A 1,153,433-nucleotide genomic window follows, 5' to 3' on the forward strand; every position below is an offset into this window, starting at 1 on the left:
AGAAAAGAAGCAGCCGAATTTGAAGTACAAAGAACAACTAAGAAGCAAACTGCTCATTTTAGAAAAAAGTAAGTAAAATGTTACCATAATATTTGAATTATTACTCAAACACACTGTAATGTTAATTCATGTTATTTCTGTGCCTAAAAATAGAGATTCTGCACCATTCTGACCAAAAATCCCCCCGTCTTAAACAGTGATTTACTGGCAGAATTGCCCACAACTTCCTATTTTTCGACACACAAAATACCCAACTCAGCCGCTAGAATTTAGATGTTGTAGAACAAACAACTGTTTTAATTGTATAGCTTTAGATATACTATTTATACTTCTCCAAACCACTTGCTTACTTTTTTCTGTTATCTGAACCCCAGTTTAGTAACACATTAATTCAAGAATACCCCTCCCTAGTAGTTGTACTTCCCAAAGCACAATCACACACCATTACATACATCTTTATCATCTTACTCAAACACTCATGCACACAACACACATGCATTCCAGATTACCCCAACCCATACCTTCTGTATTTTTTTCAACAGACCCTAAAGAATGCCTACCAAAAAGCAACTCCGTAGAAAGGAACGCAGAAGTAGAGCAAATGAAAAGAAAACTCTCCAACATAAACATCCATCTATAGCAAAATTTGTAAAAAAAAGTTGAAACACAACAGCTAATACAGTCATGTAGTGAAACAGAAGAAGTTTCTAGTACAAAAACTTTGCCTCCTCTATCAAAAAGTAAAACAAACCAAAAAACAATTAACAGAAAATCAACTATCACTACAAATAAAACTTCTTCTATAAATCTTGATGTAGTACAAAGTAAGCATACCAAGAAAAGTATTTTAGCCAAAATGTTCCGTCACAAAGTCCTTCAAAATCTTATGAAAACAGGAGAGAAACCAGGTTCAACACTTCAAACCTATCGTAGAAAAGTAATCTTAGAAGCGTTGATAGACAGTGCAATTCTTCTCAAAAGAAAGTTATTTATTTTAGTGTTAAACAGAATAAAACCACTAACAAAACTAATAACTAAATTACAAAAAAGACTTCTCAATAAACGAAATGTCAACAGAAATAACTTCTTAAATATCTGTGGAGGTGAATGGAGTCACACTACAAGCACAGAACCATACTTTAATGAAGAAGCGTACAAACAAAAGCAAACAAATACAATTGCCATACATAGCAGTGGTCGAGGTTATGAAAAAGTTAATAATACCATAATGGAACAGGAAGTACTTCTTCCAAAAATATGCCCTGAAAACGTAGATTTACCCCTCCATTCAACTGAATCAGAACATCTAGTGTACAAATGGCCATGCACGTCAATGTGTAACATTCCCAAAATAATGTTCAAGTCTTTACGCCAATTCCTCAATCAATATGTGAAAAGCAAAGACAAAATCAAAATTAAACTACTGCAAAATATGGATGCTTGTCCAGTACCAAGTACACAGGACTACAAGGACATTCATTGGCCTGCATTACAGGACCTACTTGCAAAACAAGCTTCCATGATATCAAAAAGATATCAACATATCATGCAAGTATAAGAAATCTAGTTTATAAACTGTACTATGCTAAAAGTCCTGCTTTAGCACTAACCAATTTAAATAACATTCTTCTACATGGTACAGCAAAAGACCTACTAAAAGAAATCGACTATATCCAGACAAAATATTTTGGAAGTGAAACCCACTTACAAGATGAATTAGCTGTAAACCAACTTTGTAACAATTCTGCACATGGCAACCTTTCACTACACACATACAAAAAAGAAATACTAAAATTTGAAAGTACTTCAGCTGAAGTACCAAACCACGTGTGTGTATGTTGCCGCAGAACTTTTTATAAAAGTAACACAAAAACTGTAGACCTATCATACAAAATAGAAGACAATGAAGAATCTAAATTGTTTGAATTAGCTCTCTACCTTATAGCAGAAAACAAATACGAAATAACTGACCCCATAATACTTTGCAGTTACTGCACTACAAAGCTTGACAACAACCAAACTCCTTCACGTGCTATCACAAATAACTTTAACCCCTTGAACAACTTAATTTATATGAGAGCATCATAATTCAAACAGTGCACCCATTTCAAGCAATAATACGCCTTCAACCAAAAACTGCAAAATTACCTCCCTCTGAATTAGTGAAAGGTATTCGTGGAAAAGTAGTGTATTTACCATTAGATCTAAAAGAAACTGTGCACACTCTAGGAGTGCAACGTCCAATGCAACAATCTTTAATTATCTTGGTAAATGGAGTACCTACAAAAGACAACCAAAACTGGCAACAACTGATAGATTTACATAAAGTTAGAGAAGCCCTGCAATATCTTAAAGAGAATAATGAATATTACAAAGAAATTAATATTGAAGAAAACTTGAAAGATACAACTGAAATAATTCAAGAGACACAAAAAGCTGGTCAATTTCAGCTCCTAAATCCTGCTACAATATCAAACACTTTAGACCATTATACAATTCATCCATTGCACTCTAATGACACCATAGAAGATGCACTGGAAACGTACCAAATGGGTCAAACAAAAGGATCACCAATCAGCATATGGGAAAAAAGTATAGAAGCATGTGCTTTTCCTCTACCCTTTCCGACTGGCAAAGGAGGAAGATACGATGATAGACCTATTCAAATATCAGCATCAGAATATCGCTCATTAAGAATGCATTCTGAAGATCCCAGATTTCAACAAAATGTGGAATACATATTCCACCTACTCTTTGAAAGTGAACTAGCAACTTTATGTTACGGAGTTGCACACATATTAAAATCAGGATCACACTTTCAAAATATGACAGCTACACAATTATTACAAAAAGTTCAACAAAAAGATGATGTTTTACAAGCAAATCTTACAAATCTATTAGCAAATATGCTTGGTACTAAAGAGTACTAGTTTCGACGTCATGGAGATGTACGTTGTATGATCAGAAACCTTGGCCCACCCACTTGGTTTGTTACATTAAGTTGTGCAGAATATGCATGGGAAGATTTACATGCTTTCCTACGCATATCAAACGAAAACAAAACAAACATAGATATACTAACACCTAGAGAACTTTGTTCTCAGGATCCTGTTAATATTTCAAGATATTTTCACCATCGCTTCATTGCTATGCTACATTTTATTTGTAATAAAACTGTTCCTCCCCTCAGAGAAGTGCAACACTTCTTTTGGAGAAAAGAATACCAAGCCAGAGGAGCACCACATGTCCTCATGCTTTTATGGATTAAAGATGCTACTAAATTTGGTCAAGACAGTGATGCCACTGTTTTACAGTTTATTGAAAAATATGTCACTTGTGAAATTCCATCAGAATCCACAAATAGTGATCTTCATGCAAAAATTGTACAATTCCAAAGACACAAATGTGACAAATATTGTCGTCGCAAATACAAAAACAAAGGGAAATACTACACCAAATGCCGATTTGGTTTCCCTAGACCAGTTACAAATACAGGTCAAGTGAACAACCTCATGTCTTCAGTAAGACATAGTGTTAAAGGTAAGTCACCTAAAAATACATATATCAATGATTAAAATGCAATCATTGCCCACTTATGGAATGCAAACATAGATGTGCAGTACATTGCAGACAATTCTACTGAAGTTGCACGATATGTCACAGCATACTTAACCAAATCAGAAAAGACAGAGCTCCAAGAACTCTGGAATGACCTGTCATCAGATAAAACAGTGTCTCAGAAATGATACAGCTTGGGCATAAAAATGCTGTCCCATAGAGAATGTGGATCCTATGAAGCAGCTGATCGATTAACTGGTACTGCATTGTATGGTAAATCTGCAAATATAGTATGGCTAAATCTTGGTCCAGCTAAATCTAGAAAAAGAGTTCTAAAATCATACAAAGATATAGAAACAATAGCCAAACATGATCCCAACAGCCAAGACATTTTAAAAAACAATTTATTGGACACATACTACCCAAACAGGAGTACCACTTTGGAAACCATGTGTCTATACCACATAGCCCAAAACTATACATACAAAAATAATATAAAACCTGATGAACAAAATCGTAAATACAAAGTAACAAACTGTGAAGGCAGTTTAGTAAAACTCACCAAACCAAATTTAATTAATCATATCAAATTGTCATTAAAGACTCCTCAACATAAAGAAGTATAATACATGTCCCTGCTACAACTCTTTAAACCATGGAGAAAAGAAGAAGAAATACTAGATAACTATGACTCATATGAAGACGCTTTCAAAGCAAATGAAAGCAGTATAACTGATGTAAACTTTGCACAGTACAAAACAATGTTGCACAATAAACAGCAACACGAAGAAGAACTCCAGGCCCAACTAGATAGGGACACTCCTGATAGTAGTCAACCTTCTGTCACAGGAAGCCAAGAACCACTGGGAGACCCACTAATAACAAATGAGGCAGAATTAGCTATGATAGAAGTAGAAAACACCATGTGTCAGTATGAAGATAAATCCTACAATCAAAGCTAAACAATGAGCAACGTAGCATTTTTCAAGAAGTAACAAAAGAAATTGCACATGGTGTACAACATGAAAACAAAGAATGCACCTGTCAAAATTACAAACCTATACTATTGCATGTCAGTGGTGAAGCTGGTTCTGGCAAAACATTCCTAATCAAAATCATCAGTAAGTTCCTTCAACAATTGACAAACAACAAACTGTCAGCTGTTGTCACTGCTCCCACAGGTTTAGCGGCCTACAACATAGGTGGTGTCACTTTACACTGATTACTACTCCTGCCAGTAGAACACCAAAACAAATTAGATTATTACAAACTTTCTGCAGAAGCTGCAATGGAACTACATAGAGTATTGAAACAAGTGAACATTCTACTAATAGATGAAGTAAGCATGGTGTCCAACCTAATGTTGGCTTTGATTCACCTCAGATTACAAGAAGTACTCAAAACAAACTATGAAGAGCTCTTTGCAGGAAAACACATTATTGTTTTCGGAGATCTTCTTTAATTGACACCAGTAAAAGGTGAGCCTATTTTTAAAACATTAGGACACAAACTCTGCCGTAAAACTGTTGGCAGCATAGGAAATGTCAACCTTTGGCAACATTTCCAATACAGAGAATTAACAGAAAACATGCGCCAATCTGCAGATCTCACTTATGCCAAAATCTTTAAAAGTATCAGAGTTGGTATACTTTCTAAAGAAGCAGAATCAATATTGAAAACCCGGCACATTCATGCACTTTATGGTGATAATGCATGTGCTACAGATGTTATGGAACAATTAGCCCACAAAAATGTCAATTTTATGGCCTTAATGCCAACTCTTGCAAGCTGTTTCAAATTCAATAAAATAATGTTAAGTAAAGAAATGCAACCAATAATGGAAATTAGCGCCACAGACAAACTAGATGTACATGGAATGACACTACCCATGTGTGACCAAGCCACAACAAGACTAAATAGTTTAGAAAAATCAATCTCAAACACAGCAGGCTTGGAAAAGATATTAAAATTATCCTTACATTGCAGAGTAATGCTGAAACATAACCTTGACGCGGACCAAGGATTAGTTAATGGAGCACTGGGTACAGTTGTTGGCTTTCAAACATACCCACGTGACAACAAAATTCAGTTTGTCAATATTCTCTTTGACAAACTTTCAGAAGTAAAAAGAATCGGACGCTCAACAGCTTGATTCCTTCTCTTCAAAGACATGTATGTACGCAGAGAACAATTTTCTCTAACTCTTGCATACGCAGTCACCATTCATAAATCACAAGGTCTTACCCTAGACAAAGCAATGATAGACATTGGTAAAACAGTCTTTAAAGAAGGCATGAGCTACGTAGCACTATCACGCTTACGTACACTTGACAGTCTATTTCTAATCAACTTTGATGCAAGTAAAATAAACGCTGATATTCCTTGCATTTTAGAATACAATAGACTTCGTTCACTATGCACTCCCTATCTAAACACATATTCTGTTCCACAAAAAGTAAAACATTATAAAAGAAAAATAAATCAAACAGAAAAGCAACAGGATGTCACTGCAAATCCTCCAAAGAGAATAAAAGAAAGTAATACTTCATCAAGTGCCACAAGCAAAAAAGAATCAATTATGGAAAGTAAACCAGGTACTTCTCCAAAGAAGGAAGACAAACTCCAAAAAAAGCAGTCAGATACAGAACTACCTGGTCCATTTAAACTCTCAAATATAGTTGGTGTAAGTTGCTACGCAAATGTAGCAATGAATATTCTATTTCAATTACCACCAATTGTTGAGAACATTTACTTACACAGTACAGACCCATTGTGTTTTTCAAATGTTAGTACTTAACAGAAACGCCGCAAACAATCCTGACAACACGCATAGTGTTTATTAAATAAGACAACAATTGGACTACTGTGCTGGAATGGTGAAATTCACTATAAACTCACAGGAAGATCCACAAGAATGTCTAATGTACTTACTATTAGTACTGGAAAACAAAAACATACCTATAAATGAAATCTTCCAGATTTCATACATGTGGAAACATACATGCACTCTCTGCACCAATGTGACACAAGAACAAATCCCCAATGAACGCTTTGTGTATATAGCAATACCTAATTGTGAATCCGTTCCATTTCAGCAACTTGTACAAAATGCAAACCATGGTAGATTATGTTCGACCTGCAATTCAGATAATCGCTCCACGTTAGTAATACAAACACATAGTAAATACGTAATACTAATGCTTCTACGTTACAATGCAGATGGTACCAAAAACAACTGTAAGCTGACTGGATTCACACATGGTCAAATATCACTTGGTAGGAAAACCTTCACAACAATAGGTATAATCTACCACGCAGGAGCCACAACCAATTCAGGGCACTAAACAGCATATATAAAAAAGAAATGTGGATGGTTTGAATGTAATGATAGTACCATCGCTCTAAAGCAGAGATTACCAGCATATTTTACAAATGCTTATTTAATGTTCTTAAAACCAACATTTGATAACTAAACTGTACTTAAACCTTAAGTACACTTGTAGTAAAAAAATATAAACTGTCAAAATATTCCAAAAGCTATCTAACTGGCCAAAGATGCTACAACAACTAATCAGATAAATTAATACCACTCAAATAGAGAAAAAAACAGACAGATAGAATACGCCAATTGGTATCTAACTGTCCCAAAATTTAGAAATATCCAAACAGATAAATCAATACCACGAAATTATATAAAAAAATAAACAGTTAGAATACGCCTACAGGTATCTAACTGCTCCAAAACTTTACAATATCCAAACAAATACCTAATATCTTACTGCTCCCAAAAACTGGAACAATCCAATATATAAAGCATTAGCCAGAAACAACAAGTAAACACTGAAAAAAAAACAAATAAACTGTAGCATAACACAAAAAGCTTTTTTTTTATCCAACATGGATTTTTTTTCTCCCACAGACCCAATGATTTTAGCAACAAACACAGAAACTGAGCAAATTGCACAGTACTCTGGTTTGTCATCTACTAAATATGAGGGTAAAAAAAAGAAGAAAATGTTGATTGTACAATGTAATAAGTCTTTATAAAATACTAATAGTAACATGCTATTTTCTTTTATCACAGAAATGAACAAGAAAAACATGGACTCCCGTTACTATACCAAATAGTAAGTATAACATGATAAATACAACCATCGCAGCATATCACACCCATACTGGTTTATAACAATGTTCCTTATAAATTTGTTTTTGACCCAAAGTTATAAGCCACTATGAGTGTGATATGCTGCGGTGCTTGTGGCCAGAGCATAGACTCTTGGGTGCATGGCATATGAGTGTGATATGCTGCGGTGGTTGTGGCCAGGGCATAGAGTCTTGGGTGTATGGCCAAATGGCCATGCACCCAACATTCTATACCCTGGCCACAACCACTGCAGCATATCACACCCATAGATTCAAGCACTGCAACCATTTTAATGTCCGCAGAGACAAGGAAGTTCCTAGAACACATTCAACTTGCCAGAGGATGATACGGACAGCGTCCTCAGGACACCCCCATTTTCTTTATGTACAAACATTTCAGGACACCGCGAGTGTTCTTAGAACACTTTCAGCTTGACAACGAACAATACAGACAACGTCTTCAGGACACCCCCTGCGAACATTCCAGGACCCCACGAGTCTTCTTAGAACACTTTCAACTTGACACTGAATCCATTCTGCTTATTTACGAACATTTCAGAACAGCCGTGTTGTCCGCAGACAAATCGAACACAACAAAAGCATCTAGCACATAAAAAAATACAACATTGCACCTATCTCATACTCCCCCACCCTCCCCAAACACTCCTCCACACCAACACACTCCACTAAATACAATTTTTAAACCAAGTTTCACCTCGCTGTCCGCGGTTGTTCGCGAATGCAAGATGTCGGGCGCCACCAAAAATCTGACGCGCTCCATGCCCCACGCTGTCCAATCAGCGAACACGTTGGATGTCCGCGGACATCACGCAAGCCGCTCGGCCAATCAGGGCACTGTCCGCAGAGCAAACCGGGAAGTCCGTCCCCGAAGCGAACAGAGATATCACTAATTTTTTTGCCTTACATTTTGGTCATTTTAAAAAAAATCTACTGGACGGATTTACACCAAATTTGCAAAAGCACGCTTTCAGGGCCAAGCCCCTGGTCCTGCTGCAAATTTGGTGTAAATCCGTCCAGCGGTTTGGGCTGTAGGCATGCGCAAAGTTTTCTCCCATTATGTCTATGGGAAAAAACAAAAGTTTTGGGACCCCCACTATAACTTTGCCCCCCCTGGACCAAACCTCTCCAAACTATGCAAGACAATTCAGAGTGGGCCATATACGTTTTTTGCAAGGTTTGGTGAGGATTCGTCCAGAGGGAGCAAAGTTATAAGCCGCCCAAAAAATGCTCTTCCTATGGAAACACCAACTTAACCATAACTACATGGACGCTACCGCGTCCATGTAATATATATACATATATATATATATATATATTACACAGCCACAGTAGTGGCTGTGTAGTTATGGTTAAGTGCCCATATGGCATAGTTAAAATGCTTGACTCTATGGGTGTGATATGCTGCGGTGGTTGTGGCCAGGGCATAGAGTCTTGGGTGCATGGCCATATGGCCATGCACAGGGCATAGAGTCTTGGGTGCATGGCCATATGGCCATGCACCCAAGACTCTATGCTCTGGCCACAACCACCGCAGCATATCACACCCATAGTGGTTTATAACTTTGGGATCCAAGAACAAATTTATAAGCAGCAAAGTTATAAGCCACTTTGGGTGTGATATGCTGTGGTGGTTGTGGGCAGGGCCTATAGTCTTGGGGGCATGGACAAGACCAAATGTATAAGTCGCTATGGCTGTGATTTGCTGTGATGGTTGTACTTATTATAATATACTTACTGTTTGGTTTAGTAACTGGAGTACATGTATTTCTTGTTCATTTCTGTGATAAAAGAAAAGATCATGTTAGTATTGGTATTTTGTAACGACTTAAACATTGAATAATCAGCATTTCTTTTACCCTCATATTTAGTAGATTACAAACCAGTGTACTGTGCAATTTGCTCAGTTTCTGTGTTTGTTGCTAAAATCATTGGGTCTGTGGGAGAAAAAAAATCCATGTTGGATTAAAAATAAAACTTTTTTGTTATGCTACAGTCTATTTGTTTGTTTGTTATCAGTGTTCACTTGTTGTTTCTGGCTAATGCTCTACATATTGGCTTGTTGCAGATTTTTGGAGCAGTTATATACCTGTTGACATATTCTAACAGGCTATTGTTTGTTATAATGAAGTGGTATTGATTTATCTGTTTGAATATTGTAAATTTTGGGGCAGTTAGATACCAGGTGGCGTATTCTAACTGTCTATTTTTGTTATAATGTAGTGGTATTGATTTATCTGTTTGGTTATTGAAAATCTTGGGGTAGTTAGAACCAGTTGGCGTATTCTAACTGTTTATTGTTTGATATAATTTAGTGGTATTCATTTATCTGTTTAGTTGTTGTAGAATCTTGGGGCAGTTAGATACCTGTTGGCATGTTCTAACAGTGTATTTTTTGTTATAATGAAGTGGTATTGATTTATCTGTTTGGATATTGTAAAACTTTGGGGCAGTTAGATACTAGTTGGCGTATTCTAACTGTCTATTTTTTTATATGATTTAGTGGTATTCATTTATCTGTTTAGTTGTTGTAGAATCTTGGGGCAGTTAGATACCTGTTGGTATATTCTAACTGTTTATAGTTTTTTATAATTAAGTGGTATTGATTTATCTCTTTGGTTATTGTAAAATCTTGGGGCAGTTAGATACCAGTTGGCGTATTCTAACTATCTATTTTTAGATATAATTTAGTAGTATTCATTTATCTGTTTAGTGGATGTAGAATCTTGGGGCAGTTATATAGCTGTTGGCATATTGTAACAGTTTATAGTTTTTTAATAGAAGTTTAGTTAATGTCTTAGTACATTTTAGTTAATAAATTTTGGTTTTAAGAAGATTAAATAAGCGTTTGTAAGATTTGCAGGTAATCTCTGCTTTAGAGTAATGGTACTATCATTACATTCGAACCATCCACATTTTTTTTAGATATATGCAGTATAGTGACCTGCATTGGTTGTGGCTCCTGTGTGGTAGATTATACCTTTTGTTGTGAAGGTTTTCTTACCAAGTGATACTTGACCATGTGTGAATCCAGACAGCTTGCATTTGTTTTTGGTACCATCTGCACTGTAATGTAGAAGCATTAGTATTACATATTTACTATGTGTTTGTATTAGTAAGGTGGAGCGATTATCCAAATTGCAGGTAGTACATAATCTACCATGGTTTGCATTTTGTACAAGTTGCTGAAATGGAACGGATTCACAATTAGATATTGATAAATACACAAAGAGCTCATTGGGGATTTGTTCTTGTGTCACATTGTTGCAGAGAGTGCATGTATGTTTCCACATGTATGAAATCTGGAAGATTTCAGTTATAGGTATGTTTTTGTTTTCCAGTACTTGTAGTAAGTACATTAGAAATTCTTGTAGATCTTCCTGTGAGTTTATAATGAATTTCACCATTTCAGCACAGTAGTCCAATTGTTGTCTTATTCCATAAACACAATACGTGTTGTCTGGATTGTTTGTTGCGTTTCTATGAAGTACTAACATTTGCAAACACAATTGGTCTGTACTGTGTAAGTAAATGTTGTCAACAATTGGTGGTAATTGAAATAGAATATTCATTGCTACATTTGCGTAGCAACTTACACCAATTACATTTGAAAGTTTAAATGGACCAGGTAGTTCTGTATCTGAGTGCTTTTTTTTTAGTTTGTCTTCCTTTTTTGAAGAAGTACCTGGTTTACTTTCCCTAATAGTTTCTTTTTTGTTTGTGGTACTTGATGAAGTATTAGTTTTTTTATTCTCTTTGGAGGATTTGCAGTTACATCCTGTTGCATTTCTGTTTGATTTAGTTTTCTTTTAGAACATTTTACTTTTTGTGGAACAGGAGATGTTTTTAGATGGGGGGTGTATAGTGAACAAAGTCTATTGTATTCTAAAATGCAAGGAATATCAGCGTTTACTTTACTTGCACCAAAGTTGATTAGAAATAGACCGTCAAGTGTACGTAAACGTGATAGTGCTACGTAGCTCACGCCTTCTTTAAAGACTGTGTTACCAATGTCTATCAATGCTTTGTCTAGGGTAAGACCTTGTGATTTATGAATGGTGACTGTACATGCAAGAGTTAGAGAAAATTGTTCTCTGCGTACATACATGTATTTGAAGAGAAGGAATCGAGCTGTTGAGCGTCCTATCCTTTTCACTTCTGAAAGTTTGTCAAAGAGAATATTGACAAACTGAATGTTGTTGTCACGTGGGTATGTTTGGAAGCCAACAACTGTACCCAGTGCTCCATTAACTAGTCCTTGATCCACGTCAAGGTTACGTTTAAGCATTACTCTGCAATGTAAGGATAATTTTAATATTTTTTCCAATCCATCTGTGTTGGAGATTGAATTTTCTAAACTATTTAATCTCGTTGTGGCTTGTTCACACATGGGTAGTGTCATACCATGTGTGTCTACTTTGTCTGTGGCGCTAATTTCAATTATTGGTTGCATTTCTTTTTTTAACATTGTTTCATTGAATTTGAAACAGCTTGCAAGAGTTGGCATTAAGGCCATACAATTGACATGTATGTGCGCTAATTGTTCCATAACATCCGTAGCATTATCGCCATAAAGTGCATGAATGTGCTGGGTTTTCAATACTGCTTGTGCTTCTCGAGATAATATGCCAACTCTAATACTTTTTAAGATGTTGGCATAAGTGAGATCTGCAGATTGCTGCATGTTTTCTGTTAATTCTCTGTAGTGGAAATGTTGCCAAAGGTTGACATTTCCAATGCTGCCAACAGTTTTACGGCAGAGTTTGTGTCCTAAGGTTTTAAAAATAGGCTCACCCTTCACTGGTGTCAATTGAAGAAAATCTAAGAAAACAATAATTTGTTTTCCTCCAAAGAGCTCTTCGTAGTTTGTTTTGAGTACTTCTTGTAATCTGAGGTGAATCAAAGCCAACATTAGGTTGGATACCATGCTCACGTCATCTATTAGTAGAATTCGCATTTGTTTTAATACTCTGCGTAGTTCCATTGCAGCTTCTGTAGAAAGTTTGTAATAGTCTAATTTGTTTTGGTATTCTACTGGCAGGAGTATTATCGGTGTAAAGTGACACCGCCTATGTTGAAGGCAGCTAAACCTGTGAGGCAGTGACAACAGCTGACAGTTTGTTGTTTGTCAATTGTTGAAGTAATTTACTGATGATTTTGATTAAGAATGTTTGCCAGAACAGCTTTACCACTGACGTACAGTGGTATAGGTTTGTAAATTTGGCAGGTGCATTCTTTGTTTTCATGTTGTACCCCATGTGCAAATTCTTTTGTTACTTCTTCAAAAATGCTACGTTGCTCATTGTTTAGTTTTGATTGCAGTATAGTTAAGTCTTCTTTATCTTCATACTGACACATGGTGTTTTCTACTTCCGTCATAGCTAATTCTGCCTCATTTGTTATTAGTGGCTCTCCCAATGATTCTTGGCTTCCTGTTACAGAAAGTTGACTACTGTCAGGAGTGTCCTTATCTAGTTGTGCCTGGAGTTCTTCTTCGTGTTGCTGTTCATTGTGCAACATTGTTTTGTACTGTGTAAAGTTTACATCGATTATAGTGCTTTCATTTGCTTTGAAAGCGTCTTCACATGTGTCATAGTTATCTAGTATTTCTTCTTCTTTTCTCCATGGTTTAAAGAGTTGTAGCAGGGACATGTAATATAGTTCTTTATGTTGAGGAGTCTTTAATGACAATTTGATATGATTAATTACATTTAGTTTGGTGAGTTTTACTAAGCTGCCTTCACAATTTGACACTCTGTATTTACTTTTTTTTTTCATCGGGTTTTATATTATTTTTGTATGTGAAGTTTTGGGCTATGTGGTATAGACACATGGTTTCCAAAGTGGTACTTCTGTTTGGGTAGTATGTGTCCAGTAAATTGTTTTTTAAAATGTCTTGGCTGTTGGGATCATGTTTGGCTATTGTTTCTATATCTTCATATGATTTTAGAACTCTTTTTCTAGATTTAGCAGGACCAAGACTTAGCCATACCATATTTTCAGATTTTCCATACAAATCAGTACCAGTTAAATGATCTGCTGCTTCATATGAGTCACATTCTCTATGGGAGAGCATTTTTATGCCCAAGCTGTATAATTTCTGAGACAGTGTTTTGTCTGATGACAGGTCATTCCAGAGGTCTTGGAGCTCTGTTTTTTCTGCTTTGGTTAAGTATGCTTTAACATATCGTGCAACTGCAGTGGAATTGTCTGCAATGTACTGCACATCTATGTTTGCATTCCATAAGTGGGCAATGATTGCATTGTAATCATTGATATATTTTTCTTCTTCTGTTCTTTTTATGTAATATGTATTTTTAGGTGATTTACCTTTAACACTATGTCTAACTGAAGACATGAAGTTGTTCACTTGACCTGTTTACGTAACCGGTCTAGGGAAACCAAAGCGCCATTTGGTGTAGTATTTCCCATTGTTTTTGTATTTGCGACAACAATATTTGCCACATTTGTGTCTTTGAAATTGTAAAATGTGTGCATGAAGATCACTATTTGTTGCTTCTGATGGAATTTCGCAAGTGACATATTTTTCAATAAACTGTAACACAGTGGCGTCATTGTCTTGACCAAATTTAGGAGCATCTTTAATCCATAAAAGCATGTGGATATATGGTGCTCCTCTGGCTTGGTATTCTTTTCTCCAAAAGAAGTGTTGCACTTCTCTGAGGGGAGGAACAGTTTTATTACAAATAATGTGTAGCATAACAATGAAGCGATGGTGAAAATATCTTGAAACATTAGCAGGATCTAGAGAACAAAGTTCACCAGGTGTTAGTATATCTATGTTTGTTTTGTTTTTGTTTGATATGCATGGGAAATCATGTAAATCTTCCCATGCATATTCTGCACAATTTACAGGGTAATTCATAGAATTTCGCACAAAAGTGGTGCACGCGGCTGGCGCAGAGTGTGCATGTGCGAATGTCTGCACCAGCCGCTTGCGCTAAAATCGATTTCCGTGCACAGCGTATTCATGGATTTTAGCCTCCAAAACCAGCCGTGGCGCAGAGTGGCGCAGCGACTCTGCAGCAGCGCCAGTTACGCCCCAAGAACGCCCCTAGCGCAAGGAAAAGCCATCAAAATCCCCAATCCAGCGCAAAGGGCTGCGCTAACCCTGGACCAGTTTACAGGGCTGCCAAACAGCAAACGCCAAGCGGGGAACGCGTATTACTGGGGTTCTCGTGAAGTATCACACGTGAAAGGGCCTGTGCGAGTGGAGTACATGTATAACTGGGGTTCGCGTGAAGTTTCACACGCGATTGGAGCAGGGTACATGTATTACAGGGTTCATGGGAAGTTTCACATGCGAAAGGGCCTGTGCGAGTGGGGTACGTGTATAACGGGTTCGCGGGAAGTTTCACCCGCAATTTCAGCAGGGTACGTGTATTATGGGGTTCGCGGGAAGTCTCACACGCGATTGGATCTGGGTACGTGTATTTCGGGGGTGCGCGGGAAGTCTCACACGTGAAAGGGCCTGTGTGAGTGGGGTACGTGTATAACTGGGGTTCGCAGGAAGTTTCACACGCGATTTCAGCAGGGTACGTGTATTACAGGGGTTCGCGGGAAGTCTCACACGCGATTGGATCCGGGTACGTGTATTTCGGTGGTGCGCTGGAAGTTTCACACGCGAAAATGCCTGTGCGAGTGGGGTAAGTGTATTCCTGGGGTTTGTGTGAAGTTTTACACGTGAAAGGGCCCTGTGGAAGTGGGGTACGTGTATTCCTGGGGTTCGCGTGAAGTTTTACATGCGAAAGGGCTTGTGCGAGTGGTGTACGTGTATAACTGGGGTTTGCGGGAAGTTTCACCCGCAATTTCAGCAGGGTACATGTATTACGGGGGTTTGCGGGAAGTCTCACACGCGATTGGATCCGGGTACATGTATTTCGGGGGTGCGTGGGAAGTTTCACATGCGAAAGGGCCTGTGCAAGTGGGGTAAGTGTATAACTGGGGTTCGCGGGAAGTTTCACCCGCAATTTCAGCAGGGTACGTGTATTACAGGGGTTCGCGGGAAGTCTCACAAACGATTGGATCCGGGTACGTGTATTTCGGGCGTGCGCGGGAAGTCTCACACGCGAAAGGGCCTGTGCGAGTGGGGTACGTGCATAACTGGGGTTCGCAGGAAGTTTCACACGCGATTTCAGCAGGGTACGTGTATTACGGGGGTTCGCGGGAAGTCTCACACGTGATTGGATCCGGGTACGTGTATTTCGGGGGTGCGCGGGAAGTTTCACATGCGAAAGGGCCTGTGCGAGTGGGGTACGTGTATTCCTGGGGTTCGCGTGAAGTTTTACACGCGAAAGGGCCCTGTGCGAGTGGGGTACGTGTATTCCTGGGGTTCGCGTGAAGTTTTACATGCGAAAGGGCAACGCCCGTGCGCGATATGTCACAGACGCGCTTACGTGCTAAGGGCCTTTGGTCCAATGAAATCGCGTACGTGTGGTGATCCGCTTACGCGCTAAGGGCCTTTCCTTGAATTACACGCTGACGTGCACATTTTTCACGTGCCAAATCACTCCGTATCAAGCTGGCCACGCATGCACACACGGAAGACCACGCTCCTGCCCTGAGGGCCATTTTCCTGCCCCCCAGAGCCCCGAGCACGCTCCCACCTGCCATCTGCTGCTGCCTGACTGTCTGCTGCCCACGTGCCCTGCTATTTGGTGCCTGCACATCAGCCATCTGCAGGGGTCCAGTTGATCTGTCCACCCCTGCTGGAACAGAAGACTCCCGACTGGGATACCATCGCTCCACAGCCCAGCCCCAGGACCCAGTTGCCCACCCACTCCTGCCTCTGGGGTTGCCATGTCGGGCACATCTCCATCTGGCACCACTGGCAACCCCCAGCCAGAGTGGCAGAGGGCCACCAGCTTCACGGCCACTGAAGTTGGTGTCCTGGTGGAGCATGTGCTGGGGCATTATGATGCCCTCTTCGGAACATCACACGCCAACAAGGAAGGATGGGAGAGGATTTGGGATGACGTAGTGGTTGCCATCAACACGGAGGGGGTGGCAACCTGCGACATCAAGCACGTCAAGAAGCGCTGGGAGGACTTCAGGTCCAGGACCCTCCACAAAGCCCGGCGCCTCGCGGAGGGGGGCCGGGCACGCATGAGTAACATCCAGATGAGGGTCCTGGAACGCGGAGGCCCAGCGCTCCACGGCCAGATCCTTCAGAGGCAGACCCGTCTGGAGTTGATCGGTAAGTGGCTAAGCATTGCTGTGTGAGACTGGGCATGTTGCAGTGTGCTGGCAGTCTGATGCTTTCCTGTATGTGTGACATAGGCCATGTATGGATGTGTGTGTGCAGGGACATCATGGTCATGCATGTGAGACCAGTTATGTGTGAACCACATGGTTGGTGCATGTGTTTTAATGCAACATGGGAAGCTCTATGTGGAATGCACACATGAAAGCATGTCTGTCTCTGTTCCTGGACATGAAGGGGGGGGGTGAGGAATGGGTGCTGATGTCATGTACATGTATGGTGCACATGTGTGTGTGTGTGCCTGAGAAGTGTGTGTGTGACTTTGAAACGCCATGGATGCATGTGACTTTGAAGGCAACATCTTGGTTTACAGGGGCCCTTCTACATGGATGTTGATGCTGATTGCAGGCGCCAGGACTGTTTCTGCATGTGTGTTGTGTGCATTCATCCATGTGTTGTGGAATGACAGGATGGAAGTGACATTTGACAGTGCCACTCATGTGTTATTGCTTCCTGTCTAGGGTATTTTGTACTGTACCCTGATGCTTGTGTTCTATGTCTCCCTCTACGCCGCATCAAGTGAAGAAGAGGGCGGAGACGGCGCTGTGGAGCCAAGCGGCGGGGATGCCTCCACTGCGTGGTGACGCAAGGCCCAGCCACCCTCCCAGGAATTACCATCATCCGGGTGGGAGGGGGCAGGTGCTGCGTCTGCCACAACGGCTGTGGCGGACGGGCCGGGTGAGCCCCCACAGGGGCTTCCAATGGCGGAAGACGCTGTGGAGACATCCAGGTTGGTGGTCTCCACAGAGGAGGAGGAGCCCGCTACTGAGCCGCACATGGGGCCTGGTGTGGGTAGTACCACTGGTGCAAGTGGAACAGTCCAGGGCCAGGGTCAGGAGGCAGCACAGGTCACCGCGGAGGGGCCTGTGCATGTCACTGTCCCTGACCCTGTGACTGCACCGCCATGCACCAGCAGGGAGGCCCCGTCCCAGGCCCGTCCGCAGGTAGGGGAGAGTGCCATGTCATCTGCCTCTCCACTACCTGCGGACGAGGGGTCCAACGAACGTATGGGCTCCGTCCTGGTTGGTGGGTTCCTACATGTGTCGCTCACTCTGGCGGACCTCTCCTCCTCTGTGGAGACTATGCGCCAGTCATTCTCCACACCGTCGTCCGGCCCAGATTCCACCAGGGCCCCCTGTGGACCTGGCCCGACCAACACAGCCAGCTTGGTGGAGCTCACATCCCTGCCACAGTCGGGAGTCGGCGGCCCAGCAGGGGTGGACACCACAACTGGAGACCAGCTGATGGAGGATGTGCAGGCACCATCAGACACGGCACATGGACAGCAGCAGCAGGAGCAGGCTCTAGGTGGGAGCAATGATGGCTCGGGGCCATCAACATCGGAGGGACAGGCATCGTCCAGAGGGCAGGAGGACCCAGGACTGGAAGTGTCTTCTGTGTGGCAGCGGTTAGGCCATGCTATAGATGCGCAACGGCAGCGGGCAGAAGAGGCACGGCTCACAATGGTCAGGGCGGAGAACTCCATGCGGAGGGCCCTGAAGGGGTTGAGTGCCTCGAGGCAATTCACAGGTAGTTGGAGGAGAACATGTCGTCGTCCCTGCGAACCCTCAGGGCCATGGAAGAGGACCGCCTCCAGGACATTGAGCAGGAGTTCGATGATGCCCTGGCCCGGGAGATCCAAAAGTGAGCCGTTGGACTAGCCCCGCCGCCCTTGTAAATAGTTTTTTGAGTTAGGTTTCCTTTTCATTTTCCTTTTATTTGTGGTCAATGGACAATGCCACACAAATTTGTATATAGTTATATTTTTAGGTAGTTTGTTAGGTAGGTTTCATTTGTTTGGTTGGGATCATGGACCCTTTACATCCTTGGACAATGGATTGTATATAGTTTCATCATGTATTCATTTTTGTTTTTTTTTTGCATTATGGACATGGAGCAATGGACTTATTTTTTCCGGACCATGGATTGTAAATAGTTGGACTATGGATTGATTTCTCTTATTTTTTTTATTATGAACATGAAGCAATGGAGATTTTTTTTTTACATTTCCTTTGGATTTGCGTTGTTGGAGGGTGACTTTGGACTGTTTTTCTTTCACATTTTTTGAGATTTGTTGTCATTTTCATTCAATCATCTTTTTCACATGCTTTTCACTTCATGTTTCATATTTTGGTATGCTTTCATTTCATTTTTGATTTCATGTACATAATACATTTTCATTTTTTAGTTCCATGTGTGGGATTCGCTCATTGGGTTAATACATGAGAAAATGTGAAAATGTGGGTTTACACAAGCAATGCCAACCAGTGTATGTGTGTGACGGACATGTGTTGATGTACATAGTTGACTTATGGTTAAGTTACATTACGCGCGCGATGACAGAGCACACGTGGAAAAACTGCACGTCCGAGTGTCATCGCGTGTAATTCGAGGAAAGTGCCAGCGTACACACGTATCTGACGTATACGTGTGGGCCGGTTTAAAAGCTACGTGTAGGACACCATTTAATTGTACGTGCTTTTCATGGAGAGCGTGTGGGTGAAATGTGTACTTCTTGTCGGTTCACACGAGATTACTTCACAGCGTTTCTAGTTCGTACTCCCTGTTACCTCTGACAGCTCTTTTCTGAATTTTTGTTGGGCCTGTTTCCTCAAACAGTGTTCACTTCTCCTTTTGTCCTGTCTCCTCAGACAGCGTACAATTCTTCTTTTGGCGGGGGTGTTGCCAACGCACACACGCGCGTATTTTTCACGTTCTTTTTCCAGGCAGACGGTGAGTTCCGCACGTACTTAGCAACTGTGCTTGCCCCGTGTGTCGCGTTCCCCTTTAGAGGTCATTGTAGGCTGTGTGTATTACGCGTACGGTTAGTTTTGTGTTTCTGGGTGCCACAGCGTAGTGCGGGTTCATTTTTTCACGCACGTGGTCTACGAGGGGTTGCGTGCACGTAAAATTTTTGATTTTGGGCTGCCTGTGCGTTGCGTGACCCGTCATCTTCCCCCAGGGGTCACAGACAGCCTTGTTAGAGCACTAGGGTACAAATTCCATCTGGTATCCTACCCCTTTGATGCCCAATTGCCCAGGACAATAGTTTACTGCAACTCCCATACGCACAACAACATCAGTGCCATGGTTGGGAGGCGACCAAGCGGTAAGGGAGGCAAAGGTGGCCGACCTTCAAAAGGTGGGCGTGGTGGGCACGGTAGGGGACATGACCGGAATTTGCAGGGTGCCCCTATACCCCGATGTGTGGAGGAACAATCAGGGACACCCATGCCCCCCCCCAATGGTTGAGGGAAACGTGGCTGACACCATCCCAGCTCTGCCCCTGTTGGATCAGCCCATTGTGGCACCTGACCTGGCACAGGATGACTCCGTGGCTGACTTCCAGGTCAGCAAGTCTAGGCCACGTGTGGCGGTGCAAGTTGTTGTCACCAAGCCACGTGGATCTGGGGCAGCTATGTCATCTGCTGCCCCAAGTATGCAGGGTGGGGAGGCTGCAGGGGCAGCTGCAGCTCCATCCGCCCCAGCTCTGACTCTCCCAGCCAGGACAGTGTCAGTACAGGTCCATCAAACTGACGTTCCCCTTGCCAACATTACCCTGCAACCAATGCCTGCATCAAGACTTATGGTCATTGTGCATTCCCACACTCCTACTACCCAGTCCAGCTGTGATTCTGCACCTACTGACCAGAGCGGCGTAAGCCACTCTGGCTCTGCTCCACCTTTAAAGCAGAGGAAGAAGGGTGCTCTGGCACGACAGACTGAGACCCCAGACACGGCTATACACTCTGGTACCTCAAGGAAGCCTTGCTTTAATGATCCGGAACTTGATGCACTTGTGGCCTATGTTTCGGCACATAGCCATGAAATGCTGGTGACTGCAGGGTCCAAGACCACAACTGGTCAATTTAAGGCACACTGGCAGATCATCGCCGACCGCATAAGTGCCCTTAGATTTGTGAGGCGCACAGCTGATGATTGTTACAAGCGGTGGTATGAGAGCAGAGCAAAGGACAAGCTGGCCTCAAATCATGCCGCTACTCTGGTGACTGGCGGTGGGTCTCCACAAGAGGACAACAAACTCACTGAACAGGAGTCTGTTGCTGGGGCCTTCGTCACAGAGGAATAGATCCAAGGTGTGTGAGGACTACCTGATTATGATGCATTGTCCTGTGAGTGCCCATACATGTGTGTGTAATGCATGTGTATGTTGTTTGGGTTACAGGTTCTGATTTAGTGCCAGGTGAGGGTGTGTGTGCCTGAGTAGTATGGGTCACCCATGTGCTTCATCCAAAACATTCAGCGGCCTTGGATTTGGGTGTGACAGTATCCCTTCTGCCCACAGTAGTAATTTAGCGCAACATTACAGCAGTTGCCCTTGAAGTGGCATCTTGCAACAACACTGTTTGTATTTTTCAGTGCTCGTTCAGGCTGATTGTTTCAATTCTCCCACTTTTGCTACACATTCCTCAGCCCTATTGTCACATATGTGACATGCTTCTGTCATTGATGAACCCCACATTGGCCCACATATGTTACCTTGTTAGGTGAATAATTTGACCATTCAGGCTGATTGAGTATTGGCCTGATCACATAAATGTTTGGGGCCTGTTTGAATGTGGAACATGATAGTTGTTTCCTGTCATGTTGAAGTGCACAACCATTGATGTGTACATCGGCCTGCAATCACTGTATTTTTGTACACTGGATGTGTTGCAGTGTGTGGCACATGCCTATTTTGTCACACTATGTAACATTTTTCATCTCATCATGTCCATCTCACATGGATGGCTGACAGTATTCATTCACTGACATATGGATGTACTTGTGGAATGTACCATGGCTATGGTACATGCCATCTGTGTGATGGCATGTGTCATGTATGTGTATTGGACATGCCACTCACAGGCCAATGTGTGATGGCAGTGCTACCCAGCATGCAGCAAATGTGTTGCTCTTCCATCTTGGTGTCATCAGTGTCTGCCTTTTGCCTCCCCTTCCAACTCAGTGACAGTGCATGCATGGGAGGGTTATAGTCATGTGGGACATGTGTAAATCATGTACTGGTTCTGTAGCTAATGCCTGTTTCCATTTTTTGTCTTTCATGTTTTTGCAGGGGATGACGCACTTGATGCTGTTGAGGTTGAGGAGATGGTGCAGACCCAGGAGGGATCTCAGGCAGGAGCGGGCACCAGTGGGGGACGTGGTGTGGTGGTGGGTGAGAACCCAATCTTGCTGCAGACCATTCTGTCCAGGGGTTCCTCTGGGTGCACCTCCCCAGACCTCTATTCAGGTGCTAATTCGCATGATGAGACCTATGTGGCGTCGCAGGTAAGGGTTTCTGGCAGGGATTATGTTCTGTCCAACCCACCTGCACCAGGGGTAGGACCCTCTATGGGGATGTCAGTGTTGGTAAGTCCGCCTTTGGCGGTTACGGATGCAGGGTCACACTCCACAACATCTGTTCCTGGGCCAGAGGATCAGAGGGGGAATGCAGTCCTGCAGCCTCAGGCAGTACCGGCACAGCAAGGCGCAGATCGCCTTGCCCCAAACAGGTGTGGTGCCCACCCATGCGGTGGCCGTACGCCACCAGGCAATACCGCATGGGAACAATCCATATATAGTATGGCAACCCAACAGGCAGCATCAGTTGAGATGATGGCTCAAGCAATGAAGAGGGTGACCACTTCCATTGTCCCCCCTGAAAGGCAGATGGAGCAACTACAGCAGGCAACAGACTCCATTTGCCAATCACACAGGGAGGACATGTTGGCGTCCAACAGGGACAAACGGGCGTGACTGGAGACTCTATGCCAATCGATATCAATAGAGTCCCAGGGCCAGAGGGAAGCCCTGAGGGAAGAACTCCATCACATCAGGGAGACTCTTGTTGACCTTGAGGCTTCCACTAACTTGAGGACAGAACAGCAGCTGGAGCGGCTCACACGTTGTTGACCTTGAGGCTTCCACTAACTTGAGGACAGAACAGCAGCTGGAGCGGCTCACACGTTCGCTCTCAGCTGAGATGCAGGCAACTCGGGAGGAGATCCAGGCATCACGTCAGGTGGTGCATGGGGATCTCTGCACTATAATCCTCCAGAACGAGACCTTCCACATGGGCATGCTTGCTGCCATGGAGGACTATACCAGGGCTTTGCGTGGGCTGCCTCCCATAGCACCACCACCTCCTGTGACAGCAGCAGAGGGTGATGAGAGCGACAGCAGCAGTTCTCCCACATTGGCACAGCCGTGCAGGCCATGTGCCCATGGAGGTGTTTTTTTTTCCCAACATCCGCACAGGTCACTGTTGGTGCGCACCCTGTCCTCGGACCTCCTGGGTGGCCTCCCCCCCCACCGGCCACCGCATGACCGTTTTTTTTTTTTACAGTGTGTTGCCTTGTGTGGCTCCCGTGGGCATCCACTGTATTCCGTCTGGGCACATGCAGGCTTGTCCTGAGTTTGGGTTAGATGCTTGGGTTTGTGAGACACACACCCCTCCTGCTTCCCGTTTCCATGGGCTTGCAAAGGGTGTGCCCAAGTGACAGTGACTTACACAGTGACGGTGGACTCCCATGAGCTCTGTGGGCAGTCTGTAGTCAATACTGTGTATACATTCCTAGTGGATATTGTTGTTGTATTATACACTGCATGGTGTATTGATATGTGCTTGTGCATCCATGTCTTCCTCCTAATTTGCAGGTTCATTCCTCATATCTTCACAAGGCCGTCTACTTTGGAGATGGAGTTCATGTTGTAAGCAGTGCACTTACACATTTGCGTGGCAGCAACACTGTACAGTTGGAAGTAGTCGATGTGCTGGCATAATCAGATTGTAAGACTACCACTACTTTAACTTAGTACTGTCATGTTTATGCTATGTTTAAGGTTGTGTAGCTGGGAGCATTTTGTGTGTGGCCAGTTTCCATTAGGGACAATGTACTTTGTGACACTTGTGTCATGTTTTGGGGATTGCTTTGTTTGCTCTCACATAGCATGACATGCCATGGTGTGTTGAATGGCGGTGCTGGGGAGGGGTTGGGTGACATGGCACTGTTGTCATGTTGTATTTTGCAAGGGTGTAATGAATTTAGCAGCATAGAAGTGTGTCTTTTGATGACACAGCATTGGTGGTGTTTGTGTAGGTAGGGATGCACACAATGTAACATTTCCAGGTGACCAGTCTCAGGCTGGTATGGTTGTGACAGTTGACTGTCCCTTATGTCATCATCATTGATTGTCAGATGGTATGTGCCAGGGCTGTGTGCACTCCACAGGGGTGTGATTTTAGGTGAAGTAATTAGCCACCAGCTGCGTACGGGCTGCCTCACCCCGTGCCCTTTCCCCTCCCATGCGCAGTGGCCGTACATGTGGTTGGGGATGTGGGGGCACCACCATGTCCACGGGCAGGCCCCGGTGTGTTGCAACATTGTGCAGGACACATGCTGCCACTATGATCCTGCACACTACTGGGGGAGCGTATAACAGCTGCCCGCCAGAACGGTCAAAGGAGCGAAAGCATGACTTCAGCACTCCGAATGTGCGCTCCACTATGCCCCGGATTGCAATGTGGGCTGTATTGTATCTAACCTCGGGTGGCATGGTGGGGTTCCAAATTGGCGTCATCATGTGGGTGCTCAGAGGGTAGGCACTGTCCCCTGGGGAGGTGATGATGGGTATCATTAGTGGGGTTGTGACATTACTCAGTATCTGACATGCATGCATGTGCTGTGGCATTTATACTCACCGAGCAGCCATGTATCGCCATGCCGCCCAGCTTCTAGGTCCCGGTTTAGGGTTGACATTCTGTAAATAAAACTGTCGTGGGTGGACCCTGGATAGTTGGCATATACTGAGGTGATGATTCCCTTGGCATCACATACTACCTGGACATTGATGGAATGCCAGTGCTTGCGGTTCCTATAGATGTGCTCTGATGCCCTGGGGGGACGTAGAGCCACATGGGTGCAATCAATGGCACCTAGGACTTTGGGGAATTGTGCCACCCCGTGGAAATCCTGGACAGCAGCCTGCCTTTCTGCAGGTGTTCTGGGCAGGTATATGTGCCTGCGGACTGATGGGCGTGCAGTCATGATGGCCAAGACCTGGTGCAGGCAGCGTGACTGCGTGGCCTGTGACACCCCCCCACTATAGCAGTTGTCTGCTGAAATGATCCAGTGGCCAAGAAGTACAGTACATTGAGGACCTTATGCAGGGGGCTGAGTGCTTGGGAGCACAGGGTGGGTGATGTGAGGTCATCCTCCCACTCACTGACCAGGTCGAGTATTATGTGAGGTGGAAACCTGTACCTCCCATACACCTGGTCATCAGGCATCCCAAAAATGCTGTTTCTGGGTGTAAAAATTCTGGGCCTGACTATCCTCCTCCTCCTGCGGTATCCCACGACCACTGCTGCTAGGAATGGTATATTCATCCTGGCGTCTGAGCTTGTTTGTTGTTTGTGCGCACTTTTATGCTGCGCGGCTCCACGTATGCCTGCTTTCTGCTGGCGTACGTGTTTCCGGATTAGCGTGTCTTTTTTGACACACGCGTTAGCCCCGTTCGATTCTATGAATACGTGTTTTGAACGTGCGTGTGGGCATTCCACGCATTTGCCTCCTGTACTTCCCCTGTGACGCCCACATTTTTACGAGTTGTTCCCCATTCCGCGTGTCACGCCCCCTGTTCCTCCTACTTTTGTTGTGTGCGCCGCGCTATGTGCGATTTCGCTGTGCGCGTAGCGCTCACTGTTTGGAGACGTGTGCGCCAGCGTGCACCACGCAGAATTTTGGCACACATCCTGGGATTTCCACGCACACGGACTTCCATGAATCGCTGTGCCCGGGTTTCGCTGCGATTTTTGCACTAGCACTGCGATTCGCACGCTTTTGCACGCTTGCGCTGAAAATTTCAGCACACATTAATTCCATGAATCGGCCTCTTAATGTAACAAACCAAGTGGGTGGGGCAAGGTTTCTTATCATACAACGCACATCTGCATGACGTCGAAATCAGTACTCTTTAGTACCACGCATGTTTGCTAATAGATTTGTAATATTTGATTGTAAAACCTCATCTTTTTGCTGCACTTTTTGTAATAATTGTGTAGCTGACATATTTTGAAAGTGGGATCCTGATTTTAATGTGTGTGCAACTCTGTAACATAAAGTTGCTAGTTCACTTTCAAAGAGTAGGTGGAATGTGTATTCCACATTTTGTCTAAATCTGGGATCTTCAGAATACATCCGTAACGAACGGTATTCTGATGCTGTTATTTGAATAGGTCTATCATCGTACCTTCCTCCTTTGCCAGGAGGAAAGAGTAGAGGAAAAGCATGTGCTTCTATACTTTTTTCCCATATGCTGATTGGTGATCCTTTTGTTTGTCGCATTTGGTACGTTTCTAGTGCATCTTCTACAGTTTCATTAGAGTGCAATGGATGAATTGTATAATGGTCTAAAGTATTGGATACTGTAGCAGGATCTGGGAGCTCAAATTGACAAGCTTCTTGTGACTCTTGAATTATTTCAGTGGTATGCTTCAAGTTTTCTTCAAAATTAATTTCTTTGTAGTATTCATTATTGTCTTTTAGATATTGCAAGGCTTGTCTAACTTTATGTAAACATACCAGTTGTTGCCAAATTTGTTTGTCTTTTGTAGGTACACCATTTACTAAGATAATTAAAGATTGCTCCATTGGACGTTGCACTCCTAGAGTGTGCACATTTTGTTTTAGATCTAATGGTAAATACACTACTTTTCCACGAATACCTTTCACTAATTCAGAGGGAGTTAATTTTGCTGTTTTTGGTTGAAGGCGTATTATTGTTTGAAAGGGGTGCACTGTTTGAATTATGATGCTCTCGTATAAATTGAGTTGTTGTAGGGGTTTTGGTAGTGGAAATAATTCCAAATTATTTGTTATAGCACGTGAAGGAGTTTGGTTGTTGTCAAGTTTTGTAGTGCAGTAACTGCAAAGTATTAAGGGGTCGTTTATTTCGTATTTGTTTTCTGCTATAAGGTAGAGAGCTAATTCAAACCATTTACAATCTTCATTTTCTTCTACTTTGTATGTTAGGTCTATAGTTGTTGTGTTACTTTTATAAAAAGTTCTGCGGCAACATACACACACATGGTTTGGTACTTCAGCAGATGTACTTTTAAATTTCAGTATTTCTTTTTTGTATGTGTGTAGTAGAAGGTTGCCATGCATAGAATTGTTGCTAATTTGTTTTAAAGCTATTTCATTCTGTAAGTGGCTTTCACTTCAAAAAGATTTTTTCTGGATATAGTCGATTTCTTCAAGTAGGTCTTTTGCTATACCATGTAGAAGAATGCTATTTAAATTGGCTAGTGCTAAAGCAGGACTTTTAGCATAGTACAGTTTATAGACTAGATTTCTGATCGTTGAATGATGTGTTGATATAATTTTGATATAATGGAAGGTGGTTTTGCAAGTAGGTCCTGAAATGCAGGCCAATGAATGTCCTTGTAGACCTGTGTACTTGCACACTGGACAGGTATCCATATTTTGCAGTAGTTTAATTTTGATTTTGTCTTTGCCTTTCACATATTGATTGAGGAATTGGGGTAAAGACTTGAAAGATTTTTTGGGAATGTTACACATTGACGTGCATGGCCATTTGTATACTAGATGTTGTGATTCAGTTGAATGAAGAGGTAATTCTAAGTTTTCTGGGGATATTTTTGTAAGCAGTATTTCTAGTTCCATTATGGTATTATTAACTTTTTCATAACCGCATCCACTGCTATGTATGGCAATTGTATTTGTTTGCTTTTGTTTGTATGCTTCCTCATTAAAATATGGTTCTGTGCTTGTAGTGTGACTCCACTCACCCCCACAGATATTTAAGAAGTTATTTCTGTTGACATTTAGTTTATTGAAAAGTCTTTTTTGTAATTTAGTCATTGGTTTTGTTAGTGATTTCATTTTGTTTAACACTAAAATAAATAACTTTTTTTTTAGAAGGATTGCACTGTCTATCAAAGCTTCTAAGATTAATTTCCAACGATAGGTTTTAAGGGTTGTGCCTGATTTCCCTCCTGTTTTTATAAGATTTTGAAGGACTCTGTGACGGAACATTTTTGCTAAAATACTTTTTTTGGTATGCTTACTTGGCACTATATCAACATTTATAGGAGCAGTTTTATCTGTAGTGGTAGCTGAATTTTTAATTGTTTTCTGGTTCGTTTTACATTTTGATAAAGGAGGCAAAGTTTCTGTACTTGAAGCTTGTTTTGTTTCGCTAAATGACTGTATTAGCTGTTTTGTTTGAACTTTTTTTTACAAATTCTGCTAGAGATGGATGCTAATTTTGGACACTTCTATTTTTATTTGCTCTGCTTCTGAGTTGCTTTCTACAGACTTGATTTTTGGTAGGCATTCTTTAGGGTCTGTTGAAAAAAATGAAGAAGGTATGGGTTGGGGTGTTCTGCAATGTATGTGTGCTGTGTGCATGAGTGTCTGGGTATGATGACAAAGATGTATGTGATGGTGTGTGATTGTGCATTGGGCAACTACAACTAGTTGGGATGGGTATTCTTGAATTTATGTGCTACTAAACTGGGGTTCAGATGACAGTAGAAAGTAGGCTAGTGGTGTGGAGAAGTACAAATAGTAAATCTAATGGTATACAATTAAAACACTTGTTTGTTCTATAATATCAAAATTCTAGGGGCTGAGTTGGATCATTTGTGCGCCGAAAAATAGTAATTTGTGCACCATTCTGCCTGTAAATCTCTGTTTAAGAAATGGGGATTTGTGGACAGAATGGTGCACAATCTCTATTTGTAGGCGCAGAAATAGCATGAATTAACCTTACAGTGTGTTTGAGTAATAGTACAAATATTATAGTGGTATTTAACTTACTTTTTTTCTGGAATGAGCAGGTTTCTTCTTAGTTGTTGTTCTTTGTACTTCAAATTTGACTGCTTCTTTTCAGGAGAGTGGTCTTCACTGCAATTGTAAAGGAAACAAATTAGTAATTTTGTTTGTACATAGCACTGATTTTTATTTAGACATTGATTTTTATGTTTTTGTACAAGTATTGTTGTTTGATATTTGAACATACTGTGTGCATGCAATTTTGTTTGAGTATGTTAACTCTTTATATTGTACTTTATATATGTTAGTTCAACATGCTTTGCAAATGTGTGTGTTAAAAGAAATTAAATAGCAGATAGGTTTGGAAGTAACAGTTGATTATAGGAGATGGAAAAAAATGACAGTAAGTTCATTTTATAGGTTATACAAGCCAAAAGACAGTTAATCTGTTTATATGAATCTATAAGAATTGTACATATACTATACAGAAAATATGCATACCTGTAGTTTGTGTTCATGCATATGGATATGCATGCAGCTGCAAGTAGAAATCTTGGAGACGTGTACAGTATTTCCTGTAGAAGGTCCAATGATATGACACTTGTACTCAGAGAGATTAACAGTACATTTGAAGTGCTGATCTATGATGATGCAGTTAGATGTAGAGGTCTTGGATGTGATTGGTGGATGGTCGTGTGATTGCTTAGCTATATCCAATGAGAGAATGGCACCGAAAGTGAAATGGAAATGGTAGAAGGACTGTCCATGTTTCGATATGTCCGCGGACATGGCGGTAGTCCGCGGACATTGCATGTTACATCCGGGGATTTTGGGGTGGGGAGGCATGCAAATGAGAATGAGCAGAGCAAGGGATTGGTCAGTAATGTTTAGTGGGTGTGTTATGCCAGGAGAAAGTTTCTCAGATACTCTTTTTGCTGAGAGAAGAACAGATATCTATGGCTGTGTGTTTCAGAAAACAGATTGTTTGGATTTTGGGAGACTCGTGGATACATTGGTTGAAGATGCATGCAGAAAGCTGTGGAGTAGCTGTAGATCTTGGATTCCCACATATGGAAGTGCACTGGTAAGGGGTACGTGGAATGAAGTGGTTGGACTTGCTACCTGTCTGTGCTACTTTGGAGACAGAGCAACATCCAGACATAATTGTAATTCATTGTGGAGGGAACAGTTTAGGACATGTGTCTGGAATTTCTTTGCAATTTGCAATGAACGAAGGACTTGGGAAGGTCATGGACATGTTTCCAAATTCTCAAGTAATTTTTTCACGGATTCCGCAGAGACAATTGTGGCTTTGTTCTTCTTCATTTGGTCCACAAATGGAGAAAACAAGGCGCAATGTCAATAAGGCTGTTTGTGCCTTTCTAAGAGATTTTGGCATGTCCTCTTTTCACAATGAAAATATTATGTTTCGTAGCACATACATTTTTCGCAGAGATGGAGTCCATCTTACTTATGCTGGCAGTCAGATTTTTCTCAGACATGTACAAAATGCATTGCAACCTTTTTTGGAATTACAGCATCCATTTTGTAGTAGGTGTTGAGCATTTCAAATTTTTCAAACACAAACACCACCAAAAGGCTCTTTTCACAGCCACCACTTCCTCCCAGACAAAACTGCAATGGTTATGATAGGGCAGCACCCTAAAATTTAGATGTTCGCGGACTGTCCGCGGACTTCAAAAAAATACACAGGGCCCTGCTTCATTTATTTTTACTTCTATTTTTAAACTGTGAAAGGCAGCTCTCAAAAGAGCCTTTTTTATTTTTGTTGCTTTCTTTTTTTTTGTTTTTTTATACAGGACACACTAGGAGAGGGGGGAAAAGGAGGGTAAGCGGGGGACACCAACCACAGGGATAAGAAAGGGTGGGTGGAGAGAGGAAGATGTAGAGTGGTTCTTACTTGGGTAGTGAGCAGATCTTCTCGTGCATTGAGACCAGAGCCTCAAAAGCACTTCGAAGTCTCTCCCCCCTGCAGAGTACTGCGTCGCAGTACATACACACAACTGTGACCCTCGAAAGGTAAGGGTCATCAGTATTGCGTATGGCCTGTGAGGCAGTTTGAGGAATACGCTGTCCCACAGGAGTGTTCCTTGGGGTGACAGGATCGGAGCCAGAGTATGTAGTAGAGGAAGTCAACCTACTACACTCCGTGCAAGGTACAACCTTGGGAATGGCCCCAGTGTGGAATGACTTTAGGTGTTGCTTCATGGTAGTTGTCCCAAAGCTGTATGAACCAGGCCTCCCGCGACTGAGTACCATTTTGCACTTGTTGCAGGTGACTCGGTTCACACGCGCCCTAGGTACATTACCATGAATGGTAAATAACCGCCACACCCAAGACTCATGCCGAGTGCTGTTAGTAGGGACTTCCTCTACCTCATTCTCGTCATCCTCTTCATCCTCCTCTGCATCCTCACTCCTGTTCCCCTCTTCAGGCCCTTGGGAGGTGGTGGTGGTGGAGGGGGTGAGGGTGGTGCTGAGGCAGATGTAGCACCAGGTGGCAGTACAGCAGCCATGGATGCCATCAAGTTTCAGATGAAAATCTGGAAAGTTGGCAGCAAAATGCACTGTGTTCTGTAAGATAGTCAGAAACACAATGAGAATGAGCTGTAGGGTGTGGCCTTTTATAGGTGTGCTTGTGCACTGTCCGCAGACATGCGCGCTGTCCGCGGACAGATCGAACACCAGAAAAAGGTTCAAAAAGTCCCAAAAAGTATGTAGAAACTCAGGATTACTATGTGGGACTTGTGCTATGGTGAGTTATTATTGAAAAATATTGTGGATTGCTTGAAAAGTTAATTTTAAATTGTTCGGGGACACGAACAGTGTTCGCAGTCAGAACACACGCTCAGCGTGAGTGCGGTCATATGATAGCTTCGCGAACATGTCCGTGAAGGGAGCGGGTGTCCGCAGGACATCAAATGCACTGGAACTGTTTTGCGCATCCGCGTTGGTTTTCTACAGACACTGTTCGAGTCCTGAAACTAATTAAAAGTGTGTCACAAGTGAAATGAACAGTTACAAACAGGCGTTTGTTCTTAGAACAGTTTCAACTCACTTGCGAACAATACGACAGGCATAGAATCCTCAGGACACCCCCATTTTGTTTATTTGCAAACATCCCGGGACACTTGATGTGGTCTTAGAACAGTTTGAACATGCTTACGAAAAGTACGAACAGGTCTAGCGTCCTCAGGACACCCCCATTTTGTTTATTTACGAATATTTTAGGACACCATGTGTGTTCTTAGGACAGTTTCAGCTTGCCTCCGAACAATACAGACAGGTATAAAGTCCTCAGGACACCCCCATTTTGTTTATCTATGAACATTTCAGGATACTGCCTGTGTTCTTAGAACAGTTTCAACTCGCCTGTGAAGAATACGGACAGGTCTAGCGTCCTCAGGACACCCCCATTTTGTTTATTTACAAACATTTCAGGACACAGAGTTTGTTCTTAGGACAGTTTCAGTTTGCCACGAACAATACGGACAGGTATAGCGTCCTCAGGACACACCCATTTCGGTTATTTATGAACATTTCAGGACACCGCGTGTGTTCCTAGAACAGTTTCAACTCGCCTGCGAACAATACGGACAGGTATAGCGTCATCAGGACACCCCCATTTTGTTTATTTACGAATATTTCAGGACACTGTGTGTGTTCTTAGGACAGTTTCAGCTTGCCTCCGAACAATATGGACAAGTATACCGTCCTCAGGACACCCCCATTTTGTTTATTTCAGAACATTTCAGGACAGCGCATGTGCTAGTTTGATTGCGGACATCCCGAACACCAGGCGTGTTCTTAGAACAGTTTCAACTTGCATGCGAATAGTATGGACAGATATAGTGTCCTTAGGATGCCCCATTTTCGTTTCTTTACGGACATTCCGGACACCTGCGCTGTCCGCGGAGACCTAAACTGCATTTTAAAAAAAGACAAGAAATGAATTAGGACACAATATAATAATTTTACTTTATTTTATATGGATGTTAAATTTATGACAGAGAAGGTGAGGCAGAAACTGAAACAAAAACAGGAGAATTGGGGGTTTCAATAGGATTTGTATGAGGTGAAGAAGGGATGGAAGTCACATCAAAACGTTTTGGTTCATGGAGAAGGTTTGGGGATAATTGGCTGGGATATGGTGAGGGGGGACAGGTACATGTGGGACAGTGGTATCTAGCTTTTTGTTTCAAGTGATCCTCCACAAGGTTTTTTAAATTGTTGGAATATGCCATGAGTAGGTCCATTTTTTCTTCTATGTGCTTGAGAGTCTTATCCAATACTTCTTTTTCTTTACTATTTTCAATTTTTGTATGGTCTGTACAAAAAGAAATGAATATGTTAAATGTATATAAAATAATATTTATTAATTGGTTTATATAGTAAAGTGTCTACCATTAGGTTCACTATCTTCAGACATTTCCTCACGTGGGAAATGCTCCTCTAGCCACTCCATAGTACTAGACATTTCTGTGAGAAAAAAAACATAATATCACTTTTTTGTATCTAATACAGAAACTTTACAAATATATGAGTAAAATGCAGTGCGCTTACTAGCTTCTGGTAAGGTGTGTTCTTACTGGTCTGTAGATCTGCTGTTGCTCTTAGTTGTGGAGTTTCTGTGAGGAAATCATGTTGGAAGACTATCTTTTTTCTTTTGGTATATTCCATTTGAGAACATATTTTATTTAAATGAATGGTTACTGTGTTATATATATGGGTTACACTTCTTATTTATTATTACATATAATGTGTATGTGTGCAGGTTTGTGAATTTGTAAAATGTTCATATGTTATGATATAACAATTAAACATACCCCCCATACTTTTTGGGTAGTGGTGCTGTTGTCTGCATATGTCCGCGGACATTAGAAGAGTTTGCGGATATCAAATTCAGCAGAGTGGGTTCAGATGTTCCATGTTACATGTACATAAATTCAGAGATATTGTTAAGTCGCGCTACTAAAAACCTATGAAATTCAGTAAAAAAACGTTGTTAAAGGGACGTTATGGTTAAGTTGCGCTACTAAAAACCTATGAAATTCAGTAAAAAAAACTTTGTTAAAGGGACGTTATGGTTCCAATTAAAACAGAAAAACCCCTGAAATTCGCCAGTTATGCTAAGTTAAACAACCATAACTCGTGCCACCACTGTGAACTGCTAAGACTAACACCCAGCACATCAAAGATGACATCACAAATGTCATTGATGACATCACTGATGACATCACATATCTGGATGTAACCTGGGCCAAGATATGGGAAAGAGTAGCATTATCATCAATAACATTTCCAATAAGTTTAAAGACAAGCTGGGTATCATCAGCATAACAATGAAAACTGATGTCCAGATCGGCAAGAAGCTCATGCAGTGGCTTAACATACATAATAAAAAAGGTTAAAGAGCTGAATATTATGGAACGTCAAATTTGTTGTCCACAAAAGAAGTGGCAAGGTCATACAAAGTAAGACAATATGGCTGGCCAATTATAACAGAGGTAAACCAACAGAAGTCATATACCGATACCCGCAATCCATAGTAAAAACATTGAAAAAAACAAATGGGATATTTGTTCGAATATCAGCTGAATGAAATTTTCAAACTGCTGAAAATTTCAAATAAATATCCCATTCAGTGCGATTATAGTGAACAAGGGCAGCGAGGGTTACAGGGATGTCCCCCACCCTTATTTTATTTTATTGTGCGTTTGTTAGGTGCTTATACAGTTGTTCACTATAATCACATCTGGGTTTGTGGGAGTGTCGCCCACTCCGTAATAAATAAAGTTAAGAAAATGAATAAAAAAATGAACAAAAGGACCCTGTGGCGCCGGTTCCCATGCACATATGTGAAGGGAACCAGCGTTGCAGAGGGATGGAGCAGTCGGTGGCACACAGCAAAGTCTGCCGCCAAGAGGTAAGTAAGGGCCTGGGAGGGTGCGGGTTACCAGAAATTTCTGTGGGAGAAATAAACGAAAGTCATTTTTGTTCAAATGACTTTCATTTCTCCGTCAGACATTTCTGATTTGATTAAATCATGGACAACCCCCGACACCCTGGCCACAGATAGCAGCAGTCTTTGAATAAGAACATGGTGGTCCAAGGTGCTGTGAGTCAATCTAACCGGATTAACAGAGAGGTTTCCTGTCTGTCCATGTTCCAAAGAAGGCCCTCCATAACATCACAGAGAGCAGCTTTAGTACTGTATAGGGGTCAGATATCAGACTGACAAATACCCAAACAGTTATTAATGTCAACAAACTCTTGGAGTTGTGTGACCACCACCTTCTCCAAAATCTTCATAAGGACAGGGAAATTGCGGTTGAAAGGAAAATACGGGCCCAGAGTTCACTTCTTGAGAAGGTGGGTTATCCAAGAATATTTCAGAGCCGGAGGGATGTAGCCGGAATCCAGGGAGAAGTCAATTAAGTTTACCAAAAATGCCCTGGACATTTACTGTGAAGCATTGATGGCAATATCGAGCGAATGGAATTGGGAGAGACTAGAGAAAAATCAAACCGATGGGAGGCTACAGTAGAGACAGGGCTCAAATGGGCTAAGGTAGGACTACATGAGTTGACAATTTGCTGATGAATCCAATACAGTTTAGAGTCCACAGAGTGTAAAATGACCTGCAGTCAATCAACCAAGGCAGATGTTAAAAGTGTAGAGAAAGGCTTTTTTTCTAGTGACCACAAGATCTGCAAAGTTGCTTTTTTAGAGCTAACTGCCTAACTAATTTATGTAGAGAAAAAAACGTTCCTAGCAGCAGCATTTTTAGTTTAGATTCCCTTCTAGTGGCAGTTAAAACCACATGACCAGAAGAGGATTTGTTTCCAGTTATCCGAATGTTACGGCATCATAACCTAGGCAAATCTGGAGTATACCAGGGTTATCCAAGTTGTCTAGAAATACTCTTGACAGTCCTGAAAGAGGCAAAGGTGTCAACTGTCTCAGAAAAAGTGGTGTTAAATTCAAGTTGATGCGACCCGTCCTGATCTAATGGAGCTGAAGGATAACATGAGTAAGAATGTCTCAGGGCTTATAAGGGAAAGATGGTGCAGTTTCTTAGTGGTGTTAGAACATTCAGTAAGACTAAAAGAATCTGGTATTGGTAGCAAAAGGTGTATACTTTTATGGTCAGTCCAGCCAAGTGTTGATTGTAGGATTTTTGTTTGAATCCAATCAAGCTGGTGGACCCTTAATATGAGTTGGACCTGTATTTAAGAAAAATAAATCGAGGGAATCAATAAGGTTCAACCGAGAGGAGCTATATGAGGCTAGTCCTCTGCCCAAATATTAATATCACCTAAGATCAGACACTTGTTACAAGAAGTGGTAATAAAAAGTAAAAGGTACAATAATTGTTCAGCAAAGAAAGACTTGGTGACATTGGGAGGACGATAAAGTAGTAAAATACTCACTGTCTCTGCTGGGGAAACTTTAATTTACATTGTAGAAGTTCACACGAAAGGAGGGGAAATGGAATATATTGTTGTAACTTCAGGGGTTGAAGATAATGGCCAGCCCACCCCCTGTTTTAGTAGTTGTGTCCATAGAGATAAGAGAATATCCTAGAGGGGTGGTCGTTTTTGAAGCAGAGATAGAAGAATGTGTGCTTTGCATCCCAAATTATACCTCACTGATTAATCCCAATCAGGCTGGTACGTGAATGGGGTTGCTTGTGGTCTAATGCAGAAGGAATGTGATGCAGAAGGTCAGACTGGACAGCCACTTTGTGGTGGGCCAAGCATCATTTACATTTGAATATGGTTTTAAGGCTGACAGGCTAAAAATCTTTTATTTTGGCAATTCATCCATCACCCAAACATTTTGGTCATTATAGAAACAGAATGTTAGGGCAAGAGCAAGACTGCGAAATAAAAGACAGAAAAGGTTAAAGGTAAAGAGAGAAGCAGAATTTAAGGGAGGGCAATACAAGCTACGGACTGGGTTGAAGATAAAGAAGAGTCAATGGGAAATGAATGGATAGAACAGAAAGAGTGTAAGACAATAGAAAGAAGTGTGGTCTATGGGAAGTGAAATGACAGAACAGAAGAGAAATATAGAGAAATCAGACATCATAAATCTACACACCACTCAATATCACCCTCTATGAGACATTCAAATGGTGTGCTTTCGCTGAACAATCTTCAGCATGTAAAATATATTGTCTCCTTGGTGCATGCCTACAATATCACAGGGGATTTTTGCCTCCATCGATTTGTCAGTTCCATCCATATTTTCAGAGAAGGAATACGTTACTCACCTGTGACTCCGGTTCTCCAGCATCGGTATCTTTTGTAAATTCACATGCTGTGAATATTCCCTGTCGTCAGTCTGGGAATCCTGGGTTACATAGAGCAGTCTAACCTTTCAGTCACTTTTTTACTCTAGTACAGTCATTCTGGGTCATACTGCCCACAGCGAATAGGAACACCTCCCTTAGCTGCTCCCCTGTCAGCCATCTTCAGATTTTGGCATGCAAACGCAAGGGGGAGTAAGTGCCAAAAGACGAGCCATGCGGGGTAGGAGGGAGGGTCGCATGTGAATCTATGAAAGATACCAATGCTGGAAAACCTGAGTTACAGGTAAGTAACTTATTTCTTCTCCAGCATTGGATCTTTCATAGATTCACATGCTGTAATAAGATTAAAAAGCAGTATTAATAAAACAATACATATGGGCAGAGGAAAGCTCCTAGCACAACTTACCACTGGAGATTTACTAACCTCACGCAAACGGGTTCCTCAGAACCGAGTGGCCGACCCTTGATTCTTCCACTGAATCTCTGTCGACACAGTAAAACCTGGTGAATGTATGCACCGATCTCAATGTGGCTGCACAACAGATGTCAGACAGCAGGATCCCAGAGAGGAACTTAGTGGTAGCCACCACTGCTCTGGTGGAGTGAGGCCAGGGCCTTACGAGATGTGGCCTGCACACCTGTTGATGGCAGAAGGAAATGCAGGCAGCAATCCATCATGAAATTGATGACTTAGAAAGAGCCTACCCTAGCCCAGTAGGTCCAAAGGTCACAAACAACTGAATGTCTTGGTACGTGCCACGTAGTACTTGAGGGCTCACACCACATGCGGTGTGTGCAGTGCCCCTTCCACTGTGGATGTTGGAGTGCCAAAGAACACTGGTAGCACCACTGGCTGATTCAAGTGGAAGGAGGACGGCACCTTAGGGATAAATGTTGGGTTAGTACGAAAGATAGCCTTCTACTTGTGAAACTTCAAATAAGGCGGTTTGCAGGAAAACGCCTGTACATCACCCACGGGCTGATGTTATGGCCACCAAGAAAGCGGTCTTCCTGGAAAGATGCTTGATAGATGCCTTGTGCATAGACTCAAAAGGCGATTTCATGAGCTTTGAGAGTAGCACATTTAGTGCACATGCTGGAGCTGTGTGACGGATGGGTGAAAAAGACCTGAACAACCCATAGAGAATTCCTTCTCTAGCCGGTGAGACCACAAGGATGGTGCGCCTGCAGAACGGTTGTATCTGGAAATCGCTGCTAGGTGCACTTTGATAGAGGAGTGTGTCAAGCCCGACCAGACCAAGGATAACAAATAAGGCAAAATGTCTTGTGGCTGTACAGCATGTGGCTGCAACTGCTTGCTCCACCACCACACCTGGAAGTGCTTCCACTTGCTTTTGTAACATCTAAAAATTGACAGAGCTCTCACCCAGGCTAGGACCCCCTGGCAGTCTTGCGGGAGGGACAAAGATCTGGATTCTAAGAACACAGGAGCTAGCCCATCAGATTGAATGAGGCCAGGTCGTGGTGCAGCACTGCCCCTTCGGTCATGGACAGGAGAACCTGGTGCTGATTGAACTTGAGAGGAGCAGCTGAGACAAGGGCAAGGAGGTTGAAGAACCAAAACTGTCTCGGCCATGCAGGGGCCACTAATATCAGTTTGCACTGATAAAGTCTGACGGTGTGTAGGACTCGAGGCAGCAGTAGGATCGGAGGTAATGCATACAGGAACTTCCCTTCCCATGGAAATGCAAAGGCGACCCCAAACTCTCCAGATGAGGGAATCGGCTGGAAAAACTCTTGCACCGATTGTTGTTGTAGGTGGCAAACTGGTCGATCTCTGGTGTACCCAAAGTCTGGAACAACAGCTGAGGTTGTGGCTTGTGCAGATCCCATTCATGGCAAGAGCGCAACTCTCTGCTGAGGGAGTCCGCTGAGGTATTCTGAATTCCCGGCAGATGGAGTGGAATGAGAAACATATGGTGATGCAGAGCCCAGTGGCAGAGAGCCTGAGCTTCCTTGGATATCTGAGGGGACCTGGGGCCTCCTTGTTTGTGGGCATAAAACATTGATGTTGTATTGTCGGTGTAGACACGTACCATTTTGCAACTCCAGCAGGATGATGTGTAGGCTCTTTACCTCTTCGGACCAGAGACCTCTTGTGTGGTGGTCCTAACGGTGGGTGCCCCAGCCCTTCAGGGATGCTTCCGGCATGACAGTGACCTGATAGTCTGGCGGCCTTAATGGGGCACCCTTTACCAGTATTCATTCACCGACCACCATTGAAGGCTACGTCTGAACGCTTGCGTCACAATGGTGCGTTCTTCCCAGGACCCTGACTCCTGTATCCATCAGGCATCTAGGAATTCTTGCAATGGCTGCCTGTGCAGCCTGCAGTGAGTCATCATGGGATGCACATTGACATCATCCCCAGCAATGACTTGTAATTGTAGATTAGGGTCGTCTGAGCACTACTGAGGCAGTGTACCTTTTCCAGAAGCGCTGCCACCCTTTCGTCCGACGGTCTGGCGGTGCAGGTTTGGGTGTTGAGTTTTGCTCCGAGCTACAGCACCTGTCTTGTGTCTTGATGGTATTAGGCAGGACTTTGGGTACTTTATGGAGAATCCGAGCTGTTGTAAACATTGGATGGTGGACGCTGTGCTCACTTACTCCAGTGGATAGGAAGGGGCTCTCACCAACCAGTCATCTAAGTATGGGTATACATGGATGCCCCTTTACATTAGATGAGCCACCACTGGAGCGAGGCACTTGGTAAACACCTGCAGACCTGATCGCAGGTGGAAGGGTAGGGCCTTGAATTGATAGTGCACTCCTGCCACCACAAAGCAAAGGTTAAGCCGGTGTGAGCGGCTATGAGGGATGGGAAAATAAGTGTCCTTGAGGCCAAGAGATGCCAAGAAATATCCCTGTTGTAGCTGAGACAGTACCTGATGCAGCATCACCCTGCAAAATGTTTGCACCTTTAGGAATTTTTTGAGTACCTTTAGATCTAATATGGGCCTCCAACCCCCAGATTTGCTTTGCAGTGCCTTTTTTTCTTACCAGGAAGTAGTGGGAGTAGACTACTGTCAGCAGTTCGTCCTTTGGCACCTTCTCCAGCGCCCCTTTTGCCAGTAATGCGCATACTTCTTGCAGCAAGAGATGCTGTAACTTCTCTGGCTTGTGCGCGGGTGGAATGTCCAGTGGAAAGTGTAGAAACTCCAGCAAGTGACCATGCTGAAGAAGGGATAGCACCCATTCATCAGATGTGAGGTTTTTCCATTCCTTGACAAATCTTGACAGTCCTCCTCCCACTGGGGTGCTGAAGCAGGAGGACTGGGCCCTGGGCTGGTCGTGGTTGCTTGCAGACTGGCCCCTTGATTGGGAAGAGCCACAGTGGCGTTGTGAAGAGAGAATAATTGAGAACTTCCAACACGAAGGTTCAGTAACAAATCTGAAGATAGCTGACAGGGGAGAAGCTAAAGGAGGTGTTCCTCTTGGCCGTTGGCAGTATGACCCAAAATGAGTGTACTAGAGCACAGAAGTGAATGAAAGATCCAGTTTAAGTTTAAACTGCTCTATGTTACAGAGGATTCCCAGCCTGACGACAGGGAATATTCAAAGCATGGTGAATCTATGAAAGTTCCAATGCTGGAGAAATTCCACAGGCCTTTAGACTAACTATGTTTTAAAATCACTCATGGTGACACTGGTTCAGAAATATAAGAAAATATTCAAAGGCAAAAGCTGAACAATGCTTAACACTTCACTCTGCTCACAAAACCGCTGAAAGTAAGAAATACAAGAATGATGTGATAATCACAAATGTCACAGATGGCACACAAATTGCTTCAACATTTTTCATTGTGCCCTATGGGTGCCCCTCATCTTCAAAAGCTCTCCACCCTAACCTAGGCATCCTGCGTCTCGGGTCAGTACATAGCGAATTTGAAACCCTTCTGTCTAATCTCTACCTAATACTGGCATTGTGTACTTAAGGGCAAGATGCCTTTTCTAACTAGACTGCCTCAGGGACTTCCTAACACTGTCACTACATTATCCAGTGATTAGTGTTCTACAAGGGTAGTGTGAGGTATCAGGAGCAAGACTCAGACACAGAGGCATAGGGCCTCCTTAAAACTTTGCTTGTGTGAAAATAACATGCCAGCATTACCGCATACCAGCACGTTTCCTCACCGGCAAAGTACAAGTTTGCTGGTGGGGTGGAGGAATTTCCTCCAGCTAAGAAAGAGCCAACTGGCAAAAAATTGCCGGTAGTAACTGTATTAGCATAATTGTTCATTTTTATTCGATCGAATGTTGCATTTGACTAAATTTGGCCAGTAACATTCGATCGAATAAAAACAAACAATTAGACTAATACATACCAAGCATGTGGAGCGGGGGTTGCAGGGGTGTCCCATGCTCCCTATGATCAGTATGTATTAGCCTTGGGGGTTTGCAGGGGTGTCCCCCGCTTACTCAATATTGGAGGTGGGGGACTGAAAAAAAAAGAAGTAAAATTAACCCTGCGGCGTCGGATCCGACCCACGTTAGAGGGACGGATCTGAAGCTGCGGGGCTGAAGTGGATCTGGCGGCGAGCAAAGAGGTAAGTAGGGAAGGGGCATGGTAATGGTGTGATGGCGTTTGATCATCTGATAATTTGTCACATGCGGGCTGTTTTTTTTTTTCCGAACAGTTTGCCGCGATCAATTCTCAGACGATCAAACACCACCAACGCATATTAACAGCACCGGTATTACCTGCAAATCCCCCATGGAGTCCAATTGGAATGGGGATTTACCGCCCTTACCGCCACTTGCAATCTGCCGGTAATTCTGCCAGACCGAATGGCAGTAACAGTAATTCCATTCGCCGGTATCCTGGCGGTGTTACTGTCAGGTTACCAGCAATCTCATAATGAGGCCCATAGTGTTTATTGCTATAAATCTTTATTAAAAGAAATGGGTTGGGGGGGGTGTTGATGCGCTTGATGGAACTGGCAGTCTGAGTGCCAAGCTCCGGACTGGGGCGATCCTTTTACAAAAAATGACCGGCTTTACACCAGTAATCCTTCTGCATCTCCCTGCATCCGGCAGACAAACCTCCCCAGCCTGTTCCTGTAGATCCACGGAGCCTGGGACCCTACAACTGCGGAGATGCGGCGGCTTCCAACACCAGCAGGGGAGCTTGCCGGCTCTCCCCGCACTACGGTTCCAGGGGGCACAACCCGCCCGGCTGCTGTGTGCCACGGTGGCCTGTGAGGGGGAGGGGTGACTCAGCCCTCTCTGCACGCCTGCCTGCTCACGGACGACTGGGAGCAGTGCAAAACGCACGATCGGGGCTTGAGTTGTCCTCGCTGAGCCCCGAACACCTGAGACTCAATCCTGTTCCTTGCGGGCGGCCCGGCGGTCGGGCACTGCGCTGGGATGGTGCGCCGCTAGAGAATAGCGGCATTGCAGTGGTGCCCGCACTGATCTCCCGCACCTCGCCACCCCACCCAGCTGGTAGAGGAGCCCCACGTACTGAAGACACGATAGGGAGCAGGGGAGATTGCTGGGCATAACGGAGCCCAGCAGGGTGGGCCCTCGCAGTGGTGGCTTTCATACCTGCTGCCTCTTATGCCAGAGTGAGCGACTATTGCCACTGCATGAAATATTATTGGCAACCATTATTCTCTCCCATGCACATTGCTGTGAGTGGCCCCACCTCTGATATGGCAGCCCTACCACTGGGTTTGGAGGGCCCCCCCACCATCTAACATCCGCGGGTACCGGGATCAGACTGCCCGGAGAACTGGAACACGAGCACTTCCTTTAATTAAATCAAGCCCCTGACCCATCACCCTACAGGAGACCGCCACGAGCCGGGCCCAACCCGATGGCCCTGCCTTACATTTGATCAGCCGCCTACTCTATACACAGATAAGTGGGACTTTTCAACCCAACACCTGGCGCAAACCCCTCAACAGATAGGGTGAGGGCACAATCTCCGCTGTGGCATACTCTCAGTCCCCTTGGAGGGGCCGGGGGCAGAACTTACCTTAAAGGACCCAATACAGCTCTCTTAGCGGTCTGACCGGGGCGGCTTTGGATATTCTTCTACACACGGAGTGGCAGTGGAACTTTGACTCTCTAGCCACCCACATCTCCCCATATTCCCGGAAACCCCCTTTACTGACACCATGACCAAAGGAGCAGGTGCGGGGAAAAAACAGAGCTCTTTGAACATGTTCACAAAGACCCCAGCTAAATCAGCAGCTGAGACACTGGACGAGGCCCTTGCAACATCGGCCACACCGGCCCCTGATGACTCGCAGAGAGATGCTAGAGTATATCCGCGAGGGGTTCACCACTCTACACACCAAACTTGATGACATGAACGGCACCATCTCGTCCATAAAAGCACACATCGAGAAGACTGATGGCCGGGTGACGGAGATTGAACAAGGGTGGGTGCCACAGAAGATGAATTGGCTTCTCTACGGGCTCACTCTCTACTCGGGTTCTGGCGGTAGAAAAAAAGAACGATGACCTAGAATCTCACTCGAGACGGAATAACCTACGCTTAGTCGGAGTACCTGAGGACAATATCAACGAGCCCATGGAAGACTTTGTGGAGAACATGTTGCTGACAGTTCTAGGCTCGCCGAAACTCTCCCCACAGTTCGCAATGGAAAGAGTCCACTGTTCCTTAATTGCGAATCCTAAGCCTGGCGTACCTCCATGCCCCATCATAACCAGAATCTTACATTTCTGAGACCGCGATGCTCTCCTGAGAGCGGCTAGAGTCAAGGGGGAACTGCGCCTGGGGGCGGCAAGGATCCATATTTACCCGGATTTCTCCGTAACGGTGCAGCAGGAACGCAAAACCTTTGTGGCAGTTAAAAAAAGACTCTGAGATATAGGGGTTAAATACTCCATGCTATTTCCCGCCATACTAAGAATTGAACACTCTAATCAGACATTCTTCTTTACGATACCGGAGGAGGCCTCAAAATTAATTGATGAACATTTCCCGGGCTGATCCTCCACCATCGGGATGGTGCCGATGTGGCCCGATCATTGCACACTAAGTCCTTGCTTGGAAACAGTCCCATCGTCGGCCCCATATACAGTTGAGGCCATGTCCCATGGGAATGCTTTAACAGTTTATTCTTGTTTGTCTACTGAATGGTTGATCCTCCACTCATGGGATCTATACTAATTACACTGGTTAATTTTGCGGTATTGTAAATCTCCTCACACTTCCCCAGTCCGGAGCGTCACCACCAGGCCAGCTAACAGGCTCCCAGGCGGTGATGCCGATGAGTTGGTTGTTGTTATGGTTGTGCTGGGTTATCATTCCTACGTTTGGGGGAGGGAGATGGGTGGGGGGAGTGGGAGTTATGTTAAACAGTCTTGACAACCACAGGAGATGCCATACATGACGAAGTATTAGGTCACAAGCATACGGATAGGGCGGCGTGTCCGTCCCAGTTGGGTTGGCATAGGCCACTGCTACTCCGCAGACCAGAGCTCAACCAACACCCCCATACAAATGACGGATAGTAGCACAACGTTCATGAGCTGGAATGTAAGTGGTCTGGGTAACCACAAAAAGATGCGACAGATACAACTTCCTGGTGAACGCCACAGCGTTAAAATCCTATGCTTACAAGAGACCCATGCCCGCTCTGAACAATGCAAAAAAGTTCACCATACAGTGGGGGTCCCAGAGGTACTACACCAATTACTCCACCCAAAGTCGAGATGTCCTCACTCTGATACACAGAAGCCTTAAATTCTCATGCTGCCACTCACAGATAGACCTGCAAGGGAGGTATGTACTAATCCTCGGCAGACTGCAAAATCAAGAGGTAGCCATTTTAAATATCTATGGCCCGAACATTTACGACCAGATTTCTACCTGCACCTGGCCTCTGTGTTGGAAAGTTACCCCATGGTCCCTATTATACGGGGTGGAAATTTTAATACAATACTAGACATCAAACTAGACAGATCAGGCTCCAGACCCAGCCAGTTGTCCAGGGCAGTCCATACTATTCTGACAACCCTCCCCTGTTTGGCGGTTGTGAACGCTTGGCGCCTCATGTACCCCGACTCCCGCACATACTCCTATTATTCCTCAGTGCATGACTCACATTCTAGAATTGATAGGTGGCTCATATCAGACATATTGGTTAGATGCCTATCCCATCTGGCGATCCTCCCTAGAACTCTATCCGACCACTCACCAGTGATTATCTCCTTGAACTGGGGTCAAGACTACAATAGAGCAAGACAGTGGAGATTGAGGCCGCATGCCCTACTTGATCAAATCTTCACCTCTGAACTCGAATCTTCCATCGAGGAATTCTTTGAGGTTAATACTAATTCTGTGTCATCACAAGCCACCCTCTGGGAATCCTTTAAGGCATACATTAGCGGTATCATCATCTCCAAGGGAAGTGGTATCCTGAAAGGAATCCGCTCAGATATCGCCAGGAGCGAGTCGACCCTAGCTACTCTTGAGACCCAATATGCCCTGGATCAGTCCCCGGAAACATTAGCGCAACTAGGGTCAGAACTAGACACATTCCGAAGCCTAGCTATACGAGAAGTTAAATTCCTGGACAGCCCCCACTCAGTAAGGAAATATGGCGAGGGAGAACGGCCAGGCCGATTGCTAGCCAGGTTGATACACCGAGAATTTGGTGCCCCCAACATACTGGCGATAGAGAGATCCGATGGAACACTAGCTAAATCACCACAAGACATTAACTCAGAATTTATATTGTTCTATACTTCTCTATATTCAAAAGTCGATGGTGCCCAGATATCAGAAATTGAATCCTATCTAGAAAACCTCCCTCTCTCGGTCCTCCCCACTGACACCAGCAGTTCCCTGTAGAGACCGTTCACTCCTGAAGAAATTGCTGAAGCCATTGACTCGCTAGCATCGGGCAAGGCCCCGGGTCCGGATGGCCTTCCCATCGACTTTTATAAACGATTCAAATCTCTCCTGGTTCCACATATACTGGCCATATGGGAGGAGGCATGTGAGAGAGGCATACTCACCCCCCTCACTCTGCGAGGTGATGATAACGGTCCTTCTCAAACCTGGTAAACCCCCCACCCAATGCGGATCCTACCGCCCCCTTTCGCTAATCAACTGCGACGTCAAAATATATGCCAAACTATTGGCTATCCGACTAGCCTCATTCATGCCCCACATCATTCACCCTGACCAAGCGGGATTTGTCCCAGGCAGATCCTCCTCCCTGAACCTGAGAAGACTCTTCAATGTGATCAGTAGGATCGGGCCAGAGGTGCAGGCAGTGGCGGCCACCTTAGATATGCAGAAGGCATTTGACTCAGTGTTGTGGGAATATCTGTGGCGAGTCCTAGACAAATGCAAATTTGGCCCCAACTTTTGAACCTGGGTTAAACTGCTCTACACCGGTCCCTCTGCTAGAGTCTGCACTGAGGATAGGTGCTCTACTCCCTTCCAGATAGCTAGAGGAACATGACAGGGCTGCCCTTTCTCGCTGCTAATATTCGCTATAGCCATGGAACCCTTTGCTGACATGATGTGCCAATCACATTCCCATAGAGGCTTGCGTACTGCGGGCCAGTCTGACATCATCTCCCTGTATGCTGACGATGCCCTCCTTTATATCCGCTCCCCAAAACCAATCTGGCCCGATCCTAGAAGATGTGTTCCGATTTGGACACATATCCGGGCTGAGGGTAAATTGCTCTAAATCTGTCCTATTTCCGCTTACAGACTGCACGCAGCCCCCCTCTGACCTAAGGGGATTCACATGGTCCCAATCCAACTTCACGTATCTGGGGGTAGTGGTCTCCCATCACATGGTGGAACTGTGTGAGGATAACTACTGTAATTACCTCACAAACCTGGCCACTAAAAACGCTAGCTGGGCTAGACTTCCTATTTCCTTTGCGGGTCAGATAGGAATACTTAAAATGGTTGTACTGCCCCAACTCCTTTACCGATTCACTAATCTACCCCTGTGGCCAGGCGATGACTTCTTCCGTACGGTATGCCACATAAACAACACCTTCGTTTGGCATTCCGGCGCAGTCCGACTCAAATTATCAACATTGACCACTCCTATGGAACTTGGCAGGTTTAGTGCCCCGACTTCACCAGGTATTGGTTGGTAGCCCAGTCCCAATTTGCCTCCTACTGGTTTAACATCGCTGACCCCCCCCATGTCCGGTTAGAGAAATTAACGGTCAGCGATCGAGTAATTGGCTCCCTTGTTCTCAAACCTTTCCCGGCTGACCCTGACTCATCAGACCCGGTCGCTAGTACATCCCTGGCTCTCACCAAGCTCTGGAAACTGGTGGACACACCTCACCCTTTCCACGGGGACCTCCCACTCTAGAACTTCTTCCCTGATGTTCCACACATCCCACAATCCATTGTATCTCATTGGGCTGACGCAGGCTTCTTGGCACTCTGGGATGTCTATGAACAGGGCAACTTTCTCGAATGGGCAGGCCTCCCACTCCCCCTCAAGCGGAAACCTTCGGCGTGGCTGCAATACTCCTCTCTCCAGAATCTCAAGGCTAGATACCCCAACTTCCCCACAATGCCACCTGATGAGCCCATAATTGCAGAGCTGTGCTCCTTGGATTCTTTTAGAGGGAAAGTATCAAGGCTTTAAACTCTACTGCAGACCAGAGCTGCCCCCTCCTTCACTAAATTGAGGCATAGGTGGGAAGAGGATCTCGGAGTTGAGATTACTGATGAACACTGGTCCCGAATGTGCGCTCGCACCCATAACATTTCCTATAACTCTCAGTTTAAATTAATACAATTTAAGGTGTTGCACAGATATCACCAAACCCCAGGCAGACCTCATCATATGTTCAGTGGACTCCCTTCCAGCTGCCCTAGATGTGGTGCTGACCAAGCCCCCTACATCCATATGATCTGGTTCTGCCCACAACTGACACAATTTTGGACCGAAATATGCTCCACATTGTCTACCATACTGGACCATACTATAGACCCGTCCCCAGTGCAATGCCTTTTCCATGACTTCCGCCAGTTGGGGCACGATTCAAGGAAGCTAGCTGGACTCTGCATGGTACTAGCTGTACGCTGCATCTTGATGAACTGGCTTCGGCCTAGAGCACCCACGTATGCGCAGTGGCTCAGGGCAGTCACATGGGCGCACAATATGGAGGAGGCCTGGAGTGCGCTGCAGCATCCGTACTCGAGACCGAGAGACATTTGGTGGAAATTTCATAGATATATGTCTACCAGGACCTTGAACTCAGACACTGAATCATCTACCCCCGCCCTTCCCCCCTAGCACCATCACATGAACTGTGGCTCTTGAACCCTCTACCAGCGACATCACCTAGACTTCGACCATCTCAATGGATTCAAAATGCCAACACTGTATTGTTAAATATGCTTGTGTAAAAGTATGTTTTATTGTTACGCTGTGAGCGTCTCTAGTTGCCCGTGTGTTGTCAAGTCAAATAAATAAAGGTTTTTAAAAAAAAAGAAATGGGTTAGAGAAAAGCATGTCTTTCCCTGTCTCAACAAACTAACTACGATCTCTGTCAAGATGTCAAAAGTAAAAAATCTTCCATCCTCTGTCCAAAATACTATGCTGCCCCTCACACGCTAAACCTATCATAAAGTCCAAAAGGGCTTAATGTTTTCTAGCTGCCACTTGCAGCTGTAGTTCTCAAGTTGAACTCAAAGTTCCAAAAGGGTGTCAAAGAAATAAACAACCAAAAGTTCCAGAATCATTGGAAGGGGTTTCCATTCCCCTAAGTTTCTCAGTTCTTTCACTGTTCTCAGTCTCATAAGCGCCAAGAGGGTGTTTTCCACCGCTCAGCCTTTCATTCACTTACAATTATATGGTAAGGATTTTGTATCAAGAGATTATCATTTCTTCTCCTTACAATCCCTTCCTTCCAAGGGACTTATTTCCCTACCCTAGGTTTCACACGTTCACAAGGTTTCTTTACTTTCTCCTTTGACTGTATTACACACAGGTCAGGTGTGAATTGACTGACTCATGAACAAAGAAAGGCCTGTTCTACTCTCCTGACAGCACTTGGTTAAAACTTGACTATTTGTATTTTGGGTGCGGGTCCCATACTCTTTATGGCCAGGACTTTATCAGACTTCTTTATTTTTTTTTATTAGGGTCCGGGTCCCAGACTTGCATTCAAAGTTCCTGATATGCTCTCCTGCCAATGTTATAACACTCTCATATGTTCATATTCTTTTCCATTAGAGTATTGGGCCTTTGCCATCTTTCATTCACAACCTCACATGCTTGCCAGGTTACCCCCGTTCCCCTGCTCAGGTTCTCCCAGGCTTTCCAATTACTTTCTATTGGTGTGCAATGTACGCCTACAAGTGCCTCGGTGCCCCAATCTCCCTGTGGGGGCTCAACAGTCTCGCCTACCTGCTTCAGAATTCTCTGTGGTCTGTGCCCAGTGGCAAGCATCGTCTTCTGGTTAGCATCATGTAGGCTCCCCGGTACTCGCACAGCAGCAGCTCGCCCAGTAAAGCATCTCTGACTCCTTACGTCTATGCCACAGATCACCACAATCTCACCTTATCTCAGGTCTGCTGGGCATCTCCCGGTTTCCCAACCGACCTTGGGCATGGTGCATCTCCATTGTCCCGGCTTGTCAGGTTTTTTAAAGTTCCCGGCATTGGTCAGATGTTCGGAACAACGAGCCTGCAGTGTGTGCTTCTTGGTGGGTGTGATCTTCATTACTCTGGCCCTCTTCCTCATGCCAGTAGGCCCATAGGAACAAGTATGTGTTTGTCTCTGGTTTTTAACAGGAATTTCCAGATTACAAAATACGATACATAGATGGGAAGGCCATGCCTGGGGAATTTTATTCCTCACAAGCGGGGTATGGCTGGTCTTCTCCTTGTGAACCACCAAGACCGGTGTGTCTGCTGACTGTGTCTGAACCTCGCAGCTTCTGTTTGGGGCTTTCTCTCCATGTTAGGGCTTGCCTGCAGCACAGGTCCATGTAGGTACCATGGCAACTCTTTCTCTTTGTGAGTCTCTGTGCGGCTGATCACTGCTGAGGCTGGGTGATGATCGAATGTCTGACTTTCCTTCACAGGGATGAAGTTACAGAGTCTGGGGTCATAGACCGAGAAGTTTGCACATGTCCGTGCTTCTGGTGGATCATAGGCCTCCAGAGATGTTTGGGCTTTCAGAGAGATAGACTTGAAACTTGAGGGCAGAGGCCTTATACATGATACGGCATAATTTGAAGGTGATTTGCAGAATCCTTTGATGAGTGATGCTGTACCATGTAGGACACATCTCAGGTGTGCCAGCGTGGTCAGTAGTATAATACCCTACGTATTGGTACTCATACTACAACCTAGGACTTGGGTATACATCTTTTTTTACAAAAAGGGGTTTGTCTTAATTGGACTATTTATATATTTCTTTGTGAACAATTTTATTTTCATCAATAGGCGATCGATGTCTCATCACTACGGCAAAAACATACAATATAGTTCATATTCTTCATATTATTGGTAACTACAAAATACACAACAGTTAATGCATGAAGGTACTTTTATCGTGCCAAAACATCAAAGTCAAAAGGACAAATATTTACATACAGTCTTTAAAAGTACTAATTAAAAAAGAAAGGAAGAAGAGAAAGAGGTGCACAATAATTAGGCAAATATACATGTAATCATATTCTGAGCCAAAACAAATTGTGAGTCAACCTGTTCAAGTTTCCATGCGCCATTAAAGTGGTACATGAAAACAGAAATTATATAAAATTGTATATGCCAACCTATAAGAAGTGTGTTAGATGGACTTGCTGCCCGAAAGATCAATATGTATATGAATTGATTGTCGTTATCTGAAATGTTATGACAATGACTGATGGCCGTGTTGAATATATAAAGACAGGTTGTTACCTATTCTTTTTGTGCCAATTATGAGATATGAGGACATGTAAGCACTTCACTGCTGCATGTTTGATTGTGGCACTGTAATTGGTAATGTGTGAAAACAAAAGTTGTAAAACAATGTTTTTTAAGTTTGCAAGTTATAACAAAAAAATAAAGAAATTGTGCAAATAACTGGTATATGTGCCTTGCTTGGTTAATATCTTATCACGCCAAAATTACATCTCATTTTGTAGCTCTAAAACTCGTTAGTGGGTTGGTTCTGAATCTGGGACAGAAACATTACATATCCCAAATTAAGTTATAACTATTGAAAAGAGGCTCCTATTTCTTTCAAGGAAAAAGGAAGACCACAATGCTCATCCTTTGAACAGCCTCCTGGTGACATTCCTAAAGTCGAGTATGCCATTTTAAAATTGCTGCAACTATAAATGCAGCATATGGGTGACATCATTGCGTACTGGCGATGTGCAACCATGATGACATGAAACGATGCCATTGCGTCAACAAAACTGCATTAACTTGTTTTGCGTGACTCATTCCTAAATAGGTGGGAAAAACATCCAAGGGGTCTATATATGAATTAATTGATCTATTGGAATAGTTCAATATTGTACTGATGATATGATATGATATGATGTGATATTTTATTTCTATCGCGCTCGTACACAAGTGTTTCAAAGCGTGACAAGGCGAGGGAGGGGAACAGGGGAGAACAAAATAGCAATCTTACTAGGCCCAATGACATTGAGAACGCGCAAGTGCATTGGAGAGGGGAAGGGGAAAAGTGCATGGAAGGGGGAGAAGTGGAAAGTGCAAAGCAGAGGAGAAACAGATAAATAACAATGAATAAATAATAAAGGCAACAAACAGTTTTAGTGCAGCCAACAATTTGCAAGTGCTAGGTTTAAGGCAGCAGGCAGGGTAGGTCTGATAAGTGCAGGAAGAAAAAGGGAGGGGCTGTATGGGTACAGATACAGACCCCAGAGCAAGGTGTGGCCCGGAGGCAGTGCGGGAGGGGGGAAGGGTGAGCAGATACCTGGGCCCGGAGGACAGAGGGTGGCCAGGTGCACGGTGCCAAGAGAGAACTGATCAGCAGGGGAGAAGGGTACCGAAGGCAAAAGAAAAGAGGAAGTTCTTGAGGTGCTTCCGGAACCAGAGATTGTTCTCCTCAAGTTTTAGAGTGGCACGGAGGCTGTTCCAGAGAGAGGCCCCAGCCGAAGACAGAGATCTACCCCCAGCTCATTTCTTTGAAAAACGACTGACCCTGAGGGAGTTGGAGGTAGAGGAGCAAAGAGCTCGAGAGGGGAGGTATTTGCGGAGGGATAGCTGAAGGTATTTTGGAGCCAGGCCCCAGAAAGCCTTGTGGACAATGCAGAGGGTTTTGAATTTAATCCTTGCATCCACTGGCAGCCAATGGAGAGATTTCAGGGCTGGAGAGATACGATCCCAGGGCTTGAGGCCAAGGACAAGTCTTGCAGTCCTGTTCTGGATTAGTTGCAGAGGGCGAAGAGTAGAGGCAGGTAGATTTAGAAAGAGGCTGTTACAATAGTCCAAGCTTGAGAGAATCAGAGCTTGGGATACCATGAGCTTCTGGGGGAAGGAGAGGAAAGGCAGAGTACCTCTGAGGAGGTGCAGTCGGAAATTTGACTTTTTAGATACCTCAGAGATGTGGGCGGAGAAGGAAAGGGTGGAGTCAAAGATGACCCTGAGGTTCTTAGCCTCGCAGGTGGGGGTAGGAGGAGAGCCAAGGGAGGCGGGCCAGAGAGTGAGAGGAAAGGATGGTGAAGGTGTGCCGATGAGGAGGATCTCTGTCTTGCTGGCATTCAGATAAAGATCGTTGGCGGCACACCAATCTTGAATGGCAGTTAGGCAATCAGAGATGAGAGAGGGAGAGGAGGTGGCAGAGGGCAGCCTGAAAATGAGTTTAGTGTTGTCAGTGTAGCACTGGAAATTTGAGCAGAAAGTGGCAATGCAGTGGGCGAGAGTTGCCAGGTATTGGTTGAGAAGCCAGGGCGAGAGGTTAGACCCCTGGGGAACACCACAGGTAGAGAGGAAGATAGATGAAAGGAAGGACCCAAGTTGGACCTCGGAGGGACGATCTGAGAGGAAAGAGGTCAGCCAGGCCAGAGCCTGATCAATGATACCCAGGTTTTCACAGAGACAATTGAGCAGGATGGTATGGTTGACTGTGTCGAAGGCAGAGAGAGATCGAGGAGGATGAGGACAGAAGGAATGTTAGAATCAAGGTTGGAGAGCAGATCTTCACAGATGTTCAGGAGAGCAGTTTCCGTGCTTCTGGCAGCTCTGAAGCCAGACTGGTGGTCATGGAGACAGCCAACAGAATTAGAATGAAGGTTAAGCTTAGAGATGGCCAACTTTTCCAGGAGTTTACCATGAAAGGGAGTAATGGAATTTGGGCGATAGTTAGCTGAACAAGGAGAATCAGCTGTGGGTTTCTTGAGAAGAGGATGCACAAAGGAGTGCTTCAGAGGGGAGGGGAAGGATCCTAAGGCAAAGGAGTGGTTGCAAAAATCAGCAAGGGCCGGAGCGAGAGTGTCAATGTGGTCCTTGATGGTTTTAGAGGAACAGGGATGAACCTGTTTTGATGAGGCTTTCATAGATCGGGCTTGTCTAGCGACCTTGTCAGGGGAGAAAAGAGTAAAGGACGAGAAGGATGCTGGGGGGGTGGCTAAAGGAGGGTCAGCAAGCACAGATGGGGAGGGGAGAGGAGGATGTCCTGGTTTTTTTTTAATGAAGTGAGAGGCAAAGGCATTGCAAAGAGCCTGGGAGGCAACAAGAGGGGTAGAGACTGCAGCAGGGTTGGCCATCTCCTTGCAGATTTTAAAGAGTTTGGCCAAGTTGTTAGATGCCTCAGAGACACAAGCTTGAATGTGGACTCTCTTCTTGGTGAGGACAGAGAGTCGGTATTGCCTTTGTAGCAGGTGACAGGCCAGTTTGTCAGTGGATGAACAGGAAGTCCTCCATTTCCTCTCAGCCACCCTACACTTGCAGTTAACGAAATGGATACATGTGAAAAATACATTAAAAGAGTTTTGTACACGTTATCTCTAGATTTGCCACTCAGTTTGCTTATTCAGCCCAAATTGGTGGGATTTTATCCTAAAAATCCAAATGCATCATTTGTGGATTAGATTGCTTCCTATATCTGAACCTGGATGGGCTTTATCAACAATCAAACCATAAAGGTCATTTTCCGTGTGGCCATTGTTTAGAAAAAGTTGGACCATGTTTTTACATTTAATTCTGGACCTGTGCTAATTCAGTCTAGGCACTAAATTAATATACCTATGTGTGCTTGATTGCAGGCATTTTTTAATGGTGCAGACTAAGAATCTGTATTGTATTTGATGAAAAACACACAGCTACTAAATAAATATAAGAAAAGAAAGAAGGGTATACAGTGTTCTTTGTATTGTCCTGATGAAGGCTCTACTATAACAGAAAGGCTCCTAACTATACTGTTAGGGAGACCGTAGATATCTGTGGGGTGAGACACAGCAGTGTCAATGTTTTCTTGTTTCAAACATTGTACATGATAACATTGAATGGTATTAGACGTATGTAGGTGAATGCAAGAGCAGTGCAAGAGTAGAGTATGCTCTGAGGCTAACACAGGAGTATAACTGAAAACACATATTTTGATTTATGCAACACAACAGGTGCTTCAGGTGTACGTCAATGAGCAGAACAAGCTGTGAAGACCAGATACGATTACAATTCTATACAATGAGTAAGATACCCAGTTGTGTCTTTGTAAAACTGGGAGTGATGCAGCAGACTCACGTCCTAACCCCCACATATCAGGTTGCGATATTTGTATGTATTTATATAGTCTTTGTGCTGTCCAACAAGAGGAGATTGAGATCAGATTGTGTATTGGTTGTATTACATTTGGTTCTTATTAAAAGCTTTATTTTCTATTTAAAAATAATAAACCTGGGTCCGAATGTTTGGCTGTGATGTAATCAAGCAAGGTAGTTTGAATCTCTCATTGTGTGTTAGGAATGCCAATTTTTAAAGCTATATGGTACTCCCACAGTAGTGCATCGTTTTTCTCTGTACCCAGGAGTGGTGGGAGTACACCACAGGGTTCCCACAGATATTGTAACCTGTGCTCGGAAATACATTGGTTTGCTTCATGTGAGGTTTGGACAAAGTATTGGAGTCCACAAGGGCATTCTATGCAGTGAATAACCTGCTTGGCCTTGCAATTAGTCTGTTCATACATGTTCCATTGTCTATCCTCAATCATTAAGGATGCCATACTTCTAATAAATTTGCAACATGCACATTCTCTGCAAGGATAGTGTCCCTTCACTGTGCTGCAAGGTCTTGATGTAGTTTACGATGAGTAATATGAGTGCACTAATTCTTCCGTAAAGGTGGTCCCTCTTTTTAGGGCAACTAGTGGAATATTGGGATAAAATGTGCACACGTCTGTTTTCTGAAGTATGCTTTTGCCTGCAAGTTGGTGTAATTTCCGGTGGTGTACATATCTGGCTCTTTTGTTAGCTCTAATTACCAAAGGTTTTGGATACACAGGTGAGAGTGATCTTTTATTTCATTTAGATTCATGTATTTTGTAGTTCCGTATTTAACTATAACTGCATCTGATCCGTAAGTACTGGCCATAAAGAAGGCTGTCCTTGACTGAACGGGGTGAGATTTGTTGTAGGTTAACATTTCTATCCATAGATTTTCTATGCAGGTCAAAGAGTCGAAAACCTTTCTGATGCTTGGTCATGATATCCAAAAGATTTATGTTGGAATTGCTCTGTACCTTTGTGAACTGTATATTGTTATTACATTGATTTAACCATGCACAAAATTCATCAAGCAAATGACGTGTTCCTGTCCAAATTAAAAGGATTTCATTGATGTTTCGCTTCTACATCACGATATGTTGCATGTATGGATGAGAAAATACATTTTTTTCATTGTCAGGCATGTATAAAGCAGCTAAACTGGGAGTGAAAGCTTCTCCCATGGCCATACCTTACATTTGTTTGTAAAATTGGCCTTTGAATTCAAAATAATTGTCTTCAAGGGCGATGGTCATAGCCTGTAACATGAAGGGTATTGGAATCTCGACATTGTAGTCTCTGCTGCACAGTACTGTGCTGATGCACTCAATAGACTCTTGTTGAGGAATATCAGCGCACAATGCTTGTATAGCCATTGTGACAAATAGTTGATCACAGTATTTGAAAGGTAAGTTATCAGTGATATTTATGATTGAAGTCTGTCTTGTAAGTATATCACAGTTTGTTGGCTGATTGGTTTCAGATATAAATCCACAAACCTTCGAAGTGGCTCCAATATTTTGCCACATCACGATACTATTGGTCTGCCCGGAAATCTAAGGGCATTATTATGTATCTTAAGCAAAGCATACGGGATAGCTATGCAGAGTTTATAAAGGTTCAGATACTCATGGTTTATCCACTATACCTCTTAGAGTCAGCTCAGCTATATTATATTGAATGTTTTATGTGGGGTCCTTCTTACATTTTGTGTAATGTACATGTTTTAGGAGATCAATTACCATATCTTCATACTGGGCCTTAGTCATCTCAGTAATGATGCCTCCTTTATTTGCTGGTTTTAGCACGAGGTCTGGGTCATTCTTTAGTAGCCGTAGTGCCTGGTATTCATTACTCAAAAGATAATTGGAAGAGTGACTGGGCTTATCTCTGAACTTGTTGATTTCACTCAATACACATTTCTCAAAGGCAATGATCTGTGCAGACATTGGGCCTCATTACGACCCAGGGGGTTAACAGCGCCGGTAGAGCTGCTGGCGCCTTTAACTCCCTACCACCTCATTACGACATCTGCCTGCGGGTGCCGCTAAGGACGCCTATGGGGGCTCAAATGGGAATGGGGATGTACCGGGTTCAGGTTCCTTGGATGGGAAAATACCGGGCCCTCCAAGGTCGGAATGGCCCGGTATTTCCCCATTCAAGAAACCCGAACCCGCTACCTGGTATGTGTAGTAAGGAGGAATTCATGTAGATCTTCTTTGAGACCTGTATGACTGATCGCTTTTGCCCCCTCCTGATCCTGGAAAAAGTATTTAAGCCTAAAAGTACAAACAAAAAGTTAAAAAAATAGTTTCATTTCAACTGTGAAGTCTGTTAAGTGAGCACAAATGAGAGACCTTTATTCAAAATTGAAATCTCAGAAGCATTAAGGACTCTGTCCTCGTTACATGTTTGGTATTACCATTACCAAAAATACACGTTTTGGACTAATTAGGGTCTCACACCTGAAGATTCCCCTGGTAATCGTGTCACACAATCGGATCTCAGATTATTGTTCACCATTACTTTCCCTTTTATTTTGACCAAGCGTGTAACTCTTGATAAAGCAAATAGGCTTTACGGGAAGTTTTCTGTTGCTAGGACACCCCACCCTTATCTTTTTATTCCCAATTTCAGTCGGTCCATGTAGGCAGGGAGTCCGTTTTTTTCTCTCTCGGACGCGTTTACTTTATGCGCTCCTATTTGCCCCTTTTTCCTCAGGCTATGGATGTTACACTTCCACGTACACCGCAGAAGACCACTCCGGACATGGAGGTCGAGCAATGGAAACTTCCCGTAAAGCCTTTTGGTGACAGCACACAATGCAGTGCTGTCTGCATGGCCCTGAAGAAAGTGATCAAATCTAAATATACCACTGAAACCGGTAGGCCTGATCCGACCGTGCAAAAAGAAATTGACCACTGGATTGGTAAAAGGTCGATGTTTTTTCCTTTCTTTTCTCTTAGAAAGGATTGACATTTGTTTTACTAGCACTACATAAAGACTCTAAAATAACTAAGATCTATTGAACTGTTGGGATGGACTACCGAGTAACCTCGGCACATTGACCCATAAAAGAATATACATCTATTGATAAGTTTTTATGATTTTTTAGTTTCTGCTAAACAAAGAAAATTAATAAAGCTAGACAGATTTCATTTGTGAAGCAGCTGACACATGAGTTTGCTCATATGACATGTGCCTTTTAGAATGTTAGAATATATGGAAATATGTCTGGACAAGATTAGTGATAGGGCAAGTTATCTTAACCTATCCACTCACCCTAGATAAGCAGCTCATCAGCGCAACCTAGGTTTAGCCACCACACAAGGGTTTAGTTTTGAAGTTAGGTAGGAGTTACACGCTTGGTAACAATTAAAGTGAAGGTAATGGTGAACAATAACCTGAGATCTGATTGTGTGACAGTATTACCATTACCACCACTTGGCCCAGTTGAATTACTGCCCGATTACAAGTGACAGTATGGCGTTGTTAGTCCCCATTTATGGGGTCCATAGGACTCCATGTATATTTCTGCAGAATTCTGCCGAAATTGCACTTTTGGGGCAGTAAGGTGGCAGTATTACCTTCAGCATTTTGCTGGAGGTTTTTCCTCCACCTTATCCATAGCTTGGGGGTGTGGTAATCCAGTGGTAATGCAGTGGTAACAGAATTGGATCAATGTGTGGCAGGCCTTTAGGAAAGGTTGAATTTGCACGCACCTGTAATGAGGAATGCCATAGCGTAGTGGGTGGCTGGCTTTGAGGGGGGGGGGGTGTTCTTCAAGGCTGGATGCCCAAAAGGGAGTGAATTTCCCCCATCATTGTGCAAGACCACAGACCACCATGCAGACGTCATGAAGAGGGATGAAGGTCTTGAGGATGGAGACCGGCAGATATGCAGTTGGTGCCTTTTTGAATATGTGCTTTTAGAAGGAAAGGCTACTGTCAACAGTGAAGCCCATGGATTTGGCTGAGTTTGACAGCTGCTAGGTGCATAATTCCAGAAGGGGTCTGATGAGGCTGAATTCAGTCTTGGTGGGGTTCAGTTTGAGGCAAGCTTTTGACAAGCAAGTTTGGAAGGTAGCCATGCATTCACAGAGGTTAGTGATGCAATGTGGGTACTGACTTTAAGGTACAGCCGAGTTCCATCAGCATTCATTTTATTTCATTTCTTTTGAGCGCGCTTAGGTCCACGGCAGGTGACTGGATGCCGCATTGTTGAAAGATTTTGTTTTTATTTTCTGTTGTTTTGCTGACCTCCTTGTAAACGGCCTGCCGGCTGGAAGGTTCCTTTCTTCCTTGTTCAGACACGTTCCTGCGACCTGTTTTCCCTTTCCCTTCACTGGAGTGGGAGGGCTTTGGCATTGTTTGCTCTTTCAGCAGAGTGCTCCTGCCTTCACTCGAATACCATAAGGTACGGCCGTTCTGGCTGCTGCACTTTTTATATTCGAGTTATATTTCATTTTATTTCATTTCCTTTCAGCACGCTTAGGTGCTTGTAAGCCGCCTGCCAGCTGGAAGCTGCCTGGCTTCCTTGTTCAGACACGCTTCTTCTGTCTGTTTTCCATTTCCATTCACTGGAGTGGGAGGGCTTTTGCTACTGCGATAGGATGTGTATTCATAAGGGAGATGTCCACTGGAGGTGCAGCGGACCAGCGCATCAGTCGAGGGCCTTGCGTGCCCGTCTGTGCTTGTCTGCCCCTGCTCCATTGTCACTAATTCCTCAATCTGTAGGAACTCCATCTCCTGTGCTGATTTACTTAGCTTGGCTCCAGCTGCTACTATTTTTCCACCTGATTTTAATGCTCATTCTTTGGTTTTTAGATAATGCCCCCTTTGATAGCAGTGCCCACAGTTCTGTGAACTGTTTTGTAGTGAAAGCCCACTCTTTGGTTGCACACGCCCAAGACACTAACAGCCTTCTTGAGGACTATCATCCTGACCTTGTGTTTGTCTCTGAGACATTCTGATCTGTCAGCAACTCAAAGTTTACCTCGTAACTATGAGATCCTGAGCCATGATCGCATAGCGTCTCATCCTAGTGGGGGCCTTGCTGTACTTTTTAACAATAATTTTAAAGTTACCTCCATTCCAATTACTTATTCTCTGAAAATGGAATGTATCCTTGTGCGCATTCTAGTTTCTGATACTCTTAACGTTATCTGCTCCCTTGGTGGACCGCCCTCCCAGCTATAATCGCAGTTTCTGTCTTGAGTTTCCGGCATTTGTGGCTGGCATACGGCAGACATACCCTAACCTGATTGTTGTTGGGGATTTTAATCTCCCATCGAACAAGTCCAACTACCATGTGGTTGCTAATTTCTTGGAAACGATGTTGGATCTTGGCCTACCCCAATTGGTCACATATCCTACACATTGTATTGGCAATACTCCCAATCTTATCTTTGCCCCTTCAGCTATTGCCTCTGTTTTCTCTGAGCTCCCTGTAATTCGGTCGGACCATATGGTGGTGCCCTTTTCAGTGCAGCTTGAAGGTTTCTTTCTTCATCCAACAGGATCTGAACCTCTTAACTTCCAATGTCTCTGTGAACACTACTGCCTGCACACTGCCAATCCTGTCCCAGGCATTTAATGTACCAGCAGATACTCTTGCCTCTTTTAAGCATGGTTAGTGAAAAATCACCATTCCGGACCTTGGTATAGAGCCAAACTTAAAGATCTTAAACTCTAACTTATACAGGCAGAGAGGAAGTGGAGAACTGGCTATATATTAGCCAACAAAGTTCTCTTTCGTTTGGCTACTGCAAGATACCATAGAGCTATTACAGTGTTCAAACAACTATCTTTTAGTGGAAAAAATGAGCAGACTATCAACCAACCTAAAGCTCTATTTGAGGCAGTTCCATCACTTACCGTTCAGCCTATGTCTCAGCCCAGTTCCCTCCCTCGCAGGAGCTTTGTGACTTCTTGCCAAATTCTTTGACCATAAGATAGTTGCCATTCATAGTGTAATTACTACTACTCTTCTGCATTCCACCTTGCCCTATCCATATGTGGGTAACTGTGGAGCTTCAGCTGACTGGTCTACTCCCCTACTTTTACGGCCCAGGACATTTTAGCCACTATTAAAGGGCTAAAATCAGCATCACCCTCTGACCCTATCCTGCTTTCTATATTGAAAGATGTGTTGAGTGCAATCATCCTGTGGTTGGTCAAGGCAGTTAATGTTTTGCATTCACCAGGGGTCATCCCTGATGATCTAAAGCACACCCTTGTAACCCCCCTTCTTAAAAAAAAGTATTTGGATCAGCTGGTCCTTTCTAACTTACACCCTATTTCCCTGCTCCCATTTCTTATGAAACTATTTGAGTCTCTGGTAACTCCTCTTCTAGGCTCTTTTCTTGAACTATCTTCCTTCTTTGACGCCTTTCAATCGGGTTTTCGCCCCGGCACTAAATCTGTCTTGTTGTCAGTAGTTGATGATTTGATGCGGTTAGTAGACCAGGGCGGCATGGGTGCCCTTATCCTATTAGATCTTTCGGCAGCATTTGACACTGTGGACCACCCCACCTTGGTCTCCCGTTTCTCTTCCGCTGGCCTATCTGGTCAGGTTGTTGCTGGTTTGCTTCTTTTTTGGCAGGATTCTCACAGTCTGTTTCTCTGCCACCTTTTCAGCCCTAACCTGTACCTCTGTTATATGGTGTCCCTCAGGGCTCCTCATTGTCTCCCACTATGTTCAACGTTTACATCCAGCCGCTTCTTGGCATCATCCACGCACATGGCTTCCTGTGCTACTCCTATGCCAACAACACACAGATTATCCTGCAGCTCAATCCTTTTCTGTTCTGGACCCCAGAGTTCTGGCCCACTAGTTTGCACCCTTTTCCCATACCTGTTTCATCGGTCAAAGACCTAGGCATCAAGATTATGTCTTCTTTACCCATGGCGGTTCCGGTGTGAGCCATTTGTCAAGAGGGTAATTCCAAGCTGCGGACACTACGCAATGTTTTGCCTTTTATTCCTGTTAAAGTTCATGCCCCTGCAGTGTCCTCTCTGGTAATCAATGGAATTGATTATTGTAATGTGCTTTATTTGGCTGCAACATACTATTTGCTCCACCGTCTCCAGCTGCTGCAAAACATGGCTGCTAGAATGGTTCTTCGCCCGGCCGCATGGTACCTATATGACTTCCATTCTTCACCGGCTCCACTGGCTCCCAGTTGAGCAACAAGTGAGGTTTAAGTCTCTGTGCTTGGTACGCAGAGCCTTTTACAAAAAAAGGCCAGAATATCTTCAGGTGATGTTTTGCTGTTATATGCCCCCAAGAGCACTGCGCTCCCTGTCTTCTTTGACTATATCAGTTCCTAGGTGTAGACTCTCTCAGGTTGGAGGCCATGCTTTCTCGGTGGCTGCAGCACAGGCTTGGAATTCTCTTCCTCTTCACCTGCATGCTATTGAGGCCTATTTTTCTTTCCGGCGGGCCTTGAAAACATTTATTATTTAGTTCTTGTGGGTACTCAGCCAGTGCGTACATTGCTTAGGGTATAGCGCCATGGTGCTTTTGGGCGACCAATGCGCTTTACAAGTGCCAATAACAAAATGATGGATGGCTATATTGAGGTTCTTTATGAGGGTTCCCAAGGGTTCCATGTATAGACTGAAGATGATTGAGGAGAGGGTGGAACCTTGAGGGACCCCAAATGAGACATGGAGTCAGTTGTATGGCCTGTTGTCTGAAGGATAGGTAGGATGGTTCCAGAGAAGCCCAATCATCTTGGAGAGGAGTATTAGGTGGTTGACTTTATCAAAGGCAGCTGAGAGGTCTAATAGAACTGAGAAGCATGCGTCCCATGAGTCAGTGATTTGCAGCGCATCATCCATCTTTTGAATGGTTATTGTCTTGTGTCTTGGCACTGCATTTGGGGCAAAAGCCAAACTGGTCAATGTTGAGGATGCCAAGCTGGTCGATTTTGGCAAGGATTTGGGCTGTGTAGGTGGTATGTTGGTGGTATTTCTGCTTAGTTTGTTGGGGTATTTTGTTGTTTAGTAGTGAGTCTTAATATAGGGAACTGCCCTGATGATTGTCTTCAATGCATGATTGATTGTGACAAAGCCATGAGTATTCTATCATAAACAGTCAGCATACTGTTCCTTAAAGAGAAGAGTCTTTAATTCCTTCCTAAAGTACATGGAGGCGGGACTCAACCTCATGCTGAGTTTATGCACCTGAGTTTCACAGCCCCTCAATCTGGGTTATCCATTCCTGGGAGGCATTGTGTATTACTGCAAGGGAAATTGTAACTTAATAATAGAATATCTTCAAATGTATACAATAGAGTCTCGGTGTAATAGTATCTTGATTCAAAATGTTTTTCTAGGTTTTATAATCCTAAAACCAGGTATCCCTTTCCAGGTTATATTCTCCCTGTTCAGTCACTCACAGTCTTGGGGGTGAGTGTCCCCCACACTTCTTTAATTGGCAATGTGGGATGTTGACTTAGGTTATGTGCTTCTTGTCTTCAAATTCTGAGAGACCGGTGGGTTTCAGGGCTATGCATGAGTCTTCATGTTAGGCCTGGGAAATAGAGGATGTTTGAGCTGCCTGAGGTGGAAATGAACCCCAAAGATGTTGTTCATCTGAGCTTCTTCGCAGGTTGAGTCACATTGCATTTCTGCCTCCCTGTCCTGAGGTCCTGCCGCTAGTCACAAACTCCCCTTCCTAATCAGAATTGTCTCTACTGATCATCACCCATCTGCTTGTCCTCCTGAACTGTGCAACAAAAATGGTTCATCAAGGCATACTTCTTGACAAGGAACGGATCGGAGCAAATAGAACAAACTCGAATGCAGGAAACGGATTGGAGTGCGTGGAACGGATTGGAGTGCGTGGAACGGATTGGAGTGTGTGGAACGGATGGGAGTGCGTGGAACGGATAGGAGTGTGTGGGGCGGATTGGAGTGCGTGGAACGGATAGGAGTGCGTGGAATGGATTGGAGTGCGTGGGGAAGATTGGAGTGCGTGGGGCGGACTGGAGTGCGTGGGGCGGACTGGAGTGCATAGAATTGCGTGACTTAGATGGAATGGTTTGGAGTGCAGGGAATGTTTGAAAGAGCATATAACCCATCATATCACATCACCACACTAACTCTCCTCTTTACACCACCACTCACCTAGAACACAGAGATACTATGACACCATTCGGTATAACTGTTCTCATACCAACATCTGCCGCATACTCCCCATCACTCAAAGTAAACACTGCTGGTTACACCCCCCCCCAGCCAGGCGTTCTCCTCAGGCCTAACGTAGCCACTTTCGCTCTGGATAAATCCTGCCAGAACGAACACATACTCCTGATCTCTCAACCACCACACCTACCACTAAGAAGCAGCTATTACACGAATGCCGTGCCAGCTGCACACATATCCGGTGCTCACACGCACCTTAGGACTCTTTCTCCTCTCTCTACTGACTTGAACTCCGGTTCCCAAGGGTGTTCAACCTACCAGCGCCTTCAGACCATACCAATGGTTCATAAGGTGCTATATAAATGCAAAGTAACATAACATAACTTAACATAACAATAGTCACTTGGCGATATGACACTTTGCTGAACTTGGCAGCACTTTCAGAGACAAACGTTGCCATTGTAAATGTTTTAACTTCATGCTTTAGTAAGATGGTTTTTAATGGCAATGTTATTTGGCTAATCTCATGTAAAGAATATTTTAAACATGCCACTGGGATATCACAATCAGCAGCGGTAATGGTTAATCCCCATGTCCATGGAGTCGCATAGGACACGGAAGCACTAGCACCATATAGACACAGCTTGAAATGGTCATCCAATCCTGAGAGGCACAGTTAAACCTAGCATTGAAATGCAGACTATGGGCTTATATAGATGTTGAACATCAACAGAGACAGCGGAGCTGTGGAATAATACAGCTGACTGCTGTCAGTAGGAAGTTCACTTCAGCTTTTCTGCCAATTTGCTCTCATCTTTAGAGAAAGGAGGAGAATCGCTTTAAGGCCTGATAAGAGACACTATCCGCAAAATGAAAAAATAACTTAAGCAGGATGTTGTGGTCCATGGTATCGAAGGCTATAGAGAAATCTAGTAGAATATATGCATGGCGATCGAGCCATCATACATACTTTACTTAATTGCAGATGTGCATGAGACGGGCAGGTCAACTTATACAGTGGTATACATCAAGCGAGTCCATAGTAGCCTGGCAGGGGACGCAGGTTCAGCTGTTCTTGGCAGCCAAGGCTGGGCAGGTGAAGTGGTGGGGCCTGGTGGCTTTGGCTGATGACTTCTGCACTCTCAAGGTATACCTTTGCATGGGGATGCCCACACTATGGGGCTTCGTGAAGGCTGTTTGGAGGGTGTTAAGGTGGCCGGTGAGCACCCCTAGTGACCCCTTGTTTATGGAATGCGATATGGTACCAATTCAAGATCATGTTGTGAACAAACCAGTCCAGTATTAGGTAAGATGCTGGACAGCCCCAGAATTGGGAAAATATAGAAAAGCCCTTGTACATGTCCTGAATAGTGCAAGTGGTTGTTCATTGTAAAGGGTCACACATGTTAAGAAAGATTTGGTGGCACTGAATCTGGACCCAGCTTGGAGTGACCCAATGGCATTGTCAATAGCACACAAACATATGGTAAAAAGGGAAATAAAGTCCCTATCTTGGGGGAGATTGAAGGAGGAATGTTCCCAGTTAACCCTTTAAGTGCCAAGGACGAGTATACTCGTCCTTTTTACATAGACTTCAATAATAGCCTGGCACTTCGGGTGCAATATATTTGAGTAATAAACAAGAAGCAGGTTTTGAAGAGTATCTTGACCTGATCCAGCCAAGTTATGCACCTGGATTATTCATAGAATTCCGGATCACCACTTTGAAAGTAGACACTTTTAAAGACAATGGTGATGTAAACTGCATGCACATTATATGGGAATGAGGGTGAGTCATTGATGCACTTTCAGTTACTTTGTGACTGTTTTAGGGAACTACGAGTTTTGTATCTGCTCTCACTGTTTACAATTGCACGCTTACAAAGTGTAGCTGTTGCTATATCCTTGTGTACAGTCCCACTCAGTCCTACTGTTACATATCGTGTTGCAACATATATCCACCGAGCCTGGATTAAAAGGACCCGAAGAATACAATGGCTGGCAATATTCAATGGTAACATTGGGCTGTAATAATATTTTGTTTTGTAGGAGTCAGAAGAAATTGATACAGGAATCCACTCAGGCCAATTATGTAGCACTTTCCCAAAACCCAAAATTGTTTGGACGGAAGGACATTTTATATAAATTATGTTACATTTACAAGGTTTTTAACTTGTGTACAATGGTGTTCTCTTTTAATGTTTTTATCCTGTTTTTTGTCTGAGGAGTTTCATTTTATGTATGCCCTTAGCATATTTTGTATGTAAACATGTATTTAATGCAGAAGACAAATTGTCCCATGAAGCTTGTGAAATGAACAAGTGTGTTTAGGAGTGGGAAGATTGGAGCTGTATGGGCCAATCAAGGGCCATGCTTTGAAACCTATCCCTGGAACTGTCAGAATAGCATTAAGGTCCTACAAAAGCAGGCCAAAGGCAAAGAAGGGTGTCTAGTTAGTTGTTTGAAACAGCAGATAATGGGGGTAATTCATAGAATTCAGCGCACAAGTGGCGCACGCGGCTGGCGCACAGTGTGCGCGTGCGAATCCCTGGCCAGCCGCGTGCGCCAAAACCCATTTCCGCGCACAGCGTATTCATGGATTCCAGCCACCAAAACCAGCCGTGGCGCACAGTGGCGCAGCGACCTTGCAGCAGCGCCAGTTACGCCCCCAAGAACGCCTTCTGCGCAGGAAAAAAGCCATCAAAATCCCCAATCCAGCGCAAATGGCTGCGCTAACCCTGTACCAGCACGGCAAGCGGGCTACGTGTATCACTGGGGTGCGCGGGAAGTACCTCACGCGATTGGCCCCGTGCGAGCATGGTACGTGTATTACAGGGGTGCGCGGGAAGTTCCACACGCGATTGGCCTGTGCGCGTGTATTTCAGGGGTGCGCGGGAAGTTCCACACGCAATTGGCCTGTGCGCGTGTATTTCAGGGGTGCGCGGGAGGTTCCACACGCGATTGGCCTGGGCGCGTGTATTTCAGGGGCTCGCGGGTGGTTTCACACGCGATCGGCCCTGGGGGAGCGTGTGCGTGTATTTCAGGGGTGCATGAGAAGTTCCACACGCGATTGGCCTGGCGCGTGTATTCCAGGGGTGCGCACGAAGTTTTACACGCGATTGGGCTGCGTGCGGGTATTACAGGGGTGCGCACAAAGTTTTACACGCGATTTCAGCAGGGTACGTGTATTTCAGGGGTGCCGGGGAGTCCTACATGTGATTTGCCAGTGTGGGTCCTCCCAGGTGTTCCCTGTACACCCTCCACGGCCCCTGCAGGCAGCCCACACCACAGGGGACTACCCTGCATCCCTGGTCATGTCCCGCAGGCAGCCCACCCAACATGGGCATGCCCCCCAGCAAAGGCACATGTCTCCTTGCACCAATGATCACCAACTCATGTCCCCTTGCACCCCCACCCCCCCAGTCACCAGGGGCAGCCTCCACGAGGCCCCCACCCATGTCTCCCACCACCCCCACCCCCCAGCAGTGCAGGGGCACCCACCACCAGGCCCCCACCCATGTCTCCCACCACCCGCACCCCCACCCCCCCAGTCACCAGGGGCAGCCTCCACCAGGCCCGAACGCGTGGAAAACTTCACGCGAACCCCTGAAATACACGTAGCCCGCTCCCCCAGGCCCGATCGCGTGATTCACGTGAACCCCTGACATACACGTAGCCCGCTCCCCCAGGCCCAATCGCGTGACAGACTTCACGCGAACCCCTGATATACACGTACCACGCTCACTCGCGTGTGTAACTTCCCGCGCACCCCCGCAATACACGTACCCCGCTCAATCGCGTGTGTAACTTCCCGCACACCCCCGAATTACACGTGCTCCGCTCAATCGCGTGTGTAACTTCCCGTGCACCCCCGAATTGCACGTGCCCCGCTCAATCGCGTGTGTAACTTCCCGTGCACCCCCGGATTACACATGCCCTGCTCAATCGTGTGTGTAACTTCCCGCGCGCCACTTTTTTGATGCGCTGGGACTCTACCGCCTGCCTTCGTGTGGCGGACGTGTTTCAGCTTGTGCGTGTCTTTGGCTGTGCGTGGCTTTGCCCTATTCGATTCCATGAATATGTGTGGTTCGGGTGCGTGTGGGCGTTCCGTCTGCTTCCCTGCAGTACATCCCCAGTTACGCCCTTATTTTCGCGCGTTGTTCCCCATTCCGCGCGTTACGCCCCGTGTCCCGCCCACTTTCTGGTGTATGCGCTGAGGTTGTGCGCTTTCACTGTGCGCGTCGTGCACGCCTTTCGGGATGTTGCAGTGACTTGTGCGCCATGCACGGGTTTGGCGCACATCCCGCGGTGAACACGCGCAGGGACTTCCATGAATCGCACACGTGCGCGTGCGCCTGTTTTTTTCCGCTTGCGCCTGCTTGCGCCTGCTTGCGCATGCTTGCGCGAGGATTTTCGGCGCACGTTTGTTCCATGAATCGGCCCCAATGTGTCTGGGGGAGCAGTCATCAAGAAGATCGAGGTTAGCAGCAGAGACAAGCTGGCTGGTGTGGAAAAGACCATATACCGGGATTCAGAACCGAGGAACAAGGTTGATATAAGGCAGTCTGATGTAAAGGAATAAAGAGGAAGGAGTGGGAAATAGTGATGGGAAGAGTGGGGCAACCACTGAGAAAGAGAGAATAAAAATATATTAAGTCGAATCACTGCTTTCGAGATGCAGTCGAACCCTTAAACTGCATGGATTCGAACATTGCTGCTTGTCCCAAGATTACCGCTTGTTGAATTGCGTGGTGTTACTGAATCCCATCGAATAACTCAACCACCTCAAACCCGATTTGACCTCCCGAAAATCCATCTCTATGCTGTCAAGCTCCTGAAAGAAGAGAATAACGTATCTAACAGTGGTTCTGTGTGCCTATCTTTGTTCAATGCGCCAAATGTGATATTTAAGACCACACTTACACCTTTAAAGGCATTCATGAACTTGAACTTGCAGGAGACCCCTATCATTCACTACCTAGAGTAGCTCTTTTTCCTCAAAAGTCTGCATTATCTGTGTATATCTTGACAGTGGTGGGTTGCTAGTGATTGTTATAGTTTGGCCTTTTAGTATAATTAAAGTGTTATTTTTATGTTATGTTGACTGGGCACTTCTATTATATTGGTATTTACAATACCAATATAATAGTATTTACAATACCAATATAATACTTTACTTAATTGCAGATGTGCATGAGACGGGCAGGTCAACTTATACAGTGGTATACATCAAGCGAGTCCATAGTAGCCTGGCAGGGGACGCAGGTTCAGCTGTTCTTGGCAGCCAAGGCTGGGCAGGTGAAGTGGTGGGGCCTGGTGGCTTTGGCTGATGACTTCTGCACTCTCAAGGTATACCTTTGCATGGGGATGCCCACACTATGGGGCTTCGTGAAGGCTGTTTGGAGGGTGTTAAGGTGGCCGGTGAGCACCCCTAGTGACCCCTTGTTTATGGAATGCGATATGGTACCAATTCAAGATCATGTTGTGAACAAACCAGTCCAGTATTAGGTAAGATGCTGGACAGCCCCAGAATTGGGAAAATATAGAAAAGCCCTTGTACATGTCCTGAATAGTGCAAGTGGTTGTTCATTGTAAAGGGTCACACATGTTAAGAAAGATTTGGTGGCACTGAATCTGGACCCAGCTTGGAGTGACCCAATGGCATTGTCAATAGCACACAAACATATGGTAAAAAGGGAAATAAAGTCCCTATCTTGGGGGAGATTGAAGGAGGAATGTTCCCAGTTAACCCTGTAAGTGCCAAGGACGAGTATACTCGTCCTTTTTACATAGACTTCAATAATAGCCTGGCACTTCGGGTGCAATATATTTGAGTAATAAACAAGAAGCAGGTTTTGAAGAGTATCTTGACCTGATCCAGCCAAGTTATGCACCTGGATTATTCATAGAATTCCGGATCACCACTTTGAAAGTAGACACTTTTAAAGACAATGGTGATGTAAGCTGCATGCACATTATATGGGAATGAGGGTGAGTCATTGATGCACTTTCAGTTACTTTGTGACTGTTTTAGGGAACTACGAGTTTTGTATCTGCTCTCACTGTTTACAATTGCACGCTTACAAAGTGTAGCTGTTGCTATATCCTTGTGTACAGTCCCACTCAGTCCTACTGTTACATATCGTGTTGCAACATATATCCACCGAGCCTGGATTAAAAGGACCCGAAGAATACAATGGCTGGCAATATTCAATGGTAACATTGGGCTGTAATAATATTTTGTTTTGTAGGAGTCAGAAGAAATTGATACAGGAATCTACTCAGGCCAATTATGTAGCACTTTCCCAAAACCCAAAATTGTTTGGACGGAAGGACATTTTATATAAATTATGTTACATTTACAAGGTTTTTAACTTGTGTACAATGGTGTTCTCTTTTAATGTTTTTATCCTGTTTTTTGTCTGAGGAGTTTCATTTTATGTATGCCCTTAGCATATTTTGTATGTAAACATGTATTTAATGCAGAAGACAAATTGTCCCATGAAGCTTGTGAAATGAACAAGTGTGTTTAGGAGTGGGAAGATTGGAGCTGTATGGGCCAATCAAGAGCCATGCTTTGAAACCTATCCCTGGAACTGTCAGAATAGCATTAAGGTCCTACAAAAGCAGGCCAAAGGCAAAGAAGGGTGTCTAGTTAGTTGTTTGAAACAGCAGATAATGGGGGTAATTCATAGAATTCAGCGCACAAGTGGCGCACGCGGCTGGCGCACAGTGTGCGCGTGCGAATCCCTGGCCAGCCGCGTGCGCCAAAACCCATTTCCGCGCACAGCGTATTCATGGATTCCAGCCACCAAAACCAGCCGTGGCGCACAGTGGCGCAGCGACCTTGCAGCAGCGCCAGTTACGCCCCCAAGAACGCCTTCTGCGCAGGAAAAAAGCCATCAAAATCCCCAATCCAGCGCAAATGGCTGCGCTAACCCTGTACCAGCACGGCAAGCGGGCTACGTGTATCACTGGGGTGCGCGGGAAGTACCTCACGCGATTGGCCCCGTGCGAGCAGGGTACGTGTATTACAGGGGTGCGCGGGAAGTTCCACACGCGATTGGCCTGTGCGCGTGTATTTCAGGGGTGCGCGGGAAGTTCCACACGCAATTGGCCTGTGCGCGTGTATTTCAGGGGTGCGCGGGAAGTTCCACACGCGATTGGCCTGGGCGCGTGTATTTCAGGGGCTCGCGGGTGGTTTCACACGCGATCGGCCCTGGGGGAGCGTGTGCGTGTATTTCAGGGGTGCATGAGAAGTTCCACACGCGATTGGCCTGGCGCGTGTATTCCAGGGGTGCGCACGAAGTTTTACACGCGATTGGGCTGCGTGCGGGTATTACAGGGGTGCGCACAAAGTTTTACACGCGATTTCAGCAGGGTACGTGTATTTCAGGGGTGCCGGGGAGTCCTACATGTGATTTGCCAGTGTGGGTCCTCCCAGGTGTTCCCTGTACACCCTCCACGGCCCCTGCAGGCAGCCCACACCACAGGGGACTACCCTGCATCCCTGGTCATGTCCCGCAGGCAGCCCACCCAACATGGGCATGCCCCCCAGCAAAGGCACATGTCTCCTTGCACCAATGATCACCAACTCATGTCCCCTTGCACCCCCACCCCCCCAGTCACCAGGGGCAGCCTCCACGAGGCCCCCACCCATGTCTCCCACCACCCCCACCCCCCAGCAGTGCAGGGGCACCCACCACCAGGCCCCCAGCCATGTCTCCCACCACCCGCACCCCCACCCCCCCAGTCACCAGGGGCAGCCTCCACCAGGCCCGAACGCGTGGAAAACTTCACGCGAACCCCTGAAATACACGTAGCCCGCTCCCCCAGGCCCGATCGCGTGATTCACGTGAACCCCTGACATACACGTAGCCCGCTCCCCCAGGCCCGAACGCGTAACAGACTTCACGCGAACCCCTGATATACACGTACCACGCTCACTCGCGTGTGTAACTTCCCGCGCACCCCCGCAATACACGTACCCCGCTCAATCGCGTGTGTAACTTCCCGCACACCCCCGAATTACACGTGCTCCGCTCAATCGCGTGTGTAACTTCCCGTGCACCCCCGAATTGCACGTGCCCCGCTCAATCGCGTGTGTAACTTCCCGTGCACCCCCGGATTACACGTGCCCTGCTCAATCGTGTGTGTAACTTCCCGCGCGCCACTTTTTTGATGCGCTGGGACTCTACCGCCTGCCTTCGTGTGGCGGACGTGTTTCAGCTTGTGCATGTCTTTGGCTGTGCGTGGCTTTGCCCTATTCGATTCCATGAATATGTGTGGTTCGGGTGCGTGTGGGCGTTCCGTCTGCTTCCCTGCAGTACATCCCCAGTTACGCCCTTATTTTCGCGTGTTGTTCCCCATTCCGCGCGTTACGCCCCGTGTCCCGCCCACTTTCTGGTGTATGCGCTGAGGTTTGCGCTTTCACTGTGCGCGTCGTGCACGCCTTTCGGGATGTTGCAGTGACTTGTGCGCCATGCACGGGTTTGGCGCACATCCCGCGGTGAACACGCGCAGGGACTTCCATGAATCGCACACGTGCGCGTGCGCCTGTTTTTTTCCGCTTGCGCATGCTTGCGCCTGCTTGCGCATGCTTGCGCGAGGATTTTCGGCGCACGTTTGTTCCATGAATCGGCCCCAATGTGTCTGGGGGAGCAGTCATCAAGAAGATCGAGGTTAGCAGCAGAGACAAGCTGGCTGGTGTGGAAAAGACCATATACCGGGATTCAGAACCGAGGAACAAGGTTGATATAAGGCAGTCTGATGTAAAGGAATACAGAGGAAGGAGTGGGAAATAGTGATGGGAAGAGTGGGGCAACCACTGAGAAAGAGAGAATAAAAATATATTAAGTCGAATCACTGCTTTCGAGATGCAGTCGAACCCTTAAACTGCATGGATTCGAACATTGCTGCTTGTCCCAAGATTACCGCTTGTTGAATTGCGTGGTGTTACTGAATCCCATCGAATAACTCAACCACCTCAAACCCGATTTGACCTCCCGAAAATCCATCTCTATGCTGTCAAGCTCCTGAAAGAAGAGAATAACGTATCTAACAGTGGTTCTGTGTGCCTATCTTTGTTCAATGCGCCAAATGTGATATTTAAGACCACACTTACACCTTTAAAGGCATTCATGAACTTGAACTTGCAGGAGACCCCTATCATTCACTACCTAGAGTAGCTCTTTTTCCTCAAAAGTCTGCATTATCTGTGTATATCTTGACAGTGGTGGGTTGCTAGAGATTGTTATAGTTTGGCCTTTTAGTATAATTAAAGTGTTATTTTTATGTTATGTTGACTGGGCACTTCTATTATATTGGTATTTACAATACTAATGGTGTGTTGGCTCTCACCATTCTGAAGAGTATTGCTGCACTTGGCGCATGTTATCTTAAAGAGGCAAAGAGGCCAAAACATTCATGTTGTGACTGTTTCACCTTCATGATTGGGATCACTGCCCTTCTGGTAGTAGTGTGACACTGAGCAGGAGTTTAGAACCCACTACTTATGCCTGTACTCTTGCAGAGTAGAAGTGGTTTTGTCTCACTAGCAGCTTTAGATGATATCCTGATGTCTCTAGATGGTGGAGGTGTCATGGGTCTAGTAATGATAGACTTACCAGCAGCCTTCAGCAATGTCAACCACCAGCGTTATTCCCTTCAGGCTCTTGGGGATGACAGCTACATCTCTGACATGGTTTTCCTCTTTTCTGACTGACTGCGCCCAAACTGTGCGGTAGTCTCCCTCCTCCTGGTTCTCCATTTTCTCCTACCTGACTAAAGTTACAACTAGATGTATAACAACTTTTTTCATGTCTTAAAATGGACAAAAGAGAAATCATTATCTTTGGAGGCCTTAAATCTCTTTAGCCCCACCAGGTCCCCACTTTCAGCCTCCTTCGTTATGACCCTGTCCTACTACAGTGTTTCTGGTACAAAATGTAGGATTGACGTTTGATGAAACTCTGCCATTATCTCCACAAATCAATTGTTGTCACCTGGGTATTTTCAGCTTCGTTTAAGCACAAATCCTTACTTTTCTAATGATTTCTCCACGCATATAGTTATATATCCACACTGTGCAGGCTGGATAATGCAAATTCAGTCTATCTGGGCCTGGCTGAATATTATTAGTATTGTTATTATTATTGTATTCATTGAGCGCAGACCTAGCTTCGAGAAGCAACAGATCATTTCAGAGAGGTATACAACATTACAGATGCATAACAGAGTGTTTTTCAGAGGTAACAACATAACAGAAATACAATGAGGTGTATGATATAGAGGGGCACAAAGGAGGGATACAGATGTCCTGGGTCCAGGGTTGAGAGGGGCGGTCGGCCTCAATTGAGTCAGGTGGGGCGAGGGGCGACATGATGGCCTAAGTGTTGAGGGTGAGAGACTCCTTGAAGAGGTGGGTCTTGAGTTCTTTTCTGAATTGTTGGAGTGTGGGGGCGAGTATGATGCTGGCAGGGAGGAGGTTCCATATTCTTGGGGTGTAGGGAATGAAGGATTGTTTCCTAGTCCTTTCCTTTTTGAAAAAGTGGATTTGAAGTCTGCACATGTCCTGGCTTCTGGTAGTGCGCTGTCCACCTGAGATGCTGAGTTTCTTCGCAAGGTAGCTGGGTGACTTGAATATAGAGTGAAACGTCTCCAGATCATTCAAAACTCTGCACTATGCTTAATATTTGATCTGAGTCCATCTGAAATCCCACTATTTTGCCAAATTTCACTAGCTGTGAGTGAAACAGTGAATTGTATTAAAGACTGTAGTGAGTAGAGGACCTGCACTCGGTCTGGAAGATGCTTTATTGGCACAGCATCCTGGAATGAAGGTTACCTGGTAAGCACCCTGACACCAGCTCCTTCAGACATCGTTTTCCACTAATTCAACCGCCAGTCTGGGCATCTCATCACACCCACCACTCTACACTGGCCTCAGGAACCTTCTCTACCTCACATCCTATATACACACTTAAACATACTTTCAATCCTAGTAACGATGCTCATTTTCGCCTTAAACTTTTCCAGACATTTTTCTTCCCTTAACTTTGACATTTCCAAAACAATATCCAAAGAAGTCAATTCGGTCCATGTTGTACCCATCAGTTTTGATATCAGGAGGTATTCAGTTCCTACATCTCCTTTTAGTTGATCTTCAAATACCTTCCTTTCATTTAAAGTCGCCTTGGCTCCTGAGTCTGCCCTCATTCGCAGGTATTTCTCGTTTATCATAAGATCAGTCATTGAACTTTCACAATCGTCGTCTTCCTCGCATTTAACCATGTTTACAGTAACAACTTTTGGTTTCACTTCATCTTCTTCGTCGGATGATGTACCAACAAAGCCTGCCACAAATTGCAGACTCTTTTTGATGTTTCCTGGGTTCCTTTGGAAGTTCTTACAATAATTAGCAAAATTACTACACCGCTTGCACTTGGTGCACACCACTTTCCTTGCTGGACATACAATTTCACCAACTCAGTGGCTTTTACTACCACACCAATAACACAATCGTTGAAATTGGATCCATTGTTTGTACTCTGGTCTTGAATTCCCATGTCTCTCCCTCGCTGTTTTACGCTCTCCAACAGCAGTCACTGGGCCTCATTACGACCCTGGCGGTAAGGGGTTAACGCCAGCGTTAGCTGCGCCGACCCCTTACCGCCAACTACGAGGTCCCTTAGCGCCATGGCGCTTTTAACACCTGCTTTTAGCAGGTGTTAAAATCCATGGCGCTAAGGTACCATGGAGTTAATTACGCCACCGTAATTTACTGTGGCGTAATTAACGCCTTCCCCACTCCCATTATGCCCTATGGGGCAAAAATGGGAATGGGGAAGGGTAAATGGGGATTGGGGACTTACCGCCCCGCCGACCTCGGAATGGGGCGGTAAGTCCGCCAACCACCATGGCGTAAACGTAGTTTACGCCATGGTGGTAAAGTCACGGCCCAGGCGGTAACTTACCGCCTGGGTCGTAATGAGGCCCACTGTCCTTTAATTCTCCATGGTTTCTTTTTCTACGCATCCACTTTTTGAATGTCAGTGGTGGCACCTTAATTTTTGACTTTGTTAAGTTTAGCGATGCATGCCATTGATTGTTCGACTCTTTTTGCTATTTGAAGGACTTCATCTAGTGTTGGGTCGTCTTTAAGCCACAACTCTTCCTTGATGCGATTATTACAACTGCGGACTTAAATTGATCTTGTATGTGCTCATCTAAAGAATTACCAAAGTTACGTGTGATCGCCAGGTGTCTGAGCATTGTAATATATTCTTCCACACTTTTGTTGCTGTCTTGGATACGAGTATTGAAATTATATCATTCTAATATAGTACTTGTCTTAGGATAAAGTGGAGATGAGGTTTTAATAAAGCTACCTCCAATTCATTGAAATCATCTGCGTTATGCATGTCATCTCTAAGATCCAGCAAAGTCTTGTATATTTGATGACCTTCGTAGCCGTGGAAGTGAATTAGAAGTGTTATGCAATGGGCAATGTAATGGGCATTTGTATAGTGCCTTTACCTTTCGACATTGGTATGATCTCAATGCGCTTTAGGTTGAACTCACTTGGGGACCAAAGTCCAGGTATGGAAAATTGTCAGAGGGTTATAGGATTCATGTGTGCATTTTAGCCAGTACGAAGGTAAGTAGGGGTAGCAAAGTCCCTACTAGTCACCCATGTTGAGCAGGCATGTGGATGGGTGCAGAGAGGTAGTCTGGAAAGTATGCGAGAGCAGGAGAAACAATATGTGGGCAGTTAGACCAAATTGTATCAAGGGGGACAGCTGTATTCTAATGGCAGAGGTGCTGTGCGAAGTGTGAAAGGTAGGAGAGACATTATGTGCACAGCTAAACCAGATTCTATTGTGGGGGATAGCCACATTCTAAAGACAAAGGTGTTGTGCAAAGTATGAGAAACAGGAGACACATGTGTGCAGCTAGACCAAATTATATTGTGGGGGATAGCTGTATTCTCGTGTCAGAGGTGCTGTGCGATGTATGTGAAGCAGGAGAGACATTTTGTGTACAGCTAGACCTAATTCTATCGTGGGGGATAGCTGCACTCTAAAGGCAGTGGCGCTGTGCAAAGTATGTGAACCAGAAAGGGCATTATGTGTAGAGCTAGGTCGAATTGTATAGTGGGAGATAGCTGCATTCTAATGGCAGAGGTTTAATGCATGTGTGCATTTTAGCCGGTATGAGGTAGGTAGGGGTGGCCAAGTCCCTGCTAGTCACCCATTTTGAGCAGGCAGGTGGATGAGTGTGGAGAGGTAATCCGAGAGTATGCGAGAGAGATATTATGTGTGCAGCTAGACCGAAGTTTTTCATGGGGGTCGCTGCATTCTAGTGGCAGAGATGATGTGCGAAGTATATCAGTCAGGAGAGATATTATGTGTACAGCTATTGAATTTTATCGTGGGGAATCGCTGTATTCTAATGGCAGAGGTGCTATGCAAGGTATGTGAATTAAAGAGAGACATTATGTGTGAAGCCAGACCAAATGTTATCACGGATGATAGATGCATTCTAATGGCAGAGGTACTGTGCAAAGTATGTGAAGTAGTAGAGACAATGGGCCTCATTATGGGTCCGGCGGTAACCGTGCCGGTAAAACCAGCAAATGTTGTTCCCCATTCCCATAGAGTCCCATTGGACTCTATGGGAATGGGGACCACAGAAACACCAGCACCAGTAATGACATTGCTGGCGCTTCTGTGAAACTCTGTGGGCGGGTGCTGTTCCGCACGGCAGGTCAGACCTGCCGGCGGGAGGGCCCACGCCCGGCAGAGTTATACTTTGCTGGTCCGGAAACAATGTTGCCGGTAAGCTTACCGACACCGTTGTTTCCGGACTGGCAAGGTTGTAATGAGGCCCACTATGTGTGCAGCTAGGCCGAAATGTTATCATGGGGCATAGCTGTGTTCTAATGCTCGAGGTGATTCCGATGGTATAATACAGTATTGCTTACCTAGATGTCTTCATCTCGATTTATCCAGAAGCAGATGCATTGGCCACTGTACACATTTGACATAGTGCCATACATTTGTTCCCCTTAGATGTATCAAAGTTCAATACATTTGTCACCCTTGAAATTCATCTAAATGCAATACATTTTATATTCTCACATTCATCAGAATGTAGTTAAATGCAGTACATTAGCTGCCCTCACAATTCAGCTAGATGTTTCATCTGGGCCACTCCTGAAATTCATCCGAATGCAATTCATCGCCTACACCCAAAGTTCACCCAGATGCACCACATTGACTGCTCTCACAGTGCATCTGGTGCAATACATAGGCCACCCTCACAACACATTGGTTCACTGTTCTTTACCAAATCCATTGCCACAAGCAGCACGTATGTAGTACATTAAGACCTTTTTCCACTGCCTCCATTTCACCTTGGGAGTCCCCAGCGAAAGTATGAAAATAATAGGGCCTGGCACGTTTTAAATGGCCATGTTTACAGTGTTGTTGTCCTGTCACAGGAATTTCCCAGTATAATTGTTCAGCAATAGCTACTATGCAGTATGGAAATTAGTCCCTTTGTCAATCCTTTGTTCGCTTTGTTTTTTTTTTTATACTGAACTCGTTCCTGTAATGCAGTAGAAAGGTTGTTTACTGACACCTAGCAATGGTGCATAGCCCTTAATTTACAGGATGTGCCTTTGCTGACGTTGGACACACATTTATGGATCTTCTTTTCTAATGCTTTCTCCGACTTGCTTGCACGGAGCTCGCGTCTGCGTATTTTGGGATTTGTGTCCCACTACCCCACGAGGGCATATTAAGGCACGAACAAATAATAAATAGGTCAATGTGATGGTTCCCCCACTCTGTACAGAAGCATTGGAAGATGATGCAGTATCAGCGAAGCAAAGCTCCGGCACCGACACACAGTGGACTGTTAGTCAGTATGGAGTAGACTGCGTGGGGGTGCAAAGGTCATCGCCAGTGTAGTGAGGACAGGACCCAAACTCAGCCTGGAAGATCCTTTATTGGAATGCCATGCAGGAATACAGTTTACATGGTAAGCACCCCCACACCAGCTTGGTTTCTGGTCCTTTCCTTTTAGCAGCGGCGGAAGTCGAAAGAAAAAGTGACTTGGGAACGGGGAGTAAAGCGCTCCATGGGCGGACTGATGGTAGTTCCCAAGATGGTGCTGGTGTTTCTATGGAGTGAAGCGCGCTGAGATCCTGGCCCGACATGGCTGGCAGCAGACGTGGGAGAGCTGTGCTGAAGCGAGGTCAGAGAGGAGCTCAGCCATGCTTGACGGGCCCTGAGGAGACTTAGAGCTGCAGTAGGTCACTGCATGGGCAGTGGACGCTGGTTGACAGCTAAGGGTTGGCGACAAGTGGGGAGGTGAGTACTGCGCCTAACCGCGAGAAGCACGTCTGCTATCCCTGGTTTCATATGCTGGCATGTAGGGTGCGAAGGGTAGGTCCTTCTTCCTGATGGCCCTGTAGGATACAAGGGTGATACGAGCTAGCTGAGTACTGGTGAGTAGTGGGACAGTCTAGAGGTTTCTGGTGTCCACTGGACCTTAGCCCCGCTGCTTCCCCCTTGGCCTTCTGAGTAGCCCTGCTCAGACGGGCCCGAGGAGGATAGCCAGGCGACAACCAGGCCCAACACTGGGCCTGGAAACATTAATCAAGACCCTTGAAGAAGGGAGCTTCTGACACTTCCACATAATAGAAGATGTCCCCTTGCACATCGCAAGAGCGTTCCAAACAGGCCAAGATGGAGCACTACACTCAACGCAGGCAGACAGGCACTTCCTAAACCCCGGTGGAAACGGGGGAACATGAAGTAGAGCAACAGGAGATGACGCAGACTGCCGTCACAATACTTGCAGTCATAGCAGACATCAGGTCCTCACTTGAGCATATGATCGGAGAGGTGAAGATGGATGTCTCCCTGTTGCATCAGGACCTACGCACACTGGCCAAGAAGATGAAAGTATGAGAAGGAAAGATCGTGGGAACAGCATCGTTGACAAACACGTGGCAAGGAGAATTTGAGTCCTGTTGCAGAAGAAGGTGATGATGGAAGAGAGAGCTGATGACGTAGAAGGGCAAGCAAGAAGGAGTAACATTAGAATTTTGGGTTTACAAGAATACTAGGAAGGAGGGCATCCAACGGATTTTATTGACACTCTACTGTTGCAAGAGACTGGCCCTGGGAAGCTATTGAAGGGGTTCATAGTGGAGAGAGTGCAAAGGACACTTACAAGGGGACCCCCAGCTGGCATACAGCCTAGGCCTCTGATTGCCAGATACTCGATTACAAAGACAAGGAGAATATTATTGTCATGATGCCTACCCCCGGGGACCCAGACCAAGTCCAGCAACCCCGGAAACAGGCATCAAGTTACCCCAAGCAAGCCCAACAACCCCTGCTAGGGGCTATTTGGGAGCAGTCCTGGCACCTATGGCGCCAGGCTCACATGGAGAGTCAATCCTGGCGCCATAGGCACTAGGCTCATAGATTAAAACTTACCCGATGCAGACCATGCTGCAAACTTACCTGATGCAGACCATGCTGCAAGAGCTCCAAGCCAAAAGAGGATTGGAAGGGACTATTTTAGCTAGGGACTATTTTTGAACTCGGGTGGGGCTGGGGAGGAATACTTACCTGGGACTACTTTGGAGGCTATTTAAACCATGCCCGAAGAGCAGCACACGCTTCGCGTTATTCTGCATCCAACAGCGTAACGCTCACCGTGCCTGCAAGTCTGCATCCAGTCTTCTGCCACGCCCTCCTCGAGTTTGGAGCTCCTAGAAAAAGGGAGAAAGAAGGAGAAAAGGTTAGAACAAGAGCAATACCTTTGATCCTTACCTGAATTCCCGATTCATCGCGCCTTCGAGCTGGAAGAAAGAAGTTATTTTATGCGCGTCGCCTCACCTGCTGCAGCGCTGCGCTGAACTCACCGGCCTTCGCAGCATCTTCACATTTCACCGCATCCTCCTGCATGTTCACGCCGCACTCCATACCTAAGGAGAAGACAAGAACAGCAAGGTGAGCCAAGGGAATACACAGAGGAATATCCCCCATAGACTTACCTGATTTTACCACCGGGGGTACTATTCTTCTTCACGGGTCGGCGCAGCTTCCACTGCATCCTAGCCGAACCCCGGCCCCTAAGGGGAAACAAAAGGACAGCAAGGTGAAACAAGGGACTAACAAGGGGAACCCTCCTCACCTCAAAAGACTTACCTGATTTTATCACCTGAGGCATTATTCCCTGAGACTTCATACTTTCTCTCAGCGCCTGAATAAGGGAGAAAGCAACAGGTTACATATGGACATTACTTTATCGAACTGTGTTGGATAATACAAATCCTTACTAGAACATTACCGGTTGTCACGAGGAACTCTTCAGTAAGGTCAAGCTGCAACCTGCAAGGAATCGGACAAGAGTGAAAGTCAGGCATTTGAACTCTTACGAACAACATACTTACGGCGTCTTGCCGGGAATATCGGAGTCAATATTGTCCTGGAACTCACCAATTCCTTCGAGCCAGTGAAGCAACTGGTTATCTACGTGCCCCTGGGCTCAATGCAGGATGGAGAGCTCATCTTTTCAAATCATCAGGTGATACTATAAGAGGGGACATCCAAGGTGATCAGTGGGGAGAACAACGGGTTGGGGGATTTACGCTCAACTCCACAGGTGGTTAATTCCCTTTCTCCACTTGCAGAAGAATATTCCTACGGGCCAAGCAAACGAAGCTAGGTGGGCCAGTCCAGTCCGTCATCTCGGCCCTACCCGTTACATTGGTGGAGATCGCAGCAGTCCAGTCCAGATCGACGCCTCAGTGGGAGCCAGGTGAGCGTAACAATTATGTAGGTCTTCGAGGCAATGGGGATGATCAAGAGAAGGAACTTGACCATGGCAATATACCCAGACTACACAGTTCACATGCAGAAACAGTGCAGACAATATGACTCGATTATGACCAGGCTTCGACAACAACTACAGTACATGTTGCTATATCCTGATAAGCTTAAAATACTGTACAAAGGGAAATCATTGTTCTTTGATACTCCCGAATTGCGCACAACTGGATGGATCAGCAGAATCTACAAACACCAATGGAGGGCGATACGAGGGCAGAGACAACTTAGAGGAACGCTAATTGCAGCGCCTGAACTGTGTGGATGGAGGAAGATGGGATAAGCTCTTGCACCAGGGAGACGGTGGAATGCTTTTTTGATTTTCAGAAAAGGTGCAGGAATTTGATGGCGGTCCAATGGAGGGCCTACAGTATATTCAGTGCCGCGGGCCGGAGAACTGCCTTCTATAGTAGGGGACAACCTCTGGAATTTAGTTCAATTCTGAGGGACTGAGCCACCCTGTGAGCGTGATTGAAGCGCTCAGAAGATGACCCGATCGGGTACAGTGGGACTTACACGGCCCCACGTTTTTAAGCTACTATGCACAGGGAACACTTTTGTGCTATCTTGAATAGCAAAGGGCTATTGAGAGGGAGTTAGTCGTTATGGTTACGTTGTTTAGTTGGGGGCGGGGAGAGGGGTCTGTCTTGTTGGCTGGGGAAGTGTACATGGTAATTATTGAAGAGTAGGAATGACATTACAACTGGTATCCAGTCACATTTTTGAAAATACATTTTCGAAATGCCATTTTGTAGAAAAAAAAATTCTAAAAAAAAAAATTCCAATTTTTATTTTTTATTTTATATGTTTTATTTTTGTTTCGTTATTTTAAAAAAGTGTCAATAGAAATAACAGGGGTTGGGGGAACCCCCCATTTAAAAAATAAAATTATTTGGAATGTTAGAGGGTTGAATGGGTACATTAAGTGGAACAGAGTGCATAATTACCTAAAACGGAAGGTTAGTGTTGCATTTGAACCGGATAAAGGGCTCTTTAAGACAAGGTGGCACTCTTATGGGAAGGATTGGGATGCAGAAATTACTCAAACACCAATAATAAGGTTGACTCAAGAAGATGGCAAGGTGTATGCTGTTTCAGTAACAATGATCTAAAACAGGGAGTACAACGAACATCAGCAGATGTCACAGAGCATAATCTCCACGCATTTCATAAAAAAACATACTTATATAGTAAATGTTCCTCATCATTGACATCATACTATGTGTCAACTTGTAAAACTTATGTGGGGCTGTGATAGGGTAACACAGAACCTCTACATATACTTTCTATGGGGGTTGAAGTTGTGATTGGGTCTCTACAGTCAGGTGGGCACCTAAGCCCTCCTTTAGTGCAAGTCTTCTACATCGTCACAAAATACACAGCGATCAATTGGTTCTCAAACTACAGGGCTCTTTGCTACATGGCCCTCTATAATTGGTTGGCACACTTGCACCATTCCGGAATGTTCCACTTGCTGGCAGTGCTCAAGCTGGCAACCCAGGTGCTGGTGGGCTGGTCTTGTCCATAGCTTCCCACCCATTAGCCTGACATCCATCATTACTCTTACTCTTTGTCAATTAGCCTTTGAACATGGATTTGTAGGTTTCACAACTCCTGAGAATATTAGGAAGTATATGCTTGCATCTGCTTGCCTCAACGTCATCTGCTTGAGTCTGTTTCCATCTTGGTGATGTGTCTGAAGACCATGCTTCGAGCTTCAATTCTGTATTTCATGGTATTAAAGCAAATAAAACTTGGCACTCGTTGTCTCTCAGCTGCACCTTGGCAGGAGTTGGGCTCATTCTTTGTATTAATTGTATCCTTTGAATAGACAACCAGTTCTCGGCTGCCCTGGCCTTCTTGACACTGGGCCTGACAAGCTTCCTTGATTCTTTCTGGCTCGTTAGCTACTGTTTATCAACTGCGACACACTTTCAGATTTTTCGTCCATAGGATCCCAGTTTTCTTAAAACATGATGTGGAACATCCAGATTTCTTATACTATATCTATACCTTGGCATTTCTTATGCTTCATATATACCTTGGTGGCACCGCCTGCAATCTATATACTGCATATAGCTTGCTTCTACAATTACTTAGTCTGCTTGCGTTACTGGCTCTGTACAATTGTAAAACAGCTTGCATTTTGTAGGTAACAGGTTACTCGATTCCTTTACTTCATCATCAGGTTCCATATGTTCTCTTTACATCCTCCCCTACTACCTTTTCTCAGTGTGCCACGTTTAAGTGTTGTGACGTCACCAGTCTGCTCTTTCATTCTTTTTCTTGTGTTCTTCTGAGATATTCCCTAAGGGACTATCAGCTCTCAGTGGATACATAAAGAATGGCTTCCTCAATGGGTATTTTGCTTCAAAGGTTGCTTGTGTTATTGGCATCATTACAGGTATCGCCCTTATCCCTATCTCTGGCTCCCAAAATATAGGCAGGTTAGCGGTGTGTCTGGTAGAGGCTTTTGGCTCCTCCTCTACACATTGCTGCAGGAGACACGCCTGGACAGACACAGGCAAGAAGCTATGATTGTAGGTGGAGGTACAGGATATGTGGCAACCTACTCAACCTATGCAGGGGGGTGCTTATATGGATAGCAGATGGAGAAGGTGTTAAGAGCTTGGGAAGGCAGGCTAATATTGACATAAGAGGTGTTGGAGGGGAAATCAATTTGTATTTTTAACACGTATTCCCGTAACATAGATGCAGCACAATTCTTTGAATCTATACTGGAGGATGTAGCTGACTACAGAGACATGCTGTAGGTGTGGGGAAGATTTTAATTGTACACTAGACCTACAGAAGGACAGGCCAGATGGTGGAATGTGGAGAACATCGCCGGCAACGCGAGAGCTGGAAAAACTGTTGGAGACACTCAACCTCTGAGAGGTATGGAGGGAAAGTAACCCTTCTACTAGCGGGATTTCTTTCTATTCCCCCTGCACTAAGTGTATGCAAGAATTGGTTTTCTTTATGGGGGTAGAACATTCAAAACAAATTGTTAACCCACGATATTCAGGGACCATACCCCATTGCTTGCTACGCTTCTCTGAGGAGGGAGCATACCACCTGTAGCCACCTGGAAGCTAAGGATGGAGGCCCCAAGTGATCTGGCATATCAGAAAAGTGTGGGTGATGTTGTGAGCAGATACTTTCGAGGAAAACGAGCACAGCGTTCCAGATAACAGGGTGGTATGAGAAACCTTTAATGTAGTGCTTCAGGGGGAGTGCATAGCAATTACAGCAGGGGTCATAGCCACGTTGTCAAAATCCCTCGAGAGCATAAAGAGACAAGTTGAAGTGACTGCAAAAGCACTGATGGTGGGCATAGGCAGTGAATCAGAGCTGGTGTCCTTGGAACAGTAATGTGCTGCGGCTTGGGACAGCAAGGGAAACACAACTATGCAGTATACTCCAGAAAGCTGAATTAGCTGGGAGATAACCCTGGAAGACTACTGGCGTGGCTCCGGAAATGGGAAAACCAGACTATTAATGTGGTGGAGATAACATATTGTTGGGAGATGTGGACGGCAGGCACTGAGATTAATAATGTCTTTCCAGAATATTATGAAGCATTGTATGGGAGGGTACAACATACTCAGTGGGCAGATTTAGGATGCTCCCTTCAAAATATTGACCTCCCTAGTGTATCGGCATCACAGAGAGAGGGACTAGACACACAAATGGAGGAGCAGGAAATATTAGGGGACATCTCGCAGCTGTCTTTGCAAAAGACTCTGGGCAGTGATGGGCCCCCTTCAGAGTTTTATAAAACATATAATGCACTCCTGGCTGGTAAATTGCCACAAACCTTGCGTGCCTCTTATGGGGCGGGAAAACTCCTGAGATGCATGAGAGAATGATATGATATGATATGGCATTTGTAACGTGCCTATACACAAGTGTTTGGAAGTGGTAATTTTGCCCATACCGAAAGTCATAAAAAAACAACAGAGTGTGGGTACTATAGACCAGTCGCAATGCTAAATGTAGATGCTAGGATCCTAAATCTGATACTGGTGCAATGACTTCATACAGTACTCCTGAAGCCGACACACCCGGATCAGACAGGATTTATACAGTATAGAAGAACATCACACAACCTGAGGAGACTACAACACGTGATTACCCATACGGCCAATCAGACAGAAGAGTTTGCAGTGGTGTCACGGGATGCCATTAAGGTGTTTGATTTGGTGAGGTGGGATTGGCTATTTGCAATTTTACAGCGAATTGGACTAGGAAAAGGTGTCCTTAAGTGGATCCGTCTACTGTATATCAACCTAGTGGTTCTGGTTTGGACAGGCAGCAATATTTCCAGGGAATGGGAAATTGGATTGTGAACATGCCCTGGGAGCCTGATTTCACCATTGCTGTTTGTGCTGGCCTTAGAGCCACCAGCAGTTCTGAGAAACCAGAAGGTGTCTCACCCACTAATCCCCAGGGATCTGTCATCTAGGTGGCCAGGGCACGGCCATCGCTTTTGGATCTAGTGCGGGAGGATCACCTGGGAGAGGGGTATTTGGGGAGTGGAAGTGGGACACCGGATGGTGAGATGCGGTATCCCCTCCCATGTAACACCTTTACCCCATTTTACCAGGTAGGATATTTAGGAACTCACCCCCCCCCCACTTTTACAACAAAAAAACGTACTCACAGACAACGCCCTATGAGAGAAAACAGACTAACACCCGAGCCATGTAACTGACGTGTCCCAATACCATTGTCGAGCAAGGTCAAGCAATTACTAACTATCATACACACCTGACTTCCATCACAATTCCCCACACAGATAAACGGCGGAGCACGAGAGCACAATCTGAGCAAGGTAAAGCACATGAGGAAACAGCAGTTCCAAGATGACAGTTTAACATGAGGAGAAAGACGGCAAAATAGAAGGGGATCGCAAGGAGGGAAGTTCTCGTGATCTTTTCGACAGGGGTTACTTTCATGATGCCTAGAGAATAGAAAGCGTAAGACCAGGAAACCAGGCTGGAGAATCCTGCATTATGTGTCAGAGGTACCCGGGGCCCTCCTGCGTCAATATCCTAAGTGGTGAGAATTGCCAGCTGTCATGGTACTGTCCTTGGTTACAACAACAAAGCAGCTTCAGTGAAATCAACACAGCCAGTGATTTGGGGAGACCGATACCAGACAGGTCTGTGTTGCAATCAAGGTTGCAAGCGCCAAAATTGTATGGTGAACGCTGGAGCGAACAGTGTATGAAACGCTTGTGATAACCAACGTGAGAAAACTTGAACTGGATATGAGTGACTGAACTTTGAAACCAAGATACAATACTTTTGACAGAGTGGTCCAGCACCGCGTGGGTGCTAATTCAAAGGTCTCTGTAAGTTATTCAACTGAGAGTTGACAAAAGTGAAAGCGTGGCAAAGCATTGTGAATCTAAGTGGTCCTGCGACGGTTCAAGCAAACTCCTGTGCTCAATCGAAAGTCTTCAGTGTTGATACAGTAAAGAAGGATGATGGATATGTAGATAAAGTTGGTCGAGCCCGGCAGAAGGAGATCAATTGAAAGCCTTTTGTTAAAGCAAGTTTGTGTTAAAGTAGATAAATTGGTCCCAGCCCGTGGAGGGAGACTGATGGAAGGTCTTGTGTCAGAATAGATCTGAGCCCGGTGGAGGGGGATTCAGGGTGATCTGTGAATTACCTGAGAAATTGGATACGTGAAAATCCTGAGAATGTTGTATTGAAGTGGATCTGAGCCTGGCAGAGAGGGATCTGAGGTGAATAGTAAATCATCTAAAAAAATGGTGTATATGTGAAATACTAAAAGGAGACTTTGCCACAGAAGGCCATGATGTGGAAGTTTTGAACTGCAACTTCGTGCTAGAGAAGCCAGAGACTGTACTAAGCTCCATGCCCTCTGCTCAAAACGTGGGGAAGGGAAGCCAATGGCTTGAATAACTTGACATATCATTTCTTGAACACTTTTTCTTTTGCATAACATTGTTTCCTACACTATTTGTATTAAGAGGTCAGGATTGGCAATAGGTTTATTACCATTGGCCCTTTTATTTTGACAGACTCGACTAGGACTCTGTTATTATTATTTGATGGTCGTCGCTTGCTCCCACCTTTAGATTTAGGATCACATAGGCATTTTTCAAAACCCATTTGAAGTTCAATAAACACCCTGAATGGTGGTCACTTGTGTCTGTCTTACTGTTGATACCATGCCTTCCTTAGGCAGTGTATTTAAGAAGTGAATTCAAGGATGCTGCTATAACTATAGGTAGGAGTCATCACTTGATCTCCCTATATGCGGATGCCGTTCTTATGTACGTCAGCAACCCGGAGGTGAACTTGCAATACATTTTAGACCTGGTGGAGAGCTTCTGAGAGCTGTCAGCATCCAAATTAATTGCGCAAATAACGCTTATTTCAGTTAGCGGGACTCTGCTGTAAAAAGAGGCTAACAGGATTGGGGTAGAGACTGTGCTATGTTGGCCAACGGACTCCTTTCAATAACTGGGTATCGAAATACACCATGAAATGTGGGACATCTATCTCCAGAACATGGATAGGGCATTGTGCAGGCTGGTTGGACCTGATACTGGGACTTTGGAAAGAATTGCCTCTCTCCTTGATGGGTAGAATTGCCTTGGTGAAGATGGTACTGTTAAAATGGATGCTTTATTTTTACACTAATGTGTTGTTTTTAGTGCCATATAAGAATTTTGTGGTCCTGCATGACAAGGTCAGAGAGTTACTTTGGGTGAACTCCAGAAGATTGCTTTAACCATGTTAACCATGTTACAGAGGCAGTATAGTGGAGGGGGCTACAGGTCGCAATTATATTACTATGTTGCACAATTGCAGTATGTCTCGAACTGGCTAGGAGAACTCAGAGGCGATTTTGCTTTCATCTCTGTTTCGCCCATATTACATGAAAGAAATACTCTGGATAGAACTGGTCAAACAACGGAAGTGCCCCATGCTGCTGAAACTGGCCCTCATTACGACCCTGGCGGAAAGGGGTTTACGCCAGCGTAAACTTCGCCGACCCTCTCCACCTGAGTACGAGTTCCCTTAGCGCCATGGTGAGTTTAACGCCTGCTTTTTGCAGGCGTTAAAATCCATGGCGCTAAGGGACCTTGATGTTAATTACGCCACTGTAATTTACGGTGGCGTAATTAACGCCTTCCCCACTCCCATTATGCCCTATGGGGCAAGAATGGGAATGGGGAAGGGCAAAATGGGGATTAGGGACTTACCGCCCCGCCAAGGTCGGGATGGGGCGGTGAGTCTGCCAACCACCATGGCGGAATTGCACCCTTACCGCCATGGACCATGGTGCTAATTGCACCATGGTCCTCCGCCAAGGTCGTAATGAGGGCCACTGAGGAGGTCAATATGGGCCAGTGCGTAGCCTAGGTTTGGAAATAAACCCCTTGTATTCGTCAAACACACCGTTGACACGGCTGGCTTGGGAAAGGACATCAGAGATGACCTGCTGAAGTGGGAACAGACAGGGATTGCAACATGGGCGGATGGTTTGAGGATGGGAAATTGGTGCCATTCCAGTAAATGGTCCTGAGATATGGCCTGGAGCCAGAACAGTTTCTCCAATATCCAAAAGTGATTAATAGTGCAAGGGGCTATTGGCCAACTTTCCCATTGGAACCAGAGGTGGACATATTACTGACCAAAATGTACAAAATGCCGGGGAGCGTGGGAAGAGTATCTGCTTTGTATGGAGCACTGCTTGGCATGACCGGTGGAAGTGAAGTTCGCATTAAATTAGAATGGGAGGCTGACCTAAATACTACTTTTGAAGAAGGGTTGTGGAGCAGGATACTTGAATACCCTAGGAAAATGTCAAGAAATGCCAGATTCAAATTGATGCAGTATAAACTATTGCATAGGGCATACTTGACCCCTGCACAATTGGGAGACTGCCCGTTTGAGAACACAGACATCTACACGTATTCTGGGCCTGCCCGGTAGTGCAGGGGTACAGGACAGCGATATACGACAAGCTTGCTGAGTGGAAGATATCAACCTTTGAGTACACACCACTGGTATGCCTTCTAGGAGTATACCCCAGACATGGCCCGAACACACCAAAACATGTACTGAAATGTGTTCATCTGGCATTCGTTTGAGCCAACCACAGAATAGCGATGGCCTAGAAAGACAGAGTGGGCCCTAAGTTTGATGGATGGCAGTCAGATTTAAAGAGGTGGGCAAAGGCGGAAACCGCAGCTTGGTTCCAAAGCAGAGACAGAGGGGATGGTGGAGGGGAGGACTCGGTATTGGCCTGGAATATTTTGACACAGTCAGCCTTCTAGCCCTCAGACGCTAAGCCACCATAAAGACCCAAATGCATACACGGACATGCTCCTCAAGATACACCATAAAACAGACTGACGCAACAGATCAAATAGCTAGAGGTGGTAGAGGCGACTGTACCGTGGGATCAGATTGAGGAGACGGCTGGAAAGACATATGGAAGGGTCTGGGGGTGGGAGGGTCGTTGGTACTGGGACGGTGGGGGGAGTTGGGATTGTTAAACAACTGGCGGCAAAATGCTTGAATTCATTGGATTGATGCACAGATCAGGATGTTTCTTTTATAAAACTGTAATAAAGAAATAAACAAAATAAAAAATGAAATGACATCACATGGCCAGGGATGCAGTAGCAAGTACGCAATTTGTAGCACGTTGATGGGCTAAAAGCGAATGGAATGGCTGCTAATTTTAAGCTGTTGCCGGTGGGAAGGTTAAGACAGGATGCATGGAAAAAAGGATTTTTAAATGAAAGGTACTCTTCAGGCTCTTCCGTCTGACAGTAAGGAATAGTAGGAGAGGAGGTGGTGGCTGTACAAGGTTTTGTTGATACCGAAGATATCCTACTTGATTCATGTATTCATGTAAGTTGGTAATGTATGATTACCAATCTATTATGGATAAGGACACAATTGAGTGCACTGGTGGATGTGAAAGTGGACCTAAGTAAATTGTATTTGGCTACTATTTCCTGTAGGTTATGCCGAAAGGGGACATTAGGGTGCTTCAGCTGTAGTAGAAAGTTGCTTTCAGGATGCTCAGGCCCATGAATGACAAATATAGACAAAAGCAATAATGACCAATTATATTAAAATAGTCAGGAAAATTCAACCTAAGCCAGGGAGCTCAGTGAAGAGTCATTTTGCAAAAGGTTTACATAAGTAACAGTATCCCGATGAGTGGATAAATTGTGGTGCCGTTAGAAGAGTGTAATTTGTTCAATGACAAAACAAACCTTCAAATAATGTCTTACAATAGGCTAGCATGGCAGGTGCAAAGAAGTCATCTGGCAAGACATTTCCGAAGGAAGGGTGCATCTTTACAAATGGCCTTCCTTGCAGGAGTTCGATAGTTCGGCACTGCTGTCCCCACATTCCGAAAAGAAACAAAATTTCTAAACCCAAGTATATAACTAAAGTATCATTTTTCAATCAATTAAACACCATGAAGATCCTCAATTGTATCTATGCCCAGGATAGGAAAGAATAGTGCCTCACAACAAGCGCCCACCATTTCCGATTTGAATCATTCCCAAAACAAGACAATCTTTTTTTCCAAAGCTGACATTATTTCAGAAAAAAACCAAGTGAATTGTTTTGTTTCCATCCTTATTCTGAGAACATTTCAAACCTTTGGTTTCAATGGGAGATTGATTTCAGGTAGAAACAATATTTTCATACTGTAAATTGTGTGAATTAACTCCTTTGAAAATCAACATCAATTTTTGTCTATATATGGATGGATGTAGCGGTGTGAATTGGAATGAAAACATTAGTGAAACAACAGCAGCAGGCAGGTTGTGTTTTCCTTTCTGTAAACACGCTGACAGCTCATAATTTATTCATCTATTATTGTAAATAAAACAAATAATTCAGATGAATAATTCTGTTTCTTGTTTCAGATTTTGGGTGGACTTATCGTGGTGATTGTTATCAGATATGGGATAGTTCTCTGTAAAACACTAGAAAAGTAAATGTATTCCATTGGTAAAGATCATTAAAAAATGTGGGCTTGTCTCAAGATACAGAAGATATAAGGTCACTGATGTCAAAATATTAAATGCATTGAGTAATCTAGATTGTGAATTTGGATGGTATCTGCTGAATAATCTCACAAAGGATACATGTTGTTTTTAGAATGAGACATGTATACGAGAATTGAGAATTGTGTTGCATTTTTGTGGCATTGCAGCGTGATAAAAAATGGAAACTTTGCAAGTGAGAAATATAATTCAGACACATTGTTTATTTGATTATCGATTAGTGATCAGTAGTTATTGTGATATGTGATCAGATATCCAGCCTTAAAATGTCTTGAGAGGCTGTTGTTGATTTAAAAATGGCTCAAGATCACACGTTGTCTATATATTTTCTCCATGGGTATTATGTGACACAGGGGGGTTCATTACGAGTTTGGAGGTAGTCATGGTGCTATTAGCGCTATGGCTTCCTCCAAACTCGTGTGCGGGTCCGGGCTCTTTGAATGGGGACTTACTGGGTCATTCCAGCCTTGGAGGACCCGGTAAATCCCCATTCAAAATACCCTTCCTAATTCCCATTCGAGCCCCCATAGGGCTCAATGGGAATGGGGAGGGAGCTAATAATGGGCCTGTTAATAACGGGCCCATTATTAGCTCCCTGGTACTTTAGCGGCTCCCGCTAAGGACGACTGGTTTTACCAGCCGGCCTTAGTGGGACCCGCTAAGGGACCTCGGAATGCAGCGGTAAGGGGTTAAGGGCACCGGCATCCTTACCGGCGCCGTTAACCCCCTACCACCGCACTCGGAGTGAGGCCAAGGATCTTGAGTCATGGATAGACAAAATAAGAGAAAGAGTAGAGAAAATAGGAGCAGATATTTGTGAAGAACAGAGCCCGTTAGACCATTCATTACAAAAGCTGTACATTACTTAAGAGAGACATATGCGTGTGAACCCCCAAGCTGATCCCTTTTTCCACCTCAAGTATGTGGAGGATTGACTAGCTGAATGGGAAACTTACAGGAACACAATTATAGAGAGACTGCTCAAAAGACTTCAGCAAAATGAACACATAGTCAACAGGTTAGTGATCAGCGAGAACAAGAAATAAAATAATTGAAGTAAGCCCTGAATAACAACCAGATGTCAATACAAAAACAACTCAGTCACTTTGGGGTAATACAAGTGGAATTGAAATTGTGCAAAGGAGACAAAATGTGGCTGGAAAGAGACATTTCAGATATTAATGATGCTCATAATCAGTGTTTACAGACCGATGACAAAGTAAAGAGAAAATTAATGACCACACCTTTTACACCAGTGTATTACTAGTTGATATTATGGCCATAATAACTCAACCCATCAAAAAGTTGGGTAACATCTGCTAAACCCATCATAAAGGATGTGGATTAGCAAGCTGAATTTAACCAATTACAAGAAAACATACAAATAATCAAACATCAGAGAACCCATCTAGCCAAAGAAAATGACACTGCCATTAAAGAAAAACATCAACTCACCTCACATGTAACACTAACACACTGATCGGGAAAGGTTGTCTTCACAGCAGTTAGTTCAAAGGATAGACAAAAAGTGACGCTGAGAGATAAATCAGAACCATGATGAAGACTTTTGCTTGTGCTGTTTTCAAAATAGAACAATTAAAGAAAGAGTTAGCTAGCTGGCAGTCAATAAAACAAGAGGCAGTGAATGAAATACAGATGTGTCAGCAAGAAAAAGATTCCCTACACAATGAGATACAAAAGACACAGAAATCACTGGCCTCAAGAATTAAAACATTTGAATCTAGTCAGGCCAATCTTGTTGCTGAACAATAATTCCAATGTATGTTCCAACAAAGAGGCCATTCAGCCCATCCGACTAACCTTGAGAACAAGCAATGCCACCCAGAGTAGGCATTCTGAAAACTCCTTACTTCACAAGAGAATTTGAGGAAAACCGAGCATCCATAGGTAGATGGGTGGTCACTGATGTTTAGCAACAGCAGGAAGAATATGTAGAGACCATTCATCTCAATGCACATGTCAGTGCTTGCACCATCTTCGACTTATTCCAGGCAGGTTTTAGGCCAGGTCCTGATTCATATTCTAAGATCACAGCTATACTTCACAATCTGCATCATGTTCCTTAATAGATAGGGTGGCATTGGTTCACTAATGCTTTTGAATGTATCTGTGGCATACACTGCCATTGACCACATCATTCTCATAATAGATGTTTCCATTAGTGTGATAACAGGTCTGCTACTTTGCTATATTGAACACATAGCTCCTCTTCTGTGCATCTTACCAGTCGCTTACCCTGATCCCAACTATCTACTTCACTTTGCCTCTCCATACCACTATTGAATGTTCTATCATACACCTCCTTTGCCTCTCTGACCATGCATTACGGCAGGAAGCACTATACAAAGGAAAGAAAACATATTGAGCCTTTTCTGCCAGCCTCTACTTATATTTCAGTGTAATTTCTTCTTGGTCCACTGCTGTCAGGGCTCTTCTATGTCACTTCTACTTTTTAACCTAAATGGCCATCTACTGGCAGAATTATTTTGTAAATTCAATGGGGGTCATTACGGCCCAGGCGGTAATTACGCCAACTTTACCACCATGGTGTAAACTAAGTTTACACCATGGTGGATGGCGGATTTACCGCCCCATTCCAAGGTGAGTGGGGCGGTAAATCCCCATTTCCCATTTTCCCTTCCCCATTCCCATTTTTGCCCCATAGGGCATAATGGGAGTGGGGAAGGCGCTAATTTCGCCACCGTACATTACTGTGGCGTAATTAGCATCATGGCAGGTTAGCACCATGGATTTTAACGGCTGCTAAAAGCAGCCGTTAAAATCGGAATTAGGCGTTAAGGGTTAACGACAGCGTTAACCCTTAACGCCTGAGTTGTAATGAGGCCAAGACCGTACCATGGCCTTGTCAGGAGGGTGGCAACCCCTCTCAGCTGTGTGTGGGAGGACTACCAGAATGAAATCCGGTGCTAGTCCTCAAGGGAACAGTGGCAATTGAGAGGGTCACAATTCTTGCTGCCACCTCCTTTGTGCCAATATGTTCTTTGGAGTCCACATCTAATGCAAACCACGCCCCCACTACAAAATGCTTGCCAGTCTCTCCTTTTCTTTTATGAAAAATGTCATCCGACCTTGCAAACCACCAAAGACGTCATCCATGGAATTCTGAGCCAAAGAAAAACAGTGAAGGCCTGATAAGTATGCAGAACCATTGACACGCCAGAGAGTCAGTCCAAAGACACAGAAGAAGCTATCGCACCAACACGTACAAGCACCACCGGCACTGTCAAACAACGGCTGCAGAAAAGAGCCACCATCTTACTTGGCAGACTGCAAAGCTGTGCAATGTCGCTAGAAAGCACCGGCAAGCCCACACAAGAACTGACAGTCTCCCTAAACTCCTAGGGAATAAGGCGGGAATAGCATCTTTGCTTCACCATAGACTGTACCTTGGGAAATATCTCACCAACCCGAACATTGCTCTTCCTGGGCCGCCATTGTGGTTTCTCCACGGTGAAGTAGCACAGAAGAAATGGCTGGGGCTTAGCACCTTTTTTATGAATATTTCCCATTCAATGCATGGTTGTGGCCAGATTGGCAAGGCAAAAGGAGTCAATCACCAGAAGTGGTGGGTTATGAAGTGGAAACACAAGGCGCAGGAAGTAGGAGTAATTCAGACAAGGTCACAGGAGATGGAGGTAGATGACCTAAAGACCAGCAGGAGGGAGGAAGGCGTGGCAGAATGTGGAGGTGACTTCTGAGAAAGGTGGGGTATTGGTTATTGAGTGGAAGTGGTATGATAAGATATGATAAGTCATTTATAATGCGCCTGTACACAAGGGAGGAAAGACAGAGCGAGGACAAGACAAATGATGTTACTAGGCCTAGTGTCATTCAGATCATGCAAGTGCGAGAACAAGAAGTGCAAGGGGAAAAGGGAGGGGAAAACAGGGCAACAATGCTCTGAGTAAGTGCAGCCAAGGCAATGCTGCTCTGGGTAGTGCAAGGCGAACAAGAGACTGTAGGGTTACAGTTACAGCCTCTAAGTGCGTGGTAGGCCCGGAGGCAGTGCAAGAGTGACTGATCAAGAAAGAGCCTGGTACCCAGTGAGACTCTGATGGCCAAGCAACCAGTCGGTGCAGCAGAAAGGTAGGTCAGGTAGGTCAGCAGGGGAGGGAGTGAGAGAAAGCAGAGGAGAAGAGGAAAGTGTTGAGCTGCTTCCGGAACTTCAGATGGTCCAGCTCAGGTTTGAGAAGGGCAGGGAGGCCATTCCAGAGGGAGGCACCTGCAGAGGAGAGAGATCTACCTCCCACTCTCTGCCTGGAGAAACATCTAACCCTTAGAGAGTTGGAGGTAGCTGAGCAAAGGACTCGAGAAGGAAGGTATTTTGGAAGAGAGCACTGGATGCAGTGTTAGGCCCGGCCCCATAAAGCCTTGTGGACAATGAAAAGGGTCTTGAACTTGATCCTTGCAGCCACCTAGAGCTAGTGGAGAGATTTCAGGGTTGGAGAGATATGGTCCCTGGGCGTGAGGCCAAGGATAAGTCTTGCAGTCCTGTTCTGGATTAGTTGCAGAGGGCAGAGAGTAGAGGAAGGCAGATTGAGAAAGGGGCTGTTTCAGTAGTCCAGCCTAGAGAGAACCAGGGATCTAGAGAAAGTGAGCTTCTGGGAGAAGGTGAGAAATGGAAAAGTCCCTTTGAGGAGGTGCAGCTGGTAGTAGGACTTCTTGGCGACGTCCCAGATGTGAGGCAAGAAAGGGAGAGTGGAGGCGAAGATGGCACCAAGATGTTTGCCTGTAAGTATGGTAGAGGGAGTAGTGTAGAGGAGGAGACAGTAGTGTGGAGGAGGGAGTACTGTTAGTGGGGAGGAGGTAAGATCTAGAAGGGGTGCCATCACAGTGACAGAAGAAAGGGATAGAATGAGGTGGGTGGAGTTTTACGAGGTGTGTAGCAAGAAGACAGGAAAGAAAAATGATCACAGCTCGGTGTCTGAAAGGCGCAGTCCCTACCCCTGCATAACACTAACTATAGGCTACAGTAGGGACAGTTAAGAAGTCCCCGAGGGAGTGTAGACATATGACAGTTAGGGAACCAATGTGAGAACAAGTCTGCACTTAGACAGTAGGGGTCACAATTCGATAACAAGGACACCTGGGCTAGGAAGGAGGTCCATTCCAAGTCAAAAGAGAGTTGGATGGCCCTAGGGTCCATTAATGATTCAAGAAAAACCCCTGAACTGTCTCACAGAGTTGTAGTGATTCTTGTGCTATTTATGACACCTGGTGTAATTGAGGGATTTGTAAGTCCCCTGGTGCAGAGGTCAACCATTGCCATCCAAGATGCTGAGAATGGTAAGACTGACAAGTACAGTCCTGTCCTGAGGCAAACCCATGGTTCAGACGAGGCTGAAGATGGGGATACTGGAAGGAACATATGCAAGGGTGGCTCTGAAATCGGGGTTGGCTTAACACATTTCAGGGAGGTCAGCAAAGACAAATTAACCAGGACTACCATGGAGTGGTCAAAGTGCTCCTGTTGTACCTTGGGAACAATCCGTTTACCCTGAAGCAAGGACAACCCATTGCCCAGCTCATAAGTATTCATTTCAACTAAGGATGAGGTTGAAACCTTAGATGCTACCAACTGGGTAGAAGCAGGACTTAAGAAATGACTGAAGTTTTAGAAGCGGAGGATCTCTCCAAGGGCCACTGAGGATTTGCTTCAGTGTAGTTTACGTGGGCACAGAGAACGGATTCCCTCTTGGGCCAATCCTGGAAGAATTTAGTCACGGAGGTAGAGACCAGAACCCTGAAAGCCCTGCCACAATTTGGGCAGCACATCGCCCACCTCGAGTTTGAAAATTATACTCGATTTACCTGTTTTTAACTTTCTCCTTGTTTGTTATGAAGATTGTGTTGATATTAGTTCAACACAGCCTTTGTAGGATTGTTACGCCTTTTGCTCTTATTTCTGATGGTATTGGATTGCCTATGCTGTTTATTTTTGTTCTCTTTTCTTGTTTTATGTAGTGCTCTGAGTTAAATTAAATTAAATTCAATTCAATTCAATTCAAAGCAACCACGGTAGCTACCATAGAGTTCATTGGTTTTGATTTACAGAACATCACAGAAAGGATAATACCACCTGGTGAAAGATGCTTGATCCCCACTCGGTTAACATTAGTCCCTACTAAAGGAACATGAATAAGGTTAGCTTCGAAAATCAGGACTAGCCTTGAGATATGGATTAGACATGACAGCAGGAATAATTGATCCCGAATATAGGTGCCACGTTAAAGTCACTGGAATAAACCATATACAATGAAGGAGTGGGAAAGGATTGCCCAAGGGATATCAGAAAAAACCCTATTCCCAATACCCCAAGATGTACAGGCCCAGAAATACACAGATAGAGGTTCCCAGAGATTTGGGAAGGCGATGCCGGCCGACACCAAAGCACGAGACAAAAGGCCTGCATTTCTTATGCAGCTCTAAGCTGCTTGCTGCAATTGTAGCTGCAAACCTCCTGAAACGGCACTAACTACATTAAAGGTAAGCTAGATGTATTTTCATATACAACCGGCTTGTGTGTTCCTAAACCAGTACAGTATGTTAAATTGTCCTGCACATCCCTCCTTTCAGCAGAAGTTACGTTTGCATTGCAAACACAGCCATACCCCCCTGGTACTGACAGCACCATTGGCACACCAGCTCACATGCCCCAAACAGCAAGGGAAACAACTTCTGCTTACGCCCGACCTTCCAAAACTAGCCGCAAAACCAATTGGAACCTTGTGACCCACCCTGCCGAAAAAGCCCCCTCCTCAAACCCACCTCAGGGCCTAGCTGCGCACATCCGCATAAGCCCAAAACCCCGCCAAGACAAAATGGTTCAAGATCCATCCAGCCGGGGACCGAAATCCAACCCACAAACCGCCATCACCTCCCACTACTATCTCCATGCAGTAATAACAAGGCACGTTTGCATGCCATGCCCCCAGACTGCCACGGTCCACTCAGACCCACGGGGTTGCTAAGCACCTCAAATGTAAACAATCATACTCTACAGATCATGGCTCTAACCTACTAGCCGACTCCTATCCCAAACCGCAAGCGAGAATGGATGCCAGCCATAAACAGACACACACGCTCAACATGCTAATTGCCCCATGTACTGGCACCAACAGGTGCCTCCGTCTTTATTCATGGTCCTACCGCACTCAGTTGTGGCCCAAACACAACAACTCACCCTCCCCATGCACCGGCCCAGTCACCTTACACAATTCCACCCTGCAAGAGACACAATCTCACACTTGGAGTAGCCTGCCTGTTCCCCTTGCGCTCACACATAACAAGCGCCCGCAAAAGAAACACCCTACGAAGCAACACACTCATTCCACCACGCGGCACCTCAGCCACAACCTATCCGACCTCATCAGCACTTTTGGCACTAACTTACCTCTGCCTAAACCCAGCATTACAGATAACACGACACATCACACCATTCAGCTACCCTCACTGCCGCAAAGCCCATCTGAAGCAATTTACTGTTCCAGGCCCCCCACTGCATCGCATATCTACTACAACATTAATCTGCACCTCACCTCAACACTTTCCTCAGAGCCAACTCCAGCCTACACAACCCACAAGGAACTCGCACTCCACCCGAGTCCCCCATACCTACCACCAGTCCCGCACACCCTGCAAGGCTCTACACACCCACTCACAAACGTAGACCAGCAACACCACAAACTCCTCAACCCGTAAACCAAATCCCTGAATTACACAGCATAAGAGGAGCATTACTCAATGCCAGATATTTGGCTGCCCATGCTCTCAACATTGCAGATCTGCTCACTGCCAATAACCTAGATGTCCTGGCCATATCCGAAACTTGGCTGAACGCACTGCCCCAACACTACTCCATCTTCTACAAAGACAGACTTGATGGAAGAGGGGAGGGGAGTTGCCATCATAGCCAAAGACTCCCTCATTATTAGAGAAGCTAACACCAATACCATCCTCTCAGGAGAAATATTAACTAACAAACTCACATTATTGCACACAGACACAGTGAATACCCACCTGATCTACCGGCCCCCAGGTCCCTCTCATTCCCTCGATGATGACATCACACCTATCCTCTTAGCTAACGCTAAGCCAACTTCTAAAGTCATAATCCTTGGTGATTTAAATCTAGGGTTTAATGATTACATTGATACCAACACCTCCACCCTAGCCAACACACTTGCTAGTGCAGGTTTCATGCAACGTATTAAAACTCCACCCATAATAAAGGCTGTATCCTAGACTGGCTAGCTGACCTGAACTGTGGCATCACAATCCTATCCAACACACTTGGTAACACCACAATATTGTCACCTTCCAGTTACCCAGACCACAAGCACAGCACATCAAGCCTCCCGTGCTGCCTGCTGCACCGACAAGAAGTTCCAGAAAAAATAACCCCAGCAAATATCCTGCCCTTTCTTAAACCCAAACAAATCTTAAAAGAGACCCAACCACCTTGGTCAACAACTAGAGCCACACATTGTCCTTAGCCATGGACAGTGTAGCCCCACTGAGCATTCGTAAAGCCAAATCCATTGCACACATCAACAGTTGGTTTACCCCAGATCTGACCAAACTCTGCATCTCGAAACGCACAGCAGAAACCTCATTGAAAAACAATTCTAATCAGCTGAACAAAATCCAATTCCTCGCCACAACAAAAGCATAGAAACAGCTATTCTCCAAGCTAAAAGCACCACCTACAATGACAGAACCTCCAAAGCCAACTCCAGCACACGGGAGCTCTTCTCCATACTACGAGAACTGGAATCCCCATCCCCACCCAATTCCAACTGAACCAAAGATATCACCTGGTGCATTAAGATACAAAACGCACTTGTGAGCAGAATTTCCTGCAAAAGAAAAATAAACTATCTATCCACAATAACATCACTGAGCCCAAATCCCAAATCAAAGGATACAACGTCCCCCACTTTGAATTCAAACCCGTCTCCAACAGCGATGTCATCACAATCATAAAGGGTTTCAACCCATCAAGATGTCAAGGGGAAATATGCCCTACCCCATTCATCAAAGACTGTGCTGAAGCACTAGCACCACTCATCAGGCATTGTGCCAGCAAACCTAAAAGATGTGTGGGCACTACTATTTATAAAGAAGCCCACGCTAGACCTGAACATTCACCAATTACCGGCCCATAACAACGGTACCTTTCCTGTTAAAAAATACTGGACAGAGCAGCATATCTACAAATCCAACAGCACCTCGAATCCCACAACCTTCTAGGCCTGCATCAATCTGGCTTCAGACCAAGCCACAGAACTGAATCAGCCTGCCTCAATTTAAAAAAACAACTCAACAAATCCAAAGACGCTGGCAAACTAGCCCTCCCTCTACTACTCGATCCCTCATCCATCTTTGATATGGTGGATCACCAAATACACTGACAGGATCTCCAATCATGATCCCATTTCTCCTCTGAGGCTACTGCCTGGATATTCTCCTTCTTTTCCAAAAGAACTATGAAGCGCCTGGTCTTCGGTGGTCGGATGCAGGGTCTTCTGGTGCAGGATTTGTATTACAAACCACTCCCTCCCCACTGTTCTGCTGAATGGTCAACTGGCACAGTGCACGGCACAGTTGGGAGTGGTTTGGTAATCTTTCCCAGCACTTGTTGAGGTGGTTGTGAAGTGATCAGGGTGCGAACCAGGGGCAAACAATTGGGGATGTTAGTATCTATCCCACCTTCTCCCCTCACCTCCCTTCTCCTGTACCTAGGGTCTACTGGCTGGCCAGGAGAATGGCTCACCTTTGTAATGAAGCTGTGCACTCAAATGTGCAATGTGCAGGGAAGGCAAGGCACCAGGTCCAGTTTATGTCACTGGTAAGTTGTGGTCTAGTACAGCTGCGACACACGTGATGCTTATGGCCAGTTCTGTTATGTCTATGGTGGCACTGCGAGGTGCGAGGCAGCGCGTTGTAAGTCTTTAAAAGTAATGTTGCTCGACGTGCAAGTTGCGCGATATTAATGTTCTTGTGTCTCTATTATTTCTGCAGGTACCGTATCACAACTGCTGCGTCTGATAAGGACCAGTGGTAAACTTCTGGAATGCTGGCAGTGAAGCCGTGGCATCAGGTAAGCAGACTTTCCTCTGGACGCTCAAAGCGTGTGTAAGTTAAAGAGTAAACGCTTCCTTACTTGAGGATGCCGGCATCGACGGAATGAAGCAGCACATGGTGTCCCTCGAATTCAGGAGTCCGGTAAGTGTACACAGTATGCAGGAAGTCCGGTAAGTAGCTGGAGAGTTGGAATCATGCAGAGCAGTAAGCGCTGCACTGCTACCAAAGCACAAGGTGCAGCCCATGGCGTGGTTTTATAGCCTTGGGCTGCACCGTGTGACACTAAACCACCAGAGAGAGATACAGATGCCTGGGCTGCCAGAGGGCCATCTTGATTTGCTGCATGACTCCCAACCTGGCTGCCATCTTGGCGGGGCTGCCACTGCTTGCCATTAGGGGTCTGGGCCATACAGCAACCCTAATGGCCCATACCTTGCTTGTGTAGTTACGCTTCCCCCCACTACCATATGATGATGTGAACGATGCACTCCTGGGCGTCATGACAGTTATGGTCGGCGTCCCCAAGGTTCATGCATGTCTCCTACATTATATAGCATTTTTACCAAACCGCTCTTAAATCTACTCGACGTGCAAGGAACCTCCTTCACAAACTATGCTGACAATACTTAGGTTCTTCTTCCCATAACAGGCGACCACCTTATCGGCACTGATGCACTAACTTCAGTATACCAAATTATCCAAGCCTAGATGGCGACTCACATGCTCTGCCTCAACAATGAGAAAACGGAGCTGCTCCTATTTGGCTCTCAAACCCTTCTAATCAAACTAGACTCTGGATACAAATCACCATGCAAGTCGCCAGCAATGTCAAACCTTTGGGGTATATCTTAACTCCACCCTCTTACTCTTCAGGCAGACCAATGCCATTGCCTCATTAGCAGCGTACACTACTAAACTTATCTATGCATACAGACCATTTCTCTCTACAGAAAGCTGTCTCACCATTGCAAAAGCCCTGATAGGCTCCAGGTTGGATTATTCCAACGCCCTCTTTGCAGGCACCTCTACCGGTAATATCAACAAACTTCAAATTATACAAAACAATGCTCCAAGGGCCGCCCTGAACATAGCAAAAAGAGAGCATATCTCACAAGCTAGAAGAGATGAACATTGGCTGCTAATCCAAGAGCATATCCACTTCAAAACACTATCCATAACCCATAAATGCATATCAAACTCCGCTCCAAGATAGCTTGCAGCCAAATTCACTATGGCCCCCCCACCAGACTCACATGATGGTCCAACACAAATTGCCTCATCACCCCCAGGTTTCGACTAAAAAGAGCAGGCGGGGCCAGTTTCCCAGCAAACACTGCCAAGAATTGGAACACTTTACCACCAGCCTTGAGACTGGAACTCTCCTATTGGGCCTTCTGTAAGCATCTCAAAACATTACTTTTTCTGAAGAAACCCAGAGCCTGACACTCCGCACCTGCCTAACACGATGTATGTCATGCCATAATACTATTAAGAAACATGTCAAGCTAATAAATGTCTGTAACCAGCGCCTTGGTGCCTAAGGACTTAGTGCGCTGTACAAATACAAACATAAATAAATATCTACCCAAGAAAGATAAACTTCCACATGAGACTGAAGAAGTCAGTCTCCTACCGGATTTGGCATTTGCCCAAAGAAATAACCAATCCTTCCTCAGGCATTCGCAAAGGTAGTCCTGGAATAAGAAGGATGGAATCAGGTTGGCCCCTTCTTTTTCTTAAGGAAGGGGCTGCTACATAGGGGCGATACTACCTCTGACGGTAGCCCTCATGCCCAGTGAGTAGTGCCCTGAAGCCATGGGAGAGTAGTACTGAAACTAGCCTACTCCCACTTGACCGCAGCACATCAAGGAGTTGGGAAAACTCAAAGCCAATGAACACCAACGTTTTACTGGCCAGCTGTCTTTGCAAACATGAAAAAAGTCGTACTGATGTGTGAAATCTGTCAGCAGACTGTATCCTCCCCATTCCACACTTCTCCCCTGCAACCACTACCCATCATTTATATCCACTTTTCCAGGATAGACATGGATATAGTAGGACCACTAGACACATCCAAACTGGGTAATCATTTCATCCTAGTTATAGTGGACCATGCCGCCCGGTATCCTGAAGCTTTTCTGTTGAGAAACAACACCACACAACAAATACTGAAGCATTTGATACCCTTCCTCTCACAAGTAGGATTCCCTAAAGAAATACTCACAGACTAGGGCATCCCTTAATGTCACGCCTCATTCACGAAGTGAAAGAAATCCTTAACATGAAGACACTAAGAACCTTGTTGTACCTCCCTCAAACTGATGGCTTAGTGGAGCGCCTCAATCAGATGCTAAAAAGGATCTTGCATAAATTAGCAGAGGCAGACAGAAGAAACCTGGATGTGAAGATCCCATGGCCACTGTTTGCCATAAGAAAAACACCTAAAATATGTTTAGGATATTCCCTGTTTTAACTACTTTCATGGGAGGGAAACCCGAAATGTATTGGATATGCCGAGGGAAAATGGGAAGAAAGAGAGGAGGCCATTGTACCAATTTCTCAATGACGATAGTAAGAGAAATTGTACGGAAACATCTGGGACAAGCCCAAGAATTTCAAAGAGCAAATTATGACAAAAAGACCAGTCGCCATAGCTTCTGCATAGGACAATCAGTACTAGTCCTACTACCAACCTCAAAAAATAAAATGGTGTCAAAATGGTTTGGGCCATATAAATTACTTGAGAGGAAAGGCCCCTTAGACTACCTTATTTCACAACCAAACAGGAGACAAAAGACCCAACTCTGCCCACAATGGCAATGGCCGCTCTTTTCAACTCGAGCCAAGAAAATACCCAAGTTTCCCCAGACCTGCACCATATAAACAGGCAGACATCTGGGAATTGTATGCTCAATTTCCTGAGGTATTTGTGGAACAACCTGGTAGGGTGCACATTTCTTTCCATTCTATCAGAACACCTCAAAGAAAAATGATTAATTTGAAGCCCTACAGGATCCCAGACCCTTAGAAGAAGATAATAGAGAATGAGGTTGAAGGAATGCTATGCACTGATATTATTGAACCATTAGAGAGTCCCTGTTTGCCGTAAGAAAAACACCTAAAATATGTTTAGGATATTCCCTGTTTTAACTACTTTCATGGGAGGGAAACCCGAAATGTATTGGATATGCCGAGGGAAACATGGGAAAAAAGAGAGGAGGCCATTGTACTCATTTCTCAATGACGATAGTAAGAGAAATTGTACGGAAACATCTGGGACAAGCCCAAGAATTTCAAAGAGCAAATTATGACAAAAGACCACTCGCCATAGCTTCTGCATAGGACAATCAGTACTAGTCCTACTACCAACCTCAAAAAATAAAATGGTGTCAAAATGGTTTGGGCCATATAAATTACTTGAGAGGAAAGGCCCCCTAGACTACCTTATTTCACAACCAAACAGGAGACAAAAGACCCAACTCTGCCCACAATGACAATGGCCGCTCTTTTCAACTCGAGCCAAGACAATACCCAAGTTTCCCCAGACCTGCACCATATAAACAGGCAGACATCTGGGAATTGTATGCTCAATTCCCTGAGGTATTTGTGGAACAACCTGGTAGGGTGCACATTTTTTTCCATTCTATCAGAAACATCAAAGAAAAATGATTAATTTGAAGCCCTACAGGATCCCAGACCCTGGGAAGAAGATAATAGAGAATGAGGTTGAAGGAATGCTATGCACTGATATTATTGAACCCCGAGAGAGTCCCTGGTCCGCTCCCATTGTGTTAGTGGTAAAACCTGATGAATCCTGGAGATTTTGTATTGATTTTAGAAATCTCCATTCAATCTCTCTATTCAATACCTATCCTATGCCTTGAATAGACGATATAATTGATCCACTGGGTTCAGCAAAATATATATCCACGATTGATCTTACCAAAGGCTACTTGCAGGTCTCCCTTAATGCCGCATACTGAGAGAAAACAGCCTTCTCGACTCCTCAAGGTCTTTTTCAATTTAAAGTCCTACCCTTCGGCTTTCACTGTGCATGTGCTACATTCCAGTTCCTTATGGATCGAGTCTTAAAACCATTCAAACACTTTTGTGGGGCATATTTAGATGGCATTGTGATCCACAGTGATAGTTGGTCCGACCGTATATATATCATCAGTATGAAGTTACCAGGACTCTAAGGACATATGGGTTAATTGCCAACCCCTGAAAGTGTGATCTAGCACAGTGTGCAGTGGCATAACTGGGTTTCTTTGAAGGCAACAGCATAACCCAACTGCAGAGCAAGAAGGTTAAAGCAGTCTAGTGAACTCCAACACCTAAAACCAAGAGGGAACTTGGTTTTTCCTCCCAGCTCACCCTCTCTACCCCTCAGGCCAAGCCAACTCCAGCACTGCCATCTACCTTCTCGGTTATCCGACCTATGAAGCATGTGTCAGTTGAGACTTTCGCTGACACCTTCTCAGCCGCTCCACCACCTTTGGCTGACTCACATCCTGACACAGCCCTTTCCATGCTCCACTCTACTATATCTGATACTCTTGATATTCTTGCCCCTGTCATGAGGATCTGCTTGAAGCCCAAAGTCAAGTGTAACTCCTAGTACGACTCAGACCTCGTCACCCTTAAACGCAAGTGCAGGGTGGCTGAGAGGAAATGGCTTGCTTCCCGTGCATCCTCTGACAAACTGGTCTGCTGCCTGCTTCAAAGGCAATACCGGCTCTCTCTCTGCACCAAGAAGAGAGCCCACATCCAAGCCTGCATCTCTGCAGCATCCAACAACTCTGCCAAACTCTCCTGCCCCCCCCAGGCCCTCTGCATGGCCCCGGCTTCTCATTTCATCTAAAAAACTTGGGACATCCTCTCTCTCTTCCTCTGCGCCTCCACCCTTTATTCCCTACTCGTCCTCTGCTCCCCCTGTTGCCACCTCTCCTCTCTCCTACTCTGTCTTTCCTCTGTTCTCCCCTGATGAGGTTTCTAGACAAGTCCGATCTATGAAAGGGTTGTCAAAACAGGTTCTCCCCTGTTCCTCCAAAACCATCAAGGACCACATTGGCACCCTTGCCTCTGCCCTGGCTGTCTTCTGCAACCACTCCTTCACAACTGGAGCCTTCCCTTCCCCCTTGAAGCACTCTCTTGTGCACCCTCTTCATAAGAAACCCTCAGCCGACCCCTCCTGCCTGGCTAACTATCGCCCGATCTTCATCACTCCTTTCTGAATCTTTTGGGTGTCTCTATGACCATCAATCTGACTTCAGAGCAGCCGGAAGCATGGAAACTGCTCTCCTGAACATCTGTGAAGACCTACTCTCCAGCCTTGATTCTAATACCCCCTGTGTCCTCATCTTACTTGATCTCTCTTTTGCCTTTGACATGGTCAACAATGCCATCCTACTCAACTGTCTCCGTCATAACCTTGATATCACCGATCAGCCACTGGCATGGCTGACCTCTTTTCTCGTCAATCGACCCTCCCAGGTCCAGCTTGGGTCCTTCCTCTCCACTATCACTCTCTTTACCTGTGGTATTCCACAGTGGTCTAACCTCTCTCCCTGGCTCTTCAAACAATATCTGGTACCGCCTTGCCCACCGCATTGCCGTTCTCTGCCCCAACTTTCTGTGCTATGCGGATGACACTCAGCTCGTTTTCAGGCTCCCTTCTGCCCCCTCTTCTCCTTCTCTCATCTCTGACTGTCTGCCTGCTATCAAGGAGTGGTATGCCGCCAATGATCTCTGGCTTAATACCAGTAAGACAGAGATTCTCCTCATCAGCACACCTGCTCCCTCCTTTCCTGTCATTCTCTGGCTGGCCTCCCTTGGCCCTCTTCCTGCTCCCACCCTTGAGGCTAAAAACCTCGGGGTCATCTTCGACTCCACACTTTCCTTCTCTCCCTACATCTCTGACGTCTCTAAGAAGTAACACTACTAACTGCACCTCCTCAGAGGTAATCTTCCTTTGCTCTCCTTCCACCAGAAGCTCACTGTCTCCAGAGCTCTGGTTCTCTCTAGGCTAGACTACTGCAACAGGCTCTTTCTAAATCTGCCTGCTTCTACTCTTCGCCCTCTGCAACTCATCCAGAACAGGACTGCAACACTTGTCCTTGGCCTCACGCCCAGGGATTGTATCTCTCCAGCACGGAAATCTCTGCACTGGCTCCGAGTGGCTGCGAGGATTAAGTTCAAAACCCTCTGCATTGTCCACAAGGCCTTCTGGGGTCTGGGGCCTCTATATCTTAAACTCTCTCTAGGTAAATATCTTCCTTCCAAAGCTCTTTCCTCCTCCTACTCCCTCAGGGTCAGTTGCTTCTCCAAGCAACTAGTTGGTGGTAGATCTCTTTCTTCGGCTGGGGCCTCCCTCTGGAACAGCCTCCCTGCCTCTCTGAAACTTGAGGAGAACCATCTCCCGTTCCGGAAGCACCTCAAGACCTTCCTCTTTGCTTCTGCTTTCTCCCCTTCTCTCCTGACTGAACACCCGGCTGAAACTAAAACTGCACTGGTCACCTGGCTACCCTCTGATCTCGGGCCCAGGTCCCTTCCCCGCCGGTTGCACACCTGCACTGTCCCCCTGGCAACCTTTGCACTTAGGGTCTGTATATGCATCCCTACAGTCCCCCTACCAGCACTTGGACACTCAATGTCTGCACTTACCCTTGCACTTGCCACCAGCTGGACGCACTTTTTTATTGGTTTTATGTATTGTTTTTATTGTTTGATCCCGTGTACTACACTGCCCCCTCCCCTTTCCCCTTGCACTTTTCCCCTCCCCCTCCTTTGCAATTGTGCAATCTCAATGTCACCTGGCCTAGTAAGATTGTAGTCTCTGTCTTCCCTGTTCCTGTTCCGCCTCCCTTGCCTCGTCATGCATTAAAACACTTGTGCATAGGCACATTATAAATGACATATCATATCATAACTGTGCTTTTATGTGGCTAACTGGCTATTACCAGCCATTCATACCCAACGTTTCCAGTATAGCCACTACCCTCAAGGACAAACTCAAAAATGCACAATCTAAGAAGTTATCATGCAATGAGGAAGACAAAGCAAGTTTCAATGACGTGAACAATATCTTGTCCGGCGAACCTGTATTGAAGGTACCAGCCTTCAATCGAGAATTTGTGTTACAAACTGATGCTTCCAAAACAGGATTGGGGCTGTGTTATCCCAAGAACATGACAGCATAAAACTCCCACGGTTCTATACCAGTAGGAAACTCTTTCCAAGGGAACAGAACTATACCACAGTTGAATTGGAAGCTTTGGCGAGGTAGCCAGTCTTTCCATCAAAATAATTAGCATCAAATTACTATCAATTGAAATGTATTCATTGAAATGCTTTTCCATCAAAAAGCATATTCATTGAATGAATTTTGATGGATTTTTAGGGTTAGGGTTGGATTAAGGGGTATGGTGGGAACCCCCCCAATAAAGTTAGGGTTAGAGTTAGGGTTGGGGTTAGGGTTGGGGTAGGGTTAGGGGGAGTGCCTTTGGGGGTTGGGGGTTTTAGAGGGGAGCCCCCATACCCAACAATAAAGTTAGAGGAAGCTGGCCAGTGCTAAAATACTTTAAAGATTTCAGCACTGGATAGCTCCCTCTAACGTTATAAAGTTAGGCATGGTTCATCGAATTTCCACGCAAAAATATGTAAAGTGTTTATATTACGAAACTATATTTGATGGAAGGGTTTCGATGCGTAAACACTTTGCAGTTTATGTATGGGAATTTGATTAATCCTTTTTCGATGGAAATGATTCAATGCATCTATTTCTCGATGAAAAGAATTTGATGCAAAGACTAGTAACCCTTTGGCAATTAAATCGGCTGTCAGACATCTAAAGTACTAACTAGTAGAACATTTAGACTGGTTACCATACACTTTCCCTTGACATGCATGAGTCTAAGAAAACATACCAACGCCCAAATCATGAGATACTTCCGATACCGGCAACCAGTTTGTTTTTACAGTGCAACATGGAAAGGGACAAATACAAGGAAATGTGGACTTTCTTAGTCGCTTTCTGATCAATGAATAAGGGGAGGCTACCAAATTATGTAATGAATCTCAGGAATGTGTCCCTTCTCCCCAAGGGGGAGCCCTCCCAGTGAAACTATGGAGGTAAGCCCACTCTGCAACACCCTTCCTAGGGACTGTGGCAGGTGGGATCTCCCCAGTAGAGACCCCTGTTTTGTGAAAATGGACTCCCATCCCTGTGAGGAACTCCCTAAGAAACCTACCAACACATTGAGTAAAGAAATGTATGAAGAACTTACCAAAATGTGTTATTGTCATCAAGAAACTCTGATTACTACTTTGAAGGAAAAATTAACTTTAACTGAGAAGAGGAGAAAGATCTGCTGAGGAGTACAGAAGGTAGAACAAACAGAGAGAAAGGAACATGAGACTGCTCCGGGGAAGTCCTACGGCTATGTAATAAAAGAAAGGGGAGGAGACTAGAGACACAGAGAGGAAGCCCACAAATTATGAAGCTGCTCGCTGGCTTACACAGGTATGAGGCTGGATGTACAGCATCCTTAGCATATTGTAGAATCTGTCGTGCAGCATCAGGAAACCAGAGAAGAGAGAAAAGCCAATGCAGACGTGAGGCATCCTTATCCCGAGAGAGACTCGAGTGGTGGTGTAACTACAACAGAGCTGTGGTGGACCAGAGGTCCCTTGAACAATGCTCATACTAATCTGCTAGAACGAACAAGGAACGTACCGGCAGATGAGATACAGGGGAAACCATAGAATGAAATGCAGCAGAAGAATCACGAGAGGCCAATTGACAAATCAGAAAGAAGGTCCCGCTGGAATAATAAACCCAGTGATGTTATCTCTGAACATGGCAGGTAACAGGGAAATTGGGAGACCTGGGAAGGGGACAGACAATCTTTAATGAAACGCTGATACTTGTCCCAGTCGAGATAAAGTATTGACATTGAATGAAAAGGAAGAGAATCATTACTGGATTGCTTATACCCGTCCCAGTCGAGATAAAGATTTGCTATTGAATGAAGTGGAAGGGAATCTTTTCTGGAACGCTCATACCTGTCCCCGTCAAGATAAAGCATTAGTATTGAATGAAATGAAATGAAAAAGCATCATTGCTAGAATGCTCATGCTCATCGCAGTCGAGATAAAGCATTGACATTGAATGAAGTGGATGATAATCATTACTGAAAGGTTTATACTTGTTGCAGTAAGGAGAGCATCTTGATGTAGTATAAAATAAGAAAGGGAGGATACCTCAAGTCTATAATGTTCATATTGAGGTTAAAGAGAGTGTAGAGGTGCGCTCAGTAAAGGTAGTCAGGTTCCTGGGGTGTCCACAAGTAGAAGTATATTTAGGGCTATTTAAGGTGCTCCCGATTAGATCTTGGCTACAAGATCACACAAAGTAGTATAGGGAAGGTCTTTCGAAATCGTCAGGAGACAGAACCAGGGCACACTGGGGATAAAATATTTACAAGTTAATTCAAATCAATTACATAGTTTTAATAAGCCTATTCCCTATAGTACATATTGAGGTTAAACCAGACAAAGAAGATCTAATCAGAGATCAGAAATACTATAAAAGGCCTGAATACAAGGTTGAAACAGAGAATAAGGGCCAAAGCCAAAATGAAACCAGAGGCTGTGAACTATATATCAAAGGCCAGAGAGCCCAGGGGGAGAGTTACCTTGGGAAAAGAGAAGGATAACTACAAGTGAAATACATCAAGAAAAGAACAAGAATGAAATAGAGAATATTCAATCAAAGAGAAGAATAAGAGGTTGAACAACCATGTAACAGAACCATATGAATTGATAAATGTAAGTCACTGGGAACTACTTGAGGATAGTTTACTGAACTGAACATTTTGCGAAAAACAAGTCTTCAGGAGAAGGGAATCACTCCAGTGGTTTTGGTTGTTATAATAGTGGTCTGGTCAAAACAGTTTAGTTGGGACGGTTGACAGATTCTGTTTAGACTCTCACCGATGACTGGCGAGCACCACAGCTAGATTTGTTAGGTAAGGAAACCCCTTAGTCTAGGGAACAATAGGCGTTTATTCATTTGGTTTAATAAAACTTTCAGAAGGATCACAAATCAGAGTCTGCGTCCTTATTCTGGCATGCCACAGAGCACAGCCAGCATGAAAATGTATGTATTGTCGGCAAAGGCATAATTAAAATGTTTTATAAAATGCTCCTGCCCACTGCTGGTGACTTGCATCTGTTTGACTTCCTTCATGTGCCACCATACAAAACTGATCGCAAACCGTTTACCCCTCCAGCCAATCCCTCACAGAAACTGTGCCAGAATATGCATTATGTCAACCCACTATTTGTAAAATGTAAAGAAAATAGTTCTTCCTCATTGACCCCATGCAAGTTAGATTCACCTATATCATTTATTATTGTAATTGAATTGATTGAGCTGGATTGAATGGTGGAACTTACCTTCAATTCCTAAGAGAGTTTATCCCCTAAGAGACCCAGTGTACAACCACCCATTACCACCCATCTCCATGTCATAATATTCATGTCTTGGAACATAGCTGGCTTCCAAAATAAACCTGCAATACAGAGCATATGGAATTTACCAACACTCCACAAATTGTGAGTCTATAGGAGTCTGGCTCATCGATCCTGCCGATAAGCCCTTTTACATTTCGTCCCATGTTTCCTCTCTAGCTGGTCGTGGCAGACACAAGTGAGGAGTTCCTCGTCTTGGTCTCCATAGAGTACAATGTGAAAGTTGATCTGATAACAACCCAATCAAAAGACATTGCAGGTCTAAAAGTAGTACTGTGTAGTACTTTAGCTCTAATTTGTATAATGCATGGCTACGCCTGGTCAAAGGCTGCTTAGGGAATTAGAATTGAAGACTTTCCCAGTCCTTTGAGTAGATCTGAGCATTTGATAATAGCTGGATTCTTGAGGGTGCTCTTCGAACTGTTATTTTAAGAGGGATTACCGCTAGAAGAAGACACCTGTGGCATTCCACACTTTATTGCTTCTGAAACCCACGACAATACCAACATGCTCACCACTTAGCATAGTGCATGATGGCATTTGTTAGATGACTTAAAAATAATGAAGACACTACATATCAACCATGACTATCTAGACCTAAATTTCAATGCATGCAGTTATCCAGAATTCACGGTCTGGACACTGCTAAAGTCATTCCTGCTCACTTGGCAGATGTGCTACCATGTTTACTAGAATTCATTCATTCAAGGAATCTGCTTTTTCCATAACTTACTGGAGCTTCTTAAACCATTTATTACAAAATCTTAACATACTCTGAGAGAGGGCACTACTCATATTGATATTTATCTTGACCAGGATTGCAAAAAAGGTAAAAATTAATTACTTTTTGCACTTAAATCATTTTCACAATGTGGTAATTCTTTAATATTCTGCTAGAGGCCACAAAATCGTAATAACAAAAAAAGATGGCATGAGCAAGCATTGAGTGGGGGGACTCATGAAGGAAACAATTTTTGGCAAAATGTCAAGACGGGCAACAGAGATCCCACTACCCTTGCCTTTTAGCAGCACATTACAGAGCAAAGCCTGCAAAGCTCATTGAACCTCAGGATTGATCAGAGTCAGAGCTTGCAATGCTCAGATAATACAGAGTTAAACATCTAGGGTTCTAAGTTAGAGCTAAGTCGGAGCAAGGAATGACTAAGTCCAGGCAAAAGGTTTACTGAAGGGGTCCTCAAATTGTGTTAATAAATATTCTAAAGGGACAAAGAGATTCTGGGAGTGGGAGAGAATAACAAACTCAAAAGAAAACATGGCCCTATTAGCAAGAGTAATATTAAGACACTATATGCTTCAAGTACGTGATTATTTCACAAACTATTAGGATTTTAAAATCGGTTCTTCTCCTGAGCGAAATCTAAGCTCATTTGTAATGGATAACCTTCAAAATTACCCCAAAGCATCACAGAGCCATGTTTCAGCTACATTGCTCATTTGTAATTGATACCTAAGGGCATTCCTTTTTGTTATCACCAGGATGTTGATTGTGTGGGAGGGGGGAAAGGCCTGAGGGTCTGGAATGGTATGGCAGTAGAAGAACATTTAAACTGGTTTACAGTGAGGGTAGGCATCAAACCTGTATGTGCTACCTTTCTGACAACCATACCAGGAAGAAACCATTACTGATTGAAGGGAGATGTGTGACTGTTCCACTTGGTCTAAGCACAACTGAAAATCAAGAATTGTCGGAGTCATGGCAGAGTCGAGAGCAGTCTCTGCAGTCCAGACTCTACTCAGTGTGTTCCAGTGCCAGAGTCTATCCTTGCTTTCTATTTGTGGGAGGACTTAAAAACCCACTAACACCGCAGAGTTTCCGCGGAGTCGTGGCAGAGTCGAGAGCAGTCTCTGCAGTGTATGGCAGCGACGGCAAAGCAGCACTGCTTGGACGGAGAAGGTGAGGGTATAAACACTCAAAGTAAACAAGGGCGTCTCCTAGGTTGTGCAGGACGAAGCACACCAGAGAGGAGACATGTTACAGTACAACCAACAGTTGACCTAAAATTGACTTCCCCTCATAACTTGAATAACGAGCCACAGAGCCCACTCCAAGTACACCAGCGACCCCGACAGGTAATCAAGAAGGGCAGGGAGGGAAAAAAGCAACCCAACTAAAAGCCCCCCCCATTACTGAAGAAAGAACTTTAGGGGGGGCGAGTGAAAATATCACCGATAGTACGGCGACTAATCCCCCAGAACACGTCGAACTATTAGCAGTCACATCGGCACAAACACTACTTCTCACGCAACTGCAAAACAGTGACTTTCATCCCCCCTCCCCGAACGTGGAGACCCCTGCAACATCCGGCAAAATGACCTCAGCCAAAGCAGTTGCAGAAGGCCGTGGGAAACAACAGACGTCCTCTGCCCCCACTACCCCCAGTCACAACTGTGGAGAAAGCGTGCGCCCACCAAACCGCACCTGTGGTGGTGGAGCGGAGGCGGCAATGGCGGCGAAGGTGGAGCCTTCTGTGCAGGCGTCGAGCACGGGAGCAGAATGACCGTCTGCGATCGTCTTGGCAGCGGTGCACGGGCACCTGGAGGTGGAGTACCTCACCTCGCCTCTGTCGGGGGCGCACCTGGCACTGCAGCCTTCGATCACAGACCAGGGGCCTGCGGGGCAGGGAGAGGAGCGGCTGCCAGATGGCGGCTTCCCCCCACGATCGGAGCCCGCGGGGCCGGGAAAGGAGTTCCACCCGAGAGGCGGTACTTCCCCGGGCCTCGTCTGTGAGGAGAGGCAGAGGCAGGGCGGCGAGGTGGGAGGGACCTCCGCCCTGATTGACACCCCGGCCTCCCCAGCGAGTACGAGCAGATTAGCAGCCCACTCTGGTTTACCAGCAGTGCACTTGCTGGGAAAAGAAGATCAGCTGCCTCTTAAACATTACCTCACAAGCAAAATAGTGGCCAGTACTTCAAAAACATCGGCCTGAAAAGCATCACGTACAAAAGCACCTTATACAAGGATGTATAAAAACCAAAACAAACTAAGCATCCTTAATCCATCCAGCTCCATGAACACACTAAAAGAATATTTTGGCAGGAAAGGATGCCAAGATGGTTTTTTGCATCATGACATCTCCGATGCTGAACTTCTGGCCATTGTAGAAGACACTGCAATGCACCTGACAGAGACAATTAACCCCTCAATTCCTGTGGTTAGAAAGGAATCCATTTGTTCACAAAAAATCTAGAGGAGGTGCGCAACAAAAAGACCATCGAAAACGTCCCAGATACGGGCCGACCTGAGCCACTTATTACAGGAGAAGAACAAGCTAAATCCACTCAGTCCAGCGCATCAGACTCAAGTGTACAAATGGATTCTTTCCCAAAGCGATCCTCGCCCCAACTTAGCACAGAAAAAGCTGCGGGCCACCCACAGGAGGAAGTGACACCTGAACTCAGAACACCACCACATGACCAAAGTGACCCTCCCAATGGAAAAGAGACGACATATGAGGAAGCGGCACTACAACCTAGAACCTCAAATGATCTTGGGGAACTTAGCAATGGAAAAGAGATGCCTAAGAGTGACAAAGGAAAAAGTGGTAGCAAAACTCCTACAGAACAGCTTTCTGCAAAACAACCAACCACAAGCCCTCTGCCATTAAAAGCTACAGACAAGAAGAAATATGCTGACAAAACAACAAACATCAAAGACCTAAGGGCAAGGTCGCCAATAGCAAACAGACGGTTGAGCGAGATTTTTAGCAAGACTCTCCCCAAAAGAAAGTGGACGCAATGACTATTCTTTCAACAGTCACTATAGCGTTGGCACCCTTCGGAAAACTATATGAAGCTCTAAATGACTCAATGAAAGATCAAAACGCACTGATCGCCACGATGTGTACAAAAATACTCTTCCTAGAGGGCTTTGTGACCGCCAAGGAGAGAAATCTTAATGGGGATCAACGAACCAATTCACACGAAAGGCCAAGTCAGGGGAACACAAGTAAAGAAGAAAATAGGGGAGAACCAGAGGCAAAAGCTACAAGATCTTTACATACTCAAACTGATACTTCCGTAAATTATGTCTTGCCCTGTATTTCAAAAGCATCTGCAAAACCTTAAAAAGTAGATCAGCACTCACTTATCACCCCTGCACCATTGTCGCCACAGGTGGGCGACGGTGGCGAAGAAAATACATACCCCGGGCAAAAAAGAAGAAAACCAGATACCAGACAGAACGTAAACGGAAGCTCAAAGTCGAAATCTTCTCCAGCAATCTTCATGTTCACGGCAGATCACATCTTCCCAACATTCAACATTTTCTCATAGAAAGCCCCGACTCATAATGAGCCGATGAAAAAGCCTCTTCTAAAGCAAAGTAACACAACAAAAGAGGCGAAGGTTAAACCAGGGCTTGCGAAAGGACTCCCTATCGCTAAATCAAAAGACGCCAAAAAGCCAATGGCCCTAGGTCTCCTCAGTCGTACTCGGAAAAACTCCCCCTCAACGTCAGCTCAGAGCGAGCTAGTAGAAGAGGACCAGCAAGTCGGTGAACAATCACATGACTCAATAGACTTAATGAACTTAAGCTTATACACTGTCGAAGATTCCGAATATGAAATTCGGGAAGCTCCGCAACAAAAAAAGACAAAACGAGATTCCACAGACCTTCGTCAGATACAAAACTCAAACAAGAGTGTTTTTTTGCTGATTCCAGCCTGCTATCACAAACGTCTTGGACACGAATTAAAAACACCAACAAAAAAAACGCTCAAAGAGGCTTGGAGTCATCACAGTCAAAAGGCCTGAAGCGAAGACACTCAGCGACAGGCCATGAAAGCTCCTCACCTCACTTCCATAATAAAGGGAACAACAGGAAAGTCAAGGTCTGAAAGGATAACGCAGGAAAAGTTGAAGTCGTCAAACATCGCCCATTGGGAGAGACGAGTTTGCGTCGCCCACATCTTCAACCAAAAACACATTACAGGTCAAGGGTCCACGACGCAAGGGAGAACCTTGCGTCGCCTAACTGGAAAGACAACGCTCGGGAAAGCAAGCTCACTTCCAGTGTGAAACCAATCCCGACACGAGCATTCAAGCATCAAAGATGTCGCGAAGAAAGAGATAATTGGATCCTGAATTATAAAGCAATATCACACATCTTTGACCAAACAAAGTCCCTCCACGCGGCCCCGCTAAGTATTATTGACATCCTGGAACCCAACCCAAATGGAAGAAAGGACAGTTCCTATCTACATGTCAACTTGAGCAAGGCCCAAAAATTACTTTGGAGTTCAAAGGACGAACTAAAACATCTAGGCTTAGAGCTTACCCTCGCAATGAACGTGTCACTGAACCAAGTGGACAAAACAATGTAGGAGAAAGCATCAAGAAGTCCTAGAGGCCTGCTCAAAGGTAGAAATACAGGAGCACCACTAAACCACAACTCGCCCAGTTGGAGACTCCCCCTCACAAAATCATCACAGGTCATCTCAGAGAAAGTAACCAACTCTCTGGATTTGGCGGTGGAAAAAGCAGCAAGACACTTGCGGATGAGCAATGACCTAACACAGTTGCGAGAACAGATAAAAGATATAAACTACCCAAACCAGCAGAAAGATAACATTGGAAAGAGGATCATCTGGATATTTCGACCCTAAAGAGAGCTCACCAAATGACCAAAATTGGTCCTTTCTCCGATGGCAATCAAGGCTGGAGCCTCGGAGAGAAAGCACCAATCAATCCAGATGAAAACAGCGATTGGTTCAGGAAGCAAGTAAACCGGCTGAGAGCAAAATAGCCACTACATAAGGATATCACGGCCCTACATCTGGATCCTCAAGGATCAAACAATACACCTACACTGTCACTGGCATCTTTGAACACGAGGGGATTTGGCAACTTGACCGCAAGATCAAACGTGCAATTGTCTGACTTTGACGTACTTTGCCTGCAGGAGACATGGCTGATCAACAAACCTTGCCTAGATGGATTTGAGCTGGCGCAAACACCGGCCCAGAAAGGACTTAAAGGAAGACCACGATCAGGAATAATAACAGCGGTCAAATCAGGAAGCACCCTGACTTTGACCAAGGTTATTAAAAGATGGGAATTCATCTTGGCATCAATAATCTCTTGGTCAGCCCCGGTTAAAAGTGCCAAAAAAGAGACGCAAGAAAAGATCTTGGTTCTTAACATCTATTGGAATCCTCTGAGAATATCGTAGGAACAGTTCCTGACGGAAGTTGGACTGATAATCGATTCAGCCCTAATAGAAGAAGATGTCAAACACATAATGATTGCAGGTGATCTGAACATCGATCTACTTACCGACAAGAGAAACTAATGCGGAAGAGCCGCGTTGTGGTCCAGACTCATTAAATCCAGAGATTTGCGCAACCTACACCTGAAAAATGACGCAAAAGAAAACTACATTCCAACATGGGAGAGAAAGGGCGAAGGGGCAGTCATCGACTATATGCATGTGTCCAGAAGCCTCCTAAAATACTTTGCCTCCTTCAAGGTGCAAAGGACCGAAAATAGTGACCACAACTTACTACTTCATGAGTGGCACACAAGTGCAAAAGAAGAACAAAGAACGCTCTTATCTCTGGATTCTGACACGCAGGGTATCCGTATTTGACTCTCAGACGCTGCAATTAGCACTTTGAGGTAAGAATACTCTGAGCACACGAGTCAGGGCAGACACGTCTCCGAGAATATAACAGATTATTCATCAGCCCTGACATTCTATAAAAAGCCAGCAAAAAAAGAAGCCAAACGGCCATCAACCGCAATCCATGTTTTCAACAAACAATTGGTGGAGAAGAGGAAGCTGGTCAGAAAATGAAAAAGAAAAGCACAAATAAATAAGGCTCGGAATTCGACATAGGAGAATCAAACAAAGCTACAAAAAAATACCAACAGTGGCTTAGAGCAAACAGACACCAGAGGAATCAAGACGACGCAGAACTGATGCTGCGCATGATCTGTAGCAAAAAAACAAAGGACTTTTGGTCACTTATCAATGGAAAAACAAAGGGAGAGAACCAGCCACTAACCAATGCAGTGGGCGAATTGAGCTGGGTGAAACACTTTGAACAACTCTATAAAGCCCCCCTGAAACCTCCATCATCCTCTTCCCCTGAGAAAAAAGCAAAATGGAAAGTCCCAACAGATCAAGAAACAATCATCAATAAAATAAAAAAACTCAAAGGTTCACGTGCGGCAGGATCAGACAGCATTACTAACTTTGACCTTAAACAAAAGGCCGAAAGTTGGTCCAATTTTGTGGGAGAAGTCTTCAAGAACTGTAACACAGCGTCAACCATCCCCCCGTCTTGGAAGAAGGCGATAGTTGTGCCTATCTTCAAGAAAGGCGCGAGAGACAACCCAAGCAACTACCGGCCCATATCATTACTAGACTCGATAGGCAAACTTTTCGCTGCATTTATCCTGGAAAGCTTTAAAGGTTGGGTAGCCCTTGGCAACATGACTGACCCGTTACAAACAGGTTTCGTAAAAAACACAGGAACGACTGATAACATCTTAGCCATAAGTACCCTGAAAGCCAAAGTCATTGAAGGCCACCCCAAAATCTACATGGCCTTCATTGACCTAACAAAGGCATTCGACTGTGTCGACAGAACCCTGTTGTGGGAAAAACTTGAAAATCACAACTGTCCACCAGAAATCCTAAACCCCATCAAGGATCTGTACAGTGACACGTTGATGTGCGTACGCCTAAATCAGAAGGGCCTATTGTCATCTTGGATTAATATTGAACGGGGAGTAAAGCAGGGTTGTTCTCTGGCCCCAGCACTTTAAAACGCATACACCTCGGATTACAAAGACCTAGAGGCAAAAGTATGATCATTCCCTCCAAGAGTTGGTGTAGAGAGAATATCAAGAATGATGATATTATCTTGATGGCCCAAACGCTGATAGGCCTTCAAAGACAATTTACGAACCTGGATTCTTACCTTCAAGCAAACCATCTTCAAATGAATCAAGAAAAAATTAAAATCATGATTTTGGGAAAAGGCACGGGCAAACCTGCGAATTTCGCATGGAAGGTACGTGAAGAAACCCTGGAAACCGTTGAGGAGTTCAAGTACCTTGGAATCATATTGAGCAAAAGCATCAAAGAAAACCTAATGTGCAAAAACATTTTGAAAAAGCTACGCCTTTTAACAACACAGTCCAAAATACTGTCAAGGCAGTACGGCCGATTCTCAATAGCCCCCCTGCTGACATTCTACAGGATGAAAGTCATCCCCACATTAACGTACGGGGTGGAATCATTGCCCTACATTCCACCACTCTTTTGGCAGAAAATAGAAGGGCTATACTGGCGCAAAGTCCTCAATCTACCACAATCTATTCCTGTAGGGGTCATCAGGAAAGAACTTACACTCCAGTCATTAAATTCCATCGTAGCACGAAATGAATTGATGCTATACCGCAAAATGCTCTTGCCAAACTCATCATTGATACTCAAGGCAATAGAAGAAGAAACCAGACCAGGTACGTGCAAGATGCTCCAATGATGGGAGGAGAAAATCAACCATCGTCTTGACTGGGCAGGATGCTCCCGTGACGACCTCATTCGTAATCCAGGAAAAGTAAAAAAGCGAGTGATGGAGAGAGACTGGATACAAATTATAGATGAAGTACAGTTAGTAAAATCAATGAAGAACGGGCCGAACAATCCAGCCAAAATCAATGAACCGGCAGCCTATCTATTGAAGTGTCCCTCCAAGAAGCTTCGTGAAAACTTTATGCGGATCCGCCTGAATATCTTATACACAAATGAGATATTAGAGAGGCGAAAACAAGTTAATACCAGTCTCTGCCGATTCTGTTGTCAACCAGATGCAATCGAAACCTTAAAGCACCTGCTCCTCACTTTTAGAGGGGTGGATGAAGCTCGTACTCGCCATCTGGGGCATTTATTTGGCAAATTTGACTTTTTGGAAGAAGAGGGAAAATGGAACAACTTGATGAGTGGAGAGAATACTAAATGGACCATCGCAGTGACAGGCTTTTACGAAAGCCTTGGCCTATTGAAACGCCTGGATCAGGGCAAAGTAGATTGTGCAACTAGAGAAGATGGTATTCTGAAGACCAAAAACTCCCTCTCCTCCTAGTCCTTCCCGACCCCCCCTCTTCAAGCAGCAGAGGCTGGCAGGATTTGGACTTTTCTTTCTCTTTTCATCTTGCAAGGACTGAAAGATTAACACTTAGGAGCAATCTTGTAAAAAAAAAATATTTTTAAACAATTAAATCAAGTATAAAAAAAAAAGAATTGGTGCAGTGGATCGAAGGCTATGTGGATGTGTTTTCCTCAAAACCCAGATGAGTGTAGGGTTTTTTCCACAAAATACATAGCCCTCAGGGAACAGTGATCCGTTTGAAGCCATACAGGTTACCTAAATCCCCAAAACAGACACTAAGAGATGAACTAAAGAAACTTCTCAACTGGTGCACATTGAGAAGTCGCACAGCGAGGGGTCATCTTCATTGGTCTTCATTCCAACCACGCATGGTGTTTTTTTTTATATATTTCCATCGGCTGAACAAAACTTCAAGGTTTGATGTCTATGCCATACAGAGGATATGATATGATATGGCATTCATAACGCGCCTATAAACAAGTGATTGAAGGCGCTACGAGGCAAGGGAGGGTGACAGAGGGAGGACAGAGACAACGATCTTACTAGGCCAAGTGACATTGAGATTATACAAGTGCAGGGGAGAGGGGAGGGGAAAAGTGCAAGGGGAAGCGGAGGGGGGAAGTGCTCTACATGGCCTTAAACAATAACAAGAAGTCTGGGCAATGAATGGCAGCTGCAAGGGGAAGTGCAGACAGCAGGTGTCCAACGTGCAGGTAGAGGGACTGTAGGGTTACAGATACAGACCCAAGTGCAAGGGTTGCCAGGAGGCAGTGCGTGTGTGCAACTGGGTGACCAGGGACCTGGGCCTGAGATCAGAGCCTAGCCAGGTGACCAGTGCAGTTTTAGACAGCAAATCAGCAGGGGAGAGGAAGAGAGAAGGCAGAAGCAAAGAGGAAGATCTTGAGGTGCTTCCGGAACAGAGATGGTTCTCCTCAAGTTTCAGAGAGGCAGGGAGGCTGTTGCAGAGGGATGCCCCAGCCGAAGAAACAGATCTACCACCAACTTGCTTGGAGAGGTGACTAACCATGAGGGAGTTGGAGGTGGAGGATCGAAGAGCTCGAGTAGGAAGGTATTTACAAAGAGAGAGTTGGAGGTATTTAGGCCCCAGCCCACAGAAGGCCTTGTGGACAATGCAGAGGGTCTTGAACTTAACCCTAACAGCCAATGGGAGCCAATGCAGAGATTTCAGTGCTGGAGAGATACGATCCCTAGGCTTGAGGCCAATGACAAGTCTCGCAGTCCTGTTCTGGATGAGATGCAGAGGGCGCAGAGTAGAAGCAGGCAGATTTAGAAAGAGGCTATTGCAGTAGTCCAGCCTAGAGAGAACCAGAGCTCTAGAGACTGAGCTTCTGGGGGAAGGAGAGGATAGGAAGAATACCTCTGAGAAGGTGCAGTTGGTAGTTTGACTTCTTAGAGACATCAGAGATGTGAGGAGAAAAGGAGAGTGTGGAGTCGAAGATGACCCTGAGGTTCCTAGCCTCAAAGGTGGGAAAAGGAAGAGGTCCAAGAGAGGCCGGTCAGAGAGTGACAGGAAAGGAGGGTGCAGGTGTGCCAATGAGGAGAATCTCCGTCTTACTGGCATTAAGGCAAAGACCATTAGCGGCACACCACTCCTGGATAGCAGACAGACAGTCAGAGAGGAGAGAAGGCGAAGAGGTGGCAGAGGGGAGCCTGAAAACGAGCTGAGTGTCATCCGCATATCACTGAAAGTTGGAGCAGAGAGCGGCAATGCGGTTGGTAAGAGGTGCCAGGTATTGGTTGACCCCTGGAGAACACCACAGTTAGAGAGATAGATGAAAGGAAGGACCCAAGTTGGATCTGGGAGGGTCGATCAGAGAAGAAAGAGGTCAGCCAGGCCAGGGCCTGATCGGTGATACCCAGGTTATCACAGAGACGATTGAACAGGATGGCCTGGTTGACCATGTCAAAGGCAGAACAGAGATCGAGTAAGATGAGAACAGAGGGGAGATTAGAATTGAGGTTAGAGAGCAGGTCTTCACGGATGTTCAGGAGAGCAGTTTCCGTGCTTCTGGCTGCTCTGAAGCCAGACTGATGGTCAAGGGGACAACCAACAGATTCAGTATGAAGTTTGCCCAGGAAACAAGTGATGGGATCGGGTGATAGTTAGCCAGGCAGGAGGGGTCGGCAGAGGGTTTCTTAAGAAGAGGGTGCACAAGAGAGTGCTTCAAGGGGAACATAAGACTCTAGTGGCGAGGGTGTCAATGTGGTCCTTGATGGTTTTGGAAGAACAGGGAAGAACCTGTTTTGATGAGACTTTCATAGATCAGACTTGTCTAGAAACCTCCTCAGGGGTAAACAGAGGAAAGCAGAGAAGGATGGAGGAGAGGTGGCCACAGGGGGGCTGGAGGTAGAGGAGAGAGTGGAGGGAGGTGGAGGAGATGAGAGAGTGGACAGGATGTCCTGAGTTTTAGAGATGAAATGAGAAGCCAGGGCCATGCAGAGGACCTGGGAGGGGACAGAAGAGGTAGAGACGGGAGCAGGATTGGCCAGCTCCTTACATATTTTAAAGAGTTCGACCGAGCGAGTTGTTAGATGCCACAGAGATGCAGGCTTGGATGTGGGCTCTCTTCTTGATGCGGACAGAGAGCCGGTATTGCCTTTTGAGCAGGTGGCAGGCCAGTTTGTCAGAGCATGCACAAGAAGCTAGCCATTTCCTCTCAGCCACCCTGCACTTATGTTTAAGGGTGACAAGGTCAGAGTCGTACCAGGAGTTGCACTTGGCTTTGGGATTCAAGCGGATCCTCATGACAGGAGCAAGAACATCAAGGGTATCAGAGATAGAAGAGTGGAGCATGGAAAGGGCTGTGTCAGAATGTGAGTCAGCCAGAAGATGAGGATGGGGAGAGAAATTGGCGGTAAAAGCCTCAACGGACACACGCTTCATGGGTCGGATGAGAGAGGTTAGGTGGCAGTGCTGAAGTTGGCTTGGCCTGAGGGGAAGAGAGGCACAGATGGGAGGAAAGGAGAAAGTGATCACTCCAGGAGAGATGAGTGGTGAGAAGGATAGAAAGGGGGGGTCTGGGGAGATCAGTATGGCTACTGGCAACTCCCCCTTCACTCCAGATTCCCTTTTCACTCCATGTGACCCGTTTTAATTTACTTTATTTCCATTCAGCCTACATTGAGCTCCAGTCACCGTCCAGATGATAATGGATCATATGCTGGCCCCTTGCCGACAATTCTTTGGAGTATATCTGGACGATATTGTGGTGCATACCTCAAGTTCTAAGGAAAACATAAACACCAAAGCAGCGTATGCAACCAACTAAGAAAAGAAAAGCTGACAGTCAACGCTGCTAAGTGCCATCTTTCTCGGTCATCTGTCTATACCTTTGGTTTCAAGCAGGCACTGGTCAAGACTTACCCAAAAAAACCCTCACAACAAGTAAAATGACACATCATGAAGAAGGGCATATGGGCCTGCCTAGGCTTTGTTTGATACTATCATCCCTACATTTTCAGACACAGCAGGTGTTACGCTCACCTGGTATCCACAGGGACGCCACCCAGCCAGTTTACTCGCTGGTATGCTTCTCAGCTTTGCCCGGATGTGGTCTGCGGGGAAGGTTCTGCCTGAAAATACAGGAGGACTGTGTTCAAGACTGACTGACTGGGGTAAGTATCCTCCCTCCGCCCCCCATATGATTTCAGTCCCTCTGGCGCCCTCTCCTCACCTTGTGGTAGAATTAGGCGTGCTCTCCATCCTGCCTTCTTTGCAGGGGCGCGTTGTTTCAATGGCGAGTGCAGTCCAGTTACTTCACTGACGCCGGCCAGTTTTATATTGCTCAAGTAGGTCTTATTGCTGTTCTTTAGTTTTGTTGCTATCCTGCATGCCTTTCTTTGTTTAAAATGTCTCTTTTTTCCTCCTAAGGTATGCAGAGCATCAGCGCGGCGAACTGGCTTGGTTGAGCCCCGCTGGTAAATGATGGCGCATTAAGAGCGCAATGATGCGGTAAGTAAGTGCTATGTGTAGCGCTGCGAAGTCTTGCCTTTGCTAACCTGTGTTTTCCTTCCTTGTAGGTCGCGGTGTTCTTCAGCACGAGTGGAATGTCCGGAGTGGTGCCAGCCGAGAGGCGACCAGCCAGGTAAGCCTTTTGAACAGTTCGTAATTTGTAAATGTCTCTACTGCTTTCTTTAATGTTGCCTCTATCTTCCTCTTTCAGGTCGTTCTGTCCGGGAGGCGTGCAGATTCGAGGAAGCTGTTCTCAGTAGCTGCAAGTGTTTAAAGATGAAGACTGCAGGTAAGATGCTGCTGCTAATGATGTTCCTTTTGTCTCCTTGCAGGTTCTGCTTCTCCGAGGTTCGAGGGAATAGCTGGACACGGTGAGCGTCACGTTGCAAGCTGCAAAGTAACGCGAAGCGTCTTGTCTTGCTCGGGTGTGGTTTAAATAGCCCCAACAAAATAGTCCAGGTAAAGTAGTCCCTAGGCTACCACACCCAAAACACTAGACCGCATAGCTTGGTTCTTAGGAACCAAGCTATGTGGATGCCTCCATGTTGGCTGACAATACAACAAAGTAGTTCCCAAGCACATTGTTTTTCATGGTGTATGAGCCTGGCGCAACAGGCGCCAGGACTGGCCCTATGAGGGCTTTTGAAGAGGATGCCAGGCTCTAGAGGCCAGAGTCCTGACTCCACCTGGCCAATGGGTTTGCCAGAGGGGGTTTTGGGCGAGGGTCGTGACATTATCCTCTAGCAGCAAACCCGGAGACAATTTTGTGCGGCATTCCAGCGGTAGCTGCCTGTTTCATGGTCATTGATTTGAAGAATGCATTCTTTTCAGTGCCATTAAACCCAGACTCAAAAGACTTGACTAGTTTTATTTACCGAAACCAGAAGCGGAAACATACTCATTTACCACAGGGCACTGAGAGTCCCCATCTAACTTTAACAGAGTGATACAAATGGATTTGAGCAACATACAGGCAGAAAGCACAGTTGTACAGTATGTAGACGACATTTTGAAATGCAGTGAGACAGAAGATCACTGCAGGAGGGACTCAGTGCACATGCTGACAGTGTTAGCTGACAAGGGGTACAAAGTGGACAAGGCCAAACTACAGTTTTGCCAGAAGGAGGTGCTGTACATTGGACATATGATATCCAAGGACAGCCGACAGATTGCCCCAAAGAGATCAGGGACGATATGCAAAACACCCCAGCCCACGACAGTAAGGGAAATGAAACAGTTCTTGGGGTTGTGCAATTACTGCAGAGCATGGGTCTTTGATTACAGCACATACACAAGGCCACTACTGGGCGCTCTGAAAGAGGGACAAAGGGGAGCAACGACACTGACATGGTCCACAGAGATGACCGAGTCCTTTGAGGAACTGAAGGAAGCCATAAGTACTGCTCCAGTGTTAGGAACCCCCAGACTATAAAAATGAATTCTTCTTATTCTCACACACTGACGGCGTAGTGATGAAGTTGGTACTGACACAGAAGACAAGCACTGGCCATAAGCCAATTGCTTACTACAGTGGACCACTCAACTCAGTGATGAGAGGACATTATCCGTGCAAACAATCATTGGAAACTGCAGCCTTCATCGTGACCACACAGAGAGCATCAGGGTATGAGGTTATTCTATTGAATGTAGGGCTGAAGATAGTAAAATGCAAGACTGTAAATCCAGCAACATTTTTGGCAGATGTTCTCAAGGGAGGAGATGATGCACATGATTGTACAAAGAACATAGAGATGTTCAGTGAGAAACACAAAGTGGAGGAGGACGCACTTGATTTGGGAGATGTGCTGTACATTGACGGTTCGTCAACAATTGATCAAACTGATGGGATCAGATGTACTTGGACTGCAGTGGTAAAACTGAAGGAGGACGGGACAAGTGAGGTAGTTGTAAGTGCGCGACTGCCATCCCATTACAACAGTGTAGAGAAGGAGGTGACAATTTATTCGGACTCTGCCTACTTAATGTCCACAATACACTCAGGACTGGCGCGATGGCTCAAGACAGGGTTCTGGAGAGCAGATGGGACCCTAGTGCAGCATGCGCTATTAGTGGTAAAACTGATCAAGGTGATTGTATATCCAAAAGAGGTAGCACTAGTGAAGTGCCAGGCTCACACAAAAGGGGAAGACCCTATTTCAAGATGAAATGAAGCAGCAGATTATGAGGCAAAATGAGCAACGTATTTTGGGCAATTGTGGGAACTGAAGGAGAGACAAAAGGCTCAGGGAGGAGTGAGGAACATGGTGATAAGGGAAGGTTACAATGTACTACCAGAGACACAGATTATTGAGCTACAGGGAGCTGCACCCCAGGAGGAGAAGGAGCTATGGATAAAGAGAGGATACTCAATGTCTCCAACAGATGCCTTATGGCAACAGAGCAATACAGGGAAAATGGTTATGCCACTAGCATAGTTGAAGACAGCATGAGCACAATTACACCATCCAACACACACACAGAAAGAGTTCATTCCTATGTGCATTGGAGAAACATGGTTTTGCTCAATTTTGAATGAACATGTGGCTGTTTTTATAAGTAACTGCTTGACCTGCCAGCAGTTTACAGCTGGGCGCACTTTGAGAGTTGTGACAGGAGCCATACCAAAACCCGTAGGCCCATTTATGCAACTCCATGTAGACTACGTGGACATGATCCAAGTTTACCAAGGATACCGCTACATGATAGTGGTTGTCTGCCCATTTTGTAGGTGGATAGAGGATGGGCCCTGTTCACATGGCTGAACCGTTAGAGCGGCCAAGTTTCTGGTCAGGGAAGTTTTCCCAAGATGGGGCGTGTGTGAGGTCCTGCGGTGTGACAACGGCCCTCACTTTGCCAATGAGCTGTTCCAACACATCACACCCCTGCTAGGCATTAAGCATAAATTCACGTGTGCATACCACCTGCAAGTAAATGGAGTGTGTGAATGCCTGAATGGCCTCCTAAAGGAGTGCATAGCCAAACCTCAGCAAAGCACTAGGAAAACTGTCTGCAATGTTTACCTCTAGCCTTGTCTGCGTTGTGGGTCCGACCACCATTTAGTGCCCTATGAGGTGGTGACAGGATGATGCATGCATTTTCCTTTGGCTCCTCCAACATGAACACTGAAGGACTGTGAGAATAGTGCAGACGTATTAGGACAGGAGATGAATGATTACATTACTTCTTTGGTTTCTAGTGCCTCTTTTATCTCTCTCCAGGTACAGCGGACACTGGGAGGCCCAGAAGACGGCGAAGATATCGACTGCGACGACACACCACAGGTTATGAACTAAAGCTTTCTGTGAAACTGGGAGATATTGGGCCTCATTCCGAGTTTGGAGGTAGCCATGGTGCTATTAGCACCATTGGCTGCCTCCAAACCCGGGTCTGGTCTGGCCAAATGGGGATGTACCGGGTCATTCCGACCTTGGAGGACTCGGTGAGTCCCCATTCAGTAAACCATTCCCATTTGAGCCCCCATAGGGCTCAATGGGAATGGGAAAGAAGCTAATTACGGGCCTGAAAATAGCGGTCCCGTAATTAGCGCCCTGGCCCCTTAGCGGGACCCACAAAGGACGTGTGGTCAGATCACAAATCCTTTGCGGGTCCCGCTAAGGGACCTCGGAATAGGGCGGTAATGGTTTACCGGCACCAGAATCCTTATCGGTGCCAGCATACCCTTACCGCCCAACTCGGAATGAGGCCCATTGTTCTCCTGCATAATTTTGTGAGGTGCTGGAATGCGCCTAAATTCACGGGACCTCAAGTTGTAGAGGAGGTAGCAGACTGTGCTGTTAGGCTAGTCGGTAAGAATGTATGGAATCATCTCCACGATGCCAAGCCCTACAAAGCATTGGCCTCACCTGGCAACAGAGTCTCAGTGACCGTCAGGGCCAACGTTCAGGACCTTGATGAACTACATGTGCATGCGGACATTACCCAATTAGGAAGACCAAGACACACTATGGTCACAAGATCCCAAGCAGCAGAAGCAGCAACTGGAATACTTGACAAAATTGACTAAGGATACACTGTTTGTTTGTTATTTTTCTTTTCACACACGCAGGTCTACATGAATGCCACGAGGATCAGATAGGTTGTTGTCCTGATGCTACCTTCTACTTATTCCACTTACTACCCACAAGCTTTCTCTAAGCAATCAATTTGTGCACAATTTAAGGAGAAGATTTAGAGCATGATCCCCTGCAGTATATTCTCATGTTTTTGTAGGGTATCTGCCCCAAACCTACCCACAACATGAGCATGTGAACCCTCAGTATTGGCTATATTAAGAGACCCCTCAGTAAGAAATATCTTGGAGGAGGTGTTGGCCTTTGTAATTAGTGATTACTTGGTTTGCGGGGCTTGAGAGTACTGACAACTACTAACACAGTAACGCCTTCTTTTGTGAATTTCAGTCAGGCAACTTTATCACCAGGCTGCAAGGATCAAGCAGCGTAAGTGGATATGAGAGAAACAATAAAGTACATTATTATTATGTCATGTTTATTAATTACAATTTGCTTGATGGGAGTTGTATTTTGTCAATTATATATTGTTCTTACCACAACCGCTGTACTCTATACTAACATTCCCCCAACCAAGCAGGTGTGATGACCATGTTAGGTGGACGAGAAGACTAAGCTGATAAGGTAAGGAGAGGTAAGCGCAGTGTTGACACAGACATGAAGGGAGTAGACATGTATCTCACTGACACTGCTGGAGTATCTAACAACATGTGGTACAAACACATGACAAAAGTAGGTAAGGAAAACACTGGGGAGAGCTGTTATGTCTGCTCATTAATCTCCTATGCCATGAGTGCCTCTAGAACGTTTATAGCAACTGAAATACCAGCAGCAAGAGCACAGTGCCTGATGTATCTTGCAATGGTGCAAATGAGAGGGAGGTTCCAAGGGAAGACAGCAACATTGAGATGGGTGTCCAAAGGGATATTCCCCAATGAAGATAATTACATAAAGACCTTAGACATGATGGACAATTATTGGCAGCTACATGAAGGTTTGCAGTACATGATGGACAGACCTAAAAAGGGAGAAACAAAGACTATCACATTGAAGCAATTGCCATGTCCCTGGACAAGAGTGAAGGAGATAGGAGGAGAGCCTGGATGCTGGGAAAGGCCACATACATTAGTGTATGGATGAGTGTACACTTATGATGGATGGCAAGATGGAGTGGTGGGGAGCAAGGCACTGACACTAGCCCAGTCGTCAGTGAATAAGGTGCAGGAAGAAAATGATAATTGCTTAAAGGAGTGGGGCACGAGTGCAAAGTTACTGACATGGGTGGAGAATGAAGCTGGACCGATGCCAATAATCCCCCTGAAGACACAAACCCTGTGCTATCAGAACAATGGCGATGTTGAAGTTGGCGAGAACGTAGGACGCAAAACAATCGAACAACTCGCAGCAATGAGAGCAGGGACGGCAGTGTTGATGGATCAGTACTGGGCGTGTGGATCAAAGGTGTATGAGAAGCTGCCGCCTGAATGGGGGGAGTATGCTGGTTGGTACACATCAATTTGCCCTCATTGGTTGTACCCAAGAAGGATGTAAAGCTCGATGACTTCCCAAAAATGAACAATATGAGAAGGAAGAGATCGGTCAAGGTGGCACCAACAGCCCAGTTAGAGAAGGCGGAAAAGCTAGAAGGATTAAGCAGAGTGAAACGAGGGGGTATTTACTTCTCAGAGGCATCAGAAATGGCATTGGATGAGATTCCTGCAGAGCACAGACTATTCAGCAGAATGCAAATGTTCTTTGCATCAATAATATCAGGGATACAGATGTACACAAATGGCAAGTGGTTACAGAACATTGGGAGCTGATAGTAACTATTAACTCTACAGACAATGGGTTCGACGCCATAAAAGAAGAGATCAGAGCAATAAGGTTGGTGGCGCTCCAGAATACGTATGTTCTGGATCTCCTCACAGCTATTGAAGGAAGGAGGAGTTTGCACAAAGACAGGGAGTTCCTGTTGCACATTTATACCAGCTAACGACAAAGATAACAGAACTCTCTTAGATGCAGTAGCACAGTTGGCACAGATGCATGTGAAAATGGAAGATGAAGCACGAGGAACAGGGAAGGACAAGAGCTGGCTAGCGTACATATGGTCCCCGATGTCATCATGGCTGTCAGACAGACTGAAGGTGATAGCAGGAGCTCTCGTGCTGGGAGCAGCATCAGTGTGCGGGATCAAGATCTGCATGGCAAGGTGCAAGAAAACAGCAGAAGATGCTAACGGAATTCAGATCCTAATGGATGTGAACATAGGAGGAACAAAAGATGAGATTGTTGCAGAGCAAGACAAGCTCAGATCGAAGATGTTGCAGTGTGAACTATTTCCAGCAGGATCCATAAAGCTGGACAATCCACATGATCCATGAAGGAGTATGCTGTTACATGCACTGGTCATTTGAAGACCACACAAACTATTATGGACACCTTGGAGGAATAACAAAGATATGGCAGCCCAGAGCAAACGGACTGTCATATATGGATGTGGTCGACAGGTCGACCAGAGGGGGGACTGATAGGGATGGGAAGTTTGCCCCTTCTATCCCCCTATAAGATACATGATGCAGAAGAAGGCCAGGAGATACTGAGATCGCTGATACTATTTCGGACCAATTCCTAGTGCTCCAATGATTGATAAGTATGTCAAGATGTACCCCCTGAGCCAGCCCTGCAGGCCAGGTGCGGTACAGGTCTACCCCAGAGTGGACGAGGAGCCCCAGGCTGCAACTAAAGACACCTCAGTTGACAGGATCCATTAAAGCATCGAGAAGCCATGTTGCTGACTGCGATAGAGAAACCATGACTTAGCAGCATTAGACATGAAGCACACATGCCATCCGCCCTTCGAGACACAAACACAAACTCGAATACATGAAGAACACAAGTGTATAGTTCCATAGTTGGAGGACAGATACATATACATACTGTAATTGCTTTTATTATTTTGCCAGTAGCTAAACGCAGCAACGCAGAACCCGCAAGAAGCAAGAGATTCTGAGTAAATGTAAAAAAGAGGGGTGAGGCGCGCACTCCAATTCCTGGCCAATATACTACCTGAAAAAGGAAAAATAATAAATGGGTTAAATCCCAAAGTGTCCAATTCACTTGGTAAGATCCCAATTGTTGCAAAAATATTCACAGGGTTAGATCCCTTATGCTGCATTTGTACTGCTGTTCTCCTCCTCCTGTCGCATTCGTGTCCCAACACTCTTCACGGAGGCTGTGTTGCCTTTCACTTCAGGTGAGTCCAATTAAATTGCTAATGCAGTCTCTAAGAATTATGGGAGCTATAGTGAAATAATTTGTTCAATTCAGGTGACCAAGAAAAGACTCCCCTCCAGGAGCACACATCTTACCCTTAGCAGGGGGAGGAGGGAAAACCATAACTATGATTCTCCAATGTAGGGAAAAATGTCCCCGGTACTGCAGTCTCTGGAGTCCGGATCTCCACAAATTACATGTAAAAAAAGAGGGGTGAGGCGCAACTCCAATTCCTGGCCAATATACTACCTGAAAAAGGAAAAAGAATAAATGGGTTGAATCCCAAAGTGTCCAATTCACTGGGTTAGATCCCACTTGTTGCAAAAATATTCACAGGGTTGGATCCCAAATGTTGCAAAAATATTCACAGAGTTAGATCCCTTATGCTGTATTTGTACTGCTGTTCTCCTCCTCCAAATATTCACAGGGTTGGATCCCTTATGCTGTATTTGTACTGCAGTTCTCCTCCTAGTGCTTTAGTGTCCCAACACTCTTCAGTGAGGCTGTGTTGCCTTTCACTTCAGGTGAGTCCAATTAAATTGCTAATGCAGTCTCTAAGAATTATGGGAGCTGTAGTGAAATAATTTGTTCAATTCAGGTGACCAAGGAAAGACTCCCCTCTAGCAGCACACATCTCAACCTTAGCAGGGGGAGGGGGGAAACCATAACTATGATTCTCCACTGTAGGGAAAAATGTCCCCGGTGCTGCAGCCTCTGGAGTCCGGATCTCCACATATTACATGTAAAAAAAGAGGGGTGAGGCGCGCACTCCCATTCCTGGCCAGTATACTACCTGAAAAAGGAAAAAGAATAAATGGGTTAAATCCCAAAGTGTCCAATTCACTGGGTTAGATCCCAATTGTTGCAAAAATATTCACAGGGTTGGATCCCAAATGTTGCAAAAATATTCACAGGGTTAGATCCCTTATGCTGCCTTTGTACTGCTGTTCTCTTCCTCCTAGCGCTTTCATGTCCCAGCACTCTTCAGGGAGGCTGTGCTGCCTTTCACTTCAGGTGAGTCCAATTAAATTGCTAATGCAGTCTCTAAGAATTATGGGAGCTGTAGTGAAATAATTTGTTCAATTCAGGTGACCAAGGAAAGACTCCCCTCCAGGAGCACACATCTCAACCTTAGCAGGGGGAGGGGAGAAAACCATAACTATGATTCTCCACTGTAGGGAAAAATGTCCCTGGTGCTGCAGCCTCTGGAGTCCGGATTTCCACAAATTACATGTAAAAAAAGAAGGCTGAGGTGCACACTCCAATTACTGGCCAATATACTACCTGAAAAAGGAAAAAGAATAAATGGGTTGAATCCCAAAGTGTCCGAACTTTGGGATTTAACCCATTATATCTGAACACGTGTCCCGGCCAACTCAGACAGTGGACATCAACCAGCACTGGGAAAGGGAGCAGATCTCACGGCGCCAGACAGAAGCTTGCAACAAAGATGTAACAAAGTGAGACACGTGTTGCATGGAGCAAAAGAGCACTCTCATAGACTAAGGTGGTACACACAAGTTACAATGCAGACACACAGTCATTCTTATTACCTTGAGAAGGTACACTAAGGGCTGAGAACATTTGAGGATCCCAGGCCTGGGAACGTCAGCTCTAGCCAATCACAGTTTAGGCTCCTGGAGGTGGGTAGCAAGAACCAATGGTAAGACCCTCACATTGCAACTTTGTTATAGATAGTGATTTGGGGATGGACCAGACCAGCCACCTGACATGGTTATTAGACTCCTGACGGCCAATCCCAGATGGCGATAGGTTTTCTGGAGTAGGGTCCGGGTTGTGATGTCACAATGCCGCAATCAGGATACAAAACTGGCCTGCGAGCCAGGAGATGTTGAGATATCCATGGATTTCTTTTGTCCTTGTACTGATCCCTGTTGCTTTTGATTGTTATAAACCACAGTTTGAACTTGCTGTTTGACTGAGTCCTATGTTCATTTTGGAAGAAGGTGTTGGGCCTTCCAAGAGTCTGTGACCTCCTAGTGGCCCTCTGGCATACCTGGAGGTTTATCCCAACATTAGGCCTGGGAAGTCACATGACAATGTGTGATCCATCCACTGGCGGAATAGGAAAAGGGTGCTGGAAATGCCTACACGAGAGCACCCATCGTTTCTTTGCTGCTTCAGGTTCATAGTCTTGTTAACGATCTGTTCAGGGTTTCACAAACATCCTATATAAGTGCGCTCAGGGTTCTTTCATCCTTCAGTTTCACAATATGATGATCCCCGTGGTTCAGCATTTCACTTGTCTCATGCTTAAATATACTTGAGACTTCTTCACTTCTCAGAATCTCAGCATTGTTATTTCACTGGTACAATGTTTCACTCCTCTCCTCAATTAGTGCTATCAAGGTATTGGAACCCGTGGATTTGCAATATATTATCCTCTGGTTCAGGGTTTTACATGTTTAAGTATGTGTTCTCAAGCCTTATTCGCCTCTCCGATTCACAACTGTGTCACAATTTCCCATATCTCCTGGATCAGTGCTCTCAGGGGTTTCTCATACAGCAGATTCACAATTACAATATCCAACTGGCTCAGGGTTTCAGAGAGGCTTCCCTAATGTCCGATTTTGTCAGAACCAATAAACTGTTCTACAGAAGCTTCTCCTTAAAGATATCAGCAGACAGTTTTCCAGAGGTTTCACTAACTTTTGTAGCTATCAGTGGCAATCAATGCATTTTGGAGTTGTGGATGCAAACACATTTTCACTTTCCCTGTATCTTGATTTGAGAATGTTACAGGAATATAAAATCAGTCTCCTCCTTCTTTCTCTCTGTGCAGATTCATGGAGATTGTCATACAAACTTTAATAATACTGTGTGACCAGTGGTCTAGTAGTTTTCTTCCCTATCATTTGACTTAGGCATGGAAATAAATACAATGCTTGTCAGACATTTTGGAATTCTTCCCTTGTTGTTTGTGCCTGCACCTAAACATACTAAAATGAAACCCTGCAGTGCAGGAACGCTGCTATATAAACACATCCAAATGAAAAAGGAAATAATGATTTGTGGCACAACAATTTACCCCATCCAATTCACGAATAGTCAACTGCAATGATCAAACTTTTCATGGACACTCAAAACTCCCTTCCGGTAAAAATCGATTTTAAAAAGTTGTGCATCTAACCACAAAATATCTGTCATATATTGCCATACTTCACCTTCCCACACTTCCATAGTAGACAACATGCATTGCACCAGTATTAGCCAAACTCTGCTACACTAACAGCCTCTACCTGAGCCTCAGAGTAGCTGACGATACTGGATATAGAGCCTCATTCTGTGTTGGCCTGTACGGTAAAAAAGTGCCAGTATTCGCGAATACCGGCACTTTACTGGACCGGCCGACTACAGGTTTGCTGGTTGGGCACCTGTGTTACCTCCAGAGCTGGAGGTGCCCTACTGGCAAAATAAAGCCACCATTACCGGCACCGGTATTGCCTGTGCCGGTAATGACGGTAATCCCCTCATGGAGTCCTAAGGGACTCCATGAATGGCGATTAAAACCATCACTCCGGCACCCATAATCCAGAGACAATGCCGGAAACGGTAACAACATTTGCTGGCATCCTGACGGCTCCACCACCAGGATACTGGCAACATTATAATGAGGCCCATAGATTCCTCCTAAAACTACAAAGATGGGAAAAATTATCATAGCTCCCTGAACACTTCTTTGGCTCCCAGTCAAATGTAGAATACAATATAAAACCCATGATTCATCAACCACTGCACATTACATGGAAGGGGGCCCAAACTCCACCAAGAACAATTCATCCACTGCAAGCTGACCACAACATTTCCTCCAGCAATGCAGCCTTAGTAGCATCAGAGGATCTCTCTTCCCACTTCTATTGAACATGCTTTCAAACTCAATTCCAAAATTGTAACCACAGAGATGAAACCACTTTGAATTCAAAGAACGCCTTAAAGCCTGGCTATGTACAAGACCACACGTTACATACTACAATGGAACCCTTAAAAACAGGACCGAGTGAAGTAAACTGCACCAATCTAATCCAAAAGCCATCTCAGACAGTGATACAAACGTCCACTGGAACGAATCAGTGAAACATACACGGATATGCAAACAACAAAGGCAAACTGCTAGGAAATTGTACACGCTTAGAACTTTATTTCGATCCAAAACAGATCATAAAAGTCACATACAAAAATGTACAACATTATAAATCAGAATGAATATTAATTGTCCTTAGTAAAAGTTAATAAAGATACTACATCTACATTGTGCTATAGCACTTCAAATAAACAGGTAAAATATACAAATATATAAAACAGTTGACTTGACGTCCGGGACTAGAAGATTTTTCATCACTGGGGTAACAAGTCTAAACCTCTTCCTGCAAGCCTGGAGTAAGTAGTTCCCCATACAGTGGGTTGTTATTTCACAGTCCCTCAACATACAAAGATGGAGCACCTCATTAACCCTTCTGACATAAAAAGTGGCATCACATTTATTTGTTTCTAATATAAGAATACATACTCTGGATAAAGCAAGATAAAATGTACTATGCTTTTAATGTCTTTTGGGCAGAAAGGGCAAACTTCTGAATTACTCGGGTTCCAGTTATGCTTTCAACTAGCTAGGGGAAGAATGCTGATACACAGCTTTGTTTAAAGAGCTTTAATTGGTTTCAGCTGCGTTCTGTCCAGGTAACATTCAAAACCAGGATATTCTCTGCTGGACAGGTAAGGGACTAGGCTATCTGAACTTCTAAGTTTTACTCGGGTTTCTCTCTCCATCATGCTTTCCTGGGATTGCTTGAGGCTGGAACCAAGAACTCTCCATCTCCAAGGCAATCAACTCATTTCTAATAGCAGATAGCCAGGGCAAGTTAGGTCCTCCCGACTGGGTTAAGACATCCCTAACAGCTCTTCTATAAGGACCCAAATTGCCATTTGTCAAGAGTCCAGCAAAGAGAACCACCAGCCTCATTTGACACATGGAGCCGATGCCCTGCAGGCCCAACTCCCCAATAAACAGAGCATTAGGTGCATTTACAGGCAGGCCCAGGGCTGTTTTAAGGAATTTCTGTTCAACAACAAGGAGCATAACTGGATTGCAGATACCCCATAGTTCAGCTCCATAGAGGGTGGCCTGTCTGGCCTAGCTCTTATAAATCTGCAAGATGTGATTTACCAGGCCCGCCCGATATGCCTGAATGTATCTGAATATAGCCCCACAGTGCTTAGTCAACTTTAATCCTGTCTTATTCACCTGTTCCATCCATGTACAATCGGCCGCCAGTATGATCCCCAAATAGTCATAGCTCATAACCTGCTCAATAACCCCACCTCTTAAGCTGATTGTGAACTGTGGTGTTTTCTTACCCCCGTTTCTGCAGGACACCATTCACTGTGTTTTTTAAACATTTATTGCGAGCCCGCTTTTCTCGCAAAAACTCTAAAAAAAATGCCTGTTTGAGAGGAGGACCGCGTTGTCAGCAAATAGAAAGGTTGGAATTCACTTATCTGCCAACGATGGGGCCTCAGTGTACTCAGCTACCAATAAATCAATTATCCATTAATAAAAAGGGAAAACAGACTAGGTGCAAGGACACAGCCCTGTCTGACTCCAACATCAATTTTTACTCTGGGGTGGTTTGGCCATCCTGCACATGCTAAATTTCTGCCCTGTTGTTGGTGTAGAGCGATTGGATTGCTCTTAGGATACCAGATGGCACACCCAATTTAATCAATGCATACCACAATCCTGCTCTGGGTACGCTATCAAATGCAGTCTTTAAATTAACAAAGACCGCGTAAATGATCATAGTCCGCAGCGCAGCATACTTTTCCAAGATCGGGTAGAGTCTTAAGACTTCATCCACTGTGCTAATATTGTGCTGAAATCCAGCCTGGAGGTGGTGTAAAGCCCCCACCTCCCGACTCCATGCGTCCCAATGTCCCAGCACCGCCTTGGCAAACACCTTGCCCCCAATCAAGGAGGGAGGCTGATAGTTAGCAGGGCAGCCCCCATCTCCCATCATATATATGAGGACAAGTATTGCTTGGGTCCATGAATAAGGAACTTTATTCGCTTTCAACAAGGCAATAAAAAGATTTACCAGATAGGGGAGACAAATAACCACCTCCTGTCGGTACCATTCGAAGGGAACTATGTCCGGCCGCGGCGCTTTCCCCAGTTTCTGCGACATGAGAGCCACCTCAATGTCACGCATGGTCAACACCAGGGATGCACTGCCCCCCTCCTTAGGCATATCAGAAATAGCCAACATTTTCATACTGGAAGTCATGTTTTCTGCCTTATAAAAGTTTCCAAAGTGGGCGATCCAGGCCTCTTCGGAGATGCTGTTCTGAGTAAATTTCGACCACTGTTCCTCCGGACCCCAAAGCATTGCCAAAAACCCCTAGAGTCACCAACCTCAGAGGTCTGGAGGAGATTGTCCCACAGATGATCGGAATATTCCACTTTCTTTGTTTAAGTAATTTACGATGTAAGGCCTTGGATTCAACCAAGGCCAATGTACCTCCTCCCCTAAACCCCTTGGCGTGCTCTATCAATGCCTTTTGGGTATCATGGGGTACAGCATGCTACCCTGCTGCCAGCGATGGACCGACGCCTGCTGTATGGGAGGAAATGTCGTGAGGCCCCCCTCCCCTCCATTCCCTTCGAGGTGAGCACTCTATGCTCGTGCCTCGGGTGACCACGCCCCTTGGGCCCAGGGCGCTGGACAGTCACGGGATGACACATACAGATGCAAACACCCCAACATGGCTGATTATTGACTCCATTTAGTATCTCTACAGACTCCATTTTGCGCTGAAACCCAACTCCATTTTGTATTTGCCCAAGCAGGCCTCACAGCAAAGCCAGCCTGCAGACCTGCAGCTCTCCCATTGGCACCGCACACAGTTAGCCAGCTACTACCCTCACCTCCTCCCCTCTGTGTCCCTGCAGCAGCCCTGTTCTCACGGGAGACTGGGCACAACTAGCTAAATACTGTATCTCTCGCCTCCCTCCGTCCACTGACCTGTGAATGACCGAGCAAGAGCCTGGGATAAGGACGAACAATTAATCTCCACAAACATGTCTCGTCACTTGCAGACCCTGCCCTACCCTTAAGATATATATTGTGGCTAACCCCTCAACCTCATACTCCTTTTTATGTAACAGACTGTGTGCCACCCTGTTTCACCCACAACGCTAATCCCCTCTGTAAAGCTATAAATCCCTTCTCATGTGTGTGTGTATAAGGGGGGCTGTTTCTAAGAGATGTAACAGAATGATCGTTAATTAATGTATCTAAATCAATTGCAATGAACATGATATTATGACCCACATGTCGGTGTCCCATAATGTCGGCTACCTATCGTTCCCTACCAAAGATCCTCGCAAATATATGAGATGCTAAGTGACTTGTTTTTTATGATGCAAAATGTACAATCTGCATACTCATTGGTTCTCCAATACTATGTATATTCGCAAATATATTCAAACAGTATAAGATTCCCATGTGTACAATATGAACGGTGAGGCCATGAAGCTTGTATGAATGGAGCCATCCTGTAGAACGATGACCATGGTGAATGCGAAAGCAGAGCCCTCAATGTAGTCAGAACCTGCTTATTATTTGTTGTAAATGAAGTGGCAGTTACTTGTCTTTACCTTATTCTAATGGTTCACATATAATCCCACTAATTGCACTAGGTTAAACTCAACAAGCCACAGGGCCTTCTCTCCCCTCTCCGGCAGTGCCGCTCACCACAGCGCGCACTCAGCCCCCACCATTCTCCCTCTCATGATGGTATGATGGCCGAAGGCCCATGTCTCGCTGATGTTTTAGTGTTGAGCCCGCACAGAGTGGTCACCCGCTATGCCCCCTGACACAGAATAACCCCCACACCCTCTCTCCCTTTCAGGTGCACAAGATAAATGTATGTATAGATAAGTGTGAAATATATGATTATGATATATGATTTCCCCCTCCCTGGTGTAACGATGTCAGCGATATTGTTTATGAGTGTCTTTTTATTATATATTATATACTTTGAAGTTGTGTCTAGATTAGAGAGTTAGTATCAATCACCCCATCCAGGGCCCCAAGACCTTCACTTCAAACTGACCAGCCCAGCTGAAGCATGTGAGGCCTGCCTTCCTGCCAAGCAACCATCCAATCATCTTGAGGTGGCGCCTACACAACTATAGTGTACTCTGAACTTCACCAATGAGAAGGTCATAATGTATACTATGTAATGACGTCACAGATGACTCTGTAACCCTTTTTATGCAATGACTGAATACTGTTGGGCAGAGCGCTCTCGGAATTTGCAGAGTTCTCTGCTTGCCCTATTTTGATTTTAGATAAACTTTACCTTTACTTTCACCCGCACTTGGTCTTGGACTCATTCCCTCCTGGGGTGTGTCCATTATTGACTCTCATTGGGGAGTTTTGTATTGCATTCGGGGACCGCACACTTTCATTTGGTGACCCTGAGACGTGATTACTTCCTTCTGTTCCTTTTTGCATGAGACGTCCCCGGCCACAGCGGAGACCAGGGCGCGCCCCCTCAAGAGATGCCCGCCTACGGCAACCGGTACACCTATCCGTGCACACGCAGTAGGGTGAGAGGGTTTACGGGTGCCGGCTTTGCAAAAACCCACTGTACCGCTCGCCGGAGCCAAGTGTGGCCATTGAGTGCGGGGCGGCGCCTTGACAGACCGGGACCGCAGGGTCTCGGATCAAGACGGATACGTGAGTATCAAGTGCGAGACATTAAAGGGCAATAGGTGGGGGGAAATGGAAAAGTAATGTAAGGAGTCAGATAAGGGAACATTAGGGACAGAACAAAGGCACAGTAGAAGGGGGAAAGGGCATATAGTACAGGGAGAACTTACAGGTTTGATCTATACTTTTTCTTACTGCATATGGCCATTAGGACAGGTACGGAGATTACTAGGTGAAAAGGGGATACGGGAACCTAGCTTCAAAAGGGGGTGGAAGGCGGCGCTGCATAGTACTCTACTACGACTAGTACAGGATATAACAAGGAAAAATAAGTGGAAACTGTAGGAGTCTTATGTAAGGAAAAGACTCGGAAGTAGTATTTAAAAATGCTTCATCTTTTTTCTTATTTCATTCTTTGACAAGGGGACTCTCACAATTGGGAAAGGGGTAATGCACAACATACTAAAAGTAGGGAATGGGCTGGAATATCAAGGGAAATATTGTAAAAGGACAGGTAGGGAGGATTTATGTTGAATGTTGAACGTGGTATGTCTAAGTGTCATTTGTCGTGTAACTGTCTTGCCTATGTCTGTGCATATAGTATGAACTGATAATCATTGATAAGAAGTAATATTGCATAATTGTTTGCACACACCCTGTCATAGTAAGTGTGTCAGAGTGTGGTTTATAATGTATAGTGTCACAGAGGTGGCACATAAAGAGGTTAATTTTTTAAGTACAGTGAACGGTACTGACTTGCATTGTTATATTGATTCATAAGGACAGAAAGGTATTGTTGTGACAGGATGGGTGCAGAGACATCACTGTCACATATTTGTCAAAGTGTGCCAGGGTACGCAGAAAGTATCACTAAATACCATGACCACGGGGTCACGGAATTGAAAGGGGAAGGTTTGTGCCAGGTATGGTCCCAAGGAGGATCATTCGACAAGAATGTTCTTGATATGGTAGCGACATGTCTTTTTATAAAATACAAAGGAAAGCAGTTCCACAACAGAAGAGGAATATTGGACTTATGGAGGCTCTTCGTGGAAGTGCCCTCTAGCAAAATAAAAGGACAGGGCACATCTCCCCTGGCAGCAGGTAGCGGTGAGGGGGAAGGTGAGAACAAAGAGAGAGGGTTTGAGGTAGCAAGATTGTACCCGCTCCTAACGAAGCCAGCAACTGCAGCTGAGGGATATAGTGACCCGGTGTATGTGTCCAAACCCACCTCTCCCTCTGCACCCCAACCAACAGCCCCAGCACCACCCCCATATGAGGGTCAGGTAACAGGTGGACAGGTGAGTAGCCCTGCACTCGATATTGAGAAGTTTATCCAAGACTTAGACTCACTTTTAACATTGGCCAGGGCAGAATTATCATGGTTGCGAGACGAACAAGGGGGCTCCCAATCTCCCAGAGCAGGACAGACACAGACGTTACAACAACTCGAGAGATCAACAGAAGAGGGATGGAAGAAGGGAGAAATACTGTTCAGAATGAATGATACGCCCACGAGAATAATAGAAATAGAGCAATCGGCCAGGGAGGTGAGTGCAGAAGGAGGAGAGGTAGTATCAGACAGGGAGGAAGAATTTTGGCATGATATAGAGGAGTAGGAAGAAGAGAGAAGGTTAGGGTGTGCAACCGGCAGAGGATCAGTAGGAATAGACCAGATTCCCCTGTGGAGGGGGATGGAAGAAGAGTGGAATGGAAGGTTAAGGAACAGAATGGGGCAAATGTCAGTGTTGGGGAAGAAAGGAGGGAGTACTAGGAAGGTAAAGAACAAACTATAACTGCCATTGATACACAGGGGGGCAGGGAGACCAAATTATATACCCTGGGCCCAGATGGATAAAGTGAATTTATTAAAAACCCTACCTCCACTCTCTGGAGGGGCAAGTAAGTTGATATACGCCTTTGAGAAAAACACTGCCGGGGTTCCATTAGCAATAGGTGATGTCAAGAGCCTATTAGTGTCTGCAGTAGGTGACCAAGCTAACAGGGTGTGGGCGAAGGCAGGATTCCCTGGAATAACACTAGATTGTGACCGCCATGATGGGGCATCTTTTAATACGGTAAGAGCAAGAGTATGGGATGCACTAAGAGAAACTTTCCCAGACACACCACATCTGCAATCAGTAATGCAATGCACAATGGGAGAGGAGGAAGACACAATGGCTTACATTCTTCGGGTGCAGGGGATGTGGAGAGCAGAGACGGGCATGGCTTGGGATCAATCAACCTCTTTGTTTTATATTATAATGAAAAGAGGGCTCCCAAAGGAAGTGCAGAAGGCCCTTGATAACATAGCTGGGATAGAAGCCAAGGGCTGGCCAGAGATACAGAGCATTATAATACATCATTGCAAAAGAATCAAAGAAAGGGAGTTGGAGGTAACCCAAAAGAGACTGCAGACAAGGCTAAATTAATTCAAACACAACTAGTGAAGGTCACAGCAGCAGTAAACGCCCTCCCAGCAGACAGAGAACATGAGGAGGAGGAAGGGCAGATAGCGATACAAGCAAGGATGGCCGCGAAGTGGGCAGGAAATGGGCAGGAACAGTGGAACGGTGCAGAGTAATATGGAGGGTCACAGCGGCGAGTAAGAAGCGCACGTGGAGGAAGAGGTGGGTACAGAGGGTCAAGAGGGGACGGAGGCGGGTATGAAGGATATGGAGGACAAGGCTGGAACTGTGGCAGAAGTCATCCTATTAGCCCCTATCAAAATGAACAACAGTATGGCCAACCCCACCTAGGAAGCCCACATGGGTTGCCTATGGGTGGTGGGAGAAGGGAGGAGCAGCAAGATATAAGATATATAGATGGGCACAGAGCACCCCCACAAAATGCACAACACCCACAGTCCCGAGAACACATAGCCCCGGCTCGAGGAAATCACTTCGTTACCTCGGCAAATGGGGAACCTACACCATTCAGAGGGACTACAGTAGTGGCAGGCAATGTTTTTGACAATGGGGAAAACACAAGATACTCAGCATAGGACAGCACACAGAAAGCACTTGCGTGTCCAGTACTATCTACGACCCTCGACGCAGCAGAGGAACCACTGGTGGGGGCGAAGATAGGGAACAAACAATTAATATTTATGGTAGACACCGAAGCAGAAAAACCATGCCTGAAAGAAGTCAGGTTTCCTCTGTCTAACAAAAAAATGGAGACGCAGGGGTTCCCTCGGGCAGTGGTCGAGGTTCCATACACAGAAGAACTGGATGTAACGGTAGGAGGAAAAACAGTGCGAGCACTCCTACTGTACTACGAAGACTCGCCCATAAACTTACTGGGGAGGGACCTCCTAAGCAAGCTCAACATGATCATCTCATTCACAGAGAGAGGGATAGTGTGTTCAACCCCTCGGATCTGTGCAATGCGAGCTATGCTAGTAATACACACACGAGCCACGGCTCAGCAGGTGCGCTGAGTACCAGTGGACCCAGACATGTTCATTCAAGGGTTAAAGGCCCCAGCACGAGTGGTGCCTGAGTTAAAACGCCAAGAGTGGAGAGTACCATCCGAGTTTGTGTTTCGCCCCATAGCACGCCCAGAAATAGTAACAGGGTCAGTGGTGTCCCTAGACTTACACGGGGTGCAGGTGTAATCACAAAGAATAGCAGTGATTGGATTAGACATACATGGATGTGAATGGAGAACAGTACTGTGCATAAATGCCAATATAGCATTGTCAGATTTGTCAGATTAGGACCTTTTTTCTGATTCAGACAGCGATGGGGAAATAATAATGGAGATAGCAATCCCATGTGACATAATGATCCAGAGCAAACAAGTGCCAGTTCCTCTCACGGCCACAGTGAGCGCGCCCCCAGCATTTTTTAATGAAGACATGCAACACGTACCACCAGAATTGTGGACAACAGGCCCCCATGATGTGGGATTGTTGCGCGAGGTAACACCTGTAAAGATCAAACCAGGGGCATTATTACCACGGGTAAAACAGTACCCCCTATCACGGGAAGCAGAAGAAGAAATAAAAGAAACAATACATGCATTATTGCAGCAGGGGATCATAGTACCTTCAAATTCTCCCTCTAATACATGTATATATCCAATCAAAAAGGCGAAAGGAGGGGTTTGGAGGATGATCCAGGATCTACACCCCCTCAATGACATCATACAAAAAGAATTCCCACTTGTCCCAAACCCTGCATCAAAATTGTGCAGCTTCCCCAAAGATGCAACCCGGTTCACGGTAGTGGACTTGAAAAACACATTTTTCTCAATCCTGACCCTGGACCCTGAATCACAGTATCTGACAGCCTTCACCCTGGGAGGAAAAAGATACGAACATTGTAGATTGCCCCAGGGATACTGTGAAAGCCCAAGTATATTCAAAAGAGTGTTACATGAAGATCTTCGGAATATTTACACAAAGAGTACAATCATACAGTACGTGGGTGACCTCTTGATTTGTGGAAAAAATGAGGAGGAGTGCAGGCAGGATTCAGTGACACTATTAACATTACTGGCACACAAGGGCTACAAGGTGGACAGGGAGAAATTGCAATACTGTTTAACAGAGGTGTTGTATTTGGGTCAGTTGACATCAAAAGATGGCAAACGAATAATACCAGACAAAGCATCAGCAGTCCGAGCAGTAACTGAGCCCAAGACAGTGAAGGAAATGCAAATGTTTCTCGGCATGTGCAATTATTGCCGTGCCTGAATATTAGAATATGCAGCATACACAAAGCCCCTCCTGCAAGCACTAAAGGGAGCACAGAGGGAATATATAGCAGTACAATGGACACAAGACATGCGCACTGCCTTTAACACCCTGAAAGAACTGATATCGATAGCACCCGTTCTAGTAACACCAGATTATGAGCACAAATTGTACTTATTCTCACATTGTGAGGGGACGCTCATGACCGCAGTGCTTACACAAAAAATATCCTTAGGCCACAAGCCTCTAGCATACTACAGTGGTATGTTAGACACAGTGATGCAGGGACAGTTTGCTTGCGAACAGGCTCCCGCAGGTGCAGCGTTCGACATTGAAAAGAGTCCAACAATTGTAATGGGTTTCTCTGAGCTGCTATGTGTGCTCTCTGATACACCATGCCTGTGACCTTATACGTGGAACATTCATTGTTTGCCATACTCGAGCGGTCAAAGAGCATACCGACAACTCAAAGAGCAACCGCGTATGAAATAATACTATCCAGCGCAAACATACACATAGTGCATTGCAAAACAGTGAACTCAGCCACATTCCTTGCAGAAGCATGCACAGTAGAGGACATGCAAAGTCATGATTGTGCCACATACAGGGGGGAAGATGAAGACACACCCGTAGCAAATGAAGATGCACTAAAAGAGGGAGAAGTTTATTTTGTAGACGGATCAGCATCAATAAACTGTGAAACAGGAGAAAAACACGTAGAAGCAGCAGTAGTACAGTTGGAGGAAGGAGAGTATGAAGTGATTGTACACAAGAGGTTGCCCACCCACTACTCTGCACAAGCTGCCAAATTAGTAGCCCTAATTGAAGCACTACACACAGCCAGGGGAAGTGCAGTCACAATATATACTGATTCAGCATACCTGACCACCACAGTACATGGATGATTAGCACGATGGGGAAGGAGAGGATTCAGAAGGGCAGGTGGGTCCCCTGTGCAGCATGCGGGACTACTTGCAGAGTTAATTGAGGCCCTAAAAGATCCTATAATACCAACAGTGTTACAGTACCTAGATTTAAACTCTCTAGAGTCGGAGGATGCAGCTTCCAGGTAAAAGCAGCTCAACTCTGGAACTCCCTACCTCCTCCACTGCGAACAGATCAACCTTACCTTACATTCCGACAGAATCTTATAAGGTGGATCAAAGACTCTGACAAATAAGTACTGGACTTCTATCTGCTCAGAACTGATTTCTCTGTGCACCTTCGACAGGCCAACTTTGTATACTTGTACATATCCATCTGACCCTGAGTGTTTTTTACATTTGCTGGGTATTTTATGTGTTTATTCTGTAATAACATGTATATACTTGATCTTCTCTGCTATGTATATTTATTGCATTATGTACATGCTTAATGTTTCTAATTGATATGTAACTAAGCTGTAAGCTGTCTTATGCAATGCACCCTGATACCCTTGGGTCTGGCGTGCAATACAAGTAATAAAACAAACAAACTGACAAACCTAAGGGAACCAACAGTTGTAGCAGTGGTAAAATGGCACGTCCACGCAACCAATGATGACATCATCTCATTGGGAAATGCGGCAGCGGACGCTGCTGCGAAAGAAGCCTCATACATAACAAAGGAAACTACAGGTGAGCACATATTTAAAAAACATGCGGAAGTAGAGCAAGAGTAAGGGTACAACTACGTGGCGGTATCACAAATAGTAGAGCTACAGCAGGACGCACCAGCAGAGGAAAAGGAATTATGGGAAAAGAGGGGGTGCAGTCAATCGTCCACCGACCTTCTCTGGTGACAAAACACCACAGGTAAAGTATTGATGACAAAGAAACTACTAGAGATAGCACTCCAACAGCTCCACTTCCCAGCCCATAATGCAAAATAGCATATTGCTGCAGACATCCAGGAAAATTAGTTTATACCAAGATTACAAGAGCAGATATCCAAAATCGGTGATAGAATGTACTACTTGCCAAACATACAATTGAGGAATGACATTAAGAACCTTACGAGGAACACTGCCCAGGCCAGTGGGACCTTTTCGAGAATTACACATTGTCTGTGCCGACATGGGGGAAAGGTGTAATAGGGCCCGATACTTAATAGTGGTGGTATGTCCCTTTTCAAGATGGGTGGAAGCAGGCCTCTGCACCCACCCAGATGCGAAATGCGCAGTGAAATTCCTAGTGAGAGAGGTCTTTCCTCGCTGGGGAATATGTGACATCATACGCTCCGACAATGTTACACATTTCATCAACGACTTGTTCAAAGCAGTAAGAACAATGCTAGGGATTACACATAAACTATGCACAATTTATCATCTCCAATCAAATGGCGTTGTTGAAAAAACAAACAGACTTTTTTAAAAGTCGGCTGTCTAAATTATGTCACACATTAAAGAACAATTAGGTGTATTGTTTACCACTGGCCCTATTCGAGTTGAGAAACCAGCCTAGCAAGGACCACCACTTGTCCCCCCATGAATTAGTGACAGGCAGACGCATGCATATAGCACACTCCCCGCTACGAACACAGTCAGATGCACACAGAAGTGCAACGGTATTAGGGGAAGAATTTAAAGAATATTTGAGGCAACTGACAAAAGCAGCACACATGATTGCAAAACAGCTAGCGTCCCCCTTCACACAAGAAACTGCAAGTGACACAGTAACAGCAGCCACAGATAGCCCAAGCTGCCAGCTGATGCCAGGGGAAATGGTATATGTAAGAAGCTTGGTACGTCGGTGGAACACTCTGCTTTTCCATGGCCCATAGGAAGTAATATATTGCACACCCACAGCTGTGAAGGTGAAGGGCCTGAGGTATTGGGTGCATTTGTCCGAAGTACGCAAAGCACATGACAGTGTAGGACAACATGAAGAAGAAAACAGGCTAGAAGAAGAAACTCAAACATGAGGGAACAAGCATGAGTAAGAGAAATGTCACAGATACAGAACGAACAAGAAAAAAAAAACGATAACTTGAAAATAATAAATGATAAAGTAATGTGTATATAATGTATGACAAAAAGATGCAAGTGAAAAGAGAAACGATGCACACTATATGTAATAGTGGTAAAAGGATCTCTCTCTCTCTATCTTTCTCTCTCTAGATTGATGGCTAATTTTATGTATAATAAAGAATATATTATTTGAAGTTAATATGTGAACAAAGTGTCCAAACTACAAGTGAAGTTAAAAAAGAAAGAAAATAAATGTTTGATAGGATTGATGTATGCTTAACGCCCTTTTATATCTGATTTTGTAGGAGTATCCATTGCAACGGAGGGGGCCCCCAATGACAACAGTAGTTGAGATAGAAATAGAAACAGTGGTTTTAATTTAAGAAGTTACTCTTTTGAATGTGGCTTGTTTTTCTGTGCAGTACTATTCTTTTCAATTATTTTTGGCATAGTGGTATACTGGGCCATAGCATTCATATCTATCGATCTTAATGGGGGGCACGGGGGATGGGCAAAATTGGTAAAAGCAGAGTCCCATCTCATATGGGATGGAGTGAAATTGATTTGGGCGCACGGGACCCACAGAAACGGTTCGCACAATGGCAAAAATACAGCCAGTACCATGCCGGTAAAACCCACCAACCACTTTAATGAATCTGAATTCAGTATCTATGATATGAATAACCCATACCCCTCTGATTTATCGTGTTTGCAGAATGGCCCGTACACTACTGTATCTCCTACACCAGACACAGGTGTACATTAGACACAATTGGTGCAACAAATAGCGATGAAAACAGGCTTGAAAAATATGCTGCATTATATAGTGAATGGGAAGGGGGGAGGTGGATGGCATATTCTCAATTCCATACGCAGAAGGAAGAATAGCACTGGGACATCCGGGAGAAAATAAAAGGCGGAAAAGGGGGGCAGGACGGAAGAGATATGATGAGTACCATGGGCTGGGACTAGACACAATAGAAGACCCACACCAGTCTAACAAATGGTACACAGACATGAGCACTACTGCAAAACAGACAACAAATGAGAGCTGCTATGTGTGCTCTCTGATACTCCATGCCCCGGGTACTCCTAAAGTGTTGTTACCACAAGAGTCTCCTATTGCAGAGGCACAGTGTCTCCTTCATCTTGCATTATGTAGAATAAAAAATACTTTTCAAGCACACACTGTTTCATTTAAAATGCTTCAAACGGAGAAGACGTTCTACAGCAAACAACAAGGGGTGATCTGCTTAAAAGAACCTTTTTTAGTAATAAAAGAAACATTATACTCAGACAATAAGTGACATGAAGAGCAAATAACATTCAAAGAAGAAGCACTGCGAGGGTTGTCAGAGGATAAATTGCAATGGATACAGAGAACAAGCACCTGATATGGACCCAACACATCGCAAAGCTCACATGGGTTACAGCCCTCGAAAAGCCATTCAAACTGCAGAAGGACGTATCCTATGAGCTGTGCTTCCATGGAGAAGGAAAAGTAAATCTACGGACATACAAGAACTGCAGCAAAACACTCATCATTCCAGACATGAAAAAAGGAACTGCTGCATTAATGGACACTTACTGGGTTTGTGGCAACAGGCGTACTTGCACCTTCCACAGTCATGGAGGGGCACATGCTCCCTGGCAATGCTGCATTCCGCCCTGATGGTGATATCTGAAAGCCATATCCAAGGGGGGAGGGTGCCAACAACGCTCAAAGATCCAGAGCCCCTGCCAACAACTGAAGATACCCGTGTATACACCCTATCTGAAGAACAGCTGCAAAAAACAGTCTCGAGAAAAAGAAGATCATCAAACTATATCTCCAATACATCCTCTGAACTTTTGGCTCAATTCCAGATAGGTTCCGACTGTTCAACTCTGCTGAGACATTCTTTGCCTCCCTCATTCCAAGCATCCAGGCGAGGGACAACGCAAAATGGCTCAAAAATAACCCGCTCGGAGCAGATCCAATTGGCCGACAAAACATAAGAAGGATTTCACGTAATAAAGGTGGAGCTACGAGTCCTGTGGCTGCTGACGATGCAGAACAGGTACATTCTGACAGCTATGGATAGAGGCGTTTGTCGAAAAATCAGGAGCACATGTTGCACTTTCGGACCTTCTGCAGATGCAGACAATGGGACCCTTTCACATGTCATAGCAGCCATGCGCAACCTTGGTGAGCGTATGAAGGAAGAAGGAGGGGTGCAGCCCACTACTTGGCTCGACAACCTGTTTTCGTGGGTCCTTTCCTGGCTCTGAATAACTGTCAAACTATTGATACCCACCATCGTTTTTCTACTTTTGATTTTTTGTGTGTACCAATTAGGTGCTGCGCAAGTGTTGGGCCTAACAGTGCAGTGATGATGGTGACAATGGGCTGTGAAAAAGGAGTGGTACAGATAAAACATGAGGCACAAGCGCAAACAGGGGATGACTCTGGGCCAAAATATAGAATGACGGCTATATACAACGATGGGTACATTGTAGACAGGTTATATCACACCACAATAAAAGAGCCCCATGAATTTGAATGGTACAACGAGGTGTGGGTAGATTTGGAGAGGGATGGGGCTTCATTTATATGACCTGCATCCCTGATGAGTATGCCCAGGCAGGTGAAAGCCTGAGGGCAGTGTGTAGAACATGGATGCCACGAAAAGGAACACCCGCATGGGATGAAGCGGTGGCAGATGGGGAGAAACGCAGGAGGCTGGGTGAACTACAATATTCGTTACTTAAGTAACGAAAGGGGGGAATGTATGGGAGGAAAGGTTGTGAGGACCCCTGTTACGCTCACCTGGTATCCAGGGGGCACCCCACGATAATGGATGGAGGTCTAAGCGCTATCCGGGACCCCTCTCTGCTTGGTTACGTGCCAGACGTTGGGTAGCACCTATAACAGGAGAATGGAGGGTTAAGATACTGGTTCTGTGATGGGTGGACTCCCACCTCCCTCTGGTCCAAATCCCCTCCGTTGGGATTATTGCTCACCTTAGGTTTTTGTGCATTGAGCTCTCCGTCCTGCGTCTCTGTGCAGGGGCACGTGGTTGTTCAGTGGACCTAGTTGCTTCACTGTTCCGCGTGCCCTTATGTCGGGTCCAGACAGGCTGTGACTCCGACTCTGCTTGCTGTCTTCCAGGTGAGTCATAATATCTTTTCTGTCTTTATTCTGTCTCTTTTGTTCCCTCCGTTTTCTCTGTCTTTTCTGCGTCTTGCTCCACTATGCTGTTTCCTAACAATGTCTATTTTTGGTTTCACAGGGACGGTTGCGATCTCGGAGTTGTTGCGCTGATGGCGAAGACGACGGTGAGTTATTGATGCGCGGAGCGCTGCACTATTTATTGGTGTTAATTGCTAATCTGTGTTCTCTTCTCTTCTTTGTACAGGTTGCAGTGATGTTCCGGAGTGATGAGAGATCGAAGCGCTGCTTGCCCAGGTAAGTGCTTTGCTAATGCTGAACTTGTTCCGTCTCTCTTGCAGGTTGCAGTGAAACCCGGAGATGGACAAGGAAAGAGAAGCGCAGGGTGCTGCCAGGACTCGCTGCTTGCCCAGGCAAGAATTGTTATTAATGCTGTCCTTGTTTCTTCACCTTTGCAGGTTGCGGCGAACTCCGGAGATGGGCGAGGTAATCGAAGCGAAGGATGGATTCAAGGCCGATTACTTCACAGGTAAGTGTTCTTGCTCGCTAATGCTGTTCTTGTTCTTCCAGGTTATTAATGGAATCCGGATCTAGGGCTTCAGGATCGGGCCACCGGAAAAGCGATGAGCAGGAGCTGGACACAGTGAGCATTACGCTGCAGGAGTGCAAAATAACGCGCAGCGTGTTCTGCTGTGGTTTAAATAGCCTAAGTAGTTCCAGGCCAAGTAGTCCCAAGCCTAGCCACACCCAAAACACTAGACAGCATGTCTTGGTTCTAAAGAACTGAGCTGTGTAATAGGCCTCCATGTTGGATTAAGGTCCAAAACTGGTATTGCTTTATTCCTGATAATGAGCCTGGCGCCAAAGGCGCCAGGACTGACTCCATGTATGTTTCTGATGGAGTTTTAAGGCCCTTGGGGTTGGTGTGAAGGGCTTTAGCCCACTTCTGCCAGGTGGCTGTTATACCTGAGGGGGTCAGGGGCATGGACCGTGACACCCCCCTCCATTCCATTCCCTTCGAGGTGAACACTCAATGCTCGTCCCTCGGGTGACTGCGCACCTTGGCCCAGGGCGCTGGACAGCCACGGGATGACACATACAGATGCAAACACCCCAACAGGGCTGATTATCGACTCCATTTAGTATCTCTACAGACTCCATTTTGCACTGAACCCCAACTCCATTTTGTATTTGCCAAAGCAGGCCTCACAGCAAAGCCAGCCTGCAGCCCTCCCCCTGGCACCGCACACAGTTAGCCAGCTACTTCCCCCACCTCCTCCCCTCTGTGTCCCTGCAGCTGCCCTGTTCTCTCGGGAGACTGGGCACAACTAGCTACAAGTTAAACACTGTATCTCTCGCCTTCCTCCGTCCACTGACCTGTGAATGACCAGGCAAGATCCTGGGACAGGGACGAACAATTCATCTCCACAAACATGTCTCGTCACTTGCAGACCCTACCCTACCCTTAAAATATATATTGTGGCTAACCCCTCAACCTCATACCCCTTTTGATGTAACAGATGCATGTCCCACGACTGTGTGCCACCCTGTTTCACCCAGAACGCTAATCCCCTCTGTAAAGCTATAAATCCCCTGTCGTGTGTGTGTATAAGGGGGGCTGTTTCTAAGAGATGTAACAGAAAGATCATTAATTAACGTATCTAAATCAATTGCAATGAACATGATATTATGACCCACATGTCGGTGTCCTATAATGTTGCTTACCTATCGTTCCCTAGCAAAGATCCTTGCAAATAGATGAGATGCTAAGTGACTTGTACAGTATAAGATTCCCATGTGTACAATATGAACGGTGAGGCCATGAGTCTAATATGAATGGAGCCCTCCTGTAGAACGATGACCATGGTGAATATGCAAAAGCAGAGCCCTCAATGTAGTCAGAACCTGCTTATTATTTGTTGTAAATGAAGTGGCAGTAACTTGTTTTTACCTTATTCTAATAGTTTACATATTATCCCACTAATTGCAATGGGTTAAACTCAACAAGCCACGGGGCCTTCTCTCCCCTCTCTGACAGCGCCACACACGACAGCGCACACTCAGCCCCCACCATTCTCCCCCTCATGATGGTATGATGGCTGAAGGCCCATGTCTCGCTGATGTTTTAGTGTAACAAATGTAGCCTTTCACCCTTCTGTTGAGCCCGCACAGAGTGGTCGCCCCCTGACACAGAATAACCCCCACACCCTCTCCCCCTTTCAGATGCACAAGATAAATGTATGTATAGATAAGTGTGAAATATATGATTTCCCCCTCCCTAGTGTAAGAATGTCAGCGATATTGTGTATGAGTGTCTTTTTATTATATACTTTGAAGTCGTGTCTAGATTAGAGAGTAAGTACCAATCAACCCATCCGTGGCCCCAAGACCTTCACCTCACACTGATCAGCCCAGCTGAAGCACGTGATGCCCGCTTTCCTGCCAAGCAACCATCCACTCATCTGGAGGCGGCGCCTACACAACTATAGTGTACTCCAAACTTCACCAATGAGAAGGTCATAATGTATCCTATGCAATGATGTCACTGATGACTCTGTAACCCTTTTTATGCAATGACTGAATACTGTTGGGCAGAGCGCTCTCGGAGTTTGCAGAGTTCTCTGCTTGTCCTATTTTGATTTTAGATAAACTTTACCTTTACTTTCACCCGCACTTGGTCTTGGACTCATTCCCTCCTGGGGTGTGTCCATTATTGACTCTCATTGTGGAGTTTTGTATTGCATTCGGGGACGGCACACTTTCACTGCTCAGCCCAACTCCCACAGTGCTAACATTCATTTCATTCACTTTTAACAATTGATCTACATTGTCAGCTTCACTGATACAAAAAATCTCAAGTGGGGACTGAATGTTTTTATATATGCCTGGTAATTTGGTCTCTAAATCTAATGAGTGCCACTTGAAGACGTGTCTGGCTCCACCCTTTATCTCAATTGGTATAATTTTTAGTCCAGCAGCTCCCCCTTAGGCCAATCAGTGACCCTGCTACAGAGGCTACAATAGGATTGCGATCGCTTTCCGTCCTTTTCAACGCCTTAAAGTCCTGCAGGTGTTCCCAAGATTCAACATGCACCAAAATGTAGTCTATCAGGCTGCATTTGGAGAGGGTACCAAAGGTTTGAGCCGCTGGATGGCACTTGGGAATCTTTCATTGCACGCCCTGAGGCAGAAGGCCAGGAGCAGTCTTGCTACTATCTCAGTGAATCTATAATTCCTTTTAGATCGAACCACCATCAGTTCCCCCAGACTCCATGTCACATCCTCTTCCACAGTGAGCCCCACTATAATTTCAAGCAGTTCAAATTGGAGATTTAAATCTCCAGAAATAATACTTTTTATCTGTCGAATTTGACTTGCCCTCCACTTGGTGACTCTTTCCTCCAACAATGGAAACACAAATTTACTAGCAATATTGTCATAGCGGTTATACAAATTAATAAGCAAAAGGTTTGACCCATCAAGACAGCACAGTTGCATTTCCATATAATCTGATGAGACAATGGGGTGCATCCATATTGGCTTGAATAACTTCACATTAACCCAGAGATTCAATCCACTGCCTGGTCACCCCACCTTCCCCATTACTGCCGGTACATGAAAAGTTGCAAAGCCTTGGATGTCGTGGGCCACAAGGGACCAGGTTTCTTGCAGGGCAATTATATTGTGGGAACACACTAGATTTAGCCAGGATGCATCATCCATATGTTTCTGGAGACCAGCTTGGAGGTACTGTCACAGAATTAAAATCGTCGACAACCTCATGGGATGCTAGTGAGGGTTCATGCACATTAGCAAAGAATAATGGGTCCATGGGGTCGGCTCTGGGGGAATGACTGGTGGACCAAAGTTCCTGAGGTATAAGAACCCCACTTGAGTGTATGTGTGATACCAACAGGTTGTTCTACAGAAGGACAGAGACCGTGGGCCTCATTCCGGGTTTTGAGATAAGTATGGGTTTTTACCGGCATGGCGGAAAGACCGAGTCCGGTCTGGTACGACACCGCAATTTACAGGCCATTCCGACTTCGCGGGTACGAGCTTTCCGCCATGCCGGTAAATCCCCTAGCGACATACCGCTAAAGGGCCCGTAAAACCCCTTAGCGGCATGAAGAGAGACGGTCATTACAATACCGCCACCGAAGCTTCGCTGTCCGTTATTAGCGGTGACCGTAAATTACGGTATCCGTAAATTACGGTCACCGCTAATTAACGGATACGGAAATTACGTCATCGCACAGGAACGGGAAGGAGCGCGGCGGCCATCTTTAGAAACACAATCCACTGCCATCCTCTTAATACAGTACCCGGAGGTATATTTCGACCCTCAAAAAACCCATTAGTGACCAGTATCATGCCGAAAGCACTGAAGAAAGGTGCCGCCCGCATCAGGAAGGAGCGTTTCACGCAGGACGAGCTACAGGTCCTGGTGGACACCCTGCACGCAAATGCTGAGACAGTATTCAGCAGCGACATGCGTAGGCCGACCATTGCCAGGAAGAAGGAGATCTGGGACTTGGTGGCACAGAGGGTGAGCGCCGTAGGGAACACCCCCCGTACGACGAGGGACTGCAGGAAACGGTGGGATGACCTCCGTCTCAGGGTGCGGGCCATCCTATCGGCCAACCGAACACAGGCCCTGGATACAGGAGGAGGCCATCTTCTCCAATCAAGATGATGCCCTGGGAGCAAACGTGTGCGGACATGATGGGCACTGAAGCCATAGAGGGGGTCGGCGTGATGGAGTGCGGTGCCCCGTCATCCGCAGATGGAGGTGAGTGTCATGAGTGAAGATAGTAAATGCATTCCCAATGTAAGGCACCGCCAAGGGCTGGGCTAGCAGTCACATCACGTATGGGAACCCCTCCCACCCCCCATCAAATCATGCCGTTACAAGTAAGACCCAGGCTGATGCCAGGTGCAAGGCTCCAACCCATATTGGCCAGAGCACACAAAGAGGCAGTCAATGTGAGTCAGCACAGTACTCCACCAACATGAGTGACCCAGACACCTGCATGCATTTACCGTCCAAGCCCACATCACTGTCCCACTCCCAACCCAAATGTCAACAAAACGCTGCAATCCCATTGTCATACCATAGGCTTGAAGAAATGCTGACCCCTAAATCATAGCTCATGCCATCTCTCTCTTCCCCCCACAGGCAGCGGCCATGAAAGTGAGGGCCAAGAAGCCACACAGCCCTGTACCTCCAGGGGCACAGCTAGGGGACAGAGTAAACCTGCAGGAAGGAAGAAGGCACAGGCAACACCACCTGCACCAGCAACCCCCATGGAGGCTGCACAACCCACACCCACACCCCTACCCATGCCTGCACTGCCGATGGAGACATGCTGCCATGTGCCTCCCCGAGGAGCCAGATAGCCCGACATCAGTTCCCGTATCCGACGTGGAGGAGCCCCATGACATCGTGCACAGCCCAGACACCCCATCCTACAGTCAAGTTGCACACAGCGACTCCGGGGTGAGTGACACCCCAGGCCTCACAGGCCAAGGAGCACCACCTGCCAGTCCTGGATCCACCTCCCCTGCAGAAAGCCCCGAAAGGGCTGCAGGCTCAACACCACGGCTGCCTAGCACATCTGCCACACCGGCCATGGATGGATTGCACTCCCAGCGCCTCACGGGCCTGATTGAGGACTTCATCCGGGACAACCGTGAATCCAGGTCGGAGTGGCACAATGACCTGCAGGCCCTGGGCGAAGTCATCACTGCCAACACAAACCGGCTCTGTGAGGTGCTGGGCCGGATCGCTGATGCCCTGGAGGCAGCACCCCCCCAGACCACAGCCCCAGTGGGAGTGCCCACCTACACAGTGCTCCTCCACGCAGACCAGCCCTGTCCGTCGGTCAATGCGCACACTCCGCCGCCAGAACATGGATACCCCTGGCTCTGGAAGCACACAATGACCATACTGCCACACACAAGTGGTCTATGTTGCACTGATGGGACTATTGTAGGGTTGTTGTGGGGGGAGGGGGTGAGGGTGTGTGTGGGAGTTGGGGGGGAGGGGGAGGGGGGTAAGGGTGTGTGTGGGAGTTGGGGGGGAGGGGGTGAGGGTGCGTGTGGGAGTTGGGGGGAGGGGGAGGGTGGTGGTTTTGTTGTACACGTTTCTACATAAATGTTGAATACACTGGTTGTTCATTCCCAAAAAACAGAGTGGACATTGCTCATTTTGCTTGTGTCTTTTGATGTCGCACATTGCATGGTGTACATGTATCCCCACACCCAGTGCCCAATGTCCTCTCACCCTCACACCCTCAGCTGACTTGTGAGTCAGAAATATTGTCCAATCAATGATTGACGCACTGAACGTCCCTCCTGTGCATCGGCACCGTGCTGCTGTCCTGCCATTCCTTCCTCCTCCCCCTCATCATCATCTGGTGGTAGCAGTTCCACATCAGGGGGCAGTGGCACGTTCAGACGGATGCACATGTTGTGTAGCATTACACATGCCATGGTGATCTTGGACACCTTCTCGTGGCTGTAGATGAGTGCCCCACCAGACCGGCTGAGGCAACGAAATCGTGCCTTCAACAGGCCGAAGGTCTGCTCTATCACCACCCGTGTACGGGTATGGGATCTGTTGTAGTCCTCCTCGTGCCTGTTCTGTGGGTTGCGGACCGGGGTCATGAGCCACGGCTTTAGAGGGTAGCCAGCATCACCTGCATGGAAGTGGAAAGGAGGTAATTGTGTGTGCATTCATGGTGGAGAATTGTACTAGTCTTACATGGCCCAGATAATTACTGGGATGAGTGTGCACCCCCCCCTTTCCCAACCAGGTGGGGTATGCATCCCCCCCCTTTCCCACCCAGGTGGGGTATGCATCCCCCCCTTTCCCACCCAGGTGGAGTATGCAGGTGACCTACTCACAGCCCCAATGCACTGGCATGGCCCATTCAGGTTACTCACCAAGCAGCCAGGCACGTCGTCCGGCATGTCGCTCCATGTAGCGTGGTAGTGTTGAGTTCCGCAGGACCAAGGAGTCATGAGTTGATCCGGGGTATCGGGCATTGCAATGTGTGATGGCTTTACTGGCATTACACACCATCTGGACGTTGATGGAGTGGTATTGCTTGCGGTTGCGATACGGCACCTCCATGGCATGCGGGACCACTAATTCCACGTGGGTGCAGTCGATGGCACCAATGCAATTTGGCATGCCTGCCAGTGCATGGAAGGCAGCTTTGGTGTCATATATCTCCTGGGGAGTACGGGGTAGGGATATGTATTCCCTTGTGTGGGTGAGGAGGGCATCCAGAACTTGTTTGAGAATCTGTGAAAATATGGGCTGTGTAATGCCATGCATGTGCCCCACTGTATGCTGGTAGCTGCCTGTGGCGAGGAAGTGGAGCACAGACACTACCTTCAGTAGAGGGGGGATGGCAGTGCGGATTTCTATGCGGCTCACTGTATCATCATGTATCATGTCCACTATGCTGGTAATGGTGTCCCAGTCAAGCCGGTACAGGGTGTGGATCTGCTCTGGTGTGAGGTTGAAGGGGGTGGCTCTGATGCGGGGCATTGGGGGCTGCCGGCGTGGTAATGGTGGCTGCACCGGTAGGGCATGCTGGGCATGTCTCACCCTCCTTCTCCTCCTGTGTATCCTCTGTGGTGGGGGTTGTGGTTGTTGTAGTTGCTGTTGTAGTTGCTGCCTTGCAAGCAGGGCCTCCAGCTCCAGGAATGCTAATACAATTGGTATCATCTTGGTGTGGGAGGGGGTGTGGTGTGTGGGTGTGCTCCTTTTGTGCTGTGCCAGACTCCATTGCCTCCACCTGTGCTGATTGAGTGCACCTGTTCCTCTTGGAAACACTTCTCAGGGTCCTTAACACCTTCTCAGCGATGCCGGTATTTACTCCATGGCGGTAAGGTACTTTGCGGTCTTGTGGAGGCCGTTTTTTCCATGTCCGCTTTACTTGGGATCAGCTCCGGTTTACGCCATGCCGCTAATTACAGCATGGCGTGTCGGGCGCGCGCCACTAAACCGCTATTTACGGCATCGTACTTTACGACGCCGTAAATAACGGTCTGGTGGGTCAGAATGGGCCGTAACGGGAAACAATGCCGGTATTCCTTTACCGGCATCATTTTTCCCTTACCACCCAACTCGGAATGAGGCCCATGTATTCCAGCAAACCCACTGTACAGACTCAGTATGTTTGCATGGTCATTGCTTATTCATGTTATGGAATTCTGGGGCCGACCATGCAGTCTCTCTGATCCTATGTGTATTATTCAGAGCACTTGCTACTGTGATCAGCAGGCTAGATCTTTCAGACAAATGATCAGTAATTGAGTTATGGGCCAAAGGAATAATCACAGGGCCCCTAGAATTAACAACATCATTGATCATGCTTATTCGGTTGCGACTCACTATTAGCTGAAAACCCAAATTCTGCAATATGTTAGAACAGATGTATAATAAAGAAGTTACCACTGGTGATACAAACACAATTAAAACCCAATTCGTGGCACTAGACCAAATCTGTGAGTTCGACACGTAGTATGTCAGTACTAGTAATAGCCGTAATTATACAATAAATAAACTTGGGTGCTCCAATTGTGTCTGGCCAGTCTCCCCTGTTCTTGCTCATCAGCCATAAAACTGCAACACTACTACACAATTATGATAAAATGAAAACCAGAAGAGTAAGAACTTTGCATCCTAAATGATGATAACAACACAAAAAAATTACACTCCCAAGTCAACAGTGGATTGGAACTCAAACGGACCAGCCCATAATTGAAGTCCCATAACAGGAGTCTTAACTAATCCCAAATCTCCACTCCTGCTCCAAGTAACCGATTCACCTCCCTGTCTTGCAGCATTTCTACACTGCATACAGAGCACCATGCACACAGCATCATTATCCATGAACTCACTCCTTTGGCACTGTCACACCTCCCCATACCAGCATCTACACCCGTTAACCCAGTGCTCTGATCTTGTAGATCTTGCTTTCTTAGCTCCAAAAAACACATGCCAAAGTGTCGATGTCACAACCCACATAGGACTATGCTGGCATTCCAGATTCCAAGGTCGCCGGGCCTATGTACATTACAACATGCTTGTTCTTCAATACTGCTTAAGTTTTGTTTCATGAGTTATCACTGATTCACCACAGAAAGGAAGAACCTTCCATCTAAGTATAGCAAGAAACCTATTCACTTAAGGATTTCTACCCATCCAATAACGTTTGCAAATTACTTCCAGGTACGATCATAGTAACTCTGTTTAACTTTTTCGAAGTGCTGAGTGGACGAAAGAAAGAAAAGAAAAGCATGCCCTCCCAGTTCTGGCGAGCATATGAGCATGAATCCTCAGGGTCAGGCACGCACCACTTATGATACTTAATAATCCCTAATAACAGCGGTAGAAAATACAATGCAATTCTGCACTGATTTGTGTTTCAATTCACAAAGCCCATAAGCATTCTGCCCAATGCAGAAGGGCAATCATTATTCAATATCCGTTGTTCTGATTAATGCAACAAAGAATATGATTGCATGAAGCAGTTGACATATTTTAGGGAATATGTCAGAAGCTAGTTAAGACTAAACCCAGAAAGTAATTTTTGGATGCAAATTCTGTGCCATACAGACTGTGGGGTAGCAGAATAAAAGTCTCCCGCAGAATGTATAGGGTAGATAAATCAGTTATTTTTAATAAAATAATATTGTTTTAACATATGTTGGAGGGTTTGGGTTTTTACAAATCATGTTTGATGCACAAACATTCTCATTCAATTAATTAGGAATGGTTGAGGGTGGGCTACCCTGTTTAAGACAGACGGTGCACATGATGTAATAGGGATAGCTAGGTGCTGTGGTTTCAATCAGTTTTATATTGAAAGGTGAACCTATATTTCTGTGTGTGACTTACCTAGGTCTGCCCATGATGCTCCTGATTCTACTGAATGGGAGTCCAGAACGTGGCAGGTGAACTGCTGCTTAAAGTCAGTAAATGTGTACAAATAACATTTGTACTTCACTCTCAGTTGGTTTAGTGGAGAGAACAGATACCATTTAAATGTCTATGTTATGGTAAATTAACAGGTTTTATACTCCACCTACCACCTCTGTATGGGTCTTAAAGCACCAAGACTTACCCAGATGGTGGCAGAGTTTGCCTCCATCTGGGTAAACCATAGTGTGAATTGTGGAGCAACATAAAAGGTGAAGAAAATGAGGAGACGGGAGAAGCAAGAGTAGGATAGAAACAAACATACCAAGAACTGGAAATTCACAAGTGGACTGAAGGGAGGCGAGTGATAGTGGTACTAGGGGTGCTTGTGAAATCACTGGTAGTGGATGAAACAAATGTTGATCAGGAACAGAGGAAATAAACCTACCCATTATGCTGAGCAATTTTCTTTCAGGGTTGTTTCTAGTATATTCAGTGTGAGGAACTAGAATTAGTCAGCGCATGGTTGTTTGGTGATAGTCACATGTGCTCAGTCATGCCCGTAAAGTGGGGAGGCTTTTTGCCAGATTAACATTTTAAACATCCCTCTAAGTAAACCGGGAGGATAACATGGAACCTTTATACCCTCCGTTAGGGTAAGGACATTAGATAAATTTGTGCTTGCATGTCTTCTTCACTCATTTTCAAACACTTTGCTGATAGTTTGGTGCTTCAATCCTGGAAAGTTTAGTGGCATGACCATTTCTATTCAGGCCACATATATCTGGAATGAGATTAGCAACACACACTCTGTTAAGCATTTGCAAACTCTACCTACCTATGCATGTGAGCTCCTGTATTTATGCTGTCATTCCATCCTCACCTGAGACACACGGATAATAATCTTCTGTGGGCAGAACTAGATTTTACAGCATGTTTTTCAGTAGATCGCCTGGGTTTCAGAGAACTGTCTCGTAGGAATGTGGAGATCAAACATGCCTGCTATGGTTGGAACTCTTCAAGTAGGGCAACGGTGGGTGATGTTCAAGGTGGAGATACTATTCAAGCTCGAATTTTCAACATTGTAGAAAGTATTGTATTCGTTGCTTTAACAATTAGTTGTACATGCAATGGCATGAGGATAGGGTTATCAGTCTGTATGATGAGGGATTCGCATCAATCATTTACCTAATACTATAAATAGAAGTAATTCATCAAGTTACTTCATTTTCCTATTGCTGAGTCACACATGCATGGTATGCTCCTACAGCCACTGGCCACTTTATTACTCCATAATAACACTAACGTTATAATCCACTCAATTCTTCAATATAATGAGACCTTAATGGGGCTCATTGCCCTTTGCACCGTCTGATGAAGAAGTCTATGGGACTTTATAATGCACTGTTATGCCTCTGCATAATACTTCTAGTTAGACCAATTATAAAGGTTTCAGAACCTGCAGGTTGTGTTTGATACTGGATTAGCATGACGTCATTTTTTGCACTTCGTATTTAGTGACAATACAACAAGGTGAAAGAGGACCTAATTCTGAAATCCCTTTGTGAATAAGTCCCTGTGTGTTTTAACATGTTTAAGATTCTGCAGCAAGAAATGGCCTATTAATTTGTGATGCTGGAGACACGTGTTAGGAGCCAGGGAGTTTGTTCTTCAGCAATTCCATTATTTCAAGCAGCACTTCTTGAATTTATCACATTTCTGTAAATCCCTGTGGCCGTTCACAGCAGAAGGATCAGCAATATATTGCTGTACTGGCTAGCAATTTTTACAGGATATTCTGGTGCCAATCCCTGTATGGAATCCTTTTCTGCTGCTTGTACATGTTCTGGAAAGATTGTCAAGTAAGTGAATACAGTTGTGTCGATGATAAGGGCTGGTGGTTATCGGGATGCCTTGAAGGCCTCATTATGCAAATTGACAATATTGGGACCTCACAGTGGCTTTGAATGCTATGCAAAAACAACAAATACAATAAACTACAAAAGTCCCACTGTGTCAGGAAGAGGCTCTGGGCAGCATAGAAATCCTTCTTTTGGAACCTCTTCCCAGCACTGCTAGAAAGTGCAGGGTATGGGGGGGGCGCAAGTTGCCCTCTGCACTCAGTGAATAGGTTTACACCTAGTGGGACACTGCCTTCACATTATTAGCAATATGCCAGGAATAATGGTATCTCCTTCCTCATGATAGCGGTGTAGAAACATGCCTTTTCTGTTTATTTTGTTCTTACATTAAAACAATCACATGGAAACACCAAACATCTATAACAGGATTTAATACAATACAATCTCGAATGCAACTTACCAAGTGTCATACTGTTAGCAATAGGAGAGTAATAATCCTTTCTCCTTCCTCATGATAGCTGCTTAGGATCATGCTTTGGCTGTTTATTTTTTTGTTACATTAAATTAATTAAATGGAAACAGCAAACATCTACAACAGGATTAAATATAATAAAAACGTGAATAAAGCTTACCAAGTGTCACACAAGGCAACATGTGGTCATACTAATTGTCTATCAATGTCACACAAGATGTTTGGGTGAAGGGTAAATGGCGTGGGTAGAGTGACAAACGATTAAGTTTTCCCTTCATGGCAGAATGTAGTACTTCTTGCTGTAGAAGCTGTTACATTGGAACACGACATAGCCATATTCGTCACCCCTTCTGTCCTACAGAACAGAGCCTTCACATATAAGGGCCAGCCAAATCCTACTGTGGGAAAGGCCTAAAATGTGAATGTCAAATCAATTAACTTTAAGTACACAATGTTTCATAAGAAAAACCCCAAATCCAGTCGCTTTCATGTTCTTTATTTTCAATTGATACTGTATGAATACAAAGTTTCTAAAAAGCTACAAAATTCTACCACTTTTATCAAGAAGGCATCAAAATGTGTCACTTTGCGAAGACATGAAAACACCTGCAGAGACCGACACAAAAATAGCATTTTTAGAGTGATGAAATAATTGCACTTAAATGTCATGGATATTGAAGTTATCACACACATGTACCGCAAAAGCTAGAATACATCTTTTTTTTGTTACATTGTATTTTTAGTTTTTTTTTTTTACAAAGCACCGTTTAAAAAAACCTCTGAACACAAACCCTATATTTTCAAATTTCTAAAGATAAATTCACTTTAAAGCCAACACATAAACTGAGTTTAAACAAAGGTACCAGTACCTACACACAGACAATAACAAATACAGAATAATGTACTGCCAAGATCTTTGAGTGAAACTCCTTTTGATAGTATATGAAATTGTCAAGGAATCCTTAAGGAACATTCTTTTTTCTTTCACAAGTTTAATTTTCTCTAAAATTATAAGCAAAGTATATCAAAAGGTAGGTTCAACTTCAAAATTACCAGCAGCAGTACAACATTAAAGTAACCACTGACCATATATGAATATGCTTAAGTCACAAACCAAGTTTATACACATCAGACAAATAAACATAACGTGAGAAAGAGTTTGTCAATTACAACGTGAACAGATGTACATGGCAAAAAAGTTACAGAAAATGTACCTATTTTGAAATGTTAAAGGCTATTCAGGCGTTATTCAATGTTATAAAATCCCCTTTGTCTTTTTCAGGCACGTGCTGAAGTGAGATTTTTGTCTGCAGACGTGAAATTGAAATACATCGGACAAAACATACATTTCAGGGTTGGCAGGAGGAAGAAATATATGAGTGAATTTACAAACTTTGAAAAAAGACAATGTATTTAAAACAGTGGAACATACCACTGAAATGCTACAAAGGTACATTACTGCTGGTCATGGCTCCCCAGCATTTACACAGGATTTGCCCCACAGAGTTTTTCCCAGCATTGCATTGATGCGAAAGGAAATTCCACTCAAAATAGAAGAAAGACCAAATGGTCAACCTGAGAAGAAGAAAAGCTGGAATTTAAAACCACATTTTTAAATTTGAAACATACTTATGTCACAATTAGAATGCTATATTTGGGGGATAAAATTAATTTAAATATGTAAAAGAAATTAAGGACTCTAATAATATAATAAATATATTTTACCTTATAAAAAACGAGTTCACTTACTTAACTACTTGTCTGAACTGATACATAACATAAACATGACCCGGGTAATGTGAGTGCATTAAAAAGTAAACTATTATCAACATTATTTAAGTATGGTGGTTATAGTAATAACATAAGCTACTTTAAATACCACCTGTATTTAAAATATCAAATAATTATAAGTTTGAATCACGTGATGGATAATTCAGGAATGGAGTACATAGAAAGTACCTCATTGGGTAAATATGCATCGGGTACTTTCTATGTACCCCATGCAGTAGTAACAATATTATGTGATCCCAAACCATAATTAGTGGTATTTTAAATGTAAGTGGTATTTACAATACCACGTGTTTTAACATTACCATCATACTCATAATGAAGCCCTAAATATGTATGGTATGAGAAGGCAGAAATATAACAGAAACAAGCTTCCTCCAAGTAGTGGCAAACAATTTATTTAATTTAAAAAAGAAAAGTACTCTTTTGGAAAGAGGAAATTATATGCCAGACAAAGGCTTCCTAATAATAAAAAAAATCTAGCATCCCACTTCTGTGTGTTTAAGTCTTCTGATGTAAACAACTCATGTTTATTATACGTTTCAAAATGTTTATTTGGCTAACTGTAAATTCCTTACAATGTACATTTTCACCTAGCATGTTAAGAGTTGGAGTTTGTTATCGGAATGGGAGACCTAAAATGAAAAGTTGTAATGGTTATAGTCATGATTTGGTGTTTTATCTGAAACAAATGCATTTTCCCATCTTTTCTGTCATGGTGAAGTAGATCTTAAATATGCCGACATGTGTACTATGTATTGGTACTTTAATTTAAAAAAAAAAAGCGCTTTCAATAATTGCAATATGCTAGGTTCTTCAAAGGTATATATAATTCACAAAGACCATTTTGAAAAGGATTACATGTATTTAAATGTGTTGTGCTTAAGTTAGACACTACCCGCCTACCAACAGTGTGAGAATTAAACACAGATCCTTACATATATCACAGAAATGGTTGTAATGATAGATTATATCTTTCTGTAGATATCAACACTACCTACATATTATTTCCCTTTGTATGAATACAAACATGTTGTGGCTACTGTGGAAAGGGAAGGCAGGATGTATCTTGATGGCATAATGCAATAACAGAAATACTTTTTAATTGAGTTTGTAGTAAATGTTCAAAAGCACACTATGGGTCCATTAAAAACAAATGACCAGTCTTTCACTTTTTAGGGTTGATGGTATTTAATCTATCAGTGCAGGCTATTACATCCCTCCTACATTTGTTACCCCTCTTAAAAGAGAAATGCTATTAAGGAAAATGTTCCCACCCCTACAAACCTCCCCAGGTCTGGTGGAGGAAACAAACATAATTTAAATGATGGACAATACAGCCTCCCAGCAGGTGGCTTCCCTGGATGGTGAAAACCCCTAACAGCCTTCAATACAAACTTGTGCCGGCTGGTAGGAGTCCGGGAGGCTTTCTCTTTATCTTTGAGTTCTTCTTTAATGAAGTGTATGTCACTTTGGAGGTATTTGCCATGGTGACTTGATCATGTGTGGTTAGCTATTAAAACGCAGACGTGAGCTGTTCAACTTGAACAATGTTTACCATAGTTAAGAAAATACTAATGTTCAATGCCTTGCTATTTACAATGTTTTCAATGAATTTAAACATGGGTGGCATCTTACAGTGAACTTTTAACTTGTTGCTTTTGACAAGAGTGTAACTTGGAATGAAGCAGTCTTTACAGGTTGTTGATCATGCACCATAAATTATAACTTCACTTGCCCACAGTCAGTAGTTCCACAGCTTAAATAAAAGTCACATTATGCAGATGCAAGGCTGACACAGTGATAAACTGACATAGTGTAGTGTAACATAATTGCTGGTTTGAAGCTTAGAACAACTACAAGAAATAACAAAATGAATGTATTCCCCACCTTGATACAATCAGTTTACAAGTACACTACAAAAATGAGTGCTTTTCTTTACCAGAGACCTATAGGTTTAATCTGTTATTTTAAACCAAAGGCATTGTGGTGATCTCATATATTTGGTCTCTATACAGATTTGTATTATTATGGCAGCACTTTTCTAAGCTGGAATTTCTAAACCAAAGGCACTTTCATGCTTTAGTGCACATAATTTACAAATACCTTAATATTTGGTCATGAAAGTCAGAAGGCAGCATTGTACATATATATATTTATTTTTTCCTGGAACTCTATCACGTAGTGTGTTTCTATTTTGGTGTTTACATTTAACAGAGTAAAAATGGGATGCAGTCCTGCACTGAAATCTACATGTTAGGCAAAATAGTCCAAAAGTGTTATGTTACAATAACAAAAAAAGTACATCTCACATGTGAAAGTACTTAAAAACAAGAAACACAAGTGATGAATTGGGCTAAAGGTTACACTAAGGCACTGCATTTTGTAATGCTTTGGCAGCTCTGAATTGAAAGGTTCCTAGGAAAAGTAACAGTAACAGGAGAAACTATTCCAGCTTACAAAAGAGCTCACAGTTAACAGGCAGTCTTTTGGATTTACAGAACTCGACTACACATCATAGGGATTTAAGGCTACTAAGAAATAAAATGCACACCCCATTGAGGCCATTGACACAAAGTACAAATAATGCAGACAATGCTTTGCCACACCCGACTATTACAAACTCTGAAATGAAAAGCAAAATATGTAGCCAAATATGTAGTGTATTAAATTGTATTAAAGTATGCACCTGGCTTATACATTTTGTGTTACATTTCATCAGCTTCACACACTTGTTTGACATTCATAAAAACATTGACTATCCAATTTACAAAGACATTATCAATATATTTTCGACCTTTAAGACCAGGTTTTTAATTTTTATAAAGAGCTTTTCTTATGCTGGTACACGTCAGTGCTTTTTAGGCTTTTAGGTTAGTGTTAAAACAGGGTAAATAGAGGAATGATGGCAATTGAATTGTACAGTACTAAGAGGAAACACCGTAGGTGGTTACCATATCAAGTACAGTTTGTCAGTACTGGGCACCTAGAAATCCAAGATGAATGCTACAAACTACTATAGCTCAATATTCTACAGAAATTGGTGCCAATCCTAAAATTGTTATTTCCTGCAAAGATATGAAACTTGTTTAGGTTTTACAGTGTATTTTATGTGCACTGGCTCAAGGTGATCCAATTTATTATTACAAAGTGTTATGAGCATGTAGCACATACTAATATTTGCAGAGGATTCACATCTGCTTGAAGATACAGTCGAATAGGATTTGACATAGTGTTGTTACTTTCTTGTGTCTATATCTTTGGCATTACATAAAACAAAAGGCCACATTTATGAATGGCCTCTTTGAAAACATTTATAAAGAGTGGTATATTTTGGTCGGGCAACAGGACACGAAAACTAATGAATGTGGAAAACAGCATGGGGAAAGTGGTGTAAGGCAAGAACAAAATGTGAATTTAAACAGGTACCCAGCCACACAGGAATGGCACATAAATATTAAAACTTTTGCAGAGCCTACACAGTTTCATGAAGACGTAGGACTTCAACTGATTACTTGCTTAACATGACATGCATACATGCAAGCCAAACGCACAGGGGAAATGATAACATCTGGCATTTTAAATATTGGACCTCATCATAAGTGTGGCAGTGTGGGAAACAATGCTGAATGACAAGTTTGACCTTAAAGTAGCAGTTTTCCTCCAGCATCATGAAGGAGAAACACGTTGCACTTTAAAGTAAAAAATTAACGAAATTACCATGGCAGAGTTATCGCTCTCTGTAATTCTCCTGAAATCCCCATAGTGTTCTATGGATTTAACAAATTGGGATTATCCCCGTCCCTCCCATCACTTGTGATCCTGGGGTAAACCCACAGCATCAGGTGGCAGTAACAGTAAACGTGTTTGGCAGTATTTTAGCAGATTTACCACTGAATTACCACCAAAGTTGTAATCCGGCCCATTGCCTAGAGATTGTCAGGAATGCATTAAGGCATAATTTAAGGATGAATTCTCACTACTTGCTGATGGCATACATTGTACCCCTTTATCACGTCATGATCACAAAGTAACCCAATGTAAGTACAATTGCTTAGCTCCTGGCGGTGAAATATCCTCTAATTTATGAAATTAGGCCTTGAAATGTAGGCATACATCAGTTGTCATTCATTACATATATAACTTCCTATCCAAGCTACTGCAAGCTAGTTCAATTTTAGTTAAAGTGTCATATTAGAGACAAAGCACACGTTTTTCTTTTTCTTGTAGGACACTATATCAGTCCTGATAGGTCTGCAAATATCTTGCAACTGTCCAAGCGTATGGATATTAGTTTTAGATCTTTTTCATGATATTGTTTGTAACCATTTAAAAATAGCATGCATTACATTTGAAAACTAAAAGTATAAAACCTGAGTAGTAGTAGCAAACCATGTAAAAATGATGATCCGACTGTATGCAACATAACTGGTCATCTTGCAATCAGCCTCATATGCTTTCTGATTATTTGCGCTGTGCTGGACTAATGAAAGCTGTGTAATGTACAGGAGCCAAGTGCACTTTAGAAAAGTCAGCGATAATTTGGCACGTCATTTGAATCTACTTATATATACATGCCTATTTAGGCTTGTAAGTCTGAGTCTTGTTCCGAATTTTCAGCTGCCAAACTGTATTAGGCATGGTAACACCGTAAAGGCTTGCAATATGTTCTAGTTTTCATGTCAGACAGGTAGTTCACAGAACGATTGTAACGCTGCACTGGTTTTTCCAGTTCTACCTCCACAGAGCTAATAAAAGTTGCCTTGCTCCAAATCCGATCCCCTCTCAATAGGGAATGCCAGCTGTTTCTATAAAATGTAACTGCACACCCTATAATAATATCACAGTTTTGTATTGCGCTATCACATTTTTATATTGCGCTTCATGACAGATTTCTCCCGCTTCTAATCACTGTTATGTTAATATTATCATGTTTATTGGTGTTGAATTTAGCAACTTCGGAATGGTAAATGTCTGTGTTGGCTCTGCCGGAGTTGAAATGTGTGACTGTAGATTGTACACAGGTATCTGAGGCGAGCACTGACCTCGCTAAACTATCTTACCTGCATACAAACGATGACCTACAGTATGAGTGGACCTTGTTATTGCAAAATCAGCCATCGTTTCACAAGACGCTGTTATTGGTACAGCCACATATAAACAGTAGATATGTTATGCTCATGGGACTTTTTTTAGCAGTACCTGTTTCACCCATTTACTGTATTAGATAGGTAAAATGCTTCAGAAACATACAAGTGTGCCTTGCTCGAGATCTCGTTGTTTCAGTTAAGCACTATATTTAACATTTGGTTTCAAAACAGAAAAAAAAAACATTTAATTTCCAAAAATAATTTAGCTAAATACATTCTTCCATAAGTTTCCCTCTAGTTACAGGTAGATACAAAGATAACATTTCTAAAAAGTTTTAAAAACTGTGTGAACTGCTTTACATTCATATTTAATCCACGTTTCACTTGTACTTCACAAGTGTTAAATTATTTTTTTAAAGTCTCCATGTTGAGTTATTGGTGTCAGTTGTTTTACCATCTTTAGAAACATACTTCCGCAGGCCTCAGTTTTTCAAATGGTGTCTTATCCATTAACTGCTCTGCACATATTTCAAGAACACTTCATTTTAGAAATAAAAGTTTAAAACTGTAACAGAATTTCACAGTCACAATTAATACCATCAACATTAAAATTACTTCACCGACACAGGATTCAGAATCATGTAAGTGAAATCTGGGCCAGAGGCACTGCCACTTTAGTGTTGCAGTGTACAGTCTGTTTCCATAATGAAGTTTCATGTATGCGTACACTCATTTGTCATCATTCATTCCTTGATGAGCCTGTAAATGTGGTGCTGTGCTCCATGTTCGCTGTTTGAAACTTCAAATACGCATGCCATGCAGAGAAGGGTTTCTTGTGTGTCTCTGTTTGTGACAACCTTTATAGAAAAGAATGAATGGTAATATATTAGCATGACAACATCAGAGAGCGCAGATGGCAAACATTGAAAACAGTAATTACAGTCGTCGTTCGAGATTTACTGGTAAATCAGATTGGTAATGTTACTGGTGAATTATCTGGTTCCGTTTAAAAAATGCCAAATTTTGTGAACAAGGGAATCATTATACGTGAAGAAAAGGTGAAGTTGTACCAAAATCCCACCAAACCCAAATAATGTTAATGACACTTGAAAAATTAAAAACACAAGTGCAAGTGAAAATGAGTACATAACATTGAATTTCAAAAATAGCCTGAAAACATTGATGATGAACATGTTCCCAACATATTTTTTACATGTAAATATAGAGAACTATAAGAGAAAGACTGTAGAAATATTGAAAATGTGTGAGCGCATTTTTTTTTAATACCTTGCACTAAACACATTTTTCTAAGGAATGTTTTTGAAAAACGTTAATCAATTCTTTAAGAGATTTTCTGTTTTTGCAATTTGGAATTAATGCAAACATGTATTGTTGTAAGCCAGTGCTATTTTTTCTATGTGTTTACAGTGCTCCTTAAGCTAACATGAATGCAGTTGTGACTGAGTAAATAATCCATCAGGGTTTGAGTCAGACCTACATTAAGAAAATCATTTTTTTCATTTTTTGTTGAACAGTCAAACTCATCCTAAGTTAAAGTGTGCACTGTGAATAGCAGCCTTCTTTACTACTTTACTGGAAGATACACAAAACAGTATACCTATACCATAACCAATCACTCCGATGCAGCACCCAAACACACAAGGTTAACAGGGTAATTCATAGAATTTAGCACACAAGTGGCGCACGCAGCTGCCGCACAGTGTGCGCGTGCGAATCTCTGCGCCAGCCGTGTGCGCTAAAATCCATTTCCACGCACAGCGTAGTCATGGATTTTAGCTACCAAAACCAGCCATGGCGCACAGTGGCACAGCAACCCTGCAGCAGCGCCAGTTCGCCCCCAAGAACGCCCCTCGCGCAAGGAAAAGCCATCAAAATCCCCAATCCAGCGCAAAGGGCTGCGCTAACCCTGTACCAGTATACAGGGCCGCCACACAGCACACGGCAAGCGGGGAACGTGTATTACTGGGGTTTGCGGGAAGTTTCACACGCGATCGGGGCGTGGTATGTGTATTTCGGGTGTGGGTGGGAAGTTTCACACGCGATCGGAGCGGGGCACGTGTAATTCGGGGGTGCGCGGGAAGTTTCACACGCGATTGGCCCTGTGTGAGTGGGGTACGTGTATAACTGGGGTGCGTGGGAAGTTTCAGACGCGATAGGCCCTGTGCGAGTGGGGTGCGTATATTCCTGGGGTTCGCGGGAGGTTACACACGCGATCGGAGCGGGGTACGAGTAATTCGGGGGTGCGCGGGATGTTTCACACGCGATTGGCCCTGTTCGAGTAGGGTACGTGGAATTCGGGGGTGCGAGTGGGGTACGTGTATAACTGGGGTGCGCCGGAAGTTTCACACGCGATTTTGCTGTCAGAGCGGGGTACGTGAATTCCGGGGGTGTGCGGGGAGTCCTACCCGTGAATTGGCAGTGTGGGTCCTCCCAGGTGTTCCCTCTACACCCTCCACGGCCCCTGCAAGCAGCCCACACCACAGGGGACTACCCTGCACCCCTTGTCATGTCCCGCAGGCAGCCCATCCACCATGGGCATGCCCCCAGCCAAGCCACATGTCACCTTGCACTACTGATCACCAACTCATGTCCCCAGCACCCCTGCCCCCCAGGAGTGAGGGTCGCCTGCCAGCAGGCCCCCACTCATGTCCGACTGCACCCCCACCCCCAGCAGTCAGGGGCACCTGCCAACAGGCCCCCACTCATGTCCCCCAACTCCCCCAGCAGTCAGGGGCACCTGCCAGCAGGCCCCCACTCATGTACCCCTGCACCACCACCCCCCAGAAGACAGGGGCACCTGCCAGCAGGCCCCCACTCATGTCCCCCAGCACCCCCACCCACCAGCAGTCAGGGTCACCTTCCAGCAGGCCCCCACTCATGTCCCACACATGTCCCCCAGCACCCCCACCCCCAGCAGTTAGGGGCACCTGCCAGCAGGCCCCCACTCATGTCCCCCAGCACCCCCACCCCTCAGCAGTCAGGGGCACCTGCCAGCAGGCCCCCACTCATCTCCCACACATGTCGCCCAGCACCCCCACGCCCCACCAGTCAGGGGCACCTGCCAGCAGGCCCCCACTCATGTCCCACACATGTCCCCCAGCACCCCCACCCCCCAGCAGTGAGGGTCACCTGCCAGCAGGCCCCCACTCATGTCCCCCAGCACCCCCACCCCCCAGCAGTCAGGGGCACCTTCCAGCAGGCCCCAACTCATGTCCCACACATGTCCCCCAGCACCCCCATCCCCCAGCAGTCAGGGGCACCTGCCAGCAGGCCCCCACTCATGTCCCACACATGTCCCCCAGCAACCCCACCCCCCAGCAGTGAGGGTCACCTGCCAGCAGGCCCCCACTCATGTCCCACTGCACCCCACCCCCCAGCAGTGAGGGTCACCTGCCAGCAGGCCCCCACTCATGCCCCCCAGTACCCCCATGCCCCAGGAGTCAGGGGCACCTGCCGGCAGGCCTCCACTCATGTCCCACACATGTCCCCCAGCACCCCCACCCCCCAGCAGTGAGAGTCACCTGCCAGCAGGCCCCCACTCATGTCCCCCAGCACCCCCACGCCCCAGGAGTGAGGGGCACCTGCCAGCAGGCCCCCACTCATGTCCCACACATGTCCCACTCATGTCCCCCAGCACCCCCACCCCCCAGCAGTGAGGGTCACCTGCCAGCAGGCCCCCACTCATATCCCACTCATGTCCCACTGCACCCCGACCCCCCAGCAGTGAGGGTCACCTGCCAGCAGGCCCCCACTCATGTCCCTCAGCACCCCGACCCCCCAGCAGTGAGGGTCACCTGCCAGCAGGCCCCCACTCATGTCCCTCAGCACCCCCACCCACCAGTAGTCAGGGTCACCTGCCAGCAGGCCCCCACTCATGTCCCACTACACCCCCAAACCCCAGCAGTCAGGGGCACCTGCCAGCAGGCCCCCACACATGTCCCCCAGCACCCCCACCCCCATCAATCAGAGGCACCTGCCAGCAGGCCCCCACTCATGTCCCCCTGCCCCCACGTCATGACGATCCTCAATCATGGGCCTAATGCCAGTCACATCACACCCCATGCCACCCCAGCCCAAAGACCCAACCAAGTATTGCATCCACCCACATAGAAATGCCCATTACATGATACAACCCGAATGGCAAGTATGTAAGTGAACACATGTCCGTCACAGACACACGTTGGGTGCAAGTGAATGTGAAAACCCACATCATGACATGCATGAAATCAATGAGAGAATACCACACACCGAAGTATGAAACAAAAATGTATTGAATCCAAAATGAATGTAATGAAAAGAAAAGACACAATAATGTGAAGAAGAAATAAAACGCAGCATGTCCAGAAAATAATCAAAAATATGAAATCAGAATCCAAAGAAATCCAAATGAAAATGTGTCCAAAGTCTCAGTCCAACAAAGCAAATCCAAGGGAAAAAGATAAGTGAAATCCATTGCTCCATGGTGAAATGAAAAAAATAAAATCCACTGTTCAACTATACACAAATCACCAATCCAGGGTAAATGAAATGAAACCTACAAAAAAGACTACCTAATAAAGAACTATATACAAAAACGTGGTGCATTGTCCAATCGCCCCAAAATAAACAAAAACAGAAAGGAAACCTAACACTATCTAACTATTTATAATGGCAGCGGGCTAGTCCGACGGCTCACTTATTGATGTCCCGGGCCAGGGCATCATCGAACTCCCGCTCAATGTCCTGGAGGGCGTCCTCTTCCATGGCCCCGAGGGTTTGCAGGGACGACGACATGTTCACCTCCAACTCCATGCGAATTGCCTCGAGGCACTCGGCCCGCCTCAGGGCCCTCTGCATGGAGTTCTCCGCCCTGACCATTGTGAGCCGTGCCTCTTCCGCCCGCTGCCGCTCTGCTTCTATGGCGTGGCCCAACCACTGCCACACGGAAGACACTTGAACTCCGGGGTCCTCCTGCCCTATGGCCGATGCCTGCCCCTCTGATGTTGAAGGCCCCGAGCCATCATTGCTCCCACCATGTTGCTGCTGCTGCTGTGCCTGTGCCTGCGCCCTGGCTCTTGCTGCTTGCACGTCCTCCTCCGGCTGGGGTGCAGTTGTCATGGTGGCCACCCCTGCTGGACGTCTGACTCCCGACTGTGGCAGGGATGTGTCCTTCACCAGCCTGGCCGCTGGGTCAGGGGCAGCTCCACAGGGTACCCAGGTGACACATGGGTGGGAAGATGGCATGGAGGACGACTGGAGCGTAGGGGGTTCAGGTGAGGAGGGGGTCGCAAGAAGGTCCAGCACACGGAGGAATCCAGCACCGGTGACCCGTCCCAGTAGGTCAACGTGGTCAAAGAAGCATGCAAGACGACGTGCAGTCTCTCTACGAAAAGACTGCAGGTCACCTTGCATGCCCCGTTGACGCAACGCTATCCCACTCAGGACAGGGTCAACATGGTCCCGGATAGACACGTCTGCAGGGAGAGGAAGGCTAGTTGTCGTGCGCTCACCCCCCCCCCTGAAAACGGGTCTGGACGTAGGCATCCCTGCTGGTGCCAGTTGATGCAGTGACAGGATCAGGGACAGGATTACACACAGGCACCTCCGCGGCGGCCTGTGCTGCCTCCTGTCCCTGCACTGCACTACTAGCACCACTAGAATCCCCACCTCCAGACCCCGTGTGTGTCCCTTCCGCGGCCTCCGCCTCCACCAAACCCCCCACCAACCTGGATGACTCCGTGCATCTTCCTCAGTTGGACCCTGTGGGGTCTCAGCTGCCCCGTCTGCTGCCGAGGAGTCCACCTTCGAACTCTGCCTCTTGGACCTACCCTCAGCAGCTGCGGCCTAGGACACGGCACCAGACTCCTCACTCCCCTACGAGATGACAATCTGGGAGGGGAGCCGGGCCTTGCGTCTCCGGCTGCTGGTGCGATCCCTGCCGCTGTGCTCCACAGCAACCTCTCCGCCCTCTTCATCAGTTGACGCTGCAGACAGGGAGAGATAAAACACAGACATCAGGGCACTGTACAATGGACTGATACACACATGACAGTTGCACATGAGTGGCAGTGTCAAACTTTAGACATGGCATCGCACTCCACGACACACATGTCATTTCAACTCACACACATGAGCATTTCCACAGCAATATTGCACCAGGCAGCAACATCCATACATATACAACAGCATGAACAGCCGAAGGTGAGCCTGACATCACATGAAACACAGGGAGTGCACTAGACACACACACACGCCACCACACTTACATGCATGTCTACATCTCCTCCAACTGTTGCAGTGATGCGATCGCCATACATGTCACACCTGGCATTCAGCCTTCTACATATCAGTGTCGCGTGCATCCATGTTGCATCAAAGTTGCACACTTGTCAAATACACACACATGCACATGTACACAGTGTCAATACATGCAGCAGGCCCTTCGCGTGTAAGCGCGTGAGCACACGTACGCGGTTTCATTGGACCAAAGTCCCTTAGCGCGTAAGTGCTTCTGTGACGTGACTTGCGTGGGCGTTTCCCTCGTGACTAGGCAGTGCGCGTGGAAAAACTGCACGTCTGCGTGTGGATGCGTGTAATCCGAGGAAAGGGCCTATGCATGTAAGTGACTTGACGCGCGCCAGCATTTCCATCAACACGGGTGCATGTTCATCGTACACGTCCAAAAACTGCACGTCCGAGTGTCAGCTCGTGTAATTGGAGGAAAAGGCCTTAGCGCGTACACGCGTAAGTGATGCTGTACGTGTGGGCCGCTTTAAAAGGTACGTGTAGGACCCCATTCCTTTGTACGTGCTTTTCGTGGAGAGCGAGTGGGTGAATTCTGTACTTCTTGTCGGTTCACACGCGATTACTTTACAGTGTTTCAAGTTCGTACTCCCTGTTACCTCTGACAGTGTTCTTTATTGTTTTTGGGCCTGTTTCCTCAAACAGCGTTCACTTCTTCTTTTGGCGTGGGTGTTGCCAACGCGCACACGTGCATCTTTTTCACATTCTTTTTCCAGGCAGATGGTGAGTAGCGCACGTATTTACCAACTGTGCTTGCCCCGTGTGTCGCGTACCCCTTCAGAGGTCATTGTAGGCTGCGTGTATTACGCGTACGCTTATTTTTGTGTTTCTGGGTGCCACAGCGTAGTGCGGGTTCATTTTTTCACGCATGTGGTCTACGAGGGGTTGCGTGCACGTTATTTTTTGATTTTGGGCTGCCTGTGCATTGCGTGACCCGTCAACTTCCCCCAGGGGTCACAGACAGCCTTGTTAGAGCACAAGGGTACGAATTCCATCTAGTACCCTAGCCCTTTCACCCCCAATTACCCAGGACAATAGTTTACTGCTACTACCATACGCACAACATCCGTACCATGGTTGGGAGGCGACCAAGCGGCAAGGGAGGCAAAGGTGGCCAACCTTTAAAAGGTGGGCGTGGGGGCGCGGTAGGGGACGTGGCTGGGATTTGCAGGGTGCCCCTAGACCCCCATGTGTGGAGGACCAATCAGGGACACCCATGCTCCCACCCCCCATGGTTGAGGGAAATGTGGCTGACACCATCCCAGCTCAGCCCTTGTTGGACCAGCCCATTGTGGCACCTGACCTGGCACAGGATGACTCCCAGGCTGACTTCCAGGTCAGCAAGTCTAGGCCACGTGTGGTGGTGCAAGTTGGTGTCACCAAGCCACGTGGATCTGGAGCAGCTATGTCATCTGCTGCCCCAAGTAGGCTGGGTGGGGAGGCTGCAGGGGCAGCTGCAGCTCCATCCACCCCAGCTCTGAGTCTCCCAGCCAGGACAGTGTCGGTCCAGGTCCATCAAACTGACGTTCCCCCTGCCAACATCACACTTCTGCCAATGCCTGCACCAAGGCCTATGGTCATTGTGCATTTGCACACTCCTACTACCCAGTCCACCGGTGCTTCTGCCCCTACTGACCAGAGCGGTGTAAGCCACTCAGGCTCCGCTCCACCTTTGAAAAAGAGGAAGAAGGGTGCTCTGGCACAACAGGCTGAGACCCCAGACATGGCTACACACTCCGGCACGTTAAGGAAGCCTAGCTTTAATGACCCAGAACTTGATACACTTGTGAGCTATGTGTCGGCACATAGCCACGAAATGTTGGTGACTGCAGGCTGCAAGACCACACCTGGTCAATGTAGGGCACACTGGCAGACCATAGCGGACCGCATAAGTGCCCTTGGATTTGTGAGGCGCACAGCTGATGATTGCTACAAGCAGTGGAATGACCTGAAACGCATAGCAAAGAACAAGCTGGCCTCAAATCATGCCGCTACTCTGGTGACTGGCCGTGGGTCTCCAAAAGAGGATAACGAACTCACTGAACATGAGTCTGTTGCTGGGACCTTCGTCACAGAGGAACAGATCCAAGGGGTGGGAGAACTACCTGATTACGATGCATTGTCCGGTGAGTGCCCATGCGTGTGTAATCCATGTGTATGTTTGGGTGACAGGTTCTGATTGAGTGCCAGGTGAGGGTGTGTACTCCTGAGTGTTATGGGTCACCCATTTGCTTCCTGCCATACATTCACGTGCCTTGGATTTGGGTATGACTGTATCCCTTCTCCCCATAGTTCCAATTACGCCCAGATTAGTGCACCTTACCTTGAACTGTCATCTTGCAACTACATTGGTCAGATTTTGTAAGTGTTCATTCAGGCTGATTGTTTCCACTCTCCCATTTTTAGTATGCATTATTCTGCCCTATTGCAACATATGTGATATGCTTCGGTCATTGTTTACAGCCCACACTGGGCCACTACTTTTACCTGGCTATGTTAATGATTACACCATTCAGGCCGATGGAGTATTGGGCTCCAGACATTTTTTATTAGGGCCTGTTTGCATGTGGAAGATGACAGATGTTTCCTGTAATGTTAAAGTGGCCAACCATTGATCAGCCCACAATGACTGTGTTATTGGACACTGGATGTGTTTCAGTGTGTAGCACATGCATATTTTGCAACACTATTCAGCATCAATCTTCGCATCATGTCGATGTGACATGGATGTGTGACAGTACTCATTCACTGACATATTGCTGTAGTTTTGTAATTTACCGTGGCTATGCTACATGACATCTGTGTGGTGGCATGTGTCATGTATGTGTATTGGACATGCAACTCACAGACTGATGTGTGATGCCAGTGCTACCCAACATGCTGCAAATGTGTTGCATTTCCATCTTGCTCTCCCCAGTGTCTGCCTTTTTGACTCCAACTCTTTGACAGTGCATGCATGGGAGGGTTATAGTCATTTGGGACATGTGTAAATCATGTACTGGATCTCTGGCTTGTCACAGCCTATGTGCGTGCTATGGTGCTCATGCATGTTTCCATTTGTTGTCTTTCATGTTTTTGCAGGTGATGACACATTTGGTGCTGTTGAGGAGATGGTGCAGACCCAGGAGGAATCTCAGGCACGACCGGGCACCAGTGGGGGACGTGGTGTGGTGGTGGGTGAAAACCCAATGTTACTGCAGACCATACTGTCCAGGGGTGCCTCTGGGTGCACCTCCCCAGACCTCTATTCAGCTGCTGAGTCGGATGATGAGACTAATGTGCCGTCGCAGGTAAGTGTTTCTGGCAGGGATTCTGTTCTGTCCAACCCACCTGCACCAGGGGTAGAACCCTCTATGGGGATGTCAGTGTTGGTAAGTCTGCCTTTGGTGGTTACGGATGCAGGGTCACACTCTACAGCATCTGATCAAGTTCTTGGGCCAGCAGATCAGAGGGGGAATGCAGTCCTGCAGCCTCAGGCAGTGCCAGCACAGCAAGGTGCAGATTGCCTTGCCCCAAACAGGTGTGGTGCCCGTCGATGCGGTGGCCGTGCGCCACCAGGCAATACTGTATGAGAAAACTCCATGTACGGTATGGCAACCCAACAGGCAGCATCAGTAGAAATGATGGCTCAGGCAATGGAGAGGGTGGCCAGTTCCATTATCCCCCCTGAAAGGCAGATGGAGCAACAACAGCAGGCAACAGACTCCATTTGCCAATCACACAGGGAAGACATGTTGGCGTCCAACGGGGACACAAGGGGCGGCACTGGAGACTCTGCGCGAATCCATATCAATAGAGTCCCAGGGCCACAGGGAAGCCCTGAGGGTAGAACTCCATAACCTCAGGCAGAGTCTGCTTGAACTTGAGGCTTCCCGAAATGTTAGGGCAGAACAGCAGCTGGAGCAGCTCACACGTTCGCTCTCAGCTGAGCTGCATGCAACACGTGAGGAGATCCGGGCATCACGCGAGGCCATGCATGCAGAAATGCAGGCAACCCGTGATGTGCTGCATGGGGATCGCCGCACTTTAATCCTCCAGAATCAGACCGCATGCTTGCTGCCATGGAGGACCATACCAGGGCTTTGCATGGGCTGCCTCCCATAGTGCCATCGCCTCCTGATGCAGCAGCAGAGGATGAGCAGAGCGACAGCAGTTCTCCCACAATGGCATCTCCGTGCAGGCCATGAGCCCAAGGAGGTTTTTTTTCCTCGCAACATCCACGCAGGTGGGTGTTGGTGTGCATCCTGTCCTCGAACCCCCTGGGTGGCCTCCCCCACCCCTCCTGACCCCCCACATGGCCATTTTTGATTTTTGATTTTTTTTTTTTACAGTATGTTGCCTTGTGTGGCTCCCGTGGGCATCCACTGTATTCCGGCTGGGCACATGCAGGCTTGTCCTGAGTTTGGGTTAGATGCTTGGGTTCATGAGACACACACCCCTCCTGCTTCCCGTTTTCATGGGCTTGCAAAGGGTGTGACCAAGTGACAGTGAATTACACAGTGACGTTGGGATCCCATGAGCTGTGTTGGCAGTCTGTAGTCAATACTGTGTAGACATCCCTAGTGGATATTGTTATATTGTACACTGCATGGTGTATTGATATGTGCTTGTGCATCCATGCCTTCCTCCTAATCTGCAGGTTCCTTCCTCATGTCTTCACAAGGCCGTCTACTTTGCAGATGCAGTTCATGTTGTATGCAGTACACTGAGACATTTGGGTGGCAGCAACACTCTACAGTTGTAAGGGGTCGATGTGCTGGCGTATTCAGGTTGTAAGACTACCACTACTTGAACTTAGTACTGTCATGTTTTTGCATTTTTCCATGGTGTGTTGCAGCATTGTGTTGGTGGTAAGTATTTGGTAATGTGTGCTGTTAGTTATACATTACTGGGAGCATATTGTGTGTGGGCAGTTTCCATTAGGGACAGTGTACTTTGTGACACTTGTGTCAGGTCTTGTGCATTGCTTTGTTTGCTTTCACATTGCATGACATGCAATGGTGTGTTTGGTCGTGGAGCTGGGGAGGGGTTGGGTGACATGGCGCTGTTCTCATGTTGTATTTAGCAAGGGGGTAATGAATTTCGCAGCATAGATGTATGTCTTTTGATGACACAGCATTGGTGGTGTTTGGGTAGGTAGGGATGCACACAATGTAACACTTCCAGGTGACCAATCTCAGGATGGTATGGTTGTGACAGTTGAGTGTCCCTTATGTCATCATCATTGATTGTCAGCTGATATGTGCCAGGGCTGTGTGCACTCCACAGGGGTGTGATTTTAGGTGAAGTAATTAGCCACCAGCTGCGTACAGGCTGCATCACCACGTGCCCTTTCTCCTCCAATGCGCAGCGGGCGTGCATGTGGTTGGGGATGTGGGGCACCACCATGTCCACCGGCAGGCCCCGGCGTGTGGCAACATTGTGCAGGGCACATGCTGCCACTATGATCCTGCACACTACTGGGGGAGCATATAACAGCTACCCACCAGAGCGGTCAAGGGAGCGAAAGCGTGACTTGAGCACTCCGAATGTGCGCTCCACTATGCCCCAGGTTGCAATATGGGCTGTGTTGTATCTTACCTCGGGTGGCGTGTTGGGGTTCCAAATTGGCATCATCATGTGGGTGCTCAGAGGGTAGGCACTGTCCCCTGGGGAGGTGGTGATGGGTATCATTAGTGGGGTTGTGACATTACTCAGTATCTGACATGTGCAGTGGCATTTATAGTCACCAAGCAGCCATGTATCGCCATGCCACCCAGCTTCTAGGTCCCGGTTTAGGGTTGACATTCTGTAAATGAAACTGTCGTGGGTGGACCCTGGATAGTTGGCATATACTGAGGTGATGATTCCCTTGGCATCACATACTACCTGCACGTTGATGGAATGCTAGTGCTTGCGGTTTCTATAGATGTGCTCAGATGCCCTGGGGGGACGTAGAGCCACATGGGTGCAGTCAATGGCACCTAGCACTTTGGGGAATTGTGCAACCCCATAGAAATCCTGGACGGCAGCCTGCCTTTCTGCAGGTGTTCTGGGCAGGTATATGTGCCTGCGGACTGATGGGCGTGCTGTCATGATGGCCAACACCTGGTGTAGGCAGCGTGACTGCGTGGCCTTTGACACCCCCCGCCCCCACTATAGCACTTGTCCGCTGAAATGATCCAGTGGCCAAGAAGTGCAGTACATTGAGGACCTTCTCCAGGGGGCTGAGTGCTTGGGAGCACAGGGTGGGTGATGTGAGGTCATCCTACCACTCACTCACCAGGTCGAGTATTATGTGAGGTGGAAACCTGTACCTCCCATACACTTGGTCATCAGGCATCCCAAAAAAGGCTGGTTCTGGGTGTAAAAATTCTGGGCCTGACTATCCTCCTCCACCTCCTACGGTATCCCACGACCACTGCTGCTAGGAATGGTATATTCATCTTGGCGTCTGAGCTTGTTTGTTGTTGTGCGGGTCCACGTACGCCTGCTTCCTGCTGGCGTACTTGTTTCCGGATTAGCGCGTCTTTTTTGGTGGACGCATTAGCCCTGTTCCATTCCATGAATATGTGTTGTAGACACGCGTGTGGGCGTTCTGCGCATTTGCCTCCGGAACTTCCCCCGTGACGCCCACATTTTCATGCGTTGTTCCCCATTCCGCGTGTTCTGCCCCCTGTTCCGCCTACTTTTGTTGTGTGTGCTGCGCTATGTGTGCACTCGCTATGCGCTTAGCGCACGCTGTTTGGAGACGTGTGCGCCAGCGTGCGCCATGCAGAATTTTAGCACACATCCAGGGATTGACATGCACACGGACTTCCATGAATCGCTGTGCGCGGGTTTCGCTGCTATTTTCGCACTTGCACTGCGGTTCGCATGCTTTCGCACGCTTGCGCCGAAAATTTCAGCGCACATTAATTCCATGAATCGGCTACTAAGTCTTCTTTCAGACCAACTCATCGAAAAGGTGCCAGCAAAATCAAGCCGAGCCATGCTATGCCCATTTGACACAAGCTCTCATGACCACCTTGGCAACATCCGTCAGTGTCTTATTTAACACATCACTGGCCCTTATCTAATTGTCCATCACCCCATTGCTTCTAAAGAAATTAGATGTAGGCTTGACGAATCCTGCAAATTACAAACCCACCTCCACCCTTCTTTTTGAAAAGAAATTGATTGAAAGGACTGCACCAAAACAGCTACAAGAATACTGCAAGGAAAATACTTTACTCCATGATTAACGAACACATTTCTGACCAGAGGTACAGTGACAGCTCTTCTATCCTAATTAACCTTGAGGGAAACAGACCTACGGAAATCTTTCTCCTGAACCTTACTGCAGCATATGACATAGTCGAACATTTAACCCAACTATCAAGCCAGAAGATGCACATGGGTATTGAGGGCACTAAATTACAACAGAATACATCACTTCTTAATGAGAGATCAGTGAGAACAAAATTGGGCAATTAATTTACAAAATATTTTTTTAATGTGGCATTCCACAAGACTCCTACTTCTCACCATGGCCGTTTAAAAAATGTTGCCTCTCTCTAACAGACGTTCTCAGTCATTCTGTTCTGGCCTTCAACATTTTTGCCTATGATACTTAGCTGAGCTTTTATCTAGACAACGAAGAGGCTGCCATTCTGACAAAAATTGTCAGTTGCCAGATTGCCACACAAGAATGGATGTCAAATAACCTACTCCTTCTAAACCTAGGAAAGGCAGAAATCCTACTTTGTAAGGTGACCGTCGACGCACCTATTCCCAGCTTCTGACCTAGCAAACTCAGTTCAGACCCCACACAGTTGTGAAAAGTAAAAACCTAGGAGCCGATAAGGAGCTATCTTTAATCCAACACATCATATACATCATAAGCAGATGTCATTTTACTGTGAATCTACTTCACAAGACTACTAGCATTGGAGATTAACTAAAAGGTCCTTCCCTAAAAAGGGAATACATGACTGTAGGCTTTTCAAAACACAATAGCTTGCCGTATCTTTGGGTTGTGCAAACTATGACCAGGTAAGTGTCTTAAAAACTCTGCGTTGACTGTATATCTAATCCTGCATTGAGAAAGACATTCTAGGCATCACAGGAAGAAAACCATAGAACACGAACACCGCTTAGAACTCCCTGAAGTTCACCAGATACCATCCAGCCAATGCACTATAGTCTGGTACTGCATCAAACAAGTTGACCACTGCAGGAATAAAATACAGGAGATGCGGAGCTAATGCACCATGGGAATACTCATGTGGGACACTATTGACTAGAAGCAAAGCACTGCTCTTCTACATTTTTTTTTTTAAATTACGCTTTTTATGAAGGCATTTTAGGATATGGCCAGTTAACCTGTGTTCTTATGAAGGATACAATTTATTAAAGCAGGGGTCAGCAACCTTCAGCTTTTCAAATGCTTTGCTCTACAACTCCCATCAGCACTAGGCAGCCCAGTCAATGGTGAGGGTTAATTGTAGTAATAATTCAAAACATCTGGCGAGATGATGTCATCTTTGCACAGTGGTAACACGATTTCTGGTTGCTTAGCTTACCATAACTGGTGAACTTCTGTTTTTTTTCTTGGTTTTACTTGTAGCTATAACGTTCCTTTAACATTGTTTTTCCAGTGAATTTCATAGGTTTTTATTAGTGCAACTTAAGTATAACGTACCTTTAACAATGTTTTTTCAGTGAATTTGATGGGTTTTTACCAGTGCATGCTAATTTCCTACAACTTACTAATATCATACTTACCCCAATATTGCAACATTTGTGTCCAATTTACAATGTTTCACCATAAAACTCTGCCTTTTCCACTATAGAACTTTAACAGTTCTATACACTTTTTGCAACTTTTCCAACTGTTTTAGTGTCTGTCGACGTTCGCGAACGTCTGACGTCATCACAGACTTTCCAGACAGTGTCACGCGACCGCAGGTGCACAGCATGTTAACGTGTTAAAGAACGCATCTGCAGTTCGCGATTGGGTCCGAGCTTTGTGGACAGTTTGGAACTGCACTTTCTTCTGATCCAGGAACTTTCAAGCTCAAAATTTACCCCTTGCACAGCTCCTACACTTATACTTACTCATTATCCATTAACAATCCTGTACATAGCACATACTTGGAAGAATATTACCAAAACTTTTATCTTAAAAATGGCATCAGCTATTGACATCCCTCCTCCCAAGAGCCACCACAACCAGCATCCGGAGAACCTACACAGCAAAAAAAAAGTGCTGTACTTCCAAAGACAATGAAGAGAACCAAGAAGATGAGGTAGAGGAAGGATCAACTTCTAGCACCAAGAGAGAATCATGTGTGTGGCATACCACTGTTGGGAATGTACCAAAGGCTAAAGCTACAAAAGTGAAATGCACTGAGTGAACTCAGTCGTGGACTATCTGGACAGTACTCCTACGGGACCCCCTCCATGCAGCTGAACATCTAATCCAACCACTGCAATGCTCTCAGAAAGGCTGCTCCTTTCTTAGCAAATAGTAGGCTGTCTTCCTCCACTTCATCTTCCACAACCAATACTGTAACCACTCAGCCTACTTCTGTGATATGATATGACATGATGTGGCATTTATAATGCGCCTGTACACAAGTGTTTCTAGTCGCGAAAAAACAAGGAGGGGGAAAAAGGGAGGACAAAATAACAATCTTACTAGGCCTTGTGTCATTCAGATCGTGCAAGTGCGGGGAAGACGGAAGGGGAGAAGTGCGGGGGGGAGGGGAAGTGCATTTAACTCACAAGTCCAGCCATAAGTGCAGAGAGAAGGGACTGTAGGGTTGCAGATAAAGACCTGTAAGTGCTGGGGAGCCCGCAGGCAGTGCAAGGGCAACTGGACATGCAGGAGCCTGGGCCTGAGTTCAGAGGGTGACCAGGTGACCAGTGCGCGGAGCAGTCAGGTGCATCAGCAGGGGAGAGGAAGAGAGAAAGAGGAAGCAAAAAGGAAGGTCTTGAGTTGCTTCTGGAACCGGAGGTGGTTCTGCTCATGTTTGAGAAAGGCAGGGAGGCTGTTCCAGAGGGAAGCCCCAGCCGAGGAGATAGATCTGCCCCAACTCTCTGCTTGGAGAAGTGTCTGACCCTCAGAGAGTTAGAGGTGGATGAGCGCAGAGCTCGAGAAGGAAGATGTTTTGGAAGAGATAGTTGGAAGTAGAGTGGTCCCAGACCACAGACAGCTTGTGGACAATGTTGAGGGTCTTATAGTTGATCCTTGCAGACACAGGAAGCCAGTGAAGAGATTTCAGAGCTGGAGAGATACGATCCCTGGGCTTGAGGCCAAGGACAAGTTTTGCAGTCCTATTCTGGATAAGTTGTAAAGGTCGAAGATTAGAGGCAGGAAGATTTAGAAATAGGCTGTTGCAATACTCAAGCCTAGAGAGGACCAGAGCTCTGCAGACAGTGAGCTTCTGGGGTAAAGTGAGAAAAGGAAGAATACAGCTGAGGAGGTGCAGCTGATAGTTTGACTTCTTAGAGACGTCAGAGATGTGAGGAGAGAAGGAGAGGGTGGAGTCGATGATGACACTGAGGTTCTTAGCCTCACAGGAAGGAGCAGGAAGAGGGCCCAGAGTGTACAGCCTGAGAGAGAGAGGAAAGTAGGGAGCGGGTGTCCCAATGAGGAGGATCTCAGTCTTACTAGCAGTAAGGCAGAGATCATTGGCGGCACACCATTCCTGAATTGAGGCCAGACAGCCTGGTATGAGAGAGGAAGTAGAGGTGGCTAAGGGGAGCCTGAAAGAGAGCTGAGTGTCATCCGCATACCATTGAAAATTGGAGCAGAAAGTAGTGATGCAGTGGACAAGAGGGCATTTTTCTGGATGAGCAGGGAAGAACCTGCTTTGATGAGACTTTCATAGATCAGACTTGTCTAGAATCATAACCAGGGGTGAACAGGGGAAAGGAGCAGAAAGGAGGAGGAGAGATTGCCTCGGACGTGGCAGGAGTGGTAGAGGAGGAGGAAGAGGAGGTAGAGGAAGAGAGGGTGGTACAGGATGTGTCCTGTGGGACACAAAACCCCACCAGCTACCTTGCGAGAAATAAAAGAGGCTGTTGATCCATATCCTTCGAAGACAACAGTCCTCTGTATATACTGCAACACACCACTCTGCAGGGGGGAGCAGTTTGGAAGTGCTTTTCAAGCTGAAATCAAGGAGCATGAGAAACATTGCCACCTACCTTAGATGTAACGCACGCTCAACATCTTCCCCTGCCCACCTGCCCCTCCATATTAGTGCTTGGTGCCCCTTCCCTCATTTCCCTCCCCACCATATGTCCTGCATAAAAAACAGCATAAAAAAGTATCCTTTAGGAACCACCTCTCACAGTTAAAAAATAGAACTAATATAACATTTTATAGACTCCATCTACTTTACATTTCTAAGTAAACTACATAGACTCTATAAGATTTTCCAACATTTCCATTAGCATTTTGTGTTATGCTGATGGGAATAATGTGGTGTTCATCAGCCTTTCTAGGGAATGGAACTGGAATAACGGCCCACCAGCCCAAGTTATTGGCCCAAGCAAAGCGAGCCAGGATAACAAGGGCTCTGGACCGTTATCCCCCTTTCCAGCCCGTGCAATGGGGGATGAATGCCCTTAGCACCCCGGTTTGCCAAAATGGTAACCAGGGGTGCATAAAAAAAAATGTCTTCCTACACCTGGACGCGCGCGGCGTCCCACTTTACGAAGGAAAATCCTTTTCCAAGATGGCCACCATGGGAAGGGAAGGCGGGCTCCATATAGAGCCCCTCTTCCTTTTCCATTGCAGCCTGCAGAAGGTGAAGAGAGAACCCTATGACCATATTAGCATGAGGACCATTTTACTTCCCTTTCATACCTATCCCCTTATGCCATGACCCGAACAATCTGGCCACTGCCCATGACCACAGGCTGTACCTCAGTAACCAAAGGGCTATCACTATTTTTTGTACCTACATTATGACATTAAAACACAGACACATTTGCAAAACCATGCTTTCAGGTCCTTACCAATGCTCCTTTCATGAGTTTGCTGGAACCCGGCCATGTTCTTTTTTTTCAAAAATGTGAAAATGTATATACATACTATAGTCATATTGCATAGCCCCCACTTGACAAAATCCATTCAGACTTTGCACAAACATTCAAGGTTGGGTCTCTAATCTTTCTGAAAACATGTGTCAACAGTCGTCAAACGGCAACAAAGATATAAGACATCTAAAAATATTGAGACCCCCCTCTAATTTAGCCCCCTCTTGACAGAATCCTAGCAAAATGTGCAAAAAAATTTATATCTAGATCTAAAATCTTTTTGCAAACTTTTGTGCAGATTCGTCAAATGGCACCACATTTATAAGCCTTTACCATATTTTGGCACCCCAATCTAATTTTGATCCCACTTGGCAAAACAGCACCACACTTTTTAAAACCATTTAGAATCAGGTCCAGAATGAAATTCCAAGATTTCATGCAGTTTCATTGAGTGGTGCAAAAGTTATAAGCCATCCACAAACTTCTTTTCACCAAACCTATAATGCAGAAATAGGCATCGATGCCACCGAACATCCCAGGTGTTCGCAAACATCACAGGACTGCCCCCGACTGTTTGCGGACATCGGAGTAGAAAATAAACACCTGTTTTTTGGCTTTTTAAGGCCATATTCAATCCCATCCTCTTCACTCCTCACCTCCCCAGAGATTGTTTCATTAGTTTGACAAGTGCAATGTTGTGTTTTTTAATATGTTTTTACAGTGATGTTCACGGACTCCGGAACCTGTCCGTGAAACCAACATGGCGGGCGTATCAAAAAATCTGACGTACCTCACCTTTTGTATTGACCAATTAGCAGGCAAGTCCGATGTCTGCGGACAACACGTCGACCTCTAAACCAATCAGAGGCCCGTTCACAGACCGAACAGACAAGTGAGTCTGCGGATCGAACCCAGATGTCAATATTTTTTTTTACTTACTTTTGGGTCATTTTAAAATAAAACTACTGGACGGATTTTCACCAAATTTACAAAAACATGCTTTTCCTGAAAATCCATCTAGCGGTTTGGGCTATAGACGTGAGCAACATTGTTTTCCATTTCATCTATGGGAAAATCCACACATTTTGGGACCCCCCCTATAACTTTGCCCCCATTGCCCTCACCAAACTCTGCAGGATCAATCTGAAGGGGCCATATACTGTTTTTCCAAACTTTTGTGAGGATTCGTTCAGGGGGGATAGAGGGAGGTGAAGTTATAAGCTGCCCAGAAAGTGCTCTTCCTATAGGTTGAGCAACTTAACCACTTAACCATAACTATAGGGCCGCTGCCACAGGCCCTGTAATATACATATATATGAAAAAACTTTGTTAAAGGGACATTATGGTTAAGTTGCACTGATAAAAACCTATGAAATTCATTGAGAAACTTTGTTAAAGGGTTGTTATGGTTACAAGTAAAACCGGGAAAAAAACCTGAAATTCCCCAGTTATGGTAAGCTAAGCAACCATAACTTGCGCCACCACCGTGCACTGCTAAGACGAACACCAGGACATCAAAGATGAAATCACAAATGTCGTTGATGACGTCACATATCTAGGCCACTTGTTTTTGTTCACTGACATATCTAGGCCAGGTGTTTTGTTCACTAACGGTCAGAATATGAAAATTCAAAAGGTGCTATATATCGAGGCGTTAACCTTGTCTTATGTTCTTAAAGTACTTTCCTTAGGGTTTGGTCTCAGCTCAGGGTGCACATATACAGGGCAATAAGCAAGCCTCAAACACATAATTCATTTGTATACATGAAGATGAACTTTAATGTTATTGACATTTTCTGATGCTGTTGTTTCTTTCTTCCTTACTTTAGTTTCCATGTATGTGCCTCTGATTTGTATGCATTGTGGGTCTTCATATGTACTCAAAATATATTCATTGGCACCCCCCTGCGAGCACGAACACGGCCCATTAACCTGCTCTTTGGGAAGGTACCCACTCGAGAATCTGCAGTCACACTTTAGCTCACTGTACCTTCACAGATGGGAAATATCCATTTGCATATCAGTCTTTGCCCCGCCCACATGGGCAGTCCAGCATTGAAATGCTATGGCAATCCCGTTCTGAACAAGAGTACCAACAGCAACCCCATACACGTGTTTCCGCCTTGTTGGGCATCATCAGTGAGGTGGAGCTGTGCCTCTCTGAGCACAGTGAGCAAAGGGTCCATGTCTGGATGACCCTGGGAAACTTAGGGTGACTAGACCCAAGGCCCTTGAAATAATCAAAATGTTAGTGTGTCTGGAGTCCTCAGGTCAGGTATACACTTCACGTCAAAGCTAGTTTTGTAATGAGATGCTGCGCAAAGACCAAAATTATAACATACGTGATTAGCCCCATGAGGCAAACTGACTTTATCCAGCAGATATTGCACTAAAGCCTGTCACAATGATCTAGCTCTGAAAGCAAAAGGGGGTTGATGCCGTACCATCCAATCCCATAAAATCACAGAGCTACTCAATCAGTATTGCAGTTTTTTGTTTAAGACCATAGTACTGTCTAATTATGAGGGTTGAGGATGCAAAGAGACGGCACAAATAGTACACACTGCTAAGGAGTCTGAGCCCTAGGCGATGTCCTGACCACCCTCAACCACTATGCATTTAACACTCACCAAATTGAACACTTATTCATTGATGAAAGAGAATTTAATTTCCACAGTGCCTCACAGCAAAAGTGTCTGAGAATGAGTTCTACCAGTTGTTCACCACACTCTCCAGACTCACACAACTGGTACGCATTTTTCATGAATGGTTAACTTTCAGAGCTATTTAAGCTCCTGATAGAACAATGAAACCAACATGTGATTACACTCCATTAATGCGCATATTAACAGGCACTTTACCAATCTTTACTGGTTTTTAAATCTAACTACCAATCGGAGAGATATGTAACTCACTAGATTTTCAGCACGCTAATACAGGAATAGACATTTCATTTCCCGTGCCCATAGGACCAATCTGCACAGTAATAGTTATTGACGTCTAACATTTTATTTAGGACCATCAGATCACAGTCATGATATGCAATACGGTGAGACCCATGATACCACATGCGCCATCAAATTTCCTTTGCACGCACCTCCAAACGAACACATCCACACACACCAGCTCACTTTTTACAAAATTGCGGCTTCAAACATATGTAATGATTTTGGTATTTGTGCCGCGTCTCATTCCAAAACTAGCTTTGACGTGAAGTGTAAACCTGACCCGAGGATTCCAGATGGATTAGTGTTCACAATACTTGGGGAGCAGGTACGACATGTGTTTGTTTACCTTTTGCGACATTCTTCGCATAAAAACCGCTCCCAAAATGGAGGGCGAGCTCGGCTCCACACAGACGCCAGATGCAGGCAGAGGCCCCTAATCCAGGTGGCACTCCAGAAGGATTTTTATTCTGAAACCTTATCAGGAAAACTGAGCCCATTTTTACGCTCAGTTTCAAACTTATTCACATCCCAACACACTCAAAGGCAGACACGGGTACCATCCCTACTCTCCTCTTGCTCCAGCAGGAAACACTTGTTAAGAAATAAGGACCACATCGGAACAATAACAGCTAACACCTGCTCCAACTGAGACCACCTCACCATTTATTCTTGAGGTGAGTTATCCGGGCGACACTTACAACTATAGATTTGCTTATACATGGATCTCTTCCTATATTTCTTATCTTCATCACGGATCTCTCACCAGCACCTGTGCTTAATCAAACATCCTGTATCCTTATAACCAGTGAGCACGGATTTGCATTTACTTCATCGCCCGATGAGCAAGCAACTTGGTAGCTCCATTATTAAGCGAAGGGTAAGTGATCTCACTTATGGGGCAGACACCGCTATTTCAATCTTCACTAGAAACTCTTATACTCTCGCTGCGAGGCACTTGTACAAGTAATGTCCTGAGAATATGATAGGTTCCAAAATCGACAGGCTACTTTGGACAGCTAAATCAGAGTGAATAGACCAACAGTGGACTAATTATCAACACTCCATGATAGTATTATGTCTGGGGATCATGACACGTGGTGTTAAATGTGAATGAAGATGTTAACAGGAAGATATATAGAAAATGAATATTGTAGGTCGATTTAACAGAATTTATCATACAGAGAATGTTTTCATACCTAGTCCTTACTCCTTACTCCATAATGGGTAACCACTAAAAGGGATCACGCAAATATTTATTTGTAATTTCTGAATTGACGATTAGCTTCTTAATGCTCTTCTTTCTTTTCTTTTTCCAAATCTCCCCTTGGCCTGCCCCATGTTTCCCTTCTCTTGACTATTTGGTATCTCTTCCACCTGTATGGAATACATGGAATACATTACTCACAGTAATCGTATTTATGGTGCTTGTAATTGCTTAGATTCACATGCTATGTATAAGCCCACATCTAGTGGATTACAGTTATTTTTTTAAACTCGAAAATGGGCGGAGAAATTATTTACATTGTGCTTTTTCAAAATAATGGATGCTTATTTAATTTTGTATGATATATTTCTCCTGCAGTGGATTACGCCTATTGTTTACTGTTGTAACATACTAATGTACATAGATCAATTGTACACTGTATCTACTGTTCTCTCGCTAAGACTATTTGTTGCCTTGAGAAAGACCGGATAGGTTAAAACACATATCGGCAACACACAAGCTCACACATGAGGGCCAACTATCATTACCATTGTTTTATTTCATGAGACAAGAAACTCGAGGCTTACCTAAATAGGGCAAGCGCATCGATACGGCACAAATCATGAATTAAACTTCATAGCTTTAGATAGTGGTTAGCGTGACTAGTGTCGGAATCTGCAGCTGTCTGAATTAGTCTTTGATGGGGATTTTATGTGAGGATGTGATACAACTTTGGGCTGGCTTCTAGCGGGCCCACTGGAGCTAAGGGCTGACTGAAAGGGTGGCCCAATGGTACCTTCATCTAAGGGTAGCTAAGAGTCAGAAATGTGCTCTTCCCTGCGCTGCTAAAACTCAGCTCAGCAACCCCATAGGAGGCTTAAGACTTCTCAGTCCTCTGCCTCCATAGCGTATGCTGCCCAACAATTATCTATTCGGTCCTTTATTGTTATAGGATTAAATATTTTACACACTGAGAATGTGTTTTTGACATGGTACTTTGGAAAGCAGTGGTTACACATCTTATGGCTAGACTTTCAAGAATCCTTCGAGTTACAGAAAGGGAAACATTTAAATTGTGCTTTCTCCATAAAAGGAGAGCAAGCTAGGGGAGCTAAGAAGTGCACTAACGAGAAGAAAGAAATGCAGATATCTTGACATTGTGAGAGAAAACCCCTACTCCCAAGCTGTCCCTTTTGTTCACAGGGCAGCAGCCGATGTCAGTCAGAGTTGTATGTTAAAGTCCGATCGCGGTAATCAGTACCTTTTCAGCAATGGAGAATATTATTCGAAGTTTGCAGTCTCCACCTTCAGTTAATGACCATCTGATGGCGGGAAAAATAAACATCTGAGGATGGCGAAGGGTGCGCATCATGGACGCCTGCACATGTAAGGTAGGGGTTGGTGTGACAGTAACACCTCTGTCGATTCACTTTTACTTTGGTAGTAAATAAATTGCAATATTCCAGACATACCACTGGATGACAGCCTATGTAAAACATGCGAGTCTAATATGGATTTACAAATTCAGACATCCAGTTGTTCACTTACCGATAGCTGTCTATTTTTGCTTTACAACGTCTTTAGAATTTGAATACTCCAGGTTGGGATTTGGTAAATTCCCTAAAATGATACACATTTACAGAATTCTATAGGAATTATCCTCCTGGTTCAGTGTCTTTCTTTGTAGAAGAAGACATTTGGTGCATTTAAATTGTCTGTTTTCATCTGGAAGACATATTTATGAATACCCATGTCTAGCCGGCCATTCATAACATCTATGACTAGCATATTTCAAGGGATATAACTAAGAAACTGAGCTGTCTTTTAATTGAAATGGTAGTTAGTGAGTTTTGTGCATTTTAACTTGTGTTATTTCACTAGGTTTTCAAATTACTGTGCTTGGATGTTAGGGGTTTGAATGTTTTTTACGGCATGATTTTGGGCTTGGTATGAGGATATGCAGATAACATATGTGTCTGTCACTTCCTCAGTCAAATTCTATTGCTATATCCCACACATTTAAATATCAGAGATTAGGGATTCAAGGGCCAAAAACAAATACCTTAAAGCAAACTGATACCAAAATTATGCACTGCCTCTTTCTAATGTGGCACATATGTTATGTTAGGTTACTTTGCATTTATATATCGCCTTATGTATCATTGGTATGATCTCAAGGTGCTGGTAGGTTGAACGCCCTCGGGAACCGTAATTCAAGTCAGTAGAGAGAGAGAGTCATAAAGTACTTGGGTGCACCGGATGTGTGTGCAGCTGGTGAGGCACTTGCATGATAGCTGCTTCTTAGCGGTACGTGTGGTGGTTGGGAGATCAGGAATATGTGTTCATTTTGGTTGGTTGATACCCAGATTGATTTGTGGCTGAGCTAGGCCTGAGGAGATGCATAGGCTAGCAGGTGTGTTGAGCCAGCTGTGTTTAATTAGGTTGATGATGTGGAGTATGTGGCGGGTGTTCGTATGAGAAGAGCTATACCGAATGTGTCATAGTATCGCTGTGTTCTAGATGTGTGGTGGTGTATAGGAGAGAGTATGCGTGGTGATGAGATTTGGTGGTTTTCAGTAAGGAGCAGGAGATCGGGCACACATCTGAACCATTTATTCTATCCGTTCTATCCATCCACTCCGTCCATTCCAATCACTCCGTCCATTCAATCCACTCCGTCCGTCCCATCTACTCTATGCGTTCCATCCGCTCCATGCTTTCCATTTGGTCCATCCACTCAGTCCGATCCAACCATTCCTTTTGATCCATCCATTTCTTTCGATCCGTCCAATCCATTCGATCCGTCCATTCCAATCGATCCACCCATTCCTTTTGATTGATCCACTTCATCCGTCCCACCCATTCCAATCGTCCCCCCACTCCAATAGTCCCCCGCAATCCATCCGTCCCACGCACTCCATCCGTCCCAGGCACTCCATCCGTCCCACGTACTCCATCCGTCCCACGTACTCCATCTGTCCCATGCACTCCATTCGCTACATGCACTCTATCCGTTCCGTCCCACGCACCCTATCCGCTACATGCACTCTATCCGCTACATGCACTCTATCCGTTCCATCCATTCCATGCATTCAATCATTCCATGCACTGTATCCATTCCATGCACTCCATCCGTTCCATGCACTCCTCCCATTCCATGCACTCCACCCATTCCATGCACTCCATCCGTTCCATGCATTCCATCCATTCCAAGCACTCCATGTACTCTATCCGTTCCATGCACTCCATGCACTCTATCCGTTCCATGCACTCTGTCCGTTCCAACCACTCTGTCCATTCCGTCCACTCTGTCCGATTCCGTCCACTCTGTCCGATTCCGTCCACTCTGTCCGATTCCGTCCACACAGTCTGTTCTGTCCACTCAGTCTGTTCTGTCCCCTCTGTCCGTGCCATCCACTCTGTCCGCTCGATGCATTCTAGCCGCTCGATGCGTTCTATCCGCTCCCTGCATTCTTTCCCCTCCGTCCGATCCAACCGCTCCATCTGATCCAGACGCTCAATCTGATCCAACTGCTCCATCTGATTCAATGGCTCCATCCGATCCAACGGCTCCATCCGATCCAACGGCTTCATCCGATCCAACGGCTTCATCCGTTCCACCCGCTTCATCCGTTCCACCCACTTCATCCGTTCCGCCCACTTCATCCGTTCCGCCCACTTCATCCGTTCCACCTACTTCATCCGTTCCACGCACCTCATCCATCACACGCAGCTCATCCATCCCACGCATTTCATCCGTTCCACCCGCTTCGTCTGTTCCACCCACTTCATCCGTTCCACCCGCTTCATCCTTTCCAACCACTTCAATCGTTCATCCGTTCCACCCACTTCATCCGTTCCACCCACATCATCCATTCCGCCCACTTCATCCGTTGCACCTACTTCATCTGTTCCACGCGCCTCATCCGTCCCACTCGCTTCATCCGTTCCACCCGCTCCATCCGTTCCACCCGCTCCATCCGTTCCACCCGCTCTATCCGTTCCATGCACTCTATCCGTTCCATGCACTCTGTCCGTTCCATGCACTCTGTCCGTTCCATGCACTCCGCCCGTTCTATGCACTCTGTTCATTCCATGCACTTCGTCTGTTCCATGCACTCCACCCGTTCCATGCACTCCGTCCATTCCATGCATTCTGTCCATTCTATGTACTCCCTCCGTTGTATGCACTCCATCCGTTCTTTCTGTTCTAAGCACTCCATCAGATCCATGCACTTCCTCCGTTCCATCCACTCCAACCGTTCATCGACACCCTCCCTTCCATCTTCTCTGTTCGTTCCATCCACTCTATCCATTCCATCCACTCTATCCGTTCATCTAGTCTATCTGTTCCATCCACTCTATTCGTTCCATCCACTCTATTCGTTCCATCCACTTTATCCGTTCCATCTACTCTATTCATTCCATCCACTCTATCCGTTCCATCTACACTATCCGTTACATCCACTCCATGTGTTCTATCCGCTCTTTGCGTTTCATTTGATCCATCCGCTCCGTCCAATCTAGCCATTCCAGCTGATCTGTCTGCTCCATTCGATCCATCCGCTGCATTTGATCCATCCACTTCATCCGTTCCATCCACTTCATCCGTTCCATCCACTTCATCCGTTCCGTCCACTTCATCCGTTCCGTCCATGATTGAACTATGATGGAAAAATCTGCTTGAACACAAAAGAGAATGGTGTCAGTTTATGTAATTGATAGCACCTAACAAGAGATGTGGTGATATCCCACAAACTGTTTGAGGTAACTCATAAATGTAAACCTAAAGGATATATTCCGGGTCTCGTCGTTAAGTGTAATAATGGGCCTACTTTACAGAATTTAAAAGGAAACAGCACTATAAGAGATCATTTTTTCCTCTCAGTGGAAAACACTGAAGAAGACTATGAAGTGGCTATCCCCTTAAGAACTGAGGTAAATAAAAGAGCTAATGAGGAAAGGTTAGAGATAAATACAGTTGACGATTTGCCCCTGTTGAGGGAAAATAAAATGTTAGACTTGGAGCTATTCTGCACTGAAGCCAAGAAGAGGGCTTCATACAAAATAAAAATAACTGATTATTATGCCACCTCAGAAAGCCCCTATTTGAACAGATATCAAAACAACACATAACAAATTATTACAACCAAAGACTTGAAATTAGTAGAGATTCCTCGGACACAATGGGGTCCTAATTGGTCAGTTATTCATTTGGTGTCCCCCATTATTACAGAACTGATTATGACACAAGAAAGGTGCTTCCTGAAAATGGGATATGGTCTGGAAAAATATGTACAGATAATACAGAAAGAGAGAAAAAGTTCCTCTAACCATAAAATAAAAATAAATATCTCAGACGAAATTCTATCAGCGAAGGTCATGAGTGACACTGTTGAGACGATCTGTGCCTCCTTACAGGCTCAAAAAGATCTGATAGGTAGCCAAAATCATCGATCTCAAAAGCTTCTAGGATATGATGGGGTTACAGGAGACGTGGGTAACTCAAGATCTTATGTTGAATGGTTTCTCTACCTTTCAAAGGAAAGTACAAAAAAATGGAAAGGATAGTGCTTTTGGAGGATTAATAACAGCATTAGCACAACATGTAAAAGCCACTGAATTCCCCCACATTAGCTATATAGATCAGGTACTTCCTATTGACGGGGAAATTGTGAAAAATAAAGAGACATTTGAAGTGTTATTGGTAAATATATATATAACCGATCAGGTAATTATATTGCGAATACCTAAACACTTTGATTAATTCAAAGGTATTCGGAGGTGATTGCGAATACCTAGACACTTTGATTAATTCATAGCAAAAATATTATCCCAATCGACCTAGGTTTCCAAAACAGATGGTTGCAATGTCCCAAGAGTATAGTTATTTTGAAAATCAGCAACATATTTGGGCGAAAGGTGCAGCGGAGGAAGAGGCAATGGTGGATTGTAGTCCTTGGCTACTTCTTTTTCAGTCATACCAGTTGCTCCTGTTGGTAAATGTGAACGGTCAGGATTGCTTTTTAATTGGACAAATGAAATACATTATTAATGTATTGATTTTGTAGTAACCACAGAAATTGGCGTCACGGACATAAATACTTTTTCTTTGACACCCAATAAGTTCAGTGACCATGTGGTGGTAGAATTTTTAACTGGCCAGGATCCCATAGAATTAAGAGAGCGAAGGATAGGAAACTATGATGTTAGTAATGGAAGGAACCATGTTAAATGTACCAATAGAAATCTGGAAAAAGCTAGTGCTGAAATAATAAATAAGCTGATTGGGAGTAAACACCCTGAACTTTCTATTTTGGAGAATTTTAGTAAGATTTTAGTAATTTTAGTAAGATTGCTAGCTCTGTAATTAATGATCTATCCATGAAACAGAGGAAAAGAATTGTCATTGCAGATAAATTGCACAAAAATGTTTATGATTGTGAAAATGCATGGAAAAAACAACAATTAAAGAAAGAAATCACATAAAGTAAAAGTGAAAATGTGCTTGTTATATATACACAAGTAACACGATTAAGAATGACATTTAAGAATGACATTTAAGAATTGGCATAAAATGCATAAGGGCATTATAGCCTCAGCACAATGGAACATTATGTAAAAGGTGCTGAAAGGTAAAGATGCAAAAGAAGTTTGCATTTATTCCATAAACACAATTCTTGTCAAATGTCCATGAGGGAAATTAACCCAATTACTAGTGAGATTTTTGAAAATTATATTTAACTCTGTACCATTGAAATACATTAGCATAGAGTGTGGAGAAGTATATATTAATTATTGATAGGAAGCACTTTACATTTCAGGTGGAAGACATTGAAAAGTTAATTCTAGACTTAAAGCCATCAAGAGCCCCCAGGCTAGATGGGATCCCAAACACACTTTACAAGACAAATGTCAAGTTATGGGCTAATATTATGTAAGTTATATTTCAGAAAATTGTGACCACAGGCCAGATTCCGATGTCATGGAGGAGGTCAGTGAAGATATCTATATACAAAAAAGGAATGAGAGAGTCCCTGGTTAATTATCGAATACTATCAATGATTGATTCAAGTGCTAAGGTTTTCAGTAAGTTATTATTGAGGTATATTAACGAGTGGATTGAGGAAGACAACATTTTATGGGGACAACAATCGGGTTTTAGAAAGGGTTTTAACACAGTGGCGAATCTTTGGCTTTTATTATATTTTACTAGGGATACTCTATTGAATAAACACAAGACATTATACATCAATTTAATTGATTTTACTAAGGATTTCGATATGATGGACAGACTTATCTTATGGGAAAAGATGAAAGAGGGGGATTTACACACGCGCATTCTATATTTCACAGGAGCACTGTATTAGAACTAATTTAGAAGGAGAACTCAGTAAAGAGATAGAACGTAATTATGGCCTAAAACAAGGGTGTACATTAGTACAGGACTTGTTTAGTGCTTATTTGGCTAATTTAGGCAGGGCCCTACAAAACATTGGTAATCCTCCTCCCTGTATATCACAATATCCAATTGCATGGTGGTCGTATGCTGATGATATTGTAATCTTCGATCAGACAGTGAATGGGTTACAGCGTAGCCTTATGGCACTTCAGAAATATGCTTTAGAACATGGTCTAATTATAAATATAGAAGAACACAAAATTATGACCATAAAAGCTAATAGAAGAGGTTCAAAGAGATATAATTGGACATTTCAGAGGACTACGCTGGAGGAGGTTGCTAGTTATCTTTATCTTGGGGTGCTTATCACTAACAACATGGATAAAGTTAAGTTTGCTAAACACATCGAGAATAAAGTTTTAGCAAAATGTATGGCCATAAGATCATTTATCTCAAGGACAGGAGGGTACTCCGTAGAAGGATTGGTACATTTGTATAAAGCTTGTATTGTGCCTAGTATCTTATATGGCTTAGAGGTCTGCTCCACAAAAAAACAGCATGGCTAAGTACCCTTGAAGGGAAACTCTTGTTTATCGCAGGCTGTGCCGGTGGAAACCATCTGTAGTGAATTAGGGCTCATTTGACTTAGTACAAGAAGGATGATAGCCATGTGTAAACTATACGTGAACATGTTGATGAATCATGATCACCAGAATTACCTTGATTCCCTTTTCCTGGAGAAAGATGGAAACTTTATCAATGCAGCTTACCTCCAGATACAGCTTTACCTAGAAACCAACAACTTACTGGGACTAAGACAGTTGGGCTTCAGACCTAGGCACGGGACTGAAACAGTGCTTATCAATCTTAAGACACAAATTCAGATACTAAAAGATAAAGGAAATCTACCTTGCTCTTACTCCTCGATTTGTCTGCGGCATTTGATTTAGTGAATCATGAAATACTCTGTCATCTGCCGCACACTTCTCAGACCAAGCTAGCTCCTGGATCAAATCCTTTGTTAGTAATAGATCAATGAGGGTCTTTGCACCTTCTGCGCCAGCATCACCTACACCAGTCACCTGTGGAGTCCCAAAAGGTTCCTGTGTGTCCCCAACTCTCTGAACCTCTAATTTTATTTAGATAAATGAGTTTTGAGAACACTGCAAGTGTCCTGCACAGACTTGTGGAGAGGGATCGTATTGTTTAAGTCTGCGTTATATTGATGATGATGTTATATTGAGGATTAAAATATTAATCACAAGATACCTTACAAGAGCCACACACGTGTGTTTAGTTAAAGTATTTTTCAGATGTTTTATAATAAATTCTACTCTTAATGATGTCTTAAAGTTTAAAGCATCACCTTATGCTGGTTGATTCTGACAGAGCTGTTCTACTTTCCACCTAGAATAACAAAATACAACTGTATGTCTTTATATACGAGACAAAGAGATTCTACATAACAAATCAATTATCCAAATGTAATGTTGAAGGGCTTTAAACCGTTTGCTACACTGATTTGTCTTATAAAGTTGCAAACACATATCCACGCCATTTTTGCAAGACCATACTGTGTTAATATTGCAATAAGAGCCACATTGATGTAAACCATATTTTCTATCCTAAAAGTCATTAATCAACTGAGGATACGAGTGAATGTGGCTCTTATATCATCATGTTCAAGCCACTCTGATGTTACGGGTTTATAATTTATTTTGTACCCTTTTGATGGTCCATGACATGCCCCTTGGACTTCAAATTGCAAAGTCCCTTAAAACTTAAGTATAATAAATACCCTCCACTTCCACTGCCAAGAAACATAATTATAATAGTTTGTCTTGCCCATAACAGGAGGTGCCTTTAGAACAATTGTGAAAATCAATTGTATTTTCCTAGTGTAAATATATTAAACCCAGTTTATTTTTCGAGAAACTACGTGAGGATACACACCACCTCAGAGTAAAACAATTGAATACTTTTAGTATATAATAAAGAATAGTTTACAAGTTAACCGTGATAGCACCAATAAATCATGATTGTTTATATCACTAGACCATCAATGAGCTTCCCACATTCAAGCACATTGGCCCTCATTACGACCCTGGCGTTGGACCATGGTGCTAATAGCACCATGGTCCATGCCGGTAACTTACCGACTCCGCCATGGCGGAATAGGGAATTACCGCCCCATTCCGAGGTTGGCGGGGCGGTAATTCCCCATGCCGCCATGGCCCTTCCCCATTCCCATTTTTACCCCATAGGCCTCAATGGAAATGGGGAAGGCGCTAAGTACGGTGCCGCAAATTGCGTCACCGTACTTAGCACCAAGGTCCCTTTGCGGGTTGGTTTTTAACGCCTGCAAAAAGCAGGCGTTAAAGTCTCCAACCCGCAAAGGGACCTCGTAATCAGGCGTTAAGGGTTTAATGCCGCCGCCACCTTTTACGGCGCCGTTGACCCCTTAACGCCAGGGTTGTAATGAGGGCCATTATCTGCATTATGTCCTACAGTAAATGTTTTAAAAGAGACATAGCTAGATCTCTCTAGCAAAAAAGAAGTATCCTTACCAGCAGAATTGTAAAGTTTTCCAAAACACTGTTCATCATGTATTTTTCCGGTAAATGTTTGAGTTTGTGAATAAAGTTGATCATATATTCACACATTGGAGAGCGATTTATTCTATATACAAATCGACCATTTTCAAACCTTGCATATTCCGTCTGGAAACAGAGAAACACGAGACAGATTTTAGTCAAATCATTTTTACACAGCCTTCATTGTACTTTACAATTTAATATTTTAATAAGTGACATTTGATTGCATGCATTACTATTACATTTTTTGGGACATATACCGCTCAATCACACACATTTTGCTAAAAATCGAAATAACTTCAATATCTTACATCAGATGGGCTATAAAAATCCACAATTCTGTTAAATCAAAGTAATACATCATAATATTTTTTTTAACAATTCTTTCATGTTATGTCGTTATTTAGAATAGCTTAAAAAAGGAATATAATCTTTAGGTCCTAATTATAGCCCAGGAGAACTGGTTGGCTTGACGCCAACAGTTACCAGGTGCTACATTTTACTTCCGACCCAACCAGTTCCTTAATTATATACCGATGTGACATTAACTCTGTGTGTTTGGTAATGTCTATTAAACAGCATTAGAACACACCTAGAACACCACCTCTAAGACATGGACTCTGCAATGCAGAAACCTCACCCACATCAGCCTCAAGCTCATCAGCACCAGCTCGCCAATGCCCACTCAGCTATCACCCGTGCAGCAGACACTGCTGACATCATCACTATACACAAGGTTGATGCCACCTTCATCACGAGACCTGGCTGACACCCACCTCCACCCACATCCTAGATGTCCTTGTCCCCGATGGCAACAGCATCCAACACAGAGACCGGCCGAACAAGACAGGCAGAGGCCTCACAGTCATCCACAAGACCTCATGGCCCTGCACCAGACTTGACACCAACAACATAGGCTCCTTCAGAGTGCTCTCCTGCCACTTCCTGCTCTTCCAGACAGACGCAGCCACCTTCCATCTCATCTACAGACCACCCAAACCCCACACCACCTTCATCTGCGATTTCACCGACCTGGTCACCACCATGTCCTTCACGCACACCAACAACATCTTCCTAGGCGACCTTAACCTCCCATGCAACAAGGGCACCAAACCGATGAAGGAAGCTCTCCTCTGCCTTCTCGACACCCTCAGCCTCACACAGCACATGAAAGATCCAACGCATGAGAAAGGTAACAACCTTGACCTAATCATCACTGCACTGCCTTCCCTCCACTACAGCTCTCCTCTCCCGCTTGACTGGTCTGATCACCTGCCCGTGCCTTTCAACATCCTGCCCGCCGCCCCAGTCAAGCACACCCAGCATAAACCCATCAGACAAACTGTCAGGTCCTTCAAAAACTTCCCGGTGGAAGCCATCACGGAAGACCTCACCATCCTCCACCTCACATGTACCAAACACTCCCAACTGAACTTCGACTCTCCAGTGGAAGCACTCAACACCACCCCCCTAGCCTCCATCGACCGGCACGTCCTTCTGAAACAATGCACATGCTAACCAAAACCGTCAGCACCCTGGTACATGCAAGAACTCAACCTCAACCAAAAAGTCATCAGGAAACAAGTGAATACCTGGTGCCGCTTCAGGACCACATCTGACCTGGTGCTCCTCAGGGAACTCCAAGCAACCCGTCGACAACTAATCAACATAACCAAGACCGCCTACCATCAGATCATCATAGCAGAAGCCGACAACAAAAGCAGAGCCCTATTCTAAGTTGTCAAGCACTGAGTCAACCCACGAGCCAACCCTGCCATACCACACTTCATCGAAAAATCCACCAACACCTTCTTCATCGACAAAGTCAGCAAGATTCACCAACACTTAGACACCAGCTCTGCATCCACAGACCCACCTCACGTCCCTCCTCGCGAAATCTCCACACCCTGGACAACATTCAAGACACTTTCTACAGAGCACCCGGTAGAAATTCTGGCCGCCCTCAAAGCCACATCGTATACAGATATCATCCTCCCAGCATGCATCGTCAAGACCCTGCCAGCTGAAGCTCTCCTTCCCTACCTGGAGATAATCAACAGCTACCTAACTCAAGGCACATTCCCATCGACCCTAAAGACAGGACAAATCCTCCCTTAATGAAAAACACACTCTGAATCACAACAATCTAGGTAACTAGCACCCAATCACCCATCTTTTCTTCCCAGGTAAGATCATCGAGAAAGCGGTAGCTGCGCAACTGCAGCAATACATCAACACCAACAATCTCCTCCAAACCTACCAACCCGGGTTCAGACCCAGATGCAGTACAGAGACCACAACCATAAAGGTGGTCGACACTGCTCTGAACATCCTTGACGACCGCCACCCTTGCCTCCTGTTTCTAGTCAACCTCTCAGCTGCTTTCGACACAGTAGACCACCAGGTGCTTATGGATACCCTACATAAGTGCATTGGGATCAGCAACCATTTCCTAAGCTGGTTCAAGTTCTACCTCGCCAACCGCCAGCAGTTTGTTCAGATGGACTTCTCTAGATCGTCAATGCTACCCGTCACCTGTGGAGTCCCGCAGGGGTCCATCCTCTCCCTGGTGATCTTCAATCTATACATGGAACCACTGGGAGACCTCCTAGCCACACACAACATCCACATCCACCAATACCCTGACAAAACACAGCTATACCTCATGATCGTCTCCATCAAGGCCATCTACAGGCTCAAAACCTGCCTCTCACTGATCCAGTCTTGTCCAGTGCATACTTGAATCTCAACCCCTCTATGACCAAATTCCTACTCCTCACCAACAACAACGAACACCCAGACATACAGACCTGGCTATCAACCATGAACCCTGACGGCTTCACACCCGAGCTCACCTCCTGCACCTAGTCCCTCTGGTTCCACATAGACAAAGACCTCTCCTTCAAGACACACATAGCTAGGAACACTCAAACAGCTTGGTATCAGCTCTCCCTACTGCAGAAAGTTGTGCCCTTCCTTCTTCCAGACAGCTTTAGATCCACAGTTCAAGCACTAGTCCCACCCCACTTGGATGGTGGAAAGGCCTCCTGTTGTCTGCCCTTTTGCCCCTGAGAAGTGTCCTACATGCTGTTGCATACCTCATCAAGAATCTATGTCGATACAACCACATCACCCTGGCCCTCATCGACCTTCACTGGCTCCTACTGCAAGCATGAATCACATTCAAATCTTACTCCATTATCTATAAGGCAGTGACCCTCAAGTCACCCAACCTCGCAGAGAAACTCAGCATCTATGGTGAACAGCGCACCACCAGAAGCCAGGACACATGCAGACTAGAAATCCACCACTAAAAAAGGGAAAGGACCAGAACACAAACCATCTCTGCCTATGCCCCCAAACTATGGAACCTCCTCCCCATCAGACTCGCCCTCAAGCTCCTACAATTCAGAAAGGAACTCAAGACCCACCTCTTCAAGGAGTCTCTCCTCCTCAACACCTAGGCCATCTCGTTGCCCCTGACTCGGTAGATGCTGCCTGCCTCTCTCCTCCTTGCCATCCTGTACAGCTGCTCTCTTCCTCTGTGCCCCTCTGTATCCTACCCCCCACTGTATATGTGTTCTATTGTTACCTCTAAAAAGCACCCTGTTATGCATCTGTTCTGTTGTATACTTCTGTAAAGCATATATTGTTATATACCTCTGTAAAGCGCTCAGTTGCTCCTCGAAGCTAGGTCCATGCTCAATAAATACCATCCCACCATAATAATACCATAACAAAAATGTAAAGCATGATAGGCCCCATAGAATGAACAAAAATGTGTATCTTGCATTACATGTGAGTTACATTTACAGCATTAGTTCCTCATTACCCAGAGGTAGCTCCGGCATACTGGGTGATGGTGGATATCCAGCATCTCCTTTTAGCACCTGGTCCTCAAAGCTTTATTTCTATTACTGCTCGGCCATGATGTTATACCTGACGATGAATAAATCTATGGGACTTTGAAAACAAATGCTTTGTTCCATCGCTGCATAGTATTTTCAGCTAGTTCCAATAAAAGGTATGAAAACCTATATCTTGTGTGATTTGAAAACTGTATTAACATGGCGTCTAATTTTTCCTTTCACTATGAAATTGTCAAAAGAAACAGTGCACCAAGTGAGGAGACCTAACAAAAGAAGTAGTCTTACAATAAATGTCACATACTGTATAACCTTTCAGAAAAAAGGATCAACTCCCTTTATACACTTCCATGTAGTATCTGCTATGCCCAAGTAGTGTGGCAGCAAAATGAAATGGGCTTGTTAATTCTGAAAGTATAAAAAAACAGCACAAAAGGGATGTCGTTTTCTGAGTGCACCAACAACGTACAATAAAGGAGATTAAAGGAGATAGAAATCCTCTGTCAATACAGGGAAACAAAGCAAAGGAACGAAGTCCACAAAAATAGGCATGTTAAGAGTCAGGACACACAACCTGATGAACAGAAGCATATCCACAGTGAACAATTGCAGAACTACATAGAAGGCAAGCACTGCTCTTTTTATATGGTAGAGATGATGAAAACCCAGTGCGGACGCTGCCTGCCTCTAATACAGAGACCCTACTCCTTTACACATGAGCAGATGGGAATACAGAACACAGAGACAGCACATCTTGGTCATCATCAAGGAAGCACCTGACCAGAGCTCTCTCATTCCCGTCCATCTGTCCCATAAATGCCAAGATGATATTTTGTGTCACGCCTGCAGGCAAGTCCCGACTGTTTTTGTTTTCTGCGATTTCATTACTGGCTGCCGAAATTGCAGTACAAGTCGTGGTCATTGCAAGGTTCACATCAGTTTTGTGATCTGAGTCATAACATACAGTATCTTCCAATTGCCCAGTAAATGAAGGAGTCCCATTCCAACCACAGCATCAATATCTAAAACCTTCCCGCATATTGTGAAACTCTGTCCTTCAAAAGTGCCATTTTAGGGAAAGGGATCCACTTTAACCCAATCACAGAACGCCCTTCAGAAATGGTTGCCAATAATATGCTGCAGTCAGGAGCAATGGCTACCTGCCATTTATACAAATGAATGCTCAAGAAAGCATTTAATAATATGTGTGCCGATAAAATAGCTGTCAAAACAATGCTCACATAAATCACACAGTAGCTTTATACTCTTAAATCCAGGAGGAGCTGTATTGTAGCATAGTCTTTCCACCTCTAACTTGTGATTTAACACAAGCAAACAATGGCAGTAAAATACAGTAGATCCTCCTGAAACAAAAATATACCTCTATTCGAGAGCTATAGCCAAAAATGTTATCCAGCCAACATGGCATTTATGCAAGCATGTGCTCTGCATAAAAAGTCGACAACAACTCCCATATTGAGCAATGTTTGAAAATACAAAAGCCACCACCAAGGTGAATATGACACCGATTCCAAAGTAGGCTTCACTGTTTTACACCCAGCAGGAGAAGTAATGTACCATAGCACCAAAACAGCCACCTGAAACCTCTGTATGAGAGGTAAAAAGGCATTGCTAAAAAATATAACATAATCCTCCTGATCATCTGAACAGAGAAAGGACCTGAATACAAAACATCAGTACCACACCCCAAAACCTCCTTTGACTCAAACAAAAACAGCATGGGCCACACCAAGAATCTACTCAGAAGCCTAGTTAGCACTGCACTGATAAAGTGTCTGCCGTGACATTGTTCTGGCCATGGGAGTTAGGGCAAAATCTTACTATGCTAATTAATTAGTCCACTTGGCCGAATGACTATTCCAAAATTGAACTTGGAGAAAGAAATAAAGGTTTCAAAAAAGGTAGCAAGCGCTCCTGCCCAGAAAGAACATGGCATGATAACCTGCTCTGAGTGTTTTTTGAGATGAGAGTTTGCTCTATCGCTTTTTGCTCAGTGTACCTTTCACAGATGGGAAATAACCATTTGCATATCAGTCTTTGTTCGGCCCACATGGGCAGTCCACAACGAAATGCTATGGCAATTCCTTTCTGAACAAGAGTACCAATAGCAACCCCATACACGTGTTTCAGCCTTGTTGGGCCTCATCAGTGAGGTGTAGCTGTGCCTCTCTGAGCACAGTGAGCAGGGAGTCCACGTCTGTTTTCCCCCAGGTAACTCAGGGTGACCAACCCCAAGTCCCTTGCAAATATTTCAAAAAAGGCAGCAGGCGCTCCTCCCCAGAAAGTACATTGCATGATAACCTGTTCTGTGGTTTTTTACCACTTTGAGATTAGAGTTTGCTGCCATCGCTTTTTTCTCGCTGTAACTTTCACTGATGGGCAATATCTATTTGTATATCAGTCTTTGTCCCGCCCACATGAGCAGTCCAGCACCAAAATGCTATGGCAATTCCCTTCTGAACAAGAGTACCCACAGCAACCCATACACATGTTTCAGCCTTGTTGGGCCTCATCAGTGAGGTGGAGCTGTGCCTCGCTGAGCACAGTGAGCGGGGAGTCCACGTCTGGTTTCAAAAAAGGGAACTCAGGGTGACCAACCCCAAGTTCCTTGAAAATATTTCAAAAAGGTAGCAGGCGCTCCTCCCCAGAGAGAACATGGCATGATAACCTGTTCTGTGGGTTTTTCCCACTTTGGGATGAGAGTTTGCTTCCATTGCTTTTTGCTCACTGTACCTTTCACAGATGGGAAATATCAATTTGCATATCAGTCTTTGTCCCGCCCACATGGGCAGTCCAGCACCGAAATGCTATGGCAATTCCCTTCTGAACAAGAGTACCAACAGCAACCCATACACGTGTTTCAGCCTTGTTGGGCTTCATCAGTGAGGTGGAGCTGTGCCTCTCTGAGCACAGTGAGCAGGGAGTCCAAGTCTGGTGTTCCCCAGACAAAAGAGTGAAATGAGACTTTGAACGCTAAATGTGAAATCATCCCAAATACTTGCACAGAAACAGTATATATGTGTGGGACTGCGGTGGTTTAAATGTATATTATATTTATTTACAAAAAGACTTGGGTTCTGGGTAAGAAATAGAGAAAAAGAAAAAAAAATGTGTTTGAACACTCGAGAACCAGTTTGGCAAGGCAGGCCCTTTGAAGGTACCCATCCCTCTTGGGAAAGGAAGTCCCTTTACAAATGTGAAAGGACCAAGGTGTGGAAATTTGCGACCAAGTCAGACTGACCAGCATTTCTGCTGCAAGCAACAATGGACCAAGGGGAACTAGCCCTGTAACAGAAGTGTGAATTCCTTTGACACCTCTCCTCAGCTACAACTGCCCAGGATCAAAGGGCGCTATGGTAACCCTGTTGTTCAGAACTGACACATAGGGGGCAAGCTGGCTGTGGAGATTTGAAGACCACCCTACAGTGACAAATGCCATCCATTTGAATTTAAAAAAGTTTTACATGAAGACATTTATTGCAGTAATCTGAATAAGCAGTAATGTGAAATTATGATGGTTTTGAATGTAGTTTTTGTATAAGCAAGATGAGACTGTGTGGGACTTCCTGGCATGTGGTGGACGTGAATGGCATTAAAGAGGCATTTCTGGGGAAAGCGTACATGACACAGATGTAGAATTTGAAGAGAATATGCCGGACATTATTATGCTTATATGGAGCCAGTTGCAGAATTTTAGATGTTTTGTTTCCCCGGAAAACAGTGAAATTGTGCCAGAAGGGCAAAGCAGCATCGCACAGACTTGGCGTTTGAAATGGCATATTGTGAAATATGGAGTTTGCCTATCTGATTTGTATAATGGTGACTATTGAAAATATGAAGTTGTATTCCATAACTCCTTTTGTGAAAAGTTTGGCTTGTGGAACAGAAGGGGTCATAAAACGCACACACTTAAACTGATGTCACTTCCTTCAGTTCAATCAGCTCGGAGGGAGGAGGTGACAGCAATAGCCTGACCTATCCCATCCAAGAGGTATGTCCAGGTTACTTCCGCCCACATAGTAAAAAGTCTCTGATGTCACCCTGCTTACATAAGAGGGAGGCATAGGGAGATCCAGAGATTCAACATTCAAAATTCAACCTGCAAGACTCCAGAAACCAGATCCAGGCAGAACCACCTATCCAGAACCTCCTATCCAGGCAGGACCACCTATCCAGAGCCTCCTATCCAGGCAAACCACCTATCCAGAAGGAAACACTACAAAAATCCCAATAATTTAGGGAGAAAGGAGGAAAGGCTGCAGATCCCGCTGTCTACAGTGACCAGACACCTGTTGCTCCGCTGTTCCCTTAAAGGAGAGCCCGCCGCTGCCCAGGTGACCAGATCCTTGTCCCGATGTCCAGAGACCCAGTTAGCGGTCCAAACTACCCCACTTAAGTGCATTTTTTAAGTATCACCCTACCACAGTAACAAAAACTGCATACCCCGCTCTGTTGCCTTGCATTCTGTCTAAACCTTATAAGTACCCTAGTAACTTCCCAAATTGTTAGCATCCTTTGTGTATCCTGTTCTTAGAAGAATCCGTGTTAGTCTCCATGTGTTGGCGTAATTCAGTTCCGATCATTTCTGTCCTTTGTGTAAGTCTGTAGTACCATTTTAAAATAAATAAATTAATTTCCCATAAGGATGAACGTGGCACGAATTGGTTAACATTGCAAATTAACCTCCTTGCATGCAGTGTTTTTCTTTAATAATCTAGCCAATCAAATATAGACTCAGTAAAACAAATCATTTTGCTAACAAAACCGAGTTTGCCTGTGAAATTGTTTCCATTCTAAAATCCGATTTTCCTTTCCTATAAAGAAACTCATACTGTCACCCCATAAGAGTTACCCATACACTTCAGTATCCTATTGGTTATGTGCATTTATACCCCATCAGAAAAACTGATTTCCTATTTTGACTGTTTAGCCCATTTCCTTAGCTGTTTGCTTGTTTTAAACCAGTGAAAAATAAGCAATATTGCAATGTGTGATTTTTGCTGCACTGCTTTCCTTCCCAAAATCGATTTCCTCACCTATATTTGTATTGTTTAGTACCTTGCCTTGTAGCTTGTAAGCTTTCTTGCCTCTTTAGACCGGCCACACAAATTACTGTCTGATTCATTCTAGCGCACATGTAAACTGATTTTTTCTTTTTAAATGTAATTAAAATATTGTATTGGTTTCTGCATACACAAAATAAACCTTTAACATTATTACATCTCCTGTACATAAAATACAAAATTCTAAGTTTTCAGATAGCTATCACAATCTGCTGAATTATCATAGGACAGCTTCTAGCATCTTCATTACAGCAATTATCAGTTTAGTTTGATCTCCCATTAACATCCAATTCCACCAGTCTTGCGGAGTAAGGGTAGCACCCAACATTTTAAATTCATCCCAAAAAAACCTTTGTATTTTGTGAAGACCCTGACAGTACATCACTAGATGCTCTGGCGTTTCTACAGGCCTCTCAAATGTGCAATAGTGGCACAGAGCATTTTCAACCCCAGGGGATTTCCTCATGAACAGAACTTGTCAGTGTGTACGATGTTTAGCTTACATCTAAGGAGGTCTCTATATTTAGAAGAGGGGAATTTCAAGAGAAATTTTGGGAGAACATTTACCTTTCCACTCTCCAAGATTAGAATTTCTCGAGATCTCAAGTTCGCGCACTGGTCCACTGTGGTGATCCAGTCCCTATTGATTAATTTCTTTTTTAGCATGTCAGGGTTTTGAATCAACATTTCCACGGCAATATCTTTTTCCTGTAGGAAAGCCTCTATCTTCATTTTCCAAAGCTTAAGAAGTCCCAGGGTTTTGTTAAAGGCCAAGATTTCAAATGGCCTTTCCACTTCCTCCAGTGCACACTTTCTATAAAAAGAAATGGATTTCCAAATTGCCATGGACTCTAAAGATTGGAGGCTGAGTTTGCGCCTAATCGTACAAGACGGGACTGCAGAAGGCAATTTTAGAATAGATCTCCAAAAGAGGGCCTCCAATTTTCCCCACAGCTGCCAAGAAAAAACAGAGGGTTAACTCTGCTCCGTAGGTTAGAATTTGGGCCACCTTCTGCTTATAAAAGGACAGAATTGGTTCAATTGTAAATTGACCAAATCTGCGTTGGAATGCTCTACCTTGGGTAATCAGCGATGTTAGTCTTAACTGTAGGAATTCAAGATGGGCCACATCATTACTATTCTTATTAAGAGTTACTCCCAAATACACTATTGATTCCACCATTTCCAGCAGGGCACTATCCACCCTCCATGTAAATCTCTCTAGTTTTGTTTTTCCCGCACTTATCATTGGGAGGCCTCTAGGTGGCGCTGAAGTCCTATTTGAGTTGAATCCACAAAGACCAAATCATCCGCAAACAGAACCCATGGCACCTCCTCTCCATTTATTTTAGACGGAAAAGCACGAATCCTCATCTGGGATAATACCATGTCTGCTATATATAAACAAAATAGCAGAGGAGCCAAGGAGCACCCCTGCTTCAGCCATCGATGGGGGAAGATCTTATCAGAAAGATTTCCTCTCTGTTTCAATTGCCTTTACCAGGTCCCAAGGACAACCCCACTTCCGCAATTCGACCATAGGCGGCCTCTAATAACTCCATCAAAGGCCTGTTCAAGGTCCATGAAGGCAATGAACAGGGTGGATCCATCACCCAAAATTCTCTCCTTAAGAAGATTAATGATAAAAAAGATTTAGGGATGTACAAACTCCCTTGACAAAGCCGGTTTGTCTGGGGTCCAATATTCCCTTCCTCTCCACCCAGTTAGCTAGATCCCGCAATAAGACCGTAGCAAACAACTTTCCGATGGAATCTAAAAGGGCAATGGGGAGATAGTTTTTTAGATCAGGCCTATCGCCCCTTTTAAGGATTGGCACAATATATATCTCTCCATGAGGGGGTTATTTTCTTGGTAATCATAATTTGTTCGAACATGGTCACTAACAGTTTGGACCAGAGGTCTCTGTGTTTTTTAAGTTCTTGATTACAGAGACCATCCGGTCCCGCCGCATGCGATCCACTCAACTTACTGATCATAGTGAGTGCGTCATGCTCTTCAAATATGAAGTTTCACCTCCCCAATCCAGGCTCTTTGAACACCACTTCTACCCCACCTGGATCTGCAAATAGGGCTGAATAATGGAGAATCCAATCCTTTTCTGCTACCATCACCGTGGTACTGGACTGCCTAAAGACGCCCCCATTGTTTATTAATTCCCAGTTTTTTTTGCATTTTTGGACAGCTCTTTAAGTCCGCTCCGTGCCCTTCTGCAATTACAAGAGCTGCGCAGAATTCCACCAATTTCCATAACCCTGACATGCTTTCCTTATTCTTTCCAGTTTGTCCTCTCTCTGGTCCCCTCTTATATCCTTTATGATCTTTCTCAAGATTTTCCGCCTTTCTACCAAATCTCGGTCATAAGTATGTTTTTGGGACCAGAAAGGTTTGCTACCCGGGCCATTTACCTGGCAGAATTCTTTAAGAAATCCAGTATAATCCACCTCAGTGGGATCCTCAGAGAGTTGGGTCCCATAAGCCCAGCTTACCTTCCTTAGATCCTGCACTCTTAGTCACAGATGCAGACCGCAACAGCCCAGGACCGCCTCTCCCATTTTTTTCCCAGGGCTTCTGACCATACCACTTCCTCAAGTGGATAGCCAGCAAATCATGGTCACTAAAGTGCTGGGGTCTAACGGAGAAGCTCTCGATCCCATCCCTTAGGTTCTCGGAAAAAAAGCAATAGTCTATGCATGAGACTCTTTCCCCTGATCGCCACAAGCATGGACATGGCTCTGGCTTCCATATTTCTCATTCAAATCAACTTTCTTTCCTTAATTTCATTATTCCCCAATGCTCGTCCCTTGTTGAGTACCAACTTAATATTAAGATCTTCACATATCAGAATCTTAGCGCCATCCAATTCACCCATCATTTCATCAATTTCACTTGTGATTGACCTCATAAAATTCACCTCCTTCCCCATGTTGACACACCAGTATATATCATTACCACCAAGGAAATGGCACTCAGATCCTTGTCATGTTTCAGATAGATAATCTGAACATACGTATTTGGGCATTTGGTTTCCACCACCACCCGTCCCAAATCATTTTTCAGAAGCATCAGGAGACCTGAATACGGCCGACCCGTCACCCCCTTGGGAGCGGGATTCAGAAAGGCTAGATAGCCATCACAATTGGGGGGTTTCCTAAGCCAGCTCTCTTGGAATAGGAGCATGTCAAACAGGGCCAAATCAGGAATCATTTCACTAAAAAGTGATTGGAAGCCCCGAGTATTCCAGCATCCGATCTTCAGGGGCTCCAGTTTGTCTTCCCTTTGAGTCTAACAGCAGCCATGGTGGCCCAAGGATCCAGCCAACCATGACCAGGATAATGGTTCAATTGTACCATCCCTTCCAGGGCCTTTGGGACCTTTTGTTTCCTTTTTTTGGTTAGCCACCGCAAATGTCAAGGAGTGAAGTTCATTGTGTGTGGTAGATGGTCCCACCTTGTTTTTTTTTCCTTTTTAGGAACAGGATCTTCATGGTCTCGAATGGGTGCAAGTTTTTGGACTGGGCCCCCTTTTGGGTCATTTTTAACCTCAATAGCTTCCATCCAATTTGCTTTTAACTGCACCTGATAATCCGAGACTTCATATCCCAAGTCCAGAAATTTCTCCTTTAGTGCCAGGATTGAGTCCTTCTTGGTTTGGGAGAATAGATGCAAAATCACCCAATCTGTCCGCTTTTCTTCCACAAATTCAACAACCCTAATATCACTTGATGCAAACTCCCCATCCGGGATCAAGCAATGAAACAGATGCAGTATGTTTCTTCTATTCAGGGTGAGCATGTTAACATCCTGTTTGATTCTCTCAAGGCAAAGCTTGTGGGTCGACCAAGCACGGCTCCTTGAAGCCACCTCTTTGGTCGCCGTCCTCTTTTGGTCAAGGGCCGAGCAGCTTTTCAATGAAGGTCTTTGAGGGAGTTCTTTCGCCACTTTTAACTTCCCAGAGTCGATGCTCCTACTAATTTCTCTTTCCTCAGAGAGCTTGGAATTCTCAGTAAGCTTAAGGGATGTTTTTTCAACCTGATTTGGTGTGGAGGGATTTTCATCGCGGAGTAGAGGCCTCTTTGGTGACTCTTGCATAGCCACCGATGACGGTCCCTTAAAACTCACTTAGAATTTAGAGCCAAGTCGAGTAGGGTCCCTTTTCACCATGGACTGATTAGTCTCTACAATGAGACCCTCCATCTTTTCCCATTCTGAGTTGCTCAAATCATTCCAATCCAAGTCCTCTTCAGCTCTCTCCAATTCTTCTACTAACAGACTCACCTCACTGACCGATGGCGGTCGCTCATTTGCTTCTAAATTCACCTCTCGGTCCAATGATGGTTCCGATCCTTTGTCCTCAGGCAGCTGGAGGTCAATTCTGAATTTTTTGCCAGCTGGAATAATTTTCAGTACAGCTGGAGGAGATCGAAGGTTTCTCAGAAAGGCCCTGTACCCTTTCGTTTTCCTTCTCATTTTTGCAGACATATTTTTAGTTTTTTTTATTTGCTGAGGCGCTACCTTCTTTAATGAGTCCATTATGGGGCCTTTCCAGAGACTTCTTCCGAAGAGTTCTTTGCTCCATCAACTAATGGAGCATCAGTTTTCTGATCTGTTTTCCTATTAAATACTGAGAACAGATTTTTGTCCAAAAGGTTACTTGGCTGGAATTCAGTTCGAATTGTCAAATCCACCACTGGCACACTCAGCCCCTGTTCTGGGCGGGGAGTCACAGGATCAGTTCCATTTGCCTTTGCCAAACCAGTCCTTTGGGTTTCTCCCTTCATATTCATTCGCATCCATTGACAGTCCTGTAGGAGAACTTCCATCATAGCAGACTTGTCTGCACATTCCCGTCGGGCCAGGTCACATAGACGGCCTTGCCCGACAGCTGAAGTTTCTGCTTCTTTATCTAATCTTGTATCCACTCTTTGAGCAAAAGACTCCAAGAGCAGCATTGTATTCGATATTGTGGCCGTCAGGGCAAATTGGTCCCTCAAGGGACTATTAAGACATTCGTAAAGCTTTGTGAAGGGAATTAGTGATGTAGAGATCAATGTCATCACCAGTTGTTGCAGATGTATAAATCCACAGCCACCTTTAGCTGGTCGTCCTTTTGATTTCCCTCTCTATTCTTTGAGGATGGCGTTGGCATATAAATTGAGGAGGCTGACGATGAAATGGAAGAGTCTGCTTCCATAGGTACATCATTTTCATCATTTGCCTCGTAGGACCTTGCATCAGACAGGGAACCAGGCGGAACACAAGGACTCCTCTCGTTAGCGGGCCAGCTACCTCCCCTTTCCAACTGAACAGGTTCCACAGAGCCCTCATTTTCAATATCTTGCATCCCCTCACAGCCCAAATCACCAGAGGAGATCCCCAGCTCATTCGAGATCAGGGCCACTCCTTAGACGCTTTTAACACTATCCTCACGTTCCACCTCTCTGTCAGCTTTCAACATCGATTTATTCAGCATTTTTAAACAATCATTGACTGTTGATATACTCAGTCTTTTCTGTATCTCTATTTTCAAGGAAAGGTCAAACAAGTCTTTGGCCAACTTATTCGCCAAATCACCAGTGTGCGAATACATTTGATGGCAAAATGCTTTTGTCAGAGCCGGCCACTGGCTTTGCCTGACTCTCCAATCCACACAGCACGGAAGTTTCATCCAATTGCCCCATTTGGCCGGTCCTCTCACCAAAGGGCGGCCCCCTCGGGGGGAGGGGAGGAGCTGAGGGCTTGTGGTACCCCAATCGCCGGTCACCTCTTGGTATAAAAGCCCTCACCCTTTTCGCTCACCAACACGTGTTCGTCAAATCCCTCCTCCTGGGTCTTCGTATCTGGCAATGATCGTGGCCTCTGCACCTGATCAAAGTCCACCATATCCGCCGCCATCTGCAGTTTGAGCCCAGCCCACCTCTGCTTAGCTGTAGGCGCATCCCTGCGCTCAGCGGACAGGGAGCCGTTCTGTCTGTCATCCAGGGGCTTGAAGAGCGGTTTTCGGAGGCCGGAGCACGCACCTCCTCACCCTCCTGCAAACTCCTAGAAACTGCACTTGCCTCCACTTCGCTCCGCTTTGCGGAGGAAGTGGGGTATTAGTAGGAGACAGGAAGTCCTTGCACCGGGGGGAGGGGCTCAGCAGGGCTCCCTCGCTTTCCAAAGTATTAAAGGGGAAATACCACTTTTTTCTTTTCAATGATGCACAACGTCCCACAGCACCAAACAGCAGTGAATCCAGACTCCTAGAAACTCCATTTGCCTACACTAAACTGATCTCTATCTATCCAGTGAATTCCAAGTGCCATTTTGCTAATTTTTCAAGGGTTTTTCATTTTGTTTTAGCCTCCCATTCTGAGGTGGTAGGTCAGAATTCAAATGTGATTTCTGCCTCTTATTTCTGACTCCTTGCTACTCCTTTCCACCCACGCAAAACTTGGTCAGCGGGTGTTTGGGGAAATGTTGCAGGGCGAGTGCATAAATAAATATTTCATTATTACACACCGGCCTGGTTCATGGGCCATTGCGATACAGGGTGTTTGTCAAGGGGGGTGTGAGACGGGTTTGCTGACTTCTCAAAGCAGAATCCGAAATTAATAAATTTAAAAGCATCTTTACTGTGCGCCATATCCATTACAAGTGGAAAGAGACCTGGTCTGGAGTGTGCCTTGTCTTTGAATCTGTTACAGCATCAAAGCTCAAATGCATGTTATGACGACTTAACCCACTATACCTACTTCCCCTCTAGCTTGACTAAGATGAGAAACCCTCCTGAAAAGCTTGCATGTGAAATGTTGCCTGGTGCCAGAATGCAGACATCTGGTACCCTTTTGAAGTACTTTGGGATCCCTTGTGGCTGCTGGAGAAAGGAAGGTGATCTTAGTGTACTGTGATGACCATATAGTCAGTTCTCTGACCACTGGTGGTGAAGTTGACTTTTTGCCCCGTGGACTGCAGTAGTACTCGCCCTACTGCAACCATTACCTTGTTGTGCAATTCCATTGCCACTTTGCGAGAGAAAAAACATTGGCAAGGAACTTTCTGGCAGCGATTGACTTTTTCCAAAAGACACTGGAATCCAGAGTTTTACACAAATGGGTGTGGCAAGAGATATTGTGCCAACATTATAGCTAGTTTATCATCAAGCTGGTGATGACTATCACAGGATTTATGGTATTTTTGGCCACACTCCAATGCTTCCATAGCAATGCCATGACAGAATGGCGGATCACTGTTTTGCAACATTGTGGCACAGGGGCTTGAGCTTGGTGTCCTACTCCCAAGCACTGATACAACTAAAGTATTTTAGGGGTATGGTATTTGTGCAAACTGGTGCTGCTCGTCTAATGGTATGCTGAGAAATGCCTCTTATATCTTTTGGTTTCTTCCCATGTTTGTGCATGGTGCTGCTGCACATGGGACCATGTAGATGTTGTATTCGTGTACGTCCCCGACATCCCTCAGCACACTCTTTTCTGACACAGAGTGCATGTGGCCAGATTCAGTTGCTGTTTATGTTGTGTAAAGTACTGCCACTTTGACTTTGAGGGCTAGCACATAGGCTGGGTTCATGTGCGTGATGTTACTGGTCATGCTGGTGATAGTCAATGTGATGTGACTTTGGATCTGCAGTGGGTGGCTTATTTCTAAAAGATACATTATACAGGTGGATGAGGAGCTCCTATTAATACTACACCCTAAGCCCCTGTTCTATCATTCTCCTCTATCTTCTCAGTCTCACTGCTTTACAACATAAAAAAGTATTCCCATCTGGACTCAGATGGAGAGTAATCTTTTTTATTCTTTATCCATCTCATCATCATTAGTATCTGACACAGTCTGGGATGTTCAATCTCCTCGTGCTGGCCAAGTACTCCATATGTTGGTATTCCCAGATCTTTTTTTCATAAGATATGGAGGCCTCCCCCCCCCTGTTTCCACTGCAATGTTGGGAGGAACTGGAAGTACAACCGCCTCTCACATTCTTGGTGGACTTTCATTGGTGTGGTGAAATGACAGTGCATTATCTTGTACTTGTGCATGCACACCAGAGTAACGTGTGCAAGGGGCATTCAGTTGGATGATAGCTTTAATGCACAAAACGCCATTCTGGCTTCCCCAGTACACATAGCAAATACTACTATAGTAGGGCAGGATATTCAGTGGCTTGATTTAAACTCAAATTGAGGAATATGAATTGGGAATGATTTTACATGGAGGCAGTGAGCAGTGGTGGGCAAGGATTGTGGAATGTTGTAGAGGGTAAGCATGACATATTCAACACCTTGTTGAGAGATGCAGGGGAATAGAGATGGAGCTCGGTGGCGATGAGGGTTTGGCTACAGTGAAAAATGAGAATGGGTGCACTGCAGCTGAGCATCAGGCAATGAAGGGTCCATAGAGGACTTTAAGCAGGGAGGCAGATATCAAAGGCAGAAGATTTGATTATCATCAACAAATAGATAGTATGATAAGTCAAAGTAGAGATGCATAAGCTGAGAACAGAAGTCTGGAGTGTGAAGAGGAGGGAATCCAGGATAGGCTGTTGTGGGACCCCTGCAAGGAGGTTGTTAGTGGTGCTGAAGGTTGTAGTGTACCTGGAGGTCCCAGATTTCCATAAAATACCAAAGGTGCAGGCCAGGTATGAGGCCACCTAAGCAGAGATTGTTCCCTGAAATATAAGATATGAGAGTCTGAAGGAAGGTAGGATGATCAACTAGTTCAAAGGTAGCAAGTCATCCTCCATTCAAATCAATTTATGATGTTAACTAGTACTTTAACAAAACTGTGTAATACAATACAGCACAGAAACACTTAAGTATAAGGATGATTTTTTAATACATGGTACAATTGTATTGGAGGATTTTGCCCTGAAATAAACACATCACTCAATTGAGTGTTATATTGTTGATAATATAAGCTCAGGTATTACAATTAAGACATTCCAATTTTGACTAACTACTTTTGTGACAATGTCATTAGATCATTAGGCTTGAAGTAGATAGGTCTGAGAATTTTATGAACACGTTCAACTAAAGAGATTCTGGGTTCTAAGTCATTCACAAAATCGGGACCTCCAGAGGAGAGGAATAAAGTTGTTTAAGTTAGTTTCAAAGCCACCTTTGAGTCAGGTTACTTAAGATCGATAAAGCCTCCGTCTTTGCAAGGTCATGGCTTAACTGAAACACAGATACATAACAACAGTCCCTCCCTCTTAAGAAAAAAAACATTGATAGCAATTTTAAAGAAGATGCTAGGAAAGATATTATTACATCTGCATGGCAACAGCTGAATTTAATCATTTGTAAAATAATTTAAAGGTCTTTTTCTTGTGTGTGCAATTCCTTTTCGTATAAAACAGAGACTCTATTGTACAGTGGTAGGCCTAAACAAGATGAGCTCTTCTACTAATGAACAATGTCCAAGGTCTGCAATGGATGGCCATCAGTGATTGGTTTCATGTTTTGGGACTGTCTCAGGCTACGTTGCTCTGAAAACAAATGACAGAATCTAATGGTAGGAGAAAGTATAACTACTTCAAACGTGTAACGGTTTTATTTTTAACCAAATACAATAAATAAATAAATAAATAACTCTGTGTCTAGTTTACATCTATTTCAGCTTTAGTGATGCAGTCAGTATAACCACATTAATGGAAAGCCGACTGGTAAGACAGTATCCCATGCAGAACCATCAGAGGGAATAATCTGAAATTAAATGGGGTGTACTTTTTGAATGGATGCATTTGTTTTGAATTTGGTATGCTATCAATTAAAAATTAGCTCTATATTGTTTCCTCTGTAGAAAAGCCATGAGCCATAAAGTTAACAATAAATGGGTAGGCCCAGGAGCTTGGGCAGTGATGAAGACACAGAATTCTCCATGACCCAGCACGTTTTGGCTAGCTCCTTGCTTATCCAAGCTCCTCCCAGGATCTCCTGCTTCCGAGGAGCATGGTGTGACCTGCTTGGCCAAGCTTGGCCAAAATGACTGGCCGAGACAGCTGGTCTCTATTGCCTTCCAAAAAAGTGTAGTGTGTTTTCGTCACTCTGGAAATAAGGAGCAGGCCCCAATCAAGTTTTGAAAATCCATGCCAGTGCAAATGCTGGAGCATTTGTGTGGCAGAGAGGCGGGAAGACTACAGAAACACAAGTTAGCGTTCAGCCCCTACTCTCCACCATACAAATGCTGTACAAATGCCTTACAAATGAATAAAAATGGGCGGTAACGTTAATGGAAGGCGTAAATGCCTTACATTAACATGACGACTGCATAGAACATGAGCATCTTAACTTTTCTTCATGTCCTTCCAAGCGTACCCTTACTATTCTATTCTTCTAATGTTATATATATATATTTGTATCTCATTACTGTATCCCATTTCTGTCCAGAACATTATTGGCTCACAGCTAGGTTTTAACTATATTTCTCTAACCTCCACACTCCTCCCATCTAGACTCCACAGTGAAATCTTACAGTGCTGACACAAAGGCATGCATGCACACAAAGGCACGCAGACACAGTGGCATGTGAAAGCTGTATGTGTCACCATGCCACTCTAGTATTAGATCGGTTTTTGGTATTATTAAATACCAGAGAAAATTATACACATCTTTCCTTTTTGTTAAAGTAAAAGGATCTGGCAAATCCTCTGCATACTGAAAATAGCCAATGTTGATGAGCAGTCTGTTGAAACTTTCTATCACTGTGTGGGATGACCCATACTAATACTGCCTGCTGCCGCTGAGTGGCTACTGTAAGTGGTTACAACCCAGCACTCCACCTAAATCAATGCCTAATATGGGATGACCAATTGAAACCCTTATTTATATATTTTTATGTCAAAAAGTTCTTTTATTTCTGGATGATGTACCCTTATATAACACCCCTCTCTTTGAATCCCCCCGGTCTCACTGAACCAAGAAGGTTTGTTTTGCAAATTAAGATCTATTTGAGGAATTGCACAATATATATATATCAAACTTTTATGAATATGCACAATATCTGAATATCACACTTATGAATATGTATGCAATGATCAGCAATGGGTAATATTTCAATAGCAACAATCTCTTTAATCAATTAGGAGTAGGAATAGGAAGAATAATGTAGCAGAGAATAACTTTGTATGGGTTCAAGAAAATGCAATGATAGGAAAGAATGCAACACAGAAATGAAACTTGATATGAATTCAATCAAAGACAATGGAATCACTCTTTCCCCTGTGACTACTCACTCCCCCCAATATGCAATATGAAGAGTTGGAATGAGGGCACACAGGTTTCAGGAATAACAATCAACAATTGCAGTTTCAATCCCACTTCCCCCAGCAAGCATAGAGAAAGAGGTATGATTTTAAAACAGGTCAATTGCTTTTAAATGTGGTTTGAATTGAATGGGAAAAATGCTAAAAATGATTTAATTCACTAAATGGGATTCAGAACTAGTGAGAGTTGCTTAGGATTGGTTCAGGTCAACACTAGCAATGATTGTAGAATGATTAGCAGATGGAAAACGAAATTCAGAAGTTGAAAGCAAGAATCTGATAGGTCAGAGAATTCCCCCTCTCCTGATTTGAGAAAGGAAGTGTGTCATGATGTGTCATCATGTCTCAGAGTGACACTGTGTTTAGGGTCCAGAGAAAATCCCTCCCCTTTGCTTTTACCCAGAAAATCTATTTTTCCCAAAAAACATATTTCCAATATTCACAACTTGTTGATACTACATAATTACATGACAGAGGTACGTTTCTGTCCAAACCTCATCTTCCTACGAGTTTTGGTTCACAATTGACAATTTTTCACGCTTTTGGTTGGTTTCTCAATGTTAAATCTGTACAACTTTTTACACATACATGCACATACCATCTGGGCATATTACTGTAACTTTTCATATTTTTAACATAATCACAACTGCTACAAAGTCCACATTTTGATAGTTCAGTCTCTGAACATCACAAGAATTCCAGAGTAGTTTCTACTTGTGAGCAATATTTTCAGTTCAATAATCTCTAAATTCCATATTTTTGCCAGTTCGGTACAATATTTTATAAGTCTTTTCCCAAACAATATTTTCTGTGCCCTCTGAATACACACAATGGTTTGTCTCCGCCTCCAAGGTCTTGGCTGGGCTAGAGAGTTACATGGGCTTGTCTTCCTGGGCATTTGGTACCAGTTCACACCCAAATTAGCATTTCCATTCAGTTTAAGGGGGTCCTTTGTCTGGTAGCAGAACAGGCCAAAGTTCCCCTCCCAGTTCCTTTCACACCAGCCTGCCAGATTCTTAGCAGAGAACAGGGGGAAATATTCCTTTGGTGGGTAAAAGGGTGTGGAATGTCTTTGAAGCCCAGTGTAGTTGACTTTAATTCACTTTGAAACCCAAGCTTCACAGTTTTGTCCTAAAATACAAATTACATTTTTACAAATATCCACCAATCTCTTAATTTCAGCCTTCTTAAACTACAGAGATTGCATTGTAACAACCCATCTTGCTTTTGATAGGAAGTCTCTTCTTTGGCATATTTTGATTTTAAGGTACAATCTTTGAAATGACAGGTTTAGAGATCGCCAGCTTCTGACAGAGGCGAGTAACGGTATTGCACCCATGTTTGACATATTTCTTTCCAGCAAGCATCTTTAAAGGTGTTTTTTTTTCTGTATACTTCTGCTGACATTATATTTCCGTGGATTCTTGAAGTAGAATGACGTTTAACATCCAACAAGGAGGTTGGATCTTTTGTGTGATTTGTGAACCATGATTTTTGCAAATTTGACAACCAAGAAAAACAGATTTCCAAACAGCTCTGTTTCTTTTGCAATCAGCATTGCTTTTTCAAGTAGTTTCAGGCTGCTCTGTGGGTAGCCCAATGGTGGGTTTTGGCAGTGGTCTCCTGTGTTACCACTGACATGGGCAAAAGTGGAGGTGGCCTATTCTTCAGATTTTTCCTGCGCACTTCTGGGTGATTTTAGCATGCATAATGCTTTCCAGCGGCCATTCTGATGTTCCTGATGCAAGCAGCGCACAGGAATGTTGCAGGGCCTGGACTAGTGGGGGAAAACATCCCACACTACAGAGTCGTCTGCAGAGTCGAAGGCAGTCTTTGCAGTCTTCAGTTTTCGTGTTGGGGAGCAGCCTGTTGACACTTTCTATCACTGTTTGGGAGGACCCATACTAATACTGCCTGCTGCTGCGGAGCGGCCGCTGAGTCATCTGCAGAGTCAAAGGCAGTCTCTGTAGTCTATGGCAGCGACGTCCGCAAAGCTGGGTTCCGCCCTAAAAGACGATGGCAGACTCCTGCAGAGTTTGCGACCCCGCCTCCAAGAGAAGGACAGGGGCCGCAAGGAGCCGTATTCTTCAACGGATCTTACGATGAGTGGCGTCCCCCGCCTTGAGACTATATCAGGTTAAGAGTCTATCAGACAAGAGAGGCCGCCCTGATCTCACAGTAACATTAACAACCCCCCCTCCAGACTCAAATTTAGAGCTACCGTCTCGGCCCCTTCTTCCATCTTGGGACCTCCAGTAGAATCAACGCCAGATCAGTCCCCCCTGCCGGAGAATCATTTCAGAGCAGCAACTTCCCTAGACCCAAGGACTTTTAACATCACTTGAGCCGTTAGTACCCTAAAACACTCCTGCCGATCTGAAACCACAAGTCGCTTTTAAAGGGGCGGCAATTGATCTCCATTCCCCTACTAAGCATATCAGCAGTCCTGAGGGCCTGTTGGCAAACAAGTACAGGGCAGTTTTAAACCAAAGCCTGGAAGCAGTTTGAGGAATGAACACTGCAACAACATCGATAGTCATCCACCCAACCCCCGACAGGGAAGATCTGGTGAGTCCAGCCTTCGACCAATTGGAGCAATTGGCCGAAGGACACAAGGCGGACATGAATATGTCGGGAGGTAACGATCAAAACCTAGGATTTAAGCCCACAGAGAGGTCCCCTCGTTCAACGCCCCCCCCCCCCCCCGAAGGGACAAGCAGGGCTGGTCTTAACTGTCCCTGACTCTCTACATTTGGCCCGAGAGGATAAGGAAAACATTCCACCAGCCGCCATAGAGACCAAGGAAGTCATTAAAAGTCAAAAGAAACAACAAATATAAGGGGATCAACACTTCTCTAACTTACGAACTCGCACAACAGCCAAAAATCAGAAGCGGCCCATACGAGCAACATTAAGAGTAAAAAACCCTCACAGGAAAGCATTATCAGCTGAATCACGACATCAGCCGCTATCTTCAAATGTACTGGAGGAGTTTAAAAAAAAAAAATTCTTGACCTCCAGCCAGTGCTCTGACGAACTATCAGATGCCGAAATCCTGGCAGAAGTGGAAGGAGCCTTGGAGCCCAACCTCATCCCGTTACCACCACAGGATCTTCCAGTGCAGGGGGCTGTAACTCAGCCATTGAAACAGACCATGATGAATTTGACCCCACAAATATGGCACTTTGGAAAAAAACCCAGCAGACCTGGAAGTACATCAGTGAAGACTACGGAACCCGTGGGATTGAGACCGGCCCTCCAGGACATCCTAGATCCAGCTTGCTGCTCAGAAAGTGCGTTCCCTCTCCCACCTGATTCCATCTCAAACGCCTTACACAAATGTGACCCGTTGGACTATAGGCAGTGAAAGCCGAGAGACACTTCACCAGAGACAAGCAGATCTCTGAGTTTTGGCTGTTCCATATGGCACAGCGATCCATGAGCGAATAGAAAAGAAACTGCAATGCACCTGTGGAAGCCTCAGAAGGACACAGGTTTCATTGCATCAAGGACCGTGACCAACTTAGACAACACCTTAAAACAAGGTGCACTTATTAGAACACCACCACAGATTAGGCGTAAAGTGAAATCTCAACTCTGATGCCCAAGGAGTCCCCGTAACGATCTACTGACAATAATGTCAACAGTAACAATAGCCCTGGCACCATTTAGTAAGCTTTATGAAACGCTAAATGATACTTTAAAGGATCACACCACCATGATCGCTCTAATGCATACAAAATTATCTTACTTGGAAGGATATGTTTTTGCGAAATCCATCGAAAAGCCGTTAACCAAGTCGCAAGCAACGGACGTTCCCACATGGGCTCTACTGTATCCGAAGACAGTAGTGAGTACGCCGGAACAACAGAAACATAGCTTAACGTCGGCCAGCACCCAGACAGGGGACCTTGACCTCAATAAGAACAAAGTACCAGGCAAACAAAAGGTCCCAGATCTGGAACTACGAGGGATCTCTAATACGGCTATCTCCAATTCCATTGGTTCATTACCTACCTTAAGGCAAGTTCAGGTCCAAACGGTGCAACAAATTTCACCCGATGAAATCCTGCAATTGCTCTTTGACAAAAGGTCGGGAAATGGCTCAATTGCCACGGCCTCTCTGGACGTGATTTCTAAAGACAGTTTGCCACCGCAAAGATCAAAACATTGTGCAGGTTCGAGACTTGAAGGGATCTTTCCACCTACCTTCTGCATTTTTTCACTGAAATCTACCTTGACTCAAGACCAAAAAATCAAAACACCAACTAGGTAAATAACTCAATCAAAACGATCAAATGCTCCGACGAGGCCACAAGAAAAGGAAAAGAGAGTCCATGTCTTGGACACCCCCAATAAGGCACCCTCTAGACAAATCGAAAACACTGAAAAGATCTCTATCGTTAATTCTCCAGAGAGAAGAACTGATCAAAACATAATTGATGAGGAAGGGACCTTAGAAAATTCGATTGACCTAATGAACTTGAGCCTATATACAATCGAAGACTCAGAATCGGAATTGATAAACATGCATCATCAAAAAAGAAAAGTGAAAGATTACTTCGAAGAGTTATCAGTTTATGAACCAAAGAAAAAGATCCTGATTATTGACTTGCCTTCTCCCAAATTTGTAACAATGGCTCACAAACGGAAATCAATTCATAAAGGGAGCAAGTCACGAAACCGTAAACACCAAAAAAGATCCATAACTCCAAGACTTCCATCTCACAACCGAATCGCCTCACCTAGGAAAATACCAGGCCGGAGCATGGAGAAAGCCTGGACCCACTCGCGACATGGGCAGAGCCTAAATTTAGTAAACTAAACCAATACCCCAAAAGCTCTGATCAACAAGAATCTTGTGAAAGAATACATTACAAATCAAGAGTGCATGAAAAAAAAACAAATGGATCTAGTGGAACCTAAACCAAGAACGATTAGAGAAGCCCACAGGCAAATAGTACCTAAGACTCACTCGACCTGAACCTTCAAGCTTGAAAGAACTCAGGGCCGGGACGACTATTTGACACTAAACCGAAGAACAATAACAAAACTATCTGAACAGGCCCCCGCCCTTAGAAGATTGTCCTTGAGTGACATCAAAACAGTGGAACCCAATCCAAACGGGAGAAAAGACAGCTCCTTTCTACACATCGACTCAACGAGGATCAAGAATACTCTGTCTGAAGCAACAGAGAAACTCTAGTCCCTGGGCTTTGACCTAAGTGTAACAAATTCTGATGGTTCTGTGAACAAAATTCAGTCAGAAAAAAACAAAAATCTCCACTCAATAGAACCCTCACTGGGAATTGGCTCAGCAGCAGAATCGATCAGGCCCCCAGGCAAGAAGAGAGGGAACGGTATATACCGATCTCTTCGAGGTGACTCCCCTACAAGCTCACCATACGATTCAAAAGGAAGGGACCAAAAGCAACCCTCGAAACATGATGCAAGGGAAGTAGATCCTAGCAAGCCCGGCTCTTCTGCCTGGAAGGATAAGACTCACCAACTGCAAAATACCCTGGCAGACTACCCACGGGTCCTCTACACCACCAGTCCCTCAAAAGTAAAGATGACTCAAGGAAGTGGGCTTGGATCTCCACTGCCCTCACCCGAGTCGATTAACTAGCCATCAGTGAATAATAAGTCAAAACCTTGGCCTACAGGAGATGCCCAGACCACGCTCAATCTGCAAGTGGCAAAGATCACAATGGGCTCCTGGAACACCAGAGGCTTTGGCCACTTGTCTTCTCATAGTGACGTCAACTTAGGCATCTATGATGTCCTATGCCTTCAAGAAACCTGGCTAAGGATGAAACCTGCCATGGATGGCTATGAGTTAGCCTTCTCCCCAGCACCAAAAGGAACAAAAGGTCCCCCAATGTCGGGCCTCCTTGCTGCAATTACATTCGGTAGAGGGTTTCACCTAAAAAAAGTTCTATCATTAACAGAATTTATCCTTGCATCCCTGGTCACCTGGAATTGCCCGGAACACCCAAAACGCAAGGATTACAGGGAAGTTATACTCCTGATTAATACATACTGGAATCCCAGATTCATAAACAATGAGAGTACTTAAGATCAATGGAAATAATCATCGACGAGGCACACAATAAATATCTGGTAAAGCATGTCATTATCGATGGAGATCTTAACGCAATATGCAGTGACATAGGTGATGTGAAGCAACTCCACGCGGGTTCGGCTTCGTCAAGAGAGAGAGAGGGCGCCTATGATCTGCTTTGATGGACGCAAGAGATTTACCCAACATGCATTGGTTGATTGACAGAACGCTACCAAAAGTCCCACATGGGAAAGAGAAGGAAGTGAAGCTACAATCAACCACACTTATGTGTCGCGCGAGCTCTTGGCTCTAATGGAGAGCTTCACAATCCGAAAAACCAAACAAAGCGACCACAACTTTTAATAACCACCTGAAGGACCCTTTGTGAGCCAATAAAAGGTATGAAATCAGAGGTCGAAGCTTGTGACAGGGGCACCAGATTAAGACTAACAGAAAAGGCAATAGAACCTCTGACCAAGCAATACGTGGTACAAACCAAATCGCAGCAACAGGAAAACCCAAAAGGAATGGACTACTCAATAGGAATGGCTTTCCGTATTTAAAGTGATAAAGAGTAAACGCCAGCATTCTCCAAAAACAACTACCCACGAATACAACCAGTAAGTGGTGGATAAAAGAAAGACGATAAGGAAATTTAAACAAATTGCCAAAAACTCTCACTCAAAAGCGAAGCTAATAGAAGCACAGGTGGCCAAGCAAAACTAGAAATCATGGCTACAACAAACCCGACATCGCTTCTATCAAGAGGACTCTGAGACAAAGCTTCGTATAATATGCAGGAAAAAGTCACAAGACTTTTGGTCTCTGATTAAGGGCAGTGCAAAAGATGCAAACCTCACCCTACAAAACATTGTGGGAGAACAGAAGTTCTGGTTAAAGTAGAACATTTTAACTTACTTTACCCATTACTTCTCTTCTATTCACAAAGACTAAGCCAACAAGGAGTGTTTTGTTGACCTGGCCCAAGGAAACATGCACAATAGTTTTGGGACATATGTTCAGACTCTTTTGTTTCTGTTCACTTGTAAACATTGTTTTTTCAATTAAATCAAATGAATAAAAAAAATTGGCAAAATGTTTGCAATTCCTATGAACAATGGGTTTCACAAGGTATTCAGTGTTAGAGGTCATCATGGAAGTAAACCCTACAACTCTATAAAGTAAATGTACCAAATGTCAAACACATGCCTGTACACGTGTTTAGTTTTGGCTACTGGGTGGCACGTCCACCACTTACAGACTGAAACTATTGCATTAGAGTAGAGCTAGGGAAAAATGGTATATGAGGAGGGGCATACAGATTGCATGTGTTGTTTGGTTATTTACCCACCAATTCACTACCCAATCCCTATGGCCATTCCCACCTACTTCCTGCTCCTCCCCAGCCAAATCACATACATCCTTCTGGGATCTCTTTGAGCTGACTTTATCCAGCCTCGTGCTGGAAGTGCCTTCCAGTGTTTTTTCAAAGCAGTCTTCTGAGAGTTAATTACTTAATTAGAGCGGTAAACGCGCCACTGGTGTTATAAAAATGCCTTAACCAGGTTTGCCTTTAACCACTCCATTTATAGGCACTATGCTTTAAGTATAGGTATCATTTGCCATGCACTGCTTTTATATGCCCTAGAGACAGGTAGAGACAGTGCTACTGGGTTGTCGGGTTGGGTTGAGGCATTGGAGGCAGTGCGGCTTGACGATCCTTACAGTGCACTCGCTGGTATTCGTTAGAATGCTGGGTCCTTTACTCTAAATGTAGCGCAACGAACGCCGAACGACGAGCGTGCTAGCGGGAGCTTGCGGGAGCTGGGCGCCGCTGGAGCTGGTGTCTGGAGCGGTGCCTTCTAAGAGTTATTTACTATGAAGTTTCCGGTGATATCACCTGTGATCCCCCCCCTCGGCCGAGCGACGTGGGGGATCAGGAAACTTGGCACATTGAATACACTGGACACAAAGAGTCTCTGTGCCTTTTGGTGAGTCCTAGGCAGGTGTACTGCCCTTGGGTGGACTGGGTCTGCCAATCCAGTTTGGGCCGTGGTTAGCCCAGTGCAGTGCCCTGGGCTTTGGTAACCACGGGGCCTTATTTTTGAATTTTTGTGTTGTGGTAGCGAGGTGAGCAAGGAGAGTGCACAAGCCCATTTGGGTATTACCCATTTGCTTTGGTGCTGTACCCTATTTCCCCTTATACAACCCCGCTTACGTACCTCTCTCCTTATTTTACAACTGGTAATGCCAGGAAAAGCCTCTAGCCGCTGCAAAGCAGCGGGCAACAGGGGAAAAAAACCCTATGCTCTCGCTCCACTAAACAGACTGATGAAGTTTGCACTGAGCTGCAGAAAAGCGACAAAGATGGGGATACAGGACCGAAAGTACCTGCTGAGGAATTAAACAAAAAAAAAAGGCCCATTGGATGCCTATTTCCCTGTTAAAACCTCTGCCCAGATAACCTCTCGACCAGCATCAGACGTGATCCTTCCTCTAGTTGAGATAGACAGCAGCTACTTACCGCTGGATTTGGATAATGATTCCTTACTCCAGTTATGTTACTCTTTACAAGATCGTACCTCCCCTGCAGTAAGGGGCAGGAGCCTAGAGGCTGCAGTTACAGTTTCCTTACAGCTGCAGCCCTCCTTGCCGGATCCTCCATCAGCAGAGGAGTCTCAAGTCCCGTTACTATCAAGGGAGGAGATTACACTGGGTCCCGTGCCCCCTATGGGGGTGGCAGCGGGCACTCCAGTGGTTATGGAGATAAAGGAAACTCTCCTGCCTGTACATTCTAACACAGGGGGGGGGGCAGCTAGACTATCTTCCAGCCCCAACATGTTTTATGGCACTGCTTTACCCTCAAGCACACTTACTGAGGAGTATAGTTCCCACGAGACTTCTATAAATCATAATAACAGTATTTTAAATTTTGCAATAAAAATACTCTTAAAACTTTGTGGCACTATACACGAAGATCTGAAGCTTCAGGGGGTTGCAATTGCAAGTATATCCGAACGTTTATCAACTCAAACCCAACTTAAAGAAAGGCCATGTAACGATCGGCGGGAGATTACCACTCAGAAATCTTCTGCTGTAAAAGGCCTGTCACAGGATTGCGCCATTTTGGAACCGAGTGCAGTAAATCTGGATACAACCCTATCACTGTCTCTGGCAGACCTAATAAGGGGTACATCTGGCCTGGGGTCTGTTACGAAACGGCAGGGGAAGCAGATAAAACAGAAAACCCTGATGATAAAAAAGAAGATTAATGCTGAACAGCTGGATAATCAGGATGTGAACCGCTCTGTACTAAACTCCACAATAAAGCCCCGTAGTGCCAACATGTCAAAAAAGCAATGAAAAAGAGCTGCAAGACGCAAAAGACGTTCGGCGCAAACCGTGGGTACTCTTACTAGCTGGCTGATAGAGGAAAGGCCGGCCTGTGCCACGTCTTTCCAGGAGTAGGATATAGCCTCAAAACAGGTCCATGTAGACCTCAATTCAGTAGTCAGATCTAATGTACTTTCGCATGAGACTCAGATTCCTCTGACCATCACTAATATAGCCCTTAGTAACACTGCTGCCCCTTTTCTCGATCCCCCTGCTGTGTTTCCATCCCCTATTATCCCTGTGATGTTACCTCAGAGAACTTTTTGCACCTAAAACAGCTGTAAATGGGCGGTCGTTGAATCGTGCTACACTTTTGTTATTGCTTAATGTCCCTTCTCTAAGGATACTTAATAGTGGAGACTTTGATTTTGTGGAGCCACTAAGACCTTTGAATACTATGATTACTAAAGTACACTGTAACCTACCGGAAACCACTGCCCTAATTAGATTACACTCAGCATCCTTGGGATATTTGGGATATGTCTTAGATATATTGTCAAAGATGGATGTGCCTGAGGAAGGACGTACTAATTGTAATTGTCAAAAGACACAAACAATAGTCTCTAAAGCTGAACCAAAGCCATTAGCTAAATGCAATGACAAACAAGGCTGGGAATGGTTAAAGAATATGATTGCTACTAAAAGTTTCTCAGAATGAAATTGGTCAGTGGTGAGCTGGAATACTAGGGGGTTTAACCACTGGCTTGTTGGGGGCAGCGCACAGGAAGTATTGTTTTCTCATTAAATGTTTGTACTACAAGAGACCTGGATCACATTTGAGGTGGAATTTGATGGATATGTGACCTTCCAAGGCTACTAAGGGGGAGAGTGGTCGCCCTAAGGGCGGCCTGTTAATAGGTATAAAGTCAACATATAGTCCAAGACTGGTAAATGACCCTATACCCGGTAGTAATGTGTTAGCTGTGGCTGTGACTATAAGGGAGAAAGATCTGTTAATTATTGATATTTACGATCCTCCGGGTAATTTGAAGACTGAGTCTATCCTCGAGCAACTGGATACCATATTAATGAATTGGGATGCTGATCATGAAAGTAACCCGATCATTTTATGTGGGGATATGAATGCGAGATGTGTGGACTTAGAAGGTTGTGGTAAATATGACAATGTATCTGATTTTAGCCAAATGCCACAAGCAACCTCCAATTCCAAAGGCAAGGCATGGGTTGATTACTTAAATTAATGGAGGTGTACAATCATGAATGGTCGCACAACCGGTGATATTCCCGGCCAATCTACCTGGCATATGGGCACAAAGAGGGCAGTCTTGGACTACATGGTGGTTTCCAAAGGTGTCTTGAGTACTGTTGCGGGTATTCACATTGCCCCCAACACTTATAGTGACCATGCACCAGTTGTCTTGACCTTAAGTCAAGACAACTGGTGCATGGTCACTATAAGAGCTTTGGGAATTTTTGTAGCGATGTGACTACAACAAATCAAGGGAATCGGATCTGCTGGTCCCAGACTAATATTGATATAATGAGGTCCTTGTTTTTCCCTGAGGGCTGTTGTGTGAAGAGTGAATTAAGGGGGAAATCCATGGAGGAGATAGAGATATGGATAGAATCTTTCACTCAGTCCCTGTTCAAGTATACCCAGGTACCTAAAATGAAATGGAAAGCTGTTGAAAGGGGTAAGTTTGATATCAAGATTCGAGATCGTAAAAGGTTAATGAGATGAGAAATTCGAGCTTGTAGACTCACCTCTATTAACACCAGGAATCCGCTGGAGAGGCGGACTGTGATTAAGCATATAAAGCGGCAGTATCGTATGGTGGTCGGTCATTTTTTCTAAAAAATAATGTCGAATGACAATTTCTTGGAAAAAATAATGTCGAAAAAAAATGTCGAATTCTGTTTTTTTAGTTTTTTTAAATTATATATTTATTTTGGGGTTCGGGATAAAAAAATAGGTAAAACAAAAAAAAAATTAAAAAAGGGGGGTTGTGGGGAACCCCCCCATTTCGAAAATAAATGCATTAAAAAAATAATTCGACATTTTTTTTCCACATTTTTTTTTCTCGAAAAAATGACTTTCGACATTATTGGTTTCGAAATTTTCACTATAAACCGTATCAAATATGGCTCTACCATTACCGTAAGTTACAACAACGTGAAAAATGGGAGGGCTTCATTCAGACCTTAATGAGCAGAAATACTCGCCGCATTTGGCAATTATTAGGTGAGGCAGGAGGGGACCAGGGATTAAGAATAGTTAATCCTATTGGTGAGGAACAGTGGGTAGCACATATTAAGCATAAATTCTTTAATACAAACATACCCGCCTCTACCATGGTATTAAATACATCCCCTTGGCCCTTGCCTTTAAGCCACAATGCAATAAAGCAGGTTATTTTAGCCCTCAAATCCTCTAAAGCCCCTGGCCCGAATGGGCTGGCAAATGTGGTATTAAAACATGATCCGGACAACTGGGCACACGTACTCCTAACACTCTTCGCACGTATTTGTAGATCGGCTTTAATACCATCCTCATGGAAAAGGGCGGCGTTTATTCCAGTGTATAAAAAGGGAGATCGAGGCAATGCTGGCAATTACCGACTTCTCTCCATGTTACATTACATTACATTAAATTTGTAGTGCGCGCTATTGACCCTCAGGCATAAAGGCACAGATCAGACACACAGGTAGTATACAACACTAAAACACAAAGACGTATCCTTCTCTTGGGAGAAGAAAGGTAAGAGAAGAGAGGGGAAGACCGATTGTTTACAGCTGGGTGAACCCATGAGATCAAAATTGCAGGATTCTAGATAATGGTGGATCGAGGAGTCATAGCGAATAAGTTCTCCAAGTATAGATTAGGTAACGATGTATGTTGGATGTAACTAGTAAAGTCTTCATGACACTTGTCCTTAAGGAACTTGAATCTTGGGTCACTAGTAATAACATCTTGAATTATGCTCAGACAGGGTTTAGACCTGGTTCCAGGACAGCCCACAATATCAGGGTTCTGGACCTATTGATCAACAATACCCTGAGCAATAAAAACGCTACCTTGTACATGCTTTTTGTTGATTTTTGTAGTGCATTTGAGAAAAGTTAAGAGGGAGACCCTGTGGGACAAATTAAGGAACTTGAAGTGCCCTGGTTGGATACTTCATGCTTTGATGAGCTTACATAGTGACAGCAGTGCCAGGGTCAGGCTCAACAATGAGGGAGAAGCCAGTGACCCCATTAGTATCAACATGGGGTAAAACAGGGTTGTGTTGGCGCACCGATGTGCTATAATTTGATATAGCCGACCTGTTACCCCGGATGGCAGCTAAAGCAAATTGCCCCCCAAAATTGGGGGACACCCCTATTGTAGGGATGTTATATGCGGACGATTTAATATTGTTTGACCAAACACTGACTGGAATAAGGAGCATGCTGGAGGAGCTGTCTCTTTATTTAGCGGAGTTGGGATTTACCATTAATCTAAGGAAAACTAAGATAATGGTAATCCCCAAAAGTGGCCCTTGTCGGTCAGAAGTTATTACAAGCCTAGGGAGTATAAGTATTGATCAATCATATCCATATTTGGGAATTTGACACCCAACCCAACTATAATCTGATCATCTCGCAAAAAAAGAGGCGGGCGAAACTCCTTACACTGCAGGCTTGTAAATTTGCCAAAGGAACAGCTGGGTTTAGTATTGCGAGGATTATTAGACTCTACCAACAGTGCTTTGTCCCCGCTATCTTGGATGGCTTGGAGGCTTTAGCTATACAAGATATGAACTGGCTTAATATACTTGAGGGCCAGTATTGCCGAGCAGTCTTGGGTTTGGGCCCAGCTTGTTCTGTCCAGTATCTTAGGTTGGAATTGGGCTTGACATCCTTGAAAGGCTTGGCATTGAGAGCTCGTGGCGTGTTCTATTTGAAAGCTATTTCCTCCTCATCCTGCAAACTGCTTAGTCTGGCCGGTACTAGCTTTGATAACGAAAGGTCACCCCAAGGAATAAGCTATAAACAGTTAAATGAATCTCTCTTTGTTGACATAGACTGGTCCCATGATAGGAAGCGGCTAATGCCATTTATCCATCAAAAAAAATATTTTATACAAAGAATCAATAGATGTGACTGGACCCAAAACTACATACACCTGTCAACTTTGAAGGGGTACGAAGCTGTATCTCATGTAATCCATAGATACAGAAAGCCCCAACAATACCGGTTACTATGCCCAGATCCGGAGGTACGACAATTTATGTTAAGATTGCGGACAAACCAGTTACAGGTATTAGCAGTTACTGGGCCACGATTATGTATTCTACCGAAGGACAGGAGTTGTCGTATTTGTGAGAAGGGAGAACATTTAGAAACTACTAGGCATGTCCTGACCATGTGCCTCGTTTGGGCTCACTGTATATGTGCATGCTAGGAAAGCTGGTAAACAACTATGAGACCATTAAGGGAGACTCTGGGATTATTGTTTAAATTCCGATTCAATTAGGACTCAACTGGCACTATACAGAGTATGGGTTAAAGTCAAACGTTTATTACCCAACCACCCGGTAACATCAGAATCGTGCGGGGCTCCTTTGGAACCTCTGGAACCTTAGGAATCAGTCCCTATGTTCAAACTCTGAAGTTTGAGGTTGGATTATTATGATTGATCCCCGGTACTTAGTTGTATGTATCCTTCCGTGCCAGGCATCCCGTGTGTAGAGTTGTATATGGTATGCTTGGAACCGTGTCATACTTACCTTTTATATTCTACCTTTGCATTGTATTGTATTAATTTTGTATTGTATTGTGTTTGATTATGCATATATGTATAATTTCTTTTTAAAACAATTTATATTTAATGTATTGATTGTAATATGTTTGTATTAAGTCATTTTATGTACTTGTATATTTTGTGTAAAGTTCAAATTTGAACTATGTCACAATAAATGTATTATTATTATTATTATTTATATGCCCTGGTATCTGCACCATTTTACAGCTGCTACCATCGATGGCCAGTTAATACCACTATGGCAGTGCCTGGCAAAAGCCTTTCCCATGTCTACACAAAAACCCAAACTGTTGACATTGCCAATGCTTATTCCATTTAATTCTTGGTTGTACAATAGCCAGGGGGGCTGCACACGAAGAAGAAATCAGAGCTTAACATTGCCCACCCGGCTTCCATTTTTCTTCCTTAAAGTATTTCTTATCGTAGAATGAGTACTGAGTGGTGGAGCTGCTACATTGAAATGCCCGATAGATCATAGCATAAATAGGAATAGGTCCTTAATAACATAACGCAGGATTCTTTGCTTTCTAATTCTCTCCTCTTGAATACTGGTCCTTCACGAGGGGAATCAACATTACCAGACTACAAAAGTATTGTCGCCAAAGTTAAGCCTGCAAAGGTACAGTAAAACATATTTGTGTATTATGGTTGACAGTGATTCAGGAAGATGTTGGGAATTATGACAAATAATGTTTCTAAAGAGTAAAAGAAAAGTCTGTCTTAAAGGATGGTGATTGAAATTGATAATATGCTTTGTGGGGTAAGGAGTAGCATAAGGCACAGAAAAAGGACAACCAAAGCCTCAACACGGACTTACCTCTACCTTTTCAACTACTTGTTTACCAAACGAACAGACTTTTGTGGAGCAGGTGATGGTCATGTTTTCGGAGCTCTCATACTGACTTGTGACACCATAGAATGTTCCTGCATCATCCTGAATATTGCAATTCAAATCCGCCTGAAACATAACAAAGATAACTTAAATACTGTTGTTGAGTACTGTGTGCTTTAATCAGTGAGACAAACACATCAAGGTATGACTGGACAGGTATCATCTAAAGTGTGCAGAGTGTGCATCATCACAGTGTGCATGCACTTCCACTACGGGAGGTCAAATGACACAAGATGACCTAGTCAAAAGCGGTCTAGGTAGACTTTTCTACAGACAAGGAGGTACTGTGGAATGATAACTTCTTTATTGCAATGCCCTGTAGGGAAAAAAACATGCGACTAGACAAAGGTGTATACTCTAGTCATCTGTTGACACGTGTTTCGGCCTTTCTACTAAGATACACTTTTTCCTTCCGTCCTCAGACTGTGTTTGTTAGGCCTTCATTAGGACGGTAACCTTGCTCCAAGTTGGAATCAATCTTGGATACCCCAACTATTCGTGGCCGCTCTAAAAACAACAGAGATACAATGCAGCATTACTTATTTAAAAAGGAGTGAATCTATTTTACTCTATGGTGTTCAGGCTACAAAACACATGTACCGGATATGTTTTGAAGTCACTGTGTACTAACCCCTATGCACAAAAAGGTTTTATACAATGCTTGTGTTGATTACTGATGAGGTGTTTTATATGAGTATGTTTGTTTAGTGTGTACAATTTATGAGAGACACAAATAACAATGAATTTAAAAAATGAACATAGTTAAAGAATAAATATGATTTGTTCTTATACAAAAGATACTCTGTTGCCTAATGCTGTTTATTGATTAACCATTGAGAAAGGTGAGGGAAAACCACAATGTATGTGATTCTTTAAGGGAGGGGTAACCGATCCCCACGCCTTATTCAGGGTATCTTACAACTTCCCGACTTGAGACCGGTCCCCTGTAAACAAAAAATGTAGGGGAGTACCCATATCCTATATAGATGGATTCACCTGCTCATGGATATTCTCCAACATCAGGCCAGGAATCCTCAGCAAGAAAAGAGTCTTGCTTTTAAAGCTTAAAAAAATCTTTTTTCTCAGAGACTGGTTCATACTGCAGCCATCCAATGACATCCGTCTCCCTGAGACCTGCCTCTGGCAGCCATCTTCAGAGTAAAAGCATTTGAGTTGCTAGTATGAACCCAGAAGAGCACAGCAGGGAAGTAGGGAGGGTTTGCATGTTGATCCATGCCAGACCCATACTGGAGAACAACAGTTACAGCTAAGTAACTTGTTCCTTCTCCAGCATGGGGTCTGGCATGGATTCACATGCTCATGAATACGATTATACATCAGTAAACACATACACAACCACAGGAGATGGAAAGGCTCAACAGAAGTACAAACACTTACCCCTGGAACAGACTCACCACAAGCAAACAGGTTGTGTAGCACTGCTTGGCCGAGTCTGGACCCCTCCCTGGAATCCCGGTCGACACAGTAGAACCTTGTGAAGGTGTGCAATGTGGATAGACCTCCATGTAGCAGCACTGCAGATGTCCAGCAGGGGAAACCCAGAGAGAAATGCGATGGTTCTGGTGGAATGAGCTCTAGGCCAGCCTGGGAGTGGTCTCTTGGCCAGACGATGATAGTGCATGATGCAGCCGGAGAGCAACCTGGATATGGAAGCCTTTGACAGGTCATTTCCCTGATTCACAGTACCAAAGTTCACAAAAAGCTAAGAAGTCTTCTGAAAATCCTCTGTGCAAGCCACACAGAACTTTAAGGCCCGAAATACGTCCAGCATATGCAGTGACCGTTCGGCAGCTGAAGCAGGAGTCGGGAAGAAGACTGGAAGCACCAAGGATTTGTTAAGGTGGAATGCAGACGGAACCTTAAGCATAAAAGAAGGGTGGTTCTGAAGCACCACCCTTGCAGCATAAAATGACAGGTATGGGCGTTTGCAGGACAGAGCTTGAATCTCCCCGCCTCACCTGGCTGGCCTGTAGCTATCAATTTACCAGGAACGCTGTTTTCCAAGAAAGAAACTTTAGGGTGGCTTGATGCAACGGCTCCAATAATGGCCCCATGAACATGGTGAGGGCGACATTGATCGTCCACACTGGAGCAGGGGCCTTCACTGGAGGGGAGGATCTGAAGAAGCCCATCATGAAGTCTTTCACATGCCTGTGGAACCACAAGGATGTTTTTCCTGGTGTAATATGGCTGCCAGATGCACCCTGATGAAGGTGTGGCCCAATCCAGCCTTGGCCAGTAGGTACGGCTACGGCAGGAGCTGTGGGGCCGTGATGCACAGAGGCGTGATATTCTGGGACCTGCACCACAACGTGAAGCGTTTCCACATATGCCCATAGCACGATAGTGTAGATGGCGCCCTGGTCTTGGCAAGAACCATATTACATTCCATAGGAAGATCAAAGTGGCCAAACTTTGGGGGTGCAGGAGCCAAGCCGTGAGGTTCATTGAGGCTGGGTCATGATGCACAATGGTCCCCCCTTCGAAGCAGGTCCGGGTACCAGATCTGGTGGGGACACACTGGGGCACGAAAATGTGTCCCCTGGGCTCCCCGGCTGGGGAAACCTGCTGGTCGAACACCTTGCATTTGGAATTCGCTGCTGTGGCAAAGAGGTCAATCTGGGGACGGTCCCATTTGCTGAAGAGGAAATACACCTGCTCCTGTTTCATCTCCCATTCGTGGCAGGACCTCGGATGCATCCGCTACAGTGTTCTTGATGCCTGCCAGGTGAAACAGGACGAGGAACATGCATTGAAGAATCGCTCAAAGCCACAGGGTCTGAGCCTCTAGCGAAAGAGCAGGGGATCGGGTCCTGCACTGCTTCCTGATGTAGAACATTGTGGTGGTGTTGTCTGTGAATATCCATACTACCAGACCCCGCAGAAGAGACAGGAATGACTTGAAAGCCCAGAATAGGGCCCGTAATTCCAGCACATTGATCTGCAGATTATTCTCTTCCAGCTGCCAGAGACCCCTGGCGTGGGACTACCCGTGTGAGCCCCCCATCCGTCCAGAGAGGCATCTATGGTAATTGTCGCCTGGAAAGGTGGGAGTTGAAAGGGAAATCCCTGAGTGAGGTGAGAGCGCACCCCCCCAACCCCACCATTGTATGGACTGTCTTGAAGCGGCCTCATCTGCAGCCTGCAGAACTGGACGAGGTGGATGGAAGTGGACATCATGGCCAGTAGTGACTTGATTGCTAGGATGGTTGCGGATTGCATCGTGGATAGCCGATGTACCTTCCCCATCATGGTTACCATCAGACTTTTTAACTCTGAAGGACCAAGGATGCCACTGTGTTGAGGCGGGCACCCAGAAACAGAGCGACCTGCGATGGCAATATGCAGGACTTTGGATAATTGATGGACAATCCGAGCTCGGTCAGTAGGCGTATGGTTTCTTCTGTGTGGTGTATCGTCAGGTCCTGAGAACACGACCGGATGGGCCAGTTGGCCAGATAAGGTTATACATGTATGCCGTTGAGACATAGATGAGCCGCCACGGGGGACAAGCATTTTGTGAAAACCCTTGGCGACGATTTTAGGCCAAAGGGCAGCACTTTGAACCAATAGTGACATCCCAGAACTTTGAAAGCGCAGGAACTTTCGATGCTTGGGTGTATGAGGATGTGAAATTAGGCATCCTCCAGGTCCAGCCTTGTCATGTAATTCCAGTCCTCCAGTTGGCCGAGCACTTGTTGCAACGTGACCATCCTTAACCGCTGGGTTTTTAGGTATTTGTTGAGGCATCGCAAATCCAGGATTGGGTGCCACAATCTTGATTTCTTTCACATCAGAAAGTATCTGGAGCATACCCCCGGAGCTGCGGGTGCCCCTTTTGTCAACTTGGCTTGCACTTCTTGTAGCAGCTGGGCCATGTGTAGCTCCTCCTCGCTACAGGGGTAATACAAGGGCTCCTATGCGTCCCTGACAAAGTATGTCCAGCACCCATTCGTCGGTGGTGATATCCTTCCACGTGTTGAGGAAATTTGATTGATGGCCCCCCACAGCAGCAAAGCTGTGACCCACCTCCGAATGCTTGCGACTGGGCTCTGTAAGCTTCCTGTGCCGTGGAGCTGGAGGGCTGATGGTAGGAGGTAGAGGCGTATCCGATGTAAGATCTTCTGAATTTTCCGCTTGAAAATCAAAAGGAAGATGACCAACGCTAGGGATTTTACCGTCTCCATGTCTGTCTTTATCGAATACAGCATCTCATCTACTACTTTTCCGAAAAGGTTATCCCTGTCAAAGGACATATCAACCACCTTGGCATGGACGTCAGGTCTAAAGTTGGCAGCTTTTAGCCAGCCTTAGTGCCCGACTGCCACACCATTACCCATCTGACGAAAACCTGAGTCTGCGACATCCATGGCTACTGTAATGGTGTGGTCGGGGGCTACCTCACCTTCCAGAAAAAAGGGTGAGAGCCTCCATATTCTTGTCATCCGGCAAGAAATCTAGGAGTGGGCCCAGCTTGAACCACAACTCCCTGTCATACCGGGATATAATGGCCAGAGCGCTGGCGGCTTTGACGGTTGATGCTGCAGTGTATAGACTTGGAGGATGGGTTCACAGACGGTTTGCTTGCCGCAGCTGAGACCACGGAATCCGGTGATTGCTGTGATCTGAGACACTTGGGGACTGAGTCTGTCATCCTGTATTTTTTCTCTACCCTGTCCCATTTTGCTGCTGTTGAGCTTGGGGTCCTCATTTCACTAATAATTGTCCATTGAACATTTTTGGAGAAAGACATTTGTGTGAACTGTATACATTAAAGCGCAAAGGCTAACATAGAATATCAACCTTTATTAGCACAAGGCCTTCCTCCCACACCTCGCCAAGTAAAGGGACAGACAATAACGTCTTCCTAACTAATGTGTGCATCTGGTAAAGGAAATCCTCCTTTCGGTTTTGCTCGAGCATTAAGTTGAAGAGGGTAGATGTCCTTGCCGTCATGGAGTGGAATTACCCCACCTATCTGGGGGTGAAGCTCTGGGGGTATCATCGACACCTATTGGGTCCCCATCCACATGAATAAAGTCTTCAAACTTGTCCGTATCTGTGGTTCTGGTATCAGTGCCTGTTGCAGTATCGTCTGTGGTGGGTCCCCTACTGGGGGTTCTGGGGTGGGAGGTGGCGTTGGTGATCACCTTGAGGTAGCTGAGCAATGCTTCTGTGCAGGTCTTGGAGGGCTGTACCTGGGGTTGCTCTCCGACGGGGCTGCAATTGTTGGCAGCCGCTATTTTATCTCTGAGACCAGAGAATTAGTGAAAATATCCTGTGACATGTCTATAGAGGCCTGGGGGGCGCAACTGGGGGCATGGACGGAGGGCTAATGCATCTCACTAGGCTAGTATGCCTAGTGACTCTATGCCTATTGGCTGTTCCCACCCGCGTCCAGGAATTCCTGCAACATTTCCTTCCCAGAACTTGTGTAGACCGCGATGATCGGGCCGCTTGCACCCTTCTTCTGTCCCCCTTCGGTCTGGGAAGTGAATCCGTTGGTGGTAAAATCCATTGGTGTTAACAGATCCTTTGGTCTTGCTGCGTTCGTCAAAGCAGAAGATACCACTGGTGCCTTTACCTACTGTGTAGTGGTAGTTGACAAGGCAGTAGTCGGGGTCAGAGCGGTCATGGGACTTGGGGGCAGCGATACCCGTGATTTCTCCCTGGTCGTCGACGGGGTAGCTGTCGATGGGATAGCCATTGACGGGGTCGTCGACAGCGGTGTGTCGCCCCCAGTGGGCAGCTGTCAAAAGGGGCCTAATGATCGAAATCGTGGTTGAAGGCATCGCCACTGATGAAATCATGGAAGTAGACAACGACGAAGACCTTAATTCGAGGAAGGGTCATGTTTTGAAGGTCTCACGGACTATACACTACCCACCGGTAAGTTTACTGTGAATGGGCATTGTGACAGGGAGCGTGTGTGCCCTGAGCTAGGACCCGCAGCCTTGGTGTCTCCAGTCGGCTAAGCAGCATGACGCTTGGCCTTATGGACACCCTGCGGTGATACATCTTCGGCCGATCTGGACCTTTTATCCGAGGGAGAGCGCTCCAGAGGTCGACTGGATCTGGGAACTGCCTGAGCGTGTCCGGAGGCCAGGGTCCTTGTCGTCTTTCAGCCATGCCACCAACCATCATTGACAGTCTCACTTAGTCTTGGCTGGGAAAATTCGGCAGATGTTGCATCGGTCTTCCTCATGGTTGGGATGCAGACGGTAGAGGCACCTTGTGTGCCTGTCCTCCATGTAGATGTTCCTCAAACCACACCAGGAGCAGAGCCCGAAACAGACTCCTCCTGCCTTCCTCTGGCATGGTGAGGCGTGAAGTAGGCCTCACTAGGCCTTCCAATACTTGACACGAAGATCCAACAATGTAGTTGTCGATCTTCACCGGCAAAAGATCGCTGCTAAAGGTACTGATTAAGGGTTCACAGATGAGAGATTTAGGACACAAATAGGACAATGCTTCTCAAGAAAAACATCAATCATGAGGACTCCCTGCACTGAAACGTGCAGTAAAAATCTGAAGATGGCTGTCAGGGGCTGGACTCAGGGAGACGATTGTCAATGGATGGATGCTATATGACCCTTTCTCCCTTTCTCCAGTGATTGGATGAGAGAAAGGCAGTTTTCAAGCTTTTAATGCAAGACTGCTTTCTTTTCTTACCGGGGATTCCCAGCCTGATGGGAGGGAATATTCATGAGCATGTGAATCCATGCCAGACCACATGCTGGAGAATATGAAAACACAGCCGGAAAGCGAGAGGGGAATGAGGGCATCTGTTGCAACCCCATGCTTACAAGAAAAGTGAGCAGGCCCTTCCTCAAAGCAGAAGCAGGGATCCCCAGAAAACCTGGGATTTTCTCTTTCACTTTGTCTTTGGCATAACCTTCATGGTTGCACTTCTGTTGAGCTGACCCACTGAAAGGTCTAGGAATGTGCATTTGTTTCATTATTGTGCAGGTGATTTACATGTTGAGTGTTGCAGAGCCCTCAGCTTGGGACAGTTACTTTGGGATAGATAGATTCACTTGTTCTCCCCTCATATTACATCTTTGTTGCTGTGCCAAATGGAGTGTGGCAGAGTCCCAGAAAGGTTGGTCCTGCTATTTGCATGTTCTCTTGTGTAGCAATCCACACTGTGCCTGAGCACCCTAAATTCCATGGCTGGTGTAATGCCACTACACTACCAATCTCCACTCATTAGCATCTTATTATCAGCTCATACAATGTGAATATAGTAAGGAAGCAGGACAAGAATCCAGGTCTTCAGGATCTCATTTCGATACCTTTAGATTCATGGCTCCTAGTTATCTGCGCAGAGTTTATAAAAACAGTAGTCTTTTTTACTGCCCCTTCCTATCTCTTCCTGGCATCCCAGTTCTTACACATATGACTTAATTAGATCATCCCTGGTCCTCATATCCTTAGAGCTTAAAAAAAAATAATCTAGTGTTTAGCCCTCTGGAACATTAAGGACACACCTACAGTAAGTGAGCTTTTCTACACACTGCACTATTTGTATGTAGTAACAGTTACAATATACAATATCCTTACTGGTGACGAATAAAACACATTGGGACAGGACATAACAGGACCAACCCCCTTTTTCAAACATTCGCCATTTGATGCCTTTTCGTTATCAAGTCTCATTCCTCCCTTGCCACCCTAAATCACATCTTTCTTTCACAGATCAGACATGGAATCCCTGGCGGTGACTCAATATGCCAAACTTTGTACATGCCTAATCACTATGAGACCACCATGTTGGTGATATGGTGCAGTATAAAAGCACAATAACATAACATAACTTTCCTCAACATACACACTCATAATGTTGTACTTTTATGACAATTAACAAAAGTATATCATTACACGTAGCAATCCCATAACTCACACCACAGGGGACCAGCTTTAGTATGAGTTGTATACATGTGAAGGGATACACAAGATTTTGCAAGGCACTGAATGTGTGCGGAAGGAGTACCACCCCTGGAAAATAGCTTCCAGGGGAAAAAACACATTGATGTTCGCTTGCTGAGGAGTAACCGTGCCTCGATCCACCTACATCTAACTTCACTATTGCGGATATTATACATGGGTAGGTCTGATGGACGTATTCACAAAGCCTCTCATTCTGGAGTAGACATTTTGCATTGGGAATTCACAAACAGTGCATTCTTGTCATATGCCCTGAACATTTCTTTATGAATCAGGAAGAAAGTGTAGTGTACTCTAAAAGGTACATGTTGGCCTATGCTATGTAGTTATCTCTATTTGTCCAGGATACTTTGTGAACCTGCATTCTGTTTGCTGCCACTCCAAGAAACCATTGTAGCGTTAGTGCATGGAATGAAGAAGCAGGTACGTCATTTCACCTGGACATAATTTCAGACTTCCTATGTAATATAGTAAAGGCACATGCTAATATAAGGCAAAATATAAAAAAGAAAAGAGTCCAGACACGAACGTACATTATGTTTTCTAACAGGATCAGTTGACAGAAAGGTTTCACATAAAATCAAAATAAAATCTACCATACAAGTACACATAACCTCCTACAGGCACATGACAAGGTACTGTGGGAACTATGGATAAAATATAAAAACAGTGGAACTCGGCATAAACAGCAGAGTGTGGGCTAGGAAAGGATACGCCATTACTGTATGCAGTAGCCTCCTTCGGGGGCGAGGGCGTATAATGAATGCACTGTGTTGATTTGGGCAGCAATAGTGTGTTGACTAGTGGATGTATGAATAAGACATTGTACCATTTGGAATGTTATGTGTAAGGACAGGCATTAGATAATTGGAGGATATGTTGCAGTTTAATGGTAAAACCTTAACAATACTTCCACAACCAACCCTTTCAAATGCATACATATTTTGAAATTATGCACCAGAATATTGTGAAGTAGCAAGTGTTGTTGACTTGATGTGACATCAAACCATAGCACTGCCACATCATGCTTTTGTGTTATCGGCCAAATTCATAGGATTATTTTGAAACAGCGCTATGTACTACAAATTAATACACAGTTATTTATATCTAATGCTTAGTGCTACATGTTAAATTAATGGCATTTCTACTTCAATTACAGTGTGATACCTCTAAATCACTCTGTGAGATCAGTTTCAATCCAATAGCCAAGGTATATCAATTTGTACTGGTTCCACCAGCAGAACCCTTAACATTACAAGCTAAATTGCTCTGTAATCCTGTTCAAGCCAATAACAGATATACATAATTTCAAACTGTAGTAACAGTCGAGTCCATAGTTTTGCGTGATCAACTGCACTGTGATTCTTGGCCAATCCACAGGACCACTAGATCAGTTTTCATTGGGATATCTGTTGAAGCCATACCAAAGCGATTTAATGTTATACTTTGATATTAGTTTATTCCATAGCTGTACTAGATCAATTAAATTGGCCCTATGAATAATATCAATAGAACTACGAGATCAATTGTATTTTATCACAAACTGGACACATAGCATTGCTGTAACTATTGCACGTGATATGATATGATATGGCATTTGTAACGCGCCTATACACAAGTGTTTCAAGGCGCGACGAGGCAGGGAGGGGGGAACAAGGGGAGACAGACAACGATCCTACTAGGCCAGGTGTCATTCAGATCGCGCAAGTGCATGGGTAGGGGGGACGGGAAAAGTGCAAGGGGAGAGGGGAAAGTGCAGTACAGGGTTAGTAACAAACAAGATAAATAATAAGGGCCAGCTGGTGGCAAGTGCAAGATAAGTGCAGACAAGTGCAGGGAGGAGGGGCTGTAGGGATACAGAGACAGTCCCGCAGTGCAGGGGTTGCCAGGAAGGCAGTGCAGGGGAGAGTGGCTGGGCCAAGGACCGAGATTGGTGAGTGGCCCAGTTGCTGATTCAGTACAGTTTCAGTGATTTAGCAGGGGAGAGGGGGAGAGAAAGCAGAAGCAAAGAGGAAGGTTTTGAGGTGCTTCCGGAACCGGAGATGGTTCTCCTCAAGTTTCAGGGAGGCAGGAAGGCTGTTCCAGAGGGAGGCCCCTGCTGCGGAGAGAGATCTCCCCCCAACATGCTGCTTGTTGCATCCACATCATTGTTTGTTCAATCTCATTTAGCTGCCAGTTGAATCCATAGCAATGGGAAAGCTAATGGCAGTGAAATACCAGTTTGATCCCTAGCACTATTATAGACTTCACTCCTTTTAACCTAAGCTCCAGGGGCCTCACTATGCTCACTTTGTGAAGCTAACAGACACGCTCAGTACTATCACAGCTAATGTTCCACAACACTAATTAACAAAGTAATTAGTCCCCTCCACTAAAACTCCTACTCCCTTCCCCCATTTTATAATTGAACCACTAAACTTTGCAGGCCACATAATAAATCACACCCGGCAATGAGGAATTACCAGGGTATTCTGACTTTGCCGGATCTGGTAATTCCTCCATTTCTGGGTGCCGGTGCCTGTCAGTGGGAATGGGACTCAATGGGAATGGGGACGTCGGATGCCCCGGCACCGTTTACAACGGTGCCGGTGCATTCGACTTGCTGTGCTCGCGGGTGCCGCTCTGCCCGCCAGGTAAGACCTGGCGAGCTGACAGATACCCGCGAGCACAGCTCGTAGTATGGCGGTACGGTAGCAATGGTGTACATAGCGCTACCGGCACAGTTGTTAACGTACCGCCATACTTGTAATGAGGCCCATTGTCTTAATTAACTGTGACAACTGTACTTTATAGTTTATCTTAGGTATCTCTTTCTTGTCTGATGATAGCGGAAGCTTGGCTCTTTAAATTGTTGGTATTGACATTCCTTGGCCTTAGTTGAGTTATTCTGTTTTCTTTGTTGCAACCTGACAGACGGTTGTGTTCTTCCAACAAGTCCTTTGTATTTGTGATACTAGGTTTCGGGTCAGGTGTAAAAATATTACCTTGCATAAACAGAACGATGGTTTAGATTTTCGTATGTGGTAGGTCAGTGGTTCAATATACAAATTATACAGCATGAATGATAGAAGCCATCCTTGGACAATTAAAGTTTAGTTTGCAATTTACTTCAGAAAATTAGACTGATATGTGTCGGAAAATATGGCTGGCTGTTGTTTTGGAATTGTAATAATGTAATTGTAGAAAAGTAATACAGGAAATGTGTCAATTAGTAACACCTGTGCGATCTAAAAAATTGAAAGTTGCAATCAGTTCACTATTTTGAATGACATTGAAAAAAGAAAACTAATTTGGATGTTGATTCTGTGCAATGACAGATTGTGTTTAAGGCACTCCGGACTAGTAAGCAACAATGGAATAAGAAAAGAATGTACATGTAAAAACACTGAAAAATAAAGGTGGTTATTGACTGATGTAATTGTAGTGGATATCACTGTGTGCTCTTTCTCACAATGCATTAGTGTTTCAATTCCAATAAGAAATTATATTTAAAAAAGGTATGCAAGTCAAATGTGGAATGATTATGCACATTGTTCAGGATCTCACACATGAAACCACAAATGGTATAACAAAAGGCATCACTGATGACATCACATAAGACATCAACAATACCATCATCCATATAATCTTTGATGACATAACATATTACATTAGTAAGAGCACCATCAATCACATCACCACAATCATGCTCTGTAGAGACTACAAACAGGACATGGCCAGAGTCCAGAACATATCAACTGTGACAACAGTGCACACAGTTCCTTGTATATGGTTGTGCCCTGTAGGTAATATGCATAATGCATTGTCGGTGGCTTCCCCTCATATGTACTATGCAACTAATGCTCTCAACAATCCTGACATTGGCTAGTGGTCCTCACATTGGGTAGCTATGAGGACTGGCCTCTTTTGGTGCTGCATAACAAAAAGACAGTAACAACAAGGTATAACATCCTCTACTTAGAGGGTTTCACAAGTATACCAAGATAGTTGTTCTAAAGCAATGGTTAGGATGTCAGTTCTTTATAAGTCTCTGAATTCTCAATCCAAAAAACAAAAAAAAAGAATGTCCTGCAAAAGGCTCTAAAGTCTATTCCTGTTGTCACTCAAAGTCTCTGGAAAAACAATAAGTTCAACAAATCATAGTTCATTGTCTTGAGCTCCTGGGTAAGGCTGTTGGTCTCTCGTGTTGTTTTTTGGGATGGAAACTTGCTCAGTAGCACCACCTGATTCCAAATGTATTGCCAGATAGGCCATCACCACATGGCATTTCGCTATGGAGTGGCTGAGCCTGGCCTGGAGTGTGCGTAGGTCTGGGGTAGTAATGGCTGCTTGCTGGGACCCTGACCTTCCACTAACCAAGGGATCTTGGTCTCATTGGCCCCAAGCTGTTCTTCTTGTTGCTACAACGGCTGCTCTTACCTAAGGGGCATTTCTCTAAGTCTCCCTTCGCCCCCTCAAAGCCCACCATCTGCGTGTTTCGTTTCCCTCCCCACTTATAAGACCCATAGACATTGGGTGTGTTTCCACCTTTGTGCTCTTCTCTTCTGGCCTCACTAGGTTTCTCATCCTCTCTTCTTTCACCACATCCTCTAGGCTTCTTAGTATATCCCCTTCCTTCTACACTACCCTCATTGTTTCTTCCTCTTCCGCTTCCTTCTGTAACACCTCCTTCTCTGATCCTTTCTTTGCCAAATTTTCCCCTGCTCCTTTCTTCACCCCCTCATCCTTATAATGTTCATTTTCCACTACCTCCTGTGCCACATCAGCTCTTATTCTCCTTGGTCACCTCATGCTCTCCTCCTGTTAGCTCTTCCTACTTAGTCTGTACTCTCTCCACCAACACCACCTTCTCTCTTCCTGTCTTCTTCTACTCTTCTTTAGTATGCACTCTTTACCCCTCCTTCTCTCCTCTTCCTGCTACCTCATCCTACTTAGTGCTCAAATCTCGCCACCACTTTGTCTTCTCCCTCTGCAACCTCCATCACTCTGTCTCTGCATCTAGCCTCTCCTTTCTCCAGCCATCTCCAAATTCACATCATCTCCTTCTCCAAATACACACATCTATCTGCTCCCTGGACCTCATTGAATATGCACATGTCCTCACCCCATAGCAAGGCAGTCATTATCTGCACCCAAGCATGATTCTGTGTGCTTGTGTGACATTGGCTGTTTATTGTTTATAATTACCAGGTGATTATGCTTCCAGTGGCATTCCTCATTTATTTCGCAGATAGGGCCTATACAAGGCTGATTTGCCATCTTGAAATCTTTGAAAGTCTTGCACGGCTCAAGCAGTAGCTTCTCTGAATAATTTTCTACCTGTCTCTATGCCAGTATGCAGTGCTCCTGCTCTTTCTGCAATACCGGTGTACGTATCAGAACACAAACTGTTTCTTGTATGTAAGGCCTGTCTTAAAGGGCCTGCAGATCTATTCTCCTTACATGTTCTATGTAGTCTTATTAAAAAGATGAGATGTGAAGGTTGAGCCACCATTCTGCTTCACGGTAACACCCCTAATGTCCTGCACATCTTCATTCCCATCTCCCTCCCCTCTACTCGCCTATTCATCTTGGAGCAAATCTGTATCACCTTGTGGAGCTTGACCAATCAGGCTCTTGAAGCTCTGTCCCAAGGTCCTGGCTATTCCTGTCCTAAACTTCCCAATAAATCTCCCAGCTCAGGCTATTTTTCCCTCACCTTCCTTTAACAATGTTGTTTTCTCCTCTCTCCTCAAGAAGCCTTCCCAGCTATCTCATCTAACCTTTGTTCTGTCTCTCACTTCTGCCTCTTCCTTCCAAAATCCCTGCAGCCCATGTAACCATCCAGTTTCAAGGCAGTCTCTTAGAGTGCGAACCCCTGCACCCATTTCAGGCATGCTTTCATACAGTTCTGGGCACTGAATCAGTGCTGCACAGCGACTGATAAGTGTGCAGGTGTGCCCTAGTCCCATTAGACATCTCCATGAGATGGTTTATCATAAGATTAACTATATTCTGTCAATGCTTCCTCTCAAGCCTGAGTAGACTTTTTCAAGAAATTGATGTTATGATCTCAGAAAATAAACCCCCTAGAAGAGCTTTGTGGAAATTACAACTGCCAACAGCATTGGGGGAATGAATATCCCCAATTATGAACATTACCACCTGGCTTTCTCAAACAGACATATATATGGAATGTAAAAACCAGACATTGATGTTTGGGCACAGGCTGAAGCTAGCATGAATACACCATTGGATCAGGATTCCATTGTCACAACCAAGGATGAAAAAAATCCAATTACAGAATTCCTGAGGGACAACTTGCACGCTACCTCAGATATTTTCAGAGTTGAGAATGAGGAATGGATCCCCTATTGTCATGTGTCAGAAACACAACATGACGGGTTGTTCTTACTCTGAATACTGTCAGATAGGAAGAATTTTCAGAATCTTGCATGTCCACTGCTCATTCAGTGGCATCCTTTTACCGGCTTCTGGCATTATAAGCAGGGAAAAATACAGATGCCTTGCACTTGTGGACTCAGGAACTTGATGAAAAATGTTGACACCGGATATTTTGTCAAGATGCTGCAATAATATTCGGTTTGTATCACTGGATTGGGGCCTAGGAGCCATCCAGATTAAGCTTCTGCACTATGTTACTGGACACCTGATAGGATGTATAAAAGAAACATGTGTGACAGTGATTGTTGCTAGAGATGCAAGAGAGAAAAGGGCACGTTGAGCCACATGATTTGGTTGTGTCCCAAGATGAAGTAATTCTGGACAGAGATATCAGAAATAATTGATCTGGTCCTGGAAAAAGGTATTCAGATGAAAGCTTCTGTTTTACACATGGGTGATGATGAATTGCTACGTGACATACCGAAAGCAAGTAGGGCCTGAATGTTCCGAGGCTGCATGATGGTGAAAAAGTTAATTCTACATGTTTGGAGATCAGCTAATAGAATTGGCATTGAGTAATGGATCCAGGACGTGCTAACTCTTGATACCTTTGAAAGGACAATCTCCAAATGCAAAGAAGACCTAGTTACATTTAGGGCTATCTGGGGTCCCTTCTTGAAAGCACATGGCTAATCTGTTTATTTACAGTGGGAACATGCTTTATTACATGTATTTCGCCCTCCCTTTCTTATACTGAATACTACCATTATACTGTTGTACATCACTTTATGCTGCCAATTCTTGTATGCAAAGCCTAGCTGGAAGGATATCTGCAGGCACTTGGGTGAATATCTTTGTATAACCAAGAGTACTTTATAATGCATAGTACAAAGTGTCTGCCAGATTTATCTGATTAATGTCATCCGGGTTGGTAAACTTGCCTTGTGTATTTACTTTTACAATTGTAGGATGTTTTTTATGTGCAATTTTTGCTTGATGTAGTTTGTAGATTACTTACTTAATGAAAACATTTCAAATGGAAGGAATATTTGTTAAGAAAGTTATATAATATTCATGTGTGTGATCCCAATGCAATGTGTATCATCTTGTTTGTAACAGAGCTGTGCTTCTTGTCAGACCTATAATAAAAACAAAAATGGAAAAATCGTACGATTCCAGTGACCCTCTCCATTCCGCAGGAGAAGACTCTCAGCCCTTTTCTGACTTCATTCTTTTCTCTCAGTTAACATATTTATTACATCTCACAGCCCTCCGTACACATCCTCTGTCCACCCCCTCACTTGTGGTGTACCTCAGAGCTCTTCACGTTCCCCTTTTCTGTTCAACCACTATGACCAAACCCTTGCATAACTCATTGAAGCACATAGTATGTAATTCTTTACATATACTGAGGGCACCAAACTATTGATTCACCTCAAGAGTGACACTAACCTCTCATCAATCAGCTTTCAAAACTGAATTGGAAGCCCCCATCTCTGTGTTCATCTCTCATCTGATCTTTTACTCTTTTGCACTGCCTCTTACCTGTGTTTGCCATTAGAAACCTAGGATTACAAGATAACGAGAAACTCTCCTTATCCCCACAAATCAACAACATTGCTGCCTCTTGCTTTCATTAAATTGGAGTGTTTCATCACATCTTTCCTTTTTTCCCTCCTCTACATGAAAAACAGCTGTAATTGCACTTGTCCAATCCCGGTTAGCTGACTAAAACACTCTTTATCTTGGCCTTCTCTCCAAAAAAATCCACTTCCTCGAACTAATCCAATCCACACCGTGGCAGTCCAATTGAACTCCTAAACCAGTAAACATCACTACATAACATCAATTCTTCGCACCCTCTACTTGCCCCCCACATGCTTGAGAATTCATTTTAAGACTCAGCTGGCAGACGCTTTTAACAAAGTGTCCCAGCTTTTTTAAATCCTTGTAAAATAAATAAAATCACCCCATGTTGGTACCTAAATTCCACTACTCTCAAACTTGCAGACAATATTTTGCTGTGCTTGCTGTCCAAGAATAGAACAAGCGTCCGTATCTGCTCTGTTTTTTTTCTCATCATCTGTTTTTCCAGGCATTGCAGAGCGGCACCCGCGAGCATAATCAGAATGTTGCGGCGAGGTAACAATGGCGCCGGTAGCACTACTGGCGCCGTTGTTGCCTTACCGCAATATTCGTAATGAGGCCCAATATGATGAACCCCTGCCCTGTGGCCTGGTGTTGTGAAGGTGACCAAGTACTCCTCTCCACTCAATCCCCCAAACCTGTTTTATGGAACATGTGGTGGCACCACAAGACACCTCTATGTTTAAACAAGGGACATTGTCACACCTGCCACTGAAAGATGACTTAAAATAGCTAGATTGAGTTTATACAAAAAGAGCTAAGTATCCCACTTTATAGTTTGACAATGTTTTGGTGTTATCTTTAATAGCTCCAACCTCATGAGGCATTCACAACAGACACTGCAAATGACAACTAGCATACACAACATTGACATTTGTAACTACTTTAATTTATTTTCCCTATAGATATTACAACTGTTATTTGGTTTTCTAAAGATGTTTTCCCATTTTGTTTTGTTAAGGACCAAAAATCATATATGTTATATTTATTGCTTGAATAGAAAGGGCCTATTAATTTTAGGATTATGCACAAATTGAACATACATATTCAAATGGTGGCTGAAAAGTTTTATAAATATATAATTGCATTTGGTTTCATTTTTAATAGCAAAGTAGTTAGATTTACTGTCGGGTCAAAGTAAGTCAAGTGGTGAGCATGTTTTGCCAAAAATGGGTTTTCCATCGAGTTTAAAAATACCAAATTGGATGGTAAAAAACATATCCGATGTTAAAAACCTTGTGACAGAAGAATCTAAATATGAAACATGGTACTGTTTGTGAGCTTTGGGAGACCCCGAATGAAGTTTCAATCTTTACACAACTTCCATTCATATTACAGGATGAAAAGTTATTCTGCAGTAGATGGATAATATTCAAGAAGGTATGTGATATATATATATATATATATATATATATAGATAAGCTCTGTGTGAGTTTGGGGGGGGGGGGTCAGGCAGTCTCCCGCTATTCAGGAAGCTCAGGACAGGGGCTTTCTCTCATGATAAAGGCAGCGCTTTAGGCCTCCGCAGAGGTGGGATGACGCGATCTTCGCTGCCGACTGTAGGTAAGTGTGCCCCTGCACACTTTTTCCACCACCCTAAGCCCCACCTCCCTCACCCATCCCACCCTACTTACCTGCAGCTTTCTCTTCCCTATATGGTGCCAGGAACACTCTGTGTTCCCGGTGCTTTACCGCCGTGGTCAATGGCCACCACGGTAAGAGAGTAGGCACTAAAGGTAGGTCCCTTCTCCATGGCAGCTATATTGTTCTGTAGTCTTGTTTTAAATTAAGAAACGGCAATCACGCCGGATCTCAACTTGAAAAAAATACTATTAACATCGCGGAAAAGCATTCCGGTATGGAAATAGCAATAAATCCATTCCGGCTTGGGTATTACCTGGTCTGGTAATGCCCCAGGGACAACGTTAAGTCATGAGCGATGACTGAGCAGTGTGGAACCACACTGGCCTTCAGAGTGAGAGTGTACAATCAGATTGGGTAAATGGGGTGGTAGACATGTAAGCGTACTACCCGAGAGTAGTGTTGCCTGCAAAAGGCATTCCCGGTAGCTCAAGCTCCAGCAGCAAAAATCCTAAAGTACATGACGTGATCGAGCCCAAGGGATGGCCAGCCAAAAGGGGATAGACTACAATGGTTAACTTTGATAATGTTAATCAATTTACATAAAGCAGCAGCAGAGGTGGCAGGTGGCAGTCACTCTAGAAGAGAGCACAGTATTAAAACGATGATAATCATGAGTTCAAGCATGGTTGATTTCTGCATTTGCTGTCACAAAAAGGTGAATAAAATACATTCTCCTTTCTCTACACGTATCCTTCTTTGCTGTCATTACATGTCAACATCAGATGCATCTGTCTCCCAACACAGATCATGATGAACCACATTTTCTGTAAATGAATCAGTAATGGCGCAAAGCTTGTGTTGAGCAATACAATCACACAATGAGTCATATTATTCTCAAGTGTGCTACAAAGTCCAATTTAGTACCCCATTTAATGAAAATGCAAAAAAAGATGTTGGGTACTTTCTGTATATAGCCCTCATCACTATAGAAGGTTTACCAATCTAGGTTTCCTTTAAAACAGAATCACCAGTCTGAAGAAAAAAGGCTTTAATAAATCAGGTCCTCGAATTTAAAACAAAGATTACTTTTCTGCATACTCGCAGCTGATTTCAATAATTCATGTAGGAATTCATTCAACATTGCTTTCAGCACAATTAATGCATTCGCTTGCTTTTGAAAAACAGGATTTCTTTTAGACAGCCTAATTTGATTTCCTTTATTGTGCATATTCCTTTCCCCGTTTGAATTGAATACATTATTTCCACTTCAAAAGAATCTTACAAGATTGACCTGTTTATAATATGGCATACTTGAGCTCCGTGTTTCAATTACAGGTGCTTAAAATGTAAGCATCCATTAGAAACAATAAGCAATATCAGGCACACTTTCTTACTAAGTCATATCTCGAGAAATTCACTGAACCAGAAGCATTGCTGACTTCTTTTTAGGAGAGCTTGCTTGTTCTGAGGAATGGGGAGTGAGGGGTGCTGGGCGCTGATTTGCTTCTGTTGGAGATGACACATCGCCTGCTGAGCTGTCTTAGGAGCTTTTGTGAGTGCCAAGCATGTAGAGATGAATGTGCAATGTAAACAGCTAGCAGCTTTGGAAAACAAAGCAAGTGCAGACTGGGAATCTGGAAAGAAGTTGGCTTTGAAGTGCAGGGGCAGTTGGAGTAGCAGTAGGTCAGAAGTAACCACATATCTGCTCCTGTACTGTTTTGCACAGGGTGAGGACACCCTTGGTGTGTGATGAGGGGGAAGGTCTTCTAGACCAATGATGACTGGGCCTTGCAGAAGAAACCCTATGTTGTCGTGTTTGGCAGAATCCTGTGCAGTTCCCTTAGGGAGCATTACAGAAGATTAAGACTACAGGCATATGCAATAAATCCCCTTTGGTATCAGTCTGTACCACAAAGAGCTAGTTGGTAGCTATGTCTAAGCAGTCAGACTTATCTCAAGAGGGAGATGAGCAGTATTCAGGGTTTACACATTAGGGGCCTCATTAGGACCTGGGCGGTAAGGGGTTTACGGCAGCGTAAACAGCGCCGACCCTTACCGCCTGATTCCGAGGTCCCTTAGCGCCATGGAGGATTTAACACCTGCTTTTAGCAGGTGTTAAAATCCATGGCGCTAAGGGACCTTGTTGTTAATTTTTTTTTTTTTTTATTTTTTTTTTATTTTTGTTTTTAATTGTATCACAATTTTTACAAAAATATAGGATGAGTAGTCTTCATATATCAAATGTCCGGATTCTTTTTAGAAGTGTCTTTATTTAGTAGGCTTAGGCTTAAGGGAAATCCTCCTACTCGAGCGTCAAGGATTTAAGGAAGAGTGTTACTCCTATAACGCATCTAATGTTGTTCCCGTTCGTCAGGAGTATCCAGAGGTTTTCTTCGTCGAGGGTGAGGTAATTTTTCAATGGGACTGCAAGGTATTTATCTCTTTTCGTTTTGAGCCCAGTACATTCCATTAGCAGATGTTTTGTGCTTTCGATGGCATTTATCGATTGGCAGAAGCGGCAGGAACTTGATGGTACTTGCTTGCGTAGTGCCAAAATTTCGTTGGTTTTTATTTGGTTCAGCTTGAATCTTAGGAACAGACGACTTAAGTTCTTATCTGGAAACCTCAGTAGGTAGCCACGCATGTCGTTTAGCTTCATTGGAGCAGTTGGTAATTTTGCTGTGATGGAATACGACCAGGCCATTTCTTGGGTATGGATCCAATCTGCTTCTAAAAGTTTTTGCGACACTCGATTTGGATTGTGTATGAGTGTCTCATACAGAAAGATCCAGTTCTTCCAACATTTTCCGGTTGGATTGATCCCAGCTTACAAGCGCCCGATTGTTTCCCTCGTTAAGTTCTTTCCGTATGAGGTCCAATACTTTGACTTCTGGATTGTTTATTACCTTGCGGTATAACATCAAGGTGGCTCTCAGTTTTATTGCCAACAGTGAGGAAATGCATAGCTCTCGTCTTATTAGTGCAATTGGAGTGGATTGGGCTAAACCGAGGACCTTTCGCCAGAAAAAAGCTTCCAGTTTCTCCCAGATGGTGTTCGGAGCTAGCAGCATTGCGTCCATCCCATAAACTAGGGTAGGAACAACCTTGGCTTTGTAAAATCTCACGATGGGTACAATCGTAATTTACGGTGGCGTAATTAACGCCTTCCCCACTCCCATTATGCCCTATGGGGCAAAAATAAGAATGGGGAAGGGTAAATGGGGATTGGGGACTTACCGCCCCGCCAACCTCGGAATGGGGCGGTAAATCCGCCAACCACCATGGCGTAAACATAGTTTACGCCATGGTGGTAAAGGTACGGCCCAGGCGGTAACTTACCGCCTGGGTCGTAATGAGGCCCTAGGTCTACAATACTATGGAACAAGGAAACACTGACCAAAGCTTTGTATCAAAAGAATAAATATATATATATTTATTTTACACACTCTGATGTTCACACACAAATCACTATTATAAAAGCAAGTTAAATCAGTCGAGAAAAGTATACAGAACTCCCTATTTAAATTGTAGACCAGTTTGAGCCAGAGTGAAAACTGAGCAAAACGGCACAGTGAAAACCAAGCAGAAATGGCACTCTATGAATGTCTCAAAAGGGAGGGAAAGGCTAAATTATACAGGAATATACTCTTAAACACACCAGGGACACTTCCCAAGAAGACTGTGAACAAGTTAGGGAAGGTAGTACTTTAGCATTTATAATACTGAGGTGAAAACCCGAGCAAAATGGCACTTCACAAGTTTAAAAAGAGGAAAGAAAAAGGTGGTTAGAAGAGTTAGGTGCACCAACACATTTCTAGGTGAGAAGCAATCTAGAGAAGGCAGTTGTAACAGATTTAGCCAGAGTCAATAGGCCTGTGCCAGAGACAGTGGCACTGGGCAAAGGGCCCAGGAGCAAAATGTTCTTGTAGCTGCAGTCAAGTCTTTGTTAAACGATTTGAAAAGGCGGTTTCAGAAGGTGAAAGACAATGTTAGATGATAGGGGCGGCCAACCCAGTAGGTAGGTAAAGGATTTAAAACACCTTTAGCAGTACCTAACGAAACGTGAGGCCTGGCGTAACAATGTACCTTAAAAGTAGAAGAGGCTCCTGCAGTGGCGGTAGTTCCTGGCAGTTCCTGAAGTTCGGAAGATCCAGCAGAGGAGGAGAGGCTCTCGTCGTGGAGGAAGGTTCGAGTTACTGCACTGCCCAGGGATGAAACCAGCCGCAGTGCTGCCCAACGAAATAAAAGGTGCGCTCCTTTAAATTGCGGTCGTGGTGGACGGGTGCCTGGCTATCCAGTCTCCGAGTGCAGGGCACTGGCGATTCGACCAAAGCAGGTCCTGGAAGGTGATTGGTGAACTGGTTGGCCCCACCAGCTCAAGGGAAGAAGACTCTTGCAGGCGAAGATCTTCTCGAGTCGTCTGAGAAAAGTGGTGGGGATCTGCAGCAGGGCTTCACCGGTGGTTCAGTCGTTGCAGATGTCTTTGGCTTCTCTCTTCTTCGGCTTCTTAATTCCAGTGGCGACGGCTTGTCCTCCAGTCCTCAGGACCCTGTTTTTATACAGGAAGACCCCCATTCATACAGCCTAGCTGTCACTCACACAGTGGGGTGGCTCTCCCGGCGGGAGAACCCCCCCAGCCTATCAGGGCAGAGTGAGACTTGGGTTGCGTAGGCAACGCTGTCCAGGGTGCCTATTCCCCCCACACATCCTGTCCACCCCAGACTCAGTGGAGCCGAAAGGAGGGCTTCTGTGCAGAAGCCTGCCAAAAGGACGAACAAAGGATCCCCGACCTAGGTTAGGACTACAGAGAAAGACACGAGAAAGAAATGAAATCAAAGTTCTGGCAATAAAAGCCTACCGGAGTAAAGTTAATATTAAAATAAACCAGCGGTATGTTAGAGGCTGTCAGTAAAAGTGGTAGCCTCGAACAATGGGAAAATCCCATAGGAAAATGTTTGTGGTCGAATATTTATGGTAGAAACCACTGCCACCAGCCAGAAACATTTGAGAGAGGGACTGTACGGAACCCCCTCGAAAATGAACACTAGGGAAAAACTATTAACCCTTCCCAGTACCTTCATAGTAAGATGGGTTGTACTGGTTTTGTTCATCAGATTTGACTAGTAAAGTCAATGGGGACTTTACATGCCCTGGGAGACAGTAGTCAGTCCCAGGGTATGGAGTCTATGTTTGGGGGTCACTGCGACACCCCTGTGGTACAGCACGGCGCTGGAGGGTGCTGTGTACCACACATGAAAAAGATGATTCCTATACGGGTGAGAAGAACCCCATAGACCATAAGCACGCAAGATAGCCTAAAAACACACACTAGCAATCTGTCTAAGAGTGGAAAAAAAGGTCTAATTCTTAGCAGGAGAAAAAAATAAACACCTCAAACCCAGCAAAGCTGCTGGGGGACTCTATAGGTAAGGGAAATTAGCCATAGAATGAGAATTCTCCCTAACAGTCCTGCTACTACTGCATCAAAATGAGTCTGATATACATCAGATTTCTGTGATTCTACTTAGCCCTCTACCCAGTGACTTACAACATAACAGAGACTGCTCTGGAGAAGGGACACAGCTTGCTGAAAGAGAGTAGGCAAGTGGCGAGAGGGGCAGGGTCTGAATGAGGAGGTGAGGGTGCAAGGAGGGCACTGACTGGGCTTCGTCTGTTTACACTCATTTTGCAGCATTGTTAGTGTCAGAATGATGTTGTGGTAGTGTTCTTCATTGCATCAAGTGTTTTAATTTGCAGCAACCGCATGATTAAATACTACAACTATAACTGTTAATTACTTGCAAGGGTGCTGTCAGGAGCTTGCATGCATATTGTTTCAACGGGGCTGAGTTATATGAACTTATTTTGTCAACATCTAGTGTTGGAAAGCAAAGGAGAGGTGCCTCTGAGATTAATTAATCACATTTCTGAATAAAGATACATTAATGTGATGCTTAAGCACACTGGACATGGTATGCACATTCATGTTAATGGTCGTCTGGATGTAGACAAAGTGCCCTCCCTGACCTGTGCTGTGATGTGTTGCCTGTGATTTAGTGTGCTCACCTGCTCAGGCCAAGCCAACTCCAAGACACTTCACATCCCTTGGGCAGTACATGCATTACAGAGGGGCACATCTGGGACAACTCTGTCCAGGTTTTAGAGTTGGTGTTGATATATCTTCATGTATTACCATGCTTCAGTCAATAAAAGCTAATTTTAGCCCACCAGCTCAAGGATTGCATGCATTTCTCTTAAGGTTGAGCAAATAAACTAAGTTAATTGACCTGCAGCTCTGGCAGGATTTGAGATATTTTTAGAGGCCGGTAGGTATCCTTCAACACACCAGTCTTTCGCCATTTGAAATCTTAAGGATGATTTTAAGATGATCCTTACAAAACGATTGAAACAATATCTTGTAAAGTAAATGCTTCGTCTTGCAATGGACAGAGCATCATGTCCTGAGTTCGGATTTTACAGCAGTTTTGAGCTTTACATGGAGGAGGTGGACATTAAGTGTAACACTCTCTGTTAAGATTGGCACTGGATGGGTTCCATGGAGAGTACATGTAGCCGAGCACACACAAGGGGAAGAAAGCAACCTGTTGGTCACTCACAGGAGAAGGGTTCACAAACTCTGCAAGCATACCTGAGTGTAATGTGGGTTCGGGGGCTGGACCTAAAGAATTGCAGACCAAGTATCTATACCTGTTAAAACATTGTGCTTTCACCGGGAGTGATAGTAAGGAGAGTACTCCCAGATTTCCCAGTTGGAATGGAAAAAGAAACAACCAATCCAAATAGATGGAATATAGAAGTACAAGTGGCAGCCAATGAATGGCAAATAAATAGTTCCACCAAGAATTATGTTTAAAACCCACCAGTTTCCTTTTCAAGCACTATATAAATAATGTCTTCCCAACTCTAGGATGTCCGCAGTCAGAACCCAACTGTAAAAACCAACTGTAAAACTTCAATCAGAATAAATGCCTGTATAGATATACACATGAAGCAGTACTTAAACTTTTGTAAAACAGTCAGCGTCAATGCTGCATGTAAACACTCCAAAAGTAAGCAAGTGAGTGGTTGTAGAGCGGTGTGCACAATTGCAAGCAATGCAACCGCAGTCCCAAAGAGTTTTATTTATAATACACAGTTCTCCTCTCTTTTCTTTCTTAATAACTTTCTTTTTGGTTAAATCGCTATGAAGGTAGTCCCGACACAACTTTTTAAATAGTGTCTTACACACCTTACTTCTAAATGTCATTGCTAACTAGTGGGTAGCTGTAGACTACCAAAAACAATATAATAAAAAAAAGAAATCTTACAGCACCCCAAATATGAACAAATATAAACACATAAGCAAGCATAGGTATCTTTCTGCAATACCAGCTTCCTATGTGCAGTGTGATACTGTGCTGTGCTGGCCTGGTGGATGCTGTCGATAGCTGGCAGGGCTGGGCCAGGTTTTTGGAAAGAGATTTCTTTTCCCATTTTAAAAGACTCTGTGCTGGCTGTTACTGATCTCTTGCTGAGATGTTGCTGATTGCTGTAGGGCTGGGAATGATTCTTTCTCGAGCACGGCAGCTGACCATCTGTGAGCAGTGAGATGTTTTTTGGTGGTTTTGTTCACCGAGGCAAAGGCCTAAGTTCGCAACCTTCTCTTGGCCTGAGGACGGACAGGATGAGTCTCTTCTATATAACCTCTTTGGAGGCGGTTTGGTGATCCCTGCAGTTACTTGCAAAGCCTGAGGCACTGGCAGGGTTGACCTTCTCTTAGCCCTTCTCCCTATAGGTCCTGTGGACTTCAGTTGAGTTACACTCACCATCTTTGCACAGAGGCTGGCCTTTTAAATAGCAGGAAACGTGCCCCCATTAGGTACAGGGTTTAAGTCTGCTACGGAGATGCAGCCACACTGTGTATTTTTTTTCCTGCATTCCCCAGTGTCTCCTGTTGGGAGTAAACACTGGGTGACAGGGTTTACCCTAGGTTTTACTTTATGCAGTTATTAGAGAGGGAATACACACTGCTCCCTCCTGGTGGTGCCTGGGCAGTGGGGCCCTCCAGCCCACTTCCGCTATCACTTCTCAAGCACACTAGAACATGTTATTGCATGGTGTTGACTCTTTACATTGGTTATGTGCAGCAGATGTCTCAGGAAGAGTAAGTCGGTAAGTGGGATTTCTTTTACTATAACTTGCACTCTATAAATGCTGCTAGGCACTATGCACTTTAGCAATATGCACTTCATAAAAAAGCTAGTAATTTTACAGACAGCGATATGCACTATGCACCTTATTTTGCAAAATTGATGATAACCAATATTAAAATTCGGGATAATATGCCTAGGCAATAGTGGATTAATAATACATGGAATAAGTATTAGAACCCGGGGGCGTGGCTAACTAGCCATGTAAGAGAATGGGTGGCCCCGGAGCAAACAAATCCAAAGGGAGAAGAACCTATGGGAAAGTGTGCAGCATACAGCGTGCCAAGTCGGGATCAGATCCATGCATCGAGTGAAGAGATATTTGCAAAAGATTGGCCACGAGATTTCCATGGACGTGCAGACAAGATGGCAACTCAATCACACAAAGGACCTGGACACACTGCGACCCCAATAGTAGATACGGCAGTGTGGTGAGCGCTGAAGAAGGGGAAAAGAGAGCGAGGAAGCGACCATCTGGCAGGACAGTTGTGCTGTGCCAGAATATGCCCATGAGAAGAAAGAGACAGCCGGCTCCCGCCGTACACCATACATAGATGTGAAACGGAGGTTTGTGCAACACTGAGCGGTACCAATGGAAATTCGTTCCCACAAGTCAGTGCGCCTGCAGAGTGGACACCGCTGCTCTGCAGAAAGCATGGTAACGGAGAGGAATGGGAAATAAAAATCACTTGTTAAAACTTAATGCAGCCACGTCCTGGAACGGAGAGCAGCCATGAAACGGTGAGGGGCACACAGCACACTAAAGAGAACCTGACGCTGTACAATAGTGGATGAGTGATCAGCAAAGGGAGAAACAAGGGTCTGCAGCGTCAGCCCAGAAAAGATGGCCACCTAAAGATATTAAAGACTCGAACGAGCCTGAGCCCCCAGAAGGCTGACAAGCACAAACAGTAAGCGCATGGTAGCGCGAGAGGGAGCCCAAAGAAACACAACAGGCGGCGCTGAAGAAAGCCTGCTGGGATAAAGTGAGGGCTAGCACCCGCCCTGCACCGCACAGAAGCGCGGCTCAGTGACCTGTGCCACTGCTACCAGGGGATGGGGCTTCAACTACTGAGGCTAGTTTGACGCCTATCCCTCATACTGCACTGGCAAACGCGTTACTGCCCCAGAGGCCCAAGAACTAACACAGCCAAAAGTGAAGGCTGCATGAAACGACACTCAGCAGAACAAAAGTGAGAAACAATCAACGCTGGTGAGGAGAAGTACCCCTGAGAAAGGATGTAATACACCTATTGAACCCAGACTCAGGAACAGCAGCCACGAACAGAAACTATAAACGGGTGGCATAAAGAAAGGGGCCCTTATGCTATTGATGTGCACATACCCACTAAACACCAAAAAGGCACCAACAACTGGGAAGGCATTCTGACCCAGGCCAGTGCAACTAGGTGGCCCCAAAACGGAATCAAGTGCTAACGAGCCGGCGCAAGTCTGCACAACCGAATCTCAGACCCCAACTACTCGAGGCGAGGACACCCGGAGATACTGAGGTGGCATCCAAACTGCCTAAAACGAAAGGGAAACAGCCCACCATGGAGGATTATACTAAAACACCACAATCGATGGAAGGAGCCAGAAGCAAAGAGAGAAACCTGCAGACAGATACAGTACCAGGGCGAGGTGATCAGCAGATCCTGGAGGCGATAGCAGATCTAATGGTTGCATGGGAAACCAAACTAAAAGCAGCCATGACCAACCTTAAAACGTCCCTCGAATTCAAGATTGATGTAGTACAAGTGCACATTAACCTATTGCAACAAGACGTGATAGCGATTGCGGAACGCACAGGCGAGCTGGAGATAGAGGTCACATCGAACACAACTGCCTGTGCAGCTAATGCTTCGGAGATCCACACACTGCGCCAACAAGTGAGCAACCTGAGGAGAGCTGAGGAGGCCAAAGGACGGGCCCGTAGAAACAACATACATATAATAGGGCTCCTGGAGGACAAGGAGGAATCGAACCCCACAGACTATATTGAAACCATGCTGCTGCAAGAAATCGAAGGAGGAGCACTCACCCAAGATTTTGCAGTGGAAAGGGCACACTGGGCATTAACAAGGAAACTGGCACCAGGAGCCCCCCGAGGCCGATCATCACCAAGATACTAAACTATCGAGACAGGGAAAGAATCCTGGAACATTTCCGAAAAGGGGACACAATACAGAGAGCATCTGCATCAATAACGGCATACCCGGACTAAACCCTCCAGGTTCAAAGAAGGCGACTAAACTTTGGAGCAGTAAAGAGAAGATTACGCGAAGCAAGCTATAAATACATGCTGATGTAACCGGCGGAGCTGAAAGTATTTAATAAAAACAGGGCATTGTTCTTTGAGACTCCGGAAGAGGCTATGAATTGGTTGGATGCACAGAATGGCCACTCACCCATGATCCTAACGTGGCAACATCACCCCCCCAGTGCTAAGATCCCAACATGGCGACTCAGAGCCGAAGCACTGAAAGATATGGAGTTCAGGGAGGACCTGAGGGAGGAAATAATAGAATATTTTGAAAATAACACCAGAAGCGTAGCATCGGAAAGTACCCTGTGGGAGGCATTTAAGTTGGTGGTGAGGGGTGCAGCTATATCAAAATCCAAAGGGCTCCAAAGAGACATAATAAAAGAGTTACAGGAAACAGAGAGGAAACTGGTAACAATCATGAATAAAGCGGACACCTCACGGGACGATGTCGAAGCCATGAGCCTATTACAACAAGAATGTGGTGGGCATTGGGAGAGACTATGCAACTTTAACTATAAGAAATACATAGAAAGGCAACACGCAGGTGGAGATAAGCCGGGGAGGTTGTTGGCATAGCTATATAAAAATGAGACACCTAGACCGGCGATAAGAGAGATAAGGGGAGAGAATAGCCATATATTGGATACCAAAGAGAGCGTAAACGGGGGTTTTCTTAAATTCTACCAACACCTATACAAAGACACCAGAGAGGCAGAGGAGAACGAGATGAGGGAGACGTTAGAGGACATTGGGTTACCTAAACTGAGTGCAGAAGAGAAAGAGAATCTAGACGCCCCCATTATATTAGAAGAGTTAGAAACAGTGGTCAGACAATTAGCCACTAGCAAAGCCCCAGGGGCGGACGGGCTCCCTAGTGAGTTTTATAAACCATATAGGTTGGAAGTGCTCCCCCCACTATTGGTGATGTTAAATGAGGCCTTCGAGACAGGGAGAATACCGGAATGCCTAAGAGAGGCAATAATTATCCTGCTTCTCAAACCAAATAAGCCATGCACAGAATGTGGGTCGTATTGACCACTATCCATGCTAAACCAAGATAGTAAAATACTCATGGCGGTGCTGGCAAACAGACTTAGATTGGTCTTAGGCAAACTCATACATCATGACCAGACTGGATATGTTCCGTGTAGGAGGATAATCATAGAAGGCTGCACCGCGTCATAGTAGCCATCGTCTCACTGGACGCGGTGAGAGCCTTTGATTCTGTAAGGTGGCCCTGGCTGATGGCGGCCCTGAAGGAATATGGAATGGGGCCTGGGTACTTGAGGTGGGTGAAACTGTTATATAGCTCACCACTTGCCAGAGTTAAAAAGGGGGTGATAATCTCAGACAAATGGCAGCTCAGCAGGGGTACCAGACAAGGCTGCCCATGGTCTCCGCTGCTGTATATACTAGCACTGGAACCACTAGCGATATATTAGAGACAACAATATGAAGGGGTAAGGGTCCACACCAAAGAGGGACCACACCTAATATCACTGTATGCAGACGATATGCTGCTGTATCTGAGGTATCCAGAAGAAAACCTGCAATATATGCTAGAAGTAATGGAACGATTTGCGTTATTCTCCGGCATAGCGGTCAACCCCAAGAAGTCGTGCATATTTCCCCATGGGAGATACAAAGGAATTGCGCAAGAAAACCTGCCAGTTCTGCAAATACCTTGGGAGACTAGAACGCTTAGATAATTGGGGATCGATATCTATCATGAGATAGGAGATGAACACAAACATAACACAGAGAAAGCAGTAGCTAACATTGAAAACAGCATGAGGTTCTGGGCTAAACTCCCCCTGGCTATGATGGGAAGGGTGGCACTTTTGAAAATGTTTTTATTGCCTAGGCTGTTGCACTATTTTGTGAATATCCCATATATTTTCTCCAAACGATCCCATATATTTTCTCCAAACGCTTCTTTGGTAAACCACAGAGCTTATGTAGAGGCTTTATCTGGCACAATACCAGAATTAGGATTGCCTTATGGAAGTTACAAAACGCGTACAAGAAGGGGGGCATAAAGATGCCCAACTTCGAGATATACCATCTGGCCGAGCAGCTACAGTATGTAGCTAAGTGGCTAACTGAATACACAACAGCAGATTTCAGACTGCTGAGGTCTGAATGCGCACCGTTTTTTTTCTGAAAGAAATTATATGGCTGCCCAAATCAGAGTTAAAAGGACGATCGAAGCTGCTAGAACTAGGATGGAAGACATGGCACAAGGCATGTCAGGACATGGAGAACCCGACTCTGTGCTCCCCACAAGTGCCGCTAGTGGCGTTGAGGGGAGTGGATGAGCAACTAAGAAAGAGGATAGGATTCTGTCAAGAGGGGGCAAAATTAGAGGGGGGGTCTCAAAATAATGTAAAGGCTTATAAATGAAGTGCCATTTGACTAATGTACACTTAATTTGGCAAACTGATAATAGAACTAGATAGTCATGTTTTTACGAAGTTTGCTGGGATTTTTTCAAGGGGGGGCAAAATTAGAGGGGGGGTTCCAATATAATGTAAAGGTTTATAAATGAGGTGCAATTTGACGAATCTACACTTATTTTGGCAAACTGATAATAGATCTAGATATAAATGTTTTTGCAAAGTTTGGTGGGATTTTGTCAAGATGGGGCAAAATTAGAGAGGGGTCCCAAAATATTGTAAAGGCTTATAAATGTGGTGCCATTTGACAAATCTACACAAACGTTTGCAAAAGGATTATAGATCTAGATATAAATGTTTGCGTAAAGTCTGAATGGATTTTGTTTTGCCATAATGTAGTTACAAAAAAATAATGATTTACCTTTGGTGACTGAGGTGTAGCCTGTGGCCATGGGCAGTGGCCAGATTGTCCGGGTGATAGAATAAGGTCAAGATCCGGACAATCAGGCTACTGGCCATGACCACAAGGGACAACACATGGGGTTAAAGTGGCCATGTCCATCTGCGACTGGCTTTGTGGTAAAGTTATTCGAAATTGGGATAGGTTTGAAAGGGAAGAAAAATGTGCTTGTGGTTATATGGTCATAGGGTTCTCTTTTAACTTTCGTCAGGCTGCCATGGAAAGCAAAGAGGGGCCCTGTACGGAACCCCGCCTTCCCTTTCCATGGTGGCCATCTTGGAAAAGGATTTTTCCAAGATGACGCTGCAGGCGTCCCGGTGTAGGAAGAAAAATCCTTTTTGTAGCACCCCGGGTTCCCACTTTGGGAACATAGGGTGCTAATGGCCTTCATCCCCCATTACAGGGGCTGGAATGGGGGATAATGGTCCGGAGACCTCGTTATCCACCCTCGCTGCGCTTGGGCTGATAACTTGGGCTACCAGGCCAGTATCCACCGTTCCATCCCTGGAACGGGGGATAAACACCACAATATTCCCATTAGCATAACACAAAATGCAAATGGAAATTATTTAATCTATGTACTTTACTGAGAAATATAAAGTAGATGGAGTCTACAAGTTTTTTTTAGTTCTATTTTTTAACTGTGAAAGGTGGTTCTTAAAGGAACATCTCCTTTATTGTTTTTGGATGCATTTTCTTTTTTTGGCAGGAGAGCTTACAACGAAAGGTGGGGAGGGAAATGAGGGAAGAGGCACCAAACACTAATAAGGAGAGGCAGGTGGACAGGGGAAAATGTTGCGCGTGTGTTATTTCTAAGGTAGGGGGCAGTGTTTCTCATGCTCCTTGATTACAGCAGTGGTGGTGTCTCTTGGGGAGGAGGGATGGCATTAGCTGATTCCATTTTAAGATAAATAGCAGTTTTGCTAAAAGTATGTACTGTGTACTAAATTGTTAATGGATGAGTAGGAATAGGTGTTGGAGTTGAGCAAGGGAAATTTTGAAGTTGAAAGTTCCTAGATCAGCAGAAAATGCAGTTCCGAACTGTCCGCGAAGCAAAGATCTTATTGTGAAGTGCGGACGGGTTCTCAGATACGTCATCATGCCACGCACCAGCATATGTTCATGTGGCACTGTCCAGAAGGTCCGCAATGAAGTCAGATGTTCGTAGACGTTATGGTTAAGTTGCGCTAATAAAAACCTATTAAATTCAATGAGAAAACGTTGTTAAGGGGACATTATGGTTAAGTTGCGCTACTAAAAACCTGTGAAATTCGGTGAAAAAACTTTGTTAAAGGGACGTTATGGTTCAAAGTAAAACCGAAAAACCCCTGAAATTCGGCAGTTATGGTAAGCTAAGCAACCACAACTCGTGCCACCACCGTGCACTGCTAAGACTAACACCCAGGACATCAAAGATGACATCACAAATGTCATTGATGACATCACATGTGCATTTACTTTTCATGAAAAGTCTGTACAAGGGATTCTTATTTTAATGTTAATAAAAAAAGTGTCAAGGATCATTGGCATAAACATCATGAAGTACGCAGTCCATTAAGCAATGCATTAATCCAAATAGCATTGTATTATGAAGTTTTTATAAAGGAGCGAGGAAAGAGGCCCAAGTCAGCACTTTGGATATTGCTTAGGATAGCAATTCTCCTGGGGTCCTGTACCCCTAAAATCCCACCAAAAATCACAGACATTCTCTTATATATAGCAGCAAGTGGTCTGAATCACAAGGACTGCTACCATAGGGGTGACAGACAGATCTCCAGACAGGATCTCTTCGGGTACGGCCATGTGTTCCCCTGCTGGGACACACCAACGGTGGTCATTAGATAAAGTGGGAAATCAAGTAACTGGTACATCTAAAATGGTGCCTGTGTTTACTTGTGTGCTTTTCTTTAACAGGAAAGCAATGCTTACAGTATACAGCTGGACATATGAGGGTTACATAAAAGACTGCTGTAAGTTCAACCTATGCCACAAGCAATACAGGGGCATTACAATTACATTTGTCTTGTAAAAAAGCATGCTTACAGTTTTACAGGTGGCTGGGTCATTATTTTACATCGAAATGAAAAGGAATGCTGAAATAAAATAAATGTATTTCACCAGCGACCAACATGGCTTAGTGACCCCTAATTTTATGTGGGGTTACATACGGTGAGGAACAATGACGATCAGGTTTTTAAATACTTGGTTGCTTTTTTATCAATGGTATTCATCATTTTGTTTAAAAAAGGAAGGTACATTGAGTGCCAAATGTGAGAAAGCTATTTTTTGTAATACATTTGGTGAAAGAACATAATTTCCCTGTGATCACAATTGCATAAACCGCCTACTATCCATCAGATCAACTGCAAATTACATAAATACATGGGGACAGACTCAGGGCTCCCAGCTGAGGAACAATCGCCCTTGTCATTTAATATTCAAGGAGAACATCCTGAAATTTCAGAGGGACATCAAGATTGACTTATTCCACAATGCCCATGGCCTCAAAGGTAGCTAAGATTCCCATCTCATATTGTTTTTCAGTCATTCAACAATAGGCAATTTAGAAGAAGGCTCATCCATAAGTCTCCGCCTATGCAGCGAGGTCCACCATGAAGTATTCAATGTTCACATTGGATTTTATGTGCTGTGTCCTGCCACTGTTGGGCCACAGCAAGTCACTACTTGTTCCCTGCCTGTTACCTTCCGCAAAATGATACAGATATAGCTAACTACCACAAAGTGGTTTGGGAGGGGGAACTGAACTCGAACCATGCGCTAACACTTTGCTGGATCTGGGCTCAATTCTGAAGTAATAGCTGAGTCTTGTCTGGGAGTTGGTTTGTAGGAGCTTTTATTAGTCACTTGTGCCTCTGAATGACCAACTTCCTGTGACCGCTGGTGGCAAAAAGTACTGAGATGACTTCAGTGGGTTTTCTGAAAGTGGCTGTGTGTATACCCTTGGAGTCAGCAGTGATTCTTATGCCCAGGAAATCAATAGTGTGTTGGCTTTGTGTTCATGTCAGTTGTATGCCAAAGATAGATCAGCCGAAACTTGATTAGGCATATGTACTTGAAGACATACTATGAATGGACATCAATATTATTTTATGTTTTTGTTGTTGTGTCTGCTAACTGATGACATGGTGTAAGCATTGGTTGCTTAGGCTCTTACACAAAGGAAGAAGAGAGTCATTTACATTGCACACTTTTATTGCTATAGGGGTGCATGAGTTGATACAGAAGTACACTTAGGGATTATGTTCAGTTATAAGGAGGTGTGGTTTTCTGGATTTTGAGTGTGTTTTTTTTCTTTTATTTTGTCTTTTGGTAGCAGGATTTGCTTGTTATAACGGTGGTAGCTTTTAATACAAACCAAAGATTGTTTTATCTATGTGGTTTTTCTTGTTGATCTGTTATGTCATATTACGTATGTGCATTATTTTGCAAAATTTTGCTTAGATTCGTCATTATATGAATTGGAACATATAATTGTCTCAGTTAAAATTGTAATATTGGTGAGATTGCATTATACACCCTCATGTTCTTGCTTGTGTTGTGTCGTTGCAGCTAAAGTGCTAATTTTAACCATGTTTAAGTATCAATGGGAACAAAAGTTACAGTGGAAAATATTTAGCATTTTCGTATGCGCAGTTTAATGTAACCTTAACTATAATGCAAAGTCGCAAATCTCTTGTAATAAGAACATGTCATCAATATGAAATCACTAGAGGTGATATAACATTGCACAATGGCAGAGTGCTTGCCCACAATGAAACTGAGTAAATATTATTTCTAAGCCGAGAGCGTCTGCAAGAGAAATATAATAAACAATATTTCTATTAGAGGTAGTCCAACAAGGGCAATACAGAAATGCCATTGCTATAGCTCTAAAGTGGGTGGGCCGTCGCTAGACATAGTATTTATTCAATTGCTGGCAGCAGATACACTAGAAATAGAAAACATACTATTTCAAGTAATTCATGCTAGAAATAAGTATTTTCTATTTCTAGCATGGGTCATGGAGGGCTACTTAGTTTGATCCGTAGGAAGTGCATAGAGCAGAGATGCTGTGGAGTCCTCGGCCTCACCAGTGTGCCTCATTGTACACCGGCATGAGATTTTCATGCAGACGTAGCATGAATGGCTAACCTAACACTAGACGAATGGCTAACCTAACACTAGACAGACAAAATGGGGGCCGTAGTTAGATTAATGAAAGCTCATGGTGGTGGAACTATATGCCCAGCACTCGGAATACATAAAATGCAATCTAGACAAGCCGTGCTAAGACAAAAACGAAGACAATAGAGGTCACTGAAAACTGTTTCCTAAAAAGAATTGTGAATCTCCCAAGGGGCACACCTACAATCCACTACATAAGGTATTAGCTACATCGGACGAGTGGTTGTAGACAGGCCACTGTTTTATTGGATCCATGTTTGGAGTACCCCATCTTTAGACACTGCAGTATGTGTTAGGTCAAAAAGGCGGCAAATGTTTACCATGGTGTAATCATGTAAAAAACCTATTAACTCAACATGGCTGTAAACAAATATCGGATAAATCCAGTCAGTATAATGTATAAAAGGGTGAAGAAGTACGAGTCACACTGGCGGCATGGTTGTTTGCAAATACTTTTTTTAATGTATAAAAGTAAAGAAAAAGAAAACCTATCTTGCCCTATTTTTAAGACGGAATGCCCTGCCTCAACCAAATAGACTAGGGAATCTGTCAGGATGTCCAATAAAGAAAAACCCATTGTCCTGTGTCCAAACCTATTTGCACCCCTTGCCCTCTAGATTAACTAAGAAAGAACTGGGTGTCTTCTTGATCCTGGAGGATGACTCCTTGGTTCTGGATGCCAATTCAATGCTTATTTTCTGATGAGAAAACACAAAGAGTTGTTCTCCTATTCAACTCAAATGTTCTTAAAGTTGGCTACTCCTCCCAACGTGCAAAAATGTATTGGGAGGGGAATGTCTTCCTTCCCCTTTTCTTTCACAGTCTTTCTTATTTCATAAAAACACAGTTCCCAAGTATCAGGGGCAATCACTTTCTTCCCCTGGTCTTTCTCAGGCTTGTTTTCAAAGTTACACAAGGTAGGGGGAATTAATCCCTTCCCCTGGATTTTCATGATAACTACTCCTATTCGTCCTCGTCTCAGTCCTTTCTACTTCTTGAGTCTTGTAGAAGTACACGGGATGGGAGGGAAGGGATGGAGAGAGTGGTGGTGAAGGAGAAGTGTAGGAGGGTAAGGATGGAGAGAGTGGTGTTGAAGGAGAAGTGTAGAAGGGTAAGGATGGAGAGAGTGGTGGTGAAGGAGAGGTGTAGGTGCTAGGAGGATACCAAATTCTCCCACAATAGTCGTCACTGGTCCCACAGGGGGTTCTCCTCCTATCATGTAGCAGCCTAACCTCCCTAACCTCCCTGGCCTCATGGGAAGGGGCTCTCTCCATGCAAGCAGTGATGACATCCTGGGATTATCACAACTGCCAAAGAACAAATTAATCTCTGTAATCTGTCACATATTCCTGGAAGAAGATATTAGCAGTAATGTGACCTCTGTTACACTAGCTTTGTATTGCAATCGTAAATGTGCTGTTGGATATGAACAGTACTTAGATCATCCTTGCCTTAGGTGTGCACGACGACTATGTTAAGTTTAGATGAAGAATTCTACCCCTAGCAATATATACCAATCAATGGGGATTAGACCATACAGATTTGTGCCCAGGCTGTCTGGATACAAGCAAACCTATGAATCACTTTATGTTGTTTTGTCCTAGGTATATCAAACGGAGGCCTTCTTGTTTCTTAAAGGCCAATATACACTGCTGCTCTGATGCACTATTGGTTTTAAATTGTGCGGTTGTTAGGTAGATGTTCCTTCTTGAGTGAAATTCTCCCCACTTTGTGAGTCCCCCAGCTTTTTTGATGGACTATTGCATTTTTGGACTGATTCTGCTGAGTGAGTGGGAACCCTTTTCCACACACACTAATTCTTTTCCTCTAACCTTGGGAACACTTTTGACCTCTTTGTGCTACTTTGGTGTTATGCTTTCTTCCATGTTTTCTGCTATCAACATTTTATTATTGCAGCACATCACACTTCCTATGTTGCTAGGAGCTCTCTGAGCTTTCCTTTTTATTTTAGCTCTGTTAACATATGTTAACAGAGCACAGGGACACCCTTTTGTCCCCCCTGTAATTTATTTTGCCTGATCAGCACCCCCACCTTAAGTGGAGTGCGGAGGGGAAATATTGTCTCCCTTTTCCAGTAACCTTTAGTTACTGTTACAAGTGTGCCTGACAGACTGATGGCAGTGGACCTTTTTGCACAACATTTTGTGGACTTTAGTCACAGACAGCCTTTGCAGCTGGGGTAAGGGACACAAGGGTCACCGTTTGCCTAAAATGGTGGCCGTACTTTTTTAAGCCCTGTTCTTGATGACTTTTTTTTAGCTTTTATCTGCTTGAGTGAGGGAGGTCTTGATGGGCATTTTATCAGGGTTCCCTTAGAAAGCCTACCAAGGATCTCTGAATGCCTGAAAGTATAGTAAGTGGGGGAGGTGACCGAAACTCCCCCAGTCGTTGTTCTGCAGTCTGCCTGCCTGGAATCAGTTTGTGCTGGGAGGCTGGCTGTTCCCATTGGAATGAATGCATTGGTGGGCTCAGCCAGTTTTTGTGCATAAAAGAAGAGTGCACTGTAGCAGAAACTCAGATTTGACCACTGGAACTGAAGAAGAAGAAGAAAACAAAGACGGACGTCTGCAGCCACTTCCAGCGAATGCCAGAGCTGGCTGAGTAACTGCTGCAGACCCAAACTCAACCTCTGTGTGTCAAGGAATCCCCGAAGCACACAGCTTCCTCCCTTGTACTGGTGGGCCAAACAAGTCCCAAAACGAATTGCATTTTGTGCCATCACTGAATGAGCTGCGACCTCCACGGCCAGCAATTCCAGAAAAATGCCCGGGGTCCTGTGCAATTTTGCGGTGCAAAGTCTACTAGAGCACAGTTTTGTCTAAAAGTTGGCAGGCATCCTTCTGGAACTCAAGTGACTGGATCCCACTCTATCATGATATGGTGTGCTGCTGGGTGTACTCCATAACATTGGGCCTCATTACGAGGTTGGAGGTAGCCTTGCTGGTTTTATCGGCAAGGCTACCTCCAAACTCGGATCTGGGTCCGGCACCTGCGAATGGGCAATTACCGGGCTATTCTGGCCCAGCCGGACCCGGTAATTGCCCTTTCGCAGTTGCCGGGCCCGGTACATCCCCAGTCTCATTTGAGACCAATAGGGTGTCGGTACGGCCGCCAGGTCAGACCTGGTGGCTGCAAGGGCACCCGCAAGCAGAACTCCTACTATGGCGGTACGGTAGCAACAGTGCCGGTAGCGATACCGGCGCTGTTGTTGCCTTACCGCCATACTTGTAATGAGGCCCATTGTCTATTTTACCTATGGCCTCACGTTGTTTTTTCCAACTCCACGTTGGACTCCCAGCCATTTGATCGGACCATCACAATAATGTTTAATGCGATGAGTACTGATGACACCATCGCGTCTTTGCGCAATGACGTCAGCACGCCACAGCACGGTCTACTTAAGAAAGAGCGCCCATTTTACAAACCTAGTGTGGATTTTCATGCAGTGGCACCCTGTGAGAACTTTATGTCTCTGGATATACATAAGCAGGCAATTGGGAGTTTTTGGGACCCTCTTGGTGGACACCTTATTCTTCCTAACATACTATTCAAGGTTGTCTCTTGTAGGCCCTTGTTGACATTGGTCCTTATGTCTTTACATTTAGATTACAACTGTGGGCTACTTCCTTAAATAGTTGATGCCACCCATCTACCCACACTGACCATTTCCTGCTGTGCTCCCTCCAATGGGTAAATACCTTTTGCTGTTTTCACTGCTAATTATACACTGAGTGTATGGGTTAACACTCTTTATGAAACTTTTTAGTAAAATAAACCCTGTTGTATTGTTTGGTTTGCAGAGTAGCCTATTTGGTGGCATTTGGTGAAAACGCTTCCACATTCAGAGTGAAGAATGTTGATGAATAGGATACATTGCCAGGTACCTACACACATATGTTGTATATTGGGGGATGCTCCAAGTTCAAGGTGTAATGTTAATAAGAATCCTAGTACCTACTTAATCTAACACAGTATATATTTCTCTCTGTGTTTTTAGTTCATGGCACTTCTACTGAATCCTAAAAGAACCTACGCCTTATCTCACTTCATTGCCACTGAGGAATGTCTTGTATTTGTTTTACATCTGAAGAAAAAAAACAGGTTGGGCTGCATCTGAACACAGATAGATTTTTGTTTTAATATTTAATTGTATCCCTGTCCTAAGAATATCTATTTTCAGTGACTGTCTTGGACCACATATGACTATTGTCTTCATATGAAAGTGGCTCTTCCTTCCTGCCTCTTCTCTAGTTCAAGGCCAATGAGGCGATTGCACAGTTAGTGATGCTAAGCTTTTCTGTGCCCATCAGCACCCAGCTCTCCTTCCAGCTAATACAAGGATTCCGTGCTCTGGCTGAGCCTTTGTTTATGTCCAAGGTGGATGCCACAAAGCCAACAGGCCCCTGTGGCTTCTTGTCCCAGGCCAGTTTGTCGGCTACCATTGGTAATCTAGTCGGCTCCTCGACTACACAGTCGTTCAAGCCCCAGCATTCGTCGGGGGCCTCGCTGTCTTCTTGTTACAAAATCGAGTAGGTCGACATATCACATAGGTCTATAGACGCTGTGTTGTCTAGACCCTCTGGTTCTTCCACTCTTTCTTGATTCGCAGCCACTTAATATAGTTGTGTTTTCTCTATCAGCCTGGGTACAGCTGGCATGGGATTACTTGTCTCCGATTGTTTTATTGATTTTTACGAACGCTTTGACTCCACTTGATCTTGTTTTAGTGTAGGTTTTTAGTTCTGGTCATGGTTCCACGAGCTTTCGGCCGAAATGGTGCTGGTGTCCCCTCTGTTGTTTTTGCGTCTTCCACCTCCCCTAGCAAACCATCCTTTGTCCCTTGTTGCTTCTTTTTAAAGATAGGACATAGTTTCTTCTTTGGTGACGAGCAGCCCTTCACAGGGCTGGCCGTTTGACCCTTGCCAGGCAACACTTCATCAGTACCCTGAATTGATGGATCTTGTACAGAGGATGGAGCTAGGATCAGGATTAAATCTCCCTCTAGTCCATGTCTTATCTTGTTGCCATTGATGCTGCTTGTTTTTTCCTTAATGGGCAGAGCGACTTGGCCAGATTGTGACATTGCGGTCTGGGTGTTCTCTTTCTCTCGTTCCACCAGATTCACCTGGTTCACGTGGGCGTCTTGCCGAGTTAATGGCTTAATAGAGTTTGCTAAAGGCGAGGGCCGAGTCATTGGATCCATGTGCGAGTGGTGGGTTTCATTCCCTTCCAAAAGCATGGAAGCTCTTCCCTTTTCCTTTTCTTTAATGATCGGGTCTAAGATGGTATGAAGTAGTTCCGCTACTTTTGCCATACTAGTCTCCAAATTGGTTTGCACCCCTGTGACAAAACCTTACATGAATATGGCCTTTGAATGAAGCATTGCTAGCATGGTTGTCTGGTCTTTCAGTTTCTCCCCAACCTGCTCATATAATTTAATTAAAGGGTTCATTATTGAAGTTAGAGTCGTGGTTGTTTGGAAATGTTTGGAAATCTGGACTATGTGAACCACCACCACTGTCTTCTCCTTGTACTGCTGGAGGGATTCCCACATTCGTTTGAATAGCCCTTGTGTTGGTACTATGTAGTTCTCTCTATCCGGTCTATTTCCTACCTGGGCATGTTTGCGTCGCAGCCTGGGGTGTAGTCACTTTGTCATCTGCCCACAAAGATTCCACTGGGTCTAGTCTAGATCTTTTGTAAAGGCCAGTTTTTGATGTCCTGTTAGTTGTTGTTGATAAATTAGTGGAGGTCAATGATGCCAGTTTTGACTGTCACATCGATGGCTCGTAAAGGGCGTCATTAAGTTTCGACTCACCCCTTGTTGGATTTGCTGGATTTAGGGCGCCGGTAACAGCTTGATCTAGCCCCTGTCTTTTTATCGGGTACATTTCAGTTGAAAGTAATAGGGGGTCAGGTTGAAATGAGCACTCCACTGCCATTCTGCCTTGCAATAACAAATAGTCCAGAATCTCTTCCATTGGTTTTGGTTTATGTAACAGAGAACCAGAGATTTTGCTCATATGTTTTCTATAAGAAAAAACATTCTTGGTAATGTTACGATTATGGGCTAAACCCATCGGTCTCCAGGTGGCGGTAGGCAAGCAAGTTGAGTAGGATGTCTTGCTCCCTTGAATGCTGTCTTTAGGCATTGTAAAATGGGATCCTTTAGTATTCTTGTCATACAAATGATCAACCCTTGCACTCCTTTCAGGCCCCCACCCCTCTCTTCCCAGGTCACCCACAGTGCCCAGCTGCAAGGGTGCTGTATGGTCAGTCTTTGGTGAACTCCATGAAGCGCCCCACACGTCGTTTCCCTCCATAGAAACGGTGACTTGAATCACAGACCCTGGACCGTTGGCCTCCAGATCTGCCAATCCATGGGAAGGGGGTATTGTCACTTCGAGGACTGCGCCTTTATCATTCACAGCATTGGCGGCGTTTGATGTCCTTAACATTTGCGCTCCTCCTCCCCACTCTATTGGGCTTTGGTTAGATATATCGGTTCCAGTTACCGAGTTTGCAGCACAGGACGGGGCCAACGTTTGATCCAAGGAGGAACGCACACTAGCCTGCAGTGCCGACTTTCTCTCCATGTACTTGGCCGTACTAGAGACCACAAGGACGTCAACGCTAAAGGGGGGCGGGTGACAGCTGGGAGCCGATGTATTTATTTCAGTCACGTTGAACAGTTCAGAGCTCACCTTATGAGTCAGAGTTGGAGTGGAATCCTTCGTGTCCCTCATGTCCTGCTGGGAGAGACTACTGCGTTGCTTTTCACGGTCCCCCGCCGGAGTTGTTTCAACTGCTACTGCTGGCTCTGGAGAAGTGGTAGCAGTTTTCTGTTCCAGTTCAGTTTTTTCGATTGCAGCGGCTGTCTCTGCGACCATTGTGGGAGTCACCGCCGGCAGCGCCTCCTCCTCCTCCACAAATTCGGCCCAAAAAGCATTTGCCTGCCGCATCAACCCAAGTGGCAGAGTAGTAGAGTACTGTGGTATCAGAGTGACTCGACTGGCTCCCGTGCACCCTGCACACGGTCACAGGTCACTCTGCCTCCACTCCGCCTCAACTCCGCCGATCCAGGGGATAATAATGCACTTCAGGAAAACATGTGTATGCAGCAAAAATGGTAGACAGACTGTGATTTTCTTACCACACAGTCACTCTGCCTCCACTCCCCCTCTGCTCCACTGATCCAGGGGATAATAATGCACTTCAGGAAAACACGTGTCAGCAGCAAAATGGTAGACAGACTTTGATTTTCTTAGCCATTGGCCAATCAGATGGCTGGAATGGCAGGTGAGAAAAGAATTCCCCGCTGTTCCAACCACATGCAGCCCTTACTTGGGTGGTGCTATTGTTGTTTCTTTTTTAATGTGAGAAGGCAGCAGGCAGCTTCTCCCTGTTGCATACCCACCTCCCTGCACCCCCATAAACCAACAAACCCCCTTCCCACCCCCTCGTCCCCTCCCAACTTACCTACGGGACCAGAGCTTTGAGTTCCAGTCCCTGCTCGCCTTCCGATCGCAGCTGTCGGCAGAGAAATGGAAAAGGGACTGAGACCATTTTCCCCATAGCAACACCCAAATTTTTTCATTTTGTTTTCTTCCCTCAGCCAATCTCCTGATTAAAAAAAAAAAAGTGCACCCCGAATGGCTTCCACCTTACTCCCCCACAGCGGGGGTGTGGACATAGCCGGTAACGGCTCACAGCCCTTGCGGAGGCCCTTGCTTCGCTTGAGCCTACCATGCCTGAGCTGGCTGGCCATGTCCGCGCCCCGTTTAGGGGGTGAAAGCCATATTCATAAACTGGAGGGGGTAAATGTCAAATAAGAACTTTGGCTGAAATAATATGGCACACTTTAGTGGTTGGGTGGGGTTGCCAGAAAATATGACTTACCCTTGTGAAGAACATTTCTATCAAAGATTAAAGAATGCAATATACATAATTACACAATAACAAACATCTGACAAATTGTTGAATTCTAGTATAAAAATGACAAACAACAACTAATGTGATCTAAGAGGTCAATAATTGTTTGCAATCATAATGACCGCCTTGTTAATGTAAGTACACTAGTTGTTAGTAAATCCTTTCTTACAAGGCTGATTATGACCACCGCTCACCTTGTGATGAGATTCTCCCTATAAACATAGATGTAACAGTAAGAGCTGAATAACAGCTCATCCAATATTATAAAGATGTTGATTGGCTAAAAATCCTTTAAAAAATCTAACTATGGTTTTTTACCTTGATTGAGAGAAGAGGAACCAGGCTGTGAGATAGGATTGGACTCAATTAAGTGAAGTGAATGGAGGACATTATAGAAATCACAATCAGAGTTGGGGAAGCTATACAACTGGGGACAATCAGAGGGGTTGCAGTAAACTGGAAAGGGTGTCTGGGCTGGTATGTCTGCCCCCTGAAAGTCAGCATCAACATCCATCACAGAAGGCATGTTTTGTTTACTGAGTTGGACACTTAACATAGATTATGAACTTGATTTTGAGAGACAGAGTGAGCCGTTGCTGTGGCAATTTCTATGTTATACTGCAACAATGGTGCTAAAAAGGATCAGTACCACAGTCAGTAGAGCTGCAATGCCAAAGAGAGGACCTTTTAAGCACATGGATCATGCTTAATGATACATACTTGCTTCCCCCATGCTCTAATACAACAACATGATTCAGCCATGTACTTAGCACTTCTCTGTCTTCGTCTTCAATGGTCACTGTGCAATGAGTTATTTATTTTCATCTGACTGATGATTATGTTGAAAAACTATCACAAATGAGGCTTTCGGTCCTAAAATCCCCTGGTCGAGACCACATACACTAATAGCTTATCTCTTTCAGAGACGGGGACCAAAACACCCTGGTCCAGACAGGATAACCTGGTGGCCTATCTCACTCAGTGATCTACTGATTAGAAGCTGAGTTTGAGATGGATAGTGTGGATCTGACATAGCTGCTTATTTTGGTTTTTCAAATGCCAACACTCGTAAAGGTACCATCTATGGTGGTGGTCTTAGACAACCTCACTTGAAAAGGTTTTCTAAAGTCAGTGATGTTGTAGCTGCTGGAATCTCATGTGTGCTAGTGGCCGGATCAGGCTCTCTGGACTAAAGCGCAACCAATGTGCTTTATGGGTATTAGTAAACACAAAGGGGCTCATTTCTTGAAAGGTCCTAATTTCCAACGTTAGCACTTACGTGCTGTTGTGTCCTCGGTGTTGTATACCTCCATTATACAATTCTAGTTACATTAAAATAATACCAAGAGACGGTGTGCACATCTATCCTTCTTTATTCATCCATATCAACTGTCTGCCTTTCTCTCCTGTGCATTCCATCCACATTCCAGTTCTACTCCCACAGCATTCCACGTTCTACCAGCCACAACACTCGGCATGTCATTTTCCGATTTTCACAGGTATGGGGTCTGCAACCTGTGGCTCTACAGATGTTTTGGTTTGCACAACCCAGTGGCCCTAGCCAGCATAATCTATGGTTAGAGGTCATGCGAGTTGTAGTCTAAAACATCTATAGAGCCGTAGGTTGCAGACCCATCACATTTTGTATGCCATCAAGAATATCTCAGAGAGGTTTTGCGGGTGGAGCAGGAAGTACGAGGAGGAAACTTATTTCCCTTCCGTCTCCAAAACACTTGTAAAATAATCTCTCAGAGAGGCATAGCAAGGCGTAAATAAATGCATGCCTTGGTTTTATGTCTTGCTATACTGGTCCCCATTATATAATAACCTCCAAAATTGCTAGTCAAACTCAGTGACCTCATCATGGTTCACCCATATAGAATGACCTCCAAAATTGCTAGTCAAACTCAGTGACCTCATCATGGTTCACAGCTCTGCTATTGTCGCAGACCCAGCCGAATCAGCCCATATTGTGTATTCGGTGGGATTGCATGTCTTTACGTCTTTCTTTACAGGGGGACAGATTAAACAATGAAAGGCATATGACCTCATTTCAAATGGGAGACAGTGGGACACAGAAGCATAAAAGCAAGGTGTAGTGCTTTTATGTTTGCATTTCCTGCTCTGCCTCATTTTGCAGCAGTGACGAGACGGAAGAAGTGTATGGAGCAAAGAGACGATCTCTGCTTGGCTGTCCCTCATTGTACACCACCTTGAGATTATCATGCAGATGTGCAATGAATGGATTCCTAGAAATTAAGCCTTGGTTTTGCATTTGGTGAAGACCAGGCGGATTACATAGGAACCCATTAGAAACACTGTCTGCTAACTTCAAGAGATGGAGTGGAAAATAAAAGCGTTAAGGCGAGTTTTCTTCGGTTTTAATCTTTCCTTGTGAACTCTGGCTCGTGGATCTGTAAAACTGCATGGAGGCGATCTGACAGCACGTAAGTGCTAACATTGGTGGTCCCTTGCCTGAAATGTGGACTTCTCATAAAATGATCCCTATACTGTGAGGTATAACATGTAACTCATGCTGCACAGGGTGTACACGCACATGTATGTTGCACCTGCATGGGTTAAATGTTAAAGGTATTTGTACCGCGCACCGTCACAAACGGAATTGGTCCCCAGGTGCTCTGGCGGATCTGCAAACGATAAGGTGGGATGGGTTAGTAAGGTGAAGAGGGAGTAGAATAGTGAGAGGAGTGGTGTTCTGTTGGCAGCTTCAACTCGGTATACACCGGGTGCTGAGCTTTGGTGCAGGTATTGGATCGGTGTCAGTCCGCGTGTGCTGTTGCTCCGGCTTATGTGTTGTGAAGTGCGTGCGGCTTGTGGTGCGAGAGATGGTTGTGTGAGTTTTTGGGTGAGATAAGTATGCAGAGTTTGAGGTTATATTTGTTAGTGGGTTACCTGACTTTTAGCATGCTAACATTCACAGTTTTGTCTAAGTGTGGCACTTGTTGGCCTTCACAATCCTATCTAGAGGCGGCCCAGGCCGGTGTTCACAGCTCCAAGTGTGGCACATGTTAACAATCAGGTTTCATCTAGGCGCGGGCATGCTATCCTTCACTCAAAGTCCTATCCAGATGTGACGCAGGCTAATCTTCACAATTCCATCTAAGTGTGGACATGCTAATATTTACAATTCTATCTAAGTGTGGACAAGCTAATATTTATAATTCCATCTAGATGCGACGCAGGCTAATGTTCACAATTCTATCTAAGTGTGGACATGCCAATGTTCACAATTCATCTAGATGCGACGCAGGCTAATGTTCACAATTCCATCTTGATGCGACACAGGCTAATGTTCAGGATTCTATCTAGGTGTGGGCATGCTAACATTCACAATCTTATCTAGATGCGACGCAGGCTAATGTTCACAATTCCATCTAAGTGTGGACATGCTAATATTTGCAATTCTATCTAAGTGTGGACATGCTAATATTTGCAATTCTATCTAAGTGTGGACATGCTAATATTAACAATTCCATCTAGATGCGATGGGTATGGATTCCGGATATGAGAGACGAGCAGATTCAAGACTCTGGAACTGTGGAGAACATATATTAGCTGATATAATTAGTGTTTCCACTTCACCCCCCAAAACAGGCTAGTCTCAGGTTCTGGGTGGCTTAGTGTTTTATTACTGATGGGACAATAATTAATTTTTTCAAGTTATGCTACATGTGAATAGGTAAGTTAATAAATTTGCGATCGTTGCTGATCTTGTTACACATCAAACTTAAAAACACACAAAAATCCTGAATCTACATGGCTCTAGAAATTGCAAGTATGCATAACATGTATTCGGTGACAACATACAGGTAATAAATAACACATAATAAAAAAAATGGTCAAACACTACACTTACCCAAAATTTGACTAAAAAAAAAGCATTCTGAGGTCCTTTGCCAAATAGTTCTTTTAAACCGCCTTTTTTTTCAGGAAATTTGTCATATATTTGGCGAATGTCTACTGATTCAATTAGAGGGTCACTGTATGAGTGGTTGGCCTGTCCAATGTGCACGAAGAGATGTTTGTTGTACTGCAAGACAAAAGCAGAATTATTTATAAAACAAAGAGTAGGAGTTGCCAGCACGGGTAACACTACCGCAATTCTCTCTCACAAACACACACGCACGCGCACACTCACTGGTACACAGGTGCGCATGCACATAGACACACACACACATGTCACTTTATTAGTACATTTGAAATACCATGGCGATAATAAACACAAGTTCAGTTCAGCGCTTCCTGAGGTGTGTTCAAAAGTGTTAGCATTGAAAGCTTAGTCAGTGGTAATATTGGAAAAATACTGTCACCTACAAAATAGTCCCACAATGCATGAACGCCCAATGAATGCAGAAAATATGCCAACGCTAATAACTGATATAAAAGGTAGGAGAAGAAAAAACATTGTGCAGCCCGTCTTTCAAGATCAGCGGACACAGTATAGAATGACAGCGATTCCTGAAAAAATTAAACAAACATTTAAACAGAAAATGTGCACCCAAAAATGGATTGGATGTACAGGAAATAGTGTGGCTTTGCAGAAGGTGTGTCAATTAACAAGTGTGAAAGTTGGAAAACTGTGAAGGCTGTGAAAATGAAGGATATGTGCACAGTACAAAAAGTAGTTTGCACTTGTCAATGGCTTTTCAGCTTGGGTTCGTTCAAAAGCCTCATACATGTATCTATCTGTGACAACGTGAAATATCTCTGTACATGTTGGCTGCTAAAGTCAGTGAACAAAAAGCTTCTTCATTTTTCTGAACTGAAGGGGTCTGACCGCCAAAGCTTTGCACTGGTGGCAGTGAAATTAACTGTATTAGCACTTGGATAAAATTTGCTCCAGCACAAATTCGTATTCTTTCTATGTATTTTTGCACAAATGGACCTCATTACGACCCAGGCGGTAGAGGGTTAACGGCGTCGGTAGAGCTGCCGGCACCGTTAACCCTCTACCGTCTCATTACGAGGTCTGCTCGCGGGTCCCGCTAAGGACGTCTAGTAAAACCAGGCATCCTTAGCGGGACCCGCTAGCAGACCAGGATGCTAACATCGGGGCCCGTTTTTAGCATCCTCCACATTCCCATTGAGCCCTATGGGGGCTCAAATGGGAATGGGGATGTACCGGGTCCCGGGAAAGGAATTACTGGGCCCTATAAGGTCGGAATAGGCCGGTATTTCCCCATTCCAGGAACCCGGACCCGGTATGGGGGTAACCGTGCCGCTAAAAGCAGCATGGCTACCTCCATACTCGTAATGAGGCCCAATGTTTACTCTAGTGATAATAGTGTGATTAGTACTAGGACACATTTAGCGTGAATTCTTTTTATGCGTTTTGTAATGAAGCTGTATATTGCTCTTATTGCTCATTTTTGTTAAAGGCAATTTTGCAAAATAACAACAATAAAAAATATAAAAGTAGGACAAATGTTGCTTTAGTGCAAAACTGCTATCAAAGTATATGTTGTATGCACTACAGCAGTGTTTGCCTTCGTTCTAATCCCTTGCAAAATTTCACTTGCAATGGTGCAAAGGTTCTGCAATGAGGTCCCAGATAATTTTAGCATGAAGGGATCCACCAGTCACCCTTGTTAAATTTTCATCTAGCATCCCCCTTTTCAGCCAAAGTATTAGTGGGATTGGAATAATGTGTAGGATAAAGCACCTCCTGATGTACGTTATAAGGATATTGGATGCAACTAAGGAGTATCATACCCAAATAAACTAACAAGTCCCTGGACGACCTGCGATATCCTTCATGTGTATGGTAGGGGATACTTTACAGGGCCGAGTCGGCATACCCTTTAATACTTGGACTCTTGCTTACTCTAATGTAAGACATCTTCAAGTTGTTAGGTTTAGATGAAAATAATAAAACATACAGCTTGCGCTTGTAATGCGTTGCAAACACGTGTTTGAAGCTGCTTCATATAATGCATTAAAAAAAAAGCTGTTTCATGGTCTAAAATAGGTGATAAAATGCAGATAGATATCTGTTCACCTGTGTTAAACTCCAGCCATCAATCAATCAACCAAAAGACCAGTGAAACCTTCTGTTTTGTAACTTCCTATCAGGCTTGCTTGGTTTTGTTTGTACTCTAGTTCACCTGAAAGCACAATTGGACTCCCCCCCACCTCCCCATGGCATGATTGCCCTCTACAAAACGTAGGAAACCTAACATACCTAATATAGTAACAGTCTGTATCTTAACATCTGTTCTTGTCTTATATTAGGGTGTATATAACATTGGTATTTGCAATTTTAGATTATAAGCATTACAGACTTGATTCACAAGTGTAGTCATGGACTTGCTCTGTCATTTCTGCTTTGAATATATAGATTTTAATGTGATGGGGACAGTTTGTAGGAAGAATAGAATTTCATTGTGACATTGAGTATGTTGTCTATTGTGTTTCAGAGTGTAATGCTAGTTCGAAATTGTAGAGAGATAGAGCGAGAGAGAGACCCTTGTGAGCTCAGAATACACTTTTTTGGTGTCTTGGTCCAAAAGAAATATTGAACTCCCTGTCCCTCTCTAAACTGCCCCGTTTCCACCCTGCACCCCCTCATGTGCTCTTTCTTGCACTTATAAAAACATATTTTAGTGGTTGCAAAAGCAATAGGGGGGATTGGTGTTACACGTTTGATGGTATACTTCTGAATTAATTGGCCAAAACAGAATGTATAGAAAATGGGCAGGAGACAGGTTTTTCTAGTCAGTGCTTAGTAATGAGATGATTAAAAGAGCAACATAGTGGTTTGAAAGGCAAAACATTCTGTTTTGTTTTCCTTAATACAGGATAAATCTGTACTAAAGGCAAACATATTCAGTTTTGTTTCCTTAATACAGGATAAATCTGCATTTTTAGGTTTTGGTTCACAGGTATAATATGGCTCCAAGATGTATACAAAAACGAATGCTGTAAGAAGAGGGGCGGATGCCATTCTCGAATGGATTCTTGTATACACATGTTTGCCATGTCACAACCCTCTTCACACTCATGTCAGGCGGAAATTGGTGGCCCACATCAAAAGGCATACCTCTTGATTTGTTCAGGCTGTCGTTCAGATACAGCACATGTAAAGAACAGAAAAAAACACACCCACAGTTGCCTTATTAACTCTCTATATCTCGACAATGGGTTTCAGATATGTTAGAAGTTGACTCGTTGTACACACTCACACATGTGTATATATATATGCTTTGCATAGGCCACTAACTTGTGGTTGGTCCAGAGTATTTCATCGTGTATTTCCACCACCGTAAACCATAAAAAGGTGCCAACAGGGGCATTCCTGTCACACTACACCTACCCTGCATGTGCAGGTACTCATGATGTTCCCATGTCGACATCCTCAGTTTTTCTTTTTCTAACATGATGTGAGTTGTGCAAGGCTAGGAAGCAGTGAGTAAGTGTCTGTACTTCAGTTACCATATGGGTATGGTAATATGGGTAGGAAGGGTGTGATTCTAACCAGATATAGGTTCTGGAAATACTATTACTGGCGCGGTAAGGTCTGCCTTCTGAGGCTTGTGAATCTGTTTAGACTCACATGCTTTGCCTAGACTAGTGACAGTACCTGACGATGGTGACAAGTGAACTGGAGGAACAGTGGTAAATACAAATTCTCAGTATAGCCTGACTCACCACTGAATCTTCCCGTGCTGTTCTGTCATCACAGTAGGGACATGCAAATGTGTGCACTGAACTCTAAGTAGCAGCATTGCAAATGGCATATAAAGGTGTCTTTGCAATGACAGCCAATGTGGACATTGTACGCTTTGTGGAATGACCCTTACCTGTGAATGGAAGGGTTGAGTGTGCTAGCTTCTCGTTCACCTTTTTCCTTTTCTCAAAAACCTCATCAACCGACTATCCAAATAACAGTGATTCCTCTACAGATATATGAATGATGTTACCTCGTGTTTCTGAACACTATCCTGTATGTCGAAGTCAAGTATGCCTTTAAGACAGCCAACCTGCCGTTAGTGCAATATCAAGAGCATTTTTAATAAAGGTATTTGTAGGTAGTCGATCTTCTTGAACTATGGCCTCTCCTGCAGAGAGGCTGGTATGTCTTTGACTAGATAATGCATATTGCCCCATTGTGCCCAGCTATATGAGGCCTTACATGCTGTGGTATTGGCCACACATACACTGTAATAATCCGAGGAAGCTACCCTGAGCCCAATGGGTGCTCAGAGGAAGAGTGTGGTGCATCTGTTTTTCTCGTCCTAGCTGTACTGAAAAAAATAGAGCTGCGGTAGGATGCCCCCCCAATGGTAGCAGAGTCTGATAGTGCATGTTTATATTTATTTTGATCCTCGTGTGCTGCACTGCATTGAATTCCTGTTTTTACAAAAACGGAATCTAGGTTGTGTGCTTTTCACATCTTGCATCAATTGTGTGCTGCACTGCATTGAAATCCTGTTTTTTCACAAAAAACGATTCTAGGTGTGTGTGTGCTTTTCACATCTTGCATCTCTGTGTATACTGCATTGTATTCCTTTTAACAAAAATGAATTCCTGCACCCCATCTATTGCTCTGCATTTGTACTTTGCCCCCCCGCACCCCTTAAATACTAGGCCGCCTGTGAGTAAGGGCCAGGACTGTGCATTGCAGCACCCCCTTTCTTTCCCTTTCTCGCATCTATCCTCTGCCACTGAGATGGCACTCTCCATCTCTGCAATCTTATCTAATTGCTACTCATTTACCTACCCTCCCTCTCTCACAAAATCAGGACATAAAAAGCATAGAAAAGACATCCTGGGTGCAAATCCTGGCCTTCCCATTGCAGACACCTATGTCAGTGCATCCTCCAGAGAAATCTTCACTGATATCCTTTTCTCTGTCCCCTCTCCAGACCTACGATCTTCTCATTTCATCTCTACTCTCTATCCTTTATCATCCTCTCCGATTAATGTTGGCACCAAGTGGGAAGTCCTCTTGGTGGACTTCTTCTCATCATGCTGCATCATTAATGTCTACCACACATCCTGGTTCAGGGTCCTCAGGCCAACCTCCTTCTCTTAGACCGGATTGTGCCATCCCTCACTAAATTCCTTCCTTCTCCTGCCTCTCCTCCTAATTCTCCCTCGGCCCCCCACCTCTGACTGAAGTATCATGCCGCTGTACTCCACCTCAGAAAACCTTCAAGTGCAAAAATCATCTCCACCTGGCGACTTTTAGCACCCACTCCACCAACATACATGCTGCTGACATGTGCCTCCTTCTTGAAGACACTACTTTAACATTCTCACTCTTACTGAGTCTTGGTTCAATGCCAGATCAGTCATTGCTTTTGACTCCCTCCCATATGACAGATTTAAGATTATTTCCAAGCCTCAACCACATCGTACTGGCGCTGGGGTTGCCTTAATCTTCCCTGAATGGGTTCCTTCTTCCATCTTACGCACTCAGCTCTACACCTCTTTTGAGAGCCTGGTATGCAAATTGGTAATCTCTCCCTCCTCTAGCCCAACCATTGCTAACATTTACCGGCCTGCCGGCGCTAGCTCCCTGTATCTCTCTAGATGGGCTGATTTCTACTCCCCCTTTCTCTCAACCTCCTCCAACCTGCTGCTCCTGGGTGACTTTAACATCCAATTGGACTCCCCTGGCACAACATCCACTCTATTAATTGAACTCTGAACCTCTCTATCCCTTTCCATTCTCCGTTCTGGTCCAACCCACTTTGCTTGACAAACTCTATACGCCATCATCCACTCAGACATTCCTCTCTCATCTCCCCTGGTCACCCCTCTCTCTTGGACTGACCATTCTCTTCTCTCTTCCCACCTGGGTCTCTCCAGCTATATGACCTCTCCTTCACTTCTGCTTTTACCCCCACTTGCCCTGCCAACTCCGACTCTACCACTGATGCTGCTCTCAGCAACTTCCACCTGTCCATCACCAACACACTTGAGGATCCGCTTGAAATCCGCCTCTAAGCGCAACACTTGGTACGACTCTGAACTTGCAGACCTGAAATGAAAGTGCAGAGCTGTAGAACTGAAGTGGCAAAACTCATACTCTGACAAACTGGCCTGCCGCCTGCTCCAAAGGCAATACAGACTCTCTATTCGTGCCAAGAAAATGGCCCACATTCAGGCACCGGTATCTGGTGCTGCCAACAACACGGCTGAGCTTTTCAAAATCTGCAGGGAACTTGCCAACCCTTCCGCAGTATCCTCCTCCCTTATTCCTTCTCAGGCCCTCTGAACAGCCTTGTCATTCACTCTCCCATCCCACCACCCACCCCTTGCCTCCTTTGGCCACTCAACCTCCTCCTTCGCCTCCTTCGCCCTTGTTTTACCAGAAGAAATCACCAGAGTTGTCTGCTCAATGATGGTCTCTTCCAAACAGGTTTCCCCTTGCTCATCCAGAACCATCAAGGTCAACATTAGCTCTGTCGCTCCTGTGTTTGCTGATCTCTGTAACCACTCCTTTGCTATAGGTTCTTTCCCCTCCTCCCTCAAGCACTCCCTTTTGTGCACTCCCATAAAAAAAACATCAGCAGACCCTTCCTGACCAGCCAACTACCGCCCCATCTCCATCAGCCCCTTCCTAGGAAAACTGCTGGAGAAGTTGGCCCTGTCCCAAATCAACTCTCACAATGAACTTCTTGGCGGTCTCTAAGACCATCAATCTGAGTTCTGAGCATCCAGAGGCACGGAAACTGGCTCTTCTGAACACTGTGAAGCACAGGATGGTTGCATCCTGTGCTGTCCTCTTCCTTCTTGATCTCTCCTCTGCATTTGACGCAGTGAATCACTTCAACCTCATACAAAGGCTCCATGACACCCTTGGTATCTCGGAGCGGGCACTGGACTGGCTGACCTCCTTCCTAACTGATCGCTCCTGCCAAGACATACTGGGCACCTTCTCCTCTCCTACCCCCTTCTCCACCTGTGGTGTCCCCCAGGGTTCTATTCTCTCACCTTGGCTGTTTAACATCTACCTTACTCAGCTGGCACTGCTCATCCCCTCCTTCTCCCCCAACTTCCAGTGTTATACTGATGACACACAACTCTTCTTCAAACTTCCAGCTGACCCTCTTGCACCTTTCATCATAACTGACTGTCTTTCGGCCATCCAGGCCTGGTGCACTTCCAATGATCTCTGCCTCAATGCCAGCAAAACAGAAATCCTTCCGACTGGGACCCCTGCACCTGCCTTCTTCCCTTCACTCTGGCCTTCCTCCATGGGCTCCCCCACTGTTCCCTCTTCTGAAGCCAGAAACCTCAGGGTCACCTTCAACTCCTCTCTCTGCTTCCTCCCTCACACTCAGTACATTGCCAGGAAGTCCAAGTTTCAGCTCTTCCTTCTCAAAGGAATTCTGCCTTTTCTCACCTTCCCCCAGAAGCTTAATTTTACCTGAGCCCTAGTTTTCCCTAGACTTGGCTATTGCAATAGCCTCCTCCTGAATCTACCTTTGTCCACTCTGCGACCCCTCCAGATAATCCAGAATAGGGCAGGGACACTTATCCTTGGCCTCAAGCCCAGGGACTGCATCTCTCCTGCCCTAAAAAGTCTTCACTGACTCCTAGTTGCTTCACAGATTAAATTCAAATCCCTCTGTATCATCCAGAAGGCTCTCTGGGGTCAGGGACCGAACTATCTGCAACTCTCTCTTACTAAATATTACCCTTCTAGACCTCTGCGCTCCTCTGGCACCAACTCCTTGTGTGTACACGGTTTCGCTAAACAGAGAGCAGCTGGTCCATCTCTTTCCTCAGCTGGCTCCCCTCTTTGGAACAGCTTCCCCCTCCCTCTTGGACTTGAGCAGGACTTTCTTAAATTCCGGAAGATCCTCAAGACCTTCCTCTTTTCCTCCTCCTTCCCTCTCTCTCTCTTCTGCTAATCTCGCAGTTGCTTGTTTGGTTTCCAGGACCCTTATGCATCCTCAGAGCCATGACCTCCCACACCGAATTGCCCCAGCTTCTGTCTATTCTCAGCACTTGCTCGGCTCACCCTCCACCTCTGAAGGATTGCACTTACCTTACACTGCACTTCACCTGCTGCTCACACATGAGCACCTATCCCATTCCCTCTCCCTTCTGCACTTTCACGTTCTGAATACTCACAAGGCATAGTAGGTTTGTGCTCCCACTGCCCCACTGTATTTAATATTTGTATGTATTTTAATTGTTTTTCTTCCCTTGTCCCCACCCTGTTGCCCTGTGGGCGCTTTGAAACAGTATTAATTTCCTGTATAAGCGCCTCAGAAGCAAACAATAAATAAATAAATATTAACATCCCGTGTCAAGGCTGGTGTCTTGAGGGATGTGGTACTTTGCCATTTATATGAATTTAAGAGTGGAGTGCAGTGCACAATAGGATGATGCTCGGCCAACATCAACAAAAACTCTCCCTTCCACAGTTTCTTGAGTTCTAGTTTTGAACATAGCTGTTGACCTCATTAACATCTTATGTGAGTTAGTAATTTGTGGTTCATTATTGTCTGGGTGATCCATTGGGTATGCTAGTGAATCTTCCAGGTCATCTTCCTGAGGTATCTCACTGTCAGCGTCAACCTCTTCCTCATATTTATTTATTTATTTGCATTTATAAAGCGCCTAGCTGCCCTGAGGCATCGTGGCGCTGTTAAGAAGGCTTGCTTGGTTACATAAGTGCTTTGTGTGAGGTACATGGTTAGTTAGTTACAGTCAGTCAGATAGATTCCACACAATTTTCAGGCCGCACCGATGTAAGTGGGCTCAAGGCAAAGGATGCAGGTACAACAGGTGAAACATATTCTGGTCAATCAGGTGGGTGCAAAACAATACAGCCTGCACCTCATGTTATGGGGCTTAGGCAAAGGATGCAGGAGGGAAAAATCAGGGGCAACGTATTATAGTCAGATCGGTGGGCAGAGCATATTGTAGGCCACACCTCATGTTACGGGGGGCTTCAAAGTGAATGATGGGGGAAGTCAAAACCAACACGTTCATGGTGTGCGTTTCCGCCTGACCCAAGTGGCTGGGCGGCATCAACCCACCGAGGCAGGACAAATCCGGGCGCAGCTATATGGTGCATACCCCATGTAGCAGGGCAGTAACATGCAAATGCAAAGGTCAATCAGAGGGCAAAATATAGGGTTCCTACCCCATGTTGCAGGGCAGTGACATGCAAAGGTCAACTCAGGGCAAATATAGGGTGCCTACCCCACGTAGCAGGGGCAGCAGCACGCAAGATGCGAAAGTCAATCCAGGGCAAATATAGGGTGCCTTCCCCACGTAGCAGGGGCAGCAGCACGCAAGATGCGAAAGTCAATCCAGGGCAAATATAGGGTGCCTACCCCACGTAGCAGGGGCAGCAGCACGCAAGATGCAAAAGTCAATCCAAGGCAAATATAGGGTGCCTACCCCACGTAGCAGGGGCAGCTGCACGTAAGATGCAAAAGTCAATCCAAGGCAAATATAGGGTGCCTACCCCACATTGCAGGGGCAGCAGCACGCAAGATACAAAGGTCAATCAGAGGGCAAAATATAGGGTTCCTACCCCATGTTGCAGGGCAGTGACATGCAAAGGTCAACTCAGGGCAAATATAGGGTGCCTACCCCACGTAGCAGGGGCAGCAGCACGCAAGATGCGAAAGTCAATCCAGGGCAAATATAGGGTGCCTACCCCACGTAGCAGGGGCAGCAGCACGCAAGATGCAAAAGTCAATCCAGGGCAAATATAGGGTGCCTACCCCACGTAGCAGGGGCAGCAGCACGCAAGATGCAAAAGTCAATCCAAGGCAAATATAGGGTGCCTACCCCACGTAGCAGGGGCAGCAGCACGTAAGATGCAAAAGTCAATCCAGGGCAAATATAGGGTGCCTACCCCACATAGCAGGGGCAGCAGCATGCAAGATGCAAAAGTCAATCCAGGGCAAATATAGGGTGCCTACCCTACGTAGCAGGGGCAGCAGCACGCAAGATGCAAAAGTCAATCCAAGGCAAATATAGGGTGCCTACCCCACATTGCAGGGGCAGCAGCATGCAAGATACAAAAGTCAATCCAGGGCAAATATAGGGTGCCTACCCCACATAGCAGGGGCAGCAGCACGCAAGATGCAAAAGTCAATCCAGGGCAAATATAGGGTGCCTACCCCACGTAGCAGGGGCAGCAGCACGCAAGATGCAAAAGTCAATCCAGGGCAAATATAGGGTGCCTACCCCACGTAGCAGGGGTAGCAGTAGCACACAAATGCGTACTAAAACAGATTTTATCGGGCGTGGTTAGGAGGAGACGGGAGGTAGGGGTCACATTGGCTCAGGCAGTGTAGGAGAAGGTGGGGAGCACAGATAGCGCCAAGGTGACGGGGTAAGGGTATACTCAGCAACAAGTAGCCAAAGGGTGGTGTGCACGCAACACGCAGCGTGAGGGCACTGCAGCAAGCAAATGCCGACCCAAGTGTGGCATGGTGGAGACACCAATGCTTGAAGAGGCAGAGAAGATAGGTGGTACACAATGACTAGGGCTGTACGAGATGTGAGCCTGAAGGTGTACCGTATGAATACCGTATTGAGATGGTGAGCACGGCGGAGCGGAAATATCTTTCCTATCTCCTGATTGGAATGCCATGGAGATGACAGGGAGAAGACAGGATGCCTTCAAAGCGGGCCTTAAATGCGGGGACCCGGCTTCGCCTTACGGCTTGGCCGGGTCTAGGTATTAGGCATCAGGCGGGCCAATCAGCAGGTGAGGTCTTGCAGGGTGCCTCTGCAGACACTCCAGACACTGCAGCTAGTCTGAAGAAGGGAGAAACAAAGGGCGGCCATCTTAGAAGAGTGTCCAGGTCTGCAAAAACTGCTTAGTGCAGTGGATGTAGAGGCAGACTCTGCTGTCCCTTGATGTTGTGGGGGACATCCTTCCTCGTCGGCTTACCCAGGGAGAAGACAGGATGCCTTCAAAGCGGGCCTTAAATGCAGGGACCCGGCTTCGCCTTACGGCTCGGCCGGGTCTCGGTATTAGGCAGCAGGTGGGCCAATCAGCAGGTGAGGTCTTGCGGGGTGCCTCTGCAGACACTCCAGGCACTGCAGCTGGCCCGGAGAAGGGCGAAACAAAGGGCGGCCATCTTAGAAGAGTGTGCAGGTCTGCACGAACTGCTTAGTGCAGTGGATGTAGAGGCAGACTCTGCTGTCCCTCGATGTTGTGGGGGACATCCTTCCTCATCGGCTTACCCAGGGAGAAGGTCATCTGATGTATGCAATCCATATGAGGTGCCTCATGAGGTGTTTTGATGGGTTCTTCTATTGGAAGCAGTCACATTCTTTTACATTCCTCTTGCTTTTCCTGTGGGAATGTTGCGATTTTGGACATAGTTCTCATAAATACCAAATGTTGCCTGTGTGGTGCATGCACAGTCGAAAGGGCCCTATTAATCTTCACTTCCTCCTGCAACTCTTCCTCTGAATCCTCCTAATCTGACCTCCCCTGAGGAAGAACACTATCACCCCCTTAGTCTGAAAAGCCTTGCTATAGTAGTGCTATGAAATAGTGTGTGGTGCGTGATAATATATCTGGAACGGAGGATGCTGCTGAAAAGCCTGTACTGTGCACCTCAGTGTATGATGGAGTAATTTTAACAATTTTTCATTTCTGCGTGCCAAGAGAGATGGAAGCTTTTGGGCCGATGATTTGGTAGGTACGTCCATGTTAATAATGTTCACCCCTTGAAAAGTGTGGTTTTAGTAAAGTGTGGTCCAAGCACTCTCCTACCTTCTTCAAGACCTCCGAAAGTGATCTGATGCCTCGCTTTAATGGCATATCAGACTGGCTAGTGCCATGTTGCCACCACAACCCAGAACATTTGGTGCTGATGTTGGGGATTGGGATCTTGTTGCCTTGTTTAGTGGGCTTGGGTTAGGCATAGGATTATGCAGGTGTCTTTGAGAGTGTGAGGCAGTATCACAGTGCCCAGACGTGGTCTCCTTAGGCCACTCCGAGAATGCCTACTGGAGTGTGGTACCCTTCTGAAAGGACATTTCAGGGTCAGACAACTCCCCTTCTCCAGATTACTTGACCTCTTGAACCTCTTCATAGGCGCAAGACTCTTTATGATCTTGGGCCTCCGCCTTCATTGCATATGCTGCCCAACCCTTAATTCCTTGGTCCTTCAATGTTTTTGGCTTAAATATTTTACACTTGGGCATGTGTCTTCAACGTATTTACATGAAAGGCAATGATTGCACACCTTATGAGTGTCCTGCCAAGGAACTATGAATTGTAGATGCATTTACATGCAAATGTAAGGGGAAGTGTAGAGATTCTTGACAAAGCGAGAACGAGCGCCCAACTTCCAAACTGTCCGTTCTGTCGGGTTTTGATGTACAATGTCGATATTTGGTACTATCTCGGCGTCAGGGATTTTATCAATGTCTTTTCGCTCTCCCCAATTCTAACACAACCAACCGGTGGTGGAAAAAAATATGCTAAAGATGTCGACGAATGGAGCCTCATGGATACATGCACATGGAGGGAATTTGAGCCAAGTTACACATGCCACAACACAGAGGGCTTCATTCTATCTTTATAAGGGACCTTGCACCTCAGCAGAATCTTCACTGATGATGCCTAACACAGCAGAAACACGTGTCGGGGGTAGACTTGAGTTCAGAGGAACATTATATGGCCTTTGCGGGCAGCACTGTCCTTAAGAGAAAGAACTGGCAGCTATGCAAATATGCTTAACCTCACTCGTTTGGCACAGAGAGCTAACATCCGATAGTAGTAGACTGTCCTCAGTGGAAACCATTTCCATGGAACACGTTTTTTTGTCCTCAGGATAAGGGCTCGCAAATATAGTATACTATAGTGACTCTTTAGTTATGCTAAGTGAAACTAAACATAGGAAGAACACCTTTTCAGATGCTTACAGCGTTGGTGATGTTCAAAGAAACTGAACAAAACATTGCAAAACGTTGCTAATAAACTATATATCCAACTCTTAATTTCCTGGTAGGGTGATGGGGACCCTCAGAGTGATGCAATATGGCCCCAAAAATAAAAATAAATATCAATAATGCCTGTTTTGGGAATGTGTTGTCTGATGGAACTGGCTATGAGCTAGTGGGTCTCGAATCAGATCTGTATGAGGCAGACAGACACAGCTTTCAGTGCCATGGAAATAGCCAGAAAAACATGTCCCGGGCAGACCTTCGACTGGAATTGGCCACAGGACATGACAATAGATACAACAGATTGGAAAAGGAGTAAGACTCATGGTCGTGCATGGTCATAGTGGGCACATCTGAGTTTTGGAGGTGTCCGGGTCATGGCCTGCAGGTATTCACAGAGAACAAAATGTGTGCCTTGCAGGAAACTAGGTTCTGGAAAAGGGCATGGCACAGGCAAACTGACCCCTACCCATGCCTTCTGGGCACACTGGATGTCTTAGGGGTTCTTGGGCATGGCCAAAGTCTTGCACTATCAGATTATTTTCATGCCAGAAATACAAAACTATTTGAAGTACTTAAAATATAATGAAAGTTAAACACATGGATGTCAGGTGTACACATGAATCTCAAATAGTATAATAACATCTTGAGAAGTAGAAGGTGGAGAGAGCTAACCAAAGATCATGAAATTGTAAGGATGACTGGGATTGGTAAACAAGATCACAGACATAAAAAAAGAAAACACAAAGGACACTGAATATTTAAAAATAAATGTATAATCCTGCTAACTTTTTTATGGACCACACATTCCTTCAAGAAGGCCTCCTATTTGCGAATCACACGTCTTCCTTAATTGCTTTCTATTCAACTGTTCTTATTCACAGACCCTTTTCTGAGGATCTATGCCCCAAAGAGAAACGCTGCAGCATTGTAGGCTAGATATATCACTTAGAGGATAGACCATCATTTAATATGCAGATCAAATTCTTGGCTCCCTCGCTAGGGATGTTGCTTCCTTTTTTGATCCCTTTATGAAAGGGGTACATTAAAATCACATAGAGTAGCATTTTGTCATGGGCCATACTACAACTACAAATGTAATTGTTCCCTTTATGCCATCCATTCGGTACTAGACCTCCAAGTAAGGTGTAGGCTCTTACACCCAGGAAGAGTCTTCTCTTCTCCAAAGAATCAAGATTCAAAAATATAGAATTGGGAGTATCTGCCCGGCACACATCTCTCTCTCCAGGATGAAATCTTGAGACCCCAAATGCTGAGCAATGGATTATTTTCTTTGATTCTTTTCAGTAGAAGTGCGTTTGTAGATTCCTCAAAGCAATCCTTTTCTAACAGGGTGCTTATATCTAATCCAGAATTGAACAACACATGTATAGTAATGGCTGGTATGACCCTTATTAACATAAGAAGCCATTTCAGAACCTTGCTCTGTCAATGATCGAGGTCGTTGCAATATCTGCCTGAATATTCGCATGTGTAAATCCTCTTGGGGCATTGCTTTATCACCCTCCACTGGGTCATCAACGATTTCTCGAGATGGTGGCCAGTGGCCTCTGTGCACAATACTCCGGCCCTATACGCAGCTATTGCACCCACGTGGGCCGTGTGTACTTGCATACTTTTGATATTCTTCCCTGTGGTGGTTGTTCATGCAAATAAATGCGGTAGCCTCTCTAATCCTTTGTTGTTACTATGGACACCTAACTATGGAAAATTCTCCACTATTTCCTACCTGCTGTTATTTGTGAAGTAATTGAGTTCTTTTGTTTGCACAGCCTTTAGGTGAAGATTACTTCCCACTAATGATGAGCTTGTTCGCTTTACAATACTCTTGGGTTTACAAGTAGAAGTTTTCCAGAGACTGTTCAGTGTTCATACCAGTAAGGCTGAATCGTCCACATAAATGCCTTTTATATGTATTGTAAATATCGATATTGTAGCTATTTAAAAGCACTGGCGCCAAAAGAAATCCCTGCTTTTCTATACAATTCACTTGAAGTTCCTTGCTTTAGGGCCTCATTACAATTTTGGCAGTGCTGTAAAAAAGTGGCAGTAATTCAGCTATTGACACTTTTCTGAAGGCAACAGAATTACCACAATTATTACCACATCACCGAACACTGAGACTAACCTTGTAGGGAGGTCACTTCAAGGTAAAACAATCGACGGAATTACACCAGTGGAATTACCATTTGAAGGGCTGCCTGAGGGTCGCGCATGCATCTATAGCAAGTGCCCCCCTCCAGCTCACAAATCCCTACTGTGAATTAGATATGTGCAGGGGAGGAAATGCAGTGCAGAATGCGGGGGTAAAGTGTAAGAAGGGGAGGTGAAGGAGGAGGGGCTTTTTCGGAAAGGGATGCAAACAACTTTTGTTTCTGAAGGGTTAAGCATAAGTCATCGAACTTCCCTTGAGTGACTGATGGGCGAGAGAACATTGGATATATATGTGACAAGATATCAGAAGTAAAAGAGGGAAAATATAATAAGTTGCCGATCGATCGAAGCCATAGGCTTATGAGCCAATTGCCTTGACGAAGGGACACTTCTGCCAATTGAGTTGGTGGCATTTGTAGGGATTCACAACCCAGGCTGTTCATTTAGGGATCACTGAGGACTCCCTTGCTACCCATGTGGTCTCCCTTGCTACTCCTAAAAAATATATATAGGGACGTTATGGTTAAGTTGGACTAATAAAAACCTATGAAATTCAAAGCTAAAACTTTGTTAAATGGACGTTATGGTTCCAAGTAAAACCGGAAAACCCTAAGCAACCATAACTCGCGCCACCACCGTGCACTGCAAAGACTAACACCCAGGACATCAAAGATGACATCACAAATGTCATTGATGACATCACTGATGACATCACACGTGAAATACATTTTGATGAAAAGTCTCTACAAGGAGTTGTGTTTATATTGTTGATAACAAGATGTCAGGAGTGATTGGGAGACCTATCATGAACTACTTAATCTATTAAAGAATGTACTCATCTAATATCATTGTATTGGAGTGTTGTTGTTAATACAGAAACCTAATCATATATAAACATAGGCAATGACTGCAGCATGCACCATACAAGTACACTATTTATAATATTGTAATATTGGATACTACAATATTTAATTCTCCCTTATCAGAGTTTTGAGTAATGTTAAACATGTAATAACTAGCTAACAATTCAAGACTTACAGCACTTGTGCTGGTACAAACAATACATTTGAAGCACCACAATGCATACAAATCAGAGGCACATACAGGGAAACTAAAGTAAGGAAGAAAGAAACTGCATCATCAGAAAATATTAATGACATTAAAGTTTATCTTCATGTATAGAAATGAATTGTGTGTTTGAGGCCTGCTCATTTCCCCATGTATGTGCACCATGAGCTGAGACCAAACCCTAAGGAAAGTACTTAAAGAACATATGACAAGGTTAACATCTATATATATAGCACGGTTATAGGTCAAAGGTTCGACTCAAAAGGGTCGAATGACAAAAGGGTCGAGTAAAGCAACAGAAAAAAATATAAATTTTATAAAAAAATGTGATCTTTTTGTTTTCGGTCGTTTTGACTCGACGCTGTTGTCATTCGACCCTTTTCGAGTCGATCCTTTGACCGGACACCATATAGCACCTTTTTAAATGTATTATTCTGACTGCCAGTGCACAAAACCACCTGGCCTATATATGTTCCTATATATGCTAAAGAACAAAAACAAGTGGCCCAGATATGTGATGTCATCAGTGATGTCATCAATGACATTTGTGATGTCATCTTTGATGTCCTGGGTGTTAGTCTTAGCAGTGCACGGTGGTGGCCCGAGTTTGGTTGCTTAGCTTACCATAACTGGCGAATTTCAGGGGTTTTTCGGTTTTACTTGGAACCATAACGTCCGTTTAACAAAGTTTTTTCTTTGCATTTCATAGGTTTTTATTAGTCCAACTTAACCATAGCGTCCCTTTAACAAAGTTTTTTCAGTGAATTTGAAAGGTTTTTATTAGTGCAACTTAACCATAACGTCCCTCTAACAAAGTTTTTTCAATATATATATATATATATACATATTTTTGTATTTGTTTTTTTTTAATTAATGCAAGGTCCTGGGCTGTGGGCAGTGCAATGGTGTGGCTCTTTGCTTCTGGAGTAGCTGGCTTTCTTGTTCAGGCCTCTTACAACAACAAAAAAGAACAGGGCTTGCACAAGTCTTAGACTTTCAGCAGTGACCCTAAATAAGAAAGAAAATAGAAAAACCAAATAATATGTCTTTCTGGAATTCATTACAATAATTGCTAGACTCATTAAAGGTTTATTTCAGGCACACGGCAGTCACTGATTTAGTCGGTTCTTAAACACCTCAACTCAGCCTTTCACCCTTCTGAGGTTGATGAGTACCAACACAGGTTGGGTGATATTGTATGTATATTTGTTCTATATAAAGTGCTTAAGCGTAAGTGCTATATAACAACACATCATTATCATTTGGCCATGGACGTCTGCTTGCATTCACAGTAATTTGGTAATATGGGCCTATATACACTGACATTATCGATACATATGGTGATCCATTCTTGCATGAAATGCATATGACATTATAGTGATATTGTAACATTTTTCTCAGTGTACTTAGGAACAATGCTATGTGATGTCACTTCCTGTTTTGTCAAGGGGGGAAAGGTCGTGTTCCATCGCTTCCTGTAATATCGCTTTGGGATGGGAACAAATGACAATCAGAGGTCAAGGATCGTTTGATATCACTTCCACTGCCCCTGACATTTTGGTGAAATGAAGTCCCTGTTCAAAACTGGATTTTGCTGATCCCAAGTGCCTGGACGTTTGCTGATCCCAAGTGCCTGGACGTTTGCTGATCCCAAGTGCCTGGACGTTTGCTGATTTGTTTAATGATTGGAAATGACACTGTTACAATTTGAAGGCGCCTTCGTTACAGGAATGTGATGTTTATACTAGCAATATGCGAGAGTGCACGTTTTTAGGTTGAAAGGTTGTCAGAATTGTGCTCCCATGTACATACTGTCATTGGGAGGTTCCTTGAACAAACTATCGGACATTGTAACATTCAATTAAAGCTACATAAATGAGTTCTTGCAATTAGGGTCTGAGCCCTCGTGAAGGAAAGAACATTCTTCCTTGTATTCCAACCCTGCTATTTTATAGAGTTCTTCATACTGTTGGGGAGACGTATTTAGATCCAACCCCATGTTTCCAGGATCAAGACGTAGGGTCTTACTTCTGATGTACAACTCTCTGCTAAAAGCACCACAGTGGTATTTCCCTCCCCGAAACTTCACGAAAGCCAACACTCTTACAATGTAGTACGTTACTGTTTTAGTTTTTACTGATGCATACCCATTCTAGAGATTTATTTCATATTTCAGCACATAGCTTGTTTTTAGGCGCTTCCAGTTTTGACCGATGTGGGAACTGAAGCAAAGACAAATGATCTCCTATGTGAATGATTATGCACTAGACTACATCTCGCCCCTAAAAGTGCATTATTTGAACTTTAATAAGGCGACATCACACATGCATTACATTGCAGTCTACCATTTAAAATACATTAAATTATGCCACGTTATTTTTTTAGTCCTTAGCTCCAGACAAATTACCTGGCTCGAAATATTAATGTATTACTAAACTTTTAACACAATGCCCAGCCAGGAGGTAGTCTTATGTAGCATTGAATTGACTACCAAATAAAAAAAGCTTGGTTATATTTTTCATTTAGAGCTAGGAATGTGAAGGTCAGATGATGTGAACTTTGTACCACAAGTTGAATCACTTAAAAAAATAAACTTGTATAATCATCATTTATTGAATCAACATGCACATGTTCTGTTTCACAACACATTAACAATTCCGTGAAGACCACGAGGCTTCATCCACACAAAGATATGTCCAGCACCAGCATCCTTCCTAAAAGAAAGCTCAGCGACACCTGCCTAGCAGACTTATACAATGAGACTCTGAAATGATGACCAGCCCACAATTTCTAATAGATCCACCATCGCATCACTTAAAAAAAAAATAGAATGGCAATCCATTCAAACCTTTCAATTAGTGTCCTACTGAACATCTCTCAATGAAGGCAAGACAACATGGTAAGCATAGCATCTTTGCAATTCCATGTGTTCACTGAGGAAAAAACTGCATTCTATAAGCACCAATCAGATTTAGAGCAGCTAAGAGCAAAGAATCGGATTGGCTAGATACTAGAGAAAAATGGCTAAAATAATTGGATAGGATCCCTGGGTAGTGCTAACCTTTATAGATTGCTTCACAGCGTTAGGCACAGTTGACCATATCATTCTACTTAAAAGACTCCAGACCTTGATAGGTCTGGAAGGAATCGCTCTTGAATGAATCATAGCTTTCCTATCAGATGGAGTGACTCAAGTGAAAATAAGCGACTTCACGTCCAGATGAACATTGATCCCTTTTGGCATCCCTCAAGGCTCAGCGCCTTCCCTTTAGTTATAGATTGCTTACTGGAGGCCCTTTCTCTCACTCGCAGAAAAAAGCTTTGGGATGCCATTTCAAGCTCCCTCAGAGGATTCCCAGACCATGATGCATCTGGGCAAAGAATCAAAGACTTGCTGGACTAAAGGCAAAACCAATATTTTTGGCAAAACGGGTGTTAGAAACATACCTTTGAAATGGCCTCGTCTGCTGGTGGGGCCCACCTCCAAAGCCAGAAAACGTAGAGTATATATTTCTATTAGATCTGTTGTGTTCCCCTAAAATCAATTCATTGACCCAAAATGCTCACTGCTTTCTTCACATGCTGAGGAAGCCCCTTGCTTTGCTGTCTTTAGTGACAAGACAGAAAGGGAAAGCTCTTGTGCTGACATGACTGGATTAACAAAACAGCATTGCCCATGCAGCAGGTATGATAAACAAGGCCTTGAAACAACAGCAGCTGGTGCAGAACTGAATCGCATGGATGATCCTGGCCCTTAAAATATAGGACAGCCTAATCTCAAAATTAAAATATATTGACTGACTTCCAATCAATAGAAGAACTGAACGCCTCCCTACAACATAGCATTGGTTGGTCTCATTAAATGAATTAGACAACATTTCATTGAAAAAGTTACAAGGAGAGGCCACCAGGGGGCGCAGGCAAGATGGCTGCCTGAACTACAAGCTCCGACATGGCACCGGGAAACATGCTAAAAGCCATGCCTTAAAACTACTTGAGCCTCAACTGCCGACACAATTTAAGAAGGGGAATCTAAGCGGAACTCGCAGAAGTTACCGCGGTCTCTGGGGGTGCCTCCGATCTCCGGCTGGCCACTTGTGGAGCGCGGCCCTCCCCCTCCGCCAGGCGCTCTTGTGAAGTCTCTGCGGCTGGAATCGAGCGCTGGCCGCCCGCGCTGAGGAAGGAGGAACCGAGCCCCCTGCTTGTGCTTGCCCTGCGAAGTGAGTCCACCCCGGCACAACGTTACGGGGCTGGGCGGGCCCTCAGAGGATCCTCGCCGGTCGCCGGCAGCCCGCCCCCACACCCTAGGAGATAAAAAGCGCGCAGCCACCAGCCGCGGAGGATCGGTGAAAGCGCCGCAGGAGGCATTGCGCTTCACGGAACACTCAGAGGGCCTTGTCCCATCCATCGACTCCACAGCCATAATCATACCTTGGCCCGGGCCGACGCGGGAGCGCGCCTGGGCCTCACTTCAGGGACTTTTCTGCCCGCAATCCACCACCGCCATAAGGGCAGCGGGGGCCCGCCTCGGTGCTCCACACCCCTGACCAGTGCCACTGCCTGCATCGCCGCCAAAGGGGGCATCGACAACGAGCGGAGGTGCCATGTCCTGGGTAAGTCCCCATTCCGACACCACGGACCCGGACCCGAGTTTGGAGGTAGCCATGGTGCTAATAGCACCATAGCTGCCTCCAAACTCGGAATGACCCCCATGGTCTTCCAAACAGCTGCCCCAGCCCATTGCTTTATCGATCGCTATATGAAGGCCTTTTTGGGTCTCGACGATAAGATTCCTATGGGTACAATCGGTATGTTAAAATTGACTCATACGCATTGGCTTTATGAAGGTAGTGACACTTTTACAGTCGGTGATGTAAAGCAATGGCTAAAAAATAACCTACGTATTGCTGCATTCATGAAAAACATGTTTCATATTGGGAATATGCAATCTACTCATGATTTTTGCAGTGAGAGAAGTTCTAGAATTTTACCACCATTTTATATCACAGCCTATCCGAGTCCACATATTTTTCGATTCTACCTACTAATCAAATTCAATATAACGGTAGCTCTATCGTCTAACCGATGGAGCCGGCAACTGTCCTATTGTCATACCTTCTGTCGGTTATGTGGCAATTTAGTGAATGCGACGGTTTTCCATTTGCTTATTGAATGTGAATCTCTTATATTACTCCGTAATACGTTTTTAAAGCATATAATAATGCTATTACGATGAATGAAATATCCTTTCTATGGCCTATTTTTATCCAAGGAAATTACATTAATTTAATATATCATATTGTATGGTTTTATATCTATGTAGTTGAAATTTTTAATTGTCTTAAATCAGCCTAGTGTATCTGGGTTTTCATATGTATATGTATATGTTTTTTTCTCTTGTTATAACTGTAATTCTATGTCCGGTGTTATTCAAAGCCTTGTTGCTGTATGTATATCCAAGAAACTATTACTTACTTACTTTATGGGCTTTTGTTTTGTCTAACTGTGCATAATTCATGGACAATCTGTTCCCCATGATGTGATTCACATTCGATTGACTCATTTAAATCCCCAGCAACAATTACGTGTCTGTCAGGGTGTGATTCAAACCAATGGTACAAGAAGGTGTCAATGTTCTTCCTTGTATTGTATTCTCCCGTTCAGGGTCGTGTATACTAAACTAGATGCAATGCCTGTGAGGAAAGGGGTTAGTGTGTATACTGATCTAGCACCAATGGCTAGACCTCCCTTGGGCCGCCCCCTCAAACCACCTATAGCAGGAATGCAGAAGACATTATAGCCATCAATAACAAAACTGTCCAGCAACCAAGTCTCTTGTAACAGAAAAACGTTGCTAGACAGAAGCAATGATACACCAACCGGATTAGTCTGGAGATCCACAACACCCATTTAGTGCTCTTGGGGGATGACCGCAGCAGCAGGATACAGCAGCGCTTCTGGAATCCATTTGTCAATGACCTTTCGTGTGTCTACCTTAGGCCTTGTCGTCGACATGGTAGCCAATATGCTGGACCTTTCGTTTGCTGTAATGGATTTAAATTTATTTGATTAGACACCAGTATATATCATTTCCTACATACGTGGTCTGCTTACTGGATACAGTGAGTTGAAAACCCATTCTTTGGAGCACTGTGCGATAAGTGCTCAGTAGGGATGTCAGCGGTGACGAGACAAGTTCAATTACAACCCAATGTGTTGGGCTGTCAATTTTATGGAGTTCTAGGTGCGCAATGTCTTCTCTTTGGATGTTTCTAAGTGTCGGAATGTTGTGGAATAACTTCATGACAAAGCCACGATTCATGAAAGGGCTCTGTGCACTGGGGTTCAGCTCTTCTATTTTTATCCATTTGCATAGGCATTGCAATTGGTCTGAGGCCTATCCTCTGGGGCTCCCATCTGTATATAGGTATCACAATTGGTTATTTATGATGCCTGTCGGTTGCCTGATATATGGCACTCTCCTTGCAAGTTACCGTAGTTTGAGGAGAAATGTGCCAATGAATATTAAGTATGTTGTGGTTAGGCAAGCAATTAATTATTTCAGCAGACGGGATGAATGCACTTGTGTCTTCTGGTTGGTTTATATAGCTTGCGGCCTCTTGTTCCATCAACGCGTTTGCTACTGATGATATCTGGGCAGCATCTGTGTTTGCTGCCGGATCGCCTGGAAGTATAGCGTATTTGGCAGGCCAATTTAGCCTGAGTGTTTGTGGTTCCAATGTAGTTATTTTTGCAAGGCCATTGACTTGCAGCCATCTGTCGAGGGGGCCACGCAGCTGTTATGTTATATTAACAGAACTTGTTGAGCGCAGGTACGCACAACAGCATCATGGTGCTGGTACCAAGAGGGAGGATTTCAGTACGACACATTTTAAAATAGTAGTGTTTTCAATCGCTGCCGAAAACCAAGGTGGTTGGCTGTCCCCTGCAGTACAAAGGGAAAATCGTTCCAGGCTTTGGCTGCCACAACAGAAAAGGCACGCCCCCTGAGCAGGCCAACCTGAACCGAGGAACGACAACCAGAAGAGCCGACTGGGAGCGGAGAGAACAGGGGGTGTACTGCACAAATTTTGTCTGCAAATACTCTGCGCTCCAATACCGTAGAAAGCCCGATGTACAATGCATATTGACTTAAACATAATCCGAGCTGCAATGGGAAGCCAATGCAATTGCCTCAACAACGGAGACATATGTGCTCCGAATGGGGGGTGAAGGGGTGGGGTCAAAGGATAGATCTGGCCGCTGCATTCTGGAGTAATTGTAACCGCTTGATCAGGTAGCAAGGCTGCGCCAAGTAGAGCGAATTACAATAATCCAGTACACTCAATACCAGAGCAGCGACCACCGGATCTTGGCAAGCTGTGGGAATAAAAGGAAGAACCTTCCGCAAGACCCAGAGCTTAAAATGACCGGCCTGCCAGACCGCTTCCACCTGCTCATCCATGGCTAGGGAGGCAGTGATTTTAACCCCCGAGTTCCTGACCGACAGGACAGGTATGGGGAGAGGGCCAAGAGAAGAGGGCCAAAAGTCAGCGGTTCAGAACAGGTGGGGAGAGCTGGTGCCTACAACCAAAACCTTGGTCTTGCTAGCATTAAGATTCAGCCAATTGGATGTCATCCATACCCCTAACTCCTCAAGACATTTCCTCAACCGAGTAGCTGTCTCAGATTGAGTGAGGTCCAGTCTGACCAGAATCTGGGTGTCATCCGCATAAGAATAATAGCGGAACCCATGTGACGTAAGGAGGACCAGACCATAAGAAGTCTAATATAAATATTAAACAAAATGGGGGACAGCGCTCCACATACAAGTTAGACAGGAGCAGAGCGAAGGGGAGGAAGAGAGTCCGACTGGGAACAGTCTGCCAAAAAGGCACAGAACCAATCAAAAACTTGGCCAAACAGGCCGGCTGCTGACAACTGGCAGACCAGGATTTAATGATCGACCGTTTCGAAGGCCGCCGACAGATATAATGGCAGAAAGGCTCCAACACCTCCCTGATCCACCAGGCGCACCAGATCGTCAAGCACTGAATCAAGAACAGATTCAGTGCCTCTCCCCGGCCGAAAGCCGGATTGGAACACATCAAAGTACTGAGAGGACTCTAGGAAGTTGGACAGAAGGGGAGAAACCTGGGCTTCCAGAACTTTCATCATGTATGGCAGGAGGGAAATAGGCCGATAGTTGACTAGCACTTCGGTGTCAAGGGACTTTTTTTAAGCAATGGAATGACCGAGGCATACTTAAGTGAAGGCGGTATCACACCAGTAGCAAATGAAAGGTTAACAGCCGGGATAATATGAGCAATCATATACCCGATGCTTCCTTTAGAAGGGCCAGCGGCATGGCATCCACGGGGGGGGGACAATTTAAGACGCTGAATGGCTAGCATTATGTCAGAATTAGAAATACACTTCTCTGTGTGAGCCATCTTCTTGTGTGGAACTAATCCTAGTAGATCCTATTTTTGCACTTGGCTTTTTGATTAAAGATGTGCATGGTGCCGTTGTTGATATTTTTACCGGGCTGTTAACTTGTAACCATCTGTCAAGGGACCACGTAATTGTTCTTCTCGCTGTGGGTCTACCTCTTGGGTAGAAATGATTCTCGTGAGATCCTTTGTCGCACTCTGAGCATTATTTACTAAGTTACTTAGTGGTATTGTACTGCTAGTCTGCACAACTTCTGTTCGGTTGTTAGAGGCAACTTCTGTTTGGCTGTTTGAGGCTATCTTTAGATGAATTGGTAGAGCAGATAGTTTCTTTGTGCTAGATTACGTCTTCTTTTTAGCGAGCATTCTCTGCTTCAATCCATTCTTTTGCCTTCTGATTATTTTCCGTGCCGAATTCGTATTTCCATTGTGTGTCGTCTTTGAATCCATCTTATTGGCAATAGCGAACGACAAGTTTTGTGAGGAAGTTGAGCAGACCTCGCCAGTAATCACAGGATTGTCAACCTCTTAATTCATGTAAGTGGATTGTGTTGTAAGATCAATGGCAGATGGTACACAGGGAACACCGGAAACCACCTCAGTACTTGGCAACAAGGGTACTACAACCGTTTGTGGTATCAACCTCCTGCATGAGTGTAACCACATCCTCAACATTTCTCATTACATGTTTAAGCTCCTGCTGCTCTGCTGCCATGTTAGTGCACAGCACAAATAGCACCTCTTGTTAGGAAAGTACTGCATTCAATGTAGGGCGGGGGGGGGGGATTTACCTCCATTATAGAGCTCCATGGCGTGAAGAAGCCAAATGAAGTAGTTTCACTATCTGTGTGCTTCTCTGCCTCTTCACTGAATAAGGATCTGTTCGAGATTGAATAAGACAATATTTGCTCTAGGTCCGGTGTGTTAGACAAGTCAGAATAGGCAGTGTTATTTAAAAGAGTCAATGAATAATATTTTTTCTTCATTCTCCCAATGAATTCCTTCTGAAATCCATTCATAAATTAAGTAGGGAGTGGTTGTCGATGCTAGGAGACAATGCATGGTCTTCCTCCGTTAATCGAGTAGTTATTGCCTTTGCACCGGAAATTGGATTAGGCTACGTGAGAGTGCCTCTGCTCGCGTCAGAAGGGATCTCTGGTGTGTCAGAAAGTACTGGCTCATTTAAAATTGTTTTTACAACATCAGATATTGTATTGGGTGGTGGTGCCTCTGTTCGAGTACTTTGACCACGTTTCCTCACACGTGTAATTGCACTACGCAAGATAGGTTTCATTACAGCATGGAGCGTTTCCTCTCACAAGTTAAACTATTCTGCGCTTTTACTCACCCGGTCTTCAAAGGATTGAGAGGCAATGGGACCACTACAGGAGCAATGGAGAACAGACTTTCACCAGCAGGGCACCATGGTACACCACTCCCCGTCCACTCTCCATCAGAAACCCAGAACGTAGTAGAATGTGCTTTCTGGTGGGCTTGGTTGCCCAATGCATGTTTAAGAGTGCTGATAACGATGGCTGAATGAGCGTGGCAGTGCTAGCTGTGGGATCCTTGTACGCTCACCTAGTCCCTAGTACTCCTTGTACTACTCTGCTGTGAATCGGGAACTAGCAGGTAGAGACTTGCAAAGAAAGATATATTGCATTTTTCCCTCACATTTCTTTGTTAATAGGCTCCATAGTCAATTGAAAGCTGCCATCTCAAAACACACATACAATCTCTACATGTTGTAATAATTTTATTATATCATTACATGTCATTACAACATTTATGCACTATACATAACATTTCAGATGCGCTTTAGATTTATTTTGTTATTAATACACATTAAAGCAAATTCTACATGTACACTATCATACGACTAATACACAGAAATCATCTAAGCACACAGAAAACAAAGAGTGTGTAAAGGTTAGTAACACAATAGCCAAAAGAAAACTATTTTCCAGAGCTACCAGAATCATAACACATAACCTGTTTCAGCTCCAAAGTCTCCAGGCTGGAAAGCATGCATAATGATGCCTCCACAACGTAACTGAGTTTTTATGAACATGTAGGCTCCTGATCTTCGTGACACAGTCATGTGCATCATCTTTCACTGATAAATGCCTGACCTAATTATTAATTGTAGGTAACGTAGGAAAGAATTAGCTCCACTGAACGCGTGGGCCATTTTACAGATATCATTTTACCTGCCTGTTTCTTTATGGCGCATAATCCGTAAACTGAGAACGTTGATTAAATCTGAAGGGCTATTATTGCTGGTCTTGTGTGTGCAAAACCACCAGTTAGATTCACAGTCATAAATATCAGCAGAGAAAGAAAAGAGGGGGCATACAGGACTATAGCCAGTTCTGAAACTGGCGACTTGATAGCTGCATACTTCAGGAAACCTCCCTCTTGAATTAACTTCATGCACCCCCTCAGACTGAAGACTGGAACCCAACCTGAAGAAGTGCAAATATTTGCCATAAGGTCTACTGTTCCAATCTTTCTACACAGCAAGCGCCACTTGTGCTCTTGCCAAACCCTTTCTAACTGAGCATTAAGGTTCAGGCATGGCATAGACCTGCACATATGGATTCCCCTTCCCAGAATTCCATTCCTTTGTAGCTCGATGTGGACTATGTAAAAATCCTTGCAAAACAATTGTGCAAATAAATCATATTTTGCACAACCAGTTTGATGGACTTCTGTTCAGCATGGTGTGAAGTATTTAAATATATTGCATTCATGTGGGTCTTTATCTACCGGGGTTGATATCAGTCTAGAGGTCCTTGAAACTGCAGTTAGGAAGTTAAAAGGATATTTTCCATGCTTGCCTTAATTATAAGAATACTAATAGATAGACCCTATTGCTTTGCATATATACAAACGGCATTGAGAAAAAAGACAAAGACGCTAAGGGCCTCATTCCGAGTTTGGCGATGTGGGAAAAAAGTGGTGGTAATTCCGTTAATGCAACTTTTTTTGGTGGTAACAGAACTACTCTCATTTTTCCTGCAACACCAAACTACGGGTTTTCACCACTGGTGGATTTCCAAAGTGATATTTCAAGCTGGAGGTAAATCCTCCACTTTACCTTAAAAAAATCAGTGGAATTACTACTCAGTAATTCTGCCGGTGGTAATTCTGCCAAAAATCCCCATTGGAGTCTTGTGGACTGCGTAAATGGGGACTAACACAGCCTTACTACCACTTATAATACTGTGGTTTAAACCCAAGTAGCGATAGCAGTAACCGATTTTGGTGTTTTTTCAGTGGATTTACTGCTGAAATACCGCCAAACTCAGAATGAGGATCTAGATGCTGTATCACCTGTGATGGACGATACAGGAATATAATCAGTCATTTGAGAGTATAAAGTTGAGCTGTTAAGTACCATTCCCCTAGCAAAGATAGTAATGGACAGTATATTTGAAATATTTAACAGTGACTGTCATAGCGTCACTAAAGCTTCAATGTATCACTAATCCTTGTTTATAAGACTCGATCACTTTGCATTTCAAATTGATTTCTTGATATTAGCGGTTTGGCAAAATCTGAGCATAAGTAATATAAATACAACTAGCCAAAGTAATGAATTTGAAAACGTGGGGGACTATGTTAAGTATTGTAATAATAGAGCGCTTTCAAAGGCCAGCTTTGCTAGTGGGCTGAAATAATGGTTGCTGGTGAAGCCTGTCAGTGGTGACCGTGATTTCTGTGCACATCTGTAGCTAACAAAGCACCGTCATTGCTCACGATTTCCATGAGCAATTAGTAACAGTGGCTCATGTTTTTTGCAGACTAATACTCAATAACCATACCTTGTGCACCCTGATAAAAAAATCTGCTGCAAAATTTTGAAGCATAGGAGCAATTGTGGAAAAGGTAAAAAATATCTGGTCTTCTATCAAGTAATATGAATGTCCTGAAACCGCAAAAATAAAAAGGGGCAAAGGAAAAATGGCCAAAGGGGCGCTCGGCTATTCATTCAGAACTTGTCAACTATTCCGACCCCAAGATCTCCCATGAGGGACCTAGGAAAAATGGTACAGGGTGTGGGAAGCTACAGTAAGAGTGGAGGAGAAGGGGTCAGTTGTGCGCTACGAGGAACTAGATGGAGCCAGCAAGGAACCACAGAAGTGGCTAAAGGGGCAAGACCAGTTTGACCCTACCTCGGTTAGTACAAGCAGGATAGATAATGGGAGGGAGAGTAACAAGAGGGAGGTTTCTTTTGAGAGGGGGGAGTAGACGCATGGTCCTGTCAAAGGGCCCTAGAGGCCAGCCTCTACGCAACATATGTTCGTAGCTACACAAAAGGTTGTAGGACTAAGTCTGAAGGAGAGTCACAATCAGAGGGGGAGCAGCCCCCTACTGACCACAAGTGGTCAGTAGAGATTTATATCATAGGGAAGCTACCTTGATGACCCTAGAAGAATGAGGAACAGCAATGGGGCAGGCAAATCTCAAGTCAGATGGGATACATCCAAAGGAGGGGGAGGGACAGAGTAGGTGATTTAGTGATTGTAAAGGGGTGTTACAGAAAATACCCCTGGACTAGGATCAGGTTGTGTTAAAATGAACGAAGGTCTTGGCTATATTGTGGAAAGCCCAGGCCTTGGCCATCTTGTCTTCAAGCGACATCGGTCGGGTGGAATTTTGGAACAAATATAATATGGAAAAAGTCATACTACATTTTAATTCCAGATTAGTGGGTAACAAGGTGCTGGCTGTGGCTGATGTGATTTGACTTGAACAAACTACTTGGTTCTAAAGTGATACACGAACAAACTAGGAGTACTAACCTGACGGGGCCCCAAAAGGCTGTTCCTACTTTGGGAAACACTAAAATAATCATAAAGTTCGCCAGGGCCAGTTCCCAACCCTGAGAAATGACGGATATGGGAAATGATCTGGATCTTTCAGAGAGGGAGGGAGATTGGGCTTGGGTGTCTGCTACCCATGTGGGACAGTATGAAGGAGGTCGAGAAGGGGTAGTACAAACAGAGGAATTGTAGGGGCTTCTCACATTTGTTCCAAAATGAGAGTGTAGATTTATTAGGCGCTGGTTTGTTGTGCTTGCAAGAATGTTTGTTGGGTGTGGCACCTATTTGTTGATGGGTTCTCTGCACTATTCCCAGCAATGCTGGGATAAAGGGGTCGCCCATCCTCAGGACTGATGATAGGTGTATCTAATACAATTTGGGATGACTCTGTGATGTTTGCCCAGCCCACTCCATACATGCAAGGAATAAAGCTCATATGGAATCACTTGGGTTTTCTGGGTAGGACGGACACTCTTCTACTGAATATTTATTGGAATCATTTAAAGATCATGCAAGAGAAGAGGAGTTTCTAGAATCAGTGGAAGAGATCCTGTTCAGCTGGCATTCTCTGGGTCTGAAGTCAATAATAATCTGTTGATATTTAAAAAGTAGATGCCTGGACTGGAAACATCTTGGGACTGCTGTTATGTCTCAGAGGACATCTACCTTGAAATATTTTCAATGAATATAGAAGAAACAACAGTGATCGACCATCTGCCTCTGAGAGTAGGACGGTCAGTGAATCGTGGGGATCAGCCACTTGAATTTTATTTTTAAATGTCTTTATTGGCATTTGTGAGTAAACTTGTACAAGGATAAGATTCTGAAAGCAGTTACATTCAAAATGCAATAACTGGCGTAAATGTGATATGGTGATCAGCTTATAACCAACGACAAAACTATTAATAAAGAACAAACAAACTAAGGAAGAAAGGGAAAAGAAGAGAAAAGAAATAACAATAACAGTAACAGTGACTGTCCCAACTCTCGGTGTGGTTTCTTAATCAATGTCGCCAGGTTCGGGGAGTGGGTCCGGAGGCGGGTATCGGCTTTGCTCCCTCAGTACAGTTGCTGGGTGGAGCCCTTGGGTGTGGTGGGCTAATCTGTAGTGTCTGTTGCTTTCTAGGATGCAAGGGGGGTGGGTTCAAGGAGGTTTGTAGCTCGTTGCAAAGACCATGTCTCTAAGGAGGGCTTTCCAGGCCTCCAGCACATTGCTCACATCGTCGCCGCCACATTTGTTTCCCTCCTCCCAGGCTACAGTCTCAGCCGTAGTCCATCTTTCCATTTCCCTGATCCAGGGGTCATACCTGGGGCCCGCTGGGGCCTTCCAGGCCATGGCAATTGTTCTCTTAACTAGAAGGCAGGCCATATCCATAAGCTTCGTCAAGTGTTTGATTTTACCAAGTCTCGGATAGGTGCCCAGTAGGCACTCCTTGGGTGTCCACTCGTAAGTTTCTAGGCCAGCATTCCTGCAGGTCCGTTCAGCGGCCTGCCAGAGTTTCTGAGATTTGGAACAGGTCCAAAACATGTGAATCATGTCCGCCAGGTCTGAGGAGCACCAGGGGCACCTTGAGTCCGCTTTGTTGTTGAACGTGGATATCCGGTGAGGGGTCATATACGTTCTGTAGAGTACGTTCAGTTGGATCAGTCTAAACCTGGCGTTTCTGGATACCTCCTTTGGATATATCAGGGCTCTCGCCCATTCGGCCTCTGTGATTTCAGTCCGGAGGTCTGCCTCCCATTTTACCTTCAGCCGGGCGCTCTTTGGGTTGGGTCGATCGTTCAGTTGAGTGTACAACCTGGACGTCGGTCTCCATCCGTCACCAACGTCATACATTTCTCTCAGGAGGGGGTGAGTTTCTGGTTCCTCAGGCCATGCGACCCAGTTCTTTCTGGCCACATGTCTCACTCTTTGGTACCAGAGGAAATGGCCCAGTGGTAGTCCATCTCCTTCTCGAAGCGACTCGAAGTCCCTGAAGAGGCCATCATGAAACATGTCCCCCCATGTGTAGAGACCATGGTTCTCCCATCTCCTCATAGTTGCCAGGTCGGTGGAGGTTTTGCAGACATCCGTCATCATGGGGGTGTCGGGTGTATAAGAGCGTTGCAGGCCCGCCATGGATCTCACCTTGTTCCATACCCGCCTTCCAACCTCTAGTATAGTGGGTGGGTTGGGGGGTCCAAGTCGGGGGTTCCAGAGTAGCTCCTTGGGATACAGCGGTGAAGAGGAGTGGGATAGAAGTTCTAGCTCAGCTGAAGGTTCATCTGAGAGCCATTTTGCCAGGTGTGTCGACTGAGCCGCCAGAAAGTATCTCTGGAAGTCGGGGAGCTGAATGCCGCCCTCTGCGTAAGGGAGTGTGAGGGTATTCAGTGTGAGTCGGTGCCGGGCTCGTCCCCAGAGGAAGTCCCTGATCAGAGAGTCGAGTGTCCTGAAAAAGGGTGGGGGAATGTAATACACCACGTTGGTGAAATAGTAGAGGAACCTGGGGAGGATTATCATTTTAGCTATCGCCGCCCTCCCCATCATGGAGAGCGGGAGCTTTGACCAGAACTGTATGGATCTCCGCACTCCGCCCATTGCGGCCTCCGTGTTGGCTTTGTGGGTGGATATTGGTGAATGTGTGATGTTGAGGCCTAGGTATCGAAAAGTGTCCACCTGCCAACGGATCCCGATCTCAGGAAGCTCCTCCTCAGGTTTATTTTTCAGTCTTGCTAGTGGGAACGCGCAAGACTTCTGCCTGCTAAATCTTATCCCCGAGTATCTTGCAAAGTTGTCCAGAACATCCAATACAATCGGGGCATTCTCCAAGGGGTCGCGCAGGTATAGGAGGACGTCGTCGGCATATAACGAGATGATGTTGTCTGATCCTCCAATGCTGATGCCAGCGTCAAAGAACTGCTTCCTGAAGTATATTGCCACCGGCTCCAGGCCTAGAATGTACAGCATTGGAGACAGTGGGCATCCCTGTCTGGTACCCCTCTGGATGGGCCAGGCCCTCGATATCATGACACCCGTTTTAACTCTTGCCAATGGGTCGCTGTACAGGACCTCTATCCAGCGGATGAAGTGTTCGCCAAGTCCGAACTCCCTCAGGGTTTCGATCAGCCACTCCCAGTAAATAGAGTCAAAGGCTTTTATGGCATCCAGTGAGAGTACTGCTAGATCTTCCTCGCTTTCGGACGTCTGTGAAATGATATGTTGGAGCCTCCTGAGATTGGCGGAGGTGTTACGCCCCGGAACGAAGCCATTCTGGTCCTCATGTACCAGGGAACCGATCACCCTCGAGAGCCTTTTGGCCAATATGGTCGTCAATATTTTGCCGTCGTAGTTTAGGAGCGCCAGTGGGCGATATGAGTCACATCTATCGGCTGGTTTGCCTGGCTTGAGCATCGGGACGATGAGGGTTTCTCTCATAGTGTTAGGGAGAGTGCCCGACTCGTATGCCTCCGTATATACTGCGTGTAGTATAGGAGAGGTGATCTCCTCGTAGGCCTTGTAGAATTCTGGGATGAGTCCATCTGTGCCAGGAGCCTTGCCTGTGGAGAGGGATCTGATTGCATCTGTGATGTCCTCCACCGTAATAGGCTCCCCAAGTTTGTCCTGTTGTTCCTGGCTCAGCCTAGGCAGTCCCACCTCAGCCAGCGTATCCTTTATATCTGCTATGGGGACCTTCGTCTCATGAGTGTATAGGTCGTTATAGAATTCCGTGAAGGTATCATTAATCTCTTGTCGTGTTCTGCAGGTCTTTTCGTTCGTATCTTTGATCTCCTTGAGGGCCTGTCTCGGGTGCTCTTTCCTACATAGCCATGCGAGTATTCTGCCCGGTTTGTCAGCTTCCCTGTGGGCCTTCGAGGTGCGCACAGAGAAGTCAAACTTCGAGAGTCTTTCCCATGCCTCCCTGCAATCCTCTCTGATCAGTTTCAGTTCAGCCTCCCTTTCGGTGGTTGGTGGGGCGCCACTTTCAAGTCGCTTTATTCTCTCCTCCACGACCTCCAGTTCTCTCCTCAGTTGTCGCCTGATCCCGCCCGCCTCGGCGATTATCTCCCCCCTTGTCACTACTTTCAGCGCCTCCCAAAGCGTGCTCCACTTCTCGACCGAACCCTTATTTATCGCTAAATATTCTTCCAGCTTTTCTCTTAGGGTTTCCTTGAATGCTGGGTCGGTCAAGGCATCTGATGGCATGCGCCACGTCGGGATGGGGGGGCGGGGGCCCTTGAGGGAGAGCTGCAACAGCAAGGGGGAGTGATCAGATATTGTTCTGCCCATGTATTCTGCCAATTCAACTTGCGGGGTTAGTTCGTTGGCGATGAAGAAGTAGTCCAGTCTCGTGTGGAGGCTATGGGGAGCCGAGTAGAATGAATATGATCTATCCGAGGGGTGGAGGTCTCTCCAAATGTCCGTCAGGTGTAGGTCTGCCACCATCCTGGGGAGGGCCCCAGGAGAGGCGCTATGGGGCATGCGTGGAGCTGTCGATCTGTCCAGTTCCGGGTTCATAATAGAGTTGAAGTCCCCCCCCCATATGAACGTATACTCTCGGTAGTGCAGCAATTTTGCGCATAGGTCCTTGATGTGTGAGGGTATATTGTGCTGGGGAAAATACGAGTTTACTATACACAGGGGAGTGTTCTCAAGCATGCCCCACACTATTGCATACCTGCCCTCTTTATCCAGCTCCGTTCCCATTTGTTGAAATGGTGTGTCCGGGCTCACCCATGTATAGACTCCTCTTGCGTACTTTGAGAAGGATGCGCCGCTACCCTGGCCTCCCCAGTATTTCAGGATTTTGTCTGTGGCCTCCAAGGTGAGATGTGTTTCTTGCAGGAGGGCCAATGATATTTTTTTCCTCTTTAGATAAGAAAAAATCCGGTTTCTTCTTATGTATGTTCCCATCCCTCTAACGTTCCATGTAATTAGCTTGAGTCTTGCTGCCATTGCATAAGTGGGTTCCTCGATGAGGGGAGTGCCACCCCTTCTCCCAGTGTTGTATGAGCCGTATTGTAGGGTGGGTGATGAGCCATTTGTGTGGGGTGGGTAGGCCCGCCTAGGCCCAGGAAATCTTTATTCATCCGGGTTGGGACAGTCATAACAATAACAACTTGGAACAAGTAACTAAAACTAATGCACCCAGCTTCAGCCACCGGGGTGGAGTGCTCGGGGGCCCTCGCGCCGTCCGACCTAGTCCAGGTCTCTGGCGCGAGTGGTTGTGTGCAGGAAAGAGGTCTGCACTGGTCAACGGTGGGTCCGTGGTCTGTGTCCATGGGCGGGAGGTCGAGTGAGCCCGCAGTCATTTAGCGTTCTGATGTGGTAGTTTTTCTTCAGTATTGGTATAGCCTCGATTCGGTTTGGAGTATAATACCAAAGAAATGGGTGCTCCAGCCGCGTTAGTATGCGGTCAGCTTTTTGGGCGTGCTAAGTGCGTTCCTCTAGCGTGGTTTCTTTGGGAGCCTCAGCAAGGTTATTGTGTTCCATCCACATAGTGGCCGCTTCTGGTGATTCCAAGAATATTGCCCGCCCATTGTGGATTACTTTTAGTCGTGATGGATAGAGCAGCATGTATTTTATGTTCAGTGTCCTCAGCTGGGCCTTGATGGGGACAAAGGAATTCCTTGCTCTCTGCACCGATTGGGTATAGTCGGGGTAGATGGTAATCTTTGAGTCACCCCGCTCGATTATACCTCCTTCCCTCGAGAATTTCAGGATCACCTCTCGGTCGCGGAAATTGAGGACCTTGGCGATGATGGGGCGGGGGTAGGATCCAGGCGGGGGGCGCTTCTGGAGGGATCTATGAGCTCTTTCAATGGCGAATCCCTGCGAGAGTTTCGACACCCCTACTTCCTGCTGTATCAGGGACTCCACATAAGCCGTCGGGTCCATGGTCTCCGACCCCTCCGGTACGCCCAGGATCCTGATATTGTTCCGTCTGGCCCGACCCTCTGCTTCTTCGGATCTCGCCTCCAAGAAGTGCACTTTCCGTTTGAGGTCCGCTACCTCTTTCTGTAGAGATGTCGTCTCATCTGAGATGTCCTTCTGGGAGGATTCGACTATGGTGACGCGCTCCGTTAAGTTGCGGGCATCTTGCCTGATAAGTTGTATGTCCGTCTTAACCTCCCCGATTTTCGTATCGATGAATGTCCTCAGGGCCGCGATCGCCTCAAGCACTTGATTATGTCTGGTCTCATCCCCAGGGGCATCTTGTGCTGGTGAGGTCTTCGGTGTGGATTGAGCAGCAGGCTTGGATGTTACAAAGGGGTCCAGAGTAGCGTGCTTGGCTTTGTTCCTCGCGGCAGCCATCTTGCCTCTTTGATGCCGTCGCCACCCTCTCCCCCGTGTCTATCGGCCGCGTAGCGATCTTCCTCCTGGCCCTTCTTGGCTGCTGCACCGGGTCCTGACGGTGCCCTCGAGTGGCCCGAGCCGGGGTGCACTCGACTGCAGGGAGGGACTGCTCGAGTCAGCGAGTCGCTGGCTCCCGGATCCAGTGCGAGCCGCTGGGTTATCAACGTGAGGCGGCCGCCATCTTGTGTGCCTCGCCCGGGAAGAAGGGGGAGCCAGCGCCGGGTCGCGGTAGAAGCTTCTCAGGCCCCGATTTTCGTCGGGGTTGGGTGGAAGACAAGGTCTCCCGCTTCGGCCGCCGGTGGATCTCCTCGGATGCGGTGTCTGTGGGCTGAATCACCTTGAAAAGGATCGGACTGCTGCGGCCCAGACGGAGCTCAGGGAACTCGCGTCCTCACTCCGTGGACATCAGGCCACGCCCCCCATCAGCCACTTGAAAGATGTGGTCAAAGCCTGGAAGTAAATACGGGGTTCAACAGGGTCCGTTGGAATGAGTATAGAAGGAACCCATTTAACACAATCCTATCTTCAGAGGTGTATAATAAATTCTTTAAGGAACGGTTTAAGGGTAATAGTTACCAAAGAGTATGGGATGCAAAGTATAAGAAACTTCCTAAAAGAAAAGCCGCAAAAGGGGTGAACTGACATAAACATGATAGGGAAATACTGCTTAAAAAAAGAGAGTTGCAGAAATCTCCAAAGGGTTATTACAAGGGGATCTCACAGGCAAAAATTGTAAGCCTCCTACAAGAACTGGCTACGGCGTTATCGCTATCAGCTGGTATTGAAGGACGCTCGAGAAATGTTGAAAGCAATAGCGAGTAAAAACTCTAATGATTTCTGGAATATGGTTAAACTCAACGATAACTTGCAAACAGGCTCTCAAATAAACCATATTATGGAGGAGTTGTGGAAAGCACATTTCTCAGCAATCTACAAGGCAGATAGTGGTAGTGAGTTTAAGTGGCTAATGAAAGACGGGGGAAAGAAAGAGTAGAGTCTAACTTGGGACAGAGAGGACTTGCATGAGCTAATTAGACATAGAAAAAATCAATGGCGCTGGGGCCATATGGTTTAGCAATGATTGTACTGAAGAATAATCCAGAAGTCTGGGTCGATGTCCTAGACATGAACTTTAAGGTAGTGTTAAGGGAGAAAGAGTTCCCGTGGTCATGGTTAACAGCCATAGTGGTTTCACTATATAAAAAGGGTTCACGGGTAAGCCTCACTAACTGTAGGCCAATCTCATTATTGGAGAGCCCAGCAAAGATCTTTGTGGGTTTAGTGTTACGAGATGTGAGAGGTTGGGCCAAAAATATTGGAAGGATGGACATCTTTCAAACAGGGTTTTGTCGAGCGGTAGGACAAGAGGTAAATGGATTTTATTATGGAACTGCTAAAGAAGTAGGCCATTAAACACAATAAACCACTATATGTAGCATTTGTTGATTTATGTATAGCCTTCGATACAGTGCCAAGAAATACGCTGTGGGCCAAATTAGACAAGTGGATCTGCCTGTCATACCTACTGGAAATCTTAATAGCATTACAAACAGCCACATTTTTGCGTGTTAGGTTGGATAGACTGGGCAGATTATCAACACTGATTATATCGGAGAGAGGGCTGACACAAGGTTGTCTATTGGCTCTGCTTTTATTTAATTTGTTTCATCAGACATTGGGGAGGCATTTTCTGACACTCATTGGTTTCCACCCATTGAACCTGTACTCTACTAATTCAATTGTAGGAGCAAGAAGTGGCATAGCCCGTGGTTTAAGGCTGTGCAGGTTTTGTAAGAAATATAATATAGTGGGAACAATTTATCATCTGATCCTAGACTGCCCCTTACTTGTGACCAACAGCAGACACACTTTGTGCACGCCTTGAAAGATTTCAAAAACGTTCAGCCAGGTTGGTTATGGCAATGAACATTTTTAGATAAATCTTTTGGCTGCGATACGTTTCATCCAAGCGGTGCTGGCTATTTCGCTGTAGTAAGAAAGAAGAGAATAGAGACGAGCGGCCGATGACCTTTTAATCTTAGCTTTTGTTACTTCTCATGTTTTTATATGTGTACGGTACTCTTCAAGAACTGGATTTTTTAGAAGGGATGAAGTCATGTATGCTATCAAAATGTCACCTATGAAACTGTTAAATACGAGGAATTACGCTTTGATATGAAATTGTAACAATGTAAGTGTTCTCTCTTTTTTGTCTTTTGCTTTATATCGTATGAATTGTAAAAAGGAATGTTAATGACATATATTTAAAAATTAAGTGTTTGTGTAATTGCTCAAATAGTAAACGTGTACATTAAAGGCATGTACCTCTTATTTAATCATCCATATGTGCTTGGCATGCTTGAAAGTAGAAAGCTCTGCAAGTAATTTCGGATTCTCTACTCTACTGGATAGGACATGCAAATCTTTCAATCCTCAAGGGTTCTTGTTCAGACCAGGGGCAACCTCACCATGGCGGCACATATCTGCAGTGTCCAGTGCTAGATGAGGCAAAAGAGCAATCACCAACCCTTTACTGAGTAGGTAAAACTGAAAGCCCGTAGACACATCTTTGCATGGTCTAGTTTATGAAACTGATTAAAATAGGGGGATATGGAAGTCGACTGTTTTAGCCATAGCCATTGGAAGTATGAGAATCCGATGGTTTTAGAAAATTGCAACTATGGCCAAGGCATGACCCAAAAGGGCTGAAGTTCAATTGTCTCACATGGAACGAGCACCATAGTTAGTTAGGTAGTTATTTTAATGCCAAAATAAAGATAAACAGGAAATTAAAATTGGCATATGGGAATAATAGGGAACATGTAATGTTGAATCTGTAGGGCAAGTGGCAATTGTAGAAATGTGCGCAATGCAAGCATTGATGAGACTGGAAAAAAATACATCACATTTTTTGTGGTTTATTGCGTTGAGCCAAGCTGACTTTCCATTGAAACGTGTCCTGCAAAAGCAAGCCTCAGGTTCACATGAACATCCGCAACATACCACAGCTGTGTGCAGAGACACCTAATGGAAGTGTCATACTTGCTAAATGTCTCCTTTTGTGAAATGATTACAATATATATGTTTAAATTGCAATTGTGTGTAATTAGCAGAAATTCTTCCAAAACATGCATTAAAAGCATACAAATGGTCAGACATTTCATGTGACGGCACTTACTGAGTCTGGGTCTCGTTGTTGCTCTAGGAAAGCAGAGAACTCGACCAGTCTAAGCTTAGTTGTTCCAATGGATCGACCTTGCCAGGCAGGAGCTGAAGGTGCTTGTGCTGTTACAGGTTCAAATCCTGAAATAAAAATGTGCAATCATAATTCTGTACTTCACTACATATCAGTCATATCATTTAAAATCCTGGAACATTGGCATTTTCTTTCTCATCAGGTGAAAGTGCTGGGAGGTTGGTAACCTAATCTGGGAGTTAAGGTGCATTAGTAAGACCTGTGGCAACACACCTTTACATAAATTACTCTTAATTCTGTGTTTTGTTGGGTTTCACAAGATTTCTCCAGCAGCGTTTAGAGGCTTGTACTTCTGCAGCCAATTGAGGAGCAGAGGGACGAACACTAAATGGGAATAACTTAAATGAAGAACAGCCATTCCTGAATGATCTATACAGAGCCTTCGAAGGGAATCCGCAGACCTCTGCCCAATCTGCTGATTCTAATTACCCGAATGATAGCAAGTGAAATGGTCACCTAATTCAGGGTAGTAACCCACATTAATAGTGTGTTAATCCAGTATCGCGATAAAAATTTAAGATTTAACAATTTACATCCAACCATATTTACAGCAAATTACAACAGATAACCATTTCTCAACTGTGGCCATATAAAGCAGACAATTTGCATTTGCAATATTTGTGCACAGAAATACAATGTTATTAGATATGTAAGCATAGACTTGAAATGTACAGCTGCATCCACGAACCTAAAACGCAGTTGAGGGCACACATTGGTTTAGTATAGCCTACATTTGTAAACTGTGATTGCTGCCATGGTCTTATGACTTCATACGGTAATTATAAACCACCATCGTTTGGCTGAAGAATAAAACATGAGTGCAGCATGTGCAGGCCAGTGCTTTATCCACTATAGTTGGTGTAAAGGGCTGATAGCAGAACACCTGTTGCTACTGCCACCTTAAAATCATGGTAAATAAAACCTTGCATCCATTTGTCTAGTCACTATATGTAGGAGTGCAGACTGCAGAACGTGAGCCCAGCACTCTCTCTCCCTGTTTATGTGGTGAAGTAATCTCTACCAGGTGACTTTCGGAATAGAGGATCTGAGCCCCTGAGGTAAGAACCTAATTGCTGCAACCATCTATGCACGATTACGTGCAGCTGTCTCTGATGAGGGCAATCATCACAATGACAACACTTGGGGAGGAGGATCACATTGAATCACAGCAGTCGAACATGTTAATTACTTTAATAATATTACCTGTGACATGAATGCATTTGGTTGGGTCAAAGTTTGCACATTGTGATATGCCATTTTACACCCTCATACTTCATAAACCTTATATGAGACATGGTTGCAGGAGGTCTCTGACAAGAACAATGATTGCCATTTTAGCACTACTGTAAAGCATGGTCAGGGGCATACAATCTCTGCTTGTACAAGTACGTTTGGGCACAATATTGCTGCTGTGGAGCTGTGACTGCTGGAATATTAAGTCTCCTGGAGAACCACCACAATTCGCATTTATTGTGGTCTTTTAACATATTTGTTTTTGACGAGTGTGCTTGTCCAAATGTGTTTTAGAATGCTCTTTTCTAAATGTTGCTTTGTGAAAGATTACTCCCCATCATTTTAGTGCTTTTTGATGTTGAATGTATATATATATATATCTTTTTGTTGTGACAGATGTTTTTGTTTTATGGTAATTTTGTATCCTCAAGACAGCATTTGGGGTGCACCGTAGATGATTTACCTGATATTGTTGATGTAACCGCTGGTTGAATTGAGTATGTTTGCTGAGCAAATGGCTTTACGCTGAAAAAGAATGGAGAAGAATGAATGCAAATATAACAGAAGTCTTCTCTTAATCAACACAATCTATGCATATTATGCCATAAATAACTTGAACACATTTCATTGAGTGTAGCAAGTGTGAAATGGAGTGTTTATAAAAAAGGATTCTTATGCTAAAATAAGGTTACTTAACACGCAGCCACAGAAAACTCTCCAAGCTGCAAATACATAAAGCCAACTAACAACACATCTGGTTCTGTGCTTGCCTTTCTCTACTTCCTGCAAGCCTATCATTACTGTTCTCATCTCCCTCTCTTCTTAAATTCATCAGATTTATCTCTTCACCTATGGGTCTTTGTAAAGTCTTGCTACATATCATGAATAATGTCTCCATGGCTGTTATATGTACTCTTTGTCCTTTTATGCTATATAATAAAAAAGAAATTGTGTTTATGGAGACTGGGAATGGACAGACATTATAAGAATCTCACATCATGCAATGGTTGTCAATGCCTGTAGCACTTAAAGAATGCTATACAATATATGTTTTGGGGTCTGCCCTTATTAAGCCCTGCCTTTTTATAGATACTCAATTCCTTGGAAAATCACTGTACATGTTTCAGTTAATACATAATGCAAAAAATCAAATGGAGGATTAAAATCTGACCAGATGGAATTATGCAAACAAGAGATATGGAGCCTGTGAAAATGCAGAGCAACACTTCAGAAAAATGAATAATAACACAGTTCCCTGCAATAGTGGGGAGCAAAATGGGAGAAAGCCAAAGAGGCTTGTACCTGTGTCTTCATCATCTGGAAAATTCGCTGCCAGGTATATAAAGTGAGCATAGTTTAAAACATGAAATTACAGTTGCATACATTGGCTGATGTGGTTTTAAACCACCATTTTAGTATGATGGCATGCTATGTGTTTTCAAATTGAGTGCAGCTCCCTGTTCCACATGAAGAAAAGGGCTTCTATTTCAGAACTGACAATGTTCTTTCTATCTAATTCTGGGATGTTTTTTAAATCAAAACGTGCAAAATAATGTTCAAAGTAAAACAAGTTCCTATCCCTGTCAAAAAGTACAAGTGCCCATTCCACTGTTTTTTAGAAATGTTGGGAAATTAGTCATTGTGATGCAACTATGAATAGAAAGAAGCATATTTTAAATGTCCATAATTACAAAAAGGATCATGTGTTCAGAGCTTAGAAAAAAAATATATGTATATCATTGCATTTGAGTAGAGGCAAACAGATGGTCCTCCAGCTGATTAAGATCTACGTTGACCACATGATGAATAGGCCTGCTGTCCAACCTCCTGACTTCAAAGAAAAATAGTTGCTATTAAGAATGTCAACTGTGCCTCCCTAAATAATTCACGAGTTGGAGCTAATGGAGGGATTAACAAAGGGAATTTTTAGCCACCCACATTTATCATTAGCTTCATAGAGGGCCTTTGAGAGCCGCTTGCATGATTCATTAGTCTGATACAAGTCTTGGCATGCCCAGTTCAACAGGAGTAAATGGGACCATTTAAATCAGCATGATTAGACAATTGTGGCTCTATATTTCCAAGGCTGAGAGAAGGAACACAGACATAAGTGTTCTGAAACAGTGAGAGTCTCTACTACAAATTGAGACAACACAACATCTTACCAGTAATTATTAATTGATACATTATATAAATATTAATAATTCAGTCAAAATGTATTGCACAAACTCATGTAGGATGTCCCTGAATTTGGGTTGATCATGCGCATCTACATCCATATTAAACTGATTGGAAAAAATCAAACTGGAAGAAATGTAAGAAAATATGATTGTAAATCCAAATTGTCCAGCTCCACGTTGTCACATCTGCAAATATTTGAATAACCTATGACATTAAGGGGTGTACTCTTTAGTAGCGTCAAGCTGTTACACCAGCCAATGGGACGATTTCACCAATATGTTTGGGAAAAAGAGTGGTTATTTAAGTTCAAACCGACATGAAGTGTAGAGGGTTCTCTAGGATTTTGAAGGCAACAGAAAGAGAAACATCTGTCCAACTGGATGAGTGCTGAGCTGGGATAATAATTTGGTTGATAAGAGAGGCCATGGGCATTTTCCAAGAGGAGGCCTGAACCAGATTTGACCTGAGGCAGACCTGACTCCCAGATGAGTGTAAAGTGGAGAGCAGAGGGTCGTGGCTGATTGCGGAGATTATCTGGAGGCTGTAGGGGCTTATTGCTTTAAATTATTATCTAAAGGTGAGTATAAAAATCCCTAATTTAATTAGATATACATGTCTTCTATAATCATCCCTCAGCCATGTCCCTGGAATAGGAGGAACTGGGGAGGTGAGCCATTAGGAGGGCGCTGACTCCGTATAGAATTCTTTAGCAATTGTGTGGGAAATACACCTTGCTTTCTCACTATGTTCAAATCCAGGTGAGAGCTGTTTTTACTGAAGAATACATAGCATTTTCCTGTGCATAGCACACTGTATCTGAAAAAATACAACCAGGTAAATGCAAGAAGAATGTTGAGCATGCTGGTGTGAAATGTATCATGCATTCTGAACATATTCAAAGCCAAAGTAAGGGTACTTCAAACTGGAACCTAGTAACATTTCTGTACCTTCCCTCTCAATCAAAGCCAAGGTCATTGAAACCTGGGTGTTTTTACAAGTGTAGTCATTAAGTTGGGCTATGAACCAGGACACACACTTCATAGCTTAACCGAGCATGTATAAATCAATGCATGTGAAAGCATAGTCATTTAAAAAGGGATATTGGGATGAAAGGGAGCTTTGCTGAACAACCTCCATTTCACAGAGAATGATACAATTTCAGAAGAAAAGATACATTTTGCCAATGTCATTGTATTGAAGTGATAGGACCCAGAATTAGACGCATCCAAATCATTCTAGGGAATTGGGGCGATAGTTATTGTCCTTTCAGAATATCATAATTAAGGGTGGATACATAATGAAGGTAAATCAATATTCTGTGCATTCTAAATTAATAGCACAGCGTCCATAGACACAAGCCTGTAGATTTTGATGCAACCCACTAGACCTTCTATTACATCCAAATGCATATAAACATGAAAATAAAGCATGAACATAAAGCGTTCTGAAGAATCTGATGAAAGTTAATTGTATGTATGTGAGGTGCACAAGTATTTAAACATTGTATATATATATATCACATGGCCTGCGGTAGCGGCCATGTAGTTATGGTTAAGTTGCCCATCTCATAAGAAGAGCACTTTTTGGGCGGCTTATAACTTCACTCCCCCTGGACGAATCCACACCAAACTTTGCAGAAAGAGTATATGGCCCACTCTGAATATTCTTGCAAAGTTTGTTCCAGGGGGGGCAAAGTTATCCTGAGGTCCCAAAATTTCTTTTTTTCCCATAGACAGAATGTGGAAAAAACTTTGCTTAAGCTTACAGCTCAAACCGCTGGACGGATTTTCACCAAATTTGCGGCAGGAGCAGCAGCTTGGTCCCGAAAGCGGGCTTTTGTAAATTTGGTGAAAATCCGTCCAGTGTTTTATTTTAAAACGACCAAAAAGTAGGTCACAAAAAATTAGTCATATCTATGTCTGCTGCACGGACACACTTCCCTGTTCGCTCTGCGGACAGGACACCAATTAGTTAATCGGCTTGCGTCATGTCCGCGGACATGCGACGTGTTCACTGATTGGATGGTGAAGAGCATTAAGTGTGTCAGATTTTTGGAAATGCCCGCCATCTTGGATTTGCGGACAGCGGCCGGTGTCCGCGGACATCGCAGTAAAAACATATTAAAAAACACAACATTGCACTTGTCAAACCTATCAAATAATCTCTGGGGAGGTGAGGGGTGATGAGGATGGGATGGGATATGGCTGCAAGAAGCAAATAAAAACAGGTGTTTTCTGCCGTGAAAGCCTGCGAACAGTTCAGATGTTCGAGGACAGTCCTATAAAGTTACAACACCTCAGCATTACAGGGTCGGTGAAATGCAGTTCTTGGATGGCTTATAACTTTGGCGTCACTTAATGGAACTGCATGGAATTTTGCATGTATATTTCTGACCTGATTCTGAGTGAGTTTGCAAAGTTTGGTGGGATTCTGTCATGAGGGGGCAAAATTAGAGGGGGGTCCCAAAATAATGTTAAAGCTTATAAATGAGGGGCCATTTGAAAAATCTACACTTAATTTGGGAAACTGATAATGGATCTAGATATAAATGTTTTTGCAAAGTTTGGTGGGATTTTGTCAAGAGGGAGCAAAATTAGAGGCTTATAAATGTGGTGCCATTTGAAAAATCTACACAAAGGTTTGCAAAAAGATTATAGATCTAGTTATAGATGTTTTCGTAAAGTCTGAATGGATTTTGTCAAGTGGGGGCTAGGTTATATGACGATTGTAGGTGACACTTTTGAAAAAATAAAACATGGGTGGATTTCCAGCAAACTTGCGTAAGGAGCATTGGCAAGGACCTACAAGCATGGTTTTGCAAATGTGCCAGTGTTTTACTATTTGACAAGTGTCACAATGTAGCTACAAAAAATAGTGGTATATCTTTAGTGACTGAGGGGTAGCCTGTGGCCATGGGCAGTGGCCAGATTGTCCGGGTCATGGAATAAGGTCATGATCCGGAAAATCTGGCTACTGGCCATGATCACAAGGGACAAAACATAGGATTGAAGTGGCCATGTCCACCTGGGACTGGCTTTGTGGTAAAGTTATTAGAAATTAGGATAGATCTGAAAGGGAAGAAAAATGTGCTTGTGGTAATATGGTCATAGGGTTCTCTTTTTGCCTTCTGCAGGCTGTCATGGAAAGCGAAGAGGGACCCTGTATGGAACCCTTGCCTTCCCTTTCCATGGTGGCCATCTTGGAAAAGGATTTTCCTCTTTTTTAGCACCCCAGGTTACCGCTTTGGGAACCTAGGGTGCTAATGGCCCTCATCCCCAATTTCAGTGGCTGGAATGGGGGGATAATGGTGCAGAGACCTCGTTATACAACCTTGCCTCGCTTGGGCTGATAACTTGGGTTGCTGGGCCGGTATCCACCGTTCCAGACCCTGGAACAGAGGATGAACGCCACAATATTCCCATTAGCATAACACAAAATGCAAATGGAAATGTTGGAAAATCTTATTGAGTCTATGTACTTTACTGAGAAATATAAAGTAGATGGGGTCTATACATTTTTTTTTTTAGTTCTATTTTTTAACTGTGAAAGGTGGTTCCTAAAGGAATATGTCTTTTGTTGTTTTTGGATGTTTTTTTTATTTTTGGCAGGAGAGCTAAGAACGAAAGGTGGGGAGGGAAATGAGGGACGAGGAACCAAACACTAATATGGAGGGGAAGGTGGACAAGGGTAAAAGTTGCACGTCTTATTTCTAAGGTAGGGGGCAGTGTTTCTCATGCTCCTTGATTACAGCAGTGGTGGTGGCTCGTGGGGAGGAGGGATGGCATTAGCTGATGCCATTTTAAGATAAATAGCAGTTTTGCTAAATGTATGTACTGTGTACCGTGTACTAGATTGTTAATGGATAACAAGTAGGAATAGGTGTTGGAGCTGTGCAAGGGAAATTTTGAAGTTGAAAGTTCCTAGATCAGTGGAAAATGCAGTTCTGAACTGTCCGCGAAGTAGAGATCTTATCGCAGAGATCTTATTGTGAAGTGTGGACGGGTTCTCGGACACGTCATCATGCCGCGCGCCAGCGTATTGTCATGTGGCACTGTCCGGAAGGTCCGCTATGAAGTCAGATGTTCATAGACGTCTACGGATGCAAAACTAGTTGAATTAGTTGCAAAAAGTGTATAGAAGTGTTAAGGTGGGAAATGGCAGAGTTTTAAGGTGACACTTTGTAAATGGGACACAAATATTGCTATATTGGGTAAGTATGATATTAGTAAGTTGTAGGAAAATAGCATGCACTGGTAAAAACCCATGAAATTCACTGAGAAAACTTTGTTAAAGGGGCGTTATGGTTAAGTTGCACTAATAAAAACCTATGAAATTCAATAAAAAAACTTTATTAAAGGTACGTTATGGTTAAGTTGCACTAATAAAAACATATAAAATTCAATGACAAAAACTTTGTCAAAGGGATGTTATGGTTTCAAGTAAAACCGAAAAACAGAAGAAATTCGCCAGCAGAGATCTTATTGTGAAGTGCTGAATGGGTTATCTGACACGTCACCATGCCGCGCACCAGCGTATGGTCATGTGGCACTGTCCGGAAGGTCCGCTATGAAGTCAGATGTTCGTAGACGTCTACGGATGCAAAACTAGTTGAAATAGTTGCAAAAAGTGTACAGAAGTGTTAAAAAGGATTCCAGAAGGTGGAAATGACAGAGTTTTAAGGTGACACTTTGTAAATTGGACACAAACATTGCTATATTGGGTAAGCATAATATTAGTAATTTGTAGGAAAATAACATGCACTGGTAAAAACCCATGACATTTACTTAAAAAACTTTGTTAAAGGGACGTTATGGTTAAGTTGCACTAATACAAAACCTACGAATTTCAATGAAAAAACTTTGTTAAAGGGACGTTATGGTTAAGTTGCACTAATAAAAACCTAGGAAATTCACTGAAAAAACTTTGTTAAAGGGACGTTATGGTTAAGTTGCACTAATAAAACCCATAAAATTCAAAGCAAAAACTTTGTTAAAGGGACATTATGGTTTCAAGTAAAATTGAAAAACCCCAGAAATTCGCTAGTTATGCTAAGCTAAACAACCATAACTCGCACCACCACCGTGCACTGCTAAGACTAACACCCAGGACATCAAAGATGACATCACAAATGTCATTGATGATGTCACTAATGACATCACATGTGCATTTACTTTTCATGAAATGTTTGTACAAGGGATTTTTATTGTAATGTTGATAAAAGAAGTGTCAAGGATCATTGGAATAAATATCATCCACTCACATCATATGAAACATATACAAAGGGGAAAACACAGATTTGGAAGACAGCAATGCTTTCTATGTATGAAGATGATTAGTAAGGTTATCAACACCGTCTTATAGTTCTGTTGTTTTTTTATTACTGTACTTTTCCTGGATATGCTCATATTTGTAAACATTGCACTTACACTACTTTCCTTACGTTTTAGTCACAATATGTGATAGTTATACATAGGGAAGTAGTAGCTTTGAAGCAGAGCAATCATTTCTGTGCATGCAGATAATCAGTTAGGTTATGAAGATTGTCGGGTAATACTGCTGTTTTTTTTTTTGTTTACTTCACTTTCCCTGTATATGCTCATATTTGTATGTGTTGTTGTCTGTTTGTGTTTTGTGTGCAGTAATGCAATAATGTAGTAAGTGGGTTTTATTAGGTACTTATTAAATGTTTCACAGTATACAAAACTCTAATAAGAAAGCATTTATAATTTTAGTATTTAACATGGCAAGATTATTAATATTGCATCTCCATCAAGTCTGCTGCACACTATGCCTATGTTACTACATGTGAACCTTAGTATATTGTGAAAAGAACCTCATAATACAATGCTATTTGGATAAATGCACTGCTTAATGCACTACGTACCTCATGATATGTATTCCAATGATCCTTGACACTTTTTCATTAACATAACAATAAGAATCCCTTGTACAGACTTTTCATGAAGGGTAAATGCACATGTTTTTTCTCTGAATTTCATAGGTTTTTATTAGTGCAACATAACCATAACGTCCCTTTAACAAAGTTTTTTCAGTGAATTTATAAGGTTTTTATTAGTGCAACTTAACCATAATGTCCCCTTAACAAAGTTTTTTCATATATATATATATATATACATATATATATATATATATATATTTAGCATCCATGGATTTATCCATGGCTTTTGATATGGTCGATAGGAAAACCCTATGGACAACCTTACTTGATCTTGGTATAGAAAAAAACCTGCAAGATGTTATAATAGCTCTTTATTCGAACACTGTGCTTAGAGTGAGACTTACAATAGTGGCCTATTATCTGATCAAATTTCTACCCATAATGGTCTAAAACAAGGCTGCAGATTGGCAGCAACACTGTTCAATCTTTATGTCTCAAAAGCAGGGAGCTTTCTAGATGATAGTGGTTTAGTCTCACCTAAATTGGGCAAAATAAGATTGAATTGGATCGCTTATGCGGATGACTTTTTGCTGTTTGATGGGACTTAGGTGGGTTTGCAAAGGATGATTGTAGCATTTGAGAAATTCATTTTGAATAGAAAGCTACTGATAAACCCTAACAGAACAATAATATTTTACACAGGTGTGAAAAATATAAAAGAAGATTCTTTTTTCGATTATATGTGGTGGTCTAAGATTAAAAAACAAATCAATGCTAAAATACTTGGTTTATATATACACATCTCCTTATTCGTTAGGTTTTATAAAAAGTCATCTCGGTATAAAAGCCTCTGCTATTGCCAATCAGATATCAGCTGTGGAGAGAAGATATGGCAGGTTCACAATGATGCCCTGTATTCTGTTTTATCGGTCGAAAGCAATTCCACGATTGACATACAGTCTTGAGTTTTACTCTGAAGAATTGGTATCTTATCTGAAAACAGTTGAAGCACAAGTATGGCGAAGGGTCTTAAGGTATCTACCGAAATGTTTGCCTATGGAACTCTTACGTTATGAGTTAGGTTTGTCCTCCTTAAAGTGTACAGTACATTGGAAAAATTATCTTTATTACGTAAGTGCATGATGTCTGAGGATAACACACTGTATTACTTCTTGGGAGTTGACATGCTTGGGGTTTTCATTTGTGAGTTAAAAAGAGATTGTGTGAAAATTTTAAGTGATTTAGGCCTCACATTAGAAAATCTAAAAAGGAATCCTCTTAAAGTGAAAGAATTATTAAAAGCCTCAGACTGGTTGGAGAACAATGTGGTAATCTTAAACTCCTCGATATATTCACAAGCTATATCATTCTGGAAATGGAAACCTTATCCTGAGAAATACCTAGAAAAATATCCATCCAGAGCATACAGAAACCAATTCATGAGATTTCGTTTTAACGTCTTAAGCACTCATGAAATTCAGAATATAAGGTGCAGGAATGTGGCAAAGAAATCCTGCAGACACTGTGCTGGTACCAGGGTCAATGAATCATTAATGCATTTGTTGTTGGTTTGTCCTGCTTTACTGAAACAAAGAATAGAATACTTTGCAATGTTTGTCCATGACACATCGAATGTAAACAGATGTAACTTGTGGTTCGAAATGCTTCATGGTAAGTCGACGGTTTTAAAAATACGTATTAATGAATTTTTGAGAATTATCTGTGAATTAACATGAACTTGATAAAGACTGTTTAAGCGTTTAAATACTCAGGAAGCTTTTAAGAAACAATGAGTTGAAGTCTCAGATTATTAATAATGTCTCAGTTATCTGGTACAATTATTATGTATATTGCGAAGTACTAGGCTCTAAGTGTTTTAATAAGAATTGTCTGTTTTTAGCTGTTTAATATGAATTGCTGGTCCGGAATTGTATTAGACAAATGTGTTTTAAAAAGTGTAATGTATTGTAATCTTTTTGTAAACTTTTCTACTATTCGATTGTATTATGAAAAGAATTCATTTTGTAAAGGTTTGTATAAACCAAAAACAATAAAGATAATAATAATATATATATATATATATATATATATATATATATATATATATATATATATGTACATATATATATATATATATTCAGTAAAAACACGTTGTTAAAGGAACGTTATGGTTAAGTTGCGCTACTAAAAACCTATGAAATTCAGTGAAAAAAACTTTGTTAAAGGGACATTATGGTTCCAAGTAAGACCGAAAACCCCCAGAAATTCGCCAGTTATGGTAAACTAAGCAACCATAACTCGCGCCACCACCATGCACTGCTAAGACTAAAACCCAGGACATCAAAGATGACATCACAAATGTCATTGATGACATCACTAATGACATCACATGTGCATTTACTTTTCATGAAATGTTTGTACAAGGGATTTTTATTGTAATGTTGATAAAAGAAGTGTCAAGGATCATTGGAATAAATATCATGAGGTACGTAGTGCATTAAGCAATGCATTGATACAAATAGCATTATATTATGAAGTTCTTTCCAGTATACTGAGCTACTCATGTACAAACATAGGCATTGTGTGCAGCACATTTGATGGAGGTGCAATATTAATAACCTTACAACGTTGGGTAGTAAAATGATAAATGATTTCTTATTAGACTTTTGCGTACTGTGAAACATTTAATAAGTAGCTAATAAAACCCACTTACTACATAATTGATTAGTACAGACAAAACACAAAAAGACAACAACACACACAAATATAAATATATACAGGGGGAGTGAAGTAAGCAAAAAAGCAGCAATACTACCAGAGAATGTTCGTAACCTAACTGATTATCTTCATGCACAGAAATGATTGCTCCGCTTCAAAGCTGCTACTTCCCGTATTTATAAGTATCACATGATGTCACGAGACCGTAAGTAAAGTAGTGTGAGTACAAAGTATACAAATATGAGCATATCCAGGGAAAGTACAGTAATAAAAAAAACATCAGAACTATAAAAAAAGTGTTGATAACCTTACTGATTATCTTCATACATAGAAAGGATTGCTGTCTTTCAAGCCTGTGTCTTCCCCTATGCATATGTTTCATATGATGTGAGTGGACCCTAAGGGAATAACTGTAAAAACATATTTGAAGGATAAGTCTAAAAATATAGTACCTTTTGAATGTTTTGTTCCTGATTGTTACTGAAGAAAATCATGTGGCCTAGATATGTCAGTAAAGGAAAAAGAGGGAATCAGACATGTGATGTCATCAATGACATTTGTGATGTCATCTTTGATGTCCTGGGTGTTAGTCCTAGCAGCGCACGGTGGTGGCGCGAGTTATGGTTGCTTAGGTTACCATAACTGGCGAATTTCTAGGGTTGTCCGGTTTTACTTGGAACCATAACGTCCCTTTAACAACGTTTTTTTCACTGAATTTCATAAGTTTTTAGTAGCGCAACTTAACCATAATGTCCCTTTAACAACGTTTTTTTACTGAATATACGTATATATTGGATCCATGTGAATGACTGCATGTGTTCCAAAGTTAGTGAACATTTGCAGGCAGGTTACATTTCTTATGTAGACAAGCTCTCTGTGGTTATAAATTATATTGTGCTGACATACCCAGCATAAAGCTAGGAGAGCACTTTTGACTTCCATCTTTAATCGAAATAAAATAGGGTATGCATTCAAAAACAGCCTCTTTCTTGTCCCAGGACTTTTAAATCAGAGTCTTCCTTAGGAAAGTAAATGTTTAAATCCACAAAGGTACCTCCGATAATACATTCAATGCTTGTCAGTATAATATAAACTGAAATATATTTCATAAAGTATTTATTAAAACAATTGTGTTTGTAAATAAATATGCATGATATGTTTTCACAACATCAGTTTGGAAGTGTGATGAAGAAGGTGCAGGTGTCTGAGTAGGGTTTTCACTATATTTTGTTTTGCTATTGCTGAGACAGCCCATGGGTAACATCGTGCAGCATGATGAAATCTAGTGTTGCGGCCTATTTGGTGGAATATGTTTGTATAACCTGTAAGTGACAAGTTTGACTGTAAACACAACAACATAACCTTTAATCGTTCTAAAGTTGATAACATTAGTTAATGCACCCTTAGTAGAGTTCACAGAGTGAACAAAAAGGTTTCAGCTTTAGATGCTGGGAGAAGTTGCTCAGCCTGTTTTCCAACAAAATCATATTTTGCAGGGTAATTTTAAAAACAGCCTAAGCTCCAAGAGACAATGTACTTTTTTCCTGGGATTTGAAACTGTGGTTTCTAGGGTTCGCGCAGCAGGCACTCAGCCCAATGAATTATTCTAGGCCTTATCTTTCTGACATCAAATACTTAATACATGTGAGGACCATTGCAATGATTTTGATCAAAGCTTTTAAAGGGACACAATGTGTCAAACTGTTCTGATATCTTCACCACCCACCCCCTTGATATCAGTATAGTGGTTAGAAGTAAGAGCACTCCTGCATGAAATGATACCTTTATATGTGACATTCACTATCCCCTATTGCTCCCTGCACATTATTGCTGCCAAAAGTGTTCCTGAAGTGCAGTTTATTATCCTACAAGAAAACCAGTTGGACACACTTTTGCTTGGGACCAGTCCTAAATGTCTGATATACATCTTTAAGGTACTTCTTTTCACAATGCACACAATAGCCTTGGTTCTGCTATTATTTTGTTTTAAACTTACTCTTGTGAAGATCCAGGCTGCCCGGTCTGTATCATTCCCGACCAGAACTGGAGAAGCAAGTAAAACACAATAAGATTATCACTACAGTGCCTTTAGACTCCATACTGTTTATATGCTAAACAACAGAACAGATGTGAATCACTTTACAATGAACCCAGTGGCCCATGACATATGACACGATTTAATTTCAGATGTACTCTATGCTTCTGAACATAATGTTGCAATGGTCATCCATCCAGGTTGATAACAATGTTATACTAATCAGTTAGGGAAGGCAGATGTGAAGTTTCCTAATAGACTGAGCTTCCCCAAGTTACTAGATAAGTAAACAATTCTTTTAGCGTGTACGATCTTGTTTTGGGAACACTGGTGCAAGAAGTAAACAAGTAACAGGATGAAGTGATTTGTATGCTCACTCTCCCTGGAAACTGATCAAGTGTCCTTGAAATAATGGCATGACATGTTTCATCTCTCCATGGACTATCACATTGTTACATATGAACAACGTAGCATGAAACCTATCTCACGAGCCCCATAAATGTAGCAGACCTGACTCTTTTTTTCAAACTAAACCCCAAATAAATAAAATGCTTGGAGCCACGATGGGAGATGAAGATGATCAGTGAACACATATAAGAAATACATAGACGAGCTTAAAAAACAGCCAATACTCAGGGTCACAACAAAACCCAAACTTTGGGGTAGAGCAGGGGCAAAATTGTATAATGTTCCTGAGGGATAAACCAGCCACATAGAGTTTTTGGGGCAAGAGGAATATTACCCGCGTGTGCAGCTTTTGCTCTCCCTCAAGGAATATTTGGGAGGAACAAGTGGTAAATTAGCAGCAAATGGTTCATCGCAGCAGTGACAGGTGACAGCTTTTTAATGCTACCTCTGTGTGATTGGCGTCTTCAGTTGCTACTCTTTAGTGCGTGTCCAGCCACATTGTATTGTGGTGCCATGTGAAGTTCTGTGTTGATGCAAATGGAGTGTCTGTAAAGTGTCAAGGGCAGTTGAAAGGAAGGTTAATGACAACAAATTGAAGGTCCCGAATGTGCACCCTGTCATAAAGTGACCTGACATTGCATGATGTTACCTAACACCACATATTGTAGCCTAATACAGCCTTGCTGACATGGCAAAGAAGAGAATATAGCTTCACTCTATCCCCTTTATATGTTGGTTCTGCTGCAGTCAGTCCAGTGTACTTGAATTTCGGGAGGCCTGATTGGCTGGAAAGAATATACATCCTCCTGTCAAATTCGAGGATTTGGGACAGTCCTACATAACAAAGTGTTAGGAAGTTGCCTCCCTCAAAGTGTCAGGAAGTTGCCTCTCACATTGACTCCCTGGTCTTGTCCATACCAACTCTCTACTGACCCTTTTACACAGCCCCCACAGGCATCCTTTGCAATGCCCCTTTTAGACATCTTTTTCTCACCCCCTCCAGATAGCCCCATGGAGATTCCCTCTACAAAGCCCCCACTTTCTTCAGCCCTTCTGTGCCCCATATTAATTGAACCTTTCAGACCACCATCTTCATATCCTTGGTCATATCCCTTGCCATTGTCCACTAAAAACTCCCTTTCCAAAGCCTATTCTAGGCGCTCTTTTCACAGCCCTCCTGTTTTGCTGCTTGCACAAAATCGTCCTCACATCCCACTCATGAGCCCTTCCTCTAGCCACCTATAGGCCCACTCTTCAATGCTCCCTCACATCTCCTCTTCATAGCTCATTCCATTAAACCTCTTAACAGCAACCTCCATCTACCCTCGACAGCCCCCTTCAGGCTGTTGCTCCATTGTCCCATTCCAATCCCCTCTTTGCAGCTCCCTCCCAACACTGTTCTTTCCAGCCCGCATCTGACATCCTTCGTACAGATTCTTCTCTATTGCCCCCTCCAGAGCCTTCGTCATTGCAACTTATAAAGCTCCCCTTTTCTAGAAACCTCTGTGAAGTTCCCTATGTATTGATTCCAAGAGAAACAATCATCAAAGCCTCTGCTTGACCGAATTACCATAGCCCTGCTTCCATCTGAATCGATCTGCAAAAGAGCAAATTAATAAAGGGATCCTGCAATACCAAAATATAATCTGTTCTACTTCAGCTCAAAGCAGGAAGACTGTAGAGGGCTGGCAGAACCTCTCATCCTTGCAGATGGCATGCATGCCTCTACAGCACTGAATTTCTGTTGACAAGTTGGAAGTTGCATCAGACTATATAGGAACTTCGTTGTGAACTTGGATTTCCTTGTGTTCTTTGCTTGAACTGTAAAGCAGAACCGAGTTTAAAACCTGGGGATGGGGAATTTGCCCAGGTTGTGAAGATAGACCTTGGTTGCTTTCTGAACTCCAGCATTATCCTTTTGTTAGAGTGTGTATTTCAGGAAGGGAAATCCTCATCAGGTTAGGGATAGTGAGAGGTTCATCCAACCTTATATTCTTATAATAAAAAAATGTGAGACAACTTCACAACGTGGTCCGACGCACATTTCGGACCCCTCACAGCATTTATGATAAAGCAAAGACAATACGTGTTATCATGTGTTGGACATGTTTTCTTATTGTGACATGGAATTTATAATGGGACAGCAGACAGGAGTTTGATCTTCTGTGCAGGTACTGCAATGTGTTGACATAGCCAGCTTGAATATGTTAAAGTATAATATCATTACTGGTACTATGCAGAAAGCAAACATAAGTATGCTCTTATATGGAAATAACTGCATGTATAGGTGCTCGATCAGGCATATTCCACGCCGCTGTACAAAGCATGAATGACAATTGAACTAAAGTAGCCGATATTTAACACATTTAGAAAATGAAAGAAAACAAAGTGAACCAGATTAGTAGTGTGCGAATAGATAAATATATCAAAAAGAACAAGAGAAAGAAAAAGAAGAATGTTCATTTGACTGAAAATGAGCTAGCAAATGACCAACTTCAGGTCGATCAACACAGGACATTTTTTAGATAAGGGAGTAGTAGTTAATATTAATAAGAACAACATATTTTGGTCCCGACAAATGCGACTGTTGCTGAAACCATTCGACCATACCAAGAAATATCATTATTTGCTGAACTACCCAATCTCCTTCTTTTATATAGGGGACAACCATTCTTCTTTTTTCCAATTGAAGAACTACATCTTCACTAGGAATAGAATTGAGGAGGTAATACAATTAGAGGTTGCCTGATTCATGTTCCTATTTTAAAAATGATGTTTTCTCGAGTTATTTGGCTAAGACTTGTTGTCTGGCCATCGCATCTTGTACTCCTTTCTGTTCAAAGATCAGCATGATATTAATCAACAAGAGTATTAATGTGTGTTTTTGAAGGGTGAGACAGTTAGACATAGGTAGAGATGGATAGTTACTCCTTTATGGGAGAAATAACTAGTGAGTGGTGAAATGGGCATCAGACAGAGCTATGTATTAGCCCTAAAATTGTTTTGTTTATTAATGGGGTAATTACCACATTGTTAGCAGGCCCAGCTGATGCCCTGATCTTAACATATGATAAGATACCTATACTCATGTTCGATGATAATACGGTTCTGATTTGCCTCACCCCCATGGGTCTCAAACGCCATTTTGACGTCTTTGCGGAATTCTGCGATTCAAATGGGCTGTCTGTCAATGTATAGAAGAGCGAGGCAATGCTATTCAGGGCCGCCAAGTCAAGGAAGATCCCCAGTCTTAAACTCTCCTTGAGTGAGGGCCCGATTGAGCAAGTCAAAGCGTACGATTATCTGGGTATGAGAGTAATTGAGGATGGATGTTGGTGCAGCCAACTTTCCAAGGCAGAAGTGCTGCACTCCAGGTATGGTGGAGCGATTGTGAGGTTTGCAAGGGAATTTGGGAATGGTGCAGTAAGTGTGACCCTGGAAGCATTAAAACAGGAGAGACAATCAGCCTTGTGGGGGGTGGAAATATAGGGCTGGATTAATTGCCCATAATGTGTCATAGTGGCACATAAGTTCATAAAGAATATCTTAGGTATTCCAAAGTCGGCCCCAAATCTTTGGGTTCGACTGGAACCCAATCACTGTAGTATTGAAGTAATCATCAAGGCGATGCAAATTGTTTATGGGGCTGAATTATAATTTGATAAAATATAGACAGGCCATTCAGGATGTAATGTCACAGGTTGGAAGCATGAAGTTACCATGGCTTATCCATTTAAGAAAAAAGTTGTATGACATTGGTTTAAGTGGTTATTGGGCTAAACCAAACATTATTTCAGGTAGTTCCAAAAGTTTGATTAGGAACGCCAATGCCATGAAAAATGAATCGGAGGTCTTAAGTAAATTGGCACAATCGAACCAATCAACCTGGAGACGGGCATTAAAGCAGTCCTTGGGCTACAAAGATTATCTGGATAGCATGCACCCTAGGAGGATGAGGACCTCTTATGCCAAGCTTTGCATGGATATTTTACCTGTGGCTGTGCGCTAATAAAAATGGAACTGTAATGAGGAGGCCACATGTTTATTGTGTGCAAATGTCATCGAAAACCATGTCCATTTCATGCTCCATTGTCCACATTATGGTGACCTGAGAGTGAGATTCTTGAAACCATTGTTTGATGAGCGTGCTGTTAGAATCACCACTGAGGCCATGGTCTTATGCTGTGCAGATACGGATTCTCTGGCAATGCAGTTACCTTCTGATGGCATGGAGAAGAAGGTCACCCAATGTGCCCAAAAGGTGTAATTTTAAATAAGTTGGGCCTGTGGCTGTTAGTGTCTCAGGGGTGGGAAGTGCCTCTTTTTTCTTTACAATAATAATGTAATTGCCAACTGATTTAAATAGCTTTCTTTATTCTCCTAAATGTATATGGTATGCTGTTTACAAGACTATGCAATGTTTTACTTCGAAATGCATATGGTTTCACTTGCACAATGAAACTGCTATTTGCACATAGCTTCACAAGGCTTTTTTGCTCTTAATTGATTTTTCTTTTTTTTTGCCACAGGCGCTTATGATGTTCATTGTTGTAGGTTTGTTCATTGTCTTTTGTATGTTGATACTGCACATTTTATCTAAGTTTAGGAGCTTTAATATTTCCATGCACCTATGTAACACTTGGTATTAAATTGGACAGTATCGGAAGTTGTATTTTATATGTAATGCATTTTAGTTATGTAATTCTTAGGGCAGATATACTGTAATCATTCTTAAGTTCAATGAATAATTGTATTTGAGGAATGCTGGTGTTTTAATTGTTTGCATTGTGTTGCTTTTATGGCATTTTCAATGCGATATAAAGTATAACGAGCAAAACGAAAATATTTTTTATACTGCCATTTATAGCGGGGTAGGAATCATGAAAGTGCATTAGGAACTGCTACTGTGCCCTGTGACTTGCATCCATGGATTTTGTATGCGTTACCCTCTAAATACCAATCACAACTGTCTGGCGTTTTTTTACCCACTTTTTCACAGAAAGTGTGCTTACATTGCACCATTTTAACCGATTATTCAAAAAATGTTCTCAGGGGGAGACTCACCCACCCCCAAACCTGTCCTTGGTTGGTTTGGCTTCCATCGTAAAACTCACGGTTGGTGACACCTATTTGTGGAAAATATTTACCCCATCCCAATTAAAAAATTCAACAGCCACCACTGGCTGCTAGGTCCAAAATGTTATCGAAGCAATCAACATCCTTCTCAACTGGCAGTCTGGTTTTCAGCCACTTACGGGGACACAATCGGCACCCAACGATCTTCATTAGGTAGTATTTAGCATTCTGGATCTATCAGAATCTACCACACTCTGGACTACAAAGTTCATCTCTGGGACACATGTTTGGTATAAAATGAGTGGCATTGTAGTTAGGGGTGTACTGAATAGCATATTTAGGGTTCATCGAAATAACAAATACTTTAATACGTATTCTGTCAATACTGAATTAGTAGAATAATTATTTTATATAACAAATCATACCAAGAAAACTTGAAAAGCACTACTTTTAAATGGTTCCCATGTTTCATTTATTTCACTTTTAAACAACAGAGCATCTTTATGAAAAGCATACAAGCCAGAAAAGAATAGATTAACAAAAAAACTAGGAACCAAACGTATGGTATAGATGTTGCATTTGTAAAAACGATGCTGCTCAAAGTGCAAGCTTCACAAATGAGCATTAATAGGTTGCAATGATTGTAATTTGTAACTGTCATTGTGAATCGCACATCCATTGCGATTGCTTGCGAGTTGCAAAGTAGTTTAGTTGCAAAGTGAGTTTCAAACCTTCTTTGTAGATTGCATAGTAATGCAAAAATGGTTCCTCTCTGTTTCGTGCAGAACACAAGTCGAGGGTACATGTGACGCGAGTGGACATCTCCCAATGATATTCCCCCTTAAAATACCAAACAACGGAGAGGGATCTCACAGAGAGGCTGATAAGAACTGCCCAATTCCAAGTTTTCCCCGACTGGGGCAAACGGTCTGTCAGGGAACACTGCATGTGCAGTTACTGCGCATGCAGTGAAGGAGCAGGAAGCACCTTCAGCGCGTCAGCTGGAGTAGTAAGGAGGGGAATTGGGTAGGGGGTAATGTGTTTGTTTATGTATTTATGTGGGTGGGGTGCATGCTTGTGTGTATGAAGGTCGGGGACAATGGCTGCAGGGAGCAGCTAGGAAAGAGTCTCACCAAGGGGATGTTATTTCCCTGCATTGCCGAAACTGCCTCCAGTGAGGGATAATCACACCTACGATAGCCTACCATGTGCTTAAAACTGCCTAAATCTATCAAAAGCGGAGAAATGCGGTTGCCTGTTCGACAGCCACTTAATTCCACCAAATCTAAATTCACATCTCCTTACCCCACCTACAGTAGGGGATTCAAAGCTGCATGGCTTTTTCTACCTGTACCTTCTGTCACCTCTCAACTACACCTGCAGGTACACTTCCCTCTATCTCTTTCTGCAATGACAGAAAAGTGCTCTCCTCTCTAACACAATTCCTGCTGTGGCCAGCTGGCCTTCAATGTTATTCAAGTTATTTCCCACTGAACACATTTTCTCAGAAGCCAACTTGGGTCGGAAAAAAGCAGCACAAAAAAACTGACTACCTCAGCCCTACTGGTCTCCACTACCTTGTGTGAATTCTTCAGGTTTCTGCATAGCCATTCAGCGAAGGAGCAAACTATGCTTATCATTTTGAGTGTTTACATTGCATTCAAACCAGATGACAACGTATTCAACAGGGGACGAAGAACAGGAAACTATTCAGCCAGGGTAAATAGCTTTTCCAGTCTGAATTCAGCTGATTACTGACTTGTTGGCAAAGTTCATAGGTGAAATTGATGAAATACTTTCCTGGGAAATCAGATTGTTTATAACAAATCGGAAGTGTGCTGTGACAGAACTCATTGAATGCAGTGACCCCCTCTTTGTTTCTACTTCTTTTAATATATATATATATATATATATATATATATATATATATATATATATATATATATATATATATATATATATATATATATATATATAAAACACCAAACCTACACTGTGTTGGGAAGCATGTTCACATCTGCCCAGGCCTCCAGAAAAGTGTCGCAACAGGCCTTTGCATGCGTACCATTTATGCAGAAGTCAGGAGCTGAGGACCGTTCAAAGGGCAGGTGACTTGACAGAAACCAGAGCACACCTTTTGATGTTTATCTGCATGGGCAAAGTTGGTATTTTTTCTTTCAGCTCTGTCTACGGGCTCTCATGAAGAAACAGCACACAGTGAGATAGAGAATGGCCTCTTTCATTTCGGCTGTGTTTTGTGCCTGTCGATGCCCATGGACAGTAGTATTATGCTTGCATATTTATTTTTCTAGCCTTTGGTATCTTATCAATATATCCAGTGCTCCAGATACAATGTTCAAGTGGGAGTATTTTACTCCCTATTTTTGTAAGTTGGGAATAAAATCATGGTTTAAGGAGTATACATCTAAGTCTACTTCCCAATGGGAGTATTTTATAAAATAAATGTTTTAACTGGAAAACTGATTTTTTTGTAATAATTTCTTTGCTACTACTTATTTATACACATTAAAAGATACATGTTCACTTCTTCTAATCAGGCAGTAATAGTAGTTCCAGTAATAGTAGTTCCATCACGTGGTGCTATGTGTATCTGTAGGGCTGGCTATATTGGTTCTATCTTTGAAGAACCTACACTGGAGCGGTAATTAAATGCTATTGTGCTATGTGGGTGGTGTTCCCACTGCTGTGGTAATCATGTACCTTGTCTATGTGAGCGGGAGCAAGGATCACTGCAGCATATGCTCTTTGTGATGGGAAAGTGGACTGCTGAGGCCTATACTGTTCCCATTCTGTGCAAGTGTAGCTTGCAGTTCTGAGGTCCTTTGTTTACCTGCTGTGTGGGGATATTTGCTCTGCTCCATCCCATGCAGGTCATCCTCTATGCAAGTGGAATTCTACTGTGGTGACCCACGACGTGTCTGTTCTATCTGTGGCACTCGTTGAAAGAACACCTGAAACTCCAAAGACTGCAGAAGCAAAATGCCAGACTATGTTAGAACCTTAGAACGTCTGATCACATCACCACAGGCTTGAAATAGCTTCACTGGCTTACAGTAAATCAGAAAATCAAATGCAAAATCCTGCACATAGCCTTTAGTGCACACAAGGAACACAACGGGAAAACCTTGAGAATAGATCATCAAGTTATGTTCCCGACAACTATCTCCAATTGAGTAATTCAAGCCTCAAAGTCCAGGCCAAACTCAACACTAAGAAACATGGTTGGAGAATCATTACAGCCATCGACCCACAACTACTGGATCCCCTGTTCAGGGAACCACTAGACCTTTCAAGAGAGCCATGCACTCCTTCTGCTACAATCCAGGATGATTTTGCTGTCCCTCCATCTCCCACCAGGCCAAGCCTTCCACATCTTCATAAATAGACAGGAAGTAAATACATCCTTAAGATCCATGATACCAGCAAGGTCCAAAGCAATATGAGTTGTCTACTCTACCTAAACTATCTGTAATCCTACCGATGAAAGGTATTCTATGGTGCATGAGGGCACTTTACAATTCACTTTAATATATCAATATTTAAACTGTGATACTAATTTTCTAAAAATGTAACTTTCCGAGAAGCAGGGATACTTGTGATGTTTGTGTTGTGTTTCTTAATTAAGATGTGTTTCTTTTAGTACATGTGATGCAAAAAGGATTTTTAAATACCTGTAATTAAAATATTATCACGCATTATTGCCTTCAACAGTGTCTCTGTACTCTATGTTCATGGGTATTAACTTCAGTAAAGAGGCAAAGGTGTATGAGCACCATGAGGTGGGAGACGTTGGAAACTAAACCAGAGGGAAAAGAAAAATTATCAGGCGATAAAAATGTTCGATTTGAGTTTTTTTCCTGAATGAGACAAATTTCATCTCTGCTTGGTAAGATATCACTTAAAGGGATAGATGCATATTAGACAACATTGTTACAGTGACTTACCCCTGGTGCTGCAGGAAACGTGGGACGTGGGATGCCTGCTAAACCCAGCTTGTTGTGGATGGCAGTAGCGGATACTATCTGAGCTGATGACATCGCCGCCATGTGCTGCAGTGCTTTGTCCTTCGCGGTTTGATCCTTGAATATGACAGGTACAGGCATTCTTAATACAGGTCGTACAACCAGTCCCTAACACGTGCAGCAACAAGCACAGCAACTAAACATAAAGGAATGAGGCGGGGATGAAATAGGTCAACATGCAAGTGAAATGGAAGTAGCAAGATAACTAGGAATGTGCTTTCTTTCCCTGAATCACAATCTCAAGATTGTATCTACTGACCTAATGTACAGTTGGTGTCACATTTATCTGAAATGAACCTTCCATAAAGGTCAGGAGTAACCATCATGCATTGCCCACCACCCAAAAACTAATCTATTGTACTGTGTGCTGCCTGTCGTAAAGAATTATGGAAAGCTGCTTATCGTTTGTGGAGGCACAGGCACGTTATCATTTTAAAACCTGAAAACTCTGAATACTAGGTCATAAACATCTCCTTGTATCCTTTGTGTTAAAACAACTACTTAATGTTCCACGGTCCATTCACAGAGATATGGAAACATTTGTTATGTGGTTGCTGGGGGTGGCAAACCAATATTGAACTGTTGACACATATAAGATACAAATGTTTGTAGGCCTTATAGCTCTGTAGGAAGAGTATTGATCAATAATCACAGAATTTAAATTCTAGTCGCGAGTCCAGTGCTGGATTGAGCAGAAAGCCTATTTAATATAACTCTCTCTCTTACATAGAATGATTAATGATATGCACTAATCACAGAGACCTTTAATGTCACATATTTAAAACCAGTTAGTCAATATTGACAGCATTGGCACACATTTAAAGATCTTTGGCTTAAAAGAAAAATAGAATAATGGCAGGAATTTCTGCACGCTCAAACGAATTATGTATATGTTTTATGTAATGAGAATTGCATGTAACAGGTCCCTGCGACTTTCTTTTTTGTTATGTGATCTTCTTTTCCCCTTAAATTCTCTTGCAGAGATCTGCCAGAGATTGCTAGATTACTAACCTAGCAGGTCCAAACATATAAAATTGGTTATTTAAAATAATTGAGTCGCTTTAAGACAGCTTGAAGAAATGCAGAGTTATTTCGTCAACTCTGCAATCAATATTTAGGAATGGAACTAAGGCAACTCTGAGAAAATGACATTACAGTGTAGGAAACTGCCTAAAGTAGAGTTGGGAGAGGAAAACTTGTGAAATAAGGCCCCAAATCAGGAAAAAGGTGACCTGAGGCTACAACTTGTGGCACACAAAACCTGTAGCTGCGACTACCTGCATAATAACTCACATATGTGGATGTCGCAACTGACAACACATTGCGTTGTAAATGGCAGTGATTCACAAAAAAAGTGCATCTCAGGACACAAGTCACTGGAATGCAAACAAATCTCTATGGACATAAAAGTGAAGTAAGATTAAAATATTTAATGGAAAGAGTTGTCAACTGTCAGGGAATACGCTGAAAAATAGCACATCTTGCTCCAGTAGATTGGCCAGTCTACAAAAATGAGGTGCTGCAGGAGCTATTTAGTTTTTTCTGGACCAGGTTGCATCATTCCTCCCCTCCAAATGCACCCATTTTGCATATCGAAAGTGGTTGAGTCTGGAGGTGCAGCACCACTTGCGCCCATTTCATCAAATGCCTCAAATGTCCCTTTAGACATTTCTGTAAATTAGGTCCAATGTGTACCAGCTACATTTTGCACATGTACATGGCGGCAAATAAATTTGAGGCCACAAATATGAATCGTGGACTAGGCCTTAAAACAGTTAAAGAGCAGATTCCAAGCTTGCAGCAGGTCTGTCTATTCTAAGGAAGACATTTCTAATGGTAGACAAATTAGTTTCATGACAACCAAGTCATTACAACACATCTTCTTGAGTATGCCAGCAGAATGCTGCAGATACCTAATCAAATCCTTCCGAGCCACTTATGAGATCTGTGGTATTTCAACCTGGATGTCTGCATGTGATCATTACTATTATCTCAATGTGCAAATCTGAGCACTTGCATGGATTTAGTGCATGCAGTATTTCCGAGATACATGTTATATATATGTTTTTAAATTAAAATGTATGTATATGCCTCCTTCAATTGTCTTAATTAGGCTTAAACAGAGGGCAAGTGATCTTTACAGAATTCTATGCCAATGGAAAATTATTATCGAGGCACAGAATGATAATAAATAGTTAAGAATGGGGAAGAACTAAGCTAATGCATTTTTGCAGATTCTATAACATTGAATATTGTTTAAAGGTTGCCCTTCCAGATGATATTAGATAAAGATTTTGTACTGGAACCACTGCTGTTTATAGAATGTATGCATTGTGTTGTAACCGGGTCTCCTATTGAGCACCTAAACGTTTTATCTCCAGCTTAGTTCCATCTTTTATGTTTAAAAAGGAAGGAAAACGAGTTTGCCACATCCGTTTTAAGGAATCTGTAAGACTAGAGACCATCACACTTATGCATGCTATGCAAACTGTGTGTTGGTGCTCCAGATAAGATTTTTAAGTGGGAGTATTTTACTCGCTATTTTTTTTAAAGATGGGAGTAAAAGAATTTTTTAGGATTCCCATCCCCATTGGGACTAAGCATGTTTTTGACTGTAAAACAAAATGTTTTGTAATATTGATTTGTACCAAGTTATTCATGCAGATTAAAAGATACATTTGTACCTCTTTGGATCAGGCAGTACAAATTAGTTTCTTACTATGGTACGGCATGCACTACTGGTCCAAAATGCATGGAACTATGTGGGAGAGCAGGGACACAAGTTCTGAAGTTTGTTTCCTATTGTTTACTCCTCATTCCTATTTTTTTGGGAGTATTTGCCTATTTTTTGTGAGTTCAAATGGCTGATACACCCATCTGTATGGCTGTGCATTATATTTAATTTGGAACCCAAGCGTGTTGCTCCATTTCTTGGTATGCACTCATAGAATATGGTTGGAAATGTATTCCTTGTGTTTGTTGTCCGATTCTCCACAAGACAAGGATACATGCAACACCTGCAGAGGATTATGCGCAAACATAAGTCTGCATAGTTTTAGGGCATTATTAATGTTTATTAAAGGCAGCCATGTCATGGCAGTCTCACGCATTAAAGGGGTAGGGCTTTTCCAAGGTACTGTATAAGATTTTGATGCAGAGAACTGAATGTTCTATAACGCATGATCTAAACATCTGGTTGTTTCATCACACAAGTTCAGGTAGGACATCTGTGCATTTTGTATTTCAATTTTCTTTTAACAGAATGAATGTTTGAAAACACAAAGATGGCTTCCTATTACGAGGGTACAATATTAGTGGGTCAGAAGTATCCTGCCTTAACAGTCAGGGTGAATTTATTATGAGTCTACATGTATGTTTTTGTTGAAGAGATACATATGAATATGTCTGGCACCAACACTTAGAGCAAAAGACTGGAAAAGTTATAGTCCTTCTACTAAGTGACTTGCTGAGGAAACAACAGTAAATAAACTAGTTTAAGGATTTAATTTAAGTTTACAAATATGTCAAATTGCAATGTTATACTTACTGTCAGGTTTGTCAAATTTTAATGTTATCCTTGCTGAGCCGGTAAAAAAAAATATGATAACTACGGGAGGTAGCAACATCTTTTTACCTAAAGCTTTCTTTCGTTTTTGAGCAGTGGACAGAGCACCTGTATCACTAGATAAATGTAACATGTGCTCTGTCTTATCTTAGCCTTATGCCATTTCATGCATTTGGAGGTGACCTATTTAGGAAAATCCTAAAGAGAACTGTTGAATGTTTATTCATTTATCATGTGAATCAAAGGTGCTTTGAACGATTCACAATCTGCTTTTAAATAGAATAATTTTCATGTGAATAGATGAAAGCCTAGGTGCAATTTAAAGGAAACACCATGGAGAAAATGTCTGTCCGTGCCACATGTGAAAGATAGGACAGGGAAAGTACCAACTTGCCAGTTACTGTTACTATTGATAAAGACATGAGGCAGCATAGACGGCAGAGGAGTGGCTAATGTGAGGTGATTACACAGTAATGGACAATGTGTAAAGGACGTAAGGGGAATTGACGTGCTGCTTATAGGTAGTGTAAAGTCACAAAGAACTTGGAAAGTAAAGGTCTGCAGTTGTTCTGGTCAGAAAAAGTAGTTGAGAACTGAAGGAGGCAGGAATCTGGAGGGTTAAAAGTATTGAATGATAACAAGGATAAAACAGGTGGAAAAGAGGAACAAGTGGACTGTAAGAATCAAGAAACTTGAAACAACAGTTTCAACAGGAGGCATTTAAAAGAAGTGGATGTGTAATTGGCATAAGAAATTCAGAGAGGACCTATATGTGACGCCCTTGTTTGATGAAATAGAGAAAGGAAGCAGAGACTGCTGGGAAACAAAGTAGTGGTCCTACCTTTCCGATATATCCTTTAAATCTGGAAAGAGTTCTGGGTTTTAAGAAGGTGTTCAGCCAATTCTTAATGCAAATGAAGAAAAGTGAGCAGGAAATGAAAATGTGAGGAACCAAGAGCAGTAAGCTAGGGAAGACCAACGACTAATGACAGTGATGAGCAGCATCCAACTCCACAAGACGCAGTTCAGTTGAGAAAGATAAGAAGGTAACAAGGAATCCAGTTAAGGCAAATCAATAATGGATTGGTCAATCCACAACATTTTTGTTTTAGGGGCAAACCCACTTACGCTTGAAAAAAGCTTTGAGAATGGCCCCATTTTTGCTGCTCAGATCGTGCCTGATTCACAAACTATGAAACAGGCTGCTTGTGACAGGGCACACTGAAAACAATTGTGAGCAAATGTGCCATAAATGCTCAATTGGCATGCATGCAGATCTACAATTTCATAGGCAGGAAGTGGGAATACGTCCATTTGCCAATGTATGTATGCAATATGGGTCTGTCGAAAGGATTTGCTTAGGCAAAGTAATGCACAAGAAGGACACACCTAAAAACACACCCAGGGCACCCTCATTCTCTAAGAAGCAGAAGGACATTTGCTGCTGAAGCAATTTGCTTCTGCTCTTTGATATGGGTAAATACGCTGGAACAAAGGTAACTTAAAAAACAAAATCCCTGCAAGTGGTTAACGTTCCCCAAAATGTGCCACCACTTTGAGGAAATAATGTATGCTGTTTTCACCTTTTCACCTAAATATGTTAGGTTGTACTTTCGGGGACTTGATGCTCTTTGTGAGTCACTCTAATTTGTATTTGGAAAGTGCCATAGCTGCATTTTCCGATTCTTTCAGACTCACAACTCACAAGTAATCTGTTTGAAGTTGCTAGCGCAGATAAAGCTTCCCGCTCACTGAGTTTTCTATGGTGATCAGCCCGAATATGTCAAGAATAGTGGCAGCAGCAAAAGAAACTGCAGTACTGGGAATGAAGTTGAGTTATGGGAATGGAAAACATACTCAGAGAGTTTTTGAGAAACAGAAGAGGAACATTGAGGAATATCTCAACATTCCTAAATTGTGAAACAAAAAAGAAAATGGACGCTATAAGTAAAGATCATTTTACAGCTGAGTGTGGGGTTTCTTGACGAGATGGTGAAGTCGGGCAGGCTTAAATGTTAATAATAACAGGCTGCAAGATGGGTATTACTAACATTAAATAAGGGTTACAATGGAGCAAATTAGGAATAGTCATGAAGAAGGGAGCAATCAAAATGTTTGACAAGTGTGCTACAAGTAAGTGTAGGATTTTGACATCTGTATTCACATTACTAAATTCATATTCACAGCATGAAATTAGAAGTGTTGCGAGATGTTTCCCAATATCTACTCTGTACTGTATTAGAGCTTGTTTCATTTATTCAAAGCAAAAACTGGCGTTTCTTGTCGAGTGTGAAACATGTCTCAGATATATTGATAGTGAGGCTGAGTATTTTTCCTGAAGAATTTTAGTCAAGTTCAAAATTAGCGGTTCTAAGAGTACTTGTTATGTCCCTACAAATATTTGATATGATAATTTATTTATATCGCGTTTGTACACAAGTGTTTCAGAGCGCGACAATGCAAGGGAGGGGAACAGGGGAGAAAAAAACGATCTTACTAGGCCCAGTGACATTGAGAACGCACAAGTGCATGGGAAGGGAATGGGGAAAAGTATGTTAAAGGGGGAGAGTGGAAAGTGCGGAGCAGAGAAGAACATATAAATAATAATAAAAATAAATAGCTAATAGAGGCAATAAACAGTGGTAGTGCAGTCAGAAAGTGCTGTGTTTAAGGCAGCAGACTGGGTAAGTCTTATAAGTGCAGACAAAAGAAGAAAATTGTGGTGTGGGGAACTGTATGGGTACAGATACAGTCCCCAGTGCAAGAGGTGGCCAGGAGGCAGTGCAGGTGGTTGGCAGGGTGAGCAGGTACCTGTGCCCAGGGGACAGAGGGTGGTCAGGTGCACAGTGCCAAGAGAGCAGTTCAGCAGGGTAGAGGGAGAGCGAAAGCGGAAGTAAAGAGGAAGGTCTTGAGGAGCTTCCGGATCCGGAGATGGTTCTCCTCAAGTTTTAGAGAGGCAGGGAGGCTGTTCCAGAGGGAGACCCGAGCCGAAGATAGAGATCTACCCCCAGCTTGTTTCTATGAAAAACGACTGATCCTGGGAGTTAGAAGTAGAGGAACGAAGAGCTTGAGAGGGGAGGTATTTGCGGAGGGATAGCTGAAAGTATTTTGGACCCAGGCCCCAGAAAGCCTTGAGGACAATGCAGAGGGTTTTGAATTTAATCCTAGCGTCCACTGGGAGACAGTGAAGAGATTTCAGAGCTGGAGAGATACGATCCCAGGGCTTGAGGCCAAGGACAAGTCTTGCAGTCCTGTTCTGGATTAGTTGCAGAGGGCAGTATAAAATATAATATAATATAAATATAATTTTGTCATGTACACAAAGACATCCCAAACGTAAATTGTGGATTGAAACATGTGTAACAGTTTGTGTAAATGCTCTGATTGTTATGTAGAAAATGTAGTCTAGTTAAAACTAAACAACATTATTTTTTGGGGAAATGTGAAGTTCATTAAATATTATTATGAACATTCCAGTTTAATCAAAGTGTGCGCGACAGCAGAATAGTTAAAAAGTGCACATTATAAAGTTGTGTAGCAAATGAGTTTCTGCAATTAGATGAAAATTCCTTATATAAAGTTGCTTAGGTCAGGAGGTTACATGGGAAAGGATTGGATGATAGGTTTGGCTTTGAGCAGGTTCCTACATTCCTGAATTGTTTGTAATTGGGCACACTACTGAAGGTTGAGCTGATGTGTTCCAAATGTTGGAGATTAGAACTAGAGAACTGTAGAAAAGAATAAAGTTGACATACAGCCTCAGTATAATTGGGAAATTAGGGCAGAATTTACTGGAGCATAATGTGGTTTGCAGTGGTGAAAAACAAATCGATGGGAGGTACACCTTATTTTGGGTGGAGGAGAAAACCAGATCACTGAGAGACATGTGATTGTTGGGAGAAGGAGAAGTACAGCAAAACACTAAGAGACACATGAGACTGTTAGGTGGAGGACAACACCAACCCACAGAGAGCCATGCATGATTTCTAGGTCCAGGAAAACAACAAATCACTGTGAGGCAACTCCGATTTTAGGTGTGGAAAAACAAATCTCACAGAAATGTGATATTTAAGCCAAGAACAACACTAAAGAACAAATTGCTGTTGTGTACATGTGATTTTAAGTGAAGGATGAATTACTATGATGCACAGAGGCTTTCTAGGTAGAGAACAACTGAAAGAAACACATGATTTTTAAACAAAGAAGTCCAAACTACTGAGAGGAAAAGGTGAATTATTTCGATGGTGAACAACAACAAATCTTCTTGAGGAAGCTGATTTTTCAGCAGGGGAAACACCAAACCACTGAGAGGCCCATGTGAGTTTTGGGTGGAGAACAAACAAAAAAAACAGCTATGAAGGAAGAAGAGAACATCAAAAAACTAATAGGGAGATGCAATTTATGGGTGGAGGAAAGCCAATCACAGCAAGGCAACAGTGATTTCTAGAAGCAGGTGAAAATCAATCCACTGAGTGGCCCACAGGAATTTTGTGTGGAGAAAAATAAACTTTAGAGGCCTGGTCTGCATATTGTTCGACATTTTTCACCACCGACAGCAGCAACTATAGATATATATGAAGTAGAAGCTTAGATTGTACATGTGTCTGTGTGAAAATGCTGACCATTCAGTAGCCACAAATCTCTTCATCTGTAAAAAAAAGAGTGGTGGTGCATGGGTAGTCTTGCAGGGTGGATGGATTGTGAGTGCAATTTCAAGTGTGTCCAGAAACAAGCATGTGCTTCCTTTCAAGACGATGTTGCAGACAATCACTCTTCATCGCCACCACTGCTGGAGGCTGCTATGTGGGTGCTATGGTGGTAAGGTCCATGCAAGGTTCCGTGCTTTTCCACCTGGACCTCAGCTGCACCCTATCCCTAGTGGAGTCCCACTACTATTCCCACTACAACGACCATCCACATAGAGACATTGTTCATGGAGACCTGTATTGTCTCTATATCTACTCCAACCTCCTCCTGATGGTTATGGTAGGTGCTGTCTGCCCAAGACACCTCTGCAGCAACAACCACCACTTGTGTCACAAGGACACACTCTTGGAACTTGCCCCTTCCTCCTCCTTTGGCAGTGACAAGACTTCCTTTGCATGCCTTACTTACTCTTATCTTTTTGTGACCTCTCCAGCGTCCAGTAACACCTGTAGTGGTTGTTGATGAGGAGGAGATGACCTGACAAAGAGAGAGGTTCACTACCCACCTCCAAGATCAAGCCTACATCCTCTTTGTTCATAAAATGAACTGTCTCCAAGTGCTTCTATGCCACATATCCCTCTAGTGCGCACACTTGCAACTGATTTCAATTCCTTTCAGTAAAGACTCAAACAAGGCAAGTAATTAAGACATAACAATGGATTTGGACTTGTAAAGAAACTAAGAAATTGTCCCAGAAGCTAGGAAGAACAAAGACACAGAAAGGTGTCTAAAACACAGGAAGGATTCTCTTGCTGACACAAATAGGGATTTCTCTTATGTTTCACAGACAAGCAAGAATACAAAAGTTAAGAATTATTTTTTTTCAGGTTTTTTAAGTAAAACGTCTGCTTTTTTCTTTTTTGTGAGGGGGCATTTTAACACAAACATTAAGTAGACAAAAGGAGGAAGACACACAAGGCATAACAACAAACAAAAGTAAAGAATTTGGGAAATGTCTTTTTGTTTTCATAGTTGTTTGGGTTGACAGAAAGGGGAAACTAGCAGGGAAATGATGGCTGAACCCTTTTTTGATTTTTTTAAAACTTTTTTTATTACCATGGAAAAGAAGGGTAACAAAAGGCAAAAGGCAACAGGTTTTTATTTTGCATTTTTAAAGCGCTCACACAGCCCACGGGCATAGAGGTGCTGTTACAGGAATTGTTTGTTTTTTAGTTGCATAATTGTTTTTTTGTCTTAGTTGCGTATTTATAACACGCTTAAATAGCCAGAGGTTTCTAAGCAAGGACCCGGAGATCGAACCTGTGTTGCTGCGTGTCGTCTTGCTTCCAAGGCGAGCACATTGCCGCTGAGCTATCTATCAAACAAGCAAACAGAAAGAAGAGAGCAAATAAGAATCAAAAAGCAACTTAACTGGCAAAGCTTTCATGCAGAAATCCACACAAGCTCCACAAAAACTCCTCGAAAGCATTAGTTGTGAGACTGTCCATTGTAATGCTAGTTTCATTAAAATGAACTAGTTAAATGAGCTTTTCTCAGCCCTTAAACCTCCTTCAGGAATTTTAAGGCCTTCCTATTTTCCCATCAAACTTCCATGAGAATGCCCATTAGAATTGAACTCCAGTTTGATGTTTGAGCTAGAGTTCGACCCTCCTGAAAGAATCTCAGGGGGTGCATTGAAATTCTACCAAGAAACATGTGTGGTCCATCGGCTCCTTTTAAGGAGGTTCAAGCATACAAACTCAAAAACAACACTTTTTGCCTGCTTTCAATATTTAAGGCAGACTGGGAGCTATGATTTTTATTCTATTAACAAAGGCACCCAGGATGGTTTGCCTGGGAAACTATGTATTGCCAAAGACTATCACACTGGACGTTCATGGAGCTACCACTAACAGAATTAGCAAAGAACATCTGAACTAAGTTCTTTCCAAGAAAATATATGCATTATGTATGGCTGTGATCTATGGCTCCAAGGAATGAAGACAAGGTGCCATTTTTGTATAGTAAGTAACCAATTTGTGTTCCACTATGCTATCCAATTGTTTGCATCTGTTTCTTTTTTACCACTGCTGTGCAAATCTAGACTAGCAGTGAAACAATATGCTGCTGTATGTCGAGTATACTAAAAGATGTAGGTGGGTGTCCCGACATTCTGAAACCGGACCTGTATTTTCCTGAAGTCAGGTTCACTTTGTTTTTTCCTTTCCTGACTTAGCCTTCAAAAGCCTACTGCTTTCCTTCCTTGATGTACGCGAACAATCCAGGAGAGTCCTGTGATGTCTGCGAACACCTTAGATGTTCGGGGGCATCTATGCTTATTTGTGCATTACAGTTTTTGGATGGCTTATAACTTTGGCGCCACTCAAAATTTTGGAATTTCTTTCTAGACCTGATTTTGAATGGTTATGGAAAGGTGGTGCTGTTTTGTCAAGAGGGAACAAGATAAGAGGGGGGGTACCCAAAATATTGTAAAGGCTTATAAATGTGGTGCCATTTGACGAATCTGCACAAATGTTTTTAAAAACATTTTTGATCTAGATGTGACATGCATTACTTACCGTAAAAGTATTTCTGATGATTGTATCTGCTTAGATTCACATGCTGTGCATATGGTCCGACATCCAGTGGTAACCGCAGAGTATTGCATCTTGTCTTTCGGGGACCGAAAGGGGACGTCGGCATAGGCGTGTCTGAAACACCATCCCTATCGTGACGTGTGTAGAACCCAAAACCCCTCACGCGCCGAGGTCTCTCCGATTGTATTTTTTCTGCCATGAGGGAGCCCAAGGCTATAGTGAGTGAGTACATGAAGAGAGTAAGTAGTAAGAAGTCTTTGTTCCTTCCACCCCGAGCGGGGAGGCAGGGAAGGCGCATGTGAATCTAAGCAGATTCAATAATTAGAAATGCTTTTACGGTAAGTAATGCATGTCTTCCGATGCTTGTTAATCTGCTTAGAATCACATGCTGTGCATAGACTAGCGAGCAGTACCCTGAGTTGGAGGTGGGTTGCGAGAAGGAACAGTAGAAAAAAGATGTCTTAGTACTGCTTGTCCCACCTGAGAATCAGACCTATAATGAGTGTCTAGGCAATAGTGTTTTGTAAAGGTGTGTACAGAACTCCAGGTTGCCGCTTTGCAAATGGACTCTAGGGGAACATTTGCAATGAATGCTATGGATGCCGCAGTGCCTCGAGTAGAATGTGCTCTAGGCTTGAAGGGCAGTTCTCTCTTTGCAAAAGTGTAACATAGTGTGATGCATTTGACAATCCACCTTGATATTGCTGATTTAGAGACAGGGTCCCCTTCTCTACCAGCTGCCACTGAAACAAAGAATTGCTTAGTTTTCCTCAGTGGTTTAGTTCTATCCATGTAGAACATGACTGCCCTGCGCACATCTAGTGTGTGAAGGCTTCTTTCGGCCATTTTAGTTGGTCTCTGGAAGAACGTGGGTAGTTCGATTGACTGGTTCACATGGAACTTTGAAATAAATTTCGTCGCAAATCTGGGATGTGTGCGCAGAACTACCTTGCTTTTGTGGACTGTAACAAAGGGGTCCAAAACCGAGAGGGCCTGTAGTTCGCTAACTCTTCTGATAGAAGTGATAGCCACTAGAAAGGCTGTCTTGTAAGTCAGGTCTTTCAGACTAGCTTTATGCATAGGCTCAAAAGGGGGTCCCATGAGCCTAGTTAAAACCACATTTAGATCCCACCCAGGGGCTGGGTGAGTGATGGGGGATACATTCTTTTAACCCCTTCCATAAAGGCTTTAATCATAGGTATTTTCCACCACGACACCTTCTGCTGTGACGTGGTGTAGGCTGACAACGCCGCTAGGTGAACCTTTAAGGAATTGAAGACTAACGCAGAGTCCAACAGATGGGTTAGATATAACACAATGTGTGAAGGCGAGCAATTGGTGGGATTGTCGCCTTTGGAACTGCACCAGATGACAAAACGTTTCGATTTGCTGGCATAGCAATAACGTGTGTTAGGCTTTCTTGCCTCCCTCAGTATGTCCATGCATCTTTGAGGGACTTGTGGGCATGGGTGCAGAGTCTCCCTCCTGTCCTGAGACAACATGTTGTACGGGGAGGGCAGCTTGACTGGTGGGGAGAGGTACATTTCCATCAGGTGCGCAAACCAAGGTTGGCGGGCCCACATGGGAGCCACCAGAATCATGGTTACTGGTTCCTGGTGCATCTTGTGTACTATCTTGTTCAGAAGGGGAGTCGGGGTAAAAGCGTATACAAATTTCCCCGACCAAGTTATCCAGAGACCATTCCCCTTGGATCAGTTCTGGGGGTACCTGGAGGCGTAATCTTGGCATTGGGTGTTCTCCTGAGTAGCGAACAGGTCGATCTCTGGAAACCCCCATTCTGCAAAGACGGTGGATACAATGTCTTCGTGCAGTCGCCATTCGTACTCTTATGGCAGAGAAAAATCTCTGCTGAGTATGTCTGCCAGAAGATTGAGTTCCCCTGGAACATGTTGGGATATCAGGAACATCTTGTGTTTGAGAGCCCATATCCAGATGATCTGGGACAGCTTGGATAGCCCTGGAGAGTGAGTGCCCCCCTGTTTGTTCAGGTAATACATTGCTGTTGTGCTGTCGGTTAAGACAAGCACTGTCTTCCCTTGCAGTTGCTCCTGAAAGGCTTTCATTGCTTTGAACACTGCTAGTAGCTCCAGTAGGTTTATATGGTTGGATGCTACCTGAGGGGACCACACTCCGTGCGCTGTCTATTGAAGCAGGTGAGCCCCCCACCCCCTGAGAGATGCGTCTGTCGTGAGAGTGGCTTCCACTGCAGGGGTGGTGAACGTTCTCCCTTGACCACCACTGCAGAGAGAGAACGAGGGCTGGCGAGACAACTAACAGATCTTCCCATTGTCCGCTGGCCTGACACCACTGGCTGTTGAGCCACTCTTGCATGGGACGCATGCGCAGCTGCGCGTGGGGAACCAAGTATATGCACAACGCCATCATTCCTAGCAAACGCATAGCTTTGCGTACCGTCACCTCTCGACTGGCTACATACTGAGGAACCTGAGAGAGCATGTTCTGAACTCTCTCGCTGGAAGGGAAGACTAGACCGTCTTCCGTACGAATTAGAGCCCCCAGGAACTGTTTTACTTAGCTGGGGACTAAGCTGGATTTCTTTTCGTTGATAGAAAATCCCAGGCTGAACAGTAGGTCTACTGTTTTTTGGGTGTTCGAAAAACAAACGTCGAACGAGTCCCCCGTGATGAGCCAATCGTCGAGGTAAGGGTAAACTGGAACTAAAAGTCTGCGCAGGTGTGCCGCTGCCACTGCCAGGACCTTGGTAAAGACCCTTGGCGCCGAGGCTATGCCGAAGGGGAGTACCTTGAACTGGTAGTGTTTGTCTTGAATCACGAACCTTAGGAAATTTCTGTGCGCTGGCAGCAATGAAATATGAAAGTATGCATCTTTCATATCCAATGTTGTCATGAAGTCCCCCTGTTTTAGCAATGGGATCACCTCTTGCAGTGTTACCATGCAAAACTTCTGGGGCTTTATGAACTTGTTCGCTGGGCGCAGGTCTAGAACAGGACGCATGGTGAGATCCTTTTTGGATACAAGGAAGTACACTGAATAGATACCCTTGTTTACCTGAAGAATCGGGACGGCTTCTATGGCGTCCTTTCCCAGCAGCGCTTCCACCTCTTGGATCAGGATCTGCAGATGTTCCGGTGAAAGGCGTCAATGTTTCGGCGGTCTGAACTGCGGAGGTTGGGCGAATTCCACACAGTAACCATGGGCGACCGTCTTTAAAACCCACTGGTCTGAAGTTATCCCCTCCCATGCCTTGAGGAAGGATGTTAATCGCCCCCCGACCGGGGAGACATGGGAGGGGACCTGGACTCGGTGGTCCTTTCGGACCCGAAGTTGACGCTCCTCTGCAATTGGAGCCTCTGCCTCTATTCTTTCCACGCTTCTGACCCCTCTGGGGGTAGTAAATGGGGCTTGCAGCAGGTTGACTTGAGTTGAAGTTGCCCGTGCCGAAATTGTTTTGAGCGGCGCGGGCTTGTCCTCGAAAGGACCGCCGAGAATTACTGCCCCTCTGTGAAGAGGGTTTCTGGGAAATCTGGTGCAGCGACTTAATAGTCTCGTGCTCCTTCTTGGCTGTCTCCAACGCATCTCTCCAAAGCGGGTCGGGGGGGGGAGGGTCGGAAAAGTTTTTCGACCGTTGGGTTCACAGCCCTAGTCTGAGCAGGTGTGAGTAAGGAAGGGGCCAGCCGTCTCTTTACAGAGCTCAAGAGAGGGATAGACTGGCTTGCCTGAGGCTTTTAATTAATAATGTCCTCTGCAAAATCTTGTTCGTGGCAACTTTAAAGAATTCTGCTGCTTTTTTCAACATGTTGTTGAAAGCCATTTGATCATCCACCGGGGAAGCTTGACGTATCAGGGTGGATGGGGGCGAGTCAAGGCAAACGATATCAGAGTTGTGATCGTCCTGCTGGGTGTCCTCCCAGTTGTCCGTTGCTCCTTGATCTTCCCCATAGTTGTTCAGAAAAGAAGACGCCTCTTCTTCTGTATAGATGTCTCTATACGTGTCCATCTGGACATATTCTTGATAGTCAACTTGGTGTTGGACATCTAGGTGTTGAACATCTTGTGTTTGAGGGTTAGGGTCTACCCGAGCTTTTTTCGGCAGAGGTTGATCAGAAGCCCTGAAAAAAGGCTCCAGCCAATCCATACACCCCTCAAATTGCTCTGTGGTCCACTTGGATGACCCAAATGGACCTGGCTGAGTAGGAACCGTGTTCTCCGTCCTAAGGCGTTGAGAGGATCTCCTCAAGGTGCTTGAGAGGGGTACCTGGCTTTCTTCGTAAGAGTCTTCGGGATCGTCTTCCAAATCCGTGGAAAACTTTTCGGCGGATTGGCCCTTAACTGTGGGCAGAACCGGTACTAGGCCCACCACCGTAGCAATCCTATTGATGCTCTTACGGATAGTCACTGAATCTTCGGGAGACAACGCCTCCGATGATGTGTTGGCAGTGAAAATGTCTTCCGCGGCTCCAGAAGGGCCAGCGGATGGCTTCTCTGGTAGAGGCCTACTTGTAGTTTTCAGGCCTGTATGGGCCTTGGAAACCTTGGAATTCGTCGAAGTTTCTTGTTCTGAAAGTTTGGCGCATGTAGTTTGGGGAGTAGCGCCCTTGTTATGTTTTTTATGCCCAGTCGTCATGCGCTGCTGCGGGTGCGGGGAAGGCTTTGGGTCAGATCGATCCGTGGGCACAGCCAAAGTTTCCGGCGGACCCGTTGGTGCTTTCGCCTTCTTCGACAAAGTCGTTGAGGAGGGCGCTTGGGTTGTGTGCTTTGTGCAGTGCGATTGTACGCCCCTGTCACCGGGTGTGGTCCATGTAGCAAGACCGGAGTCGAGCCTGGAAGGGTCGGGGACAGGTGCGGCGGCCCTAGAATAGTCTGCCTCAAGGTCTACAACGTCCGCATTGAATGTTTGGTCATCCGATGTACCCCCGTCACTTTTGGCTGGTGTCGCGGCAGGGGAGGGAGGCTCCACGCGTGACATTCCGTACGCGCCCCACCGCTTCAACTGGCGCTCCTTAAGGGTTTTAGGTTTAAGGAGTTTATACGCCGAACACTGCTTTTCGTCGTGCTCTAGGGGGAGACAAGCGTTACACGACGTGTGCTCCTCTTTCCACGGATATCTGACCCTACACACAGGGCAGAATCTAAGTGGAGTCCTTTCCATAGCAGAAGGGAAGGGTGACCAGACCAAAAAGGAAAGCAGTGGAAAAGAGGAAAGACATAATAACAGTATGGCAAACCCCGAGCCCACTCTCCCTACTGTGTAGGCCGGCCAGAAGGCCCGACCACGTGGAAGTCCGAACGCCGGATCTTAGGCGCCGGAACCCACAGCCGTAGACGATTCCCCCGTAGTCTTCGTCGAAGATGTTCTTGATGGGCGAAGTGACTTAACGGGGAATAAACCGACAATTCGGTAAAATAAACAATGTCTCATGAAGAGCTCTGCTATAGGGCGACCAGTTATTTGGGCGGAAAAAAACAATCTGAGGGACCTCGGCACGTGAGGGATTTTGGGTACTACACAGTCACGATAGGGATAGTGTTTCAGACACGCCTATGCCGACGTCCCCTTTCGGTCCCCGAAAGACAAGATGCAATACTCTGCGGTTACCACTGGATGTCGGACCATATGCACAGCATGTGATTCTAAGGAGATTAACAAGCATCAGAAACATATTGTTGAAAAGTTTGGTTGGATTTTGTCAAGAGGGTCAACATTAGAGGAAAAGGAAGTTGGTTGCAATGTGTGTTGTTGCACAATCAATGGGGCTAACGTTGTTTCGAGAGCACCAGATAACACAACCTTTTCACTTGTAATAACAATGTCTTGTATTTGGTTTTCTGGCCTGCTTTAGTATTTTCATTAATCTTGGAGATACATTTAGATGACTGAACTCTGTGACTTCAGGAGCCATCCTGCCAAGTTGCATGTCTGTTGGCACGGATGTGTCAGCTTTCCCTGTTGTTGTGTTAGCAGGTTGTGAATTGGTTGTACTTTCAACGGTGGTTGAATTGACATATTTAGAAGGTGAAGATACCAAGTTTGTCATGCCTTCATTGGTGCAACTAGTTTGTTACCACTTTTCGTAGTAATGGTGGTGGGGGAACAGTGTAAGCATATTTCCCTGACCAACTCATCCATATGCCATTTCCTCCTTTGGCTACCTAGATCAAAGCTTTGGCGTATTCTTTTTTGCACTGTTGCAAACACATCCACTGTTAGCGCTCCCACATCTTGAAAATTGATTATGAATGTGTCCATTTCCCATTCGTAGGTTTGTTGGAAAACCTTGCTTAGACTGCCTGCCAGGTAATTTTGTTCACCTGGAACATGGTGTGCCTGAACATTAATCTAATTTTCTATCCAGCACTGCCATATTTTCTGTGCTAGCATTGACAGTGCTTTGAATGTGTTCCTCCCCGTTGGTCTGTGTAGGCCATAGCTGTGGTGTTGTCTGTATTGATCATCATGCTTTTTCCGTAAATTCGTGTTTGGAAGGATAGCAGTGCCATCTTTATTGTTAACGGCTCTAACATGTTTAGGTGTTGAGTGTTTTTCTTTTGGATCCATGTATCCTGTGCAGTGAGTTCTTAACAACAGGGCCCCTCAAACAAGCATTGAGGCATCTGTTGTGATTGTAGCCTATACTGTTGGAAATGCGAAGGGACTGCCTTTTCAGAGGTTTTCTTTTGAAAACCACGGCAGAGCACCTAACACCTCTTTCATACCACCACTAGCTCGTCCCACTGGCCCGATTATTAGGACCATTGTCTTGACAACCACTGATGGATGATACTCATGTTTAGGCACGCATGTGGGACCTAGGTTTATGCATGAGGCCATCTTACCTAATGCCTTCATCACCCTTCTTATTGTTACTTGGACACCTATCTGGAAGCAAGGGAATGCTTTCAACTTTTCTGTGAATGGGTAAGCGATTGCTTGTTCTGAATCTAAAATGGGTCCCACATTTTTTTCTGGAATGGTAGTAGGCTTGATTTTGTTTTGTTTATGGTGAAACCCAGTATGAATTACAGGTCCATTGTTCTATGGCTGTTGTATAGGCAGTCCGCATGTGTCTCCCATGCGATGAACCAGTTGTCCAGATAAGGGTAAATGGGACTGTGTTCCCTGCACATGTGCGCTGCTACCACCACAAGCACCTCTGTGAACACCTAAGCTGCCGTTGCCTTTGCAAAAGGTAGTACCTTGAACTAGTAGTGACATTTCCCTACCTTTAACCTCAGGTGTTTTCTGTGAGTGGGGAACATTGAAATATTAAAGTATGCATGGTTCATGTACAGTGCTGTCATGAATAACCATTTTGTTAGAAGTGGAATGACCTCTTCCAGTGTTGTCATCTCATTTTTTGTGGTTTTATGTATTAGTTTGCCGGTCTCAGATTTAGGTCCTTTGTAAAGAGAGTAAATGCCCTCGTTTACCTGGTTTGGATGGGCTTTGTCTATGGCACCTTTTTGCAGTAGAGCTTCAATTTTATTTTTTGTGGGAGCTCCTGATGGTCCCACAGCAGCTTTTCGTTGCACGTCAAGGGTTGAGGGGTGTTCCTACTAGCTCTCCCAAACATCTGTCCCAGGGCTTTTAGTGTATTGCAGTCTTTCCACTGTCCTACCAAAAAGCGATGTTTATTTTACAGTTTTTTCTAGTAGGGCTGTCCGAGTATCTGACTTGAAGCCTGAGGTTCTTGCCCATGCATGGTGCTTCATAACAGTTGCCCTTGAAACCCGTCACCCGCTGTTTCTGCTGTGTTAAGAGTATTTGTAAGTATGGCATTTGCTGTCTTCTTCGCATCTGATACTATTTTCCAGAAGGCTGCTTGAAATTCGTTTGCGATATGCTTTTGTAGCTCTTTCATGTCGTCCCGCTGTGCCCTATTGTACGTTGACATTAGAGCTGTGGTATTAGCGATTTGTATGCTATATCCTGTGGAAGTGGCCACTTTGTGCGCGAAGGTGTATACACATCTGTTCTAATAGAAATGGAATATTCTGTGGCAGATATAGGCGCATTGACCCTTTTTCTGGCAATAGTGATGACCATTGAGTCTGGTGCAAGTTGCCCTCTGATGTACATTGGGTCTGAATCTGCAGATTTATATATTTTATTCACCATTGGCTTAACAGGATTTGTGGAGGCAGGTTTCCTTAATGGTGGGTTTAATCTTTGACTTGCTGAAAGCAGTGGAATACAGTGGGATACCAATTGTTTCTCCTCCAGGATATCTTCTATAAAGTTTGCATCCTGATCTTGTTCCTCTGTGAATATTTTGAAGCATTCAGCTGCTCTCCGTAGAAGGTCTGAGTACTGCCAATTATCCTCTGCTGGGGATGAAGTGACTGGTGTGTTGACCTCATCCGGGGAAGGCATTATAAAGTCATCAGAATCCATGTCTGGGCATTCCTGATGTGTGTCTATATGGGCGGGCTTCAACAAAGGATTTTGGTGAATGTCCATTTGGACATTTGTATTGGTTACGTTTCTAGGGGGCTCACTATCTGTAGTGCTTCATTTTCTGTTTGGGGGTGTTTTGTTTCTTTCCATAAAGGATAACATCTTTGACATAGTTTCACTGAACTCCTGCATTGGCCACTCCCTGGGCCTCAAGGTGTCTGTTCCGAAGTTGTCGAGCTATGTCTCAGCTTCGAAGCTCAAATGTTGGCATTGACATTTTGGTTGTTCCCTCCCTCTTCCCATTGTTACTCTGAGTCAGAGATATCTACAAGAGTTTTATGTTTCATTGCTGAAGTAAGCTTTGTTTGTTTAAATTTTGAATCGACAGTGTCAGTGTGGAGGGTGATGTATGTTTTAAACTCCCATTCCGTGTACATGTCTGTTTGGTCAGGGCCTGTTACCCACTTTTGTCTTGTCCTTTGTCAGCAGCTATTCTATTCGACCCTGGGGTTGGTGTGTCTTTAGTTTTACGCATTGAGTTTGTTGCCTCAAATAATTTTTCTTGGCTATTCTCGTGTTGGTGCCAGTGTTTGTGTTTATGGCTTTCTGTGGCATCTTGATCGTCAGGGGATTTCTCCATAACCCGCCCTATGGTTGAGCTGTCAGAGCTGGAGATCTTCTGCAGTACTTTTCTCGAAAGCACCTTTTTACTAGGCTGCTTTTGACGGCACTCCCAAAAAGTCTTCCGTTTACATTTTTGGCCAGCCCGTCAGCAGTCTTTAGCATGGTCCCTTGGGAGACCACCATTACTCACCTTGTGTGTGTGTCATGCAGTATATTTTCCATGAGGGTCTGGGGGAATAAACGCTAGCCTAGTTTGAGTGAAGAGAAGGGACAACGACATTCTCTAGGCCTGTACTGTATTAATAAACATAGATCTATGTCCCTACACTCTCCCTGCTGTATGCTTGTCGAATCGAGTCATGGCTGTGCTGAATTAGATGATCTTTCGTCCAAAAGAAGTTGAAGTTTGTCGTTACATGTATGATGGCGTTGAAAATCTTGTTCTCCACAAAATGCTTTGCTGCCAACCTATGGTGGAAAAACCAATCCGAGGACATTGATGTATGTAGCATAGGGATAGTGTGGCAGGAATGCCCCTTTCGACACCCTATGTTTCAACTTTGAACAAGATAAAGGTTACAATCCAAGTCAACCACTAGATTGTGGACTATGCAAAGCATGTGAATCCAAGCAGATTCACAAGCTCCAGACATAAGTATATATATATATATAAATATATATATATATATCGAAGAAAGAAAAACAAGAGAAAAAGCTAATCAAAGCTTTTTTAGGCGGCACTCTTCTCCCAAGTATAAATGCACCAGATGCAAAAAAGGAACTCCATCACACGTCCTTTATTTTGCCAGAAAAACACGGTGGACAAGCAGTTTCAGGAGAGAACAAACAATTACGCGTTTCACCCTTCTGGGCTTCATCGGATTGTATATATATATCCCAAGTGGAGTGAAAGGGTTAAAGGACCTTAGGGGGAGTACTGTACAACCTGTTCTGAACCATCTTTCAGTGGAATTTGGACGATGTCCTAATCCTCGAAGGGAGATTTATCGTAGAGCAGATTTGTTGATAATAAAGAATGGGGAACATTTTTGTTTCATTTTTTGGATAAGGGTGTTACTTGGTATAATTTCAACCTGGCTCTACCATGTATTGCAACAGGAGAAAATCAAATGTGAGGTGATGTGCATATGGTGTGATGTTTGGCTAATACCAGACTACAGTAACCAGAATGTGACAAGAAGGATGATGATACCATATTACAGTAACCAGGATTTGCTAAGAAGGATTCTGTACACATGTAGCTGTGACAATACTAGAGCACATAGAGTACAGTTTTTGTGTTTGCTTTACAAACATTAGTTTCATAACACATATTATCAATTGAGGTGGAGAGTGAGTTGCTGCAGTCTGTGGCAGTATCCTGACTTGTGTGCAACCCCCTGCGGGGTAACCTGTGTACCCGGAGCACTTCTGTGTGCAGAGCACACTTGCCCTTAAAAATTTCATCCCTGTGCGCAGCATGAGTTGCTGCAGTGTGCGACAGTATCCTGACTTGTGTGGAACACCCTGCATGGTAACTGTGGACCCAGAGGACTCCTGTGTGTAGATCAGACTTGCCGTTTAAGACGTACATCTCGGCATGGAGCGTGGCACAGAGTGAGTTGCTACAGTCCGTGGCACTATCCTGACTTGTGTGGAAACCCCTGCAGGGGAACTGTGTACCTGGAAGACGCCTGTGTGTGGAGCACACTTGCCCTTTAAAACGTTAATCTGCGCGGAACGTGAGTTGCTGTAGTCTGCGGTAGTATCCTAACTTGGGTGGAACCCCTGCAGGGTAACTGTGTACCAGGAGGACAACTTTGTGTGGAGCACACCTGCCCTTTAAAATTTTAATCTCTGCAAGGAGCGCAGTGTGAAGCGAGGCAGAGAGTGAATTGCTGTAGTCTGCGGCAGTCTGCAGTGGTTCATGGAATGAACACAGAATCAAAGGCTGAAGCCTCAAAAGAGTGAGTACTTGTAACTCTGACTGTTATTGCCTTATACATGAGTGTTGCACTTAGTGGGCTTAAGGACCAAGGTGACCATTTTGCAGAGTGGTTACGGGAGCCTTTGTCAGTGAGCCCTAGCTTTGACTAGTGACTCAATTCTATTATGACTATATCAGCCAGTAGAGCTTTTAGGGGGAAGCACGGGAAACCTCCTCCACCTCGCTCCTATACTCTACGGAGCAGATCTAATCACTTGCAGCAGTAACTCAGAATCAAGCTCCCCACGGATAAGCAAAATCAATGGTTCGTCCTAAAATCTAATGTGTCTATGTCTGCTCTGTCAATGCTGAACAATGTAAAATAACTTGTCTCCTTGCGGCCACTAACGTAGCATTATTTACCCAGCCAGGGCCAGCAACAGCTTTCTGTACCGTACCTTCTCCCACAAAGTCGATTGGCATAGGAAATAACCATTCACTGTGGAATCTTTGTTTGAACTTGTAACATGAGTCTTTGGGAGGAAAATTGCCTGCCTTACGGATGTGTGGGGAAGCTGTCAGTGACATCATTCCAAATACTAACTTATCTGCTAGCCATGATCTGGAGCATATTGCAGATGAATCTACAAAGGAACTGGAGTGCCAACAGAGATGACTCTGACACTTCTTTTAATTCTGAGCATTCTGAACATGGAGATGAGTCATTTACACCTAGCTTAAATGCCATTGCTGCCATTTTTGTCCTCTGCTCTACTTTAGTTCAAGATGGCTATGAAGTTAACTCTTGCTCGTGTGAAGATAGAGTCGCTATGAATTGTTAATGAGGCGTAAAGAAGCAGTTGATCCCTGTATTTCGACTGCTCCTGCACCACCTTCTAACTGCACCCTTGATAAATCGCTGCAGGTACTGGACAGGTGGCTGTATTAGCACAGGGTCATCGGCTTCTCTCTCCACAAACAGGCTGGTAATCCTACCTCCAAAATTAGTAAGTCTGAGCCCCCTCTGTCTGCTAAAAAAAAAGCACTGGGGTTCAATGCAATTAACCTTCCAGAAAATTGTATTATGGAGGGGCACCCAGCCAAATGGCCCTGCAATGGTCTTTGCAAGCTTGACAAATTTCACGCTCTCACTGACTCATTTCCCCTCACATAAGCCTCACTCTCAAGGTGGCTTATTTAGCAGAAGGCTTAAAGTAATAGAGCAAACACCCACTAATGTAAGCCCTTTCTTAACGGTGCACAGCTTCTATGCCTATTACATCAAGGGCCTGAAGTGAGAATTATCTCCTCAACGGATAGTGTTGAATTACCAGCGTTGCACAGTAGCATGAACTGGGTTACAGCCACTTTTGTACCACTGGTGGTTGAAGATAGGATTTGTCTTTTCTACTTATTATTCAAATTGGTATTTGATTTACAAGTGCATCATGTGGAACAGAGTGCTCCTCCTCTTTTATGCCTTTATATACTATGGATGAGACGAGAGATGAATGTGTCCAGCATAGGCGCAGGAGCCTCCTATTCCCAGGAAGCATTAAATCCCTGTTGCCAGAAATTGGCTCTAACACAAGGTCGAATGACCTTGAGGGTGACTTTTGGGTTCCTGTAACTGGTGCCAAGCATATGCCCGGTCCATTTTTTGCAACTTCTTTCATGGAATACACAAGGCTTTTGTTCCTCCATTAACCATTGTATGGTCCAAAATAGTTATGCTCTGCTGATTTATTTTACTTGCAAGACACCTGGCTACTAGACGAGCTTGTGCTTGATGGTTATACCATTTTTTTAAACACAGCGGTCAAGCCAAGTATGGGTCGCCCTAAGGGGGATTAAGTGTTGGTGCAAAGGCAAATTTGTCTGTAAGAGAATATTCGCACGATGGATCCCAATGATGTATGTGTTGTGGTTGACAATTACCTTTTTATTAATTTTAACACACTGGTTACACTGTATGACTATGTGTGGTTTGTTTTGTTGTTGCAGTGTAGTGAAGTGCATGCAGATTTCTGTGCTATAGGTATGGTTGTGTGTCTAGCTTTTTAGAGGTGAATGCACAGAGTTAGGTTTAAGCGGATGGGTTAATGGGTAATTTCCGTCCTTCTTTCGGACATCTTTGTTATTTGCCTCTGCCCCTGTTGTGTTTGAGGCGTTCCGTGGTGGGTCACTCTCTAAATGTTCTGCATGCTTGTGGCCTGTCTCCATAACTGTTTAGTGGACTGTGGGGCAAGTTGGTGATGATGCCTCCCCCACCCCCGGGTGAAATTTTGGGTTGTTAAAGGGCCTACTCTAAAACTATCATGTGATGTCCCTGCCAACACCTCCCTGGGCTCTCAATTCCAGGGGGTTCCCTGACCTCTGGTAGTTGCCTCTTTATTTTCAGTTTTGCTCCCTCGTCTACAGTTAAGGTACCCATCCTGTCATAGGTGGCTCAGGTAGAGTTTTAAATGGGGGTGGTGTATCTTGGGCTCCCTCCCTCCCTGGCTTTCTCCTCCAATGTGTGCTTGTTGATGTGTGTTCTGTTTTGAGTGGTGCCAGTGTTTTAATTCGTTTCCATCTGGTTCTGAAGTGAAGAGCCAGGTTTTAAGTAGTGTTCTGAATTTAAGGTGATCCTTCGTATTGCGTATTTCATTCAGGAGGCAGTTCCACGTTTTTGCTGCCAGCCGGGAGAATGAGGATCCCAAAGTTTTTTTCTTGTGTATGGTTTCGTTTCCAAGCGAATATCATTGCTTGATCTAAGTGTTCTTGTTGGTTGGTAAATGGTCAATTTCTTTTGTAGGAACTCTGCTCCTTGGCCATGGATTGCTCTGTACGTTATGCGCATAGTTTTAAACGTGATTCGTTGTTTGATTGGCAGCCAGTGTAGCCTCTTTAGCGCTGAAGAGAAGTGGTCTCCTTGCGAAAGTATGAGGAGACGTCTGGCTGCTGTGGTTTGTTAGCTCGTTGTCCATTAGGACTCCAAGGTTTTTTACTATTTTAGATGGTGTGGGCACTAGGTTGAACAACAGAGTCAGGTAGATGTTGAAGAGGAGTGGGTATTAGGGAGGATCCTTGTGGTACTCCACAGTTAGTGTCCTGTGGAGCGGATTTGAATGGTTTTATCCAAACAGTTTCTGTTCTTTCAATTAGGAATGATTTAATCCAGAGCAGAGCTATGTCGGTGAAACCTATTTCTTAGTTAGGTGGATATAAATATAACTTAAATTGTTCCGATTAGAAAATTATTTTCGGATTGCTTAAGACACACGATGCAAGAAAGTTCTGGCATTTATATTGCACCTATTTAGTGGATCAGTCTCCTAAAGAGATTTGTCAACTAATGTTGTCTTTAAAAGGAATCCTTCTTTTTGGGCAACATTGCTATTTACTTTATTAACCAGCATTGTCGGAAGTGTGAGATAACTTTTAGTTGGCAGGGCTCTATTCTCATCCATGTCCACAAAAAGGACCCGCGCTCAGAACCTAGTAACTTCCGCTTGCACAATGCTCGATTATAGTAGTAAGATCTTTTTATCTCTTCTTTTATGTCATCTTAATGCATGGTTAGAATCGAGCAGGTTAATCAAATGTCAACAAACAGGGTTTAGAAAAGGGTGCTGTACGTTACACAGCATATGGGCCTTACAACTCCTTATTGCTGACCCTTTCTAACACACAGGTCACTGTTTGCACCTGTGTTTCATTGATTATTCAGCAGCAAATGACTGTGTATTGCGACTGAGGCTCTGGGATGAATTAAAACGGTGGGGCCTTATAACCCTTGCTTGCTGTACTTTTTAAGCAGCTGTACACCAACACTTCTGTTACCATCATGCTTTCTCAAAACAGTACTACATCTAACCATTTTGTCACAAATAATGGCCCCAAGCAGGGGTGAGTGCTGTCCCCTCTTTTATATAAATGTTATGTCACGTATATGGAAGAATCATTAAGAAAGTGTCATAATATCCCTCCAAAATTCAGCGCAGAGAACATATACTGGTTCTTGTACGCCGATGATACTGTGTTGATTGTCCAAACTGCTCTTGCCTGCATTGCAAAATGGATGCTCTCTATCAATATGCGGCAGACAATAGGTTTTAAATAAATCAGAAAAAAACAAGATTATGATTTTTGAACGAAGGAAACAACATACTTATTCCTTCTCTTTGCAGATGGACAGGGGAGAGGATCTTGAAATTGTAGATACTTACACCTACTTTGGGTTACCTATTAAAAGTACTCTATCTGCATCTTACTACAAGGATGTTTTACCCACCAAAACTATCAAGAAGAGGCAGGTCATTAAACAATTCTTTATCACAGAAGGTGTTGTGCCATAGAAGGACTTTTGGATGTGCATATCAAGGGTGTCATACCAGGGATTGTGTATGGTTTTATAGCACCTTTTGAACAACATGTAAAATGGCTTGGAAATGTTGAAGGGTAATTACTGTGTTCTCTGCTGGGATTACCCCAAGTAGTCCCATTAGAAGCGCTGTGATTGTGATTGGAATTGGGGCTACCCTCTCTTTAATCATTATGGAAAATGGCATGTTGCAAGTTCTTTGCGAAAGTTGTATGGGCTGCTGGTAAGGAACATTCATTATTGCCTTTGTTCTCTGAGCATGCTCATTTCAGAACTAGAAGTCTGGCTCACTTGGAGTTAGCAAACACTGTAAAGTCTTGTCTTGTTTCTTAAAAATAAAATCTAAAAGTTTGGATTGGGACTGCTGCCAGTCAATGTGAGCCTGACTGCTAAGAAAAGGTTTGCGTTGTATACCATGCAATGTTTTCCACCTGAACAATCTTGTAGATATCTCCTTAAATTATATAGCCTGACTTTGAGGTGTATTCTATATTTGCGTTAGAATCTGCTGTCTGTCTTGGAATATATTGGCTCATGGGACGGTGTTCCTCAAGAGAACAGATTGTGTCGCCTATGAAGCATAGGTATTGAGTCTGTAAAACATATTTTAACCAATTGTTCGTGCCTAACTGAATTTTATTTAAAGGGCTACAGTAAATGTATTACTTCACCCAACAGCATTAGCTCTGATCAATTTTGGTCTGTAATCTATTTGGCAGATTCATTGCTCATTTCTGCAGCATCCCACCATGTTTGGGAAAGGGCCAATAGCAAGCTTAAGGAATTAAGTTCTGATAAACATGTTATAATGTGCCGATTGTTTTTATGTTTTCTTGATATTTTGTGTGGGAAAAGGTCATTTGTAATGTAGGTTTATGAAACGTATTATTGGATTTTAAATGCAATGAATATTAATTATTTATAATATATTTCTAATGTGATTTTTTTCCATTTCTGATTTCCTGTTTTGTTAACCAATTTAGTATTGTTTGTATTTTTTTATATCTGTAAGGTATAGCCATATGCACTTAAAAAAAGAATTTAGGCACAGGACGTAATGAGTCCAGGTTCATATAATATTTGATCAAGCATCAAACACAGGATTCTAACCCAACTCTCTGGGTCCCAAAGTCATCAATTTAGCCACAGCTCCTCACCTTATGAAGCGGTTGGCCCAAAGAAAGATCAACCTTCGTTAGCCATTTATTAAAAGAATATTGAATGTGATTGTGCAACAGTGAGTCATACACAATAAGCCCCCTTACACCACTGAAAACTTGAAAACAATGTCAAGTGTGAATATGTAACCTGATATTTCTCTTAACATTGTAATTTCACCTTTCAGATGACTACTTTTAAACATATAGGACGAAAATATATGGGATAAAAGGGAGCTGGGGTGTCCCTGCTCCATTTTTAAAAAAAAATGGAGTTTGCGGGAGTGTGCCCTCCAGGTTCCATGTGGTAATATTGCTGCAAAAAAACTGCGCCATTCTTGTATGGTGGCATTTTTGCAGGGATACTATCACATGGAACCTTTCAAACTCTAGCCAAACTGAGCTTGAATCCATGTTGTGCATTTCTGAGTGGGAAGGTATTCTAGTGCTACAGTTGGATGTGTTTCCATTGGAAATAAGTCATGTAGTAAGTTACAAAAGACAGATGACACCCAAAGACCATTTATTCTTTGAAGTTTGAACCCTGTTACACGGGCCACATCATGTAAAAAAAGACTATGCTAACAAATCACCACCATAAGGACTGCTGTCATTGCTAGTAAGTGGGAAAGAAACAACTGCGCCTTCTTAGGTTTGGAGCAAGATTATTATCTGAGGGGCCTGGATGCTTGCTTCCTGACCATCAAGACATTAAAGGTGTGTGCATGCATTTTGGGCAAAAAACAGGTGGCGCAAACTTCTCACAAGTTTCATGTGTAACCGATCCTGTGTTAATCGATTCATGCAGTCCATTAAGACACTTCTAGGTGTGTTAGATATAAAACGGTCAGGGGCATTCACTACATACAGTTACAAAAAACGTGTCCATTAATGAAAAGGGGTATCAGTTTCAAAGTGATTGGCAATTGAACAAACTCTTGCCTGCCCAAAAGACCCAAGAAAAACGACTGGATCCTCAAAAACGAGATGAAGGTGTTCGTTTTGTTAAAAGCAAGCCATGGTAAAGCGAGTATTTTTAGATCCCTAGCTTGTTAGGTGACTGAGATCTATTCAAGGTCGAGACGTTGCATCAGCTTGGTGCTGTTTTGCTGTGGTTTCCTGCTGTTGCCATCATCCCGCAGAAACTGGGAAAACTGCTTAAAGTCCAAAACCTTTCAACTCAGGTAACTGCAAATCTCCATGAGACCTCGAGGAGTACTTTTGTATGGAAGTCACAAAAGGGAAGCTACATTTACTGATAAGATGCAATGCACTTACGGTTCGTGTACCCTTTTCTGGCCACGCCTTCAAGCTCATTGTTTATCATGATTATCACGGACCATAATGGCAGTCTTCTTTCTCGCTCGCTGATAATGTTGTGCTCCTTACCCTGTCCCTATTGTGTCACCTTTCGATTAAGTACATTTTCCTGTCTCCCTGTTGACTTTTTCTGGTTCTCTCTATATGTGTGATACTCTGAAGTTGCTGAATCTTTTCAGTGTAGCGTGTTGCAAAACTGAAAATAAATACATAAAACCCAAAGGACGGTAGTGTGGGTGCTGTGCAAATACTATTTATAAAGTTTCGACTGTCATCTTTCCTTTCAATTCCCCAATATAATCCCCTAATCAAAACTCAATCTATCCCACTTAGATGTCTACAACTACATCCCTGAAAGTTGTAACGCTAAACAAAGATCAAACTATTGGAGCAATAGCTTGAAAGAGAAGGAAACAAAGTCAAAAGCAAACTCTTTTGAAAAAGCGAAATTGCAAGCATGCTGACAGGTTGTACGTGCTTTTAAATTACTTTGCATCACAGAGAGCAATTTTGAAGGGTACAAAGCCCTAAATAAAAAGGCTTTCTTGTTCCTACAAATACGTCCGAACTAATAAAAATGCAGGAAACAGAGAATAAGACAGCCAAACAATCTGCCAAGCACAACTGAAAGAACACATGTAGGAGAAGTATACTTACCATGTTTGTTACCTGGGTACAATAATAGACAGTTGATTAAAATGTATATCAATATATGGAGATCTAACTTTTTAATGTACGGACATAAAACATACATTAAAATATTGACCACATCTTTAGCATTAACAGATCTGTTTGACATCCACCTGGACACCAATTATAACAAGCAGAGCTGCTGGTTTGTTTGAGTAGGTAACAGAGAAATACTTTACAAAAGTGTGCAGAACATAAGTGTAATATCCAGGAAAAGTGTAAAACGTGTAGCTACGAGACAAGGCCGGGAACCCCATCAGTAGCTTATAAGCACAGTGTGCGGCGCCTTATCCCTCGGCTCTGAAAGGCATGAGGGCTTGTGGTGTGGTTCTATGACACAATGCCTAATGTCTCCTCTGTACAAAACAAAGCACCTGTAAGAGACACTTGTTTCTCTGTACAATTTCCCTTTCATTCACTCATCATCCTATTCATACTTCACATTACAGTTGTAGATTAGGAGAACAATTGAGCCTGCCGAATTCCATAAATATAAATCAATTTTATTCAAGTATCAAAATATATAAAAACATAGGCCCTCATTACAGTTTTGCCAGTATCCCGCCAGTAATTCCGGCAGGATACTGGGAAAACGTCCTTACTGTTTCCACCGCCCAATATCCTAGCATTACTGTAATATTATGGGCAGTGGAGATGCCAGTAAATTCCCATTCCATGGAGTTAAGGGATGCTGGGTCCACCAAGAAATAGGGTATGCAGGAGATGTTAAGAATGACAGTATCATGTTTCAATACATCGCCTACCATCTTCTCTTCCTCCGACCTCTGGTGCATTGCAAAGTAAGAGTCTAGTTTCTAGTTAATTTTCTAATTCTACCTTGTTTTATTTATTGCCTGGATCCTACTGAAATGCGCTATCCATGCCACTCTTTCAGTGTGTAATTTTGATGTCCAAGTCGGACATCTACCATAGGGAAGCCTACCAAGTCCTTCCTTAAAAGAGCAAGGTCATTCAGAATATTATTTGTGCTAGTTGTGTTGTCACCGGCCCCTTGAAACAGGAGCTCTAATTGGAAGTTTAGCCATCCCCCAGCGCGGATCTAGCAGGAATGTCAGGTGGCGAGCAGTCCTCCAGCCTTCTTTTCATGGAAGTGGTGATTTGTTTCCCATTTCTGGGTATTAGATTCACCTATGGTTGCTGGTATGGGATACTTGGCACTGGCAAGTGCTGGACAGATGGCAGTGGATGCCGGTTTCTGTCCAGAAAGAAAGTGATACAAGGTGTATGGATTACCAGGGAGAAACCATTCATCTAATGTGCAGTACGATGCCATTACAAGATGGTACAGCCCATCTCATTTCGGTTACATATTCTCCATACTGAGCAGATTCTTAACAGCATTGTAGGAAAGGAAGCAGCCTAGATAAGGTTGTAGTCCACTATGTAAACATACTGACTGGGTTATAAAAGAAAGGCAGTGTATTGAAAGCTGGCATTGCTAATGTTGTATCCTCAGTATTGAGGCTGCTGTACAGAAATGTTATTTGACTCACTTTCCTCTCCACTTTAATATTCATATCCCGGTGCCTTATTTACCTGTTACCTTCCAGCCTCCAGTTCCACTACCGTTTATTCCTGATGGTTGAAGCACTTCACTAAGAATTCCTTCTGGCCGCCACAACCCTGAGCTGTGCTTTTGCTCCACCCCAAGGCTACATTTTTCATTGTGGGCTACCATCGCAACCCTGGGGCAATAGTGAAGAATTCCCTCATCTTTTGGGCACTGATTCTCTCATCAGGCGTGATTATACTGTCTGCATGGCTGACAATGTATCTGTGAAAGCCAGGAGCATACAGGCTTCCATGGCTCTATATTAAGTAGCTATTTGCAAGCTGAAAATCTTCTTTGCCAGTTTAAAAAATGGATCAATTGCAGAAATTTAGGAGTGAAAATTCTAGCTTCCGTCAACTGCAGGAACTGCGACGTATATGCAGGAGGTCCGGACAAAGCTTAGTGTTTAGCTTTGGAAGGCCCTTTCTCCTCATCAGTATATTCCCATCACTACCCTAATCAACCCAAACTGCAACTACTAGGCTATCCTCATTGTTTCTTCCCTCGCAGTGGCAAAGCGCTTATGAGTCAAGGGATTATTAGTTGCTAATTTTGCACCTAATCATGGTATTACACATTGGGCCTCATTACGAGTAGGGCGGTAAGGGATACCGGGCACCAGTAAGGAGACCGGTGCCGGTAATCCCCTACCGCCCTATTCCGAGGTCCCTTTGCGGGGACTATAAGGAACGTGTGGTCAGACCACACGTCCCTTACGGGTCCCGCTAAGGGACCAGGGCGCTAATAACGGGCTGCACGTTGCGAGACCGTTATTAGCGCCCTCCCTATTCCCATTGAGCTCTATGGGGGCTCAAATGGGAATGAGGAGTGGCATGTTCAATGGGGATTTACCGGTCCCGCCAGGGTCAGACTAGACCGGTAAGTCCCCATTGAACTACAGCGGTGCCGGACCCGTTATTGGTGGCAGTCATGTCGCAAATAGTGCCATGACTACCACCAATCTCGGAATGAGGCCCATTGTGTAATAATTGTATGACATTGCCAAACAAGAACTGGCAAACCACTGATAAAATCAAAAGTTGTGGCAAATGAAGCCCCAACCCCATCAAAAACATGTTTTGCTCCAGGATTTTCCCAAATTGTCTGTCAGTGGTGCCACATCTTCGTGTTCCATATCCAACATCTGCTAGGTATTTTACTGGAGTTAAAGATGCACATCTGTAGGCTTAGCTAGAGGGAGCTTGCTCTCTTGCAAACCACATGGAATTTACAACCACTCAGCATAATAGGACAGCATGAAGTCCATTTGATTAGTCCTTTGCATATCAGCATTGATCCCAGATTTCAGTGAGGGCAATAAATGAGTACGTATTCAAGCAAAGAAAAGTGCTTCCAGTGAAGGGACCAAGGAAAGCATCAGGAAATGCATTATTTATTTCTACTTCTTTCGGGTTTGGGGTAGGTTCAGGAATGAATCCTGGAGGAGTGACAAGGTTGGCAAGAGGAACAGGTAACATGGTGCCTCAGTGGTATCGAGGGATAGGGTGGAGGCACTGATGGCTCCATATCTTCCTTACCGTTTTGATCACCCCACCCCATACCCATGCATGTGGTCTGGCAGGCACCTGACATGGTCATGTCCCTTCTGTTTTGGGGCACAAGCAACCCCAGACACGTTTTTGTCTTGATGGTGTGCATCAATTAGCTGCTGCTTGATTTCCTGGGCAAGGAATGCACATGTGGGTACCCCTGCTGAAACATGTAGGGGGCTACTTGCTTGAACACTGACCTTGACCTACGGTTGCTTGTCCTTCTGTGCAGACGTGACATGTCTGAGACTTTGCATTTGACTGATTCTTTGGTGGTAGGGCCAGCATGGATGTGTGTATGGTTGAACTGCTTCTCTAAAGGCACAAATGGCAATGGAATGCTAAAATGACCACTGGACCTCGACATGGTTATGAATAAGTTAACATATTCCGTTCACCAATATTAGATGCATATAATACAACTTCAATATATGTAAAATAGCAAATTCATCCAAACGCCTACTGCAGATCTCTGTAAGAAACTGTGGATCAGAGCTTTCATTACCAGGAAGATAATGGCTGCATGGACCAATTTTTTATCTATTGGCCAGAGATAGTTATCCCAGCAGGGCTGACTTGATCTATCTGAAGGTGGTGGATAGAGGATTAGCTGCCGAGGAAGAGGGTGGTGGAGTGGTGTACTGAGGAGGAGGTGGGGGAGATTGTTTTAGAGGATGTGCTGGTGCAGCAAGGAATAGAGGAGGGGTTGAAATACTGAAATCAGTGGAGGGTGTGATGGAAGTAGAAGCTGGAAAGCAATAGAGGTCTGGGGAAGACCAGAAGAGGCTAGAGGCTAGAGGAGAACAGGGAGTGTAGCACATGCCCTTTGCTTATGGGGTGCGTGGGTGAGGTGGGAGGAGGTGTGAGCATGTGGCAAAGCATCAATGAGGCACACCAGGAGTCAGGACAGAGCATGGAGGAAAAGAGAATTCCCTTAGGAACCAGCTCATGATGAGGTGGCAAGAAGGCCAGTGATAGTGCGATTGTAGCCTGCAAGGCCAGGCCCCAAAAACAGAGAGGGGTCAGGGGCCTAAAGCCAGACTCTACAACCTCCAACCCAACCACACCTTGGGTGGAGATTGTGGGCGCTGTGGACTTCCTGGCCCACCAACCGGGAGAAATGAAAGCCATGCAACAACTGGATCCAGCAGTCGGATAGGACCAAAATGCAAACTATCTGCCTGCTAATAGGGAACCTTTGCCTGGACTAGAGACTGTGAGTTACTCAATCGAGAGACCCAGCGAGTAGTTTGAGGGACAATCAACCTTTACTTAGAGAACGTTGAGCAACCAGAGAAATAGCCATTCCATCCCACGCAGGTATGTTATGTTATAAAAACGAATAAAGCGCAACGCCCACTCAAGGTCATCTTGGCACTAACAGCAGTCGAAAGGAAGGCTACCAAAGGGAACCGATAAATTAAAACAGGTAGGTCTTCAACGAGCGCCTGAATGACAGGTGGCTCTTCATAGTGCAGAGTGTCAAGGGGAGGGAATTCCAAAGTTTAACGACTGCTATATAAAACGCTCTACTTCCAATACGAGAACATTTAACACAAGGGACCGGAACCAGACAGGCCGGGGCAGAGCACAGTGGCCGAGCAGGAAAATACGACCGAAATCTAATCATCAAGTACTCAGCGATTAATAAAAAGGACAATGAACCAGACAGAAATTTAAATGGAATGCGCTTGACCACAGGGAGCCAATGCAGGCAGCAAAGCACTGGGGTAACATGCAAGCATCTCGTAGCTGATGTGGCCACTATAGCAGCAGAGTTCTGTAAGACCTGAAGTCATTGATTGAGAAAGGCAGGTTGTTATAGGAAAGAGCATTACAGTAGTCCAGAGAAGATGGGACCATAGAGGCGAGTACCGGAGCCCACAATTGGGCAGTTGTAAAAGGAAGAACCATATGTGATATGATATGATATGGCATGTATAACACGCCTATACACAAGTGTTTCAAGGCGCGACGAGGCAAGGGAGGGGGAACAGGGGAAGACCGACAACGATCTTACTAGGCTCAATGTCATTCAGATCGCGCAAGTGCCTAAGAAGGGGGAAAGGGAAAAGTGCGAGGGGGAGGAGAGAGGGGAAGTGCGGTACATGGGCTAGTAGAATAATAAGATAGTAACGGCCAGAAGGTGCCAAGTGCAAGGTAAGTGCAGATAAAGTGCTGGTAGGGGGACTGTAGGGCTACAGAAAACAGTCCCCAGGTGCAAGGGTTGCCAGGGAGGCAATGCAGGTGTGTGGAATTTTTAGCTGAAAATGGCCTTTCTGGCTCACAGCACTAATATGGTTTTCAGCAGAATGAGTGGCATAAATGTTTACCCCCAGATCCTTCACCACTGACACAGGAATAGGGAAAGGACCAAGATATTAGGGCCAGAAAAGGGGAGACCAGAGAGCCGCGGCAGAAGGGGGTCCCAGCACTAACATGTAAGTCTCGTCACCATTCAGCCCGAGCCAATTGTTGCACATCCATTCCCCCACAGCAGCCAAACAGGCTCTGCGCCTATAAGCGGTCTCATCCAATGAGCGGTCTAGATGCACAATGATTTGAGTATCATCGGCATAAGAATAACATAGAAAGATGTGGGAGAGGTTGAGTATAGTCAGATGCCGAATGTAGATGTTAAACAAGATCGGGGAGATGGCGGACCCCTGTGGAACACCGCAGGTAAGAGGAGACAAAGCAGAAAGAAAAGGGGGTGGGAAAGAGATTGAGTACAATCAGATCAAAAATAACTAAACCAGGATAAAAAGGCTCCAGAGAAGCCAGCAACAGCGAGGCGCTCAAACAGGAAGACGTGATTGATCATATTAAAGGCGGCAGAGAGGTTGAGAAGAATGAGTACTCCCATGCCGCCCTGGTGCTGCTGCGCGCACAATCATCTACCACTGAGAAGAGCGCCCCCTCGTGACCTGGACAAAAACTGCACTGAGAAGGGTCAAAGGAGGAACCTCCCCCCCAAAAAAGGAGCCAAGGTGAGGAACCACTAAGGACCCCATGAGCTTCATCAAGAAAGGGAGTAAAGAAATGGGGTGGAAATTGGCCAAAACAGAGAGGTCCAGGGAAGGTTGCTTCAGGAGTCGAATGACTACAGCATTCTTCAGAGTAGCAGGAATGTGGCAGGAACTAAATGAAAGATTAACAGCCTGCGTGAACAATGGCACAATTAAAGGCATTGCTTCCTTCAGCACAGCGAGAGGGATGGGATCAGTAGGGGAAGCAGATTTCAGCTTTGCGGTAGCTGTAACAATTTCCTGTGGGGCAAAGACAGAAAAGGGGCACCCACTTGTTGTTAAACACCACCAATGAACTTTTGGTTTTGCACTTCATATTACGTCTGCATGTTTTACGATCACCGAACAATGTGACAGATGATGTCAGAAGTTAGATCACCAAAGACTAGACTGGATGCTTGCCCTATGTCTCCAAAACTTACCCTTAAGGTCCTGAGGGACAGTGTCATTGCAAAATTCCCTTTCCAGGCCACTAAAGAAGTGGCTAACTTCGGCATATATAGTGAGGAGGATCTGGATGCTCCTCCCCGAGGCTGAGCACTGGTGTCAAGAGGTGTGAAGGTACAGTTTCCTACAAGAAATTATGGCAGAACAGCTCCAAAATCAGCCTTAGAAATTAAATATGGGCTATATGTGGGAACTGCCATTATATACGCTGACTATTCCAACTGTTCAAAATCCTATTGTTTAACCATAGTACTAAGTCAATGATGGTCCAGAAGGTGTAAGTACTATGCATGCCAGAAGAGGTGATGAGAAATAGTTTGATGGGTTTGGAAGAGTTTGGATCTACACACTCCCCGGGAGGAACCCTTGTAGGTTCCCTTTTCAGAATCATCGTTTTAGAATAGTGAGTGTTTAACCCACAATGGAGGGCAGGTAGGTTGGGAGTTTAACAGACTGTCCCACAACCCTGAGTTTAGCTGCAGCTCAGAGCAATCCATCTTCTGGTTCTGGCTCAACTAAGACATTCTGAAGGAAGATGGCAGACTCAGAAGTAGCTCCTACTTTAGAGGACTCCTCTACCAGGTTGAGAATGATACAAAGGGGGTGACAGTAGTATCAGCTGCTAGAAGACAAATTATAAACCTTGAACAACTCTACCACAATAGGGATATGAATGGATGGTCAAAAAACTCCAATATTAAAAATGGAGTGTGTAAGAAAATGGCAACATAGGACCTATATAAATATACTACACATGGTCATCTTTTTCTGGGGTGGAATACTACTTACTTATTAATATCAAGTAAGTTGCTGCTTACAATTGTCACAAATATCTGCATCACATTGTAATTGAGTATGAAGTAAATTTGTGTTTCACACTTTTTACTGTTGTTGAAATATTTGTGACAATTGTAAGCAGCAACATGTATGGTATTATTAAGTAGGGAGTATTGCAAACCTTAGGAAGATGACCTTGTGTAGCACAGTCATGAACCATGCCCCTTCTTATTCGTCTGCTGGCCACTAGGGAATACCTACATAACATAATGTCTTCAGCCATTTCATTTGGACAGGGATTTAATGAGATATCTAACATTATTTGTAAATTGTGATAACTGCCAAAAGGCAAACGGCAACGACGTCAGATGGGCTCTACTGGCCTCACTACAGCCTCTTCCTATAACTGACATCCCCCGCTCTATGGTAAACATGGACATCATTGGACCATTTAGCTCATCCAAAGTGGAAAATATGTATATCCTAGTTGTGGTGGATTATGCCACCCACTATCCAGAAGCTTTTCCAATGCAAAGCAACAACGCCCAACATATGATTAGACACTTGGTCACCTACTTTTTTCATGGGTGGGGTTCCCCAAAGAAATCATGACAGATCAGGACTCTATCATTGTGTTAAAGTTTAAAAACATCCTCCATATTGCCACTTTCTGTATCTCCATATATGGACCTCGAATGGGGGGCCTAGTGGAGGGTTTCAATCAGAACCTTATGAACCTTCTGTAGAAGGTAGTCGACGAAGAAACCAGCGATTCGAATGATCTTCTACCCTGGACTCTCTTTGTGTCTATTATGACGGCACAGACCTTGGCTAGGTTTTTGCCTTTTGAAAGGTTGACAACCTAGAGACATACTCACACTTATGTGAGAGGAATGGGAGAGTGAGGAATAGACTAGCCAAAAACACAATGCAATTCATACATTATATGGTAGAAAGAATGTGACTGTGAGAGACTGGTCCATCAGCATATGTAAAGCAGACAAAAAAAGAAAAAGCATTTGTACAATCAACTAACCTATATAAGGAAATATAAGGTTTTAGATCACACCCGAACTACTTACGACTTCTGAAAACAAGCTCTCGGCTAAATGCCATAGGCCATATCGGGTAACTGAAGTCCTTGGAGACCTAAATTAACAAATAAAACAAGATGACTGATGGAAGACCATGCAGATGAATCACTAAATTCACTCAAGATTGGAAAGACCCCAGAAGATCAAGCAATCCTGGCCAAATGAAAGATACACCTTGTCTTGAAAACAGGACACAGCTAGATGGTGAATGTCCAACAAAATCTCAGCCCTGTGAAAGAAGAAATTCTCTAGGACTATTTGCATTCTTTCAGAGATGTATTTGCGGGCAGAGCGGAACATGCTCTGGGGTTTGAACACCAAATCAAGACTTCACAAGGAAAGGTGGTTAGCGATGAACTCATTGAATGGTAGAGACCCAACACCAAGCAGTGCATATGGATCAAACTGCCGCAGAGACACATCTCCCATCATGCTAATAGCAAAACCAAATGGCTTCTGCCAATTTTGTAATTACTTCTGGAAAGCCAAATTCATCTCTAGGTCAGATCTGACTAGGGTGATTGGAAGATCCTGCTGAGAACATATTGATCGCAACTCTTATGGGTTTGTTCCAGTTTATAGTCCTGCTATTTGATCTGCACGGGCCCCCATAAGCTTCCAACATGTCTTGCACAATATCCTATTTAGATGGCATGTCTTCTATAGTATGGTCTTGGCTGACCACATCAGACACATGAATCTGGGCACCCGCAGTTTGAAGAAAGCTGCAATACAGGTGAACCTACAAAAATGCCATTTCACCATCATGAATGTCAAGTACCCTTGCTTCAAGGTAGGGAAGTGAACTACCCAACCACAGGAAGCAAAAGTGGAAGTAGCACAGAAGATCCCAAAAAAAGCATGTGGGAATTTCTGGGACTTGTAGGACTTTACTGGAGATGTACTGCTCTCTTCTCAACTCTTGCTCGATCTTCCAATCAAGGAGGCCAATGTAATCTGCATGATCTGAACCTCTGAAGTAGGGGAGGCTTTTTGGTCATTTAAAATGTCCCTGTGCCAGCTCCATCTCTTACTTTTTGACATGTCGGATCTTTCAGACCAATTAATTTTACAAATGGATGCCACCCAGGTGGGACATGGGGCCATCTTCTTACAGGTAGGACATCGGGTAGAGCACCCCATATTATACTTCAATAGAAGGCTCTAAAAATGAACAATGCAATCCTCCAATTTCAGTGTTTAGTCATTAAATGGACTTTTGATGCCTTTAAATACTATCTCACTCAGCGTAAATTAATTGTTGGCATTGATCATGCATACCTAGTTTAGGTAGCAAACAAAAAGGTATCTACTCCAAAGGTCATGAGGTATTTTCTTTCATCTCCAGCCATATAAATTCAAGATAGTCCACCAAGAGAGTCATTTACAATCCAATATAACAGTTAGATCTGACTTGAAGAAAGAGAGAGATATGCGACAATATCCCCTGCCTGACCCTTGTGGTGTGTGCGAGTTTGATCGTGGGGCCAGTTGATTCCATCTGCTATGAGATTTTGGGCCAGGGGTTGATGTGTGGGGGATTCCCGGTCCCCCCCACCCTACAGCACCCAGGTCAGTAGACAGAAGCTTGTCACTTCAGGCCACACTGGCATACACCCTTTTAAGAAACGTACAGAACATTGCAGACTGTGTTACTGAGGTTAGACCCCTCACAGATCGGAGGATGGAAAACACTTTATGTTTCTATTTAGGGAAATTGCACTGCAAAAAGAATGGTAACTCTACTCACCAGTGTCAGATCAGGGAGAACAGTCCATGAAGCAGCTGCCACCAAAGCAACACTGACTCTGATTGTCCGACGCACATCTACAGCTTGTGGATGCATATGTGACATTTGCAGTGAATCCAAGATGGCGGATCAGCCTTATAAAGGCTCAGTTCAGCACACATGAGAGACCCATGCTAATCAAATATGCACACCCAAAAAATTGAATCTATTAGCTAACTTCCAATTCTACAATGCAAGAAATCATACCAATGTGCAAACCCTTCACATGAATGTGTGTGGGTGTTAGGACAAGAGGAGAGTCTTGTGGAAGAGGGTAGGCTGGGGTGACAGAATGAACAAATAAGGTGGTAGACAATAACAGTTAAGGATGGGGTGGTGACAGAAGTAGCAAAGGTGGTGGTGAAGGGAGTAGGACCTAAGGAAAAGGATATAACAGGAGAGGTCACAGTGGTGTTGGAGAAGAGGGAGAGGTGGTGAAGGGAAATAAAGAGGACATTAGGAATAGAAGTGCAGAGGAGGTGCTAGTGATGCAAGGAATAGAAGAGGAGGTTGGGATACTTATATCAGTGGATGAGGTGATGAAAGGAGGGTCTTCAGAGAAATAGGGGTCTGGGGAAGACCAGAATAGGCTAGAGGAACATAGAGAGGTGGCCCACCCCCATGCCCAGAGGGTTTGTGAGGGAGGTGTGAGGAGAGAAAGAAAGGTCGCTGAAGCATCAAGAAGGCATGCCAGGGAAGAATAAGTATGAATGACATTTGCCTGTAAAACATATCCATGGTACAAGCTCACATCAGGGTTGTGAGAAGGCCAGTGGTAGTGGGCTGTAAGACTGGGACTCCAGGTCATGGAGGTGGTCAGAAGCTTAGACACCTGCCTTTGGAACATTCAACTCAGCCTCACCATTGGTGTACATTGTGGGTCCATCAACAGGGAGAACAGGAAACTGGATGAACCAACTGGAAAGGGCCAGATGGTGAGGAACTTCCACTTGGCCAAGAGACAGATGCCGGTTAGAAACCGCAAGAGACTTTTGAGAAAGAGTCTACCTTTACTTAGAGAACTTGGAGCAACTAGAGCGACTGTTAATCTGACCCATTTCTTGAGTTATCACGTAAACTCATTGTTTGGGAAAGAGGCCCTATAAAGCTTAAGTTTTGCACTTGAAACTGTCTGTGTCTTTTGTAGAGACCACTAAGTTATGTGAAATATCATTCCAAATTGTGTGTTATTTGCCAAATGTTTGTCTCACAGCTTCTTCACTTGGCCAATTAGTGTAATAAGGGGCAACTCATTCTCTTGCTCTATCAATACCTCTGTACTCTTATATCCTAAAATTGGGGGTCGTTAGAAACAGGCCATACGCTGGCAGTAAGGGCTATCAAAAAAACTCAACAGAAACAACAGAACCTAATCTACTGAAATCCTGGGTTGTCAGTAGACTAGGCCCACTTCCCACTCCTAGATGGTATCTACTGGGTATATTGCCAGCTTTCTCATTTGGTCAAATTGCGTGAAATTGGTCAAATCACAATCTTCTATTATTCCCACTTAACAAAATTGTATTAAATGCATCAAATCATGTTAAGTGAGTAAGAAATGTAAAGTCTGGGTCTGAAATGTTGCCTTTAAAATCACCTGCCAGTCCAAAGGAATTTAGGCCTCACTAATGGTCATGTTGGAGTTACATGCATGACCAGACTAGACCATGGATTGAGAAGGGTGTTATTGTAAACGAAAGGTGGACCTCTGGACCAATTATCATGTGTGTGCTGCGGATAGAATATTTTCAAAGTAAGGTAATACCATTGTGTTTGCCTTATCAAAATGCCAACATGATGTAGCACTATCATGTTGATTCAAAGATCGACACAGTGTCACATCGCTGGTCGTTTTGGTGTTTTTACTAGAGTACGATTTGTTATAAAGATTGCAGGACATTCATTGAAGTCTGAACTTATGCTCTTAGCAACAAAGACTATTCTGCCATTTATGAACTTGGTCGCAGAGAAGAAGGTCACAGCTTCTGTAGGCCCTTGATTAACCAACCTTTCCTAAAGGCCTTATAAAAAGACTACCTTTATAATTCAAGCAGAAAACACTCTATCCTTATAAGGTAAGGTAACCTCTGTATAGCAAAAGACATGTAATGCCATTTCAAAACATGCTTGATAATGTATAAGAAGAAAACACAGCCTACATGTGCGCTGATTAGCATATAAAGGATATTATGGATGCATCTATATCGCAGCACATGGAGAGCCATCTGATCATACAGATTATAAAGAACGCTGAATTGGTTTGGAAAGAATTTTGTGTAATACGATATAAACACAGGTTACAAAATAGGGAGATGAAATATATAACTGCCAAATTTCAGAAATATTGATTTCATGAAAATTCTGGTTGCTGTTGATCACAGCAAATTTGTAAGGGCTATTGTCGGACATTAATTTAAAGGTATATAACAAAATGTTTGTGTATAATTAGCTAACCACTCCTCACACAAATATCAGAGTTGGGTTGTCATGAAGAAATTAAACTCAAATTGTAGATCATCCATAAAATAATACATTTTTGAAAAGTAAACACGTTTAATACACAAATCAGATTATGATTAAAAGGTTAGGCTGTGAATTCATGTATGACACTTGATAATGAAGGCAAAACCAATGGATCACAATGTTATTATATAGACAGGGAAAGAATAACCAGGTTACTCACCGTAGTGACCACCTTACTCCTAGTCCATAGTCCCCTGTCCTCCATACTTATGGGACATCTCTCCGTCCTGTGGGACGGGACCGGAGCACTTTGTAAAAAGCATCCAAAAAAATGTTTTAAAAAATGTGTCCTTCCTCTCTTTCTGCGTGGGGCCCAGCACGCGGCCGTAACCCTGCCCACCTTGGCTCCGCCCCGCGCATTGCCCATCAGTCAATTTCTATCGCCAGGTCAGAGACCTATTAGCAATAACAGAGGAACCTTATTATATGGGACGACGGGCAGGCGTATGGAGGAAAGGGGACTATGGTCTAGGAGTAAGGTGGTCACTACGGTGGGTAACCTGGTTATACTCCTACGTCCCGTCCCCTTTCCTTCATACTTATGGCAGATTCCAAAGCACTCCTAACTGGAACTACAGGTAGATAGAAATACCCCTTATTGAAAAAGGTTCTTCAGCACAGCCTGACCAAACTGAGCATCAGCTCTCGAGCTCATGTCAAGACAATAATGCTTACAAAAATCGGATGGGGAGCCCCAAGTAGCTGCCCTATCGGGGACATACTTCTGAAAAGCAACCGCCGCTGCCTTGCCCCGCACCAGGGGTGCATGAATATCCTTAGGAGGTTTCAGCCCTTGGACGGTGAAAGACTCTGTAATGCAGGCGGCGATCCACCGAGAAATGGTCACCTTAGACGCCTGCTTACCCTGAGGGTTACCGAAAGTCACAAAAAGTTGAGAAGAACTAAGCTCGGAAGTCCTGTCAAGGTAGAATTTAAGAGCCCTTCTGACATCAAGACAGTGCAGAACCCTTTCTGCCTCTGAGGTAGGGTTCGGAAAAAAGACTGGGAGGGAGATCGACTGATTCAAATGGAATTCAGTTGCCACCTTCGGTAGAAAGGCAGGTTTTGTCTGTAGGACCACCTTGTCCTTGTGAAAGACCAGGAAGGGATGCTCCACTGACAAGGCCTGGAGCTTACTCACCCGCCTTGCTGAGGCAACGGCGACCAGAAAGGACACTTTCCATGATAGGTATTTGAGGTCCACCATAGCCATGGGTTCAAAAGGCTTATGGCACAGCGCTGTCAGGACTACATTTAGGTCCCACGGTGGGTGCGGACTACGATCTGGAGGGTAGAGGCGTGTCAAGCCTGCAAAATGCCTCTTGACGACTGAGTTACTCAGAGAGTAGGAACATTGGTCTGTAGAAAGATAAGCGGAGACAGCTGAAAGGTAAGTTCTGCAGGACAGAACGTGAACACCCGACTCTGCTAGGGAGGACGCGAAGGACTGCACAGTGCCAATCGTAGCCACCCTTGGGGCCAACTGCTTTCCCAAACACCAATGAAAGAACCTGAGCCATTTACTCCTGTATTGGGATCTGGTTGAGGGTTTTCTGGCTGCCTGGATAATACGCAAGTTATCCGTAGACAAGTTAAGATGCTCTAAAGACCTGAACTCAGGCACCATGCCGCCAAGCTGAGCGATTAAGGGGAGAGGTGCCATATCTGCTGTTCCCCTTGATGAAGATCGGGGGTCACCGGTAACCTGATCGGCGGATACACCGACAGGTGTTGAAGTTATGAGAACCAAAACCTGGCCGGCCACCAGGGGGCTATGAGTAGAAGGGAGCAGTTCACCGAGTTCTTCAGCTTCCAAATTGCTTGATGGACTAGAGGCAGAGGCGGGAAGGCATAAGCTCTCATGTTGTGCCATGGAATCTCGAGAGCATCCCCCAGAGAGGAGGCTCCCAGCCCCCCTCTGGAAGCATACCGAGGAAGCTTCCTGTTCACCGCCGTAGCAAAGAGATCCACCTCTGTTGTGCCTCAACGTAAGAAGATCCATGAGAGGACCTCCACCTTCAACTCCCACTCGTAGCTGACCACTGTCCGCCGGCTGAGGGCATGCGCTGTGACATTCAGGGATGTGCACTGCAAGCAGCCAGACACCATGAAGCACGGCCCACTCCCAAATCTGGATGGACAGGCCCACGAGGGGGAGACTTCGTTCCCCCTTGACTGCTGATGTAATACATCAACATCACATTGTCCATGTGTATACGGACCACCTTGTTGGCAATGACCGGTCTGAACGCCCTGAACGCTAGAAAGATCGCCAGAAGCTCCAAATGATTTATGTGCAGGAGCTTGTCCTAAGGCGACCAGGGGTCCGAGACTTGTAAAAGATCTAACGTCGCACCCCACCCCAGGAGGGAGGAGTCTGTTGTGATCGTCACCATAGGAGCTGGGTCCTGAAACCCCGCACCCATGACAGGTTGCTGAGAGATGACCACCATTCCAAGTCCACTCTCATGGAATCCAGAATCATTAACAGCTTGGAATCCGGGTCCGCAGCCTGACGCCAGGAACTCCGAAAGAGCCATCTGGGTCTGTCTCATCTTGAAACGAGCAAGAGGAAAAGCCAGCACACACGAGGCCACGAGGCCCAGAAGTCTCTGGAACCACCAGTCCGACATGCTCTCCGACTGCGCAAACATCTGACACGTGGCTAACAGATCCGCCATTCTGTCCCCGGTCAGGTACACTCTGCAGTCGATCGTGTTCCAGCGAAAACCCAGGAAAATCAGGTCCTGCGAGACCGTCATGGAAGATTTATGCCAGTTCACCGACAGCCCAAGATGGAACAGGAGCTGAAGGAGAGACTGGAGATTGCCCGCTGCTGCCAGCGGACAAGGGCTGCGTAAGAGCCAGGCGTCCAAATATGGATACACATGGATACCCCGGAGACGAAGATGGGCCGCAATCACCGACATCATCTTTGTGAAGACACGCAGCGCCGAGCTGAGCTGAGGACAAAAGAGAAGCGGAGATATCTCCTGTGTGAGTTCCAAATCAGGATATGCATGTACGCATCCTGAAGATCCACCACGCTGAGCCAATCGGCCATCTGGCTGGGCGTGATCATCTTGAATTTCTCTTGAGGTAGGAAAAGATTGAACTGGGAAAGGTCTAGGATGCTGCGCAGGCCAGCCTGGTTGGGTTTGGGCACCGTAAACAGCCGGGAGTAGAAGCCCTCCCTTCGCTCCCCAAGGGGAACGGGTTCCACAGCTTTGAAGTGCAGAAGTTTCTGAACCTGGGCTTTGAGGGAGGGCGAGCCCAACAGCTGAAAAGGAGGGTTGATGGGTGTGGTAGGGGGTAGAGGTAAGCGTCAGCCTGCCCGAGCGACTGAAAAGACCCATCTGTCTTCTGTGATGATCTGCCACGCCTCCCAATGAGACGCAATGCGTCCTCCCACGGGGTCTCGTGCGAGCGCGGAAAGAACAAGTTACTTTCTTACCTGGTAACGTTCTTTCGATGGGATGGTCCGACGACGAATTCCATATCTATGACAGGTAATCACCACAGCTGTGCTGCTTCGGAAACTTTTTTCGGCGTCTGCGTCCTGCGTCGATGACGTCGATGCGCCGTCGTCGAGGACCTCCTCCGACGTCATCCGATGTGATAAGTAGGACGCACGACGCCCGTAGCCTCAGTTGTAGTTTTTTCCCCCAGAATGTGTGACATTAGTCAACTGCCAGTCAGACACAAAGCCTTGCGGAACGTAAGCTGCAATCGCAAAAGAAATTCTGCAGCGGGGAAGGCAGGGAGTGTGCGATATGGAATACGTCGGACCATCCCATCGAAAGAACGTTACCAGGTAAGAAAGTAACTTGTTCTTCGAGGGGATTGGGTCCTCCGATGTATTCCATATCTATGACAGACTCCCAAAGCAGTACCAGAGCAAGGAGGAGGGAAAGAATTTAGAATCAAAATTTAGAATGGCCAATCAAATAGCAGAGCAAAGGACCGCCTTGCCAAAGGCCAGATCCTGTCCTCGGATGGAATTGAGGGAATAGTGACGTACAAATGTATGTACAGAAGCCCAGGTGGCTGCATCACAGATGTTGCGAATAGGAACACCCCTCTGCAGGGCAGTAGATGCAGCCATACCCCTGGTAGAATGGGCCCGCAAGCCCGCCGGCGGGTCCTTACCCGCCAAGCGGTAACACTCCGAGATGGCCAAAATAATCCAGCGAGACAAAGTCTGTTTCGTCACAGCCTGTCCCAAACAGTTTCCAGCGTAACCAATAAAGAGTTGATCGTCCACTCTGACCCGGGACATGCGTGAAACATAAAAGCTTAAAGCTCTCCTAGGATCAAGCCTATGGAGCCTCTCCTCTTCCTTACCAGGATGCGGAGGAGGATAGAATGCCGGAAGAACAACCCTCTGGGCCAAATGAAATTCCGAAACCACCTTCGGAAGAAAAGAAGGACAAACTCTAAGGACAACCCTGTCCTTGTGAAATACAGTGAAGGGTGGCTTAACTGAAAGTGCCTGTAACTCACTCACTCTGCGAGCGGAAGTAACCGCAACCAAAAACACAGATTTCAGAGTTAACAGCCTCAAAGGACAAGAATGCAAAGGCTCAAACGGAGCACCCATAAGAAACTTAAGAACAAGCTTTAAATCCCAACCGGGCACCGGAAAGGTGACGGAGGGAACACGTTAGTGAGTCCTTTCAGAAACTGTGAAATTAAAGGGATTTTAAAGTAGGAACACTCTTCAGACGAGCGCTAAAAGATGGACAGCGCCGCCAGGTAACCTTTAATGGTACCCACTTGCAAGCCCCTGTGGGCCAAAGAAAGTAAAAAGGACAGAACCATGGGGATGTCACATGCAAAAGGATCCACATTCTGAACTCTGCACCAGTCGCAGAACTTCCGCCAACGGCAACGGTACAGAGACTTTGTTGCTGGCCGTCGGGCCGAGAGCAACACCTCATCACCTCTTCAGGGAGGTCCCAATCCTGATACCTCAACCTTTTAGAAGCCAAGCGTGAAGGTTGAGGGATCTGACCTTTGGATGGAGAACCTGACCCCCTCCCGTGAGAGCAGATCGTCTCAGTAGGGAAGACGACGTGGAGGGCAGATGGACAAGTCGAGAAGGTCCGGGTACCACGTCCTCCGAGCCCACGCCGGAGCAATGAAGATCATCCGGGAACCGAACTTCCGTAACCTCCGCAGCACTTGTGGGATGACGGGGACTGGAGGAAACGCGTACAGCAGCGGGAATGACCACTCCACCACTAACGCGTCTCCTAAGGCTCCTTTTGGAGGAAATTCCCGCGAGCAGAACCTCTTGCACTTCCGGTTAACACTGGAGGCGAAGAGATCCACTTGAGGGGTCCCCCAAAGGGCGAAGATCTCCAGGAGAATCTCCTGCGCCAACTCCCACTCGTGAGAGATCGTGTTCTGCCTGCTCAGGGCGTCCGCCATCAGGTTTACGTCTCCGGCCAGATGAACTGCTGAGATCGAAACTTCCTGCTGGATGGCCCAGAACTCGAGCTGCATCGCCGAGCTGCACAGAGAAGTGACCCTGCTCCCCCCTTTTTGTTGAGGTAGTGCATGGTCACTGTGTTGTCTGTCAGGATCAGGACATTCTTTCCTCGCACAGTCGGCAGAAAAGCCTTCAGGGCTAGCCTGACAGCCCTCAGCTCCAACAGATTGATATGGAGTCTGGACTCCGACGGAGACCAATGACCCCTGACTGTCAGCTCGTTGGCATGAGCTCCCCATCCCGTGAGGGATGCATCCGTCACGATCGTCACCTCCGGCCAGGGAAGCCAAAATGGAGCCCCCTTCATCAAGTTGCCTTCGATGGCCCACCACAGAAGGTCCCGGGCGACCGAGGGCGGCACCTGAACCGGGTCCGACATCCTGCCGGAGGACTGCGACCATTGCATCTTGAGTGCCCACTGCAAAGATCTCATCTGCAGGCGAGCCTCTGGCACCAGAAGAATGCAGGATGCCATGAGGCCGAGCAACCTCAAGAACTCGAAAGCTGGGAGCGTCTGGGTATACTGAAACTTGTGCACCATCTGCTGAATGTGAAGAGCCCGCACCTGGGGAGGAAAACACTGCCCCAGGGAAGTGTCGAGCACTGCTCCGATGTACTGGAGCCGCTGTGTTGGCGTCAAATGGGACTTCTTTAAATTGAGGGAGAAGCCCAGCCTGTGAAGGGAGTGGCAGGTGACGGACAGATGATCCAGGACTTGCTAGGGAGAGCTCCCCCTGATCAACCAATCGTCCAGGTAGGGGTAGACGTGAATCCCCCCTTGCCTGAGATGCGCTGCCACCACCACCATGAGCTTGGTGAAAACCCTCAGGGCGGAGGTCAACCGAACGGCAGGACCCGAAACTGAAAGTGCGAGTCGCCAACCGCGAACCTCAGATACTTCTTGTGCTTGGGATGGATCGGCACATGGAAGTAAGCATCCTTGAGGTCGAGAGACACCAACCAGTCCTGAAGCTGAAGGGCCTGCAGGACTTGAGAGAGAGTAACCATCTTGAACTTGTCCTTCCTGAGGAGTTTGTTCAAACCGCGCAAGTCCATGATGGGTCTCAATCCCCCGTCTTTCTTCGAAATCAAAAAATAAGGGGATTACCATCCCTTGTTCCTCTCCGCTACAGGCACCAGTTCTATGACGCCTTTCTCCAGCAGGGCTTGAATTTCCTGTGCAAGGAGCGGATCCGGACTCTGCAAAGAGAGGTTCCCCAGTGGATTGTCGTGAGGCCTCTGCCGAAAGGGAAGACAGTAGCCGTGGGTTATGATCTCCAGAACCCACACATCTGAAGTAATGGCACGCCACTCTACAAGATGCTGCGCCAGCCTTCCCCCAACCGGCGAACCATGGGGCATTGCCTCATGACTGAGAGGTAGCGGCTGCGGCGTTACCTGAGGGCAAAGAGGCAACTGCCTGAGCGGCCTTGACTGCCAGCTCCTCTCGCTTTACTGAAGGACGAGTAATAGCGAAAGGAACCACCCCTCCATTGCTGTCCCCTAGGACGTAAAGGCGGAGGTTGGCGAACTGCAGCGCCCAACGACTTCGCTGCAGCTTTGGAGGTCTGCAACCTCTCAAGGCTCTCGTCAGCCTTGCTGCCAAAAAGGTGTTCACTGTCAAAGGGCATGTTGAGGAGCCGGGACTGCACATCAGGAGCAAACCCTGACTTCCGCAACCACGCAAACCTGCGTATCACAGTGCTCGCCGCCATGGACCTGCTGACGCATTCAGCCATGTCCAAACCCGACTGAACGGACTCACACATGGCATTCTTACCATCCTGGACCATAGCAAGGAAACCATCCCGTTCGTCCCCTTCGGGAATATGCTCAGCCGCTAACGCAACACAGTTCCACAGAGTGTGTGTGAAACGAGACAAGGCACAAATGGAGTTGGCCGCCTGAAGCGTCATACCACCAGAAGAAAACACTTTCTTCGCCCAGCCATCAAAACGTTTGTCGTCCCTATCAGGAGGGATGGTAGGGTATGACGCCTGCTTTGCCGGGGCCGTGGCCGCCTGCACCACCAAACTCTCCGGAATGGGGTGCCTGGTCAAGTAGCAGGGGTCGCTACTGGCTGGATGGTATTTTCGCGACAAGGACCTGCCCACCGCCGGGAGACTCTCAGGAGCAGTCCAAGCCACCGCCACCCTTCTCTGTAGAGCCATATGAAAAGGCAGTACCGGGTCAGTTGGGGGACCAACATCAAGGATGTCCGTGAGATCATCCTGCACAAACTCCCCTGGGGGAGCAGACCATCCCAAATACTCGGAAACCCTAGCCATAAGGCGTCGGTTCGAGGAATCGGCATGAGAGCCAGGCTCAGGCCTACAAAACTCCACCTCCGGAGAGGTGTCCAGTCCACTGGCATCATGCAGTGACTGCCTCAAATCGTCAAACTGACTATGGCCCGAGACCATTTCATCTGGAACCTGACTAGGAAACAGGCCATCAGAATCCTCATCCACCTCCGAAATATATTCCAGGTGGCGAAAAGAAGGCACCCGAGAGTGCTTGCTCTTAACCAGAGCCTTCCTAGGGGGTACCTCCGACACCCCAGCCTCGAAAGGCGTCGAGGTCGTTGAGTGAATCGGCACCGGTGTCGAGAGAACAGGCATCGGCGCAGAGAGGATCGGCGTCGACGTCAAGTAAATCGGCGTCGATGTCAGATGCAGCGCCGCCAACATCGACGGCGTCGACACAGTCCTCGAAGCCGGAGCTCCGAGCGTGTCCTTCGACGACCTGAGCATCGACGGCTTTGACGACTTCCTCGGAGCCGGAGCCTCGAGAAAGCCTGTCGACGCCCTCGACGCCTCAGACGTCGATGTCTTCCTCGAAGACAACACAGGTGCACACGGTCTCGAACGCGTCGAGGGCGGGACCTGGAACGGGTACGTCGAGAACGAGTCCACTTGTCCGAACAGGACCTCTCCCGTGACTCGTGCCGACCACTCTTGCGAGCGGTGTCTCTCGACCTCTCACGGCCGACCCCACTCGGGGGCGCGGACGGCTTAGTACCCTGCGACTCGAGAATCGCCAGCATTTTCTTCCCGAAGGAAGCCCATTACTCCGGCGTCGCACGGCTGGAGGGGTAAGCGAGGTGCCAGGCAGAGTCCTCAGAAGAGGACCTGTTGGCGCTTCTGAGAATGCCTCGAAGAGGCCGAGGAGTGGCGAGACCGACTCCTAGAAGGAGACCCACAAGACTTCCGACGATGACGCGGAGAGTCACCTCTCGAATCATCCGTCGAAAGCCCCGCAGACTTCGACTTCTGGGGCTTGGACACCCGACCTACCAACATCTTCTTCTTACGTTCACGTAAGGCTTTGGACGTGAGCGACTGGCAGTCGATACAGTCATCCGTGTCGTGGACCTCCCCGAGGCACCAGAGGCAGTCGTCGTGCGAGTCTGTCACCGACATCTTGGACCCACACTCCCCGCACTTCTTGAAGCCTGGACGCGGGGTCGAAGACGAAGTAGAAGACATCTTCACACGAAGGATTGTCTCACAAAACCGAACGTCATTGACGCAGGACGCAGACGCCGAAAAAAGTTTCGGAAGCAGCACAGCTGTGGTGATTACCTGTCATAGATATGGAATACGTCAGAGGACCCGATCCCCTCGAAACGCTCATTTAGCAGGTTTATCGGTGGCGTTGCCACCTGAACCTGAGGAGGAGGCTGAGGAGCGGGAGAAAAACCGCGTCCGTTGTTGCCTACAGCGGTTTTTCCCCTCAGGGGTATCCACTCAGCGAGATTTTCGGTCAAGGAAGCCCCTAAAGCCAGAGGAAGGTCGACTTTGCGACAACAGTCTCTGGGTTTTGAAAGGAGTCTTAACCAGGACCGACAAGGACTTAGCTGTCTGAGTGCTATCCTTCGTCTTGGTGAGCTGTTGTAGAATGAAAGAACTCCTTCCCATCAAACGGAAGGTCCAACACCTTGTTCTGCACTTCTTTTGAGAATTTAGTTGCATGCAAACACGCCTGCCGTGAGGTATCAACCCCCAGCATAAGGCCCGAGCCGAGGTGTCTACGTTTTGAGCCGCAGCCTCCAGGAGATCCTGGGCCAAGACCCTGGCGTCGGATAGGCCCCCTTTAAAGTCCTCCAGCTTCTCGACCGGGATAAACTCCTCAAACTCTGACAGACCTTTCCACATCCGTATATTAGCTCCCGCTAATACCAATTCAGCGTTGGCCTGCATGAGCTGCAAGGCCGAGTTGGCAAAAATGTCTCCTCCTTTCCCAGAACCTGAGTAGCCGTCGTGGAAGAGAATGCTGCAGGCCTGGATTGCAAAGTGGCCGCAGCGACCACTGGGGAGGAGGGGGGCGGAGAAGACGACAGGGCCACCTCTTCCAAAGAATTTAGCCTGTATCTCGCGTCAATCTTCTTATTGACAAAAAGTCCAGAGTGTGGATCTTCCCAGACCCTGCGGACCTCGGCCAGAACGTCCTTCTGCAAGAACAGGCTGGTACGCTCCGAAGGAGACAGGGCGAAGGCCCCAGAAAGCACACCCTCCTGCAGATCGGGTGCCTCGGGCACCGGAACATCTAAGAAGCACATCATGTCCAGTACCCGGTCATGAAAAGCTCTAATAGAGCGGGGCAGGTCCTCGTTGTCCTGATCGCCCTGCGCTTCATCCTACAGGTCAGGATCCTGCTGACCCGTGTCGGGCACTGCCTTGTCCACAGGGGACAATGGGGGCAAAGGCGGAAGAGTCGGGTGAGGCACCGCAAGCAAGGGAGGCGCCGGCGGAACCACTGGAGGAACGGGTGGAGCCGGAGGCGCGGCTGGACATATCTCCCTGAAAAGCCCTTTGAAATATTCCCTCATGGGGTCGGTACGCATTAACGTTTGAAAAGTACTGAAAAAGGTCTCCTACGGAGACTGTTTCGGAACCTGAGGAGACCTCTCACGAGGTGGACAAATCCAGGGACGTAACGGGGAAGGGTGCCACAGGCTCCTCCACCGACATATCCACATAAATCAAAGGTGCCGACCCCGCAGGCAACGAAACATTGTGCGGAAGAGGCATCCGGGCGTTCCAGTCATAAACTGGCCGATAAGGATGCGCACAAGGGACTCTATGTTCATCCAAGGAACCCAGCCCTACACCTGAGGCCGATGGCGTAGTTGTAGGGGTAGCACCCAAAATGGCCGCCGCGGCGGGAACGGGCACCATTTTGTCATCATCTGAGGGGAACTGCGGCACGTGAGGAAGTGAGGTAGGGGTCCCCGTCAATGGATCAGGGGTCTTAAATTTAGCCTTAACATAAGGAACCTCGGCAGAGCCAGTACTGTAAGGCCTGGAATGTTTCTGCAACATTCCAACCGCCAAATCAGCCTTCCCAGGAAGGACCTCAGCCTTGCCGGTAAAAGAAGAGCTTTCCTTCTTTGCCCCCTCAACAGATCTGGTGTCCCCGCAAGAGCGGGAACGGTGAGAAACAGCCTTCACCGGTAAGGCCTTGCCAGGCCTCTCAGAAATGTTGGTAACTTTAGCCTCTGAAGGAGGGACCTCGGACCCATGTCCGGTGACAGCCTTATCGGCGTGGGCCTCGAACATCCGTTCGGTAACAGCAAGCCCCACCAAGGCCTCGGGGCGCACTCCAGTCTTATTTTTGAGGGAAGCTGACAGAGAGGCCTCAGAGCGAGCTCCGGTATCCCACGATTCAGTAGAACCGGGTCTACGAACAGCCCCGACAGGAGGGGCCTCGGAGCGTGCTCCGATATCCACAGGCCCCTTACAGAGACCCTCGGAGAAAACTCCAGTATAATTATTAGGCCCAACTGGCACCTCAGGGTGAACCCCGGTGACAGAGCGATCAACGCCCCTCCCGGCCCGAGAGGGAAAAGTAAAGAACTTACCAGGTGTTTTTTCTTCTCGTCGATGAACGCCTGAAAATGTAAAGGAGGAGTTTGTCGGAACACCTCCTCCCACCGCTCCAACCGACGTTGAGGTGACCGAACCGAAAGGGAGTCGCAGTAAAAACAGGAGTCCCAACAGTGATCCGGACCCAAGCACTCTAAGCAAAGAGGATGGGGATCCGCCCTCACGAAACGACAGTGACACGATGAACAGTCTGGAATGTCTAGTTTGAACGACATAGACAGACTAGTAAACGATCGCTAGCGAGAGCCAGAGAGGAAAAAAGGGAAGAAAATCTTCCAAGGATGCAAGTGCATCCAGTCCCGAACGAGCGGAGAAAAGGACTGATGGGCGATGTGCAAGGCGGAGCCAAGGTGGGCGGGGTCAAGACCGCGTGCCGGGCCCCGTGCAGAAAGAGAGGAAGGACACATTTTTGAACATTTTATCCTCATCTTAAAAACCTAGCTAAATACCTTTGTTGTATTTTGCAGTGTTTGAAATTAAGATTTGATGATCAGGAGTTAATACCATTTCCTGGGCATCACCCGGTTAGAAGGGGCAATCACTAGAGTACCAGTAGTTAGTAGACAGGGTTCCACAAATCTAAGTGTCACATGAGGTGCAAATGTAGACGTTTTGTCCTTTGCGTGTGATGTATTGTCCTTTAAATGTGCTCTAGATGTGCCTGAACGCTTCTTTATAAATATTCCCAAATACACAAAGTTAATGTCACATAGCTATGTTTGTATGACACTAGTTCTCCTGGGGAGCTAAATGTAGCTCCTGGTAGCTGTTAGTGTAAAAGGTAACCAGGCTCTCAAAGGCTAGGAGCAGGAGCTAAGTAGCTCTCAGCTCCCATCAGTTTTGAACCCTGTTTTTTTAAATGTATCCTACAAAATGTGATGTATAGGAGATGAATTCCCTAAAAGGCTTTTGCATTAGAATACCTACCCCACAACTAAATAGGTGATTTCTAATCTACATTTTCTAGAACTACACTCACTACGCATATGGAGCAATGCTATGTTGCTCCATACAGGAGGGTATTGATTATAAGATTAACCAGGTTACTCACCGTAGTGACCACCTTACTCCTAGTCCATAGTCGCCTTTCGTCCATACTTATGGGACATTCCTCCGTCCTGTGGGACGGGACCGGAGCACTTTGTAAAAGCATCCAAAATGTTGAAAAAATGTTAGTCCTTCCTCTCTTTCTACGCGAGGTACAGCACGCAGCCGTAACCCCGTCCATCTCGGCTCCGCCCCGCACATCTCCCATCAGTCCTTTTCTATCGCCAGGTTAGAGACCTTTAAGCAATAACAGAGGAACCTTATTAGAGGGGACGGCGGGCGGGCGTATGGAGGAAAGGGGACTATGGACTAGGAGTAAGGTGGTCACTACGGTGAGTAACCTGGTTATACTCCTACGTCCAGTCCCCTGTTAGGGAGAATTCTCATTTCATGGCTAATTTCCCTTACCTATAGAGTGCCCCAGCAGCTTTGCTGGATTTAAAGGGTTTGTTTCTTTTTACCTGCTAAGAGTGAGACTCTTTTTCCCACTCTTAGGCATTTTGCTATGTGTGTTCTAGGCTATTTTTGTGTTTAATCCCTATGGGATCCTTTCTCTCACCCATAGGAACCATCTTTATGCACTTGTGTTACACAGCACCCTCCGTGCAGTGACACAGTGGTGTCGTAGCAACCCCCAAACATACCCTGGGACTGACTACTGTCTCCCAGGGCATGTAAAGTCCCCATTGACTTTACTAGTCGCTTTTTATGAACTTAACCAGTACACCCAATCTTAATATGGAAGTACTGGAAGGGGTTAATAGTTTTTCCCCTAGGAACATTTTCGAGAGGGTACCTTAAAGTCCCCCTCTACAAAGTTTCTGGCTGGCGCAGTAGTTACTACCTTTTATATTCAACCGCAAATATTTTCCTATGGGATTTTCCCATTGTTCGAGGCTACCACTTTTACTGACAGCCTCTAACATACCGCCGGTGTATTTTATTATTAACTTTACTCCGGTAGGTTTTATTTGCCAGAACTTTGATAAAACTTCTTTCTCGAGTCTTACTCCGTTTTCCTAACCCAGGTCGGGGATCCTTTGTTCGTCCTTTTAGCGGGCTTCTGCCAAGAAGCCCTCCTTTCGGTGCCACTGAGTCTGGGGTGGGTCTGTTGTTTGGGAGGGGGGAGTAGAACCCCTGGACAGAGTTGTCACCGCAACTCAGGTCGCACTCTAACCTGATAGGCTGGAGGGTCTCCCGCCAAGATGACCACTCCACTGTGTGAATGACAGCTAGGCTGTATAAATGGGTCTCTTTCTGTTTAAAAGCAGGGTCCTGAGGACTGGAGGAGCAAGACTTCGCCACTGGAACTACGGAACCGAAGGGGAGAGAAGCCAGAGACATCTTCAGCATCTAGACCACCGGTAAAGCCCTGCCGGATCGTCTCACCACTTTTCTTCCACATAACGAGAGAAGATCTGCAGCGAAAGAGCCTCCTTCCCTTGAGCTGGTGGGGTCAACCAGTTCACCTATCACATCCTCGGACCTGCCTTGGTCGAATCAACAGTGCTCAGCACTTGGAGACCGGATAGCCAGGCAGCTATCGACCCGGACCGCGATTAAAAGGAGCGTACCTTTTAAACTGGTTTCATCCCTGGGTAGTGCAGCGACCCGAACCTTCCTCCACGACAAGAGCCTCTCTTCCTCTGTTGGATCCCTCGACCTGCAGGAACTACCAGGAACAACCGCCACCGCAGGAGCCACTTCTTCACGTTTAAGGTACATTGTTCCGCCAGGCCGCCTTTTCCGCCGTGGTAACCCTACAGATGTTTTAAATCCTTTAACTACTTGTGGGGTCGGCCATCCTCTCTCTTAACATTGTATTTCGCCTCGCATCTACTTCTTCAATATTTTTCTACTAAAGACTTGACTGCAGCTACAAGAACATTTTTGCTCTTGAGCTCTTGGTCCTGTACCACTGACTCTGGCTCAGGCCTATTGTCTCTGGCTGATTTGTTAGATCTGCTCTCACTAGATTGGTTTTCAATGAGAAATGTGTTGATGCACCTAAATCTTCTAAACCCCTCTTCCTTCCTACTGTTTTAACTTGTGGAGTGCCATTTTGCTCTGTTTTCATTCACTTGTCTTTTGGGTAAAGTGTTACTGTGCATTACTTGTTCACAAAACTTCAGGGAAGTGTTGCTAAGGGGTGCCTGAAGATATTTCGGTTTAACTTGTGCTTTCCCTCACTTTCGTTAAATTGTTAGAGTGCCATTTGTAGTTGGTTTTCACTGTGCCGTTTTGCTCAGTTTTCACTCTACCGCAAACTTGTCTACAATTGAATAGGGAGTTGCATATGCTTTTCTTTTGACTTAACTTACTTTATTAACTGTGATCTATGTGTTGACTTAGAAGCGTATAAATAAATATATATTCTCTTTTTAATACAAAACTTTGGTCAGTGTTTCCTTGCTCCATAGTACTGCACTGCCTATTGTGTCAACCCTGAATACTGCTCATCTCCCTCTTGAAATAAGTCTGACTGCTCAGCCACAGCTACCAACTAAATCTTTGTGGTACAGACTGACACCAAAGGGGATTTATTGCTCTCACCTGTAGTCCTAATCTGGGGTAGTGCTCCCTAAGGGAACTGCCCTGGATTCTGCCTAACATCCCCTTTCCTCCATACTTATGGGAGATTCCCAAGCACTCCTCACAGGAACTACGGGTGGATGGAAAATCCCTTATTGAAACAGGTTCTTCAGCACAGCCTGGCCAAACTGAGCATCAGATCTGGAGCTCAGGTCTAGACAATAATGTCTACAAAAAGCCGATGGAGAGGCCCAAGTAGCCGCCTTTGTGATGGTCTCCAAGGGGACATATTTCTGAAAGTCAACCGTGGCTGCCTTGCCCCGCACCATTTGTGCATGAATACCTTTAGGAGGCTGTAGTCCTTGGACAGTGTAAGACTCTGTAATACAGGCAGCGAGCCATCTGGAGATAGTCGCCTTAGAAGCCTGCTTACCTTGTAGATAACCAAAGGTCACCAACAGTTCAGAAGAGCTCCTAAATTCGGATGTTCTGTCCAGATAGAACTTAAGAGCCCTTCTAACATCCAGGCAATGCAGAACCCTTTCCGCTTCTGAAGCGGTGTTCGGAAAAAAGACAGGCAGGGAGATTGACTGGTTCAGATGGAAATCAGAGACCACCTTCGGCAAGAAAGCAGGGTTTGTCCGTAGGACCACCTTATCCTTGTAAAAAACCAAGAAGGGATGCTCCACCGACAAAGCCTGGAGCTCACTCACACGCCTTGCTGAAGTAACGGCAACCAAAAAGGACACCTTCCATGACAGGTGTTTAAGGTCTACCGTGGCCATTGGTTTGAAGGGTTTAAGGCACAACGCCGTAAGGACCACATTGAGATCCCACACCGGGTGCGGTTTACGAACCGGGGGATAAAGGCGCATCAAACCTGCGAAATGTCTCAACCACTGGATTGGACAGAGAGTAAGAGCATCGGTCCGTAGATAGGTAGTCAGATACCGCCAAAAAATAAGTTCTGCATGACAGAATATGAATGCCTGACTCTGGCAGGTGGGATACGAAGGACAGCACAGTGTCAATCGTAACCGCCCTTGGGTCCATCTGTTTGTCTAAGCACCAATGACAGAACCTAAGCCATTTGCTTCTATACTGAGACCTAGTTGAGGGTTTCCTGGCTTCTTCAAAAATGCGCATGTTATCCGCAGAGAGGTTGAGATGTTCTAAGGACCTGAACTCAGGCACCATGCCGCCAAGCTGAATGATTGTGGGGAGGGGTGCCACAGCTGTTGATCCCTCTGGTGAAGAAGATCAGGAATCACCGGCAGCCTGATCAGTGCACACACCGACAGGTGTTGAAGTTCTGAGAACCACAGCCTGGCGGGCCACCACAGGGTTATAAGCAGAAGAGAACAGTTCACCGTGTTCTTCAGCTTGCAAATTGTCTGATGAATCAGAGGCAGAGGCGGGAAAGCATAGGCCCTCGTGTTGTGCCAAGGAATCTCGAGCGCATCCCCCAGCGAGGAGGCTCCCAGACCATCAGACCATTTCTGGAGGCATACAGAGGAAGTTTCTTGTTTGCCGCTGTTGCGAAGAGGTCCACCTACGGGGTGCCCCAATGCAGGAAAATCCGTGAGGATCTCCGCCTTCAGTTCCCACTCGTAGCTGACCATCGTCCGCCGACTGAGGACATCTGCCGTTACGCTCAGCTGGCCCGGAATGTGTACCACCACTAGCCAGAAACCATGACGAACTGCCCACTCCCAGAGAGGGGGACACTTGGTGCCCCCCTGCTTGTTGATGTAATACATTGACACCACATTGTCCGTGCGGATACGGACCACCTTGTTGGCAATGACCGGTCTGAACGCCTTGAGCGCTAGGAAAATCGCCAGAAGCTCCAGATGATTTAAATGGATGAGCTTGTCCTGAGGCGACCAAAGGTCAGAGACCTGAAGAAGATCCAACGTCGCACCCCACCCCAGAAGGGAGGAGTACGTCGTGACCGTTACCACCGGGATGGGTCCTGAAACCCCGCTCCCACCGCTGAGAGACGACCACCAGTCCAGGTCTGCTCTCATGGAAACTGGAATCTATATCAATTTGGAGTCCGGATCCACGGCTTGACGCCAAGAACTCTGCAGAGCCATCTGAGTCCGCTTTGTGTTGAGACGGGCGACAGGTAGAGCCAAAACACATGAGGCCATGAGGCCCAGAAGCCTCTGGAACCATCAGGCCGACATGCTCTCCGACTGCGCAAACATCTGACACGTGGCCAACAGATCCGCCATTCTGTCCCCGGTCAGGTAAACTCTGCAGTCGATCGTGTTCCGGGGAAAACCCAGGAAAATCAAGTCCTGAGAGACCGTCATGGAAGATTTCCGCCAGTTCACCGACAGCCTGAGGTTAAACAGGAGCTGGAGGAGAGACTGAAGATTGCAGGTGGCTTTCAACGGGCAAGGGATGCGTAAGAGCCAGTGGTCCAAATATGGATACACATGGATACCCTGCAGACGAAGATAGGCTGCGATCACCGACATCATCTGTGTAAAGACACGCGGCGCCGAGCTGAGGCCAAAAGGAAGCACTCGAAACTGGAAGTGCTCCTCTCCCACAGAGAAACGAAGATATCTCCTGTGTGGATTCCAGATCAGTATATGCATGTACGCATCCTGAAGGTCCACCACGCTGAGCCAATCGCCCATCTGCAAAGAGGACCGTATCTGGCCGGGCGTGATCATCTTGAATTTCTCTTGGGGTAGGAAAAGATTGAACTGGGAAAGGCTAAAATGGTGCGCAGGCCAGCCTGGTTGGGTTTGGGCACCGTAAACAGTCGGGAGTAGAAGCCCTCCCCTCACTCCCCCAGGGTAACGGGTTCTACAGCTCTGAGGTCCAGCAGTTTCTGAACCTCGGCTTTTAGGGAGGACCACCCCGACTGCTGGATGGAAAGGAGGGTTGAAGGGTGGGGTAGGGGGTAAGGGGAAGCGGAAGCCCGCCTGAGCGACTGACAAGACCCACTGTCCTCGGTGATGGTCTGCCACGCCTCCCAATGAGACGCAATACGCCCTCCCACCGGGGTCTCGTACGAGCGCAGACAACCCTCATTTGGCGGGCTTTTCAGTGGTGTTACCACCTGAACCCGAAAAGGAGGCTAAGGAGCGGGAGAAAAACCGAGTCCGCTGCTGCCTCCGGTGGGAATTTCCCAAAGGCGTGTCCACTCTGTTGGATTTCCGATCTAGAAACCCCCTGAAACCAGAGGAGGGCGGCCTTTGCAACAACTGTCTCTGGGTCCTAAAAGGAGTTTTAACCAAGACGGACAAGGACTTGGCCGTCTGGGTGCTGTCCTTCGTTTTGGTGAGCTCTACATCTGTCAAAGAATGAAAAAGCTTCTTACCGTCAAACGGCAGGTCCAACTTCTTGTCCTGCACCTCCTTTGAGAACTTGGTGGCGTGCAACCAAGCTTGCGAGAGGTATCAACCCCCAGCATAAGGCCCCGAGCCGAAGTGTCAACGTGATGAGCCGCGGCCTCCAGCAGATCCTGGGCCAAGACCCTGGCATTCGATAATCCCGCCTTAAAGTCGTCCAGCTTCTCGACCAGAATGAACTCTTCGAACTCCGCCAGACCTTTCCACATCTTCATATTCACCCCTGCTAACACCAGTTCTGCATTGGCCTGCCGCAGAAATCTTCCTCCCAAGGGAGTTGGGAAGCTTGTCCTCTTTCCCCAGGACCTGAGTAGCCGTCGTAGAAGAGGATGCTGCAGGCCTGGACTGTAAAGTGGCCGCAGCCACCACCGTGGAGGAGGGGGGTGGACAAGATGCTAGAGCCACCTCTTCTGAGGAGTGCAGCCTGTGGCGCGCGTCAATTTTCTTATTGACGAAAAGTCCAGAGTGCGGCTTTTCCCAGACTCTACAGGCCTCGGCCAAAACGTCCTTCTGCAAGAACAGGCTGGTTCGCTCCAAAGGAGAGAAGGTGAACGCCTCCGAAAGCACACCCTCCTGCGGAGCGGGTTCCTCGGGCACTGGAACATCCATTAGGCACATCCTGTCCAGTACCTGGTCGTGAAAAGCTCTAATAGAGCGGGGCTGGTCTTCGCTGTCCTGATCGCCCTGAGCATCATCCGACAGGTCAGGGTCCTGCTGGACCACGTTGGGCAACGCCTTGTCCACAGGGGACAACGGAGGCAAGGGCGGAATGGTAGGGAGAGGCACCGTAGGCAAAGGCGGCGCCGGCGGAACCACCGGAGGTACGGATGGATCCGGAGGCGCAGGTGGGCATATCTCCCTAAAAAGACCCTTGAAATACTCCCTCATGTGGTCGGTACGCACGAGTACCTGAAACTTGCCAAAAAAAGCGTCCTCCAGAGAAAGCTTTGGAGCTGCCAGAGAAGGCCTCTCATGAGGAGGATAATTCCAAGGACGCAGAGCGGAGGGTTGTCAAGCAGGCCCATCCCCGGAGGTGTCCACATAAATCAAGGGTGCTGAACCCACAGGCAGCGAAATGTTGTGCGGAAGGGGCATCCGAGCGTTCCAGTCATAAACTGGACGAAACGAGTGCGCACAAGGAACCTTATGTTCACCTACAGAACCACTCCCCATACCTGAGGCCGATGGCGCAGTTGTAGGGGAAGCGCCCAAAATGGCCACCGTGGTCATGGAGGGAGCGGCTGCCATTTTGCCATCACCTGAGGGGAACTGGGGCACGTGTGGAAGTGAGGCAGGGGTCCCCGCCGGTGGATCAGGGGTCTTCATTTTAGCCTTTATACAAGGAACCTCGGCCGAGCCGGTACTGTGCGGCCTGGAATGTTTCTGCGACATACAAATAGCCAAATTAGCCTTCACAGGAAGGACCTCGGCACTGCCGTTAAAGGAGGAACTTGGCTCACTCCTTGCTCCCTCAACGGTTCTGGCGTCGCCACAAGAGCAGGAACGGTGAGAAAACCCTTTCACTGATAAGGCCTTCCCAGGCCTCTCAGAACTGTTGGTTTCTTTAGCCTCTGTGTGAGGAACCTCGGACCCAGGTCTGGTAGTAGCCTTTCCACTGCGGTCCTCGAATATATGTTTGGTCTTGCCAAGCCCAGCCGAGGCCTCGGGGCGCACCCCGGTACTTTTGAGGGAAGCCGATAAGGCGGCTTTGGAGCAAGCTCCGGTACCCCACGACTCAGCAGAACTGAGTTTACAAGTAGCCCCCACAGGAGGGGCCTCGGAGTGCACTCCGGTATCCACAGGCCCCTTACGTAGACCCTTGGAGAAAACGCTGGTACAGTTTTTAGGCCCGGAAGGCACCTCGGGGCAAGCCCCAGTGACAGAGCGGTCAACGCACCTCCCGGACCGGGAAGACCCTGCAAAGGTGTCTCCCGGCCGGGGTGCTCTAAAAAGTAAAGAACTTACCGGGCGTTTCTTCTTTTCGTCGATGAAGGATAGAAAATGCGTAGGAGGAGTACGCTGGAAAACCTCCTCCCACCACTCTAATCGACGTTGAAGTGCCCGTACCGAAAGAGAATCACAATAGAAACAGGAGTCCCAACGGTGATCGGGACCCACACACTCTAAACAAAGAGGATGGGGATTCGCCCTTGCGAAGCGTCGCTGACACGAGAAACAATTTGGAAAGTCTAGTTTAAATGACATAGAGAGACTAGTATGCGATTGCTAGTGAGAGCCAGAGAGGAGGAAAAAGAAGAAAATCTTCCGCGGATGCAAGTGCGTCCAGTCCCGAGCGAGTGGAGAAAAGGACTGATGGGCGATGCGCAGGCTGGAGCCGAGATGGACGGGGTTATGGCTGCGTGCTGTACCCCGCCTAGAAAGAGAGGAAGGACTAACATTTTTGCAAAATTTTGGATGCTTTTACAATGTGCTCCGATCCCGTCCCACAGGACGAGGAATGTCCCATAAGTATGGAGGAAAGGGGACGGGACGTAAAAGTAATACGATTATAAGGAACTTAGATTGTAGATTCCCTGCTTGGGACATATTCCCATAAATCCCCGACAAGGTATGCATACTTAACTTCACCGCCATTCTTATTCTCATGCAGGAGAACCTTGTGGAGGACACTATAGTTGAGAATATAGGCACCACGTTAAATCTACATCGCATTCCTTTTCAGGGAGGATAAATGTCAGATGACGAAGTACATTCAACAAAGCGTCACATTCAAGTGTGCAATATAGCTCCATCTCCCAACACTCTAAGCCTCCCTAGTGTTGCTAACTTAGCCTTAGACCAGGCTTTCACATCCTTTGGACCCATACTCTGTCTCTGTTTAATTTCCAAATTGAGCAATATTCCACTTGACCAGACTATAGGCTTGTGAAGTAGCACCTGGAGCGTTCCAAAAGCCAGATGGATTTACCAATAAACAATGTCAGACCAAAATAACCAGACAGACTCAAAGAATATGGTAAAATACGTCTTTATTATCAGCTCAAATAAAGTAGGGAAACCAGGTGAACAGATTGCAGCTCACTCACTCTCAACTACATTTCAATTACACAAAGGCTTTACACCTCGATGGTTGTCATCCTATGTGGCAACCAGTAAAAACGTATCAAATGGAGGGATTGGTTAAGGCAATATATATACCTATACTTTGTTTAGGTGTTAGTAACATAATTGGATGCCCCTTATCTGGTAGGCACCCCTTGAAATACCTCTAACTACATATAATACAGATTAATAGCAGAATAAGAGCAGTGGATTGGCCTCTGCAACAATGTATGGTGCACTGCTACATAGGCCCTCTCCAGAGGCCAAGAGGAAAAATAGCACCCAGTATAATTGATTCAAATAGCACAAAATAAAAGGTCAGAATAGACTAAATCACGGTCACCTCACACGTGGTACAAGACCAGAAAACAAGGCCTATTCATTAAGCCCCAGATGAAGGTAGCGATGTACCTACACTCCCTTAAAAGTCCCAAGGAAGAGAACAGTCAGCAAGGTCAGCTACAAAGAAGAAGACGTGGTTTAGGGCCTAATTGATGAGTGATGGTAGGCTAATTGGCCAAGTAGGCAGTGGTCTGACGTTGTTCCCCGCACCTGGGTTTCGTTTTGAATACATGCAGCTAACAAGCAGAATGTCCAAGGTCGGGAGACAATGCCAACCAATCATGAGGGCTTATGTAGCAGTGCACCATACATTGTCGCAGAGGCCAATCCACTGTTGTTATTCTGCTATTAATCTGTATTGTTCAATACTTGGCCCCTGTAAATGTTCACTCCTTTACTTAATCGCAGAGAAATATGTTGTGCGTATATAGCTTATCCTCTTCGACTCCTCTTGTTCCTACCAGTAACTTCTTGATGTGGCATCCTTGATCCTAAGCCAAACAGATATTCTTTGTTCCTCAAACAAAGCTGTTTTCCAGCGCCTAAGAGCTCTGCAGCCATCGTCTCTCTCTCTTCAAGTCTTCTTGCTTATTATTTATACATAGCGAACGTTCATCTTTTCCTCATGGCCGATTTAGCCGTGTTATATTTTCTACTGCAGCAAACTTCTATATGCCTCATCTACCTTGCACTTCTGCACATACCCATCTACTGATTCTCTTCTTACTTATCTTCTTAGTGTTATGTTACTTTAGTTACATCATCATTCTTTAAGTATTCACATATAGTTGCAGTGCGCCCTCTTGTTTTCTCCTTATGATGTCACTTCACTCTTGTCTGATTTCACTTATAGCTCTTCTATGTCCAATGGTGTATGCAGGCATCCTTCCACCACGTCAGCTTGAGGGTACATTCGATACAATTGTCTGAGTGCATAACGTCTCTCATATCTCATGAGGTGTCCAGTCACCAACTCATGAGGAGTCAGGTGGTGATCTGAGCCAGACTGATACCTAAGTGCAAATAAAGCAAGGGAAAGGCAATGTAGCCAACCCTTCTGCAAAGTTATTTTAATTATAGCTATTGTTTCTTTAAGGAGTCCATTTCATCTTTCACAAAAACCATTCGCCTGTGGATAATAGGCAGATGAAAACCTGTTCAGCCCATTATCAGACTGCAGGACTTCGCAACTCTCACCCCATATAGGAAACAACCGACGCACGAGAAATTTGGCAGCACATCTAGCATCGGAGTGGGTTCATGGATCTTGCTGTTGACCTAGGTCGAATCATCTGGAAAGGGACATCCTACCACTAACATATATCTGTAACCATTGCATGTTTGCAACATATCCACATAATCTATATGTAGATGCTGAAAAGGGCCATTGGGGCTAGGGATTGCTCCTCTCACTGTTCTAAAAGTGTGCCCTGATGTGAACTTCTGGCATACAATGGAGTTCACAATAAACTGTGCCACACGTTCTAATACATTTGGTGAGAATAAGTCTTCTGCGATCATGGCAACAAGACTGCCTCTAGTTGTGCGTTCAGTGTAGTGAAGCTGCTCCAGTGCCACCTTTAATAATGTTAGAGGCATAACTGGCTTTCCGGTACTATCTTGTCTCCATAGAGGCTCAGTGGCAGATAAAGAACACCCCTGTCTTTTCAATAAATCCTGCTCTTCTTGTGGGGCTCGACCTTGTAGCTCAATTAACTGTGCAATGGATAACATGTTAACACCTTCCTTTACCATCATACATCGCCCTGACATTTGCTTAACAATTTCTACTTCAAAATAAGAAATGTTTATAAAATATGCTGTTCTTTTGGCTTTAGTGTCTGTGGCTTCGTTACTGCGAGAAATCATGTATGCCCTCTTAGTATGGGCTGCGCATTTCACCACAGCGATAGCCAATGGGCGCTTTAGTGCCTTAATGAGTTTATCCAATAGAGACTCATGTTGCACTGGTGTGTAGTCTGCGCAGAGGAAACACTTCCTTTTCCAGTGCGACAAGCCTGCGTGTACGGTTGATGTTACATAGGCAGAGTCAGAGTACACTGTCACTCCCTCATCCTTAAATCTCTGGACTGCGGCGTTAAGCGTCACTCATTCTGCCGCCTGCAGGGAACAATTTGAAGGCAGTCTTGCACTTGTCACTACTTCAAATTCAACATTCCTGTTTAGCTTCACTACTGCCAATCCTGTATGCCTTTCTCCCATAATTTGGTCAATTTTCAAAGAACTGTCAATTAATAGAATGTCCCCCCTCCCGTGAGCATTTTTTCTAACATGGCGAATGTCATCACAGATCTCAGTATACGTAGTGCAGTCATCCACATAGTCCTCCTTCCCTACTGGTTCTGTTATGAATGTTGCGGGATTCACTACTCTTTATCTAACTATTTTTAAGCACTTGGTTTAAAAAAAATTACCTCATATACTGATGCTCTTTGTGTAGTAAATGCACTTTTGGGCTTCTCTAAAATGGCAAATAAGGAATGCTTGACAAATAACGTCATTGAGCACCCCATTGTAATACTTGCTGCCTTTTCGATCATGAAAGGAGCAACAGCAAACCCTTTCTCACAAGGATAATGTCCTTTCATTACTGGGTCTAAAATCCCACAACAGTAGCCTAATGGTTTATGTACATGTCCTAATGTCTTCTTCTGCGTGAGGACTGCTGGCATTACTCCTCCATTTGAGTGTGAGAATAATGTCATTACTTCTCCATTTGCATCTGAGAATACATAAAACTCTCCACTATAGTCTGGAATCCCTAACAAAGGGGATGTACAGATCACCCTTTTCAATTATTCAAATCCTTCAGTCATCTCATCCGTCCATGTTATCTTACTTTTGCCTACCTCTGCTTCTTTGAGTCTTTTTAAAAGTGGTTGAGTATATGTTCTGTAATCAAATACCCAGGCCCTGCAATAATTATATAGGCCTAAAAATGTTTGCATTTCCCTCACTGTCTCTGGTTTAGGAGTCTTCATGATTGTTTCTGCTCTCTTGGGTGTCACTTTTCTCCCTTCTTGAGAGATTAGCTGTCCTATGTACAGGACCTCTTCCTTGCAATATTGTAATTTCTCTTGGTCTACTTTATATCCTTTCACTGCTAGTATGGTCATTAGTTGAACTGAGTCGTTTTTACACTTTACTTCTGTCCCGCTGCACACTGATATATCATCTAAGTACTTAATTAGTGTGCTCTCAAGTTGTATGTTACCTAGGTCCATCTGAAGGACCCTATTAAAGATCGAGGGGACTCACAGTACCCCTGAGACAGTTTTGTGTGTTTCCAGCGCTGGTTTCTATACTAAAATTAGGTGAAATCTTATGAGTCCTACTGAAGGGGAATTGAGAAAAAAATTTTCTTTAAATTGATCATTGTAAAATACTTGGCTGTGGCTGGAATATTGCATAATATCGTAGCTGGGTTCGGAAGAGGAAACTCTGCTTCGACAATATAGTTTAGGGGACATAGATCCTGAATAAATCTCCACGACCCCGTATTGATTTCTTCACTGGGTACACAGCCATGTTACACGGGGATTCTGATGGCACCAATATTCCCTGCTGTCCTAAAGTGGAAAAAGTTTCAAATATACATTCATCTGCTTCTCTGGACATAGGGAACTGCTTTGTTTGTAGCACAATTGCTCCAGGCTTGAGCTTAATTTTAACTGCTCCTGAAACAATCAATAGACCCATGTCATATGGACTGCTGGCCAATAATCTTCCTGGGACAATGACAGTTTCTTTTATTACCAATGTCATTCTCTGTGGTATTTCTGTATTCTCTGCTTTGATCAAATAAGTGAGACGTATGAAAAATAGGAATTCATCGTCTGATTAATCATCTCTGAACAGTTCTTCGTCTTTCACATCTGTTAGTCTATATCCTTCACCATGAGCTATTACTGCTCTACATCATCTGTCCCATGGACAACCACTCTTTCCTCTCTGAACACTGCTGCTTCTAATTTTAAAGGGATAACCTGTCCTTCTTCGTCATCCATAGGCATTTCTGGCCTATATGAAAATGTGTCCGATATTTTCAATGATTTACCTACCAGTCTAGGGAGCCACGTTAACAAAACAGTTACCCCATACAAAAATACTTCTGGGTCCTTGCCTTTTGGCCTGTAAATGCTAATGTGAACTCTCTTAAATTCATGTAATGTATCCTTTGAGAGAAACACACTATCCCATTGTCAGTAAAAGAAATTGTCATGTTTTGAATCACAGAAATCGCCATGAATCGCAGAAATCGACCTCTGCGATTCACTCTCCCTCTCCATCCTTCCCTCCGGCCCGACTCAGTTGGCTGGCCACACACTTGATGTCTTGATCTCATCTGGCTTCCCCCTCTCTACCCCCGTTACCACTCCTCTCTTCTGGAGTGATCACTGCCTCCTCTCCTCTCATCGCTCCATCTCCTACCCCCAAGCCAAGTCCAATCCTAGGTTGCCACCCACCTTCTCAGATATCCAGCTGATGAAGCGTGGTCAGTCGAGGCCTTCGCTGCAACCTTCTCCCCCCCTCCTCCACCCTAGGCTGACTCACACCCTAACACAGCCCTCTCTCTTCTCTACTCCTCTATTTCTGCTACTCTTGATACTCTTGCCCACGTCATGAGTATCCTTTGAAGTCCAAAGCCAAGTGCAATTCTTGGTATGACTCTTACCTAGCTACACTTAAACGGAAGTGTCGGGTGGCGGAAAGGAAATGGAAGGCTTCTTGCTCATCCTCTGACAAACAGGCCTGCCGCCTGCTCCAAAGGCTTGCTGTCCACACTCAGAAGAGAGTCCACATACAAGCCTGCGTCTCTGCGGCATCTAAAAACTCGGCCAAACTTTTCAAGATCTGCAAGGCGCTGGCCAACCCTGCTGCAGTCTCCACCCCTCCTCTCTCCTCCAAGGATCTTTGCAATGCCCTTGCCGCTCACTTTATCTCTAAAACCCAGCACATCCTATCCACCCTGCCTCCGCTCCCCTCCTCCTCCCTCTCCTTCTCGGCCTTCTGACCTTCCTTCAGCTACCCCTCATCCCCCTTTCTCCTCCTTTCCTCTTTTCTCCCCTGATGAGATATCTAGACAAGTCCGATCTATGAAAACCTCATCAAAACAGGTCCTTCTCTGTTCCTCTAAAACCATTAAGGACCACATTGACACCCTTGTGCCAGCCCTTGCTGATTTCTGCAACCTCTCCTTTGTCTCTGGCTCTTTCCCCACCCCTCTTAAACACTCCCTTGTGCAACCTCTCCTCAAGAAATCCACTGCTGATCCGTCATGTCTGGCATACCACCGCCCAATTTCCATTACTCCCTTTTTGGGCAAGCTCCTGGAAAAGCTGGCCATCTCTCGGCTTAATCTCCATTCCAACTCTGTTGGCTCCCTCCATGACCACCAATCTGGATTCAGAGCTGCCAGAAGTACGGAAACTGCTCTCCTGAACATCTGTGAAAACCTGCTCTCCAACCTTGATTCGAACATTCCCTCTGTCCTCATCCTACTTGACCTCTCCTCTGCGTTCGACACGGTCAACCATACCACCCTGCTCAATCGTCTTCGTGACAACCTCTGTATCACTGATCAGGCTCTGGCCTGGCTGACCTCTTTTCTCTCTGATCGACCCTCCTAGGTACAACTTGGTTCCTTCCTATCTTCTATCTCCCTCTCCACATGTGGTGTCCCCCAGGGGTCTATCCTCTCGCCCTGGCTTTTCAACCAATACCTGGCAACTCTCGCTTACTGCATCTCAATGTTCTGCTCAACTTTCCAGTGCTATGCTGACGACACCCAACTCATTTTCAGGCTTCCTTCAGCCTCCTCCTCTCCTTCCCTCATCTCCGATTGTCTAATCGCCATTCAAAATTGGTGTGCCGTCAATGATCTATGTCTAAATGCCAACAAGACTGAGATCCTCCTTATTGGTACACCATCTCCATCCTTTCCTCTCGCTCTCTGGCCAGGCCTCCATTCGCCCTCCTCCCACCCCCACTTGCGCGGCTAAGAACCTTGGGGTTATCTTTGACTCTACACTTTCCTTCTCCGCACACATCTCTGATGTCTCCAAAAAATCTAACTTTTTACTTCACCTCCTTAGAGGTACTCTAACTTTCCTCTCCTTCCCTCAAAAGCTCACTGTCTCCCAAGCTCTGGTTCTTTCCAGCCTGGATTATTGTAACAGCATATTTCTAAATCTACCTGCCTCCACTCTCCGCCCTCTACAACTAATCCAGAACAGGACTCCAAGACTTGTCCTTGGCCTCAAGCCCTGGGATCGTATCTCTCCATCCTTGAAATCCCTTCATTGACTCGTAGTGGATGCAAGGATTAAATTTAAAACCCTCTGCATTGTCCACAAGGCTTTCTGGGGCCTGGGTCTAAAATACCTTCAGCTATCCCTCCGCAAATACCTCCCGTCTCAAGCCCTTCGCTCCTTTACTTCTAACTCCCTCAGGGTTAGTCATTTTGCAAAGAAACGAGCTGGGGGTAGATCCCTGTCCTTGGCTGGTGCCTCCCTTTGGAACAGCATCCCGTCCACCTTGAAACTTGAGGAAAAACATCTTTGGTTCCAGAAACTTCAAAAGACCTTCCTCTTTGCCTCTGCCTTTGCCCCCCTTCCCCCTGTTGATCTGTTTCTTCTCATGGCATTGTGCACCTGGCCACCCTCTTTTCTTTCGGGCCCAGGTACCTGCTCAACCTGCCACCCACCTGCACTGCCTCCAAGCCACCATCTACACTAGGGTTCTGTATCCTTACTCATACAGTCCCCCTCCCACGTTTCTTCTGCAATTATCAGATATACCTTTCTGACTAACTTTCACCTGCCACTTGCTAGCTGCACTACCATGGTTTAAAGCCCTTATTTATTATTTATTCTATTTAATATTTATTTATGTTTTCTCTCCTCTGCTTCGCACTTTCCACTCCCACCCTTTCCTTGCACTTTCCTCCATTTTCCTTTCCCATGCACCTGCGCTTTCTTAAATGTCACTGGGCCTAGTAAGATCACTGTTTTTTCTGTTTTCTCTCCCTTGTTCCCCTCCCTTTTTGCCTGGTCACGCTCTGAAACACTTGTAAATAAAATATCATTTCATTTCATGTTAAGTTTTGTCATCAAGTCACGTCCTAATGTGTTCACTGGTGTCTGCCGAGAATACAATAATGGCACAGACACATCATGTTCTTCTATAGAAATTGGTAATTTGTCTGTAAAAGGAACTAAACTCATAGCCCCAGAGAATCCCTGTGCATTCATGACAATGCCAGACATTGGGTACTTTTCCTCTCAAACACAGGAATGAGGTGCACCAGTGTCAAAACTGTCTTGCCTCCTACCGTTAGCCTGACCCTCGGTTCCTCTTGGGGGTCTGGTGTCACTGATAGTAATGAACACATCAGGTCGCTCTGTGGGCTTTCCTATTGTGGATATAAATGAATCCCAGTACCCATTAAAGGATTTCCTCCTACCACGGACATGCTCCCTATCCTGGGTGTGGATGCTTTTGGGACTCCTGAATACGCATCCATTGTGGCACCATCGCTTGTTGTGTCTGTGCTTGCTGGGTCTGTACTTGTTGTGGTTGCATACGCGCTTGCTGTGGTTGCCCTTGTGGCGACTGTGCTTGCAAAGGAACTTGCTGCAGTGCTAGTGTCTGATTCTGCGTGTGATCGCGGGCATAATATACTTGCGGTTATGTGTTATACTGTGGAAAATAGCCCATCTCCCCTCTTGGAGTTTGCCAGTTCTGCTGCATGCCCCCTCTACTTCGACATGTTCGAGCCATATGTCCTCTCCTCCCACAATTCCAGCATTGTTGCAGCTCTCCTCCATTAAATCCTCCTCTTCCTTGAGAGTTTTGAAATCTGCCTCGCACTCCTCTAGGTCCATTCCCTCTACCTCGTGGCTAGAAATTGTACCCACTTTGATGTATAGGGTACCCTACATTGCCACACCTTCACTACTTGTCAACACTGCTCCTTCTATGGCGAATTCTGAAAAAGAAATTCTGAACAAACTTTGCTTCCTCCTGCTTTCTAATCGACAATGATGTACACTAGTCAACTGTATTTCTGCCCATAGCTTTGGCTTACATCTCTACCTGTTTCTTTGTACTGGCTCGGGCAGCCCCTGCCATAAAATATGATAGAATAATGCTACTGTTTTATCCCACAATTCCCTCGTCAAGATGTTCTTGAATCTCTTAAATAAAGGCAACAGGATCTTCGTCCTGACCCATTTTCCATGTCATAATGGCACCCATGTCTGATGTGTCAGGATATTGTACTCTGAGCGCCCTCTATATGCCTGCTCTGCAATTATTAAACAGCGCTCCATCGTGTGTCGTGCTTTGCACCGTTACACTCAGATACCCTGCTCATCTTCAAATGTCATCAGCTCTCTACCCTAGGATAGCTGCTAACAGGCCATTTATGTCACCCACTGCTAACGTCATTCCCGCTGTCATTCTTTCTAACTCATAAATCCATTTTCCTGCACTTGCAGTCAAACTAGGTAATTTATATTTCGAATTATCTTTGTCCATTTGTGACCCCAGTATATATTGTGTTCATCTTTCCCCTTTCTATAATAATGGGAATTGTGTAAATCCTGATCCACAATCATGTCCACCTACACTTCTTGCCTCCCAGGTGGGGCTAGTTTTGCCCATTCATCTTCGTCCTGGCAACAACCTTACTCTGCTTACATAAGGCAGGGATATATCTCCTGCACTGCGTGACCATCCTTGTGGTCATTCAGAATATGGTTTTGGCTCTGGTGTTTTTTCTTTTGGGTCTTCTAAATCTGACCACTTTACCTCTCTTTCTATGCTCGGGTCTATCGAAAAAATGCATGCGCCTTCTCTTCACGCTCTTTTGTTTTCGTCCCTCTCTTCATCTGACATCATTATACCCCAGCTTGTATGGCTGTCGTCCCTTTCATCGACATCAAGATCTTGTCTACTTAAGGACAGAGTTCTATGCTCGTCTGTCATTATGTCATCCAGTCTACCTCCTGTCTCTTTCTGTAGTGATCCTTTGATTCTCCCTTTGGTTTTGTAAGCGTCTGTATCCCTCATTTGCCTATATAAATCCCCAATCATTTTCCCCTATGGTTTCTGCCTCATGCTCATCAGCCCATGCTTGTATTCTCGGTATCCCTTGCAGCTCCCTGAGGGCTGTTGTGATTCTCTTCCCATCCTTCTCGTGATTTGATTGGCAATATGCATCTATTAACAAGGTGATCTATTTCGTCATCACTTTGTCCCATACACTTTCTCTTTTCTTCTTCCCTTCTTCTCATCTCCCTTTTCTTTTCTTCCTCTTGCCTTCTTTGCAACCTACGTTGTTTCAATATCTGTTTTTATTTCATCGCATTTCTTCTCCTCTGGGCTCTCTTTCTTCTGTTCCTTGGCTGGACACACACTTGATGCCTTCATCCACACTGATTTTTCACTCTCCTTTCGGCCCTCTGACCACACCTCCCCCAGCTCTACTAAACTCGTTCACGAACATCCGTCCAATGAAACGAGTGTCAGCTGCTGCTTTTGCATCTACTTTCATCCCCTTTCCCCCACTACAGACTCTAACTCTGACTCTGTTCTCAGCAACCTCCATCTTGCCATTACTAATACCCTTGACATTCTTGCCCCAGACATGAGGATCCGCCTGAAACATGCATCCAAGTGTAACACCCGGTACAACTCTGAACTTGCAGCCTTGAAACACAAATGCAGGGCTGCAGAACGGAAGTGGCAGACTTCTGGCTCACCCTCTGACAAACTGACTTGCCGCATGGTATAAAGGCAATACAGACTTTCGATCTGCACTAAGGAAAGTGCCCTCATCAAGGCTTGCATCTATGGTGCATCCAACAACATGGCTAAACTCTTTACAATCTGCAGGGAACTAGCCAACACTTCCGCAGTCTCCTCCTCACCTCTTTCCTCCCAGGTCCTCTGCAAAGCATTGGCCACACACTTCACTGCAAGAAATCAGGACATACTAAGCACCCTTGCGTCCCTCTCTCCCTCCCCTTACTCCACCCCCTGCCTGCTATGGCCTCTCATCCTCCCTCTGCCTTTCTCTCCTCCTGTCCTATCACACCTGATGAGGTCACAAGAGTTGTCCGCTACATGTAGGTCTCCTCCAAACAGTTTTCCCCCTGCTCCTTCTGAACCATTAAGGACAATATTGCTGTCTTGCCCCTGCACTTGCTGATTTCTGCAACCACTCTTTTGCTACTGGATCTTTCCCCTCCTCTCTCAAGCATTCTCTTGTGCGCCTCCTCCTGAAAAAACCTTCTGCAGACCTGTCTTGTCCAGCCAACTACCACCCCTTGTCTATCACCCCCTTCTTTGGGAAACTCTTGGAGAAGCTGGTCTTCCCACAACTGACCCAGCACACTGAACTTGTTGGTTGCCTTCACAACCATCAATCTGGATTACGAGCATCCAAAGTCATGGAAACTGCTCTTCTGAACACACGTGAGGAACTGGTTGCATCTCTTGATTCCAGCTCTCCAGCTGTTCCCATTCTACTTGATCTCTCCTCTACATTTGATACAGTCAACCACTCCATCCTCATAAAACGGCTCCAGGATACCCTTCGTATCTCGGCGTGGGCCCTGGACTGGCTGACCTACCTCCAGGATTGTCAGTCTGAGATTATTCTGGGCTCTTTCTCCTCCCCCACCTTTATCTGTGCCTGCGGTATCCCCCGGGGCTCCAACCTTTCTCCCTGGCTCTTTAACACCTATCTTGCTCCGCTTGCACACCTAATTTCCACCTTTTCCCCTAATTTCCAATGTTATGCAGATGACACACAACTCTTCTTCAAACTTCCCTCTGATCCTCTTCTTACTTCCTCCATCATTCCTGACTGCCTATCTGCCATCCAGTCCTGGTGTACCTCCAATGATCTGTGCCTCAACATCAGTAACACTGAGATCCTTCCTATTGGGACTCCTGCTCCCTTTTTTTCCCCCTCACCCTGGCCATCTTTTATGGGCTCTCCCCCCTCTCCTTCATGTGAAGCCAGAAAACGTGAAGTCATCTTCGACTCCTCTCTTTCAATCCTTCCTCACATTAAGGACCTTTTCAAGAAGGCCAACTTTCGACTCCACCTCCTCAAAGGAATTCTTCCTTTCCTCACTTTCCCCCAGAAGCTCAATGTCTCTAGAGCTCTGGTTCTCTCTAGTTTAGATTATTCCTATTCCTTAATCTACCCTCTTCTTCTTTAAAATCCCTCCAGCTAATACAGAATAGGGCTGCAAGACTTATCATTGGCCTCAATTCCAGGGGCCGCATTTCTCCAGCCCCAAAAGCTCTCCACTGGCTCCCGGTTGCTGCAAGGATCAAATTCAAATCCCTCTGTAACATCTATAAGGGTCTTGGGGCAGGGATCACACTATTTACAACTTACTCTCACCAAATACTCTCTCTCCAGATCTTTACGTTCCTCTGGCACCAACTCTGTGTGTCAAGCGCTTCGCTAAACAGCGAGCTGGTGGCTGGTCTCTTTCCTCAGCAGGCTCCCTCCTTGAAACAGCCCCCCCTTCTTCTTTGTTTTGAGCTGGATCTCCTCAAATTCCAGAAGCTCCTCAAGCCTCTCCTTTTCACCTCCTCCTTCCCTTCCACCCTCCTTTGATAATCCCCACAATTGCTGAGATCCGTATGTGTCCTCTTGGGCCCTGGCCTCCCACTCCCAATCGCCTTCAGCTTCTGCCCGCTCACAGCACTTTCTTGGCACCCGATGGGCTATGCCACCACAGGTTTAGGCACTTACAGCTGCTCACTCCCTAGCACTTCCCTTGATACACATAGCACTTACCCCCCTACTCCCTCATCCCTTCTCTCTCTATCTGCACTTGCACATTCTGAATGCTCACAAGGCCTAGTAGGTCTGCTATATCTTTCAGTGTTATATTTGATTTTCATTCCCATGTTCCCACCCTGTTGCCCTGTGGGCGCTTTGAAACACAATTTACATGATGTATAAGCGCCTTACAAATGCACAATAAATAAAATAAATAAATACCTTTGCCATTCTTCCTTTTGCGTCCTCTCTTTTTCCTTCTCCTCTTTGTATGCTCTTTCACGTTCCTTTTCCTTCTTTTCCCGTTGCTCTCTTTCTTCTCTTTCGCTAACCTCATCGATATCATTTCTGTGCAACGTAAGCAATATCTGTCCTCCCATCCACTCGTTCTGCACTATCGTCACTTCCTTGGCTTTGTCCTTCCCTTCCCTTTATCTCTATGCTGTTTCCTTATATGTGTCCCTTCTTTCATCAGGCTCTTTATATTCATTGCGTGGAGACATAAATTTGCATTCTTTAATCTTACTTTTTTCCATGTTGTCCTCACTGTTATAAGCATACCCCGCTGCAACTTTTAACTCCTTTAAAGGATAGAATCCTTGTTTTTCAGTGTCTCTACTGTTGTTTCAGAAGGAGAAAGAGGAGCTGAGGGTGTTAAGTCCTCCCCTTTGTGCTGAAGCATCAACTCCTTTCTGGGCGGGTCTTCCTTCTCGCCCTGATGCATTTTCCATAGCTCTAAAATGGCTAACCTTTCCTGTAACTTCTTTCCTGTATATGCAGCATGTAAGTATGTTGTCATGTGTTGTAATAGGGTGCTTGATAATGAATCTTCTTGAGGCCAAGGCATAAACATTTTGTCAGCCGTGCCTTTTACCCATTCACCATGATACTTCCTAATCTTGGGTGTGTATCTCGGTAATGTCTTACACAAGTGTAGCAGGGGTGTGTCCCTCATAATGCAAGTCAATTTTAACTGTCAATACTTACCAGACCTTTTATTCTGTTATTACTTTAATCAATTATATCACAACAATCAATATGGGCAAGCACCATCAATTGCCGGCCATTAACAAAACACAATTCTTTAACCAATTTTATAGCCTATATAATGATGTTGTCTTTAGTCCTTCGTTTATAGTTCTATCGATTCTTGCTGTCCTGCTGTTTTATTAATGACACTACTCTTTTATTTATTATTTTTTCTCAACCGTTAACCTCCTATGATTGACATCAATCGCTTGATTTTAGAATCTGATAACCAGCTAGATTATTATTATCGTTTTATGTCTCCTAGTTTACGATCAGCTTCCTTTACTTTACCTAGTAAATGTATCTCATCTCAAGTTTATCCCATTTTGGAGTGTGACACGCATTCTTCATCTCGGCCTTGCCCCAGGAATGCCTCAAAAATACCCCACTTGAAGTTTAATGCGTGCCCTTCTGTCCCCTTGGAACCAGGAAATTACAATACAATCCCTCCCATTTATTTGCCACTTTCGATGCTCTACTTACATCCATTGCTCAGCTCGCGTCCCTCAGTATCAACTCTTCCCCAATCTACCACTGCGCCTTCAGTCCGCCTGGTGGCCGTGGGGACCGGACAGGAATTTCATCAAAGGGGCACCTGCCAACCGTCTCCTTTTCACACGTGTGTCGTTCTCCGTTCTCCACAGGAAACTCTGTGATCTTCTGGCTAATGGTGAAAGACGTCAGAAATCCGAGAGTCTGAATCTGGGCCCGGAAGACTCGACCAGAATCATCTGCACCACTAACAAAATTCCAAATTACACTGCGTTCCAAGTGCCAGATGGAATTACCAATAAATGATCTCAGACCAAAATAACCGGACCAACGTAAAGAATATGGCAAAATACTACTTTATCATCATCCCAAATAGAGTAGGGAAACCTGGTGAACAGATTGCAGCTCACTCACTCTCAACTACATTTCAAATAAACAAAGACTTTATACCTTGATGTACATCAGCTATGACGTCATCCTACGTGGCAAACAGTAAAAATCTTTCAAAAGGAGGGATTGGTTAAGGGAACATATATACCTATATTCATTTAGGTGTTACTAACATAATTGACTGCTCCTTATCTAGTAGGCACACCTTGAACTACCCCTAACTATGTATAATAAAGATTAATAACAGAATAACAGCAATGGATTGGCCTCTGCAACAATGTATGGTGCACTGCTGCATTGGCCCTCGTGGTTGGTTGGCATTCTCCCAGAACCAGAGCTTGCATAATCTAATAGCCCACTAGCATTGGCAGGTAGCTTTTATGAAGTACAAGTGCCATTTGCATGATACTCAAACTTGTTGGCCAGTAAGAGGATGTTAGAAACTTATTTTTCATCTACTGCAACCACACTTTGTTTGCAGCTAATGGCAAATAAAACGTTCACTGTGCAAGCTTGACAGCATTGCATAAATGAAGTGTGCTTATGGCAGCATGCACCATTTTACAAAAAGCACTGGTAAATATTTTGCCACCAGTCACCTTAGGGCAAGTGCATTTCTCTTGGGTCGTGCATTTGAACTAAAAAACTTGCCCACCAGGCCTAGTGGTATTTTAAAGTATTTACACGGTCTGGCAACCTTGGACATTCGGCTCATTAGCAGCACGTAACCAAAACAAAACCCATGTGTGGGGAACAACATCAGACCACTGCCCAGTTGGCTAATTAGCCTACCATTTCTCATCAGTTCGGCCCTAAGCCAAGGCTTCTTCTTTTCAGTTGACATTGCTGATTGTTCTCTCCCTTGGGACTTTTAAGGGAGTGTAGGTACATCGCTATCCTCATCTGGAACTTAATGAATAGACCTTGTTTTCTGTTCTTGCACCACGTGTTAGACCACAATTTCATCCATTCTCACCTTTTATTTAGTGCTATTTGATTCAATCATACTGGTACTATTTTACTCATCTTGGCCTCTGGAGACGAGGTTGCTCCGTCTTACATATGCTTTCTGCATCTTTGATGGTTCAATACTTGGCCCCTGCAAATGTTCATTTCTTTACTTAATCTAAGAGAAGGGAATAGTATCTTACCTGTAACTCCATTTCTCCAGCATTGGTATCTTTCATGGATTCACATGCTTAGAATATTCCCCGTCGTCAGACTGGGACCCCTCGGTACACATATATAGCCTTTTCCTATAGGAAAACTTTCAACACTTTTGTGTCCTATCTACGTCCTTTTAGGACCCGCCTACGCATGCTCCGTAGGCCGTCCCAGTATAAGAGGCCCGCCCCCGCGGTTCCCCTTCAGATTTCGGCCCCTCCAAAGTAGGAAGGGTTAAACTTATCAATCAAATACATTGCATTCCGGGGAGGTTTGGCGGGCGCATGTGAATCCATGAAAGATACCAATGCTGGAGAAATGGAGTTACAGGTAAGAAACTATTCCCTTCTCCAGCATTGGATCCTTCATGGATTCACATGCTTAGAATAGATTGTATAGCAGTAACACTTGAGACGGCGGTGAGAATGTAATGTAATATACCTTCACCATACTACACAATGCATATGTACAGTAGGAATAAGTTAACTCATATAACCTTACCCACATAAAGTATACTGTCATCATAAAGGTAGAAAACAGATTCTCCACAGCGTGGAGCTTACCTTACTGAAACAGATGGCGCAGGACAGCTCTTCCCATCTGCACCTCGTCCGCATGCTGCCTGGCAAGGCAGTAGTAGCGGGTAAACGTGTGGGGCACTGACCATGCCGCAGCCTGGCATATGTCCGTCAGTGGAATTCCTGCCCATAAAGCTGCTGTGGAGGACATTGATCTTGTAGAATGGGCTCTAGGATGTCCTTGCAGTGGCCTTCCGGCCTTGGAGTGACAAAATGCAATTGTCGATGAGACCCATCGAGCCAATCCCTGTTTAGAGATTGCCTTTCCTCTCGTCGACGGACCATATGCGATGAACAGTTGTCGAGTAGACCTGAGTTCCTGTGTACGATGTAGGTAAAATTTCAGAGCCCTCTTAACGTCCAGGGTATGAAGAGCTTTTTCTGCTGTCGATGATGGTGTCACGAAGAAAGTAGGGAGAACAATGGACGAGTGTTTGTGATACACTGTCGGAACTTTTGGGACGAACGTAGGATTAGTTGCCAGGATTAGTTGCCAGGACCACTTTGTCCTTAAAGAATCTTAGGTATGGCGGGTCTACGACCAGCGCTTGCAGTTCCGAGATTCTCCTAGCTGATGTGATAGCAATCAGGAATGCCAGCTTCCACCTTATGAATTTTATGTCAGACGTGGCTATAGGCTCAAAAGGCGGTTTCATTAAGCCTGCCAACACTGTGTTGAGACTCCAAGTTGGGGGGAAACGTTTTACCGGGGGAAAAATTCGAAATAAACCCCTCATGAAGTGTTTCACAAGTCTGTCGCTAAATAGAGGAGACGACTGCCTCTTCCTCGTGAACCTTGAGATGGCCGCCAGGTGCACCTTTATCGATGTGAAGGATAACCCCCTCTCCGCCAAGAGGAGCAGGTAAGGTAGAACTTGTTCCGGCGTCGCCAACAACGGTTGTAGGCCTTGTTGTCCTCGACACCATTCACAGAACCTCCGCCACTTATAGGAGTAAGATTTATTTGTAGAAGGGGCTCGGGCCGCCTGCAGAATTTTTTGGCAATCCTCCGCAACGTTTAAAGCACCGAACTCCGAAAAGTCAGGAGCCAGGCTGTAAGGTTGAGACTGTCCGGGTCGTGATGCCACACATTGCCTTTGTCCCGGGATAGTAGGTTCGGGACTCTCGGAAACGCTATGGGATGTTCCAGCGACAGGTGAAGCAGGTCGGAGAACCACGGTTGTCTCGGCCAGTGTGGTGCCACTAGAATTACCCAGCAATTGTATCTGCGTATCCACTGAATTGTCCTCCGTATGAGGGGGAACGGGGGAAAAGCATAAAGGAACATGTCCGTCCATGGGAAGGAGAATGCCTCCCCCATGGAACCCTCTTGAGGCCATCTGCTTGTGAATTGCTTGCATTTCTTGTTGTCTTTGGTCGCGAAGGCGTCCGGGGGGGGTGACCCCATTTCTGGAACACTTTCATCAGGTGAACTGTGTCCATTTCCCACTCGTGTATTTGGGCCATGCTTCTTCTGAGGGAGTCTGCTTGGGAGTTCCTCACTCCTGGAAGGTGATGAGCCACGATGGAAATTTCGTGCTTTAATGCCCAATGCCACGTTTTCTGGGCTTCTATGGAAAGAGTTCTTGATCGCGTCCCTCCTTGTTTCCTCAGATAAAACATGGCCGTTGTATTGTCGGTCAGTATTCGTACTCGCGAGCCCTTGATGTGTGGTAGGAATGCCTTCAAGGCCCATCGTACTGCTCTGAGTTCTAACACGTTTATGTGTTGGAGTGACTCTGTTAGAGACCAGCGACCCTGCGTTTGGAGAGCACCCATGTGAGCTCCCCATCCGGTTAGGGACGCATCCGTGACTATGGTTAGCTGAAACTCTGGCTCCTGTAGGGGTACGCCGTTGTTCAGATTGTGGAAGCTTTGCCACCACTGAAGGGTCCGAAGCAGCTTGTCGTCGTCGATGGTTATCTTGTCTGACCACGATCCTTGAGCGTGCGTCCATCGGTCCGCGAGGAATTCCTGGACTGGCCTCGTGAATAGGCGACAGTTTTCCACCAGATGGATGCAGGATGCCATGGCCCCTAGGACCGAAACGTATTTTCTCACTGAGATCTTGGTGCATCGCCGTAGTCGGCATGCTTGTTGATTGAGTCTTGAGGTTCTGTCGAGAGAAGGTTTCACTAGCCCTAACTGGGTCTCGAACTGTGCCCCCAGGAATACCAGCGATCTCGATGGCTGCAGAGAGGATTTTTCGAAGTTTATGGCGAATCCCAGCTGTTGTAGAAGCTGCATGGTGGCTTGTAAACTTGTGTTGGTCGACGCTGGGGAGGATCCCCTTACCAGCCAGTCGTCGAAGTATGGGTATACATGGTGGCCTTGCTTCCTTAGCCAGGCCGCTACTGGAGCCAGGCATTTCGTGAACGTTCTGGGGAGGTCTTGAGCCCAAAAGGAAGAACCGTGAATTGGTAGTGAGTCCGCCGTATTACAAATCTTAGGAATTTCCTGTGTTTCCGACACATTGGAATATGGAAATACGCGTCCTGTAAATCCAGGGACGCTAGAAAATCCCCCTCTTGAACGGCGCGGATCACTTCCTGCAGAGTGAGCATCTTGAATTTTAGGCTCTTCAAAGATTTGTTGAGATCGCGTAAGTCTAAAATGGGACGCCATTTGCCGTTCGGCTTTTTTACGACGAAATATCTTGAGTAGACTCCTTGACCTCTCTGTGATGTTGGAACTAATTCTATCACGCCCTTTGCTAACATGAGTGTTACCTCTTGTTGCAGTATCTTCAGATGGGAATGAGCGGTGAACGCAGGTGGAATTTGCGGAGGGCTGTGTTTGAATTGTAGAGAGTGTCCGTTTCTTATAGTATCCAGCACCCATTGATCCGTCGTTATTCGTTCCCATTCGTCGACATATGCTGAAACTCTTCCCCCCAGAACGGTGTGTTGTATGTCACTGCTGATCTTTATTTTGCTTGTCTTTCGACGACGACGGATATGATGGTCTTTTTCTGGAAGTCTGGAAGTTCCGGCGACGGTTTGCCGTTTGGGAGGCACGTCTGTATCCCTGGGAGGGGTAAGCTGATCTGCCAAAGGATCTGTCTCCAGATGCAGAGAATCTTGAATTACCTGAAGCCCCTCTAAAGGGACGAAAAGATTTGTAGTTTCTGCCACTCTGGAGGGCACCCAATGAACGTGCCGTGTCCGCGTCCTCTTTCATTCCCTTAAGGGCTTCGTCCACTTTCTCACCGAAAAGAAGGTCTCCCTCAAAGGGCATATCTAAAACTTTGTATTGTACTTCTGGCCTGAAGTAGGTACACTTAAGCCATGACTGTCGACGTAATACGACCCCATTATTGACTTGCTTGAAGCCTGACTCAGCGAGGTCCACCGCGATGTTTATTGCGTGATTTGAGGCTTCCTCACCTTCTCGGACGAGTAACATCGCTGCCTTCCTATGCTCTTCCGGAAGATGATCAAGCAACGGAGCTAGCCTGTGCCACATCTCCCTATCGTATCTGGCAACAATTGCCAGAGAGTTTGCTGCCTTTACTGTGGTCGCTCCCACGGACACCACTTTTTTGCCAAAGGCATCTTGGCGTCTCGCTTCGTTCTCCGGAGGAGTCGTGCACTTGTGCTGGGCCTTCGCCTTCCTCGCCGCTGCCGCCGACACCACCGAATCTGGCGTTGGTTGGGAGGATAAACACTTGGAGGTAGACTCTGGAGCCTTAAACTTTTTTTCCAGGCGTCCTTTCACTGCCGGCTCTGAAAACGGGTGACGCATTGTCTGCAACCCCTCCTTCCATACATGGTCTAGTATTGGTATCGAGAACACAGACCTCCTTCTCTTACCCATGTGGTCGAACAAAAAACAGTCCTTTTTCTGTTCTTCCTGGGACAAACCAAATTCTTTGCATCCCTTCTCCATCATAGAATGGAATGACGCAATTTTGTCCGGAGGGGACGGGTGAGCTGGGCTTCTAGGGGTTTCCAACTCCACCTCTGACTCCCGGGTTGGATCCCTGGAGGGGGATGATGAGATATCCGACATGGCTCCCCTGTCAGACTCCGAATCTAGCAGCTCACCTTCCTCCTTTGCCAGTGCTGAGATTGGCGTGCGTAGGTGCGTCGGTTGAAGGGACGGGCCAGGCTCGTCGACGGGTGACTGCGGCAGGTTTGCCTGAGGTAGCCTCTGGTCCAACGACTGTAACAACGATTGAAGCGTGGACAGAATTTCCAATGACAAAACAGATTGAGGATTGAGAAGAGGGGCAGATACCGGTATAACGGATCCCCTCGTGGACGACTTGTGAGCCACTCGTAGCCCTAGGTCTGCTGGGCCAGCTATTCTCTCATTCTCGTCCTCCGAGGACAGCAACACAGCCTGTTCTTGTAGTAAAGTATCCGGGGGGGTCGGATCAAAAACTTCAGGCCTCCAGGCCTCCTGTAGAACCCCCGTCGACGAGGCCATCATCGACGTCGTCAGTGGGACGGTGGATGCCACCTGCGTAAGTGGCAGGGTGGAGGCCGATGACTGGGCCGCCGTTGACGACGGTGACTTAGCAGGTGGTTTTGGCGGTCCCGCCTTTTCCACACTTGGCTTGCTTTTACTCGACTCTCGACTCGTGGTCGATCTATGATGATCGCCCGAGGAGGATTTCCTTTCCTTTGATGAAGATGATTTCTTTGAGTGGCTTCCAGACGACTCTTTTTCCGTCGGCCGAGATTTCTTCGCGGGTGGTTCCGACGAGGTAGCGCGGCGTGATGTTTTCGCCGATTGTGTGGAGCCTACCTCCGAAGGGGGGTATGCCCCCGCTCCCTCATTCAGCCATGCCACCAGTCGTCGACTGCGGTCTTTGAGGGTTTTTTGAGAAAACCCTTCGCATATGTCGCAGTTATCTGCCGAATGATGAGGGTGGAGGCAGTATATACAATCCATATGTCCGTCCCCCTAGTAAATTTTTTTCAAGCCGCACGTCGCGCATGGGCGGAACAGCGCTTTTCCTGACACGGAGGACATTTTCTGTACTCAAATTCCAGTAACGCAACCTTGTACAAAATAGTAAGACACGTGAGGAGATCCCACTACTTTGGAGACGGTTGAAATCTGAAGGGGAACCGCGGGGCGGGCCTCTTATACTGGGACGGCCTACGGAGCATGCGTAGGCGGGTCCTAAAAGGACGTAGATAGGACACAAAAGTGTCGAAAGTTTTCCTATAGGAAAAGGCTATATATGTGTACCGAGGGGTCCCAGTCTGACGACGGGGAATATTCTAAGCATGTGAATCCATGAAAGATCCAATGCTGGAGAAATATGTTGTGCATATGCAGCTTAACCTCTTCGACTCCCCTTGTCTCTTACAGTTACCTCTTGATGTGGAATCCTTGCTCCTAAGCCAAACAGCTATTCTTTGCTCCTCGCACAAAGCTGTCTCTTCAAGGCTTCTTGCTTATCATTTATACAGAGGCGACATCCATCTTTTCCTCATGGCCGCTTTACCAGGGTTATATTTTCTACTGCAGCAAGCTTCTATATGTCTCATCTACCTTGCGTTTCTGCGTATATACATCTACTGATTCTCTTCTTACTTAGCATCTTACTGTATATGATTTCTTCATATTCACACTTTGTTTACTTTGTTACTTCAGTTACATCTTCATTCTTTATGTATTTACATATCATTTCAGTGTGTACTCGTGTCTTCTCTTTATGATGACACAGTACTCTTGTCAGATTTCACTTACAGCTCTTCTATGCCCAATGGTGTATGCAGACATCCTTCCACCACCTCACTGTGAGGGCACATTCAATACGGTTGTCTGAGTGCATAACTTCTCTTGTATCTTTGATGTAGTATTGGGATGATACCTGGTGTCATACACAATGTCTTCCTATTATTTTTCCATCCAGTTTGACGGTGGTGAGGGGCGGGCACTAGAGAAGAGGTGTACACCTGCCTCTCTACAGGCTAGATGTGAAAAGGTGGCCTTTTCATCTACCTCCAAATAATTAATCCAAGTACTCAAGCTGCAGTTACCTGTTATCTCCCCCTCCCTTTAATCTCTAGTATTAACTGGCACACTGTTCCCCAAACGGTTTGTAACACAGGATAGTTAGAAATCATGTGTATAAAGGAAGGATCTGTGGCAGGGCACCTAAAACATTGCACTTGTTTGGCATTATCCAATTAGGTCATTGTGTACGGGGTGAGATGTGTGCAATGAAGTTAATTAAGCTGTATTGCCTTGAATGTGTTTTCGTCTTCTAACCACTTTAATGAATGCACCCACCCCACACTGTACTCTAATCCCTAAGTCACAATTCCATTTGGCTTTGGCCTCCGTTAACGTTGGGGAAATATTTGTACATATTGAGTTCTGAATGACACAAGGCCTAGTAAGATTGCTTGTTTCGTCCTCCTTCTGTTTCCCTACCTGGTCTTGTCAAGCCTAGAAACAATTGTGTACAGGTGCGTAATAAATGACATCATGTCATATCATAACACTCAAGTATTGTCTGGCTTATGTGGAGCTGTGTCCAATGTTTACATGCTGCTTTCTGGATGGTTGCAACTGTATGAATCACCCTTTCTGTATTCCAAAATTTTTCTCTGCAAATTCTTAAGGCGATCCCTCCAATTTCTGAAATTAGGTAGTTCATACTGTCACATCTTGCATTTATCCACTAAGAAACATCATCTCCTGTGCCATGTGTTGGAAAAACTTTAAACACCATATGAGTGCTCTTTCTTCGAAGGGGGTTCTTCTAGACTTCATATTCTTCACCTCGCAACCCTGTTCTGTTTTAACAGGGATAATATAACAACCCTGGACCAGACTTGAGTAGTGGTGTCCCTGTGTAGTAATATATCCTTAATTTACAGATTCCTTATACTATTATTGGTTTGGAGATTTTGCTCTGGGGCACCTGTACAAACTACTATGCCGCATGCTGTTACTGTGTTTAAACTTCACAGTCATGCAGTCTCCTCCAATAGGCATTTAATCATCTCCAAGCAGGGTTAGTTCTACGTGCCTTCCGCACCAATGCCTGCAGCAGATTATAAGGCTCTACAAGCAAAGAAACCATCATGGGCATCATTTGAAACTTATATAGAAGTTATCATCATTATCATTTCAGCTGTAGTCAGAACAATTCCATTTCATTAAGGCTAAAAACAACATATCAGCAGTTTACATATAGTACTTAACAATTCCAAAAATAGCAGAAGTACAGAATAAATCTCATAAATGCTCTCTCTAAATTATTAAAATCTATTTTCCTTCAGCTATCCTATTCATCCACTACAGTTCATATCTGCCTGCCCCTTACAAGCTCTATGCTTTGTCTGTGCAAGATCTGTACACCTTTGAGAAATTGCATTATTGCCTGGAAACATCTATTTCATTTTACCAGAGAAAGCACGTTAAAGGGCGGCCACGCTGCTATACATTTCTTTTGTACTGGCATTAATCATTTTTTCCTCAAACTGTTGCATGCTTTACAAAAGTTTAACAAATGAAGCAGACTCTCTAATTTATTCAGTACAATTCTAACGATGCTTCTGCACTATTCCTCCACGTCCTCTTCCAGGAATTAAAGTTTAGGCAGTTCATGCACAGCCTGGTAATCCTGCATCTATATTTTGGGATGGTGTTAATTACCGGGCATGGCTGTGGCCCTATGTCATCAGAGATTGCCCTTTTCCAAGACTTTTCTTGTTCTGCTCCTATGCTTCTCAATTTAAATACTTTTTTCAGATTGCTCAGAATTGCTGCTAGCTTAGGTTTCATTCATTCGTTGCAATCCATCATTAGATTTAGAGCTTGTACTCACCCCAGTTGGTTTATCACAAGGCTTAGCTAAGGTACCAGACACCCTTTCTTGGGCTTCAATACATTATTCAGGGGCGACTTGGTGCGTATATAGTGCATTCTGATCCATGATAGATCTTAAAAACAGCGAAACTGAAGCTGGTGTGATATTATTCTCAATAAAGATCAGCCCAATCTATGAGAAGCAAAAGTCGAGGCTGAGACAGGAAGTGCCAGTAGCCCTTTGCATACATTATTTTGCTGTTTCTGTAAGTCGTCTGCACCCTGAAAACCCCAAGTCTTCATTAATCTTTGTAAGGAATTGGATGTCCTTGCTAATAATACAGTGTCATCGGCATATGATAGGTTCAAGTGATCACTAGACATTTCTGGGTTCTGTAGTGGAAGTCTCCATCCGCAAAAGATGAGGCACCCTAAGCCCCCATTATCTTCTGGTGCAGAGGTGGAAGCAGTTTTTGGTGTCTAGGGATCCTGAAGGGACACCACCATTTTAAATGATTTTAGGTCAGGTGGGAGTTTACTAACATTTTCCCAAATTAGAGCGAATGACAGAGTGTAGCAAAGGAGCTGGAATCACAATGGTGGGCCTTTGGGGGCCTGCCCCAGAGGCATTTCTGAAAATAATTATTTTAAATAGTGCATTTTACAGCACCATTTTTTAGAAGCATTTGGTTAAAAGCCATTCAATGCTCAACTATTTATATAGAGTGACATTTAAAAATCCTATATATTTCACCAATATATTTCACCAACGACACATAGGGGAAGGTCAATGCACAATTTCATTATGAGTGTAACCACAATATGCATTGCCATTGTAAACCCACTGTTCTAATCACTGTGCCCACAATATATGGCAATATTGCTACTGCTATGCAATTGATCTTTTACGAACTTTCATGCCGGCTGTGCTCAATATATTGCAGTATTGCGGCTGTAAAAAACTTTCCTTCTGGTTGTGCCCAATAAATGCCACTATTGTCCCTCTAAGAACATGTTAAGCATGTTAAGATCATCCTAATGGGATAAAGGTGCTATATAATTGAACTACTACTACTATTACTCTGGAGGGGTTCTATAAATGCGAGTATTGTCACTATAAGAACACAATTATTTTTCAAGTGCCGAAAAAAGGCCAGCATCACCACTATAAGGACTGGTTACCAGTCATTTGGTAGAAAATAAATGGTCGAATGACCATTTGATCGATGTAAAATGGTCGGAAAAAAAAAGGTCGAATTTGTTTTATTTTATTTATGGGGGGTTCCCCTTCAACCCCCCTTTTTCTTTATTAAAAAATATTTTTTAAGCAACCAAACTAAAAAAAATATATATAAATAAAGAAATAAATTTGACTTTTTTTTTTCGACCATTTTGATTCGATCAAATGGTCATTCGACCATTTATTTTCGACTAAATGACCGGACACCATAAGGACTCACGTTCATGGTGGTTTTGCCCACACTGTCAACATGCCACTGCAGGAACAATTATATGGTGCATGTGCCGAATATTTTTCTCTGTGAAAACAATTTGGATACCACCTTTGCAGTGTGCATTCTACGCAATACCCCCGCTCCTCTGCCAAATGCACATGCACCCTTTGCACACATTCACACAAACAACATATACATTTAATTATTTAATTCACAACAAGCACACATGCAAAGCTCCCTTACCGAACTGCACTCTCCCCTGCCTCACTCATCAGTCCCATTTAATTAACAGATCTTTAGGCCTCATTCCAAGTGCGGCAGTCTGGACATAAGGGTGCCAGTCGCACCATACCGGCACCCTTTCCGGACCACCACACTACAACTCTGCCTTCTGGAACCACTGCGCTGGAAGGTCTGACCTGCCGGGTGCAATGGCCCCGGATGACAGAGTATCATGGAAATAATGGCACATGGGCGTTCCGTGAACCCACTGAATGGGAACTTCCTGAATCCGCCACTTGATATCCCGGGCAGCCGGGGCTTGTAATGTCCCGGTGGTGCCGGGATATCAGGCGGCCGATTCAGTGTTACGAGGAAGGCGGCAACCTCCATCCTCGCAAATTGGGCTTTTAAAATGTGATGCTTTGATGAAAACCTTTAGATTCATGCATGTATCCCTATTATTGGTCCGGATTGTGCAGGATCCTTGAAATTCAGACAATGCCAGATATTTGGACCATATATCTCACTTGATTGTACTAACCAAGACATGAGCATCATTCAACAACAGGAATCCTGTGCGTAAAAATTAAATAATGTCGCTCACATTTTTAGAGTTATTCCCCTCTGTGTCCATTCAGATGGGATGGCCTGAGGAACCCCTTGTGATGGGACAGCCTCACAATCATGTTAGGTTTCTCAGCCATGTTTCTCTTAATGGCGGATCCGCTCAGATCTCTGCTATTCGATGAGAGAAATATTTGTCGGAGTCAGTAAAACAAAACATAAGCCTGAACCTCACTGAGGCTGGATGTCTGCAATCCACAGAGCCCCCCTGCAGCCATTTTGTGAACATGCATAACCAATTCATAACCAATTGAGCAAAGACATTGGTGAAACGTTAGCCGAGGCAGAGATGCTCAAAATAAAGATAACAGCCAGAGGGTTTCGGCGGTGGCGGGTGCATCGTCTGAAAAACTTTCACCTCCCACTCTTCTCTGGATTTATATAGGAGCATAAACAGAATAATGTTTCCTTTTGCTGAAGTCGGTGTTAATTCCACATATCGGTCTCTGAGTCTGGGATGCCCCTTCCACACAAGAGCTCACTAAGCACCTTTCATCCTGACAATGCTCATTTTTATTTTTTTATTTTTTATTTTAACTTTAATGCGCTATTTCGTTATGTTGCACGTGTGTGATGTTGTATTGTACGTTCTGGAAATACTTTACACCGCCACTTATAGCTACGGGCGTCCCCGGTGCTCATTCTGGCTGAGAATAAGCCGTGGTGCAATTCGTAAGAAACAAATACCAACTCAAAACAATAATAAAAACAGCTTGGTGCCGTTTGCCACCCAAATAACCCACTCCATGCATATAGTGCTGAAGGTGTCAGATGCCCCATATTGGCCGAACCTGTGGTGATTTCGGTTGCTACTTGCTTGATGGCACCGAAGAGGTAAATGTAGCTGGGGTGGAATTCATATGTACCCAATCCCTTCAATCAGAACCTCTTAAATAAGGCTTCAGAAATCACTGGCACTAAGGAGAACATCTAACAAAACTTGTTTCACCCACCAATGGGCACACACATCTATCAGTCCAACCAGCCAGATGGGCACAATTAATAAAAAAAAGGAATGTAGCCATTCAAAATAAAATGGAAACAGGATGAGCCCTTATGGTTGGCCGCTCTATATAGGTCTTACATTAGGGTGTGTGCCCGTCGTCCACACGCGCCGCTATGCACTGCACGACGCTACAAACCTACATTGCAATCTCTTGGGAGTTGCAAGGTAGATTACGTGGGATGTGAATTTTTAACCTTCCTTCTGTCTCACACAGAAATTGTATGAATGGTCTTTGTCTGCTCATGCATGACACAAACTATTTATGAAAAAGAGACTCCCGCCCATATGCCAAAAAACATGGGAGAGAACTCTCCAAGACAGGCGTGTAGTGTTGGAGCAGGGGTAATCACACATAAGAAGGTCTGACATGTTACTGAATTTGCCCAAGATATACATGTTCTAAGAAAGCACTTGCCTGTTGGGCCTTTGTTCAGTTCCACCACATCCACTTACTCTACCTACCTCCTTCAAACTGTACTACAGGATGCAAGGCTCTGTGGCATTTTCTATGAGTCTCACGTTTCCACCCTGTATTTATTTATTCATTTGAATTTATAAAGCACGCAGCGGCCCGAGGCATTGTGGCACTGTTACAGGATACTTGCTTAGGCACATGACAGTTTACATAGGGCCTCATTACGACCCAAGCGGTAAGTAATGGACATTACCGGCATGGCGCAACTAACGTGTCCGTGCTGGCCAGAAACCGTTAAAAGCGGTACATTACGACCTCTCGGGCACGAGCATTGCGCCATGCCGGTAATGTAATCTGCGCCATGCCGGTAACGTCCCAAAAACGGCACCTACCAGCATCGTATGCCGTGCAAGGTGCACTACCGCCACCCTACCCACCGATATTAGCGATCACCGCTTAGCGGTGACCGTAAAGAAGCGGAACCGGAAGTTGCGCCATTGCACCGGAACGAGAAAGAGCACGGCAGCCATCTTTAAAAACACAATCCATTGCCATCCTCCACAACCAGTGCACATCTGACCCCAAGACCCGCCACAAACCTTCACCCACATCCACCCATCGTCAGAATGTCGAAAGTTGTTAAAAAAAGTTGCGATCGGCTGCGGCAGGAGCGCTTCACTAGGGAAGAGCTCACCATGTTGGCGGAAACCCTACAGGAAAACGCGGACGTTGTATTCTCAACAGAAATGACCAGACCGGCAATAGCACGGAAGAAAGCCATATGGGACCTAGTCGCACAGCGGGTCAGTGCAGTTGGAACACCACCCCGCACCACAAGACAGTGCCGGAAAAGGTGGGACGACCTCCGGCTCCGCGTAAGGAGTATACTGTCTGCCAACAGAAACTTGGGCATGGCAACTGGTGGAGGAGCAGACTCTCCGATAAAATTGCAGCCGTGGGAGGAGATATGTGCCATAACCATTGGCATCGAGAGCATCGAGGGGGTCGGAGAAACGGAGAGAGGAGCCCCGACATCAGGTGACGCAGGTGCCTCAAATCAAGCCATGCAAAACTCTCTGAAGTCCAGTTTCATGGGAAGCATAATGTTGCCTAATAGGGTTAACGCAACACATCAGCAGAAGACTGCCTACAGGCATTATTGACCTACACCCTGTACACATGCAGTATGCACACTCTCACTGTAGGCACCCACATTCCTGCATGCTTCTCCCACCCAAAAGGGAGACAACCTGTATGTCACTGCCTCCAATGTGCACCATCTAGTTATCAAAATGATGGCAGTCATCACAATGCCTGCTCAATGTCCGCAGACCCATCAATAACTCTTTCCCTCCTTTGCTCCACCACAGGCTCCCATTCGGACCTTGGCGAGGAAGACACTGGCACCACACCTGCCAAGAAGGCCAGGCCCGAAGTAACACCACACCAACCCTCCACCTCTGCTGGACAAAACAAACCCCCACAGCAGCCAAAATCGACGGCCACAACACAGGCCAGGGCACCGATAAGCACCAAGGCATGCAGCACGGTACCACCAGCAACAGACGTCCAACAACTGGTGGCCACTGAAGGGACTGTGTCGGCAGGAAGCAGCACGATTGGGGAGACTGCTGCCATTGCAGCTTGCTCGGATAGTGATGTGGGGAATGATGATGATGTCGTAGAATGTCCCCCCACTGCCCACCCTCATTCCCCCTACCTGTCCCCATGTAGCCTGCATGATGATGGCACTCAGGGGCAATCCCCTGATGACTACTGGCCAGCCACTCCATGCCCAGTGGAAGGTGTGGAGGAGGGGAGCAGCCCAATGGACACGCCACTGGCATTATCCAATGCCCAAAAATACCAAGAGTCGCTGGACCAAATCTTAACACGCCAACACCAACTGTCCTCACTCCTGACTCAGCATGTGGCTGAATGTGGAGGTGCAAGGGCGGAAATGCTAAAATGTGCCGAGACTGTGAAGGCAGCCATACAATCCTCCACCAAGGATATCTGTGCCGAACTTGCCGCGGTGCGGCACATGCTCTCGGAGCTTGTACAGACAATGAGGGACATGCGTCCTAGTGAGCAGCCGAGTACCTCCTCCGCTGCCAGTTCTGCCCCAAGCAGCCCCGTCCGCAGGTCAGGCAGGAACCTGCGGAGTACAGGCAGGGGTGCCCTGGGGACCGGCAGAGGGGGCTGCCAATAGAGGCCGCCCAGTGGAACAATCCCACATTAGGCACTTCACCACAGGCATCCACGCACTTTTGCGGGGAGTTGAGGGGGGAGTGGGTGTGTTGGGGAGTTGAGGGGGGAGGGGGAGTGGGTGTGTTGGGGGGAGGGGGGAGTGGGTGTGTTGGGGAGTTGAGGGGGCGGGGGGGAGTGGGTGTGTTAATTGAATTCACATTTACAGTACAATTTTTGCTTGAGCACAAATCACATGTGTGGAGATTGCTCATTGTGTATGTGTGCTTTATTGGTGAACAGTCCACAGTGTGCATATCCCAGACACACACAGTGCCCCAATTGCCATCTCCATGTGACAACCCCATCCGTGTGTGCTAGAAACATTCATTGATCACAGTCCGACACATGTCACGTCCCTCCAGTGCATCGCTGCCTCCCTGAGGTGCTGCCCCATCCCGACCCTCCTCATCCTCATCGTCAGGTGGTTGCAGTTCAGCGTCAGGGGGCAGGGGCACATTCCGTCTGATGCACATATTGTGTAGCATGACACATGTCATGACGATCACTGCCACCTTCTCATGGCGGTACAGGAGTGCCCCACCAGACCTGCTGAGGCAGCGAAACCGTGCCTTCAATAGGCCAAATGTCTGCTCAATCACCACATGGGTTCGTGTATGTGCACAATTGAAGTCCTCCTCGTGCTGGTTCTGTGGGTTCCGGACTGGGGTAAGGAGCCACCTCTTCAGGGGGTAGCCTGCATCACCTGTATGTGGGCAACAATGTATCTGCCAGTCATGACATCAAGTCTCAAATCATAACGTGCCACCATGGCATGCATTCATCTCTTACTTTGTACCACATTTACATGCACAAATGGAGTCACACTATGTGACCGGTATATGTGTATTCCTCTCATGGACTGTTTTGCATGCCATCAACCAGTGTATACAAGGGGGGTCCAGTGCCTTGTGAGTGCCCATACATTGTGTTAGTCCATGGCGTTTGTTTTGTTGACCTGGCAGGTGTCCAGTGATATCAATGCTCTCATCATGGCAACATTGCTGTCAGCCTCATGATGACCCCACTGAGCACTACTAATGTTGCTAGGCAATTTTTTTGGGCCTCGGTGTCTGTGTAGTGGTGTATTGATGTTTTTGTCCGTCATGTGCCTCCTTTGTGCGCAGTTATGGGGAACTGGCCTTTCAGTTGATGGTGTTTGGTGCTGTGTATTGGCTGAAGTCATTGCATGTAGGTGCATTTCGTCGTTGAGGTTGATGTGGTCCGATTCGGTACAGTGCACTTGCAGATGGTTGTGTCATGGTTAGGACACACCTTCATTCACATGGTAGGGCTGCTTACATTAGGCATTATGTGTTCAGGTGTCAGTTGACGTTTAGTCTGCTTTAGGGTATGAGCTGGCTCCATTGCCTCTGGTACTCGCAGCCAGGTAAGGTATGCATCACCCCCCCCCCTTTCAGCCAGGTAAAGTATGCACCCCCCCCCTTTCAGCCAGGTAAAGTATGCATCTCCCCCCCCTTTCAGCCAGGTAAAGTATGCATCTCTCCCCCTCCCCCTTTCAGCCAGGTAAAGTATGCATTGATACGTCAATCACCTACCCACTTCACATTTCCATGGCCATGACATGAGACTCACCAAGTAGCCAGGATCTTGGCCCTGCATGTCGTTCAATGTAGCGTGGTATTGTGGAGTTACGCAGGACCATTGAATCATGGGTTGATCCGGGGAATCGGGCACAACAATGTGTGATGATCCTGTTGGAGTCACATACCATTTGCACGTTGATTGAGTGGAATAGTTTACGGTTGCGGTACGCTACCTCAATGTCATGTGGGACCACCAATTCCACATGGGTGCAATCGATGGCACCAATGTAACCAGGTATGCTGGCTAGTGCATGGAAACCCACTTTGGTGTTAGCAATCTCCTGGGCAGACCGTGGTAAGGAAATGTGGTCGTCTGTGTGCTTGAGGAGGGCATCGAATACTTGGATCAGCGTACGTGAGAATAATGGTTGTGAAATACCATGCAAGTGCCCCACTGTGTGCTGGTAGGTGCCTGTGGCCAGGAAGTGGAGCACGGACACTACCTTCAGTAGGGGGGGATGGCGGTGGGTGTTTCTATCATGCTGACGATGTCGTTGTGTATCATGTCCACGATGGTGGTGATGGTGTCCCGGTCCAAACGGTACAGGGTGTGGATCTGCTCAGCAGTGAGGTTGAATGGACTGGCTCGGATGCGTCGGATTGGGGGCTGCCTGCGTGGTGGCACTGGCTGTGCTGGTGGGGCTTGCTGGCCCTGCCTTGCCCTCCTTCTCCTCCTGCGTCTCCTCTGTGCTGCCTGTTGTTGTTGTTGTTGTTGTAGTTGTAGCACTTGCATTGCAATCAGGTCCTCCAGCGCCAACATTGCTAGTCGTATTGGAATCATTGTGGAGTGTGACTGGATGTGGGAAGGGGTGGGGTGTGCTCTTTATGTACTTGGTGAGTCTGTATTGCCTCCACCTGTGCTGATTTTGTGCACCTGTGGCAGCTGGGAACACTGCACATGGCCATTTACGGTTGGTTCGCGATGGCGGACTTAGCACCATGGTGGTAAGGTACTTTACGGCCTTCGCGATGGCGTTGACAGCATGTCCGCTTGATTCGTGATTTCACCACCTTTGCGCGATGCCGGTACTTACGGCATGGGAGGTCGCATGCGTGCGAGCTTGGTGATGTTAGCGGCACCGTTAACTACGATGCCGCTAATTGCACTTTCTCGGGTCATGGTCGGACCTAGCTGTAAGCGATGCCGGTAATCATTTACTGGCATCGTTTTTCACTTACCGCCAGGGTCGTAATGAGGCCCATAGTGTGATACAGTGGTATGGCACTCATACAATGGTGAGATACATTAGTAATGGCAGCAGTATGTAAACATTAAAATGGTGATCGGTACATTTATGCGGTGTGACATAGAGGAGGTAAGGGGTCAGGCAGTTACAGGTGGGGCATACTGAGATGGGGGCGGGGCCTCCATCCCAAAAAACCAACAGATATGGCCTATAATGTTATTAGAGATTTCCCAATAAGCTGGTTCTCCAAAGAGGCTAATATAAATTGGGCAATGTCAGCCACATCTTGCGCTGCTGACCTGTACTGGCTCGTACCCATGCCTTAATGACATAGACAATGCAGCCTGCCTAATTCCAAACCTCATCTACTCCTATTTTCACCAACAGAGCATAGCTCTCTAGGTCCTGTACAGAGTCCTCACACCTCTCTCTCTATATAATTCCTCTGGCAGACTGCACCATAGGGGAACTGGAGAGATTCCCCAACATGAAGTTCCTCAGAGGCCTCTTAGGTGGGTTGGGGATGTCACTCCTCCCTGACATATAACTGAATACCTCAGTCCTTCTGGTCTCCACTCAATTCAAGTTTCTCCTTCGCATTTCCCATAAGAACAATCCATGCAAACCTCTCACTTATCCTCATTACCCCTCTCAAATACAAACATATGGCCTTAGTCTTATTTAATAAAGATTGATGTCAGACCTCATTTAATTCCATTCTCTTTCATACTCTGCACTCCATTAAAACGAGAAGACACAGCATTGCGATGGGGCTGAATAGAAGGACATTATTAGTAAGTATTTCTCAGCCAAATTCAGCAAAAATACTTACTCAAAGCTGAAATTCGGTACACCCATAATGAATAGAACACATACTATAACAACATGTAGAAGAGGTTGAAATCTGTAACAAAACGCTATAAGAAATTATATTATTAATACACAGGTTAATGTGGATATCACCCTCCTCCCCCATGCAGGGTTCGAAATTGAGGGGAGCTGGGAGCTATATGGCTCCTGCTTGTAGCCTAGAAGAACAAGTTACTTTCTTACCTGGTAACGTTCTTTCGATGGGATGGTCCGACGACGTATTCCATATCTATGACATGTAATCACCACAGCTGTGCTGCTTCGGAAACTTTTTCGGCGTCTGCGTCCTGCGTCGATGACGTCGATGCGCCGCCGTCGAGGACCTCCTCCGACGTCCGACGTCATCCGATGTGATAAGTAGGACGCACGACGCCAGTAGCCTCAGTTGTAGTTTTTTCCCCCAGAACGTGTGACATTAGTCAACTGCCAGTCCGACACAAAGCCTTGCGGAACGTAAGCTGCAATCGCAACAGAAATTCTGCAGCGGGGAAGGCAGGGCGGGAGCGATATGGAATACGTCGTCGGACCATCCCATCGAAAGAACGTTACCAGGTAAGAAAGTAACTTGTTCTTCGAGGGGATTGGGTCCTCCGACGTATTCCATATCTATGACAGACTCCCAAAGCAGTACCAAATCAAGGAGGAGGGAAAGAATTTAGAAACAAAATTTAGAATAGCCAATCAAATAGCAGAGCAAAGGACCGCCTTGCCAAAGGCCAAATCCTGCCCTCTGATGGAATCGAGGGAATAATGCCGTACAAATGTATGTACTGAAGCCCAGGTGGCAGCATCACAGATGTTGCGAATAGGAACACCCCTCTGCAGGGCAGTAGATGCAGCCATGCCCCTGGTAGAATGGGCCCGCAAGCCAGCCGGTGGGTCCTTACCCGCCAAGCGGTAACACTCCGAGATGGCCAAAATAATCCAGCGGGACAAAGTCTGTTTCGTCACAGCTTGCCCCAAGCGCTTACCAGCGTAACCAATAAAGAGTTGATCGTCCACTCTGACCCGGGACATGCGAGAAACATAAAAGCTCAAAGCTCTCCTAGGATCAAGCCTATGGAGCCTCTCCTCTTCCTTACCAGGATGCGGAGGAGGATAGAATGCCGGAAGAACAATCTTCTGGGCCAAATGAAATTCCGTCACTACCTTTGGAAGAAAAGAAGGACGAACTCGAAGGACAACCCTGTCCTTGTGAAATACAGTGAAGGGTGGCTTAACAGAAAGTGCCTGTAACTCACTCACTCTGCGAGCGGAAGTAACCGCAACTAAAAACACAGTTTTCAAAGTCAACAGCCTCAAAGGGCAAGAATGTAAAGGCTCAAACGGAGCACCCATAAGAAACCTAAGAACAAGGTTTAAATCCCAACCGGGCACCAGGAAAGGCGACGGAGGGAACACATTAGTGAGCCCTTTCAGAAACTGTGAAATTAAAGGGATTTTAAAGTAAGAACATTCTTCAGATGAGCGCTTAAAGATGGACAGCGCCGCCAGGTAACCTTTAATGGTACCCACTTGCAAGCCCCTGTGGGCCAAAGAAAGCAAAAAGGACAGAACCATGGGGATGTCACATGCAAAAGGATCCACATTCTGAACTCTGCACCAGTCGCAGAACTTACGCCAACGGCAACGGTACAGAGACTTAGTTGCGGGCCTCCGGGCCGAAAGCAACACCTCCATCACGTCTTCAGGGAGGTCCCAATCCTTATACCTCAACCTTTCAGAAGCCAAGCGTGAAGGTTGAGGGATCCGACCTCTGGATGGAGAACCTGACCCCCCTCCCGTGAGAGCAGATCGTCTCGGTAGGGAAGACGACGTGGAGGGCAGATGGACAAGTCGAGAAGGTCCGGGTACCACGTCCTCCGAGCCCACGCCGGAGCAATGAGGATCATCCGGGAACCGAACTTCCGTAACCTCCGCAGCACTTGCGGGATGACGGGGACTGGAGGAAACGCATACAGCAGCGGGAATGACCACTCCACCACAAACGCGTCTCCTAAGGCTCCTTTCGGAGGAAATTCCAGCGAGCAAAACCTCTCGCACTTCCGGTTGACACTGGAGGCGAAGAGATCCACTTGAGGGGTCCCCCAAAGGGCGAAGATCTCCAGGAGAATCTCCTGAGCCAACTCCCACTCGTGAGAGATCGCGCTCTGCCTGCTCAGAGCGTCCGCCGTCACGTTTTCGTCTCCGGCCAGATGAACTGCCGAGATCGAAACTTCCTGCCGGATGGCCCAGAACTCGAGCTGCATCGCCTCCCTGCACAGAGGAAGTGACCCTGCCCCCCCCTTTTTGTTGAGGTAGTGCATGGCCACAGTGTTGTCCGTCATGATCAGGACAGTCTTTCCTCGCACAGTCGGCAGAAAAGCCTTCAGGGCTAGCCTGACGGCCCTCAGCTCCAACAGATTGATATGGAGTCTGGACTCCGACGGAGACCAACGACCGCTGACTGTCAGCCCGTTGGCATGAGCTCCCCATCCCGTGAGGGATGCATCCGTCACGATCGTCACCTCCGGCCAGGGTAGCCAAAATGGAGCCCCCTTCATCAAGTTGCCTTCGACGGCCCACCACAGAAGGTCCCGGGTGACCGAGGGCGGCACCTGAACCGGGTCCGACATCCTGCCGGAGGACTGCGACCATTGCGTCTTGAGTGCCCACTGCAAAGATCTCATCCGCAGGCGAGCCTCTGGCACCAGAAGAATGCAGGATGCCATGAGGCCGAGCAACCTCAAGAACTCGAACGCCGGGAGCGTCTGGGCATGCTGAAACTTGTGCACCATCTGCTGAATGTGAAGAGCCCTCACCTGGGGAGGAAAACACTGCCCCAGGGAAGTGTCGAGCACTGCTCCGATGTACTGGAGCTTCTGTGTTGGCGTCAAATGGGACTTCTTTAAATTGAGGGAGAAGCCCAGCCTGTGAAGGGAGTGGCAGGCGACGGACAGATGATCCAGGACTTGCTCGGGAGAGCTCCCCCTGATCAACCAATCGTCCAGGTAGGGGTAGACGTGAATCCCCCCTTGCCTGAGATGCGCTGCCACCACCACCATGAGCTTGGTGAAAACCCTCGGGGCGGAGGTCAAACCGAACGGCAGGACCCGAAACTGAAAGTGCGAGTCGCCAACCGCGAACCTCAGGTACTTCTTGTGCTTGGGATGGATCGGCACATGGAAGTAAGCATCCTTGAGGTCGAGTGACACCAACCAGTCCTGAAGCTGAAGGGCCTGGAGGACTTGAGAGAGAGTAACCATCTTGAACTTGTCCTTCCTGAGGAGTTTGTTCAAACCGCGCAAGTCCATGATGGGTCTCAATCCCCCGTCTTTCTTGGAAATCAAAAAATAAGGGGAATACCATCCCTCGTTCCTCTCCGCTACAGGCACCAGTTCTATGGCGCCTTTCTCCAGCAGGGCTTGAATCTCCTGCGCAAGGAGCGGATCCGGACACTTCAAAGAGAGGTTCCCCGGTGGATTGTCGCGAGGCCTGTGCCGAAAGGGAAGACAGTAGCCGTGGGTTATGATCTCCAGAACCCACACATCTGAAGTAATGGCACGCCACTCTACAAGATGCTGCGCCAGCCTTCCCCCAACCGGCGAACCATGGGACATGGCCTCATGACTGAGTAGGAGCGGCTGCGGCGTTACCTGAGGGCAAAGAGGCAACTGCCCGAGCGGCCTTGGCACCACGGGTACCTTGTCGTCCACCTCTGGTACCCCTGCGTTGGCCCCTTTGACTGCCAGCCCCTCTTGCTTTACCAAAGGACGAGTAATAGCGAAAGGAGCCACCCCTCCACTGCTGTCCCCTAGGACGAAAAGGCGGAGGTTGGCGAACTGCAGCGCCCAACGACTTCGCTGCAGCTTTTGAGGTCTGCAACCTCTCAAGGCTCTCGTCAGCCTTGCTGCCAAAAAGATGTTCACCATCAAAGGGCATGTTGAGGAGCCGGGACTGCACATCAGGAGCAAACCCCGACTTCCGCAACCACGCAAACCTGCGTATCACGGTGCTCGCCGCCATGGACCTACTGACGCATTCAGCTAAGTCCAAACCCGACTGAACGGACTCACACATGGCATCCTTACCATCCTGGACCATAGCAAGGAAACCATCCCGTTCGTCCCCTTCGGGAATATGTTCAGCCGCTAACGCAACACAGTTCCACAGAGTGTGCGTGAAACGCGACAAGGCACAAATGGAGTTGGCCGCCTGAAGCGCCATACCACCAGAAGAAAACACCTTCTTCGCCCAGCCATCAAAACGTTTGTCGTCCCTATCAGGAGGGATGGTAGGGTACGACGCCTGCTTTGCCGGGGCCGTGGCCGCCTGCACCACCAAACTTTCCGGAGTGGGGTGCCTGGTCAAGTAGCAGGGGTCGCCACTGGCTGGACGGTATTTTCGCGACAAGGATCTGCCCACTGCCGGGAGACTCTCCGGAGCAGTCCAAGCCGCCGCCACCCTACGCTGTAAAGCCATATGGAACGGCAGTACCGGGTCAGTTGGGGGACCAACATCCAGGATGTCCGTCAGATCATCCTGCACAAACTCCCCTGGGGGAGCAGACCATCCCAGATACTCAGACACCCTAGCCATAAGGCGCCGGTATGAGGAATCGGCATGGGAGCCAGGCTCAGGCCGACCAAATTCCACCTCCGGAGAGGTGTCCAGTCCACTGGCATCATGCAGCGACTGCCTCAAATCGTCAAATTGACTATGGCCCGAGACAATGTCATCTGGCACCTGACTAGGAACCAGGCCATCCGAATCCTCACCCGCCTCTGAAATATAATCCAAGCGGTGGAAAGGCACCCGAGAGTGCCTGCTCTTAACCAGAGCCTTCCTAGGGGGAACACCCGAGACACGGGGCACCTCCGACACGAAAGGCGTCGATGGCGTCGAGCGAATCGGCGCCGACGTCGAGAAAACCGGCAACGGCGCCGAGAGGATCGGCGTCGACGAAATCGGCGTCGACGTCAGATGCAGCGCCTCCAGTAATGGCGGCGTCGACACAGCCCTCGAAGCCGGAGCTCCGAGCGTGTCCCTCGACGACCTGGACGTCGACGACTTCGACGACTTCCTCGAAGCCGGAGCCACGAGAAAGCCTGTCGACGCCCTCGACGCTTCAGACGTCGATGTCTTCCTCGAAAACTGCACAGGCGCACACGGTCTCGAACGCGTCGAGGACCGGGACCTGGAACGGGTACGGCGAGAACGAGCCTCCTTGTCCGAACGGGACCTCTCCCGTGACTCGTGCCGACCACTCTTGCGAGCGGTGTCTCTCGACCTCACACGGCCGACCCCACTCGGGGGCGCGGACGGTTGAGTACCCTGCGACTCAAGAATCGCCAACATTTTCTTCCCGAAGGAAGCCCATTCCTCCGGCGTCGCACGGCTGGTGGGATAACCGACGTGCCGGGCAGAGTCCTCGGAAGAGGACCTGGAAGGCGACCGGTGACGGCGCTTCCGAGAATGCCTCGAAGAGGCTGAGGAGTGGCGAGACCGACTCCTAGAAGAAGACCGACGAGACTTCCGACGATGACGCGGAGAGTCACCCCTCGAATCATCCGTCGAAAGCCCCGCCGACTTCGACTTCCGGGGCTTGGACACCCGACCTACCGACAATTTCTTCTTACGTTCGCGTAAGGCCTTGGACGTGAGCGACAGGCAGTCGACACAGTCATCCGTGTCGTGGGCCTCCCCGAGGCACCAGAGGCAGGCGTCGTGCGAGTCAGTCACCGACATCTTGGACCCACACTCCCCGCACTTCTTGAAGCCCGGACGCGGGGCTGAAGACGAAGTGGAAGACATCGTCGAAGGAATAATCACAAACGAACAGGTTCGAAGAACCAGAAAGAACAGAACTCCAAAGAGTCGAGGCTAGAACCGAGAAACACGAAGCAACACGTTCGCGGAAAAAACGGAACTGAGGCTACTGGCGTCGTGCGTCCTACTTATCACATCGGATGACGTCGGACGTCGGAGGAGGTCCTCGACGGCGGCGCATCGACGTCATCGACGCAGGACGCAGACGCCGAAAAAGTTTCCGAAGCAGCACAGCTGTGGTGATTACATGTCATAGATATGGAATACGTCGGAGGACCCAATCCCCTCGAATAGCCTGGTCCGCTTGACACCAACAGCTACCAGGAGCTACTTTTGGCACCCAAGGACAACAGATGCCAAACAAACACACCCATGTGCATTGAACTCTGTGCATTTGGGGCATCTATAAATAAACATTAGGACACATGTATACATGTATACAACATTAGGACACATGTATACATGTATACAACATTTAAAGCATACAGGGTCATCACTAATGGATACAATTATGTTTCCACCATATATGCTGTACACTATGTAGAAGCCCCTCGTTCTTCAGTGGTAGCTCCTAGTCACTGGTTAATGCTCGATACCCAGGATCTGCTTTTAGCTCCTGCTCATCTGATCTTAATTTTGAGCCCTGCCCATAAGACAAAAATTGAGACGAAAACCACACTTGCAGAAAGTGATATAGGAACAAATCAATTAAAAAATAATACTAGGACAAGCAGGCCAGGTTGGAAGCAGGGGACTGGACAACTTGTGAATCACCAACATACTTGAGATTAGGGCCTAGCTGTTTGCTAATCATAATGAAAACTACACAAGCACCTTGACTGTTCGACCTTACTCCAAGTTGGCAGAGGAAGTACATTATCTCTCGGCTGCGACGCTGACGAATAATCAAGTAATTGATGAAAACAGAGATGAGGGGAAGCCACAACAAAAAAAGCGATGATGATGTGGGGAGGTGAAACACATAGTGGGAATATGGAACAAAGAGATCCTGACCAACACCATGACCCACAGCTAATGAGGAAATAGGCTACTCAATAGAGAAATATTTGGGCATTTAGTTTAGGGTAAGCAGTATACAAGGAGGCAAAGTTAACAAGGCTTTAAGACTTGGTGCCTTTAAAAAGAAAGAGCAGGACGGAGTGACAGTGGCACTTCACTGAGAGCTTGTGTTCAATCCCTGACTCGAGTCGCGCATGATGGAGAAAGCCTACTAGAGGAATCTAGCCTAGTTTCTGGCAGGAGCACAGACCAATCAGGAAAGGAGTTATTAGCAGTTCACCAGGGGTTATAAAGAGTTCCTGGTATAAGCAAAGAGCTGCTCAATGGGGAATATTGTTGTAAGCAAGTTGAGGCTACAACATGGAACTTGGCAGGAGCCAATGATCGGATGAGCTAGAGAGAAAGAGAAGACTAGACCAGAGCATATTGTTCAGTCAAGCCAAGGAGAGCAATCCTTGACAGATGGGTAAGAATAACTTCAGTCTGACAAGACACTCGGCCTGGGGGTAGACATTCCTGTTGGTAACATAACCTGTAAGGTAAGTGGCATAATGAGTACTTGTTGGGAAGCATGTGTTGTAGCTAACTTTATGAACCCGTGAAAGGGGTCCGTGGTCATAGGGTAAAAATAGCTTAAATAACTGCAGATTAGGGAATTTGGTGCTTGGACATTAAACCTTATTGAAGACTGTAGAACTTGGACTTGAATATTAGGTCCTGTATAGAACTAACCCTAGGTACTAATGTTCTGTTTCACCGCAATCCTTGCACTATTTTCCAAGCTGCACCTCTTGACTCACCACCCCAACAAGTATGCTTCCATCCAAATCCTCCTTATGGTAAGATTAAGGTGTTGAACTTTAAAGGAATGGTTCGGTCAGAAACGTTTATTGTCCCTACGGGTCGGCCATGTGTTTTTAAGCCGAAGTCGCTCGATTTTAGAAAACTTTCCTATGGACCTTCCCCGAGTTTTCGTCCATTAAACGCACGCGAAAACAGACACCAGGGCGCTGCCATTTTGTGAAAATCCTATCATTTGCCCCATCGCCCTGGGTGACCTGCTTTTGCGGCACTAAATCATATCCCCCGCCCCTGAGCCTGACATTATCAAAACATTCATATTCCCTGCCTCTCTCCGTGACGTTACTGTGCTGCGTAGGCAAACGCACCCAGTCGTCTTCTACGCGACTTCACACAGAACCCGGAAACCAACACAGATCAGCTCACAACACAGAGCGCCACAATTCGGAATATGAAACTGTACTTTAAAATCAAACAGCAATAAGGTACATTTGGTAAAGTACATTTATTTGGCATTAAATGTTTAGAGAATATTCAGCAATTGGCATATTAAATCGGAATGGATTTTTTTTTCTTTGCTCTCGATCCGCAAATCCTCTAAAGTTTATCGTGAGTCACGCGCTGTTCCTTTATGGTACACAGGGTGTTGGTTTTCGTTAAAAGAAGCACTGTGGTTGCACAGTGAACCGCAAGGCTGTTCCATCAAGTAGGCACTGAGCCACCGTAAAGGTTGATATGTTGCTTCTAGCCGCTAGTACTGCGTAAGGGCATATGGGTACTTGGCGATCGTCCCATAAAATAGTCAACGTTGTGCAGTTGTTTACAGGAAGCTGCAGCTGGCGTTGAAAAATCTGTCGTCCGGGGTCTGGAATAGGTGGCAGTAGCAGTACGGTAGGATGTACCTGTTTAGCAAACATAAAAATTGAAATTAGTCTCACCAGCCGATCTTTATTACTATTATTCATTTTATTTATTACGGCCAAGCTGAAACTATTTGCTTGCGAGGATAGTGCAATGGAGTATGTTCAGCTCTAAAAGCAATGCGAAAACTGACGAAAGAAATCGAGGTTAACACACAATGTAATGATTTTTTAGCGTTGAACCACTGAAAAACAACTAATTGTCTACATGCGTGTCGAATGGGCACATGCATGCCCATGTGCCCGGTAGAAAGACGATCCCACAAATGTTTTACTTGTTCTTCATTCATTAATTCATTCATTAATTCTTCATTCCGGTATAAAATCGCCTAAAGAGTTACTTACATTATATTTGCCATTTCCATTATGTCTGTAAATCCCTCTCTGTTTGTGGCAACGATTTTTCATATACTGAACAAACATGAAACTCGTGTAGTTTCAGAATTTTCAGCCTTATCGTCTCTTACGTTATTGCACCCCTCCTTCAAATGAAGTCCTTTCGGCATGGTCCCTGTCTCTCAAGGTAAAAAAACAATAGAACCTTATACTGCCAGTGCGAGTCGTGGGCCTCCTCAGCCCGTGAGCAAAAAATCAAAGCCACTGACCTTCACTCTGCATGAGCATACATTCTTACTTTGCAACATCCCGTGTAAAGCCATCTGTGAGAACTTGAATTTTCGACTAGGCCTCAATGTGCTAATGCGAACTGGCTTCTCTCCCATCTGCAACGCCTCGCTTGGCACATTCTAAGGCCCCCAATTTTGTCCTCGTTGTCCGTGAGCTTTGCAGCCCTAGAGAACCATAACTACGGAGACATTGACTTTTTGGGGGAAGGCCAGGAAAAGTATAAAGTACCAGAGGAGTTGAGTTGAAAGTGAGATTTATTGTTTGTTTGTTTTATTATTTGCAATGCGCAAGCCTCCCCTCAGTTAACAGTGCGCAGCATTTACATGAGATTGCGAAGCTTAGTTACAGCAACAAAAAATATAGACATACACATAATGACAAGGTCAGCGATATGAGGTGAATAGAAAGAGAAGTCAAAGATGACACCCAGGTTGTTCGCCACCCACGATGGTGAAGGGAGGGGTTAGGGTTAGCATACTTTGTATGTAACTGTACAATAAAAAATAAATTCAAACAGATAATCAGATTACAATCATTTAAACCGGGATTTGTACTTCTCAACGAGCTCTGCTTTGGGTGGACATGGCACAGTGGCAATGTTTGGTGACAATGCATCAGTGCTCTGCACAGAATCGCTCAAAATTCCATTTGTGTGCTTCTCTAGTACATTAACAATAAGGCCTTTAACAAAGTTGAACTCCATTTCCTCATATACTGGTTTCACCACCCATTTCTTACTTCTTTTTGCAAAGGCCGTAGTGTAGCGAAGCATCCCTACATTTCCCGTAGTCCTAGATTGTTCCCGGCACACATTCTCGTTATGGGCCAAGACCACTAGTGGAGTCCTATGTTTCATGCCCTGTATGCCGAAATGCAATTGCTTTGGCCTGTACTTTAGGCACATATTGTGGAACACCTCCAAACCTCCTGTGTGACAGTATTCTGTCAGTCCCCTCAAATCTCTTGATATAGTTTTATCAAAAACAATCTTCTCAATGTCTTTGTGTGTAGGTGAAGATGGAATCAACCACTTCTTCTTCCGTGCCTCCTCTGGGGACAAAGGGCCATGTTCACATTGGTGGAAATGTTGGTTTTATGTCCAGCGGTGAACGTTGGTACAGTGGTGCATCAGTGACCGCCATTTTTCAAGTAGGATTTCCACTGACCCTTCACAAGTTTTGGAACTCCACCAAAGATGGTTGCTGATAGACTGAGACCACTGTGAAATACTTTCCAAACCTTTTTTTTCCCTGCAGCCGAGATTTTCTTAATGATTGATTTAGCAAGATGCCATACGCCAAATTGATGTTTAATATGTGGGAACTGCTCTCTCATTGTCTTGGCTATTGAAACGTGTCTGTCCGTGGCTATGAGGTCGATGTGCATTCCCCTCAATTGTAGATATTCCAATGATTTTATAAATCCTAGTTTCTCCATGGCCACTGAGGATTTACATTGGGACCACCAAACTCACAATTTTCTTACTATCCATGTCCTGAAAGTGGTAGGTGCAGTACTTGGCAGAAAATCCAGGGCTGTCGCACTGTTTGTTTGCCTTCGAATGTACTTTCTAGAGACAATTGTTCAATTTTCCAAGCATCACTAATGGCCGGAAATAGATAATCATGTTGGAATTTGTAGAACTGCGTTTTAGAAATGAAATGGAGTCCCACAAACTGAAAGAAAGACTCTAACTTTCTAAAACTGGACCCACTAAAAAGTGAGGCAGCTGCACACAGTAGATTGCCTGCTGGCAGTTTCCCTAGCATCGGTTTTGCAGACCATGAGAATGCATGATGTAATGTACAGGCGGCATGTATTTTGATGTTACTGCCTTGTGTTTGACGAATCAATGGCTTCCCACATACTTCCCCTCTAACAGAATGCCCACATTTCAGCATACTTATAATATCCATCAAACAACTGTTGAATACTATGTATTTGCCCTCTTTCATTAGACTGTCATCCTGCATCACAGTTGTTTCGGACTGCATCGTTGCGGACATATCACCAGAATTGAAACTAATATCGCTGATATCAGGTTCTGATGCATCGGTGAATAGTGCTGCTGGTTCATTCTCTGTCATTTCAACATCTGTTACTGCAACATTGATGGGAGAACCCAACAATGTCGACAGCTTTTTGGGTGGCATTTTTTTTGCTGGTGAAGATTGTGTAAATTGATCTACGACTACTTCAGAGCTATCTTCAATACATCCAGTATCATCATCTTGTGGTGGTGCAGTCGCACTGTAGCAATGGTCCAATAAAACTTTACTGGATTCTCCGGACACATTTAATTCATGTTCTGGCCATTGGACTTAAGCATCTCGAGTCTCAACACGCCGCGTCTGAATTAATAGTTCCTCTATAGTGTAAATGGTCTGGCAAGCAACATCTCTCATTTGCTTCACTGTCTGTGTATGTATAGTTCGTACACCCATGGGTAACTAGAGGACAGATTGGAAAATGGATGTTCAGTTTAAACACAAGATAAAGTATAGTACAATTGACAGAAAAAAAACATAATATAGTCCCCAGCACAAAACAATTTCTTCACACAAATAGAAATCCACTGCTAAAAGTCTCTTCTTTGTTTGATGAAAGATTCCCTTTTACAGTTCCACAAAGAAAATAACAGCACCAATGGGATTTTCCTAGATGACTTCCTTCCAGGAAACAGTAGATAAAGTGGAAGACAAAAGTACAGCTTCTGTCTACGTCAACTCCTCCACTGTCAACATCTGCAGTGTGTTTTACACAGTTTGCCTGGATGCCTCTGCTTAAGGTTTGTTTCTCCTCAGCAACACCCTTCTATTTGTAAAACTGTTCGAGTGGATACTTTGCCCCACAGTTGGCTTCTGCTTCGACTTCTTCCAGCTACTACAATACTGATAAGGATATTGATGACCGCGTATTTTACACAGTTTCTCTGGATGCTTCTGCTTGAGTTTGTTTCTCTTCAGCATCACCCTTCTATTTGTAAAACTGTGAGAGTGGATACTTTGTCCCACAGTTGCCTTCTGCTTTTACTTCTTCCATCTACTACAATACTGACAAAGATATTGACAACCACCGTTCTGCTGCTACTACAAATCTTATATTAGCAAGTTTGCTGATACTGCTACAACTCCAACAATACTTCTTTGACCTCTACAGGTTGGCAAGGCACTCTTCTCTCTTGGATGACAAGAAAGTACAGCCCCTTTGCCTTTGGCAGCTCTGAAATCTCTCCATTGGCTCCCATTGGATGCAAGGATTAAATTCAAAACCCTCTGCATTGTCCACAAGGCTTTCTGGGGCCTGGGTCCAAAATACCTTCAGCTACCCCTCCGCAAATACCTCCCCTCTTGAGCTCTTCGCTCCGCTACCTCTAAATCCCTCAGGGTCAGTCATTTTTCAAAGAAACAAGCTTGGGGTAGATCTCTGTCTTCAGCTGGGGCTCCCTCTGGAACAGCCTCCCTGCCACTCTAAAACTTGAGGAGAACCGTCTCTGGTTCTGGAAGCACCTCAAGACCTTTCTCTTTTCTTCTGCCTTCGCTCCCCCTCTCCCCTGCTGATCTGTTCTCTCTTGGCACCATGCACCTGGCCATCCTCTGTCCTCCGGACCCAGGTACCTGCTCACCCTGCCACCCTCCCGCACTGCCTGCGGGCCACCCCTTGCACTGGGGTCTGGATCTGTACCCATACAGCCCCCCCTTTTCTTCCTTCACTTATCAGACCTACCCTAGCTGCTGCCTTAAAGCTAGCACTTGCAAATTGCTGGCTGCACTACCACTGTTTGTTGCATTTATTATTTATTTATTATCATTTATCAGTTTCTCCTCTGCTTCGTACTTTCCACTTCTCCCCCCTTCCATGCACTGTTCCCTCCCGCTCTGCCATGCACTTGCGCATTCTCAATGTCACTGGGCCTAGTAAGATCACTGTTTTGTTCTCCCCTGTTCCCCTCCCTTGCCTTGTCGCACTCTGAAACACTTGTGTACGAGCGCGATAGAAATAAAATATCATTATCAATTTCCTTCTGTCTTGCAGCTACCAAAGAATCTGCTTCTAGCTTTTAGACTACTTCTTCTCTCTTCAAATAGACTCAGCCATGCAGATTTTAGATCAGCTTCTCTTAACAAGTACCCAACTCCCTTCGCCAGCTTTATATGCACCTTTGTCTCCAATAGTTACCCCGAAAGCTGTTGTGCCCCTCTTCCAGCATTGGATAGCTTTGTCATTTCTATTTTAGAGGACTCTTGTGTAATAACAACTTCAAAGACTCCAGAATATTGGTGTAGAGTCCTTAATTGAGCGGGATTCACTTTTAGAGAGTTCCGTCTATGGGCTTGGGTAATGCGTGTTCTTGGTTCAGCTTCAACCACTTCTACAACTTCTACTTCAGTGTTTGATATGTTACAAGATGTGAACTTTAAAGAAAATTAAATGAGATACACGTGATTTCGTTTTACTCTTGAACTGCCACCTCAAAAAGATACACATTCCAACCTTTCGGTCAGCATTCAGCTTCCAAGGTAACGGGAAACATTGTGTCATGCACAGCTTCTTTAAACAACACTTTCTCGGGAAAGTGAGTACTACTTCAATTAAGTTTACCGGCAACGTTCTCCGTGTTAACAGGAGCTATGTGACCGTGCAGCAACAAGGTATTTCTAATAATAGGGAAACAATGATTTTATTATACGCTCGTACTTCAACTGGTTAACATAAGCGCGAGTTGCATTCTCCTTATTAGAAAGACTTCCCACTTCTACGAATAGCTTCTACTCGCTAAGTGCAATTAAAGCTGGCTACAGTTACTGGCAAGGTATTTCCGTTGTTCAGGAGTACAGAGCTTCCTTATCCAACTCTGCAGTAACATTGATTGCGGGCTGCTGCTGCTTCCCATTGTGGTTCCTGCTACTGCTATGGGCAATCTTGGGATCCACACCACTCCCCTGCGTGGGTGTCTCTGATCCAGCCTCATTGAGGGAGAGTCTTCCACACTCTGGTTTCCTTAGGCATAGTTCTGCACATGGGCCTTGGGAGAATGCATGACTTCAGCTCTGCATTGAAAGCAATTAGGCACACCTGGAAAGACTGTCTGTTGCTTCCAGTCTCTTCCAATGCTGCCACAGCCAAACAGGGTTTGTGAGCACAGGACCAACTCAGAGCCTGCAGGTAAAATCTGCCCTTCCTCTGCTCTGGCGTCCCTTCTATGGTCACAATACCTTGTGATCTGCAAGCTTTGTGCTCTGCTACTTCTTACCTTCCAGCTCCTGCTCTAGCCTCTTTCTACTGCTCCTCCCTGGAGCAGCCATTGCCCCACAGGTGGGCTAATTGATTTCAGGTACAGGCCCTTAGAACTACATTACTGACCTTGCCAAAAGCCATTAGACTTGCCATCCAGACTTGTGCATGCTTCTTCGACCTTCTTTTTCTTCACAGTCCCTGCGGGAGCATGGGACTTGCAGTTAATTTTGTGAAAGTTTAATTTCTCAACTTTTTAAAAAGATTTCAAGATTGATTTTCCACCCGAAAGAGACTACCAATAGCACCACCAGAAAGCGTTCTTAAGATCCCACAACTGTAGGGGTACTCTCAAAGCCTCTACACTTCTAAAGTGTCACAAGGACATGTAGAATAAGCATGAGCCAGACTCTGTGGCTTATATTTAAGCAAGGGGTTTTAGTTATAGTTAGAGGTTTGGGCTAAAATAAGAAAGATTTACTGTAAGCTTCCGTAACATATGTACTTTCCCACTAGGTCAATAGTTTGGATCTTAGTTTGCAATTGACAGTGCTGGTTCCTCTATCAGCAAAATTGATCAATTCACAATCACTCACGGTTCTGAGGATTTTGAGTGTCCCCTGCACTTATTACTTATCTCCTGCTTTTCTAGACTCTGGTCATCTGTGTTTCATTCTTGAGTAAGGGAAACACCTTCTTAATTTATCTCTTGGGTTCATTTGTGCCCACACAGTAGAACCACTCTCCGTAGAAGTTAGGGTAGAAAAGTAGTTCTAGTGCTCCCAGTGTTAGGATCCTGGCTCTGTTTCCATCAAGCCAGCCTTCACTCTTCTCCTTGGTTTGATGCAATGGTCTCATACCCAAGGCAACCACATCTGAACCCTCTTTTATCTTGTCTATACTCTGTCCCTCCTCCTGCATATACTCTATGTTTTGCCACATGCTCGTACCTCCACCCTCTCCCACAGGGTGCAGAATTTGCACTCGCCACTAGCCATTGGCTGGTGATCTTCTGATCTTGGTGAGGAAGAAATTGTGTGCTGTTTGCATGTATAGCACTAAGGCGAAGAGTGACTTTTTATGGCTGGCTACTAGCCTGAAATTTGACTTTTTGCAACGTGTTCGCTCAGGCTCACGTTGGTCAGGCTTCAGCCTCGCTTGTGACTTCTCCTTTGCTACCATCTAACACAGTTTTACTTTGATCAAGCGAGAACTTACTGCAAACTTCCCAGTACATCTCTCCTCCACCTGCATTCTTAATGTAACCACCATCCTCTCCTTTAATACTACACCCAATTCCTGGCTAATGTTTACTTTTTCTCTTTAGTCACCTTTGAGTTAATGTTTTTCTCCTCATTTGACGTTCCTCCTAACCTCCTCTATGATGTTCTCTCCTGTTTCCTCTCCACTTCCTTCAGACTCCTCTATCCTCACTCCAACTTCTCCCACCTCACCTATTCCTTCTCATGACTTCCCCTTTCTACCTCCTCCTGAAATCTTCCTACCCAGCACCTTTATAATGCACTCTCCTGCTTCCTCTCTATTTCTTCCTCCAGCCACCTCTTTCCTCACTTTTTCCCCCTCCGCTCTCTGCTCTGACTCCATTGACTCCATTGCCCCCTCTCTGTGCTTCCAACTGCCTCTGCAACCGTTCGTCAACTCTCGACACACACAACACTGCCAAATGGCCTGCCGGTCTTATGTGGGTTTGGCCCTGCCCATTGGCCCGTTCTAAGCACAAGCTTAAAGGTTTAATGAAGCCTGTAATGCGATTGGAGTAGCAAGTCTTGCCCATTGTGCTCATCTGTGTCTAAGGAGTGCTGCCACACTCTGCACCCATGGGGACTGAACCCATTTTACACTTGGCCACCAATGGCATGTGGTATTCTGCATGTAACAGAGGGATCCACCCTCGTGCTCCCACTCCTGCACTGACAGCGACCACAACTACCTGAGTCTTCACACCCTAGCCGAGATCTTCAGCACTTGCAGGACTAGCACGTGCAGGACTTTCCCATATTCTTCTCAATCTGGGCTGCTTCATCAGGGATCCCAGCATGGGGGGCCCCTTTAAGGTTTTGGGGCGCTTAAAGGACATGAACATTCCTTAAAGGGGCAAGGGAATTAGTGCTATGGGCCAAGTTACTGTCCTCTGGTCAGCACCTGTGTCAAGGTGGGGTGCCCAGGGCATCCCCTTCATACCTCCTCCTAGGCGACCAGCTTCACAGCACTGGTGGTGGCACCTGGTCCTTGTGACCACACCATATACTATCCCTAGGCATAAGGAGGGGACTTTGTCACGCCTTGTAGATGAAACAAAGGAGGACATCCTTTGAGAGAATAAGGACCAAATCGAACATGCAGAACAAACTGCCTGGGAAGACATTGTAGGCCATCCTCGTGATTAGGACATGTCCTATAACTTCATCCCCAATGTTCATAAAGATACATATAACACAGTGCTAATGAGGGAAGCAAAATGAATCAATAATAACATTGAGGGGAAGAAAATGACACTCACCTTCTAGTGAAAATTCTCAAAATCCCAGAGGCACAAACACAAATAATATCCATTACAGCACACAATAAATAAAAAGAAACAGCTAAAAGACTGTATTATTGTTTCTGATTCCATTATTGTAACCATGAGCAGAAATAGGCACCAAATTAAAGGGAACATGCCTGCAGCAGTTCATGATGAGGACAATATAAGACTGAATGCCAAAAGGGGGACTGTGGCTACTTCCCTGCCTATAATATTCATATTGACAAATCTACAGCACCACTCCCTTGTTATGATTGCTGCAAAAAGGACAAGACTCGGGAGATTATTTAACTTCTCGTAGAGAAGTTCAGCAAAAACATCCAATGTGTAATTGAGGAGGTGTAGCATGAATCAATCACTTTTATAGGGACGAGCTTGGATGATACCGATCAAGATAAAATACAGTTGTCTTGGAATGCCTCTTAACTGGTAGTCAGCAGAAATTTCAGGTGTCTAGCCCAAAGTACAGGCAATAGTCATTGATATCTTGTTTGATAGGCAGACATTTGACGGTAAACAAGTGGATGGTACACTTGAGAAATTAAAAAAGAAACATACAATCCCAATGGGGACCCTATCAACTAGACTTAGCTATTGAAAAGGGATTAACCATTTGTTGAAAGTAGTTAAGGCATTTAAATATCTAGGGGTATGGTTTAACTGATAATGCTCCTGGGATATGCATGTTATGAAGGTGAAGGAAAAAGAAATCAGCTACAACTTTATCAAGTTCAATCGGGAAATTAAACTGTGAGGCCGTGGGTGTTAGGACTGGGATCTTTCATCTAGCCGTGTGGTCAGGAGCCGGTGCTCCATGCAGATCATGGAGCAGATCATTGAACCTTGAGCAGGGCTAATTCAGACGAATACCGTTCTTGCAATGGACATGTTCTAGGACTTCTGGATTCGTTGACCCCTTTCATTCCGGTTTCAGACAAGGGTGAGGAACTGAGTTGGTGCTTGTCTCAGTGGTAGACGATCTAGTGCGACTGTCCGGCCAGGGTAGAGTGGGGGCGTGGATTCTATTAGATCTATCGGCTGCCTTTGACACCGTTGACCACTCCACCTTGCTTCTGCGGTTGGCTAGTGCTGGTATTTCTGGCTCAGTCCTGTCCTGGTTCGAGTCCTTTCTTGGTAACTGCTCACAGTCACTTTCTCTTCGACCCCTTCTATCTGATTCCATCTCTATCACCTGCAGGGTTCCCCAGGGTTCTGCTCTTTCTCCCATTCTGTTCAATGTCTAAATGCAGCCTTTGTCCAGGCTCATCCAGTCCCATGGGTTTCGGTGCTATTCCTATGCCGACGATACCCAAATTGCTATGCGACTCAATCTGGCGGCGGCTGACACAGCTGCTCGTCTGCATTGCTGCCTGGAGTCCGTGGGTAGCTGGATGGATCAAAACTGGCTGAAGCTGAATGCTGACAAAACAGAATGTCTGGTGGTAGGACCCCCTTCAAATACTTCTTTTTGGATGCAGGCCCTTTGGCCTACCTCCTTGGGTCCACTTCCAACCCGAGCTGTGGTGATGAATAAGCTGGGCTGTAAAATCTCTGCGTCTCTTTCTGCGGAAGCCCAAGTCAGTATGGTCTGCAAAAATGTTTCCTGAATAGACCACAGGTGCTGCAGAACTCTGCAACCAGGGTTGCCACGGGCACCCCATTGCGTGTTTTCATCTTGCTTATCTGTCGCCTTCTGGACTGGCTGCCTGTTGCTCACTGCATTGAGTTCAAGGCACTCTGCATCGTCCACCATGCTTTTTATGTAGTAGGTGCAGAGTACCTGCAGAACAAAATCCATCCTTATAGTCCCGCCTGAGCTTTAACATCAGAGCATGCTTACCTCATCCAGGTACCTAGGTACAAATGCACGCGAGTGGGAGGACGAGCTTTCACTGTGGCAGCGGTAGTTCTTTGGAACAATTTGCCATGCTCCTTACGCATGACTAATAATCACATGCTGTTTCGACGACAACTTAAGACCCTGCTTTTTAAAATCTTATCTTGGTTTCAGAGCTGCTCTCCTATCAGTTTCTCTTGAGCACCATGATGCCTATATTCGTGTAGGTTTGCGCTTTACACATTTTTATAATATAACATAAAGGTTAGTGTTAGGGATGTAGGTGTTTAGTTTATCTAGTTAGTTACTGCTTTCAGGTTACGTGGACAGCAGTTGTGTTACTGGAACTGCATTTCCTGTGATATTCTTCTTTTCTTGATATAAATTGGTTTCCGCGGCTGCCTCTTTGTAACCCTCTATTACCCTCTTCTCATTACTACACCTCCTGACAAGTCACTTGTCATCAGGGTGTGTGTCACGTAGCACTCCCGCCTGGGGGGAACTCTCGCACAGTGTTGTATTCCTTTTGGACCTGCGAGTTATTTCCTTCCGAGAGAGTATTATATTTGCTTCCCAGGCTCCCGAGGTGCCACACGGTTCTGGTGCAGTCGAGAGTCTTATAGTGAGGGTTTATTCATTAAACCATTGATCGATCTCCACAATGTTTCAGTTTGCCTGGTTGCATTGTTTGGAGAACATTGTGAATAATTAGTTTGGTTGACTAAACAGGCAACGGGGACAGGCACTGACATTTTGGTTCACCAGTATATATGCCTTTGAGCCCTAGTAGTTTGGAATTGGGTTCACATAGCCCTTAAGCTCTGGCATTGTTATCTTAATTGTTTTTTTTATTCAAAAGTAATAAAGAATGTCTGATAGGCTTTCTCAGGCTAGTTACATATTTTAGTATGGAACAGTCACCCGAAGGATTTATTGATCTACTAAATGAACATATGTGTTTTCCTTGTTATTACCATATCCCAGATGGTTTGCCTACCATGCTTCATACAATTGTACTGGTCATGAAAGACGCCAGCATAAAGCTATATAATACTGATAAATACATAGGGAGAGTATAATTCACTTGTGAGTGGTGGTATGAAAACAAAATCTCAGTTCTGGCATTACCCTTGATGCAGAATTACATAATTATCTTGCTGCCAGTTATCTGATTGAATAAGGAGTATCATTTGACTGACCAAAATGCTCACGCATTGGGTCAAGAAGTGCTGTGAAGTCAAAATGGCTGAGTAAGGTGAACGCAATTGACATTGCTTGTAGTTTACTCATATGAATATGTTTACATTATGTATCATTGTGATTAATAAAAACCCGTGTAAAGTCATTGTTAAATGGAAAGTCCTGATTGGACAAAACAGTGCAGATTACATGTTATTTTTAAACATAATTGTGTTATGGTATTTTAAGGTTTCATCAGCTTTGACATTGCAATGCAATTGTTGTAGATTTGATGCAGGCATCCAGATTCTGCTGGATTTTTATTCTAAAACAGCATTGTTAAACAATAATGTTGTAAATAAAAATTGAATAATAATTATCAATTGAATCAGCAACGTCACTGGTATACTCAAGATAATTTCATTCATCAGTATCTTTCTCTAAGAATGTTAGTTATTTATCACTACTACATATTTACAGGTTATAATGTCTTCCATTGGAGGGTATGTCAGCATGAAAAAAAAGTGTTCAAATAGAAAAAGGTGACTCCACACAGGAATAAACTTTAGTATGCCTGCAGAAAAACGAATAGATGCCCGTCTGTTATTTGGAACACATGTTAGATCTACAGTATTGACATTAAAAAAATAACGACATCATTGTCACTGTAAGAACATATTTGTGATGGTTTTCACCAAATATTGAAAAAACACACACTAGATGAATACTGCCTGTATTTTCCCCAGAAGGACACAACTATGATGGATTTGCCCCAAAATGCCAGCATTTGCCCATTTAAGGAACACACAATGGCTTTGCCCCAATATGTGGTATATATAGTAGGTCATGCTCAATATTTTTTGTTTTTGAGGGGTCTGTTTTTGAGGGGTCTGTGTTATATATGGGATAAGTATGAAAGATGAACTACCCCTGTCTCCTGTTTGTTTAATACAAATTACAGACCATACATTATGACATATAGATAACTTGTATCATCGTAATAAAATACCCAGACTCAGAGCTCTTGTGCTTATATCAAGAATACCTGTTGGTTAATTTATTTTACAACAGCAGTTTCCTTGTTATAGCTTTTCATATACAAAACATCACAGTATAAAACAATCAATTTTTCCAAGGGTTATACATAGACTGGTTTTCCTTGATATACTGTCCAGTTAATGGCTTTTCTACATACAGAGAGAATTTTTCTTAAGCTAATATGTCTTTAGGATGATGTGTCAATGCGTTTCGGCCGCTTTTCTTGGAATAAACCCCATCCCTAAGTAGGTTTTTCCAAAGGCCTTCGTCAGGACTGATGGTGATACTCTTTTTATCTAGTAAGTCTTCTAACTGTCAATATATTTTGTTCTTTTTAGCAGACTTGAACAATGACCACTTTCTTGTGCAGGTCTCATTTAGTGAGGCCACTATTTTTACTGCAATACACAACAGATTCCCAATTATCGTAAGGTGTGTCGTCTGTTTTATCTCCCAATGGATTCCTTGAAAGGTGTGTAGTCAAGCTTGGCTTGGGCAGAGGGGTTGCAAAGTGGTCCTCTCTGGTTGCAATTCCCATCGGCTACCTTTGCTAAACCAAATGATGTCTATTGGGCACCAACTCAATGCCCCAACATGCCAGCATTTGCCAATGCAATGAAACACCTGTGATGACTTTGCACCACATGCTAGCAATTCCCCCTGCAAGAACATGACTCTGATGGCCTTAGCCCAATGTGCCAGCATAATCTCATGTAAGAATATACAATTTCTTACAGTGAGCATAAATATAGTGAACAGAAGTCACTTTACTATGTCCATGCTTAATGAAGTAGTGGGTAAAGCCTTTAGAAGTATTTATAGGACATAATGGCATTATTTGAGTACTCAGCGCATTCCGAGATGATGGAATCATCTGACTCAAAATATGCTGCAATATTACAAAGAGTATTTAAATAATGCCCATATATCTAGTAAATACCTTTGAAGGCTGAAAGCTGCGTGCAACATGATGTTTGCACACAATTACACTAATCATTGACATAGTAAAATGGATTTTGCCCACCCTGATCAATGGAAGCCTTTTTATTATGCCTGGTTATAATTGTATTCCAACACTTTTATCTGCCCCCTGATCCCATCACCCCTGTTGCCCTGTACTTACCACTACATGCACTTCCAGGGCACGGGCACACAGAAACTCTTACAGCCGTCTACCCAGCGGGTACATTACGTTCTCACAAATGGGATCAGTCCCCTCATAGGATTCAAAGGGAGCTCTGATTTTTCCACCGAATCCAATAGCTGGAAGGTTTTCCACATTCACAGGAAAAATAAGACTATGGTTCAGAACATAAGGCTCAACAGCTTTGTTGTTGATGCCTACAAATGTTCTCAGTACTTTGAGGTAGCTTACTTTTTATGATAAGATGCAATTAACATCATTGCTAGCTCCTTCTTTACTAATGCCTCATATTGCGATTGCTTGAATTGAAAGTTAAAGGAAGGCGCCTTTTCTGCCATGCTGGGCAGGGTTAAGGCTAAGAGAGAAGGTTTTGTGTTGCTGAAAACAGTAAGAAAGATTGATATCTGAAGGAGGGTCAAAATACTTTAACAATGGGCAGCATCAGACAGATTATACAAAATAACACACTATGGCCCTCATTATGGGTCCGGCGGTAACCGTGCCAGCGCTAACGGGAGGGAAGTCAGGCGCTGGCAATTGCGTTACTCCCAATTCCCATAGGACTCTATGGGAGTCGTTACATGGAAGCACCGGCACCGATGTTAACGGTGTCGGTGCTTCCATGACGGTTTTGCCTGCCATGACCCGCTGTGCCTGGCAGGGTCAGACCTGTAGGGCACAGTGGCTCCGGCAGGCAAACCCATAGTTTGCTGGTCTGGAAACAACGGTGCTGGTAAGCGCACCATTGTTTCCGGACCAGCAAACCTAGAGTGAGGCCCTATGTAAGCTGTTCTATTAAATTACCGAGATCAAGTATACCATGACAGTATTGCACTTTTCTTGGAGATTTGTAAGGGGAACAGAGTTTATCTTTGATGTCCATTCTATGTCAATTTAAAACAAAGCACCAAGTCATTCTGCTTCTCCGCTACTGAGTGGTTAAAAAGTGCTTTTGACCTTGAGGCTACCTGCCTTTGCACCTTGCTTCTTAAATGATTCTTTGATAATCTGGTGCCGGGGCTATTGGTGAGTTTTTGACAATGAGTGTTTGCTTTGTACTACATATTTCAATTTTGCTCCCCATTTGTTTTACTTGTAACATAATGGCCTTATTTGGCACCTGAAATTAGCAGAACATTAGTTCACAATACAAACTACACACGTTTCTGCTGCTACCCATGACCAGGAATTCTCAAAACCGGTTGCATTAAACTGCATCTACTCTTTAGGCACGGTCCTTGATTGGACACTTTACAAAATGTATTTGTAAAATAATTTATCATTTTGAAGCTCTCAGTAAAATTTTAAAAGTGTTGCATTGGCAGAAAAGACTACTGCAAAATACGGTAAAGCATCAAAAATATTAATGTGATTACTGACTGTAAGACAATTATTCAGTTGATTGTAAGAAACGTGTTTGTAAGCTACATGTGGAATGTCATGAATGTCTTGAATAGTTTGAACATGGGAAGGCACAAATGTTAATTGCTTTTGTGACAATTCCACAAAAGCTGATTTTTCTGGGGCCACTTCCCTTTTAAATGTGCCAGTCCATTGTTCACATTTAAAAAAAATAGATTAAAATAATATGTATGTGACACCCCATGACTATCAGTGATGCTTGTAGAATTTATTTTCAAAGAATGTCCTCAGAGCAAAATCTCAGGGCACAAATATCACAAAAAGAACATGCATGTGTCCTAGAATTTCTGCACAGATGAGCATATGAAGGACATTGCCGTGCCTGCAAAAAGAGTTTCTATGTTATGGATATAATGAGACCCTTTACGGCACCCAAACAGATATTATCAGGAGGATAGCTCCGCGGCAACGGGCTTGCCTTGGAAGCAAGACCACAAGCAGCACCACAGGTGCGATCCCCGGGTCCGCGCTTAGAAACCTCTGGTTATTAAGCGCGTTATAAATAACCTATCATATTATATATTTACAGGTGTTTGTACAAGGATTTAAGAACTCAGGGGCCCTTTAATCGTAAGGAACTGTGAGAAGAGAGCCTCAAAGTTTTTACATATATCTGTAACACTGATAAATTAATTGAGTTGCTCCATCAAAAGGTGGCATTTCCCTCACAGTCTAGTGCTGTACCAAAACAATATGTTACCAACAGTATGGGAACCACATGAAAGTCATGCACAGAAACAAAGCATATCTGCGTGTATACAATTAAGCAATCCACCTCCCACTGCATTCAATCTTGTGTATAATAATCACGTGCTTCACTAATTAGCTGAGCTGGGCATCATATAACAACAGATTATTTGTATATCTCGAGCTATTATGGACATTTGGGGTTTGGAAAAATTACAGTAAAGAGTTCATAGATGCGTGAAGATGTTTAATCCATGACAAGATGAAACAGAAATGTATCAGATAACAAAATTAGATGTAAATTAAAAACATCAAACATCACGCAAGACATACAATTTCAAAGACCTTATTTGTACGCATGTGCCTACTCAAATTACTGTTGGAGCGCAATGGCAGATATAGCAATTGTTCCAAACAAAAGAGAGGGAGTACTTGAATTTTTCTAGTGCTGATCTCCAATTTGCTTATTATGAATGAAGAAAGTGTAAATACAAAAGATGGCTATTTTCATCCAGGCGATGGCTAATGCCAAGGAAAGAATGTGCATTCAGAGCTGTCCCAACTTGCAGACTAATGAGCAGCAATTAATCCATTTCATTGTATGGCAGAATGCTAAACTCTTTATTCACATCAAAGGGCATTTTACAAGGCTTTCATCACTTCGTGTGGAGCTATCTTTAGCCTTGTATAATTGTCAACAATATCTTCTATTTAATACCTCAATGTGCAAGTAGCATAAAAGATGTCAATACAGCGAGTGCATGTGATTTGGTGACATTCAATAATACCAAGATTGAGTCATATGATTCAAAATCCAGTCATGACAATGTTTGACAAAATATGGAAAAGTGTGCCAAGTGAAACATTATGGACTGCATTGTGGTGCTAATACGAATTTATCAGAATACATTTAAATATTGCATGACAGTAACACTCCCTTTTGAACTGGTAATATGTTCACAACAGACAGCTGGAGAGGTTCGGGGGGAAGGGGGAGGAGGGAAGGAGGGTGTCACAGCAGCCGGCCAGTGGCTTTCTGAACTTTGGTAAAGAAAGAGGTTATATTCATGCGAGAAGAGAGGATCTTTGTGTTACTGTTTGAGCAGTTGCTCTAGGTCCTGCGGCTTTATGCAAAGGTCCGAAGAATATGCCTGCAGCTTTTAACACAATGTGAACTGTGCCAGTTCCCTTCCACCTTTGGTTAAACAAGCAGAGTGCTTTCAGTATTTTGGACTTTGCTCACCAACCCAAAATGCTCAGCCAGTACAGCTAAAAAGCCAGCCACTAACAGCCATTACCCATTTGCCTGCATGCTGCCTGCTGCGCGTAAATGCTACAAAAGTGTTATTGACAAGACAGTGCGAGGAGTGTGGTTGGCTTCCTCGGAATTTAGCACTGAAGTACTCTTTAAAACAAGTTCAGCGATTCTCGACAATTTGAAAGTTTAAATGTGTTTTTGGGAAACAAGCATTATTCCGAGTAAATTAGGCGCACACAATTTCACGAGAGGGGTTATAGAGAAAAGTATAGTCGATAATGAAAATACCTTTGAAAAATGGAAATGTATTTTATATTTATTTAATTTGAAGACATCCTGTGTAGCAAAATATGAATTCTGTGTAATCAGATTTAGAAACAAAAGTATTATAACAAGAAATTAAATACAAATGTATAGAATATATATGCACTTTGAGAGTAATTTCAATCTCTGCCGCCTTCTTAATTTTTTATGAAGATTGAGAAGTCATTGTATATGTAATTTTGATTTTTTCAAGAGTCTTCAAATGTAAATACATATAATAGTTCACAAGACTGTTTCAAGCTGAATTAGTATTCTGTTAAAATAATGTTCTAATGTGGAAAAGTAGTGGCAGGAAAGGTTGCAGAGATTAAGTACACCAAAATGTATCACATGCAAGAAAAAGTAGGTTACAAGGACGGGTGTACAAGGCATTCGCCAATCACCATGGAAAACAGGAAGTGAAATGCATAGCAATAACAAGGCCAAAAGCAGAAAAGCGCATACCTTCAGCTTGGAATGAAAATCACGAGATTTCCTTCTGGCAAGAACCTGAATGTGACTAGACACCTGCAGGGTAGGGAAAGGGAGGAAAACAAAGGAAAAGCCTGTAACCATGGAGATGAAAAGCCCTCTACAACTGGGCAAGCCAAACGTACCTTGATGGCGGCTTGAATTTCTCGAACTTTCTTCCTTGCTAAGACCTGTATGTGACTAGACACCTACATTGTTCAGAGTTATAGAAAACAAGGGGAAAAACAAAGGGAAATCACATTTTAAATAGCTTTCTCGAAATATGTTTTGGGAGGTTACTTGGTTACTTGCATTCTTCATTAAACTATCCTGGTTGGGACAACACCCCACCCCCAGCTAGGTAGTCAGCAGTTTACACCAGGGTTTTACAATTATGGCTCATGTTCTGTAGTTAATTGATCAGGAAAGGATGTTTACAGCACAAAGCCACATATCTTGGTATAGCCAATGGAAAATGTTAAATGCCTGCGGTACACTAAGGGAAAGTTTAAAAGTGCCCTTATATGTTAATGCAGATTTTGGTTATATCATCACATGCTGGTCCTTTGTGCTATGTACAAAGATGTATAGGATGGTGAGAGGGATATTTTAGGCACTGCAATTCATCAAAAGAGAACTTAATTGAATATACAAAAATTGCCAAATTCCTAAAAGTATGCTTGTGGGTCTATAATTATTTTTTAACACATACATGTGTGTACTTTGTTTAATAAAGATTTAACTGTTCACATTTTACCAGCAAAGAATTTCAGTCACGCAATGGAAATTTGGCAAATGAACCACTGTGGGGGGCTGTAATATTTGGAATATTGAAAAATCAGAATAAAACGTAGTTCATTCAGTACAGCTCACTGGGTATTTTTTTTTTAAATCATAGTACCATGACAAAATGTAAATTTTATTATTTATTCCAAAATTGTTTAAACTTTAATTATATATTTTCATTTTCAATATGTTTTAAACCACAGAAGGTCTCAATAGACATATACATAGTAACGCATCCATTTAGGCAATAAGCCCCGAGCCGAGTCAGGTAATGCCATGGGCCCATAGTTACAGGCCTGAGCTTATTGCTATTAGTACCCCGGCCCGCCGGACCTTGTGAGAAAAATAAATGTCTGCCATTCAACGGGAGCTGGGTAGTCCCTTCTCCTTTTCCATGGTTGCCGTGTCCCAGATTGGGAGGTACATGCCAGGAATAGTAGTGTTCATGCCGTGTCCACTCCCAATCAGCACTGTCGGCAGGCCCTGGCTCGGGCCTCCGTTAGAAAGGAGAAGGTAAGTGGGGAAGAAGGTGGAGGATGCTACTTACCTTTTTCCCCGGCAGGGGAGATTGCAGCCTCCAACCCTGAGGAGGCTCAGAGCTGCGGTAATGGTAATGCCCCTGTTCTAAGTCTCCTCCTTGGATCGGACGACAAAGCCATGCCCCGCCCGGTACTAATTTTAAAAAGACCACGTTTTAGTTTTTTACAGAAATCCTATGTTACTCTATAGTAGTCTTTGGCTCATTAGTAGCTGGCAGGAGCGAGGCTTTGTCCTCCGAGCCAATGGGGAGGCTGAGAGTGTAGACATTACCATACGGTAATCCTGCCTCTCTGAGCATCATCATGGCTGGAGGCTGCCATCTCCCCACCAGAGAAAAATGGTAAGTGTCGTTCCCCACCTCCCTCCCCACTTACCTTCTCCTTTCGAATGGAGGCCCGAGCCAGGGCCTGAAGATAGTCCTGATCAGAAGCAGACACGCCTGATTGTTTGCCTAATCACAAAAGAAACGCTAAATCTGTAGCTAGATATCCCCACAATTCAAATTAAGGGGCAGTGTCAATTTCTCATTATTTTCTATGGGAAAATTTCAAGATGGTCACTTAGAATGCCATAGAAAAAACTGCAACAGTAAATAATACCAGCTCATATGCATCAATTTATAGTCTGTACACTTTGCTCCTCAGCTATAGCTGAAATACTTTTTTAATCTAAGGTTCCATTCAATAGCTTTACTTACTTGCATTGAAAACAATGGCAGCACCGATTTTCACCCAATTTCGGCAGAATGTAATCATTCATTAATATGAGAATCTTTATTGTGAAATTGACAGATTAATCAAACCCCTTTGGATAATAACAGTTTCATAGTACCAGTGTTCAGACATACTGGGTGTTGTGGTAAAGATCAAATGCTCTTGAAGCATGTCAATGTCATGGTGTGCTTATATCCGTTAAAAATTAAAAAGGGCATACAAATACGGTATGATGAATTGAGAAGGATATGTGATGACCAATACAAAGAGATGTTTCTCCTTAGTTGGTAACACATGAGCTTGCAGAGATCAAAGTGAAGTTATAAAGGAAGAATGTTCACCAAGTACAGTGTTTAAAAATGCAAAAAACGACAACTTCCGGTTTTGGACCTGGACTCACAGAACTTTTAGAGAAAAGACAGCCAGCCTCAGGATTATAGGGGTGTTGGTTCAAAAGCATAGTTGGAAAATGCTCTGTCAAACAAAGCTTTATGTGTATCAGTAAGTATCTGAAAGATCATTTTCAAGTTAAGGAGAAACAATTCGTGCTATCTGTGCAATGTGGTTACGAGTATCTATTGGAAGAATATGAGACTGAATAAACAAACCCAGGAGTGCATCTGGCACAGTTCACAAAGGCTAAATGATAGTTACTTTGGGTCAAAGTGCATCACTATCTACAAAAAACCTGGTCTCTGCTCAGGTATGAGGAAGAAGACTGTGTGCTCACATGCTCCACTGTCACACTCTGTGAGTCCAGCACCTACTCCAATACTGTAAGAGCGGATTCTGTACTGCTGACAGTGTTAGTACAGGTGTGTATGGCATAATCTTGCAAGGGCAGGGAGCCCCACCGTGGTGTGCAGTCAGTGACAGCACACTGGGTTCCTCTTGGCATCTCCTGTGTGCCTGATATTTAATGTACTGCCCAAGGGCCTGATTACCCATGGGTATGTTTCCTGACGAGAAGTGCGCGCGTGCGTGCCTGCGCAAGCACGCACGCACGCACACACACGTATTCTCTTATTTGTGTGGATTACTATTTTCATAGGTCAATAATTCAAAGATTACTGAAATGCTACTTGACTAAGTTCCTCTTTAACTTCTGACCCTATGGATATCATGGGCTAGGAAGAGTGTATGGCCTCTGGGGAATCACCATTGGTGTTTTACAAACTCAGGTTTAATGAATTTGATTAATTGGTAGTTGGGCACACAACAGCAATTAAAATGGTGTCTAAAACGTTTTCAGTTTTCAAGACCTTGCCCAAGACTGATTGATGTTTTAATGATATGTATATGGTAATCATCCTAAAAACAATATGAGACTATGTACTTAATGTGATAAATTACAGGATGTAATTTTTCTCAAATAAAATCCTAAAATGGAAATAACTTTTTATCATGTACTTGAATATATTCAGGAACAGTAATTAAAATGCATTCTTCTATTAGGGCAATGTTACACATCACAGTTCTATAATGAATGTTACAGAGATGTTTTGTTTAATGTATACTACCCTTAAGCAATGTTTTTGCTTTTCGTTCCTAAACCTTTTGAATTTCTGAGAACAAGATGTTTAAAATTAATATATCTGTACCTCTGCAACATGGTATATTTTTAAGCATTAATGCAGTGTGTGTTGGAGTTGTGCAGAGGGCCCTAATTTCCAGTCCAACGAGTTAGATCAAGATCCAAAATAGGGGGACCTGCAACTTTACCTCTCTGCCCTGAACTCTCTTAAATCCACTCTTGATAGAGCGAAAAGGGAATTCTAGCTAACCCTTATTGTCTCTCACTCCAACCATCCTTGCCAGCTGCAGGGCATCCTAAACTCACTTCTCACTCCTCCTAAGTGTATGATTATCAACTCCACTCTCACAGCTAATGAACTAGCTGAATACTTGGATGCAAACATTTCCAAAATTAGAGACTCTTCTATGGACTTCATCACACTCCCTACTCCTACATTTTACACCATCATCCTCTGCCTCTCTCTCCCACTTTAGCCACATTAATAGTGACAAAGTTCTATCTCTACTGATGAAGGCGGACCCCTCTTGTGCCCCATCAGACCCTATTGCTCCTCAGCTCATAAAGCCTTTTGTCCCCTTAGTGGCCTCTCATCTCGCTGAACTCTTCAACCTGTCCTTTGACTCTGCTGGCTTTCCCTCTGTTTTCAAAACAGCCACGGTCATCCTCTCCTAAAAACAAAGGAAATGACCCAAACCTACCAGCTAACTTTAACCCTGTGTCTCTCCTTCCACAATTTATTTATTTATACATTTATATAGCGCACATGCAGCCCAAGGGCATCAGGGCACTGTTACTTTTGGCAGACCTTAGTTACGAAAAAGGTTACGAAATAGATGGTGGAAAACATATCATCAGTACAGTTCCTTTCTGAGCTTGTGGTACATTCTCTTTGCATTTTATACACATTCAAATACAGATATTAGCTACAACATGAGAATGGGTAGGGTTTCTGTCTTTGGTAGGTTTAGTTGAAGAGCATAGTTTATAGTCTAACAATACTCTAAAGCGCTCGAAAGGGGTGTGTTCAACCATCTTACCAATTCTTTAGACATTCAACCACCTTCAAGACCCCCTATAAGCAGGTTTCCACTCCTGTCACTCCACAGAAACTGCTTTCATGAATGTCTGCAACTTCATCGGCTCTGCTAAGCTGTATTACCAAATTTGATTGTTTTGAATTGATTGTATGGTACATCTGTCCGAATTCGGCCAGTAGCATTCGATCGATTCAAAACGATAAAATTGGTTAATCACTAGTAAACATGGGGAGCAAGGGTTGTGGGGCTGTCCCCCGCTCCCCATGAATGGTAGTGATGGCCTTTGGGGGTAGTGGGGTGTCTTCCGCTTCTGGAGGTTTGACGGCAGGGGATGAAAAAAAGAAAAGGAGGAAAAGCTGACGCTGCGCTGTCAGATCCGAACCGCGTAGGAGGGACGGAACAGACGCCGCAGGGTCAGAAGAAAGGCAGACATCAAAAAGCTAAGTAGGTGTTGGGCGGGGGAATGTATTGTGGGACGTTGGGGGTTAAAAATTGTCATCACAGCGCAATTAACCCTGGTCAATTTGGCTGCGAAGAATTCTGCCACAGACAAATCGTATACATCCTGCTAAGCACTCCAACGTAACCTCTATCCTAATTCTCCTTAACCTGTCTGCTGCTTTTGATACTGTTGATCACTCTGACCTCCTTGATATTCTCTTTCTTCTTGTGATTTGCGATGAAGCCCTTGCATGGATTGAATCTTACCTTGCACCTCGCCAAATTCTCTGTCTCATGGAGCAACAACACTCTTTTCCAACTCTCTCTGCCATTAAATATTTGATGGCTTTGCACTCTCTGATGTTAAACTATACCAAAACAGAGGTGCTCTGTTTCCCTACCAAAAGCTCTCTCATCTTTTATTCTGCTGATCCAGTTCTCACCTGGCACTCTCCCCTACTCTTCTTCAGCTAAAATCCTCAGTGTCATCTATGACCCTTCTCAGACCTTCCCTACTTTCATCTCCAAAACTGTAACAGCAGTTCACCTCAACCTCCTAAATATTAAGAAAATCAGTCACCTCCTTCCTTTCAACAATGCCAAGCATCTCTTAACCACTCTTGTCTTCTCTAAAGTGACCCACTGTGCAAGGATCCTCTTTGATCTCACCAACTATGCTGTCTGTCCTCTCGACAAGCTCATTAACTTTGCTACCCGGACCTCTCTTTGTATTCCCTCACTTCACACCTACTTCCTCACACCGTCACCAGACTGGATGGCTGACAATGCAAAACAGGACCAGATTTAAATGTCTTCCCCTGGTTCACACACCTATCCATGGCAAGGCACCACTGTATTTGTCCTCCTCTATCGAACACTATAAGCCTTCTTGCAATCTCCGATCTGTCTCCTCAAGTACCCATGTGGCTCCTTGCCCTTCCTGTGCTTCCTCTCACTTCTACTCCTCCTCTCTTCTTGCTCTCCTTCCATGGATTTCTCTTACCCTGGATATCTGAGTAACAGTCCACAGAGATTTCCTTAAAACCAAACTAAAAGTCTAACTCCTCGCCACCGATTTACCGTCTTAACCTACCCTCTCGTCTGCCTGCTAGCTAACATTTTTCCATCACATCCAACCGGCCTATGTCCCTCACTTCTTCTGCCTCCACTCTAGCACTTAACCCATCATGGTCACATCCCGAGCACAGCTAGATGTACCATCTACCTGCACCCAAAAATGGCCAATATTTGTTGTCATTAATCTATGTATGTCCACTTATGTATTGTCCCTGGTGACTGTTCCATTTACTCCCCTCCACAACCTGGTCCGAATGCCCCTCAAACTCACCCCATTGTGAGAAGTCCAGCGCTTCCTGTCAAATCGGATTTCTTATCTATTGCTCGTTCCTTTGTGATCAAAAGAGCATTGTTCCTCCTGTATAAAACTAAATAAATATAAAGTAGCACAGAAAACAAATGGCAATGAAACTCTTTAGAATACCAGTAATTATAATGTTATAATAGCACTCTTACTATCTTAGGAGCAGAACAAGTTGCTGAACTAAAACAAATATTGGTTACGAAGGTATGATTTAAACCACAACCAATGCAGAAACCTTTTATGAATGGTTAACCAACCACTTTGAAATCAAGTGTTTGACCCATGCTCAAGCGCTATTTATGTTATTCAATTTGGTACAGAAAAGAAATATTTCATGTTAATAGGATTTATACCATACACCCCTGAAATTTGCATGATCTCCATGTGGTCGGAATTGAAAGATGGGGGTGATTTAGGTTAGTGAGGAGGGAGGGCAAATGCACGATAGATTTTCTGGTGTGTTGGTACATGTAGTTCAGAAGTACCCGCGTACTCTGTGCAGGTCTGTTGTTTCTTGGTGGTCAATGCCAAAGTCATAGCGGCTTCTGTGTCTAGATTGGAAATGTATGTGCCTGTGGGTTCGGGTTCATTGGCTGCGTATGTTATCTGCAGACATGTTGTTTGATGCCTGTATGGAGGGGATTCAGATGTGTGTGTGTGTGCCAGTTGCATAGTTCCTTTATGTATAGTGTGTTTGGGCAAGAAGAAGATAATTTTAGTGCTGGAGCACAACATGCATACTGTGCGCAACTCATCTAGGATGCTGAGGAGCGAAATATAGAGAGGCAACAGTTACAGCAGGACAAACAATAAATACAGTGGACCCACCACACTCAGAAGGGTAGACTGCTTTGTTGCCAGCCTGCATCAGGCAAAATCGTCACCTATCCTATTTTACTGGAACTGGGTTTGACCTCTATATCAAAATAATGAAATATCATACTGCTGTTTTCTTTGCTTCTTCTTCCACATACTACAGTCTTCTTACCTCGGGCCGGGGCGCAATACCTCCTATTCTCAGCAAGGTACTGGCGCTGCAAGTCCACCATGGTGGCGATTGGCACAATCTAAAAGCTTTAAAACGTAGTGGGTCCAAATTACAACAAAAGCAATAGGTTCGCGCAAAGTGATATGTGAAAAAAAGAACATTGCACGGGCAAAAGGATTAGCGCTCATAGCCGATTCATGGAATTAAGTGCACACAGAGACCTGCAGCACAAAGAATAATGAGTTGTGCCCGGAATGCCCCAACATGCCTGCAAACAACCTTTCAGCCGGACCCATGGAAAAAAAGTAATGTGAGGAATCAGAAATGAGAGTTTGACACACTGCAGTCATAGTTTGTGTTAAATACTTTAAAAAAAAAAAATGGGGTTGGGAAAAGGCCTCTGTGTCTGCACTAAGAGGATTTTCCCTACCTAAAACCAAAACTAAGGATCGGTCGGTGTCAAGATGTCAAAACAAAAACTGGCCAGTGTCCAAACTTCTATTTTGACTTTCACACTAAAACTAAACTCTAAGGTGATAAAAGGGGAAAATGGCTTTAAACTTCGGCGGTTTGAAAAAGTGTTGATAAAAGGAAAATGACACAAACAAAAGTTTGATCAAGGCTGAAGTTCTTGACTCTAGAGGGTAGTTTCCTTCCCCTGGATTCTTCTTTACTCCTTCATGGGGTTTTCCCACACAACTGACATTTGGGCCTCTCTTGGCCAAGTATAATATGTGCACAATAACTGTCTGGTTTCAAAATCTTAGTTTCTCTTAAAACAGTTATTTGGGCCTTTCTTGGCCAAGCAGAATATTGTATAGCAACTGTTTAACTTCACAGTTGCAGTTTTTCTCCAAACAATTCCTTGGATTTTCCTTTGCCAGGAACACCATCTACATACCACACTTTATTTGGGTTTCGCAATGTTTTTTCTTTTAGAACCTCTCTCTTGACCAAGTGCAATACTTGCCCACTGACCTCTTTGTTGGCTTCTTTCCAAACAGTTCTTTATGTCACACAATCCTTTTCCCAATGGCCTGGTACACTTCCATACCAGGACTTGTGTTTGATACACCCAATACTGCTTGGCACGTTTTCCTGCCAGAACTTCTGCTTTGCACACTTGAGATTTGCCTGGTGTTCGCTCCCACCAGGACTTCTGCTTTCCATACTTTTACACACATCAAATTGCATGGTGTACTTTCCTGCCAGGACTTCAAATGTCCACACGCATGTGACTGCCTGGTATACTCCCCTGCCAGGACTTCTGCTTATTCTGGTCTTCCGCCTGCTCCAAAGGTGCTGATATACAACATTTGACAATGTATCCCTCTAATGTATTATCCTTGTTCGTTTGCTTCTTATTGACATGGTATACATTTACATATTAGTAAAGGGTTTATTTTCAATTCAAATTCCCTTTTCTCAATATGTTCGTAATTCTGCTTCTAATTATGTGAGTAAGATTCAATTGTTTTCATCTGGAGCGTACGCCAATATGGTCCAGTGTCCCTGTTGCTCTCAGGAGGACTCGCCGGTCTCTGGCGGGTTGGTTTCTTCTCCCGCAATCAGCTGGTAAAGGGATCTCTTCCACTTCTCTCTCGCGGTCTGCTTTTCTCTGTTCGGCAGACCTCCGTGGCTTCCACCCAGCTCGCCTGCTGTTCTCTCAGCGCCAGCCCATGGAAGACTGCTTGCCTCGCTCCACCCCAGTTCCGGCCTCATGTCCCTCTGCTGTGTATAGGGAGATGCAACGTTCTCTTGACAGTCGCCACAGCAGCTTTCTCTCGTTCTCAGTTTGGGCTGTTTAAATTTCCCAGGCACATGTGTGTCTATGGAAACAATCGAACGGTCATTAGGTTCAGAGCCTTTTCTATTCCACATTGCTCGATATCTCTTCTTCTTCATCTCAGTACTTGATGAACTCTGGGAATAGAAGTCCAATGATTGAATTGAGGATTTTGGATGAGCAGAACAAGGTTTTGATGGCAAGTCCTTTTTGATGGATTGATAAGTGGAATTGAAAAAGGTAATTCCACCAGAATGGTAAGGTTGTTCCACAGATCTAATCAAAGGGGTTTCCCTGCTCTTCATGGGAAAGGGGCTGGAAACATGGCAATAAGAATATGCCATGAGGGTTTCAGACATGGGAAGGTTCTTCTCGAGAAAAGATGGGGAATTCCATGTCTCGTCAGATGGAGTCCTATCATTTCCACGGAGTCTGTCTCCTCCCATGTGACCCTCCCTCATATTGCCGCTCCCAGGGTCAGGAAAACATAGCGGCTGCCCTCCCATGGCCCCATGGGAGGAGGTGACCACCAGGGAATCAGGGACGACTCCATCAGATTCATCACAGTAATCAAAGATTACTTACCAGTAATCACCATTACTCCTGCTCCACTCCTCCAGCAAACAAGTTCTCATCTCAGCACCCCCCCACTAAACTGCACCTCAGCCCCCAAACTTAAAGCAGCACCTGTGTACTCTGATGAAACTTCGCCTTGGCCCCCTAATGTAAAGCAGCACCGGCGTACCCCAACAAAACTGTGCTTCGGCCCCCTAACTTAAAGCAGCACCCGTGTACCGAGACGAAACTGTGCATCTTCCTCCTAACTCAAAGCAGCACCCATAAATCCGCCCACATCCCAGTATCGCACTGACCTGTGCCCCAACCCCTGAATCCAAGGCAGCACCCAAAAGTCCACCCTTGTTGCAGTACTCCCACTAACCAGTGCCCCAATCCCCAAAACTCAAGGCAGCAACCGCAAGTCTGCCCTCATCTCAGTACCCACACTGACCTGTGCCCCCAACCTCCAAAACCAAGGCATCACACAAGCAAGACCGCCCTCTTCCCAGTACCCCCACAGACCTTTGACCCAACCCCCAAACCCAAGGCAGCACCCGCATATCCACCCTCACCCCAGTCCATTGTGGAGCACCAACCCTACCTCCACTCCTCTGGCCTGAGTTCACCATGGAGCACACCTGCCAGACATCCTCCTCCAACATGAACACCTGGGAGCAATGACATTGAATCTAAAACAGCAGCCTCTTCCATGGATCCCTCTTGGATCACACTCAGCTGCATATCAACAGTCAAACATAGTTTTACAGCAGATACACTTTGGTCCCTCGATGTACATGTGACATAGAGCACATGTGATGTGCATAGTCCAGTGAGGCCAAATACCTCCTCAACATCCCCAATGCCAATGAGCTATACTTGTGAATGAAGTGTGAGCACATCGACATTGACAAGCAAGTTCCAAAGGGACACTAAAACATCAGTGGAGCAGAAAGAAACACAATGGACCTCATTACAAGTATGGTGGTAAGGCAACAACGGCGCCGGTATCACTACCCTCCCCATTCCCATTGAGCCCTATGGGGCTCAAATAGGAATAGGGATGTACCGGGCCCAGCACCTGCGAAAGGGCAATTATTGGGTCCGGCTGGGCTAGAATAGCCCGGTAATTGCCCATTCGCAGTTGCCGGATCAGGATGCGAGTTTGGAGGTAGCCTTGCCGGTAAAACCAGCAAGACTACCTCCAACCTCGTAATGAGCCCCAATGTGCAATAAACTGTTCAGTGAGTAGTGAATGGGTAGAGGTGAATGAGCTGTCACCAAATACAACAAACATCTAAACCATGTGGAACATGTGGCAAGACACATGAAGGAATTATTACCCGTCCCCAATGAGAGACTCCAAACACTGTCATGAAACATCTCACCCATCATCAAATGCATCCCCACATTGACATCGTTAGACACACAAAAAGAAGTCCGTCAACCAACATTGACACACTGATGACACCAGACATGCAGTGCACCTGCACAAGGAGTGGCATGAGACATCAAGCCATAGCCACCTCCAGCTATCTGATGGTCCCTCCCCTAAATGTGAAACATGTCCAAGTCAATCAAAGGAATGCCACCATGGCAACCACAAACAAGCCACAACATTACTTAACACCCATGAACAGATTTGCAAAAGAAGTTTGATGTCAACCACAGCATGCATGTATCAAACAGTCATGCACACTATATACACAATTTGCCACCATGTGTGTACTGCAAAGCACGGAAGTGAGCAGCAACAGATGTGTATGACAAAGATGTGAAACATGTGAATCCCAAAACATGTCACCTTCCCACATCCACAATAGACCGCATAGTTCATCGAACATGGATGCAACATACTAAACATCACACACAAAGCTTGCACACGTCCCCCAGCAAACAGCACAGTAGCAGCATGACCCACAGAGTGTGCCCCTAACTCACATGACATCCATAGGATATACTCACATGGAGAGCATGGTCAAACAAAAGGTGCACATTGACAATGAGACAGCAAGCTGTATGGTAGAATCATGATATTAAAATGTATTGAATAAAAACTATGCACAATAAAGTGGAAGGAAAAAATTGTCCATGGAAAAATAAATAAGTAGAAAAGTAAACCGATAACTAAAGAACTATTTACATGAGTCAGCAAGCTAGTCCAATGTGATCTCTGACAATGCCTCAGCCAAGCCTGATTCCCCCTCCACCTCTGCTGCTTGCAGGTGGGCATCCATTGTTGCCCGGAGGGCTTGCAGGGCTTCCCTCATCTGGGATACTATCTATTTCGCTGCCCTGCAAGACTCCCCCAGGTTGGCAGCCTGTGCCCCCTCAGCCCTGGCCCTGGCTATTCCTGTATCACATGTCTGCTGCCTCTCCACCTCTTGCTGCCTCACACAGTCCACCTGGGCCGATAACAAAGCCCACAAGAGTCGTCATGCCTCCTGCCTCACTTGTGCCATGTTCTTGCCTGCTTGCCCCCTTCTACTGGCAATGCCCTCCAGGATTTGCCTCCTCACTTTCACCATACCCTGATGCCTGCCATTGCGTGTGCGACACAGGTACTCTCTACAACTGAATGACTGTCTGCATCGGGGAGTACAGAAATTACACTGCCTTCAAGTGCCTGATTTACCTCCACAGTCTGTTCCCCTGTAGGCTCCTAGGCAGGCTCAGTGATCACCTCAACACCCATTAAATGGACCTCCGCCTCCACCAGGGACACTGGCACATCCAGACTGGGCAATTGAGGGAAAGGTGCACAGGAGGCCATGGTGGTAGCTGGCATGGAACCCTCAGTGGAGGATGACTGGGGCACAGGCAAGGAGGAGGAGGGTGCCATTGCAGTGGCCAGCACAGAGACCACCAAAAAAGAAGTACTTGTGCCAATTGGCGGCCTGTCTGAATGTGATGTTCTACAAGCAGCTCACTAGATGCTCACACAGCATCACGCATCGAAGCCTGATGCCTGAAGGCAGCCATCAGCTGAGAAAGCACCTCATCCCGGATGGCCACATTGGCTGAAAGTGAGGCCTCAGTCGGGGTGGAGGCACTGTTGAAGGTTGTGCTGACCCCTCCATGGTGGACTGCACATCCTCCTGTCTCGGCCAGGTGTGCAACCTGCACCCCACCTCGCAAGCCCCACCTGACGCTGTGGGCAGGGCTGCAATGGTCTCCTTCTCCTCCTCAATCAATCCAGATACCTCCAGAGTGGTTTCCATGGTGTGGGGTCCATGTGTGGAAATATCACCACAATCCTGTCCCACCGCTGCTGAGGTGTCCACCACAATGATGCAATGCAGGGACTCACCCTCAGTAGAATTGCCCATTGCAGGGGAGGCTCCCCCAGCCACATAGCCAAAAGAAGAGGTAGACACAACTGGGCATGGCTGGGGTCTGCACCTGGGTCTGGAGACCTTGTCCCTGGGTTTCAGCTCCACGGCACAGTGTGTGCCTTCTTCGCCAGCCACAGCAACTGCACAAAAGGGACCAAAGAACCTAGGCATCAATCAACAGTGCCAACCCATGTGTAGTATACACAGCATACACAATAGTAACAGTAGCATGTAGTCAGCATGAGTAAACTACCAACTGCCACATACACACAGGCCCATGCCCAGCAATCAGAATGAATACAGTCACACAAGTTTAGGAAGAATGATGAGTCACATTGATGAGACATGCCCATGTGAATCCAGCACATTGACATGTGGCCACATACACATGGCAACAACTAATTCCACATCAGAATACCAATGATGCAGTGATCCAAGTATATCCTGCAGGCAGGGCCATGGAAGGGCACCGGGCCACAGGTAACCGTAGCACTATAGGCACATCTCCATCCAACCGCAACTAGCAACATGCACTCCTAACAGTACGATATGAAAGTATGTGCAATATAAATGCACCCATTGATGAGGATCAAGTAGCAATAATACTGTTGGTCCCAACCTCAACAAATGCCACGATGACATGCCATGTATGGCCCCTCATTCAGTGGCCTGACAAATCGCAATGATGTTGCAGATAGTCAAATGCACTAAACTGACATTACCACACATCCATACACATATGTCAGTCTCAACTGCTGAGTGGGGATGATGCAATCATCATTTGCAATTGAGCAACCCAAAGAGGAAGAGTACATGAATGTACCTATGTTGTGTGCAACATCTCGATCTGGCAACTGTTCATGTCTGAGGCCTTGCTGTCCACATCTCACATAGCATGCACACGGGTAGACTTTCTCACCAAGAAATGGCAGTGCTTAACCCTACACCTGTCCACTTCACAGATGTGTGCCATCACATATGCCCAGCATCAGTATAAGGCTGCATGCCAGTTAAGCATTGTGCACCACATTTGTTGTGCAAAGAACAGACTCACTGAAATCATGCATACCCATGCAGGACACCTAAACTCGGTAGACAAGATCTCCTTGTAGGTCCTCACCAGCAGCTTGGATTCATACCTACAGGACTTGGGCATGGATGTATGGGTTAACCATCTCCAGGACCCGGAGGTGAAGGTGTGACACCCAATGGTGGCCTCACGTTGCACCTCCACGGTAGCACCTGCCTGGAACGCCGCCTTTGGCTGCCTCCGGATCCTGAAGAAATCCAAGCACTTCTTGGCACGGTCCACAGTGATAGCTGCCCGGATCTTCAGACCCTCACAAATTCCAATCTGCTGCTGTAGGCTGAAGAGGGCATCATAATGGTCCAGGACCTGCTCCATCACAATGCCAACTTCTGCTACAATGAAGTTGACATCCCTCAGCCTCACCAAGGGGTGCGTGTCGATGTACCGGACATAGCTCCCCTGAGGCTGGTGGGGTGAAGCTTGGCCGACAACGTGTGCTGTGGAACTGTGGTGGTGGAACAGAGTGGTGGAAGTCCCAAAATGGCAGATGAGGTGGTCACAGAGCCTGACCGGGGAGCCACATGAGAACAGGCTATGACGCAATAGCAGGCTCTCCAAGGCAGTGCTGGTGGTCAGCAGCCAGTCACACTTTACCAGGCAGCTGGAGATGGGGAGGTTTGTAGGCAATATAGGGCAGGAGGAGGCAAGAAATGGCAGGTGTCTACCATACGTGCATGAGGCAGCAGTGTGAAGATCAGAGGAAGGGGCCTAAGTGCGGGATTTACACACCACACCAGCGCACCTATGCGTTTAATGCTGTTTAGAATGTGCATTCCCCCATGCATGCACGGAAGTGAGACATTTAGGGGGTGCAACATGCATTTCTTGACATGCGCGGTGACACAGACATTTAGGGGGTTCAAAGCCCTTGTCCTTGCGTACGCTGCGACAGAGATAGTTAGGGGTGCAACGCGCATTTCCTGGCATGCGCAGGGATGGAATAGGGGGTGCAAGGAGCAGTTCCTGGCGTGCACAGAGACCGAGACTGTTAGGGGGTGCCACATGAATTTTGCACTCATATTTACCGGTAGCTTACCCTAACCAGAGCATGAATAAGAGGGCTTCATGGAGAGAAGGAGGATGAGGACGGGGAAGAGGGCAGAAGACGGGTCCACCTGCTAAATGTGGTGGTGAGCCTAAAGGTGCAAGGTCCACTCGGGGCAAGATGGGCCACCCTGCAGAGCAGGAAGAGGCAGCACCCCATGAAGAGGCACAGGTGAAGGAGAAGGGGCCGGCAAGGGAGAAGTGCTTTTCAGATGAGGAGCTGACAATCCTCACTGAGTAGGCCGATGAACATCAGGTGGACCTGTACCCTTGGGCTGGCAGTACCCTTCTTGTGATCCAGCAGTCAAAGATGTGGCAGAAGGTCACAGACTACATAAATGCCTGTGGTGTGGAGAGGTGCTGCAGCAGCGGTCCACAAGAGGATGGGGGACCTCATGCAACAGACTAAGGAAAGGTTTGGCAGCAATGTGGCCTCTGCTACTGGAGGCGGATCACCACATGTGGATGAGCGGACTCCATTTGAAGAGGTCGCCAGTGGACTCATAAGCTTTGAGCATGTGGTTGGTGTGGGAGGCATGGAAACCTATGAAGCCACATCAGGTGAGAGCCATGTGTGCATGTCAAATGTGCTTCCATCTATGCATGACATGCTGTCAAATGTTGTGGTACAGTTGGTTGGGGTCCTCCTCACCCATCCATGGCTACAAGTAATGCTACCATGCCACTTCCATCACAAGCTGTGAATTTCAGGAGGTGGATACTTGATGCCCATGAGCGTTTGACATTGATCTAACCGTACACATCACTGTATACAGAATGTTACTGCTACGTCAATCCACCTATGCGTGGCAATGGCATGGAAGACACAATTGAATGCGCTCACAGTGTAATGCCAGTGGATAGTGCACTGTGAATGCAAATCATGTCTCACACGGAATTACACAAAAGTGTGGATGATGTCAGAGTCATCCGTTCACTGGCCCTGGCCGCCAGTGAACATGGATGAGCGACAATATAATTGCTAAGACACAGGAGGGTGTGTTCCAGACAGGAGTATGAGTCATGTTCATTCCACATTTGGAGTGTCAATGGTTCAGTGGCCATGCAAGTGCACACTGGTCATGTCAATGTCACACTCTCCTCACACATTGTTGAGATGCATGTGTCTGTGGCTAACCACATACCTGGCAAAGGGCAATGTGGTGACAGGTGTGATGGGGCTTATGCCAACACATTTGCCTACATGCTAGTTGAGGTGACACTTCCACATGTTGCAAGTAGACAGGGTTGTAGTAGAGTAGGGGCTCAGAAATGATTCATGGACCTCCATCGGTCCACCAGTAGAACTTCCACTCTCATACATGTCTGGATGTATGCATGCTCTTCTCTTCTTCAAAACCATGGCATGATGCCGGGCCTAATATGCACCAACATGATTGCACATGTTATCAAAATGTCAGTTTTCCTGTGCCTTTTAAGTTACAGCGTTCCCAGTGTCAATGTGTGATGCATGTGTGGCTGGGCCTATTGTGTCTGCATGTATTGTAATTGACCTATGCATGGTCAGCCAGGTAGTTATGCTTCTGTGTATAGTTGTCTGTCTTTGTGCAGGTGATGATGCGACAGATGAGGAGGAGGGAGAGGATGAGGGACAACCACCCATCAGTGCAGCCCAGGGTGCTGTGCCCAGTGAGAATCCCCTTGTGCTGTGTTTTCCAAACATTACTGATGCAAGGGCTGGTATATGGGGGAATGGTGGTAGATGTATCTGCCATGCGTGCATCCCGGTTAATTGGCATTGTCATGCATAATGTGTCCCTTGGCATCACAGATCACCTGCACATTAATATAATGTCAATGTTTCTTGTTGCGATAGAACTGGATGAGTGGGGGGTGGGGAGGTTGGAGCTCTAAATGTGTTGCAGTCAATGGCTCCCAGCACCTGTGGACAGTGTGCAACCACACAGAATTCCTGACACACTCTCTGCCTTGTCTGCAGAAACTGAAAACATTCCTGTTTTCTTGAAGTTTGTCTACCCAACTCTGAAAACCTGTCACTGGTTATGATGCTTCAGTTACGTTTGCTTCGTGTTTTTGCTTTGCTTGTTTGTTTCTTTTTTGTTGTGTCGTGCCCTCAAGCTTAAGGGTCCATGGTCTGCCCATTATAAATAATTAAAAAAATAAGAAGAAAATTAAAAAAGTCTTAGTGGAATGGAAATGTGCCTATGCACACGTGCTAGGAAGCATCACAATACCTGGTGGAGGCACTTGGATTGAGTGGGCTGTGATATGCCCCAGACAATGGCTCTGGTGTGCTGGAATGATCCAGTAGCTAGGAAGTGCAAGGCTGATAGTACTTTCACCAGCCAGGGGTGTCACTGCTAGCGAACACATGCTGAATGATGCCAGATAATTTCTCCACTCCTGGACCATGTCTAGGATAACATGTGGAGGGAACGGTATCTTCCATACACCTCATCTGGCATCCCAAATAAAGCTGTTTGAGGATGGAAGATTATGGCCCTCATCCTCATCCTCCTCATCCTCCTCCTTCTTCTTCCATGTAGTAGGGTCAGTGCTAGCAATGCATGACCCGGTATTGTGGAAATCCTATGTTTAATGGGGTTGCATTGCGTTTTTTTAATGAGCTTTCATAGTGCTTTGTGTTTTTCGATGTGTAACGAGTGGCGGCAAGATCACGAGTTGTGCCTTCTCCTTTAGACTCCAGACAATTGTGCGATAGCTTATGTAAATAGGGTTTCTTTAGCGCTTGATAGGGTGTGTTTGTTTTCTGTACGGTTTCTCCCTCGCCACGCACATGTTCTTCCTCATTTTCTTCCTTGAATGGGGATTCGGCATGTTTCGCTCCCTATTTATTTCTTTGCACTGGCCCTTTGCTCTGTGTGTCGCTCAAAGCACACCAGTACAGCACAAACTACAAACTTGTCTCTGGAGGATAGCTTAGGGGCAACGCGCTCGTCTTGGAAGCAAGATGACGTGGAGCAACACAGGTTCGAACCCCGGGTCTGTGCTTAGAAACCTATCTGTATTAAGTGCGTTATAAGGGAATAGTTTCTTACCTGTAACTCCATTTCTCCAGCATTGGTATCTTTCATGGATTCACATGCTTAGAATATTCCCCGTCGTCAGGCTGGGAACCCTCGGTACATTTATATAGAGGTTTTCCATAGGAACGTTTTTGGACACTTTTGCGTCCTATCTATGTTGTTTTGGGTCGCTTACTCCTGCTCCAATAGGACGTAGCGGTATAAATATCCCCGCCCCCGCGGCTCCCTTCAGATTTTAACCCCCTAAAGTAGTATGGGGTATAACTGTTTGCATACAGGGGAGGCCGGCGGGCGCATGTGAATCCATGAAAGATACCAATGCTGGAGAAATGGAGTTACAGGTAAGAAACGATTCCCTTCTCCAGCATTGGATCTTTCATGGATTCACATGCTTAGAATAGATTGTATAGCAGTACTCCTAATTTGGAGGTGTGTAATGCAAACCAATATCATCATAGCCACACATGCCTTTTGCAATGGAAAAACTTTTATTCGTTGTACGTTAACATTAAAACACACATTAAGATACACTGATAGAAGGATACCTTACTGAAACAGATGCTTGTCCCATCTGTATATATTCTGCATGTTGTTGCTCGAGGCAATAATGCCGGCTAAATGTATGTGGCACCAACCAGGATGCCGCTTGACAGATATCTCCCAGCGGATTCCCAGACCACAATGCCACCGAACACAAAGTGGATCTCGTCGAATGGGCTCTTGGATGCTTTTCTAGCGGCTTCCTTGCCTTCGAGTGACAAAAAGCAATCGTAAGCCACAAATAGTTGTTTTGTATCTCTAAAGTCTTGAGTACGATGGAGGTAAAACTTTAGAGCTCTTTTCACATCCAATGTATGGAGAGCTTTTTCCACGACAGATGAAGGAGTTGCGAAGAATGTCGGCAGTACAATAGACAAATGCTTATGGAAGACAGTTGGAACTTTTGGTATGAAATGAGGGTTGGTTGCCAATACCACTTTATCTTTGAAAAATCTCAAATATGGCAGATCAATGACTAATGCCTGTAGTTCCGAATGTCGTCGTGCCAAAGTAATAACCACCAAAAAGGCCAATTTCCACGATAAGAATTTTAAAGATGACGACATAGGCTCGAAAGGAGCTTTCATTAGTTCTGCCAGTACCAGGTTAAGACTCCAGTTCAGAGGAAACTTTTTAGTTGGGGGGAAAAGTTCGAAATAAGCCTTTCATGAAGTGTTTAACAAACCGATCACTAAACAGTGGTGTTGAATGTCTTTTACGAGTGAAACTTGAAATGACTGCCAGATGAACCTTTATCGAAGAAAAAGATAAACCCCTTTCTGATAAGTGAGGCAAGTATGGAAGAAGCTGTTCTGGCGCGATATTCAGGAGTTCCAGTCCTGGTTGATCCTTAAACCACATGCAGAATCTCCTCCACTTACATGCATACGAAGTATTCGTGGACGGAGCCCCAGCGGCTTGTAAAATTCAACGACAGTCCGATGAAATGGTTAGCACTCCAAATTCTGAGAAGTCAGGAGCCAGGCTGTCAGACAGTCTGTCCGGATTGTGATGCCACACTGTTTTGTTTTGAGATAGAAGGTTCGGAATCTTCTGGAACCTCACTGGTTGCGCTATGGACAGCTGGAGCAGGTTGGAGAACCACGACAGTCTCGCCCAATAAGGGGTCACTAGGATCACCCGACATGGGTATTTGTGAATCCATTGTAAAGTTCGTCGAATGAGTGGAAACGGGGGAAACGCGTATACAAACTTGCCCGTCCACAGGAAGGAGAATGCTTCCCCCAGTGAGTCAGGTTGTGGTCACCTGCTCGCGTTCTGTGCACACTTCTTGTTCTCTCTCGTCACGAAGAGATCCAGGGAAGGTTGGCCCCATTTTCTGAAAACATTCTCCAGTTGTTGGTCGTTCAACTCCCATTCGTGCAGCTGATTCATCTCTCTGCTGAGGGAGTCCGCCTGTACATTTTTTACTCCCGGCAGGTGGTAGGCTAATATACTTATCTTCTGTTCGAGAGCCCAATGCCATATTTCTTGAGCTTCGGTCGAGTGTGTTCTGGAACGAGTACCTCCCTGCTTTCTCAGGTAGAACAATGTCGTCATATTGTCCATCAATATCCTTACGACCGGTCCTTTTATATGTGGTAAAAAGGACTTGCGGGCCCAACGTAACGCCCTCAATTCCAGTACGTTGATATGAAGGGTTTCCTCTTCCGACGACCACAAACCTCGCCCTTGCAGGGACTCCAGAGGCGCTCCCCATCCAGTCAGAAAAGCATCCGTCACCACAGTCATTTGAAACTCTGGTTCCTGCAGGGGCATCCCTCTCGATAGATTTTCGAAGCGTTGCCACCATTGCAGTGCTCGCAGAAACGTGTTGTTGACAGTCAATTTGTCTAACCAAAGTCTCCGGCTCTGGGACCATTGGTCTGCCAGAAATTCTTGAATTGGTCTCATGAAGAGATGACAGTTGTTTACTAAGGGGACACACGACGCCATGGCCCCTAGTAGTAACATATATTTCCTTACCAACACCCTGGTATTGACTTTCCACTCTTTTGCCTGGAGCCTGAGTTTGTGAACTCTCTCCACAGATGGTTTCACCAATCCAGACTGCGTCTCGAACTGCGCACCCAAAAACAGCAAGTTCTTTGAGGGAGTTAAGGAGGACTTGTCGAAGTTGATCGCAAAGTCTAACTGTTGCAGAAGTTGCATGGTGGTCTTTAGACTTGCTTGCACTATTATTGGAGACGACCCCCTTACCCACCAATCGTCCAGATAAGGGTAAACATGATGACCTTGTCTTCTTAACCAAGCTGCTACTGGAGCCAAACACTTTGTGAACGTCCTGGGAGATTACTTTAGTCCGAATGGGAGTACTTTGGATTGATAGTGGGTTCGTCCGACTACGAACCTCAGAAATGTTCTGTGTCGTTGATGCATTGGTATATGAAAATATGTGTCCTGCAGGTCTAACGATGCCAGAAAATCCCCCGACTGGATAGATCGGATAACTTCCTGAAGCGTAAGCATCTTGAACTTCAGATGTTTTAGTGTCTTGTTGAGATCTCGAAGATCTAGAATGGGGCGCCAATTGTCGTTGGGTTTTTTGACAACGAAGTACCGGGAGTAAACTCCCTGAACTCTCTCGGCCACCGGGACCAATTCTATAGCCCCTTTTTTCAGCCTAAGCACCACTTCTTGTTGTAATATTTGAAGATGGGGTTGCACCAAAAACACAGGTGGAATGTGCGGTGGCATGCTTTTGAACTGCAAAGAGTGGCCTAGTTTCACTGTGTCTGATACCCACCGGTCTGATGTTATTTTCTCCCACTCGTCAACACGGCGAGACACTCTGCCTCCCAGGACTACTGAAGCTCGTCATTGTTGGGTCTTTGATTGCTTGTCCTTCGTGGACGATTAATAACCTGCTCTTCTTCTTGAAGCTTGATAGTCTCGCCCTCTTTGAGACGTTTGGGTAGCTCGCATATAGCCTTGAGAGGAGTACGATGGCCTCCTGTAGCCCCCGGTCCCTGTATGACACAAAACGGGAATTTCCTGATGCCCCTCTAAAGGGACGAAAAGAACAAAAACTTCTGCCACTTTGAAGGGCTCCAGGAGAGCGTGCTGTGTCCGAGTCATCTTTCATGCCTTTTAAGGCCTCGTCCACTTTCTCACCAAATAATTGTTCCCCTTCAAACGCATATCGGGCACTTTATATTGTACTCCTGGGCGAAAGTTCGTACATTTGAGCCAGGCTTGCCTCCTCAAAACCACTCCATTGTTTATTTGTTTAAAGCCTGATTCCGCCAGATTTACGGCGATATTAATTGAGTGGTTTGTTGCCTCTTCCCCCTCACGCATCAGCAGATTTTCTGTGCTCGTCCGGTAGATGTTCCAGTATGGGAGCTAAACGATGCCACATCTCTCTGTCGTATCTCGCCATAATAGCCAGAGAGTTGGCTGCCTTTACCCTCGTTGCTCCTATCGACAATACTTTATTGCCAAAGGCATCTTGCCTCCTGGCCTCGTTGTCCAGGGTGGGTTGTACATTTATGTTGTGACCTTGCCTTTCTTGCAGCAGCTGCCGATACCACCGATTCCGGAGAAGGCTGAGAAGACAAACATTTTGGAGTAGACTTAGGAGCATTACATTTCTTTTCCAGTCTACCTTTAACCGCAGGCTCCAAAAACGGATGGCGCATGGTTCGTATCATTTCTTGCCAGACGTGGTCTAAAATGGGGACCGAAAACACCGACTTCCTCCTCTTCCCCATATGATCAAACAAGAAGCAGTCTTTCTTTTACTCCTCCTGGGCCAGGCCAAACTCGGTACATGCCTTACCCATCATTGTGTGGAAGGAACCAATGTCATCCGGAGGTAATGGCTGCGCTGGACTTCTTGGAGCTTCCATCTCAGCCTCCGACTCCCATGTCGGGACTCTTTAAGGGGATGATGATATGTCTGAAAAAGACTCTCCTCGTTCCGACTCAGACTCTGGTAGTTCTCCTCCCTCCGGGTGTGAGCATGAAGATCTTCATTAACCGGAAGGGCAGTTGGTACCCTGGCCATTGACCGGGGGGCTGGACCTGGCTCGTCGTCGGCTAGCGTAGCATGTACCACTGCCAGAGCACCAACGTGAGGCAACTTTGCATCCAACAGGCTCAATAGAGTCTACAATGTGGACAATACCTCTAAGGACAACACCGCCTGGGGATTCAGTAAAGGCGTTGTAACTGGGATCCTTCGCCCACTCAAGACCGTCAACGAGTTGACCCCCTGTAATCCAAGCTCCGTTGGACCAACCACTGGTTCACGATCATCTTCTACGGATGATATAGAAAAGGCCGTCTCCTGTTGCAACAGGATCTCTGGTAAAATCGGATCGTACACCTCTGGCTGCCAGCCCTCTGGAGGGGCCCCCGTAGACGATGTCAACTTCTCAACAGTCGTTTTCATCATCTGAATCGACGGAACTACTGCAGGAATACCCTGCGTTGATGGTAATGAGGGCGTTGACGATCGAACTCCCGTCAACGACAACTGTGGTTGTGGCGCAGAGGCGTTCCCGCCTTTTTTGAGCTTGGCTTATGCTTCGACGAATCTTGACTCGAGGATGACCTGTGATGGTCACTTGAGGAGGTCTTTAACAGATCTTTTCTCTCCTTTTTTTACGAGGAGGAAGAAGATGAAGCCTTTCCTTTTGATGACGACTCCCTCATAGAATGTTTCTCAGAGGAACGTTTCTCTGTCGAACGTGGCTTCTTCGCCGGCGGCTCTGCAGATACAGAGCAGCGGGGGACCACCGGAGATTTAGCTCTCGAGGCCAAACTATGTGTAGAGCCTACCTCAGAGGGAGGGTACGCTCCCGCTCCGTCATTCAGTCACGTCACCAGACGTCTATTTCGGTCTTTCAGGGTCTTCTGTGAGAAGCCTTTACAAATTTCACAACTGTCCACTGAATGATGAGGATGGAGACAATACAGGCAGTCCATATGCCCATCTCCTTTGTAAACCTTTTTTAATCCGCATGTAGCACATGGACGGGATAACGCCTTCCCAGACATTGGGAAAGAAATCGAAAAATCAATCTTGTAAAATAGCAGATAACGCAAGGTGATCCCACTACTTTGGAAGACGGTTGAAATCAGAAGGGAGCCGCGGGGCGGGGATATTTATACCACTACGTCCTATTGGAGCAGGCATAAGCGGCCCAAAACGACATAGATAGGACACACAAGTGTCGACATTTTTTCCTATGGAAAACGTCTTTATGAATGTACAGACAGGGAATATTCTAACCATGTGAATCCATGAAAGATCCAATGCTGGAGAAATAACCAATTACAACCAGTGCAAAGTCAGATCTGTGAATTGGGAATGGGTTTTTTGCACAGCGCAAAGTGTAGTTTTACGGCTGAAACAGGGGTCAAGTCCTAAAAATAAAAGTGGGCCGACTCAACAACAAACGCAATGGGTGGTGACGTTGCCAGAAATTAGCATATCAAGGTGAAATGTGCACATTTCATTAAATTGGCTTTGCATAACCACCCAAATTGCACAGGACGAATGGCATTTGCCTTCCATAAAATCAACACACACACTAATAGTGATTTTGAAAACGTTAAAAGGTGTGCATGTTCTAAACCCCAAGAACCAATAAAAATGTTTTCCCTGAAACATGCAGTACCGAAATAGGACATTTCATCTACAATGTGCAAGGCAGTGATTAAACTGCTCTACGCATTGCAAATAAGTTTCAAATCTTGTATTCAAGAGAAAGTATTTTTTTTTTGGTTGCAAATTATGGCCCTGATTCTAGTAAACAGAAACCAGGAATATGCATGTGTAAAACAAATGACATGAGATACGGTAAACCCTGAAGGGGCTACCGTCCCCTTCTTACTCAAAATCCTGGACGGAGCAGCTTACCTGCAGATCCAGGACTATTTAGAATCTAAAAACCTCCTAGGCCTTAGACAATCCGGCTTCCGACCTAGGCATGGAACCGAAACGGTATTAATCGATTTAAAAACCCAAATCGAAGACCTCAAATATAATGGCAAGCTGACCCTCCTCCTGCTGCTTAACTTATCAGCAGCATTTGATCTGGTCAATCATCAAATACTTTGCCAACATCTCAAATCCGCAGCTCATTTCTCTAACAAAGCAACCACCTGGACCAGATCTTTCTTAGGGAACAGATCTATGAGGGTCTTTTTCCCGTTGGCTTCCCCCGAACCCTCACCAGTTCTGCACAGGGTCCCCCAAGGATCCTGTGAATCAACAACACTCTATAATGTGTTTACAAAGCCACTCTTTGATATTCTTGACTATTTGAGTGTCACCTACACTAACTATGCAGATGACTATCCAAATACTCATCCCCATCACTGGTGAACACAGTGTTGACTCCAAAGCACTAAACAACGTATATCTGGTCATCCAGGCCTGCATGGCACAACACGGGATCTGTCTTAACGATGACAAGACAGAGCTACTTCTCCTCGGATCCCAACCAAGATTCAATAAACTTGATCCAGCCTTTAACACGTTCATCATTGATGGTAATACCATAAAGGTATCCAACGATACAAAAACCCTTGGCATATACATAGACTCTACACTATCACTAACAAGACAAACTAATGTCATAATCTTCTCGACAGCCTACACTTGCAAACTCATTACCGCCTGTCGACCATTCCTCACCATGGCCAACTGCACTACCCTTGCTACAACCCTTATCTTGTAGAAACTCGACTATTGCAACAGGCTCTCGGGACTAGCTAAAAGAACTTAAACAAACTTCAAATAACACAAAACAATGCCATCAGGGCAGCTTTGAATATCCCTAAATCTCACCATATTTCCAACACTAGACGTAGTTTACACGGGTTACTGGTCTCCCAAAGAATCACCCTTAAATCATTGTCACTTACACACAAATTCCTCGCCAATCAGGCACCAAAATACTTATCTGGCCGATTCATACGCAACAACTCTGATCGCCTTCACTGAGCAGCCCAGGCACAGTGCCTCCTATTACCAAGGTTCAAGCTTCAGAAAGCAGGGGGATGCAGTTTCCTGATGCTTGCTGCAAGGCTGTGAAACTCGCTACTCAACCCACTGAGATCAGAATCCTCTTTCCACTCCTTCAGAAACACAGCTAAAACTTGGCTTGAAGCGCAGGACCACTAGAGCCAAAACCAGATACCTTACTCTTCAAATACCCATGTCTGTTTTTGGTGTATGCTATGCCCTCCTGGTACACTACTGTGTATATCCAATGCTTGTAATTGTATATGTAAAATGCCTTGTATATGTATCACTTTGTAAATATATGTAATTGTAATAGCTTAAGCTGGATACCTAATGTTTGTGATTGTATATGTAAAATGCTTTGTATATGTATCATGCTGTAAATGTATGTAACTGTAACCTTCAAGAATTGCGCCCAGATGCCCATGGGCCAGGTGCGCTATACAAATAAACAAAATACAAATACAAATGAAGGTGCAACAATGGCTTACCACAGCATGCAAGCAGTGTGCAAGTGGCACTCAGCCATGTGTGTGCCCGATACACCGGTGTTTGTCTTGTGCACTTTAGCCTCCATTGACTAGAATAACAAATACACAAGGTGAAAAAGTGGGCAGAGAAATGGTAAGAACCATGCTAACCTCGCCCAAAACAATAGAAAATGGGAGTCACCAATGTTAAACGTGGAAAGGAAATAGACACATCACAAACCCATGTGACATACCCTTTACCGAGATGGAAGTATCCTGCAAAAGGGAACTCAGCAAGGCTTAGTGCAATCAGAAACCACACCTACTGCAAAGTGTAAGCTACACTATTCAGAGCTGGAGTAACCAAAGAAAAACACTGCATCAAGGAGTACTTCAGCTACAGCAACAGCCATGCCTGCACGGGAGTTATGGGGCTCCCTGTGTTTAGAAAGCAAAATCGCAGCGACCTTCGTAGTCGCGTATACTGGCAGCAAATCACCTGGTTTGGCATGCCTATTGATGAGGTGATACTCTTATACTGCTTTCCTCCTCAAATCTTACTTCAAATAGCTGCATGGAGGGGGCTCAAGAATTACTGGCCTTGAAACATCACAGGAAAACCAGTCCCTGTGCATGTAATGGTGCTCACGACTCTGCACTTCCTCACTACTCAACTCTACTCTACTCTACTACTAGTCACTACAACCAAGCCAGTCACAGTGCCTAAGCAACACCGCAAACTGCATCACAGCCTGTGCATGGCAGCACAAATGCATGCCATGCCTTCATAAAGCAATGTAATGGACAGCAGTGGAGTTCTACAGCACTGGATATTTTCCCCCGAGGGTTGGCTCCAGAGATTGCACTTTCTTAACCCTGCAACCACCCACTGAAACAGAACATCCTTATCACAACAGCCTTTGTTTGCCCTGAATAAACATGCGGGCCATGGCAAACGTTATCCCTTAATATCCTTGCAAACTACCCTTGATCAACACCTGACAGTCTCCTCTTGGCGGTGGCAGTACAACTTGAGGCTAGAAAATACGATATCATGAAGCTCATCAGTCAGTGGCAAACGCTGCATTCAACAAAGAAGTGAACATGCTATAATCATACATTCATTTCCAGGCGAAGCATATACTGGACTGTGAGATAGAGCAACACAACAGTGAATCACAATATATACTGGTTGAAACGCACACATAGCACACCGTTTCATACAACAGAATCCAAAAGACCAAAATTCTGTCCTACTGGTGATGCTAGACACTCCTTAAGATGTCACCTGTTGACACCCATCAGAAGGCTAACATCTCCTGGCGAGCGGAGGTACAACTCTGTACACTCACAACCATGAGAAGTCATACAGAATGCTTTTGGAATCCTAAAATCCATGCTCCGTTTGTCTAAACCAAAGTACTAGGTTTTCAGACAATACTGCCCCGGTGCATCTTGCACAATGTGGCTGTCCGTGGCGGGCTGACTATACAAACTAATGATGGTTTGCACTCACACCCACAATCCCACACTGAAAGAGCAGAAGGCCAGAGAGATGGGTCCTCAACCATTTCTGTTAATGCTAAAAAAACAATAATTCGATGGAGATGACCATGAGGATGAACAAGGATGAGCTGTGGCATGACAATCACAGAGCATTGCCAAGTGCCTGAGATGCACATGTCACCAGCCACACAACATATGGTCAATGAAATTAACTGTATGGCATTAAACGAGACACCTGACACAGACACATGCTGCAGGTGAACACTTGGGACACAAGACATATACCTGAACAGACGCCAGGTCAAAATGCATTTCAACTCATGCCACATAATGCAAGATGCCCACATGCATCATCAAGCATGACTGTCCCAATACATGCAAATAACAAGGGGGGGTCCTGGGAGACTGCCAGACATTAGTCCTGGTTACAAGAGCCTTACCCAGAGTCTTTAGCTCACTATCTTTCACAGAGGAGAAATATCCTAAACATATCAGTCTTTGTCCTGCCCTGCGGCAGTCCAGCACGAAATGCTAGGCAATTCTCCTCTGAACAAGAGTACCAACAGCAACCCCAGACATGTGTTTCAGTCTGGTTGAACCTCAACAGTAGGGTGTAGCTGCGTCTCTCTAAGAATAGTGAGCAAGGGATCGACGTCTGGATTCCCCTAGTAACTTAGGGTGAGACCCAAAGTTACTTGAAATATGCAAATAACAAGGGGGTCCCCATACATGCAAACACTGCACAGCGAGGTGGGTACAATAAAAAAAAAACATGATAATAAAATAGAGTGAATGCCTCCTATGCATTCGACACCCTGGCGTAATATATAAATGCAATAAACATGTATACCACGTGTATGGCAAGTGACACCTGTTGGCGAATGTATAGCAAATGTACAATGAATGTACGCCAAATATACAGCCATGAACCTGGCACAGAATTCCAGTGTAGACTCACATACGGTGCACGTACATCAACTGTATGTCAATGAACAGTGCGTGCCAAATGATTCAGGCTGTGCCTCCTGTTCCTTCAGAGGAATCTCCCAAAAACTAACCGTTAGGTGTGTTCATCCATTTTTCCAAGCCAACAGTCATACATCCATTACTAAAGTATTATCCATTGGAAGAATGTCCATGCACAAGCACATAGAACTGGATTGGGAGGGGTGCACATGACTCCCAACGTCAGCACAGGAGAGGTCACATAAATAGCAATGGCAGTCTGCCTCCACTAACAAGTTTGCAATTTGTATGGGCCGGTGGAAGGTCTGGAGAACAACATAGATCTGAAAACAATATGGCAGGTGATAACAGATTACGTAAATCATGAAAAAGTATAAGACTACAGGACTAAACATGTAAAAAAGAGATGGGAGGGCCTAAAGCGCTGTTGCGACGGAAGGCCAACCTGGTCAGGGGCATTGTACAAGAAGAAGCGTTAAGAAATATATATGCCCTTTGGAGAGAGAGGTGCTGTGGCTCACATACCCCAAAAAACATTAGAAACGACTCCAGCTTGATATTAGACATCAGTCAAAACGTAGCTATTATGACAAATTATCAACATGATTCCTCATTCATCTACTCAATGTCATGAAACAAGCCTCAGTGGCTCATCTGACATGCATAATTCCATAATCCCTCTCACTGTAACCATTTTCAACATCAATGGTGGCTGATTGCATCCATGAAAGAATTTGAAAAAGTGAAGTTGCTCATTGTGTAATATGTGGAATGACATACAGTCAGCCAAAACATTGGCCCATAAAGCATCAAGAATAAAAGGATAATGCAGGCCCCCCCACGGCCAATGCATACTACTATTGAGTGGGGGACATTTAGGTATTACAGGAATGTCCAAAGGATATACATATTACGGACTGTATGCTGGAAACAAACATCCACATGCCCCATGTGAGATGAACCACAGGGCTATTCTCGCTAACACAGACTGTGTGTGCATGATGGCATTATACCATCAATGCCAGCATGGTCAAAGGGCAGTGCACTGTACCTAAGGCATCAAAAGTAACTAAGACATCAAAATACCACCAGGTAAGCCATGTGCACTGGCACTGTGTACATGAATCATTGTTCAGTGGATCTATGAACGATATGACAGAGCACCACCATCACCACGCATATACATATATACTTACTGTGTATCGGCCTCCTCAGGCAAGTTGTAGGCCACATTTCCCAATATACCCATCTGACAAAAGACATGTATCCAGCCACTCTTCATCCCCTCTCTAGCCCCTTCCCCTTCTATGGGTCGCAGGACACCATCAACCCAGGATGAAGGCAGTCAACCATGTGTAGAAAAAACTTCACATCAAGATCTTAAAGGAAGTGCAGGACTATGACTGTCATACCCAGCTCATCCAAAGACAACAGCAGACAACCAGGCAGGCGCCCACAACCACCCCCCCTCCAAATACACCACTGCTTCCACCACTTAGGACAGGGGATGAAGATGGGGCTTCTCAGCCACCAGAAACAAGCCCACCTGAATATAGACAAAGACCATATGCACTACTGGATGATGGACACATGCGTCTACTTAGCACAGAGTTGGATTAGAATGGCAACCTTCCATCCACCACAAAGGTAGCACATAAAGAATTGTCTCAAGTTCATGCAGTCCTTCAACACGTGTACTGACACCTTTGCAAGGCAATGCATAATGTTTGCTCCCATCTGCAATAGATGCATGAGGCCACTGTATAGAATGACAGACATGCTGGGGAGAAGCAACATGAGGCAATGATGCTACTGACAACCCCATTATGGCCTTTGTGACCCAACAACAAGACATAATAGGAGGGTACCGTGGTGACACACCCCAAGTGCAACAACAATGACTCTAGGCAGTTTCATGTGACTGACATCACTTGGTCATCAGGTGTCCATATTGCAGAAGCCACCATTGATGTTCATTGTGCTCCTTTGTCTCTTAGACAAATTGTGCCTTCAAACCTACTGCCCCTTCCACCTTTCCTTCACCCCTCCCTCTATGCAGAACTGGCTGCTACTCCATGCAGCCCTTTATGGCTCTAAGTCTGTCCTATGCAGTCTTCTGCTGGAGGAAGAACTCTGTTTCCCAATGCAGCTTGGTCTGAGGCTAACAGCCACCACACATGGGTGGGCCCCTACGATGTGCATAGTGTGCAAAGATATGTGGCGTGGCTTAGACTTGGGTCTCTGGGATGTCGTTGGTGAGTCAACCACACCTGGTCACTGTCTGTGGCATCTGTGAGAGCATCCATCACCTGTCCATTGATGCCTACCTCGTCTTCTGCTTCCTATGTTGCTGGTACAAGGATGGGTGGATGTGCCTGAAGTAAGCTTACTTGCGATGAGCAAGGATCAAGAGGATTATGCAGCATTCTTGGGCTCACAAAGATAAGGTCGGCAGAGAACACAGTTCCCTGTCTACTGTCAAAAGTTCACACAGTGGATTGAAGGATATAAAATACAGCTATCCTGCACCTCGCCTGATTTGGGACTATAGGCCATCGGCAGACGTAATCAACTACCGAGCAGTTGATGAGAGGATCCTCAACACGATGTTTGAATGGTTGCCCAGGTCCTTAAGAAGGTGACATAAGTGATTGTTAGTCACGAAGATTGTTGATATCCTTTTAACTATTTGGGATACATTTGTAACACTTACCTTGGACTCTGCGGAAGCTTCTGGACTCACTGCACCCTGCTAGTGCAGTGTAGGGTCAACGGATACCTCTGGGTTTCAAAAAGCTGCAGTTGACTAGAGCCTTGGGATTCTCACCTAGGACAAGAGCATACGTGTCAGGAGCGTTGGTGACCACACATGTATCTCCAGCCCACCTCCCACCAGGTAAACTTCACTCAACTTTGAGTTTGCTTTATGGCGATCTCCTTCCTGCTGTCAAACGCAGGGGTGCGTAGTTTCTGGTTTCATTCGTGTGTTGCTCCAGTTACATCACTGGAGATGCCCAGTCCAGCTGTGGCTTGTTGCTTTCAACTTCTTATGCTACTTCTCCTTTCTAATGCTTTTGTTTCTGTCCTCTCTCCTTAATTTTCTGTTTGCGTGCTCTTCTGCTTCAGAGTAATCTGACTAGCAAGTACTTATTACTGCCTTGTGCTGCGGTGCAGCCGAATTCGCATGTGTCTTAAAATGCCTTTGGTGCTTGTACGCGTATGCACAATGCTGCTGATCGCCTTACTGTTTTTAGAATGCCTTTAGCACCTCATTAATATATGTGCAATGCTACCGAGCGCATTAATGCCTTTGAAATAACTTTAGCACCTTGTTGATATATGCGCGATGCTGCTGATGACTTTAGCACCTTGCTTATACATGCGCGATGCAGACGTGCGCGGGTAACAGCTGACCTGGAGCCGTATGGAGACCTGAATGCTGCCTTCACTGCGGAGCTGAAGCAGCTGTTGAATCAGGTTGCTGGTGAGATCAAACGTGTAAGTAAATGCAGGAATCAGGATTCAATGCAACAGGCTTCTAGAGCTGGGGCCGACAATAAGCGTTCCGCTGCTGTAAGCAGTAAAACGTGAAGTGAGGCTGCACACGTGTGTGGCTTAAATAGGAGATCCACCCATGCAAACTAGACAGCCTTCCAACATTAATGTCAATGGCCCAACTATCAGCCCTTTTGGAGGGGATTCTACTGATGTACAGACACGGCTAATGGATCTGTGGAGCGCCAGATATGCCACAGTGAGGTCCAGTCTACACCCGTCCTGGTCATTTTAGCCCTGATTGCTGTCTGCAAGTGAGACATGTGAGTGCAAGCATGTGTGTTCTTATGGGCTACCCTGGTAATCATGAAAACGTTAAGAAAGCCATGTTTTTTTACATACCTTCCTTCCAGTCTTTGGGCCATCTGGGGTGTTGGGGGTTCTTTTTAGTGGACAGAAACTAGGTTGGCTCGTACATACTCAGGTGAGGGTCAAATAAAATGATCAAAATCCCAGCCTGACTGCACTAGGATAATCTCTTATTCTATCCAATACAAGTCTTTCTTCATTGTTGATTTTGAGTAATTTTAATATTTAGTTGAGTTTAGTTTTTAGGGATATTCTCTTCTCGCTATCCTTATTAGATTGGCGGCACATCGCAAGACCCAGGATAACTTATTCCTTCCCGAGGGACAGGAGAAGTTTAGAAATAGGTACTAGTGAAATAGAACAAGTTACTTACCAACTGGTAACGTTCTTTCCACTGGATGTTCCTCCAACGCATTCCACATCTTTGACATGTAATGTCCACAGCTGTGCACTTTGGAAACTTTTTCTGCAGAGGGCGTCCTGCGTCGAGTCCATGTCCCTCGAAAGCCTCCGTCGAGGCCGACATCACAGGATGTTATAAATAGTACGTACGGCACCCGTAGCCTCCGTTTAAGTTTTTTCCCCCAGGACGTGTGGCACCAATCTGATACCTGCTGGACTGCACTTAGCCTTGCGGAAAGCGGAAGCTGCAATCGCATAGGAAATTCTCCTGAGGGGCAGGCTGGGAGGGCGATGTGGAATGCGTTGGAGGAATATCCAGTCGAAAGAACGTTACCAGTTGGTAAGTAACTTGTTCTTCGAATGGATTTTGTCCTCCAACGCATTCCACATCTTTGACAGGCTCCCAAAGCAGTACCAGTAAAGGGAGGAGGGAAAAAAATGTAAAGTTCCCAATTAGTTTGCAGAATAAAGAACCACCTTCCCAAAGGCCATATCTTCACCATGGATTGTAACCAGGGAATAATGTTTTACAAATGTATGGATTGAAGCTCAAGTAGAGGCAACACAAATATTCCTAATTGGAACACCCCGCTGGAGGGTGGTGGAAGTAGCCACGCCCCTAGTGGAATGAGCTCTCAACCCATCATGAGGGTCTTTACCCGCCAACCGGAAACACTTCGTAATGGTAAGGATAATCCACCTGGACAAGGTCTGTTTGGTAACAGCCTGGCCCAATCGGTGTCCAGCATATCCTATAAAGAGTTGATCGTCCACTCTGACACTGGACATCCTAGAAATGTAAAAGCTAAGAGCTCTTCTAGGATCCAACCTATGGACACACTCCTCTTTCTTACCAGGATGAGGAGGAGGGTATAAAGATGGAAGAACCACCTTTTGACTCAAATGATATTCAGAGACTACCTTTGGTAGAAAACAGGGACGTACTCGCAGTACAACCCTGTCCTTGTGAAACACAGTGAAGGGTGGCTTCGATGAAAGTGCCTGCAATTCACTCACTCTGCGAGCGGAAGTAACCTCAACCAAGAACAGTCTTGAAGGACAGTAATCTCAAAGGACAAGAGTGCAAAGGTTCAAATGGAGCACCCCTGAGAAATTGCAAAACCAAATTCAAATCCCAAACCGGCACCTGGAAGAGTGACGGCGGAAATGCATTAGTCAGTCAGTCAGAAACTGGGAAATCAAAGGAATCTTAAAATAAGAACATTCTTCAGACGAGCGCTTAAAGATAGACAGCGCCGCCAGGTAACCTTTAATGGTACCCACTTGAAGGCCCTTGTGGGCCAAAGAAAGCAAGAAAGACAAAACCATAGGAATGGAGCACTGAAAAGGATCAACATTGTGATCCCTGCACCAGTCGCAGAACTTACGCCAATGGCAACGGTACAGGGATTTGGTTGCAGGCTGCCTGGCCGAAAGCACAACCTTCATCATGTCATCCGGGAAGCCCCAATCCTTAAACCTCACCTTTCAGATACCAAGCGTGAAGGTTGAGAGTCTTGACCTCTGCATGGAGAACCTGATACCCCCTCACGCGAGAGCAGATCCTCTCGGTGGGGAAGACGGCGTGGAGGGCAGATGGACATTTCCAGAAGGTCCGGGTACCACGCTCTTCTGGCCCAATCTGGAGCAATGAGGATCATGTGGGAACTAAACCTCCGTAATCTTCGCAACACTTGAGGAATGACGGGGACTGGAGGAAACGCACAAAGCAGTGGGAATGACCAATCCACCACAAACGCGTCTCCTAAGGCTCCTCTTGAAGGAAATTCCCTTGAGCAGAATCTCTCGCACTTCCGGTTGACACTGGTGGCGAAGTGATACACTTGCAGGGTTCCCCAAAGGGCGAAGATCTCTCATGAAGGACTTCCTGAACCAACTCTCACTCGTGGAAGACCGTGCGCTGCCTGCTCAGAGCGTCCGCCGCCGCATTTTCGTCTTCTGCCAGATGAACTGCCGAGATCGAAATTTCCTGCTGGATGGCCCAGAACCAGAGCTGCATTGCCTCTCTGCACAACGGAAGTGAGCCTACCCCCCCTTTTTGTTGAGGTAATGAATGGGCACTGTGTTGTCCGTCATGATCAGGACACTCTTACCCCGTACAGAGGGCAGAAAAGCCTTCATGTCTAGCCTGATGGCCCTCAGCTCTAAAAGATTGATGTGGAGCCTGGACTCCGACGGAAACCAACGACCGCTGGCGGTCAAGTCGTTGGCATGAGCGCCCCATCCTCTGAGGGAAGCATCCGTCACTACCGTCACCTCTGCCCACGGTTGCCAAAACTGTTCCCCCTTCATCAGGTTTCCTTCGTTGGCCCACGACAGAAGATCCTGGGAGACCAAGAGTGGAATCTGAATGGGATCCAACATCTTGCGGGAAAATTGTGACCATTTCATCTTGAGAGCCCACTGCATGGATTGCATCCGCAGCCGGGCCTGTAGCACCAGAAAAATGCAGGAGGCCATGAGGCCGTGCAACCTTAAGAATTCGAAAGCCAGGAGACTCTGGGCATGCTGAAACTTGTCCACCATCTGTACAATGTGATGAGCCCTTACCTTGGGAGGGGAACACTTCCCCAAGGATGTGTCTAAAACAGCCCCGATGTACTGGAGCTGTTGGGAAGGTGTCAGATGCGACCTCTTGAAATTCAGGGAGAAGTCCAGCCTGTGGAGGGTGCGGCAGGTGACACTGAGATGATCCAACGCCAGCTCGGGAGAGCGCCCGGATCAGCCAGTCGTCCAGGTAGGGGTTGACGTGAATCCCCCCTCGCCTGAGGTACGTTGCCGCTACCACCACCATGAGCTTGAGGAAGACTATTGGGGCGGATGTCAATCCGAACGGCAGGACCCGAAACTAAAAGTGCGAGCCGCCAGCCGCAAACCTCAGGCACTTCCTGTGCGTGGGATTAATCGGCACATGAAAGTAAGCATCCTTGAGGTCTAGAGACACCAACCAATCCTGAAGTTGAAGGGCCTGGAGGACTTGAGAAAGAGTAACCATCTTGAACTTGTCCTTCCTGAAAAGCTTGTTCAACCAACGCAAGTCCATGATGGGTCTCAATCCTCCGTTTCCTGCACAAGGAGCGGATCTGGAAGCTTCAAAGAGAGTTTCCCGGTGGATTTTCGTGAGGCCGCTGAAGGAAGGGAAGGCAGTAGCCGTGGGCAATGGTATCCAGAACCCAGGCATCTGAATTAATTGCATACCATTCTCTGAGATGCTGAGACAGTCTGCCCCCAACCGGCGAACCATGGGACATGACCTTATGACTGTTTGGAAGCGGCTGTGGCAGTGCCTGAAGGTAAAGATGCAGCTGCCCGAGCGGCTTCGGCACCACGATTTCCTCAACCACCATGGGTACTTTTTTGCTGGGCCCTTTGACTGGCGCCCCCTCTCGTTCTCCCAAAGGAGGAGTAGTAATGAAAGAAACCTCCACTCCACTGCTGTCCCCTAGGACGAAAAGGCAAAGGTTGACGCTGCAGCTTTTGAGGTCTGCAACCTCTCATGGCTTTCATCAGCCTTGCTGCCAAGCAAATGTGTGCCATCAAAGGGCATGTTGAGAAGACGGGCCTGCACATTCGGAGCAAAACCCCGACTTCCGCAACCACGCAAATCTACCTATAATGGTGCTCGCAGCCATGGATCGGCTAACACTGTCGGCTGTATCCAAACCCTACTGAAGGGATTCACACATGGCAGCTTTGCCATCCGGCATGAGAGCAAGCAACCCATCCCTTTATTCCCCCTCAGGAATATGCTCAGCCGCCAAAGAAACACAATTCCACAGAGTGTGTGAAAACCTTGCCAGGGCACACGTGGAGTTGGCCGATTTCAGGGCCAAGCTCCCAGCAGAAAACACCTTCCGAGCCCAACTGTCGAAGTGCTTGTCGTCCATATCTGGAGGGATGGTAGGGTACGCCGCCTGCCTCGAGGTGGCCGTAGCCGTCTGAACCACCAAACTCTCAGGAGTGGTGTGAGTAGATAGATAGCTGGGGTCGCTAACGGAAGGGCAGTATTTCTTGGTCAAAGACTTATTAACAGCCGGAAGAGATTCCGGGGACTGCCAAGCAGCTGCCACCCTTTTCTGCAAGGTAAGATGAAATGGCAAAACAGGGTCAGGGGACGGATTTTGATCCAAGATGGCCGTCAGATCACCCTGCACAAAGTCTTCAGGAGCACTAGACCAGCCCAGATGCTCCGAGACTCGCGCCATGAGCCTCCTATAAGAAGACTCTGCATGAGCTCCAGGCTCAGGTCTACCGAATTCCACTTCCGGGGAAGTGTCCAGCCCACTGGAATCATGGAGGGTCTGTCTCAACTCCTCCACCTGTCTGTCTCCAGAAAAAAGTGGAGCATCATCAAGGTCACCAGGTTCCTGAACCTCAGACCTTTCCTCCTCTTCATAAATATCATCCAGAGAGAGTTGAAACCCAGGTCTGGGCACAGAAGAGGGTATGGAGGCCAAAACCGGCCTCGCCGACTTCGACGTAGCCTTCCTTGGAGGATCCACGATATCCGGGTACCCCAATGGCAAATTTCGAGAAAAAATCCCCAAAGGCGCCAATAGCGCCAAAGGCTTCGTCGTCGAGAGCGTCGACAACCTGGATGTCGTGATCTCGGAAGGCTTTGGCGTCGACACAGGTACCGACGGCGCCATGAGCTGATACGACGGCAAGGCACTGATGTCCGAATCAGATGGACACTGGGCCAAACGAGTCGATGCCGGCCCCAAGCCCTCAATAGGTTGCTTCGGTCTCGCTGGAGACGAGGACCGAGACCTAGAGACACGTCTCTTCCGACTCTCCGAAACCTTGTCCGAACGGGACCTTGACGGCTCCCGATGTGAGTCGTGTCGTGAACCCGAGCCCGAAGGTGTGCGAGCCACGGTAGAAGACCGATCCTAGCCGGCTTCGTCTGAAGGCACGACCGGACCTGTGCCCTGTGAGTGAAAAATCACCATCATGGATTGTTTAAATGCCGCTCATTGCTCTGGAGTCGAGGACTTCGTAGGGCACGTACCTTCCTCGAGGCACCATCCTCCAAGGAGGACGGGGAAGGTGACTGATGACGGCGCTTCCTAGAGTGCTGGGACGAGGAAGACGAGTGGCGGGAACCATTCCGGGACTGAGATCCCCGGGACTGCTTCCGACGCAGAGTGTCGCCCCTCGAGTCGTCAGCAGAAACCCTGTTGGACTTGGAAGTCCAGGACTTAACAGGCTTAGAGCCCCTGCCTACCTGGAGCTTCCCTTTCCGCAAGGTCTTGGCAGTCAGCGACTGGCATTTCGAGAAGTCGTCGGTGTCGTGCGACTTGCCCAGGCACCACAAACAAATGCGGTGGGGGTCGGCGAGCGACATCTTCGACTTGCAGTCCCGGCAAGTCTTAAAGCCAGACCGTGGAGTCAGATGGGTCGGAGAGAAAGACATTGCAATGATGAACACACAAGGTGCACCGAGTCTCACAAAGTTAACACGTTCGCGGAAAAAAACAGAACTGAGGCTACGGGCGCCATGCCTCCTATTTGGAACATCCTGTGACGCCGCCCTCAATGGAGGCCTTCGAGGTACATGGACCCGACGCAAGACGCCCTCTGCCGAAACATTTCCGAAGTGCACAGCTGTGGTCATTACATGTCAAAGATGTGGAATGCGTTGGAGGACACAATCCATTCGAAATATACATATTGACCACCCTTGTGTGTTATAACATTTCTTGAATCATCACATATGGGATTGTATTTAGGGTTGGGTGTAGGCTGGGTTGGTATCAGCATTATGACAGGGGCTAGGGGGGTTGTGTGTGTGTGTGTGACACTAGAGGTTGCTGCGTATAGGTTGAGGAGGTGAAGCACATTTGAAAATATGATGCTCAGATCACTGAAGGTGGTTTGGAGGTGAGTGGAGATTTATTGGTGTGTAGATCTTCATAGCATGAGTAGGTACAAGTGTTAGGTGAAGAACTTTCTGATGTGGGACCTGTACTATGGAATTTGGAAAAGGAGTGGAGGTATCTGAGGGTGGAACAACAGCAGATAACTTTGGTCATGGTGGGGTACTCAAGGTCAAGTGTCACATTAGTGGCCGAAAGGGGTTTGGTAAGTGGTGACTTTGACATTGGAATTGCACTGCCCCAAAGATGAAGTAAAGCTGTCAGTGGAGCATGGACAAGTGCAATGTGAGATGGGCAATTGGGTTGTGGGTTTGACCATGCAGGGGTGGCTGGTCTTTATGGTATTGATCAGGTCTGCGCTGTCTGCACTGCAGGTACATTCAAGGTAGTGGTGAAGGTTTGTTTTGCTCTCGGGAATGGTATCTGTTTGTGTGGTAGTGTGTGGATTGATAGCTCTCATTGGGGTGGGTTGATGCAGATTTGTGAGTGTGTTTGGTACAGCATTGACTGTGTGTGCATTGCTAGGGCCCTGTAGCTTTACTCCCTTAGGTGCTTGCCATCCTGTTTCACAGCATTCATTTCTAACTTCCTACATGCTTTTATGTGTTGGATTCCTTGATGTTTGTGTGTGAATAGGAAATGTAGGTGTCAGCCACTGGACAGCATACCTGCACCACCCATGCTAATATTACTGACTTGCGATCAATATTTCTTACCCTTCACTTGCTTGATGTGGATGCAGTAGTGTTCATCACCCCGAGGCCATGCATGGTGCATGGGTGGATGAGCTTCAAGATGGCATCTTCATCTGGTGTGAATGGTGGTTGGCCCATTGCTCCCAGCAGGAGATGCTTTGCAGCGTTTATGGCCATATTACGCTTCTTCACCCTGACCTTCATTTCCTGGCACTGCTTCTTTGCCTCGTGAACTAAACAGATTTGCACTCCCAAGGCATTAACCTGGTGGGTGTGTGTGTTTCTATCACAGGTGTGCCTTCTCTGCTGGGGTGGTACTGTGACCATGCAAGCTTTGGATCTGTGTTTGATTCAGAACTTTATGAGAAACGACTCTGGCCTTCCTCTCCTTTATCAATATGTTTCCACTGCCACACTGAGCCATTGTGTTATGGGAAGTGTATGTTGAGCTGCTGGATGTTTATACATGTGTACATCTTTGTGTGGGTGTGGCACTTGGTACAGCATGTGTACGTTTGGGGCAAACGCACATATCCACCACAGAATATGTTGACAATGTATTTTTACTCTCTGATGCAGAGTGGCGTATGTGCAGAATGTGGAGCTGTATTTATGATGATGTTGCTGATTTACGTGCACGTTTGCGTGACAAAGGCCCTGATTCATGGATTATTTGTGCCGAAAAAAAACGGGATTTGTGTGCCATTCTGCTCGCAAATCCCCATTTGTTAAACAGGGATTTGCGGGCCGAATGGCGCACAAATCCCGGTTTTTTTTCGGCGCAAATAATCCATGAATCAGGGTGATGGTGTTTTGTACGTACACCACAGAGGAGTTGCAATTGCTCTGATCAAGAATTGACATGTAGCCATACTTTCCGTCCCATCATATGCGAGGCATACTTTTCTTGTGCTTTAGGCTTATTTTGGGTACTTTTGAAGAAACGGGACAAGCGTCTTCACCCAAAAGCATGCTACTTATGAAAAATAGAGTGTACTTTCACTTTTGTTTACATTTTTTACGTAGCAAAGATCCAGGTGGGCCACATATTATCTCTACCTTGTTATGTCCAAAAAGACATAAACATCAATTTTGACTTGGATTTCTTAAAACAGCTGAAATCACTGAATTGATTTTTAAACTTACACAGGGTGTGTCGAGACTTTCAGCACTGCTGCAGTCTTTCTCTAGTAATCGCTCTACTCCATCCAGCTTCCACTCATATTCCCAAGGTGAGACTCAGAAATGAATGCACAATTATGCCTGTGGGTAAGCGCCTGATTCTCACAGACTCTTCATGTTTAAAAAGTTAAATACAAGGTAGTCTGCTTTTAAATTGATGAAAAATGTTAATGATAAAATATTACATTAATTAAAATATCAAATTTAATTAGCATCTTTGCTAAAAATACCAAAATCAATCAAAGTAGTATTTATAAGTCTCTTTTCTGAACAATCAATGTATTTTAACATTTGATATATATTATTTCAGAGATCTCATACTATCCATAAGCATTTGGAAGTTGGCTACATTGTGTTACTGTTTATTGTTACATATTGATGATTGCCACCTATGTGGTCAATTGCCATTCAAAACAAAGTGCAAATGAAACAGTGCTAAACTTCACTATTTGATAAAGTGCTTGCAGAGGTCATGATAAAATGCATGACAACATGGAACTGATGTACCTATGTTATGTTATGTTCCATTTCTAATGCACTCAGCTGCCATAGTTAAGGCCACAGTGCTGGGAGACCTGGGGTTCCAGAGAGCATAATGAACTAAATGATCAACCAGTACACTGGACAAAAGAGAATATTGGTGCTTACCATGGTCCAGGTTGGGTTTGGATGTGTGTTCATCTATGATTGTGAATATTTGCAAATAATTAAAACTCAGCCAGTGGTTGAATTGTGCTTTGTGTAAAAGTGAAGTGTCTGAGTTAAGTTACCACACCTAACTATCCGAGGGTAGCTGGTCTGGATAGGTAGGGAAATCATTAAAATAAGTCCATATATACCCTGCACATACATCGACCACATAACCAACATCACAAATGCTGGTTTGGCCCCAGTCTATCGAGGGTATTGGTTGTGCACAGACTTCCGAGAAGCTGTTTTTTCAATTCAACATTAGGCGGCTACTTGTCATTCAGTGAATCTGTATGCACCGGCACCCTTATGCACCGGCTATGGCCACAGTTGGAGGGGAGTGTGACAGACTCGTCCTTGTTTTTCAATCACCCGTTGCTCTGTGTCTTGGTTTTTATATTAGTGGCTTTCATGGAGTTTTCTTTCATGATTTGAGTATGCACGTGTCTATTTTTTGCATGCATATTTTTAGACTTTGCATTTTAGGTGTGGGAAATAACTGTAAACAAGCACTGGCAAATCAGTGCAGTTTTACATGGTTATTGTTTATTATTTTTGTGTATCCCCTCCTGTTTGTAACGAACATATTTAATGCCTAGAGCACACTGCTTTGATATGTACTGCATCCAACATAAAACACAACAGAAACAATCTATAGTACCCTTCTCGATAAACCCGCACTCTACCCCCTCCAATAAACCTGTTGTTCAACTCATGCTCAACCTGCCTTCCCTTTGCTGACCTCTCCTTCAACAGTGTTGACAAGGAACTGCAGGGTGCAGGGTGAAGACACCTTGCAAATGGCCAGAGGTGGTAATAAGCACTCTGTAGGACGTTAACAATCTCTGTATGAGTGTTGATTTCTCATCCCACAGCCACTAAAACCACAAATTCAAAGGTACTGTTAGAAGAATAAGAAATGTAAAACGTGGGCCAAACCATAGCGCACAATTCCATAAAGATGCCACACTAAGAAACCACATTGTAATGTTTAGCCAAAAACCAAAAACAACATTGGTTGTCAAGAAGTTCTGAAACTGTGCTATTTGATAACTGTAGGGATTATTTCAAACCATCTCTGGGCATCTTGGCACATAGAGAGACTATTTTCAACCAGAAAACGAGTGCACAGAACTGCTCGGCCAACCACAATAGTAACTGCTGTTCCAAGTGTACATTACTTAACATTTTGTATTGTTTTTTGTATTCTATTATGACAAGACATCAAAACAAAACCACTAATATACATCTTTAAAAAGGACAATTCCAAAAGAGGTTGGTGGGAGTTGAACCCTGCTCCTGCGCTGGTTTCTTGCTCCTGAAGGGGAACGATCTCGCTGCTTCACAACCAAACGTCATGAAGATGAAGCGAGGAGAAGGATAGAACAGATCCCATTCATCGCAATGCACTCTGTCACAAAGTGACAATGGCACTGCATCTAGCACAGTATGCAGTATACAGGGCTCATTGCCTCGCTTTTTATGTTTAGGTTTCCATTTACACTGTGATATGCTGGCTAGAGCCTTTGCTGCCAAAAGGAGGACAGTGGTATGGCCTTTGGACATATTGGGATGTGTTGAGGGGGATACAGTCTATTCCTGTTGTCTGTCTTTCTTTTTGGCCACCCACAGCATGCCAATTGCCACATCAATCCTTATGGCAATTCCCACCAACAACCCACCTCTCCACATCAATTCTGGGATATCTTTAAACTAGCTCTGTCGTGGAATAGCAAAAACCTATGCGATGTTATGGCACTGCCATTGTTATTTTAAAACACTCTTTTGAAAGATAACGGCATAAAAAATGTCTTAACCAAATGAGCTTTCAAACATGTGATCTTTAATCAATGTCTTCCTATACCTAGTTTAAACTTAAACATGTGCAAAGCTCATGTAATGGAACATGCGGCTTGCTACTGTTTAATTGTACATTACTGACCATTCTTGGGCTGCTGTGGAACCCGTGCTGATGTTATCTCTCATCACATACATTTCATTGTCCAAATACTGGTGCCATTTGCTCTGCATATCTCACTGCATGACTTTCAGTTTTCCATCGCTAGCAAAAATGTAATGTAGCTACAGAGGCTATTCCTTCCTCTTTCACTGAGAATTCAGTGTTTACATTTATAAAAATACGAAAATACATACAGAGTTCATTCAAAGACAGATGCAGCCCCTTATGAACATCAGTGTAAACTGCTTGCGAAATAGTCATCATCAACACGTATCACTGCCTGTGGCTCCGGAGTACATCTATGTGATTGCTTTGTTCAAACAGGCGTCATGTCGAAGGCTTTGATCTTAATTGAACAGTGACACATGTACAGATTTCACTGTTTCTTTTCCTAATCTTTACAGAGTTCAAAATGTGTAGGTATTTTGATGCAATTAACCACCTCATTTTGTAGAAAGATAATACTTGGCATTTGACAATCACAGCTAAAAAGAGGGCCCCCTCGAGTCATTCCTTGCTTTTTACCTAACACCACAGTGCATTCTGGGAACTGTAGGTTAGTTGCGTGCATATAAAATATGTGCCTTTTACTAGCATGTAAAACACTGGTGGCATATATTTATGGCAAAGAAATTCGACCCGGTTCCATGTATTGTTTTGGTTTTAGAACATGATCAACCCCTTTCTCTTTGCACTGGAGAGCACTGAGTGATCATGCCTTCTCCACCAGAACCGAAGGCCTGGTCTGCAGACCGAATCTGAATGCATGATATCAGAACCTCCATGCCACTGCTTGGCACAATTCAAGGTATTTCATTATCTTACATATTGCATAATCCAATCAAATAACCTCATCTGCTCAACTGTTACATCATTTACGCACCCACTGTAAGTATTGCATGGGCACTAATACATTTAGGGCCTGATTCACAGAACATATTCCTATGGGATTGCGCCATTATAAAACATTTCCATGAATCAGGCCCATAATGTTCCATCTGCAACCTTTGCCAAATGTACATGTCATATATACTAGATGTTTTGTATAGGCTCCTAGTGCAGATGAAACACGTATGCACTGGGAGCAATGGGCATCTGACATGTAATGTCTTGCAAATGTGCATGTAAAGTATTGCAGAGTCATCTACTCATGTAGAGTCGTTCTCCTGCAATGTGTTTTGCTGCTTCTTGCTTATGTTAAGATTAGGGTCTTGCACTCTCACTCTGCAATTATTGGACTGCTGTCTGCCGATTGCGTGTGCAACACGGCGGCAGTAATTAACATGTTTTCTGAGTTCCACAGATGGTTTTCATTGTTCCTTGGGAATGTGACATGTCTCACAGTTTAAAAGGGAGTTTTCATGCAACTGTAAGGCCAGGCCTGACAAGCATGCAAGCAGTGTACCATTTGGCATGTAATGTTTACTAAATGTGAACATAAGGTGTATGTCATGTGCCATGCATTAGGCAGGTGACTTGCATGTACAATTATTGCAGAGCCTTCCACTGTAAACAGATGCTCTAGGAATTGATAGACTTGAATGCTCAATGCTCGCTTGACTTTCAGTGCAACATCCCAAATTAGATGGCTGGACCCTAAGCTAAATTTGGTCCATCTGTCACATGTTCACTGACATAGCAAACTAAAGAGCATACAGCACTGAACACATGAGACCAGTAATATAACATTATTTAAAAAATTACAAAATAAATAAAAAAACAATCAACTTAATTGCTTCTACAATCGCCCCAGTAAACGACGAGGCATAACCTGAGCATGCTCTGTTCAATGTCTTATCCCGATTTGCATAATACAACCTGCTGCTTTATCTTAGTTAATTAGTCTCTTATTCAATTGTTCCAGGTAGAATGTTAAAGCAAATGTCAACTTGTTATCTGTTCCTTCAGCCATCACTATCCACCAGTCCTCCCCACTTAGGAATGGTCTTTTAGCAATTTCAAACCCTAGATGTTTTGTTCGCAATGCTTTAAGTTCTGTACAAAATAGCACAAGGTGCTTCAACGTTTCTTCAGCAACTGCGCAGAATCTACACCTGGAAACCGCTTCAGCACTTCCTCTTCTCAAATTCTATATCTCCTTCGTTTGGAATAGGTTTAGACGAAACTTCAAAAAAAATGTTCTCACGCGGTTACAAGGAAATCTTTCCAAGTATTTGGGCAGCTTGTTCAGAACCCTAGTTTCAGGAGCATTATGCATCATGCATCTGTGTAGTGCTCACTGATCTATTGTTTCAGTCCAATCCTGCTCCCACAGTTTCTTCTTTACTGCATTCGGATTGTGCAACAGGTCATCTTTGTTGGTATTGAGTTGCATAAGGATTGTTTCACAGTGCTGCCTCCATTCGTCCAGTATTGTCTCACTTTTCTCAACTGAAGGAGTATTCAAAATCTTACACTGCGCCAGATTATCTGCACCGATCACTTTTCTGAACAATGATAACGTGTTTCAAGTGACCCTTGCATTGATTGGAGTGAGACCTAACTCATATCGGATGCAGGCTGTCGGTGTCCCTTTTGGTAGACGTAAAAAGAAATTCTAATATAAATGTTCGCACGTGGACCATGTCAAGTGGGAGCACCCAAACATCGCTTCTGCACCATGGATTAAAGCCGGTACCACTTTGGCTTTATAGAAGTCGATGCCAGGTTTCAATGCAAATTTGCCAAACTTTCTATTTATCATTGTGCCTTGCACGGCCAATAGTTTGTAGTTAATTTTGATATTTTTAACCATTGGCTTGTCATTAATGTGCGAATTGATTAGGACTCCCAAATATTGGGCCTGGGTTACAAATTTTACTGTTTCCTGCCCCAGTCTCCATTGGACATTTTTTTTGTTCTTTTCTTGGGGTCCTTTAAGATTTTTTAGTACGAGTATCTCTGTTTTAGCGACATTTATCACTAAGCCATTATGGTCAGTATATGTTTTTAGGGCTGATAATTTGCGCTGCTGCCCAATCGGAGTTATAGCCAATAGAACAATGTCATCTGAGTATCGCATGTAGCTCAGATAGATTCCATTTCTTTTCAGGGCAAAGGCCTTCACCCAGGGGAGTTGCTTGGTCTGGAAAAGAGCTGGGGCTAAGCTGATGTCAGAACTGTCGGGACTGGGGGCTAGCTATTCTTTTGGCTGTAGCTCCTGAGATTCTATCTGGGGCTACAACCAAATGATCAGGGGCTATAGCCCCCTTAGCCCCCCCTAGCAACGCCCCTGCCTTCACCTCTTCCATGGAGCTACCTACATCTGCTATAAACATGTTAAACAGAGTTGAGCCTAAAGGGCAGCCCTGCTTCACGCCTCAAGATGTTTTTATTGTGGTTAATATAGAGCATTTCTGGTCTAAACAGATTTTAATTTTAGTGTCGGATTATAGTTCTTTAATTGCCGTAAGTAAATTTACAAGACATTTCCAATTCTCAAGCTTTGTCCATAGCAGTTCTCTATCAACACTATCAAAGGCATGAGCCAGGTCTACAAAAGCAAGGTAGATTTGTGTACCCTTCTTAATTGCTTCCATTTTGAGCAGATTGAGCAACAATAAGTTTAGCCCACATCCTACGCCTTTGACAAAGCACGTTTGGCGCCCATCCATGGCTCCAGTTAGTTTTATCCAGTGTGTTAGATGACTTAGCAATTGGGTGACGAAAATCTTACCTTCCACATCCGAGAGTGCTATTGGCCGATAGTTTTTGGGGTCAGATTTTACTCCCTTTTTTTTTTAAATATTGGTACAATGATTGCACCCTTCCATGATTTCGTTATTCTGTGCTCTTTTAGTATACTCTTAAACAGGTTATCACAGAAGTCTACCCACTTTTGGGGATTTTGCTTCAGCATTTGGTTTGTTAATCTGTCTGGACCAGGAGCCGAAATGCACTGATTCACCTGATATTTTCCAAAATGTCGTCTCTGGTGATGTTAATGTCCCAGGCCTTTTGACGATGAAGATGAGGGGCTTCAACTTGCTCTTGCTTTTTAAACAAGCATGTATAATGGTCACCCCATTGTGCTTCTGTGACCATGTTGCATTGGCCCGCGTGTTGGGGATCTTCTATTTTGTTAATAATTGCCCAGAATTCTCTTGAGTTCTTCTGTGCCATGTTTCTCAGCATTCTGTCAGCACCTCACTGTTCTACAATGATTTTATGCGAGCATAGCCAGTTCTTGTATCGCATTTTTATTTTCTTTATGTCTTTAGATCAGTTTATGTTCTCAGTTTTCATGATGGCTCTAATGTTTTTGCATAGCTCTTGCTTTTTTATTACTATGTCAGGGTCATATGCATGTTGTTTTTTGAATCTCGACTTTTTCATGCCATTGCTCCTTTCGGTGGTAATGTTGTAGAAGAGCGCAATAATCCATTTTATCCTCCCCTTCGATGTTTGCTTTATCATTTAGAGCCTTCGTCATGTTGATGATTTTGGTGCTATCCACCCTCAATCTATTTCTTCCTGGTTCTACATTCACGGGATGTCTTCATGTTGCCTCTGCATTATTTTTTACTCCTGGAAATGTAATTTTTTGTAGGTTATGGTCACTTTGCAACATGTTGATCACACTAAGGATTTTTCCTGCGAGTTGTTCAGAGGCATAGAAGAAGTCCAGAATTGACCTTACAGGGCCTCTTTTCCATGTGGCCTGGGACGGCAAGTCACCCATGATGTTTCCATTCAACAGTGACATTGCTCTGGCATCCATCTCATCCATCCATGCTATTTTGACGACATTAGAGGGCTTAATTTTCCTGTCTTTCCTCTGTTTATTTGATTGCAGCGTGATACACTCCATGTTTCAATCCCCACAGAGAATAATGCTGGGATTTGGCTCGTTGGCCCTGATGGTATCAATCAAGTCACAAGTCTCGTCAAGAAAAATCCACTCATCTGTAACTTGATGCTGCCAGTATACATAAATGATGTAGATTTTCCATTTCTCTCCCTCGATTCACTGTGGAGATTCGATGCTGGTCAGTTGTATGTACGGTGAGTGGTTGGTAGTTTTCAGTATTCTAAGACCACTTTCTGTTCTAACCAGGTTTATTAAACCCGACATGGGGCGACTCTTCGGTTGTTTGATGGCTGGGTTCATTGCAGTTTCAAAACCTTCCACACATGGCAGAATTGAGAGGCAAATTTCCTGTAAACATATAGGGCCTCATTACGACCCTGGTGGTACGTGGAAAACGGCGCTGTAAAAGGTGCCGGCGCCGTTTACCCCGTACCGTCTCATTACGAGGTCCCCTCGGGGGACCCAGGAAGCAACGCCTGGTCAAACCAGGCATGCTTACCGGGTCCCGCGAGAGGAAGAGGGAGCAAACAACGGGCCAACTCGTAATGGCCAGTTGTTTGCTCCCTCTCCCATTCAGCCCTATGGGGGCTGAAATGGGAATGGGGACTGACCGGGTCCGGGTCCTTGGAGGGAGGAATTACTGGGCCTTCCAAACTCGGAATGGTCTGGTAATTCCTCATTCTGAGGACCCGGACGCGATTTCGGCAGCAGCCATGCTACCGCCGAGGTCGTAATGAGGCCCATAATGTCTTGTGATTTTAAGGACGTTGAGATGTTCTATAGTGTAGTTTCCTCCTGGTTATCTGCCATAAATTGTCCTTTGCCTGTAATCAATGTGTCATGCAATAAAATGCACTGTTTTCATGTATGTTCAATCTATAGTCTGCTGAGGTGCTAGGTAATACAAAGTGCTTTAAGGCCACGACATTGTAGTTGGTAGCTACAGAAATATCACAAACCATAACAATATGAGTAATATGCCCCTAAATGGGTTATGCCCTAGAGTGATCAGTGTGCGCCGAATATAAAACTTTTGATTGTGTCGCATGCTTGCAAGAGGGGGATACAGTGAACTTGACTGGCTTAAATAAAAGTGCTGTGCACAATTGGGCTAGACGAAATATCCACCTTTGGGGAAAAACAAATGTGTGCAGTTAGCCTGATTTTGGGCTGTGTTGAAGCACGTTTTGGCTGATATAATTTGTGTGACCTAACATTTGTTCCTTCAATTGATTTCCCACTACAGAGAAAGATTAGCAAAGGCAACAGTTTTGACTTTTGTATATGTATTGGATTGCCATTTTATAACCAGGTACCACCATTATAACAGTACCGGGCAAATGCCTATCTCGATACTACACAAAAGCCAAAACTGTTGGCTTTGACAATGTTTGATATAAGGTTTTTAAATGTTTTTAGTGTGGAGTCAGCAGCGAGAAAGGCAGAATGGCAGCAATAATTAAGATTTCCGAATCTTATACCAAAAAGATCCATCACTCTGTTTCCGCAGAATGGCAGAGCAATTATGAATCTTATTGTGATTTTTTGGGAGTCCAGCGGGTTGGGTGGCTAATGCAATCCTTGTTTTTACCCATTGCATCATCATAATGGGAGAAGCAAATGGACGGCAACAGAAATAGTAACGTCTACATTAGCAGAATACAAAGCAAGAAATGGCTGGGTGACCTGCACATGCTTGACCTGAGACATCTTGCATGTAGGTAAATTAATTCATTTTGCTTTGTGAATTTTGTAGATTGTATAGTTTCTGTTTTTCCTGAGTCCATCTGTAAATACGTCCCTGACATTGTGAACAAGGGAGCACTGCGGGGCGGAACAGACAATGTGAAAAGTGGCCGCTGTATGCAAGCACTATGTATTAACACTGAAAGGCACTGAAGAACATATTATTCGAAAATGAGCAAGCAAAATCAGATTTGTTTCACAAACAGAACCGTATGTAGAATAGACTTGTTCTGGGGAAATCTGGTGTAAATTGGTGACACCTAGTAATAAAGGTGAGAAAAGATCCTCAATGAGCGATTCACTTGCAATCATCACCATAAACTCCTACTTGACTTGACCTCTGAATTCTTCACGCAATCCCCTCCAGGAACAGTACTTTAAATTGTAACCTTCGATATGCAATAGATATACTTCTGTAGCAAATCATCCTTGATGTATCATCATGGCACATATGTAAATACAATATAACAAACATACTAGTTCACTGGGCCTTATTATGACTCTGACAGTAGCCGCGCTCGTAAAAACGGCACGGCTGCTGCCTGAGTCTTTTTTTTCCGGCGCCTGGCACTGGGGACTTACCGGGGCATTATAGCCCCGGCGGTCCCGGTAATTCCCATTGCTAGAAAAAATTACTCCCCATTCCCATTCGAGTCCCATTGAGGTCAGGTCAGACCTGGCGGGCGGAAAGGCACCTGATCACAGAACTCGGAATATGCCGGTCCGGTAACAACAGTGCCAGTAGCCTACCGGCACCATTGTTACCGGACCGGCATACTCGTAATGCGGCCCAGTGACACGAAAAGACCCAGAGTTTGCATACATTTCAAATGAAGCACTGATACTAAATACAGCCACCATGTGGCGTTCCTATCTGTGATATATCTTAAATACACCCAAGTAAGCAGACAGTAGCTCAATGTTTCCTATTTGTTTTGCAGCATGTGGATATTCTAAAGTAGGGACAACTGAGAATGTACGTACATTTATTTGTGTACAAAACAAAGATAGCGAAACAATATGCATGGATTCGTACTTTTTCCTCCTATCTATGGTTAATACCCTCAAAATAGTTATCATACACACAAATAACGATGTATGATTGCTGTCATAGCTTTCTAAATTAGTATCAATTGCATCTATTCATCATGTGGCATCTAATTTACAGCTGTATCATTTTTTTCCATACATCTCTTAAAGATTTGCCTTCACTTTTTAAAAATCCACCTTAGATGTTCCAAGTCGAACATTGTTTGTGCTCTCCCTTCTGCAGTTAAACACGTATTGAAAATAATAATGTAGGCTTGTTTCGATATTTAATGCAGCATGAAATGATGTTCCACTGTTTGCCAAAATCTATACATTTTCCGTTTCCCTCCAAACGTATGACTGCCTAATCGTTCCTGCTTTATGCAATAGACGCATATTCCATGCTTTCAATCTCAGCAAGGGCTGTCGGTGAATAGAATGCAGTTTGTCAACATGTGAAGACAATCTAGAGTATGCTGGTGCTAAGCGCCTTTGGTTTGTAAAGTGGTAACTATTATAATAATATCTGCAATGTTCGTGTGAAGTTGTTGGGGAAACTGGCGATGAATGTTAAATTAGTTTGGAAGTTATAACAGAAAACTGCACATTTTTTGGTCTGATTCATAAGGATTTTCTCAGGAGCAATTGCAAAAAGGACTGCGAGCATCTCTGACTTTCACCTGCTACATTACATCTGATTCACAAAACTTAAAACATAAGCAAATCTTCAGATTGGCTCATGGGCATCCCCGAGATGATCTGGGCATCTCCACATTGGCTCCAGTGTTAGGCTTTGTGAATTAGGTACAAGGAAAAAGGAACACATCTGAGATTCTCACAGACATCTCTACTGATTTGCTCATATATATATATACTAGAGCAGTGGAACACCTCAATACATCTAACATACATGTATTCTATGTTTATGTGTATTAAATATCTGTCAAATGATCTTTCCTGGCAAGTTAGACACTGCTGTAACACATGCGTACAGTTCGTGGTATGAGGTATTAGCAAGCTACTGGCTTATGTTTCTGGGAAGCTCTTAAACTATCAGTTTTACAAGGTGTGTTCCATAGTAGAAGGCAAGTGCCTTTCCTCTGGCCCAAAGCCAAGAAGGGGTGGAAAGGCACTGACCACCTACCCGATTTTGAGGTCCAAGAGATGCTAAGGCATTAGATTAGTACATTGTTCTTTTTTGCATTCTCTCTGGATCTATCAGACTTTTAAAGGGATGAGGTCACATTGAAAATTGGAAGTGCATTTGGAAGGTGGTCACATCATTCGACCAAGAAATACTTTAAGCATAAAAGATAGCAATTACAAATAAGCATCAATGCTGAGTAGCATAGTGATTAACAAAGGTTGCTGCCAGGCAGACAGTCTTGGTTCGAAGAGGAGTTTGGAAGTACACCTAACACTGCTTTTGCTCTGTTGGAAGGTTCTTTAATTTATTTATTTTGGTACAAGTTGAATATGAATTTGCAGCTGATTCAAACTTTTCTATATTTTCGAAATGCTTGTCTACTTTCCATTGTTTTCCCTAAAGCACTCTGTGCTATCTTTCTTTTATGGCAAGATAAGAACTCTACAATGAAGTCATGCAATGCCTCACTAGACTGTTTTAGGGAAGCTTAAGAAAACTGCATGACAGTCTGATGTCTTAGTTTAGTTGGAACTTTGAAGATGGTGAAATATCAGGTATCCTATGAGCATCACAAGCAATATCCATCTTTCACCCAGCATTTCTTGCTGACAAGATTCAAATCTGTGCCCCAACCAGAGCACTTCATTCTATCTACGCTGGCTATGTCGAAATCCCTCGATTTCACCTTTGGCATACAGGTGGGTGGTCCTTCTGTTCAAGCCTCTTTCTCACTTAACTCCTGCTAACATCCTATCCATATTCTTGCATGGATATTGGATGCTGGTCCAATCACAAAAAGGGTGATAGGGAGGAACAGGAAAGGTTGGGGGGAGTAAAAGGTCTGCACTTCTAGCAAGCCAGCTAATAAAGAAGGTTACCCAAACTCGTCTGACTGTGCGTCACTTTATGAAGTCATGTTAATCGTTACCCTTGGCGACGAGCGGGACCACTTCTCGCTTGGTCCCGTTGCAGGCTGCTTCCTCCCCTTCCCCAGTAGTGCTGCTTCAATGTTGCAATGTCATCTGCTACCAGTGCAGTACTCTCCTGCCATCCGCTGCCAGTGTGGTGTTTCTGCGTTGAGTCCTGGCACTGCTGGGTGCTTCTGCTTTCCCTGTAATAATTGTTCCTAATGTGCTGCAGAGGTGTCTTAATGTGTACACCTTTCACGATAACAAGCAATGGCAAATGATGCCCTGAGTAGCTGGTGAGCAGGACATTTACTGAGACTGCTGTGTGAGTCTTGCAGCTACTACACATTCAACAACAAGGCTGTTTGTCATTCATTTATGACACATGAATGTGTCTCCGGCGTATTTCTAACATCATGAACAGATTTACCACAACAGATATCATCATATGGGTATATTCAGCCGTTCCTCCATTAGCCTGCCTGTGCCACGATGCTGCACCATTCAGCTACACATTTTCTATGACCCTATGTATGCTAGCAGTTTCTCCTGCAGTTCTGGTGTTTTTCTTACTTATCTTCTAAATGTCCCTCTTCCGATTCGGACAGATCTGCATCCGTAATGGCCTAGTCCATATCTATAGACAGCACTCTCTATTCATCATCTTTCCAATAATATCTGCATTTTGGGATCTCCAAATCTAGCAACATTGGCCCTCGCAGGGGAAGGCAGAGGCGTCATTTTGATGCAATCATTGAAGCCACGGGTCTAGTAGAAGAAAAGGGAAAAAGAGCTCTGTTGAAGCCCTCAGTGGGTGTTGAAGTACGAAACATTATTTTTTAATTTCCAGAATATAAAATGGATATATCTGAAGGTCTCAAACACAAACTTCGACCCAAGAATAATGATTACAAACGTCATATATTTCATTTAACGTGAAACCATAGACAATTTTGTTATGTGACTGTGAGCAAAAATAAAACACTGTTATTGACATCTCGATACACATCATGAATTCTTGGAATCTCAAGATATATCAGGCTACAAACACTCTATACTTTGCAGAAAGTTACTTAAAATACTTGTGTCTCTAGAGGGCACTCTAGCCATGCCACATGCTAAATCATCAGCAGACATGGAAGCAGCAGCTACAGAGGAGCCGTACCCTCAAGTCCACAACCTGACATAGTCCACAGACTAAGTGAATATTCAGATGCATTGCAGCATGGAGTGCAAGAATGGTGTCATTGTGGATAAAGCCACTAAAACCGGATGGTCCCACCTTGCTTTTCTAAGTAAAAGGACATTTGGTGGAGGTCTTTATTCATAAGAATTCCCGTATGAATGTAATGGGAGAGGAAGACTATCCACAGATTGGAAAATTCCTTTACAGGATAGAGCTTGCTACAGTAAACAGGGGTAATTGTCATAGCTGGACACAGTAGAGGTAGCCCCTCAAACAATTGACGATCGAAAGACCATGAAGGCACTCTGTACATATTCAGCTTAGATGCTGAAGCAAAAAGTGTAATCATCCTGAGCTTCAAATCTGCTATGTCTTTGAGCTTGATAAACATTCTTTGTCAAAAAATGAGCAGATGATAAGGCGATAATATTGCATTCATGCAGCAACTATTCCCATCACTGCGCAAAAGCACTGGGAAGTTAAGTGAGAGGACATCAACAGAGACTTCACAATGACGACGACTGTGTCACAAGACTACAGAAGGATACCTACACATGAATAATATCAGGTGGAAGCCGAGCTACAAGCACCAGTCTGGACTGAGTCCTTGGGTATCCATGATAGCTCCTCTACCCAAGAATGACAATAGACAAGGCAATTTTATCTATGTAGCTATAAGGCAGCCTAATTGGGATATGCTATTAGAAAGAGATGTATCCCAAAAAAGTGGCATGATACCTCTCTACAACGGGGACACAGTATTTTCGAAATTAGACCTTAACAACAAATATCATCAGTTGGAATTGCCACAGGAATCTTGATACATTAAATCCTTTGCAAAGTACTAGGGGTTTTTACAGGTATAAGCACCTACATTTTGGAGTTTCTTCTGCAGAAGACGTTTTTCAAGAGAAAATTCACAAGGCCATGGATCATATTTCTAGCAGTATTAACTAAAGCGATGACATGCTGGTGTTTGAAAGACTCAAATTGTTCACAACAGCATACTGTGAAGTGTATGCATGGCCTGGAAGCACAGTTGACCCATGATAAAAATAAATGGCAATTTAATCAACCCGCTCTAAAGTTCTATGGCCACATTTCCTGATGACTTCTTGTCTTGTCATACCTTTCAATTCCAGTGGCTCGTTGATAGCCAGGTATAGCCAAAGAATGCTGTAAGGGATCAAGAGTAAAACCTGGACACACTGGCATGTTCAGTGTTGATTATACAGTTTTATTTTCACAATAATAAGCAGGTTAGGGGGAAACCTGTCTATCCCTAAGTCTAAGAGGGGTTTACATGCCTCAACAAAACTAAGGAACGTCTGTGTCAGGATGTTAACAAAAGCATTGCCCTATGTCTTGTGTCCAAACCCTAAACTGACCGTTGCACTATAAACACAGTATAATGTGCCCAAGGAGATTTCTATAAACTATGTATCGGTAGCTTTCCTTCCGAGTTCCAAAAAATAAAGAACTAAAGTCTAGAAAATAAATAAAGTTCCACCAGGAAAAGGGGTCTCCCTTCCCTAAGATTTCTTCTGGTAATTACCAAGTTACTTAGTCACAGTTCACACTAGTTCAAGAGGGATCATTCTTCCCTTCCAAGGCTTTGCTTTATAAGTTCAGCAGAAATGGCCTCTCCCTTGAGCTTCTTCCAGTGTTTAGGATTGTACACTTTCGCAAAGGAAAAGATCCCCTTTTCCTTAGCTCCTCTTCTCTTCACTGTTCAGTACTTTACTCTTATTGTTCACAACATTTAAGGGGTATGAATATTCCCATGAGTTTCCTTCATACAGGTGATTCTGTTATTGTTCATCGTCTCACATTGTGGTTCCTTTAGTTTCAACCGGCTACTAGTCTTCCCTTTTCCATCAGCGGTTCTGTTTTTTTAAATCCTGGGTGTACTCTCCTGCCAGGATATTTGTAACTTTCTCATCAGTCTCCCAATAAGGGGTATGATTCCTCCCTTTATACTTGTTTCTCGCAGTTTCATCATTCCACATTCACTTTGCTTCTTACTCCTGATTTGCTCTCCTGCCAGGATGTCTCCTTACACTTTCATATCTTCCAAGTTCACTTCTCTTCTTACTCCTGGTTTACTCTGTCAGGATGTTAAATTACACTTTCCCATCTTTCAAGTTCACATCTCTTCTAACTCCTGGTTTACTCTACGGCCAGGATGTTAAAGTACACTATCATATCTTTCAAGTTTGGAAGTCTCTTTGTCTTTCACTCATGGGTGTGAGTCACAAACTCACTGTGTGACTGGTTTACTAACCTGCCAGGGCTTCTCCTTTCTCCAATCACGCTTTCTTTTTAGTCACAATATTATATTTGGTCATATTCAGTTTCCACTCTTTGTTTCAAACATTGGGATCCTGTCCCTTTTCCAATACTGTTCGTATATACATTAACTTCTCTTTAGAAGTATCGTGTTGCCGAACCATTTTCAATATTGTTTCCAAATATTCCAATTCCTTAAATAATTCTCTTTGCCTCTCTTGCACTGTTTCTATGACACTGCATACACTTCCAGATGCTCTGGTAACCCATTTGCTTTCTCTGGGCTTACCTGACGGCTTCAGCGTCCCTCATGTCTCTCCTCCATCCACTTTGTTTTTACTGACCCAGTGTCCGTCCCGTTAGTTGGCAGGATCTCATTTTGCTTTCTTCTGCTGCATATAGCTCCCGCTTCCTCAGGCTCTCGAGTGGTGAGCTTCCTTTTATCCAATTTCTTTGCGCGCCGTTTGGCCCAGTCTCCATGCTCAAACGGCATGTTTGCCTCCAGCGTTCTGACCGGCGTCAGAAACAAGTTACCATCAAATGCCGTCTTTGCCTCTCTCTTGTAAATCTGTCAGATGTGGCAGTTTTAAACTTCCCAACATCGTTTAGCAATTTCCATAGACTGGACTGCAGCATTGGCTTACCACTTCTGATCATCTTCATTACTCAATCCATCTACCTTGTCTCAGTACTAAAAAGGAGGGGGGAAACGGATAAGGTGACTGACTGGGAATATATGGAGCTTCTTCATCTACATCACAATATGTCATGTAGGTATGTTGTATGGGCACATGTGTGTGATTAAAAATGATGACTGCAAGATTACTTCGGTCTAGTATTTTCTTGTCCCTCTGGAGTTTGTCTTCCCCTACATGATCCTCCCGCGGACAGCCACCCCCAGGGTCAGTGTCAGGTAGCTTGTGCCTTTCCCTGGCCAAGTAGGAGAAGCTTCCCTTCAGAGAATCAGTGACGAGGTTACTAGACTCATCACAATGCATTAATTATACTGTGCAAAATGATAAACCTGTTATATTTTGTTAGGATGATCTCATTCAGGTGTCTCGCGCTGATCTTACTTTGTTGTTGGTAATGGACCTCATTAATTCCAGAACAGTGGCATCACACTGATGACCATATTTGAACTGTAGTTGGGGTTAATGCAGAAGATTTGAAAATGTTTTGGTAAATTCAAAATTGACTTTCAATTTCCAGTGAGGGCATGACAACAGAGTAGTGGTACAGTTTTAATACAAAGGCTGGTTGATCTTGCAGATACAGGTCATAGAGCAATTATTTCTACAAAAAGATCAGACAACATTTTTGGTTCTCGATTCCTAAAAGAACAGTACAAGATACACTGAAGAATCGGTAGTCTTCCAATTTATCACCAAAAACAGACAATGGAACCACAGCACCGGCCACAAATGTAGAACATTTGGGATGAAGGGGCAGTAGGTATTCCTGCCCATTGCACAGTGATCACTGCATCCTAGCTGTAATTAATGAGTGTTCAAGATATCCCGAGATACAGATCATGCCCTCTACTGCTACTGCATCTGTGATCACTGATCTAGACAAGATACATCATGCCCTCCACAGCTGCTGCATCAGGAAGGTCTTTTTTTAGAATGAGTGACCAGGTCCTAATACAGCAACCCAAAACTCACACGGCTCTTACTCTACTTGATGGACAATCACTCACTCTAACATAAGTAATGGGATGTACAATCACTGACTGTGACCAACATAAAAAGTTCTAAGATTACAGCTAAATGGCAACAAAAAGTAATCACATGAAATTAATCTAATCTTTTAAGAAATGCATTGGTTGTGGTATGTTCATTTCAAGAGATGTGTCTGACATCATATCAGATCTTTCAATTGTTGGTGGTAAAGCAAGTGATGTTGATACACTCGCTCCAATATTACTTGTGGTGTCTCCTCTTCCTAGGTGATCTTAGTATGCCATAAAAAGAGCTTAACATTTGACTGGACAACTGAATGTGTAAATGAGAATGCTTTCATTTGTTAAGCTCTGCTGGGGGATGTAACATCCTGTCCACATTGCTTTATGGGTATTGGATACTGCCGTATGTTCAGGATGTGATATCAAGATGGATAGGGAGGGCCAAGAAAAGAAAAGGACGGAAAAAATTAAATGTATGGACTTAGAACTATTCACCTAAAGTAGGTTGCGCAAAATCACATTATGAAGTCATGCTAATCGTTACGATCCCTGCTGGTCAAGTCCTACCTGAAATCCGATCTTCTTGTCGGTTATACAAATCTGAAGACCTGACTCTTCCATTCAGCCAAGGATGGCCCCTGATCAGCTTATTGGCTGTACTGTATTTAGTCATCACAAGGATACACTCATGCCTTACATTTGTCCCTGCAACCTCTTCTAGTGATGACAGTGGTGTGTCAAGATAAAGGTGAACCATTCAACTTCAGAAGTGTTTTCCCCCTTCGATTTTGCACTTCTGGTCCAACAGAGGAAATATTTTAGGCAAACTGTAGTGATAGTCCTCAGGAAACCTAATGTGATAGAGAAACTGTTGAAGAAAGCGGTGTAGTTGACATCATACAAGTTGGAAAGGGGGGAGGATTCTCACTTTCCCAGCTCAAAATGTCTCCTCAATTGCAAAGAGGCAGAAAATGCTGGATTTTCAAAAACACCTGAGACAGTACAAAGTGATGGCTTCAGTGTGATTCCTAGCTACACTTTAAATATAGTATGGCAAGTGTCTCTTGTTGATGGAGCCATGCGACTTTGAGGCCTTTCTTTAAAAGACACACATAGGAAACTATGGAGGGGCTGGATGCCAACACTTCCCTGAAGAGATGAACACCAAGGGGGTTCTTCCAAGGATGCACTCCTTATTTCCTTTATACGATCCCTAACGCATGTGATTATTCTTTGTCTGTTTTGCCATGTTGCTGATTTGCAATTTAGGGAGGAAGTAGACTGCAGTGGGGACTGAGCAGGCTAGCAGACCTTTATGGAATATTTCAGTCTGTTTTCTGGGGATTATTTCTGAAAGGCTTGCACAGGACTCCTCCCCCTACCCTGTTCCTGTGTTCGCATGCCCTCTAACGGCATCCATTTTCTTTTTCCATGTATGCATTACTTGCCCCTTGATTTTCTATTAACCTCGTTTCCATCCTCCTCTCTTCCCTTGGCTAGGTGTTTAAGGAACATTCACATTTTACGTTTTAAATATTGTATGTGGTTTTGATGTATATTTTTATTTATATAGTGGAAAAGGCATGCATAATTTGAAAAAGTGTTAATCAATTGAAAAATATAGCATGTTAGCAAAAACAAAAACAAGATGGGGACTTGAACGATTATATCACTATTGCGAGAACTGATATTTTTGGTTGTAAGCTTTCCAAGACCACCAATGACCATTTCCCAGGAACTGTTGTGGGAAAGAAACATATATGGTTTTGAAAGCTATCAGTGAATCAGTCATTCATTGGTGAAGTTGTTGGTTGTGAAACAATGAGACTTCAATTATAATCCAAGCTTCTACTCTTTAATCACCTGATCCTGGCCAAAGTGGCTCAGAGTCCTGAGAAAGATTCAGAGTGATTAGAAAAAGGGAAAATGTTACGATTGAGTTATATGCAAATATCTGGACATTAGCATCTCTCTCCTCCTTTGATTATTGTCTAGGGACTCACTGTAGAGCTTAACAAATGCTGGCCACATCATCTGTAGTGCGCTCAATCTAAGTGTCTTCACATGTTAATTTAACTCACTGATGCCTCTGGATTGCCAAGGAGAATCGTAGTCTAGACTCTGATGCCCTGAATCCCCAGTATGAGTGAAATAGGGAAGGGTTCCCGGTCACGTCAGGAACCATTGACTTGTGAGGTGAGGTTCCCCAAAGTTCAAGCCTAATGCCCATGTTGTTTACTGTCTACATGGAGTTGCGTGGGCCCTGCTGTCCATGCTAGATCTTTTTGTTCATCAGTACACTGATGACACACACGTTTATCTCAGGGTGTCATCTCCAGCAGACATTCTCCAACTCGGGAGAGTTTTGGTGCCATCGAGGATTGGATTTCTGCTTAATCACTCAGACTTAACCTCTCGAAAACAGATTTTTTTTTGTTTCTTCTATATCCCCTTCTCATCACATTTTCAAAAGTGGCTTGTGCCACACTCTTCCGTCTGAATTTTTTCTTCCAGGTGTCGTCAATTAAATCTCTTGGGTTTACTTTCAACTCCAATCTAAAGTTCAAATAGATTATTTCTCATCTTTCTCCGTAATGCTTTTTACAGTTATCCTTGTTACAAAAATGCTTTTATTTCTCCATCTAACTTCTACACCACTGTCCACGCTTTAATGCTTTTTAACCAGGACGGCACAAATGCTGTATTTATGGGTTTTCATAGATCTACACTTTGATCATTTTAAGACTGTTTAACACTCAGGCACTCGCTTAATTATGTGTGAGCAAATATTTGAGCACATTACCCGATGTTTGTTTTCTCTGCATTGGCTCCCAATTGACCCGACATTAGTCTTCAAGATCTAGTGAATTAGCTACAAGCGATGGCTCTTGGCCACTCATGGTATTTAGCTGGCAATCTATCTATCCGCTAGGCTGCGACAGACTAGGAGTGCCTACACCTTAAGGTCATTTTAAATATTCTCGCTATTCTGCCCAGTCCTTCTTACTGGTGACACCCGGCACTTAGCTGCTCCGTCCAACCTTCATGTCTGTCTAATACCCCTCAGCCCTCATCCACCCATCGTCCCCTTCCCAGGTGTCCCCCCCCCATAACTCACACCCACAACCGTTTGGGATGATCCAATGCTGCAGCTGTTTATTCTTTTGGCAAGAGTTATCTTACAAGTGATCCGTATTGACAACCCACAGCCGCAGGAACTACGCTGGGCTGGGACCCTTTGGTGCACCGTGTCAAGGTAACACTTGCCTCCCCAATCGCCCAATTTTCTTTGCGTTTCTTTGGTTGGCACCTGTCAGTTTTCTTTGGTTACCCCAATCTTCGCCTGGGCTGGCTCCCTCCCCGTTATCTGTAGCACTCCCCCATCAGCTTTCCACTTGTGAGTCGTTCCAGTCTTTGTGACTAGCCAGCCATCCCTACCATCAGTTTGCTTGCAAAGGCAAGGAGTTTGCTTGCAAGGGCAAGGTGATTTTCTTTTTTTCCCCACTTCTATTGTCTAACCCGCTTGCCTTCCCCAAGCCTTGTGCCCGGCGAGGGCGGAGGGGGGATTTATCATCCCGCCTCTCCCTCACCGACGTCTTCTGGGCCCTTCTGGCCATTTGCAGCACCCTCATTCCTCTTTTGATACACTAGGTAACTCTGCCGCGACGCCTCTAAAAGACAATATCCAATTAATTCATTAGATATACATAGCATGTTCTCCCCACCAATCCCCCCTGTTCTTCTCTATTGGTGTGGCCGGGTCGGTAAAGCTTTCGCCTTCCACGTCCACCAACAAAGAAGGCTACTCCTCCCCAAACCTGTCCTTATAAGCAATACCCTACCTCCCACCCCCTATATCCCCCCCAGACAGACCCTCCCCCAGGCCCTGGTATTTCGGCCCATGTCCTTCTGACCCATGCCACCCCCTTCTCCCCTGCCAGCCCTCTCTTTCTTCCCACTCTCTCATTTGCCAGGCACTCTTTCCCCTTGCAGCTGCCTGCACCCCCACACCACCCAGCTGGTATCCATGGCTGGTGGGGGTCCTCAGTAGGTGTGGGGGCCTTGCCTCTGTCTATCTATTCATCTTCCCATAGAAGAACTTTCTCCATTCATCTGCACTGAAAATAGTCTAATGGTTGAACAGATGTCTCTTGATCTATAATACAAAAAATCGGATGTTCTATTTAATGTAGGCCTGCACTACGCAATATTTTATGAAAATTAGGACTGTCAAATACTGTTAAAAATGTGATTCTAAGGTTTAAAAAGGTAATGGATGTAATAACCCTAGCAACTGTTTTGGATCCTGTCCAGATAGATGTGCAAGGTGAGATGCTACCTCTATTTTTTTTACAATATGACCATGGCATGCATATCTCAATTTGAGAGATACGCTGCACTAAGCGAAACTGCAACAAAACAATTAAGAAACATTTAGCTAAACTTGTATGTCACTTGGTTCAATGCCTGCATTTTTGTTGATTTACCAAGATTCCTCATAGAAAATGAATATCAGTGCAACCCCAAAGAGGCGGGTCATGATCAGAATACATGCTTTTCTCGTGAACAAAATGTAAGTACGCTAGCCTCTCATTTCACAGGGTCTCATATGTCTTTTCATATTAACAAGTTGGATAGTCACACATATAAATTCATGAGTAAATATTTGCACAATGGCTATGGTGAACAATTTTCATGGCTTTCCAAAATCATAAACCCCATCATATTTATATAACCAGCGTAGATGATGAAACATGACCATAACATGTTCAGCCTTTGGGTTTGGACTTATAGGATGTCACCAAAACTCTTTGAGCAGAAAATAGAGCTTTCCGGGGCCCATTATCTGTAGCTGGATCAAACAATGAAGTGATATCCAATATGTTGAAGGTATATTATTTTTTCCAAATGTCTTTGCTTTTAATATTATTTAAAACATGCCTTTGGTACAGACTAATGGAGTTTATTTTAAAAAAATCAGGTCTATGGTCACTGCTGAACAACATTTTAGCTTTTACAAGGTTTAGCATTTATCTAATGACCTTTCAAAATGTATCCTAAAATGTGCCATAAGAAAATGACAGCCCTCTTGATGATGATTATGTGAAATGGCAAGCACTTTTGGAAGAAGCAGACAGCAAAATATATGTCAGTGAACTGCATCACACTAGGCGTTGAGGCAAACAACTGTATTTAATCATCCCTGAGCTTGTTTGATGTCCCCAACAGCAGATCTTACCTGTTTCCTTGTCCGCGTCTTTCCTGTCCTGAGTTTGATGTATCGTGCTATTAATTCGTTCCTGCCTGAAACAATACAATAAACAATTCTAAAATGAAAACTTCAACCTTTTACTGTCATTCTTATGCAACGTCTGTACTATAGGACTATTGCATTTGTATTAATTTGAATTTAATTGCATTCCTTTGTGTAGTAAGAAACAGCATTCTTCTAAAATAAATCACATTACACATGCACATACAGTGGTGCTGCAGTCCTATTGCTGGTTGCTTTACATTATTCGATCAATGAAGTGATGAGTGATAGAAGAAGGATTTCCAGAGGCATGGGGCCAGGAGCCTGAGAGCACAGGATTGTGGGCAGCAAAGTGCAGACTGGGGTTGTGAAGTCGAGAATGGCTCAGGTTCATGGAAAGTGGGCTGGGGGATGCAAGATGCAGAATCAGCCAGAAAGGGCTACAAGCCTATTGATATATTTGAAGACCACAAGAATGAATTCAAAGATGAAGCAATTTGGGTTGGAGAACCACCTGACACGGAGTCAGTGTGAGAATGTGGATGGGGATTGTGGGAGTTTGTAGAGGTTGCTGGTGGCAAAGTTCAGGACTATTTTAAGAGAACCAATCAAATGCACATGGTGTCCTGTAAGGGGGTTGGAACAGTAATCATGCCTGCTGAGCGCTCAGGTAGAAATCTGAATCTTACTAAAGTGATATGCGCAACTAAGGCAAATTATATGCATATACAAGTGGTCCATTCTAACAGTCACAGCAGTAGATGGGTCAAGCACGATGAGGATGGATGAGAGGTGGACACAATGATCAGTAGCTGGGATGTCAGAGACATGGGTGAGTTCTGTTGTTCTGGGGGGAATGTACATTTGGGATTGAATGCTTGGGATGGTACTGGTATATGTACAATCAAACAATAATATATTCACGCACAACGCTGTTGCTGTTCTTCAATATCTGGTAACAAAGTTAAGAAGGAATGGGTCTTAAAGCAAGCTGAATTAACAATGGCTTTAACTGATCAGGATTCTGTGGGTAGAATGGTAGCCTGGTTTTCTGGAGTATTCTCTGCAGTAGTGATGCTTTTCTCCTCGATAATATGTAAATATTGCATTTATTAATCAATGTAAAAAAGATCTGGCATTGTTAAAGAGAAACATCAAAATGCCATCAAAATGCCTAAGTACCACATGTCAAGATTGCACATCAGCAATATTTAGTTAAAATATATTCAGGCAATAAAAATATGTATTACATTAAGCATGGCTGCTTAATATAAGTTCACAAATAGCGACACGTAGATTTACTTGCAGATTTTGTTTCAAAATTTCAATTTCTGAATTATCATTCAATTTTTTTATGTCTGTATTTTTACATATATTACATATTTACCTAAACAAGTGTCTCTCTTTGTGTTTTTGTTATTGCACAATATGTGGAATCAGTGGTCCTTCAGCTACTAAAGATGATTGACATATATCCACAGTTCATCTGTTAGTCCCCTGTGCAATATTGATGAACCAACTCTTCGCCATCGCATAGTGTAACTATGGCCCCACCCTACCCCTGCAACTTTGGTTGATACATTATGTAATGGGGGAGAGCTGGTTCCTGGCTGCCTTGATGCAATACAGCAGCCAGAATTCCCTGCAGCAGCCACTTTCAATGTAACCAGTAACCTGAATTGACTTCCTCCCTGGTGCGTGTGAGAGGCATGAAAGTGCTTGGAAGAAAACAAGAGAAAACAAGATAGTATTTGTTTGATTCGTTCACAGTTTTCTGGGATATGATCCATGTTAATCGGTTTTCCAATATTCCTTTTTCGCAGAGTTACATTTTGGTTCCCACAATGATCATTTAGGGTCACGATTGCTGCGGGTAGGAACATAATTATTTAAAGTTTCGGTGCTGCTCTCATGCTGGTGTGAGCTGAATATAGTTTTCTTATGAACAGTCTCGGAGTGGAATGGACTTCTCCACTATATCAAAGATATGTCAAATTGGCCCTCAGTGAAACTGGAAAAGAGAGCTACATCAGAAAAGAAAGCGGTCCTTTTCAATGTCCATGGAGACGAGGGAATGGCAGAGTAACAGGATACAGCTACCTTATGCCAGAGGAGGAAGATGAAATGGAGGCACAGGAACGGTAGTAAAATGGGGAGGTGCAGCAATACTATCAGAAGAATCCGATCACGGGCCAATATCGTTGATAAGTGCCCCCATTCCAAACTATGTGAATGGCTTTGCAACAAAGCAAACATTGTTGGTGGGTACAAAGGATGTGTGATCGGTATGTTTGGGATGGAAGTAAGTGGCACCATGGTACTCCAAGGGGTTTCCACACAGCAGGTAGAAAAGAGATCTTTGATAAGTATCCCTTGGCACTCCAAGGGGTCTCCGCACAGCGAGGAAAAAAGGGATGGGTGATAAGAGTTGTTTGAGACGGAAGTTAATGATGCTCCGGTACTCCAAGGAGTGTCAAATGATGTGGGATAAGTATTCTATATGATGGAAGTGGTACTCCAAGGGGTTTCCACACTGCAGATATGTGATATGTGTACGTATTGCTTTGATGGGAAGTTTGAGGTCCTTGAATGAAGGCAGTAGGCAATGGTAAAACAAGACTGAAAATGAATGTACAGGTTGTGTTAAGATTTGAGGTATTTAAGGAACATGTATGCTTTTTGGAGCCCTAGGGAACTCAAAATCCCCAATGGAAGTACTGGCCCAGAAATTGTGGGAACTTCATATTTATTGTATGTTTCCCAATGCTGTCAAGAGGAATAATACAACGCTATGGGAGTAATTCTTTGCAAATGTATTTGTCTTTGACTGAGATCACAAAAAGACCCTGTGACGTATTTGCTAGATACGGGCAACAAGTACTAGGAACAGAGTGACTTCACAAGCCACCCTCAACACCAGTGAGCAGTCCCAGACGTTATACCACCTTCACAAGAAACCCCAACACCTGCATTGTAATCCAAGGTTCTCATATTCTGCTTAGGCACATGACAGCGCCAGCTCTAATCTAGATCAATTTCAGCAAGTGTGAGCTTCTTTGCTGCAGGTATCTGAGTATATGAAGGGATCTGGCAACATTAGTGTGCCCATCTGGGTCATGGACACAACGGAGAAAAATGTTCTCGCAACAGAACGTCCTTTGTTTAACAGAATTAGAGTTCCTTTTGTGAATGCATACTGCATTCATTCAAGGACCTCATGTCAAGCTATGTACTCCACCAGTGACATCACTTGCTAGTAGATTTCTCACGTGTGTAATATTGGGGATATCAGCTGATCATTTTGGATACAATACCAAAATTCTTCTGTATTTCTAAAGTAAACATTATTGTTAAACTAATAAGGGCATACTTTTCTTCTCAATCATTTCATAAAATATTATAATAATAATAATGTATTGTGATTTAGTCTAAATTTGAACTTTACACAAACATAACCACGTAACAAATAGTAAGCATTACAAGAGATCTTAAGCGTACAAACATACAATATACAATAATAAGATAAGGTAAAATAAAACACAAATTAAAAGTTAAGAATTGGATCAGGTAATGTGACTGGCTGGAACTAAGGAACAAGTTACTTACCTGTAACTGTTGTTCTCCAGCATGGGTCTGGCATGGATTCACATGCTCATGAATATTCCCCGTCGTCAGGCTGGGAATCCTCGGTAAAAAAAAAACCAGTATCAGTTTCGTTTCTGATCTGTCTTTCGTAGTAATAACCAATCACTGGTCTCTGCGTCATACTGACCACAGCCAATGACTGCCCTCTACCTAAGCACCGCCTCTGGCAGCCATCTTCAGATTTGGAAGCACGTGAAGTGGCAGTATGACCAAGTGAAGAGCCGCAGAGGGGTAGGCGGGAGGGTTCGCATGTGAATCCATGCCAGACCCATGCTGGAGAACAACAGTTACAGGTAAGTAACTTGTTCCTTCTCCAGCATGGGGTCTGGCATGGATTCACATGCTCATGAATAAAGAATACATAGCAGTACACACATGCACAACCACGGGAGGTGGCAAAGGCTCAACATTAAGCATCACATCAACTCAACATTAAGCATCTTACCTCCTCACCAGGCTCACCTCAGGCGAACAGGTTGCGCAGCACTGCTTGGCCGACCCTGGACTCCTCCCTGGAATCCCGGTCGACGCAGTAGAATTTCGTGAAGGTGTGCGTCGACCTCCACGTAGCAGCCCTGCATATGTCCAGCAGGGGCACACCAGATAGGAACGCCGTGGTAGCTGCGATCGCTCTGGTGGAATGGGCTCTCGGACGGCCAGGCAGCGGTCGGTTTGCCAACCGGTGACAGCACATGATACAGCCGGAGAGCCATCTGGAGATGGAAGCCTTCGAGAGAGCCTTCCCCTGATTGACAGGTCCAAAGTTCACAAAGAGTTGTGACGTCTTCCGAAAACCCTTCGTGCGGTCCACGTAGAACTTCAGCGCTCTAGCTACATCCAGCGAGTGCAAAGTCCTCTCAGCCGGCGACGAAGGCGACGGGAAGAACACAGGTAACACCAAGGGTTCGTTGAGATGGAAGTCCGACGGTACCTTGGGCATGAAGGAGGGGTGCGTCCTGAGCACTACCCTCGTGTCGTGGAAAGTCAAGTACGGGGCCTTGCAGGAAAGGGCCTGGATCTCTCCCACTCGTCGTGCGGAGGTGATGGCCACAAGAAAAGCTGTTTTCCACGATAGAAACTTCAACGGGGCCGAGTGCAGAGGCTCGAACGGAGGTCCCATGAGCTTGGTCAGCACCACGTTGAGCTCCCACGCCGGGGCCGGAGCCTTCACCGGCGGGAACGATCTGAACAGTCCCTTCATGAACTCTTTCACCAGACGATGAGACCACAAGGACGTCCGCCCCGTGGTTCTGGTGTATCGGGAGATCGCAGCAAGATGAATCTTGATGGACGCGTGTGCCAGACCAGCTTTGGCCAGCGTCAGCAGGTACGGCAGTACTTGGGGAGCCGTAATCCGTAGAGGGTTAATCTTCTGTGCGTGGCACCAGACAGAGAACCTCTTCCATTTGTGTCCGTAGCATTTAAGAGTCGAGGACGCCCTGGCCTTTGCAAGAACCTCTCTGCAGTCGGCCGGTATGTCGTATCCTCCAAACTCTAGCGCTGCAGGAGCCAGGCCTGCAAGTTCAGCGACTTCGGGTCGTGGTGGAGGATGGCGCCTCCTTCCCTGGAGAGTAGATCCGCGTCCGCCGGCAGCTTGATCGGCGGGGACGCTGACAAGTCCAGAAGGTCCGGGAACCATATCTGCCTCGGCCACGCAGGTGCGACGAGGATCATCCTGCACCGTGACCTCTTGAGCTGGTTGACGAGCCGGATTAGCAGAGGCAAGGGAGGGAACGCGTAGAGGAACAGGCCCTCCCAGGGGAACGAGAAAGCATCGCCCATGCTCCTCGTCTGGGGAAACCTGCTGGCGAACCTCCGGCACTTGGTGTTCGTCGCCGTCGCGAACAGGTCGATCTGGGGTGTGCCCCACCGTCGGAAGAGGCGATCCACCAGATCCTGCCGTAGTTCCCACTCGTGGCACGAGCGCAGCTCCCTGCTGAGTGAGTCGGCGATGGTGTTTTTTATCCCTGCCAGATGAAACGGCACCAGAAAAATCCCTTGGGCGATGGCCCAATGCCACAGGTCCTGCGCCTCCTTGGACAGCGCTGGGGACCTGGTTCCGCCCTGTTTCCTGATGTAAAACATGGTGGTGGTGTTGTCGGTGAAGATCCTCACCACCTTGCCCTTGAGGGACGGAAGGAAGGACCTGAGGGCCCAAAACACTGCACGGAGCTCCAGGACGTTGATATGCAGGGACTTCTCCGTCGGGAGCCAGAGTCCCCTTGCGTGCAGATTTTCGGTGTGCGCTCCCCACCCTTCCAGGGAGGCATCCGTGGTCACAGTCTCCTGGTGGGCTGGGGTCTGGAAGTCCATGCCCGCCGTCAGATGCGCGCGGGTGCCCCACCACCGTATCGCTCGTCGGAAACTCTCGTCGAGCTTGATCCTTTCCTCGAAGCTGCCCGTCGTCTGGATCCAGCGCGCATCCAGGAATTCTTGCAACGGGCGCATCCGGAGCCTGCACATGGGAATGAGGTAGATGCAGGAAGACATCATCCCGAGGAGGGACTTGATGGACCTCACTTTGGCCGCGTCGGCCACCAACATCCGTTGCACCTTGCCCAAGATGGTCCTGGTCCTCTCCTCTGACGGGGAGGCCAGAAGGGACACTGTGTCGAGCCTCGCTCCCAGAAACAGTGCGACTTGCGCGGGCACCAGGTGGGATTTGGCGTAGTTCACGGAGAATCCCAGGTCCGTGAGGAGTTGGACGGTCCTTGCCGTGTGGACCACGGCGAGCTCCCTCGTCTTGGCGCGGATGAGCCAGTCGTCCAGGTAGGGGTAGACGTGAATCCCCTCGCGGCGCAGCTGCGCCGCCACCGGTGCGAGGCACTTGGTGAATACCCTGGGTGCCGACCAAAGTCCGAAGGGAAGGGCTTTGAACTGGTAATGACGCCCTTGGACCACGAATCTGAGGAATTTGCGGTGCCCCTTTAGGATGGGAATGTGGAAGTAGGCATCCTCCAAATCCAACGACGATAGGAAGTCTCCTTCCTCCAGCTGACCCAGGACGTGCTGGAGGGTGACCATCCGGAACTTCTGCGCCTTGATGAACTTGTTCAGACGTCGCAGGTCTAGGATGGGGCGCCATCCTCCCGTCTTCTTCTTCACGAGGAAGTATCTCGAGTAGACTCCGGAGCCCCGAAGCCTCTTTGGGACGAGTTCGATGGCGCCCTTTCTGAGCATCGCCTTTACCTCCAGGAGAAGTTGAGGGACGTGAAGTTCTTTCCTGGCCACGGGGGGGACGCGCGGGCACCTTCTTTGAAACTCGAGCGCGTGGCCCCGGGCCAGGGCGTCCAGCACCCAACGGTCGGTGGAGATGGACTCCCACACGCTGACGAAGCCCGCCAGCCGGCCTCCCACCGGGGTGCTTCGGTGGGGGCCCGACCCCACGGCCGGTTCAATCCTGCTTGGACGCGGCCTTGCCGCCTTGACCTCCTTGGCGACGACGGCGGGGTCCGCTAGACTTGCCTCGTCCTCTGTAGGCCTCTTGCGACGACGAGCGGGCCGCTTGACGGTAGGAAGCGAAACCGCCGCCGGAACCTTTGGAGGCGCCCTTGCCTCCGCCGCTCCGAAAGGGCGTCCGTCGTTGCAGGACTCCAAGGGCCCGGGCCGTCTCCGTATCCGCCTTGATGGCCTGAAGGGAATCGTCCACTGTCTTCCCAAACAGGTTGTTCCCGTCGAAGGGCATGTCCAGGACTCTGGTCTGGACGTCCTGCCGGAAGTCCGTAGCTTTGAGCCATCCTTCCTGCAGGATCTCAAGGGCCTCCGCCCTCTTGTCGTCCGGCAGAAAATCCAGCAGGGGAGCTATCTTGTACCAGAGCTCCCTGTCGTAGCGGGCCACGATAGCCAAGGCGTTGGCCGCTTTAATCGTCGTCGCTGCCGACGAGATGACTCTACGTCCCATAGTATCCAATCGGAGTCCGGGGTAGGCTGCGCCCGGAGGCATAGGGGGGCCGTGTCCGGGACCCGGTACTTTTTCTCGTACCGGTCTCTTCTAGCTGGCGTCGTGGAAGGGTTCTTGAGGAGGGAAAGGCCCTCATCCCAAATGTCGTCCAACAGAGGCACTGCGAGGACCGTCTTCCTCTTGGCCTCGCGCCGCTGATAAAGGAAGCCTTCCTTTTTCTTCTCCTCAGGGCAGAGTTAGAAAAGCTCGGAAGCCCTGGAGATCATGGAGTGGAAAGATCCGATCTCGTCGGGCGGAGAGGCCCTGGTGGGAGGCGACGACGGAAAATCCTCGTCGTATGCCTCGTCGTCCGTACCCGTCGCTGCCGTGTCAGTCCCCGTATCATCCCCTCGGGTGGACGGGGAGGAGGGCTGGAAGGGGCGCGACGGTTGAAAAGGAGGTGGTGGATGGATCCTTCTTTTCTTGGTAGGGGGAACACCAGAAGGTCCCGGTTCTGGATCCCCCGACGGGAGAGGTTCCTCCGTCGGTAACGGTAGCCTCGTCCTTATCTCGGAGCATAAGGACTGTATGGCCAACAAAATGGCCGCCGAGTTGTCTTGCGGCGCTGGCAGAGGGGAATCCGACGGGCGAGCAGGGGCCCCGTCGGTATCCTCGACGATGTCGTCGTCGTCACCTGCGTCGGGGTCCATTCCGACGGGCTGGCCTTCTTCCACGCCTAGGCCGTGGCTTAAGACCTCGATCAGCTCCTCCTCTGAGGTTGAGGCCGATTCTACGACGACGCCCTGCCCCCCCTTCTTCTTCCCCACGGAGGGTTTCACGGGGGTCCTATCGATGGGCACAAAGGAAGACTCCCTCCGAGGAGGCAGGGAGATTCTGGGCCCTGAGGTCGCCACCACTGGTGCAGCCACCACAGGCTGAGCCAGGGCCGCCGCGACCGTTTCGATAGAGGGCTTGGTCGGATGGATCAAGGCCTTCACCACCTTAGGTGCGCTCACCGCCTTATCCTTGAGGGAGGGGGCACTGCCACGCTCCTCCTCTGCCTTAGAGCTCGACCGGGGCCTCTCCAGGAGCTTCGCCGGGTGCTCGGCCTTCCTCTTACCCGACCCAGAGCGTTGGCTCGTGGTTGATGGTGCCGGGGAGGGTGCGCCCTGCCTGGCGCCCGTAGAGCCCGACCGTTCGGCGCTCCCGGTGCCAGCGGACTCGCGGTGCTTGGCCTTATGTTGGGCCCCCGTCGCCGGGGCGCCCTCAAAGGTCTTAGAAGACCGCTCGGATTTCTTCTTCTTCTCGCCAGACGGGCTCTTACCCTCCAGCCAGTTGGCGAGACGTTGATGGCGGTCCTTCATGGTCCGTTCCGACATGTTGCCGCAAAACGCACAGTCCTTCTCCACGTGCGTCTTGTCCTCATGAAGGCAGTAAAGGCAGAAAGAGTGTTCGTCCTCCTTGAAGACGTTCTGCAGCTGGCATCCAGGGCAGACCCTGAACAGCTTTCCGGGCGTCGAGCTTCCCTTCTCCTGGGCCATCTCCGAGACCGGGCCTGAGAAGCTTCTGGAGTCCTCCGAAGTGTAGCTCGACGAATCTTCACCCTTGAGGGGCACAGATGAATCCGACACGGGTCCCCGTTGATCGGATGTAGGATCGGTGGAGCTTGAGGCTCTTTTGACCGAAAGAATCGAAGTTTTTTGTGAAAAGCGCGAAAAAATAGCACTAACGCTCGAGAGCAATAGCACGAGGATCCCAACACATGAACGTGCGGTAAAAATCTGAAGATGGCTGCCAGAGGCGGTGCTTAGGTAGAGGGCAGTCATTGGCTGTGGTCAGTATGACGCAGAGACCAGTGATTGGTTATTACTACGAAAGACAGATCAGAAACGAAACTGATACTGGTTTTTTCTTTACCGAGGATTCCCAGCCTGACGACGGGGAATATTCATGAGCATGTGAATCCATGCCAGACCCCATGCTGGAGAAATATACAGTGAGTGCACAATGAATGCTAATGTTGATGGGTCAACCCCATACCTGTGATCCACAGGTTCCAGGCTATCCAAGACCGCTCTATAAGCCTGTACTCAGGCTAACTGGTTCTCTGACAGAGCAAGGTACGGGGCCTATGTCCCAACCTGTTATGTTTTGCCCCACTTCGAGGGAGCTTAGACAACACAAGTAAGGGTGCCATGTCCGGTCTCCTGAGGGATTCATTCAACAGGAGACCCCTCACGTGTGTCCAAACTCTGAACAGTGAAGCTGGGATGAGATGGTATCTGTATTGAGACAATAGTCCCAAAAAGAGTCTCTGGTGATAGCGTCAAGGCTATGCACCAGCTTCCCCAGCATGTGCATGTACAACGGTCCCAATTTGGGGCGTGCAGTTAGCACGTGTCTGGTGGTCTCCAGGCAATCGGCTCTCTCACAGATACGGCAATTCATTTCCTTGAGGGCTACACCCAGGCGGGGGCCTGTGACAGCAAGGACCTGCAATTGGTTAATGCGTAACCTTAGGACAAAGTCCCTTACGTCCAGGTCCGGGCACAAGAGCAGGTAAGGTTGTTTCCTCCTGTATCTGTGGACTGCGTGGGATACTGACTCATACCCTTTCAGCTTTTCTAAGTGGGCATAGTTTTCACACCAATCCCACCGATTTAGCTTGTGTTCAAATGACTTTTTCAGGTGGATGTATGGTCTCGTTCTCTGCATGTCATATATCCAACCTATCTCCCGAAAAGGGATTCATTAAGGTGTTTAAAATTGCCGCCACGCGGGACCTTTTCTAGGTCATAGTTGCTACCTGCCAGAGCAAGGAGTTTACACAATGGCGAGGCACATGATTTGAAGTAAAAGGTACCCCGAGCACGCAGTGCCATTCCCCTCAGCGAGGTTAGGCCCAGTTCTAGCCTCAGATATTGCATGGGGCAAGCGGGCTTCCAAGTTTCTATTGCGCTTCCGTTCTTGCACCGTAGGTAGATTCTAGGTTCCCCATGAATATGTGCTCCAAATAACAACAGAAAGTCTTTGGTTCACTGCTATCTGTGGAAGCTGAGTCCAAGTGTTATGAGCCTAACGTCATCCATAACGCGGGGAAGCTTGAATGCTCTCCGTATTCCACTACTGCCAAGCAACTGACTTTCTCACGCAGTTGTCACGTTATCTTAGTGCATGTCTGTGTACGCTGCTGAGTATGTCAACAAGTAAGTGTAGCCCTGTGTTCTCTAAGAGAGAAGACGATCAGTTTAATGGATAGATTCAATTGGTTGGGCTATCCTAATTGTGTGCTGTCGGGTCTCCATATTTGGAGATCCGTGAAATTGAATCTATGAATACCCAGCCACAATTTCTTTGAACAATCCAACAAGTTCATGAAGGAAACATTAGAAAATGAAGCCTTAGTCAATAGATTTGTTTTACTCTGTGTAACGAAAATACATTTATTTTACTCTATATAAACAAGATCCATTAACAATTTCAGAGGATAGCAGCATAAGGGAAAACATGGAAATGTCAATTACAGTTCATTAGTAATCATCATACTGACATTAAGTCAACAATTGTGAATAATAGACAAGTGGTTTCTGTCATTTGAAACAAACTAAAAATTGTGATATGCATTGTGCAGTGTGAACTCTAACAAATCCATAAACTTCAAACTGTGAGTGATAGACAGTGCAGATTTAGAGAAAATATTTTTTCTTTGGACAATCATTTGGTCTCAGAAGCATGTTATTTACTTCTTTTGAAATTCTTCTGGCCCAGATGCAAGCTGATAGTCAATATATCAGTTTAGCACTCGGACAATGAGGGTCTCAATGTTACCCTTAAATAAGAAAAAGATTTAAGAAAAGAACAGAATGTTGTTTCAGGGTCATATGGTTAAAGATACCTTTGCCGGCGCCCAATGTGCTGAGTGATCACACTGGCATGCACCAAACCATTTTTTTCATTAAAAGGGGTCAAAATAAACACACCACTGGAGTCCAGACTAGCTGTGGAGTATGGATGCTTTGAGAGAATTCACTTGGGGAGAACTGTAGTTCCTATGTAAGTAGCTATTTCTTCTTTTGATATCGGATCGCGTTGGTATTGTAATGTGTTCTTTCTTTTGTCATTACACAGCGAAGGCCAATATATTGCTCTAGGGAGTTGAATATTAGATCTTTTAGTAACTTGCATCACTGCACCAATCATGCCAAGCTCATACTACGGTCATTTAATAAAACAATGGTAGCTGCATGCAGGGGAGCATCAGTGTGAGGTTGGGTCCCCTGCGTGAAACATTTATACGTGTACTGTAAAACTGAAGAGTAAATACAGGAGAAACTGCCTTCACTCTTCTATTTGGCCCTTCATCTTGAAAAAAAAGTAAATGCGGCCTGATAATTACGCTTTGCAGACGTTTACCAATGGCTTCTCGTGGAATCTGCCTTCTCTTTAGAAGGTGCGAATTTGAAGTCGATTCCAAAGGAATCTCGTTCATTTTACACCTATGGGAAAATCTCATGCAGGCATAAAATTAAGTACGCACACAGGATGGATAAGGAAACTAATCTGAATTGGCAAACTCTGCTCCGTGCGCTTTCTCCACCTTATGTGCGCTCGGAAATGGGCTGGAGTGGGAGCAGGAGACATAAAAGCATTCCCGCTTGCTGTTACGCCTCTATTTCCTGCAATAGCCATTCTTTAAATGACCACCCCAGCCCCAATATTTAATACTCCAGCAAGAAGTAACACAAAAAGGAGAATGGCAGAATTATAAAAAATAGTTTAAAATGACATTTTGTGAACGCATTCCTTTCTCTCGCAAAAATGGTCGCAGAATATTTTATAATAATTAAAACAATTAACTGCACATGGTTCACAACGAATCAGCAAAGGACTCAACAAATATGACGATTTTTTATGGCGTAGCAGCTATTTATAAATTGCACTGTGCCTACACTGCCAACGTCATAACCACCTGTACCGACCCACTCTTTGGTGAAATCTGGTAACATGTATTAAAAATACAATGAAATGTTTTTGTAATTTAAGGAATTGTTAACTTAACCTGTTTACTGACCGTTGAGCGGATCCATTCATGTTTCACAAACATTATGCGCAGGTGTTTCACTAGTCCCGTATTGAGTTTTGCAAAGGTGTGGGTGGGCTTGTGCTTTCAATGCAGGCAAGCTTTTTGTTCGGGCAAGCTTACTGCGGCAGGTCATGTGACAAAGACCAAATAAACAGCATCTGGGGATTTTCAATTACAGGCCTTCACCCAGCATGCCTGCACTGTAATCTCTACCAGATGAGGCTCGGGCCGCACTATTTTCAATAATTCACACACTGTGTACACATAACATGACAATACGGGCATTCATGCAGCCGCCTGATTCGCAGATCAAAGCTCCCAAACGGCCAGCTGTAAGCACGCTCACTGCTGAATAATTCATTCTTTTCACGGGCTTGAAAAAAACGCTCAGCGGGGCTTGGCAAGCAGGCACTCTTTCCTGTGTGGCATGCTAAACTACACATTTAAAAGAGGAGCAGCGCACAAAACGACAAAGGGATCTCAACCATTTAAATGTGTATTTACGGGTACTCTGACCGCAGATTCAAACGCATACCCCAAAACATAGTACGTTCCCTAGAAGGCGAGAGAGAAAGGGCTATGACGTTGCCTGCTTTTTCAGACAGGTGGCTCTTAGCAAATGGCCGCGGCATTACTTCTGCTCTGAAGGACTCAGGCAGATTCTATTGTTTCCTATTCGAAATCGACAGCCAGCAGATGTACAAGTTATGAGCCCAAACAGTGAACTTGTATGCACTGTGCTCGTGAAAAGCTGCTGCACTTTGTACCTGTTGGAGCCTGAAAAATGAGACTCCCTAGCTTAACATTTAATCACATTAAAGCAAGCAAGAATAATGATTTGGAAGGACTTACTGAGGTCATGCCCTCGAAGCAGTTTCTTCTTCCGTGTTGTGATAAGCCGACTTTGCGAACTCAATGGCAATGTGATATTCTCGACACCTCAGTCAGAGACAACAAGACACTCATCATTGCTGAATTTCGAAATTCTGCTTGTTGTAAGGAAACGTTTCCTGACAACAATGAAGGTGCTTAGCATCACAGTATCAAGGTCTCTTGGCTGCCAATCAACACAGAAAGACATGTGGATCAGCCAGTGCCCGCTTCCATGAGTTGCAAAGGGAGACTGTTTAGCATCTGTGATGGCTGTTTTAACATCCCTTTGTCTCTCTTACAGAATGCTTCCCACTTAATCACTGTAATCCCAAGAGTTCAAAAACACTGCCATCTTTCATGTGCCCTCTCTGCAAAAGGTCAGTGGGGTGGCCTCTATGGACCTGGCGAATAATAATTGATGCTTCAGTCACATCAAAATCCAATTTACATGGTGTTTGGTAATGATATGTTGGTGCCCTTTCTGTAATCATGTACAACATAAATGAAAATTTGATTTTGTGATCTATTTATGCTAAATGGAAAATGTGTAGTAAGTAGCCTGGCAAGGACGATTCTGACTCAATCTTGTGGGACTATATCTATTTGATATGAACTTAATTATTCACATGGGGAACAGTTACATTCTCTGTCCTGCATAACTTTTGATGGTCCGTTTTGTATATAGCTGCTGTATTCAGCTACCCTGTCTCTGTGGGGCTTTACCCCTAAATCAGGAGAGCACAATCTCTAACTCGAATTCATCATGCAGACAATCGCTGCCCACTGTGCAGCCACTTCATTATTTTTATTATGGTATGACAGCGGTGACGTCAGATGCACACTGCGTTTGATGTCACTGCCGTCATATAAAGTCTCCAAAATAAGGAGGGGGCTGTTCCTGGACTTCAGAGACAGACAAAAGGCTGACCATTTGCTGTTAAGAATGAACAATGAACAATTTTTAGAGACTCATAACTTGTGATTCAAAGTGGTGAAAAATATATAAAGGACAGATCTGTTAGTCTATTTTTTGGCTGTATGTTTCAAGAGGAGATAGAACTGTGTAACATATTCTGGACAGGAATGGCAATATATGTGGTCTTATGGGAACTGTGTTAATGCTAGAATTGTACAACTTTACACACACATCCCTATGGTAAACACACACATTTGTGGAAAGTTGCAGAACATTTATAAAATGTGTTCATGGCGAAAAGTACAAAATTCTGTAGAAAGGTGAAACAAGATCCCACAGTTGCAGGATTTTGATGAGCAATGTAGAGATATGTAGTTAGAACAAAATCCGATTTTGGTACTAGTGGCTAAGGGGAGCTGTCTAAGGACTGTAAAGCTAAACCATAAATGTGACATCATCCGGCCTTGATCCAATCACTCAAATGCAAGGCGGAGATGAGGTCTTGATCCAATCCCAGCTCAAAGGGGGAAGCTTAGTTAACCCGGCCCATACACCCATTTTGTGAAGTCATTTGAAAGGATAGAGACAGCTGACAAAACATAGGGACTCACTGATTCACTCACTTTCCTGATTCCGGCGAAGCACTCTGATCCAGCATTCTACATCCAGCCTTTAACATCCTCCCAGATCCATATGCCAAGACTCTTGCCAAACAGGAGAGAAGAACAAGTTACTCTATTACCTGGTAACGTTCTTTCGATGGGATGGTCCGACGACGTATTCCATATCTATGACATATCTATCTATTCTCAAAGGACTCACTAATATGTTTCCGCCGGCACCTTTCCAGGTGCCTGGTTGGGATTTGAACCTTGTTCTGAAATTCATTATGGGTGCTCCATTTGAGCCTTTACATTCTTGTCCTTTGAGGCTGTTAACCCTTAAAACTGTGTTTTTAGTTGCGGTCACTTCCGCTCGCAGAGTGAGTGAGTTGCAGGCACTTTCAGTTAAGCCGCCCCTCACTGTGTTTTATAAGAACAGGGTTGTCCTTAAGAGTTACTCCTTCCTTTCTTCCGAAGGTGGTGTCGGAATTTCATTTGAGCCAGAAGGTTATTCTTCCGTCATTTTATCCTCCTCCACATCCTGGTAAGGAAGAGGAGAGGCTCCATAGGTTGGATCCTAGGAGAGCTTTAATTTTCTACATTTCTCGCATGTCCCGGGTCAGAGTGGATGATCAGCTCTTTATTGGTTACGCTGGAAGGCGTTTGGGACAAGCTGTGACTAAGCAGACTTTGTCTAGATGGATTATCTTGGTAATTTCTGAATGTTACCGCTTGGCAGGTAAGGACCCTCCGGTAGGCTTACAGGCCCATTCTACTAGGGGTATGGCTGCCTCTACTGCCCTGCAGAGGGGTGTTCCTAATCGTAACATCTGTGATGCAGCTACTTGGGCTTCGGTCCATACTTTTGTACGTCACTACTCCCTCGATTCTATCCATGGGCAGGATCTGGCCTTTGGCAAGGCGGTCCTATACTCTGCAATTTGATTGGGCATTCTAAATTTCTATATTCTAAATTCTTTTCCCTCCTACATACGTTGGTACTGCTTTGGGAGTCTGTCATAGATATGGAATATGTCAGAGGACCCAATCCCCTCGAAGAACAAGTTATTCTCTTACCTGGTAACGTTCTTTCAATGGGATGGTCCGACGACGTATTCCATATCGCTCCCTCCCTACCTGCCCCGCTACAGAATTTCTTATGCAATTGCAGCTTATGTTTCCGCAAGGCTTTCTGTGGTCATACTGGCAGTGGTTTGGTGCCACACGTTCTGGGGAAAAAACTACAACTGAGGCTACGGGCGTCGTGCGTCCTACTTATAACATCCAGTGACGTCGGCTCGACGGAGGCCCTGGAGGACAGCGTATCGACGTCATCGATGCAGGACGCAGACGCCGAAAGATTTTCCGAAGCAGCACAGCTGTGGTGATTACTGTCATAGATATGGAATACGTCAGAGGACCCAATCCCCTCGAACTATTGACTTTCAACAAGGCCTAATCCTCAAACTTATTCTCGCAAACCAGTGTAGCTCTGTGGTGTGGGAAGGTGTTCTGAGCTAGTATCCTAAAATTCTCTGGCTTGCTATCACAAGGCTTGCCGGAGGAACTCTCTATCTAGCTGATTTGAAATACCCACAAACAAGAAGGGCAGATCCTGCGCAAAGCCGGTGACCGACCTAGCTGACTCAGTCCCGCGCCTGGTGTGCTGTCCTTCCTTGACAGATCCAATCCATGACAAGAACTGACGGTCCAATTTAATAACTTATTCTGTAAGTATTAATAGGAAGAACAGTGACTCATAATATATATGCATTGTATGATCCCAATCTCAAACCCATCCCATCTTTAATTCAGAACCATAGTATTGCTAGAACTATCTTTGCACTGACTTTTCTCTCATCTGTGTTACTAAACCCTAACTTCTTATTGATTCGATTAAGAAAAGTAATTCCCAAACCAAATGGAAACTAGAGTATCACACATGAATTGGTATGAGAAGCCGTGAATGACTGATTCCTGTGTGGCATTCTCCTTTTTGTAGTCCTTGATATAGCATAAGAAAACCTATTTGTCATCTTTAAACGCAAATTTCTGTTTTCCATTCTCGCGCCTATTTTGCAAAAATGTCTCTTACTAAAACCTCTATAACTCCCTCCGTTTTTATGATAGAGGCAAAATGTCAACTCCTACTTGTGCCTAACATCATTAGCTATCCATAGAACCCTAAACCGCGAAACAGTGCGATTGGCCCGTTATAGCGAAAATCGTGTAAGGAAAAGTTTGCCCCGATTTGACATTCTGAGAAATTTTACACGTGTGAAGAAGCTTTAAATTATTTCCCACTTGGACTTTGAGATTTCAAATGTTTTCTTCTGACTAAATCATTTCTTGTGATTGGTTGCATCTGTTCAAAGCGGCTCCCATAGGAATTTATAACAATTTAAGTATTTTTGACCACATTGGGTGTTTTTGCTCAGCCAATTCCAAAGACAAAAGTTGAAAAGTCAATTCCGTTTTTCTCTTGTGTTTGAAGGGAGAAGGTGGGAGTGATATTCTGTTTGATTTGTGTTATTCCTGAATACCTGCTCTTTCCTCACCTCTATTTAATTTGCCTATTGGGGGGTTGACGGCTGCTGCAGGGGGAACCTCTAACCATAGTGCTATCTGTTCCAAACCAACACAACAGTATTCTTTTCTGTGCTCCATTTGTTTTTGTGTTCATTATTTGACTCCTAGTGCATTAAAAACATTATTCAGTGTTCTGTCAGCCCAGTGGTGATTGTTGTTTACCTATTAAAATTGATTGTGATTAAAATTCTAAATACCTAAATAAATATTTACCTTTGCAAACTAGCCTGACTCCTGGTTCAGTGTGACCGGTGGGGGGGGAGGAATGTGGGTCTCAGGAGAAGGGTGTGATATGAGTGGTATATCATTCCGGATATTGAACTTATAGATAAAATAAATAAGGGTTTCATTTGCACACTACATGCTGGGCGTGACTTGGGTGTGTGCCAGATTGAAATCACTTACATCACATATGGCCAATCTACAGTCTCTATTATGTCAATTATTAACAGGATTACTTATTGTTCTTGGCCTCAATAGAGAAGTCATTATATGTTTAATGGTTTTATTGAGAGAAATAAAATAAAGAAGCATCAACAGGAAATAGTTTCCAGAGAAACACATTTCTTTCAGGTAAAGTCATTTAAGATCTGCTTCCCATTTTAATGAGTTCTAATATTAGAACAATAAGTAGAACTTAGATGAGGGGTGGTAAAATTCATTTTCCCAACTAAGGCATTTAGTTACACATATAAAGAAAAGGTATCATTTTCAGAGCGTGACTGTACCACAAAGTGTTCAACTTTGTACCAATAAACCGATCAACATATGACAAAATCAATGAGAGCCGAAGATCTCACAAAAGTAAATTTAGTTGTTGAATCTGTTTTAAATGAATGTTTAGAATAATTATATCATTCAACACAACGAAATGAAATAGCTTACTAACCTGAATATTGACAAATGTGGAATTTGTGACAAAGGATGTACCCCCCTAGAAGGTTTTTCCTCTTCTACCAAATCTTGGTAAGTAAATAAATTCCCAATACGGGCATTTAAGTCACCAGCAATAACAACAACATTTCTATTTGTATCACTACTCTCACTCAGGGAGGCATAATATTTTAATAAACAATTTATACAGATTCCAAGTCACTAATTTCTATTGATGCTATTATACTAATTACAGACCAAACCCTTTATCCCATACCTGGAAGATAACATCAAAAATGGAATGTGCCTTGAAGATACTAAACATTTCACATCTTCACATTTAAGATTGTCTTAATCAAGAATATCAAGATACCTGTGCACTGTCCTCTTGTGGACGATCTGCAGGCACGTGACAGATAATAAACCCATCTATATGTCTGAACAGGTTTTAACAGCCAGATTTCTTGGAATGAAATTAGGGCAACATTTAAAACACAAGAAAACAAGTGTGGGACAGTAAGTTTGGAACATCCTGACCCAGCGATGTTCCAAGAAATTATATTAAGAATACCTGTAGACTGAATACAACCAACTGGGGGTCCTGAATGAAGCGCATTCAACGTGGAAACTTCAACAGACAGACCCAGACTTGTATTAACAAAAGGCTTGTGTCACCCGTGCAACGTTAAGAAGATTACTACCAAATGAAGGAACAAAAGCAAAAGGAATTTCTTGTTGTCAGCATAGAATAAGAAAATCCGATTTCTGGACAGAGTACATCATTGCAGAGGAAGTTAAAAATCACATTGCTGCCATTCACATGGACTTTGCAAAAAAAATACAACTGTTTCTGTGAGATAAAGAAATTCAGTTGAATTGAGTATCCCCAGAGTGGAAAAGTTCTCAATTCAATTGCAAGACGTCCTTCAGCCACAAGCTTGTCCCAGGGAGCAATCCTTATAAAGTTTTGGTGAGCATTTAAGATGTTATAAAAATGCTCTGCTGTATAAATGTCACTTTTTATAACAACCCTTAACATGGCAGACCCAAATTGTTACCTTATTTATTGAGGATTCCAAACTTTCATAAACTCCGTTTGAGTGATTTGGAACCACATACATATAGATAACATTAGGTTAAAGAACAGTAATTTTAAAAGAAGGCAGTGTTCCCACAACAGTGTATGTTTAGCAACTGCTCTGATGGATTTAACCTTATGGGTATAATTGTCTCGATACAAATTCATATTAGCAATAGGCAGAAGACAATAGGACGATGAGGTAGAAAAGCCCTACCAGAGTTTTAAGTGGGGCTATTATCCAAGTTGTTAGAAATTCTCTCCCGTTTGTCTCCTTCGTTCTACACACATTTGACTCTTAAACCTGGAAAGGGTGTAAAACTGCATTTCCTTCGGGTAATGAACAAAAGTGAGTCAATAAAGGTGGAATAATTGTACTTACAATAGGCTGCACATTAGACATTTCAGCTTTTAATTCATCCAGCCTTTAAAGCAGAAAAAGAGTCTTTCTTTTGACAAATGCAAAGTTCAATCTCAATGTAAAATGTAATACAGAGAGAACTCTGGCATTGCATATGCTGAACACATGAGGAAATCCCCTCATCCGATAAGATGTTATGGAGCGCCACATTATGGTCCACAAAAAGACATCCTTTACACACTGACCACGAGGAGATTATAGTTGAGACTATAAGGCTGGATGTAGCTGGAATTGTAGGTCTTAAACTGGAAACCTCAGATAAGTTTGTATCTAAGGCAAGGAGATCACCAATGGAGAAAATAGTTTTTGTAGTGGAATAGAATCCAGTATAAGCCACAGAAGAAACAGGCATCACAGATGATTGACTCACTAAGGTGCTTCCATGAGCTTCCACTGGAATACAAAACCTCTGTCTACGCAGTTGATCTCAGAATCTCAGAATTTCATAGAGAAGTAACAGATCGTCCACATAGCATCTTGAGGTTAAATCAGATGTACACGTGTGACACGGCTCTGGGTATCCAAACTTCAAATTCATTATTAGCCCCAAGTGCTAAACCAGACACTTTGTCAGTCACGCCTTTACAGGGGACAGCTATGAGACAGCCCTTAGACTTCTGTTTAAAAGTAAGCAATGATTGCTTCATTTTCTTTTTATTTCTTTTGATTAAGGTGTCCATGGCTCGAAAGAACAGACACTACTGCAGCCAGAGCTGCTGAAGCACCAGTGACGCTAGTGTTGCCAAAGACACCTGTAGGATGTAATGGGGAGGAAGGGTTTCAGTTAGCAGGCTCTCAATCTAGCCTATAAACAAATGACCCTCTGTGACAGATGCATCACCCACAGAGGATTTCTTTGGAGCATGAACAGGTGAAAGACTATTTGTAGGCTTCCATTATGACATTATCACCTCAAAGCAGACTACATACCACTACAGACCACACACAGGTCAAAAATTGGGACCACACTATAGGCATGTACCTAGCTCTCAACATAATAATCTTCAAATATGAGTGTTCAAATTGCTAATAATCCCTCAAAAGAGAAGCAGCGTTGTACGCTTTGGCGAATTGACTTCTGCTCTGCAGGAATACAAGCATAGGTAGAGGCAAAAGCAACTGTGCTTCCCTCATGCTTTCACAAACCAAGAGGCAACCCAATCATAAAGGTAAAACATGCACAGTTAAGAGAAATACATCCTTTGCCTTTTGTGGCAACGTGGGCTGATGGAAGCCTATACTCTCAAGAGGGTGCGAATGTGAAACAGCTGAAACTCAAACAGCAAAGTATAACAGTCCAACGTACATGAATGTCCAATCCAGGTTCTATAAAAATATATACACTTTAATTTAACACAGCAAATGGAATATTAGCTAAATAGAAAGCACTACACAAACCCACCCCAGTAGAAAGAATACAGAATATGCAAGATAGCACTTTGGGTAATGAGACGATTTGGGGTTGAATGACCGAGGAAAACATTACTGAGGGAGAAATGACCGAATGTCATTTGTTCGAAATAACCTTCAGTCTTTTCTCCCCTGAATATTTCACACTTGGCCAAACCCCCGCCCACAACCCCACCACCCTACTTACCTTTCACTGCGACGCGCTGTGTCCGTGCAACGCCTGTTCCCTTTCACTTTCGTGATCGAGAACAGGTGCTGCAGGGTCCTTCGCTTTTTTGTTTCTTTTTTTTCCCCCGTGACCGCGGGACAGCTGCCGGGGATACCCTGCAGCCATTTTTTTTGTTCCAGGACTGAGGGACAGCTGCAGGGGTTTCCCCCGCAACCCCTGCTCACAATAAAGTGAGCAAGGGTTCAGGGGACACCCTTGCAGCACCCAGCACCGAATGCATGATCTGGTCGAACCTTTGGTCGTTCGGTATTTTGGAACGGCTGAAAATCAGCCAAATGACGCATTCGGAAATTTTTTTACAAACATTTTGTCCAAAACGAATGAGACAGGGGGAGAAAAGGCAATACAATCCACAATGTTCAAAACGGATATATTCTCATAAGAGAGGGTGGTGCTAAAGAACTCTTTTCGAGGCTCTGAGAGCACCGACAGGTGTAAGAAATGAGATTGCCCAGGCTAGGGCGCACTATCGGGGGGAGCTGAAGAGAAGAAAGAGGGAAATTGAGGAGGAGTTATGGGAGGGCTTCTTGGACGCCTCGAGGACGAATGACAACAAGGTGTTCTAGGAGTTCGTAAAAGGGGGCGGGTCTGATTCTAAATGGAAGAGGTAAAGTGGAATGTCTGTGGAGGATGAGGTATAGGTAGGGCATTTTGGTGACCTGTTTGGTGGAGGGTCACAAGCAGAAGGGCAAGGGATCGGTGTGCAGCTGTTGCAGTTTGGGTTGGATGAGGTATTGCAGGCTATTAGGCAACAGGCCCAAAATCGTGCTCCGGGCCGTGATGCTTTTCCATCAGATCTTTTCCAGGACAATTTGGGTCTTTGGGCCCCTTTGTTGACTAGGTTATTCAATGCCTGTTTAGATACAGGCTTGTACCCACCGTGGTGGAACGCGGCGATTATTTTCCCTATTTTTAAGAAGGGAGATCCACATAGTCCAAAGTCCTATAGACCCATCTCATAATTTGATACCTCATTTAAAATATCTGGTTGAGGGAGGAGTCGATTCTGTCGGCTATCCAGTTTGGATTCCGTCCAGGTGTGGGCACCTTGGAACAGAGCCTCAATCTCTACCTGCTTTTTTCCCACTGAGTGTTTTGCAAGGGGGAGGGTGTCTATCCCGCATTTATGGATCTGATCACAGCCTTTGACAAAGTAGAAAGATCAAAGCTGTGGACCGTGCACAGCTCCATGGGCTGTCCAGAGAACATCTTGATGGTATTAGAGGAACTACAAAGCATGAATGAGGAATGTGTGCGCAGTGGTGCGGGGGGATACTGCACTTCATACTTCCTGGTCTGTTGTGGGGTCCAACAGGGGTGTGTCCTCGCCCTGATCCTCTTTACCCTCTATATAAATGGCCTTTTAAAGGCTCTGGTGGATACGAGGGCAGATTTTCCTTTTCTGTGGGGTAGGAACTTTCTGGTTCTGGCATATGCTGATGACACTGTGCTAATTGCCAGAACCCCATGGTCCCTACAGTTGTTGATCCCCGCCAATGCAGCCTTTATGGAAGATCTAGAGCTCAAAATCAACATGCAGAAATCTGCGGTGATGGGATGCTCTGGGCGTATCAGACCGGTAAAGTGCTCCCAATGATTTGCAACAGAGACATAATTCTCAGAGTCCAATAATTTGATTAGCTGGGGGTCAGATTCTCAGAGTCGACCACAGGCATGGCCCATATTAAGAGACAATCTGCCAAGTTCAACCAACAAGTGGGAGGGAGTTGGCGATTTTTGGCCCGCTGTAAGGACAACCTTTGGATATGGTTCTAGAAATGTACACCGCACAGACGAAAACAGTCACCCTGTGTGGAGCACCTCTTTGGGGCTTCCAGACTGCCCCGGAGATACAGATGAAGGATAACCCTTTTTTGAGAAGCCTTTTGGGACTCCCAGGATCAGCACCTTCCATCCCAATTCATAGGGAACTGGGAGTAGAATTCTGGGAGGACCAGTGGGCCTTGGCGCCCATAATGTTTTGGATCAGGCTTTGGGCTAATGAGTATGCTTTGGCAAGCCACTTCATCATTAAGTCCCTATTGGTTAAGGATAACTGGAGGAAAATCCTGTGGTTCTCTTATATTGAGGGAGCACTGTCCAGCAGGAATAAAAGCCTTATGAGATCCTACAAAGGGTGCCTATATGAAATGTTTAAGCGGAAAAGATATCTCATGAAGCTCCTAACGCTTTCAGCTAGAACACATGCAGTGATCAGCCGGGTAGAAGAGATTCAGCCCTATTTAATATGGGGCTCTACTATGAGTGACCGCTGGATGCTCACTCGAGCAAGATTTGATTGTTTACAATTGAGGAGCAACACAGTGAAATTTTGCGTGGGTTTCCCACAGAGGCAGGTTTCCCAATCTATGGCATTGCTAGAGAGGACTCAGCAAATATTTTGTTGTTTTGTCCTGCCTATACAAATATCAGAAGGCTTACCATATTCCCGGTGCCTAGGTGAGTGAATATTCGCCCCCATAGGCCAGCGCTAGCCTATCTCCTGGCAGTAGATTTGGTCCTGATAGCAGGGGCCCTATTAGCTTTCTTGAAAAGAGCGATGTACGGAAGGAAGGGCCTGCTTTTGCATTTTGTACCGGACATAGGTTATCTCCCGTAGATTTGGAAAGCACAGTCTAAGGGGCTTTGGGAGTATCATGTGTGTCTTTTTATCCTTTTATTAATTTTGTGTTTGATATATATATACAACATTTAATAAGGTTGTATGGATCTCATGTGCTTTGGTTTTATGATGTGAACGTTTTACATGTTCATCTGATTCTTAATTCATTATTGTAGCATTGTGACTTGTTGGCTTTTGTTATTTGGACACTTGTACTGAATGCAGCCAAGAGTTTTGTTTTTTCTAGCTATATGGTTCAAATGTTTACTGGCTCTATCCGATGTTGGTTTGTATGTTATGTGATTTTATTCAATTGTTGGAATGTTGTGTTTTAACTGATCCCGTCTATTAGGGTTACTCCTTTTTAATCAGGAGCAATAGTTTTAAGTATCCATGAGTTATATTATTGTCTACTGTATGTGAGTGATGGATTTCTTTTTTAAATCCTAAAAAACATGTTGAAAAATAAAATATTCTTGAATTTCAAAAAGGGATTAATGTGACCTAGCCAGTCTATAAGGTCCAAAATGGCCCGGGAGGCAGGGGGGCAGTTATCAGTTAGTAAAACATTTGCAGTTTCTTGGCAGTTCGTCAACAGCGAACCAGGCTTCTCAAAACTGTTCAGTGGTTTGATTCAGTTAAACATGCAGCAGTTGCGGATATCCCGAGGCAAACAGATGTCGAAGTGGGGTAAAACTGAAGAAGGCTGGGGTTGGAAGCAGGCTTGAATTATGCGGAACGAGGATGTCACCAGGTTCAGTTCGATGGTTGAGGTTTGACGGCAGATGGGCTAATGACGGGGTGCACAGACGAGCTGGTCCAATGCGGGGCTCAAAGAAAGCAGTCTGTGAGAACAGCAGGGTTGGTTCGATTGTCAACAGAATTGGCAATGAAAAGATGGGTGGTTCGAGCAACGGTTTGAGCAATGGAAATGTGGCAGTGCTTTTTGGTTTGAGATGAGGCAATGACGCTCCAGGGTTTCCGCACACTGCTTCTCTTAACGTTCAATCCCCTTGGTTGTCTGGGAATATGAAGATTGGATGAATTCAAAAGTGAGAGGCATCAGAATAATGCCTATCTTCATCCATGTGTCATACTTTTCTACAAATACCTTGAAAACAGTGCACCTGTGGCATGCAGGTAGTTCCCTGCTCATATCAGGGACAAAACCCGACACATGACACAGATTTTTCCACATACCAGGAACATTCCTTTGAACTGCATAGGAGAAAATGTACATTCAAGGCCCAAGCACATGCCTGTGAACAGCGTTATGCTCACAGTAAGCAATCCTAAAAGCCCTTATTGATAAAACAAAAAGTTCTGCAGTCATCTGATATGGTGCCTTGCTCCACTGGAACAAGGTACTGAAAGCCAAAGGAGTGGCTCCAATGTATTCGTTATTTGGAAAAAAGAAGGCACGTTTATGAAGAGAGTACAATATCTTTGTATTTCCAGTTTGAAAACCAGATTAGTTAATATATTCACTTGTAATTTCGTGAATAAAATGCTATGTTTTCAAAATTCAAAATCGAATTGACTCTACCTTTCAGAAAATATAGCAGAAAAGTATGTTTTTGTTATTTATATTGTTTAAAGTGCAGACCTAGCTTGAGAGAAGTATAGCACTGTATAGGGTGCATTGTGATGCATGTTTAAATGCAAATATATGTCTATTGTAAACACAGTAAGTGTCATAGTTACAATAGGAAATATATCACTGTTAAACCTGCATGGTAAAATATGGTAATCTTATGTGAGTTTGCCAAAGTTAGATTTCTGTTGATTCTTCCGTTAGCGTGGTCCCAAACTGAACTCATTTTCAACCTAGGATCTGCAGCGCTGATGGGAGGTATGCCAGGAGATTAGAATGCCACTTGTAGATAAAAAGACTCATCAGTTTTGCACCAAAGAAGCACATTAAAACTCCTCTAATGCAGACTATCTGTTCAGAGCCTCCAAGTAAATCAATGAATGAGTCCCACTCAAATTGACCCATCTCAAGGGAAACACATTTACAGAGCTAAATCCACAGTCCTCTCAAGAGATAAAATCTAAGTTATTCAAATGCTGGGAGCTATTTTCCAAACTCCCAGGATTCAAAGGGCCAGACTGCAATTAAGGTTTCACCTTGTGAAATAGGCTTACCATTCAACTTCTCCAGCTGGAGTTTATGAGAGGCGTTGCAAACAAAATAAGCTCCTGTCAGCTATCCAGGACAATCAATAACTGAAAGGCATACTTAGATACAAAATTTCATTTTTCAAATGAATTAAACTCATTCGAATTCACAGCAGAAAAGCAAATCAAAAAAGTTTTTTTTACCCAAAACTATTTTTTGACATAAATCCACAACCATATGATGTACAATTTAAAGACAAACTGTTCTGCAAACACAAAGGTCTCCTCTACAAATTGTGAGCCAACATATAACTATTTTGTAAAAGTTAATACAATTATGGATATTGATAAGTCATATTTCTTCACATAAACCCATGCTGTATATCTCTGCATTTGTTAGCACCATGGTAATCCAGAAATCCATAGTTTTATCAATGTGCCATGTTGCTCCGATGAGACATGGAAGAAATATGATTTTGAGCTTAAAATTGGCTAGCGTGCAGCAACATATCACAGATTAAGAAATATGATCATCCTATTTAAATTAAGGGGTGTATTCTCTGGGAGTGTCTGCATATTTAGCAAGTCAATGGAAAGTCTCAAGGAGTCTAAAAGTGTTACGCTCACCTGATATCCCCGGGGGCGTCTGGAAGGCTCTGAGATCTGGAACCCTGGATGCGTAGTTGCCCAGTGCTGAATAATGAATCTTAGTTATTTGTAGGGGGAGCTATCCATCCTGCGTTTCTTGTGCAGGGGCACTTGACGTTTGTTGGCGAGCTGCCCGAGTTGCTTCACTGGTGCAGTACGCCTTCCTTGGGCCTAGGCCTGCTGCGACCCCGACTCTGCTGGTAGGAAGTTAGATTTGTTACTTTTAAGTCTTTGTTCTGTTTATGGTGGGAATTCGTTAATGTCTTTATCCCCTTCTTTTCGGGTGCGAAAGTCTTGAGGCTGGCGTGCCGGATAGAGAGGCATGTTTCTAGGTAACAGAAAGCGCGAAGTGCAGCGCCTATATTGTCTTTTGAAGATAACCTGTGTTTTCTTCTTCTTCTCTTCACAGGCCGCTTGGTGCTGCGAGTGGATGAGAGCAGGATGAAAAACAGGCCCCCGGAATCCGTTAAGGTAGTATAGCGCTGTGCGGTTGTTTAATATTGAAAGCAAACCCGAATATGTCTCTTTTCCTTTGCAGATGTTGCTGTGGTGCTCCGGATGGAAGCGTGGCGTAGCATGATGGAATTCAAGTAAGACTGATGGAATTCAATGTTTTGGAAGCACGTGTTCTAATATTGTTTTTTCCCTTTCCCGTTATTGCAGGTCGCAATCTTCTAACAGCAGATGTGCTAGCGGTTCGCCTGAAGTCCTTAAGCTAGTACTCACAGGTGAGTGATGTTTTTTCTTCTCTCGGTTTCCACAGATTGCAGCCCAGTTGAGATGCTGAGTGCTGGATGGTGTTTTCCCAGGTAAAACAGAATAATCTTGTTCTTGCAGGATTACAGGAAGATGCTGAAAACCAGGAGCTGGACACGGTGGGCGTCACGCTGCTAGTTGCAGAATAACACAAAGTATGTTCTGCTGTCAGGGTTTGGTTTATATAGCCCAGGTAAAGTAGTACCAGGGAAAGTTGTCCCAGGCCTGCCACACCCAAAACACTAGACCACATGGCTTGGTTCTTAGAACTAGACTATGTGGGTGCTTCAATGTTGGATTTAAAGGCCCATGTACATAAATGGGACCTAGTTTGAACAGCCCTTCCTTCCTACATATGAGCCTGGTCCCAAAGGCGCAAGGACTGGCTCCAGGAGCCCTTTTGCAGTGGTTTTAAGACCCTCAGGGTTCTGGTGGGAGCCTGCTTGTGGCACAACTTGTGCCCCCTCACTGTGGTCATGACAAAAAGTGAGGTCACAATGGCAGTGTGTGAATAATTCTGATTATATAAGTAGAAATACAGAGAGAATAAAAAGAGCTACGATTGTGAAGGCTGCAGAGAAGGGGAACCTCTTTTCCCAGGCTATCAGGTCAATATCATGGGGATTGAAGGGGCCTTATAGGAAGACAACTGAAGCAGATTTACTTGAGGAAGACCAACGTTCCTATAGGTGAGAGAAATAGACCAGCATGGACCAACTTGCTGGGAATTCCCTGGAAACAAATGAGGGTCCTTGCTGGCTCTGTGGCGTGGGATTGTGTATTACAGGGTGGTATTAAGGAATACCCACTTACCCACAACATATATTAACATGGTTCAAAGTGGTGCCGGCAACTTGTGTCACCAAAAGTATGTGAAAGGTTACCTAGGCTGGTCTTGCTCATCTGTAGACATTGCTCTGTCTCCTCCATAATATGTATATATTGTTTCTGATTGTCTTCACTGATCAGGGTTTCCTAAGTAGGGGTTTCTTCACAAATTCTCTCAGTTGGTTTCAAAAGGGCCTTGTCAACTGCAAGCATCATGGACCATATCGGTCCCTGCCTACCCACCTCTCTACACCTACAATGCTTCTGCTCCTCCTCAATGTAAAGCTGCATGCTCCTCCCATCATGGGGTTAGCGCTACAGAGTGGGGTCTCATATCTAGCCACTATCTTGGCCATGTATTCCCTTTCTTTCTGTCCCACTGCCCCTTGCTGACATTCAGGTCTTCTCCTACCCTACCAACTCCTGACTGTTACCTCAAGCCAACTTCTCCTGATGTCTACCAACCACCTCCTGCTCCTGCTCTTTACCAAACACCTACTCCTGATGAACCACCTCCTGCTCTTCACTAAATATCTCTTCCTGATGTTCACCAAAAACGTCATGCTCTTTACCAACACCTCCTCTTTATGTCTGCCACCACCAGCGAATCGCAAACCACTACTGTCAAAGCTGCCCTCCTCCTCCTCCCCTGAGTCTTCCAAGAACAATGGAGATGAGAAGTCCTTCAGTGCAACTGCCTGTTTCTTTCTTCTGGTGGGTCTTCTCTCCTTATACAGATTAGGTCTGCCACGAGGGGAAGCCACTATGCCTGACTTAGAGACTATCTAGGCAAGGCACCTCTCTGTGGAACAGCTGGTTTAGGGGAAAAGCCTGGATGGCTCAAAAAAACTCTGTGTGAGTATGGATGCTGAATGTGATGATAATGAAGACTCCAGATAAAATGTGAGTAGAATCCCTGAATCACCAAAGAGTTCCAGACCACGATGGTCACCAGGCCCAATGAAGACAAGTAACAGGATGAAGAAATGATGCCAGGAGGAAGAAGGAAGAAACAGAAGCAGAACCAGAGTTCTGCATGAGAAAACACTCGGGGATACCAAATGAAAGAAAGAGAGAGTGTAAGCGCACAGCACCGGTAGAGGGAGTGCCACTTAGCAGAGGTGCAGCCGGCACAAGAGAGGAAAACCAAGGAAAGTGCAGTGGTGTACTCGAAAGGAAGGGAAAAAGTTGCGTTAAGCCCAAAGACAATACGGTTTGCAACGTGCCGAAGGCATTCTGCGGACTGAAGGTAAACCCTCTTGTGGCGGCCATCTTGGAAATAGGCTTGACTGCAGCAACGTTCAGAGGAAAATATGATGGCGCGTCAATGGCGACGAAGTACCCACCTATTGCAGAGATGCCAGGAAGGGCGAGTACTGACAGTATGCCCCCTTCTGTGCCTGCTGCAGCCGGGCTTGCCCGGATGGAGACAATGGAATTTCTGGAGCAGGCGAGGCACCATTATATGATAGCTAGGTTCCCAAGAGTTCTCATAACAAGGGTATCCTTTCCAGCTCAACAAAGATTGAAAAGGACCTCTGTAGAACCAGGAGTCACAGATGTGGGACACTTCGTATTCTTCGGAGTTAGATGGTGCCAAAGTCTGATGAACACGCTTGGGATGGGAGTATGCATCTGATACATATAAGCGTAAAAGGGAGGAAAGAAACACTGGATGCAATCGAATAAGAGATTTAGACAAGAGCAATCTGAAGGCCAAAGAATTGATCTCAGCTAGAATCTCATAGGGTCTGATGAATCTAGGTGATAGTTTAGAATGACAAACCCATCTTGGCAGGTACTTGGTCGACAATCACACCTTTGATCCTACCTCCCATCCAGGCACAACCTTCCTATGGTTGTCCTATGGTTGTCGGCATGCCGCTTGTTCTTTTCCTTGCTGTCTTCTAGATTTTCATAGGCCTTCTTGTGGGCTTGGGCTATGCCATCCAGCAAGGAATCCACCTAAGGTGGATAGGTAGAAGTCGGCAGGATGCGAGGATGGATTCCGTAATTACAATAGAAGAACAAGTTACTTTCTTACCTGGTAACGTTCTTTCGATGGGATGGTCCGACGACGTATTCCATATCTATGACATGTAATCACCACAGCTGTGCTGCTTCGGAAACTTTTTCGGCGTCTGCGTCGATGACGTCGATGCGCCGTCGTCGAGGACCTCCTCCGACGTCCGACGTCATCCGATGTGATAAGTAGGACGCACAACGCCCATAGCCTCAGTTGTAGTTTTTTCCCCCCAGAACGTGTGACATAAGTCAACTGCCAGTCAGACACAAAGCCTTGCGGAACGTAAGCTGCAATCGCAAAAGAAATTCTGCAGCGGGGAAGGCCGGGCGGGAGCGATATGGAATACGTCGTCGGACCATCCCATCGAAAGAACGTTACCAGGTAAGAAAGTAACTTGTTCTTCGAGGGGATTGGGTCCTCCGACGTATTCCATATCTATGACAGACTCCCAAAGCAGTACCAAAGCAAGGAGGAGGGAAAGAATTTAGAATCAAAATGTAGAATAGCCAATCAAATAGCAGAGCAAAGGACCGCCTTGCCAAAGGTCAGATCCTGCGCTCGGATGGAATCAAGGGAATAGTGACGTACAAATGTATGTACTGAAGCCCAGGTGGCTGCATCACAGATGTTGCGAATAGGAACACCCCTCTGCAGAGCAGTAGACGCAGCCATACCCCTGGTAGAATGGGCCCGCAAGCCAGCCGGCGGGTCCTTACCCGCCAAACGGTAGCACTCCGAGATGGCCAAAATAATCCAGCGAGACAAAGTCTGTTTCGTCACAGCTTGCCCCAAACGCCTTCCAGCGTAACCAATAAAGAGTTGATCATCCACTCTGACCCGGGACATGCGTGAAACATAAAAGCTTAAAGCTCTCCTAGGATCAAGCCTATGGAGCCTCTCCTCTTCCTTACCAGGATGCGGAGGAGGATAGAATGCCGGAAGAACAACCTTCTGGGCCAAATGAAATTCCGTCACTACCTTCGGAAGAAAAGAAGGACGAACTCTAAGGACAACCCTGTCCTTGTGAAATACAGTGAAGGGAGGCTTAACTGAAAGTGCCTGTAACTCACTCACTCTGCGAGCGGAAGTAACCGCAACTAAAAACACAGTTTTCAGAGTTAACAGCCTCAAAGGGCAAGAATGTAAAGGCTCAAACGGAGCACCCATAAGAAACTTAAGAACCAGGTTTAAATCCCAACCGGGCACCAGGAAAGGTGACGGAGGGAACACATTAGTGAGCCCTTTCAGGAACTGTGAAATCAAAGGGATTTTAAAGTAAGAACACTCTTCAGACGAGCGCTTAAAGATGGACAGCGCCGCCAGGTAACCCTTAACGGTACCCACTTGCAAGCCCCTATGGGCCAAAGAAAGTAAAAAGGACAGAACCATGGGGATGTCACATGCAAATGGATCCACATTCTGAACTCTGCACCAGTCGCAGAACTTACGCCAACGGCAACGGTACAGAGACTTTGTTGCCGGCCTTCGGGCCGAAAGCAACACCTCCATCACGTCCTCAGGGAGGTCCCAATCCTTATACCTCAACCTTTCAGAAGCCAAGCGTGAAGGTTGAGGGATCTGACCTCTGGATGGAGAACCTGACCCCCCTCCCGTGAGAGCAGATCGTCTCGGTAGGGAAGACGACGTGGAGGGTAGATGGATAAGTCGAGAAGGTCCGGGTACCACGTCCTCCGAGCCCACGCCGGGGCAATGAGGATCATCTGGGAACCGAACTTCCGTAACCTCCGCAGCACTTGCGGGATGACGGGGACTGGAGGAAACGCGTACAGCAGTGGGAATGACCACTCCACCACGAACGCGTCTCCTAAGGCTCCTTCTGGAGGAAATTCCCGCGAGCAAAACCTTTCGCACTTCCGGTTGACACTGGAGGCGAAGAGATCCACTTGAGGGGTCCCCCAAAGGGCGAAGATCTCCAGGAGAATCTCCTGAGCCAACTCCCACTCGTGAGAGATCGCGCTCTGCCTGCTCAGAGCGTCCGCCGTCACGTTTTCGGCTCCGGCCAGATGAACTGCCGAGATCGAAACTTCCTGCTGGATGGCCCAGAACTCGAGCTGCATCGCCTCTCTGCACAGAGGAAGTGACCCTGCCCCTCCCTTTTTGTTGAGGTAGTGCATGGCCACTGTGTTGTCTGTCAGGATCAGGACATTCTTCCCTCGCACAACAGATTGATATGGAGTCTGGACTCCGACGGAGACCAACGACCGCTGACTGTCAGCCCGTTGGCATGAGCTCCCCATCCCGTGAGGGATGCATCCGTCACGATCGTCACCTCCGGCCAGGGAAGCCAAAATGGAGCCCCCTTCATCAAGTTGCCTTCGACGGCCCACCACAGAAGGTCCCGGGCGACCGAGGACGGCACCTGAATCGAGTCCGACATCCTGCCGGAGGACTGCGACCATTGCGTCTTGAGTGCCCACTGCAAAGATCTCATCCGCAGGCGAGCCTCTGGCACCAGAAGAATGCAGGATGCCATGAGGCCGAGCAACCTCAAGAACTCGAACGCTGGGAGCGTCTGGGCATGCTGAAACTTGTGCACCATCTGCTGAATGTGAAGAGCCCTCACCTGGGGAGGAAAACACTGCCCCAGGGAAGTGTCGAGCACTGCTCCGATGTACTGGAGCCGCTGTGTTGGCGTCAAATGGGACTTCTTTAAATTGAGGGAGAAGCCCAGCCTGTGAAGGGAGCGACAGGTGATCGATAGATGATCCAGGACTTGCTCGGGGGAGCACCCCCTGATCAACCAATCGTCCAGGTAGGGGTAGACGTGAATCCCCCCTTGCCTGAGATGCGCTGCCACCACCACCATGAGCTTGGTGAAAACCCTCGGGGCGGAGGTCAATCCGAACGGCAGGACCCGAAACTGAAAGTGCGAGTCGCCAACCGCGAACCTCAGGTACTTCTTGTGCTTGGGATGGATCGGCACATGGAAGTAAGCATCCTTGAGGTCGAGTGACACCAACCAGTCCTGAAGCTGAAGGGCCTGGAGGACTTGAGAGAGAGTAACCATCCTGAACTTGTCCTTCCTGAGGAGTTTGTTCAAATCGTTCCATGATGGGTCTCAATCCCCGTCTTTCTTCGAAACCAAAAAATAAGGGGAATACCATCCCTTGTTCCTCTCCGCTACAGGCACCAGTTCTATGACGCCTTTCTCCAGCAGGGCTTGAATTTCCTGCGCAAGGAGCGGATCCGGACTCTGCAAAGAGAGGTTCCCCGGTGGATTGTCGCGAGGCCTGTGCCGAAAAGGAAGACAGTAGCCGTGGGTTATGATCTCCAGAACCCACACATCTGAAGTAATGGCTTGCCACTCTACAAGATGCTGCGCCAGCCTTCCCCCAACCGGCGAACCATGGGACATGGCCTCACGACTGAGTGGGAGCGGCCGCGGCGTTACCTGAGGGCAAAGAGGCAACTGCCCGAGCGGCCTTGGCACCACGGGTACCCTGTCGTCCACCTCTGGTACCCCTGCGTTGGCCTCTTTGACTGCCAGCTCCTCTCGCTTTACTGAAGGATGAGTAATAGCGAAAGGAACCACCCCTCCACTGCTGTCCCCTAGGACGAAAAGGCGGAGGTTGGCGAACTGCAGCGCCCAACGACTTCGCTGCAGCTTTTGAGGTCTGCAACCTCTCAAGGCTCTCGTCAGCCTTGCTACCAAAAAGGTGTTCACCATCAAAGGGCATGTTGAGGAGCCGGGACTGCACATCAGGAGCAAACCCCGACTTCCGCAACCACGCAAACCTGCATATCACGGTGCTCGCCGCCATGGACCTACTGACGCATTCAGCCAAGTCCAGACCCGACTGAACGGACTCACACATGGCATCCTTACCATCCTGGACCATAGCAAGGAAACCATCCCGTTCATCCCCTTCGGGAATATGTTCAGCCGCTAACGCAACACAGTTCCACAGAGTGTGCGTGAAACGTGACAAGGCACAAATGGAGTTGGCCGCCTGAAGCGCCATACCACCAGAAGAAAACACTTTCTTCGCCCAGCCATCAAAACGTTTGTCGTCCCTATCAGGAGGGATGGTAGGGTACGACGCCTGCTTTGCCGGGGCCGTGGCCGCCTGCACCACCAAACTTTCCGGAGTGGGGTGCCTGGTCAAGTAGCAGGGGTCGCTACTGGCTGGACGGTATTTACGCGACAAGGATCTGCCCACCGCCGGGAGACTCTCCGGAGCAGTCCAAGCCGCCGCCACCCTTCTCTGTAAAGCCATATGGAACGGCAGTACCGGGTCAGTTGGGGGACCAACATCAAGGATGTCCGTCAGATCATCCTGCACAAACTCCCCTGGGGGAGCAGACCATCCCAGATACTCAGACACCCTAGCCATAAGGCGCCGGTACGAGGAATCGGCATGGGAGCCAGGCTCAGGCCTACAAAATTCCACCTCCGGAGAGGTGTCCAGTCCACTGGCATCATGCAGTGACTGCCTCAAATCGTCAAACTGACTATGGCCCGAGACAATTTCATCTGGCACCTGACTAGGAACCAGGCCATCAGAATCCTCATCCGCTTCCGAAATATATTCCAGGTGGCGAAAAGGCACCCGAGAGTGCTTGCTCTTAACCAGAGCCTTCCTATGGGGTACACCCGTGACACGGGGCACCTCCGACACGAAAGGCGTCGATGGCGTCGAGCGAATCGGCGCCGACGCCGAGAAAACCGGCAACGGCGCCGAGAGGATCGGCGTCGACGTCGAGGAAATCAGCGTCGATGTCAGATGCAGCGCCTCCAGTATCGGCGGCGTCGACACAGCCCTCGAAGCCGGAGCCCCGAGCGTGTCCCTCGACGACCCGATCGTCGACGGCTTCGACGAGGTCCTCGAAGCCGGAGCCTCGGGAAAGCCTGTCGACGCCCTCGACGCCTCAGACGTCGATGTCTTCCTCGAAGACTTCACAGGAGCACACGGTCTCGAACGCGTCGAGGACCGGGACCTGGAACGGGTACGGCGAGAACGAGCCTCCTTGTCCGAACGGGACCGCTCCCGTGACTCGTGCCGACCACTCTTGCGAGCGGCGTCTCTCGACCTCACACGGCCGACCCCACTCGGGGGCGCGGACGGCTGAGTACCCTGCGACTCAAGAATCGCCAACATTTTCTTCCCGAAGGAAGCCCATTCTTCCGGCGTCGCACGGCTGGTGGGGTAACCGACGTGCCGTGCAGAATCCTCGGAAGAGGACCTGGAAGGCAACCGGTGACGGCGCTTCCGAGAATGCCTCGAAGAGGCCGAGGAGTGGCGAGACCCACTCCTAGACGAAGACCGACGAGACTTCCGACGATGACGCGGAGAGCCACCCCTCGAATCATCCGTCGAAAGCCCCGCCGACTTCGACTTCCGGGGCTTGGACACCCGACCTACCGACAACTTCTTCTTACGTTCGCGTAAGGCTTTGGACGTGAGCGACTGGCAGTCGACACAGTCATCCGTGTCGTGGGCCTCCCCGAGGCACCAGAGGCAGGCGTCGTGCGAGTCAGTCACCGACATCTTGGACCCACACTCCCCGCACTTCTTAAAGCCCGGACGCGGGGTTGAAGACGAAGTGGAAGACATCGCCGAAGGAAATTCACAAACGAACAGGTTCGAAGAACCAGAAAGAACAGAACTCCAAAGAGTCGAGGCTTAGAACCGAGAAACACGAAGCAACACGTTCGTGGAAAAAACGTAACTGAGGCTATGGGCGTCGTGCGTCCTACTTATCACATCGGATGACGTCGGACGTCGGAGGAGGTCCTCGACGACGGCGCATCGACGTCATCGACGCAGGACGCAGACGCCGAAAAAGTTTCCGAAGCAGCACAGCTGTGGTGATTACATGTCATAGATATGGAATACGTCGGAGGACCCAATCCCCTCGAAATGGCTCATACCTGTAGCTGTATGTATGGTTTTGTTGTAGGAAAACTCTGCAGTTGTTAGGAGGCCTACCCAATTGTCCTGTTGAATATTAGTGAAACACCAGAGATATTGTTCCATGGTTGTGTTGAGCCTCTTTCTCTGCCCATTTGTTTGCAGGTGGTATCCTGAGGACAATGCCCTGTCTATACCAATATATATTCTGCATAACGTACCCCAGAACATTAAGGTGTACTGAGAACTTCGATCCGATAGAATGCATTCCGGCAGACCATGTATTCTGAAGATGTCCTGAAAAAAGATCTTAGCCATTTCAGGTGCAGTGGGAAATCCTCGGAGTGGGATGAAGTATGCCATTTTAGTTAAAGAGCTGATGGTTACCATTATGGCTGTCTTTCCCTGAGAGGGCGGAAGATCGACCACGTCATGTGTGGAAACATTACTCCAAGGTCTGGTTGGAGTAGGGCCTTGTTCTAATAACCTGATGGGTTTACTAGACCCACACTACTGAGCACAAACAGGACATGAGCTGACATAGTGTTTGAAATCTTTACAAACTGAAGGCCACCAGAAAGTCTGTCAGGTGAGATCCAAAGTAGCAGTATAGCCTTTATGGCCTGCCACCTTGCTACCATGACACCACAACATGATTTCTTGCTGAAGGGAAGAAGCAGAGATGAAAAAGACGATCTTGTTAGAAGAATAAACCTTCCCTTTCCACTAACGACAGTTTGTCCTTTGAGGATTGAGGTACGTAAATAGAGGCCACCTTAACCTCCTCAATAAAGGAAGAAGCGGTATACACAAACAGGTTTCTTCAAAACATAGATTCCTTAGGAGGATTGGGGATGCAGCCTCTGCAATGATACCATGACAAACAGTCAAAGATGGTGTTCTGACTTCAAGGAATGAAAGTGACGGTAAAGACAAACTGAGCGAAATAATGAGCCCAGCGGACCTGTGTAGAATTATGGCAATCCATCTGTTGTAGAATTCGGAGATTCTTATGGTCTGTGCATACTTCAAAAAAGTGACAGGCACCTTGTAAGAGATGATGCCACGCTTCACATGCCAGCTTTATCGCTAAAAGTTCTTTTTCCATGATTGAATAGTTGTATTTACTTGGGCTCAGAGTCTTAGACAAGTAAGCAATCGGGAGCTTGAGGCCCTACACAACCTGTTTGAGAACAGCCCCAACAGCTGCTGCGGAGACAGCCACCCCGACAATGAATGGAAGAGATTGATCGGATTGAAGAAGGACTGGAGCAGAACAGAACCTTGTCTTGAGCTTTTTGGAACGCAGAATCTGCAGAATCTCCCCACTCAAACGGAATTTCCTTCTTTAGCAAAGCACTGGTCGGAAGTACTATGTTTGAGAACCCTTGGATGAACTTGCGATAAGGGTTCGCTAACCCTAAAAAAACGCTGGATATCCTTAAAAGAAGATGGGGTGGGCTAGTTGAGCAGGGCAGTGACTTTACGTTGGTCCATTGATATGCTGTTGTTAGACAAAAAAAAACACAAGTTAGGCACTGAAGTGGCTTCAGATAGACACTTCTCAGGTTTGACCAAGAGCTGATGTTCCCTCAAACGATGCAGGACCTCCGTTAACTGTACATGATGTTGTTTCTTAAGAAGTTGAGAAAACCAGAATATCGTCAAGGTAAATGATCATGGAGTGGAATAACAAATCTCAGAACAAACAGTCCATGGCACGTTGGGATGGAGCTGGGGCATTCAGCAACCCAAAGGGCGTTAATTGATATTCAAAATGCCCGTAAGGGGTGCGAAAGGCGGTCTTCCATTCCTCACCAGTCTTGATCCAAGATGGTAGGCCTCATGGAGATCTAATTTGGAGAATATCACGGCTTCCAAAATATCCTTAATGATGGGCATAGGGTATCTGTCTCGAACAGTGACCTTGTTGAAACCACGGTAATCTATCCATGGTCTTAGTTCTGCTGTGTCCTTCTTGAGAATGAAAAACAAGGATGCTCCAGTCGGTAATCGCAAAGGCACGATTAGACCGTTCTGGAGATTGGAGTCCAGGTATTCTCATGATGCGTTCTTCTACGTAATAGACAGTGGGTACATACAGCCAAAAGGGACTAATGTGTCCGTTATGAGGTCTATGAAGCAGTCTTCAGGTCCATGGGGAGGTAGTTGCTTCAGTATTTTATCCTAAAAGACATTTGAGAATTCCAGATACCTCTGGGGTATACAATGGACCCCTGGAACAGTGGAATGAAGTGTCAGACTTGTCCAGACTGACACCTCCTGAGTATCTCTCAGACAATTCGTTATACAATATTCAGAATGCAGACACAGAATATTCCTTGCCCAGTCAATACTGGGATTGTGCAGTCTTAGCCACGGTATACCCAATATGATTGGGAAATGAGTTGCATGTATTAAGTCAAAACATGACGTCTCCTTGTGGTCACCTATCGACATGGTTAGAGAAGGAGAGGTGTCTGTTATGAGGCCTGAACTGAGGGGCTGCCCGTCAACCCCTTCCACAGCTTGGTTCTCCTGGTGCTCTTGCTTTGGTATCCTTTCTTTCTCCGCCCAGATCACATCCATAAAGTTCCCGGCGACTCCACAGTCCACGAGGGTCAATGTTTTGATGGTCCGTTGTTCAACATATAAACATATCTTAATGACCATCATTCGGCTATCAGCCTGAACAGTAAATGTAGAAGCAAAAAAAGAGGGACTTGTATTCTGACCCAGGTGCTGCGTCCCTTCTAGGCCCAGGGTTTGTCGTTTTCCGACCGTTTGGGTGGAACTTCTGGACAGTCTCAGAGTAGATGATTTCCTGAGCCACAATACATACACGGGCCCTTGTCCCTTCTCCTCTTCCTTCCCATAGGAGATGGAGGTCCTCTGGCAGATCCGATCTGTATAGGTTCTTCTCTAGAGGTTTCACCAGGAGAAGACGGTGGAACCGTGAATCCAGAAGTAGGGCTAGAGGTCTCTCAGACAGACCATAGTCAATTTGAAGGGCCAAGGAAATCAAATCTGACAAACCTGTTGGTCTACTGGTGCAAGCTAGCTGGTTCTTTATCTCCTCATGTAAACCACGTCTGAAGATTGTGTATAGCGCTGCCTCTTTTGCCATCCAGCTTCTGCTACTGTATGTTTCAAAGTAGAGACGTAAGTCAACAAGTCGGATGAACCCTGGTGTATGTCCAAGAGGATTTCATAGGCTGTGTATACAACTTCTGGTCTCACAAAAGTCTGTTTGATCAAGGCTACAAACGCTCCATAGTCTTGTAACACTGTATTAGTGTCCAATGGAGACTGTTGGAAATCATGAAGCCAACACAGGGATAGTCCAAAGCATAGGTTGCAGACCAGAATGTGAAGTAGACTACAAAGGCATCCACAAATTCCTTTAGTCTCTTGGGATACCAGTCGGACTTGCCCAAAGCCAGACCCATGGAAGCTAAGCCCAACGCGTGGACTTCTCTAGCAGTTACCAATTGTCTCAGCATAGTGTTCTCCAATTTCAAACTCTGTACCTCCAACCTGAGTCCCTGCACAGCTGCCAGCAGTTCTTGAACCTGTTCGGCGGTTGCCATGGTTACCGGGTGGCGTTGCAAGCTGTCAGAGCTGGCCTCCTCCTCATCTCAGTCTTCTAAGGACGATGGAGAGAAGTCTTTCCGTTCAACCATCTGTTTCTTCTAGTGGTACTCCTCTACTTATACGGATAAGGTCTGCCATAAGGGGAAGCCACTATGCCTGACTTAGAGACTGTCTAGGCAAGGAACCTCTCCCCCAGAACAGCCAGGTTAGGAGAAAAAAACCTGCATGAGTATGGATGCTGAATTCAATGATAATGAAGTCTCCAGAGATAAAGTGAGTAGAATACCTGAATCACTAAAAAGGTCCAGACCCGGATGGTCAGCAGGCCCAATAAAGCCAAGTAACAGGATGAAGAAATGATGCTAGGAGGAAGAAGGAAATAATAGAAAAATAACCAGAGTTCAACAAAAGAGAACCCTTAGGGAAACCGAACGAAAGAGAGAGAGTGTAAGCACAGAGAACCGGGAGAGGGAGCGCCAGTTAGCAAAGGCGTAGCCGGCACAAGTGAGGAAAACCAAGGAAAGGGGAGCAGTGTGCTCAAAAGGAGGGAAAAAACCAGCGTTAAGCCAAAGACAATAATACTGGTTGCAACGCGCCAAAGGCATTCTGCAGTCTCGAGGTAAAACCTCTGGCAGCGACCATCTTCCAAATAGACTAGACGGCAGCAACGTTCAGAGGAAAACATGATGCCGCGTCAATGACAGCGAAGTACCTACCTACTCCAGAGACGCCAAGAAGGGAAAGTGCTTACAACTACCTCCTAATGTCTTACTAACTGCTCTTCGACAACCTCCTCCGTTTTCCCTTCTCGTCTGCAACCACCTCCAATCCTTCTTTGTTTGCCTCTCCAAACATCCCATTCCCCTTTCAGAAATCACCAATTCGCTATGATGACATGCCACATCATGTGATTGATGGTTTAAGAATGTACAGTGATTCACCCCTCGTGGGCTTGCCTTTCTGTGTGGGTCTGCAACTTTGAAGAAAAATTATAGAAGCATCATGTTTGGTTTTCTATCCCTGGCTCAGATGTGCTTAGTGTTGGGGCTTATATTACTATACTGCATATGACATATGTATTAGCGTTAAAGTGAAATGTTCAGCTCTTATTTCCTATTGGAGTGCGAGTGTCCCAGTGTGACATCTCCTGGTACATTCGTGGATGGGTGGTGTAACAGTGGCAGTTGGAGTAGGCACTGGAAGGAGAAAAGGCCCCCCAACACTGTTTGTGCAGGGTCCCTTTGCACCCGCTTTACTTGTTATGTTATGTTATGCTATTTGGCATTTATATAGCGCTCCATATATCATTGGTATGACCACAAAGCGCTGGTAGGTTGAACGCCCTTGGGGACCGTAGTCCAGGTCAGTTGAGAGAATAAGGTGTCATAGGGTGCTTGGGTGCACGAGTTATGTGTGCAGCTGATGTAATTGCCTGATGGTAGCTGCATCCTAGCATTTAGGTGTGGTGGTATTGATGTCAGTTGAATGTGTGCAGTCTGGCGGGTGGACACCAGGACTGGGTTCTGGCTGTGTTGGGCCTGTAGGGCGCTTATTTGTGCAGTTAGGCCGGTTTGTCATGGGGTATAGCTGCGTTCTATAGAATGATGAGGTGTTTATCTGTTAATTTACGTATGTGAACAGCTAGGCCGAAATTGATTGAGGGGTACAGCTGCACTCTAATTGTGTGATGGTGTAGAGAAGAGAGTAAGCGTAGTTATATGGGAGGGGAGAGTGTGGCTTGAGTTATGATCTAAAACATAGGTAAGTAACTTACAGAACTATCTCAGGCGGAATGTTCTAGTTGTGAGTCAAGCGGGTGAGAGCAATTCTAATTGTGCAGCGCATGCACCTGAGTCATAGTGCTATCATAGGGGGTACTTTTAAGATGTGAGATAAAGTAGCTTACTAGATGTAAATCAATCTTGCAAGAAAAATTCCTAAGTGTGTAAATAAATCACAGTATATTAGCATGCACCCTCTAGGTTTGAGTCAATCGTAGTAAGACTGGTTCTAGGAGAACGGCACAGGCACGTGATGCAGACTAGTAGATTCAAAGTACTATCACAGTGGGCACTTTCTAGGTTTGGTTCAGTGCAATGCTAATAGTTCCTAACAATTTTCTAGTGTGAGTCAATGTAATGCTAATAATTTCTAGCAATTTACTAGTAATTCACAGTACTATCACATATTTTGAGAATCCTGTATGGTGGGAGAGAGGGCCAGGTCCCACAATACACCACGTTTCACCATACAATAGACAAAGATGTAGGCCATACCTAGACTCGAGTGTCCTGCAAAGCCATAAAAGGGCCCAAGTTTCACAATACACTACGTTTCACCATATAGCAGATAAAGATGGAGGCTATACCTAGATATGAGAGCCTTACAAAGGGGGAGAAAAGTCTAGGTTCCACAATAGGTGGGTCTCAACATATAACAGCCAGAGAAAGAGATCACACCTAGATTTGAGAGTCCTGCAGAGCGGGAGAGAGGCCCAGGTATCCCAATACATTACGTTTCACCTTACAATAGACAAAGGGGAGGCTGTACTAGATTTGAGAGTCCATGTTTGCTTAAATTTCACAATTCTATCCAAGTGCGGGAATTGCTAACACCGACAACTCTATCCAAGTGTGGGATCTGCCAACATTCAAAATCCTGTCTAGATGCGACGCAGGCTGAAAACAGGCTGGTTTCCACAGTTGTCTCTGAGTGTGGCATTTGCTAAGGTTCACATTTCTATCTGAGTGTGGTGTTTGCTAACATTCCCAATTCTATCCAAGTGTGACATTTATTTAGCATTCACAAATCCATCTAAGTGTGGCATTTCCTTAGCATTCACAGTTCCATCCAAGTGTGGCATTTACTTAAGATTAATAATTCCATCTAAGTGAGGCAATTGCTAACGTTCACAATTCTATCCAAGTGTGGGATTTGCCAACATTCACAATTCTATCCAAGTCTGGGATTTACTTAAAATTCACAATTCTATCTAAGTGAGGCACTGCCAACGTTCGCAATTCCATCCAAGCATGGTATTTTCTTAACATCCACAATTCTATACAAGCATGGCATCTACTTAAAATTCACAATTCTATCTAAGTGAGGCACTGCCAACGTTCGCAATTCCATCCAAGCGTGGTATTTTCTTAACATCCACAATTCTATACAAGCATGGCATCTACTTAACATTCACAATTTCCATCTAAGTGAGTCAATTGCTAACATCCACAATTCTATCTAAGTGTGGCATTTACTTAACATTCACAATTCTATTTAAGTGAGCCAACTGCTAACATTCACAATTTTATCTAAGTGTGGCATTTACTTAACATTCACAATTATATTTAAGTGAGGCAATTGCTAACTTTCACAATTCTATCCAAGTGTGGTATTTGCCAACATTCAGAATTCTATCTAGGTGTTGCATTTACTTAAGATTCATAATTCTATCTAAGTGAGGCAATTGCTAACCTTCACAAATCTATCCAAGTGTGGTATTTGCTTAACATCCACCATTCTATCCAACTGTTGCATCTACTTAACATTCACAATTTCCATCTAAGTGAGTCAATTGCTAACATCCACAATTATATCTAAGTATGGCATTTACTTAACATTCACAATTCTATCTAAGTGAGGCAATTGCTAACATTCACAATGTTATCTAAGTGTGGCATTTACTTATCATTCACAATTCCATCTAAGTACAGCATTGCATTGGTTCACAGTTCCATCTAAGTGTGGCGCTTACCAACATTCAGAATTCTATCCAACTGTGGTATTTACTTAAGATTTATAATTCTAGCTAAGTGAGGCATTTACTAATGTCTGCAATTCTATGCAAGTGTGGCATTTGCTAACATTCACAATCCTATCTGGATGCAGCATAAGCAAACCTTTACAGTTCTATCTATCTAAGTGTGATACTTGCTAACAACCACAATTCTATGTAGATGCGACACAGGCTAATGTTCACAACTCTATGTTCTATGTTATGATGTAAGGTAATGTAGAGTGGCGGGGCTTTCTGGAATAGAGTGATTGCTCTACTCCCCACCAGTGTCACACTTACTTTGGGAGTTGCTGCTGGTTGACGTCTGGCCACTGGCTTCCCCTGCAGACACCTGCAGACACAATCTGGAGCCGCCTCTGTGGGAGTCGCCCTTTGCCTTGGGGCCCTTAGCCGCAGGGGCTTCCCTGTGTAGGTCAGTTATGACCAGGTGGACATACCAATAAGGGGAGGTGGGCGGGTTGAGAGGCGGGAGGAGGAGGGTGGTACTGGGAAAAGGCCAGACACAAACAAAGGACTACACCCCATGGACTGCACCCTCTGGATCAGAAGGCACAAAAATACTAGACAAACCCACCAGCACACAGTGCTCACCAAAAACGATTGGAAAAAACACTCACATCACTCCAATAGAGTACATAAAGCAGGCCAACAACGGATTACAATCATTGTGCAACTACTCACTCAGCATTAACCAGCCCCTAAAGCTGCTTCCAAAGTGATTTCCCTACCAGATCCTTGAACAATAAAAGTTGGAGAAACCCAGCGGCATCTACCTGTGAGTTCATCAGAACATTAGCGCCAAGTAACCCATGCACCTGCTGACAGAAGAGCTACTGAGAAGAAGTGATCCACAAACAAAGAATTGGCGAAGTGGAGAAAAAGTACCAAAGCTGTATGGGAAGTCTGTGGCCTTCACCGCACCACAAGAAAAGCTAATCTTTATTAAACATTACTTTCAGGAAAGAAGAGACCCAATGGTGTGGGACTTGCACCTCAAATGTAGACTGCTACCAGCTCAGCGCATGATTCAAAGAAATGAACCCTTCAGCTCCAACACAGAAGACAGGATTGTGACACAGAAGAGTTTGCATGGACCAAAGGATTGCAAGACAGCAAGGCATACTTTATAAGAAAGAACACTCTGGCACCAACACAGAAAAGAGGACTGCAACACAAAAAGGGACACAAGAATCAGAAGGTGTGGGAAATAATGACCATCTTAACTCATAGTGCCCCCATTATCCACCCCATGAGCACATACATGACATCACAGCAGGGGTTAACAATGAGATACAATGAGATACAAAAATGACCTTATGGGGGACATATAAGGGGGTACTCTGAATGGCCCTCACTTCTCACTGCAGAATTTCAAGGGAGTTGGAACATCTTAACTCTGTCTTACCTAAAGCTAGTTTTTTCACTGCATATTCAGTGGCAAACAATAGTTGCAGGGACTTTAAGGTGAAAATGTAATGCAACAAAACCTCTGAAATTTAGCAGACAATTCAAGCAAATCTCACCTTAACTTGCTGCCCCCTGTTGCACAGCATATGACGATAATGATGACAGATTACCTCACTGGTGACATCACTAATTACATCATAAATGGCATTGCTGATTAAATCACTGATGGCATCACTGATGACATCACTAATTGCATCATGTATGACATCACTGATTACATGACCTATTGCATCAGACATATCATATAGGACCTGGCCAATGAAAGCTCTGATTATATAAATATAATTTCGAAATTGTAGCACTATTTTATTGCACATGAAAAACATATACATATTATCAAGGCACATTATTTTCTACTGTAATTATAAGGCACATTGTATTCACCTGTAATTTCTTTAAATGATGTGTATGCTCTGCAGCTTGAAGTATGTACAAAACGGAATATATTAAAATATAGGACCGTATTTAAAGATTCTATGTCTTTTGCAGTTTATCTGTTTTACTTTAATATTAATTAATTGAGAGACGAAAAACTGAACTGTAATTGCATGTTTGCAAGTAAACATTTAATTTGTTAACTTTGTTTCTTTTGTATTTATATGTAATTTTGCAGTAGTCATTCTTTTTTAAGAATACCCATGCTTACAATTTCTATAATATATCCCAATACATGCGCGTTATTTTTATAACACTTCTCTTCTTATTTACAAAACAATATGTGTACATAATATTTTTGTAATATGCACAACCACATTTTTAAATCTGTACATTTAAGATGTATGAATTAGGCTTCAACATGTTTCTATTTCTATTTAATTCTATTCACATTATGTTACCAATGCATATACATATTATAGTATCTTATACATTTCTTGCATATAGTTGCCATAATCAGGTTGATTCTATACAATAATGGGCAATTTTATTTGCTTGCTATTTAATAAAAGTGAGGCTATTTATAAAATAACATATATGCATACTTTCATTTTCATCTTTTAGCAAATGCTACAAATGAAAGGTTCACACATACTGATGTCATGCATGTGTAGACATTTAATGTGTTATACAATCTTCCCATTGTTATTAAGTTTACTGAAAGCACATAGAGGGGTCCTATAAATACTGCAAAATACCTAATGAGTTATCTTATGTCTCATGCCATCATTAATGTAATCAGTGATGGCATATATGATGTAATTAGTGATGTCACCAGTAATGTCATCAGTGATGTAATCTCTGATGCCATCATTGTGCTCATATGCTGTGCAACAGGGGGTGGCAAGTTAAGGTGGCTTTGCCTGACTTGTCTGCATAATTTCAGGGGTTTTGTTGCATTAAATGTACAACTTATCACCCAATTTCATAGGTTTTGTTACAATGTATTGCTCACCTTAATGTCCCTGCAACTACAGTGTTTCCCTGAATATACAGAGATATCCAACATTCAATATACAATTAGTGTAAGTCAAAAACTATAATTACTGAACCCAATAAAAGTATTCTATGTGCTACTAATTAGCTAAAGTGCAGGAGGTAGGAGCTGTTAGATATAGTCACTAGAAAATACAGACTTCTCATTAGAAATTGAAAAGTAATGAAGAAAACATAAAAATGCTGCTTTTTCAGCATAGTCACATTATTTTTCTCATAGAGAAAAGGTGCCGTTTTTGAACAGCCATAGCGTAAAATAAGTTGGCAGATTTGGACCAAATAACACATACCTTAAGGAACTGGATCATGCATGCACCCCCATAACAATTAATTCTACATGCTCCATGCAATAAACGCAAAACTGAAAATGTACAGACTTATAATTAAACCTTTCGTAAATTAGTAATACCGTTGCTATGCCTATAATTTAATATTTACCTTCTAATCTTCATTTCTTTTCCAACTGATTTTGTTTTGCCTACTAGCCAAACTTCAAATTCTTAGATTACATATTTTCATAATGCACACAGGCACGTACTTTCTTTTGTATGTGATTAGAAAATAATGTGTTCATGTAATGTTATTACAATAAGGAGAAACATAAATTTAGATGTGAACATTATTTTCATAACACTTACTATTAAACATGATTTTACATCTATCTATTCTTATTTCTTTTTTTACTACTACATAAACGTATTATATTATGGTTGAAATAACTTAAATAGATTTACCAGAATCAGGCACTTTCTCTGCAATTAACTATTGTGATTGTTTATTAATACATGAAATTCAAACCATTTGTATAATGTTACATATTTTTAAACTAAACGTTATAAGTTGATAAGTACTAGAAATGAATGCTGCAAATGCGCCACATGTAATCATATCATACTATCACTGTATGTCATGTTATTACTTTTAGTGTAATAAAATAAAATCTATCAAAAGAGGTCAACAAAAAATTTCTAACTTATTTAATCTGTAATGTCTCATTGGATGTCATTATTGATCTAATTGGTTATGCATGTATGATGTCATTTGTGATGTCATCAGTGATGTCATCAGTGATGTCACATGTGATGCCGTCATTGTGGTCATATGCTGCGCAAAGAAGTGGCAGATGAGGTGAATTTGCTCGAAATGGCCTTTAGCAATGGCCTGTGGCCAAACATGTTGCATAGTTTCTTGAGGTCTCACTAGCTATGGCCTCTGTACATGTTGCACTAATACCTTTCTTTTTCGAATGTATAAAGGACCCACTTGATGACCACGAGCCAACACAGACTGCCTTGCATATTTCAAAGGGGAGTCAAGGGAGTATTTTTCTATCTCGGAAAGAACGACTAAATAATCAGAAAAGGTTGGCTACCTCCAAATTCACGCATTTGCTATCAGACTCAATTGAAATAAGAGATCAATAAATACACTAATTCTAATGAAGAAAGGGGTCTGGTGAAAACAAAGAAGGTTAGAAAATGTATAAATATAAGGAAGAAAAGACTGGGAAAAGGGTGTGGGGTTCAGACTAGTTGGCTACTTAATAGATCTACCCACAACCTTGAAGAGAAAGATGAAGTGGATGCGTCTTCCCAGGATATGGATAACATGAGCGATATATCCTCTGTGGCAGATGCGGGACCCTTATCAGATCAAAACAAGGCGGTTTTCGAGTGATACCAGGTGCTCCAATAATAACAACTGCACTCACAAAAGAGGGTAAAAAGTCTTTGACAGGCAGTAAAAAGTTCCTGCTGAGCAGTATATTCTCAAATCATGTCATGAAATGAGTAAATAGTAAAGCAGTATTGAAGATTCTCTTGGAAATTCCCCAATTAAGAGTATTGCACTCTAACAATCTTGAATTTGTGGGAATGAATAGAAGATGGCAGTGCCCCAAAGGCAATAGTGCAATGTTTATTTATTTTAGTTATTGGGTATTTATAATGCGCCTATACAGCAAAATGGTGTTTCAAGGCGCATCAAGACAGGGAGTGGGAGGTACAGGGGAGAAGAAAAAACAAACACAATAACTTTCCTACTAGGTCTTGAGGCATTCGGATTGTGCAAGTGCAGTGACAAGAATGAAGGGGTTAGGGTTAGGAGGGGAAGGGGAGGAACAAGTAATAAAGACAAACAGTAACGTTCCTACTAGGTCGTGAGACCATTCGGATCGTGCAAGTGCAGAACAGAAAAGAGAGGAGGGGAAGTGCAGGACAGGTAGGCGGAATAATGCTCATGGGGAGGGAGGAGAGGGGTACATTAAGTGCAAGTGAGCAGGTTCAAACACAGCACAAGGCTGGAAGTGAAGAACGACAGTGTAGTGGGTGCACAACTTGTGAAGGCCTCACCCTATGGTGCAGGGGGCTAGATCAAGTAGGCAAGTAAAGTAGGTAAAATGCAACATTAGGATAGGCGCACAAAATGGGAAAGCCTCACCTCATGAAACGGGGGGCTACATCAAATATGCAGGTAGAATAGGTAAAATGTAACATTAGGATGGATGCACAAAATGGAAAAGCCTCACCTCATGATACGCGGGGGCTTCATCTAATATGCAGGTAGAATAGGTAAAATGCAACATTAGGAGGGGTGCACAAAATGGGAAAGCCTCAGCTCAAGAGACGGGGGGGGCTACATCAAATATGCAGGTAGAATAGGTAAGATGCAACATTAGGCTAGGTGCACAAAATGGGAAAGCCTCACCTTGTGGTGTGGGGGCTACATCAATAGACTGATGCAAATAGGTAGTACAGCGCAGGACTGAGAGTGTCAATCCGTGGTACAGGTAGGTTAGGTAAAAACCAGCACGGCCTGAGAGTGTCAATCCAGAGTTATGAAGGCAGCAAATGCTGCTAGGTCCCATCCAAGGAGGTACTGCAGGGGTAAGGGGGTTGCAGGACTTCTGATCTCGGTGGCGGCAATCTTACAGAGCGCACCTCGCTCTTAGTAGTAATAAGGATCCCAGCACAGGCCCATCTCTGGCAGCCTTGATTTTGCTTCAAGGGCACCAGTTCTTGAGTGGGCCCAGACAGGGTGTGCCAAGACCCTTAAAGGTGGCCCTTGGAGGGGACTGGCCTAGCCTGCCGGTTCCCAGGCCTCAAGCCGGATTTCCTAGCCCTAGCCAATCCGCAATCTGCAGAGACGGGTTCATGGTGTTTGTAGGTCCAAGCGGTCTTCTGATATCGGCGGTATGATATGATATGATAGTTTATTTATATAGCGCCTGTACACCATGTGTTTCAAAGCGCTTCAAGGGAACAAGGGAAAATACAACATTCGTACAGGCCATTTTACAGAACGCACCACGCTCTTAGTAGTAATAAGGAACCCAGCACAGGCCCATCTGTGGCAGCCTGGGTGTTGCTTCATGGGCACCAGTTCTTGAGTGTTACACCCAGGACACTGTTGAATTGATAGGGTCTCACGATACAAGGATGCTTAGGATGGAATATGATGTGGAAATACTGAAGTCTTTGGGGACTAGCTGGATGTAGTTCATCTACCACTACCACAAACCCACAATCCTATTGGAAATGCAAAAGTGCTCAATCGAATGTGCTGGAATTCCAGTGAGGGAAAAAAGTTGAAGACAGAAATGGAAGACCGGGCTGTCAGTGACTACCACTCATATAGGTAGGTTGGTTCTAAGGGACAATGTTGCAGAAAGAGCTCGCATATCGAGAAGGACTGGGGCTGGTTGGCAGCAGATATACTCATTAAGTGGGAACAAATAAAAGCAAAAGCTACGATCCTGTAATTAGAGAGGCTATATGTTGCCTCAGACAAAATACTAGATATATTTTGAGGCAACAACTTGACAGTGAGAAGAGGTCAGCCCGAATAAAATGTGAAGAAACCAGTATACAAATTGGATCAAAAGATGGCACATGAGTATTAAAAATGCACAATGGCAAAGGATCATGGAAATAATAACTAGAACTGATTATAAAAAGAATTTGGAGAACCTTTAATGAAATACGGGGGTGTAAATCGAGTTAAATAATTAACCCCATTGATGAGCAAACATGGTCAAAGTTCATATTAACAACAGCAGCAGTAATTCTGAGCTCTGCATTATACAGACCAGGGGACAGAGGCCACATAATATTACATTTGGTAAGTTGGATATTATTTTAAAGATCACAAAATTAAAGGGATCACAAGCCACCGCTCCCAACAGGTTACAAATCAGGTTATGAAGAAAAATCCAGAGACTTGTGGACAAGCTATATTTTCTAGGTTTGGTACAGTCTGCAAAGAGGATAAACGGCCTGAAAGCTGTAAGAGAGCTATACTGGTCTTCAAAAAACATCAACATGATTATCTGGCAAATTATAGACTCTTGTGCATACAAGACTCTACTGGCAAACTTTTTGGGAACTTGATTCTAAATAAACTAAAGAAATGGGTTGATGAGCAAGATAGATATCTGTTCTAGATAGGATTTAGAGCCGGGTCTAATTCCCTACATAGTCTGTTGATACTAAATATCTTGATAAATAAAGCACAGAAACCTGTGAATCCTCCCCTGCACTTGTTATTTGTCGACCAAAAATCTGCATTTGACACAATAAATCGTGAAAGGTTGTGAAGGAAGTTAGAGCGGTGGGGAATTCCAGAAGATCTGCTGCGCATCCTTAGAGAGTTTCACTCCAATACATTGGTGCAGGTTAGGTTGGACAGCATGGGCGCCAGCACTAAAAATATACCCCCTATGAAAGGGTTGAAACAAGGGTGAGTGCTGGCATCAATGCTTTTTTACCTATACCTGGCGGATTTCCCTGAATGCATGTATAAGATTAATAATTCTCCCCAATAAATTGTGTCTTGTTGTGATAATTGGATTTCCTACATGGACAATTTGGTCCTACTGGACTATAGTATGGTGGGGCTAAGTCGTTCCACGGTGGAACTGAATAAGTAAGTTCTGAAGAACGAGCTTGTATTGAATTATGACAAGAACAAGTGTATGACAGTTGGTCATATAAAAAAGGGAAAGAGAAGAAAATGCTACATCAATGGGAATGGGATAGAGTGGGTGGGTGGCGGAGTATAAATACTTGGGCATGACTTTAAGTGCGGACAAGAAGTATAGCTCAATGAAACAAGAAAAATGCATAAAAGTATTGGCACTCACTATTATAACAAAGAAAATCATTAATAAACAGCAGGCTATATCTTATTAGTGAACAAAAAGGTTACCACCCACAGATCTAATTCTTAGCACTGCCCTTATGTTGGGGTGTCTAAATAATTTGTGTTCAAATTGTTAGAAAATTTTGCTTCAAGTAGTAAGCCAAATATCTTTATCAATACACAATCAGGTCACCATATGTGACAAAATAAGGCACAAATACCTCATTTTTATATTAATAATTATTTTGTTCAATTTATTCATTGTTCATATTAATCTGTTTTGACAAAACAACATAAATAACTGACTTATTTTTATGAAAAAAGAAAAGAGAAAAAAGGACAATCCGACATCAAAACGGTATAACAAAACTAAATATTTGAATTGTTCAATAATCATAAAATTAGTGAGTTAGTATCAAGGTGTACAAGACACATTGTACAGCATGTATGGAAACAGTGGAAAATATTTGCATTTATGTACCAGAGAACTTTTCAACATTTGTCCAGCATAGGTAGAAAATGAAAAATGTAACCACTTGTTTGATCCCCAAGTTATAGCAAAAGGCTAGTTATTTACCCTGTTATACTCTGAATGCCTGGAAAGTTGAATTTAGTGGGCTAAATTGAGTTTGATCAGGGCAGGACCAAATTGGTTGGTTTTCAACAATGTGTATTGTCAATATACACTTAAAGAAAAAGGAGGGCTTAGTATGGGGGAACCCGATTTGTTGGCCCACAGGTATAGCAGGGTGCACCAGCTACCTAGCTATATTAAGAGGGATGGAAGACTAAAACCGAGATGTAAATTGAATTTCTAAAACAGAGGACCAAGAACCATATCTTAGTGGCATAGATTTGTTGCTGAAACAACGCATAGTTCCTGCAGTATAATATGGTCTCGAAGCATTATTGCAAGTAAATGTGGAATGGCTTAACACCATAGAGGGATGAACATGGAGAGGTATTTTGGGATTGGCACAATGTGTACCATTGCAAGCGCTATGTTTGGAACTGGGTATCGCTTTATGCCTTAGTGCTGATACGGCGTGGTTCCTTATATATAAGCATGAGAAAAGAGCCTGTATGCCCTTTGTTAGCAATAATGGGTAAGGTGATAACAAATGAGGCCTATATAGATTTTAATCCATTCAGAAAATATTGTGAGGAGTTATTTGCACAAATTGGTTGGACACCGGATTGGGATCACAAAAAGACCTTGCTAATTAAAGAATTTAACGGTTAAGCAAAATTGTGAGATTGTGTGCTAAATTCATGTACATCTGTACGGATTGAAAATGTATATTGAATTCACAGATGTAAAAAAAAAAGTCATATTTGACCATGAAACATATCTGATAAAACCCCCTTCTCCGGCTCTGAGAAGATTCATCACGTTACACAACCTGAATCGGTTGTAGGTATTAGAGGTCTGGGGGCCGAGAATGGGAAGAACAATTGAAGAAAGGGGGTGCAGGATATGTTGTGTTATATGTGATCTAGAGTCAGCGCATCACGTTCTAACGAGCTGTAGTAAATTGGGCCATTTACATATATTATATCTGGGGGAGCATGTCCACTTGGTGGATAAGATTTGTTTATTTAGTTAATCGCTCTTTATAACGCACATAATAGCATACCAGAGTTTGGTTTCTAAGCGCAGATTCAGGTTTCGAACCTCTGTTGCTCTGTGTGGTCTTGCTTCCAAGGCCAGCGCACTGCCCCTGTACTATCCTCTGTTCAGATAAAAAGTAAGAGCTTCTGGAGGAGATGTTTACTGGCCAATGTATACAAGCTAAATATGTCTCTTTTTAAAATGTGGGAAAGAATCAAGGTGCTCTTAGAGGCGATGAATTAAGGGTTTTCTAGAGATGGGATTATACATTTTAGTAAATGTGTGATTGATGTTTTTTTGTTGTTTTTTTATTTACTTGTGTATATCTATTTTAATAGATTTTACAAGAAAGTTGGGCCGACTGATCTTCTTCGCTCTTTATTCATTAATAGGAAGCCGGTTCGCTTTCTCTGGTTGTGAGTGGGTCTTGCATTCTTCTAAAGCTGTTTGGAGAATCCTTGCCGCTGCTATTGTCCAGGAAGTTTTAGAGCTGCTCATTAGTCTGTGCCACCATGCCTCCTCTTCTTGTATTCTGTAATCGGCTGTGACTGGGTGGAGGAATGCTTTCTTGATTTCTTTGATTTCTGTACAGGTCATTAGAAGGTGGCGTACGGTTTCAATTTTGTCACTTTCCTTGCACAGTCTGCATGTGTTGGAGTCCGACTTACCTCTGATGTGGAGAATTTCATTCGTGTGGAGCAGATTTAGTTGGGCTCTTAGCAAGGTTTGGCGAAGGGGTCTTTTTGGAAATGTTTTGAGGTATTGTGGCTGTTCATTCAGTTTCATTTGCTGAGCTGGCAAATGCTTCAGAAGTTTTTTTATGCTTGCTATTTCTGAAGTGTTAATCTAGTCTAGCTCAGATAGCTTCCTTTTAATTTTGTAGGGGTTTCTGATTAGTTCCTCTTTGGAGCAGGCGATTTGACTGAGTTGTTGGTTGATTTGGGTTGCCCATTTTGTTAGCATACTGCATCTTTCCGATTTCCTTTCTGTCTCAATCATTTTGTATAATGGAGGCCCATCAGGGAGTCTCGTTTTTCTGAAAAGGGAAATGCTGTTAAAGTTCACTGTGGCTTTGAGTGAAGTCAGGCCCAGTTCTCTCCTGATTATTGCCATTGAGGTAGACTGGGGTAGATTTACAACCGTTCTACAAAAGAAGTTTTGTAGTTTTGAGCAAATTGAGTCCGGAATTGTTGGCATTGCTTCACCACCGTACATTAAGGCTAGGACGACTTTTGCCTTATAAAATTTTAACGTTGGGATTAGGGAGAATCGTCCGCATTTCTTTTCGAGCATGCGGGCCTGAGTTGTTAAGGATCGTGTTTTCGCCCAGAGGTGCTTTGCATGCTTGCTTCTGTTGTTGAACTGTCCATGATTATGCCAAGATATTTGAAGTTAGGCACTGTTTCGATCTGCGCCTTTTCCAGATTCCATTTCAAGGTTTTTGATCTTTTCACATTTTTCTCCAGAATCAGAATCTTTGTCTTGGATTTGTTTATCACCAGGTTTGCTTTGTTTGATTATGCCAATCTACGTCTGGTCTATCAGTGTTATGTTGTCAGCATACATGAGGTGTGTACGAGTGTTCCCCCTATTTTTTGGGGGAAGACTCTGGTGTTAGGGCACTCGTCTTTGTAATCCCCCATAAATGCGACAAACAGGGCTCGAGCAAGAGGGCAGCCCTGCTTAACATCTCTGCAGGTTTGCATTTCTGATGAGAGTAGACCGTTTCTGTTTAATTTTACTCGCAGTGGTAGATGTGTGGAGGGCTCTGATCGGAGCGAGGATGTTAGTTGGGCAGTTCCAGGAGTTGAGTTTAGACCATAACTGCTCTCTGTCGACCAGGTCAAAAGCTTGGGTTAGATCTATAAACGCCAGGAACATTCTGGAGGAGCTTGCTAGAGTTCTGTTTTTAATAATGCCTAGCAGCATTATGTTGACTGTTGTCGCAGAGTTTTTTTTTTTAAAGCCCGCTTGAAGTGGGTCTGCGCAGGGTGCTGATGATGCCCAGAGTTGGAATCTGTTTAGGAGGAGCATTCCGAAAATCTTGGCGATAGTGTCCAGGAGGGCTATTGGGCGAAAGTTACATGGATCGGATCTGTCTCCTTTTTTGTAAATGGGGACTACTGTTGCAGCACTCCATGATCTGGGAATCGATCTAGAGCTTGCGCATCTGTTGAAACTAGGCAAATGAATGGGGCCCATTTAGTTGGAAAGTTTTTAAGGTCGACGTTGGTAACTCCATCGGGCCTGGGGCTCTCGGGGCTTTCAATTTGCTGATGATTGTAGTTTTGTCCTCTGTGTTGGAGACGTCTGCCCATGCGCTGTCAAAGGCGTCCAGAGATGTAGTTGCAGAACTTACGGAAGCTTGAAATATTGACTCAAAATGTTCTTTCCATCACTCCTCGCTTACCCCATTTGACGGGACGGTTTCGCTCTGGTCCACTGGTGATTTCATAAGGGGCCCAGAATTCCCTGGTGTTTCTGCCAGCTCCTTTTCTTAATATATCTTCTGAGTCGTTTTGGTAAAGAAGTGTCCGGTAATGTTTTAACCATGCTTTGTATTTTTTTGTTTCAATCATTAGTTCAAGTTGGAGGGCCGGAGATTTGAGGTTTTTCGATCTACTTTTGAGTTTCCATAAGGCAGCACGTTGGAGACCACTTGTTTGTCATACTGATAGACCCCACTATTGCGATGTCCATTATCTGGCCGTGGTTTGTCTTTGAAGGGGCTTAAGAGGGGCTGGTAATCGGCTTCCGCTGTTGCGCCGTCTGAGGCGTCGAGTTTGAGCTGGTAATTTCTGGTAAGTTGTTTAACTCTCGCAGCAGTTATTCTCAGACGGTTGCCCTGAGCGGTGTGTTCTATGTCTTCCTTCATTGATACTTTGGTTGTTGAGGTAGAATTCCATGTAGCTCGCAAAAGGTTGTGATCGCTTGCATCGGTACGGATTATTTCGAACGTTATTGTTAATTTCAGCATAGCGTCTGTGACGAAGATGTAGTCTGTTGTTCCTGTTAGATTGGCTCTCTCCCATGTAGGGGGCCTGCTTTGGTCCGGGAGGGCCAAGTCGATGTTGTGGAAACCGCGCGAGGTCATCTGGTTGTTCCATAGAGTGCCTCTGTTCTCCGATGCGTTTTTTTGTCTCGACTGCTGGTCTGCGGATGTGTTTAGCTTGCATTTAGCATTGAGGTCACTGCATATGATGATATGTGCAATGTTGTTTTTTACGTAGATGGAGTCTATGGCTTTTTCAATCAGTTTCAGGAAAGTTTGCTCCTTAATCGCCTGTGGGTTCCAGTAGGTGTTGATTATTGCCAGATTCGTGGTCCATTTTTTTGCTGAGGACCGGTCGTAGTGCACCCAGCTGGTTCTTACCGCCAGGTGGTGGGTTGAGGCTGATATTGTTTCCTGAATTTCAATGCCGCTGCCCATGTGTAATGCCAATAGCAGGCCGGAGGAAGGGTGGCCCAACCTGTTCTTGGCGGCTGGTTCAAAGGCAATGTCAAAACCATCGAGGTGTGGTTTTTCACACAGCCACAATTCCTGTAAGGTGATTAGGTCGAACTGGCCAAGGTCCATGCCTCCCGTGGTCATCAGATGTCTGTAGCCGCAGGCATTCCACAAAGCAATTTTGAGGGTCTTTGTGGTTAGGTTGAAAAAGGGTGCTGTAGTCATTCGTGGCGGCCCATTTTCCTGGGCCTCTAGTTGCTATTTTTTTGTAGTGATGGATAAGGCTTTCGGGAGCCAGGCCCACAGGTGTTTCAGCGGTATTGGTGTGAAAGCCTTTTGCAATGTGGTGAGGGGTGTCACTTCTGGCATGTCTGGAGCGGGTCTTTCCTATCGGTTGCTCTGTGTTGATGAGTCTTGAATCTCGAGGGTGCCCCTTTTTGCGACTTCTTCTTTTCCTCCCAGTTGTTTTCTGCTCCTCGCGTTGGTCTTGGGTGCTGAATCTGTGTCCTTATTTGGTCTGGTTTGAGGAGTGATCTTGCATTCTTTCTCTGATCGTTTGTCGATGTTTACTTTATTGAGTCTCTTCTCTCTGTATAGGCTTTCTGTTCTTGATATGTAGTGCGGTTGGGTTGTGTTCGCTATGGTCGGACACTATTGTTAGTTTTATTTCGTTGCGGAGCAGGTTGGCTTGGCCTTTGCTTGATGGGAAGCCCAGTTTTTCTGTTTTTATATGTAGGTAGTATTTTGCTTTACCTTCTTTATGCTATGGTTCAACTAAGAGTAGATCGTCGGAGGAAAGATGTTGGAAAGCCTTGATGCGGTTGTGTATTTTTAGTACTGCACCTATGTTCAGTACTGTGGCCACCATATTTCTGCCAGTTTGTTCTAATTCTAGAATTGTAGTTGGTGAGTTTGTTCTCCTGTTTCTGCTCGTTGTGGGTTTGGAGTGGCCTCTTGGTTTGTATTGATCTGATCGATCTTGGCCCCAGTCATCTTGTTGTCTGCTCTTGCCGTGATGTTGGCTGTGCGTCTCGTGACATCTCGGAGGTGATGGGCATTGTGCGCTTGATAAAGCTTTTTGGAGATGATCCTCTGTTTTCCCCCCTATCTTCTTCGACAGCGCGTTGACAGCGAGTAGTTGTGAGGATTTTGGCTCCCATTGTTGTGTCGCTTTGAATGGTTTGTTCTGCGCTGGGATTGGGATCTCAAATGTTTGGATCGATCTGGTGAAACGTTGGGGCAGGCGGTGGGGCCCTTCGAGGAGGAGCTGGCCGAGATTCGAGTCTTTTCCTTTTCTCTAGCGGTGTCCCCGAGGTGTTGTGATATATTCATCATTTGGTCGTCATCCAAAAAATCCCCAATCGTGGTCGCAGACCTCTCTCGCTGTCTGTCGTTTGCTTTACTGCCTGTAGCAGCTGATTTAAGGTCTGAGAGTGTTTCCCCCAAAATTCTGCTTATTGGGTTTGCTTTGGACTTGGCAGTCGAGTTATTTGTTATTGGTTCTTGTGTAGTTGGTCTTGTATCGTTTGACGGCTCTTTGATTTTTAGTACTGCTTGTCTGTTGATGGCAGCTCGCAGCGTTTTTTGAGGTGTGTCTTCGGGGATACAGAGGATTACGTCCAACTGTGCTTGGGTTGATTTAAATATGAACAGGTCCGTCAGGGTCTCTGTAGTACGAGAGCAGCTGGCTAGTTTGTCGTTAAATATGATGAAAGTTTCTTTCATTTGAGGTACTGGTTGTTTTGCAAAATTAGCGGAGGCCCTGCTTGCAGCTGTTGGTGATGTCTGGGTACCTGCATGGCAAGCCACTTTGTCGTTGGTTGGATAAGTTGATACCTTTGGGAGCTCTTGCGGAGGAGCTTGAGTCTTTTGTAATTCATCAGCGTTTCCGTCCTAGAACCAGATCCAATTCCCTGACCAGAATCTTGATGGACCAGAATCCTGACGGTTCCGTTTAAAAACATATCTAGTGAGTAGCTTTGGAAAAAACGGTGTCACTAGCATATGTACCTTGCTTAGTTAATCCCTGTCTTAACCCATCCTATCTTGTATTCAGAACCTGTGCTGTTAGGAGTATTTTTGAATTTTCTGAACTCTCTATCCACTCTCTATCCAATCAATCTATCTTCCTCCTGTGCTAGTATTGCTAAAACTATCTTTGCGACCTCCACTAAAACGTCCATAACTTCCTCAGTTTATGTGCTAGAAACAAACATAGCTAACATTCACAGCTTTAAATCGCATCTAAAACCGCAAATCCATACGGTTCTCCTGTTATCGCGATTATCACGCAGTGAAAAAGTTTGCCGCAAATTTTCGTTTAGGGAAATTCTGACACGTGTAAAAACAGCTTTTGATTGCTTCCAACTTGAAATTTAAGATTTCAAATTGTTTCTTGGTATTAAATCATTGCTTGTGTTTGTGTGCAACTATCCAAAGTGGCTCCCATAAGAATTTATAACCATTTCAGCAATTTTGACCATATTTGGTGTTTTTGCCCAGTCCATTCTAAGATAACTTTAAAAGCCATCCTGACAGCTTGACAGTCAATTCCGTTTTTCTCTTGTGTTTGCTGGGGGAAAGTGGGATTGATATTCTGTTTGAATTCTGCCATTCCTGAAAACCTGTTTCTCTCCTCCTATCTCTTTACATTGCCTATTGGGGGATTGAGGGTTGTGCAGGGGAAACCTTTGACCACAGTGCTATCTGATCTGAACACACACGCACAAGTGTTATTTCTGTGCTGAATTGTTTGGCTCACTACTACTCCTTGTTGATTAAATAGATTATTCATTGTTACATCACCCCATTGGTGATTATTGTGTACCCATTAAAACAGTGTGATTAAATTGTTAATACATTAATAAATATTTTAACTTTGCAAACCAGCCTGATTCCTGGTTCAGTGTGACCGGGGGGGTTCCAACAGAGGGGCGTGATATGAGTGGTATATCGTTCAGAATAAAGAACTTTTAGACAAAAATAAATAAGGATTTCAGTTGTGCACTAACGCCAGGCGTTGACTTGGGTGTGTGCCGGATTGAAATCACTTACAGCTGTAATCGCATCGGCCAGTGGGGGGCAGTCGTCTGGGCCGGCGTGGATCAGTGCAGCAGTGACCACCCGCTTGGAGGGCGTTGACTATGTTCCTTCAGCGGGGAGTTGTTGATGCGGGTGAGAACCCGGTTTCTCCTGATGGCTCGGGGAGGCTGCATGCCCTTTCAGAGCAGCAGGCAAGGTCTCCAGCAGTGCAGCACCACTTCCACTTGGCGGCTGCATCCCTGTGGCGTCGACTTGCTCTGAGGTAAGCGGGTCTGGGAGCAATGGTGGTGGAGCTTTCTCCCGTGACCCACCCGTGCTCTCTGACCCCCCTCCTCCCTCTCCCGGCAGAACCCGGCTCTGTCAGCCCTTCGGCTGGCGGAGGAGGGGCCGCATACATGACAGGGACGGATGAAGGGAGAGGGTCAAGGCGCTTATGTGAGGCAATTGGCAGCACTGAGGCTGTCCAGTGGGCGTCCAGGGGGCTGGCAGGGGCATCGGGCCTCAGTCTCTCCTGGCGCTGTTTTTTGGGTGTGTCGGTGGGTTTAAGGTCACGAAATCTTAAGGTCAGAGATTTCTGCCCCGCAGACAGTTGCAAAGGCAGCAGTCCAGCTGCCTGACTCCTTGATTTCTCCGCAGATGTTGTTGAGGAGGAAAGCAGGTGAGGGCACCCCAAAGTGGACCCTTGCCTTATAGGCTTGCCTCAAGCGCTTCTCAGCGATTTTTTTTTCGCCAGGCCTTCTGGCATGATGTTAATGCTCGTGCTGGGCGTTAGTGCATGCTTCTCTGTATCTGCCATCTGGCTATCGGGATTGAATGGAGGCAAGGCTTTGCTCAGGCTGCTTTGCCCCCACGCAATTCAGGTCCGGGCAATACCAGCTACTAGGAGGCGGGAGGTCGCTCAGCCCTTCTTCAGGCTGTACTCCTGTTACCCCCAAGGAACAGGATTTACAATTTTGTGTACAGCTTCCCTGTCGAGATTGACCTCAGGTATGCTGCGCATGTTGATGTATTTTATCTCTTCTTAGTAGAGGCTGATGAATTGCAATTTATGGATTTTATATATTGAAACTGTATTATTGTTTTGGGCTTGATGTTTAATATGTGAAAAGTTCTTTGAACTGAATCACAATGAATAGAAAAATAAAAAATAACTGTGTTTGATTAAGAATGTAACATAATATAAATAAGAAGCGTTTAGTATCAAATGAAAGCCACAGTGACGTAATTTCCTTGTTATCAATGCTACTTTTTCTTAACTAGAGCATCTGACGGTGGCAAGAAGTTGAGATGTGCTACTCTCATGGCAAGTTTAGAAAAGAACTAATACTCTTACCTAACAGGCAATTCAGGTAACCAATAAAGAAACCTCAACGTGTCTAAAGCACCAATGGGTTGATAAGGTGTTTGCTACCTACCAGACTGGTAATTCATGGTTATTAAGCAGTCCCTGTACTGATGTGATAGTGGAGGATACCAAATTCCTTCTAACATTAATGCCTGTTACACATCGGAGCAGGCAGCTCCAAGCCCACTGTTGCCACCACCCATGTGCTGCTCCCCACAATGTCAGGATATTTGGGTTAAAGCTGTAACTCTCACTGGCTCATCAGGGTTGATGGATACACTACCCAAGGCATATGTGCGTTTTACAGATATCAATCAACCTAACACAAAATAACTCAACATGCTAGTTGTGCCAGCTTGCCTTTTAGTGACCCACGTTCACTGCGCAGGGTGCCCTGCCCGCCCTACCATCTGACTCATGGAGTGGACTCCCCAATTGACTTAACTATAACAGTGCTCACAGTCACTACTTCCTCAACCACGGCTTCGGTGCACTGATCCCCGACCTTGGTCCTCGCCCAGGTTTATTAAGGTGCCTACACTGGTGGATCCACTCACCGGCCACTTTTCGACCCCCCCCCTGGTCCTCGATCCAGCGAGCAACAGTGACCATAAACCCTGCGACCTGCTATAGCTCAGCTTTCCACCCTGACACTGAGGTATTCTCTGCGCCCATAACACCTCAAACGGCCCCTCTGACCCAGAGCGGCGAGAGTCAAGGGAGAACTCCTTTTGGGCGCAGCCAGGATCCACCTATATCTAGACTTCTCGGCAGGAGTCCAGCGGGAACGCAAAACCTTCTTGGCGGTGAAGAGGAGGCTGCGTGACCTGCAGGTCAAATACGCCATGCTATACCCCGCCAAACTGAGAATTGAGCACTCTAACCGTGTGTATTTTTACAGTCCCGGAGGAGGCCTGCAGATTCCTCGATGAACATTTCCCTGGCTGAATCTCTTCTGCAACACATACTGTTTCTGCTATGTTTCTTCACTGTTTGTTTATGATTGGGACCTTGGTTTATTACAGTAATCCCTAGTTGGTGATTGAGTGTTGGTAGGGGCCACTCCTCGTGTATGTGTCCGGGTTACCCACGACATGCACGTCCTGGCCCCCGGATTGGCCTCAAAGCTCAAGGGGACCCCCTCAGTCTCATTGTTGAACGCCTCTCCAATTAGATTCCCCTCAGCAGCCTTCAGTCACCATTGGTATATTGCTCTGCAAATTATTGTTAAAAACAGCCACATCTCTGCCGGGGTCCTCACTGCTATTGGGATGTCCCTTGGCTGATTGTGTTCTGCATGTGTCACTCTCTGGCTCCAGAAACGTGCTATCACCAAGTTAGCAAGTGGCCTCAGTACCTGAAAGTGGACCTCTGGGCCCATTGCTAAGCGCCTCTCTAGCCTAATTCCCCTCTCCAGCGCTCACCCACTACTACAATGTCCCTTTTAACATGTGTTGTTAAACCCAGATACTGTTGCGATCTGGTTTTTTGGGAGACTACTCCCTCCAGTCTTGACCGAACTGTTGCTGCTATTGTGCGACCGGGTCCCGCTCACCTGGGTAGAGCCCTGCCCGGGTGGCACCCGACACCATCACTAGGCACCATGTTCATCCTTACATTGCCTTCCGGTCCGGAGCATCGCCGCAAGGCCAGTTCAAAGGCCCCCCTGGCGTTGATGCCATTGGTTTGGATTTGGTTGTTTGGGTACAGGGTTTTCATTCCTCTGTTTCGGGGAGGGATGTGGGAGAGGGAGGGCACTGTTGAGGTTCATGTTAAAAAAAGGCTTAGTATTCACAGAAGGGGTGGTGCATAGGGCAATGTTGACCCAACGCTGTTGCAGGTCTAGTCATTCGATGAACCGACCATGGGGGTTACCACCCTATTTAACCGTAACCTCTAATAAATACCCCTGATCTGCTAACTGAGGACAGCTTGACGTTTATGAGCTGGAATGTGCGAGGTCTAGGAAACTATAAGAAAATGAGACAACTACAGCTTCAGGACGAACGACACAGGGTCAAAATCCTGTTTTTGCAAGAAACACACGCCTGCACTGAGTATTGTGAAAAATACGCCAAAATGTGGGGCCCCCAAAGATATTATACTAACTACTCCACCCAAAGCTGTGGGGTTATGACCCTAATTCATAGGAGCCTTAAGTTTAATCGCATAGCCACACAGATTGACCCTCAGGGCAGATATGTGCTACTTCATGGTATACTACAAAATAAGGAAGTGGTCCTGTTAAATATCTATGGCCCCAATATCGATGATCCGGAGTTCTATTTACACCTTATATGCCTCCTTGACAGTTTTCCGCTGTTACCAATCCTCTGGGGAGGTGATTTTAACACAATATTTGACGTGGACCTGGACAGATCCAGCTCCAGACCCCGCCAACTCTCCAAGGCCACCTACACTACACTGTCATCTCTCCCCCGACTGGCCCTGGTGGATGCATGGAGACTTCTCTACCCCGATTCCCGCTCCTACTCTTTCTATTCTTCGGTGCATAACTCCTTTTCCCGAATTGACAGGTGGCTAGTGTCTGACATACTTATAAGGAATATATCCCGCCTAACGATCCTTCCCAGAACCCTCTCTGATCATTCACTGGTGACCATTACCCTGTGTTGGGGCCCAGACCGTGACCGTACCAGACACTGGAGAATGAAACCTCACTCCCTCCGTGACCCTGTCTTCAGCTCCGAGCTGGAGACGGCAATAGAGGAGTTCTTCGAAATCAACACCAACACAGTATCCTCGCAAGCCACCCTCTGGGAGTCCTTCAAAGCCTATATTAGAGGTATCGCCCTATCTAAGGAAAATGGCATCTTCAAAACAATTTGCAAAGAAATTGCAGAGAGTGAGGCTACGCTGTCCGCACTGGAAGCCCAATGCTCGTTACATCAAACTCCCGAACTCCTAGCGTCAATCGGCACGGAACTCGACACCTTCCGCTCTCCGGAGGTTTCCGCTTCTGGAGGTTTCTGGACAGTCCGGGCCTTACACGGAAATACGGCGAGGGTGAACGCCCAAGCCGCCTCCTGGCCAGGCTTCTCCGCCGAGAGATTGGCGCCCCAACCATCCCTGGAATAGAAAGACCTGATGGAACCCTGGCCACGTCACCGCAAGATATTAAGTCTGAATTTCTCTCCTTTTACGAATCTCTATATGCCAATGCGGACAGTGTCCCTAAACCGGAGATTGACTCCTATTTAGATAATCTTCCCCTCTCAATCCTTTCGCCTGAAACCATCGGCTCCCTTGAGAACCCATTCACCCCCGAGGAACTCTCGGACGCTATAGACTCACTCTCTTCCGGCAAATCCCCAGGTTCGGATGGCATCCCCGTTGAATTCTACAAACACTTTAAAGCACTCCTGCTCCCTCGCTTAATGGCCCTTTGGCAAGAATTGGTGGAAACAGGTCAGTTCCCCCATTCGCTCTGAGAAGCCTCAATAACTGTGTTGCTAAAACCCAGTAAACCCCCCACTCAATGTGGCTCCTACCGTCCACTTTCACTTATCAATGGTGACGTCAAAATCTATGCCAAATTGCCAGCCCTACGCCTTGCCCGCTACATGCCACACATTATTCACCCTGATCAAGGGGGTTTTATCCCGGGACGCTCCACCTCCTTGAACTTGATGCGTCTTTAACATTATAAGCAGGGTTAACCCAAATGCACAGGCGGTAGCAGCGACACTTGACATGAAAAATGCTTTCAACTCTGTCTCGTGGAAATATCTCTGGCGCGTTCACGAAAAATGCAAGTTCAGTCCCTGCTTCCTCTCCTGGGTCAGGCTGCTCTACTCTAACTCTGTAGCCAGGGTCCGCACCGAGGACCGATGCTCCCCCCTCTTCCAAATAGCTAGGGGTACGAGACAGGGCTGTCCCTTCTCGCCCCTAGTCTTCGCTATAGCGATGCAGCCATTTGTGGACATGCTTCGCCATTGTCATTCACACAGAGGCCTGCGTACTGCTTGTACCTCTGACATAGTCTCCCTCTATGCCGATGATGCCCTTCTCTTCATCCGCTGCCCCGACATCAATTTGGCCCCGATTCTGGAAGATATTATACTCTTTGGCCGTATTTCTGGTCTCAAAGTGAATTGCTCCAAAACCACCCTTTTCCTGCTCATTGCCAGCACACACCGCCCCCTCGACACCCTGGGATTCACATGAGCCCAGTCAAACTTTACCTACCTAGGCATTGTGGTGTCTCGTCACACTGAATGGGTTCTTGAAGAAAACTACCAAAAATACCTCACAAACCTTACAGCAAAGTCAACGGGCTGGAGTAATGTCCCGATTTCACTTGTGAGCAGGATAGGGATACTGAAGATGGTAGTGCTTCCTCAGCCTGTACATGTTCACCAATATTCCCCTGTGGCCGGGCAGCGGGTTCTTCCAGGCATTGACTCGTACCCTTAATACCTTCTTCTGGCACTCAGGTGCGGTCCGGCTCAAACTCAAGACCCTAGCCGCCCCGATGGAGGTTGGCGGCTTCGGGGTTCCTGACTTTCTCAAGTACTGGCGGGTCTCACAACGCCAATATACATCATACTGGTTCAACACATCGGACCCCCCCACCCCATGTCAGACTCTAAAAGCTATCAGTAAGTGACCGACACATCCGCTCCCTGATTGTCGCACCTATGCCGAGGGTATTAGACTCACTTGACCCGGCAGCCTGCACGTCTCTGGCCCTATCTAAAACATGGCAACTACTGGGCACCGCCCATCCCTTTCATGGTAACCTACCGCTCCGGAACTTCCTCCCAGATGTCCCACACGTATCCTCTATTATCGTTCGTCGGTGGGCTGAGGCTGGATATGAACTGCTACGGGATGTTTTTGACCAGGGCAATTTCATAGAGTGGCCTGATCTCCCACGCTCTCTGAGACAGAGACCATCCGTCTGGCTCCAATACTCATCCCTCCGGAAAGTGCTTAAACACAAATACCTCAGCTTCCTGGCGATACCGCCTGATGAGCCTGCGGTTGAGGAGCTATCCTCTCCTACTCCCATGAGGGGCAAAGTCTCCAGACTCTATACTCTGGTGCAGGCCAGATCGGCCCCCGTATTCTCCAAATTAAGACATGCTTGGGAGGACGACTTTGGGTTGGAAATGACTGAAGAACAGTGGGCCCATATGTGTGCACGCATTCATGGGGTGTCCTTCAATTCCCGCTTCAAACTGATCCAATTCAAGATACTCCACAGGTACCACTACACTCCGTACAGACTGCACCACATTTCAAATGACCTTTCCCCGAGATGTCCCAGGTGCGGCTGTGATGACGCTGGCTATTTCCACATGATCTGATTCTGCCCCCGCCGCAGTATGCTCTACTATGTCAGAAATCCTTGAACACCCTATCACTCCTTCCCCAATGAGGTGTCTTTTCCATGACTTTCCCGAACTCCGTTGAGATTCCAAGAAACTGGCTGGCCTCTGCATGCTACTTGCAGTATGCTCCATTTTGCTCTGCTGGCTTCGGCCTACCACACCTACTCATGCACAGTGGCTTAGGGCAGTCACTTGGGCGTCAGACACCGAAGAATCCTGGGCGGTACAACAGCCTGCCCACTCAATACCTAGAGATATTTGGTTAAAGTTTTGTTCTTTCATGTCTCCTGCTGATGCCACTTCGAGTCCTGCACCTCCAGCTCACTCTCCTCACCATTCCTCTTCCTCCTCCTGATTGCCTCCCTTCCAGCCTGCACCCACCTCGGATGCTCCCATCATATGTGTGAACTGTTTTTTGTACTTGCTCTGCACACTTGTACTGCCTGCATTGCTCTGATTGTATACGCCTTGTGTGTAACTCACCTGTTCTTGTGTTGCCAAGCCGAATAAATAAAAGTTTTTTTTAAAAAAACACATCATTGTTAACATATGGCTCTGAGTCGATAAGTGGCAAGTGAAACATGTTGACCGTCTATCCAAAGAAAAAGAGCTAAGGTGCTATACTCATATAGAGAATTGATGAGCAAATTCAGGAAAAATCATAACTGAACTAATGGACTTCCCTGCAGCTAGATCCTTCTGTGTAGGTTGGCACTCACGACAGGCACTGCTCTTGGGCATTGACCTTTTCCCTGTCCTTTGGCCTGTGTTGGTGCTGCTGGCATGGCCATCGCCCTTTCCACGAGCACGGAGGATTGACTGCCACCTTCCAACTCATTGTTCGCCTTGAAAATGGATAACTAGCATTGCCCTGCCCGCCTGAATCGAAGGTTCATGAATAACAATGAGCTGGCCTAGGATGCAGAGACTCTACCCATCGCACACTGTAGTTGCTTGATGGTTGACTACAATGACTGACAGTTGAATCAATAAAGTTGCCAAAACACTACATCTTTGCTTAGCTAGTCCCCACTGGGACCATTCTAAAGTACAGCTGATGTTGTGGTCCAAATCATACCTAAAACAAGCATTTAACAATCCAGTAGTTTCAGCTTTTGTGTAGGCATAGGAACAGCATTTTTCAAATTGGTACTTACTGGACAGAAGATGGCAACAGAAGGTTGTTAGTACATAGCCATAGTATGGCAGTGCCTGGCAAAGGCCTATTTAATCCCTGTACCTGACTATTGTCAGGAACTGTTTTGTGTAGGCATTATACTGTTGGTTTTGCTAATGCTTGTTTTTAACATTATTTCAGTGAACAGAACAGGTGCAAAGAACAAATATTGGTTATAAATCAAATGGCTGAAGGCACACTAGATTAAGACTTGTTTTATACATCAGGAGCTGGTTTATAGCTACAATTAAACCATTATCTTTCTGAATGCTGCCCAGAAAGCACAGAGCTATATCAGAGATCTCAAAGGGATGTGTTTTGGGCAAGGAGGTGCTGGTTGTTGCTAGGAATGGCCATGGGAACTGGCATGGCCAAGGGCAGTTAATGAGTGGGTAAAAAGCCTAGCAACACCCAAAGGCTTTGTTTCATCTTGATCCTATTGTCACTTCCCATGACCATAGTTTTGGTTTATAAGCAGCACTTACAGTGCAACCTCACAGCTATAACTACAGATTAGGAAAGTAATCTAAGTGTTAAAGTTATTAAAGGAAAATGAGTTCCAGCTAGACCTGAGCAAAGATATCTAGGAATTCTTTCGATTCAAAGAGGATCTGTCCCCATACAGAAGGTTTGAGAAGCTGCAAAGCATTTCATGTGTGGCTCCTGACCAGTTTATCCAGGCTGAGAGCAGGGACTAAAAAGGATGGATATGGGGCTACAGGAATTAGAGCAATGGTAATTATCATGAGGATTCAGCACTCACTATGTAGCTGCTTCATTAATAGTCAAAAGGGACAATTGACAGACATTTTAGCAGGAGTGTTTGAGGTTGGTCATTAAGTGCTGCAACTCTCAAATTAGCAATGGGTTAGTGTTTTGTTTGTACCTAGAGTTCCACAAATATACATATATGTTATGTTATAAATCTTATATGTGTGAACAAATAAACACCACATTGGTCTCAGACCAATGAGGCTTGTCGGGAAGTTGGTGTATTGTGGTTCAGCAAGTGGGATTCAGACCAGATAAAACAAGGAAGCGGTTTAGGGGTTGGGGAGAAGAGTTAAAGGGAAGAGTGATAATGTGTGATAGTTTGGATCCATATTGGTCCAGCTATAAGTAGCTCACAGGTCAGGAAGGCACAAATATGAGGTTGTAAATTCAAAGGTGTTTGTAGGTGAAGGGAATATTTACACAAATGCAGTTTCAGAATTATTAATAGGTTTTACTAATTGTGTCAAGTGGGTGTGTGATTGACTTGAGGCTTGGTCAAGGGCAGCCTAGAAGAGTGGCACCTCTTTGTAAGGGATTAGGTTTCATTTCCAGCCCCAAAAATTCCAGAACATTAGTTGTTGGACTGCCAAACTGAGATGCCAATAGTGGCTTAGCCAAGAACAGACTGTGTGAGGAGAAGGGCGATGTAAAGGGTCTGTTTTTCATTTTTAATGAAAGAATGGCATTCTGTTGCATGACATGTACTGGTGGGTAAAACTGAGATAATGTAATGGTACAATGGGACATATTTGCTGAATTGCCTCTACTACTGTGCTAGCCTGATTTCATCCATTATTGGTCTAGTAATAATAATGTTGGAATACTTAATTGAATTATGACAGCAATGAAAAGGACAATGTAGCAATTAGTATAAAGCCATTGCATTTGTTTTTAAACACAGAGGAAAACAGAGTCTAGTTATCCCCAACTACTTTAGGTAGTGTAAATATATGATTGTAGGTAAATACAATACAATTCTTTTTTTTTAAATAACAGTGTGTTTAGTTTACATTTAAACGTTTACACTTTAACTTAGTCTTAGTCAAAACAAAACAGGAGATACGTAATAGAATAGCAGAACATAATCATATCACAGTATAGAAAAAACATCTTCACATAGAGTCAAACCAAAGATACAAGGAACACCCTTTTCATGGGCACAGTTATATCTTACAGAGTCTGATCGAATTAATTCATTCCCAAAACTGTAGCACTTCCCATTACAAAAAATGTCAGCAGTTGACAAAACTAGCACGGTTCCAAAGATAGAGATTAGGCCCAGCAATTCGCTCTCCTGTCTGCTTCTCCTTGCAACATTATCCTATTCAATTCTTCGAATATGTGCCCAAGCAAAAATGTTAGGGCTATTATGAGAGCCTCGTTTGAGGTGGTCATGATCCTATCCCAAAGATTGTCAGACAATACCCAAGAAGTCGAGTGGGTGAACCCGCCCAGAAGACGGATTCTAAGCTCCAAAAAGGCTGGGCACTCATGGACCAAGTGAAACAAAGGCCCTCATTACAACCCTGGCGTTAAGGGGTTAACGGCGCCGCAAAAAGTGGCGGCGCCGTTAACCCCTTAACGCCTGATTACGAGGTCCCTTTGCGGGTTGGCGATTTTAACGCCTGCTTTTTGCAGGCGTTAAAATCCAACCCGCAAAGGGACCTTGGTGCTAAGTACGGTGCCGCAATTTGCGGCACCGTACTTAGCGCCTTCCCCATTTCCATTGAGCCCTATGGGGCAAAAATGGGAATGGGGAAGGGCAATGGCGGCATGGGGAATTACCGCCTCGCCAACCTCGGAATGGGGCGGTGATTCCCCATTCCGCCATGGCAGAGTCGGTAAGTTACCGGCATGGACCATGGTGCTATTAGCACCATGGTCCAACGCCAGGGTTGTAATGAGGGCCAAAGACTCGTTTGGGACTAGCCCGCATGCACAACAGCCTCACATTTCCTTAGGTACTGACAGTTTCGGCCCCAAGACTTCCGTAGTCGGAAGAATGTTCAAGCAAAATCTTAGGTATAAGTCTCTGTGCTTTTTTGAAGTAAACTTTAATACATAGGATTTCGTGTTGGCCGATGTGGTGCGTAGGTACAGATTCTGTTTATATAACTGTAATCCGTTCAAATCTTCTTGGTCAGAGTGTCTGTACCATCGTTTTATTTTGCTTTTTATTATGTATGCACTACCTGTGCTCCCCACTTGCAAGTTATTCTTACAGTTTTCTGAAATTTGTACAGGAAGGATTTGTGGTCCAGGACATTCCGCAAGCGTTCGTGTAAGTATGAGCACAAAGTATACTCGGCGCCCTCCCCTATTTTAGTCAGCAGTGTTAATGATCTTTGTATATATTGAGCCCAACAAGATGTAAGGCCCAATTCTAATTGGATTGCGCTAATAGGGGTAGACTTTGGTAAGCTCAAAATCACTTTCCAGATTTTACCCTCCGATTTGTCAAGGAAAACCCTATCCGTAAACAATATTAGCTCACAGCTATACATTATCGTTGCTGTTATCTTTAGTTTGTATAATTCAATTAATGGTAGTAACGAGAATGCACAAACCTTTTTTAGGCCTTTGATCAGGATGAATTGGTTTTCCCTTCCATTTTCTCCTTTTGGGTACTAAGATGGTTCTTCGTTGCGAGTGGAAAGCCTAAATAATTCAAGCTAGTTACTTGTGTGATCGAAGTTTGATTTACTCTCCATTTAAACAAACTACCTGTGCGTTTTGTTGTAAAGATCATTGCATAGGATTTCAGAGGGTTTATTTTTAAGTGGTTCACCTCCAGAAAGCTTGAACACCATCGAGAAGTCAATGGAGGCCTGCCGGGGTATTGTCCATTAATATCAAATCATAAACAATGATGTTTACCCGTAGATCACGCCACCTCAGGGCGTAGTCTCCCCAAGCCAAGCTTTCCTTTCACATATCAGCTAGGTACAGATTGAATATTGTTGGGGCCACTACGCAACCCTGCCTCACCTCTTTTGTGACAGGGATAGATTTTGTCATGTCACCCTGACTATTTAGCGTGACTTTTACTGAATTGTCTGTGTAGAGCAACTGGATCATTCTTTACAGGCCCTCTTTTATGCCCCATCACTTTGGTTTTTCCCATAGGACTGATATGTTGATATTGTCAAAAGCAGCACTCAAGTCCAGTACTGTCACATGTAGGTTTTTGCCAAAATGTCCACCAATGTCTGAAGTGCAGACAGAGAGGGCCAAGGCACTTATCAGAGTTCCCACGCCCTTCCTAAACCCGGTTTGAAGAGGGCTAAGTATTCTTTCCTCCTCGGCCCATTTAATTAGATCCTTCAGCACCATTTTGGCAAATAACCTAGCTGCCAAGTCTATAAGAGCAATTGGTCGATAATTGGCCAGGCTAGATCTGTCTCCATTTTTAAAGACAGGGACAATAGTTGCTGCATGCAAAGAACTAGGACCATCCTCACCATTAGCAATACGAGAAAATAGTCTGAATAAGACATCGGACCACAGGCCAGGATCTTCCTCCTAGAATTGATTTGATACCGTCAGGTCCACTAGCTCTGGAACTGTTCAAGGTCTTACTTGCCATAGAAATATCTGTAGGGTCAAATTCATAATTCCAAGACTCAGGCTTTAAAGTTTTTATCCGGGTACAAGAAATGCCTGTGTTGTCAGAATTAAATTTTTTCTCATAATATTCACACCACAAGGCCTCAGATATGCAGCAGGATTACAGACTAGATTGGTGATCCTGGGTGCCATTCAAGATCCTCCAAATAGAACGTGTGTCCTTATCAACCACTTTTTGGAACAAAGTCTGATTTTTCGCGAATACATTTGAAGTCTATGTCCCTGGAGCCATTTGCTATATTATTTTTGAGTATCTTTTTCTTTTCTATGAGGATCTCCATATTATGGAGTGGGACGTTCGAAAATTTCATTTTCCTCCTTAGCTCCTTTTTCTTGACGCTAATGGTTTGATCAAACCCATTTTTATGATTTAAGGCAAACAAGGTCAAGGGGGTCACCCGCAGTCCAACCTAGTTGAGCCCAGTTTGGCTAGGATGTTAGCACATTTTTCTGGGTGGGTGACTTCCTTTATTTCATCTTCTGGGAGTAAGGGCTGCCAATTGGTTAGTTTAAGATTCGCTTGGCTGACCTTCCCTACTTTCCAGACTTTGATTTGCCTGCCAGTTATTAACACATTGCTCAGACCACCAGGGTTCACTGCCACCGGCGCCCCTGCACGGTTAGTCAAGTGGAGCATGGCGTGATCGCTCAGCTGCATCTTTAGCACCTCAAAGGCATGTATGTGACTCAAATCAATATTTCCCAGGAACAAGTTATCAATTATAGATTCAGCAATGAGGTTCTGACAGGTGCGTGTCTTTGCCCATGTATCCCAAAGAGTAGGTTAGATTGAGTGAAACCCCATCTTGAGAACAACTGTGACCATATTCTACTGTATGCCCGCTTCTTCCCCATGCTTATTGGATGATCAATTGAAGTGCAAGCCTCATTTTCTTCAAACCCCTCTCCCCCCCGGAGACTATGCACTAACAATTCAGGTTGCCCCTTATTACAATTGGGGAGCGATGGTAGGTGACATTCCACTTAATCAACACATTTTCCAACAAACTCAGCATTTCCTGAATAAGGGTAGAGATTTAATTGAAATAGATATTCATTATTAGCATATGTGAGGGCGTAGAATCCGAATTATCAGAGACTACCGTTGCGAATAGGGCAGTGGATTTACAAAACCAATTCCTTAGGGAACGTTTCTGACAATTGTTTTACTTCAGTTAGCAGACCTCCTGCAGGGCACGCCGAGGACCTTTGATTGCAGGTTTGTGGTTGAATATGCAACCTTCAATCACAGTTTTGTTGGTCAACCAAGTTTCTTGAAACACGATAATGTCATACCATAGCAGTCTCTTCGCCTGGGCCTCTTGCAAGAAGGAGTGAAATCCTTGAGTGTTCCAACACAGTAATTCCAATCTAAAAGCCTGTTTGCACGGTTGGGATTGGCGGCAGAGTGTTTGGCAGCCATCTCCATTCTGCGTCCGGGTAAGATTGGTTAGTGGATCAATGGCGATCATACTCAAAGTGGCAGGTCACAGTTAAGTTTTGCTCCGTTATTGTGTGGTCCTTCATGCCCTTTTCAGAGTAATAGCATTCATATCCTTGAAGTAGAATGTCCTCTTGATACGTGTAGACGAGATTTTCAATCACTATTGAAGCAAAGTTAACAGCACACTTGCCTAGAGGAGGTCTGTCACTTAGGTGCACAAAGGTTAGGTCTTACATTGAGATTGTGGAGGGGCTCAGAATTGAAAACAACAAAGACAGTATTTGTGCTCGATTCAGCAGGATGTTTTGCTCCTCCTCAAATACTGGTTCGAATGCCAGCGACTTTCGGGGGCTGGGCAGCGGCTTAAAGTCGGCCCATGCGGGCACCAATTTGGCTTGAAACATTGAATTTACTGGTAAACCCCTACCAATGGATTGTGACTGGTCAATCCTATTAGATTGAGACTCCTTTCCCCACTAAGCCTAGATCTGATCGTTGGAGGATTAGCTTGATTCAACAAAGTGCTTGAAGATAGGTCCATAGTGCCTTTGAACCCAGTCTTTGTATTCCCTTGGGTTCTTAAATCAGTTTCGGGAAGGCTTACTCTTCCCTCTTTGGGGATTTTTTCCTCTCGACTACTTGCCACCCGAGCTCCTTTTGGACCTTTTTATCTTTATTTTTGCTGACATTACTGTTAGAATTACAGTGTTTGTTGGTTTCTCCAGATCCACTAGACAGAGTATTAGTTGCCATGAGCATTCCAGTCTTCTTACCTTTGGTCTTCATCACCACCCAGTTGTTGGTAACAAGGACCTTGTTCAGAGGAATTTTAGAGATCCTTTGTTCATTTGCTGTTTGGGCATTTGTTTTTAGGTTTTTTCTTCAGCCTCACGCTCTTACCCACTGAGGATGAGCAGGACATACACATGCTGAAACTTGGGTGTACAGCTGGCTCCACATTCAACATCAAAGGCTTGACTTTGTTTAGCTCATTTCCAGAACTCAAGCCATACAGAAGTACATTTACTTCCACCACACCAAGTTTAGTTTTATTCCTGACTAGTAACAGAGTTTGAATGTCCTTCAATGAGGTTGAATTAGCCCTGACTTCGTAAACTACTGTATCGTACAGTCTTAAAAAAGATTGTAGCATGATGCTCAGTGCCACCAGAGGACTAGAATTTGGATCAGTTTGCAAAGTATCTGCGGTTCAGTCACCGAGAAGGGGCTGCGAGAACTCATATGCCTCTAGTTCATCGTCCAACCCTCCCTCACCGCTTAAGGTGCTCGACTCAAGCGAGCGATTTTGTGTTTGGGATTCGAAAAGAGGGGGAGATGCTCAGTCGTTCTGTCAGTACATCAGATGCAGTTAACTCACTTTCCAAACTGACCCCCACCTCATCTGGAGAAATACTCAATCTGCGCTCTATCTAGTCCAATACCGGACCAGAAATCTCACAGACTGGAATTGCTGCCTAGAGGGTCGGCGCCTGCTCCACCTCTATTTCAATTGTCAGGGCGTTAGTCTGAATTATGTCACTGAAGGATTTTGTAAGGCGTGGGGGAAAAACGAGATTTTAGTTTTATCTGGAGCCTGTGACTTTTCACTCAACCGGACCCCACTTGTTTGTGCTTTGGACACATGAGCGGCAATTCGCTCACTCCGAAGGTTCTATCGTTCCTTCAACCCTTTCATTTGAAGATAGTTTACTGTTACTAGGCTGTTGTTAGCCGAGGAAGCGAAGGGGGGGATGTGTGGTGATTGAGCGATTAGGATTATTACCTTGCACAAAGAGAATTCTCACTCACCACAGCGTTCTAAACTCTCACACCCACCTTGTACTTTTTTCAGGTTGATGATTACTGAGGCTGACCCCACTAAGGGGCTGTGCTCCGTCCCACATACCGCGGACTGCCGACTGCAGAGACCACTTTACTGCCACTTCGCTGCCCTTTGCGTCTCTCGCAGGATCTTGAGGCAGATGGGGGTGGAGTCACAAGACTTTGCTTTTTGCCTTGCAGACGTTCAGCAAAGCACAGCATTTGAAAATAGGTCCTCTGGCGACTGCAATTCAACATTTATTTGACATAAAACAAATGTTCTGGTGACCAATACAGTAACACATAATTACGTAGTGAGTTAGCCACACTCAATGATCTTTTAAGACAAGCTAATTATGATGGTGAGGAGCTATGGTGGGGTACTATTAAGTTTTAAATTATTTAATCAAATATTGGCTACAAAAGTTTTGCCAGGTATCTGAAAAGAAGCAAAGGTTTTTCTGATTCCCAAGCATGGTATAGATCTTAACAGTAGTGCGATCTATAATTCCTTTTCCCTATCAAATTTGAAATTCAAAATATTTCACCAAATTATGGCTTAACAATGAGTCATATTATCATGTGGATTATTCAACCAGTTCAAAGAGGTTTCATACAGATAAGCATCTCTCTGAGCTGTCAAATATCTTTTTTCACATTTCAGACATACCTAGAGCACCGCATACAACCTCCCCACCCCACACTTATTGTCGCCACAGATGTGTAAAAGGCTAAACTCTCTGTATCTGTGAGAAGAACTAATGTGATGGGGTTCAATAGAGCATACAATTGTTGTTTAATTTAACTGTCATACCATATTTTCTGCATTTTTATTGGGATAAATGGGACAAAACCCCATGCATTAACTGACTAGCATTAAATCACTTGGGCGGATGGGGCACAGAAATATTACTAAGCTGCCATTCTACTAAATTGTATCCGACTGTTTTGATGTAATGATATCATTGATAAATTATGAAATGGTGGATTTGATATATCATAGAGCTTGTGGTACAGGGAGAATGGGCCTCATTACGAGGTAAAACCGGCAAGGCTACCTCCAAACTCGCATCCGGGCCTGGCACCTGTGAATGGGCAATTACCGGCCTATTCCGGACCAGCCGGAACTGGTAATTGCCCTTTCACGGGTGCCGGGCCCGGTCGATCCCCATAGGGCTCACTGGAAATGGGGAAGGTGGTAGCACCGGTACCCTTAATAACGATAACGGTGCTACAGTACTGTTTTGCTTGTGGGTGCCGGTACAGCCACCCGGTCAGACCTGTTGGCTGCAAGGAAACCCCCGAGCAGAACTCGTAGTGAGGGTGCTACGGTAGCAACGGTGCCGGTAGCGCTACCGGCACCGTTGTTGCCTTACTGCCATACGTGTAATGAAGCCCAATGTCTTTTATAAATAGATCTCTATCAGAGAAAGGATAGGCGACAAGCAGATTATATCGAATTGGGTGTAAGAACTTGGAATACTGTTTGTTGAAAGCCATTCGGATATGTTAAATGTTATGTTTCTGAAATTAATGTTAGGGACTACTTTTCATAAAATATTATTAGCATACTAAATATCAGTTTATATTAAACAATTGCAGGATTTGGTAAAATTGAGATTAGGACTAGCAGTAATTGCCCCAGGTGCAGGTACCCTCAGCCTGGCCGTAAACATGTTTTGGGCATTTCCTAAAGTCTGTCCTCTGTAGGCCGAGTTTGAACTAAAACTAAAGGGCTATATTGGTGATTTGGTGATTGAATTAAGTTAACTTAAACCAGTGTAGAGGCTAGACAAAATTAATCATAAGCACAATGATTTGATGGAAAAGCTCTGGGGAAAGCGTGACATATTCACATCTTAAGAAGACAATGTTTCATTTGGTATTTATTCCTTGTCTGTTGCATCAGGGGAGCCTTTTCCTATATATATACTATATATATATGATACATTACTCACCGTAATCGTATTTCTGATGCTTGTATCTGCTTAGATTCACATGCTGTGCATAGGCTGACATCTAGTGGAAGCTGCGGAGTATTACAGTTTGTTTTTCGAAACTCGAAAATGGGCGTCGACACAGGGTGTGCCAGTAATACTATCCCTAGTGTGACGTCTACTGTACCCATGATCCCTCACGCGTCTAGGACCCTCAGATTGTATTTTTTCTAACATGAGGTAGCATGAGGAGTAGCGTGAGTACAGATAATCCAAGCAGATAGATAGATAAGACTACAAGCATCCATACGCCTTCTCTCAGAGGGGAGAAAGGGTAGGTCGTATGTGAATCTAAGCAGATACAAACATCAGAAATAAGATTACGGTGAGTAATGTGTCTCTTCTGAGGCTTGTTGAATCTGCTTAGATTACATGCTGTGCATAGACTAGTGAGCAGTGTTAGAAGAAGGAGGTGGGATGTGAAAAGGGTCATGAGCAAATAAATGTCTTAAAACCGCTTGTCCCACTTGAGTATCTGTCTTGGAATGGGTGTCAATGCAGTAGTGCTGAGTAAAAGTGTGAATAGAGCTCCAAGTAGCTGCTTTGCAAATGGTGTCAAGGGGTACATTTGCAATGAAAGCCAGAGTGGCCCCAATGCCTCTAGTAGAGTGGGCTCTTGGCGTGAAAGGCAGAGTTTTTTTCAGAAAGAGAGTAACACAGCTGGATACAGTTAACAATCCACTTAGAGATGGCACCTTTAGAGACGTGATCTACCTCTCTGCCTGTAGCTACGAAGACAAACAGCTGATCTGTTTTCCTTAGCGGTCTGGTCTTGTTTACATAGTAGAGGACCGCCCTACGCACATCTAGGGTGTGTAGTTTCGCCTCAGCCGAGCTTTGTGGGTCTTGGAAGAAAGCCGGAAGCTCGATGGACTGGTTCACGTGGAATTTAGAAATAAACTTAGGTGAGAACCTAGGGTGTGTACCTAAAACCAGTTTATCTTTATGAACTGTAAATAATGGATCCTGCACTGACAGAGCCTGAATTTCACTGACCCTTCTCATAGATGTTATTGCTACTAAGAAGGCCGTCTTATAAGTCAGGTGTTTGAGACTGCTTTTATGCATGGGTTCGAATGGGTGGCCCATGAGTTTAGATAGCACCACGTTAAGGTCCCATCCTGGTGGTGGGTTTGAAATAGGAGGGTGAAGTCTCTTTACTCCTTCCATGAAAGCTTTAACCACTGGTATCTTCCATCACAACACCTTGTTATGAGATGTGGTGTATGCTGACAGCGCTGTCAGGTGTACCTTCAGTGAGTTAAATACCAGTCCTGCATCCAGCAGGTGGAGCATGTAGGTGACAATTGTGGAAGGAGTGCAATCAACTGGGTTGACTTGCTTATTCTGGCACCAGATAACGAATCGTCTCCATTTGTCAAAGTAGCAGTGCCTCGTGTTTGGCTTCCTAGATTCCTTTAGGATGTCCATACATCTTTGTGGTAATTTGAGATGTCCGAACTCTATGACCTCAGGAGAAATGCTGCTAGGTTCATTGAGTTGGGTTGAGGATGCACTGTTTGACCTTGGTGCTGGGACAGTAGGTTGTACCAGCCCGGGAGTTGTATGGGTTCGCACGCCGCTAGTCTGCGTAGGTGTGGGCACCACGGTTGTCTCGCCCACATGGGAGCAACTAGGACGAGCATCATTGACTCTCTGTTCATCTTGTTGACCACCTTCCTGATGAGATGTGTTGGTGGAAAAGCGTACGCAAACATCCCTGACCAGTTCATCCACAGGGTGTGCCCCTGGGAGTCTGGCTGGGGGAACCTGGATGAAAATCCTGGGCACTGTCTATTTTCGCTTGTGGCGAATAGGTCTATAGTGGGGAAACCCCACTGAGAGAAGATATCTTCTACGATTTCTTTGTGTAGACACCATTCGTGTTCCTCTGGGAGGGGATCTCTGCTCAAAGCATCCGCCAGAGAATTGAGATCCCCTGGAACATGTTGAGATGACAGGAAGATCTTCCGTCTGAGTGCCCATATCCAAATTTTTTGGGCAAGCTTGGAAGGATTTTGCGAACGGGTTCCTCCCTGCTTGTTTAGGTAAAACATGGCTGTAGTGCTGTCCATCCGGATCTGCACTGACAGATTCAGCAGGTAGGGCTTGAATGCTTGAAGCGCTCTGAATACTGCCAGAAGCTCCAGCAGGTTGATGTGATTCTTGGCCACTGAGTGAGACCAGAGACCCTGAGCTGTGTGGTTGAGGTGGTGAGCTCTCCACCCTGTCAGGCATGCATCGGTTGTGACTACCGCCTGTATCTCGGGATCGTAAAAGGGTTTCCTCTTGGACAGATTTTCTCTTGTCCACCAGTGAAGGCTTTGTACCAGTGTTGGCGAAACGACCACTAGATCGTCCCACTAACCACTTGTCTGAGACCACTGTTTCGGCAACCATTCCTGCATAGGACGCATGCGCAGGCGCGCGTGGTGGACCAGGTAAATACATGACGCCATCATGCCCAGCAAACGCATTGCTTTGTGTACCGTTATCTAGCGACCGGCCTGATATTGCAGAATTTGCAGCAGTATATTCCGAATTCTTTCCTCTGATGGAAAGGTCAACCCCTCTTGCCTGTCTAGGATATCTCCTAGGAACTGTTTGGAGGTGCTTGGCACCAGACTTGACTTTTTCTCGTTTATTGAGAAACCTAATTCGAAGAGGAGGTCGATCGTCCTTTGAATGTTTGTTCTGCAAATTACTGGGGTCTCCCCCGTGATGAGCCAGTCGTCCAGGTAAGGGTACACCGGGATTGCCTCCTTGCATAGGTGTGCCGCTGCCACCGCCAGTACCTTGGTGAATACCATTGGAGCCGAGGCTATCCAGAAGGGCAGTACCTTGAACTGGTAGTGCCGACTGTCCACCTTGAAGCGCAAGTACTTTCTGTGCACTGGGAACATGGAAATATGAAAATAGGCATCTTTCATGTCCAATGTTGCCATGTAATCCCCCTTTTTTAGGAGGGGGATTACCTCTTGGAGAGTAGTCATGCGAAATGTTTGGGGCTTGACATACTTGTTTGCAGGCTGTAAGTCCAAAACTGGGCGCATTGTCAAATCTTTTTTTGGCACAAGGAAGTAAGTTGAATAAATACCCTTGTTTATCTGTTGTCCCGGGACGAGTTTTATCGCGTCCTTTGCTAGAAGATTGACGATCTCCTCGAGGAGGATCTTCTGGTGGTCCAAAGAATGTATTTTTTGTCATGGAGGGTGGTTTCGGGGACGCTCTAACAGTTCTATGCAGTATCCTGCGGACACTGTGGACAGCACCCATCTGTCTGATGTGATCCCTTCCCAAGCTTGGGTGAAGTTGGAAATGCGTCCCCCTACTGGGGATGTGTGAGAAGGGACCCTGAACGGAGCGTCACTGGTTTGGTGGAGGTGTGCCGCCGCCTCTACTGGGGCTGCCTCTACCTTTACCACGTCCTCTTTTATTACCCCTGCCATAACCCTGGATAGAATGTTGGCTGTTGTTGTTCCATTGTGTACCCTGCCCCTGGAAATAGTTAGACCCTCTCTGGGAATTTTGTCCACGTGGGCGACGAAAATTGCCATTCCCTCTCTGGTTAGGGGGTTTATTGGTTAGTTGGCCTAGGGATTTGAGTGTCTCATACTCGTCCTTGGCATTTTTCAGCGCGTCTTCGACCGCCTTTCCAAACAATAGATCCGGCTCTCCGGTTTATCTATCAATGATGCCTGGGTTTCAGCTTTGAACCCAGACTGTCGCAACCAAGCATGCCTTTTGATAACAGTACCTTCTGCTATCAATCTGCCGGCGTTATCCGCGGCATCAAAGGTTGCTTTTAATATGCAACCGGCCACGGCTCTTCCTTCCACCAAAACTCGTGCCAATTTGCTTTTTAAGGGTTCTGTTGCGGAATCTATGAGTGCCACGACTTCTTCCCACTGGTGGCAGTTGTAACTCGCCAGCAGGGTGCTGGAGTTGGCAATCCTTGCCTGGTAGGCGGAAGTGGAGGCTACTTTCCTGCCCAAGCCATAAATCTTCTTGCTCTCCTTGTCGGGAGGAGCTTCCGACGATGACAAGGGTGTTCCCGCCCTCTTACGGGTGTTTGTCACTATCAGGGAGTCCGGTTTCAGATGCCCTCTTATGTACAATAGGTCTGTTTGTGCTGCCCTGAAAAGCTTCTCAACTCTGGGGTTTACCGCCCTAGTGAGATAGGGATTAACAAGGGAAGGGTCTATCCTTCTTTGAATTGACTTAAGGATAGGTATGGCCTGGGCAACAGGTCTCCTTTCTCCCACTAACTCCTCGGCAAAGTCCCTCTCTTCCTGAGCACCCTGGGTGTCAATTTGGAAGTGTGCCGCTCTGGATAGCACTTCGTTCAAGAGAGGCTGGTTATTGACAGGGGAGTCGGTAACCGGGGGTTCTTTATCTACCAGGGAATCTAGCCTGTAGGTTTCTGGGTTGTCCTCCTCCTCCTCTTGGTCCTCGTCATCCCCATAGTAGCCCGTCCCAGTTTGTTCTTCGAACATGCCCAAATCTGGATCCTCAAAAAGGATGGATCTACCTGATATTGATAATAGGGCTGTATACTGAAGGGGTCTGAAGTAGGAGCTTCAACCCGGGGCTTATTACTTGGGGGTATAGGATCCTTAGAGCCTGAGGTAGTTGACCCGTCGGGGGTAAAAGAGAGAAAGTGTTCAGGGTTTATGGCGTAGAAATCTGCCAATGATGACATCCTTGACATGACTCTATCTATGTCATCACTAGCCCATTCCTTTGAACTGGGAATGATCCTCTCTTGAAGGCCTTTCCCTGTATTAACTTGACTAGACCAACTGGTTTGAACAGGGGTCTTTGGGATACCAGAAGACCGAGACTTGTCCATCTGTTTATGTGGAGTAGAATGTTTCTGAGGTGTGGAAGAAGGCAAAGACTGATTCCTCTGTTGGTTTTCCCCTTCCCCGTGGGTAGAAGAGTGTTTACCCTGTTTTTTCGCCCCTCTGGAGCCTTTCGACGCCTGGCGCCGAGGTTCGGGGGTAGTGCCCCTGTCTCTGGAGTGTGGAGGTTGGGACTTGGGAACAGCCATTGCGCAGCCTGTTGACGCGGACTCCTGGAGTGCGGTCTGGGGATAGAGGTTGGCTTCGTCTTCTGACGATCGAACCTCCATTACCTTGGGGATGGTTGCCTGGAGTCATGCGGCGATCTAGATCGAGAACGCCCAGAGGACACCGATTCGGACTGTTCTCTATGTGCCTCTTTCCGAGTACTCGACGTGCGCGTCGAGTCTCGGTTGGACTTCATGTGTTTTGTGGAAGTGCTGTGGGTAGCGCTTGTGTTGCTGGGGGTCTTCCCCATAGCCGCCCAGCCGGATGACCTTCCGAGGTCGGGGACTTGCGCTTGGCTGTCAATCGATGCCACGTTGCCCTCGCCGTCCGAAAGCACGGCGTTGCTGCCATCGCTGAAGGCGCCCTCCGCTGCCATGGCCTCTTGACGCCTGGCGTGGTGGGCCCAACGCTTGATCGAACGGTCCTTGAGTGTTTTCGGTTTGAACCTACTACACGCTCTGCAGTTAGCCTCGGGGTGGTCCCTCGGTAAGCAGAGATTGCACGTGGCGTGCCTGTCAACCCAAGGGTACTTGCGGTTGCACTTGGGGCAAAATTGGAAAGGGGTACCCTCCATACGCACCTTGTGGCAGCGGGCTAATAAGTGTAGGAATATATAAGAATGACCTATATACCAAAGAGTGTAGAGTATGTCCACCCCCCCACTCTGCCTACTTTCAGGGCCGAGGCCGGAGGCCTTCCTAGGCCCGGGCCGAGGCCAGAGGCCTTCCGAGGCCCAAATCCGTCATGCAGCTCTCAACGGTCGAATCTTTCCCCGTGCCGGTGTCGAGTGTGGATGTTCAGTGACTCGACGTTGGGGTGGAGAAATGGGCAAATATAACAATATTTTAGCAAAAGTATGGTTAAGGCCAGGGAACTCCGTGGAATGCTTCCGACCAGTATGGCGGAAAAAAACAATCTGAGGGTCATAGACGCGTGAGGGAACGTGGGTACAGTGGACGTCACACTAGGGATAGTATTACTGGCAACAAAGAGCTGCACTGGGACTCTCCCCAGTATACATCAGAAGATCCATACCTGTTGAAGTGCCCATAACCAGACACCCCTGGGCAGCACGGTACCCTATCAGACAGCCGTACCAGCCGCTGAGACGAAATGAAGAGTACCTACAGACGGTCCATGAAGAGACCCAAAGAGCCCTAATGGAAGGCCAGTGGAAATGACATAAGAGCCTGAACAGACTCGCGAATGAACAAAAATGGCTATCGAAGATAGCTCGCCAGTGCGAGCAGTTGTGAAAATATATGTAATGAACGCAGGAAAGAGACAATGTTAAAACGTGAGGAAACATTGCTACGAGACAAAATGGAAGCAACCAACCAGTTAAACGTGTTTAAATAGGCTTGGAACGCAAGAAGCTAAAGATATCGATACTGCTTGCAATGCTTAGTAGAAGATTAGAGCGGCAAGCGCCAACCATATATCTACCTCAATAAGGCACATTATACAAGTGCAAATCCATTTTGTAAAAGCAGAAATGTACCCACGTTGCCAAGGGCCTGACAGGCTGAGTTTCAGAACCCAGCCAGAGTCAGGAGAAGGAGCGGAATCGAAACTCAACAAAGAGCGGCTCATGCCGGGGAATCGAGGTCAACCAGAGAAAGGGAGGAGAGCGTCAGCTAACAAGACACTTTAGAGCATACCAGCCTGCCCCAGGAAAGTCAAGATAAGGGGGGCCCATGCAGGTGGCGAGGCCGAAACAGAATTAAATACACGAAAAGGGGAAACTGAAGCAGATTCATGGTGAACAGACATGTGACCAGCCAGGCGCGAAAAGGTACCACGACCTGATGTCATCCAGGACCCGAGGATGCCATAACTTTTCCTGATAAGAGGCTACAGTTTCGAGGCCATACCCAGTCAACTAATTGGCACATAGCCCTAAAATACTGATTGATGGAAGGGAGGCAGGGTGAAACTTGGGACACCAGGCACATGGGTGTCCATGCTGCATGCTGCTAATTAAAATGGGGATTTATGTCTAGGGGTGTAACCTGCCCAATCACAATGGACCGAGTTATCTGGAGTCCTATAGATAGTAGAACCAATAGGACGTCGTACTTGTAGTGACGTCAATCATATGTGATGTAGTGGGAAGGGCGTAGACGCCCACCCGATAAGAATTATCCAATCCGCATGCTCTATTATCATATACAGATATAGCACCTATACTTAAGTTACCTTTCCTAACCAATTATATTACATGTCGAGTTTTGTAGAATTAGACGTTAATGATGACGAATATTGCCTATAAGAGCTGCTGTTCAACTGAAGTTCGAGGAAGTCGGAGCGAGACAGGTGATTGCAATGCAGCTGATTTCCATTTGTTTCTGTTTGATGTACTTGTCATTAAACGGACTTCCCTTTGCCAAACTACTGAGTACTGAGTCCTCATTATTGAGTCATGTTGGAGTAAGTGAATCCTGCACCCCCAGTCCTCACATGGTGCAGCTATTGTGTCTTACATGTACTAGAGGGTGCACACTGATCTATGGGCCCATCAGTGAAACCCCGCTCCTCTGTACAGATTGACTCTGGCACACTTTTCCCACTTTAAGTTTTAACAAATGAGAAAATATCAGGCTTTCTGTTTACATCTATTGTCACTGCAAGAGCTACTTCAACAGATGTTATGAATCCAATGCAATGTGAAAGAAACATCTTCATTCAATTTTGCAGAATTGAACTTGAGGAGAATATTGAATCTGATCATTACTCAACTTTAAAATATGTTCCATCCACCTAATTTGATTCAACATACTTCATCACGACAACTGGACTTCAGATCCAACCATAAGGGTCCTAAAGAAAGTGAATGATGCATGTGTAAAATGCTGGGTGGTGGCTGAATCATGTTAATGTCCCAAGAAGCTCTGAAGCTATTTTAGTATAAGGTGATTTAATCCATTCACTTGTGCGATAATATATGCTTATATTCGGTTCATTAATTATTCTACGTTTTTGTTTGCCAAATATTGTGTAAGTTGACACAAGCCCTCATATGACGAGTCGATACAGCTAACTATTAACCTATTGACTGTTCTTCAGGTGTATACATAGGTTTGAAAATAGTTGCCCAGTTTTGCCTATTGATGAACATATATGTCCACATTTCCAGCATTATACGTCCCTTGTGGGAAGGTGGAAAGCACGCAAATGTGTTAAAATAATGATATTGCCAGGAGAGATCAGACCAGAGAATGACCAGTTGGCTTTTGGTCATCTTCACAGCTTTTCTAGTTACAAAAAGTATGTGGCTTTAGGTTCCAGGAACTGTCTGCCCAAGGTGCATGCTGAAAACAGTGAAGCATTGTGTATCGCTTTCAGCAGTAGCATCTGGCTATCTGCTAAATCAATATGTTGCTCTAATATAAGGGCATTGGTTCCAAATGTTTTACAGATGTCTCTACTTGAGACCAATGATATCTTTTACTACAGATTTGATTCCCAGACCCACTTCAGGATATTCAATGTGGGAGTTCATTTTTGTCTTTCTGACTTTCTTTGTCTTCCCCAGAGGTAGACAGCAGAGAGCAGCATACAGAAACGTGTGCTAGACTTTCTTTTGCCTTCTTTTCATCATTTCTGTCAGTGTCCAGTGGGGGTTCATCCGAGTTCTTTTTTGTGCTTTGTCCCCTTTCTCGACTGTTGCAGCCGGGGTGTGCAGGGGTTTCACTGTGCAGGGGTTTCACTGTGCTTCTAGAATTTTCTTAACTAGTGGTGCTGCATATTTGTAGTAACAGCTGGGTCTTAAAACATGTTGCTTACAGGATCCCATGCCACATATACCAAAAGTGTTGTTGTTAACATTTTACTAATTCTTTAAACTTACACTACAGGAAAACTTTGGCAGTGACAGGGAATTATTAATCTCACTCACTATCATGAGTAGGGGTTTAAAGTCTATTAAAGACACAGGGGCGAGTATTATGGCTCCCAGCCTCCCATTTATGTTTATATTTCATTCCCATGTGTGTGTTCCTCAAAATAGGGTTAAGAAATGAAGGGGACTCCCCTCCCATAGGACCCTTGTCACGGTGCAGGTACATATGTTTCATTTGTCTGGGTGTAATTTCGTTTTCATAAAAGATATAGTTTATACCTGTTAGAACGTTGTGGGATTTATTTTCTTCTGTTTTTCCACCAGATTGCGTGGGATTTTGTTTCCTCTAATATGCACTGTGAAGTGTGAAGGGAATTCCTTTAGAAATACAACTAATTAATTTCTATGTATCTCCCCGTCCCCCTTCTTCTTTTCCTCAAGAGGATATCTAGGTAGGAGGGGGAGGAGTTAATGTATTGATTGTTTGATTTTATCTGTTGCCTCAAAACAAGAATGATGTACTTCAATCTGAACAAGGCAAAAAAAGGGGCAATCAGACGGGAAGGGTCCATGGAGGATATCAAATGATCAGTGTAGAAAGGATACACTTTGTATTCAAAGAACTATGGATAGAGCTTTACGTGGGAGTAACCCCCTCATGGAATACATGAAGGTTTTGTTCTTTCCCTTCAGCATTATCAAGGTACACATTGTGTAAATACTTTGGGTCTTTTTTTGAGAAACATCAGAAGAACCTGGTAAGATTTTGGTTCAAATGGTTTTCCGCATGAATGCTTCTCTAATGGGAAGGTTGTTCGATGGACACTAAGGGCCTCATTACACGGTAGGCGGAGAACCATGGCGCAATTAGCGCCATGGTTCATGCCGGTAAAATACCGGCACCGCCTTGGTGGAAAGGGGAATTACCGCCCCATTCCAAGTTTGGCGGGGCGGTAATTCCCCCTTCCACCATTGCCCTTCCCCATTCCCATTTTTGCCCCATAGGGCATAATGGGAAAGGGGAAGGTGCTAATTACGGCACCGCAAATTGCGGTACCGTAATTAGCTCCCTGGGTCCCTTTGCGGGTTGGTTTTTAACGCCTGCAAAAAGCAGCTGTTAAATTCCCCAACCCGCAAAGGGACCTCGTAGTAAGGTGGTAAGGATTTACCGGTACCAGTAAAATACCAGTACCGGTAAACCCTTACCGCCTACCGTGTACTGAGGCCCTAAGTTATATTAGGGAATTATTGCAAAAATGCCTTCACAGGCATAATGGACATTATTAAGAATCTTCCCTCATTGCAACCTGGGGATGGTGTCTCCGGGTAGATTTGGTTCAACTCGAAATATTTGAGCTCAATCCCATGGTAAGCAACAGGGTTAAGAATTTAGTTCATTAAATAATTCCCTTTCCGGATTATTTTGTGTTCTCAGGCGACTGCTGAGGTTTACATTGTTAGATAGCTTCTCAACAAATAAAACATACAACTTTGTGTATGTGTTAGTCAGTTTACTCCCTTAGACCCACCACAGCTAACCCTAGCTAACCCTCAACCTTCCTCCGTACAGGTACTAGAAAGTGCTTTCAGGTACATTCCTATGTGGATTTTTCTTCTTTCTTAAAGTATTAACAGATGCATACTAACTCTCTGAGAATGTCACTCCAATGTTGGTAGGTCTGATAGAGAAGCATATTGTTTTTGTTTCTCCAAGCAAGAGTAGCTTCTTCTGGCTAGAGTCTGTGTCAGTTCCTCTTCCAGCAGGAATGTTCACTAATAGAAAGGGTGTCTTTTTGGGCATCATCTTCATGCAGGGAAGCCTACTCAAAAGCAATGGTGTACCTTCCAGTGATAGTATGTTCCTTCCTTACCAGAAGAAGTTATTGTTAGTTCCATTTGTCAACCAAACAATTTTCTCCACCGGATGTTAGGATTTAATTTGTTTTCATTGTACCATTTTATGGCAGGGAATTTTGTGTTTCTTGCTTGCTGATAAATAGCAAGATACTAAATTGGTGAGATATCTTCAGTTTTCCACTGGAGTCAATGCTGTCTGTTGCCAATTTTCCATGAATAATAGCATTCTCAGATAGTGCTTCATGCTGATCTCTCACGTTATTTTGTGTCAATGTTTCTTACAAGGAACTTTATATCTAGCTATAACAACATATAATGTGATGTTAGGGAATCAAGAAAATACTGTTGTATCGTTTGTGCCCCCCACTCACTCTGTTTGCGGTTTTGCTGTACTCTGTTAACAATGATTGAAGAGACGAAATGGAGCTTGGATACCACTCTTGGTCTTTGTACTTGATGTTGGAATGTATAGTGATCCCAATACTGTTTTTCTGAGAAGTGTTACAGTTGTTTCTGATCACAAGAGGAACTCGTTGCACAAGCACTTATGTGCAGGGACCTATACTTACTGGTAGCTGTGGGGTCATGACCCTGAATCTCTCAGACTACTTCCACACAAAGCCTAAGAGAGAGACACTCTAAACTCTCGGCCCTCCCCCCTCCTCCTCATCCTCCCCGATGACAACAAAACCACTATCCACCCTCCCACTTTTCTTCACCTTCAATCCACTCTTCCCCCCCCAGAATTCCTCAATCGTCAATCACATATTCGGCCATCTGGATCCCCAGGAGACACCTGCCCACCCCCCCCCCCTTCTTGCTAAAAGTAATCCTGACATCCACCTTTGCTTGCAATCTGGCACGGTCCATCATCAACACATCAATCACTTCCACTATCTTCCCAGAAGAATGTAAGACCCTGTACCTCAAGCCCATGCTTAAAAAGACCCCCCTTGACCCTCTTTACCCGACTAACTACAGACCTATCTCGAACTGCTATATAGCCAAATTAGCTAACTGAGTGGCATACTCACAACTTTATCTCTTCTCAGAACCAAACAATATCCTTGACACTAGGCAATCAGGCTTCAGACCGTTATGAGGAACAGAACCCTGCTTAGTCTCCATCTGGGATGACCTCAAACGACACACAGACTCAGACTCGAACGACACTGCCTTAATCTTACTCAACCTCTCGGCAGCATTCAACACCATAGACTTCTCCATCCTCACCAAAAGCCTGTATACTCTAGACATCATGCTCTGAACTGGATATCCTCCTTTCTTTCCAATAGATCTCAAATAGTACACATGCCTCCTTTCGCCTCGGTTTCCCTCCCAGTCGCCCACGGAGTCACTCAAAGTGCCATACTGTGCCCTCTCCTTTCTAACCTCTACATGAACCAGCTGCCTGTACTCATCCGATCTCACAGTTTATCATGCTACAATAATGCCGACGACACCCAACTCATCTTCAAAATGCCAAACAGCCCTTCCTCTACCTCTCCCGATCTTGCAACCTGCCTATCTTGAGACTGAACGCTGGATGACGGCCAATCGCCTCTTACTCAATCCAGGCAAAACCGAGATCATGCTATGTTCGAAAACCGCCCTGTTCCCCCAAACCACCCCCTGGCTGCTCTACCCAGGCCCTCCTTCCCCCCCCCCACCTTCGACACAGTAGAAAAATGTCTAGTGCATTATGGACGCGGACTTGACCCCGTCACATCAACTCTGTTAAAAAGCTGGTTCCTCCACATACGCATCCTTCGATGCCTCTTCCCTTTCCTAACTAGTCCACACAGAGTCACTGTGATCGTTGCAAATGTCCTTTCATGACTAAACTATGCCAACGCACTTTACCTACAGCGACCCGTCTCGCAGCTGGGAAATCTCTAAGTACAAAATACGGCCACAAGACTCTCCCTAGCCTTAGGGCCCAGAGAACACATTTACCGCCCTCTGCATCCTACACTGGCTTCCGATTAGACGGTGATCGTCCTTCGAGGTGATGTGCATCACCCATCAAGCCATTTACAACAAAGGACCTAAGTACCTGCAGCACAAATGTGCCCACTGCAGGCCTAACAAAAACCTCAGTTCAGGCTCAGCATGCCTAGTTTTCATCCCAGTGACCAAATCCACTCGTATGAGAGGTTCCTCCTTCTGAGTTCAAGCACCCACAATCTGGAACTTCCTTCCAGTATCCGTCCACTGCATAGAGGGCCAACTCATTTTCAGGAAGGCACTCAAAACCTGGCTCTTCCCACCAGCAGCCTTGCATGCATAACCTGGACCTCATGCCCATCATGACTTCCTACCCCCGTACAAGCCTCCCTCGCTGGGAATTGCACACCCAAGGTACGCAGTTAGGTGGTGCATCGCAGAGGACAGCGTGAGGTCTCTCTCACGAGGTTCCAGACACTACCATGGGACCGGCAAAAACACAAAATTGGTAATGACAAATGGAAACACATTGGGTATCCTTGTCACACCCTACATTTGTACCTGTAATTGCATGTCGTCTGCTTGTATCCCATAGAGGCAAGCTGTCCTGCACAACACGCGCAGCAAAGACTATGACTGCAATCAGTGGTTTTGGGACTGATAGGCCTCTTACTTAGTCAGCCTGCTTCACTTGCGCTGCGACACATAGCATACAGCAGAGTCCCAAGTAAAATTCAGCCCAGTTGTCACATAGCCTCTGACATAGTGCTCATGACTACAATTTGCGCTGCACGACTAAAACTATTGCATTAGACCAACATCATCCTTGCACGCTATGACCCATAGAATACAGCTGAGTCCCACGATAAATAATTGTTCCAGCTGTCACATAGACCCTGACACAGAACTCTTCCTCACGCTTGTGCCACATGTGCTGCTGCTTGAAACCTAGCCATTCTCTGCCTATCTCCGATTTGGCAATAACTGCATGCACGCATTGTACCGCTTCCTTTCATTTTCAGGTCTGCTCAGACTACGGTCTTCCCAAGGGTGTTCATCCACCGCAGCGCTTCGAGGCCATACCAATGGCAGTAGGCGCTACAAAAATACCACCTAACATAACTAATTAAGGAGCCAGGTTCCAGGTTTCTCCTTCAATTCATTTAATGTCAAAATGAATAGCTTTTTTCAAACTGCAATTTGCTTTGCTACTGAACGAATAGATAAAGGGGAATAATGTATAATACTTACCTCTGTGCCTTTAATGGAGGCTAAGCCCCCATTCATGAGAATGCGTTTGATTATCCATTGTTTGCATTGCTGGCTTCAGAATGTTTACACTCAGCAGTTATTTTGGATTTACAGTAGTAAGGGCTGAAGAGAAATCATGTGCGTAGGCATGTGTGTGTGCGCGTGTGCACGCATGTGTGTGTGCGCGTGTGCATGGGGTTTATATAGTGCAGCCCTAGATGCCAAGCAACAGAGCGATGTACACAAAAGAGGGGGAATACGGAGTAAGGGAACTGTAACCTTTTGGCATTTACAAAAATATTAAAATTGCCAATTAAAGCTTAACTTTCAGCCTGCTCATAGGAGCCCCAGAAAGAAAACCCTCCAACGAAATCAATATTTCTCACATAGTTTAGGGGGACCCCTACAACCTCCGTTTGCTGCAGGCTCACCCAGGAGTGAAAGTCTAGCTACATATATTTTGCACACAGAAACATATTGAGTGGAAATGCAAAGAGATTCTGTATTGGTATAGGAAGACGGGGAAAGCTAAAGTGCTGCGAGACCACCTGTGAAGCGCCCTTTACATAATTCATCTAGAATATTTGTAAAACATAATGAAAGTCGGTGAGTAAAACAGCTCTCCTTTTTCTAATCGCCCGCAGCAAAATGCTCCATATACTGAGAATAAACACAGCCAACGCGCTCCTCAACTCCCTGCATGCCCCACGGCACTAGCTGGACTTGCCAAACAAGGCTTTCTTGGCACCTGCCTCGCCCACTTTGCAAAAAGGATTTGCATTTTAGTGTTTGTCGGCCTGGTGCCTATGTCGTTATGATCTACGGCGTCCGCTGTTCAGGAAGTGCCTTGCTAGGAACTCCAGTCAGCCCTGTTTGGTGCAAAGAGACAAGCAAGGTCTCGCTCTTGCATCCACACAAAGAGAAATGGAAGGGCTGCGCTAATTAGCTGGTGAGAAAAAGGCAGATTGCTCTTCCGCGAATCAAAAGAGGCAACGTCCTCACAGGTGCATTATTTCCCACGCGCAGACCAGCAAGGTATACTTACAGGCAAGAATGAATAGGCTGCGTGAACTAAAGCCCGTGCAGCAAGGTTGGCTGCGCAGACAGCAGAGTGTGATGTGTGGCATTGTTGGTCGGTAACAGGATATAAGTGACCTCGGAGGCAGCATGAAAGGGCCTCCTCTAGCATGCTAATCCGCTGCCGGGCATAATTCAGCACTGACGAATTGTGCAGACAATAAATGAAAACAAAACAGATTTTCTACTAACATCATGAAATGTTGCTGAGCTTGGGGAAAAACGGCAGCATTTAAACTAAATATAATGCACAGTTTACATGTACATGGGTGGGTTAAAAAATAACATACTGGGCTGTCCTACAGGTAATGTTTGTATTGAATAAAAGATGATTACAATGTACATAAATTATGATTGTGTAATGGCAATTTCCTATATTAATTGAATATCTCATGCCTCCATTTGATTTGTCGTGACAGACCATAGAACGTATTCCGAGAAGTAAAAACAGTACAAGCACTGGGAAAGCTAACCGTTTAGGGGTTTTTGTAGGCATTTGCCAGGCACTGCCATAATGGACAAGGTGTGATTACCTTGGCATCTGATAGCAGTGCCTGGCAAATGACTATCTTATACCCATGCACAAGTCAAAAGTATTCACTTTGTCAATGTTTTTTTAACATGACTTCACTACAACAAGCAGCTATAAAACAAGTGGCTGAAGGCACACGTCCGTAAGACATGTTATTGAACCAGGAACACATTTACAACTGTAATTAAGCCCTTAGTGCTCAGCAGGCTGCTTAGGTATAACAAGGGAGGCCAAAATGTTATGTTACTGCATGACAAAGCTACCTCAAATAGAACCAAGGAGGATATGTTTATGGTTCAGGCAGGGTGAGATTAGAATGGACATGGGCAGTCAAATATAACTATATTTATTCCTTTATAATGCACTCAACACCAGAAATTGGTTTCTAAGTGCGGATCGGGATTTGAACCTGTGTTGTACTGCGTTGTCTTGCTTCCAAGATAAACACGTTACCCCTGAGCTATCCTCCCTCACTCCCCCTTAATGGGTCGGTAAATAGCCAACCAGCATTCACGTGCCATGTGTCTGTTCTCACCTATCATTTCTCTCTTACGTCTACCCAATCCAATGTTTTCAGCCTAAGTGGCACCTACATAACGAAAACTGAAAAGCATGTAGGAATGGAAAAATTGCCTAGATGAACCACACAAAAAGTAAACATACTTCCAAAACCTGGATGAGGCTTCTTATATTAAAAGTCTGGATCCACAAAGATGTGCCAAGGACAGGGGGCAAGCGAATAGGATTTGGGAGAGGGGCTAATGGGTCTTCAAGTGGAGCTCGCCTACCTATCAATACACTAATCTGCCGAAAGTATACATTCACCCAGCACCCTTGCAAGAAAAAATAATGGGAGTTACTAAAAAAAAGTGCATACTGAACGTATTTGTTTGATCAAGTTTTTTTAAAATCCTGCAGCAAAACCATGTGTACATATAATACAATGAGGGTGGCGTATACCACACTAATAAAACTAATGGAAAGGGGGGCTTAGCTCTACCAGACCTTGAACGGTATTATTGGGCAGCGCAGGCTCACTTTCTTGGGCACTGGTATGTCACGCATTTTGTGAGGCCGCATGTACAGGTGGAGAGAGCGCTTGCCACCCCAGACCTCCTGTGTGCGAGGATTCTCAGGACATCCTGAATATCACCCAATACCCTGAATATTGTCAAGATTACCTGTGCGGGCTGGAAAGAAGTTGCAGGAAAAATGTATGCTTCCACTCTGTACTCGCCACTCCTCCCAGTACGACATATGCCCGGGTTGGCCAGAACAAGTGAGCGTGTCTATTGTCACCTTTAGGGATATTTTCACCGGTAGCGAGTTCCTCTCCGTGGAGCAGGCAAGGAAGCGAGGGGGCGACTCAGCGCTCAATGTTTTTCTCTATTTTTGTGTATGCACACACTCAAGGCTTTATTGACTTCGTTCCCCACGCAATCCTCCATGTAGCCACTATTACAGGGGGTGTGGAAAATGAAAAGTCAACAAACTAACACACCTATTGATTTGCATGGCAGTGCTGGCCAAGAGATAGCACTGAAGTCTAGGAACATCCCACATTCTGCCGGTGGGGCAAATCTAAGAATTAAATGAGCCAACTCAAATAGAATCGTGCAGATGGATTCTCCCGATCTGCACACTCTGCCCATGTCAGACTCAGGCCTGGGTGTGTCCTTGTATGCTACAGCCTCTGATTCTTTGTTGTTCCTGATGTAACCTACCATCATGGGTCCAACACAATAGTTCAATGTGCACCACTGCCTGCACCTCTGATGGGAACCGCTATGCAAAGCATGAATGTTTCGATCATTTCTTTTGCATAGCCACCCCTACAAATGGGTTGGAAAAGTAAACATGTAAAAAATGCATTTGCCATTTTGTACACTGCCCCAAACCTGCCAATCACGTCGGTGTAGGTCAGGGTGCAAAAATTCTGCATTCACCACTAGCCATTGCCTAGTGATATTTAACTCTTGGCGAGTACGAAATTTTGTGATGTGTCTATGTATATATCTGAGGTGTCAAGTAACTTGTGTATGACTGGCTAGCAGCTTGCAACTTTAGTTTTTGCACCATGGTGTAGGTAATTAATACATATGTAAGTGTTATAGGGTTACCCACATTTATATAAGCATAGAGGGGCAGGCTTTTAGTTCCTTGCTTTGACATCCAGTTCTTTGACCTGCATATAAATTCCTTTTACCATTCACACTCTGTCTTTGGGCACATTGTAAGTACCTTGTGTCAAACTTTAAACTGCTGCAAAGAAGTCTAAGGCAGGCTCATGGACAATACGGACTCTCTAAAACCTTTTTGAGCAAGCAGTTTTACCAGTCAGCTTAGTATGTGCAGTGATATTCTTTTACACACCCATCACAGTCCTACAATGAAAGTAAATGATGTAAACTATAATGAACACGTCCCCTAACAACCGCCCACTACAAGGATATTGCAAGCCACTGAGAAGTTTGTTTTCTATATGACACCAAAATCACAAAAAATAATATATATATATATAAGCCACCCAAATAGTGCTCTTCCTATGGGTTGAGCAACTTAACCATAACTACAGGGCTGCTACCACAAGTCCTGTAATTGTAACACATATATATATATATATATATATATATATCATGAAAACATGGAGGAAAAAAAAAACGCACTCCACGTGTGAGGTCAAGAAGTCCCAAAAAAAGGAATAACCACAAACTCGAGTGAAGTAAACAACACGAGTTTAATATATGGTAAAACATTTTTTTACAAAATGGACAAAACACACAGCAAAACAAAAACAGCACGCCAGAACAGTGTCCTGAATGACGCGTTTCGCGCTACACACAGCGCTTGATCACTTTAGGGAGACGTGGAAACACCGACAATAGATATTGTAGGTTAGTCCTTTTTCCATGTCGCCTCACATCACAAGTTAACAGCTTAGTCAAGAAATCATGGTGACCATTTTGAAATGTAGCAAGAACCTGTATATAGGAAGAGCAAGTTAAAAAAGACAAATGTACACATAGCACATTGGAATCATACTGAGAATATATAAAAATGTAATATGCATAAAAAAGGGACGTATAATTCAATAAATTTAAAAAAGTCTCACTCAGAGAGATGAATAGTAGTAAACAACTGCGACATAAAGTGCAAGTGCATTCCTATGCTAATAAATGAACCTGAGAGCAAAAATGCAGCGTAAAACTGACAAATAAAGTGCAAAGGCATATCTGGTTAAACATGACAATATATGAGTCATGGACAGAATGTACACAGCTGGGACAGAATAATACTATCTAATATAAACTCTCTGATGACAATAATAAACAATCAATATATACAGCCCTTGAAATAAAAACATGTTACAAGCAGAGACCAAAAAGTGCCAATTGTCAGTCTTCCAAAAAGCGGACACATAATGCTACAATATACAGTGCAAATGCTTATGACAGTAAACATATTGACTTAGCAGCAACGAACAGAGAAGATAGAATAGTAGGCATAAAGTGCAAGTGCAATTAAAGTGCTAGTGTCCTTCTAATATGTGTGTCTAGATTAATACACAAATAACTGCTGACTGGGTGCGAATACATACCCTACGCACCCACTAATCAAAAGAGCCAATGATACTTGAAAATTCAAATGTCCACAAAGAAAGGGATCACAACCATGCATTATACCTAAACAATATAAAAACTTGTGACAGAAATAGAGGCAAACGAAACAAAAAAGGGGTAAACAATATAAAATACAATATCAAAAGTCTAAATTACAGGATATAAATGTAGTCACAAACTCATGAAATTACATCCCCCTAATACCTCACAGAGACAGAAACAGCCAGGATAAACCAACTAGAAAGGTAAAAATGTCAAATGACAAAAATAATATAAGTTGAACAAAATGGAAAGTTCCAGGCCAAGGCAAACAAAATCTGAATATAGAACAAGAGAAACAGTATACAATTATAAAAAATCAAGATCAGACAACGCAGGAAGAGAGAAAGAAAGTTAAAGCACAGAAGGAAAACAACATAATTTGATTAGGTTCCCACAAAAGTGTATAGCTCCTCGTCAACATTGTGGCCATTGGGATATTTAGTGTCAAAATCCAAGACGAACCTGGTTTCCAGTTGTCTCAATTTTAAAGTGCGATCCCCACCTCTTGGGTCGATCGGTACATGAGCCACAGCAAGAAATGTAAGCAAATGGACATCACTGTCATGTTCCTGCCTGAAGTGTTTAGCCATAGGGTACGTGGGATCATACACCACAAAAGGGGTCTCACAGTTGATAAAATGTTTCAAACTAAATGCAATGCTCGTGATGGGATTTATAAAGGATTTGCAAGAAGTGGCATGAGGACAGGCTTTGCATTTTTGACACTTAGTAAAGCCTTTAAAAGGTAAGCTATATATATATATATATATATATATATATATATATATATATATATATATATATATATATATATATTCACCTTTTAACCCGGGCAGCATTTTAACGCTAAACTACTGAAGAATAGCATTCAAATGTTGCAGTGATATAAATTGCACTGAAAATATACGGTGGACAGTAACAGCACGAATGTACTTGCTGTGGCTCAGACTATGTTATAAATAAAAACTAGACCCTCACAATTAAGCTTCTTTGAAACCTATGTAATTTTGGAAAAGTTCAGTGCATTCTGCATTTCAGGAATTTGGGGAAGTAATATATGTTTGTACTCCAGATGATGTGCCTATGCAGGTTCTCTGCCCAGAGAGGCAGCCCTCAGCTAACCTTGTGCTTATGTGTGTACTCTCAGTTAAGCTGTACTGCTTGTGAGAGTGTGGTCAGATTGTCCTTTTTATGACAGTGCGTCCCCATATGGGGAAAGCAGGGCTCCTGCCCCGCCTAGGGGGGCCAAACAAAAGGGTCAGACTATTGTTTCTGGGTGCCTGTGAGTAATTGTCCAATATTACTTACTGCTCACCTCATTAACATTGGCCTATATATTGTAAGAGATGTATTGATTTGTTACCTTACGTTTGGTATTATTGTGAAATAATATGTGGATATTAGGCGTAATTAGAATGGATTTCACAATTTCATGATTGGTCCCCGAGGATCTTACTGATGCCAATCCAAATGGAGTAAGAGAATCAGCAATTATAGTTATGTTATGTTTGGGAATGCATAAAACACACATTTGCTGAAGTGATTTTACGGCGCTGATATTCCTTGGCAACCAGGACCAAGCTGGCCTAACTGGTAGAGAGGTAAGTCAGGGGACAGAAAGAGGAATGTTTTTTTTAATTATTTTTTAACGCAGCCAGTGTTGGAACTCTCTTAAGAGCAGAGGGATAACGTTCAATAGACACGAGGCTAAACAGTTGAAGGATCGACCACCTGGCTGGCTTTTTTTTAAATGTATATAAAAGCAATAGGAATGCGGATGTTGACTTCCCATACCTTAAGAACAATAATGGCTTATCCTTGATGAAATAGTCAACTTCTTTCCTTGGCAAATAAATGCGCATGCTTTCATTGTATGTAGGCTAAGAGCCAAAAACATGGTCTAAAGTGGTATTACACAAACAATGCAAGAATAATGCTCCACATTCCCAATTATTCTGTTCATACGAGTTTTTCAAACTATAACAACATATGTCAGAAAACAAAACAATCGCATCAATATTTCAATTGAATACATTAAATTGAAGTAGCAAAGATAAATACATTCTAGAGTAGTCTATAGGTAGGCCAGTTTGCCAAAATGTCAGGGATAGAGGAAGTGACATCACATGCCCAATGAAATCACAGGAAGTGACAATTTGACCTTTTACCTCCACCAATGGCATATGACCATGTACCCTCATTACATTACTGTTGTAAACCAGAAAAACGAGGTAATAAGAGTAATACAATAATAAAGAGTACTATAGCAGACCACCTGTCATTTCAGTTACCAACCATAAATTGGAAAGATGTCTAAATATGCCTGGAGTGCATCCATTGTTTGTTAGGATCACACCCAGAAGAGTTTTCAAAGGGCAGGAGGCAATGCTTCCTTATGCCTCTTGTGCCAGTACAGCATCATATGGACAGTTACTTCCATTAAATCCTAGTGATAGCCTTGTATGCCAGGATTAACCATCCTATGTAAGTACAGCCTCACATGCCCAGGTGTCCTCATCATATGTCAAGTGCAGCCTCACCTACCTTAGTACTGACGCCTTATGGCATTGGAGGCTTGATAGGCCAGACACAGTAATCAGGCCTGATTGTTGTTCTCGTACATGATGCGGCCAAGTACTGCACTTTTGACCCAGGTAACTCTATAAATAAATGGTGGTTTATTGTGAACTTGAGAGCGCAATTTCCCAAAGGCACTGTCTAAAATGTACAAGCCTAACTGGCATTTCAGAACAAGACCTTATGAAATATTCTAGTAATTCAGAGTCTGACACAATAGGTTATTTTTCAGCACCGTAAAATCATGCATTTGTCTATCACAAAATGACACATTTGATAAAACACTGGATGAACATCAGACAAATAATACGTGTGCTGCAGGAGAAACAGCCATTGTTTTATACAGTGTGTCACTTCCCTTTAAAAGGCAATCATCAAGTACACCAGCAGAAATAGCACAAGTATTATATACTGTCCTTATTTGCTTGTTCTAATCACTCGGCTCTACATCATTCATAGCGGATTCATCAAGATGATGGAGAAACGACAGGGAGTGAGTGAATGGATGGCATGCAGCATCCTTACTACTCGTATTCTCGCCTAATGCAACTCTGCTATTATTGTACCTGAAGCTGTGTGTTGCCCTGCATGGACACGATTCCATCTATATTCTCCGGAGAGTGAATACAGTGAGGGGAGAGGAAACAGAAATTAGAAGCAAAATAAGAGAATATACCGGTGGGGATAGCAGAAGGGTTAGCACCAGACAGAAACAATCTCTCGCAAAATACTATTGAGTTCTCAGTGTGACTGCACTTCATTGGGCCACATTTATTAGGGAGGCTACAGATATGCTAATTCTTGTCCATTATGATTAAAATGAAGATCTGACCCTCCATAGTACATCCACAATGTGTGTGATCAACAGCACCACAGTCCACTGGAGGGCTACATTAGTAAAATCTTTCTTGCACAGGATGTGCATGTGGTCATGGATCAGGGACAACTCACCACTGTGACTGCTTCTCTGCATTTTATCAGGCATTTTTTATGCATTATTCCTGGGGTGCAAGCCACTGTTACTGTGACGAATCAACATACGGGGTAGCAGTAGTCAGGGGTGAATATCGTTTTCTAAAGCATCAATCAGCCCCACACCTCTAATATACCAGAAGAGATCCAAAAAGATTGGAATATCAAAAAAATTATAAACCTCCTTGTCCAATTTTGGTAACGTCGACGGACTGGCAGGCTTATCTCCAAAAGGTCAGGGATCATTAATTAGTTGCAACACAGCGAAAATACAATTATTACCCAACGATAAAAGGGACTGTCCAGTTAAGGTTGTATAAAAAGATCTACTTTATTATCATCACAACAGACAGTTCTATCAACACTACGGAGTACAACCCACCCTGTACAGGAATGCAGAGGACTAACAGTTTCATAGAAGGTAAAGGCATGCAATCTGCATACTGACAGAAGGGTAGTTGGCATGGTAAATAATCGCAACAGTTCAAGGTTACTTGGCTTCAGCACAAAGGGAGCAAAGGGTCTTAAAATGTCCTAGGGGCCTTCCGGGAAGGAGCAGGGGGACAAAACCACAATGTACCTTGTGGTGTAGGTGTTCTAGCTGCTCAACAGGGTCAAGTCGGCTACAGTGCATTTTGTAGGCTGCTGTGACAGAGTTCAAGATGGGAGTCAGCTGCAGGTATCAGGCGGTAAGACAGTTCAGTGAGCGAAGCTGGACGAACGGCTGCAGGCTTGCCTACACAGCAGCTCGGGGTCAGTAATCGTCTCATTGCTGGTCAGCGGTTCTGAAGCGCTGGTCGAGACGTATTGGATGTCTTTAAGTGACTGCAGCATAACACCAGTCAGCATTGCAGTTGGTTGAAAATCGAGGAACTCGACTCGCTCGAAAATGTTGTTTAGGGCAGACGGCAGTAGATGCTTGTCGAGGCACTTCTCCCAGCTTCTTCACTGGGCCGTGTCGTCCTTTAAGGTGGACGGGCCAAAGCTGAGGAGCATGTTGCAGGCAGCTGCCTTGTCCTTGGTTTCTCGTTCATAGACCTTCTGGCACTCCCTACCTAGGAAGCTTGCTGCAGAACCTAGCAGGGCATGCTGTGTGCTGGCTGGGTACCGGTTCCGGAGAGGCTGGAGGGTCCTCGGGATTCGGTATCTCTCTCTGTTCCCAGGGAGATGTTTAGGGGAGGGATCTTGCTTCCCTCTTTGGAGGTCCTGGCCTTCCTTCACTGGTGGAAGATGTAAGGCAGACTGTACCTTCAGCCAAGGTCCAATGATGAGTTATTCTTGATACTCCTTGCAAAGTCTTCAGATGATCTGCCGAAAGAGGGGCTCCGCTCTCTTTTAAAGCCAAATGGGACACGGTGATTGATGTAGGCTAAGCCTACATTAATTAACCAATCCTGAGGTCCCCACCAACAATCTCCTGTATGTGTGAGGTCATAACCAGAGTGCTTTGCAACAAAAAAGGTAAAGGGGTGAAAACATGTGATACTAAGTCCCACCCATCTTCGTGTCTGTTGTGGATCAAAGGGCCTCTCTGGTTAATGGAGCTTTCTGTGGTTCCAGATTAAGGCGGCAGGTCTCCCTTGAAGCTGTGGTCGAGATCAGACTCTCTGGCTCCTGCAAACCACATTCTCGTACCTTATGAATGGGGTCCCCCTGCAGAGTGGACTAATGTAAATACGCAGTCCCAGACATGACAGTTCACTGCCATCGATACTGAGGGCGCAAACTGGCTTCAGGTTGACACAGTTGCATATGAAAGGTTGTTGGGCTTTCTTGTCTCCTTTGTTAACCTCTTCAGCCAGGCCCCATGTGGGACTGTTTGAAACACACCCTATTTGTATGATAAGCGCTGCCACCAGCTGCAGGGCCCAAAAGAAGAGCAGGGTGGATCCATGTGGTTAATCAGGCTGGCCATGGCAATGGGAATGTTTTGTCTTCCCTCTTTCTGGAGATGCATCGCATACTCCTGTCTGTCACATACCATCTAAATATGACAAGACGGACTGCGCCTGTAGGCTGTGTCCACCCAGAGTACACAGATCTATGCATTTGTCATGGTGTGAGCATAGGAAAATGTGTGCGGATTAGCCTCACACATTTTCCCAAAGTTGGTATACTATCATTACATTTAATTAAAGATTGGGAGAAAAAAAAACGAGGCGAGCGCACACCCACTGTGTGGATGGTTGAATTCCTCACAGTTAACCCCATTTTACGCTCCCAACCCTTGCCGACCCTCACCCAAATACCCTACAATGCAATCTAAAATGCACAGCAAAGAATGCAGTGAAACAGCCACAGTGAGTTGGGCAGGTACCATTGTCAGTCACACCATGTGTATTTTTGGCAAGAACATATTTTGCAAATCAAACTATGGCTTGTCCAGGAGTTCACCATTAAAGCGCAGTGTTCGCTGGAACAGCTGAACAGAACACAGCCGTGCTCACCTCTGAAGTGACATCCCACTGCATGTGCTGTGATCCCTGGTGCCGCAGGGACTAAGGGTCCAATCCTGCAGAAGTGTGGCTCAACCCAAATCATATGCAATTATATGGGAATTGTAGGCAACGCTGATTTAGAGGCCATATTAGTTGGGATAAGAGGATTTTGCCAAGTCAGAAAGACTCCACGCAGCTGCAGTAGAGCAAGGCATTGCAAACGTTGATTGATTGTTGAGCCTGCATGTGTAATTCTCATAATGTAACTCTTTAAAAGCTGCGAGGGAGGTGCCCATTTCAGTGCCTGGGCAAACTGTTTAAAAAACACAACAAATGTAGAGTAGCAGGAACACAAAGCATGCACTCTGACAAAATAAACGTTTCCGGGTCTGCCTCTCAGGCAAGGTGTGATCCCTTGAAGTCAGTGGGAGGGAAGTAGGCACTTTTAATTGGCTTCAACTCTTTAGACGGATGCCAATGTGGCTTCGGGAGTCTAAGGGAGGCTTCAATCTGAGACTTTAGACCCCAGTACTTGACAAGCTGTAGTGTACTCACCACCGGGTGCAGCAACAAGATGGAATCTGGGGCTTGAAAGGGCGCCGGGAGAGCCTACTTGACATGCCCTCTTGCACGTGGGCTAGGCATGCCAAGTCCTCCCTTCAGCTCCTTCCAAGTGTTGCCTCAGAGAAAAGGCCCCACCTGTCCTCTTCCCTCACAGAAGCCAATAGGAGGCACCTGAGAGATTAGGGCAGGACGGGGGGGGTGGGTGTCTCTACCCCTCGTCCCACCGTCATCCTATCGGCACACTCCAATTTGTTGCTGGGAGATTAGGGATGAGAAACAGGGTGGTAACCCTCCAACCTCTGTCCATGGAGATCACACCTACTATTTCAGGGGTACTAAAGAAGCGGCCAGGAGTACCAGCTGGTGCTTCTGGCTACCCCCAAATGACATCCCCCTTAGACCACTGTTTACCTGTGGCTCTTGCAACGAGAAAAACTGTCACAAGATATAAGGCTTGTATGGCCATGTTATAAAAGCTACGTTGTGTGTGGTGAATGGGTATTTTAATTCTTTAAAGAAACAGGAATGCTCCAGAATGAAGTTCTAGTAACAGTGTATTGTGTTCTAATATTTGTCTTGGGTATGTCTACCAGTAGCCTACACAAATATTTCTTTTACACTCAGGAACTGAACCCGCACTTTTGGACTTGTGGAGGCCCCAAGCCCCTCCTCAAACTGGCAGTGGGTCATCCTCTATAGGTGTACTCTGCACGGACAATAAGCAAATTGGCCACTCGACAAACGTGTGTAGCTGCTGCAAGCTGTCGCTTGAATTCTTTAATACCACACACTACTGGCTTGCGCCCAGGCTCATTTCCACAGCACCAGGCACAAACAAGTCAATGCAACACATTGCAGACCATAGCAAGCAAAGGCAGGGCACAAACAAGTCAATGAAGCACATTGCAGACCATAGCTAGCAAAGGCAGGGCACAAACAAGTCAATACAACACATATCAGACCATAGCTAGCAGAGGCAGGGCACAAACAAGTCAATGCAGCACACTGCAGACCATAGCTAGCAAAGGCAGGGCACAAACAAGTCAATGCAACACATTGCAGGCCATAGCTATTAGAGGCAGGGCACAAACAAGTCAATGCAACACATTGCAGACCATAGCTAGCAAGGCACGAACAAGTCAATGCAACACATTGCAGACCATAGCTAGCAGAGGCAGGGCACAAACAAGTCAATGCAGCACATTGCAGACCATAGCTAGCAGAGGAAGGGCACAAACAAGTCAATGCAACACATTGCAGACCATAGCTAGCAAAAGCAGGGGCACAAACAAGTCAATGCAACACATTGCAGACCATAGCTATTAGAGGCAGGGCACAAACAAGTCAATGCAACACATTGCAGACCATAGCTAGCAAAAGCAGGGGCACAAACAAGTCAATGCAACACATTGCAGACCATAGCTGGCAAGGCACGAACAAGTCAATGCAACACATTGCAGACCATAGCTAGCAGAGGCAGGGCACAAACAAGTCAATGCAGCACATTGCAGACCATAGCTAGCAGAGGAAGGGCACAAACAAGTCAATGCAACACATTGCAGACCATAGCTAGCAAAGGCAGGGCACAAACAAGTCAATGCAACACATTGCAGACCATAGCTAGCAAAGGCAGGGCACAAACAAGTCAATGCAACACATTGCAGACCATAGCTAGCAGAGGCAGGGCACAAACAAGTCAATGCAACACATTGCAGGCCATAGCTAGCAGAGGCAGAGCACAAACAAGTCAACGCAACACATTGCAGACCATAGCTAGCAGAGCCAGGGCACAAACAAGTCAACGCAACACATTGCAGACCATAGCTAGCAGAGGCAGGAGCATAATAACACTGATTGTTTAACTGTGGGTTGGATTCTTAAGTCTAATCGAATTGCTATTGACTCGAGGTAGAATTCATGACATCTCATGACATTAAGTTTATCTTATGAAATCACAGAAATAATAGAGATATTGAAAGAAAACAAGAAGGTTGCAAAAGGAAAAACCGCAAATGCTACAACTTGCTGAACTTGATATGAAATATTATGCACACGAATGATGCAGATATTGTAGGGATTTAGGGAAATATATAGATTCACAGTAGGTTCTCCAGTATATCAGGAACAGGTGAACTATTAATTATAAGCCGAAGACAATGTACGTATGAACAAATAATAAAAACAATATGAATTGAAAAATAGTGCATTGTCAGAGTGCATTATTACACATAAGCGTATTTTAGAAAATGAGAGAGTTCATCTTTACATCTTTCAAAATTACAGAATTTATGTCCTTCTAGTTCACAGAAAAAATAATTTATATCAGATTCTGAAATCCTTGCACCTCATCAGAACACACTTCGAAGGCAGGTTCATAACCTCTTGCAGCCTTCTTCTATCCGGTCAATTATTGTCTGGACCCTAGAGGCCAATTAATGGCATCCATTATGGTCTGACTCCCTCTGTCAATTATCCGCAGGTAATTATGTCATCACATATATTACTCGAGAGCTGGTCTATTTGGTTGCAATATATCTTGAAGGAGCACCCGTCACATGAATCACAATTGATTCGGACAACTACAAGCATAATTTCAGAAGATGAAAAGACAAATGCGGTAGTCATTAGTGGTCCCCTGAGGAATTACCGCCAAGCAATTGTAATGTGCTGAGACGGTGCTGACGGGTAACCAGAGTACAAATCAAGGGGAGGGTTAAATCAATATTTTCAATTTCATGGGATCAATTGTGTGTTTGAGCAAGATGGAAACTTGTTAGCAAATGGCAGAATGTGTAAATGAAAAGTCAAACTTCTTCTTATTTGTTAAAAAGCAATCAGCGCGCCGCCTCACGCCCCGGGCAAGGCGCAATACTTCCAAGATGCAGTTCCTTGGGCATTCGCTGGGAATCAAGCAGTCCTTAAAACTTAATGGAGTGGCAAAGGTTAGTGTTATACATTTTGAAGGCTTGGATCGTTAAAAAGGATCGAGCCATCAATAGCTGTGACAATGGTGTCGTTATCACTGATTAGTGAAGAAGCAGGGCAGGAACCCAGCAGCGCAACAACCATACTGTCAAAAATACACAGCCAGCACTGTTCAAATTATGCATTCATCGGCTCAAATACATTTCCAACACACATTTAAAAAATACCTGTCTGGTTATTGCAACAAATATACAAGGCATTTCTTTAGGTATGTGATATAGTGTGACCTTGCTCTAAGGTGCTCTACACAGAACACTATGGTGGGTTTGCGGGATACAGACTGCAGTAGCCAGGATGAGAAGGTTTGGGGAGGGAGGCATGCACATTATATTGTTAGTTTTTACTTTTCACATATTGATATTTGAAGCACAGGTGTGAGAATCCTATGTTCTTTTCTGAAGTGCTAGATCCACGATAAGAGCCTGAGTCCACAAGAACCAGGGTCAGCTGCTTACAGCGGCTGCTGAACAACAAGACTGCGAGGAATTAGTTTAATTGACACCTAATGAACTCATAAAATACTTGCTCCAACCGCCCAGTTATAGGACTTCACCAAAAACATCGCAAATAAGAGGCCACATGTAATTGTCAAAACAATGAAACTTGGCTCAACATTAGAAATACACGCACATTCCACTTTTTGAAAAAAAGTTACGTTTGGCAATCAATAACGAAGAACTAGCCTCAGACAATAATGCAGTTATGTCTCCTTCCTAAACGTTTTTGTTACCCCAACCCCTCCGAGCCTTAAATCTGGAACTCCCAACATTGACTCTGACAGGCAGAACAACATGGGCACATCAATCATACTAAAGCTGCAAGGCTTCTGATGCAACTAACAATTGTTTTGTTTTCTGTTTTGCTTTTCTTTACTCTAAGTGGCAATGAAATGTCTGAAATGGTTACAGGAAGAATTGCACCATTTGAGTGAGCCTCTATGATTGCTAACAATAATAATAATAATAATAATAATAATAATAATAATAATAATCATAATCATAATTTGGGATTTAGATAAGGCTTCAAGCTGGGAGATCCGTTTGTACGGGCTGTAGCAACTGGTGGTGTTATTACCGACCCGTGAATGGGTAATCTTGGGCAAGAAACATCTACATCACAATGTCAAGCTTGACTTACAACTGGCAAAAGCACTTTTTACTTGATTACACTAGAGACAGAAAGCAGACTTCGAACTCATATCACCCGGAATTGTCCCGTTCTGGAGGTCACTGGGTGAGCTGGATGTATAGGCTTTAGATGCTAAGATTTAAGAAGCTTGATGCACCCTCTTGGTGTTGCCAGTTTGGCATTTGTGGTGGGATGGACAGAACAGTCATTGCCCTTTTAGAGGTTGCTTGGTGAGCTAGGTGAAATGATTTTGCAAGTCACAGCCTGGCACAGAGGTCAGTTCTTATATTCACACAGACACGAACATCTGCACAGATCAACACTAAGGAGCACATGTTCAATGGCATTGTGCCCCAAGAGACAAAGGACATCATGGGAACGGAATCTAAAACCGCTTGCCTTCCATGACACCTCATTAGAGGGTACATGGTCAGAGCGCTGTGAGGGAGGACTCGATGCTCCAGGCTGGTCCCTTGATCTATTTACGTTTGGTGAATACTCGGTAAGTATACACAATACATCAAGAAGAGTATAAGGAATTCAGTGCTAAAGTAATGAGCACCCTAATGTATCAAACCAATCTAAAACGCATCTTACATTTTTTCAAATACTCTCTAATGCATTTTAATGTTGATGCATGAGTATGCCTCAGCGATGTTATTACCAAATTCCAAATTACACCTTATACTTAATATGACACACATTTCAAAGGGTAAATGGCCCTCCAATTATGTTAAGTAACTGATGTGCAAATCGCAATTGTACTGTAACCTATGTGAGATGCTTATTGAGCTGTGGAATCAAAGTAGCATAGCCCTACTCCACGGGCATGTAGAAAACTTTGCTTATTCAAAGCTGCAAGAGTTGTAAGAGAACCGTATGGACGTAAAAAGGCTATAAAACTCGCTAGCCACTTGCCAGTGAAAATTCACTCTTGGTGAGTAAGAAATGGTGTAATGTATCATTATGCATTTCAAGAACTTGCATTCGTGCCTGGTGAGAGTGACTTTTATGCCGGGCTAGTAGTTTACCAGTTCTAATCAGATTAGAATTCCATTTCGTGACCACCTGGACCCTCCTGGATCCACCAAGAGCTCCACTTCTTTAATGAGGCCCAGGGCAAGCAGCTTATGTCATGATTACCTTCACTAGAGGTTGTATTTTTAAGCTTTATTAAAACATGGTTCTGTCACCCTCGAGGTCTGCCTGAAATGCAAAGCAATTTGAAACCATCAATATATAACGGATGTAGAAGATATAAGCCAACGATGGTGGCACCTACGTTAATGCTAATTTCTGGTGTAAAACCAACTTTTTGGTGTAAATTTACAAGAGGCTGAGGCTCAAGATGGATGCAGCAACAAGAGAAACTGCGCAAACCAAATGCACTTTCACTTGATCATATTTATTTCAGATGCTGCTGCGTGTCTTCAACATCTGTGGCTATCAACGCTGTGAGTTTGCCAGAAAACAGCAGGATTTGTGTCTGCTTCCCACCTGAAAGAGGTGACAACATACTTACATGCACCTGCCATGTACAACCATAAAGGGTTTACGCCCTTGTTTGATGCTTGTCCAGTAAAATAATGAGTTGCTTCTTTCAGGTTCTGGTATGAGCCTTCCTAAAATAGACAAAAAGCCGTTTACCAGGCCTATAAAGTCTTAGAATGCGTTTGACTATGGCTTGGTGCCAGCAGGGGGGCCAGTGCCTGACGTTGTGTTAGACACTTCATTAGGCAAAGTTGAAATGTATTTGATTGGATATTTGTAAGGCACCTACACAACAAGTGGTGTTTCAAGGTGCCACAACGCAATAAAAATAATGGACCTACTAGGTCAGGTGACATTCGGATCGTTCAAATGCAGTACAAGAAGTGCAAGGAAGCTGGGTGAGGGGGGAAGTGCCGGTCTGCGCTAATGCAAAGTGCTAAGATGGGAGGCCAGAGGGCAAGTGCCAGGGAAAGCAGGTAAGTGTAGGGAAGAGGGGTTGTGGACTGGGCAGGGGCGGGGGAGACCTGGGGCCCTGTATTACTCAGATGGAACCAGGCAGCCCGTCATTGAGGCAGAAGAAAGGTCTTAGCAGGGTTGGGGGAGACTGAAGGGGGAGAGGAAAAGGAGAGTCTAGAGGAGCTTCTGGAACTTAAGGAGATCTGGCACAAGCCTGAGAGGGGCAGGGAGACCATTCCAGAGGGAAGCACCTGCGGACAAGAGACATTTAGCCCCCACTCTTTGCTTAGAGGAGCGTCTGACTTGCAGAGAGTTGGAGCTAGCAGACCGAAGGGCTCTAGCAGAGAGGTATTTAGGGACAGAGAGTTGGATTTAGCGTGGCTCCAGGCCCCAGAAAGCCTTATGGATGATGCAGAGGATCTTCACTATGATCCTAGCAGCAACCAGGAGCCAGTGAAGAGAACCTAGGGCTGGAGAGATGCGGCCCCTGGGCTTGAGGCCAAGAAAAACTCTTTCAGTCCTATTCTGGATTACTTGAAGAGGACAAAGGGAGGATGAGGGAAGATTGAGGAAGAGGCTATTACAGTAGTCAAGCCTGTAGAGGACCAGAGCTTTGGAGACATTGAGTTCCAGGGGGAAGGTGAGGAAAGAATCCCTTAGAAGAGGTGCAGCTGAAAGTGGGCATTCTTGTCAAGGTCCTCGATGTGAGGAGAGAAGAAGACGAATCAAAGATGACACTAAGGTTTTTTGCCTCACAAGAGGGTGAGCCGAGCGGACCCATAGAGGGATGCTGGATGGAGGAAGGGAAGGTGGGAGCTGGGGTCCCAATGAAAAGGATCTCAGTCTTACTGGCATTGAAGCATAGATCATTGGCCACACACCATGACTGAATAGTAGTCAGACAGTCAGAGATGAGAGAGGGCGAAAAGGAGGGAATCTTGATGGAAAGCTGCGTGTCATCTGCATAACACTGGAAGTGAGGAGAGAAGGAAGAGATCATGTGGGCCTATGGGGCAAGGTAGATGTTGAAAAGCCACTGTGAGAGGATAGAGCCTTGAGGGATGCTGCAGGTGGAGCGTGCGATAGGGGAGCAAAAAGGGACCAGTTGAATCTGGGAAGGTCGGGTGGAGAGGAAGGAGGTCAACCACTCCAGTGCCAGGCCCTTGCGTAATGCCAAGGGTGTCACAGAGCCGATTTATCAGGGTGGCATGATTGACCGTGGCGAAGGTGGAGGAAAGATCCAGGAGGATAAGAATAGAAGGAGAGCTAGAGTCAACATTAGAGAGCAAGTCGTCACTGGTGTTCAGTAGAGCAGTTTCTGTGCCTCTGCCAGTTCTGAAGCCAGACTGGTGGTCGTGGAGACAGCCGACAGATTCAGTAAGTAAGTTGGGAGATGGCAAGGTGCTCCAGGAGTTTCCCAGGAAGGGGGCAATGGAGATAGGATGATAGTTACTAGGGCAAGAGGGGCCAGAAGAGGTCTTTTTAAGGAGGTGATGCATAGGGGAATGCTTTCCTATGAACCACAATGGAGGTGCTGTTCCACTTTAACTGGCCATCTTGCTGAAGTGAGAGAACTGGATGATTATGGGAGAGCTTGAGAGACACTTCATCTTGAACAGCAGCTCCTATTGATTCTGGCAGCAGACAAATATAGAACCTAAACGGTAGCTAAAGCAAGAGTGCACACTTTACCTTGGACCACGCATATCTACACATTGTTTTGAAGGCAATTGGTGCGGCCCCACTCTGCCAAAGACATACTTGTTAATAAAGGTGAACTCGCTCATCTCTATCTGGAGACTGCCACCTATCTAGCACTCATTCCTGCAAGTTCCTGCAGCACACGGTCAAGTCAGGCCAAAGCAAAGTAAGTGTACAGGTTTGCCTGCTTGAGGAATTTCAGCTAACAGGTACTTAAAAGCAGAACTGATGCCGAAGGTGAAATAAGGGTGCTGGTGCCAACACATGTAGCAGATGGGTGGGACTAACACTGAGCTCTGAAGCTCCCATGAAGCCCAGGCTGTGGTTTGAGTGCTTCCTATGTCTTCCTATGCAATGCCTGCTTCCCATCGCATGCGTTGTTGGAGGTGGAGCTATCTGCAGAAGCAAGTAGGTGTCCATCATTATGGTCTCAGTGGCCGCAGATCTTTGCAGCTTCTGGAGAAGCGCCTTGAGTTTGCATAGAGCATTATTTCACCCACCGCCTGAGGATGAAGGACAGACGATGCATTAAGGAAGGGAAAACACTAATGGGGATCACAAAAGGCACTGAATTGGGTACTTGCTGCCACAGCCAGGAATAGCCCTTGGTAGGGTGAGCTGAGGCCATGCACTACTGCCATTGCATTTCTCTGGTGTACAGCCTACTATAAACTCATTTAGCTTCCAGCCAAACGCATTTTGTGTGGACTGATATAAGGGAGGTAGAGTGGTCATAAACTGCTCAAGTGCAGCGTGCCGGCACCCACTGATTTGGGCCCCAAGAGGGCGGTCAGGAAATTACAAGTAACTCACTGTAGTGACTAACGTACTTTTAGTCCATAGTCCCCTTTCCTCCATACTGTATGGGTGTCCCTTCGAAGGGACGGGACACGGAACCTTTTTCACCAGAAAAAACCTTCTTCCCCTTTAAATTTAGAGTCACGTGGGGGTGCGGCCCATGGAGCATGCGCTGCCCTGACACCGCCCTCTGGCGCCACACCTAAGTCCCCATTGATTTGTCGACTATAGATTTAACATTGCCTAATGACACCAGTATTGTTAGGGGGAGGTTGGTGGGACGTATGGAGGAAAGGGGACTATGGACTAAGAGTACGTTAGTAACTACGGTGAGTAACTTATAATTACTCTTATGTCCCCTTTCCTCCATACGGTATGGGCGATTATAACTGATTGTATCCCCAGGGTGGAGAGGAAACCCTCCTTAAGCAAATAGGTTCCAGAGAACCGCCTGTCCGAAAGCCACATCAGATCTAGAGCCGGCATCCAAACAGTAATGCTTGCAGAAAGCCGAGGAAGAGGCACAAGTGGACGCCCTGCTAAAGACTTGCCAAGGGACATGGCGCTGGAATGCGATGGCTGTTGCTTTGGCCCTGACTGCGTGGGCATGCATGTTGGCCGGGAGCGGCTTGTGCTGGCCCTCAAATGCTTCTTTGATGGCAGAGACCATCCAGCGGGATATGGAAGCCTTAGAGGGCTGATAGGCTGGTCTTGAGCCCCCGAAAGTGACAAACAGGGTGTCCGATTTGTGGAAGCCCTTGGTCCTGTCCAAGTAGGATTTCAGGGCATACCTGCCATCATGTCAGTGCAGCACTCTCTGTGCTTCATCCTTGGGATCGGGGAAAAACATAGGAAGGACTATTTCTTTGTTCAAGTGGAAAGCAGACGGAACCTTGGGCAAAAATCCTGGGTGTGTCCACAGGACTACCTTGTCCTTGTGAAAGGTGGTATATGTCTCAGAGGCGACCAGCGCCTGGATTTCGCTGACTCTACGAGCCGAAGTAAGGCCGACTAGTAAGGCCATCTTGATGGTAACCAGCCTGATGTCCACAGACGCCATTGGCTCGAACGGTTTGTGTGCCAGGGCGCCCAAGACTATGTTAAGGTCCCACGCCGGGTGCAGTCTCTTGACAGGCGGGTAGAGCCTTGCAAGTCCCGTCAGATGTTTCTTGATGATAGGGTTGGAGGAGGAGAAAATGCCCTCCTCCTAGTTCCTGTAAACCCCCATGGCTGCGAGGTATGTGTAGCAGGTGTCCACCTGCACGCCTGAATGAGTGAGGTACGCCGAAAAGGAGAGCACGTCATCCACAGTGCACGCCAGGGGGTCGATTCCCTTGTCGTCTGCCCAGTGGAAGAATCTGGTCCATTTACTTTTGTACTGGGCCCTGGTAGCCTTGCTCCTGGCGCCCTGTATGATCTCCAGATTGGCATGTGAGAGGCTAAGGTGGCGCAACATTACCTGCTCAGGTACCACACTGTGAGGGCTAGTTTCCCTGGCGCAGGGTGGATGACTCTGCCTCTCTGCTGAGTCAGAAGATGTGCTGGGCCTGTCGTGAGGTGAATCAGGGGCACTTCCGAGAGACTGAGCAGCTCCGAAAACCATGGCCTGGTTGGCCACCATGGAGCTATTAGAATGATTAGGAGTTGGCGAGACTCCTTGATTTTGCAAATTACCCTGTGAATCAGGGGAGTGGGCCGAAAGGTGTAGGCTTTCATGCCGGTCCACTGGAGGTGAAATGCATCGCCCAGAGAGCCGGATCCCTGACCTTGCCAGGATGCGAACTGGGGCCACTTCTTGTTGTGCCAGGTGGCAAGGAGATCCACCTTGGGGTGACCCCACGGGTTGAAAATCTCCTGAATAACGAGGTGTTTTAGCTGCCACTCATAATTGTCCGCTCCCACTCTGCTGAGCCTGTCCGCTTCCAGGTTGGATTCTCCCGGGAGGTGGACTGCCATGAGGTAAATGTCAATTTCCAGGGCCCTCTCCCACATGCTGATCGCCAGTCTGCACAGAGGAGGGGATCTGGTGCCTCCCTGCTTGTTGATGTAATACATGCTGGTCGAGTTGTCCGTCTGGATGAGGACAACCTTGCCCCTGCGAAGTGGTAGGAATCCCCTGAACGCCAGCCAGATGGCGTTCATCTCTAGCCAATTGATGTGGTATTCCTGCTCCTGTCGAGTCCAGGTGCCGTGGACCGAGAGATCGTCCAGGGTGGCTGCCCAGCCCTCGAGCGAAGAATCCGTGGTGACAGAGGGCGGCTGGAAGGGCTTCCCCCTCGGCAGGTTGTAGCCTCTGGACCACCAAGGTCCACCGGGGATCGGTAAAGCTGCGTTTAGGCGCCCCATCAGATGTATTGCCGGTAATAGGGTGGAGCCCCTCAGCCATGGTGCCGGTACAAGGGCAGAGCCCCTCGATGAAGATCCGGGAAAAGAACCTTCGGTCCGTCAGCCCGGAGGCCGGTAGCTGCAGTAGGGTTGGTGCGAGCTTTGGTATAAGGACCTGACCGGTCCCTCCTGTGCTGGAGAGTCCCTGGGAAGGAGTCTCCCTTGCGAGGTGCGATGGAGAATATCGGCCCTACCTTGAGCCTGGTTCGATGCTTCACGAAGGTCTTTTGAGGACAGTGAGTCACACGTTGAACAAGATGCCAACCGTGGTCTGGGCCAGGGCAACGTAGGCAAAGGGCGTGGGGATCTGAAGTTGGAAAGAGCCTGTTGCAGGATGGACGCCTGCTGAACCCTGTAGAAGTCAGCATGCGCCCGGGAGGATAGTGACGCCTGAGGACCGAGTGCCTGAATAATAAAAAGACAAAAAAAAGACAAAGAGAAGAAGTAGCCGCCTGTGGAATTACATGGCCGAAGCCAAACCCAGAAGCGCTGGACAATTCGGCTTGTTCCGGAGGGCGGAGTCAGGGCAGCGCAGGGCACCCCCACGCACCTCTAAATTTAAAGGGGAAGAAGGTTTTTTCTGGTGAAAAAGGTTCCGTATCCCGTCCCTTGGAAGGGACGCCCATCAAGTATGGAAGGATGGGACGTAAGAGTACTGGGATCCACTTAACACAAGGTATCTCTCCCATGTGTTGCCCCACTTATTACGACACGTGTTACAACAGGTGCATTAAGATGCTTTTCCAGGTGAGGTCATGGGCCCTCTCGATTGAGATCTGGTCTATTAACGGTAGAAGGCTTTTTGATTACTCTGGTTGTTGACTTTTAAAGCCAATTAATGAGACTAAGTTAATTATTGTTTTTAGAGGTGGAGTGCTGGGCTCTGGAGAGCTCTGTCCCACAACAGGTTACTTAACTTAAGTCACCCCATATGCAGCCATTTGTTTTTGAGGTAGTTCTTACATTTGAATCCTTTGATCCTGCTCTGTCTGGATCAATGACCCATTCACATCTTGGCATCATTTAAAAAGTGTTTTTCAACTGGATTTTCCCATTGGAAAATGTGTTTGTAAATCAGGCCCTTTGCCATCTAAAGAGGTTAGGAAATAATAGCTTAAACACACAAAACATAATAAACCAATACACACACTTTCTGTGAAGTTAATTGGTTTAAAGAAACACACACACACACACACACACACACACAAACACACACAAGCTTTCTTGTCCGGTAACAGCTCCATAAAATGCTCAGAGCTGGGCAGTTACCCTGCTACAAGATGGGCAGAACCACTGTAGCTTCTCATATTCAACATGCACAGCCATCCTGTGTGAGATATATAACTTTTGAAACAGATGGGTTCATGCGCTGCGTTCATGCTATCTTGGGGACTGTACGAAGCTATATTGTTAGGTCAGGTTATATAGTTCAACGTTGGGCTATTTTATGGAAGGTTTGTTTTGTTGTGCTAATGCTGCCACATCCTGTTCTGTTGTTACACTCACTGTGATATTGGGCCTCATTACGACCCAGGCGGTAAGTTACCGCTTGGGCCGTGACTTTACCACCATGGCGTAAACTATGTTTACGCCATGGTGGTTGGCGGACTTACCGCCCCATTCCGACCTTGGCGGGGCAGTAAGTCCCCAATCCCCATTTACCCTTCCCCATTCCCATTTTTGCCCCATAGGGCATAATGGGAGTGGGGAAAGCATTAATTACGCCACCGTAAATTACGGTGGCGTAATTAACTCCATGGTCCCTTAGCGCCATGGATTTTAACACCTGCTAAAAGCAGGTGTTAAAAGCGCCATGGCGCTAAGGGACCTCGTACTCAGGCGGTAAGGGTCAGCGCTGTTAACGCTGCCGTAAACCCCTTACCGCCTGGGTCGTAATGAGGCCCATTGTGTGTTGCATTGGGGCATGCTGTTATGCTTTGCTATTTTATTATGTGTTGTATTATTCTGTCTTGTTCCATGCTATACTTAATCATGCCATTGTGGCGTTAGCCCTGACAATACAGGTGAACTTCTCTTGACAGTCATAGGTACTAAGTGGAAAAAGCGGGGTCTTTGTACAAATGTAAATCTGTAATTGGTGCCCTGATGTTCAGCCTAGCCCCTGATTTGCTGGAGAGAGCTTGAAGAGTTGAGTGCTCCTTATCCCTAAGATGTCGGTCCCATAACAATGGATTTTGTTGGTGTTTACACTCTCGGATGAGGATAAGGGAGGTGCAAGGTTGCATTTACGTAGAATGAATATGTTTTGGGATGTGGTGAAAGCGTGTGCTGTGTAGGAATACTCTTGTAAAGTTTCGCTTCACCAGTTGAATATGACCGTCATGCTGCAGTCCCCAGGAAACACCAACCTAGCGCAGTTAAAAAAACAGTTCTTCACCCATCAAAATATCTTATTCACTGTAATGAAGGTGGTGGTGCTGAAGGGTTCTAGAGAGGGCCATCAGGTAGGCACCTTCTGCATGACACTCCCACGTCCGGGCAAGTATCCGCCCTCATCCCTTTCCCCCACTGTCATCCATTCTGAAAAGTGGTCCTATTTATTAGTGCATTCTCTGGTCTAAATCATATTAATGTTGGGGGTTGTAGTTTGCATATTATTGTGCAGTTGCATTGTTTCTTGCCACACCTGGGCCTCAAAGGGTGTGTATTGCATTTGCGCTTTATATTTGCTTAGTGTGTATTTTACTGCAGGACGTACAATGCTTTTTGATACTTGGACATTTTAACATGTACCATTATCGACTCCAGGGCCCACCCTTAACAGGAGTTTTTGGCCCTCTGCCACTCCAGCAAGTTTTTTGTCATCCAATGCTGTTAAGCCTGCCCAAGTTAACTTTCATATGGTTGTCACTATTGTGTTCCATTCCGTGGATCTCACCACACAAGTCCATTTGACTACCCTGTTCCAGGCTCTCAGCCTTTGAATCCTCTTTCTTTCCACTAACTGTCCTCCAATCTGCCTTACGCTCTTTCACCATAATTTTATGTCTGGCCTTCTAATTCAACTCCTACCCTCCAATCTAATACCTGGGCAACATAACACCATCAGCCATCACCTCCAGCACAACCTCATTTATATCTTGTGCCTCTTTTGTCTCTTTGTAATTTTGATAACTAAACATGTCTTCATTTACACAGGTTTCGGTTGCCAACAGGCAGGGAGATAAAGTTTTTATCCACATTTCCTCAGTTGCACTGTTGGTGCTGGAGTGGTCCCTCATCCCGCCTTTCCTCCTTTTTCTCTTTTGTTTTCCTTACAATGGCTCTGAACCAGAGCATATGCACCTTATTCTAGGAAACATTGTTTCAATAATCGCTTCTGCTACACCGGGTTCAGCCCTAACAATAGATCTGGCAAGCCTCTCAATTCAGAAGGGCAGGCCCCCATCAAATCATGGCGATAGCTCCAATTTACACACTCCTCATCACTAAATCCACAATACTCATTAGTGAATCTTCCCCCCCAGGATGCTATACAATAATAGATCTTGAAGAGTTAGGCTCCCCCTCTCTGCGCTACCATCCTTTTCCCTTTGTGTCCCTGCATTCTCCTTTCCATAGCCATCGTTTTGCACTGTCACCTCTGACAGTTGGGTTGGCAGCCTGAGATGACTTTGCTGAGGAATTGGAGAGGACTCCTAAAAATGTTAACTAGCATTCAAGCGTTCAGCTTCAAGGGCTAGCCAAGCATATCTCGGCCATTACTCAACCATAATGTGACAAGTTTGACTACCACCCTCCATCACTGGAAAATGTGCACAATCATTCCGTCTGGCCACTGCCGATGACTACACATGCAACCCTACTACTACCATCATGTACCCTCTCCCTTAACCTCTTTGTATCAAACAAATTGCCAGTCTGTCTGTTTGTTATCCATAGTCCTTCTTCTCCTTCCTTCTCACCTTTTATCATTTTGCTTACTCTGCACATACCAAGATCTGTTTACTCTGGCCAGGGGCCCAATACACCACTTTTCGGACAAGCCCCAGTACAGTAGGATCACTGGAGTGTTGATGGGCAGAGTACAACAGTTTAGTAACATAGCATAACTATTTACAGAAAGCCTACACTGAATACATTATCTTTAGTTTCCTATAGCACTGACTGCCTGACTTGCTGCAGTAACATGCAAGCAAGAACTGAGATTTCTGCATGATATGGAAACAATTATGGGTGCATAAATACTGCACAAGAGCAGTACAACTTTCAAATGAAGTGAAGACCTCATCCAGATATTAAACAACTTGCTTTACAATTGCCAAACAAACTAGGTTTTCAATTATATTTGGCTGATTGAGCCTTATTACCTAATTAAATAACACAATTGTTCTAATATTATACAAACACCCACATGTCACTGAAAGTTGACATTTGACTTCAAGCCAACGCACTACAAAACCGCTGTTTCACCCAAGTGCATATTTGTGATTTGCAAATGAACTAATTCTATGAATAAATCAATTCTTTTTTGTCACAAACATTTTGTTAAATATTTTTTAATTAAGCGATTGTATTTGGCCACAAATTTTTTTTTCACTGGGTTGTTTCATGGATCAGTTGAAAACAAAATGTGCCTAAAATGATTTCCTTTGAACAAAGTAAATCCCCAGCACTATTCAATGGAAAGCACCCGTGTGTGTGTGTGTATGTGTGTGTGTATAAAAGTTATAATTCACACATTCACTTAAAGTAAACATGTACATTCTATGTCTAGAATAAATGTTTCATTTTTACCTCTCTTCTGTGCGATCGATAATGCATGCATATGTCACCAACACATATGGATAGAAAGTGAGAAATGATTAAGATAAAGCTATACTATATACTACAAAAACAATGGGCCAAAATAAGTAAACTAATAGTAATGACTTGGGTAAGAAACATCTACATCACAATGTCAAGCTTGACTTGCACATGGCAAAAATCACTATCTAAAGTCGCCATTAAATTGACCGATCTAGCCCATTTCCCCCTGTCTTCCCTCCCCGCCTACTGTAGCAAAACTTGCAATTTTTCACTCAAAGTCTTCAAAAAATGTTGCCAAGAAGAAACAATGTTCTTGATGACCCCCATTTAGAATAAATGCTCTACCCGCCCACGTTCTTCCACCTTGACTGGCATATCTGAAACTGAATATCAACTGTTGATATCACAAAGTTTGTACTCAGGCTCTCCCCAAAGCACCTGCCCAACACATCTTAAGAAAGAGCTAGCAACTAACATAGCAACTAGTTCCAGCATGGAGTTGTGTGATGTATTCCCCACTTTGCTATTGGCATTCTTTTCCTAGAACGAAAACAAGCAATAGTGTCCACCTCCTCAGAAATATTGCCTAGCAACCCAACTGAACATACCATCTTTATGCAAGATCAAATTTACAATGTCACATTTTATGAACTAGATCTTTGGCAAGAGGTTATGAGATCACAGATATTAACAAAGCTGAAAAAAGAGCCAATGCACGAAAAAGGAAAGATTTGTTAGCCCCAAAAGACAAGATGGGATGATTACAGGACAAAGGTTTGTTTATCACACAATACTGTGCACAAAGTAATCAGGTATACAAAATACAAAAAAGACACTGGCAGACTCCGATGCTAGTTAAGCAACGTATGCAATTTATAGAGATGAAGCCTAGAATTGTGCTCTCTAAAGCGAAAACAATTGGTAATAGGGTACTGCCACGCTTTCTTAAAAGTAGGGCCAAATTTAGGGATATAAAGAAATGGGTAAATATTCAGAAAATCTGATTATTTTAAATGTGGAAGAACAAGTTATTTACCAACTGGTAACGTTCTTTCGACTGGATGTTCCTCCAACGTATTCCACATCTTTTGACATTAAACATCCACAGCTGTGCACTTCGGAAACCTTTTCAGCAGAGGGCGTCAGGAGCGGATCCGGGAGCTTCAAAGAGAGTTTCGCAGGTGGATTGTCATGAGGCCGCTGAAGGAAGGGAAGGCAGTAGCCATGGGCTATGATATCCAGAACCCACGCATCTGAAGTAATGGCTCGCCACCCTTCGAGATGCTGAGACCGTCTGCCCCCAACCGGCGAACCATGGGACATGGCCTCATGACTGCTTGGAAGCGGCTGCGGCAGTGCCTGAAGGCAAAGAGGCAGCTGCCTGAGCGGCTTTGGCACCTCGATTTCCCCGACCACCACGGGTACCTTTTTGCTGGTCCCTTTGACTGGCGGCCCGGCCCCTCTTGTTCTACCAAAGGAGGAGTAGTAACAAAAAGAACCTCCCCTCCACTGCTGTCCCCCGCCAAACAAATGTGCGCCATCAAAGGGCATGTGCAGAAGATGGGCCTGCACATCCGGAGGAAACCCCGACTTCCGCAACCACGCAAATCAATGTATAACGGTGCTCGCAGCCATGGATCGGCTAACACTGTCGGCCGTATCTAAACCCGAATGAAGGGATTCGCACATGGCATCCTTGCCGTCTTGCACGAGAGCAAGGAACCCATCCCTTTCTTCCCCCTTGGGAATATGCTCAGCCGCTAAAGAAACACAGTTCCACAAAGTATGTAAGAACCTTGCCAAAGCACAAGTGGAGTTGGCTGATTTCAAAGCCATGCTCCCAACAGAAAACACCTTTCGAGCCCAACCGTTGAAGCGCTTGTCGTCCCTATCCGGAGGGATGGTAGGGTACGCCGCCTGCCTCGAGGTGGCCGTAGCCGCCTGAACCACCAAACTCTCGGGAGTGGGGTGAGTAGATTGGGGTAGGGTGAGTAGAGGTGTCAAAGATTTATTAACAGCCGGAAGAGATTTCGGGGACTGCCAAGCAGCTTCCACCCTTTTCTGTAAGGTGAGATGAAATGGTAATACCGGGTCAGAGGACGGACCTTGATCTAAGATGTCTGTTAGATTATCCTGCACAAAGTCTTCAGAAGGACTGGACCAGCCCAGATACTCCGAGATCCCAGCCATGATCATCCTGTATGAAGACTCTGCATGAGCCCCAGGCTCAGGCCTACCAAATTCCACTTCCGGAGATGTGTCCAACCCACTGGCATCATGGAGGGTCTGCCTCAACTCCTCCAACGAACTGTCTCCAGAAAAAAAGTGGAGCCTCATCAAGTTCACCAGGGTCCTCAAACTCAGACCGTTCCTCCTCTTCATAAATGTCAGCCAGAGGGAGTTCAAACCTAGGCCTGGAGACAGAAGAGGGCCTGGAGTCCAAAACTGGCCTCACATACTTCGCCGTAGCCTTCCTAGGAGGATCCACCACATCGGGGTACTCCCATGGCCAATTTCGGACAGAAATCCCCGAAGGCACAGAGAGCGCTGACGGCTTTGACGGCAAGAGCGTAGACAACCTTGACGTCGTGAGCGTCGATGACTTCGGCGTCGATGCTGACACTGTTGCCGACGGCGCTGTGGGCTGATAAGATGGCAAAGCATCAATGTCCGTGTCGGATGGACACGGCGCCAATCGAGTCGACGCCAGCATTGAGCCCTTATTAGATCGTAGCAGTCTCGCTGGGAACAAGGGCCGAGACCTAGAAGCACGTCTCTTTCGACTCTCCGAAGCCTTGTCCGAACGGGACCTGGAAGGTTCCCTATGCGAGTCGCAGACCCGAGCCCAAAGGCGTGTGAGCCACGGTACAAGATCAATCTTGGCCGGCTTTGTTAGAAGGCGCGACCGGACCCATGCCCTGCGATTGAAATATCGCTAAGATTTGCTCCTTAAAAGGCATCCCATTCCTCCGGAATCGAGGACTTTGTCGGGCATGCCACTTTACTTGCGGCTCTCTCCTCCGAGAAGGACAGGGAAGGCGACAGGTGACGGTGCTTCCGCGAATGCTGCAACGAAGAAGAAGAATGGCAGGAACCACTCCGGGACCGAGATCCCCGGGCCTCCTCCCAAAGCAGAGAGTCACCTCGCGAGTCTTCGGTGGAAACCCCTTTGGACGATTTGGATTTTCGGGACTTAGTAGGCTTAGAGCCCCTACCTCCCCTTCCACTCCCACAAGGCATTGGCAGTCAGCGAGTGGCAGTTTGACCAGTTGTCTGTGTCGTGGACTCACCCAAGCACCACAAAAAATGCGATGTGGGTCGGTGATCGACATTTTCGACTTGCAGTCCCGGCAGGCCTTGAAGCCAGACTGCGGAGTCGGAGGGGTCGAAGAGAAAGACATCATAACGATGAAAACACAAGGCATGCTGAGTTTCACGAAGCAACACGTTCACAGAAAAAATGGGACTGAGGCTACAGGCACCGTGCGTCCTATTTATAACATCTGGTGACGTTGCCCTCAACGGAGGCCTTCGAGGTACATCGACCAGACGTCATCGACGCAGGATGTCCTCTGTCGAAAAAGTTTCCGAAGTGCACAGCTGTGGACATTACATGTCAAAGATGTGGAATACGTTGGAGGACACAATCCATTTGAAATTGTTATTACTGTGGATTCATGGAAAATTGTACATATTATTCAGATAATAACAGATCTATGGAAATAAAATAATTCATTAACTGCAAAAGCAGTTTTGTATTATGTGGAATAACTTGTACTTCTGGCAAAGTATATATTGCGAACATGATTCAACCTTTAAAACTGAGGATGTATGAACATTTTGGAGCTATGAAAATTCAAAATACAAGCTATCCAATGGAAAAGCTTTGGATTTCTGAGCATAATGAAGACAACATGGAGAGAATATGCTTCTTAGGGAGTAAAAGAATTTTGAGCAATAAACAACCAGGCAACAAAGAAAAAGGTTTAAGACAAAAGGAAGCTAAAGCAATTATCTGCTTCCCGGAGTACAGAGAAAGGATTGAATACATATCCTAAATTAATTCATATTTGAGATAATATACAGAAATGTATACATATTTAGATATAAGTATTCATTCAGGTCAGGTGTGTTGCCCGTCAAGGGTGTGTTCTAGCCCTGATCCTATGGACCCTTTATATCAATGGGCTCCTAAAGGCTTTGGTGGACACAGGGGCGGATTATACCTATATGGGGGGCAGGGCTTTTCCAGCTCTGGCTTACGCAGATGACACCGTGCTTATTGCCAGAACCCCAAGGGCCCCCCAGGTGCTGATCACTGCCTACGTGTCCTTTATGGAAAATCTGGGGCTAAACATCAATACAAAGAAATCTGCAGTAATGGGATGCACGGGTCGAAAGAGGTTAGCTAAAATGCTTCCAGTGTTTTGCAATGGGAAGAGAATACCCAGAGTGAAGGAATCTATCTGGGGGTCAGATTCTCAGAGACACTCACTGGTGTTGCGCATACAAAGAAACAATCAGCCAAACTATGCCAACAAGTGGGAGTGATTTCTCGGTTTTTGTCCCGTTGTCAGGGACAACCAGTGGATGCTGTCCTAAAAATATACTCCGCCCAGATGAAAGCAATAGCTCTGTATGGAGGACCACTTTGGGGTTTTTAGAAAGCCCCAGAGATCCAGGTGAAGGAGAACACATTTTTTTAGAAGGCTATTGGGACGCCCGGGATCCGCCCCCGGCATCTCTATTCATAGGGAATTGGGACCAGAGTTCTGGGAGAACCAGTGGGCCATAGCTCCTTTAACCTTCTGGATTAGGCTTTGAGCAAACGAATATGCATCGTTATGTCATTTCATCATCAGCTCTTTAATGGCTAGGGACAACTAGAGGAGAATCCCTTGGCTTTCTTACATTGATGAAGTATTGTCCTGTGTAAATATATTCAGACACTCTCTCCCACTGCCATTTTGCTGTCTAAAAGTCAAATGAGATTTTATAAAAGCAGTTTGGCAGAAGCTTTCAAGAAAACAGGGATCTCATGGAGTTTACAACTAATTCAGATAGAGCGCACACAGTGATCTCTCGTGTGGAGGAGATCCAGCCCTATCTCATTTGGGGTTCCACCACGAGAGACCACTTGCTGATCATGCGCACTAGATGTGATTGTTTGCAGCTGAGGGGCACCACATCCAAATGGAGTGGGTACCCAGATGAGGCAGGGTGCCCAGCATGTGGTGCTGAGAGAGAGGACTTGGCTCAACTTTTATTGTTCTGCCCGGCTTACAATAACATCTGATGGTCCACTTTACTGCTGGTACTTAGGTCAGTCAATATCTGTTCCCGTAGACCGGCAGTTCTATTTCTTTTAACAGCAGACTTTGACAGCTTAGGCATTACTATCATTTTTTAAGGGAGCCACATACTAAAGAAATGGGTACCCTTATTACCCCAAAAAATATTGCTTACCCATCAAAAATTCGGAAGGAGTATTGCTCTTAATGAATCTGGAGTATTTTGTAGCTCTCTTGTCCCCTCTGACTTGTATCAATAATTTCCCTATCTTTAAAAACTGTGCACTGTTAAGAAGGCACCTTACTAGATTGAATCCGCATTGGCATTCATTACTTTTTTGTATGTTATGTGGTTTTATTATTTTTATAGAGGGCTGTGTTTTGACTGGTATATATGCCTGGACACAGTATTTTATTTATAAGTGTGAGCTGTAATTGTATCCTATTGTGTATTGTGTCATTGTATTTTGTATGTTTGATGGATTATTTGATCCGAATAAACATATTGACTGACTGACTGTATTCATTTAAGGTAGCAATCTCTTGTAGTATGTATTGATAGAGTATAGGTAATAAATGATATGCAGAGATCAAGTGCATTACCGGCAGGCCAGTCTAATGTTTTATTTGGTTGTAATATGATTTAGTGAACCCAAGTCCAGTGATCATACATTGGGAAATAGTTTATAAATAGCAATAGCTGCATCAAGTATTCAATAATGAAATAAAGGAAAAAACCTTTTGAGGTGGAGAGTGGCTTACAAAAAGCATTCTATACATAAAAGGAATTACAATGTAGGCAATGTATTTGGCAGCCAGAGGCAATCTTAAATGGATACTAGTTTGTACCTCCAAGAAATACAGAGTTCTAATAGCAACAAACAGTAGATCTAACAGTTGAAGTGGATATGATATTGAAATTCAATATTGAGTGTGAACGTCAACTGCATTTAAAGATGGTGGTCGAGCACAGCACAATTGTACCAAAGTCCTAATTCCACGTAGGGAGAAATGCTCCAAATTACAATTCCAAAATGGTGTCCGCTGATCATGGAGCGCCCTATGCCGCATTTTTATCTGGACATGAGCGTAATATTTATCAGGACATGGGAGAAGGTAAGAATAATGATTAGCATTTTACAGTTAGCTTAAAGGTGGGGGAACATGTATTTCAGCAGGCACACGACTTGTGCTTGTGTTACATTACAGATTTTAAGATATAAGAAGGGTGAACATGAATGAGAGAAGTTACATTTTACAGGAGAAAATAATGAGAATGAGAAGGTAAGATTAGTTACCTAAATTGAGAAGGGGCATGAGCTTGAGCAGGTACAGACATGCATTGCGTATGAATATTTATATGTGTTTTCTTGACTTGTTATGTATGTGCATAGCCGAAGAGAAATACATTTTCGATAGTGGAAGTAGATAGATGGTTCAAGCCATCTAATACATGAAGAGTACAGGATTTACGTGCAGGTAGTTAACTGCGATTATGTAGATGGAGATGGTTAGGATTCTAATGTTATTGGTACATAGATGGAAAGGCAATGACATTGGTAATACACGTATAAGCATTGTAAAGTTATTTTTAATTTTGGAGTGACAAGGAAATCCAATCTTACATGTGAAGTTGAACAGTGTATTAGGTTGTAGATTTGATTAAAACTTAAGGGAGTAGTTTCTTACCTGTAACTCCATTTCTCCAGCATTGGTATCTTTCATGGATTCACATGCTTAGAATATTCCCCGTCGTCAGGCTGGGAATCCCCGGTACATTATATAGACCCTTTCCCGTAGGAAAACTTTTTCGACGCTATACGTCCTATCCACCTCGTTTTGTATCATGCGTGCCCGCGCCGTCAGGACGCCATGATATAAATACAGGACCCGCCCCCGCGCTCCCTCAGATTTCGGTCCCCAAAGTAGTGGGGGAACCAGTTTGCATGCTCAGGGGAGGCAGGCGGGCGCATGTGAATCCATGAAAGATACCAATGCTGGAGAAATGGAGTTACAGGTAAGAAACTACTCCCTTCTCCAGCATTGGATCTTTCATGGATTCACATGCTTAGAATAGATTACATAGCAGTACCATCCCGAAAAGAGGAGGCGTGCATGCAAACTCACATACTTTCCTCACAATGTCCGTTCCCTATGGTCGTGTACCCATCAGCAATAGTTAACATAGAAAACGAACAATATTCAATCATAATTGCAACAAGATCTAACCCCTCAACCGGGGCGTACCTTATTGGAATAGGTGTCGAAGCACCGCCTGTCCCATCCGAGTATCTTCGGCATGTTGTTGTGGCAGGCAGTAATGGCGGGTAAAAGTGTGTGTAGCCACCCAGGTAGCCGCCATGCAGATGTCCCCCAGAGGGACTCCAGACCACAGCGCCGTCGACGATGCCGCCGCTCTAGTTGAATGAGCTCTTGGGCGTCGCAGAAGAGGCTTACCAGCCTTGGAATGGCAGTACGAAATGGTAGACGATACCCATCTTGACAGTCCTTGCTTTGAAATGGCTTTGCCTTTAGCACCCAGACCATAGGCCACGAACAATTGCCTCGTTTCCCTGAAAGGTTGCGTGCGATGAAGATAAAACTTAAGAGCCCTCTTCACGTCTAATGTGTGTAACGTGCGCTCCGCTCCCGAGCATGGCTCTGGAAAAAACGTAGGTAAGACAATAGAGGAATGTTTATGGAACACTGAAGGCGCCTTCGGTATGAACTGTGGGTTAGTGGCAAGGACCACCTTGTTCTTAAAAAATCTTAAGTATGGTGGGTCTACCATTAGAGCTTGGATTTCCGAAATACGTCGGGCTGAAGTGATGGCCACCAGGAAGGCCAATTTCCAGGACAAAAACTTTAGAGACGACGATGACATTGGTTCAAAAGGAGGTTTCATAAGAGACGCTAACACCAGATTGAGGCTCCACACCGGAGGAAATCTCTTCTCGGGAGGGAAACTCCTGAACAACCCTTTAAGGAAGTGCTTAATCAGGCGGTCGCTGAATAATGGTGTGGAATGTCGTTGACGTGTAAACCTGGAGATGGCGGCCAGGTGTACTTTTATCAACGACACCGATAATCCCTTTTGAGCTAAGAACAGCAAGTATGGGAGGAGCTGTTCCGGCATAATCAACTGCGGATCCAAACCTGGTTGATCCCCACACCACTGACAGAAACTCCTCCATTTGTACGAGTATGAAGTGTTTGTGGAAGGTGCTCTTGCCGCTTGTAGAATACGGCGACACTCCTCCGGAATCGTTAGCTGGCCAAATTCGGCGAAGTCAGGAGCCAGGCCGTCAACTTGAGGCTGTCCGGGTCGTGATGCCAGATGATACCCTCCTGTCGAGACAGAAGGTTGGGGATCTTCCTGAACCTCATTGGCTCCGCCGCAGCCAAGTGCAGCAGGTCTGAGAACCACACCTGCCTGGCCCAATACAGGGCTACCAAAATCACCCGACATGGGTACTTGAGGATCCATTGCAACGTCCTCCGGATAAGAGGAAAAGGAGGGAATGCGTACAGGAATTTGTTCGTCCATGGGAAGGAGAACGCATCCCCCAGTGAGCCCTGCTGAGGCCATCTGCTTGCGTACTGTGGGCATTTTCTGTTGTCCTTCGTCGCAAACAGATCGATGGAAGGATGTCCCCACTTCTTGAATGCATGTTGCAGTTGCTGGTCGTTCAGCACCCATTCGTGAACCTCGTTCATTTCCCTGCTGAGGGCATCTGCCTCCACATTTCTCACACCTGGTAGGTGGAACGCCAAGATTAGCATGTTGTGTTGCAGGGCCCAATGCCAGATTTTCTGTGCCTCCGTCGACAGGGACCTGGAACGTGTTCCTCCTTGTTTCCTTAAGTAAAACATTGTAGTCGTGTTGTCCGTCATGACACGCACCACAGAGTCTCTCAGTTGAGGAAGAAAAGATTTTAGAGCCCATCGCACTGCTCTCAGTTCTAGCAGGTTGATATGCAGGGAGGACTCTTGTAACGACCATCGGCCTTGTACTTGTAACGTCTCCAGATGAGCTCCCCATCCGCTCAGTGAAGCATCCGTCACCACCGTCTTCTGGAACTCCGGTTCCAACAGAGGCATTCCTTTCGTTAGATGAGTAGAAACTCTCCACCAGCGGAGTGCTTGTACCAGTTGTTCGTCGATGACCAGTCTGTCGGACCAGCGACCTTGGCTCTGCATCCAACGGTCCGCTAGAAATTCCTGGCAAGGTCTCATAAACAGGCGGCAGTTGTTTATCAATGGAATGCAGGACGACATGGTCCCTAGCAGGGACATGTATTTGCGCACCGACACCCTGGTACCGCATTTCCATTCCGACGCCTTGCTTTGTAGCTTCAGTATTCTTTCGCTGGATGGTCTTACAAGGCCTGTGTGCGTATGAAACTCCGCTCCTAGAAAGACCAAGGTCCTCGAGGGCTCTACGGAGGACTTGCTGAAGTTTATCGCGAAGCCCAGTTCCTGTAAAAGGGACATCGTGGCCCCCAGACTGTTTCGTGTTTGTTCCATGGACGAGCCTCTAACCAGCCAGTCGTCTAAATATGGATAGACATGGTGACCGTCCTTCCTTAAATGGGCCGCTACGGGGGCCAAGCACTTGGTGAACGTCCTGGGGGAGGACTTGAGACCGAACGGGAGGACCTTGAACTGAAAATGCTTTTGGCCGACGACGAACCTTAAATATCTCCTGTGTCGTGGACGTATTGGGATATGAAAATATGCGTCCTGAAGATCTAGCGACGACAGATAATCCATGGGTTGCACTGACCTGTTAACCTCCTGGAGCTTTAGCATTTTGAATTTTGAGCTCTTTAGCCATTTGTTGAGTACCCTCAGGTCGAGAATGGGCCTCCATTTTCCATTTGGCTTCTTGACGACGAAGAACCGGGAATAAATCCCTTGTCCTTCCTGTGCCACAGGAACCCGTTCTACCGCTCCTTTTTGAAGCATAAGCGCCACCTCTTGTCTTAGAACTCGAAGGTGGGGCTGGGCCGAAAACACTGGCGGAAGACTCAGAGGCTTGTTTTTGAATTGCAGCGCATGACCCATGCGAACCGTGTCCAGAACCCATCGATCTGTGGTGATGCATTCCCATTGGTCGATATGATGAGACTCGACCCCCCAGGACGTTCCGAAGGCCGTCATTGGTTGCTGGTTTGCTTGTCCTTCGTCGACGAGGGACCCGAGCCTCGTCGTCTGGAGGCTTGATAATCTCTGCCTCTACGTGCCGACTGGGATGCCCGTCTGTAGCCTTGTGAAGAGTATGAGGGCCTGTTAAATCCACGGTCCCTAGAGGCTCCAAAGCGGGAGTTTCCGGAGGCGCCCCTGAAGGGGCGAAAAGAGCGAAAACTTCTACCTGTCTGGAGGGCGCCAAGAGACCTAGCGGTATCTGTGTCTTCCTTCATCCCCTTCAAGGCTTCATCAACCTTATCTCCAAACAGATGTTCTCCTTCACATGGCATATCTAGAACTTTGTACTGGACTTCAGGTCTAAAAGTAGTACATTTGAGCCACGCTTGTCGACGAAGTACTACGCCATGATTGATTTGTTTGAACCCCGACTCTGCTAGGTCCACCGCAATATTAATTGCATGGTTCGAGGCCTCCTCACCATCCCGTACTAGTAACATGGCTGCTTTGCGATGTTCTTCCGGCAGGTGTTCTAGGATAGGGGCTATTTTATGCCACATCTCCCTATCGTAACGCGATACAATCGCCAAGGAGTTGGCTGCTCTCACCGTCGTGGCGCCGACTGAGCACCTTTTTCCCGAAGGCGTCCTGTCTCCTTGCCTCGCTTTCTGGAGGGGTTGAACATTTTTGCTGTACTCTGGCCTTCCTAGCCGCTGCCGCCGATACCACAGAGTCTGACAGTGGCTGTGATGTTAGACATTTTGGAGTGGACTCCGGAGCTTTAAACTTTTTCTCAATACGCCCCTTAATAGCCGGTTCCGAGAACGGATGACGCATCGTCTTGAGACCTTCTTGCCATACGTGGTCCAGGATTGGGATGGCAAATACCGATTTCCTCCTTTGACCCATGTGATCAAAAAGAAAGCAATCTTTCTTCTGCTCCTCAGGGATTAAGCCAAACTTGGAACACGCTTTCCCCATCATTGCATGGAAGGCTCCCACATCATCCGGAGGAGATGTTTGTGCCTGGCTCCTCGTAGACTCTACCTCTACATCCGAATTCCATGTTGGGTCTCTCGACGGTGACAGGGAGATGTCCGACCCTGAGTCACCTCGTATAGAATCGGACTCCGATAGCTCACCCTCCTCCTGCACTCGAGGACGATCCTTCGCCACCTGGGAGGCCGAAGGGCTTTTGGTCGTCGTGCGAGCTGCTTGAGCTTGTTCGTCGACGGAAGGTGCAGAAAATATCGACGATGAAGTGCCAGGCTGAGGGATCTGCGTATCCAGACGCTGCAGGAGCTTCTGAAGTGTATTAAGCACATCCAGAGACAAAACCGTCTGTGGGGTCAGCAACGTCGAGGATAGAGGGACCACACCCCCACTCGCACTCGTCGTCGACGTATTGGAAGGCCGTAGGCCAAAGTCCAACGGCTGCATAACCATGTCACCTTCTCCTTCCACCGACGACCCCGGCAAGGCCGTGTCTTGCAGCAGGACCTCAGGGGGGGCCGGTTCCCAAACCTCTGGCTGCCAGGCCATAAACTGAGTCCCCGTCGACGAAGGAATCCCCACCGCTGCTGCCTGAATAGTAATCGGCATCGTCAGCGATACCGGGGTCGACGAGCCAGTCGCCGGCACCGAGCCTTTAGACTTCGTAGCCGATTTCGTTGCCGACTTCCCTGCTGAAGCGTCTCGACTCACGGAAGACCTAGGACGGTCCCCTGAGGCGGATTTTGATGCCGCTTGCCTCTCCGTCTTAGAGGATGAGGAGGAGGAGGACTTTTTGTGTGATGAGGAAGACCCAGCATGCTTCCCCGCATGCTTGTCCGCAGGGCATTTTTCGACAGGCCTCGCCTTCTTCGAGGGAGGTTCTGACTTGCTCCTGGAGGCCGTGGAGCCAACTTCTGATGCCGGATAGTCACCCGCTCCGTTGTTAAACCAGTCGACCAACCTTCTTTTCCGATCTTTAAGGGTTTTTTGGGAGAAACCCTGGCATATCTCGCATGTATCCGCCGTGTGGTGCGGGTGGAGACAGTAGATACAATCCATGTGGGCATCACCCTCATAGACTTTTTTGAGTCCACATGTCGCACAAGGACGGAATAAAGCTTTTCCGGACATATTTTCTTCAGAACGGAACTTCGCCGAAGCGAAAACACAACCTAACTTCAATTAGCAGTAACCCCGAGGATCCCACTACTTTGAAAGACGGTTGAAATCTGAGGGAGCGCGGGGGCGGGTCCTGTATTTATATCATGGCGTCCTGACGGCGCGGGCATGCATGATACAAAACGAGGTGGATAGGACGTATAGCGTCGAAAAAGTTTTCCTACGGGAAAGGGTCTATATAATGTACCGGGGATTCCCAGCCTGACGACGGGGAATATTCTAAGCATGTGAATCCATGAAAGATCCAATGCTGGAGAACAGGTATTATAGTGTGTGAATTAATGACACATTTGTGTACATGGTGAAGACTACATCTGGTGGATGTGCATACAGATGTGGGTGGGACACCTAAACCACCCCAAATTGAAACCGCTTTAGGTTGAATCATAAGATAAGCCTTAAAGAAGCTCACTAGTGGCCAAAAGGTATTAGAGTGAGCATAAAGCGAAACACATATTGGCCAAGAGTTATGCAATTAGACATTGATTTAAAAATACAAGTTCACATGGAACAATGATGATTAATTTGAATGGACATGGAATTGTGTATAAACAAAGATGTTGTGTAATTACACATTGACCTAAAAATAAAATTTGGCCCAAAATTTGTGGAACTGAACATTGATTTAAAAATGCAATCTGACATGGAATTATGAGGATCAATTTGATTGGATTTGGAAATGTGTAAAAGCAAAAATGTTGTGTAACTATACAATGATTTAAAAATTACAATTTGATATGGAAAACATGGTATAATCTGTAAATGTTCCATAAGCACAATTTGGGAAATTATCTGGTTGAACAATCATTTTTTAAAGGCACTTACAGGTGGGGTATGTGAGGGGTCAGAAATGTGAGGCGGACAACTTTGTGAAGGTTTTTCAAAAGATGCCATTCTATTAACTCAAAAGGTTGGATAAATGCCTCACTAACCCTACACTGACGAGGATTTCCCTGCCTAAAATAAACTAAAGGAAACACTAACAAAAGGATGCTGTCCCTCACACTTAAACATATAGCAACTTAATACAATAATATATGACAGTTCAGCAGCAACAAACATAACAGTTAAATTCACCTCATAACAACTATTTCACCTTCTAATCTGGGTGGATTCCCCTTCCCCAGATTTAAGCAGGATTTTGCTCAACAGTTCCGAAAAGGTTAAGGAAATCCTGTATTATAACAAAGTTCCACTTAAGTTCTCTTTTGGTTCCAACTTGAAAACACCAAAAGTTCCAACTTGATAACACAAAGTTCCAACTTGTTTTCACAAGTATTTAACAAAGTTCTCCTCTTTTCACTTGCCACAAAGTTCTTAACAACTTCTGATCAGCAACTCAGAATATGTTGTTATTTCATTGGTTTCAACAAAAAGGTCTTTGTCATGATATTTCTAATCCAGTTCACAAAACCACTTATTGACAATATTAATTATTTCTGCAGCAGTTCATACAACATTTACGTCAATAAGATTAATTTGTCATGATGAATCTGTGTTAATCCACGAACAAACACTTGAGTGGTTCTTCAACTTCTTCCTCAGTAATTTTAACAACACCACAGTACTTCAATGGCTTCCACCTTGTCTACTGCCCTGCCAGTAATATCGAACAAGAAAATGAGCAAGGTCAGGATGATCTATCTGCTGTAGAGCGACCACTACTATATCCCTGGGTGGGTCACAGAATTATCACAAAATCTGTTTACTGCAATAAAGTTTTATTTTAAGTGCATTTGGTGTGGTAATACACTGTAGTTTTCACAAAGCATAGAACATTCAACATTGAGGATGTACAGAGTATAGTACCTGATTTGGGACAATCAAGTAGTTAATATTCGAGATGATCTAATTTTTAAGTGTGTTCATTCTCTATGGGCTTTGGGAAGGAGGCTAGAGAATTTAGTAGAATCATCAACCTATGCGTGGCCCATTTAGGTGAGGGGATTTATAAAAAGTTGAACAACAAACATATACAACATGTCAACACAACAGTGTTTCGGCCATTTTGTGTGGAGCTGGGTGAGCTCTAATGGTGTAGGCCTTCATCAGGACTGGAGTGTCTTAGGAGGAGGAATATCCTATGCAGTCGAATTCGAAGAGCACGGTGGCTCATATATCGAAGTAGGAAAATCCACTTGCACAGGATGGGGTCTTCATCTTGTGCACAAAGCGCGGTCGTACCTATTATGTGTGTGTGTACCTGCAAGTGTGTGTGTGCCTCCACCGCGAGACACTGCACCGCCAGAGGTTCCCCTCGGCAGCACCGCGCACCCATTCTAATGCATCCTTTCACCCCATGGAACCCCACTAACCTTAACAACACTGTCAGTTACAAATATAAGGTGTGTGGCTTTGGTTTGTGGTGTAGAATCAATTGAAGTTCCAGTAGAGGATCGCATTATGCTTTGGCTCCCAATACTTGAAATATATCTGTATGGTTTTGTGACAGAATTTAATATAGCAAGTTCTGACAGTGGACGTGGACCAAGCATCATTCATACCCTACCACAAAGGAAGATCGTAGGAACGACATTCAAATGTCTATTAAACATTCTATTACAAAGAGTTCTACTTTTTATGTAAACCCTTACACAACATTTCCTATATCGGCCAGCGGCATTGTAGGTTAGCAGCTGCTAACTGCTGCAAAAGTGCCTACAGAGTTACCCAGTATCAATCACGGCCCATGAAGCAATGAGTAATGCATCTGGAACCAGCCTCGGATCTGTTTGTGACCGAATGGACACAGGTGGGGAGGACAATTTTAATTCAGGGTTTGAAATTGGTAGGAGCTGGGATCTATTTAGCGCCTGCGGCTAGCCTAGGAAAGCCTGGTTAACTTGAAACCAGCAGCTACCCAGAGCTGCTTTTGGCTGCCCAGGCCAGTTGTTTCCTTACAAACATACGTGACACTAACTTTGACAATTTGACATTGTTAATGAAGAAATATTAGGACATATATAGTACACATTTAAACATAATGGATCATACATAATGGGCAAAAAGTTAAAGTGGGAATCTCATGTGGAAGTTAGATTCACGGTGTGCTGGATGCTGGCTCCTTGTTCCACAGCCGTAGCTTTGCCTACTGGGTGATGCCTGGTTTTAGCTCCTGCTCTTTGAATCTTCATTTCAAACCTTGTTAATTTGAATAATGAATAATAAGCATCATAATTATCTTAAAAAATAAGAATATGCATAATTATCATTATTAGTATTTTCATCAATATGATATTTGTTTTATGGGAAACATATGTTTTACATTCCCATACACAGCCCATTAAAACAGTGCCACCCTTCTGTCAGCACACATATGTCAAGGAATGATTGGAGGAAGTAAAATCTGCCATTGTGGTTTGTTGTACTTGTTTCTTACCAAATGTCATGTTTGCAGTTTTACACATGAGGAATTATCGCACCTCGGGAAAGCTGGCAGCCCTATGAAGGCATCCCTGGGTCCTGAGGATTGAATCCTGTGGCCGTACTGTTGTTCTAATCCCCAAGTATTATGAGCTATTGATATGATATGATATGATAAGGCATTTGTAACGCGCCTATACACAAGTGTTTCAAGGCGTGACGAGGCAGGGAGGGGGGAACAAGGGGAAGACAGACAACGATCCTACTAGGCCAGGTGTCATTCAGATCGCGCAAGTGCAGGGGGAGGGGGAGGGGAGAGGTGCATGGGGAAGGGGAGGGGGGAAGTGCAGTACAAGGTAAGTAGAATAAATAAATAAAAGGGCCAGCTGGTGGCAAGTGCAAGGTAAGTGCAGAACAAGTGCTGGGAAGGGGGGCTGTAGGGATACAGAGACAGTCCCGCAGTGCAGGGGTTGCCAGGGAGGCAGTGCAAGTGGAGAGTGGCTGGGCCCAGGACCGAGGTCGGTGAGAGTGGCCCAGTTGCAGATTCAGTGCAGTTTCAGAGAAGAATTAGCAGGGGAGAGGGAGAGAGAAAGCAGAAGCAAAGAGGAAGGTTTTGAGGTGCTTCCGGAACCGGAGATGGTTCTCCTCAAGTTTCAGGGGGGCAGGAAGGCTGTTCCAGAGGGAGGCCCCTGTCGCGGAGAGAGATCTATCCCCAGCTCGTTGCTTCGAGAAGCGGCTGACCCTGAGGGAGTTGGAGACGGATGAGCGAAGGGCTGGGGAAGGAAGATATTTAGGAAGAGAGACTTGAAGGTATTTAGGCCCCAGGCCCCAGAAGGCCTTGTGGACAATGCAGAGGGTTTTGAACTTTATCCTCGCAGCCACTGGGAGCCAGTGAAGAGATTTCAGTCCTGGAGAGATACGGTCCCTGGGCTTGAGGCCAAGGACAAGTCTCGCAGTTCTGTTCTGGATGAGTTGCAGAGGGCGGAGTGTGAAGGCAGGCAGATTAAGATAGAGGCTGTTACAGTAGTCCAGTTTTGAGAGAACCAGGGCTTGGGAGACAGCGAGCTTCTGGGGGAAGGAGAGGAAGGGAAGAATACCTCTGAGGAGGTGCAGCTGGAAGTGTGACTTCTTAGAGACGTCAGATATATGAGGAGAGAAGGAGAGTGTGGAGTCGAAGATAACCCCGAGGTTTTTTGCCTTGCAGGTAGGAGCAGGAAGAGGGCCAAGAGAGGCCGGCCAGAGAGCTGCAGGGAAGGAGGGAGTGGGTGTGCCGATGAGCAGAATCTCAGTCTTACTGGCATTAAGGCAGAGGTCATTGGCGGAACACCATTCCTGGATAGCAGACAGACAGTCAGAGATGAGGGAGGGAGAGGAGGAGGCCGAGGGTAGCCTGAAAACGAGCTGGGTATCGTCCGCATAGCACTGAAAGTTGGGGCAGAGAGCGGCGATGCGGTGGGCAAGGAGTGCCAGATACTGGTTGAACAGCCAGGGGGAGAGATTAGATCCCTGGGGGACACCACAGGTGGAGAAAAAGATGTCAGAGAGGAAGGACCCGAGTTGGACCTGGGAGGGTCGATTGGAGAGGAAAGAGGTCAGCCACGCCAGAGCCTGACCAGTGATACCCAGGTTATCACGGAGACGGTTGAGCAGGATGGCATGGTTGACAGTGTCAAAGGCAGAAGAGAGATCGAGCAGAATGAGAACACACGGAGTGTTGGAGTCGAGGTTCAAAAGCAGGTCCTCACGGATGTTCAGGAGAGCAGTTTCCGTGCTTCTGGCAGCTCTGAAGCCAGATTGATGGTCATGAAGACTGCCAACAGATTCAGCATGGAGGTTAAGCTGGGAGATGGCCAGTTTCTCCAGGAGCTTGCCCAGGAAGGAAGTGATGGAGATTGGGCGATAGTTAGCCGGCCAGGAGGGGTCAGAAGAGGGTTTTTTAAGAAGAGGGTGCACAAGGGAGTGCTTAAGGGGGGATGGGAAAACTCCAGAGGCGAAGGAGTGGTTGCAAAAGTCAGCCAGGGCAGGGGCCAGGGAGTCAATGTGGTCCTTGATAGTTTTGGAGGAACAGGGGTGAACCTGTTTAGACGAGACTTTTATAGATCGGACTTGTCTGGAAACCTCGTCAGCAGAAAAAAGGGGAAAGGCAGAGAAGGAGGGAGGAGGGGTGGCTGCAGAAGGGCCCGAGGAAGAGCCGGACAGAGAGGGAGGGAGGTGGTAGGAGGAGAGTGAGGATAGGATGTCCTGAGTTTTGGAGATGAAGTGAGAGGCCAGTGCAGTGCAGAGGGCCTGGGAGGGGACAGGAGAGGTAGAGACTGCAGCAGGGTTGGCAAGCTCCTTGCAGAGTTCGGCCGAGTTGTTAGATGCCGCAGAGATGCGGGCTTGGATAAGGGCTCTCTTCTTGGTGAGAACGGAGAGACGGTATTGCCTTTGAAGCAGGCGGCAGGCCAGTTTGTCAGAGGATGCATATGTCAGAATATTAGATCTTTTAATTTGTATCTAAAAACAACATATCATAGTAGCCAGAGTTACTACGTTACTACCAGCGAAATACGTTCACAAGGATGATTGTGTATGTGCCGCAGGATAGACGAAGACCAGAAAGGAAGATGTGTAGTTTAAGGCACACTTCCTTGCCCCAGATAACACAAGTGATATGCTTCTTGTTAATGGAAAATCCCATCACGCTTATGTAAAGTAGAATTTGAGGTATCTAGGGAATGGTCAGCTGCCACGTGCATACGCATTTCTTCTACCCTTCAATGCCACAGGACATGCAGAATCTTGTATTTTTCCACTAAAGAGTCATGGAAATTCAAAGCTAAGAGGGACGGGTAAACATTTGTGCATTTCCAAAATGGTATCACAGACAACTCATGAACTCAGAGACAGGGTAAAGTCACATAGGGAAATACTTGGATAAATATTACACACATCAAACTAGGAAGCCTCGAATTCTATCAACACCCTGGGCCTAATTTGCAAAACGTTTTACAATATGAATGTGCCACTGTAAACGGCTTTCTTTTTTAATCAGGCCCCATAGATTTCTAAAATGTGCACATTCTACAGAAGCCACAGGTGGGTCGTTTCCATAGGTGAGCAGGTTGAGGTGTGCATCCAACCTCACCCAATGCACTTGCGGTTTCTCACTGGAGAGCCCTTAACTAAATTAAAAAACAACAAGCATAGCTAAAACGTAAATATTCATGCAGCATCACGTAGATTGATCACATATCATAATCAATCATAGTGCCCTTTGAAGACCAAAGCATTCTATAAAATCCCAGTTTACTCATGTTTACTTCTGTACATCAATCGACACCAGTATAATGGCTAGCCGTAAATGTCATATCACCCAACATGTCCACTCTAATCTGGCAGGTATTATTGTAATTTCACAGGTCATGTAATATGGGACAGCCAAAACTTCAACTCTTTGCCCAAAACATATAAGCTCCATAACATGCTTTTGAAAAGTAGACATCCTGGGTGATCCAGGATTGGTTGATGTGTTGTTAGAGCTTTCACTGCCCATATAGCTCTTGGGGAGACAGAAATGCAGTACTTCGTGCTCAAATTAACTAACAATTCTGGTGTTTTGTAACAGATGTTGTTAGGCTAGAAATTACAGTTTGGAAATTGTTTTGAATACAGCTTTTGTTAGGTGCTTTGGGCCTTGCATGCTGGCATGGTCCCTGGCCACAATCCTTTTCATCTCGTACTCAAGATGGTATGGGAGCCTGCTTGTCAATACACAGCAGATAGTGTTTTCCCTCAAAGTCTCTCTCCCTCATTGGTCTAAAAACTTGGACTTCGGTCCCCAGTATGCAGTCTTGCAACACACTGTCATTTTCTCAGATGGTACTGGGAACTGTAGTTTAATTCCAAGTAGGCTACTTTGATTTTCTTACTCCATTTCTTCAAGAGTTCTGGGAATGTTGACTTCAGTTCCTAAAATGGAATCTTTAATTTTTAGTGTTTTTCTCAGAGAGATTTTGGGATGTGGAAACCATATACCACAATGCACTCTTGATATAATACATCTCTTTGTAATAGAGTACAAGGAACTTGAGCTTCAGTTCCCAGCGTGCAATCTTGGTGCATTCAGTCTCTTTCCCTGAAGGTTCTGGGAACTTGGGTTTCATCTTCCACAAGTCCATCCTCGATATGCTCAAACTATAGTCCAGTTAACTTGTTTGACTGAATTTCCCATAATGCAATCTTCCTCCACACTGTGTTTTCATCCAACCTCTTCCTTGCAGGGATATGGAATAATACAGACTTCTACTGCCACATTACAATGTTTCTCCACTTTATCTGCCAGGCTTTAGTAGCTCTGGTCTGGTTCCTTGTGCCACTGCTAATCATAAACAAGTCTCAGTCTTCTTTTCTTTCACTACTTGTCTCGCCTCCACTTATCCTCCTGAGCATTCTACCATGGGTATATAGACCTTGCATCCTTAGTTTCTCATTAATACTGCTTTCCTTCTGCACTTAGGCTCTGTGAGCATGCATCTTAAGTGAGCAGACCCCTCTACAAACTCTCCTTCCCATTGCTTTTCTGCCCAGGACCACACTGCACTCACAAGCGCAGGCTCAGCATCCAGGACATACCGCTAGAGATCCTCTGTTGCTCCTTCCACATTGCAAAGATACTGTCAGGCATCCCCTCATCTCAGCAAAGTTTGGTATGGGTGTGTCATTCCACATTCTCTGGACCTCCAAATCTCTAAAATAAAATGGAGTTGTTTACAAAGAACTGGTCCCATGTAGGAAAGACTGTAAGAACACAATTTGCCATGCTCTTTTCTTACTGAACACCACCCTTCCCTTCTTTTTTGGCTCAACATGTTTCTGAATGATTCACATTTAACATCTCAAATTCTACACCTACACCTACGTAGGCTCTTTTAGACATTACCCATTTCTTTGTTGCTCATGTTCATGTTCATGTGGAAAAAGCTGCTTCCACCCCCTCTATGTTTACATTTCTTAGGAGGCCTAGATATAGCCCATAGTTATGGGCACCCTCCGTCATCAGCAGTTGTTTGCAGGTGTCATGGGCCTGCTACTTGGGGATGTCACTCAAGCTCATTGGGCAATATTTTGTTCATCTTTTGACATGAATGAAGCTGGCAGATTGCATACATGAAAGGAGTCTGTCTTCTCTTTCACTGAAGACCTCTCCAACCCTAGAATTCATGGGTGGGATAGAGTTTGCTGAAAAATCGTCTGTTGTCCTATTCAGTGGCAACGGGAAAGACACAAAGCTGGAATTACTTTGGAAGGTGGCCTGGAGACCTGTCAGCACGACACCAATAGCTACAGGGATAGCTCCTTGTGGAAGTCAACATCATGCTGTTACCAACAATTATTAAGTGCTTCAACATACAAAAAGAAACATGCATTCAATTCAGTTACCCAAGACTACAAAAGCTTGCTAGTGTTATGTTACAGGAGAGGGGTCAAAATGTATTTAACGTGCCCAGCAGGCTACAAGTAAAAAGGTTAAAACTAACTGCAATAATGGGATGAATGAGCACGACAGACCTTTGCATGGAAATGAAAATCATCTGTCATGCAAAGAAAAAGTACATTAAACAAATACATCATAACACACATTTATCACAATAGCAAGAATTGATCGCTTCTCTACCTTTGTGTGCTTTTATAAATGTTCACAGCCGGTACTTCTGCTTAATAGCACAAAAAAATAACCGATCCCTGTGGTGCACTAGATTTTGGCTTTGCTATTTATATTTTCCTCTGGTGGGAACTCAGACGCATAATAAAAGTTTGCCCCACAAAGGGATGCATATCATGTCTGTGGAAACAGAAGTATAGATTAAAAACCTTGTCTCTAATGATAGGAAAGCCATTACGCAGGAACACGAAGAAACAATTTGCTTAATACAACACCGGCATAGCCTTAGGGTGCAAAACAAGCCATTATCAGTTGAGCCCTAAAGTACACACTAATGTGCTTCTATTTTACTTCTAGTTAAAACTGTTAATGCAACATCTTTGTTCTGAAAAATTCAATATTGTTTCTCAGCATGGATCCAGTGCTCCAACCGAAAATGCAACTTGCATTACATACCTTTAAATCACCACTCAAGCAAGGACATTCAATCATGCTTAGACTTTAGATTTGAAAGCATCACTTGCACGAGCCAAAAACAATGATTTTTTTTAAATATAACAGCAGTCAGTGTCTTTGAAAATGGGAAAATAAATTAGAGAGAGCGGCAACCTACACATTGTGATCATTCGAAAAGTGACATTGATTTTGAAACAAAACAGTATCTATCCATAAAAGATTTTGGATGATATTTATTTACAATGGGTGACAACCGATCCCGCCCCCTACTATTATGGACTCCAGATTATGTGCAGAAGGGCAGAGGTTATGGCATTATGTATATGGCTGGCGGTTGCATACTGTAAATGGTCGATTTGGTGCTGACATCCCAGGCAGATTAACTTTTTCTTCCACATTGGGAAGTTCCACCCTCGATTACTTAGAGGATTTGTCGAGAAAGGCAACCCAATCCAGCCCACAAGAATTGGGGAATTTGTTGTCAGAGACTAGGGATCATATTTCTATCTTGAAAGAGTTTGGGTCATTGTTGTCTAACCTGTCCTCTGTGTTCGCCCGAGCAGCAGGTAAAAGAATGGAACCAGTGAAAGTTGGTTGGTTTGACTCTGATTGTACTAGAGCCAAGTCCCACCTGCTTTCAGTTTTGAGTACCCATGCTCTCTAAAATTCTTTTTCCCATGCTAAGACTCATTATAAGAAGGTCCTGGCAAAAGGAAAAGGGCCATAGAAGATGAGGTATGGGATACTTGAGTTAGTTGCTTCCAAGGACATCGACGCGAAACGAATGGTCCGTTTTATCAATGCAATCATGAAATTCCGGTTGTAATGTATTGGACAAGGCTCGGCTGGATAATTTCTCATCCTTATATAGTGTATGACGTGAGGAAGTGTGTTATGGTCCTGCTACCACAAGTAGTACAGAGAATTTGGTGGAAGGGGGCGATGATGCAAGGATCGTATTCACAGTGGATGTAATAGTGAAATCTATTGACAGTCAGCATTGTAATTGGACACCAGGAACAAATAACGTCCTGGCTGATTTGTTTGTCATGGCTCACTATCTTTGGGCCACTGTACTGATTCACGGTTTTAATGCTATCTGTGCGGTGGGCGCAGTATCTCCATCCTGGTCACGAGCGATCATCCAGCCAATAAATATAAAAAGGGTCCACAGGTATCTCCTGCCGCATATAGGCCTATATTGTTACTGGATTCCCTTTTTAAAATCTTAGGTTGCGCTATTCTTGCTAGGTTAAAGGAGAGGGTTAGGGGCAGCAGGGTTCTCTCATTGGTGCAATTGGGATTCCGACCCGGTTTGGGGACCACTGAGCAGTCCCATAACCTCTATCTGGTCATCTCTGGTGAGTCTCCTAACCAGATTGCATGACTCGACACAAGCTAGTGTCAGGAGTGGTGCCAATGGGCGATGCACAGGCTCCTTTGCAGCGGAGCTAGGGGTGTGCCAGGGCTGTGCCCTGACCTCCCTTCTCTTCTGTTTGTATATCAATGGCTTATATGAACAGTTACTAAGATCCTCGCCCGATGTCTCCAGGATGGGTGGCTGGCCTCTGCCGGTTCTGGTATATGCAGATGATACCGTTTTCATGGCACGCACCCTGAGAGCATTGCAGAGGCTTATTTCTGATTATGTTTGCTTTATGGATGGTCTGGATGTAGTCGTAAATGCAGAGAAGTCAGTGGTGATGGCCTGTTGGAAGGGGAGGCGCTTAGTGAAATTTAGGGCCTTGTATTGTAAGAGTGCTGTGATCCCCAGAGTCAATCATTTTGACTATTTGGGGGGCAGATATCTTCTAATCTTGGCCCGGTCCCTCATGTGAGCAAACAGGCTGCTCGATTTAGGCTGGCAAAGGGATGAGTCATTAGGTCTATGGCCATGTTTTGAGTCAGACCGATTGATTTGCTGCTCAAGTTGTACAATGGGAAGCGGCATCGGTTGCTAGATTTGGGATGGAGTTGTGGGGTTATAACAATGTCACCTCTATTGAAATAGTGTAGAACCACTTTCTAAAGAAAACATTGGTCCTGCCGTACTCAGCTCTGAATTTTGGAGTACATCTAAGTTTGAGGCTGATTGATGATGTGGTTTCTCTGCAGCCTGTTCGCCATTGGTTCAGGCTATTGGATAACGACAGAGCAACCCTTAACCCATGAGCTGATTAACTTTATGAGTGTTAAAGATACCTGTGGTAAGGTCCCACGGATGTGCCATATTAAGAAACAAATGTTGGAATTTAACCTCACACATTTGTTTCCACCTCTTAATGTGTTATCTCGAGGTGAAGTAAGACTGCTGGCCAGCCGTTTCCATGAGCATGTTGGACTAAATAGAGAAAGGATGCAGATGTTGAATAAGTAATTAAGCAATTCATATAAAAAATCTTTTTTTAAAAAGCAAAACAGCAAGAATAATCAATTGCTTTAAAATAAATAAGAATTCAGAAAATAATAGCAATTTGGCTAATAAACAATGCATTTGATTAATAATAGAAAATATAAAGTGCCACTAAGTGGTATGTGGTGCATAACAAAAAACAAAACCAATAAACAAATTGATGTAAAAATAAATGTTCGAAAGCCATCAAACAAATGTGCCATTTGCTCATTAAAGAAAAAGTATACTTCTCAGATTTTGAACCCGTTTTGCTATATTTCCGAAATCCTGAGCCATGAACAAGCTGCATAATATTTAGCAATCAATGACTGGTAATCATGTGATACAAACACTTAGGTCCTGATCACTAGACTAGCTCATTTGTAACTCAGAATTTGGCAGAGTGGCACATTTGGTATTTTAAAATACAGGATATTTTACCACTACCAACACACTCGTATTTAGGCTCTTGGTGTGACATGTGGAATGCACACACTTAAATAAAATGAATGGATTATTTTAAAGGTACCTTTGAGATCTAAAAATAGGCTATGGCCCTCATTACGACCCTGGCGGAGGACCATGGTGCAATTTGCACCATGGTCCATGGCGCAAAGCTGCCAACTCCGCCATGGGGGTTGGCGGACTTACCGCCCCATTCCGACCTTGGCGGGGCGGTAAGTCCCCAATCCCCATTTACCCTTCCCCATTCCCATTTTTGCCCCATAGGGTATAATGGGAGTGGGGAAGGCGTTAATTACGCCACCGTAAATTACGGTGGCGTAATTAACGACAAGTCCCGTAGCGCCATGGATTTTTCCGCCTGCAAAAAGCAGGCGTGAAAATCACCATGGCGCTACGGGAACTCGTAGTCTGGCGGAAAGGTGCGCCATGCTTTACGCCGGCGTAAACCCCTTTCCGCCAGGGTCCTAATGAGGGCCTATATGCTGTTTCTCTTAGGCGACAATGATCTAACAGGCTGAATTGGGCTGTGGGACCGTTACCAACTGGTATGGCCCACATGCAGGTGATTCCTATGGTAATCTAATGTGGGTGGGACCAGGAATGGGGGGAAGCAGAAGCACCAGAAGCCGTAGTGGGCATCCATCGCTAGGTCAGAATGTGGTTTGTACCATATGATAAGCCCATGTTCCATGCATCCTGAATGATCCACGCACCCACCCCACGTTGCAAATGTGCAATACATGAGCCTGCGGATGTTCATTCTTTATGTACGTAGTGAATGGATAGGATTGGCAGAATTCTTTAAGCAAAACCCTGATTTGCGCAGATGGTGTTGATCTCTGCAATGTCAGCAATGCAAAAAATGGCCATTATAGGGCAGAGAAGGCAAGGTGTTCCTGGCTCAGAAGAAAAGCATAGCTTCAAATTGGAAAAGGTTGCAAAATATAAAACTATTAAAAGGTGAAAAGTCACACCATCACCAATGATGTTTGGTGGGGTTTAACCAGACACATATTGTTGCTGAAAAAACAAATTAATGCCTTTTTGCAAAATGCAAATTAATAGAAGTCTCTTGGCAGAGATGATAAAATATTTATTCTTTGTATATAGTATATATATAAATAGCTCAGTTTGCTTGTATTGTGTTACCTATTGTTCTCCATGCTGAAGAAACAAAGTATAAATTAATGCCTTTTTGCAAAATGCAAATTAATAGAAGTCTCTTGGCAGAAATGATACAATATGTATTCTTTGTATATGATATATATATATATATAGCTCAGTTTGCCTCATTCCGAGTTCGGAGGTAACCACGCCGCTATTTGCGGCATGGCTGCCTCCGAACTCGTCCAAACTCCGGCCTGGTGAATAGAGTAATTACCGGTCCATTCGGAGGTCGGAGGGACCGGTAATTCCCCATTCACCAAGGCCATTCCCTGCTAAAAGCAGGCGTTAAGGAAGGACCCGCAAAGGGAACTCGTAGTAGGGCGGTAAGGGTTTAACGGCACCGGTCTCGTGACCGGTGACCGGTAACCCTTACCGCCCTACTCGGAATGAGGCCCAATAGCTTAATAAGGCTAATAAATTCATGTATATATGTATACACCACCCTGGATGCGGAATCATCTATGGATCAGGCACACTGACTGAGAAAGTCTCTGGCTGGGTTGAGAACATCTTAAGCCACTTGTAAAAGAGACACCAAGCTACAGCCAGGGCCCCACTGATCTATACAACAAACTGGATGTTACAGGCCCCCTCCCAAGGGCAACATTACTAACAACAATGGATGTGCAGTCACTTTAAACAAACATTCTCTGTAACAATTGTTTCATGGTTTTTTGGGTCGTTAACATGAGGGGTGCAAATCTAGCCCCACAAAATACCTCATAAGGTCAGCAAAGACTGTAAATAACACCATTAGCGTTTAGAAGAAACGTGCATAGACAGTAATGTTCCCCACTGCAATTACCAGAAGGGCAAGGAACAACAGTATATCAGCACCTGCTGCACCTTCTAACGCATAGAAGTTTGTTTTTCATTCCTTCATTTTCATCATTTGTATAGCGCATTTCAGCATGGGTATGGTCCGAATGTACTGTAGGTTGAAGGCCCTCTGGAGGATCGAAGTCCAGAGTATGGGAAAATAGGAGGTGTTAAAATGCATGTGTGCATATAACCGTTAAAGGTTACGAGGGATGGTCAGTCCCGGCTACCCATTCATGTCTAATGGTACTTGGCTGGGTGGAAAGCGGAATGCTGAGGGCCTGGGGGATGTGAAAGAGAAAAGATATTATGTGTGAAGCTACAGTTTCAATATTTTGTCATGAAAGGTAGCTGCATTCTTATGGCAGAAGTGTTGTGCAAAGTTTTCTTTGTGTTATGTGTGGCAGTAAGTGCGTGCGGAAGTGAGGCCGCATCTTTGGCTAAGATCTGAAGGTGCAGAGAGCGAAATTAATAAATATTGTTAGTTAGTTATACATTATACATTACCCACCCCCTGAACTCGCAGTCCAGGTTTGTCCAAGTGCAATTCATTGCCCACCCTCAAATATATAAAATATGATACATTGACCACCTCCAAACATTCTAAATGCCACTCACTGTGCACCCCAAATCCATCCCGGTGCAGCTAATTGCCCACCCTCAAGTCTGTCCAAGTGCAATGCATTGCCCACCCTCAAAGGCATTTAAGTGCACTCTCTGCCCACTCTCTGACTTCCTCCAAGTTAGAGATACTACATGCCCTCTTGACTCCTCTGGGCGCCCTAACCCTGGCTACTCTGATGAAAGGGGGGGCAGTGGCTCAGCGGGAGAGAGTGAGTACAAGGGCGGGAGAGAAGCTCAGGAGATAAAAAGTGGCAAAGCCGAGTAGCTGAATGGAAAGGTCGGGAGCGTGGGGGGGGGGGGGTGCCTACCAGTGGCCCGTGTGTGTGTATATGTGTGGGGGTGGAACGGTTGTCAGTCTACAGGAAGGAAAAGCCAGGTTTTGAGGGCCTTCCTGAAGGCGAAGGGGTCCTCTATGAGATGGAGGGAGAGAGAGAGAGAGAGGGAGGGAGTTCCAGATGGTGGGTGCTAGGACGCAAAAGGAGGAGCCTCCTAGTCTGGAGAACTTGAAAGGGGGGCTACCAGGAGGTATGATACAATATGATAGGTTATTTATAATGTGCTTAATACCCGCAGGTTTCTAAGCGCGGACCCGGGAATCGTACCTGTGGTGCTCCGTGTTGTCTAGCTTCCAAGGCGAGCACGTTGCCCCTGAGCTCTCCTCCTGAGACCCGAGATGATGAACCTAATCTGAGGGATCGGTTGGGGTGATAGCACGTAAGGAACAAGTTACTTACCTGTAACTGTTGTTCTCCAGCATGGGTCTGGCATGGATTCACATGCTCATGAATATTCCCCGTCGTCAGGCTGGGAATCCTCGGTAAAGAAAAAACCAGTATCAGTTTCGTTTCTGATCTGTCTTTCGTAGTAATAACCAATCACTGGTCTCTGCGTCATACTGACCACAGCCAATGACTGCCCTCTACCTAAGCACCGCCTCTGGCAGCCATCTTCAGATTTGGAAGCACGTGAAGTGGCAGTATGACCAAGTGAAGAGCCGCAGAGGGGTAGGCGGGAGGGTTCGCATGTGAATCCATGCCAGACCCATGCTGGAGAACAACAGTTACAGGTAAGTAACTTGTTCCTTCTCCAGCATGGGGTCTGGCATGGATTCACATGCTCATGAATAAAGAATACATAGCAGTACACACATGCACAACCACGGGAGGTGGAAAAGGCTCCACATTAAGCATTACATCAAACTCAACATCTTACCTCCTCACCAGGCTCACCTCAGGCGAACAGTTTGCGCAGCACTGCTTGGCCGACCCTGGACTCCTCCCTGGAATCCCGATCGACGCAGTAGAATTTCGTGAAGGTGTGCGTCGACCTCCACGTAGCAGCCATGCATATGTCCAGCAGGGGCACACCAGAAAGGAACGCCGTGGTAGCTGCGATCGCTCTGGTGGAATGGGCTCTCGGACGGCCAGGCAGCGGTCGGTTTGCCAACCGATGACAGTACATGATACAGCCGGAGAGCCATCTGGAAATGGAAGCCTTCGAGAGAGCCTTCCCCTGATTGACAGGTCCAAAGTTCACAAAGATTTGTGACGTCTTCCGAAAACACTTCGTGCGGTCCACGTAGAACTTCAGCGCTCTAGCCACATCCAGCGAGTGCAAAGTCCTCTCAGCCGGCGACGAAGGCGACGGGAAGGACACAGGCAAGACCAAGGGTTCGTTGAGATGGAAGTCCGACGGTACCTTGGGCATGAAGGAGGGGTGCGTCCTGAGCACTACCCTCGTGTCGTGAAAAGTCAAGTACGGGGCCTTGCAGGAAAGGGCCTGGATCTCTCCCACCCGTCGTGCGGAGGTGATGGCCACAAGAAACGCTGTTTTCCACGACAGAAACTTCAACGGGGCCGAGTGCAGAGGCTCGAACGGAGGTCCCATGAGCTTGGTCAGCACCACGTTGAGCTCCCACGCCGGGGCCGTAGCCTTCACCGGCGGGAACGATCTGAACAGTCCCTTCATGAACTCTTTCACCAGACGATGAGACCACAAGGACGTCCGGCCCGTGGTTCTGGTGTATCGGGAGATCGCAGCAAGATGAATCTTGATGGACGCGTGTGCCAGTCCAGCTTTGGCCAGCGTCAGCAGGTATGGCAGTACCTGGGGAGCCGTAATCCGTAGAGGGTTAATCTTCTGTGTGTGGCACCAGACAGAGAACCTCTTCCATTTGTGTCCGTAGCATTTAAGAGTCGAGGACGCCCTGGCCTTTGCAAGAACCTCTCTGCAGTCGGCCGGTATGTCGTATCCTCCAAACTCTAGCGCTGCAGGAGCCAGGCCTGCAAGTTCAGCGATTTCGGGTCATGGTGGAGGATGGCGCCTCCTTCCCTGGAGAGTAGATCCGCGTCCACCGGCAGCTTGATTGGCGGGGACGCTGACAAGTCCAGAAGGTCCGGGAACCATATCTGCCTCGGCCACGCAGGTGCGACGAGGATCATCCTGCACCGTGACCTCTTGAGCTGGTTGACGAGCCGGATTAGCAGTGGCAAAGGAGGGAACGCGTAGAGGAACAGGCCCTCCCAGGGGAACGAGAAAGCATCGCCCATGCTCCTCGCCTGGGGAAACCTGCTGGCGAACCTCCGGCACTTGGAGTTCGTCGCCGTCGCGAACAGGTCGATCTGGGGTGTGCCCCACCGTCGGAAGAGGCGATCCACTAGATCCTGCCGTAGTTCCCACTCGTGGCACGAGCGCAGCTCCCTGCTGAGTGAGTCGGCGATGGTGTTTTTTATCCCTGCCAGATGAAACGGCACCAGAAACATCCTTTGGGCGACGGCCCAATGCCACAGGTCCTGCGCCTCCTTGGACAGTGCTGGGGACCTGGTTCCGCCCTGTTTCCTGATGTAAAACATGGTGGTGGTGTTGTGGGTGAAGATCCTCACCACCTTGCCCTTGAGGGACGGAAGGAAGGACCTGAGGGCCCAGAACACTGCACGGAGCTCCAGGACGTTGATATGGAGGGACTTCTCCGTCGGGAGCCAAAGGCCTCTCGCGTGCCGATTTTCGGTGTGCGCTCCCCACCCTTCCAGGGAGGCATCCATGGTCACTGTCTCCTGGTGGTCTGGGGTCTGGAAGTCCATATCCGCCGTCAGATGCGCGCGGGTGCCCCACCACCGGACCGCTCGGCGGAAACTCTCGTCGAGTGTGATCCTCTCCTCGAAGCCACCCGTCGTTTGGATCCAGCGCGCGTCCAGGAACTCCTGCAACGGGCGCATCCGGAGCCTGCACATGGGAATGAGGTAGATGCAAGAAGACATCATTCCGAGGAGTGACTTGATGGACCTCACCTTGGCCGCGTCGGAAACCAACATCCGCTGTACCTTGCCCAGGATGGACCTGGTCCTTTCCTCCGACGGGGAGGCCAGAAGGGACACTGTGTCGAGCTTCGCTCCCAGAAACAGTGCGTTTTGCGCGGGTACCAGGTGGGACTTGGCGTAGTTCACGGAGAATCCCAGGTCCGTGAGAAGTTGGACGGTCCTTGCCGTGTGCTCCACGGCGAGCTCCCTCGTCTTGGCTCGGATGAGCCAGTCGTCCAGGTAGGGGTAGACGTGGATCCCCTCGCGGCGCAGCTGCGCCGCCACCGGTGCAAGGCACTTGGTGAATACCCTGGGTGCCGACCGTAGTCCGAAGGGGAGGGCTTTGAACTGGTAGTGACGACCTTGGACCACAAACCTGAGGAATTTTCGGTGCCCCTTTAGGATGGGAATATGGAAGTAGGCATCCTCCAAATCCAACGACGACAGGAAGTCTCCTTCCTCCAGCTGACCCAGGACGTGCTGGAGGGCGACCATCCGGAACTTCTGCGCCTTGATGAACTTGTTCAGACGTCGCAGGTCTAGGATGGGGCGCCATCCTCCCGTCTTCTTCTTCACGAGGAAGTATCTTGAGTAAACTCCGGAGCCCCGAAGCCTCTTTGGGACGAGTTCGATGGCGCCCTTCCTGAGCATCGCCTTTACCTCCAGGAGAAGCTGAGGGACGTGAAGCTCTTTCCTGGCCACGGGGGGGACGCGCGGGCACCTTCTTTGAAACTCGAGCGCGTGGCCCCGGGCTAAGGCGTCCAGCACCCAACGGTCGGTGGAGATGGACTCCCACACGCTGACGAAGCTCGCCAGCCGGCCTCCCACCGGGGTGCTTCGGTGGGGGCCCAACCCCACGGCCGGTTCAATCCTGTTTCAACGAGGCTTTGCCGCCTTGACCTCCTTGGCGACGACGGCGGGGTCCGCCAGACTTGCCTCGTCCTCTGTAGGCCTCCTGAGACGACGAGCGGGCCGCTTGACAGTAGGTGGAGAAACCGCCGCCGGAACCTTTGGAGGCGCCCTTGCCTCCGCTGCTCCGAAAGGGCGTCCGTCGTTGCTGCAGAACCCCAAGGGCCCGGGCCGTTTCAGTGTCCGCTTTAATGGCCTGAAGGGAATCGTCCACTGTTTTCCCAAACAGTTTGTTCCCATCGAACGGCATGTCCAGGACTCTGGTCTGTACGTCTTGACGGAAGTCCGTAGCCTTGAGCCATCCACGCCGCCTAAGGCACACGCCGTTGCCCAACTGGCGAAACCCAGTGTCGGCGATGTCTGTCGCAATAGTGATGGCGTGGTCCGACGCCACCTCACTTTCCTGTAGGATCTCCAGGGCATCCGCCCTCTTGTCGTCCGGTAGGAAGTCCAGCAGGGGAGCCAGTTTGTACCATAGCTCCCTGTCGTAGCGGGCCACGATAGCCAAGGCGTTGGCCGCTTTAATCGTCGTCGCTGCAGACGAGATGACCCTGCGTCCCATAGCGTCCAATTTCTTTCCCTCGCCGTCCGGTGGGGAAGTCGATGTGGAGGCCGCACCCCCCCCCCGCTTTCGTCCTGGCCGCCGCAGAGACGACGGAGTCCAGGGTAGGCTGCGCCTGGAGGCACAGGGGGGGGCCGCGTTCGGGACCCGGTACTTCTTCTCGTACCGGTCTCTTCTAGCTGGCGTCGTGGAAGGGTTCTTGAGGAGGGCGAGGCCCTCATCCCAAATGTCGTCCAGTAGAGGCACCGCGAGGACCGTCTTCCTCTTGGCCTCGCGCCGTTGATAAAGGAATCCTTCCTTTTTCTTCTCCTCAGGGTAGAGTTGGAAAAGCTCGGATGCCCTGGCGATCATGGAGTGGAACGATCCAATCTCGTCGGGCGGAGAAGCCCTGGTGGGAGGTGACGACGGTAGATCCTCGTCGTATACCTCGTCGTCCGTACCCGTCGCTGCCGTGTCAGTCCCCGTATCATCCCCTTGGGTGGACGGGGAGGAGGGCTGGACGGGGCGCGACGGCTGAAAAGGAGGTGGAGGGTGAATCCTTCTTTTCTTGGGCGGGGGAACACCAGAAGGTCCCGGTTCAGGATCCCCCGACGGGAGAGGTTCCTCCGTCGGCAACGGTAGTCTCGTCCTTATCTCTGAGCATAAGGACTGTATAGCCAACAAAATGGCCGCCGAGTTGTCTTGCGGCGCTGGCAGAGGGGAATCCGATGGGCGATCAGGGGCCCCGTCGGCACCCTCGACGATGTCGTCGTCACCTGCGTCGGGATCCATCCCGACGGGCCGGTCTTCTTCCACGCCAAGGCCGTGGCTTAAGACCTCGATCAGCTCTTCCTCCGAGGTTGAAGCTGAATCTACGACGACGCCCTGCCCCCCCTTTTTCTTCCCCGCCGGGGATTTCACGGGGGTCCTATCGATGGGCACAAAAGAGGACTCCCTCCGAGGTGGCAGGGAGACTCTGAGCCCCGAGGTCGCCACCACTGGTGTAGCCTCCACAGGCTGAGCCAGGGCCGCCGCGACAGTATCGATAGAGGGCTTGGCCGGATGGATTAAGGCCTTCACCATCTTAGGTGCGCTCACCGCCTTATCCTTGAGGGGGGGGACACTGCCTCGCTCCCCCTCCGATGGGGCCTTCGAGCTCGACCGCGGCCTCTCCAGGAGCTTCGCCGGGTGCTCGCCCTTCCTCTTACCCGACCCAGAGCGTTGGCTCGTGGCTGAAGGTGCCGGGGAGGGTGCGCCCTGCCTGGCGCCCGTAGAGCCTGACCGTTCGGCGCTCCCGGTGCCAGCGGACTCGCGGTGCTTGGCCTTGTGTTGGACCCCCGTCACCCGGGCGTCCTCAAAGGTCTTAGAAGACCGCTCGGATTTCTTCCTCTTCTTCTCGCCTGACGGGCTCTTCCCTTCCAGCCAGTTGGCGAGACGTTGATGGCGGTCCTTCATGGTCCGCTCCGACATATTGCCGCAAAACGCACAGTCCTTCTCCACGTGCGTCTTGTCCTCATGTAAGCAGTAGAGACAAAAGGAGTGTTCGTCCTCCTTAAAGACGTTCTGCAGCTGGCATCCAGGGCAGACCCTGAACAGCTTTCCGGGCGTCGAGCTTCCCTTCTCCTGGGCCATGTCCGGGCCTGAGAAGCTTCTGGAGTCCTCCAAAAGCGTAGCTCGACGAAATCTTCACCCTTGAGGGGCGCAGACGAATCCGACACGGGTCCCCGTTGATCGGATGGAGAGTCGGTGGAGCTTGAGGCTCTTTTGACTGAAAAAAACGAAGTTTTTGAGAAAAAACGTGAAAAAATAGCACTAACGCTCGAGAGCAATAGCACGAGGATCCCAACACATGAACGTGCGGTAAAAATCTGAAGATGGCTGCCAGAGGCGGTGCTTAGGTAGAGGGCAGTCATTGGCTGTGGTCAGTATGACGCAGAGACCAGTGATTGGTTATTACTACGAAAGACAGATCAGAAACGAAACTGATACTGGTTTTTTCTTTACCGAGGATTCCCAGCCTGACGACGGGGAATATTCATGAGCATGTGAATCCATGCCAGACCCCATGCTGGAGAAGTTTGTTTTGGAGGATTTTGGGGCCTTTCATGTGGTGGGCACGGTGGGTGATGCATATGGCTTTGAAAGTGGCTCATCGGCTGATGGGCAGCCAGTGGAGCACCCTGAGTGCCAGGTTTCACTGCAAGTCAAAGAAGGGCAGAATAGCACATGAAACAGCAGAAACAGTATATCAACACCTACATAGCGGTTAGAAGTACAAAGGGTACAAAATAAATTGTTTTTTCACTGTAATTCTACAAGGGACAAGAGTAGCTCATAGAAGAAGCAGGCACTGTGTAAAATGCCTGGATAGAACTTAAAGAAGAAATAGCGCTTATAGGGGAAGTGAGTGTACAACAAGGGTGTACAATATGATCACACACGCAATTCTATTCATGAACGGATTCAGCAGGACAAAAAGGCTGTATGCCAAACTGTCATGCACTACACTGGACAGCGTTCGTGCTGAAAAACGTATGTTAAATTAGCACTCTGCACCAAATACTTATTCTAGGCCGGGTGCCAGTTACATTGCAACTACCTGAAGCTTCAAATGTGGCTGTTATCCAAACCAACTGGACACTGCAGTTCATAGCCAAGACATTGAACATTGGAATGTCAGAAAAGGCAGCCACCTCCATTCACAACAGTGGGGAAAAATTCAAGAAAGGTGTTATAAAAAAAGCAAACCTGGTGCCAAGGTAGACTCCACATTTTACCACGCTTGGCAGAACAAAAGGCAAGCCTGAGATAAGCCAGTGGGGTACACCTGGAGGTTGTGAAAGGAAAATGCTAGCTAGCCCAGCAGAGAAGAACCTTTCGCTTCATAATGTAATGTGAAATCTTATTATACAAACTTGCTGTATAATCACTGTCCTTATAAGCGCTATTTCTGCTTTGAGCGCTATGCAGGCGTATTACACAGTCACTGTTCTGTTGATGAATGATGTTACAGTTTTCTATTAAAAAAAGAGACATTGCATGTTTTCAATTACCAGGCCCTGTTGTTCAAACAGCAGCAGTATCACGCCGGAGGCCACTTTAGAGGTTGATGTATTTATTCATGAATATACAAAAATGCCTCCTTGCTTTGCCCAACCATGACAGCAGTCTATTTCATCTGCTAATCAGCTTACTTCATATTCCATTTATCAGCACATATTTTAAAGAAAGAATGGGACTATCATCTGCCAGCTCACCTATAAACTAGATTCAGGCAATAGTTTAATCTCTAGTGTAACTGACACTTTCATTAATGTGTGGAGGAGTTCATGCGGCTGGTGCTGCTTTTTTAAAAACAAGCTTTTCTAGTGGATGGCGTCTCCCACTTACAGAGATGCCTAGGGGACCAGAAACAGCTTTGTTTAAACATGCATTCGCAAAAATAGTACGAGAGGCGATATTCTATGAAAGGTGTAGCCTCGTGTGGTCACCAGCAACCATCACTTGCAAAGGTATTGATATTAAGGTCTCACATGCTTAGGTACCGGCTCTTATGCCCGGGAACAGGCCCACATGGCCAGGCACAACGGCAATGACATCCATATAATACCTCCCAGGAGACCAGCAGCGAGGCTGCAGAATTAAACCATTGAAACCCCAATGAAAGAGCTCAGTATGTGGCGTCTCAGCAGATGATTGCTAACAAGCCTTGGGAAAGTGTCTTACGGCCAAAACACATGTTGGCTTTTTGGAAATGTAATGCGTATAAGAAATATACATCTTTAAACACAAGTATTACATGGTCCACTAAAAGTGAAAGTATTGATATAACCGCCAACTTGCAGCACATGATATCCATTTCTACGTCTATATGTACATGTGTATGAATGTACGTATGGGATTCATAAAGTGCAAACCTAGAAGAGAAGTAACAGAACACTCGAAATTGGGGGTGCATCCAGGGGTTCTTAGTGCACAAAGTGTGTGCTTTGCTTACTTAAGAGGCAGAAGCACACTGTACACTCCTTAGGGGAAACATGAGCACACCCTTTCTATAAAACATAAACCTATGCAGTTAGAAGGATCATGCACCCAGACATATCCTTTCAAGGCCCTCTTACAAATTCTCATGCAAATGCACTACTTTCACATTCCAGGTGCAAACTCATATGCATACAGCTGCCTTTGCATGTCAGGAACAGTCCATGTATATCCAGTAACAGCATCACATATCTAGGCAAACATTCATATGTCCAGGTACAGATTCAAACAAACAGGAATAAACACGATCTGCTCAGGTTTAGATCCATAAGGCCATATAGAGCCATCACATGCCCAGGACCTGCAACCATTTTCCAGATTAGGCTAGGCATTTTTATATGACAGCTTCTGCCTTATATGCCCAACTTCATGCATCACATGACAAATGTACCATCCATGACTAGCTACCATCATGGTACACCCAGTAACACCCTTATAGGAACAAAGCATTGCACCCAATGAAAGACTCATATGGCGACGAACAGCTTTATGTGCTCAGATATAGCCATCATATGTTAACTATAAACTAAGATGCCAATGTACAAGCATCATATACTAGGTACTCTTTCATATCACCGGAAAGTGCATTGTGATGGAAGAGGCAACCTCAGGTTCCCAAATAAAAACATTTATGGCAGATGCAGCTTCATATACTTAGGTACACCCATGATTTCCCTGTACAGTCTCATATACGTAGGTATTGCCATCCTATGATATGTCTGATACGCCATAGTACCACCTTGGTTGAATATGTGCTGCCCGCCTTATGCCAGTTAAAGACTCATTTAGCCAGATAAAGCTTCCTCATCTTCTGTTTATACTATTCATCTTGCCTCTATTATTTCTTTCTTTGGTCTTTCAAACCTAATCTATGCATCGACTCTCAAATCTTTCTTACCTTTTCCTCTTTTTCTTGTCAGTTTGTCTCCTGGCCATTCAATCTTGGATGTCCGATCATTATTTAGATCTTTAGCCAAAACTGAAGTTTTCTTCTTCCCTGCTACTACGATTTTTTTCCCTATCCTCTCTTCCCATTTCTTCCCTTGCTTGTAATCTTGGAGTTACTTTTGAACATACCCCCTTTCTTTTTCGTCTCATATTTCTAATGGTGCCCGCTTCCATCTCAATAACAATCAGCAAGCTCATACCTTTCTTTCCTTTCATGGAACAAGAATTGTTGTTTCAACTCTTATTTTTTCTCTGATCTTCTACTACTCTCTCTTTTTTTGGTGTTCCAGCCTATCAGCTAGCTCCCCTTAGCTCCATTTACAACTCTTATATCCATTTTCTCTTTCGTTTATCGCCTCATGATTGTATTTTCCCAGTGCTGCTATTTCTTCACTGACTCCTTTGAATCGCAGCTATTATTTATTTTCCTTTGAGTTGGTTTTAAATGCCTCCAAGGCATTGCTCCTTCCTATCTTTCTTCGCTGATTTCTTTATATTCCCCTTCTCATTCTTTTTGCTCACTGTCTCAACTTCTTCTAGCAGTTCCTGAACCTCCATGCACCCAATCTAGTTCCCCTTCTTTCTCACTCCTTGCACCTACTTCTAGAAGAGGGTGCCTCTTTGTCTTCCTTCACTCTTTTTCATTCCCATTTTAAGGACTATTTGCTACCAACTTGGATTTGTAGCCAATTGACTCGACTCATAATTTTTCGTAAATCTTTCTTTGTTGGTTAAGTGCTTTAGCATAAAGTGCTATATAAATTCAATAAAATACAAATACAATACAAGCTACAGCCACCATATGCCCAGTTACAGCAGCCACATGCCAATCTGAAGCATTAGATGCTTAAGGACACCGTCATATGGCTTGAACACACGTAGGAAGTGTAACAAGGTCTCAAAGCGATGCCTAAGGTGCTAGACTGCCTCCGAAAACAGGCCTTATAATGGACTGTTAACCGCCTAGAGGGTTGCCATTAATGTGAATGTTCCTTTAACCGAGTTAGCCTGCCGTGCATTATTTTGCGACTTTAACTCTAATTTAACTGTGACATTCCCCATCCCAGTGGCTTATTTGCATACAGGGCAAATCTCATTCTCCACAGGAGGTAAATCTGGCATAGCTTGAAGTGGGGACGATCTGCTGCTAAAGTGTCCCTCAGCACCCATTCTGCACACAGCTAATTCCTGACTCCCACACGTCTGTCAGTGTGCGTGGCTTTACCAGAAACCCTTCTCATTATCAGCACGAAGGAGCCCAAAAGTATTATCTGATTAGTAGCCCCTGCAACTCCCAGAACGTTTGGAACATCCCAAGGCTATCACGCATCCACAACATGAATTAACATAATATCACTACGTCACCAGTAACTGCCTTCTTGAAAGCTATCCGAGCCAATAAGAGAAGCTCTTGTCCCTTCTTTTAATTAAATGTTCTTCTGGTCAAAAGACTAAATATTATACATTCATCTAAATGATCATTATCACTTATGCTTAGTTTTCATTTCCCTACATTTTGTGAGTTAAGCCTGCACTTTTTGGTCTCCCTGAATTTTCCCACTCTCTTCGCCCTTCCCGCTCTCCTTAACCCCATTTCCTTTTCACCACACCCACCGTTGTCAGACTGGCACATTGGGCAGGGTTACAATTTTCCCTAACATGTATAAGGCTTGGTACTATGGTAGTGATGTGTGCAGTATAACAAATAACTAAGATAACAAAAGATATGACTTTCTTGCCTCCTATGCTCAGGTAAAGCCTCAAATGCCCAGGCGGACCAAGTACAGTCTCAAATGCTTAATTGCAACGTCACAGGGTCAGGTACTCAAATGATATGCCTGGGGCAGCCAGCACATGCCCAGGTAGAGTTTCCTCACTTCTAATTCCCAGCCATCACAAAGAAACCGTATGGGAGGCACAAGGGCAGGAGAAGCCAGCAGAGGAGGTGCTCTGTCTTTCCACCATAATGGTTCCCACATTCTCCAATTGCACTCCACATAGAGGTAGGTTAGGGGGGCGGGGGGAGAGAGGAGAATAGCCTTACAAGGGGAATGAATTCCCTGTGATCCTGCAGCCTACTCAGAACAGTAGGTCAGGAGGCAAGAGAGCGAAGTATGAGAAGGGGAGCTTCACATAACTGTTGCTCTCTTCCCATCCATTTTATCGTGACTTCTGCTCAGGACTGTGGCCTGAGAAGCCAGAGCTTCAGTGTGCAGTCATGCACAAACAACATTTTCCGGCTACTGACCTACAGAACTAATAGAAAAGGTATACACACTTTGTTCTCATCAGCAAAAATACTACCTAGCGGCAAGCAAATAGACAAAGGGACAGGATCACCATCCCCTTATTGAAGTAAGGATAGCCCAACTTGTCTGGCCCAGCCAATAGATATCAATGTTATGTGTAGTGTTGTCCCCTTTAAGGATGTGTCATGACTCTGTCATGACTTGCCTCCCAATAAAAGGAGCCTCAGTCGGCACGTGCGTTCAGAATGGCGGCAGACTCCATGAATGGCACTTCTGTCTCGTGTCTCATTTGTTGGGTCTGCAGGCTGATGCCATGTGACAACGGCCCTGCTACCCTGGCCTACAGGTTGATGTTGTGTGACCATGGTACTGCAGCCCTCCTGATCTGGGGGCATCCAGATCAGAATGTGTAACCTGGGAGCGCCCAGGCCACTGTCCAGCTGTGTGACCACAGCCCAGTTGCATGCCCGGCAGCCCCTGGCAAATGATGTCTGCAGTGTGACCACAGCAACTGTAATTGTATGTGTGGTGCCCCCAGCAAGCATCCGGCTGGCCCATGTGGCCACGGGCCAGCCCACAACAATGGTGAAGAGGGTTCTGCGTGCCCCGCTGTGCCTGTGTGGTGTGGAGCTCCTGAAGTGCTCCGTGATCTGAGCTGTCTAAGGGAAAAAAAATAAGAAGACTGAGGGGTTGGCTGGCTGAGGTGCAGCCGCGTTCAGTTGTGGAGCTCTCACTTAGGCGGAGCTCAATGCCGGTGACCTGACCGAGCCGCAGGGATGAAGCAATCTTCCGCCGGGGTGAGACAGAGAAAGAGGTTTGCTCCGTGATAGGAGCTCAGAAAAAAAGAAAAGGAAGGTGGGTGCGCAGCCCGACCCCCATAAGTGGCAGTGCCGGCCTGCATGTAGCCACGCCGCCGAAGCCCCCAGGGTAATCCTGGGCCAAATGGGTGGTGAGTAATAAAGCGCTCTGTGTCGGAGCTGAAAAGAAAGAGAATAGAGAGTGCTCCTCACTTGAAGATCCCAGGCCGAGAAGGCAGTGAATTGTATGTGCGCCGTGATAGGGGCTCTTATGGAATGAAATGGGTGAAGTGTGTTCGCTCCACATTGAGAGCAAAAAAAATAAAAAAAGAGGATAAGGGGAAAGTGCCTGATATATGCTCCATAAATGGAGCTAAAAAGATAAAAGCTGAAAATAGTGCCTATCTGCAAATAATGCAAGTCTGCATTTAACAGAACAGAGTGTATGAAGGAAAGGAAATGAAAAGAGGAAGAATAATAACTCCTGCCTGGAGGAGAATTGAGGAAGGTCTCCTGCAGATGCCTTCATGAGAAAGACCTCCCGCCTGGTGGAAAGATGCAGGGATTGAAGTAACTCCTACCCGGGGAAGCCTGAGGGTGGCATGGCTTGGACCACAGCCTACAGGTTTTCTCCAACATGCTGCTGCGGTTGTCCGCTGCCCCACCCGTCACCAAGAGGAAGGTGACTCCTGCCTGGGAGAGACCACCACGGCCAGCCATCCCGCCTCCACAAGGATGTGACTCCTGTCTGGGGGAGCCTTGTTGCCTCGTGGTGCTGCCTCTCGGAAGCCAGCCCACCATCATGCCGGCGCTGACCTAGCCGCGGCCCTCTACTGAGAGGGTGTTTGTGATGCCTGGGAGGTGGGGGGGTAAGTAACACTCTGCCACCCAAATGCCCTGTCAACATCTACAGGCATTGCCACCTGTGGGAGCCTAAACATGGCGCAGCCCAGACACCCTGCCACCAGTGTCTCGCTGCTTGCCGCACCAACAAGGGACTACAGCCGATGTAGCCCCTGGTGTCCATGGGTGTGGCTTTGCCGGCTTATTAAAATGTACTCTCAATGATCCTGGACTGATAAGAATGTGTCGTCTCACAGCCCCATGACTGTGCAGATCTTTGTGGCAATGCTAACCTAGAGCGCGTTCCAGGAGCTGGTCATACCCCTGTTGCCAAAGACAGTGGTGCGAGAGGTTGAATTGGTTTTGTGCTGTCCCACTAATGCTCAAAGAGGACTCAGTAAATATGTACCTTTTGATGCTGTGAGCCTGCATGTCATTGATGTGCTTAAAGTGGTCCTAGTATTTATGTGTGAATGAAGCTGTTATCCCACAGATGGTTGACATGTTTAAAATGGTTCCTGTAACTAACAATGGTATTGTCCATTGGCTGGAGTTCCCTTCTTCCCCGATGAATACAGTTTTCCTTATGAGTGTTAGGACTGCCTATATGTCACCCGCAGTACACCAATTCTGACCAACACTGGCAAGCTGTGCAAAGGAATGTCTAATAGTGTTCTTGGTATGTTTTAATGTATGTGGTTATTGTTTACCCCACAGCTCCCGAGTGGACCCAGTAACACTGTTTGTGACTGTTGATTTAATTAATTGCTCAATTGATACTGCATTTATTTTGTTTGGTATGAAAAAGGAATGTGGTGCTGTGCCCTTTAAGGATGTGTTACGACTCTGTCATGACTTGGCTCCATATAAAAGGAGATTCAGCAAACATGTGCATTCAGAACGGCGGGAGACTCCATGAATGGCACTTCTGCCTTATGTCTCATTTGTTGGGCCTGCAGGCTGATGCCATTGTGGGTTTTAATGACAGCCCCAACAAACATAACTGAAAGGCCCACTAGTGAATGAAAAGCTTGCCTTAAAACTTCAATACTGCTAAATGTGCCTAGCAAATATCAGTACAGGTAGTCCTGCAGTTGGAACAAGGAACATTATAAGATGAAAAGGCACATCACTGTGTTGGCTGAAAGACAAACAGAAACATTTTTCATAACGAATATTATGTAATTAAAGATGGCCTTTCTGAGTGACCAAAGTGACAGCAGCCCTTCACTTTCAGTCTTGCCACAGTAATAAAAAATGCTGAAAGTGCAACACAAAGAAAATACCCTGATTCAAGAATGTATTTCACCATAACAGAAATATGCAAACTGCCTAAATAAGTAAAATTTCGGGACTGAGAAAAGAAAGCAATAATTGAAAAATGCATTTTCTTTCGGAGCAACTTGTTAATCTCAGGTACCATTCTTTATTGCAGGCCTGCCTGGCTTCTTATCTGGAGGGGAAATCTATGTGTTGCTGATGTATACCAAGTTTCTGACAGGGCCAGATCAACACAGACCCATCTCTGAGTGGGTGAAAATGCTTGGAAATACAGAAAATGAAATCATAATTGTGGTCAAACTAAGATTACAGGACATAATGGGAGATGCCAGCAAGCCTCCTGATGTAAGAGGCCATCTGGTGCATGATAACAATCTCCTCAGCCCATCAAGCCTCATGAGAAGAAAGGCCAATAGGTTTATTGCAGGCTGAAAAAATAATGAGGCTGCAGAGGCTCTGGACCATGTGTCCTCAGTGAAATGAAACCTACATGGAGAAATGGGGGTTTGGATTTGCACAACATGTTTGAGCTTTTCCATTAGTTTAAATGCATAATTGTTCATTTTCTCAGCAAGGATAAGTCGTACTCGGTCAATTCATAAGTCATTTGAAAGCTGATGCCTACATTTTTGGAAACTCTATAGCAATCTAAAACCTGTTTCTAGCTTCCCCGAAAATTGTAGAAATCCGAAAGTTGTGGAACTACTGGCTTCTGAAATTAGTTAGGTAATTATGAAGTTTCATATTCACGACTATTTAATTATTGAAGAAATGGCAAAAAACCATAGCACACCTGTGCTATATAGCATGCCGAAATAAAAATAACTTCTTCTGATCCCTCATTAGGAGGGGAATATTAATATCTATATATCATGGAAGTTATTTGTCAATTAAATTTCGCCACGTTGGACATTTTGGAGGGTAAAACTGGATATGAAAATAAAATGTGAATCTCAAAGAGGAGTTGCAATATTTCTGTTCTGGACTCCTCAGAGGGGTTGGACTTTGAGGTTGGAGAGAAATGTAACTGTCCAATACTGGTTGCGAGATTATAATTTAACACCTCCTAATATTAGGTTTCCATGGGAGGGGCTTAGAAAGTAAAAAGGTCTTGCGCTATGGGAAAGGGGAAAAAGAAAAAGGAAAGACAGAAGGAAAGAATGAGAAGAAGAAAAAGGGTGGCTGCTAAACATCTTGGAGGACTTGTCCTTATTTCACCTGCGGATATTCTGAGACAGCTACCTAAAACCATCTCGGGTGGAGAGGGCTTAACATTGAGAGGCCTTAAACTTTGACTGCTGACTGGGCCCTGATCCTTAAGGACATACCAGACGAGGGATGAAAGCTGGTGACCATCTCTGACTGAAGTGACCAGACCCTGCACTGTCTAAAGAGGAGTTTGGCTGTCTTTCCCGAGCAACCCAAAACAGCGGACCCATGTAAGTAGAATTGATCCATTTGAAACCAAGTGTGTGGGGATCTGCCGGCCTTAAATATCTTCCCTTCATAGTGGTTGGGGAAAATTGTGTAGGCCCTTAGAATATTTGACTGTATATTAATTTAATTAACTCCCAAATAGATTGCCACAGGGGGGAGCTTGGAAGAGTTTGAAACTTGAACCTGCTGTTTTAGCGGGAATAATGTTATAGTCCCACAGAGTAATTGCTGTGTCCTGGACACAAAACCAAAATTTGTAATTGTCACCACTCCTTAAACATTGCATTAAACAAAAAGGGTGCCCTTGTCCCCAAAAGAAATTAATAAACTGTACCCACTCCCTAAACCTGGCCTCTAAACAGAGGGGTGTTGCATATCATCGCTGCACAGGTTTTGGGGCTGCAGGAGAAATGTTTTGACAAGTGAAACCAGTGTCATTTCCATTGAACAATATACACTCTCTTCTGAGATTGAGTAAGTGACCCTGCTAGCAGAATGATTTTGATTGTTTGTGTGCGAACAGGAAACAGGGTGCTATCTGCCACATGCATTTGTCCAAGTCTCTGTTTTCAAAACTGCAAGCATTTTAAAGTGTTCCAGAAATTAAACAAAGCACTGCATGTACCAGGTGTAAAGTATTCTCATGTTAAAACGGTGCTTTGTTTCTACTTCAAACTTTATCAAGTATTATTTACCTGTTTTGTAATTGAAGCTTTGTTGTCTGCCACAGAGAAAGTGGTGTGTGTAATTAAGTAAAATTATTATTCATTGAGCTTATAATTTAAATAAATATATATTTTTTCTATACTCGACCTGGTTCTTGGCTCATTGTTGGCAGGGGAATCGGAGGGGGGTTAAATTACTTTATATGAGTCATCAATAGGGCCAGCACTAAAAAACCTTAGTGAATCATTGTGGGGCTCCTTGATTGGGGGGGGGGGTAAGGAACTCATCCGGTTAAGAGTGGTCTCTCAATATATCGCTGCACCATATGACCATGCTCTGCTACCCAGGCCTGCAGGTTGACAGTGTTTGACCACGGTACTGCAGCCCTCCTGATCTGGGGCCCTCTAGATCAGCAAGTGTAACCTAGGAGCCCCCAGGCCACTGTCCAGCTGTGTGATCACAGCCCAGTTGCATGCCCGGGAGCCCCCGGCAAACAATGTCTTCCATGTGACCACAGCAACTATAAATGTATGCTGGGTGCCCCCAGCAACCATCCAGCTCGTTTGCGTGCCTAAGACACAGCCAACAACATTAGGGTCGGTTAGAAAGGGGTGAGAAGTGGGTGGGAGGAGAAAACAAAAGGAAGACTTAAGGAGAAGGTTAAAAAAAAGAGAGACAACTCCAGAGAAGGCATTATCTACCAAAGGAAATTCATGGTGACAACCATCACATGGAAAATGTTATATACTTTCGAGAGCCAGCACAAAAATAGAATCGCTTTAATGTGTTTTCGCAACTAGAAAAAATGGCAGTGAAAACAGCCTGAAACCTGCCCCTTTTCCACACAAACTCTCATGTTTGGAGAGAACTGCACTCCATCAACGTTTAAAATGCATTTAGAAGTCGGGGGATGAGCAAAAGATGAGATTCACTGTACAGTTAAAAAAGGGACACCATTTACTTACATTTCCGAACAGCTGCATAGAAAATCGCAGCCTGGGTCCTATCTGTTATTTTGATATGCCTTGAAAGGAATGGGACCGCTGTCCCTTACTTCAATCACTACAGGTGAGAAGAGTGAAAGGGGCACAAAGAAGAGTTTGCATCTCTGGTTGGCTTTCGGCCTCAGTCATGGAATAGCATCAGCTTTTGCCCCTGCATGAGATTATCATGAAAGAGTAAAACTGAAGGATTCCTAAGGAATATACCTTGCATTTGCACTTGTTAAATAAATAGAAGGTAGATTCAATCGGAATATATTAATAAATGCTTCCTACAAAGAGCACGTTCCCTTAATTTTCTTGCAAAACGGAGCTTAAAAGTGAAAAGTAACGACGATTATGACTTGTTTTACACTACACAATTACACTTTACCTTGCAAAAGATGAAAATTGAATGCAGTGGACCCGAAGCAGGTATGTGCTAAGGGCTTTGTGCATTGCGATGGGTGAGGTTTGGTGGTAAAGTCATTCTCCTTTAAAGTCAGGAACAATTGCAGTATTGTTTCTGTGAATAGGGTTTACTTAGGGTTTACTAGCGCTTAATGCTTAATGGGGCGGGTTGTTTGTTTGCACAGTGTCTCCCTCCCCACGCCCATGTTATCCCTCATTTTCCTCCTTTAATGAGGATTTTGCATATTCTGCCCCCTTTTAGTTCTTTGCACTGGCCCTTCCTGGGCACGTCGCACAAGGGGCTCGAGTAGGGCGCAAAGTTGGAATGGCCAGCAAAATGTCTGAGGTGTGAATTGGAAAAGCCAAGTGTTTTGTTCTTTTGCAGCGCAGTCACTTTGCGCCATGCTAAACCTTTTGTAAATTAGGCCCTTTCAGTCAAGAGACCAAGCTGTTGGTGCAAATTACCATTTGATATCAGATCAATGATAGACCTATTGCCATCACCAGTAGTCAAGAAGGCATAGCGGTTCACTATAGAGAATGTATAATCTATCCAAATTCCTTCTGCAATCACATTGTGTGAGACGTCTGTGATCTGGCACCATCTACAAAATCTCATCAAATTCTCAGGGTGATCCTCTCACAGTGTGAAGCTATAGACAAAAAAGAGAAATAGAGAAAGAGAGAAAAAAGCTACAGTCACTGCAGTCTAGTTAAGGTTTTATTGAACTTTACATTTACATAAGAAATTGCAGAAGTGCCTTTCCTCTATACGTTTTCAATACATAGATGATGGATCTACAACAAATGTGGCAAGCAACTGACTGTGAGCGTTCCGATCAAGCATGGCACATCTGGAGAGAATCCATGCAGTGGTTCAACAGTTAGAGGGAGTTAAACACATTGTTTTTCACTTCTTAGATGTGAGCTCTGCATAGGACAAAAAATACTTTTCTGGATGTATTTTCTTGAAATTTAGACTTCAATATTCAATTTTTTTGGCACACGTGTACACTTTCACCTGTACTTACACATGCTTAGAAAAGTAACCAAAAAAATCACATGAGGCAAACTCTAGGTATTTGCATGGAAAGAATGGGAATTTATATTTTTGACATACACAGTAGAGTCGTAATGTGCAATGGGAAATATCAGCATACCAAAACATAAAGCATGCAGCTTTGTATTGTAGAACATAAAAATCTTGCAGTATGTATATTCATTTTGTGTAATAAAAATTATGAACATACGTAGCCATCTACTTCTACACAGATCATGTTCACTTGCAGCACCACAGTTCACTCAGTCAAGTGTTTGCTGCTAAGAACTGTGCTCACACATGTTGATGTTCAAGAAGGGCCCAATCCGTTTTTGTTTCTGGGGTTTTGAATGAATCTGAATAACTTGCTTTGCTCTAGGCAAACTTCCACACCAACGTTTTTTAGTCTGTCTGCGCCGTTGCAAAAGAGGTCCAGCCATATGCAAATCAGTCAGCTACTGCCACCAATGGTAGCAGCCCAGCCCGAACTGCTAGGTCAGGTCCCCTCTGCACGGAAACACAAGCAACCCCAGACAAGTTTCAGCCTTGCTGGGCCTTCTCAGTGAGGTGCAGCTTGGTTCCCTATGGCGCAGCGAGCAAGGGACCCACGTCTGGGCATACCCTCTCTCACATAGTGAGACAAACTATAACCACAAAAGTGATGGGTGGAAGGTTTTGAATGAATCTGAACCAGTGGCATTGCTCTGGGCAACCTTCCACACCACCTTTTTTTAGTCCGATAAATTGTGTACCATTAATATGCCCGTTATTAGCGCCACTGCTTTGAAGCACGGCAACAAGCACTACATAAAACATCAATTAATATCAGTTATGTTAATTTTAACCATGGACGGTACACACTACCTTTGTACACATTCTTATTCAGAGACAAGTGTTTGAGAAAGAACATTAGCCCAGGACCTGGTGTTAGCCATTTTAGCTACGGATGTAGATGACTTAGTTGTCTGTGTCTGTGCTGTTCACAGTGCTTTTTGTAGAGGGGTAGGATATTTTAATACCCTTGGTACTGAGCTGGAGGCCCATACTGCACAGGCTGTGGGTGTCTTACTAATGCATTGATGTGCACATAGCATGAGCATACACATATATGCAGTTATTTACACAGCTCGTGTTCAATTGCAAGACAGATAGCTCACTGTGTTAGATGGTTGCTGATTAGAACCGTGTTCACACTGCACATCACATTTTCAAGTCCCGGAAGAGTCAAATCAGTTTTTCTTTCTGGGGGTTGATAAAATGCGTACCATTATAATGGCGAATATTAACACCAGTGCAGTGAGGCAGGGTGGCAGGCACCATATAAAACATCAGCTATGTCAGTTATGTTTGTTTTTACAATGGCAAGTGCACACTGTTTAGTACACTGTCTGATTGAGAGCAAACTGTTTAAGGGGGAACATAATCCCATATCAGGTCACTACCATTAAAATGGCTAATATTAACACCAGTGCCATCTGCACCGTATGCCGATATCTCCCACACTGTAACACCACCCTCACTATATCCCACGGTCCACAAAGAGGCACTGTATGCCCCATTCACTCAACACCCTTTTCACCGTAGGTACTGTCTACCTTCATGCATAACATCATTGTCCGGGTACATGCCCACCACCATCCATATCCACCATCAGCCTATGCAGCTATACCAAGTACTATCCACACATACCTATCATCAGCGTTCACCACCATATGCACTGTATGACATCAGGGATTTTCATGCCGGTGCAAATGCTTATAATTCCTATGGAGTCCGCCCGGCTCAAAAAGCAGGCAGACTACAAAAGCCTATTAACTTTGCGTCCTTCTCTCACTGTGGTCAAAATCTTCAATAACAGCTGAAATGGCGTGTAGTGAATGAATGAAACTAGTTAGTACGCGTTTTGTTTCCACTCTACCGACAGGGTGCATGTTCTCCTCACTCTTGAAATGTACCTGCTGAAAAGCTGGAGTACACTTTGTAATGATCAAATGTCAATAGAATTAAAGTAGTTGAAAAGACATTAATCATCAGTTTGTACAGGGCATATACAGTAGGTCGCTGTATCGGGTTACAAACGTTTAAACCTTTTCTTTTATTCGCATGCACTTTCTAAACTTTTCAGCACATTTGTTTGTGACAGAATAAGCATTGTGTGGCTAAGAGAAAATGAAAGCTTTGTTTGCAATTGAGAGCGCCAACGTGTGGGAAAGAAATGTCTACAGTTTAGTCCAATTGCTACAAGGGTGTATTGTACCCATGTAATATGTATGATGACCCGAAATGAGTAATCACGTTTTGTCATGCAATGCATTCATTTTACTTGAACTGGAATAATAAACAAAAGTTGCTCTATTAGGGAAAACTCCACAAAGTACAGTACTCTTTTCTGTCCAAAAATACTTGCCATTTCATAGACTACAAACTTTTGTTTAAATGCTGCAGAAACCTTAAAACTACCTAAAAGAAAGGCAGCCTTGTTAACTGTGTGTTGCTCAGCTGCTGTTTTCGGCATTTTGTAAATAGATGGCATGACACTTGCCGCCAATGTGACTGATCTGTAGGTCTGCGAAATAATTTTGACATTTCAATTTAAGAATTAGAATGCATAAAAACACATAGCAGCTCATTTTGGGCTCACAGTACTTCAAGCAAAATGGTTAAAAGCCTTTCGTGCTGTGCCTTTCATCTTCGGTACTCCCCATTTTCATTGATTTGTATGGCAGAGAGGAGGGGCGTAATGTATCTTAAGTTTCCGCCTCTCCCTTTCTCTTCGCCATAAAAATACACAGCATCGATTTTCATGCCAGCGCAAATGCTTGGGATTCCTATGGTGTCCGCCGGCTCAAAAAGCCTCTACCCTCCCCTTTTGGAAAATTCGGCAGCCGGGACCGGTGCACATTAAAGTGTGCACATAACAGGTCTCTGCTTCCTGAATTATAGGGAATTCCAAAATGAGCCCCATAATGCACACTAAGCAAAAATACGTTTTCCAAAACGAAAATGTATACTCCATATAAAAGGAACGTTTAACAGTATCTAAACTAAACGGTTTGATCAGGATGTTAACTGATTTGTACATTGTACTTAAACCTCGCACCAGCAAGCCCAAAACCCATTTAAATAAATGGTACACACCTGAACTCAAAGCCCTCCGGCTAAAAAAGAGAAAATGTGAATCTGCTTGAAAACTGTGCCCTTCCAGCGAAAATAAAGCCACTCTAGATACGATTTTGGCATCAATACAAAGCTGAAATCTGTCTAGCTAAGCAGAACTCCTACAACAACCGCATTGCCAATTCCAACTCAAGCCTGAAGGAGCTCTTCTCCATTATGAAGGAACTTGAGTCACCCATTGCCTAACCCGACACCTGCACCAAGGACCAGACCTGGTGCGCAGACATCCAACAGGGTTTAGCAAATAAAATAAACACCCTACAAAATAAAATTCAACTAAAAAAAGACTCCTTACACCTCACCAATCCTCCCAAACCTCTGCCTAATGTTTTACCTAGCACACACACTTATTCATTCTCCTTCTCTAAAACTACCCCCCTGGAGGTCGAGAAAATAATACTTTCTCTCAAACCCTCAAACTGCAAAGGCGACATTTGCCCTGCACACATAATCAAGGACGCAGCCAGAGACCTATCGCCCTTCATTTCCAAACTTATAAACGCATCTTTTTCCTCAGATAGCATCCCCTCCAACTTAAAACAATCCTGGGTGCTCCCCCTCCTTAAAAAGCAGACGCTTGATCCCCTCATCCCCACTAACTAACGTCCCATCACCACGGTACCCTTTCTACTGAAAATCTTGGACAAAGTGGCCTATGCCCAGATCCAAAAATTCCTAGAACTACACAAATTACTAGGCTCCAGACAATCAGGCGTCCGACCACTACACGGTACGGAAACAGCCCTCATTGACTTGAAGACCCAAATTGATGATCTGAGGGACAAGGGAAAAACAGCACTACTCCTCCTACTTGACCTCTCCGCGGCATTCGACCTTGTCGACCACAAGGTCCTCTGCAGACACCTGGACTCAGCTACTCATTTCTCCCCAGAAGCCATCAGATGGATTGAATCCTTTCTGAGCGAGAGAACTATGAGAGTCTCCTCCCCATCAGCAGACCCCTCTCCTATTACTTGCGGGGTCCCGCAGGGTTCATGTGTCTCCCCCACACTATACAACATCTTCACCAAACCTCTGTTCGACGATCTGGATCATCTGGGTGTCACCTACACCAACTACGCAGATGACACTCAGATTCTCCTCCCACTTTCAGGGGATCACAGCAAAGACAGAGAGTTGGTGAACAGGGTGTATCTCATCATTCAGGCATGGATGGCATCTCATGGCCTATGCCGAATGATGACAAGAGAGAGCTCATCATCCTGGGTACCCCCACTAATATCAACAAATTAGGCCTCGAATATGCTGAATTCAACATAGACGGCAACATTATCAAAGTATCCAGGGAGGTAAAAACTCGCGGCTTTTACCTGGATGCCACTATGTCATTCACTAAACAGGTCAATTCACTAGCATCTACCACTGCGTACACCTGCAAATTAATAAGAGCAGGCAGACCATTCCTGTCTAATGATAGCTGCATGATCCTGGCAAGAGCACTCATACTCTCCAGGCTCGATTATTGTAATGCCCTATATAGCGGTGCTAACAAAGCCATTACCCATAGGTTACAAATCCTACAAAATAATGCCTTGAGAGCTGCCCTCAGAATTAATAAAAGAGAACACATCTCCACTACCAGACGCCAACACAATTGGCTCTCCACCGATAATAAAATCAAACTAAAGTTGGCCTCCCTAACCCATAAAGCCCTCAACAATGCTGCCCCCAGCTATTTGATGGACAAAGTAAAGAGAAAGTCATCCATTAGACAAACAAGAACTATCAATTCCAACTGTCTGATAATTCCCAGATTCAAACTCTCCACCATTGGAGGCAACAGCTTCCCTGTGAAAGCCGCCGCATTCTGGAATTCTTTGCCATACAACCTGAGAGCCGATCAACCCTACCTGCACTTTAGAAGGAAGCTCATCAGTCACTTGAACTCCAACAACCCCCATACTTAATTGTACATTTTACACCTCTGTATAGATACTGATACTTCCTGCTTGAGGCCTTTGCTCTCGCCACAAACAGCCCCTACACACATCTCTATTTCTCACGCCTTTGTATAGACATTATATTTTTATGTGTAAAGTTTTGTATATTTCTCATTCCTGTAATCCTTAATTGCATATGTCTATAATTTTATTTTAATTGTATATTTCTGTACATTTCTGTAACATTGTAAGCCTCGCATATCCTTTCTGCCTGCGCCCTGCTGCCCCTGGGTATGGTGCGCCATATAAATAAATAAACAAACAAACATACAGTGATTTGGAAACATATATTATTACAATAAGACCAGTGAGTTCATAAATTAATGTGCTGTTAGCAGTTTGTCTGTGTGACAGTAATTAGTGCTTTGGCATATATGTTAGAGATTGAGGTACTTTAAGGGTCTGAAATCTTTTTCCACCTCGGGGCGAGAGAGGAGTTGAGATGAATCCAAAGGTTATGGGAACAAGCAGGCACTGGTACAGATGGGACAACCAGTGGACTTTCACAGTATGTATTGCCAAATGGTAGTTTGGTAGGTAGGGATCTGCAAACAATCAGGGAAGGAAACAGTGGGGAGCAGATCACCTAGTCGTAAGTAGGGTGAGCGGTGGAGGATGTGTGTGCCTAGCTGTTAGGTATGAGACATTCATTCAAGATGAGGGTTTTGAGCTCGTTGTGGTACAGTTCTTTCTCCCAAATATGAAAGTAATCACACGACATTAAGGATAAAGATAAAGAGCCACGTGAGAGAAGGCTATGCCCCTCTGAAGTAACGTATACTAGAATGAGTGCCATGTGGGCAGAAGAAAAAGTATAATCATTAGATAAACGGTTATTAATCTGCTATGGATCATCCAGCTAGAAAGTATGCTTCAGCTGTAGACCTGTATGAAATGTTCATTGGTCTGTGAAAACAACCCTCTCAGTTCTGTGATAAACAGGGTTCTGAGTGCAGTTGAAGCTATGCCCTCCCTCACCCCAGGAGGTAAAATGAGACCTCCAGAGCCCATTTCATTTGTCCACAGCCAGATCAAAGAATTCACCCACAACTGAATTAGGCTGTTACATCATTTTAACAGCGTGCTCTCACATACAGGGAGCATATTTGATCAAGGTAACTTTCAGGCATGGTTGTCAGTTTTGCATCTGCAAAAGGTGAAGTCAAACTTCCTTTGCTTCTCTGTATGTGGCTATATCTAGTGTACCTGTCCTCAAAGAGTGACTTGATTATGTATTTGCTAAATGTCACAATTTCAGATGGTTCAATCCACAAAGGTTCCCTATTGCTACCGAATAACAGGCACTTTACCATTTGCAATGAAAATGCTCCTGGTTAATTCATAACGCCCACAAGGGCAATTCTATACTTAACCATAAAAAGGGGTGACCAGAGCTTCGACCAACAAAATAAAACCCTGAACTTGATATAATAGTTTATGCTCTTGATCCCCAGTTCCTATTGCAGTAAGAGTCTGGGGGTACTTACAGGGAGCCTCAAAAACTTCTACAAAAGTATATATTCTACTAGTAAAAAGTACCCGTACTCTGCCTTGGTTCTGTAGACAGACATGATAACACTCATTCATTTTTGAAAATCAATGATCCTGAAGGTCGCTGTTCTGAGTGGCATATCGCTTGATGTGCTTTTTACTCCAAGTAAACTGCACTGAGAATGGCCGCGTGTGGCTGGCTTACATACCCCAGACCAAACATGGAGGGAGGCGAGAGTTGGTGTGCTGCAGCATACTGGGACCTACTGTGCGGTTCCCCCACCTGTCCTTGTGCACTCTTCCCCCCGTTGCCACACGCTGGCATGGAGCTGTGCGTTGCAAATATCCCAGAAACAGTACTTCATAGGGCCCTGACCTACACGCTCAAAGCAATCTTTGTCCAGTCCGTCTACGACCACCTGGATGTTTCGCCAATTTTAGGCAACTGTGTCATGTGTTGAGGTGATGAAATCCACGGAAAAGAGTGGGGTGTGCAAATGTCATGTAACCAGTAGACAGAAATGGTAACACTGCCATTAATTGTTGAAAATCAATGATCCTGTAGGCCCCAGTTCCGAGTCGCTTATTGTTTCAGGTGCTTTGAGCTGTGTACTGGAAATGGTTGCGTGTGGCTGACTTAAATACCCCGCAGCAGATGTGGAGGGGAGGCAAGAGTTAGCATGCTGCAGCATACTGGGACCTTCTGTGTGCTCTCTGCATCTGCTGCCTCACCCTGACACTGTGCAGTGTGGCGTTGCAGTACAAATACCTCGGAAAGGGTGCCTCATAGTGCCTTGAAACACTCCAGAGTTTTGTTCCTGGCTTAAATTGAGCTTTGTCTGGTCCTCCTACGACCACATTGATGTTTCACCGAGTTTGTGCATTGCAGTGCAACTTTCTACGAAACAGTGCATCCTAGTGCTTTTAAACGTGGTTTTTGAGCCTTTGTGTTTTTTTCCTGGTTTTGAGACAATGAAAAGAGCTTTGTCTGGACCATCTATGACAATATTGATGTTTCACTGATTTTTCACTGATTTCGTGCATTGCGGAAACTCGGGAACGTGGCTTCCTAGGGCCTTAACATTTTATTTTCGATGTCCCATAGAGACCTCGAGTTTTGTTCCTCGCATCTAGACGCTTAAATGATGCCCACCTTGTTGTTTTGATGCTTCCAGTCAACCGTCAAATGTGTGCAGGGGCTGAAATCCGGGGAACGGGTTGGGTTGTCTACATGTAATGTAGCCAGTGATGTACAGAGGGTCCTCACAGGTAACTATGCAAAATGTGGTGCAGATAGTTGCAACGTGTGTGGAATTGTATAGGTAACACACTTGAGTTTCCGTTTTATATATATAGATTTTCTTCCCAATGCTTTGAATTGGAAAGGCCCCAAATCTCAGCCTCAAAGATTGTTGCAGGTATCACTTGGGCTACATAAACCTTACTACTCGCACTGTTCAAGAAATAAAAATAGGACTTTGTGACTTGCTCAGTCCAGCTGACATGGCTATTAATTTGAACGCCTAAATAATCAAAGTGAGAAACGTTTTCAACTATTTCACCGATAAACGTGAAATGGAACTTGGTGTTTTATGCAAATAACAAGCCATACACTTGATCTTTACTATGTTACCTGTAAGCCCCTTTCGTAGACAGATCTCATTAAATAGGTCTACTTGAGTTTGGAGGCAATTTGGTGCTTGGGAAATAGGCACTAGTATCATTGGCAAAAAGGAAAGTCCCTACTCACTGCACCTCAAGAGTCGGAGCGTCATCTTCTAATGCTGATGATATTGTTGATCTAAACTGAGAATAGGAGGGGGGCTAATACACAGCCTTGCCTTAACACTTTTCCTGACGACAACAGATTTGGTGTGCACACATCCTGGTTCCCAACGTACCACTGCCTGGTTATCTGAATGTAAAATCTTGAATGCCTATAATATCCCAGGAGAGGTTCAGAGATGGTGTTAAGTTTCCCATAATCTTTATCTAGGCACTGTGTCGAAAGCAATATCAAGGTCTATAAAAAAACATACACAGATTGTGCGTTGCCAACACCACATGTATGTTTAACAATATTTCTGGGAAAAACGTCTGGTCCACTGGACTTATTCCCCTGCTAAAAACCGTTTGTAAATCGGAGAGTGTGTTATGATATGGTATGATAAGTCATTCATAACGCTCCTCTACACAAGTGTTTCTAGGCACGAACCACTAGGTTTGCAGGTACACTAGTAGATATTACAAAAAACCTTAACCAGGGAATCACTTAAAGAAATAGGTCATTTAAAAAAAAATTGGGATGACAACAGCATCTCTCCAGCTCTGGGCGAATTTTAAGAGCCTGTTAATACAATTGAACAATGTATGCAAAAAGGAGACCTGTATTAATGTTTCCGTTTTTAAGAGCACTTTGGGCATATAATCAAGACCTGGATTTCTTTCAGTTTTCTGAGCTTCTAGGGCATTAATTGTTTTCATTTTTGAAAAAGTTACGCAACTTCTCTTGACTTAGACCTATAACATCTTGGAGTAGCAAGTTTGGAAGAGATCTAGAACATCCCATGGAGATGCCCCAAGCATGAACTGGTCTAAAATGATTGTGCCACCATCCATGTCCGATGAATTAATTGTATATAAATTGGTTCTCAGAAGCACTATTAATGACAGTTTGCCAGAAGTCTTTTGAGTTGCTAGCTTTGACTACCTTTAGAAGTTGTTCTCACTTTTTCATGTCATCTAACTTCTTCTTTTGAATAATGCTCCTGTTAGGGTTCTCACTCTAATATTATCCTATGTTTAGATTGTTTGCAAGTTGCCAACAAGGTATTCTTCCCAACTTTACATTATCTATCATACAAATTACTTGGCTTCTGTGTAATCACTCAGGGGAATTTACTTATCTTTGTCATAAATGGCATAATGAGTTACGTCATTTTATTGTGCGTATTCACAAACACAATAGTAATTGAAGGGTTGAGGTAAAACTCATCAGGAAATTAGAATAAGACACAAGAATGGTATAGTGTTCTCTTTTATCTTTCCATTGCACCTATAAATAATAAGAATTTCAGACTCTTTTCCACAACAAATTTGTACTGATAGGACAGAAGGATCATTACCACCCTACAAGCGCATTACTACCTCCATACAACTCGTCAAATACCAACTCGTCAGATTAACTAACACATAATCAGTAAGGCTAGTTTTTCAAAGGTTCTGAAAAGGCGCTTTTGCTGGTGTATCACCAGCTAAGCGCACATTGCAGGCTTTAAGGCTTGCATTGAAGATGCTGGCTGCTAATTTGTGCCCATTTCTTTGGAGCTTGGAGGGCCTAGTCATCTGCTGCTCTTGAATACCTCTGTCCTCATCCTCTTCCACCTGTAATGCTGTAAGGGATAACAGGGGTTCAAAATGGGCATTCAAACCCCCTCTTACAATATCATGTGGTCGGCCCGGCCCTTACCTATGGTTGCTAACAAATTAAATAAATTGTCCACGCTTGACACTGCACTATCTGGTCTAAGGCAAATGTTAAACAGATGTATGGTCAATTAGTTATCTAAGGTTATGCCAAGTGCCATTATATTAGGGGGGTTGGGGATTAAAGGAAAAATCGACAAGCTGCCAACAACCTATTTTAGTAACCCCCGTTGGGTCTACCTCTACTGCCCTGGTTGTAGGTTTGTGGTAGGTTAGAAAGCCCAGTTTATGATGGGGAGTCATTGATCACGTCCCCTGCTGTATAAAAGCATGCCAATTATAATTTAATAATTGTTCTTGTCCCTAATTGTGGGTTGGTCCCCTATTGAAATTGTTTAGGACCATCTACAGGGAGGGCAAGATTCCCTCCACCTGGAAACAGTCCATTATTATCCCAATATTCAAGCAGGGTGATGCGTCTCATCCTAAGAATTACAGGCCTACCGCCCTAATTGATGTCTGCAGCAATATGTTTGCTTCCCTCCCTTTGAGAGGCCTCCCCCGGCAGGTCGAGAAATTAAATCTTCTGTGTAAGCACCAGGTGGACTTTCGTAAGGGAATGGGGACCACCCTTAATGCTTCAATTATTTCTCATCTCTCTGCAGCTTTAAAAGTGGGGGCGATAGGTACTGTATACATGGCATCTATCGACATGCCCTGCGCCTTTGATGCAGTCAGCAGAGAAATTCTTTGGAGTAAGCTTATTAAATGGAAGATCCCGCTAAAAATTGTACAGAACTTGGCATTGCAGCACATTGAGGATCAGGTTGAAGGGGCCATCTCATTCCCTGTTTCCACCTAGGTGGCTCTTAGACAGGGCTGTTTGGTGGCTGGACCCTCTTCAACCTATATGTTTCGGATATTGCAGCCTTATGTAAGGTGGGATCTACCAACTCAGTGAAGCTAGGCAGCCTAGTATTGGACTGGCTCGCTTTTGCCAATTACATCATCTTGTTTGATAAAACCTCAATTGGCTTCCTCTGAAAATGGTCCCTCTTTTTACATAATGCGGTCCAAAATAACTTGCAGATAAATGGAAAAAAAATCAAAGGTCATCATTTTTACAACCAAGAAGCACCCTAAGACTTGTATTTGGAAGGTAAGTGAACAGCTTCTGGAAAGGGTAGACTCAATGCGGTATCTAGGCTTCAACCTTGTAACCAGCTATTCCAGGAGGGAATGGATCACTCTATTTAGGGAAGGGTTTCTGGCCTTGCTGGTAAAAATGAAGCAGATCTATGCCCAACTCTGTTGCTACTCTTTGATTCCCTTGCTTAGGTTTTATTTGCAAACTATTAATCAATTATTCTATATGGTTTGGAAATAGTTTCGTTTGACCTGGGGGGCCTCCTAAACACCTTACAGGGGCTCCTCTGGAAACAAACCTTGGGTTTGAATCCATCTGTTCCAATTGCTGTGGTCAAACATGAGCTGGGCTTAGTGTCTCTGGCCGCCAGAGCCCTTTGAAATAAGCAAGCAGGATACGCAAAGATGTTGAAGCTCCCTAACAAGTCTCTTTATCAAGACCTGGGCGAGCCATCTCAATCTAACACGGCTTCCACTGTTAACAAATGTAAGCTTGCTATGTGTGCCATTCTCCAGCAATCGGCTCATCCCAGGATGAGCTGAAGTCATTTCCGCGGGCCGTAAAAGGCAAGTTATATACTGCCAACTACGCAGAAATGTCTGACTTACTGGTCAATCTCTCACTATATAGGGAGTACGCCGGGTTCAAGGGAAACACCTGATGTACTTGTCACTGTTCCCATACCCAAAGATTCAGGCTCTATATCTTCGATTTCGCCTGAACCAAATTGCTACCCTCGAAAGGAGAATCAAGTGGTAGAACACATGAACTACTATCTGTAGATTTTGTACATCCCCCACGGTGGAAACCTTGAAACATATCACCTTGGATTTTCCTGGTTTGGCTGTGCTACATGGGTGAAGAGGTGTTGACTGTAATGTAGATATGTACTGGATCAGTCTAAAGTGGGGTAACTCGACAAAACTGATTCTGGCACTGTATGCTTTTTTAACTGCGTTCTTGAAATAAAATGAATGAGTCTTCTGGTTATAGGGGGAAGAAACCCAGAAATGACTACACAGCGGGTTGGCGTTATGTCTTCTTTTAATTCTATTTTAGTTTTCTTTTTTCTTTAAATGTTTCTTGTTGCATGAACTGATGATGAAATGTCATACAGTTCTTATGATTTTATTTTATTTGACTTTGTTTGTACTGTAAATGTGAAAAGGTTACTCTTGTAGGCTAAACACATTATAATAAAAAAATTAAAAAATAGTTCTTTTATAACGTGCTTAATACCAGAGATTGCCTCTGAGCTATCTCGCCTTGCCTTCCAATTGGCATCTTCCATCTTGCTTGGAAGTCCTGAAATGTGCCAAGATAATAATTTCAACCTATACATTGATAAATGTTCTTTATCCAGCAATTGCTACATGAAGAGGTAGCTGTTTGATTGAACTATGCGGGAGACATCACATTAACCTAAACCATATGGTCTGTGAAAGTTCCTATTTGTATTTCCCCTAGTCTCTCCAAGCAGTCAAATCAGGGTTTTGTTGGCAAGAGTGTTCCTGCCTATATAATACATCTTTTTAGGTTGATATTCTATTGTTCAGCCTGATGGCGTAAGTGCTCTATATTCCATGGCAAGGAGTCCCTCTGCTAGGTGTTCGAGGGCCAGAATTATTTTGAGTGCATCATAACTTGATGTATCTCACACTCTAGTTCCAGAGGCTAATATTTTGTGGATTATTGAGGGACAGCCCATTATATGGCTAAACAAGTATGTGCATTTGTTGTGCAATGAGTCCCTGCTCTCCATTTTGTTTTGTCCTAGTCTCTCTAACCCAAAATATGTATAATGTCCACATATCAAGATCTAAACTATACTTCTAACCTTATAAAGGCCTCATTGTAAGGTTGCTTCTAAGAGTATGCAAAGCCAAGGGTCCACTTGCTGAACCATATTTGACACGAAGTGGGATATTTGCGCAATGGAGAGTACCCTGTTTCCTCCATCTTCCAACTGCTTTTAACACTCACTGCATGTTAGTTTTGCCCCCTACTGCTCTCTTTCAATAATCTCATTCACTATTAATGGGATTAGACTCTGTATAAATTATATATAAAACATTTTGTATACTGGTTTGTTTTCCTGATATATCACCAGTCTTCCTTGTTACTTTCTCTGTGATTGATTCAAGTGGTTGAGTCGTTCTAACCACAGACCCAGGTGGATTAAGGTTGACAAAAGAAGATAACAAGGTATTTTATCTGTGCCTGAATCTTAGCTATGTCACACTTAGCCAAGTTTAATTTGCTTTATAATAATGTAGAACCCTTACAGCTATCTAGCAACCAGACATCTGGGGTCTTTGTCCCAATATTATTTATATCATACTTGAACGACTTGGCTGGGGTTCTATTGCTGCCTTTCGAGTTAGTCAATTGACATCGGGAGCATAGGCCTAGCGTCCTGTCAATCATGTTCCAAAAGTGAGACCAGGGGGCCTATGTATAATGAGGGCGTTACCCACAACCCCATCACTCATTGCTCCCACTTGTGCTCCTTCTGGTGTCTTGTTGCTAATAAGATGCTGGTCGTTCAGTGCTGCAGAGAAGAATACATCTCTGCTACCACCAAATCCGTGTTCACACCCTCAACCCTCTTGGTGATGTTTGCTTGGCAATTCTTTCACTGTACACTCAGGTATGTGCATTGGGTGCATCAAAGACCTTGACAAAGCTTTAGAAGCATTACTATTGGGGATCACATTTTAATGTAAATTGCCAGGTTGGTGCATTTGTGGGGATAGCTGACCTAGTTTTTGGCCTAAGCGGGATTGTGACATGTGAGGTGTCAAGGGGCATACTTCTGCACACTGTAATTTCAGGTGTTTTATTTGCCATCTTATTCCCCATCCCCAAGTTACATCGGATTCAGGATGGGCCACTTCCTTTGCCCCATGTACATATGCATATGGGTACATACAGTTGTTTAAAAGAGTTGCAAAGGGAACAAAAGATGCTGCAGGTGTTTTCAGATTGAAGGCCGGTCAGAGGCAACCTGCTGCTTTCTGTTTCTGCATATATTATAGATGTTAAAAAGCAAAAAACGAACAAGGCACCAGGCTCGGATGGCCTGACAGTCTCTTTCTACAAAACACTGGATCAACTGCTGGAGAAACCACTTGCAGGGGTCTTCACTGCAATCAGGGATAGGGTAGTCTCCCAGCCTCGATGTATGAGGCACGAGTGATCCTCATTCCCAAACCGGGAAAGGACCCCCGACTATGCGCGTCCGACAGGCCCATTGCTCTCCTGAACCTCAATGCCAAAGATCTTCACAAAAATCTTGACACACAGAATGGAGAAATGTATGCCGTTGCTGGTTAGTGACAGAGAAGGGTAGATAATCTGCTTCTAGTGGATAAATCGAATAGGAAACCAGCTCAGTCCCTGCTGTGGACCTTGGATGCAGAGAAGGCATTCGACAGGGCGAGCTGGCCATTTCTAAAAGCTGTGCTTGGCAAGTTTAACTTCGGGCTCAAAATGCAACAGATGATCTTGGCAAACCATCAGCACGAATAATGGTGAACAGGGTCCTCAAAGACTCGGTCCAACTACAGAGGGGCACGAGACAAGGATGCCCGCTATCCCTGTTACTTTTTCGCCCTGACCATGGCGCGGCTGGTCGCTCGCATACATAACAATTATGGCATTTGAGGCATAATGTTTGGGGGATCGCCTAGCAAAGTAAACCTTTACGCAGATGATATAATTCCATCTGCGTCTGACCCCCAGGCATCCTTACCTGCCATAGAGAGAGAGAGATGACCTCATTCGTCCGGCTATCTGGCTTTAAGATCAATCAGGGTAAATCAGAGGTCCTTGGCCTCAATGCCCCTCCCCCCAGACTCAGAGGTGAATTGGAGCATAAATACCCATACAGCTGGGCCACTAAACATATCTGGGAGCAAATCTCACATCCCAATTAGCCAATTAGCCGACCTGTTCAGTGCCAATTATCCCCACTTAGTTTGGGAGATTAAGAAAGACCTACACAAATGGTACCAGTTATGCCTCTCGTGGTTTGGGAAAATGTCGGTAAATAAAATCAATGTTTTGTACAGATTTCTCTACCTCTTTCAGACAGTGTATATTACTAATCCCAAATCGATCATAGCCACCCAGAGTAAACCAAAGAACACTGTATGCCCCATAGGAATGGGGTGAGCTAGCAGGATTTTTAGAATTCTCTTTACCTACTTTGATCCGCTTTATTAGGACAGATCTTTTATACACCAATCTACCATTATACGGTGAACACACTTCTTAAGAAGGTGAATAAAAGCAATAAAGGGCCAACGTGCCTCAAGGAAATACGTCCTCCCTCAAATGTCCATGGAATAAAAGTAGAACTGGCACAACCCACTTTTAAGTGCTTTCTCGCTAATTTTGTTGTAGCCAGCAAATCACAAGTCGAAGTAGTATACCTTGTAGATACAGGGACAGCTTCCTCTTCTCTATCCCTATTAGATAGGCGGTCCACCACCTCCTTCCTAGGGAAAGGCACCTCACACAGGGAAAGGGTGTTCTTCTGCTTAGGCTTTTCGGTAGCTTACACATTTATTGGATTGAAGAAGTAATATTACAATAAATGCCCTACCTTATAAGTGTTTTTGTGTGATATAACAGGTACCTTAATTAACACTTAAAGTCATTTGCTAACCCCAATCAGACCCCCTGATTGTTTTGTTCGACCTCCTTGCTAGCCAGGACTAATATTATGTGTTTCTTCTCTCACCTTCTTGTTTTATGTCTATTGTAAACACCATACTGGCATTTTATCTGAGATCAAATTTTGGCAAATCTAGCTCAGCTATTGTGGATAAGGCTATTCTGGACTGTTCTGACCCTAATAAATTCCAAGCATTACATTCCTCCCCCTTTTTGCGAAAACTCAAAAGCCACGATTGCCACTCTGCTCAGATCTCACCTGTCACGAACAACCTATGAAGGAGCTAATAATATGAACTCTGGTGAATGTGCATTGCAGAGACAGCCACAGTTCAAATGGTGGATAACTCTTTGGTAATACGTGATGGTGGTGGTGCTTGTCTTGAACTTCCTTTGAATTTCATGTGGTCCATCCCACAATCTTCCCTGCCATTCTTGCAAGCTGCATGGGGTGGGTGAAAAAGCCTTACATTGGTATGGGTCATTTCTGACCAGCTATTCTAAATTCAGTAAAATGTAGCCATAAAGGTCTCTTGCCCTCCATGTGAACTGTGGTAAAACCAAAGAGCTAAATCCTGCGCTTTGCCTCTTTAAATCATCTATAAGCAGCCACTGCAAGATCTCTTGCATGAGGGTAGAGTCATTGACCGTCAATATCCCGAAGACGCCCAGTTTATTCTCAGTTTACTATCCTCTACTGATGCTGACCACCTGGCTGATTGTCTCCTACACATTAAATAATGAATGAGTTATTCTAGGACACTTGCAACTGAATGAAAAGATGGTAATGAATTGCAGTTCCAGGAAACAGTATTCCTAAAATACAATTTGGCAACATTAACATATTCTTTAGAAATAAAGAGGAAGGGTAATAGGGATATGGATGTGGAAGTGAAGCAGTGAAGGAGTGAGGCAATGGGGAATAAAGGAGTAATTGGCCCCCTCACCACCATAAAGGACAGGTAAAAAAACAATGCAGTCAGTAAACTGTATGCTAGGATACTGCACATCATGGCACTTCCATCGACCCTTTATTTCACCACAAATCAAATTCTACTAAAACAGAGTTTCTCCCTTTCACTCTATCTTTCAGCTCCCCAAGGTCTCTATATTGTTGACTATAAACACATTAAGAAAAGGCCAGTACAAGAATTCTTAGCATTATAGAGAAGCTGACAACTATGCTTTAGTGTGGTTATGTCTTACTCTACTGTTTGCTTGTGTTAGACCTATTTAAAAGGGAAGATAAAGAACACCTACGGGGAATCTGTGTTAGGTCGCATATAGAGATCCTTTGAATTTGATCAGTAGGGCTCCCATTCGTTTGTCATACTCGAGTAACAAAGCAAGTGATTCGACCAGTGTACAATGTTCGTCCCTGTATTTATTCCAATATATTCAGTTCAGGGGTTTAAATGTATCAAATTAAAACAATGATTCTAAGTGAGGTGTTTATACAGATACGCTCATCCAGAACCTGTTTCTGTATAAAAAGGAATTGCTGCATTACTCATTACAAATATGTAGAAGTAACACAGACATTCAGGGCGAGTTCCCTGTAGATCCTTCTTGACGATTTAGCATTTTCAATGCACATGTGCCCTACAAATGTAATTTAGCACAAGGCTTAGTCAGGGAACCATTTGTGGGCCTCTTGTATTATGAATGGATGCAGCTGCTTATTGTCCCTCATGTATTGGTCTGAAATTAATGTTCATTATTGTTTTCTTCTAGCAGTTATTGGATAATGTATGTAGGTATGCATGTTTGAGTCTACATCATGCCTATGTATAGGTCACATTAGCACAATACCTGCGATATCTATGTGAGTCTGTGGAGATGTCTACGTGATGTTTTTATTCTTTAAATCTGTAATCATAAACCTCTCAGCTCAGGCCCTAGTGCGGACCAGGGCATGGTATTCTTGTTCTTGAGCTTCGGACCATGGCCACGAGGCACTATGCAGCCCTGGAAAGCCAGCCTATCCCGTGTGGCAAATTGATGGAATATGTGCCTCACCAGGAGAAACTCCCCCTTTGGGGACAAGGTCTCCCATCCTGTGAGGAACTCTATGAAGCCCTCTACATGATGGCTTATATAAACGTATCTGATACACCAAGACGTTACCAGTTTAATAAGGAAAAAGTTAACATATTATCAGACAAGAAACTGATGCTGTCCCCTTTAAATCTAGCTCTCCAATGGACCGTGCTGAGGAGCCTGAAAAGGGATGACACGACAGTGAAACAGCATAAGAAAGCTGAAGTCTCTGAGAAAGCAGAGAGCCGTGTGAGAGCAGATAGACAAGAGACACAGTGGAAGCACACTGTATGTAGCAGTGTGGAAGGAGGCTGGGCAATCACAGTATGCATAGCCCGCGTAATCCAGATCAGCTCCAACGCGGAGCCAGAACCGCTGGGAGACCAGCAACCGAGCAAGCAGGATCTCCAAGAAAGAAGGAGAACAGAGGTTGGTGGTGGCGTGACTACTTAGCAATTGCGGTGGGCAGCCTGCCCGTACCACAATGCTGAAACCAGGTCCCAGTAATAATGGGAAAGGAATTGAAATTAAGCTGATGAATCAGAAATGTGTTTTTGAGATAAAGAGAAACACGAAAACCAGAGAGGGGGAGCAAGATAGAACCAGAATCTTGATGCTCTGGCAAAAGTAGAAGCCCAACTCATATCCTGAAAATAAGGAGGAGAAAATACCAAAGAGGGACATGCATGGAGTAAAGAACTGTGAGGTCACAAGAACACGACCCATTTATAAAAGAGTATCTTGGGAAGAGGTGAACGATAATTGCCAATTGTATAACCCTAAATTACGAGAGGAGAACAAAATGCAAGAGGGTCTGGAACCCTAGAGAGAGAGAGACAAACTTGAACGGAACTAGGATAAACCCTAAGAAAGATAAACTGCAAAACCTAATCCAGAGGATAACAAGAGACTATCTGTGTATGGTCTATCGAAAGGGACCAAATAATTAAGAAAACCCCTGAGACAACACATAGCTATCGGGAGAGTCCTTCATGTGACCTTAGTTAGTTATAATAGGGGTAGGGTCATTTAGGTTAGATGTGGACAGTGGATTGACATCTTCGGACATTCATCTTAGTTAGTAAAGTAGGCAGGAAACACCCCATTGCAAAAAGGAAAGTTAGGCTTTCTTTTTTTCTTTAAATAAACTATCTGGTGAAAATGACATCTCAGAGTCTGCATACTTTTTCTGATCCTCCAAACAGGGCAATATCATCAGAGCCATAAACAATCTCCAAGTTGCACGGGATAAGAGTTGCAAAGCCTGCCTCTGAATCCAAGGTCATGCCCCAACCTAAGGGACCTAGCCTGAGAGCTAAGAGGAACTGAATATTCAGCAACCCTCTTGCTTTACAAAAGACGCCCTCTCCCTAGCTGGTGTATGCATAGAGGATAATAAGGAGCTATCCATTGCAGCAAAAGTACAGCTTGGAAAATTCTTGTGTCATGGGAGACCCCGTAGCTAATTTGGTACTTAGTCCTATGAATTCTAAGGCACTGCTAGAAGATGTACCTAGAGTAATGAGAGTGGCAGACGGAGAACATACACCAGTCAAGCGGGATCGAGAAAGAAGGCATCTAATACACAAATTCACTATCTTAATCTTTGGTGACTTGACAGTGGCAAGCTAGTAGTCTTTTTTTAGTCTTTTTAGTGTTTTGGGTTTCAACTGTTGCTCAGTATCTTTGGGTCGTCTATACAGTAACTTGTTACCATAGCAATGTCTTTGAAAAAGGTGGCTCATTGGGCTTGATGGCACATGATTGCAGCAGCAGTTTCTTCGAGGTGGAAAGGGCTCAAGAGGTGACTTGAAGCTGCAAAATGAGATTCAAATAGGCTGCTCAAGCTCTACGAGTCAGCTCTATGGCACTCTGTCTCAGTGGCAAAGTGTCCTCAAAGCAGCTGTCTTGTCTGGCACGATCTGAAATTTGGCAATATGAAGAGGGGCTAGATGTCTCAGGATGCAGTCCATTGCATGGGGATCCGCTTGTTCTACTGGTGTTCAACAGCAGCATGATGGCCCGATGCTGGTTTGAATATTCTTTTGTATCTATTAAGCAACAGAAGCAGCCAGAAAGAACACATACTGGCTTTTGGGTGTGAAGGGTTTTCTTCCAAGAACCTCTCAAAGCAAAGCTCTCCTATGCTGTTCCCCCTCAGGGTGAAGCCTTCAGAGGCTTCTCCAGACACATTGTCTCACTAAGGGCATCAGGGTGTCCTGGATCCCCTGCCCTCAAAAAAGCTCCTTGTTTTCTAAACAAGTATCCCTAGTGTTCTCCGGGGACATTCATTGAGGGAATGGTCTTCCTCCCTTCTTTCCCAGTCTTCACTCCTACGAAAGGAGACATTAAGTACCTAAATAGCAACTAATCAATATTGTTGATCTTTCCTGCCTCATTAATGCACAAACACCACCAAGGGATAGGTGGATTACAAGCCCATCTCTAGGGTCCAATGGGAACATCTCCTTTGTGGGGTGCCTTTTATCTTTTGCAGACATTTCCAAGGTGCCTTGCTTCTGATGAAGAATCTTGGTGATAGACACTTATCATGTTGGGAGATGAGAAATGGTGGAACTTATTGTCGCTCTCCCTGGGCATCTGTTCTGTATTAACTTTTTCCATTTATGCCTCACTATGAACAAAGAGCCCTGACTGCATTCAGTAACCCTTTTCCCTTATCAGTCTTTGCTCTACAGGCTCCAAGGGACTGTTATGGGTTCAGCCCAACCTTTGGAAATCCCTCATTCACACTTATCATCATCATTATGGCTTTATTCGACATTGTCTTTCAGCACATCCCCAAACAAAGTGCAGTAAAACATTTTTAAACTAATTCTGGATGAAATCATCATGAATGGTTACATCGACTGGCTTAATAAAAATACATCATGTTTACAGTTACACATATAGAGCAGTGATTATTACAAACACATGCATAGCCAAGAAATCCTTAATGGTGATGCATGTGTTCTTTCCTTTTCAGCCAAGCTTTAAGGTGATACTTGCTCACACTGTATACTAATTCCATATTAATGGCTGATTTGCACAGCCAAATTGCATCTGGCACTTTCTGAATTCCATATTTGCGCGTAATTGGTAAGATCTATATTGATCTATAATGCACATATTCCAGACAGTAAAAAATAAAATGTTCCAGGGATTCTTCCTGTATAAGCAGCTTATACAGGTCTCTGGAATGCAGGATTGCATACTTGTTGTAATATTGCTAGTGGCAAGACCCCGAAACTGAGTTTTACAAACAGGGCCCTGTTAGGTGCATTTCATCAAGATCATTTTCAAAGCGTAGATCCTGCTTGATAGTTAAGTAAGAGCCTATCATGAGCGCATAAGCATAGGAGTCACAATCTTAGATATAATGGAGTTAGCAGCTCTCTCTTCAATATCTTTAGTTTCAACGTTTATCTCAGTAACATTGGATCATAAAGATGACAGCCCTAGTTCAGTGAGGTTCGACCTTATATGATTGCACCATGGCAATGAACGGCCTCCATTCTGGGTCAGAACGTGAGCCAGGGCTTCTGGATATTTCACTAGGTGTTGTGAGGATCACAAACGCATCCAATAACATATCGACCTCAACAAAATGTCATCCTGAATATTCTTCTGGTTCAGTTCAAGATGGAGCATCACATTATTAGTACTCTCTGGGAGATAGAGGATTATCTTTAGGAATTTATTTTCAATTCATTGTAACCTACTCTTCTTATTATACCCCCATGTGTCAACGATGTGCAAAGCCACTGCTTTTGGCTTTACACATATATGAAGAGTGAATATATCACTTGGTAGGAGAAAGAGCCTTCCTGGGTTGGGATAAGCCAGCTGGGCACTCAATACTTGCGGGGCTCTTTGCCAGTGACTTAATCTCTTCACTTATCTCACTAAATGTCACACAAAAAGAAAAGACTGTATTCAAATTATGGTTGCTGGCTGCATGAAGAGTGGGAAAGGCTAAATCTAGCCCTATGTGGTGTTGCAGTGACACCCCTAGACAGACGATGTTTAACTGGCTATGTAAAAGTACCAAAAGATCAGACTAATGTAGCATTGGGTGTAGGGATTCACAGTTATCAATGTAAAATGTGTTGATATCCAAAGACAATTAGTCCTAAATCTAGGGTCTGGCTACGTTCCATCCTTCATTCTATATAGTGTGGCTACAAAAGGAAGGCAACAAATAGAAGCAAAAACGGAAGAAAAATCGAACAGCTCCCAGATCAATAAATTCATTGTGCTAAAAATGATCTGCTCTATCCCCCTATGTGAATCCTTTTATTTAGGTGGCCGAAGCAAGGTGTTATATATCAACATTTTTGCCAAACTTAAACAGTGATTTTCTGTAGGCAACATGTTTGCATTTGACAGGAATACATGTGCAGATACTGTGCAAAGAAATATGTTTGCTGATTTTCTGAGGGTACCCACCCAGCCCTGTCATAGTGACAGAGCAATTTGGCTTAAATTATTGTAAACTAGCTTTAGAATGTACTGCCCTGCGCACAGCTAACAACTTTAATTTGGTTCGTAGAGCTTTGCCACCATGTATGACAGAACAATGCAAATACCAATAATTTTAAAATGAGACTTTTTTATCTGCAATAAATCCTCACTGCTACCAGGCAGGTTCAGAGCCTACCAGTCTTCCATATCATACTTTTTATTATCATCTTTTGGTACCGATATGGTTAGTGGGGCCAAATGGCATCTGTAAAATAGTATAGCATTTTTCTAATGCCAGTGGGCTCTTAAAAGAAGACGTTATCCAAAGCTGTTACAGTTTTCCTTGAGCACACTTCAGGTTGCACATTTCCGCATCACTAGAAAGTCTGCGATTTCGACCTCCTGCTGCTGCTGTATCCACTATATGGATGACAGTGGTTTAGTTGCTCATTAAATGTGCCAGAAGCCAGCCCGGGAATAACAACCTACACCCCTGCTATAGTAAAGAGCATATGTGGAAAGTGGATTTGTTTAGCAAAGTACACTTTCCTGTCAAATCCAATTTCATTTTGTTTCCACAATAAAAAAAAAACTCAGCAGAGTACACATAAGAGGTGACATTCTATCACAAAACCACTTTTCTTTAAGGCAAATTGTGACATACAAAAGTTAAGAAATTTAAATATAACACAGATGCTAGTACTGAGAAGATTAGTATGTGCACATAAACCAAAAACATGTCCAGCACTGACGTTTCATTCTGAAATACCTGACAAAGTCCGGAATTACAATGGATCTGTGTTTAAATTAATGTGTTATCATGTGCTTAATACCGGCGACAGGACTTTAAGCACCGGATTCGAACCTGTGTTGCTCTGCGTTGTCTTACTTCCAACACAAACGCGTTGCCCCAGAGCTTGCTTCTCAGCCCATATGCAAATTTAATGTAAATGTTATATTGATAATTTGGTTAGCAAATGCTACATTTCTGCATGCAGCATTAAGAAAACGATTTGTTTGCCTTCTGAATTGTGCATCAAGTCATTTTGATTTAATAAAAGCGTTCAACGAAAGCATCTTTCAGAGCAACTAACCTTGTACTCCTGATCTGAGAGAATGCATTACTATCAATGTGAAAGGTGTTGTTTTTTCTGCAGACATAATTTCTAATGTGTGCTTGTTTGATTATTCCTTGTAACGGAAATGTAAACAGGCAGCAGTTTTGCATTGGTTTGTTTCACCGTGTAAGACTTTGATGTCAACAGTTAAGTGTTTCAACAGTTTAAGTATTAACAGGCTCTCAGTAGCCGGGTATAAAAACCTGATTCCATAAGCATCTTATTTTCGTCAAAATGGTGTGAGATTGTTGTCATTTCGAACCATAGAGGTTGCCTTCACCTGATGTTGGATTACAAGTATAAAGGTTTGACTGTGCAATTCTTGCTTTGGGGTGTGTTAAATTGCCCCCAAAGAACTACCTACCAAGTGTAGGGTGTTAATCTCCGATCTGTGCTCTCTTTTGTTCAGGATGGGGTTGTCTATTGCTTATTGGTGCTCTCCTTTCCTCATATGTCTATGGCTGATCTATACCCCCTCACCCTTTTGACTGTCTGTGACTGATCTACACTCTGAGTTTGTATGAATAGTGCCGACTTGTACTCTCTCTCTCTCTTCCTCTCTCAGAGTTAGGGTGTTTATATCTGTTTATATCTGTTCTGTGCTCCCTCACTTTTTGGATTGGAATGTCTATGGACCATCTGATTGTCTGGTTTTATTCTTTCTTTTTCTTCCTTTTCCTGCCACTCTCTCCTTCCAACTCTCGGTTTCTCTCTATGTTGTCCAATGTGTGTGACTCAATTGTACACAAAGATGCCCAACATATTATACAAATATATAAATTAAAGCATGTGTACAGAATGGTATTTTAAGCATAAGAATTAGTCTTTCAGAGGTATTTTTCTTAAACTGAAAGAAATACTGGGTTTAAAATGTATCCATTTTAACATGTTTGCCACTGAAAACAACAGAACTATAAAGCCTATTAGAATCATCTTTTTAGTACACACAGTTATTAAAAAAGTCACGGTTTTTGAGAAATATATATATACATATGTAGACATCGGATGTTGTGTGGGTTGTTAAGGTAACGTGTTTCAACTGATTCATTTAATTGAGAGTATGGAAAAGGAATAGATAACATGTGTTAACAGTGCACTGTGGGCATTCTATGTAAAAATGGTAAAATAGTGTATGCCTCAAGTTCTACGGTAAAAAATATAACTTTTTTTCTTATTATCAACATTCAGAAAATAAGTGGTTTTAAAATTAAGAAACATATATTTTTGTACACTCAATGAAACATTGTTTACTTCTAAATAATTTGATTTTTAAATTCAGAATATTATGCATAGTGTTAAAAATATATTGGGTGCATTCCATATAAAACATGGTTTAGACCTCATAAAAAACCTGATTTTTTGTTAGTATCACTATTCAGAAATTGATAGTTTTAAAATGATTTCATCATTATGCAAGAGTGGTGCAATTTGAGAATGTAATATGAGTTTGAATAATCTGTTTGAATATGTTTCTTCTGGGATGTCCCATTTATAAAATAATATACCAAAGTATAAAAGAAAGGCAAAACTAAAACATATATTTTGTTGTTTAAATTTGTCAACTGTATGTTAATTTTGAAGCTCCAAAAGTCTTTACGTACAATCCTCATGCACCAATAATAATAATTTAACATTTATATAGCGCTACGAACCCTCAGGTATCTGAGCGCTGCTTATTATTACCCTTTGTGTGTGGTGCTCATTTATCGACCTCAGAAGGATGAAAGGCTAGGTTTGGCCCTGCCGGGATTCAGACCTGCATCAGCAGGCACTGCACAGATGTCAAAAGCCAGCAGTCTACGCGCTGTTCTATCAACCAGCCATGATGCTCAAATCAATAATTGAATGGTATGGACCCTGTGCATAGTATAACTTTACAAATCTATATTCCCCTTTCGTTTCATCGTTTCACAGTTACACCCTGTAGTCTTCTTCTGGGCTCAATTCTTTAAATGCTTACCTATTTAAGCTTGACTCTGATTTCTGTTTATTATTAGGGTTAGCGCTAAAGGCCACGCCAATTTGTTTTGAAATAAAATTAATTGCTAACATATATTTCAACTATCATCTGCTTTAAGATGTTTTCCACTCAATCCAGTAATATATACCTATTTCCAAATGCAAGCAAAATGAATGATTTCAGGCTTGGCAGAAACACTTAACATCTCCCAAGCTACATCAGCAAGTCGGTCCTGTTCCAGTAAGCCCTGTATATTCATCATCAATGAGACATCTGCTCAAGTATTTTGTTCCATTAAACTTTAACAAAGTTTGTTGTAAACATCAACTACATTACAATCATTAAACACAAATAAAATAAAGCGTTGACTCAATGGCAGTGTACTATACCCTCATGAAACTTCGCAGGAGAGCACTTCGATTTCAGTTAACAATTAGGATCAGCGGACCTTGTGACAAATAACTGCTTTATTCATCTTGCCAATAAGACCCCCGGGGTAATTCTTTCAGTTCGTCTGAGTTTGTGCAGCCAATCAAAGACCACAATTCTCCATAAGGAAGCTTTTCCCAATATATAAGGCCCAGTTCACTTCCTGATCCTTTGTGAGTTTTGCTATGTTGTACGGGAAGGTGTTAGACAGGGCGGACTAACAGTTAGAGGGTGGTTGGTGCTTTCGGAGAGTTTTGAGACATCTTATGTGGAGGTTGTAAGTTTGTTGTCTGACCTTTGTGTATCTTGCTGTTTAGTGGTTTAGTGGTTTTTTAAGGCATTTTTCTATTTTTCCTAGTGTTTGTGCAGCGTGTGTGTTAGGGACTTGTGATAGTTTCTCCTTATTGAAAAAATACTGCCTTTTCATCTTGTGCCTTTGCCCTTTTGTGTCACTTAATATGTTTCACACACATATTTGTTTCTCAAAAAATACACACACAGAAAATGTTCCCCTCTGTGTGTTTGTTGTGTAATGTTTTATTGTATTTTATTTTACTAGTTGTAGCAGTAGATCAGAGCTCGCAAATTCCATTCGACCACTTCCATAGTGGAATACTTTTCAGGAGGTCCAAATACCATTTTCATGGTACTTCACCCTGTGGTCAAGTGTCCCTTCAAAAATGCTTGTATTCACTAATTGCAGCTGCCCTGCAGTGCTACAAGTTTAATTCCAATTACTCTGAAGTCAATCTCAGATAGTCAGCCACTCAAGCCAGTTGGTGATGGCGGTCTGGGGTGGTTGACTCTGCAGAAGCTGGAAGGTGGATGCCTACTGAGAACCAAGGAGTCTGCCTGCTTGGGATGAACCTGCTCCTGCTTTCTGTGAAAAGATATCGCCAAGGAGCAATCACTGAGATTTTTAAGTAGTTATCCCAAAAAAGGTATCCATGAGACATAGAAGTGGTCTGGAATTACAAAGATCTTGCATTACACCAGTTGGTGTATCAAAATATTACACATCAGACCCCCCAATGTCCACACCTCAATTATCTGGATAATATTTTTGGCAGTATGTTACTTCTCCCTGCCTCCCACTTCTTCCTGACTCGCCTGATGCCATCTGTATGCTGTGTGAAATCCTTGGAGGTAATCTACAATTCCAAGGCAGTCCGGGGACCTCGTTGCTCCATTTCCGGAATGACAAGATATTTGAGCCACATTAATGTGATTAGCCCACTTGGACCATAGATACCTGCTATTGTCTTCCTTGTGCCATTTAACAGGCACTTTGTGTATCATTTCAAAGCAAGCCCAGTTGGGCTACTAGGCCTTGGCTGCCTCGTCGCACTTCCGAGATGGTCACTCTCTGATTGGGCGCTTCAGCATTTATTTACTCCAATTAGGGAAGAGGGCAGGTGCCGCCGGCACCCTCTAAAGGCCCGCTCATAAGGCCCATCATCCTCATTTCTGGCTTGTCTGGCCTTGGCCACAGGGCCATGCCACCCTGCCTGCCGAATTCTCCTTCATCCGGCTGCCTCAGACTCACTCTGCCCCCTCTGACAGTATATGCTCCCCCTTAGAGCCTCCCCAAGCCTCTGCTGCCTGATCCTCATTTACACTAGTGCCTCTTTACACTGGTAGCCGGCTCTTACCTCTCTCCCTTGCATCCTCCACATTGCGCTCACGCCCGTAATGAAAGTTCTAACTTCCTTCCTCCATTCCTCCTCATGACTTTAATTTTCCTTCAACCCTGGACGCTGTTACTGTTTCCTACCTATCCGATTTGTACTACTGCCAAGCACTTACTTTGCCCCCCATCACCTCTGCTGCTAGTTATTTAGCTGACTTGCACTGCATCCACTTGCTGTAGAAAAAAAGGTTTTTTTTTAACTGGAGCGGCAACATTGCCTCTGCATGTTTTAAATCTGATTGATGCACTCTAAAGTTAGCATTTTTTTACTGGTTTTTAAAAAAAATCCAATGTGGCCGTTGCTAAATACTGCTGCTGCTTTCTAATGTTGGCATTATTAAGTGGGTCTTCCAGAAATCGAATCTGGCTGTTGCTAAATACTGTATGACCCATTTTAATGTGGGAATTTCTGACTGTTTTTCCAAAATTCGAATCTGGCTGTTGCTCAAAACTGCTTGTTGCATTCTAAAGGAGCATTTTTAACTAGTTATCCAAAATTCGAATCTGGCTGTTGCTTAATACTGCTTTTGCATTTGATTGTTGGCATTTTTAACTGCACTATACTATCAATCCTATCAATCTTATTCGCTAAATATTCCTGGGCTGCACTTTTTGCCTTGCTCTTTCACCTAATGCACTTTTGATGCTTGTAATGTGCAGGTTTTTGCCTCAATGTTGTTTTTGTGGCTGCATATTTGTTATTGAATCTTGATGTGCTCTGCCTCTGCAGGCTTTACTTATATGCTGCATGCTGTCAATATCCCTGAATATCAAATTGTGCTGCTCAAAACCTTCCGGCGGTGCCAAATAATAAGCTGGCTAAAACCGGTTGCCCTGCTTAAATTGCCAGCTTTGCTCATGTATGTGTACTTCTATTCTGGGCATATTGGATTATCTGTTGCCTGTGCTAAATTGCTGCTTTCCCTGCAGCACCACATTCTGTGTGTATGTAAACCTGTTGCCCTGTCTAAATGCTGACATTTCTCATGGTTGCTTGAACTTCCAATCTGGGTATTCATAATATGCTTCCCCTTTGTGATCCTTTTTTAACGTACCAGCTTTATGTCTGCTTTCTTTGCTGCTAGCCCGCCTGGTGAGTTCTTCGTACATTCTTCAGCTCTCCTTCTCTCTCCCTCCTGTGGGCATCCTTCTGTACCCCCCACACCTACCTATGGTGCTCTCCATCTCCCCTATCTACTCTAATTGTTACTCTATCACCTATCCTCCCTCTCGTTCGAAGCTTGGAAGGAAAAGGTATATGAAGTGTCTCACGGTCTAAAACCCATGGTTGCCCATTACCGACACCTACCTCAATGCTCTCTCCAGGCAGACTATTTCTGACATTACCTTTGTTGTCCCCTCTCCTGACCTATGGACTCCCCATATAGTTTCTGCCCTCTCCCCTTTCTCCTCTTCACCCATTAATGGTGGAACCAGATGGGAAGTTCTCTTGGCACAGTTCCCATCTTCCAGGTGCATCATTAATGTTTACTTGAATGGCACCATCATGGCCCACGGCTCTCAGCCCAACCACCTCCTTCTTGACAGGCGTCTACCGTCCCTCATTAACATCCTCCCTTCTCCTGCCACCCCTCTGTTTACCCCACCTGTCCTCCCCGGGCTGTGGTACCTTGTCCCTGTACTCCTACTCAGAAAACCTTTAAAAGTGGCAACCAGCTTCACTTAGCTACCCCCAATTCTCGCTCTGCTCTGAAACATTCCTCTGACATCGGTCAACTCCTTGAAGACTTTGACCTTGATGTCCTTGCGCTCGCTGAAAAATTGTTCAATGCCAGGTCTGTCTCTGCTTTGGACACTCTTCTTCCTGAAAGCTACAAGATCCTCTCCCAAGTCCAGGCCTAACCAGCCTGGAGGCAGAGTGGCCCCTGACTTTGCTGAATGGATCCCTAACTCTATCATACCCATCCAATCCTATGCTTCCTTTGAATGTCTTGTCTGCAAGCTATGCATCTCTGCTACCCTGTCGATCACTCAGGACCCCTGGTTCTCCCTCTTCCTATCGGGGTGGGCCAACCTCACCTCTTCTCTCCTGCCTTCTACCTGTAAGCTTCTCCTCCTCAGAGACTTCAATGTCCATCTTGAATCTCCTGATGCAGCCTTACCCTTCTGCAACCTCTGACTCTTTCTCCCTCACCATTCTTCCCTCTGGTCCAACCCACTTAGCTGCGCACACTCTTGATGCGCTCATCTCAGCTAACCGTTCTCTCTATAACCCTCTCAGTACTCCTCTCTCTTGGTCTGATCATTCCCTCCTCTCCTCCCATCTAGAGATCCTGGGCTCCCCGGCTAAGCCTCTGCCCCCACTGCCAGCCTCCTTCTCCGTCATCTGACCGATGAAGCAGGTGCCAGTAGCCGCCTTTGCTTCATCCTTTCTTTCCACCTCCACCCCTGATACAGATTGTCACTCTGACTCAGTCCTTGCTAACCTTCACCTCTCCATCTCCAACACACTTGACATCCTTGTCCCTGTCATGAGGATCTGTATGAAGCTTGCCTCCAAGTGCAACAGTTGGTATGACTCTGGTCTAGCCTTGCTGGAAAGCAAGTGCAGAGTTGTGGAACGGTAGTGGCTGGCTTCTCGCACATCCTCTGACAAACTGGCCTGCCACCTACTCCAAAAGCATTACAGACTGTCCATCCAGTCTATTAAGAGGACCCATATTCAAGCCTGCATCTATGAGGCCACCAACAACATGGCTGAACTCTTCAAAATCTGTAAGGAACTTGCCAATCCTACTACGGTCTCTACTTCTCCTCCTCCTTCCCAGGCCCTCTGCACGGCTTTGGCCTCCCACTTCACAACCAAGACTCATGACCTCCTGTTCTCACTCTCCTCTACTCCCCCTCCTCCTCTACCCTCACCTAGGCCTCTCTTGGACCCCTTTCTCCATCCCTCCTACTCCCCTCCTGCTCACCCATAGCATTGGATGAGGTCACCAAGACTGTTTGATCTACCAAAGTCTCCTCCAAATGGGTGCTTCTCTGCTCCTCTAGAAGCATCAAGGACAATATTGCTGCCCATGCTCCCTACTTGGCTGAGTTCTGCAATCACTTGTTTGCCACTGGCTCCCTCCATTCACCTCTCAAGCACTCCCTTGTGCATCCCCTTCTAAAAAAGCCATCTCCTGACCCTTCCTGCCCGGCTAACTACCGGAAAGGTTGCTCATCTCCCACCTAATCCGCCACACTGAAGCTGTTGGCTGTCTCCATGACCACCAGTCTGGCTTCAGAGCAGCCAGAGGCACGAAACTGCTCTCGTGAACACCCATGAAGATCTACTCTTAAATCTCGAATACAATTCTCTTTCTGTCTTCATCTTCCTTGATCTGTCCTCTGCCTTCGACACTGTCAATCATGCTAGCCACTTAAATCGACGCTGATACTTTGGGCATCACGGACCGGCACTGGCTTGGCTGACCTCTTTCCTGTCTAATCGTCCCACACAGGTTCAATTGGGCACTTTTCTCTCCTCTATCTCACTCTCTACTTTTGGCGTACCTCAGGGCTCTATCCTCTCAATGTGGCTCTTTAATATTTACCTTGCTCCTCTTGCCCACCTGATCTCCACCTTCTCTCCTCACTTCCAGTGTTATGCAGATGACACTCAGCTCTCCTTTAAGATTCCCTCCTCTACCTCCTCTTCTTCCCTTCTCATCCCCGATTGTTTGACTGCTATTCAGGCATGGTGTGCTGTGAATGATGGAACAAATTACTTATCTGTAACTGTTGTTCTCCAGCATGGGTCTGGCATGGATTCACATGCTCATGAATATTCCCCGTCGTCAGGCTGGGAATCCTCGGTAAAGAAAAATCAGTATCAGTTTCGTTTCTGATCTGTCTTTCGTAGTAGTAACCAATCACTGATCTCTGTGTCATACTGACCACAGCCAATGACTGCCCTCTCCTTAAGCCCCGCCTCTGGCAGCCATCCTCAGATTTGGTAGCACATAAAGTGGCAGTATGACCAAGTGAAGAGGCGCAGAGGGGTAGGCGGGAGGGTTCGCATGTGAATCCATGCCAGACCCATGCTGGAGAACAACAGTTACAGGTAAGTAACTTGTTCCTTCTCCAGCATGGGGTCTGGCATGGATTCACATGCTCATGAATATAAGAATACATAGCAGTACACACATGCACAACCACGGGAGGTGGCAAAAGGCTCAACATTAAGCAATACAACAACTCAACATTAAGCGTCTCTTACCTCCTCACCAGGCTCTCCTTAAGCGAACAATATGCGCAGCACTGCTTGGCCGACCCTGGACTCCTCCCTGGAATCCCGATCGACGCAGTAGAATCTCGTGAAGGTGTGCGTCGACCTCCACGTAGCAGCCCTGCAGATGTCCAGCAGGGGTACACCAGATAGGAACGCCGTAGTAGCAGTGATCGCTCTGGTCGAATGGGCTCTCAGACAGCCTGGCAGCGGTCGGTTAGCCAACCGGTGGCAGTGCATGATGCAGCCGGAGAGCCATCTGGAAATAGAAGACTTCGAGAGAGCCTTCCCTTGATTCACAGGTCCGAAGTTCACAAACAGCTGTGATGTCCTCCGAAAACTCTTTGTGCGGTCCACGAAGAACTTCAGCACTCTAGCCACAACCAGCGAGTGCAAAGTCCTCTCGGCCGGCGACGAAGGAGATGGGAAGAAAACAGGTAACACCAGGGGCTCGTTAAGATGGAAGTCCGACGGCACCTTGGGCATAAAGGAGGGGTGCGTCCTAAACACCACCCTCGAGGTATGGAAAGTCAAGCACAGTGCTTTGCAGGATAGGGCCTGGATCTCTCCCACTCGTCGTGCGGAGGTAATGGCCACCAGGAGTGCAGTCTTCCACGACACAAACTTCATCGGTGCGGAGTGCATCGGCTCGAATGGGGGCCCCATAAGCCTGGTCAGCACCACGTTAAGCTCCCACGCCGGGGCCGGGGCCTTCACCTGCGGGAACGACCGGAACAGTCCTTTCATAAACTCTTTTAACAGTCGATGGGACCACAGGGACGTCCGTCCTGTGGTTCTGGTATATCGGGAGATCAGCGCCAGATGAATCTTAATGGAGGCATGGACCAGCCCAGCCTTTGCCAGCGATAGCAGGTACGGCAGCACTTGAGGGGCGTAATCCGTAGGGGGTTGATCTTCTGTGCTCGGCACCAGATAGAGAACCTCTTCCACTTGTGACCGTAGCATTTGAGAGTCGAGGGCGCCCTGGCCTTTGCAAGAACCTCTCTGCAGTCGGCCGGTATATCATACCCTCCAAACTCTAGCGCTGCAGGAGCCAAGCCTGCAGGTTCAGCGACGCCGGGTCGTGGTGGAAGATGGCGCCTCCTTCTCTGGAGAGAAGATCTGCGTCCGCCGACAGCTTGATGGATGGGGACGTTGACAAGTCCAGAAGGTCCGGGAACCAGATCTGCCTCGGCCACGCTGGTGCGACGAGGATCATCCTGCACCGTGACCTCTTGAGCTGGTTGATGAGTCGAAGCAGCAACGGCAACGGGGGGAACGCATACAGGTATAGGCTGTCCCAGGGGAACGAGAACGCATCGCCCATGCTTCTCGGCTGGGGAAACCTGCTGGCGAACCTCTGGCACTTCGCGTTCGTCGCAGTTGCGAACAGGTCGATTTGGGGTTTGCCCCATCGTCGGAAGAGTTGATCCACCTGATCCTGGCGCAGCTCCCACTCATGACACGCGCGCAGCTCCCTGCTGAGCGAGTCGGCGATGGTGTTTCTTTCTCCTGCCAGGTGGAAGGGAACCAGGAACATCCCCTGGGCGACCGCCCAGTGCCACAGATCCTGTGCCTCCTTGGATAGGGCTGGGGATCTGGTGCCTCCCTGCTTCCGTTTGTAAAACATTGTCGTGGTGTTGTCCGTGAAGATCCGCACCACCTTGCCCTTGAGCGACGGGAGGAACGATTTGAGAGCCCAGAACACGGCTCGGAGTTCCAGGTTGTTGATGTGCAGGAGCTTCTCCTCCGGGAGCCAGAGGCCTCTTGCGTGGAGATCTCCGGTGTGGGTGCCCCAACCTTCCAGGGAAGCGTCCGTCGTCACTGTCTCCTGGTACGCCGGCGTCTGAAAGCCCGTGCCCGCCGTGAGGTGCGCTCGAACGCCCCACCACTGAATCGCCCACCGGAACACCTCGTTGAGGGGGACCCTATCTTCGAAGGTGCCCGTCGCCTGCATACAACGGGCGTCGAGAAATTCTTGAAGAGGGCGCATCCGTAGTCTGCAGAGGCGCACCAGGTAGATGCAAGAGGACATCATCCCCAGGAGGGACTTGATGGACCGCACCCTGGCCACGTCCGTGGCTAGCAGCCGCTGCACTTTGCCCAGAATGGTCTTCGTCCGTTCTTCCGACGGTGCCGCCAGGCGCCTCACTGTATCGAGCTTCGCTCCCAGAAACAGGGCCACCTGCGACGGCACCAGGTGGGACTTTGGGTAATTTATGGTGAATCCTAGGTCTGTGAGTAGCTGGACGGTCATCGCAGTGTGTTCGACAGCGAGTTCCCGCGTCCTTGAGCGGATGAGCCAGTCGTCCAGGTAGGGGTAGACGTGAATCCCCTGCAGGCGCAGCCATGCCGCCACAGGTGCTAGGCACTTGGTAAAGACCCTGGGGGCCGACTTCAATCCGAACGGCAATGCTCTGAATTGGTAGTGGCGTCCCTGGACGACGAACCTGAGGAACTTTCGGTGACTTCTGAGGATGGGAACGTGGAAGTATGCATCCTCTAGGTCCAGCGACGATAGAAAGTCGCCTTCCTCCAGCTGTCCCAGCACGTGCTGGAGGGTGACCATCCTGAACTTTTGTGACCTGATGTATTTGTTCAAACGACGAAGGTCCAGGATGGGGCGCCAGCCGCCCGTCTTCTTCCTGACGAGGAAGTACCTTGAGTACACCCCGGAGCCCCAGAGCCTCTTCGGGACGAGCTCGATGGCGCCTTTTCTGAGCATCGCCCGTACTTCCAACAGCAGTTGCGGGACGTGATTTTCCTTCCTGGCCACAGGTGGAACGTGAAGGCACTTCTTCAGGAATTCGATAGAGTGTCCTCTTGCCAGGGTATCCAGCACCCAACGGTCGGTGGAGATGGACTTCCACACGCAGACTAACTTCGTCAGCCGGCCTCCCACCGGGGTGCTTCGGTGGGGGCCCGACGCCACGGCCGGTTCAGTCCTGCTTGGAGGTGGTGGCCTTGCCACCCTGGCCACCTTGCCGATGGCGGCGAGGCCCTCCCTGCTTGCCGCAACCCCTGTAGGCCTCCTGAGACGAGGAGCTTGCCGCCTGGCGGTAGGACGACGAGCCACTGCTGGATCCCTTGGAGGCCCCCTGTCTGCCTCCGGAGCTCCAAAAGGGCCGTCGTTGCTGAAGGGCTCGTAGGGCGCGGGCCGTCTCCGTGTCTGTCTTTATGGCTTGGAGGGATTCGTCCACCGCCTTCCCGAACAAGTTGCTGCCGTCGAACGGCATGTCCAACACCCTGGTCTGGACGTCCTGACGGAAGTCGGTCGCCCGGAGCCAACCCCGTCGTCGTAGACAAACTCCGTTGCCCAACTGGCGGAACCCGGTATCGGCAATATCGGTTGCCACCGTTATGGCGTGGTCCGACGCCACCTCGCCTTCTTGAAGTATCTCCAGGGCCTCGGACCTCTTGTCGTCCGGTAGGAAGTCCAATATGGGGGCCAGCTTAAACCAGAGATCTCTGTCGTAACGGGCCACGATCGCCAGGGCGTTGGCCGCTTTGATCGTCGTCGCTGCCGACAAAATGACCCGTCGCCCCATGGCGTCCAAATTCTTTCCCTCGCCGTCCGGCGGGGAATTCGACGTTGAGGCTCCTGACCCAGCCGCTTTCTTCTTCTTCGCCGCTGAGACGACCGAGTCTGGCGTTGGCTGGGCCCTGAGGCACAGGGGAGCGGTATCGGGGACCTGGTACTTCTTCTCGTACCGGTCCCGTTTGGCTGGTGCCGTGGAGGGGTTCTTGAGTACCGACAGGCCCTCCTCCCATCGATTAGAGGCACCGCGATGACAGTCTTCCTATTGGCCTCCCGGCGCTGATAGAGGAAACCTTCCTTTTTCTGCTCCTCCGGGCAGAGCTGGGACAATTCGGACGCCCTGGCGATCATGGCGTGGAACGAGCCAATCTGGTCGGGCGGAGAGGCCCATGTGACGGGAGACGGGAGACCCGTTCTGTCGTCGTCGCCGTCAGAACCCGTCGTCGAGCCCACCGCACCGTCATCTCCCGACTCGTGGGAGGATGAGGAGGGAACTGCAGGCGTTACGGGGGCGAGCGGAGGAGAGGGTTGGATCCTCCGTCGTTTGTTCTGAGGACTTCCCAACGGGCCAGGTTGTGGGTCCTCCGGCCTGGGCCGTGGTAATCTCATCCTTATCTCAGAGCATAAGGACTGGATCGCAAACAAAATGGCCACCAAGCTATCCTGAGGCCTAGGTTCTGGCTGCGCGGGAAGGGAAGGCTGCTCTTCCTCGCCATCGTCGTCTTCCTCGGTTATCTCTTGAGGATCTTCCTTGCGGGATCGGAGCCTCTCGAATTGGATTTCGAGATCCCTCACGACCTCGGTCAGTTCCCCCTCCGAGGCTGACTCCGAGCTCGAGGAGGCTACCGTGCCCCCCCCTTTTTCCATCACGGGGGCCTTGACGATGGGCTGAAAAGAGGATTCCCTCCTTGGCGGCAGGGAAACTCTAGTCCCGGAGGCAGGCTCCACTGGCGGGGTCTCTGCCGGCTTGGCCAGAGTCGCTGCGATCGCCTCGATAGAGGCCTTTGCCTGCTGGGTAGGGGCCTTCACCACCTTAGGTGCATCCTGGGCCTTCTCCTTAGGGGGAGGTGCGACGCCTCGCTCCCCCTCTCCCGAGATCGGACGGGGCTTCTCCCGAAGCTTACCCGGGGTCTCGGACTTCCTCTTCCCCGAACCGGAGCGCTGGCTCGTGGTTGATGGTGCCGGGGAAGGTGCGCCCTGCCTGGCGACCGAAGAGCCCGACATTTCGGCGCTCCCAGAGCCAGCGGACTCGCGGCGCTTGGCCTGGTGTTGGGCACCCGTCGCTGAGGCGCCCGCACAGGACTTAGAAGCCCGCTCGGACCCTTTCTTCTTCTTCTTACCCATTGAGCCCTTCTCCAACCAGCTGGCGAGACGGGATCGACGGTCCCTCATGGTCCACTCCGACAAGTTCTTGCAGAACTGGCAGTCCTTCTCTACATGAGTCTTGTCCCCAAGAAGGCAGTAGAGGCATTGCGAATGTTCGTCCTCCTTAAACACATTCTGCAACCCGCATCCAGGGCAGCTGCGAAACAGCTTGGGTCCGGGTGACGAACTCGCGTCCTGGGCCATCTCGAAGTAGGCCGTAAATCTTCTGGAATCCTGCAAGAAGTTGATTCGACGAAATCTTCACCCTTGAGGGTCGTAAGAAAATCCTGCAACGGGTCCCCGTTAACGGGAGTAGAAACGGTGGAGCTTGAGGCTCGATTAACCGAAAAAATGTGAAAATTCACCTGAAAAAGCGCGAAACACGCAGCAAAAGCTCGAGAGCTAAGCACGAGGACTCCCAACACTTGAACGTGCGGTAAAAATCTGAGGATGGCTGCAAGAGGCGGGGCTTAGGGAGAGGGCAGTCATTGGCTGTAGTCAGTATGACACAGAGATCAGTGATTGGTTACTACTACGAAAGACAGATCAGAAACGAAACTGATACTGATTTTTCTTTACCGAGGATTCCCAGCCTGACGACGGGGAATATTCATGAGCATGTGAATCCATGCCAGACCCCATGCTGGAGAACTCTATATTAATGCCAGTAAGACCAAGAGCCTTCTCATCAGAACCACTTCCTTTCCTTCCCTTCCCCCTACTCTCTGGCTGCCCTCCTAGGGCCTCCTCGACCAGTCTGCCCCAGAGCCCCCTGCCCCCACTAGCACTAGACTTCGGGCACCCTTCGCTGACTAGACTACTGAGTCTGGTTCACCCCCCTCCTAGCACTAATTACCTTTATCCTGCCCCCCCCCACGCATTTGACCTATAGGCTCCCCCTAGCACTTACCCATCCCCTGGAACCCCTCCATTCCTTTTCCTCCCCTCCCCCTCTCCTTTACCCTGACCTGCCCATCCCTGCACTTACTGGGTGCTGGACTTGCACGATACAAATGTCACAAGGCCTAGTAGGACAGTTTATTGTTTTTATTCTCCTCTGTTCCCTCTTCCCCCTTAGTTTTGTGGCACCTGGAAACACTTTCTGCTCTATAGGCACCATACATAAAAATAAATACAATTTGGAATTCAGAAGCATGAACCCAAATGTGTGGCAGGCTTGGTAGCCCAAGTTGTGGGTTCAGGAAGAGAAGTATTGCAAGAGGTTTGAAAAATGAACATATTGTCCATAACAGATTTATTCGGGCTGCGGTGGTAAAGTGAACAGAGCTAGCGTCAGCAGACTAGGTGGCACCCACCAGATCATGAGTGAAGTAGAGAGTGACAGCTGACAGAAAACTGAAGCCCTCCTCATTTAAGAGGTTTAGGGGTGGAAGTCTCCTGGGGTGCTGAAGCACCTAATGAGTCACGTCCATGAGTGGAACCTATGCCCCTTCTGAAACAAAAGTGCTGTATCTTCTGGAGCAGATGCTGCTGCCTAGCATAGGGGAAATATTGTAACAGAAAGGGAAATAGATATCGGAATCAATTAAACTTTTGATAACTGGAGAAGACAGTATCAGTGGCATGGCTGTAGCTCTGGATTCCTACCCGTCTCCAGTGAATCATCAGCTTTCATCCAAAAAAGAAGTTCCCCATCAAATGGCATGTCATTTGCAAATAAATCAGAAGTATGTATCCAGGCGTGCCAATAAATGACTACGTCTATGCCTATTTCTCTTCCTGTGCAATATATTTCTTTTTCTATATAGTCATACTTTCAAAGCACAAACATTCACCTTGCAGTATCTTTGTGCTGAGATTTATGAACCTTGAAGGAAATTCCTGTGATACATTCTAAGACAATTAGGGAAAAGTTTTAAGGAGGCTGCAGAATTTGGATAGTTCAGTAGTTGCTCTGATCTGTAATGAAAGATAATTCCACAGGATGGAGGCTTAGAAAGAGAACTTCTTCCCCTCATTTAAACATAACTGTAATTAGGGTGTTCATTAGATTAGAGGTTGCATCGTGTACTCCACGGAAAGGGATAGCAAAAGATTTTTTCAATCGGACCCAAGGTTTAGATCCACAAACAGTGTTGTGATCCAAATATAGTGCCTTGTGCCGAACGGTTGGGTCTCCCCCGCATTATAAAAAATAAAGTAGAAGAAGTAAAAAGTAGATTTCATTTTTCGGTGAAATGGATTTGGTGAAATCGCCATTAGGTGAAATATGTTCGAAGAAATCACATACATCCCTGAAACTAAGCTAAAGTCGGCTGTGGAGTGTCTGACTTCAGATGCAGCTACATCAGTGTTGGTGTCCACACTAGTATGAGTGTCGGCTTGTGCCTCTATGTTGATGCCAGTCATGGAGGTCAGAGATCCTCAACTGTAGCCCCTGCTCCAGCACCAGCATGCTCCAATACATTGCTCAGCACTTTTGAATGAAGTAGTGGGTGTTACAGCAGAAAGTGCTGCCTGAGCAAGCTGCTGGAAGCGGGCACATTTTGACTAGCTGAAACCCTCCTTGTCAGCTGGGGAAAAGGTCTTAGAAGAGAAGGTACCGTCTGTAGCTGCATATTTTCTAGGGCCGTAAGTGGGGTCCTGTGGCACTGTCTCTCAAAGTGTGAAGATGAGTGGTGTTAGGAACCGAGGGATTCACTTTGACACTTAGATGTTACATGTTTTTCTTTTACTTTCACTTTACTGGCTCTGTGGCTATGGTCAGATCCATGTCATGGCATTGTAGCAGTGACAACATGCACTAGGAACTTGGTGCTTAGGGGAGGGCAAAAACCAAGAACAGCTCCCACTACCGCTATCCGCATGAAGCACAGAGAACATAACCTAAGTCTCTTACCCATTATTACAAGTTAGCAGTGGGCTCTGACACCAACCAAACAAAGCCAACCTCAGCCTGCTGCACTGTTCATCTTCATCAGCTTTGGAAATCGCTGCGGAGATGTGTGGAGATGAAACTGGTAAGCCACTTGGAGCTGCTGCTGGACTGAGATGCACAGTACATTTCTCTCTATTCTTGTCGCTGTGCAGACTTCCCTAAACAAAGAGTCTTGCAGAGGGATGTTATCTACACAGTGTCCTGGCTGGGGATGTAGTAGTGATCACAGGCATCCTGAACTGTATGGCACTCCCAGACAACTAATGACATGTGATTGACCTTATGTAAAAGGGAGGACCAGAGAGTTGCAAAAAAGATAACAAACCGCACAAGCAGATGGAAATTAGTGTAACTAACTACCCACTCCACCAAAAACCTCAAAATCAATCAAACAATAGTTGGGGTAGTTATCCCAGGTATACCAGAGGTCGTCTGGGGGTCTGCCTGACTCCCAAGGGCCCAACTTCCTTCCTCAGTATAAACAGAGGACTCAGCCAATGGCAAGCTAGAACTGCAGTTTATTGCAAAAACCAACACGGATCATTGAAGACTATCAAGATTCTCCAGTACATCCAAGCGTTCCATGGTGTGTGTTGCGTTTTTCTGGACAATCCACATCATTTCTGGGCCCTTCCCCGAAAAACATGATAGGGTGCTGATGGTGGTATTCCCGATGGAAGTCACCTGTAGGGGTTATTCTACTGGTCCTTGCATGTCAGGTGGCTGGCCTGTTCCATCCCCAAGAAACGATCCATTACAATGTTGCAGAATAGTGGGCCTACCATTGGTTCTTGCCCCTTGCCATCCACCCCAGAGTTTCTATTCTGTGATTGGCTAGAGCTGATCTCCCCAGGCCTGGGACTCGATTAGGTTCTCAGCTCTCTGTGCACCTCTTCAAGGTGATGTGAACGTCTAAGTATCTGTATTGTATCTGGTAGTGTACCACCTTTGCCTATGAGAGTGTGCTCTGATGTTGCAACACTTGTTGCTTTCCTTGTCTGGGTTTCCTGGGATCAGCTCTGCTTTCCCATCACAGATGAATGTCCATTGTCTGGCTCAGCAGTACCACCTGCTCGTAGACCACAAAATGGAGCTGTTGAGGTTGCATTTATAAAGATGTATTCCATTTCTCTGCAGCAGGTCCCTTTGCCATCTAAAGTTTGGAATGTGACCATGTATCTCTTACCTTGGCTGTGAGCCTGCTTTGCACTCTGTGCAGCCTGAATCAGCTCTTCTCGTCTTGTGCTCTGTGACTTGAGGCCCCCATATTTTTCCTTAGACTTATAAATGATTCTATAAATGATTCTTACATGGTCATGTTATACTAAATAACCTACCAGGCTCCATATACTCCTGTAGTTCCATAGGATTATTTTGCATAAGCATCTGCAAGCTTGCTCAGGATCTCTTTTCGCCTTGTTTTTCTGTGTTACTGCATTTGGCTAATGAGAGAAATAATCAAGGCTTTGGCAGTATGCATGTGTATCCGTCCTCTAGCTATAGAAGTGGGTAAACATGTTCTTCCTGCATGTGACTGTGTGTTTGTGTAATGCGGTGCAGGAGTGCGAGTGTGCTTCATGACTAAAGCTGCTATCTCGTGGTGTCTCTAATGATGTCAGCGTTATGGCTTCTTAGGTTTTAGTTGATATTGTCCATTAGGGAATTCCCTTCCACAATCTCCTTTGTCTCCCCTATACCTGTAAGCACGTGCAGATTGGGTCTGTATGGTTGATTGAGGGGATATCTTTCCATGTACATGTCTGCGAAGGGTGCACTTGGGATTCGCCCAAAATAAGATGGGTGACTTAGAGCATTCCTGGCTATGCTTCCTGTTATGAACTTGTGGGTGAGGAGGGGCATTCCTGGGATCCTCTCTTCACAATGAAATAAAAATGCACCCTTTTCATTTACTGGAATTACTCTACTAAAATCTTAAATTAAACTTGTATGCCTAAACGCTCCCACAAATACTCCTCTAAATGAGAAGGAGAATTTTTGTTTAACTCCCCAAAACTTATTTTATGTCCAACTTCACTTCCAAATAATAAGTAAAATACCCTCACGATACAATCTAGTGTAACTTTGCAGGTCTTCTTATTCTGCAGGACAAGGGAGGGCATATTATGTATGTCTATAAATATTGTTCATTATTGGCACATACACGCACACAACTGCCAACATGCTTTCATTCAAACATACATGCATATTTTGAAAACATGGTATGAGCAGGGCTATTCACAGTCAGGTACCTCAAAAGGAATCATAGATGCAAGCCAATCCTAACACTATCTTTGGGAAAATAAACATTACCATAAGGCATGTGACTTGAGTCAAAAATGAACGAATTGTATTAACTAATATGGGTGGTGTCAAGACTGATTTGCATGTGTAACAACAATCTAATACACAATGGGGGTCATTGAAGCTTAAATAAAAATTACATGCAAGGGACCACCAATGTTTGCACGTATGTGCTGTTGGGTGCCCTTCATTCAATTGGAAACTTTCACAATGCGGAATGAAAACATGAAAAGGAATACTGCCTGTACGCCTCACGTTTACTCTTTACGTTTACTCTCCATTTTGTTAATAAATACTGCCAACAAATTATGCTTTGCAGGTGGTCTTTGTTAATAGAGTCCTATGGGAGCCGCCTGGTGTTTAGCAGGTAATAAGTAGTTGTGGATCCCATAGGAATCTATTTGCTTTATGCCTGCATAAAAGGAACTGCACTGAAAAGATACAGGAAGTCAGCGCAGTGGAGTCCCATGGCCTCCCTCTGCCTTGTCACTGCAAAAAATGGGGCAGGGAGGTAATTGGAGGCGGACAACCATTACGTCTTGCTTTTACTCTTCCATATACCACACCACCCTCTTTCAGAGGAGGCTGGCAGTCCTGCAATGTTACCCATAGGCATTGTGTGTGGTTAAGAAACTTTGGTTCAAACGTTTGCCTCCATTACTTATTGATTCTTTCTCATTTTGCAAGTTGTCTATTGCATTCATAAATGGCTCTCGTTTGTAACCCAAGATTTCTTATAATTCACTCACGCGTATTACAGTTGTGCTTGGTGCATTGTTTAAATGGTGCAAATAAACACAGCAAAAGTTAAGAATAATAACCCAAATAAATTAGGATATGAATGAAATAATGTCCACATATCTGGATGTACAAAATGAAAAGCTTCAGTGAAGCAAATATTTCGAAAATGTGCTAAAATAATCGTAGGAGATGGGTCAAAGCATCCTGTGCCAATAAAACTGTTTCACTTTTTTGTTTTTACAGGGCCTGCCTCTTTTTGGCTCCAGGACTCAGAGGGCCTGATTTACAAAACCGTTTTTGAAGGGGAGAAACCCCATTGAAAAAGGCCTTGTGAATCAGGCCCAGAGAATCCTCTCGCTGCCCTGGCGTTTCTCCATTTTGACTATTAACTTCAGAGGACAGGCATGCTGCCAACTCGAATGAGGCTCAAAGCAGTGAAAAGCCCTTCAGGTAAACAGTGTGATAAGCTAAACTGCAGAAACTAGACAATGTTTTTAGACTATGAGGCAGTTGCTATGGAGACAGTTGCTAATTAACTGCATTCAGCCAGCAGAACAAAGGGCTTAAGGGCAGACAGGACGGTGTATCTTAGAGCTAGCAATGCATAACATCTTATGCAATCTGCCCATCTCTCATATCTGGAATGCCTGCGCCTTTGCTTAGACTGCAAAATACCTGAAGAAATGGAAAAATTGTATAATGTTCATTTTGTTCCGATAAATCTTTTAAATCAACAACCTACACCCAAAAAACACCTATTTCATGTTTGCTCTGCTGTATATTAAATACAAACACTGCCAAATGTCCGAGGGTGATTCAGGTGCTTTGAGAAAGACACTGGACAGTGCTGCCAAAAGGCTGTTTTTTTTGTTTTTTTTTAAATAGCACAGTTTCAGCAGCATCTCATCCCCGAAACGACACTTGTACGAAGATCTATAGGGTATCATTTTACAATTTAAACAGTTGGAAAAATGTCTATAATCACAGATTGATCACAGCAGACAGTGATGTAAATTTACTGAAATGAGTGACATCAGAACAGACATTACACAGATATTAAACCCTCAGTGACATCACAGGAAGAGGCATCACATGATATTTCACGCCATCCCCATCCCCAATAACGGACCGTTTATGTTTTAAAATATATATATATATATATTGAAACGATGAGGATGCAGCATGTTAATAAACTGTAATTGACAAAAGGCACAGAGATTAATATATTAAAACTATTAATAGCTAAAGATATGTTCATTATGAAGAAACCAGGTTCTAGATTTCTAAAATCATAGTGTTTGCCAAAAGATCTGCAGCGGTTGCAAACAGCAATGTGGATACAGCAGTCGCAACCCGTTGCTAGTCACAAACGACAAAAATGGCTCCTTAAGGCAATGCTAGTACATGAATTATAAAGGTGTACCGTACATATGAGACATCAATTTGAGCATGTGCAAAAGGCAGAGCCATGGGGAAGAACAGTATATAAAAGCTATGAATCACCTGGCGACGTTGATGAAAGGGCGTGTGTTTAAAATAGAAACATACCAGCATTGTGATGCAATTCAAAAATCAGTAGGCCATTTCTATTTGACACATAAAACTCTACGTCCTTAGTCAAAGCCTCTATAGGCAGTTTTCAATGAGGTTCTGGGTTAGTAGTAAAGCAATATATCCTAAAATAAATTGAATTATTCATATGCTTATAAACCAGGAACACATTTGTATCAGTAGTAAATAAATTCAGACCCGTTCACCTTACATTTCATCTACCATTTGCAGGTACTGCACACAGAAACAAAAAAAGAAGCCCTTGTAAGCAGCAGAACGACAACTTTTTCTTTTCAGTAAAAGTGCCCACCTGGACTAATTTTCAATGAAGCAAATAAACCTTTTGAGAAAGGATATGAGGAATGGTTACTGCTGCAGCAAGCAAGGGGGCGTTTTTTGTAAGCAAGTCTTTGTCATTCAATGGATGCTTGGCAACAAAATAATAAACACAGATTCTAAACTAAAATGACAGATGGTTGATGGTAACTAGCCGTGAGTATACAATACTGACAGCTTATGTGCGCTGGTGCAGATTCCTGGAGTGAAGGCTATAACAGTCCATGTTACCTCAAGGACAGGTACAAAAACAAAAATTACAAACCTACAAGGAGGCAAAGAGCTGTACCATTAGACTGCAACAGTTAACATTGTTATTTATAATAAAGACTACTCTTGTTTATGGAACAACAACAAAATGTACAATGCTGAATAGATAACATTCTAAAATAAGAGGGGCATTCATAGGAATAAAAGGGAGTCCAGAAAAGGGGTACAGGTGAAAGGCTACTTGATGAAGGCAAAAGGAAATTCCATACATCTGGTGCCACATTTCTGAAGGCACTTCACATCTGCATTCAGTATGATACAGTATGATACTCTTGGCATGATTAAGTGGCTGTTTCAGGAATGCCATCTGCGAGGGCTAAATAGCCTGAGCTTACCTGATTTTTAATACTAAAATGATGCATGGAATTCGATTCCTGGAAGTGGGATCTGTTAATCAGACCCCATTTTCATAATGCTCAATGCCAAAAAGGAATAATGCACACATGTACTTTGCTGTAACCGACTACGGAGATCCGCAGCAGCTGCCATGCATTGGTAGCACGGCAGGTTCACAGGCCAGATGTACTTTCCTGAACACAGCTGCTAAGAAACAAAGTTTCAACAGGCAGAGGTGGCTTTTAAGCATCTGCACCTCTTGTTCAAAATATTATAATTATGTATCACAGCATCCTGGTAATGGTTATTAATAGCTAAATTTAGCCATGTCTAGTTATGACATGCTGACTACCGACATTACACAATTATACAGCCACAAACAGTGGATGTCAAATTATTTTCAGCTTGGTGAGCAGTCACTCATTCATGGCAGGGCCAGGTATGTATAAGCCATCTGGCCTGGGTTGGACCTAACCATGTTGGATCCATAAGGGGGGTTGAAAACTTCCTCCAGGGAACAGGACCCTCCCTGGGAGGTACCCTGGGTACTGGTACTTCACAGACAGCCCTGTCTTGACAATGGCCATTTCACACTAGAGCGCTGATTACTTGAGTCATTTTAAACAAGACAGATAGAGGAAGGAGGCAAAGGTAGTATAGCTCAAAGGAGAGCTTTAGTTCACAGAGGAATCAAATCATCTTGGATTTTGCTAGGGACCACAATCTCCCTCCCCTGCCCCAATTCAAGACAAGGAACTCTAAGTATGACATCAGTAGGCAAAGGACACTTGTTACAGCATCCTGGATTAGACCCTTAACAGCAGGCTTTCTCTGGACCAACCTACTGTAGCATGCTGACTCTTTAAGGGGTAAGATCCTCCCCTTAGTTGATTCATCTTTAGAACCCTTTGAAGACGAATTTAATGGAACCTGATTGGGAGTACAGTATACTCAAAATCGTCTGCCAGAAAGTTGAAGACAGGAGATCCACTGAAGAGGAAAGCTCTTCTTTCTAACCATCCCAGAGGCCTATCTAGGATGCCCAGATGGACAGAGAAGACCTACTGCAATTGAGCCACTGGTACACAGAACCCTGCTCAGTGAAAGTGACAGACCACTACAAGTGATCCCTGTACATCAGTAAAATGTACTCAATGTCGTCTGTATGATATGATATGAGATGATATGGCATTTATAACCCTCCTATACACAAATGTTTCAAGGCGCAATGAGGCAAGGTAGGGGGAACAGAGGGAAGACAGAGACAACCATCTTACTAGGCCAAGTGATATTGAGATCGCACAAGTGCAGGGGAGGGGGAAGGGAAAAGTGTGGGTGATGATTTACCTGCAGTTCCTCTAGCAGAAAAACTTGTGTTATTCCATACCGTTCTAAGTCAATCTTGTTTGTTTTAAATCACAGTGTATGATCATTGGTGACTATATGTGTTTGTTTGTTTTTTAAAACTTTTGAAATATAATTTAGGGTCCTGCAAGGGAACGCAGCCCCTCATAATGTTTTGGTCTTCATGTATTTTTCTAATATCCCTCTCCACCAGACTCTGTTACAAATATGATATTTCTATGTTAAAGGGGTCCAAGAAGGAAGTTAAAATGAAGGACATACATTCCCTCAGACCTGTTGAGCACTCCTCTACCTGTTTAGACCCATAGAAACCACTGAAATTCAAAGTGGAAATGCTACTATTATGCTCAAAACTTGCTGCTGAATATGTTTCTCTCTTGCTTTTACTTATGGACGTGTGAACATAGCTAGAACATCATTACCAGTTTACATTATGCCTAGTTAGCACATTATTGCTGGGTTCTAGAAAACCCACTTAGATCATTGCCAATTTCCAAAATGCTTAGTTGGCAGTTATGACGGAATGCCCACTTAGCACACCATTGCTAGTTAACAAAATGCCCACTGTGCAAATAATTTCTAGTTTTTGTTAGGCTCCACAACATGGCATTCTCCTATCATGTTCACCTAACTCACTGCATGTCATCGACTGCTGCTTCCCATCAGGGGCTTACCTCCTGTAGCCGATGGCAGAAATAAGGGATGCCAATGATCCCTAAAGATGCTCTAGACCTCTGGTGGGCTGCAATGCTGCAAATATCGATGGACATGGCAGTAGCACCCAGGAACTGGGAGCAGCCAATCAGGTTGCTCAGAACGCAGACTGAACTCTTCAGTAAAGGTCCCAATTTTCTGCACCATGTTGACTACTCCAGCTGTCTCCATCCCTCCTACCCCAGCCTGGTACCTTAATTAAACTTGGTCACTTACTTGTCCCTTCTCCTGCTACTCTGGCTCATCTGCACATCTGCCAATGCTCACATGTTCATCATGGAAACGTAAAAACAACTCATAGAGCTCCCTTTGCCATTTCCACGGCATTCTTTTATATAAAAGTAAGCCCTGCACACCTCACAAGATTGTATCTCTAAAAGAAAACATTAGCACCCTGGGCATTGTCCTGTGGTATTATTGCAATATTCCCTTCAGTTTTGAACTGTACTGCGATAACATCCTGTCAGCCATGTGTGGTCAATACCCTGTATGGTTAACCACTAAATGCGTTATTATCAAGACTGTTATCATCAGTCAGTCTCTGCTATTGATTTGAAGACTGGCTGAGGTGGGCTAAATTTCCAGGTAATCTCTTCCCGCACTAACCTGCAAGCAGAAGGGTCTGAGGAGGGCCTAAGATCACTGTTCCCTGCGGGAAACTCTTTATGGTACATGTACAATACTATTCATATCACAAGAGCAATGGCACATTTCCCGCAGTTCTTAGTTCTGCAGTGGCTGAATGTGCACGAGTTCAGGGGTCTGCAACCTTCTACTCTCCAGATACTTTGAACTAAAACTCCCAAGATCCCTCACCATTGACAATGCTAACTAGGGATGATGGAAGTGGTAGCCCAAAACATCTGGGGAGCCAAAGGTTGCAGGCCCCTTCACTAGTTGTTGTGCCAGTATAATGACTACATTTGGCTCGTATACTCATTGGGGCTCATATTCAAGTGTACCGTGATTTGGTGGCACAGACCCATTACGTGTGCACCGTCATGTCTACGACACCTTTTTCCTTACCCTTTGGCACTTAGCCACTCAAATTGGGGAAACTCTGCCTGCCATGTACGCATGACAAGCAGTATTTACAATGTATTCCTATGGAGTCCCCCAGCTTTTTTATAAAAAGCTGGCAGACTCCATAGGGATCCTCATCATTTGCACTAGCATAAAAATTTACTCTGGAGCCAAATGCTGTAATATTTGTATGGCGGAAATGAAGGGCGCGTCGGAATTGTACGTTACGATCCACCCCTCCTCACCGCCATACACATGAATGAAAATGGGCCGTACCGGAAATGCAATGCATAAAAGCCTTATGCAAGGCTTTTACACATTGCATTTCTGATATGCCGGGCTCACAAACAGCACTATTGTGCTCCCCCAAACATTTGTATACTTTCGGTCTTCAACAACGTGATAAATCAGCACAAATTAGGTCACTGCATATTCGTTGCTCATTGTAGTCCCAGTACATACATATGTCTGCTCTTAACAATGATATTTGCACCAGCATTAGCACTGAAACTAACATTAGTGCAGAGGTGCTCACTGAGCCAACCCAAACACTCCCTTTCACTGCATATTGTCATGCTATGATCTGTTATGTCATTTTATGCCATGTTATAATATTCATATCACATTTTGGTGTGTCAAAATAGGTTATGTCCTGTTATGTAATGTTATGTATCATGTATATGCCTCACCATGAGATGTCATATGTCATGTCATTACTTGTCATAACATGAAATGACAGGACATCATGACATGTCTTTACATGACATCATAACATGGTATGGCATCATGATATAGCATGACTTAATGACATGACCTACCAACCCCAATTCAATCTGACTTTGACAAGCACAATATCCACAACTCTAGCAAACTGCCAGTTTACAGCTACACAATTCCAATATATTCTTAATTTGCACAATTACAATATAGGTCCAGTCTGCACAATCTCAGTATACTACCATGCTGGCAATTTCAATAAAATCACAATTTTTTAATTCCCAGTATAGCCCCAATTTTACTAATCCAGTAATTACTACCCAGTTTTAAAACACAAGAATACTCAATGGTAACAAGCCAGTATACTCCCAGTTTGATAGCGCTGTCTGGTTTGCGAGTACTACACATGTTTTTGTTATGAACCACCTGTAAAGCTCTTAAAGCTACTGCACTGGCTATTAAGTGCCTGGCAGTGTTGGTACGCCCGGCCTAGTAATCTAGCAGAACAATCTATAACACAGACAATGGTAATAGTAGAATGGACTATACAGGTTATATAAATCAGATGTCTTGTTGGCCTGGGTTTTGGCTATGCTCAGGTTAGGGCTACTTAATACATTATAGGCCGCTACTCTACATGAACCATTCAGTCACATTAGCGATGCTGCACGGAAGCATGGTGTCTGTATAGGCAATTCATATTGCATCTGGCTATTCCAATTTGTTCACTAAAATATGTAAGTGCGTTTGTTCCAAACTGAGAATTTTGCTGAGAACCAGGGAGAATGCACTGATTACAAAAAATAATACAAGTCATATGGGTCTGAAAAATATTTTCCCAAACGTTAACGCCTAGCCAACATCCAGTCTAGCAAACCGCAGCATAAATTAAAACATTCAAAAAAGTACACTAACATCTTGTCCACTGACCCGCTTGCTTTAGAGCAGACAATATTTATGTTGATTTTTCCTTCCCACTAAAACTTGGCACATTAACTTGAATGTTGATGTAGGGCTAGATTTCTGTACAAACAACTTTAGTTTGTGTAATGTTTCAAGTGGGAAGTGGTAAATGTTTAGAACTACAAAACCTTACCAGAAAATCTTGAAATGATAACTAGGCTGTTACCTGAGTCACACGTGAAAAATCAACAACAAAGTATTAATAGGCATTAATTGATTACTCAATAGACGCTGCACTTTAAATTAAGAATTGTACCAACGCACGTGTTGCCTTCAGCCACAAAGAGTGTAGAGGTTCCTGTACCTTTCCATTGATTTGCATGACTCTTTTCTGACCTAGTCCTACTCCTTATCCTCTAACCTTTTTTCCCAATTTACTTTCCACCACAGAACCTGGGCTAGTTCACCCCAGAGGGGGGCACTGTACGCCAATATCCAGTTAAGCCTCACGGCCGTAAGACCAAAAGGGCGGAGATAGGCACCGAATAAAAGCTTAAATCACCTAGTATAATTGGTTTGTGTGATTGTGCTATTATTGACTGCTGAATTGCAGTTTTGGCGTTACTTATTTATATGTATTATTGTAAGTTTTAAAACGATCAAGTAAGTACCTTCCTACACCTGACACATTTGGACATAACTTCATGAAATCTGCTTTAAAATGGGACTACAAACATACTAGGGGTGTAAAGGTACACCGGTATATACCGTGAACAATTACATTTACAAATAATAACCGTTAGCTCTTTTATAGCGGTTTACAGTGGGGCCTGCGTTGAAGGCTTACAATGCTTTTGTAGTTTGGTGCACATGCTACTGCACACACACCAGAGACTGCAAGGTGCACAGTGTGGTTTCTGTCAGCCAAGCTTGCAGTCGGAGTGTGCCCGGGCGGCTACATTAGCGCACGCACGTTAAAGACAGTGGTGGCAAGAAGTACTCGACATGGGCTTCACAAAAAGCAGCCCACATTGCGGCTGTTTTGCGCATGCCCAACTGTCCGAGATCATCACAGCTACCGATTACAGGCCAACAGCCAGCGCCGCGAGAGAGCCACTGAGAAGAGCATGAACGGAATTCTGCTGAGTGTTAGGTGTTTTGTCTGTGAGTCTCGGCTTCAACAGAGATCAGATTCAGAGATGTGTGCCATGTCTGCATTGCGTGGTACCCTTCTTGCAAACTAGTAAGTTATGTTTGTTTTACTGAAAACTTGAAAGTTTAACAAACATAGCGGCATACACGCTCCTCCGAACAATTTGCTGCATGTAGAATACTGAAGAAAAAATGCTCACTTGTAAAACGAGCGGGCTAGTGGTCTGATCTACTACAGATAAGAGCAATATTAGGCTCGGTTTCCTGTTTGCACTTGCTTGCAAGGTCTCTGGCCTTTATGGGGAGGGATAATGGGAGCTGTAGACAACTGCTGCAATGAAATGCATTCGGTTTATTTCATGGACAGGATACTGATTTTACAAAAGCTTTGTTTTCTTCGTTCACTCTGTAAGTCAAGTCACATTTGGTATCGGGCAACGTTGACCCCGGTAGAGAGCAGCCAGGTTTGTTTCTTACCAATCCCCTCCCTATAGCACATAAATGTAACATATCCAGCACATGCCACTAATTAATATAGCTTGCCCTCGCAGTGAAGCACATTTTGCAGGAGTTCGAGTGGCATGTGCTAGGGCCCTGGGCTTATCTGCCTGGGCTGCGTAGCTCTGGTTTAGCCAAGGCCAGTGCAGTTGCCTCATTGCCACTGAATTGTCTGGGACACCAAACAAACTGGACTTGTGTGGGGCACTGGACTCCCCCCCAAAGGTATTATGTTGGGGTGGGGTACTGTGCTGGTTGATGCTTTTTGACTTTGACACTTAAACATAGCGTATACTAATGTCTGTCCTGTGTATCCCCAAAGAATAAAATGTCATCACTGTAATTGAGACACTGTGAGATGTGCCTGATAATTTGATGAATTTCTTTCTGAATGAATTTGGCTGCTGATGAGACCCCCAAGCTGAGTCTCTTGTAACTGAATAATCCCAGATGTGTTGTGAAGGTGGTAATATAGCAAGATTCAGGGTGCAGTTCTAACTAGTGGTACCCTTTGTTTCGGTCCAATTTCGAGAATACATTCGACCCATGTAGCAGATGCATCATATATGTCCTTCTTGGGGACATGTGCCTTTCTCTTTCAATAGCCAGGTTAGGTGCTGACATGTCCATGCAAATTCGAATTTTTCCCCCCATTTTCTTTTTAAGGCACAGGGACGATAGGAGAAACCCCATGGAGTTGGCCGTGTTGCATTTTCATGCTGTCTTGAGGAATTATTGCATTTCGTCTTCTACTTGTTTTGGAATGTTTAAGGGAATTCCCTGATAATGCTGTGCAACTGGTTTGACGTCAGGATTGATGTGTCATTTTATTTGCTACTCCTTTAGTTTTCCCTGCCCAGTTAACAGCGAGGGAAACATTTTGACGATCATGTCTTTGGGGTCTGTGGTGTACGCCAGCATGATTTGATACATTATGTGCACCAACTCCATTTCCATGGCTGATTTGAAACTGAGGATGCTTCCTCCTGGTACCTCACCTTTCATGACATAAATGGCCAGCTCTGCAGCTGGGTCTTTGTATGAGCAGGTCGTTTAAAACATAGCTTTATATTCGAACAGTGTGTTAGATCCATGAGGATATATATCGATGTCAGAGGATCACAGTTTCACAGTGTGTTTGAGTCCTCGGTATGTGTCTTCACTTATCACGATGACCATGGAACCTGTGTCAATTATGAATTGTCGCGCACTTCCATTTAATTTGTGGGGTGAAATATAGCGCTGGAATGCTAAGAGGCCAGAGTGATTTGGAAATGCCCATTGCATAAGGCCAGTATAGAAATGGTGATGTCAGACATGAGGCCTAAAATCAAAAGGAAAGAAAGTCGGGCCGATACAAAAGAGCGAAGATATGCGCAATGCATTTCAGCAAAGAAAAGAAAGACATGTGATTGACAAGGTCAGTTCACTCAATCCATGTAGAGCTGCACTTATACAGAAAGAAACATCAGTGCAGACATTATCTTCAATGGAATACCAGATTGTGCTCCAAAGCAGCCAAAGTGAAACAGTGTTCATTAAAAATTACAAGAAATAAAAGATTTTCCGGTTTGTTTTTCCCTCATCCAAATGACAGTATGCAGAGAAAATGCTCTCTAGACTTTCAAAGTTTGAACATGGTTTTCTCATATAACTGCCTTATACATATGGACAATCCAGAAGTGATACTCATGTATTTTGAAACAGTGAAAGCCTTATAAGATGTCATGGAAATTGCAATTGTGCATGCGTTTAAAAGTCCATTTGCTGCATGGTACATGCACAGTCATTTCTCCCAACATGAAAGTAACATCCAAGACCTTCCCTCTGCTGCCCTGAAGACAAAGACCTGGTTGTCATCATCAAAATGGGCCATTACTTAAAAATATACGGAAGAAATACACTTTTTAGATCGAAAACACAGTGGAAAACTGATACAGCCACGTCTGTTGTTGCAGCAGAAGTGACCTTGAGGTCACAAGTCCCATACAATGTCCATTAGCGTTGCTATCAGGCCTTGAAGGGGGAGGCAAATCTAAACATGAGCCTCTCAGCCTAGTCACATGTCTAAGAAGAAATGAAACTTAGGAACAAGGGTGGGGGCTGGAGTGAAGGAGACCTGTGAAACTGCAGTTTGATTAATGGAAAAATACATTTTATCGCATAAAAAGGGCAGTGTACATGTCACAAAAAGCATGAGGGAGATAAGTAACATGAAAACTATAAAATGGCATATTTTTCACTGATATGGCTCCTGAGTAAATGAAGAAAAACTGTATCTCTGCATAGGAAGGGTGTGCTGACTTCAGATTAGCCTTATCAGATTCGCTTTAAAATGTAGTTCCTAAAAATATATGCATACATGTAAATATTTGAATATGTATGGTGCTTGCCCTGTTAAGAGATTTTGTGAGTTTAAAACATGCCAAGCCCACTGTCAAATTGGGATGAGGAAGCTTTCTCCTCCCACAACTGTACCAAATCACTCCCCCATCTTCTTGTCCTAATATCACACAAGTGGGAGGTGGCTAGAAAAAAACAACCAATCCCTTTCGCGAGAATCATGACAAGTTGGTGATGTCACATGCCCTATAACTAGATCAGTTTGCACTAGAACTGGACTTCTTGCACTAATTCCGAGAGGCAACCTGCTGTTGAAATCTGGCGAGAAACATCCCAGCAGAGAGACCTAAATCTTGCATTGAAGACAGGAACCAGGAGACATAGAAGCTGATTGGGACCCCTTGGAGGATTCAGAGGAGATCCTTGGCTGACCCCCTGGCTGTCCCAGTGGTGCCCTGATATTCCCTGATTCCCATTTCAAGGCCTCTACTGTAAGTAAAACGACCCCAAAGCCATAGATTGTGTAGGCCCGATATTTTTCAAGCTATGTTTTAGGTATTTCCCCACAGAAAAATATCCTGATTGTCTGTGTAGATCATTAGCATATTTAATTGAAGTAAATCAATTAATTCCCCTATAGTGATCATGGGATAGGTTTTGTTTGAATTCAAAACCAACAATATTTTCCCAGTCTGTTTTGAGCCGGTATAGACAAAGATTTGCCAAAAGAATTAATCCCAAAACCGTGTTTCCACATAAGTGTGAGGGTGCAAAACGAAATTGCCCCCTTGTTCCATTGTGCTCTGACCTAAACCTCAAAGCCCTGCCTGTTCTTGTTAGGTGTGGCAAAACGAATCTCCAATTGCTTTTCTATCTTTCACATTGCAGCTGTGCTCAAAATCCCAAAACCGATTTTCCCACTGTGCCCTGACCAAAACCGCAAAGCACTATCTGTACTTTTTAGGTGTGGCAAAAACAAATTTCCCATTGCTTTTCTTTCTCTCACATATTGCATCTGTGATTAAAATCCCAAAACCGATTTCCATTGTGTTCCCACTCTCTGCCACTGGCTTCAATTCAGAGGGACCATGTCTAATTGATGTTTGGGGGTTGCTGGGAGAAAAGTATTCTGACCCAAATCAGCAATCACTGTGTGTGTTGAATTGTTCTTTTTCTGTATTGACGGGTGATTTAAAACAAAATAATTGTGACTGCATATCTTAGTATTATCTCTGTGTTGGTGCCTTTACGGAAGTCATTTTGTTCTTGTGTTGCCACAGCATTGGTGGCTGATGTTAATCTAGTTGTGAATGTTGGTTTAAATAAATAAATTAATAAATATATTCCTACTACACACCGGCCTAATTCTTAGTCCACTGTGGCACCAGGTTTTTGTTGGGGTTGGGTGCGAGACGGGTTGAAGGCCTAACCACATTGAATCTTAACAAAAACTAAAAGTGCTTTGTTGTGTGCCACATTCATTTTGGGGTAAGAAACTCCCTGATTTGAGTGTTACTGCGTAATAAACCGCAACAAAATGAAGCAATACCGTTGGACTGTATTCTAATGGCGTCTTGTTTCCTATGGCATGGACATACCCTCTTTTGCGATCACCACTCGAGGATTAATTGAAGTCATCTTGACGTTCAGGAGAGGCTCCTATGTATCTTATCATTTGACACGTTGACTTTCCTCTTGGTTCCTCTGGGGTGGATGCTCTACTTTATTCATCTCTCTTTTCTGTGTATATCCTAGTCCTGCATGGAGAGTCTTAACGTCTGCTTAGGGAGACCCTGCGTCTGGTGGTGGGAGATAGCCTTTGTCCCGAATGCAGACTATCTGCATCCCTGCCAGAGCTTCTGTGGTCAGCAGATTGCTGGATATATTTGATGTTCTTGCACATGGATTGGAAATTATTTTCACCTCTGCAGCCATAGTACGATTGACCAATCGCTGGACAGGGGCCGATAGGAGGAGTATTGTATCCGCAATGGTAACATTTACGTTGTTCCATGCTGACTGTTTGACCATCGATTGCACCTGATATATGGGTGCTGCAGCTGCTGCCTGCATCGAAATAGCCATTTCAGTCCTTGCAAAGCTTTACTATTTCTTCTAAGGATATGGTCTTTTGCAACAATTTCTTTCAGAAGTCAGCAGATTCACTGCCTGCAACTACTTGCGACTCTAATGCTTCTTCCATCGAATAATGGTCAAAATCACAATACTTGACTCTCTTTTGTAATCTCATGACAAATGTGTCCAAAGTCTCAACTGTCTCTTCAGTGGTATTGTGAAATATATGTCTCTGGTAATCAACATTCCTAAGCGGAGCAAAGTAGGTTCTCAATGAGCCAATAATTCCAGTAAATGTGCTGAGTCAATAATTCCAGTAAATGTGCCTGTGGCACTCTCAGGCATCTCAAATACAATGTTTCGTACTATTGGCCCTAGCGAATGCATGAGTATTCCTCTCAAGACGTCATTCTTCTCTTACTCCGGTGGCATCAATATAAATTAATAGCTCTTTTAGCCATCTGTTCCGGCGTGGTGCCAGGCTGCTGGTGTCTGAAATGTCAAATGGTGGAACAGCCTGTAGCTGGCCTTCAGAACGTGCTGTGACACGAGGCTTCTTTAATTACATTTGTGCCCCTCACAATATACATAATCAGAGGAGTGAGGGGTGCTTCACCAACGTGCTTCTTTCTGATGAAATCCATTGCTCCTGTGAGGTTGTCAGACCGGGGGCGGGACCCACATGCAGCGCGAGGCCTGCCCATTAGGCCTGCCGGCATCCGCGAGCTCAGCGTGTTCCGATGCACATCGCCACGATGACACCACAGGAGCAAAAGGGGGGCACGCTGGGACCGCTCAGAGCCCATCGCCAATGTTGTGTTTCAACAGGCTGCTGCCTGTTAGCAATATATTAATATAACAATCATATAATAATGACAAGGCAGACCTGGGCCGTTGTCTAGTGATTTTTTTTATTTATCCATCACAGTTGCTCTGAGTTGAGCACGCCCCACACGTGACATGGCCCACGTTCCAGGCCGGGAAGACATCGACAGGGGACAGGGTAGGAGAGACATAGAAACAGGACATTACAGCATGTGTCTTCTGTTTTTGTTTCTTTCATTCCAAAGTGTTCTAGTGCAGGTAGCTAACCAAGGCTGCGTGTGTAATAGCATGCAGAAACTTACTGGCAATTTTCGCCACTGCTACTGTGATGTCATATCCATACTTCAAAAATGGTCTTGTCAGCTGTAGCTCAAGGTATCCAGGTTGATTTTTCCAGTTCATGCTGCGATCGCTACACCTCCCTAGCTTTATTGTACTCTCCCATTCATTATGCATTGTTCATTTACGTCCAATTTAGGTTTGAACTATAGAAAACCCCACAGATACGTTACTCAAACGTACGTTCCTGCAAGACTACCAAAGGTGTGCATTCCAAAGGGTGTCTCTGAGAGGAGCTATGCAAATGTTGGGGAACACCAAGTTAATACATAATGAATATTCACATTTTCAAATGCATCTACCACAATTAACAGCACAACTAACTTAGTAGTGGGTTTTAGTGTTGTACTTGGTGTAGGGAAGTGCACCAGGTGCATCCAAATTGTCAGCATATATTTAGGAAAAGCTGACAGACATGGGGAAATATATGCAGGAAAGAGAAAGAAATCATTGATAAGTTAGTATTTTTACATTATTTTTCTCATACCCAATGCGTAACCAAATGCACTGTGTAACAATACACAACATAAGGAGAGCTAGGTTTGTGTTTTTTGAGGATGCAACCATTTTCAGGTGTGGGTTGCAACACAGAACAGTAGTAGGTTTTGGTCAGATGCAGGAGTAACTTATATCTTACATAACGTGTGCCTAAAAATGGTATTCTTTGTAAATTCGACTTACAGTTCCTAATAGATCACCAAAGCATAACATGCAAATCGACAGAAATGCAAATGAAAACAAAAGATGGGTGAGCCTTCACCTTTTTCTAAGAGCTACCTTAGACTGTGCCAAAAATAAATGTTGGGATGCCATGGAAGAATACAGTATTTGGGCATCCGTGCTGTATGGATTCTAGATCTGCTCTTTGTTGGGTCCTACCACTCTTCATTGTTTGTGTAGAAGGGACTGGCAGACAGCACATGCTGGAAGGATGTGTGCTGTGAGCCCTGGACGGCTGGAGGTCCGAGCTGTGGGAAGCTTTTGTGTTGTGACCAGATGGAGCTCTGAAATTGCCCTGAACATATGAGCAGTGCACTGATGGGCTGGTCAATATAAGAGAGACTGCTCTTTTCTGTGGGGTTGCTCTTAAAGGGAGACGAGGTCTTCAACATCATGGAAGTCTCCAGGATTTGGATGGTTGGCATCGCAAATTAGGTCAAAGGGTGGTTTTCCATTGTGGAATACTGTCTTTGAGGCACAGCAGATGGCGAGCAAGAAATGGAGGTACGGCTTTGGCAAGTATTGTGAATTGCAAGGCCCCCTACTTTTTCTTGCTAAGTGTTTGGGAGAACCAGTTCCCAGAACGGATCACTTCACTGATGGGTCTATGTTGACCTAGTGGAGAAATATTTAGATGGCTCTTTGGTGCTGTGGACTAGCTGGAGGGTTGGGTGAGGATGTTCCTTCGGGCCATATATGCACTATGTTACACTTCATGCTGTTGCACCCTTAGAACTGGAAGCTCTTCGTCTTGACCTTTCCCATGTGATGTTGTTGTGAACACCCAGAGGATGTGCAATCCCTGTCATGCCACCTCTATCTGTTCCTCCTGTCTTCCCCCTTTGGTGTGCTTTTATTTCTCTGGTAGGAGGAAGGCCACTTTCTAGCTATCCCCCCTTAATTTGGTGGGTTTTAACTGCCTCCCAGGGTGTTCCATCTTGCCCCACTTCTGCTCGACCATGGAGGACTTCCTTCGCCTTCCTTCGTGTCGAGGGCTTGGATTTGTTGGACTCACAGACTTGTGATTCTCATACCATTTTGCTCCTGTGGACTGAGGAAAAGGTAGCTGTAGCCTGAGCTCAATCTGCTGACCTGTGCCCTTGAGTCTGGCATTATTCAGTCTGTTAGCTGGGATCATGTTCCTTCCTGGTTTTCATCCTTTTCAATATTTTCCAATGTTTCCATATGGGTGCTATATATATTAAGGGTTTTTATCTGTCTTGTATTCTCCTTTTATTTTTGTATCCTTTGTCATAATGTATTTTCAGAACCAGGAAAACCCTTTGGGCTGCTTTATGTTGTAGAGTGTACATATATGTGAGTAGATGCTACAGTGACATGGGTACTGGTGTTTGTGAATTGTGCCCTGTTCTGTATACAATAACATGGAATGGAATGGATTGCTCTACAAAGCCGGATCTTTACATTTGAAAACTCACTGCAGAGGAAATATAGATGTTCTGTTCCACTGAAGGGCAGAGGAGAAAGTGCCCTGCTCCTGCCTTCTGAGAGACTGTAGCAAGCCATATCATTGAGAGTTGAGGTACCCCAAAGTGCTTTAGAATGTGATCCATGTAACAACATCAAGAAAAGCTCAACTGAGACAACACTCAAGAAATATTTAACTGAGAAAAAGAGGGATACACCTTCTCAGCAAATCGCTTAAAATCAATTTTAGAATTTGACCAAGCTGTCTGTCCAAATGGAAACTTTATAATTATTCTTAGGGGATAATTTTGTACGTCCAGCAGCAGTAAATAAGTATCTAAATGAGGCGTAACAAGGTTACGACTGACTTTGCACTTATTTTACCACTCTTCCCCTTTCCTCCTGTGTCTGCCAGCATCAGACTGTCATGCTGGTGTAATACTAATGGAATCCCATTGAACCCACTTTCGTTTTATACCTGCTAAAAGCAGACGGATTCCACAGGAGCCCATTCTAAATGCGGATTTCAAATCGTAATTTGAAGGTGGAATTTATATTTTTCACTAAACGGAGGGAAAAAAAAGGAAAGAGCAATGCCAATTACACCTGGATTTCCTTACTTTTTTTTTTACAAAACCCCCTTCATGTTTTTTGCTGCAAAATAAATGTGATATTTAAATAAACAATGAGTGGGGAATGAGTAAAAAGCAGCAGAAGGCGTGCATCAAAAGGTGGAATGCCTGGATCAGGCATGGAAGAGTGTTTTCTGTGGACGGCACCGATTGTGCCAGAAACCCAGCTGTGAAATGCATGCCATGAAAAGGATACAGTAAACGGGCTACATTGACTAGACGCCAAAGAGGAAGATCCCAGAGTTTTGCGCACTAATTCTATCCAGCAGGACACCAATACCCATAAACTGTGTGCAAACGGCAGCTGAGAGGCTTCAGCAAAAGACTATTTTTCCAGATATTATGTTTCGCTTAGTTGACAGTCACAAGACAGCTGCAAACTAACGCCTTGAGGTTCGCTTCTCTCTCCAGTTGGACACTGGCAAGCTGTTAGAGACTCCAATCCCACAAAAAAACCTTGTTTCCATTACATCATGCAGCCAGGTTTGGGGGAGGGGGCACAGCTGGTGGCACCCGCAGTACCATCTGCTTTTTTTTTTCGAGTGTGTGCTAGTTCACTCAGCAGCCTCCTACCGTTCTGTGTTAAGGGCAAGCATTAGACGAATGCAACAAGACTGCTCTTCCCGAAGCATTGCGAAAAGCAAACTCGTTTACCACAAAACATGTTTGTCCAGGTAATGAGCAAGCTACACGGAACGCTTTCCGTGCAACGCGGACCCCAGCCGCAGGCCGTCAGTCAAAGCCCAGGGTTGCACTTTGCTGTAAGTGCACGGTATGCAATAAAAAAAATGGCCATCTGCTTCTGGCAAGTTTGAAATCCAAAACTGCAACTCCACAGTCAGCAGTCTTTAAACAAACGACAACAAAAGACTGTAGTCGCTTCCAGAATCCGGCATTGCGGGAGGAGGTCTCAGTGGAAATACACAAGGCTGCACTGTGCACAGATGTTTACAGACCCTGGACAGAAAACGTATGTATGACTGCACACAGTAAACCTGCATTAGGATGTATGGGAGACCCGAATAAATGGCCACTGTGCTGAGAAAGCTCCACGAAGAAGCTACGACTTACTTTCTTATCCTCTTAACCACTAAGCTACTCTGTCATGTACCATTTAGTTTAACACGGTCTTCCACTTTTGTCACTATTGTCCATAATAGATTCTAGAGACCAATGTCAACATTCTTAATACCGATCACATGTCGATGCTTTTGTTCCAAGATCCTTTATGTCAATTGTTTGTGTACAAAATGAGAGACCCTAATGGAGCCATTTGCACTCATGCCCCCTTCTGCCTCCACCTCCTGCCACGGGGTGGTCTTCTGCAGCTTGGATGCTGCTTCTACTTTCAATAAGTCATGTGGCATACAGATTGCTATGCCACTTTCACTCTGCACGTCTAAGCCATGCTAAAAAATAGCATTTCCTTAAATTGCATAATTTCCTCCCACCTGCGCCTATCTCGAGCTACTTTGAATTCACATACTGATTATTAACAGGGCAACCATTTTTGATCCGATTGTTTCTCGTCAGTCTTTCATAACGCTCCATCATGGACGAATACTCCATTATCCAGCAGGAGGTAGCGCAGCAAACTGAAGTATGTGACATTGCAGGCTGGTCTTTACGCAATACTTTGCTATCATATACCCCCAGCTAATACGAAATGGTCTACAGGCTTTGTGAATGCTTCTACTACTAGGGAGGTAACACCACCTGCCGCACTGCAGTGTACTCAATACACGCTCCCTGGTTGCTCATCATCTGCATTGCTATGACCTTCTTTCCAGTAAGGACCTTGATTTTCTTTTCCTTACTGAAACCTGGCTCAGAGAGACCTCGGGACCAGTGATTGTTCAGCCCCTGCCTGAAAACTACTCTCTGGTTCTTGAAGATCGTGTCTCTCTCAACCCTGGTGGTGGAGTGGCCTTAATTTATAAGACCAAATATAAGGTCACTAGTTCCATTCCTAAGCACACCCTAAAAATGGAATGCATCCTGACCCGCATTTCTATCTCGCCAACCTGCACTCTCACAGTTTTGCTGGTCTATCGACCCCCTGGAGCCGATAGCTTATTCTATACTGAATTTCCATCACTTGTGATGGAACTCCAAACCAAATATCCTGATTTGATCACTATGGGAGATTTTAATCTGCCCAGCAATCCCAGCACGGCCAAACTTGTTGCTAAATTCACCCTATTGATGTCTGATCTGGGCCTCCTTCAAGGGGTCCTCGTCCCTACCCACAGGAGTGGTAATACTCTCGATTTAATCTTTACACCCCCCTCCTATGCTGATATGGCTAGTCCTATACCGCTCCTTCGGTCGGACCATTTTCTAGTGCCTTTTTCCATTTCTCTATCAGCTGCTTCCACTGTCATTACAAAGCCTGTGATTCGCAAACGCAGCTGGAAAGCTGTCCCTAAACCTAAACTTATTAATATGCTTCAGTCTCACTGCATCTCTGTGGTGTGCTGCTCCTTAAATACATTACAGGAGGCTTTTAATGCCACAGCGGATGCTTTAGCACCCTATAAGCTATGTCAACAACGCAGTCGTCCACCAAAGCCTTGGTTTTCGCAAAAACTCAAGGACAGCAAACTCCAGTGCAGGCAGACAGAAAGAAAATGGGGCAGGAGTTACTCCCCACACTCCAAAACCTGTTATCGTAACACACTTGCCGCTTATCACAAAGAAGTGATCAATGCTAAAAAAGCTTATTTGGCCATACGGTGGAAGAGGCCCTCAACAAACCTAAAGTGCTATTTAACTTGGTACAGTCTCTTTCTACACCTAAAGTACCTCAAAACATCGTTCCTCCCTCCCAAGAGCTCTGCTATTCTATCTCTACCTTCTTTCTTTCTAAAATAACCACTATTCGAGACAATATTAAGACTGAGGCTGCAGCCATTTTGGCTGGCCCAGTTTTTGTGAAGCCTCCTCCTACTAAAAGCCACTGGTCGACCTTCCCCCTCTTCTCCAATACTGAAGTCATATCTGTGATCCATAAACTCAAATCTGCATCTCCTACAGACGCAATACCACTGGCTCTTCTGCAAGAAATATCCACTAACTTGATTGATCATTATTACGTCAGCTGTCAATCATTCATTTACCATGGGAACCATCCCGGGTTCCCTAAAACATGCATTGGTAATCCCCTTGCTTAAGAAGCCCTCTTTGGATCCTGAAGTGCTAGCTAATTATTGCCCGATTTCCCTCCTGCCTTTTCTGATGAAGGTTTTGGAGGCGCTGGTATCCCCTCTGCTTTCTACTTTCCGGGAATCCACTCAGTTCCTTGATGTATTTCAATCAGGTTTTCGGCCGGGCAGAGGCACTGAATCTGTGCTTAACTCGGTGATGGATGACCTTCTGTGCCTTGTTGATCAGGGCGGTGTCGGAGCAGTCCTGTTGTTAGATCTGTCGGCTGCTTTCGACACCATCGATCACGCATTTCTGATCTCCCGCCTCTTTGAAGCCGAAATATCTGGCCAGCTTCTGGAATGGTTCACAACCTTCTTGACCGGTCGCTCGCAATCAGTGTCGATTCCTCTGTTTTGCTCTGCCCCGGTCCTTCTATCCTGTAGTGTACCTCGGGGATCGGCACTCTCCCCCATCTTATTCAACATCTACATAAGATACTTACTGTTTCTGATTGAATCTCATGGGTTCCGCTTTTATTCTTACGCGGATGACACCCAGATATTGGTCCGTCTGGACCTGACTAAACTGGAAACAGCAAAGAGGCTAAAAGTGTGCCTGGAAGAGCTGGGTATCTGGATGTCGATGAATTGGCTTAAATTGAATGGTTCCAAAACCGAAGTTCTGGTTGTGGGTACAGCTACGCCACAATTGTTTTAGACAGCCGACTTTGACCCTCTCATTAGGTCCCCTCCCGATACCAGTTCTATCCGTCAGGAATCTGGGTGTACGTTTCTCAGCGACCCTTACCATGGATGAACAGGTGGGAGCAGTTTGTAAATCGGGCCATTTCAAACTTAGGGTCCTTCGGAAAGTCCTTCCCTTCATTCCTACAGCCAGTCAGGCGCCTGTAGTTGGAGCTTTGGTCCTTAGCATCCTGGACTACTGCAACTCATTATACCTGGCCCAACCCAGTTATCTTATTGGGCGCCTGCAGCTACTACAGAATACCGCTGCTCGCTCCATTTTCCGTCCTCCCTTTGGTGCTCATATGACACCCATATTGAGACAACTTCATTGGCTTCCTGTTGTCCAATGGATACTGTTCAAATCTTTGTGCATGGTCCACCGAGCCTTTGATGGAAAGGGGGCAGAATATTTGCAAATCAAATTTACTCCCTATCAACCGACTCGAACCCTTCGATCTCTCACCGCCCGATGGTTGATGGTTCCTCGTTTCAGGTTAGCCCGTAAGGGTGGCCGTGCCTTCTCTGTTGCCGCTGCTGAAGCATGGAATCGCCTTCCCATCGCTTTGCGAGATATCTCTGGCCATCTGGTCTTTCGGCGCAGACTGAAAACTCTGCTTTTCTAGTGGCCCTACATGATCCTGCTTCACCTTTGTTTGCTCAGCGCCAAGATGCCTGCGGGTGTACGTGCGCTTCCATAAATACCGTTAACATAACATCTTTGTCATAGGACACCTTGTGTATTCACGATGTGAGATGAAGGCCTCTCATGTATTAGCAATCTGAAGGATTTGTCAACACGGTTCTTAGTGTTTAATGAAATACTACATTTATCCTTAAGATTAAGTGCACAAGTTTCAGTATTTCAAACTTATTCTGATCGTAACCGAAAGTAGTTCTAAATTGAAACATACACCACTTTCAGTTTTATAATGGCTGTTTCCTTTATGGCCGGAAACTGCCATGACAACCACTAGATTTGTAAATGTATGTAGTTTAATACGGACCCAGCAATTTTCTACGAAAAGGTGTAGAACCTCTTTTGAATTCACCATCTCTACTATTGCTCTGCCTTACATGGTTCAGATCTGTCACCCTCCTCGTCCCACTGGACCATTCTTTGATGTTCTTGGGCAACTCCTTGATTCTCTTTCCATTAAACACCCTCATTCTCTTAGTGACTTTAACCTTCTCTTTCAAAGCACTTCTCAGAAATCTGATTTTCAGTCTTTTCTTAGTGGCCACGCTCTCCACTCTATCCATAACCTACCTACCCCCCCATACAGATGGTAACTCTTTGGATCTCATATTCATCTCCACCTCTCAGCCACTAATACTACTGTCACACCATCCATATCTGATCACTCAATTGTTGCCACCACTCCTTTTCCACCCTCTGACCTTTCCTGCACCACTTGCTTCAACTATTACTAAAAGGAAATGTAAACCTCCTGTCGCCCCCTGTCCTCCTTTCTCTCCGTCCTACAGTTTTCACTCTCCTCCTTCACACCCGATGCCTCCTTCCACCAACACTGCCTTCTCCAGCTTCCAATCCCTACTATATGACTCATTCTCCTCACTTCAGACTGCTTACTTTCTCGCTTACATCTCAGCATCGTCAGCCATGGGTCACCCCATACATACGCTCTCTCTGCACAGACATGTGCCAGCTGCTGCGCAAATGGAGGCATACCCACTCACATGAGGACCTACAACTCTACCTCTCCGTCCTGAACTCTCTAGAGTCCACTCTTGTTAGAGCAAAAAAGGAATTCTGCCTAACCCTCATTGACTCTCATTCCAAGCATCCACGTCGGCTACAGGGCCTCCTAAACTCACTACTCAGTCCTCCTAGGTCTATGACTTTCAACTCCACTCTCACAGCTAATAACCTAGCTGAATACTTTGCTGCCAACATTTCCAAAATTAGACCTTCCTCACACTCCCTCCTCCTATATTATACACTTTGCCTACTCTACCATCATCTGCCTCTATCTCCCACTTTAGTCACACTAATCCTGACAAAGTGCTACCTCTGCTGATGAAGGCTAATCAATCCTGTGCCCCATTAGACCCTCTTGCTCTTCAACTAGTCAAGCCCATTGCCCCTTTAGTGGTCTCTCATCTATCTGACCTCTTCAACCTGTCCTTTCGACTCCACTTGCTTTCACTCTGTTTTCAAAACAGCCAGCGCGCAGAGCTGCGAGGAGGTGCAGTCTGGCAGTCAACTCTGAACTTTTTTCCTGTCTCATTCCAGAAGTCTGTCTACAGTGTCCATTGCTACACAGGGTTTAAAAACCCATTTTGGCCGCGGAGAGCTGCGAGGAGGTGCAGTCTGGCAGTCTGGCTGCTGGCGCACTGTGCACTATCCTACCGACTTTAACTCATCACAACTGATTCACCGTCTAAAAAAAACAACAAAAAAACACCTAATGTGCCGGTGATTTCGGCATAATGGAGGACGCTACGGGGGCCAGTAAGCCTCAGCCAAACGACTATGAAGACATGGGCCGCGTGCTAAGGAGCGGCGTACAAACTATAAAAGTACCACTGTTGAGTGAAGCACGAAAGAAACCAACAAATAAAGCAACAGAGACCCTGAACCCCGAAAAGGGTACACTCTCTCCTCCAATACCCCCCCATTGGATCACCCCACCAGCACGACTCACCTTGGAGAGAGGAAATGGACCCGGAGCCTGAGTCCGTCGGCTGTGTGCGACCGCAGAGCCTGGGAGGGTGTGTATCCCTAGATGGGTATGCCCCGCCTCGGTCTCCGCGGAGTGGGGCCGGCGACGAGGGAGGGGGGATCTCCCGGAGAGATCGTGGCCAGCTCTGCTGCCTCCTGCTCCTGAGGGGCCGAGCTCGGTCGGAAGGGCCGGCGGCGACCGAACGAGCGATCTCTGTAGGGAGATGGAGGAGGCGAGAGGAAGAGGGGCAGACCCTGCACGAGTGGTTTCTGGGCTGAGCGCGGAGCTCTTGGGGAACAGAGCCCGCGGGCCTGACACCGTGCAGGCTGAGGAGCCGACCCACGATGGCACAACGGAAGCGAACAAGGACACGGACCCAGTCACAGATCCTGTGCGAGCGGTTTCGGGGCTGAGCGCGGAGCTCTTGGGGAACGGAGCCCGCGGGCCCGCCGCCGTGCAGGCAGAGGAGACGCCCCCTGGTGGTCCAACGAAAAAGTACAAAGTCACGGAGAAAACCCATGAAAAAGACTACATACAAAGTTCTATAAAGGGCTCAATAGAGCTCCCGGACAAAAATTTGACAAAAATAAACAAGAGGCTTGCTCTAAACGACACACAAAAATGCAAAAGTGATTCTCATCCAATGACAGTGCGATCTGACTTACCCAGCCCGGAATGGAACCAAACAGAGTTTGAAGACACTAGTTATCAGAACATATCATACTCGGATGACCAGGAAATGGGAGACATAGAGGAATTAAACATTCTGAGAGAACACAATTGGGCTACAATACACACCTACTCACAATCGGAAAACCAAGAAGAGGAGCCTCACCAAACAGAATTAAAACACCGATTTGAGGACCAAAAAAATGAAGAAGGAGGACAAACAATGCCTGGATATAAAGTAAATGAATCTATACTGGATCAACAACCAAAAAGACAAGGAATTAAAAAACACAACCCAACTGATTCATCGACCCCCAATAACAGAGCACCACCAAAACTACAAACGAAAAAAACGGGTAAATCGACACTCCCATCTAACAACCCGATTGGAAGATTTTTTGAAAAACTAGGGAAGACTCCCACAGTGAATCTTTTTGAACTTTCCGACTTAGAAATTCTGGCAGGAATCCCACCATCCCCTCAACGAAACCTAAAAATTTCACCAAAGCCAGAAAAGACTTTTGAGGGGGGAGGCCTACAACCGCAAATACGCTGGCACCCAAGCCAACCTTCCTCACGCCAAAAGTCAGAAATAACCAAAACTGGTACAGACAACGAAATCACAGAAATCAGATCTCAGTGCTATGAGGATGGTAAGAATAATTCAATATTGAAAACAGTAATATCAGGAGAGAACAAAGGAAAAGAACAAGAAAGTAAACTAAACTCTGACCAGATGGGGGGAAAAACAAAAACCAAGAAACAACAAAGGCAATAGGCAACGCAAATCAAAAACCATTGCTTATACAACCAGATATATTAGGGAAAAATAATAGCGAGACTTCACTCAACGAAAGTAAAGCCGAGAAGGAGGGAAAAAAAAGAGACAGCTTGGCACAACCTAAAGCAAGCTACCAGTGGAACCAAGAAGAAATAAAACTGGCAGAGGCAATATTGAACTATAAAAAAATGCTAAAACACAGAGAGAACACCCCGGGTTGGAAACTGTCGCCGCAACATAAAAAGCCAGATGTCTCGACGGATGCCTTACGACTATTGTTCTCCACGCCACACAAAGCAAAAATAGAAAGTGAATCCCCAAAGAAAAAAGAAAAAAACTCACCTGTTAAAAACGTGGACATACTACCCGTCATGTCAGCTGTGACCATCGCACTGGCACCTTTCGGGAAATTATATGAAACAATAAACAAAACATTAAAAGATCATACTTCACTATTAGCAGCTTCCAACATGAAACTAACCCACTTGGAAGGGTATATAACAGCTTCAGAGGCATGGAAGGCATCCACAAAGGAACAAGGTACTATGACAGATAAAATGGAGGTGTTCCAGTGTTCATAAAAATCAGTATCCAACAGTTCTCAAACGAACAGATTGAGTACAAGGAAACCAGACACGAAGATGAACAAATAGCAACCACAGCAAAAATTTACTGGAGACCGTCATCGATTAAAGATAAAATAGATACGAACCTAGGTGAAACTAAAAAAGGCTTGAAAGAGGATCAAAAAGAAAACCAGTCGACGAGGGTCCAACCCGAGAATAATCACCAACTTCAGAGAAAAAAGATCGCAAAAAAATAGCTCAACTCAGAAAGAACAATTGAGCACAAAGGGATCCACTGCACAGGATAAACAACGTATGGAAAAAAATGCAAACTTGTTCATGTCTAAGTGGATAACTGGGATGGACCAAAAAATAAAAGTCGTAGAAAGTTACAAGAGTCAAAGACGAAAGCAACACAAACTTGTGGAGGAGAGCTCGCTTGACTTATCGGACCTAAGTACATATTCGATTGAAAACTCAGAGTCGGAAATACCTCGACCGAGTGGAAAGAAAAGAAAGGTGTCCTTTGCGGAGGATAACTCCTCAAGAACAGAGCACGGGGACAAATACAAGCAAAAACAAACAAAGGCTCCAGAAAAAGAGAAAAATAAAACAGACGATTTAAACTACAGAAGAAGTCGGATAACTCCAGAAAGGAAAACGTTGTTTCGATTGGCTAACTTAAAGATAAATAAAACCAAACATGAAAGCCCCAAAGACCGCCCCGCACAGAGGTCAAAGGAAAAACATGAGGGCGAAAGGCTTGATAACACACCGAATAGTGGAACCCGTCACAAATGGTATCATCAACATAACCAAAGAGCACGACAAAACAAACCAGAAACATAGTATCAGGGCCAGAGAAGGGAATAAACATTAATCGAAGAGTTGGCCTAAGAGACTGCGTGAGGCGATGACTGAGAAGCTGTGGATGAGGATTTGTGGAAAGGTGACCCTCTCTTCGTTGAATCTGGGTGAGACCTAGGCCGATTAAAATCCCACAGAGGGTGCTGAATGCCTGAACGACTGTAAACGCAAGTGCTCACTGATGGGGGTACTTTTGAACAAATGTTATGGGAGTTTTGAGATTGTCTTTGGATTTTGAGACCTTGATCTTGGGGGAAGATTCTTTTACGGGATCTTTGCAGGCCACAAATTAGATGGTTGTTCCAAGCAGCCAAGGGGGCAAAAAGTTGATTCTCTTGGGGTGGAAGGCTACGATACGTCCTTTGGTTGATGCATGGATACAGGAAATGCACAGGAAGTCTTTGATGGAGAGGGTACTCTATGGGACTCAGAAGAGGTCAAAACTGTTTAAAGACATTTGGGAAAAGATTCTTAACACTGTATTGAGATTTGAATTGGTGGCTACTTTAGGTAGGGGACAAAGCAGGGTGGTGGTGCAAAGGGAGGGGGTAAGCTTGATGTTGTAATTACTATTCTTGATGATTTGTTTGATGAAATGTCTTAGTTACTTACCTATAACTGTATTTCTCCAGCATTGGTATCTTTCATAGATTCAGATGCTTGAATATTTCCCGTCGTCAGACTGGGAATCCTCGGTGATAAATTTAATAATACATTTTTTTTTTTAAAAAATATACACACATTGCTACCTAGCAGTGCATGTACATAGCCCATTATGGCCGATGAGCCATTTCATTGTGTAGTCCCTCCACCTCACTTTGGTCCTTTATGGCCCCAGCCAACGAGGTGGCAGGGCTTAAGCTCCGCCCCCGGCAGCCATCTTTAGATTTTGAACCGTAGAGATTACAGTATGATGGATGCCGAGCATAGGAGCAGCCTCTCAGGGGAGGCGGGCGGGCGCATGTGAATCTATGAAAGATACCAATGCTGGAGAAATACAGTTACAGGTAAGTAACTAAGACTTCTCCAGCATTGGATCTTTCATAGATTCGGAGGCTTGAATAGAATACCAATTAGTTAAAACATGCCACCATTATATATATATATATGCATAAATACAGAAAAAACATATTTCTGATCAAACCTTTACCATGCAGCAACACAACGGTTACATACTTCGGGAAAGGTGGGAAAGGAGGCTGGTCCTACCTTATACAAAGAGATGGCGGAGCACTGCCTGTCCAACTGCAGCTTCTTTGTTGGTATCTTCAGTCAGGCAGTAGTGTTTGGCGAAAGTATGCAGAGTGCTCCACGTGGCGGCTCTGCATATGTCCTTCAATGCCACCCCTGCGTGGAATGCTGTTGACGCCGCCCTTCCTCTGGTGGAGTGCGCAGACGGCGGTCTAGTTAAAGGGTCGCCTTTCAACTGATGGCAGTGGGTGATGCAGGACGATACCCAGCGTGCCAGACTTTGTTTAGATATATGCTGACCCTTGGTACGGCCAGAGAAAGAAATGAATAGCCGGTTTGAGGAGCGGAACTCCTTGGTTCTTTGCAAGTAAAACTTCAACACTCTAGCAACGTCTAGAGAATGTAATGTTCTTTCCGCTTCAGAAGCGTGATTCTGGAAAAAGGTTGGTAAAACAATGCGCTCAGTGAACGACATCTCCGAAAGTACCTTGGGGAGGAACTTCGGGTGAGGCCTTAAGATGACGCGGTCCTTCTGGAACAAAGTAAACGGGGGTTCAGAAGACAAAGCTTGTAACTCACTGATCCTTCTGGCTGATGTGATGGCTATCAGGAAAGATGTCTTCCAGGACAAGAATTTCATTTCGCATCTGTGTATGGGTTCGAAGGGAGGTTGCATGAGGGCTGTTAAGACGGTGTTGGGGCTCCAGTCCGGAACTGGTGTAGGTGTAGGCGGATAAGTACGCATCAGTCCTTTCAGGAAGATTTTAACCGCTGGTAAGGAAAGTAAGGCTTGCGTCTCTGCGGTTACTGTGTAAGCCGCTATGGCTGACAGATGGACCTTGATAGAGGACAGTGAGAGCCCTGACTTAGCCAGGTGCAACAAGTAGGGCAGAATCTGATTAACCGAGGCCGTGAGGGGATCGATTGCAGAGGTCTCGCACCATTTGGAAAACCTGGTCCATTTCCTGGTGTAGGTGACTTGCGTGGACGGGGCTCTAGCGGCCCTGATATCATCCCAGCATTCTGATGGTAACTTTAGGTGCATCAGTTTGCGCTGCTCAGGAACCATGCTTTGAGAGACAGGCTCCTTGGGTCGTGGTGGAGGACCTTGCGGTTCTGTTGTGTCAGTAGATATTGATGTGTCTTGAGACGAATCGGGGGTTAACAGGATAGATGCCTCAGCGTCGGGTACCAGACTTGCCGTGCCCAATCCGGTGCAATTAGAATCAAAGAACAATCCTGTTCTTTTACCCTGCGAAGTACCCTCGACATGAGGGGAATGGGTGGGAAGGCATAGAGGAACTTCCCCGACCAATTCACTGAGAACGTGTCTCCCAGTGATTGGTGCTCCGGGTATCTTGAAGCAAATCTCTTGCATTTTTTGTTGTTCCTGGTGGCAAAAAGGTCGATCTGCGGATGGCCCCATAAGGCAAATATCCGTTGGGTTTCTTTTTCGTCCAGCTCCCACTCGTGGGACGCTGTGTATTCTCTGCTTAGCCTGTCCGCTAGGACATTGTCCACTCCTGGAAGATGCTCTGCCCTGATCTGCACCCCGTAGTGCAAGGCCCATGCCCAAAGCTGTTGGGCTTCTTGCGACAGGATCTGTGACCTCGTGCCTCCCTGCTTGTTTGTATAGTGCATGGAGGTCGTGTTGTCTGTCTGGACTGTAAGAACTTGACCAGCTATCACCGGTAGGAAGGCTTTCAGCGCCAACCTTACGGCCCTGAGCTCTAACACGTTGATGTGGAGCTGGGACTCTTGTGTCGACCAAGAGCCCTTGGTTTGGAGGTCCGCAAGATGAGCGCCCCAACCTGATAAGGAAGCGTCCGTCCTCAGCAGAAGGGTCGATGTCGGTGCTTGAAACGGCATCCCCTGTAGAAGATTCCTCGGAACATTCCACCATCGAAGGGCCTTGTGCAACATCGATGGAATCTGGACAATGTCTTCCCAGCCTCCGAAAGCTTGTTTCCATTGGTGGTCCAGAGCTTCCTGCACCGGTCTCATGCAAAGCCTGCAGTTCGGTATGAGGAATATGCATGATGACATCATGCCCAATAGGGATTTGTAAGAGCGTACGGATGTTGTCTCTTTCTGTAGGAAGTTCGAAGTTGAGCGTAGAATCGCTGCTATTCTTTCTGCGGATGGCCTCACTCTGGAAATGCTGGTATCGAGTTCGGCTCCCAGGAAGAGAGCTACCTTGCTGGGAACGGGGCAGGACTTTGTCTGGTTTATGGAGAAACCTAACTCTTTTAGGAGGTTGACAGTCCTCGACACTGCCGAGCGAGCCTTTGCAGCGGAACGTGCCTTTATCAGCCAATCGTCCAGGTATGGAAAAACGTCCGTTCCTGCCCTCCTGAGACTTGCCGCTACCGGCGCCAAGCATTTTGTGAAAACTCTTGGAGCCGATTTTAGCCCGAACGGGAGCACTTGAAACTGAAAGTGAAGCTCTCCCACCGTGAACCTGAGGAACTGCCTGTGCGCTGGATGGATCGGTATATGGAAGTATGCGTCCTCCAAGTCTAAAGTGGCTAAGAAGTCGTGCTTGTTTAACCAAGGTAGCACCCCTTGTAAAGCTACCATCTTGAATGTTATGCGCTTGAAAAATTTGTTGAGTGCCCTCAGGTCCAAGATGGGTCTCCATTGACCGTTTTTCTTTCTGACGAGGAAGAATCGGGAGTAGAAACCTTTTCCCCTCTGAGAATAAGGAACTGGTTCTACTGCTGCCTTCTGGAGCAGTTTTTGCACTTCGGACATGACCTGTCTTAGCATATGCACTCTGCGAGATGTTGGAGGCAGGGAAGGAGGTTGGTCCAGAAATTCTAAGGTGTGACCCTTTCGGATCACCTGCAACACCCATTTGTCCGATGTAATTGATTGCCAGCGCTGGAATAACTGGCTCACCCTTCCCCCCACCGGGGTGTGGTGAAGAGGGGAAAAAAATTGGTCGTCAGTTTTGCTTGCCTTGTGACTTCCCGTGGGCATAGCCACGTCTGCCTCTATGGGCGTATCTGTTGGATGACTGATATTTATTGTCTTGGTACGTGCCGCCTTGTGCTTTTTGACCATACGAGGAACGACCGTATCCTCTGAACTTGGAAGATGAGCCTCTAAAGGGATGAAAAGACCGATGGTCCTTACTTTTGTCCTTTAAAGAACTGATGGCTCTGGCTGTGTCTGTGTCTGTCTTGATTCCCTTCAAATGATCGTCTATCTTCTTTCCAAAGAGATCTTGTCCATCAAACGGCATGTCTAATATCTGCGCCTGGACTTCAGGTCTAAAGTTAGTAGCCTTCATCCAGGCCTGCCTTCTGAGCACTGTGCCGTGCGCCATCTGCCTGAAGCCTGATTCGGCCACATCAACCGCTGCGTCGATCATGTGATCCGATGTTGCTTCACCATCCGCGATTATCGATTTTGCCTCCTCCTGGAGCTCTGGTGGTAATTGTTTCTCCAATTTAGACATGCGGAGCCAAAGCTCGCGATCAAACCTTCCGGTCATGGCCTGCGCATTGCCCGCTCTGATTGTAAGCGATGCAGAAGATGATACTTTCCTGCCCATGGCTTCCAGTTTACGTCCGTCCTTATCCGGTGGTGCCGACAACGGTGAGGAGGGGTTGGCGAGTTTCTTTCTGGCCGCCACTGTAATAACCGAGTCTGGTTTCGTATGACCTCTCAAACAAAGTGGTGCCGAATCCGGAGCTTTATATTTCTTTTCTGGCCTGGACACCAGCGCCGGAGTCGATAAGGGTGTGGATAGGATCTTGGATCCGGAATCCCAGATGGTATCGAGGAGAGGAATTGTGGTCACTGTCCTCCTTCGTTTGTCCCTGTGCTCATAGAGCACTGATTTCCTTTCCTCAGAAGAAACCTGAATTTTAAACAATTCTGCGGCTTTACCTATAATGGTGTGGAAAGAGACGAGATCATCCGGCGGTGAGGCCTTGCCCGGCGAGTCTCTCCTCCTGGGCTTCTCGACTACGTAGTCATCCCACTCACTGGATGCGCCTGGCTCCTGTGTTATTTCTCCTTCTTCTGGTTCCGAGAATTCTCTAAAAGGATCCTCCTGCCAGTCTGATACCGAGATGGTGGATGGTACCATAGTAGGGTCCACATCCGGAGATCGCGGTCTGTGCGATGACTGTGGCGACGGGACTCTTGTAGGTGAAGCACTGTGGGTGCTGCTCCTTGGTCTTCGAGCAGGTTCCGGTGATCTCATCCGTTTTTGCGGTCTACTCCTATGAGGAGAACAACCAGATGTGCCTGGAGTCGGAGATGACTCTCTAGGAATAATTCCTGATTCTATGGGATCAATCGGGATTTGCTTCTCCTTTTGCCACCTGTAAAATTCTTCTACAATCCTCTGCACGGATAACATGAGTATCAGGTCATGAGGGTATTCGGATTCTCCCGTGGACGGTTGCCAAGGAGGGCTGTATCGTTTCGGTAGGGGACCGGTGAACTCTTCCACCACTTCCGCATTAGAGAATTCTTCCTGAAGAATTACATCTGGAAGTTCTGCCATGTGACCCAAAGGTGAAAATTGCTGTACCAGTGGTTCAGTCTCAGTATTCTTCTCAATGACATTGCTTTCAATGACAGGAGTTTCAAATGTGGAAGGCAGCAATTCCTCCGTAACTGCCGAAATTTGTGGTGCCGCTGAAGGTGTTATGGACGATGCTATCTTCGTCGACAAGCATCCCGTATGAGATTTCGTCGATGACTGAGATTTTCCCGTCGACGAGGGCTTCGCCGTCGACGACTGAGGTTTTCCCGTCGACGAGGGCTTCGCCGTCGACGACTGAGGTTTTCCCGTCGACGAGGGCTTCGCCGCCGTCGACGAGAGCTTCGTTGACGAATGTGGAATGCGTTCCGTGGACGACTGCGTCATGGATGAATGCTTCGTGGACGAGTGGTGTTTCTTGCTCGTCGACGATTGCTTCACGGTCGACGTGTCCGATGACGATGATCTTACTGTCGACGATGTCTTAAGCGTGGTCGTCGTCGTTGCTGGTTTCGTCGACGGTATGGCCAATGACGGGCCTTTACCTTTCCCTTCATTCGTGGGCGGTTTCCCCGCCGACGACTGCCCCCCCCCCCCGTTTTTTGCAAACTCCTCCTTACCTCTGGAGGCAGATTTTGCTGACTTTTTCTGGCTTGGTAAGTCAACTGGAGGCAGAAAGGGTATCAATTCCAGCTTCCTCTTTTTGGACTTGGGAGAGGAACTCCTTTCCACTGAAGAGGCCCTTCTCTTTGAAGTTTGTCTCTCAGATGGAGTGCTGGATTGGACAGGAGCTGTTCTGACAGACTCTTCGTCCGAAGATTGATCCCTGGATTCCAGGTAAGAAAGGAGTCTTCTATGCCTGTCATGAAGGGTCTTGGTGGAAAAGGTTCTACAAATCTCGCATTTTTTAATGTCATGTGGGTACAGACAATAAATGCAATGCTCGTGGGGGTCTTTGTTGTAAACCAATTTCTTTTTGCACCTCGTGCAGTCCCTGAACAGGGAAGGCTTCCTGACAGCCTGAGGTGCCTCCATTTCTGAAGAGAAGTTCAGTCGACTATTTTGAGAGGAAAACAACAAGTTTTGTCTCCCAGGTTAATTGGAAACAAAGCCCCTGAGAAGGGGAACAAAATGGAATATATTTACCAAATATATTCCACACAAAAGTAGAAAGAATTTGAAAAAGCTCAGAGAGCTTGAGGATTCCCTGTGTCTGTTAGACTGCGGTGAAAAATCTAAAGATGGCTGCCGGGGGCGGAGCTTAAGCCCTGCCACCTCATTGGCTGGGGCCATAAAGGACCAAAGTGAGGTGGAGGGACTACACAATGAAATGGCTCATAGGCCATCATGGGCTATGTGCATGCACTGCTAGGTAGCAATGTGTGTATATTTAAAAAAAATATATATATATATTATTAAATTTATCACCGAGGATTCCCAGTCTGACGACGGGGAATATTCAAGCATCTGAATCTATGAAAGATCCAATGCTGGAGAAATTTTTGTTACAATGTAGATTTATAGAAAAAATTAAAAAGCTGGATTACTATTCCAGCATCCTCTTTGGTCTCCCCAACTATGCTTTCTGTCCTCACAACAAGATTAACATTGCTACCATGACTCTCTTTGAACTTGCTCACTTCACACCTACTTCCTCGTACCGTCACCAGGCTGAATGGCTGACGATGCAAAACAGGAACTTCCCTGGTTCACAAATCTATCAATGCTAAGGCACCAATGTATCTATCCTCCTCTATCCAACTCTGCAAGCCTTCTCGTAATCTCTGCTCTGACTCCTTGACAACCCTAGTGGCTCCTTACCCTCCCTGTGCTTCGTCTTGCTCCTTCTTTTTATTTGCTCCACTTGCATGGAATTCTCTTCCCACCGACATCGGAGGAACAGTCCACACCGATTTGTTCAAAACCAAACTAAATCGTACCTCCTCGCCTCCAAGCTACCCTCTTAACCTACCTCTCATCTGCCTGATAGCCAAACGTTTTCCCCTGCCTCTAACCTGCCTCTAACCTGCCTCTGTCCTCGGTCTTCAGTTCAGCACTTCACTCATCATAGTCACATCACGAGTACAGCTGGCTGTACCATCTACCTGCACTTACAAATGTCCAATGTTCATTGTTCTTAATTTATGTGTGTCTACTTATGGTTTGTCCCTGGTACCTGTTCCATTTACTCCCCTCCACAACCTAATCAGAATGTCCCTCAAACCCACCATATTGAACGAAGCTCACCGCTTCCAGTCAAATCTGATTTCTTATCTATTGTACATTTTTGAGTGATCAAAAGAGCATTGTTTGTTCCTGCTGTAGATAGATAAAATAAATAAAATAAATACAATAACTTGGCCTTCGGCAGGGACATGCGCTTGCTTTTGCTATGTCTGCATTATCTCAGCATGTTTTCAAGTATATGTTTTCGACTCACTCTGCAGGGCACACCCTGGATGTTCTGATCTCCTCAGACCTCCCCCTCTCCAACCCTCTTACAACTCCTCTCTCTTCGAGTGATCACTTTCTCCTTTCCTCCCATCTTTCTCTCTCTACCCCTCGGGCCAAGCCAACTCCAGCACTATCACCTACCTTCTCGGTCATCCGACCCATGAAGCGTGTGTCAGTGGAGGCTTTTGCCGCTACTATCTCTCCTCCTTCTGCACCTTTGGCTGACTCACATCCTGACACAGTCTTTTCTAAACTCCATCTTTCTATCTCTGACACTCTTGATGTCATGAGGATCTACTTGAAGCTCAAATCCAAATGCAATTCCTGCTACGACTCTGACCTCATCACCCTCAAACGCAAGCGCAAGGTGGCTAAGAGGAAGCGGAGGGCTACAGGTGCACCCTCTGACAAACTCCAAAGGCAGTACAGACTCTCTGTCCTCGCCAAGAAGAGAGCACACATCCAAGCCTGCATCGCTGTGGCATCTAACAACTCGGCCAAACTCTTCAAAATCTGCAAGGAGCTGGCCAACCCTGCCACAGTCTCTACCTCTCCTGTTCCCTTCCAGGCCCTCTACATGGCCTTGGCTTCTCATTTCATCTAAAAAACTCAGGACATCCTGGCCACCCTCTCTTCCTCTTCCTCCTCCACTCCTGGCCTGCCTGTGGCCTTCTCTCCTCTTCCCTTCTCTCCCTTTCCCCTGTTCACCCTTGATGACATTTCGAGACAAGTCCGATCTATGAAAGTCTCATCAAAACAGGTTCTTCCCTGTTGTTCCAGAACCATCAAGGACCACATTGACACCCTTTCTCCATTCCTAGCCGATTTCTGCAAACAATATTTTGCCACTGGAACTTTCCCCTACCCCTGAAGCACTCCCTTGTGCACCCACCCTGTCCTCAAGAAGCCCTCTGCCGAGCCTTCCTCTCCAGCTAACTATCGCACAATCTCTGTCACTCCTTTCCTGGTCAAACTTTTGGAAAGGCTAACCATCTCCCAGTTTAACCTTCATTCTGAATCAGTCGGTTGTCTACATGATCATCAGTCTGGCTTCAGTGCGACCAGAAGCATGGAAACTGTTCTCTTGAACATCCGTGAAGACCTGCTCTCCAACCTTGATTCTAACCTTCCTTCTGTCCTCATTCTCCTCGATCTTTTTCTGCTTTCGACACAGTCAACCATGCCATCCTGCTCAAGCACCTCCATGATAACCTTAGTATCACTGATCAGGCCCTGACCTGCCTGACCTCCTTTCTCACTGACCAACACTCTCAGGTCCAACTGGGGTCCTTCCTCTCTTCTATCCCCCTCTCTACCTGTGGTGTTCCCCAGAGGCCTACCCTCTCTCCTTGCCTGTTCAAACAATAACTGGCACCTCTTGCCCACCGCATCGCTGCACTCTGCTCCAACTTTCAGTGTTATGCGGATGACACCTGCCTCTTCTCAGGCTCCCCTCAGCTGCCTCTACTCCTTCCCTCATTCCTGACTATCTGTCTGCAATTCAGGAGTGGTGTGCCACCAATGATCTATGCCTTAATGCAAGTAAGACAGAGATCATCCTCATCAGAACACCAGCTCACGCCTTTCCTCTCTCTCTCTCTGGCTGCCCATTTTGGGACATCTTCCTGCTCCTACCTGTGAGGCTAAGAACCTTGGGGTCATCTTCGACTCCACCCTCTCCTTCTCTCCTCACATCTCAGATGTCTCTAAGAAGTCAAACTATAAACTGTACCACCTCAGAGGTATTCTTCCTTTCCTCACTTTCCCCCAGAAGCTCACTGCTCCAGAGCTCTAGTCCTCTCAAGGCTGGACTACTGCAACCGCCTCTTTCTAAATCTTCCTGCCTCTACTTTCCGTCCTCTTCAACTTATCCACAACAGGACTGGGAGACTTGTTCTTGGGCTCAAGCCGTATCTCAAGATCGTATCTCTCCAGCTCTGAAATCTATTCACTTGCTCCCAGTGGCAGCAAGGATCAAGTTCAAAACCATCTGCATTGTCCAGAAGGCTTTCTGGGGCCAGGGACTGCACTACCTCCAACTCTCTCTTCCTGGGTATCTCCCATCTCTGGCTCTCCACTCATCCACCTCCAACTCTCTGATAGTCAGCAGCTTCTCTAAGCAGAGAGTTGGGGGCAGATCTCTTCCTTCGGCTGGGGCCTCCCTCTACAACAGCCTCCCAGCCTCTCTCAAACTTGAGCAGAACCATATCTGGTTCCAGAAGCAGCTCAAAACATTCCTCTTTGCTTCTGCATCTCTCCTCCTCTCCCCTGCTGATGACCCGTATGTTCCACTCTTGTGTCACCTGGGCCCCTTCTGAACTTGGGCCCAGGTCCCTGCCTGTTCAGTTGCACCTGGCACTGCCTCTTTGCTCCTCAGCACTTGTGTTCCTATCTGTAACCCTCTCTCTGCACTCATCAGCCACCCGTTGGCTGCACATTCTGACTTCCTGCACTTCACCACTCCCCTCCTTGCACTTCTCCCCTTTCCCTTCACTGCGCTACCGTGATCTGACTGACACAAGGCCTACTAATATTGTTGTTTTGTCCTCCCTCTGTTTCTCCCTCCTTGTCTTGTTGCACCTAGAAACACTTTGTGGGATGTATTCACCCACTCCGCTATGCTATGCGGCATCACAATGATAGTATGGTGCAAAGAACGGCAACAAGTGCAGCAAAACTCTTGTGCGTGCCAAAAACCTACAGAAAACTGCATTCTCAAGCACTCAAAAAGATGGATGCACAACCAGCCACCCATGGCGCATGTGTGGTGGAATAGAGCACACCCTGCAGAAAATGTGCCAGCGGGCTCCATGACCAGCAAACAAGAGTGCAGCGAGAGAAGCAGCGCTTTGCAAATGAAACTCCAAAATGTGCCTATAAATGACATTTGCTTTGTTGCTAAAAACTCCAAAATGCCTATAACACAACACTTCTCAGCATTCAAAATCTTGCTTGGCGCTAAAATTCATGTAATCTAATGAAGCATTGCGAACATACAAAGTCCTAATGTGAAGAGCAAAACATTTCTTCAGAAAAACTGGATTGTCTGTAAACTGACAGCCCCTGTCAAAATCTGGGTGCAGTACCCTGGGCCACCTGTGAATGACAGCTGTCAGAGGAGCTTTTGAGGAAACTTCAAAGTGATCTAAACTAAAAAGTCTGCCGGATTAGCAAACATAAAAAGGATTGCGGCTAAAAAGAATACAAATCTCAGTTGCTTTTTTTCCACAGAGTTAAAGCTAAGAAAGTAATGTATTTATATTTCATGCAACAAGTTTGGTATTTCCTGGATTTTTAATTAAGAATAAATTAGCTTGGCTGAGCTGCAACCCTTTGGAAGTGGACAAACAGGTTTCTCCCAGGGGGAGGGATATTCTCTCAGCAGAAAATCACGGGGAGATGATAATTATGGGTTAACCCAGACTTTTGTCTACAGAAAGAGAATGAACAATAGCAGACCCTTCAGCCCAGGAAACTGAGGTGTGAGAGGGTCGTACATGGCTCCTGGAAGGAACTTCCCCAAGGAGGGGGATGCTCCTGGACTCCCAGGAGAGACAAAGGGGTGGAGCCAAGCGACCACCTGCTGTTAAGAATGAACAATGAACAATTTTCAGAGACTCATAACTTGTGATTAAAAGTGGTGAAAAATCTAAAAAGGACAAGTTGTTAATGTAATTTCTGGCTGCACGTTTAGAACTGTGTGACATGTTCTGGACAGGAATGGCAATATATGTGGTTTTATGTGAAATGTATTAATACTAGAATTGTGAAAATGTACACACACATCCCTATGTTAAACACACAAATTTGTGGAAATTTCCATAAAGTTTGGAAATTGAGTTCATAGTGAAAAGGACAAAATTCTGTAGAAAGTTGAAACAAGATACCACAGCTGCAGGATTTTGAGGAACAGATGCTACATAAAATATGGAATCTTGGTGTGTGATTTGTGTAAAGGTGAGCAATGTAGAAATGTGTATTTAGTATAAAATTCAATTTTGAGACCAGTGGCTAAAGGGAGGTTTTTAAGAACTGTAAAGCAAACCATAAAATGTAACATCATACGGCCTTGATCCAATCACTCAAATGCAAGTCGGAGATGAAGTTTTGATCCAATCCCAGCTCACAGGGCCAAGTTTAGCTAAACCGGCCCATACACCCACTTTGTGATGTCATTTGAAAAGATAAATAGAGACAGCCGACAACACATAGGGACTGACTGATTCACTCACTTTCCTGATTCCGGCGAAGCACTCTGATCCAGCATTCTACATCCAGCTTTAACATCTTTCCAGATCCAGATGCCAGGACTCTTGCAAAGTAGTAGAGAACTATTGACTTTCTGCAAGGCCTAATCCTCAAACTTATTCTTGCAACCCAGTGAAGCACTGTGGCGTGAGAAGGCCTTTTGAACTAGTATCTTGAAATTCTTTGGCTTGCTATCACAAGGCTTGCCTGAGGAACTCGCTATCCAGCTGATTGAAATATCCACAAATAAGAAGGACAGATCCTGTGCAAATCCAGTGACCGGCCTAGCTGATACGACCTGATGTGCTGTTCTTCCTAGACCAGATCCAATCCATGACCAGAACTGACGGTACAATTCAATAACTTATTTTGTAAGTATTAATAGGAAGAAAAGTGGCCCAAAGCACATTTGCATTGTCTTATCCCAATCTCAACTCATCCCGTTTTTAAATTCATAATCATAGTATTGTCAGAACCTTTTGTGCACTGATGTTCTCTCACTTGTTTTATAAAATCATGAGTCATTAGTGATTGTGAGTAACTCAAGTAAATTCCAAAAAGAAATAGTGCATCCACCACGTAAAGGTTATAACTCCCTCAGTTTTTATGATAGAAATGAAATTTCAACTCCTACTTGTACCCAACATCCTTAACTATCAATAGAATTACAGCAAATATTGCATAAGGAAAAGTTTGCTGCGATTTTACATTCTGAGATATGTTGCACGTGTAAAATAGCTTTCATTTATTTCCCACTTGTACTTTGAGATTTCCCTTGTTTTCTTGTGACTAAACCATTGCTTGTGATTGTGTGCAACTGTTCAAAGCGGCTCCCATAAAATGTATAACAATTTAAGTATTTTTTACCACATTTGGTGCTTTTGCTCAGTCAATTCCAAAGACAATTGCAAAGCCATTCTGACAGCTGAAAAGCCAATTCTGTTTTTCTCTGGTGTTTGAAGGCGGAAGGTGGGACTGATTCTCTGTTTGATTTGTGCTATTCCTGAATACCTGCTCTCTCCTTCCATCTCTTTACATTGCCTATTGAGGAGTTGAGGGGTGTTCCGGGGGGAACCGCTAACCATAGTGCTATCTGTTCCAAACCAACACAAAAGTATTATTTTCTGTGCTGCATGTGTTTTTGTGCTTATTACTTGTTTCCTAGTGTATTGAATAGATTATTCAGTGTTCTGTCACCCCATTGGTGATTGTTGTTTACCTATTAAAGTATATTGTGATTACATTTTAAATTCATACATAAATATTTACCTTTGCAAACTAGCCTGATTCCTGGTTCTGTGTGACCGGGGGGGGGGGGGGGGTGCCAGGCGAAGGGTGTGATATGAGTGGTATATCGTTCAGAATATTGAACTTATAGATAATATAAATAAGGGTTTCAATTGTGCACTGCACGCTGGTCTGGACTTGGGTGGGTTCCGGATTGAAATCACTTACAACTTGTGTACAGGTGCATTATTAATGCCATATCATTTTATATCATGTAATTAAGTTCACCTATTAAGTCAGTTTGCTCTACAAGGAACATCATGGAGCATATATAAGGTGAGCACAGAGTGTTTCCAGGGTATCGCCAATATTTTTGGTGTTTACCAAATTTGGAGTAAAGGATAGAATTTGAGCAAACTAACAAACATGGTAAAAATACTGTTGATAAATAGAAACACATTCAGTTTACATCTGAAAGTGCATTAAGAATCTTTTTACGTGATTTGTATTACACCACAATGTACCAAAGTCCCTGTCACCATTAGAATTAAGGCGTAACACAGAAGTCCAGACCTGGAGTAATGATTTCAGTACAGTTATCCAAGCCGTCGTCACCTCCCACCTGAGTGCTGACAACGCCGTTCTGATAGGAGTCCCAGATGCCACTTTTGTCCCTTCAAAAGACATCCAGCATGCTGTGGCACACCTCATCACAAGACTACATCACTCCCATCCTCAGGAAGCTGCACTGGCTTCCCCTACAAGCACACCATCTGAGCAAGACTTCCTGCATTACCTACAAAGCAGTGACAACCAAAACACCACTCTACTTGTCAGAGAAACTCACCATCTCTGGAGGCCATACCACCAGAAACCACAGCATCACCAGACTGGAAACAAAGGAGGGGCAAAAATAGGAAATATGCCTTTTCCCGCTATGCATCCTATCTCTGGAACATGCTACCCTTGCAGAAAAGACTTCTTTCCTGAAGACTCTGCTGTTCAAGGAACATGTCGTCAAACACGGACCGCTCCACTCAACCCTTTCTCGCCCTCTGGAGCACTCCCTTCCCCAGCTCCACCTACTCAGGTTGGCTCCTCAGCTACCCCTGTTGCCTTCTTGTAACCCCTGGGTGTGCCCCCGTTTAAGAGCTCTGTTGTGTCCCAGAAAGGGTTTTGGCTTTATTCATCCCATGCATATATACATGCACATACACACATGCAAAATGCAAATGTATTCCATCATCAGAATCAGGCCCTCAGTGTCTTTTTCTGAGAAAGAGTACTCTGCAGACTAAATGCAAGCAACTTACCATACATTTTGCCCTCATCCGATAAGATGATTTTCCGCCTTCCGCAGGGTGGGTAGATTGCCAGTGCCTCCTGGAAGCTCTGTTCAATGTCAGGGCTCCAGACTCCTTCTGCATCATTGTCCATAGGTTTGTCCCCACTGTCACTCATCCTATCTATGTCCTCAGCAGGACTTTCGCTGCCACTCCAACTGCTGGGCTCAATGATGGCGGTGGGGCTCTCCAAGCCGAAGCCTGGAGTCTTTAAAAAACTTGAATCTAAAAGATAAGCATATAAAACATTACATTACAGGGATAACCTGGTGCCTGTCACTTCTACCGTTTTATTTTCAATTCCACAATTCATTTTGAATGCCCCTGTCAAGCATGTGTTGAGAGGAGATAGGTTTCAGTTATTGGGCCTCATTACAACCCAGGCGTTAAGGGGTTAACGGCGCCGTAAAAGGTGTTGGCGCCGTTAAACCCTTAACGCCTGATTATGAGGTCCCTTTGCGGGTTGCACTTTAACGCCTGCTTTTAGCAGGCGTAAAAAAACCAACCCGCAAAGGGACCTAGGAGCTCATTACGGCACCGTAATTTACGGTGCCGTAATTAGCGCCTTCCCCATTCCCATTGAGCCCTATGGGCCAAAAATGGGAATGGGGAAGGGGCCATGGTGAATGGGGAATTACCGTCCCGCCAACCTTGGAATGGGGCGGTAATTCCGCCATTCACCATGGCGGACCCCGAATGGACCATGGTGCTAATAGCACCATGGTTTAGGGCCGGGGTCGTAATGAGGCCCATTGTGTCTTAAAATCACTGGGAAGAATGCAATGTTGAATTTGCTATATTTTTCCTATGAGCTTTTCCCAATACACAATTATTTATTTGTTCATTGTGTTCCTGTTTTCCACTATTACAAGCATATACAACCTTAAATACTATAAATTAGATGTCTGAAAATCAGTAAGCTCGAGCTGAATGTTTTGTAGACCATGTTCAAGGCTGTAGACCAGGCGAGTTGTCTCAAAGACCCATCACGGGTCTGGAAGTATGTGTACATATTTAAATGTATTTCCAACAAAAGAACCAAGACAACTTGTCAATATTAATAATATTAATTTATTGTATTTAGTTCACATAATGAACTCTTTACAAAACATTTTTATACAATTAATTAATAAACAGTTCAATTCATCATTTTATGCAGATTAATAAACATCTGCTTAGTTCTTCACAAACTAAAGCCATTATTTAAAATATCATTATGCTCATACAACCTTTTTTGCTTCTGTCATACTTTACACTTCCATGCACAGATATTTGCCTTTTCAGGCTATCGATAATAGCAATACAGTACATTTCGCAGGACACAGCCCTCCCTTCACTTAGCGTCCTTGTTTACCGAGCAATTGGAACTTTCTAATTTAGCTGATTTAAGTGCCCACTTTGCATTTTATTTCACACCATGGGTGATAAAGCACTATCTGAACTGTCTCTGTGTCGGTATTTAGACACTACTTCCGAAACTCCTCTGTTTTTATAGAGTCGCATCAACTGAGTTTGCCCAATAAGCACATATACCTTGTACTCATCGTGCTACATTGGGTCATAACGTGTCTGGCTGTCTTGAGTCTGTCTGGGTCCTTACAGATACAGCAATATCGCCGAACCGTGGGCATCTTAGAGTAAACCCCTTGAACAGTAAGTAAAGGGAGCTGATTTATTGTAGGCCATAGCCTATAATCCCATACATGGGAGTTTTTAGAAGGTAATACTGTGTTTGTAAATATGTATGTGTTACTCCCACCACCGATCCATAGCTCCGGAATTATTCCAATGCAGAGTAATTACTGGCGCAATCATATTTTTTCATTTTGTTTACGAAAATACATTTGATTTTTTCGTACTGGGTCCACCTTTGAAATTCTGGGCACCAACTCATTTCTAAAAAACACTCCTCATTTGTTTTTTGGTAATTTTTCTTTTTGGGGAACCTCTGCATATTATCATAGCTTTTACCCAGCATGTCCAACAAGGGGCATTTTGATTTTACTATTTGATTTAAGATAGAGCAGGCCACGTCAGGTTTACACCTGTGCCCTCAGTGATACCAGGCCCAGTTCCAGTCTTATGAACGCCATGGGTGTTGCTGGTGGGAGTCTCAAATTCTTCCTACAAAAGTGTCCCTCCAAGACCCCCAGCCAGGACAGGTCCACCATTGCTAGAGCTTCAAGCCCATACAGGATTGCTGGTATGAAACATTGGGTATAAAGTTGAATGTGCCCTTTAATGTATAGCCTGTAGCATCCCTGGCAAATCTATTAATGATGTGTATTTGTTGTCTGGCTTTTCGTCTCCTACCCTCAATAATCAAGTCATAGGTGCCTCTGGCAGAGAGTTCCATTCCCAAATATGGATAACTACTCACATATTCTAATGTGCCTGCTTCAAAGTCCAGTTTTACCCGGTTGATTTCCCCCCCGGCTATAACCATCATCTTGGTCTTGTTCATATTGTTCGTAAGAACCTTTATTTCAGCAAATTCCAATAACGCCCTAAACATCTCTCTCACTACTCTGACCGTCCTGTCCATAAGTACCAGATTGTCGGCCCAAAGGGCGCTAGTGACTAAAATCGAGCCCACTTTTGCAGAACATCCCAAGCCACGGCTAATAGCTATGGGGAGGTCCGACATATATAGGTTGTATAACAACAGGGTCAACACACAACCTTGTTTGACCCCCATCTATGACCACTTCATCTGACAAAGAGCCTTCATCGTCCAGGCAAACTCTCACCATCGTGTTTGTATGTAAATGGGTGTTTATGTCCACCAGCCAATCTAGGCAGCACAATTTGCGAAGTTTTTTCCAGAGCTTAAGACGATTTACTGAATCGAAGGCCGACTTGTAGTCGACAAAGATCAAGTACAGAATAGGCGCACCCCTTCTAGTAGATGCTAACATCATTTGGTCAAGCAGCCTAATGTTGTGTGAGGTGCTTCATGCCGGGTGAAAACCAATTTGTGTTGTATGCAATATGTTGCGATTTTCTGCCCATATATGCATTTCTGCCCGGAAAAATGAGGCAAATAACTTCCCTGTTACAAGTAACGAGAGCAGCCGGTAGTTTTCGGGCTGGAGTCCGTCCCCCTTCTTATAGACTGCCAACATAATTGCACTTTGCCTGGAAGGTGGGCCCTCCCTTAGTTTACATACCTTATTGAATCGAATTTTAAGGATTTGAGCCCATTCCATTGGGTTTGCTTTTAATATTGCATTGGAGAGCCTGTTTTGTCCTGGAGCTCGAGAGCCCTTTAGTTTCGTTATGGCAGTGTGGATATAAGCCCTCGTAGCAAACAGGGGCCATTTGGCATTTCTCTTCTATTCACCGGGAGTGGGGTTTACTTGGACATGTTTGTTTGGAAGGAAAGTTATCAATTTCCATGCCGGGATTGGGTTAACCAGCTTCCGCTGCCCATCACTTCTCATCTTGGACAGCATTTGTCAGATGTCTCTGGTGTTTTTATTACACAATGCGGTTAACATTGATTGCCGCTGTTTGTAATCCTCTGAGAATTTGCACCTGGTTAGCCACTTTTTATATGCAATTTTATACTTTCTAATCTGACTCACTTTTTCCTCTGGGTTAACTAGGGATTTCAACATGATCCTGATGTTTCTACATAACTATCGTTTCTCCCTTTACACCTCATGGTCGAATGGGTGTGTATGCTTATTTCCCTGGATCAGTAGATTCCTGTGTCCCAAGGACCCGGTATTGAATGCAAGAGTGCTTAAACAATCACCCATCTCGACCAGATGGTATGTAGAGAATCAATGTAATTCATATGTAAATAGGGAACGTACTTCTCTTGCAGCTCTACAGATGTTCCTTGGAGTCCACTTTATTTGATTTCCTGCATTATTGGCCTACACCCCTGCTCCGCCCTGATGTCTTATACCCCCTTTTGCCATGCTAAGGGTAAGAATCAGCATGGAGTGATCACTGAAGTCAGTTTTCCCGATTTCTAAAGACATCACGCCCTCTGCACATTTGCCATAGGCAAAGACATAGCCTAATGTGGAATAGTTGTTAATCAAAGTCCACGTGCATTTCCCAGGCTTCTCACCTGTCGTTCTCCCATTTAACATGATTAGACCCCATTCGTTCAGTGTGGCTATCCATTTTTTCTCTTTCGCATCCGCTCTACTTTTTACCATAAAACTCGATGGACATACCTGGCTATCGACACCACATTCCTTCCGATTCCTGCAGTTAGCATTAAAGCCCCCCCTCTATTAGATCAAATTCATGCCTCTGTGTAGCCAGCCATTCCCCGCATACACCATCAATAGTTTCAAAGACCTCTTCCAAATTCACAATTTCTGGGGGCGCATATATGTTTACAAACAAATGACAAGACAGAGGGCCTCATTACAACTCACCCAGTATAACCCGCCGCCACCGCTGTTTCTATACCGGGTGATCACGACTCCTGCAGGTGGAGGAGTCAATCCCGCCAGGTCTGACCTGGCGGGTTTAACATCGCCCGCCTGCAGGCGGACGTGGAAACACCGGCACCATCACAAGATGGTGCCGGTGTTTCCATGGTCCCCATTCCCATTGAGTCCTATGGGACTCCTATGGGACTCAATGGGAATGGGGATTTACACCATTCCGCCTCCGTAATTCCCAGGTCAGCGGGGTTGTAATGCCCCCATAATTCCGGGAATCACAGAGGCGGAATGGTAAGACGAGTCCGGCGGTAACCGAGCTGTAAAAACCAGCAGGTTACCGCCGGACTCGTTATGAGGTCCAATTGTCTGTTTCTGCCAGGACATTAGGACTTTCAATTTCGATATTCTGTTTTAAGTCAATTAACAGTCCGCCGTAGGGGTGCCCTCTTGGGACCTTTTCGTCACGTCTCTGTATCACAGTATAACCCTCCAACTCTATGGGGGTTGTAAACCAAGTCTCTTGGAGGAATATTATGTTGTGTTTACACAATCTGGGCATCAAGCCTTTTTGGTCCAAGAAATGCATTTGCCCTCTGGTATTCCAAGACACCACTTTTAATGTTCATGTGCTATCAGTTAGATTTTTCATTATAAACCTTTTGAACCACTCCTATCCTGCCGCATCTTCTGTTTTTTCAGGTAATGATTTGGCCCCTACGTTCGTTGTTGCTTTTGTTGCTATGCCCCCTTTAAGTACTTCCGCAAAGAATTGTACTTGCACAGTTTTCTTTACTGGGACATGGGTTTCGCTTTCGATCAAATAACCCACTTTTTGAATGCTTTCTTGGTGTGCTCTAGTTAGCACAGACACTTCGGAGGAAACACAGTGTACGTGGACATAGTTGCCTCCCTCTGATATTACCGGTTCCACAGGGCTGAAATCAGCCGAGGACAACACTCAAAGAGCCAGGACCTTGTTGCACACAGGCAGTACGTCCAACTTATTTGTTCTATTTCCAGTGAAGGTCTGTGGGCCTCTTCCCAGTGTAAATATTTTTTTCTTCTCGATCACCTGGGCCTCCTCATTCAGGGTACCACCTTGCTTAGGGTCCACAGTTGAGGCCTATCTGAGGCCTATTTTCCGGCCCCTGAAACGGGTGGCCTGCATTTGCTCTTTTTTACCTGGTTGTAGTTCTTTTGACTGAGATACATTTTGGTCCACATGAGGAATACTTGCTTCTTTGTTTATCTCCTGACAGTCGGACGAATATTCCTCCCACATCAGCCAACTTGTCAGAGTTCCCACGGTCTTAAAGGGCGTTTTTGCTTCCGTGCTGCTTTTTTCTTAGGGCATCTTTTATTCTGGGTTACTAATGCAATAATGGTAGAGTTAACAGGCTCAGGTGAAGGGGCTTTGTGGGTCTCTTGATGCTTGCTGTTTTGGCTGACCGCTACTCGTGCTTTAGCACGTTTCGCCATCCTTCTTTCCCTCCTGGTCAATTATGGAGAGATAATATGCAAGCGATTGCCCAAATTAATTGATGTTTCGAAAGGAGGGGGGTCAGGATTCTTTAGCCTTGTATTTGGCCCCACAGTTAATCTTTCGGGCACTTGCTCCATGGGTCGAGTTTCATTTGTCTGGTTTCTTGTGTCATTTGCAGGAATTTTCACCTCCATTAATTCCAAGGTCGTGCCTTGTTTTTGAACCCTGTCTAAGATCAACCCATGCAACTTGAGCAGTATTGTTACAGTGAAATGAACCACCCCAGTAGTTGATCTATTTGAGCATGTTTGCTCCAACACTTCGCTGCCACCAGGGATACTGGTGCATGCTTCTTCCCGTACCAAAGCGTGGAATAAGTCTGGGGATACAGAAAGCCGTGGGTTCTCATTTTGCGTGAGCGGGGAAGCAGGGGATGAAGGGACAGCTTTGGGTTTCTCTGCCTGAAGCAGCGTCTGATTTGAGTCCTGGTCCCTTAGTTCAGTTTCACATACCCCATTTGCCCCCGCCACAGCCAGAAGTGATTAGCATAGTTCAAGCAAGGAGTTGTTTTCTATATCCCCGAAGTCACCCGACAAGGAGGTGTTTTTAGCCTCCCTCGTTTTTACCACTTCTTGGACCAGGGCATCTTTGTCTGACTGGTAGTAGTCTGTCATTTCCTCCGTTTTTGTAGCCAACATATTAATCTATTGATTTAACTCGGGGGTGGCCTACCGGTGCAACATTACATTTCTCAGGCGGGTGTTGGCGTGGGTAACAGTTTTAGAATAAGGCTTACCCTTTCTTATGTAGTGCATTCTTGATTTCGGGTCTGCTTTTCCAGGCATCAGGTCAATTACAAGGTTCTTATCCCAGAGGCAGTTATGGTGTACTTTAGCCTGCACCCGCCACCAAGACACAAAATACTCAGGCATTCCTCGCGCTCTGCGAGAGGATGCGGTTTTCAGTGATAATCCCTGCACTGTAGAAAGACTGCTGTCAGCTTTAAACAGCTCCTGCAGTCAATTTCGCAATTGTCCAAGTTAGTAACGCCAAAACTCTCAGGCACTCTGCGCGATCCATGAGAGGCCGGTGTTTTCAGTGATAAGCCCCACCTCTGGCTCGATCTGTACTGTAGTCAGACTGCTGTCTGCTTGAAACTGCTACTGCAGTCGATTTCGCAATTGTCCAAGCTTAGTAACGGCAAAAGACAAAACACTCAGGCACTCTGCACGCTCCGCGAGAGGCTGGTGTTTTCAGTGATAAGCCCCGCCTTCACCTCGATCCGCACTGTAGAGAGACTGCTGTCTGCTTCAAACTGTTCCTGTAGTCGATTTCACATTTTTCCAAGCTTAGTAACAGCAAAACACAAAACACTCAGGACCTCTACGTGCTCCGCGAGAGGCCAGTGTTTTCAGTGATAAGCGGTGCCTACGGCTTGATCCGCACTGTAGACAAACTGCTATCTGCTTCAAACTGCTCCTGCAGTTGATTTTGCAATTCTCCAAGCTTAATAGCGCCAAAAGACAAAACAATCAGGCACTCCGCGTGCTTCGCGAAAGGCCGGTGTTTTCAGGATAAGCCCCGCCTCCAGCTCGGTCCGCACTGTAGACAAACTGCTGTCTGCTTGAAACTGCTCCTGCAGTTGATTTTGCAATTGCCAAAGCTTAGTAACACCAAAACGCAAAACACTCAAGCACAATATTGTCAATATTAATACATGTGTGCAACAAGAACAAAATTAACATAGCATACACTGATATCATATACCTAACCAAAGAACCTCATTAGCGCATGAAAGGCTAACCTACATAAGCTAAATCAATAGAGTAATAGAGCTTCAATGGGAAATATAAAGCATATTAGATCAGTCAAAGTAATGAATTTAAAACTGCAATGAAGGCTAACAGCCATTAACTGTACATGTTATCATAGACTCACAGTTCTGAACTCTAATAATTAAACACACAATTAAACATAATTGAAAAACACAAGTTTGCATTCAGAAACATTAATGTATCAAAAAATTATTCTGTAAAAGGCCAGCTATTCAATGTTTCAAGCGTTTAATTAAAATTCTTTAAATTATTTGTAAATATAAATTCTCTTTTAAAAGAAACCTCAAAATCTATTTACCATAAACAAATGTCTATGTGCTCCAATCAATTCTATTCTGATTAAAGCCTTCAAGCCAAATGATGCTTCTTACATAAAACAAACGGCTTGAGTCTTCCGCCACAGAAATGCTCTGAGTTTGTTAAACTAATGCCACTCTGCTCCACTACAGCGCTTGTCTCATGTGGGGTAGCCCAAGGCTCCAACCTTTCACCTGACTTCATGACAGTCCCTATGGAACCATTTTAAGGAATTTTCCCATCACAGTCAGGTGATATGTAGATTAATACTTTACCAAGCTCCAATTCTATCTTTTATCTACAGATAAAATGTATACAGGCAATTTACTCCCACTCAATAATACCAAGAGAAAGGTCATTTTCCTAGCACTGAAACTTAGGGAAGCTATTTGGGAAATGTCCACCATACACTCCATAGCCAATCTATTCCCCTTGTGACAATTGTCCCAAACCTGGGGTTCTATTTTGATATACAAATGTATTTATTCAAACAGATTAATGCTGTAGTGAGCAACTGTTTTTTCCATTAAGAAACTAAAGAAAAGGTGTCCCATTTCTCACATTTAAGCACAGACCCCTTTTCATAGAAGCAGGCACAATTGTTCACATTGATTACACAAACTCTCAATACGCTGGTCTTCCACAGTATTTTATTGGCTGACTACATAGAGTTCTCAATGCAGCAGCCAATCTCATCTGTGGTCTTCAGACGAGATGACATCTCAGAGGCAGGACGTTGTCTGCATTGGATACCAGATGAAAACGAAATCCCATTCAAAATGCCCTGTTTTTCCCTGATATGCCAACAATACATCGTCCCACATATTTAATCAAGTATACACCACTTTGGGCTTCGTGAAAAATAGATCACTTTTTGGCTGACCCCAAAGCAGAGGTATAGCGGGGCCACCCGCTGGCACATGTCCAGGGGGGGCCCCTCAGACTTAAAAAATAAATTGTTTCTTTTTAAAGTCACTCTGCCTTTATCAAGAAATAATTTCAGTTACAGTTAAAGCGTAACGGAAATAATTTCTTTATGAAGGCAGAGTGACTTCAAAACAAAACTATTTCTTTCTGATTTCCGAGGGCTCTCCCCGCCCTGGGACTGGAGGCATCCATGTCATGGGGTGGGGTGAGCCCTATGACTTCAAAAAGAAAAAGTTTCTTTTTGAAGTCACTCTGCCTTCATAAACACATTATTTCTGTTACGGTTCGGTCCCGTAACGGAAATAATTTCTTTATGAAGTCAGAGTAACTTCAAAAAGAAACGATTTCTTTTTTCAGTAATAGGGCTCCCCCCCACCGCATGACATGGAAGCCTCCAGATCCTCTGCAGATTACAGGAACAAGCATTCCTGGCTGCTGCAAGAAGCTGAAGATCTCGTTCCCTAGACCAACAGATTCAAAATGGTAAGAAAATGTATTTTCTTTAAATCTGTGTGCGTGCATGTAAGCGTGTGTGTGTATAATGTATTGTGTGTGAATGAGTGAGTGCATTACGTGTCGGCTGCCTGCGTGGGACTGTGTGTGTATGGTGAAAGGGTGTTCCTGTAAATGTATGAGTGGCTGGGTCTGTGTGAGTGTATGGTGAATGGTGTGTGCTCGTGTTTAATGCTTGGATTAACTATTTGTAATTTTCATTACTCCTAGCCATATTCTTCCTCGTCCCGGTACTTGTGTATGAGACAAGTTGCCTCATACATAAGCACTGGGAAGAGGAAGAGGGACATGGAGGTAATTCTGGACTGAGGAGCTGATTTTGGGGGTTGGGGTAGGGGTGGTCAGGAGAGGAATGTGTGGGAAGATAGGAGTGGGGACTGCATGATGAATCAGAATGGTCATCCATGCCCAAGCTAAACAGGCACGATATGTGATAGGGATGAGAGCAAGCATACAGCAAGGTGGGTCTATTTTTAAGAAGGATGAAATGGCATTTAAGTGCCAATTAATGTGCAATGGCGTTTTCAATATTTTTGAAGGGTGTAGGGCGTTCCACTTACATGGGGCAAGTAGGGAGAAGGATCGAAAACGAGAGTGAGAGTAAGGAAATGAAAAGCTAAGGATGTTGCTGGAGCATAGGGTACAGGTGCAGAGGCCTGAAATGCAGGAAAACTGACAACGATGTGCTAGTCTTTGAATACATTTCGTGACAATGAGCAGGAATTCAGAAAGAGGGGGTTTCCCCTGGGGAACCAGCCCGCATGGAGTAGTTATAGGGAAGTGGTAGATGAGCAGGGATGTACAGAGTGTGAGAATGGAAGTTAAGGGTTTTGAAAATGGAGGCAAAAGAATAGAGAAGGATACCCAAATGATGCTTGAACAGTAGCTGTGTCACATACAAGAGCGCAAGAAAATTCGACACCTAAATCCATGCGCATGTCCCTGAATAGATTCACTCTCTCATCAATGAGGGTATGTCACTCTTAAAATTGGTTTGAGACATTTATTCCATATTCCAAAAACCATGTGTGGGTTGAGAAATTGCAAGTGCCCAAGTGTGAACACGTGTTTCGACCTATTGACAGGCTTTGTCAAGGTAGGGCTTTGTACACATAAATAAAGTAAATTAACATATTACACATCAAATTCAACATGTGAAGTAAAATGAGCATAAAAAAGAGGATTGGCCGATGAGAGAGGGAAAAAAGGGTATAAAAAAACTGTAGCAATCACTTTCGTTTTGGGCAAAAGCAAATAATATGGATCCTAAATAAAGAATACAGTTTATGAGATTCTTTTCATCTGGGTGTTCCATTTGTGCACATTTCCCCACATTTCCCCACTGAATGTGCACAGGTCTTTTTAAAAGTGAGCCCATGCACGTGTCCCCCTATGAAGTCCTGGGACTACGTACGTCCTGTTTGTTAAGTATAAATGATAAATACAGTGCCTAAAAAAACTCCTTATCCAACATGAGTAATTCACCAGTGTGCATTGGATAGAAATAAATGCATCTGTGCCATCTACAATATCAATATCAAGTTGCAAGCATTTCCTAACATTAGCACCTGCGTGTGTGGTCCTGGATGACATAGATTTGAACACTAGATAATACAGCCACAACAGGCTCGCCTTATTCGAGAGAATTGTACATTACTGACGAGAAGGGCATTGCCCAGCAAGTAGGTAGGTGATTAGGTAAACTGTCCTTAGAAACAGTAATATTGTACTTGGAATTGTCATTCTAGATTTCAACGTATTACTGAGTATTTACAATATTATTGGTACACTAAAAATGGGCCTGCTATGATGCAAATAATCAAAAAAGGAGCACTATGTAAGATAATAAATAATTAAATGTAGAGCCTGATAGGCACCCGTTATTGTATCTCATAAACAAAGGGCCTCTCCCAGAATACACCTTGTTTCTCGGATACCTCAATCAAATGAAAAATGAAGAGAATTCTTATGTTGCCAGCAGTAGAAGTAGAAGTAATTACTAGTCCTTGAACAGAAAAGTTTAAAACACCTAGTATCTATCTCTGATGCAACACTCTGTGTTAAGATCACGTGTTACAAAAAACAGAGAATGAGGTAACAAGCTTAGCCTCTAAGAATGGCTTACCTGTCCTTTTCGGGCTTAGTACAAGAATAGATACAGGTCTGCTAATTGAGAGGAGATCCTTGCCGTATTGGCGTCCCGCATGTAGTCACTGCGGGTGCCATTTTGGAAACTCACTATTATACATACCGTGACATCACACGCATACCATGTGACGTCACCAGAGTAAACATAGGATGAACCCGGTGTGACACACCGTTAGGTGTTAACTGCTGCACAATGTAAAATGCTCAATAACCATTATACCCAGAATAAAGGTGAACAACTGATGTCACCTCGCCTCCTAGACACAGCTTCTTTGTCCTGTATGTTATCACATCACAGAGATATTCTGCAACTTGTAACGTTATGGCCAGATGGTTGCTGATGCCATACTGGCCCTGAGTAAAGTCCCTCTATGAATCAAGCCTACACAGACCAACAGTGAACACAATAAGCTAGATTAAATTGCCTATAAATAGCACATTCGCTGTACTATATATATATATATATAACAGCAGAAGCATGGCACAAGAAAAGAAGGTATCACAAACCTACTTAGTACAATTCTCACAAGACAAAATTGCTAAAGATACAGTGGATCCAAGCACTGACAACCTCATTATATAGAGTTAGACAATTAGCTTACTAGCACCGAATTCCAGCTGTTAGTTGCACAGTTGTGTGTCATGTTACCTTGTGTTACAATTGTCATGTCTCTAATGGATGCATGTGCAAATCTAAACAGATGGTTATATTACATTGCCTTTTCAGCCTAAATCAAATGAGGAGTCCATTCCCTAAGTACACTGAGCGCAATCCCGAAATGCTTGGTACCCCCTGTTGATTATTACACATTACATTTGAGGCTTCTAACTTAATATAGTGTAAACTTAGGTCAGCATATTGTTGTGAAAGTCCAAAGCAAGTTGCTTAGTCACATTGCACATCTACTGAACCAATACAGCTATATCTGTGTGGTTCTAAAAATAGTGGATGCCAGCCCGAACAGTACTATTAAAAAAGAATGCACCATTCTTAAGATAGTGTCATCTACATAAATGTGTAGGTCGAGAAAATCAATTGCACTCTTATCAATGTGTTGTGTGAATAAGATACCAAAAGTGTTGCTGTTCAATGGGTTAACAACATTGTCAAGCTCACTCTGGCCCCCTTTTATTTCATAAACACATCATCAATATATATATAACATATACATCAATATAATGTATGCATGTAATAATATTTGCGTCCAATGTAACACTTATGGACATGAACTGTATGTAACTAAGAATAAGCAACAATGTAACTAGTGCCACGATGCCTACGGTCTGCTGTGCGCTTAACAAATTCGAATAAATAAATAAATAAATACAATGACTTTGGACTCAAAGTCTGGGTGCTGAAAAAAGTCCTCAAATTGTCCTATGAACAGATTTGCCAGGGCCGGGAAATATTTAGACCCCATTGCTATGTGACTTTCAACTGAAAATCTTAATAAAACCAAATTTACAAAAACTATTTCCATCTAACCCAATCACTGTACTCCAGGTCATACTGCTCCAGCCAATGACTCCCCTCGCCCTAAACCCCTCCTCTAGCAGCCATCTTCAGATTTGTTAACCACATAAAGTGGCAGTATGAGCAAGAAGGTAGGGTTTGCATGTGAATCCATGCCAGACCCATGCTGGAGAACAATAGTAACAGGTAAATAACGTGTTTCTTCTCCAGCATGGGCTCTGGCATGGATTCACATGCTCATGAATAAAGAATACATAGCAGTACAACATTACAAAACCACGGGAGGTGGCAATGCTCAACAGAAGCAATTACTCTTACCTCTAGAACAGGCTCACCTTCAAGCGAACAGGTTGTGCAGCACAGCTTGGCCGATGTTTACTGTGAATGGGGACGTGGAAGTAGGAGTCCTCCAGACCCAGCGACAACAAGAAGTCTCCTTCCTCCAGTTGTTCGAGCACGTGCTGCAACGTGACCATCCTAAATTTCTGGGACTTGAGGAACTTGTTGAGACGCTGTAGGTCTAGGATGGGCCTCTAGCCCCCTGTCTACTTACTGACTAAGAAGTATATGGAGTAGACTCCTGAGCTCCGGAGCCATCTTGGAACTAGCTCTATCGCCTCTTTCTTTAGCATGGCCCGTACCCCCTGCAGGAGCTAACAGATGTGCTGCTCCTGCCGGGTCACAGAAGGGATCCTCAGACAATTTTGCAGAAACTCCAGGGTATGTCTGCGGGAGAGAGCATCCAGCACCCATTTGTCAGTGGAGATATTTTCCCACCCGCTGACAAATCTCGCCAGCCGGCCTCCCACCAGGGTGCATGGGTGGGGGCCTGACGTCCTGGCTGGTTCAGTCCTGCTTTGGCACCTGCGTTCCACCTTGGGGGTGACGACGGCGCTGACTTCTTCCACCAAAAGCCTCTGTAGGCCCCCTGGGTCGTGGACCGGGAGGTTTGACGGTACGACGAGGAATTTCCACCTAAACCTTTCGTCGATCTACCCGACTTCCCTCCGAAGGCACAAAAGGAAGAGCGGTGCTGTTGGAGAGTGCCTATGGCCTGCAAAAATTAGTCAACGTCCTTGCTAAATTCTAGTCGAATGGCACGTTTAGTACTCTCGTCTGGACCTCCTGGTGGAGGTTGGTGGCGTTTAGCCAGACTCGACGACAGATTCAGACACCGTTCCCCATCTGTCAGAAACCTGTACAGGGCCACTGTGATGGCATGGTCCAAGCCACTTCCCCCTCCTGGAGGAATGCGATTACCTCCAACCGCTTGTAATCGGGCAGCAACACCGGAATTGGGGCCAGCTTCCACCACAGCTCCCTGTCATACCTGGCCAGAATCTCCAGCTCATTCACAGCCTTGACGGTAAATGCCGCAGAGTAGATGACCTTTCTCCCCATGGCGTCCAACTTCTTCCCCTCGCTGTCTGGAGGGACTGAGGATGATGACAAGGGGTTAGACGATCTCTTCCTCGCAGCCGCCGACCCCACAGAGTCTGGCGACGGTGGAGACTGTAGGCACCTGGATGCGGACTCCGCCACCATGTACTTTTTCTCCAGCCTATCCCTCTTGGCCGGGTTCTTCATTAGGGCAAGGCCATCCTCCCAAACGTCGCCCAGGAGGGGCAGCACCATGATGGTTTTCCTTTCAGCCCACACCTCTGGTAAAGAAAACATTCCTTCGTCTCCTTGGGTGTCAGCTGAAAGAGCTTGGACGCCCTGGCGACCATGGCACGAAACAACCCCATCTCGTGTGGTAGGGACACCCTCGGCTGCGGCAATCCGCTTGCCGTGACAATGTCGCCGTCGCTGTGGCCGTGTCATCCCAGTGTCTGGATCCCTCAGGTGAAGGGCACATGGCGCGGGTGAGGAGGTTGATGCGGCAGTGTTAGATGGCGCTACCTCTTTTTGAACAGAGGCTGATGCGGGTCTGCCGGGGTCAGAGGCATCCATTTCTGAATTTCCTACACCAACGTGTGCAGAGTCAAAAGGATGTCCAGTGATACATCTCTGGTTGGAGGTGGAGCGATGGGCCTGCTAGGCCCCCCGCCATTGTTGCCGTCGGCATTTCTGCCGTTGTCCCCGTGTGCTCTTCTGCCTTTGTCGTCCCCCACATCCTCGTGGATCGTGTGTATGGACTCCTGGTCCTCCTCGTCCGAGGAAGAAATATCCGTGCCTTGGAGTACAGCCTGCCCTAGGCCTCCTTGCCCCCTCCTTTTTTGCTTCCTGAGGGGTCGGATTCGGGCTTAGCGACGGCATCCTCTTTTCCGGTGTCTTGTCCACTGCCCCGGCCGAGGCGTCCTGCCTCAGGGCTAGAGATACTCTGGGTGCAGTCAGGGCTACCTTCAACGGGTCAGCCCCTTGGGCCTTTGTGAGTGCGGCCGCCACCATCTCGATCTTCGACAATGATTTCTCTTGCGCTGCCTGGGCCTTCTTGGGCAGGTTGGACGCCTTTTTTAGCACCGTAGTCTTCTCGGGCTTCTCCCTCAGCTTAGCCGAGTTGGCGTATTTCCACTTTGAGGAGGAGCTGGATCGATGGCTGGAGATGGAGGCAGATGGTGAGGTTGATCGCGCCCTGCCCATCGCGGGACATGCTTGCGCGGCGGCCCCAATGGAAACAGACTCGCAGTGCTTTGCCTTGTCTTGGGCCCCGACAGATGGGGCACCCTCCAAGGACTTAGAAGCCCGCTCCTCGGACTGGCCGGTCCTGGGTGGGCCATACCCCTGCTTGGGGCATGAGGCAGAGGCCTACATCTACTGTGACGATACTTCATGGTTCTCTTGGTGAACCCAAGGCAGATTTCACAATTTCCTTCTGTTTGGTACGGATGGAGACAGTAGAGGCACTGAAAGTGTATGTCCTCCACAAACACATTCTGCAGTCTTCAGCTGGAGCAGAGCTTGAAAAGGGGGCTTCCCTCTTCCTTCTCTTCCGTGTTGGTTCAGAGTGCGGAGTAGGCCGGATGGCCTTCTGGAAGATTCAAGAAACTCAACGATCCATGCCTTCTGGAAGCTTCAAGAAACTCAACGAACCTTGCCTTTGAGGGGCGCCGAAATACACCAACAAACGGATCCCTGCGTGTAGGCCGATGGAGAGAGAGAAGAGCACACAGGCTCTGTTTGACAAAAATAGGACTCTTTCATGTAAAAGCGTGAACAAATGTAGAATAGCTCACTGAGCAGAACTCGAGGACTCCCAACACTTGAACATGCTGTAAAAATCTGAAGATGGCTGCCAAAGGAGGGGCTTAGGGAGAGGGCAATCCTTGGCTGGGGGCAGTATGACCCAGAGTACAGTGTTTGGCTTAGAGGAGAAATACAGTTTTTAAGTAAAAGTGAAACCGTTTTTTCTTTTACTGAGGATTCCAAGCCTGACGACCGGGAATATTCATGAGCATGGGAATCCATGCCAGACCCCATGCTGGAGAAGTCATTATTATCCAATTTAAATTGTAACATAACTTTGAACATGGTAACATGTCTGTAATATAAATCTTAGGTATTTCTAAATGTATACTCTATGGCCTGAATGGCCAGGGTGTGCTGTATAGAGGTATAAAGAGCCTTCACGTCCAGTGTGACTAGGAAGCAGTCAGGATCCCACTTGATATCTTTAATAGTCATTATCACCTGTGTCGAGTCTGTAAAATAAGATGGTAATGCTATGACATAGAGTCTGATAATGGTGTTCAAATATTATGATATTTTTTCGGTCACCCAACTCATGCCGCTCACGATAGGTCTAATTTCAGGAAACATATCACAGTGTTTATGTATTTTGTGCAGGTAGATTGGAGGCATGGTGGGTTCAGCAACAGTTTGAAATTCTTTCTCTAAGTCTGTAAATAGGCCTTGTCAATACCCCTTCCAAATCAGTTTTGCCATTTTGAGTTTGACTGAATTGTTAGGATTGGTTGGTAGTTTCTGGTAGCACCCCGAGATGGTAAGGTGTAAATTTGCCATATCGATGTAATCTTTGATATTCAAAATAACAATATTCCCCACTATGTCTGCTTCTTAACAATGTTGGGGTCTCTAGCCAAATCATTTAAAGCTGTATGTTCCACTGGTTTAAGATTATTAAAGAAGCATGTCTGTCTTCGTCTTGGGTTGTCTATCAATGTATTGCTTCCTTATGAAACGTGTCAATGATGATATCTGTTGGTGTTGGTGGAATGAATTTAGATCTCGGTTTCAGTTCCTGCATTTCTAGGTTTTTAGATGTAATATCTAGTTTTTGTAATATATCTGACTGGCTAGAATGACAATTCCAAATAGAATATTTCTGTTTCTAAGGACAATTTATCTAATCACGAACAGACTTGCTGGGCATGCCCCCTTCTCCTCAGTAATGTACAATCGTCTTGAATAAAGCGAGCCTGTTAAGGCTGCATTATCTACTGTTCAAATCTATGTCATCTAGGAACACACCCACAGGTGCTATTGTTAGGAAATGCTTGCAACTTAATATTGATATTGTAGATGGCACAGATGCATTCATTTTTATCCAATGCACACTTTTTTAGGCACTGCATTTATCATTTAGACTTAGCAAACAGGACATAGTCCCAGGACATCATAGGGGGACACGTGCATGCGCTCACTTTTGAAAAGAAATATGCACACTCAGTGGTGACTGTGGGGAAATGTGCAAAAATGGAACACTAAGACGAAAAGGGTTCTATATTCTTTTGCCGCTAGTTTTTTTTCCGATGAGTTTTTAACAAATCTAATTGAAAAAAAACTCATCAATTTATTTTTTTAAATATTTGGGGGGTTCCCACATTGTGCGGAAGAGCATCCGGGCGTTCCAGTCATAAACTGGCCGATAAGGATGCGCACAAGGGACTCGAAAAAAAGCCTGGCGGCAAAACAACTGCATACTGATGACAAGAATCTCATAATTTGTATTCCTTATTTAGAATCCATTTTATTGTTTTTTGCCCAAAACAAATGTGATTTTTTCTATTGTTTATTCCCTCTTTTTTGTCCCTCTCTCATCTGCCAATTCCCTCTTTTGTTAATTTTACTTCACATGTTCAATGTGATGTGCAATATGTTTATTTACTTGATTTGTGTATACTCAGCCCAGCTTTGACAAAGACCGTTAATAGGTGTAAACACTTGTTACCCTCATTGATGAGAGAGGAAATCTAACTACCAAGACTGTTAATTCACAACTTTACCCAATCCATAGCTAATGAGCTATTATTATTCTGGGAAATGTGCATGGATTGAGGTGTAGCCTTTGCTCTTGTTATGTTTTTAGGCTGTGGGGAAGCCTATGTACACCTACCCAAGCAGCAGTCCAAACAGCATTTCCTTTGCCAAGCACAGCTGAATAGAGCCTTGCCCCACACCATTTTAGTTACAAGAGTGGTTGGTGAGAAGGAGGTGTTTGGCATGTTGAGTGGAGCCACAGTGGCAGTTGTTTTTTTAATAACCAGGTTACTCACCATAGTGACCACCTTACTCCTAGTCCATAATCCCCTTTCCTCCATACTTATGGGACATCTCTCCGTCCTGTGGGACAGGATCGGAGTACTTTGTAAAAAACATCCACATTTTCTTTTTCAAAAATGTGTCCTTCCTCTCTTTCTGCGCGGGGCCTGGCACGCAGCCGTAACCCCGCCCACCTTGGCTCCGCCCCGCGCATCGCCCATCAGTCCTTTTCTATCGCCAGGTCAGATACCTATTAGCAATAACAGAGGAGCCTTATTAGAGGGGACAGCGGGCAGGCATATGGAGGAAAGGGGACTATGGACTAGGAGTAAGGTGGTCACTACGGTGAGTAACCTGGTTATACTTATACTCCTACGTCCCATCCCCTTTCCTCCATACTTATGGGAGATTCCAAAGCACTCCTAACTGGAACTACGGGTGGATGGAAATACCCCTTATTGAAAAAGGTTCTTCAGCACAGCCTGACCAAACTGAGCATCAGCTCTCGAGCTCATGTCAAGACAATAATGCTTACAAAAAGCGGCTGGGGAGGCCCAAGTAGCTGCCCTAGCGATGGACTCCCAGGGGTCGTACTTCTGAAAAGCAACCGCAGATGCCTTGCCCCGCACCAGGTGTGCATGAATACTCTTAGGAGGTTTCAGCCCTTGGACGGTGAAAGACTCCGTAATGCAGGCGGCGATCCACCGAGAAATAGTCGCCTTAGACACCTGCTTACCCTGAGGGTTACCGAAAGTCACAAAAAGTTGAGAACTCCTAAGCTCGGAAGTCCTGTCAAGGTAGAACTTAAGAGACCTTCTGACATCTAGACAGTGCAGAACCCTTTCTGCCACTGAGGTAGGGTTCGGAAAAAAGACCGGCAGGGAGATCGACTGATTCAGATGGAATTCAGTTACCACCGTCGGTAGAAAGGCAGGGTTTGTCCGTAGGACCACCTTGTCCTTGTGAAAGACCAAGAAGGGATGCTCCACTGACAAGGCCTGGAGCTCACTCACCCGCCTTGCTGAGGCAACGGCGACCAGAAAGGACACTTTCCATGATAGGTACTTGAGGTCCACCGTAGCCCTGGGTTCAAAAGGCTTATGGCACAGAGCCATCAGGACTACATTTAGGTCCCACGGCGGGTGCGGACTACGAACTGGAGGGTAGAGGCGTGTCAAGCCTGCAAAAGGCCTCTTGATGACTGAGTTACTCAGAGAGTAGGAACATTGGTCTGTAGAAAGATAAGCGGAGACCGCTGAAAGGTAAGTTCTGCAGGACAGAACGTGAACACCCGACTCTGCTAGGGAGGACACGAAGGACACCACAGTGTCATTCGTAGCCACCCTTGGGTCCAACTGCTTTCCCAAACACCAATGACAGAACCTGGGCCATTTACTCCTGTATTGGGATCTGGTCGAGGGTTTCCTGGCTGCCTGGATAATACGCATGTTATCCGTAGACAAGTTAAGATGCTCTAAAGACCTGAACTCAGGCACCATGCCGCCAAGCTGAGCGATTGTGGGGAGGGGTGCCATATCTGCTGTTCCCCCCGATGAAGATCTGGGGTCACTAGTAACCTGATCGGCGGATACACCGACAGGTGTTGAAGTTCTGAGAACCAAAACCTGGCCGGCCACCAGGGGGCTATGAGTAGAAGGGAGCAGTTCACTGAGTTCTTCAGCTTCCAAATTGCTCGATGGACTAGAGGCAGAGGCGGGAAGGCATAAGCTCTCATGTTGTGCCATGCAATCTCAAGAGCATCCCCAGAGAGGAGGCTCTCAGCCCCCCTCTGGAAGCATACCGAGGAAGCTTCTTGTTCACCGCAGTAGCGAAGAGATCCACCTCTGGTGTGCCCCAACGCAAGAAGATCCATGAGAGGACCTCCGCCTTCAACTCCCACTCGTAGCTGACCACTGTCAGCCGGCTGAGGGCATCCGCAGTGACATTCAGCTGGCCCAGGATGTGCACTGCAAGCAGCCAGACACCATGAAGCACAGCCCATTCCCAAATCTGGATGGACAGGTCCACAGGGGGGGAGACTTCGTTCCCCCTTGCTTGTTGATGTAATACATCGACACCACATTGTCCGTGCGTATGCGGACCACCTTGTTGGCAATGACCGGTCTGAACACCCTGAGCGCATGAAAGATCGCCAGAAGCTCCAAATGATTTATGTGCAGGAGCTTGTCCTGAGGCGACCAGAGGTCCGAGACTTGTAGAAGATCTAACGTTGCACCCCACCACAGGAGGGAGGAGTCCGTCGTGATCGTCACTATAGGAGCTGGGTCTTGAAACCCTGCACCCACCGACAGGTTGCTGAGAGATGACCACCATTCCAGGACCACTCTCATGGAATCCGGAATCATTATCAGCTTGGAATCCGGGTCCACAGCCTGAAGCCAGGAACTCCGAAGAGCCATCTGGGTCTGTCTCATCTTGAGACGAGCAAGAGGAAGAGCCAGCACACACAAGGCCATGAGGCCCAGAAGCCTCTGGAACCACCAGGCCGACATGCTCTCCGACTGCGCAAACATCTGACACGTGGCTAACAGATCCGCCATTCTGTCCCCGATCAGGTACACTCTGCAGTTGATCGTGTTCCAGTGAAAACCCAGGAAAATCAGGTCCTGCGAGACAGTCATGGAAGATTTCCACCAGTTCACCGACAGCCCAAGATGGAACAGGAGCTGAAGGAGAGACTGGAGATTGCCCGCTGCTGCCAGCGGACAAGGGCTGTGTAAGAGCCAGTCGTCCAAATATGGATACACATGGATACCCTGGAGACGAAGGTGGGCTGCAATCACCAACATCATCTTTGTGAAGACACGCGGCGCCGAGCAGAGGCCAAAAGGAAGCACTCGAAACTGGAAGTGCTCCTCTCCCAAAGAGAAGCGGAGATATCTCCTGTGTGGGTTCCAAATCAGGATATGCATGTACTCATCCTGAAGATCCACCACACTGAGCCAATTGCCCATATGCAAGGAGGAGCGTATCTGGCTAGGCGTGATCATCTTGAATTTCTCTTGGGGTAGGAAAAGATTGAACTGGGAAAGGTCTAGGATGGTGCGCAGGCCAGCCTGGTTGGGTATGGGCACCCTAAACAGCTGGGAGTAGAAGCCCTCCTCTCGCTCCCCATGGGGAACGGTTCCACACCTCTGAGGTCCAGAAGTTTCTGAACCTCAGCTTTGAGGGAGGGCGAGCCCGACAGCTGAAAAGGAGGGTTGAGGTAGGGGGTAGATGTAAGCGTAAGCCCACCCGAACGACTGACAAGACCCATCTGTCTTCTGTGATGGTCTGCCACGCCTCCCAATGAGATGCAATGCGTCCTCCCACCGGGGTCTCGTGCGAGCGCGGAAACCCTCATTTAGTAGATTTATCGGTGGCGTTGCCACCTGAACCTGAGGAAGACGCTGAGGAGTGGGAGAAAAACCGCGTCCGTTGTTGCCTACGGCGGTTGTTCCCCGCAGGGGTATCCACTCTGCGAGATTTTCGGTCGAGGAAGCCCCTAAAGCCAGAAGAAGGTCGACTTTGCGACAACTGTCTCTGGGTTTTGAAAGGAGTCTTAACCAGGACTGACAAGGACTTAGCTGGCTGAGTGCTATCCTTTGTCTTGGTGAGCTCTACATCTGTTGTAGAATGAAAGAGCTCCTTCCCATCAAACGGAAGGTCCAACACCTTGTCCTGCACTTTTTTTCAGAATTTAGTTGCATGCAACCACGCCTGCCGTGAGGTATCAACCCCCAGCATAAGGACCCGAGCTGAGGTGTCTACGTGATGAGCCGCAGCCTCCAGGAGATCCTGGGCCAAGACCCTGCGTCGGATATCCCCCCTTTAAAGTCTTCCAGCTTCTCGACCGGGATAAACTCCTCAAACTCCGACAGACCTTTCTACATCCGCATATTATCCCCCGCTAATGCCAATTTGGTGTTGGCCTGCCTGAGCTGCAAGGCTGAGTTGGCAAAGATTTTCCTCCCATGGGAGTCAAGGAGCTTGTCCTCCTTTTCCAGAACCTGAGTAGCCGTCGTGGAAGAGGATGCTGCAGGCCTGGATTGCAAAGTGGCCGCGGCCACCACTGTGGAGGAGGCAGGCGGACAAGATGACAGGGCCACCACTTCCGAAGAATGCAGCCTGTATCTCGCGCCAATCTTCTTATTGACAAAAAGTCCAGAGTGTGGCTTTTCCTAGACCCTGCGGACCTCGGCCAGAACGTCCTTCTGCAAGAACAGGCCGGTACGCTCTGAAGGAGACAGGGTGAAGGCCCCAGAAAGCACACCCTCCTGCGGAGCGGGTGCCTCGGGCACCGGAACATCTAAGAAGCACATCATGCCCAGTACCCGGTCATGAAAAACTCTAATAGAGCAGCGCATGTCCTCGTTAACCTGAGAGCCCTACGCTTCATCCGACAGGTGAGGATCCTGCTGAACCGTGTCGGGCGCTGCCTTGTCCACAGGGGAAAATGGGGGCAAAGGCGGAAGAGTCGGGGGAGGCACTGCAGGCAATGGAGGCGCCGGCGGAACCACTGGAGGAATGGGTGGAGCCGGAGGCGCGGGTGGACATATCTCCCTGAAAAGCCCTTTGAAATATTCCCTCATGGGGTTGGTACAGATTAAAGTTTGAAAAGTACCGAAAAAGGCCTCCTCCGGAGACTGCTTCGGAACCTGAGGAGGCCTCTCAAGAGGTGGACAAATCCAGGGACGTAACGGGGAAGGGTGCCACACAGGCCCCTCCACCGACGTATCCACATAAATCAAAGGTACCGACCCCGCAGGCAACGAAACATTGTGCGGAAGAGCATCCGGGCGTTCCAGTCATAAACTGGCCGATAAGGATGCGCACAAGGGACTCTATGTTCACCCAAGGAACCCAGCCCTACACCTGAGGCCGATGGCGTAGTTGTAGGGGTAGCACCCAAAATGGCCGTCGTGGTGGGAACGGGCGCCATTTTGTCATCGTCTGAGGGGAACTGTGGCACGTGAGGAAGTGAGGCAGGCGTCCCCGTCGATGGATCAGGGGTCTTAACTTTAGCCTTAACAAAAGGAACCTCGGCAGAGCCGGTACTGTGATGCCTGGAATGTTTCTGCGACATTCCAACCGCCAAATCAGCCTTCCCAGGAAGGACCTCAGCTTTGCCGGTAAAAGAAGAGCTTTCCTTCTTTGCCCCCTCAACAGATCTGGTGTCGCTGCAAGAGCGGGAACGGTGAGAAACAGCCTTCACCGGTAAGTCCTTGCCAGGCCTCTCAGAAATGTTGGTAACTTTAGCCTCTGAAAGAGGGACCTCGGACCCACGTGCGGTAACAGCCTTATCCACGCAGGCCTCGAACATCCGTTCGGTAACAGCAAGCCCCACCAAGGCCTCGGGCACACCCCGGTCTTATTTTTGAGGGAAGCTGACAGAGAGGCCTCAGAGCGAGCTCCGGTATCCCACGATTCAGTAGAACTGGGTCTACAAACAGCCCCCACAGGAGGGGCCTCTGAGCCTGCTTTGGTATCCACAGGCCCCTTACGGAGACCCTCAGAGAAAACTCTGGTGCAATTATTAGGCCCAACTGGCACCTCAGGACAAACACCGGTGACAGAGCGATCAACGCCCCTCCCGGCCCGAGAGGAACCTGGAAAGGTATCCCCCGGCCGGGGTGCTCTGAAAAGTAAAGAACTTACCGGGCGTTTTTTCTTCTCGTCGATGACCTGAAAATGTGAAGGAGGAGTTTGTCGCAACACCTCCTCCCACCGCTCCAACCAACATTGAAGTGCCCGGACCGAAAGGGAGTCGCAGTAAAAACAGGAATCCCAACGGTGATTCGGACCCAAGCACTCTAAGCAAAGAGGATGGGGATCTGCCCTCGCGAAACGACGGTGACACGATGAACAGTCTGGAAAGTCTACTTTGAACGACATAGACAGACTAGTACACGATCGCTAGCGAGAGCCAGAGAGGAAAAAAGGGAAGAAAATCTTCCGAGGATGCAAGTGCGTCCAGTCCCGAACGAGCTGAAAATAGGACTGATGGGCGATGTGCAGGGCGGAGCCAAGGTGGGCGGGGTTACGGCCGCGTGCCGGACCCCACGCAGAAAGAGAGGAAGGACACATTTTTGAAACATTTTTTTGAGATGCTTTTTACAAAGTGCACCTGTCCCGTCCCACAGGACGGAGAGATGTCCCATAGGTATGGAGGAAAGGGGACGGGACGTAGGAGTATGTTGTAGTCAAGTGTCATTGTGATAGAAGATCCCTAAACTGCAAGGGGTGAGGGTAGGAAAAATGATTTGATTATCGTTGACAAAGAGATGTCAATGATTGAGATATTCTTGCCTGACAAGGATGTGTAGTAGGTAAAGAGGAAAGAGCTGGGAGCAGAGCCATGGAGCATTTCTGCATGGAGAAAGGTGCTGGATTATTGAGTATTCCAAGAGATGGAAAGGATACAGTCAAGGAGGTAAGAAGCAAACCATTTGAGTGCTGAGTCTGAATACCTTTGACAGAACACGTTGGGAGCACAAAGGAATGGTCCTCAATGTCAAAGGCAAAGCGAATGAGGACAAAGTCTCAAAGGAAAGGAGGTGTGGAGGAAGTTGGAGACATGGGTGAAGGCTATTTCAGGTCAATACAGACTTTGGAACCCTAATTGGGGTGAATCACTGAGATTGCTATTTTTTAAACAGCGACTGATGCGATTGTACACACCCGTCGCAGTAATTTTGAATAGCAGCGAAGAATGGTCACGTGAGAATTTGACAGGCTAGATTAGCGGCTCTGTTGGCTAATGCACCCTTTACAGGTATCTGTGTCGGACCCCATGGTCACAGTTTAAACTCTCAGCAGGACCTATGGGCCCTTCATTCTTCTGAGGTTGATAAAATGTGTACCACTGAGTTGGGTAATAATAAACATCTGTTATCAGTCCCAAGATGCCGCACTGAGGTGAGAATGCTCTCTATAAGTATACCTGTTATGTTATATTTTGTGAGTTTGCCAAGTGATTTTTAGGGACGGGCAAGATTGTGGTGACTTTCTTTTTAAGCACGGTTTTCATGTACACAGTATAAGTATATCCTCATCAATGATAACATTTATGAACACAGCTCATAAACAAAAGCTTCTGAAGAGCACATCATTATGTTACTGCTAAAGAATACCCATCGGATTGTCATGATACAGCAAACCTAAAAGAAAACAAACACACAATGCTTATTTCGCTGCCTTTGAAAGAACGGCTCCAAAACGTTCAGAGTGTAGCCTCCTGGACAATCAGAACTATTAGATAGAGTCAAGGTCAAGTATGAGAAGTGTCCATTTGATCGATTAAGCGTCAGTCAGCGCATAGTCATCATGGCTTGTGTGCTATCATATTATAATACAAAGTGTTAGAGGCTCATTGTCGCATCTCCGATGAATTCCATGTGAACAAAAGGTTAACAGTGTCGCCTGCTTACAAACCGCGAGCATTTTCAAACAAGTGAATTATGCACTGGTCAAGTGTGGGCTGGTACAGTATAAATGCGTTCAGCTTCGCTCTTTCCATGCTGTAAACAAACGCATCCATTCACGATTCTTCTGCACATGACCCCGGCAGCATCTATGCAATCTTCCAGGCACGCCAAAAGGTTCTGTGTACATATCCAAGCACTTGTAGCCTATCTCGGATACTATCGGAGCATCTTGCATTCTCGCTACATACACAGAGCCTTGCATGTGCTTGATATTAATCTTGAAGTGATATTAAACACAAGCACAGACAACTACATTCTCAGTCCCTTTAAGTAACTTAAATTGCAAGACGTTCTGACTCAAATTCACTGTGTGGCAGTGAAGCATTCTGGAACGGCATGTTTTTATCAATGTGCCAGTGTATGCTGTGGTGGAAAAATCAGCTGAAATCACTATTGCATAGAATAACCAAAGCAAACACAGAATATCAGCCTCTTAACCATGACAAGGTTACCGCCGTATAAAATCTATAGCTCTAAGCATCCTCACCTAGTAAAAACTGCACAGATTAATGGACGGGAATTTAGCCCTTGACTCCTTCAACCAGTCGAGGATTGTGGTCATTCTGAAATAAGGGCAAGACAAGCTTGAATATGACTCCTACCGCCTAATATCTCTCCTAAAGGTAGAAGCAAAAACGTATGCTAGCATTTTGGCGGAAAGGGTGGGTAGATTGATTTTACATAGCGACCAGGTGGGTTTTATAAGAGGGAAGCAGGGAGCCAACAATATCTGAAAGACATTAGATCTAATAGCCCCCATTAATCCCACAGACAGAGACCCAATACTGATCTAGGGCCAAGGCAACAGTCTGTTCCCCTTACAGAGAGGTACCAGGCAGGGCTGTCCTCTCTCTCCCCTGCTCATTGCCTTGATCCTGGAACCCTTAGCGGAACTCATTCGTAGAGATGAGACTATCAGGGGATTAGTGAGACAAGGAAGAGAATACAAATTGGCACTCTTTGCCGACGACATGCTTGCGTATGTGACCTTTCCAGATGTCTCCCTCCCTGGGCTCATCGAAATGGTAACGAATTATGGTGCCTGTTGGTTCAAAATAAATTTCACAAAATCAGAAATTCTTCCCCTGACGGAACACGCACCAGAGTTAATTAGATGAGGTTTTCGTACACAAGCGATGGCCCTGCGATACTTCGGTGTTTCTATTCAGAGGAACATGATAATGCTATATAATGATACCTACCCTCGATCATGGTCCGCCATTAAGACTGACCTAGCAAGGTGGAAAGGACTGGTTCACTCATGGGCGGATCTCTTCACCAACCTGAAAATGAACGTCCTCCCCTGACTTTTATTCTTATAACAAGCATTACCAATTGAAGTCCTCATATCTTTTTCAAGGAAAGCGAAAAGAACTATATTGAATTTCTTATGGGACGAAAAGAAACCATGGGTAGTACCTAGATCCTGCCAAGAGATAAAGGAGGGGTGAGATTCCCAGAGCTATAAGAGTATTATAGGCTAGCACAGCTAAGGGTCCTCATGAACCACCTGCAGGGTAGCAAAGAAAAATAATGGTTTTCCCTGGAAAACGACTTGATGACCCCAGCAACTATAGGGGAATGGTTGTGGGTGCCCAGAAAGCATCCAATACCGGCTACATTGTGGGTTTTGTGGAGAAAAGCTTAGGTCCCTCTAGAAACAACGACCTGCCCTTCCCCCCCTTAGCTGTCTATGGGTCCCCCCAATCAGGGATAGAATCCACAAGCCACTCTGATTCCATCCATATTACGAGAGAGGTCTGGCAAGGGCGAGAAAATTATGGTAAGACAGAATTTTCCACGGCAAACCAACTCTGGACGAGGAAGTGGGAGGTGACTCAATGTCCAATGTTATGAACCTACAATTGAAGTGAGTCCTGATGGACCGACTCTGGAAGAGCTGCCTGAGTCGCCCACTGACGGCATTCAAACAAATCCTCAACACACACGTATGGACCAGGGGCCTCATCTTGTAGCTTTATTCAGCTTTGTTGGAAGCAAACAATAGGAAGACGCAGAAAGCCAGACAACAATGGGCATGTGACATTCCTTCCCCAGAAGATAGAGATCCCTGTCCAGCCATCTGTAGACAAGCATGATCAGCTTCTACGATGATGCAAGACAAGATTCATGGCTATAGACTATTGCAGCGGTGTCAGTTCTCCCAGGTCTGGCTGTTCAAGATGTATCCGGGCACAAGCCCTCCATGTTTGAGAAAATGTGGCAACACCAGTACCTACTGGCATGTCTGGTGGGACTGTCCCAAAATCCACCTATATTGGAACAAGGTACTGGCCTGGGTGAAGGAGCTAGATGGGATTGAGAGACCTCTGATCCCCTTGCTGATTCTTTTTGGGTTAGACGATGACAGAGAGACCTACTACAGACACACACATAGCAGTAACTTGCGACTAGCGACTAGGGCATGCATAATGAAGCACTGAAAGAGGTCATACCCCCTACACACAGAGAGTGAATGCACACAGCACACAACATCTATGACACGGAGAGCCTGCAGCACTCTTGCATATTAGTATTAATGTGGAATGGCTCCCCTTTTTGACTTACTGCAGAGAAAGACGATCACATGAACATCCATGGTGCCCACAGGATCATGTAAAACTGGCCAAAACTGGCCAATCCAACTGTAGGCCCAGAGGAGGAAGCCTGAGACTCCTTGTAATGCCCTATGCTGGGGATTAGTGGATACGAGAACACCTTGATGACGAAACTCTGTGGCCTCAGATGGCACAATTGCTACCTAGAGTAAGCGGGCAAGCATAGACATTGGACATTAACAGTGTAGTGATGGTTTATATTTACAATTAGAGAATGGAATGAGTTTTTGCAGATCCCCATTCACAATTTGGTGGGAGGGGCGAGGGAACAGGGTAGGAGGGGTAAAAGAAGTTAGGAAGACTGCTTTGATTTTTTGATGAGAGTCACAGTTGTGCCTAGGTCTTGTGGAAACCAGACTAAGCTTGTAATAACCAAATACCAGATTGTCACTTATTCCATTCTTTGACTCGGGCTAACCCTATGACCTTGTACAACTTGAATATGTTGATGTTACTCCTTGTAAAACTGAATATAAGGAAGAGTTTATTAAAAAAAAACTGCACACATTAATCTATGACGTGAAAGTGTCAGACACGCCCACCTTTACATTGCAGCCAATAGGAATAATCACTTCTGCTGAGTAAGAGACAGATAAAAAGGCTAGCTAACCAAAACCAAGGGAGCCCTAAGGGTAAACATACATTAGTAGAAACAAGGGACACATTTTATATTTCCTATGACACAACAACCAGACGCAGACTAAAAAACAAGAAGAAACTATAAAATGAAAAAATGAGCTAAAGTAAACGTGTTTAGATACTTGGCTTGGGAAATCTAAGGATGTGAAGTTATCAACACCTCGACTAATTGAGTCTTGGGAGACGCCAGCATATAAATCCAGAGACAGGTCACCACCCTATCTTTTACCAGCCATGTGGATGAACCACACCTTGAGCTCCACTATGTTGGATGGCACACAATACGATGCTGAAATTGTGCCTAGCACCATGACTGGGGTTTGCTGGGCTAAGATTGATACAAATACTGTTTCTAGACTTAGCACCTCTTTTATAATTAATGAATTGTTTATGTCTGATGATAGTTACCCTCTGAACCATTCTATGATTCTGGACTTGATTCACACAATCCCTATGCTTTGTGTAATTGTTTCAAGAGGCATTGCATACATAGAATTTCTAAAAGGAGTTTGGACGAATGCCACCTGTGTACATATTTCCTACATTCAATTGGTTTTGTTAATAATGTCCCATTCTGATGTATTTCAAAGAATGGTCTTTGACGTGATGGTGTACGTCTTCAGCCCTTCTGTGATGGAAGCTATACCCACAAACCAATATGAAAACCTAAATGTGTCATGTAAGAATCAGCTCTGCACCAATATGAAAACCTAAAGGGATCATGTAACTAGCAGCTCTGCACCAATATGAAAACCTAAAGGGATCATGTAACTAGCAGCTCTGCACCAATATGAAACCTAAATGTGTCATGTAAGAATCCGCTCTGCACCAATATGAAAACCTAAAGGTGTCATCTAAGAAGCGGCTCTGTCAGTTGACATTCTCCAGTTTTGTAAAAGAAAGAAAGGGAGGAGAAACCTAATGATCAATGGGATTGGCTTCCAGGCATTTTAAAGCACAACGTTTTAATTGTCCTTAAAAACTAACAAGATTCAGCAAGATGTTAAATTGGAAAACCCAGGATTTTAAACCTTTCGTATACAACACGATGGTTGCAAATATCTTAAGTAATTATGATATGTTTATATCACAGGAGAACCAGCTGTTGGGAAAAATAGTCATGGATGGATATACAATATTAAGTAAGGAAGCCTTCACATCTGCCCATGGTATACCAGGAGGCGGCTTAATTTTAGGTGCTGGTAATAACCTGTCGCTAAGTGAATGGAGTTCTACATCAGCATGCCACTATATCTTGGCAGGACAAATAAAGATCATGACTGAGAAAGCCGTAATCTGGGTCTTAATAATTCATTAATATGATCTCCCAGGCAGATTATGTCCATCCTAATTGATATGGTTAGAACTTCGTACTCTACAGTGCCACCTTCTTCCCACATAGTAGTTGGTGGTGACGTTAAAGCACACTGCAGCAGGCTGGATGACATGGTTGAGTTAGATTGGCAATTAAACCTGGGTTTCTACCTATTCATGCTCCCCAATTGTAATGAGCAAGAGCTAAAATGGTATGATGACTATTATCCTTGCATCTGGCTATGCTAAATGCTCAAACTAGAGGTGATGTCCCAGGGTGCTGTACATTGAGCAGGGGCTCTAAACAAAGCACCCTGGATTACATGTTTGTTTACCTTCACCTATATCAAAAGATATTTGAACTGGTAATCACTGATACACCACTAAGTGACCATACCCTGCGTATTATGACTTGGGGCTGGTCGTTCCATATGCAGACTCCCCAAATGGTGGCCACTTGGAATGCACCTTTTCAGGAAATGGCATTAGATGGTATGGAAAGGGAATCAGGGCTATTAATGGTTACATACGGAGGCAGGGTAATGAAACATGATGGTCAATAGCTGGGAGAGACCTGATGATAAAGTGGAATGGTTTAAAGTACTAAGTTTCATGCTGGTGATATGGGCAAATGGCTGGTTGGAAAAAACAAGGGTGAAAAGGATAGTCTGTTTTAAGATGCTAAGATCGCTGAGCGAAAAGGGCCAAACGCAGAATGATTTGTTATTGGGCAAGAGAGTAAGGTGCCGAGTCTGATGAAGAAAAGGCTTCAATTAGGAAGACCAAATCACAATACACTAATTGGCTAAACCAATATAAATCCTTTATTAATACAATATTCATAAAATGCTGTCTTTTATTAAGTACCACAAGGAGGGGCAATAGTCGGAAATTATGGTACCTGGTAAATACATTTACACCAAGCTCCTTGAATAACATACTTAACCCTATCTCTGAGGTAGAATGGCACTTTTATCTACAGGGAAGGTATTCTGATGACTTGGACCCCGGCCGTAAACAGTAGCAAATATTGAGCGCACAGAATGACTATACCTGGGAAGTGGACGATGTGATAACCACCAGAAAAGGATGAATCCCTCGAGGGTCTCTGGTCCTGATGGGCTGTGCACAATAGTGTTAAAAAAATAACCCTAGGGGGGAGGAGGAAAGGGGACGGGATGGGTGTCTCAGAGTTGTTGTTAAGAAATGCAATAAAAACACGTTTAAAAATAAAACTAATTTGTGGGGTCAACTGTTGCACCAACGTTGTAAGATTATTAAGTGCAATGTGATCCCCACTTCTTTGCGCAACTCCATAATGGTCTCCATGTTTAAAAAAAGAGAGAACGCACATACCCTGCAAATTACTGTCTGCTGGCAATGTTGGATGTGAGTAGCCAGATCCTATTCTGCTATATCTTGGGAGATAATTGGCCTAAGGATAAGGGCATCCTGTCACAGTTTCAAATGTGATTCTGGAAATGTAGTTCAACATTGTCAAACTTGGTGGTTCTTCAAATGTTCTTCAAATGTTGATAAGACAGGCACATGTAACGAAAACCCGTAAACATGGCCTTCATAGATTTTTGGGCACATTTGATACATTTGATAAAGGCTGCATTAGTGGGGTATCTCAGCTGGCTTTTTAAACATTCTCATAAGGTAGCATATGAACACTGCTGTATGCATAAGGCTGGATAAGGCTAGCTGGTCCTAGAAATGCCAATGTCGGACTCAAGCAGGGATGTGTCTTGGCCCCTACACCTTTTAACTTATAATTGGCTGCTCTGACTGAATTATTAGATGGTGTTGATAACTAACCACCTACAGTTGCTGGTGTCAGGACTTCATGGCTGGGATATGCAGACTATATTGTCCTTATTGATCAAACCTCCCTTGGACTCAGACAGTTTCTAGAAAAAATGCATGATTATGCACAGGCCAATTCATTAAGTAATCATTTCCCGAAAACTAAAATCATACAGTTCTCAAGGGGGGAACCAAAAGGGTAATATTGGACAATCGGTGGTAACAAAATTGATGAGGTGAACCAATACGTTTATTTGGGAGTCATACTGAGAAACACAAATATGGATAAAAGTACTCAGACTGCTATCACGAAAAAGATCCTCCCATAACAAGCTGGTAATAGATGGTTTAGGGGGCCCATTATCTAGGCTATTGTTTGGAACTGTCCATAAAGATAGACCAACAGCAAATTGTCCCTGATGTCCTATATGGATCTGAAACGTCCTCCTTAGGGTATCCCTTCTATTGGCTAAATAAACTTGAAGGGAAACACAGACTTCCACTTTTGGGTGTCCCGAATGCATCCCTATTGAGTGCATTAGATTGGAACTCAGTCTATTCAGTAGATTAGATTGGAACTCGGTTTGTCATCTCTAGGGGCCAGTTTAGACTTACGTAGAGCGTTATTTTATGTTAGAATCTATACAAAAGATGACGGTTCGTTGATTGGTAGGATTTGCTCTGTGCTGCGGTCTAATAGCTTCCCCATACTAAAAGAGTTTGCGGGATTGTGTATCTCAGTATTTGATAAGATTAATTGGTACCTCAAGTAGACACAATTCTAAGGCCTGTTGGAGAAGGAATTGAGATCCAAAATACACAAGTGGGACCAGTGTCAGCATGTGGCTTACCTGGCAAATATAAACCTTTATGCCAAATTTTCTACACAGTATTTCCCATTACTACAGCCTCAAAGATATCTACAGCTATTCCCATGCCCTCAATTACGTAGATTTGCTATGTTACTACGGTTTAACCTCTTACCATAGTTACTGATACTGAGTGCAAGAATGGGGATATCCAGATACCAAAAGGATATGTAGGTTGTGTAAAGTGCTGAATGGTCTTGCATAGCACGAGACATCTACTTATGATCTGTCCTCTCCTAAATTGTCTATGCTGGAGTTCAGTAGGTAAATTTGCAGCTAGCTTAGAGTGGATCATCTCGGGCCAGTGTTGGGCTCATTGTTCTGCTGGATGGTCTACCTCCATGTCTATTGCACTTTCTGTGATTTTTTGGGATTATCTTCCTTAAGTTGGAATGCATTTTTTATATATATATATAGTATATTTTAGTAGATTGTGACACAGGAATTGTGTGCTTGTATACATTTATGAATTTAATGTGTTATATTTTGCATGTGTATGTTTTATGGTGTGTAAGGTTCTTGTAACTATTATCACATGAAATGATAAAAAAATATAATATTCACCGCTGCTTCGTGGTTAAAGCAGAAGATCGTATTTTGTCTGCCAGATCATTTGGAAAACGAATGGGAACAAAGATTGTACCTGCCCAGTGAGAACCTTCTTTCAGTTGAATATCCAGTAAGGTAAATTCAAAAATATGCCAATGACGTTACAGCAGGTGAGCTGCCATACGGTATGCTCCAATTATCTCAGAAAGTACCACTTAACCTTTCACCCTGATGACATCTAAGGAAGTGGCATCACTCGGTAAAAAAGAAAAAATATGTAGAAGTCTAAAAAAGTTATTAAAGCACACAGCATTATAGTTTTGTTTATCTCACAATAGGAACAATGAAATTCTGTGAAAAATCTTTGGTTAAAGGGATATCATGGTTGCATCACAAAACAACAACTGTAATTGCTCATGAAACCGCACATGGCCTCACAGAAGAAATTTGCCTGTGGGGTATTGTATTTGGCTATGTCCCCGACTCCTACTAAGCCACTGACTGCATGAACTGGCCGTTGCCTTAGGCATGCTCTGTGGACACTGTGCCCCTGGCATGGCCTTTGACCGTGAGGTAATCACTCAACAGCTTTTAGAGGGGTTACAGAATATCAGTGGTCGACAGATAAACACAAAAAGAGAAATCCATTGCCAGTTGAACTGGAAAATGGCTTCTGGCGCTCAAGGATTAGTAATGTCTCCTGCCAATGTTCTATCCACATCATGGAATAATCATAAAGTTCGGTCATGTGCCAAATTTGACTTTTTTCCAGTCTCACAAGAAGGAGCCACTAGATCCCTTTTAAAATAACCTTTTGAAATGTAAGGGGCTATCTGCCAAACCTACACCACAAATTCAGCAATCTGCCATGGATCATCAGGTCCGGCACTGGGCTCAGTGTTGCCATGTGGAGAATTGCATTTGGAGATGTCACTTCCAGTATGGTGCCAGCAGTTGTCAGGATCATGAGGGCAGATGGAGGATACGGCATCAGGGCGGTCTGATACAGCTTGGTGTTTCAAGGTAGTGATCTTTGCAATTGTTTCTCTGCTGATGATAGTAACTAGCTTTGGGGGCTAGGGTGAGGCTTTGTTATCATAAGACGTTGTTAAGAACTGTCATGTTCAAAAAAGTTTCCTCTCCTTTTCCTTTCATGTATGTTGCTATGGATTATTTCCCGCTGCAAGATAGCATGGCTCCTGATACCCTACTATTGTCACATGGCCCAACTCACAATTTAAGTAGCCGGAACAATGATGGAGGTGATGTTCGATGCAATTCCTTTCCCCTCGATGGTTGCTGGTGGTCTCCTACCAGCCTGGTTCCTTGTGTGCTGATAGCAGAACCTGATAGTGAATTATGTTCATGATCCTGGGGTGGAGAGGGGTTGGGAATTTTCATCATTGTGCTTCCCTCCAACTGTGAATTTCTATTCTTGCGGACACCCAACCGTTTGTCGGTTTAGTTGCATGGTGGCAAGGTGGTACCCATTCCTTCTGTCCAGAAGTAGATGCTGCTGCAGAATGACCCTTACACTAGCTAGTGAAAATATAGAATTCCAGGCCTTTAATACATGCACCCATATCATCACCAATCTACAATAAGAACTCCAGAATGGCTTTTCGTTTGATGAAACCTTTTTTAGCAGGTTACTATCAATCATCATCAGAATGTCCCTTCAATTCTGCAACCAGCTGAATGGCACAGCACAATATTCAGAATCAATTAGGAGCTGTTAATGACTTTAAACTACTGCAGATTACAAACAAAATTCAGACTGAAGCTGTTTACAATAATATATTGTCAATGTAATTGTAATATGAGGAATTTAAAATAAATAATAATGTGCATTTAAAATATATTCCAGATTCAGGGACGGGGTTTGAAATTAAGTTTGGACAAGCAGGAGCTACAAGTAGCTCCTGTATATCCTGTGTTAACCTGTGACCAGCAGCTACCACTGGGGAATGAGGAGCTAGTACAATGGCGTTCCGCAAATCTTACTTCCATATAAGATGCAAACATAACATTCTGGCCATTTTGTATTACCCTTTAAGCTTTAAATGTCGTATAGATGTGTCTTAGTGTATATTTATAGATTGTCCCAAATGCACAATATCCACATAGGTGTGTTTGTTCGGCAACAGTTGGCCGGGGGGGGGACAAAAATATCTCCTGGTTGCTGTTGTTGTCAAGCTAACCAGGCTTGTCTAAGCTACAAACAAACATCTAAATAGCTCAGAGCACCCCTCAATTTCAAAACATGAGGGATAGTGAATGCACGTATGGTTAAGCTGGACTATCCATATTCTTCCAAAGTTGGCATGTTCAAGGAATCCACATCAAACGTTCTCAAACTTGTGGAGCGTTCTATGTAGTTCTTGTGACAAAATGACTGCTTCTCTGCAGGATTAGAGCGGCAAATAGTGCCTAAACGACCTAATCAGTCCCACACTGCTAGTAAGCCAACAGTGATTTGAATAATAAAGGTGAAACAGGCACAGCCTGAAATGCATACCTCCTCACCTATTTTGGTAGCGCAGACCAAGGGTCGGCTATGTGTGGCCTTTGAATTAAACAATACAATGCAAACAACTAATCAGAGAAGACTCGGAAACCCCACCCCTGTAAAAAAAAAAAAGAAAATAGAAAATTATTATTTCGTAAAAGGGCAGATGAGCTGTAGAAGAGCAAGGGTGTTCAGGCAATAGACTGGTATCGCTGTCACTGTTCAAGGATATTTCTTTGAAGAACAAGGTACAGATGGGGGGCTTAAAGGGTACTGTGGTACTTTAAAATGGACCACAGGGATTGAGCCTCATCACATACCCTTCTGTCGTGTTGTTGTGGCACTTTCTGAGGCAGCGATTTGGCATCAGCTTGGGGAATTGAGAGGCTGCGTCCATCACGTGGTATAGTTCAAAAGCAGCAAGAAGCTTGGTACAAGCAGTTTGATGCTGGAATCAGGGCCAATCCAGGGTCTCCAAGGACAATGTGAGGCTTTTGGTTCTGTGCTTTCACTTCTTGACTGTATCTGGCACCTACAGGGGGTCCTACACCTCCAGTGCATGGTCCTGGCTCCAGTGCCACAACCAGCAGATAGGTAAGCCTTGGTCCACAGCAGTTCGCCCACACTGTTCACTTGGGAAGGTTAGGAGACAGAGCTCATCTCTGCTGGGACGGATTCTATTTACACCTCCCTAATGGAGTACCTTGGATAGGCTATATCCCCAAAAGAGGTCCAGTGAATCCTTCTTCTTGTGAAGTCCAAATGTGAATAAAAAAGAAAAGGAATTAAACTGTGTATAAAGGCAAAATGTCTCAGGGGACTGGTCCAAAGAAAGTCAAATGCAAAAGGTCAAATCCAAGCTGTTGCAACAAGCCCCATGATACCTTGCCTATGGGAAATGTAGGGGACAGGGAAAGGAAGAGAACCCCAACAGCCCCATCACTATATTTTCCTGGCTTCAGTTCCCCCCTCTTGGGCTCCCCAACCCATTCCAGCTCCTCTTTTAAACCTGCACCCTACTTGTATACCCCTAAGTGCATCCCCTTAGTACAGCACTCCGCTGCTGCTCAGTTATGTTCCCCATATATACATAGATGAGTGCCAACACAATTCCAGTCAACAAGAGGAACGGACTTCAATCTTTCTCAATATTGGTAATATCCTAAATAACACCAGTGACACCAACTCATCCAATGTACTCATCCTCATGTATATTAGTGATGCCTTCAACAGGATCTGCCATGAGATCCTAATAAAAGACAAGAGGACACTAGAGTAAAAGATATCGCTCTATGGTGGCTAAACTCATTACTAACCGGGAAGACCAAAACAACAAATATGGCCCTTTTCAGGTCACAGCCGTGTTCTTTGACTTTCAGAGTACCCCCAAGGACCTAGTCACTCTCCTCAACTTTTCAACATGTACAGGACTTTGTTAGTGGAACTTATGAACAATAAAGGCCTCAGGCCTCACAGGCTTCAACAATAGAGATGATATGCACATCGTCCTGTCACTCACAAATTACTCTACAATGAATCCAACAGACCTTAGGACCTTAGGTTATGCCTCGCATGTGTGGACACTTGCATTATCACAAACAGAAACAAAGAAAACCCAACCAAAACAGAAAATCTAATCAGCAGGATGACTCCTCCAAACCCTACAGTGATCCCCTAGCAGGATGAAATGGGGAGCTGTCCTCTGCCCATGAAACCTGACAGAAATGTCAGAATAATGAAGGACACCAAGCTTACCCTGCAACCACTCGTTTAAGCTGTCCTGAGAAGTTGTTTCTGACAGCTCCATAGAATCTGATGCATCATTCCCTACCCGACCTCCACACACAAGACTCTAGTGGGTATCATATTTGTAGTCTCAAGAATAGACTAAGCAAACAATCTTTACCTTGGACTCACGGAATACCTACTCAACTGACTGCCAAGATTTCAAAACAGAGCAGCCAGACAGCATCTCAGATAGAAACATATGAGCACATCACACTAGCCCTGCCATTTAACCCACTTGCTCCCATCAGATGAAGGAGTCACTTCAAAGCTCTTTGCATAGGCTGCCAGACCTACAAACAATGTCATGTCGCCATACTCACACTTCATATTTGCTGCAATGCTGTCAAGCATGCACAGTGAAACCTGTGTTTGCCATTTACTGCAAACAAAGTATGTTTGCAGTAAATGAACAATACGTTTATAACGTCCCCATGCTCGCCAGCAAGGTCAAGTGTTACGCAAACGGTACTCGCCACTCATAAAAATTACTTACCAATCCTAGTGGGCTAGTAGATTTTGCGAGCCCTGAATTAGCTGTTTAAGATCTATTTGAATCATAGTTTTTGCCAAGTGCATTTATCTAAAGTGAACTATAAACATACATATTTTCACTGAAAACCTTTCCTAAGGGGTCATTATGGATGCAAGACAAGACAAACACATTCCACAAAAATAATCATTTATGGTTTCTGAATCAACCATAACCGTCACTGCCATCATAACACAACTACAACTCAAACAATCCACACACTTCTTATGACATCACTTCACAAGGTGATTGCCATAGGAAATCGGTTCTTCCATGTAATTGTTATAGCTGTTACATAATTTTTTGTTGTTGTTTTATCTTGTAACTGGGTTTGGTTACTTCTCTTTTGTTAGCTTCATTTCAGAGCTCGAAATATGTTGAAAGTGGGTTTACATGCACGTTTCTGTCTGTGTTGGCAAATATGGCATAGTGAGCAGTGGTTGAGTTAATGATGTGTTACTTTAGCGGCGGGGCAGTTATGGTTTAGAAACTATAAACTAGCCATTTTGTTGGCCATTTTGTTTCTTGCACTGCAACCATAATGCCCCTTAAGAATGTTTTCTTACAGAATTTGAATTGTTTTAACCTTAATATACAGATAAGGTACTGTGCTTTTAACCCATATGTGTACACTAAATAGGAATGTTTTTTTTTTATTGTATACAATATTGAACCTAGAGTAAAGGCCCTGACTCAGGTGCCCCACTTCTATCCTGACAGGACCAATGGCCCTGAATAAGAGACTCTCCATTCACATGGGTTCATTGTTCATGCCTTGTGGACCCTGAAGCCACCTAAAACCAACCAATGGGTCCACTGACCATTGACATTGGCCACTGTGCCCACTAAAGTCACCACTTAACATGGTCTTCAATGCAGAACCGCATTTTCCAAAACAGAATGCGGCATAGTGTATCCTTTTGGAGGACCCTTGCCCTCTCTGTTTTTAGGGTGACCACAAAAGGGCCACAATATGGACCTTTCAAAATGTTTGCATTGCAGATCTGGACAAATATCACAAAAAGTGTGCCGGTCACAATGGCGGTTCGACCAAAAATGTTTGTTCCCTGACCACCAATGAGATGGGCTGTCTTTTATGCTGTCTTTCATAGGGCAACATTGGTTGCCCCTTACACACCCACACCGGATGCAAGTACCAGATGGGGTGGCGAAAAAGTGATATGTGATCAGCGGATTTTACCAGGATGACCCAGAAATTGATATTATTTTTTGGTTACTTTTGTACATTTTGTTTTAAAGAATGCAGGATGAATTTCCACAAAAACTAAAAAAGAATTCCCAGTCAGGCCACACTCGAGGTTCATAGTGATGGTTTGGCGAGAATCCATCCAGAGGTTTGGGCTTGTAGGTGAGAAAGGATTTGAAGCAATTTAATCCACACTATTGTCAGCTGTGTGTGAGCAGGGCTCAGTTATGACAGGACTGATGAAGGTGCCGGGCTTGACTGTCTGCACAGCTGCTATGTGAGTCAATGGCCAGGATGCTGCCTCTTTTGATTCCTGTGCAGGAAAGAAAAACCTTCCCTCAGGGCACAGAAATGTGCCCCAGGATGCAGCGCTGACATAACAAAGCCACTCTCACACAACGATGCTGACCACTGGAGTGCTTATGAAGTCAGCAGGCCTGTGAAAGGTAGAGAGATTAGTGATTGGTCAGATGTCCTTCTTGAAGTGTAGGATAGAGGGTACCAGTCTTTTTTGCATTTGTAATTTGTTCCAGATACACAATGCATGGCAGGAAAATGCCTATTTCTTGTTTTTTTTCCTAGTTGCCAGGCTCGTACTGGCCTATATAGCGATAGGCCCATGGCCGAGCCGAACCAAAAATGCAAAATGCTGCTGTGGGCCCGTTTTTTTGGTCAAAGTGCCCCACTTTTTTGGGCTAGTTTGAGTTACTTTGCTATGCGGCTAGTAGTTTTGACAGTGTTGCTGAATAACTATTCTTTAAACTGCACAATGTGTATCACATTTTATAAAAAAACGACCCCAGGGGTACTAGTCAATCAGTGTCGCAAAAGGAATGAATAGATATTTGCAACGGCGTGCCACTTTTTCATTGGTGCCCAAGACAATTTTATGGCCCAGTCCGACCCCGCTAGTAGCATATGTATGTTTCCAGTCTGGTAATGCTGTTACTTGTGCAGGTGCCCGGGCAGGCCTCAAGAGATGGTGAGTTTCTCAGCAAAGTAGAGTGGTGCTTTGATCGCGATTGCTTTTTAGACGATGCAGCCAGTCTTGACCATGATGCCTGCTTTAGGAGATAGCCAGAGGAGCTCTTCTTTCAGTAGGGGGATGATGTGGTCGAATGTTCTTAGTCCTGTGATGACGGGTGCTGCAACATGCTGGACGGCTTTCAGAGGGATAAAGGTGGCATGTGGGACTCCTAAGAGTAAGGCCTCGCCACTGCTTACTCATGTTTTTTGCATGCTGAACAATATTAAAGTTTCTGTACATTTCTGTGTTTTGTGAGAATGCTCAAATGGTGTGTTTGTGCATGTGTTAAGATCAGTTGGTGAGTGTGCAATTGCACAGATGTTCCATTTGTTTTTTCTGCATGTTGTGCACATTCACTAATAGTAAAAAGCTTGCATGCTTGAATGTTTCAAGCATGAGTTTCCCACACACGTTTGTATGTTTTCGGTGTATTGTGGACGTGACAATATTGTACCTTTCAACTGTGTGCTAAGACTGTTTGGTGGTTGTGTATCCGTTTTTTGATTCCATGCGTGTTTGCACTTTTCCCAAATGTTTAGAATAGAACTGAAATGTGTGCTTCCACATGTATTGTGGCTAATTGTTTGTTTGTTTGTTTGTTTGTTTATTCATTTCTAATGCGCACCAGACCCAAGGGTATCAGGGCGCAACAGTTACAGGATATGCAAAGCTTAGTTTCAACAGGACGCAATGAAATAATTACATGACATCGACAAGTCAAATGTATACATAGTTACACAGTTGAGATATTACAAGGAAAAACAAATATATACAATAGATGAAACATCGATGCCCTGCAGGATGCTCACATGGACGATTTGGTGACTCTGTATGCGAATGCATGTTCGGTTTCCATATATGTTGTTGAGCTTTCTGCAGTTGATCGGCAGTGTCGAATTACTAATACATTTATTGGCGTATTCAATGTCAAGTAGTGCTGTGATTTTGACATGCTGTGTGCATGCTGGGAATAATGCTCTATGCTTGTACACATATTTCTGTTGATACACATGACCAGGGCACGTTAAAAAAAAACATTGTCAATTTTTAAAGTCAAATACCTCAAAATGTCTTTATTCACCTTTCAAAGTTTTTTTGTTGCTGCACTATTTCCCCATACGATGTATGCACATGTATGAAATCTCGAAAATCGAAATGGGCAATTTTAAGATACCTCTCCCTAAAAAGTATAATTTTGATATCGGTGGAAAACCACATGCATAAAACATCTAAAAACGTTAATGAAGTTTCTCAAATGTTGGCTTGTGTGATCCAATTTGTCCCAACTTTCCCTTGGTCAAATTTCGTTGACTTTCATGAACTAGTTCAAAGGTTAAAGAGGGCAAAGGTTTTCCATTTTCCTATGTAAAGTGTGTGGTAAGCTTAGCTATGGTATTGCTAGCAAAATACGATAGTGCATAGCTATTTATTAGAAATATTAGGCTATGCTTCTTGTAGAGCATTGCTGTGAATCACGTATTTCATGAAATGGCAAGCCTTAGCTTGACTGCATACAATAAAACAAACAAAATTGGATAATGTTTAGTGTCCAATGTCTAACGAGTATTATCACGACCTAAAAGGCTATCTCAGAATTCTGTTGAGATTTACAAGCCACATGGTCTTAAATCTTAAGTTTAGCATTGTGTCAGCAAAATCTTTTTTTTGTTTTTTTTTCAACTTTATTTATTGAACTGTGAAGGACTCCCAATTCACATAGAATTATACAATACCATACTTCATTTTGCTATTGCCATGTTACATATATAATATCAAAACAGTGCAACATATCTACAAATGTTATATCAACTTAATCATCATTGTTCAGTGGTCTTTGGAAAAATTCATGGAATGGCTCCCAAATGTTTTTAGGCCTGCAAGACGAGGGGACCAATGATATATATGTTTCTGCACATATGTTAGCATGGGTTATCTCCCTTAACCACAATTCGATCTTCGGCGCATGCTTGGCTTTCCATTTTATCAAAATGCACTTCTTCGCAATCAAGCACCCTAAATTAAACAAACACCGCTTCTTGATTGGTACTTTTCCAATATCCCCAAAGAGATATTTAGGGAATATCAACACTGGTGGGACATCAGTACAACAAACAAGAATTACTGCCACTTCCACCCAAAACCTGGCCACATAGTGGCAAGACCAAAACATATGATACGTGTCTGCAATGTCTGTGCCACATTTAAAACAGCTAGGGCTAACCGAGGGGGCAACACGAGATACCCTCTTAGGGGTATAGTGCAACCCGTTGAGCAGTTTAAATTGGATGAGGTGATGTCTAGAGTTTAATGAGACCTTCCTAGTGAGCCGACACCAACAATCCCATCTGGCGTCCTCCAGGGGGGCTTCAAGTTTCTCCTCCCAACTCACCCTGGCCAAGCTAGATGCCACATGCGCATCCTGGCACTTCTTATATAGTGTAGAAATGAGCCCCCTTGTATACCCGGCCGCAACCACCATCTCCAGCGGCTGACACTCTTCAGGCTCTCTGGGGTATGATGACCATTTAGACCTAACAGCCGCCCTAATTCTATAATACTACAGCATTTGAGTAGGACCACCACCCAACCTTTCACTTACAGTTGATATGGATGCAAAAGTACCCCCAGGGAAGAGGTCCCTCAGAGTCATCTCGCCCATGGGATCCCACCCCTCCTTAATGGTTTTATCGTGGGTGGGGGGAAGTCCAGGGCACCGCCACAAAGGGATAGATCCAGCGTATGGTTCAGAAATCTGTAACCTCTTATATATCCTGGACCAGGCATTCACAATGGTAAGAACTGGGTCGAATGTGCATGTGTCAGCATGTTTATTAGCGAGGACTATAGTACGAAGACAGGTGGGAGAAGCACTGTATGGTTCCAGATCTGTGTGTATTGGGCGGTTGTGTAATGTGTTCCAATGACCAGCAAAATGTGCCTGAGCAACCTCATAGTAGAGTTCGAAATCTGGCGCTTGCAAGCCACCCTGCTCTAAGGTGTAGTCATCGCCACTTCATGCATGGGGAATCCGACCCCAACAGAAGCCTACCGCCAGAGTCCGACGTTTGTTAAAAAAGGCCCTTCCCGGCCACACGGGAATATTGACAAAGTAATACAGTAATTTGGGGACCACTGTCATTTTCAGCAGAGAAAGTCTGCCATATAGTGACATCGGCAATTTGGCCCACAGCTTCAGTTTATCGGAAAGAGAATGTAAATATTTCTAGTGGTTCTCGGACATCAGAGTTTGTTGCTGCCTCGAGACAAGTACACCCAAGTACTTCACCCTATCTCGTGCCCATCTGAACCCCTGAAGATCTGCCGGAGGGGACGTGCCCTCATTCAATGGGAGTAACTCTGACTTGGATCCGTTGATTCGGTATCCTGAGAACCTAGTGAACTTGCGTACCTCTTCGAGTATTGGGGAGAGGTTTATCGCTGGGTCTCTTATATATAACAGTGAGTCGTCCGTATACAATGAAACTATATGCGTGGGGCCTGTCATGCGAAGACCACGATGTATGTGTCGAAGCCGCAACAGAACCGCGAGAGGCTCCATAGTGAGGGCGAAAAGTAGCAGGGAAAGGGGGCATCCCTGAAGGGTGCCCCGAGCAAGCAAAAATATTGGGGAAATTGTGGATCCCGTCCTGACCCTAGATTTTGGCGAAGAATAGAGGAGCCTCACCCACTGGATGTAGGATTCGCCTAAACCCATGCGACGAAGGACCGAAAACAGATACTGCCAAGACACTGAATCAAATGCTTTCTCAGCTACTAACGAGGTTGGTCACGGCTTGTGAGGATCGATTGATTTGCGATATAATACCAAAAAGTCTACGGAGATTATACGCCGTCATGCGGCATGGGATAAACCCAGACTGGTCTGAGTGGACGAGGTCAGGCATATATGGAAGTAGTCTTGCCGCTAACAGTTTAGCTAGAATTTTAGTATCAGAGTTTATTAGGGAGAGCGATCGATAGGATCCCATCTCCTCAGGGGGCCTATTCGGTTTGAGCAAAACCGTAATTATGGCTTCTGACATCGACGGAGGGAGCATGCTGCGCTGCAAGGCTTCCTCCCAGACACCGAGAAGATGTGAAGTCAAAATCGTGCCCAGTTCCTTATAGAGCTCAATCCCAAGCCCATTTGGGCCGGGAGCCTTGCCGGTGGGGAGCGATTTAATACTGTCCACCACCTTCTCCGCAGACATAGGGAGATGTAATACCTGTCGTGTCTCTTCATTGAGCTCAGGGAGTGGAACCGAGTTCAGGTATCGCTCCAGCTCCTCATACGAGCAGCTGTCCGAGTTTGAGTCTTATAGAACTCGTAGAACTCATCATTAACCGCCTCAGGGGAGTACATAGTATCGCCGACACACTAAGAATCCCTGTTATATGAGGCGTGCTCAAATCCCCCCGGATCACCCGTGCGAGATACCGTCCCGGCCTATCAGCCTCCCCGTACCTCCTGGCCCGAACAGGCCGATACATAAGCCAGACCTCCTGATCCGCCAGCTCCTGGAATTTTAGCTGATTCCCAGCCCAACAGCGCCCCGTTACGTGTACGCGAATATTCGTCCTCAAGCCTTTCTAGTTCAGCCTCAATCTCAGCAAGGTCCCTCCTAGTCGCGCGCAACAGCCCAGTGGCATTGGAAATGATCTCCCCATTTACCCACACCTTAAAGGCCTCCCATACCGTACCCAACCTGGAGACCGATGTTATATTTCTAAGGAAAAATTCAGCCGACTCAGCATGTAACCTTTCCAGTAAAACTGGGTCTGACAGACACCTGGGGGGCATGCGCCATAGAGGGGGAGGGGTGGCAAGGGTAAACCAATCAAGCGATAATGTAATAGGGGAGTGATCTGATAGAGTTCGTGAATAAATTGCAGAGTCAAGCACCCTTGGAATTAATGTGGAGGATATAAGCCAGAAATCAATTCTAGAGTGTTCATCGTGCACTGTAGAGTAATATGAATATTCGCGTTTGGTCGGGTTCCGACAGCGCCAAGTGTTCACAACCTCTAAATGAGACATCACACTAATCAACAACCGTCCCGCTGCACTGAGATCCCTCTGCATGTCCCTGGAGCGATCCAGTGCGTAGTCTACTATAAGATTAAACCCCCCCCATATAATGTAGGAGTGTGGGCCTTCAACGAGAAGGTCAAATATTTGGGAAAAGAATTGGGGATCATCAATATTAGGACAATAAGTGTTCACCAGTGCTAAATTGACAGTAAGCATCGTGCCCCACACTATTACAAACCTCCCCAGTGGGTAAATGCTGCGTTTAATTTCCTGAAACTGTATAGAGCGGTGCACAAGAGTAAGTACACCCCGCGATTGCGAGGAGTAACTGGCCCCAGGATTTGGCAAACAGCTCACTGCTGGCCCCCAACGCATGCGTCTCTTGTAACATCACAAAATTAGGGGAACATCTGTTAATATACGCCAACACCTTGCGAGCCTTAATGGGATGATTGATACCACGCACATTCCAAGAAAAAAAATTGGAGTTTAGTATGCACTCCATCTCTGGACAACATTCGTTAAGCACTGTTTTGCAAACCACTCAGCAAACAAATGACATATTCTTTGTGGTTGGAGTGGTCTTCACATGTTTTCAACTTTTGGGGGAACAGTCCCAACACAGAAACTGAATAGCCCAGAACTATAACATTAGTCAGGCGAACCAACAATAGCCATTTAATCGCACCCATACCCCTCAGCCTCCCACCTCCCTCATCATCTTCCCCAACTAGACGATGTATTCCCAAACACAAAACAACAATGAAATTCATGGGGAGCACTGTGAGACACCGAACAGTTCTGATAGTGACCAGCAGCTCAGTACAAACCCTGTGCCAGGTAGGGCTACGCCTTAACACCAATTACACACCTGGCAGCGCGGTCGCACCATCAGTCATTGTCACTCAAATTCGGAGTAGCAGCATGTGCCGATGAGCCGCCCCTGCCACCCCGATCCCTCCTCGGCTGCGGGATGGCAATGTTGACTTTAATATATAACACAGCTGCCTCAGGATCTTCAAAGAAATGGGACCTGCCCCCGTGTTGTAGACGAGGTTTGGAAGGGTAAAGGAGGGCATACCGCACCTGGCGCATCCGGAGTAGCTCCTTGACCGGGTCAAATGATTTGTGCCGCGTGAGCACCGCCGTTGCAAAGTCAGGGTAAATATGTATGTCTGAGGATTCAAAGCGCAGTGCACCCTTTTCCCGAGCCAGCCGCAGTATTAGGTCCCTATCCCGGTAGTTTAGGAGCCTGACCACAGTCGTTCGAGAAAGAGCACCCGGCTTCGGAACTGGGGCGAGCACCCGGTGCGCCCTCTCAACCAAAAAATGCTGTGAAAAACCAGAGGGGTCAAACAGGGATTTATGAAGGTTTTCAGTGAATTGCTCCATCGGGCCCCTGCAAGCTGCCTCAGGAATTCCAACAATTCTAATGTTATTGCGGCGAGAGCGCGACTCAGGGACTTCGCATTTATTACAAACTTTGTTGAACTCCTGCTGGAGATGTGCTATATCACGGCCATGCTTCGCCAACTGGTCCTCAGTTTCCCCCACTCTGGATTCGACCTCCGTTATGCAGGCCCCCTCTTTCTCCAATTTCGACTTTAGGGCACCAATGGTGGAAACTATGTCATCCAATTTGGTATTCACAGCAAGGAAGCCACTCTGCACAGTTGCTAATAGATGATCCTCCCTCGATGTTGTGGGGGAGCAGGACCGGCCGGGAGCCGGGGGGTCATCCACCGTTGCAGAGGTTTTGGACGAGGTGTTGGTGTATGTGTCCATTAGGCCCTTCTTCTTGGATGCAGCTCCCTTGGTCATGATCTAGGGGCAAAAGCACCGAAGCGGAGAAGGATCGGTAAGGGAAGGTGCCCAAAGCGGTGCATGCAAACCCGGCCGTCACTCCGGTCGCTGCACAACCACACCAGAGAGCCGTTGCGCCCCCAAGCCCAGAAAAGGAGGCAGCCGGCACAGAACAGAAGCACCCCCGGTGCAACAAGCAGTCCAGCGAAGAAGGGATGCAACAGGCCTGCCGCCCCAAGTCAACCAGTCCACAAAGCCAACCGAGCCAGCATCACCAGGGGGGCAGTCAGAGCACTGAGCAACAACAGCAGCCAGCCTAAGCCAAGACAAATAATCCAAGAATGGAACCCCTGAGGTGCGATGTGCACCCCAGCGACATTACTGAAAATATCCCATAAGAGGCCTCCTGGCAGAAATATAAAGAGGACCAGAGGATGCACTGATAGCAGGAATCAAGAAGATCTGCCATATAACACCATGCAAAGACACAGCAGATGGGTACGTTTCAGTAGGTGAACTCGGTAGTCCACGGATTGCATGCAGTGGAAGAGCTCCGTACAGTGCGTCCCCAAGCACAGGGCTCAAGCCACGTCTCTACCAGGCAAAGACTGCGCGCAGGGGAAGGCACACAGTCAGTCCCTGCGTCTTGGCTCCGCCATCCGGGAGCACAGCCGCAGCCATGTCCGGGAGTGGGACGCCAGGCCCCCAGAAGTCGCCCGCCAAAACGAGCGCGCCAGTCCAGCAGCACGCGTCCCTCGCCGCCCGGCACAGCCACAGGACGGCAAGGGCCCGTCCCAGCCCCAGGAAGGCGCCCCGTCACAACTGGGAGGCCTAGGCAGCACACGTGAGGTCACCAGGGCCCACCGGGACAGCACACAGACACCGCGGCACGGCTCCCAAGTCCGGGCCCGACTAGCAGGCTCAGGCAGCACAGCGGGGGCCACCGCACGGAGCCGGAGGGGCCAAAGCAGGTAAGCGCCGGCAGGACAGCCCCAGAATAGGCGCTGATGGCTAGTCGTAGGACGCCAGTCGCTCGTAACTCGGCGCCGGACGAGCCCCGCTCCGCCCTCACCCAAGGAAGGCCCCAGGTGCGCACCAGCTGCAATGGGTCCGATTCTCGGGAGTCCAAGTCCCCTCCAGGATAAAGCGAGGTCCGTGTATGCCCAGGATCACCAGCAGCACTTAGAGTTAGTTAAGCGACCAAATATGCAGGCGTAACCGGATTTATTTTAGTAACGGATTATGGTCGGCAGGAGCTCCACACCTAATGGCCATCTTGCTTGGCAGCTCAACAGTGCCCCCACCAAAATCTTTTGACTTTATAAGACATATTAAACAGTTGCCCGTTAAATATTCTCCATCTACATATGTTAGGTGCTAGCGTTCTCAATTTAATTAACTAATCTTTATATAACACGCTTAATAGCAGAGACCAGTCTCTAAGCATAGAACTGGGATTGGAACCTGGGTTGCTCTGCGTTTCCTTGCTTCCAAGACAAACACGTTGCGCAATTTACCGTTTGCATCTTTTGTTAGAGCTCCAACATTTCTGTGGTAGTACCAATAAAAAGTAGAACACAAAAACACCAGCCTTATTTGTACGAACTCAACGAGTAGCGAATGAAAAGAATCAAGAGTCACTTCCCATATTTCTCATTAGATTTAAAAAATGTCTTTATTCATTGCATTCAATTGCAAGCTCACTGCCTTGAAGATCTACTTAAAAGAGAGTGAGAATGAGGCAACATATTTAAATCATTCAAAGGAAGCATCGGGGCTGTGCCATTGACTTTTGCCAAGAAGAAATCGCTGCTATCAGAATTATATTGGAATAAAAGGTGTGTGAAACATTCAAGGTCTTCAATCATCTACCCATGCAACTAAAAACAAAATGAACGGCTCGTCCCTGAACGATGCATCAGAATCGGCTTCCTTTCTCCTACACTATGCACATTCCTGTTAGCGAAAAAGTATGCCATCCATTATACAGCCAGCTCCATTTGGTAACCCCTTTTCACAAAGGTTTTCTCTAGGGAAATGGTACATTATGAAGGGCATAGGGCCGGTGATGCGAAGACAAACATGTGCAAGGTTAGTCATGGGCTATAACAGCCAGACATCATGTCCCAATGTTCTCGAATGCTGCAGACTGCATGTGTAAGCTTTACTGTGTTCCCTTGGCTATCAAAGACGCTCTGCATGTGAAAAACACAAAATATGTGTCTCAGATGAAAGCAGTGATTAACAGCACTGCTCATGGGTAGCTCCAAAGAATGGGGATTCTTTCAACCAAGGGGTTAAGAGACATTCCAGGTAACGAGCAAATCTTGAGTTGCCTATGTCACTCGGAATGATGAGGTGGAATAGCACCCCTACGCGGTCTACAGTGTTACTCTGGTGGTGTTTTAACTGTGGCAACATATAAAAGCCTCCATGTTGTCTGAGCTGGGCATGGTGCCTGTTGTTGCTTAACTGTTAACCGCTACCTCTTTCATTAAATTAGACAAGATTGTGTCACTCAGGGTTCGAAACTGAGGGGAGCTGGGAGCCAATGGGCTCCAGCATAGAGCCTAGAAGAGCCTGGTTAGCTTAATACTAGCAGCTACCAGGAGCTACTTTTGGCTCCCATGCCAACTGATGCCGAACAGAGCTATTTGAATATAACTCTATGCATTTGAGGTGATCTATAAATAGACATTAGGACACATCTATACAACATTCACAGCATAAGGGTCATAAATAGTCAAAGGAATGATACGTCTGCATTTTATGTGGAAGTTACATTTGCAAACCGCTATGCACTCTATGCATATCCTCATTCTCCAGTGGTAGCTCCTGGTCACTGGCTAATGCTGGATACCCAGGAGCTGTTTTTACCTCCTGCTTATACCATCTTCATTTCCATCGCTGGTCACTAGTTACTTTTAGTTTATGTAAGTTCTAAAAACAACTCAATACAAAATAATACTCAATTCAACCTAATTCACAAGCACCCATTCCTAATACCTATACACATTCAATTGATAATCCCAAAAGTCCTAAACATAATTTAACCAAATACTGTTTAAAGTTCATTATCTACATTTCCCCGAACTTCAATTTGTACTAAGTTAATAAAAATGTTGATTCTCTGTCATGTTATGAGTAACATGTTGTTCCACATTTCATCCACAATATCAAAACAAATTAGTTGTTTAAAAGAATTATGACATATAAATGCCTAAAAGTATTACAATTTTCAACACCAACAAATATTCCTTTATGGCTACAGATGTTAGTTAATTTGTTAGTGGGCATCTGGGGCCAAAACCATCTGAAAACACCTGTAAACAGTAGACCACAAGCTTTCCCTCCAAAATCCCTCCCTCTTCTTAATACATCATCCTCAATCTGGTTAATTCGCTCTGAACTTCAATAATCTCAATCCAGTCTCTACCCAAACACCGAATAAAGAGTCAAATGCAATTACAAAAGGCAACCTTTACAAACTATAGTGCATCATCAACCAACTAGGTATCTATGAATAAAAATAGGGGGCTCGCATGGAAATCTGATTCCTTCCTTAATTGACAACCGAGCGTCAGATGTTTCAGTGATTCTACACTCCTTTCACAAAGTCTACAGAATCTGTGTGCCCCATGTGATCTTTCATAAATTTACTTTAGTTTCACAAATGGGGAGCTGCCTAAAGCAAAACATCCTGAAACATAATGTTGCAGCCTCACACTAAAGACCCTTTACATAACCCTGTAGTGTGGAGGACGGGTCTATCACTGTATTATGTTCACGTATCATGGGCAGGGAACATAATTGCTAAAATCTGTGTTTCTGTCCCAGGCTCTAATCTACTGCTTAACCTTTAGTTTTATGGGGTTGATCGGGTGGGTTTTCTTTACCAAGATGAAGCTGTTACTGGGGTGGAAAGGTCATGAACAAGTTAAGCACCAGAAGTCAGACTGCAGTGTAGGGGCTTGGCTTCAAAGTAGTACTGGATAACGTTGTTGTCTGTAAGTATCTTCTGGAGCCGTGGAAGTCTGCTACTTAAGCAATAAGCCCCAAACTGGGGGCATTACCGCTTCAGGTAAAGCCCAGAGGCCCATAGTTACAGACTCATGTGAAGGAAGGGGCTCATTGCTATTAGTACTCCGGCGCATCAGACCGGAGTACTAGTAGCAACTTTCAGTTGCCAGATGCTCCGAAAAAATTAAAATATGGCCGTCATCGAACGGGAGACGCAGTCTGTTATCCCTTTCCATAGCAGCCATTTAAAACCTTAAAAAGAGTAAATAAAGAAGATGGCTGCCATAGAACCAGACGGATGCATCGCTGAGGGGAGCCTTGTCGGGCAGGTAAGGACCCAGCAAGGGACAATCAGATAATTTGTAACAATCGGATTGTCCCTCGCCGGATACGAATACTTCACAGCAGTGTTCAATTATTTTGGTTATATACTACTATGACATCAAAGCAGTGTAGAACCAGTTTTAAATGTAGTTACTGTGTCTTACTGCTTTCAGTAGAAGCCATGTGCAAAAAATATGAAAAAGTACCTTCATGGTGATTCAGGTTCTCTTAGTCCAGGCTCTCCCTCCTTCACAACCGATTGGGAACGCCTTCATTCACAGGCGGGCCGGAAAACTGGCTGCAAAAGATAGCTGTCACTTTACGAATTTTTGAAGGGTAGGGCCTACGTCACAAGTGCGTCCCTCCGCTAACTGGGCCCACGACTTACCCTTACATCACCGACGTTCCACACCCAGTTCCTGTGGTTCCGACGATGGCGGTAGAATTTAAGTATATGTTTACTGTAGGGGATGGCTGGGTGGGTGTTGTGTAGGAGGGAGAGCCTGGACTAAGAGAACCTAAATCACCATAAATGGAATTTTCATTTCTCTGTTGCCCTGGCTCTGCCTCCTTCCCAACTAGTTGAGACCAGACTAAAAACCTTAGAATAAGTAAGAGTGGAGGAGACAGCATGTACGGGATTCAGGCAAACAAGTTGTGGAGCACCGCTTGGCCAAATTTTGCATAATTTCTAGAAGATATATTCATATCATAGTGCTTGCAAAAGGCAAGCGGGGTAGCCCAGGTAGCTGCTTTACAGATGCCTATAATCAGAACATGTCTGGATAAGGCTACCGATGCTGCCTTGGCTCTAGTGGAATGAGCCTGAAGTCTCTGCACAGTCGCAAGCCCCGTCATATCATAAGCTTTGGAGATACAGGAGACAACCCATCTGGCGATGGAGGCCTTAGCTGCCTTATTGCCAGGAGAAGGACCGCCGTAAATAATGAAAAGCTGGTCTGCTTTTCTAACCGGTCCTTTCTAGATAAAATGTTAAAGTTCTTCCAACATCTAGGTTATGTAATGTCTCTTTGGCCGCCTAAGCATGCAGTCTAGGAAAAAAGACAGGAAGACATATTTCTTGATTTGAATGGAAATTGGAAACCACCCTAGGTAGAAAGGAGGGGACCGTACGGAGGACTACTTTATCATTATGGAACACTAAAATAATTTATTTTGAGGAGAGAGCCTGAAGATCTCCAATCCTTCTAGCCGAAGCAATGACTACTAAGAATGCTGTTTTCCAAGTTAGAAATTCTAATTCACATGAGGACATAGTGCGAATGGTTTTCGCATTACGGTTGACAAGACCATGTTGAGATCCCACTGAGGTGGAGGTTCAAGAATAAGGGGATGTAAGCGTAGGATGCCCTCAAAGTGCCTTGCTCTCTATTCAGGTATGCACCAATAGCTGATAAGGAATGTTTGCACGTGTCTACTTTGACCCTGGTGGCAACTAGATAAGACACGAAGGACATGAAATTATCAATGGAAGCCTCTAGAGGATTAAGATCTTGGTCTAAGACCCGGTGGCAGCGCCATACACATTTGCTACGATACTGCTTCTTAGTGGAAGATTTCCTAGAATCAGACATGATGGTTATACTTTTCTCTGATAAATGTAAGTGGGAAAAGGCTAGTTTTTCAGGAACCAGGCCTTCAAGTTCAGCAATTGAGGAAAGGGATGAAGGACCTGCCCTTTCTGTTGAGTCAAATGATCCCTGGATGATGGGAGATCTAATTTGGAAATCGCTGCTAATTGTAGAAGGTCTGGAAACCAAATCTGGCAAAGCCAGAACGGGGCTATTACAATCATTGTCAGATTCTGTGACATTCTGAATTTGATCAATATTATGTGTATTAGAGGGAGAGGTGGAAATGCATAAAGTGTTAGGTTCGACCAATCCAGATGTAGAGCATCTTCCAGGGACTGAAGACCCTCACCTTGCCTCGATGCAAACTGAGGACATAAAGAGTTGTGCTGGTTGGCAAAGAGGTCAACTGATGGATGGCCCCACTTTTGAAATATCCTCTTTGCTACTGATGGTTTCAGGTCCCACTCGCGCCGAGCAGACAACCTGCGTAGTTTGTCTACTAGGACATTCTCCTTTCCCTCCAGATGGAACTCCAACAAGAAAATGTGATTGTGAATGGCCCAATACCAAATCTTCTCTGCTATGAGACACAGGCGAAGGGAACGAGTACCCTCCAGCTTGTTGATATAAAACATTGCAGTGGTATTGTCCGTTGGAATCTTCACCACCTTTCCGTGGAGTGAGGGAAGAAATTATTTGAGAGCGACAAATATGCTTTTAGTTCCCAGACATTTATGTGGTCCTTCTTTTCCTGAGAGGACCAAAGACCATGTGCTGTTAGACTTACACAATGGGCTCCCTAGCCATACTCAAACGAGTCTGTTGTTATTACTATTTGGGGAAGAGTAGGCTGAAAAGGAGACCCGATTAACAGGTTCTCTGGGGAAGTCCACCAGAGTAGTGAGCCCTGAACTTGTTTTGGAATTAGACTTTGAATTTCCTGTGAATGCAACAGTTGGTTCCAGTTGCAAGCAAGATGCCACTGGACCGTAGGCCATTAGCCCCACAAGCTCTTGAAACCACCAAGCTATCAGAATCTGCTGGGAATTGAACTGTATGATGGTTTGTTGAATAACTTCCACCCTTTCTAGGGGTGGAAAGGCTCTCGGTAGAGTAGTATCTATAACTGGTCCTACGAATTGGATCCTTTGCGAAGGAATGAGCTTGGATTTTGCCACGTTTATGGAAAACTCCAGGTTGAAAAGAGTGTGGCATGTTAATTGTATCTTTTGAAGCAATTCCTCTGGAGACTGGGCCTTGAAAAGCCAGTCGTCTAGGTAACGATATAGATGTACTGTTCTTAAACGAAGGTAGGCTGCCACTGACCCCATAACATTTGTGAAAACCCTAGGAGCAGAATTGGGTCCGAAGGGAAGACATGTAAACTGGTAATGAAACCTTCCTATGGTGAACCTCAGGAACTGACAGTGATCTTTGTAGATCGGGATGTGAAATAGGCATCCTGTAGATCTATAGATGCCATCCAATTGTTTGGCTGAAGAGATGCTAGAATCTGAGGAATGGTCACCATGAGGAAGGTTTCGATTGACAGAAATTGATTGAGGTCTGAAAGGTCCAGAATTAGACGGATCCCACCTGCTTTCTTTGGGATCAGAAAGTAACAGGAATACAACCGCTGACACCCAGAGGTACTTTAAGGTGAAAAAGCCTGGGGTTTCCCCCTGATCCTGCCCGTGAAGACCCCATAACTGATGAGGCAGTCCTCCCTTAGGTACCTAAGGCGGGTCCCGAAACGCATACCTCTTCTGAAGGAACGGTCTCCCTCTTACCGATGTTGGCCTCCATCATGTTCAGAACAAAGTCTTCCGTCAGCTTCGGTACTGGTCCCAGCTGTGGCATGGAGAGAAGACGAGTCCGCAGAGATCTCGGGTGAATCCCGCAGCAAAAGACACAGGTACTAACCGGGTGATGTATACCCAAACAGCAGGTGCCGGCATGATGGGGATCGGCTGCTGAGAAATGCTTCCGACAACGGATGCACTGCTTGAATCCTGTTGCATATGGCATACGTAGAGGGAGGCACCACGAATTGAAAAAATAAAAGTGAAGAACCACTGCTAAGAAAAAAAGGTATGGACCTCAAAAATTAATGCCCCGAAAAGGAGGGAGTCGCAGCGCAGCAAAATTCTGACCTACCCAGTAGGTGGAAAAACCGCAACATGGTGTGGAACGTTGGTGACGAAGGGGTTAGGTGTTGGCCCGGCGTGCAGAGGGATGCACTCGTGACGTAGGCCCTACCCCTTCAAAAATTCTTAAAGTGACAGCTATCTTTTGCAGACAGATTTTTGGCCTGCCTGCGGATGCAGGCATTCCCAAAAAGTTGGGATGGAGGGAGAGCCAGGACGACAGAGAAATATTTGTTCTATGACACAAGGGAGAGGATATGCTGGAATGGTTACATTGCTGAGCTTGGAATCTAGCACTCTAGATTGTAGACCAAAAGAGTGCTGTGTACAGTGTAACGACTAGTTTATCTCCATTTACTTTTACCCATCTTAGTTTGGTTGGTGTCATTCTTTCACAAGCAAACCAAACACTACACACCATACTGTATTATGAAATCATCTAATTATGTATTAACTACTGGGGTGGTGGGCTGCACTTGCTTGTAATTGCCCACGAGCCAGAGTAAAGTTTGCTCTGGCTTTTAGTAGGGGCAGTGGTGCCATTACCAACCAAAATTACCTGCTGATAAGGGGTTTAGAGCTCTTAGCACCGAAGCCTAATGCCCGGTGCAAGTTTTCCACTTTGAAAAATACGTTCACACGCCGAACACAGCACTCTCAGTGAGCAAACATGTTTGCAAGGATGAAAAATGCATGGCCCATGGAAAAAGGAACAGGCAATTTCTACAAAGAATAAGTCCTGTTTCTATTTCCATTGAGGGGGAGGCAGGGCAAAGTAAAAAGCAACCCAAAGACTGCCAAAGAGGGTGAAAGCTGCAGTTGGTTTGTCTCCGAGTGGACAAATAAAATGTTACATTTTTGTTAAAAAGAAAACATGTTGTTGGTGGTAAACATATGGTGTGAGAGAAAATGACTGCTTTGACATGCACCTGCTCTAATAAATGTTCTCTGCATAGTTACTGCAACTTTTGGATAATGAGTGAGATCTAAATTGTATGAAATAAAAATATATATTCTTCTAGCTTTGCATGTTGTTTTATACAGCAAATAAAGTACATAATTCCATGTATTTAGCATCCACACTACTAATTTCTCATTGCCTGACTTTAACTTTCACAAATTATTTAGGAAAGGGTGAAGAGAAAAAAGTATGTTCCACAAAAGGATATTTTGCTACATGGCATAGTATAAACATGATTATGGTCCTTTATATCACACTTAATACTGGACTCCACCAGCTAAGTGCTGGGCCACATATGAAATTCAATGGTCCCGGCATTTGTCTTGTTCCCAAGGCATGCAGGTTGCCCCCGAGCTATGCTCCATGCCTACTGCTTGAGACATGTAGATGCCAGTTGTATTTATGGATAGCGCGGACAGAAAGATGGCACAAAACAAAATTGGGTGCTTTGTGATGGCACAAAGAGAAATTGTATAAGTAACAAAGAGAATTTTGTGACCAAGCAATTCACTCAGTCCAATCGAGATACACTGAACTGCGGAAGAGAAAGGGGATATGGCTCCCATATTAATATGCCAAAATCTGGTGTACAGAAGGACTGTGGCAGTTTGAGCTTTTCCAAATATTATACTATTGATGGGCAATAATCTGAGGGTGCTCAAAATCTGAACTGCCCTACACCTAGAGTTCATTTGGGATTCCAGGTATCAGTTGATGCTCGGGATAACGAGGTACTCAGCCAGTAACTCATGTGGGGAAGCCTGTGAAATACTGAGAGAAGAGCACCAACATGCTCTAAGAGATTCTAGCCCTCAGATGTGCTTGTGTAAAGTCTTGATGGGTGCGCAGAGAGTGCAGAGGGCATATGACATAGAAACAACATGCGGGTGGTTGGCCTGAACAGAAGGACTGAGGGCCCATTAGTTGAACTGTTTCTGGAAGATTGGTTCAAAAAGGTGGTTGGGCCGGTTGGCCTCTCAGATGTTTTCTCGGTGGAGCCAGCACATAGGGTCCTTGTTGATGGACCTTGTTGAAGTTGCTGAGCTTCAAAGATCGCAATGCAATATTACACGAGGCCAAGGGGACGGGACAACCGAGTTTGATGATGAGAAGGTGGCCCTTTTCCTAGTTTCAACTAAGATGGTACATTGCAAGGAACATTTGGCGATGTGATTTCGATACATTTCATAGGACTAACTGGTTCTATGTGAATAGAGCTCTTTTTAAAAGGTCTCAAGAGAAAAGGACTGATTTACATTGACCGATTTTCCTTCGATTGGAAAGCCGGCATCTAAAGTTATTTTTCTCTTGAGACCTTTCAAATGCAGATTTTCCTTTTTTTTTTAAATAATTTGCGGGGGTTTCACCCCACTGACCCTCCCCATTGTTCCATCACGCCCCACATCCACCCATCACCCAATCTCCCAAACTAAAACACATTCATACACACAACACACACGCCATCACACACGCAGCAACGTACCCCCACCACCCAGCCCCTCACCCCTGACTCCCCAAACCAAAACACATACATACATACACGCACGCACTCACACACTTAACCGTTCTCCTGGTCCTGCGCTTCTGGGTCCCGACCTGCCTGTCAGCCTATGCGCGCACTTGTGTGCGGCAGGGGCATGACAGTTTGCTTTAGTCACAGAGAGGTCTTTCTAAAGCGGTATTTTAGTGAAAACATCTTTGAAAAAAGATCTTTTGATTTAGAACCGACTTACTCTATCCTAATAATTTCCTATAATTATTGATGTTGTTTTAGAAAAATATTGAAGTGCAAGTTTTACAAAACTCAATTGGAAAGCAGGATGTATTTTCCACATAATAAAACTAGTTGTGCAAAGCCAACTCATACATATGTACACAAATTTTAGGGCAGAATTGGTCATTTACGCAGCTGAAGACTCTGTGGGCCAACATAGAGACTCTGCCACATCTTCACAGTTAAGTCATTTGTATATGTTCAAGCACTACATTTGCCGATTAAAAAGAAACAGGAGGATTGTGGAGGACAACGTGCAGAACAGGTTTAACCTCAGTGTGATGCAGTGAAATGAGAGAGCAAAATCAAAACTACTTTTGGAACGATACAAAAGCCTCCTAACGTGAGTGTGGGGGTGTGGGTGGAAATCAGATAAGAGCAGAGGCCCATGTCTCCTGTTGCTGGTTTGAGTGTTAAAAGGAGCCTGAGAAGGCAGTTAATGAATCCCTGTACCTACCTTTAGGAGCACATTGTATTTAACAGTTGTGTCGGAATGAGGTTTGTTTTCGTAAAAAATGCAACTCTCAGCTGTGGACTGGTTTCAGTGAAAATGTTTACATGTGTTCCCTGCTTCCACCAGCTTTATCATCTTTTAGAAAAGGCACCTACCGCAGACCTGCATTCCATGCATACCATTTCTTTATCCAATGAGGTTTAAGCTGAACATTATTTCTGTATTATATTTTCACTTTCAGAATGAACTGTCCAGTGTGTCTTCTTTGCCAATCATTTCGCTCTGCACCACGTGATGAAGAGGCCTAAGGGAGTTAGAAAACGAATGCATTGTTTAATCTCTGTAAAAAAATGTCCAGTGTTTCCAATAAAAGCTATGAGTAGTACAAAGAGCCTCACAGTACTACTAAGGGGTTAAGAAAAAGCTGCAGGCAAAAAATATTAAATATATCTTCATGTACCCAGCTAAGTGGTAAGCAGAAACCTGTGCAGTTCCCTCTGGGACCACTGCAAAAGATTTAGGCCTATAGGTGTTTGGCAGTAAACCCACTTGGTAGCCGTCTGTACCACAGAGATTCACTTGGTAGCTGTGGCTGAGCAGTCAGACTTCTCTCAACAAAAGTTAGGCAGTATGTGGAGTATACAAGATAGGGCAATTTACACAGTAGAACAAGCAGACACGGAACAGAGCTTAGGAGTAAAGATATATAATTATTTATTTTAAAAACACATCTAGGAAAAACACACTGGCACTAATACGGCAAACAACTTCAATTACAATTACTATAAGTATATCAATCCCCTAACAATATTTCGACAAGTCTAGGTTCAATGGCACCACTTATTTGCAGACAGAGGTGAATGCTTTAACCTAGATGGCACTCTAATATTTGTTAGAACGGGAGAGAAAAGACAGAGCATGAAACAACTCGGTACCAACACTTTTTCGAAGCAAATGCAAGGCAAGTAAGGCAGGGTCTACTGTAGATCACAAAGTTCAGATGCCAGGCCCACTCGGAGAGAGGCAAGGCGATATGTCCCAAAAAGTATCACAATGGAAATGCACTTCGAGTCTTTGTAGCAAATTGTCACAGAAAGGTTGGAACAGTGTAGAACAAAAAGTTAAGGAGGTCTGGATGCGACCCAATGGCAAGGTAAGGATTAAGACACCTCACGCTAACCGTCACAAGGGAAGCCAGGCGGACACAGTACCTTGTAAGTGAAGAGACAGCTCCGGCGGTGGCAGTTGTTCCTGGTGGTGGATGCAAGTCGGGGCTGTGCCAAGAGATGAGATGGTCTCGTCGTCAAAGGAAAGTTGAAGATCGTTGCACCACCAGGGAAGAGACCAGCCGCGGAGTGCTCCGTCACAAGGCACCACCTTTTGGTCGCGGTACGGGCTAGTGGCTATCCGGTTGCCAGGGTGCTCAGCACGGGCAATTCGACCACTACGCCCTGGAAGTGAAGAAAAAGCAAAGGGACTGGTTGTTCCCACCAGTCAGGGGAAGAAGACTCTCCAGCAGGGAGATCTCCTCTGTCGTTGGGAAGTGGTGAGTCGGTTCAGCAGGGCTCCACCGGAGGTGTCGTCGTTGCAGGTCGGCTCAGCTTTACCCTTGTCAGATTCTTAGGTCCTGTGGCGACTTCTTGAAGATCCAGTCCCAAAAGCCCTGCTTTTATGCAGAAAACCCCCATTCATTCAGCCTAGCTGTCAATCAGAACACGCTAAGTGGTGAGCGGGACGGCTCACCACTTGGGCCAATCACACCAGAGGGCGACTTGAGTTGGCAAGCCAACTCAGTCCAGGGTGCCTAAACCCCCTTCCACACCCTCTGTGGTACCCAGACAGAATGGCACCACTTTGGAGGGCTTCTGTGCAGAAGCCCGCCAAAAGTGGAACAAAGGGCTCAACCTTTGGTTCGGAGTTACAGAGGCGAACACAGACGCCATTTTAAAAACCGAGTTCTGGCAGAAAATACCAACCGGTAGATTTATTTAAGACAAATAAACCGGCGGTATGTTAGAGACTAACGGGAAAAAGTATTAGCCTCCAACAATGGGAAGAATCCCATAGAATTATATTCGAGGTCTAATATAACAAGTAGTTTCCACTGCCACCAGCCAAAACTCGACGAGGGGGGACGGGACAGTGCCCCCTCGAACAACAGACCCAGGGGTAATAGAATTACCCCTACCAGTACGTCCACAATAGGATGGTTTGTACTAGTTCTGTTAGTAAAGTTAGGTCTAATAAAGCCAATGGTGACTTTACATGCCCTGGGAGACAGTAGCCAGTCCCAGGGTATGGAGTCTATGGTGGGGATCCTCTAGGACACCCCAGTGTTACGGCACAGAGGGTGCGGTGTAACACACATAGCAATACACATGAGACCCTATGGAGTAAAAGACCCCATAGAACACATTGACATTCAAAGGAATTAACCACATTCATGTCCAAGAGTGGGAGAAAAGAGTCTCACCCTTGGCAGGATGGAAAAAAGCAAACTCCAGAAATCCAGCAAAGCTGCTGGGGGACTCACTAGGTTAGGAAATTCAGCCTAAACAGAGAATTCTCCCTAACACTAAGACATGCTGCTTCTGGGACCCTAGGGAGGCCGTGGATTGCGTGTAGATGCTGCAGGAACGGAATCAAAATAACTTGAACTGCCCAAATGGCCCCCATAAGGGAAGAGTCTGAAGCATTAAGAGATATGTGGATGCGATGAAGGCATGGGTGAAGTAATAATCACCGGTCAGAACAAATACAGATACCTGCCTGCAAAAATGTCCTTTGATGGACATTGGTGAACTGCCTACCATGCCTTAAAGGGACAGGGCAAATCTCTAGGAATGGATGCATCTGCCTAAGATGCTGTTAAATCCATTGTACAATAATTTGAATGGTAATGGTCAGTGGTCTCGGAACGGCAACTCACTTAAGTAGAAAAAGAAAAATTGACTGGTTTAGCTTTAATGGGTTGACATATGCTTCACGTTGAAAGGGTGGATGTTTGGGGTGTGGAGGGAAGTTATAAATCCACAGGTAATACTACGGACAAATTTACAAATTACTTTCAGAATCTCTATCAAAGCCCTGCTGTTGAGGGGAGGGTCATGCTGGATGACTTCATAAGGTAAGCCATTTACTACTTACACCATCCAGCTACTACAACTACAGCACTCATGATCACGGGACTGGGAGCGTGCGAGTTACAGCGCATACCTCAGTTTATCCAGCATGTTCAGGTACATTCGTGTGGATAAAAGATAAAAAATAGAGGGGCGCTTCCCGCCTCCTTCGTGCGGTGGAGTGTCGTTTCACACCTGTATGGAAGTGGCATCTCATAATATTAATGGTGATGCCGTGTGCCATTGTTGATTCCGGAGTGGGAGTGGTTTCCGCTCCCTCAGGGAAAAACGATGAAGACGCTTATGACCGTCCCCACCAATGGAGAAACACGCCATCTGACGCACAACGCTGTACTTCAGATGGGTCATGTGACTTCACACTTCCGGACCCATGCGTGTCGGGACCCGGACCGCACAGAGCAGTGAAAACATTTCGGGTAAGTGACCGGCCCGGCTGACAGCAGTTTCCGTAATGTTAGAGGGTTAGAGCCACATTGAAAGGGAAGGATACTGGGGACGTGGACATCTCGCTTCCTTATCCTCCTCGAGTACTGCCTCCCATTTCATTTCTTTCTTTCCTCTTTTCACTTCAGCACGCCGTCACGCAGAGTCGTTAAGCACTTTGGGCTAACAGCGGCTGTACAAACGGACATCGACGTTTGACAACACACAGCGGCGCCGCTATACCACCCCCATACTTGTGGCAGCCAAAAATTGACCTTTCGGCAGAAGCCCACAATGGAGCGTGAAGTGAAAATAAGGCCGATACTCCAAGCCCCGTACATAGTGTTGTTCGGCTTGCACCAATGAGTAGAGATGCTCGGCTGATTGTAGCAATCCATAATAGACCCCTAATCGATTTCCTTTACATTGCTCCACAGTACTCTCCGCCGGGCATGTGCGGTTTTTCCAAACCTACTGAACACCACTTGCTCTCTGCATTGAACTGTAGGACCAAAGGCCGGTAGATCGCCCGCTTACACCTCTACAGAATAACGTCTGGAACTTCAACAACTGTTACCCGAAAGGCTCATGGTAAGAACTTTACTTTTGACCATCCGACTACACTAATCTATAGTGCTTACAACTGGAGGAGTATAGGCTCTTTCTTTTTGTCCTTGCAACGACCTGTGTGCAATTATCCATAGACAAGCCCTCCATGATTTAAGCTGATGTTGAAGGTGACAATGTGCACATTGCATCTTTTCCGATCCGGTCTCGCTTCTCCTCTGCATGATGTTACCTACTACTGTATGGCCATAGGGCCATTAGGGTGCCCCCTTTTGTATTGGCCCGATGAACTGTCGGGTCAAATTTACATATTGTCGATTCACAGACATATGTACAATAGACAAATGGATATTGATCCCATTGTCTTCTCTATTTTCCAGGTGATAGGCAATGTTACCAGTGACCATGTTCTGGATACACCATCAACCTTATACTGAGAATTAAAGGTTCATGAAGTGTTCTCTCTAGCACTCTTTGGAGTGCCCATTGTAATTTAGATTGTTTTCCCAGTAGACAGGATATGTTCCTGTTTGGTTTAGCAGGTTCTGCACATTGCTTATTTCAGTAGACTTTATTTGTTTTCCCCTGACAGTCCCTGACGAATTTCCTTGCATTTCTCGCACTTTATATTACGGAAAGAATGTTGGAAGTAATTGTTGTTAGTATGTGGATGAATGAGTGATAGTGAGATTGAACGAAGTGTTGGATGTAGTTTACATGCGTATTTACACAGCACACAACACTTTCTTGACACTACTGACATTATAGGGCAATTGATTAATAACCCATGACCTAACTATCTGCTGTCTGCAATAAATTTGCACTGTTCTAAATTGATTTGAGTATTCATTCTTACTCTGATGACTTCAGTTTGTGTTTTCATTAGTTGTGTTGAACCTCCTCAATATTGTTATCATTGTGACCATTTTATGGTATTATTTTTTTTGTATACTAATATAATTGTATGTATTTTGCTATATTTGATTTTGCTTCATAATTTAATGTACTAGGAGCATAAACTTGGTTGAATGTCATCAAGACTACCAGCGCAACTAGCCTGGGTAATCTTCATTGGTTTCTCCTAGGCTATCACTTGGCAGAAATAGGACTGGTAGCCCCTCTAACCTTTGTGATTGTTTCTAAAGGTGAAATACCTAAATGAGGGTCGGTTAGTAGTGGGCATTATTATTCCCTCAACCTCTTTTTGTGTTTAGAGATGTCCCAGTTCTGACCGTGAAAGAATTACAGATTAGGGAGTTAGAGAAGGATATCACCATGGAGAAGTTTGAAGAGGGAATGACCATGATACGAGTCCAAATATCTTCTGGCTCTACTGGTTTCCTGAGATAATTCGGACAATCATTGTGGCCATCCACGACACAGGGAAAATACCCCAAGTCCTGTTTTCCCTATTTTCTTACTAAATTCAAAGGTCAGAATTCTTAACAATATGCTGGCTGATAGGCTACTTAAAGTGACATCAGAGTTTATCCATTCAGACCAATGTGGTTTATTCCAGGGAGGGCTACACAAATTCTTATAAGAGTGTATAACATCATATGAGTGAGTGCCCATTAGCATTGCTGTTGTTAATTTTGGGGAAAGCCTTTGACTCCATTGACTCATATCCCTGGGCTGCAATTGAGATAATGGGCTTCATGGTTAATTATATAGTATGGGTGAATCTAGTATACACTAATCCTAGTGCTAGTGTAAGGGCAAATGCTTTAATGTCATGCTGGTTTCCTAAAAAGGGACATCAAACAGGGATGGCTCCTTTTTGCCTCTCATGTTGGCCAAGAAACCATTGGCTGAACAGCTAAGATTGGACAAGATCCTGATGGGCTCCAAGTGGCCTGGAAGTGATAGGATTGGGTGCTCTTATTTACAGATGAGCGCTCGATCTTTGTTGAGACAGCTAAAGGGGTACAGATTCAGGGTTACGGATATATTGAGGAAACTAAGTAGGCACAGTGGGCTGCAAACCAATTTCTTTCTGTTCAAGGGGGTTATCAGCAAGGCAACACAAAAGCAGTGCCCCTTCCGTATTGCTCTGGGATTCTTTTAGGAACATTTCCTGATTAACAACTGCTTTAACAGGCAGTCTTTGTGAGGATAGCAAACATTGGGCAACTCTTCCGCTATCCTTGATGGGCAGGGCAGCCTCATTTAAAATGGCCCAGACTATTATATATTTTGCAGACTGCCCCAGTGGAAATACCACAGCTGGAGTTTGATCAAAACAGAAAAGGGTTGTAGAATCATTTGGCAAGGTAAATCGCCTCAGATAGCATTGAATACATTGTATAGGTCAGAATGGGATAGTGGTATTGGTCCCCCAAACATAATGAAGTACTACTGAGCATCGATGTGGAAAATGAATGGCTCCATGGAGACAAAGAGCAGGAACACATTATGCTAGAGATTATCTATATGGGCAGAGGTTCGCTCCTGAAAGGAACTAATTAGTAAGAGGAAGAGGCAATCTGGTATTGCAGTGGATTATCCAGGCCAGACAGGATTTTACAGCGCCTATGGAATGGAATAGGATGGCAACGCTTCCTGCCCTACCTTGGGATAGTACTGATATGCCAGAGGTGGGAAAGCTGAGCAAGATAACTCATTGGAATGCCAAGGGAATTAAACCGATGGGAGATGTGCTGTAGCATGCTACTGCAAAGTCCTTTCAAGACCTAAAGGAGGAGTTCCAATGACATAATGGGCCTCATTACGACCCTGGCGTTGGACCATGGTGCTATTAGCACCATGGTCCATGCCGGATTCCGCCATGGTGGATGGCGGAATTACCGCCCCATTACAAGGTTGGTGGAGCGGTAATTCCCCATTCACCATGGCCCCTTCCCCATTCCCATTTTTGGCCCATAGGGCACAATGGGATTGGGGAAGGCGTAATTACGGTGCCGTAATTAGCACCAAGGTCCCCTAGCGGCTGGACTTTAACGCCTGCAAAAAGCAGGTGTTAAAGTGTGAATCAGGCGTTAAGGGTTTAACGGCGCCGCAGCCTTTTACGGCGCCGTTAACCCCTTAATGCCAGGGTTGTAATGAGGCCCAATGAACACTTGTTTTCTTCAAATAAGACACACTTCACAAACCCGGTTTCATGGAGTATTTGATCTCCTGGATCACTTTCTGCATGAGGTGAAAGGGATACCTGATGAAATAAAAGATAAACCTACTTGTACTCTTATTTCAAATTGTACACCTTGGCCCTTGTTACAACTGAAACTTTACTTGGAAACTGATGTGTGCAGCCTTAATAACGATGATGAATGGGGAGACCCTTGATATTAACAATGGAAGTTACACTTCCTAGCAGATTTCGACCGGTTGACAGCAAAATACTTCACAGAATCTATCCTTCTAAAAAGTCAGAGTGGGACATTTTTTCACTGAGTCAACAACTTTCCTGAGCTGAATTAATATTGTGGGGGGCGGGGGGACTTAACAGTTGTGGTGATGTGGAACTTTACACTTATGAGAAAGCTTTTGTATCCACATGATTGGCTGTGGCAAAAAAGGATGGAGCATGTAAATTCGAAGTAATGAACACTCCCTTCAATTGTGGGGTGGGAAGATGCCAATCTACAGAATTGAGGATATACAGATCCAGAATGTTGGCCAAGAAAATATAAAAATTATTTTGGTGGATGGGACATACAAGCATAAGCACCCTACAGAACAGGTATTAAAATGTAATAAAGGTTTTATAATGTGTCGCTGCTGAACCAGAGAGTGGAAATAGGCAGGAGATATATAAGAGTGGAGTTGTTATGATGATTTCCGCACATGTGTAAATTCCTGACAGACTCTTTAAGAGTATTACATGTCATTTTGCCGAAGCAAATTACGTTGATGTATTTTACTTCAAAGTAATATTTTGTTTTAATACGGGGGTCCCACCATACCCTTGTTTTCCTTCACAACTAACCCCTACCCAAAAACTTCTACAACCCCTTTAACCCCTTAACCCACAACTATCTATTTAAATCGAAGTAAATTCAAAGTAATTACTTTGAAGTAAAATACTTCGAAGTACTTGCTGGCGTTAAAACCACAGGATACCCTTTGAGAGGTATTAGTATTTGTAAGTATTTGATGCTTGCAAAAACAAACACATGTAATGTTAAAAAAAGGTTGCCTGACTTGAGCTACCCAGATTCACCAGAACTATAAAGCCACAGGAATCTCTGCCCTGCTTCAACGTTATTTAGGCAGCATCAGTTAATACCTTGGCAAAGCGTGTTTTCACCATGAAACATGTGCCTAAAACATCTGTTCCTTGAATAAATCACTGCAAATAACAAATGTACTTATTGCTATGGGTACAAAGGATTTATGAAGGATAAAGTGTCTCAATATGAAGCTCTCCTATTCCGCGCAGATGTTCTTCTGGGTATTTAATTTCACTTGTCACGAAGAGGAAGTTGTCCAATGTTGGACCTTTGTTTTCATTTTCAAGGACCGTTCATATCAGACACAGCAGCTCAACATAATACTTCAAAATAACGTGTTACTTAAACCATTTATTTTTCACGTTTCTCACTAGGCAAGCCTGCATGCTGGCTTTCTCCTTTTTAGTTTTAGCCAAAGGTTGTAAAATCCAACCTTTTGAAAGTATTCCTATGTATATGGACTTTCAGAGTGGTGTAAGGCTACATTATAAACCTTGATCATAGTCCTTTTCCTTAGTCAGCACCTTTGGCATTCAGTTTCACATCCATACGTCCCAACACCATGATATACATAAACACCAGAAGGAGTTTGTGGGAGAAGGTACACATTGGCAGCAGTCCTACTCTCTGCTGCTTGCTCATGAATAAGCAGACAATCAAGAGAAGGTGGCAACACAAAATGTAGGCAACAAGGGGGTGCAGCCCAGAAAATGCACCTCCAAAAGTTACCCCATTGTTTTATCATGTGTAAGCTTTAATGATGGAGCTGAACTAGTTAAGACCCGCAATTCACAGGAATCACACCATTCTTGGGAATTATAACAATAAATAACTATCCTAGATAATAATCATGTTCCCTCATCCAATTAATAATTTTAAAATACTGTACTCATTTTAAAAAAATGATGTGGCATTAAAGCTCATTGTTAGTTGAACATTACAAAGTTCAGCAAAGCTGCAGAGACATAGTGCACTTTTAAAACATTAATCTGAAAATGAAAAATTGTCTTAAATAAAACCTTATCTACATACATGAATACTATCTTTTGTTTCTGCCAACAAATTACCAAAACGCAGAGCTTGCAATTGAACATTGAGATGGGTGGCTTTCAATCTTGACAGCTGAATCCTATACCGGCAAATGCATTGACACAACGTTACACAGTATGGTTTATGGTCATTCTAAAATCAACTGGAATTAACCTACTTCAATGAAGTTGTTGAGATGGTCGCTATCTGTAGATCATGAAAACTTGTTTGCATTCATTTTGCAAGCCAAAAATTCACGTGCACCTGGGCCTGATGGTGTGCCTATTTATATTATGAAAGGCTCACCAGTGTTAAGGCTAAAATCTTAGAAAGGTTAATTAACCAGATAATTGAGATGCAAACCATCCCTCCAACATGGATAGAGGCTCATGTGGTCCCATCTAAAAAAGAAAAGGGGCAATAGACATGTACTTATGAATTATCAATTGATAGTCCTACAGGATTCAAGTAGCAAGATCTTCGCATCACTCGTCCTGATTGAACTTGAAAAATGGTTGGAAGAAAATTGTGGCTTAGGTAAATATCAGATGGGTTTCTGGAAAAAGTTTGGAACTCAATTAAATGGTTGCATACTTTCATGCCTTCAGAAATAAGCCTGGTCAAAGAATACTCCTGATATATTTGCAGCAAGAACTGACTTAACTGCTGGATTTAATTATGTAAATCGGCCACGATTGTGGTTTGAATTGGCATCATGCGGTCTAACTAAAGGCTTATTAGATATTATATATTTACATTCAAACACTTCTATACAAATTAGACTTAATCTCCTAGTAGCACCACGGACGTCCTTTGGGGGTCGCCAGGGGTCACAACTGCTAGCACTAGCACACTGTGGGTAACAAAATTGAGTTAGTTAAGCATATAACTTATTTAGGATTTCAAATACATATTAGGAAAGATTTTCGGCCCTCTTTTTACATCTGAGTAAGAAAATACATCAATTTTCAGCCAATTTTCCTTGTTACCTCTGTTCAAATTTTATACGGGCAAAGTAATTCTGAGCATCATGCATGGGCATTTGTCAGACTGGAAAAATGCCTACCAAAGTTGCAAGCCTTATTGTGGAAAAGGCTGTGCCAACTTGCTTGTCCATTACAATTATAAAATATTAAACTGGATTATTTTCATTGAAAGCTTTAGATCAATGGAACACAATAACACTTTAAAGATGTTATCTTCAACTTCAAAAACTTTATTTTTATCTAAATATTTGTCTACAGAATTGGTACCAGCGAATGGCTAACTGAGCTATCTAACAAATGTAAATGTCTGCATCAAGATCTTAATACCAACCCTTCTGATTTTATGGGAAATCCTGGTACTGTAAAACTTAAGCTTTGAGAAAAGATTTGGAATAACACAGTGGAAGGAATGGGTAGATATAAATCATCTAAGAGATATATTTCTAAGATTTAGCTTAAACATCCTTACAGTTGGCTTTATATTATATGTTAAATCAACATTAAAGAATAAACCACCTGTATTTTGGTTTTGTAGCACGTTACAGTCTGAATTTATGATGTCTGTTATGTTTTGCAACAAAATTCAAGTAGGCAATCTAACGTTGACCATAGCTGTTGTCAAAGTTATTGGTGTGATGTAATTGTCATAAATGTTTTAATTCTGACAATAATCTGTAATAGCTATAATGAGATATCGTTATTGTTATTTCTATTTCTTATTAATATTTGCTTTGACATGTTATCTATATACATAAATATATATAAAAGTGAAAATGTGCAGGTTTGTGGGTTTGTAGCTTTGCGTATGTTCCCTGGACAATTCCACACAGTTTCACCAAGCTACACCAAAGTGTGCACTGTCACTTGTTGGGGCCCTCCGGACATTACTGGCTACATGACAACTGGACACCCCACCCCTTTCCCCAGATTTCATCAAAAGTGCAAATTTGGGTGTGGGTTTGTGGCTTCACGTATGTTCCCTATACAATTCCACACCGGTTCACCAATCTGCACCACATTTTGCACAATCACCTGTTAGGACCCTCTGGACATTACTGGCTACATGATATTTTGACAGCCCACCCCTTTTTCCAGATTTCAGCAAAAGTGAAAAAGATGTTGTGATTTTGTGGCTTGACGAAGCGTTGTTCCTTATACAATTCCACACCATTTCATCGATCTTCACCAACATTTGCACAGTTGCCAGTACCTATAAGGGAATTAAAGCCCGGGCAACACCAGGTATATCAGCTAGTATTTTAAAAATGTTTGTGAAAGGTTTGTTGTAACCCTATCACAATGATACAAAATAATAAAAAAAGAACCATAGTCTCCATAATTGCAGGCACAGCTCCCTGCTGTATCTCTGCAGATAAACAAGCAGGAGCATTTTGTTAGTGGTGACACAAGCTGAAGGCATTCCAAGGTCCTTGCTTCTGCTCACAAATCATTTCAGTGATTGTCTTAGCAAGTTTATGTGATGTACAAAGTATCAACCAGCCTGTACCCTGCAGCTGCGCAGGATCTGCCCAGGAGATACAACATCGAGGCTACAGTTTAGTTCTCCTTATGAACTCCCATCACAAGTACCAAAGAGCAATTTCCCTCCACTGTGGGTCAACTACCCTCTGCTTGCCTCAGTGATGTGTCCTGACTCCCTCCCTTAGCAAGCCGCCAGGGCAGAAATGCCCTGCACCAAAGTGCACATAAGGGTGATGAAGAGAATGCAAAGCACAGCTGGATGTGTAGAATGTGTAGTGTGTGGGATATTTCAACCCATGCCAATGCACCGGACTACACCCCTTTGCCAATGGGGGAAAGAAAACTGCCAAAAATGGAGGCGCTAACCGCTGTGCGCGCTAAATCTGCAAAAACTGTGCATGGTTCAGAAATAACAAAGAGGCTGCACCACCTTGCCACACACAGGAAAAGTTGATGTCAAAACAAGAACTCCCTGCAGGAGAATGTCATTGGGTGCTGTTACCTGTCACATGAATCAATGCCATAGAAGTGGGTTAAAATCCGGAAATGCCTTAAATATGGCTTCCTAATCAATGTCAACCTTCAAAGTGCTGTTTTGGTGCTAATTTCAGTCATTTCCCCAGTGAGCTATTGAAATGAAAAGTTGCTGAAATCACAGATTCTACAGGTGGCACAGAGAAGGCCAAGCCTCACTGACTGACAGCTGCATCACAAAATTAGCTGTCAAACCAAGTTTAAAAGTGTTCTTTTCCTGAAGAGATTGCAAAAAGCACCTACTTTAAGAATGTTTGTGAAGGGCTAATTCTTTTAAAATGTCCAAATCCCTTATAAACTGTGCTTAGATTTTATATGTGTGAAATGAAAAGACTTTAATTTAAAGGAACCCAGTCTGGAGCTAATCAACTATTTAAGAAAGATTCACATTTCAGTTTGACAACCCCTTTCTACAGGAAGGCTAATGGCTGCTTAATGGTTCCTGCATATTGACAAGGAGCACAATGAGACTTCATTAGACATTTGTCTTGTGGCTGAGCCAAGAATAAAGGACAGACTCTGCAGGGGAGGGACAGGATGCTTCCCTCTACACCCCACCCTGATCAAAGGGATCTGACAGCTGTTGTTTGTTGAAAGGAGAAAAAAAAACTCTGAAATTCTTGGTGTTTAAATCTGTATTTGTGATTAAGTGTGAAACTTTTTAACTGTGCAACCTGAAGGAGTATAAATCTAAAAATTGGTAGATGTTAACCTAATTTTAGGCCAATGCATTTAAGACATTGATGAAATCTGTACCACTTAATGAACCAAATTTACGAAAAAATCCTTATGGTAGCAGAACTATTAATGTTGCAAGCCTACGATTGTATGTACATGATCCACTGATAAGCGCCCAGAGGTGTACCGAATTAGAAATTATTAATCCAAAATGTTCTGATTAAAATTGATGTAATCCCATGGAATGAGAAAGACAGCTCTCACCGAGATTGGAATTGGACGCCAGGATAAACCATAAAAAATGTAATGCATGTATCTGATTTTAGTAGAGGGCATAGTTGTAAAGATGTCTATTTATGGGAAAGCTAAATGGTGGTCAAAATCAGGGTGGGAGTTCCTAAATCGCATCATAAAGATGGCAGCTCTGTTCAGACCGCCAACCAAGACAAGGCAAGCGCCTGTGACCACTCACAGGCATGGGGGCGTGTTTTGAAATTCCGCCCACGCCATAAACTTGGGGATGGCATTTGATAGTATAAATATAGGAACTTCAGAACACATAGGACACACTGCTTCCAGAACCCATCATCATTTCTGCACAGCACCTTGTTCCAGAACTCTTCATCTTGCAGCTGACTCCAGACTTCTTTGAAGATCCAGATTTCGTTGCAGAATCTAGAATTTAGCATTGCTGAACTCTTGCTAGCTAGACCCAATTTCAAACATCCAAAACTTAAAAGAATAATTCTGATTCAGCTGGGCTTGCTACCACCAGGCTTGGCGGCTGAAACTTGCATCCTGTAATCTGCCATGTCCAGTGACCAATTGACAAAGAGGGGATGGAATAGAGTGAGTCTCAAAGATATAATCAAAGTGAGCTTTTAAAAAAGGTGTCCAAAGCGCCTTCAGCAGTCTTCAGAAAAAAGGGTGGAATACCATCTGAGCCAAGGGTCCTAGATGGTTTCAATTTGGTAATAGCACACTCAATATCTTCTCTGTCCAAAGGCAGGAACCAGAAAGTATCGAACCCATAGTAGGATCATGTAGCCCAGAAAAAACAAATGGCAACTTGTCCCTGCCAAAGTCAACCCAAGTGCTGTCCGAGATAGGGCTATTGATAGAGGAAGAGATACTTCCTATGGTTTTATTGATACTGGCCCAATATGTACTCTTTGCCACCATCAGATGCGTCAGCATATGATTGTACTTCATAAATACATCAATTAATTTTAAGGCATCTGACAAGGTTCTTATGGCGTTGACAAATCGCTTTTCATTTGCTTTCTGGTGGTCATTAGGATGTAGGCCCTCAGTACAAAGCTGTTTAATGCTTTTTCGCTTTAGCCTCTTAGAGACAGCTATTTTTTAATCAAACTGGTGAGGACATTTTTTCTGTGCATCATTTGCTTGGTCTGAGGTAATACACTTTAAAAAGATGTTAATAATGTTGTTAAATTTAGCAACCAACCCGCCAAATGTTAACTGTAGATTCCCACTCTGTCCCAAGTTCTCAGTCATCTCAGTCATAAGGCTTGTGAATTTAAAGCACATTCTATTATTCCATTTAAGTCTTAGAGCAACCCCTTCAAGAGAAAGACAAGACAAAAGAGGAAAGAGCTTGTGTGCAGAGTGAGGGAAGCCAAAGGCAAAGTATAAAACAAGATGGTCATGCAAATGTGGATCAAAAAGTTTGAGAGGAACACCATTTTTTTTAAAGAGGTAGACATATAAATGTAGTGACTCTGTGAATTATGCAGGCCTCTATGCCAGCCATAGATGGGGGATATCCCCAGAAACTCCAGCTGAAGCTAGGGCAACACCCAGTTCGACAAAAACAAATCCCAATCAGCCCTGCTGTTAACACTCAGTTTGGGAGAACATGTTTTCACTCTCGATACATTCAACTTGAGACCCTCAGCACAATTCAAATTAAAATCCCCTCCAACAATAATAGAATGGGCATGGCCGTTCACTAACCAGGCCTCAAACAGCATTATCAGAGCCACGTGAACAGTCAGTATATTTGACCTTGCGGGATTCCAATACAAGTTTATCAGCAATACCTCAGAATTTGTGTGGCTAGAAGTAATACCCATCGGCATAAAATAATCTGAAGTATAAATTAGATCTACTGACAAATTTAACGAGTTATTTATCGCTATAGCCAGACAACCACTCAGATGACCGATGTCGGCTTGAGAGGCCGAACTGGTGAATAAAAGTATATAAAAGTTATATAAATGTTATATAAACATTTCTCTCAAAATCAGAAGTACAAAACATTTTGTTCAAATTGGCCAACCCACAGACATTCCATGACAAAACCCTAATCTGAGAGAGGCTAGGGTTGCAATCAGCCCGTTTTAAACCTTCCAGAGATTTGAATGCAAGCTCCATCCATAACCAATCTTGTACCTCCTTAAAGTTGCTTACAGCTATATTGGAAACAAGGGAATGTTGATCAAATTGATTGGTGATTAGATCAACCTCCCTTGTGTTGTAATAGAAATAAAACACTTAGCATCATCTGCTGACTTGATTTCAGATATATATCGTGTCCTGAAAAATGTTAAGTTGGTAAGTTGATCCCAAACCATTTTTGACACAATATCTGAATGGAAATAAGATACCTTACGGTTATTGTTTATCAAAGGGAGTGATATTATCTTCAGAATGAAGGAATAACAAGTGAGGGATTTGTTGAAATATATCCAGGACTTTGGATCTTTTCCTATGTGTCGTACGATTGGCTACAGTATTAATTTCCCAACCCAACATTTTTTAAGCAAAACCTTCAGGTTGTACATAAGTAGGGCCCTGTTGATAGTATTTATCACAATGGCCCTCTGAATTTTGCCAGATAGATAATTGATGAGATGGGGCTCCCGCCCTGGCTACTAAAGAAGATGCCAAAGTATTAGTGACAGTGGGTTGCATAGAAGCCTTGATAGTAAGAGGTTGTGAGACTGAGGGCAGAACAGAAGTAGATTTTCCAGGGGCCTGCAAGTAAGAGGTAATCTTAGTTTGCTGGCCCCTTTGATAGTCTCAAAATGGAGATAGAATCAAGAACAGGGAGAGTAGAGATAGAAACCAAATTTCGCTCAACCCCTGTAGGGGGACTGAAACAAGGATCCGTGCCAACATCCATCATGACGGGAGAAATAACACAATCCATAACGGCGTATGATAGCACCGACGAAAGTACTTCCCTGCAAACCTCAACAACGCAACTCGACTATACCAACTCTCAAACCCCTGTATACACTGTCCTGTGCACCAAAGCCAACTATACCATCAACCGAAGGCAATAGGCATACAAATTTTAGTGAAGAATTAAGCAGATTATTTTTTGACGCCAGCATATTTTTTTATTTAATTTTTTTCTTGGAAACTCTCTTTTTATTGCAAGGTTGACTATTGGAGCCAGAAGCTAAAAGGACCAAATTGCTCTCAATCCCTAATGATACATTAATAGCGGGTTCAGGTGAATCAAAAAGAGCAGGTGAAATACCTAGTCTTGTAGCAAAGTCAACCAAAGGAGATGGACTTTTTGGAGTTTGACTGATAAGTATAGGGGAGGCCATGCCTAACTCCTATTGACTCAAAGAGACGTTATTTGCCACAAGCAATGAGTTAACCTCAATGTCCATAAAGACCGGCTGGACGACCTTCCCACTCTTAACCAATTCAGACAAACTTAGTATGTTTGGGAGCGTTCATAGAAGCTCTAGCTTTGATATTGTCACAGAGTCTTAATAATGACTTCAAAACCAAGTGGAAGGCAGAAATTGAGACAGGGGCCAAAGCACCCACTCGGGGTAGGATGTTAGATTGTCTTCTCAAGTCGATATATTTCAGCGTGTAAAAATCTGGATCAATCGGATTATGAAAGATAGTGTCCACTGAATTTCTCCTTTGTTCAGAAGCAATAATCCTGGTCAAATCCACACCACTCGAGGTAGCCACATCCACATTAACCATATTAGAAACATCCTTGTCCCTACACAATATCAAAAAAGAATCATCAAGAATAATGAAAGGATCCAAGATTGGCGGTAAACTCTGGTCAAAGTGAACCGTCTGCCCAACAGCATTAGTCTGTGGTTGTGCTGTAGTCGAATCAGAAGACTATAACGGTACATGACTGCCAGTCGGCTAGACGTGCAAGAACCTGTGAATCGGTAATCTCCTCAACCGAGTAATCAGAAGCTACGCCTCCAAAGGAGGAATAGCTTTTGTCAAGATTGTCTCCCAGTTTGGTGGAATGCAAAGACATGTGGATTTTTCCTTTAAGTGGCACAGCAATAGCAACAATAGGAGCCATAGAATCATTGGTAGGAGGGTCAGTGACCTGTGACTTACTGCAAAGGGCTGTCGCCCTGTTTGAGAGGAAGTCCAACAATGTAGAATGTTTGTTCAGCAAGTGGAGCTGAGAGGCCAACAGCTCACAGAGACACTAATCACACAAAGACCCTCCCTAGTGGAAGAGAATTAATAAACACTTTACCCCTGCAAAAACCTCTGGGTGGTGCAGAGCGGGTGACCAGATATAAGGTTGATTTCGGAGCACAAGAGCTGATAGATAACCTTGACTCTCGATACGCCATTCTCTGCTCTCTGGCCTCGGTTGACAAGTCCACAAGATTCAGCAACGTGGTATAGAGTGCACAAGAAAAAAACGATACAACGTAAAAACATGCAGTCACACCAAAACAAAGCCGTCAAGCCGAACCAGTGGCAAAAAGACAGAAAACCAGCCGCTTCTGACAGCTAATCAGCAAGAAATAACAAGTATTCCTCTTAGTGAGTAATACATTGAATGGGCAAACTGTCACTGAGGGACAGATATCCTTTGTTAGAGTGTTTCCTTTAGTATATTTTAGGCAGGGAGATTCTCGTCAAGTTCGGGATAGAGAGGCGTTCATCCAACCTTATACTGAAATAAAATGGCATTTGTTTAGAAAACTTCACAACGTGGCCCACCTCACATTTCCGACCCCTCACACTAGGGATAGATTATCATTACTTACTCTGGCCCTCTGTCCCCCTATACAGGAATAGGGGCAGACTACATACTCTACCCAAATGTTGTTCTATACAGGGATAGGGGCAGATCTTTTGCTTAATCTCACGACATTCCTTCTATACAGGCATATGGGCAGATATTGTAAATACTCTGGTCATCTGTCCTTCTACACAGGGATATCAGAAACTAATAATCAACAATTATCTCTCTGTGGAAATGATTCTTTTTGGCTCGATGATGATCTTTGTGGATACATTTTAAATGTTTGTGTTTAACAGAATAATATTTAATTTTCTTTGTTAGATTCATACATGTACATTTTCCATTTTTTTAAATACAGGACAGCGCAGCAAAGGTTTGAAGTTTCAGAAGTGATCGTTTTACAATGGCAAGGATGGGTTCCTTGATCCTTTTGCGTTTCATGGCATTACTTGCAGCTGCGCTTAGAGTGGATTGATTTCTTTCGTGCAACTGGCTGGCGGGTTTAGCATTTATTACATCTTTTTCGGTCAGTGTGGCTTTGATGAAGAGATAATCTTTAAGTGTGGTAGGCAGCGCAACAAATGAAAAGCAACAAAAGTAAAAGAATTTCCACAATTTCATGATTGATCCACCCATTACCACCAAGCTAGCATAGAATGCCATACAATTGCACAAAAAACCCACTGCATGCCAAAACTAAAAGTGACTGCAATTGTGCCAATGTCAAAAACCCAATGCATCTTGGGCTAGTTGCAAACAAAGTCAACCAGAAGAACTTAGAGGTGTGTATTTGCTATTACCCGTCAATAAAGCAGCCCAAAAGGTACGGTGAAATGAACATGAAACAAATATTCTATTCCCATTGAAAGCCAAATAAAATACACTGCAGTATATACTAATGCATGTGCACATGCAAGTTATATATCGCCCACATTTCCAACCCACCTCAGTGCTTCTCGGTACTGTACTATTACCACCTGTTGTCTACTGAAATCCACCTATTTGTGGTGTCCTGTTTGAACTGTCCACCCAACCTTTTATAAATAAATGTGCATGATAAATTAATGTATAACAGATGTGGTATAAGTTCACAAATAAAACACCTATGTTTATATACACAGTGATTCTATTTTTCGTCAGTGATTAAAGAAATATGTAAATTTAAAGGAAGATTCTGCCTACATAAATATGTTTTATTCCAAATGGCTGCATGTTTAATGAGAATTACCAGGGGTACTGACAGCAGATGTTCTCCAGAAGATGCACTTCAAAAAAGGTTAAGGCTGGTATTTGCTGGAAAGCCACAACAGTGTACCAAAACTGTGCTTCTTAATTGCACATACCTGGTTAAAGCTATTCAACATATTGCAGAAATAACAAACTGAAAACAATATTCCTCATCTTTAGCAGGTGTTCACAACAGATTTTTTTTAAAAACAGGTTTTATTAATTTTAACACATCATGACATACAATTCAATAACATTATCTGATGACACGTCACATCATTCAGCTATTCTACGATCCCAACCCCCCCTTCCCCCAGCCTTTTCCACCTGTTATATCCCCCATAATCCGAATGAAACTGCTTGAACCCTCCATCCAGCTCTCATTCCGTTATTTGTGATGGTGCATGTGTTCATGTCTATGTGTCGTCCTGTGCAGAGGACGCTAGTTTATGTATCATGTTTTTCCAAGCCATCAGATTCATGTTTTGTTCTTCCTGGCCTTTTCGGGATGCCTCTTACCATTCCACCGTTTCTTCCTGTGTCCATTTCTGAAGGTCTCTTAGCCATGTGTTTGTCGCTGGGCCCTTACGTGCCTTCCACATCATTCCAATCCTCTGTTTCACCAAAATATACGCAAAATCTCGCAATTGCTAACGTGTCTCGTCTGTTTGGGTCGCGGGAAAATGTCTAGTATGCACGCCTTGGGAGTGACCAATTCTGCCGATAGGCCAATCTTGGTTAACGTTTGTGATATTTCTTCCCAAAATGGGCACACTTCAGCACAGGCCCAAAACATATCTATCAGGTCTGCATTGACCAAGCCACATTTTGGACAAGTTTGTGTTGTTGTCGTGCTAAATTTTGCAATTCTTCCTGGCGTAAAATATGCTCTGTGGGTGACATATAGTTGGAACTAGGTATAGTAGGTTATTGTTATACAATAACTTGACCCACCTAATATATATTGGGCCTATGCCAAAACCCTTCTGGACCGCTAATAACCATGGCCACCTAACCAAATCAAAGGCTTTGAATGCATCTAGCGAGGCGACCACCATAGGTTGGGCGCTATCTTGGGACTGGTCTATTACATCATGTAATCATTGTAAGTTGCATGTGTTATTTCTATGTGGGACGTATCCCGACTGGTCTGAGTGCACCAGTTTATGTATTATGGGTTTCAACCTATTAGCCATTAGAGCCGCCAGTATTTTCCCATCCTGATTAAGTAGTGAGAGGGGTCTGTGAGAGCCACATTCGGTATCAGATTTGTTTGGCTTCAGCAGTGGAACTATAAATCCTGCAATGACTATGGCAAAATGCCCTCCTCCTAGAGCCGCCAGTATTTTCCCATCCTGATTAAGAAGCGAGAGGGGTCTGTGAGAGCCACATTCGGTATCAGATTTGTTTGGCTTCAGCAGTGGAACTATAAATCCTGCAATGACTGTGGCAAAATGCCCTCCTCCAGGGATTCATTCAACATTGCTAACAATGGGGGCCTGATTTCTGCCTCAAATTCATTGTAGAACTTGCTGGGCAGCCCGTCTGTCCCTGGCGCCATGCCTGTCGGCAACCCTCTTATGGTATGTTCCAACTCTTCTTTAGTTATGGGGGCTTCTAACATGTCTGCGTCTTCCGAGTCTAATTTGAAAAGATCACTCGGCTCTAAGGCCTCCTCTCTCTCCGACTCTCGGGCATCTGACGTCTCTTCAAACAATGACTTACAGAATTCAAAGAAACAATTATTTATGTCCTGTTGCGACTCGCAAAGACCCCCACCTCGTCTCAATTGCCCGAATCACTCTCCGCTCCGTCTCACTTTTCTACAACAAAGCTAACAACCACCAGGGTTTATCTCCCTCACCGTGTTGACGTTCAATATATTTCCTATAACTCAGTTTCCCAAGCCTATCTCAGTGCACTAAACACTCCTGCTGTAGGGCGACAATATGTCGGGCGCTCCCGCTAGGGAGGTCGCTTTGACCGTTCATGGCTTCTAGTTTAGTGTCGGCCTTCAGTAAGTCGTTTTCTATTGTTGCCTGAACCCTGTTCGCCTTAGCAATTGATATCCCTCAAATTACCACATTGAAGTCCTCCCATAGCGTGCCTGCTTATTTAACACGTCCTGTATTACGCATGAAGTACTCCTGCACTGCTGCTTTCAAATGTTACCGGAACGCATCATCTTGAAGGGATTCACTACAAAGTCTCCATGTCGAAATACGTGCCCTAGGGGGAGACCCACCAAGTAACTAGAAGAGGGCAATAATCCGACAGCACTCGTGCCTTATATTCCGCCCCTGATGAATTCTCGCATGAGATCTTCGCACGTGAAAATATAGTCTAGCCTAGCATGCAAGTCCCGGGGGGCTGCGTAATGTGAGTAGCCTCGAGTCTACGGGTGCAGAGTCCGCCAGATATCCACGAGCTGAAATTATTGCAACAGTGCGTGTAGGGAACTGGCCGACGGTCCGGGTGTGTATATTTCTTGTCCGACCTATCCAGTATAGGATTCAGCATACAATTGAAATCTCTGCCCCAGATTAGTGTGCCATCTATGTGTGGACTTATTAATGGATACAACATTTGGCAGTAAGCAGCTGTCTCCTGGTTTGGTGTGCATGTATTAATAATGCAAAATTCTCTATGTTCCACCCGACCTCGCAGCCCAAGCATCCTGTCCTCAATTTAACACTCCCCTGGCATAAGCAGAGTATGGCGAGCCCAGTGTGGTACCTCTCCACTTTTAAGCCAATGCAGTCTGTCTTTCTTTCGTGAGATGTGTCTCCTGTGGTAGTGCAATATAAATTTTCTGACGTCATAAGTACGTCATAATTATATTCCGTTTAATATAACTGTTAAGACCTCTGACATTCCAGGACATAACTGTAAGTACCCCCATAACATTTGAAATTTCTGATACATTTTGACAGCTCGGCTTTTAAGTCCAAATGCAATATATGCAGCGTGGATATGTGGGCTACCACCAACTAACTACCCCAACTCCCCTATCCCTCGCACTCCCAACAGTGGCCCAGCTCAATACCTTGTGCTCAGGCATCCCCAGTTCTCACTGTTGCTCCAGGGAAACGAACTGGTGCGTGGGCGTAGTAGGTGGATACATAACCTCTAGTACCCTGACAAACACCTGCGTCTTGGGGGTAGGTGCTTCCGTGTGGTGCACGCTTAAATAAGCACCACATTGTGGGCTCCTGCATTAATTATCACATCCTCAGTAGCTTCCTTTTTGAGAGGATTACCACTATTGTTGTTGCGTGCTGCAGATTCTTGCTCTTACAATGATCTAGTTCATAGCACCATCTACTCAACGCTACTCGGGCCCGCCTCTGTTCCGGTCGACAAATTCTGTGTGTCCATCCATTTGTGCGCCTCTTCCTGGGTTCTGGAAGAAAATGGCACAGCCAGATATAGGAACATTTATTTTAGGATCGCCACCCGCAATCTCTGTTTAGTCCCTATATAGTTCATCCGTAGCTTCTGCACTTGGAGGGTGTAGCCCAGATAAGCTGCTATCGTGGCTGATGCTCATTGGATCGTACCCCCTTGTGGAAGTACTCCAGGATCTTCTCTCTATCACAATAGTTCAGTATCCAGGCTATTATTGGCCATGGTAGAGCTCCTGCTGGTGGTTTTCTTGCCAATGATCGGTGTGCTCTTTCCACTGTGAATCCCTGCGTAAGGGTGCCGGGGACGATTTCTTGCTGTAGCAGGGACTCAATGTATTCCGTCAGGTTTCCTCCTTCTCTTTCTGGGAGTTCAATAATTAGCATGTTGTTGCGCCGGGCCCTGCCTTCTGCGTCCTCGGCCCGGTCTTCAAGATTATGCACTTATTATTGCAGCATGCTGACGTCTTAGAAGTGGCTTTAAGGTCGTTCGTATTTTCTGCCACTGTCTTTCCCAGTATACCTGTGCGTCTGGCCAGTGCCCTCACGTCTTGCCTCAACAAGTTCACGTCTATACTGATAGCATCAATTTTAGCTTCGAGAGACTCCTTCAAGGATGATATAGCCTCTAGTATCTGTTGATCTCCCCTTGCGGGCTGCGACTCTGCATGAGGCAACCTTGAGCTAGCGGTTTCGGCTGTCGAGGCAGGCTTGGTTAGAGTATCCATCGTCGGCTGCTGGGCCTTGCTTTTCTGGGGTTTGGAAGCCATGGCTTCCCTGCTTCTGTAGTACCCGGAACTTCGCTATGACTCTCTGTGCAGGCCACTACAGCGCACAAGCGGCTCGATGGTGAGGGGGCCTTGGTTCTATGGTTGCGCTCCCTTTTGCTCCATGTCCTTTTACCGCCAATCTCAGAGTGGCAGCCAAGCTTTGCAACCTTACGTGCTCTGGCGGTGTTCATGCTGGGCCCTCGCTGCAGTTATGATTCTCACTTTGTCACCTGCATGGCTTATGGCTGGCTAGGGCTCCCTATTGTTGGCTGATAATCTGTATGAGGTGAAAAACATTGACAACCGAGCGCTAGTTCATACTAGGGTCAGCAACCATATGCCAGTTTGTGTTCAGTCACATCGGGGTGAACTTGCAGTGCCCGCTCCTCCATGTGCCGCATGCGTAGCACCAGGTTATGTTGGGTGACTCCCAACTTGCTTCATATGCGTATAACTCTGGCATCTACGAAGTGTTTCCATACTGTCTCTTGTGTCGTTCCTGTTAGCCGCGCTGAGTCTCATGTCTCGTGGCTTTATTTGGCTGATTTAGACCTTCCGGTAGTGTTGCACAGTTGTTTAGTGCTGGTGTGCTATTTATTGTTCCGGTGCAAGGACTGGAGCTGATGTCGTGCCTCTCATCGTATTATTTCGGGTGCACCATGCATCTCTTCTTCAATTGTGCTCTGTGTTGTGCTTGATGCCTGCTGGCCTGGGCAATGGGTGGGCCTTTATGACTTTCACTCAACTTCTGTTGTACTTGTTTTGGTGATCCCTCTGCACCCTCTGGGCTGGCTCTCACTCCCGCTTGTGTAGCTGCAGTCTACGTTCAAGGGTGACAGCACCCTACTCGCCATGGAAGCGCTGTGCTCATTGCGCTAATATAGCACGGGCTGGAGACTGAAATGCAATCTATTGTGCGAGCCACGGCTTGCACCTATTACTTTGACAGGCGGCGCCTGCCAGACCCCATGGGCTGTAACGTTGACGTTGCTATGTGCGGCGTAATGTTCTTCTTAGGGCGGACCGTAGTGGGGCCCACTCTTGTTTGTTTTTATTTCACCTTCAATGCAGTCTGCGTATACACGTCAGTTTCATCTCGCGGGCGGACCTTGATGGGAACCGCCACCATGTATTGCTGTCCTGCTTTTGGGTGGCTTTCTACATGTGGAAACAGACCACACTGGGAACCGCCGGGCCGTGGTGGAAGCTATCACTACAGCTTGCTGCCTCGCCTGTAGGAGCGGACCACAGTGGAAACCGCACCGGCAATTCCGGTTCAATATGTCTCCATGCTCCAAACGCCATTTAGGATGGTGGTGGGGGACCCACAAAGGTTGTAGAAGCTTCTCACATCGGTCGCTACTGGACTGGGCTCCGCTCTGTTTGGTTTTGTCATGCGCCGGCAGTGGAAGTGTTGGAGCCGGTGGAGGTTGTGATAGCATCACTTGACAAGAACCACACCACGCGGTCTAGTCTTCTCCTAAAATGGCCGCGTCTCTATATCTGCGGTCATTTCCGGATACTCTGCGCATCCGTCTTTGGAGACCATCGCTACGCTAGTGCTTCGTTCCTGTGGTACCAGCCTTATTGCTCTTTGCCTGCATTCTTTTCTTCTCAGCTTCTGCCTAGTTACGCTACAGGATCTCTATCCATTCTGCTCTCTGTTTGCTTTTTCTTTTTTGGGTTGAAAATCTCTTATCGGTTGGTTTACTTTCGTTTTCTCTCTCTTCAGTCTTTTTCCACCTCCTCCGCAGCGTTAGCAGTTTTCTCTCCCCGCGCCTCAGCAGAAGTTTTCCTTTCCCTGCCTTTCCTTGATTTATCATCCTTTGCCCACTTTCTTACTCGTTACTTGGCCTGGGATTTCTGACTTACTTGGGCGTCTGCCGCCGCACTCCAGTGAGCTCTATCACCATCCTACCTCTTGCTGTTCTACCGCCGATCTCCGGTGGAGCTCTTTCACTCTTCCTTACCTCTTGCTGTTCCTTCTACTGTCGGCTATACATTCTCTCGTATTTTGTCCTTCTCTCTCTCTCCCTTCCGACATCCTCTTGGCTGCACTCTTTTCATACTTCTGTCAGCTTACCTTGAATTATCTTTCTAATCTTTCTTGGTGATCCGCCGGGCGCATTACCTTTACTATTCAGTTGTCCGCCTCTTCCTTGCTGCGGCGGAAATACTTCTCCTTCCTAGAAAGGTTTCTGACACGTCTGAAGTGCAGTGGGATCGCTGGTTTCTTGTCCATTTGGTCTGTTCCTGTGGTTGTCAGTTCTCATCAAGACCAGGACGATCATTGCAACTATCAAGATCAAATACAAGATAAATACTTCCTTCGGAACGCCATACATTTCCAGATCAGGAAGGACATACTTCCAGTTCAACTGTCACGTCCAGCCGCACTTCTCTAACAGGGTTTTTTCTGCCTTCAAGGCTTTATCCCTGGACTTTTTGAGAGCTTGCTCCTCTGGGTTCCCCCTGGCCTACATACCCTAACTGGTCTTGGTGGCCTGCGAGGAAGCTTGCCCCTATTTAAAACAGAAGAAGGATAAGAAGCCCAAGGACTCTAAGAAGATTCAGAGAAAGAAGGATTCTGAGACCTACAAAAGCACCATTGAAGATTCAGGTGAGGAGGGGGAACAGGGCGGATTACCAAGTCTTGACAGCTTGCTCTTGTTTGGACTCACTGGGGTTGCTTCGCTGTGAGCCGGTCTAGTTTGTTTCCTTGGCGTCGCTACATGCCCTCCTCCAACACAGCATTTCTACTGCCTTCCACTGCCATGTCCGTTCTCTTGTCGCCAGCGACCCCCTCTGTCCCAACTACAGAATGCCGGGTCTGCCGTTTCCGAAGCGTCTCCAACAGGACACGTCCTAACACAGCAACTCGCCCACAAGAACCTGCTCCTCCCGGGCTATACCCATACTCTGGGGGCCCTCTCTGCACACCTATCATAAGAAAGGTTGGATCTCATGCCACTACCGGCATGTCAGTAGCGTACAACGCTTTTCCACTTTTCAATAGAATCCTTCGTTGTGAGGGATGCGCCATCTTGGCTCTTCACTGTCCTGCTGGGCCGCAACTTCACCGTCTCCTGTTGTCCATCACCGACCTTTTGCAGACTATCTGTTTGGTCCGCTTAGTTAAGGCCCCTTCATACACACGGACATCCCTTCAAAGTGTGCAGATGGTGCTTATAGCCATCATTCTCTCCAAGGATTATGTCGGATCAGCTGGAGCTTGACAGAAAAAACTTATCCTACTGCATGGCTCGTAAGACACGCACCCTGTTCACAACAGATTTCAAGGTTTTCAATGTTACAGAACTACCTTTTTCTCAATTAGATGTAATTTCCTATTTCTTTCTAAATGTGAAGGATGGCTAATCTTCACAATTCCATATAAATGTGATAAATGGCTAATCTTTGCAATTCCTCCTAAGTCTGATGCATGGCTATTCTTCACAATTCTATCTAAATGTGATGCATGGCTTATCTTTACAATTCTGTTTATTGCAACACATTTCCTGCCCCAATATACATCTAAGTGTAACACATTTCCTGCCCCCATAATGTGTTTATCAGGCTATCTAGGGAGTGCAGCAGGTAATCTACACAATGTTTTGATTTAATGGTAAAAATTAATAAGTGGCAGGGTTTTAATTGGGCACAGTAATGGATGTGCTCACTGCCCGTACCACCTTACCTTAGTTGTTGCTGTAGGGTGCTTTGTCAGGCGTTATGGGCAAACAGGGGCAAACAAGGATGGGAGCTATCCATAAGGGAGCTGCCCTTCGCCTCTCACCCTTGGCCGGCTGCCCGGACAAGGCTGCCCTCAGAGCACCAAGGAAGTGCAGCTGTTCTGGACACATGGGGGGAAATGGGCAAATAGGAAATGAATGGGCGGGCATGGAGGGAGGATCAGAGAATTGATGAAGGTGGATGTTAGAAGGCAACGGGAAGCAAGGAGAGAGGGCCGCCAAGCCAAAAACAAAGAGACTCCTGACTGCCTAAGTCAATTGCTTATGGTTTGGTGGGGAAAGGAAAAAGGCCAGAAACAAAGGACTACAGCACAAGGACAGGGTTCTCTAGATACAGACCAGATCAAAAAACAGACTCCAAATCAAAGGAAAAACACACATAAATCCCTCCAAACACCATCAACCAAGTCGAAAATCAGATTGGAAACACACACAAGTTCCCCCCAAATGAAAGGCACCAAATCAAGCCAAAGAATGGATTGGAAATCAGAGCAAAACACTCACAAAGCACCAGACAGGCCCTAAGGTTGTTTAGCAGGTGGTTCTTGTGCACAATGGCTACAGATTACAGTCAGGAAAGCAGACGGAAGCAGGAAGAGGTGGCTGCCAGGACACAAGCAAAGAGAAACTTGGCAGCCTAAGCCAATTGCCAAGGGGTTTGGGTGAGGAAAGGAATTAAGCCAGAAACAAACAAAGGGCTACAACATAAAGACAAGGCACTCTCGATGTAGACCAGCGAAACAAAAGACTCCATATCAAAGGAAAAACACACAAACCCCTCATAAAACCAAAAACCAGGCCATAAAACTGATTGGAAAACACATGCAAGTCCCTCCAAAAGGCACCAAGCCAAGCCAAAAAAATAATTGGAAATCAGAGTAAAATACACACAAAGCACCTAACAGGCCTAATGCTGCTTAGCAAATGTCACTTATTCATTTTGTGGATTCATCTTCCAAGTTTTGATGGTTTGTACCCCTATTTTCCCAATTTATCAGGTGTTCAATAAATCAATTTCAGGCATCATTTGAATCAGTAATTACCACTACAACCTAGAGTTGATGATGTATAGCTGTATGGACACGTTGATATATGGTCATCAGCTATACCACCTGACTACTTCGGGGGCCAATTTTGTAACCAACTGAAGGTTCAGGGATGTCATTCACCCAGGCAGTTCCAATGCCAGCTACTAATTCCTTCTTGGTTCTTTCGCTGATGTTATAGCAATATATTTCTGCATACACTATCAGCATTCCATGACAGGGGCTTTCATCTAACAATTTATGAGGAGAAGCTAGTTATGACTCTGTATTGTCAGTTATTATCAACTCTTCATCTTCTGCACAGTTATCCTTGATATAGTCATGTAGATGTGCTAATCTGATGATATCTGAACTGTACAGGGTAGCCTTGCATAGAAACAAACCATGAAGTAATCTTTGAATTACAGACATTTTAAGTCTGCATTTGGTCACTCTGTAAATATTGTAAGGCTTTTTATAGGTCTCAAATAGATGTTCACAAAGAATCAAAGGACAGAAGTGTTTTAATGTCTATACTGTTGCCTGGGGGGGGGATTGTTTGCATTCTTGCAATTTTCATTTTGGCAGGGTATAAGGTCTTACTTGCATATGAAATCATGTATCAACCTGGTCATGTTTCGGGTACAAGACCGCAGTTAAATAAGTTTTCGAAAATCCTGTTTCCAGGAAAAATGTGTTGTTTTAAATGGTATAAGCCAATCAAGGAGCATAGAAGAGACTACTTTTCATTTGTTTCACAATCTCTGATTGAGAGTTCTACCACCTAACTTCTCTCGTACCTTCAATAGATGAACGAAGAGCTCAGTGATCTCTACATAATTCTCTATGAATTTATGGCTGTAGTTGGTCACTCCGAGGAGACATCATAAAACACATAGGGCCTCATTCCGACCCTGGTGTTAACCAAGGCGCTGTTAGCGCCTTGGTTGACGCCGTTATCTTTCCGACTCCGCCATGGTGAATGGCGGAATTACCGCCCCATTCCAAGGTTGGCGGGGTCGGTAATTCCCCATTCACCATGGGCCCTTCCCCATTCCCATTTTTGCCCCATAGGGCTCAATGGGAATGGGGAAGGTGCCAATTACGGCACCGTAAATTACGGGACCAGCGCTCATCAGTGATCTCAATCTCAAGGTCCTCTTCCCACTGTATTTTTGCACATTTAAAAGCACATCCTATTTGAGAATTCGGGATTCTCTTTTAAATGCACAGAAATGTCCCCTTATTTGTGAAAATGTGTAAAGGGAGAAAAAGGGCACCTGAATGAACACATCTAAGATGATGTCATTGGGATGCCCTTTGAGAATGGGCTGCTCCTTTGTTTGGCGCCAGTGAAGAGGTGCGCCAAGAGGTTTTTAGAGAAACTGACCCAATGTCTTCCAATCAACTATTATTGTAAATGGTGTGATCACTTAATTTACACTTTAATTTGTCATGCCTCTATAAACACTGACATACAGCATCCTTAATATTCAAAATTACTTTTTCTAAGCATGGTTTGGCTTCGCTGCACACTTTCATTTTGTCTTGTATTGCCTCAAAGAGACCTTACCGTTTTTACAATGATGCCTGGTGATTATCCAGGGGCTCTTTCAATTGTTTACCTCTCACTGATGACAACCTTTCTCAATGAGTGTTAATTCTGCTGATGTCCTTTGAGAAGACTCTGTGTTTGTGTTCATGCAAGTGCCCCATTCAGCTAGTCTGTCATCCACCATCTAAGGGTGGAAAAAGAGATCAGCCAAGAGGTTCACAAAGATATTGTCAGATTTCAAACCAAGATCACTAACCTGAACTCTCAGGAACCATTCAGTTATTACATCTAGGAGAGGAATTGGAACAGAATGCTCTAATATTGTAAGAGAGCTTCGGGTTCCCCTTCCTCCACACATGTGGGGGGCTTTGGAAGAGGAGATGTGATGTTCTGTCTTCCCCAAGTGTGTAGAGGGACGCTGGAACAAATGCTGTGATGTTCCGGGACCAGAATGGATCTTATTGATAGGGACTGGAAAGACAGAAACAAAATACAATGAGTCTTATGACTCAGCATGGACAAGATCCCTCTTATCCTCGCTGAAAGTGGATAGCCTGGGAACGGGATAGTGGCCTCTTTGAAACATAATATGATGACCGTTATAAACTTGCTCAGCCATTCCAACTAAAACATGATAGGTACTTTGGCTGTAGAGTATATGTCCCCAAATCAAAAAGTCGAACACACAAGGATCTAATTACCTAAGATCAAACAAGTATGTTCTTGGTCTTGAATGGAGGGTCTGTAGATGAGGCACAGCGAGTAGCTGGGTTCCGGAAAAGATGCTTGTTCTTGCCGACACACTTCCTTATATGCCATAGGATCTGCAACATCCGTAGCCTATCCTGGTGACGTGAAGCTACATGTGCAGCGGCCATCTTAGTGTGGGAATGGGACGGGATAATGGTGATGCTGTTTTGGTGCCGTGTGGAGGCCCTCTAGAAATGGGAACACAGACCATAGCGAGATATCGCCATGTCCAACGGGGCTGCAAATCATGGAAAAAAGAAAGTGCGGTGGCCTCAACCAGGTAGGTTGCTCCTGACACATATGTCTCTCTTCATTGTTAGTAAACATATTTAATGACTGGTCTAATAAGCTCTGTTCTTCTCAAACATTTGCTCCTACTTTCTCCAACCTGTCCCTCCTTATGCCTTTCCACGACTCAAGATCCTGCGTCAGCCCTTGCTGATGCTTAAAATATGTAACCAGAGCATAATTCTGAACCAGTTAGTTTCAAATCAACAACCACCTCCCGAGACATTTTTAGATTGGATATTTGATTACAAATCACAATCAATAAATACTGATTATAAATTGACATTTCAGTAAACAATCTAACCAAATTAATTTTGCACTTCCAATAAGTCAATATTTTATCAAACTAAGATTCCACAAAAATACAACACAATACTCATCCTTTGTGTGATTAGTTAGCAGGTACAATCCAATTCAGCACAAAAATCCAACTTCACAGATAAATGGTATGCTGGACACAATCTCCATTACTCAATGTATCTATATGCCAACATCAGTGGCATTATCACTTCCACATCCCAATATGAGCCTCTCTTCCTATAAGAACCTCTATCTATGAAATGTATTTACTTTCATAGTGATTAGTTTCATGGAGAAAAATCACTGATCGTATACCACCCAACCAAGCGATTTCATTCCACAATCTAAGACAAGAAAAAGGCTGTTTTATAATATGAATATTTGTATTTAAAATGATGAATCAAGATATTAAGTACAGGTAGCTTGCCTACAGAAGGAAAATGCAGCTTGCTTGCTGCTGTCTTGATAATGTCTACATTCCAATTTGCACAAACATCCATAGCTAGAAAAACAAATATGAATGGCTATTTTAGGCAATGGAATAATATACTCCACAATATAAACATAAAAATGCATTTTGGTTGGTTGATTCAGAATGACAAAACAATTATTTGAATAAGGTTTAAAACAAAGCAATTCACTTCGTTTTCACTGAAAACATCAACAAGTGTTGGCATTAGAGCAAAATATCGGCTGGGCAATAATCTCTTGTTCTAGGGCAGATTCTAATGTAACATGTTGGACAATATCTGTGAGACACTACTGGTTCCTAGCTTGTGAAAAGATACAGAACTGTTTTTCCGGGGTTGACACTCTTACAATTATTTTAAAGGCTTGAGTTCAGGAATTCATTTTTATTTTTGGAATGCTGCACCAGTGACACCTAACCCTCTCACTATTCTCTGGAAACCAGGTACATCCTCTCACAACCCCAGTGAATATGTTCATTAAGGAATAATTGCAATTACTTTATTAGCTATGGCAGACACTTGCCATTCCACATTTCATTTTGGGATGTCTTAGGCTTCTATAGATTGCATACTGCTGGAGAAAATCCTTATTATAGTGAAATTGCCTGGGTTTTAATTTTAGCTATCAATCACAAAGCACATTTGCCTTGTACTAGATGTCCCCTTTTACTCACTTGTAAACAGGGTTCCCCAAACATACTTTCACTATCCCTGATTAAATTAATCATTGAGGCATTTTTCTAAGTGCTATGGAATTACAGCAATCACTTCCAGTTGGTCTTTCAAAGGCTAGGGAAAGATAGGGATATAAACCAGCTTCTAGCATCACCTCCAGATAAATACCTCTATGGTAATCTGACTGTCTTGGAAAATGGTTATGCCTTAAAGTGGTCTGGAAAAGGCCTTCTTAAGTAGATTCCCGATCAGCTACATCCAGGTGAAGTCCCAATCAACGTTTCTCCTGCCAAACAGAGTCTCTTTTGACGCAGCATTTTCGGATTGGACAGAGCCTGTGATAGGTCTCCTTTACTTACAGCACTAGCATCCTCATCCTTGCTTCTATTATCCCAATATAATATCTGTGACATACGGGGATGGGTTAGCGATGAGGTACTATTCCGGTAAAAGCAGTTTTTGCCGCAGTAGAATTCATCGAAGGAGAATTCACTGAATATATTTGATCGGATTTTGACCCAAGTATATGTGTGGGTGAGATTAGGTGAATACAAATTGTAGAAGGGTTAGAGGGAGGCTTCATGGGGCTCGCCAGCATATAATTGCAGCAAAATCAAACAGTAAAAAAAAAAGAATTCAATGAATTCTTTCAGATAAAAATCACATAGAGCCAGTATTCCCCTTAGGAATGTGAAATCAAAATTGGGACTCAAATATGCATTTCCCCTATAATTTCTGGTATGAACATGTGATATTAATGAGAATTATATATTTAGATTAGCAAGAATAGACTGAAATCCTATATGTTTTTAAGAGTGTACGCATGCTACTATTATTAAAGTATACATATATTGACAAATCATACATTTAATATATTATTTTCATGTGTATGTGATTCTTCTTTCTCCAGTGAATTCAGATCTATTTTTATTTTTCAAATGGTTTTAAAGTTATAGCTGAAACTATTTCCCATTTGTCACTCTTTTATTCGGCACTTTTTATGGTACATTTTAGCTTGAATAACATGTGCTGCTATGGTCCCAGTATAGTATTAACAGACCGATCAGCTGTAATTAACTAATACCCTTTTAATAGGCTGCTTAAATAGAACAGGCATTTCCTGTAAGAGGCCTTATTTCTCTGCCAGGTCGGAGGTTAGGGTTTGTTTAGACATCCGTTTATTTTAAATTGCCATTGCATACTTGTATTTTTCAATCTTTCACTGGGATGGCCTTCCAAATACAATAGAAACAATAGAAACAATAACAATTAGAGTATACAGCTACCCCTCCCTCTTCTGCGCAGATCTAGAGATCTCTCGCAAAATACAGTGCAGATATTGAAAATAATACTCCACTGAGCAATGTACATGCTTCTAAAAAACACTTAATATTGTATTAAACAGTTTCTCATAGATGTAAATGTAAATCAAAAAACAGAATACAATCAAACATAAATACACTTTCTATTTTCCCTGTATGTCAGTAGCCACATGGATAAGACACTAAAAGATGGTTGCCACTTTTTTCAGCTATGCACCAGATTCTCAGCAATAGAGACAAAGGACTAAGCCCCGGCACTGTGGTTACCATAATGTTATAGACCCAGTGCGGTCTCGCCATCGCCCTAGACGAACACAGCACTTCACACGCTTCGTTACAGAGCTTGTCAAAGTAAGTACAATCCCTACGATTGTGGGTATCGTGTCTTACAAACCCTTTCCAGTATCTTTTTTGGAAATATCTTTGTTGTTGCTCACGCTCCGTTTAACAACGGTATCATGCAACATGCTCTCGCGTGCTTGATGTCGTCCTTGAACAAACCGTTTCAGTAACTCTTACATAGCCGGTCCTAAGACTCAAACCGTACAGTACGCATACATGTGTTGCATTGCTTAAAACAATATATCTCTGTGGGTGTAATTGCGTTTGATGCTACGATGCTATATAGCAAATCATCCACCTCAAGGAGCTCAGAAGCTTTATCTGATCGCGGATTCCGTTTCTAAATACAATGCACAGTTATAACGGTGGCAGGTCTTTTGCATGCACAGGCACAAGGAAACAGAGATATAGAGCTTTATTACATAACCCGGTGAAGTGAGTTGTCAATATATACCGGCATGCATGTTGGGATCATTTCTCCCATAACTAGCCAACATTCTTAGGCACTGATAGAACATGCGTATGCAACAGCACATTATTGGTAAAGATACTTCTTCCTTAACAGTATAACGGAAGAATATCAGAAGGAAAAGGATGTTTTAGAGAACTCAACTCACATCCCCTGCCTTCAGCCTGAAAATAGTGCCCTAAGGTCAGCTATTAACCTTCTAAGAAGTGGCTTTGTCCGTACAATCGAAGTGTGTTTATGATCACTCACTAAGACAGAGTGCTCTCTGTTACAGGTGCCACCAAGAAGTAAGGACAATGCCCACTCAGGAATGTCTGTCCTGCAGAAAGGCATGGACCCACACCTGAACCGTTTCCCCATGTGTTGTAATTTTACTCAGGTCAGTAGTTACCTCTTGCTGGGTCTCACATGAGTAAGTGTACCCATCTCCACAGCAACGTCCCTCACTTTTCTCTACTTTTCTCTATTTGTCTGTCTTGTGTCTTTACAGATATCCACAAGTGAAAGGGTTAGATAACCGAACCAGGTCCACGAACATATTCTATTTTCCGCCCTGATGAAGGCCCCCACTTACTTAAATAGGCGATCGCTTGGATGTGCAAATCTCCTTAGGAAGGGCTGAAACACATTGTGTCGACAACATTCCACAGATTACATCCCAATGCGGGTAACAGAGCCATTTCTTGCACACCCTACAGGTTAATGCATTGGAAGAACCTCCTTTGTACAACAAATGTCATCTGTTTGCGCCTAAAGCTGGAACACAGAAGGATTGAATATTGTTTTCCTTAGAAGCATACCTTTTTAGAATTACTATGTATAAACCATCTAAATCTGTCCCACTGATTAAACAAACACACCTTTACTAACCCCACACTTTTTTGATTGTATTCGGTTTTTGATTTACATTCATGAGAAACTCTTTAATAGGTTTTGAAGAATGTACGTTGCCCATTGCAGTATTATTTCCTATCTGCACTGTATGTTGAGAGAGAGCACTAGACCTGCACGAAGAGGGAGGGGTAGCTGTATACTCTAATCTTTATTGTTTCTACTGAAGTACCTGTTTTGAGTATCAGCCCCCCATAGCAAAAAGCCAGGGGTCGCCCTTTATATTTTGAAAGTCTGCCAAATAAATTTACAAAAATATGACAATGAAATCCCTGAATTTGAATTCATTTTGGCTTGCCTTTTGTATTTTAGACGCAGGCCCTTTGTCCATTAAGTCAGATCAAAGGATTGGATATGAACCTGTGGATTCCTTGTTTTTCAAGATAACTCCCCTTGAACAAACATGCAGTTTAGCGGTCAAACTAATTTGACAGCTTAGATTCACAGAAAATAAAAGCTACATGAGATACATTCTTTCCCATGTAAAGGAAATGTATCATGTAACGTTTCCTTATTTATAATAACACTGAAAACAATTGTTCTGTTTATGAATATACTATTTCTCTATGTGATTTGCAATTAGCATTCTGGCGTATAATACTAAAATACACATTTCACGGTTTATGTTTCCCTTTCATGGTAGCATAAATACAGAAGCTGATTTGTATTAGCTAGTTTTTCAGTAACACATGTGGTTTTGTTTTGTTTACCATTACTTGCATTATTTGGAGAACATTGCATTCAATTAGATAATATTTTACACCTACAGTCTCTCCAGAGTTTGACTTTAATTACAGATCTAGTAGGATATGGCTATTGTGATCTGAAAGCTCTGGGATTATGGCACTCAGCTGCCTTTGTATTGGAAATACTACTTTCACCAGTTTCTCTTGCACCCAGCCTCATTTCCACCATGCTAACCTAGGCATGTGATTATTAGTGAGCTTTCTCAAGCCTTAGCTTGCTTACGTCCAGCAGCAGTCAAGGATTCAATATTCCTTTTTCTGACTAACACTCTGTTTCTGATAATCCTGAAGTTCGCTCTATCCTGCAGTTATTCCTTGATTCCTTTACTTGCATTGTTAAGCAGTCTGACCTTTTTCCAAGCCAAAGCTGCTTGGCTGTGTAGACATGGTTTTTAAATTAGCACTATATAGCAATGCACTTGTATTTCTCATGTTTGCAGTAATTGCAGTGTATTGCATGTTTCCAGTCCTAGTTCCCTTTTCCTTTTCCTTCTCTTTGCTTTTTCCCCTGATTGAGTCTTGCCATATGATGTTTTGTTTTTACTCTGCCTCTGTTTTGTTGTTCCCTTTTTATTATATATTGTGTGCAGTTTATTTTGTTCAGCGCTTATACAGCATACCTATATGGATTTGGGTAATACTCCCAATGCTCTAAATTATATTTGGAAGTTCCCCCTTGCTACTATAATTTACCTGCAGTGTCCCCTTGACAGAGGCATAGCCAATAGATGGCAGTTGGTTGTTCTCCATTAATGACCAGAACATTTTCAGGTAGAGTTTGGAAACATTAGTGAGAGTCTGCACTTAGTGTCTGGGTTGAACTATGCCTGAGTGAGCGTATGTACTATTGAGAATGTGGAACTACCCATTAGGATAAATGGAGCCACTGGCCTAAATACTCAGTGGAACTACCCACGAATTGTAGCTGTCCTGTCCTTGAATTCAGAAGAACAAGTTACTTACCAACTGGTAACGTTCTTTCGACTGGATGTTCCTCCAATGCATTCCACATCTTTGAAAGACATGTAATGTCCACAGCCGTGCACTTCGGAAACTTTTTCGGCAGAGGGCGTCCTATGTCGATGGCGTCGGGTCCATGTCCCTCGAGGGTCTCCGCCGAGGACGACGTCACAGGATGTTATAAATAGGACGCACTGTGCCCGTAGCCTCAGTTTAAGTTTTTCCCCCAAAACGTGTGACACCATTCAGATACCTGCTGTACTGCATTTAGCCTTGCGGAAACGGAAGCTGCCATTGCATAGGAAGGGCAATGTGGAATGCGTTGGAGGAACATCCAGTCGAAAGAACGTTACCAGTTGGTAAGTAACTTGTTCTTCGAATGGATTGTGTCCTCCAACGCATTCTACATATTTGACAGACTCCCAAAGCAGTACTAGGAAATGGAGGAGGGAAAAGAATTTAGAACACCCAATTAGATTGTGGAATAAAGAACCGCCTTCCCAAAGGCCATATCCTGATCATAAATTATATCCATGGAACAATGTTTTACAAATGTATGGATTGAAGCCCAAGTAGCGGCATCACAAATATTCCTAATAGGAACACCCCGCTGGAGGGCCGTGGAAGTAGCCATGCACCTGGTGGAATGAGCTCTCAACCCATCAGGAGGGTCTTTACCCGCCAGTCGGTAACACTCTGTAATGGTAAAGATAATCCACCTGGACAAGGTCTGTTTGGTATCAGCCTGGCCCAATCGGTGTCTAGCATATCCTACATAGAGTTGATCGTCCGCTCTGACCCTGGACATCCTAGAAATGTAAAAGCTAAGAGTTCTCTTAGGATCTAACCGATGCAGACGCTCCTCTTCCTTACCACGATGAGGAGGAGGGTAGAAAGATGGAAGAACCACCTTTTCACTCAAATGATATTCAGAGACTACCTTAGGTAGAAAAGAAGGACGTACTCGCAGTACAACCCTGTCCTTGTGAAACATCATAAAGGTTGGCTTAGCTGAAAGTGCCTGCAATTCACTCACTCTGCGAGCGGAAGTAACCCCGACCAAGAACACAGTCTTGAAGGGCAGTAATCTCAAAGGACAAGAGTGGAAAGGTTCAAACAGAGCACTCATGAGAAATCTCAAAACCAAATTCAAATCCCAAACTGGCACCTGGAAAGGGGACGGCGGGAATACATTAGTCAGTCCTTTAAGAAACTGAGAAATCAAAGGAATCTTAAAGTAAGAACATTCTTCAGACGAGCGCTTAAAGATAGACAGCGCCGCCAGGTAACCTTTAATGGTACCCACTTTAAGGCCCCTGTGGGCCAAAGAAAGCAAGAAAGAAAAAAACCATATGAATGGAGCACTGAAAAGGATCAACATTGTGATCCCTGCACCAGTTGCAGAACTTCCGCCGACGGCAACGATACAGGGATTTTTTTGGAGGCCGCCTGGCCGAAAGCAACACCTCCATCACATCATCCGGGAGGTCCCAATCCATATACCTCAACCTTTCAGATACCAAGCATGAAGGTTGAGAGTCGTGACTTCTGAATGTGGAGCCTGACCCCCCTCCCGCGAGAGCAGATCCTCTCGGCGGGGAAGATGGCATGGAGGGCAGATGGACATTTCCAGAAGGTCTGGGTACCATGCTCTCCTGGCCCAATCCAGAGCAATGAGGATCATGTGGGAACCGAACCTCTGTAACCTCCGTAACACTTGAGGAATGACAGGGACTGGAGGAAACGCATGCAGCAGTGGGAATGACCAATCCACCACGTACGCGTCTCCTAAGGCTCCTCTTGGAGAAAATTCCCTTGAGCAGAATCTCTCACACTTCCGGATGACACTGGTGGCGAAGAGATCCACTTGCGGGGTTCCCCAAAGGGCAAAGATCTCCTGAAGGATTTCCTAAATCAACTCCCACTCGTGAGAGACTGTGCTCTGCCTGCTCAGAGCGTCCGCCCCCGCATTTTTTTATTCGCCGGCCAGTTGAACTGCCAAGATCGAGATTTCCTGCTGGATGGCCCAGAACTAGAGCTGCATTTCCTCTCTGCACAACGGGAGTGACCCTACCCCCCTTTTTTGTTGAGGTAATGCATGGCCACTGTGTTGTCTGTCATGACCAAGGCACTCTTCCCCCGTACCGAGGGCAGAAAAGCCTTCAGAGCCAGCCTTATGGCTCTCAGCTCTAACAGATTGATGTGGAGTCTGGACTCCGACAGAGACCAACGACCACTGGCAGTCAAGTTGTTGGCATGAGAGCCCCATCCTGTGAGGGAAGCGTCCGTCACTACAGTCACCTCCGGCCACGGTTGCTAAAATGGTTCCCCCTTCATCAGGTTCCCTTCGTTCACCCACCACAGAAGGTCCTGGGAGACCGAGCGTGGGATCTGAACAAGACCCGTCATCTTGCCGGAAAACTGCCCCCACTGCATCTTGAGGACTCATTGCAGGGATCTCAACTGCAGCCTGGCCTCTGGCACCAGAAAAATGCAGGAAGCCATGACGCCGAGCAACCTTAAGAACTCGAAAGCCTAGAGACTCTGATCATGTTGAAACTTGTTCACCATCTGTACAATGTGATGAGCCCTTACCTTGGAAGGCAAACACTTCCCCAAGGACGTGTCCAACACAGCCCCGATGTACTGGAGCTGTTGGGAAGGTGTCAGGTGCGACTTCTTAAATTCAGGGACAAGCCCAGCCTATGGAGGGTGCGGCAGGTGACACTGAAATGATCCAAAGCTAGCTCGGGAGAGCATGCCCGGATCAGCCAGTCTTCCAGGCAGGGGTAGACGTGAATCCCCCCTCGCCTGAGGTACGCTGCCACCACCACCATGAGCTTGGTGAGGACCCTGGGGCGGAGGTGAATCCGAATGACAGGACCCGAAACTGAAAGTGCAAGTCAATAGCCACAAACCTCAGGTACTTCCTGTGCGTGGGATGGATCGGCACATGGAAGTATGCATCCTTGAGGTCCAGCGACACCAAACAATCCTGAAGTTGAAGGGCCTGGAGGACTTGAGAAAGAGTGACCATCTTGAACTTGTCCTTCCTGAGAAGTTTGTTCAACCAACGCAAGTCCATGATGGGTCTCAATCCCCCGTCTTTCTTTGGGATAAAAAAAATAAGGGGAATACCAACCCTTGTTCCGCTCCGCTACAGGCACCAGTTCTATGGCACATTTCTCCAGCAGGGACAAGATTTCCTGCATAAGGAGCGGATCCGGACTCTTCAAAGAGTGTTTCCCCCGGTGGATTGTCATAAGGCCGCTGAAGGAAGGGAAGGCAGTAGCCGTGGGCGATGGTATCCAGAACCCATGCATCTGAAGTAATGGCACGCCATTCGTCGAGATGCTAAGACAGTCTGCCCCCAACCGGCGAACCATAGGACATGGCCTCACGACTGTTTGGAAGTGGCTGCGGCAGTGCCTGAACGCAAAGAGGCAGCTGCCTGAGCGGCTTTGGCACCACGATTTCCCCAACCACCACGGGTACTTTTTCACTGGCCCCTTTGACTGGCGGCCCCTCTCGTTCTACCAAAGGAGGAGCAGAAACTAAAGGAACCTCCCCTCCACTGCTGTCCCCTAGGACGAAAAAGGGGGAGGTTGACGCACCGCAGCGCTTAAAGACTTTGCCGCAGCTTTTGAGGTCTACAACCTCTTCAGCCTTGCTGCCAAATAAATGAGTGCCATCAAAAGGTATGTTCAGAAAATGGGCTTGCACATCCGGAGCAAACCCCGACTTCCGCAACCACACAAATCTGCGTATAACAGTGCTTGCAGCCATGGACCGGCACACACTGTCAGCCGTATCGAAACCTGACTGAAGGGCCTCACACATGGCATCCTTGCCATCCTGCACGATAGCAAGGAAACCATCCCTTTCTTCCCCTTCGGGAATACGCTCATCTGCAAAAGCAACACAAGACCACAGAGGGTGTGTAAACCTTGCCAAGACACACGTGGAGTTGGCTGATTTCAAGGCCATGCTTCCAGCAGAAAACACCTTCCGTACCCAACCATCGAAGCGCTTGTCGTCCCTATCCAGAGGGATGGTAGGGTACGCAGCCTGCCTCGAGGTGGCCGTAGCCGCCTGAACCACCAAACTCTCAGGAGTGGGGTGAGTAGACAAATAGTTGGGGACGCTAACGGAAGGGCGGTATTTCTTAGTAAGATTTTTATTCACAGCCGGAAGAGCCAAGCAGCTGCCATCCTTTTCTGAAAGGTAGAATGAAATGGAAAAACAGGGTCAGAGGACGGACCTTGATCCAAGATGTCCGTCAGATCATCTTTCACAAAGTCTTCTGGAGGACTAGACCAGTCCAGATACTCAGAGACTCGTGCCATGAGTCTCTTATAAGAAGACTCAGCATGAGCCACAGGCTTTGGTCTACCAAACTCCACTTCCGGGGAAGTGTCCAGTCCACTTGCATCATGGAGGGTCTGTCTCAACTCCTCCCAGTGACTGTCCCCAGGAAAAATAGGAGCATCATCAAGGTCACCAGGTTCCTCAACCTCAGACCTTTCCTACTCTTCAAAAATATCATCCAGAGGGGGTTGAAACCCAGGCCTGGGAACAGAAGAGGGCCTGGAGGCCAAAACCAACCTCACTGACTTCATAGTAGCCTTTCTTGGAGGATCCACAATGTCTGGGTACTCCAACGGCAAAGTTCGAGAAAATATTCCCAAAGGCGCCGATAGCGCCGAAGGCTTCGACGTTGAGAGCGTCGACAACCTTGACATCGAGATCACCGAAGGCTTCGGCGTCGACACAGGTGCCAACGGCGCCATGGGCTGATACGACAGCAAGGCGTCGATGTCCGAATCGGACAGACACAGCGCCGAACGAGTCGACGCCGGCCCCAAGCCCTCAGTAGGTTACTGCAGTCTCGCTGGAGACGAGGACCGAGACCTAGAGACACGTCTCTTGCGACCTTTCAAAACCTTGTCCATACGGGACCTCGACGGCTCCTGATGTGTGTCGCGTTGTGAACCCGAGCCCAAAGGCGTGCGAGCCACAGACCGAGACCGATCCAGGCGGGCTTCGTCAGAAGGCGTGATGGACCCATGTCTTGCGATTGAAAAATCAACATCATAGATTTCTTGAACTCTGCCCATTCCTCTGGAGTCGAGGGTTTTGTAGGGCACGTAACCTTCCTCAAGGCCCCATCCTCCGAGGATGACGGGGAAGGTTACCGGTGACGGCGCTTCTGTGAGTGCCGGGACGAGGAAGACGAGTGGCAGAAACCCTTCCGGCACCGAGATCCCAGAGATTCCTTCCGACGCGGAGAGTCGCCCCTCGATTCATCGGTGGATACCCCCTTGGACTTGGAAGTCCGGGACTTAACAGGCTTTGAGACCTTACCTACCTGGAGCATCCCCTTCCACTCCCGCAAGGCCTTTGCAGTCAGCGACCGGCATTTCGGGCAGTCGTCGGTGGCGTGCGACTCGCAGAGGCACCAGAAACAAACGTGGTGGGGGTCAGTGAGCGACATCTTGGACTTGCAGTCCCGGCAGGTCTTGAAACCAGACCGCAGAGTTGGAGGGGTCAAAGAGAAAGACATCTTCAATGAAGAAAACACACGAGGCGCGCCGAGTCTCACGACAATAACACATTCGTGGAAAAAACTGAACTGAGGCTACAGGCGCCGTGCGTCCTATTTGTAACATTCTGTGACGTTGTCCTCGACAGAGATCCTCGAGGGACATGGACCCGACACCATCGACGCAGGACGCCCTCTGCCGAAAAAGATTCCGAAGTGCACAGCTGTGGACATTACATGTCAAAGATGTGGAATGCGTTGGAGAACACAATCCATTCGAAAGCTTAGTTCTGAAATATGCCATAACTGACAGCAAAGTAAGTGTACATGATGGCTCTGAAAGAAACATGTTGAGTTCTACAAAAACATAAGTCATTTATGTGAAAATGGCATCCTTGTTAATTGAAATATGCACTATTCACTAGTTGAAACATAATAAACTGGCTGAAATAATGCAAGACTGAAGACTCTGAAGCTGCGGGCCTCCTTCATTTTAGAATGCTTTTGTTTTGTCGCTATACCGAAATATGACTTACAGATAAGTCTTGAAAAGTAATAAGTCCCATCTTAAGTGCCAAATAATTCATATACTGGATCGGTGCACCTAATAGAATTATACTATCATGTCCACATTCGAAAGCCCATCTGTATGTGATGTCTATGGGATTTAATTTGTCAAAAGAAAACAAATTAAAACAGTCCATGTAAAACAAAAGCTTTTATCTATGAATGGCAAACAGAACTTCACAAACCTTGAACATTTCCAGTTTTATCAATATAACTCTACGTTTCTTTCCAAACAAATGCCGGGTAATTCCTCAGGCCCATATTCTACTACTTTACATGAAGGCAAAACTGATCCTCGGTATGGGATTTTGTTTTATTTGATAGAATGTATTTGTTCTTTTCATTTTGCGTTGCGCTCACTCATTACATGCCTGACCTGAATAAAGGGGCTTCAATTTCTTTGTAAATACATGTCTTTGCCTTTTCTTATTTCTTTACTATAAGTGTTGCCTTAAACATCCTCAGGTTTTTCATTCAGAATACTTTGGAACCAAATATCCTTATATAGGATAAGTGGATTCTTTGCCTTCTTGTTATCAATGGTGTTCTTGAGGTGAATGTTTACTAAGATTATCCTCTAGAATACTCTGCAGGGAAAGGGTAAATAATATGGTTTCTTTTTGTTTCAGTGTCTTCCACTAATTTCTCATGAGACTCTTCAGATATATGTCAGTTTGCGTTCTACATCCATTAATTGTGGGGTGTGAAATAGAATAGCATAATCCTGTTCCTGTGTAATATGCACGTAATCTAGTGTAGTGCGCTTTCTATGACACGTAATCTGGTATAGTCTGCTTTCTATGACTACTAAATCCCCATACATAAAATCTACACAACAGATAAATGAAACCAAGACGAAGTAATAGTCACCAAAAGGTAGAACAGACTGAAAACTAGTACCATGCTTCCCCACATATTTACTAAATCCATAATCCGTAGAGGTTGAACATGTGCTCTGCATGCCCTCATTTAAACACTCTGATATAGTACATGTATCTCCGAGCGATACACCAAGGCTCAAGCAATTTTACAGTGACATGTCATTGTAACTAGGAAAAGGTGATATTGTGCACCTATGTAAATTAATTTAAGTTATATTGTGAGTAATGTTTGCACCTATAAACACAATTATTAACTCTTCTTTGCATTTACTAAATATCGAAAGCAAATGTAATTTTGTTCTGCAACTGTATTGTATGGAGCGAATTGTTTTTTTTTACAAGGACAGAGCAACAATGCAGAATATCAAAAGAGATCATATACACACAAGAAATGTACTACGTAAAAAGACCATGGGCCTCATTCCGAGGTTGGAGGTAGCCATGGGGCTATTAGCGCTATGGCTACCCCCTTATCGCATACCGGATCCAGGTTCCCTGAATGGGGAATTACCGGGCCATTCCAACCTTGGGGTTCCCATTCAGGGAACCCATCCCCATTCCCATTCGAGCCCCCATAGGGCTCAATGGGAATGGGGACCATGCTAAAAACAAGCCCGTTAATAACGGGCCCGTTGTTAGCATGCTGGTCCTTTAGTGGCTCCACTAAGGGCGCCTGGTAAAACCAGCCGCCCTTAGCGGGACCCACTAAAGGACCTTGTAATGCGGCAGTAAGGGGTTAACGGCACCGGCACCCTTACCGGCGCCGTTAACCCCTTACCGCCCACCTCGGAATGAGGCCCCATGTATTTATGATTAACAGTGCATTTCAAATTGTGAGTGCTTTTTAAGTTTCTGAGTGGTATATAAACTAAGTCCATAAAATAACTATTCTGTATGTACTTGCAGGGGCCATTCCCCATTCTATGCACTTCATCTAATCAAATTGGCAAAGTGTATTTACATCTTTTTCTAGCAAGACTTCTCAAACTATATAAACGTTGGAACACTTAAAAGTGCCCATTATTTCTGTATGCAGAAATCAACATTTAAATATATGTTATCAATTGGGGAATACGTGTTTGTCCAAGGGAGCAAAACATGTGTCTATCATCTAACAACACATTTGGGTTGAAAATTAACCACATAAATGACATATGCAATACAAGATCAAATAAGATGATTTGGAGATATACAGATCCATGATGCTGATCAAGGGACTAGTAACCAATACAATCCCTGGTTACAAAAGAAACACCAGCTAGATAAACAATATACAGAATACAATAGTTAAGTAGTACATTTGGATATATATATAGAACTAAAAGTATTTTAAAGAGGATGCATACCAATAAAAGAACATCAAAACAACAACAGACTCAGTAATAAAGATAATTTGGAGTCCTGTATAACAACAACTATATTATACAAATAAACAAACATTGATAGATGCTGGGTGACAAAGAGAAACAAAAACTAAGTACAAAGCATATGGATTAATTCACTTTCAAAACAAAATAAGATAACATTTTAACTTGGAGAAACTCAAATTACGTACTTTTCTGCATTTTAGAATACATGATAAGTCTTTTCAGACATTAGTGGAAGACACGGAATCACAAAGGAGTATCATCTATTTTATCCCTGAGCAGTATTCAAGAGAATAATCTCACAAACAATTAATTTTGAAAATCTCGTAGAGAATAATAAGATCAATGGATGTAAGGAGAATTTATTTGAGACATTCTGAAGAAACAACTTCAGGACCTTAAAACTACAAATATACTAAAGAATTAACAAAAGGACATACAACAAAGAAGTGTTTGTTTTAAAGATAAATTACTTCCAAAGAATTGGAAGCTCTTTCTTTATTCAGGTTGCACGTATATTGAGTGAGCACAATATAAATTCATTTAAAGAAAGTCCATCAGATAAAACAGATTCGTACACAAAGGATCTCTACCTCTATATTCACAACGTTTCACTTGAGATGATTATCTCAACGTTTGGCTGGCCAAATGTGTCTCCACATTTGAAGGTAGACCTCAGATTAACAGGGAATCATGCTGCTGCTGTTCATACCTCGCACTTGCTTGCGATAAAGATTGATAGATGAGATCAACTAAAACCTTAAATTCATCCATGAGAAAAGCTGCTACCATCACTATGAAGGAGGGCACAACTGTTCATCTGGTATCGACATTTTACATGCTTGCAGAGATTGAATTCACACCCGTCAAAAACACAAATATTTAATGGCCCAGCAATAGGATTGGCAAGGTTTTAGAGGTGCAGCCAGGGAAAGGGTGATGCTGTGTGTGATATCTGAGTCCTTAGATGGTAAGACTCTAAATGGACCTAAGGATATATTCTAAGAGTGCTAAAGGGCTGTTTGTAATGATGATTTAGATATAACTTAGAAGAATAAAGCATTTAAATAACTGGTCAAAGATGTTTTTTCTGTGTTCAGAGGAACAATCACAAAATGCTCAAGGGGGCTGCTGATGGATGTTGAGATCCTGGGTGCAATCAAGAATTTAGCAATTGGGAAGACAGTGGGAGAGCACAGAATTCAATTACTACTCTACCAGAGGTGTTCCCCCTTTTTGATACATATTTATGTGAACTTTGTAGAGTTGTATAGAAAAAAGGAATAGTGTTCCTTTTCCATAAAGGAAGGTAAGTACCCGAAGATCCATGCACCACATAGACAGACCCATTGCAGTTTAAAAGGGAGGGTGTTCTCAAAAGCAGTGCCAGCCAGTCTTTCTAAGATAATTATAAATCTGGCCCAAGTATAGCAACCTGGTTTCATGCTTGGGAGGATCATACTAATCCTCCCCAGGACATGTTTTACAAGGACAGAGAGAAATGGTGAAAAATGTACACTCACCACTAGCCTTTGGCTAGAGATATTTGACTCTGGCCGTATAAGAAATGCTATGCTGTGTCTATGTGCAGAATTGAGGTTGCAAGTGACTTTTTATGGATGGCTAGTAGCTGGCCATTTCTATCTCTGTTAGAGTCCTTATATTATAATCCAAAATCTAGAGTCAAGTAAATGTTGCATCTTCATAGCTTGACACTATGCGAGGGACACAGCATGAGTGTGCCCAGTCAACCCTTTTGTTTGCACTTTATTTGGAATCTTCATTTGTTACCATAGTTAAGGAGTCTAAAACAATGTTTCATTTTACTACATAGCCTATTCCTCAAGATTAAGCTTGGCTAAGAAAACATAAGCTATTGAGTAATACTGGTCACTAGGTTGTAGGTCATTGGCATTTTCACTAGAAGAAAATTGACCAAGAGAAGGAACAAGATCTGCCCGCATTGGCAATTAAAGGTTTATGGAGGCAGGTATTAGTACAGTGTGGTGATGGGGGTGGCATTAGACTACAGCTATTGATAAGTGCTGTCCTTGAAGTGTGATAAGTGTGCTAAGAGTTGTGGGGTCTTCTAACTAGATAGTCATAATTAATTCCCTCCTGACGAAAACCAGAAGGGGATCTTGTAATTCCGTGCCCGCTAACAGAGGTGCAAGCACCAAAAGATTGGCTGCATGCTGAATGAGTGCTGTGGACAAAATAAGGACAGCAAATGAAGAATCTCACCCCCCACAAGGCGAGAGACTCCAGTGGAGAAGAGAGGAGCAATGTCATCTTTGTACATCATATATTGGTATGAAATTATTCTGTGATGTAACAACAACGAAATTATTCTGAAACCGCAAAGTATTAGAAATGAGTAGTGCTCCAAATGGCTGGAGCCGATAAAAAGAACCATGATTGAACTTTCATTTAAAGGATTCAGCCCCACAACCCTGCTTGAAAAGTGGGAGTACTCCTGCATCTAAGTAGGAGTAGGGAGTGGAAGACTGCACTTTGGACTCTTTGGGGTCTAGCAACGAGGAATGCTGGAGCATATATATACAGACTTTCAGCGTAGTCTATTCTAGACAGCACAATGGCAATGAAGGCAATGCAGTTTGACGGAAAGCTAGGAATTAAAGGATTCAATCTAGGACTTCAAGTGAACAAAAGCTTTCCTAGATACCAACGTTATTTGGGCACAAAGGGAAAGGTCTGCATCCAATGTAATATCTACACTTTTTACATACAGAAAAGCATTGAGTGCCATAGATGATATTTCTGTGCCTCTTTGGAGAAGGGACCTAAGAGTTGGTTTACCTAAAATGGGGATTTCTGTTTTTGCTGGGCTAGGAAGTAGGTGGTTTTGTGCTATCCAGATGTTGATTTTTTTTAATGCATTCCAAGATGCTAAAAAAGGGGCTTGAGGTGTTTGAGAGCTTTAAGATTAGTTGATATTATCTGCATAATTGTAACATGAGCGATTAAGTGATTTTAAAAAGGAAGGGAGAGGGTAAAGCGGCATTGGGGTAGACCAAAAATGTTTTAAGTCTGATTGGTAAGGATTCATGGAGATACATTGGAAATATTCATTTAAAAAAGGACTTTATCTAAAATAGAACCCTCTCTCTAATTCCAAAATCAAATAAGCTGCCTTGTAACATGTTGACATCAACTAAGATGAAAGTGGCGGACAGATCAAAAAGGGTAAAGGCAGATGCACTGTCTTGGTCTCCCTAAACTTTGAGGTCATCCCAAATGGAAAGGAGCATTATTCTGTATTGTGGGTTGGTTTAAAGTTGGACTGTGCTGCGTTCAAGATATCATGCTCATTCGATAATCTAATGAGTTGGGAATAAGCTGACTTGTCTGTTTACTGTTCCAATGTTGCAATGTTTCTTTTGTATTGTATGAATTGTATTAGTGTGAATGAACAGCATGCAATGTGATTTTGTTTATTCATGAATGATATTGTGGGATGATTTATTTATTGCTCGAAAAGTATATATTTTTTTTTCATCAAACGGTACAAAAACATTTCTTCTTACATGTAAAATGTTACTTACTTGATGGAGGGAAGGAATTTTTGTCCACAAACTGAAACCATAACATATTCATTGTAATGTGTCAGCACATAACCTGTAGTGAAACTAAAAGACTTCTAAAAGACAAGAGCCTCAAAAGAGCAACTATTGCAATCTGGATTCTATCAATATTCAGAACACATTGAACACAACTGTCTTTGTTGACAAAGCCACCAGACGTGAATAGGCCGAAGACACTTGATTTTTCTAATGTGAATTGAAGACTACCTGGTGCCACTGAGAAGCGTACCATTCGAATTTGTATTGATATCTATTTATGAAAAGAAAAGGGTGTCACTTTGAAAAACAAATACTTACAAAGTAGGCAATCACATAGCGTTGTGTCAGTCTTTGGAGAAGGTGCCTTTACACATGACGAGCATTGATTCATTGGATGAGCTACTTTGCAGGTTCAGAGGGCAAACATTGGAACAAATACCAGGGACTGGGAAGACAACACATATAATTATTTACATAGAGAGCAAGAAGCCTGCATTAACATACTTAGAATTTCCATGGACTAGAACTGAGGGAAGGCTGCAGGAGAGGTTGATTAGTAGTTAAGACTAGTGAGGAGGGGTGGAGTGTCAAGGTTCCCTCCAATGACAGCAGGTGGAGTTTGAGCTTTGTTTTGAAGAGTTCCAAATAGGAAATGGCTTTTATGACCGGGGGCGTGTTCCAGTGGAGTGGGGGCATGTAGCGGGAAGGAGCAAAATACACAATGGTTATATCAACATAACTTTAACCTGTACAAAAGCTAAGTATGCGGCTGGCCATTTATTTTTATAAACAGTTTAAGCCTTCCATAACAATAAAAAAGATTCCAGTAGGACTTGTCTAAGAAAACAATGTTTGTGATTGTTGTGAAGCTCACACCACCAAACTTGGTAGGGACATTAGAAACTTTACTGACAAGGGTGCTCGCACAATAAAATCTAGAGTGACAAACAGTATATGTGAGTCATTATTGTATTCATGAAAATATAATAACCAATTAATAGAGCAAAGCATTCACAATAATCATCATAAATACAAGATGCTACATTTACAATTCACAAATATTACAAAAGTACAAAATACAATATTTTAGCAATGGTTAATTCATGAATCGTACTATAGTTCATACACAAATATATATTTTCTCACTCCATTTCTCTATCAGGAAAATCAATAGGCAGGAGCGCAGAGCTCACAGGTGCTTCCAGTCATATGCTGTACACATTGTAACAGCTCAGTGATTACAGATAGCTATGAAGGTGTGCCTCTTCAGTAAACTGTATCTGAAAGGGAGGATTGCTTTAGTCATTGGGGGAATGTGACTTCAAATTATTATCTGATCGAAAACAATAAGGCAAGCTTTACAGCTACATCTGATAGTTATATCCAAATGCCCCCTACTGAGGAACAAGACAAAACATAGTGGTTAATATAGCAGAAGGCACTACCAATATTTCATAGGGTTGTGACATGCGGTGAGGGACTCCCACCTAAAATCTGTGCTTGACAAAGTGGTGCTACTTTCCTACTTGTATTAAGGGATTAGGACAGAGACATACTGATGTCTTACCTATGACTAACCAAAGAAAGCCCAATAACTTCATCTGGTACTGTACAGTTAATGTGGCTGTGCTACAAATCACTCAGAAATGGGTGTCAGACCGCGAAAGTGCCAAGCACCAAGACAGGAACAAGTTGTTTCCTGTAGAAAGTAGGACACACTTAAAATGGAACAGAACATAGATCCAAATTCAAGCATGTGACTAGCATTCCAACATACCTCTGCCAATCACTCCATGATAAGTTTAACGAAAGAAGCAATTGATATGAGTGAGAAGGGACTAGCGTTCTGACCCACTATGAAAGCAGTGGGTGAGTTGGCAGGATAGATATCCACACGTGGAGTCTTTCCAGACTGAATAGCTGGTGAATCTCCAAATGGCAGAGGGGAGGCTGTATCAAAGAATCAAGACCGCCAATGGGTTAAGGGCCAACATCAGGGTCAGATTAGTAATTTGTTGTGCACAGGGAGCAGCTCTTGTGGCTCGCTGAAACGGAGAACATGCAGAAAAAACCTGGGACAGACATTCCATTTTCAGTAGTCGTATCATGACTCAAATAAAATTGTACAAGGCACTAAGCATTTAAACAAACTGATACAGTAAAAAATAGCAGCAAATGTATTTAATAGATATCACAAACAAATCTACACACCTACTATTTATTTACAAATCATATTCATAGCCATCGTTCTTTGAAGGTGACCCAATTACGTGCCCTAATAGGACTGTGGAATGCTGCGTTACACAACTCCTTTTCTAGAAGCTCCTCTCCCTTACACTCTTTGGTAACACCAGAGAAGCAGAAGCCCTTTGTTTTCCTTAAATGGGAAACAGTACACAATGTCACAGCAAAAGGATGCACAAACCGAAGGTAATCCGAGCAGATGTATCAAATGTTTTATTCTCACAGGAGCAAGCTTCCCCTTTTGATTTTCTCAAAACATGTTATATTCCAGAGAAAATGACTCATCGTTAATCTTTGTCCTTTTTCCAAAAACCTGTCCCTCTCCGTTAAAGACAGGAAGGTAAAAGCTATCATACTACATTAGCAGGCATTTGCTCACAGGGCTGCACAAATAAATTGGTTGTGGCTGACCTCAAACTTCCAAAGAGGTGTAGCAGGATCTCGCTCCATCTTGTTTCATTAACAAATTAGATTTCTAAAGAACACGAAGAGTATGAATACATTTGTGGTTGTCAATCAAAAATCCCATGCGAGTGAATCACACTCATTAAATGGTCACACATGCTTGCCGATTATGATATAATATTGTGTGTACTCTTATAGCAGTGTTGATCACCAGGATGGACGTGTCAGCAGCTTATTAATAAAATCAAATGCGCGTATCCCATTGAAGACAATTTATTGCAGTTACCAGGTCAGCCCATACCATTTTAACAAGTCCTGGTAAGTGTTTTGCCCAGTGAGTTGCTACTGCATATGCAAGACAATGGGAGGAAGCAAGGCCTAAAAGCAAGATTTGGCCTTCCCATAGTATTAATGGAATGGATTAAAAAGATTATTTATTTTTTATTTACTAATCTGTTTGTTTGCTTTATAACCATGGGCAGACCATGACGCCCCTAGCCATTTAGGAGTGATTTCAAAACCAGACATAGGAAGAACAGTTACTGTTTAGCAGTAAGTGTAAGTCAGGAAGGTATTTTATTCATGTTTTCATTGGAGAAGTTGTCCCGGTTTATTATATGGTCACTCTCAACTCAGGGAGTCCCCCTGTCCCCAAGCAGGGTGGCACAAAACAAAACGCTTTACAGATTAAGCTTTAGTCAGGCCTCCACTTCTATCTTAGCCTCTTTACCATCAATCAGCTAGGAACCAGACCGGTGGATAGTAAGAATATATATTTATTTAAGTGTTTGCAAAGAATCATAGGCAATCACAAAAAAAACATCAACCACCAATGAACGCTTTGGCCCTACACAATGTCACCAATTCTAATTTCTTGCACCAATTGATTAACATAGGTTTAAAGCACTTTCAGTTTCTATAAGACACAAGTAAATTTTTGAAGTTGGCAGTCACAATTTACTTCAGATTTCTTGCAAATTAACGAATAGGAAAAATATAAAACACACAGTGATTGCTTAGTTTGGCACAATACTCCTTTCTTCCAGCAACCCCCAACCTCCAGGAATCAATTAGATATAACCCCTCTGATCTGAAGGCAGTGTACAGGGAGCGGGAACACAATGGAAAATCGTTTTGGGCTTTGTATTTAGATCAAATGCAATGTTTTGGAAATCTGATTTGGGATGCAAGGGAATAAATGGGGAATTTTGTTTTGTACCACTCCTACAATGAAAATGCAAGGCTTTGGGATTCTGGTCGGGACTGAAAGGGAAAATTTGTTTTGCACAATTTGTTTTGAAAGGGAATGCAAGGCGTTTGGATTTTTGTTTTGGGGCCACTAGCTCATTCAATTGAACATCAGGGTAACACAATTACATTACAGACTAGAGTCATTTACAGTGCACTAGGATAATCCTTTGTCAATTTCGAATTTTGACAAAAACATCACCATGTGACATGACATGACATGATAGTTTATTTATATAGCGCCTATACACAACGTGTTTCAAAGTGCTTCAAGGCAAGGAAGGGAACAAGGGAAAATACAACGACATTCTTACAGGCCATGAACAGTAAGGATGTGAAATTAACTATCATACTCGGCCTGACGACATTTCAGATAGTGCAAGTGCTAAGACATAGATAAGGAAGGGACGGGGAGAGAGGGAAGGAAATGGAAACAGACGGGTGACTACTGTACTAGGCCTGACAACATTTCTGGTAGAGCCAGAGGAAAAAAAAAATGATAAATGAACCTATAGGAATTAAATAAATTATGTTTTTAGTTAACTGTGTTTTTTTTTTTTAATCGTATACACGGGTTCAACCCTTTTCTCACTAATGGAGAGCACCCACCAATGCAAACGTAAGTGTTAAACAGATTCCAACACGATTTAATGTAACTGGATAGAGTGTTCTTCTATAGAAAGTTAATTGAGTTAACTTTTTAGTTCAATATGGACAGGGTCTACTCAGTTTTGCGCCCCCACCCTGAACCACTAAGGGAAAGGTATTAAGGCATGTAGCTCCACGCACAACTGATAGCTTTGGAATATATCTACTTACATGGGAGATCTCTGTTCTGAGCTCATGAGACCCGCCAGATCCTAGGACCCTCTTCCAGGCAGTCATATCACACCTCAAGCCTCTATCCACCAACCACGTCTCCAACTCCACAGACCTCACTCAGAAAGGGCTCCAAGGTTTACAAGCAAAATCCCTGGGTCTTCTTTTCTTGTTCCTTCTAGGTGGGCCTTGGTTTAGGTTTGCTCCCCTGGCAAAGTGGTATCCCGATCAATTAGGAAGCTCTCCTGGTCTCTCTCCCTAGGTGTTTTCTTGCAAGTCCCCTCTTAGATTGGAATTTACCAAGATATAGTGCTGATGACACTCCATTATTATCAAAATTCCCATGCTACAGATTGGCCAACTCTCTCCCTCTCCCTCCCTCCAATACCCCCAGTGCCTGCTAATAGTACAAGGAGTTAGGGGGGGTGAATGATGGAGGCTGAGGGAGGAGAAAGATTCATCATCCCAAAATGACAAGTGGGTTTCACTTCTTCTGTGTCCTTAAAATATAACAACATGGCAGCTGCCCTAATTCTTTAGATAATTGCCAGTACAAATAGATGTTTGAGTTCTATATTTTATTTATATTATTATATTTCCATAACCTATCATCACAACAACTTTGTATTCCGTCGGAATTATGGGAAGGCCTGAATCATAATTCTTCTCATAACTCCAGTTGTATCCATCACACAAAATGTGTTTTACATGGTCCCGACAGGCGTTTTATCCCCTTCAATATGAGGCTGGGATGAGCTCACTGGGACCTACCATGAACTTTTTATTCAAGAAAATGAATTCAATTTTAGTCAATGGCAAGGCATCCCATGTGTCCGTCAGCTGCATCAGCCCCCACCAATTTTAAGATAAATGCCTGTTCTTGTGACCTGAAACGAAAATCTGCTTATCAGCTGTTTCATTCACAATGTTTGATCATACATTACTGGCTCTGAAGACATTTCTTGAGGTCGAGTTAGCACTGAAAAGGTAATTTCTGTTGACCACTAATGCACAGTTATTGGGGAGGCCTGGCCTTACAGGTCATTTCTGCTGGCTGTGTTATCTGCAAATAACACAATTTTGATCTACTTCTCTGTATATTCTTAGTATTTATAACTGAAAACCAGACCTTCTTCTCCTGGAGGTCCTCAGCCAAAGTTCTTGAGTTCAAACTTTCAAAGGAACGACCATTCAGTTCAGTGGGGAAAACACCAGCTGCATCCATAATTCAGGAAATACAGCTTTATATCGACACAATGTGCTCAATTGTAACATTTTTGCATTATATCTCCACATTATCCAGCTTCCCTCTCACAATAGGGGCCTAGCATGGCCCCTCCATCTCTGTCACTCTGCGGCTGTCTTTTCACCCCACAAAGTGCCTCACCATCCAGCACGACTTTGGTTTTATTTATAGACAGAATGAGTAACTTTAGATGGAAAAATAATTGGAAATGTTCCTGCGGTCAGTTTGCACTTTGGAGCAGAATTAACCCAAAATTAAACACCCAGTAAAGTTGCCACCCACAGAAAAAGCACATAAACGTGTTTGCTTCTGATTTGATTAAGTGGTTCTTTCTGCCCAGCTGCAGAGGGACACAGGGTTCCAACCGCTTAAGGTTAAAGGTGCCCGAGACAAAGAAGGTCTCAACTCGTGCTAATAATTCCTGGCTCATTGCATTTTAGAATCTTAGAGTGTTTATGGAGATCTTTTAATAAGATCTCCAGGTCCCAAGCAAGTACATCTTCGTTATATTGAGTGGTATGCCTTTCTCCTATCATGCTTGAAATGAAGGCCTCGTACTGTTAGGGGAATTAAATGAATTTACACCCAATGTGCAAATGACGTAGGTTTGTAAAGGCTGGCTTAATAAATATAGATTTGATGAGGCTCTGGGACAAGTGTCCAATCCATCAGACTAGTTCTCTTAGCATTGTAGTAGATATAGTTGAAGAATGGACACTGTATCGTTCTTTTTAATGGAAAGCCACTTTGGGTTCTGTCTATTAAGTATTTTCCACTCCAGATTACATAGGGGTGTCTATCTAACGTGGTCATGCAACCTGAGGAAAAGAATAGTCTTCATGAAATTCAGACTATTTACCGCCATTGTTTTTTTAAGGCTACATAAACATGAATATCAAAGGTAAATGCCCTGCCTGCACGAGTTTGATTGAATGTGATATGCATTTCGTGTTTATCTGCCCACCATGTGCTTAAGCCAGAAAGAAATGTATGTTTCCAGTACTTGAAGTTAACATGTAAATATAAGGGATGCATTGCTGATTGTTGGTCTTTGGTAGTTTTTGCCACACGTCTCTTGCCAAATTTCACCTGCCTACCACATGTCTCCAAATGAGCTGAAAGAGCAGTCAAACAGACGAGAAAAGACTCTTTCTAAATATATTGCTTCAGGCAAAGTAATTGCTGCCAAATCGAAATTAATCTTCAAAGTAAGATAAATATACAAACAAATTGTGAGATCGATAGTATCACAGGCCCGAAAACAAAGTTAGAAAGAAAATGCAACTTCATTTTTATAATCGTTTATTGGGGATCACATGAAGTGCATCTTCGTCATGAAATGAATACTTGTTCTAATGTTTTTGATAAAAGATACAGAGTGCCACCTGGTGTAAGTACTTCTACAAGCCGCATAACAAAGGCTAGAGAGCTGAAGCAAACTGGCCTAAAATATGATCACTCAACCACTTTGCAGAGAATCTCAGCAGCATACTCCAACTGATCACGTTTCTCTGTAACACAAACGATTGTTTTAAAAATCCAGGCACAGCCAAACATTTATACAAAAAAGTAATCAAATGCTAAATGAAAGCAATGCCCTAACATCCTGACATTTACGGAATTCCTGGACAGGACGAGACATTTTCAATTTCTATAAAGTTCTCTTCCTGTGACCACTGCTCCCTTTAAAAATCTACATACATGACAAGACCATTTTCTTCCCCATTTGAGAGCTTATGATCGCATCATTTCCTCATCCCAGCACATTGTTACCAACAGTAAAACGTAGAACTGAAGGAGCTTCAAATAAGAAAATGTGCTGTAGGTGAAATCAAAATGGAGGCTGTACGCCAAAGAAATCATGGGTTTACAAGGCCATCTGATTACCAAACAGAAAACCAAACTTGAAAGGGTGGTGAGCAGCTAACATGCAATGGGGCTTTCTTGTGAATGTTTCTGGCAGTACGGATCCTGTCATAGTGACTACATATGATGTTGGCATATTTTAATGCAGCATGTCACAGGTACTACCTGTTTATGTATCAGCGCTGTACTAATCGTGTGTTGTTATTGGGACACATAGCATGGCCATGGAGGGATCAGGGAGTTGGTAGAGCACGAGAGCACTACTGAAAGCACATGAAGCCCCCGGCCTACTGTTGATGAGCCATTTGCACGCAGCCCAATAAAGCGTGCATTGTGCACTCGAAGTACAAATTAATATGAATGACTGTTCGACTGAGATAGTATGGAAGAAATCCTTCAAGAACACCTGGCCAATTTGTGACCATGCAGCACTTGTGCAGAAACACTGCTGCTGGTGGAATGCTGCTAAGCTGTTGAATGGCAGAGCAGTTCATGGGGAACTGGAAAGACCAGTTTCACGCCATTTAGCCGCCAGATAAGATTACACCCTTTGCACACCTTTCTAAGACCTTTTATGCAGTGTGTGCAGCGAAAGCAATTTGTTAAAATTGCTCTAGGACTTTTCTTTTACTTAAACAGTGTAATTAAGGCAACCGTCGTTTTCCACGTTAAATGAATCGGCTTGTCCTAATAGCATACTTTCATCATTCGTTGTCTCCTCATAGAAGAAAACAGTGCTTTCCCACGCAAAATATGAGCAAATGGAAATAAGAGAACCATAGAGAGGGCTGGAGTGCAAAGGCATAAACGCACTTCAGAAACCCAGACCAGTTCATCTCACGCCAAAACACTTTGGTAATTCCTGCTATCTGAAAATATGATAAGAGTTTGAAAATACTGTGAACCAGTCTCCATCGTACATGCACTGCTAGTAATGTTGCTGTATGCTGTGAGATGCATTATATGTTTCATAAAATGCTTTCTTATTTGATTGCAGGAGAAAATCAGTGCCTAACATCTGCTTTCCATCAAGTGCAAGCGATAAACGTCTTTGCACGCACAAGTCTTGTCTTCACTCTCTATGTTTTGGTGAAAGGAAGTCCAGGTGGGGACTTAATAGCTCTTCATTCTACTGTCCTCATATTCCTGGTTGGTAACATCATGGCGGCACACATTTTCTTTTTTGCAGTGGCATGTTAAAATGGTAACACATCAGCAGTTAGTAATGAGGAACCCATCTACTTCTACCAAACATATTCGGTGTTGCAAGATGGCTGACTGCAACCTACCAGCAGAGCAACAAAATGACATGCTGAAAGAAAGCAGGTGGCTTTAGCGTCAAACATGATGGCCACAGGAAATTTGAAAAGGAAATTATTTTAAACCTCTCCAGGGCTAAATGTATGGAAACTCAATGGATTATCCAGCATCACCGGGGTCGTTAATTGTCTCTTCAATGTCTAATTGGCCCCTTTGGCCCACCTGATCTCTACCTTCTCCTCTAACTTTCAATGTTATGCGGATGACACTCAGCTTCCTTTCAGGCTCCACGCAGCCTCATGTTCCCTCTTGCTCATTCCTGATTGTCTATCGCAATTCAAGATTGGTGCACCTCCAACGATCTATACCTTAGTGCCACTAAGACTGAGATCCTTCTCATTAGGACCCCTGCTCCCGCTTTCCCTCTCTCCCTCTGGCCACCCTCCTTGGGTCCTCTTCCTTCGCCTTCCTATGAGGCAAAAAACCTTGGTGTCATCTTCGACTCCACTCTCTCCTTCTCTCCTCACATCACAGACCTGTCCAAGAAGGCCCACTACCAGCTGCACCTCCTCAGAGGTATTCTTCCTTTTCTCACTTTCCCCCAGAAGCTCACTGTCTCCAGAGCCCTGGTTCTCTCAAGGCTGGACTACTGCAACAGCCTCCATCTGCTTTCATCTACTCTCTGCCCTCTGCAACTAATCCAGAACAGGACTGCAAGACTTGACCTCAAGCCCAGGGACTGTATCTCTCCAGCCCTGAAATCTCTCCACTGGCTACCAGTGGCTGCAAAAATCATGTACAAGACCCTTTGCATCATCTACAATGCTTTCTGGGGCTGGGACCCTCACTACATCCAACTCTCTCTTCCAAAACACCTTCCTTCTCGAGCCCTTCGCTCAGCCACCTAAAACTCGCTGAGGGTCAGATGCTTCTCCAGGCAGAAATTGGGGTGTAGATCTCTCTCCTCAGATGCCTCTGTCTGGAATGGCCTCCCTACCCCTCTCAAACTTGAACCGGACCACCTGAAGTTCTGAAAGCAGCTGAAGACCTTGCTTTTCAACTCTGCTTTCTCTCTCTCGACTGCTGACCTGCCTGTCTGCTGCACTGACTGGCTGACTGACTGGCTGCCCTCAGAGTTTCATTGGGTACCAGGCTCCTCCGTGACCAGTTGCCCCTGCATTGCCTTTGAGCCTACCACGCACTTAGGGACTGTGACTGTAACCCTACAGTCCCCAGCCTCCTTGCACATACCCAGAGCCGCACTGCCTTGGCTGAAAGTACTCAGAGCAATGCTGCTCTGATTGTACTTCCCCCTACCCTCTACCCTCTTCCTGGCACTTCCCCCTTTTCCCCCCCTGCACTTTGCGTTATTGCACTTGCATGATCTGAATGACACAAGGCCTAGTAAAATCGTTTGTTTTGTCCTCCCTCTGTCTTCCCTACATTGTCTTGTCGCGCCTGTAAACACTTCCACTACTTTCTTCCTCGTTCTAGCTGCACAAGACTCTGCTGTCTCCTGGTCTTAAAAACTCCCACATCTCTTCTCAAACCCTGCCACTTTTACACACAAGGCTTTGTGGTAATTAGGGTTTTAAGAGCTGTAGGGAGACACCTGTGTACTATTTGCATGCTGGCTGTGTGTTTTGGTGAGTGCCACTTGACCCACTCTGACCCTCAGCATAATTGCAAAGGCTTGATTGTTGGCCTGTGGCTCCACAGACCAAGTACTTCAATAGGCAGACCGCCATCTTAGTATCAAGAGCCTCTGACTCGACAGTGGTACCTCCTGAGTGTGGTTGCCTCACGTCTCATCTCATTCGCTACAAGTAGCAGTTCATGATTCTCCTATGCTCACATAGTGTAGGTGTGGCTCTTTTCGGAAAATGCATGCATTTACGAGGCAGGTCTCAAACTTTGCATGCACCTTGTCTTCCTGGATGAAGCACGGATCATGATCTTCATACACAGGCTGCAATCTCCAAGTCCATCAACATTAATACGAGATGGCTGACCCAGTGTAAATATTATATATTGTTAACTTCCGTAATGAGACAAGGAATGGGGTGAGGACCTGGGACATCCTCTGTATACCACCTTTGTGGTTAACATCACAGAGGGGGGACCTATCTCGGCTCACAGGATCCCTCTACTCTCATTTCCTGGCCTCCTTAACAGGACTCCGCCACAGCTATTTAATGAGTAACTATATATTTTTTCCAAATTGAGAATAGACGAGGGCAAGAGGGAGGTCAGGACGGATGACAAGAGGCGCCATATGTTTGGAATGGTGTAGGCGCAGGAGAAGGCAGCAATAAGTAGGAAGGAGCTGGGTATTGTTTTATCAAGATGGTTCAAGATAGCATCTGAGGCAATGTTGCAAGGATTTGACATCATTCTTTGACTGTTTTGGGAAGTTGAGTAGCACACTTTTCTCTCATTACACCTTAACCTGCATTACTTTGAATGAAACTTACAACAATAATTGTATGGCATAAGACTGGAACCACAAAGCACTTGTCAATGTTATAGCTTGAGCTATGTAAATATTAACCCTCTAATTCTAGGTTGACAATTGGTTTTTTCTCTAATGAAGATGTAGCGGGCGGTTGTGATGGTTTGGACCCTATTCCCAGGGTAACCAATGAGGAATAAGTACATAGAATTCAACACCACACTGCACATACACGATAAGTTTAGATGAATGGAATATTTTAATGAAAGTGAAAACAGCCGACACGTGTTTCGACCACAAGGTCTTCTTCCAGGCTTGATTGTCTTCTGTGCTCCCACTTGTGGGAGCTTAAAGTTTACTGTTTTCATTCTATTATATTAGCCGCATGCCTGTAGCTCTCAACTCTTGACGTCCCTGGCAGCTCGCCGTGCATCCACTCTCAAGGGCTTTGAATGAATATGACCGGCCAGAGAAGAATATTTTCAACTGTCAAACCTGCCAGAAATGTTCATTACATCTGATAAAAGGTTCTCTTGGTAAACAACCAAAATGAAAGCCTTCTTGTATGGACCTAGGTGCAAAATGACACAGCACATGATCCGCCTTTCTGTTTTAAGAAAGAAACTATGATCACCACAAGTGAAGTTCTGAATAATCCCAGACAGTTTTAGAATGTATACACAAAGTGGAATATTTACAACCAACTTTTCTTTTTGACATGATGGCTATGCTAGAATCTCATCCCTTGACCTTTCGACCTTACCCAAAGTTGAATGTTCTTCCCTGCCTATTTCCCCTGCTTTCCTGTAGAATTGTGAAATGTCACCACATACTTCATTTTCTTTTTGAGACGAATGCATAGCTGGCTGTGGACAGCACGCAGTTGCAGCGGCCGCCTCAGTGTATTTACTTGTTAAACTGCATCGGTGGATGAGGTAACAATGGTGCATTGCAGGGGTGCAACTCGCGCCTTTTATCATCTCCCATGGCAGGAAAATCTTTGGCCTCTTGACTGCCTGGGTTGGATGCTGTCGAGATTTTTGTCCTGAGTTCACAGACGACAGTCTTCTTCCCAAGTGGTGTTCAATGGCTACTGAATGGCTGGGCTATTTAAACAACCATTATACGCTCTTCTGGATTTACTTGTTTTACTGTGGTGTCCATCTGTGGACACCTGTGGTGGTACTACAGAATCTTTGCACCCGTGCAAGTACAAATAACACTAGGGCAAACACTGCCTTAAAAAGAAAATGTCAAGGCATTTTTGCACCAGTACAAAGGACTACCACTGAGGCAAACAGTGCAGTGCTACAAAAATGCATTGAACGCATATGTTCAAGCAATGTTTCCCTAATATTAATTGCATTGACAACCGTGCAATGTTTCTGTAAAATAGGGTTGGTGGGAGTGTGACCACATGTACACTTCAACTTGTTATGGAACACAGACCTTGACAGTCTTATACTGACCTCATGAGTTTTTTTTTTTTTTTGCACCACGGCTCTTTGCATGTGCATTGCCCACTTAACTGCCAGGAAAAATGATCCGAATGAGATTGCCGATGCACCTAGGACGAGCAAACCCTAACGCCAAGAGGACTCGTCGGGGTGAATTGAACTTCTTTACAATACATATACAATTCCACTCAATGCAATGCCTTCTGTACCTTCTGAAAAGAATCAGAGTTGTGCCTATTTCCCTAAAGCAAACCTGATTTGACTCTTCAGAATGGTAACCGCTAACACAAAGCGAATGAACAATCTATTTCAAAACCGTTAACCATTATAAACATTACATTGCAACTATTGGCTTATACCACAAAGGTCCCTTTTGTGAGCTGTAAAGAAAGTAATAGTAGGAGGAGTGTGCATTCGCTCTGCTTTATCGCCAGGTCTATGTTCCAATGCGCCCTTCACTGCTGATTATATGGAAGTCTAGTGTGTGCTTTGTTCTCACTTGCGGCTCTGCTTCCCATTATATTCTATGCTCTGGAAGGCATCCTTCTCCATCAAGAACTTGCTTTATTCATTCCAACAGATAATGACATCTCACAGACCATCAAGTTCAGCGCCATGGAAATGTTGTCACTCCTAAATTGGACAGCGTTCCAGTGAACAAAACCGAACAGTTGCTATGATCACTAATTTAAAAAAAAACTAATGTACAGATCAAAAGGGCTCTGAACTACGTGTAATTTGAAGAAAAGGGGAACTATTTACTAAATCTGTACACTATTAACGCCAGGCTTAATGAGTGAGGCGCGTGAAACGAAATACTATGCTTATGGGAGCCCTTGTTGTTATGCCTCCCCCTCCCACAATTGAATGCATGAGCAACTAGCAAACAGCGTTTGATGCGTTTATTAGAAGCCACCGTACACAACAAAAGAAAACAAGCCCTTTATTAATCTGCTCTGGGCCACATCAGTGAAGCACACGAAAGTCATGTTTCACCGGTGTGATGTCATGGAAGCAAATGCGCATGCCATGGTGCACTGCTGCCTGCTCATGGCTCAGCGCTGCACTCGGCAGGAGCTCCCTGTGACCGCCGTGCCACCGAGCGCACCGGGAAGCAGAGCAGTGTTCGGCAGCCGAACCGTCGGGATAACAGGCAGGCCTGCTGCCGAGCACTGCTGCCCTGCTTTTGCTCTGTCAATGAGACAGTGGGAGCAGCGGCGCTTAGATTTTTAAAGGTGAGGAAACAGGAAGGAGAGCTGGAGAACGAAAGGGGGTGGGGGAGCGGCAGAGATGCGGGAGGGGTGGGCAGGAAGCTTTGCAGTTTTCCCACATGTTGTGTTACATATTTCGACTTCCGGGTTCAGATATGAGGTAGACAACTAAAGCTTTGCTTCCGTCGTCTGCAATGTCACTTGAAACCCACGGTGCAAAATATTCCTGCAGGTAACCTGCCTATCTACAATGCCACAAGTATTTGTTTTTTATTAAAACCTATGTCGACAACTACTTCTTCCCCTGCCGTGTTTGCCAAGGAGGCCAGACTGAATCATGCATTGTTCTAATACTGATATTGGGGTTAATTCACCACAAGTGTTTCAATGGGAAAATCCCATTGAAAAACGCTTGGAGAATCAGGCCCATTATATTTCACAGAGATAGTTAAAGTTTCCTTCCAGATCTTTTGTCAAATGAAGAGACTTCGGGCCTGATTTACAAGTGCGTTTTACAATGGTAGCAATACCATTGAAAAACGCTTTGTAAAGTAGGCCCTTACCATGTACAACAAGAGAACACTTTAAGAGACAGCCAAATACTGACAGCGCAGAATACCAAATGAAAAATTTGCCAATATTATAATCATCCATGATTTCTGGCCAAATATAGAAGCAAGATTGAGCCCAGAAGAAAGATGCTAAAACGTCAAAGAATAAAATACACACAATTTGCACCAAAAATACTGTTAGTAAAGCTTGACAATAGTCGTAACGGTGCAAAACGTGCACTTGCCACTAGCTACTGGCCAGTAATGTTTGACTCTTGACGAGGCAGAAATGGTATGCTGCTTGCACGTATAAAATTGAGGTGGCCTCACTCAATATTCAGCTTATGAGAATTTACCTTTAAAGTTCAAATCAACTGTCAGATAAAGTGGAATCAAATGCAAAATCATGGTCCATCCACTAGTTCATAAGATCTCCGCAGGGCAAACATGATTGCGCTTTATGGTTTTCCTGTCCAAGATCCGTCATGTTATTATCCAGAAAACAAATGCGATGGATGCCACTGAGGCGCTGCTGCAGATCCGCTAAACAGCGCAATTGCCTGGAATGCAATTACACACTTGCACTTTGCGATGGCTACTGCAGAGGTTAGAGTGCAGTGCATTTCTCTTTTTCATTTCACACGTCATAGGAATTGACAGTTCCATTAACTGGGTGTGTGTTATTAGCGCAATCACAAAATCAGCTAAAGAATGCAGGTGTCGAAACGCTGTGTGTGCCTAACGAGCGCTAAAGGCAATGTCAAATCCTAGCCGGCCGGACAACTTAGTTGATGTCTCTAGGCTGGACATTGCACATCCATGTCAGATGTAGCTCTGCGCCACCAGCTGGTAATGTGCATTTTTTTCACAATTGATTGTAAAAAATCCACAAAATTGTTGGGAATTCGTCCGCGCAGTAGTTCCGGATGCTACGTATACTGTGAAATATCGATTATCCTCCCTCGTCCTGCTAGGACACCGGCACATCTACTCTCCCAGAGCACAGGCTCTCGCCAGGCGCAGATCAGGTCAATCAGCACGTGCGCCGCTGCAGGGCGTGTAACTCGCATTGACATCATTTCAGCTTCAAGAGCGTGCTCAATACAGCATCACACACACAGCTGCCATTAACCCACTCAACATAACCAACGTTTTGGCATTTTCTTGGACATGTCCTTTAAGGTTCATCAACATCTTTAAACATGTCACGTATTTATTTGTGTGTTTACTTCCAAGCATATGGCACGTTCCGCAAGAAATGCCGCACCAAGAATGTCTAAATGCATTCATGATATGTTGTATCAAGAGGCAAGCGCGTCAACTTGCGAGCTACCTGCTAGGCATAAAGTCGCTTGCCCACGCTATGAATGCCAGCTCTCACATTACACATGATGTCCTGGACTTTTCAGTGGCAGCTACGCTACAGAAGGTACTCTAGATTATAAATGGTCTATTAGAATAAGAGATAAATAAACCCAAGGTGGGAACCTCAACAATCACTGGTACCTTGAGGTAAAGGCATATAGTAGAACAAAGAATGGTACAAGGGTAGCGGGAGCCACTAAAGAAGGAGGACAGCAAGTTAATAAAAATCAAATAATTATTTTGATTTTATTTTGATTTACATATAAAAATCATTACATATTTTAATCAATTCTCTAAAAGATGCATCCTACCTATCATGCATTCAAACACTCATTCAGCTAATGGAGTCCCTAAAACATATGAATATTTTAAGATGTTAAGAAACTTCCAATTCATTTCCATTATATTATTAATGATTTCCAACAAAATATCATTAATGATGGTTCATTCTAGACAAAATATCTCTGAGAATTGATTAAAATATGCAATGATTTTTATATGTTAATCAAAATAAAATGAAAATAATGATTTGATTCTTATAAACTTGCTGTCCTCCCTCTTTAGTGGCTCCCGCTACCCTGGTACCATTCTTTGTTCTACTATTAGAATAAGAGACCTCTGCACGGGGTATCATCAACATTTTTAAAGACATGGCATGGAATATAACTGCCCATCAATAAGGCCAGAAGGCTCATCAATAAAAGGAACTGCAGTCTTTAGACGAAGGTTAAGCATCATCAGGTGAAACTATTATCTCATGATACGGCCATTGGGTCCCTTTCACGTGAATCATAAATGGTAATTTTTTTTAGCGTTCATATTGCTTTTAGCGTTTTTAAAACAACGCGCATTATTCTACAATGTTAAGGATTTCAATCAGGTGACACACACTTTGGTCCCGGCCTAGTATGCAGTGCACAAATGAAATGCTTATTTTTTATGTTAGATTCAATATGGAGATGGTACACCACTCATATCACACCCCCTTTTCAAATACCCGGGGTCACAATGGACCATTAACCAGGCTGGTTTGATAAAATGTAATATTTATTTATTTATTTATTTAAAAATTAAAAGAAATCATACAATGTTTAATATGGGGCAGCGATCACCAATGGGCTGATAATAACAATAGGAATGTAAGCAATGCACTTAGTTTCACTTTCTATTGAAACATCTACAAAATACCAGGGAAAAGGCGCACTTTTTGATTTTAGGAAAGATAGCACTCAAGTTAGAATTTCCCCCTGCAAGGTTCTCTCAACCCACAAATAATCAATTCTGAGTGGATAAACCAAAGCAGTAGGTAATCAGAAATGACAAATACGAAACAGAATTGAAATCCGACCTTCCCTCCCCAAATAAGAGAGAAAAACGGATTTAAACCCCTTTGCAATGCTAAAAATGACACTCGGAAATGGATGAATAAAATAATGAATGTGTGTAAAAACCTTGAAGCAGATACAGTTCTTCACTAAAGCAACAATGCAAATATACTAACAATCCCTAAGAATGGATTACCAAGAGCATACAGTTCGAAAATGAGTGGCAGATTTAAAACAGTTTGCAATCAAAATGACACGTTGGAAACTTTGCAAGTATTTCCGTTTTCCGTGTAAATTTACTTAAATGGTTTCTTTGAAAAAACGGGTGAAATATTCAAATATTATTGCGGTCTGTGTGTTGGGGGATAGCTATAGATCACAGGTACAATATGGAAGTGAAATTAAGTCTCTAGTTGGTAAATTGAATGAGTTATGCAAGATCTAGAAAGGTGTGTTTTGAGTCAAATGGAGAACAGTTTTCCTCTACACTAGAGCATCCAGGCTAGGCTACCGAAGAGGGACACAGTAAGCTCCAGGGTTGATTCGCAAGTGCAAACATAGTACCTCAGCGCCCCCCCTGGAAATAGGAAAATAGCCTATGTGTGTATTATCACCATCCACAAACCCCTTCACATTTCTAGGTATGGCAGGCTTTCCTTCAACAGTTTACTTTTTAAATAGGCCATTTTTTTCTTCAGTCAGCAAAGTCCATTTTTACAAGTGTTGAAAACTGCTAGCATTTCTTCCTTTAAATTCGGTTTGGCATCTGTCATTCCAATAAGTTTTCATTCTGGAATAAGGCTTGGTTTTGCTGAGGGACAGTGGGAATATGCATGGGCATGGCAGGGCCTTATTAATCACAGTGGTTGGAGGAAGAACAGATGGAAATAGTGTCAGAGCAGCATTTTTAAAGGTGAAAAAGGGTTTCTTTTCCATGGATATTTTGGCTTTGGCAGCAAAGCAACGCTGCTTTTTCCACTTTCTTCCTTTTATTTATGTCGGAACACACTGCCAGTCTCCTTCAATGTGCCCCCTGGTTCCATCCTGCCCGATGTGTGCTTGGCAGGACAGTGCCGCCATTTTTATTGTTGTTGCAATGCAGTTTTGAGCCATGGCGCTCACAGGAGCCAGCGCAACCCTTTTATGGTTGTTTCTGCGCAAATGCAGCTTAGTGATTTGGGGCAATGTCGTTGAATGTGTCAATATATCCCACAACAAAGAATTATGTACTATTGGTCTCATTGCGAGTTTGGTGGTATCTGGGCAGTAAATCTGCCCAGATACCACCTAACTGAATTACTGTTACTGCCACTTGGTCCGTAGAACTCCATGGGGCTTTTCTGACAGAATGACCGCAGCAGTAATTCCGCCGATATTGCTGATTTACCACCAGCATTTTGCTAGAGGTAAACCGTCAACTCCAGGACCATACCTGCAATATGGCGGAGCGGGAAAAGTAGCAGTAATTCTGTTACCGCCAATTTTTTCCCACTACACCATACTTGTAATGAGTCCCTATATATCTTCATATATAAACATGTTCAGCTGTATTAGATTAAGGATGATAGCTGGTAGTTATCATTGGCAGACACCTATAACCCATCACATGTGGGCCGAAGGTGAGTGCGGGATACTACTTTTTGATCTACCATACATAGAATGTGCATGGGGCCTTCCACACTCACACTACTGCACTGGTATATGTGGAGGTGTAGCATACGGATGCATTGTGATAACCGAGATTGGTGACCAATAGGCATTGACTTTCACACAGAAAGCATATCGTAGCTAGAGCACATACTAGGCCGATCAGTACTCAGCTACAAGGGGGCATGTGGAAAAGGTGAACAAAGACAGGTTCATGAAGGAAAAGATTGTGAACACTATGCAAACATTGTTCAACTGCACAAAAGGCAATGACACACACACACGCTACAGAAGGATAGCCTGCTCTATGTGACATTGGCGTTTGATAGAAGACCTTTGTCAAACATACTGCCCAAATTTGACCTCTCTCTCAAAGGTATTCCTCCCACATACTCCTCAGCCTTCCGCCTTCTACTTATACCCTTAGCATTCCCCTTTCCTTGCATTCATTTTTTATTTGAACTCTTTCTCCAATGTACAATATTTGTTTACAAACAGCCAGGTTTGGGTTCTTTTTCGTGAAAACTGTATTTCCAATGCGATTTTCACATTACAGGAGTGATGTGAAACTATCTATTATTTGTTAAACATAAGGCCCTTGATATAACACCCAAGCATCACATATATAACTTATAAAAATGTTTTTATTGATTTGGCTGAAAAATTCAACCTTTCAACATTATGATTCAAAATACAAATTATTTATAATAAAACACACAGCTCAGTTTTTACTTAAAACAAAATAAAATGAGCATGGTCATTTATACTCGAGTCAAATACAATTATTCTTAAAAAAGGAGAAAAATAAGAGAGAGGAGAAAAAACAAAAGGAGGAAAGAACAGTCAAACCAAACTAAAAATGTCTATACAATTCAAATTTCTGCAAGTTCTTCATCGCACAATTCTAATTCCTGCAAGCAGTTTACAGTGGCATATCCTATAGATTTGGATTGTATGTGGAAGATATACTTCCATAACATCTTTACATCCCTGACCATATAGGGGGCCAAGCAGTTAACTTGTTGACAACAATATAAGGAAGGATTTAAACATGCTTGCCAACCAGCCAACAACCACAATGGCTTCCAGTGCAGGGCAGGATCTACTTCAAAATAGTGTGCATTGCATGCATATGCCAGTACCTACAAGTAAACATCACCCAATACTGACCCAACAGAGCCCTGAGCTCCAAACCAGGTACCTGCCAACTAATCCCAATAATGGTGAGCAAGGCCCAAAGGGACAGTTGATTTGCTACAATCATTCCACGCCTCTGGAATAACCTTCCAGAAGACTAATAACCTGATTTCTTTTAGGGCAGAAATCAAATGTTTGAATCAGATGTTCTAATAGGACACCCAGAAGGAGCCACTTCTGGAACATGTGCACATGCTAGCAATTTACCTTCTACAGTGATCACTCTACGAATAACCATAAAGCATACTGCCCTCTATTAAAAGGACAAGGTAAGTGGAACCCAGGTTGAGAAGGATATACAAAGGCTAGATTATACAGATTAAATCCCATAAAAACCCAACCTCTGTCTAAGTGGAGTACTGCCTCACACACCACTATAACAATTTATAAAAAGGTTCCTAGCAGGCCTCATGAACTTCAAGAAAGCCCGGTCCATGGCTTTGCTCCCAGAGGAGCCGTCATTCAAAACTCAACCTCATTTTAAAAAGTGTCCATATTTCCTTCCAGTTTTCTTGTCTATAACCTGGCCATTCATGACAATTTGGGGGTCCTATGGGAGTAGGTAAAAGGGCTTTGCCCATTTGGATTTTTGGGCTGGATGGGTTTCAACATGCCCAGGCTCATGATGGCACCCTGGCACTGTGGAAGGTGTAATGACCTGACCACTACTGAGCTAAAGACAGTGTTGTGCTTTTAGAATCTGCACAAATAGGCAAGGCTAGGCACTTTGCGACTACTGCAGTTACAGGATAAAAAAAACGTTGTACCATAAAGGGGGGAAACAACATTGAACATTCTGCAAATTTTTCAGTGAGTTGCAAACAAGTTAAATTCACATTTCTGACATTCAATCCCTCCTGAACGGTTTCATTAAAAGTATTTGAAGGTGTACAAACAGCAGAGATCTCAATTTCGCTTGCCGTGAGCCCATTCTGGAGAGCACTCACTTCAGTGGGACGGCCATTTTCTCCAGTTTAGCTTGTTGGCTGACTAGGGATCTCCTCACTGCTGGCCACTGGGTGCACTGGTGTTCATGTTGTCAACTGCAACCTGACAGATTCCCTCCATAGCTTTCAGTCTTCTGAGGTGACCTTAATGCAGCACAAAGCACCGTACAAGCAAAACAGCATCTCAGAGCCTTAACTAGATGCTACAGACAAGTTGGCAAGCATTGAATGTATATTAATCATATCCGGCAAACGTACATGTAAGGTGCATGTGGAGACATGTTATTGAGTATGCATACGTTCTGAACGCATGTAAAGTATAGCAGAGCCCTCAACTGCAAACAATTGCCTTTGGGGTTGGCAGACTAATTTATAACATCCCGTTGCTGCTTTAGAGCTGCGACTCAAAGAATACAAATTAGTTTGATGAAAAATGTGGTCCACATGCCACATAGCCTCAGACAAACCAATCGTCTCTGCGCATGAACACTCTACGTTGTATGGCTAGGATATTGTCCTTAATCTAGGCCTCCCTGCTGTAAATGAACAGCCGCTTAAATTCTGAATATTATTTACATTCATTGTAATGCTTTTTTATTTTCAAGTTTGTTCAGAGTACGGTCTGCCGAAGGGCCATTCACCTTGCAGCGCTTTGTGGCCATAAAAATGGCAGTAGTTGCTATACGAATATCAAGTAACATAAACATAAATATAAATGGATCAAGTTATCCAACACACACACGACTTTATATACAATTTAAGGTTGTGGCGATCATGGATTGCTGCGCGAAATGGGGCACCTCTCCCCTGTTCCTCTTTTGTGCCAAATCAATTTAAACCGAGCAAGAGAGGTTTAGGAAAAATAACCTGGGAATCACAATGTGCCATTAGCCTGCACTGAAATTCCTCTGTCAACTACGATTAGCCAACATCTTTAATTTTAATCAGATCTTAGTTAGCCCTTTTGTAAACTGCCCTGATACGTGTGTGCCGTAAAAGGATAAAACAAGTTGGCAATGAGAAGGCATGTGAACAATTATTTTAAAGCATGCTGCCACAACAATGGCAATACCAATTATTCTTGATTTGTTTACCTCAGGAAAAGGGGCCTCAGTTTAAACCCTAACATAAAAAAGTACCTCATCACACAAACCAAAACCACAAATTATAAACCATTTCACTGCCTGAAGTGTCATTGTTCTTCCTGGTGCTTACCAAAGCAACACAGACTGACCACTAACACAGTTGAAGCACGAGCTGTGAAAGGAAGTCATTGAAGCCAGAATTTCCTTCTCCTGGTTGTAGCCAAGAAATATGAGGCCTTTTGTGGTTTCAGAAGCTGACTCATCAAATCATTCATGAACGCGATACATGGCTTTATTGTGCTTCTGACTTCTAGGCGTATGGACCAAAACATTGAACAGATCAACAGCAAATAGCAAGACATATGCATACATGTAACTAGAAATGAAAGGATGTCTAAGGTTTTTTTTAATTCACATAGGTCTTTTTATTGCTAGGATTCCATCACGAGATGAAGCACTGTATTTGCACACATATAGACCCGGATCTCTATTTTACAAATGGTGCTGTTGACCTGTAGGGTTCTTCTACCTTCGGCAGCACACTAGGGGGCCTCACCACTTAATTATTAAGGAGCTTACGCCTGTGATGAATCAACCTGTGAATTTGCCCAACGGAGCTACTCTCGGAAGTCTTTTGACCAAGGCTGAAGTCAGGTGATGTAGCTTGAGGCACGGAAGAACCCACAGTAGGGAGAGTGTGTGGTCAACAACCAGCTGACATGAAGTGGTGCTATAGGGTATTGGACAAACAATGTCCTGCTGTCTGACATACAAGTAAACACCAAGTGCCCCCTGGATGCTGGATATGGGCTGTCAGCACCGCACAGAACAGGGACAGCAATGCCTAACATGTGAGGGGAGATAAGAACACCGATGGTGATTGAATACACACTCATGAATAGGTGCACCATGGTAGGGAAGAAAATGATTCCACAGAAACACAGTTTGACGTATGGTGCAAGGAGAGAGAGAGCAGAGCAACAAAGAAAACAGTGGCGAGAATATGATCAGGGCTGAGAGGGAGTGGCCACCGATGCGCACCTGATTCCAGGCTGAAAAGAGGCAACTAAGCTGAAACGTCGAGCAGCAGCAAGCAGAGTCCAAGATGTAAAGGTGAACTTTCTGATCTGAGGAAAGAGGCCTGAAGCACGTTGTCAAGAAACAGTTTGAACACGTGTTTTACTGTGTGACAGCACTGCAGACTGAGAAATGGAATCCTAACCACCGAAGTGAATTGATAAACTATTCCTTCTGTCACAGCACTACATGTTTGGAAACACACTGGTAACTCCAGGATGCCAAGGCCGGCTCCCCCTACAGATAAGGGGTGTATCGGCCACTTTTACTCCCTAAAAATAGGCAAATACTCTGACAAAATAAAAACAGGGAGTACAAATACTCCCAACAAAAATAGGAAACAGAGACGTAGGATCTTGTGCCCCCCACATGGCTCCATGGATATTTTTGGACCAGTCATGTACGCAGTAACATAGGAAGAATCTTCGACTATTACTGCCTAATTGGAAGAAGTAAACATGTATCTTTTTAATGTGTATGAACGCAAAGGTGCAAAGTAAATATTTCGAAAACATTTCTGTTTTCCAGTTAAAACATATTTTACCCACTTATAAAATACTCTCACAATGTGAATTAGACTAACGTTTTTTTACTCCCTAGAAAAGTAATTTTATCGCCAACTATAAAAAATAGGGAGTAAAATACTCAAACTTCACACTCTTTTCTGGAGCACTGCATAGGCAGAAATAAAATGTTGCCTGATGGATATACAAGTCCCCTGCTCCTCAAGCATCCAAGAAAGAGACAAGTGCCTTACATGCTGGAAACAGGATCAACACCATCAAGTAACTGAGAAAGAGACACTTAACAGTTATATTGTGTACTGTGTACTCAGCATCTGGAAAACACATTGCATTCTGGATATAGGAGGCCTCTACTCCTGAAGGACTGACTGGGATGAGGAACAGGGAAGTGAGGTAATGCAACAGATTACTAATGGGGTACTGGGACAAGCAAGAGTGAGGTGGCGGTAATACAACTGATTACTAAAGGGGTATTGGGATGGGAAAGAGGAAGGCTGGGTTATACAAAGGATTACTATTGGGATACTGGGAAGAGGAAGAGTGAGGCATGGTGAATGGAGTACTGGGATGAGGAAGAGAGAGTTTAGAGAAATGGGGTACTAATATGAGGTAGAGCAAGGTGGCTGCAATGCAATAATTACTGTTGGGGTACTGAGACAACGAATAGGGATGAGGGGTAATACAGTGGATTAATAGGGTATTGGGAAGTGCAGGAATGATGTGGAGCAAAGGAGTAGTAAGACAAGGAAGAGAGGGGTGGGGTAGTGGAGTACTGAGAAATGAAAGATGGTGGTAGTAACGCAATGGATTTCTAATGGGGTACTTGGATGCCAAAGAGGCAGTAGTAGGGAATGAGTAATGCAATAGATTACTAATAGCTATTGGGACGAGTAAGAGAGATGTACATGATAATACAGCAGATGCGGAAGGTGAGGGTAATGCAACGGATTACTAATGGGCTACTGGGATGAGGTAAAGTGAAGTGGGGGTAATGGAGTACTGGGACGAGGAAGAGAGGTTGAGGTACTGGAACAGTGAGATTAGGATGAAGGACTAGGAATTCATTTAAAAGATTTCTAATGGGGTACTGAGAACGAGGAAGAGGGAGGTGGTGGTAATGTAATGGTTTACTAATGAGTTCCTAGGAGAAAGAAAAGGGAGTTGGGGTAGTGCAATAGATTACTATTTGGGTACTGGGATGAGGAAGAGGGAGGTGGCTGTAATGCAGAATAATACTTATGGGGTACTGGGGTCTTGAAGAGGGAGGTGTGGGGAATGCAAAAGATTAGTAATGGAGTACTGAGACGAGGCGTGGGAGGTGGAGGAATGGAGTACTGGTACAAGGAAGACAGAGGCTGGGGAAATTGGGACTGGGACAAGGAAGTAGTGATAATGCACCTGATTACTAATGAGGTACTGGAACAAGGAAGAGGGATGTGGGGCTAATGAGATATTCACTGCTGAAATGCTGAATAAAATCAGGATCGTCAATGATAAATTATGTGAAACACTTGTCGATCAAAATACAGCGATTGAAAACATGCATCTGCACCACTCACGCTTGTGTTGCACATTTTGTTTTCAGAAACAAATTAAAACTTTCAAAGATAATCCAACACCCCAAAACAATATTAGCCCCCCCAATATCACCCTTTGACACAGTTTAGTTTAATTTAGGAAGCAATCCCTGTTTTTTATTGTATTGCATTGTATTTTCGAAGTCATTCATTTAGCGCCTTTTCCCATTACTATGGTCTCAATGTGCTTGTGGTGGGAACGCCGTCTGGGACTGCAGTCAAGAGTATGGGAATTCTTGTAAAGGCTTAGAATGCATGTCTGCATTTTGGCAGAGATAAGGAATTAGGTGGGCTGGCCTGGCTCTAGTAAGCAACCCAAGAGATCAGGCATGTGGACGGGTACTAAGGGGGGTCAGCAGATAGTGTGAGTGGAAGATACTCTTTATGTGGCCAACTGTACCAAATTATGTCATAGGTAATCTCTGTATTCTGATGGCAGAGGTGTTGAGACTTAATTTGGTGTAAGGAGACAAAAGCGTTACGTGCCCAGCTAGAACAAATTTGTCGTAGGTCGTCAATGCATTCTGGTGGTGTGTGTGGGAAGCCATGCCTGCGGCAGATGTCCACCAAAATGGTGCGTTTATATGTACCTTGAGGGACGGATGGAGCATTGTTATTGGTGCCACCGTTTCATTAAGTTGTCCGTGAAAGTGTCCTTTAGGCCCACTAGCCATATTGCCATAAAAGCATCATGAACAAGCTATCATAATGCATTTTATAAGCGTGATAGGTTTATGATAAAAAAGGGGATTGGTCTCTAAATTAAAATACTCCTCTTCCCCCAACTAGCATTTACTGTGCTCTTATTATTTTATATTTTTAAAGGACTTTTTTCTAGATCTAGAACTCTCTGTAACATTCAGGAAAAAAAAAACATCTACACTATCCCTACAACCCAAACCGTCACCAATCCTCCTCTTGTACCCTGGCCACATGCTTCCCAGCCTTAAAACTACCCTATTCACTCCCATTGTATCATTTTAGGGTCATTTTAAAAGACGAATCAGAATAGAGCTCCTAGAAGTGCAATATAATGAATAATGGATGAACTTTATTCTAACGATCAAGGATGATAATCGATTATATCTGGGATGACTACAAGTTACAATAAGACTTAACAATTAAAATGGACCTAGCTGGCCAAGGACGTAAATAGTACATGAACATATTGGGTATCAAACCAAGACTTTACACTGGATGGGGATTTCAGGAAATGTGATGATCTCCTTGGGAAGGCTATGAGGTAAATAGGAAACAAAGATATTTCGAAAGTATGAGAACCTAACTTGTAATGGGAGACATCATGCAAGATGCAATGGGAGAGTACTTTGATTTGTGGCTATTTATCCCGCTGAAAATATGCAATGGTACCCAGTGTGAGCACTTGACTTTTGCGAATGACGATCTGAGATTACTAGGTATAAGGTAAGCAGATTTGGACTAGTTGAGGTGTGAATACTGTATATAATTAAGGAAGATTCGGAACACTAATGGTAAGATGTCCTAAATATAGATTGTACAGGAGAGGAAGTACAGGTCCAGTGAAGGCCAATACAGTAGACTTTGCATCAATAAGGAAGATAATAGGTGAGAAGATCCTTTTTAGTAATTGGATTTTATAACACAATGTAGGGCGGTGGGGACTTGAACAAGAAGTGATATGGATTAAATTGCTCTTTTTACATCATCAATTGTTGTTGATGGTCGCAAAAAAGGTGAACAAGGGAAACAAGGTATCAGTTTTTTTTTATAAGAACTAATGATCAATACTTAAAAGGAAATGAGGACTTAACAAAGAGTTAATATAACAGTTTATTGTTAATAACCATAGGACGACAGATCAGAAGATCTCCAGAAGAAGGACTGTTTGTCCGAAACATGTTGAGAAGTTTTGGATATTTTTTTATATACCAACATAAAGTTCCACCAATAATATACTTGGTGATCTGCTGAGATTTATGGAAGAAATTCAATTATCATGAAACTGCAATATATGATTTCTATTATAGGAGATATGTGAAAAATGTGATAGATAGTGATGAATCTATAATGTTATAAAATGGCATTAATTTGAGATATTATAAGGTGTATTTGATTCTACATGATCAAAATGTATCATTGAGTTTTGAATGATTGAATCTTTATATTTTGAATTTGGAAGGAAGTATGTGGCTCCCCAAAGAGTGTGTCTGGGGATCCCATAAAATCACTGGACATTTTGATAGGTTGTTAAATTGATTGTTCCGTTATAGCCAACGGAATACACCTAGACGTACCAGAAATATTAGTACAATATCTGAGAGGACTAGTCTATCTAGTTAAAACATATTGAATTTGAGTGCGCCCCTCAACGTAATTTTCATTTTAAAAAGTAACTTATTTTTGATGTGGTAGTATACGGTATCAGTACAAAATAACAAGTGACAAAAAAACAAGCAACAAAAAAACAAGTCACAAAAAAAGATGTTTTTAACCGAATGTTCACACAGTTTTGGGAGAAAATAGAGAGCTTATCGGGTCAGAGTATAAGTTAAAGTGAAGGGATGATGAGTGAGACGTGTGGGTCGCCCCTACATTTTCTTACATAAACTGTGTAAAATCTGATTTTAAAAAAACCTTGTTTTGGGAATCAGTATTTTATTTACGCAATTCAACATAGAACCTAGTATACAGAATTCAACTATTGTGAGTGTCAAAGACTGTGAAAAGGGCTGGGAAGTATTGTTTTTATCGGCATTTTGTATTGAGTTTCATACCTAAAGTAGCCCCTTCAGAGTACAAAGTTGGAGAAAGTTGAACAAGGGAGTTGGAAGGGGTTCGATAAGCGGGAAGAGAAAGAGAGGAAGGAAGGAAACATGCAACTTTCACAGCTAGAAGAGAAGATTGCATTTCTGATGCCCGTACAAATGATTTTATGAACATATATTCCAGGGAACAATAGTGTTTAAGTTACTTTTAATGTCTTGCCGTTCCTGACAAAAACTCAATGATCCCAGTTAGGCTCAGCATGGTCAGAGAGCCTGCAGCGCATCACCTTCAGCACAGTATGTTGTGCTAAGCAGAGCAAGAGCACACGCTGTGCCAGATAGCTGTCAAAAACCGGATTGGAATTGGTCTAGAGAGGTATGTTACTCCATTAATTGCTGCAGTTGTGAGATCACGGCTACATGAACTGATCTGTGGATATTAAGGGCTGCATATGTTGGTAGGTTCCTACTATGATTTCTCTAGTGCTTGGCAGTCTTGATAGCATTTACAATGGAAAATGTGAGAGGCCAAGCTGCCTTGCACATTGCAGATTTATAATGAAGCCACGTGGACTCTCATTGCTGTTTCTTTTTTTGGGATTAAGGTTGAAATTGCATGAGCCGCAGAGAGGAAGCGGGAGATACCTCATGCCAGAGATTCCTCATCCATCGCCTTAATGAGAAAAAGGTGCAAGGGATGTATGTGAATGAATTTCTTTAGAGTTTCAGTTATATCTATTTATAGCAAACTAGTTAATATTGTCTACGTTAATAAGATCACAACCAATACTGCTCATGTATTTTCTTTCGTCATGTGTCTTATAATCACAAAAACATTTGCATTATATGCAAAACATACTAAATTGACTTTACAACGACTTCATAACGACAGCTCTCACAAGCCAAATGCTACACATTTATTGCTATTGTTCAGGCGTTTTTAAGGCACATATTTGTTCAAATCAAATTGATATATTGTAATAACCATCTGCTTCAAAGGTTTATTGAGCATGTTACTGGCAAGGCAATATGTCCTTGATGGTTAACTATTTATCCTGCTGAAATGCACACATCATTTGGAAAGCCCCAGAGTGAAGACCTCTGCTATAGAGAGTGGAAGTAGGAGAGAAGGCTAAGGGCTGCAGGGCTTTTGGGTGTAGCTGTGGACAGTTGGTGACACAATGTTTGGTTGCCTACATTGACCCAATCCTTCTTCCAAAGGGTTTTTCCTTACCACCCCCCCCAAACTATTGGCTACAATGATCAGCAAATAATCCCATATGTAACTTAGAAACCTTAAACCATACATCCCAAAGTTACAAGAACATGACATTCTGTCACTTGTTAATAACTGTCCAGCCCTTGCCAAGCCCAACATTACATTGTACAACTCGATCCCATCCCAAGGACATCAGGACACACCAATGAGACCCGCGGTCCAGAGGCTTGATGCTCAATGGTGTGGAATCCTGCAACTGAAATGTGCAAGACCATGGGCAAATGGCAACTACCTGCAACCTGAGGTCCAGATATTCACTCCAATATTCAGCTAATGTCACCACTCACTATACCAAAGATGTACAGGAGGACATATGTCCAGCTGTTTCTATCATGACTTTCCCTAAACAACAAAAGAGTCAAAAAGTGGATTAAGAAACAACTTGCATCTCCATGGTGCTTAGGTAAATCAATGTGTAATAGTGCAACCCCCTTTAGAGCCAAATGTTTTCTCGCTGTTTTATTTTTCCCTATGACAGGCGAGTCTGAATACATAGGCCCCTTGTCTTGTCTTGGCTAACTCTGTGCCCATTTCTGCTCCCTGACCCATCTCGGACTGTACCTAATGTAGGTCTTATAGACAATGTCATTCGAGATTTTGTTCCAAACTGACACCAACTAATACTCGTGAGATTACCTCAGGTCCTGCACCCATGCCCTTTATCCCATGACCTGTACTCTGTTGTCTATTCATACGTCTCCATAACACTAGTTAAAATCGAATGACTTTGCACGTATACCACAATACAACATAGATGAACTTTAATAATGTTAAAGGTGCAATTGAACTGCTGAACAGAGACAGCTGTTCTATTCTCTGTGATCTTATGCCTTTCCCTTCTATTTCATAAGCCCGTAACACATTAAGAACTTTCACCAATCTTCAATTTTTGTTCAGTCTAACATTTAATCGTAAATTGCTGAGTTTGGGTCAAGAAAGGGTGTCAAGAAAGGGTGTTACGGAATGCTGCTTTGTAAGATATACTGTCCAATACTGAAGTCTCCCACAAACAAGATTTGGCCTGCTTGGCTTTCTGGAAAGCAAGGAGTGCTGTGTGGTCACAGCCACAGAGAAAATCCCTTTTCTTAATTCCTTCTTTGGTCAATGGCAACAAGGTTGCACAGTAATTTTACTACATTTGAACCGAAGCAAAGTTTAAAACTATACAGTACGTAGTGCCAGGAGCTGAGAATTATAGGTTTTCGAGCTGACAATCAGTCCGACTCACCAAAGAACAAGCAATTAGGGTCATGGTGCTAGTGATGGATGGAATTCTGAAAGAGAGGGATCAAGTGGTACCAGAAAGCAACATACAGAAGAGAAAACTCCATCAGAAATGTGAGAAGTCTAAATAGTCCAGCCCAAAAAAGTCAATGTATTAACTTTAATGATTATCAATTTAATATATGATGTACTCTTCAATCAATTAGTTATAATAATCCCACGCAATTATCATCCACTAAAAATATTGTTATAAAGTACAATATTTTGAGCCACAGGTAAGTCTTCTGATCAGTTACTTTCATTCAGTTACATCATGTTAACAAAAGTACATATAGAAGAAGGACCCACTGGTACCCTTTACCCAGGTAACACTGTCCAGCGGTCACTGGTGGAAAACCAGGGGCAGGGACATTCTACATTCACTCACATTCTACACACGACCTCACACACCCTTTAACATCGCACCCTGCATGCACCGTTCAGGCAAGGAGAAGAGAATACCAGGTACAACTCACCTCCTTTCAATACCAAATGAACAAACATCACATACAAGACATTGATGTGGTGTACCCAGGGGGAAGAAGGCAAAGTCAGTGAATAGGAGCAAGGTAGACCAAAACCAACCATTTAGCTAACCAGTAGCAAGTAGATTGTCATAATCCAAATGCCCTCAACTCACTACAAGAAAGAAGAGTCCACTAAGACATTCAGGCCCACCTTCCACAGTCAACCACAAGAGTAGACATCAAACAACCATCTCTTTCAAACACAAAGCAGAGGGCAAACCCATCCCCATTGGCGGAAGGTTGACAAATAGGACTTCAATCACATCCTCACCAGAATGGTCTAATCCACTTCATTATTTCTGAGATAACCAACTCAGCTGTTCACGTTAAAGGATGATGAGATAACTAGTACTCTTCATCCACTTAAACAACCTTGGGTGCCTTGTAACATGTCACCTGAAATTTCTACTTAACTGGAATAAACCATTATGTAATGCAGAAACAACTGCAAGTACTTCATAACACTTCACACATCCCTTGTAATACGCGCCTAATTGGCATACACCACTAAACAGTGCTGAAACAAGCATGGCTATGTCAGGGCACCTGTTTATTGTCACACACCCTTAATTGGCATACAACTTTACAAAATGCCAAAACTTCAGTGCAAAGCTTTTGCAGGATCCCTGGTGCCCTAAAACTCACACGCACACTCCGACGTCTGATTTGTCCTACCATCACTTACACCACACCATGTTTCAGGAATTCAATCGGTAGTAAAATTCTTACACCTTATACTTTATGTAATGAGTTAGCCATAACAATTCAGTAATTGCAGTTTGCTTGCAGCTGATTGAATTAACATACCTGCATTATGAAATGAATAACATAGAATGACAAGAAGTTAGGGACATGTCAAAACCTGCCTCATCACTACATATATTTCTACGACCTGTCTAGTATATCTACCAGTATCAATCATCTGTTCGATTCATCAATAGGCTCAAGCTCACAGATATGGCACCTATCAGAATCCCACAACTGCACAGTATAATGGAAAAGTAGCAGTCCTTTAATATAGGTTAGTGAGTCCATCTGTGGGAGAGAGAGAACTGTGAATAGACAAATCTCAGGTATGCTTATACAACTTACAGAATACATTTTACACCCTGTGAAGGTATCATGAATAAGCAGACAAGAGGTTTGACTTTGTTAACACATTTTTTATTAACTTTAAAAGATAGGGTGGAGTAAGGCCTAACTTGCTCTATTCTAAAATGGGATTTCCCAACCTAAAGAAAACTAAGGATAGTCTGTGTCAGAATGTCCAAATTCTATACGTGTCCTCACAACTAACTGAATACAATGTGTAGGGATGTCAGCATTAAAATAAATAGTGTCTGAAATAAAGTTCTGAGCATCTTCCAGCTCTTGGTTTATAAGCAGCTTCCCATTCCCCAAGCTCAAAACAAGATCACAAAATAAAGGGATTCACCGCCCCAAGAGTTTAAATCTTTCAGCTTTCAACAAAACAACAACAAGGGTTTCCTTCCCCAAGAATTCACATCTTCCAGCTTTCAACAAAACAACACACAATTTTTGACATCAGTACTTTTCACTGTCTTACATAGATAGTTCTGTTTCTTAATGTTCAAATCACATAAACGGATGTTGCAAAACACAAATATCTTTATGGATACTTTCCTTAGCTTCTCCATACAGGGGGGCACTTGGTCTAGGTGCAGTTGTCGGACCACACGGTCCACCCATTATAGCTCACGCAACCGATACCCCTTCTTGAATGCTTTCCATCAACAATTGGCCACTGCCTTCCTTTGACAGTGAAGCTTGGTTCTTTCATCAGTCACATTCTTCTAACACTGTTCCGTGGCTTTCTGGGCCACCGTGCACTTCGCTACATCTTTTCTGTATTCCTCTGGCTCTTGCCAATACAGGTTTCCTCTTAACTTGCAATTCCTTGGTCTCTGTTTGCTTTGCCTAATACTTGGTTTCTCATCTCATACATTTCTTGGTATTCTCTTGACGTTTGCCCCTGCTTGGGCCTCAAATAATACATTCCCTGGTATCTGCCACATATATCACCTTTCTTTCACTCCACTCACGAGTGCTCACAACTTTCATTTGCTCTGGGTGGCATTCAAAAGTGCTTTTAATGTCTTTCAGTTCGTTCAGTATTCAAAAATGCTCGTTTCGGCATTCATAACTGCTTGCAATAACTTTCAGTTTGTTAAGTGTTCAAAAGTGCTGGTTTTGGCATTCACAAATGCCTTTCTTACATTCCCCACTCATTGAAACCATCCTCTTGCCATGTCGCCATGCAATGGCGTTCTGTGGCTTCGCTCCCACAGTCGACTTGCTGCCAGCGGGTTCAGCTTCCCGGCATGAGTCCCCCAGCTGGTGACTGCCTCTTCCTCGCAGTTCAACCCAGACCTCTGCCTTCCAACAGCCTTGCCTTCCGCTGCCTTCACTCTGCACCCGGTCTTGGTTCTCCAGCGATTGTCGTACCATGGTGCTCTCTCTCTGCTCCGGTCAAGGAAGTTGCTTTGCCTGCCCCGCCTTCCCCTCCTGCTACTCAGCTGGTCTCCATTAAGCTCTTTAAATATCCCGTGCTGAGACTTGGGATCATTAGAACTAGTCTGCTCATCTTGAAGCAAGTCACATGTAGTCTGCATTGACTCCAGACTCCTCCTCTTCGTACCAGTATGAAAATGGTGTTTGGGGATGTTTGCCTTAATAAAGGAAGTTTGCATTTGGTGTCTCCTCCTCATTCCAGTTTTGAGGTGGTATTTATGAGGGACGGTTTGTGGGGAAGAAGAGAGAAAGGGCTGAGAGTAGCCCACAAAGGCTTGAGGTAAAGAGGGTTTGTTCTGAAAAGGGAATGGGGGTTACCATGTCTCACCTAAGGCCGTCCTCTCCCCACTCCCCAAGTTCCCTGCACCCAGGTGATTCTGCCTCGCATATACAGCCTCAGAGTCAGGATCCAAAATCAATGGCCTTTCCTTGGCCACTTGAGAGGAGGATCCAGGGTGAAAATAAGTGAGGACGCCCTCGGGTTCCTCCCAACCCATACAGGCTAAGCACTGTGCTTCCAACTAACTTACCAAAGCACTTATACTACTGAGCCATCTGTGGAAATAAACATTTTTATAAGCAGCACAGGAACAATACCTCTGAACCAGTTAGAGTTCTGGTAAGCATTGCACTCCTACTTGGTGGACACTTGAGGCTATGGCATGTTCTCATTCTAGTTGCAGTATTCACACCATCCTGTTTGTCCCAGGGGAAGACTCCCAATGCTCTACTTTCCTTAGGCCTGATTACCATTCTGCTCCAAAGGGACTAATAAGCCTCTTGCCATCCTGCTTCACATCCCTTTTCAAGTTCCTTCTCTCAGTGTGCAAAGCTATCAATGGTATTGCTCAATACCTGTCTGCATTTACTCTCATCTCATTTCCTCTGCTCCTCATCTCCACTCAACCTCACTGCCCCATGCCCATGTGCCTTCTCTCACTTCCACTCTTTCTCCCTACTCAACCGCTCCACTGGAACCTGCTAACCATCACAATCTAAGACAGCCCAACTGTGGATCATTTAAAAGCTCAGCTTAAATATCACTTACTTGCTAAAGAGGAAGCTCACCCTGCTCACATCCACCTTACCTGACCCCGCTACTGCCTCCAGAGACCTTTAATAATGTTTGTTTGTAATGGGTACTACATACAAAATGTAATTTTGTATGTAGTACTCCCCTTTAGTTTGAGGCACTTTCCACCTTAGACTAATGTTACTTTTATAAGACACATGTTTCATATATATATATATATATATATATATATATATATATATATATATATATTGGCTAAACTACTCGGCTTTGCCTGGGATTTCAAGTCTCACTTCAGTTTCTTCAGCAGTTTCATTGCTTCATTGTTTAGCAGCACTAATTCTCTTAACAGCAAGTTGTGTTTCAGATTCTCCAGCAGTTGTGTTCCTTTGTTTTTTTAGCAGCACAAATTCTCTGATTATTAAGTATTGCTTCAGGTTCTTGAGCACTTTCATTGTTCTGTCTGAAAGAATGTTACATTCTATCAGCGTCATGTTCTTGAGATCTTCCTTCTTCAGAATGTTGATCACGTTTCAGCTTTCAATGTTTTGTTTTGATTAGGGTGGGATTAAATACTGCTCTTTTTTCGTGGCATTTCTTTAAAATTATATTTGTGGGATGAAAGCATCAATGATAGGAGAGAATACAGAAGAAAGAAGTATTTTTGTTAAACATAGAACCTGATTCAAATCGACTGATTCAACTATGCCATCTATAAATTGTAGCAAAATTCCATTTGATGTCATGAGGGTGAAGTACCGGTCCTTTAAAACATTTTGTGATAGAAATTAATCAGGTGCTGATCATGTTTCAGCTTCTCTGTGCAATGATGAGCACTTTCTACTAATTACCTCTAGATGGCACTGTAATACCACAAAATGTAATGCCGAAAAACCAAAAGGATTAACTCTCTGGGGAACGGGATGAGCTATCGATCCAGAAATAGTTGCATTAATTCGGCAATGAAATAAAGAATATTCCATGCAGAATTCATGGCACCAGACCTCACCGTTCATGAGGAGTTACATCCCCAAGAACGCCACACACAAACCCACAAACAAACATGACTTTGTTTTAAATATATAGATATATTTCTGTTTGGTTTGCCCCTGGTCTATGTCCCACTTTTTGTACTCTTGTAAAGTGGCTCAGTACTTGTTCTCCTCTTTGTATTATTGCTCAGGCACCCTTCAGGAGAATGCCTCTGCTATCTGTGTATGTGTTATTGTAAGCAACGTCTGGTCGAAATGAACATCCCTTTTCTTCAAATAAATACAAATACATGATAAATCCTACACCACATACCATCCTCATCACCAGTGTTATAAAGTATGATATCTTCAGCTGCAAGGAAGTCTTCTGAGAAGTCACTTGTATTCAGTTACATCTTAATTAGCAAGTAAAGTATGCATAGGAAAATGACCAACCCAGGTAACACTGTCCAACGGTCATTAGTGCAACACCAGAGGTAGGAGCATTCTATATCCACTTTTATTCTACATATGACCTCACACACACTCTGATATTGCACACTGTCACTCATCATAAGGACAGGGAGAAATGAAAACCTGATACAACAAGTACATACACAATAGTCTATTAACTATCACATATTAGCAGCACATTCTTTACACCATTCTGGCACATGTGAAGAGGTAATTCTGGTAAAGGGTAGCCCTGACCTTGCATATCTATATCCAGAATGTTAATGGTTTCACTGACCATGTTTGTAGTCTACTATTGGTAAGTCCTGTATATGCAGATTACCTTTTGTGTGACCATCCCCACAATGGTTCCTTTTTTCTGAAAGGGGTTACCCGCATACACTCAATTCCCCACTCCTATTTCCCCATCCGCCCCGTCCCCCATGGTGAAATGCACTGTGGCCCCATCCCTACCCTATTTCTTTCGCACATCCACACCCCCTCTTCCTGCTGGCTCCTTATGCTGCCACTAGCCTTTCTCACCCTGCATCATCTACCCAGAAGCACACCTTGCTGAACTGCTGACTATCGACACCAAAAATGCACTAATGTGGTCGGAAAACTGGGGCCTCACTTTTAGGCGGTCTAAAAGCATTGGTTGAGAAATGCATATGATACCTATCTCCAAAGCATTCTAAAATAATTGTAAAAAACGTGACCGCCAACTTGTACGAAACTCCCAAAGGCTTAATTCACAGCAGTGGGGAATATCTATGGGTGTATTAACCCACCAAATAGTACAATCTACGGCGATTTTCAGAATGGCCAAGAATTATGTTTTTCATTGTGGATATCACAAAAGTGTACTATTGTAGGGGTCAACAGCCCAGACTTACCAAAGGAGAATGAAAGAGGACTTTTGAAAACATCAGTATTTCTGAAGTACCATATTTTTCAGCCACAGCATCTTTTCAGACTGCATCCCTTATACTGCTGTGCTGATTTATCACAACCACTCACATCAACAATAAGGTGTGGGATGTTCAATGTGAGTGTTTTGAACCATCTCAACTTCACAGTCACACACCCTAATGCACCTGAATAGGTGGAGTTATCGGGAGAGTGGGAGAGCTCCATGCGGTGACACCAAGAATGAATTATGAAACTTTTTCAACATCACCAGTCGCTACATAATATCAGAGAGTAGCCACTGTTAAATCTAGGTGAACTTTCAGAATGTAGCCATTGTTGAATCTAGGAGAAGTCTCAGAGTACAGCCATTGTTGAATCTTAGAGCACTTTTAGAGTATAACCACTGTTAAATCTAAGAGAAGTCTCAGAGTATAGCCACTGTTGAATACATGTGACATTTACAATATAACCACTGTTGAATCTAGAATAACTATCATGGTAAACCCACTGTTGAATCTAGGTGAACTCTCAGAATATAGCCATTGTTGAACTAGTGGAACTCTCAAGAGTATAGCCACTGTTGAATCTAGGAGAACTTTCAGATTATAGCCACTGTTGAATCTAGGAGAAATTGCTGAGTATAGCTTCTGTTGAATACATGTGACATTTACAATATAACCACTGTGAATCTAGAAAAACTATCAGAGTATAGCCACATAATCACTGCCGAATCTAGGAGAACTCTGAGTATATCCCCTTTCAATATAGGAGACGCCATTGTTGAATCTACGAGAACTCTCAGATTATAGCGACTGTTGAGTCCAGGAGAAGTACGTGAGTATAGTTACTGCTGACTTCATATGAACTAAACACAGAACACCACAGGGAGGCTATCACCACTGCTGAACACTACACAAATACAAAACTACAAGGACCCACAAAGGGAGAGAAGTATACAGGACCCCTCAAGGGCAACAACTGACCATAAAGGGCCACCACAGGGAGGCTTTCACCATTGTGAACCCGATACAACTACAAAACCACAGGTCATCACAAGGAGGTCACCTCCTCTGTGAACCATATAAAAGCCACGGAACCCCACAAGGATAGACAGCCAAACAGAACTCCACACAGGAAGAACTAACCACAGGACACCACAAGTCACCACAGGGAGGTTTTCACCATTATTGAACCCAATTCAAGAACAAGATCCCACATAGGAAAACAACTATACCTGACCCCCCAAGAGAACATCAAACTAAAGGGCATCAGAAAGAGGCTTTCGCAACTGTGAACCTGATACAACTACAACAACAAAACCGCATGTCCACACAACAGTGAATCAAACCGAAGGGCATCACAGGGAGGCTTTCGCAACTGTAAACCCAATATAACCACTACAACAAAACCTCAGGTCCACACAGGAGATGATCAAACCAAAGGAAATCGCAGGGAGGCTGTTGCAACTGTGAACCCGATACAAATACAACTACAAAACGGCGGGCACCCACGAGGATATACAGCTAAGCATGACATCATAAGGAATGATACAACCACAGGCCACCACAGACCACCACATGGAGGCCCTCACCACTGTGAGCCGATACAGCCTGATACAATTACTGCAACCAAGGGCCAACCCAGAAAAAAGCCTGACCCTGTGATAGTCCTCACCCCTCTAGCCCGCTGGGACAGACCCACTCTTAGAACAGACCCAATCACAAAATGCTCTGCACCAGGAAAGACCGACGCACAAGGAACAACCAAAAGAGAATGAATGAAATGGAGCAAGCTCAGAACTCCACACCTGGGATATGACGCATACCAAGAGATAACAGACCCACATGCTCAACGAAAACAGGTATACTCATCAGAACAAAACTAAAGTCTCTCTACATGACACCCTACCTGTCAAACTACCACACAATCAAACAACAATCTATCCTCAAGAACCATAAGTACATTAGCAGAATAAACAGAAACGTAGGGGAAAGATGGGAAACACAAAGAATCAAACCAGAAAGAAACAACACCAACACCCCAATCATCAAAGAAAATTGGCACGACAAAAGGCACCATCAGCGTCAGCAGGAAGATGACTACGAAGAAGAAACCAATCTAATAAAAAACCTGGCTGAACTACTCAACGAAGAAACAGCGTCAACAAATCGGGAAAAGCAATCGGTGGAAAAAATGATGAACAACAACACAATTTAATATTTGTTATGAATTTTGGTATTTTTATTGTATGTATCTCATCCTCATGTCCCTTCCCTGTTGGCGCTTTGAAACAGAATGTGCTTGCTGAGTGCCTAACAAGCGAAAAATAAATAAATAAATAAATAAACCACTGAAATACACTTCCAAAGACCAGACAGACCACAAGAAACAGAAAGATACACTGCAACCTAGTGAACGCTAGATCAATATCCAAGCACAAAGCAGAAATATACGACATGCTATGCGATGGAGGGATAGACATGCTATTCCTCTCAGAAACTTGATTTGACTACCTCAAAACTAAAAAGTAACAATCTACGACTGCCTACCAAAAGCTTCAAGCTCAAGCATGCCAACAGAAAAGGAAAAAGAAGAGGACTCACAGATGTATACAAGAACCAGCTAAAAACAAAAACAGCACCACTGTTAAACATCCAAACTGTGAAACACTCATCCTACACCTAACTTTAGACCCCCAAACCAACCTAACGTTTCTACTCGTCTACAGGCCACTGACCTATGACTTAACCTTCTTAGACACCTTCATGGATGCCATCACCAACATGGCCATTAAACATGATCACCTGATCATACTTGGAGACTTCAACATCTGGTTTGAAGAAGAGAACATAAACTCACCTAAAACACTAACTAATCAACTAGAGGCAATTCATCTACAACAAGTGGTGAAAAGAGTAACACACAAACTGCAGGACATACTAGGTGCAATCTTCTGCAGCAAAATTCTGGTCACAACTGCAACTCCGATGCATAACCTCTGGAGCAACCACCTCATTATACCGTTCATGATCCAATGCCAACAAGGATACCTGGCAACCTCCCTAAAAACTCTCCAATTCTGAAAAGAAACTGAAGAGCCATTAACAATGTGGATCGAAATGCGAAAGTGGAAGCCGCAAAACCAGCAATCACCATATCACCATCCTAGACTCAGCCACATAGATGAAAGAACAGACACAATCCAAAAATGTATCACGAAAACATTAGATGACATTGCACCAAAGAACCTTTTGCCCTCTCACTAAAGTAAACAATGGCAAGGTGGTTCATGCCACATCTCAAAGCACTGAAAACCCCAACCCAACCAGAAAATAGAAAAATATTGTAGGAGAAACTACAACCAGAGCACAAAAACCACAGACCAAAAACAGATTAGATTATACAAATACGAAATACTCAAAGCAAAAAAGCATACTAAAACGAACAGATCATAAAATCAAGCAACACCCAAATGTTCAACATCATAAACGAAATTATAAGAAACCCTTCCACGTGCAACAACACACCGACCCCTATGCATAAACTGTGAGATCTCTTGCAGATCTCTTCGAAAATAAAATCACCAGCATCCAGAAAATCATAGAAAGCAAGGCAAAAAAGCAGCACTGACCACCTGAACCAGCCAACACCGGAACCACTGACTAGACTAAACCACCTCCCACCAATCTCATCAGATACATTCAACAGCCTGATGAGCAAAAGCAACAGAGCAGGCTTTACAGCAGACCAATGTCCACCTAACGTCTACAAGATCATCCTCACCCAAAGAACATGGGCAGAATATTACTGCAACCTCTTCACAAAACAAGCGGCTCTTCAGGCACAAGTAGGCTTCAGACCCATTAGAGGAATGGAAAGTGCACTACTATCTATATGGGATGATCTAAAGACCAACACAGATTCTGACGCCAACTCAGCACTAGTACTACTAATGTTTCAGCTGCCTTCGACACAGTCAACCACGATAAGCTCATCAAAAGACTAGAAGATATTGGAATTGGCAACACAGCTCTTCTCTGGCTAAAGTCCTTCTTGACAAAAAGAACAGAAACAACCTGGACAGCCCCATTCAAGTCAGCACTGCAGAAAACAACATACGGAGTCCGATAGGGCTCATCACTATCCCTGTTACTCTTTGATATCTACATGACCCCCTGATAAACCTCATTAAATAAAATGGTCTTGCCTGCTATAACTACACAGATGACACTCAAAAATCATCTATAAAATCAACACCAGCGAAGAACAAAGCTCAACACTCACCAACTGCCTCACTGAACTAAAGTGGTGAATGAGCACCAACAGCCTTAAACTCAACCCGGACAAAACTGAAATCATGATCGCACCCAGCGACCCGCTGAACTACAATCACATTCCATGGCCCACCGAGCTAGGAAACCCCCCATATCCATCCAAAGTGTTCAAAAACCATGGAATCCTAATGGATAACGAACTAACACTAGAACCAAAAGTCAATGCAGTAGTAAAGAAATGCTTCTTCCACCTACACACGATCAGGAATTTACTTCCGTACCTTTCTTTCACACACAGAACACTCATCGTCACCTATCTCGTCATGTCAAGAACACACTATGCCAACAGCATCTACCTCTGGATGTCAGAATACAACATGAGGAAGCAACAACAAATCCAGAACACAGATGCAAGACTACTCTTTAGATGCACTAGGAAAGAACACATCACTCCAGCACTAAGAGCACTGCAATGGCTACCAGTCAAAAAATGAATCTTCTTCAAAACTCTCTGATTAACACACAGAGCGATCCACGGTCATGGTAGCCGGAATTCATACAGGATAAAACACCATCTACAAACCAAGTCAAACACTAAAATCTAGCAATGACATCCGCCTCAAACCAAAAGAATTTCCAAAAAGAAATTTGGGAAATCAGCATTCTCCTGCATAGCAGTGAAACTATGGAACTCACTCCTGAAGGAAATACAAACATCAGAAGATCAGCTACAATTCAGAAATCTATGTAACACACCAAGCTGCAGAAATTACCAGAGAGAGAAACCCCACCACTGCTTCGTGAGAAAACACTACAAAAGTGGACCACCCAAAGAAATATCTGACGCTAAAAAGGAACAAAATAAACTGAACTGCAAAAACAACTCAGACAACCCCTGACTAACCCTGCTAATAACTCTCTAACACTCTGCATACCCACCATCCAACCTCAACCTTCACCACAAATTCCCCCAAACTACAAGCACTCTACCAACTCGCCACAACATGCACACAAAACATCACACAATGTCAATCAACTAAAACTATACAAGCACAGAGTGACCGTGTTTTCCGAACTGAAGCTACCAACAGCACATCAGAGTGTTTGTCCCTCTGGACCTTACCAACTAACCACTCCAACCCCCTTATTTTTCTACTCCGCCTGAGAGCCTGCAAACCATAAAAAATGGCAGTGTTTTGCGGTACAAGTCACAATAACATAACATAACATAACATAACAAAATAAGCACAGCATTTGTGAAAAGAGAAGGGATTGGGGGTTTCCTGGAGAGAGAGGGGTATACATCATTACCTGAATGTTCCTCTACAAGAGCTGGCGATCATATAAGAGATTACATTCTGGCATATGCACACTGATGGGACATCTTGCTAGCACTGCCAGCAGAAGAGAAAGAACAAGAGAAATGTTCTGCTGGTCAGAATATGTTCTCCCTCTTAATACGCAATTCTGCAGCGCATCTGAATCGGAAATCGCTCTATTTTCCCTCTTAACAATCAGATTTTGTTCTGTTTCTACTAACAGTGAGGGTTTCAGCGTGTTTCCCAAGCAAGAAGGACTGTACTTTCCTTTGTGCCTCTGCAATAGCTAAGTTCCCCTGTTTACGTTGGACTCATGGAAAGCCTGTGCTTCCTGCTGGTGCATGCTTGAAGTGGCAGCTTCCTTGAAGAACCCTCCACATTAATCTCAATATTCAGCATCCGGCTAAAATCTATTTCCTCACACTGATCTTTTTTATCTAGATGCGTGAGAGAGTTAGGAGCATATTTTGCTTTTACTCGCATTTCAATTCATTTTTCTGCACAGGGTTGTTCTTTGTCCTGAGCTTCACATTGAAAATATTGTTTTCTTGATTTTATTTACCAATTGCAAGAATAACGGGGAGGGTAGCCACCATGCTCCAGTCGTCAGCAGGGAATCTGGATATCAAAAGCGAGGCCCAGCCCCTCCTCAAAGGAAATCAAGCACCAAGAAAGTTTTGACGGCATAATAATCAAGGATAAAAGTTTCAAAACATCTGGCCTAGTCTCATCTCATTCTGTTTGTGCCATGAGATAAAGGAAGCTTAAGCATTCTAGCAATTTACTGAAAGAGGTCTTTAATCAGTGACCGAAGAGGCACTAAAGAAGTTTACTACGTGAATATCGACTACCTATAGAGCATACATGACAAACTGAACTGACTCTTGAAACTTAATAATAGTACATTTATTTTCAGACAGAATCCTATTCAGTTTTTTGACCTGAAGGCAAATGCTGAGTCAGCCCTACCGAGATAGTAACTGTGAGCTGAAGGCTACACGGTGATATGATATGATAGGTTATTTATAACACGCTTAATACCCAGAGGTTTCTAAGTGCGGACCCAGGGATCGAACCTGTGTTGCTCCGTGTCGTCTTGTTTCCAAGTTGAGCATGCTGCCGCTGAGCTATCCTCCTGGGACATGTTCAACCATTGAGCTAGATTAGCCAGGCCCGAGTTCCTACTTGGTGTCTCAGGTGTGCCTCTCTATGTAGGTGCCCAGAGCCTTCCAAGCATCTCATGCCAAACTGTTGGCATTAATGTAAGTTGCAGGCGTACTTATTTCCCTGGTGGCAGAGTAGAGATCTTAAGGTGAATTGGGAACATACTTATTTGATTAAGCGGGAAAGTGGTTGTACTACCAGTTGGCAGGCAAGCATAGACATTGATGATAGACAGAACATGGCCACATAAGTAAGAGAGCCACAGCACAATTTATTGTTACACACAGGACGTATTGTGCCAGACCAACCCAACAGATGTCTTATATCTGTCACCAGTAAGCTCACCAATAATGCTGGGTGAAATTATTTGGATAAACTCTGAATCACCTGAATAGCCATCAATTCTAAAAACAGAATTTTTACAATTGTCCTTCTGAGTTTCTGGCAGTTTGCGAATTCGGCCTAATAAGAAGCAATTGAATGTGCGAAAAACGTATACCATATTTTTGTGACTACCAAGGAGAAGAGAATCCCACTGAACCCCTTGCATGACATACACGGATGTGATATTTCTTGTCTATGCGACATTAGGCAGCAGTAAATACCCGAGTTGGTTGGAGATAATAGATCATGTTAAGTGGCTGGAACTGAATGTGCACAGGCCTATTATCTTTGTGTGACACAGATGAGTACTGCGCGTTACTGTACCTTTGTTCAACAAGCTGGGAGACACAGTGATTGTTATCTCATAATACGCCATGGGAGCTAATGCAAGTCAGAGTTTTTTTTCGCAGTATGTGAGACAAGGTCTCGCTGACAATGAAATGACCATGTCCTTTATGTAAAGGTCTTCAACGTACAAGCTCAACAAATCGGGAATATTTAGCATATTATCCACACCGTAATTTAGGATTATGCTAACTACACACAGATATAAAATGTTAATGTCCATGCTGCAGGAATCTTTATCTTAGATCTTCAGGCAATGCCACAGCCATCTGTGGACCTGATGAAGAAATCCTTTAATTTTTTAGATAAGCCGAAACATTTGAAACATCTGAATTGTACATTAGATGGTTGCTATACATGACTGAGTTGTGTGAATGGGTACACACTATGGGTCTGAATCACAATGGTGTTTTACAATTGTGCAACCCCATTGAAAAATTCTCTGTGAATCAGGCCCTACATGTTTCCCCTGTTTATATTTATTCACACATAAATGTCTTTTGTCTTTGTTCGCTAGTTAGTTATGGGTTAGAGGTTTATCATGTGCATTAATTTATTGTTTATGTTTATTTTCTAATATGTCAGTTCTTACTGGTGAGCTAAGTTCTTTAAGTTTGATTTGATATTAACATTTTCTATAGAAGGCTTGCTTAACTTGTTTAAATTGATGAAATTCCTGTTAAATTATTTTACATAATTGAACATATGTTTGCTTTAATATGAGTTTGGTGTCTTTAATTGTGATCTACAAAATGTTTCAATGTTATTCTCTTTGTGTAGACATTAGGAAGGAATATCGTTCCTGTATGTTACGTATATCGACAGCTCCCTTTCCATTCTAGGGGCTTCCATATGGTTAACTCTAAGGAGACCACTAGGAGTAGAAGTAAGAGCAGGGCTTCAGATACGTTTTTTAAAGTAGGAGCATGTTACTTCACATTTTATGAAGTTGGGAGTAAACTGAGTTTTAGGGAGTAGAAATGCAAATTAAAGATGCGCTTTCACCTTAAAATTTCTCTTCAGATCAGGCAGAAATAATATTACTACCCGGCAAGAGTCAAACAGAATGTAAAACACATTGTGATTGGCTCTCACCGGGACGTTACCCGGCCGGGAATCCCTCGGCCGGGATTCCACAGACATTGTTGGAACAAATGTGTCGAGGAAGATTTCCTGGTTAATATGAAAGTTGGGTACAGTCACGGATACGTCTGAAAGATGGATTCTTAGCATCACCATGTCATTATGACACACCAGAAAGTCAATGGTGCGTGTCTGGTCCCCCTGCCTTCCTAATCAGCAGGTAGAATCAAATACTTTGCAGCTCACTTTCAAGGTATAAAAAGAATATTAACAATATGTCACTGTCTTTTTCCACCCTTCACTTGTTACCAGTCACTAAAGCATCCAGACAAGACTCTCTGCACTACACATCTGAACTTCAATAATCCAGGGCCAACATTCATGACTTTGAAATACCATTTCTTTACTCCAGCCAGAAACATATTCTCAGTCCACAGCTTCAATGGCCCAATAAATTCAGACCACATGACCCACTGCAGGACCTTCTAAACGTAGCTCTTTTAATAACATTGACTTACAAACTGTAAGATAGCACAGTTAGCTAAATGCTCATTGCTGACATCTGTGTATGGTTTGCAGGTTCAAATCCTGGCAAAGCCAACTCAGAATGTCATCCTCCCGAATTCGGTAAATGAGCATCAATGTTGATTGGGTAATACTAGTTGTTTATAAAATGCTACATGTGAAGCACTTTTGATGAAGCACTACATAAATCACAAAGTATTACTGTTCCACTTCACCTCGCCTTGGGGCACATAATTAGCCAACATTGTGAGAAATGCTCTGCTGAAAACGATCCAAAACAAACATTATTTGTTCTATGGGTTGTAACCCACTTAAGATGACTTGATTGGTGTGCTCTTGGGAGGACTACAGCCCAGAAAATAAACAACGTGAGCACTAGTTTATTGTACCTTGAGGATTTCTCACATTGTCTGCTAATTCTGAGTACATTTGGATTTCACCCTAAGTGAGTAGGGCAATCCAGAACTGCAAACCTTGATGTCTGTAACCTAGAAGGGCAACTGTCCCGCAGCTGCACTTCACTGTTGATGCCCAATTATGCAGACACAGTTGCTCAGAGAAGGTATTCCTGAGATTTCCGAGTGACATGTAAACGCATAGTCTCCTGAGGTACAGCAGAGCAATAGCCCTTAATAGCCCTTAGAAAAGGTAATTATAGCCTTTGTCAGTCCTCAGTAGAAGATTTCTTCCAGCGTTGTGGTATTGTACGCTGCTCTCTTGTTAAAGATAGCTCATCTAGAAGAACTAATTTCAGGGAAAAATATAAATTAATGTGTATTGTCAGGTGAGCCTTAGCATTTTTTGTTCCACTGTTCCACAAGGGGTAATGACTTTAAACAAAATATTTTCTCCATGGATATCAGATTGGTAAACAAATTGCCACTGAAAATATGCATCATTGAGATATGTAGCACAGAGCCAGTCTCGAGGATGAAATGCCAAAATGATCTTGCCAGGGGGACCATTTTAAAACATTAGAAGAAAACAGGTTCATGTTATATTAGTTTCGTTCTTCTAGAGCCTGCTACTTTCAACGCCAATGCAGCATTCTGGGCTGAAGCTGGCATGAGGGTAGAAAAGCCTTAATTCGGAAATACGTTTAGAGCTGTTTTTGAAAGATTCGTAGCCCCCCACTTTTCTTCAGAGAGGAGGCCGTTTATTCCAGATTTATGCTTGGTCTCCTGATCTGTCTACATTAGTCCTATAGATGGCAAGATGAGTAGTGCCAGACTACCGTAAAGTTGGTGTTCAAAGATAGAATCAGTACGAAAGAAAATATGGGACGCCTATTGTAGATGGCTTCATGGGCTTTAAGTGACAATATAAATTGTTGTGCTATCGGAAGCCAATGTAACAAAAGACGGCCTGCCAAGTTCTAAACATGCTATGGCATAATCTGACACCTAGGAAGAGGAAGGAAGACACTATTTGTGAAGTCTAGGTGTGACAACTTCATGGAGATTATGGCTTCTACTCTATGTGGGAAGGTCGGAAAAAGAAACAAATGTTTTCTCATGTTTAACTTGAAGAAGCATTAACTAACGACCGCAGTAATATGTGAGTTCATCGTTGAGAGATCTGTATCTATCTGAATACCCAAGTTCCTGAACGTGTTAGGTGCAGTCTTTGTATGCTGACGTCTCTGATGTGATGATGTGGGGGATTAGTGGTCCTATGAGGAAATCTCAAGAATGTGCAGAACATATTCTGAAAGATTGTGAACAAACTGCTGCAAACAAATCTGTGGTCGCTGGTCAGTCAAAAAAAGATTGTTTGAGAATGACTGGCGCCAGACAATTGACAGAGTTAGGAGACTTAGGGCCTCATTACACGGTAGGCGGTGGACATGCCGGTAAATTACCGGCACCGCCTTGGCGGAAAGGGGAATTACCGCCCTACTCCAAGGTTGGTGGGGCGGTAATTCCCCCTTCCACTATTGCCCTTCCCCATTCCCATTTTTGCCCCATAGGGCATAATGGGAATGGGGAAGGTGCTAATTACGGGTGTGCCGTAATTAGCACCAAGGTCCCTTTGCGGGTTGGGTTTTAACGCCTGCAAAAAGCAGGCGTTAAATTCCCCAACCGCAAAGGGACCTCGTAGTACGGCGGTAAGGGTTAACGGTCACCATTACCATTAACGGTGACTGTTAACCCTTACCGCCGTCCGTGTAATGAGGCCCTTAAACTGCACAAATCTCTGTCTATTTATGATAAACCACTGGGAGGTCTGTCCCTGTATCTCATGATATTTCTGAACTCCTAGTGGCGCACCCAATTTTTGAGATTCAGATTGAATCTACTCCCCACCAGGGGAGTAACTCGGGCAAAATGAGCCAAGTCCATTGAAATGGATGGGCTTTGCGATAAGTGCAAGTTGGAGGAGGTTATCCAGACGAGGGAGCACATTTAATGGCCTATGGAGCCTTGCAGAAGGAAAAAGCCGATCTGGTAGGACCATATCTACATGATTTTGTATTTTCTTATACCAAAGAATTGTTTCTCAGGATGACTACTGGTGAAGTAACTCCCTTGACTATTGTTGTTGTTAAACCTTTGAACTTTGTAGGCATTGTGAAGCTTAGATATTAGTTGGTCTTGATACAGGATGATATAATTGATTTTAACTTTCATATTGAAACGTGAATTGTAACATTCTGTTTTATATTTTGTTTCAATGACTTTTCTTTCTTTTGGGATTTTTATTTATTTTCTACTTTTATTATGTATATGTGGTCAATTGGTTTTGTGTTTCTTGTGTAAGGATGCTTTCTGTATCCAACATCACAATAATAAAAAATAATAAACTATTCTAGGATTCTGGTGGGGTGCCTAACTGCTGTTGCCAGAGGTTTATAAGCTATACAGAATAAAATGCTTCCACGACCAGGATCACTTTTTGTCTAGGTTCTTTAAAAAGTTGAAAGTCAAGGGCCCCACGATCCCAACAGAGCAGGACTGGCTGAGGAAAATAAGGGAGTTGGTAGCCATGGAGTGGGCCACTTACGCGGTCAACAAAAGGCTTGAGACATTTGCAACCAAATGGGGAGAGACTCTTACCTTTATAAAGGGAGACTTTAGGGCGCAATGATGTCCGCAAAGACTAAAACTGTTGGACCTCCATTGAAGCTATCCCGAAGGCAGGAGAAAGGAGCACAAGAGTTCACTGGCGCTCTGGAGGAAGACTCTGGGGGGAAGGAGCGTAAGGGAGGGGGAACTGTCGATCTTTTGCTTTTCATGTTGTAAATTAATAAAAAGAATTATTTTTAAAAAAAGTTGAAAGTCCTCCAGTCATAAGTGATCTTAAGCAATTGGGTTGTCCAAACCTCAGTGAAATGTCAAGAATAATCGGATGTTGTCTGCGTAGTCAGTAATATACTGATAATCCTATATTGCGCATCAATAAGACCTACAGGGGCATAGGAATGTTAAATAAGGTGGGGGAAAGCGGTAAACCCTGTGGCACTCCACAGGTGAGTTAAAGAGCCTCATCGATGAAAAGTGGCAGAGATACCCTCTGAACGCAGTCAGATAGGATTGACTTCTCTGACACAAAGGTGGCATGTTTGGAGCTAAAGACTTTTATAGGATAATAAAGCATGAGAAAACCTATCTTTCCCTGCCTCAACTAAAGATCTATGGTGACTCTAAGGATATCTGTCAAAGTAAAAGTGTCCAATGTCCTGTGTAAAAAAAAACATACTTCTGTCCCTTACAATATAAATTAAGGAATAAAGAAGTACTGTTCTGGTCCCAGGAGAATGGGTTATGAAGTTCCACACAATGTTTTCTTGGTGGGCCAGGAGAATGCCTCGTTTCTCCTGGCGTTCAGTCTCAGAAAGCCTGGGGGAATGTCTCCCCTCCCCAGGTCACAAAGTTCCAAACAATATTTAGTTAATCGGCCAGGAGAGTCTTCCTGCTCCTGGCATTCAGTCTCTGATAGCCTGGGGCGAGTGACTCCCTTCCCCAGGCCACAAGGTTCTAAACAATAGTCTCTCGGTGGGCCAGGAGAATGCCTCCCTTCTCCTGGCGTTTAGCCCCAGTCTCAAATTAGCCTGGGGAATGACTCACTTCACGGAGAGTCCGGTTTTGGACGTTTTAATTGTAGTCTTGAAGATTTGAGAGGCTATAACACCTGTGATTGGTGTAATGACAATCACTCACCCTTGAGCAAAGACTCTGCTGCCACTGACCATTTATAGTAATGTACCCCATTGACTGCAAGGTTAAATGGATGTAAACCAGACCGTGCATATTCATCAATCTACACACTGTTTTTATAATTAGACTGTAACTTAAGTAATAAGTGTAAAAATGATCTGCCTCTGCATGATTATGGACACAGCACAGCAACTCTGAAAAATACAATGGTGCAATAATGGTTTGCTTTCACTGGGGAAAAAGCAAAATTTGTGACAAAAGATTAATTCTCAATTGTACCTTAGTTTTCCATCTTATTACTTATACAATCTTAAATGCTAGGAAAATAAAATATGCACAGTGCTTCTGTTTGCTCGATGAGCATCTACACACAACACAGCAGAAGCTGAATGGAAAGAAACCATTCCTTTTATCACACTGTGCAGTTTCTTTTTTTGAAAGGCTTCCGAGAAATACATTCTGTTTCAGAGGTTTTTGTCCACGGTTTGCAATTACATCAATGTAGATACAAATCAAAAGAAGTGTTCTGGTTTCTGTCAAGTAACCTGACCGTTGCACTGCCCTCTGCTCGAAAAGTGTGTGTAAATGTACACAGGAAAACAATAAAGCTGTCATATTTACAAGATCTTCATGCATTGAAAGGCCTGGTACGAACCTTATCTAGAGGCCTGGGTGTGGTAACACCAGTTGAGTGGGATAGGGTCAATGCAGGTGTTATAAATACTAAGTCTAGGGTGTTTCCCTTGTGCATGTGGGACACCTTTGTAAAGGATCGGTCATCATATGTTCAGACATTTACTGCTTTGGACAAGGAGCATATAAACTTGAGGAGGGTATTTGCTGCTAGTGTTTTTCCCATTTATGGAAGAGGCAGAATCCACTCTTCTGGCTGCCATTGCCAGCGTTTCTCTCTCCAGTTCCAGACTGGAATCAGAGGCACTTTTGTGGAATCCTTCTCCTGCAGAGGAGGACTAGCAGACATCTTCCCCGAGATTCGAGGACAATGGAGGGGAAAACCTGGAAGACGATCTGAGTGTTTGTGTCCCTCTACCTGCAGTGACATTACATTTGAATATTTCCCCTGGAAGGTTTTGGTGGCCTTCTTCTTCCAGCATTGGTTAACTCTCACCTCAGATCCAAACAGTATCGGGATACCACACAGAGTTTTACCCCATCTTGTCAGTTGGTTCTCCTTAGTCCTGGGTGTTTCGACACAGAGAAACAGCTGGTCATAGATTGAATGGTTCAGGACCTCAGAAGGAAATGGCTGGCACTTCTGGCAACGCACTGTGCAGCCCATTTCTCAGTTCAATATGTCTGGTTTCGAAAAAGGATGAAAATTACTGACTGTTTTTTTATAGAAACTTGAATGCTTTTGAGTTGTAGCATCAGTTCAAAGTCAACGCAATTATATTTTAATATACACTCCCCTTCAGGGGATGGTCAAAGTGGATTTAAAAGATGGCTACTAGGTGGTTCCGATTCATTTTGCCATCAAGAGCATCTAAAGTTCCTTTGACAGGATCACAGGTGGCAGTTCTCCTCCCTCCCTTTCAGCCTCTCCTCAGTCTGTGGTGCATTATCAAGCAGTGGTGACCAGTGAAAGTCTAACCCACACCAAAGGGAATAAGGATAATAATGTATCTGCAGAACATGCTCCCAATGGCAGAGAATGCTGCTGTCGCATTTCAGGTTGACTATGTCTCTGCTCCAAGACCTGGGGTTTGTAATAAACACAATAAAGTCAGTTCTCTATGCTATTAAATGATAGAAACGTCTGGGCTTTGATATAGATTATGTGCATTATAATCACATGCTGACGAAAATAAGAATGAAGAGAATTTGTCACACGATCTGTATCATTTTACATAAGAATGTCTTCTCTCTCTGACTCCTTGATGTAGGAAAGCTTTCTACCCGGATTCAGTCATTCCTTCCAGCCCCCCTACATTTCAGGGCTCTTCAGTGACCCAAAGCCAGGCCCCACTGCAATGGTGTCTCATATTACCAGTTGGTCCAACTGTCTTGAGATACCAAAGAAGAGTTGGTGTGGTGGATCAAAACTATAGAATCTTGGAACAGGAGGGTGCGATTCGGTCCCTCTCTCGACATGGTACTAGAATCAGATGCAACTATGCTAGGTTGGGGTGCAAGATAGAGATTGTCTCCACAGGAGGAAAATGGTCTTCGGAGGACATATTAGTTCATATAAACTGTCTAGAACTCTTAGGGGGCTACTGTGCTGTGAAGAGGCTGGTAAACAACAAATGTTTTGTGCATCTTGGTATGGACAACATGCCTGTGGTATGATACATCAATCACTTGGGGGAACAAGATCCAAAAATGTAGATGATTTTGGCGTTTGGGTTTAGACCGATATAGAATGTTTCAAGCAGGCTACTTTACAGGATTGTAAAACCCAGGCATGGGCTAGAGTTCAAGGTACCTTCAAGGCAGGAGAAATTGAAAGCTGGTCAATAGCATGTTCACCCTTCTTCAGACCTTCTAGGGACCACTGGAAACAGATCTATTCGTCTCTCATCACCTCAACTGTCAGATTACTTACTTCTTCAGCTGGCATCTGGGTCTCGATGCCCTCTGACAGTGGATGCATTTCTCTAGGACTGGACCCAGTTAAAGGGTTATGCATTTCCTTCCTTCTATATGATAGTAACAATTCTAGAACAGGTGTGCAGGCAACAAGTGCCTTTAACACCTTTTGCCCCATTTTGGACATCTCATGTTTGGTTCCCATCCGTCCTTTAGCTGGTAGTTGACTTCCCAAGACTTCTTCTGCCCCTTCCACCTCTGCTGACAGGACTGGGGGTCATTTCCACAATCTAGTGCTTCAGGGAACCTCTCTCTCTCTCTTGGAAGTGTTCTGCGAGTCCTGTTCTTTCCATGACCTTTTTGATGATGCTTTCCAAGTCATCTGGGATTTATAGGTCCTAGTTCACCTAATTCTCCTATTCTTCAGGATGGCTAGGGAGGGTGGGCTGGTGCGTGGGTGGGGGTATCAATCCCATTTTACCCCACCATTAAAGATAGTGAATTTCCTGTGTTCCTTGTTTAAAGAGTTAGGCATACAAGGCCATTGTTCATTTTAGATCTGCATTCTCAGCAGCCACATATTAGTTCAAAGGGAACCCGTGAGCAAATACTTCTTGCTGGGGGAGGCACTACGATCCATTTCCATCAAGGTCCCACCTAAGGCTAGGTTTTCTACGTTTTGTGATGTCAATGTTGTATTCCTTTTGTTTCAGTCATGGCTAGGCAATGGTTTACGTACAATACAGCAATTATCTGCTAAATGAACAATGTTATTATGCCTTATCTCTATTTAAAGAGTTTCTGATGTAAAAGCGTTAGATCTAGACAATAAAATGTGCTTTCTTGAGGGAGTGACATTCGTCGTCATACAAAGGACCAAATGCATTATACTCATGGTTTCTTGTTCTTTTTTCACAATGTATCAGAAACTTTGGGCCTGATTCACAGAGCGTTTTCCAATGGGATTTCACCATTATAAAACGCTTCTGTGATTCAGGCCCTGTGTGTCGTACATTGTCTACATTGCTATGAACATAAATATAAACTGTTTCATCCTCCATCCACCTCACAGCTGCTTATTTCTTTCACAATCCCTGCACTGCAGTCTTTCATCGCTTCCTTTCGCTACCTAGTTCGCTTGGTTCACTGAGTAATGATGGTGGCAGGAATGTACATTTCTTTGTTTGGGGTCCACTCGGCCAACGGTGTAATGGCCTCCACGTTGGTTTTGCTGGGGGTGTTTAGAGTACATTAAGAATTACGGATCTGAGTATTATCCCTCCCACGCATCGTTGTTTCTTCTCTCTCCTTTTTGTAGTGCTCTGCCGATGAAGAATGTTTGTCCTTGTGATTCAACATCATGGTAGATGGCCTCCAGAGGATCTCCTTGCATTTTCTAATTGGATGGATCTCTTTTCTGGGTATCTGGAATGTTCTTGAAGTTACACAAAAGGACGAAGGACTAACCTGCTCTACAGATGTGACTCATTAGCTGTTACGGTGCCATGACCTGCTCTTCCATGTCAGGTTGGTGGAACGAGGAGGTTTTTCTGTGTTGAAATAGGTTTTTGTTCACAAAGTTTTAAAAAAATGTTTCTCTTTGCCGCTGGTTTAAATAAAGAAGAGTTAAATGTACCTGCCTCTGTGCCTCTTAATGGAATCTAATTCCTCACTCATGCTGGTGAAGGGGGGCAGCCATAAGCGGCCAACATCCAGACCCTCCTTTAAATAGAAATAAGGTGCTACATAATATCATTTCATAAATAATCTCTGAGTGGTTTGTGTGACCGTAGTGGAACTATGATTTCCGAAGATGCCTGGCGAGGGCAACCTTTCACTAGACTTTGGCACTGAAAATGCCCTCAGCTTCAATGCTTAGTGACTCGAACACGAAACGTAACACACTTGTATTGATAAGCTAAATGAACAGATAACTTATCTCCAGCATATGTAAGCCATATGGTGCCAGGTCTTCTGTTGCCTGTTGCTGGCAAAGAATAGGCCGCTGAGGGCTTCAATGAGCAGTGCTGGTTGACAAACTGTCAGGGGCATTTCTTTCAGAACCGAGGGCAGCGGCGCCCTCTCCCATTTGCATTTTCCTTTCTTTTACAGGTGAATAAAGACTAAACCAGATGTCAACTTTAGAGGCGAGCTGTCTGGCTTTGGAGCTTTAACAGAGGCAGGCATGCTGCTAGCGCCAGGATGCAGACAATAAGCCTTTCTGAAAACACTGAGCCAAAGGGAGGGACTATTTAAAACACCTGGCCTCTTTTATTCCGCCCCCATTGCAGTGCACTCGGCTCCTACATGCCAGCTCGAATACAGTCATTTTGTGACACTGGGGAGTACCGTGTCTTTCAACATCGGCGCCTGCAGCTCAGGCGTAAATCATTTTGTAATCCTCGTTTTTTTGGTTGTATTTTCAAGCGTCATGCTTAAAATATGGGTATTCAATAAATGAGCTGAGCCTCCTGCGCAGACCCACAACATTAAACATCAATAACCAACATTAAAGTGACAGCGCGAATGCTTTATTTTAGAAATGATGACGGCAGCGTCACATCTGTTTCAGTTGTTGGCAGTGCTGATTTCTCATCGTGTGCTAACGTTGCATCAGAATGTGCTGCCTGTATCCTTTTGCAAGAGGACGTCCCCCCTCCGCCCCTCCTCATGGAATATTCCAGTTCAATTTCGGCACTTTCTTTCTTTGCTTTCTGTGCGGCCTGCTCTTGTGCCCTCACTAACCAAGTACGACACGAATAAACCAAGGTGCCCCTTTGTGGAAGCTAGAAGGTACGGACATAGCCCCACTATGCACCAATGTGGCCACAAGATATGCGTGTGTCAGCTGGGCCGCGCGAAAAAGTATTTTCCCGCGCATTGAACTTCTTCCAAAATGAATGGGCGTTCTGAGTTATGACGCCTGGGAAGCTGCGCATAGAAGGAGCCAGCAGTGCTGAAAACCATTGGCTCAATGTGTTCTCGGGTAATTAACGTTTCCGAGTATTCGCTACAGGTTCAATAAATCTACTTCTTCAACGAGTGTACACTTTTCACTTTTGTAGCAAATCTGTTTTCTAACCACCCTAATTGTGAATTTATGAAACTACGTTGTGCCCGATGTTGAAGCAAGTGTGTGGCTACAATGCTAACACACTTTTTGACATTGCATTGCTGCAGCGCTGTCTGCACTGCTGCAACTGAAAACAATCGTGTGAAGTGGAAGTGCGACTCGACTGTTGACTGATGTGCTCACCTGGCGCTGAGCATTCCATCTTAGCTCCACGTGTGCCAAGAGAGTAAGAGTTAACGCACCCATTGTCACAGAGTATTGCAAAGTAAGCAATCGTCACTGGAACTTAAAGGGATGGTCTAGTAAAAAATGTTATTTAAAAAATAGATAGGCCACATAAAAAAAAAAATACTAGCATCCTCCGTTTTAAAACTTCCTATGTAAAATTTTGAGCTATTCAAGCTCAAAATTCGAAAAAGCAAGCACAAGGGCGCCGCCATTTTGTGAAATGGAGGCCCTCCTGTGCTGGCTTTTGCTTTTGCGGCACTAATGAAGGAAAAGCCAGCCAGCTGTAGTAAACAAAGTCTACCGCTGGGTGCCTTTCCCTTCATTAGTGCCGGGACTCGGAGGACGCGGACCGGAGACCAGAGCAGGAAAGCTGCAGCTGAATCTCGGTAAGTGCTATTTATTTTTTTTACAAAAAAATAAGCACTAGCTGCGTTTTTTTTTCTAAGTTTTCCGGGCTGGAGGAGCCCGGAAAACTTAGAAATAAAACTGCAGCTTTAAAAACGTATTTATGTTTGTGGTCGCTTTTGAAGCGACTGCAAACATAAATACAACGTTATTGTGTTGGAAAACGCTGCGGTTTTTCGTTCCAAGTTTCTCAGGCTCCTCCGGCTCGGAGCCCGAGAGGAGCCCGAGAGCCCCAAATGGTAAAGCAGATTCCGGCAGACACAACGCGGTTGTTTTCCGCAATGCCGCGTTGTGTCTGCCTGAATCTGCTTTACCATTTGGGGCTCTCGGGAGCCCGAGAGCCCCAAATGGTAAAGCAGATTCAGGCAGACACAACGCGGTTGTGTTGGAAAACGCTGCGGTTTTAAAACCGCAGCGTTTTCCAACACAATAACGTTGTATTTATGTTTGCGGTCGCTTCAAAAGCGACCGCAAATATAAATACGTTTTTAAAGCTGCGGTTTTATTTCTAAGTTTTCCGGGCTCCTCCAGCCCGGAAAACTTAGAAAAAAAAACGCAGCTAGTGCTTATTTTTTGTAAAAAAAATAAATAGCACTTACCGAGATTCAGCTGCAGCTTTCCTGCTCTGGTCTCTGGTCCGCGTCCTCCGAGTCCCGGCACTAATGAAGGGAAAGCCACCCAGCGGTAGACTTTGTTTACTACAGCCTGCTGGCTTTTCCTTCATTAGTGCCGCAAAAGCAAAAGCCAACACAGGAGGGCCTCCATTTCACAAAATGGCGGCGCCCCTGTGCTTGCTTTTTCGAATTTTGAGCTTGAATAGCTCAAAATTTTACATAGGAAGTTTTAAAACGGAGGATGCTAGTATTTTTTTTTTATGTGGCCTATCTATTTTTTAAATAAAAATTTTTACTAGACCATCCCTTTAAGAAAGGCGGGGCAGTTCTGGTGAGAAAGTGGTTATTTTTGTCTGTGTGTTATACATTTCAATCATGGCGACACATTTAAAAAATATTTCTTGAGGATATGCTGACTTTGGTGAAAAAGGTGGTTTCTCATTGTTTCTGTTGTCCGTCCACAAAGTGAGAGAGAGAGAGAGAGAGAGAGATGTGTGTGTGTGTGTCTGTGTGTGTGTGTGTGTGTGTGTGTGTGTGTGTGTGTGTGTGTGTGTGTGTGTGTGTGTGTGTGTGTGTGTGTGTGTGTGTGTGTGTGTGTGTGTGTGTGTGTGTGTGTGTGTGTGTGTGTGTGTGTGTGTGTGTGTGTGTGTGTTTTTAATAAACCAAACAGTCGTCAGCAATGATTGAAGTGTCAAGAGTTACATTTAAAGGAGTTAAAGTACTTCAAATAGAACACCTAAATCATCCAAGCTCAAAATAGAACACCTAAATCATCCAAGCTCACAAATAATTCAAACATTACACACCCACACCATAGGCTTGGCCTTTCCAAGAAGGTGGCTTCTGGCGGAAAGGTTGGCTACAATCTTTGTGGTGGGTAAAGGGGAACTTATAACACAGCATGTTCACAAAAAGCTATTCTGTGTTCAGAACATAACCCTTACAAAAATGGTCATGTTTATATTCCATCATAATATCAAGCTTATTGCAACATTCCAGGCATCAAGGCCTACTAACTGCCCTAGTATAAGTATAAGAAAATATGTAAAATGTCTGCTGGGCCACTTACTGCAGATTATCTGGGTACACTGGCAGTCCTGTAAACAGATAATGAACGACATTAGACAGGCCTCATCACAAGTTGGGCTGTTGCCCTTAAATCTGGCGGTAATGGGCTGTTTTTACCTCCAGCTTTTATCTGGAGGTGAAAATGCCATTTAGCACCCGGTTTTGTATTAGCCTGCAGTATTAGCGCCGAAAATGCCCCATTGGATCCAAGCCAATGGGGATTTACCGTTAACGCACAACCTGTGATCCGGTGGTAATACCGCTGGACCGGTTGATGCTAAGGCTATTACAATTGGGTGGTATTACATCCGGGATACAGCCCAACTCGTGATGAGGTGTTTGCTGCCCATTGACTCTACAAGTGAGCACAAGTCCAGTTACAGGAACTTCCATGACAGACGGACCATTATTGTAAATAAGATTGTTGGCTCAGGTGTGACAATAACAAACAACACAGAGGAAACTTATCAACTTGCCCAAAAAACAGACAGTGAAATATAAAAGTTACACATCATGTTTTGTACTATTTCATTGTAGGCTATGCTGCCTTCTGCTGCATTCCCAACCTATCTCCAAGAGGGAGCCATGGCCCTTACACAAGAGATGCACTGGGGCAGCAGCAGCTCATACATGAGGTGCTGTGTGTAAGTTGAACAGCATGGGCCGCAGGCTTCAGATTTTAGAAACTTGGATGTGAGGATCTTTTTGCAATATCTAACTGAGGAAGTAGACTGGGGCATGCAATTACATTCGTACAATTAAAGGTAAGTGTTGGTCAAGGGTAATACCAGCATTTGAACCCGGGTCTCCATGTTCCAAAGGCAGCCACTTAGCAAGTACACCAGATCGCCCCGAGGGTAATAGACACAACAGCCAGAAAAAAAGGCAGGCACTGTAACACAATGCAAACGCGCCCTGTCGCCTTCCTTGAATATACACAGAAGCGTCACATTACACACACGCGCGATGCACGGTTCAGTACAAACAAGCCCTGTGTTACAAAGGTGCTGCTGGCCTGGTTCACGGCTACGCTAACATTGCTCCCAGGCCCTCCCGTTGTAATGGGTTGCTGTGGCGTTGGTAGGCCGTAATCTTCACACACTCTCCTCCGCCCCCCATTAATCGCTATCTGTCACGACGAGCATGTCACATCCCATTGCGGACACTTGTTATCCGACCCCCGCTTCAGGAAAGATGAATGGGCAGTTGTTACGTCATAAAGGCTTCCACTGTACCGTAAATAGCGACTCTTGTTTGGCATTGTGCACTAAAACTATGGAATAGGCCCAAATGTTCATTGGACGCATTTTCATATTGCTTTCTTTATACAAGCTTAGTCAATCAACACTATAAATAAATGTGTTGTGTATATTGTTTTTCAAGGACCATTCAACTGTACAGAGCTCAGTCATTTGGGAATGCCTAGTTAACAATCATCAAACCTATGTAATAATAACACACATTCCTGTAAATATTCAGGCTAAAATGGAACTCGCTGAAGCATTCAACTGTGTGTGCGTATCAACTATAGGCTTATGAGCGGGCTAGATGAAGGAGTTAGGGCTTAGTGCCAATATCTGAGAACCCGACAAGGCGGGCTCCGCATTTTATCCTAATTATTGGGTCTAATAAAATGAGCAGCATTGAGTTGGATAATAGTGGCACTTAATATTTACTGGGGTATAAAACAGTTAAACTGTTAAAAGAGCGGTGTAAAACAACAACACAAATGGTTGCATTCAAAGTTTCATACGGTGTGCGTGTTTATAAATGACAAATAAAAAGTTGTATATGTTTTGTTGAAACTACTAGGTTTCCTGAATTCGACTTCAGTTCTCAATAAAAGGTCAAATCTAAAGAAAGGCATGTGAATGAAGGGTTAATATTTTTTTAGGTGAAAATGTGACTACTGTGGTACACGAATTCCAGTGGAGAAAAATGCAAGCAGAAGCATAAACGGAGCATACATTGGAGTGTTCATTTTTAAACAAGTGGTACATTTTGTCAAAGGCATACATGTTACACTTTCAACTGGGGGGGGGTGGATTACTCGCAAAGTCAATCCATACATGCGATGGGGCACGTGCGGCTCACCTCCTGAAAACACTTAGCATGTGCAACCCACCTAGCCTGCTAAGTGAACGTACAGAGGGTAAATATCCTGCGACCGTGTCCACCCACCGAGGTGTGCACGATAAAAGTGTAGATTCACGAATGCAAGCAGGGCAACGCGTGACCGTGCTGCCTGCTTAATCATTCAAACACCTGTAGTTCCCCACTCCTCAATGCCCCACCCCCGCACACGCCGTTTGAACTGCACTGAACACAACCAGGGCTTATTTTGTCTAGTGGGGGAAGGGGAAGAGCGTGTGTCTTGCCCTGGGCGAGGCCACATCCAATCAATTCCCTAACTGCTCCTGTCTAATGAAGGCCCGGGCAGCAGCCTCGGAGTGCCCCTGCTGCTGGCGTCCCTGCAGGTGACTTTCAATTTGTGTGAAGAAAAATGTCCCTATTCCCAGGCTCCCTCCCGGTGAAAACTAGGGCCGTTTCTTTCTGTCGTGAGCATGACACATGCCCCTGTGCCGAGCCGTGCCGTCGAGCTTCCGCACGCGCAGCTTCCCACTGGATCAGGTTGGGTAACACCATCACAAACTTGCACAAAGAGGACACCAACTCGAAACGCTGCATGATCACAACACAAGCCAAATGCTGGCTCCCCAATAGTCTGCTATAAACAGCAAGCCGATGCAGTTTAACACCTTTATTTTATTTGTGCGCACGAGAGAAATGACACCTCCTCTTCTGTGTGATTTTCACTTTTGTCTTGAGCATATTCCGTAATCGCTCCAATAAATATGTAAAAAACCAGGCGGATGGCATTTTCCAACTATCCACTTAGAAGCATGCTCCATTTACTTCCCAAAAAATTACTATATCTAAAATATAATTTTCCTCCCTACTTAAAACCATAGTACGAAGATTACCAAATGGCAAATTAAGTTGTTCTATTGCAAGGTCTGATACCAAAGTTGGCATGCATGAGGGATAAGCACTTGAAATGTTGTTCGAATCCACATGTAGATTGCACATGTGCCCTGCTTTGGCGGGTGCAGTGTTCTGGGTGCACAAATGTGCAGACCAAATAGTTTATCTGCTGCAATGCTACTTTTTTGTTTCGTTTTTTTAAACACGTATTCTTGGTTTTCTGATTGGGTAATGTCACCTGCCTTGGGTTATTTTGACGTGTGTCTTGTACGCAGTTTAAACCCACATAAAACATACTTCATAAGTAGCTGCTACATGCCGCGTCCCCATTTTAAAGGTCTGAGATCTGCAGTTGTTCGGCGAAAATATAACTCTTCCAGCGTTTACGTCTGTATTCCTGAAATGTCGCTCGCTTCAAGTTAACTCAAAAGGCTAATCGAATTATCTTTATCTCTCTGCTCCAAACCCCCCTGGCGGATCCACAAAAGTCACAATTACTAAATGTGTACACATTGTTTTCGTTTCCTGGCATCACATGCACTCCAAACACTGATGAGGGTGGATGTGCTGTGGAGCGGGAGCAGAGCAAATCAAACAACAATGACAATGAAGGGAATGATACGCGGCCAGGGCCTAGAGCCTACCGAGGGGACGAACTTCCCAGCGCCGGATGCCTGCCTCCCCCGGGTCCCCCGCCGCTGCCAGCTTTCTCTGCACACCGTGATTTTGCTGACTCCCCGAAACTGTGCCCTCTGCCGCAAAGCGTGTCCTCAGCCCTGCAAGAGAGAGGGTGACAAGGCATGGGCATGTCTGCTTTCAACAACAACAAAATATCCCGTTTTAATCCAGCAAAAGGACAAGTGGACAAAAAAAAGCCGAAACCCGAGGACGCGTGAAAAGTCAGACAAAATAATGCAAAAAAAGTAGCTGGGCTGGCTCTTTTATTTCACAACCGCTGCAGCCCAGGCGGGTCCCAAGTTCTTCCTTCTCCGGGAAAAATGTGAAAAATGTCTTTTTTTTTTCTTCAGGCGGCAGCGGCAGCAGCAGCCGTGACTCAGGGAAGTCAGGCAGAGCAGCAGCCTGTTGCAGGAGCAGTGGAACTCCGTGAAATAACTTGCAATGCATCCTTCCTACTGCCCCTAACCTAAGATGGGGGTGAGGGGGACATGTGCATTTATTATTAACCGCACGCAACCACCCACTCACCCCTCCTCCTCTCCACAGCCCCGCAAAAACAACACAAATAAACTTACCCGGCACCTCTGCAGAATCTGGTATTTGCAGCCGGATGGAAACTTTCAGCCCCCCTCCCCAGCTATCCTGGCGCTATAGGCGGGGGGAGTGGTTCCTCGTAGGGGGGTGAAGGTGCGTGCCGGTGGGGGTCCGCATGGGGCGCTTCCCTTGGCCAGGCCCCGCTCTTCAGTGTTATTTGTAACGTGCTGAGCGGCGCGAGCGATGCGAAGAATGCCCGGAATGAGGGAGAAGGAATGAAATGAACGCCAGGACCGAGCTTGGGCGCGCGCGCCGGGAGGGGGGTGGAGAGAGGGAGGGCGTGCTCGCGACGCAAAGGGGCAGAGGGTTACGTCATAGGGATGTCCAGGAAGAGCGCAGGAGGATATGAGCATACACGGAGTGTACACACAGTCGACATTTCCTGTCCCCATTCCGCGAAGTGGCGGATATATGAATGGCCGCGATTCTCATGTTCTGCCTGAAGGCGTAATCCCTGATACATGTGTAAATTCCAATTCTCCCGTTTTCAGTGGATGGCTGCCCATATTTGTTTCTTGGACCTTTTAAAAAAAATAATCTCCCGTTTTTTATTCTCTCTCTTAAAACACTCCCCTAGTGCCTGGGCAATGTTGCTCTAAATAGCATGGATGTCCTACCAATGTCAGGATAATGACGGCATGCCATTTCCTCAGGGCCGAACCACGTACAGTGTTTTATATAAGGTGGGAAATCGAGGGGAGACCATAAACGGAAGACAGAACTATTTGTTGACAAGGCAGTCTTGAGATGTGTCTTCCCTGCCAAAGAAACCATTGTATTTGTCTCCTATCTAACTCAAGAAAAGACATATCAGAAGGTGCAGTTTGCAATTAACGTTGAGCAACATGTTCGCCTCCAAAGCGAAAAACTCAGAATACACACTGCAGCCCACTTCCACTCACGAAATTAGCATTACGGTTACCCCGCCGCCACGGAAATTTTGTCAGGTTTCTTAATGTAAGTTTCGTGTATCATGACGAGGAACTTCGCAGTGGTCTTTTTTTTCTCGATCTGTGCTATTTTCGTGCAGCAACACGAGAAACTGTGTTCATGTGTTTCTGAATCATGTGAGGATCATGACACAAGAAACTTTGTGTGGTTCTTTTTTCGATCCGTACTAGTTTTGTGCAGTGGCACGAGAAGCCTTGTGCAGGTCTTTTTTCGATCCATGGCAGTTTTGTGCAGCGGCACAAGAAACTTCATGTGGTTTTTGACAATCCGTGCTAGTTTCGCGCAGCAACACAGAAACTTCATGCAGGCTTAGTTTGGAGCCGTACTAGTTTTGTGTTGTGTTGCAGCAAGAGAAACTTTGAAAGTTTTTTTCTAACCATCTCAGGCCCGCACAGCGGCTTGCGAAACTTCGTGCAGCTTTTTGTTCAATTAGTGGTTGGGTCGCCCAGCGGCACGAGAAACTGCACAGCTTTTTGTTCAATTCATACTAGTTTCATGCAGTGGCCCAAAAAACTTCATGCCACTCTTCAATTTGTGCTAGGTTTGTGTAGCAGCATGAGAAACTTTGTGTCGCTCTTTTCGATCCGTACTAGGTTTGCGCAGCAGCATGAGAAACTTCACATAGCTCATTTCGGTTCAGGAGACAACACGAGAAACTTTGAGCCTCTCTTTTAAATACGCAGGAGAGGCAGAAAGGAGGATTGCAGCAAAACAGATGTAGAGGAGGTCCCAAGTATAGCCCGCGCTCCAGCCGTCCATTTTGAAGTACCAGGAACGTTCACACCTAGATATGTGACGTATGATGAGCAAATAAACCAGCAGAGAGTCGCAGTGGGGCTCTGTCCATTACCTACCAGAAGAACAGCACCTATTGAAGTACCAATACCAAGGAAACCATGGACAGTAAGGTATCCATTGAGGAAGCCAAATCAACCAATAAAACGAAATGAAGATCGTCTAAATACAGTCCCTGAAGAAACCAAAACGTCTTGATGGAAGACGAATGGTGACGACACAAGAACCTGGACTAACTCAAGTATATAAGAAATGATGACCAGAGAATAACGTAAAGAGACGAAAATGCCATGAATAAAGGAAATTGTGAACCTAAAGTGAAAGGACAATGTCAAACATAAGAAGCTTAAGCCATGAGCATGATGAAGATAGTCAACCAAGTTTACACATGTACATATGCTTGGAACAGCAAGACATATATACACAGTGGGAGGTCCTGTCCTATAAAGTTTAGGGTACTGCACGTGTTTTAGGGCAGTACATTCTTTAACCTTCCTAGGTTTCTAATGTCAGGCTCAGGGGATCCCTAACACGAGGTGAGAAAACAACCTTAAACAATTAATAGGTTTTTATAAAAGTAGCCTTTTTTATTTCTTAAGTGGCTTTTTTTGCAATTTTTTAAATATAGAGAAAACAAGCATTCAATTCAACTCAGAGATTAATGTGAATAGGCGTGTCAAGGCATAGAAATTCACAATGAAGAACCAGGAACCATTTACATAATTCAGTCAAAAATGCTGGTCTGGGACTGTGTTTTTTAGAACAAAAAAGGGAAATATACAATTTTCCAAATTCAACCTTACATAGATCGATATACACAGTAAGTTCCAACTCCTTATCTTTTTTAGAAGGAGTCGGCAGGAGGTGTGTGCCTTATTATTTCATAGCCAAACAAAGCCTCCTAGTAGCATCATATTAGAATTCAATTTCTTAGCATACAATACTTTTTTTCAAATGATTGACATTTTCTGTATTGAGGTAGTACAGAAGTGGTAGTGATGGCCAGCTAGGGCTGGTCCGAGACCGAGAGAGACTGGTCCGACGTCTGTTAGTAAAATAAAGAAAGTTCTGTGTGTTCCTGAGCTGTGGTCTTACAACAAACTGCCACTAGGAGCACTGACGCTCCTTAAGGAGCCACTTAAGAAATAAAAAAGGCTACTTTTATAAAAACCTATTAATGGTTTAAGGTTGTTTTCTCACCTTGTGTTAGGGATCCCCTGAGCCTGACATTAGAAACCCAGGAAGGTTAAAGAATTTACTGCCCTAAAACACGTGCAGTACCCTAAAGTTTAGAGGACAGGACCACCCACTGTGTATATATATTTTGAAACCCCAGCCCATTACATCCTGTCCAATACCAGGGTTGCCCCTCCAGTTACAAATGGAACCGCAAGACAGCTAAGAAAATTGTGCGGCTTGCTATGCTTAGTAGAAAGATAGTGCGGCAAGTGCCACTTTACATAATCTACCTCAAAGAAGTATGTTATATAAATATATTTCCACTTTGTACAAGAAGCAGAATCAACCAAAAGGTTACTAAAAGGCCACACAAGAAGAGTTTCATATTTGGCGAAATCAAGACTACAGCGGCAGAAATGAAATTCAGCAGAGGTAAATCGTGCCTGGAGAACCAAGGTCGTATCTGTCAAGATGGACGAACCGTGGCTACAATTAATTGAAGCAAAGAACAGAATATACTGGTCTGAAGGGTCAAGATAAGAATCTGAAGGCAGGTGGTGGGTGAAACGAAAGTCAAATACACAAATTGTACGAAGAAGAGGCAAATTCACGGTCTCTGAACCACGTGACCAGCTAAGCAAGCAGAAGTAAGTCTTATCGTACCCATCCTCCTTAACTTTCTCAGAACAAGAGGCAGACTCAAGGCCAAACTACAAGGCAGTAATTGACACACAGCCACTAAGGTGATGAATGGCTGTAACATAAATTGAAGGAAAGCTGGGGTACAGACTTACTCCCTGCACCTGGCCTTATTATTCTGCGTGTTGCTAAGCGAAGTGGAAAAGTACGGGTGGGGTTGGTGTCAACCCAATCACAAGGGATCAAGTAATCTAGGGTCCTATAGTTAGTAGAACCAATGAGACGTCATACTCTTAGTGACATCTACAGTAGCTAGTTTGAAGGTAGGGCTTAGAGGCCCCACCTGACAGTGTTTACCCAATCCCCTTACTCCGTTACCATATACAGATATAGTACCTATAGTAAAGTTACCTTTTCTGAACCAATAGAATTGTATGCCAACTTTTAAGCGTTACACGTCAATGATGACGAGTTTTCAGTATCAATGTCATGATTTTTATGAAGTTTGTTGGAGTTGAAGAGAGAAGGAAGATCACGCCACTGCTGATATTCATAACTCCCCGTTTTTTGTACTTGTCATTAAATGGACTCCCTTTGCCAAACTGTCAAGTTGTCATTATTGATTTGGTGTTGGAGTATTTATTGTCTTAAAGTGCTTCTGTGCAAAACCCTGACTCTATGGGCCGGTTGGGGGTCCCGGAGCACACTTGGTAGCAGAGGATGGTTATCGATTAGAATAAGACACCCATTGACCGTCGACATAAAGTAACTCTAGGTCCTCGGTAATATCACGAGTCCTTTGCCATCTGGCTGAGTAGACCGTGAAGCTCCCCGTAGACAGTGGTAGAATAAAAATAAAATCTGCAGAACGAGGTCTGAAGGGACCCGTGTTAGCCATATAACCCCTTCCCACTACTACGGGCAGCTGAGCAGGAGAACGGCTGGAGAAAGCGGTGACGAAGGAGGTGATCCCGAGCATCCAGAGAGGAAACATGCGAATGGTGAGTGAAAAAGACTAGATGCTTTGGCAAAAAGTATATACCTTAAAACAAGTAAGGGAAAAGGTAACAGAGGGAGGCGGGAAAACAAAATATAGTCAGAAGTAAAGTAGGATGCATATATATATATATATGGGGAAGGAAATAGTGACTCAAAGGGTGACTAAAAGTAGTAAAAAAGGATACCGGGGAGGACACCCGAGAACAGAGGCAATACCGGGGGGAACACCCGAGAAGAGAGAGGATTCACCTTATTCCTACGCTTTAATATAGCGGCTAGAAGAAACTTGTATCCAGAGTCCTGAATGAAGAGGAACAAATAGGTCACCACAGTGGTTAAAGACGCTTGTGAAAGGGATACGTTTAAACTCCATGGGGCCGATTCATGGAATTATTTGTGCCGAAAAACGGGGATTTGTGTGCCATTCTGCCCGCAAATCCCCATTTGTTAAACAGGGATTTGCGGGCAGAATGGAGCACAAATCCCTGTTTTTCGGCACAAATAATTCCATGAATCAGCCCCCATGTCGGGGTAATATTAGAGGCAGAGGTATATGTGACCAGCTGGAGTTTGTCTAGTATGTTAATGTCTGTTTTATGTGTTATTTGTTGTCACGTCGTAGGTCAACATTTTTCCTCCAAGAACTAGCATAAAATGTATGCGAGTAAGTAACTGAGATATTGTAGTATACAAATTGATGTTTATTGATAAAAAAGAGGATATATAAAATTTTTGTGGAAAAAACAGGATTGGAGCTTGCGACGATTGGTGCTCGCTCATATTGTTGGAATTGGTTGTGACGGAAGACATTTACAAGTGTTGTATAAAGTCAAAGTGAACAAAGTTAAATATGGAAGACATGACTCCATTAGTACACCTGTGCAAACAGTTGCCAAAACACGCACCTAATCTGAAAAAGTACAGTGCAGAATGGGTTAAAGGAACTGCCCACAAAATGTTTATGCCTTGGCCCCAGGGTGGATCCTTATCTAAAACAGTCTTGCAACACAAGGCGACATAGTTGCACGCCACATACACGGGCAAAAAGTTAGGTAAACGCCTAGCTAGTCTAGAGTTGTGGCAAATGTACCAACAGGATAAAGAGGAGGAGCCGCAGTAGATTGGATACTTAATGTATGTACAGAGGGGTTTGCGACGCCCTCAGCACCACCCGCCCCGCCTGAAACTAAAACTGAAGACAGTAAGGACAAAGGGTTATACCCGTTAAGAGAACTTAAAGCAGCCACAGGGTATAGCAACCCGGCATATGAGTCACCTAAGCAAAGGGGTGATGAAAATCTAGACAAAAATAGAGATAGAGATATCACCTCCAAAGTCCTGAGGGACAAGGAGAGACACGAGAATGAGAGGAAAGACCAGACACAAGCCAGTACATCTTTCGACACATAGAGGCAAAAGATGGAAAGGGAATGAGGATAGAACTGATGAGATAGCACTCACACAGAACGGAACAAATGGATAGGAGGTCAGATTTTATTGAAATTCAATGGTAAAGGCATTGATGACGCGAAACAAAAGGAGAAGCTAAATGATGTACAGAGAAGGGAGAAGGAGAAAGAAAAAGGATTGAGAGACAAAAGAGTAAGGAAGAAAGATAGACAGAGACGAGAACAGTTATATCGTGAAGAGCAAGAAAGGCAACATGATCGTAAACAGAGAGTGGCAAATGATCAAGACAGAGAGGAGCAGCGAAGGATAGAGGAAGAACAGAGGATACGAGAGAAAAGAATAAAGAGACGAAGGGATGAGGAAATCCTAACGGCAAACAAACGTAGAGATGGAAAGAAAGAGGAAGAAGATAGGGTCAGAGAAGAAGCGAGAAAGCGCAGAGAGTTCGATGACGATGTAGAACGTAAGCGAAGACAGAGCGCACGCAATCTCGAATATCTGGAAAGAGAGGTTAAAAAACCTGAGCCAGTAGTAGACTAGGAAGAAATAGAAGACTTCTTTCCTGAGTACGATTCAGTACCAGGCACGTCTAGGGCTAATATCGAGGATGACTCCGACATCAGAAGCATCAGAGAGACGATCGATAGAATATATGATGAAATGGGGCTAGAACAAGTACCCCAAGGGGAGGGGGAAGACGAGCGCCTGGAGAGCACTCAGCTTTACGATACTGAGGACATCTCCCGAAGTAGTGGGAATAGAGAACTGTCCCTAGATAGGTTGGACATAAGTAGGAATAAAGAGGACGCAAGTAGTTGCATGAGTTGGGTGCAGGCAATGTCTGACGCTGAAAGAGAGGAGCATGAGGAAAAGGAGGAAGGGAGGAGATGCGAAAAATGATTCTCAAGGGGGAAAGGAATAAGATGGTCAGATACTAGTGAGTCTGCACCGAGGGCATCAAGATCAGCCACGCAGTCAGACCGACAAGAAGAAGTATCTCATGGTCAGAGGGGGGTGTCTCCACCACCCTATGTGAGCCGGCTAAGGACATTGCCAGGTAGAAGGTGATGCGGGAATATTACTCCTGCAATAGACAGAAGAACAATGAGAGAAGACAGAGAGGGCTATACGTCCCAATTTCCGTTGCTCGAGAAAGGTGGAGCAAGACCACAGTATATTCCATGGCCACACATGGATCGGGAAAACCTGAAAAATAAGCTTCCAATGCTGACATCGGGAGTCGGAAAATGGATACACGAGTTAGAAAAAATGACAGGAGGGAACACGTTAGCTATAGGGAATATCAAAGTTCTCTTAATCGCCATACTTGGTGATAGAGCAGACGATGTGTGGACACGGTGTTACGCTCACCTGGTATCCACAGGGACGCCACTCAGCCCTGGTTGGATGATATGCACCTCGAACCCTCTTCCCGATCCCGGGTGGTGCTTCAGATGGAAGTTGAGCCTGAAATACAGGAGGGCTGGGTTCAAGTCTGGCCGTCTCTGGTAGGGTCTCTCCCCACCTTGTTTCTGTATAAGGCGTGCTCTCCGTCCTGCTCTCTTTGGCAGAGGTGCGTAGTCTCAAGTGGGGATGGGCGACCAAGTTACTTCACTGGTGCGAGCCCTTTCAAGTGTCTTTAAGGTAGGTATTGCTGCCTTGCAGTCTTGGTATTCAATACTGTTTGTGTTTAATGTCTTTTCTCCTCTCTTTATGTGTGCAAGAGATTTGGCATTTTCGTGCAGGCTGGGTTGAGCACCTGCCGGTAATGGATGGCGCAGAGTGCGCAATGCTGTCTGGTAAGTAATGCACGGTGCTGCTTCGCCTTGTATATGCTAACCTGTGTCTTCCTCTTTCTTTTGCAGGCCGCAGTGGTCTTTTCTGGCGGGCGTGATGTTCCGGGACCATGCTGACCAAGAGGCGACTAACCAGGGGAGATTCTTGTGATGTCCGTTGTTCGTGTGAAGCCGTTAGTGTGCGTTTACTAATGCTGTCCTTCTCTCTCTCTCCTTTTCAGCTTGCTTCGTTCCAGAAAGTATGCGGTGCCCAGAAGATGTAGTTCGCTGGATCGACTGTCCACAGGTAAGCAGAATCATGAGTTAATGATGGGCTGAAGACAGGATGGTGTTCACAGGTAAGATTCCTATAACAATGTTCTTTTTCCCCTCTGCAGGTTTGCTGTTCCAAGGGTTGGTGGTATCAAGGACACTGGAGACCGGACTGGACACGGTGAGCGTTACGCTGCAAACTGCTGCTTGGGTGTGGTTTAAATAGCCTTCCAGTAAAGTAGTCCAGGTAAAGTAGTCCCAGGCCACCACACCCAAAATACTACACCACATAGCTCAGTTCTTGGGAACTGGGCTATGTGAGTGCCTCCATGTTGACTGCCGGCCCACAGAAAGTAGTCCCAAGTAAATAGTCTTGATTTAAAGATGTTCTCCATAATGAATATGAGCCTGGCGCCAAAGGTGCCAGGACTGACTCCAAGAGAGTTTCGGATTAGGTTGTAAGGCCTCTGAGGCCATAATGGAACCACAAAACCTGGCCCTGCCTGGCAGGTTGACTTGCCATTGGGGGTCTGGGATAAGGGTCATGACACACGGGCAGGTTACCCTGGTGTGACCACAGTTAATACCGCACATGACGGAGCACCATTTAACAATTGCAGAGCCGCGGTGTGGAAAGCATTACGATCGCTTTATCCAGATACTTCCGATATGGGAGCTATCATGACTCGGAAAATGAAGGAGTCAGAAGACCCGTTGATTTACATACAGAATTTCCAAGACACGTGGGTACTCGAGACTCGGGAATCTTGGGGGAAATCTATACCCGTGTTCTACCATATATTATGCCAAGGGCTGCCAGAGCCAGTACAGAAACAGCTCAAGAAATTGGTAGGTATCGAGGCCAAACCGTCGTCGGAAATACAGCTGACCATTGCACACTATTGCAGGCTACTGCAAGAAAAGAATCGCAAAAAGGAAGCTGCTTGGAAAGGTGAAGAGGCAAAATTAGTACAGAAGAAATTGTCAAAAATATGACCTTGAAGGAGCAATGATAACTAGCGCAGACGGATCGAACATGCAACAAGCCAATAATCCATAGCAGAATAATCAGAGCAATACGAGGTTTTACCCCAGGGGAAGAGGATTTAGAGGACGAGGATTGCAGAGTAATCAAGGAGGTTTTCAGAGTAATCAGGGAGGTTTTCAAAACATGCAAAATGGTAACCCAGATACGTCAAATGGGCAAATGATCCGACCACCGGCAGTATGTTTGTTGTGTGGGATGACAGGGCACCTAGCGCGCGCATGAAGAAGTCAAGGCATGATGCAAAACGGCCAATGAACAGGAGCAGATATGGTGAATCCACCTGTGTTTTTACAGCAGGGGGAAATTGAGTTGCACACAGTGCAACTGCAACCACCAGGAGCACAGCAAGGCTTGCAACCTCAGAATTCGATGAACTTTCCGCAAGGACAGTCTAAACAGTCACCAATGCAACTGTCAAAGACAATATGTACAGGACAGGCTTGAACCCTGGAATGAGGAGTAACGCTGATGATGGGGGAAGTTTATTCGCACAAGGTGGGACAAAATTATATATGGACTAGGACAGCGCACTGGGAACCCTGGTGTGTTCTATCCTATCAGTGACACCAGACCCTCACCAGGAACCAAGGCTGGATGTCATTGTAGGGGATAAAGAATATTCCTTCCTAGTTGACACAGGTGCAACACATTTGTGTATACGTGAAGGCAAGTTTTCTTTGTCCGGCGATGCTATAAATACTCAGAGTTTCACAGGAGCTACAAGTCGTGTTCCTTTTACAAATGCACTTCCAGTCTCTATAGGAGAATGTGTTATGAATGTAACTTTGTTATATTCGCGACAAACCCCAGTAAACATCTTGGGTGGAGATGAAGTTAAACATGACAATCTTGTTCACGGTGGATGGCATAGTATGCTCCACTCCAGGAATGCATTATCTGAACATATGCAAAATGATTAGAGCATACGCAGGACACACAACTATGAGGGCTGTACCACTAGAGCCAGAAATATTCACATACAGAGTACGTGTGCTAATGACAGGTCTGCCAGGCCTTGCATACAAAACCATGAGGACCCTAGATGATTTCCTCTTTAGGTCAATGATACCTATGCACGAGGAAAAGGGACAAGTATTTCCCTTGATGATACACACAGCTGCAATACGAGGGAAAATGGCTTTGATTGATGGCTGTGATGATGAAGGCCGACAATGGTGCACAGTAATCGCCATTGAAGAAGGGCACAGATTGACTGACTTCACTGATGATGATCTGTTTGGTGAGCAAGCAGTTGAGGTGAACTTGACCTTTTGGGTGAGGATGATCAAAAGAGAATTGCATCAGAGAATGATGCTGGCACAGAACCGTCCTGAATATTTTGAGAAAGACATGGCCCAGGTGCCTGTCTCAGTGTGGATCACAGGCCCCTATGACGTAGGATTACTGAAAGGGGTCAGAGAAGTGAAAATCAAACTAAAGCCAGGAGCAATTTTGCCAAAAGCACAACAATATCCCATGTCGAGGGAGGCAGATGAAGGAATTGTTAAGACAATTGAGCTGTGATGGAGCAGGGCATCCTACTGACAAATACTGCAGTTTACCCTGTCAAGAAATCAAAGGGCGGGTCTTGGAGGCTAATTCAAGATCTGAGGCCGATAAATTATATTTTTGAAGCCGAGTTCCCTTTAGTCCCGAACCCGGCTACAATCCTATGTAATATACTGGTTGAAGCAAAATATTTCACGGTGATTGACTTGTAAAATGCATTTTTCTCAGTCCCATTGCACAAAGACTCACAAGATCTAACATCATTTACGTTCCTCGGAACAACAAAAAATTGACCTTGGAAAAGGAGATCAGAACATTTCTTAGCATTGACAACACCAACGTTTGTCAAAAAATATATATTTATTTATGTATAATTTTCAAATATTTATTTACTTCCAACACCCACATCTATATACCACCATTCATTCCATCATTCATTCACACTCTGACCAAATGTATGAATCTTTCACAGGTAGGGTAATACATCCACCTAAATACTCATATTTTTACATAAATCACAACACTTCTTTACATTTTCAGTAAGTGTTAATACACAAAATCAAATAGCATAATGCTTATTCAATGTTACTCGACATATGTTTCGGTCATCAAGAGATAGGCTCCCAATTTGAGCCAGTCAGTATAGGCGACCTTCTTCAGGATACGGATGGTTCAGTTGTAACCACTCCGAGATGTCAAAAGGTGAGTGATGTCATCAAACATCAATCTACAAATAAACAATATACAGTTCATCAAAGTTCTGATCTCTTATTTCTATAGACACAGACATATCTTGTGTGTATACCTCAATTAATGTGTATACAAGCTGACACTCACCTCCACAAATAATGATGGAGTCGCATGTCAATGGGGGAATTTTATCCTACAGTAGTTGCGGATTATTCTGCACCAAAACCGCAACGGAAGAGAAGGACAAGGCACTTCAACAAGCCTCCCTCCTGATAATAATCAAGACCAATGTCCGAATTATATCACTTAATGAGTGCTCTTAGATATACACTCTTACCTGATCCGAGGTTCAGACGCATATGTGTGTTTCACATGGTTCAAAGTTCCAAGTTTGTCGTCATAGTTTTTAATTCTACAGGCCAAAACGACCCCGGGCGTCTCTAGGATGCAACACAGAGAATATGTGTATGAGACAAACCTTCAAGAACATCACATGTACTGATGAGTGATGGACCCTCACTTCAACGCACCTAGTGTTGTCGGATAGTGGTATGATCTATTCTTTTTCCAGAGATGAATCGCAGGTTCCAGATCAAATGTTGTCCATATTCCTGTACAGGATACACAGGACAAAATCACATTACTCCAATGGCCCGTTCCAGCCGATCAAAGTATTATCAGAACAAATCAAAACTCCTGTCCCTTATCTCGCTGCACTTGCCACCCATCAAGGGTGCCCAATGCGGGATTACTACAAACAGGGAGAGTGTATTAACTACCCCCTGATAGTTCCAAGACGATCCATGTAGAAAACCCTTCTCTACTACACTTGCAAAATTGTGCAATTGCGAGTGTATCTTCCTAGGGTTTGTTGTGACCGGCGTGAAAATACGCCGTCCCAACCCATGTTTACTGCTCCTCCCTGTCTGAGTCCAACACAAAGTCATTGCGTTAAATGCTCTCACCTTTATACCTGTGAAGTGCCCTGTTTCACACATGATCCCTAAATGCATTCACAATCCGACGCTTCCTGGATGGAGCAACTATTCCTTGCCATTGACTCGCAGGTTTTTTTCTACACGTAGCGTACTGATCTGTCTCTGATCACAGAAGACAAACACGTCCGTGGACTTGGGCGTGGCTCCTCTTTCCTTTTCAGATGTATAAACGGTGGCGGGACTAATCTACACCCACGCGAACGCTTCCCCGGACATATAATACTCTCCCAGGGCTCCTACAAGTTACTGAACTGGATTCACTCCCAATGTTAAGTGTCGTTACCCACTATGCATTGTCTCATACACATCGCCTGCATGCATGGACTGTTTCTACATGAATTTACTAATCTATGATAATTAAATCCTGGCGCCAATGCCCCTCTGTTTCGCGCTGGTCCTGGAGTGTATTCACAATCCAAACCTTGCTCGAAAGGAGAAAAGTTTCTTACCCTTAATTTACCGGTAGTGTCACTTTGTGCGGCATACTGCTCTGTCTCCAATCACCCAAAGCACACTTCCATGAACGTGTGCGTGGCTTCCTTTTCTTTCCAAAGTATGGACATGGCAAAAGGACTACTCTACACCAACGTGGGAGAATCCTGGGACGGTTACCGGTCATTTGGTCGAAAAAAAAGGTCGACAGGACAAATGGTCGGCACAATTTGGTCGAAAGACAAATGGTAGAATTTTTTTTTTTTAGTATTTTCACTTTTTTTTTTTTTTTGGGGGGGTCCCCCCAACCGCTTTTTTTGCTTAAAAACCCTTTTTTTCCTAAATGAAAACCTGAAAAATATATATAAAAATAAAAAAGAAATTCGACCATTTGTCTTTCAACCAAATTGCGTTGACCATTAGTCTGTCGACCAATTTTCTGTCGACCAAATGACCGGACAGCTCCTGGGACATGTAGTACTCTGCTTGGAATCATACATATTATTACTGTCTTCAAACCGATGTTGGAAATACTGAAATACAGGCCTTCCATTCAGAATTCTTTCTGGGTATGCACAGCCACCTGTGTTACGACCCATGTGTGGGCTATTACCTATTTTTTACTTGTCTGCGATGAAAAGGCATAAATATTTACAACAAGGACTCTCTTACTGCTGCCTTTATAATGCCCCCACATATGGGCTGTTACCCATTATTTTCACTGGTCTAGGGTAAATGAACGCACAAGCTTGCGACAAAAACCCTCTCACACATGACCAATGTCACACAGTGCATTTAACACATGCACTGATAATTGGATGCACTGGAATATATTTTTAGAACAAAAATAATGTGTAGAAATCCCCGCACAAAAATCTATTGCAATGGAGAAACAGTATAAGCTCATGTAACCTGTCCCTTACCCCGTGACCAATTTGTTCCATTCAATTGAAATATTTAACCCATTCTTGACCAAATCCAAAGAATGGAACCACCTTTGTTCATGTCGTTGTAGCATAGTGGACATATCACTCCCTCTCATGAGGGTCTTAATGGTCTGGATGACAAACCACCTAATATCTTTATGTGTGTGCCCCATTTTGGCAAAATGCTCTACCAATGGTTTGCCTTGCACCTTGTTCCTTATACAGGAGCAATGTTCGGATATTCTTTGGTGCACCTCTCTCATCGTTTTACCCACATACATTAGATTACATGGGCATTGGATAACGTATATAACGTTTTTACTCAGACAGTTAGTATGGCTTTTGAGGATTCATTCCTTATTGTCGCCATACTCAAAAGATTTTCTTGTAGAAGTGAACTGACATGCCACACAGTGGCCACATTTGTGATGTCCTGTAATGGGTTTCAGACCCCATTGATTCATCACTGTTTGGTTACCTTCAGTTTCTTTGTAAGTGTGTACTAGTTTTTTTTAGAAACTAGTAAACGCTTACCAAGAAACTGATATAGATGTTGATGTTTTGCAGCACAACAGAGGAGCAATGTAGACACAATTCTGTTCAGCTATTGACTATATTGGCTGAGAAAGGGTATAAAGTTGACAAAGAGAAGTTACAATATTGTCAACAAGAAGTGCTATACATAGGTCAGCTAATCTCATATGAGGGGAAAAGAGTTACCACAGAAAGAGCTGAAGCAATACTGAACACAGCCAAGCCACACACGGTAAAACAGATGCAGAGTTTCTTAGGCCTTTGCAATTATGTCAGGGCATGGGTCTTCGACTACAGCTCATATACCAAGCTGTTGCTTCAAGCCCTAAAGAAGGCACAAGTGAGAAAATAAAAGATTGAATGGTCTGAAACCACAGAGGAAGGATTTGCTCAACTCAAAAGAGCCATTTGCACGGCAACAGTTTTAGGGATTCCCAATTATGCAGAGGAATTCTATCTGTTCTCACAAACAAATGGCAGCGTTATGACGGCAGTGCTCACACAGAGAACCACATTGGGGTACAAGCCCCTGGCATACTATAGTGAAAATTTGGACCCAGTGATGAGGGGCCATTTCCCGTGCGAACAAAGTTTAGCTGCCGCAGCGTCCGCCATCGAGAAGGCTACTACCATTGTAATGGGATGCACAATGACGTTGTACGTCGAGCATTCACTATTTGCTATTCTAGAGAAACCGAAGGGCACACCGACATCTCAGAGAGCTTCTGCTTATGAAGTTATCTTATCAAATCCATCGATTTAAAATAGTCAGATGCAAAAAGTGAACCCAGCTATGTTCATAGCCGAGCCAGTTACTGAAGGAGAGCCAATACATAACTGTGTGAATTATGAAGAATTCTATGTTGAGATTCCCAGAGTGAAAGAAAATGCATTGACAGCAGGAGAAATTGTCTTTGAGAATCGATCAAAATGATGGCCGAAGATATACAGACGTCGCTGTGATGACGCACACAGCAAATGGAGAATTTCAGGTACTTCTTAGTGCACGAATACCATCTCATTATTCAGAGCAAGCTGCAGAATTATTAGCGTTGATACTCGCGATTGAGAATCATGCAGAGCAGAAAGTAACAGTGTATAGCGACTCCGCATATGTGACATCAACAGTGCACGCAGGCTTAGCGCGCTCCAAAAGGAGGGGCTACCTCCGAGCGGATGGCACGCCAGTGCAGCGCGCAGCCTTATTGGACAGGTTGATTCAGGCACTACAGCTCCCAGTGGGCATAGCGGTCGTGAAATGCACCACCCACACGAAGGGGACAGTTTTTATCTCACAAGGAAATCAATCAGCAGACACGGAAGCCAAGCGTATGGCATCCAAGAGCAAGACAATTATGGATGTGGAAGGAACTTGGGGTTGGTCACCCTAAATTACCTGGGGGCAACCAGACGTGGACTCCCTGCTCACTGTGCTCAGAGAGGCACCGCTTCACCTCACTGATGAGGCCCAAGAAGGCTGAAACACGTGTATGGGGTTGCTGTTGGTACTCTTGTTCAGACTGCAATTGTCATAGCATTTCAGTGCTGGACCGCTCATGTGGGCGGGACAAAGACTGATATGCAAATGAATATTTCCCATCTGTGAAAGGTACAGTGAGCAAAAAACAGATGGTTGCGAACTCTCAAAGTGGTTAAAAACCATTGAACAGGTTATCATGCCGTGTTCTTTCGAGAGAGGGCGCCTGCTACCTTTTTTGTATTTTTGGAAGGAACTTGGGGTTGGTCACCCTAAGTTACCTGGGGGCAACCAGACGTGGAATCCCTGCTCACTGTGCTTAGAGAGGCACAGCTTCACCTCACTGATGAGGCCCAACAAGGCTGAAACACGTGTATGGGGTTGCTGTTGGTACTCTTGTTCAGACGGCAATTGTCATAGCATTTCAGTGCTGGACTGCTCATGTGGGCGGGACAAAGACTGATATCCAAATGAATATTTCCCACCTGTGAAAGGTTCAGTGAGCAAAAAGCAGATGGCTGCGAACTCTCAAAGTGGTTAAAAACCAATGAACAGGTTATCATGCCGTGTTCTTTCAAGAGAGGGGCGCCTGCTACCTTTTTTGTATAAATGAAAAAATTATCGTCGCGAGGAATGAACCTGAAAGTTACAATAATATGGGACAGACAGAGTTAATGGAACTCCAGGGGGAGGAACCACAGGAGGAGAAGAATTAATGGAAATGGCGAGGGTGTTCTTTAAACCCCTCCAAAAGCCTGTGGCGACAAGACAGCACTGGTAAACCAGTAATGCCTATGGCCCTGTTAAAAATAGCACTGGAGCAGCTACACTATCCAGCACACATGACAAAAGAGAATCTAGCGGCAACGCTCGCGGAAGACTGGTTCACACCGAACTTACCAGAGCATGTTGCATTTTTTATGGTGAACTGTATAATGAGCCAACAGTTCACAGCTGGGCACACACTAAAAGTAATCAGAGAAGTCATCCCAAGGCCCATTGGGCCTTTTCAGCACTTGCATGTCGATTACGTCGATATGATTCAAGTATGTAACGGGTACAGGTATTTAATTGTTGTGGTGTGTCCATTCTCTAGATGGATAGAAGCAGGTCCATGTACACACCCAGACTCTACCTGTGTGGCCAAATTCCTAGTGAGAGAGGTATTCCCCAGGTGGGGGTTTGCGAAGTCATGAGATCAGATAATGGGACTCACTTTGTAAATGAAGTTTTTGAGCAGATTAGCTTGTTGCTTGGTATAAAGTACAAGTTCTCGTTGGCGTATCATCTGCAAGGTAACGGGATATGTGAGAAGCTCAACAGCTTATTAAAGGAAAGGATAGCCAAGTTGAAGCTTACTCTAAGAAAGGGATGGTTGCACTGCCTTCCTTTGGCACTGTATGCACTCTGGAATCAACCCGGTTCCGAGCATCATCTTACGCCACATGAAATAGCCACAGGAAGAAGAATGCACACTCCACTGACACCCCGAGACAGAGATAGATTTGATGCCCAGTCAACAGGAGAAATCTTAGGGTCTGAAATGCAAAATTACTTGAATTGCATGACATCTTGCCTTACTGTAATTTCAGGCCAGCTGCAGCGACGATGAAAAGGGTGCAGAGCAGCACGGAACACAGAAACAGATCTAACTGCAGACACAGCTCAAGGACTACGTCTTCCATCCATCTTCCCTGGAGATACCGTCCTAGTAAAGAAACATACAAGGAAGAGGTGGGACGAGCCAAGGTTTAATGGTCCCTTTACAGTGGAAGACTGCACTCCCTCTGCAGTAAAGCTACAAGGAAGAAGACCTTGGATCTTTTTGGGTGACATCAAGCCATACATCGGAGAAGGCCCCCTGCCTGCACCCCAGCATGAAGAGACTACAGACGACGGGGAAGAACCACAGCACATACAGACGAGATCCATGATTTGAAAGATGGACGCATGAGCAGCAACAAAGTAAAGACAAAGAACTTTTGTGAAAAAATTGTGGCTTCAGTTTGGACATTCCTCTGAGCAAAAAATGGCATAAGGACATAAACAACTGAAACTCTGTGCATCATAGTTGCAGGGTGAGGAAGAAAACGCATGTAGAAGCCACAACATAGTTTGTTGACTTTGAACTTTGGACTGAGGCACAATGAAGCCTTGATTAGGAAAGGATATGCCAAATTTTGATCGAGGACACATAAATTGGAAGAAAATACAGTATCCAGATTCCTTCCACACAGAGACATTGTTTGGACTCACTAATGGTGTTGCACAGTAGTGACATCACGAAAGATGTACTATCATGCTTCGATCTAGTGCTAAGAACATACCTGTCATTGGTGGGGAGGCTCACCAGTGTCACTGACTTTCTTTAAGATCCTGAAAACGAAAAAACGATAAGGAGGCTGCTTACTGTAATTGCCGAACAGTTCCTCCTACTTCCTGAATACAGCGAGGAAAAACCAAATGTCCCAAGCGGAAGAAGAAGCGGATACACTCATCAACGTGATATTTTTTTGTCTAATTGAAGAGCACCCAATCTTTGTCGGGAGACACACTGATGTATTGATATTCCTTTGAGATCCAGCAAATACAGAACATCTAAGCATAATCCTAAATGGTATTGTGATCCAAGTTGCTCTTCACGCACACCGAAATTGCAGAAACACTTCATAAGTGAATGAGAGCCAATGGTCCCAAACCTCAGCAAGGGCAGGACAAATATTCCTGTCCCCAGAAGATAGCAGATTGGCGAACAATGTCTTCTTTCACCTAATTGAGGACTTTCCAGAGCTTGTGGGGAGACCTGTCGATGTTGCGTCCTCACGTTCATCAGAGATCCAGCAAGATCTACCCAGCTAAGCATGCTCCTGCATGGTATTGTAGTGCAAATTAAACTCTCCGATCTCCACCAGAGTTTCCGGAGCAGACCGTGAAGCTTTCCGCCGAGGGTTAGATCGAGAGAGCAGTGTCAAAGATTTAATTTCTTATTTTTATATCAACAAAGGACACAACATTTCTTCAGGCATGAAGCAGATCAGAGGCATGGACTGGGAGCTAATATATTTTGAACATGCACAGTAAAGAGACTTACTGAATTATTGCTTGATTTTGACACTTCCCATAGCCCGACAAGAGAACTGTGTCCAGGAATACTAGACAATCCAGTGTTCAGACAAAGGGGGGCAATTGTTTAGTACCTGCAGCTCGCAACCAGAACCAACAGAATCCAGAGATAATATTGTTTAAAAGGTACATTAAAAGTTAGCATATTTCAACAGATGATCGAGATGGGGATTCAGAGCAGCAAACTCGTTCTCCCCCAAGTGGAGAGACGTCCGTCCTTTCCTGGAAGTAAATGCTGCCGATGGACCTACAGGGGAATAATGTATTTATATATTATATTTATCATTATTTTGCTGTCGCTGACGATCAAAACTGCATTTTATATTGGTGTACAAAGCGTCCCAATCCCAGTACATCCACCTAATGTTGCATACATGAAACCTACGAAAATCACCCAGACCTTACATAGTCATTCCCATCCCTAGGAAATCTGATGGTGGAATGAGTGAACTTGAGATGGATGTGATTAGCAATGACACACACACTCTTATGGTGGCAAGCAAAGTTAAAAGCCGGAGACAGGGTTGAAAGAGTATGAATGTTAAAAGGTTACTGACAACCACACGCACGCAAACATTGAATGCACACACGCGAGGCCTAGTGTCAATAAGTGCAGAACTACAATCCGAAGCATTGAAGAAGAGACTTCCCACTATGAGGAGTTCCACTACAACCCACAGAGACCATATCAACAAGCACATATGTTACAGTGAAGGGGACAAACACACGTTCTACAATACAGCCATATACTAGCCCAATGACATAGTGGATATGCACACTTCTGACCAAAAGAGAAGGAATGCAAGAGAAGTTGGAGAAGAAACCAACCGAAACAACATTAATGGACACCCCTAATGCGACACCGATGGAGGTGAAAACAAGCTCAAGGGAATTTTCACGAGCACAGCTGATAGCAGAATCGATTTGGCCGTCATTAGCCAGAGCCAGGAAGAGGCAAGAGGAAATAGAAAGGATCGTCAGGCTTTCCTCCACTCGATTAGCACACATGAAGATACCTGCATCATGGACCGGGATACCTGAGAATCCTCCAGCAAGGAAAAGCCATACAGATGCATTCAGGGATGTAGTTATAGCAAACTACATGAAAACCGTAAGGATTAAGAGAAGCATACACAGAGACGACAGTGAACTAAACGATTACTTGGACAGCACAGCACATTTGGGAAACAACATTTGGTACCAGCACATGAAAGAAGTTGGAAGACGAAGTTCAGAGGGGGAATATTTTGTTTGTGCACTCCCACCGTATAGCATGGGGAAGTCCAAGATCTTCATAGCTGTAGAGGTTGATGTCCAGACAGAACACTGTCTCTTGCACATAGCAATGTGTAAGACCAGAGGCCAGTTCATGAGAAGTGATGCTTCATTGAAATGGGCAACTGAAGCAACTGATCCTGATGAAGATGATTATGTCCAGTACATAAAGACAAGGAACAGAGCTCATACTAAGAACCATGTGACCAGGTACGAAAAACCTGGAGTGAAAGGAGCTGAAATCAAATGGGAAGTGAACAAGAAGCTAAATGTCCAAGGGAAAACTCAAGAAGAGGCTCGTGGATGGAAGAACAGAGGCCAAATGTAAGTCTGGCGAACAGTACTTTCACCAGATGGATGGCAAAAAGAGGTAGTGATTTGCAGGGCATGGATGGTCCTTGGAGCCTGCAAGGAAGCAATTGAAAATTCACAACAGATATGCAAGCCATTATAGCCAAAGCTTGCAAAACTATTCACATGGGTCGAAGACAGATGGGGACCCTTGCAGATAGTGCCATTGGAGAATCCAAACCTGTGCTTCAGGACTAATGGCACAAGGAAGATGGGAGAGAATCAGAACTGTGGACACATTTATGATGCTCCGGGGATGGTGCATGGAACTGCAGTAATAATGGATCGTTATTGGGCATGTGAATCAAATGCATACATCAGACTGCCAAAAAACTGATGAGGTATATGCACACTAGTGAATGTCCACGTTCCAGCGTTGGTGACCCCGAAGAGTGACCTGAGCATTGACAGTTTCCCAAAAGCAGATGCTCACCTGAGGAAGAAGTGATCTGTGGAACTGCTGAATAGAATGAAGAGAGAACATTACTTTTCTGCCAAATCAGACGAAGCTTTTCATGCAATCCCATATGAACAAAGGCTGTTCAGTCTCACCTCATCAGTGTTCATGACAATCTTCATGCCAAGATTCCAAGTTGGAGCTAACACTAAATGGTTGCAGATAATCTGATGGGAGTTACTGCAGACCATCAACACGACCATAAAAGGATTCAACGCCATAAAGGAAGAGTTAAGGGCAGTTCGACTGATGACTCTCCAGAACAGATATCTCCTTGACATGATCACAGCTATGGATGGAGGTGTTTGTGCAAAAATCGGCAAATCTTGTTGCACATTCACACCCTCTCACGACGAAGAAAATGGAACCTTAACAGAAGCCATAGGTATGCCGATGAAGCTACAGAACCAGATGATTGATGAACCTGACGAAGTTGATGATGACATCTGGTTTGGATCACTATTCTCATGGGTTCCGCAATGGATGGCAGATGCATTCATGTTCCTAGGAGCCCTGCTAGTGATGATATTGCTAGGAGTCTGTGCAATCAACATAATAATCTCTCAGTGCCAGAAAACTGCGAAAAAAGCCATTGGGATGAAGATCATGATTGATGTCAAGCCAGGTTGGAAGCCCAACGACTTGACTGACGAAGAAATAAGAGACTTTGTGAAGGCCAGCATTCACGCACCAGAAGGAACAAAGTTTCAATATCCCAAGCAGCATAGAAATTATGTGGGAAGATGGGTTTACTGCAGCCCAAAAGGACCGTGTCAACTAATGATGTGGATCAGAGACGAACACGTGAGAACAGCAAGAATTCTAAAAGGAGTTATGTTATGTTATGTTATTTTGCATTTATATAGCGCCTTATATACCATTGGTATGGTCTGAAGGCGCTGGTAGGTTGAACGCCCTTGGGAACCGAAGTTCGGGTCAGTAGAGAGAGTCAAAAGGTGCGTGTGCGCACCAGGTATGTGTGCAGTTGGTGCAGAATTCGTGTAGTAGCTGCTTCTTAGTTGTAGGTGTGGTGGTTGAGAGATCAGGAGTATGTGTTCGTTCTGGCAGGATTTATCCAGAACGAGTGTGGCTGCATTAGGCCTGAGGAGAACGCCTGGCTGGGGGTGTGTAACCAGCAGTGATTACTTGGAGTGATGGGCAGTAAGCGGGAGATGTTGATATGAGAACAGTTATACCGAATGGTGTCATAGTATCTCTGTGTTCTAGTTGAGTGGTGGTGTAAAGAAGAGAGTAAGCGTGGGGTGGGTAATTATGGGATATATGCTTTTTCAAATGTTCCTTGCATTTCAAACCATGCTATGTACGTCACGCAATTCTATGGGATCAAGTCTGTTCTATGCACCTTTATTCATTTCATGCGTCCCAGATTGCCCTACACACTCCGGTCTGCTCGACACACTCACGCACTCCAGTCGGCCTTGCGTGCTCTAGTCCATCCCTCGCTCCAGTGCGCTTCATGCATGCACTCCTGTATTCCCACGCATGCGTTCCTGTCTTCCCCACACATGCACTCCTGTCTGCCCTGCGCATGTACTCCTGTCTGCCCCACGCATGCACTCCTTTCCGCCATGCGCGCTCCGCTCCGTCACACGCACTCCTGTCCCCACTGCGCACTCGGCCCCGCCGTGCGCTCGGCCCCACTCGGCGCTAGTCCCCTCTAGGCGCCTGTCCCTTGCAGGCTCCTGTCCCTTCTGGGCGCATGTCCCTTGTAGGCGCATGTCCCCTCTACGCACCTTTCTTTCGTATGCACTTGTTCGGTCATATGCACTCGTCTGTTCTATATATTTGTCGGCTTGCCCGTAGTCTGTTCTATGCAGTGCACCACTCTACATTTTCTGCCCAGCTCATCATCTCGCTCTGCTTATCCATCCGTTCCCGTACTCATCCGTTCTATGCATTCATTAGCTCTGGTTGCATTCCGTACTCATCCGTTCTTCCTACTTATCCATTCTACGCACTCACCCAGTATATGTAACTCATCCGCCCTAGGTTTTGTCTGCCTTATGTCCTTGGATGCACTACACCTTTGTCTGTTATACGCATTCATCCACACTACGCAGTCACCATCTCCTCGCACTCACTCGCTCTCCGCACTCACCTGTTCCCCGCACGAATCTGCTCGCCACACTTGTCCGCTCGCCACACTCATCCGCCGCTCGCCACATTCATCCGCTCGCCACACTCATCCGCTCGCCACACTCACCCGCTCGCCACACTCATTGTTCGCCACACTCGTTCGCTCGCCACACTCATCCACTCTCTATGTTCATCAGTTCTCTGCATTCATCCGCCCCCGCACTCATCCGTTCTCCGCACTCCCCGCTATGCACTCATCCGCTCTGTGCACTTGTGCTTTCCACGCATTCAACTCATCCGCTCTCCGCAGTCCTCACTCATCCGCTCGCCTCATTCATCCCCTCGCCACACTCAATCGCTCGCCATGCTCATCCGCTCGCCATACTCATCCGCTCGCCACACTAATCCGCTCTCTACAGTCATCCGCTCTCTACAGTCAACCGCTCTCTAGGTTCATCCGCTCTGTCAAGCTTATAAGGGAATAGGGGTCTCAATCCCCTCTTCCGAACCACAGAAGCCAAATAGATTGACCCCTCCCACCGTGGTTGGCACGGGCACCTGAAGACTGATATCACAGGAAGCCACGTGGCAGCCAATGGGGGGAAGATGGAGTTAGGGAAAAGGGGATGGAGTGACAAAGGAAAGGAGGGGAACATACACAAGCAAATACATACAATACAGCGGTATTCCTGAACCTGAACCTCTATTTTCTTGAACGCCTAACCTGACCTCCTATACCTGTAATGAACTTGTTACATATGAATCATAACAGCTCTTTAAACTCCACTTTGCATCTCATGGAATACAAGCGGATAACCTAGAACATAGACTTGGAACATAACATATGGATTGAACATAACGTAGGACTTGGACACTCATTTCTTAAACACACATAGGTTTGCTTGCAAGCTAAATGGCACAAACAAAAGGGTGTCCCTTTTTATGATGACGCAAGACACATGGCCCGTCGGGCACAATGAAGCCACAAACAATGATTTAGGAAAAAAGACACACATGAACATGCCCTTCGTGTTCTTTACATAGTCCTTTCCAGTGCCCAATTTTATCCGTTCAGAGTTTTATAGCGTGTTTCTACACATGGCGTGTCTAATGCCTGGCATGTATCTTAGGGCGTGTTACCTCACACACCCACTACAGCGTTGAAGTAGTCAATTAATAAACAAGTAAGCATATAGCAACTCCAGTATATGAAAACACTTAACTGATGGTCCGGATGCCTCACAAGGACATCCGAACCCTGAAGAGCGATGCCCGAAGCTTATGAGAGCCCACTTCACCGCCGCGGCCGTGGTTATTCAACTGTTCATCACCGTCGCGGCCCGGGGAAACTCCAAAAGTCCTTCGGCGTCTGAGAATTTCTGCATGCCTGCTCCTAAACTGCCGTCCGCCGTGCTAACAATCATTAATTATCTGCACCGAGGCACGGGCGGCGGCAAGCTTTAACCGTTGCTGCTAATGAGCAGCTATTGTAGCGCGCGATAGAAGAACTACACCTCTTCCACGCCTCATGGGAAATGTAGTTTATCGCCTCTTGCAAAGCAAGAAGCGCCTACCTGAAGCCTTCCTCAGATTCCTGACAGTACCTCCTCTCCCAGGGCCCCTTCCAAGTTTTGCCTTCTCTGTATGTTGCAGATGGAATTGTCGCACCAATCTGGGTGCATGAACCGCACTAGCCGGTTCCTATGAGCAATCCTCAGGTCCATATCCTACCCACTGGTTGAGACCATAAACGATTCTGTATCCATCTTGAGTCCAGTATCTTCTTTACTTCATATTCTGCCAGTCCATCCTTGATAATTGCTGGAGGTCTCTGTACTCGCGTTCCCGGAGCTGCGGGTTTAAGCAAAGACACATGGAACACAGGATGTATCTTTAACGTATTAGGCAACTTTAATTTGCATGCCCCCGTAGATATACATTTCACAATTTCATAGGGTCCAATGAACCTGGGGGCAAATTTACGGGGTCCCTTTAAAGGCAAATTGTGTGTTGAAAGCCAGACCTTATCCCCCACTTTATACTGAGGAGCAACTCTCCTATTTCGGTCTGCATATTTCTTATATTGTTCCTTAGCCTGGTCTAAATTGGCTCGCGCTTTCTGTCTGAGGTGTAGTAGTACCTCCTTTCTATCCTGAAGCATAGGAATATTCTCCATATCAGGTAGATGTTCTGGTAACATATTTTGTGTGTGACCATACAAACACACATTTGGAGACATACCCAATGAAGCATGTTCAGTGTTATTATAAGTAAACTCAGCCAACCACAAAGACTGTACCCAAGATTCACGACCCTCACTTAAATAACACCGTAAATATTGTTCCAGCGTCTGATTGACTCTCTCTGTTTGTCCATCCGTCTGTGGGTGATAACTGGTGGACAACGCACACTCCATGGCTAACATTTTACAAAAAGCACGCCAAAATTTGGAAGTAAATTGAGGGCCTCTATCAGATACAATACTATGAGGTAGTCCATGTAATCTGACCACATGTTGCAAGAACAATTCCGCCAATCTCCCTGCTCCTGGGATTCCTTTACAAGGTATGAAATGGGCTTGTTTAGAGAGATAATCCACCACCACCCAGATTGTGTCATACTGATCATCCGGAGGCAAATCAGTAATGAAATCCATGGATATATGTGTCCAAATCTTCTCCGGGGTGGGTAGTGGCTTGAGTAACCCTGCCTTTTTTTATGGTCTGACTTACTGCGTACACATGTTTCACGCTCTTGAATGTACTTCATAGAATCTTGTCTTAACCCTGGCCACCAGAAATATTTCTCCAACAACCCTTGGGTCTTCCTACTTCCTGAATGTCCTGCTAAAGGTGAATTATGACACCAATGCATCGCCTTCCTCTGTAAGGCGAGCGTCGGTAAAAACAATTTCCCTGCATAATAAGGAAGCCCATTGTGGAATGTTTCTGCAGGATTTTTCCCCCAATTCAATTGGACCTTTCCTTTCATTTCTTGTTTTACTTGTCTTAGTAATTGAGTCATTACTGCTCCTACAACCTTTTCCGCAGGAATGATAGTTTTCACTTCGGTTACACTGCTCTCCATATTTTGCTGCCTAGATAAAGCGTCCGCCTTACCATTTTTTCTCCCTGGTCTAAAAGTGACTACAAAGTTAAACTCATTAAAGTACTGTGACCATCTTAACTGCCTTGGAGTTAATGTATGAGCTGTCTTGAAGTATTGTAAGTTTTTATGATCAGTGACCACTGTAACCTGATATTTGGCCCCAACAAATAATGTCGCCACTCCGAAAATGCTGCTCTAATCGCTAATAACTCTTTATCAGTGATTGAATAGTTTTGTTCACAGCTAGTAAGCTTGCGAGAGTAGAAAGCTACTGGATGCCATACTCCTTCTTCATCCTTTTGAGACAATATTGCTCCAACAGCCACGTTAGAAGCATCTGTTTCCACTTGGAAAGGTTTTTCTGAGTTAGGGTGTCTCAATACAGGAGCTGATGTAAATGCTTTCTTTAACTCTTGAAAAGCTCCTTCTGCCTCGGTGTTCCAATCAAACTTAGTGGCTTTCCTCAATAATTTGGTAATGGGGGTAACGATTTGTGAAAAATTTGATATAAAGCGCCTATAAAAGTTTGCAAAACCCAAAAAGGACTGGATATCCTTAATGCATTGAGGCGCTGGCCATTCTGTAACTGCTTGTACTTTTTTCTTGTTCATCACAATACCCGAGGGAGTCAAAATAAAACCAAGAAATTCCACTTGAGTGGTATGAAAGGCACATTTTTCCAGTTTTACATACAACTGATGGTCTTGTAATTTTGTTAACACTGCTCTCACATGCTCTATGTGTTGTTTTTCAGAAGAGGAATAAATTAAAATGTCATCAATATAAACTATAACAAACTGATCTAGACACTCACTCAACACCTCCTGCATAAAGTATTGAAATGCTGCCGGAGCATTACACAAACCAAAAGGCATCACAAGATATTCAAACAAACCAAACTTAGTCCTGAAGGCTGTCTTCCACTCATTCCCCTCTTTAACACGGATCAAATGGTACGCCCCTTTCAAATCCAATTTGGTATAAACCACTGCTGTTTTTACTTGATCCAATAATACTGAAATCAAAGGCAAGGGGTACCTGTTCTTCACTGTCACCTTATTCAATGCTCTATAATCAATGCATGTCCTAAGTGTTCCTTCTTTCTTTGGGACAAAGAACAAAGGTGACGACAGAGGAGAGGTGGAGTGTCTAATAAATCCCTTACTTAACATGTCATCCAGGTATTCACGTAAATGCTGGTTTTCTTTTTCAGTCAAAGCGTAGATTCTGCTACAAGGTAATTTAGCCCCTGGTTCTAATTCAATTACACAATCATAAGATCTATGGGGTGGTAACCTGTCTGCTCCCCCTTTGTCAAATACTTTAGCTAAATCTTGATACTGATTTGGAATACTCATAGCCATTGCTCCCACCATTTGTGGTTCTGCCACCTGGTCTGCCAAATATAATGCGGGTCTCACCTCCTCCTCCATGTGACCCTCACACTCCAATCCTGCAAATACCACCTCCCGTTTAATCCAATCAATCCTGGGATTGTGTTTAAGTAACCAAGGCATGCCCAGAATGAGCCCAAACTGAGGTGCCGCTATTAAATCAAATACAATTTCCTCTATATGTCCAGACTCGCACCTCATTAGAATGGGTTTAGTTTGTTGACATATGGGTCCTGAAACCAATGGTGATCCATCTACTGATTGCACCCCCTCAACCTGAGCCTTTTCCCTTAAAGGTAAACCCAATCTTTTAGCCAATCCAATGTCAATGAAATTACCGGTGGCGCCTGAGTCCACCATTGCAGACACTAACTGCTTAGTACAGGCAAAAAGTAAAGTCACCAAAATGTAAAAATGTGAATTTCTTTTTCCTGTCGTATTTGCACTCCAATTGGGGAACCTATTAATTTCTGGGCCTGTCGCCTGCGTTCCCCCTAAGTCCGGCCCAGTCCTTTTCCCATCTTAACCTTGCTTCTATCCACCCCTGCTCCTTTCTTGGGAGTATTCGGGCAAGTTCTAATAAAGTGTCCTGGTTGTCCACAATAAAGGCACAAGTTGTTAGCCTTCCGTTGCTCTTTTTCTGCAACAGACAAGGGCCCCCGTATTCCACCAATCTTCATAGGTTCTCCTTCTGTATTCCTGTTTCTCTTACCCCGATCCAACCTAGCAAAAGACAACACTTCTGGTCTTTCCTTCTCCCGCTTGCGTTCTCCAATAAGATGATCCAATCTTAGGGCTAAGTCAATCATGGCGGTACATGTACTAGGCTGAGGTTCTACTTGAGCAATAGCATCCTTCAATTCCTCTTTGAGCCCTTGATAAAACAACACAGTCTGTTTATTCTCAGGCCAATCAGTTTCAATCACCAACCTGTTAAATTGGGTAACATACGAAACCAAGTCGCGTGTTCCTTGTCTTAAAGCTAACAATTCTTTGTCTTGGGCCAAAGACACCTCTCGGCGATCAAATAACCTACCAAACTCCACTAGAAAACCATCCCAATTATATAATAATGGATCATCCTTTTGCACCAACGGCATAGCCCATGTCGCCGCATCTCCAGTTAAATAAGAAATAACAAATGCTGTTCTAGCTTGTGTTGTCTCAAACGCCTTAGGTTTGCACAAAAAATGAAGTCTACATTGTGTTAAGAAGGTCATGTATTTCTTAAGGTCTCCTGTGAATCTTTCTGGTGCAGCTAATGGCATACTATTAGAGGGCTGCACAATTACAGTAGGCGGGACTCTACCATAGAAGTTCCAGCCCCATCCAGCGGGGTGCCTTGTGCGACCAACCCTTGTACTTGAGCTTTCAATATACTAGACTCTTGCCTAGCTTGTACCAATTCTACTTGTATATCTTGTAGTGCTTTTAGCACATCTGCTAAAGGGGAAGGATTTGTATCCATTTGGCCTGGGTAGTTCAATTACCCCGAAATCCGGGGCAGGTAATTCTGTCAAGCTTATAAGGGAATAGGGGTCTCAATCCCCTCTTCCGAACCACAGAAGCCAAATAGATTGACCCCTCCCACCGCGGTTGGCACGGGCGCCTGAAGACTGATATCACAGGAAGCCACGTGGCAGCCAATGGGGGGAAGATGGAGTTAGGGAAAAGGGGATGGAGTGACAAAGGAAAGGAGGGGAACATACACAAGCAAATACATACAATACAGCGGTATTCCTGAACCTGAACCTCTATTTTCTTGAACGTCTAACCTGACCTCCTATACCTGTAATGAACTTGTTACATATGAATCATAATAGCTCTTTAAACTCCACTTTGCATCTCATAGAATACAAGCGGATAACCTAGAACATAGACTTGGAACATAACATATGGATTGAACATAACGTAGGACTTGGACAGTCATTTCTTAAACACACATAGGTTTGCTTGCAAGCTAAATGGCACAAACAAAAGGGTGTCCCTTTTTATGATGACGCGAGACACATGGCCCGTCGGGCACAATGAAGCCACAAACAATGATTTAGGAAAAAATACACACATGAACATGCCCTTCGTGTTCTTTACATAGTCCTTTCCAGTGCCCAATTTTATCCGTTCAGAGTTTTATAGCGTGTTTCTACACATGGCGTGCCTAATGCCTGGCATGTATCTTAGGGCGTGTTACCTCACACACCCACTACAGCGTTGAAGTAGTCAATTAATAAACAAGTAAGCATATAGCAACTCCAGTATATGAAAACACTTAACTGATGGTCCGGATGCCTCACAAGGACATCCGGACCCTGAAGAGCGATGCCCGAAGCTTATGAGAGCCCACTTCACCGCCGCGGCCGTGGTTATTCAACTGTTCGTCACCGTCGCGGCCCGGGAAAACTCCAAAAGTCCTTCGGCGTCTGAGAATTTCTGCATGCCTGCTCCTAAGCTGCTGTCCGCCGTGCTAATAATCATTAATTACCTGCACCGAGGCACGGGCGGTGGCGAGCTTTAACCGTTGCTGCTAATGAGCAGCTGTTGTAACGCGCGATAGAAGAACTACACCTCTTCCACGCCTCATGGGAAATGTAGTTTATCGCCTCTTGCAAAGCAAGAAGCGCCTACCTGAAGCCTTCCTCAGATTCCTGACACGCTCTCTACGTTCGTCCATTCCCTGCATTCATCCGCCCCCCGCACTCATCCGTTCTCCGCACTCCCCGCTAAGTATTCATCCGCTCTATGCACTCGTGCTTTCCACGCATTCAACTCTTCCGCTCTCCACACTCATCCGCACGCCTCACTCATCCGCTCGCCTCACTGATCTGCTCGCCACACTCATCCGATCGCCTCACTCATCCGCTCTCCATAATCATCTGTTCTCAGCACACATCCACACTATGTACTCATCCGTTCTAAGCACTCGGCCACTCTATGCATTTCTTGCCTTCCACGCATTTGACACGTCTGCAGCCCGCACTCATCCGCTCTACCCGCACTCATCTGCAATATGCACTCAACCGCCTCTAGACCCATTCACTATTACGCAGTAATCCTGTTCAATGCATTCATTTGTATTTATTTTGTATTTATTTTATTTATAAAGCGAAGCCAGGCCCGGGGGCATACGGGCGCGTACGTTAGATCTGGTTACAGTTACAATTAAAAGCAGTCAACAAAGGGTTGTGTTACAGTTACAGGTATGTACATACCTAGTGTTGCAAGTGCATACATACATAATCAAAGATGTCATACATACATAGTCTAAGATGAATACATTAATTACAAAAGTTTGCAGTCAGCAGTCAATCACGCTAGGAACAGTAGGTTAGGCTGTCATAGAGTCCATGTTGTGAAGCCAACACTTCGTGTTGTGTTTGAATAGGTTAAATGAAGGTTTTGCTCGCAAAAGCGCAGGGATTGTGTTCCATAATTTAGAAGCTTGTACAGGCAAGCTAGCTCCTCCCGAGTTATGAAGTTTGAATCTCGGTATGAAAATAGTGTTAGCTTGTGCTGCTCTGAGTGGTCTTGAGGAGGTGCGAGGCGTAAGTTGGTTGGTAAGGTATGCTGGTGCAAGGTTGGCTCTGGCTTTGTGTGTAAGGGCCAGAGTTTTGAGGGTGCTCGACTGGGAGCCAGCGTAGTTTGCGTCTGGTCTCAGAGATGTGCGCCTTTTTGGGAATGTTGAGGGCGGCCCTGATGGCATTATTTTGAATTACTTGAAGTTTGTTGATATTTTTGTGGCTAGTGCCTAAGTAAAGGGCATTACAATAGTCTATTTTGGATAGGACTAATGCTCTAGCAAGAGTAATGCAATTGGGTGAGGAGATAAACGGCCTGCATGCAGTGATCAGTTTACAGGTGTAAGCGGCTGATGATGCTACTGCATTAGTTTGTTTGGAGAAGGATAAGGTAGCATCGATGTAGATACCAAGGGTTTTGGTATTATTTGACACGGGGATGAGATTGGCATCTATGGTGAAGGATTTGAATGCATGATTAAGATTTTTGAGTTTGGCGTGGGTGCCAAAGATGATCAGCTCAGTTTTTTCGTCATTGAGGCAAAGACCATGATGTGCCATCCATGCTTGTATTACTGAGTATATTTCATTAAGGGTTTTGCTGTCTGTTTCATAGTTGCCCGAGATAGGAATGAGTATCTGGGTGTCATCCGCGTAATTAGTATATGTGACACCCAGATAGTCAAGGATATCAAAGAGGGGCTTTGTGAATACATTATAAAGTGTCGGGGACACACAAGAGCCTTGCGGGACTCCACAGGGTACTGGCGAGGGTTCAGCAGAATCAGTGGGAGAGAAGGCCCTCATGGTTCTGTTCGCCAAGAAGGAACTGATCCAAGCTGTGGCTGTGTCTGAGAAGTGTGCTGCAGTTTTCAAGTGGTGACAGAGTGTTTGGTGGTTGACCAAGTCGAAAGCTGCTGACAGGTCAAGCAGTAAGAGGAGTGCCAGTTTGCCATTGTCTTTCAGGATTTGGATCTGGGTCGTGAGATCTATTAAAGCAGTTTCCGTACCGTGTCTAGGTCGGAAACCTGATTGCCTAAGTCCTAAGAGATTGTTTGATTCTAAGTAGGCCTGTATTTGTAAGTAGGCTGCTTTGTCCAGTATTTTTAATAAGAAAGGTACAGTCGTTATCGGCCTATAGTTAGATGGGTTGGCTGGGTCAAGTGTAGGTCTTTTGAGGAGTGGTATGACCCACGCGTCTTTTAGGTTATCAGGTACTACTCCAGATTTAAAGGATGCATTGATGAGGTTGGTGATGAATGGTGCTAGATCGTGCGCAGCGGCTTTGATGGTCGGGGCAGGGCAGGCATCACCTTGGGTTTGAGTTTCCTGATGATGTTTTCTACTTCCCAAGTTGAGAGGGGTGAGAACTTGGGAAGTGTTCTCTACACCCATCTGTTGTCCCCACTCCTCTGTTCTCTAATCTCCTCCGTTCTCTAATCTCCTCCGTTCTCTACACTCCTCCATTCTCTACACTCCTCCGTTCTCAACGCACTCATCTGCTCTGTACACTCATCCGCTCTGTATGCTCATCCGCTCCGTGCGCTCATCCGCTCTGTGCGCTCATCCGACCTACACACTCATCCGGTCCATACACTCATCCGTTCCCCACACTCATCCGGTCCATACACTCATCCGATCCACACACTCATCTGGTCCACCCACTCATCCGCATTACACACTCATCCGCTCTACATACTACTCATTCGCTCTACATACTACTCATCCATTTTACACACTCATCCGCTCCACACACTCATCCGCTCTGCACACTCATCCGCTCCACACACTCATCTGCTCCACACTCATCCGCTCCACACTCATCCGCTCCACTCTACACACTCATTTGCTCCACACACTCATCCGCTCCACAATCATCCACTCCACACTCATCTGCTTGACACTCATCCGCTCCACACACTCATCCGCTCCACACACTCCTCCGCTCCACACACTCATCCAGTCCACACACTCCTCCGCTCCACACACTACTCCTTTCCACACACTCATCCGCTCTACCCACTCATCCGCTCTACACACTCCTCCACTCTACACACTCATCAGCTCCATACACTCATCTGCTCCACACTCATCCGCTCCACACTCATCCGCTCCACACACTCATCCGCTCTACACACTCATCCGCTCTACACACTCATCTGCTCTACACACTCCTCCACTCTACACACTCATCCGCTCCACACACTCATCCGCTCCACACTCATCCGCTCCACACACTCATCCGCTCTACACACTCATCCGCTCTACACACTCATTGGCTCCACACACTCATCCGCTCCACACACTCATCCACTCTGTGCGCTCATCCGACCTACACACTCATCCGGTCCATACACTCATCCGTTCCATACACTCATCCGGTCCATACACTCATCCGATCCACACACTCATCCGGTCCACACACTCATCGACACTACACACTCATCCGCTCTACCCACTCATCCGCTCTACACACTCATCCACTCTACACACTCATCAGCTCCATACACTCATCTGCTCCACACTCATCCGCTCCACACTCATCCGATCCACACACTCATCCGCTCTACACACTCATCTGCTCTACACACTCCTCCATTCTACACACTCATCCGCTCCACACACTCATCCGCTCTACACACTCATCCGCTCTACACACTCATTGGCTCCACACACTCATCCGCTCCACACACTCATCCATTCCACACACTCATCCGTTCCACACACTCTTCCGCTCTACACACTCATCCGCTCTACACACTCATCCGCTCCACACACTCATCCGCTCTACACACTCATCCGCACCACACACTCATCCACTCCGCACACTCATCTGCTCTGCACGCTCATCCGCTCTGCACGCTCATCCGCTCTGTACACTCATCCGCTCCGCACACTCATCCGCTCTACACACTCATCTGCTCTACACGCTCGTCCGGTCTATACGTTCGTCCGGTCTATACGTTCGTCCGTTCTGTATAGTCATCAGTTCTACGCACTCCTGCGTTCTATTCGCTTCTCTGTATTTACACACTCATCAGCTCTACACGTTCATCCGCTTTACTCACCCAACCACTCTACACACTCATCCGCTTAGCATATTCATCTATTCTGTACACTCATCCGATCTACATACTCATTTGATCTATCTAGTCATCTGTTCTTTGACTCAGGCACTCTTCAACTCAGTGCATTCATCTGTTCACCACGCTTCATCCATTCTAACTATTCCGTCCACGCCATTCACTTTGTTCCCTCCTCATGCATTATGTCCATTTCAGCAGCTGAGATCTCCTTACTTTTCCCTATGATTTATTCATTTTATCCACTTCACTGTTTTGATCTACTTTACTCGTTTAGTTCTGTTTGTCTTTCTAGAGTTTATTAGCTGTCAGTTTCTCACATCAGGTAGTTTGTTGGGTCGGTGTCATTGTGATGCTGTTAGTTTGGAAACCGGTTGGTTTAAGGGGAAGAGCCTAACCCGGTTGGTTTTTAGGGGAAGAGCCAGGTTTTCAGTAGTTTGCGGAAAGACGCTAAATCCTCAGTTAGGCAGATGTGGGGTGGGAGAGAGTTCCACAGGGTTGGAGCCGGGGCTGAGAATGATGATCCCCCTAACCTGACTGAGTTTGTTTTAGGAATTACTAGGAGGCCGGCTGAGCTCGATCTTAGGGTGCGAGTGGGATGATAAGGTTTTAGTTTGTCTTGAAGATATTGAGGTCCAGTTTTATGTAGTGCTCGACCGGAGATGCATAAAGTTTTGAAAGTCACCCTTCGGGCTACTGGAAGCCAATCTAGCGTCTTAAGGGCTGGGGAGATGTGGTCTCTTGGGCCGAGCGCAAGTAGCATTTTGGCTGCCGCATTTTGTGCCCTTTGGAGTTTATTCAGTTGGTACGCGTGGATTCCGAGGTACGCGGAGAGTCTGTTGGGAAATGAGAGATATGGAAAGATGCACCTAAGGGTTTTAAGGTGGTAGTGGCAGGACTTTGAGACGTTGTTGACTTGGCGTGAGAGTGTTAGGTCAGAGTCAAGGGTAAATCCAAGATTTTTCACTGAGTTGCAGGGGGTTGGTGAGTTGCCCATGGTGGCTGGCCAGGGTAGTGGGTGCGGAAGGAGTTCGGAGTTGCCACATACCATGATTTCCATTTTGGAGGGGTTTAACAGGAGGTGGTTTTGGGTCATCCAGAGTTCTATGTCGAGGAGGCAGGAGGCCAGGTCAGGTCGGGAGTTGGGATTTGAGTTCATTAGTTTTAGAATTAGTTGAGTGTCGTCGACATAGTTGTAACATAGGATGTTGTGTGAACAAATTATTGGAGGGAGGGTGATCAGGTAGAGATTGAATAGGAGGGCGGATAGGCATGCTCCTTGTGGGACTCCCATGTCGACTGGTTGGGCTTGGGAGGTATAGTTGGAGAGTATTGTTTTTGGTACCTATCTTTGAGGAATGAAGCTATTCATTTGAGAGCGGTTCCACGAATTCCTAGGGAGTGGAGACTGTCAAGGAGGATTGAGTGATTGATTGTGTCAAAGGCGGCAGATAGGTCAAGAAGGATTAATGTGGCGCATCCCGCGGAGTCTGCCGTCATTTTAAGGTCATCCCAGATTGAGGTTAGGGTGGTTTCAGTTCCGTGACGGGCTCTGAAACCTGATTGTGCAGGGTCTAGGAGATTGTTGGTTTCGACAAAGGCATTTAGTTGGGAGTAGGTGGTTCGGTCAATGAGTTTGGCAAGGAACCTGGTGTTTGAGATGGGGCGGTAGTTTTTGGGCTCGAGAGGGTCGAGGGAAGGTTTTTTAATTAGTGGTTTGACATGAACCGCTTTGAAAGCATCTGGAAAGATACCAGAGGAAAGGGAGGTATTTATGATGGATCTTGCGTGTTCTCCTGCGCAGGTGGAAACGAAAATTTCTTTGAGTGTTGTGGCCGGGCAAGGGTCAAGCGGAGAGCCAGATGGTTTGCGGGCAGATAGAAGTTTGAGAAATTGTTCTTGTGATATTGGAGTAAAGGATTCGAACGTTGGTTGCGTAGTGGTCGCAGCTGGTGGGCTGGCCGCTATGGGGGGAGTATTGCATGGAGGTTGAAAGAGAGCCAGTTTGGTGGTTAGCGTATTTGTTCTTTCAAGAGCCGTGGTGTAAAAGTGGAGAGAGAGTGAGTCGCACATTGATTGGAACGGTCGTGGTGCAAGCCGGTTTGGTGAATTCAGAGATGATTTTGTGGAGTTCCTTGCTTGGGTTTTTGCAGTTTAGGATTCTGGAGTTGTAGTGGGCTTTTTTTGCTTTCCCGATTTCAGCCTTGTAATGATAGAGGTGTCGGGCCAATGTGGCTCTGCTCTCCTTGGTTTTGTCTTTCTGCCATTTGCGTTCTAGGTATTTATATAGTTTTTTATTGGTCTTCAACTCAGGAGTGAACCATCTGGGAAAGAGGCCACAGCGGGTTGATGATTTGCAGGGGGGTGTCAGCCGCATCAGAGGTGAGTTGAGCCATGAGTCGAAGGCGTCTGGGGTTAGTTGTTTATTGAGTTGGTAGGTAGGTGGTGGAGACTGGAGGAGTGCGTCGGCTAGGTCCGGGACGATTATTAGTTTTTTCCAGCATTTGCGTAGATTCGGTGGTTCAGATTCAAGTACGGGAGGGGGTTCAGGTGAGCGAATGGCGAAAGAGAGAATGAAGTGATTGGACCAGATGATAGGGGTGGGGGGGTTTAAATGTTGGAGCTAAAGATGGCATCAAGAGTGTGTCCTTTATAGTGAGTGGGGCCATTTATGTGGGTTTGGAGGTTAATTGCTCTAAGCCGTCAACCAGAGAGTGTGTCATAGGTTTGGTGGGGATGTCCAGCCATATGTTGAAGTCTCCAAGAAGGGTGAGGTTCAGATGGTTTAGTTGGAGGGTGGCAATAGAGTCGCAGAGGTTGTTTGCAAATTGTCTATCGTAGCCGGGGGGGCTGTAGATTATTAGGAAGCTGTGTGAGAGCGACGGGGAGAGGGATAGTTTAACGAGGAGTGATTCGCAGGAAGGAATGGACAGTTGGTTGTCAATGATTGAGGCGTGGAAGAGAGATTTGAAGACAATGCTACTCCCCCTCCTCTAGAGGGACGGTTCAGTGGGATGAGGGAGTAGTCAGGGGGAAAGGCTTCACTGGCGATTGGGGCAAAGTCGTCAAAGAACCAAGTTTCGGTTATGAAAACCAGGTCCGGATTGTCAGAGGCGAGGAGGTCAAAGATGGAGTATCTGTTTTTTGCTACGGATCGGGCATTAAATAGGATGCAGTTCACGTTGGCTGGCTTGGTTGGTCTTGGGGCTGGAGCGGAAAGGGGTGGGACTTGGGCGGAAGGGGGTGGTGGCGGAGAGAGAGGAAGCTGGAGAGGGGGAGGGTGGGTGCCGATCAATGGGAATAGTGGGCGAGCAGAGGAATTGGCGGGCTTTGGGCGGGATTGGGTGGCTGCGTGTGTTCGGATGAACGGGTTTGGCACGGGGGATTTGCAGGTGGGGTGTGGGCGGTTAGGAGTTTCAGTTACAGTTGATGGGAAATCGAGGGAGAGGGGTTTCAGGAAGGGTGATGCTACGGGGGAAGGAGGTGATTTTGGGAGAGTGGTGGTGGGTCGAGACAGGTGAGGCGAGGAGTGCTGAGAGATTGAGGGGGACCAGGTACGCTTCCTCTTCAGTTTCATTGTTGCAATTGGTGTGTGAGAGAGGGTAGGGGGGTCAGAGGGGGAGAGGGATGCGGCTTCGGTTCTTGCTAGGGCTAGGCGTGCAGTTTTTAGGGAGGGGAAAGGGTGTGTTCGAGTGGGGCGGGCGGTGCTGGTTTGTGGGTATGGCTGGGGGTGGATGGTTGCAGGGCGGGGAGTGCCCGCTATGATATTGAGGGGAGCGGGTATGGTTAGTGTAGGCTGGTCGGTGGAGGGGTTTGGGGGAAGAGAGGTCTTAGGGTGGTTGGCTCGCCATCGTGCCCCCCTGGCTTGGTGTTTGGAGAGGGGAATGGTAGGGAATGCAAAGGAGGGTGGGATGGTTTGGTAAGGGGGGGATGGGAGGGAAGGCGGATCGGGGGTGCGGGTGTTCTACGGTTGTCGTTTCCAACAGACTCTGTTGGAGTGGGTGCACTCATGCTTAGTACGAGCTGTTAGGTGTAGTCTCAAGTGCAACTTACAGTTTATTGGACTTTATTAGTTTGGCTATATCGCTGGCTGTCTTGGTTTCAGGTTCCACAGAGCCGGGGGATATTATTCACTTGTTCTACGTTTTAGACTAGGGTAAGCTAATTAGGCGGTCTATTTAGTTGTCGCTACAGCACAGTTACGCTGTTGGGTAGGATTTCTTCTAGTAAGCAGGCTTTCTTCTAGTGAGCTGGAAAACAGGTAGGTTATTAAGGAGAGGTTGAATGTGGCAGTACCCCAGGTATGGTTTTAGTTGGATTTTAGGTGAGGTTCTAAGTTGTATATTCAACTTTCATAGAGAGGCTATTGGGCATAGTTTTAATTTCCACTTCCACTTAGGAGCTAATGGGCACACTTCTAAGTTTAACTTTAACACAGAGGCTATTGGGCACACTTCTAAATTCAACTTTCACCGAGCATCTCTTGGGACCACTTATAAATTCAGTTTATTGTGGGGACTTCTAAATTCAACTTCTAATGCACTTCTAAGTTCAACTTTCACCGAGAGACTATATGGGCCCACTTTTAAGTTCAATTTTCATAGAGAGTCTATTGTGCGGCCTTCTAAATTCTACTTCTAATGCACTTTCACAGAGGGGCTATTGGTCACGCTTCTAAATGCACTTTCACAGAGAGGCTATTGGGCACACTTCTAAATGCAACTTTCATAGAGGGGCTATTGGGAACAATTCTAAATGCAACTTTCACAGAGGGGCTATTGGGAACAATTCTAAATGCAACTTTCACAGTCATAAAGATATGGACCCCAAAGAGACATTTCTTTAGACCATCATGTGTAGACCCAGAAGATGAATAGAGAATGGACACAAACAATGAAGCAAAAGAGAAACTAAAAGAACTGAAGAATGAAGGGAAAGTGATCGATGAATCGCCCAGAGGGAGGAGTGTAGAGGTGCTCCCAAGTGTAGCCCACACTCCAACCGTCCATTTTGAAGTACCCGGAAGGTTCACACTGAGATATGTGACATATGATGAGCAAATAAACCAGCAGAGAGCCGCAGTGGGGCTCTGTCCAGTACCTATCAGAAGAACAACACCTATTGAAGTACCAGTACCAACAAAACCATGGACAGTAAGGTATCCATTGAGGAAGCCATATCAACCAATAAAATTAAATAAAGATCATCTAAATACAGTCCCTGAAGAAACCAAAAAGGTCTTGATGGAAGACGAATGGTGATGTCACAAGAACCTGGACTGACTCACGTATATAAGAAATGATGACCAGAGAATAACGTAAAGAGACAAAACGCCATGAATAAAGAATATTGTGAACCTAAAGTGAAAGGACAATGTCAAACATAAGAAGCTTAAGCCATGAGCATGATGAAGATAGTCAACCAAGTTTACACATGTACATATGCTTGGAAACGCAAGACAGCTAAGAAAATCGTGTGGCTTGCTATGCTTAGTAGAAAGATAGTGCGGCAAGCGGCACTATACATAATCTACCTCAAAGAAGTACTTTATATAAGTATATTTCCACTTTGCACAAGAAGCAGAATCAACCAAACGGTTACTAAAAGGCCACACAAGAAGAGTTTCATATTTGGCGAAATCAAGACTACAGCGGTAGAAACGAAACTCAGCAGAGGCAAATCGTGCCTGGAGAACCAAGGTCGTATCTGTCAAGATGGACGAAGCGTGGCTACAGTTAATTGAAGCAAAGAAAAGAATATACTGCTCTGAAGGGTCAAGATAAGAAGCCGAAGGCAGGTGGTGGGTGGAACAAAAGTCAAATACACAAATTGTACGAAGAAGAGGCAAATTCACTGTGTCTGAACCACGTGACCAGCCGAGCAAGCAGAAGTAAGCCTTTCACACCTACGCATGGAGTCTTATCGTACCCGTCCTCCTTAACTTTCTCAGACCAATAGGCAGACTCAAGGCCAAACTACAAGGCAGTAATTGACATACAGCCATTAAGGTGCTGAATGGCTGTAACATAAATTGAAGGAAAGCTGGGGTACAGACTTACTCCCTGCACCTGGCCTCATTATTCTGCGTTCTGCTAAGTGAAGTGGAAAAGTACGTGTGGGGTTGGTGCCAACCCAATCACAAGGCAACAAGTAATCTAGGGTCCTATAGTTAGTAGTGTGGAATCAGAAAATACAATATTAAGGCTTTTACACCATGCAAAGAGAAATACACCGACACAGGCTTGTAAAGATTCCCAGAATCGTTATTGCAATTCTGTACAGTTTACAAAACAAAGTATACAAATAGCTATTTGGCCGTCAGTACATCACAGAGACCACCAGCAGGGTTCAATGTGAGCAGTGAACAGGAATTGCTAGCTGGACATCAGCGTATTTATACAGTTTCGTTATAATGATGTCCAGCCTCTTACAAGTTAATCATGTACTGGGGCTAGGGTCGCGCCAGGTTCGTTCCTAATTTACATATCTCGTGCATGCAGTATACTTTTTAATACATTTGCTAACAAACACTATTATTCTCTAGGTTTAACTTTACACTCTTTACACATTGCTTTAATACAGGTCAAACAGATGTTTCGCATGTCGTGTTTAGATAGCGTTATTGTTCTTGTATACTTGTAGGTTAACATCGCTGATTCAAGTAATCCCCTGATCCCGAGGTCAACAAAGGACAAGGTCTACATGACCCTAACAGGTAGCCTGAAGGCAGGTTGGACATTAACTCTCCTACAGAGGTTGAAGAGGTTAAAGCAAGAACAAGAGAACACAAGACGGCCATTTTAGGCCACAGGGTGACTTTGTACGATAAACTAAAATGGCGGCTTTAACCTAAAATGGAGGTTTGATTCACTTAAGGTCACGACCTTGCAATACAGATTTCCTCGCAAAGCGACTGGGCATAGGCCAACATATACAATGAGGACGAAACAATATTATATCAGTTCTAACAAACCCTCCTTTTGGCCTATGCCAAGCGCTAAACTACCTTCAATCACTTTGCGACTAACTCCACATTTCAACATCTATACACCCCGAATCATTGTCAGACATATCTATTGCCATTAAATCAGACACTAGAGTTTCTTTCAATACATACTCCTTGGAAACCTTATCTGGGGTGTATATTTTATGCCCTAATACACTTGTTGCTTTCGCGCAACACCCCCCTAATACTGAACATATACCAGGGAGACACTGTATACAACAACAAAGGAACAGAAAACTACCCAAGATAATCAGCAGGGCCGAAAACAACTTCCATCCCCACGACCGTAGGAGGTCCCAAAACCATGCACTAAGTTCCCAGTTTCCCTCAGGAACATGCACTTCTGAACTAAGAACATGTAGATTTTGGATAGCCCTAAAGATCGCTGGAGAGGAGTCTGGTATGTAAACGCAGCAAGTGGATCCCACTAATTTACATACTCCTCCACGCTCAGCCAGAATGACATCTAATGCCATCCGGTTCTGAAGAGCCACTAATCTTATCGCTTTCTGTTCTAACGTCATATTATAGAGTATGTCAGTGGTCCAGTTGATGGTTCTCTCCAATTCTCTCGCTAGTCCCCTGATATCTTCTGAATTCGTAATTTGCCCAAAAAATGGCACAAAGGATTTCATGATGTTTCCTAGAGTTTGCGCTGGAGTATCCCCTTTCACACCTCGTCGTGGACGAGTCTTCGAAATTTCTGCAGTACTGGCAATAAATACCCCAGGTAATAGAATCCCTAAATAGCAGGTTCCTTGCCAATCCCTGGGCAACCATGGAAATGCCACATTACCGCAAACCAAATAGACAGGTTCGCCTACGTACAGAGGTCTGTTCTCACTAGTCAAATTCTCAACGTTGGCACATTTCCTAAAATTACCCATTGACCGTGTTCCATTCCTCTGTATGCAGAACGATACTGAATCGGGGCTATGATTAACAGAATAAGATGGAGGCGTGGCATCCTTATTGCCTATAGGAGCCTTTTTGAAAGAGATCAAAGACTGAAAAGGACGAGACAATCTATCAGAGGGCCTAACAGAAGCAACGTTTGGCTTACTCCTATTTGCAAAAAGCGAGCATCCCAGGGGCATCAAAACATGTTTTTCAAAACTATTCAAATTTGTACCATCAAAGTTCCCTGAGATGCTGTCATTCCATCGGCCAAAAAATAGTGCTCTAAGAGAAGCATAACAAGCAGTTGTCAACGGTAAGGGATGAATATACCAACCTAGCCCCTTATCCCCATGTTGCGGGAGATGTGAGCAGATCCAGCAATTGGTCCTATTTAAAATTGCATGAGTGGCATTCATTATTAACAAAAGAGTATTATTCTGATAGTTCCGTCTATGCGAAGAATCTCTAGGCGATAAGGTATGCAATTGCACGGAAGGAGTGGGGAAAACAGATACATTTTCAACAGGTAAAAAGTCCTCTAGCGGATATGCTTCCTTGCTTCCTCCAGATACCATAACCCAAAACCAATAGTTACTAAAAACCCAGTTACTATTACAAAAAGGCAACAATACACTTTGGGGGTCCCATTACATGCTTTATCGTTGTCTCTGCTAGTCACATATTTATCTAAAAGTTCGGTACGAGCGGTAGCGGGTGCAGGCATGTGTCATGATGCCCGTTCCCGGGGAGCCGGTTCAAGCCCTGCGTCCCCGAAAGCGGACATCCAGTCCCCAAGGAAGGACCCAGCAACCCCATATAGGGGCCCTTTGGACAGTGTCCTGGCGCCTATGGCGCCAGGCTCATAAAAGACATCAGACCTGGCGCCATAGGCGCCAGGCTCATTATGGGAGTGCTTGGGTGCACTTACCTGATGCAGACCATGCTGCAGGATCCCGGCCTCCTTGAGGCCAGAAAGGAACTACTTTACCTGTGGGACTAATTTACCATCCGGGCGTGGTCGGGGAAGGATACATACCTGATTGGAGGAAGGATACATACCTGGAACTTCTTCCAAGGCTATTTAAACCCCACCCGAACAGCCACACGTGCTTCGCGTTGTTCTGCATCTAGCAGCTGGACGCTCACCGTGTCTGCTCCTGCATCCTGACTTCTGCCACGCCTGCCAGCATCCTGAATCACCTGCAAAGGAAGAGAAGAAGAGAACAGAAGAAGGAAAAGTCACGCCCCAGCGCTTTGGGAGAAAAAGACCAGAACAAAAGATGAGAGGGAGAAGGGAATAAGGAAAGCTAAATCTCCATGTTAAGACTTACCTGCTGATTCATTCCCTCTCCATTTCGGGTCCGCGCCGCATCCTGGCATTTCCGGACCCCGGCCCCTAAGGGGAAAAAGAGACATCAGCGTTAATGAGCGAATGAAAAGACATTACCAAAAAACGCTCATTAAAGACTTACCTGATTTCTACAAGGATTTCACCTCTCATCTCGGGTTGGTGCTTGTTCCCCGGCATTCCGTACCCCGGCACCTATGGGGAAAAAGACATTAGCATTAGTACATTAATGCATGGACACAAGGGGAACCTCTTATCAAAAACTTACCTGGAAGCTATGCAAGTTTGGTTCTCACCAATCCGAAAATCCAGTGAAGTAACTGGATACCAACGCGCCCCTGCATCAGAAGCAGGATGGAGAGCTCGTCCTTCCAGACCCTAAGGTGAGACGCTATGAGGAATCACAGAAGGGTTTCGAGGAGGGTGAGAGGGGAAAGTGGGAGGCCGATTGCATTACCCCGCAGACAGTTAATCCCCTATTTTTGCCTACAGAAGGATACTTCTGCGAGCCAGACAAGCCAGATTTGGGGGCCCGGTCCAATTCGTCTTCCGAACCCTGCGCATCACCTTAGAAGAGGTCACAGCAGCGCGAACCAGGCCAGTGCCTCCGTGGGAGTCAGGTGAGCGTTACAGCATTGTAGTCTTCAATCGAAAAAACACCAATTGTTCGTTTGCTGGCGACTCCAGTCGCGCGTCTTCTTAATGTCTTTCCCACAACCCTTAGCCAACAGAATCCTTTTGTGCAGTTGGGCCAAAAGGCAAGCCCTCAAATGATTTCCTCATTTGAGGGATTGCCGAAGGATCGGATAACAAAATGTCGTCACTTCCCAATGGAGGTGGCGAGTGAACGGAAATGGGATCAGAAAATGATTGATCCGGAAATACCACTGTTGGAGAGTGCGGAGACAAGAGGGCCGTTTTGTCTGGCCTTGCGAATTCTGGAACGGTCTCCGATACTCTCTTGTCGGTTGTTGCTGTTTCAGGCACGTTGGTTACAGCAGTGGAAAGGGATTCTGTGTCTACTGTAACGTATGGCACGGGCTGCGGGATCCGTTTGGTGTGCGTCGTGTGGATCCAGTTCTTATGACCCGCTACCCGCACAGCAGTCTGGGTGACTAGCAGGACCTGGTAGGGACCCCTCCACCGAGGTGCAAGGCAAGACGACCTCTCGAAAACTTTCGTGAGGATCCAGTCCCCCGGTCGTAGACTGTGACCAGGACCCTCGTAACGTACAGGTAATGCCTCTCGCACCTGGTGATAAATTGAAAACAGATTTTTAGTCAACTGGTTACAGTAATCTGAAAGAAGCACATTCTCTATATCCCCAGCGACTTTTTGGCATTCCCCAAATATTAGCAGGCCTCCCCATTACCACCTCAAAGGGAGAGAGCCCAGTCTTAGTTTGAGGGGTTGTTCTCATCGACAGCAACACGATCGGTAAGGCGTCCGGCCATTTTAACTTGGTGCCAGCACACGTCTTAGCGAGCTTGTTCTTTATAATGCCGTTGTGCCTTTCCACTAATCCAGCACTTTGGGCATGTCTGGCCGAATGGAACAGTTTATCAATCTGCAATCCTTTGCATATTTGTAGGATTACGGCAGCGATAAAGTGTGGCCCATTATCCGACCAGATGACTCTCGGCAGCCTGAACCTAGGAAAAAACTCTTTCAACAGAGTTTTTGCCGTGGTTATGGCCGTTGCATCTCTAACAGGGAAGGCCTCAACCCACTTACTAAAAGCACAAATGACAACCAACACTTAAGATTGTTGCAACGTTCCATTTCAATAAAATCAAAGTGAATAACCTCAAACGGAACAGAAGGTGGAGCGAAACTTACTCTAGGAGTCGAGGTACCTTTTCCTACATTGTGCTGCAAGCAGACCATGCACCCTTGGACAAAGCGCTCCGCAATTTTGAAAATCTTATCATTGGCCCATACACTGTGTAGCATTTTAGTCAATTTACGCGCGCAGACATGTGTCGGACCATGAGCCATAATAACCATCATTGTAATGTAGGCGTCAGGGAGTAACCATTTTCCTTCAACATTGTCCACCCAACACCCATCATCATCCAATCTTCCTGCACCCTCGACCTATTTCTTGGTCTCCTCTACAGTAGCATCTGCTTGAATGTCTTTTACAGAAGCGATACTTTCACCAAAAGTGCAAACATTTACAGTTTCTCTTACAGCATACATTTCTGAACTAAAATTAGTGGCAGTTTGCTTAGCTATCTGATCAGCGAAAGCATTCCCTTTTCCTATATCATCTGTACCCTTTTGATGTGCTGCACATTTTATAATAGCTAACTGAACAGGGAGTGCGAGTGCTGAAAGTAATTGCACTATTAAAGTGCCATGCTGAATTTTCATGCCATGTGAGGTCAAGAAACCTCGTTCTTTCCAAAGTCTACCGAAGTTGTGAACCACCCCAAAAGCATACTGACTGTCGGTATATATATTTACTGTAAGCCCTTCAGAAAGTTCACAAGCTCGAGTTAACGCTATAATTTCTGCAGCCTGCACGGAATTATGCATAATCCTTTTGGTTTCCACAATCGTACTTAAAGTAGTGACGGCATAAGCAGCCGTGGATGTACCATTCGGAAGTTTAAAACAAGAGCCATCACAAAATAGCTCTCCTTGTGGGCTATTCAAAGGCGTGTCTTTCAGATCGATTCTACCTTTAGTCTCTTGTTCTGTCACATAAAGGCAATCATGTGACGTTTCGTCACCATCAACAGTATCTTGCGGGACAGGTAAAAGTTCAGCCGGATTTAATACACAACACCTCTGAATTTGAATGTGGGGAGCAAACAAGATCAATTCATATCTTGTCAATCGTTCGGAAGTGAGGTGTTGCGTTTGAGTTCTATTCAATAAAATATCTACAGAGTGAGGTACCATTAGGGTTAACACATGACCCAGGACCATTCCCTCGCTCTGTTTTACAGACGCAGCAGCGACAGCTCTCAAACATCTCGGCAAAGCGCATGCAACAGGATCAAGGGCGGATGAGAAATAGCCACACAGCATATTCTTCCCTCCATGTTTCTGCGTTAACACAGCCAAAGCACATCCATCACGTTCATGCACATACAACACAAAGGCCTTTTCATAATTTGGAGTTCCTAAAACCGGCGACGAACACAGCGCGGTTTTGAGCAAGTCAAATGCTGTCTGGTGTTCCAAAGTCCATGGCAATGGCAAAGAAATGCCCTTCTTTGTCAAAGCCAGCATTGGTTTAATCGTTAACGAAAAGTTAGGGATCCACAATCTACAGTAAGAAGCCATACCTATCAGGGCTCTAACTTCCTTCTGCGTATTTGGGACAGACATGCCAGAAATAGTTTTTATTCGTTCAGGTGTGAACCGTCTTCCCTCCTTTAACAGGAGATAGCCTAAATAGGCGACCTCCTGACAACAATATTGGAATTTTTTGAGTGAAGCTTTGTGGCCATGTTTTGCTAGATAACAAAGCAACAACATGGTGCCTTCTTTACAGGCACTCTCAGAATCAGCAGCCAAGAGGAGATCATCTACATACTGTAGTAACGTGCAAGTAGTAGGCAACTCGAGAGTATCGAGCTGCTCTTTTAATGCCCTACTATAAATACTTGGACTCTCAGTGTACCCTTGTGGTGCACGAGTGAATGTGAACAAGCGTCCACCTAGGGTAAACGCAAACAAATACCTACTATCCTTATGTATAGGAATACTGAAAAATGCGCTTTTAAGGTCAAGAACGCTAAAGTGAGTGGCAGAAGCCGGAATCATGGTTAGTATCGTTGTAACATCAGGTACAATAGGGAATTGAGGAGCCACCATTTTGTTAATAGCACGTAAATCAATTATAAACCGAAAGGGAATCGCATTATCACCTTTCTTGTATACTGGCAAAATCAGGCTGTTACACAAACTACCCGTAATTTCCTCAATTACTCCACGATGTACGAAATCAGAGACTATACATTTCAAAGTCTGTTCGCCTTCAACTGAGATCTTATATTGTGGGATGCGAGGCAATTTAACTCCATGTTTCAGAATAATTCTAACAGGTTTAATTTGAAGAATGCCCACATCATTATCATCAATTGCCCATAAGCATTCTGGAATATTACTGAATTCTGGCGGTAAAGGTCGAGTCAAAAACTTAGAGGCGAGTGATTGCTGAGGTGAAATTGTTAACCGAACTCCGTCCGGAGAACAATGTATTACTGCATGCAATTCCTTCAACAAATTTAACCCCAGCAAATTCTCCCCGCAGTTTATGGTAAGTAGAAATGGACACTGCTCTGTGAAGGGACCCAGTGTTATCGGTACCGGCAAAGAGACCGGACAAACTACAGGTGTGCCTGAAAACCCTACGGAAACGTTGGACTGCCCTGACAGGGGAATATTTGGAACCCACAAATGGTCAATGAAACATTTCTGTGCTCCTGTATCTACTAAAAATAGATGCTTCCTATTTCCCACCGCCATCTCAGCGTAGGGGCCTTTCTGATGAACGGGAATAGGCGTTGGTTCCAAATCCTGCTTCGGGCAATTCTAGCGAAACAGAATATCGTCAAAAGCAAGCTCTTCAGAGAGGTATGCGGCAGAAGGGTGATCAAAAATGTTTCTATTATCCACATTCGAAACTTGCTTAACCTGTGAAGGAGGTTGCTGTGATTCTGGTGCAAACTGACCTCTGCCAGGGCCCCCTGCACCTGGGCAACCTCTGGATCGTCTACCCATGTTCCCAAATGACCTTTGCTGCAAGGTCGGTCATTGTGCGCCCCAGTGGCCTTCCTGCCGACAATAGGCACACTGGTTAATGGTTACCGGAGCCAGGGGCGTACTTCCCTGTGGAACGTACTGACCTCTAAATTGATTACCCCCTCTAGGGTTTCTAACAATCTGTTGTAATAGGACATTTGTTTTCAGGTCACCCTTTGTTTTCTCAAGTTTTTTCTTTTCATTATTTACACGATTTTCATAGTACTGAGTCATGTGCAGTACTTCTGATTGAGACTTCGCCTGCCAAGCGCTTTCGGAAGGCATAATCTGTAACTGGATGTCAGGCAGCAATCCACGTACAGATTTGTCAACAAACAGCCTTTTCCCTGACTCTGTGCCTAAGTCTTGTCCACTGAAATCCGAAAATACCTGTTCAAACCGATTGAAGAACTCGGTGGCACCCTCAGACTTTCCTTGAACACAGGCCGTAAACTTGTCCCAAATTATTCTTTTTTCAGGAACTATAGTTTTTAATTTTACAACAATCTTATCGGGCAAAGTTAATATCACTTGAGGCGGTCACTCGCCAGCTGGTCTTTCTCTGTCGAGCCTAACCATGTTATCCCATGTATCTCCTAACCCAGGTACATCATCTACAGTCCTAATCTGTTTCCATAAATCAACTGGCAGTAGTACGGGAAATAATAAATCGACATCACTTAAGGTGAATACCGATGATTGTAAGACCGACTCTATTTCTTTATAGAACCCTGTCAGATTATTTCTTATATCAGGAATAGATTGCTTTATGGTGTTCACTTTCTGTCTTGAGAACGGGACGTGAACAAACTGTGATACATAATGTGCAGTAATTTCCCCCACGAGTATTCCTCATGCAGCATCGGCCACAATCTCAACTTTTGGGACAAATGTCAGAGGGACCTCTCTCATAGGCAACTGAGAAGTAGGTAGCTCCGAACGCTTACTAAGCAACAGAGCCATATCAAGCGCTAAGGCAGTCGAAGAAGTATCAATCGAAAAGGCTCTCTTATAAACACTCAACAATTCTGCGGGACAACAAATCTTTCTTTTTACACACTCATTCTGCAGGTATTCTACCATAACCTGTATCACTTTCTTTTGCATTTCTAATGTATACTGACTATATGTGTCATATAATTCATCTGGAGTTATCGACATATCTGAAATCCATCTTATCGCATCCTTTGTACAAATTCGCGCTTCTTCACCTTTTAATTCACGGCGAGGAGAAAACCGTTTCTGTAAGAACATAATACCTAATCTATCACCATCTGCTTCCTCATTCTGTAACTCTTCCAACTCCTTCCTATACACAAAAATCTTCTCGACATGCTCATATACTTTCTCCGCAGTATCTCTGGACAACGCTAAGGCGTTCAAATCCCGTAACCCTTGTGGGAGATCTACATCGTTTAATCTATTCTACATTATACTCAAATGACTCCCTAATCCTTCAATAAAAACATTTTTCTCAGGAATACTTTTTAAATTTTTGAGTGTGGAAAAAACATCAGCTTGTTCACCCTTCTCCATACAATGTTTAGCCCAAGCAATCAATTCATTCTTTTTATCTGGGGACACAGTATTACAAGTCACAACCCTTGATCCTGCTTCCTGGTCTACTACAAGCAGTGCGGAATCACTTGGAAGAGGAAGAGTAGGCACATTCTGAATGTCAACAGGTGTAGGCAAGGGGGCAGGCAAAGGAGCGACGGCTGGAAGAACAACAGGAAGAACAACAGGGAGGACCGGAGCAACTATAGGTGGAGGAATAACAACGGGGGTGGGCAAAGCGCCAGGAGGAGGGATGTACGGGGGTGGCGCGGCGGCATCGGGTCTTCGTTCATGCAAAAGTTTATTAATCAATTCATCTGACGTATGAAAATCTTTTGAAGGGTAGATTTTCTGAATGCCTAATTGAAACGCTCTGTCCGCGTTCCAGACTGAATCCAATTGCTTATTTTGATCATATAACCGTGCCTTTTCGACACTTGTCATATGTCGACGCATGTGCTTCTCTCTACTCTTTTGTTGCTGCAAAGCTTCTGTTTTCCAACTGTGCAATGCGTCAAATGCTGCAAGTCTAGCCTTTTTCTTTACCAATACAGACTCTAGATATTCTATACGAGGGATTTCAAAGCTACCATTGGTTGGCCACTGAAGGTTAGAGTTATGTCTGGTCTGTCTGTGCCAAATGTCATTAAATGCTATACTACCAAAGCCTTTTTTACAGTACATAGTACATGTCGGCGACCCCTCCTGTGGTGTGGGACAGCTATCTTCCAAAGATTGTCTGTCGCTGCGGAATAATGCCCTAAAGCAGGCAGACAATTTCCCAGGCATATCAAAGTTCTGGTGTTACCTGGTCAAATAATTGTGCTCGCGAGTACAATGCGCCAAATTCAAATTGTCAGGGTTAAATTAAGAATCAGGTCACGATTCACCTGACCAAAGGACTGGGAGGCCCGATCGGGTTACTAAGAACAGTTCTAAGGACCCACGTGTCTGGTGATTTCGGCAAATTTACCCACCTCGATATATGGACCCTCATCAAGACTTCATCTCGGGCTACAGCTCACCGTTCAGGGATCGGATCGTGCTGTTCCACCGAGGAATTCACTTCTCGTCCAGAAGGGCCATTTTGTTCGCACCGTCCGATCCCGGTCCGATAGCCGAGCCAACCTTCAACGAGACGAAGTCGGTCTTGAGGGTCCCTATTTGGGCGCCATCTGTGGAATCAAAAAATACAATATTAAGGCTTTTACACTATGCAAAGAGAAATACACCGACACAGGTTTGTAAAGATTCGCAGAATCTTTATTGCAATTCTGTACAGTTTACAAAACAAAGTATACAAATAGCTATTTGGCCGTCAGTACATCACAGAGACCACCAGCAGGGTTAAATGTGAGCAGTGAAGAGGAATTGCTAGCTGGACATCAGCGTATTTATACAGTTTCGTTATAATGATGTCCAGCCTCTTACAAGTTAATCATGTACTGGGGCTAGGGTCGCGCCAGGTTCGTTCCTAATTTACATATCTCGTGCATGCAGTATACTTTTTAATACATTTGCTAACAAACACTATTATTCTCTAGGTTTAACTTTACACTCTTTACACATTGCTTTAATACATGTCAAACAGATGTTTCACATGTCGTGTTTAGATAGCGTTATTGTTCTTGTATACTTGTAGGTTAACATCGCCGATTCAAGTAATCCCCTGATCCCGAGGTCAACAAAGGACAAGGTCTACATGACCCTAACATGTAGCCTGAAGGCAGGTTGGACATTAACTCTCCTACAGCGGTTGAAGAGGTTAAAGCAAGAACAAGAGAACACAAGACGGCCATTTTAGGCCACAGGGTGACTTTGTACGATAAACTAAAATGGCGGCTTTAACCTAAAATGGAGGCTTGATTCACTTAAGGTCACGATCTTGCAATACGGATTTCCTCGCAAAGTGACTGGGCTTAGGCCAACATATACAATGAGGGCGAAACAATATTATATCAGTTCTAACAGTAGAACCAATGAGACGTCATACTCTTAGTGACATCTACAGTAGCTAGTTTGAAGGTAGGGCTTAGATGCCCCACCTGACAGTGTTTACCCAATCCCCTTACTCCGTTACCATATACAGATATAGTACCTATAGTAAAGTTACCTTTCCTGAACAAATAGAACTGTATGCCAACTTCTAAGCGTTACACATCAATGATGACGAGTTTTCAATATAAATGTTATGATTTTTAGGAAGTTTGTTGGAGTTGAAGCGAGAAGGAAGATCACGCCACTGCTGATATTCACAACTCCCCGTTTTTTGTACTTGTCTTTAAACGGACTCCCTTTGCCAAACCATCGAGTTGTCATTATTGATTTGGTGCTGGAGTATTTGATCTGCACCTCCATCTCACGGGTGCTGCTATGTTGTCTTAAAGTGCTTCTGGGCAAACCCCGACTCTATGGGCCGATTCGGTGTCTTGGAGCACACAGATCAAAATCGTACAGATTTGGCTTCTGCGGCTGATGGGGCAGAATTTAACAATTTCGCCGAGCCCTATTTGCAATCCATTACATAATGTTAAAAAAAAACAACTGGCAGCTTGTAAACCACGCTGGTCACAATAGATAGTTAATTGTTTGTACGGGATACAAATTGCACAATGACTGCCTAGGCCAGCCGGCTCCCTCTGCTCCCAAGTGTGTATGAAAAACAAAAAAATTGTGTTTCCGCAGTACGAGAGAAAGTAATCATATTTTCATAATTAGTGGGATCCTCCGGAACGGATCCATGAGTACCAAATCTTCAAACTTCTATTTCATTATATCACGTCTTTCAAAACTTTCAATGATACACAGAATATGTATGATTTCATATCTTTTGACTAAAAGCACTTTAGTTATGGAAGTATACACCTCTTTCTTGTGCAATGCTTCTTGTCAATACTTCATGTAAGTGCAATGTTTCTATCGTGTTTCATGCCAGGGTTTTCCTGCCAAGCATAACTCGGCACCACTATCATAAAGAAACCAAAAATCTGCAATCGTCATGCACTCTGTCTGACATCTCATATTGTGCCGATTTATATGGAGGATAGGTGCTTGAAAATATTCTTTACAATTCATTTGGGATTGGTTTTGTGCTTTCCCTCAGTCAAATTAAAAATAACCCTAATCGGTCTGTGACACTACTGTTTTTCCTTTCCTTAGATCTTCTGTGGATCATGTCCTCTATGGTTTGAAGATTCTTCGCATCCAATGTGTGGTAGCATGTGTGTCATCATGAGCAGTGAATGGTGGTAGTCGAGATATACTTCATTTGGGACAGTGTAACCGAGTTATGGTTCCTTTATTATCCCTAACTGGCATAGATGAAGGATTTTGTTATTTTGTGCTGCATTCATAACGTCCATTTTACACCATTTTTTCAATTAAGTGTTATGTTTTTTGATGGCCTAAGTTATCATACCTGCAGTGACCACTGGATTGTTTTATGCCGTGTGTATTTTGCACTTTTCCCCACCCATGGCTGTTGGCAATGCACCAACTCACCCATTGCACTTACTGGGCGGGCCTATGGCTTCGCCCAGTGGATACAGTACCCCGGCTCATTGGCTTCCACCATGTCCGAAGCTCATCCAAGAGCCATCATGGGCCCACTGGACATGGTTGCCATGACCACCTTTTCCTGTGGTCCAGGCAACAACACCTCATCTGATGTGCTAAATGGGCTGTAAGACATTCTATGTAATATTTAAAGTATCATATAGTGGTTCTTTGGTTACAGAGGATGGCACTAAAATAATGAACCTGCAACACCTCACCTCCAATCTGAGACAATAAACAGACCGTTTTAGTCAGAATATTTTTCTTTTATTAACAATAATAAACACAGTCAGAGAGCAGGTGGTCCCCTAACTCACAATCCTGGAGAAGATATCCCAAAACATTACTATTGAATGCAGACTACCATGAACTACCATGAAAAAAGTTACCACTGCAGCCTGCCTACTCTTTTCACACTAACATGTATTTCTTTTTAAACATAAAGCATCAAGTTAACTTTACATATTTACACAAATATCTCTCTATCTCTCCCCCACCCTCTCTCTCTCTCCCTCCCTCTCTCTCTCTCTCTCTCTCTCTCTCTCTCTCTCTCTCTATATATATATATATACATATATATATATATATATTATAGTTCGGCAGTCGCAGCATTATAGTTAAGATGAGTGTCGAAATACATAGGAAATCAAAAAACGAATTGCTAATAACTTTTGAGTTGTACGATGAATATGGCTGAAATTATGCAGACACCTTTGCATGCATGCCCCGACCCTCCACCCCCGGACTGGACATTTTGGGAAAGATTTGTTAAAAAGTAAGTAAGTTAAAGAAAACCAAAAAAAGTACTTTCGTCTAGTCCCCATCCCCATTAATTTGGCAATAGACAAAACAGGTCCATTTTTGCCTGGCTGCACTGCGAAAAGCGCTGGAGAAAATTGGACCAGGTCTGAAATAACTTGGGTAGAAAGCATTGACTCGCAATCCTTTAGTGGTTTGTGGTTATTCTGTCCAGCAGTTTTTTAAATATTTGACAGGGAAGGGGGCATCCCCTTATCCCAAAAAATAGAGATATCTCCCATGGTGCATTGCAGCAGAGAGGCTTTTCAGAAATGGAAAATCTGCCAGCTTTTTTTTCCAATGCGAGAGAGCCGCGGCTATAACCACGAATGCCAGAAACAAAAATTGGAAAAATCCATTTTGAAGCGATAAAGCGATGTAACGGCACCAGGGCAGAGGTGGGGCGGGGGTGGGGGGTAGTCAAAGAGGGCAGTATGTCAAATTAGTTAGTTGGAGGTGGGGAAGGGTCCGAGTTTGCAGTACAAACCTTTTCCCATAGCCGGCGTTATTATGCAGGATAACCGATGTTACCGGAAAAGTCAAGATCAGGAAAGAAAATGCATCACACGGAACAACAAGTGTTTAAGGGGTATGGTAGGGGGCTGGGGAGGTGAGGAGGCCTTGAGAGGAGTGGGGACAGCAGGCACAGATGAGGGGGCACTTGGTGACTGCCAGGGATGGCAGGAAATAATTTTAGTTTCTAGTTTTTCCCTTATAACCAAAGGTAGCATACAACTACAAATAATGACGACTATCTGTAGTACATGGTGATTATAGCCTCAGTTATGGGTAAAAAGGTTCAAATAAAAATATATATATTTTGAAAGCTACAGCGAGGTAGGAGGTGAACAATCACTAGCCATGGCCGAAGGGACCTGGTAGTGTTTCAAACAATAGAGTGGGCACAGGTGAAGGCTGTTAGTGTTGTAAAATATGCAGAGGGCAGGAAGTCTTTTAAAATATACAGAGAGCACGGCCGATGGCCAGTGGCCTGTTACTGTTTTAAAAGATACAGCTATGGCCAGTGCCCTGGAAGTCTTTTTAAATATACAGTGGCTGAAGGCCATGCCTAGGGGCCTGGTAGTGTTTTAAATATACAGTACAGTGGGCATGGTGGAAGGGCATGGCCAGTGGGCTGGAAATCCTTTAAAATATACAGTGGGCACGGCTGAAACCCATGGCCACTGGCCATGGCCGATGGCCTTGGGTAGTTGTTTTAAAAGATACAGCTGTGGCCACTGGCCACGTTCAAAAGCCATGGCCAGTGCCCTGGAAGTCTTATAAAATATACAGTGGGCCGTTTGGCGCAGGAAAAACGGTATGATGTAATTTCATCGCCGGTGGTTTTCACTGGGTTTTTTGCTGCAGATTTATTTTTCAAAAAAAAAATCATCGAATTTTTTGGGGGGGGTTAACAAATTATATAAATTGGGTGTGGGTGTACATGGATATAAAAATAATTAAAGGGGATGGGGATTTGGGGGGGTAACTTCCTTCATGCAATCAGCAGCCAGTCCCTCCATGCATGTGTTAGTGCTGAGTGTCCAACACCCATTTGGATACAGGGTGTTCATTGACCTGACGCGCCTTAAAGCTCTTGCCTTCATCAATGCTCTTTTTAGTGTTTAGCCCCTGTTTCAGGGGTGGAAGCATACATGAAAAAATGGATTCACTCCAAGGAGGAGGATTATCTATTTGATATGATATGGCATTTATAACGCGCCTAAACACAGGTGTTTCAAGGTGCGACGAGGCAAGGGAGGGGGAACAGAGAGAAGACAGACAACGATCCTACTAGCCAAGGTGTCATTCAGATTGTGCAAGTGCATGGGAAGGGGGAGGGGGAAAGTGCAGTACATGGGATAAAAGAATAAATAAACAATAAGTACAGTATGGCCAGCTGGTGGCAAGTGCAAGTGCAGACATCAGGTGTCAAGTGCTGGTAGTGGGACTGTGGGGATATAGAAAAACAGTCCCCAAGTGCGGGGGATGCCAGGAAGGCAGTGCAGGTGTGCGACTGGCAGGGGAGGGGACCTGGGCCCGAGATCAGTTGGTGGCCAGGTAACCAGTGCAGTTTCAGCCAGGAAGTCAACCTTTTGAGGTACAGAAAAGCAAGCTGGTATCTGTATTGTGAATTTCTCTGTGTGCGTCTAGCAACCAGTCAGGCCCGATACAGGGGAATATGGCCTCATAGGGAGTGCACCTGAAAGACATGAATTCATGATTAAGGGTTGGGTACTAGAATGTTCCTTTCTTTCCCATAATGACATTTCTGCATGTTACAGGAATCTGTCTGTGCATAAACATTTCCACTGACATGTTCACTTTCGCGAACTTAGCCCCATAAAAGGGATATTTGTCCACTTAACTTACACAGCTAGACAGCACATTTTGTGAATCTGGTCTACGGGCTCAAATGTAATTAGCATGCAGTGGGCTAAGCCTTTGACGTGTATATAGATAGGGTACACAGAGCAGGGGAAGCAGGAAGAGGCCCGAGATCCATGCTGGCTCATTTCCATAACTATCCCGATAAGCAGAAAATACTGGTAAGGGCAAGGGGGATAGGCACAGTGATGCTGGGCAACGCAAATATTGTGATCTTTCATGACCTGTCTTCACTTACGTTGGTGAAGAGATTTCTATGTGCACCCCTCACAAAATGATTGCATGAGAAGGGGTTACGATCCTGATGCAGCTTCCCCTTCTCCATCTCCTTTGAGGTGGATGGGTATGACTACAAACTGGTCACAGAGGGGAAGATATACATAGGTTTACCAGGGAGATGATGGCGGAAGCTGAGTCCGCATCAGAAGACAGGTCGATGGGCCCAGAGGACAGGAGGCGACGCATACAAAGGCCAAAGAGGCGCAAGGTGCCATGCTTGAGGAAATTCAGGAAACCTAACACCCTGCCCGTAGGGGATACTTGACCTTTTACTTGTCCATCTTTCTGGAGGCGGTGGGTGGGGACCCGCTTGTCTTGGAGGTCTTTTTCTTTTTGTTCATGGGTTCACAAGGAAGATTACCACAGGCTCTTTGGAGGAGGGCAGCAGGGGTTTGGAGGTCCCTTAAGGGGCACGTGAAGGACCCTGAATTGGAGCCTGCAGATGGGCTCAGTTATTGAATTTGGTTTTGGAGTAAGGTGTTTATAACGGATGGGTCCAGTTGGGAGTGTTGGGAGGGGAATGTTAAAATGCTGGGATATGAAGGGTGAAACGGGGGTCTTGGTTTTGGGTGGTGTTTAAGTTGTTGGCCCGGGGCTCGGATCCTATTGGTGGTCTGGCGTTCATCCAGTGATAGTAACTGGTGAGAACCGGGTGCCGCAAGGGAGGGAGAGGTGGAAAGGTGGCAGGGGGTATTGTTGGGGAGGGTGGGAAGATTTAGAGGGGGTACAACTATTATGAACTGTCATGATCCACACTGAAATTACCTTGAGGAGGTCTGGCCAAAGGGATGTGTTAAAGATGGGGGGATGGTGGACCTCAATAGGGGGGGAGAGGAATGATTGCTTGCAAATCTACACATTGAATGTTAAGGTGCTTAATTCACCAACGAAGAGGTCCTTAGTGGCCAGAGAATTCCAGAGATCTGGGTTTGATATTCTTTTTTTTTTTTTTTTTTTAACTTGTTTATTTTTCGGTTGGCATACAGGAGAATGCATTAGCATGTCAGATCAACACTTTATCTCAGCATTTTTATACACTTATTTATACCCCAACACCCAACCCCACATCTTAGTCTCGGCCGTCTACCGTGGACTGTCTCTTTTCCAATAAGGTCCGATTCCTGACTCACTCGCTCCTGTCTCCTCCTACCTCGACTCGCCTTCCTCCTTCTTCTCCCGGCTTACGTCCTCCAATCCTGGGTTTGGCTATCCTCTGGGGCCTGCTCCTCCATCGGCTGAGACTGTTCTCTGTCCGCCGCCTGCTGGGCCTGTTGCACCAGGCGCGGTTTGTATGTCAGGGCCGGGAAGCGTAAGTCATAGTCTATCACCGGTGACCAAATGTTCGTGAAACGATGGAGACGGCCTCCGTTTGCTGCCATAACTTTCTCCGCGATGAAGATGTCCCAGATTTTCAACCACCATAGCACCGTTAGGGGGCCTTCCGGAGTCTTCCATGTCCGGGCTATTGTGATTTTAGCGGCTGGGAGTAATTGTGTAATGAGGGCCGCGGATGCGCCCGCTTTCGGGTAGGTGTCTGGGATCGGGGTCCCCAGCAGTAGCGGCTCCGGTTCCAGTGGCAACGAGATTTGGGTTATGTCTGTGATGGTAGCTATACATTGGGACCAGAAGACCTTCACCACCGGGCATGACCACCACATGTGTAAGTAGGAGCCTGGCGAGCCGCACCGACGCCAGCACTGTGGGTCTAGCGACTGGTTGAAGTGGTGTAGTTGTAGCGGTGGGAAATACCATCTCATGAGCAGTTTCTATGCACATTCTCGGTTGGTGATGCAGAAGGACAATGAGTGTGTGCGGGCCCAGATATCGGCCCAGTCTGGATCCTGAATTGAGTGCCCTAGGTCCTTTTCCCACTGCGCCATATATGTCGCTCTATTGGACAGAAGGTTCTCCTGGAATAGTCGATGCAGCTTCGAAATCCGCCCTCGGGAGGGAGGGTCCGCTACTGTTAATTCCAAGGCATCCAGGGTCCGGGTGGCCGCCTCTCGCGTCTGGGGGTGTGTGCACCAGTGTCTGATTTGGCAGTATGAGAACCTGTCTGACTCTGCTAGGTTGAACGTACTTTTGCATTGGGCGAATGTCAGCGGCTGTGTTCCCTCAAATAGTTGGTTTAGGGAGGTGAGGCCTCCGGCGATCCAGTTCTTGAAGTTTGAGGGGTGAGCTCCCGGAGAGAACGCCGGATTGTTGAAGACTGGGGCTGAGGGGCCCAGAGCTCTCGGGATCCCTTTGGATTTGCGGGCCCAATCCCACGCCTTCAGCGTTTGCTTGGTTGAGGATAGAATAGCTGGCCATGTCCGGCGCAGCGCGGTTGGGAGGTGTAGAAGAAATCGTAATGGGAGGGGTAATCGGGATTGCTCTATGTCCATCCATTTGGGGCGTCCTGACGTTATAGTCCAAGCCCTGGTATGCGCTATCTGCGCCGCCATTTGGTATTTTTGGAGGTCAGGGACCCCTAGGCCTCCCTGGTCCGGAGCACATAGCATTGTCTTCCGTGGAATGCGGGCCTTCTTCCTCCTCCATATGAATCCAAAAATCTTCCTTTGAAGTCTCTGTAGTTGGGGGCGAGGGACTATGATGGGGAGAGCTGAGCAGGCGAATAGGAATCGTGGCAACAGATTCATCTTACAGGCTGTGATACAACCTATTAGGGATATTTCCTGCTTGTGCCAAGAGTCTAGGTCTTTTTCCAAAGTTTTCATCAGGGGTGGGAAGTTTATTCGATAGATGTCTCCCGGGTTAGCAGGGATCTGCACCCCGAGGTAGGGGATGGATGTGTCATTTAGCGGTACTGCGCTCTGGGCACTGAAGGATGCCTTATCTCTCTGATTCAATCCTATCCCCAGAGCTGTCGATTTCGTCAAGTTAATGGCAAATCCGGACACCTTCCCGAATCTGTGGATTTCCGCTAGGGCGGCTCTTAAGGATTGCGAGGTGTCTGTGATGGTTAACATCACGTCGTCAGCGTAGAGCGCTATCTTGTGCTGGGTAGAGCCCACTTGGAGGCCTTTGATTCTGGGGTTCAGACGGATCCGCTGGGCCAACGATTCCATAACCATAGCGAACAGTAAGGGGGAGAGGGGGCAGCCCTTCTGGTGCCGCATGTTAGGGAGATCGGGTTAGTCAGGAGGCCGTTCACTCGGAGCAGGGTGGTCGGGGATTGGTAGTTCGCTAGGGTGAGCTTTAAGAAAGTGGGCCCAACGCCGAACGACTCCAGAGTGAGGTGGAGGAACGACCAGTCCACTTTGTCGAAAGCCTTGGTCGCGTCTAAGGCTAGCAGGGCGAGTTTCTTCGAGTCTTGTCTGGCTATCTCGATCAGGTTGAGGACTCTGCGCGTATTATCTGTGGTGGCTCTGTTTAAAATAAATCCCGTCTGGTCTGGGTTTATGATGTCCGGAAGAAGCCTCGCTAATCGGTTTGCCAAGACCTTCGAGTAGATATTCGCATCCAGGTTTAGTAAGGAGATGGGTCGATAAGCTGCTATATCGCTGGGGTCTTTTCCTGGTTTCAGCGCTAATACTGTTATTGACTCTTTCATTGATGGGGTTGTTGATCCAGAAGTGGCGAAGGAGTTGAAGAGGGTCGTCATTGGGGCTAGTAGTTGAGGCCGGAAGAGTTTGTAGAATTGGGACGAGAAACCATCTGGGCCCGGGGCTCTAGTTCTTAAGCTTTTAACGGCTTCGTCGATCTCCTCGCTGGTGATCGGGGCCTCCAACTCTTCCCTACTCGTAGTTGAGTGCTTGGGCAAGGCGGCTTCCCTCAGGTAGGACTGCTGCTCTTCCTGGGGTTTTTGGATAGCTGACATAGTTTCGGTTACGTGAGCTTCTGCAATTCTCAGCTTATCCCGATCTGCGAATTGGGCTGCACCCTGAGGGTCCCGGAGGCTTAGTATAGTGTTCCTTCTCTTGATTCTTGCGAGTTTTTCCACCAGGAATTTATTTGCTTTGTTTCCCCTTGCGTAGTAGCTCTGTTTCGTCTTGGTTAGCAGCTGGGCTGTGTCCTCCGCATAATGAGCCTCTAGTTTCCTCCGTGCCGTCTGCAAGACTCGGTAGGTTCTCGGGGACCAGTTTCTGGCTTTACATGTCGTCTCTGCCTCAAGGACCTCGTCTTCTAGGATGCGGCGGGTCTGTTGCTTTTGCTTATAGTAGGCCGCTCCTCGAGAGATCAGCACCCCTCGCACTACGGCCTTCATTGCGTCCCATGTAGTCGCTGGGGAGGTATCTTCGTTTTTATTGTCTTCGAAGTACTGTTTGATGGTTTTAGCTACTACGTCTCTCGTCGCCATGTAATTTAGGATCGGGTCATAAAGAGACCATCTGCGTCTTGGGGGCGGGTTCGGGTTATAGGCTCTTAGTGTCAGCATTACGGGTGCATGATCTGAATGGATTCTGGGGCCTATGAGGACATCGTCCGTGTACGACAGGATCTGCGGGGATGCAAGCAAGAGGTCGATCCGTGAATAAGTTCTATGCACATAAGAGTAGCATGAGTAGTCTCGCTCCTCTGGATGGAGGATCCTCCAGGTATCTACCACTTCGAGGGTTCGGAACAATTTAAGCAGAGAGATCGCCAAGCCAAAGTCTCCGCGGGCAGGGGGGTGTGATCTATCTACTAGTGGGTTGGGGACTCCGTTGAAATCTCCCCCGATGATGGTCTGACCCTCAGCAAATGGAAGAAGGGTGTTTTCCAGGGCCGAGTAGAATGCCTCTTGTTCTTGATTTGGCGCATATACTGAGATCAACGTGTATAGTTGGCCGAGAATTCGGCATTTCACCGCCACGAAGCGGCCATCTGGGTCCCGTTTAGAGTCCAGGATTTGCGGCTTCAAATCTTTGGTGAATAAAATAGCTGTGCCACCCTTCTTCGCTCCATTCGAAGCTAGGAACTGCGTTGGGAATTGCCGATCTCTGAGCCTTGTGAAGTCCGCTGGGATCAGGTGTGTCTCCTGTAGGAAGACCATGGAGGCTTTGTCATTCTGAATGCGTTTTAGGATCGCTTTCCTCTTCTGTGGGGCGTTGAGGCCTCTAACGTTCAGCGTTAGGAACCTTAGTTTCTGGATCGGCAGGGGGGCCTCTTGGGTGCCTTCTGGGGTGGGATACTGTTCCTCGTGGGTGGGTTGGGGGTATTCAGTCTTCATTTCGAGATTCCGAGTTAGCTAGGTCCTCCTGCAGCCGGGTTTTCTGCATCCTCCAACGGGAGGGTGACATTTTATCTGAGTTGGTCCACCAACGGGTGGGCAAACTTAAACGGGTGGGAAAGCTCCCGACTGTGTGGGGGGCCGGAATTTTCTGCGCAGCCACCATCACGGCCAACGTGGCCCAAACAGTTTTCCTCGCCAACGGGGCGAGGGCCGAACCATTGAGATCGGCTTGGCTCCAAGGGTGGGTAGGTGACATACTCCTTGGAGAGGGGGACTGGGCCGTTCGGGGCCCGCGGCATTGCCATGCTTCGTTTTGGCTTCAGTGTCAGTCTTAGTACCATGGGCGCAAACCTCTGAATCATTTCATCTTTCGGCGTCTTTGCAATTTAGACCAGGGTTGTTGCTGTCTTTGAGGTGATTGATCTGGTTCCTCTGGCGGGAGGAGTGGACTGGGGGTGGTTGAGGACTCTGGAGAGATCGGGTGCAGAATCGATTTCGCGTCCTCCAGGTGGCTAATTTTGTGCAGAGTTCCCTGGTACGAGAATTGTAACGTAGCAGGGAAGAGCCAACGGTAGCGAATCTGCTGGCTCTGGAGGAACAGGGTCAAGGGCTTGAGAGCTCTTCTTTTCTGTATGGTGATCGGGGAGAGATCTTGGTATATCTGCAGGGGGGTGCTCATGAATGACAGTTCATCTTTGGAGCGGCTTATCGCCGAGATGGCTTCTTTGGTAGCATAGAAGTGTACTCTAGTGATCACATCCGGCAGGCCGTCTGAATCTACTCCTCGTCTCGGGCGTAGTCTGTGGGTTCGGTCCAGGACGAGTTGGGTTTTGTCCGTAAGCGGGAGGAGAGCCTGGAAGAAGTTGCCTATATACTCCGGGAGCTCTTTATCTTGGATCGTTGCTGGGACCCCACGGATGCGCAGATTATTCCGTCGGGCCCTGTTTTCTAAGTCCTCTTGCTTGAATGCGAGAATCTCATTACTGGACTGAAGCGCTCGGATCCCGCGTCGCATTTCTATTATTGCTGCATCGTGGTTCTGGGTCAAGTCTTCGACCTCTCCTATTCTCTGTTCCGCTTCCGTGAGTCGTTGGTCCGTCTGTTCTAGTCGTGTGGTGAGCTTGGTCATGCAGGACTGGATTTCGGCTTTGATGTCCCTCATGAAGGCCATTAAGTCATCTCTGGTGGCGAGGTTACCTTGTTCTTCTGGGGGCTTTTGCGGGGTAAGTTTAAGCGAGGGGTCCGGTTTTCTTGTCTTGTCTGTTACTAGGAGCATGGTGGAAATGTCTGCGGTTTTGGCTGGTTTGGTGAGTCTCGACATTTTGCCGGGGATGGGACTCTGGGGATCCTCTTCTGGCTGGGGGAACCTGGGGGGGCGCTTTGGGGGGGATGATTGGTTTCGGACGAGTCTGCTGTGGAGGGCGAGTGATCCGCCAGCCGTATTTGTCATCAGAGTTGTAGTGGTTATATCTGGGTCTTGCCACTCTTGGATGTCGTGGAGGGGGTCGATTCAGCTTGAGGTAGATGTCCACCCTGCCAGGGGGCTGCAGCTATCCAGGATGATAGGCCTGGTGGGTGAAGTGGGCAGGAGCACCCCAGGATATTATGTCGGCCGGAGACGTGGGGGTGCCTTCAGAAGGAGGTCGGAGAAAGCTGTTGTGCGGCTAGGTGGGGGGGCAGGAGCACAACGTGACCACTCTCCCCAGCCGGAGAGGTAGCTGGTGGGCAGGGGCGCCCCAGGAAGCTAGAAGGGGCTCCGGATTCAGCGCCGGGGAGATTGTGGGGGGCGGTGGACACTCACCCAGTCAGGCCTCCGATACCGCCTCCGGGGTGCTGGGCTGCGGGCCGATGCGAAGTCCTGGGGGGCAGGAGGGAGCCGCCGTCTCGGCCGCTCTCCGGGGTGATCGTTGCCAGTGAAGGAGGTGGGGGGGGGCGGATGAAGGGCCCTCGCCCCCACAGCTGGTCCAGAAGCCGGGGGGCTCCGGGGGCTTGGTCGTCTCTCCAGAGAGCCGGTCTGCCGCACGGGCGAGGATCGGGGAGCTCCGGAGGCCCTCCTCCTGGAGGGCCTCTCTCTGAGATCTGTTTATCAGGTCTGGAGGGCCGGAGAGTCGGCCGGACGGAGTGGCTCCGCAGGGGGGGTCCAGATGGTGGTGGCGGCTGACGCCAACCCCGTACTCCGCTCCAGTGGAGGGGGGGGGTGGGAGGAGCACCCGAACCCGAGCCGAGGCCTCAGGTGGAAGGGCCCCGGGGACCGGAGCGGCCGTCTCTCCAGCGGCCTCCGATAGCGAGGCTCAGGATCGGAGTGGAGGGCGAGAGCAGGAGGTCCTATGGGTGTCTCGTCACTGGGTGCCGGCGAAGGAGAGGGGCCTGGGTCGCGGCCGCCATCTTGGCTCGGCGCGGAGAGGCACCCGCGTCAAGTTCTTCCGCCGCATTTTCAGGGTTCCTACCGCGTTCGCTTTCAAAATTGGAGCGGTGGATGCGCAAGTGGTTCCGCCAGCTTCTCCCGCCAGGGGGACAGCAGCGGCGACGCTGGAGCTGGCTAAATTTCAGATGAGGCCGCGGGTCCCTACGGAGGCCATTAATGGAGCAGCCTCATCAGTGGTGCTCCAGGCCATGCCCTGGGTTTGATATTCTGTGGGATGTATTGACCCACTCTGCTATACTAGGGGGCATCGCTCTGCTATCTATGGTGCAAGAAACAGCAAAAATGGCGGCAAAACCTTTGTGCGCACCAAAACCTCCAAAACCGCATTTTTCAACACACAAAAAGATGGCTGCACAACCGGCCATTCATGATGCATGTGTGATGGAATAGAGCACATGCTGCAGAAAAAGCGCCAGTGGGCTCCATGACAAGCAAACATAGAGTGCAGAGGGAAAAGCAGCGATTTGCAGGTGAAACTCCAAAATTCGCCTGTAAATGACATTTACTTTGCTGCTAAAACTCCAAAATGCCTGTACACAACACTTCTCAACACTCAAAATCTTGCTTGCCGTTAAAATTCATTTAACCTAATGAAGCACTGTGAATGTACAAAGTCCTGAAAGGTTAAGAGCAAAACATTTTTCCGCAAAACTGGATTGCCTGTGAATGACAGTTCCTGTCAAAAATCTGAGTGCAGCACATTGGGCTACCTGTGAATGACAGTTCCTGTCAAATGGGCTCTCCTAATTAGACTTTAAAGTCATCTAAACTAAAAGCCTGCCTGATTAGCAAATATAAAAGGATTGTTGCTGAAAGAAACACAGATTTCAGTTGTTTTTGATCCCACAGGTTTCAATCTAAGAAAGTAGTTTATCTATGTCATTTGATGCAACAAGTTTGTTTTCTGCTGGATTCTAAGTCAAGAAATCAAGACTAAATTAGGCTGGCTGGGCCTGCCAGAAGTTGAAAAACAGGTTTTTCCACCCAATGGGAATGCATTCCTCTCAGCAGATACTCACTGACATATGATATATATATTGAGACTGAACAATGGCAGATTCTCCAAGCCAGGAAATGGACGTGTGAAGAGGTCGTACACTTGACTTGCAGAAGGTTCCCAAAGGTGGGGGCTACTCCTTGAGCTCCAGGGACAGACAAAAGGCGGACCATTTGCTGCTAAGAACATGCAATGAACAATTTTTTAGAGACTCATAACTTGTTATCAGAAATGGTAAAAAATATCAAAAGGGCAGATTTGTTAGTCTAATTTTTGGCACTACATTTCAAAATGTGGTGGAACTGTGTAGCATATTCTGAACAGGAATGGCGATATATGTGATTTAATGGGAACTGTATTTATGCTAGAATTGTTAAACTTTACACACACATCCCTATGGTAAACACACATATTTGTGGAAATTTGGAGAAAGGTTGGAAATGGTTTCCATGGAGAAATGGACAAAATGCTGCAAAAAGGCAAAACAAGATCTCACAGCTGCAGGATTTTGATGAACAGATACTACATGAAATATAGAATCCGTGTGTGTGATTTTTGTATAGGTTACAAATGTATAAATATGTATTTAGGACAAAATTTCGATTCTGATACTAGTGGCTAGGGGAGGTTTCTAAGGATTGTAAAAACCAAACCATAAACTTGACATCACCTTTGTTTGAGCCAATCACTCAGATGCAAGGCGGAGATGAGGCTCTGATCCAATCCCACTCCACAGGGGCGAGTTTAGTTAAGCCGGCCCATACACCCATTCTTGTGATGTCATTTGAAAGGATACATAGAGACAGCTGACAACAAATAGAACACTCACTCTTCTGATTTCAGCGAAGAACTCTGATCCAGCAGTCAACATCCAGCATTCAACATCCTTCCAGATGCGAAGGACCAGGCCAAGTGGTAGCTGAACCATTTTCAGTTAGGCCTCAATCCTCAAAATAATCCTTACAACCCAGTGAAGCACTGTGGTGTGAGAAAACATCCTGAAACTAGCATCCTGAAACTATCTGGCTTGCTACCATAATGCTTGCCTGATGAACTCGCCATCCCGATGATTTGAAATACCCAGAAACAAGAAGGGCAAATCCTTTGCAGTTCCGGTGACTGGCCTAGCTGATCCAGTCCCACGCCTGATGTGCTGTCTTTCCTTGATAGATCGAATCCATTGACCAGAACAGTGACTGTCCAGAAATCGTAAAATTCCAGTGGATTGTGAGTATTAATAGGACGCTATTGAACTATTGAATACCTTGCATGATCTTGTTCCATTCTGATCTCTGAACTATGCCTACTTTCCCAGCCAGTAACAGTGTCAACATTTTTAGTGTTATCTTATTCTGTCTAGTTGCTAAAGCATCATTTTCATAGTCATCTTTATTTGTGTAACTCTGATCCATAAATCCCACGTTGAGTGTTTGGACTTGTGCCGCCAGGGAAGGTGATGGGGATCTGTTACTGAAGTCATGAATCAGTCTCAGAGCTTACTTCGTCCCGACTTGGTTGCCTAGCCTGAACGCTCTAGCCTTGAAGGAAAGCATAAGCCATTTTTTCTGATTCTAAACTGAAGTCCGTGTCCAAATTTGTGTCTTTATTTTCGAAAAAACCTCTCACTAAAACCTCGATAGCTCCCTCCGTTTTTAAGATAGAAGCAAAATTTCAACTCCCACTTGTACTTAACATCCTTAGCTACATCTGCAAAACAGATGTGTTTGACCCTTTATATCAAAAATCGCATAAGTAAAAGTTTGCCGCAAATTGACATTTGGAAAAGTTTGACACGTGTAAATTACCTTTAAATTATTTCCCACTTGGCCTTTGAGATCCCAACTGTTTCCTTTCGATTAAATCATTGCTTGTGTATGCTTACATCTGTTCAAAGCGGCTCCCGTATAATAATAATGTAAGCATTTTTAACTTATTTTGTGCTTTTTGCTCAGCCAATTTCAAAGCCATGCTGACAGTTGAAAAGTCAAATCCGTTTTTCCCTTTTTTCCCTTTTTTCCCTTGTGTTTAGGGGGGGTATTTTGAGGAGGGTGTGATATGAGTGGTATATCATTCAGAATATTGAACTTATAGATAAAAAAAATAAGGGTTTAATTTGCACACTACATGCTGGGCGAGACTTGGGTGTGTGCCTGATTGAAATCACTTACAGCTCTCTTTCTCCACGAGATGCAGTTCTCCAGGGGTGAGGAAAGGAGAATTCCCTGTGGTCTTGTTGGACAGGAATACTGGAGTTGCAGGGATCAAGAAAGGGGGGTGTCGGTATCCTGCTACACAAGAGACTGAACATGGAAGTAGTGAAAGTATGGAGGTGCCCAGAGGGAGGGGCGGTTATGTTGTTGGGGCTCATACAGGTGGTCAGTTTCACCTTTGTGGCATTGTACGATCCTAACCATGTCAGATAAATTGTCTCTAACCCATGTTGGCGAGACTTCTGAATGAGGGGACGGGACACCTGGTAGTGGGGGAAATCTCAGCATGTGGGCAGATTTGCAGTGGGATAGAACTATGGGGATGGTAATTGCTAGGGCCCCATATGTGGAAGGGTGGACTACAGGCTTGTCTGGACTCATACAGTTTGTGGGATGCTTGGTGTTTCTTTCACCCTCAGGAACCCAGGATTTACATTCTACTCCGTGCCCCATGGGACATATACTTGGATAGACTATTTGTGTGTGCTGAGGGAGCTTCTCGAGGTGGTATCAGGCTCTGAAATCCACCTGATTGCCTGGTCAGATCATGACATGGTATCCTTGGATCTGTCTTGGTTTGAGCTGGGTCCCGGGGAAATCAATATGGAGATGCAATGAGTCCCTGTGAAAGGACACAGTCTTTAGGGTGGAGTTTGAAAAGGCGATCAAGGAGTATTTCTTCTTGATAGGGAAGATGTGGAACAGGGAACGGTTTGGGATACAGGCAAGGCGACATGGAGGGGTCTCTTGATCAGCGAGGGAGCACACAAAAAGAGGGAGTAGACCTTGTTGGAGAATAGACTGCATGCAGTGATAGGGACTTTGGTAGAAAGAAAATGAGCAACGGAAGACGGGGCGGGGAAGTGGATGGAGGAAGTGCGGGGCAAGAGGAAGGAACCCCATTTATTAAAAGAAGGAAGGGTAGTTCGGGAGCTCCAGTTTCTAAAGCAGAAGTATTATGAAAAAGGGGACAGGGTGGATGCCCTGTTGGCAGCGTGGCTGCGTGTCCAACGGGCGGAAAGATAGATCTCGGGTTTGGAGGGACCGGAGGGCACCCTAGTGACTTCACCTAGGGGAATAGTGGAGGGTTTTGGTAACTTTTATGATGGGCTATATAAGGGAAGGGACCAGCCCTCTGGGAATGGGGTGGCACCTTATTTGGAGGACGTGTACCTTCTGGCACTGATTCAGGAGGTCAATGGATGAACCCATCACGGGGGATGAGATTATGCAGGCCATATGTAAATTGCACTTAGGTAAGGCACCAGGGGAAGATGGGTACACTGCAGGTTTTTATAAGACATTTGCGGGCACCCTGGTTCCACATCTAGTCAAATTGTTCAATAATATATTGGAAACCGGACGAGCCCCGAGATTTTTTGTATGGGCGCTTATCTCAGTGATGCCTAAAGAGCGTAGGCATCCTCGGCTCTGTAGCTCGTATCGTCCGATCTCTCTCCCCAACATGGACGCGTTGTGTGTGGGTGACAAAGCTGGACGCCCATATGCCACAGTCTTTGGAAAGATGGGGCAAACTGACAATCTCCTGGCAGGGGCGGTTGAAGACTGTAAAGAGGAACTTTCTCCCCAGAATGATTTATTAATTTCAGATTCTCCGGATTTAAATCCCGGACTCATTCTTTTGGGAGGTCAAGGGCCGACTTCTGCGGTTCCTGTGGCAGGGGAAATACACCAGGGTGGTATATCAGGTATTGGTACTCCTGAAAGACAGAGGAGGGGTAGGCTTCCTGGACATATAACTTTACTACAAAGTGGCGGAGCTCAGGGTTCTAATTCCTCATCTGAGTGAATGGCGGGATTCCCAATGGGTTGATTTGGATAACTTTTATCTTAGTCCACGGATGGTGGGGGAGTGGATATGGGTATCTGGGGGTCATCTGGAACATTTGAAGGAAGGGCCCAGAGATGAGGGGGTGATGATGTGGCCCTCACTGATGAGCCACCTGTGGGTTCCGGGGGTGAGGGACCTGATCCCAAACCTGGATAGGTTGCAAACAAGGTGGGGCTAACAAGGAATGGCTAGCTGTGGAGGAAAGGCTGCTTCATCTAGCTGGTAGATTTGGAAGGAGCGCTGGCAATAGGGAAACTCCCAGTGTTCTCATACCTTCAACTGAAGGGGGTGATTACGGCAGAGCCCTGGAAGGATATGATACAGAGGGAGCACACCCCCCTGGAGAAGATCTTGGACTCGAGAGGTGAAATGGAAGGCTTATTCTCGTATTTATATCTGGCGCTGCTGGAAGTGAGCAGGGGACGCACCGAGAAGCTTCATAGGAAATGGCAAGGAGATTTGGGGGTGGAAGTGGATGACCCCTTGTGGGCCCAGATGTGTCGCAGAGGGTACAGGGGTTTCATTGCTTGCCGGTATAAACTCCATGCGATTAAACTACTCCATAGGTGGCAATATTACCTGGTACGGCTCTTTAAGATGTTCCCAGAGGCAAGTCCTCTCTGCTGGCATGAATGTGGGGAGCGGGCCGACTATTGGCACATGTGGGGCTGTGAGAGGATTCAAATATACTGGGAGGAGGTGCTCGGATGGATTAATGAATTGGAGGGAGTTCCCCAAACAAAGACACCGTTATTGGTACTATTTGGGCTGGATGGCAGTGAGAGGAGAATACAGCAGCCTCCCACACCTACTGTATTTTCTACTACTAGCAGGCAGGGCGTGCTTGGCAATGTATTGGAAGAGGTTATTACTCCCAGGGAAGCAGGAATGGATAAATGACAGGAAAAGTATATATGTGATGGAGAGAATTACAGCAGCCATACATGGCAGCGGGGCAGGGGCCGAAATGGAATTGTGAAAATTCAGGAACAGATATATGCCAACAGAAGCCTGTGCAAGAATTGAGGTGGTTAAAGACGCGAGAAAATGAATGCGTACCAGACTGAAATGGGGAAGGATTCAGGCAAGCAGTACCCATGGGATCCCATAGGCACATACATATTATAAGAGAAGGGATTCATAATGACATACAAAATGGCATTTTGGGGACATACATTTAAATTGGACATCAACGGGAGTTAATCCGGTCCTGAGTTTCTCAATGCGCCTAATTTCAAGGGTTTTGTTTGGATAAACTTAGTCACCTTAACTCCACTTTAAATAAAGTTTTTTCACTGAAGATATATATATATATATATATATTTTTATTTTCAAAAGAAAGGAAAAATGCCCTTTGAAAAAAGGCAAATCCAGCGGGTTGCACTACCGAGAGCAGCTGGGAGATGGGCGTCCAGTCTCAGCAAGAAAGAGGCATGATAGCAAGTCCAGGCAGCTCGAAAATATATTTATTAGTTAAAGTGCTTCAGAAAGGGAAAGGGAAAGGAACCTAGATAGCAGACAACGCGTTTCGTGGTATTCTAACCGCTTGTTCACATAGCGGGCGGTAGCGGGCATGTAGTTATGGTTAAGTTGCTCAACCCATAGGAAGAGCACTTTTTGGCTGGTTTATACCTATACCCCCACAGACGAATCCTCACCAAGCATTGCAAATAAAGTATGTGGCTCCCTGGGATTAATTCTGCGAAGTTTGGTGAGACTTTGTCGGGGGGGAAAAAGTTATAGGGGTGTCCAATATTATGTGGTTTTCTTCATAGATACAATGGTAAAACATTTTTGCTCACGCCTACAGCCTACAGCACTGGACGGATTTTCACCAGATGTGCGGCAGGAGCGGCGACTGAAAGTGTACTTTTGTAAATTTGGTGCAAATCCGTCCAGTAGTTTTTTTAAAAAATGGGCTAAAAAGTATATTAAAAAAACTTGTGATATCTGGGTTTGGTCAGTGGACTCACTTCCCTATTCGCTCTGCGGACAGGCCTCTGGGCCAGTCAGGGGGCGACGCGATGTTCATGGACATTGAATGCATACGCTGATTGGATGGTAAAAAGCGTGAGGTGCGTTATATTTTTTAAAACACCCATCATGTTGGATCCACGGTCAGCAGCCGGAGTCCGCGGATAGCGCAGTGGGGAAAAAGTCTGGAAAACACATTTTGGGTTATTTGGTGAGCGTAAAAGGGCATGGAAAGGGTGGGGGAGTGGAATGAAAATGATATGGGGCTTTTTATAGGTGGAAAAAGGGCATACAGGTGCTGCACTGTCCGTGGTCAATTTTGGTGTCCGCAGACAACATTTCCATGACAGTCGGCTAAGGGCGAATTTGGTTATGTACTTGTTATATGGTGTAAATATATTGTGGTGGTTGTGGCCAGAGCCCACATTCTTGGGAGCATGGCCATAGACCATGGCCCCAAGAAACTGGCCTATGGCCACAACCATTATAATATGTGTATGGTAATTATAGTTACTGTAGGGAGAGCAGAACGTATGTGGTATTTATGATTGCAGTACAATTCAGGATAGTGCTTATGGAATATGTATTTGTTTACACTTGGTGCGGTTACAGTAGTGAAGCTGAAATCTGTGGTTTATTTTCTGTGAAAAAAATGGTATAATTTGTGAAGCAGGGTTTACATATTCATTTACTTTTTTATACCCTCATAAACAGTTCATTTTGTGTACTATGTTTGGTACAACATTAGTGCATGCTACACTTTTTGTATTGACTTGAATAATTATTGGGAAAACAAATTCATAGAGGATTAAAAATAAACTTCTACAGTTATGTTAGTGTAAGCGTTATAGTGTGTTTGAAGTGTGTTGTTGCTAAGGGAATGTTTAAAGTAGTTTGATATCTTTTGGTGTATTTTGACTACTTCAGACTTTAGAAGAAGTCTCCTAGTAATAAGAGTTGTGATAGTGTATTACAAGTTTATTGCAATGAAGGGTATTTTTAAAGTACGTATACACCTGTTGGCGTATTCTAACTATCTTGCATCTTCTTTTTTAGAAAGTAGTTACACATAGTGCTGCTATAAATGTACATATACAGTTTTTAACTTTCATGAAAGTGCTCCTAAAAAGAAATATTTCTAAACACATAGCATTGTAAGTATTTGCCACTTGATGTGAGGAGTTGCTATATGCTGCAATGGATGGCAATTGCTAGAGTGATTAAAAAAGAGAATATGCTTATTGAGAAGCTTACTACAGGGTATCAGGAACCCTGCATATATATATTTGTAAAAGAGTTGAAGAAAATACTTCAAAACATATACGCATAACTGTACTATGGGCCTCATTACACGGTAGGCTGTGCTAATAGCACCTTGGTTCATGCCGGGAAAATACCGGCACCGCCTTGGTGGAAAGGGGAATTACCGCCCTATTCCAAGGTTGGTGGGGCGGTAATTCCCCCTTCCCCCATTGCCCTTCCCCATTCCCATTTTTGCCCCATAGGAAAATTGGAAAAAGAGCTGCTCTGTGCTAATTGAGTGTAAACCTCCCCAACCCCTCAATTTGATGTTCTGTCCACGGACACTGCGGTAGTCCACGGATGGCACGTACCACATCCTGATCTTTTAAGGGTGCCTGGCATGGAAAGGGGAATGCAGGCACCGCGGACAGTAGTGGAAGTAAGCAGACATTGGGGCTCAGTCAATCAGGTTTCCTGGGTGTGGTGTACAGGAAGAGAAGGTGGCAGGAGTTTTGTTTGGTGAGAGCACTGAAGATGACTATGGCTATGTGTTTGAGGAGGCATAGTATATGGATTTTGGGGGACTCTTGGATCCATTGGCCGAAGGTCTATTCTGAGCACTGTGGATTGGCTGAAAAATCTTGGATTCTATGAATATGAATTGTTATGGTATGGAATGAAGTGGGCTGACTTACTCCCATTTTGTAACCAAAAACCCCCAATAGTTTGTCAGTAATTACAACAAACCTGCGCGATGAGTATCAGCAAGGACCTAAAGAAGGTTTTGGAAATCTGTTTTGTGTTTTATTTTTCCAAAGTGTCAGAATGTAAGTGAAAAAATAGTGATATAAATGTGTTGTCTGGGTAGTGGGCCTGGCCCTCAGCAAATGCAAATGTGTAATCTGATTTGCTTATTGGGGAATGCTGCATGGCCGAAGTCCATGCCCCATGGATTTGGAGACTGGCAATGGCTGCAAGCCATGAGCACTGGCCATTGCTCACATTATTAGGGTATAGCGGACACTGAGCTAGGATGCCGGGTAGGTGCAGTGAACAATAGGGGTGGTTTGGTGGAGCCTTATGCCATAGGCAATTCAATGATGATTTGCATCTGCAGCATGCGCTGCTGATAACGATTGACAAGTATGAGTTGCAAAAAATATGTTTGTTAAAGGAGGTTTATAGTTCTTTCATATATATTAAAAGAGGAATTATTAATAATTTACGTACAGTGATGTTACATCATGAAACATTTTCACTTATAAAAACATATTAAATTGACAGAAAAAACATTGTTTAAGGATTGTTACAGTTAAGATGCATTCCACCCTTGGGACTCCTCACCTCAGCAGTTAGCCAATGGCCTCCCACCTTGGCATTCCAAGAGCACTTGCTCATCTGTACTGCCCCTTCTATTTATGCACTTCTTTCACTGCACAATACATGTGTGCATTTGTTAAGCAGCAGTTGGTGTGTGGAAGTTTAATATGTTGATGGGGTTATATGTAGAGTTTTTAGAAGTGATTGGTGGTTGGATGTCTGACTGTTCGAAAGTAGGCAATGAGGAAGTGTTACAAATATAAAAGTAAAACGGTCAGAAGGGCTGTCTGTGCGATGGTGTGCTCCTGCCATCTGGGTATTTTAATGATGCATGGCCTGGGAAATGGGACTGCGGATACTGCAGATAGTTATAAAGGTCCATGGATTATGATCCTTATTGTACGCTATAGAAAAGTATTTGGGATAGAAAATTGTTTCTGTTCTTTAACATTTTTCTCTAGTATACAATTATTTCTATTAGCAAAATACAAAATGCTAATGGAAATGTTGGAGAATCTTATTGAGTCTAACTACTTTACTGAGAAATGTAAAGTAGATGGAGTCTATAATATTATTTTATTTAGATATTTTTATATTTAGTATTTTTTTCTTTTTGTTTTGTAGGAGAGGCCAGAAAGTAAGTTGGAGGAGGGAAGTGAGGGAAGGGGAACCAACTACAGATAAGGAGGGGCAGTTTTATAGGGCAAGATGTTGGGAGTGCGTTAAATGTAAGGTATTGGGCAGTGTTTCTCACGCATTTAACTTTTGTTGCCTTAGCCTTCAGTTCATCCCTGGTACATCCCCAGCGGTGCTAGAAAATGGCCACACCCATGATTCTCTCTGGGTGCTGAAGGAAGGCATTTGCTCTATCTCATTGTCCTGTTCCACTTGATTGTTTTGTTCATGATTGTGCTTTTTCAATTGTGGAGGCCCTCCAGGTGGTGGTTCCTGGGGAAGAAAGATGGCCATGGCTAATACCATTTTTGAAGTTAAATAGCAGTTGTGCTAATATTGTTCCAAGAATGTGCTTTCTCCTGGATTGCAGATGGAAAATCAGTAAGAATAGGTCTAGGAGCTGTGCAAGGGTACATTTTCAACTTGAAACTTCCTAGATCAGCTAACAATGCAGTTTTGAACTGTTTGCGAAGCACAGACCCGTAAGCGAAGCATGGACGTGTTTGCGGATACGTCATCACTCCACACGTGCACATGATCACGTGTCAGTGTCTGAACAGTCCGCGCTGATATCAGACATCCACAAACAACGGCGAACAGGAAACAGTGCAAAAAAGTTGCAGAAAGTTAATAGAAGTGTTCAAGATGTTGCTAGGAGGTGTGGAACGGCAGAGTTTTTACTCAAAACCTTCTAAATTGGATGAAAATGCTGATATATTGTGGGTATTTTTATTTGTATTTGTTTTATTTATAGAGCGCACCAGGCCCGAGGGCATCCGGGCGCGTATTTTAGTTACAACATGATAAGGCAGACATGGCAGTACAATTACAGTTTAAATTACAGTTTAAAATTACAATAACATTTATAAACATATATACATAATGCAGTTACGGGTGATCGGGAGGGCATAGCCTATGTACAAGAGGTGGGTAGCGCGTAGGAGGTGGTTGGCAAGTAGGTGGAAGGTCTTGGGCGATTAGCCAGGCTTTAGCTGAGTTTTTAAAACTGTGGAAGGACGGTTCAGATCTTAGCAAGTTTGGCAGCATGTTCCAGAGTTTCGCCGCCATTACTGGGAAGCTGGCTCCGCCAGATCTTTGAAGGTTGAAGCATGGTATAGAGAGGCAGTTAGTCTGAGCAGTTCTGCGAGGTCTGTTAGTGTTGTGGAGGGTGAATCTGTTGGCTAAGTAGGAGGGAGCTTGGTTGGATAGGCATTTATGAGTGAGAGCAAGTGTTTTCAGTGTAATTCGTTGAGGGACAGAGAGCCAGCGCAGGTTACGTCTGGTGTCTGAGATGTGTTGATTCCTAGGGATGTTGAGAGTAGCTCTAATAGCATTGTTTTGGATGATTTGTAACTTGTTTAAGTTACATTTGTTGGTGCCTAGATAGAGGGCATTACAGTAGTCAATTTTTCAGAGCACGAGAGTCCTGGCAAGTGTGACACAGTTGGCTGGTGAAAGGAAAGGGCGCCTGGCTGTAATAAGCTTGCAGGTGTATGCCGCTGCAGAGGAAACTGCATTTGTTTGTCTGGCCAAAGATAAGGTAGAGTCAAGGTAAATCCCTAATGTTTTAGTGTCCTTAGAGGCCTTGATAGTGTTACCATCAATGATGAAGGAGTTGAAATCAGGGGCCAGTTTGGATAGTTTTTGAGGAGAGCCGAGAATGAGGAGCTCTGTCTTCTCGTCGTTTAGACGGAGTCCGTGTTGCGCCATCCAGGCTTGGATGCCTAGGTAGATAGCATTTACAGAGAGAGAGAGTCGGCGACGTAATCTCCTGAAATTGGGATGAGTATCTGGGTGTCGTCAGCATAATTAGTATATGTGACACCCAGAAAGTCCAAAATATCAAATAGAGGTTTTGTGAACACGTTATACAACGTGCGGGAGACACAAGAAAATTGTGGTATGCCGCAGGTGACGGGAGCCGGTGATGCTGCTGCTGGTGGAGAGAAGACACGCATCAATCTGTTGTCCAGGAATGAACTGATCCAGGCTGTGGCTTTATCAGAAAAGTATGATATTCAGGTAAGCATGATATTCGGAAGTTGTAGCGCATTAGGGTGCACTGGTAAAAACCTATGATATTCACAGAAAGAACTTTATTAAAGGGACATCATGGTTAAGCTGCACTAAGAAAAACCTATGAAATTCAGTGAAAAAACATTGTTAAAGGAATGTTATGGTTACAAGTAAAACTGAAATCCCCCAGAAATTCGCCAGATATGGTAAGCTAAGCAACCATAACTCATGACACCACCCTGCATTGGTAAGACTAACACCCAGGACATCAAAGATGACATCACAAATGTCATTGATGACAGCACTGATAACATCACATATCAAATTAATTCTGATGAAAAGTCCCTACAAGGGGTTGTGTTTACAATGTTGGTAGCAACATATTATAGGTGATAGGGAAACCTCCCGTGAACGCATTAATGTTTTAAAGCATGTAGTCACCAAAATAAAACATTATATTGGAATGTTGCTGTTGGTACAGGAACCTATTCATACATACACATAGGCAATGGCTGCAGCATACACTATAGAATTATAATATTTTTAATCAGGTAATTTGGTATTCCAAATTAATGAATGCTACCTCGTCAGAGTTTTGAGTAATGTTAAACGTGGCATAAATAGCTAACAATTCAAGACTTACTACACACTTGTGTTGGTACAAACAATACATATGAAGGCACACAATGCATCCAAATGTGAGGTACATACAGGGAAACCAATGTAAGGAAGAAAGAAACATTACCAGAAAATACCATTAAAGTTAATCTTCATGCATACAAATGAATTGTGTGTTGGAGGCCTGCTTATTGCCCATGTCTGTAAACCATGAGCTGAGATCAAACTGTAAGGAAAGTACTTTAAGGACAAAAGGTTAATGTCTACATATATAACACCTTTTCAATTTTTCAAACTCTTACTGTCAATGAACACAAAGAACTAGCCTACAAATGTCAATGAACATAAAAAGTGGCACAGATATGTGATGTCATCAGTGATGTCATCAATGACATTTGTGATGTCATCTTTGTTGTCCTGGGTGTTAGTCTTAGCAGTGCATGGTGGTGGCGTCAGTTATGGTTGCTTGGCTTACCATAACTGCCAATTTCTGGGGGTTTTCGGTTTTACTTGTAACCATAATATCTCTTTAACAACGTTTATTCACTGAATTTCATAGGGTTTTATTAGTGCAACTTAACCATAATGTCCCTTTAACAATGATTTTTCAAATATATATATATATATATATATATATATATATATATTATAGTACGACGGTCGCTGCACTATAGTTGAGCATCAAGTGCCAGAGGAAACTGGAAATTGAATTGCTAATAACTTGTGACTTGCATAACGGATTTCGATGATACTTTGCAAACAAAAAGTTTATCACAGGCCACCAGCCCAGATTGGACATTTTGGAAAAGTTTCATAATAAAATGAAGAAGTTATTATGAAAGCAAAAAACATGCTGTTTACGGCCTACTCCCATTCATTTCCCCATAGAGAAAAAGCCAATATTTCTGCGCAGCGCACAGCAAAAATCACAGGACGGAATTCAACCATGTACAAAACATCTTGAGCATGAAGCACTGACTCAATTTCTGGGAGGGGTCTGGGGTTATTCCATCCAGTAGCTGTTGAAATATTTGACAGAGAAAGGGGTGCCCCCTCCTTCTCTGAAAATGAAAGCTATATTTTGCCTGGTCCTTTGCATCAGAGAGGCTTTTCAGAAATAAAAAATCTGGCATTTTTTTATTGTTCGATGCAAGAGATAATCAGTGTTATAGCGGGAATTACTGGGGTTAGCCAGAAATGAAAAGTGAAAGAAATGCCATTTGGAGGAGGAAAAAGATTGAAATGGCATCAGGCTAGAGGTAGGGAGGGCAAAGAGGGCACCATGTGGAATTGGGGAGTTGTGGGGCCTGGGGACCAAGTTCAGAGCTCAAACATTTTCGCAGAACCAGTGTTATAGTAGAAAACTGTATCAGGAATGAAAGTGAGTTACACTAAAATAACCACAGCTATTTGAGGGAGTTCATGGATAGCCAGTTTTTTTTGTAGTACATTGCAAATATAACCGCAATTATTGAAAAAAGAGAGAACAAATTTGATGAATTAAAAAAAGAGGAATTTTACAGCTACATTGAGGTGGGGTTAATGGTGTGGCTGAAGGATATGGGTATTGTTTTACTTTAACCCCTCAAGTGCCAAGGACGGGTATGCTCGTCCATTTTGCATAGGCAGCCTGGTACTTAAGGGGATAAGGAACCGAATAGTGCAATATGGAAAGAGGCTGAAGGACATGGCCCCAACATGTCAAGGTGTGAAATATGGAAAGTTGACACGGCTGAAGGCCCATGGCTAGTGGCCTGGTAGTGTTTTCAAATATATTGTGAGCACAGCCGAAGGCCTTGCTCACTGGCCAGGGCCCAACATCCTGGCTAGTGGGCCTGACAGAAATGTATAGTGGCCACTGCCAAAGGCCATGGCTAGTGGCCCAGTGGTCTTTTAAAATATACAGTTGGCATGGCTAGAGGCCGTGCTCACTGACTAGGGTCGGAGGCCTTGGCAAGTGGTCCCGGAAGTCATGTATGGTGGCCACGGCTGAAGTAGGGGTTCCAAAAGAAACATATTGGGGGAACATGTAGAGTGGAAAAGGACAAAGACTGTGGCCACTGGCCATGGCTAGTGGCCCAGCAATGTTTTAAAATATACAGTGGGCACAAGTTAAGGCTGTGTTCACTGTCTAGGGCCGAAGGCCCTGGCTAGTGGGTCCAGCAGAAACATATAGGAGGAACATGCACAGTGTACATGGCCCAAGGCAGTGGCCACTGCTCATGGGCATGGGCCATGGTTCGATGCCCGTAAAAACAATGATGGTATATCAAAACCCTTGAAATTCACAGAAAAATCCATAGTTAAGGTGAAGTTAATTTGCTCAGATTTAACGCAACAAATCCCTTGAAATACAGTGGATGTGGGAAGTCATGATCAGCTTAACTATGCGAGTTCCCGTTGCAAAGCCTATGAGCACATAAGTACTATAAGAGAAGGGATTCACAATGACATACACAATGGCAATATGGGGGAACATAGCATAATGGGGGATGTCAATGCAGACGTGATCTATTGGTGCTCCTGAGGCCGCCAGAAATATCCTGTCTAAATCCTGAAAAACAAACTACTATATTCCAAAATAACATATGCGTGCAGCAGAATCTGGTCGGAACAGTTTGCTGAATTGTGGAATTGAACCGGGATGAAGATCCGAAGATCCGAAGATCTATGCAGCAGAAGTACTGCAACTGCAGACAATGAGGACTGCCCAAAATGGCTGATGCGACTGCAAGGCGATAAGGAACGGCATGTGAGAGCTGCGACCATGCTGAGACAGACATCCAGTAACCTCACCCCTCAAGACAGCGCTGCTGTGGAGATTTGTTGTGGGCACGCTGTGATGTGCTGCTGAGGGATTGGTGTGACACTGCAAGCTTCCTGAAGACCAGCGGAGGCACACACCCCATGCATCGAGACATAGCAACGTAGCTGACAATACAGACCCCAGCGGAGGTGAACCTCGACAGGGACATCCGCCAGCCGAGAATCATGGAGCAGCCTGCATGTGCCTTTTTAGGTATTCTTGGCCAGCGGCATGTAAGTGATTTCAACCCAGCGCTTCACCTAAGTCAATGCCTAGCGTGGGATGCACAATTGAAACCCTTAATTATATGTTTTGTCTATAAGTTCTTTTATTTCTGAATGATGTATCCTTATATCACGCCCCTCTCTTTGAATCCCCCCGGTCTCACTGAACCAGGAATCAGGCTGTTTTGGAAAGTTAAAAGGATTTATTTTATGTATTGCACAATATATATATATATATCACACTATTTAATGGTTTATACAATGATCACCAATTGGGTAATGTCGCAACAACTCTCTTTAATCACATGGAGTAATAATGGGAAAAATAATGCAGCATAGAATAATACTTTGTGTCGGTTCAATCAAAATGCAATGTTACTACTGTTTCCCCCGGCACACTACTCAATCCCCCAATATGCAAGATAAAGAGATGGAAGGAGAGAAAACAGGTTTCAGGAATACAAACTCAACAAATACAGTTTCAATCCCAATTTCCCCCAGCAAACTCAGAGAGAAACAGGAATGATTGCAAACGGTCAAAAGCTTTTGACTATGGCTTTGAATGAATGGTTAAAATCACTGGAAAATTGAAATAATTCACTAAATCGGATTCAAAACTAGTGGAAGCCGCTTTGTATATTATCAGATAAACACTAGCAATGATTATTGAGTCACTAGCAGGTCGAAAACTGAATTCTGAGGTCGGATGCAAAGAACAGCTGTTTTTACACGTGATGAAATTTAGGCAAACGAAAAATTTGCAGCAAACATTTCCGCGCGCGAGAAACACAATTGCGGGAACACTATAAGGAGTTGGAATGTGGTTTTGGATTCGTTGGAAAGCTGAGGATGTTAGCTTCAATTTGACAATTTCTAGCATACACGGTATGGAAGTTGTGAAGGTTTTAGTAGAGGTCGGTTTTTCTCAGAAAGAGTCACGATTTCAATCGGCATACGACTATCAGGATCATGTTTCTTGGTGGCCAAACCCATTAGAATAGGCAGATTCACGACTGTCGAAATTTATTAGGCACCTAAACCACAAGATGCTTTCTTTATATAAGCTCATGTACTGTATACGTTAAACTTGGGCATTCTTCTAAGGACATAGATTTTCATAGTTCTTTATAAGCACATCATTTTTAGTGCTGTTGATCTTTACATGTTTCTTTTACGGCTGATGAGGTTTTTGAAAACCCGCCCTTCCAGACAACATTTACGCTTTAATTTCATGATGCATTTCGAATTTTTTTCAATCTTTATGAATGCAAGGATTACAACATGTTTTATATTGTTTTATTTGTGACTTCACTATATGTTTTTTGTTCATAATTTGGAATTTTGTTGCATTCAAGTATTTATAAGAGAATTTTGTTTTGTCTCAATACAAATAATGTATATTCACAACCCCTAACGAGTACGTGTTTTCTTGTTTCTGGACAATTTCACGGGCCACTAACTTGGGGATATATTCCATTAGTACAGTTGGTAAGGGTTCCCCAATATAACCTATATGTTTTGTTTCATTCATTGACAAAAATTGGGTTGAACCCACACGAGTAGCAGTACTACTTTTTCTGTGTTGTTGTATTTTTTGCCCGAGTCTGCTACCTGTCACCACGGGCATACCAAATCTTTTAGCGTGTATCTTTGAATGAATGGTTAAAAACACAGCAAAATGGATATAATTCACTAAATTGGATTCAAAACTAGTGGGAGCTGCTTTGTATAGTATCAGATAAACACTAGCAATGATTGTTGAGTCACCAGCAGGTTGAAAACTAAATTCTGAGGTCAGATGCAAATAACAGCTGTTTTTACACATGATGAAATTTAGCCAAACGAAAAATTTGCAGCAAACTTTTCTGCGCGCGAGAAACACGATTACGGGAACACTATAAGGAGTTGGACTGCAGTTTTGGATTCGTTGGAAAGCTGAGGATGTTAGCTTCAATTTGACAATTTCTAGCATACACGGTACGGAAGTTATGAAGGTTTTAGTAGAGATCGTTTTTTCTCAGAAAGAGTCAAGATTTCAAATGAAAGATGCGCTTTTGAATTACAAACAGGAATTTCTTTACACACTAAGGAGTCTATGAAGCCACAAGCTACAGGACAGCACAGCCACCAATCCAGCGACGTCTCCGGGTGGTTTCTACCTGCCGAGACGCTTGTCTTTCTTCAGCAACTATATTAGCACAAAGATGATATTATGACTACCATTACCAAAGGACTATATGGATGAGGGAAAGATTCAGGAAAGACAAAGGATTTCTACAATGCAGTTCTGTATATGATAGAATGGGTTTGGATAGGGTTACTTAAGGATAAAATACTGGCTATGGACAATTCTATGCTATAGATACTCACAACTACTGTTTGGAATAGGGCCCGTCAGGTCAAAGATTTCTGGACTGGAATTCTGCTAGCCCACTGGACAGGACTCAGGGCGCTCAGTTCTGCACTCAGCACGGCACTCTGGACACTGCACGGCCTTTGGACTGGATCTGACGGGTTGGTTCTGGGTTGCAGCTATCTGGTTACAGCTCTGCTCTACTGGTTTGGATCTCTGGATTCTAGCAAGAGTTCTTGGCAAGAAAGCAGAAACAGCACAGCCCGGCTGTTCTTTTTTGTGTTGTTCTCCTTGGAAGTCTGGGGTAAAATCAGGTTTCAAGATTTTAAAAGCCAAACTGAGAAGGGTTCAGCTTTGGAATTTGGCCTCTCTGCTTTCAAAGTTCTGTAGTCTTGGATATGGGTTTCTCCTGCAAAGTGCTTCACCAGCAATCAGTTGATGGGTGAAACTGTGTGTGTCTCTAGGTCCTAAAATGTCTCTATTTATGTATTTCCCTAAGGGATGGGTAGGCTCAATTATACTAGGCAAACCTTCTAGGAATCCTATCGGTTAGGGTATGTCCTCTCTCCTGATTTGAGAAGGAACTCTGGTGCCATGATGATGCTTTATTTTACAATCCAGGGAGTACCTCCCCTTTGTTTCTGTACAGTAAATCTATTTTTCACATAAAGCATATTTACAATATAACCAACTTGCTAACAATACATAGTTACATCACAGATTTAGTAGAGCAAGTATCCGTCCGAGTCCCATCTCAGTGAGAGCTTTAGTTCAGATTTGACAGTTTCTTGCACTTTTAGTTGGGTACCCAATGTCACATTTGTCCACATATTTCTACATATCTGTGCATGACATCTGGGCATAATCCTGTGAAGTTTCATACTTCTAGAATCATCACAATTGCTACAAAATCACAATTTCTGTAGTCCTGTCTCTGAACATAGCACAGAGTTCAGAGTAGTTTCAAAATGTGAGCAGAATTTTCATGTTAGCAACACTATATTTACAGATTTTTTTACAAATTTTGCACAGTTCTCTGTGAGTCATTTACAAAAAGATACTTTTGGTTTACAGATACACATATCTGTCTGGTCCCACCCCCAAGGTTTTGCTGGGCCAAGAGCAATCCAGGCCTCTCTTCCTGCTGGCAGTAGTTTCTGTTGACACTTGAATTTGCATTCCCTTTCAATCCAGGAAGCCTATTGTCTCTCCCCAGAAAAGCAGAGCAAAATCTCCACCCCCCCTCCATTAACATCCAACTGAGATTGTCTACCCTTTTGGTGGGAAGGAAAAGGGTGGTGTGATTCCCAGAGCGGAAGCTTCTTTGACGTTTTGCTGAATCAAGTTACTTTAAGACAAATAGTTACATTGTTCTTTGTTGAATTTAAAGTTACAATTTTAAAAACAGTCAAACATATCTCCAATTCCAGTCTTTATCAACGTAGAGATTGAATAGTAGCAACCTATTTTGCTTTTGATGGCAAGTCTCTTCTTTTCCACAGTTTGATTTGAAGGTACCAGTTTAAACTCCCAGTGTATTAAATGTCAACTTTGATACAGGCGGCCAGCGGTACTGCGCCCATATCTGACAGATTTTCCCAGGCAAGCACCTTTTTTAATGTGGATATTCTTGTGATGAAATTTGCTTCTCCTGACCTTGTGCTTATGGGGATTCCTTAAATAAGGTGATGGTTAACGCCCAACAAGGATGTTGGATCTTTTCTGATGTTTGGGAACCATTATTTTGCAATTTCAACAGCCAAGGAAAAACGGATTTTAGAGCACTTCTGGGTTTTCCTGGCAATGCAGCACTGCCTTTTTAGGTAGTTCCATTTCACTCTGTGGGCAGCCCAATGACAGGTTTTGGCGGTGTGGTCTCCTATTCTACCACTGACACAGGCAAAGTAGATTGGCAGCCTATTTTTCCGGTTTCCCTGCGCACTTGTCAGAGGTTTTTAGCGCACATAGGGCTTTTCGGCGGCCATTCTGTTGTTTCTGGTGAAAGCAGCACACAGTGATGTCGCAGGGCAGAGCCTAGTGGGTCAATGCATCCCACAAGCCCTCCTCGCGATTTGGTGTTGAGTGTCCATCAATGGGAAGTCGGGAGTTTGGGATGATCAGTTTCTTCTCTTTCTGGTTCAAATGTCAAAATTCATCAGCTTCTCCCATCAGTGGTGGATCGATCTGTTCTCCTCGCCCAGTCCTGATGTGAGTATGGAGCGATACCACAGGCCCCTTGGATCTTTCCTTTCGGTCCCTGGCTGGTCCTCCTTGGTTTTAGTCTCCATGATTTCCAATTCTAGGATGACAAAGCAAAAACATATTTGTAGACATTTCCCCACCACTATTAATGTAGTGGGGCGGACACATACATTTTGACATATCAGGACACATTTTTCTATTGGCAATTTATTGACTGTATAGATGGAATATTTTATAGATGGAATTCTAGGGAGCTGGAGTGACCCCCTCTGGGGTTCCAGAAGACTCCTCTAGTTGCTGCAGAGTGTACCTAGGATGGGAACACTTCAGTTGGTTAATATGGACCCACTTATCTTCCCCCTCTGTCAAACTGCCTTTGGGGATGCAGATTTTGTAGGCGACTGGTGAGACTTTGTCTACAATTTCAAAAGGACCCCTCCAGCTAGGCAAACATTTGCGCTGTTTGGCCTGGTTCCTTTGGAAATTGTATAAGTAGACCCAGTCTCCCTCATAGTATTCTTTTCTAGTAGTCTTTAAGTCAAAGTGGGTCTTCATACTGTCTGCAGATCTTCTAGATTTCACTGAGCATAGGCAAAAGCATGTTGAAGGTGCTTTCTCAGATTTTCAACATACTCATGAGTTGTGGAAGCATTGATCAATGTCTGCTCTTGGGTTCTGTAGAGCAGATGTTGGGGAAGCACCTTCCTGCGTCCAGACATCAGCTCAAATGGTGACATTTTAGTTGCAGATGAAGGGGTAGATCTGATGGCCATCAGGACAAGAAGTAATCGAATATCCCAACTTGGCCCAGAATCTGCCACAAACTTTTTTTAATATGCTCACAATTGTCTTGTTGTATCTGTCCACTGCACCACTAGAGGCTATCCGGTATGCAATGTGTAATTTCCTTTTGACCCCAAGTATCTCCCACATCTTTGTACTTCGCTAGTAAAGTGGCTACCTCGGTCTGACTCAATCCTTTGGGGTAGTCCAAAACGCTAGAAGATGTGGTTGATCATCAGGGCAGCTGCTTGTCATGATGCCTGCCCTTCATGTCCCCAGCCCTCCAAGATGTCAGACTGGAGCCAGGCCACAATCACCTACATGGCCCTCAAGGGCCTCTCCATCCCTCCAAAGACCCACTTGGAGTCAGACTTGGCGCTTGTGGCACCAGACTCACTCACTCCCATAGGATAACATTGGGGATTGGACTTGCAGTGCATTGATGGGGACAAGATGGATGCCCCCACATATTTCGGTTCCCAGAACTGCATGTGCAGTCTAGTCTTTTGGGAGTGGTTCAGCCCAGAGACACCTGGGATAACCAGAGACTATTTAAGCCACGCCCAGGCTGAGAAACATGCTTTGTGTTTTCTGCACCTGCAGCGTGACACTCACCATGTTCGAATCGGTCTCCAGTAGGCCTGCATCTTTCTTCTGCGCTCAGCTCGTGCAAGAACAAGAACACCGTTAGGAACAGCCTTAGCTTGCGGCGCTTCTGCCCATCATTCATCGCTTCTTCTGTTCTGCAGGCATCTTTGGCGGTGTCATTCCCATCCCGGCATACCGCTTCCCACGGAAACGGGAAAAGAACAGAAAAAAGGCGTTAGTAAGCATTCAGCAAACCTTCGCTTATTTTTAAAGACTGTACGAGTTTCAAACGCTTACCTGAATCCCAGCCGCTCTGAGGGAACTCTGTCTCTGGCACTTCTCATCCATCTGCAAGAGGGAAAAGACACTCCAGGTTAGCATGGAAACATCTAGATGTGCCGCATACCACGCTTACTCACCGCATTTCTTCTTCATAACCGGCATCCACGCTGAAAACTTCGCGGCACCTAAAAGACACAGAAAAAGAACTCAGTTCAATACAAATACGAAAGGGGCGCATCGCGCTCTCACTCACCTTCAGCGCTACTCATCTCAGCAGCAGGTCGCCATCCCCGGACGCCGGCCATCATGTAAGGAAGGAAAGGAACAAAGTTAGAGAACTGTTCAAAAGACTGATTTTACTTACCTGTCGGACTCTTGCCAGTGAAGTAACTAGGCAGAAACAAGCCCGTATCAATCAACGCGCCCCTGCGCTGAAAGCAGGATGGAGAGCATACTTTCCAAGAAAACCAGGTGAGCTGTGGATCAAAGGGAAGGGTTGGACCCCGGGGAAGAAGTGGTTCAAGCACACAGCGACAATAGGGAGTTAAACTCTACCAATCCTGTGTTTCAGGCCCAGTCTCCAGTCAAGTAGACTCCAGGGAAAGGTTTGAGGTCGTAAGAGGTCAGAACAGGTTGAGTGACGTCCCCGTGGATACCAGGTGAGCGTTACAGAACACAAAGCCTCACATCAAAATCCACCTGGGCGTCATGGAAACGTCAGAAACTGACCAGTTAGCCCACATGTTGGGGCAGCTACGTTCTGAAGTACATGCAGCCAGGCAGGAGACCAACACCATGAGGTGAGATCTGATAGTAGCCAAAGAAGGCACTGATGATTTAAGCCGGCAACTTCTCCAGTCACAAGCAGGGCATGCACTATTGCCGGGAAGCGTGCCCTCGATCCCAGCACCATCAGCCAATCCCGTTCAGATAACCCTTCCTGGGGCAGTTCCCTTGGCCCCGCCCAAATGATTTATGGGGGATCCCAAGAGGTTTACAACGTTCATGAACCAGTGCCGCCTGCACTTCCTTTGTAGACCAGGGGCCTTTCCGAATGACCAATCATGGGTCGCTTTTGTGCAATCCGACCTGAGTGGTAGCTCCGCGGACTGGTCTGTACCCTTTGTGGCCCAAGACGATCCTTTGCTGCATGACTTCAGAGGCTTTCAGCAGGAGATGGAAAAGCTGTTCGCCCATCGTACCCCTCGGCAGGCATTAGACAACAAACTTCTGTCCCTATGCCAAGGGAATCAAGACCTATTAACATACATAGCCACGTTCAATAGACTCGTAGTTGAAGCAGAATGGCCAGTGGAGAAGAGAACCACGTTATTTCATCAGGGGTTGCGGGGGGAGCTCAAGGATGTTCTCACACAAGTAGTGAACCCCCCGAAAGACTGCTCAGAATTCATTGACCTTGTTGTTCAACTGGATCATAGGTTGCAGGACCGAAGAGCAGATCGAACCAGACCGGACCCTCGCCCTATGTATGTGCCTTCAAAGGACAATATTGCCTGCACAACGGAAGGTTCAGAAGAACCAATGCAAATCGGGGGCGTCAGATCCCCCTTGACTAAAGCGGAAAGGGATAAAAGGAGACAGCAGCAGTTATGTCTGTACTGTGGAAGGTCAGGTCATTTCCTTAAAGAGTGCCCTGTGAAGCCACCGAGGAGGACGGTAGGGGCCACGGAAAAGGAAGATACCATCAAGGAATCGGAACACTCCCCAGCCCGGCAAGTGGGTCCACTTGTCGAGCGAAGAAAGTGAACTACAGACCTCCCATTTTGCACTACCTGTGGTCTTGATCAATCACCAACCACCATCTCGGATGCACGCAGTAAGAGTGTACATTGACAGTGGAGCCATTGGGAATTACATCGACCAGGATCTTGCGGCAATGATGGGGCTTCCGTTATGCCCTAAATCAACCACCGCCACTGTTACCACTGTCGACCGCATGGAAATAGCTTCTGGTCCAGTATCCCAATGCACTGCAGCTTTAATCCTTCTGTGCCAGGATGGACACCAAGAATCTATCATTTTCGACCTCATTAAGACACCACAGTTCCGGATTCGTTTTTGGAATGCCATGGTTGGTAGCTCACAATCCTTGAAGCGATTGGCGTGCAAAACAATTGGCCTTTCCCGAGACTTGCGCCCACACATGTTATCGCCAAGAGAAACAACCAATAGACACCAGAACCTCCACGCTTGCGACTGTGGCAATCGGCACCCTACCAAGTGAATACCAGGACTTTCAAGATGTCTTTCAGAAAGAACAGCCTAATACCCTGCCACCGCAGAGACCATACGATTGCCAAATCGACCTGATACCTGGCGCACAAATCCCTTGTGGGCGAATTTACGCACTCACGGAAACAGAAAACCAGCACCTGAAGGCCTATCTTGACCAATACCTGGCCAACAGGTTCATCCGTCCCTCGAAGTCTCCAACAGCCAGTCCTCTATTCTTTGTACCGAAAAAGGAGGGGGACTTGAGAACGTGCATCGACTATCGCGCACTGAACCAGATTACCGTAAAAAAATGCTAGCCCCTGCCACTGATCCCTGAATTGCTTGATCAAGTCAAAGATGCCCAAATCTACACGAAACTAGACCTGAGGGGGTCATATCACCTTGTTCGCGTAAAACAGGGGGACGAATGGAAAACCGCTTTTTGCACCAAATACGGCTTGTACGAATATCAAGTAATGCCCTTTGGCCTTTTGCAACGCGCCTGCAGAATTTCAATACTTCATGAACAATGTCCTACAGGAATTGATTGATGTCTGTGCTCTAGTGTACATCAATGATATTCTAGTATATTCCGCATCAAAGCAGGACCACGTTAAACACGTCTGATCCGTATTGGAGAAACCTACATGGCCCTCAAGGGCCTCTCCATCCCTTCAAAGAACCACTTGGAGTCAGACTTGGTGCTTGTGGCACCAGTCTCACTCACTCCCATAGGATAACATTGGGGATTGGGCTTGTAGTGCATTGATGGGGACAAGATGGATGCCCCCACATATTTTGGTTCCCAGACTGCATGTGCAGTCTAGTCTTTTGGGTGTGGTTCAGCCCAGAGACACCTGGGATAAACAGAGACTATTTAAGCCACGCCCAGGCTGAGAAACATGCTTTGTGATTTCTGCACCTGCAGAGTGACACTCACCGTGTTCGGATCAGTCTCCAGTAGGCCTGCATCTTTCTTCTGCGCTCAGCTCCTGCAAGAACAAGAACACTGTTAGGAACAGCCTTACCTTGCAGCGCTTCTGCCCATCATTCATCGCTTCTTCTGTTCTGCGGGCATCTTCGGTGGTGTCATTCCCATCCCAGCACGCCGCTTCCTATGGAAAAGGGAAAATAACAGAAAAAAAGCATTAGTAAGCATTCAGCAAATCTTCGCTTATTTTTAAAGACTGTACGAGCTTCAAACGCTTACCTGAATCCGAGCCGCTCTGAGGGAACTCTGTCTCCGGAACTTCTCATCCATCTGCAAGAGGGAAAAGACACTCCAGGTTAGCGTGGAAACATCTAGAGGTGCCGCATACCACGCTTACTCACTGCATTTCTTCTTCATAACCGGCATCCACGCTGAAAACGTTGCGGCACCTAAAAGACACAGGAATAGAACTCAGTTCAATACAAATACAAAAGGGTTGCATCGCGCTCTCACTCACCTTCAGCGCTACTCATCTCAGCAGCACGTTGCCATCCCCGGACTGCGGCCATCATCTAAGGAAGGAAAGGAACAAAGTTAGAGAACTGTTCAAAAGACTTGTTATACTTACCTGTCGGACTCTTGCCAGTGAAGTAACTAGGCAGCAACGAGCCTGTATCAATTAACGCGCCCCTGCGCTGAAAGCAGGACGGAGAGCACACTTTCCAAGAAAACAAGGTGAGCTGTTGATCAAAGGGAAGGGTTGGACCCCGGGGAAGAAGGGGTTCAAGCACACAGCGACAATAGGGAGTTAAACTCTACCAATCCTGTGTTTCAGGCCCAGTCTCCAGTCGAGTAGACTCCAGGGAAGGATTCGAGGTCGTAAGAGGTCAGAACAGGCTGAGTGACGTCCCTGTGGATACCAGGTGAGCGTTACATGCTGTTTCTGCCTTGCAATTTGGGGCTGGGAGACATTCTACCCACTTAGTAAACAAGCATGTCACGGTCAAAATGTACTTATTTCCCCTAGAGGAGCGAATCACGGGCCTGATAAAATCGACTTGTAAATCTGACCATGGCAGTGTCATCCCCCTCTTTTGGAGAGGTGCACTGTGTGTGAGGGATGTTGGCTGAAATTGTGCACACACAAGACACCCCTTCAAGTATTGGTCGAGGTCCTGCCCCATGTGTGGCCAGTATGCAACCTCTCTTAAGATTTCAAGCGTTGTAGACCTAGTGATAGCAGCGACCTGGATTTCCCCCAACAGGGATTCAATCTCAAGTAGATCCCCTTGGATGGCTCCGGTTTTGGCCAGCTGATCAGCTGGGTCATTTCCAGTTTTGTCTGGTTCCTCTACTTTAGAATGACCCTTGATCTTTTTCCAGTAGATGGTCATCCCATTCGAGGTGACCAGATCATCAATATTTTGGATTAATTTTCCATATTTCAATGGTTTGTTATTAGCACATAACATGCCTCTGGTTTTCCATTTAACCAGGTGCTCCACGAACCCGTTCCGTACATAGTCCGAATCTGTGATTATGACCAGTTCGTGGAGTTGATGCTGGACAGCAGTGAGGATGGCCTGATGCACAGCCATCAATTCTGCCACCTGACTACTTCGGGGACCAATTTTGTATCCAGCGGAGGGTTCTGGTGACTCATTCACCCATGCATTCCCTACGCCAGCCACCAGTTCTTTCTCCCCGTTGTTGTCCACATGGTAAGAGCATCCATCCACGTACACAGTGGGCTTTCCCTCACACTTGTCTTCTTCAAAGACTTTGTGTGGGGAATTAAGGTATGCCTCCGTGTTGTCCTTGATTTTTAGACTTTCGTCCTCGAGACAGTTTTCTCTGGCACAATCATGCAAGTCAGCCAGACCTTGCGCAAGGGGACTCTTCTTGTTTTGGCCATATCTGACCTCCACAGGAAAGCCTTGCATTGACAGAATCCAGGAAGTAATTCGGGAATTACTCACATTTCCGGCCCGGATTCTGTCACTTTGGAGATATTGCAGAGGCTGGTGTGGAGTCTCCACTATGATGTGTTCCCCCTGGATAAACGGGCGGTAATTCTTCAATGCCCACACCGTCGCCAGGAGTGCCTTCTCACAATCGTTGAATTTTTCCTCCACAGAGGATAAAGTTTTGCTCGCATAGGAGATTACTTTATTGACCTTGTCATGCTTTTGGTATAATACTGCCGTCAAGCACGTATTGGAGAACCCCGTCTCCAGGAAGAACTCCTTGTTTCTGACAGGGTAAGCTAGGCAAGGCGCTTGTTAGAGGCGTCTCTTGAGTTGTCTTACTGCCTCGGCTTGTTCTGGACCCCATTCCCACTTGACCCCCCCCCTTCAGGAGATGAATCAGGGGTCTGGTAATCTCTGCGTAGCCCTCAATGAACTTTCTGCTGTAATTAGTCAGTCCAAGGAGGCTCCTTAGTTCCCGCAGAGTTGTGGGCTCTTTCAGTTTCTGAAGTGCTTCCACTTTCTTTTCCTGGGGACAGAGACCCTGAGGAGTAATCTCATGCCCCAAGAAATTAACACGGGTTCTACACCACTGTGCTTTCTGAAAGGAAAGTTTTGCTCCGGCGGCCCTCAACTGTGTTAGAACATAACGGATCTCCGCTATGTGTTCCTCAACAGTTGAGCTTTTGATGAGGACATCATCTACATAAGCCAGGTTACCCCTCGCACCCAGGTCGGGCATGGCCTTATGTAGGAAAATATTGAATTCATTACCGGAGTTAAGGTATCCGAAGGGAGTCCGGGTCCATGTATACTGCTGGCCCCCAAAGGTAAGAGCCAGCTTGTATTGGTCCTCCCTACTGACAGGCACGGTCCAGTATCCATTGGTCAGGTCTATTGCAGTGAATACCAGTGACCCCTGGATCTGGGCCAGCCCTTGGTCAATGTAGGGCAGAGGCCATCGGGAAGTATGGACCCGTTTGTTGAGGTCCCTGAGGTCGGCACAGAGTCTCCACTGGCCGTTTGGCTTCAATATTCCCAGCACCGGATTATTGAAGGTGCTGTGGACTGGACGGATTATTTCCCTGGACTCAAGGTTCTTAATTATTTCAGTAAGGGACTCCATGGATGCGAGAGGCAAACGATATTGCTTCACAAACACTGGAGTCATGCCAGGGTCCGTGGGGATTGTTGTTGTGTGGATGTCGGTGCGGCCACAGTCATATGAGTCTACCGCAAAGAGATCTTGGAAATCCAAGAAAACTTGTTTCAACTTTTGCTTTTGTTCCAGAGTCACACAGGCATCAGCTAGGTTGACTCTCTCTTCCACCATCTGCCTGAAGCCTGGAAAGACTTCTGGTTTGGCTATTTCAGCGGCCTCCTCCAGCTGGGTGGAGAAGTCCCTGGTCAGAGTGCTGATTTGGACTGGAGGCTTCAGGTGGGAAAGGCAGCCCTCATGGACCTGGAAAATCACCTCATCCCTCCTGAAGTCACAAGTCACATCTTCCTTACCATAGGGGCAGGAAGTGTACACCAGGAAGTTCCCCCCATGCCGGGTAAAGATCCTGTCTGGTGTTGCGTTGTCATCCCTGTCACTGTCAAAACAGTCCTTGGGGATTGGTCCTAACAGTTCATTTCCAAGATCAATGGAGAAATGTCGGTCATCAACCGCCATTCCAATAATGGTGCCTGCGGCTAGAGTAATACTCTTTAAGTCGCTGTTATCCACCTCTATTGGAATGGTGTCATGTTCTATGTTGACTAATGGTGTTGGGTTTACCCCCAACCCTTGCTGTTGGAGAGAAGCATTTAGATGTATGTAAGCATCAGGGTTTTTCAACTCTTGTCCCCTTTTAACTTTCACTTCCAGGGAGAATTGTCGGGTCCTTTCTGGGATGGTGACTTTCTCTTTAACCTGAATTTCAACTGCATAAGGTAGCAATTGAGCTGACCTAAATGCTTTTTCTGGATCATCAAAGCCCATGGGATTATCCGCTAATCGGGACCAAGCTTTGAAGTTTATTAGGTCCAAACTAATGGCAAAGCGATTGAGAATGTCACTGCCTAAGTAAAAGGCAGCAGTGACGTCTCGCACGACCCAACAATTATGGACTATGCTCTTGTTGCCAATGGAGATTTTGAGCATACACCTGTTTGGCAGGAGATGTTTGGAATTAGGTGCTTCCAGGTCCATTTCCCATTTGTCTATCAGTTTGAAGGTGGGAATGGCTGGATCTTTTGGGAGTTGGCGGAACATGGCTTTGCTGATGAAGCTCTTACCGTTGTTCACACACACTCGAGCGAGAACAGAGTCCTTCCCATCATTTAATTGGACAGGGATGAACAACTGCTCTCCACTTTGCTGAATATCAGCCAGGCTCTGAGCTGATTTCACATCTTTCTGGACTATAGGAGTGGTAATATCTGATTGTGGATTTGTAAAGAATTTCAGAGTGTTTCCTTCCAGCGTGGAGTACCACTTTAGGCTGGAAGGAAGGTTGATTTTCAGAAATAGAGAGGACCCTCCATCACCAGTCTGTTGTCCTACTGCTATTAGTGTCACGTCTGGAATTTGGCTATTCTGGAAGTGAAATTCTACTTGGTCAGGTTTTTGTTCAACCATGTGGCAGGTGCCGTTTAAACTAACATGGTTGACACTCTGTTTTAATTTTATTGGTCGGCTAGTCTGGGTCCAGAGGACCTTGTTTACACAATCTATTAGGGGTGACAACCTTCTCAGGAGGTCATTCCCTAGTAAACAAGGGGTGCCCTCTGGAGTCACAACTATGACCGGGTGTTTCAACTTGTGTCGCCCAATTTTAATGTCCAAGTCTGCCGTCCCCTCGACAGGAATTTCCTTCCCGTCAAAGTTCTGGAGTTGTCCAGGAAGTGAGGTGAGAGGAATTTGGTAATTCTCTCCCCTTCCTGCATTCAGTTCATCAAAGGCCCTTCTGGACAGAAGGGCAGCTTGAGATCCAGTGTCCACCAGTGCCGAGATTGTACCCTGCCCCTGTACTTGTACCGGGGCATAGTATCTTCCCTCCTTCTCCTCAAGGGGGCACAGATAATGCACATTTTTGGACAACTGGTGGGCTAACTTTCTGGTTTTGGACATCGCTAGCGAAGAGATTTGGGCAGAATTCTGTGGAGAGCCTTGGGAATCTGAAAGAAAAATTTGGCAACTGGAGATCAGAGCCATTGTGGGTTCCCCTGGCTCTGGTTCCGGGCCGCCCCCCCCCTTTTTGGAGGCAGTCACCAGGATGGGTTTGAACCAGGGGATTTTCTTGCGGTTGGTTCTGGGATGAGATGGTGGGCGGCGGTAGCTCAGTCTCCACATCTCCCCAGTCTGGATTTGCATCCCTAGGGACCCATTTTTCTTTGGGAGGAGTTCCCCCCTCTCTGAAGGAGAAGATCCTTTTCCCAGGATCCTCTGAGGATCCCTCTCCCTCAAATTGGAAGATCTGTACCTCCTCCTTAAACTGAGTCTGTTTGGGTCTTTTGTTTCTCCTACCCCCCCTCTGCTCCTTAGGAGGCAGACTTTCAGGGGCAAGAGGTTTTGTTTCCGGTTCCTGGGTTTCCAGGGGCTGTTTACAAGTGAGGAAGGAAGCTTCCTCCAAGGCTTTACACCCTCCTTCCCTTTGTGCCTCCTCCCTGGGAACCGGTGAGTTATCGGGGTGCTGCCCCCGTCATTGTTCTGGAGCACCAGGTCCAGAGTTGGGTGCATTCTGTGCCGGCATGCCGATCTGAGGGTTCTGCTGAGCCCTCAGTATGTGACCCAGATCCCGCGCCATGTTTTGAACCTGGCGCTCTAACTGGGAAACCCGCTCAGGCTGATACGGGGCCCTGTTTTCTCCCCTGGGCTGATCCCGGGAAGGGTAGCTATCCCTTCTCTGGTAGTACCCCGGGTTGGGAAGATTTGGGTACCCCTCCACCCTTGGCCTCCCCTCTCCCGGATTAGGTTGTCTGGGCTCAGGGAATTGGGGAAAGAAGGATGGAGGATTTTGGGGCTGGAAGTTGGGTGGATACCTGGGGAAGAAGTTCTGCCCAGGGTTTGGTGAGTTTCTGCCCTCCTGTGAGAAGTTGGGAGGGAAGTTCCCTGGGTTAGGTGCTTGGCTGGATCCCCCCCCTTGGGCTGGAGGAGTCCACACATAACCCAGGATGGGTCGATTTCCCTTGTAACGGGGACTTACATAATCAGGAGAGCGAGGGACCCCATTTGTGGGGCTGCCTCCTTGGCTCCCTGTCTGTGACTGACCCGAGGACCTCCTGGGCCTAGCATTATTAGGTGCAGGTAGGTTTTTAGGCCCCCCCATCTCCAAATCCAAAACGGGGGTGACCTTTACCTCTGCCACCTTGGCAGCAGCAGGGGTGCTGTTGGCTTTGGGGTTTTTCTGGGCATTACTTTTGCTATCTATCGGTTTCTGCACCTCATAGATCCGGGTAGCCTGTTCAATGACCCAGTCTAAAGATCTTTTCTCGTGAAAATCCCTCACGAGCTGGGTCATGATATATTTGGGCAAGGCATGGAAAAACGTATTAATAAATTCTCTGCTATCCGTGCGCACCCTTCTTGTGGTCTGTGCAAAAGCACGCTTTAACTCCTGCACAAATTCTTGTGGGGCCTGATCCTCCCCACATTGCAAATTGTAGGCTGCCTTGCGAGCCTCTTGAGGATTTCTGTGAACAGAAAAATGTTTCAAGATGGCCGCCTTATAGGTGGACCATCTTAAATGATTTTGGTCCTCCAGCCCCGCAAAGAAACTGGAGTATTCCGGGGAGAAGGTCCACTTTACATATTGAATACAGCTTTGGCTGTCTTTCAAATGGAAAGTCTCCATCATTTGTTCAAACAACTCTAAGTGCTCCCAAACAGAATACTTAGCGTTCTTATGGTAAGGCGTGATGACGCTCCTGATCGCCTTAATCTGCTTTAAGGGGTCCTTAAGCAAGGCCCTTTTTGCCTTATTGGCCTTTTTGGTTCGGGTAACCCTTGTCCATTCGTCCTCGGACTCAGAGGCACTGCTCCCAGAGGTTCCCGTCTGTTCTTCCAGGTTTTCCCGGATTATGCGAGCCCGGGAATGGCTGGCAGAATGTGGGGACCTGGTCACCTGTGTCCTGCGCAGTTCAGAGGAGTCTTCAGATTCCTCCTTGCTGCCAGGATTTGATGGGTACCCCCTCCACTGACCTAACTGGGCAGAGGTTTTCAGGATGCCCTTAATGGGCCTACTCTCCTGGGGTTCCCCATTAAATTGCACTGTGCTTGGGTGCCCATACCCGGATGCCCGCCCCTCCATTCCTGGGTGGTACTGGCCTATGAGCCCCATGCTTCTGGCTGGATAGTAATCTGCCATCCCTGTGGCCCTGTGCTCACGTGCGCCAGGGGACATGGGGGTGGCAGAGTCCAGGGACTGAGAGGTATGAGGGCCTCTGGTACTAGGGCTCCTGAGGTTATGCTCCGGAGTTTCCATTTCCCAGCGAACCTCATCTCTATCCGCCCCTGCTCCCTGTTGCAATGCAAGAGCCTGCATTTGTGCCTTCAGTTCCTCAGTTAAGGCCTTACTAGACTCTATCAGTCTCTCCTACATCGCTACCTGTTGTTGGAGCCTATCATTGTGTTGACAGAGGGCCTCATTTTCCCTCTGTGCTTCCTGGTTGGTCCTGGAGAACTGGGCCAGTCTTTGCTGCAGGAGGTTTACCTCCTGAGTCCCATCCCTACTGGCCTGCTCCTTTCTTGCCAGAGCCTCTTCCACCCTTCTGGTGTGCTCTACCAAGTTCTGGTTTTCTTTTTGGAGGTCACCCAGCCCCTGGAGGGCCAGGTGATTTTCTTCAATTTCCTTTTTTAAGTGGCAGACTTCCTGGCCTAAAGTGTCTCTTTCCTGACTGAGAGCCTGCATCTGTGCTGCCAGGTCGTCCCTCTGCCGTTGAAAGGCACCAGCTTTTTGGCGCTCCTGATCAAACTCTGCCTGGGTATCCAGGTCTTTCAGAATTAGTTTGTTGTTCTCTGCCTTCACTCTATCTAGGTGGCCTTGCAGGGTGACTACCTGCTCAGCATATGCCCTATTGAAGTCTAGCTGTTGCTCCACCTTTTTCTGGCTCTGCAGTAGGGAGTCCAAACCTTCTTGGTACTCCTTCTGCAAGGCCAGAAATCTGGTATCCTGTTCTGCCTTTTCCTGTTGCAGGATGTCCATATCCTCTTTTATTTTAATGATATACTGCCTACTATCATTTTCTGACTCCTGGCTCCCCTGCAGCCTCTGCTCAGAAGAGACCAGGTCAGATTGGACCTTCTCTAACGCCATCTGTTGCCTATTTGCCAGATTTTGGCTTTCAGCACATCTATCCTGCATGTCTCCCACATATAGGTACAGGTATGCCGCTATCCTAACAATCTTGTCGTGTTCATCTTTGGCCTTAGAGGCCATATATAGTTCACTCAGGGCCACATGTAATGGACCCTGATCTCTCCATAAGTCTGACCCTGTTTCAGTGACCTGTCGCGTGATGGCCTGCAACCAGGCATCCTGGCCCTGCTCAGCCCATTCACCTCTCACAAATAGTTTATGTAAGAAGTGCTCTCTGGCTATTTTCATCTCTACCAAGGTCGTCATTCTGGAAATTTGATTTCCTTCCTGACTTACAAGAGTTAGTATTTTATTCTTGCAAAACAGACCGTTTCCTTGGAGCGTTCCTATGAGGAGTGCTTTACAGCGTAACACAGCGTGGTGATCCGACCGGATATCTGTATCTGGCGAGCTCGCACGCTGTATTAATCTGCACAAATGGTAGATCTAACCCAAACGTCCGGCACGAGCCCCCAATTTGTAAGAGGATTCAATTCAACACTACAGCTAAGTCAACGCCTAGTCTATAATACTGAATGAAAACCCTTATTGATATAACTTTATGTCCAGTTCATGCGTTCTGGATGACTACCCCTATATAACACCCCTCCCTTGGAATCCCCCTGACCCCACTGAGCCAAGAAGTAGTTCTGTTTTGCAAGTTTAAAGGTTTATTTGATAACTTAAACAATATATATTATATCACGCTTTATAATAAATTAATAATTGGATATCACACTTAATCTGGTATGATAAAGATTAACAACAGAGAATCTGGCACTAGCACACTTCTTGATAATCACTAAGGAGTTGACATGAAATGGATAAGATAGCAACAATACTTTTATGGTTTCAAATGGATGCAATGTGGAATGAAATGCAGTACAGAAAATACTCAATATGATTTCAACAAAACAATGTAATCACTTTCTTGGACAATTCACCCCCCCCTTTTATGCTATGCAAGGAAATGGAAGGTAGGCCCACAGTTCTCAGAAATGCAATCAAATGTGATTCAGTTCACCCAGCAACTTAGACTACAGACGTTGAAACACAGGCCCAAATGCTTTTAAATGTGCTGGCAATGTAGAAATAAATATGCTAAAATGCTTTTAATTCCCTCTAGAGGTTCAGGTGAGTGGTATCTAGTTAATATTAGCTCAGGCCCACTCTAGCAGTGATGCAGGGATAGTTAGCAGGTTAAACGAATTTCTGGCAAATGGAAGGCAAGCAGCAGCAGATTTTTACACGTGAAGAAATTTGCAAATCGCGGCAAAATTCGCGAATGCGTGTTCCGCGATTGCGGTAAAACTATAAGGGGTAGGAATGTGGTTCTTGGTGCGATTAAAAGCTAAGATTCTAAGCTTTCAGATGAAAGTTACTGCAAGTCTCTAAGACAAACGGTCGCGGAGATATGAGCGATTTAGTGAAGGTCGTTTTTGGTTTTGCAAATTTTAAACGCAACACTTTTTCAGCTTTAAAAATGATGGCAGAATAACACAATTGCTAAGCTGCAGTTCTACTTAGATTAAAAATGGATTGAATTATATGATTTTAACTAAGAGATGTGTTCTGAGTTTTGCTGAGTACTCACAAGAGATTTTGAACCGGAAAGCGACTTGGTCACGGACTTCAGTCTGGTCAGGTCTTCCCGAGTTCCGCTCACAGCGCCTGGCCTCTGGAACTGCTCACAGCATCGGGGTCAGCACTCTGGATACAATGGCCTGGTCTCTGCTAGGCACCGGTTCTCTGGGTCGGGTCCTGCCTTCTCTTTGGATATTTCTGTCACCGGGTTCTTGCAAAAGTTCTTGGCAAAATTCAGACGGCGTCAGCCGGCTGTCTGAAGAGTTCAGTTGCAAAAAGATTTTCAGGCCTGTTGACAAATACTCTTGCTGGCAGTGGCCTTTTTGGTTAAGGTTCTGTAGTCTCTGTTTATCTTGGAGTCTAAGTGTTGGCTCCTTGAAGGTTGATGGAGGTAAGTATGGATTTTTCCGGCAGAGCGTCCCGCTGCAGATGGAAATGAATGTCTCTACCTAAGTTTCAGTGGTCCATTTATATGTTCTGCAAGTGGGTGTGTGTGTTGGTCATAACTAAACTTGCCCCTCTCACTTGTCATTGGTCCAGCTTTCATTTCTCCCCTGATTGGGGGAGCTAAGTTGTGTCAGAGTGATGTCAGCCATTTATGATCTCTTGAAAAAACTCCCCTGTCATCTGTGCACCCAAATCTATATATGATCAAAATACATATTTCACAGTTACACAGTTGTTTGAAATTACATACCCATGTCACATATCACATGAGGTATACTCTGTCCCAAATCTGCTGTTTCTAAGAGCTTGCATTCAAAAATGGCAACTTTTAGCACTTTTTAATGTGCTAAACAACATTGGATCTTCATTAAATTTTATACAACTGTTCCTCACATATCTACCCACATACCAATGCATTTTCGTTTGTCTAGCTGAAACAGGGAGTCTGTAATATTAATAAACAGCAGGGTTTTGTCCCAGAATATCCCACAATTTGGAGTTTGGGCTTGAATTAAAGGTACATTTTTTAAATTAAGTCTCTCAAAGTTATACATTTCTGTCATTTGATTACAAAGAGTTATCAGTGTTTTTGTAAAATATATATTTTACTTTCAATTCAGTCCTCAGAGTGTTGGAGTCCGCCTCCAAGACTTGGTTGGGTCAGTCACATGTCTTCTGGCAGGCAGGCCTTTGTTGACAGTAAAACAGTAAAAATCAACATATTCCTTTCAGAGGAGAGGGGCCATTGTGTGGTCTCTGGGAAGCTGACATCAGGAGGCCAGGGAGCCACTTTGCATTTAATTAACAGAACCCTGTGATTTCCTGGCTTCTTGTGTTGAGTTCTGAAGTGTCAAGAGTTCTCAGGACAGGCAACCCCTTTGAACTTTCAATTGAATAAAACTTCTTTCTTTGCAAGACAGCTCTCCTGTCAGAGTTTAGACCACTAGCGCCACCCTCAGGATTTTGTGGTTACTGCATCCATCCTTGGGATTTTTTTTAGATTGATTCATTTCAGCAAGTGATATTACATGGAGTATATTGTCCATGTTCAGGACATGGCATTGGTGTGTTTCTGCAGTAAAGTAATTCTGTGCCCATGATTTTGCCATATTTGACATTCAAGAAAAATGAATTCCCAACAGTATGGGTTTGCTTTTGGCAATCAGCATTGCCTCTCTGAGCTCACAACATAGGCAAAATGGGATTTTCCTGTGCATTTTCTGGGAAGCTCTGGCCATCATGATGTTTTCCATGTCAGTACTGCACAGTTTTGAGGTAGGGCTCGGATGCATGGGTAAATACATCCCACAAGCCCCCCTCTTGCGATGGCCATTCGGTTTCACTGATGGGACCCGCAAGATCTGGGATGTAGTTCTCATCTTCTTCCGGTAGATGGCACAGTTCAGCATCTTCTTCTCCATCCGGTACTGATCGATGGGTTCGCCTCGTCGGTCCTGATGGGAATATTGGGCGGTACCCCAAGCCCATTGCGTCTCTGCTCCCGGTCTCCGGATCGTCCTCCTTGGCCAGTCTCAAGGTCTTCTTTCTCCTAGGACGACAAAGGAAGAGCGGCAATACCTACTCATAGACGTTTTTCCACCACTGTTGAGATAGTGGGGCAGCATATGCATTTCATCATAACGAAACATTACATTCTTATTTTGAAAAAAAAAACAGTATAACTAAGAGACAGTTTCATGCAAATCACAATATTTTAGAGACTAGATGTGGTATGTTTTATGATTGGAACTGAATTAGTCTGAGACAGTACCCGCTAGGATTCCAGAGGATTCCTCCAGTTGTTGCAGAGTGTGCCTGGGATGGCAACACTTTAGCTGGTTAATGTGGACCCACTTGTCTTCCCCCTCTGCCGAAGGACCTTTGGGGATGTGGATTTTGTAGGCCACAGGGGAGATCTTGTCGATGATCTCAAAGGGTCCCTTCCATGTAGGCAAAAATTTGCGATGCTTGGCCTGGTTCCTTTGGAAGTTGTATAGATAGACCCGATCTCCCACCTGATATTCCTTCCTGGAAGTTTTCAGGTCATAATGGGTCTTCATGCTATCAGCTGATCTTTCTAGATTCCGCTGAGCATAAGCAAAAGCATGTTGGAGGTGTTTCCTTAAATTCTCCACATACTCATGAGTTGTGGAGGCATTTATCGGTGTCTGCTCTTGGGTCCTGTAGAGCAAATGCCGAGGAAGCACCATCTTGCGCCCAGTCATCAACTCAAATGGTGACATTTTGGTTGCAGATGAAGGGGTAGATCTGATGGCCATTAGGACCAGAGGTAATCGGATATCCCAACTTGGCCCAGAATCTGCCACAAACTTCTTTAATATGCTCACAATGGTTCGGTTATATCTCTCTACTGCCCCAGAAGAAGCTGGCCTGTAAGCAATGTGTAGCTTTCTCTTGACCCCCAGTATCTCCCACATCTTTGTCATTACTTCACTGGTGAAGTGGCTACCTCTGTCTGACTCAATCCTTTGAGGTAGACCAAAACGGGAAAAGATATGGTTAATCATCAGGGCAGCTGCGGTTTCTGCCTTGCAATTTGGGGCTGGGAGACATTCCACCCACTTTGTAAACAAGCATGTGACGGTCAACATGTACTTATTCCCCTTAGCAGAGCGAATCACGGGGCCTACAAAGTCGATTTGTAAATCTGACCATGGCAGTGTCATCCCCCTCTTTTGGAGAGGCGCACGGTGCGTGAGGGAGGATGGCTAAAATTGTGCACACACAAGACACCCCTTCAAGTATTGGTCGAGGTCCTGCCCCATGTGTGGCCAGTATGCAACCTCTCTTAAGATTTCCAGTGTTGTGTGAAACCCCCTATGACCGGCGGTGGCCGCATCATGGGCGTGACTTAACATCAGGCTTCGGAATGAGGTAGGAACCACCCACTGATCGTGGCCAGCTTTGGATTTCCTTACCAACAAACCGTCTTGGATTCGGAACATTTTTGGACATTTCATCAACACTCTTAGGTCCTCTTTCCCAATGTAATCGGTATCCGTCAGGGGAAAGTTCTCAGGGTCCTCAAGGTGTTGGTAAAACTTACCAATAATTGGATCCCCCTTCTGAGCTGTAATCAAATCAGCATCAGGGGTCTCCTTACTCCATTGTGCAATTGAAAGGTCGTTGTGAGCATTTGTCTGGGACCTAGTGATAGCAGTGACCTGGATTTCCCCCAACAGGGACTCAATCTCAATTAGATCCCCTTGGATGGCCCCGGTTTTGGCCAGCTGATCAGCTACGTCATTTCCAGTTTTGTCTGGTCCCTCTACTTTGGAATGACCCTTGATCTTTTTCCAATAGATGGTCATCTCATTCGAGGTGACCAGATCATCAATGTTTTGGATCAACTTCCCATGTTTCAAGGGTTTGTTGTTAGCACATAACATGCCTCTGGTTTTCCAATTAACCAGGTGCTCCACGAACCCGTTCCGTACATAATCCGAATCTGTGATTATGACCAGTTCGTGGAGTTGATGCTGGACAGCAGTGAGGATGGCCTGATGCACAGCCATCAATTCTGCCACCTGACTACTTCGGGGACCAATTTTGTATCCAGCGGAGGGTTCTGGTGACTCATTCACCCATGCATTCCCTACGCCAGCCACCAGTTCTTTCTCCCCGTTGTTGTCCACATGGTAAGAGCATCCATCCACGTACACAGTGGGCTTTCCCTCACACTTGTCTTCTTCAAAGACTTTGTGTGGGGAATTAAGGTATGCCTCCGTGTTGTCCTTGATTTTTAGACTTTCGTCCTCGAGACAGTTTTCTCTGGCACAATCATGCAAGTCAGCCAGACCTTGCGCGAGGGGACTCTTCTTGTTTTGGCCATATCTGACCTCCACAGGAAAGCCTTGCATTGACAGAATCCAGGAAGTAATTCGGGAATTACTCACATTTCCGGCCCGGATTCTGTCACTTTGGAGATATTGCAGAGGCTGGTGTGGAGTCTCCACTATGATGTGTTCCCCCTGGATAAACGGGCGGTAATTCTTCAATGCCCACACCGTCGCCAGGAGTGCCTTCTCACAATCGTTGAATTTTTCCTCCACAGAGGATAAAGTTTTGCTCGCATAGGAGATTACTTTATTGACCTTGTCATGCTTTTGGTATAATACTGCCGTCAAGCACGTATTGGAGAACCCCGTCTCCAGGAAGAACTCCTTGTTTCTGACAGGGTAAGCTAGGCAAGGCGCTTGTGAGAGGCTTCTCTTGAGTTGTCTTACTGCCTCGGCTTGTTCTGGACCCCATTCCCACTTGACCCCCCCCTTCAGGAGATGAATCAGGGGTCTGGTAATCTCTGCGTAGCCCTCAATGAACTTTCTGCTGTAATTAGTCAGTCCAAGGAGGCTCCTTAGTTCCCGCAGAGTTGTGGGGTCTTTCAGTTTCTGAAGTGCTTCCACTTTCTTTTCCTGGGGACAGAGACCCTGAGGAGTAATCTCATGCCCCAAGAAATTAACACGGGTTCTACACCACTGTGCTTTCTGAAAGGAAAGTTTTGCTCCGACGGCCCTCAACTGTGTTAGAACATAACGGATCTCCGCTATGTGTTCCTCAACAGTTGAGCTTTTGATGAGGACATCATCTACATAAGCCAGGTTACCCCTCGCACCCAGGTCGGGCATGGCCTTATGTAGGAAAATATTGAATTCATTACCGGAGTTAAGGTATCCGAAGGGAGTCCGGGTCCATGTATACTGCTGGCCCCCAAAGGTAAGAGCCAGCTTGTATTGGTCCTCCCTACTGACAGGCACGGTCCAGTATCCATTGGTCAGGTCTATTGCAGTGAATACCAGTGACCCCTGGATCTGGGCCAGCCCTTGGTCAATGTAGGGCAGAGGCCATCGGGAAGTATGGACCCGTTTGTTGAGCTCCCTGAGGTCGGCACAGAGTCTCCACTGGCCGTTTGGCTTCAATATTCCCAGCACCGGATTATTGAAGGTGCTGTGGACTGGACGGATTATTCCCCTGGACTCAAGGTTCTTAATTATTTCAGTAAGGGACTCCATGGATGCGAGAGGCAAACGATATTGCTTCACAAACACTGGAGTCATGCCAGGGTCCGTGGGGATTGTTGTTGTGTGGATGTCGGTGCGGCCACAGTCATATGAGTCTACAGCAAAGAGATCTTGGAAATCCAAGAAAACTTGTTTCAACTTTTGCTTTTGTTCCAGAGTCACACAGGCATCAGCTAGGTTGACTCTCTCTTCCACCATCTGCCTGAAGCCTGGAAAGACTTCTGGTTTGGCTATTTCAGCGGCCTCCTCCAGCTGGGTGGAGAAGTCCCTGGTCAGAGTGCTGATTTGGACTGGAGGCTTCAGGTGGGAAAGGCAGCCCTCATGGACCTGGAAAATCACCTCATCCCTCCTGAAGTCACAAGTCACATCTTCCTTACCATAGGGGCAGGAAGTGTACACCAGGAAGTTCCCCCCATGCCGGGTAAAGATCCTGTCTGGTGTTGCGTTGTCATCCCTGTCACTGTCAAAACAGTCCTTGGGGATTGGTCCTAACAGTTCATTTCCAAGATCAATGGAGAAATGTCGGTCATCAACCGCCATTCCAATAATGGTGCCTGCGGCTAGAGTAATACTCTTTAAGTCGCTGTTATCCACCTCTATTGGAATGGTGTCATGTTCTATGTTGACTAATGGTGTTGGGTTTACCCCCAACCCTTGCTGTTGGAGAGAAGCATTTAGATGTATGTAAGCATCAGGGTTTTTCAACTCTTGTCCCCTTTTAACTTTCACTTCCAGGGAGAATTGTGGGGTCCTTTCTGGGATGGTGACTTTCTCTTTAACCTGAATTTCAACTGCATAAGGTAGCAATTGAGCTGACCTAAATGCTTTTTCTGGATCATCAAAGCCCATGGGATTATCCGCTAATCGGGACCAAGCTTTGAAGTTTATTAGGTCCAAACTAATGGCAAAGCGATTGTGAATGTCACTGCCTAAGTAAAAGGCGGCAGTGACGTCTCGCACGACCCAACAATTATGGACTATGCTCTTGTTGCCAATGGAGATTTTGAGCATACACCTGTTTGGCAGGAGATGTTTGGAATTAGGTGCTTCCAGGTCCATTTCCCATTTGTCTATCAGTTTGAAGGTGGGAATGGCTGGATCTTTTGGGAGTTGGCGGAACATGGCTTCGCTGATGAAGCTCTTACCGTTGTTCACACACACTCGAGCGAGAACAGAGTCCTTCCCATCATTTAATTGGACAGGGATGAACAACTGCTCTCCACTTTGCTGAATATCAGCCAGGCTCTGAGCTGATTTCACATCTTTCTGGACTATAGGAGTGGTAATATCTGATTGTGGATTTGTAAAGAATTTCAGAGTGTTTCCTTCCAGCGTGGAGTACCACTTTAGACTGGAAGGAAGGTTGATTTTCAGAAATAGAGAGGACCCTCCATCACCAGTCTGTTGTCCTACTGCTATTACTGTCACGTCTGGAATTTGGCTATTCTGGAAGTGAAATTCTACTTGGTCAGGTTTTTGTTCAACCATGTGGCAGGTGCCGTTTAAACTAACATGGTTGACACTCTGTTTTAATTTTATTGGTCGGCTAGTCTGGGTCCAGAGGACCTTGTTTACACAATCTATTAGGGGTGACAACCTTCTCAGGAGGTCATTCCCTAGTAAACAAGGGGTGCCCTCTGGAGTCACAACTATGACCGGGTGTTTCAACTTGTGTCGCCCAATTTTAATGTCCAAGTCTGCCGTCCCCTCGACGGGAATTTCCTTCCCGTCAAAGTTCTGGAGTTGTCCAGGAAGTGAGGTGAGAGGAATTTGGTAATTCTCTCCCCTTCCTGCATTCAGTTCATCAAAGGCCCTTCTGGACAGAAGGGTAGCTTGAGATCCAGTGTCCACCAGTGCCGAGATTGTACCCTGCCCCTGTACTTGTACCGGGGCATAGTATCTTCCCTCCTTCTCCTCAAGGGGGCACAGATAATGCACATTTTTGGACAACTGGTGGGCTAACTTTCTGGTTTTGGACATCGCTAGCGAAGAGATTTGGGCAGAATTCTGTGGAGAGCCTTGGGAATCTGAAAGAAAAATTTGGCAACTGGAGATCAGAGCCATTGTGGGTTCCCCTGGCTCCGGTTCTGGGCCACCCCCCCCTTTTTGGAGGCAGTCACCAGGATGGGTTTGAACCAGGGGATTTTCTTGCGGTTGGTTCTGGGATGAGATGGTGGGTGGTGGTAGCTCAGTCTCCACATCTCCCCAGTCTGGATTTGCATCCCTAGGGACCCATTTTTCTTTGGGAGGAGTTCCCCCCTCTCTGAAGGAGAAGATCCTTTTCCCAGGATCCTCTGAGGATCCCTCTCCCTCAAATTGGAAGATCTGTACCTCCTCCTCAAACTGAGTCTGTTTGGGTCTTTTGTTTCTCCTACCCCCCCTCTGCTCCTTAGGAGGCAGACTTTCATGGGCAAGAGATTTTGTTTCCGGTTCCTGGGTTTCCAGGGGCTGTTTACAAGTGAGGAAGGAAGCTTCCTCCAAGGCTTTACACCCCCCTTCCCTTTGTGCCTCCTCCCTGGGAACCGGTGAGTTATCGGGGTGCTGCCCCTGTCATTGTTCTGGAGCACCAGGTCCAGAGTTGGGTGCATTCTGCGCCGGCATGCCGATCTGAGGGTTCTGCTGAGCCCTCAGTATGTGACCCAGATCCCGCGCCATGTTTTGAACCTGGCGCTCTAACTGGGAAACCCGCTCAGGCTGATACGGGGCCCTGTTTTCTCCCCTGGGCTGATCCCGGGAAGGGTAGCTATCCCTTCTCTGGTAGTACCCCGGGTTGGGAAGATTTGGGTACCCCTCCACCCTTGGCCTCCCCTCTCCCGGATTAGGTTGTCTGGGCTCAGGGAATTGGGGAAAGAAGGATGGAGGATTTTGGGGCTGGAAGTTGGGTGGATACCTGGGGAAGAAGTTCTGCCCAGGGTTTGGTGAGTTTCTGCCCTCCTGTGAGAAGTTGGGAGGGAAGTTCCCTGGGTTAGGTGCTTGGCTGGATCCCCCCCTTGGGCTGGAGGAGTCCACACATAACCCAGGATGGGTCGATTTCCCTTGTAACGGGGACTTACATAATCAGGAGAGCGAGGGACCCCATTTGTGGGGCTGCCTCCTTGGCTCCCTGTCTGTGACTGACCCGAGGACCTCCTGGGCCTAGCATTATTAGGTGCAGGTAGGTTTTTAGGCCCCCCCATCTCCAAATCCAAAACGGGGGTGACCTTTACCTCTGCCACCTTGGCAGCAGCAGGGGTGCTGTTGGCTTTGGGGTTTTTCTGGGCATTACTTTTGCTATCTATCGGTTTCTGCACCTCATAGATCCGGGTAGCCTGTTCAATGACCCAGTCTAAAGATCTTTTCTCGTGAAAATCCCTCACGAGCTGGGTCATGATATATTTGGGCAAGGCATGGAAAAACGTATTAATAAATTCTCTGCTATCCGTGCGCACCCTTCTTGTGGTCTGTGCAAAAGCACGCTTTAACTCCTGCACAAATTCTTGTGGGGCCTGATCCTCCCCACATTGCAAATTGTAGGCTGCCTTGCGAGCCTCTTGAGGATTTCTGTGAACAGAAAAATGTTTCAAGATGGCCGCCTTATAGGTGGACCATCTTAAATGATTTTGGTCCTCCAGCCCCGCAAAGAAACTGGAGTATTCCGGGGAGAAGGTCCACTTTACATATTGAATACAGCTTTGGCTGTCCTTCAAATGGAAAGTCTCCATCATTTGTTCAAACAACTCTAAGTGCTCCCAAACAGAATACTTAGCGTTCTTATGGTAAGGCGTGATGACGCTCCTGATCGCCTTAATCTGCTTTAAGGGGTCCTTAAGCAAGGCCCTTTTTGCCTTATTGGCCTTTTTGGTTCGGGTAACCCTTGTCCATTCGTCCTCGGACTCAGAGGCACTGCTCCCAGAGGTTCCCGTCTGTTCTTCCAGGTTTTCCCGGATTATGCGAGCCTGGGAATGGCTGGCAGAATGTGGGGACCTGGTCTCCTGTGTCCTGCGCAGTTCAGAGGAGTCTTCAGATTCCTCCTTGCTGCCAGGATTTGATGGGTACCCCCTCCACTGACCTAACTGGGCAGAGGTTTTCAGGATGCCCTTAATGGGCCTACTCTCCTGGGGTTCCCCATTAAATTGCACTGTGCTTGGGTGCCCATACCCGGATGCCCGCCCCTCCATTCCTGGGTGGTACTGGCCTATGAGCCCCATGCTTCTGGCTGGATAGTAATCTGCCATCCCTGTGGCCCTGTGCTCACGTGCGCCAGGGGACATGGGGGTGGCAGAGTCCAGGGACTGAGAGGTATGAGGGCCTCTGGTACTAGGGCTCCTGAGGTTATGCTCCGGAGTTTCCATTTCCCAGCGAACCTCATCTCTATCCGCCCCTGCTCCCTGTTGCAATGCAAGAGCCTGCATTTGTGCCTTCAGTTCCTCAGTTAAGGCCTTACTAGACTCTATCAGTCTCTCCTGCATCGCTACCTGTTGTTGGAGCCTATCATTGTGTTGACAGAGGGCCTCATTTTCCCTCTGTGCTTCCTGGTTGGTCCTGGAGAACTGGGCCAGTCTTTGCTGCAGGAGGTTTACCTCCTGAGTCCCATCCCTACTGGCCTGCTCCTTTCTTGCCAGAGCCTCTTCCACCCTTCTGGTGTGCTCTACCAAGTTCTGGTTTTCTTTTTGGAGGTCACCCAGCCCCTGGAGGGCCAGGTGATTTTCTTCAATTTCCTTTTTTAAGTGGCAGACTTCCTGGCCTAAAGTGTCTCTTTCCTGACTGAGAGCCTGCATCTGTGCTGCCAGGTCGTCCCTCTGCCGTTGAAAGGCACCAGCTTTTTGGCGCTCCTGATCAAACTCTGCCTGGGTATCCAGGTCTTTCAGAATTAGTTTGTTGTTCTCTGCCTTCACTCTATCTAGGTGGCCTTGCAGGGTGACTACCTGCTCAGCATATGCCCTATTGAAGTCTAGCTGTTGCTCCAGCTTTTTCTGGCTCTGCAGTAGGGAGTCCAAACCTTCTTGGTACTCCTTCTGCAAGGCCAGAAATCTGGTATCCTGTTCTGCCTTTTCCTGTTGCAGGATGTCCATATCCTCTTTTATTTTGATGATATACTGCCTACTATCATTTTCTGACTCCTGGCTCCCCTGCAGCCTCTGCTCAGGTCAGATTGGACCTTCTCTAACGCCATCTGTTGCCTATTTGCCAGATTTTGGCTTTCAGCACATCTATCCTGCATGTCTCCCACATATAGGTACAGGTATGCCGCTATCCTAACAATCTTGTCGTGTTCATCTTTGGCCTTAGAGGCCATATATAGTTCACTCAGGGCCACATGTAATGGACCCTGATCTCTCCATAAGTCTGACCCTGTTTCAGTGACCTGTCGCGTGATGGCCTGCAACCAGGCATCCTGGCCCTGCTCAGCCCATTCACCTCTCACAAATAGTTTATGTAAGAAGTGCTCTCTGGCTATTTTCATCTCTACCAAGGTCGTCATTCTGGAAATTTGATTTCCTTCCTGACTTACAAGAGTTAGTATTTTATTCTTGCAAAACAGACCGTTTCCTTGGAGCGTTCCTATGAGGAGTGCTTTACAGCGTAACACAGCGTGGTGATCCGACCGGATATGTGTATCTGGTCAGCTGGCACGCTGTATTAATCTGCACAAATGGTAGATCTAACCCAAACGTCCGGCACGAGCCCCCAATTTGTAAGAGGATTCAATTCAACACTACAGCTAAGTCAACGCCTAGTCTATAATACTGAATGAAAACCCTTATTGATATAACTTTATGTCCAGTTCATGCGTTCTGGATGACTACCCCTATATAACACCCCTCCCTTGGAATCCCCCTGACCCCACTGAGCCAAGAAGTAGTTCTGTTTTGCAAGTTTAAAGGTTTATTTGATAACTTAAACAATATATATTATATCACGCTTTATAATAAATTAATAATTGGATATCACACTTAATCTGGTATGATAAAGATTAACAACGGAGAATCTGGCACTAGCACACTTCTTGATAATCACTAAGGAGTTGACATGAAATGGATAAGATAGCAACAATACTTTTATGGTTTCAAATGGATGCAATGTGGAATGAAATGCAGTACAGAAAATACTCAATATGATTTCAACAAAACAATGTAATCACTTTCTTGGACAATTCACCCCCCCCCCTTTTATGCTATGCAAGGAAATGGAAGGTAGGCCCACAGTTCTCAGAAATGCAATCAAATGTGATTCAGTTCACCCAGCAACTTAGACTACAGACGTTGAAACACAGGCCCAAATGCTTTTAAATGTGCTGGCAATGTAGAAAAAAATATGCTAAAATGCTTTTAATTCCCTCTAGAGGTTCAGGTGAGTGGTATCTAGTTAATATTAGCTCAGGCCCACTCTAGCAGTGATGCAGGGATAGTTAGCAGGTTAAACGAATTTCTGGCAAATGGAAGGCAAGCAGCAGCAGATTTTTACACGTGAAGAAATTTGCAAATCGCGGCAAAATTCGCGAATGCGTGTTCCGCGATTGCGGTAAAACTATAAGGGGTAGGAATGTGGTTCTTGGTGCGATTAAAAGCTAAGATTCTAAGCTTTCAGATGAAAGTTACTGCAAGTCTCTAAGACAAACGGTCGCGGAGATATGAGCGATTTAGTGAAGGTCGTTTTTGGTTTTGCAAATTTTAAACGCAACACTTTTTCAGCTTTAAAAATGATGGCAGAATAACACAATTGCTAAGCTGCAGTTCTACTTAGATTAAAAATGGATTGAATTATATGATTTTAACTAAGAGATGTGTTCTGAGTTTTGCTGAGTACTCACAAGAGATTTTGAACCGGAAAGCGACTTGGTCACGGACTTCAGTCTGGTCAGGTCTTCCCGAGTTCCGCTCACAGCGCCTGGCCTCTGGAACTGCTCACAGCATCGGGGTCAGCACTCTGGATACAATGGCCTGGTCTCTGCTAGGCACCGGTTCTCTGGGCCGGGTCCTGCCTTCTCTTTGGATATTTCTGTCACCGGGTTCTTGCAAAAGTTCTTGGCAAAATTCAGACGGCGTCAGCCGGCTGTCTGAAGAGTTCAGTTGCAAAAAGATTTTCAGGCCTGTTGACAAATACTCTTGCTGGCAGTGGCCTTTTTGGTTAAGGTTCTGTAGTCTCTGTTTATCTTGGAGTCTAAGTGTTGGCTCCTTGAAGGTTGATGGAGGTAAGTATGGATTTTTCCGGCAGAGCGTCCCGCTGCAGATGGAAATGAATGTCTCTACCTAAGTTTCAGTGGTCCATTTATATGTTCTGCAAGTGGGTGTGTGTGTTGGTCATAACTAAACTTGCCCCTCTCACTTGTCATTGGTCCAGCTTTCATTTCTCCCCTGATTGGGGGAGCTAAGTTGTGTCAGAGTGATGTCAGCCATTTATGATCTCTTGAAAAAACTCCCCTGTCATCTGTGCACCCAAATCTATATATGATCAAAATACATATTTCACAGTTACACAGTTGTTTGAAATTACATACCCATGTCACATATCACATGAGGTATACTCTGTCCCAAATCTGCTGTTTCTAAGAGCTTGCATTCAAAAATGGCAACTTTTAGCACTTTTTAATGTGCTAAACAACATTGGATCTTCATTAAATTTTATACAACTGTTCCTCACATATCTACCCACATACCAATGCATTTTCGTTTGTCTAGCTGAAACAGGGAGTCTGTAATATTAATAAACAGCAGGGTTTTGTCCCAGAATATCCCACAATTTGGAGTTTGGGCTTGAATTAAAGGTACATTTTTTAAATTAAGTCTCTCAAAGTTATACATTTCTGTCATTTGATTACAAAGAGTTATCAGTGTTTTTGTAAAATATATATTTTACTTTCAATTCAGTCCTCAGAGTGTTGGAGTCCGCCTCCAAGACTTGGGTGGGTCAGTCACATGTCTTCTAGCAGGCAGGCCTTTGTTGACAGTAAAACAGTAAAAATCAACATATTCCTTTCAGAGGAGAGGGGCCATTGTGTGGTCTCTGGGAAGCTGACATCAGGAGGCCAGGGAGCCACTTTGCATTTAATTAACAGAACCCTGTGATTTCCTGGCTTCTTGTGTTGAGTTCTGAAGTGTCAAGAGTTCTCAGGACAGTCAACCCCTTTGAACTTTCAATTGAATAAAACTTCTTTCTTTGCACTAGACAGTTTTGCAAGACAGCTCTTCTGTCAGAGTTTAGACCACTAGCGCCACCCTCAGGATTTTGTGGTTACTGCATCCATCCTTGGGATTTTTTTTAGATTGATTCATTTCAGCAAGTGATATTACATGGAGTATATTGTCCATGTTCAGGACATGGCATTGGTGTGTTTCTGCAGTAAAGTAATTCTGTGCCCATGATTTTGCCATATTTGACATTCAAGAAAAATGAATTCCCAACAGTATGGGTTTGCTTTTGGCAATCAGCATTGCCTCTCTGAGCTCACAACATAGGCGAAATGGGATTTTCCTGTGCATTTTCTGGGAAGCTCTGGCCATCATGATGTTTTCCATGTCAGTACTGCACAGTTTTGAGGTAGTGCTCGGATGCATGGGTAAATACATCCCACAAGAGGCTGGTGTGGAGTCTCACTATGATGTGTTCCCCCTGGATAAACGGGCTGTAATTCTTCAATGCCCACACCATTGCCAGGAGTGCCTTCTCACAATCGTTGAATTTTTCCTCCACAGCGGATAAAGTTTTACTCGCATAGGAGATTACTTTATTGACCTTGTCATGCTTTTGATATAATACTGCAGTCAAGCATGTATTAGAGAACCCTGTATCCAGGAAGAACTCCTTGTTTTTGACAGGGTAAGCTAGGCAAGGCGCTTGTGAGAGGCTTCTTTTGAGTTGTCTTACTGCATCGGGCTTCTTCTGGACCCCACTCCCACTTGACCCACCCCTTCAAAAGATGGATCAGGGGTCTTGTGATCTCTGTGCAGTCCTCAATGAAGTTTCTGCTGTAATGAGTCAGTCCAAGGAGACTCCTTAGTTCCCTCAGAGGTGTGGGGTCTTTCAACTTCTGGAGTGCTTCCACTTTCTTTTCTGGGGACAGAGACCCAGAGGAGTAATCTCATGCCCCAAAAAATTGACACGGGTTCTGCACCACTGCGCATTTTGAAAGGAAAGTTTTGCTCTGGCAGCCCTCAACTGTGTCAGAACATAACGGATCTCCGCTATGGTTCCCTCCACAGTACAGCTTTTGATGAGAACATCATCTACATAGGCCAGGTTACCCCTTTCACCCAGGTCGGGCATGGCCTTGTGTAGAAAAATGTTAAATTCATTGTCGGAGTTGATGTATTCGAAGGGAGTCCGGGTCCATGTGTACTGCTGCCCTCCGAAGGTAAAGGCCAGCTTGTATTGGTCCTCCCTACTGACAGGTACAGTCCACTACCCGTTGGTCAGGTCTATTGCAGTGAATACCTGTGACCCCTGGATCTGGGCCAGCCCTTGGTCAATGTAGGGAAGAGGCCATCGGGAAGTATGGACCCGTTTGTTGAGCTCCCTAAGGTCGGCGCAGAGTCTCCACTGGCCGTTTAGCTTCAAAATCCCCAGCATCGGATTATTGAAGGTGCTGTGGACTGGACAGATTATCCCACGGGACTCAAGGTTCTTAATTATTTCAGTAAGGGACTCCATTGATGCGAGAGGCAAGCGATATTGCTTCAGAAACACTGGAGTCATGCCAGGGTCAGTGGGAATTGTTGTTGTGTGGATGTCGGTGCGACCACAGTCATATGAGTCCACCGCAAAGAGATCTTGAAAATCTAAGAAAACTTGTTTCAATTGTTGCCTCACAGGCATCAGCTAGGTTGACTCTTTCTTCAACCATCTGCCTGAAGCCTGGAAAGACTTCTGGTTTTGCTATCTCAGTTGCCTCCTCCAGCTGCGTGGAGAAGTTCCTGGTCAGAGTGCTGATTTGGACTGGTGGCTTCAGGGGGGAAGGCAGTCCTTGCAGACTTGGAAAAACACCTCATCCCTCCTGAAGTCACAGGTCATATCTTCCTTGCCATAAGGGCAGGAAGTGTACACCAGGAAGTTCCCCCATGCCGGGTAAAGATCCTGTCTGGTGTTGTGTTGTCATCACTATCACTGTCAAAACAGTCCTTGGGGATTGGTCCTAACAGTTAAGTACGTAAATCTATGGAAAAATGTCAGTCATCAACCGCCATTCAAATAATAGTGCCTGCGGCTAGAGTGATACTCTTTAAGTCGCTGTTATCCACCTCTATTGGAATGGTGTCATGTTCTATATTAACTAGTGGTGTTGGGTTTACCCCCAACCCTTGCTGTTGGAGAGAAGCATTAAGATGAATATAGGCATCAGGGTTTTTCAATTTCTGTCCTCTTTTAACTTTCACTTCCAGAGAGAATTTTCGGGTCCTTTCTGGGATGGTGACTTCCTCTCCAATCTGAATTTCAACTCCATAAGGCATCAGTTGAGCTGACCTAAATGCTTTCTCTGGGTCATCAAAGCCCATGGGATTATCCGCTAATCGGGACCAAGCTTTGAAGTTTATTAGGTCCAAACTAATGGCAAAGCGATTGAGAATGTCACTGCCTAAGTAAAAGGCGGCAGTGATGTCTCGCATGACCCAACAATTATGGACTATGCTCTTGTTGCCTATGGAGATTTTGAGCATACAGCTGCTTGGCAGGAGATGTTTGGAATTGGGTGTTTCCAGATCCATTTCCCATTTGTCTATCAGTTTAAATGTGGGAATGGCTGGCTCTTTTGAGAGTTTGCGGTACATGGGTTCGCTGATGGAGCTCTTCCCGTTGTTCATACACATTCGGGCGAGAACAGAGTCCTTCCTTTCATTTAACTGAACAGGGATGAACAACTGCTCTCCAATTTGCTGAATATCAGCCAGGCTCTGAGCTGATTTCTTATCTTTCTGGACTATAGGAGTGGGAAGTTCTGATTGTGAATTTGTAAAGAATTTCAGAGTGTTTCCTTCCAGTGTGGAATGCCACCTTAGACTGGACGGAAGGTTGATTTTCAGAAATAGAGAGGACCCCCCATCACCAGTTTGTTGTCCTACTGCTATTACTGTCACGTCTGGGATTTGGTTGTTCTGGAAGTGAAATTCTACTTGGTCAGATTTTTATCAACCATGTGGCATGTGACGTTTAAACTAACATGGTTGACACTCTGTTTCAATTTTATCGGTCGGCTAGTCTGGGTCCAGAGGACCTTGTTTACGCAATCTGTTAGGGGTGACAACCTTCACAGGAGGTCATTCCCTAGTAAACAAGGGGTGCCCTCTGGAGTTACAACTATGACTGGGTGCTTCACCTTGTGTCACCCAATTTTAATATCCAAATCTGCCGTCCCCTCGACAGGAATTTCCTTCCCGTCGAAGTTCTGAAGTTGTCCAGGAAGAGGGGTGAGAGGAATTTGGTATTTCTCCCCCCTTCCCGAATTCAGTTTATCAAAGGCCTTTTTTGACAGAAGGGTAGCTTGTGATCCAGTGTCCACCAGTGCAGAAATTGTACACTGCCCCTGTATTTGGACCGGGGCATAGAATCTTACCTCCTTCTCCTCAAGGGGGCACAGGTAATGTACACTTTTGGACAACTGGTGGGTTAGTTTTCTAGTTTTGGACACTGATAGAGGGAGAGATTTGGGAAGACTTCTGTTGGGAGTCTTGGGAATCTGAAAAGAAAAGGTGGCAACTAGATATGGGAGAAGTTTTGGGTTCCCCTGGTTCCGGTTCTGGGCCGCCCTCCCCCCCTTTTTGGAGGCAGTCACCCGGATGGGTTTGAACCAGGGGATTTTCATGTTGTTGGTTCTGGGGTTGGATGATGGGCAGTGCTAACTCCGTCCCCACATCTACCCAGTCTGGATTTGGATCCTTGGGGACCCATTTTTCTTTGGGAGGAGTTCCCCCATCTCTGAAGGAGAAGATCCTTTTCCCAGGATCCTCTGAGGATCCCTCTCCTTCAAATTGGAAGATATGTACCTCCTCCTCAAAATGGGTCTGTTTGGGTTCTTTGTTTCTCCTTCCCCCCCTCTGCTCCTTGGGTGGCACACTTTCAGGGGCAGGAGATTTTGGTTCCGGTTCCTGGGTTTCCAGGGGCTGTTTACAAGTGGGGAAGGAAGCTTCCTCCAAGGCTTTACACCCCCCTTCCCTTTGTGCCTCCTCCCTGGGAACCGGTGGGTTGTCAGGGTTCTTCCCCCGTTATTGCTCTGGAGCACCAGGTCTGGAGTTTGAGGCATTTTGCGCCGGCATGCCCCTTTGAGGGTTCTGTTGAGCCCTCAGCATGCGACCCAGATCCTGTTGCATGTTTTGGACCTGGCGCTCTAGTTGTGACACCCGCTCAGCTGATACGGGGTTCTCATTTCTCCCCTGGGCTGATCCCGTGAAGGGTAGCTATCCCTTCTCTGAAAATACCCTAGGTTTGGAAAATTGGGGTACCCCTCCACCCTTGGCCTCCCCCTCTCACCTGATTAGGTTGTCTGGGCTCAGGAAATTGGGGAAAGAAGGATGGATGGTTTTGGGGTTGAAAGTTTTGCGGGTACCTGGGAAAGAAGTTCTGTCCAGGATTTGGGGAATCTCTGCCCTCCTGGGGGAAGTGAGGAGGGAAGTTCCCTGGGTTAGCTGCTGTTTGGTTGGATTCCCCTCCTTGGGCTGGAGGAGTCCACACATAACCCAGGATGGGTCTGTTCCCCTTGTAGCGGGGGCTGATGTAGTCAGGGGAATAAGGGGTCCCCTTTGTGGGACTCCCTCCTTGGCTCCCTGTTTGTTACTGGCCCGAGGGCCTTCTGGGCTTGGGATTATTCTGATTCTGTGCAGGCAGGTTTTTAGGCCCCCATCTCCAAATCTAAAATGGGGGCAACCTTCACCTCTGCCACCTTAGCAGCAGTAGGGGTGTTGGTTGGTTTGGGGCTTTTTGGGTTATTTTTGTTTTCTACTGGCTTTTGCAAATTTGTGTGGCCTGTTCAATGACCCAGTCTAGTGATCTTTTCTCGTGAAAATCTCTCATTAGCTGGGTCATGATGTACTTGGTGAGAGCGTGGAAAAAAGTATTCACAAACTCTTTGCTGTCAGTGCGCACCCTTCTGGTGGTCTGCGCAAAGGCACGCTTTAATTCCTGAACAAATTCTTGTGGGGCCTGTACTTCCCCACATTGCAAGTTGTAGGCTGCCTTGCGAGCCTCCTGAGGATTTCTGTGCACAGAAAAATGTTTCAAGATGGCCGCCCTATAGGTGGACCATCTAGAATGATTTTGGTCCTCCAGCCCCGCAAAGAAGCTGGAGTATTCTGGAGAGAAGGTCCATTTCACATATTGAATACAGCTTTGGCTGTCCTTCAAATGGAAAGTTTCCATCATCTGTTCAAAGAGCTCTAAGTGCTCCCAAACAGAATACTTTGCGTTCTTATGATAGGGCGTGTTGACGCTCCTTATCGCTTTAAGCAAGGCCCTTTTTACCTTATTGGCCTTTTTGGTCGGGTGACGCAGGTCCACTCCTCCTCCCAGAGGTGCCCATCTGGTCTTCTAGGCTCTCCCGGATTCTGCAAGCCTGGGAATGGCTGGCAGAATGTGGGGACCTAGTCTCCTGTGTCCTGGGGCGCTCAGAGGAGTCTTCTGATTCCTACTTGCTCCCAGGATTTGATGAGTACCACCCTCCACTGTCCTAGCTGGGCAGAGGTTTTCAGGATGCCCTTAGTGGACCTACTCTCATGGAGTTCCCCATTCAATTTGACAGTACTTGGGAACCCATACCCAGATGCCTGCCCATCCATTCCTGGGAGGTGCTGGTCTATGCGCCCCATATTCCTGATTGGGTTGAAATCTGCCATACCCGTGGCCCTTGGCTCATGTGCGCCTGTGGACATGGGGGTGGCAGAGTCCAGAGATTGGAAGAGATGAAGGCCTCTGGTTCTAGGGTTCCTGAGATTATGCTCAGGTGTTTCCCTTTCCCAGTGAACCTCATCTCTCTCAGCCCCTGCTCCCTGTTGCCATGCAAGAATCTGAGCTTTCTGTTCCTCTATCAAGGCCTTGCTAGTTTCTATCAATCTCTCTTGCATGGCTACCTGTCTGTGGAGCCTGTCATTGTTCTCACAGAGAGCCTCATTTTCTCTGTGTGCTTCCTGTGTCATTTTAGAGTACTGGGCCAGTCGTTGATGCAGGAGGGTTACCTCCTGAGTCCTGTCCATACTGGCCTAGTCCTTCCTTGCTAGAGCCTCTTCCATCCTCCTGGTGTGCTCTAACAATTTTTCATGGTCTTTTTGGAGGTCACCCAGTCCCTGAAGGGCCAGGTGATTTTCTTCTATCTTCTCTTTTAAGTAACAGACTTCCTGGCCTAAGGTGTCCCTTTCCAGAGCAAGAGCCTGCCTCTTTGCAGCCAGGTCGTCCCTCTTCATCAAATTCTGTCTGGGTATCCAGGTATTTCAGGATTAATTTATTACTCTCTTCTTTCACTCTGTCTAGGTGGCTTTGTAGGGTGACTACCTGCTCTGCACATGCCCTGTTGAAATGTATTTGTTGTTCCAGCTTTCTCTGGCTCTGCAGTAGAGAGTCCAAACTTTCTTGGTACTCCTTCTGCAAGGCCAGCATTCTGGTATCCTGTTCTACCTTTTCCTGCTGCAGGATAACCATGTCTTCTTTTATTTTGGTTATGTACTGCCTACTTTCATTTTCTGATTCCTGGCTCCTCTGCAGCCTTTGCTCAGCAGAGTCCAGATCAGTTTGGGCCTTTTCTAATGCCTGCAGTTGTCCGTTCACCATATTTTGGCCTTCGGCATATTTGTCCTGTATTGCTCCAATATGTAGGTATAGATATGCCGCTATTTTGGCAATCTTGCTTTGCTCTTCCTTTGCCTTAGGGCCATATATAATGCACTCAGGGCCACATGTAATGGACCCTGGTCTTGTCATATGTCTAACCCTGTGGCAGTGATCTGTTCTGTGATTGCCTGCAACTACACATTCTGATCCTGCTCTGTCCATTTACCCCTTACAAATAATTTATGCAATAGGTGTTGTTTAGCCATATTAATTTCTACCAAAGTCGCCATTCTGGAAATAATAATTTCCTTCCTGACTTACAGAAGTTTATTTTATGTTTGCAAAACAGACCAATTCCTTAGAGCGTTCCTATTGAGGGGTGCTTTTCACAGTGTAACACAGCATGGTAGCCCAACCAAGTTTGTGTACCCCGTCAGTTAGCACACTGTATTATACTGCCACAAGTGGTATATCTAATTCAGAAATTCCGCGACGAGCCCCCGATCTTGTAAGTGATTTCAACCCAGCACTTCACCTAAGTCAATGCCTAGCATGGGATACTCAATTGAAACCCTTAATTATATATTTTGTCTATAAGTTCTTTTATTTCTGAATGATGTGCCCTTATATCACGCCCCTCTCTTTGAATCCCCCCGGTCTCACTGAACCAGGAAGCAGGCTGTTTTGCAAAGTTAAAATGATTTATTTTATGTATTGCACAATATATATACATCACACTATTTAATGGTTTATACAATGATGACCAATGGGGTGATGTATCAAAAACTCTCTTTAATCACACGGAGTAATAATAGGAAAAATAATGCAGCATAGAATAATACTTTGTGTGGGTTCAATCAAAATACTACTCTTTCCCCCGGCACACTACTCAATCCCCCAATATGCAAGATAAAGAGATGGAAGGAGAGAAGACAGGTTTCAGGAATACAAACTCAAGAAATACAGTTTAAATCCCAATTTCCCCCAGCAAACTCAGAGAGAAACAGGAATTATTGCAAACGGGTCAAATGCTTTTGAATATGGCTTTGAATGAATGGTTAAAAACACTGAAAAATTGATATAATTCACTAAATTGGATTCAAAACTAGTGGGAGCTGCTTTGTATAGTATCAGATAAACACTAGCAATGATTATTGAGTCACTAGCAGGTTGAAAACTGAATTCTGAGGTTGGATGCAAAGAACAGCTGTTTTTACATGTGATGAAATTTAGCCAAACGAAAAATTTGCGGCAAACTTTTCCACGCGCGAGAAACACGATTGCGGGATAACTATAAGGAGTTGGAATGCGGTTTTGGATTCAATGATAAACCACAGTATTGCACAATGATTCCGATTGCACCAGAATTCCATGTTTCATCAGTGCTGGAATATATCTTCATCAGCCTCTCGAGACATGGGGTACTGTTTTGCTCGAGGTAAAATCACTCCTGGATTAATCTTTATTTTAACCTCTCCTATCCCCTTCAATAAACCTACATCATAAGGGCCTGTGGTCCATAAGACACATGGCACCTCTTCCAAGTCTTCCTGAAAAAATGCAGGTCTTTGCTGCATAATCGCTATTCGCTGTGGGACATCCCTTTTCTCTATTCTTATCCAGTATGTAATACTCATGAAGAACGCCACTTAGTCATCTCTTCGATCCTCCCTGAACATATTGTCAGTTATGTCAGTCAATCTATACCCTTCCTCAAGCGCTATCACTGTTTTTCCGGGTCTACCCTCATCATCTATCCCTTCGAGCACTGCCATTTCCTTTCGTACTATGGCTGCTTCCAACTCTATAGGAATAGTCTAGTCACCACTTCCTCATCTGTTTGGTCCTCCCTGAAAATATTGTCATCAGTTATGTCAGTCAATCTATACCTTTCCTCAAGACTTTTGACTGTTTACCAGGGTCTACCCTCATCGTCTATCCCTTCGAGCATTTCTATTTCCTTTCGTACTATGGCTGCTTCCAATTCTTTAGGAATAGTCTAGTCACCTTCCTCAACCATAGGTATTTGTAGTCTAAACACAAACTCATCAGATATTCTCACAATATTTCCCACCAAGCCAGGTAGCCATGTCAATAAAATGCTTGCTTAATAAAGAAAAATGTCTGGATCTAACGGAACGCCTCACAGAGTCACTTGCCCTGTGAATGTCAGTATAAACTCTCCCAAGTTTAAATAGTGTATTCCTGGAGTGGAGCACACTAAATGAAATTGTCATGTTAAGTTTCATCATTAAATCTCTTCTCAAAATATTAACCGGTGTCTGTCGTGAATATAACAATGGAACAGACATGTCACATTGTCCTATGCATGAAGGTAATTTATCAGTAAAAGGAACTCGACTTGTAGCTCCAGACAACCCTTGAGGATTCATGGCAATTCCTGACATTGGAAATTTTACCTCTCGTATACACAAATGAGTTGCTGCAGTGTCTAAAAGAAAAGAAAAAGGATTTGCCTCCTATCGTCACATTGACCCTTGGTTCCTCTTGGGAGATCTGGTCTCATGGATAGTACTGAACACATCATGTCACCCTGTTAGCTGTCCTATTGTGGATACAGACTCACCCCCTGTCCCTGTGAAAGGATTTCCTCCCACCACAGTGACACCTCCTATCCTATGTGTCAATACTTGTCCTGTGTTTGCATATTGCTGTGTCTGCATACAGGCTTGTTGTGACTGCCTTGTGGCAGATTCATTTATGCTTGTCCCTGCTGTGGTACCTGCTGTACTTGCGGCACTTGTGTCCGATAAGATGTTTGACCCTGGGAAAACCCTTCTCTGGTCTGTGTGCTATATGGTGGAGGATAAGCTGTCCCCCCTCTTTAGAATTGTCAATTCTGTACATTCCCTTGGCTCCCACAATCACGCGCAATGTGTTCTGTCATTCCACAATTCCAACATATTGGAAGAACTCTCCTATTAGTCCCTCAATGGTTATGGTTATATCCTCTCTGAGCATTCTGGTTCTCATTCTGTGTATTTTGAAACCCACCTTGATTATTTTGAAATCCTCCTCCTCTTCCTCTGTAACCATACCTCTGCCTCGTGGTATAAGCCCATATCCACCTTGGTTCATCGGCCGCATATTATTCGCCTGCGATACACCCATTGCTTCCTGCATTCCCAATCCTTCTCTGCTTGTCAATACCACCCCTTCTATGGGAAATGTTGACAATTTTTTCTGGACTAATTTGGTTTCCTCTATTTTTCTATTCTCATCCTTCTTCTTGTTTTTTTGTTGTAATAACCGATAATGTTGTACTATTGTTAGCTGTATCTCAGCCCATGGGTTTGCTTCATCCCCACTTGTTTCTTCATCTGTCTCTGTACTGGCTCAGGCAACCCTTGACATAAAATGTGGCAAAATAATGCCACTGTCTTTTCCCACGGTTCGGGAGTTTCAAGCTGTCTTCTCTCCTGAATAGCCTGAATATAAGCAATAGGGTCTTCATCTTCCTTCATCTTACGTGTCATAATTGCACCCATATCTGATGTGTCAGGATACTGTACCCTTTGTACCCCCCAAACATCTGCTCTACAATTATTAAACAGTGCTCCATCATGCGCTGTGTTTTGTGCAGTCACAGTTGAATATCCTGCTTTCCTCCATATGTCATCAGCCCTCTCCCCAAGAACAGCTGCCAGGAGAAGGTTTATGTCCGCTATGGCCAGCGTATTTCCACCTGTCATTTTTTTCAGTTTGTATATCCATTTCCAGTGCCCGAAGTCAAACTAGGGAGTTTGCACCTTAAGTTATCCTTGTCCATCTGTGGCCATGGTGTGCCCCCTTTTTCTAACAAGTTAAACTGCGTAAACCAGGCCCCATAATCAGATCCCACTATTAGTATATTCATGGCAGGGCTAATCGTCCCTGTCTGTCTCCCTGTGGGTAATGACCTAAACCTGCTCACATACAGTGGCTACTCTCCCTTCTCACTATGTGATCATCCTCAGGGACGCTCAGGATATGTTATAGGATCTGGTGTTCGATCTTCCTTATCCATTTGTAGACTTTCTTCAGGGGCGCATGCGCTCCTTCCTGCTCCCCCAAAACTGGACTCTCTTTCCTCATCTGACATGTCTAGTCCCCAACTAGTGTGACTATCATCCCCTTCACCCTTATCCAGGCTCAGTCTGCTTAAGGACAATGCTGGACGTCCATCACTGAACAGAATTCCCCCCTCACTTCGTGATTGAGGTACAGATGATCGATCATCTTTCCCTCGAGTTTCATACTCGCTACTTCGCATTAACTGTTGGTAGACCTTATCGATCCTCTCCACGAAGCTTTCTGCATCAAATCTTTCTTCTTCTAATGCTATTCTAGATGCTGCTGATATTACTTCCTTTTTTCGGAAGAATCTCTTGTGCTCTATCCCATCATAATTCTGCACTCAGCCTTATTTGTTGTTTGCGAACGAGAATGGCGTCAAGACCTTGCTGTCTCCTTTTCCGTTCTATTTCTGCTTCTGTTTCTCTTCGCTTTTTCTGATCCCTTCTAATTCTTTCTTCTTCTTGCCTTTGTTCTCCTCTCATTAATCCCTTCCTTCTTTCCCCTCATCTCTGTAAATTTTTGACCCTTAATCTTTATGCTTCTTCCTCCTCTCTCTTTCTTTCCTGTCTATCCCTTTCTTCTATCGTTCTTTGTCTATTGTCATACTTTCTTTGTTCTTCTGATTTATCTGCTCTTGTCGCCTCTGCTTTTCCTTTTCTGCTCATCTTCCCTCAATCTCTTCTCTCATTCTTTATCTTTTCTTTCTTGTTTGTCCTTATCTTCTCTTTGCCTAACTTTCTCGATATTTTTCTCATATTTCTTAAGTAATATCTGTCCTCCCATTCATTCGTTTTGCATGAGCGCTATCTCGTCCGCCTTATCCTTCTTTCATTTCCATTTCTTAATCTCTCTGTCTATTTATGTCGATAGTTTTGACCGTTCACTCTTCTCTTCCTTGTCTTGTATGATCTTATAGATCTCTTCTTTTCTCTTATTCTCCTCCAGACTATCATCACTACTGTAAGCGGTGGGTTCATATTTTGCATTATTAAACCCTGCTGCTGCTTTCAGCTCTTTTAAAGGATACACCCCTATTTCTTCAGTATTAACAACATTTAAGGTAAGGGGAGCTAGGGCTCAACGCCTTCCTCCTTATGCTGATTAAGCATCCACCCCTCAGGTGGCCGGTCTTCTCTTTCCCCTTGATACATCTTCAAGAGCTCTAAAATCATTAATCCTTTCTCTAATTTCTTCCTGTGTATGCCGAGTGCAAGTATGTAGTCAGGTGCTGTAATACGGCTTTTGACAATGATCCCCCTTGTGGCCATGGCATGAACATTTTATCTGCCATGCCTTTTACCCATTCCACACTATTCTGTTTGAGCCTGGGGATATGCTTTGGTAGTCTCCTGCATAAGTGCATGATAGGAGTATCCCCCATAATGATAAGTCTCAGTGACTGTCGATACTTACCAGACTGTTAAATAAACTTTATACCTTGGCTTAAATCACCACTTTTCAACTTCTTAAAAACAACAAATATGAGAATGCACCATCAATCGCTGCTCAAGACTCTTATTTAAATAGCCTGTCTATTCTCTTACTTTTTTTAAAAACAATTTTTATTATTTTTTCAGTTTACAAACAACACAGCATTACCGATAGTGAAAGTTATAAATGTCCAAACATTGCATGCATTAACATGTATTTACCACTGCCATCCCCTTCCCCCTTAACTAGAGCTTACTCCGTTGCACCTTTAATTATATTCCTCCAAGGGCGCCCCTCCATCCGTGCTCTCAGAGGTATCATTTCGCGTGGACTGGCCCGGGTGGGCTCGGTTAATGTGGCCACTAGCTGTCTCCTGGCCATCAGCGTTCCCACTTCATCATCCTCCCCTGCTGTTTCCGCTTCAGCCCATTTCTGAAGGTCATGCCACCACACCACTATCCTGGGTCTCTGGCACGCTTTCCACCCCATAGCTATTCTGCATGTGGCCAGAATGTAAGCCAAGTCCTTAAGTTTGCACACATGCTTTATTTTGCGTGGTCTAGTAAATCCTCCCACCATGCACGCCCACACTGATTCTACGTCTAACTTAATACCTTTCTCAGAGAAGCGGTGGGTAACCCCCCCCCAGAATTTCCAAATCTCCGGACATGCCCAAAACATGTGTATCATCCCCACGTTCACTTCCCCACATTTGGGGCATGTTTGTGTTTCTGTGCTCTTAAATCGGGCTATCTATTGAGGGGTCATGTACGCTCTATGGGTTACATATAGCTGAATCTGTTGTAATCTTGTGTTTCTGGACACCTTCTTGTGGTACCTCTGTGCTCTTTCCCATTGCTCATCCTGCATGGGTTCCCCCGTGCCCTCCTCCCACTCCTGTCTTAACTCGGTCACCTCTTACCCAACCCTGGACATTACTAGTTCATAAATCCGGGATACCTCATGCCCTCCTTCCAAGATATCATATATTGTCTCTATGGCCGAGTCTGGTTGGTCTTCTAATACTATTTCAGACCATGAGGCTCTTATCTGCCTTATCAGTCTAGTGTAGGTAATATACTGCCCAGGGTGTACTCCGGTTTCTTCCATTAGTGTTGTGAATCCTCCCTTCCCGCCACACATCTCCCAGTGTTGCTATGCCCACCGGTTCCCAGTGTCTACGTATCGTTTTTCTTAGTTGTTCGTCCACTCCCCTCAGCGCCACTAGCAGCACTTGGGGGAGCACAAATTCGGGTTCTGCATGACCTGGCATGCCTTGCGCCATGTCTTCCACCCCAATTCTAACAGCTTTGATCGCCCTTTGAGCTCTGATTTGGGCAGCCATATCAGTTCTTTCAGAAAGAAGGGTGCACATTCAGACCTCAGCAGTCTGGACTCTGCTGTTGTTTCTTCAGTTAGCCACTTGGCCATGTACTGTAGTTTGCCGGCCAGATGGTATATCCCGAAGTTAGGCACTTTTATGCCCCCTCTCTCATACGCATTTTGTAACTTCCATAAGGCAATCCTATTTCTGGTATTGTGCCAAATGAATCCTCTATATAAGCTCTGCAATCTACCAAAAAAGGGTTTGGGCAACGTATATGGGATATTCACAAAAAAGTGCAACAGCCTAGGCAATACAACCATTTTCAACAATGCCACCCTTCCCATCATAGCCAGTGGGAGTTTAGCCCAGAACTTCATACTGTTTTCAATGTTAGCTACTGCTTTCTTTGTGTTGTGTTTGTGTTCATCTTCTACCTCATGGTATATATTGATCCCTAAGTATCTGAACGTTCTGGTCTCTCAGGATATTTGTAATACGGGCAGGTTATCTTGCGCAATTCCTTTGTATCTCCCTAAGGGAAATATGCACAACTTCCTGGGGTTAACCGCGATGCTGGAGAATGACGCAAATAGTTCCATTACTTTTAGAATGTATTGCAGGTTTTCTTCTGGATATCTCAGATATAGCAGCATGTCGTCTACATACAGTGATATTGGGTGCGGTCCCTCCCTGGTGTGGACCCCTATCCCTTCATATTGTTGCCTCAAATATATCGCTAGGGGTTCCAGTGCAAGGATATACAGCATCGGAGACCATGGGCAGCCCTGTCTGGTGCCCCTACTGAGCTGCCATTTGTCTGAGATGATCGCTCCCATTTTGACTCTGACAAGCGGCGAGCTACACAACAGCTTTACCCACCTCAAGTACCCAGGCCCCATTCCATATTCCTTCAAGGCCGCCATCAGCCAGGCCCACCTTACTGAATCAAAGGCTTTCACTGCATCGAGTGAGACAATTGCCATTTCGTTTGCATCTCTTTCTGTCTGTTCCATGACGCAATGAAGTCGTCTGTGGTTATCGGCTATGCTCCTACTCGGAACATATCCTGTCTGATCATGATGTATAAATTTGCTTATAACCCATCTAAGTCTGTTTGCTAGTACCGCCTTGAGTATTTTACTATCTTGGTTTAGCATGGATAGCGGTCTGTACGACCCACAATCTTTGCTAGGCTTATTTGGTTTAAGAAGCAGGATAATTATTGCCTCTCTCAGGGATTCCGGTAGTTTCCCTATCTCAAAGGTCTCATTTAGCATTGCCTGTAGCGGGGGAGCACCTCCAACCTGCTTGTTTTGTAAAACTCACCAGGGAGCCCATCCGTTCCCGGGGCTTTCCCAGTAGGTAATTGTCTGACTACCATTTCTAGCTCCTCCAATGTAAAGGGGGCGTCTAGGTTCTCTTTCTCTTCAGCACTCAGTTTAGGTAACCCAATGTCCTCCAATATCTCTCTCATCTCATTCTCATCTGCCCCTCCTGTATCTTCGTATAAGTGTTGGTAGAATTTAAGGAATCCCCCATTTACGCTCTCTTGGGTATCCAATATTTGACCACTCTCCCCCCTTATCTCTCTAATCGCTGCTCTAGGCGTCTCCTGTTTGTATAGCCATGGCAACAGCCTTCCCGGCTTATCTCCCCCAGCATGTTGCCTTTCTATGTATTTCTTGTAGTTTAAGTTGCATAGTCTCTCCCAGTGTCCCACACATTCTTGTTGCAATTGGCTCATAGCTTCGGCACCTTCCTGTGGGGTGTCCCCTTTATTCAAAACTGCTTCTAGTTTCCTCTCTGTTTTTTGCAGCTCTTTTATTATTTCCCCTTGGAGCCCTTTGGATTTTGATATTGCTGCCCCCCTTACCACTACCTTAAATGCCTCCCATAGGGTGCTTTCAGATGCTATTTTGCTGTTGTTATTTTTGAAATATTCTATTATCTCCTCCCCTAGGTCCTCCCTGAACTCCGTATCTTTCAGTGCTTCGGCTCTGAGCCGCCATGTTGGGATCTTGGCTCTGGGGGGCTGATGTTGCCACGTTAGGATCAAGGGTGGGTGGTCCGATAAGACCCTTGCTTTGTATTCCGAACTCGCTATCTCCCCGGTAAGATCCAGGTTGACAAACATGTAGTCTAATCGTCGATACAGGTTTTGTGGGGCAGAGTAATGTGAATAGTGTCTATCATATGGGTGGTGCAGTCTCTATATGTCTTCTAACTGGAAGTCGCCTAGCAGGGTCTTCAGCATTTTGGCTGCAGGGGTGGGCTTGTCTAGTTTTTTGTCTGATCTGTCCAACCTGGGGTTTAGCATGTAATTAAAGTCTCCACCCCAAACGACCGCGCCTCCCAGGTATGGGCTAACTTTACCATACAGGGCCTTAAAGTAGGCCACTGTGTCTTGGTTCGGGGCATATGTTTTAATGATGCACAACTCTCTGTTTTCAAACATTCCACGTATCGCCACCATTCTCCCGTCTGCCTCCACTGTGGACTGCAATAACTGAAAGGGTGCGTGTGGCACAATCCAAGTGATTACACCCCTGGCATATGCTGAATACGTTGCCCCAATGATGGTCCCCTTCCATTTCCTCCTTATCACCTCCCGTTTTTCTTTTGTAAGATGGGTTTACTGTAGTAAGGCAATATCTATTTTTGCCTCCTCAGGTACATCATGATCTTGTTTCTTCAAATAGCTATTGAGTCCCCTGACATTCCAGGTTGCTATTTTAAGGTCTCCCATCTCCCATCCATATCCTGTTCCACCTCTGACCTTCCATGTCCACAGACTACCTCACTGCAGCGCGTGGATATAAGCTTGTTACCTTACAAACTCTACTGCAAACTCCCTAACTCCCTCATCACCCCCACCCTCCCCAACCCCAACTGTTGCCCTCCCCCAACTCCCCTCCTACCCTCCACCCTTCCCATCCCCAACTTCCCCAACTCCCCAAACAATTGCCCAGCTCCATCCCTGGATCTCAGGCTACCCCGCATCTAGTCCCTTTCTGCAGCTTAGCCGATATTCCGGAGCCAGCAGGGGGATACTACACTACTAATATCCTAACTAATCTACCTTCTGGGGGTAAAGGAGCGTCTCTTCCGTTCCTGCATTAAGCTATAGTTTGTGATACATTCCCATACATAAGCATTACATACCTTCCACAACCCAGGCCAACTATTCTCCATATATATTATAGATCACGGGTTTGGTTCTGATGCTCAATTATATTCTAGTTCCAAGGTCAATATATGTGCCATACTTATCTTCATAGAATCATTATGTCCGCTCATACGGCCCTGCAAAGGTTTCGATTCACTTCTCCATCTCTCTCTCCGGCTGGGCTTCCGACCCTGTCGGACAGTTCCTTGCGTCCAGCCATGCCGTCACATCCTCTGGTGAGTCGAAAAAAAACTTGTTTTTGTGAAGCACTTTCATCTTTGCTGGATACAGTAGCATGTATCTGTAGACCGCCTCCCGCAGCCTCCTTTTGAACGCCACATAGTTCATTCGCTGCTCTGTACCAGGAGGGTGAAGTCTGGTACATCGTGATGGTTGCTGAAGCTCTGCTTATTGTCCCCTCTTTGCGGAAATGCTCCAAGACCTTCTCTCTGTCTGTATAATTCAGTATCTTGGCGGTGATTGGCCGCAGGGGGAGGGCTCCCGGTGGCGGTTTCCTAGCCAGTGCTCTGTGTGCTTGTTCCACCGCAAACCCCTGGCTGAGTACTCGGCAAGTTATCTCTTGTAGGAACATGTTCTCGGCGTAGTTTGTCAGGTCCGATCCTTCATCACCTTCCAGAAGTCCCACAATGCATACGTTGTTTCTACGTGTACACCCTTCTGCTTCTTCAGCTCTGCTCTCGAGGTTGTGCACTTGTTGTTTCAGTGTGCGGATCTCCTTGGCATTGGTTGAGCACGTGCCTGTGTTGGCTTTCACCTCTTTTTCCGAGTTCCCTGTGCGCTCGGCAAGCGCTCGGACACCTTGTCGTAGTAGATTAACATCTACACTTACTGCATCAATTTTGAACTCCAGCAAGGTCTTCAATCCCAGGATAGCAGCGCCCATCTTGCTCTCCCAAGATGCTTTTTGTTCCGCTATAGCATCTAGAATCCGTTTGTCGTTGCCGGCTGTGGTTTCATCCTGTTGAGTCTGCTGTCCTTTAGGTCTAGCCCCTTCCACAGCTGGTGGCGATTTAGTGAACTCCTTAGGGGTTGATTGTTTCCCCTTGACTTTTGGCCCATCTTTGCGCATGTAACAGCGGTCGTGCCAGGTGCTGCTCTACGATAGGTCTCTGTTCCTGTGTTGAGGGCAGTTTGTTCTGTTCCCAGGGGCTTCTTCTTGCTGTTGCTCTACATCCGTGGTCAATACTGTTGTGGCGTTGAGCGAAGCCACCGCGCCTCAGCTACTCTGTGTTCGTGGTATTGGAGGGGTATCCCGCCTTGCCAGGCTATCTTCACCGGGAGTCTTATAAACCCCATAATGTCATATTCATATTGCCCAGAATTTCCTGGTTCTCCCTCGATTTAATGCGGCTGGTGCTATACCTGCGCCTCCGTTCTGTGACCACTCTCTACTAGCCTCTCTGCCACCGCTGTCTGTCTTTCACTGGGCTCCCTCCTGACGGGAGCGTGTTGCAGCGACTCCTAGCCCTACCAGCGAGGTCTCAGACCTGCCAATCTTCCGGATGCCTTGCTGATTCGATACCGCTTGCTTGCACAGTAACTCGCGTGCTGCTTTGTGTCAGCACAATTTTTGTTGTGCGCTGGCTCCCTTCTGCCTCACGATCATGCCACTTCTGAACCTCCTGCTCATCTTAGTTTTTTGTCCCTTTGGGGCCGCTCGGATGCCTCTGCAGTCTCACTGGCACAGACATGTATAGGGCTGCATCTCAGCTGTTCTAGTAATGTTTATGGGGCACACTGTTAATATTGACTATGGGCCCCTCCGTCCCATCTGTGGTCCAGAATCCTCACATCACACGGGGCTGGGATAAGTACCACAGGCTATGCACATCTGCAGCTTTGGCACATCCTGGGCAGCTTGCAAGTCCAGGGTTGCGCTAGACTCCCTGTTGTGTCAGCTCTCCCCAAAAGCTGTTTACAGGCAGCAGTAACTGAGGACCAGTCCTGGCTGCCTAGCATTTTTCCATTCGCTTATTTCTTGCCACTGTTGCTTCTTACCCTGCTGGAGCACCGACCGTGAGACTACAATGTAGCCGCAGTCACGTCCGGGGCAGGGATCCCTCGATGCACTTATGTCTAGCCCAGGGAGGCCTGCGTCATTCTCAGGGCTCGGGGCTTCGCACAGTATCTGGCAGCGTCGCTCAAACCCAGGCTGTGATGTGTCAGTGGCAGCCCGGGCTTAATGCTGTACTTGCTGCAACTTCGCGCTGATTCCAGCTCGCGCTGGTGTTGGTTCGTCTGTTATTGCGGCCAGCCCTTTACCTGCCCACAGCACATCGCGCTCAGACGGGCGGCGCTGTACTGTATGTGACGCCGCTGCTGCACTCCGTACCGAGCCCGCAGGTCCAGAGATGCTGGCAGATATTATGATCGGGTAGTCGGACCGATCACGTCTGTCCCTTTTCCTTTGTTCTACAGGCGGCAGCCATCTTCTTTTTTGCCATGTTCGGGTCTTGATAACTTCCCGGGCTTCAGGTGATGTTTCTGCCTCGAATCATGCCATCTCACTGCATCCACATGTGCCCTAAAGTATCCACTGCCTGCACCTTCATTTGTGAAGTTAATATATGGATTTTAACGCGGTCTGTACCAGGATAATAAACGGATCGGCCGCAGCTTCGGCTGAGACACGTCCTCCTACATGGCACCCATGCCACGCCCCCTTCTCTTACTTAGCGTATCTATTCTCTTGATTGGTGCCAATCACTTTTCTATGCCCAATCACTGTTGCTCCTCAATGTTTTAAATTTTTTACACCCTATATCGCTCTTTGATATTTTTACTTTGACAAACAACATTCAGACTAGTCAAACATTACACATTTATAAACACTGTGATCAACTTATCTGTCACCTTTATTCTATATACTATACAGGGTTTGAAACATCACTTTACATAATCCTGATTATGCATTATTTATTTCACTCTACTCCCATTGGAGTTTGAGATGTCTCCTTCTAACTCCCTTGAGTCAGGGCCTCTAGGCGCTACCTCTACTTCACAATATTTCCCATTACTCAAAAATGATTACAATCTTGTCCCCTTATTTGCCATTTCCCTTAGTCTACTCACCATTCGTCAATCGACTGTATGCCTTCAGTATCGACTCCTCCCTGAAACCGAACACTTTGCCTTCTGTCCACAGAGCGCCCAGTGGAAAGTTTAATATTGTCACCATATTTTGAAGAGATCGAGTGCATTTGACTGATGTTGGCAATTCGAGTTATCTTGAAAATCTTCAAAATACATTGAAACAGTTTCTGTGAACATATAAAATATGGATTGAAGTATATTACTTGTAGTAAACAAAAAGAAAAAACTGAAAAAATTAGAAGCACTTTTTGTGAAAGTTTGAACAAATAATTAAGTTTAGTAGAACATTTGTTACTTAAGTCTATAAAAGTAAATAATCCCAAAAACGTGTAGAAGTCAGAAAGTTAAAAAAGGTTATTTTAAGAGCTACCATTTTTGAACGAAAAACAGGTTAATTGATATTAATTACCCCACCCCGCGCCAGGAATTTTTCAGGTGCCCATGCACTATTATAGTGTTGTGGACCTTACAGGCTGAAAAAGGACCTATGATATTTATTTGTTCTATTTTTTAACTGTGAACGGTGGCTCCAAAACAAACCTTTTTTTTTTCTTTCTGGCTTTTATGTTTCTTTTTAATTTTATTTTTTTGTCAGTGAGTTGAGGAGGTAAATTGAGGGAGGGAAGGAAGGGTGGGGAGAGAAGGGGTAGCAACCACAGATACAGAGGGGCAGGTGGACAGGGGAAGATGGGGTGGACCTTAAATATAAGGTAGGGAGCAGTGTTTCTCGTGTTCCTTGACTAAGGCTTCGAAAGCACTTTGAAACTGCTTCCCCCTGAAGAGCGGTGATTTGAAGTATTCACAAAGAACTGCGAGTCTTGAAAGGTAAGGATCGACAGCCTTCTGTATTGCCTGCGAGGGAGCAGGCGGGATCCTCTGCTCCACAGACATACCTTGTGTGGTGGCAGAAGGGGTTTAGGTAGATGGGGTAGAGGAAGTTACTGCTTCTCCGTGACAAAGGAACATACTTTCTTTGAGCACCCAAGTGGTTGGATTTGGTGTGGCGGCGCATGGAGGTGGTACCGAAAGAGTACTGCTCATGTTGTTTGCAAGTAAGTATGACCCCTCACTGAATGCATTTCATCTGGCCAGCCGGAGCCTTTGGTACTCCACCAATGGTGGTAAAAAAACACCACACCCATGGCTCTCTCCGGGCACTGGATGTAGGCACTTCCTCTATCTACTGTTCATGTTTCTTATTATTCACGTCCACATCACCACCCCTATTGCCCTGTCCAGGGCTTTCATCTGTTGGTCGGGGTGGTGGCTCCTGGGAAGGAGGGATGGCCATGAGAGATGTCAGTGTTTAACTTCTAGATGTCAGTTGGAAGTAGCTCTTTTGGAAGATTCTGTCTGCAGGTGTGACAGATTATAAATGACTAAAAGTAGTGGGTGGGTCCCTTTAGAGGAACCACTCGCGGACCACCAAGCTGAAAGTAGGCCTTGGAAAGTTGTAAAAAGTTGACAGATCAAGTAAGAAGGTGCCTAGGAGTTCTGGAGGGGGTGATGGACACTATCTGTGGACACTCCTTCAAGCTGCACGGGTGCAGTTACATAATGACGTCTGGGGATATGTGTGGCGATGGGTGTTCGCGGACTGTGTTGCATGGGAGACACCGGGAGCATGTACATGAATGTCCAGAAACGGGTGTGCTGTCTGTGGAATAATTAAAAGTGCATTATGTGAGACAGGACATGTGCGGACATGCACGATGTGTGCGGACACTCTATTTCATAAAAGGACCCCCAAATAGTCGTATTGTCTGTGGACTATTAATTGGGGTTTTAAAAAAAAGAAATGTATCACAGAATAAAATAGAAGATATTTATAGTATGAAAAAATAAATGTATTTATTAAAGTGATGGGGTATCAGAATGAGAAACATAAATGTGAGAATTTGGAATTCATAAGAAGTGATGATCGGGAGAGGGAGGGATGTTTATAGAATTAATGGTAATAATATTACTGGTTAAGTTGCTGAACGTATAGAAAGAGTATGTTTTGGGCAGCTTATAACGTTAGACGAATGGTCGGCAAACTTTTTAGACAGATGCACGCTCATTGGATGTTTGAAAATGTGAGGTACCTCGTCATTTTTGAAATGGTGGCCATATTGGATGGGTGGATCGTGGCTTTTGTGCGCAGACAGTGCAGTGAAGAAAAGGAGTCTGGAAAATATATTTGGGGTTTTTTTGTGGATGAAAGAGGGCCTAGAAAGGGTGGGAGAGTAGACAAAAAGTTGATATATAGCTGATTTTATAGGTGGAAAAAAATGTCTGTAGGTGCTGGGTGTTTTCTGTGAATTTTTCTGTTTGTGGACATTACTGGGATGGGGGTGTTGCTTCAGTATTGTTATTTCAAGGTGTATTGTACATACTTGTTATATGGTTTAATTCTATTGTGGTGGTTGTGGCGAGTAGCCAGATTTATTGGGGGCATGGCCATAGGCCATGCCCCCAAGAACCTGGCTACCGGCCACATGCACTATAGTAATATGTGTATAGTTAGTATAGGTATTATAAGTGGAGTATATTGTATTTGTAATAGTGGATATGGTATTTATGATTGTAGTACAATTGAGGATGGTGGTCGTCGATCTTTACTTCGCTTTTCACACAGTCAACCATTCTATCCTTATTAAATGGCTCCATGATACCTTTGGCATTACGGACCGGGCACTGGACTGGCGGACCTCTTCTGTCATTAACTGCCCTTCACAGCTGCAACTGGGCCGTTTCACCTCCACCACCTCACTCGCCACCTGCAGCGTTTCCCAGGGTTCAAGGCTGGACTAATGCTAACAACCTCTTCCTCACCCTCCCCCTTTGTGCCCTACATCCATTTCAGCTAATCCAGAATAGGACTGAAAGACTTATTCTTGGACTCAAGCCCATGCATTGTATCTCTGCAGCCCTAACATCTCTATACTGGCTCATGGTGGATGCAAGGATAAACTTGAAGACCCTGTACATTATCCACGAGGCTTTTTGGGGCCTGGGACCACACTATTTACAAATTGTCTCTGTAACTTTTCCCCTGCTAGAGCACTCTGCTCCCCTAACCTGAATTATCTGCTTGTTAAATGCTTGTTGAAACAGAGAACGGGGGCCAGGTTTCTCTGTTTGGCTGGTGCCTCTATTGGCAACAGGCTCCCTGCCTCTCTTAGACTCGAGCCAGACTTTTTAAAGTTCTTAAACTTCTGAAAACTTTGCTTTTGTCTTCCTCCTTCCCTCTCTCCCTTCCATATAAACCCATGCTACTGACATATTGAAACTAGTAGCCTGGTCCCTCATAAACCTGACAGGTTGCTGGCCCTATACCAAGTCGATATCAGAACCCACCCTTTCTTCAGCACTGTGCTTGCAGACCCACCGACTGGCAGCTGTGCACCCCACTCTTGGGACTGCTCTGCCCCAGGACTTAGGCAGCGGCCTCTGACTTTGGTACTCCTTGGCACTTCCTTCGCAGTCTCCCTTCAGCACTTGGCATGTCTACTCGCCCCTTCTATTCATGCACTTCTCTCACTATACAATGCATATGTGCATTTATAGCAGCACTGTGTACAATATTGCTGTAAAGTAAGGGAAATGTAGATGGGAAATATGTCTAGAACATTGGTAAGTGGCAGTTGGTGTGTGGAAGTTTAATATGTTGATAGGGTTACATGTAGATTTCTTGAAAGTGATTGCTGGATGGATGTGTGAGTATTTAAAAGCATGGAATGAGGGAGTGTTAGAGACATAAAAGTAAAAAGGGTAGAAGGGCTGTCCAGTGTGATGGTGTGCATGTGTCATTCGGGTCTTTCAATGATGCCTGGCCTGGAAAGGGGACTGCAGAGAATGCTGATAGTTATGAAGGTGTGTGGCTTATGGTCCTTGCTGTATGCTAGAGAAAAGTATTTGTGACAGAAAATTGTTTCTGTCCTTTTTCTCTACTATACAATTGTCCATTATCCCCATTAGCATAGTACAACACGTTAATCGAAATGTTGGAGAATCATGAGTCTAACTACTCTATTAAAAAATATACAGTATACGGAATCTATTAGATTTTTTTGTTTTAGATTTTAGCTGTGAGAGGAGACTCCAAAAGGAACCTTTTTCTTTTGTGTTTTTTGATTTTGTATTTTATTTTTTCCAGGAGAGGGAAATGAGGGAAGGGGTACCAAAGACAGATGCGGAGGGGTAGGTTGACAGAGGAAGATGTTCTGTGTTCCTTAAATATAAGGTAGGGGGCAGTGTTTCTCATGCTCCTTGATTGCAGCCTCGAAAGTACTTCGAAACTGCTCCCCCCTGCAGACTCGTGTGTTGCAGTATATACAGAGTACTGTTGTCTTGGATAGATATGGATCAACAACCTTTTTGATGACTTGCAAGGCAGCTGGTGTGATCTTCCGCCCCATAGGAGTAGCCTGTGTGGTGGCAGTATTGCTTGAGGAAGATGAGGTAGAAGAAGACAGCCTACTACTTCTTGAGAAAGGAACAGCCTTTCTCGGAGCATCCCAGTGGTTGGATTTGGTGTGGCGGCGAATGGAGGTGGTCCCGTAGGAATACTGCCTAGGTTGTACCCGACTGAGTACAACGTTGCACACAGTCCATTTCACCTTGGTAGCCTTAGCCTTCGGTGCACCCCCAACAGTCAGAAAGAACAGGCACACCCATGATATTTTCAGTAACACCCAATTTGATCGAAAAGACTTTCCGTATGGACGTTTTGATTGAATTTGGTGTTTCCAATTTGTTTGAGACCAAAATAACCAAAGATGAGCAGTGGGTGGTGCGGGGGTGTCCCCCGATCCCCATGTTCGGTATTATAGGGTTTTGTGGGTGTCCCCCGCTTCCATAGCATTGGTAGTGGGGGACACAAAAATGAACAAAGAAAACGGGGCCCGAGCAAGAAGGCTGTGGGCAGTTGGGTCGCGAACAAATGCGGCACGAACAATCAACCCAGATCCATGCTGTCTGGGTACTGGAGGTAGGCATTTCCTCTATCTCATCTTCCTGGTCCTCTTGATTCTTTTCTGCATCATTGCGCTTTTTCAGTTGTCGAAGCCCTCCTACTGGTGGTGTTGGTGGGGGTGGCACCTTGGGAGGAGGGATGGCCATGACTGATGCCATTTTTTCTGTTAAATAGCAGCTGTACTAATATTCCTCCAAGCAGGTGTTCTCTCCTGGATAGCAGATGGAAAATCAGTAAGAATAGGTATAGGAGGTGTGCAAGGGTACATTTTCAGCTTGGGACTTCCTAGGTCAGCTGAAAATTCAGTTTTGAACTGTTCGCGAAGCACGGACCAGTTCGTGAAGCGCAGACCCATTCACGAACAAGTCATCACGCTGCATGTGAAAGTTTTTTCACCGAATTTTATAGGTTTTTATTATGCAACTTAACCATAACGTCCCTTTAACAATGTTTTTTCACTGAATATGTATATTTATATATACACAATAATATATGGTTATAAGTAGGTCAGATCGATAGATCCATATGTATTCAGGAAAGAAAAGTTGGGCAGTTGTCTATTGGCGGCCTAACTAACAAATCGCTGGAATGAATGACCGTCAGACTAGACATGAACCACTTTTGAGTTGCTAAATTCAGTGAAGAGGGTATTTTGTGCAAAACCTTTAAAATGGGGTTGCTCCTGTGGAACACATAAACAGACTGGATATTTCCACTGAAGTAAAGTTTATCAGAATTAACTAGTAGCAGCATGCTTTGAAGCAGCCTTTGAGTTGCAAATAAAACTACTAAAACATAGCATAACACAAAATTTTCCTGTTTTGGCTATCATTTATCTAAGGCAGCTTGTAGATAGAGGCAATGTCAGGGCCCTACAGCGTCTTCATCATATTTCAGTTTTCAACTCGACCAAACAATAGTGAATACCAGATCTAAATATACAAAATACAATACTAAACTGAATCCCTGACTACCAAAATTAAATGTAAACTGCTACAGTGCTCAGCACCTTAACTTCTAATCTATGACATATATCTCAACAGACAGATTTTGTCTGCTCTGATTGCCCCAGAAAAATACTGACATTAAAAGGGACTTGTTAAAGGGGAGGAATCCCTGACAAATGCCGCTGCAGTCATTGCTGGGGTAAGTCATTTCTTTACTTCAGTTCTGGTTACAAGTTTCCAAGTTACTACAAATATCAGGTAAGTATGTTAGGTAAGATACATGCACAGACATCCACCGGCACCCTCCCATCCAGGCAGCTCACTTACAACTGACACTCAACAGAACACTCTCAAGGGAAAACACTGCGACAAGGCCTGCTTACAGGCCAAGTCAGGGAAGGGCGGTAGTCAACCCGAAACATTCCCTGGTGCTCGTTTGACTGTGTACGGGCAGACCCCCTCCTCTTCCCACCTTACAGAGCATGATGATGGTGAACACTGACAGGGGAAAGCCGCAGGGGGAATCAGCAGAGGGAAGCTACCATGCAACAGCAATTCATACTTTGTCGCAGCAGACAGCCAGCAGCTTAACCTCTAATCTATGACATATATCTCAACACACAGATTTTGTCTGCTCTGATTGCCCCAGAAAAATACTGACATTAAAAGGGACTTGTTAAAGGGGATGAATCCCTGACAAATGCCACTGCAGTCATTGCTGGGGTAAGTAATTTCTTTACTTCAGTTCTGGTTACAAGTTTCCAAGTTACTACAAATATCAGGTAAGTATATTAGGTAAGATACATGCAGAGACATCCACCGGCACCCTCCCATCCAGGGAGCTCACTTCCAACTGACACTCAACAGAACACTCTCAAGGGAAAAAACTGTAACAAGGCCTGCTTACAGGCCGTGTCAGGGAAGGGGGGTAGTCAACCCCAAACATTCCCTGGTGCTCGTTTGACTGTGTACAGACAGACCCCCTCCTCTCCCCACCTTACAGGGGATGATGATGGTGAACACTGACAGGGGAAAGCCGCAGGGGGAATCAGCAGAGGGAAGCTACCATGCAACAGCAATTCCATACTTTGTCGCAGCAGACAGCCAGCAGCTTAACACCGGTCACACGAGAGAGGGGTGCAGCAAAGTCTCCAGGAATCGACACAGCATTCAGAAAAGGAGGCCTTTTTTTTTTAAAAAAACATGTTTTATTGGTTTTGTAGATGAGCATGTACAACAATTGTGTCAACAATCCCCCCTCACCCCCCAACTACCTTGTCGCTCCCCCTTCTCCCCCTTGGGTGGTGTGGGTAGTTTTACAGAATGTCCAGGATTCTAACATTGTGGGGGCACCACTGGAGCATATAGTCACTTTGTAGGTAGGTTAGGATGTATCCCCAGTCTTTCTGAAATGCATTGGGTGTGCCTTGCAGTTTGTAAGTCATCCATTCAAGCAAGAAGATCCTCCACACTTTTTGCAGCCAGTCGTAAATCGTGGGCAGTGTTCTGTGTTTCCAATGTTGGGCTATTGTCAGCCACGCCGTCAGGGTCATTACCCCCCTTTTTTGTATTTTCATTCGTATGGAGCCTTTGACCCGGTTCCCACAGTCCCGCCATCCATACCTTGTCCTGCAGCTGGTTTGATCTCAGTATCAAATTGCCTACTTGGGATTTCACATCTCCTCAGAACTGCTGGAGATGTGGGCAGCTCCAACATGTATGTTTCCAGTCCCCCTTCATGGGGCAACCTCGTCAATATTTGTCATTAGTGGATGGATATATTGCATGGAGCCTTTCTGGGGTGAAGTGCCACTGAATTTTATTGAACGCGTTAGTTTGGGGAATAATTTCCATACATATCACCATTGTTTACTCGCAATGGGCTCGCCCAGTGTTTTTTCCCATCGTTTCATATATTTCCAATGTATTTCTTCCCCTTGACCGTTCAAGAATTTGTAGAGATTGGTGATTATTTTCTTAGAGCCTGTGTTTGTTGTCATATACATTTCAAACAGGCCAGTTGTCTCTGGCAGCTTCTTTATTGGGGTGGTGGGGAGTAATCCTTTACTTTAGTTGGGTCTATTTAAATTCCTCCTTGGCTGCTAGCTCCAGTGATTGTTGACATTCCTGGTATGTCATTATTCACTGACCCCTGAACATATCGCTTATCTTGCAGCATCCTGCTTGTATCCAGCTATTGTATGTGCCCCCTTCCATCCCTGGGTGGAAGTCGGGATTCCCGAAGATCAGCGTGAAAGGCGGTGGGATTGCCTCTTTTGACCACTGTGTCCCAAGCCTCGAGCCACACCCCCACAACCTCACTTATCTTGGTGTTGGGATGTCCATAGCTTTTGTCTGGCCATAGTAGGTAAGAGAAGGGGGATCCCGCCACGGCCCTGTCTTCTCTAGTGCAGATGTGTTGGGGAGATTGCGCTCACCATTCTTTTATAACTCTCAGTTGTGCTGCCTCTTAGTATATACAGAAGTGGGGGAGTGTTAGTCCACCGTGGTCTTTCAGTTCTGTTAGGGTGGACATCGCTATTCTGGGAGTCTTGTTTTTCCATATGAAGGTGATCACCATTTTATTCAATGACCTGAAAAATGATCTCAGGATTTTTATTGGCAGCGTTTGAAAGTAATAGAGTATTTTGGCAAGACTGACATTTTTATAACTGTTAGCCTCCCCAACCACGAAATATTGAGGGGTTCCATTTCACCAGGTCTGTTTTCAGCTTGGCCAGGAGCTTTGGATAGTTGACGTTATATATCTGGCCTATCAAGGGCATTAATTTGATCCCTAGGTAGGTGATCCCTTTTGGGGTGTTATTCAGTTGTGTAGCTTGGGGCAGTTTATTTACTATTACAGGGTCCTGGGTTAGGTTTAATATTTCCAATTCTTTTTTTGTTTTAAGGCCCGATATGGCGATAAATTGATCTGGTTCTTTAACCAGCCTGGGGAGTGAAAGAACTGGGGACATCAGAGCTATCAGCATATCTTCCGCGAAGGCCATGGTTTTATGTTCGGTTCCCCCCATCGTTATTACCTTTATCTGGTGTGATTCTCAAATCCGAATTAGGAGCGGCTGCAGGAATATTGCATACAGTAGAGCATCCCTGTTTGGTGCCTCTACTCAATGGTACTTGTCTCGACAGCATTCCATTTGCAACAATGGTGTGTTATAGTTGGCTTTAATCATTTGTAGAAATTCCCCCCCCCCAAATTTCATGTTTTCCATTGTTTGAAAGAGTTGTGTCCACTCCACTCTGTCAAAAGCTTTCTACGCGTCCAGGGACACGAGAATAGCTGGGGTGCGGGTGTGTCCTACTTTCTCAATTAGATGGCTTACCCTGTGGATATTGTCGGTGGTTTGTCTTGTGGGTATGAATCTCGATTGATCTGGGCCTATTAGTGTCACCAGGAATTTTGTGTACAGTTTTGCGTCCAAGTTAATTAATGCTATCTGACGGTATGACCCTGGAAGTGATGGATCCTTTCCTGGTTTAGGGAAGACCACCAGTTTTGCTTCGTTCATGGAGCTTGTTATTTTCCCATTTGTTCTGAAGCTATTAAACAGGTTTGCTAGTTTTGGTGCTAGCACGTCTTGATATTTTTTATAGAAGGCATCTGGGTAGCCGTCAGGGCTCAGAGCTTTGTTTCTTTGGAGTTTTTTTCATTACGCTGAGAACTTCCTCTACCTGTATAGCTCTGTCTAATATCATCTTGTCTGCATTTGAGATCTGGGGGCGGGAGAGTTCTTCTAAGCATTCCTTTTGTTTATCTACTCTTGGTTCGTCTGACTTATATAGGGTTTGGTAATAGTCCCGCATTATTTCCCCCATTTCCTCATTGGAAGTCTTTATTTGGCCATGTTTGTCTTTTAGTTTCAGTATTGTCATCTTCTGCCCCTTTTCACGAAGTTGTAGTGCCAGTAATTTGGCCGCCTCATTGGCGCTAATGTAGTATTTATGTCTTAATCGTAGGAGTGCTATTTCCGCCTTTTTGTTTTGTAGCACTCCTAGTTGGCCTTGTGTATGTTTCAGGGCTAGTTTCGTTTTCCTACTGGGGTTATTTACTAGTTTGCTTTGTAGTGCCTGTAGTTTCCCTTCCATTTCTAACTCCCATTTGTTTTTCGTAGTTTGTCTTCATGATTTTATAGCTATTAGGTCTTCCCGTAGTACCGCTTTGAAAGCGTCCCAGACTATATTCTGGGGGGTTGCACCTTTATCATTTTCGGAGAAGTAATGTTCAATCTTTTCTTTTATTGTCTCCAACATGAGACTATTTATTTATTTACTTAGCATTTGTAAAGCGCACCTAAACTGTAGATATCTGGGCGCTGGAGATACAGGGTAAGAAACATTTACAATTACAGTAGTTACCACAGGCAACATGCAATACAGTCATTCAATCATAAAAGTATGTCTTTACAGAATTTACAATATATACAAGTTGAACATACAATTCACTATCTGACGATTCTCAGTGCTCGATCTCAGTGCAGTGTTTTAGCTGGAATAAATATACAGTTTGCAATGAGGTGGTTGCAGCAGAGGTGGGACTACAGATTCAGCGAGTAGAGCCACATTTTAAGTTTTCTGCAGGATGAGGAATGGGATGGATCAGTTCTGATGGCTAGAGGGAGAGTGTTCCAGCTTTTAGCAGCTACTACTGGGAAACTGTGACCCCCGGCTTTAGTTCTTTTGAATTTGGGCACAGTGAGAAGGTGAGCTGACGTAGCGCACGTGGGCCTAGTAGTTTGTGTTGGGATGAGCAGGTTGATGAGATATTTGGGTGCGGTATTGGTTAGACATTTATGGGTAATCACCAGCGTTTTAAATCTGATTCTGTCCTGGACCTGCAGCCAGCATGCATTGCGTCTTATTTCTGAGATATGCTCTCTTCTGGGGATGTTTAAGGCAGCTCAGAGGGCATTTTTTTGTGTGAACTGATGTTTTTTAGTGCTACTGGTCGAGGTGCCAGTTAGCAGAATATTACAATAGTCGAGGTTCGACAGGATAAGGACTCTGGCCAAGGTCAGGCAGCTGTCAGGTGAGAGGTATGGTCTACATGTGTTAATGAGTTTAGGCGTGTAGGCTGCTGATGAGAAAGTTGCATTGACTTCTCTAGTTATGGTTAATGAGGAGTCCAGATTTATCTTGTAGTATGTCAGTTGGGAATCTCCATGTCCAAATCCCTCCCCGCCCCCCACTAATGTTGACTGTTGCCCTTATCGGGCGTGGTCTGAGAGGGCTATTGGTCCTACTCTTACATTGTCCACCTTCCCCACTAGGCCCATGGATTCCCAGACATAATCTATTCTTGATTGGGAGCTGTGGACGTGTGAGAAAGGGGTGATGACCTGGGTTTCCCCTTTCGTGGCGTGCCAAATGGCGTGGAGAGCTAGGCTCTTGAATGCTTTTTTCAGGGTTTTTGAGGGGGCGTTCAACCCTACTTGTGCCTTCGAGCTTCTGTCAAGTTTGGGGTCCTATGCTAGATTAAGGTCGCCCCAGTATGATTTTCCCTGTGGGGAATCCCTCAAGCGTCATCAGGGCCCCTTTTATGAATTTATCCTGCCCCATGTTGGGGGCATAGATCGAGGCTAGCGTCAGTTGTTTACCTCCTATATCTATGTTAAGGAAGAGATATCGCCCCTCTTTGTCTGCTAGGAAGTTCTGTACTTGTGCGTTTAGCCTGTCTTTTATGGCTATTAGGACACCCACACTCTTTTCCACCGCATTTGCTTGGTAGATTTGTGTTGCCCCTCTCATTTTGACCTGGGCCCTGTCTGCCTTCTTGATATGTGTTTCTTGATACATTAAAGACATCCACTTGTAATCTCCAGGCCTGAGGCTCTAATTTCTTCCTCTTAATTGGAGTGTTCATCGCTCGGACATTATGCGTTAGGATCGTCATTGGTTTTGTATTCCCGCTAGTCATTTTATGCGAATTCAGTTCCTGTGTCTCTGCTGCCCCATCCCAGTTGGTTCTCCCCTTAGCCCCTATTGCTCTCCTCTACCCCTTACCCCCTTTTCCACCCCCCTGACCTGCGCCCTACCCCTTCCCTCCCCAACTCCCCTTTCCCCCTGAGGAGGGGCCAAGTTCCTAGAAGCGCACAGACGATATGTCCTTTGAGCCTGCCCCCCAAACAGCCTCAGGTTTAACTTGTGGGGAGTCCTAAACCCCACTTGGGATTTCAACATCATCTTCCCTCCTTCTCCCCGTAGGCCTCGGGTTATGTGATTCCGGGTGAGTCTCCACCCCTTTGTCAGAGTTTGGTGACCTCTGTTTTCTTACTTGTGTGATGTCCGTGTTTGGATGATCGTCATCTCCTCCGACCTCCTTGATTTCTTTTCACCACTGCTTTCCAGCCCTCCTGTTTTCCATGGCCTTTTGTTCGGCCATGTGTTGGGACTTGGTCGACTCCCTCTTCCTGGTGCAAGCATAGAATTTTTTTCCCTTCCTCACATGTTGTGATCCGGTGTTGTCTCCCTTCCCATGTAAACAGGAGTCTGAATGGGAACGTCCATTTGTATCTCACTTGGTTGGTTGTTAGGTGTTGGACATAGGACAGTTCTACTTCTTGTCTGTGTGCTGTCAGTGGGCCTGCTGTTCTTGCCTTCCGTAGGATGTGTTCTTTTTAGACATATGACGTTACTGCTGCCAGGACATCCCTTGGTCTTGCCCCTGGTTCGGCTGGCTTTCTTGGGCGTACTTGATATTGATGTAATCTTTCCACCTGAACCTGGGGCCCCAGGTCCTCTGCTAGAATTTCCAAGAAAAGTTGAAGAACCGTTTCAGTTAAGTCTTTGGGCCTCATTACGAGTCCGGCGTTAACCGAGGCGGTAAAACCGCCTGGTTAACGCCGGACTCGTATTACCATTCCGCCTCCGTGATTCCCGGAATTACCGGGGCATTACAACCCCGGTTTTCCGGGAATCACGGAGGCGGAATGGTGTAAATCCCCATTCCCATTGAGTCCTATGGGACTCGATGGAAATGGGGATCATGGAAACACCGGCAGCATCTCGTAATGCTGCCGGTGTTTCCTCGTCCGCCTGCATGCGGGAGGTGTTAAACCCGCCAGATCAGGCCTGGCGGGAACATCACCTCCCGCCTGCAGGGGTCGGACTCAGGCGGTCCGGAAACAACGGTGGCGGCGGGTTTACCGCCACCGTTATTTCCGGACTGCCTGGGTCGTAATGAGGCCCTTTGTCTTCCACTGACTCTGAGAGGTTTTTAATTCTGGTGTTGTATCTTCTTGATCTGTTTTCCAAATCTTTGCATTGGAGTTCCAGGTTGCTAGAGAGGCGAGATAGCTGTACGAGCACCTCATCCGATTTTTGGGTGTCATCCTTTATTTGTTGCACCACTTTTTCCAGAGTATCCAACCTTTCTTCCAGTTTCACAATGTCTATCTTTACCTCCTGCAGAGATTGTTTCATGTCCTCCTTCAGTGTTTTGAATTGTTCCTGAAAGGAGAGTAGAAATTGATTCTGGAATTCTTTGAAGCAATTTTGCATCTCCGTTTTGGTCATAGTGTTCTCACCCATGTCCTGTTGTTCTTGGACAGGGGTTTCTCGACTGAACTCCTCCTGTCGCGTTGTCGCTGAGTCGTCCGAGCTCCACAGCTGTTTTAGATTTTTAGGTTGTTTTCCTAAAAAGTTGGGGGGAGGCTTGTGCTGGGGTCGTGGTTTTCAGTCTGGACTTGGACATAAATGCTGTTGATGTGCTGCTATTGCTACTCTCCCTACCAGTGGTGCTTGTTGGGTTGTGGTTGTTTTGATGAGTGTCAGCACTTGGTAGGGTCCCCCCTCCAGACCTTTCTTACTGAATGCGTTGGTTGTATATGTTAGAGTGGCGTCCTCTTCTTCCCCTCATCCTTGGTGTGTCTTTGGGGGAGAAGGGTTCTTCACCCTTTTTCTTTCCTGTCTACTTCCCCAGTGGTCTAGTGTGGCTTATTCTCTTGCCTGCTTGCTTTTGTGCTTCCAGCTGTGGTTTCCTCCGTTATTGAGACCCCCCTGCTCCGGTAGATGTTTGGTGTGCTATTGGGGGGAGCCTCCCCCTGTAGTCCTGTAGCGACTATGATCCACCGCTGCATTACTGGTCTTGATCGTGGGTCTCCCCTTGTTAGTGCTGGAGGCCTGTTTGTTGCTTGCCTCTCCCACGTGAGGTGTCTTGTCTTTAGCTTAGCAAGTAGCGTTACTTTGTGTTCAGTAGTGAGGTGTGTACTTCTGGTGGGCTGTTCCCTGTCTCAGAGGGATTCCCTTCCTTATATTTGCTGTTTAAGCTCCACACGCTGTGAAAACTGTTGGGGGTCCCCTGCCGGGTATTGAGTGTATTTTGCCGTCATCGTTGCTCCCTTCTCCCGCTGATCCTGCTCCGGGCGGGCATGCTTCCGTCTCTGGTTCACTGGGTGCGGGGCACTGTCCTGTTGGAGGGGCTCTGCTCTGTTGGGCTGGGGTCGCTTTCCCCCTGTTGCCTGTTGGTTTTTTTCTGGGCTCTTATTGAGTCCCCTTCTGAAGTGGAGAGGTCCGCTCTCTCTGGTTTTGCTCTGGCAGGGACGTCTGTCCTACTGATGCTTTTCTCTGTGTTCCCGTGTGGCGTATCCAGCACCCGATGTGCTGGTCTCCTTGTCAGAGATTGCTTCGTTCTCTGCCTTTTGTGTCTGCGGGAGAGGGTCCAAGTTTGAGGCATCGTATGGCGTTTCTCGTTTGGATTTCTCTTCACCTCCGGAGGGGGTTCTCTTTCCTTCAGATGGGAGAGTGTTTGTACCCCATGGGCCGCCCTATGGTTTGCGTATTACTAGTGCACTGTTTCCCGCTCCGGGGACAGTCCTGCTATTTGTCCGCCACTTATACTCACTGCATCAACAGCTCTCTGTCCTGGGGTCTGCTCCCTGGTGATGACCGGAGTCTGTTGTATGTGTCAGCTCTGCTGCTCTCAGGCCTGCTCCTGGTGGGTAAGTCTTGCCCTCTGTATTGTTGGATATGATGTTCTTATTTCTGCTGCTGGAGCTTCTATCTAATGGCGGCCTTTGCAGCGTCTCCATAGGGTGCTGGGTGCTCGACGGAGCTTTGAGCGCTCTGATGATGGTCTGAATCACTCTCCCTTGGGGATCTGGTAGGGTCTATCCGAACCTGCTTCTGCAACCTCTGTTGACCCTCAATGGTATGTTGTGTCCCCCCTGGGTTGTTTCCTTTGTCAGCAGTTTGTTTGCCTTCTCTTTGACCCCGTACCTTTGAGCAGGGATAGCGCTCAAGGCCCGTATGGAGTCCCCCGCTTGTGTTTCTCGCCAGCTCCAGGGTGGTGTCCCGCCTTGCACTTGTGCTGTTGGGGGGGCTTGGTCCTGCACCTTCTGTCCCTCACTGAGCACCCCGTTTGGCTGCCGTGTATCCTCTCACAGCCGTTCCGATCATTCCCTGCTGCGCCCGGGCCTCGTTGCATCTCAGCATTTGTTTTTTCCCACCCCGCGTGAGAATATCTTGAGAGCTTTCACGATCTGGCCGTCGGCTGCTTGTAAATCCGAACGGTGTTTGGTCGGGGTGAGTATTAAAATGGTATCGCCTAACCCTCGTGGCTCATCCTGTTAGCTTGCAGCCGTCCCTCTTCTCAGCCTATCTGAGGGGTCTCCTCCACTCCAGCTCCGTGCTACGGACCTTCTTTATTCATGTTCCTCGCTGTATGTGAGGCGTTCTGCAGGCTCTCACTATATCAGAGTTCTCGTTAATTCCTTGGCGGTCTGCGGTGGTGGTGAGAATCACAGTGGAATTGCTTAATTGCGTTGCTTATTGGCGCGGCCGGTGGGAGAGAGACACCGACACACGTCCTCCTCTGCTGGCCGCCATCTTGGAATCCAGGAGGCCTTATTTGAAGGCTCCCACCAGCCTAACAGAGACATTGAGATTGAAAGGCCCATCAGAAGGCCTTATAACACAGGGACTCCAGTTCCTCAGAAACACTTTTACTTTTCTTGCCAGAGATGCACCCAAGAAAAATGATGGGGCTTACAAGCCCCTTTTGAAACCTCTCTAAGTATTCCCCCTGCCACACCCCCTTGAAGAAGGTAAGTGAGTGGACAGGGTGAGTAGCCAATCCTGGGAGAGGGTGGGGTATTTAAGGAGGTGTGTGTGAGTGTGCAAGTGTGGGTTAGTTGGGCGAGGACAAGCGGTGGAGAAGGACATCCAAGAGACCAGAGGAGGCACAATCAGAAAGCAGTGCAAAAACTATTGGTGAGAGGGGGTCTGTGGAGTGTCTTTGTAAGAGAGAGAAGAGTGGGAGTAGGAGAGTAAGAGTAGGAGTAGTGGATGAAGCAGAGGTAGTGTTGGAGTTAGTAGCAGTAGTTGGGAGTAAAGACAGAAGGTAGCGGGAGTAGTAAGAGAAGGACAGAACTGGTAGAGTCGTAGTATGTAACAGAGGGGTGAGCAGAGCACCACATCCCTTGAGGAGGACAGTGGTAGTAGGGAGGTGGTAGAGGTAGCAGAGTACGGAGAGTAGAAGAGGTAGAGCAGGGCAGGAGGCACAACAGAAGGCGGTCAGAGTAGAGTGAGAGGGAGGAGGGAATCAGATGGACGGAGGTATAGAACAGTTGAGGACACTAGTGGGTATAGGAATAGGAGTGAGAAAGGAAGTAAGATAAAAGGGTGGAAGTTGGAAGGCGGAGATAGAGTTTGGAGGGACAGTGATGTGGTGGCAGGAAAACAGCGCAAAGGACCAGTATAGGTAAGGGTCAGGAGTGAGAGGGTCTGAAAAGAGTGAGAGTGATGCTGGGCAAGAGATTACTAAGCCAGGATAGGAGAGGGAAAGCTAGAAGTTCCCTAGGGAGTCAGATAGCCACCGTCTTAGGGTGAATACCTGTGGTGTAGAGAAGTGAAAGACAGATACGGGTTACCGATCATTGAGTTACTAACAACCCAGTAGGGACGTCTGGGGTTGGGGGGTGGGCCCAGGCTCAGGGAAGATGAGAGAGGAAAGGGCCATCCCTAGTGCGAACTCCAAAGGACCCAGAAAGCAAATGACCTTGAGACTACCAGCCATTCTGACCATTGTTTTTATAATAAAGACTTGGTATGTGGATTATCTGCTGGTATGTAGTGAAAATGAACAACAGTGCAGGAGGAATTATGTTGCATTATTGAAATTGCTGTCTCACAAAGGGTACGAGACAGATAAAAAGAAGCCACAATACTGCCAACAGGAGGTACTATACTCAGGGCAACTTATTTCTGCAAATGGGAAAAGAATATTGCCAGATAGGGTGGCAGCAGTTCGTGCCCCCCCCCCCTAGGCCCAGTACTATCAAGGAAATGCAGCAATTTTTGGGCTTATGTAATTATTGTAGGGCATGGATCCTAGACTATGCAGTCTACACAAGGCCGATGTTACAAAGTATCAGGGAAGGGCAGAGGACTTAAAAGTAAATTGGAATGGACGGACGAAATGAATAGACAATTTGAGGACTTAAAAGAAACTATTTGCACGGTCCCTATTTTAGAAACACCGGATTATACACAGGAGTTTTATTTATTTTCCCACTCTGATGAACGTCTCATGCATTGACGGAAGGAGACATACTATATGTTGATGGGTCATCAATAATTGACCAGGAGACAGGACGGAGGCACACAGCAGCGTTAGTGGCATGGTAAAGGGTGGGAGAAATAGGGACCACACCTGTAGAAAGCAAGACCACAGTTCCATACACAGCATTGACCATATTACAACTGGTCCATTATTACCTGGGGAACTGATCAGTCCCAGGTTTCATGGTCCTTATGAGGTGGTGTTCTGTACTCCTCTCGCCATCCGTGTGAAAGAGTTAAGAATTGGGTGCATCTCTCGGATGCCCGAAGAGCACCTGAGCCATGGCGAAGCTCAATCAACAGAGTAAGATAAAGTATCCATGTCATGGTGGTGTTCAGTGGCACACGCCTGATTTTTTTATTTTTTATTTCTTTTCATTTTTCATTTTTTCATTTTTTATTGTTCTTTTATTTTTTATCTTTTTTCAATTTTAGATTTTTTTTCAATTTTTGAAGGTCCAGAACCCCTTCGGCCCTGGTGGGAAAAGGGTCTCTCCCTCTCCCTCTTTCTCTCTCTCTCTCTCCCTCCCTCTCATTCTCTCTCTTTGACTCTTTCTTTCTCTCTCTCTCTCTTTCTCTCTTTCTTGATAACCTTTTTCTCCTCTCCAGGGATAAGCAAGGATGCCTAACCGACGTGTTGAAATCTCTCTGTTATGTAGGGATAAGGTTAAAATAAATGTCATTTGCTGTAGGAATTATGCATTATCTCTTTTTAGTATTATATTCTTTTATATGACACTGGTCGTGGTTGTTGGAGTGTATGAAAGTATGTCTGTTATATGGGGTGGCCATATAAAGGATGGGTGGACAGTTGGAAAATAATACTAGTATGACTATGTCTATGATGAAAAAGAATCACAAAATGTCTCACATTTTGCCGGCCACCCCTACACGTTTTCTTAGACGAATAAAACGGGAAGTACGAATGATATATGACTTATATTAAGGGTTGGGCTTTGACGCCATTTCTGATATCGAGTACCCTGAATCCTCCAATAGCTGGTTTCTCTGATATGCGTACTGAAGGAAGGAATGTGATCAATGAAAGCTGTTACGTGTGTGCACTTATCCTGCACGCATAGGGGCTCCTTTAGTTCCACATCTAGTCTTAATTACAGAGGCACAATGTCTGGTACAACTTACACTATGTAGGATAAAGGACACATTCCAGGGACACAGTGTGCAGTTGAGGAGCACTGATCTAGACCCAGCGCTTTGCAATGGCAATACAAAATACTGCAAGTGTATACAAGGACCATATTTTTCCTCGGGAGGTTACTCACATGCCAATGACAAATGGCAGGGCACCACAGTGATGTGCCCGGCAGATGGACTGATCGAGTAGAGCAGAGAAGCAATAGCCCAAGCAAAGACTATGTGTGCACAAATTTGGTCCCAACAGACCGCAAGGCTGACATGGATTGCAACAATGGAGAAGCCAGTGTGAATACATAGAGCCATAGACTGTGAAATTTGTTTTAGCAATGAAGGAACAGTTCCTGCTAGCGCAAGCACACAGTGCAACCACACTCTTGTGATCCCTGATATAATGAAAGGTACGGCAATGGTGATGGATTACTACTGGGTGTGTGGCAGACAAGCCTACTTGCATCTCCTACCATCATGGAGGGGCAAGTGTTCACTGGCAACCCTGCCCTCAGTGCTACTAGTAATTCCGGAGGAACACCTGAAGGGAGAAGAAATGCCTGTCTAGGTGCCAACAGCCACTCCAGCACATAAAGAAGCAAAAAGAAAACTTGCAGGTCACACAAGAATTTGGCATGCTGCCAGAAAAAGGACGATTTCAACAGCGGGGAAGAAAGAAGAGGTCAAACTACATATCAAAAGACTCTTCCACACTGCTCAGAGGAATACCTAATGAATACAGACTTTTTAGCTCAGCAGAGATGTTCTTTTCATCTTTTTTGGTCGTGGGGTATAAGCAAGCGCTAACGCCAAGTGGGCACAGATAGTCCGATGAGAGCTAGTCCAGATGGCCAATGACACAAAAATTGGTTAAACGCCATCAAAGTAGAGCTCCGTGCATTGACACTCATGACAATGCAAAACCGCTACATGTTGGATTTGCTAACAGCCATAGAAGGCGGAGTGTGTAAAATGTTTGGAAGCAACTGCTGCACTTTTTTTACCTCTGGAGGATGCCGAGAATGGGTCACTATTCCACATCATTGAGGCGGTGCACAATCTAGGTGTTCTAATGAAGAAAGAAGGTGGAGTTCAGAACACGGATTGGCTATCGCTTGGCTTTGATTGGGTCCCGTCATGGCTGGGGCAGCAGTAAAAATACTGGTGCCTGTTATCGTATTCTTCTTGGTCCTCTTCTGCATGTGCCAATTGGGTCTCCGATGTTGTGTCAATATAGTCCCTAATAGTGCAAAGACGATGGTATCAATTGGGGGATCTAAAACATCTTGCCATACAATAAACAGTGAAACTCAAAGTAATATTTCTGGGGTTGTAGATATGGCAGGTGGAGATGAGTTTGTTACTGTAGAAGTAATGAAAGGGGAATGTTGGCAAGGAGATAGCGCCTTCCTTCACCCCCAAGTACTATAGAATTAGGCAATACTTATTTTGACTGCGTCTAGGCACTACAAGGGACCAGGGGGAGGTGGAGCACTGGGAAAGCTCTCTCATGCAAATATAATCATATACACAGACATGGGCAGGCACTAAAAGAAGGCAGTTATTGTTTAAAATATAAAACACAATTAACTATTAGCTAAATAAATGTGTAAATGTAAAATTCTATGCAGTTCTAAAAATCTCAAAGCACGATAGAAGCAGGCTTTCTGCTGGGAAGAATCCAGCCTGTGCTAAAAATAGATTGCAGGGCTCATGCAGTGTTGCGTCACTAAGGCTGGCAGAGTAGCATGAAGTAACTCACCAACTGTCTGCTGTTTGTCAAAAGCCCATGTATGCTAAAAGGGGATTTTAACATGCTCAATGCACAACATGCAGAATTATGAAAATCAGGTTTAAAAGAAATTACAGGACCACACAAAAATATGAATAGAAAGAGTGGAGTATGAATGAAAATTAGTTATAGAAATGTTTACTTTTTCCTGGGGCTAGGCCTCAAGGTTTGTAAAAGTATGCAGGGCTGTAGTGTGTTTCTAAGTAAGGTAGCAATATGTAAAGTAGCATTTCCTAACAGAAATCACTGTCAATGAAGAAAGAAAGACTTTGCAGGATCCCTTGTATTGAAGAAGGATGAATTGGGATAAAGTGATGCCACTACAGCAAGTCATGAGTATAAACGTTCATGCCTGGCAACAGTTTGCAGGAGAAAGGAATGGTTGAGGGACAGAAGAGTCTGAACCCTTGGGCTCATTAAGATGAGGTAATACTTTATAAGGTGGATGGGGATGGAGAAAGTACTCGAACATCAATAATAAAACCGACTCAGGAAGTTGGCAAAAGACATGCTCTGTTTTAATAACAATTACCTAAAACAAGGAGTACAACGGACATCGTCAGATGTCTGACAGCAAGATGTCAGCAAAAAACATAAAAAACACATTTAAATACTAAAAACTCATAATTATTGACATCACACAACGTGGAAAACTAAAAAAAAGTATGTGTGTCTATGATTGGGTAAAGGGGGGCGTCTAGATATACTTTCTATGAGGGTTGGTGCTGTGATTGGGTCTCTACTGTCAGGTGGGCAACTCTGCCCACCCCTAGTGCAAGTCATTGTGAGTGTCATAAAATACACAATGTCTCATTGGAGTGCTAAACTATAGGGCTCTTTGGTATGTGGCCCTTTATAATTGGTTGGCACTCTTGTACCATTCTGGAATATTCCACTCGTTAGCAGCATGCAAGCTGGTACGCCAGTTGCTGGTGATTTCGGCCTGGTCATGCCTCCCCACCCAATTAGCCCATCCTCCATCATCACACAAGCTGTCTGCCATGAGACTAGTCTTTGAACTTGGCCTTGCAGAGTATCATTGCTCCTGGGAATAAAAGGGAGTGTGAGAATGACTTTATCTTCTGGTTGCAGTGTATCCTGCCCAAAGTCTATTTTCATCCGATCATGTGACTGGAGACCATGTTTTGAGCTTCCTTGTTGTATTTAAAAATATTAAATGAATAAAACTTGCCACTCAATGTCCTTCCACCGCACCTTAACAGTAGTTCGGCTCTCGTCTTCTCGTCCACTGTATCTTTTCATTATAATTAACTAGTTTCTTGGCCGCCTCATCCCTTGACGCTGGGCCAGGCAGGCCTCTTTGATTCTTCTTCCATCTACAGCCAGGTGTATTCTGCTGCGCCACACTTTTCCAGCCCATCTATTCATGGGATCCAGATTGCCCAAATACGATTTGGAACTTCCAGATTCCTATACATATATACGCCTTGGGGAATCGCCGCAATGTATTCACTACATAGCCAGCCTTATGATTACTTTGTCTACTTGCGTTACTGAATCTGTGCAATTATAAAATGGTTATCTGTTTTTTTCATGCTCTTCACACATATGATCATCATCCCATACATTAAAGTTTACTCGATTCTTACTTCATCATCAGATTCTATAGGGTTTATTCATCTTCTTTCTTGTCATCTCTTTACTTCATGTGACGTCACCAGTCTCGTCTTTCATACGTCTTCACGTGCTCCTCAGGGATCTACCCAAGAGGCTGTCAGTTCTTCGTGGATACATAAAGAAGGGTTTCCTTAATGGATACTTTGCTTCAAAGACAGCTCGTGTTATAGGTATCATTACAGGTGTCTTGCTTGTCACTATTTCCGGTTCCCAACATATAGGCAATTTAGGGGTGTGACTTCCTGTAGAGGCTTTTGGCTCCTCGTCTACAAGACCATTCAGGCAGCAGAGTTCTTTGCTCCTATCCTCATTACTGTAAAGGATACATTTGTTATCATTGCAAGGTAGACTCTTGGCCTTACTTTCCTAGAGGGGTGTACTTTACTCCGGTGTGAGTGTGATTATGGGTACCCTTATATTTAGGGATACCCCTGTAGGTTGGGCTACCCTTACAGCCCTTGACCCACAGTTGAATTAGTAGCGCCATTGTGGCTTCCAATTGAGACCTCAGGTAGTTCCACAGTGTGAATGGACGACTGCAGCTTCGATCTTCTTCCTGTATGTGCACGTTCTGCTATTTTCTCAAGAGATGGCTCTGTTGTAGTGTCATCTGCCTCCTTCCTTGTTCTCTTGTTTGCGTCTAGTCACATGGTCCTGAGGAACTTCTGTGACCCTCTGCTTGAAGCTTCTGTGCAATTTGTTTTATGTTTTTAAGCGTATTGGTCATTCTCATAGCCAGCCCTTTGCTTTGCCCGTACTTCTCATCTATATTGGTGCCCTGGATACATGATGTCAATCTGGACAGTCCTTAACCTCCTTATTCAAGAGAGTGGGAGTTATTTCAGGCGATTACCGCCATGCAGTTTGACATGGAAGAGTAGGCCCCACTTCATGCAACAGAGTAAGGGGTAAGCTCCCAACAGGTTTTTTTTATGTCTGTAAGAATATTCGTATTTGTTTTTATATCAAATGTGATAATGTCAAAATGTCTTATAGGTGATTGAAGGACAATGTTTAAGGCTGCTAGCGAGCTCATGTCCACCTCTGATGCTTCCCCACAGCTTGCATCATTGCCCTGAAATGGCAGCGAGGTCCGATCATTCGCCAGGAACAAGAGCTCATCGGGGAGGTTAGATGTAGGAATGGAATCCGGGTTAACAATTGTCTTCTCCTCTTGCGTCTTGAAAAAAGGCCTGGTGACATGCTTAGTCACTCGTAAGCCCTTTCAGCTAATCTGAGTTTGTTCTCCAAGCTCAGGCAAACTTCTGTCAGGGGGAAGCTCGCTTCCAATTCTGCTCGGGCAAGCACTACTCCCCAGATTTCAAGATCTTGCCCGCTTGATGCCACCTCACTTGACAGCGAATTGTTATGGCATGCAGTCTCAGCCCTGACAGCTTGACTATACAATTTTCCTCTGCTCAGGGAAAATAACTCAGCGATTTTTATTTGGGCGGTAGAGGGTACCTGGTTCCCACTTTCTAATGAAGTTACTTCCACCTCCTTATCTATATAATAAGTGTTCTGAACTTCACAGGTGATAGCATTTAACTCCATTTTTTTCTTTCATACTTATGTGTTAGCAGAGCCACCTGTGCACCAAAGGGAGCAGTCCCTGAAGTTTCTACTTAAGGTTGTCTAAGTGGGGTCAGTACAGCTTCCACTTGCATGCTGTATTTATCCCCCAACCAGCCGCATGAACAGCAAGCAGAGTCACAAACCTAGTTTAATGAAATCAGGGGGCATGCTACATACTTTTCGTGCACCTCACAACCTCGATGCCTCAGCAACATGGAGCACTCATCTGTTCTTCTGTGCTTCAGACCTCACGCCACCAGCCCCTGGTGGGACAAGAGGGCCCACACACCAAAGGATCTCCACGGGTGGGAAGCCCTCTCCTGCTCCTTTGCGCACAGTGATCCCAAGACTCTGGGGCTCAGAGGCTTGCAGGTTAGAGGAAAGGACCCTGTTATGCCCAGAATAAAGATTGTCAAGCCTCAGCACGCTAGTTGGTTGCTTCCGACAATCAATAGTGCAGCTAAAAGTTTTCATTTTGAATTTATATCAACACCACTGCCTTGAAATCAGCTTTAAAATGATATATGTCCAAACCCTGTAATGGTTCAAAAGTTAATGAGTAAAAGGACATTTCTAATGGAAGTCTATGGCCACATCATTAAAATTGATAACTTGCAGTTTCATTTCTAAAATTTAAGTTGCAGGGAGGCTGCGGCCTCTGTTCCAGTCACTGGGTCTAATGTTGGCTTTGCCTGCAATTTAATGATCAATCACTCTTGTGGATTCAAAAGCTGAGCTAATGGATACTGCAGAGATTGGAACTGCAATGGGGATGTCACTTGAGAGTTCTGCTCAGCAATCTATAGTCATGTCTTTCTTGGGCCCATAAGAGATTTGCAAGTTGCATCTGCAAGAAAATACCCTTTTCAATTGTTGCATTGCTTTTTTCATGTGAAGCCTTTTATTTCTTTTAATAACTTGTATCTTGCCATCACTATTCAATGCACTTTTTACCAATATGTTCATTTTAGCAAGACACCATCTATCTCCTAGTCTATATTTAAGGCTGCAAAATATACATACTTCTGGACATTGCAGTTTCAGTATTTGAAAAACCATGCTTTCATGTAGAATCGTCCTTTTACTTTTTCTCAACTACATGCAAGGTCCTTCTGCATCATTGTCTTTTCCTTGTTTTGCTCTTCCAGTATGTTTAATGTGGCAGCTGAAACTGTCAGGCTGCCCTTTCCTTTTGCCATTCACCATGTGTATTTTCCATTTAAAAATGTTTTTTGTATTAGAGGCCTAGCCTGGCCTTTCAGTTCATAGACTCCTGGGGCTGTCATTAAACCTCACACACAGCTCACAGCACACACACAAGGGGAAAACAGGTTACAACAGGACACCACACACTTCTATAACAGCTTGATGTGGACTGGAATCCATAAAGGGGCAATACAAATGGGGTAATTGTGTAGCATGCCAATTTACATGTTTAAATGTCTTGAATACAAGGCTGCACAGTGGACAGGTCATACAAACTGTAAAAGCTTGCATGTAGTTTACATTGTCTGGATTCCATGTGATTTGGTATATGTGGGTAAACATCGAGCCCTATTAAACAGAGATTTTTGGAATGTAGATCATGTATGTATCCACAATAATATCATCTGCTGGTTGTTTATCATCAAAAAATCAAATACAATGAGATGTTAAACGGTTTGTGTTACAACAGAGGCTATCTCATTACGCGATTTAGACCTCTGTTTAAGATGTCTGGTAGAAGGGTTTGAATATCTGTATTACATGGAATGATATGTGTTTTGAGATTTACTCATCCATTAATTTTGACATCCACTTTTCTTAGAATTGTTGGAGATTTAAGATAATGTCTGTGCAGTTGTCAACATTGGATCTAAAGTGAATAATTACTTAGTTGGGTATTTGTGATCATCAAAAAATGTTCCTAAATAAAGATATTTGTATGCCATTTGAACTTCTAACATGGTGGAAAAAAGATCTGAACGCTTTAGTTGTTGTTAGGATTTAAGGGCTGTTTTCAATTAGTGCCAGTTTCCTGACCAGAGTACAGATGCTGCATTTCTGTGTGGCAAAATAGCACGTAGCATTGATGGAAGCAGTTCTTTCACACATTGGACATTAATCTACGTTCCTAAATAAACGTATTAAATAACAGGATCACGATTTCTAGTTCATTTACACACAGTGCCATCAGTTGGGTGCAAGTATAGTATGGAGCTCTAATTTAGAGCTGTTTTCTGCTAGTTCATTAGGATGGATATAGTGTTAAGACAATACATAACTTAAATATTTTTGGTGAATTTCTCTGTGAAGAAATCTGGAAATTATGAAGTTCAACATGTGTAACTATATAATGAACACTAACAACTTGTGGACTATTGTGGGAGGTTCACATTGCTAACGTTTTTGGTATTTGATATTAATTTCAGAATGCTGGATGCATTAACTGATAATGTTTAACTGGGTATACACTAATTGCCAATAAATCAAAACTTTCCTGAAGACAGACGCAGTACAAATGGAACAACAAAGTTAGCTCAAAAATTGACAAAGCACTCTGGGGCAGATTCTCAAAAATTAGCACAACTCTTAGGAGCAACGAGAATGTGCTATTTTTAATAATGCGCAGGCTGCGTTATTCTCAAAGGTGACCTGTACATTTATGGAGGGGGTGGAGAGTGGCCAGCTCCAGGCAGACAGCATTGAGTAGGTTGCTGGTCAAGTGACCAGGCCATGCCACTCAGCTGCACCACCCACTACCTCTTTAATCAGTCCTCCGTAGGCGCCCTCAACGCTGGCGACCTCAGCAAAGACAATGGGCCTCATTACGACCCAGGCGGTCCGGAAATAACGGTGGCGGTAAACCCGCCGCCACCGTTGTTTCCGCACCGCCTGAGTCCGACCCCTGCAGGCGGGAGGTGATGTTCCCGCCAGGTCTGACCTGGCGGGTTTAACACCTCCCGCATGCAGGCGGACGAGGAAACACCGGCAGCATTACGAGATGCTGCCGGTGTTTCCATGATCCCCATTTCCATCGAGTCCCATAGGACTCAATGGGAATGGGGATTTACACCATTCCGCCTCCGTGATTCCCGGAAAACCGGGGTTGTAATGCCCCGGTAATTCCAGGAATCACGGAGGCGGAATGGTAATAAGAGTCCGGCGTTAACCAGGCGGTTTTACCGCCTCGGTTAACGCCAGACTCGTAATGAGGCCCAATAACTTTACCTGCTTGTGCCTGTTTGGGCCCAATAGTGCCCCGGCTCTTACCCGCAATCCTGTCTTTCACCTACAAACAAATTGCTACTACTATTACTCACCAAAAGGCATCACCATGTCTCTCCTCCCACCACGGCCCATCCCCACTCTCACTAGGGTTCGAATGCCCAAGTGCTCTGGGAAGCCCAGCTAGCTACCATAGTGAACCTCATCAATATTGCCCTCTCCCATCCAACACCCATGGACCATATACACACACCTTCTCATGTTGATCAATGCTCGCTCAGAAATTGCTCATGCTGCAGAGATCGCTGACCTCATCTCGTACAACAATCCTGATGCCCTGTTCATCACTGGAACATACCCTAACCTCCCCCCGAGACCTGACTACCCCAAAGCTACTTCATTCAGCATGCCGACTGGCCAAGAAGGGTAGGAAGTGGTGTGGCAATCATCCACAGGAGCGATTGGCCATGCTCCATCATCCCCTCTCCCAGAACAAGCTCATTTGAATCACTTGCCTGCCGTTTCCCTCTGTAGCACAAGGAATCCATCACCTTCCACCTCATCTACACACCATCTCACAGGAGCGACTCTTTCATTGCAGACACTCTCAAGACTGGTCGCATATGACCTCTTTTGAAAACAACTCAAGATTCAGACGAGCTGCCCAACTACATGTCCATTATATGTCGTAAATCTCCCCCGTCTCACCTGAGATCGCTTCTTGCTCTGTTCCGCGGGAGGATTCCTCTTGTGGACGGATCGGGTCTTGTATAGGCTCGCTCGAGTCTCGCCCGGCTGCAGAGTGCATTCAGAGTTCCGGGAAGGCCGCTGTTCCAGGATGTCCAGGAAAGTAGGTAGCGGTCGCTAAGAATGGGGATTCCAGGAGCAGAATAGAGGAAAGGGGAGAAGGAAGGAAGAAGGACCCAGGATCTAGGAATAGTGGATTCCCCGAACAGCACACACACGTCAAGTCACTACCTAATGATAGCGTTGAGACACGTGGGGCCGCGGGGGCGTGGCCAATTTATAGAACGTGACTTGTGCGACGTGGAAGCTGGTGTGAGGCAAGTCGCTTGTTGCGGTCATGTTGGGAGTAACAAAGAGTACAAGCTCCGGCGCGATAAGGACCAGGAAGTCCAGAAGGGGAAAGTTCTACGAGGTTTGCCCGGGTGTATGAGATGGAATCTTCTAAGCAGTCGAGGGGTATTTAAGTTAGAAACTGGTTCCCAGGTTCTCTCGCTAGGAGGGTAGCCTTTCCATTCAACCAGGTATTGAAGTCGACCCCGTTTATACCTGGAATCGCATGTTCTGGACACTTCATATTCCAGCTGATCGTCCACAACAACAGGACTGGGTCTGCAGGATGTTCGGGAGGATTGGATGTAAGGTTTCAATAGGGAAGTGTGAAACACTGGGTGTATTTTCTTCCAGGAATCGGGTAACTTGAGTCGGAATGAGACAGGATTGATGACTTCCTTTATGGAAAATGGTCTATAGTACCGAGGGGCCAATTTGTTTGGCCGTAGATGTTGCGGTAATAGTTTCGAGGACAACCAGACTTCATCACCAACAGAATAAGATGGCGCTGATCTTCTCCTGGAATCCGCATAGAGCTTAGTGCGTGTTTGAGCCTCTTTCAATTGTTCCTTGGCTTCTTGTGTATGTTGATGAGAGTCTGTATCTATGAGTCGAGAGTAGGTACTGGAGTGGGATAAGGAAGAACAGAAGGTAAAACGGATGGGTGAAAACCTTGACTGCAATAGAAAGGGCTGACCTTGAGGGCTGAGTGATCGGAATTGTTGTAGGCAAACTCAGCCAGGGGTGTGAGCAGAGACCAGTCATCCTGAACCTTGGTGGCAAAACAACGAAGATATTGCTCCAGAGTTTGATTTACACGTTCCGTGGCTCCGTTGGTTTGTGGGTGATAACCTGATGAGAGAGCATGTTGGATCCCTAGAATACGACACAGATGTTTCCAGAATTGTGAGAAGTATTGAGGTCCTCGGTCCGATATGATCTTGGAAGGAAGTCCATGAAGATGGAAAATATGTTCCAGGAAGATTCCAGCCAGTTCTGAGGAAGATGGTAGTTTATACAAAGGTGTGAAATGAGCCATATGGGTGAACAAGTCTATGGTTACCATGATGGTCGTGTACCCTCGGGAAGGTGGTAATTCCACAATGAAGTCTGTAGCAATAAACTCCCATGGTCTTGTTGGCAGCGACGGTTGCAGTAGAAGACCCGCCGGTCTCTTGTTACCATATTTGTTTTGACTGCAGACAGTACAAGCCTTGATGCACTGTTGTACGTCGGTCTTCATTCGAGGCCACCAAAACTGTCTTTGTATAAGACAGAGGGTGTTAGTTATACCACGATGACCGGAGTGAAGGATATCATGGCAGAGGTTTATTACCCTGTGTTGTAATTTCTGCGTAGGAATGACCAGTGCATTGTCCTTGAATAGATATTCTTCTTTGACCCTTAGATTCCATGGATTCTTCCTTGAAATATCCTTCCAGAGGTCAGAGGACTGGGTTTGCACTCGGATTTCTTCCAGGAGGTTGATTGCTTGAGCTAAAAAGATAGTTTTGGGAAACATCTTAGGATAGGCCTTGTCCTCAGTGGCTGCGTAGTCTGGACGTCGAGATAAGGCGTCAGCAATCATGTTTTGTGATCCGGGAACATGAGTGATTTGAAACTGGTACTGGGCAAAGAAGTAGGCCCAACGGGCCTGACGACTGTTCCTGCACTCCAACGACTGTAGGATTTGGAGATTCCGATGATCTGTGCGGACCTGAACTGGATATCTAGCACCCAGAAGTAGGTGTCGCCATTCAGTGAAGGCTTGGCGGATGGCCAAGAGTTCCTTCTCCAGGACGGAATAGTGTGTCTCGTTGGGGGTCAGGGTTCGTAAAAGGTAAGCAATGGGGTGTTCCAGTCCATCCTCAAGTTCCTATTTCAAAACCACCCCTATGGCGTAGTTAGAGGCATCCGTTTCCACTAGAAATGGGCGATTTATGTCGGGCTGGGTCAGGATGGGGGCTTGCGTGAACTCTGTCTTCAATCGTTGGAATGCTTTATTTTGCGGTGTAGACCAGATAAAGGGGGTGTCTTTCTTCAATAGAGCAACGATCGGCTGAACGATCTTGGAAAAGGTAGAAATAAACTTCCGGTAGAAGTTGGCGAGCCCCAGGAAGGATTGCACCTGTTTCACAGATGTGGGAGCGGGCCAAGCCAGTATGGCCTTTACCTTTGAAGGGTCCATACCAATTCCTTCTAGGCTAAGGATGAATCCTAGGTAGTGAACAGAAGTAACATGGAACAAGCATTTTTCGGGTTTGGCTAACAGTTTGTGTTCACAAAGTCGTTGTAGTACTGCCTTTACATGTTCTTCATGTTTTAGAGGATCCTTGGAAAAAATCAATATGTCATCCAGATAGACAATGACGAAGAGGAACAACATATCAGAGAACACCCTGTCCATAAAACGCTGAAAGACTGCGGGAGCATTGGCTAGTCCAAAAGGCATGACTAGGTATTCATAGTGACCAAAGGGTGTTCTAAAGGCTGTTTTCCATTCGTCCCCTTCCCAGACACGGATTAAATGGTAGGTGATCCGGAGATCCAACTTCGTGAATATTACGGCTCCTCTCACAGCTTCCAGGATATCCGAAATCAGGGGCAGTGGGTACCGATCTTTGAGGGTGCATTGGTTTAAGCCTCGATAGTCGAGGCAAGGTCTGAGTTCCTTGGTATCCTTCTTGGGAACAAAGAACAATGAAGCATCCGCTGGAGATTTCGAGGGTCTTATGGTTCCGTTTTCAAGATTGGTGTCTAGGTATTCCCGAAGGGCCTGTTTCTCAGGTTCGGAAAGAATGAACATTCGGCCGAAGGGAATTATCGCTGAGGGATCTGTATCTATGGCAGAGTCTTCGGGCCTGTGAGGGGGTAAGGCTTGGACTATGGCAGTAGAAAATACATCAGCATATTCCTGATAGGCCTCTGGAACTTGTATGATATTGGAAACCATGATTGGTGTTTCTTGATCTCTTGGAGGTTCTTTAGGAGTTATCGAGGAGGGGTCCAGGGATAGAGAGTGGGAAATACAGAGCTCTGAGCCCAGGAATAATGATCCTGCTGTCCAATTGATATACGGATTGTGCTTTTGTAACCAGGGCATACCCAAAACCATGGGGTAATGGGCTGACTTAATGATGCCGAATGTAATCCGCTCTTGATGATGGTTTATGGAAAGTTGGATCTCTTTAGTCTGCAGGCTTATGGGTCCTAAAGAGAGGGGTCTTCCGTCAATTGCTTCCACCGGCTGCATGGTGTTTCGTGTCTCGTATGGAATATGATGACTAACAACCCAGTCTTGGTCAATGAAAATTCCCATAGCTCCGCAGTCCACCAAGGCCAATGGGATAGGTCTTATCTTTGGAAGGCGAGAGGAAGGCCTGTAGTATCACCAAACTGTTTTGTCCAGGAGAGTTCAAGGATGGAATAGATGTGGAGCAAACATCTCTCTCCCGACACCTCGCTCCATCTAGGATCGGGAGCTGGCGTTTCCCGAACGCCGTGGAGAGGCTAGAGGGCATTCTCTAACAAGGTGTTTATCCGAGGCACAACACATGCACAGGCCTGTGTGGATCCTTCTCATCCTTTCTTGAGGGGAAATAGGCCCACGGAAGACTCCGATTTGCATGGGTTCCAGATCTATGTCAGGGGTTGGGGCAGAATCGGTTTTAACAGAGGTCTCAAGGGAACTCTTTTGAAAGGGTTTCTTGGTCTTTCTTCTTTCAGCCTTTCTTTCCTGGATTCAGAAGTCTATCTGCATGGCTAGATCCATAAGAGCCTGGAATGAACTGGGACGAGCCACCCGGGCTAATTCATCCTTAATGCCCTCGTTTAGACCCCTGCGAAATAGAGTGAAACTTGCTTCTGAGGACCAATCCGCTTCCTTGGCCAGTTGTTTGAATCTAGTAACGTACGTTAGCATATCCTGAGTACCCTGTCGGAAATCAAGTAAGCGTTCCTGAGCACTAAAAACCTGTTCTGGGCAGTCGAACATAGTCTTGAGTGCCTGAATGAATCCATCATAATCATCCAGGAGGGCATCCCCTGAGTCGACTAAGGGAGTGGCCCAAGTCAACGCGTTCTCTGTGAGGTGCGAGATTATGAAGCCCACCTTCGCCCTAGAAGTTGAAAAATAATAGGGCTTAAAAGTAAAATGCACCAAGCAGGAATCCAGGAATCCACGTAAGGATTTTGAAGATCCATCATATTTGTCTACCACTCCACCCAGTAACACACTGTCCTTATTAGCGGGTTCGCGAGACAAAACAAGCTGTCTTAACTCAGCATTCTCAGCCTTTAAGTTCTGTACTTCAGTTGTGAGCTCTTGCATGCCACGCATAAGGTCCTGGACTGCTTTCTCCATAGCAGTATCAGTGTCGGTCGTTGGGCGTCTCAAACTGTTGTAAATCTCCCCCCGTCTCACCTGAGATCGCTTCTTGCTCTGTTCTGCGGGAGGATTCCTCTTGTGGATGGATCGGGTTTTGTATAGGCTCGCTCGAGTCTCGTCCGGCTCCAGAGAGCGCGTTCTGAGTTCCGGGAGGGCCGCTGTTCCAGGATGTCCAGGAAAGTAGGTAGCGGTCGCTAAGAATGGGGATTGCAGTAGCAGAATAGAGGAAAGGGGAGAAGGAAGGAAGAAGGAACCAGGATCTAGGAAAAGTGGATTCGCCGAATAGCACACACACGTCAAGTCACTACCTAATGATAGCGTTGAGATGCGTGGGGCCGCGGGGGCGTGGCCAATTTATAGAACGTGCCGTGTGCGACGTGGAAGCTGGTGCGAGGCAAGTCGCTTGTTGCGGCCATGTTGGGAGTAACAAAGAGTACAAGCCCCGGCGCGATAAGGAGCAGGAAGTCCAGAAGGGGCAAGTTCTATTGGTCTTGACATTATAAAGCTCCTGTTTATTGGCAAAATCTTGGAAAAAGTAGTTGCTACACAACTACTTGCCAGAATCGAAAAACTCCACCTCCTAAATGACTATCAGTCAGGGGTCCACCCAAATTGTAGCATTGAGACAGCCACCATCCAGGTGGTGAATGATGTTCTCCAACTCATGTATAAGGGCGGCTCAGGCACCCACCCCTAACTAGCCCCATTTTTCTAAACCGAAGTACTGACACCTGCAAGTAGCAGGCGTAACCGTGCAGTTGTGCTGCCTGATGTCCTCGATGTACTCGAAACAAGAGGAGGGCTGGACTGCCCAGCTCTCTTTTTGTTTCTGAGTAACTAGTCATCACCCAGCATGAAGCCTTAGCTTAGGATAATGATTAGTTACTTGGAAAGAAAAGAAGAGACTGGACCCTCCAACCCTCCTCCTGTTTCAAGTACAGAGTCACCAGCAGCAGGCAGCCCTTTCATACAAGGAGCCCGTGGTTAAAGCGACTCCTTGAATGAAAGGGCTGGCTGCTGCGTGCGAGCTGAGGCACACTGTTGTCACACCTTTTGGAGCGCTCAGCCCCTTCTTTTGTTTAAGAGGAGGGGCTGGCTGCATCAAAGGTAATAATGCCAGTGTGCCCCAGCTCCACCTCTTTCACCAGCTGCCCCCCGCCATTAATCTAGGGGGGCTCTTATTAGGGGGCTTGTCCTTAGGCCACACCCCCAACTAGAGCCCCACTCGATTTCCAATCCCACTTAAAACACTGTGAGCCCACGGCTCCATCCCCTCATCAATCCTTTTTAACCTTTACATGGCTCCTTTGGGCATTCTCCTCAAAGATCTCAATCTAGCCATCCACAAATACACAGACGATACTCAGTTGTACATGAGAGTAAATAGCGTGCAGGACATCATTCGCCACCACGATTACCTAGCCATCATCCAGTCCAGGATGTGGACTGCCTACCTCAAACTAAACCCATCCAGTTCTGAATTCGTCCTCATCGGTCCGCCGCCAAAAAAACAATTGTCCAACAATGGATCACTGACATGCACCTAGAAAGACTTGATCCACAAAGTTCAGACTCAGCAAAATCCTTAGGCTTCACCATTGACAGCAATCTGTCCTTCCAGAAACACATAGCCAAGAAGGCCCAAATAGCCTGGCTCAGTATCTCTACCCTTTGAAAAATCAAACCCTTCATCCTGCCGCAAGACTTCCGGACTGTATTGCAGGCCCTTGTGGTCTTGCACATCAATGGGGGAAATGGTCTCCTGACAGGGCTCTCTTAAAAGCAGTCCACCATGCTGCAGCACGTCTTATTATGGGAGCACGGAAATTTGACCAAAATACCCACATCCTATGCAAACTACATTGACTTGCACTCCAAGTTAGGATACTGTTCAAGACTGCAGGGACCATCTACAAAGCAGTCACAAGTAGCACAGCAGCGTACCTGGCGGCTATGCTCCACATTTCTGGTGGCCCACGCTCCTTGCACAGCAAATTGACCCACCGGCTTGAATAACAACTCATCCGCAACCAGAGGACCCACAAACAATCCTTCTCTTGTCATGCACCCACCCCAGGAACTCGATCCCGGTTTTGGTTCGGAATGTCCCTACAATTCTCCAATTTTGCAAATCTCTCAAACCATTGCTCTTTCAACAACACCTTACTAAGGACTAATTCCAAGGGATGCACATACCGATGCACAGACCTCACTGTACTTCGCTACTGTTAAAAAATGCCAGCCCAAATGCCGGCTACCCACACTCTGGACAGTGGTCTACTGCTCTCGAGCTAGGTCCACGCTTTAATAAATACAAATAACAAAGAAAAGATGTGCTGTCCAGCCACCACGTGGTTGCTGGGAGTGCATTTCACAGAGACGGGTGTTAAAGGTTCTGTCTGGGTGAAATGGCAAAAAAAAAGAAAAGCATTTATTTCCTTTTTTGGTGGACGGAAATGCTATTGTGACAGCTGTGGGCTAATCCCCAGCTGTCGCACTTCAAAGAAAAATAATGACATGGTCAGAAATGACTCTGCCATTATTTGTGCCTCTTCCTGTGCCTGTTTCAAAAGGTGCAGGAGCAGGACTATTGTTTCTGGGCAAAAGCGCATCCCGTTTGTGAATTTGGGATGTGCTTTGAAATGCCCTGAAACACCCCATTATTTGTGCAAAGGAGAAAATTGTGAATTGGTCTTCACCTTTTTTTGGCGCATCTCCTTACTTGCGCCAAAAAATTCTTTGAGCATCTTGCCCACTGTATCTGTGTTCTAGGTTATGAAGCGCTCATGATATTATCATCATCACGTGTGATTTTGAACTGATGAAATCCCATGCATTTATATTTAAGGTTTTACAGTTTATTCATGATAAAAAAATGGTTGATCATTTTTGTATTTAAACAAAATTTAGTTTTTCTTGTGTGTGTACCCCTTTTATTTAGTTTGTTGCATTGTCCTAAAGGGAAAAGTTGGTGGTTAATTAGTATGATCCAGCAAGTGCTTGTTTCCAGTTCAAGACAAGCAGGTCGATTCATGGAAATAATGTGCGCCGAAAATTCCCGTGCAGAGGTGCCAAAACGTGCAAGTCGAAGGAAAAGTGCAAAAATCGCAGTGCAAGTGCGAAAATCGCAGGAAAACCAGCGCACAGCGATTCATGGAAGTCCGTGTGCGAGAAAAACATTGGATGTGTGCTAAAAATGTGCGCCGCGCACGCCGGCGCACAGGTCATCCAACAGCGTGCGCCACGGCCACTGCGAAATCGCACATAGGGCGGCGCACATCACAAAAGTAGGCGGAACACGGGGCGTAACACTCGGAATGGGGAACAACGCGTGAAAATATGGGCGTCACGGGGGAAGTACAGGAGGCAAGTGCGCGGAACGCCCATACGCTCGCCTACAACCCGTATTCATGGAATCGAATAGGGCAAACCAGCGCACGGTCTAAGAAGCGCACAGGGCCAAACAAGTACGCCACAAGAAAGCAGGCGGTAGCGCCCCTGCGACTGAAAAAAATGTGCGCCAAAATGTGCGCTAACAAAAAGCACCCATATACAGCCATGATGAATGGGCCATACAGTGGCCCTCTAGGACAAATGAGGTGCAAAGGGGCACCGACAAACACGGACACCCGCTGTGTGAAAAATAGCGTGTGCGCGTGTTCCTGGGTGCGCGGGAAGTTCCACATGCGATTAGCCTGGGTATGTGTACTTCGGGGTGCACGGGAAGTTCCACACGCGATTAGCCTGGGTACGTGTACTACGGGGTGCGCGGGAAGTTCCACACGCGATTGACCTGGGTAGGTGGAGGTGCGCGGGAAGTTCCACACGCGATTGGCCTGGGTACGTGTACTTCGGGGTGCGCGGGAAGTTCCACACGCGATTGGCCTGGGTAGGTGGGGGTGCGTGGGAAGTTCCACACGCGATTGGCCTGGGTACGTGTACTTCGGGGTGCGCGGGATGTTCCACACGCGATTGGCCTGGGTACTTGTACTACGGGGTGCGCGGGAAGTTCCACACGCGATTGGCCTGGGTAGGTGGGGGTGCGCGGGAAGTTCCACACGCGATTGGCCTGGGGAAGTGTACTTCGGGGTGCGCGGGAAGTTCCACATGCGATTGGCCTGGGTACATGTATTCCGAGATGCGCGGAAGATTCACACGCGATTTCTGCAGGGTACGTGTATTTCGGTGGTGCCGGGGAATGCTACACGTGATTTGGCCATGTGGGTCCTCCCAGGTGTTCCCTCTACACCCTCCACGGTCCCTGCAGCCAGCCCACACCACAGGGTACTATCCTGCACCCCTGCTCATGTCCCACGGGCAACCCATCCACCATGGCCATGCCCACCAGCCAACCCATATGCACTACTGATCACCAACACATGTCTCCCACCACCCCCACCCCCCAGCAGTGCAGGGGCAGCCTCCACCAGGCCCCCACCCATGTCTACCACCCCTCCACCCCCCAGCAGTGCAGGGGCAGCCTCCACCAGGCCCCCACTCATGTCTCTCATCACCCCCACCCCCAGCCACCAGGGGCAGCCTCCACCAGGCCCCCACTCATGTCCCCTATTACCCCCACCCCCCAGCAGTGCAGGGGTAGCCTCCACCAGGCCCCCACTCATGTCCAACTCATGTCTCCCACCACCCCCACCCCCCAGCCACCAGGGGCAGCCTCCACCAGGCCCCCACTCATGTCTCCCTGCACCCCACCCCCCAGCAGTGCAGGGGCAGCCTCCACCAGGCCCCCACCCATGTCTACCACCACCCCCACCCCCCAGCAGTGCAGGGGCAGCCTCCACCAGGCCCCCACTCATGTCTCCCATCACCCCCACCCACCAGCAACCAGGGGCAGCCTCCACCAAGCCCCCACTCATGTCTACCACCACCCCCACCCCCCAGCCACCAGGGGCAGCCTCCACCAGGCCCCCACTCATGTCTACCACCACCCCCACCCCCCAGCCACCAGGGGCAGCTTCCACCAGGCCCCCACTCATGTCCCCTATTACCCCCACCCCCCAGCAGTGCAGGGGCAGCCTCCACCAGGCCCCCACTCATGTCCAACTCATGTCTCCAACCACCCCCACCCCCCAGCCACCAGGGGCAGCCTCCACCAGGCCCCCACTCATGTCTACCACCACCCCCACCCGCCAGCCACCAGGGGCAGCCTCCACCAGGCCCCCACTCATGTCTACCACCACCCCACCCCCCAGCCACCAGGGGCAGCCTCCGCCAGGCCCCCACCCATGTCTCCCACCACCCCCACCCACCAGCCACCAGGGGCAGCCTCCACCAGGCCCCCAACCATGTCTCCCACCACCCCCACCCCCCAGCAGTGCAGGGGCAGCCTCCACCAGGCCCCCACTCATGTCTCCCATCACCCCCACCCCCCAGCCACCAGGGGCAGCCTCCACCAGGCCCCGACTCATGTCTCCCATCACACCCACCCCCCAGCAGTGCAGGGGCAGCCTCCACCAGGCACCCACTCATGTCCAACTCATGTCTCCCATCACCCCCACCCCCAGCATTGCAGGGGCAGCCTCCACCAGGCCCCCACTCATGTCCCCTATTACCCCCACCCCCAGCAGTGCAGGGGCAGCCTCCACCAGGCCCCCAGTCATGTCCAACTCATGTCTCCCACCAACCCCACCCCCCAGCCACCAGGGGCAGCCTCCACCAGGCCTCCACTCATGTCTCCCTGCACCCCCACCCCCAGCAGTGCAGGGGCAGCCTCCACCAGGCCCCCACCCATGTCTACCACCACCCCCACCCCCCAGCAGTGTAGGGGCAGCCTCCACCAGGCCCCCACTCATGTCTCCCATCACCCCCACCCCCCAGCAGTGCAGGGGCAGCCTCCACCAGGCCCCCACCCATGTCTCCCACCACCCCCACCCCCCAGCAGTGCAGGGGCAGCCTCCACCAGGCCCCCACTCATGTCTCCCACCACCCCCACCCCCCAGCCACCAGGGGCAGCCACCCCAGGCCCCCACTCATGTCTCCCATCACCCCCACCCCCCAGCCACCAGGGGCAGCCTCCACCAGGCCCCCACTCATGTCCCCTATTACCCCCACCCCCCAGCAGTGCAGGGGCAGCCTCCACCAGGCCCCCACCCATGTCTACCACCACCCCCACCCCCCAGCAGTGCAGGGGCAGCCTCCACCAGGCCCCCACCCATGTCTCCCATCACCCCCACCCCCCAGCAGTGCAGGGGCAGCCTCCACCAGGCCCCCACTCATGTCTCCCATCACCCCCACCCCCCCAGCCACCAGGGGCAGCCTCCACCAGGCCCCCACTCATGTCCCCTATTACCCCCACCCCCCAGCAGTGCAGGGGCAGCCTCCACCAGGCCCCACTCATGTCCCCCTGCACCCCCACCTCCCAGCCGTGCAATTTGCCTGGGTACGTGTACTTCGGGGTGCGCGGGAAGTTCCACACGCGATTGGCCTGGGTACGTGTACTTCGGGGTGCGCGGGAAGTTCCACGCGTGATTGGCCTTGGTACGTGTACTTTGGGGTGCGCGGGAAGTTCCACACGCGATTAGCCTGGGTACGTGTACTTCGGGGTGCGCGGGAAGTCCCACACACGATTGGCCTGGGTACGTGTACTTCGGGGTGCGCGTGAACTTCCACACGTGATTGGCCTGGGTACGTGTACTACGGGGTGCGCGTGAACTTCCACACGCGACTGGGCCTGTGAGAGTGGGGTACATGTATTCCAGGGGTGGGCGGGAATATTTACCCGCGACTGGGCCTGGGAGAGTGTGCTACGTGTATTCCTGGGGTGGGCGGGAAGATTCACACGTTCGCCTACGACGTGCCGAAAAATAAATGGTCCAATCCTGAGACACGTACGCCAGCATGAAGCAGGCGTACGTCGACCCGCGCAGCATAAAAGTGCACGCAAACAACAAACAAGCTCATACGCCAGGATGAATATACCATTCCTAGCAGCAGTGGCCGTGGGTTACCAAAGGAGGAAGAGGAGGATAGTGAGGGCCCAAATTTTCACTCCCAGAACCAGCCTTTTTGGGATGCCTGATGACCAGGTGTATGGGAAGTACAGGTTTCCCCCACACATAATACTGGACCTGGTCAGTGAGTGGGAGGATGACCTCACATCACCCACCCTGTGCTCCCAAGCACTCAGCCCCCTGGAGAAGGTCCTCAATGTACTGCACTTCTTGGCCACAGGATCATTTCAGCGGACAAGTGCCATAGTGGGTGGGGTGTCACAGGCCACGCAGTCACGCTGCCTACACCAGGTCTTGAACATCATCACTGCACGCCCATCAGTCCGTAGGCACATATACCTGCCCAGGACACCTGCAGAAAGGCAGGCTGCCACCCTCGATTTCTACGGTGTGGCACAATTCCCAAAAGTGCTAGGTGCCATTGACTGCACCCATGTGGCACTACGTCCCCCCAGGGCATCTGTGCACATCTATAGGAACCGCAAGCACTGGCATTCCATCAACGTGCAGGTAGTATGTAATGCTAAGGGAATCATCACCTCAGTATATGCCAACTATCCAGGGTCCACCCACGACAGCTTCATTTACCGAATGTCTACCTTAAGCCAGGACCTAGAAGCTGGGCGGCATGGCGATACATGGCTGCTTGGTGAGTATGAATGCCACTGCACATGCATGCATGTCAGATGCAGAGTTATGTCACTACCCCACTAATGATACCCATCATCTCCTCACCAGGGGACAGTGCCTACCCTCTGAGCACCCACATGATGACGCCAATTCGGAACCCCATCACGCCACCAGAGGTAAGATACAACACAGCCCATATTGCAACCTGGGGCATAGTGGAGCGCACATTCGGAGTGCTCAAGTCACGCTTTCGCTCCCTTGACCGTTCTGGCGGGCAGCTGTTATATGCGCCCCCAGTAGTGTGCAGGATCATAGTGGCAGCATGTGTCCTGCACAATGTTGCAACACACCGGGGCCTGGCTGTGGACATGGTGGTGCCCCCACATCCCCAACCACATGCACGGCCACTGCGCATGGGAGGGGAGAGGGCACGGGGTGAGGCAGCCCGTACGCAGCTGGTGGCTAATTACTTCACATAGAAATCACACCCCAGTGGAGTGCACACAGGCCTGGCACATACCATCTGATAAGCAATGATGACTTGACCTGACAATTAAGACGAACTAAGGGACTGTCAACTGTCAGAACCATAGCAGCCTGAGATTGTTCATATGGAAGTGTCACAATGTGTGCATCCCTACCTACACAAATACCACCAATGCAGTGTCATGAAAAGACACTTCCATGCTGCAGAAATGAATACCCACTTGCAAAATACTACATGAAAACAGTGCCATGTCACCCACCCCCTCCCCGGCACGGCCACACAACACACCATGGCATGTCATGCAATGTGAGAGGAAAGAAATTAATCCCCACAACATGCCCCAAGTGTCAGCAGCTACAGTGTCCCTAATGGAAACATGTCCACACATGAAATGCTCACAGTAATGTAGGACCTACAACCCACATTACCAAATACTTACCAAGAATACCAATCACCTACACAACCTCCAACCTACCTTAAACATGACATTACAGACTTAAAAATTAGCTAGCCTCACCACCTGATGATTACAGCCCTCCGAACACTTCCAAGTATACAGTGTTAGCGCCACGCAAGAGTGTAGGTGCACTGCTTACAACATGGACTCCAGTTCCAAGGTGGACCGCATTGTGAAGACATGAGGAATGGACCTGCAAATATGGAGGATGAGATGGATGCAGAGGCACATATCAATACACCATGCAGTGTACAATACAACAACAATATGCACTATGAATGTATACACAGTATTGACTACAGACTGCCCACACAGCTCATGGGAGTCCAATGTCACCATGTACGTCAATGTGTCAATGTCACTTGGGCACACCCTTTGCTAGCCCATGGAAACGGGAAGCAGGAGGGGTGTGTGTGACAAAAACCCAAGCATCTGAACCAAATCCATGACAAGCCTGCATGTGCCCAGCCACAATGCAGTGTATGCCCACGGGAGCCACACAAGGCAAGACACTGTCTCAAAAAAAAAAAAAGAAAAATAAAATGGCCATTAATGGGCCCGGGGGGGTGGGGGAGGCCACCCAGGAGGTCCGAGGACAGGGTGCACACCAAAACCCACCTGTGTGGATCTTGCGAAAAAAAAAACACCTCCATGGGCTCATGGCCTACACGGCTACCCTATTGTGGGAGTATCATGGTGTCGCTATCCTCACCCTCTGCAGCTGCATCAGGAGGTGGTGGCACTATGGGAGGCAGCCCACACAAAGCCCTAGTCTGTTCCTCCATGGCTGCAAGCATGCGGGTGTGGTAGGTCTCGTTCTGGAGGATAAGTGTGCGGAGGTCCCCATGCAACAACTCACGGGATGCCCGGACCTCCGCCCTAGTTGCCTGCATCTCACCTGAGAGCGTACGGGTGAGACGCTCCAGCTGCTGTTCTGTCCTTCGGTTTGTTGAAGCCTCAAGCTCAACAAGAGTCGTCCTGAGGTGAAGGAGTTCCAGCCTCAGGGCTTCCTTGTGGCCCTGGGACTCTATGGAGATGGCTTCCTGCAGAGTCGCCAGTGCCGCCCGCCTGTCCCTGTCGGATGCCAACATGTCCTCCCTGTGTGACTGGCAGATGGAGTCGGTTGCCTGCTGCAGTCGCTCCATCAGCCTTTCGGGGGGGACAATGGAAGTGGCCACCCTATCCATGGCCTGAGCCATCATCTCTGATGATGCTGCCTGTTGGGACCGTAAATGGATTGCTCCCATGCGGTATTGCCAGGTGGCGTACGGCCACCACATCGGCGGGCACCACACCTGTCTGGGGCAAGGCGACTGTGCCTTGCTGTGCCGGCACTGCCTGAGGCTGCAGGACTGCATTCCCCCTCTGATCTGCTGGCCCAGGAACAGGATCAGATTTCGCAGAGTGTGACCCTGCATCTGTAACCACCAAAGGCATACCTGCCAACACTGACATTCCCATTGAGGGTTCTAACCCTGGTGCAGGTGGGTCGGACAGAACTGAATCCCTCCCAGGAACACTCACCTGCGACGGCACGTAGGTCTCATCATCCGAATCGACACCTGAATACAGCTCGGGGGAGGTGCAGCCAGAGACACCCCTTGAGAGCACGACCTGCAGCAGTTGTGGGTTCTCACCAACCACCACACCACGTCCCTCACTGCTGGTCGGTCGGCCCTCAGACCCCTCCTGGGTCTGCACCATCTCCACAACCCCAGCAGTATCAAGTGCGTCTTCCCCTGCAAAGACATAAAAGAAAACAAATGGAAACAGGCATTAGCACTATGGCACACAATTAGGACTGAGAGGCTACAGAAACAGTACTTGATTGACACATGTCCCACATGACTAAAACACTCCCATGCATGCACCGTCACTGCGTGTGATGGGGAGGCAGATGGCACACATTGATGACACTAAGATGGAAGATGAACACATTTGCTGCATGCTGCCTAGCAGTGGCATCACACATTGGCCAGTGATTGGCAGGTCAAATACCCATGCCATCACACAGATGGCATGTACCCTAGCCATGAAGTGAAGAGGGAGAGGCGGTCACCAATTGTTCATTCAGTCCAGTTTGCTCATATAATTCATTATTTTCATTGTGATGGTTCAAATGTTTAACCTGCAGCTGCCAGTCAAAAATGGTCCTATAGCACAGGGACATGTCCAAACTAATCATGTCCATGAAACTGAGCCAGTCCACTGTACCATAGCCATGTCAGACATGTGACAATAGGACTGAGAAATCCCGAGTAAAAGTGGTGGTATGCAAACAATCTGCCTGAATAAACAGAGGTAAATAAGCAACAGTGTTGTGGCAAGATGACACTCCAAGGGCAACTGGCGTGGTGTTGGGCTGGATGTCTAATGTTGGCCGAAGGGATGCTGCTATACCCAAATGCTGGTGCCAAGAATGTATAGGAAGAGGCACATGGGTGAGCCGAACCACTCAGGCACACACACCCTCCCCTGGCACCCAAACAGAAGCCCTCCCACACACACCATGCACATGGATGACACACACATGCATGTGCACTCACCGGACAATGCCTCGTAATCTGCCAGTTCTCCCACGCCTTGGATCTGTTCCTCCGTGACGTAGGTCCCAGCAACCTGCTCATGTGGAGCGAGTTCTATGTCGTCTGCTGGAGACCCACCTCCAGTCACTAGAGTTGCGGCATGACTTAGGCCAGCTTATTCTTTGCCCTGCGCTTCAGGTCATTCCAGCGCTTGTAGCATTCATTAGCTGTGCGCCTCACGATTCCAAGGGCACTTATGATGTCCGCAATGGTCTGCCAGTGTGCCTGACGTTGTGCAGGTGTGGTCTTGGATCCTGCAACAATCACCATTTCGCGGTCATGTGCGGACACATACTCTACAAGTGCATTCAGTTCGGCCTCATTGAAGCTGGGCTTCCTTGACGGGCCGGACTGTGTAGCCGTGTCTGGGGCATCAGCCTCTACTGGACGAGCACTCTTCCTCTTCCACTTGGAAGGTGGTGGGGATCCTGAGTGTCCTACGCCGCTCTGGACACTAGGGGCAGGAGCGTGGGATTGCACACTCAGCATGGGAGTTGGTGCAGGCATTAGCTCAAGTGTGATGGTGTCGGGGGAATGTCAGCATGATGGACTTGGACCGACACTGTCCTGGATGGGTGTGTGAGAGGTGGGGTGGATGGAGCTGCAGCTGCCCCTGCAGCCTCCCCAGCCTGCCTACGCGGGGCATCAGATGACCTAGCTGCCCCTGATCCACGTGGCCTGATGACACCAACGTTCACTGGCGCACGTGGCCTAGATCTGCTGACCTGGAAGTCAGCCATGGAGTCACCCTGTGCCAGGTCTGGTTCCACAGTGGGCTGGTCCAACAAGGGCTGAGCATGGATGGTGTCAGCCACGGTAACCTCAACCAGGGGGGGGGCATGGGTGTCCCTGACTGCTCCTCCACACATGGGGGGCTAGGGGCACCCTGCAAGTCACGGCCACGTCCCCTACTGGATCCACCACGGCCACCACTTGGGGCTCGGCCACCTTTGCCACCCTTACGGCTTAGTCGCCTCCCAGCCATGGCACTGATGTTATTGTGCGTATGGGAGTCGATGTGAACTATTGTCCTGGGCAATTGGGGGTCAAAGGGGTTGGGTACCAGATGGTAATCGTACCCTAGTGCTCTAGCAAGGCTGTATGTCACCCCTGGGGAAAGATGACGGGTCACGCAACGCACAGGCACCCCAAAAAAGCGAAGTAAGGTGCACGCAACCCCTCCTAGACCACGTGCGTGGAAAAATAAACCTGCACTACGCTGTGGCACCAAGGAACACAAGAATGAATGTATGCGTGTCACACGCAGCCTAGAATGACCTCTGAAGGGGTATGCGACACACGGGGCAAGCACAGATGTTAAATACGTGCGCGACTCACCGTCTGCCAGGAACAAAAGCGTGGAAAATATGCGCGTGTGCACGTTGGCAACACCCCCGCCAAAAGAAGAATTGTACGCTGTCTGAGGAGACAGGACAACAGTAGAAGGGAACGCTGTTTGAGGAAACAGGCCCAGGACAAATAGGAAAAGAGAAAAAGCTGTCAGAGGTAACAGGGAGTACGAACTGGAAACGCCGTGAAGTAAATCGCCTGTGAACCGACAAGAAGTACAGATTTCACCCACTCGCTCGCCACGAAAAGCACGTACAAGGAAATGGCGTTCTACACGTACCTTTTATACACACGTCACAGACGCGCATACGCGTTGAGGTCATTTCCACCAATTACGCGCTTTGACACTCGGACGTGTATCTCTTCATTTTTACATGCGCCATTCTCTACGGCCATGCGCGTGATGTCACAGCTGCGCATGGTGGCCTTTGGGCCAATGAAATCGCATATGCGAGCACACGTGGTAAAACTGCACGTCTGAGTGTCATCGCGTGTAATCGGAGGGAAGTGAGCGTACACGCGATTGGCCTGGGTACGTGTATTTCTGGGGTGCGCAGGAAGTTCCACACGCGATTGGTGGAAATCCACGTGTGCTCTGTCATCACGTGTAATGAGGGAAACACCCGCGCGCCTCACGTCACAGACGCGCTCACGCGCTAAGGGCCTTTGGTCCAATGAAATCGCATATGCGTGCTGACGTGCATACGCGCTAAGGGCCTTTCCTCGATTTACACGCAGACGTGCAGGATTTTCACGTGCGAAATCACTCGGTATCAAGCTGGCCACGCGTAAGCACACGGAAGACCACGCTCCTGCCCACAAGGCCAAATTACTGCCCCCCAGAGCCCCGAGCACGCTCCCACCTGCCATCTGCTGCTGCCTGACTGCCTGCTGCCCACGTGCCCTGCCATTTGCTGCATGCACATCAGCCAGGATTGCTGTTGCTGTGACCACCCCTGCTGGAACCGAAGACTCCCGACTGGGATTCCATCGCTCCACAGCCCAGCCCCAGGACCCAGTTGCCCACCCACTCCTGCCTCTGGGGTTGTCATGTCGGGCACTGCAACATCTGGCACCAATGACAACCCCCGGCCAGAGAGGCAGAGGGGCACCAGCTTCAGTGCCAGGGAAGTTGGTGTCCTGGTGGAGCAAGTCCTGGGGCAGTATGATGCCCTCTACGGAAGTGTGCGCGCCGACATGGAAGGACGGACTCGCATCTGGACCGACATCGTGACTGCCATCAACGCGGAGGGGGTGGCAGTCCGCGACTTCCAACATGTCAAGAAGCGCTGGGAGGACTTCAGGTCCAGGACCCTGAACAAGGCCCGGCGCCTCTTGAAGGCAGCGGATGCTAAGGGGCGCCGGGGCCACTTGTCGGAAGATCAGATGAGGGTCCTGGAACGCATATCCCCAGCGCTCCACGTCCAGGTCCTTGAGAGGCAGACCCGTCTGGAGTCGAGCGGTAAGTGTACATGCATCATGATTGTAAGCTGTGCGTGTGGTGATGTGCCAGTAGTGTGCCGGTTGCACACTACTGGCACATCACATGTTTGTATGGGGCATGTTTGCATTGCATGTTTGTATGGGGCCGAGTATGGGTGGGGGTGTACAGGACCGTGAGGCTAACACATGGGAGGGCTGTCATGTATGAGACATGGATGGTGCTTGTGTGTGTAGGCTTGCATGCCAAATGCAGTTGCGTGGGCACACATGTTTGGATGAATGTGTATGTAAGTGGGCATGTTTGTGATGTCATGCATGTATGTTGTTTTCAGCTGCATGTATCAGCACTGTGTACATGTGCATGTGTGTGTATTTGACAAGGGTGCAACAGTGAGGCAACATGGATGCATGTGACAGCGGGATGTGGAAGCCTGATTGGCAGATGTGACATGGATGCCCATCGGAACACTGCGTCAGTTGGCTGAGGTGTACACATGCATGCAAGTGTGGTGGTGGCGTGCATGTGTAGTGCACTCCCTGTGTTGCATGTGATGTCTGGCTCACCTTTGCCTGCTCATGCTGTTGTATGTATATGGATAGTGCTGGCAGTTGCGATGTGGCTGTGGTATGGCTCATGTGTGGAAGTTGAAATGACATGGGTGTTGCCGATTGTGATGCCATGTCTGAGGTTTGCCAATGCCACTCATGTGCAACTGTCATGTGTGTATGTGTCCATTGTACAGTGCCCTGATGCCTGTGTTTTATTTCTCCCTGTCTGCAGCGTCAACTGATGAAGAGGGCGGAGAAGGTGCTGTGGAGCACAGCGGCGGGGATCGCACCGCGAGCCGGAGACGCAAGGCCCGGCTCCCTTCCCAAGTTGTGATCTCGTTGGGGAGTGAGGAGTCCGGTGCCGCGTCCCAGGCCGCAGCTGCCGGGGGGAGGTCCAAGAGGCGGAGGTCGGAGTTTTACTCCTCGGCAGCAGAAGGGGCAGCTGGGACCCCACAGGGCCCAACGGGGGAAGATGGCACGGAGTCATCCAGGTTGGTGGGGGGTTTGGTGGAGGAGGAGGCCGTGCAAGCAACAGAGACGGGGTATGGAGGTGGGGATTCCACTGGTGCTTGTGGTGCAGTGTGCAATCCTGTCTCTGATCCTGTCACTGCATCATCTTGCACCAGCAGGGATGCCTACGTCCAGACCCGTTTTCAGGCAGGGGATGAGCTCACGAAAACTGGCCTTCCTCTGCCTGCGGACGTCGCTGTCTGGGTTGAGCCTGTCCTGACTGGTGTGGCGTTGCGTCAACGGGCCATGCGAGGTGACCTGCAGTCTTTTCATGAGGAGACTGCACGTCATCTCGAATGGCTCGTTGACCGCGTCGGCCTACTGGGACAGGTCACCCAGGCCGGATTCCTCCGTTTGATGGGGCTTGCTACAACCCCCTCCTCAACTGAACCCCCTATGTGACAGTCGTCCTCCGTGCCATCTTCCCACCCATCAGTCACCTGGGTGCCCTGTGGAGCTGCCTCTGACGGTGCGGCCAGGCTGGTGGAGGAGGCATCCCTGCCACAGTCGGGAGTCGGACGTCCAGCAGGGGTGGCCACATCAACGACTGCACCCCAGCCAGCGGAGGATGTGCAGTCAGCAGGAGGCAGTGCACGGGCAGAGCCGCAGCAGCAGCAACGTGGTGGGAGCCATGATGGCTCAGGGCCTTCCACATCGGAGGGGCAGGCATCGGCCGGAGGGCAGGAGGACCCAGGACGGGAAGTGTCTTCCGTGTGGCAGCGGTTGGGCCACGCCATAGATGCGGAGCAGCAGCGGGCGGAAGAGGCACGGCTCACGATGGTCAGGGCGGAGAACTCCATGCGGAGGGCCCTGAGGCGGGCCGAGTGCCTTGAGGCAATCCGCAGGGAGTTTGGGGGGAACATGTGGACGGCCCTGCGGACCCTCTGGGCCATGGAGGAGGAGCGCCTCCGGGACATTGAGCAGGAGTTCGATGATGCCCTGGCCCGGAACATCCCAAAGTGAGCCGTCGGACTAGCCCGCTGCCCTTGTAAATAGTTATATAGTTAGTGTTAGGTTTCCTTTGGGTTTGCATTTTTTTTGGACCTTTTGGACAATGGGCCACATTTTTGTATATAGTTATTTTTTTTAGGTAGTGTTGGGATCATGGACCCTGGATAGTTTATCTGTACATAGTTGATTTTTGGATTTTCAATTTTTATTATGATTTCCCCATGGAGCAATGGTTTTCGATTTTATTTTTCAATTGGATTTACTTTTGTGGACTGTGACTTTGGACACCTTTCATTTGCATTATGATTTGTGGTTTTGCATTTTTTCGCGTACCTGCTGTTTTTATTTTTTTTAAAATTTCTATTATTTTTTGTTTATTTTTGATTCAATTTATGTTGCTTTTAATTCATATTTTTTTCTTCAAAGTTCAATGTGTAGTATCATCTCATTGATTTCATGCATATCATGATATGGGTTTTGACATTCACTGACACCCATTGGGTGTACGTGAGGGACATGTGTTCATTTGCAAGCTTGCAATTGTGGTTTGACCATGTTTTTGCCATTTCTAAGTGGGTGGATGCAATACTCGTGTGGGTTTTGGCATTTGGAGGCTGACCATAAGGGCCAGGGATCTAGATTGTGGGGGCCTGGTGGAGGCTGCCCCTGCACTGCTGGGGGGTGGGGGTGGTGGTAGACATGGGTGGGGGCCTGGTGGAGGCTTCCCCTGGTGGCTGGGGGGTGGGGGTGCAGGGAGACATGAGTGGGGGCCTGGTGGAGGCTACCCCTGCACTGCTGGGGGGCGGGGGTGGTGGTAGACATGGGTGGGGGCCTGGTGGAGGCTGCCCCTGGGGGGAGGGGGTGGTGGGAGGCATGAGTGGGGGCCTGGTGGAGGCTGTCCCTGGTGGCTGGGGGGTGGGGGTGGTGGTAGACATGGGTGGGGGCCTGGTGGAGGCTGCCCCTGGTGGCTGGGGGGTGGGGGTGGTGTGAGACATGGGTGGGGGCCTGGTGGAGGCTGCCCCTGCACTGCTGGGGGTGGGGGTGATGGGAGACATGAGTTGGACATGAGTGGGGACCTGGTGGAGGCTGCCCCTGCACTGCTGGGGGGTGGGGGTGCAGGGAGACATGAGTGGGGGCCTGGTGGAGGCTGCCCCTGGTGGCTGTGGGATGGGGTGATAGGGGACATGAGTGGGGGCCTGGTGGAGGCTGCCCCTGCACTGCTGGGGGGTGGGGGTGCAGGGAGACATGAGTGGAGGCCTGGTGGAGGCTGCCCCTGGTGGCTGGGGGGTGGGGGTGGTGGTAGACATGAGTGGGGGCCTGGTGGAGGCTGTCCCTGCACTGCTGGGGGTTGGGGGTGGTGGTAGACATGGGTGGGGCCTGGTGGGGGCTGCCCTGGTGGCTGGGGGGTGGGGGTGGTGGGAGACATGAGTGGGGGCCTGGTGGAGGCTGCCCCTGCACTGCTGGGGGGCGGGGTGGTGGTAGACATGGGTGGGGGCCTGGTGGAGGCTGCCGCTGGGGGGAGGGGGTGGTGGGAGGCATGAGTGGGGGCCTGGTGGAGGCTGTCCCTGGTGGCTGGGGGGTGGGGGGTGACATGAGTGGGGGCCTGGTGGAGGCTGCCCCTGGTGGCTGGGGCGTGGGGGTGGTGGTAGACATGGGTGGGGGCCTGGTGGAGGCTGCCCCTGCACTGCTGGGGGTGGGGGTGATGGGAGACATGAGTTGGACATGAGTGGGGACCTGGTGGAGGCTGCCCCTGCACTGCTGGGGGGTGGGGGTGCAGGGAGACATGAGTGGGGGCCTGGTGGAGGCTGCCCCTGGTGGCTGGGGGATGGGGATGATAGGGGACATGAGTGGGGGCCTGGTGGAGGCTGCCCCTGCACTGCTGGGGGGTGGGGGTGCAGGGAGACATGAGTGGGGGCCTGGTGCAGGCTGCCCCTGGTGGCTGGGGGGTCGGGTTGGTGGGAGACATGGGTGGGGGCCTGGTGGAGGCTGCCCCTGGTGGCTGGGGGGTGGGGGTGGTGGGAGACATGGGTGGGGGCCTGGTGGAGGCTGCCCTGCACTGCTGGGGGGTGGGGGTGCAGGGAGACATGAGTGGGGGCCTGGTGGAGGCTGCCCCTGGTGGCTGGGGGGTGGGGTGATAGGGGACATGAGTGGGGGCCTGGCGGAGGCTGCCCCTGGTGGCTGGGGGGTGGGGGTGGTGGGAGACATGAGTGGGGTCTGGTGGAGGCTGCCCCTGGTGGCTGGGGGATGGGGGTGGTGGTAGACATGAGTGGGGGCCTGGTGGAGGCTGTCCCTGCACTGCTGGGGGGTGGGGGTGGTGGTAGACATGGGTGGGGGCCTGGTGGGGGCTGCCCCTGGTGGCTGGGGGGTGGGGGTGGTGGGAGACATGAGTGGGGGCCTGGTGGAGGCTGCCCCTGCACTGCTGGGGGGCGGGGGTGGTGGTAGACATGGGTGGGGGCCTGGTGGAGGCTGCCCCTGGTGGCTGGGGGGTGGGGGTGGTGGGAGACATGAGTGGGGGCCTGGTGGAGGCTGCCCCTGGTGGCTGGGGGGTGGGGGTGGTGGTAGACATGAGTGGGGGCCTGGTGGAGGCTGTCCCTGCACTGCTGGGGGGTGGGAGTGGTGGTAGACATGGGTGGGGGCCTGGTGGGGGCTGCCCCTGGTGGCTGGGGGGTGGGGGTGGTGGGGGACATGAGTGGGGGCCTGGTGGAGGCTGCCCCTGCACTGCTGGGGGCGGGGTGGTGGTAGACATGGGTGGGGGCCTGGTGGAGGCTGCCCCTGGTGGCTGGGGGTGCAGGTGGACATGCGATGGTGGGCAGTAGTGCAAGGTGACATGTGGGTTGGCTGGGGGGCATGGCCATGGTGGATGGGGTGCCTGCAGGACATGTGCAGGGTAGGCCCCTGTGGTGTGGGGTGGGGGTGGTGGGAGACATGAGTGGGGGCCTGGTGGAGGCTGCCCCTGGTGGCTGGGGGGTGGGGGTGGTGGGAGACATGAGTGGGGGCCTGGTGGAGGCTGCCCTTGCACTGCTGGGGGGTGGGGGTACAGGGAGACATTAGTGGGGGCCTGGTGGAGGCTGCCCCTGGTGGCTGGGGGTGGGGGTGATAGGGGACATGAGTGGGGGCCTAGTGGAGGCTGCCCCTGCACTGCTGGGGCTGGGGGTGCAGGGACACATGAGTGGGGGCCTGGTGGAGGCTGCCCCTGGTGGCTGGGGGTGGTGGTGGTGGGAGACATGAGTGGGGGCCTGGTGGAGGCTGCCCCTGGTGGCTGGGGGGTGGGGGTGGTGGGAGACATGAGTGGGGAACTGGTGGAGGCTACTGCTGCACTGCTGGGGGGTGGGGGTATAGGGAGACATGAGTGGGGGCCTGGTGGAGGCTGCCCCTGGTGGCTGGGGGTGGGGGTGATAGGGGACATGAGTGGGGGCCTGGTGGAGGCTGCCCCTGCACTGCTGGGGGGTGGGGGTGCAGGGAGACATGAGTGGGGGCCTGGTGGAGGCTGCCCCTGGTGGCTGGGGGTGGGGGTGGTGGTAGACATGGGTGGGGGCCTGGTGGAGGCTGCCCCTGGGGGGTGGGGGTGGTGGGAGGCATGAGTGGGGGCCTGGTGGCTGGGGGGTGGGGGTGGTGGGAGACATGAGTGGGGGCCTGGTGGAGGCTGCCCCTGCACTGCTGGGGGGTGGGGGTGCAGGGAGACATGAGTGGGGGCCTGGTGGAGGCCGCCCCTGGTGGCTGGGGGATGGGGGTGATAGGGGACATGATTGGGGGCCTGGTGGAGGCTGCCCCTGCACTGCTGGGGGGTGGGGGTGCAGGGAGACATGAGTGGGGGCCTGGTTGAGGCTGCCCCTGGTGGCTGGGGGGTGGGGGTGGTGGGAGACATGGGTGGGGGCCTGGTGGAGGCTGCCCCTGGTGGCTGGGGGTGGGGGTGGTGGGAGACATGAGTGGGGACCTGGTGGAGGCTGCCCCTGCACTGCTGGGGGGTGGGGGTGCAGGGAGACATGAGTGGGGGCCTGGTGGAGGCTGCCCCTGGTGGCTGGGGGATGGGGGTGATAGGGGACATGATTGGGGGCCTGGTGGAGGCTGCCCCTGGTGGCTGGGGAGTGGGGGTGGTGGGAGACATGAGTGGGGGCCTGGTGGAGGCTGCCCCTGGTGGCTGGGGGGTGGGGGTGGTGGTAGACATGAGTGGGGGCCTGGTGGAGGCTGTCCCTGCACTGCTGGGGGGTGGGGGTGCAGGGAGACATGAGTGGGGGCCTGGTGGAGGCTGCCCCTGGTGGCTGGGGGGTGGGGGTGGTGGGAGACATGGGTGGGGGCCTGGTGGAGGCTGCCCCTGGGGGGTGGGGGTGGTGGGAGGCATGAGTGGGGGCCTGGTGGAGGCTGCCCCTGGTGGCTGGGGGGTGGGGGTGGTGGTAGACATGGGTGGGGGCCTGGTGGAGGCTGCCCCTGCACTGCTGGGGGTGCGGGTGATGGGAGACATGAGTTGGACATGAGTGGGGACCTGGTGGAGGCTGCCCCTGCACTGCTGGGGGGTGGGGGTGCAGGGAGACATGAGTGGGGGCCTGGTGGAGGCTGCCCCTGGTGGCTGGGGGATGGGGGTGATAGGGGACATGATTGGGGGCCTGGTGGAGGCTGCCCCTGCACTGCTGGGGGGTGGGGGTGCAGGGAGACATGAGTGGGGGCCTGGTGGAGGCTGCCCCTGGTGGCTGGGGGGTGGGGGTGGTGGGAGACATGGGTGGGGGCCTGGTGGAGGCTGCCCCTGGTGGCTGGGGGGTGGGGGTGGTGGGAGACATGAGTGGGGGCCTGGTGGAGGCTGCCCCTGGTGGCTGGGTGGTGGGGTGATAGGGGACATGAGTGGGGACCTGGTGGAGGCCGCCCCTGGTGGCTGGGGGGTGGGGATGGTGGGAGACATGAGTGGGGGCCTGGTGGAGGCTGTCCCTGCACTGCTGGGGGGTGGGGGTGGTGGTAGACATGGGTGGGGGCCTGGTGGGGGCTGCCCCTGGTGGCTGGGGGGTGGGGGTGGTGGGAGACATGAGTGGGGGCCTGGTGGAGGCTGCCCCTGCACTGCTGGGGGGTGGGGGTGGTGGTAGACATGGGTGGGGGCCTGGTGGGGGCTGCCCCTGGTGGCTGGGGGGTGGGGGTGGTGGGAGACATGAGTGGGGGCCTGGTGGAGGCTGCCCCTGCACTGCTGGGGGGCGGGGGTGGTGGTAGACATGGGTGGGGGCCTGGTGGAGGCTGCCCCTGGTGGCTGGGGGTGCAGGGGGACATGCGTTGGTGGGCAGTAGTGCAAGGTGACATGTGGGTTGGCTGGGGGGCATGGCCATGGTGGATGGGGTGCCTGCAGGACATGTGCAGGTTAGGCCCCTGTGGTGTGGGCCACCTGCAGGGGCCGTGGAGGGTGTAGAGGGAACACCTGGGAGGACCCACATATGCAATTCTCCCCGCGCACCCCTGTAATACACGTACCCTGATGGAATTGCGTGTGATACTTCCCGCGCACCCCTGAAATACACGTACCCTGCTGATTTTGCGTGTGATACTTCCCGCGCACCCCTGAAATACACGTACCCTGCTGCTTTTGCGTGTGAAACTTCCCGTGCACCCCTGTAATACACGTACCCTGATGGAATCGTGTGTGATACTTCCCGCGCACCCCTGAAATACACGTACCCTGCTGCTTTTGCGTGTGATACTTCCCGTGCACCCCTGTAATACACGTATCCTGCTGGAATCGCGTGTGATACTTCCCGCGCACACCTGAAATACACGTACCCTGCTGATTTTGCGTGTGATACTTCCCGTGCACCCCTGATGCACATGTACATAGGACAATCGCGTGTGGAACTTCCCGCGAACCACTGAAATACACATTCCCCGCTTGGCGTTTGCTGTTTGCTAGCCCTTTGAACTGGTCCAGGGTTAACGCAGCCCTTTGCGATTATTTGGGGATTTTGAAGGCTTTTCCTTGCGCGAGGGCGTTCTTGGGGGCGTAACTGGTGCTGCTGCAGGATCGCTGCGCCACGCTGCGCCACGGCTGGTTTTGGATGCGAAAATCCATGAATACGCTGTGCGCGGAAATCGATTTTAGCGCACACGGCTGGCGCAGACATTCGCACGGGCACGCTGTGCGCCAGTCGCGTGCGCCCCTTTTTTTGTGCGAATTTCTATGAATTACCCTGAAGGTTGGAGGTAGCCTTGCCGGTAAAAACCAGTAAGGCTACCTCCAAACTTGCAAGAAAGTCCTGCACCCGCGAATGGGCAATTACAGGGGTATTCCGGCCCCGCCAGACACGGTAATTGTCCTTTCACGTTTCCCGGAATGGGGATGCCTGTAGCACTGTGCTACAGGCATGCTGTGCTCACGGGTGCCTTTCATTCTGCCAGGTGACCTGGCAGAATGAAAGGCACCCGCGAGCACAACTCAGAGTTTGCCAGTCCAGATACAACGGTACCAACAAGCTTACCGGTACCATTGTATCCGGACCGGCAAGATCGTAATGAGGTCCAATATAAGGTATCCTTGGAGGTCAAGACAGGGGGCCGTGTTCCTCAGCAGTGTTTGATATTTGAGTGATGATACTGTTTTCTTTAACTAATACAGGGTTGGTTCACAACAAAGTTGGGATATACACCTACTTCTTGAACTAGTCTGTAAATAAATGTCTGCAGTGATTGGACATGTAGTCTAACTAATTATGTACTTTGCCTGGTTTATGCATAATTGTATGATCCCACTCTTGTAGGGGAAGTACCTGCCTTTCAATGTACTCAGCACTTTTGCTCTGGGGTTTCCCAAGATGGTCTGTGATAAGTGTGAGCCTTTTTCTGTACAAGAAATGGTGCCTGTATGCCAATACCACAACAAGATGTTCCTTTTCTGGCTGTGAGTACGCTCTTTCTGCAGCAGACAGTGCTCTACACGAGTGGCGGCTGGTGAATTATTTAATTGGAGGGGCGTAAACATTTCCCATGAATATGCTTGTGCGACAGAGTGCAGTGATAAGGACATTCACCATTTATGGATATGTTAGAAAACTGGGGTTTATGCACACAAATAAAAGAATTTGCTAGCAAGAAAGACACACGACAAAACTCACATTGTCAAATTCCGAAAACTCAGAGCTCTTGGACAAATTCATGCCACGCTCTCCTTTTTACACAATTAATTCAACTGTAATGCTCTCAGGGTACCCTGGAAATCATATTGCGGCCACCTATTCTAGATTTAAATAATGTGACTTAATTGTTAACGTTAAGTTTTCATCACTGTCCTACTCTTGACAGAAAGGAATATGTAATACATGTCAATTATTTGGCATAATGTTCATGCCATCCCATAGTGAAAGTTTAGATTTCTCACTCATTTCAAATGTGTCAGCATTGGATCCCTGCCATGGAGATGGTTAGCCTAACAAATTATCAAAGTGCCAACGTGTCATAGAAATGTAATTGCCTGTAGCGATTAAACATGCAGGTAATGGCAGGAGGCCAGAAGTGCAGAGGACAATCATGAAATACACTTATAAAGCGCTTTCTCATTTGACGTGTAGACTAGAAATTGATGCCGCATTATCTGCGCTCAGCTAAACCTCCATGTTCACGAGGAGTAATTTCCCTCTGCTAATAAGTCCACCAAATATCAAGAATCACACAGCTTGAATTAATTCCCACACTGTAACTGCTCTCAAACTCTTTGGCAATCCTTTGTTTCTCGATTTTTGACTTGTTGTGTTGGGCTATTCGGGTCGATGTTCGCTTACTTTGCTGAAGTATACATCGTTGAAATTCGTTCATAGGACATTAGCTTGAAAACCTGACAGACAAAAGTTAGAAAATTAAATCTCGAAAATTATAGTTTGAAAATACGCCGTTGTATGTACTTTGCATTGCTATGGCTTTAAGTTTGAAAATGTAAGTTCGAATATCTTTATTTTCTTGCTTGATTTGAGGAGTTGAGGTTGTGTTCAACATGCTTTTTTACTCATGCTGCCCTCCTGACATGCCTCTGTTTCATCCTCTCGCCTATTCTCCAATCTTTAAAGCTGGGTCCGTCTGGCCCAATTTCTTAAAAAGAAAAGCTTTTTGTCAATATTGAAAATGAGTTATCGCTCCTCTGGTTGCTTAATTTTTTTTCTCGCTTTTGGTTTGCAAACCTTTGTTTTAACGTTTTCTCTAAATTCCGTTTTTAAAACTTCTACTTAAAGCAGATACCAGAACAATAAAGGGTGGGGCAACTTTCAATGAAAAGGGCAACACGTGGCAACGTTTAAATGCCAATTTGAATGCTACTGGCTGAGTTCTCAGTCATTTTTAACTGTTCGCCCACTTTGAACCTTGTCCTTGGCTTTATCCTTACATTGTCTGCCATACATCATGTGTGCATTTAACAGTTTCCTCATACAAACTTCATACTATTTTGGAGACCCTTATTAGTTCAGGTAATTTCCAGTATGGGTACAGGGCATTTTAAATGTTATTTATTGTTGTTCTGATACTAGTGACAACCAACAGGACCTTTACTAACATATTTCTTGAACCTGTATCAACAGGCATGAATTGCACTCTGTAAGGGTGCAGATGTAGGAGGCTGACACATAGGTGGCATATTTGTGGGCAAATACATTTTCAGTGAAAAAGAGAAAAGTAAACCTATCCATCCCTGTATCTAGGGGCAGGGGTGTTCCTTACCTCAACTAAAAGATCTATGGTGACTATCAGGATGTCTTTCAGCTCAAAATGTCCACCGTCCTGTGTCATGAAAACCTTGCTCTGACCTTCAATAGAAATTATAACTAAAGTAGTATCATTCTTGCCGATCCCAGGAGAATGGGCCTCATTACGAGAATGGCGCTAAAAATCTCTCATTACCAGCATGCCGGTAATAACATGTCCGTGTAGGCTTGATCCTGCAAACAGCGGTTGATCACGAGTGTGCAAGCATGTGCACCCCTGCATGGTGGTAATGGCCATACCGGCATGCTGGTAACGACCTTCAAACCCCCAGATAGCGGCATCATCAAATGCGCACATAACACCTCCGCCATCGGCAACACTCAAATAGCGGTACCAGTATTAACATAGTGGTATGAACGGGGCCGTTATTACCGGACCAGGAAGTAATGTCATCGCGCCGGAACGGGAAATGCATTGGCGGCCATCTTTAAAAGCACAATCCATTGCCATCCTCCACAGACTGGACCGTCACAGGCAAAACTCCAAGCACACCACAGACAAAATGTCAAAGGCTACCCAGAAAGGCAATGCCTGTCTGCGGAAACCACGATTTAAGGACGAGGAGCTGAACATGCTAGCTTATACCCTTGTAGAGAATGCGGATGTGGTTTTCTGCAGTGACCTCAGGCGCCAAGCACAGCTCAGAAAGAAGGCTATCTGGGAGGAAGTGGCAAGGAAAGTAAGTGCAGTCGGCACCACTGCACGCACAGTGCGTAATTGCAAAAAGCGCTGGGATGACCTGAGGCTGAGAGTGAGGAATATCTTGTCCGCCAATCGGAGCCAGGGGCTGGCAACAGGTGGCGGACCTCACTCACCTATCAAATTGGCAAGATGGGAGGAAACTTGCTGCACATTGATAGATGTGGAGTCCATTGAAGGAGTCGGTGGAGCGGAGTTTGGAGTGCCATCATCGGCAGATGAAGGTGAGTGTCCCTACAAACACCTGACAACCAATCATCACAGTTGACCACCAAATGTGACAGCGATGAAACCGAAGACATGGCCTATCATACACACATACACATATCCCTATCCACATGCTGGCACCACCACTATCACATCCAAATGCATGCTGCATGCCGCTCCCATACACAAATACACACCAACACACAGATGACCTGCATGTCTCACACAGCACGCAAGACACAACACACCTGTAGGCCCCACAGCAGACACCATGGTGAACATGTGAACACCTGAGGGATTGCAATACTCACCCCCCAGCCTTGCACGTACCCAGCCCACCGAAAAACCAGGCATGCAACTGATCACATGGCGCCAACTGCACAAAGACCAATGCATGGATGATGCAAGCACCACTATCACTGATGCCCTGCCACTCTCTGTCCCCCACAGGTATGGATGCAGACACAGAAGAACCTGATGGAAGTGCACAAGCCACAACACCAGCCAAAAGGCCCAGGGGCCAAGATGATGGCACCAGGCCATCTACGTCGAGGGGAGCAAATATGGGCCAATCGGCAAGCAACACAGCAACCAGTGCCCAACCATCCATGCAGCCACCTCCACAGGACCAGCAGACACCTGCCCCTGCACCGCTGAAAACACAACCCACACAGGGTGAGGCCACATATTCTGATATGGAGAATGAGGGCACAGAGTCCGCTGCCACAAGGTCAATAGGGGAGATGGCTGCATCGGTACAGCATAGTGGCGACGAGGAAGGGGTCCCTGATGAAAACACCAATGCAGGAGTCCTCCACTCAGAGGTTGTAGGTCGAACCCCAAGCCCGCAGGTCACCCCACAGGGCACCCCTCACCAGGATTCAGTAGGACAGGGTAGCCATGGAGAGTGGTCTCCAACATTGCACAGCCCCATATTGGCTGCAGACACACCATCAATCCCACCATCAACCACCACCACTGCAATATGGGACCTTGAAGGACGTCTGTCCAGGAGGAGGGCCAGCAGGAGGAGATGCATGGCTATGTAAAACAGTACCTTGCAGAAGGTGAGGCAACACACTGTGTAATCCGTGACAGCACTGCGGCCGTTATCAAGGCCATCAACCGTAACGCTAAGCAAGTCCACGATGGATTGCTGTGGGCCAGATCCTCACCAGGATTGCAGCCAGTATGGACACTGGCGTAACAGGGGCCCCCGCAGCCCCTGCGGTGCGGGGGGGCCCGCTAGCACAGGCCTGGGAGGGGGCCCCACTTGGAGAGAAAAAATGAAAAAAAATATTTTTTTTCAAAATCTTTTTTTATTTATTTCTTTTTGAAATCACTTTGCCTACATAAAGACAATATTTCTGTAACAGAAATATTGTCTTTATGAAGGCAGAATGACTACAAAAAGAAACTTTCTTTTTGAAGTCCGAGAGCTCCCCCTACCCCATGACATGGAAGACCCCAGGCTGGAGGCCTCCATGTCATGGGGTGGGGGAGCCCTATGACTTCAAAACGAAATCGTTTATTTTTGAAGTCATTCTGCCTTCATAAAGAAATGATTTCCGTTATGGTTTGGTCCTTAACAGAAATAATTTCTTTATGAAGTCAGAGGGTCTCATTACACGGATGGCGGTAGGGATTTACCGGTACCGGTAAAATACCGGTACCGGTAAATCCCTACCGCCTTATTACGAGGTCCCTTTGCGGGTTGGGGGATTTAACGCCTGTTTTTTGCAGGTGTTAAAATCCAACCCGGTAAGGGACCTCGGAGCTAATTACGGCACCGCAAAATTGGGGTGCCGTAATTAGCGCCTTCTCCATTCCCATAGAGCCCTATGGGGCAGAAATGGGAATGGGGAAGGGCAATGGCGGAAGGGGGATTTACCGCCCCTCCAACCTTGGAATGGGGCGATAAATCCCCTTTCCGCCAAGGCGGTGCCGGTATTTTACCGGCATGAGCCATGGCGCTAATAGCGCCATGGCTCACCGCCTACCGGGTAATGAGGCCCAGAGTGATTTCAAAAAGAAACAATCAGTCGCCAAACTTGTGCTTTTTTCCAGCACCGGCGAATGGGCAATTACCGGGTCATTACGGCCCCGCCGGACCCGGTAATTGGCCATTCGCGGGCACCGGAAAAAAATGTTCCCCATTCAAATTTTATCCCCATAGGGTTCAATGGGAATGGGGAGCTCGGATGCACCAGCACCATTCAGAATGGTGCTGGTGCATCCGACATGCTCTGCTCGCGGGAGCCGGTATGCCCGCCAGGTCAGACCTGGCAGGCGGGAAGGCACCCGGGAGCAGAACTCGTAGTTTGCTGGTCTGGTAACAACGGTACCGGCAAGCTTACCAGTACTGTTGTTACCGGACCAGCAAACTTATACTGAGGCCCAATTTCTTTTTTAAGTAATAGGGCTCCCCTCAACCAATGACGTGTGCGAGTGTATTATGAAAGGTTGTACACTTAAATGTGGAGGTGGCTGCCTGTGTGAGTGTATGGTAAAAGGGTGCACACAAATGTATGAGTGACTGGGTGTGCGTGTGTGCGTGTACAGTGAAAGGGTGCACACTTAAATGTATGAATGGCTGCCTAGGTGTGCCTGTATGGTGAAAGAGTACACACTTAAATGTAAGGATGGCTGGGCGTGCATGCGTGTTTATGGTGAATGGTGTTTGTGCTTGTGTTCAGGGGCACAACAAAACCTACATTTCGGGGGGCTGATCCTTCAAATTTTGGAAGAGGCGTTAACTTCACAGGTGGTGGGGGAGGCCAACTTATTTGTGTGGGGGCATCTAACTTCTTTACGCATTTTAATGAGACTATTCTAGTGCAGCTTCAATGTTACAAGCAGTTTACTCTCTCCTTTAAGTGTGAAAGCACCCACTTATGAACTGTTGCGAGAATGAACAGTCTCCTGTTCCCTTTCTACCCTTCCAATCACTTCCCTGGCATGAAAGTACTAAACCCACATCACAATTTCAATTGCCTAAAAAAATTGGCATTTGGATGCAGGTACTAACAGTGAAATGCTTTACGTTAGTAACTACTGGGCCCTTGTTAACAGCGAAACCCAGGTGCCATTTAACATCTGTGTCCTGTTCTGTGCGGTAACTGCTCTGAAGGTCAGCCAGGTTGAGTCAACATAGCCCAAAGTTTCTGGGGTGAGTGCTGCAGCCCAGTCAACTGAATATTGTTGGGCCCCTACTTGTGTTTAATGCCTTAATTACTTATTGGTAATCGTCATTACTCTTAGCCCTATTCTTCCTTGTCCCTGTACTTGTGTATGAGGCAGTACTTGTGTAGGAGGGAATATGCCTCATACACAAGCACTGGGATGAGGTAGAGGTACATGCAGGTAATGCCTGACTTAGCTACCTCTATATTCATTACTCCTAATCCCACTCTTTCTAACCCCAGTACTTACCTATGAGGCAAGGAGCCTCAAACCTAAGCTCTGGGACAAGGAAGAGGGAAGTGAAGGTAATTCTGGGCCAAGGAGCTGATTTTGGAGGTTGGGGTAGGGCATGGGAGGGAGAGGGGATGTGTGGGTGGTGGGATTGTGTGATAAATCATAATGGTTGTCCATGTCCAGGCTAAGCAGGCATGATATGTGGTATTAGTGGCTATCATTTTGGTGCACCCAGTCTAGTTATTCCTCCGTTTGTTATGACTTTTCTTTTACTGCGCATTTCTAATAAAGCAGTCCTGCTAAGTGTAATTACCTGGCTAGATTGCCATTTGGGTGCTGCCAGTCTAGCCATTTCTTACTGCAGCATTGTATATTTTTTAAGCATCTGTGATAAAATGATATGATATGCCTATTAAAACCCGCCTATACACAAGTGTTTCTTGGTGCGACAAGCAATGTAGTGAAGATAGAGAATGGACAAGACAAATGATCTTACTAGGCCTTGTGTCATTCAAATCGTGCAAGTGCGAGAATGAGAAATGCAAGGGGAATTGGAGGAGGAAGAGCAAGGAAGAAGGGAGAGGAAAACAGGGCTGTAATGCTCTGAGTAAGTGCAGCCAGGACATTGAGGCTCTAGGTAGTGCAAGGAGAACAAGGGACTTTAGGGTTACAGTTACAGTCCCTAAGTGCATGGTAGGCCGGAGGCAGTGCAAGGGTGACTGATCAAGAAAGAGCCTGGACTCAGTGAGACTCTGAGGGTAGCCAAGCAACCAGTCAGTAGAGCAGACAGGTAGGTCAGGTAGGTCAGCAGGGGAGGGAGAGAGCAAAAGCAGAGGAGAAGAGGAAAGTTTTGAGCTGCTTCCGGAACATCAGGTGGTCCGCTAAAGTTTGAGAGTGGCAGGGAGGCCATTCCAGAGGGAGGCACCTGCAGAGGAGAGAGCTCTACCCCCACTCTCTGCCTGAAGAAGCGTCTAGCCCTTAGAAAGTTGCAGGTAGCCGGGGGAAGGGCTAGAGAAAAAAGGTATTTTGAAAGAGAGCGTTGGATGTAGTGTGGGCCAGACCCCAGAAAGCCTTGTGGACAATGCAAAGGGTCTTGAACTTGATTCTTGCAACAACCGGGAGCCAGTGGAGAGATTTCAGGGCTGTAGAGATATGATCCATGGGCTTGGGGCCAAGGATGAGTCTCGATGTCTTGTTCTGGAATAGTTGCAGAGGGTGGAGAGTAGAAGAAGACAGCTTGAGAAAGAGGCTGTTGCAGTAGTGCAGCCTAGAGAGAAACAGGGCTCTGGAGACAGTGAGCTTCTGGGGTAATGTGAGAAAGGGAAGAGTCCCTTTCAGTAGGAGCAGCTGGTAGGTAGTGGGACTTCTTGGCAATGTCCGAGATGCTAGGAGAGAAAGAAAGAGTGGAGTCGAAGATGACACTAAAGGTTTTTTGCCTCGCAGGAAGGAGAAAGAAGAGGGCCCAAGTTGGGCGGCCAGAGTGAGAGAGGGAAACCAGGGACAGGGGTCCCAAGAGACAGATCTCCATCTTAATGGCACTAAGGTAGATATCGTTGGAGTGCACCAATCCTGAATCACGGATAGACAGTCAGGAATGAGCAAGAGATGAGAGGAGCCTGAAGGAAAGCTGAGTGTCATCCCCATAACACAGTTAGAGGAGAAGGTAGAGATCAGGTGGGCCAAAGGGGCCAAGTAGAGGTTGAAAAGCTAGGGTGAGAGGATAGAGCCCTGGGGAATGCCACAGGTAGAGAGAGAGGTGGCAGAGAGAAAGGGACCAAGTTGGACCTGGGAGGGGCAGTCCAAGAGCCAGGAGGTCAGCCACTCCAGGGCCTGATCCGTGATGTCCAGATTCTCACAGAGTCGATTGATCAGGATGGCGTGGTTGATTCTGTCAAAAGTAGAGGAAAGATCAAGGAAGATTAGGACAGAAGGAATGCTAGAATCAAGGTTAGAGAGCAGATCTTCACAGGTGTTCAGGAGAGAAGTTTCGGTGCCTCTGGCAGCTCTGAAGCCAGACTGAGGGTCATGGAGACAACCAACAGATTCAATGAGAGAGGAAGAGGGAGAGGAGGAGAAGATAGTGGACAGGATATCCTGAGTTTTAGCAGAGAAGTGAGAGGCCACAGCCATACAGAGGGCCTGGGAGGGAACAGGAGAGGTGGAGACCGCAACAGGATTGACCAGTTCAGTGCAGATTTTAAAGAGTTTAGCTGTGTTGTTAGAGGCAGCAGAGACCCGGGCTTCAATGTGTGCTCTCTTCTTGATGAGTGTTTTTGCTTCGACTGGCTTTTTGCGCAACAGTCTAGGTATGTCTAAATGTGGCCTGGCATGCTTTACTGTAATGTTATAACGTCTACACTGGTCTACATTGTGCAGCCAGTGGGACATGTTTTCAATATGGCATGGCATTTTTAATAGCAACGCATTAATGTTCCTGTGCACTGTTGGTGACTTGCATGTATTGGATTGGTGTTACCCTACAAAACAATGGCAACAATCTGGCTTTTTAGCCAATTTTTCTCAGAAAGTGTGCTGTATATTGCATTACAACACATATTTATATCTTTCTCCTAGTACAGTGTGCGGTATACCCCCCCTTCAGCAGCACGTTCATGCGTACTGTGCAAGCGTGATAATCTAGGCCAGCCCAGAGTGTGGCACGTCCCGTGATTTGTTGCCGAGTTGGGGGGGCCCCCTCAGCATGGCTCGCAGGGGGGCCCCCACATATTGTGTTACG

General features: G+C 45.2%; 1 protein-coding gene and 1 long non-coding RNA gene across 6 annotated transcripts; one reads left to right on the forward strand and one right to left on the reverse strand.

The window, feature by feature from the left end:
• Positions 1 to 165,389: 165,389 nt before the first annotated feature.
• Positions 165,390 to 956,948, reverse strand: TEAD1 (TEA domain transcription factor 1). 5 transcript variants are annotated; one of them, XM_069623630.1, is made up of 15 exons: positions 956,669 to 956,948; positions 956,060 to 956,191; positions 845,247 to 845,395; positions 786,076 to 786,330; positions 535,750 to 535,814; positions 472,418 to 472,480; positions 472,266 to 472,328; positions 349,189 to 349,323; positions 339,701 to 339,747; positions 327,370 to 327,431; positions 325,596 to 325,720; positions 286,525 to 286,698; positions 239,520 to 239,660; positions 204,224 to 204,376; positions 165,390 to 172,644 (listed from the first exon to the last, which is right to left on the reverse strand). In XM_069623630.1, the coding sequence occupies exons 3-15, from the start codon at positions 845,266 to 845,268 to the stop codon at positions 172,531 to 172,533; spliced, it is 1,419 nt and encodes a 472-aa protein (XP_069479731.1). In that variant the 5' UTR covers positions 845,269 to 845,395; positions 956,060 to 956,191; positions 956,669 to 956,948; the 3' UTR covers positions 165,390 to 172,530. The 5 variants fall into 5 exon arrangements, with proteins under 5 accessions (XP_069479731.1, XP_069479733.1, XP_069479734.1 ...); XM_069623632.1 differs by lacking the exon at positions 472,266 to 472,328 and having other exon boundaries at positions 956,669 to 956,947; XM_069623633.1 differs by lacking the exon at positions 845,247 to 845,395 and having other exon boundaries at positions 956,669 to 956,946.
• LOC138503702 (uncharacterized) lies at positions 795,482 to 948,677 on the forward strand. The gene is made up of 3 exons (XR_011279689.1): positions 795,482 to 795,542; positions 849,095 to 849,248; positions 948,361 to 948,677. It is a non-coding gene; the product is annotated as an uncharacterized lncRNA (long non-coding RNA).
• Positions 956,949 to 1,153,433: the final 196,485 nt, after the last annotated feature.

Source organism: Ambystoma mexicanum, chromosome 11, assembly GCF_040938575.1.
Source record: "Ambystoma mexicanum isolate Mex_15411 chromosome 11, UKY_AmexF1_1, whole genome shotgun sequence".
NCBI classification, from domain to species: domain Eukaryota; kingdom Metazoa; phylum Chordata; class Amphibia; order Caudata; family Ambystomatidae; genus Ambystoma; species Ambystoma mexicanum.

Excerpts from the sequence above, each read along its gene's own strand:
- TEAD1 (XM_069623630.1), bottom strand. The coding sequence starts at position 845,268 with ATGCATGGAATGCAGGTCTGCG. Across the intron at positions 327,432-339,700 it reads CAGCCTGGATCTTCACAAGA|CGTAAAGCCATTTGCTCAGC; the intron begins GTAAGTTTAAAA and ends ATTCTTTTTCAG. Across the intron at positions 325,721-327,369 it reads GGTTACATCAACAATATCAG|GATTTGAACCTGTAACAGCA; the intron begins GTAAATCATCTA and ends TTTTTATTTCAG.